Raw genomic sequence first — 1,153,433 nt, 5'->3', positions numbered from 1 at the left:
TTACTCAAGTTTTATTTTACTGTACTAAGCTTTATTTAATTATCTTTGACCAACTTTTTAGAAATTTAAGGGAGCGTAGGAAAAATACTGGAAAAAGTGTAATGGATTAATTAGAAGTGAACTTTCTCAAAATGTGACCTCCTTATATCAAACCTACAGTTTGGTGGTTTGAATATTTTAGAATTTGCTAAAAATATATTTTTTATAAACATGTTTCATGAGCTACAGAATTTACTTCTGCTCAATTAAAGAATAAATAAATATTTAAATGTAATGCTATTTTTAGCGTTAGACTGTATGTGATATTATAACATATTATAACATACACTAGCACGGACAAAAGTCATGGGATAGCAGTATGAAAACTGTTTTAGCTTCAATTGGACATGAAAATAAATGATTGGACACAATACTAGTTACTGTCCCGTGGTATTGAGTATGTCAGTGTATTATTATGTCATAATTTAGTACTCCACATTATAATGTTAAAAATGATAAGGAGAAAGAAAGAGTGGACATTCATGCAGCATACAAGGAAATGACGTGTGTGTGTGTTTGGGGGGGGGAGGGGGGTTGTGTGGTGGGGCTGAAGGTAAGACAGTGTGATGGGATGTGATAAGACGAGGCGCCGTGCTGCTTGGAGCTCTGACTGATGAGCAATCACACTCTTACTGATAAGAAACGCGTGCACGCTCACACACACACCCACACACACACACACACACACACATCTAAGCCTTAGCTAGAGCTGACCACATCTAAAGTATAACAGCCATTTAAATGAAGAAACCTTCAGGACACACCTCATGTGCACAGTAACCCCTGTAGAAAAAAAAAAGAAAACACTTATAGCTTCTCCATGCTATCTCTAAAGCCTCGAGACATCACACAAACACACAACACACACTCACACTCCTCTTCTCACAGCCGAATGCCACTCAAACGGCAGCGAGTCTCCTCTATATCATTGTTTTGTCTCACTCTCTACAACTCCTACTGTATCTCAGCTAGGCAAAGCCATGGAGGCTGTAATTAGTGTCACTGTTTTAGACAACAAAGAGCTGAAAGTCTGAACTTTTGTGTGGCCACAGACTGCTCTGAAGACAGCTGGAAATAAATAAGGGATGACTGAAAAAAGATAAGATTTTATCCAATATCCAAAATTGAATCAAATTTATCAGCTCGTACCATGATGTAGTGGCGGCTAGCATGACGTTAGCAGGAGCTAAGCATAAACTACAACATTTTATACTAAAGGCTTTGAATGTGATGCAGATCATGGAATGAATCAGATGTTTTGGAAATGTCTTTTAGATGTTTTTGGCATCTAAAAGTCGGTAAATTGGATACTCTAAATTGCCCTAAATTGATCTGGTGTGTATGTGTAAGTGTGTGGTATGTATGTAAGTTTGTGTGTGGGTGTCTAAAATGTATGTATGACTGTGCCCAGATATGTATTGTCACTCTGTCCTGGGTAAATGCTGTAGTGCCCGATGCAGTCCTCCAGGTGGACGGTTGTTTCTGGTTGAGAGTACGCTATGCACTATTGGGTAAATGCTGTAGTGCTCGATGCAGTCCTCCAGGTGGACAGTCGTTTCCAGTTGAGAGTACGCTGTGCACTTTTGGGTAAATGCTGTAGTGCTTGATGCAGTCCTCCATGTGGACAGTCATTTCCGGTTGAGAGTACGCTGTGCACTATTGGGTAAATGCTGTAGTGCTCAAAGCAGTCCTCCAGGTGGACGGTTGTTTCCGGTTGAGAGTACGCTATGCACTATTGGGTAAATGCTGTAGTGCTCGATGCAGTCCTCCAGGTGGACGGTTGTTTCCAGTTGAGAGTACACTGTGCACTATTGGGTAAATGCTGTAGTGCTCGATGCAGTCCTCCAGGTGGACGGTTGTTTCCGGTTGAGAGTACACTGTGCACTATTGGGTAAATGCTGTAGTGCTCGATGCAGTCCTCCAGGTGGACGTTGTTTCCGGTTGAGAGTACGCTGTGCACTATTGGGTAAATGCAGTAGTGCTCGATGCAGTCCTCCAGGTGGACGGTTGTTTCTGATTAAGAGTACATTGTTCACTATTGGGTAAATGCTGTAGTGCTCGATGCAGTCCTCCAGGTGGACGGTTGTTTCTGGTTGAGAGTACGCTATGCACTATTGGGTAAATGCTGTAGTGCTCGATGCAGTCCTCCAGGTGGACGGTTGTTTCCAGTTTAGAGTATGCTGTGCACTATTGGGTAAATGCAGTAGTGCTCGATGCAGTCCTCCAGGTGGACGGTTGTTTCTGATTAAGAGTACATTGTTCACTATTGGGTAAATGCTGTAGTGCTCGATGCAGTCCTCCAGGTGGGCGGTTGTTTCTGATTAAGAGTACATTGTTCACTATTGGGTAAATGCTGTAGTGCTCGATGCAGTCCTCCAGGTGGGCGGTTGTTTCTGATTAAGAGTACATTGTTCACTATTGGGTAAATGCTGTAGTGCTCGATGCAGTCCTCCAGGTGGACGGTTGTTTCTGGTTGAGAGTACGCTATGCACTATTGGGTAAATGCTGTAGTGCTTGATGCAGTCCTCCAGGTGGACGGTTGTTTCCGGTTGAGAATACGCTATGAACTATTGGGTAAATGCTGTAGTGCTCGATGCAGTCCTCCAGGTGGACGGTTGTTTCCAGTTTAGAGTATGCTGTGCACTATTGGGTAAATGCAGTAGTGCTCGATGCAGTCCTCCAGGTGGACGGTTGTTTCTGATTAAGAGTACATTGTTCACTATTGGGTAAATGCTGTAGTGCTCGATGCAGTCCTCCAGGTGGGCGGTTGTTTCTGATTAAGAGTACATTGTTCACTATTGGGTAAATGCTGTAGTGCTCGATGCAGTCCTCCAGGTGGACGGTTGTTTCTGGTTGAGAGTACGCTATGCACTATTGGGTAAATGCTGTAGTGCTTGATGCAGTCCTCCAGGTGGACGGTTGTTTCCGGTTGAGAATACGCTATGAACTATTGGGTAAATGCTGTAGTGCTCGATGTAGTCCTCCAGGTGGACGGTTGTTTCCGGTTGAGAGTACGCTGTGCACTATTGGGTAAATGCTGTAGTTCCTGATGCAGTCCTCCAGGTGGACGGTTGTTTCCGTTTGAGGGTATAGTGTGCACTATTGGGTAAATGCTGTAGTGCTCGATGCAGTCATCCAGGTGGACGGTTGTTTCCGGTTGAGAGTACGCTGTGCACTATTGGCTTCCGCTTCTCACCGGTGCTGAATATGAATGGTTGTGTAAAATGTGTAAATTGTAAAGTGTCCTTGGGTTTCCAGAAAGGTGCTATACAAGTATAACTTCATTCATTTATTCATTTTGATTATTTTCTGCATAACATTTTATGCTGACAATCTTGAGTATTTTGTACTGACAAAAAAATATGGACATCACGTTAAAGAATTATTATAAACATATTTGTTTATAATGTTCATTTAAGTTGGCATACAATGCAATGCTTATTCACTTTATGTTAACTTGTCAAAGCCACACTATTAGTTCATATATATTTTATAAACTATTACGATTAGTTTATAGTAGTATTATTTTGTAGTACACAATTATGCAGAGGAATTAGTGCTTTCCCACACTAACATGCAGAATTCGTCCCAAAATCAAATGTTATCACTGTCCAATCAGAACCCACTACTGAACTTGGGGCGGGGCTGAGAAACCAGAGAAGCGTCATGTTAAAAAATTAACCAAACACACCCATACCACCCCACACGGACCCGGGATCTGAGAGCTTCCGTACCAGCGAACCCCAGATAATCTAGACTGATTGCTCCTGGGCTCAGAATCAGCGTTCACACTGTTCACACTGGACCAAATGTACTGAAGCCCTGGAGAAAGCGCACTCGGGTCCGGAAAAAGGAAGTGTGAAAATGCCCTAAGCGTGAGAACTCAACTCTTAAAAAACACACATAGTTGTCTTTAACTGTGAATTTTTTTTCTGGTTTAAAGTAGAGCTGAGTGCTTTTCTTACTGGTTTCTCAGCCCCGCCCCAATTTCAATAGTGGGTTCTGATTGGATAGTGATTACATTTCATTTTGGCACCAATACTTCACTGCTCCTAGATGAAATGTAATCCTGTGCACTGTGATTTGCTTTTTGAACAGTTGTAGCACCACACAGTGGAATACAATGCAGTTCGGCTGATTGCATTTTAAGTGCAGTTCTGACACAAATTTAGTCCTTGGTTTTGAAAATGTACATTTATGTGTTTTTTTAGTTTTCAATAAAGAGATTTTCATTTTGACACATATTTTGCATGTAAGTGTGGAAAAGCAATACATTTTTGTGAATTGTGAATTTGTGAATGAACATTTTCATTTTTCCACAGTAGTGTTTGCTTTTTAATTTGGCTATAATTCCTCTTCATACACAACTGGGATGCAGTCAGTTTCTTATAAGCATCAGCATTAAAAAAGATAAAAAAAAAAATTCCTTGGAGGAGTAACATGTGACCCCTCTTTGGTCTATTTTGATTCTTAATTAGGTTAAAAAATTGAACTGGGTTCACCAAAATTAGGTAAAAGTAGTGTGTTTTTGACAAGATGACTAAAATATGTTCTACCCGAGTTCTAGCAGCCATTAGTCTACCAGGCTCTGAAGGTTACTGAGACAAATTCTGGACTGAGTGATATAGTTAGCGCTGACCCCTTGTTACAAGGATAGTCATGTCCAAGGGCAGTTCACTCACGGCCCAATCCTCCTTGTTTTTGTGCCACTGAGCTAATGGACGTTCCTCGTGAAATGGAAGACCTCTTGCCCCCTTCTTACTCAAAGCCCTGAAGTAAGCCCGGACCGTCGAAAAAGTCACACGTTTTAAATGGGTCACACACTCCGGCGCTTGTAGCGCTCAGACTACATGAACGGCCTTTGCGACTGCCGTGACTTTAATGGGGGGATTGGAGCAACGCAGGTCTAAGAGGAGGAACACACTCAGCCAGGGGCATTTGTGCTAACACCATGCTTTATTTATTTTTTTTTTCTGGGAAACACTAGCTGTGAGCATTAGTGCAGCAGCTTCTCTCCCTGGAGTTGTGAGCATTAGAGTCAGAGAGAAATGAAAATAAATAAAAAAATAAATAAATCACAAAAACCCTAGAATAAAATAATTATCGCTGCAGCTTTTCTCTCTCCGCGCATAAGCCTTTGTAGCTGTGCGGCGATTAGGTCAGGAAAAGCGGGGCACCGGCTTACGGATTTCTGAAATTTTGTATTTGTATAATGTGTCCTCTGTGCAGATGTGCAAATTGGGCCAGAGAGAGAGAGAGAGAGAGAGAGAGAGAGAATCATATAGTCGCTTTTTGCAGATAAAACCATCAATGTGGCACGGTCCCTCGGATAAAACAGATGTTGCCTTCCAGTTGTGCTCTTTTCTCACTCACACTGAGGACAGATGTCACTCCTCCATATCCCAGGCTGGACTGGTGCATCATATCAGTCAGGCCATTATCCATTTTACATGGATATGGCTATATATATATATATATATATATATATATATATATATATATATATATATATATATATACATATATATATATATATATATATATATATATATATATATATATATATATACAGGGGATGGACAATGAAACTGAAACACCTGGTTTTAGACCACAATAATTTATTGTCCCGGCGGACAGTTCTGGTGGAAACAGGAGAGTTGAGGTGCACATTGAATTCTGCCGTGATTTGAGCAGCCGTGGTTTCATGTTTTTTTGGATACAATCCGGGTTAGCACCCGAACATCCCTTTCAGACAGCTTCCTCTTACAGCATCCACAGTTAATCCTGTTGGATGTGGTTGGTCCTACTTGGTGGTATGCTGACATTACCCTGGATACCGTGGCTCTTGATGCATCACAAAGACTTGCTGTCTTGGTCACAGATGCACCAGCAAGACGTGCACCAGCAATTTGTCCTCTTTTGAACTCTGGTATGTCACCCATAATGTTGTATGCATTGCAATATTTTGAGCAGAACTGTGCTCTTACCCTGCTAATTGAACCTTCACACTCTGCTCTTACTGGGGCAATTTGCAGTTAATGAAGATTGGCCACCAGGCTGCTCCAATTTAGTCATGAAACCTCCCACACTAAAATGACAGGTGTTTCAGTTTCATTGTCCAACCCCTGTAGATACGTATGTGTGTGAATGCACATATATATTTTCTGAATCTTCAGTTTCTGAATCAGTTTCTCTGTTTTTGCTATTAATAGGTTTATGTTTGAGCAAAATGAACATTATTGTTTTATTCTTTAAACTACAGACAACATTTCTCCTAAATTCAAAATAAAAGTATTGTCATTTAGAGAATTTATTTGCAGAAAATGAGAAATAGCTGAAATAACAAAAAAGATGCAGAGCTTTCAGACCTCAGATAATGCAAATAAAACAAGTTCATATTCATATCTTGGTATGTTCTCCTCCACCAGTCCTACACACTGCTGCTGGATAACTTTATGCCACTCCTGGTGCAAAAATCTGAGCAGTTCAGCTTGGTTTGATGGCTTGTGATCATCCATCTTCCTCTTGATTATATTCCAGAGGTTTTCCATTTGGTAAAATCAAAAAAGTTTATCATTTTTAAGTAGTCTCTGTTTTTTTCCAGAGCTGTTAAGCATTAATGGAACATCCACCATGATTATGAAGATGTTTTTTTTGTTTAAGGTAAAACTGCTTTAAGCTGCTTTAACTGTGTGGTAAACAGGATCCATTTTCCAAAATGAAAGTTTTTAAAATTTAAGAGCAAGTGTTCCTATATGTTTGTTCATACTGTGTATCTTAAAATTTTAGAATTTCTTTAAGATTCCACATTTTTCAAGTAGAAATACAAACATTACATAACTACTAGTGTGATTCAGTGCAAGTGGAAAAAGCCAGCACTCTGCTCTCACTCAATCAGGTATGTTACTTCTAAAGCCATGAAGGAAAAAAACTGGTCCAAAGGTTTGAATGAAACAGCAAGCAGAGAATCATGGGAAGTTTGAAGAAAACATCCAAAAAGGAAAAAAGGCCAATCCGGTAATTAGGTCGCAAACTATTGTACGGTGTTGTAAGATTGGGATCGGACCAAATCTCTGAAAATGGTTTTAGCACTAATGCAATAATACAAAACCCACTTAAAAGATAATCAAGTGCACAAGGTGGGGGTAACGCTGTTCATTGACTGTATGCCTTTTGTAAACGGTTCACAAGACTTCCATCCTGGCTACTGCAGTGTTATTGCTACAGTAGCTAGGAACACATTCACTGCTGCAAGTCAGCAAAGCCAGTGTGTGGTAAGAAGAATGAGCTTATGACAGCTAGCAAATGTAGAAATGTAACTGTATTGCATCATTTCAGGTGTGGCAGAAATAAATCTGAGCAACACTTGTAAATATTATTTTTTTCACTAATTATTAAAATGAAAAGAAAAAAAATGATTTTCATATTAATATTTCTGTTCAAGTCAAAATAGTTCGCAGTTGTGGGGATGTGAACAAGAAATCTGTAGCATTAAAGCAGCACTAGGTAGGATTTCCTTGATTTTTGATATTTTTAAAGAAGTAAAATTACAGCTTGAAACTCACTGCAGCACTGCACTGAGGTGTAATAGGAGGATTAGCGGTGCTCTCGTGTCTGTGCCGGAGCTCCACTCAGCTCAAACTAGACTCTGTAAGTTTTCCAAGGCAGCCGCGACCAACGCTCGTGAGAACTGCGACCTGCTTTCCGACCTTTAGTTCTAACAGTTCTACAAGAACTACTAGTTCATTCTTTACAAACTAACATACAGACACTCTGGCAGAAGCTGGAAAGAGACCGAATATGTCTGTGAAAGCCAGAAAACGATAAAGAGGAACTAAAATCAATAAAAACATTTATTACACTCTGAAACTGTAGGGGGAGTCCACAAGCACAAAATCTCAATCCTACCTAGTGGAGCTTTAAATGTGATTAAAGGTTATTTTAGTTTAGTTTGTAATTTATATCTAAACATATTATGGATACTTAATATGGCACCTGAGACATTATTTAACAATACTTTTGTGATCATTTTGACCTAAAGGATGTTGGTACATTTCTGGTTTTGTGTATTAAATAATAATAATAATAAAAAATATTTCAATCCTAAATATGTGATCAGCGATCAGTCGATCATTTTTTAACTGACTTCGTCAGATCAGTCAGATCAATCTACTTCCTGTGCTGAATGTTACTGTATCTTACTCAAACTTGTAACATACTTGTAGAATGTGTAAAACAAAACGTTTAACACCACCACTAACCAGATACCTCTCTCCAGAGTACATTACTGAGCTCAGTACAGTCTATTTCTTACAAATAAGATGTCCATATTTGTGTTGTAAACTAATTCACATCTGCTTCCTTTCATCACCACATTCCATCTTAACAATGGCATAAAGACTTTTTTTTAAGTAATGAAAAAGAAGGAGCTTTTTTTGATTCCTAAAATAGTGGTTCTGAAACCAGTCTAAAAAGAGCAACAGATAGTCCATGTGTTTGCTTTATCCTTTAGAATATAATCACAAGGAAGATGGATGGCCACAAGCCATCAAACCAAGCTGAACTGCTGGAATTTTTGCAGCAGGAGTGGCATAAAGTTATCCAAAAGCAGTGTGTAAGACTGGTGGAGGAGAACATGCCAAGATGCATGAAAACTGTGATTAAAAACCAGGGATATTCCACCAAATATTGATTTCTGAACTCTTATGTCTTTATGAATATGAACTTGTTTGCTTTGCATTATTTGAAGTCTGAAAGCTCTGCAACTTTTTCTATTGTTATTTCAAGAACCACATTTGTTTCCCCGAAGAAGTTTTTAATGGATTATTATTATTATTATATATATCTTCTCACATATGCAATCCACACTTTCACTCACAGCTCCATCTAAAAACTTCCAATGACTGTGGTCCAATGTCCTAGATATATATTTTACTTTTAAACACATACTTCCATATTGCTCTCAACTCTACCCACTCCAGTAGCTGATTTAATCACCATTCTGGGCAAAAACGCTTTGATTTTTCATGCGAGAGGCACTTCTGTCCTCAAAACTCATCTACTACCCTACCTTCAACCCTACCATTAACCACCTTAATAACAGCTTCTCACTAGAGCACAACTGAAGCCTGGTGACGGTCAGCCTGGATCAGATTTCCCTGTTTTTCCACTCTCTCACCAATTTCACAATGAGGCCTCAGTTGACGACTGGTCTTCTATGCTACAGTATCATCACCATCCACCAACAGATGAAGAATTTCAATGGTTAAAGATCCTAGAACTTCAAAATTAGATGTCAAATGACATTATTACACATCAAAAGTCTAATGTTAATCAAATCTGAGAAGGTATTTGATAAAAACAAGTTTTGAGATTCTAAAAAACAAAGAGATTACTGAATTAAATAGTAAAGCTGGGTAGAACACTATGCATGGGAATTGTGTTCCTACACAATATTTTTTTTTACCTCAGATTTACCTTAATTTAACAAAATCAAATCAGTTAATTATTTATGAACGGCAGGAACTCAAAACGTATTAAATGTAAATATTGTAAAATATGGGATGAAGCTTTATATGGTTGCTATGTACAACATTTTAACCAAAAGATTTTGTTTTATTATGTAATTTGTAAACAGTAAACATGTAGAAGAAGATGCAGCTGGTCAGCTGAAACCAAACCAAACCAAATCGAACTTTTTAGCCTCAATGCAAAACACTATGTATGGCAGAAAACCCACCATTCCCACTGTGAAACATGGTGGTGGCAGGATCATGCTTTAGAGATGCTTTTTCTTCAGCAGGGTCATAGAAGCTGGTCTGAGCTGATGGGAAGATAGATGGAGCTAAACACAGGGCAATTCAGGATGATTCCTAGATTCTTGACACTGCAAAAGACTTGAGACTGGGAAGGAGATTCACCTTCCGGCAGGACAATGACAGTAAACATACAGCCAGAGCTACAGTGGAATTGTCTATATCAAAGAAAATGTATGTATTAAAATAGGCCAGTCAAAGTTCTGACCTAAATTCCATTGAGCATCTGTGGCAAGACATGAAAATTGCTGTTCAATGGCTGTGTTAATTTTTAAATTAACATCATGTAACATTTTACCCTATATGTGAATTAAGTTAGATTTAAGGAACATTACGTAGCATTTTACCCTACAGAAGTGGATTGAGTTACATTAAAGGAAGATTATGTAGCGTTTTACTCTACAGAAGTGGATTAAGTTACATTAGAGGAACATTATGTAACATTTTACCCTACAGAAGTGGATTGAGATACTTTTTAAAGGAACACTGTGTAACATTTTATCCTATAGAAGTGAACTGAGTAACATTAAAGGAACATTATGTAGCATTTTACCCTACAGAAGTGGATTGACTTACTTTTTAAATGAACGTTATGTAACATTTTACCCTACAGATGTGGATTAAGGTACATTAGAGGAACACTATGTAAAATTTTATCCTACAGACGTGGATTGAGATCCCTTAACCGATCATTATGTAGTGTTTTACCCTACAAACGTGGATTGAGTTACATTAAAGGAACATTATGTAACGTTTTACCCTAGAGCTGTGGATTGAATTACATTAGAGGAACATTATGTAGCGTTTTACTCTACAGAAGTGGATTGAGTTACATTAAAGGAACATTATGTAACATTTTACCCTACAGAAGTGGGTTGAGTTAATTTTTAAAGGAACATTGTGTAACATTTTATCCTAAAGACGTGGACTGAGTAAAATTAAAGGAACATTATGTAGCGTTTTACTCTACAGACGTGGATTGAGTTACATTAAAGGAACATTATGTAGCATTTTACCCTACAGACGTGGATTGAGTTACATTAAAGGAACATTATGTAGTGTTTTTCCCTAGAGCCGTGGATTGATTTAGATTAAAGGAACATTATGTAGTGTTTTACCCTACAGAAGTGAATTAAGTTACTTTTTTAAATAAACATTATGTAACATTTTACCCTACAGACGTGGATTAAGTTACATTAAAGGAACATTATGTAGCATTTTACCCTACAGACGTGGATTAAGTTACATTAAAGGAACATTATGTAGCATTTTACCCTACAGACGTGGATTGAGTTACTTTTTAAAAGAACATTATGTAACATTTTACCCTTGAGAAGTGGATTGAGTTAGATTAAAGGAACATTATGTAGCATTTCACCCTACAAAAGTATTTGATCTAGGTCTGAGCGTTTAAGAAACAAAAAGGTTAATGGATCAAAGAGTAAAGCTGGCTGAAGGTAATACACTACATATGGGTATTTGTAACTACACAGAATTTCTGTCTGCTTACAGTACAAATCACCTAAAACAGGGAACTGGAGGGATTAACTGTCCTCTTTAAGTTTTAATTGGTTTCAAATGACGCCAGAGTCAAATGTTTACCCGCCTGCGCTTGTTAGCATATTTACTCGGCCTCCCGTACACACAGCTGCCTCCCGTCATATCAGGAGCCTCCAGAGACCTGACACATAGAGACCCATTATCACTAATTCAGGGAAATCTCCTGCCCATTACCTGCTAAAGCAACACAGGGCGGAAAACACTTCGCTTGAGCCCGTGGGCTAGGCTAGGCTAGGCTAATTATGCTTTCATGGTTAGCATCCCCTGATTGTTTTGCTTGCTCCAGACCTCTTACTCATCAGGCCTTCCGTGAGGAGCTCGGGCGCAGCCTCACACGCTCGGTTTTCAATCTGTGTTCTCGAAAATGACTCTCTGAATCATATCATGACTAACCCAAGCTAATTGGCTTCATTTGAGCGCTAGGATAATTCAATATCGGACTCGGGTAATGCGGCCTAGATGTCATTATAAGTGACAGAGAGCTCATTGACTGAAGCTAATTGGCGAGAACATTGTTAGGGTACTCTGTTCACCCGCTGTCTACCTCTGTAATCCACTTCTGGTAGCGTTCTACTGCGCTGCAGAAAGTTTCGGCTCCTGAAACGGCTCCAGAAGGTTTCAACCACAAACAAAAGTGATGAATCTGACCCTTCAAAACTCAGCCTCCACTCTTCCCTGCATGCACTGCAGCGCGAGGAGACGCCCATGCTTTGTAACCCTGTTCCCCGTGAACCCTGGAGAGGTCCACGGTTCAGGATGGGACTGCATATGGAACTGATCACTGAACGGTAGCATGATCCAGTTCATGTTCCATTCTCCAAGAAAGAAAGAAGGAAAGAAAGAGAGAGAGAAAAAAGACACTCTTCACATTTCAGCCATGAAAGTGAATTTGAAGTTTGAAACACGCTATGACTTCATGCTGCCCTCCGGAGAGGAGGATACACACTCTGAAGAACACTGCTGTTATGACCTATAGAAACTTTTACGCAAGCTTTATGCACAATTTTATTTGGACAATTTTATGTGGGCAACAATTTTACAAAACAACTATAAAATAAAAAATATGGCTGCGATTTGTCACCAGTGAATAGTCAGACAGACTTTAAATTATAGTTACCTTAATATATGTCAATTATTTATGTACTGCAGGAAATGAAACAATATTAAATGTAAATAATGTGGCACATATATTTTAATATAACTTTTTTTTAATTCCTCAGTACACATGATGACTGACAAATGATTTTATATCTGTCAGCTTGTCCAAAAATGCATGTGTAAAGTGTGTCCAAAGTGAATGTGTAAAGCGCATCTGAAACTTTTTAACTTTTTTTTTTGGCATAAAACTGCTTTAATCTTTTAGAAGCAACGGTGTGAACTGAACACTGAGATACAAGTTAGGTTAGACTTGGATATATTTAAAAATGTCAGTCATGATTTGTAAGACTTCTCTATTAAGTAACGTTATTCTTACTCAAATAACATTTTGTTTTCAGATTTACCGATTCAGCCATTATAAATATGAGCATGTATTGACTGTGTACACAGTGCATTCACTAAGTAAAAAAGCCAGAAACTGATCAAAAGGATGTGTTCATTAAATACATCATGAAGCAAAAACTAGTTTATCCTCTTCTAGTTTATGTTTTAACTAAAATTTAAAATTACTTTTTCTAAAATGCAGTATAATGAACTATATAATATATAATGTGTATAAAATGTATTTAACTGGTTATATATAATTTTATTTTCTAGTCAGTTTGTAAGTAACATTTTTGTAATCCCTGAACATCTTCCTCTACAACACTGTCAGTCTGGAAGAGGCCAAAGGTCAATATGAGTTTGCTTCAACATGTACACAGCCCACCAAGACATGATCCTAAACTGCACTGTCAAGCATCTGGGTAGTAGCCCACATCAAATAGGGGCAGTAAAAAAGAGAGAAACATTGCTGAACTTCCCACTTTCTGTTCTCAAACCTGCAGCGCAGATGTACGACTCACCCTTGAACTTGTAATTGGTTGCTCCCGCAGGATTTTCAGAAAAACGTTAGCAGGAAAGTGTCATTCAAAATCATAAAGTGTTATTTTTGGTCTGGTAGGTTTAATGGTGCAGTTTTCTGGACACATCACATTACTTTACATACTTCACATTATCACACGCACAGCCTCTGAACAAGGATCTGCATTACTTACTACCGGTAGTTACTAGTGTAAACAACAAAAAAATTAAAAACTTTAAAGGACTCTTCTGATGATTGCTGCAATTACACATTCTTACCAGAGAGGTCTCTGAATCCCCAAATCCACAAAACTTACAGACTATTACTTTAAATCAGGGGTGTCCAAACTTTTTTGTTGGGGGCCAGAAGGAGAAATATATTTGAAGTCACGGGCCACACTAACAAATAATCAAATATACCACTTTAAATAATACTTTTTTTCCTGATTATTTCATTTACACACCATTTTACTTGACTTACTATCTTTATCTTTGACAGTGTTGTGTAAACTAAGATTTTTCAAATTGATGTTCAATTTCATGATGTCTCTTAATATTAAACTCCTTAATTACGGCAACTTTTAGACTTTGGCCTGTTTCTCTGCGCTAGAAATGCGCACACTCTCCGCTTTTAGACTCTTTTACTCTGTTTTCCTACGCTAGAAATGTGCACCCTCTCCGCTTTTAGACTCTTTGGCCCGTTTTTTGCGCTAGAAATGCGCACTCTCTCCGCTTTTAGACTCTTTGGCCCGTTTTTTGCGCTAGAAATGTGCACTCTCTCCGCTTTTAGACTCTTTGGCCTGTTTTTTGCGCTAGAAATGCGCACACTCTCCGCTTTTAGACTCTTTTACTCCGTTTTCCTACGCTAGAAATGTGCACCCTCTCCACTTTTAGACTCTTTGGCCCCTTTTTTGCGCTAGAAATGTGCACCCTCTCCGCTTTTAGACTCTTTGGCCCGTTTTTTGCGCTAGAAATGCGCACCCTCTCCGCTTTTAGACTTCTTGGCCCGTTTCTGACACCTAGCGTTCAAACTTTGAATCTCACATTATAAAAACCTGTTTAACAGCGGACCAACTTTCATTCTATTTCTAAAATACCTTGCGGGCCACTCCAAAAAAGGAAACGGGCCGCAAATGGCCCGCGGGCCGTAGTTTGGACACTCCTGCTCTAAATTATTATTTTTAGCTATGTTCTGTGCAGTATTGCAGCCTGTATATTATACACAGAACCAGTGGAATAAAATAAATATTGCTTAATTAAATAATGTAGGCAATGTTAGTGTATGTTCACACAGCAGGTAAAATTAACCCCCTAAATAAGATTTTCTGATCAAACCCAAACTTTATTCACACAATTTGTTTAATGTGACACAAATGCACCAAAAAGCAAAGTTTTGTGTAAAGTTTGGATTTCATCTTCACTTTCATTACAGAAGTTCCAATGTTCCATGTCTGAGCTTATCACAGAGAACATGTTCGAGCCTTGGTTTGGTTTATATCCTTAGTTTTTAGAGCTTTTTTATTTGACATTGGAGCCGCATCCTCTTGTGGCTGCGTTTGGCCGTTCATTAGAAACACTGAACAGTTGCAGCACAGGTGTTTTAATTTAGATTGAACAGAAAATATTGTTCCCTCATTATTCCAGCAATGAATTCTTCAATTAACTGTTGGGCCTATAAGAATGGAACATGCAGGTCAGTATCCTCTGCTGAGAAGCACAAAGTGCCATGCTGTTAAGATAGGAAGGCTCCAAAGTCAGAGCACATTTGCTTGTTAAAGGGAATGGCAAGTGACACACTTCTGGTTGATGGTTTATTTCATGTTACACCCATGACACACCCAGTACAGGCCTTTTGGTGCAAGGCATATTTTTTTGCGCCTTCACTAAAATAGGGAATAATGTGTTCTTTTTTTTTTTTTTTTCGTTTACAGTGCTTCACAATCAGCATCTGATTCACACGTGACTTAAAAGATCAGATTTTGGGCCACACTCACCTGCTTTGTGAATTGAAAGCAAATGAAGGCTTTGTCCTTTTTATACAAACTTAGCATATTAAACTCCTCATTGTTTCTTTATGATGGTGCTCTAAATCCGTTTATTGGTTCTGCTAAAAGGAAGTCAAGATTTACCTTAAATTGTACCTTAAACTAGGCCTAGACTGTACCACTGTACCAAACCCACAGACACACACACACACACACACACACTACTTGGTGCCTTTACACTAAAACCAAATTAGCCCACTACATGCTAAACACCCTTCTACAGCTTTAGCCTCTTAAATGGTTGAGCTAATGCCTAAAACACACTGTGAGTGTTTATTAGTGTTGGCCAGAGTGTGAGGGAGCTGTAGCTCTAGAGCAATGACTGGAAACAGAAGAAACAATAGAAATGTGTCCCAGAGAAAGAAATCAAATCAATACTGCTGTCTTTAGGGTTGAGGTCTGGTTTAGAGCTTGGGTCAGGTTTAGAAACGTGTCACACTGTAGGTAATACTCGCTCAGAAAAGTCGAAAATTTAAAATCTCCCTAGATGGCCTGTCAGAAGGCTAAGTCTATCGCTAGCGCTAGTGCTAGCACTACAGTTAGCATAGGCCAGCTGGAGATACTAATCAAGCACTCAGGGACAGGGACAGGATGTGGAGGGGTTCACCAAGTGCAGCGTGTTGCTTCCTCTTCTCTCCTAATTTCCGAAAATTACATTCTCATATCAAAGCACAGCAGATATGGGCCAGATAGGAGGTCTGGAGGATCCTTGATGTAGAGGAGAAGCCTCTTTAAATAATAAACTCCCTCGCTAGCCTGCTGAGGACCTGAGAGTGGGGGAGATGTGGACCGGAGAGCGGGGACGGTGTCTCATAGCCTCAACAGGACAGGGCTATAAAACTACCAGCGACTAAAACCAGCAAGAACTAAAAGGGGAGAGTTTGTGGAAGCTGAACAAGATTGCCAGTGTTATTCATCGAGGGTCAGCTAAGGGACATTTTAAGGAAGTTCATTTAAGCCATGAATTATTGACAGAGCTCACCTTCATAATATCAAACCACGCTACAGCAGAATATGATACCAGCAAAGGTCAAAGCAAAGTGGGTGAGAAAAAAATAGGCCCAATTTCTGGGCCACAAAAGCGCCAGCAGCAGCCGGAAAGATTTTCTCCTCTAAGTTCCCTGTTATTTTTGGATCAGCGCTCTTGTGAAATAAATCCAGGAATAATATAGTTCAAATGTACTATTTTATGGAATACATAAAGCCGTAAAGTCCAATTACAAATTGGGTATGCTGAAGTGCTTAGGGTATTACTGGATCTATTAAAAGACCAAAGGCAACTAAAAAAAAAATTAAATAAATACATTTTGAAAAATGGTTCCAGTGGTTTAGAGTGGTACAGGAGACCTGGACTCTGTCCTGCAGTTGCTGAGCATGACACCACTGCTTTCTGCACACACCCACAACTAGCTCAAACACTCTACTACAACTACAACAGCTCCAACATATACAAACAGAAACTTAAAATAATAATAAAAATAATAATAATAATAATAACAACAATTTAAAGTTCAATGTTTTATTGTTCTAATGTTTTTTTCTTGGTAGAATTCATAGTGTTTCATAGACAGTTCTAATGATTACAAAATACACTTACAGTATGTGCAAGTACTTCTATGTTCTAACACATATTCACAAATGCACACATACAGTTTGTCTACACAGCAACACTGTCCCATTGGCTCTTGGAATTGTTTATTTGCATAATGTGTGTGTGTGCCCCCAACCCATACTCACTCTCAGTGTGCAGTTTTGCCCATCAGGGCCACCTTCCCTTGGGTGTTCAGTAGTATCTCATATAGTGAGATATGGTGATAGACATAGTGTTTGTCTGGTCACAATGTATTGGGATATAGAAGCATGTTACCATATACTATAATGTCCTGTGTGATATGCAGTAGGAATATAGGCTTGCAGATGGGAAGCAGGGCTGTTTTTTTTTCAGTATTAAGTTGATTTTACTTATTAGAATTTATTTTCAAATTATGTTCACTTATTGTCTGATTTTGCAATGTACTTAAAACACAGTTTTATTTACTTAATTCAGTTGAGTTGTACTGACTTTTAGTAGCATAGTAATTGTATATTGTTCTTGTTCTTGTTTTATTCATTTTTTATTTATTTTATTTCTGTTTTTATTATTTTAATTTGTTTAACTTTTACTTTACTTAGCTCATAGATTTATCTAAAACTATTTTTTATTGATTCCTATATATATATATTTTTTTTTATTGTTTCTAGTATTTTGTTTTATCCTATAATTTGCTATGTACAGCACTTTGTTGCAGCTGTTGATGTTTTTAAAGTGCTCTATAAATAAAGTTGAGTTGAGTATATTGTAACTTGTAAGTGATGGTAACTTATAAGTTATAAGTTAATATAACCAATGTCAATATAACTATTGGTTTCTGGCATCACATCTTTGCAGGACGTAGTACAGACTGAATTAAATCTCAAATAAATCTCATATGTCTCATAAATTGGAGAACAGAAAAATCAGTATTTGAGACAGTAAGAACCAAGTGTTCTGAGACACAATCACAAGATAAATACAGTGCAGTACAGAAGAGGAAGAACATATTGAACATCGTCCTGGAATAGTACAGTAAATAAAATATACTTCAGTGGATGGGTTATAAAGTGTGAATAGGCATTTAATTTAAAGCATTTAATTTAAATAAATTATATAACCAAAATACTCCTGAACTCCTAAAGTACCTGAATTTGAAGTGCATCTCTCACCAACACTGACTCACCATCGGTAAGTAGTCTTGACAACAAGGGCTACCTACCTTTTATTTTATTTTCCTTTTATTTTTATATGACATGAAAATATTGAATATTGACAGTATATATGTATTAGTGTCACAAATAAGAGGGTGGACGTAAGTGCAGATATAATATTTAATAAACAAGATAAATAAATTAAAACAGAAAACAAAACGCGGGTAACGCAAGAAACAAAAAAACAAGACTAGGATATAAATTAAACTAAGACAAAGACAAAGAACTAACTTTAAACAAAGAATAACTAGGATATACAAAAACAACAGACCTGGATCATAGTATAAAAAGATACAAAGGAACACAAAACACAAACTCTACTCACGAATATACGGTCCCAAAATGTTTTTTTACAAAACTTGGGTATACGCAAGACAAGGATACAAAAGACTCCACAAGCAAACACTCATACACTGGGCTATTTATACACAGGGAGGGTGAAGACAGGTAATGAGGGGACGGGGTTACAAACAAGACACAAGGTGACACTAATGACTAGGGCAGGGCTAGGGCGGGGCCAGGGGGAGACAGGACAATAACAAAACAATGCCATGTGCTCAAAAAAGCACATGGCTGAGGACACAAGACAAGAAAACAGGGCAGGAGCACCGAAAAACAAAAGAGGGAAAAACACAGGACAGACACAGGCTAAGGTGTGACATCAGTCCCTTAACATTACTCATTAATATGTTTTTTTATGTTTTAACGTCAAATGAAATGGCACAGTATTCTTTCTGTAAGACTATTTTCACATTACAGGGGATAATTGATGTGTCTCAGAGTTCTTTTTATTGCAGTTAACCAACACAAAGTGACACTGTGTGTGACAACAGTAAGACAAATGGTAACTTGCTCTTAAAGCCCACAACACTATGGTCAAGCAGCCAAGCACTGTATAAAATAGCTCTGGTGGGCAAGACCACACAAGACTGGTAGTAAGTCACTGTAGTTGTGAGGGATCCGCCCATTAAGCAAATAACTGATGCCAGGAACCAATAGGGAAGATGCATGCACTCGGAAAAGTCTTTCATACAAAATTAGACCTTAGACTAAAATTACATGAGTTGAATCATTAGAATATTTTAAAATAAGTGATTTAACTAATGTTTTTTTTTGAGAAAGTAAATATATTTTATTCCTAAAGAAGGAAATAAAATAAAGAATGCAGAATAGGAGCGCTTTAACAGGACATAGGATGCTTATGGGACCATGAAACTAAGCTGGAGAACGGAAAGAGAAGGATGAGACGATGAGAGACAGACAGACAGACAGACAGAGACAGTTAAAGAGAGAGAGAGAGAGAGAGTGCACGTCATGTGGAGAATGCACACAGTGACTCGTTTTCCTGTATTTATGCTGCACTAACAGAGATAGTGCTACAGTCGTAAACAGTTTATGCTTGGCGACTGTCATCTCCCCTTCAGAAGAATAGTGGGTGAGCTTTTCCTGCGCAAGACATCACTCATAAACAATGCTCTCCATTCTCACACGAGCATTGTGTCCTCACTATTTCAACATGTATTTACAGGCCACGACGGTATGAGCAAATAAACAAGCGCAGAGCGAATGTAAACTCCCCGGGCCCTATGTCTCTTTCTCTCTCTCTCTCTCTCTTTCTTTTTTTTTCTCTTTCTCTCTCATTCTCTTTCTCATTTTACTGGCTCTTAAAACCATTTCCTCACTTCGTATGCCACCATGATACAATGGCCGTGGCTTAAAAAGCCGATTGCTTCCTGTATTATAGTAATCTGTGCACATCTGCGGAGGTCAGCGTGATTGCCCCGAAACAACGAGCCTCTCTCTCTCTTTCTCTCTCTCTTTTTCTCTCTCTCTTTCTCTCTCATCTGTGTCACTGATGACACTTAAAAGAGGGATTTCTCGTTCAGATGTTCATTTCACAATCCCCATTATCTGATGTGTAGATTTGGATAAGTATGCGTATATATAGACTCTTCTATAAAGTATATGCTATATTTTGCATGCATGAGAAAGCCATTGTGTGTGAGTGCATTAACGGATTACACACACACACACAAACACACAAACACACACACACACACACTCGCACAGGGTAGCAGGTGATAGTGTGCTTAGCGGCGCTCAGCTCGTCACCTCATGCCGACTCCCAAAGGCTCTGTTTGATGGCCAACACTGGCTAGCCTGAAGCCTTACACACACACTCACACACACACACACATATACAGTGGCTTGCAAATGTATTCATACCCCTTCCCTTCAACTTTTCCACATTTTGTAACCTTACAACCACAAACATACATGTATTTTATTAAGATTTTAAGTGATGGACAATCACAAAATATTGTATAAATGTAAAGTGGAATGAAAATGATACATGTTTTTCAAAATTTGTATAAAAAAATATATATATTAAAAGTGTGATGTGCACAAAGTATTCAGACCCCTTTACTCTAAAACCCCTAAATAAAATCCAGTGCAATCAATTGCCTTTAGAAGTCACTTAATTAATTTATAAAATCCAGTGGTGTGTAACTTAGTCTCAGTATAAATATATGAAAGTAAAGGCCTCAGTGGTTTGCTAGAGAACACTAGTGAACACACAGCATCATGAAGACCAATGTCAGAGATACTCACCGGACAGCTCAGAGAAAATGTTGTGGAGAAGACGTTTAAAGCAGGGATAAATTATAAAAACATATCCCAAACTTTGAGCATCCCAAAGAGCACTTTTCTTCAATCCATCATGCAAGAATAGAAAAGGTATTCTACACCTGCAAACCTGCCAAGTCATGGCTATTCACCCACACTGACAGATCAAGCAAGGAGAGCACTGGTCAGAGAAGCAGCCTAGAGGCCCATGATCACTCTGGAGGAGCTGCAGAAATCCACACAGCTCAGGTGGGAGAATCTGCATACAGGACAACTATCATAAGTCATGCGCTCCACAAATATGGCCTTTATGAAAGAGTGTCAAGAAGAAATCTATTGTTAAAAGAAACATATGAATTGCTGTTTGCAGTTGCAGCAGATTTTTATTTGATGCAAATTTTGAAAACCATGTATCATTTTCATTCCACTTCACACTTATGCAATACTTTATGTTTGTCTATCATTTAAAATCTCAATAAAATACATTTAAGTATACACACACACACACACACACACTCCTTCACAATATAACTCAAATTACCTTTAACGTTTAACTGTAGTAGTTAATAAGCCAATGCATTTTTGGTTTGCATCTTTAATTGTGTCTAATTTATGTAGCAGTTCGCATTGATTAATGGGATATGTTATACCTATTTTTACACAAGTTAGAATAGGTCTATGGGCTATAAAAAAACATGAAGTTCTTTACACAAAATCTATGTAGGTTTTCTTATTGTGATGTCACAATAAGCGAGCCATCCAATAGAAGCATCAAAGAAACTTATCATTCCTGACACCAAACTTTTCCAACTGACTGATAGATGTTTTTTTTTTTTTTTTTTTTCATATTTGAAGTGTTGACAGGGGAAGTGGAGGCCTCAACAAAAAGTGTTTCACTCTATTACACTGTTGGTTCCTGCAGTTGAGACTCTGCACCAGAAGAGTAAATAATGCTGCAGACAGATTGTATTTATATGAGAAGGTATATACTGTACAGTATAATTTGACTAGGGCTGCAGCTATCGATTATTTTAGTAATCGAGTACTCTACTGAAAAATCGATTCGATTAATCAAGTAATTGGATAAAACATAAAATAAGAGATTTCATAAAATAAGAAATTTTACTTAATAATGAATGACCAATTGGTTTAATTTTTAAATTCGCAACATACATTTCCACATTGCAAACACAAACATAAATGAATAAAACACAAAATAGGCATACATACCACAAGTAATAATTTAATAATTAATAATCTAATAAATTAAGTTAAATTATTTCAACTTAGGATTTCTTAAAAGTATTGAATATAGTGCATTAATCAATAATAAAGGCATAAACATTGGCTTTATGTTGTGCATCTTAGCTAAATGACAATACAGTAAGTTCATGGCCAGCTAACTTTAACATGTATTTTTTTTAACTCCACAGCACTGTGTTTACTGATTACATAAAGCCTGTATTAAGTCTAGAACTTGTCTCCGTTGTAATAAACTAACCAAACACATTAGATAGTATTAATAATAATCAGCACTCCACAGTGCTGTTGTTATGTTATTAATGTACATTAATGGTAATCTCATTGATTTGTTATAAGTTAAATTTACCTGCTCACTGCTTCAAAAACCTCTGCCTCCTCCAGGCACAGAAAATGTATTGTTTTTTTTTTTTTAATCGAGTAACTCGAATTGCTCAAGTAATTGTTTCACCCCTAAATTTGACGATGCTAATTGGTGTGGCTTAAACTTTAAAAGTATTTTAGCATTAACTACCAGAGCAAGACTCAAGAATCAATGTTTGTGTGTCTAAGTAATAGACGTGTCTTTGCTAATAAATCAGATTTAATGTAAATGAAACCTGTAAAGTCCAGATGAAGGACTATATTGTTTTAATCTTGATGCACAGCACTGGTTAGCAGTATGTACAGAGATGAGCAGATTGGAAAGCAGCAGATGGGAGGGGGGAGGGGTGCAGGGGATCAGGGCTACAAATGCTTCCCCTGGCCCAGAGCAGCCTCTCCAGATGTGTTGGCCAGCAGGGCCCCCACTGGACGCTCGGGATGAGCCGCAGCAGGGCCGAGAGTGACGCTGCGCGCGCATTCCAGCATGTTCCGCTGCCGGCTGGGGAACGCTTCTGGATTCTGGCTGTGTGTTACAGGCCCTGATGTGTGAGCAGGAAGCAAGCATGTCAGAACTGCGATTCTTAAACATCCGACTGACCAAAGATCAGCCGGAACACAGCTATCACTAAAGAGGGAGGGCTGTCTGGATGGGGTGAGGGTATACAAACACAGACACACACACTCACTCACAGTGTTATTTTAACATGTGTTATATCTCCCATATGTTGTGTATATTTATGTAAGTATGTATCTGTCATATATATATATATATATATATATATATATATATATATATATATATATATATATATATATATATATATATATATATATATATATATATATATAATGGCCATAATGAAGTAAAACCTGTGTCTCTTTTAAAAAAAAATCTTAACCCCTTAACAGGCCAGGATTTTTGTCAATAGTCTGCCTGACATTACACCAATAAATCTTGAGGATTTCTATTCAAGCATTACATAAAATGCTTTTTATGTTTGAGAATTAACATTACTGAAAAGCATAAATATAATTGTAACAGAAAATCTCAAAAAATATTTAAGTAAATATGTCAAAACATATGAAATAAATCATAAAACTGGCTGTTTTCTGAACTTCATTTTAAAATCAATATTTTACTGATTACAAATCAAACATTTCATGCCCTCCAAACCTTTAGTTTCATTATGTTTGTTTATTTTTTTGTCTTTTTTCAAACATGCAGAATTTGGGTTGATTGCTGGTAATAAGTGGAGTTAAAAGTGGAGTAGAGAGAAAACAGGCATATTCTTCAAGTGTCCTGTAGGAGATTTCAAAGCCCTCACATTTTCAGAATGTAAATAAGTTATTTTACTGCAGAAAAAAAGGGTTTTGCATCACCTACACCTGTAGCCTGTATTCAGGACAAGGTATTTTAAGGGGTAACCCTCAGTAAAAGAGTTAATTCCAAGTTAATTTCTATTAGTCCATTCATCACAAAATTTGACTCCATATAAGGACCAACTGCCAGATTCAATTTGTACCTATGTACCTACAGCCCTGGAAAAAATATATAAAAACTCCTAAAAATGGTGAGTTTCTTTGATTTTACCAAACTGAAAACCTCTGGAATATAATCAAGAGGAAGATGGATGATCACAAGCCATCAAACCAAACTGAACTGCTTGAATTTTTGTACCAGGAGTGGCATGAAGTTATCCAAAAGCAGTGTGTAAGACTAGTGGAGGAGAACATTCCAAGATACATGAAAACTTTATGAATATAAACTTGTTTTCTTTGCATTATTTGAGGTCTGAAAGCTCTGCATCTTTTTGTTATTTCATCCATTTCTCATTTTCTGCAATAAATGCTCTAAATTACAATATTTGTATTTATTTTATTTTTTATTATTAACAACAATGTTCATTTTACTCAAACATATACCTATAAATAGCAAAATCAGAGAAACTGATTCAGAAACTGAAGTGGTCTCTTATTTTTTTTCTAGAGCTGTATATCAAATACACAATATGTCCAGAATGCTTTCAACACATTTGATATTTGACTGTGCCAGCACACTTTGCTGACACAGATGTGCAAATGCACACACACAGCTTCTCTATCCCCTGTAGAAAAATACACAATACTGCTACTATACCCAGTGCTAGGTGTGGCCTAGAAGACTATTAGGGTCTATCTTATACCCTGCTTAAGGCGCATCACAATGCTTATTGCTATCTTACACCTTGCAGCATTGCACACAATTACAACTTTTACATCAACAATGAACAGAATACAGAACAAAATAACACTAATGTTCCTGTAAGTGACCTGCTGGCGTACCTTCACAGCGTGAATGCGCATGGTCAGTTTCCTCTGCTGAGAAGTGCAGAAGCTCTGCACCAATAAAATATCAATCTGCCAAAGTCAGAGCACACCTGGCTCTTAAAGGAAATGGTAAGTGACACACTAATCTGTTTTTTTATGATATGCCCAAAACACACCCATGATTAATTAAGAACCATGCAAAGTGTATTTTGTGCGTCCTCACGATACAAAACACTTTTTTATATGCCCTAAATCAAGCTGCACAGTGCACAGTTGACTTCTCACCTATAGATCTCTAAAATAGGGCCCTAGCATTTAGCTACTGGGCTGTGGAACAGTGCGTCTCTGGAATGATGATTGGGGATGAGGTGGGGGTGGTGTGGTGATTATCCAACATCCTGTCCTCACTAATGCTCATGTCACTAAATGCAATCAAGTCCTTACATCAATGCTCCATTAAAAAGTCTTTCCTGGACAGTAGAGACAGTTACCTCAACAAAAGTAGGATAAACTCTTTTTTTTTTACTACATTTCATTTCATAAGAAACTATAAAAGAGTTGTTTGGCTTTAAGAAGAGCAGACAGGCCCCTCTCTGTGGATGAGTCTGAGATCAGCACAGCCTTTTCTATCACTCTTAATGATCAATCTCTACTTTTTCCAGGTGGGAGAGAAACAACACTTTCCCACAGCATGGCTGTTCTGCAGTAACGTGATTAAGAGATCCAGAGCTCACTGAGAGAAAAGAGAAATACAGCCTCTGTGAGACCCAGCAGTGTAAGAACGGAAAATGCTGTTTGGACTAACATGAAAAAACGTTTTAACTATTTAACTATTGTTACCAATTGTTACTTTATCACTGAAAAATATGTACAGCAGTGTCCAGTCTTGGTCTCGGATGGCCCAATCACAGTTTCCTAATTTTCCTGATATTTTATTTGATAAACCTGGATCAATTTGTTGACTTTTTAATACCAATCAGAGACAAAATTAAAACCACTTTCACAGTTACAATATAGCTAATGGCACACAGCACCAATGTAAAGTTTACAGAGTGTGCAATAAGCTTGTGATTCCTCAATATTCAGTCGAACCAATTTTTCAAACAAACAAAAAATAGAATTGTTGCTTTAATTTGGTCAATATTTGCTGACGTATTGTTTATCTGCTGGAAAAGGGCCAAATGAAATGTGTTGATTTAAGTTTTAGTTATTTTTATCAGTTTTAGTCTAGTCTCTCTGTAAGTTATAAATATCAATATCGATATTGGTAGATATAAACGTGTGTAATATCAGACATTGCCTTCAACCCAGAATTCCCATATTAGTGCATCCCTTGTTTGTACACTGAAAATAGGGTACAATGCACAATTGGGGCTTTCTAACCCCTGTGCCTGCAGTTTTCCCCATACCTACAGTGGTGTTTCTGCTAGCTAAACACAAATAAAAAAGGTACCTGAGAATAGCTCCCCTAAGATCCATAAATAATGCCACTGGTTTTGCTTGGTTACTGCTTTTATATCAGTAAAATTGAATGCAAAAAACTTAAAACAAAATTTTATCTACCATCTGTGGTGTTTTTAAGACCTTTGGGAAAAGGATTTAAGACAAATACAGACTTTTTAAGAATCTGCAGATACAATGTGTAATATTCAAATTTAGAGTCTTTGTCCAGAGAGCATCCCTGCCCTACGCCAATAATGCTGGATATAAAAAAAAGGTATAAATACACAGGGGTTGGACAATGAAACTGAAACACCTGGTTTTAGACCACAATAATTTATTGTCCTGACGGACAGTTCTGGTGGAAACAGGAGAGTTGAGGTGCACATTGAATTCTGCCGTGATTTGAGCAGCCGTGGTTTCATGTTTTTTGGATATATCCCTTTCAGACAGCTTCCTCTTGCGTCCACAGTTAATCCTGTTGGATGAGGTTCGTCCTTCTTGGTGGTGTGCTGACATTACCCTGGATACCGTGGCTCTTGATGCATCACAAAGACTTGCTGTCTTGGTCACAGATGCTGCAGCAAGACGTGCACCAACAATTTGTCCTCTTTTGAACACTGGTATGTCACCCATAATGTTGTGTGCATTGCAATATTGTGAGCAAAACTGTGCTCTTACCCTGCTAATTGAACCTTCACACTCTGCTCTTACTGGTGCAATAATGTGCAGTTAATGAAGATTGGCCTCCAGGCTGCTCCAATTTAGCCATGAAACCTCCCACACTAAAATGACAGGTGTTTCAGTTTCATTGTCCAACTCCTGTAACTGTATGCACAGTAAAAAGAAATGCATGTATTTTTGCCATTATAAAAAGTGATTTTCTTATTATGCTACATTTATTTGGATGTCTGACAGTAAACTGTAAACTGGCTCTAAGCCCCAAATCCTCCCACCATACGAGACACTGACAGAATATTAATCACTACTACAGTAGTGCTAAAGTAGCAAATAATGAAATTATGTTGAATTAACTGATTTGCTTAGCTAAGTGAATATTCACAATTTGTCTATGCTTACAGTTGCGCTAATGTAATATATAAACAGCCTTATCTGACAATGTTTTACAATTATATGTCTTCTGATGTAATCTGCTCTAATCATTTAAACAGTACAACAAGAGGACACCGCTGTCTCCACTGCTCTATCCACCCCTGGCTCTGTATGTAAAATATACTTTGTGTTAGCTTCTTTGTGTTAAAAAAAGAAAAGGAATGTGTTTTTGGTGCAAAATCATTTTCAGAACCCTCTGTATGTGGACTTACTTTACAAGCAAAGTAGCGATTGCCAACGTCATGAGAAGAGATGGGGAAAGAGCCATTTGCGTGATGCTGGATGAGATTGACAAAAGATCTTCTGTGTGCAGTTTTCTTCATCACTGCTCCTTTACTTTATTAAACCATTAGAATATTTCTTCAGCAAAGACTCTGTCACGGCATATTAGCCCAAATTTCCTCAAGAAAAACATTTTAGGGACATAAAATATCACAGCATACAGGGGAAGGGGGGAGGCAGCAATGTGTGTAAACAAGCAACGGGCAGCAAATGTGAAAATGATTGTGCGAGTGTGTGAGCTCTTACACTGAAAAAAATAAATAAATACTTTGGACCAACCTAATAAAATATATTATTGTTTTTCAACTTAAATTTTTGATTTAGTAAGAATGTAACATTTTAATAAATTATTTAACCCAAGTACCAAAAAGTTCTTTAAAACAAAGAAAAAAAAGATGATTTATAATAAATAACGTTTTTTTCACTATTTTTTCTCTGGAAAAACTTTTATTTTCTATTTAAGCCATGTAGAGTTTTACCTTTAAGTAAACTAATTAGATATTTTTTATTATCTTAGTTAATTTTAAACATTCTGTAATTTCCTTTTTAGCCAAAATGCATCATTTATTTATATATTTTCTACACTCACAAGTATAAAACATGTTAAACTACATTTAAAAAACTCGAAATGACTTAAAATTCTAACATTAAGTAACAATCAAAACTGGACAAACTTTCAAAGTTTCTAATCAGGCTTTCACACCTTAATTGACCACAGAAAGGCAGTATAACTGTGCAGTATAACTGTGAACACAGAACCTTGCTCTTACAGCCTACAACACTGCACACAAGCGTTTAAACATGATATAAAACAGTGGTTTTGCTTTGGGTATAACTATAGCTCACAATGAGGTTGATTAAAAATGAAAAAAACGTCATGGATGCACTCACACAGCAAGCTGGGAGATCCGGCGTTCTGGATGTACTATTTTTGGATAGCCTAAATCACAGTATCAGGGTAAAGTTAAAGTAGTTTTAGTTTTAGTTAATATTTTTTATTGTTATTATTATTATCATCATTATTAATTTACATTACACTTTGACAGTGTAATGACAGTGAGTCCAGGTTGTTAAATGCACAAAAAATACTAGAAAAACAGAATTATTATAAAATACATGAGAAATAATAATGAATAAATGTAGGTTAGCGCATGAGCAGTATTTCTAGGAAGCACGTATCGATGGGTAGCAAAACTAGACAGAACATCGGCATGGCAGAATGTGTTGAAAAAAAAAAAAAATACGTTCAGTGAGTCCTTGTCCTGATGCGGCCCAGCCTCACCCAGACTCTACCTCCATCGCCCCTCAGTCAAAATGAGTTTGAGACCACTGATATAAAACTTCCCTCAGTAGCTAAGAGAAGATACCCTGAGTGGAACAACTTCACAATGATGGTGAGGGAGGTCATGCCCTTCACGTGTGATTGTGGTGACGGGAACCAATGGGAATAGTGTGAGACTGACTAAGAGAAAAACTCCAGGAGGAGTGATCTGATGTGATGTCATAACCTCTAGCTTTATTTAATTTTTTTTTACTAGGGAATGGATTTGCTTTTAGGCAAAGTAAAGAAAAAAAATATTATTTTGCTTTAAATCAATGACATGGTCTTATCATCACTTTTTTTCAGTGTAGCGTTTAAATTTCACCAGGATTTGCTCTTTGCCTTCCAGAAAACAAACAGTGCAGCCGTCAGAAAAACGTTTTTGGAGCTTTTTTTGTTCACTAACAAGGGCCACAGGAGGAGGAACAAGTAGACGAAGGAGTGTGGGAGATGGAGAAAAAGAGAGAGAGGCAGAGAAAAGGATGACAAACAGGAAAAGCCCACAATGAAAGAAAGAACAGCTGAGAGAGAACACATTAGATCCTTGGCCTGCTAGGCTGGGTTTCATCATTACTGCACAATGCCAGCTTAGCCATTAATCACACAACATCATTCACGTCTGTCTTCCAATAATGGAGACCACATACACACGCACCTACACATACGTACACATATACACCACCCTCACTGGCACTCACACACACACACACACAGCCCAAGCTTCTGAGGGCCCTTCACGTCAGAAAAAGCTCTCCGCCCTGCCTGTCCAGCAGTTCAGGAAGCTTTTGTGAGCTGGAGGAGCGCGGAGAAAGGAATCTACGCGGGAAGCAGCCTGAAAAGCCATAATGGTGCTTCAGCTGGGTGGAGAGGAGGGGAGGAGGAAGGAGAAAATCTTAATGAATATAGCATCCTCTTCTCATAGAAAAGACACTCCAGCTCTTAACCCCCTCCACACCAGGCCAATCCCAAACACACGGGTACCGCTCCTGCCGCCAGGATTAGAATTACTGCAACAGTTAGCCTGAGAAAAGTGTAGTTAGATAACAAAAATAAAAAAGGAGAAAAAATTTAACATAAGGAACAATAAGATAAATTATAAAGTCTCGGTTTGTACTTATACAGATAGACATAGCTATAAGTGTTACTTTTTTACATTTCCATTTCCAACCAGAATAGAACATACTAGTTTTAACAAACAGCATTGTCAGTTTGCAGAGACATGTTTCCAGGAAAACCCTTTCTGTGTGTGGGTGAGCATTATCCTGCTGAGAAAATGCCAGTTGGAAGTCATGTCGTGAAAAGCAACACATTTGATTATTTAGTGTTTTTCATATCATTACAAGGAAGGACTGACTGTTGTATGTAACGAATGGCTCCCCAGATTAGTACAACTGTTTAAAACGTGTGATTGAAACAACTTAATTATTTTAGTTGATTCTAAATGATAGTCAGCAGAACTTACAATATGCCAACTAAATTTTTAAGATGAGACTTAATATTTGAATTTTTTATACATGTGAAAAATTAATATGTATAAAAACTCTCTCCCCTCTGTCACTGACATCTACACCACAGGCTGCATCCGCAAAGCCACCAGCATTGTGAATGACCCCATCCATCCCTCACACAGACTCTTCAATGGCAAAAGATACCAGAGCATCCGAGCCTCCACTACTAGACTCTGCAACAGCTTCATCCACCAGGCAGTCAGACCTCTTAACACACAGAGACAGAGCTGAACCACACCCCACCCACCCAACACACTTACACAGAACTGAACTGGACCTACCCATCACTCATACACACACACTCACTCTCTCAGCAGACTGAAATGTCTCTATGTCTCAATATTTGCTGCTTCATTCTATAGAACTATAAACTCTCTACCTCAGTAACTGCTGTGATTATGTATGTTCTATATGTTACAGTATGTTACACATCTCTACACCTTATTCTCACTAGAACTTTTCATTGTACCATATTATAGTGTTGTGGTATTATAGTTTTATATTGCACTCATTACAAATCATTACAATTTTGCACTGTTGTATTGTTGTTCCATGTTGCACTATGGTTCTGGAGGAAAGTCATTTCTTTACTCTGTGTACCTGTACTCAGATGTAATAACAATAAAAGCGTCTTGACTTGACTCTTGACTACTGACTCAACTGCCTGAAATAAAGATTTACAGTTGGCACAACTGGTGGTGGTTTTCAATAGTAAGAACTATTGGTACTGTAAAATATAAAATCTTTATTTCAATAGAAAGTATAAAAATATATAGTAAAACCACTTATGCACACATCACATAACAATTCTGACTGTTACCAATGTAATACAGAAATACTTCACAAATAGTCTTTAAATGATGTGTTTAAAATCTGTTCTATAATTTATTTCTCAATAAAAAAAAAAAATTGAAGTGATAATGACAGTGCGAAGACAACTTACAGTTCAGATTAACTCCGAAAGAGCTGAACACTTACTACACAGCACGGTTTGATGGTTCTGTTATGTACAGTACTTTACCGGATGGTTAAACTTCATATGAAATTGTTATTATCAAAACAAGCAAAGCACCAAAGCATAGCGGGGACTCTTCACAGTGTGCAGGTTAGCTGGCCTCTCTCTCACACACTGTAAGGGAAATCCACTTACAGTCCTGCTTGGTAAGCATATGAGCAGAAAGCCCATGCAAAGATATAATCAATAAGTCTTAGCATGTGGCTCTGATCAAGAGCACGTAATCTGATAACAGCAACTTACTTAGGCAAATGTGGTAACCACGCTGATTATTAAAGTCATGAAGGGTTTGCTAATGCCAGAAAGTACGAGCGAGTGCGTCTCAAGGACATTTCACCACATGCCAGGCTACTCACTAAGATTGAGATTGCCATCCAAGGTCAAAAGATTGGCATCCAAACAGTCTGAGAAGTTTGCTTTGTAGAAAGTGTGCGGCTTGCAGCAGTAAATGTTGCAGATTGTGAGAGTGTAAACATTTTTGATTCTTTTGATTTTTAGGGGGAGATGATTATTTAAGATTTTACACTTTAGCAGAACACATAAAAAGAATACATATAATTATTGAAAAGTTACTTTATTTCAGTAATTCAGTTTAAAATGTGGAACCTATACTTTATATAGATGTATTATATAGAGCAGGGGTGTCCAATTTTTTTTTGTTGGGTCACAGACTCTGTAATAAAACAAATAATGAAATATACCACTTTAAATAATATTTTTTCCTGATTATTTTGCTTGACTTACTATCTTTATCTGTCTTTGACCGTGTTGTGTTAACTAAGATTTTTCAAATTGATGTTTCATTTCATGATGTCTCTTAATATTAAACTCCTTTGTTACGGCAACTTTTAGACTCTTTGGCCTGTTTTTCTAGGCTACAAGTGAGCACTCTCTCCACTTTTAGACTCTTTGGCCCATTTTTCCACACTACAACTGAACACTCTCGCCACCTTTAAACTCTTTGGCCCGTTTTTTCGCGCTACAACTGAACACTCTCTCTGATTTTAGACTCTAGACTCTCGCTGGCCGTAGTTTGGACAACCCTGATATAGAGAGTGATCCATTTTAAGCATTTATTTATTTTATTGTTGATGATTATGACGTACAGCCAAACCCAAAAACCATTGTCTCAGAAAATTAGAATTGTATATAAGACCAATTGGTACTTTTGGCAGTGTGGGCAGTGTGCCAAGTCCTGCTGGAAAATAAGGTTGACAGCAGAGAGAAGCATTAAGTGCTTTAAGATTTTCTGGGAAAACACTGCACTGACTTTGGACTTGATATAACACAGTGGAACCTTTTCGTTGGCTGTAAACCATAATCATCAACAATAAAATAAATAAACGCTTAAAATAGTTCACTCTGTGTGTAATACATCTATACAATATATGAATTTCACAAATGTTGAACTGAATTACCGAAATAAAGTAACTTTTCAATGATATTCACATTTTTTGAAATGCACTAGTTTATTAGTGGTGTCAATCAATAAAAATCTAAATATTAAAAAAATCTAAGTATTTACAATAGAATTCTGTGAGTAATCAAGATTAATCACACTATTTCTTCCTAAGCTTTTGATAATGTGTATTTAAATGTAAATAAAATAATCAGTGTTAGAAACACTTGGATTTGTATTATTGGAGATAATCACTTAAAAAAATATTGAATAAATGACAACAATATTCTGTGACTAAATCATAAAAATCCTAAATCTAGATTCTTTTTTTACTGTATTGTATTGATGCTTTTTAAACTAGAATATTGTAATATGCTGAGTAACTATGTTTAACTAATAACTGTTTTAATGGAGAACATAAATGCTAGTGTAGCTCCATATTCCACACTAAACAGCTTAAATAGAAGAAATGTTTCATCAGCTGTGTGTGTGTTTTTGTGTGTGCATGATTATGCAAGTGTGTGAGAAAGAGAGAGAGATAGAGAGCAAAAACTTCAGCATAAATAAAACTGCTAATATATCACCAGTTTCAATTGTCAATTTTGTCACAAGATTAATTTGTGTTTAAAATGAATAACTCATTAAAAGTTTCCTGATTAACCCGTAATCACAGCTACTTAGAAACTTAGGCTTAGTTCTGAAGTGTACATTGGGTTTAAAGTGAAGTATTAGTTTGGCCAAGAAACAAGCTGTGCTTTTTAACACAATATCTGTTCTTCATCTCTGTGGGTTAGAAGAGGCAAGTGTATTAATAGGCTGTGATGCGAGAGTACAGGCATTATAGCGAACAGACAGATTGTCGCCAATCAGCAAATGGTTCGATAAGGATCAGTGTCAGACACTGACACATTGGTTTCCTGTCTGCATGTGCATGTGTGTGTGTGTTTGTTAGGCTACTGAAAACCACCAGACGAGCGTTGTAACGGGGGTGCATGATGAGGAAAGCTGCAAACAGACAACAGTCATTTCACCAAGTAACCTATTAAACACACAGAAACACACAAATAAAACATGGGAATTAACCTGGAAGCTTCAGAAAAGGGTACACAGGGCATAGGCTGAAGTTCATAGTTGGTATCTTTCTTATATGGACAGAAAATTCCAACTGGAAGCCCTGACATGAGTGGTTACACATTTAGTTACATGTCTAGCAGTCAACAATCTCTCACCAAGAGGTACACTACCCAAAGTTCGTATAAATATCTGAGTTGCTGTGGTCTTGATTAGTGTTGTCATCTCGAGAACAACCAAATCAGTCATTTTTCTTTATGCCTAAAATCTGCACACAGATTGCCTAACAGCGAATAAAAAGCTACTCCCGCTTTCGTTCAGTATCCAATCAATGCACTTTTCATTTTTAAAAGTCCAATATTAAGTTAAACGTGCTCTTTTTCACCAGCTCGCTTTGGTTACGTGAATCATTGTAAATTGTTATGCAGGATTTCCCGAAAGACGAGTGATGAGCTAGCTAAAATACTAATGTTACCGAAAAGAGAACTATAGCCAGAGCTGAGCTAGCTAACGTTAGTGATGTGCTAGCTAAAATACTAATGTTACCAGGGACAGAACTAAAGCTACAGATGAGCTAGCTAACCTTAGTGATGAGCTAGCTAACCTTAGTGATGAGCTAGCTAACCTTAGTGATGAGCTAGCTAATCTTAGTGATGAGCTAGCTAAAATACTAATGTTACCTGGGAGAGAACTAAAGCTAGAGATGAGCTAGCTAATCTTAGTGATGAGCTAGCTAACCTTAGTGATGAGCTAGCTAATCTTAGTGATGAGCTAGCTAAAATACTAATGTTACCTGGGAGAGAACTAAAGCTAGAGATGAGCTAGCTAATCTTAGTGATGAGCTAGCTAACCTTAGTGATGAGTTAGCTAATCTTAGTGATGAGCTAGCTAACCTTAGTGATGAGCTATCTAAAATACTAATGTTACCGGGGAAAGAACTAAAGCAAGTAATGAGCTAGCTGGCTAACCTTAGTGATGAGCTAGCTAAAATACTAATGTTACTAAGGAGAGAACTAAAGCTAGTGATGAGTTGGCTAACCTTAGCAACAAGCTAGCTAACGTTAGTGACAAGCTGTTTGAGGGCAAATTGTGATTGTTTTTTTTACATTTTATAATAAAAATGAATAGAATTGGATTCAGTTGACTTCATGTGGTGACACAGATCAAGCATAATTTTAATAAATAGAGAAGATACTTTAATGTTTAATTTTTTTTTTTATCTTAATCTGGTCTTGGTCTCATTTTTTCCGGTCTCGATTTGGACTTGACTGCTAAAAAGTCTTGGTCTTGACTCGGACTCAGCTCTAGCGGTCTTGACTACAACACTAGTTCTGATACTCTTCCTCTTTTCACTGATGAGTGTTTAATGGGGAGCATAGCTAGGAAAGCTGCAAACAGATGACAGTTGTCTCATTAAGTCTCACATTAAACACACAGAAACACTAAAATAAAACATGGGAACTAGTCTGGAAGCTTCCTTAAAAAGGCAACTGGGGCAAAGGCTGAAGTTCATAGATGCTGTCTTTCTCACATGAACCAAGAGAATGCCAAAAATAACCTGGCACCAGAATGTACTGTATCTTTAAATCAAAAGTATAAATAATAATAACAATAATAATTCACAAACAATATTTAACATCATGACTGATATTTAAAGTTTGCATTTTTAATTTGCCACTGGAGCAAAAAATAATCACATAGGAAGCCACTTTTGTAAGATTGTCTTTTAATGTACATTTTGCACAGTGTCACAACCCTTTCTGAGAATACTCAGATTAGGTACAGTGTGAGGCAAGCATGTGATGATTAGGGCGTGCTTGTCAGATGTACAGTACAGTGGGTTTCCATTAGTGGTTAGCAGCTACATTAGCCTCATGGTTTCAGTGCAAATCGAAACAAGCTCAACTTTCTCACTAAATGTGAGTTAAATGTGGGTTATTTTTACCAAGCTGGGGAGCTTAGCCACTAGGGGACTGCCTGGCTTTCATGGATCTCAGTTTCTCCTCTCACAGTGCAAACCTGTGTGCTACACTGTTTTGTTGAGCAACTTTGTGACAAAATGTTGAGATCACAAACAATGCTTTTCACACTTCCATCACACATGTAAAGTATCTCAGATTTGCATAGTCCTTAAATTATTGAAATTAAATAATTGAAATTATTTTAGTGTTTGTTGTGTGGCTGCATTTATTTATTTATTTTGACGTTTTTTTTACAGCAAGGAATATGTTAATAACACTGTAAAACATTTGTAATATCTGTGTGCAAGAAAATCTCAAATTTTCCCACAGTAAATACTCATTTATTACAAATTTTTAATGTTGTTTTATACAATGTGGGTTAAAGTCACCCTTCCTGTATTCATCCATATTGGACCCAGCATTAGATATTTTAAACCATGCCATTTTAGAGTGTTCATTTTTAATACTGGAAAAGCAACTGAGGGACAGTTGGTGGCCAAACTGGTTCTTAATTTGTGGGCCATAGGGGGCTTCAGTGGCACTTGTCATCCACAAAGGAGAAATCCAAATAATAAAGGAAGAGAACCACTGCTGTAAATACAGTAGTTACATTTCAGTCTATTACAACTTATAAGCTTCCCAGCATCTGACAGTAAGTAAGCTTCCCACCATCTGACAGTACTTACAAAACTGACATTTTTTTTTTTTTTGGATGACACTACCCCTCCCCTCTTGGAGGCACGATATGTGTTACTTTATTATTATTATTATTATTATTATTATTATTATTATTATTATTATTATTATAAATCATGATGAATCATTAGGAAGCAATAACACCCTCTATTCCTGAGAAATGGAGAGAAAGAAGAAAAAGAACCAAAAAGGTAGAGATAAAAATATACATAAATATTCATATATCACAAACAATTTTAGTAAAATGCAAATATTGGCACAGTAATTGGTATTAGTTACTGTTACTGGCAGTTTTCAGAGCAGTTTATATACAGTACAGGTCTGGGAAAGACCACTTAAAAATGTTGAGTTTCTTTGATTTTACCAAATTGAAAACCTCTGGAATATAATTAAGAGGAAGATGGATGAACACAAGCCATCAAACCAGGCTGAACTGCTTGAATTTTTGCACCAGGAGTGGCATAAAGTTATCCAAAAGCAGTGTGTAAGACTGGTGGAGGAGAACATGCCAAGATGCGTGAAAACTGAGATTAAAAACCAGAGTTATTCCACCAAATATTGATTTCTAAACTCTTACAACTTTATGAATATGAACTTGTTTTCTTTGCATTGTTTTAGGTCTGAAAGCTCTGCATTTTTTTTGTTTATTTCAGCCATTTCTCATTTTCTGCAAATAAATGATCTAAACGACAATATTTTTATTTGGAATTTGGGAGAAATGTTGTCTGTAGTTTATAGAATAAAACAACAATGTTCATTTTACATAAACATATATATAAATATAGTAGATTCAGTAGGGGGGATACTGTATTCTGATAACTCTATACTAGTAGAAAACTGAGATTGTATAATATTCAGAACTAACAGCAGCTCAAAGTGATGAAATTGGCGCAGGACCTCCACCAGCAATTTTTTCTAGTTTCCTGGAAAGGCAGGCCTACACATAAGGAAAAAAAGGATGGGGCAGGAAAAAGAAGATGACACACAAAACTCTCTGGGACATCCCATACTAAGACAAACAGCTGTTTAAACAATTCCCAGATACAGAAATTGGCTGGATCTAAGGCGAGCGAGACTTCAAACGGCAGGGGCAAGTGACTTGTATTTACACAACGCCAAAAGACACGCAGAAAGACATGGAGCCCATTAACGAAGCGCAATAAAAACCAAACCTCCGTTTTTATAATGGGAGTTTTGCTGATAGCCGGGACTACTTTGCTGAGCCGCAAGTGGCCCACAGACAAATATCTGACAGGCTCGGTTTACTTTAGCTGAATGGGATCGTGGTAAAAACACATGTGCTCCTCAGAACCGATACGTTTATCCAAAATTATCCCCGGAAATCGCTTCCCTCTCTGAACCGAGGGAGGAAGAATCTACTTCCTTGTTCAGGATTTCCACAGAGATTAGGATTAAATAGCCGGACTGTTGATTTGAGATGTAGAACAGTTATGCCGTAGATTTTTTTTTTTAAGGGAGGACTTTATCTTAAGTATTGCTACCTACAGTTTATATTTGGATTACCTGCTGAAAGTAGAGTAGGGTGAGCATGTGTGTCACATTTTGTGTGTGTGTGTGTGTGTGTGTGTGTGCATGTGGAGGGGGTAGGGTTATGGGGGGGTTGTTGTAAGCTATATATGAAGTCTTAAAACAGATTTAGGGTAGATATCACAACCGTGGGAAAAGGTAGAGAAGTTTCAGTTGCCCACAGTGCAGATAAACCTGTATTCAGCCTCTTCTTAGGCCTCTATGATGTGAACATACTTGTGCTGAATGAGATATAGTATTTATTTTTGACCAAATGTATGTATATATATATATATATATATATATATACGTATATATATATATATATATATATATATATATATATATACGTATATATATATATATATATATATACGTATATATATATATATATATATATATATATATATATATATATATATATATACGTATATATATATATATATATATATATACGTATATATATATTTATATAACCTACAGTACATTTACATTTGTAAGTTTCATTTATCCATATTCAATTAGCTAGCTGTTAATAAATTAGTACTATTAATTAGTATTATTTGTATTAGTGCCGAGTTTTTAATTCTATTTCAGCTTTTAATTCTATGTTTTAAATACAATCAAAAACTATAAAGGTCTTAAGATGTTTGCATAATATTATATATTTATTATGCTACTGTATATATTACACACATTTGATGATCAAACAATCTAAAACAACAAATACAAGTACAGGAAATTTCTTGCATCTTCCATAATGTAAACAAAATAATATAATTCATTTTCCTTGATATCATCTAGCAAGAAAAGCAACGTAATAAATCTGTTATTTTCTTATTTAGCTGTGAACTCATGAATATCAGCTTATATATACAGCTCTGGGAAAAAAAAATAAGGACCACTAAATAATGATCAGTTTCTTTGATTTTACCAAATTGAAAACCTCTGGAATATAATTAAGAAGAAGATGGATGATCACAAGCCATCAAACCAAGCTGAACTGCTTCCATCAGCAGTGGCATAATAAGTTATCCAAAAGCAGTGTGTAAGACTGGTGAAGGAGAACGTGCCAAGATGCCTGAAAACAGGGATATTACACCAAATATAGATTTTTGAACTCTTTGAATTGAACTCTTTTTTGAACTTTATGAATATGAAGTTGTTTTCTTTGCATTATTTAAGGTCTGAAAGCTCTGCCTCTTTTTTGTTATTTCAGCCATTTCTCATTTTCTTTAAATAAATGCTGTAAATGACAATATTTTGATTTGGAATTTGTGAGAAATGTTGTTTGTAGTTTAAAGAATAAAACATCAATGTTCATTTTACTCAAACATATACTTATAAATAGCACAATCTGAGAAACTAATTTAAAAAAAAGAATTGGTCTCTTATTTTTTCCCATATATATATATATATATATATATATATATATATATATATATATATATATATATATATATATATATATATATATTTATAATAAATCATTAAAAGGTATACAGTATATATTCTGTATAATAAGAAAAAGAAAGAAAGGAAACCTGTGGGGGATAAGAAGATTGTGGTGGCAGGTAGAGCTGGTTGGTGTAGAGCAGTGAGAGCAGTGTAACAGCGGGCAGCGGGCCGATCGCCCTGCCCGACTTAATGAGCTTCCAGCTCCCCTCCAAGGCCAGCGAGAGGAACAGCTGACTCTCAGCTAGTCCAGCCCAAGCCCATCTCCACTCAGCCAGGCTCTGCTCAACACAGGGGAACGCTCAGCCAAAGAAAAGAGGGTTTCTGTGTTTGGAACACATTTTTAGATCGTACCATGGTTTAGACAAAAATAATAAAATTAGTTGATTAATTAATTATATATTTTTAAAATACAAAAAATATATATTTTTAGCATTATTCATGACTTTTTGCCAAGTAGAAGTTGCTGCTTAAGTGAAAAGGGAGTAAACTGTTCAGATTTACAACCAATATTCATCTAAATACAAATGAAAATAGAAATGAACAAAGCATTTAATTATTATACTTAATTCAATTAAAATAGGTAAAAAAACATTTCTTGCTATGCTACGGGAAAAAAAGAAATAAAGAAAAGGGTTTTTTAATATCCGCTAGACATGCTATATGTTATGTAGTGATGTAATCTAGATAGGTATATAAAAATGCAAACGCAATATGTGTAAATAATATTTCATATATTTTTATGCATAATATAAAATATGCATGTACTGTAGTGTAAGACTTTGCTTAAGCAATGCTTAAAATATTGTATTAGTCTTAGAAGTGTTTCAGACTCTACAATAACCTCACATCACATCACATCACAAATTACAATGTACTGTTTATTAGTTTTTACTTAAATATGTGCAATTATAACTAATACTGTGCCCACAATTACAGTTATGGCTTTAATCAATATTGTTACATTTAAGTTTCTTTGATGCCTAAGATGTAAACTTGAAATAGGGTAACACACTAAACACACAAAAAAAAAATAAATAACAGACTAAACCTATCTCTGCTATTAAAATATGAAATGGTCAGATTGGGACGATAAGCTTTTTTTCCTCAATAAAATAATTAATAACAGCTATTTAAAAGTAAATTAGAAAGATAAGAGTTGATTACACATGTGGCCATAAGTTAAACTTGTATTTTTGTTGTTAAATAAAAATAAAATAATAAGAAGAAGAATACAGAAAAAGCTAGAAAATCTTCACAGTGTGATTTTTTTTCCCCCCAGATTCTGTGTTTTTATAAACGGGCTGAAAATACTGCACACAAAGTCTGCATGCTGGAAGCTGATTTGTGAGAAGTGTCCTGTTTTATTTTGGAGCGCAATAAACAGGCACACACCATGTTTGAATTATCCAGCCATCACAGGCAGACTCTTCACGAGGCTGAAAACGGCCTTTGTTTAATTTCACTGCTTTCCTGTTTTTGTCCGGGGAGCTGAAAGTGAAGCACCTTCATGAGTACTTTGTTTAACATTGTAAAATGTAAAACGTGAAGGTAAATACGGCACCTCCGCGTGTCAGCGGCTCGTGTGCTGCTAGATTGAACACGTGTGGAAGGTCTTAACAACTATGTTAGTTTCCAACTGTGTTAACATTACGTTACATGATCAAAAACTGTTTAACAGAGAATTTCTGCTATAATTTAGTCTAAAAACATCCTTTAAATAATAAAAAAAATACTTATTAATGAGCACATTCTTCACATTCATGGCAACTTCATTTAATAGTAGGGACTGAAAAACTTACAAAAGCAATTATATTCTAAACTATCATTTACTGAATAGACTGCCTAAAGTTTAATTTAGGGCAGGTTAATATTAATATTAATCATCAACAAGTTGTCAATAATGCAAATAATGAAAAAAAATAAAAAAAAAACAGTTTTAATTTTTAAAGGGTTCAATTTTAAAAGGGAAAATTATGATTTGTTATCTGTAATGTTATATAATGTCCTGCTATGTAGCAACATTTTCTTCATTTTCACTGTTTTGACTTTTTTCAGCCATAAATGTCCTTTTACTACAATTCCCAGCATCCCAGCAAATATATTGCTGCATTCCATTTACCTGGCAACCTCATTTAATAGTAGTTACTAAATAACTGATAGTAGATTATCCAAAAAAAACTAAATAGACTGCCTAAAGTTTAATTTAGGGCAGGTTAATATTGATATTAATCATCAACAAGTTGTCAATAATGCAAATAATGAGAACTGCTATGTAGCATCATATTCCTCAATTGACATACTCAATTTCCCATAAACGTTCTTTGCATTTTGCAAGAATATTGCTATGTTCCACATACCTCAGTTGTCAGAGCTGGAAATTACATCAGACATGAATAGATGTCGTTAAAGTTATACTTTCAGAAAAAAAAATACAGAAAATGGCAGTTGATGATGATGCATTATGCATTACAGTATTTGCTCATCCAAGCATTAAAAAACTACATGAAAACATGCTCACTAATAGAACTTGGACAGTACTGTGTGTATGACTGAATTCATGAGACACAAAAAAGACAGAAGTGCTAATAAACGGTATGACACTACTGCTTTTACTACTGTTAATGTGTAGGGCAGCCATCTTGGATTCTCAGCGTAGGGTTCCTGAGGCTCTCGCAAATTTGTCCAAGTGTTAAATTCATCCTGCAGTTCAAATTTCCTGCTTGGACATCAAAAATTTTATCCAAGTTCAGATGGAAAACAACTAAATGTCATATGTCCAACCATAGACTAAATAATGTCATTTTTTAAGCAGCAACGTTTGTTGCTGGCTTCTTTTATATTAGTTATCTATAGGGGCAAAAATATATAATTTTAAGGATGTGCCATTTTTATTATTATTATTTTTATTTATTTTTTTTCGTCAAAATAAAAGCCATATACAGAAGCCCAAATACCAAAGCCTAAATATCGAAGGCAAAATATTAAACATGTTTTTTTCTGGGTTTTTCATTACATTTGCCACTTTTTTCCACTATAAATTACATTGCATAAGTGTATTCTTTTTTTTTAAGCTATTCCCTATTTGAAGCTAACAAATATGTCTGGATCAATTAACATTTTTTTATTATTATTCCAGCAGATAATGAGTGTGTATTAGACCTCTAAACAACTCTATATGAATTCATATAAATTATACTGTCTTTTCACAAACAGTGAAAGTGCTTTTTGTGCAATTTTCAATTGAATATTTTTAGACTTCCAAACATTTTAAACGTATCAAAAAAAGTATTCCTCTTTTTTATTGTGTTTGTGGTTTAAATTTGATCCTCTACAAATTACATCATCATGTAGAAGTTAAGTAGGCATTTAGCCATGATCCTGTTTTTTTTTTTTTTTTTAATGTGGCTGAAGCGCCCCTTTAATATCTGAACTTTGTATCGACACAGATTATCCATAATGCTAGCCATAAACATTACCTTAAACTCTTACATAGGCCCACATTGCACTTCCTCCCTATTATAACGACATAATCTAGACATTTCCTTCATAACAGTCAGAGAGTAACAAGCCGAGAGTTAGCTTCATATGGTGGACTTCTTTTGTCACTGCTGGAACTCTGCAGACCCATTCCAAACCCTGCAAAAAAGCAGGCTTCCGAGCTGGAGGACGCAGGCCCCCGTGCATGTTTGGCCGTGCTGACAGGTGGACCTTGCGGCCTCCCTTTGAAAAGCCAGCCTGATTTACAGCGCAGGCAGTGCTAGGAGAGACAGACAGCGTTCCAGGCCCATGATATCACCAGACCCGGTTAGTAATTAATACGAGACTGGAGAGCGAGGGGAGAGAGTTGCTGGGCGCTGGGAGCAAACTGGTTATTAGGGAAGTCAGATGTTGCTTTTACTCTGTGGCTGATTAACAGCCACCGTTCTCTAGTGTCTCTACAATGCTACAGTACACTACTGATAAGGCATGCTCTCGTTCTTCTAGAACGGACAGCATGAGTGATTATGTGCCGTGCCATGTACGACAGGGGTTATCACGAGTGCATGGAAATGGGAAATGGAGTTTTGATAACTTGATCCAGGATAGAAAAACTATCACAACCAATTATGTGCCTTCTTACTTTCTAAGGGGCTCAGAACATTTGCAAATATGAACAGAATATGAATATGAACAGATCCAGAAATAAAGAATACTATCAAGAAAAGGCTTACTGATGATACATTTCTAGAATTTTACAGTATTACCACAAGTATGATCTTGTCAACTGTAAAGAAATAAAATGTATCAGTGTAAATAAAAATGCATCAGTAGCTAAGGCTTGGATTTTTGTAATTGATTTATTTCTAAGCTATTAGATATCAGATTGTGGTTGTGTCCAACTCTTGGTTAGCTAACAAGCTAGCTAGATTTGTGACTAGCATGGCTAATGGCTAGGTACATATATGACTACGATGGAACTGCTGAGGTAATTTGGTTAGCTTGCTAGCTAGCTAGATTGGTGACTAGCATGGGTATGTACAATTACGAATACAGTGACTGCTGAGGTAATTTGGTTAGCTTGCTAGCTAGCTAGATTGGTGACTAGCATGGGTAGGTACAATTACGAATACAGTGACTGCTGAGGTAATTTGGTTAGCTAGCTAGCTAGCTTGCTAGATTTGTGACTAGCATGGCTAATGGCTAGGTGCATATATTACTACAATGGCACTGCTAAGGTAATTTGGTTAGCTAGCTAGCTAGCTTGCTAGATTTGTGACTAGCATGGCTAATGGCTAGGTGCATATATGACTACAATGGCACTGCTGAGGTAATTTGGTTAGCTAGCTAGCTAGATAGATAGATTTGTGACTAGAAGGGCTAGGTACATTTATACCTACAGTGGCACTGCTGAGGTAATTTGGTAAGCTAGCTAGCTAGCTATATTTGTGACTAGTATGGCTAATGGCTAGGTAGATGTATGACTACAGTGGCACTGCTGAGGTAACTTGGTTAGATAGCTAGCTAAGTTTGTGACTAACATGGCTAGATACATTTATGAATACAGTGGCACTGCTAATGTATCTTGGTTAGCTGACTAGCTAGCTTGCTAAATGTTGTTTATATGTGATGATTCTGGTCTTAATTTGAGGTTATTACAATATTACAGTAAGATTTACATGGTAGACTTGACAAAATCTACAAAAGTCATACATTTAGAAAAAGTCCAATGACACTAATATTTGATTCAGAAACATACCGAATATCTAGAGCACTTTTTGGACTTTGTGATTCTGGAACAGTCTACAGCAAAGTTTCACAATGCAGCTTTATATATTAGTAACTATATAATAGTGGACAGATGCTATTTGGTATGTGAAGAAACATATTTAAAAGAAGAGATTGGTTTCATGTACTGTATATCAAGTTGTATATAATATAAGGTATACATAATGTATGTAATAACATGTATACATATGTATATATGTATGTGTGTGTAGTGTATATGCATGCACTGTAAAAAAAAAAGTTGTTCTCTTTATTATAATTTTAAGTCAGCTAAACAAAAAAAACTTTTAACTGCACCCTAAACTATAGCAAACAAATTTCCTCTAAACTAAAATTCTTAAGTTTCTTGTCAAAGGTTAGGTTTGTTTAACTAAATAATCTGTATTGGCAACATTTATAAATAACAGTTGAACCCTAGTTGAACTACTTTGCACATGCTCAGTTTGACTCTTTTGTTTTCACCTGATGTTGGTCACGCTATTTACATATTAGGCGTGTCCTCCCACCTCTCACTCAACATCACAGTGTAATCATTCTCTACAGGCCGCTGCCTTCTTATATATATATATATATATTGTATGTGTTACATAATTATCAAGTGCCTGGTCTCAGTGTTGAAGCCTATAAGCGTAAGTTGATATGTTTTGTGTTGCTGACTGTATATGCACCCACCCCTAATAAAAAAGAAAAATTCACACTGTTCTCATTTCCCATTATATATCTACTAGAGACTATATCTGTCCAGTATCATTAATTTTACTTTAATCCTGCATATATGGAGATTAATGGAGTGCATTATTAGTATTATGACATTCTGGATCATTGACTTCTGATGAAATTCTTGTATTTTTTAATATCTCAGGGGTGTGCCATGTTAAATCATATGAAATAACAAAATGTAATTTTATCATATTGCCAAAAGTATCGTTATCACGAGAATTACATGAAATGTCATGATATTATTTTAGGGCCATATCGCCCACCCCTAGTGCCCACTACATGAATCTTATTAATGCATAACATGTCATTGACACAACTTATTTTTTAATTTAGTTTTTTAATATAGTCAGCAGAACTTACTCTACACATTTCATAGAACTTAATCAATAAGACTAACTAAAAACATAAAGAGAATTGTGGTGAAAATGTTAAGTTTTTATACATATAAAAAAAATAAAAAAATAAAGATTTTTAATCGGCACAAAAGGTGGTGGTTTAATTCAAAATGTAGAAGCTTGAATTGTCCTTAAAACTGAAAAAATAAAGTGCAGTAAGTTTTTTAGTTTTAGTTTGAGTTTTCTCTCATTAATTTTTTTTACAGTGTGCAGCAGGGTGTGATTATTGTAATTACTGTAAATTCAATTAAAAATACAATGTTATTCACAAAAAATGGGGCTATCTGTGTGTTTCTATTACTTTAAAAATAGCACAGCTCCCTTTTTAACGGATGTGATTTTTGATAGTGGCTCTTTCTCTTGTTTTTTTTTTTTTTCGTATTTAAGCCTAAAACCACTAAAATACGACTGATGCGTAATATATTCCAATTGTCTTGTCCAAAAAGTTTGTTTTGTTTATGACCCCAATAAAACATCTAAAATTTTTCACTTTGTTAAAGATCAGGCTTTTTATATATACAATAAATTGTATTTAACATCAGACTAAATCCAGCATTAATATCTTTAGATTTGTAGTGGTTTCTTTGGTCTTTAGAACTCCTCTGGAACATGAAAGCGACTGTTCAGAGCGAGCCAGAGAGCAGGAGGTGCTGACATGCCGGTAATTCAGTCGTCTGCGGTAGCTGCTAAGGCCGGGGCTTGACACCCTATTCAGGTCGTACAGGAGACAGGCAGCCTCCTCTCGCAACAAAAACACCTGATAAGATCTCCCCAGATATTCCAACCATGCTGCAGAGACAAAAGGAGAGATGGCGCAGGGTTAGGAGAGACTGCGATTATCGTTCCGGCCTCAGACAACTTCAAGATGGCGTAAAATAAGAGCCGTCTCTTGTCACTTTTCCCCGGGCTTCTTTTCAAGGCTTCAGCCATGACAGAGGAGATTCAAGACTCGAAGTTTCAGTCCTTTCATCAAGGCCCGGCGTTCTGACTGACAGGATAATTAGCCAAGCTACCATATCACGGGATGGTTCTGGACCATTGAATTCTTCCTGAATCATCTTTTCAAGGTTTCTTCCACAGTTATTACTTACACTGACCTGTTCTGGATAAAGCGCCAAGGTGCGTCCAATTACAATCCCCGCCTTGGACCTTCTGAAAACTCCTAAATGCCTTAAAATGAGAGCCATACTCTCACTTTTTCTCAGGGATTTGTTTTGTTAAAGGCTTTGCAGCATGTGACAAGTCCTAAAAAGCTCTTGTCACAAGAGCCAACAGAGGACTATACAGGAATCTACTGTAGTCTTCAGCAATGACAGAGAAGATTTAAAACTAAAGACCCTTCCAGCCTGATGTGATAAATATCCACACTATGAAATGTCCAAGATATGTCAACAAGGGGAGGTTCTGGAATGTCACATTCTCCTTGATAAGTCTTTCTTGGTTTTGACCACGGTAATACTCTACATACTGTAGGAGAGCTCTAAATAATGCTTCAGGTTTGCATGAGTCGAAAGAACCTCCATCGTATCCATTAAATCATTCCAACCACAAGAGATCATAAAATAAGAGTCATTCTATTTTACTATTTTAATTTTATCTCAAAAATATCGCCATTTTATCAAGGCCTGCTGTCCAGACTGATGTAGTAACTGTCCATGCTATAGTAGAAAGGAATAGTAAGATACTGTAAAAATCATTGCTGTCCAATGAAGAACAAAAAATCTCCAAAATAGCAACTTTAAAGGAGAAAGATAAAATCTTACTTAAAATGTCTAGCTGTGGTCTCTAATATGAATGAATGCCATGTGAGCTGTTTCGTAGGATTTTAGCTCTTGCTCATGAATATTCATACATGCAAACATATCGCTTCTGATTGGCTAACGGCACTACGACACCAGGAGATGGACAACAGTTAGAAACGTTTTAAAATAAAGACATTTTTAAACTAATAACAGTCTTTGCAGTGTCATATGTTACTTTACAACATGTGTAATAATACCCTGCTAAGTGCAGTTCAGCCACTGACTACGTCTTAGAGTCTCTGTAAGACACGAAATCCACCAGAGATCCTATGAAACCTATGTAAACAAACAGAGGTGGGTAGTACAGGTCCAGAAAATAAAAATCCACCCCGGGGTTGGCTGAGCTGCATTTATTTTGAAAGGGTTAGAAATACAGTGAAATTAATATAAAATTAAGTTTTATCATTTTTTAAATATTTTTTCCCATTTTCTCTCCAATCTACACGGCCAATTACCCAACCTTCGCATTAGGACTCCCCCTAACACTATTGATTCCCCAACACCAGGAGGGTGAAGACTTAGCATATGCCTCCTCTGATACATGTGAAGTCAGGCACCTCCTCTTTTCAAACTGCTGCTGATGTAGCATTGTCGAGTACCAATGCTACTTTGACTCGGTTCCGATACATCAGCTCACAGACGCCTCGTGCTGAGTGACATCACCTTTTGTAGTGATGTAAGGAGAGAGCCCCATCTACCCACCCAGATAGAGCAAGACCAATAGTGCTCTCTTAGGGCTCTGGTAGCTGATGGCAAACTACGTGAACAGGATTCGAACTGGCGATCTCCTGATCATAGTGGCAGCTCTAGCCCACTGAACCACTCAGAGCCCCGTAGTATCCTAAAAGTTACTTAAACTTACACTGTGTTCACACTGGCAGCCAACAGAGACATAGGCGACCATTCATTTCCAAAGGGGCGGTGCAATTTGTAGCCAAAGCTACAAATGGAGGTAAGATTTTTCTTTTTACTTTGCATATGAATTATGACATGGTGAAGCCACATTCTGCACAGATTGGCCATGCAAATTATTCGGACCAATGACAGACAAGGGGATCCGAGCTTCTGCTCTGTGTATCTTTGATTCCTGCCGTACCTCGTTTAAATCCTCAGCAGTGTGAACTGTCCAAAACATGACAGAGAGGATTAACCTCTGTTTTTGCTCTTTCTGTTTTATAGATGCAATTTTGCACAAAAACAGGAGCAATCTGCTGAAAAATAAAGCTTGGAAGAAAGAAGGGGATTGCTCGATAGGTAGCTTGATAGCATGCTAACAGGCTACAGCCTCAAACACACCCACAATAGACAAACGTATGGCAAAACAAGCAACTTTTTTCCTGCCAGTTTGAACACAGAGTTAAACTTTTTTTCTCTTCTGGAGTTCAATGATTACAGATTCACTGATGGTACATAAAACATCCCAAGGAGGTTCAAAATGTGTTACATCCACAAAAAGAATAATGTTTTTTTTTCTATATTTATCTGTCTTGATTTGGTGCTTAACCCTTTAAGCTCTGTATGTAAGCCAACACTTTAGTTCTAAGCCTTTATTAAAGTACCTTTTTATATAGTGTAAAGCATATTCCATCATTAGACTCCAATACTATTGGATCTCGTGTTAGCTGCTTGCTGATGTGAGTCACTCATTACTGTGAGTCACAGAGCTCTAATCTCAGACATATGTTGGCCTGTCACGTTGACCCAGTCTGTGTTAGGAAAACAAAGCCAGGATCGTTACAAAAAATGGATTTCCATGTTTTCTAAGCAAGTTGTCAGATCAACAGCGCTGAGACCTGTTTTGCTGCACAGAGTCCGAATGTGGTATTAGTTATCCCTCTGCCACTGAATGCCTGACTCATTCCAGTTTAGCTCACAGCTGATATACAGATACCAGGGATGGAAGGTACAACTTTAAAAGTTTACTATAACTTAGATCATTTAAAAACAATTTTAACATTATAAAATAATGCCATAAGTACTTACATAAATTACATAATTCAAATTTAATGAAGTACTTTCTCAACATTTTCTATTTGTTTTCAAATTAAATTACATGATGTAAAGTTGTCATTTATTTTTTCTTCAGTAAACTTGATATCTTGGAAAAAAAAAATAGGAATATCCTTATGCTAAGAAACTTTGTGGGGAAAACCATCCCTAGGATCATACACATCACAATTCTGCATTTTAATTCAATATGTAAATCCTAATAAAATATCTCTATTCTTCTATGCTACTATCTATAGCTATTACATAGATAGCTAACACCATCTATGTAAGGCATTCAATACTATAGCTTTGTATTATTGGTACTTTCTATTTTGCTGTATACAGCTCTGAAAAAAAATTAAGAGACCACTTCAGTTTTATTGTTTGTTGTTTTATTCTATAAACTGCAGACATTTTCCAAATTCCAAATAAAACTATTGTAATTTAGAGCATTTTGCATATTTGCAGAAAATGAAAAATGGCTGACATAACAAAAATATGCAGAGCTTTCAGACCTCAAATTATGCAAAGAAAACAAGTTCAGATATCAATATTTGGTGAAATTACCTTGTTTTTTAATTACAATTTTCATGCATCTTGGCATGTTCTCCTCCACCAGTCTTACACACTGCTTTTGGATAACTTTATGCTCCACTCCTGGTGCAAAAATTCAAGCAGTTCAGCTTGGTTTGATGGCTTGTGATCATCCATCTTCCTCTTGAGTATATTCCAGAGGTTTTTAATTTGGTAAAATCAAAGAAACTCATCATTTTTAGTGGTCTCTTATTTTTTCCAGAGCTGTATTTTGTATATTTGGATTTAATCTTCACTTTTGAACTATACCAAATCCCGACTACTTTAATTAAAAGATCATTTTTTACATTTTACATTTTTGAGTCTTTGTTAAGCTGTGTTTATCATTTCATTATGTTGCATAAATATATATACGTGTTTCCAAGTATATCGTTTTAAGTCAGGCACACTTCTGTTAGATGGGTCTGGAGAGCCAGAGCTTCGTACCCACGTGGGCCGAGTGTCAGATCAAGCAGAGCCGGGAGATAAGGGCATGGGGTCCAGTCGTCCGTCGGAACCCGTTATCAGGCCTGTGGTGCACTCTGGGATAGATAAGGAGCCTCTCCGGACGCTGGTCGGCCTCCCACTTCAGTGTTTGCAGAACCACATCAAAGGACGGACGCACGAGCTGACCAGCTGCGTTAGTCATTGACAAATTAAGCAGACACTCCTCTGGTCAGAGATCCCCCCCCCCACCTCACCTCCTTTTCAACCCAATACACACACATACACACACACAAACACACACACGCAGAGCGCTTGCCCTGTTTCTGAGCTTTTACACCAACCGTCCGGCTCCCCTGCACTGCCTGAAGGTGTTTCAGAGAGTAATTACTTCTGGATAATGACAGCCAACACTGGAGCAGGCCGTAAACAGCAGGAGGCTTGTAAAGTGCCTGTGACCGGTGGAGGTGTGAGTGCTGTGGGGTTAGGCAGTGGAAGCCCACCCAACTAACTCTGCTTTACCCAGTGCCCTTCAGTAGCCAGCCTGTAAACCAGCACTACGATTGGTGTGGAGATCTTCCCAGTGCACAGGTGGAATGTCTTGGAAATAATGGAAAAGAGGCCAATAAGCGTGAATCGTTGCACTGATCTCTAGAGGTGTGACACTGGAATAACACTGGATAACAACAGATTGCAGCTATTTAATAATAACTACAATCACTGATTCAATGATTGACCAAAAAAAAAAAGGAACCGGCACTGTTCTGGTTTATGAATGTAATTTTGACCTTTTTTTTGCGTTTCAACCAACAAAAGTAGGTTCCTGAACCAGGACTGTTTGTTTACAGTGGGAACTGAAGAACACTAGGTCCTTTAACGCAAACCGCTTCTGTTCAACGCCACTGTGCAAAGCCCTCTGTTTGATCTGATGATGTATGATGTGACGGGTCACCATCAAAAAGCTCTATGGTTCTTATAAGGTTGAAGGGAACTGGTTCAAGAAGCAGTGTTGTTTTGGTGAAAAAGCCCTAAGTGTGTCCTTTTTACATTTTTATTACATGATCAACGTTTTATGTACAGTATGAATCAATAATACACTACACTGATTGACAAACAGTAAATAACAGTTAAATCAGCGTCATTAATAGGTAGAGATGTACACAGTTTTCTCACTGCAGTTACTCTTATGTCGGCAATGTTTAAAAAAAAAAGTTAACTTTATAATGAAAAAGGGAGGAACTTTCTAATTCTAACTGCATCCACTTTTCACAATGTCTGCGATTGACCAACATGCAGAGTTTTTACTTTTAGCTGAGCAGAAGGCTACATCTATCTTAACACATCAAGTATATAGCAATGCAGAGGAGCACATGCTGCATCATTATTACATTTACAACTGTTTTTTTTTAGGATCTCAATGTGATTAGAAACTTTTGATAATCACAATGTAGCTTTATAAAAATGGCCTTGACAAAGATGTTGCCTATTCATCCTAAACTCTTCTTTTAAATGATGATTTTGAATGTAATTTAAATGAGAGATTAATTTGGTTGGCTGCTAAAAAGTCCTCCCAACACTCTAAGCTGGCACCAATGGATACAGTATCAACATTTGTGAACATTATTTATATGGTGCTAAAAGCTCCTTAGAAGACACCTGGTCAAATATTGCTTAGAAGGTCGCTGGCTTGGAAGAAACACCTTAATGTTATTATGTATAATGTATTTATTATTATATATTTTTTCTTACTTCTGGGTGGTATGTGGGTGGATATTAGGTAGATGGGTGGGTGGATATTAGATGGGAGGGTAGAAGCGGTAGGTTGTGGAAGTATATCGATTTGGAGAATTTGTGTATAATGTCCATGTATTTATAGTACTTGTTTAACCCTTGTGTGGTGTTCATATTTTTGTTACTCGTTTACTTTGTTACTTGTATTAAATTCAGCAAAATTAAGCAATTCTACATTAAAATGCTTTACACATGCTTGCTTCACCTAAATTGCAAGCAATATATACAGCTTACATGGTTAATATTTGCCCTTTACCTTTCTTATGTTACATTTCTTTTAAAAAGTGCTACTCTTTTTTATTAGTTTTTTAATAAAATGTAAAAGAAAATGAATTAAACTCAAGATATGAGGAGAAAATTTGTTTAGTTTCAAATTTACAAATAAAGTAATGTTTATTAGCCCTTGGCCAAACATACTGTATGTAATATAAATGGTTGGGGGGGGGGGGGGTGTAGAGTGTGTGTTTATCGAAAATGTGTTTTGATATATGTTTTTCACAAAACATGAGCCAATGCCAATGAGTTTGAGTTAGAAAAAAATATATATTTTTTTCTATCATTTGATGAAAAATGAAAACGGGTCCCACAGACCCGAACACCACACAAGGGTTAAATAAATAAATAAATACATAAAAAAACTTGATCACAAAAAAATATGTAGGCCTACGTCACAGACCATTTTCTAGGACCTGACTCGACAGCAAGAGTCAAGCAAGAGGTTTTCTGACCAGAAATTTCTGACCAGAGATTTCTGACCAGAGATTTCTGGTCAGAAATCTCTGCCAGTCCTAGACCAATTTCGGGTTGGGCATCAGGTCGGTAAATATGGGCAGCAATGTATAAAGTGAGTACTTTTTGCATTTAAAACAAAAAAGCCAAAAGAATCTAAAAACAAAAAAAATAAATAAATAAAATCTTCTCCACAACAGGCCACAATACCAGCAACTGTCCCTGCAACCCCAACACACACACAAAAGTGACCTAAATCCAGAGCTGCCCGTATCAAACCCGACTGTGACCGCGAACACACACACTCATTGTCAGAACCGTTGACATCACTAATGTGGCGTGAATTGTATCTCGAACCTATTTATATCACGTTACCTCAGGGCCATTTCCAGGGCATCCCCTTCCCCCCCGAAAGTGTCAATTGTTCGCCACACAATGCGACCCTCTATCTGTTTACTAAAGGAGTTTCCTAAAGAGAAAGGACTCACCTAGCTATTTACTCCGGCAGTAAACAGCAGATATAAATAGATAAATATCACAGTGTGGAGACAGTAATGAGTTTATTTTAGGCCTGGCTGACGGCCCTTCGGCCTGGGGGTTGGCGTTGGAGTCTGTCGTCTTTAAGGCTTATATCTAAAAAAGGAAGTGTTGTAAATAATTATACTCCACCAGTTCAAGCGTTATTTTTTTTTTTTTTTTTGCTTACGTTGATGCATTATTGTATGATGGAGACAAAGAGGGGAGCCTTTTTTTTTTTTTTTTTTTTTGGAGAAGGGTGAGAGTTAAAAGCATAATGATGAGAACGCTGCTGTCTGTATGTGTCTCTGCTTGTGCCCTTGGGTGTGTTTTTGCTTGTGTGTGTGTGTGAGTTTGTGTGTGACTTGTCTAGACAGCAGGAAAGCCCGTTTATAAGGGGATATCAGGGTCCCAGACACACAGTATACTCACTTATGCCCCTAAAGCTTTCTGTATGTTCACCGGACCTGTATTATCTCAAGAAGAATCTGGGTTAAGTCCAGGTCTATAAGATAGAAGACATATATGAGATTAGTGATCTAACTTAGCAACGTTTTTTGGTGTACTGTTTGAATAAATCACGTAATTAAATGATTGATTCCTTAGTTCTGCAGTTCTACAGCTAACTATGTTTGGAATATGTTAACTATGAATTTAAAAACTTTAAACACGAGAAAGAGCCTTTGATCCTGCTGCTTGTGGTAATGTGATCACTCAGGATTGTGGCTGATGGAGCAGGTGTCAGGGTCCTTCTACGGTCTATGTTACCTCCTGGCTCTCTCTTCCTTTACTTAGACTGTGATAAATATTCTAAAGTATTCTTCTCATTCTTCTTCTCATCTACTTCATAAATCTAGTCAGAACTAATTCCATCTTCTCACTTTTTCCAAGTGAAAAATTGCCCACCTGCCCAGTCTGACATTGATCAATGTTTGTCCATCGAACTCTCTTACCACCTGTTTCAGGTCTGCTGCCCAAACTCCAGCTATTACTACCAGCCTCATACTAGTTGCCCACCCTCCATCATAGCGACTATATTAAAGGTGTCATTGACTTTAACTATTTGCTACTATTATAATTATTATTATACACAGTTAACCATAACAACAGACTTATGTTGTCGTGCACAGTTTTTTTTTTCTTAATAACGCAAAAGGATGGGTCCCTTCCTGTGATTCTTGGTTTCTCACAAAGTTCATCTTCCAGCTTTAAAGATATTTTTCTTAGGCTTTATTATCAGTGGGGGTTAATTTTTTTCTGCATTGTTGATCTCTGCATTGTCTTTTTATGGGTTTTTCTAAAGCTGTTTTGCTACAATATCAGTTGTGACAATACCTCATATTTCATTTGATTTATGTCTATTGAAAATGGCTACTATTGTAATTCTATGACTCTATAAATCTTTATGTTGTTTCATGTCAGTTGGGATGAAAAGGCATTTGTAGGTGTTGTGAAGCTTTATATGAATATTCCTTAAATAATATGTTACCTAAAAATGTAATGGATCATTTTAAATTTCCCCAAAATAAGCCTGTGCACAAAACTATATTTTCCATTTTTAGAAACATTCAAATTTTGCTTGTGTATAACAAAAAATATGAAACCACTATTAGTTTGGCACAAAAGTTAGTGGGATGTTACAATAATATTATGTTGAATCTTAGCTTATCTTACCTTATAGGTTTAAATAAACACTATTTACTGTATGTTATTTGACCAAATTGAATAAAATAGATTAAAACAAAGTTGAAATTTGTACTAATTATTTTTTTATTCATATGGATGATGCAGATCAGATCTTAATGATTTTAATGGTAACACAATTAAAAATTTGCATGCTCCATTATAAATGTCTTATTGATATAGTCAACTAACATTTAACTGAATATCTATTAAATGCAACTGAACTTGAAATTGAATCTACATGAATCTCTATAGAACTAAACCCTAAACCTAAGCCTAACTCAGACCACAAATCCACCCTAAACCTAGCCCTAAATTGTTAGAATTAGAGTTTGGATTAGAGATAGGTGCAGGGTTACATTAAAAAGAGAATCATTTACTTTCACCTCAGTTGTATTTAATTAACACACACTTGACAGTTAGTTGAATGTAAGTTGAGCATCTATGGGGCATCAATAATGGACCATCCAAATAAAGTCAAACCATTTTAACCTAAAATTTTTACTTCTAACAGAATAAGACTTTTTTTTTTACAAACTAAAACAACATGAACCCATAAAAAATGTCTAGAAACATGCTATTATATCACAGACAGATTAATTAGATTTAACATTACTTTAAATTTAAGCTTTAAGTTTATCATTTATCCACATTTTTGACACAGTCTCTGCTTGTTTCACTTTTTGATTCATTTACAGCATGCTTTTGTTATTGCTGGTAATTCAGCTGTGACTTCTCGGGGTTAGAATCTTAGTCTATGGCAGAGATTGAAAGTCGGAAAGCGGAGTATTACGTATATCAAAGGAGATGTTTGTTCAAAAAAAAAAAAAAGGACTCCAGGCCGCAGCCCTCCTCCCCAGAGATCTGGGCAAGGGAAAGGCCTGCCCTTCGCCGAGAAAAGATAATTGCCCTCTTTGCAAAGGGAACCTCGCTCGCAACCTCAAATTTGATTTTCCCGAAAGGTTTGAGAAAGCCCAGTGACGGGAAAGTGGCCCTTCGCTCTGAGGGATTTAGTTCGCCTCGTGTTGCCGCTAGCACAATGGGCCGGCCGGCCCGCGAGGCCGCGCTGAAACGAAACAACTAGCGGCTGGGCATTTATCACAATTTGCTATTCATCACATTAATTGTTTGGGCGCTGAAGCATGTTTGCTTTGGATTGCCGCGGCTCGATTTTTGGTACGTGAAGTTACTGCGCCGTAGCCCACAGCTGTAAAAAATGTTAGCCTTCCCTAAACGCTCGGAAAAAAAAGAGAAGGAGAAGGAAAAGCTGTCTCCGGTAAATTTATGACTCCCACAAATCAATTAAAAATTTCTGTTCGAGAAAGAGCTGGCATGTCTCTTCTCGTCCGCCTTATAGAAAATGACATTCCCCGGACTATGAAAAGCCTTTTAAACAACACTGTGGACAGCACTGTGGTCTGCTGGGAGAAAAAGGCCTATTCTTTCTAACTGTGGGTGCTGTGTGCGTGTGAGGCTTGTCTCTTGACAGTATTTAGAATACACACAGAGATACAGGGAGGATGAAAGGGCCTTGTGGACGCTGATTTCAAGTTATCGTCGAAAAGCCACAGTGCCGGTAAACACTGGATCGCTGGGTGGCCCTGCGAAAGTTTAAACAAGAGAGAGACACACACTCAAATATTCCTTGTTCTCTAGCGCACGCTCCGGAGAGCTGGAGCCAGCGGACGGGTGCGCACGACAAGCCGTCACAAACAAGCAGAGGACTTTGTAGTACATCACACAGCATCACTCCAGGAATTAACGATGAGTAGCGGTGCCCCGGCATCACACCGCGAGCCAGGCCGCCACGCCTCACTGAGAAACCCGCCAAAGCGGTGCCGAATCTTTGAGAGGCAAGTGATTCAAGGTTTGCCATCTGCTGACAGATGAGTCTGGAATTTAGTCTAAATCATCACCGAAAGATGAGTAGCACCACAGACGCCTACACGCGTCCCTGCTAGGCTTCTCACCGGCAAATCTGACATCATACACAATGCAACAGATGCACATCATGACCCCCCTGACATCGCCAACGACCCACTCCTCTTCCACAGTGCAAAGAGACAACGGTCAGCAAACTACAGGCTATTCGTTTGCAGCCACCAGGCATTCTGTTTACTTGTCGGACGGCGCACAACAGTTCCGCTTAGCGGAGACATGGCGGCTGGGTCAGCAGGAGGAAGACCATGCGCGACAAAGGGACAAATAGCCACCCTGGTGCCAAGTTTGTGAAAAAGCTGCCGTCAAGGATGCAACCACAGACAAAATAGCTCTCCGCCATCAAATAAACAAGCAAAAGCATCCAAATTCAGCACTCCGAGTGGGAACTCACACTGTTTAACTGGCCAGGATTGTTTAATAGCCGGGCAGCTGTGCCCACTAGGGCTAAATCCCAGGCCATTACCTTTAGTTTACATTCCGATAACAAACAGAACGGCAAACAAGTGACCTAAGACATCACAAAGCATCGCAAGATTATCTGTCAGGGAAAACTGTAAACTTTCCTCGTACACAAGTAACACAATCATACCAAATACTAACAATGGCCACCAAAATCTTCCTAAAAGATTTTTAAATTATTTATTCCTAACAAAAAATCTACGTCAGATTTCTGACGTGTTTTTAAACCACAGAATAGTTCCCAGCTCTGCTCTTATAGAGATGAATGTCTGTTATCCTCCTTTGTCTTCATTAAAACTGCATTTTAAATGGGTTTTATAAAGAGAGTTTTAAGGCCCAACACTTTTAGGGACAGTTTACTGGACAAGAATCAGGCCTAATTTAAATCAAGCATCATTTTGAATGGAGATTTTCCACTGGAAGAAAATATACTTTACGACTAGGTTTAATCTCGACATTGGAAAATATGCCATGTTTTATAATGTTAATGCAGAATTCTCTAAAAGCTTACTGGCCAAATGTGTTTTAATGTAGCGTAAAAATTGTGGGTTCCACAGATTTCACTGCTTTATTCATTAATTAAGGGCCTCTTTAAGATCTGGCCTCTTTTCCACAGCAGTACTGTACCTTGTGTTTTGGTAAATCTGGAAGTGCAAGTACACTGTAACTGTCAGTGGCTGTCATTGGATTTGTCTAGCCTGAAACAAAGCATACTAACTAAATCAGTTATGTAGAACTGGAACCAGATGTTGGGACCATCCAATGTTGCTATAGCAGTGTTAGCACACTGGCGACCAGGCTCATCCCACATTGCTAACGTGGCACCATTTATAGGCCTCATTCGACAACACTATTTTAGTGTTAGCATGATAGCTTCGGCCTTTTTCCCAATTCAATCTGGTCCAACACCCCTACTACCCCTACTACCCCTACTACCCTACTTAAGTGGGCTAAGTGTTCCATGATTAACCATGTTAACATGAAAAACTCACTACAAGAGTTAGACCAGGTGTCAAATTTGCATTGATTTAAAACAACTTTTTCAAGACCTCAGAAGGCATATTTTAGACATGCATTAAATGCATGAGATACTGGAAAAGGATACCGAACAACCAAGTAACTACAGTGTCTACAAATAGAGTGATTTAATATTTTTCTTAAAGTATTGAAGCTATAAAAAGGCATTAGCTCAGAAATTAAGACTGTTTAATTTTAAGGGACTGAACAAATAAGTAATTACACTTAGAATTACTATCATAATTATTCATATTAATTTCTCGTATTGTTACTATACTTAGCTGAGATAACACTCAAGCTCCCTGTCTTTTTGTGATAAAATTAACAAAAAAAGTAATTGAAATAATTTTAGAAAATAAAATTGATCTAAAACTGAATAAAGTCATCATGAACCATAGATTTTTTTTTTTCAAACCTAGGTCAATCATGTTTCATTAAATGCTAATTTTCACCAAAATTGTCCACCCTGACATTGTCCACCCTATTGTGGAGCTTGCTATGACAGGGTGAGCTTATAAAAAACGGAAAATATTATGTAATTAAGTGGGAAAATATGATTTCTGTGTGGCATGAATTCTTACAAATATGACATATATAATTAAAAGATTAATAGATAAACAAATTAAAGATGACTGGTTTTTGAAGGTTATGAGGACCAAAAGACACAGAACTCTGACAATGACTCCAAAAGGAAACTCTATGACACATACAGTATAAACAAAATCAACATTTCAACGAATAGACTTAAATATATTATGGTCAAAATTGTTTTAACATATATTTATATCTATGTAAGCAGCAGACGTGGGAAACGCACTTGTCTATTCCACAGAATTCCAGTCAGCCTACAGCTTCCCTGCGTGCTCTTATTAGGCCTCTTAACACAGGTAGCCCTGCAAGCCTGGCCCTCTCTCAACCCCCTGCCTGGATCCTCTGGTGCCAGACAATTTCATAACTCACAACAATTATGGGGCCGAGAGCGGTCGGTCCCGTGCCGAGGGGAGCGGGGTGATAACAGACGCGTCTCGTTACTCCTGATCGGAGCCGACGGTGAGGGCTCGCAGCGTTTGAAGTGGGCCGCGCTCCCCGCTGCTAGCTAAAACTAGCCGCCCGCCGACTTCTCAGCATGGGGCAGCAGCTCTGGCGGCACTGAGAGAGATTAACGCCATGGTGAGGGTCAGGAGAGAGCAGCACACAGAGCGATGCTGCTGGCTGAGAGGGGTCAGGTGACCAGAAAGTAGAGTGGAAGGCAAATACTTGCTGGACGGCCAAACTTTCAGAACAGTACGGTACAGTACAGTACAGTACAGGCCTTCTGTTGTGGGACTGGGAGTCTGACCTGCTGCGAGATGTTTGATATCAGAAGCTTTATTGAATTATTATTAGAAAATAGTTTAAAATGACCAGGCATGTTGTGACTTAATTTAAAGTCATTATATGTGGGTAGAATGGAGTGGAATTACGAAATAGAGTGAAATAGAACTACAACTAGGCCTGTCACATATACTGTATTTTTGGACAATACATAATATAAGTTAAGTTTTTTATTTTTATTTTATTTATTCTTTATTTAACCAGGCAATTCATTAAGAACACCTTCTTATTAACAATGGCAGCCTGGCAAGATGCAAAAAGACACAAGTACAACAGACAATGACAAACATCAGACAATGTCAGACCTGTGACAACATTTCGCATTCAAAATTTCTGTGATAAGATAAGATAATCCTTTATTAGTCCCACAGTGCAGAAATTCACACTGTTACAGTAGCAAAGGGACAGCAATGCACTCAGTACAAAAATAGATAAAAAATACAGTCCTGTATATACAATATAAATAATTAAAAGTGAAGAACTCTTAAGATTTTGCTCACAAATAATCTAAAATGTTTCCTCCTAATTGTACAGGGGTAATGGATTTTTTTTTCTATATGTTACACTGAAAAAAATCTATTTTCTGTAAGCGTGTAGCATTTAAGTGTGTGTTTATGTTAAGTCAGTTGTGTATATGTGGTCATATATTATATTATATTATATTACCCTCACCTCACTGAGGTATTATATTATATTGTATAATTTTATATTACATTTTTGTTATCGTCATTTTAAGACCATTTTATGCCAGTGATATATATATAATTTAATAGCATAATAATGCATTTTCACCCTTTTAAAGACATGTAATTGTTATAAATATTTAGAAATACATTTTTTTTTAAATAGCTAAGTAAACACAATGGGAAATACTGAGGTCAGCATGTCCACATATTGCACAGTAAGTCAGCAGTGAACACTCGAGCCAGGATGAGATACAGTAGACTGTAATATGCTGTGACGGGTTGGTATACACAGTCAGCTTATAACATACATATATGAACACAGCAGTTACTGAGGCAGAAAAATACAGTACTTGAGGAGCAAACAGTATTTTATAAGCAAACCATAGCTTATTTTATTGAAGCATAAAAAAGGAAGTCTGTTAAAATGCAAATATTAAAAGTAATAATAAAAATAATCTGTCTCTTTTAGATCAAAAACCCTCCACACTGCTTCAAACTATCTGGCAAATCAAATATAATATATAATAATATATATTGTGGTACCACTTTAAAATAAAAAATATGAAGGAGATTATTATTAGTTATTAATTATGTTTTAAATGCCTCAAAATCATCAATTACCAGTTAAAACATAAAAACAGAGAGGGCAGAAGTGACCTGTTATTTGCCAAATAGTGACCCTGAAATTATTTACACTGTCAAACCTGCAGTTCTTTTTATCAGTCTGTATTAAACCTGTTATATTATTGCCATATATGGTAATATGTTTTATCATTAAACTGATTATATTCGCATCCTATACTATTAGCTTTGTCAATTATGCTTTTACAGGTAATTTAAAGCATTAATAACCTTATTAATAACCATTAACAAGCAGTTATTAGTTATAAACCCGACGAATTTTAAAGTGGTAGCTACATTATATAAAAAAAAATACTTTAAAGTTTTTATTTAATAAGATTTTCCTGAATTTGGCCACAATATAAAGGATATTTGCCATTTTCAAATTGTGATAGAAAGGGAAACATCAGAAAACGACTCCTGCAAATGTTATTAAAAAACATATGGTAACCTAATAATATAGTACACTATACACTAGTATGACTAAAAGAACTACAAACTATTTTATATGGAACTAAAAAAATGTGTATTAGCTCGTAACAATAGTACATCTATTTTTAGTGCATGGTAGAACCCTTTTAAAAGGTTTTCAAGAATCGTCTCAAGAGGGTTTAAATCATATTGACAAACACTCAGAAAATGAACCCTTTAAACAGTCAAATGGTTCTTTTCTGACAAATATGGAAAAATTGCCCTTCATTAAAATTTTAAAGATTCCTATTTTAGGGAAGTTTTAGGGAAAAAATAAAATAAGAAATTAGTGAAATAACAAAAAAGATGCAGAGCTTTCTAAACTTAAAGAATGCATATTATATTCATAATTTTTTAAGAGTTTTAATCACAGTTTTCATGCATCTTGGCACGTTCTCCTCCACCAGTCTTACACACTGCTTTTGGATAACTTTATGTCACTCCTGGTGCGAAAATTCAAGCAGTTCAGCTTGGTTTGATGGCTTGTGATCATCCATCTTCCTCTTGATTATATTCCAATTTATATTATATTCCAAGGTTTTCAATTTGGTAAAATCAAAGAAACTCATCATTTGTATGTTTATCTTGTTGTTGCCATGTGTTAATATCAAACATCAAACCTGTTGGTATAAACACGAACATGCAAATGTTTGATCATCATTGCTCAATTAGGGGTTCCGTAACTAAGGGCGTTACTGATTTTCTAGGTATTCTAAATTTAAAAATCCTCTACATAGGATATTTTCTGCATGTTTAATGCAAAATGCTTACAAATTTGTTTCATAATAACCAGGCCTGTCACCATAATTACATTATCAACTTAAATCATACAATAAATCAACATAACCTAAATAATATTTAATACGCATGATCTTGTCTATTGAGCTTATTTGTATGGTTTTTCACATATATAACAGTGAACAGTATTTTAGTCAGTCATGCAATATCCAAAAACTGCTTCAATGACTGTGACTGCAGTGCATACACACAGTGTGGATCGACTGCAGTAGGTGAAGAAAATAGTATATAACTCCCAAACTATTATTAATTAAAATTGTGTTGTGTTTAAAACGGTATTAAAGCTATTGTCTTTAAATGACAATAAAATCGCAATCATTTCTGTGATGATATAACATCCATCATTTTTTTAACAGGCCTAAAATAACACAACTGTATAATGTGTCATACTTAATATGAAATATTCAGTACATTACTAAATGAATGAAAGCTGTGCCGTACAATCTGAAGTTAAATTCCATATGTGAGTTGGTTTCCTATAGAGAATGAGTTCAGTTAAGAATTAATATTTCTAAAATCTACACTAATGTCATTGGAAATATAAGGAATTTAAGTATAATTGTTTTGCGTGTATTTGATGCATGGGTGTAGATACGTTTTGCATAGTACAGCAGAGCTACAGTAAGAACTCTCTGGAAAAAGTGAAGGTGAAGCCAGAGAAGAAAGTGCAGCGTGCAAAAAAAGGTCTAAAGGTTGAACAACAGTGCCACCCAGAGAGGAGCACACAGCCATTTCCAGCACCACACTGATAATAATATAATCAAATTTCCATCATGTAATTGTCTGTTTTCTTTTTCCTTATCAGTCGGAACAGATGGTCAATTGATACAGTTTGCAATTAATAAACTGCAAATCAAATTGAAGATGTTATTTTCAAAAAGCTTAACTTAATATCAAAGATTGCCTTTGAGAGAAATTGAATAAAACCAGTGTATAGAAACTTTGTTGTCTTGATATAAAAATGTAAGTAAAAAATGATTGTGTTTCGTACTTCTTCAACTTTCTACTTCCAAAATGGGCTTTGTATCTGTCAATTAATGTCCGAAAAAGGGAAATACGTTTTTGATCAGTATTAGATAACAGGCTTCATGACTGCAACTCAAATCTAGTCATGAAATTAAGAGACGGGCCTCCTGTTCTTAAGTGCCTCAGAAGCCCCCAACATATTATCTCCAGACATGAAGGCAGAAGCTGTCAGCAGCAACACAATGCCGCATTGTATCCGTCTCTCTTTCCGGAAGGAAGCAGAGTGGCGAAACTGAAAACCCGCGGCTGTATAAATCAAACCAATCTTCTGACTGATGCACCACTGCAGTTAGAGAGATGTAAAGAAGAGCGGAGACAAAGGATTTTTAGAAATGCTATAGGAGTGAAAAGAGCTTATCTGGTAGACAGTTGTTGTATCTGAAGAGGATTGTGGGGAGAGGAGGCTTCAATTAGCTTAAATTAACACATCAATGTCAAGTATGTTTAAAAGGGGCAAATCATACGTAGAAAAAACACACATATAGTATATAATAGAAGAGCTTAGATCATAAACTAAACCCTAAGGTAAGTTAACATATACAGTAGCAGTCAAAAGTCAAGACACACTTCGTAGATTTGTAGATTAATGCTAAAATCATCCAAACTATGAAGAAAAACTTATGAAATAATTTTGTAATTTAAATAAAAGTCTGAAACAAACTAGAAAATGTTTTTATTTGAAAAATTTTAATTTAAGATGACAGTTTTGCACATCTTGTCTGCATTTCCTTAGTCAGCTTTTTGAGGTAAAGTCACCTGGACTCTTTTATTTTAGTTAACAGCTGTGCTGAACTTGTCAAGAGTGAATTACTTGAACTCTTAATGTGTTTGAGAGCATCAGTTGTAAATTTGTGTAGAGGTACATTTGATATACAGCGAATAGCTCTATTAGATCAACGTTCTAATGCATATTATGGCAAGAGCTTCTTAAATAAGTAAATTACTTTATGACTTTATGACTTTAAGAAATGAAGGTCAATAAATTTTGAAAGTGCAGAAAAAGGCGCAAAGACCATCAAAAACAATATGATGAAACTGGCTCTCATCAGGGCCACCCCAGGAAAGGGAGAACACGAGTTACCTCAGTTTAACAGAGTAACGAGCCACAATTATTCAACATTACCAGAACGTTGCAATGGAATGTTTTCTAACTGTGAATCTGCCAGTTGCCTTAATATTGCAAGGATGTTATGTAAATGTTGATGTAACATTTATTAAACTTTCCAATAACATTGGTAAGACTTTTATCAAGGTTGTGTAACATTTTTAGAAAGTTCCATTAATGTTACTATGGGGAAATTTTCTTTAAAAAATCTTAAGAACTGTTAGATAACATTACTTAAAGTTGTGTGAATGTTTCATGTAAGCTGTGGAGCATCAAGGGAAAAGACATCAGAACAGAGTGGACAAAAAGTAATGCTACACAGAGCATGCAACTAGAAGAGGCAGGGAACCAACAGAATAATGCTAAGTTTTATGTTATTTTACTGTAATTTATTGCAAACAATTAACAGTTACATGCAAAACAGAGAGTCACTCACTGGCTTTTTGCAGCACTTTCAGGCTCCCTTTAAACCCTCACATGAGGGATGGGCGAAAAAGAAAATCTTATAATTTTATCGACATTCTTGCAGATATGAAAAAAATAATATTTTATTAATTTCAAGAATATAGTACTGCAACTATATACATTTTTAATAAATACGTTTTATACAGTTTAACAGTTTCAAATAGTCAGTAGAAAACAAAAATCTTTTGTAATCTTTTGTCTATTTTGCAAACAACAGTATCCAAGATTCTGACAGACAGACAGACAGACAGACAGACAGACAGACAGATAGATAGATAGATAGATAGATAGATAGACAGATAGATAGATAGATCAGAGAGGGGAATTCAGATTCATTTAAACATCCAGTAGCAGATATATAGTACACAGAAGTCACAAAATAAGATACAAAGATACAATAAAATATAAAGTATAAATTTATACAGGTGAATTCCTTTAGTGAAAGGTAGTATTGTATAAAATAATAATACTGTAAAACATAATAATGTGTCATAAAATACACAATACTCAAATGCAGAATATTTAGTGCATGCATATAAACTGCAAACATCAAAATACCATCAAACCATAAATAGCAAAAGATACAAATTAGACTATTTCCAAGACATAATTTTGCTTTTATTATAATATGGAGTTTATCCTTGTTATCAGTGTGATATATTATTGCACACCCATAACCCCCCCCCCCCCCACACACACACACACACATTCATCACTGTCTTAGTGAAGACAATGTCTCATGTGTTTCTAGAAACACTCAAGCTCATCAACCTCTAGTCTATCAGCTGTCCTCTCACCTGCTCCCAACATCTTTCTCTCTCTCTCTCTCTCTCGCGCTCTCTCTTTTCTTTATCAACGCTCTTCACCCACAGTGGAGGGCTGATAAACCCCTCTGGCTGAGTAGAGGAGCCTGGGCCTGTCTGCTCCTAATGGACCCTCTGTCTGAGCGGCCTTCCGTCGCCGCACTCCACACTGCCTCTGGAGCCCTAGCCAAGCCTGTGTGTGTATGTGTTTGTGTGCATATCTGAGTGTGTGTGTGTGTGTGTGTGTGTGTGTATGTGTGAGTGTGTGCGAGGACTACTCAACCTTAAGTGCACCTAAGAGCACCCTCTTGAAGAGTGCAAGCCAGACAGCGATGGTGTTTAAGAAGCGGTCTGTCTGCGCCACAAACTGCGACTCGCTGCAGAGCCGCGTGCACTTTATTCCACGCTCATCTCGAGGAATTCATAAAGTCTCTGTTTAAGTGTTTAGGAAAACCCTGAGTGCTTGTGTGATATCAATTGCGATATTCAACCGTCCCATTAATTGTAGCCAACGACAGCTGGAGTGCAGCACCGTGCTGCTTTTGCGGCCTTCGTGCACTCGGCGGCGGTTGAGCGCCGCGCATAAAACAATTCCAGCATAACACATTAAACTCCACAAACAAGATTGTTTTATTCATTCCTGCAGTAAGCTGACTCTCTGTTCAGAGTCTCAGCTTCTTAAAAGCCTTTCTGTAACTAAGCCCAGACAACAGACTCTCAAAATGAGCAGGTGATAAATCTGGTAGCAGATTTACCGCTAGTTCCTAAACTCTGCCTAATAGGATCCAGCTTAAAATGAAGGCCAAAAAGCAGAGGCCTCTTGGGCAATGTTCACACAGCAGGTAAAAGTGTCTTATGTGACAAACACAGTAAATCTGCCTGATTTTTTTTTTTATTCCAATTTGGGCTACTTAAATATGTAGTATCGTGCAACTCAGTTTGAAGAATATGGTGGCCCTGCAAAACAGATGAACATGGCAGAAAACAAAGTTACAAAAATTGAAACAAATTTACATTCAAGGAAACAAAATTAACAAAGAACAAACTATTTTACATGGGCAAAAAACTAATTTACAAAAAATAAAACCAATTTACAAGATGCTAAACAATTTTACCAGTACTGAAACCCTTTTACATACTGACTAAAAGGGAGGGTCTAACACACAGGAAGTGCTTGTTGCGGACCCTTCTTGTCAGTCAAGCTGCTTCCTGGTGAAACAGAGAGTGGACACAAAACATACGTGCCACAAAAAATAGTTTAGCGTCAATAACTCCACTTTTTAATCGTGAAGCAGCTTGACTGACAATGAGGGTACACAAGAAGCACTTCCTGTGTGTTAGACCCTCCCTTTCCATCAGAAATCGCAGTTCGTAAAAGTGTTTCATGACTTGTAAATTTGTTTTAATTTTGGTAAAATAGTTTTTTCTTTGGTAATTGTGTTTTCTTGTATGTAATTATTTTTCGTATTTAAATTTGTTTTCATTTTTGTAATTTTGTTTTCTGACATGTGCATTTGTTTTGCACTTCAGGGCCACCGTAGAAGAGCCAGGTCAAAATTAATGTAACTTTTGCATCAAAAAGAATGAAAAAAAAGGTTGTGAGGAGGAAAAGTGGAAATGGACGACAGTAAAGAATGAGGGTTCCAGTGATGTGTAAACAAGGTAATTAAACTCATAAATGTTTGGACTTTAAAGTGGGCAATATGATGACATTCTATTATATTTGTATCATGATACATTTCCTTTTTTGTATTGACAATAAGATTTTTTAAGCATTCTGAGGATATCATCAGTACTTAAAGTGGTAGTCTGTATTATTTTGTTTCTAAGCTGAAAGCAGAAGCATTTCTGAGCGGAGAAGTGATAAAATATTGTGTTTAAATGGTACCACTATGCTGAAACAACCATCCCTGCTAAGTCTTACGTCAGATCTACAGCCTCTAAAAGAGGATCCGGCTCAGTTTTACTGAACACGAGCGGCTGGTGGAGCAATGGAGACTTCAGAAGGGGAAACTCAGAGCTCAGTTTCTGACTGAACATAACCTGGAATCAAATTCATCCGCTCTAAAAGGAGACTGCATCACACCCGCCCAGTTTAAATGATTCTTCCGCATGCTCTGTGCACTTACCCATTCTCACCAGAGAGGACAACAGCTTTAAAGAACACTTAACCCTCTAAAGTTGTAACAACTAATAACAAAGAGTGTTATTAGTCTTGAAAGTAACTGTGATTAATATCTTGTATTATGAAAACGTCTATAAATATCATAATACAATATTTTACCATATACATTTATTTGGACTGGTTCCAAAAACATTAGAAGGCTTGAATTGCAGCTGCTTAGAGATTCTAATGAAATGGCTGAATGTGGCTGCAGCGTGAAAAGTTTAAAAAAGACACATAGGCAAAGCAAAGTCATGTCCGTAGACAAAAAGAAACATGGCGTTTTTATAGTGAGCTCGAATGCGTTCTTCATTGCGTGGTTGATTCTGGCAAGGATGAAACTGAAACTTCATGTGAAGCATTGCTCTTTTGCAAATGTACAGTATATCATTTACACCAGGCAAACTTTTTTTTAAGACAAATGTCAGATTTGGGCCACAATTAAGAATGTGTGAACAGCCTAAATATAAATAAACTTCAGATTTTGGTGAGAAAATTTTGGATTTCAGCAACTTTTTCCTGCTGTGTGAATGTAGCAATGCTCAAAACAGCTACATTTTGTGTCAGCTTAGAGAAAAAAAAAGTCAATGAAATGAACCTGGAGCTTTTGTTGCCGCTGGTGGCGACAGTGTCGTCCTGTGGAGAATCTTGTAGCTTTCTTTGAAAGGGAATTAGCGCAGGCCCACGTCTTTGCGATAATCCTATTATGCAGGAGACTAGGGGCTCTCTCCTGTCTCAATAAGGGGTCAGGCCCTTAGTGACCCTGGCCTTTACGGAGGACAATAGACTAGTGAGCAACACAATGAGTGTTGCTAAGTCACAATGCGGCGGCTCACACAAGAGGCTTTTGTCCCGGCACAACTAAGTACACCCTTCGGACAAACATTTTGGCTTAGGGTTTAGACCTGGGGTTCGACGCTCATCAAGGGAAATGCTGGAGTCTAGAGGCCTTTGTTCATATCAGTTTATAAGCAAATTGTAGGGCTGCTTGGGAGCTCTGTGCAACAGTGGGCTAATGACCTGGGCATTGCTGGGAGAATGACCTGCTGTTTTCTGTGTGCCCAGAAAGGGCCGTGCTATAGTAGTGTAGGGTGTAGGGTAGCTGGCACGCGTCCACTCAGGGGTAGCTAGAGACAGTGCAGATGGCCCAGCAGAGCCATTGGCCGTGTCCTTCTGAGCGTGGGAACGGCCGCGGTTTTCTTCCCGACCTGAGGAAAGGCCTCATATCTCATATGTGAACTCTGCGGCGGTAGCTGAACTGCAATTACAACAATGACATTCATTTTCACCAAGCACAAAGTGTGCGACTTAAGTATGTCCTGGCAAAGCACTGCCCTGCACTCTTTACTGTAAATGCTACAAATGAGCAGCACTGCTGTAAGTGTCTGGAATTTACACTATATCTGTTTATGTCCCACACAACACTGCTAAAAACTACCCTATACGTCCCAATGTTCATGGACACCTGATTTAACCCTTGTGTGGTGTTCAGGTCTGTGGGACCCGTTTTCATTTTTCATCAAATGATACTAAAAAAATATTTTTTCTAACTCAAACTCTTCGGCACTCATTTTTTGTGAAAAACATATATCAAAACACATTTTCAACAAACACACACTGTACAACCCCCCCTTCACATTTATATTACATACAGTATGTTTGGCCAAGGGCTAATAAACATTGCTTCATTTGTAAATTTGAAACTACACAAATTTTCTACTCATATCTTGAGTTAAATTCATTTTCTTTTACATTTTATTAAAAAACTAATAAAAAAAAGAGTAGCACTTTTTGAAAGAAATGTAACATAAGAAAGGTAAAGGGCAAATATTAACCATGTAAGCTGTTTATATTGCTTGCAATTTAGGTGAAGCAAGCATGTGAAAAACATTTTTATGTAAAATTGCTTAATTTTGCTGAATTAAATACAAATAACAAAGTAAACGAGTAACAAAAATATGAACACCACACAAGGGTTAAGCTGCACCCTTTGTTGACACAGACGTGCAAATGCACACAAACACACAGGCAATGACATTGCTAGTCTAGTCCCTGTAGAGAACTATTGCCAACACAATAGGACTATATGGATCAGATAACTAAACATTAACCTATTTATTCCCATGTTTAATGACAGGCATGGACAGGATAGGTACGTATAATGCATATTCTGCCGAATTAATGCCATTTCTGTCCCCAGAAAATTACATGAATAAATGAACAAAAAAAACTTAACATTTAAATACATTTTAATATTAAGCACAGTGTCTTGCACATTAAAATAATTGCAAAAGTAAAATATGTAATTAAAAACATTAATAAAAACTACTTAGAACACTGAAAAAATAGCATTTGTTACCTGTCCCCACTCTCTATACTATATGCTATATACCATACTAACTATAAACTTTACCATAAAATATAATTATTAAAGTCCTTTAAAAGTCCCTTTTTGCATTGTTGTGTGATTCCAAATCCCATTTATGCTTAATATTTTTTTTTATAATTCCAAAATATTTTAGTTAAAATACACGTTTTGGGAAAATCACTAGAATGTGCTCAGTGTCCTCGTGCTATTAGCATAGACCCCATTTATCTATTTGTTTATGTTTTTGCTAATTCTATGCTAAAAACTCATTCCTGTTCCTTAAAACATAAAAACTAACAGGAGTGAGTTCCAGTAACAGGAATGAGTGCCATTAAACAGGAGTGATTTTTTTTGGTCATAAATATCAATTATTTGAAAATGCAGTCCAACATTTCTTTAAAATAAAGACTTTCTTAAGAGAAAATCAAAGGAATTACTGGACTTGCTTTTAAACATGCTTTTTAAATGTCACATGAGTTTTGTAACCATCTTTAGGGTAAATAAAACTTAAAGAAAGATATAAAAAAATAAGTTTAATTTGGAAAAGTTACAACAAGCAAATGGCACCCTTTCTATGAAATGGTCCAAAAATGTATGAGGTGTGCAATGATGGAACTGTGTTCGCTGGAATGATGGTGTTACATACAATACTTTTGGAATGAGTTGGGGATAAGGTGAAGAGGTGATCATTCAAAATATCCACCAATGTCCTCATTTTGCAAAAAGATCAGATTGGGTAAACATTCTTTACATTGTAAATTTAAAATTGAAGACTATATTAAAGCTATACAGGAACACATGCAAAATTATTTTGTAAACAAAAAGTCTTAAACAAACCAGAATATGTTTAATACTTTGGGTTCTAAGTATCAGATTTAGCTTTGAGAACAGATTTGTACATTATCAAATAAACTGACACTATTAAGTTTTTTTGTTTGTTTTGTGCCTTAATTTTCATAAAATATAAATAAATATATTAGTTTTTAAATATTTTTTACACAGTTCTTTGCAATAAACTAAAGTTATTGCTTAATACAAGATCTTGCTAAATTTTTTCCCATTTGCTGTGTATAACAAAAAAGATTTCCTAGAACTGCACGTCCAAACTAACAACCACTTAAGATCTGTTTCGGCTCAAGCAGCAGATCTGGAAGTACACTATGTCTGTATTTTGTTGGTTCTACAAGGAGATCCAGACAGACGAGAGCGCCCAGACAAGATCTTATCAACCACCCTCGACCAGACACGTCCCCGTCTCTCTGATCAATTTCCCTCCACTGTGACTGGCAATAAAACCCCTCTAACAGTGCTCATTGAAAAGCACATTAGGGGTTGATCAATCAAGCCAAATGTTCTGCTTAATAATTGATGACAGGCAATTTACACACAGTCTGCATGGAGGGCTCTTCCTGAGGGCTTGAAGAACGCAGGCACCACGGGCAGTTCCACAGCGCCGGACGCTCACTGTATTAACTGGTGAGGATGGTGTTGATGGCGGGCACGAAGATGGAAATCATGGATTTAAACTGCAGTTCTTGTGCGTTTGTTTCAGGTTTGTCTGATTCAAGAGAGCTGGTATTAATACTTCAGCTGTGCTTAAAATAATGTATACATGCATCATTACTGTATACTGAAACTACTAAACCTACTGATTAATGTATGGTCAGTTTTAGGTCAATGTAGATACTATTATGTCCCTGCAATGAACTTTAATATATGCTTTTAATAGGTCTGGGATTCACAAGGTCCCAATTCAAAAGAACTAATACTGTAACATTGTTAATACTATTATAAAAACTAAATATTAGTATTCACCAGACCTGTCACAATAACAGTTTTTGTGGGTGATATCTCATTCCAGAAATTATTGCAATAAACAACATTACTGTCATTTAAAGACAATTAACTGCGACGGACATTACGATAATATAAAAGCGTAACAAAGCAATTATACTCATTTAAAGACAACAACATTTTTATTAATCATAGTTTGGGAAATGCAAGTGCAAATGTATGCAAATTTACTGACACATCTTGTTTATCTGGTCTAGTATGTATATATCAGTAACCTTGAGTAAGAAAGAAACTTGTTGCTTTTTTATTCTATTTAACGACAAAAAAAGAGAACGTAGCACATGTAACATGTTTCATATGCAAAACAAATACAATATATAATGAAGCATATACCTGTAATGAACTATACACATGTAATAATAATAATAATAATAATAATAATAATAATAATAATAATAATAATAATAAAAGCTGTCTTTAACCTTCTATGTAAAAAAAATAATAATAATAAAAAGTCTTTAGATTTCTTTTTGTAGCCTATTTTAGCCCACATTTTGGAGCATGGAAACAGCAGTCTTCTTTACCATGTCTCTTCTTGCTTAAGTTTTGCACCTAAAGTTAAACTGCAGTGTTGGATATTAAACAAAACAAAGTTGGGGCAGTTTCTCAGACAGGAATTAAGCCTAGTCTTAGACGACACAGAATTCTAATTAGAGATTTTCCACTGACAGGAAATCATATTCTAAGACTAGGCATAATCTCTGTCCGAGAAACTGACCTATATGGAGCCAGATAGTCCATAATGTATGATGGTGCCAATCCATATAATGCTTTAAAAACAAAAGGCAGTGTAATGATATCAGAACACCTTGGATGCAGCTTTATTGACTAACAGCAACTTATCAATTATATTTTTGGGGAGCCCATCAGAGTAGTCAGTTTGTGAGAAAACAAAAGCATTTATTGGCATCATTATTTGGTCTAACATAAGTTATTGGACATAATGAACCCTTAATTGTAAGTTTTGTAATAAGGGCCATTTATAGTCAAAAACAGTAAACAGTAAGAGCAATGTCTACTTTGTTGTTCTTACTCTCACACATTGGTGCATCAATTACATGTCACTTGGCAAGACATTTTTACTGCTTTCTATAATTGTATTTTTTTGGACAAGCCAATACTGATAATAGTTAAAGAAACGTCAATACTGTTAACGATTTCTAAATTCCTTCTCTGAAATCCCACAGTAGGAGTAAAAAGTATACCACCGAGACCACACCATCTGCTCAAGTTAGCTAGGCACACTTCAGTAGCTAATGCTTAACTTGCCCTGTGGGCAGGCAGAACTAGCTGCCTTCTCCAGATTTGGCCAAAACACTGGAAGACTTATATCATATCCAGTCAAACCACCATGTGAGAAATTCAATTACAATTCAATGTATTTAAAATGCCAGGTACGTATGGCTATGAGGTTAGGCAATTATTTGTGATCAGATCACCCAGGACATAGTGTGAATCGGGCTCCTTAGGATCAATAGTGCAATATATTGTATCATTTTAAATACATTATTATTATAGGGCAACAAATATCAACATTTTTACTGAAACAATTTAACTTATAAAGTTACTGCTTCATTACTCCACATAATGGGCAATTTCACCGAATGGGTGTCTTTTGCTTGTTGTAACTCTTTGAAACTAAACTTTTTTTTTTTTTCAACTCTGAATCTAATAACACGTGTATTTAACTATTTAAAACATGTACTGGTCCATCTCAGGCAGCTTTACTTCATTTTCTGAAAGGTTTCTAAGCTGAAGATAATTACAAGACTCAAAAGCAAGTCTTTAAAAGCAAGTCCACTAATTCCTTAGATTTCCTTTTAAGAAAACCTTTATTTTAAAGAAATCGATGACTGCACGTTCAAATAATTCATATTTATGACAAAAATCACCGCTGTTAATGGCACTCATTCCTGTTACTGGAACTAACTCCAGTTACTGGCACTCACTCCTGTTACGGAAACTCACTCCTGTTGTTGACTCATTTCTGTTACTTTGTATGGTTTAAGTAACAGAAATGAAAGCAACAGGAATATGTTTTTAGCATAGAAGTAGCATTAGTGTTCTAAGTTCATTTTTATATATTGTTTTTCATTACATATGTATTGTTTGCAATTGGGTCAATGTACAATACACTAATATATATATATATATATATTTTTTTTTTTTTAATTTTGTGCACATTTATACACTTATGTAATTTTCTGGAGACAGAAATGGCACCGATTTGGCAGAATATGTCTAGTGGCACTAATCAAATGAATACACTCTAAGAAAGAGTACAAAGCTTGTCACTGGGGCTGTACCTTATATTGAGGTACAAAAAAAGTACCTTTCAGTGAAAGTCCTTTTTTGTACCCATGTTTTTTGTGCCAATAAAGATTATAAACATTACCATCAACTGAATATGTGTCAAGAACTTGATGATCCAAGATTGACTGGTTTTTAAATAAAAAATGTATAATTAAAATATATATTGTTTATTAGTACAGTGATACAGAATACTGAATGTACATGTTTTGTACTTATTGCTGTTAGGAATGACTTTGTACTTCAGAGAGAACAAATCTGACCCTGGAAAGACCAATTTTGTACCTTTAAGGGTATAATAATTAAGAAAAAAAGAAAAAAGTACTCATATCGTACCTCTGTTTTTTAGAGTGTATGGTAAACCTGCAGTGAAGAATATTGGTTGGCAAACTTTTTTTTAAACTGACACCAATAAATACTGTACATAATTCCTGATATTTAGGAGTATTTTATCCTCTTCAGCAACACCGATATTGTGAGTAATAATAGAGAACTGTCCTGCAATACATTGAGTATCGCAGAATCACTGTTTGTCATTATTGTGCGCAACATACTGTGAGATATCTTATCGCAAGAGGCTCTGTGATTCCCATCCCTAGTAATAACAACTGCAACACAACCCACAAAATGTGTCAATGGGGATAATGTAAAAAAAAAATAAAAACACCATCAAGCTGTAAACCCCTGTAAACACGTTTTAAAGATGATATAAAACTAATAAAAGGTTCTGGCCACTGCCCATCTGAGCAGCGCCTACGCCTTGTTGCTACATCCGAAACAATGAAGCTTTGTTTACTGTGGTCAATAGACTGCTGTTCCTCATCCGGATAAAGAGGAGAGGAGACAAGCATTAGCCGTCTCTCCTTCTCTCTCTCTTTCCCTCTCTCTCTCTCTCTCTCTCTCTCTCTCTCTCTCCACTGTCAATCTCAGACTAACCCCGGCCTAGGCTCAGGGGCATTGTTATAAATTAAGACGCTGGCCGCAGACGGCCTGTCTGCACGGCCGGTCTCTCTAACCTTGTTTTCCCCCTCCAACCTTTTGGCGCGCTCCCCTTTTTGATGTACGCCGCCATTACGCCTAATGGCCTTCATCTCGCATGAGCCGTTGAGGCTTCGTTAGACGCCGATCAGGTGGCTGGGGAGTGCGGACCTGCTCCCGATAAATCAACGCCAGTGCCCGGAGGAGTTCGGAGCGGACGACTGGAACCATCTGGGCTCTGATGACCAAACAAGTGTGTTTAGGTCATAACTGAGGAAGAGTTGCGTCATGAGGCAGCAGGTCATCAATAGCCGGCTTATGAAGGCTCATTTGAGGAGCTGATTTTTTTTTTTTTTTTTTTTTTTTTTTTTTGCAGAGGCACGATTTTCCCATCCTAATTCCATTACCAGTAACAGCAACTGGCAGTGCCTAATACCAGGCTGGAGTCTTCTCACACGGTCAGCTGCAGTCAAACAGCCACGAAAGGGACTGGAGTCCATTAGTTGGAGTAATTTCCTCGCTATTGAGTTGTCAAAGTGATGGCCCTCGTCTCAATCTGCCCCAATGACACAGCAGTAACAAGCCCTAATACAGAGCAAGCAAGACAGGATAAATAAAAGCAGAGAGAGCGAGAGATGAAGAAAGAGTGGAACTTATAGAAAGGCAGTGCACCTCTTCTTTAATTGGATCAGTACTGGCCACTACACTGCCCTTTGTTTTGTAGATAGGTGGGTGGGTGGGTGGGGGGGTAGCTTAAGGATTTGCTCCCAGTACATCCCGGGGACAATTAGCACACTGGTCAGCAAAACTAAGTGTGTCCATCTAAACCAATTACACGGCCTAAGTGGAGGCAATGCTAGCCAGTGGCGGAGGATGGCTCCTGTACTGATTAACTGGCAGACACATTGACCCCTGCTGCCCCCTTAACTCCCCGAGGGGGAAACCACTGTCATAAGCGATAAATCTGGCCCTCGCTCCGCTCCGGCTTAGAAAAAAGCTCCGAATAACCAATATCCCATTAGGCATGAGGTGGGCATGGCTAATAGCATAAACATGGCTCCTGGTGGACTGATCTTTGTCATGACTATTGAGGTTACGGACGGCGCTGGGTATGACACAATAGGGAAAAAAAGGGCCAATCTTTAGGATGCGATTAGGAATTCGGAAGGAAGTACTTTAGACTTCTTGTTTAGCCTGTGAAGATCCAGCCTGAACTATTGACTAGATTAGCTGAGCTGGATGAACTTATTAAAAAACACGGAGCTTAGCGCGATTACAGAGTAGCTTGCTCTCAAGAGAATTTGCAACAGGCATACTTACAAAAGCACACTTCCAGAATGCAAGTTAATCACACTGCTCTGACCTTCACAACGATGCCTCTTCGTAAATTGTGATTGCATTACTGTCAAAAGTGTATCCCAATCTGGATAGATGTTATAGACTGCAATATAATGTGATTATAAATTAGCAAAGCATTGTCCTGGTAGGGAAACCTTAGCTTTGTCTGTTAAACTCATTACTGTTTATTCACGATCTAATTCAATATTTGCGGGTCTTAATGTTAAGAGACTGTACTGATCCGAAGCCACGCTTTCAAATCATTTCCTTTAAAGATTTCATGAGTACCTCCTTTGCGGTGAGTCGATATGTCTGCAGATTATAATTTCCATACGGCTCCTCGTAAACTAATGCTGTTTCTTTAAAGAGCACGTATCGAGGAAAATCAAACTGTTTCCTAATTGTTTCAAACTTTAGGCCGCAAGAAAAACACTGTTAAAGTGATAAAAAAATAAAAATAACAGCCCACAGTCCATTTAGTTACAGAAGCTACGGAAACAATCATTGGAAATGATGGAAAGTTCTGACATCACAAATACAACACATTTACATTCAGTATATTGACTAATCAGATCATGGCAATTTAGCTTTGCCTATTCAAGATTACATTTTAAGAAGTTTTTTTTTTTCCTGAATTTGTATGTCTTGCTTTAGGCCACCCATAACAGTAAGCCACACCTAAAGTATAGCTTTACACGTGCATCTCTGGACAAGCTGAAAGATCAGCTGAGAACCCTTACTGAAAGTGATAGATGCATGCTGACTGACAAGGTACAGCAATACTATAAGATTTTGAACAAATATTTAATACCTGCTTCACCAGAGTTACACAGTGCAACCAGCAGCGTGCTGAGCCTGAAGTACCAAAGACAAAGGAACTATCCTTCTATTTTTACAATTTAGTCACCAAAATGCCAACAAATGATTTTAAGGTAAAATGCTATATTGTTGCATAAAATGAGATGTGAGATGTCTTCATTATTAGTATAATAAAAATCACAGTAATAAAAACAGCCTATGTAACTGTAAGTATAAAGGAAAAAAAGGATGAAAATATTCATGATGACAGACAGTTGACAAGAGGTTTTATGTTGCTTGACTGCATAACCTGTAACGACTTAATGTTTAAACTTAATGTTAAAGAAATATATATTCATATATCATATATTATACTAAATATTTTATCAGTTTCAACAAAAACAAAAGCATTTGTCAACCTATTTTTGTAAACAACAGTAACTTACCAAGACTATATGATAATAATGTAGCAAAATAAATTATTTAACATAAAAATAATGTATTTTTTTCAAAAAATATGCAAATTACATAGAATGCATTACACACATAAACAGTTGTCCCCTAAAAAAATCACAGTACATATAAACTAAATAGACTGCCTTTAAAACAGAATTCATCACAATACTGTTTTTTTTTATTGTTTTAAAAACGATAGTGATGTCATCGTTAACAATACGATATGTCAAACCCCTATCTCACACTGAAATTTGAAATGTGAGATGTGAAAAGATGAAAAATCCTTGTCATGTATCACAGGTTTCTGCCTGCATTCACACATACATACCCTTAAAGTGTTGCAATTCAATGGCAAGTTCAGGCCCTCCTTCAGAACCAATATAACCAAATCAGCGGGACAACAGAATCCATTAATACCCAGAGGAATGAGACGTCCCCCCCCCGTCCCCTCCCTGTCTGTCACACAGAAATCGCGTTTCGCCCTTTCCCTCCTGCTCTTGATAGATCCCTTTGTTCCCCGGCGCCATTATGCATGTCAAGTTGTAACAGCATTTCCACAAGCTGAAAAGCGAAAGCACGGGTTCGAATTAGAGCCATTACCGTGAATCATATTTGAAAATGTCAGGGCTCGGAGAAGCAGAAGGTGCGCTGCAGCTCCAGGCCTCAGATCCTGCCTGACATGTCTCCGCCACTGATTGCATTATATTAATGTATCAATTACACTGAATGTGATTGCCCTTTGACTGGGGATCAAAGCCGAATCTCTCGGGCAAGAAGATCATTGGATTAGACGGGGGTGCCGGCAGCAACAGATACATCGCTAAAAAGAATCTGCCGAGGGCGCTCGAGGGTCATGCGTCGCCTTATAGCTTTAGCGCAAGTACACTTTGCCTCTTTCGTGCTGGTCTGAGGCCTGCTCTGTTTCACTGTTCCTGTTTTTACTCCCATCGTCCACAAGGAAAGCTTGCTTTAGATCGTTTACATTTACATTTAAGGTATGTAGCAGATGTACAAACACAGCTAGTTTATAGAGACTAGGATCAAGAGATAAACAATGTTTGATAAAGTTTAGAACCCTAGGAGATTTCTTTGTGAACTCTTTGTAAAGATGAGTGAGTCTTTAGTCGGCGTTTGAAGACCGCAAGTGACTGTTCTACATTACATTACACTTACAATACATTTGGCAGACACTTTTGTCCAAAGCGACTTACAATAACGATATTACATAGAGCAATAGAAGCTCAAGGTAAAAAAAAAAGCACTTTAAGACAGGGTCTAAAGGAGGTAAATGAGAAATAATAGGATAGAGGAGGTTAGGAGGGGAATAAGGTTAGAAGTAGTTAGTGTGTTAGAGGTGTTAGGAGAGTAAGTGCTCTTTGAAGAGCTCTTTCTGCGTGTTTCAGCCTCTTCAGCACCTGCTAGGAAGTAGATTGCTTTTGTTCAATCTGGTTTGACAGTGTTATGCATCTGCTTCTTAGCGTACAGTACACCAAAAGGCTAGACTAAAGCAGGACTGAGGGTTGGCTGCCGTTCCATAAACACCTATTCCGTCTGACTGGACGTTTCTGGCACTACATGCAAGGAATGTGTAAACTGATCTCTGAAGTTTCACTCTGCACTGACAACCCCAATTGGACGCATCAGTTTCATCTCGTCCAGTGGTGGAAAGTGTATCTGCTAGTGTACATGAGTAATTCTTTCCCGTACGTGTAGATCAATTGTGTATTTTCACTTGACTTGTAATGCTCCAACACAATTTAAGTGAAATATGTTTTCTCCTCAGTCGTGGTTAGCGCTGTTTTCGTGTGCCCCAGCTTGCCCCGATCGCACTTTCGACTCGGCTGATTCTGATTATCCGGGCCCACAGTCCTCGACACAACACTGCACCACCAATAGCTATTTTTTACATCTTTTTTCCAATCTATGGTGGGCTTTGCATACTGGGCAAAAAAACAAAAACAAAAAGAAAAGAAAAACTATTATTCCCAAAAGGACCGGGATCGTGTGAGTATCTTAACAGATCCGTGTGCCGTTGCTTTGCATAACGACATAATGTGTTCTGAGGTTTTCTGAACCGGGAAAGCGTGCTTTTCAAAGCTCTGGCGCTCGAATAGTGCCTTTCAGAAAAAAGTAATGTGTGTGGTACATCCTTGCTTTAACCAAAGAGGGAATTTCCCGTTGAGGCTTTTGCTTCTGCTTGTATTTTTCAAAAGCCTGAGGGACCTGGTTTTAATGTTTTGAGAATGACTGGTAATAATTATGGAACATTACTGGGGACAGATTCTTTTTGACGTCATCTAAAATGCAGACATAAAAGGGTTTCCCCACAAAGGAACAGGCCTTAGCATTGTTGCTGTAAGATTGTAAAACAAGGGGTTTCAGGGAACCCATTGACTAGGAGTGGAGGAAATCACCTTAGAGATTCTTAGATGCACCTCGATTCATGGACAATCCTGAATCTGAATTCTAAATTCAACAAACTCCAACCCAAACCACAAACTAAAAATGCTGCTTGGTTTGGTCCAGAGAATGTATTTTGGTGTTTTTTCCCATTGTGCATCAGTGCTATCTGTATGTCCCAGTCAGATAAACCGATATACCAATTTACGCGCCTATGTAAGTCACAATTTTTGAGACACATAGACCAAATTCGGATGGGCTATATAACTTATCTGAAAATATGCTGTACAAACTGATATGATGTCCGATTTTCATACAATTGTCCCAGTGCTACATCTCACACACCAGCAGCTCTGGAGGTATCAAAAGTTTGGACACCCAACACGCCAGCCAGCGCTCCAGTACTGTGTGTGTATGGAGGAGCTATTGGATAAAGCAGCTTTTGGTCAGAAGTTTAGACATCCTGACATCCCAGCCAGTGCTCCAGTACTGTGTTTGTATGGAGGAGCTACTGGAAAAAGCAGCTATTGGTCAGAAGTTTAGACATCCTGACATCCCAGCCAGTGCTCCAGTACTGTGTTTGTATGGAGGAGCTACTGGAAAAAGCAGCTATTGGTCAGAAGTTTAGACATCCTGGCACCTCAGCCAGCGCTCCAGTACTGTGTGTGTATGAAGGAGCTATTGGATAAAGCAGCTATTGGTCAGAAGTTTGGACATCCCGGCACCCCAGCCAGCGCTCCAGTACTGTGTGTTTATGGTGGAGCTATTGGATAAAGCAGCTATTGGTCAGAAGTTTGGACTAGGGCTGGGGCGACGCATCGACATAATCGACGTCATCGATTACAAAAATACATCGATTTGCATAACGTGCGTCGGCGCGTCGTAAACATGGCGGCGCCTGTGGAGAGTATTAGAGGTTAGATCGGGCCCAAAAATTCCAACTGGCTGTTTTCGGGCTGTTTTAATGAGCGAAATATGATCAGAATTATGTTAATTAACACGGTAACATAGAAGCATAGAACTATTATTTAATTAAAATGATTTTTAAGAACAGCTAAACACAGTTCTGCAAGTCAAACGCGGAGGAGTTCACGTGCGAGAGAGAGAGAGAGAGAGAGAGAGAGAGAGATTTGCTTGTTCTACTCACAGGTGAAGGTTCTCTTTGATCTCCTCGTGCTCATATTCTAGTCCCATTCATAATTCTGCAGCTCCCTCAGTGTTTTCTGCCGTATTTTGCGGCTAGCGCGAGCGCTTACAACTGACACCGCGGACCGCGAGGTGCCGCCGCGTTTGTGCCGAATCCGACTCTCTGCTGAATCTGACTCCCGCTTCGCGGACAGAATCGGCACAACACCCCCGCTGTAGAACTGCGGTAGTGAAAACAGCGCTTATAAATAAATTAGTTTAGTTTCACTTTCAGTTTTCGTTATTTTTTTTTTTTAATAAAAATATAATTAAAAAACAGACGCCTACATCTCGGACTATTTTCTGGAGCCCGGGTCGGATTTACGGGCGGGCCTCGGGTCATGTCGGGTTCGGGCAGAGAATCTAAGCTCTAGAGAGCTTGGACTCCGGAGAGCAATCTCCAGCTACAAAAAAACGCCAGCGGGCATCTAAAGTTTGGGAGCATTTCACGCAAAAGGGCAACAATGTGGTCCTCTGCCATACGTGCAAAAGGAGCACTTGAAGCGCAAACATCCAGGAGCACTATGTCAACAGGGTCACACAGTAAGTTACCGTTTACATCAGGGTCTCCGCGGGTGTCCTTAAAAAGACTTAAGGCTGTCTACCAAAGGTTTTAAACCTGCCACAGGCAGAAATTATACATTTTTGGTTTATATTTGTGCATGGCATTTCGCAGTTTCCAGAAACAGTAGCATTATTCATAAGTTCAGGTGTTTAGCTAAGCTAGCTGCCTTAAGTTATTTTAGCTAGCGCCGTCGGCGCTGCGGTGTCACACCGTTTTCTGTCACCGTCGGAATTTTGTGACCAGTGCTCACGGTTATGAGCGTTCATTGGCAAAACGGAAGCTTTCTATACTTACACCTTACCCTCAGCCCTAAACTGAACCGTTTTGGCCAGTCGGGGTAAACATTAGAAACGAACACGTTTCGAATCGGCCAGTGCACCGGTCTGCTGAGAACTACTTGCCAGTGGTCACAAAATCTAGCGGTCACAGAAAACAGTGCAACACACGGTTGTGGTGTATGGGAGCTTATCCATTTTTAGCGTTATAGATCTAAACAACGTGCTGTACATGTAAGTGATTATAAGTGTGGGGTTTGGTTTAGTAGGCTTGTGTTGTTGTTGTTGTTGTTATTATATATAAATATAGTAATTTATCGTTTGCTTTAAAACGTAAAATAATTATTTAAATATGTTTCTCAATGAATAGATTAGTCGACTAATCGAAAAAAATAATCGTTAGAATAATCGTTTAAAAAATAATCGTTAGGGACAGCCCTAGTTTGGACATCCCGGCACCTCAGCCAGCGCTCCAGTACTGTGTGTGTATGGAGGAGCTACTGGATAAAGCAGCTATTGGTCAGAAGTTTAGACATCCTGGCACCTCAGCCAGCGCTCCAGTACTGTGTGTGTATGGAGGAGCTACTGGATAAAGCAGCTATTGGTCAGAAGTTTAGACATCCCGGCACCTCAGCCAGCGCTCCAGTACTGTGTGTGTATGGAGGAGCTATTGGATAAAGCAGCTATTGGTCAGAAGTTAAGTCATCCCGGCACCTCAGCCAGCGCTCCAGTACTGTGTGTGTGTATGGAGGAGCTATTGGATAAAGCAGCTATTGGTCAGAAGTTTAGACATCCCGGCACCCCAGCCAGCGCTTCAGTACTGTTTGTGTATGGAGGAGCTATTGGATAAAACAGCTATTGGTCAGATGTTTGGACACCCCGCACATCCAGAGCAACACATTAGTAACCACCTAGCAACCACTGAGGAACACCATAGCAACACCATGGACACCTTAGCAACACCTTAGCAACCACCAAGCAACCGCTTAGCAACACCTTAGCAACCAGCCACAAACCAGCACTGTAATCACACTCACAGTTTCTGCAGGAACCGCAATCTAGTTTTATAACTGCAATTAAATCATAAGGTGTCTGGAGATTCTCACCCTTGACAAAAACAAAAACTCACTGAAACACGCAGAGATGTTCCCCCAGTTTTCTCTTCTCTTCTCTCCACCAGCTAGGGCTCCCCCTATCACACAGTGCGCCAGTGCTATCATCTCTGGAAGACTGAAGGCTAGCGAGTGTTTCTGAATGCTGAGGTGTCAGGCTCCGGCCTTTTCTGGGCTACATGAGTGAAGCACATGAGGCCTGCTAAACACACCTTTTCACTGAACAGCTAAACTTACTTAGAGGAGAATGAGGAAAAGAAGTATTGTGCCAGGTCACAGATACTCACCCTGAATAGGGATGTGTACTGGCAAAAACTTGTGATACTACATGTATCCCAATACAGGACTTACATAGTATTTGATCTATCCCAATACACAGCTCTGAAAAAATGAAAAAGGTTTGTGTGTGCACTATTGAAATAGTCGTTTCATTTCATCCCAGCATTTCGCAACAGAGGTAGTTTTTGTCCACCTTGTGGCCGCTGAAAGCAGCTTTATCTCAGAGCATGAGTGAGCGTGAAGTGTGTTTGACAGCCGCTAAACCCACACCCTCCATAATGGCGTTAAATTGACAAGGGAGCACTTCTCCTTCGCATGCTCCTCTCCGGCGTGCGCACGCATGCAGGTTAACAGGTCCAGCGCGTCTGCTCTTTGACTGCCTAGGTGTCTGGCTCCGGCCTTGTCTGGGCTACGTGAGTGAGATAGATGAAGTGAGATGGATCACTGGGCCTAATTGGACTCGTGTCGGGATGAGGAGGTGTCTGAGGGAATGACACGCACTTACAATGTGAAGAGGTGTCTCCTGATGAAGTTCAAGAATAGCAGGGAGGGCATATCTCTTTGGAAGCTCTGGAAAGTGGCACGGCGTTTACGAGGACAGTACAACATTTTCACATTCCTCACTAAGCCCTCCATGCGCATCAAAAGCGATGAAATGCTGTGTTCTATATCATGGCATTAGCAGCTATTTGTATTGGATTTTTATTTATTTATTTATTTATTTAGTTAGCGCATTCTCTTCAGTTAGCACTGGGATGGAGATAACAGCGCAAAGTGAAGGGATTAGCCCAGATAAACCACTCCATCACTGCCACAAAGCCTGCACTTTAAAGCCTGCGTTAAGTTACACTGACCCAGGTCAGAAGGTTGGACACCTCTTCAGCTGCTTGTATTTCCTATATGGTCATAGAGGGCTTTATAGGAAAGCACTTTTGATATATACATTTAACCTTAAACCTCCATATATTATAATGCACAAAACATAAACCCTAGCCACACAAAAGCCAAGCTAATAATAGTGAATAAAGATTAAGCCATAAGCTCCACTACCACTCAAAGCCTTTCATTTAAAGCTAGACCTTAAGAACTACTGTATTGCAGCATGCATTGTGGCATCCTTAGCTTGCACATAGTCTGACTACAGTACATATATTTGTACTGTTGGTTAGTTTTGTTTGCATTTTACCTGTAGTCATCAATTTCCTCACTTTTCCACCAATATTGTACTATAACACTAAGAACTAGGGGTGTGCCGTATCGTATCGTACGCAATAATATCGCCAACATTTTTGAATATCGTGAACGATATTATACCCTGAAATATCGTGCCACATCACCCACCTCTAATTATTATCACATCAGGGTACTACTCTTTTTTTTGCTGTTTTTAGCAAAAGAAAAATTCACACCTTCCTCTTTTCTGTACAATATGATTCATTTTACTTTAATACTGTACATGTGGAGATATTTGGAGTGCATTATTATTAGTATCATGATATTCTGGATCATTTACTTCTGTTACAAATCTGATAAAATTCTTATATTTTTTAATATCTTAGTTAGATGTGTGCCATATCCTATTGTATGCAATTATAAAATAAAATGTAAATTTTGTTGCAGTAGTGTATTTTTAAATGTTATTTTTCAAATTCAGTGTTTTGCCATATTGTCAAGAGTATCGTTATCGCAAAAATACTATGAAATATCATGATATTATTTGAGGGCCATATCGCCCACCCCTACTTAGAACCTTGTTTCAGATGTCTATAGGTGAGCCAACAACTGTGCACTTTGTAGCTGGATTAAGGACACGTGTTTGGTATAGTGAGGTCAAAAAATATGCCTTGCATGGATCAAACGTGCAAAAGGCATGTACTAATTCTCAGAACTCTTTCATCCTGCATCCATTAAAAGGAACATTTCATGTTTTCTTCATTCATCAGAATAGACATTTATCGGCCAATCAAACAGCATATAAGCCCCGCCCACTGCACTGGAAAATGTTAAGCCTATCATTTATTTAGTTTTACTGCATATAAAGGTTTTTAACGGTTATATAGGATAAAAATAACAATGTTAAACATTGTTATTATTTTTCAAAATAATTTATTTAATCATTTTTTTATGAATTTATTTACTGACTCTTGTTTGCGACTGCATTACATTCAGAAATAGCATTTTCTTTTTTCACTGGAACATAATTCAGGTCTGAGAGGGTTAATTAATCATGGGTTTGTTTTGGGACTAATGTAAAATAAACCAATCAATGTTTTACTTGCCATTCCCTTTATTCTGGATTCTGCTTATTGTTGATGTAAAATGTGGGTCTATACTCTGTATGATGTGTTCTTTAAATTGCCATATATAATACATATATTGGATAATACTACTGTAAATCATAATTTATTCCACTTTTTATTCCTTTTTATTTATTCCACTAAACAATCAATAAAACCACAATACTATACTAAAATAAGCTATGCCCCATGCACTGATATCTTCTGGCAACAGCACAACCAGATAGGAAATCGATCATTATTGTTAGATTTAGTGTTGATGTGTGTGTGTGTTTTGGACATTTATGGAAACACGGAACAAATCAGGTCCCATATTTGTTCAATACAGGACTCAACGTTAATTGCCAAATTAAGGGCGATTTCATATTTTACAGGACACGAGGTAATCCTATTTACAGTTATATAAAAATGTTTTGGCACCCCTGATCATTTTCGTGAAATATTTAATTAAAATTGCTGATTTGAACAAGGAAAGAAAAATAATGAAAATGGTCAGGGGTGCCCAAACCTTTTCATACCACTATATGGCTGTGATCAAAATGGCTACCTATTTAGATTTAAGGGCACTGCTTACATCATCTATTTTATATAAAGTGGAAATTGAATACGATTTTGACCGCACTATAAACTCCCACAGTGCATCATAATTTAATAGTAAATATCATAGTATAATACATGAGCTCAATAAAACTAACTACTGGAAATACTGTATGAGGACAGTCCCAGCTGGCATTTCAACGTTGAATAAACGTTGAAACATCATTGATCAACGCAGATGTTATGGTTGAATCAACATTGAAACAACTGTTGATTTAAAAAAAAAGGTGAATCAATGTTGATATAGCAACGTTGTTTTAACGTCATATGTTTAACCTTTAATAGACCATAGCTCACTAAAATTAGAAAATCCTATGGTTAACAAAGTGTTAACAATAAACTTACATCACTGTAGTAAAGCTGAGTATAACGAAAGTTACCCACCACTACCAATCTGATTCAAAATCTGATCTCAAAAACACTAAAACAGTAAAACTATTAGAACATGAACATGATGTTAAATTAAAAGCAGTTACTGCACATAGAAGTAAAACACTGTTTCATTCCTCCATCCAACAGTTTTTAGAAATTATATGGTGATGAAATGTAAAATGCTGATTCAAAAGGCAGAAGGTTGAGGACATTATGTTGATTCAAAGCAGTTTCAGCGTTGAAACAACAACATACATTACTTTAGCTGGGCGTGTTTGGTTTCAAAAGTGCACAAATATGAGTTGGACGGTGTTTAGTTTGTTTTAAAAGTGCACGAATATGAGTTGGACAGTGTTTGATATGTTTTAAAAGTGCACGAATATGATTTGGACGGTGTTTGGTATGTTTCAAAAGTGCACAAATATGATTTGGACGGTGTTTGGTATGTTTCAAAAGTGCACAAATATGAGTTGGATGGTGTTTAGTATGTTTCAAAAGTGCAGGAATATGAGTTGGACGGTGTTTAGTTTGTTTTAAAAGTGCACAAATATGAGTTGGACAGTGTTTGATATGTTTTAAAAGTGCACAAATATGAGTTGGACAGTGTTTGATATGTTTTAAAAGTGCACAAATATGAGTTGGACAGTGTTTGATATGTTTTAAAAGTGCACGAATATGAGTTGGGTGGTGTTTGATATGTTTTAAAAGTGCACGAATATGAGTTGGATGGTGTTTTTTTAACATGTTTTAAAAGTGCAAGAATATGAGATGGATGGTGTTTTTTTAACATGTTTTAAAAGTGCAAGAATATGAGTTGGATGGTGTTTTAGTATGTTTTTAAAAGTGCACGAATATGAGTTGGACATGGACTGTGTGTGAGGTGAGTAAGGGGGTGGATGGGGCACCTGATTGACCATCTTAGTACAAAAAACAGCCTTGGGGAAGAAGCTTTTGCAGAGTCTAATGGAACTGGCCTTGAAGCTGCTGTACAAAAACATGTAATTACACAGTCTAATACCATTTTACTGAAGGCCATTCATTATAAAGCTGCATAACATCAATAACATAAACATACATAAATATATTTAAAGCAGCTTTCATTTCTATTTCAACAGGCAATCAGTGCTAAACATGCTAGAAATGCATTCAATTCAGTAAGGCTGGTTAGCATTATGCTAAACAGTCCCTATTAGCATTGAGTCCTTGGTTTTTAATTCGTTTACAGACCTTGGCTGTAGGTTCAGAGCTGGAACATGGAGACACGGCTCTGGCTGGACTGCCTCGTCAGGTTCAGCAGCAGCAGCAGTAGCAGCTGAAGTGTGGAAAGCTCTGCTGAAAGATCGCTGAGTGAACTCACACTGTGGTCTCTGCTGCCCTCTGGTGTCTGATCATCATAATACAGCAGCACTAAAGCAGTACTTCCGTTCTTTAACTAATATTTATGTCTTTATGCTTAAGTTATTTTTATTCCAGTGTTCTTTTTTATTTTTTTATTTATATATATATATATATATATTTTTTTTTATTATTATTATTTATAAATTCTCATACACTGAGAAATAGTTTGAGACCCAGTTTGGATCATTGAGAATTGTCCATTTCTACACAGCCATAAATTTACTCAGAGCAAAACAAGATACTACTACTACTACTACTACTAATAATAATAATAATAATAATAATAATAATAATAATAATAATATTACAATATCGTCACTGTTGTGCAAAAATAAACAATATGTTTTTTTTATCATTTATTTAGTTTTACTTCATAGGGAAGATTTGTGAAATAAAAAGGTTATAAAAAAAGTTATATAGGATAAAAATATTTTTAAAAATAATTTATTTATTCAATATTTTATTAATGTATTTACTGAATCTTGTTTGCGACTGCATTACATTCAGAAACAGCATTTTCTTTTATCACTGGAACATAATTCAAGTCTGAGAGGGTTTATTAATCATGGGTGTGTTTTGGGCCTAACATAAAATAAACCAATCAATGTTTTACTTGCCATTCCCTTTATTCTAGATTATGCTTATTGTTGATGTAAAATGTGGGTCTATACACTGTAGGATATGTTCTTTAAATACATATATTGGATAATACTACTGTAAATGATCATTTATTACACTTTTCTCAACATTCTGTTTTGTTTTTTTCCGTGTTTCTCACTTTTACATTATTTGAAGTCTGAATATTGTCCTTTTTAATGCACTAACAAGAATTTTCCCAAAACAAGAAACCGGTGAATGTGGACCCAGATGTGATTTTCTACAAAAAGTACAGTTAATCACATTTACCTTTTTACAAACCCAGAAACTCACATAACGCCTACCTAATTCTGCAGTTACTGTAGTAATGTGAACGTGTAAATGGTTATGTATTTGAGAACCAGTAGGGGGCACTAGAGTAGAGCTACTGTGAGTGTCTTAGAAGAAGAAAAGCCAGTTGAAGCTGGTAGCTGCCCAGAGAACAGTGTTGTTGTGAGTTCCAGCACCTTGTTAATTAAAGTCATTGGTCTGTTTTTTTTTTTTACTTTTGATATCACAGATATCACAGTTACTAAGACATCTTTCAAAATGGCCGACTTCATGTTGGGCAGAGCTAATACAAGCTAAAAGGTAAATCACGCTGCAACATAATACCTACCGATTCCTGGTGATATTGTGGAACACTGGAGAATGTTTGTGTCAGTGACACCTAAAATCACCAGTATTCTAAAAAAGCAAAGTATCATTAAAAACACAGTTGGCATAATAGAGCCTCGATAAAATTTTGATATAGAATTTTTATGTCAAATCAAGAATTTTCCTTCATGAGTTTTCATCCATTGCAACCACCTCAAAACACCTAGCATTACCTAGATATGTCCACTTTTTGTTTTGATGTGGCATCTCAAGCAGTTCAACTGTCTGCCTTTTTGTCCTCGTTTGAGATATTAACTATTCCTTTGCAATTCATCATCAGATATGTTTGAAGTTTATTTCTGACTAATACCAAGAGAATGCAACATGCAACTCCCTAGGAGCAGTTCGACAATGTACACAAAACAATGTGTGTAAAATGCCCCTTTTTCAAAATGGACGACTTCCCGTTGGGCAGAGTCAGGCATACCAATACTGAAAATGAGTGAGTTCGTGAAAAATGTGTCAAATTTTCACAAATTCAATATAATTTAATACATTTAATAAAGTTTTTTTTTCAACCAAAATACATCAAATCGATCAATTTGATAAGGCTGTCACATTTTAAGCACTTTAAGTATCAAGCGCAATACATGAAAATACACAACTTATTTTTCAGTTAACTTAAACCTATTGTTCTGTACAAGTTACTTACATGATTTAGAATGATGCTATATGTTGCCATCGATTCAAGTAATATAGGGATGATTTATTTGAACACAGGATGTTTTTGCTGTGAGAATAGATGAAGTTGGCTGAAAGCATGTTGTACATCTCTGCTCTAAACAATGTGGTTGACGAGAATGACTACCGTATTTTTCGGACTATAAGGCGCACTTAAAAACTTTTAATTTTCACAAAAATTGACAGTGCGTCTTATAATACGGTGCGCCTTTTGTATGGATTTTACTCGTCAGGTTGTAAGGAGCAGTAAACACACACTCCGTGCAGCGTTATAGAGAGTTTCAGTGCTATACAGAGTCCAGAGCCGTGCAGCTCCGAGGCTGAGCAGCAATAGCATTAGCTAGATGCTAACCGCTAAGCTAGCTAGCTTATTCACTGAGATCAGTATTATCTAAATTTTACTCGTCAGGTTGTAAGGAGCAGTAAACACACACTCCGTGCAGCGTTATACAGAGTTTCAGTGCTATACAGAGTCCAGAGCCGTGCAGCTCCGAGGCTGGAGCAGCAAATAGCATTAGCTAGCTTATTCACTGTTCAGAGATCAGTATTATCTAAATTTTACCCGTCAGGTGTAAGGAGCAGTAAACACACACTCCGTGCAGAGCTGTGCCGCTCCGAGGCTGGAGCAGCAATAAATAGCATTAGCTAGATGCTAACCGCTTAGCTAGCTAGCTTTTTCACTGTTCAGAGATCAGTATTTTCTAAATTTAGCACTTTTAATACTGCTGGAGCAGTATTATTAGAGTTAGATGCTAATCGCTAAGCGTTCACCGTTCAGAGGTGAGTTATCGGCCTGTAAGTCTGTGCTGCTTTGCCTGGCTAGCATTAGCTAGATGCTAAGCGCTAACTCTCTCAGAGGTGAGTTTTATCAGCCTGTAATCTGCTTGTTTACCGTGTTAAAACAAGCTACGGGGGACGAATCGCTAGCTAATATCTCACTGTCTTACCAGAACACGCAGGATTACTCAGTGTAACGCTGTCGTTTAAGTTTGGGTTAACTTTACTAGTTTAGGTGACTAGCTAGCGTGCTAGCGGATAGCTATGCTAACGCTGGTGCAGCAAGCCTTAGTGGACATCTGGAAATCTAAGCTTACTGTAAATAAACTGAAGCACGTTACTCACCCAAATAAACAGTTTTCAGGAGAGGAATCTGTGTAGATTAATATCCAGCACTCGTTTGACTTTGAAAGAGCTATATTTTGTATACTGAGACGCTCCACCGGCAAGCGACCACCCCCGGTGGGGGAAGGGAAACATGGCGCCACCCCTGTTCACTTTGATATAGGCACCCTTTCTAGTGTCACTTAACGCGCCTTATAATGCGATGCGCCCTATGTATGGAAAAATAGCAGAAAATAGGCGTTCTTTGATAGTGCGTCTTATAATACGGTGCGCCTTATAGTCCGAAAAATACGGTATACTTTTCACCAGTATGACCAGTTTTACCTACACTATATTATTTTCACAGGAACAAGCCCAACTCCTGAAAAACAACCCCACGACATAACCCCCCAAACTTTATAGGTGGTGCAGCATAGTCAGACAAGTACTGTTCTCCAGCCATCCACCAACCCGGTGATGGAGAAGCATGATTCGTCACTCCAGAGAACACATCTCCACGGTTCTAGAGTCCAGGGCTGGCATGCTTTACATGACTGCACCCAGTGCTTTTTACTGCATTGCTGGGTGAGGAATGGCTTAATAGCACTGACAGGTGACTGTGAAATATTTAGTAGTAAGACAATTTCATGACTGAAAGTAGCCATCTTGTATGACCAGCTTGATGACTATTATACTAGCACACAAGTAAACTGAAAACCCTCTCTTTGCCAGCTAAAAGCAAAGCTGGTTAACATTTTTTTGATGGATTTCTATTTGTTAAGACCAAAGATCAGCATAAAACCCATCTGAAGCCAGCTACCAGCAAAACTAATTTTTAAGCATATTTGGATATTGGATCTTTGGAACAACCTTTTTAATAAAGTGAGAATGCTCGATGAATAAATCAGTTCAGCATGCAGCCTGTCAAACATATTTGACTTAATGTGCCTTTACAAAAAAATAAACACTAAAAAAGCAAAATGGGATCCAATTTGGGATTTTGGCAGAGCTCAGAAGTGCAACGAAATTTGCAAACAGTCTGACCAGCCAGTATCTGGTCTCGGTCTACAACAATAAAGAGACAGGTACTGTTCTTTCTCAGCATTTTTCCAATAATGCTTTTCATTCTCTCTTTATCTACAATCATGACTACACTGACGGCACAAACAGGAGGAAAAAGAGAGAAAAAACATCAAAGTCTCGCTCACTCTCTCCCAGCCCCAAATCCGCTCCACTTAAAAGGATTAAAACACAAACATCTGTCCACTCTCTCCAGCTCTTTTTTACTCCCAAAAGCAAAGCAGCAGAAAACAGCTGGAGGAGTCTTGACTCACATGCAGAGGAGCATCCGCCAGGGCTGCAACAACATGGGCCCCAGCAGGGCCAAAAAACAAGATAAGGGTCTTTTATCTGTGTGTGGCTTTGGGCCTCGCTGAGAAAAAGGCAGTGGTGAGGATGAACAGTGCTGGACAGCGCTCTATATGTGTGGGCACGGGGCCAGTATGAGGCTAGTGTAAGTAAAAGCACTTTAGGAAGTGTTATCTGTTGGCAGAGGCCTGAGCATAAGAACACTGGAGAGTGTATTCAGAAAAAAAACACTTGTTCTGTATTTGGTGTAGAATGTAGTTCTGTCAGAACATAGACATAGAACCATCACTAATACTTTAGTTATATATCACAGTCATGCATTTGGATTCCAAAAGCATAACAAACAACACAAACACTTCAGTAAAAGTATTTTCTCATCTTCATATTAGATTTGGGTAACTATTAACAGAAATGTTGTCCAAGTATGCATGATATTGTTTGTTGAACACATAAATCTTTAAAAGCTTAAATGAAACATTTACAACAGCATTAGAGCCACTTACACACTTTAGTGCACTTTAGTTCACACATTTCTAAGCTAGTCCTCTTCAGAAAGCATGTTTAGTTACTGACAAACAGGATAAAGTAAGCAATGAACAATAAGTATGAATTTGCTTTGATAAGCTTTACTGTATCAAATTTAATAAACTGTTCCATATTCACAGCTTCTCCTCTCTCAGAGGATTGTAATCAACAAAAAGTGTTTTTATATTGCAGCAGTCGAGTAAGTCAAACACTGAACTCTGGGAATTCTGAAACAAAAGCATACATAACAATATATTAGTAATACAAAAAACATACATGCATTAATTAAATTCTAGGGTATTTTCAGTAAACTATTAAAGGTGTCCTTCTGCTAAAATCCACTTTTTATTGTTCTTAAAAATACTATAGGTGTCTCTGAGTTGTATATGCATGATGCACATGCATATACCTCCATTGTCAACCTCCATTGTCTGCAGTAGCTAAGAAAAGAAAATATATTGAGAAAAACGAATCGATCAGGAAAATCACTGTGTCTACATCAACCAGTGAATTAGTATTCATGGCCTTGCTCACCTTGGCTCATGACCACCTAAAGGAAGAATTAAGGGCAGGCAGCCAGGCACAACTTGTCAGACAGGAGCTAACAGCGCCAGGAACAGCATGGCAGTTTGTTCCTGCGTTATTTGTGCAAATATCACATCTGTGTTATGCTTTGTCCAGTAATTCAGAGCTAAGGAACAAATGGTTACAATTTGTCTATGGAACACCACCAGCGAAGTACAATTGAGATGTGTAGGTGTATTTTTAGAACAGTTACGTTTACACTAGTTAAAAGTAAAAATCCACTTTTTACATTCTGGACCTGGACTACCTACCTCTGTATGTAACGGTGTGTTTACATAGGATCTCCAGTGGATTTTTGTTTATTATTTTGTTTAGTTTATTAGTCCTTGGCCAAACATACTGTATGTAATATAAATGTGTAGGGGGGGGGGGGGGGGGTGTACAGTGTGTGTTTATCGAAAATGTCAATGAGTTTGAGTTAGAAAAAATATTTTTTTAGTATCATTTAATGAAAAATGAAAACGGGTCCCACAGACCCGAACACCACACAAGGGTTAAAAAGATGAGATAAAAGAATACCGTGGGTTTTGTCCCCTGTAGACCCTTCAGCCACTCCTTAACTGTCTTCACTGCATCTTCATTTTTGCAGCACTTAAGTAATCCTTTATCTTCATGGAAGAGACAGTCCACTGTGAGTGTGTTCTCTCTGTTTACAAGTTTGCTGCTGTCTAATACAACCTTCTCTGGGTCCATGGTACAATGAAGCACTACTAGAACAGCAGGTTTATAGACTGTAGAAAAGAAATGGGAAACAAATATTATGTCTAGCTAAAAAAGAGCTATCAATGACCAATTTTTGGTAACTCTGCTACTCTACAGGAAAGTTCTACACTATACAGACAAAAATAGAGTTTATCATGCTTTTGTTGAAGTAAAAGTCTCTATTGTCCAGAGAAGGCTTTGTAGTAGATTTGTTTGGAGCACTGCTGTGAGAATTTGATTGCATTCAGTAACAAAAGTGTTAGTGAGATCCAGAGGTGGAAAAAGTACTGAAAAATTGTAATTAAGTAAAAGTACCTTTACTTTCCTAAAATTCTGCTCAAGTAAAAGTAAAAGTAACCAACTAAAAATCTACTGGAGTAAAAGTAAAAAGTACTCAATTTAAAATGGACGTTGAGTAAAAGTTACATAGTTACTTTTAATTATTTGATGTAAAAAAATAAAAACAAATCATAAATTAAATTGTTTTTAATTAACTATTATTCCACATAATAATTTAAACCTTTCAGGTAGTATTTGTTCAGTCCACCCCATAAAACATTTTCAAGAACAAGTGGCATAGTTTCTATGATCTATTTTATCCTTTACTGTTAAAAAGTTATGGTCATATATGTGACTAACTGTAATTTTATAGTTTTACAATTCATTATTATTTAACTTGCAATTGCTATGCTTTAACTGCTATTTACATGTTTTTTTTTTATCATTTAAGCAGATTGTTTAATGATAAAAGTATTTACACCACATGCTTTCTCAGGTTTGATGTGGAAGTTTTGAAAGCTGTCAGCTCTGTCCGGCAGGGCACATTTTGCATTGCATGAGGACGTTATTGCCTCGTTATTCCACACGCGAGCATCCATGCCAATTTTTTATTATTATTTTTTTTAATTCAGACAATTGTGTTTTTCCCCCCAAGCATTTTATTTTTTACTCAGTAATTGGGAGTTTTCCAATGTAGCAAAGTAAATTACTTGTGTCAAAATGTACTTGAATAAAAGTAAAATTACCTATTTTAAAAACTACTTTAAAAATTACAAATTACTCATAAAATCTACTCAATTACATTAACTTGAGTAAATATAATTCATTACTTTCCACCTCTGATGAGATCAGGATGTTGGATGATCAACACATCACATCACCTCATCCCAAACTCAATTGTTCTTTCCATAAGTACTGAAAGGAGCACCATCATTCTGGAGAACACAATTCCATAGACATAGTGCCAATATGCTCATGTTCATTTGCTTCAGAGTGTCCTACTCTGTTAGAAATACTTCTCTACAGAGACTACACAAGCTGTGTGTTCGCATTTGCACATATGTGTCAGCAATGAATGCAACTTACAAAGAAGCTGAACACACTTATTTGAAGGGGGTGTCCACAAACAATTCAACATATATGTAGCACATGTTCTAACATTGTGCACTGAGGATATACTATCTTATATAGAAGAGGTATCCCAATACCATCATTCTACATATCAGCTAGTTCATTTATTCATTAAAAGAGGCAATGCTCATTACTCCACATGTAAAAAATCCACATGTATTTCTGTGTTGTGCTAAACTTCTAGACTGCTCTGTAAGTCTACAGGAACAGTGCAATATCAGAATAAGTGAGAACACACTAAGGATTAACCCCTTAACAGGTCTTAACAGGCCACACACACACACACACATACTAATAATTTCTGATTAGTATAAGGAATAAACCTCAAATTCTTAAATTTGTAAACAGATGTAAAAAACGGCAACAAAATGCAGGCACGTGCACAGGAATCTTGAAAGGGCAGTTGCTCTAATCTGAAGAAAATTCACTTGAATGTGAATTAGTTCACATTCTGTGTCATGAACGGCAGACATCACTGTAAATGATGAATTTGTTTTCCATTGAAAACTGAGTGACATCTGCTTTTTTTTTTTTTTTAAACGCAACGAGAGAAAGTTCCTCCCTCCTGTATTCTCGCTGGTGCCGCTTAAATTATGTATCACCAGAAAGAAATGGTTTTGACATTGTGTGTACAAAAGAGCACAGAGGGCTGAAGAGAGAGAGAGAGAGACAGAGATTCATCACCTGTTAAGAAACCCACAATTGCAGTGTCTTGAACAAATGTCTACAATGAACAGTTTCAAAGAACGTATAGTGATTTTTAGCTTGTAATGTGAAAAAAGTATTTATTTGAATATCTCACGAAAACAAGTAAAATGAACTGAACTTTGAACTAGTTCAGAAATAAAACTGTGAACTTTGAACGTGAACTGTTCACTTTGAGCATGTATGAACTGAATTTGAACTAGTTCAGAAAAGCTGTGAACTGGCACAACACTGCCCACGGCATCTTCAAACTCCTCTTGGGTCTCTGCTAGTCGGCTGAAGCGCCACCTAGTTGTGTGCTGCGTTTTTTTTTCTTTTCTAGTGAAGCGTGTCCCCCCAGCGTGTCTGAATCTGAATGACTGACTCTGAAAACTTTGTTTTACGAAACCTCAATCAAAATTACGAATTATAAAGAAAATCTTGTTGAAATATGAAATCATATTTGCCTATATAATTTTTTCCCCTCCCTCCGAAGGGCAATATCAGCCAAGGAGGGCAAAAGGGCAGTTGCCCAAGCACATTGGGTCATAGCGTCTGCACGTCACTGACAAAATGAAAGGTTTGGAGGACATAAAATGTTGGAATTGTTTTTACAAAAAATCTGATATTGATTTTAACATGCAGTTTAGAAAGGCACCAATTTGACAATTGAAGATTTACTTCAATATTTGAAAATATTTTTGTTACAATTACACTCAGTAATGTTCAGTAACATTTTTTTATCAAACATGAAACCTTTTTATGTAATGCTTAATGATAAACTTAAGATGTCGGCATTTAACAACAGACAGAAAATTGACAAAAATGCTGGCCTGGAATTTATTTAGTGGATAATAATCTCAACATACCTGAAATTTCATCAAGCTTGTCCAGGGCTTCTTTAATGTTTGTTCCAGCGCGTGATACAATAGGTAGAAACAGCAGAATTATATCACACTCATCCAGCGTAGACACCTCCTGCAAACTTGGTACTTCATTTTGGAGACGTGTTTTGAAATCTTCATGAGAACCAAAAGTTCTTCCAGATACGTATGTGAAGTATTTTACTGCTCCCTTTCCTAGTAAGTAGAAATATTGGTGCTCATTTCACAGTTCTTTGGTCATGCTCAATGGCAGTTCAGTCAACAAATGTCTTTTTTAAAACTATGATAATGAAAACAGGACAGTTAGTTAGGATTAGTTAATGTACTTGTAGTAATAACATGAAATAAAACTGATTAAGAAATAGTCATGTCAAATTACATTATCCAGTAGTGGAGTTACCATCGCCACTATTGGATAATTAGAACTGTAAATGCCACTCCTGTTACACCTCCTGTCCAACTTCATCACATGAATTCCAGCAGAAATCAATCTGTCTGTCTTTTTGTTCTCACCTGGTAGTATAGTTGTTTTAGAGCTCACAGGCTTTGGCTGAATTTGCACAACATCGCGTTGTTCTGGACACAGAAAGAAATAACATCTTTATTTAGACAGAAGTCTTCCTGTCCAACTTCATTACATGAAGCAAGTCGCTCTTTTTTTCACTCACCTTGTATTATAACACTATTTTCCGGGATATCAGTTGGTGGAATCCATATTTCTGTGTACAGAAATAAATCACAGATTGATCCATCTGGTTTACAGTTTTCCCTTATCAGACTATAAGTCACTATAGTTGAAAGTCAAGCAGAAATTAACTTGTCTTTCTTTTTGTTCTCACCTGGTAGTCTAGTTGTTGTAGGGGTCACAGTCTCTGGTTGATTCCACACATCATTTTGGTTTTCTGGGCACAGAAAGAAATTACATCTTGATTTATGCACTAAACAAATCCCTGAGTTACAGGTACCAGGCTGTTTATCATTGCAAGAATGCAGAACTGATATATAAAGCCAATGCCATATATGTCCAACTGTGATCAGAAAAGCACATTGTTTCTTACGTTTACTTTACCTTTCATTTAATTGCTTACAGTCTGAACCCAAAATATTTAAAGTTTTATCTGGTCAACTTAAGCTCAAATGTTAATGTACATCCATTCATTTCCTAAACAACGACAGTGATGTGGAAACGCTGCCGTAATTTTCAGACAAATTGTAAACAAAGCAGCTTATTACTTTGATGCAAGGCTGTTGCAGTAAAAAAGTGTGAAATACTACTAAATAATATCTGTCACACGTTCTTAGCAGCTCACAGTTTTTGATTTTATATTGATTAAGCCTTGGTTCAGTATGTCAAACGTTTTGATCAAAGTTAATATTATAACTTGTGTTTGATGTTATTTTTTATTTACTTGAATAGTTTGATCCTTGATTGATGGAGTTGGTGGATTTCATAAAATGAAACAGAGCAATAAGCAAACATATATTTCCATGCAATTGTAAAGTTTTAACTGAATAAGTACTACATTCAGAGTTATTTAAAATGAAGGAATAGTTGCATTCATTTTATATTACATTTGGTTACATTTTGTTACATTTATAGGTTGCATCTGGCCCTTAGAGGACAGCCATTATGCCGACGTGGCCCTTGGTGAAAATAAGTTTGACACTCCTGCTCTAGGCTTTATAAAATCCAGTATTTATGAATGACTAATTTGCTTTCTAAATATTCCAATCATTCAAAAGGTTATGGTTTATACTGATGACATCCTTTTATTAGTCCACATTAAACATGCCATTGGTATATTTACTGAGCTCTCTCTCCCTCTCATTAGCGTACACACACACACACATTACCTCTAAAAGTCTGCATCATACGGTCACATGGCTGAATCTCAACTTCTGGTGCCTGTAAAAGAGTTTCAAAAGAATAACTGTAAACAACTGTGACACTTTTTAGTACTGTTAAATATACAGTACTTTACGTCCGTATGTATTTACATCATTACATATATACTGTACAGGACATAGGGTAGATATGCAGAAGTCTTCTTCTCATTACAAACAAAATACTGAATGTTTGGTTTAGTTACTTGAGGCTTGAACATTATCACTCCCGTCAGTGACTACATGATCCTGTACTGAAAACAGAATTCAGTTTAAACAATTCTTGGTGTGTGGATATTCTTTTGCGTTTGTTTGGGGATCTGCTCTCTGCACAGCCTGATTTTGTATGATTTTCTCATTTAAAGGTCTCATTCCGCTAAAATCCACTTTTCTTGTTGTTTGTGAAATAATATAGGTATCTCTGAGTTGTATATGCATGCTGCAGTTTAAGGGTTAACTTTATCCAGCGCTCAGTGCTATATCTTTATAACTATAGCTGTATCTCTGAAAACATTTTGTCGTTTAAGTTTTAGAGCTGTAAAATTGACTGTGGGGGGGAGGCTGCTAGGCGTTCTCTGCTTCATTACTGTTAGCAAATCAGGGTGATATATTTGCATGTATAAATATTCATGAGCAAGAGACAAAAACCTGTCTTTAAAGCAGGGCTAAATATAAACAAGTTTTTTTTTCACAAAAAATGGCTCACATGGCATTCACTCATATTAGAGACCACAACTACACTGTTTAAAATTAATGAAAAAAAAAAACGACAAAATTAAACTTCCTGTAGAACAGAGTTACTGCTTTTTGTAATGTTGCATTTTAATGACAGTATATCTATATAAGTATATCACAATGTGCAGTAGGTAAATATAGACTAGTCAGCTTCTTATTTTCAAAGTCCAGAGTACCGATCTTTTAAAGTGGACTCTGGTGTGGTCTGATGCAGGTGTGGAAGCTATCTATTCCCAGCTATGCCTGTTGGTTTTGTTAATTTTTGTAATGGTACACACTTATTTTATTATTTTCTTTTCCAAACTACACCCATAACTGTGACACACAGAACTGCATGGAGTGTGTGAAAACAATCCAGCATTTATTCAGGAGTGTGAATCCAAATCCATCAAATCCATTCCTTGTCTAATCAATGGTAAATGATGGCTTGAAAGGTATTACCAAACACTACTGAAACCTTTTGTTTGCATTATGTGTGAGCTGTGCCACACCACAGTGATTACAAGATCCAGTACAAGACATGAATTTGTGTTTCATGAATTTATGATGTTTTTTAAATTACCTGATTCTTAATATCTACAGACTGGTTGTCTTGGTACTGTTGATTATTGATTTTAGCAGGTTCCTGGGTTTCTACTTTTGGAATAAAATCATCTACTGGCACAACCTGCCTATTAAAGTGTATCCTCTTCTTTGACATCACATGACTGAGATACATGTTTCTTTTCCTCTCCAACAAAATGCAGTATTTACCAAATTAGCATTTACTAACACTATTTACTGCATTTACCAACACTATGTGCAGCATTTATAACACTATTTAATAATACCAATATTACATGATATGGTCACAAAAGTTTGCATTTGATGAGTACTGGTAACATTCCCATTACCTGCTGCTGTTCATCTCTTAAAGGCAGATCATCAGTTTTATCAGGTTCCTGAGGTGACAGAGCTGGATCTCCCTCTGGTTTGGGATCAGTTTCCGGTGCATCCTGGTGCTCTGTTTTTACAAGTTGTACTTCTAGAGGTTGATCATTAGATTGATCAGGTTCCTGAGTGGACAGAGCTGGTCCTTCGTCTGGTTCGGGATCAGTTTCTTGTGAATCCTCAAGCTGTTTTGTTCTAGATTGGTTTCCTGGTCGTTCATTATCAGTATTAGCAGTTTGCTGAGTCCTCAGGGCTGGTTCTGTCCCTGGTTCGGGATGAGTTTCCTGTGTATTCTGATGCTCTTTTTTAATAGATTGTTCTTCTAGAGGTTGATAATTAGATTCATCAGGTTCCTGGGTGGTGGGAGCTGGTTCTGCCCCTGGATCTGGATTAGTTTTCTCTGTATCCTGATGCTCTTTTTTTCCAGATTGGTCTCCTAGTTGTTCATCATCAGTATTAGCAGGTTCCTGGGTGGACAGAGCTGGATCTATCTCTGGTTTGGGATCAGTTTCCAGTGCATCCTGGTGCTGCCTTTTTGCAAGTTTTACTTCTAGAGGTTGATCATTAGATTGATCAGGTTCCTGAGTGGACAGAGTTGGTCCTTCATCTGGTTTGGGATCAGTTTCCAGTGCATCCTGATGCTGTTTTGTGACAGATTGGTCTTCTAGAGGTTGATTATTAGTTTCAGCAGGTTCCTGTTTGGTTAGATCTGGTTCTGCCTCTGGTTCGGGATCAGTTTCTTGTGAATCCTCAAGCTGTTTTGTTCCAGATTGGTCTCCTAGTCGTTCATTATCAGTTTTAGCAGTTTGCTGGTTGCTCAGGGCGGGTTCTGTCCCTGGTTCGGGATCAGTTTCCTGTGTATCCTGATGCTGTTTCATTACAGATTCATTTTCTAAAGGTTGATCATAAGTTTTAGCAGGTTGCTGAGTGCTCAGAACTGATTCTGCCTCTGGTTTAGGATCAGTTTCCTTTGAATCCTCAAGCTGTTTTGTTTTAGATTGGTCTCCTAGTTGTTCATCATTAGGTTTAGCAGATTCCTGGGTGGTTTGAGCTGGTTCTGTTCCTGGTTCAGGAGGAGTTTTCTGTGCATCCTGATCCTGTTCTTTTACCAATTGGTCTCCTAAAGGTTGATCATTAGGTTTAGCAGATTCCTGGGTGGTTTGAGCTGGTTCTGTTCCTGGTTCAGGAGGAGTTTTCTGTGCATCCTGATCCTGTTCTTTTACCAATTGGTCTCCTAAAGGTTGATCATTAGGTTTAGCAGATTCCTGGGTGGTTTGAGCTGGTTCTGTCCCTGGTTTGTGATCAGTTTCTTGTGGATCCTGTTGCTGTTTTTTTGCAGATTGGTCTTCTGGAGGTTGATCATTAACTTTAGCAGGTTCCTGGGTGGTCAGAGATAGTTCTGCCCCTGGTTTGAGAGGAGTTTCTAGTGCATCCTCATGTTGTTTTTTTACAGATTGATCTCCTAGTTGCTGATTATTAGTTTTAGGAGGGTTTTGGATGATCAGAGCTGTTTCTGCCTCTGGTTTGTGATCAGTGTCTTGTGTATCCTGATGCTGTTTTTTTACAGATTGGTCTTCTAGAGGCTGATCATTAGTTTTATCAGGTTCCTGGATGTTCGGATCTGGGTCTCCCTCAGGTGCAGGAGGAGTTTTCTGTGGATTCTGATCCTGTTTATTTACTGATTGATCTCCTAGAGTTTGATCATTAGGTTTAGAAGGTTCCTGGGTGGTTGGAGCTGATTCTGCCCCTGGTTCTGGATCAGTTTCCTGTGTATCTTGATGCTGTTTTTTTGCAACTTGGTCTTCTGGAGGTTGATCATTAGGTTTAGCAGATTCCTGGGTGGTTTGAGCTGGTTCTGTTCCTAGTTCGGGAGAAGTTTTCTGTGCATTCTGATCCTGTTCTTTTAGCAATTGGTCTCCTAGAGGTTGATCATTAGGTTTAGAAGGTTCCTGGGTGGTTGGAGCTGTTTCTGCCTCTGGTTCTGGATCAGTTTCCTGTGAATCCTGATGCTGTTTTTTTGCAACTTGGTCTTCTAGAGGTTGATCATTAGATTTATCAGATTCCTGGGTGGTCAGAGCTGGTTCTGCCCCTGGTTCGAGAGGAGTTTCCAATGAATCCTGATCCTCTTCCTTCACAGATTGGTCTCCTAAAGGTTGATCATTAGCTTTAGCAGGTTGCTGGGTGATCAGAGCTGTTTCTGCCTCTGGTTTGTGATCAGTGTCTTGTGTATCCTGATGCTGTTTTTTTATAGATTGGTCTTCTAGAGGCTGAATATTAGTTTTAGCAGGTTCCTGGATGTTCGGATCAGGGTCTCCCTCTGGTTTGGGAGGAGTTTTCTGTGCATTCTGATCCTGTTCTTTTACCGATTGATCTTCTAGAGTCTGGTTATTAGTTTTATCGGATTCCTGGGTATTTGGAGCTGGTTCTGCCCCTGGTTCTGGATCAGTTTTCAGTGCATCCTGATCCTCTTCTTTCACAGATTGATCTCCTAAAGGTTGATCATTAGCTTTAACAGGTTGCTGGGTGACCAGAGCTGTTTCTGCCTCTGGTTTGTGATCAGTGTCTTGTGTATCCTGATGCTGTTTTTTTACAGATTGGTCTTCTAGAGGCTGATCATTAGTTTTATCAGGTTCCTGGATGTTCGGATCTGGGTCTCCCTCAGGTGCAGGAGGAGTTTTCTGTGGATTCTGATCCTGTTTATTTACCGATTGATCTCCTAGAGTTTGATCATTAGGTTTAGCAGATTCCTGGGTGGTTTGAGCTGGTTCTGTTCCTAGTTCGGGAGAAGTTTTCTGTGCATTCTGATCCTGTTCTTTTAGCAATTGGTCTCCTAGAGGTTGATCATTAGGTTTAGAAGGTTCCTGGGTGGTTGGAGCTGTTTCTGCCTCTGGTTCTGGATCAGTTTCCTGTGAATCCTGATGCTGTTTTTTTGCAACTTGGTCTTCTAGAGGTTGATCATTAGATTTATCAGATTCCTGGGTGGTCAGAGCTGGTTCTGCCCCTGGTTCGAGAGGAGTTTCCAATGAATCCTGATCCTCTTCCTTCACAGATTGGTCTCCTAAAGGTTGATCATTAGCGTTAGCAGGTTGCTGGGTGATCAGAGCTGTTTCTGCCTCTGGTTTGTGATCAGTGTCTTGTGTATCCTGATGCTGTTTTTTTATAGATTGGTCTTCTAGAGGCTGAATATTAGTTTTAGCAGGTTCCTGGATGTTCGGATCAGGGTCTCCCTCTGGTTTGGGAGGAGTTTTCTGTGCGTTCTGATCCTGTTCTTTTACCGATTGATCTTCTAGAGTCTGGTTATTAGTTTTATCGGATTCCTGGGTATTTGGAGCTGGTTCTGCCCCTGGTTCTGGATCAGTTTTCAGTGCATCCTGATCCTCTTCTTTCACAGATTGATCTCCTAAAGGTTGATCATTAGCTTTAACAGGTTGCTGGGTGACCAGAGCTGTTTCTGCCTCTGGTTTGTGATCAGTGTCTTGTGTATCCTGATGCTGTTTTTTTACAGATTGGTCTTCTAGAGGCTGATCATTAGTTTTATCAGGTTCCTGGATGTTTGGATCTGGGTCTCCCTCAGGTGCAGGAGGAGTTTTCTGTGGATTCTGATCCTGTTTATTTACCGATTGATCTCCTAGAGTTTGATCATTAGGTTTAGCAGGTTGCTGAGTGCTCAGAACTGATTCTGCCTCTGGTTTAGGATCAGTTTCCTTTGAATCCTCAAGCTGTTTTGTTTTAGATTGGTCTCCTAGTTGTTCATCTGCATCTGGTTCTGGAGTGGTTTTCTGTGCATCCTGATCCTGTTTTTTTACAGATTGGTCTCCTAGTCGTTCATCATTAGGTTTAGCAGATTCCTGGGTGGTTTGAGCTGGTTCTGTTCCTGGTTCAGGAGGAGTTTTCTGTGCATCCTGATCCTGTTCTTTTACCAATTGGTCTCCTAGAGGTTGATCATTAGGTTTAGCAGATTCCTGGGTGGTTTGAGCTGGTTCTGTCCCTGGTTTGTGATCAGTTTCTTGTGGATCCTGTTGCTGTTTTTTTGCAGATTGGTCTTCTGGAGGTTGATCATTAACTTTAGCAGGTTCCTGGGTGGTCAGAGATGGTTCTGCCCCTGGTTTGAGAGGAGTTTCTAGTGCATCCTCATGTTGATTTTTTACAGATTGATCTCCTAGTTGCTGATTATTAGTTTTAGGAGGGTTTTGGATGATCAGAGCTGTTTCTGCCTCTGGTTTGTGATCAGTGTCTTGTGTATCCTGATGCTGTTTTTTTACAGATTGGTCTTCTAGAGGCTGATCATTAGTTTTATCAGGTTCCTGGATGTTCGGATCAGGGTCTCCCTCTGGTTTGGGAGGAGTTTTCTGTGCGTTCTGATCCTGTTCTTTTACCGATTGATCTTCTAGAGTCTGATTATTAGTTTTACCGGATTCCTGGGTATTTGGAGCTGGTTCTGCCCCTGGTTCTGGATCAGTTTTCAGTGCATCCTGATCCTCTTCTTTCACAGATTGATCTCCTAAAGGTTGATCATTAGCTTTAACAGGTTGCTGGGTGACCAGAGCTGTTTCTGCCTCTGGTTTGAGATCAGTGTCTTGTGTATCCTGATGCTGTTTTTTTATAGATTGGTCTTCTGGAGGATGATCATTAGTTTTAGCAGGTTCCTGGATGTTCGGATCAGGGTCTCCCTCTGGTCCAGGAGGAGTTTTCTGTGCATTCTGATCCTGATCTTTTACAGATTGATCTCCTAGAGTTTGATTATTAGTTTTATCGGATTCCTGGGTGGTTGGAGCTGTTTCTGCCCCTGGTTCTGGATCAGTTTCCTGTGTATCCTCATGCTGTTTTTTTAAAGATTGATTTCCTAGTCCCTGATCATTAGTTTTAGGAGGGTTTTGGGTGGTCAGAGCTGGTTCTGCCTCTGGTTTGGGATCAGTTTCCTGTGAATCCTGATCCTGTTCTTTTACCGATTGGTCTCCTGAAGGTTGATCATTAGGTTTAGCAGGTTCCTGGGTAGTTGGAGCTGTTTCTGCCCCTGGTTCGGGACCAGTTTCCTGTGAATCCTTAAGCTGTTTTTTTCCAGATTGGTCTCCTAGTTGTTCATCATCAGTTTTAGCAGGTTCCTGGGTGGTCGGAGCTGAATCTGCCCCTGGTTCAGGATGAGTTCCATGTGCATTCTGATGCTGTATTTTTACAGATTGGTCTCCTAGTTGTTCCTCATCAGTTTTAGACAGTTTCTGGGTGATGGGAGCTGGATCTGCCTCTGTTTGGTGATGAGTTTTATGTGTATCCTCATGCATTTCTTTTACAGATTGGTCTTTTAGCGATTGAGAAGCATATTCCTCCATGTTGGAAGTTGGTTCTGCCCCTGATAGGGAATCAGTTTTGTTGGCATTCTGATGCTGTGCTTTTATAGATTTGTCTTTATCAGATTCTTCAGTGTTGGGAGCTGATTCTGCACCTGTTTGCGGTTGACTTTCTGCTCGTACACCTGGTTGGAGGTGTTTTTCCTCTGCATTGTGATGCTGTTCATTTACATGCTGGTTCTCACGAACTCTCTCAGTTTTAAGATCTGGGTTTGCCACTGGTTGTTGATGAGGTTTCTGTGGGTTGGGAGCTGGTTTTGCATCATGAGGTTCCTCTGCATCCTGATGCTGTTCTTCTACAGATTGGTCTCCAAGTCGTTGATCATTGGCTTTAGCAGGTTCCTGGTTGGTCAAAGCTGGTTCTGTCTCTGGTTGATGATCACTTCCCTGTGCATTCTGAAGCTGTTCTTTTACAGACTGGTCTTCAGCAGATTTTTTAGTGTTGGGAGCTGGTTCTGCTCCTGGTTGGGGATGAGTTTCCTGTGCATCCTGAGGCTCTTTTTTAACGTTTACCTGTAAGTAAGGTGTATATTAACAATTATTGCTTTTTTTGCATTTTTAATTATTTATTCTCATTCTCATGGTACCTTTTATTTCTTTTTCATGTAAAGTTTTTATTATTTTTTTATTTCATTATTTTATTATTATTTTTTTATTATCTCTTCTGTCAAGTCTAATTTTTGCATTGTGTCAAATGGATCTTTTTGTCAGTATTACCTGCACATTTACATGAAATTTTTTTGATGTATAAAACTAGATTTAAAGTCTAGTTTTCAAATCAGTCATATAACTGGTAGGACTTGGAGTCATGTGTTTTGATGTGTTTATGATATAGATTCATAGCTAATAGCTAATAATGGGCTTAAAGATTGTTAATTTCTTCTGGTAGAACAATAAGTTAGGTGGACCTCACCTCTACTGTACTCTGGATCTAAAACTGACTCCCTACCAAAGTGTTTTAATTTCTGTAGATTTGGCCCAAATAATACAGTAAATCATTGTTTAATCAGATTTTACTCCTAAAAGTAAATTAACTTTATAAAGGTGAACACAAACACATTTCTCCCTGATTAAAGCACTGCACCGATTACAGGTTTTAACCAGAACACATTTTAAGATGCATGTATTTTCTAAATCAGACACTTCTACAGCTATCTGTATGTTTTATTTTCACAAACTCTGTAAATGCAGATAAAATTGAACTGCTGTTCAGCAGAAATTCTGGCTTTTACAAAACCCATTAACTGCAAATCTTACTTTTTACTGGTATAAGATTTAATTGTGGACATATTGAAATTAAATTACATTTAGTGACTTGACTAGGACTTTGTTTAAGACTTCCCATGTCAGGATTTAAAATATACATACCTCCATCGTCCACGTTTTAATATGCTCCATTGCGTTTTTATTCCTCGGACACTGAAGTAACTCGTTGTGTGAATTAAGCAGACAATCCACTAGAATTGTATTCTCTCTGTTCACACATTCACTGCTGTCTGGCACTGTGCTCTCTGGGGTAGATGTGATATGAAGCACTACTAGAACAGCAGGTCTAGAGTCTGTAGGCAGAGATGAGACATTTATTAATCAAGAGTCAGGAGTCAAGAGGGTTTTTATTCTCATTACATCTGAGTACAGGTACACAGTGTAATGAAATTACATTCCTCCGGATCCATGGTGCAACATGGAACAACAAGCAATAGACAACATAAAGTGCAGGAGTGACAACAGTGCAACATAAACTATAACACTAAATAACAATAAATACAATAAATACAAAAGACGAGACAATTTAAAGACAGGACAAGGCAGCACCAATATGGTATAATAATGTGTATAGTGAGTGTAAGGTGCAGAGATGTATAGTAATATATACACTGCTGTACTGAATTATTAGTACTGGTGGCAAAGATGATATCATCTACAGTACATATTTAGTACAAATTGTAGCTGATAAAGAACAAAACACTTCTTTTACAGTTTTATCTTAATCTTTACTGAAAGATATGCACAACACATTCATTTAGAATTATTATGTATTTAAAAATACCAGCATTATGGAGCTCTTGTAGGACTAGATTAATTCCTGCTTCTGCTGATGATACAACAGGGCAGAAAAGCAGGATTATATCACACTCTTCCTTTGTAGATTCCTCCAGAACACCACACACTTCTGTGTGAAAATGCCTCATGAAATCTTCATGAACATTGCTGGATTGTCCAGATACATCCACAAAGTATTTCAGTGGAATAGTTCCTGAGAACAAAACGACAAGATAAGGATGTGCATGATTGTACACTGAAAAAAACCCAGAAAAAAAACAATCATTTTCTTGAATCAACAATAGAATATTATTGTTTTTTAAAGAAATTTTTGTGCCCAATCCCACCTAAACCTTTTTTACATTTTTTATCCATTGAAAAACAGAGAAGTCCTGTTTAATATGCGGAATTAACAGTCAAAATGAACACACAAGTGAAGTAAGTTAATATTAGTTTACATATTAGTGTAGTACTATATAAAATATAGCTGACTGAAAGACCTTCATAAAAACATTTAATCAACCACAAAGGGTTACATCATAGACATAAAAACACATGATTTGGTTAAACTGTATTTGAATCTTACCTACCTAGAGGATTCATAAACATTCATATGCATTAAATAATGTATTTATAAGGCAATGTTTGCATTATATATTATTATACCACAGTTAGTTCCGACCCTGCAATGTGATTGGCTGAAAGGAGTTTTATGAGTGTCGTTATCAGTCGGTAATGCACTGTAACCGAAGCTCTCCATGTGTTACTCCGCCACATACAGGTAACCTAGCAATGATGCAGCGCTTACAAGCCAAACAGCTCAGCTGTTTTAACTGACTGAGTGTTTATAACCAAATAGATTGTATTTTCTCATCCTCTGTGATAATGGAACTGTGGTATAATCACAATAATACACTCTAGGTTCTTGTTATAACATGTAATATTGGCACTGCTGTGCTGATTTACAACCACAGCACAGCAGTGCAAATATTACACGTCAAAGCACGAACCTCGAGTGTATTATTGCTTAAATAGCTTATGCTGTTGCTCACAACATGACATTCTTTAAGTTCTCTGGTGAAAACATATTCATATCACTTGTTATCACCTTTATTAAGCATTAATTCATTAGAGATGTTATGAATTGGAAAAGTTCTTTCATGATTTAAGTAACTTAGAGTTTTTCACACTAATAAGCCATATCTATAAAGTTTTAAACAGAGAACATAATATCCAACGTTCACTTGTGTGTTATATTAATACAATAATATGTATTTAGTACACAATTTCCTATCGCATTGCAACCTAAACAGATAAATTTAAAAGTTTTATAAATGCATTATTTAGTGCTTATACTGTCTTAAGAAGCTTCTATATAGGTATGTAGGATTTCATGTCACATTTCTATGACACTAAAATGACTATACATGCTGGTGTTAATAAAGAGAGATGAGGAATTTGACCGTTCAGCTGACTATTGGTTGTGTATTCCTGTTTGTTCCTTCAGGGCAGAGAGATACTGCTCAGCTGTTTACAGGACAACGTCCCTTATAAATGAATATACTAGAACATGTACTTTCTAGAAGCTCACACACACATTTCTATTACAAGCATGGTTCCTAACTGAGTTTAGAGTACACATTTATTATTATTATAAAAGTCAGAAAATGTATTGTTTTATTCTGTTCATTCAGACATCTGCAATCTAAAACAGGTGTTACTCAGTAACAATATTTACTCCATGATTCTTTATGAAAACATGAACACTGGTGCTTACCAGATATGATAATTCCCCCACTGAGTTCCTGCTGACTTGGTAAGGTGTCCTGCTTCCACTGTAGATAATCCTATAGTGCCTGTCTTAAGACTGAATACTAAAGTTAACCATCTAACTGTAAGAGAAACTACATTACCTACGTTACTTTCATCTCGTTTTTCCTGTTCTGGATTGTTGTCTCTGAGTCAGACTTTATGGTGAAAATGTTTGGAATGTGCTGTGAAACGTTTCCTGTTCCTGTTCTCATCTTAATATCTTCAGTTACTGTACTTTATAATTAGACGTTTCAGAATATTCATTTAGCTGGTGTTATTTTTTTTTTTTACGAGCTTTAAGCTAATTCTTCCTTCTGTCAAAAATGTATATCAGTGTACTGGGCGATCAGTATAAAATGTTATTTTTCAGTGATTCCAGTTCCTTTTATTACTTTAATGTGGATCGCATTTCAGCCGTCCTAAGAACATGAACTTCATACAGCACAGAGTGTCATATTTGACAGAGATGTGTTCATGTTAACACCAACCCTGCTACTAGAGGTTTGCCTTCCTGTAAAGCTTAGTCCCAACTCTGAGATCAGATCCAGATAGGAAACAGTCTCTGACGTACAGAACAGCATATTTCACATTTCCCACATGACTGTGGCAGGAGACGAGACATCTACAGAAGAAATCAAATCCTTTAAATTCAACAGTGAACGATTAGAATTGAAAAGTTAGTTTATTTCAGTAATTCAGTTCATATATTATATAGATGTATTACACACAAAGTGATCTATTTTAAGTGTTTATTTCTTTTATTGTTGATGATTATGGCTTACAGCCAATAAAAACCCAAAAATCAGTGTCTCATAAAATTAGAATTATTTAAGACCAATTGGGCAGTGTGCCAAGTCCTAATGGAAAAAGAAATCTGTATCTATGCTGACAACATTTATGGAGATGCAGATTTCATTTTCCAGCACAGTTTTTGTACGTTTCCTAACCTAAGAAATGCTCACTTGAGGCATAGATTTTCTTCTGGTGATATTGTTTGATAACTTCAGTGTGTTATTTTGGTTTTGCTGATAGGTTCTCTTCTTGTGATTTTTATTTCCTTATAAAATATGTTCTCTTCATATTACTTTCAGATCTGTTTATTTTAAAGACACACTTCCTCAAAGTAGATCACTGTCATTTTTATTTATAGCAAGAGCTGTGTGATTCCTTTGAATGTTGGATATGTACCTGTATCTTTTTCTTGTTCTTCTCTGCTATTCTGATATTTAAATGTATATTTGAGTCTTATTCCTAAAATGAAAAAATCATGTCAATTTGTGTTTCTGATGTCGCTCATTTAAGTTGTCAGATTTTGTTTTCCAATCTCAGTTCTTATATGAATAGTTTAGTCAACATACCATATTATGTAGCATTTTTTTTACCTTAATATTTCAGGTTCTATAAAGATTGCTGAGGCTGGTAACTTGAGTTTTTCTGTGTGTCTTTTGCCATATGTGCTATATTTGATGCACAGACCCCCTGGTTTTCTGTTTGTGAAATATGACAATGTAATCTCCCATGTGGTTTGATCTTGTATTTGAATCTGCATTAAACAGCATGATTGGGACAAAGTAACGAAAATGAATTCCCATTGTAAACTTGCATCTATTACAGCTCCTTCCCTCCATTCCTTGTCCTCCTCTCCTCTCCTTGACTCCTCCATCTTCTTCCGGGGTAGGAGCGGGCCGTAGTGCTCAGTTACAGCGTGGAAAACGGGCCAAAGAGTCTAAAAGCGGAGAGAGTGCTCAGTTACAGCGTGGGAAAACGGGCCAAAGAGTCTAAAAGCGGAGAGAGTGCTCAGTTACAGCGTGGGAAAACGGGCCAAAGAGTCTAAAAGCGGAGAGAGTGCTCAGTTACAGCGTGGAAAACGGACCAAAGAGTCTAAAAGCGGAGAGAGTGCTCAGTTACAGGGTGGAAAACGGACCAAAGAGTCTAAAAGCGGAGAGAGTGCTCAGTTACAGGGTGGAAAACGGACCAAAGAGTCTAAAAGCGGAGAGAGTGCTCAGTTACAGGGTGGAAAACGGACCAAAGAGTTTAAAAGCGGAGAGAGTGCTCAGTTACAGCGTGGAAAAACGGACCAAAGAGTGTAAGGGAAGTAGTCGCAAGGAAGTGGTTGCAGTAATGAAGGAGTATAATATTAAGAGACATTTTGAAACTAAACATCATTTTGAAAAATCTTAGTTTACACAACACTGTCAAAGATAGATAAAGATTGTAACTCAAGTAAAATAGTGCAGTAATGCTAGTAATCAAGAAAATAAATTATTATGTGGCATATTTCACATTTTCTTTTATTACAGTCTGTGGCCCGTGACTGCACATATATTTCTCCTTCTGGCCCCCAACAAAAAAAGTTTGGACACCCCTGCTCTAAAGGAAACAGACACAAACTTTACTGTTGTCCAAAATACTTTATTACATCTTTATTACATTAAAATATTAAATAACTGCTGTCTGCTGGAGTTTTTAACCACACTCTGATAATGTTTTATGTTCTCTGTTCCCCATAAATACAGGAAACACTAATTCCATTCAGGTTCTTCTGTCCCCTTTCTGGCCAGACTGAAGGAAGTTTCTGGAGTTTTTCCTTGCCTCTGCACTCACTGGGGTTTCTGTGTTCTGTATTATATGTTCAATGATTTGTCTGATTCTCTGTCCCGTGATCACATTTTTATAAAGCTGCTTTGTGGCAACATTATTTGTAAAAAAAAAAAAAGTCAAATCCACACAAATTAGATTTGATTTGATTAAATTTATTACATATACACAGCTCCTTCATTCTCAGTCCACAGTGTTGTTTTCATCAGCAGTCGGCTTTACGTCGGCAGCAACTGCAAAATACCGAATTCTGGGAATCCTAAAACAAAAGCACAACTTAACTTTACAATGAATACAAAGAAACTTAAATATGTTTATTATTATACACGGTGTGTTGTTTTCCAGTAAAGGTATCAACTTCTTGGTTAAAAGCAGATAAAAAAAGGATTTGCCGTGTTTCACCAGCAGATAAAAAAGAAACTGGGACAGTATGAACACATAATTGTGAAAAAACAAAAAGACAGTATGAAACATTAAATAATGTTTCTTAAATTTACATCACTAAAAACTGACTGCAAGAAGTATGAACCCGAAAACAATTGTAGAATTCAGATAGAATTTCAGTGTGTAAAGTACAAGGGCACAAGTCAAAGCTAAACGGACATGATCTCCCATTTCTCAGAAGGCTTTGCGTAAAGAACTGTCACTCAGCAATAGCTAATAGAACCACATGCAAAAGGATTTAGTTTGTCACATTGTACTTTGACTGATGGCAAGCTGCATGAGTGGGATTCGAACCAGCAATCTCCTAAACATATTGGCAGCACCTTACCACCTGGAGCCCCAGGGCTTTCATGTTTGATAAGAAACGTTGCTGAAAATACTAATTGTAGTTGTGATATATATATATATATATATATATATATATATATATATATATATATATATATATATATATATAATTTTTTTTTACTACATTAAGGTAAATCTGCAACTGTCAAACTATATTTAATAAAATTGGTGCTTTCCTGAACTACATTTAAAAAAAATAATATTTTAGTAAATACAAGTAGAACATTTTATAGTCTCCAAACTATTTTTTATTACTGTGGTCTAGATTCTATGTCTTTTTTTTTTTTCAAATATGCAGATTTGGGCTGATTTCTGTTACAGTTCTGAAATTAGCAAGTGTAGTAGAAAGTGAACACGCAGCTTCTCCTAGTGTCCTGTAGGCGTCTCCAAAGCCCTTAAAGTTCTCAGAATGTAAGAAATGTATTTTACTTTAGAGAAAAAGGCTTTTGTATCACCTACACTTGTAGCTCATATACCAGCCCAGGTCTGTTAAGGGCTTAACAAAGGACTAACTAGATAAACATGGAGCTGGAGTTGAACAAAATATTCTCTGATATAGATTTGGTTAGAGAGAAAATGTTCATTTAACTAATAAATGTCATAATGTAATAGTTCTGTGTGTATTTGTGAATCCATCTAATGGATAAACTCTCCAAAGTGTTCACATATTTATAGATTTACATATAAATAAGGTCTGTGAATTTCAATTGAATGTGTACAAAAAAATGAAATTACTTTACATTTGATTACTTGAAATATTGAAACGAATTCTACCATTTTTGTAAAATCTCTTTTGTTGTTTATTGTTATTCAGTCATTTTCTCTATGTACATTCCAATAGAAATATTGAGTTTTGGAATGTGTATGTACACTAAATGTCCTGCTGGGGTAGCCGTAGGGCAGAGAAAAAAAGGAGAGAAGAAGAGCAAAGTAAAGTGTGGCTGCTATTTTCCCTCATTGGGTCTGGGTGCGTTTTATTTTATTAATTATAAAGTATTAGGCGAACCCTAATAAGCTCGGTTACACATGTCACTCATTAAATAAAATCAACACATTCAAACATAAAGATAAGAAATTAAAAAGGACATTAAAAAGAATAAATGAAAAGAATACCGTAGGTTTTGACTGTAGATCCTCCAGCCACTTCTTAACTTTCTCCACTGCATCTTCGTTCTTGCAGCACTTTAGTAATCCTTTATCTTCATGGAAGAGACAGTCCACTGTAAGTGTGTTCTCTCTGTTTACAAGTTTGCTGCTGTCTAGTATAACCTTCTCTGGGTCTATGGAGTGATGAAGCACTACTAGAACAGAAGGTTTAGAGCCTGTAGAAAAGAAATGATAAACATTCTCATACAGTATTCAATGTAAAGGATGTCATCCTAATCAAAACAGGCAGATAAAATTGTGGAAATGTTATTATTTATGAAATGAAATAAAGTATTTTATTGGTTTGATACTATGAAATATTTTACATTAACATATGCTGCTAAGAACCTACACTACACTACCTCCTCTAGCATATGTACACAATGCAGGTAAATGTCTCTACTGTCCAAAGAGTTTTACCTCCACAACTCATCCTATAAAGACTGAATGGAGCACCATCATTCTAGAGCAGGGGTGTCCAAACTACGGCCCGCGGGCCATTTGTGGCGCGTTTCATTTTTTGGAGTGGGCTGCGAGGTATTTCAGAAATAGAATGAAAGTTGGCCCGCTGTTAAGCAGGTTTTTATAATGTGAGATTCAAAGTTTGAACGCTAGGTGTCAGAAACGAGCCAAAGAGTCTAAAAGCGGAGAGAGTGCGCATTTCTAGCGCAGAAAATCGGGCCAAAGAGTCTAAAAGCGGACAGGGTGTGCATTTCTAGCGCAGAAAAATGGGCAAAAAAGTCTAAAAGTTTAATATTAAGAGACATCATGAAATGAAACATCAATTTGAAAAATTTTAGTTTACACAACACTGTCAAAGATAAAGATAGTAAGTAAAGTAAAATGGTGTGTAAATGAAATAATCAGGAAAAAAGTATTATTTAAAGTGGTATATTTTATTATTTGTTTTATTACAGAGTGTGGCCCGTGACTTCAAATATATTTCTCCTTCTGGCCCCCAACAAAAAAAGTTTGGGCACCCCTGTTCTAAAGAAACAGTTCCACTGCTCCACAGATTAATACTGGGGGCTTTATTCACTTCTATACCTCACCTAGCACTAGCCATTTTTATCTGCCTCAGAGGGTCCTTTCAAAAGGGACTAGACATGATGTGTGTGTGTATATTTGCCAAAGGTGGAAAAGTACTGAAAAATTTTAATTAAGTAAAAGTACCTTTACTTTGCTAAAATTCTTCTCATGTAAAAGTAAAAGTACCCATCTAAAAATCTACTCGAGTAAAAGAAAAAATACTCAATTTAAAATGTACTTTGAGTAAAAGTTACATAGTTACTTTTAATAATTTGATGTAAAAAAAGTACAAATCATAAATGAAATAATTATAAAATTAAATAAATTGGATCTTTCAGGCAGTATTTGTTCAAACCACCCCATAAAACATTTTTTAAGAACAAGTGTCATAGGTTTCTATGATTTATTTTTTTCTTTACTGTTAAAAAGTTATGGTCATATAGGTGACTATAAACTGTATTTTTATAGTTTTACAGTTCATTATTATTATTTTTTTACTTACCATTGCTATGATTTAACTGATATGTACATGTTTTGTTAATTCTCAGATTGTTTAATGTTCCTAATAAAAAATATCATGAAAAACATGAAAACATACAAAAAAAACTGTTAATCTGCGCATGCGCCGTGCCGTAAAGAAGCACATATCGATGGGTAGCATAACTCGACAAAACACTGGTTCCCATCCGTGCACACAGACCCCAGGCTACACAGCTGATTCACACAGCGTCTCTCCCGCTAACCATAATAAACACTGCTGAGAAAAGTTCAGCTGCGCTGCCATGGAGAACAAAATTATTATTTTTTTTTTATTCAAACAATTTGTTTTTTTTCCCCAGCATTTCATTTTTTACTCAGTAACGGTAGCGAAGTAAATTACTTCTGTCAAAATGTACTTGAGTAAAAGTAAAATTACCTAATTTAAAAAGTACTTTAAAAAGACAAATTACTCATAAAATGTACTCAATTACAGTAATGTGAGTAAATGTAATTAGTTACTTTCCACCTCTGGTATTTGCACTGGTATTTTTTTGTATGATTTATCTTCTCTTTATTAATTTGTTATTTAAAAACCTTCCAACACACCTGCAATTTTATCAAGCTTTTCCCGCGCCGCAATATGATTTATTCCACCACATGATACAATAGGTAGAAACAGCAGAATTATATCACACTCATCCCATGTAGACACCTCCCGCAAACCCGGTACTTCATTTTGAAGACGTTTTTTAAAATCTTCATGAGAACCAAAGGCTTTTTCAGACAGATATGCGAAGTATTTTATTGGACTCTTTCCTAGTAAGAAGAAAAAAAAAATAATGACTGTTAGCTGATGCTGATTTCACAGTTCTTTGGTTATTTTCAATGGCAGTGCAGTCAACAAATGTATTTTCATAACTATGATAATGAAAATAGGACAGATCATTTAATGTTTTTGTAGCAATTATATTACAAAAAAAAAACTGATTAAGAAACAATCATGTCAAATTAAATTATCCAGTAGTGGAGATACACTATACACTACTGGATAATTAGAACTGTACATTGCACTCATGTTACACCTCCTGTCCAACCTTATCACATAAAGTCCAGCAGAAATCAATCTGTCTGTCTTTTTGTTCTCACCTGGTAGTCTAGTTGTTTTAGAGGTCACAGCCTCTGGTTGATTCTGCACAACATTTTGGTTTTCTGGGCACAGAAAGAAATAACATCTTTATTTATCCACTAAACAAATCCCTGTCCAAAATGATTAAGAAACAATCATGACAAAGTACTAGGGCTGGCCCGAATAGCGTTTTTTGAGCTCCGGATATTCGGCACTGATTCGAAGCGAATATTCGAATATTCGTTTTTAAAAAAAGAGGTAAAAAAAATAAAATAAAAAAAAGCAAATCACGGCCCCTTTAATCCACTGAAAAATGTTCAATTTGCTCTGACCGACGAGACATATTCACCCCGGATTTTTGGTGTTTTTATCCCGGATTTTTGTGTTTTCACCCCATATTTTTTCTGTGTTTTTAGCCCAGATTTCTTTGTGTTTTCATCCCGGAATTTCTGCTGCCCCACACCGCGGCTTATCCGCTGCGTAAGCAGGCTAGGAGGCTGCTGCACGGTTTCTCCGCTGCGCAAGCCAGCCCAGTAAATTGCTGTTTGTGTTTTCACACTTAGGCTATTTGCTTAAAAAAACAAACAAAAAAAACGTTTGTTCAGGAAGTATTTTATATTCTTAAACATTGTTGATTATATTAGAGGACAGTCATTGTAAACTGTACTTGGTCTATTTCGGTTAAAGGATTGTGCAGGGCATATTACTGATTTTGTATTTTTGCACTTGGGCTATAAGCTCAATATTAAATATTTCGTTTGTTTAGAAATTATTTTATATTTTAAACCATGTTTAATTATATTAGAGTAGAGGAAAGTCATTGTTAATGACGTTATTGTACTTGGTCTATTTCGGTTTAAGCATTGTGCAGGGCATAGCCGTATTACTGATTTTGTATTTTTGCACTTGGGCTATAAGCTCAATATTAAATATTTCGTTTGCTTAGAAATTATTTTATATTTTTAAACCATTTTAAATTATATTAGATAAGAGGAAATTCGTTCAGACATCATTTTTGTAGGCCAGGCTTTTGTAACCGATTTAGCCCCTACTGTTGCCACATTACCCCTTACGTTTTATTATATAAATCAGTTTCGAAGAACCTGCATTTTTTTTATCATGTATAATAGAGGTCTGCGCGAGATTTTTAAACCCACTCTTCCACGCTCCCGCGTTTCTGTCTCGTTACCACTCCGCAAAAAAATTGCTTCTTTTAATCCCGCGCCCGCCCGCCACATACACATTTCTGACGCTCCCGCCCCACGTTCCTAATATAAATTAAATAAACTACATTTAATGCTTCAAATTTACTTATATATTTATTAAAACAGCAGCGCTGAATAGTGCGGTCCCGTTCCTTACCCCAGTCCAAACACCATCGGTGTGTGCGTGTGTGTGTCGGTCCATCCTGCGCGTTGAGAGTTTTCTTTAGGTTTTTTTTTTTTTACAATTATTACAGTTTTCTTAACTATTTATTAATTTGCTCCCGCATCGTCTGGATTAAACTCCCGCTCCAGCCAATAACAGTTCAGTTCTGTCCCGTGCGCAAGATATTCTGACGGGACCCGCGAGAACAGAAGTGGTTAGAGTGAGGTGGAACTCTGGAAAGGAGAAAAAAAAACGAATATCCGAATACCAAAATTAAAAACCGAATACCTACTCAACGAACGAATATCCGAATACCCGAATATTCGGGTCCAGCCCTACAAAGTACATTATCCAGAGTTACTATCTCTACTATTGGATAATTCGAACTGTAAATGCCACTCATGTTACACCTCCTGTCCAGCTTCATCACATGAAGCAAATCAGACTATTTGTCACTATAGTTGAAAGTCAAGCAGAAATTAACTTGTCTTTCTTTTTGTTCTCACCTGGTAGTCTAGTTGTTGTAGGGGTCACAGTCTCTGGTTGATTCCACACATCATTTTGGTTTTCTGGGCACAGAAAGAAATTACATCTTGATTTATGCACTAAACAAATCCCTGTGTTACAGGTACCAGGCTGTTTATCATTGCAAGAATGCAGAACTGATATATAAAGCCAATGCCATATATGTCCAACTGTGATCAAAAAAGCACATTGTTTCTTACGTTTACTTTACCTTTCATTTAATTGCTTACAGTCTTACAAGTTTTATCTGGTCAACTTAAGCTCAAATGTTAATGTACATCCATTCATTTCCTAAACAACGACAGTGATGTGGAAACGCTGCCGTAATTTTGCAGACAAATTGTAAACAAAGCAGCTCATTAGTTTGATGCAAGGCTGTTGCAGTAAAAAAGTGTGAAATACTACTAAATAATATCTGTCACACGTTCTTAGCAGCTCACAGTTTTTGATTTTATATTGATTAAGCCTTGGTTCAGTATGTCAAACGTTTTGATCAAAGTTAATATTATAACTTGTGTTTGATGTTATTTTTTATTTACTTGAATAGTTTGATCCTTGATTGATGGAGTTGGTGGATTTCATAGAAGCAATAAGCAAACATATATTTCCATGCAATTGTAAAGTTTTAACTGAATAAGTAATACATTCAGAGTTATTTAAAATGAAGGAATAGTTGCATTCATTTTATATTACATTTGGTTACATTTTGTTACATTTATAGGTTGCATCTGGCCCTTAGAGGACAGCCATTATGCCGATGTGGCCCTTGGTGAAAATAAGTTTGACACCCCTGCTCTAGGCTTTATAAAATCCAGTACTTATGAATGACTAATTTGCTTTCTAAATATTCCAATTATTTCAAAAGGTTTGTCATGATGACATCCTTTTATTAGTCCACATTAAACATGCCATTGGTATATTTACTAAGCTCTCTCTCCCTCTCATTAGCGTACACACACACACACATTACCTCTAAAAGTCTGCATCACACAGTCACATGGCTGAATTTCAACTTCTGGTGCCTGTAAAAGAGTTTCAAAAGAATAACTGTAAACAACTGTGACACTTTTTAGTACTGTTAAATACACAGTACTTTACGTCCGTATGTATTTACATCATTACATATATACTGTACAGGACATAGGGTAGATATGCAGAAGTCTTCTTCTCATTACAAACAAAATACTGAATGTTTGGTTTAGTTACTTGAGGCTTGAACATTATCACTCCCGTCAGTGACTACATGATCCTGTACTGAAAACAGAATTCAGTTTAAACAATTCTTGGTGTGTGGATATTCTTTTGCATTTGTTTGGGGATCTGCTGTCTGCACAGCCTGATTTTGTATGATTTTCTCATTTAAAGGTCTCATTCCGCTAAAATCCACTTTTCTTGTTGTTTGTGAAATAATATAGGTATCTCTGAGTTGTATATGCATGCTGCAGTTTAAGGGTTAACTTTATCCAGCGCTCAGTGCTATATCTTTATAACTATAGCTGTAACAGTTTTAGAGCTGTAAAATTGACTGTGGGGGGGAGGCTGCTAGGCGTTCTCTGCTTCATTACTGTTAGCCAATCAGAGGTGATATATTTGCATGTATAAATATTCATGAGCAAGAGACAAAAACCTGTCTTTAAAGCAGGGCTAAATATAAACAAGTTTTTTTTTTTCACAAAAAATGGCTCACATGGCATTCACTCATATTAGAGACCACAACTACACTGTTTAAAATTAATGAAAAAAAAAACGACAAAATTAAACTTCCTGTAGAACAGAGTTACTGCTTTTTGTAATGTTGCATTTTAATGACAGTATATCTATATAAGTATATCACAATGTGCAGTAGGTAAATATAGACTAGTCAGCTTCTTATTTTCAAAGTCCAGAGTACCGATCTTTTAAAGTGGACTCTGGTGTGGTCTGATGCAGGTGTGGAAGCTATCTATTCCCAGCTATGCCTGTCGGTTTTGTTAATTTTTGTAATGGTACACACTTATTTTATTATTTTCTTTTCCAAACTACACCCATAACTGTGACACACAGAACTGCATGGAGTGTGTGAAAACAACCCAGCATTTATTCAGGAGTGTGAATCCAAATCCATCAAATCCATTCCTTGTCTAATCAATGGTAAATGATGGCTTGAAAGGTATTACCAAACACTACTGAAATCTTTTGTTTGCATTATGTGTGAGCTGTGCCACACCACAGTGATTACAAGATCCAGTACAAGAAATGAATTTGTGTTTCATGAATTTATGATGTTTTTTAAATTACCTGATTCTTAATATCTACAGACTGGTTGTCTTGGTACTGTTGATTATTGATTTAAGCAGGTTCCTGGGTTTCTACTTTTGGAATAAAATCATCTACTGGCACAACCTGCCTATTAAAGTGTATCCTCTTCTTTGACATCACATGACTGAGATACATGTTTCTTTTCCTCTCCAACAAAATGCAGTATTTACCAAATTAGCATTTACTAACACTATTTACTGCATTTACCAACACTATGTGCAGCATTTATAACACTATTTAATAATTAACCAATATTACATGATATGGTCACAAAAGTTTGCATTTGATGAGTACTGGTAACATTCCCATTACCTGCTGCTGTTCATCTCTTAAAGGCAGATCATCAGTTTTATCAGGTTCCTGAGGTGACAGAGCTGGATCTCCCTCTGGTTTGGGATCAGTTTCCGGTGCATCCTGTTGCTCTGTTTTTACAAGTTGTACTTCTAGAGGTTGATCATTAGATTGATCAGGTTCCTGAGTGGACAGAGCTGGTCCTTCGTCTGGTTCGGGATCAGTTTCTTGTAAATCCTCAAGCTGTTTTGTTCTAGACTGGTTTCCTGGTCGTTCATTATCAGTATTAGCAGTTTGCTGAGTCCTCAGGGCTGGTTCTGTCCCTGGTTCGGGATGAGTTTCCTGTGTATTCTGATGCTCTTTTTTTCCAGATTCGTCTCCTAGTCGTTGATAATCAGTATTAGCAGGTTCCTGGGTGGACAGAGCTGGATCTATCTCTGGTTTGGGATCAGTTTCCGGTGCATCCTGGTGCTGCTTTTTTGCAAGTTTTACTTCTAGAGGTTGATCATTAGATTGATCAGGTTCCTGAGTGGACAGAGCTGGTCCTTCATCTGGTTTGGGATCAGTTTCCAGTGCATCCTGATGCTGTTTTGTGACAGATTGGTCTTCTAGAGGTTGATTATTAGTTTCAGCAGGTTCCTGTTTGGTTAGATCTGGTTCTGCCTCTGGTTCGGGATCAGTTTCTTGTGAATCCTCAAGCTGTTTTGTTCCAGATTGGTCTCCTAGTCGTTCATTATCAGTTTTAGCAGTTTGCTGGTTGCTCAGGGCGGGTTCTGTCCCTGGTTCGGGATCAGTTTCCTGTGTATCCTGATGCTGTTTCATTACAGATTCATTTTCTAAAGGTTGATCATAAGTTTTAGCAGGTTGCTGAGTGCTCAGAACTGATTCTGCCTCTGGTTTAGGATCAGTTTCCTTTGAATCATCAAGCTGTTTTGTTTTAGATTGGTCTCCTAGTTGTTCATCTGCATCTGGTTCTGGAGTGGTTTTCTGTGCATCCTGATCCTGTTTTTTTACAGATTGGTCTCCTAGTCGTTCATCTTTAGGTTTAGCAGATTCCTGGGTGGTTTGAGCTGGTTCTGTTCCTGGTTCAGGAGGAGTTGTCTGTGCATCCTGATCCTGTTCTTTTACCAATTGGTCTCCTAGAGGTTGATCATTAGGTTTAGCAGATTCCTGGGTGGTTTGAGCTGGTTCTGTCCCTGGTTTGTGATCAGTTTCTTGTGGATCCTGTTGCTGTTTTTTTGCAGATTGGTCTTCTGGAGGTTGATCATTAACTTTAGCAGGTTCCTGGGTGGTGGGAGTTGGTTCTGCCTCTGGTTCAGGATCAGTTACCTGTGCTTTCTGATCCTGTTGTTTTACATATTGGTCTCCTAGTCGTTCATCGTCAGTTTTAGCAGGTTTCTGAGTAGTTAGAGCTGTTTCCGCCCTTGGTTCGGGTTCATTTTCATATGCATCCTCATGCTGTTTTTTTACAGATTGGTCACCTAGAGGTTGATCATTACATTTATCAGGTTCCTGGGTGGTCAGAGATGGTTCTGCCCCTGGTTTGAGAGGAGTTTCTAGTGCATCCTCATGTTGTTTTTTTACAGATTGATCTCCTAGTTGCTGATTATTAGTTTTAGGACGGTTTTGGATGATCAGAGCTGTTTCTGCCTCTGGTTTGTGATCAGTGTCTTGTGTATCCTGATGCTGTTTTTTTACAGATTGGTCTTCTAGAGGCTGATCATTAGTTTTATCAGGTTCCTGGATGTTCGGATCTGGGTCTCCCTCAGGTGCAGGAGGAGTTTTCTGTGGATTCTGATCCTGTTTATTTACCGATTGATCTCCTAGAGTTTGATCATTAGGTTTAGCAGATTCCTGGGTGGTTTGAGCTGGTTCTGTTCCTAGTTCGGGAGAAGTTTTCTGTGCATTCTGATCCTGTTCTTTTACCAATTGGTCTCCTAGAGGTTGATCATTAGGTTGATCAGGTTCCTGGGTGGTTGGAGCTGTTTCTGCCTCTGGTTCTGGATCAGTTTCCTGTGAATCCTGATGCTGTTTTTTTGCAACTTGGTCTTCTAGAGGTTGATCATTAGATTTATCAGGTTCCTGGGTGGTCAGAGCTGGTTCTGCCCCTGGTTCGAGAGGAGTTTCCAATGAATCCTGATCCTCTTCCTTCACAGATTGGTCTCCTAAAGGTTGATCATTAGCTTTAGCAGGTTGCTGGGTGATCAGAGCTGTTTCTGCCTCTGGTTTGAGATCAGTGTCTTGTGTATCCTGATGCTGTTTTTTTATAGATTGGTCTTCTAGAGGCTGAATATTAGTTTTAGCAGGTTCCTGGATGTTCGGATCAGGGTCTCCCTCTGGTTTGGGAGGAGTTTTCTGTGCGTTCTGATCCTGTTCTTTTACCGATTGATCTTCTAGAGTCTGGTTATTAGTTTTATCGGATTCCTGGGTATTTGGAGCTGTTTCTGCCCCTGGTTCTGGATCAGTTTTCAGTGCATCCTGATCCTCTTCTTTCACAGATTGATCTCCTAAAGGTTGATCATTAGCTTTAACAGGTTGCTGGGTGACCAGAGCTGTTTCTGCCTCTGGTTTGAGATCAGTGTCTTGTGTATCCTGATGCTGTTTTTTTATAGATTGGTCTTCTGGAGGCTGATCATTAGTTTTAGCAGGTTCCTGGATGTTCGGATCAGGGTCTCCCTCTGGTTCAGGAGGAGTTTTCTGTGCATTCTGATCCTGATCTTTTACAGATTGATCTCCTAGAGTTTGATTATTAGTTTTATCGGATTCCTGGGTGGTTGGAGCTGTTTCTGCCCCTGGTTCTGGATCAGTTTCCTGTGTATCCTGATGCTGTTTTTTTGCAACTTGGTCTTCTGGAGGTTGATCATTAGTTTTATCAGGTTCCTGGGTGGTCAGAGCTGGTTCTGCCCTTGGTTCGAGAGGAGTTTCTGGTGCATCCTCATGCTGTTTTTTTAAAGATTGATTTCCTAGTCCCTGATCATTAGTTTTAGGAGGGTTTTGGGTGGTCAGAGCTGGTTCTGCCTCTGGTTTGGGATTAGTTTCCTGTGAATCCTGATCATGTTCTTTTACAGATTGGTCTCCTAGAAGTTGATCATTAGTTTTAGTAAGTTCCTGGGTGGTCAGAGCTGGTTCTGCCTCTGGTTTGGGATTAGTTTCCTGTGAATCCTGATCCTGTTCTTTTACTGATTGGTCTCCTGAAGGTTGATCATTAGGTTTAGCAGGTTCCTGGGTAGTTGGAGCTGTTTCTGCCCCTGGTTCTGGATCAGTTCCATGTGCATTCTGATGCTGTTTATTTACAAATTGGTCTTCTAGTCTCTTATCATCAGTTTTATCAGGTACCTGGGTGGTCAAAGCTGGATCTACCTCTGGTTCAGGATCAGTTTCCTGTGGATCCTTATGCTGTATTTTTACAGATTGGTCTCCTAGAGTTTGATTATTAGTTTTATCGGATTCCTGGGTGGTTGGAGCTATTTCTGCCCCTGGTTCTGGATCAGTTTCCTGTGTATCCTGATGTTGTTTTTTTGCAACTTGGTCTTCTGGAGGTTGATCATTAGTTTTATCAGGTTCCTGGGTGGTCAGAGCTGGTTCTGCCTCTGGTTTGGGATCAGTTTCCTGTGAATCCTGATCCTGTTCTTTTACCGATTGGTCTCCTGAAGGTTGATCATTGGCTTTAGCAGGTTCCTGGTTGGTCAGAGCTGGTTCTGTCTCTGGTTGATGATCAGATCCCTGTGCATTCTGATGCTGTTCTTTTACAGACTGGTGTTCAGCAACTTTTTTAGTGTTGGGAGCTGGTTCTGCCCCTGGTTGGGGATGAGTTTCCTGTGCATCCTGAGGCTCTTTTTTAACGTTTACCTGTAAGTGAGATGTATATTAACAATTATTGATTTTTTTGCATTTTTAATTATTTATTCTCATTTTCATGGTACCTTTTACAGGAATTCTCACCTACTCATTGCCATTTTTTTTTTACCTCAATTCGGCTTTTTTTCTTTTTCATGTAAAGTTTTTATTGTTTTTTAAACTCTTATCTGTCAAGTTTTGCATTGTGTCAAATGGATCTTTTTGTCAGTATTACCTGAACATTTACATTTAATTGTTTTATTGTATAAAACTAGATTTAAAGTCTAGTTTTCAAATCATTCATATAATTGGTTGGTTTTGAGGTGCTAATAGCTAATAATGGGCTTAAAGATTGTTAATTTCTTCTGGTAGAACAATAAGTTAGGTGGACCTCACCTCTACTGAACTCTGGATCTAAAACTGACTCTACCAAAGTGAGTTTAATTTCTGTAGATTTGGCCCAAATAATACAGTAGATCATTGTTTAGTCAGATTTTACTCCTAAAAGTAAATTAACTTTATAAAGGTGAACACAAACACATTTCTCCCTGAATAAAGCACTGCACCGATTACAGGTTTTAACCAGAACACATCAGACACTTCTACAGCTATCTGTATGCTTTATTTTTTACAAACTCTGTAACTGCAGATAAAATTGAACTGCAGCAGAAATTCTGGCTTTTACAAAACCCATTAACTGCAAATCTTACTTTTTACTTGTATAAGTTTTAATTGTGGACATGAAATGAAATTACATTTAATGACTTGACTAGGACTTGAAGTTTAAGACTTCCCATGTCAGGATTTAAAATATACATACCTCCATCGTCCACGTTTTAATATGCTCCATTGCGTTTTTATTCCTCGGACACTGAAGTAATTCGTTGTCTGGATTAAGCAGACAATCCACTAGAATTGTATTCTCTCTGTTCACACATTCACTGCTGTCTGGCACTGTGCTTTCTGGGGTAGATGTGATATGAAGCACCACTAGAACAGCAGGTCTAGAGTCTGTAGGCAGAGATGAGACATTTATTTATCAAGAGTCAGGAGTCAAGAGGGTTTTTATTCTCATTACATCTGAGTACAGGTACACAGTGTAATGAAATTACATTCCTCCGGATCCATGGTGCAACATAGAACAACAAGCAATAGACAACATAAAGTGCAGGAGTGACAACAGTGCAACATAAAACTATAACACTAAATAACAATAAATACAATAAATACAAAAGACGAGACAATTTAAAGACAGGACAAGGCAGCACCGATATGGTATAATAATGTATATAGAGAGGGTAAGGTGCAGAGATGTATAGTGATATATACGCTGCTGTAACATATACACTGCAAAGATGATATCATCTACAGTACATTTTTAGTACAAATTGTAGCTGATAAAAAACAAAACAGTTATTTTACAGTTTTTCTTTCAGTTGTTCTTCATCTTTAGTGAAAGATACTGTAGTTCTAATGTTAATGCATCAATATGCACAACACATTAATTTAGAATTATTATGTATTTAAAAATACCAGCATTACGGAGCTCTTGTAGGGCTAGATTAATGTCTGCTTCTGCTGATGATACAACAGGGCAGAAAAGCAGGATTATATCACACTCTTCCTTTGTAGAGTCCTCCAGAAAACCGCACACTTCTGTGTGAAAATGCCTCATGAAATCTTCATGAACATTGCTGGATTGTCCAGATACAGCCACAAAGTATTTCAGTGGAATAGTTCCTGAGAACAAAAAGACAAGATAAGGATGTGCATGATTGTACACTAAAAAAAACAGTAAAAAACAATAATTTTCTTAAATCAACAATCGAATATTATTGTTTTTTATAGACATTTTTGTGCCCAATGCTGCCAAAAATTTTTTTTTTCTTCTTTTTTTTTTTACATTTTTTATCCATTGAAAAACAGAGAAGTCTTGTTTAATATGCTGAATTAACAGTCAAAACGAACACACAAGTGAAGTAAGTTAATATTAGTTTACATATTAGTGTAGTACTGTATAAAATATAGCTGACTGAAAGACAAAAACATTTAATCAACCACAGAGGGTTACATCATAGACATAAAAACACATGATTTGGTTAAACTGTATTTGAACTTTATCTACATAGAGGCTTCATAAACATTCATATGCATTAAATAATGTATTTATAAGGCAATGTTTGCATTATATATTATTATACCACAGTTAGTTCCGACCCTGCAATGTGATTGGCTGAAAGGAGTTTTATGAGTGTCGTTATCAGTCGGTAATGCACTGTAACCGAAGCTCTCCATGTATTACTCCGCCACATACGGTAACCTAGCAACGATGCAGCGCTTACAATCCAGACAGCGCAGCTGTTTTAACCAAACAGATTGTATTTTCTCATCCTCTGTGATAATGGAACTGTGGTATAATCACAATAATACACTCGAGGTTCGTGCTTTAACATGTAATATTGGCACTGCTTTGCTGATTTACGACCACAGCACAGCAGTGCCAATATTACATGTAATAGCACGAACCTCAAGTGTATTATTTCTTAAATAGCTTATGCTGTCTCTCAAACCAAGGTGAAAACATATTCATATCACTTCTTATCACCTTCGTTAAGCATTAATTCTTTAGAGATGTTATGAATTTGTGATGATGTCAGGGCCCTGAACACATCACCACCAACTCCAGAGACATTTTACCTGCAAAGACATTTTTACACAAACACAGTACTTACCTGGATCCTGTGGAAATGGCGGCGCGCGAGCCACCCGGGTCCTTAAGGTCTGGATAGAGACCAAGGGGTGTCCTGGGGCAGGGGAGCCTGGGGGTACCTGTGAAAAAGAGAACAGAGAAAATAATACATTAACATTGTACAATTATCATCAATACTTACCTGGACGTCCAAATGTTTACATGCATGTCATTCTGTTTGTAAATATGTTAATATTGTACATATACAATCATGTATAGTTGTCTTACCCACCTGCCCTCAAGTTAATTACTTGTTGGTTTAGCCGGGGATGGGCTAAAGGTATTTAAAGGCAGGCGGGTACACTATTGGGGGGCTGGTTGAGCGTGGCTGGTATGCCGACGGGAGTTTATTGAGCTGAGTATTAGCATTTGTGGTGGTAGCTGCCAATCCACCTTTAACTCCTACCAGTGTAGCGTGTAAATAGTTTGTATAAATATTGTAAATTTCGTTTTGTTTTCATTTTTGTTTTTGTGTTCGGGTGCTTAATTTGTCACAATAAACACTTCAAAAGGGATTCTTACCTGGTTCCAGACTGTTTTTGCGTCTCTGCCTCACCTCTCTCCGGTAACCTCCTGACCACTTGTCCTCACACTACCACAGAATTGAAAAGTTCTCATGATTTAAGTAACTTACAGTTTTTCCCACTAAAAAGCCATATCTATAGAGTTTTAAACAGAGAACATAATATCACTTGTTCACAAGTTCACTTGTGTGTTATATTAATACAATAATATGTATTTAGTACACAATCTCATATCACATTGAATAGATACATTTTTATAAATGCATTATAAAAAGTTTTATAAATGCATTATTTAGTGCTTTTACTGTCTTAAGAAGCTTCTATATAGGTATGTAGGATTTCATGTCACATTTCTATGACACTAAAATGACTATACATGCTGGTGTTAATAAAGAGAGATGAGGAATTTGACCGTTCAGCTGACTATTGGTTGTGTATTCCTGTTTGTTCCTTCAGGGCAGAGAGATACTGCTCAGCTGTTTACAGGACAACGTCCCTTATAAATGAATATACTAGAACATGTACTTTCTGAAAGCTCACACACACATTTCTATTTCAAGCATGGTTCCTAACTGAGTTTATTATTATTATTATAAAAGTCAGAAAATGTATTGTTGTATTCTGTTCATTCAGACATCTGCAATCTTTTAAACAGGTTTAACTCAGTAACAATATTTACTCCATCCTTCTTTACGAAAACATGAACACTGGTTCTTACCAGACATGATGATTCCCCCACTGAGATCCTGCTGACTTGGTACGGTGTCCTGCTTCCACTGTAGATAATCCTATAGTGCCTGTGTTAAGACTGAATATTAAAGTTAACCATCTAACTGTAAGAGAAACCACATTACCTACATTACTTTCATCTCGTTTTTCCTGTTCTGGATTGTTGTCAGACTTTATGGTGGAAATGTTTGGAATGTGCTGTGAAATGTTTCCTGTTCCTGTTCTCATCTTAATATCTTCAGTTACTGTACTTTATAATTAGACGTTTCAGAATATTCATTTAGAATATAAATTTACTAAATTTAGTCTCATTAAATGTATATCAGTGTATTTGTTCTGTGTATTGGACAGAGGTGGAAAAAGTACAGAAAATTTGCAATTAAGTAAAAGTACCTTTACTTTGCTAAAATTCTACTCAAGTAAAAGTAAAAGTACCCATCTAAAAATCTACTGGAGTAAAAGTAAAAAAGTATCCAACTTAAAAATGTACTTTGAGTAAAGGTTTTATAGTTACTTTTAATTATTTTAAGTGAAAAAAGTACAACAAATAATCAATTAAATAGTTTTTAATGAACTTTCAGGCAGTATTTATTCAGACCACCCCATAAAACATTTTCAAGAACAAGTGGCGTAGGTTTCTATGATCCATTTTTTTTCTTTACTGTTAAAAATGTATGGTCATATAGGTGAATAAAAATAGTTATTTTATAGTTTTACATTATTATTTTTTTAACTTGACATTGTTATGCTTTAACTGCTGTTTAAATGTTTCTTTTAACATTCAAGCAGATTGTTTAATGATAAAAGTACTTACACCACATGCTTTTGCAGGTTTGATGTGGAAGTTTTGAAAGCTGACAGCTCTGTCCGGCGGGGCACATTTTGTATTGCATGAGGACGTTATTGCCTTGTTATTCCACGCGCGAGCATCCATGCACCGGCGCATCCATGCCAATTTTTTTTTTTTTTTTTTTTTTGTTATTCAGACAATTGGGTTTTTTTTTTCAGCATTTTATTTTTTACTCAGTAATTGGGAGTTTTCCAATGTAGCAAAGTAAATAACTTGTGTCAAAATGTACTTGAGTAAAAGTAAAATTACCTATTTTAAAAACTACTTTAAAAATTACAAATTACTCATAAAATCTACTCAATTACAGTAACTTGAGTAAATGTAATTGATTACTTTTTCACCTCTGGTATTGGATGATTGGAGGCATCAGTATAAAATGTTATTATTCAGTGATTCCAGTTCCTTGTATCCCTTTAATGTGGATCACATTTCATTTAACGTCCAAAGAACATGAACTTCATACTGATTTACATATTTGACAAAAATGTCACTGTTAATCTAAATCTTATGGGTTTTCTTTTTTAACATGTTCACGTAAACACCATTCCTGCTACTAGATGTTTGTCTTCCTGTAAAGCTTAGTCTCAACTCGGAGATCAGATCCAGATATGAAACAGTCTCTGACATACAGAACAGCATATTTCACATTTCCCACATGATTGACTGTGGCAGAAGACAAGACATCAAAGGAAGAAATTGAAACCTTTAAAGTCAAAGGTGAAGGAAATGTAAGTTGTAGTTTACTGCATACATCGAATGTAAATTTCTGTACATTTTTCTAGACATAATTGGTCTCATGTTTTATTCAAATGCAGAATGTCTAGATCTGCAGACGGTACTGCTTTCTAGATACAAACAATACACAATATATAGTACCTGATACATTAAATAAAACAAGGCATGATGCATAAATAAGGCATTACATAAGATCAGTCACAGTCATTTCAATTGGAAGATTAGATTTACGGATTAAATGCCTTTAAACAAGATGATTTATTCATTTATTGGTATTTAAAGACAGCAATAGATGACAAAATCTTTACAGAAACATTTTCTGTGTTGTTTGCAAAGCATAATATTACAATGACACTTCTGACATCAATATGAGAAAGCATATAAAATATGTCAAATCGTAAAATTGGCAAAAACGTAGAACGTCCAATCACAGACACAGGGTTCTGAGCTCCTGCTCCTTTGCTCTGTGAAACTCTGACTACCCCCATACTTGGTTCATACCCCCAGCAGTGTTTCTGTACACGACAGAGAGGTTTGTAACTGCTGATTATGCTTTTGCTGTTTACTGTGATGCATATTTGCACAAATCCATGGATAAATTGGAAAAAAATTAAGCATGTATAAACGCAGTTGACGGCTCAGTAGATAGCTTGCTAGATTAGCCTCTGTGCTAATCGGCCACGCTAATATGCGTCTGGTGCAGCCGCTAATTCACCAACAAGAGACACACTTTGGTCAACTGCTCATTTTAGTTGTCAGATTTTGTTTTCCAATCACAGTTCTCGTGACTCTCGTGACATGATTTTTTATTCAACAATGTTATGTAGCATTTTTACCTTAACATTTCAGGTTCTATAAAGATTGCTGAGGCTGGTACCTGGGGTTTTCATGATGTAACTGTGTGTCTTTTGCCACATGTGCTATATTTGATACACAGACCCCCTGGTTTTCTGTGTGTGAAATATGACCTTGTAGTCTCCCATGTGAGATTCGGTTTGATTTTGTATGTAAATTCGCATTAAACAGCATGACTGGGAAAAAGTAACAAAAATTAATTTCCATTGTAAACTTGCATCTGTTCCACCCACCACTCAAACTGTACCATCAATGACAACAACGTGTACTATTAAATACTAAATCCTAAATTTTCTTCAGGATAAATAAAGTATCTATCTATCTATCTATCTATCTGTCTCTCTCTCTATCTGTCTCTCTCTCTATCTGTCTCTCTCTCTATCTGTCTCTCTATCTATCTATCTATCTATCTAAATACAGTTTATCCCATTGTGACGACACATTAAGCCCACTGGCATTTCACTTCTTCTTTAGTGGAGTATCTAACCAGGCACTTCTTCATGCAGCACAAAATACTTTATTACATTTTTATTATAATAAAATATTAATTATAACTGCTGTCAATGTGATTTATAAAGGCGAGTAATGTTAAAAGAAAAAAGGAAAAAACAACAGTGAACCAACGGTGAATACAGCACATCATCCTCCAATATGGTTAACTTTAAACTCAGTATTGGCCACCATTGTAGTTAATAAAGTATCAAAATAAACACTAAATTTGCCACAGCTATACTTCAGGCCAGTAGCGCAAAACGTACATATTACTTATATACAACTCCAATTAGCAAAGGCTAAAATCTAAACTAGCGGTGCATAAATACCAATACTGGTGCATATCGCTGTGCTAACAGACAGACAACTCCAAATTACATATAATCAGACAAAGATCCACAACACGTGAGATGTGCAAGCGAGTGAGTGAATAGAGAGAGAGAGAGAGAGAGAGAGTGTGAGAGAGAGAAAGAGAAAACACAACTGTCTAAACCCCAGCAGCTCAGCAAACTGAGAAGCTGCAGAGTCCTGTCAGGACTCGTTGCTCGTTTCTTCTCCCACGCCACCGTTAAGACCGGCACCAGATCAGTGGTAGATCCTGTGCTCAGCTTCCCAGAGCCCAGAACACAACAAAGTCCACAGGCAGTAAAAAACTGAAACTTATGAGACCTACTTCAAAACACTGCTTTTCAGCACATTTTAACAATACCGATATAACACTGATAGTGATTATTTTGTTGCCTTTAATTATGGTATCAAATTATCATACCATCAAGGCTAGCAAAGATAACTAGGATGATGTAAGCACTGATATCACATCATTATTGAAAAAAGCATTGTTCTATAGCAAGAAGCAGCACCAGCTTGTCTCGGATAAGCTTTGCTGTTTCGAACTTATAATCTATTAAATATACACAGCTCCTTCACTCTCAGCCCCCAGTGTTGTATTCATCAGCAAATTGCTTTAGGTCGGCAGCATCTGCAAAGCAGTGAATTCTGGGAATCCTGAAACAAAAGCACAACATAACTTTAAAATGAATACAAAGAAACTTAAACATGTTAATTACGATATGTTTTGTTTTCCAGTAACGACATCAACTTTTTGGTTCAAAGCAGGTTAAAAAAGAAGGATTGGTTGTGTTTCTCTGTAAACAAAACTACACTGTAAGGGTTTGTTCAGTTTTGACAGATGATCAGAAAAGGCTGGGAAAGTAAGAATACATAATGGTAAAAAAAATAATAATAAAGTTTTTTACATTTATGTTGACTTTAAGGCCTGAAGCTTGGAGGCATCTGGTAAAGACCATCACATAGTGGAAACAGACAAATAAGTAGTCTTGATCTTTATTGATTCAGGGTTGTATTTTAATACCTTAGCAGGCCAGCATTTTTGACAAATTTCTGCCTGATATTGCAGGCCTAAATCTTGATTATATCTATTCAAGTATTATATATAAAGGTTTCATGCTTGATTATTTTTTTATATATTATGGTAAATCTGCAACTGTCAAATTAAAATGAATAAAACTGGCCCTGTCCTGTCATTTTAAAATAACTATTTTAGTAAGTACAAATTAAACATTTCCTGTTTTCGAAACTTTTCTTTTCATTATGGTTGTCTAGTTTCACCATGCTCTTTGCTACCTCACACAGATAAACAGCAGATAAACAGATTGACAACACTGACAACAGTCAGTAGTCACCCATCCATACCTATCTTAGCTACGCAGATCCGCTGTATGTGAGACACGCACTCAGCAAGCATACACCCCCGTTTAGAATACACACACACAAACGTGCCGCAGTGCGCAAATCTGGCTTTTAATCTAGCTTTTTAATCATCAATAAATAGAATAAAAAACAAAACATTGTAGTTTCCATAAATGATCTGCTGACGCACTTTTACAGCTCAGGTGAGTTTCCTCTGCTGAGATTCACAAAGCCTTAAGCTGTTAAGATACCAATGCGCCAAAGCCAGAGCACACCTGGCTTTTAAAGGGAAGCGCAAGTGACGCTCTGATTGGTTTATTTCCTGTTACTCCCAAAACACACTCCTGATTAATTAAGAGAATTAGTGCATTTTGTGTCCTCATGTCACCGAAGGCACACCCTAAATTCATGTGTCATGCTCAGTTGACGGCTTTAAAATAGTGATCATAATGTATTGGTTCCATGTGTTTTTGTGAATCCATCAAATGGATTAACAAACAATAGATTTACATATAAATAAGGCCTGGATGTCTGTGAAATTCACAACACTGCAACATCTCTGTCGTAGCTTTTGTTGTTATTGTATTTAGTCATTTTATCTACGTATATTCTAATTGAACTTCCTTTATATGGCAATACTTAAAATGAACAAATTCAAACATCAGAATATAAAAATCTTACATTAAAAAAAAAATTAAAAAGAATACCGTGGGCTTTGTCTTAGGTAGGTCCTCCAGCCACTTCTTAACTTTCTTCACTGCATCTTCATTCTTGCAGCACTTTAATAATCCTTTATCTTCATGGAAGAGACAGTCCACTGTGAGTGTGTTCTCTCTGTTTACAAGTTTGTTGCTGTCTAATACAAACTTCTCTGGGTCCATGGAGTAATGAAGCAATACTAGAACAGCTGGTTTAGAGTCTGTAGAAAGAAACATGAAACATTCTCATACAGTATTCTCTGTGAATGTCATCCTTGTCAAAACAGGCAGAAAAGGCTGTGAAATAAAGCAGGGTTGTGTAGGAGACACAACAGTACTCATATATCTGTTCATATTGACAATTAAGAAACACTGGAATCATTAGTGGTTATTATTGTTCCGTCACAGGAAGACAGATGAGTTATACAAGCCAATTTGCTCATATTTCATACATATAGTTTGCTTCTGCTTCAGTTTTGGCACAGTTTTCACAGGTGAGCAGGGCTTAGAAGGAGGTGTTCCCCTTGAATCTCCATTGGTCAGCTGGTTTTGGACTGACGGATTCCCTGAACCCTCGACTTATATTTATTCTCTAAGCAACATACAATTTTTCCTTTTAATTCATAACATTTTGATTGCGGATTTAATTTTTTTGTATAAAACTTTTGGCACAAAATTAAATCCATATAAACCTCCCTGAACATACCTGAAATAGCATCAAGCTCATTCTGAGCTGCATCAGGGTTTATTCCACCACATGATACAACAGGTCGAAACACCAGAATTACATCACACTCATCCAGTGTAGACACCTCCCGCAAACCTGGTACTTCATTTTGAAGACGTCTTTTGAAATCTTCACGACAACCGAAGGTTATTTCAGATGCATGTGTTTTTTTTCCAGACACATGTGTGAAGTAATTTACTGGACCCCTTTCTAATAGAAATAAAAAGAAAAAATAATGAGTGTTAGCTGATCATCTTTTTGGCATATAAAGCTCTCTGATGGTGCAGTAAACCAGTTATTAGAACAATGATATTTGCTTTTGTATTATTGGATCTAAAAGTGCTACTCTTGTGACACCTAGAAGCTTTTTTTTAAGTTTGGGTTTATCACATAAAGCATAAAGCAAATAACTCTTTTTTTTTTTCCTTTACCTGGACTTCTAGACTTGCTGTTCTTGGTGTTCTTTGGTTGATTCTGCACAACATTGTTATTTCCTGTGCACAGAAACAAATAACAGCTTGACATAATTCCATATGTGTCCTTTAATTGTTTTCATGCTTTAAAGCTCACCTTCCGCGAAAATCCGAGAGGAGAGATATTTGCATGCTGTTTGCATGTATGAATATTCATGAGCAAAGCTGGAATCCGGTCATTTTGGACACACCCCTAAAACAGTCCATTAAAAAAGAGCTATACAGAGACACCTGAGCACTTTTTTTTTTAAAAAACGGCTCACATGTCATTCATTCATACTAGAGACCACAACTAGACATTTTAAAATGAAAGAAAAAAACGATGGAAGGTGAGCTTTAATATCAATATACAATGTATAAAATAAATAAAATAAAGAACATTAAAAACATTGCCAGCAGTTTAGACATGAATGCCTGTGTGTTGTTATTTTGAGGGCTCTTATACTGTTGTAATTTATAACCTATAATAACAAGTTATAAGACCATTGTTTTGTTTTGAAAATATTGTGAATATGAATTTGAGTCTGGGTTTGTTTAACTCTTTATTCTTTTTGAATAGGAATTGACAATTTTATAAACAGTTTCTAACCTTTTAAAAACACTTTTCTTGTGGTAATTTCCGCCTCTGTAGCGCCCTCTCAGGTTGAACTGTGCTGTTGGCGAGTATGATGTCTCTGTGTACTTTGGTACACAGACACATCACAATATCCAGATTAGTCAATTAATAAAACCGCCCCACCTGCTGACGCTCAGCCAATCAGCTCTATCTCTGGCCCTGCTTCTAAACCCATACATCACCCAGTGCTCCTCCCAAACTACCCATCCCATTTTTTAGCCCTTTTCAAATTTGAGCTGAGGGTGGAGTGTCTCCATCCTCCACAGCAAGTATTATTTGGGTGATGAGTTTCAGAAGTGCAGTGACACTGGCATGGTTTTTCATACTTAAAAAAAAAATGATTTGATTGATTGAGTTGATTTGAAATGATTCTTATAAATTTATATGATGTACTAAAACTTGTTATACAGCTTGATTTATGTCAATAGTAGTCAGTTGTAGCAGTATCATAAATACTCTTATTCATCTCACAATAGAAAACTGCTGGAGAAACATATTTTTTTAAAGGCATGTAGTGAAACTTACACAGGTAATTCTAATATTTTTTTGGACAAAAAATATGAAATTGTATTTAAAGCATTAGTACTGTTAACATATTTCAAATACTATACTATATACTAACTGGAAAAACTGCTGCCAGCTAACTGTAACTATTTCTGTCTCTCCCTCGCACACACACGCACACGCACACACACAAATTTACACAAATAATACAATTACATTGTGTAATTACCTCTTATATCCTCGTCTGATTTAGGTTCAACTACGGCTGCCTGTTAAAGAGTTATAAAATTATTACCATTAACAACTGTTCATCTTTAGACACCAAAATACATTTCCTCATTGCAACTGCATTGCAACATCTATATAATGTACAGCAGAAAGATGTGCAGATTCACATCTTTCATTTTCTGAACTAGAAAATTATATATTTAAATGATTGTGTACAAAAAATGCATTTACATTTGATTTTTCCATGTTTCAATATGGAGATGAAAAAAATAATTTAACCATTTTTGTAACATCTCTGTAGTACCTTTTGTTGTTATTTTGTTTTTCAGTCATTTTCTCTATGTACATTTCAATGGAACTCCTTTTATACGTGACTTTTTCAACAAAATCAACACATTCAAACATCAAGATAAGAAATTTAAAACATTAAAAAAAAGAAGAAATTAAAATAATACCGTGGGCTTTGTCTTATATAGATCCTGCAGCCACTCCTTAACTTTCTTCACTGCTTCTTCATTCTTGCAGCACTTTAGTAATCCTTTATCTTCATGGAAGAGACAGTCCACTGTGCGTGTGTTTGGTCTCTTTGCTGCTAGTTTGCTGCTTTCTAATATAACCTTCTCTGGGTCTATGGAGTGATGAAGCACTACTAGAACAGCAGGTTTAGAGACTGTAGAAAGAAATGAGAAACATTCTCATACAGTAGTCTCTGTGAATATTGTTTTTAAAAAATGTTATAATTTATCAAATATAATAGAGTTGTGTAGGAGACACTGTAAGATAAAATATACACGTCATTAATGAAACTCTCATGTTATGTTTTAACAGTGCTGTAAAATATTGTAATTATGTAACATATGCTGTGCAAGAATCGATTACTTCACTAACTACACTACATTAACTTCTCTAGCGGATGTTTTCTAGATACAGAAATAGTAAAAATGTACACAATACAGGTAAATGTCTCTACTGTCCAGGGAAGGACAGATACTAATTCCATTCAGCAACAAGAGTTTTAATGAGGTCAGAATGTTGAATGATCACCACCCTACCTTATCCCTAATTCACCAACATATCCCTAAAGTGTTGGATGGAGCACTATCATTCTAGAGAACACAGTTCCACTGCTCCACAGATCAATGCTGAGGGTTTTATACACCTATTTTAGCCCATGCCTGGCATTAGCAGAGGTGGAAAAGTACAGAAAATTGTAATTAAATAAAAGTACCTTTACTTTGCTAAAATTCTACTCAAGTAAAAGTAAAAGTACCCATGTAAAAATCTACTCAAGTAAAAGTAAAAAAGTACTCAGTTTAAAATGTACTTTGAGTAAAAGTTACATAGTTACTTTTAATTATTTGATGTAAAAAAAGTACAACAAATCATAAATTAAATTGTTTTTAATGAACTATTATTTCACATAATAATTTGGACCTTTCAGGCAGTATTTGTTCAGACCACCCCATAAAACATTAAGAACAAGTGGCATAGGTTTCTATGATCCATTTTGTTTCTTTACTGTTAAAACGTTATGGTCATATAGGTGACTATAAACCATATTTTTACAGTTTTACCGGTCATTGTTATATTTTAACTTGCAATTGCTATGCTTTAACTGCTATTTAAAGGTTGTTTTTTTTTTACATTTAGGCAGATTGTTTAATGATAAAAATACTTACCACCACATGCTCTTGCAGGTTTACAAATTACTTATAAAATCTACTTAATTACAGTAACTTAAGTAAAGGTAATTCATTACTTTCCACCTCTGGGCAGTAGGGATGTGTATCTGCTCCAGACAGTCATATTCTAGTGGCAATACTTCTCTGTGAGGACTAGACCATATCTGTTTTTTTTTTAAGATTTTAAGAAATATTTATCTCAAATATGCTCATTTAATCAAAATACCTTCCCACATACCTGCAAGAGCATCAAGCTTTTCCCGGGCTGCATCAGGGTTTATTCCACCACATGATACATTAGGTAGAAACACCAGAATTACATCACACTCATCCTGTGAAAGCACCTCCTGCAAACCCGGTACTTCATTTTGAATACGTATTATGAACTCTTCATGAGAACCAAAGGTTGTTTTAGGCGCATCTGTGAAATATTTTACTGGACCCTTTCCTAGTAATTGGAAACAAAAAAGAAAAAAAATAATGTTGTTATGTAGTTGATGCTCATTTTAGTACTTTAGTAATTTTCCCCAAAATCATCAATGAACATTTTAATCCAGTGAGCCTTATGTATGAATTTTATCAGTCAGGTTGTAAGGAGAAGTACTGCATTATACAAAAGTTTCAGTTTAGTTCTCCAGCACTGAGACTGGAGTAGCATTAGCATTAGCCGCTAACTACGCTAGCTTTCATCGTTCAGAGGGAAGTATATCGGACTTTAGCCTGCACGTTTACCAAGTTAAAACAAGCTACATCTGACAAAGCACTGGCTAATATCGCCCTGGTTTCCTGAGAACACTCAGGGTTCCTCAGTGTAGCACTGTCAGGCGGTTAGCTTCTAATGCTAATGCTCCAAGCTTAGTGCTGGAGAAATTTGGGAATCTAAGCTTACTGTAAATAAACTGAAGCACTTTACTCACCCAAATAAACAGTTTTAATGAGTGAAATATGTGTAGATTAAAATCCAGCACTCGTTTGACTTTAAAAGAAAGTCTTTTATTACAGTTTTGTTTACTTAGCTTAGCGTTACTTAACTTAGTTAGCTACCCCCACCACCACCACCGAACGGTGAGACCTGCTAAATTATAAATTCCTTATAGTGTCTTTTAAAATGGGCCTAATAATCCAGTGAGACATATATATTAAAATAGACCAGAAAGTAGATGTTCATTGATAGTGCATATTTTAATACAGTGCTCCTTATAGTGCAAAAAATATGCTGAATATAAAGCGCTCTGATGGTGCAGTAAACTAATGTCATTTTTAAAACAATGATATTTTGAACATTAAGGGTCAGTTTCTCAGACTAATCAGGGATTAATCTTACTCCTGGACTATACAGCGCTCAATTGTTTTTTAATATAGTCTGGAACTATATATACACAACACACAACCATACACAAATAATACAATAATATTGTGTGATTACCTGTACTCATCACTGATTTAGATTCTGTAATCTTCTCATACTGAATCACACTGTTACATGGCTGATTGCCAACTCCTGTTGCCTGTTAAAGGGTTTAAAAAAAAATTACCATAAACAACTGTTCACCTTTAGACCCCAAAAAATACATTTTTCGCATTGTTATTAGTTCAGAGTCTGTGGGAAGGGGGCATGGGCGTGGCAGTGGGGGGAAAAGTGGACCTGACTACCCAGGGCCCGAGTAGGGAGAGGGGCCCATGAAAATCCTGATTTTGTTTCGCTCACTTTCCTTTGTTTACTGGCATGGATAGGGGCCCATTAACATAGAGGGTGTACAGGGCCCAGAATTTGCTGCTACGCCCCTGGAAGGGGGGTGCGAGTGGTGAGGCAGCTGGTGATTAATGATTAAGTCAGAAGCAATTGGTTGTGGAAGGGAGAGAACATGAACAGTCTACTGACCCGACAGACAGTGTAAGATATTAAGTAAAAGTTTAGTGTGGTTAAATCTCCAGTGATTTTACTGTGTGTCATGATGTTCATTAATGTTAGTTTAAGTAGTACACAGTAATATGTAACATCACATTTTTTCTCAATTAACATTATTGAAATTTCATAATATGCTAGTGATTTAGCTTGTGTCATTTTAATAAAGTTCTAAAGTTTCATATAAAAGCAGTGTATGAATACATTACACTGTAAATTCACAATTATATTTATGTAACTGTCTTATGTAAAAGTGGATATTTTTTCCAAATATTATTCAAATATTTTAATTTAGGCACTTACATTGATGCTGTTCCTTTACAGTTTGGTCTTCTGGTAGCTGATCATTAGATTTAGCACGTGTTGATTCTACATCAGCTTGGGAATAAGTTCCCTGTGTTTTTAAATTAAAAAGTTGTGAGTCGACTAGAAAAAAATGCTAGTCACACAACCCCAATACGCACTGCTAACAGGGCTGGACTGGTAATCAGGCATACCGGGCAAATTTTTCCTTCCTTTTTTTCTAAGAGACTGGCCCACAAGTTAGAGGGGGTCTCTCTCTTGCTCCCTCGCTCGCATAATCGCGCACGCTCTCTCTCTCTCTCTGACTGTCTCTCTCACTTTTTCTCTCTCTTTTTTCTCTGTCTCTCGCTCGCTCTCTCTTACTGTCTCTCTCTTTTTCTCGCTCTCTCTCTGATGTAAGTGATTGGCACCACTAATATAATTTAATTTTATCAATTTAAAAACTGATATTTCTTAAAAAGAACACTAGAATGCATCCAGTAATATAAAATATTTGTAGTTAAAGTAATGCTGTTGTTTTTGTTTTTAATAAAGCGCCACAATCAGGCTCATTGTTTGTTTGTTCCACCTAGATCAAAATATCCTCTCATGATGAGAGTAGGAGAGAACCCTGGTTTCAAGTGTTTAATAAAAGAGCTCGAGCCCTGTTACAACATTCCATCCCAAAAAACAAAACATGATTATAATAAAGTTCAAACAAAAATGGCAGAGTTAATAATAGACAATAAACTTCTTAAATTTAATATGCTGATGATACATTATGCTTCTCTGTAACCCCACATACATTAATTACAAGTTGGTTGTGCTCCGCAAATTATGAGGGGCCGGCCTAATCCAAAAATGCCAGGGCCGATTTTTTGTCCCAGTCCAGCCCTGATTGCTAATGGTAACGAGAGATAAGCCAGCACCAAGGAAATTGTTGGGACTTATTTGGTATTCCACTTTGTGCCCATTGGCACAGATAGCTTTGCTCTGATGACCTCTTAGACCTGGTGCTGTTGGCAGAAATCTTCCTTTGTAAATCGATAAAGTAGAGCAAGTACCTTCTAAAGGATTAAATAAAACTTCTTTCTTACACTCACATTACGATCAATAACATGGTTCCTCACAGGACCAAAAGCACCTTTATTTCTACATGTGTAAAGCAGACATTCTATTTCATGAAAGTCAGTAAATGTGTTGCTGTATTCTGTCTGAAGTTTTTAGACCTGAAATCTTAAAAGCATATGTAATTCACTAACAAGTTAACCCTGTATCATTATGAATGCATAAATAATGCTTACCAGACATGGCAGAGTTCCTGCTAAGGTGTCCCAACTCGACTGCAAATAATCCTATAGTTCCAGTGTTGAGACATACTAAAGCATTTCCTTTACCTGAAAGAGAAACCACATTACAGAAAGTACTATCTTGATTTTCCTGTTTCGGATAGTTTCCAGAAAGTGGGTTGCTGTAAAATGCTTGGAATATCTGGTACAAAGTTTCCTCATGGCGAGGTCTGATATAAACTGCTCTGTAATAACTTTTGTACAGTCAGGTTGTTTGCTTTAACATCGATTGATTAACACTTGTTGATTTTGCTAGCATATTTTTTGCAGTTTTTCAATTATTTATACTTATATTAGTCATCTGTATACATGTGAATCTAACTTTTAACCTAAAAGTGCTAAATGAACGTATACCAAAGTTTTAGTGTTGACTCAAGTAAAAGAGATAAAAAAAAAGCACAGAACTGCAAGCTGAAGAGCACAAAAAAAAAACTGAGTAGATAAACACACCCTGCTTGGTCAGAAAACCCTGGAAGGTAGAATCACCTGGAATAGTTTTCTCAGCATCTTGAAGGAGTTCCTAGTTTCTTCTGAACAATAGTTGCTGCTTTTCCTTCACGCTCCACTCCAGCCCATCTTAAAATCACTCATTCCAGTTGGGTTCAGGTCAGGGAATTGTGGAGGTCAAACATTTTTTTTGTTTACTACAGAATTTCATATGTGTCACTAGGCCTGGAAAATAATTCAATATCGATGTTTATCGTGATAAGAAATGTATTTGTATATGTATTATTTACCAAATCTGTCAGGTGTTTTTTACTGCCATCAGTTTGCTGCATTCAAGCAGAGCTGAACCGCAGCCAGATAGGCTACGCTATAGGCTAGGCTAAGTTAGGCTCGTCTCCAATCCGCTCGGCTCAAGCATTTTAGATGCAAAATGTGTGCCCCTGACGGCAATACTCAAGCTTCCACAAGTGATTAAGCAGAAGAGATAGTTAAGGAAGGAAGGGCTGATTCAGTGGTGAGGATTTGGTTCGGCATTCGAAGGTCTGACAAACTTCTACATTGTGCCAGAGAGTGGAGCTGACCAGCAGCTGTAGTACATCGAATCTGTTCCACCACCTCAAGCTGTTTTACTACATACAATATCTTCCTGTTTCTGGCTGAAGCACTTATGTAGCTTATGTTGTAACTAAGTTATTTATAGTTGATAAAGCCAATAGGTTTGTTAATTGACGAGGATATCATGTTCCTTTTATGTATATGAAGTTTTTTTGCATTCTTCATTCTGTATTGAAGCACTTTTTTATTCATTAAATTAATGTTTTAATCTGTTAAATTTGTTTACAAAAGAATAAGAAGCTCTGCCTCTGATGTAATTTAAAGTTATTTGATTTGGTAATATTTATATTGGTTTATGTTTGACAGGGATGTCATGTTTTTTTATTTGTATATATATATAGGCTATATGCAAATAAAAGTAAGTATTAATTTATTTTGGCCATTTTTATTTCTAAAGTATTATATAGGTTTTGTGATAGGGGGTTTCAAAGCCTAAAATGAACTTTCAAATAGTAGTAGTTACAGATTTCCATTGTAGGGATTCTTAGCTTTTTTTCTTAGTTTTTCTGAGGCCTTCAAAGTGTTTATTTCGATATCGAAATTATATCGTATCGACTGTGTCCCTTAATTGTTTTCATGTCTTTATTATTAATCTACAATGTAGAAAATTAATTAAATAAAGAAATAAAGAAAAACATTTGTCTGTCACAATTGGTCTTATATAATATTCTATTTTTTTGAGAAACTAATTTTAGTTTTTTTTTTTTTTTTTGACTGTAAGCCATAATCATCAACAATAAAATAAATAAACAGATAGAATAGGTAAATCTGTGTGAATTTTACATTTTGAACTGAATTACTGTAATAAAGTAACTTTTCAATGATATTCTATTTCTATTTCAGATGCATTAGTAGAGTACTTAATGGAATATAGAATTAGCAGCAAAAATTGCTGATAGGGATAGAGGCATTTTTACAGTCTTTAATGTGTGTGGGTAAGGAGAGGTGTGGGGGAGGTCCAGTCTGTGTGTGTTAAGGAGTCTTGATTTCTTGGTGAATGAAGGTTGTAAAGTATTTATAATGTGGAATTTAAACCCGCTTTCCCGCGGTTATAAACGGCTGTACACGCGGGCTATAGAGGCTCAGGGTATTCTGCCTGTATGATTATAAAACAGTGCCCCCCGCTGTTACTACGTGTTACAAAAAAACGAAAGTGAAAGCAGTATTGTTAGCTGCTCAGGAAATATCTGCACGATTGGACCTGGTTCTGAAGGTAAGATTCTGAAAAGCTTATCTTCGTGTAAATATTGATCTGTTTCTTAACCCGACACTGTCCTGCTAAACAAATATTTCTATTGTGTATAATTACAAAATGCGCAGCCATTAAATCACACACTGTTCGCGTCCTAAAACAGCTTTCACGTTTTCTTTATCTCTCTCTCATCGCCTGTTCTAGAGATACAATCTTTTTTATAAATATTGTAATTACGTAATGTATTTTATTAGAGTAAACATGCTTAGTGTATATTTTAGACACAGATTAAACATAAAATATTAATATTCTATTTAAGAGTGTATTACTTATTTTATTTGTGGCACAGAATAGCTCTATACTATGGAATATGCAAAAATATAAACAAACATACAAAATAAGAAAAAATATATTTAATGTCTGTCCCAGTGCTTCAGTCAACTAACTGTGTTACATTCAATATAAAATAGCATTAAATCTGAAAAAAGAAAGAAAGAAAGAAAATATGACCCACATTCAGCAATGTCACTTCCTGAACTTAGGGTTGTTGTTAGGGTTGGGCGGATCGATTTAAAATATTGATAGTATTGATATTAACGTTGGTATATGGATAGATACTTCTGTGATGTGATCGATTCTTAAGTTTCAGTTTCTCTTTGGTACAACACCAGGCATTTACAGAGTGACCGCTCTTCTCTTACTTCACTAATGCACAATTTCCCCCTCCCCTTTCCTCCCCTCCCTTTCACCCTATCTTCTCCCTTTATCTCTATCTATCTGTCCAAACTCCAGCCCAAAGTTCTCAAAGTTCCTCCCCTGTTGTTTGTCTCTTCCTGCACTGCCTTAAGCTGATGGAATGTTTTAAACTATCATTTCTAACTGCTGTATAAAATTATATAATAATAATATTAAATGTTAAGGACACACCAAGAGTCTTCAAAATATTTAATAAAGTTTTTTTGGTTAATGGCTCAGTACAGAGTAATGTTCAAATAAGGCTGATTAATTAGGTTAATTGGGTGAATTTAATGAATTCAATTTCTGTTTTAATCTCAGTCAAACAAAAATGCTCCAGTCAAACAGTGCAAATGGTGTAAATGGTGCAGTTTGATACTACACCTCTACAAATATAAAAGATCTGAATAAAACTTTCAGTTATTTTTGGGTATAAGAATTAAAAATAAGAAAATCATAAGTGAGGATCGCTCATATATTTAATAAGAATAAGATTTTATTTTTTTCAATATCACCCAGCTCTACGACATAGTGTTGTACAGTGCAGATGTGATCTTTACATTGTTTTCTTATAGTAATCATTAAATTATTATTAAGTTATTATTTGACTTGTAATTGAAACGGTTTGCACTGCCCTTAACTTTTGTTAACATAAAACACATTGAATGAGAGATGAATGGCTCTCCTCATATTTTTTTAAATTTGTAATTGATTGAATAATATGCTTTTCTTCTTTCTTTTTCTGTTTACCTTTTTTGGTAAATGTATTTCTCATTACTCATTACAGTTGCAAGTGTGTTCTTTTTGTCTTTAACAGGGTATTATAGAGTAAAGTACTGGTGTGAAGGTAAGAAATTTTGCATGAATTATTCAGTCTTTAATGTGAAAACTGTGACTGGTGTTAATGTGAGCAGTGAAATCTGTAGTTGGTGTCAGTGGAGAACAGTAAAATGCTCTTATTTATGAAATGTTCTTCCTTTCTGTAGATTGAGAAATAATAAAGGAATTGAAACAACCATGAGCGGCAGTAAGTTTAAGCCTGAGGTTAAGGTTTGATTTGGGCTTGGAAACAGTGAGAGACAAATGAATGTTTTGTGTTTTCTTCCTGTAGGAATGATCAGTTATTTCACAGTTGTGGCCGGACGAAAAATAGCAGTTGAGAAGAACATTAGAACAACTCTACATCAGAATGTACCATGTCTGAAGGAGGTGTCTACAGAGGAGGAGTCCGATATCATTCTGCTTTTCTGTCCTGTTGCATCACGTGTTGAGAATGATGTTAATGCAGCACTGCAAAATATTTGTTATATTTCAGGTAAAAATGAATCAGTTTTATACATTATAAAGGTGTTAGGAGCACAGCATTAACAATAAAAAACAGTAACTATCTTTATATTTAACATTTAACAAATTTAATTTAAACTACAGGCAAGTTGGTGACTTACTACAAAAACTGAGAATTTATAGCTTAATATGCAGAATACAGACGGCAGGACTTGCTTGTAATGTTTTTGCAGGACATGCAGCCTATCTGTAGACAATGGTCCATTACAAACTAAGAATTCCAAAGAGCTCTCATTCCCCCACATAAATGAAGGAAAGAAGGAATAAATTTCCACAATCGTTCTTCTACAAAACTTTTTCTAAATTGACTTAATCAAAAAACCCATATGTTGTATTTAAGTAAAAATCTCCCTACACTTTTTACATCCCTGCCTATGATCGCCTTTTGTTTTTAAGCTACCTTTAAAAAGTCAATGTGTGTTTTTACTCTCTGCTTTATTACAGACACCAAGACTGTCCTTCTATTTGTGCTCCATCACACATTTAATCCAGAGAGCTCTGTATTAGACAGCAGCAGATTTATAACCAGAGGAAATACAATCACAGTAGACGTCCTGTTCCAAGAGGACAAAGGATTATTAAAATGTCACAGAAACGAGGAGGCTTTACTAAAGATCACAGAGTGGCTGAAGTTCAAGGTAATTGTTCTTGTGGGTTTGTTTGTTTTTTTTTAAGAAAAAGAAAAAGAACTACAATTGCTTGTTCGGTAGACTCTGTTTTGTATAGCACATATTCTTTTGACTGTATTACTTGTTTCTGCAGGAGAAAGAAAGCCCTGAAGAAGAAATAAAAAGATTGAAACAAGAAGTTATAAGACTCAGAAGAGGTGAGAGGAGCTCAGAAATCTCGACAAGGCAACAGAGCATAATGTGGACAGTCTCCCCATACTGCTGCAGTTATCTCCTTTAATTTATTGTCCTTACTGTAAATTCAGCTGAAATGCACTTGGCAATGAGTCCCATAGAAGCTCCCTAATCACTGTATCCTACATCTACTAAAGTGTCTTTTAATTTCTGTTGATATTTTGTTAATATACATAACATTGGATGAAAACTTGGCTATTGTGGATTGAGGTCAACAAGAGTACATTACAATATGCAGCCAATGGATTGGCAAGCATGAGAAATACCATGTGTGGCGCGTGAGACTTAAGAACACTGCAGTAAGGACAACAAAGTCTGTGTCTTAAGAAAACAAATCAAATTCAGGAAACATAATATGAAAGGGGTCTGGTAAAATCCTGTGGGCCAACTTCACAGTTTACTGATTAAATAATGTGGTAGAAAAAAACGAATTGGTTGTTCAGTGATCTTAAGATCAGACTTCACCACGTTCATAAGAAAGTTTTTATTCTGCTGGGTTATGGAGTAAAACCAGCAAATAAAAGAGAAAGTTATACTACTTTTAATAAATGTATAATAGAAGGTGGTAAGAATGTCCTTATTAACTCACAATGAAACAAACAATTTCAATAAATACAATGTGCTCATGTTTTACAGAGTTAACAAATAAGGAAAAAAATGCAGTCTTACAGACACTGCAGGATATGAAGACTAAACTTGAAAAAATCACAACTCTTCAGGAGGATCATAACACAAAGCACACAAGAGATAAACAAGCGTTTGAAGATATTTCACAAGAATTAAAAGACAACAGTAAGTACTTAAACATCGTAAACATGACAAACTGTCTTCTGAAATTAGATGTTGAGATTTTGGTCATTCACAATTTTTTTTCCAGCTCAGTGTGTGATAAAGCTTCAAACTGAGGTCAAGACTTTGCAAAGACACATATTTTCACAGACATCTGGTGAGTCTCATTCTACATAAAAAGTTCCTACTTTGTGATACTAGGTTTTGCAGGTGCAAACATGGCGCCTTTGAAGATTTTATAAACTTTATAAAAGAGAAGAAAATATTGTGACTAGTGACTGGCCTCGAGTATGCTCTCTGTTTCCCTCTGGTGGCAGAGCTTTGACATACCTTTAACACTAAGATGGTGTTTTTGTATTATTAGGATGACAAGCAGTGAATTACCAGGTACTTGCATACAGTTATGAGGAATCATGCAGACAAAAAGCAGTTTTGTTTACATGGTAGACAAAAGAGGGTTCCAAAGAATGTGCAAAAAATTATTGCATTGATATCAACTATAAGAATAATTATATTTATTATAATTTCTAGTATTTCAAAATCCTTACTTCATCAACACAAAGACGGACTGCTCAAAGTGCAATAAAAGGGCAATAAATCCCAGTAATTAATTGATTTATATGCATGCTTGATCTTGTGTTTTCTTTGTTTTTTCCTTCATTGTTTAATTTCAGTACAAGAATCCAGCTTTCAATTAAGAAGAACAAACAGTGTAGAAGCACTTCCTCCACGTAGTAAGTGATGAATTTTAATATGTACAAACATTGAATTACCTACTTTAAAATACACTTAATAAATAGTGCACCTAGATTGTATCATCTTTACCATTGAATCCATGTTTGGAAACTGATTACTGTCAGCATTTAGTATGGAGGGCTTGTGGTGAGGACTTTTCTGCTTTGCCACTTTGTCACAGTCGGTGACAAATTCAAAAATAAATTTAGAACAATAAGAAAACTGGCCTGATCTTGTTACTCTGTCCTGGGTGAGGCAACAATATGTTTTTAGTTTTCAAAAATGTTACAAATTTATAATTATGTTCTAGAGCAGCAATAATATGTTCCTGGGGATTTTTTTCTTCAATGATTAATTTTATTATAAATGTGAATTATTTCACAATACATTTTAATTACAAATAATTCATGCCTATTTTGTTGTAGTGAGTGAGGAAGATAATGCAGATGTTATGAATTTGCATCACCCAGTCAGTGAGTAGTCTTAAGTTCACATACATAGTTCAATTATTAAAGTAAACAATTGTCATGGTAAATATTATATAATATAAACCATATATACTTATGTGTTTGTTTTGTATGTTTTTTTTTTAAGTGAGTGAAGAAGTATCTGATACAGAGACTACAGCTCCTGCTTCAGAGCTCAGGCTGGTGCTGCTGGGGAGAACTGGATGTGGGAAGAGTGCAGCAGGAAACACCATCCTGGGTGGAGAGGAGAGGAGCCAGGCTGGAGCTTCTACAGTGAGGCAGCAGAGTGAGAGCAGACAGGGGGAGGTGGCTGGGAGGAAGGTGACTGTGGTGGAAACTCCTGACTGGTTCAGTCCTGAACTCTCTCTGGAGGAACTGAGGCAGGACGTGGAGCACTGTGTCCGTCTGTCTGATCCAGGACCTCACGCCTTCCTCCTAGTGCTACCAGTGAATCAGTCTACAGGAGAGGAGAGAGGGATGCTGGAGAAAATGGAGGAGATCTTTGGGGAAAGATGTTGGAGGAACACCATGATTCTTTTCACTGGTACTGATGAAGTCCCAGATAACATAATTAAAGACCAGGAGGTTCAGGGACTTGCAGAGAAATGCCAGGATAGATTTCACTGTCTCAACATTAATGAGAGCAGAGATGGTTCTCAGGTCTCAGAGCTGCTGGAGAAGGTTGAGGAGATGGTGGAAGGAAACAAGGAGAAATTCTACAGCAGTGAGCTCTACCTAGAAGCAGAATCTCAGATTAAAGCAGTGGAGAGAAGGATCAAGATGGAAAAAGAGGAGAAAAGGCTACAGATAGAGAATGAGCTGAATGCGAAACTAGAGAGTGAAGTTCAGAGGTCTGTGAGAAAAATAGAAGGAGTGATCCAGGAACATGAAGGAGAAATTAGGCAACTTAATGTTCGAATCACTGAACTGGAGCAAAAAATGAAAGAAGAGAGGGATGAAGAGGAAAAGAGAAAAACTGAGGGAGAACTGAAAAGAGAGTTAGAGCAAAAGAAAGAGATGGAGGAAAAGATCAGGAGACTGATAGAATGCAGAGACAGAGAGAGGACTGAGATGGAGGAGAGACACAAACGAGAGATGGAGGAGATCAGGGAGGTGTATGAAGGAGAAGCCAGAATAGAGGCAGAAAGAAACCTGATGAAGGTCATCCTGCCTGAACTTCAGAGAAACATCTTTGCCTCAAAGTTGAAGATGCAGGAAGAGTTCAGCAAGCAGATCGAGGAAAAAGACAGAGAGCTGGAGATGTTAAAGCAGAGAGTCCAAGAACTCACACAGCTCAAAGAAATCCAGCAGAATGCTCAGCCACAAGCACCTTTAGTAGCAGCTGAAAGACATACAGGACTATTCACAAGGCTATTTCGATGGCTTCTCGGGAGATAGGTAGTCTCACACAAGCAGGATACATCAGGCACTTTGTTTTGAACTTGTTTTAACCTGTTAAACAAAGCTACACAGAAAGACATGTACATTTTGGTTTCTTTTCTCTGCCTTACTCCTTCATTGTAATTAGTTTTCCCACCTGTGAGCAGTATGTTTCTGATCGTGTCTGAGGTGTTTCTAGTCTAATCTTGTGTAAATGTTGTCTATTTTGTTGTTTCAACTCAAAAGTAATTTATTCATATAGCATTTCTCAAAGGCAGAGCCACAACTCAAAAGCTAGAGAGTAAAAGTGGGTCATGAAGCATTTTTAAAAGACAATGTAGATTTAGAAACACACACTGCAAAATCACAATTTTTTTATTTTACTAGTTAAGGTCCCTGATAAACAATGTACACATGTTCTTACATTTAGCAAATCACTGAATATAGATACAGAGTTCAGATTCACTGCTCTTCAGGTGTATTTCTGTAGTACATGTTTGGTCATGCTTTTGCACCTGAGACTGAGGTAGTGGTTTAGCCATTCTAAAATATATAATACACAACGAGACCACTTAAAAATTATGAGTTTCTTTGGTTTTACCTAATTGAAAACCTCTGGAATATAATCAAGAGGAAGATGAATGACCACAAGCCATCAAACCAAGCTGAACTACTTGATTTTTTGCACCAGGAGTGGCATTAAATGTAATCCAAAAGCAGTGTGTAAGACTGGTGAAGGGAAACATGCCAAAATGCATGATAACTGTGATTAAAAACCAGGGTTATTCCACCAAATTTTGATCTCTGAACTCTTAAAACTTTATGAATACGAACTTGTTTTCTTTGCATTATTTGAGGCCTGAAAGTAATTAATTTGTAATTTTAGCCATTTCTCTTTTTTTGTGCAAATAAATGCTCTAAATGACAATATTTTTATTTGAAATTTGGGAGAAATGTTGTCTGTATTTTATAGAATAAAACAACAATGTTAATTTTACTCAAACATAAACCAATAAATAGCAAAATCAGAGAAACTGATTCAGAAACTGAAATGGTTTCTTAATTTTTTCCAGAGCTGTATATTCACAATTCAATTCACATCTTTTAAAATTGCTTTACTGTTTCATGATTTATCTGCTCACTTCAATGTTTACACAGATAGAATGTAGCATCTTCTGCTAGTAATTGATTAGTCCCTCAGTGATTACAAATCAATCAGACACTTACAGGGCTAAATAATCTCCCTCCTTCATTTTTTATCTTTTTATATATAAAAAAAAATCTGTACTGTACTGTATTTCATTCCAAAATATTTACATTATATTATATACATTTGGTGTCAATGACAAATTGTGTAAATGTTCAAAACTACGAAACTTAAATTCTAAAATTAAAAATAATATTAATGTATGAATTAATATGAAATATAGGCATATTCTACAACTACAACAATACAGATAATTGAAAAAGAAACAATACAATAACATATAATAATATTGTGTATTCAATTCTGTGTTTGCTTGTTTCTGATTTCTTGATATTTCATATACACCATCAGTTAGACCAGTATGCAGAGCTGGTGACAGAGGATGTGTTTGTTTTGAGTGTCTAAACAGAGAACATACATTCTTTAAATTAATATGTTTTGGGGAACTGTCAGCAAATATAAACCCTTACTTTTTTTCCTACCTGAACACTTAAAAAATACTGACATCAAAATAAGCTAAAATATGATCATTATACATATTTAATTCACTTTGCATTTATTGTAAATGTTTGATGAAAATGTAAAACAATAAACAATATACGAAATATAGGAAGTCTCTTTATTTCTTTTGACGTTGATTTTGTGTGGTTTAGTTGTACAGAGTAACACATAACATTCTGTACGTACCATTCTAACAAATAATACAAGAGAAATATTACAAACTTTACTTGATCATTTGCCTTTTTTTAGTTTCCCAAAATACATTCAAGCTTAGTTTTAAGCCATTGTTTGAGTTGAATTAAATTAAAAACGAAAATTAGTAGTTTATTTGTGGGACATTTTAATCATTCTTATAGTTCTTTAGTTCAAAGTTCACTGAGTGTCCACAGGATCATACTGTCGAACGAAACAGCAGCAGAAGTTGAAGAGTTGACGAATTCCTCTGGCTTCCTCCTGACCATCATGTGTTGTTTCCTGTTCATCCCCAGCCTCAGTCTTCTCAACCCCGCCCTTTTCTTCATCTTCCTCAGTTCTTTTTCCCTCACCATCATCTGTTTCTCCTTCTGGTAAACTTTCCACTTCGTCCTGACTTTGCTCTGTTTCTTCTCTCTCTTCAGATGCCACTGCACCTGTTCTTTCTTCTTCTCCACCTGCTTCTGTGTCTTCCATGTTCTTCAGAGCTGTCTGATAATCATTTTCCAGTTGCCTGTAGTTTTCCTGGAGTTCTGCCAGGTTCCGTTTTAGGGTCATTAATTCGCTTTCCTTTTCTCCCATCTTCACAAGGAACTGTTTCTGCATCTTAGAGATAAGAACCCAAACGGTACGGTGGAGTTCGGGTAGGATGATCTTCATGAGGTTTCTCTCTGCCTCCAGCCTGACTTCTCCTTCATACATCTCTATGATCTCATCCATCTCCTGTCTGTGCTTTTCTTTCATCTGGGCTTCCCTTTTGTCCCATGCGATCTTTAGTTCTCTCAGCTTCTGTTCAGTCTCTTTCCTCAGCTGAATTTCTTTTTTTAGCTGTATCTCCAACTCTCTTTTTGTTTCATCATTTCTCTCTTCTTCCAGTAATCTCTCCAATTCTAGTATTTGTTCCTCATGTTGCTGTATTCTCTTCTCAAGCTCTTGGATTTCTTCCATTATGCTCATCAAAGCATCTTGGACCTCCTTCTCTAGTTTGTCTCTAACTTTCTGTATCTCCCTCTGTTTATTCTCTTCTCTTTCTTTAGTAATCCTTTTCTCCATTTCCCTGATTTCACGGTAGATCTCACTGCTATAGAAACCTCCTTCATTGCCTTTCACCATCTCCTTGATCTTCTCCAGCAGCTCTGACACCTGAGAATCATCTCCACTCTCCTTAATGTTCAGACAGTGAAACCTGTTCTCACATTTCTCTACAAGCCTCTGGATATCCTCATCTTCAGATGAGTTCAGCAGTAGTTCAATGTCTTTCTTCTGTTGTTCACCAGTAACGGTGAAAAGAATCATAGTGTTCTTCCAACACATCTCCCAAAAGATCTCCTCCATTTTCTCCACCATCCCTTTCACCTCTCCAATGGACTGCTTTACCGGGATCACTAGGAGGAAGGCGTGAGGTCCTGGAGCAGACAGACGGACACAGAGTCCCACGTCCTGCCTCAATTCCTCCAGAGAGCTTTCAGGACTGAACCAGTCAGGAGTTTCCACCACAGTCACCTTCCTCCCAGCCACCTCCCCCTGTCTGCTCTCACTCTGCTGCCTCACTGTAGAAGCTCCAGTCTGGCTCCTCTCCTCTCCACCCAGGATGGTGTCTCCTGCTGCACTCATCTCACATCCAGTTCTCCCCAGCAGCACCAGCCTGAGCTCTGAAGCAGGAGCTGATTCTGAAGAATCTACACCAGGTTCACTGTTCACTGGAAATGAGAACAAATACAGTCCTGAGCATTTTAAATATTCGACAGAAAAAGCATTTCATAATATTGCGCCAATTAGGCGATTTGATCAAAAACATTAAGCTAATATAACTAACTAATCTTAGGAATATGTTAGTTTGTTGCATTTTTTTTTTCTATTTCCAGTACTAATAATAAATAACGCCAACAATACGTGTTTTAAAAAAGACCCAGATCATCTCTTCTAGCCAGGTTTCAATATCGGCTAATCCTGGCAGTTAACCAGAAATCTTGTGTATCAGACATACCCATACAAAAGGACCTGTGATCATACATCGAAAACAATACTATTACCTGTTTTTGTATTTGCTTATCCCCCAAATAAATCTGTAACTGGAGTTCTCTATATAGCTCCCTATTACCTCTTTATACAGTGGTGTTTGATTTGTTATTTGTTGGGAAGAACCAAAACTCCTCCTATTTCCTAAGAAGTTTTTTATACTATAAAACTGATTTGTGACATTTGTTGTAAAAATGCAGTATATAAATAAAAATAAATTTAATTGAAGAGTGTGTCAGTCAGAAACCTGGTATTCATGTTTAAATTGTAATTTAGGCATACATTTTTTACCTGTATGAAGTTTGGCCATTTATTAAGCATTTATTCATCAGAGATCCAGTGTCCACTCTGCACAGTGTAAGCAGTCAGTCTGTATAGAAATATGTTATTTGGATCTCAGTGCTACAGTAAAGCTACTGGATCAAACTGCTAAAGGATTGCTCAAAATTTGCAGGTAGCCATGCAGATCCAAATTTGCAGTGTCCTCAAATGTATTGGAACAGTGAGGTCAATCCCTTTTTTCTGCTGTACAATAAAAACATTTGGGTTTGACATTAAAAGATAAATATGAGAAAATGCATGCCTCCACTTTGGATTTGAAATGAGACCAATGAAATGCAATTGAAGATTTGACTTAGGTTTAATTCAAGGGGTGGAACAAAAATATTCTATGAAAGGTAGAAGTGGGAAATATTTTCCATGGACGTATTTATGGACCTAAACGTCCTCAGCAACTCCAATGTAGAGGCACATCACCTTCTACTCTGTCATATAGGGAATGGAAAATTAAATGATTAATAAAAAAAAATTCACCCTCAAACAGCACAATCATACAGTGACTTACTATCTGGAGGTAGCTCTTGACTATGTGTTTTTCTTATAGAAGTAGCCGCATCTTCAGTCTCCATGTGACCTGAAATAAACCAAACCTTAATAAAACACAGATGTAACAATGAATGAATTCCATTTATTTACTTCATTTAGCCATTCTTTAACTCACCAGCACAATGTGAATCTTCCAGCTGTTCATGTCTCTCCATTTCAGCTAAATGGTCTTGAATTGTTTTATCTAAAATAGTAAAGCCAAGCAAAAAATAAATAAAGTAAATGCAAAATATGTTTTTCTTAAATTTAATTTTAACTCTTTGTTCTTTTAGGTTGAATAGTTACTGGACTATATTGGACTAATTTACTTGTTTTAAACATCACATCTCCATAAAATGTAATTTTTTTTTTCATTGAATTTTGTCAATAACAATAAAAATTCCAGTGCACAAAGCCCACATCTATACTTTTTTTTTATTTCATGCCAGCCTTACCACTCTCTGCTAACATCTGATGCAGTTGATGCAGTTGATTATCTTTATCTTCTAGTTCTTTCAAAATGTTGTCCAAACAAATCCTGGCTTCCTTCAGTTGCTGTTGCTCTTTTCTCCTTTCCTCATCCATTCTTTTGACAAGATCAACCATATTGCTTGCTTTAAACTCTGAAAAATGAATAATATAATCAGAAATGTTGATTAAAGAAATTATGTTGACAAATAAAAACATTCTTGTGTTACTCTCTTTAAACAAATAAAGACACACGAAGAAATGGTTCTTGGTTTGGAAAAATGGCTCTAGGAAAACCCTTTTATTAGTAAAGATATTTTCCTTTATGCTAAAGTTTTCCACACTTTACAAATATTGCTTAAAATGTTTTTAAATGATTTCTTGCTGAAGCCCTCACTCTTATAAACACATATACCTTATACTTTTTTGTATATTATCAGTATTTAGATATGCCTATTTTAAATATAAATATTTTTTATTCTAGACAAAGTATTACAGACCAGTTAGCACAGCAGATTCCTCCATTTTCATTCGCTCCTCTTCAGTCCATTCTGCCTCTACCTGTGAAAATAATTGTGAAGATTTTATGATTCCTAGAAGTCCTACCCTCTGTAGACTAATACAATTAAATTAAACAGTAATACCATTTAAAATGTATTTAATTATTTTAATGAAGTAATTGCTTGCACTAAAACTAGACGTAATGTAGATGATATGTCTGTTTATTTGATTTACTAAGATATACAAGTTAGTGATATAGTGACATAGTGATATTTTGGCTCATATTAAAATACATTTTTTTTTCCATTTTGAAAACTACTATGTTCAGATACTCGTATTAGACACAATAGACAGGTGAATAAGTGAGGTTGTAATGGAAAGAAATGTATATAATTGAATACTCACTTTAACCATTTTTTTTATCCAGCCAAAGTCATCACTGACCACTGAGCAAAAGAGAAACATTTTAACTTACAAATTTGTGCATGGACAGAAAAAAAAAATTCTCACCATTTTAGAAACATTATGATAGTGCTGGAAATAAAAACGGAATTGTTAAAACACTGATATTCACGTGTTAATATTAACATAAGATTTATATTTATTATATAAATATAAGATTATATTTATATATTATATTACGTTTATAGTGTATATAACCAAGTAGGACTAATTAATATGTTAGCTAATGACACACTGCTTTAAAAAGTAGCAATTTATGTAAATTACTGTACAACCCTGGAAATTAAGCCAAACTCAGACTGGACAAGCTAGAAAAAAAGAGTTGAATTCTGCTAAAAGAGACTTTACTCTGCTTGACTTTCTGAAATTTAATAATACTGTTTTTATGGTGGCGTTCCTGACTCTCAAAATGCTATTATAACTGAAAATAAAAGTGAATCAGGTGCTGTTATTATTGTACACTGCAAGGAGCTGACATTTATTTAAGTTTAAATTTAAGTTTAAAAATGATTATTAAATAATGTTTAAAAAGTAGACAACTATCCAACTAATTTTGGTTTAAAATGTTCTAGATTTGAGTCTTCACGATCAACATGACTAATGGGGATGACGTGAGGTTTATCATGGAGTGAAGAGCTGGAATACTTACTCTGTACAGCTGCTGTTATCTCTTCTGTTCTGAGGTCACTTTTCACCTGGCACAGGTAACTCCCCGAATCTGACTCTGTGCAGTTTCTCAGCTGTAAGGACACATCTCCTCTCTCCAGCTCCTCCCTGAACAGGTTCACTCTGTCCTCGAAACCCCGCCCCTCTGTCAGCTGCCTGTTCTTATAGAGGCAAACACAGTCTGTCCCCTTAAACCACCTGATCTCCATGGCATCCGCACTGATATCAGGGGATAGGTGACAGGGCACTGTGACACTGGAGCCAATGGAATCAATTTCATCACAAGGAATGACAAGTGTAAACTCTTCTGTGTGGGAAAACAAACACAAAAACATATCTGAGTACTTTACAGGTTGGTATTCTTCACTTTATGTAGTGTTACGTGCATATGCACGTAGAACGTGTTTTTCTGTCTTTCTCCCCGTTTCTCTCTCTCTGTCTGTCTCTCGCTCTTTCCCTGTCTCTGATTGGCTGATTAGGTCTGGTGGGAGGACCCAGTAGGAGGAGCGTCGCCTTGCTGGCCAATAGATCTTCTCTGCTGGATCTACACTCGCCAATGACCTGCGTGCTCTGACCGGATGGGGCGGGCCTTCCTGTTCTTCCTGTTCCTGTGAATAGTTGTGACTAGTGAATGTTTAGCTCAATGTGGAGTATGTAGTTTGTTTCTGTGAGAGTGAGGTGTTTGTCTGAGTGTCCTCCCCCCTCCCTCACCACTCCACTCTGTTGCACTTTGGTGGACAGGTAAGTTGGGCCCTTCACATTATTCATCACGCAGGTAACACAATGTCTAGCCACACCAGATAAGGGGCGTGTGCCACTATTGTGTTTTTGGTTTAGTTTAGTTTTTGGGTTAGGTAGTTTAGCACACTTTTATTATTTTCTTTTCTTTGGCACCGTCCACAGTCCACCTTAGGTATTTTAGTTTGAAGAAACAGCTTATTATTTTTGTTATACGATTGTATTTTTGTATCTTTCATTTGCTATTGCTTAATTGTACACTTTTGTAATTTTGCAAAACAACCAGTAAAATCCCTGGTTTCTTTTTTTCATCTAAATCTCTGCTTCCAGTCCCTTTCTTCCATCAATTTTTATTTTTGTTTACTTCCTAATTTACCCTAGATCACAACAACTTTTAATTGGGAATGTAACAGTAGAGTTACATATTAAGAAGCAGTGTAAAAAAAATGTAATGAAAAAAATCAGAATACAATGATCTGCAAATCAAATATTTAATTCACAAAAGAACATAGAATGTATATCAGGTGTTAAAATGATTCTATTGTGAGTGCATAATATGGATGTATAATATGCTGTTTTATTCATATTTATTTACATTTTACTCCAGCATGTACATTTCTTTGGAATTGGAAACCTGTTTAAATGTTTATCAACAGTTTATATCATGCAACATTTTTCTCATCTCATCTCATCTCATTGTCAACCGCTTAATCCGTGAAGGGTCGCGGGGGGGGGGGGGCTGGAGCCTATCCCAGCAGGCATCGGGCAGAAGGCAGGATACACCCTGGACAGGCCGCCAATCCATCGCAGAGCAGACGGACACAGACAGACAAACAGACACATTCACTCACACCTAAGGGGCAATTTCAATCAAGTTCCAATTAGCCTGAACGTGCCGTCTTTGGACTGTGGGAGGAAACCGGAGAACCCGGAGGAAACCCACGCAGACACAGGGAGAACGTGCAAACTCCACACAGAAAGAGCCCCAGCCGGGAATCGAACCCAGGCCGTCTTGTTGTGAGGCGGAAGTGCTACCCACTGCGCCACTGTGCCGCCCTACATGCAACATTTTTATAAACAATTAATGTGTTTTATATATTTGATTCTTGAGGGGAACACACCTTTTCTCAGTCCACTATGACATTAGAATAAAAGTGAACTGTGCCCATATTCAGAATTTCAGACAGGGGATAAAGTTCACAGGTGACAGTATAATAATGCTGTACTCTGCTTCTTGTTCTTCTACCAAAAGCCTAAACCTTAAACTTAAACCTGATTTAAAGCCTTTTTAAATAAAAAAAAAACTTTAAATCTTTACATTTTAAATTAAATTTAAAGATTTAAAGTCTGCATTACATGCATTTTAAAGTGGTTTGTTAAATTCCATATCCATATCCATATTATATCCAAAGTGTGAGCATGGAGAACCTTTTTTAAAGTGAAGGAACTTCCATTTACTTTGCCAGTTAATTGTTGTCTGCAATCACATATACTGAACATGAACTCAATATTTTTAGGTGATGATCTTATATGATCTTAATATAAAATAAACAACTCAAAGTCATACAGAAACTTTACAATTCACTACATTTTATCATTTTACAAATAATACCAGATTTATTATTGTTTTAAGATGTACATACCTTGGCTTGAGCTTGCCATGTTTTATGTAGTAGGATCTGAAAGGAGAACTGGGGAAAACAAAAAACACTCATATGGGTAAGTAAATTCATGTTAAATTTTCAGGAAACTGTAAATTGGTCTGTTGCACATTTTTGATCATCATTGTGTATGTTAAAATGGTTTTAGACCAATACAGGAAATAACAATAAGATGACGTACATTAAAACATGATTTTAGCCAGCATTTTGACTTCTGACATGACATTGCCTGATCTCTAAAAGTGGATAGAACAGATATCTGTGGTAAATTAGTTTAATCTGCCATGAATTATTAGATTATTAGGAGTTACAATTATAACAATGTATGAATAATACTTGTATTACACATGTTTGTTACATGAATACAGTTGTTGTTATAATATATATATTGTAATACATTTATTAAACATAGTTCGCTTATTTCACATAATTATAATACAACTAAATTAAAAACTCAAAAGTTGATCCTAAACTTTTAAACTTTTTCCTCCAGATTACTTTAAATTAAATGAATGAAGAGTTGCCTATTATTGACTTATCAATGTACATAAAACAAACTAAATTCATTATCATATTAGTATGGGCACATAGTTCATAAATATGAGTAAAGTATTCCAGTTTAAAAGTTCACTTTGGTCTTTCATTTAACAGAAATTAATACTTGGTTTCTAAAATGTTTACATTTAAATTAAGCCACTCCCTTTTTTCCAGCATGAGAACATCCTTATAGTTTTTGCTTGTTTTCTTATCATTACAGTGGCCTTTGAAATGCAAAAAAGCTACTGAAATATCACAATGCAGAGCACACCCACTTTAACTAAATTTTTTTTTTAAATGACTGTCGATTGATGATAAAAACAATTCCTACCTTTACAAATGTGTAAAAAAAAAAACGGCACCACTTCTGTTCGTTGTATATTTTGTTAGACTTTGCTTCTCTCTTCTTCAGCTTCTCATTTAATGTCCTTACATTTTGAGACCAGTGCCGATCATAATTAAAGTAATGCAAATAAAACACAGTGTTTTCTATGCCCAGCTGCACCCCGAAGCATCAACAGGAAATAACCACAAGAGTTTTGCTTTCACCGGATGCCTTTGAACATTTTAGGGGATCAGCTGCAGCTACACATTCCCCCCTTGTTACACTGCAGAGTGGTGCAGTCCAAACAACAGGTTACATATGAATAAGACTTAACAAAGGCAATAGAGTAAAAGGAATTCTATATAATAATTTCCTTCTAAAATTGGTCAGAAAGGTAATATTTATTTTACAATAGTCATGCATGTGATTTGACACATTAAAAGTGCATTTTCTTATTTATAAACCTCTAATATCAAGTGTAAGTCCAAAATTACAGCATTTTCCAAAATCTGATATTTAAATAATTATTAAGGCCCCCTAACAAGTGTGCAAGATCTGGTAGGCCAGGTAGCTTTACTTTAATTTTTGAAAACAAACACAGATATATCATTCCATCCTTCTGCTGTAAAAGGTGAGTCAAATGTGTGGAGCTGATCAATGAGTCCTAAGATAATGTAACAAAAGAAGAGAAAAAATAATTCAAATCAATTTTAAGACAAAAGGACTGATTCCATCTTATTTAGACCTCGACAAAATGTGTTCAAATAAAGTTAAATGCTGCGGTAAAAAATTGATTATAACATTAAATGTCACAATTTCTTATGAAATGATTTAAATACCTTAATGGCATCATAAAACACTCTAAACAGTTTTGCAAATGTACATCTTTACATATTGTTCTCTAAAATAAACACAAGGGGAGCCACAGCTCTCACAGGAGTTATCAGCAGTAGTGAAGACCATTGACAAATAAATGAAAACACCCACTGGCTGATTAAGTAAAGATCACAACTTTCAAGACCACTATGTAATGTCACTATGTCTGAGCAGAATGTATACCAATTTATACAACAGTTAGTTCCGACCTCACAATCTGATTGGTTGAGAAGTGATCGGCAACGCGTCGGCGGAGAGATACAAGTTTAGTGTGAGAAGGCCGTGATGTTATACGAAATATCATCACAGCCTTCTCACACTAAACTTGTATCTCTCCGCCGACGCGTTGCCGAGTAACGGCGTATATACACAGGACACCCGCAGCAGCGTTAGCTTAGCACAGACTAGGGCTGCGCTGTCTCGTCTTTCGTGGAAAAAAGGGAACGAAAATCGCTCGGTACAGCCAGAACGCTAACCAGCCAGGCTAGGCTAAGCTAAGTGAATGCTGAGCTAAAGCAAGCTACGCTAACCTAACCACAGTCCAGCCAGCTAGCTAAAACCAACACCACCCAGCAAAATAAGCAGAAATGTTAAAATTCGCGGTTTTCACCTGAAGTCGACTCCACGGAGCAGGAGAGGAGAGTATTAGCGTTATTTCACGCTCCTAACGTTACCATCTTCACTATTCCCAATTTTGCTTTCAAGCTAACTTTCGTGGTGTTAGTCTGCCTGAACCATACACTGTATGTAGTTAAGTTGTGGTGAAACTACTTTTTGGCGGAAGGCTCAGTCCACTTTAAAGCATATTCAAACTGAATTTCTTAAAGTTCTTTGATTTATTTTCTTTATTCAGTTTATGTATACTAGTTTAACAAACATGATGGAAATATTTATTATAGTCTTATGGATATTAACATATGGGAGGTAAATCCTGCCAAAAATAAAACTGAAATGAAAACACAAAAAGTGAAAATGCAAATACCGTTTTGCTCTTTCTTTTCCCAAACATGTGTGAAAATATTATGACAAAATTTAAATTAAAACCACTTCATTTGCAATTTAATTTTTCATTTGAGCATGGGTCACACGTGACAAAATTAAAATTAAAAAGGCTTTTTGCCATTTCATTTTCATTGCCATTCGGCTATTTCATTGTCAAATCTAAAATGGAAAAGCTAATTATAAAAAGAAAAATCAAAGCTTCACTTTGGGCTTGCTTTTTCTCGATGAACTGCATAATAAATGACAAAACTAAAATCGAAATGCAATGGTAACGTTTTTATTTATTTTCCTTTGCAATAGGCTGCATGTCTGACAGAATTAAAATGAAAACGCCCCGCCTACTGCTAATTTACATATATTTGCATGCTGGTGAAGTTGAAAAAGAAAAATATAAAAAGAAAACTAAATCACCAGCAGGGAGAGCCAGTCCTCCTTTGCGTTTCCCTTTCATTTTTGACACTTAAAGCGCAGTCCACACCAAAAACTGAATCACAAACTCTCACTTTGCTATTTATTTTTCCATTTTGCGTTTTCATTTTAATTCTGTCAGACATGCAGCCATTTATTATGCAGTTCATCGAGAAAAAGCAAGCCCAAAGTGAAGCTTTGATTTTTCTTTTTAAAATTAGCTTTTTCATTTTAGATTTGACAATGAAATAGCCGAATGGCAATGAAAATGAAATGGCAAAAAGCCTTTTTAATTTTAATTTTGTCACGTATGACCCATGCTCAAATGAAAAATTAAATTGCAAATGAAGTGATTTAATTCCGTTTTTAATTTTGTCATAATATTTTCACACATGTTTGGGAAAAGAAAGAGCAAAACGGTATTTGCATTTTCATTTTAGTGTTTTCATTTCAGTTTTATTTTTGGCAGGATTTACCTCCCATAATTAACCTACCATTACTATGTTGCTTTTGGTTCCCTAAAGAATTTAAGATGATTCAGGAAAAAAAATACTTATTAGAATCCTACATTACCAGTCAAATGTTTGGACATACCTTAAATTTAGTGGTTTCTCAGTCAGCATTATGAGGTAGAGTCACCTGGAATGGTTTGAACTTGCCTTTTAATGTGTTCGAGAGCATCAGTTGTAAAGCTGTGAAGATGTAGAGTTGGTAAACAGTAAATAGTCATATTTGAGTAATGTCCTAATCCATATTATGGCAAGGACTTCTCAACCAACTTTAAGAAATGAAGGTCAGTCAATCTGAAAGATTTGAAAAATGATGAAACTGGTTCTCATCAGGACCACCCCAGGAAATGAAACCCAAGAGTCAAGTCAACTTTATTTAAATGACAACAAGCGCCGACCAATGTGCTGTACAATGAGATCGCATGACACAAAGCCAATTCAAAACAATTCAGAAAAACTGGACATAAAAGAAACAGTAAAATTACTAACAAAAAAACAACCATAAAAATAAAAAACCTGATGAGAGGAGAGGAGTTGACCAAGAAAAACAGACAACTGACAGCAACAGAGTTTCCACTGTTGCACAGGATAAGTTAACAGAGTAACCATCCTCAGAAACTGAAAGTTAACAGAACCCCAGATAAGATCCACCTAAATGTTTCACAGAGTATTTTGGATTGTTTAACAATTTTAAGTTACTACAGGATTCCTTCATAATCTGAATGACATCATAATTAATTTACAATGTAGGAAAATAAAATAACCTATAAAAATATTAAATGGGATGTTGTGTCCAAACTTTATTTTAAGAATATAATGATGTTTTATAGGTAATTAACTTTTTAGTGAAGTTAGTATGTATTTTTGTTAGTGCTGTTAAAACTTAACACTCACACACACAGCTGCCTTTCCTGCTCCTGTCAACACATTTCTAATTAGCATTATTTTTTAATCATGATTAATCACAGAACATTGATGTGATTAAAACAATTATTTTTAAGCTACTGACACTGATACAAATATAATTCAGTTTTGCCATGCTTATGTTCATTATTTTAATCACATTTAAATATCCATTATTAAACACTTAAGTCTTAGAAGGACCAAGTGACGTTATTCATGATTAATCATGAATCATGAGTAGTGTTTTTGTTTTTTGTTGTAATTTTTATACTGTGACTAACATCCTTCACTCCTCTTGAAGACTCTAGTAGGCCTAATCAATGGGAGAAGTGGCACCCCCATGTGGGCTTCTACAGAACTACATGTAAACTTGTCCATAAGAATCATATCATAGCAAAACAGTTTTAAGTTATGATTATTGGACTGTACTTTCATCTTTTTATGTTTTCTTTTATGTTTTTATGTTGTTGTTGTTTTTTTTTTTTCATAAAATGATGACCAGTAAACAGCTCAGTATGTTTGTCTTTGGCTATTCATTCTGCTCAAACAGGATGGATTTTTCTTCAGGGTATAATGTTAAAACAGTACAGCACAGGTGCTGTGCTTTACTGAACAGACGTCTTACAATCCTTACAGTGTCTTGCTTGCTTACTGTAATGTCTGCAACAGTAGCGGATCTAGATTATTTCTGATTAAGGGGCCATAGTATTCATAGAGTGGACAAGTATTTGTCCAACATCCTTGCACAAAAAAAATCCATAAACAAAATACTCTCAAACGCACACAGCATTTGAGACAATCCAGCATTTTATACTTTTTTAAAAAACTTTTTTATTGTTTCACAAATGCTATCAGTTTGAAACACTCTCTACATAAGCTTAAATCACACTGAACATTCCTAGTTGGCTCATTAGTGCCACTATTGTTTGGGTGTGGAACTGCATCCTCTTATAATTTGATCAGATAGATACTTTATTGATAGATACTAATCACTCGGGTGGGACAGGACAATAAACTGTGTATAGCTGGACAGAGCATTGTCTCTCAAAAGTGAAGCCACCACTGGTCGGACTCCCCCTGCTGGTCAGTTGCAGAAAGCTGTGTAACCCCACCCATCCCCTAGGTTTTAATGGCGAAACAGACAACTTTCAATCACGTTTTTATCTAATATACTGTAATTCTACCTCCATTATTTAAATGCAACAGCTAGTGTAACCTCTGCTTATATTGTCATATTTTTATATCCCCACAGAATTCATTTTTTAAAACGTTATTCAGCTCTATTCAAAAAGGTGTGGTTATTGTAAAAGGGCTGGTTATGGGCGGAACCAATAACAGACCGTCAGCTTTGCTTCGCTCCAATCTGCAGCCTGTGACCACAAGACAGTCCTCAGGGGTGGGGTTATTTAAATTAGTAGGCTGTCTCTCCACAGTCTTTCTCCCTCCTCTGGTCTCTACTGCACAGAATCGGGTTTCAGGATCACCAACATGGCGGAAAATATTGGCTTCATTTTCATTAAATGAATGGGAACGGCGACACGACGTCCATCTTTGTTTACAGTCCCTGGACAGGACAGATAAGTGAGAGGACAGGAGGCACTTCAGCTTTCAGCTGTTTATTAACTAGCTAGCTGGCTAAGCAGGCTACTTTAAAAAGTTATGGCTTGAATAACTTTACCGCTGTTGTAGAAAAGAAAATGAAAGGTGGGTCAACACCCACCTCTCGTCCGGGGTACAACTCCCCTACGTGTTCGTTTGATAGAGAGTCGCAGACAGGTGGAGGAAAGCAAACCAAGTATTTATTACAAAGTACTGAATATTCAGGAGAACCCACACATGAAAGACCGTCTAACAGCCGTCCCAGTATAAGTTCTGACCCCCCTCTGATCCGACTCCATGTTTATACCCCAAATGACGTGAAGCCTGCTGATGAGGCGTTGCTAAAATCATCTCATGTTAGTATGCATATTCTCACGTGTTAGTGTTCAAGTTTCACAGGTCTGACCGGACCACTAGTGTTTGGCCTTGATTGTGTCCAGCCGGACAGTGTGGTATTGTTTCAAGAATTGACTGGGTCCAGTCAGACAGTGTGATATTGTTTCAGTAATTAGACAGTGCCGCCCTCCCTATGTGCGCGCATCCTCCCGCTTTGGTAGGTGAAGGACTTTGCACGCACAGAGAGAAAGGCCGCACTGTTCGTCCCGAAGTCTCCTTTGTATCAATTTAGTTCATACAGAGTGCACTAGCTGATGATTGATGGTCGTTAGTCAGAGACATGCAGTGAACGAAATGCTTCAAGCATGAGCTACACAAGCCTCACAATAGATCTCATGTGTTATATGTTAATGTGTTAGTGGCGCGTGGTTAGACTGCCATACAATAGACCCTATGTGTTAGTAAACGCCTTATGTATCGTGTGGGTTAATTTGTCATAATAAAGTCTGTGTTAGTCACATGCCTGATCAAACAATGTTTTACTATATATGTAAAGGATATATTGTGATTATTGGTTAATCTTCTATATAAATGCGTGTAAAATACACTGTGAGTAAAAATGATCAAATGTAAGGTGAGTATTGGTTAATGCATATAAAATACAAGGTTTCACACAATGATTATGTAATTATAGATACTAAGATAAGTAATCATAACTGAAAGATATTTGTCAATACACCCAAAGTGTAATAAACAGTTACTCTTCACCGCCCACTTGCTTTGACGTTAAACTGAGAAAATTACCAGTTCAGGGTTAATCAAGTCATAGCCAGAGATCTGGGTTTAGCTAGCTTGCTGTGTCTCTGCTAACGTTCATCTGGCTAGATTGGCTGGCTGGGTAATACTAACGTGGCTAGCCTTAGCTAGCTAACTATCACAGTAACATAAATCCTAAATTGAAATGGCGATCTCGACTGATTTTGTGAATCCATTCACCGTGAAGTACAGGACCTTTGGGGAAACTATTGAAGGTTTGACCTTTATAAGATTTATTTCTAAAGAAAAAGTACATTTAGGAACGCAACAGTAAAGCTGCATTGCTAGTACCCTGCCATCCAATGCTACTTTCGTCCCCCACAGCCTTGTTTTGGTAGATGATAGTGACGTAGGTGAAGAAATGTATGGCTTGTGACACAAGCAATGGGACCAATAATATGAGCAAGGCAGGCAGATGAGAGGTAACATAGAATTGTCTGTTCCTCTTTAGCGTCATGTGAACAATTCTTTGCAATATATAAATAAATATTGCTTACTTACTATACATTTCCTGTAAGACACAGTTTCTGGACACCCACATCACTCTATCTTCTTCCTTATATTCAGTCTTGTCATACTTTGTTCATCAACAATGATACTGATGTTCTAGGTTAAAGCAGGAGCTGTCTAATTTAATGTATATTTAAAAAAAAAATAAAACAATGTATATATTTAAACATCTTAAGATTGTATTTCCAAATACAGCTTTGGATTTTTTAAATATTCAAACTATTAATTGTAAAAAAAATAAATAAGAAATCAACAAAAATAAATCCATGTTTATTATACAATTTGAAAAGAAAAACCCACAAACCTAACCAAACTAGGCAACTGCAGGTAACCCAAAACCAACCAACCTACCCTGAACTGTCATGATGGGTACCAGCAGATACATTGTGCATATTATGAAAACAAGCCCCTCTCTGTAGAGCATAATGCCCTAAGTTGACCCTTGAGCAGGTCAGAATTGGCCCACTAGAAAAGTCTATCCCTCAACCAATCAAAAAACGTATACATAAATAAACAAGTTAAAACAAAATGCAATTATTTGCTAATCTTCTAGACCCGTGTTCAGTGTTGGGAAGGTTACTTTTAAAATGTAATCCCTTACAGATTGCTGATTACATCACTCAAAATGTAATTTGTAACGTAATCAGTTACATTACTTCAAGTGAGTAACGTAATCTGATTACTTTGGATTACTTACAATATTGTCATTTTTTTTAAGCCTGAATGAATGTAGCAACCACATATTGCATATTATCCTTTTATTTTTCTTTCCAGTTAACAAATAGATAAACAAATAAAACAGCCTTTTCAATCACTCTATAAAAATACTTATGAAACCATTTCATCAAACAATTTTATGAAACACTTCTATAAATTGATAAAACCATTTAAAACCAAACAATGTAACAACAACTGTAAGCTATCTACTTGCAGGTTTGCCACCAGTGTTAATTTTGACAACAAATTTTGATTTAGTCTTAGTCATAGTTTTGTGACGAAAATAGCATTTAGTTTTAGTCACAATTTAGTCATCTGAAATGTTTTTAGTTTTAGTCGACTTAATGTCATAAGAATATAGTCGACTAAAATTACAGTAAATTTAGTCGACTAAAATGTAAAGGGTGTAAATGTAAATGCTTTTTTCATCAGTTCCCTTGAATTATTAACTCTACACGTATACGAAATGAAACGTTTAATAACCAATTGAGTAATATTGTTAATGTTTGAATGTGAAATATATTTATATATGATTTAATGTATATTATTATTATTATTATAGGTCAAGTCAAGTCATTATCAACCGCTTCATCCATTAAGGGTCGCGGGGGGGTGCTGGAGCCTATCCCAGCCGGCATCGGGCGGAAGGCAGGATACACCCTGGACAGGCCGCCAATCCACCGCAGATTATTATAGGTGTGTGACTATATATATTTTACATTTAAAATTTTGCTCTAGAAATCAGGTCATAAAACAACTGAATAGTTAAATTATAGTTTAAACAGAGCTGTAGATGCAAAAACAGCTTTTAAATGATCTAGTTTTATCTCCAGCACTAACCCAGCACACCTACTGGAGCTACATTCTATAAATGAGATCAAAAACACACATTCACACACTGTGCTGTAGAGATGCTCTCAGGATGTACTGAGAGACTTCATGAGTTAATGTGAGAAACTTATGAGAAAGTGCTGTAAGGAACTTTACACAGACTTTTGGGTTCAGAGATTCACTTATTTTATTGTTTTATTTTGGATATATTATTGAGTTTCTTTCTGACCTGTTCCTGCTTTAACACTAGCTATATCTTTCCCAGTGTGAGACTAAACAGATGATCTGATCTTAATGAGTGAGTTCTGTATCAGTTCTGTGTTTTAGTGCACTGCCGAGTTAAACACCCCATCAGCTCATGAAATAACATCAGCATTAAAACGCGGATCTCTGCATGGAGATCTGTGTGACTCTGGTCTGCAGAAGCTGAAAGATTAGTGGTGTTTTTACCGGAGATGGAGTCGCTCCACACGGTTTACACGTTATCTTGTTTTTTGCGACGTCAAGGAGAAATATATCGCCCCTCTCTCTCTCTCTCCTTGCTGAACACTGTCGAGTTAACTTCCAGTCGAGCTCCGTAAGTATCGACAGTTTAATTCCCAGGTTTGTAACTGAGCGCGCAGCGCTACTGCAGGAAAAACAGGTACTGATTGGATGAGTACCCCGCTTGTCCCGCCTCTCCACCTTCGCTAAAGTAGCAGTGATTGGATCTCTTCCTAACTCTTCGTCCCTGCCAAACATTTTCGTCTCGTTTTTATTCGTTGACCAAAATGTCAGTTAATTTCGTCTCGTTGTGTGTGCGGAGCCGCTGTCTGCCCCTCCTCCCTGTGTGTGTGTGTGCAGCGAGATGGGAGGAGGGGCAGACAGTTCCCTGTCATATCAGAGCGATTCACCGCAAAATGTTATTTGCGTTTTGTCAGTGTTGGAAGAGCAAAAATAGGAAAGTACCGCAATGTAATCCTTTAATTTTAGCAGAGTAACTGTAATCTGATTACCATTTATTGAAGCAGTAACTGTAACGGATTACAGTTACTTATAATTTGTAATCTGATTACGTAACGCCGTTACATGTAATCCGTTACTTCCCAACACTGCCCGTGTTGTATTTACAATGGGACACTGAACACATATCAGTGTAAAAAAAAAGTGGCATTTTACCATTTTGTGAAAAATATTAATCCATTTAGATCCCGATGGCAGCAACACATCACAGAAATGTTGGGACAGGTCAACAAAAGTCTGAAAAAGTAAGTGGTACCTACAGACAACAGCTTCAATAGAAGCAATTTATAACTAACTCACATTACTGTGTATAAAAATAACATTTTTGAGAGGTAGAGACTCTCAGAAGCAAAATTTGGCAGAGGTTCACTAGAAAATAATGTCAGAAAAAATTTCCTCAGCATGGAATTGTGAAGATCTTGGATATCCCACCAATCTGAAGTGGATAATATTAAAAGATTCAGAGAACCTGGAGAAATCTCTGTGTGCAAGAGACAAGGATCACAGTCAATATAGGATGTTGGTGATCTTCGGGCCCTCAAGCAGCACTACATACTGAAAATCATTGCATGTGATCAGGAACACTTACAGAAATTATTGTCTGTGGAAACAGTCCATTGTGCAAAAGTTTATATTTTAAATGAGCCTAAACTAAATAGAAGTGTTCTAGCAGGTGTTCCAGCAAAATCCTGGGCAGATTTTTTTATTTCTGGACATAAATTCTCCACCTCACAATTGTTTTGCATTTCTAATGTCATGAGAAAATAGTTCAACAAAAACTGGCCTCATGTAGTCCGATGAAAATCGGAAGTAGAAGGAAGTGCATTGTGGTTATAGTGTTTGTGAGAAGCAGAACTGTTTTCACCGACCACGAGTCCCTTACACGTACATCTAGGCTCTGTATCTAGTCTGTAGTGCCTTTAGAGGGGTGGATGTAGTTTGTGTGTGTTAACTATGGCAATAGAGATGCAACAGAGAAGTTTTAACATATATCAGGAGGGAGAACAAAGTGAAGAAGGATCATCATACAAAACTGAAGACATCTATCAGTGTCTTCAAAATCCTCCAACTGCACCATGTAGAAGACCGCCTGAAACCGAGCAGTCTGCGGCAGGTAAGGAAAAGGCAGAATGATTGGATAAAAGGACTGATGTACAGATGGATGGATATACATTCAAACTGAGATCTTTGAGTTGAAACAACTATTAATAACTGAGTTTAGTCTGTTGCCATTAACAGCTTATTTTCCATTGGCTTCTGTTACAATATATTTGCATACTGGATGTGTCCAACAGCTGATACTCACCATCAGTGTTTAGTGATTCCCCCTGGGCTACATTAGAAATAAATCAAGTTCCCCTTTAGTTGTAATAACTTGTTGTTTTAATTTATGCTAACTCAAGTTTTTATTCCCCATTACTTACAAAAATTGAGCAAACTGACTGCCTTAAAAAAGTTAAGTATACACAACTTAAAGTATAACTAAATAAAAAAGTTAAAATCAACTTTATTCCCCATTACTTAAAAAATTGGAGCAAACCAGTTGCGTTTAGTATATATTTGTTATACTTAGAGTATAACAAATATAAAAAAGTTAAATCAACTTCCCCTTTAGTTGTAATAACTTGATGTTCTAAGTTATGCTTGCCCATTACTTAACTTTTTTAAGGCAACCGGTTTCCTCAATTTTTTAAAGTAAATTCAACTAGTCTGGGCTTACAGTGTAGCTGCTGTTTAACTAATTACCTTTAGGGCATCAAATGTCTTCATTTATTTTTTTTCTTTTGTGTAATTCTTCTGTGATGGGGAGATGAAATTATCTTTTATTAGCTTTTATTTTAAGTACTAGGGGGAGGGGTTAAGTGGGATTGGGCTGTAGGTTCTGGGACAATTCTGCACAAAAAAATGCTTTATTTGTATGATAGTCAAAAATAACCTCAGGTTGGTCTTACATCAGCCAGTTCCCTGAAATAGCTGGGCTCAGTCTATCACACCACACTAAGTTTTAAAAATGTGTTGGTTATTATAATTCTTTACCAATTTAAATTCTTTAGAAGTTTAATTATTTTTTTATTTTTTTCCTTAATTTCAAGTAATGTACTCAATTTTCTACTATCGTTATTAACTTTAAAATGATTAACTTTGAAATTATTAATTAATTTCTTTTCCGTTGTCTTTTAATTTGTTATCTTCTGATTTAAGTCGGTTCAATATTTTATATTTTTCTCTTTTTGTAAATGCTCAGCTACACTGATATTAAGTCACCCTCAATGTATTTAAAGATTAATGCTAGAAAATGAGACTGTATGTTTATCTATGTATGTGTGTGTGTTTATAGTAAATTTTTTATAACTTTAAAACAAAAAAAATTCTGGTTACTGGTTTCACATCACCAGTGGTATGCCACTTTGCTTTCCACTTTGCTGGACGCCAGTCAATTGTGGTTGTGTTGTTCTGCTGCTGACGTCAAGGGTTGTCTTCTGTGAGCAGTGTTTTAGAGTGGTATAGCTACTGCATTTGTAGACACGTATCCTTCTCAACGACAGAAAAAAGCTTTGACTTTTGTCCTTGTTAATAATAATAATAAACATATGTAATAAACGGACTCTGGCAACATTACTGGCAGCTAACTAGCGGACCAGGCATCGTATTGGACCACAGTGACCACTAAGGTTATTAACTCTAGCCAGAAATATCTGCTCAACCAAATAAACAGCAGATGTGACAGACGCATCACTTCACACATTGGTCTGCGGCTGCAAACATAGCAGTCTTCTCTGACACTGGGGAAACAATTGAACTGAATGGTATCCAGGGTACAGCGGTGCGGCTACTGCATGCAATCTGAAAGCACCTTAAGAGTAGATACTGACAAGCAACCCCACAAATAATAAAAAAATAAAAGTATAAAAAAGATCTATATCAGTTACTTTGGTCCTGATGATTGAAAATTTAAATTCTAGTGACATAATGTTACTAGGATTTTTCATGTCCTACTTTTGTCTGCAGATAAATACGGAATGAGGAAGATGATGCTCCTGCCTTTCATCATCATTATCATTATCTTGCTGACTGCCATCCTCTGTATTGTTGGGGCACACTGTGAGTTTTCTGCATCAGTTCATGTGTACTCCAAAAACTGACAGAGAATTGAAAATGTGAATTTTGAGTATTTAGAGTATTTTTGAGCATTCTGTGCTCTGGACTAATGGTTTTGATTCTGTTGTTTTTTTTTTTTGGTAAATAAATAGTGCTTTAATAATAAAAAAAAAATCCTTGCATAACTATACCTTAGTTTATGTATGTTTTTTTTTTTTATCAGTCAGAAAAAAAGTACACAAACACAATTCACAAGCACGGTTCTTTATGAAAGCAAAGGTGTCTCTTCTATGCCACTGCTCTAAGAATCATTTTATTTAAAGAATGTGTCTGTCACCGCATCCGTTTTCAGACCACTACTTCAGACAAACCAGAGAGGAGTTGGTGAGCGGCCAGAACACAAACAGAGGTAAATTTAGAGTAAATTTCACAATCAATGAGTGACTGCTCTATAACACTATCAATAACACTATTAATAAAACAGTATTTTCTGTAATATTTCAGAAGCATGGGTTCTCAATGAAAATGTGTTCTATTTGTTCTGGACTGGCCATGGTGACTGCGACACTGCTGAGCAATTCTGCGAAAAAAGAGGTGCCACTCTTGTGGTGGTAGAGGAAAATAACATGGTAAAAACACACACATATACACACAAACACACACGCGCACATTTATATGAAAGACCCAACCTTCAAGCTGCCATGAAATATAGTCTTTCATTTGCATGTATCTTTATAATGTGTTGATTTTGAGACACATTTGGCTCAGTTTAGGGCAGCAGCATGTCTGGATGTTGTTGACATATGGCTTCTTCTTTGTATGATCCGGCTTTAACCTGCATTTGTCACGTCTTGGCCTCGTCTCGTGTCTCTGTGTGCACTCCCCACGTGACCTGTGCTCCCCTGTGTCTCCCGTCTCTGTACTTTTCCACATGTGTTTCTAATTTGTAGCTCCGCCCCTCGTTACCTGTCTCCCCAGGTGTTCATTGTTTCTTGTTTAGTATATATAATACCTGTTAATCTACGTTTGCCGTCGGTCTTTGCACCTTCCCCCGTTGTCTGTCACGTCACGTCTTTGCTTCATATTTACTCGCTCTTGGTTATTGTTAGTCACGTTATTTCTAGTCACGTTTATTTCCTGTTTGTTTCTTTGTTTATTTTGTATATATTTACGTATCTATCCTTGTTTATATTCCCTAACCCTGTTTAGTTCTTATCTGTTTAGTTTAGCCACTTATCTGTTTAGCTTAGCTCTTTGTTGGTTTTCCCTGTTTGTTTATGTATTTATATTTATTCGTTATTCCCCTGTTTGTTTGTTGGTTTACTTATTATTGTTTAATATATCTGGTCTTACCCGCATTTACGTCCGCCTCCCGTCTGGTACCCGCGTTACAGCATTTGTACACTGCACTGGGAACTGTGTTCACAAACAGTGATTTCTAAAGGTGTTCCTGAGCCCATGCATCAAATGATAGTTGGTTTTCTCCTTTGTGCACAGGGATTTACCCGGTTTCTGTGACTTTTTTGATGCATTGTATATGGTGGTATATCCAAAGTCCAAAGGCAATTTTACATTTCTGTAAATGTTCTTTTCTGAAAATGTTCCACCATTTTTGTAGATGCAGTTTTTTTTTATTTATACCCAGTGAATTAGTTGCCCTTTTATAACTTATTTTGGTATGTGCTGCAGGCCTAAAATGCCAGAATGGGTATTTATTAATATAATAAATAATTTAATGAAATAATAAGTCAAAACATTAAAAATATCACAGGTTCATCACTGTCTGCAAGTACATAAATGTTAAAGTATTAAAGTAGTGTTAGAAACGATGCATTTTTTATTTTATTTGCATTTTCTACGTTTTTTTTTTTTTTAGCAAAGAATTCCTGGCTCGTTTTTCTGGAAAAAAAAAAACAAGACAATATATATATATATATATATATATATATATATATATATATATATATATATATATATAATATAGCAGACTGTCTGACCACACACACACACACACAGACATACAGAGGACAAATTGTTGGGCATCATCTGTCTTATCATATCTTCAATCTAACACATTAATTAGCTGAAACATACAGACAGAACTGGTCTAGCACCATGGCTTTAATTTTAACACGCAGGCCTACTAATGCTACAACAGTGGAGAGTGGCTGAGCCTAAATGTAAAAAGTGTCAGACAATAACTTCATAAAGAGTGCTGTGTGATCTAGCAGAATGGAGGACTGCTGAGAATGTCCAGATATGTGTTGGTGCTGAGTAAATAAAAAAAAAAAAATCTTGCTGAAACCACCACAGCACATACAGTCTAAGCAATGCCTGAGCAACTCTAAAACAGGCTAGCCTATGTGTGTGAACAAGTCAGGAAACACTTTAGTTGAGACCATGCTGATGTTGTGTTAACATAGTACGATGGTTTAGGAAAATTGATTAATTATTTCAATGATGCATCATACCATGTACTGTAAGTTCAAGCAATGCTTAGCAACGTTGTTGAATGGGAAATGCACCCCTAAGCCATGACAGACTCAGGAAAACAGGCAGGTAAAATCCAAAGACAGGCTAGCCAACTCAAAGAGCCTGACAATCTCATTTATACTAAATTTAATTGGATGCTTCTATAATAAAATGCAAACTGTGTGAAAATATTTTTATGCCGGTTATCTCCGGGCCCTGTAGGCAGCACTGCATTAAAAACAAGTGTGATTTTGTACTGAAAATCACTGCATGGGGTCAGAAACACTTCCAGAAATCATCTTTGAACACATCTATGCAATCACATTAAACCAGAAACTTTAAACTTAAATAAACAAATATATAAATATATATATATTTTTCCACAATTGCAATTCTGTCTGTACGTAAAATCAATTGTTATATGGAGCAGCCATCAGGATTCTATGTAATTATTCACCTTTGGTTTTTTTGTGCAGGACTGGCTGATGTCTGAGACCAAGGGAAAACGCTTTCTGATGTTGAGAAACCAATCTGAAGGCTCTGGAGACACATATATGGTATTAGGCAGAGCCATTTCTATTCTGCATTATGTTAACGATATGGTCAAATGGTAGTCATTGTTTGTAAAGGTGTTTGATTATGTTTTATGAATGTGGTCTGTTGCTGTTGTTAAGTGGTGGAGATGATCCTTTAGATAGTTAGGTCATTATGCTAGTGTAACCCTCCCTACTGAAAAAAAACAGCTCATACCAGCTAAAGCTGGTCAAGCTGGTTGACCAGCTTTACCAGCTTAAGCTGTGTTTTAAAACCTGGTAACTGGCTTCTAGCTGGGAACTGGTGTATAGCTGGTCAGAACATCTAAAACCAGCTTGTAGATGGTTTGTACCTGGTAACTGGTTTCTAGCTGGTAACTGGTGTATAGCTGATCAGAACATCTAAAAACAGCTTATAGCTGGTTTGCACCTGGTTACTGGTTTCTAGCTGGTAACTGGTTCATAGCTGGTCAGAACATCTAAAACCAGCTACCAGTTACCAGGTGCAAACCATCTACAAGTTGGTTTTAGATGATCTGACCAGCTATACACCAGTTACCAGCTAGAAACCAGTTACCAGCTAGAAACCAGTTACCAGGTTCCAAAACACAGCTTAAGCTGGTAAAGCTGGTCAACCAGCTTGACCAGCTTTAGCTGGTATGAGCTGTTTTTTCCAGTAGGGCCTCTTCTTGGGGGTGTGGGTAGTGTGGATGTGGGTGAAATTAAACTCAAAGACACACAAACTAGTTTGTTCTTAATGATTTCATATTCTTTTCTTTTCCCAACACAGCAGCAACAGCCACCCACTCTCATTTCTCTCTCGTCATTATATTATTAGGCTAAACTCAATCTTTCAAATACAAAACGAAATTGAATGTATAACCTTCTCACACACTGCAGCAGGGTGTGGTTTAAGGAAGTTTAAAGAAGTTTAAGATGAAAATGGAGGTGAAATAAAGATAACTCATCTGTGTCACATATGATGAAAAAGATCAGAGTTGGGATGCTTGTACTTTCTGTGTGAACATAGCCTAGTCATTTTTCAGCATCATCAGTTTAATACCATCTTAATACTGTCTCCTTTCTGCTTTCCCTCTCTACTCCTTCCCAGGATTATTATGATTATGAGTGTGAAGCCTTTGGTGCGACCTCTAACCTTGATGTGAACTATGTGGACGGATGGGTGTGTGAGAGAGCAGTTAATTGATGTCATCTAATACATCACACCCAGCATCTGTATACAGCAGTATATACCACTTGAGAATACAAGCTTTCTTTCTGCAGATTGTCAGAATATTTAACTTATCCTTATCTTTATATTATGTATTATATTTGCTTCTTAGAAATCTATTGACAGTATTTGTACTTTAGTTAATTAATATAACTATTTCCAACATGTAAGTATTATTTGGTGCAAATAAATTATAATTAATTATGAATTTATTGAGGTTTTGTTGCCGTGATTATGGCTTGATTTGCTTTACATTACATGTATTACATTTGTCATTTAGCTGATGCTCTTATCCAGAGCGACTTACATGGTTACCCCTATTACAGTGGTGGGCCAATGTTGTGTTAGGAGTCTTGCCCCTCCCACATGATGTGATAGCTCACTGGCAGGTAGTGGTGTTATCCTTTTTTTTTAAAAAAACTTTATTGATTTTTTTATACATATTACAACATTCCATTACATACATTAATTTCAACATTTATTTCCATCATATGTAAAATAAAATATTGATCACATGCAAATCAACTCTTACTTAAAAATAATTAATAATAAATTCAGTTTTTAAATTGTCTAGGGGTGTTTTTTGTGGTCATTTGTTCCAGTGTTTTCAGTCTCTTTAATTCAGTTATAATTTGTTCAGTAACTATATGAGAAGGTATCTGGATTTGTTTCATTATTATTTTACACCTAGTCTTCCAGAGCTTACAATTTACTATAGATAATATATACCAATAACATTATTTTGTTTTAGAGTCCAAATTTTATTAAATAAGTCATGAAAATGGATTTATAAGTTACCTCAAATTTTAGTCCGATATCCTTCATTGAAGTCCAGGTGTCCTGAGCCTATTGGCAGTGCAGGAGCAGATGCTCTCTCGTTTCGTCAGCACTACGGTTCATCACGGGGCACATCTTCACCGTGAAGAAGCAGCTATATTTGACCACAGCTCTGAACTTAGATGCTTTTGTTTTCATAAATATAGATTTAATACATATCTTTATTCGTTTCATGCATCCAATTGATCCCAAGTTGTTCATATTTATTTATAAAATCTCCATAAAACAATTGGTCTGTTGTAACTTATTTTCTGGCCTTACCTCTCCTTTTTTATGCTTTTTCATCTCCAAGCCAAACCGCCTTCCTATCTATGGCTTGTGAGATGTTCCTACAAAGTTAATTTTGAGTTTCAGGCCAACATCTATTGCACCTAAGTCCCCAGACGCTTTGGTTTAAACAGCATTTCCCTTTCTTGGTTATTTTACCCCAAACAAATCGTACACACAACTTGTTTATTCTTTGCACGCATTTATCAGAGATTGGAAAAACAGTTAGCAAAAATAATAATTTAGACAAAACGAAAGGTTTAATCATTTGAATTCTTATTTTATATTTTTTTTGTATTCCACTGCTCTAGTTCTTCCTTATTTATGGTTCCTTTAATGTCCAATTATGATAAGCACAATCATTTCTTGTTATATTTATTCCTATAACTTTAATTTTGTCTTTAATTTGGATATGTAAGGATGGGGTAGTTTCTTTTCCCAACAGTTTTTTTTTTTTTTTACAGCATTTAATTCGTTGTGATTTTTTATAAAAACCGTTATATCGTCTGCATAAGCTGTAAGTTTTAGTCTAGACTTCTTTTTACATTTCATTCTTTGTCTTTGACTTTTTTTTAATATAAAAGTTGTACTATTTGAATAAATGCTTCTGGAAATCCATAATGTCTCATAGCTTTCCACAAATAATCTAGATATTAAATCAATCCTCTGCACCACACCAACTTTAATGGGTGTACATATGGTGGATCACAATTTAGGAATGTGTATATTGATTTTTTGTGATTAAAAAGTTTGAAGAGTTTAATTAGGGAAAGCAAACAATCAAAAAATAAATAAATAAAATACCTCTTCATGCACGCTAGAACCTACAAATATCAGATAAATCTGTGTATCTCTGTGTATGTCTTTATTGACTTTATAGATGAAAAAAACCAACTTGATAATTAAAGATACAATATGCACGGTTTTCAGTTAATTACTGCCTTTCTTACTGTTTTAAATGTTTAAATGTACATTCTGTAGGAAATGAGAGCGAGCGTGAGATATAGCTGGAGCGATCCAATTTCAAAACATCACAGAGTAGTCTGACCCGCCCACCAACAATCTTGGGCATCTCGAGAGTCAGGCTTAATAATAAATACCAAGTACATGCCCCCTAGCAGAGAGCAAGAGACAGGCTTGTTGTTAGGGACCCTAAAATCAAAATGGCAATAGCTGTGGACATGCAGGGCCAGCGGTAAAACAAAAAAGCTCATGACGGATGACAAGAATTCTCAAAATTAAGAAAGCTAAAAGAAAAAGAAGGTTGAACTGGACCTCACATTCCTGCTGTTGTGATTGTAGGTTAGGTAACATTTCAAGAATTCCTCCTTTTCTGTGCACGTTGTGTTCTTTTACTACTATGGTAGTCATTGTTTGTAAAGGTGGTCTGTTGCTGTTGCTAAGTGGCTAGTGGAGATGATCCTTTAGATAGTTAGGCCATTTAGCTAGTGTAACCCTTCATCTTCGGAGTGTGTGTAGTGTGGATGTGGGTGAAATTAAACTCAAGGACACACAAACAAATTTGTTCTTTATACTTATCATTTACCTGCTTAATTTTCATCAAATTCATATTTTTGGTATGTAAATATAATTTGTGTTTAATATGTTTTTTTGTGTAGTAAGTCCATACATATTTATTATTATAGCACTGTCTTGGCACGACCATCCCTGCAACATCGAGTATATATTATGGTAGTGGTCTGGCAGATTTTAGATGTAATTGATGTCTTCATTTTGACAGTAATTCATAAATAAAAAAAATAAACAAAATGATATAGTCAAAAGGTCTTCCGTACACTCTAAAAAACAGAGGTACGATATGAGTACTTTTTTGTACTCGAAGGTACATTCTTTATAATTGTACCCTCAAAGGTACAATATTGGTCTTTACAGGGTCAGCCAAAAGGTACATTCAGTATTCTGCATCACTGTACTAATGAACAGTATATATTTAAATTGCACATTTTTTATTTGAAAGCCAGACAATTTTGTATCATCAAGTTTTTGAGCCATTTTTAGTTGATGACAATGTTTATAATCTTTATAATCTATACTGGCACAAAAACCATGGGTACAAAAAAGGACTTTCACTGAAAGGTACTTTTTTGAACCTTAATATAAGGTACAGCCCCAGCGACAAGCTTTGTACTCTTTTAAGTACAAATCTGTACTTATATTTCTTAGAGTGTATGATTTGTGCTATTACACATTCTTACTGCAGGGGTCACTACATCCCCAAATACACAAATTTACAGATTGTCCCTCTAAAGCCCTATCTGGACGGGTATTTGTTTCTCAGGGGGTACTGAGGTAATTTTCTCTTTTATGGGGGTCCTCTGTGTTTTTATTCCCATCTGGATCGACCATTGACTATCCTTTTATGGCTATTCCCTCTGTTAATTAACAGTGTTAACTACATCAGCATGTGTTTCTCCTGGTCCTGGTGTTCATTGCAGTAACTTATTCAGTATCAGTATCATTCTCTGCAGTTATTCAAACAATAATACACGAGAGGATGTGCTATAAGGTGTAATATTGGTCGAGTGCCGTAGCACGAACATCAAGTGTATTATTGCGATTGTACCACAGTTCCATTATCGCTGTTTATAAAAAGATTTTGACTTGAAGAGGATGAGAATCACATTGCAGGGCCGAAACTAACTGTGGTATAACTGAAAAGTATTTTTGTCTTTTGCTTCTAAAATGCCTGGTTTGTTTCTGTTTTTTTTTGCTTCTATATGTATATAACCCTGCAGTTTTGGTTACAGATTTTATATATTTTTTGTTAAATCTTGACACAAAATTAATTCTATAAAAATCTCCTTCACAATTTTACATGCATTTTACTTGAACATCGACAAAATACTCTCAAACACGTGTGAGAGAATTCAGCATTTTATTAAAAACACTCTCTACATAAGCTTAAATCACACTGAACACTCCTAGTTGCCTCATTAACGCCAGCAGGTGTGGAACTGCATCCTCCTATAATGTGATCATCACTCGGGTGAGATAGGACAGATAAGTGAGAGAAAAGGGGCACTTCAGATTTCAGGTGGGGCCTGTCCTCCTGTGGCCCCGCCCCTAAAACTGCCAAAAGTCTGCAATGGGTAAATTATTATCAATCCTTTACATCAGCTAACGAGGCATACCATCATTCATCATTCCTGCAAAAACACATGCAATGCTATTGGTTACTGCCATATACGATTTAGGCCTGTAACTGATACATTACAGGCATAGGCTGGCCAAAAATCTCAATCTGCATCAATAGATGCAAGTTAAAGCTGCATCATGCAAAGAAGAATTATTTCAATCAAAATTATATAAAATTATATTTTGATATTTTAAATGAGCCTAAACTAAATAGAAGTGTTCTAGCAGGTAACACAAAATCTTGTGAAGAACTTTTTATTTCTGGACATACAGTCTCCACTTCACATTTGTTTGCATTTCTAATGTCATGAGAAAATAGTTAAACAAAAACTGACCTCAGGTAGTCTAATTAGGGCCAGAAGTAGAAGAAAGTGCAGTGTGTTTATAGTGTTCGTAAGAAGAAAAACAGAGAAGAGAAGAGGTACACTTACTAGAAAAGCTGTGAAACGTGTTAGATCAATATCTTATACGTGTCTTATCTGTATCTAGTCTGTAGTGCCTTTAGAGGGGTGAGTGTAGTTTGTGTTAACTATGGCAATGGAGATGCAACAGAGAAGTTTTAACATATTTGAGGAAGGAGGACAAAGAGAAGAAGGATTATCATACAGAACTGAGGACACCTATCAGTGTCTTCAAAATCCTCCAACTGCACTGCCTAAAACAGAGCAGCCTGCTTCAGGTAAGGAAGAGGCAGAATGACTGGGTGCAAGGACTAATGTACAGATGGATGGATAAATGCATGATAAGAGATAAAAAAGGCATACTGACAGAACAGGAAAATATTAAAAGACCTAAAAGAAGATTAAGTGGTGTCTGTATTGTGATCATATTTTTATGGTACAGTGAAATTCTTCTTTTCGCAGTTTAGAACATTAAGGTCGGAGGGCAGGATCAGCCATGCTGCATACAGGACCCATGAAGCTCATGCTTAGCTTAACAATTTTAATACCTGATGTAATGGAATATCAATGCACTTAACATGCCAGGGTTGTTGTTAAATAAGAATTTTAATGATGTTTGCAAATTTCTGTAGCTTTTAACCCTTTGATGCAAAACATGGGTCAAAATTGACCTGACTGGATTGCATTTTTTATATCTGTGGAATAAATTAATTCAGTCATTTAGAATTTAAGCTATTTCTCAATTAACTTGTTTGCGATCATCATACATCCATATTTTTTTCTCTTTCATTTTTTATATTAATCCATGTATGGCTAAGGGTTTCTTTACCACACATTTTTTTTTACTTTATAAATAAGCTTTTGTATTTCTACCTCAGGTTTAGGGTCAGACACCAACCACATTTACTATTTCACAGCTCCCGTCTCACAACTCAGTACTGTTTAACAATACCATAGAAAATATTTAGTGCCAGTAGTGAAAGATAGTTAACTGTACATAATATTTGTCAGAAAGTTACAGGTAATTATTATTAGCTATTAGCTGTTGACACTCTATTTTAGTTATTTAAATCTACTGTAGTTACTATTGTAGTTAGCTTAGCTAAGTACATTGCTAGGCCATTTGGCTACATGGTATTTTTCGTGATAATGATATTCTTTGTGACAATAACTAAAATGTTGTATTAAATAAAAGAATTTCAGAGCCTGGGAGGGGCCGTGAATAAAAAAATATTAAATTGATTGAACAATATAGCAGTTCGTGCTTACGTTTTCTTTAATTCAAGTGAACTATTTGCAATTCGTGCTCACGATTTCTTTAATTCGTGCTCACGATTTCTGTAGTTCGTGCTCACAATTTCTGTAGTTCGAGCGAGCGATTTCAACCATTTCTATTTTTTGGGAAAAGTCAGTTATTCTTACTTTTTTCTTTTTTACATTAAAAAATAGAAGTGAAACCCTTCCCCTTAGAACAGAGTTATAGGGGTGAAATCCTCCCCATAAGAACTGGGGCAATCCTGTAAGCACATTTTCAATTTCGTAATTCTCCTGTGACAGTAAACTATTGTAAAATAATTGTTATCGTCATTTTTAACAAGGAAAATATACAAATATGTGAGTTTCTTTAGTCACTAGTGTTGCCATTTTGCCAGTAGTTGTCCTCTGTTTTGAATCATTGTTTGAAGGGTCATGTAACCCTAACATTTCCCCTAGCCTACGCTTCCAGCCTAACACTGACCACCAAGTTTATAGCCAAACATACCTGGTTAACCAAATAAAGAGGTGATGTGACAGATAAGATACCTCCTAATAGAGGCGTGGTTATGGGTGTAGAAATTCAACACTTTACAAACTGCTCAGCGGCTGCAACAAATTTTCTGACGATGGGGAAAAAATGTAACTAAATGGCATCCAGCTCCTTAAGTGTAGATACTGACAAGCAGCCCTAATAACAATAACAAAACAAAATGAAAAAGAAGCTCTATGTCAGTTACTTAAAATTGAAATTCTAGTGACATAAAGTTATGTCCTGCTTTTGTCTGCAGATAAATATGGAATAAGGAAGATGGTGCTCCTGCCTTTCATCATCATCATTATCTTACTGACTGCCATCCTCTGTATTGTTGGGGCACACTGTGAGTTTTCTGCATCAGTTTATGTGTACTCCAAAAACTGACAGAAAAAAGAAAATGTGAATTTTAAATATTTAGAGTTAGAAAAAAGCACAGTATAATAATGATTTTGATTCTGTTTTTAAGGTAAAAATGGTGCTTTAATAAAAATTATACTTTGTATAACTATACCCTAGTTGATGTAAAGGTTTTTTAATCAGTCAGAAAATTATTTACACAATTTATTCACAAGCACGTTTCTTTGTGGAACCAAAAGTCTCCTCCATGCCACTGCCCTAAGAACCATTTTACTTAAAGAATGTATCTGTCACCACATCTGTTTTCAGACCACCACTTCAGACAAACCAGAGTGGAGTTGGGGAGTGACCAGAACACAAACAGAGGTAAATTTAGAGTGAATTTAAGTAGAATTACAATATATTTACAATCATTCAGATGTTTTTAATTATTGCTCATTGATTATTAACCAAAACAATAAAGCAAATAGAAATCACTCAGTCATTCTAAATAAAGAAACAAGTAATAACACTATTAATAAAACAGTATTTTCTGTAATATTTCAGAAGCATGGTTTCTCAATGGAAATTCGTTTTATTTGTTTTGGACTCGCCACGGTGACTGCGACACTGCTGTGCAATTCTGCGAAAAAAGAGGTGCCACTCTTGCGGTGGTAGAGGAAAATAACATGGTAAAAACACACACATACACACACACACACACACACACACACACACACACACACACACACACAGACACATATTCTTATTCTATGAAACCCCCAACCTTCAAGCTGCCAGGAAGTATAGTCTTTATCTCTATAATGTGTTGATTTTGAGACACATTTAGCTCAGTTTAGGGCAGCAGCATGTCTGGATGTTGTTGACATATGGCTTCTTCTTTGTATGATCCAGCCTTAACCTGCATTTGTAGACTGCACTGGAACTGTGTTCACAAACAGTGATTTCTAAAGTTGTTTCTGAGCCCATGGAATGATTTCCGGTACAGGATCACACCTGTTTTTAATGCAGTTCTGCCTGAGCGCCTAAAGACCACCAGCATGAAATACTGACAGTTGGTTTTCTCCTTTGTGCACAGGGACAGGAACTTTGCTATCTCATCTGAACCTGGCTCTCATGACAGATTCAGGAAAATAGGCAGGTGAAATCCAAAGACAGGCTAGACAACTCAAAGAGCCTGACAATCTCCTTTTATACTAAATTTAACTGGATGCTTCTGTGATGAAATGCAAACTGTGTGAATATACATTTTATGCCAGTTATCTATGGGCCCTGTAGGCAGCACTGCATTAAAAACAAGTGTGATTTTGTACTGGAAATCCCGGCATGAGGTCAGAAACACTTCCAAAAATCATCTTTAAACTTAAAATCTATTTTAATTTTAGTTTAATACCTATATTTTAAAAATCCCCAAAATTGCAATTCTGTCTGTACGTAACATCAATTGTTATATGGGGCAACCCTTAGGATTCTCTGTAATTATTCACCTGTGGTTTTATGTGCAGGACTGGCTGAAGTCTGAGACCAAGGGAAAACACTTTCTGGTGAGGACAAACCAATTTGAGAGCTCTGGAGACACATATATGGTATTGAGCAGAGCCATTTCTATTTTGCATTATATTTACAATATGTATTATTGTACATTGTTACAAACCCTCAATAATAGATGTATTATTTATTATTATTAATCCTTTTTTGCCATAGTTCTGCTAACCAGCATTTATTTTGTTAAATCATTACTGTTCCAACTCCAGATTGTTTAGACAGCTTTGTAATTGGACATATCTGTATCTGGATGGCAACAGGTCTTTTACACATTTTCCCATCCATATAAATGGGTGCCAAAGTTTGTGAACAGTCATTTTGTCACAATCAATAAAGGGAAGGGGCGAACGTAAAAAAGGCTCATTCTAAGAGATTGTGTTGCATCATGTATGATAACAAAGTCCTCAGTCTTGATTAAGATTGACATTATATTATTAAGCTAAAATCAATCTTTCAAATATAAAAAAAAATGTATAACCTTCTCACACACTGCAGCAGAGTGTAGTTTAAGGGTAGTTTTATGTAGTTTTAAGATGGTGAAATAAAGGTTTCATGCTGCCTTTTTTTAATCAGATAACACATCTGTGTCACATATGATAAAAAAAAGATCAGATTTGATAAACGTTTACTTGCTGTGTGAACATAGCCTAGTCAAGACACCAAGTTTCAGCACCGTACATTTAGTATCATTTTATTATTACAGTGTAACAAAACACAGCATAACTATATATATATATTACATATCTCCATTCATCTCCTTTCCCTCTCTACTCCTTCCCAGGATGAAGAGATTTCTGAGTGTGAATTCATTGATGCGACCTCTATCCCTGATGTGAACAATGTGGAAGGATGGGTGTGTGAGAGAGCAGTTAATTGATGTCATCTAATGAATCACATTCAGAAGCACCTCTATACAGCAGTATATACCACTTGAAGATCCAAGCTTTCTTTCTGCAGAATATCAGAATATTTAATTTATCCTCATCTTTTCTAATTTGTATTTTACTCTGTATTTTATTTGCTTCTAAGAAATCCTTTTTTTTAAGCTTTAGTTATTGCATTTAATTTCCGACAAAGCAGTTTATTACTGGGATCTGTAAGTCAAAATACACACAACTCTAGTGTGTGTCTTTTTGGAGCAGTGAGCTTTTTTTTTGTAAAATGGACTTGGCTTTGGCTATCTACATTACTTGTGGGAAAAATATAAAAAAAAATCCACATGAGCTGGTTTATAAAGTTTATAGTGACATGGTAGAAATAATTGAACTCGTCTTGCACTTGTTTGTGCATTTTTTTGTGCAAGTGTTTTAACTTACATAATGAGGACACTCAACTGCTTGTGTCTGTTCATATCAGTTCACTTTGTAGAAGTTTTTTCATGCCAGTCTTTTTTTTGGAAGGACCTCTTGCTCCCTTCTCCAGATTCTTGGTCTTGTTGAGCTTTACCTCCTGATGGTAAGCCTTTTCAAGTTCGGAAAGTCTTTGTTTCAGTTTCTCCATCTCAATGTCTTTCTGCTCCATCCGCCTGCTGAGCTCTTCCTCCATCTTCAACTTTGAGGCCTCGACTTTAAGCAGGTTGACCTGCACGATGTTACACTCTGCTTCCAATCCAGCTTCACCTTCAGTCATCTCCCTGATCTCCTGCCTGTGTGTCTCCTCTATCCTTATTTCCTGTTTTCTTATCTGTTTATCATCCTTGTCTTCTTTATTCTCACTCTCTGGTTCAGATGTTTGTTTGTTAATATCTTGTTCATGCTCTTCTATTGCATTCTTTTCTTCATCCAATCCTTCTATCTCTGTGATTGCAGTAGATTTCACTGCTGTAGAAACTCTCTTCGTTTCCTTCCACCATCTTCTCTATCTTCTCCAGCAGCTCTGAGATTTGAGAATCATCTCCAGACTTCTCAGTCTTTAGACAGTGAAACCTGTTTCCACATTTCTGCACAAGCCTCTGGACATCCTGGTCCTCTGATTGGACAAACCTTTCAATAATCTTCTCTGGGACTTCATCAGTACCAGTGAAAAGAATCATGGTGTTCCTCCAACATCTTTCCCCAAAGATCTCCTCCATTTTCTCCAGCATCCCTCTCTCCTCTCCTGTAGACTGATTCACTGGTAGCACTAGGAGGAAGGCGTGAGGTCCTGGATCAGACAGACGGACACAGTGCTCCACGTCCTGCCTCAGTTCCTCCAGAGAGAGTTCAGGACTGAACCAGTCAGGAGTTTCCACCACAGTCACCTTCCTCCCAGCCACCTCCCCCTGTCTGCTCTCACTCTGCTGCCTCACTGTAGAAGCTCCAGTCTGGCTCCTCTCCTCTCCACCCAGGATGGAGTCTCCTGCTGCACTCTTCCCACATCCAGTTCTCCCCAGCAGCACCAGCCTGAGCTCTGAAGCAGGAGCTGGAGACTCTGGATCAGATAATTCTTCAGTTGCTGAAAATGAACAAAACATAGACACGTTCATACGTTCATCGTTTAGATTTTGCATGTAACAATCAAATGGTTTTAAATTGTTTAAATTTTGTTTTTCATTAGCTTGTCACATCAAAATCTTAAATATCTGTAATGAGTATATAGCTAATTTCACTGGACTACACAAAATGAAAAAATGAATCAGCATATCCAGGCTATATATATATACTTAATGGTGTAAGGAACCTCACACATCAACCAGCTTCAAGCCACAACAACACCACAGCCAATTCATGAATCAACTATTACAACAATTGTCTCTATCTAGCCAATTTAAAGGTTAAAATCAACCAAATTTGACTACTTCTCTCCATGATTCTTCATTATTTAAAATGTTGACCCTCTAGTCTTATACGGAGGCACCGCTTGTACCATCTAGTGGACACATGACAACATTACACTTAATTGATTGAAAACACGACGGCAGGAACCCCAGTCAAATGTTTTTGCAGGTACTCCAGACAGAAACATGGGCCAGGTAAAAAAAATCTAAAACTAGATTATTTCTGCACAGTAACATCTCTTCCTTCATATGGCATGCATTTCTTTTGCAATAATAGAAAAAATACAATACAAAATAAACTACTTCTACATACAAGGACATTGTTTTTTGTATTATTTCTGTGATTATTGATATTATTGATATCACTGTCTTGGCACGACCATCCCTGCAACATCGAATATATATTCTGGTAGTGGTCTGGCAGGTTTTAGATGTAATTAATGTCTTCATTTTAACAGTAATTCATGAATGAACAAAATAAACAAAAGGATATACTCAAAAACACAGCATTCTGCTCAGTATATGTTATATTAACATGCAATAACCTGATACTCTTCCATATACTATTACACATTCCCACTGCAGGGGTCTCTACATCCCCAAATCCCCTTTAAAGCCCTATCCATATGGGATTAGTTTCTCCGGGGGTCCTGGGATTTTATTACCGTCCAGAACATGTGTGTTTTTCTCAGACGTCCTGTCAGAAAATTACAGGCTAAATTACCAACTGTTTTTCGCTGAACTACTGCCACGCACCATAATTACACTTTGGACGTGCATTTTCACGGAGATTCACAGCGGCAAGTGGAAATGGAGGAACTTCTGAATGTGAGGTCATGTCACCTAGAAAGCTAAAAAACTCACTGGTCCAGATGCAAGAGTTTTACCACTGAGTAGAAGTGTGAAATAGACGTCTCCCTGAGAATCTAATCCTGTTCATATAGAGCTTAAGCTATATCACAGAATTTACTTACTTGTTTGATTCTCCAGCTCCTTGTCGTATGTTTTTATGTCTTCAGCTGATGAATCTGTAAATTCCTGCAGCTTTGTCCTCATCTCCTCTAGATGTCTCTCTTTCTCCTCAGTCTGTTTTTCTCTATCAGTTAGCATTGTGTTTAACTCAGTCAGGAGTCTGTCCTTCTCTTCTAGCTGCTTGGTCTTTTCGGCCAGCTCAGTTTTCAGTTGCTCCAGTACGACCACGGTCATCTGTACCTGGGTGCTCTTCCTCTGCAGCTCCTCTTCTGCTCTTTCCCAGTCCAGCTTCACATTTCTCAGCTGTTCTGCACTCATCTCCAATAAACTCTGCCTCTCTTTAAGTTCTTTTTGAAGACTCTTGACATCTGTATTATGCTCTGTAATGATTAAAATATGGTAAGGCTAGTGCAGCATAGAAAATTGGAAAACTTGTCTTTTTGAAGACTTAAAATTATATTTCATTTTGGACAAAACTGAATGTGTGTATATTTTATAAAAAAAAAAAACTAAATTTTTTTTATCCAAATACATTGATTAATAAGCTAAAATATGAAGTTGGTGAGTCAATATGACTCTAAAATGTTTTGTTTTTTCTTAAATATAAAAATATATAAATAAAAATGTTAAACTATTTTATTTTTCTTTAGTCTAGGGCTGTTCAATAAACTGAAACCTTTTGAGAGGACATTGGATCATTCTTTCAGCTGTAACGTAGGAGCAGACGGGAGGCGGATTTATATGCGGGTAAGACAGACTTTAATGAATAATAAGTAAACAAATAAACAAACAAGGAAATAACAAATATAAATAAGTACATAAACAAACAAGGAAGACCAACAGAGAACTAAGCTAAACAGATAATAACAAAACAGGGCTAGGGATATATACAGGGATAAATACGTGAATATGTTCAAAATAAACAAAGAAACAAACAGAAAATAAACGTGACAGGAAATATACGTGAAATAATGGGAACTAGAAATAAACAAGAAATAACTAGAGCGTAACGAAAAAAAGTGAACAAACAATAGCAAACGTGGCGAGACAAACGACAGAGGAAGGTGCAAAGACCGACGGATAAACATGGACTAAAGTGTACTATATATAGGAACATGAAACACAGAACACCTGGGGAAGGGGCGGAGCTACAAATTAGACACACGTGACGGAAAACTACTGGAGAGACACACTAGGAAACGGGGAAAACACAGGAAAACATAGCGAGGGCGTGACAGAAGCCCCTCCCTAAACGCGCAGCTCCCGAGGCGCGTAAAAACGAACCCCGGGGGCCGGCGGCGAGGAGAGGCCGGGAAAAACAAGAGACGAGACCGGGGACTTGACATGAGGCAAAACAGGAGACTGGACAGAAGACTGGACAGGAGACTGGACAAAGAAAGGAGACTGGACCGAGGACGTGACTGGAGACTGGACATTGGGCGAGACAGGAGACTGGACAGGAAACTGGACAGGGGACGATGACTTGACGTGAGACATGACAGGTGACTGGACAGGACTGGACATGGGCGAAACAGGAGACTGGACGGGAAACTGGACAGGGGACGATGACTGGACGTGAGACATGACAGGTGACTATACCACATTTGTATGTGTGCCCCAAAAAATATTGCCCATATCCATTTTTAATCATATGTTGTTCCTGGTATTCTTTAGCATCCTTCCAAATGGATATCATTGCAATCCAACATTTCCTTCTAGTTGTTTTTGATGATAATATATTTATTAATATTGAAAAAGTACAGAATTGTGGAACATTCTGTTATATAGCAAAATAATATCATTTAAAATGCATGATCACAAGCCAATAATTAAACTTTAGGTTGTCAAATGATTACCCTCACACTGAAGAAGCTGACTGGAATGTTACAACATTTTTGGAAAGGAAGTTTAACATTGCACAGGAGTGTTGTAACAGTCCTTTGTTGCAACCTGTGTCCTGTTGTCCTGTGGCAACAATTAAACAATGATGTGAATGACGAAACTAAATGTGGCCATGTGTAAAACGTCCTAAAATATCTCTTCCTCTCCACTGTTACACTTTCGTACTCACCAAGCAGCAAAGCAGAATCCTCCATTTTCAGTCTCTCATCCTGTGTCCATTTTCTAAACCACTGTGGGAGTGATTAAAACAATCATACAATTATGTTTTGTACATAGAATTATAACATACGTATGATACATAACATTGTGCATGGTTCTTTAGGTGTCAAAACACAGGGGTTTGGGTAAACATTTGTAAAATATATTTGAAAAAAATGTGCTCACCTGCTCGATGCTCACATATGGAATTCCACCCTAAAGGGGAAAAAATTATGAATTTCCAACAGGTGTAAAATTATAATTGTACTTATTTAGTGTATCTAACTACTATTTATAAAGATGAGTATAGAATTTAAATTAAATGCTTGTACTTTAGATCAGTTACATGTCCAGGAGCAGAAGACACACCTTTTAATTAGGTAATCTTTGTATTATCAATTATAATTTATAGACTTCATAGACTTTTCAAAGACCATCCAAATATTTAAAGATCTGCAGATTGTTCTGTTTTTCTGTCTAGCCAATTAGTCAAATTCTGGTGTATTGAAAGTAATTTTTATCAATAAAATATGAAACAATTATTTTGTTCATGAAATTATAGTTCTGACTAATTCTGCACAGTTTTTACTGGCTTACCTTAGAACATCCAAAGACTTTTTGGAGAGGCCCTGTGTTTGAAATTAACAACAGAAACATGAGATGCAGGTCAACACTTTCATCCAAATTATTTTAAAATAAATGCATTTTTATATAGGTTTTATTTGTATATATTTAGTGCTATAATTACACTCAAGCAATTACGCCCTTTGTTTTATCACTTCAAATCAAATGTACATCACTGTAGTAGACCGCTACCTATTTTCCACTGTTTTTATACAAAATATTATAATAAGTAGTTTGTGAATTAGTAGTATAAGTCCAAATGCAGGTTTTTGCTTGACATTGGCCTTTGTCTGGCAAAAACTGAGAACTCCAGCTTTGTCAAATACCCTCCTGGTTCTACATACAGCAGACTTATAAGCAAGTAAGCAAAGAAAGTATGCATTTTCTATGCATTCTTCAAATTATCAGCTTTGAAGATCTAGCTGGGTTTACTTTATTTACAGTATTATTACAGATATTTTTAATGAGTATACAAGCCACTGGCTGCAGTGTGAATGGGAGTTCTCCAACGTTAGGTGTGGCATATGTTCAGGAATTAAGTGCCCAAGAGGAGAGGAGGGCCAGCATGGTCGTGGGGAAGCCCACCCTTGCTGTGGAGATCTGCGCAGGTGCAGCAGCCTTAGCACGCTAAAAAAATAATGCAGTTTTTTTGTGCATTATTGAGCCAAATGCTACAAACTGTTCATCAAAGTGTTTACAAGATTGTTGCAGTGATTTTATGATGAATTGTCCTCCTGAAGTGGTAATCCAAACTTTGGTTCAGTGTTTTGGTCTCTCCTCATACAAACAGATAAGTTACTTGCAAATATGGCTATTAAGTAAAGTGGCTTAACTATAAAACTTTGGTTTCTCTTAATCAAAGAACTTTTCTTTACATAGAAGCCTCTGTGTATTTGTACAATGTATTATTTGTTACGTTGCAAACATGATGTGGAAAATAATTAAATACAATATTCTGCATTAGTTGTATTCTTTAAAAAAAAAAAACTTACGCCACCACATTCGTGCGGTTAGCTCCTCTGTTCTGTCTCCACAGGTCACCTGGCACAGGTAGTGTCCTATATCACTCCCTTTGCACTCTCTGAGCAGTAAAGAGACGTTTCCTCTCTCCAGTTCGTGAGTGAACAGGTTGACCCTGCCTGTGTAGCCTCTCCCCACTTTCATCTCTCTGTCCTTATAGAGGCAAATGCAGTCCATCTCCTTAAACCACCTGATCTCCATTGCCTCTGCACTTATTTTAGGAGACAGGTAACAGTAGAGAATGACAGTAGAGCCAACTGGAGCCTTTTCGGGGTCCCGGCCCACGAGTTTAAACCCACCTGTGCATAAAAACAAAATTATTTTTAAAATAAAACTAAACTACATCTTTTTAACTTCTGCGAAACCGGCGCCAAGTGGTCCAGCGGTCTAAATCGCTGACACAATGAGCAGGAGGTCGCAGGTTCGAACCCCCGCTCATGCAGCTTTGCCATCAAGCTGCCGGCGCTCAGAGGGAGCACAATTGGCCCTGCTCCCTCCGGGTGGGTAGATAGCGCTCTCTCCCCACATCACTCCTAGGGTAATGTCCGCAGCACAGGGCGTCTGTGAGCTGATGTACCGGAGCTGAGCCGCTGCGCTGTCCTTCAAGCGCGCTGGCTGCTCGGCAATGCTGCATCAGCAGCAGCTCGAAAAGAAGCGGTGTCTGGCTTCACATGTATCACAGTAAGCATGTGTTAGTCTTCACCCTCCTGGTGTGTTGGGGCATTACTAGTGATAGGGGGAATCCTAATGGGTAGGTTGGGTAATTGGCCATGTAAATTGGGAAGAAAATGGGAAAAGAATTTTAATAAAACTATAAAAAAAAAAAACTTCTGCGAAACCCTGGTAATTAGTTTGATTCTGTTGAACCACAATTTAAAAGCAATGTCTTGTTTTTAGAAGATGATGTTCAGTGTTTCAAGTTATTTCAGTGCACATTTCAGTGACATTTCTGTATACAGTAGAGTATCAACAATTTTGTCCACGTGTTGAAACCAATCCAATCTATATGTTCATTACTGGTCTAAGTCCGCAGTTTCTAAAAAGTATTATTAAAATTTGTTTCTTGATCTTTTAAGTTGTGTGGACCCTATTTTACACCAAGGCATGCAATTTTCAAGGCTTGCAATGCTCATTGCTGTCTTACACCCCCTGCCAACAGTGTATTTTTTATGCCTGCATCGTTTAAATAGCAACAGAGCTCATGAATATATCTGCAGCATATATCTGTGTGGTGGTCTGGAAGTGAGATGTGTTTAGATAAATTTCTGGCATATTGCTATCCTGGCAACAAAAAAACATAGGTGCACCACTGACTAATTAAAACCATGACTACAGTCAAAAGTCAGACATTCATTGCTACCTTGGCAACACAGACCCACCATGTAAGCTCAACACACTACACCCCAGCTCATTAATATAATAATAATAATAATTTTTATTTATATAGCACCTTTCATACATAACATGTAGCTCAAAGTGCTTTTCAATATAAGATCAATATACAAGATAATTACCAGAGGTACATTATAACAAGGTAAACAAAATAATAAGAAAAGTGAATACCAGAATAAATAGAAAAAAAATAAAAAATAAAAAATAAAAAAAATAAAAATAAATAAAAATTAACTAAAAGTAGAAAAAATAATTTATCAGCAAAACACAGAAACAGTAAATATAAAATATAATTTATAAAGCTAGTAGAAAGCGAGGGTGTATAGATGTGTTTTAAGCTGTTTTTTAAATTGTGTAATATCTGGTGACTGTCGAATGTGTATCGGTAGAGAGTTCCAGATTTTTGGTGCATAAAAACAGAAGGCAGCTTCACCCGTCTTTTTATATTGCATTTTAGGAATACCTAATAAAGCAGCTCCTGATGATCTTAGAGCTCGATCTGTAACATATTCTGTCAGTAGTTCTGAAATGTACTGAGGAGCTGATCCAGTCAGACATTTAAAAACCAGTAAGAGAATCTTAAAATCTATTCTAAATGACACTGGCAGCCAGTGCAGTGAAGCTAGAACAGGTGTGATGTGTTCTCTCTTTTTAGTGCGAGTTAGGACTCTAGCTGCAGCGTTCTGAACCAGCTGTAATCTGTCAGTAGTAGATTTTGGGAGCCCAGTAAATAACGCATTACAGTAATCTAGTCTAGAGAAAACAAAAGCATGGATTAATTTCTCAGCATCCATCTGTTTGAGGAAAGGTCTAACTCGTGTAATATTTCTTAAGTAATAGAAAGCTGTTCTTGTAACGTTTCCAATATGAGGTTTAAAAGTTAAACTTGAGTCTAAAATTACACCCAGATTTCTAATTTCATCTTTAACTTGTGGAGCCAAATTCCCAAGTTGGCCTAAAACTATAGATTTTTCTGCTGTGTTGCCAATTATAAGAATTTCAGTTTTTTCTTCATTTAATTTGAGGAAATTTCTATTCATCCAGTTAATGATGTTGGTCAAGCAGGACGTTAGTCTGTCTAGAGCTCTTGAATCATTTTGCTCAACAGAAATATAAAGCTGTGTGTCATCTGCATAACTGTGATAGCTGACTCCATGTTTTTTTATAATGTGTCCTAAAGGAAGCATATAAAGAGAGAACAGTAGAGGACCTAGAACTGAACCCTGAGGGACACCATAATTTATATTATAATCATTAGATCTATGCTCGGCTAGACTAACAAAGAACTTTCTGCCTTTAAGATATGATTTAAACCACTGTAGGACTGTTCCTGAGAGGCCGACCCAATTTTCAAGTCGATCTATTAAAATGTCGAGGTCTACAGTGTCAAAAGCTGCACTGAGATCTAAGAGAAGAAGGACAGAGACCTGGCGTCTGTCAGAATTTACTCTGAGATCATTTACTATTCTGACCAGAGCTGTTTCAGTGCTGTGGCCTGATCTGAAGCCTGACTGGAATTTATCAAACACATCATTATTTTTTAAGAATTCATTTACTTGTGCAAATACAACTTTTTCTAGGATTTTACTGAGGAAGGGTAAATTTGAAATGGGTCTGAAGTTATTAAAAACTGATGAATCAAGGTTATGCTTTTTTAATAGTGGCTTTACCACAGCAACCTTGAGGGCATCTGGTACAGTGCCGGTGTCTAAGGAACAGTTAATGATTTCCAAAACATTCTGAATAACACTTTCTAGAATCTGTTTAAAGAAAGAGGTTGGTATTGGATCTAAGGTACAGGTAGCAGAACTTAGCTGAGTTATTATCTTATGCAGTTCTGTAAGTGAGATCTTTCTAAAATCCTGCATTACAGATTGTGGTTTAAAGATGATCAGAGCTTCAGGTTTTAAGCTCATCAGATTTGATCTAATATTATAGATTTTATCATTAAAAAATTGTGCAAATGATTCACATTTGCTTGGCGATGCTTCTAATAGCCAGTATTTCGTGGTAGTGGGGTTTAAAAGGTGGTCTATGATTGAAAATAAAAACTTTGGGTTGTTGCTATTCTCATCTATTATTTTTGAGAAATGTAGCTGCCTCTGTGTGCGCATGCCCTTATTGTACTCTTCTATGCAATTTTTTAAAATGTCATAATATACATGCAGTTTTGTTTTTCTATACACTCTCTCAGCTTTACGACATTTTCTTTTTAGTTGTTGCAGTTGTTCAGTTTTCCATGGTGTTTTCTTAGTCAAAGAGATTCTTTTTTCTCTTTCGGGAGCAACTAAATCTAGAACTGATCTTATTTTTGAGTTAAAAATGTCGACCATTTCATTTATATCAAGGTCTTCATAAAGAATTGGTGTGTTGTTTAAAATGTTAATGAAGTCATTAGCAGTTGATGTTTTGATGTATCTTTTCTTTGTAAGATTGTTATTTCTAACCCTCTTATTTAAATAGATTGATACTGTAAAAAATACACAATAGTGATCTGAGACTGCAACATCTAAAATTTCATTAATATCTAAACACAGATTTCTTGACATCACTAGGTCTAACGAATGCCCTCTATTGTGGGTGGGGTTAGTAACATACTGATTAAAATTAAACGTTTCTACAAGTTGTATAAAATCCCAAGCTTTTCTATCTGAAACATCATCAATGTGAAAATTAAAATCACCAATAAGAAGAATTTGATCATATTGGGTAACACAGATAGACAGTAGTTCTGAGAATTCAGGGAGGAAGGAGGGTGAATGTTTAGGAGGTCTGTAAACAGTCAGCAGAAGGACTGACTCTTGACCTTTTAATATAATTGCTAAATATTCAAATGATTGGAAACTATCAAAAGATACAATTCTGCAGTTAAATACATTTTTGAAGACACTTGCTAAACCACCCCCTTTCCTACCTTCTCGCACAGAGTGAAAAAAGTTATAACAATCTGGAGCAGCTTCAATAAGAGAGGAAGCTCCATTTGAATCGAGCCAAGTTTCAGTCATAAACATAAAATCTAACTCTCGCTCACAGATCAGATAATTTATAATAAGAGTCTTCTTGGACAGAGCTCTAACATTTAAAAGAGCCATCTTAAAACTTTCTTTTGGCCTTTCTGAACTTCGACTCTCAGATTTAACTTCCACAGTAATTAGGTTAGACACATTTCTACATTTACGCTTAACCTGAGTTATTTTCCGATTATTAATAACTAGAGGAATATATGTATATGGAGGGGGAGGAGGGGGGAATCGTTCGTGATCCACCCCCGTTTCTCCGAGTCATACCTGGTGTAGAAACGCTGTGATGTTGTCTGACAAAACCTGCGAGCCTTTCCGACTTGGATGCAGTCCGTCTCTCCGGTAGAACGCTGGCCTCTCCCAGAAGTGATCCCAGTTGTCAATGAATCCAAAATGATTCTTCATGCACCAGTTCTTCAGGAACGAGTTTAGTCCAGAAAGTCGGCTGAAGACTTCATTTCCTCTCCTGTAAGTGGGCAGCGGTCCAGAGAAAACCAGTTTCGTCGTGGACGTCGTCTTCTTCACTATTTCCGCTAAAGACTCGAAGTGTTTCTTCAGCATCTCGCTCCTCCGAGCCGGCATATCGTTAACTCCGGCGTGAACGATCACAGTTCCGATGCTTTTATTCTCCCTCAGCGCGGCCGGGATTCTTCTGGCTATCTCCTCAACACGAGCTCCGGGAAAGCACGAAACTGATGCCGAACCTCTAGCTGGAGCTGGTTTCAGGTGCCGCACAATGGAGTCTCCAATGACCAGGACGTTCTCCAGAGAAGACGGTGCTCCCGGCGAGGAGAGAGAGCTGAGGGATTCGAAGCGGTTGCTGGTGGTGAAGTCCGGTAGTGGAGGTGGGGGTGAAGATCTTCTACCTTTACGACGCTGAAACTCCCAAACTCCCTCAGTCGGTGCTGGGGTGTAGGAGATAATTCCTGGACGGAGTTTCTGAAGAGGTCGTGGGGGTGGCGGTTTCCTTGCCGGTGTTGATGTCACCACGCCAGCTCCAGATGAAACGCTCACACTGGCAGAGTGGGAGAAACTCTGTGCCGTTTCCAGGTGAATTCTTCTTTGCTGGAGTTTAGTCTGCTGGTCCAGCAGTGCCCTGATTTCCTGTTCCAAACGTTGCAGCTCATTTTTAATGGTCACAAGTTCATTGCTCCCAATGGCTTCCATGATTTGCTGCGTTCAGCGTCCACTGACGCTGTTGTTAACTGTAGTTAACTATAGTTAACAACGTTAGGAAACTGAGCCTTGCTATAAACTGAGCGAGCAGGCTAACGATGTAGCTCGATGTAGTGGTAGCAGCAGTAGAAGCAGCAACAATGGTGGTAACAGCAGCAGTAGAAGCAGCAACAATGGTGGTAACAGCAGCAGCAGCAGCAGTAGTAGCAGCAACAATGGTGGTAACAGCAGCAGCAGCAGTAGAAGCAGCAACAATGGTGGTAGCAGCAGCAGCAGTAGAAGCAGCAACAATGGTGGTAACAGCAGCAGCAATAGTAGCAGCAACAATGGTGGTAACAGCAGCAGCAGCAGCAGTAGAAGCAGCAACAATGGTGGTAACAGCAGCAGCAGCAGTAGTAGCAGCAACAATGGTGGTAACAGCAGCAGCAGTAGAAGCAGCAACAATGGTGGTAACAGCAGCAGCAGCAGTAGAAGCAGCAACAATGGTGGTAGCAGCAGCAGCAGCAGCAGTAGAAGCAGCAACAATGGTGGTAGCAGCAGCAGCAGCAGTAGAAGCAGCAACAATGGTGGTAACAGCATTACACACACAAGGACGCCCAACAGCACATAAAACCCAACTTCTACATCAACAATAAACAGAATAAAGAATAAAATAACATTGCTGTTCCCATAAATGATCTGTAAGTGCACCTTCACAGCGTAAATGCGCAGGTCAGTTTCCTCTGCTGAGAAGAGCAGAAGCGCTGCATTTTTAAAATTCCAATCCGCCAAAGTCAGAGTGCACCTGACTCGTAAAGGGAACGGCAAGTGACATGCGTTACATCCAAAACACACTTACGATTAATTAAAAAAATTAGTACATGCCTTTTGCCCTTTTTAAGCTGCTCAAGGTGTACTTTTTGCATCCTCACGATACCAAACCCACACTGACACGCCCTAAATCAGGCTGCACGGTGCGTGGTTGATGGCTTGTCTACCGTTCACTAAAATAGAGCACTGTGTGCTTTTGCTTGTAAAATATTACATAACTTTTAATGCAAAAAATTGGAGTAGTCAGCAGCCAAACTATGCCCTTTTGTCAGTGAAGTTATTGAGACGTTTGTTGGAAATACAGTTAGAGGAAGTGGTTGCTGAATTCTCTGATTTAGAGGTCCTTTTTCATCAACAGCAACAGCTGATTTATTTTACTGAAGGACTGATTACATAAACAATGTATCGGGACAGGTAAATCTGATCAATACAAGGATGATTTATCATATTTAGCATACAACAGCAATATGTTTTATTAAGTATATCAAAGAAATCATAAGTGATTAAATTGCATTATCCCAAATGTACATTTTATTAGTGAAAAATAAATCCTGGTTTATTAGATGATGTGCAGCACAAATTGTATTAAAATCACGGTGCTATACATGAAGCATTGTTTGAATAGCCGTTTTTAAAAGTTTTTACGTTTTTTTTTTTAATCTGCAACATTTTATGCATTTTAATGCATTGGTGTGTGAAAATACTGCAGTATACTGAATACTGTAAATTGTTATTGCTGAAAATATTATAATATTTTTGCTCTATCAAGCTCTGTTAGTGCACGACTATGTACACCATGGCTGGTGGCTTTCATATTGTTTATATCAATAACAGAACAATATTTTATATAGATGTTATATAAATATAACTATATAAAGAATTATATCATGGTATAAGTTTTGGCCATATGGTCTTTCTCAAGGATAGGGATGGAAATGGTTGATTTAACAGACATACACAGATAAAAATCATATATCAAAAATATACATTTGTTTGTTTGTGTTTATTCTAATATCTTTAACAAATAAATGTTTACAACCCAGATGAATAGCTTTACGTTTTGTGTTCTTTGCACTATATTTCTACTGATGTTGGATGGAAGCATTCTGGTGCAGGCCACCACATTTCCTGAGAAACGAAACGAAGGGTCTTAACACTAACTGCCTCAGGTGCAGAAGGAAACAAATGCATTTGGGTTGAGATAAAGCAGATTATGAGTGGATGGATAGATGCATAGAATTGAGAGAAAAAAAAATCTAATTTTGCATGCACATTTTCTCCTTGCTTGCTTTTTTAAAAAGATAATTGTCAACTTTATGCCAAAAAAAAAACTTTCAGAAGAAATCAAGAAATCTCTGTAGGTTCATACTCACTTCTGGGTGCTGCTGCCATGTCTTTAAGTTGTCACAAAGTAACCACAGAAAAAAAATTATTATTTTTTTTTTCATCAGCAGAAGGTCCGCACGTCTTTATACTGCTCTTCTCTGCTAGCCAGACAGGATGTTTTGTAGACTGTGGTTTCACTTTCACCGTACATAGTGTAGCATGTCTAAGCCCCCACCCCTCTGGACCTGCTGCAGGCTGAGCATGATCATTCATAAGCCCCTCCCCAACTGTGAGGAACCCCACCTCTAGAGCCCTACAGGCTTTGTAAGATCCTTTGTTCTGAAAACAACAATTAATAAACAAATATAATGTTTTCAATGTTGTTTTATACTTGGTCCATCGTGAAAAAGGGCAAATTAAGCAGTTCTTTAAAATAATATTGCAAGGAATGAAATAGATTTTGTTAAAAGTTTGTGTTGGGTTAACTATAAAAAAAATGTGTATCTGTTTAACCTAAAAAAACATCTGGTAAGAATGATTTTTTTTTTATTTAGTTTTCAGTTTTCCCTTTTACAGTTTATTCATGTATATATTGTTATAATAACAGAAGAAAACTAAATTTATGGAAATAAAACAATGATGATTTCCCAGTTTATCACTTTAAATGCCATCACTTTACATTTGGTGCAAAATAAATGGAGAACAATCCCCACATATCATTATATTAAGCCAGATAAACATTTACTGTAAGATCGTTTTTAAAAAAGATGTGTAAATATAAAAAAAACACAGGTTTTCTTTCTGTTACTGTAACATCTGAGCCAAAATAACAATTTTATTATAGAGATATTTGTGTAAATGTAGTGAAATGTTAATGTCACTATGAAAACATATTTATGCAATTGAATATGACAGGGTTAATGAATATGACAGGGTTGCTTTAACTAATAATTGAAAATCCATTACAGTCATGTAAGATAAAACACAACATTCCAGGTCTACATTTGTTAATTCACTATATACTAACTGAAAGTGTTGCGTTGTTTTCATTGTTGTTGTTGATTTATTTGCTATTATTTAGATCAAGGATGTAAATGATGTACCGTCATATCTATATTTTGTGATGTAGGTCAGCACAGGCGTCTGTGAGCTGATGTATCAGAACCGAGTCGCTGCGTTTTCCTCCGAGTGTGCTGTGATGCTACTCGGTAATGCTGCATCAGCGGAGGCGGAGTCTGACTACACATAGACCACTGAAGTCGTGTCGTCATTTTGTAGGCAGCGCCATGTTGTTTATGAACATATTTGGGGTCCCTTTGGGGTTCCGTGTCTAAGCGGTTCAAGTCAATACGGGATTTGAATGACCTCAGTGAAGCTGGCCCCTCATATCATTAGAAATTAAATACAAATATTTCCATTGGTTAGTGCTACGTTTGTACAAACGTAGCACTAACCAATGAGACCACTTTGGTGCGATTTAGCCACAAATAAGGGGCTGTGTTACATAACAGGTAAGACCTACTATGTTAAATATTTCAATAACGATAACAGTAAATATAATGTTAATTATAATGTTAATTAATATCTCAATAATGATAACAGCACAAACGTTAATTTTTGCTGCACAAACCAGCACAAACGTAGCACTAACCAATGGAAATATTTTTATTCCATTTCTGATTATATGAGGGGCCAGCTTCACACCTATTCAATATTTTTTTCCTAATAAATCAATAACAATAACAGCACAAACACTATTTTTTGCTGCACAAACCAGCACAAACGTAGCACTAACCAATGAGACCACTTTGGTGAAATTTAGCCACAGATGAGGGGCTGTGTTACATAACAGGTCAGAAATTAAATGTTTAATATCTCAATAAGGTTAACAGTAAATATAATGTTTAATATCTCAATAACGATAACAGCACAAATGTTTATTTTTGCTGCACAAACCAGCACAAACGTAGCACTAACCAATGAGACCACTTTGGTGCGATTTGGCCACAAATGAGGGCTGGGTTACATAACAGGTAATAAATATAATGTTTAATATCTCAATGACGATAAAAGCACAAACGTTACTTTTTGCTGCACAAACCAGCACAACCGTAGCACTAACCAATGGAAATATTTTTATGTCATTTCTAATGATATGAGGGGCCAGATTCACTGAGGTATTGGCTTTTCAAAAACTGGCCTCTGTCACATTCTGTGGTAAATAAATATGTTCAGAACCCTGTACGTTTTATTCTGTGTACATTTACCTCCTAAATATCACTGGATCCACTGAATTTCGAGATCGTTTAAGGGGAGTAATCAGAAAAATGCTAACATTAAGCTAATGACGTCACAGCACAGCGGCTGGAAATTACCTCGGACTGGATTCTGCATAACAGCGAACTTCGGCCGGATCGCGTTTTAGATGATTATGCTTCTTCAAAGAGAATCATTAAAGCATTTAAACAGGTGAAAACTCTTTCAGTAATGTTGAGCAGTGTAGTCTGTGTTAGAGCTGTAAAAAGCAGATAATAAGAGAAAGAAAGCGGCTCTCAGTTCAGGATCAGCGCTTCCCTGCAGGTTTAGTATTTAATTACGGTCATTAGTTTATACACCTGACCCAAATAATCAACTAACAACTAACTAATCAACGAACTACCTGCCCTCACTCAGGCGACAACGAACCAGAAACACCACCAACACCACCACCAAAACGTGTTACAGCTGGTTATGGAGTATCACTGTCCTGTTTTAGTGATTTTAGTGACACTCTCAGCTCTCCTCAGTAAGAGCAGCTAGTTCATTAGTTGGCTCAGCTTTGTTTAATTACGCTGTATAGTTACGACCGGAGTTCGCTGGTGTTGCGCCGAAAACAGTCCCCTGCTAATTTCTGCAGCGGCGCCGGGAGTTCAGTTCACTCCGCTGTAGCATTAGCTTAAAACGTACAGGGGTCTAAACAGATTTATTTACCACAGAATGTGACAGAGACGGGTTTTTAAAAAACCCTATTAATTTTTCTCATAGGAGAAAAAACGCTTAGACACGGAAGCCGTACGAGGACGGCAAAATGACGCACAACTTCAGTGGTCTGTGTCGGAGGAGGCATGTGCTAGTCTTCACCCTTCTGGTGTTGAGTCATTAGTCATAGGGGGAGTTCTAGTGAGTGGGTTGGGTAATTGCCTTCTAAATTGCGAAGAAAAATGGGATAAAATAAGTGTATTAAAAATAAATTAAAAGAGAGAGAGAGAGAGAGAGAGAGAGAGAGAGAGAGAGAAAATGTGGAATGAATGTTTCAAATCTAGAGCAAAAATAAATAAGACTAACACTGCTGACATAGATGTCTAATAACAGCTTCTGGCAGTGTTGAGTTACTGTAATTACACATAAAACCTAAATTTAATTTTCCCAGTATGAATAAATGACCTTTTTTAATGAATTAGATTTTGTTAAGTAACATTTGAAGCATTCACAACATTCAATTTAGGCTACAACCACTAGGGGGGGACATCCTTATATCTTATCCAAGAAAATGTGTGCAAAGTTCATGAACAGTGTGGCAGAGTGTGAAAGGTAGGATGATAAGGATGTGAAGTGATAAAGCTAAGTAGTTTAATGTGATACTTACCCCCTCTGGTTATGACTGGTGCTTGATGATGTTCGTCTTAAAACTCCAGTCTCATTTCATCTTATCTAATTTTTTTAACACCAGTTATTGGCTGTGTTATTGTAATATTAAAATATATTTTCATTTCCAGGGACTGGAGAAATTAGATTTAGTTAAAATTTGGAGCCTTTACAACATTGACTTTATAGTATATCCACTAGGAAGAACATCATTTAGATCATGTCATCTAAATTCTGTATTTTTTCTAGTTCCTGTCACCTTAGCTACTCAATATTTTCATGACCTTTAAGTTATTTTAATCACAATACAAAAAAGCCTCTCTGCACACACAGTAAACATCAGTCAGCATTTTTTAATTATACACACTGAATACAGGAACATCACATATTCTTCAGCAAGTCCTTCATACAATCTTTTAAACAATCTCAATTTAAAAAAAATAAGAAGGCAAACAGTACAGCATTAAACAATAGTAGTTTACCATAGGATAAACAAAACTAACAATATCTCCAATGGATATATCATGTCATTTACTAATACAATTACATACAAAACTAAACATGTCTTTATTTATAGCTCTGGAAAAAAATAAGAGACCACATAATGATGATGTTTTTCCTTGATTTTATCAAATTGAAAACCTCGGGAATATAATCAAGAGGAAGATGGGTGATCACACGCCATCAAACCAAACTGCACTGCTTAAATTTTTGGCATAAAGCTATCCAAAAACAGTGTGTAAGACTGGTGGAGGAGAACATGCCAAGATGCATGAAGACTGTGATTAAAAATCTGAACTTTTAAAACTTCGTAAATATGAACTTGTTTTCTTTGCATTATTTGAGGCAGGAAGCTCTGCATCTTTTTGTTATTTAAGCCATTTCTCATTTTCTGCACATACAATGATCAGAATATCAAAATGCATACATTTATCTACAGGTTATTACACACATCTTAATTGGAATCTAGCAGGTCATGACTTTGATTTCTATTAATAAAAGTCACATAAAACCCATTATTAAATACATACAAGAATGAAAAGATCAAATTAACAATTACAATTTATTTCCTACAGAATAACTGAACTGGACTGAAAATATTACCACATATATAATGTCGGTTCTATTGATCTGTAGATTGTTTTGCAAGATCTGTATCTGCATGTTTACATTATTTACAAACTAGCCAGAGCTTATGTGCTACTTCAAAAAACTCATTCATTTCAAACTTTCCCTGAACATAGGAAATAATAAATAAAGTAACACACAGGACTGAACTATTGACCTCTATAATGTTTCAGGATCTTCTGCATCCTGTTTTGAGAGGTTATACAGCTCAATAAAATAAGAAACCACTTCAAGATGATCAGTTGTCTGATTTTACTATTTACTGGTATATATTTGAGTAAAATTATATTTTTTGTTTAATTCTATCGACTACTAATAACATTTCTTCCACATTCCAAATAAATATTTTTTGTGCAGAAAATAAGAAGTTCAGCATAGTAAAATCAGAGAAACTGGTGCATTCTTCAGTTGCTACTTATTGAGTGATACATAATCACTTCTAGTATCACAAAACTGGGATGCTGTTATTATTTCTGCAATCATTCTGTAAGCAGTCAAACTCAAAGCTTTGGCTTATGTTTTTTTCTTAGAATTCCATGATGTGATGTGCCAGATCAGAGATAATTTAGTGTTTAATAATGATGCAAACGCAAGAGCAGCTTTATTATTTGGTGATAGTAAAACTAACATACAGCACCAAAACAACAACAGAACCATTTCCTGCAAAATGAGTTATTAGAGTCCTCCTCTTCTGCATTTTTTGGAAGTAATGGTCGCTCCGCAGAGTGTGAAATCAGATCATCATCATCGTTATTATCATGTCCTGATAAAGAAAAAAAGGTATATAATTTCATAATTTAATCATTTTAAATGTTATCTCCTTTTTTTTCATTTTCGTCATCTGAGTAATGTGTGCAAAATTCATGAACTGTGTGGTAGAGTGTGAAGGGTAGAATTGTGAGAATATGAAGTGATGACGTGAAGTAGTTTTGCTGTAAAACTTACCCCTCCTGGTTACTTGTTTTCTGAATTTGTCCACTCTAAACCACTTAAGACTCCAACGATTTTCTTTTTTCACCTGAAATTACACAATCCAATTATGAAATTTTACAGGCAGAGGCAAATTATGATTACAATGTAGATTTCTGAAGTTTTAGTGTCCTCCAATTTTTGAAACTTGCGTCACTATTGGTCTACTTTCACCATGCAACAGTTGGAGTTGATTCCTCCTACTGGTTTGGAGAACCAAGTCTTCCTTTTTTGGATTTTCGAAAGTCCCTGAACCTCTACAAAATGTTAATAACTGATTTTGCTGCATTTTGTATTTTACATTTTGTTTTGGTTTTTCTTTTAACTATAACAAAATTATGCATTCAAAAAGAATACACAACAATTGTCATAAAGAAGAACACAAAATGTAATGGCAAAACATTAATTTTCCATTTAAATTGCAGATCATTTTATCACTCCTTTGAGTAAAAATGTCTCCTCCATACGAGTCTAACCAATATTGCGATTTGACTGAGAATTTTTATTGATTCAGTGCCACATATATTGAGAATATACCAATTTGCCAGCATTAAGGATAAGACCATAAATTATAGTTAAAACATGTAATATCCAATAAGGCATTTCTATTGCTAACTGAGAGCTAAGTTTTAAATCACTTATATTTTTTATTTTTATCATAACACATATTTTTTGAATACAAAGATCATGAACTACAGTACAATACATGTACAGTACAAGTAACTAAGACATGAACCCAAACCTACAGTATATATAACATATAAAAATAAATAATAAATAACAGACACTAAATCCACACTAACATCCTTTCACCCTGTTCTTCAGTTTTTAAACCCTCACTGTCACTGCTAGACTAAGAATAGTGCAGCAACAGATGAGCTTCCGTCTCTGACTTCATATCTACACGGGGGAGCAGCTAGGTAGGTGTTTCTAACACAGTGTTTAAAAACTCCAGCAGCACTGCTGTACACTTGACAAAGAAATGAATAAAATACCTTAGGTTTTAGGTACTCTGTGACTTTATCAATTGCATCATAATTCGTATTGCACTTCCACAGCTGTTGATCCTCGTGGAACAAACAATCCACTGTCAATGTATTCTCTCTGTTCACGCTTTTGCTGCTGTCAGGTACGATGTCTTCTGGGTTTAGTGTGTGGATGAGCACCACTAGAACAACAGGCTTGTTGCCTAAAAAAAGAACATATTTAAGAATTAGTGCATTTACCAAGCATACATTGGTGTATTATTTACATATATCTTCATATATCTCCAACCTGATTCATTGTCCAGTTTATTCAGTGCAGCTTCGATGTCAGTTCCAGCTCGGGAAACAACAGGACAGAAACACAGGATGACATCACACTCCGCCACTGTAGACACCTTCTGCATTCTTGGTCCGCGTTTATGGAGCTTTCTGACAAAGTCCTCCTCAGCATTTTTTGTGTTTCCAGTCAAAATGATGAAATACTTCAGTGGGTCTGTAAAGAAATATAAAGTAGACCATTCAAACCACAAAAGGAACTTTTTTTCTCTAAACTTTGAAATCAGTGTATATTAGCTTGTGGCAATTGAGCTACTCAAAAAATTGGGTAAATGTGGAATGTTTTAATGAAATGAAAATAAAAACATTAAAAACTTTTTTAATTTTGCAATTTTCAAAAATGAATTGAAATGTATCAAGACCCCACAATATAATATCAACCTGAATCATGAAGTGTAGTGAATCGCTACATGCCTATAGATGATAGAAATACATTGTCCAGTTAAATATAGAACATGTAGATTCCTGTTGCTTAATATAATTATTTTTTTTGTGTGAATCTGACATGGGTAACGTACTATTAGTTCTGTACAGAACTTATAAACAGTTCTAGTAACTGTGATCATTGGGCAGAGGAAGATCATATATCACATAATAATAATAATAATAATAATAATAATAATAATAATAATAATAATAATAATAATAATAATAATAATAAACAAGTTTTGCTCTGTTTTGAAAAAATATGAAAAACTATAAAAATACAAACATCTGTCTTATGTGTGTGTGTGTGTGTGTATGTGGGCAGAGGGAGAAAATATATATCTTATATAATAATGAGATAAGAATATAAAACAACAGACAATAACAGGCAAGTAGAATATAAAGTAGAATAACAGGCAAACGAAAAGAGGGGAGAGCTGGAAACACAACAGCAAAAACAAACAAACCCTTTTTTATGTTTTACTTTGTTTTGAAAAAAAATATATGAAAAAATATATAATTACTTGTGTGTGTGTTGTGTATGCATGCATACAGGGATATTTGTGTAGAAAGTGAAAGAAGAAAGGGGGCTGGAGAATACAGGGGGAGCAAATGCCCCTCCGCTAGTGAGTTCAAGATTGATACTAGGGTGCCTCTTATTGTAATAAATTATAATTATGTGCCCACTAGATCATTAATTATTTGATTATGTAGCTTAATAAGTGCCAATCTATAGTTCTTCTTTTGCTCAGTGCCATTTGCTTCCTTTTATGATGCCCTCTATAACAAAGTGTCCCAAAGGGAGCTGTGGGGATGCAGTTCTGAGTAGGGTTCTTCTAAATGTGAGAAAATATGATGAATTTACCAATGGAATAAATGTGTTGTGGTGCCATATAGGTCCCAGTCGTAATAATATAATCATTACTGGATGGTTCACAACAAAGTATATTATTGTTAGTGATAGCACAAAGTTAAAAAAGCTCATTTCTGTTCTTAAACTGTGCATATATTCCATCCATTTATGTTTTCTGTTATAGTCACCCCCCCCCCCCCCGCCCCCATATTGTGAACTAGGTTTATTTGTTTTTTGTTTATTTTTCCACACCTGCCCTTCAACCAGCAATAATCACGCCTCAGATAAACCTCTGATAATTAGTCTGTCTGAGTCGGCCACTGACTTTATGAGAATGTTAGTGTTAACTCGTTCCCATCCAGTATTTTAGTTTACTCACCACTTCGAGCCATAGCCTTGACTGAGCTCTTCTTTCCCTCTTGTACACGTCTGTTTGGCACACTCAGCACTCTGTATTAGAAATAAACAATAGGATAACACCTCTCAGTTTCTCCTGAAATATAGCTTAAAAAGGACCATACATGTCTTACAAGTGATTTTACTGTTCCTATACTGACGTACTGTTACTGTTTCTGTGACTGAGATCACCATTACAATTTTGGAGCTTTGCAAACATTGCCAAACACAGGATTAGTTAGGAGGAGCACTGGGTGATGTATGGGTTTAGGGGTGGGGCAGAAGGGAGAATGGACTGAGCAATGTGCCTCTGATAGCGCTGAGACACAGATGGTTGGTTGTCACCTGTGGCGGTATAAAAATATACCCCTCCCTCTTTATATCAGAGTACAAAGGGGGTATGTGTTGTATATTATTACGGACGCATGTGCGCATATTATTAGTTAGTTCTATAGAGGAGATAGTTGGATGTGTAGAATTTTGTCAATGCTGTTTTTTTTAGGCCTACCAAAAGATGTATGGTGTAATTTTTGAGAAGATAAAATGGTGTTTACCAGATACTATGTGGTGAGCACCAAATACTTTGTAGTCCAGTGAACAGTGTTTTTCCTGCTGAAATGTGGTGCTCATCACATGGTATTTTTTTTTTTACCCAAAACGAAACACAGTGTTGCTTCAGGGTGTCCCTCCTCTACTCCCCATTATCTTTTTTATCTAGGTTAAAACTAATTATAGGCTTACACGTCACATTTATTTTGGTGATATGTCTATTTGATATGTATTTTTACTGATTATCTCCCACCCATATCCCACTGTAAAAGGTATCAGTAAAAAAGCAACATACTATGCCTCAAAATCCTCAAAAGAAATTTCTTGATGAATGGACCAATAATATTCTTTAAAATAAACGAAATAAACTCTTTTTATATTGATTTCCATTGAGAGTTAAATAGGTTTAATCTCTCTCCTGTAAATTACATTTTTAAGGTTTTTGTACTGGACAGTGACGAAATCTTGACTAAACCGACACACTGAAACATACCAAAAATCAACTTAAACACTCTACAAGTCATTAAATTAAAGACAGCTGACACTGTGGGCGATTATCTGTTTTTTGTTTGTTGTAAAGGAAAATGTAGTGCTTATAAATAGAAAAACAAGAACTGCAAGTAAATCTTTAGAGCGCAAACTGCAGCGTCACGCGCGAGCACGCGAACAGGAGGCGGAATTCAGCACAACACCTGAGGCATTTTACATCACAACAGGAGGAAATGTCTGGGGATAAAAAACAGACGTGTTTTTCTTAACACTGTCCTTTTTTGTACGTTCAATACAAAATCTAGAATTTCAGACAGTCATTCTGATATGTGAACAGGGTTTAAGCAGGGGGAGAGATTAATATTCTGTTAGATAAACACAGTAATTAATAATTAAAACTATACAGTGACATGTATAATACACTGGGCGTGAATACGGTATGTGTATGTCTGTGATTTTACAGAAAATATTAATATAAAAATGTTATATTTTATTCCTTTTTACCTGAGAAATGTAATTTAATCAGACAACATACAAAATCAGAGTGAATTTAAAGATATGTTCTTTGTCATGTAAATAAAGAAACAGGAAAGAACAAGAAACATTTATGCTGGATACCCGGTTGTTAAAACAGTCGCTAAACAGGTTTACCAGACAAGTAAAAAGGAAGCACACATGAATGAATATGAATTATTTTCATACATAGCAAGATCATAACATTGGAATTAATGTCATATAATATAAATATGTGTTTGTTTACTGACCTGCTCTTTCCGTGTCCAGGTTATATAAATTCTCAAAATGATACAGATAATTGCTTTCACTTTTATTTTCTCATAATAAACTGCGGCTCTTCCGAGACCACGTGACACTGAGGCACCAATGAACACATGGAACGTCCTGTCTGCGCTCACAGCTATTTATAGGTATATGTTTGCGTAAAATGAACGTTGTTATTTTATTCTATAAACTACGGACAACACTTCTTCCAAATCCCAAATAAAAAGATTGTAATTTGGAACATTTATTTGAAAAGAAAATGCTTAGCTTTCAGACCTCAAATAACGCAGATAAAACAAGTTCAGAAATCAATATTTGGTGGAATATCCGTGGTTTCACAGTTTTTCTGCATCTTGACATGTTCTCCTCCACCAGTCTTACACACTGTTTTTGGATAACTTTATGGTGCCACTCCTGGTGCAAAAATTCAAGCAGTTCAGTTTGATTTGATGGCTTATATTCCAGAGGAATTCCAGAGGTTTTCAATTTGGTAAAATCAAAGAAACTCATCATTTTTAAAGGGGAGGCTTTTTTATTTTACTACTTACGAAGCCAGTTCTGCTCTTATTTATCAGACAGAAGAGTCTTTTAGACCATTAAATCCCATTAAGTTAAAAGAATATTAAATAATAGGCCTTTTTAGCTTTATGGTGCATTATGTATCTAGTCTAACCCTCTATGGCATGGTGTTGCCCTCAGGCAACAAACTGCTTTCTTTTGGTGATTAGACAGTCTTTCTTTAATTTAATTATGTTATTCATAAATACTAAATCTAAGTGGAGGGGGGTTGTTTTTAGCAACCAAACCACATAGGATGCAATACCAGAAATAATAAAATTAATATAATGTTATAACATGTCTATATTTGGATACGTTTAAGCTAAAATAATAAAATATGTATATGTGTAACATTGTGCAGTGAAATATATAAAGGTTTTAAATTACATTTTTTTGTTTTTATTTACTTATTTAAACAGTGTTTTTCATTTGTTGCGCCAAGACAACATTATGCAGTTAGGCCTCTTGTTAAGCAGTGCTTGTTTTTTCTCCACTTAAAATAAAATTCATGCCACATAGGGTTAACTTGACTATATCTGTTCATACAGTAATTATGATCTCACTATTACTGTATGTAGACATTGTGAACCTATATCTATTTTTAAAATGTTATATTTTGCTTTTAGGTGAGTTAGACAGCTACTGTTCAACTCCATTTCAGACATTGTAACATACATTTTCAAAACAATACTGACACAATTACTGTCACGTTATACAGTATTAATTTGAACTTAAATTACACATATTACATTAAAATGTGAAACTGTAATTCTGAGCTTTTTATGTAAAGTATTACAAGTACAAAAACCATCATATCTTTAGGATTTGTCTAGAGAGGAGCATCAGCTCACCAACCAGTTAGCTCACAGTAATGCTAGAGTCTTTACTGACCGAAAATAGTTTGTTTTGGAAAAGTGAAAATATTAAGGTATGATACTTTATTATACATTCTAAATTTAAAGGAATATACCAGATACATAGTTTTAAGTATTTTTAAGTTTTTAACCGTTTAGCTCCATTCACTGATGACTCACTGGACATAAGAAGAGGCAGGCTCTCTTTAATCCGACTCTTACTGTATTTACATGGCATAGCTTGTTTTTCTCTCTGAGCCCACAAGGAGGAGCCAACTACTTAAAAACCCAACTCAGCTCTTTCATCTCTTCTGTCTTTTGGGCCATTAAATTAAATAAGTTAATAAAATAAAAATAGAAAATAATAGAGCTTCCAACTGTGTGCTGCATTATGTATCTAATAAGTAAAATGCGATGTTTGGTTTTAAACACTTAAACACTTAGTTAAAATAGTTCCATTGCTGCTCTGTTTGTAGCTGAGCTGTTTGGCTTGTAAGCGCTGCATTGTTGCTGTTTACCTGTATGTGGCATACTAATACATGGAGAGTTTGGTATACTGGTATACTGTGGTATAAGAAATAACTATATAGAAAATAGGATATGGTGATGATCATGATTTTTCCAGTAGACCAGAGTAACCTGGACGTCTTTTTCGGAGCAACACTCCTCTTAAACATAAACATTCTGGCCATCATTCACAAATATTTTTTACAGATAAACTCCCACAAAAGGACTGGCACATAAATCGTAGACGTTGACACATTTTTAACATTTTTAATACTTACATCCTTTTAATACTAGATTGTATAGTTACATCATACACATAAATTATTTCTGAAATTGAATATAGTAAGTGAATACACAAGTGAATAATAGAAGAACAGAAGGATGAAGTAATATTTAGTGAAAAGAAGAATTACGAAGAATCAAGAAGCCCTATCTGATGATGGATAATCAAGATTAAACTTCAAAATCCTGAGAAGAACTCTTGCCCTGTAGAAGGAGAGCATTCACTACACTTACAAAATTAAAACATTAGTTACTGCAGAATGGAACTCAGTGAAGTTTACAACAAATTTCCAATACTAATGATGATTTGCATGTTTCAAGCACACTCACTTTAAAATACAATGAACATTATACACACTCAGCATTAATAGCAAACTTAACACACAGGGACACTTTAATGTAAAAGTAGCCTGTGCCCATTCTCATATTATTAGTCAATCTCATGCTAATATATTAAATAAAAACAGCTACAGGCATAAAATATCAAACATGCGACATGATTAGCCAAATCCAGAGAATACTGTAGAAAATGTGAACAAAACAGAAAAAATACTGCAATAATGTATGTGTGTGTGTGGTTGGGGGGGTTGGGGGGTGTCCATAGACCTAGACAGTTACTTCTCATGAAAAAAGTTTCACCAATTAGAAATCAAAACATGACGGGTTGATTTTATTGTGAGTTCATTATTATCATCACACAAAAAAAAATTAATAAATCTAATAATATTTTTTGACCATTTCTATTGATCCATTTATCATAAAATTTTGATTAAATTACTTAACAAACATGAATGGAGTGCTGTAAAAAGGTGTATTTCTACATGTTACACTGGATTGTGTATATTGTATAAGTTATATGAGATAAAATGCAATATATATATATATATACCACACAAACCCTCACATTTTCTTCCAATTAAATCAGTAAACCTGCAGAATGAAAAATGTAAAAAGGAAGATAAACATTTTCTGGATCTCATTATTTACAATTTCTATATGTAATGTGTATATTTCAACAGTCATATTTACTAGATAACCACATACAACTTTATGATGAGCACTTAATCACAGTACATCAGACAAAAGGCATATTGGCTTATAACACAAACATAATTATATTATTATAAGTGTTAGTGGCTAAATTTGTGGCTCCTCTTCAGAGGTTCTTCATAGTTCAGCACTTGGTACGTGAAACGACATGTGCTTCTGCTTGTTCACATTTGTCCACATGCACCTCCTTCTTCCCCTTTAACAAAGAGAACAAAGGAGATGTGACAATGGAACTGTACAGCACAGTCCATTCATTCATTAGAAATCAAGTAATATCTATTGTATCTCTTCACTGTCATTATAAGTATAGGAATAGGAGTATAGGAAATTGAAAACATTTTTATAAATTATGGTCTCACTAAATTACTGTATGTAGACATTGTGAACCTATATCTATTTTTAAATGTTATATTTTGCTTATAGGTGAGTCAGACAGCCACTGTTCAATTCCATTTCAGACATTGTAACATACATTTTCAAAACAATATGGCAGCTACGACACAAATACTGCCACGTTATACAGTATTTAATTTGAACTTAAATTACACATATTACATTAAAATGTGAAACTGTAATTCTGAGCTTTTTATGTAAAGTATTACAAGTACAAAAACCATCATATCTTTAGGATTTGTCTAGAGAGGAGCATCAGCTCACCAACCAGTCAGCTCACAGTAATGCTAGAGTCTTTACTGATACTGATACTAATAGTTTGTTTTGGGAAAGTGAAAATATTAAGGTATGAAAACATCAATCAAAGAGAAAGAAATGTGCTGCAATTTAAAAAAGAACAAACATCTTTGTTTTCAGACAGTATGAAATTCTACTGAAAGCTTCAGAATTCTTTGAGCATTTGAGCAGATCAGTGTCTTTCAGGAACAGACAGTGCACTATGATTGTATTCTTTCTGGTTGTAGATCTGCCATCCACCGCCTGGTATTATTTTTGTTGAGGTCAATCATCTTATAAAGCACCACCAAAACAAAGCTATGTACTCATCAATGCTGATACAGACCTAAAATAAGCCCAACAAAACCTGGAACATACATCCCTATACAACACACATCTACTTCAGTAATTATACCCCAGTGAAAACCTAAATATCGTACATGCTATCTAAAATATTTTATCATGGTACCCACATGGTAAGGCACCTGATTTCTATAATAAACAATTTAAAACTATTGCAATTGTTTTTATATAAATATTTAGATGTTTTTTTTCTGAGAGGTTCAAAACATGTTCACTTTCATAGTACACTAAGCTGTGTGTATTCTAGTTTTTAAGTGTAATAATCAGGTTGGTAAAATAAATTATCTTGTACTCACTATAGGAGTCATTCTTAAACCTCTTCAGTTGTGTGTCATCCTATAACAAACAGTGAGAATGTATGAATTGAGGACAAATAAGACATTCAAATGGTTTTAATGAACTTATTTAGAATTTTCAAAACAGAAACAAGCATTAATGATAACAGTAGTGTTTGTACTGAAACTTACCTCAGGGTGTTTTGCAGAACTTGATACCTTGTTTGACTGAACAAAAAAAATTATGATTATTCACAACCTTTGACATTCCCAAATTCCCACAGTTATAGTCACCTACAGTCACATCAGACATTTTCTACAGAGTAATCAGCTCCTTTAGCTGTCTTTGAATTAGCCTGTGTAGAATCCAAGAGGAGGAGAATAAGCAATTAAATTTTTCTAAATCAGGCAAAATATATAAATTAGCAGTGGGTGGTATAGGCAAAACAATATTGACATAAATGTTCCATATTCAATAAGAAAACATACTAAACATACTATGGCTTAACAAGTTAACCAAAGTAACAGTGGTAAATGAGTATGGGGATGAATGGACATAAATGGTTTACTGGTAGGATTTTGGAGATAAGTAGGCAGGGATGGTTTTTTGGTAGTGTTATGGGAGTAAGTAGACAGAGGTGGTTAATTGGTAGTGACATGTGTCCCCATCTTTCCACCCCTTCCAATGAACCAGCCTGGTCTCCCCATTCCCATTCCCTGAATTAGTGGTAGTGATGTGAAGTTGACTAGATAGGACTGCATAACTGGTTCAATGGTATGTGGATGGAGAGACAGGGCTGGTTCACTGGTTTATTGGTTCTTTGGTAGATGTATGGGGATGGATAGACAGGGCTAGTTCATTGGTTTATTGGTTCTTTGGTAGATGTATGGGGATGGATAGACAGGGCTGGTTCATTGGTTTATTGGTTCTTTGGTAGGTGTATAGGGATGGAGAGACAGGGCTGGTTCATTGGTTTGTTTGCTTCTTTGGTAGATGTATGGGGATGGATAGATAAGGCTGGTTTACTGGTTTATTGGTTCTTTGGTAGATGTATGTGGATGGATAGACAGGGCTGGTTCATTGGTTTATTGTTTTTTTGGTAGATGTATAGGGATGGAAAGACAGGGCTAGTTCATTGGTTTACTGGTTCTTTGGTAGATGTGTGGGGATGGAGAGACAGGGCTGGTTCATTGGTTTATTGGTTCTTTGGTAGATGTATATGGATGGAGAGACAGGGCTGGTTCATTGGTTTGTTTGCTTCTTTGGTAGATGTATGTGGATGGATAGACAGGGCTGGTTCATTGGTTTATTGTTTTTTGGTAGATGTATGGGGATGGAGAGACAGGGCTAGTTCATTGGTTTACTGGTTCTTTGGTAGATGTATGGGGATGGATAGACAGGGCTGGTTCATTGGTCTATTGTTTTTTTGGTAGATGTATGGGGATGGATAGACAGGGCTAGTTCATTGTTTTTTTGGTTCTTCGTTAGATGTATGGGAATGGATAGACAGGGCGGGTTCATTGATTCTTTGGTAGATGTATGGGGATAGGGAGACAGGGCAGATTTATTGGTTGGGGTTATGAGCATGAGCAGACAGGACTGGTTCATTGGTTGGGGTATCAGGATGTACAGACAGGGACAGTTCATTAGTAGATGTATGGTGATGGGGAGACAGGACTTGTTTATCGGTTAGGGTATAGGGATGAGCAGACAGGGCTGGTTCATTGGTAGGGATGTGGGGATAAGTTGAAAGGGTGGGTTAATTGGTTTATTGGTTCAATGTTTGGATGTATATGATGAGTAGGCAGGACTGGTTCATTGGTAGGGATGTGGGGATAAGTTGAAAGGGTGGGTTAATTGGTTTATTGGTTCAATGTTTGGATGTATATGATGAGTAGGCAGGACTGGTTCATTGGTAGGGGTGTGGGGATGAGTAGACCAGTTTATTGGTAGGGGTAGAGAAATGGGGAGACATAATAAAAAGTCATGTTCTACTATTAATTATGTACTTATAAGCACATTACCCCTGGTGGTGAAGGTTATTTATTGTGCAGTTGGCTGGCTAAGTTTAACTCCTTCTAAAGGCACTGCTTCCAGTTCAGTGTGTTTATTTACTGTAATTCTGAGCTATGGGGAAAGAGAAGTAATTAAAATGTGTGAGAAACATGAGAATGGGAGATTAGAGCCAGCTATGTGAGACTCACTGCCCATATGGGAGAGATGGAAGCCTTATAATGCAAACTACAATACAAAAGCTACACACATATTTAAAAAATGTCCAAAAAAGCCAAAAAGATCAGAAAAAAGTAATCAAGATACCTGAGACTCAATCCACGCTAAAACTCTGCGGTAAGCTTCCTCATTTTTACTGCAACTCAGTATTCCTCTGTCCTCAAAGAATAGACAGTCCACTGCAAGTGTGCTTGTCCTGGCTACAGATTTGCTGCTGTCAGGAACGATGCTCTCTGCATCAAACATGTGATGGAGCACCACCAAAACCACAGGGTGAGAACCTGAAAAGCATGTTGCAAAGCCATTTTTGTGAAAATGTGATTTTTAAATATATTTTTTTTATTTACCATATCATTATTTTGTATATATAACTTCACAGAAATGTTTTGTAGCACTAGTGATTTAATTCTCTTCAGAATACTATATTATATTACTATCAGTATGTGTTACCTTGTGTTACATTATTAAGTTTTTGTAGTGCTGCTTCAATGTCAGTTCCAGCTCGAGAAACAACGGGACAGAAACACAGAATGACGTCACACTCCTCCACTGTAAACACCTCCCGCAGGCCTGCTCTTCGATTGCAAAGGGTTTTCACAAATTCCTTGTGAGAGTCCAGTGTTTTCCCAGTAACAAAACTGAAAACTTTGATTTTGTTTTTTATCTGAAGCAGACCTAAAAGAAGAAAATAGCCATTAGGCATTCAGTGAAATAAAACAATACATAAAAGCAGCCACCTATGTCCAACTATTCAGAAAAACAGATGCAAACTTAAGGAAATGCTTGAAAGAAAAAATCCATTTAGAGTGGTTTAGTACATAGTCTATGATGAGGAAAAATAGAGATTAGGTGGTGCTGATGTGACACAGGAGTCTACTATATATACAGCCATGTATATGGTTATTTTATATGTATATGGTTATATCTAAAACTACCAGTAAACAACAAGTAATGATAATGGTAAAAGTTGTTTTTTACTGATTATTCTGCTTCACAATACAGTGTTTGTAACTGTCAGCCACACATTTTTCAGTAAACAATGAACAAAACTTAAATGAGTAATGATTAATTATATTAATTTTTTACCAGAAACAAACTGTTTATTTATTTAACTGATTGAACATCACTCACTCGGAAGTTTTACAGCTTCTGATGAAGTAAACTTCAGGAGAAAAAAAGGAGACATTACCTCACAACAATAAATTACAGATTATTATAGAAGCATCAGGACAGAAACATTGACAAGTGTCATTTATGATATTAATTCAAAAACACACTGAAGCATAACCACAGCACAGTGCTTGCATAGTGTATGCATATTGATTTCTGTGCTAGATAAGATTAGAAAGCTTTACAAAAACTTACAAAATTTGGTCTTGCGAACGTCACCTGTAAAATCAAAACAGAGATACTGAGATATAAAGTCACAGCAGTGTCTTTAAAAGTAACTTTATAAAGAGATTCAAATGACCAGTTACCTCATTCCATTTCTCCTTTATTTCTTTAAATACCTTTGTACCAAGTGAAAAATAAATTTTAGTAGGAATAATTAGTCATAATGTTGTCTACAGCAGAGACCATATTTGTAATGAATTTACCTCCGCACATTTGTTCGGCAATGTTTTAGTGAAAGATTCTTCACTTGTCTTTGTACTGGCCTGTTTAAGGGAGGACAAAAGATCATGTTAATCCCATTGTGTACCAAATCCCACACAAAGTACCAATAAGACAAGTGCAGCGGCCCAAAAATACAGTTTTTAAACACTGAACCATTTAGCAATTGTACAATAAATACAAATGTCAACCAAAATATTTTGACAGTTAGGTCATGCCTTTAGCATATGTTGATACCATATGTTGATACACATTAGGTAAATTTGACATGCACAATCACCCCAAAGGTGTAAGTAAATCTGATCCCAAATAATTATCTGAATAAACTTGAAGTTTATAAACAAAAGAATAACTTTTAAATCAAACATATTTTACTGATGAAGCATAGATACCTTAGTGTCCATCAACTTGAAAACTGTCCTAAAAGCTTCTTCATTCTGTCTGCAGTGCAGTATTCCACGATCTTCATAGAACAGACAGTCCACTGTGAGTGTGTTCTCTCTGGATACAGATCTGCTGCTGTCTGGAACTGTGAACTCCGGGTCAAATGTGTGATGGAGAACCACCAGAACTACATCCTTTGTAACTGACAAAGAATAAGGAAATTAGTTTAGTAAATCATAAAACAACTTCATATCCAACAAAAATAATAAATAATCAGGTACTAAACGTAGACCACCACGTGTTTAAAAAAAACTGTAAAATATATATACAGTTGTGGTCAAAAGTTTACATACACTTGTAAAAAAACATAATGTTATGGCTGTCTTGAGTTTTCAATAAGTTCTACAACTCTTATTTTTCTGTGATAGAGTGATCGGAACACATACATGTTTGTCACAAAAAACAGTCATAAAATTTGGTTCTTTCATAAATTTATTATGGGTCTGCTGAAAATGTCACCAAATCTGCTGGGTCAAAAATATACATACAGCAACAAAATTTGTCAATTTTGGTGATGTAGCGAGTTGTGTCAATCAAATTAGCTTCATGTCATGGCCTCTTCACTTCTTGTAAGTGATTCTGATTGACTACAGCTGTTGACTTCTCATGAGCCCATTTAAATAGGGCTCATTTGACCCAGTGATTAGACTCAGCTACAAAAGCTACAATGGGAAAGTCAAAGGAACTCAGTGTGGATCTGAAAAAGCGAATTATTGACTTGAACAAGTCAGGGAAGTCACTTGGAGCCATTTCAAAGCAGCTACAGGTCCCAAGAGCAACTGTGCAGACAATTATACGCAAGTATAAAGTGCATGGAACAGTTGTGTCACTGCCACGATCAGGAAGAAAACGCAAGCTATCACATGCTGCCGAGAGGAGATTGGTCAGGATGGTCAAGAGTCAACCAAGAATCACCAAGAAGCAGGTCTGCAAGGATTTGGAAGCTGATGGAACACAGGTGTCAGTCTCCACAGTCAAGCGTGTTTTACATCGCCATGGACTGAGAGGCTGCCGTGCAAGAAAGAAGCCCTTGCTCCAGAAAAGGCACCTTAAGACTCGGCTGAAGTTTGCTGCTGATCACATGGACAAAGATAAAACCTTCTGGAGGAAAGTTCTCTGGTCAGACGAAACAAAAATTGAGCTGTTTGGCCACAACACCCAGCAATATGTTTGGAGGAGAAAAGGTGAGGCCTTTAATCCCAGGAACACCATGCTTACTGTCAAGCATGGTGGTGGTAGTATTATGCTCTGGGGATGTTTTGCTGCCAGTGGAACTGGTTCTTTGCAGAAAGTAAATGGGATAATGAAGAAGGAGGATTACCTCCAAATTCTGCAGGAAAACTTAAAACCATCAGCCCGAAGGTTGGGTCTTGGGCGCAGTTGGGTGTTCCAACAAGACAATGACCCAAAACACACATCAAAAGTGGTAAAGGAATGGCTAAACCAGGCTAGAATTAAGGTTTTAGAATGGCCTTCCCAAAGTCCTGACTTAAACCCCATTGAGAACATGTGGACAGTGCTAAAGAAACGGGTTCATGCAAGAAAACCATCACATTTAGCTGAACTGCACCAATTCTGTCAAGAAGAGTGGTCAAACATTCGACCTGAAGCTTGCCAGGAGCTTGTGGATGGCTACCAAAAGCGCCTAGTTGCCGTGAAAATGGCCAAGGGACATGTAACCAAATACTAATGTTGCTGTATGTATATTTTTGACCCAGCAGATTTGGTGACATTTTCAGCAGACCCATAATAAATTTATGAAAGAACCAAATTTTATGACTGTTTTTTGTGACAAACATGTATGTGTTCCGATCACTCTATCACAGAAAAATAAGAGTTGTAGAACTTATTGAAAACTCAAGACAGCCATAACATTATGTTTTTTTACAAGTGTATGTAAACTTTTGACCACAACTGTATAGTCCTAAAAATAACATTTCTGTTTTATAGTGGCGATCTGTATTATTTTGTTTTTTACCTGAAAGCAGAGGCATTTCTGAATGGAGAAAGGACAGAATATTCCATCCCTGCTAAGCCTAAAATAATCATTCTAAAAAACTGGGCTTTTCGGTCGCATTATTCTGGCCACATCACGCGTCTTTACATACTTACCATCCCCCAAATCCCAAAACGTACGGACATCCACTTTAAAGAAAATAAAGTTATTGGAGTAATCAGTATCAGAATGTTCATTACCTGGAATATCGTCAAGTTTCTGCAGTGCTGCTTCAATGTCAGTTCCAGCTTGAGAAACAACAGGACAGAAACACAGAATGATGTTGCACTCCTCCACTGTAGACACTTCCTGTATTCCTGCTCTTCGACTGCAGAGGGTTCCTACAAACTGCTTATGAGAGCCCAGTGTGTTCCCAGTAACACGACAGAAAACTTTCATTTTTACACTTATGTTTTTCATCTGAGGACGATCTGAAAAAAATAACATTAATTTATTGCAAGACAACATTTTGCCTGTTAAATATTAAATATACATTTTTCTCAATCAGTAGGATCAAATATTAAGATGTAAACAAATGTAATTTAGTGTGGTTTAGTGTAAAATATTTAATTGTAGACAAACTCGCGTAAGAGCCAAAACCACCAAAAATCATACGTTTTACATAATAATGGTGAAAAAGTAATGTAATAATCTGCCTGTAATGAATGTCAGTGCACAATACAAATAAAAGCTACAACTCCAAACCAGAAATAAAAAAGGGGGTTTTATACATTTACTTTCATATTTAATACACATCCATCATGTCACTGTATAAAATTAAGCAAATCATGGTTATAGCCTAAGAACCTTTATCAATTACTATAACTTACATTGAGTTGATATTTCTTTACTGACCTATAAAAAAGAACCAGAAATCTTATCAATATCATTTACTCATTTTTCAGACAATTATAACTTTACTTTTTAAAAAGTGTTGTGTTATGTAAAGCTTACTGCTGTGTTGTCTGGTGTCATTGATCCCTGTAAAAAGAAACAGCATTGTTAGTTCCATCAATTCAGCTTTTCTTTATACGTGACCCGACAGATTTACGGATCATACCTCACCTTAGGTATTAGCTGTTGTGCAATTTTACGCAATGAGGACTCATTTTGAGGGCACTGCAGTAATTCTTCATTCTCATGGAAGAGAAAGTGCACTTTAACCATATTTCCTCTGGTTACAGTTCCACTGATATCTGTAATGTGCGCTGGGTCATACGTCTGATGGAGCACCACCAGAACTACAGGCTTAGAGTCTGTAGAAAAAGACATGTCAGATGATAGCACTGTTACATCAGTAACAATAATGTTGAATCATCATTTAGCATTAATATAAGGTCATGAAGGGCCATATCTTACAACCTGCATAAGGCACGTCGCAATGCTCATTGCTATCTTACACTGCACCAAGTCTATTTTCATGCCTTACACCTGCATTGTTTAAATAGCAAAGACACTTATGGATATATGTACAGGGCCATCTCAAAAAAATTGAATATCTTTTAAAAGTAACTGTATTTCAGTGATTCAGTTCAAAATGTGAAACTCATATATTATATAGATGTATTACACACAGAGTGATCTATTTTAAGCATTTATTTTTTTAATTGTTGATGATTTTGGCTTACAGCTAATGAAAACACTAAAATCAGTGTCTTAGAAAATTTTATTATATAAGACCAATTGGTACTTTTGGCAGTGTGGGCAGTTTGCTAAGTCCTGCTGGAAAATGAAATCTGCATCTCCATAAAACTGTCAGCAGAGGAAAGCATTAAGTGCTGTAAGATTTTGTGGGAAAACACCCCAATGGCAAAACTCAGGATCAACTCAGCTAGTTTGCATTGCTTTGCTTGTATGTACAGATCCGTAATTAAGTTTTAATCCACAGGGTGTAATAAAGTCACAGATCACAAAGGGGGTTAAGCACACTTCCAAAGAATTACTGAAGTGGGTTATTATTTCCTGTAGCTGTCTACAATCTCAAATGCAGGAATGGATGTATAGTTAAAAATGAAATAAAGTTGTGCAGGTACATGAAATAACTTGGCTTCATACTGTCTGCAGTAAAATAAAACTCAAAGTAAATTTAAGAAACACTGCATTTCTAGATTTGCATTTTTTTGGGGGCTGTAGATTTCAAATATGAGTAGTGTATAACTTGCACAGAAGAAATTGGTAACAATAGTGTGTGTAGTTTCATGTCTTACCTGGTAGGCTAGCGAGTAAATTCATTGTTATTTCAATGTCATTTCCACCTTGTGGTATAATATGGCAGAAAGCCAGAATTACATCACACTCCTCTGCTATTAACACCTCCTGAAGTTCAGGTCTTTGTTTTTGAAGGGACTGCATTATGTTCTCATGACACTTGAGTGTTTTTCCAGGTCTGATAATGAGGTATTTGTGCAGAGGTTGTTTAACCATCTTTACAGTTGTGCAGGGATCTGCATCTGTAGTTAAATTAAAAGTATAGCATGAACCAGGGCTGCTCCTAGTGGTCTGTGTTGCATCTATCCAATACAAGTCTTCATTAAAAATATCAAACACGTTTATTTTTGTTACAGAACAGTAACCACATTGACTTACTTTTAATTGCAGGTTTCTTTTTTTTCATCTGTAACATAAATATGATATTTTGAACAAACAATTGATCAACGAGCTTAAATATGAAAACTCTTGATTATTTTGGAACAAATGTAGACTGGTATATATTTTGTTTTTAAACACAATTACCTTAATACACTGCCTGGCAATATAAAAAGTCTCCACCTGGATTTTTTTTTAAATAAGTAAATGATGTGGAGTTGCTGCAGTTGGTCAGGTCTAGGTTCAGCAACAGTATGTGCTGAAAGAATGAGGTCAGCTGACTACCTGAATATACTGAATATAGACCAGCTTATTCCATCAATGGATTTTTTTCTTTCTAATATTCCAAGATGATGATGTCAGGATTCATGGGGCTGGAGCCTGAGATCATTATTTTCACACATAGATTGTCCAGCTTAACTTCCTTAAGAATCTTTGGGATGTGCTGGAGAAGGCTTAAATTAATGCAACACTGGATTGAAATAAACCTTGTGACATTGCAAAAGCTTATCGAAACAACCAGAAGCTTATTGCTGCAACCAAAGTTAAAGGCGGTCCAACAAAATATTAGAATGTGTGACCTTCTTTTTAGTAGCAACTTTTTTTTTTTTGCCAGGCAGTGTACTTTAATACAAGTGTATGTTATGATTAGTTTATTGTTTTGGGTTTCTGTAAAGACACAATACACAATATTGTTACTAAAACCAATTCCGCTTTCTTTATATGTGAACTGGTGTAACCATGAATCACACCTCACCCCAGAAATTAGCCAATGTTCAACTTTGTTCATTGAGGACTCGTTCTTAGTGCACGGCAGTAATTCTTCATTCTCATGGAACAGAAAGTCCACTTCCAACATAACCTCTCTGGTAAATAATCCACTTCTATCTGGAACCACGTGCTCTGGGTCAGATGTCTGGTGAAGCACCACCAGAGCTACAGGCTTAGAGTCTATAGAAAAAGACATTTCAGAACAAGTTCAGAGGAGTACACTGTTTAATAAATAAATGTAATGCTGAATGAATATTTAGCATTAGTACAAGGTCCTTATAAGTGTATTCTGTCGCAAACATTTTATTACAACTATTTTATATTAAAGGAGACATCTTTGATCATGTTTGGTTTTGTGCTGTAGATTTCACATATGAGCTGTATGTCATTTACATACAAGAAATAGGTAACAATGATGCGTAAATGCATGTTTTACCTGGTAGTCTAGCAAGTAAATTCATTGTTTTGTGAATGTCAGATCCACCTTGTGTGTCAATACGACAGAATACCAGAATGACATCACACTCCTCTGCTGTAAACACCTCCTGAAGTTCAGGTCTTTGTTTTTGAAGGGACTCCATTATGCTCTCATAACACCTTAATGTTTTTCCAGGTCTGATAATGAGGTATTTCTGCAGAGGTTGTTTAAACAACTTTACAGTTGTACAGGGATCCGGATCTGCAGTAAAATGAAGTGAAAAGAAACTGAGCAATAAATGAAACCGGGGCTGCTACTAGGGGTCATGGAGTTACATCTATCTAATACAGGGGTGTCCAAACTACGGCCCGCGGGCCATTTGCGGCCCGTTTCCTTTTTTGGAGCGGCCCGCGAGGTATTTTATAAATAAAATGAAAGTTGGCCCACTGTTAAGCAGGTTTTTATAATATGAGATTCAAAGTTTGAACGCTAGATGTCAGAAACGAGCCAAAGAGTCGGAGAGAGTGCGCATTTCTAGCGCAGAAAAACGGGGCAAAAGAGTCTAAAAGCGGAGAGGGTGCGCATTTCTAGCGCAGAAAAATGGGGCAAAGAGTCTAAAAGCGGAGAGAGTGCGCATTTCTAGCGCAGAAAAACGGGGCAAAAGAGTCTAAAAGCAGAGAGGGTGCGCATTTCTAGCGCAGAAAACGGGGCAAAAGAGTCTAAAAGCGGAGAGGGTGCGTATTTCTAGCGCAGTAAACGGGGCAAAAGAGTCTAAAAGCGGAGAGGGTGCGCATTTCTAGCGCAGAAAACGGGGCAAAAGAGGCTAAAAGCGGAGAGGGTGCGTATTTCTAGCGCAGAAAACGGGGCAAAAGAGTCTAAAAGTGGAGTCTAAAAGTGTTTTTTATCTGAAGCAGACCTAAAAAAAGAAAATAGCTATTAGGCATTCAGTGAAATAAAACAATACATAAAAGCAGCCACCTATGTCCAACTATTCAGAAAAACAGATGCAAACTTAAGGAAATGCTTGAAAGAAAAATTCCATTTAGAGTGGTTTAGTAAATAGTCTATGATGAGGAAAAATTGAAATTAAGGGGTTGCTGATGTGACACAGGAGTCTACTATATATATACAGCCATGTATATGGTTATTTTATATGTATATGGTTATATCTAAAACTACCAGTAAACAACAAGTAATGATAATGGTAAAAGTTGTTTTTTACTGATTATTCTGCTTCACAATACAGTGTTTGTAACTGTCAGCCACACATTTTTCAGTAAACAATGAACAAAACTTAAATGAGTAATGATTAATTATATTAATTTTTTTACCAGAAACAAACTGTTTATTTATTTAACTTATTGAACATCACTCACTCGGAAGTTTTACAGCTTCTGATGAAGTAAACTTCAGGAGAAAAAAAGGAGACATTACCTCACAACAATAAATTACAGATCATTATAGAAGCATCAGGACAGAAACATTGACAAGTGTCATTTATGATATTAATTCAAAAACACACTGAAGCATAAACACAGCATAGACCATGCATAGTGTAAGCATAGTGATTTCTGTGCTAGATAAGATTAGAAAGCTTTACAAAAACCTGTAACCTGTAAAATCAAAACAGAAATACTGAGATATAAAGTTGCAGCAGTCTCTTAAAACTAACTTTTTAAAGAGATTCAAATGACCAGTTACCTTATTCAATTTGTCCATCATTTTCCCCAGTCCTTTAGATGCCTTTGTACCAAGTGAAAAATAAATTTTAGTAGGAATAATTAGTCATAATGTTGTCTACAGCAGAGACCATATTTGTAATGAATTTACCTCCGCACATTTGTTCGGCAATGTTTTAGTGAAAGATTCTTCACTTGTCTTTGTACTGGCCTGTTTAAGGGAGGACAAAAGATCATGTTAATCCCATTGTGTACCAAATCCCACACAAAGTACCAATAAGACAAGTGCAGCGGCCCAAAAATACAGTTTTTAAACACTGAACCATTTAGCAATTGTACAATAAATACAAATGTCAACCAAAATATTTTGACAGTTAGGTCATGCCTTTAGCATATGTTGATACCATATGTTGATACACATTAGGTAAATTTGACATGCACAATCACCCCAAAGGTGTAAGTAAATCTGATCCCAAATAATTATCTGAATAAACTTGTAGTTTATAAACGAAAGAATAACTTTTAAATCAAACAAATTTTACTGATGAAGCATAGATACCTTAGTGTCCATCAACTTGAAAACTGTCCTAAAAGCTTCTTCATTCTGTCTGCAGTGCAGTATTCCACGATCTTCATAGAACAGACAGTCCACTGTGAGTGTGTTCTCTCTGGATACAGATCTGCTGCTGTCTGGAACTGTGCACTCCGGGTCAAATGTGTGATGGAGAACCACCAGAACTACATCCTTTGTAACTGACAAAGAATAAGGAAATTAGTTTAGTAAATCATAAAACAACTTCATATCCAACAAAAATAATAAATAATCAGGTACTAAAAAATAATAAAATATATATAGTCCTAAAAATAACATTTCTGTTTTATAGTGGCGATCTGTATTATTTTGTTTTTTACCTGAAAGCAGAGGCATTTCTGAATGGAGAAAGGACAGAATATTCCATCCCTGCTAAGCCTAAAATAATCATTCTAAAAAACTGGGCTTTTCGGTCGCATTATTCTGGCCACATCACGCGTCTTTACATACTTACCATCCCCCAAATCCCAAAACGTACGGACATCCACTTTAAAGAAAATAAAGTTATTGGAGTAATCAGTATCAGAATGTTCATTACCTGGAATATCGTCAAGTTTCTGCAGTGCTGCTTCAATGTCAGTTCCAGCTCGAGAAACAACAGGACAGAAACACAGAATGACGTCACACTCCTCCACTGTAGACACTTCCTGTATTCCTGCTCTTCGACTGCAGAGGGTTCTTACAAACTGCTTATGAGAGCCCATTGTGTTTCCAGTAACATGACTGAAAATGTTCAGTGTTTTGGGTGGTGTTGGAGGGGGAGCTGGAGAAATAAATGTTAATTATTGGCAAACACATTAAAATAAACCAAAGACATCACTATTTGCTATCAGTCAAAACCTTAGACACATTTTCAATTCAGTTTTATTTAGAAATTATTTTAAAATGTTTTGCATTGTAGATTAATACTAAAGTCATCCAAACTACAAAGAATAACCATTTTAAATGACAAATAAGTCAACTGTCGAGCACAAGCACAAATAGTAAAATTTTTAAGCAATGTTTATGTAATTTGTTGTTGGTTCTTTGGATTCTAATATTGACAGAGGGCTATTCAAGTACTTTTTATCTTGTTTTAATACACCCAAAGTCCATCAGAGTTCTCCTTTAATGTCTTTGAGAGCATCAGTTGTGTTGTGAATTGGTAGAGTTAGTATACAGTGAATAGCCCTGTTTGAGTAATCTTGTAATCTATACTATTGTAAAAACTTTTCAACTAAGTAAAAAAAATCAAGAACTTTGCAAGTATCCTCAAATGCAGTTGCAAAAAAGAACATCAAAAATGTTATGATGAAATCGGCTCTCATCAGGATCAACCCAAGAAACCTAGTTATCTATGTGTATTACCCCAGTTATCTAAGTTGCACAGGATATGTTAATCAGCCTCAGAAACAGCAAGTTACCCACCTAAATGCTTCACAGAGTAATTTGGTTTGGTTTGGTTTATTACTTTTTACTACATGATTGCTTATGTGTTACTTCATAACCTGCATTGTTCATTTACAATGTAGGAAAAAATATATAAAATAAAAAACATTAAATGAGAATGTGTCCAAACCTTTGACTGGTATTGTAAACTAAAACTATTTACTTACGTTTCCTTGATTTTTCTCTTCTCACCTGTAAAAAAATATATATACATATTTATATAAAATATATATTATATTTTATATTATTTATTATAACATATATTTTGTATTATATCAAAATATAACTTCTTTTAAACTGAATGAACTGGTAAATCCCTGAATCACAATTCACCTCAGAAATGAGCCAATCTGCAACTTCGTTCAGTGAGGTCTTATTGTGCGAATACTGCTGTAATTCTTCATTCTCCTGGAGCAGGTAGACAACTTTAACCATATTTCTTCTAGATAAATCTACACTGAAATCTGAAGCAATGTTTTCTGCTGTCTGATGAAGCACCACCAGAGCTACAGGCTTGGATCCTGTAGAAGAAAAAATTAAGTTCAGAGGACTTAGTGTGAACTGCATCATTCAGTCAGTGAAGTAATGTCAAATAGCAGAAAATGTTTGAACAGGGAATTAAATATTACTCAAAAAAGAGATGATTTGAACATTATACAATTGAACAATAGTTCAGAGTGTAATAAACTTCTATTGCTTGTAATTCACTGTTTTAAAAAAAACATCCAAAGTATGTCTTTACAAATGACTACTCTTTTCATTATTTCTACCATTTAGAGGAGCAGAGGATATCAAAGATCACATCATGGACGTCTGCTTGCCATCACCAAATCACAGACAATTCTCTAGATTAATATTAGAGCATTGAGTGCAAGTCACACTGACAAGAGTGGACTTGTTGGTTTTGCTGCTTAACCAGCATGATCAAGTTAGGTGAAACTGGTCAGTTAGGGTGATCATGCCTGTAGACCAGCTAATCCATTAAACTCAAACTTTAAAAAATGACCTGTTGTTTTACATCTGCAAGTGTCTGGTTCATCCATTCAGAGTTCAAACCATAGCTTGCAATTTGAGGAATGTGGGTGTGTCCTCCACAAGAAATGGCAGAGTAAAGGCAGACAGTTCACATGCAACACATCAGTTACCTAAGCTGCTGGTGGAACTAAACAAATCCATACACTGACTGCAGTTCACACAGATATCAACATAGACGTCAACAAACAAACCTGTGACTTTATTTCTAACACATACATTACTGTATTGGCCAATATCTTGTCAATTATTTATGCATTTATTTCTGTTAAAACCACTGTTAATGTTGAGAACAAGTAATATATATATATATATATATATATATATATATATATATATATATATATATATATATATATATATACAGTACAGGCCAAAAGTTTGAACACACCTTCTCATTCAATGCGTTTTCTTTATTTTCATGACTATTTACATTGTAGATTCTCACTGAAGGCATCAAAACTATGAATGAACACATGTGGAGTTTTATGTACTTAACAAAAAATGACCTGCTCTCCACAGTCACTGGACCTGAACCCAATCCAGATGGTTTGGGGTGAGCTGGACCATAGAGTGAAGACAAAGGGGCCAAAAAGTGCTAAAAACCTCTGGGAACTCCTTCAAGACTGTTGGAAAACCATTTCAGGTGACCACATCTTGAAGCTCATTGAGAGAATGCCAAGAGTGTGCAAAGCAGTAATTAGAGCAAAGGGTGGCTATTTTGAAGAAGCTAAAATATAAAACATGTTTTCAGTTATTTCACATTTTTTTATTAAGTACAGAACTCCACATGTGTTCCTTTATAGTTTTGATGCCTTCAGTGAGAATCTACAATGTAAATAGTCATGAAGATAAAGAAAACGCATTGAAAAAGAGAAGGTGTTTCCAAACTTTTGGCCTGTACTGCATATGCATCTACTCTGATTGTACAGTAGACATTTACCAATGACCTAGTTAGTCTTAGTAACAATCTGATAACATGATAAAGTGTCAGCACTTTAGACAGGAATTACGCTTCGTCATAGACTATATTAAACTGTCAGTGCCCCTTGGGCTTTACACAGGGCATTCTTTTAAAAATGGAAAGCACACGAGGAGAAAAGGTGAAGGATGTGGATTGAATCATGTAACGGTTCAAGCTGTAATAAACAGTGTGTCACTGTTTATAAAAAACACATTCCTTCTTCTGACTACTACATTTAATTATGTTTATTTTAGTGTTGTATAGCATCTGAAAACTGTAAGCATGTTTGGCTAAACCTAACTACATTAATGAATAAATAAATAAATAAATAATATATATAAGTAAATTTACATTTTTGACAACAGAGATTTAGTTATTTTTTAATATTGTGTTAACAATTTACCTAAATATTACCCCTGTCAATATTAACACGTCAATGCATATAATTCATCAGTACATTTTTTATATATTTTTTATATAAATCAATCATGTTACCAAAGTTTGCCCTAAGTTCCTGCCTCTTTTTACAGAGTCTTGTGACATATTAGCCATTTTATTAAACAACATAAATACAGTGTGACTTTTTATTTATGATAAAATATGGATTTCCCCTTTCTCTCTCCCACACACCGACACACAGCTGATGGCACATTTCCTGTTTCCAAATTATTGAAGGTAGAACATATAGCTATACTACTCTTTATTACCTCCATTAAGGCTTTCAGTTATACTCAGTAACGTATTAAAAGCACATTCAAATATTCTAATTTCAACAAAATCACAACTACCCTGAGATATTATAAAACAGTAATAAAAAAAAAAAAGGATCTAGTCTGCCAGGCCTAAATCACACTACACCATTATTTTTGCATTCCTCCCAAAATACAAGATGGTACCACCATTTAATTTACTAAATCCTCATTAATCACAAAATACTGTTGTAATTAATACAATAAACCTTTTGTAAACCGATTGCTGTAATTCATTTTGCCCAACACTGATTCTTTTATTTACATGTAAATACCCGAAATTAAAAGCTTATTGTTAAGAAGAAGATATGTATTTTTTTACATAAGCAGTGTATGTATCTTATATAATAGAAATGAAGTGCAGTGGGGAGTGTATATGCACATCTTACCTGGTAGGTTACCAAGAAAAGTTTCAATTGATTCTTTAAGTTGTGGATCAATATGACAGAAAGCCAGAAAGACATCACAATCCTTATCATTTATCGCCTCCTCTAGTTCAGGTCTTCGTTCACAAAGATAATTCTGTATGTCTGTGTGACACGCTAATGTCTGTCCAAGGCAAACAGTGAGGTATTTGCAGGAATCCTTAACTGTCTTGTCAGATGGAGAAGACTGCAGACCTGTAGTTAAATCACATGTAAAAATAAAAATAAAAAAAGACAATCATTCAGAGCTACTCCTGGAGTCTGAGTTGGCCATGTATTATAAAAGTCTCCACTAATAAAATACAGAATGTATCTCATTATTTAATGTAAACTACCGGTCAAAAGTTTTAGAACAGCCCTATTTTTAAGTTGTCAAGTAGCAGTGCTGTATGGCCCAGACAAGCTTTTTTTCCCTCTCATCTTAGGAATGACTTTATTACTGCACTTCACCTGTCAGACATCTAAATCTTCTTTTCACAGCTGAAACTAAGACTTGAATTAGTTAGGAATTTAAGGAGAATGTTAAGCTGAGCTAAAAGCACTGTTGCCACGTTTGTCAGCCAGACCTTACTTTCCTATACCAGTTTTCTTTTTCAAGTTTCCAAGAATCCTTTGAGGTCGTAAAAACAGTACTCACCGCTCTCTGGCTTTAGATGTAATTTCCCCAAAGAAAAATTTATACTTTTAATAGTTACAGAATTATCAGTGTTTCTAAAAGTGATGAAATGGGAAAGTGCTGTGTGTTAGTGTGTAAATGCTGCAGTAAAGGGTACAGTAACATGATCTGTTCCAACACTGCATTACTACAGAAAAAGGCTTCATAAATTGACATTTTTTTAAAATCCATTTCCAAAGCGCAGTCTATTTCTATTGGTACTTCCCATTGGTAAGCTGTTAACCAATGACTAAAACTGAATGCTAAAACAATTTATTTAGCTACAATATTTTTTCTGGATTTTTTTTACAATATACTTTTACAATATATTAATAATTTTGTTTGTTTTTACAATATTAAAATTACTTTTTTTCCAGTTTATAGTTCCCCAGCTGGCACACAGCTGACCTTCAACGTTGAAATGTGGTTGAAATATGGTTAAAGTAATGTCTGTTATAGTTTCAACATTGAAACAAAGTTGAAACAACATTTAATATTAAATGTTTGTGCAAACGTTAAATTTTAACATTGAATCAACACAATGTCCTCAACCTTCTGCCTTTTGAATTAGCATTTTACATTTCATCACCATATCATTTCAAAAAACGGTTGGATGGAGGGATGAAAAGTGGTTTTATTTGAAGTAATTGCTTTTTAATTTGGCACCAATTCTTCACCATACCTGGGCAGTATGTTCATGTTCTATTAGTTTTACTGTTGTGTTTTTGAGATCAGATGTTCATTAATCAGATTGGTAGTGGTGGGTAACATTCTTTATACTCAGCTTTACTACAGTGATAGAAGTTTAATTTTAACACTCTGTTAACCATAGGATTTTATAGTTTTAGTGAGCTATAGTTTATTAAAGGTTGAACGTATAACGTTAAACAACGTTGCCATAATCAACTGTTAATTCACTTTTTAAAATCAACACCAAACCCAACGTTAAAATGCCAGCTGTGTCATTTGTTTTTTTCTTAAAGGCCCTGGCAGTTTTTTTTTTTAAGTTGTGTACACTGGATTTTGTACCATTCCCGGTTACAGACAGGACCTAAAGAGCTTAACGTTAAATGTTAAAAAAAAGTGTGTATTATAAACTTTTGGCCGATAATTAATGTAATTATAGCTTTATACACAAAACAGCAGATTCATAACCTGACGAAAAACGAGGCTGAAGCACGAGCCTTGTTTTTAATATGAACAACAACCGCATGTTAAAGTCTGAAGGAGGTAATATTAATAACAATAATGAATGTTAGTCGGTGTAAATGAGCGCTATAGGACTGACCTGCTCCCTCCATGTTCAGTTCTGTTCAGCTGCAGCATTAAACTCTAAACCCTGAATCCCCGCGGTCTCTCCGGTAAAACCGCCGCTTTCACTTTCCATTTCTCAGAACAAACTGCAGCTCTGCTACGGGTTTCTCTACACCACGTGACTCAGCGGAACCAATCAACACCCGGAACCACACCTGTGTTCTGTCGAATTGTGCTACCTATCCATATGTGCTTCTATTTGCCAGTGCGCATGCGCGGACCCACCTTTTTACACGATGTGTTTTTATGCTAATTCTGCTGTTTTTGGGTGCAAATGTGTAAATGACAGCTATTAATAAAGTAAAATAAGATGAATACAATAAAGAAACATACAAAAACAGGACCAAATCTGCAGGCTTTTTTCTAGTATTTTTACGTTTTAAAAAAACGTTAGGGTAGCACGGTTTGACAGGGTAGCACATCTCGTCAGAACACCGGCCTGGTTTGGTCCGGACTTTCGGGCTTCTCAGTTTGTTTTGTCAAATAATGGAAGGCAGATCCAAAAATAAAACTGAAATAATAAAGATAAACTTAAAATGCGAATACCTTTTTGAGTTTTTTTGTATTTAATAATAATTCTTTAATTTTCATTTAATTATTCATTCAACCAACAGTTAATGTGTGCCAAACACAAAATTTTAACTAACACAAAAGTTATTTGTCATTTAACGTCATATCTAAAATAAAAAGCTTTATGGAAAAAGGAAAACTCAAACTTCAATTTAGCTTTGTGTTTTTGCAAGTTTCAAAATGAACTAAAACGGAATAAGCACTTATCTTTTCCTTTACAACTGTGATAATCTACTGATGTGACAAAATGCAAAACGGGTAAACAAAAGCCAAAGTGTCAGTTTAAGATTTAGTTTTTGTGCTTTGTCCTGCTAGTGGTCACACTTGTAAAAACATCTTAAATTAAAAAAAAAACAATCTACTGTTAATGAGATAAATAAATAAATATTTCCTAACTGTCTATAAATGTGAACCTCTGACCCCCTATTTTACTCAATTTTAAATAATTAATGAAGCATTCAATTAATTTTTAATGTATTTGTTTATTTATTACACTCCCTTTTTTGTTGTTAATATTATAGGTAAAAAAATATCAAAATAACATATGTTTGTGTTTTTATACGTAGCTTATACTAATATAATAAAAAAAAGGAAATTAAAAAGCCAGATTAAAAAGTCTTTTTTATGGCATAATATTTTAATGAGAGACCCCACTCACTCTACAGTTTCACTTTAGGACAAATAAAATAACAAAATATAATAAAATAATAAAATATGCACAATAATAAAAATATTTATGCCCTACAGATGCGCTGAAGTAGGGCTGCCACAGATATTTCTTTTTTCTTTATTTCATTATGAGACCGATTGGAAAACAATGCCTAATGAATTTAGGCCATTTACAGATAAGCTCCCACATAAGAACTGGCACATGAATGATAGATGTTGATTTTTAATACTTTGTATTGTATGATTACATAAAACACATAATTTACTTCTAAAGGTGAATACAGTCAGTGAATACAGTTAGATTTTTCTTGGTATGGGTAAATCACATAAAACCATTAAAATACCATTAACCATCAAGCAAGTTGTATCAGTGATTAATATTTTAACCACAGACTAGATATAAACACTTTAACTAACAGAAGAACAGGAGGATGACAGTAATGTTTTGTGAAAAGAAGAATCAAGAAGCCCTATCCGATGATGCATAATTAACACTAAAACCCATAATTCTGATCAGAAATCCTGCCCTATAGTAGCAGAGCATTCACTACACTTCATGCAAAGAAACAATCTGAAACAGAGTAGTGCTGAACATTGAAACGTTAGTTACTGCAGAATAGAACTTTGAAATGTGAATTTCAAACACACTTACTCTGAAACACAATGAATACACAGTCAGACTTTGTTGTTAAAGTAGCCTGTGCCCATTCTCATATTCTTAGTCTCATACTACTATTTTAAGCTGATGTACGTATATTTTGGTATTTGGGTGACTGAGGGCCATCTGGTGAGAATGGGTAATTGCACCATGCATGCGGAAGAATCATTTAAACTGGACAGGTGTGATATGGTCTCCTTTCAGAGTGGATGAATCCGATTCCAGGTTATGTTATGATGGAGGGCGGGGGAAAGAGAGAAAGTGAGAAAGAGAGAAATGTCAGAGTTGTTATATTCGGTTGTCTCTTTTTATTTGTGTAAATACTTTTTAATAATTAATACCTAGTTTATTTTTTTCATGATTAGCCAAATCCAGTAAATACTGTAGAAAATGTGAACAACTGAGAAAAGAAATATTGCAATAATGTGTGGGGGGGAAAGGGTCCATAGACCCTGACTGTTAATTCTCATGAAATAAGTTCCACCAATTAGAAACGACTGGTTGATTTCATTGTGATTTCATTATCATACTTATCACACAGAAATCTCCAAAATGGCAATTATACAGGATAAGAAAAAGAGCTTCTAACTTTTAACGTAAGAAAAAAAAATCAAAGTAATTTTTGACCATCTTCAGAGGTTCCTCATGATTCAGCAGCTAGTACGTGGAACATGTGCTTCTGCTTGTTCACATTTGTCCACATGCACCTTCTTCTTCCCCTTTAACAAAGAGAACAAAGGAGATGTGACAAAGGAACTGTACAGAGAAAGAAATGTGCTGTAATCTAAAAAAGAACAAACATCTTTTTTTTTCAGACAGTTAAAATCCTACTAAAGCTTCAGAATTCTTCAAGCATTTGAGCAGATCAGTGTCTTTCAGGAACAGACAGTGCACTATGATTGTATTCTGTCTGATTGAAGATCTGCTACTGCCTGCATTATTTTTGTTGGGGTCAATCATCTCATGAAGCAGAACCAGAACACTAGTGTCTACACACTGCAGTGGTACAAACAATGGCAAAGCTATGTAATTATCAATGCTGATACAGACTTAAAATAAACCCAACAAACCTGGAACATACATCCCTATACAACACATCTACTTCAGTAATTATATCCCAGTACATGCTATCTAAGACATATTATCATGGTACACACACATGGTAAGGCACCGGATTTTCGGATTTTTTTGTTCACAGTATAATAACCAGGTAAATAAATGATCTTGTACTCACTAAAAGAGTCATTCTTAAACCTCTTCAGTTGTGTGTCATCCTATAACAAACAGTGAGAATGTATGAATTGAGGACAAAAATACAGTCAAGTATTTTAATTAACTTATTTAGAAGAAATGTCAAAACAGAAATAAGCCTTAATAAGAACAGTGATGTTTTTACTGAAACTTTACTGTTTTGCAGTATATATATTGATTAATCACAACCTCCGACATGTGGAGAACCCAAGAGGAGGAGAAAAAAAAACAATCATATTTTTCTAAATCAGGTAAAATATAAGAAAAAGTGCCTCATTACATGAGAGATAGGCACATTTAAGTTTACTTTGCCTTTCAAAGTAAAATTACTGTGATTGTTGTCTGAACAGTTATAGACAAGTTTGAAAACATTTCACACTTGTTTTAGTGCTTTGGTAAGCTACACTATGAGTCCATACAGCTAGCATGATGTTAGCCCAAAACTACTGGATGATGCATTTTTTCCAAAATGGTAGGGTTGAGGTGATTTGTGACAAAGGGCCTGGGGTAAATTGTGCCACTTATGAATATTTTAAACATATATTTTCGTAATTGTACATTGTATTCTTACATTTCATCACTAAAACTATGTGACATTCTTAACTTTAGACCAAAAATATAAATAGACCATCATGCCATGGAGTTATAAGAGGAAGACATGCAGGGAGGAATTAAGAGATATGCTAATTATGTTAATAAACGTTTAATCTTTGCTAGGATGTGATTGTTTTTTTAGGCCTTGTTTAAGAAAATTGAGCTTTGGTGTGCTCATATCTGTGACCTTTTGAAGGACTAACACTTTTTACTGTTCACTACGGAATTCCATTTGTGTCTCTTAATTTAAAATCGTTTTTATCTCTTTAATATTAACCTACAAAGTAGAAAATCAATTAAACACATGAATAAAGAACAAAACATTGAATGAGAAGGTGTGTCCAAAGGAATTAAGGTGTTTCAGGAAGATATTTCAAGAGATATGCTCAAATTGGCCTTTGATGTTGTAAAGTAACTTTAAATAAACCTTAAATTAGTACTTTTGTATTGAATTTGTCTAGCTTTTGTATCAATATATACTGTTTTACTTCAGTAATCAATGGCACAATTATCCCCAATGTATTCTCTCCAAAGACACAACCTACCCCACAACTTTTCAAAAAGCTGTTTTTTTTAAATACTATATTTCAGATCCAAAGTGACTGTTTCCAGGGATGCACCACATCCTGAAATATATGTACATATTTTACTGAAAGCATTACTGTCATGGTCTCGCTTTAAGGTCGGTTTAAGTAAAAACTGGCACAAATCACCCAACTCTCCCCTACAAAATATAAGTGGGTAGTATATGCAAAACAATATTGACAGAAAATATTTAACATTACCAAATAGAACCCTATAAGAAAACATTCTAAGCATACTAAGGCAGAGTAACAGCAGCAAATGAGTATGGGGATGAATCGACATAAATTCTTCATTGGTAGGTATTTGGAGATGAGTAGGTAAATATATTTATTGGTTAGTTGGTTAATTGGTAGTGGCATGTCTCCCCATCTTTCCACCCCTGAGCCAGCCTTGTCTACTCATCCCCATACCCCTGCCAATGATCCAATGATCCAGCCCTGTCTCCCTATACTCTCAATTACTGGTAGGGATGTAAGGATGACTAGATTGGTCTGCATAAGTGATTTATTAGTATGAGGATGGAGAGACAGGGCTGGATCATTGGCATGGCTACAGGAGTGAGTAGACAGGGTTGTTTCATTGGTTTATTGGTTCTTTGGTAGATGGGGAGACAGGGGTGGTTTATCAGTTGGGGTATGGGCATAAGCAGACATTGCTGGGTTATTGGTTTAGCTACAGGGAGGAGTAGATAGGGTTGGTTAATTGCTTTATTGGTTCATTGGTTCGAATTATGGGGTGAATAGGCAGGACTGGTTTATTGGTAGGGGTATAGGGATAAGTAGACAAGGCTAGTTCATTGGTTCATTAGTAAGGCTATAGGGATGAGTAGAAAGATGTAGAGAAATGGGGAATACAAAAATCATGTTCTACTATTAATTATGTACACATTATTATGGTAGTAAAGTATATTTATTGCGCATGTTCTACTATTATTTATGTACACATTACCGCTGGTGGTGAAGGCTATTTATTGTGCAGCTGGCTGTCTAAGTGTAACTCCTTCTGAAGGGACTGCTTCCAGTTCAGTGTTTTTATTTACTGTAATTCAGAGCTAGGGGAAATAGGAGTCATTAAAATGTGTGAAAAATGTGGGAATGTGAGATTAGAGCCAACTATGTACAATACAAAAGCTACACACATCTAAAAAAAATGTCCAAAAAGGCTAAAAAGATCAGAAAAAAGTAATCAAGATACCTGAGACTCAATCCACGCTAAAACTCTGCGGTAAGCTTCCTCATTTTTACTGCAACTCAGTATTCCTCTGTCCTCAAAGAATAGACAGTCCACTGCAAGTGTGTTTTTCCCGGCTACAGATTTGCTGCTGTCAGGAACGATGCTCTCTGCATCAAACGTGTGATGTAGCACCACCAGAACCACAGGCTGAGAACCTGAAAAGCATGTTGCAAAGCCATTTTTGTGAAAATGTGATTTTTAAATATTATTTTTTTATTTACCATATCATTATTTTGTATATATAACTTCACAGAAATGTTTTGTAGCACTAGTGATTTAATTCTCTTCAGAATACTATATTATATTAATATCAGTATGTGTTACCTTGTGTTACATTACTAAGTTTTCGTAGTGATGCTTCAATGTCAACCACAGCTTGAGAAACAACGGGACAGAAACACAGAATGACGTCACACTCCTCCACTGTAAACACCTCCCGCAGGCCTGCTCTTCGATCGCAAAGGGTTTTCACAAATTCCTTGTGAGAGTCCAGTGTTTTCCCAGTAAAAAAAATGAAAACTTTTATGAATTTCTTTTTCATCTGAGGCAGACCTGAAAAAAGAAAACAGCCATCATCGCTTCAGAAAAACAGATGCCAGATTAAGGAAATGCTTGAAAGAAAACATCAGTTTAGAGTGGTTTAGTAAATAGTCAATGAGGAAAAATAGAGATGGTGCCAATGTTATACAGGAGTCTATAATACATATACAGCCATTTATTTGGTTCTTTTATATGTATGTGGTTATATCAAAAACCACCAGTAAACCACAAGTTTACAAGTTTTACCACAATTATAATGCTCAAATTTTGTTTCTACAGCAGGGGTGCCCAAACTTTTTTGTTGGGCCACACTCTGTAATAAAACAAATAATGAAATATACCACTTTAAATAATACATTTTCCTGATTATTTCATTTACACACCATTTTACTTGACTTACTGTCTTTATCTTTGACAGTGTTGTGTAAACTAAGATTTTTCAAATTGATGTTTAATTTCATGTCTCTTAATATTAAACTTTTAGACTCTTTTGACTGTTTTTCTGCGCTAGAAATGCGCACCCTGTCCGCTTTTAGACTTTTTTGACCGTTTTTCTGCACTAAAAATGCGCACCCTGTCCGCTTTTAGACTCTTTGCCCCATTTTTCTGCGCTAGAAATGCGCACCCTCTACGCTTTTAGACTCTTTGCCCCATTTTTCTGCGCTAGAAATGCGCACTCTCTCCGCTTTTAGACTCTTTTGCCCCGTTTTTCTGCGCTAGAAATGCGCACCCTCTCCGCTTTTAGATTCTTTTGCCCCGTTTTTCTGCGCTAAAAATGCGCATTCTCTCCGCTTTTAGACTCTTTGCCCCGATTTTCTGCGATAGAAACGGGCACTTTCTCCACTTTTAGACTCTTTTGCCCCATTTTTTTGTGCTAAAAATGCGCACTCTCTCCGCTTTTAGACTCTTTGACCCCGATTTTCTGCGATAGAAATGTGCACCCTCTCCGCTTTTAGACTCTTTTGCCCCGTTTTTTTGCGCTAGAAATGCTTTCATTCTATTTCTAAAATACCTCGCGGGCCGCTCCACAAAGGGAAACGGGCCGCAAATGGCCCGCGGGCCGTAGTTTGGACACCCCTGTTCTACAGACTATTCTGCTTCACAATACAGTATTTTTACCCGTCAGCCACAAATCTCTCAGTAAATAATAAACAAAGCTTAAATGAGTAATGATTTTTATTTATTTATTGCAATGTTGGAATATCACTGACCTGGAAGTTTTACGGCTTCTGATAAAGAAAACTTCAGAAGAAAAAAAGAAGACATTAGCTCATGACAATAAATTACAGATCATTATAAAAGCATCAGGACAGAAAAATTGGCAAGTGTCATTTTTAAGGCATAAACACAGCACAGACCATGCATAGTGATTTCTGTGCTAGATAAGATTAAAAGCTTTACAAAAATGTAAAAAATTTGGTCCTGAGATCGTCACCTGTAAAATCAAAACAGAAATACTGAGATATAAAGTTGCAGCAGTCTCTTAAAACTAACTTTATAAAGAGATTCAAATGACCAGTCACCTCATTCAATTTCTCCTTCATTTTCCCCAGTTCTTTAGATGCCTTTAATTTAGTCTGTTTAGTACCAAGCGAGAAAAAAAATTATTAGGAATAATCAGTCATATTATTGTCTACAGCAAAGATCATATTTCTAGAAGAATTTCTGTTTGTTCTGCAATTTATTAGTGAAAGATTTTTCACTTGTCTTTGTGCTGGTCTGTTTAAGGGAGGAAAGAATCATATTAACCTTATTGTGCACCAAAGCACTAAAACGACAGGTACAGCGGCCCAAAAATACTGTTTTTAAACAAATGTCCACTACATACAAACGTCAACCAAAATAATATTTTGACAGTTAGGTCATGCCCTCAGTATGATTGAACCCACAACCATGTAAACACACCTCCCAAAAAATATGTTAGGCGAATTGGACATGCATTATCACACCACAAGAGTATGTAAATCTGAGAATGATCTGCTTAAACTTGTAGTTTATAAACAAAAGAAGAACTTTTTAAATCAATATCATCTACACCAAGTATTTTTCAGACAATTATCTAACTTTCCTTTGAAACTGTTAAGTGTTGTGTAAAGCTTACTGCTGTGTTGTCTGGTGACATTAATCCCTGTAAAAAGAAACAGCATTGTTAGTTCCATCAATTCAGCTTTTCTTTATAGGTGAACTGACAGAATCATGAATCATACCTCACCTTAGTTATTGGCAGTTGTGCAATTTTACGCAATGAGGACTCATTTTGAGGGCACTGCAGTAATTCTTCATTCTCATGGAAGAGAAAGTCCACTTTAACCATATTTCCTCTGGTTACAGTTCCACTGATATCTGTAATGTGCGCTGGGTCATACGTCTGATGGAGCACCATCAGAACTACAGGCTTAGAGTCTGTAGAAAAAGACATTTCAGAGGATAGCACTGTTACATCAGTAACAATATCATCATGCTAATCATGTAGTATTAATAAAAGGTATATTTTCACACCAGTGTCGTTTAAAAAGCAAAGTCTCTTATAAACATATCTACGCCGTTGGGCATGGTGGTCTGGAAGGGAGGTGTGTTCAGGTAAATTCCTTTGTGTATTGCTATCTTGGCAACTTTTGAGCCATGAATCATGCTTTGATACCAAAGACACACTGACACAGCCTAAATCACGGAGTGCAGTTGATGGCTCGCCTACAGATTGCTAAAATGGGCTCTAGAAGTGTATTCTGTCACAAACATTTTATCACAACCATTTTATATTAAAGAAGACAGCTAATTTTTAAACAACCTTGTTAGTCTTGATAATAATCTGATAGACAATACATGACATTATAATTTAACTAATTTTAAATCTGAGAAATGAGAAGTGTAGGATGTGGATTAATCAATGTAGAACATTACTGCTAAAGAGTATTTCTGCACATAAAATGCATCTAGCTAGTTTGCATTGCTTTGTGTGTATTTACAGAACCATAGTTTATTTAATCCACAGAGTATAATAAAGTCACAGATCATAAAGGGGGTTAAACACACTTCCAAAGAATTACTGAAGTGGGTTATTTTTCCTGTAGCTGACTGCAAGCAGATCAAATGCAGGAATGTGTGTATAGTTAAAAATTAAATTAAGCTATGCAGGTAAAACATTAAATAACTTGACTTCATACTGTCTGCGGTAAAATAAAACTCAAAGTAAATCTAAGAAACACTGCATTTCTATATTTTCTTTTTGTTTTTGGGCTGTAGATTTCACATATGAGCTGTATATATAACTTGCATACAAATAATTGATAACAATAGTGAGTGTAGTTGCATGTCTTACCTGGTAGTAGCGAGTAAAGTCATTGTTCTTTCAATGTCATTTTCACCTTGTGGTATACTATGGCAGAAAGCCAGAATTACATCACACTCCTCCGCTATTAACACCTCCTGAAGTTCAGGTCTTTGTTTTTGAAGGTACTGCATTATGCTCTCATGACACTTGACACGTTTTTCCAGGTCTGATAATGAGGTATTTGTGCAGAGGTTGTTTAACCATCTTTCCAGTTGTGCAGGGATCTGCATCTGTAGTTAAATTAAAAGTATAGCATGAAAAATTCATTAAAAATATCAAACACGTTTATTTTTGTTACAGAACAGTAACCACATTGGCTTACTTTTAATTGCAGGTTTCTTTTTTTTCATCTGTAACATAAATATGATATTTTGAACAAACAATTGATCAATGAGCTTAAATATGAAAACTCTTGATTATTTTGGAACAAATGTAAACTGCTATATATTTTGTTTTTAAACACAATTACCTTAATACACTGCCTGGCAATATAAAAAGTCTCCACCTGGATTTTTTTTTTTTTTTGAATAAGTAAATGATGTGGGGTTGATGCTGCAGTTGTTCAGATCTAGGTTCAGCAACAGTATGTGCTAAAAGAATTAGGTCAGCTGACTACCTGAATATACTAAATATAGAACAGGTTATTCCATCAATATATTTTTTTCTTTCTAATATTCCAAGATGACGATGTCAGGATTCATGGGGCTGGAATTGTGAAAGAGTGGTTCAGGGAGCATGAGATCATTATTTTCACTCATGGATCTAGCTTTACTCCATTAAGAATCTTTGGGATTTGCTGGAGAAGGCTTAAATGAATGCAACACTGGATTGAAATAAACCTTGTGACATTGCAGAAGCTTATCAAAACAACCAGAGTCTTATTGCTGCAACCAAAGCTAAAGGCGGTCCAACAAAATATTAGAATATGTGACCTTTTTTTTAGTGGCAACTTTCTTTTTTTGCCAGGCAGTGTACATTAATACAAGTGTACGTTATGTTTAGTTTATTGTTTTGGGTTTCTGTGAAGACACAATACACAACAGTGTTACTAAAACCAATTCAGTTTTCTTTATACATGAACTGGTGTAACCATGAATCACACCTCACCTCAGAAATAAGCCAATGTGAAACCTTGTTCATTGAGGACTCATTCTTAGTGCACGGCAGTAATTCTTCATTCTCATGGAACAGAAAGTCCACATCCAACATAATCTCTCTGGTAAAAAATCCACTTCTATCTGGAACCACATGCTCTGGGTCAGATGTCTGATGAAGCACCACCAGAGCTACAGGCTTAGAGTCTATAGAAAAAGACATTTCAGAACAAGTTCAGAGGAGTACACTGTTTAATGAATAAATGTAATGCTGAATGAATATTTAGCATTAGTACAAGGTCCTTATAAGTGTATTATGTCACAAACATTTTATTACAACTATTTTATATTAAAGGAGTCATCTTTTACCATGTTTGGTTTTGCGCTGTAGATTTCACATATGAGCTGTATGTAATTTACATACAAGAATTTGGTGAAAATAATGGGTAAACGCATGTCTTACCTGGTAGGTTGTCAAGAAAATTCATTGTTTCTTGAATGTCAGATCCACCTTGTGGGTCAATACAACAGAATGCCAGAATGACATCACACTCTATCGCTGTAAACACCTCCTGAAGTTCAGGTCTTTGTTTTTGAAGGTACTGCATTATGCTCTCATGACACCTGAGTGTCCTTCCAGGTCTGATAATGAGGTATTTCTGCAGAGGTTGTGTAAACAACTTTACAGTTGTACAGGGATCCAGATCTGCAGTAGAATGAAGTGAAAAGAAACTGAGTAATGAATGAAACCAGGGCTGCTACTAGGGGTCATGGAGTTACATCTATCTAATACAAGTATTGTATACAATTCAATGATATATATTATACAATATATAATGTGTGTTGATTGCGTTAATATTGTAAAAGATCATTTAGCGTAACAAAGAGTAACACTATACATCATACAAAACATACAGAGCATTAAAATAAATAAATAAATAAATAAAAAATAAAAAGAATAAAATTGAGATGCTGTGACATGACCTTAAAAAGGCGGTTTATGCTTGAAAACCCACCAAAGTGGTGGAATTACAACAATTCTGTAAAGAAGAGTGGAGCAAAATTCCTCCACATCGCTGTAAAAGACTCATTGCAAGTTACCGCAAACGCTTGACTGCAGTTGTTGCTGCTTAGGGTAAAACAACCAGCTATAAGGTTTAGTGGGCAAAAGGTTTTTCACACAGGGTCATGTAGGTTTTTTCTCCCTTAATAATAAAAAGCTTAATTGTTTACTTGTGTTGTCTTTGACTATTACATTTGTTTGATGATCTTGATCTCAGTTTGTCACTGAGTGACAAACATGCAGAAAAAGTAATCATGAAGGGGGCAAACACTTGTTCACACCACTGTATGTATAGTGCTACGTAAAATATAGTAGATGTGAATATGGCGTGTTTATTTCTGTAACAGAACAGTAAACACATCGACTTACTTTTATTGTCAGGTTTCTTTTCTTCTATCTGTAAAAAAAATGTTTTTTTTTTTAACAAATACATTCACATACAGTGTTCTTTACTAGTATCTTGAACTTAGATATGTATAAAAGCATTTTGCATAGATATTGAAAACAGTTTTACAGGTCTGTAAATAATGAAAGAATAAAAACAATTTACTTAATAAAGCTTTGATTATGGCTAACTAACTTTTCCAAAATAACTTCATTAATTAAAGCAATTAGATACCTTGGTGTCAATCAACTTCAAAACTGTCCTGAAAGCTTCTCCATTCTGACTGCAGTGTAGTATTCCACGATCTTCATAGAACAGACAGTCCACTGTGAGTGTGTTCTCTCTAAACACAGATCTGCTGCTGTCTGGAACTGTGCACTCTGGGTCAAACGTGTGATGGAGAACCACCAGAACTACATCCTTTGTAACTGACAAACAAAAAAGTTTAGTGTTAGTTTAGAGAATGATAAAACCCCTATACTTCAAGAAACACAGCCGAGGTCAAAACTGTATCTGTTCTAAATAACAAAAAAGACTGAATCTGCTTTAGATGATCTACAGTGACATGCAAAAGTATTCATATCCCATGAACTTTTCCACATTTTTTCACCTTAAAACCACAAACTTAAATGTATTTTATTGAGATTTTAAGTGATAGACAAACACAAAGTATTGCATAAGTGTGAAGTGGAATGAAAATGGTACGAATACATGGTCTGAAATCTGAAAAGTGTGACATGCAAAAGTATTCAGTTTTACTCTAAAACCCCTAAATAAAATCATGCTCTTACTGTGAGACTGCACCGGAAGAGGGGGGAGGCAGGGCTCCACGCTGACAGTCACACTGTCTACTGCTCTTTGGTCCAATCAATTAATCAAGTAATTTAAAAACCAGGACATTTCCTCTAGGGCTGGCCCGAATAGCGTTTTTTGAGCTCCGGATATTCGGCACTGATTCGAAGCGAATATTCGAATATTCGTTTTTAAAAAAAGAGGTAAAAAAATAAATAAAAAAAAGCAAATCACGGCCCCTTTAATCCACTGAAAAATGTTCAATTTGCTCTGACCGACGAGACATATTCACCCCGGATTTTTGGTGTTTTTATCCCCCATATTTTTTCTGTGTTTTTAGCTCAGATTTCTTTGTGTTTTCATCCCGGAATTTCTGCTGCCCCACACGCGGCTTATCCGCTGCATAAGCAGGCTAGGAGGCTGCTGCTGCACGGTTTCTCCGCTGCGCAAGCCAGCCCAGTAAATTGCTGTTTGTGTTTTCACACTTAGGCTATTTGCTTAAAAAAACAAACAAAAAAAAACGTTTGTTCAGGAAGTATTTTATATTCTTAAACATTGTTAATTATATTAGAGGACAGTCATTGTAAACTGTACTTGGTCTATTTCGGTTAAAGGATTGTGCAGGGCATATTACTGATTTTGTATTTTTGCACTTGGGCTATAAGCTCAATATTAAATATTTCGTTTGTTTAGAAATTATTTTATATTTTAAACCATGTTAAATTATATTAGAGTAGAGGAAAGTCATTGTTAATGACGTTATTGTACTTGGTCTATTTCGGTTTAAGCATTGTGCAGGGCATAGCCGTATTACTGATTTTGTATTTTTGCACTTGGGCTATAAGCTCAATATTAAATATTTCGTTTGCTTAGAAATTATTTTATATTTTTAAACCATTTTAAATTATATTAGATAAGAGGAAATTCGTTCAGACATCATTTTTGTAGGCCAGGCTTTTGTAACCGATTTAGCCCCTACTGTTGCCACATTACCCCTTACGTTTTATTATATAAATCAGTTTCGAAGAGCCTGCATTTTTTTTTATCATGTATAATAGAGGTCTGCGCGAGACTGATTTTTAAACCCACTCTTCCACGCTCCGCGTTTCTGTCTCGTTACCGCTCCGCAAAAAAATTGCTTCTTTTAATCCCGCGCCCGCCCGCCACATATAGTGCGGTCCCGTTCCTTACCCCAGTCCAAACACCATCGGTGTGTGCGTGTGTGTGTCGGTCCATCCTGCGCGTTGAGAGTTTTCTTTAGGTTTTTTTTTTTTTTTTTACAATTATTACAGTTTTCTTAACTATTTATTAATTTGCTCCCGCATCGTCTGGATTAAACTCCCGCTCCAGCCAATAACAGTTCAGTTCTGTCCCGCGCGCAAGATATTCTGACGGGACCCGCGAAAACAGAAGTGGTTAGAGTGAGGTGGAACTCTGGAAAGGAGAAAAAAAACGAATATCCGAATACCAAAATTAAAAACCGAATACCTACTCAACGAACGAATATCCGAATACCCGAATATTCGGGTCCAGCCCTAATTTCCTCACTTTCTGAAAAAAAACCTGGGACGCGGGTTTAAATATGGACGTTTGGTCACCCTAGTACTGGGCCATGCACTGGACCCAGTGGAGGTAGTGGGAGAAAGGAGGATGTTGGCCAAGCTGGCATCCATAATGGAGAACACTTCCCACCCACTACAGGAGATGATCACAAGACTGGGCAGCTCCTTCAGTGATCGGCTTCTCCACCTGCGGTGTGGAAGGGAGAGATACCGCAGGTCTTTCCTGCCTTCAGCCGTGAGGCTTTATAACCACCCCCTCCCCAGGCGGAGCATTAGACACTCTGGGTTATAAATGCACTCCACACTATACTCATCCATTATACCTGGGATGTGTCCAATATTATTATTATTTAATTTTATTTAATCTATTTATTTATTAATTTTTTATATACTTTTTGCATTTTGTTTCTTGTATTCATAGGCGTAGGAACCGGGGGGGATGGGTGGGACATGTCCCACCCAATATTAGAAACAGGTGGATTTGTCCCCCCCAAAAATGATATCAGTTCGCTCAGGTCAGCTGTACTATTAATGAGGAGACAGACCGGACCAATCACGGAGCCGGTTCAGGTATTAAGTCACGCCTCTCAGTAGAAACAGCCAATCAGCTTGCTGGTTTTGCGGCGCGCGGAGCAGAGGCAGTTTGCTGTTGGGGAAGCCCCGCCCCCTCGCTGTGAGATTTAGCAGCGGGATCGGGACGCAGCAGCTTCAGCTGATTTTAAAACAGATCTGGATATACGGAGATTTTTCTAACAGAAAGGTAACGATAGGCTAACCACGTAAACTGTGATGATATGTTTCTGATAGCTGGTTAAAAATACACGTCTCTGAATCAGCACACAGTTTAAACCCACTGTGATTAATAAACTGCAGCTGTGTTAGTGTGTAAGCTTATCTTTGGAATTAGCTAGATTTGGAGTCACGGAGGAAAAAAATAAAATATATATGTAATGTTTCCCTGTACCTGATCAGTTTAATTTAATCACTTTAATTTTCAAACTGTTTATTCATTTAGGATTACAGGACTTACTGTGAGCTATAATGAACGAAAATTGATTTAACTAACTATCTAGAAGCTGGATGTAGATGATCGCCAGAATTTCGTACAGTACTTTAAGTTGGTAGTTTAAAGCAGTTACTTAACCCCGATCACTGCCCTAAACTAGCCCCCTATGGAGCCTAAATTAATCATGTATATCCACCAGAGGAAGCTCTAGAATATGCAGAACAGTTTTAATATGCAGTAGAATATATAAGAACTGGGTTGAGAAACACTGCTGTAACGTAACTTCTGTTCATTTGTATTTCACAGTAAGACCACATGTCCTGACGTTTATAAAAGTCTCTATGAAACGTAAAGTTACTTTCTTTTACATAAAAGGACATCATCTTAAGAAGAGCTCTCAGTAGAAAAAAATAAAAGTGCAGGAGAAAATGTAAATATACAACAGAATTGACATGCCAATACATAATAATAATAATAATAATAATAATAATAATAATAATAATAATAATAATAATAATAATAATCTGTTATATTATTTTAAATATTAGGTGATAACTCAGACATTGCTTGCATAATTTTTCTAACAACAGTAGCTGTAATGTGGAGTAACATGTTTAGGTTGTAAAATCACCTTATAATAATAATTTACTTTTAATTAATAGTAATTTCCACAAATGTTGTTCTAGGAAACTATTGGGTGGGCTTGGGTTCATTAATTAATAGTAATTTCCACAAATGTTGTTCTAGGAAACTATTGGGTGGGCTTGGGTTCATATTGGCAAATGTGTCCCCCCCAATATCAAGCCCGCTCCTACGCCCTTGCTTGTATTTTCTGTATGCTGCTGAAACAATGCAAATTTTCCCTGAGTGGGATAATAACAAAGGCTATCTATCTATCTGAACAAACATGGAGACCGAGGAACATGAAGACCAAGGAACTCACCACAGAGGTCAGAGATAAAGTTGTGGAAAAGTTTAAAGCAAGGTTAAATTATAAAGAAAATATCCCACACATCCCAAGAAGCACTGTATGTTTAATCCATTGTCCAAAAATAGAAAAAGTATTCTACACCTGCAAACCTACAAAGACATGGTTATTCACTTTTCTTTCAGCAGGGACAAAGAAGCTGGTCAGAATTAATGGGATGGAAGATGGATGGAGCTAAATACAGGGCAATCCTGGAAGAAAACCTGTTGATGGCAACAAAAGACTTCCAGCAAGACAATTACCCTAAACATACAGCTGCAGTGGAATGTTTTAGATCAAAGGATATTCATGTGTTAGAATGGCCCAGTCTTAAATCGCATTGAGCTTCTGTGGCAAGATGTGAAAATTGCTGTTCACAGATGTTTTCCATCCAACCTGGCTGAGCTTGAGGTGTTTTTAAAGAGGAATGGGGCAAAAGTCTCAGTCTCTAGATGTGTAAAACTGCTTATTAGCTGTAAACAGCTGTAATTGCAGCAAATGGTGGCTCTACTAAGTATTGATATAGGGGGGCTGAATACTTTTTAGATTTTTATTTGATAAAAATTTTGAAAACCATGTAAAATTTTCGTTCCACTTTCCACTCATGCAATACTTTGTGTTGGTTAATCACTTTTTTGTAAGGTGTGGTTGTAAGGTGACACATCTTGGAAAAGGTCAAAGGGTATGAATACTTTTGCAAGCCACTGTATAATGGAGTAATCAGTATCAGAATGTTCATTACCCGGAAAATCGTTAAGTTTCTGCAGCGCAGCTTCAATGTTAATTCCAGCTTTAGAAACAACGGGACAGAAACACAGAATGATGTCACACTCCTCCACTGTAGACACTTCCTGTATTCCTGCTCTTCGACTGCAGAGGGTTCCTACAAACTGCTTATGAGAGCCCAGTGTGTTCCCAGTAACAAAACTGAAAACTTTCACTGTTTTGGGTGGTGTTGGAGGTGGAGCTGGAGAAATAAATGTTAACTGAATTACTGAAATAAAGTAACTTTTCAAATATATTCTATTTTTTTGAGATGGCCCTGAATAACCTGACGTCAAACGAGGCTGAAGCACGAGCATTGTTTTTAATATTGTAGCGAGCACAGGGGGTGGGTCTGTTATCCTGTGCGTGCTGCTGCTGTATGCCTGTGTGTGAGAGGATGTCAGGTGTGGGGCCTCCCTCTTAGGTGGGGTTATGCAGAGTGGGGGGCACCACTCTGAATCTACCATCCGGTAGATTCTTAGTCAGTTTAGTGACCTTAGGGCTGTTTTCACTGAATGTCTTGCCTTGGGTTTAACTCTCCTTGCTCTTGTAAGGGCAATAAGTGAGCGGTTCCCTGTTGAATAAAAAGAGCTTTTGATCTACCTCGTCTCCCGAGTCAATGGCTTCCTCGCGATCGCTACACTGGTGTCAGAAGTGGGATCTGGCGGCCGAGACGGACGAGCTGGACCAGCTGATCCGGAGGCGGCACAGAAAAAGGATCCAGCGGCGAGGCAGCGACCCACGGGAGGAGGGTACCGAGCGTTACGCCTGCCCTTCCCTACCCGACGGGGCTAGTCAGCCACAAGGCCGGCTGACTGGCGAAGACTCAAGGGAACGGCGCCGTCAGCAGAACGACGGCAGCGGTCAAGAGCGGGAAGACGGCGGCCGCCAGCAGCGAGACGGCGGCGGGCTGCCTGGTGAAAGAGACGGCAGCCGGGGATGGAGCGTCCAGGACCACGCCCCGTCCACCGCAGCGTTGACGGCGACGGCTGCAAGCGTCAATCTCCCACGCTACAGTGGAGAAGTCGCCTGGGAGCCGTACGAGGCACAGTTGGCGGTGGTGGCCAAGCACTACGGCTGGGCCCCGGCGATGATCGCTACCCAGTTATGCTTAGCCCTGGAGGGCAAGGCGCTACAAGTGCTGGTGGACCTGCCGGCAGAAGAGCACGGGGACCTGGAAGCGCTCAAAGCCGCCCTGCGCCAGCGCTTCAGCAAGACTCCTCAACCGCAAGCTCTTCGCCAGCAATTAAGAGAGAGAAAGCGGGAAAAAGGAGAGAAGCTGGGCGTCCTCGCAGCGGAACTCCGAACGCTGGTGAGGCAAGCATACCCCATGTTTTCCAGCCAAGCCCGCGACGAGCTCGCGCTTGACGCATTTTTCAATGCGCTAGCGCCGGGCAGTCTCCAACGTCACGTGAAACTGTCGAAAGTGACATCGCTGAGCCAAGCGGTGGAGGAGGCGGAGAGGGCGGAGCTTATCCTCATGGATCCAAGACCCGCATCCTGTTATCTGGTGGAAGCCGAGGTAACAGACGAGGTACGAGCGGCTCGAGTTTACACAGCGGAGGCCTCCCCACGCACTCTGCGATGTTGGCGATGCAAGCGGCGGGGGCATAAGGCGAGCCCAGATAGCAAAAAGCATTCTGGCCGGATCCGGGCCGAGTCTATCACAAGTTCCGCGCCGGATCCGTAAAACGGTTCTGGGCCGGGGTCCAGATGCACAACGGGCCAAAACCGTCACGGATCCGTTTTACGGAGTCAAAAAGATACTGGGCCAGCACCAGTCCAGACCAAGCGTTTCAGGTGTTCCTTTAGACCGAATATGGGCCGGATCCGCTTACCTTTACACTCGCTGGAACAGGTCCGTTACAGATCTGGACCAGATCTGGATCAGCTCCGGATTAGTTCCGTATTAGCTACGGCCAAGCCACGGCCTTTTCACGTTCCCCAGCCTACTTATTAATGATTATAATGACATATTTCAAAATAAAAGTAGTAAAGAAAGAGCACTAAGCTATTTGACTTCTTTTTACATTGATAAATTAAAAGAGTTTAATACAGTACATTAAATTACAAATGCAATATTTAAATAATATAATAAAAAAACATTAGTTGTAAATGCAATCCTTAATTAGGTTAGCTAAATGAAATACAATAATTATAAAAGCAATACTTAATTAAGCTAATTAAATAAAATACCATAACTTATATATGCAATACTTAATTAAGCTAATTAATGAAAGTACCATCAGTTATAAATGCAATACTTAATTAAGCTAATTAAATAAAATACCATCACTTATAAATGCAATACTTAATTAAGCTAATTATATAAAATATCATCACTTATAAATGCAATATTAATTAAGCAAATTATATAAAATATCACTTATAAATGCAATATTAATTAAGCTAATTCAATAAAATACCATCACTTATAAATGCAATACTTAAGCTAATTAAAATAAAATACCATCACTTATAAATGCAATACTTAATTAAGCTAATTATATAAAATATCATCACTTATAAATGCAATATTAATAAAGCTAATTCAATAAAATACCATCACTTATAAATGCAATACTTAAGCTAATTAAAATAAAATACCATCACTTATAAATGCAATACTTAAGCTAATTAAAATAAAATACCATCACTTATAAATGCAATACTTAAGCTAATTAAAATAAAATACCATCACTTATAAATGCAATACTTAAGCTAATTAAAATAAAATACCATCACTTATAAATGCAATACTTAATTAAGCTACTTAAATAAATTTTGATTTCAATTAAACAATTTATAAATCAACAGGCATTAATACAATTATTTTAATAATAAAACCATTTTTAATTCACATAATATAAACATGCAGACACAGACGTTTTTTGCAGCCAGCTGTGCCTCCACTGATGAGAGCATTCTTGGACACTTAACACCACTACAGTGCAGCCTATAAAAAAGACAAAATAAGAAAATATTTTATTTCAGAAACAGCAGAAAAGAAGTGGCTAGAAATGAATATAGCGTACTAAAATGACAAGTGTTTTTCATTTGACCAAATTTCTAAAAGATATATAAATGTCACAGCTGTATTTAATAGGGGCTAGCTAATTTTCATTTATACCATTTCACATAATAAATAATTACCATTTTACTGGAATTATGCACCCAAAATTAAAAGAAAGATAAATAAAAAGTGCACTTATAGCTTTGGGGTGCATTTCCCAAAAGCTTTGTAAGGCTAAGAACTTTGTTAACTCGTACTTAAAATTATATTGTATTTTATTTACAATAGAATATAAGTCAGCGGTTTTTGATAAATGCATTTGTTGTTGCAGTTGTAATTGTGTTTTTGCTAATAAAGCGGCCAGGTGATAAATGTTCAGGTTAACCCTCAAGCCCCCTTCAAATTTTGCACCCTCTGGACACGTTTGTGGTAAAAATGTACAAGCACCTAAAAAATGCTCTTAAATCATTATACATCAATATATATATATTTTTTTTTACATAAATAAACTTTTTTTTTCATTAAATCACTTAATCAACTTCCGTTCTACCCAAAACTACCAAACATTAAATAATTTTCAGGATTTTAACCCTTTAAATGACAGTTTAAATATTTTAACTATTGTTGTATTTTGGCAAAAAAAACAAAACAAAAAAAAAAACACAAAAATTATTTTCCACAAAACAAACAGCAGACAAATGAGGCATTGGTGACTATTAGAGTCTTGGACATGTAAAAGATTAGCAACAAAATTGATTTGATTGCATTATTATTTTTTTACGTAGTGCCAGATTTAAATTTTGCACCCTCTGGACACCTTTGTTGCCAAAAATGTACATGCACAAAATCAGCAATAAAATACTCATATACATTTTTTTTTGCTATTTTTTCATAAATCACTTAATCAAATCCAGCCCTGATCAAAATGATCAAATATTTAATACATTCCAGGATTTTAACCCTTTAATTGACAGTTTAATTACATTCATGATTAATTATTCATTAAAAACCCCCACAAAAGTTGTACTATTTCTCATATAATAAATATTAGATGTATGGGGCATTGGTAGAATTTTTTTATGTAGTGTCAAATACTCCCTCTGAACACCTTTGTGGCCAAAAATGCCCCATTGACTTCCATTGAAAACACATTTTTTTATCTCACTGTAATTACTGTATAAAATTATTAAACAGTTATTTAAATGGTTAAAATCCTGATTTATGGAAAAAAAAAGCAAAACAATATTGATGTATAATGATTTAAGAGCAATTTGTAGGTGTGTGAACATTTTTGCCATGAACATGTCCAGAGAGTGCAAAATGCGTCCAGAGAGTATGAATGACGTGAGAGTAAAAGACATTAGATTTCAAAAATTTTATGAAAAAGCAGGTTTTCTGCAAAAATGCATTCCCCTGGCTGCAACATAGCCAAAACGATCACCAAATGAAAAAAAAGTTGAGTCAGTACATCAGTAGGTGGGCCCATTACATTCTCATTGAAGGCTAATGCATCCAAAATTGATTTAAATGCTATTCTCAGTGGGCCCTGTTTCTTTTCAAAATAGATATTAAAGTCACCAACAATGATAACTCTGTCAGAGTTGAGAGCTACTGCAGCTAAAAAATATACAGAATTTCTTAGTGAATTTTGCATATGGTCCTGGAGGACGGTACATAGTTATCAGCAGGAATGAATGTTGGGTTTTGGTGGCAGTAGATGGGCCTGCGACTATAAGGTTAAACAGTTCAAATGACTTAGCTTCAAACTCTGTATTTTGATTTATTCCTATAACTGACGACTACACCACCACCCTGACCAGTCCTGCATGGGTAGATGAAATAGCTAGAACCTGGGGGGAGTGGACTCATTTAGAGCTAAATATCCATCAGTTTTAACCCATGTCTCATAGAGAGTGCATTGTCAATGATAATTTAACCTACAGTAACTGATTTAGGTGCCAGCGATCTTATATTTAACAGCCCCGATTTAATGTGGTTGTTGCTGTAACTCAGGAGGACAGACGAGTTTGTATTAATTCTAATGGAGTTGTTAACAGATTTTCCAGCTATTTTGATAACGTGTTTTATTTACACTATTATGAAGAATTGGCATACAAATAGTACAAGCAGAAATACCAGCAAACAAACCTACTTGGCTGGTGTGACTGGGTAGAGACAGTCAGTCTCAGCGTAGCACCGCCTCGATGTTCACAGAGAGAAGCCTGTCTCTGTGGAACGGAACCGGTCGCTCCCGAAAGCTCATCCCCACATGGAGGGCGATGGTGCCGGGGTTCCTGCTTTGGCAATGCGCCCCAGGGAGCCGCTTGCCGACTACCAGCATGCAAGCATCTGGAAGACATGAAATTGTGCCATTACTCTTAGATACTTTTAAATGTCTAACAATTGAATCTCCTATAATGAGAGTACTGCCCTTGGTAGTTTTCCTCTGTGCTGGGGGAGGCGAGGGCTGAGGACCTCGAACCATTTTGCGGATACCAAATCCTGCTGAGAAAGTTGTAAATTAAATAAATTATTTAAAAAAAAATCATAAATTGTGATTTCCGGATTTTTATTATGTCTCTCACGGTGGACATGCACCAAAGATGAAAATTTCAGACCCCTCAATGATTTATAAGTGAGAGAACTTGCAAAGTTCTCAAAAATACGACTTAGAAAACAAAACACAAACTTAAAAGCTATTCTGAACTTCAAAATCACTGTTTCACTCCATTGAGGTGTAATACACTGAATAATATTCCTCTCATGTTTGATCTGACCTCCACGGTGTTGAAACGAGGCTGAGAAAGTTCTGATAGCAGGGCACGCAAATACTTACATAGCCTTGTTTTAACACAGTGGAGCCCAGATCAGACATGAGAGGACTTTTATTCTGTATATTACAGCTCAATGGAGTGGAACACTCATTTTTATGGTTGTAAATTTACTTCTTTAAAATGTATATAAATTAATCAAGAAAATCTTACAGTGTCCCTTAAAGTTTTTAGTGCAGTGGCACAACAAAATTAAAATAAGAAAGTGGATAAATGCTACATTAAGAGCAAACATATCAAATCAAACGTGTATCAACAGACTTAAAGTCAAAATTAATTACAGAACTGCTGGAAAATAGAATTAATTACCTTGTTAGGTGATTTGATGGGTAAATGATTACACCTAAAAAACAAACAAAACAAAATTACATTCAGTATTGTAAGTTAAGCATTTTCTTTTTTAAAATAAAGGCTGAACTTTAACTTACCATACATCAGATTTGCATCAGACTTTATGTATCCAGATTGAGTTTTCCAAAAACTTATTTGCAAATAATGAACAAACTAAACTAAATGAGGCAATAAGTTTTGTAAACCTAACTATTAATCACTGTTGCAGCAACCTATACATGAAAGATCCATGTTCAAAGCTTTGTTGTCACATATTTAGCACTTCTGAAAATTACTACACTACAAAGCAGTAGAGGGCACAGAGGCCCTTTAAGGCAAGTTCGGCTCAAAACGTGTTTTTTAGGATCATACTGTTATTGCATATATTTATTTATAGAATTGGCCTCTGATACAGAATGCAAATTTTCTGCTTAATAATAAACATGAACTTCATTGGGTAATGGTGCTGGCAATTATGACATTTTCCTTAAATGGTCATTTATAGAATTGGTCTTTGATGCAGCAGGCAAAATATATAATAAACTATTAACATAATATATGTTGTATAACAAACAAGACTACCATAATATTAAACATAAAATGCATTAGGTGGATCCAATCTGTAAACATACATTTTATTAGCTAAAATAATTGTATCTCACCTTATCTCAGGTCCCCAGCCCTCAGCAGCCCTACTAAGCAAATGCATATAATTAATATATTGTAGTAACTTTGAACAGGTGTTTTTAAGTTGAAATCAGAACAGATATTGTTTAATATTACTACACATATGCTGATTTAGGCTAGCAAATATTACCCAATTATTATTCTAAAGATTCACATTTTGCTGATATGGACACTGGCCAGCTCCTTCGTGCGCCACGACGTGAGAATAAATTTAAGGTGGAATGGAAAAGTTTATGCTGGAAAATAATAAGTTAAATGCAGCCTCATATTTTTATTGACAGTAACTTAGTTGTGTTTATAACAAATTATAAAATGTATAATTACTTTTGGCCAGCTTCTTTGTATTTCCCACTCCACCTTAAACAGTGCTTAAATATGTCAATGTCAGTAAGCCATTGCTGCACGATTTAAGGTGGAGCAGGAAAACGTCTGACGAGCTTTATTATAATTAAGCCCAAACACAACTATTTAAGGTTCTAAGAATAACTAAAGTTGTTTATTTTAATAAAAAAAAAGGTGTGTTACTCGAGCAAAATGAGTTAACAGCGTTTATTTCAGCTAGTTAGCCTGGTTAGCTTAGCTAGTTATACTAGCTAATACTAGCATAACTAACTGGTATCGTTAACTGAAGCTTTTTGTCAATTTTGCCTACAAATTGACAACAATTAACATTAAATACACAAAAAAACAATTGATATTATCCAACATACACGTGATAAATCAACTTTAGCATATACAAGATTAAAAATGAGCAATAAATGTAATTAAATGACGCTGATAGCTAGTTAGCTAGTTAACTCACCTGAAGCGCAGATTCAGCAGATGTCAGTTGGTCCTCGCGCTGAGTTTGAATTTCTCCCGCTCCTGTGCCGCTCCGCCGATGCGGCCCGGATCCGCAAAACGACACTGAACTGACACTGAACTCACATCTGGTATCTGACTCCGTGCCGAAGTCATATGGAAGGCGTGAAATGAGACGGACTGTTATGCGGATTTACCGTCAGTAAAACGGATCTGAACGTGAGTCACAATCATAACCCGAACCCGGAGTGAAGCCGTACCAGATCCACTAAACAGACCTGACTGTAGCGCGGATCTGCCGGAGGTAAAACGGATCCGGATCGGAGTAGTCTGCTATCAGGGAGCCAGTGCCACACCACGAGGCCGGCGCAAGACAGGAACGGGAAACGGGCTGGGAAGCTCCCAGCGACAAGTACCCTCCCTACTGAGACAGTGGTTGGCCGGCTGGGCACCAAGAACGGGTTGTGGCTGCACTGCATCATTCAAGGGCTGCCCGTGACAGCGCTAGTGGACACAGGTGCCACCGTGTCCCTGCTGCAAACTGGACTGGCCGCCAAGCTCAAGTCATCACCGTCAAGCACCTGGGAAGGGACCGACACCGTGCTGCGCTCTGTCACAGGAGAAAAGATCCACATGAGGGGCAAGAAAAGGCTCAAGGTGGAGCTGGCACGTAAAGTTCTCCAGCATGAATTCTGCCTGGCGCCCATCCGCGACGCGTGTATCCTGGGGCTGGACTTTCTCCAACATCTCGGGGCAGTCCTCGATATCCCCACAGCGTCACTCAGAGTGGGCAGGACGCGCATTCCCCTGGCAAGCACAAGTGGGCCGGAACCGTCTCCAGCAGGGAGCATACTGGCGTTTCCGCAGGTGGGTGGACAGTTTATTGTGGATTCGGATGTGAGTAATCGAGGACTTGGGGATGTGTTATCGCGGGCGCAGGGGGGCCCGGAGCGCAGTTACTGTGTTAAACACTGCCCGTGTCTGGAGTTGGAGTGTCGCTATTGCGTGCGGCTGAAGCAGCGCGAGGCAGAGGTGGATGAGAGAGTGGCTGCAGTCAGCGACTCTGGCAACGGCGAAACAGAGCCGCGTAGCCGGGAAGAGTTTGTGAAAGCGCAGGGGGAGGACCCTGTGCTTAAAGAAATTCCGCAGTCGAAGCGCGCGGGGCAGCGGCCGGACTGGCGAGACGTAACGCCGCTCGGCCCGGAGTGCAAAGCCTATCGCTCAGCCTGGGACAGCTGGTGTGAGCGCAAGGGTTTGCTTTATCGGCGCCGGGAGGGCAGATCCGGAGCGCCGCTGCAGTCTTTTTGCTCGGGAGCGCTGGAGTATGGGCGCGATCTGGCCGAGCGGCCCATGGCCGTGCATCAAGCTGTGCGTGAGAGCCACGGCGTGCCACTGGAGCCTGGGAACCGTGGGTGGTTCCATGACCGGCTGGCACCTGACCGGCACAGAGAAACTTTGGCGGTTACAACACCACCAGGAACTTGGGGTGGTGGTTTTCCGGGGGAAGCGCGGGGCAGAGCCGCTGCCCGCGTTCGGCGCGCTCCCCCGCACTTGAGGGACTTTGTGTTGGACTAAAAAAAAAAAAAAAAATGTTATCGTTGTTGACTGCTGTGTTGTTGCTCATGTAGGTACATGTGTTTACCCTGTGTTTTGCCACCGAGACGGTTGGCTGTAAGGGGGGGGCTATGTAGCGAGCACAGGGGGTGGGTCTGTTATCCTGTGCGTGCTGCTGCTGTATGCCTGTGTGTGAGAGGATGTCAGGTGTGGGGCCTCCCTCTTAGGTGGGGTTATGCAGAGTGGGGGGCACCACTCTGAATCTACCATCCGGTAGATTCTTAGTCAGTTTAGTGACCTTAGGGCTGTTTTCACTGAATGTCTTGCCTTGGGTTTAACTCTCCTTGCTCTTGTAAGGGCAATAAGTGAGCGGTTCCCTGTTGAATAAAAAGAGCTTTTGATCTACCTCGTCTCCCGAGTCAATGGCTTCCTCGCGAACGCTACAATATGAACAACATGAACCGCATGTGTATGTCTCGCGTTTCTCCGATGAAGAGAATAATAATAATAACAATAATAATAATAATAATAATAATAATAATAATAATAATAATAATAAATGGGCGCTATTGGACTGACCTGCTCCCTCCATGTTCAGTTCTGTTCAGCTGCAGCATTAAAATCGAACAGACCCTCTCAAATAAAGTACGGCGATTTCACATCGGTGTTCTGCCGACTCGTGCTATCTATCCATATGAGCTTCTTATCACCAGTGCGCATGCGCGGACCCACTTTTTTATGATGTTATGTGTTTTTATGCTGTACTTGCGTGCAGACGTGTAAATGAGAGCTAATAAAAAAGTAATAATAAGATAAATACAATAAAGAAACATACAAAAACTGTATTAGATCTACCTTACTCTGGCATATTCATTCTGCAGGCTTTTTTTCTGGTATTTTTTACGTTTAAATACACGTTAGGGTAGCACGATTGGACAGGGTAGCACAACTTGTCAGAACACCGGCCTGGTTTGGTCCAGACTTTCAGACTTTTCAGTTTGTTGTGTGAAAGTATGGAAGGTAGATCCCAAAATAAAACTGAACGGATGGATAAAATGAAAATGCAAATACCTTTTTGACATTTATTTTTCCACATGTGTGAAAATATAATGACAAAATTAATAATGAAATGACTATAATTTTTCATTTAATTATTCATTCAACCAGCAGGTTATCAAAACATAACATTTAAATACATTTTTCAAGGTTATATCTAAAATGAAAAGCTTAATGTAAATGGGAAAACTCAAATTTTTATTATTTCGAAGGTTTCAAAATAAACTAAAACTGAAAATGCACCTATATTTTCTTTACTTTTCAACTGTGATAATCTACAGATGTGCCAAAATGTAAATGCAAATTAAAAACATGTAAATAAAAGCCAAAGTGTCTGTTTAGGTTTGAGACAAATATTGTATGGGGTTGTTGTTTTATATATAAAATATATCTGCCTGCCCTACACTGACACCTTGCGATAAAACCCTGTATTGCACCTTTGGTGTTCACAATTAAGGCGAGACATTGGTCCATTTTAAAAGGTTGAGATAATTTGCTTACATAACATGACATCACCCCGACTACTGGAAGTCTATCAGGAACCGACTATGAAAAGGGAATTCCCAATAAAATTAAGATATACAGCTCTGGGGAAAAAATCAGTTTCTCTGATTTTGCTATTTATATGTATATGTAAAATGTACATTGTTTAATTTTCTCCCAAATTCCAAAAAAAAATTTAGAGCATTTATTTGCAGAAAATCATAAATGGCTGAAATATAAAAAGATGCAGAGCTTTCAGACCTCAAATAATGCAAAGAAAACAAGTTGATATTTATAGTTTTAAGAGTTCAGAAACCAATATTTCGTGGAATAACCCTGGTTTTTAACCACAGTTTTCATGCGGCTTGACATGTTCTCAGCTCCACCAGTCTTACACACTGCTTTTGGACAACTTTATGCCACTCCTGGTGCAAACATTCAAGCAGTTCAGTTTGGTTTGATCACTTGTGGTGATCCATCTTCCTTTTGATTATATTTCAGAGGTTTCCAATTTGGTAAAATCAAAGAAACCCATATATATACAACGCCCCAGCTAATCTTCTTTAATATATTAACATCGTACTAAAATGCATTCATATTCAATGGGCATATACGCAAGTGAAACAGTGAGCCTTGTGCATCCCAATTTTTTTTTTCCATTAACATTTAATATAACAGATTTAGTGCACTATAGGATTCTGTGTAAATTTATCCCCATACAATTACATTTACATTTATACTTAAATAGTTTAGAAATCATAACTTTTACACTTTTACTTCAACTTCTACAGGAAGTATTTGAATCCCTAGTATCTATACAAAAAATGTACCCATATATATTAATTATGTAAAACTGAGCGAGCGTCAGCTAAAATAGCTGGTTAAGTTTGTCCTCTCCAGGCCGCCGTAAAGAGATTCGCGTTTGAAAATGGCGGAGAAGAAGATAGCTGGTGAGTGAGCTGCGTGTGTTTATTATGTGATATTTAGTTTTAGCGGGCTATTGGCGGAATATGCCCGCTGACCCGCTGTTTGTACACTTTAATAAACAGAGAGGCGCTGATTAAACTGAGGGAGAAAGTGCTGTGAGTCTGTTTTATATCCGCACAGCGGACTCGCGCTCCCCTCAGCACAGAGACACTAACTAACACTGTTTTTATATAACCTAGGTTACCACAGTGTTATAGTACACCACACCAAAGGGCGGTAGGGTTTATATGTTTCTATAGGAGACTTATTATATGTGTACTTTACATTGGTGAAATGATTAACAGCATTACAGAAATCATTTATATTTTTTAGCATTCATATTTTAGTATATTTAACCTATAGTTACTGTAAAACAAACCGTGAGAGTCGGCTATAGACATTTTCTGACCAGTGGAATTTAATTCAATCTAAAGAAATGGTCATTCTTCAACTGTGTTCATATACAGATAAGATCAGATCAGGGATAAACAGACGTGTAAAGTACAAGCGCTTTATCAAAAAAGTGACTTGAGTAAAGTTTAAGTTTTCTTTAATCTCCACAGTACTTAAGTATTCAACATCCTTTGTACTCAGTAACACCAAGTAGTTTATTCTAAAGCGTAGTAATGAAAGTAAAAATACAGTACTGTGTTGTTAGTGTAGTATTTACAGAAATCAGTCGAGAGTTCTCAGAGCTAAAGGCAGAACGGGAGCAGCGTGAATAATAAGCAGCTTTATCAAACCCAGTGACAGTACAGAGCAACTACTGCTCTGATACTCCAGTGATAATGTGGATTTGGAATGATTCATTAACATTTTTATAATTGTAACGAGTAACAATGCAGCACATAAAAAATGTAATTGAGTAAAAATGTTAAATTAAAATATGTAGTGAATTAAAAGAGGAAGTAGAAGAAAAATTGTTTTCCCGCAGATACAGTATTTTGTACCTAAGTACAGTAGTGAATTAAATCTACTTTGCTACAAGGAGGTTTTAGTTTGATGCTGATCACAATTCTGACTCGTACCCTTAGTTGACTGTAATTTAAAATAACCTCAAAGCTCCAAAAATGACCCAAAATCATCACCAGCTCCTAAATGGCCTGATGTCATCCTCCCAGCTCCTGAATATTACCTAAAATCATCACCAGCTCCTAAAATGACCTGACCTCATCCTCCCACCTCCTGAATATTACCTAAAATCACCCCAGCTCCTAAAATGACCTAATATCTTCCTCCCAGCTCCTTAAATGACCTAAAATAACCCCTAGCTCCTAAAATGACCTGACATCATCTTTCCTGCTTCTACAATTACCTGAAATCACCCCCAGTTCCTTAAATGACCTGACATCATCATCCTCTCAGCTCCTAAAATTACCTAAAATCATCCCCAGCTACTAAAATGACCTAACATCAGATTTTTTTTGTACTACATAGTAACACAGTTTCAGTAATGTCATTCATAATGTAATATTATTTTTAAATGATAGATACATTGATTGATTGATTGACTGATAGATAGGTTGATTGATGCGGCTGCTTTCAATTTAAAAGAAAAAGAATTTAGTGACTAATGATAAAATGCGCTGTTATATAAGGACTCTTTGTTCTGTTCTCTGGTTCTAGTGCGTTCTCAGGACCCTAGTCAGCGGCGTGTGCTGGACAATGCCACTCGTCAGCGGCGCCTCACACGACAGCTCGAGGCTCTGGAGAAGGACAACTTTCAGGATGACCCTCATGCAAGTCTGCCACAGCTGGTCAAGCGCCTGCCACAGTTCGACGAAAATAATGAATCGGGTGAGACAAATTTCTTTGTATAAGAAAGAAATACCAACATTTTAACATCAAGTTTCCATCCTTTTCATCATACCTTATACATGCAATTTTCTCAATTCTATAAAAGACAGAATTTCTAGTCAAATCACCCAGCCAAACTCTGGCTCATTATTCCCTGCTGTTGTACATCAGGTCACCAAAAACCTACTGGGGCCAATGTGGCCAATGAGGGAATGCACTTTCCTTGTCAATTAGAAAAACATGTTTCAGATATAATGGGCTAAGTTTTTTTGTGTTAAAAACATGTCAGAAGGGCGTTCTACGCGGTCTAAAGCATGCTGGTTACTCAGTTGTAGGAGGCATGTGCTAGTCTTTACCCTCTCAGTGTTGGGGCATTACTAATGGGTTGGGTAATTGGCCTTCCAGATTGGAGAGAAAATTAAGATGTCATACAGTAACTTTCAATTCTTTCACCACAGCAGTAACATGGAATGAGTGAAATCCGTAACAACTTGAATGGCTGATGCAGTGTTAAAAAAAAAGTCCCTATTACTTTATTCTGCTTTCAAAAATGCCATGTACCTGACTTTAGCTAGCTGGGTAGGTGTTTGCAGACCACTTAAAAGGAGCATTTATGACAAAACAAGTGGAAACAGATGCTGTACAAGCAGAAGCACTGCTTAAAACTGCTACTACACTGTCCCTCTGAGGATAAAATTGGTGAGTGCAGCTATTCTGCAGCTAAAGTTGTCAAATGTTGCAGGAGTTTAGGAACTTCGGTTGTGGTTCTGAAAATATGCTTATTCAAACATTTTTTTTCAAACCTGACATTTTTGTGCTTCTTTTTTTACCTATAGGAAAGAGAAGGAAAAAGACAAGAGGTGACCATTTTAAGCAGCGATTCAGGAAAAACTTTCAGGCACTGCTAGAGGAGGAGGTGAGTTTGGTTTGTTGTTTAAAGGCTCTTTATTAAAGTACTCTAGTTTCTCCCTTTACCCACAATAATACCTAAATAGCTTAATTATCTTTCTTTCATGTTTTCTACGTGTCTCTGACTGTTTATTTGTCTGTATTCAGGATTTGAGTGTAAGCGAGGGTCCTAACTATCTGACCGCCTGTGCTGAGCCCTCCAAGCTTCCTCAGCGTCATTTCTGTGCAGTGTGCGGATTTCCTTCCAATTACACCTGTGTGTCTTGTGGTGCTCGCTACTGCTGTGTACGTTGCTTAGGGACACATCATGAGACCAGGTAAGACACATTGCAGTATAATTACAGGGTTCCCGCAGGTCCTTAAAAAATGTAAATGTCTTAAATTGTCTTAAATTCACTTTAAATTTGCTGTAGGTATTACATTTTTAGATGGTGTGTTTAATGCCGTTCAAAAGGCACAGTGACCCCCTGTCAACATCTAATCCGGGAAAGAACTAAGGTCAGCGGAGGGATAGCTAATACACTAATGTTAGCGAGGAGTTTGCTAATATCCTGGCTAACTGGAAGGTCAAAATAAGTCTTCACTAAGACTATAATGAATAACAAAATTTTAGGGCAAAAAAGCACTTTTTGTGTTCAGCCTAACAAGTAAAAAGACTAATGTATTTTACTGTGCAGTATGTGTTTCCTGTAGTAAAGAAATGTTTACGTGACAAGCTATTGTTCTCAATCCCACTCCCCTGGCAGTGCTCAGAGTGTAGGACAGAGCCAACATGGGTAGTCCACAAAGCACAGATTTTTTTATTTTTTATTTTTATTTTTTTAACACCCCCGCTGACATAGATTTAACAAAATAAAGCATCCAGCATCACTGATCACGCTCAGCATCAGTTTACAACCTCTTCAAAAAGCTGTTTTCCAGAAAATCCAAACTGTACAGGGCTATCTGAACTGGCACTGTCTGAGCTTGGGTCCACGTGTGGGCTTGTGTGATTGGTGCATTTTGTAACGTGATGCTACCACTTATTCCATCAGTATAATAATACCTAATGCCTAATAAAACCACACTTTGAGAGGACTAGAGTAAGGCTACTGTAATAAGCTCACCTTTGTGGAGTGAGCTGACATTACAATTAACAGAAAATTGTTGGGTTGCATAACCAAATTAGACAAATTAATTCATTGGCATGCCCTAAAGGACTCCAAATGAAAGATATTAGTAAAAATGTGAATGTATTACAATAACATTGTATTTTACATCCATACATTTCTTTAAAACAAAATTACATTGTGATTTACGTAACGGTATGAGCAAAGCATGCCCAGTGCGAGGATGCCCTTAAGTAGCACCAATGAGGTACATTTTTGACTGGAATAACTGTCCCAAATGATTCGAGTAACATTACTACATTAAAGAAATACATTTAGTGGTTACAAAAGTGGCAAAACTAATGAATCGTAAGAAAAACGTGTTCAGTATATGCTTAAATGTTTCATTTTGCCGGTTTTGGCCAAAATGTTTCCCATCATTAAATAGTTTGGACCAGGGCAAACAAACTATAGGTGTGAAAATCTGTATATTAAACACAGACTACATACACAACAAATTCAGTGTGCACTGTTAGATTTTTTCCACCAAGCGTTTGCAATGCATTATAAGACTTTCATAACAAGACAAGCTAGATCATGAATATTCATTATGTTCTTGTTTGTGTCTCAGGTGCCTGAAATGGACTGTATGATCCCTCGTGCTGATTGTTGGAGGACACGGCTCATTGTCAACAGCAGTTTAGTTCAGACTATGCTGAGTGTTTGGACTGCAATAAGAAAGGAGAATGGGGTACAATATGTCTCACCTTAATTTTGCAAGGGACACAAGTGTTCCCTGATGAGAAGATGGGATTCTTCGTGCAGTTTAGGCGAGGTACACGATGCATAATGGGTGAAGTATTTGCTCTGTGGAACCGTGAAAGGAACAGCTTTGACCCCCCAGAAGGAGATGTTCCAAGCACACGTTGATCTGCTAATATTCTTACTCATCTGCAGTCTAATTAGTTTCATTCCCAATAGCCAACACACAGCTGTCTCAGAACACCTGCGCAGGTGGCCCGAAAATGTGCTATCAGCTTCACTGGTTAAACTTGCCTCCCATACCGCCGAGACCGCTCTCTCATACACCTGGCTAGTGCTTGATCTGCAGCCTTTTAGAGACAGGGTGTTCTCTCTGATGAGCTTTACTCAAGTGCACTGCAGCATGCGGCTGAAGTACTCTGAAAGTGGAGACACTGAGCTGATTTGGCCTCAAGTTGTTGATCGGCTTTAAACTTAAAAAAACGGCTTGTTTTAAATAAAATTCAGTGGTTTTCCATTTTTTTTTTATTGTATGTTGCAAAATTGTCTTATTCCTATGCCTTCATTCCACTATAATCTTACAGTATGCTAACGTTTGCACTGTATAGTGTTTTTACTGTCTTCAGTGCTTTCAGTTCTGGTAGTAGGCCAATAATAACCTGTTTTTGTATGTGTATTCTTTTGTATTCCAGCAAGATCTTGCTTTAAACTTGCTGTCCGTAGTACTGATTCTTAAATGACTGTAGTGGAAATAAATATTGAGGAGGAAAAAGGTTTGGAATTGTCGTTACTGTGTCGCATTAAAGCAGCGTGTTAACAGTGGTGACAAATACAGCTATTGATCTAAGGAATACTTTGTTGGTACTTTGATGTACAAAATATTAGGATATTAATTATGCATAACTTTTTTTTTTTATTTGAGCCTACATTGACAAATGATCAAAAGTCATGGGACTCGAAATAATATGTCCTTTGACTGTGCTCATGCCCCATGTAAGCTAAAAAAATGCTGCACTGACCTGGATATACAGGACATTGAATGTGGATGTGATTCCTGCCAGAGTCGTTTGTCTGTTCACATGGGCAATTGTAGCCAGACACTAATGGTCACAATCATTACCATTCACTGTGCTGTCCCCTGGTACTGGCAATGCCTTCTATTATGTATTCCAGGTACATGTGACACTGTTGGTTAAAAAAAAAATGAAATGCCTGCACAACCTCAGAAATAGAATGTCTCATCCATCTGGCACCCACTATCAGGCCTCACTTACAAGACAACACCTCACAGCTTACACAGGTGTGGGCTTTTTCATGCTGTTTCCCATGGTAACATTTCATGTTTCATTTACACACTGCTATACTATACAAATAGTTGTTTTGACAGATGCATCACACTATAATGAAGTTTGCCCATCATTTTTACCCATCAAGTCTGGATTTTTGGATGAGGACCAATCCAAAGTTACCTTGTGTAAAAAAAAAAAAACTCTAAACTCTAACAAACATGGTGTGCATCACAGGTAACCATAAAGAACTCAAATTCTTTTCTTCTAAGTGTGACGCAATAACTAGGTAATGTTCATAAATTCTAGAACAATGGGGTAAAGATACTGATAAAAAAACTGATAAACTCTGATAAAAAGCTTTTTCAAACTATAAAATACAAAATCAACTTGAAGCATTGTTTTAATTAAAAATAATACTGTTTATAAATATAAATTTCATCCTAAATATCACAATTACACAAATTTATACAATTAAAAATAATAAATAATCACAATTGAATGCTAAAATATTACATTTGTATATTGACATTTCTGCATAACTAAAATCTAACCAAAATTCTGCAAACCAAAAAAGTATTTCAACTTTTCCATTATGGTTAGTTAAAAGCATTGTGATTCACAACCAATAATGATCTGGTTGGTAAATAAATAATTGATCTCATTTAGCACCTCCTATCTTGTGATTATAAATAATGAAAACTGTGACATATAGACACATATCATCATAAATTGTTATTGATGTGTTAAAGCCATAAAAACTTTACAAAAGTGCTTCACATCTGGAAAGGCACCACAGCTAATGGTGTATAAAAGGGACCCTGAGGGAGCGAAAACACGATAAACTATTTTTTATTATTACTTATTAAGTAGAGACATTCAGAACCTAAATGCTGAAGTGAAAATTTGTTTGTCCATTCATTTCAATTAGAAGAATCAACTGCAGCCAAAAGCTTTCTGTTGTAGCTAATTTATATTTCACAGTACGGTGTGGCAACTGTGGACTACTATTAATTCCAGATCTGCTTCAGCTAAGTATCATTGGTAGGCTGTAATGTTTCAGGTACGGACACAGCATTTTAAAAGGGTTTAGGTCTGACTTGGACTAACCCCTACCAAATGTTTAGATTAGATTTTCCTTTTAATTGTTTGAGGTAGATTTGTGCTTTGGATCATTGTCTTGTTGCATGACCCAACTGAGCTGCATTTTTAGCTCATGGACAAATGACCTTTTCTTAGTAAACACATAAAATGCATCATATTGTGTTTTTCACTCTTTCAGGATCCCTTTTATGAATAGTTTGATTTAAATTTAAAATGGAATGTCATTGAGTGTTTGAACAAAGTCTTTTTCATGGCACTGTATATAGGTTTGTGTGTGTGTGTGTGTGTGTGTGTAGTGTCTAAATGATGTGTAGTTGATGTGTTTCAGCCAGTCCACAGCTGGTTTTGTGAGTATGGAACAGTTTGGATAGGGCCTCCATGTACAGTGAGTGATAGTGGTCCACCTGCTCTTCAGATGGATGGCAGATATAAGGCACAGATATGGGGCTGCCCACTGTGAGAGAGAATGGAAGAAAGAGAGAATATTAATATGGGGTATTAATATTAATATAATTATTAATATAACAATATATTATTAATATTATATCTATTAAACGGGCAATATACTACTTTTTTGCTGTTTATAGCTTGCGAATGTTTAAAGTGTCCACAATAATCCATGAAAGAAGCACATATTTAAATATTTATCCTCAATTTTTTTTGTTCCAGTAAAAAATAAACTCTTTTGTGTTTGTCCATGTCCTTGGAAGCGTTTTAGATACACTAAGCCTAGCCTTGACGTGAGGTATCACTGTTGACACAGTAATGTGTCCTATGTGTGGAATTTCAAAGTCCAAAGCTTGAAAGATATTTTAGTATTGTTGTTGTTTCTAAATTAATATCAACTTGTTTACTTTGCATTATTTAAGGTCTGAAAGCACTGAATCTTTTACGTTATTTTGACCAGTTCTCATTTTCTGCAAATAAATGCTGTAAAGGACAATAATTTTAATATATAATTTATAAATATACATATATATATATATATATATATATATATATATATTGAGGAATTCATTTAGATACTGACCCACGGTAGTGACCGGTCTCTTGTTGGGCAGCAGCAGCCAGCGAACCCCAGTGAAAATGCACGGGGCGAAACCCATGACTTGCTTGAAGAGAGCTTGCAGTTTTCGGCCCACACTGCCCTCAGACAACAATACCTGAGGGAACAGCTCGTTCTCTCCGAAAGAATATACCGGAACCAGGTCAGCCCTGTGGATACAGAAGGGGATTGTGGGAAATGTAGTTATGAAGTTTAGTTAGAGGCTACGTTCACATTACAGGACTGAAGCTGCCTTTATTTTTAAAAAATCATTGAAGGTTACTTGATAAAATGCCCTGTTGTTCACACTAATGACATACAGGTCACTTATAACCAAATATATGAATCTCAATATTTTCTCAATATATATGAAAAGCAATACTTTTGCTTGAATTCTGTTTTGTAAAGCATGATTTTTCCACTAAGAGTAGTCTGTTTGTTTTTTCTAAATATCAATCTTACACTGACATGACAAAAGTCACAGGATATTGGTATGTACATTGATCAGGAAGTATTACTTCAGTGGATGGAAGTTGCGAGGTGTTATCTTGTAAGTGAGGCTAAATGCTGACCAGGATGCTTACGGTGAATTTACACTGCTCCGACGTGACAACGCACACGGTCGCACTACCCCCCTCCAACCGGTCGCATGTGGGCGTGACAAAGGCTTTCCCTGCGTCGTCCAATTAAATCGTTTTAATAAATGGGAAATGCTTTTTATATAAGCTATTATTATTTCCAATACTTAATAAATATAAATGTGTCTTTATAGATATAAATGTTTGAATGAGCTTCATTACACTGTCTAGTGAGCAGTATATAAGCTGAAAAAAGCAAACTTTTCCAATTAAATTACATATTAATATTTTAAAAACCCACCAGAGACTCCAACAATCACAGCAGCCTTTCTCCTCGCTGACAGAGTCCCTGTGAATCAGCGGGGATTTTATAAAGAACAGGGAAGCCTGAAACTTCTCTTCCAGGCTTCTCTGGACGCTTGAAAGCGGAACTAAAATGTTTTCATGCGCTGCGCTGAGGACGCGTTACAGGCCAACACCTGCTCTCTGATTGGATAGACGCATTGCGTTGGACGGACTCATTTGCATAAAGTTCAGCTCGGCTCAACTTTTCATCGCATCGCATCCCCCGCTCTCGACGCGTCGGACCCATGATGCACCGCGCGACTGCGTCTGACGGAGGCGGCGCTTCCCATTGAAAATGAATGGGATCCGTCGCTGTGCGTTGTCGCGTCGGAGCAGTGTAAATTCACCGTTATGGCAAGGCAACGTGATGCATGGGCATTTAGAATTCATCAATTCACAGTGTCACATATGTAGTAAAGGGGTAATGATCATGACCTGTCTAAAATTGTCTGTACAAACAGATAAGCGACTCTGTGAAAGAAATCACTTCAACATTCAATGCAGGAGACCATACACACATACAGCTCTGGAAAAAAATAAGCTTAACTGCTTGATTTTTTGCACTAGGAGTGGCATAAAGTTATCCAAAATCAGTGTGTAAGAATGGTGGAGGAGCATATGCATGACTGTGATTAAAAACAAAGGCTATTCCACCAATATTGATTTCTGAACTTTTAAAACTTTATGAATATGAACTTGTTTTCTTTGCATTATTTAATGTCTGAAAAAGCTCTGCATTGTTTTGTTATTTCAGCCATTTCTCATTTTGTGCAAATAAATGCTCTAAATGACAATATTTTTATTTGAAATTTGGAAAAAATATTGTCTGTAGTTCATAGAATATAACATCAATGTTCATTTTACTCAAACATATACCTATAAATAGCAAAATCAGAGAAACTGATTAAAAAAACTGAAGTGGTCTCTTAATAATTTCCAGGCTGTATTTCACTGGTCAGTGCAGCGTTCTTTAGCTTCCATGGAAAATGGCAAATGTCATAGGGCACTATATAAAATTTCCGTCTCGCGGAGTGTGGAATATTAGTGAACAAAGAATAAGTTTACTATAGGTAATGCCAGTGAAATATTGACTATGACATTACTGTATTATTAACTTATTATAATTAAGAGTTTCTCTCTTTCGTCTCTCACCCATTCTCCAAGGCCAGCCGGACAAAGCCTTTCCTGTGTTTCATCACCACAGTGTTCGCTCCAGGAGAACAAGCAAGTGACTCCTCTGCTCCTCCAATGATAATCACCAGAGCATTGCCCATACCAGCGCGGCTTAGCTTGTACTCTAGACTTTCCTTACTGACCGGAAGCATGCCTGTGACCATGAGAGAGAGAGAGAGAGAGAGAGAGAGAGAGAGAGAGAGAGAGAGAGAAGGTAAATAACAGAATCCACAGTTCTTAATGAAATTATTCAATTTATGACCTGTTCTCAAAATATTAATTAATTTATTTATTTATTTATTTTTCCCGAAAAATAGACATTACATTACATGACATGACAATAGACAATTCATTACAAGAATTTGATTTCATTTTATATCTTGTAGCGCCCCCTTGTGCCTCCAATCCAGCTTTGACCCATCAAGTCCAAATAACCTCATGACATAACTGGAAACTGGAGTGAGTTCAAATGTTATTCTAATGTTTAAATAAACTTTAACTAAAACGATATAATAATAACCAATGTAGCTTTTTTAAGATGGTTGAATAAGATTTGTGGTATATACAGCTCTGAACAAAATGAGACCACTTAAAATTGACGAGTTTCTTTGATTTTACCAAATTAAAAACCTCTGGAATATAATTGAGAGGAAGATGGATGATCACAAGCCATAAGCCAAGCTGAACTGTTTGAATGTTTGCACCAAGAGTGGCATAAAATCATTGTCATCAAAGCAGTGTGTAAGACTGGTGGAGGAGAACATATATTAAATTGTGATTAAAAACCAGGGTTATTCCACCAAATATTAATTTCTGAACTCTTAAAACTTTATGAATATATATATATATATATATATATATATATATATATATATATATATATATATATATATATATTTGCATTACCTGAGGTCTAAAAGCTCTGCATTTTTTGTTATTTCTGCCTTTCTCATTTTCTCTAAATAATAATATTTTTTTTTAATTTGTAAGAAATGTGAGTTGTCCGCAGTTAAAGAATAAAACAATAATGTTAATTTTACTCAAACATATACCTATAAATAGCAAAATCAGATAATCTGATTCAGAAACTGACGTGGGCTCTTAATTGTTTGTTGTTGTTGCTGTATTTACATTACAGATGAAACTGGTGACAGTCCAGATTTATTTGCCAGAATGTCACATTATAAACTTTGCATTGACTGTATCAGAGATTAATGATAAATCAGGATTCATTTTAAATATACTAATGCTATTCTTTTAAAGTAAAGGAGTCACAAGTTCTTACCCAGTTCCATCTACACACCCACTTACCTGCAAGCAAGATGTAGTCTCTAAAGATCGGAAGGCGAAAGAGTCCGGCCAGTATGGCCAGTGTGGACTGCACTCCTGGGTAAGCCTCAGAAAAACCACCAGCCTCTGTGCTGAAGCAGGAGAACGCCCCCATGCTCATAATTCCATGTGGGTGGCATCCAAGTATATAATTCCTACTAGGACTGAGCTCTGCTGTCTTCACCAGCTGTGAAAAAAAGATATTTGAGGAAGGCGAGACGCTCTTCGACCACAGTGCTGAAATCAAACTGAAGAGGTTTTTATTAAACAATGTTGTTTAGATTACCTTTACTGGGAAGTACTCCTTAAAGTGTGTCCACATTTTCCAGCTCCTTACAAATGCTGATCTTCTGCCACCTAGTGGACAGCACTGCACTCAGTCACTAATTTAAAATAGTTACTGAAATGTTCAGGTACCAGAACATTTCTATAAGCTTACTAAATATGTATCTGAATATAAACATTAAAGCTCTACCATAGCAAGGTAGATTTGATGTTCAAATGTTAAAATTAATTTTTAGTAGTGAATTAGCTGCAATAATGTACATATCTTACATATCTGACACACACAGCTTCTGTCATTTTGTACCAATAGATAAGCAATAAATGAGCCTATGACACAGATACGCCACAATGAACAATCTCTTTTTTTGGAAAAAAACATTGGATGAGGTGTCCACAAACTTTTAACAATATAATGTTTAACAGCTAAAACAAAGCTAAATATGTTTGGGATTCAGCAAAAAATGTTGGTAAGTAGATTCAGGATGGTGCTAGGTTTCAAGTTAAGCTATGCTTGGATAAATCATTTAAATGGGATAATATAAAATATAAAAAAGACATTTTTAGAGAAAAGACAGTTTTAAAGTAATTTTTAAGCCACTTTTAAAATCACATTTATTAAAAAAAACATACACAATTATTAAACAAATTTTTAACCCTATTGAATCCATTGTCATCATTTTCATTCAACTTTCACAAACTGTCAAACAAACAAAAGCATTGAGATCCAGGGGTAAGTTTCAAAATTAAAAAAAGTTTAAGAAGAATTTGATAAAATTAAAAAAATGATGAGAAACATATTCAGAAGAATGTTCACAAATTCTCAGATCTTATACGTTTCTAGTCAGCAGAAACTAACAATGCATTAAAAAACAATTTACAGAATTTTAGTTTTGTTGAATTAGGCTTTGACTTTAGTTCTTCAATTTAACAACTTCCACAAGTGTGAGGTGGTTAAAAAAGATTAAAAAAAATTGTAATAAAATATTTTATCAAGAACTCCAGTTCCAGTTCCAGAAAAGCATTTCTTTTTTTAACACACTTTTGTGAACCCTGCCCCAGACCTGTCTGCGATATTGTCGCATTGTGCAAAATGGAAAGAAAAAGCTAGCACACAATGTGTAGATATTACGAAAAAAGGACATTAAATGCGCAAGTCCAGCAGCAGTCCAGATTGTACTGTTGTGTCAGCACTCGGGTCATAGGAAATGGTGAAACAATAAGGAGTGAGTGTGTGTAAATTTGCCCCCTACCTCTTTCTGGTTTGTGCCAGTCATAGATCTGCCAGGTAAAGTAGAGGACAGAGATGGGCCACAGTGTAGTGAACATCAGATATACAATCAACAGCAGACCCGCCACTCCTAAATACAGACACATATTTAACAAACACATAGTGTTACAATGTTCCCAGCGATATGACGTAACACGATTTAGTCAGACGTTCAGTTCACTGTAAGTATTGTGTCTGCGTCAGATTTCTTGTGCCTTGAATGACTGTCATGAATGACTGGATATGTGTAGATGTGTGTGAAACAATGAAATATATCTCACCCATAAAGAGGAACGTCAACACCAGCTGGAAAACACTGACATCCTCAATAAACAGCTTCCACTGGGTTTTCTCTCCTCCCCCCTTCATCACAGCAACTAAGAGAGAGAGATACAAACTTGTTTAACTCAAAGAAGTTTCTGCCTTTGCTAAACTTCCTGAAACAGAAAAACTAAACATACTTATACTGTATTATACATATATATTATACAGTCTCGCTGTGCTGGCTGGAAAAAGAGATAAAATAATATAGAATTGCAAACTAAATTGATAAATATATATTGTAATTATTGATTTTAATAATTCATTGCCGTCATGCAAAACTCTGAATTTCCATTTTTGCCACATTTTAATATAGAGTAAATCTGGCAGTTGTTCTTTTTTTTTTTATTATTCCAATGCATGGACCAATAGAAATGCTGCAAAATTACTTTAAATGATTTTTTGCAATGACTTCCACTGAAAGGGATAACTAAATAAAACCCTGCTGTACACTGACATGCAAAAAGTCATAGGATAACTGGTTATAACTGGTCATTAAATGCATTCTCTGGGGAAGGCTAGGGAAAACACCAACGCCTGTATAAGTTGGTAGATATTATTTGGCAAGATGACGTGAATTACTGGAAGTTAAGCGAGGCCAAATAGGAGGTGCCAGATGGATGGATCATTCTACATTCAATGTTTTTCAGGTATTTAACATTCCTCAATCTACAGTGTCACATATATACCGGGAATACATCAGAGAAGGTATTACAACACACAGTTTACAGTACAGTGAGTGGTTAAAATTGTGCCAGGGGTGAGGGGTGTCTGGCTAGGACTGTCCACATAAACAGATAAGTGATTTTGTCAGAATTCACTTTCATATTATAAAGCCAGGGACCCCACACAAATATCCTGCAGGTCAGTGCAGCATTCCCTAGTTTACAAGGGATATTATATTAAATCCTGTCCCATGACCTTTGGCATGTCAGTGTATGGTGTCTGAATAAAAATCTGAATGAGATTAAAATGAAAATGCAATCACCAAAATACTAAAAAAAAACCTGCTTATGCTTATTAAGCTTTAAATATCTGTTCTGAGTGTGTATATTGGACACTTGAGTATCATCAATTTTGACACTTTTATCTATACTAAATATTACATGCATTTCCTATTTCACATTACATGCAAGTATTTACATCCAGATAACATGCCCATGTGTGGCCTGTGGGGATCCACTAAATTTAGTCCAGGCACCACTAAAAAAGAAAGTAAAAAATCGTGTTTATTTTTTTGTTTCTTTTTGTCTCTGAAAAAGATTAAACAAATGTTCAAACCTTAGAAATGATGTAATTTAACAGAATTTTAGGAAGATTGAAAATACAGCAGTTTCCTCTCCCAGCTCAAATGGTATGATACAATTTATTTCTGCTGTGTTGTACACTGAGCATGCACACACACTCACACACATGTGCTCACTATCAAGCACTGTTTATGCACTTTTTAAGCTGTTACTATCTGTCTTGAAACGTTTTATTTATTAAGCGAATGCTGCAGCCTGCCAATCAGCCACTGTCCTCTGTTTAAACTGAAGCAAAAGAAGGTAGCTGTTGATCCATTGGTCGGTCTGTGTTTTTATAATAAATTAGACAAGAAATTTTAAAATTCTCTCTTAAAACTCTGAGCTTAGAATCTCCCCTGCTGGAAGTTTTCCACATGGGCCCCACATACAGATACAGTCAGTGATTCCGTCAGTGAGTCATTCCATTGTTTTTTCATTCATTTTAAAATGTCTAGATGTGGTCTCTACGCAAGGGCGTAGGAGCAGGTTTGATATTGGGGGGGACACATTTGCCAATATGAACCCAAGCCCACCCTATAGTTTCTTAGAACAACATTTGTGGAAATTACTTTTAATCACAAATAATATTTTTTTTCTGTATTTTGTTTTTTATTAGTTAACAAGGTGATTTTACAACCTAAACATGTTACTTCACATTACATTTACTGTTGTAAGAAACAATTATGCATATACATATACATATGACAAAAATGATCAGTTATCACCTAATATTTAAAATAATATAACAGATTTGGTTATTATTATTATTATTATTATTATTATTATTATTATTATTATTATCATGTATTGGCATGTCAATTCTGTTGTATATTTACATTTTCTCCACTCTTTAAAAAAAATCCTACGCTTTTATTTTTCTATTAAGAGCTCTTCTAAAGATTGGTGTCCTTTTATGTAAAAGAATGTAACTTTACGTTTCATAAAGATTTTAATTATAAACGTCAGGACATGTGGCCTTACTGTGAACCCTGTTCTTACATATTCTACTGAATATTAACACTGTTCTACATGTTCTAGAGCTTTCTCTGCTTTAAAGACATTTAATAAAGTAAGTGGTGGTATGATGTGTCTAATACACTGCTGGATATACATGATTAAACTCAGTAAACTCAGTAAATGACTGTTTATTAGCTGATCAGCTGGATCAGGTGGAAAACACAATTTTGGGGCAGTGATCAGGGTTAAGAACAAACATAAAGTACTGTACTAAATTCTGACTATCCACTACATCTGGCTTCTAGATAACTAGTTAACTAAATGAATTTTTGTTCATTATTGCTCACAGTAAATCCTGTAATCCTAAATTAATAAAGACAGTTTAAAAATGAAACAGTAATTAGCTGATCAGGTACAGGGCAAGTTGAACATTACGTATATAGTTTATTTTTTCTTTAACGTTGACTTCCAATCTATCAAATTCCAAAGTTAAGCTAACTCACTCACACAGCTGCAGTTTATTAATCACAGTGGGTTTAAACTGTGTGCTGATTTAGAGTCTTGTATTTTTAACCAGCTATCAGAAACATCATCACAGTTTATGTGGTTAGCCTATCGTTACCTTTCTTTTAGAAAAATCTCCGTATATCCAGATCTTAATCAGCTGAAGCTGCTGCAGCCCGATCCCGCTGCTAAATCTCACAGCGCGGGGGCGGGGCTTCCCCCACTAGCACACCGCGGGCCGCAAAACCAGCAAGCTGATTGGCTGTTTGTGCTGAGAGACAATAGTATCTGTCTGCAGAGCCGCAGAGCCACGGATATACGGCAGCAGATTCACGCCAGCAGTTTCAAGCCAGTGGCATTCTGCGCATGCGTCAGCAGAACCGCGGATTTAAACCAGCACTTTCAGGCCGGTGGCATTCTGCGCATGCGTTGATACCTTCTTCGATTTTCTTAGCGTTAAATAACTGGTTTGACTTAGCTAGGGTTAGTTAAAAAGTTTTAGGAGGTATTCATATCATATTCTGACACATATTAGTCTTATGAGCCTCAATAGACTAATGGTCTATGTAGACATATTGTTCAATTACCCTTCAATTTAACCTCAACATTGATAGTTGGCTTACATGGGATTTACTTTTACATTTACTCATAACATGTATATGCCAGAATTAACTATTCACATCAAATATACAATACGTGATGTATATCATAATATAACTTTGGTGCAATGTTTTATATTTAGATTTATGGTTTCTATGCCAATAAAAATGATGAAGTTCTCCCATTTTTTATACTGATTGTCTTTTTTTTTGGACACTTACATTTACATTCTTTTGTTCTGAGCTGTGAGTTAAAAGTGTCCCAAATGTGTGATGAACAAACCATTGATTTATCTTACCACATGTGCAGGAATTAAACTGAGCATAATGTTAAACACTGGGCTAAAACAAATACATATAGACATTTACATGGTAAATATTGCACACATGATTGTATAACCTAGCTAATGATTTATGTAAGCACCCTAAAATTGGACATGAATATGCCTAGGAATTAAATACCTTAATTAGCTATAATAATTAGAAGGACAAAATATCACTCATCTGCTTAATTCAAGCTCAAAGTTGAGCAATGGCTTTAATAATACATGGTCTTTATGTGTACAATTCCATGTGCAATACTTGAGTAAAATAAACGCTGTTGTTCTATTTTATAAATTACTGACACTGTTTCTCCCAAATTACAAATAAAAATGTAAATGAAAAATAAACAAACAAAAAAAAAAAATCAAATACTGCAAATAATGCAAAGAAAGTTCATATTAGAATTAGAATTAATGTTTCTATATGAATATTAACTTTTTTTTTTTTTTGCATTATTTGAGGTCTGAAAGCATTGAATCTTTTTATATATATATATGGTCATACATAGTAAAATCAGACAAACTGATCATGATTTTGAAGTAGCCTATTTTATAAAGTATATTTTGTATATTGTGAAGTATACACACACACACATATATATATATATATATATATATATATATATACATTATATACGTATATATACATACATATATACTCTATATAGTCTATAGTCTGATATTAATATAATGATATAACGATTGTGTAAAATACTTATTGTATTCACTGACTTACCTTCATGTTGGACTGCTCGGTTAAAATGGAGTTTTAGGTGACTCCTAAGTTTTGTGGCCGATGTTGGCTTATAATGCTGTATGGAGCACAACGGGCAGTGATATTTTTGGCAACATGTGCCACATTGCTCATATTTTGGCACGGAATTGCCTTTTCGGATTGAAACATGCATTTCAATCCCAGCAGAATCGCGTTGTCCTACTGCGCATGCACAGAATGCCACCGGCTTGAATCTGCTGGCGTGAATCTGCTGGCGTATATCCGTGGCTCTGCGGCTCTGCAGACAGACCCTTCTCCTGAGAGACGGGACTTAATACCTGAACCGGCTCCGTGATTGGTCCGGTCTGTCTCCTCATTAATAGTACAGCTGATCTGAGCGAAACGATATAATTGTTGGGGGGGACAAATCCACCTGTTTCCAATGTCTCTACGATGAATGAATGCATGTGAAAAAAAGTGCTCTGGTGGTATGGTATAATGGTGCTTTAAACCCATGATGTGTTATTTGCACAATAACACAGTAATGAACTGCCGAACTGCTGTTAGCTCCTGTCTGACAAGACTGTGTCGCTGCCTGGCTTCAGCTCTGCCTGTGGGCCATCACCAGCCAAGGTCATGGCGAGGTCATGAATACTATTTCACAGGTTGAGGCAGACACAGGTGCTTTTTCTGATCGACTCGTTCTGAATATTTTCAACTATAGTTACTGAAGACAATGGAGGTTGAGGAGTTTTAGAGTGACAACTGTATTTCACAAAGAACATGTTGATTTTAGCAGAAGGACACCTTTAAGGTGGGCTGTACTTGGGCTGTAATGATAGGGCATTGGCCATTTAGGAAGCCCAACTAAGTCCCACTAACAATACACCCCAAATCCACTCAGAGCCCAAGACCCTTATAGCCCATGTTAAACTCAAGCCCATCCTTTTGTGAGTTTTTCCCCCTCTTCAAAATAATTCTGATCTCATAACCACCTTAATGACTGGGTGGATAAAACAGGAATGTCAGAAACATCAGTGGAATCCCCTTTAAAAACTCTAAAACCCTGATAATAGAATTTGAGTGAGCTCTCCTTTATCATCTTCATCATCACTGACCTCTACCCTAGTATGGTATCATATCAGAATGTGTGCAATCTGGACCTCCTGACCTGCAGCCTGATTGTGATATTAGGCAATAAATCAGATAACAGCATTCACATTTACATTCAGTGAGTCAGACATAAACTTCTCAGACATATATCTTTACTTTTTTCATTTTTCATAAAGAGTTTTAAGACTGAACTCGATACAGTACACCAGCGTGTCCTGAAATGTCAGCCTCCAAGTATTCCCACAGTGTCAACAACAGTAAACTCGTGAAAATTTACAGCAGTAATTTCGTGTTTGTAAACAAACCAAACTCTCACAGAACATGTAGCTCAGGCTTGTGGACTACTACAGCTAACTGATACTGAGCAGTGTGTGAGGTGAAGGTAGTTTTGAAGCTCACCTGTGCCGTTCAGGTCCTCGCTCGAGCTGCTCATTCTGTCTGTGAGTGGTCGAGTTGTCACTCTGCCGGTGGCGCGCGCGCACGTGGACTTGCCCTTTGATCGGTTGAGTCCGAGATAACAGCGTTTCTCAGGCGGGCGACCTGAACTGATTTATTCAGCCAAAGCTTCATAAACCTCCAAAGCGGATCACTGAGAAGCGAATCCTGAGCTGAACCCGGTTCACCACCAGCGAACTAAACCGAGCGCAGTTTCCCCTCATATTTAGTCTCAGATTGTAGTAGTGGCCTTTTGAACTTCTCCTAAGTTGCTCAACTCTCTCTCTCTCCCTCACTCTCTCTCTCTCTCTCCCTCTCTATTTATACATATTCTCGTTCGTTATTTGTTTCTTCCTATTTATCTTTTCCATAATCTCTCTCTTCTCATTGTCTTATTCTTTATTCATTTTTATTTATATTTATTCCTATTTCTATCTGTCTTTCTGTCTCTCTCTCTCTCCTTTATTTCTTGTTCCCTGTTTTTTTCATACTCTTTCTCCTCTTTGTCTTTTTTCCTATTTCTCTCTGTCTCTCATTCACTGTTCATCTATTTCTTTTTCATATTTTTTACTCCTTTTTTTTACTCTCGCTCTCTCTTTCTATTTCTTGTTCTCTCTTTGTTTCTTTCTTCCTATTTCTCTCTTTCATAATCTCTCTTCTCATTGTCTCTTTATGTCTATCTTCATATTTCTCTCTCTCATTTTTTATTAATCTTTATTTCTTTCTTCCTATTGCTCTCTCTCCTTTATTTCTCATTCTCTCTGTTTTTTTCTATTTCTCTCTTTCATACTCTCTCTCTCTTCTCTGTGTTTATTTGTCTTTGTTTCTATTTCTCTCTCTTCTTCTCATTCTTCATTCTCTATTCATCTTTTTTTCATGTTCTCTCCTCCTTTCTTTCTTTCTTTCTCTCTCTCTCTAGTGTATATACAGTATTGTGCAAAAGTTTTAGCAACCTGTGGGAATTTTGAGTTAAAGAAACTTCACTTGTCTCTGCAGTAAGTGTTTATTAGCTCAGTAGAACACTAACATAACAATAAATACGAACAGCAATTTTACAAAAAGCAGTGCTTTAACAGCACTGTTTTCCTTAAAGTATCTGCTAATCTTTCCTCGCCTGAGTTTAATAGAGTTATTTCTAGTTCTCATCATAGCAACACCTGTGTTGGTAAATCAAATCTTACTAATGTTAAATCAGTTGAGATGGAACTGAACATGAACATGCTGGCTGAGGGCATCCAGGAAAAATCTGGAACTAAACTTTTTTCTACAGCTTGACTCAGAATGCAACCTACTTAACTACAAATGAAAAATTCTCGTTACTTTTTTACTGGATTTATGTTTATTTGCATCTGTTTAAATCATAGGGGGCTGTTTTCAGGTAAAAACACTCGTATTGCTGAGATAAATGAATTAGTGTTATTTGCATAGGTGCCTAAAACTTTTGCACAATACTGTATTTGTCACAGTTCCCTAGCTTTATTGCTAGGGAACTAGCTTTATTGTCATAAATCGCAAATAACAACTGTTGCCAAGGCTCTATCTTTATTTTTATCTTTGTTTCTCTAAATTGTTCTCTCTGCTTCTTTCTTTTTATCTTATTTTTTCTTTCTTTAGTTTTTTTCTTATTTGTCTTTTTATCTATTTCTATAATTGTTCACTTAATTTCTCTCTAGATTAATTGCTTGTTACCACCTGAAGCAATTGTAAAGTGTAAACAGATTGCAAGTGATTTTGAAGCATTTATTAGTTATCTAAATCATTAATCATGACATTTTTAAACATTTTTTTTCTCCTGCCAACCTTTGATTTTAAGATACAAAGTTTTGTCTGACAGTGTGTGCAAGTGTGCGTGTGAACATTTCTGTCTAGACATTATTGCCTAATAGGCTTCTCTTATAGCCTAATTAGGAAGTTTACCAGTAGTTTTCATCATGTGTGCAATTTATGATGTGACACATATTAAAATAAACATATTTAGGTAAAATAAAGCTGTTTGTGTGGGACGCACAATGGTTTATGGTAGACTCAGTGAGCAATGAGTTGCAAAAGGTTGGAAATCCCTGGTGTAGACCATGATAATTGATTTACCTTTAACACCATATAGCAGCCAGTGTCACATTTGGTTGTTCTACACCAATACTAATGTGCCACGGTTAGCTTAGCGCTTATTTACAGGATTTGATTGCATCCACCACAAGAGCATTAGAAAGGTCAGGTAGGGGTTTTTAATGATTAGTTATGGCACTCCAGCTCATCCCAAATATGTAAGGTATCCCCTAGATGAGTATAATCCAACCAGCATTAAGCTGTGGAACTGGGACCTCTATCCATTGTTTTTGGGATGACTAACCAACATTTGCCCTCTCCAATGTTCACAGGCTGAAGGCAATCAGCTCCTCACAGCAATGCTCCACCATCAAGAACTAAGCCTTCCCAGAAGAGCAGAAGCTGTTAATGCAGGAGAGGGGGTGGTGCTGTGCTGCTGTTCATCACATTGTTGGCTAATTTCCGTTCTAACAGAAGCCTTAATTGGTAGAGTCCCCAAACAGCGTGTGAATCATGGCTTATTCCAATTAAAGTGACAAAAGTGTGACATTAAAGTCACACTGTTTTTCCCATTTTCCTCATTTTTCCAAAGAGGTTAAATTGATGTTTTGGGGCAGAGAGCCTGAGTTTTCATTTCAAATTTAATTGTAAATGGTGTTGGAGCCCCATGGGAGGGGGCAGGGATATAGGCAGCGTGGAGCATCACATTAGGTTTAATCTTAAATATAATATATATCATTCTACATCTCCAGCTTTGTGTACATATTTCAACCCATTCTTTGCCAATTTTGTGTCAGCAGTCTAATGCATAATGGCTATCTTCACGTTTCCAGGTCATATCTTGACAGTTCACATTCATAAATATAAATTACCTATCTTAAATGACTTCAGAGATGTTATTAATGAGGAGATTGTTCACTGGTCAAAATAAGACTGGGAGTTGACAAAGCACTCAACATGGCATCTGTTTCCCTCAACAAAAAAAGCCCCAGATATCTAGCTGGTTACACTGCAAGCAGAAGTTGATGTTCTAGTGTGGAATCGATATGTGTCAGGGCATAACAGCCAAAAACGAGTGAAACGCTAGAAACCATTTATAATCAGTTATTTCAAACAGTAACAATGAAACTGAAACACCTGGTTTTAGATCACAAATTTATTGTCCTGACGGACAGTTCTGGTGGAAACAGGAGAGTTAAGGTGCACATTGGATTCTGCTGTGATTTGCGTCCACAGTTAATCCTGTTGGATGTGGTTCGTCCTTCTTGGTGGTATGCTGACATTACCCTGGATACTGTGGCTCTTGATACATCACACCAACAATTTGTCCTCTTTTGAACTCTTGTATGTCACCCATAATGTTGTGTGCATTGCAATATTTTGAGCAAAACTGTGCTCTTACCCTGCTAATTGAACCTTCACACTCTGCTCTTACTGGTGCAATGTGCAGTTAATGAAGATTGGCCACCAGGCTGCTCCAATTTAGACATAAATCCTCCCACACTAAAATGACAGGTGTTTCAGTTTCATTGTCCAACCCCTGTATGTGTATGTTATCTTGGTTGGCTAAAACATGCTTGGCCAAATGCGAACATTCTTAACAGATAGAGATGCTAGGAAATACAAGGAAACACATGCTTCCCCGGGGTTATTCTGGTTTTCTTGGGTGTTGCAAGACGATTGCTAAGGAGTTATTGTGGTATCACTGTTGGTTGCCAAAGGTTTTTGAGGCAGTTTCTAAGGTGTTGCTGTAGTAATGGGATGGCTACTAAGGTATTACTAGGCTATTGTTAGGCTTTTGCTAGATTTGTCTGTGGTATAGTGGTGAAAAACAGAAGTGAATCATGTGTTTCAAATACTTGCTTAGTGTTGTTGAAACTGAATAAGGGTAAATGGGAGGAACGAGTGCTGAAAAATATACATAAAAAGACAAAGTGTGTATTTAAAGGCTGCATACAATCTCACCTCATACATTCACACCAAACAATCTGCAGTTGTAATGGTGTAGATATCTTGAAGATGACAGGATGAGCCATGCAGTGAAAAGAAAAGAAAAGAAAGAAAATAAAGAAGGAAATGTAGAAAAAGAAAACGAAGAAGAATAGATTATAATACATTAAAATTAATCTATATTTGCTAAGCTTATTTTTAGGCCAATTAATGATGTGACCGCAGGGCCTTAGACTGCAGTGGTGCTGTAGTATATGTTCAGGTGGTTAAAAACAGAAAACATTTAAACAGATTTATACAGTGAATGTTTACATTGGCAGTGGACTGTCTTGAGTCCTAAAGCTGCTAGGAGGCCCTCCGAGGCCTCAGGCAGACAGTGGTCCCTGGACACTGGCCCAGTTAGTTGCCATCCCTGCCATCAGACTACTGCTGAAATGTGCTCAATACATGTGAGCTTACTTGTAAGTGTATATGACTGATGGATAGAAAGGTGCCCAGTCATTTGTGTGTGTGTGTTTGTTTGGACATTGCCATATCACAAGATGTCCAAATATCATCTGTGTGTTTGTGTGTGTGTTTGTGTTTTTTAAATTAAGCTCACACTATTTGAATGACTGTATATGTATGTGGGTATTTGTGAGCTTGTTTTGGGTGTGTATTTTGCTATGTGTGCATTTTGTGTACTATGTTATTGACTGATTGATGATTGATTGTCCTTGATGATCAATACCACCATTGACTGGCTCTATGAACATGCTGGTCATCAAGCTTGGCCATGCTTGTCATTGGTTAGATTAATTATGAGTAATTATGTGTCATTGGTTAGATTAATCATGTGTAAAGAAGACCACCTAAACCATCAAACTAAAAAAAAGCATACAGGTGTTGATCAACATCTAAGCTTAAGCAGGGCATGCTGATGTTTGCATGTGTGCATGTTTTGTACACTATACTCTAATATCACTATACATAATATCACTGTGTCGTATGTGTCTATGTGACTAACTATGTGTGACTGTATGTACGCATGCATGTGTGTGCTGCTTGTAAGTTTACGGACACGATGTACAGACAGACACATTGACATCACGCGCCCCTGGATGCGCGCTCGTCAGTGTTTGTGTGGTGTACCATTTGGGGTGCTCTGGGTTTTTTGGCGCGCGCCTCCGGTTTTGACGGTAGTATAGGCAACGACTGGTTCCTCGTGCTCACAGACCTGCTTACGTTCGCGGACACACAAACAGAGTAAATAAGGTGAGTGAGTGAGCGAGCATGAGAGCGCGCGCGTGTGTGCAGACAGAGTGATGGAGGCACGAGCGCGGCGTGCATCAAAATACCAAAAGCAGCACGGTGACCACCGATTCGAGCCCACGCGACCCCTGCAAACCACGCAACAGCAGCGGAAATAAGGAGCATCATACACGCGCGCCTCGCGCACCGCCATCTCCGCGTGTAGCATGGCGGACTGAAAAATGTCGAGCGTTACAAAAACAGCAGCAGAAGCAGCGCGAGCGCAGAGCGGCGACGGCGACGTCACACTCCGTCGGAGCGGCGGCGGCGACGGCGGCCAGGCACGCGACACTACCACTGACTGAAAACGGCGGCGCGCATATTTTCCCGGGAAAGATAAGAGGGAGGAAAAAAACTGCGACATTAATATTAACGTCGATGACGCTGCTGCGCTCGTGCGCGCTCGCTCGCTCTCCTCCGTTCATCGCGGTTAAACGGTGAGGAGGCGGGGATGTGACGAGCCGCCTCTCCGGTTCACACACCGGCGAGCCCGCTGCTCTCTCTCTCTCTCTCTCTCTCTCTGTTTTTCTGTTTTCGTTTTTTTTCCCGCCCCGCACCGTCGCAGTGAGGCTGAGGGGACGGATACACTGACAGATACCGGAGCCGTTCCCCCCGCTCGCCGGTTCTGCTGGAGGGCGAGCGGCTGGTGGACCGGGGGATGTCTGTGTTGACGCGGTTTTACCGAGAGACGCAGTTTCTGATTTCTGTGTTTTTCCCAGCGAGTGGAGACTCCATGTTTTCCTCCGTGTTGACGCCGCCGCTGCTGCTGTCGTCTGATTCATCTCTGCGTTAAAAAAAAAAAACAACTACAAAACACACCGGGTACGTAAACACCAACGACACACACACCCAGAGAAACACACTCCTCACATTTTCTCCTGATGTCGTGCGTGTTTTTTAGGATTATCTGAGGTAACATCTCACAGCCTCGGGTGATGAAACAAACATATGACGGCTGAAAACGTGCTCTTGAGGGTGGAGGCTTATAGGAGACTTACAAACATTTACCTTTTTATACATTTAGCATGCTAGCTATATAAAATATAAACAAATATTAAAAACACTTCATTTGCAGTTCACATTATCACTCCAAATATTCATGTTAACTGTGTGATTTTCACCTGTCTGTGCGTTTCGACCTGTCTGAGGCCCCCAGGTGTCGGTTTCTGGTTGAACCCCAACAGTTGTAAACATGCTGGTGAGAGGGTGGAGGTGTGGTGGAGGCTGATGCGTACACCCTTTAGCTACAGTTTTATAGTATCTATATATGCATAGGCTATATAAGCAACACACACACACACACACACATAGCTCACATCCATTTACTCTTATTCTCTTGGCCTGTCTGAGGCCCCCAGGTAATTTATGTATATGGAGTATATTTTAAACATACACATACATATTACATATGAACACTACATACAACATTCATATCCATTCACTCCATTCTCTTGAACTGTCTGAGGCTCTCAGGTCGTATACATATATATGGAGAATATTGTATACATACACATCCATATTACATATACATATAAACACTACAAACACCTTATACACAGCTTACATACATTTACCCCATTCTCTAGACCTGTCTTTTGCGGCCCCCATGTCATTTATATATATATATATATATATATATATATATATATATATATATATATATATATATATATATATGGATTATATTATATATACACACCCACACAACATATAAACACTACATCCACCTCATACACAGTTTATATCCATTCACTCCATTCTCTTTAGCTGTCTGAGGCCCCTAGGTTGTATATATATATATGGAGTATAATATATACATACACACCCATATTCTAACACATAAACATTACACACCTCTTACACAGCTCACATCTATTCACTTTATTCTTTTTAGTTGCGTTTTTAGTCGTTTCCCACCTGTCTAAGGGGCTATATAGCCTATAATATACAGTATAATATAATATAATGTATATGTACATAGACACTACACACACCTCTCTGTGTGCTTTTAACTTGTCTGTTCAGACTAATGTTTTGACCTGTCATGTTATGACCTGGCGTGTGTTTTGACCTGTCTGAGGCCCGCAGGTGTTGGTTTTTGATTTTTCACTGATTTTTCACTGAAATATATGTTTCACTGTTGTGAAACATATATTTGAGTGAGTGTCTCTGAACTGTCTGTATTTTGGAGTGTTTGTCTGACCTGAGCCCCCAGTGTGTACTGTATTGCTATATGCCCATATGCTAACATATGCACTCTACATACCTCATACACAGCTGTCCAGGTGTGTGTTTCTGTCCTGTCTGAGCCCCCCAGTCAGGTGTGGATGTGTTGGTGAGGCTGGGTGTCCAATGAATGCTGATTTCTAATCACTTTACCTTAAAAAACCAGAGCAGCGTCCATTTTATTTAGCTGTGGGCTGAGGATGGAGCTGTCATCGTTTTTAAGAGCAGCTTAGCGAGGGAAATGTAGCCTAAGTGTGTGTGTGTGTGCGCCCGCGCGCGCGCGTGTGTGAGAGAGGCTGGAGTACGCGCGCCGTCCGTTTTGGTCGTGACCGCTCGTGTTGTGTTTTTTCTGTCAGCTGACTCGTCTGTTTTCCCGCCAGACAGCCTGGACCTTTGGGAACGTGGCTTCTACCTTACAGAAATAGGCTAATAATAACAGGCCTAATAACGTACATATGTATGCATATAGCTACTGTTTATGTTAATGTGTGTGTGTGTGTGTGTGCGCGTGTGGCAGCAGCTCGAATGGTGATTGGTTGATGGAAAAAGCCAAAAAAGTGCCCCTTTAAACACGTCACGATACGGTTTATTTCGTTTTCGTTTGTTTAATGTTTTTTTTCTTTCGTCGTTTGATCATTCCTGTTATATGGAGTGTTAAGAATGTGTGGGGGCACCTTTCCAGCTCGTGCTGTTCACCGGTTTTCCGTCACCGCCCCCTCCGCATTCCCCTCACGTACGAACCGTCTCCGGTAACCGGCTCCGAGTACTACTATTACTCCCGCAGCCGATTCTGCTCGAGACCTGTCTCTACAGCGGGGGGCGTGGCTCCCCTTTATAACGCTGGCGTCTGATATAGGGGGAGAGAGAGAGAGATGAGCAGGTGAATGAGAGAGATGGAGAGATGGAGTGAGCGTGGAGAAGGATAACACTGAGAGAGAAAAATGAGGGAAAAAGGTAACAGGAAAAAAATGAAGAGATAAAATTATGAGAGTGGGAGACAGGGAAAGAAAAGAGCATGAAAGAGAAGAGAAAGGGAAAAGAGCAGAAAAGAGGAGGGAGGGAGGTCTGAGTGTGTGAGAGAGTAAAAAATAGAGAGTGAGAGAGAGAACGAGAGAGAGCATGGAGGTGCAGACGTGGGAAAATGCAGCCCCACCTTGTCTGGAGTGTTCAGACAGTGTTAGTGGAGGTGGCTAATCAATACAGGAGATGATACCAACAGTGATGACTCATTAGAATAAGAATAAAGATACAGAAATCAGTCTTATAGGATTAATCTACTGTTTAAATAGGGTTTTTCTCGACTGCTCCATTTGTGCATATTATGATGCTGTATATTTATGTATGGTAATCAAATGCAGCAATATTTTTTGATGTGTTAATATGCTGTTTAATAAAATACCTAAATACAATATTAAATATATTCACATGCGGTTTTAAGGTATTCAGGGACATTTTAATACTGTATTTAAGTGTAGTAGATATAGATATAATGTGTATATATAAGAAAATGCTGTATTTTGGTATTCAAATGAAGTAGAATGTTGTATTTGGGTATTAATATTCATTAGCATGTTTAATTTAGGTATTTAGATATGTTAAAATACTGTATTTAGGTATTAAATTACATTAGGATGTTATATTTAGGTATGTCAGAATGCTGTAGTTGGTATGAAGGTACATTAGGATGTTATATGTAGGTATTTAGATATGTTAAAATGCTGTATTTAGGTCTTAAATTACATTAGGATGTTATATTTATGTATTTAGGCACATTAGAATGCTGGGTATTTCATTCTATTAGGATTCATGATTTTTTGTACATTAGGATGCTTTAATTAAATATAGTAGGATACTGTTTTTTAAATACATCAGGAAGCTTATAAAATGCTGTATTTGTGTATTAGGTGCAGTTTGTTTTTCAGTATTTAAGTATTAAGTATTATAAAATGCCCAGTCTTTGGAAACATTGTAAAGAACTGGCAGTGTAATGAGTCTAAGGGGATCAGCAGTGTAGTTATAAAATGCACTTTTTTAAAATATGTATTTTTTTATATAGATTTGTTTCAAAGTGAGGTGTTATGTGTAGTAGAAGGCTGTCATTTTGTATATTGTCTTAGATAGTATTGCCTAGTAAGTGGTTGCCACTATTTGGTGAAGCAAGTGTGCGTGTATGTGTGCGCACAGCACTTATTGACTGATTGACTGGGGATCCATTTGTGGTAAATTGTAGTGGCATTTTCCCATACCTGCAGTATCGTTCTCATTATCATTCAACCTCTCTCTCTCTCTCTCTCTCTCTCATATACAAGCAGCTCATTCATGGCGACCATGCAGCACATTCAGTTTTTTTAACATCCACAGGAGGCAGAGGGGAGAAAAGAGGAAGAGCAAGGAAGAATAGAGGAAAGGATGGAAAGAGAAAATGTAAATAAGGAGCATAAGGGAAAAAGGAGCAGACGTTTGTCCTTATATGGCCATGTGGGCTTTAAGGTAGACAGACAGAGCGAAAGGTCATACAGTGAGTGAGAGAGAGAGAGAGAGACTGATGGGGAGAGACTCAGGTGTAAAGAAAAAGAGAAGAGACGAGTGTGTGTGTCAGTGTGTGACATGGAGAAGTAGGTGAGAGACAGAGCATAGGTGTGTGTGTGCATGTGTGTGTGGGTGAGAAAGAGAGAGATGCTGATTATGCTTTGACAAACGCTCATCCTTGAACGCTCATTTTATGCACCCGGCTTTAGAGCTGTCTGTCAATCCCTCAGCGTCTGTCTGTCCGTCTCTCTGGATGATCCGAGCTCAAGCTCCTCACTGCGGATTTTCCTGGAAAAACCCAAATTGAATATTTCCGGCATGTATGCATCTGAGCTGTCTGCTTCAGAGAAAGAGAGGCAGAAAAGAGGGACAGATGAGAGATGCTTTGTAGAAGGAGAGATGAATAGAAAGTGAGACACAGACTGAGGGAAAAAAAAGACAGAAACATATGAGGGAAATCTGCCAGTTCCTGCAACGCTAGTATGACAGTGCTAATCTGAGAACTCTCATATATAGAGCATTTCTTCTGACAGCAGCAGTAGTAGTCTAATTCCCACATCACTGCATTTACTCTAGTTACTGTTTAGCGTTTGTCAGCAGCTAAAAAAGGATCTAATATACAGTGCACTTGGAAATCAGAGGGCATCCCACAATATGATATTATCATGATATGCATTTACTATGTAGGTGATATCACGGCACTGTAATTCTGCTATACATGGCAAGACAATGCTTGATGATACTTCACAGCATCAGTGTTTCTGAAAAAGATAAAGTACTCCTCAATAATTAAATACAAGGAATTATGTGTTTATTGGTGTTAGTTTCACAGAACTTAACATCCAATATTCCTTACCGCAGGTTTACGCTATTTATTTGACAATCGCCACCATGTGAAGTAATTGTGGGGCCAGTCTTAGGGAGGTTACAGCGCATAAATTTCAACAAAAATTCTGTTATTTAAAGCCATGTATTGATAATAATATGATATATCACACTACAGATATTTTGTCACAACTTTAATATACAGTAGTTAATAAGTTAATAAGATTTGGATGTTAGCTGGAGTTTTGGCTAAAATCTGAGAAGGGAGGCACTGTTACTCAGTCACAAAAAACAGGCTCTGATCTATTTAAAACAAAAAAATCACTGATAAAAATAATTCAATTATGAAAATAATTAGTTGTCTTTGGCGCAATAATACAAAAAAAATTGTCTTTTTGACTTGTTCAGGCTTGCAAGTTACACTACAAGAAGAAGAGGGTCAGGCAACAAGCCGAACATCACGGTTTTTGCTTACATTTTTGAGTCACATGCAACAAATAATTTATGAGGTTTTAGTCATATGTTAGCAGGACTATTAATCATATGGTTGTTAATTATGTGGTGTTGTGCAGTTGCTTGCATTAGCAAGCTCTATTCTTTATGTTATTATGTTAGTGTAAAATGGCCAGCATAATCTTATTAGTTGTTAAGAAGCCAGCTAAAGTTAGTAAGCATATATTCCTCCAGACAACAGTCCCTCCCTGAATTTGCAATTTCATGCAAACCAGTCCTCACAGCTCAGTTCTAACAATTTTTGTCTTATCACCAACACATTATGTCTGCGCAAAACATGTAAATCTGTGAAGCACTTTCACAGTTAAACATACTGTGAACAGAGAGAGAAATCACATACCTGCTATAGTAAGCACACTGATGAATGTGCTACTAAATGTGGTGTTACTATTTTTACAAACTATTTAGCATATTTAGCTTAGGATGCAGCTTTGGGCTCTTTATAGTCTTCAGCCTCAGCCTCAGTCCCACCTATGATTAGATGGAGTATCTGATCTTTAAGCTCTTTAAGGTCATATAGATCATAACAGGAAACAGAATCTTTTGGAATAAATGTTGAATTTTGAAAATCCAGAGCATACCACATTTTACACAAAGCTACAGTATGTAAGAGTTTCATTTTTATATATGATAGAGTTTAAGTGGAATATACTGGCTTGTTGGTTCTCTATTACTGTTCCATTTTGTATCCTTAATGTGAAATTACATTACACAAAAAATGAAACATTACACTGTATTTGTGAATGTAATGATGATTTATGTAAGTACAGTAGTATACTGGATGCCTCTAGTCTGGATACAGCTGGGCATGGAAGCATGCAGGTTCTGTATGGCATCTTGGGGTACATTTGTCCACACATGATATTTTTACACCTTTCTGTAGCAAGACCTAATGTCTAATGCAGCATGCTGGGATGTTTTATACTTTTCAGCAAGTATATTATGTAATTTCATTAATAATTATTTCATGTAATTTCAAGCTTACATTTACATTCCCTCAATTCTCAAACACTCTTGGTTCCTTATTCCCAATTTTAATAAACAGAGAGGGTTTAAAATGGATGAAAACAGGAAGTAAAATAATCCAGTATGCTTTGTAGTCATGAGTGGGTTTCCAACCTGAACAAACGTAAAAAAAAAAAAAAACAGACAGCATGACCATTTTAGAGAAAGCTGCAAACAAACATGAACAGCAGAGAGGAGGAGATACTAAACTTTGATCTATTTTCAGTAGATTTTCTGAAAGTTCATCTTTGATGTGCTAAAAGGACAGTTAAGATCTGCCAGTCAGCAGTACAGCTGGAACACAACAAGATTTACTCCCCCAACCTCTTTCCTACATACAAAGTGCCATATTAGCCCAGTAACACAGAGAGATTACAGGTCGTCCAGCTGTCTTGATGTGCAAACATCTGGCAAAGTATAAGGGGAATATGTTTAGAGGAAAATGTACTTAACACAGTGTTGCTTTTATGTTTGCAAATTTATTTCTTTATATTTGTGCTGTAATGGAGCTAACAAGTAAATTAGGGGGTGACTAAAATATTCACAGTGTGATATCATGGCTACATGGGGATCTTTTTGAAACACAGAATATTTTTAAAGACGGTTCTCTAGTACTATTCCATTTTGTATCCTGAATGTGATCTCGCATTACACAAAAATTAAACATTATACTGTATTTGTGAATGTAATGATGATGTATGTAAGTACAGTAGTATACTATTGGGATGCCTCTAGTCTGAATACAATTGGGCATGGAGGCATACAGGTTCTGTATGGCATCCTGTGTCACATTTGTCCACGTTGATCCTGCACACTCATAGGTTGCCAAATAGCCCTTTCTTAAATGTATTTGAATGCATTGTAAAACAAGTATGTTAAAGAAAATTAAACTTCAAATATTACAACAATCAGACAAAACATAAAAAAAAAACTTTCTAATATTCTATAGGTTGCTGTTGTGTTGTCTGAGCAGCTCTGACATGTCTACTTCTCAAGGTGTTCTGTGTTTCCTGGCACTATGACCTTAGGAGTATATATATTCCTGTAAGTCCTGTAAGTTGTGGGGTGGGGCTTTCATGGTAGGTAGTGATCACTGTATACCAGAAAAACCCTATAGGATCTGGCTGATGTTTTGGAGATGCTTCCAGGAATTATATAGTATAGAATATACTAGGCTGCAGCCTAAGCTTTGAAATGCAGCTTATGATGTGGAAGCAAAATGAAGAAGAATCAAACACTGAACCAACTGAACAAATTGAGCAGCTTATATAATCGTTCATTAATCGTAATTGAGGCGGAATGTTCAATTAATCGTCATATTGATTTGACTTCATATTTCCCATCACTAGTTAAAACTAGAATTTTAATTGACATGTTCAGAAGTGAGAGAATGGAGCTATTACTACTTACTATATGAAATCCATTCATATTCAGCCAAAGGCTGCATGAGTCATTGTGTTAGATTTAAGTCATTACTTAAAAGCTATATTTAGCTTTTTTTGTTTTAAATATTTGAATGAACATCTTAAGAATAAACTAGGCTGCAGCCTAAGCTTTGAAATGCAGCTTACGACATCAAGGAACATGAAGGAGAATCAAACACTGAATCAACTGAGCAAATTGTGCAGCTTATATAGTCGTTCATTAATCAGTACTGAGGCGGAATGTTCAATTAAATGCTATATTGATTTGAATTCATATTTTTCAGCATTAGTTAAAACTAGCATTATACTTTAAATGTTCAGAACTGAGAGAATGGGGCTATTTCTACTAACTGGCTAAATCTCAAACGGCTCACGTTTTATTACTCAGGAAAAAAAGCTTCTACAACAAAACAAGGCTTTATATGTCTTAGTGAAATTCATTCATATTCAGCCAAAGGCTGCGTGAGTTCATGTTTTAGATTTAAATCATTACTTAAAAGCCATATTTAGCTCTTTTTTGGTTTTAAATAATTGAATGTATTAAATGACAAATTACATTAGGGTGAATAGTGAATATTTCATTCTATATCTTTAGCTTCATAATCCACATTTTACCATGAAAAGTACTGAAATATTGTTTTTTTTTTTTGCATATATGCGTAATAGTATGTAATACTATACTGTATTATTCAGCAAGCTGTATGTAATTAAGTTAGTCCTTTCTAGATCTCTATCATCTTTTATTTCCCAACATGGCAATCATCACGTTTGAAGCATTTTCATCAGGTACCATGGCAATTGTCACCGATATCTAATTACAATGGCGTATAGACCTGTGATATTTATCAGTTGTGGAGCTGTATCATGTATAAAAAGTACAGATATCGATTCCTTATCGACCCATTCCCAACGTGTAGACTGTAGACTCCAACAATAGAACAGACTGGGACTTCCCTAGCTCATATTGTGGAGTCACAAGTCTGGAATATTTGCATCTGCATCAGCAGTGCCGGTAGCTTTGCTGCTGCTGACAGGTAGCTGAAGTGTCCTTAGCAACCACGGAAAAGCTGGGTTACTGCATGTTAGCTTTGAAGCATTCATTTTGTGTCTGTGTGTGTGAATGTGTGTGTGTGTCTGTACGCATATGTCTGTGTGTGTGTGTGTGTGCGTATTGATAAATAGGTTACACTTCTTCCCCGCCTCAAGCTCTGTGATTTATTTTTGCCACTGTCATCCCTAGACTCGCCTGTCCTTATACGACCTCTGCACTCTCTCACACAGCAGCACACACACACACACACACACACATTTGTTTTTTTCCCACTCTGACTGCTGCACAGGAAATAATAATCAAACTGTGAAGCATAGTCCCTTGGGATCCATATTTGAAAGGGTCTAGTACTTTACTGTCTGCCTCTGTTTGTCTGTGTTTAGATGTTTGCGTTTGTGTGCAGTATTGCGTGTTCTCGCGCACAAGTGCTAAATCAGAGGCTCAGAGGATGGGCCTCTGGTGAGAATGTGCATCTAAGTAAATTTGCTGCTGTGTGATTGTGGGTAAATAGAAGGCTGCAGTGTTTTTATCACATCTTTTACTCACACAGACATGGGCACACACAGACACAGACGCTGTGAATGGAATTAGGGGTGAAAGGATTTCTCGAATAACTTGAGTACCTCGATTACAAAAAAATATTAAGGAATTTTCTCTGCCTTGAGGAATCGTTTATTTAATTGTAAAGCTCAAAGCACAGTATTTCTCACAATGACTACACATTGCACCTGTTTTATCAGCTTAGTAAATCAAGAATGCCTTAACACAAAAGCATAAACCACATATATATGGCTCGAAAGAGCTAGAAAAACAATCCTACTGTTTCAAAAACAATTGCAGCGCCATTACTCTCTCGTGAATGATCTGTGAATAATCCATTGTGAAAAACACTCAATAATATGTGCTCCTTTAACGTTTTTTTAATGTAACTTATTGTGACTTGTTTACTGCTTTATTTCTCAGTTTTCAGTCAATAACACACATTCTGAAGGATAAACCAGTGTCTAAGGTGAGCTCTGTGTTGTCGTTAAGTTTCCCTGTGGCTGTGTATACACTAGCTCAGAGCCTGATATCAACACACAAGCTTGTGAATAATGTTTGAATCGTTGATATCAAGTGACCACACAGATCACTTGATAATCAATGTACATTACTTGCACTACACTACAAATGGTATAGAAAGATCATAATAACACACAGTACATCACACAGTGAATATAAGGACTAGATGTGAATGATACACTCAACCCATGATACAGAACAAGGGACATTTAATGCAATGATACATGATGACACATGATGTTGAGTTTATAATTCAAAACAATGCACAATACAGAGCTAAGAGTATTATACGATAAATGATATGGAGGTCATAATGTGATACAGTGCATCATACAGGGCTGTATATATTACATCATAGGAGCTCAAAGGGTACCATGTACTGTATGATATGGAGCTCACAATAGGATACAATACATTAGATGGAGCTCACAATTTGAAAAGATGCGTGAAATTCAGCTCACGGTGCGATAGAACACATTATTTGAAGCTCACAAATACAATTGAATACATCACATGAAGCTCACAATTCATTAGAATACATGATATATACATAAAGCTCATAATACAATACAGTACATGAAATGGAGCTCGCAATATGATACAATTCTTGATATAGAGCTCCTGATATGATATAATAAATTATTTGGAATTCCCAATACGATACCATATATGATGTAGAGCACACAATATGATAGAATACATGACATGGATTTGACAATACAGTATAATACCATATATGGAGCTCAAAATACAGCACAATACATAATATAAAGCTTATGATACAATATAATACATGGTTTGAAGTTCACAGCTGTATATGTAAGTGCAGTTAAACAGGAATAATCAGAATCATTGTTAATTAAGCAGTGACAATATTAATGATAATATCATCTCAATGGCCTACTTCTATGATACAGTACAGTATATAAGGCTTACAATGCAATACAATATAATACCATACATGACATGAAGCCTATGAATTATCGTATAACATAGTAAGCTCAATTTAAATACATGAATTGAAGCTGAAAAAATTATAATACATTATACAGAGCTCACATTTATAACAATGCATACCGGTAATATGGATTGCATCATATGATTCATCATGTCTGGTATGATTCTTCTTTAAGCGTACTGTTGGCTCAGCGTCTGTAAGCTCCTTTGACTTTCACTGAAACTGAAGATTCGTGCAAAATGCGAAACCGTGTGAAAAACAAAAGCGAGACGACAGAGGAGGTATAAATGCAGGTGCCTCCTGGGGCTTAAACACCCCCTGTGGTGTACAAATGTTCTACTGGTGTTGGGATTTCAGGCGTTCGCGACAATAATTACTGTGTAAATTATTCATTTAAATGTGCCCTGAGACAGTTACACTCATATGCAACAAAAATAGTTCCAACCTACAGGAATGAAACCTGGTGGATAGCCATGTCAGACTGTCATGTAGTGACTCTGAATGGCAGAAGATCAGTATTGTAGAGTCTTGCTTTTGTTTTGGCATAGACGACCAAGGTCAACATTTTGTTGTCACATGTTAATGTCCGGAAGGCTAGGTGACATTGTGTGTGGGATGCGTACAATTTTGCAAAATGTCAGATTATTAAATATTTGTCTTCATTACAGATATTTGGGCAGCCCAACATAACATTAATAAGGTCCTGGAAACAGTTGCCAGATGTCTCAGACATCTAACTTTTTTTGAACACACACTCTGATGTGCTACTCCAACAGGTCACTGCTAATCCATATACTGCTGCCATCCCAAGAGCTTGCCTTAAAGACACAGATACTGATCCATGACCAGCTGCATTGCCAGGTTCTTTCCTGGTTAAAAATGTGTGGGGAATCTATTGGACACTATTAGCATTTCACTGCAGCTGCAACATCTGCAGGAACTGTGTGAGGATATTCAGAATGCATGAGCTGGATTGTCACATGACACCATTAAGAACCTCTACAACTCCATACTAAGTCATTTGGCATGTTATGTTATACATGCATTACACACCGCTTCTCTATATGTAGCCCAATAAAAAAAACAAAAAGTAAAAATAATATTTGCCAACTTATTTTCCTGGCAACCTTTCTCTTCCTTCTGATCCTACCAATGCAATCTGGTAGCTAATTCTGGGTGCAACTAATTATGCAACTATTTATTTGATAATGAGTGTATGTTTTAAGTATATATAATAATAGATTTATTATAAAAGAATGAGAATTATTGTAAATTGTGGTGAAATTTGAGCTCCTTAAGATGTATAACCAAATGGAATTGAGGTCAGACGTTCTCCACAGTTGCACACAGATACAGACTACACATGTGGAACGAAGGAGGTCAGTTCAAGCCTTGTCATCATCTGAGACGCTCAAGTCTTGCTGATGGTGCGTGCACTCACACGTGTGTCTCTGTATACTTCTTCATGTGTGTATCCTTCATGTGTGTGTTGCAGTGAGTCACCTTGCTTACTGCTGATTCCAGTGAATAATGGTGAAGCCAAGGACGGAGTGAGAAAACAGAGGGAGAGAACGAGGGAGGGAGAGAAACAGAGAGGAGAGGGGGAAAGAGCGAGAGGGAGAGAGAGAATGAAGGGGGTCAGTGAGTGCTTCTGTGCTTCTGTGCATCTGTGCACACAGAGACAGAGGAGGAGAATGAAAAGAGGAGAGATGGAGCGAGGGAGGAAAAGGAGGAGGGGGGATTTTTTTTTTCTGTCAGCTTGCAAAATTGGGCAAACAGTGGATAATCCGTGGTGAGGCTACAGCTATTGTAACCGTACTGTAACTAACACACACACACACACACACACACTTTCTCTCTGTGGTTATACCTGTGAGAAGTGGGTTTGAGGGCAGCTCTCTAATTGGCAGTCTGCCGCACCACAGGACATGTGTGTGTGTGTGTGTGGTGTGCATGTGTGTGTGGTTTGTGTGTGTGTGTGTGTGTGTGTGTGTGTGTTTGTGTGTTGGCTGCATTGATTAATGTGGTAGGTCTGCTCCCAACCACACTCTCACCTAAAAGCAAGAAACACTCCTCTGCCATTTGAGTATGAGTGAATGCAGGGCCCACAGGTGAGGGATGTGTGGACTGATCATTGTGGGTGGTTTGGTGGTAGTAGTGGGATGATAATGGAATTTTATTGTCATTATGGTAATTGATTGATTAATTGCAACTAAATAATGAATGGCTGTAATTGCGTTTAGCACAATAGACAGATATTTGCAGATTTGAATTGCACACAGCTCTGGAGATCAGTAGTCCAGCAACCGTCCATCAGACCATGCAACAGAAAAAGACAACTACATTTTTGCAAGTAAGAATCTGTTGGATGTATAATAAAATTAATAGAATATATAAATGATATAAGTATAGAAAATGTTTTACAATATTTCAGGATCTAAAAAGACATGGATTTTAGCCCTGTATAGCACAATATTTGTATTTGACGAAAATAAAAATCGGACAATATTTTAATAGCTTGTGTCATAATGGGTACAGAATACAGACACTCGCAGATACAGATAAAAAGGTTGTTTATTAAAGACATAGACAACACAGGGGTAGTCGGAAGCAAAATAAGTAGAGCACCGGCAAACAGTAGCCACATACACAAGACCATACCATAAACGGGAGACAGTCCAGAGTTCATACACGAGAGAAGCCAACAAAAAGGCAAGGTCATACATGAGAAAAACAACAATAGAGAAAGTAACGCTTTGTGAAGTGGATAAACCAAACAATACTCAGTGCAGTGTCCTTTTATACCGCAGGTAATCAGTATTCGGGGCTTCCTGGAGGAAGCAGGTGAGGTGTCACCTGATCGGGTGTGTGTGTCATGTCAGCGGGTGGTGCGTTCTGGGTAGTGTAGTTGTTTAACTGAAAACCTCCATTAGAGCTGTGTGTGGAAGAAACAGGAGCGCCTACAGCACCACACGTGACAGCTTGGGGGTTCCTAATATATATATCAATCTATCAAATACAAAATACCTGTTTTAGGAGGAAAATAAAAAAACAGGCAAAGTAGGCTTTCAAATGGGCTTTAAATAATAAGTCTATAATATGTGTAATAATAAAAAATTCTTTGTTTTTGGGGGCAAATCATGCTATAGAGGGTTGAAGATGAACCAAAAATCTGTTCGATTTGTCATTTTACACTTTTACATTCTTACATTTTAAATCATTAAGCTTACATTTCAGACATTTTTAGGCTGGTAAGACCCTCATATCACATGTAAACAATGAAAAGCTATGACTGTCAGCTATATCCAATTGGCAATTATTTATTCATTTCTTTGTTTAGATTAAATAACACACAAGAGATGTATAATCCCAAACTATAGCAGGTTATCAGTGTGAAACTGAATGGCCCATTACTGGGCCACATGATTAGTGTTCACAGAAATACTCACCTGATGAGAATGAGCCAAACCATACTGCCTAATATCTCGCAGATGTGTGTGTGTGTGAGTGTGTGTGTGTGTGTGTGGTAGCGAGTGAGTGGCTTATTTTTAGCTCCTACTATTAAAGATTTATCAGTGACAGAGGTTGTTACATGCGGCAGCAGAGAAGAAGAAATGAGAGAGAAAAAGAAAGGAGGAAAGAGAGAGAGAGAGAGAGAGAGAGAGAGAGAGAGACAGTGAGAGCAGTGGAGAGTGTGTTTGGTGTTGTGTATTAGCGCCGGTCAGGTAAGCTGAGGTCATAACCGGTGAGTTCCTGCAGGAGGGATTTTAGAGAAGCAGGCAGAGCATTTGCTGAATGGAACACTGTGATTGCCTCTTTAATCCGCTCACATTCATATTCTAATGCATTTCTAATAACTCACGAGGAGTTTGCCAGAACTGAATCTCATTGAGCTCATTTCACTGGTTTAACCCGTAGCAGACTGTACTGGGAACAGCCCTGGGCTATTTGTGTAGACCAGCCCTCTGCAATCAACATGATTCCCAGTACAAACCAGTTCTGACTGTTTTCTTTTCTGAACATAATAATTCAGTTTATTTGCAGAGGGAAAAGCATTTGCACTAAATGCTGATGCACATTTATTCTATTTTACTTAGATGAGGGCAATAATTGAATAATAATTTATTACAGTGTATATAATATACACAACTTTTCTAAGCATATTTTGGATATCATCAGTTGTAGTTAGTTTAGTTAATTCTGTTTCACTGGCCACATTTTAAATCTCTGCATTCACCAAGTCTGGTATGAAATATTATGAATAGCAGTTTCAGTTATCTGCTATTATTGATGCCTTTTGTCTGCATGGCAAAATATTGCAAGAAGTGCTTTATTATGTAAAATATCTTTAAGTATTATGAGACAAACTTTATATGGTATTTTACAGCCCTAATACAGCATAATGAATACAAAATGAAAATGTATAATTGTAACCAAAGCAAATGCCTGGACTGAAAATGCTTTCTGGAGCCAAAACAGAAAATGAAACATTTAACTGAAGGCTGAATACCAAATAAGCCTTTTCACAGGCAGAAAAGCAATTACAGAACTACAGTTTACATTCATTTATTGGACACTGAATATTGTTAACTTCCCAGCTTCCCCATTGTTCAGTTATAAATATGTTTTTTCATGAACACTGAAAGTTCCATTTCAGACAAATACATTTGTTTGCTGAATATTTGGCTGTACCCTATTTTTTTTTTTTTTATTCTTACAGATGGTCTAATTTCCAAATCCTTTTCCTACGGTCTCAGATATTTTTTGGGTCTGTTAACAAATTTAAATGATGTTCAGGGCAGTGGACTTTTCCAAAAGTCTCTTCAGGTAGTGCGTGGTGGATTTCTGGGGTGTATAAGAATCACTGTTAGTCAAGACACTTAAAAGTCTATATCACTATTGGCTTATTGTAATTGACAACAAAAGCATACTGTAATTATGAATTTTTGAACGCTTTATAATGGTGTGTTTAAACAAGCAGAGAAAGTGTAGATTCTAATTGTTCGATCAATACCACGTTTGTGTTTGTAAGGAGGATAGGGAAATTTCACTATGGTTTGAATTACTGTTATTGTCAATATTGTGCTACTCTCTCTCTTGTTCTTATCCTCCCTTTTCTTTCTTCTTCACTGTTTTCCTTTCACTGTTTCTCTTTACCCTCATTCTCCATCTTTATCTCTCTCTTCCTTTTCTCCCCCTTCTACCTTTCCCTTCTTACCTCCTAGTTTTTCTTTCTATCTGTTTCTTTTACTACCTTTACTCTGTTCTCATCATCCCTTTATCTTTCTGCCCTGCTCTGTCTCTGTTTGCCTCTCTTTCTCTCTCTCTCTCTCTCTCTCTCTCTCTCTCTCTCTTTCCCTCTTTTTTCCCCATTTTGTTCTCTCTACTGACTGCATCCCTCACTCCCTCCCTCTCTTTCTCCCTTTCCTTTTAATTTCTCCTCCCCCTCCTTCTCACTTTTTCTCACTCTCTCCCTCTTTTTCCCTCTCCTTCTATCTCTACCTTTCCTTTCAATCACTCCTCACCAACCCCTCTTTCCCTTACCTTCTTTATCACTCTTCTATCTCTCCTCCCCTTACTCCTTCCTGTACTCTCTCTTCCTCTACATCCTTTCCTTCCATCCCTTCTCTCGCTCTCTCTTTCTCTCTCCCTCTCGTTCTGTTTCTGCATTATTGAAGGCCGGCTGTTGCAGGCCTGTGTCAGAGCTCTGTGTTAGTTTTGCTGAGGAGAAGGCCAAAAGCTGCAGAAACACACTCTGAGCTCCCTCCGGCACACTGCCTACACAGCCCATACATCATCATCACACTCAACACACACACACACACATATGTTTCCCCCCAACCTTACACACACGTCAGTACCTCAGGGAAACGGTGAGATGGTAGTGTTGCCTCAGGATTATTGTTATGAGGCCATGCAGGAGAAAGAGGAGGAGAGATTGATTGCTTCAGAACACAGTGTGTGTGGGTTGTGTGTGTGGGGGTGTGTGAGGGTTTTGTGTGTGTGGAGTGCTTCATTGTTGTCTTCATTTGTCTGTTGGAGTAAATATGCAAATGATCTCACGGCAATCACTTTCTTTGTGCACATCATGTGGTTTCTGACACTGTGTGACATGCAGAGATTTCTATAAAATGGATAAAGATGTGTCCCACAGTTGAACAGTAGCGGCATCTTAAGTATTTTGACCATTTGTGAGAAAAAATATAATATGAAATAAATGTATAAATGTAATATATTTGTAGAATATAGATTTATGGAATGCTGGTGCTGTTGTTACACACTGTACTCGTCTCTATTTTTATGTCAACCTTGTAGTTCCAGCAAAGAAATAAAGCGGAACTTTAGATACTGGCAGCAGTGTGAACACCAGACATGTCCTGGCTGATGTACTATATTTGGGGTGAGAAGAACATTTTGTAACTTTGATTCACAAGCTGGTCTATACAAATAAATAATACCGTAAAAAAAAAAAACAAGAATAACAAGAATTCCTCTTTCTTCAAAAATAGTTTGAATATATAAATTTTAAAGAATTTGTAAACTATAAACATCAATACATGTTGGACCGGGTGTTGGATGAATTAGGAATGATGCTAAACTCCTATAAGGAGAGCTTTGAAAATGTTGTAATGAATGCATAAATGAAAGCATAAAGCCTCTATTGTCTCTATTATTGTCAGTTTTCTCCCACAAACATTGTTGCCCCTTTTTGACAGATATGAAATGTAAAATTCATGTGTTCCATTTGTACATAAATGTTTTTGTCAACACATTTACAAAAACAGTCTATTCTGGTCCTTTCATGGATAAATTCTTGATATTTTTCTACAGGGAAAATACTCAAATGTAACTGCATAGGCTAAGGTCTAAGTTTGACACAAGAACACGTTATTTTTTATGTTAAACAGTTGTCTACTTAAAAAAATGTATACTGCACAGATATAATCTCTATAATCTCTCTACAGTCTCTAATAGATATATAATTGGAAATGAGAACCGTATAAATTTTCGTTTGCTAAAAACAGAAAAAAGTAGTACCCTGATATGATAATTAGGGGTGGGTGATACGGCATGATATTTTAGGGTATAATATCGTTCATGATATTGAAAAATATTGCAGATATTATTGCGTACGATACGATACGACACACCCCTACTCTGACAGGGCATCACATGGCCTGACGCATCACTGAGATCTCCACATGAGAACTGCATGAACATACATTAATCATCGCAATCAATAATCCACACACATCATGCAATTCCATGTATTGTATTTATTATATCTAATATAATTACAGTGTAATTAAAGCACTGGAATATTTTGATACACATTAATAGGTATTTAGTCAGTGTATGTACTGTCTATATTGTCTGTGTGTGTACAGACTTACGCTGCTTTTTTATAGCGCATGTGTGTTCCAAGTGTGTATGAAGGAATGACAAAAGGAGTGTGTGTTAGTGTGTGTGTGTGTGTGATGTACCCTGTGTAGGTTGTCAAGTGTTTTCATAGGAAAAAGTGAAGTGTGTGTTTAATGACGTGTGTTGAGTGTTGGCGAGTGGGCTGAAGCATAAAGAAAACACACACGCACAAACACACACACACACACACACACACACACACACACACACATGCTCAGTGACTGAAATCTTCAGTCAGGATGTTGAGCTTTGGCGAGCGAGAGCGAGAGAGGCAGACAGTGTTGCTAGGAGACCACACACAGTCACTGGGGTGAGAGACATGGCTTCACATCCTCTCTCACCAGCACACAGTCTCCCTCTGTTTCTCTATGACTCTCGGCCTTTCTCCCTCTCCCTCCTTGTGTTCTGTCTTTCCTTTTCTCTTTTTTCTCTCCTTTTTTCCTTCTACTTTGATGCACAAACACAGATATTGAGACACCTGTTTATTCCTATTCCTATTAGGGCTGCAACGATTAGTCGATATAATCAATAATGTTGATTATTTAAATTTGTCGACTACAAATTTAATTGTCGACTAATCGTTTATTTGTAACAGTACTGTGCTGGAGACAGAAGCGCAATGGGAGATGGGTAAATTAATCATTCATACAGTTTATTCTCAACTCAGCCTGTGTCTCCAAATGAACCCAAACAGATTACAACAGATTACATATTTGCCAACTAAATATCTAAATATCAGTACTTTCCATGTTTGAACAACATGTGGACATTTAAATGCCTTTAAAATCTCCGGTTTAGCTGTTTCTATTGTTTTTAGGACATTGCAGAAATAATCGATGACTAATCGTCTAATCGAACAAAAAAAAAAAAACATCAGATTAGTCAACTACCAAAATAATCGTTAGTTGCAGCGCTAATTCCTATTATTATATAAATGGTATCCTGCTTTTGTTGAAGTATCTGTCTCTACTGTGCAGAAAGGACCTGCTGTACCAGGAAACATTTCTGTGAGGATTTGGTTGCATGCAGCAACAAGAGCGTTAGTAAGATCAGAATGTTGGATCATCCTCCACTCATCCCCAACTCATCCCTGAAGTATCAGATGGAGCACCATCATTCCGGAGAACTACTGCTCCACACCTCAGTACTGAGGGTCTTTATTCCTCTCTATCTTATGCCTGATACTAAACATTGTGGCAATGTTAATGGGTCAATTAGGTTTATCTGCTCTAGAGTGTCCTATTCTATTGGCAATTCTTCTCTCCATAAACTAGATGTACAAGCTACAGTTTGCATTTTAAATAAATACATTTGTAAAAAGGGGTGCACACAGCAGTTGGACATTATAGAATATTTATCTTTATTCTTTTCTAATCTCTTTTATTTCTGGTACTTTTATTTATCTCTTCTCTTTCCTTATTTATCTTTCTTTCTCTCCATTATTTCTCTTTCTCTCCATCTCTCTCTGTCTCTCTCTTTCTTGCGCTCGTTATCTTCTCTTCATCCCTCTGTCATTACCCTCTTCTCAGTAGGTATCTCTCAGCATGTATTCCTCCACCCCTCACATCATCTATTCCCCTCCTCTCTCTCTCTCTCTCTCTCTCTCTCTCCCGCTCCTCCTGATCTCTCTTCGTTTCTGCTCCCTCGCTCTTTTTTAAGACTCACTCAAATCCTCTAGTTTTTTTGACATCTCTAACTGCCCTCTGTTTCACTCTCCATCTCTCTCTCTCTCTCTCTCTCTCTCTCGTTCCTTTTCCTTCTCTTTTACTTTCTCTCTCTCTCTGCACTGAATGCTTCTTCTGCTGTCTTCTGGCAGGAGGCTGCTCACCACACACGTCAGCCAGGTGCAGTGTGAGAGTGTAGGATGCAGAAGGGAAGATCTCAGTGTGCCACCCACCCCTCCTCTCCCCTCAACCCCCCACGCTCAATCCTCCACACACACTCCTCCCCTCTCCCCCCATCCACACGAACACACACACACACACACTAAGACAGATACACACACACACACACAGCTGGCAGCTTTTCGACAGTGTTAGAAATCCTTGTTCCAAATCCACAAAATCTCTAAATGAACACAGTGCAGATTATTAAAAGGGAAAGAATGAGGAAATAATCACTGATAATGTTGTGTGTGTGTGTGTGTGTGTACTGTCAGTTCATCCGGGATGCATTGGTGCATGTGTGACTGTTTTTATATTTATTTATGAGCGTTGTTTATGTGTGTATATGTGTGTGTGTGTGTGTGTGTATATGTGTGTGTGCGATGTGGCTCCATCTGCTGCTGAACACTAATGAGCTGCGTCTAACTGACCTCTCACCCCTCACTTCCTCTTTAAACAAGCACTTGTCTGTAATATATGTGTGTGTGTTTGTGTGTGTGTGCTTTACTGAACTATTTTAGCAGTGTTAAAGGCCTCGGGGTGTGTTTTGATGAAATTTGTGGGTGTATTAAGAATACATCTGCATAGATAAAACGTGTGTTTCTCTGCGTGTGTCTGTGTGTGTATTTCTGTGTGTATGTATGTGCATGTGTGTGAGAGAGAGTGTGTGTGTGTGTGTCTGTTCTGTCTGTATAATTGCACACCTCGTAACTGTAATTGCTGAGTAGTCGGCTGTACGGAAGAAGAGGAGACAAATACAGTACGGCTGAATGTGTCTGAGAGCAGAGGAAGAATCTGAATGGACGTATAAACAAACACGCCTCTAATAATAGCCAGTGGCCACTAAAGAACCTGTCTACAAGACTACTAGAAAAACTACAATCAGAAAAAAACAAACAAAAGACCAGTACCTAAAGGGTGTGCCATACTTATTTTACAACTTATTGTTATTGTATTGTATATATTGGGAAAAAATATTATTGTGATTAGGGGTCGCAATAATATCGCCAACATTTTTGAATATCCTGAACGATATTATACCCTGAAATATCGTGCCATATAACCTACCTCTAATCATCACATCAGGGTACTACTTTTTTTGCTGTTTTTAGCAAAAGAAAAATTTACACTGTTCTCATTTCCCATTATAAATCTACTAGAGACAGATTATATCAGTCAGTATCATTTATTTTACTTTAATCCTGGATATATGGAGATATTTAGAGTGCATTATTAGTATCATGACATTCTGGATCATTGACTTCTGATAAAATTATTATTTTTTTAATATCTCAGTTAAGGGTGTGCCATTTAAAATCGTATGCAGTAATAAAAGGTATTTTCATTTTGTTGCAGTAGTGTATTTTTGAAATCTATATTTTTTAATATAGTGTTTTGTTAATTGTTATTGTATAATTATCATGTAATTATAGTTTAAATAGTGATTGTTGCATGCTAAATGATTAACTTTTAAAATATTTATTATTTTTAGCATGATTGGTCACATTTGCAAATGTGCAAATTGATTTAGAATACGATATCAAATATGTGTGTTAAAGTAAATGGCAAATATCAGTGGTACAGTCTGATACATTTACTGCAGGTTAGCCCTGATTCGCCTTATTAATCTTAATAATATTATTTAGTACTGAAAGAGGTGAGCCCTATTAAGTTTTGATTATTACATGTTTGGTATTAAATCAAGTTAGTACTGATGTGTTTGGTGCAATGGCAGGTTATACAGATGTGTTTGGTTCTTCAGAATATCAATCTTGCTAGGTTTGGTAGAACATTAAGTCAGTATTGATGTGTTTGGTCCTACAGAAGAACAGTCATGCTGTGTTTTGTACAACTACTTGTACTGTCTTGATGTGTTTGTTTGGTTCTACAGAAAATTAATCTTGCAGTGTTTGGTACAAGCGAGTTGTCATACATGTGTTCTCCTGAAGATTGGTCTTGCCATGTCTGGTGCATTAGAAAATAAGTATTTAGATGTTTGGTTCTACTGACTATTATTCTTGTTGTGTTTGGTACTATGACAGGTCAGGATGGATGTGTTTGGTTTACAAAAGATCAAAGCATTCTGTGTTTGGAACAACACCAAGTCAGTATTGATGTGTTTGGTTCTCTAGAGGATCAATCTTGCTGTTCTTGGTACAATAACAACTTAGTCTTGATCTGCTCATTACAAAACATGGTCAGTATTGATATGTTTGGTTCCATTGAAGATAAGTCTTGCTGTGTGTGGCACAAGAGCAGGCCAGTATTGATTTGTTTGGTCCTACAGAAGATCAGTCTTGCGGTGTTTGGTACAAGAGCAAATTAGTATTGATATGTTTGGTCCTACAAAAGATCAGTCTTGCTGTGTTTGGAACAACAGCAAGACAGGATTGATGCATTTGGTCCTACAAAAGATCAGTCTTGCTGTATTTGGTACAAGAGCAGGTCAGTATTAATGTGTTTGGTTCTACAGAAGATCAGTCTTGCTGTGTTTGGTACAGAAGTAGGTCGGTATTGATACGTTTGGTTCCATTGAGGATGAGTTTTGCTGTATTTGGTACAAGAGCAGGTTAGTATTGTTGTGTTTGGTCCTACAGAAGGTCAGTCTTGCTGTGTTTGGTACAAGAGCACATCAGTATTGATGTGTTTGGTTCCACAGAAGATCAGTCTTGCTGTGTTTGGTACAGGAGTAGGTCGGTATTAATATGTTTGGTTCCATTGAGGATCAGTTTAGCTGTATTTGGTACAAGAGCAGGTCAGTATTGTTGTGTTTGGTCCTACAGAAGATCAGTCTAGCTGTGTTTGGTACAGGAGTAGGTCGGTATTGATATGTTTGGTTCCATTGAGGATCAGTCTTGCTGTGTTTGGTACAAGAGCACATCAGTATTGATGTGTTTGGTCCTACATATGGTCAGTCTTGCTGTGTTTGGTACAACAGTAAGTCAGTATTGATGTGTTTGGTCCTATAGAAGATCAGTCTTGCTGTATTTGGTACAAGAGCTGGTCAGTATTGATGTGTTTGGTTCTACAGAAGGTCAGAATTGATGTGTTTGGTTCTACAGAAGGTCAGTCTTGCTGTGTTTGGTACAACAGTAATTCAGTACTGATGCGTTTGGTTCTGCAGAAGATCAGTCTTGCTGTTTTCCTGATGTGTTTGGTACCATGACAGCTCCATCTTGATGTGTCTGTTGAGAAATCAGTTCAGTATTGATATGTTTGGTTCTACAGAACATCAGTCTTGCTGTGTTTGGTACAAAAGCACATCAGTATTGATGTGTTTGGTCCTACATATGGTCAGTCTTGCTGTGTTTGGTACAACAGTAAGTCAGTATTGATGTGTTTGGTCCTATAGAAGATCAGTCTTGCTGTATTTGGTACAAGAGCTGGTCAGTATTGATGTGTTTGGTTCTACAGAAGGTCAGAATTGATGTGTTTGGTTCTACAGAAGGTCAGTCTTGCTGTGTTTGGTACAACAGTAATTCAGTACTGATGCGTTTGGTTCTGCAGAAGATCAGTCTTGCTGTTTTCCTGATGTGTTTGGTACCATGGCAGCTCCATCTTGATGTGTCTGTTGAGAAATCAGTTCAGTATTGATGTTTGGTATGTTTGGTTCTACAGAACATCAGTCTTGCTGTGTTGGGTACAAGAGGAGGTCAGTATTGATGTGTTTGGTTCTAGATAATATCAGAATTGCTGTGTTTGGTCCACATAACATTTGCCCAGTACATTTTTTTATTGATCATCTCAATAAATGTTTCCTTTGAACAATTGGGAAACAATACAAAATACTGTCATTAAGTGTGTGTGTTTTGCTGCTTCCAAGACTGGTCCCTTGCTTCTGTATCTCCTGACAGGTGTCACTGTAATGAGATAATCAATGCTCTTGATTTCACTTGCCTGTGGATTTAATGTTATGGCTGATTGGTTGTTTGGGACAATAGCAGGTTTGTACATTTGGTATACCAGGTGTTAGTGTGTGTGTGTGTTTTTGGCACAGTAGCAGGTTTGTGCATTTGGTAGACCAGGTGTGTGTGTGTGACAGCACTAGTAGCAGGTGTGTGTATGCATGGTTTCCCTCGACATAACTGTGGTTGTGGTGTACAGTATGAAAGAAATGCAACACCAAATCAGATACAGTTGGAACAGCATGGACTTTAATGCAGACATTTTTTTGTATTTTCTCAATTAGATTTTATTTGTTAATATACATCCATTCCCGCAACTCATGAAAACAAGAGACGTGGGCAGTTTTTTGTGACTAGTAATGAGGTAAACAAAAATACTAATGTGATTTCAAACTGATGCTTTTAATCATGATTTGGTACAAAAACAGTATCCACAAAAGTCTTTGAGGAGCAGAGGCAGAAAATCTCCAGATTGTGTGTGAGAATAAAAATAAAATGTATAAAAACATAAAGTTACATTCAGAAATGCCACTTAAAACAAATCCTGCAAAGCAGAAGATGGAACAACTGTCACACTTTGAAAACTTGGAATGTGGTTAACAAATCAGTATTTCAGATCTTTCTGTGGTTTGGGTGCAGGTGTAGCCATGACTGTGCTTTTGTAACAGTACCAGGTCTGTGTTTTTGTAACAGTAGTAAGTCTGTGATTTGGGTACAGTAGCAGCTAGGGCTGTGCTTTTGGTGCAGTAGCAGGTCTGTGCTTTGAGTACAGTTTATGTTTTGGGTACAGTAGTATCAGGTCTGTGTTTTTTCACAGCCGCAGGGCTGTTGTTTTGGTACAGTTGCAGGTCTGTGATTTTGGTACAGTAGCAGGTCTGTGGTTTTGTTAAAGTAGCAGGTCTGTGGTTTTGGTACAGTAGCAGGTCTGTGGTTTTGTTAAAGTAGCAGGTCTGTGGTTTTGGTACAGTAGCTGGTCTGTGGTTTTGGTACAGTAGCTGGTCTGTGATTTTGATAAAGTAGCAGGTCTGTGGTTTTGATACAGTAGCAGGTCTGTTGTTATGGTACAGTAGTCACTCTGTGGTTATGGTACAGTAGCAGGTCTGGGGTTAGGTACAGTAGTCAGTCTGTGGTTCTGGTACAGTAGCAGGTCTGTGGTTATGGTACAGTAGTCACTCTGTGGTTATGGTACAGTAGCAGGTCTGTGGTTATGGTACAGTAGCAGCTCTGTGGTTTTGTAACAGTTAGCAGGTCTTTGGTCCTGGTAGAGTAGCAGGTCTGTGGTTTTGGTACAGTACCAAGTCTGTGGTTTTGGTACAGTAGCAGGTATGTGGTTTTGTTAAAGTAGCAGGTCTGTGGTTTTGGTACAGTAGCAGGTCTGTGGTTTTGTTAAAGTAGCAGGTCTGTGGTTTTGGTACAGTACCAAGTCTGTGGTTATGGTACAGTAGCAGGTCTGTGGTTTTGGTACAGTACCAAGTCTGTGGTTTTGGTACAGTAGCAGGTCTGTGGTTTTGTTAAAGTAGCAGGTCTGTGGTTTTGGTACAGTAGCAGGTCTGTGGTTTTGTTAAAGTAGCAGATCTGTGGTTTTGGTACAGTAGCAGGTCTGTGGTTTTGGTACAGTAGCAGATCTGTGGTTTTGGTACAGTAGCAGGTCTGTGGTTTTGTTAAAGTAGCAGATCTGTGGTTTTGGTACAGTAGCAGGTCTGTGGTTTTGTTAAAGTAGCAGATCTGTGGTTTTGCTAAAGTAGCAGGTCTGTGGTATGGGTATAGTAGCAGATCTGTGCTTTTGGTGCAGTAGGAGGTATGTGGTCCTGGTACAGTAGCAGGTCTGTGGTTTTAATACAGTAGCAGGTCTGTGGTCCTGGTACAGTAGCATGTCTGTGGTTTTGGTACAGTAGCAGGTCTGTGGTTTTGGTACAGTAGCAGGTCTGTGGTTTTGGTACAGTAGCAGGTATGTGGTTTTGGTACAGTAGCAGGTATGTGGTTTTGGTACAGTAGCAGGTCAGTGGTTTTGGTACAGTAGCAGATCTGTGATTTTGGTACAGTAGCAGGTCTGTGGTATGGGTATAGTAGCAGATCTGTGCTTTTGGTACAGTAGCAGGTCTGTGGTTTTGGTACAGTAGCAGGTCTGTGATTTTGGTACAGTAGCAGGTCTGTGGTATGGGTATAGTAGCAGATCTGTGCTTTTGGTACAGTAGCAGGTCTGTGGTTTTAATACAGTAGCAGGTCTGTGGTCCTGGTACAGTAGCATGTCTGTGGTTTTGATACAGTAGCAGGTCTGTGGTTTTGGTACAGTAGCAGGTCAGTGGTTTTGGTACAGTTGCAGGTCTGTGGTTTTGTTAAAGTAGCAGGTCTGTGGTCCTGGTACAGTAGCAGGTCTGTGCAGTACTGCTTCCTGCTCAGCTCTCTGATCTGACCCAGTTTTTTCATACTTTGACTCACAGGAACTAGTTTAATGAGTCATTATGTAAATTCATTTATATTTCATTCAGTGCTTTTCTCCAACTTAAACAGAGGAGATAAAAGCAGAGGAAGCCACACTTCTTCGCTCCAGTGTGTGTGTGTGTGTGTGTGTTTGTGTTCGAGTGTTTTTGTTTTGCGTGTGAATCATAGTGCATGCGTGTGAATCAGCAGATTGTGTGTGCATGTGTGTTTGTGAGTTTATTGCTTATGGTTTGTATAGTGCTCTCAGGCTTAATACAGTATCAAGTTAAACTGATGACAAACAAAAAGGGAAGATGACCTTCCTACTTCAGTAACACTGCTGATGTGATCTGGACCAGCAGCTGGAAAAAACTAAACACACACATGTGTATATGTACTGTATACATATGTACACACTCACACACATGATCAGCAACTCCAGCAACACAACCCCCTTCCCTACTGAAAAAGCACAGCAGCTGACAGTGGTGTCCTTCTCAGCCAATCAGAGCGCTCTTTCGCACTAGTTACTGCTTAAACTCTGAGCGCTCTGTAGAATATCTGCCTCACAACAAGCCTCTCTCTCTCTCTCTCTCTCTCCTTCTCTCCCACTGTGTGGGCCGAACAGAAAGCCTGTGCGTGCTCTTAGTGACAGGCTGCATTAGAGGCTACAGATTCAGACAGGCACAGCGAGGGCAGCCCGGGGGCCTACAGCCAACCCTGCTTCCTCTCATGCTTACTCAGATATTCCTCCCTCAAACAGTGAGGCAAACACAGCAAGAGATAGGGAGGGAGCTAGTGAACTAAGTGAATGAGTGGGCAAGGGCTGGGCAAGATGGTAAACATGAGCTTCTGCTGTCTCTGCTACATGGAGTGAAGTACCATGGAAATGGAGAAATAGAGCAGCAATGAGGGGGACATAGAGCAGTGGTTTTGAAGATACAGGGCAGTGATGATGAACATATAGAGCAGTGATAAACATTTAGGGCAGCAGTGATGGACATATAAACAGATAGAGCAGTGATAGAGATGTAGAGCAGTGACAGAGGAGAGACAGAGCAGTGATGAACAATATAGAGCAGCAGCGATGGACATATAAATAGAGCAGTGATAGAGATGTAGGGCAATGCTAGTGGAGAGACAGCGCAGTGATGAACATATAGAGCAGCAGTGATGGACATATATACATATAGATAGAGCAGTGGTAGAGATGTAGGTCAGTGGTGGTGGAGAGACAGAACAGTAATGAATATATAGAGCAGTGGTGAACATATAGAGCAGCTGTGTTGGACATATATAGATAGAGCAGTGATAAGGATGTAGGGCAGTGATGATGAACATATAGAGCAGCAGTAATGGGTATATATACTGTAGATACAGAGAGCAGTGATTAGGATGTAGGGCAGTGGTGGTGGAGAGACAGAACAGTAATGAATATATAGAGCAGTGGTAAACATATATATATATATAGAGCAATGGTAGAGATGTAGGGCAGTGGTGGCAGAGAGACAGAACAGTGATGAACATAGAGCAGCAGTGTTGGACATATAAATATAGATAGATAGAGCAGTGGTAGAGATGTAGGGCAGTGGTGGCAGAGAGACAGAACAGCGATGAACATAGAGCAGCAGTGTTGGGCATATATATAGATAGAGCAATAATAAGGAGGTAGGGCAGTAGTGATGGAGGGACAGAGCAGTATAGAACATGTAAAGCAGCAGTGATGAAAATATAGAGCAGCAGTGATGACTTAGAGCAGTGATAGGTATATAGGACAGCGGTGTTGGAGAGACAGGGATGAACACATAGAGCAGTGATAATGGAGACATGAAGCAGTGATGATGAAAATAGAGCAGTGATAACTGACGTGGAAAGCAATGACTGGAAACCTAGAACTGTGACAAATGAGATCATGTGCAAAGCAGTTATGATGGTCATACAGAGTAGTTATAATAGCCCTGATTAGGGAGAAATATAAATCAATGATCATAGCCATACAGAGCTGTGATAATGGTCGGTGATGGTGACAGTAAAGTAAAAAAGCAGGGATGTTTGACATGCAGAGCAGAGCCTGATGGTTTACATATAGAGCAGCCATGAACATACAGGACATAATAGTGATTGTTGACTTAAAGAGAACTGACAGTGTGAAATAGAGCAGTGTTAATGGACATATGGAGCAGTGGCAGTGGAGTCAAAGCGCAGGACTGATGAACATACAGAGTAGAGTAGTGATGATGAACATACAGAGAACTGACAGTGATAATATAGAGCAGCGATGATGGATATAGAGCGGTGAACGGGGAGCATTGATGATTAAAGTATAGAGCAAGTGGTGATAGGTGTAGGGATGTGATGATTGACACATAGAGGTGTGAGATATAGACCATAATATTAATAGTGGACATATAGACGCGGAGCAGTGACAGTGGCATAGAGCAGTACTGATGGACATACAGAAATAGATCAGAGTAATAGTAAATCTCTTTTAATGATGGAGAGGCTCATCTGCTACCTTGTCTTTTTCTATAATGATAACTGAAAAATTGATAACTAACTTATAGATAGACTAGAATGTGAGAAAAAAGTAATGCCTTTCAAACAGCACCTTTCAAATCTCATGCCACTTCGTACAGGTTTGCTACAGTTATACATTTGTAGGTCACAATATGAGGTAGCCGTTACTCAACCACACTTATGTAAAAAAAAGCTTGTCTTGCTAGCTAATAGCACCACGCTAGTATCTACCCAGCTCTAGCATCTTTCATAGTTTGTGTGCCTTGTACTGTAACCAGTACAAGTAGGGACACAAGTATAGGCAAAGGGGGGTTCATTTCTGCCCCCTAACAGCAAGCACTTTCTTAACATGTTTATTTAATTACAAGGACGTTTCTCAGTTGGATAGAAGTAGCCGTCTGTTGGAGCTTCCGGAACACTGCTGTTTATGTAAGGGCCGTGTCTTTCTCTCTGACTCTGTTTGAACACATGCATTGCTGTCAGAATCAGTCTGGATCTCGAGGATGTGAGTAATTTGGCCTACATTAGTGCGCTGTTGCATTATTCTAATTCCTCACGCAGCCTAAAGTTGTTGAAGTAACATCAAAGTTACAGCCCAGCACAAGTGCCTGGGTAAGAGCTCAGCGTAGGTGCCTGGAGCTGTTTGGCTTCCGTGTGGGGGCGAACGAGGCTCCGCTGTTCAGCGCCTCTATGTAGAGCTAGTAATGAGTCACACTCCTCACTAGGGGTTCATTTGATGACGCTGGATTTCTGAGACGCTGACCTCGATGGCCAGGATTTTAGGTCAGAAGAAAGTTTACACTGTAGATTTACACTCTAAGCGTGCGCGTGTGAATAACCGGATTAAAATTGGAACTTGGGTCGCGTTGTAAATAATGAATGACAAATATGACGCGGATGGCTTCCTGTGAACGTCATGGTTATGTAAAGACATTAATCATCTTTTTTATCATCCTGAAGGAATCATTTGATTAAAAAAACTCATTTACATATTTTTATATCTTCCCAAATTGTCAGGCAAGAGACGTTTGAAATCCAATGGTTGCTTTTTCAGTTTCTACTAGAGCTTTGATTATAGTGCTGAAAGTACAATATACACAACATACACTAACACCACAACCACCACCATGTTCTCAATGTCACTGCAGTGCTGAGAATGATCCACCACTCAAATATGTAAGCTGATCAGTGCTGTTCCTGTATATAGTAAAGTATGCAGAAAAACAAATCAAAAACAGGACTACAGTCTGTAATTATAAGAACTCTATAATCAATTGAGCTGGAAAAAATGGACAATGAGTATAGAAACAAGGCAGTGGTCATAATATTCTGACTGGACTGAGTAAATAACAGGGAGTAATAGGGCTGTGTATTAAAAAGAAGAATGATGCACAGATTATGATTTAACCCTTGTCCAAATTTGTATACTCCCGGATGATTTTTTCGATGGCTGGTGTGATGAACAGGAGAAAGGTGGATGGGATGAAATATGCTGGACATAGGCGGCTAAAGACACTGTTGGCCCTGGAGTCATCTTTATGATGTTTGATACTGTGTGTATTAGAGAGAGTTTGTGTGTGTGTGTGTGCGTGTGTTTGTGTATTAAAGAGAGTTTGTGTGTGGCCTTTTTACTTTTTTTTCTGGTGTTTTAAATGCTTTTTAAATGAATGAGTCAAAAATGACCCATAAGACAATCTTTGTACCCTAGTGGTGTACATCCCACATGGAAACATAAACTAATGATGGGGTGCCTTAAAATTTCAAGTTGGAAAAAGATAATTTAAGGTATTTTTTCTACAGCTAAACATGGTAGCGGGTCACTTTTGACCCGCAAGCCAACACCAGGGTTAAAAAGTTGCATCTTGCGGTAAAGCAAGCAGGACAATATTTTGTGTATGTTTAAGTTAAAGTTCAGGAAATCTGTCATAGTGTAAAACAAGCTATTGGGGGCTCCTGGTGGTCCAGCAGACTAAAAGCCAATTTATAGTTCTGCGTTAATCCTATGCCGTAGCCTACGCATAGAGGTGGACCCTACACCGTAGCCTATGATGTATTTCAACGTGCACCTCCCCAGAAATGTATCTTACCGCAGACAGCAGCAGCTGTGATAGGTCTGCTAAGCGGCCCACACTTTCCCCCCTTCGCTGTTTAAACTGTAGAGCGACTCAGAAATGCGAAAATGCAAATCATGCTCTGCTGCATAGGGCGCTCGCGCAGGCTACACCATTGGCAATGCGCTGACTGGACGCAGAAGTATAAACCAGTCTATAGCGGCTGCCACTTTAATCATAAGCTCACTGGTTTGAATCTTGCTCATCCTGCTTGTCATCAGCGTCCGGTGTCTGAGAGAGCACAGTTGGCTTTGCTCTTTCTGGGTGGGTAGATGGCGCTGTCTCATCGCAGCACTCCCAAGATGATATCGTCAACTGTTAACTGATGTATCAGAGCTGGGTTGCTGCACATTTCTTTGAGCATGCTGGCTACAGGGTAATGCTCTATTCGCAACAGTTCAAAAAGAGCAGGTGGCTGATGTCACATGTAATAGAGAAGACATGTGTTAGACTTCACCATCCTAGTGTTGGGGTATTACTTGTGATAGGAGGAGTTAAGCTGAGTGGGTGGGGTGATTGGCCTAGCCAAATTGAGGAGAAAAGCTGGATAAAAAAATAAAATATAAATATAAAACACTGTCATATGTACAAAATTTAAAATGTATAGAATATCGCTGAGAGCAACCCTATTTAGCAAAGAAATAAAAGAAATAAAAATATTTATTAAAAATTAGTGAAGTATTTCAAAATCTTTTACTGCAATACTTCAATATATCAATATTTTTCTACACCCCTGAACAGTATATCATATACCCTGTTAACCCTTGTAGTTCACACCTCAGTCTCATGTGGTCTGATCCTAAGTGGGCAGTCAGACATATAGCTGTCTACACCTTATGTTTCTGTGTGACTCAAATGCATCTCCAGTGACCAATTGTTATTGAGTTTCATGCCTGGAGGCAGAGTAACATGCTGCATTCATCAGGTTCTCTCTGCACTGCTGCCAGAAGAGAATGTCCTGTTAGTCCTTGTGTAAATGTCTATACTTGTGTAAATGTATGGGCTGTAACAACTCATAAACAAACTGGAGAGCAGATAAAGTAAGAAGCCACACAAAGCAGCTGCTTTTGTCTCTGTTGCGATGATGCTGTTAATTATGCGGTCTTTATAGTGTCAACGAGTGCAAAATGTTGCTGTTAGTTTACAAGATTACAGGATTTTCTTAGTAAAAAAATAAAATAAAATAAAAAGATAATTTCTATTGGTCCATTCATCCTGTAATTGCAATTATACCTGAGAAATAACAATCTACTGCCAGATGCAAGTTACACTATATTACCAAAGTATTTCCTTGCCTGTCTTTGCATAGATGTGAACTTGAATGACACCCCATTCTTTATCAATAGGGTTTAATATGATGTCGGCCCAACCTTTGCATCTATAACAGCTTTTTTCCACAATGTTTAGGAGTGTGTTAATAGAAATTTTGACCATTCTTTGTTGTTGGATGAGAAGGCCTGGTTCACAGTCTTCACTCTAATTCATCCCAAAGGTGTTTCTCACCAAACTAGCTCATCCGTGTCTTTATAGAACTTTATATAGAGTTTATATAGAGCTTTGTGCACTGATATGCAGTCAGGTTGGAACATGGAATGGATAATCCTCAAGCTGATTCTGCAAAGTTTGGAGCATGACTAGAATGTCTAAAATCTCTTGGTCTTCTGAAGCAATAATAATTTCTTTCATTGGAACTAAGGGGCTGAACCCAATTGAAAAACAACCCTACATCTTAATCCCCCCTCCACCAAACTTTACACTTGGCACAATGCAGTCAGACAAGTACTGTTCTCCTGTTAACCGCAAAACCCAGCCTCATCCATCAGATAGCCAGATGGACAAGCATGATTTGTAACTCCAGACAACACGTCTCCCCTGCTTTAGTCCAGAGTCCAGTGGTGCCATACTTTACACAACTGAATCCGACACTTTGCATTGCGGTTATTAATGTAAAGTTTGGATGCAGCTGTCTGCATTGACGCTGCATGATGACGCTGTCTACGCATTGTTCTTGAGCTTAGCTGAAGGCCACATGAAGTTTGGAGGTCTGTAGTCTGCACACTATGAACCTTAATGACTTGTATGTGTTAAGTAAATACATTTGGTCATGTAGTGCATGTCAAAAATTGCAGATGCAAGATTTTTGCATGATAATCAATGAAAAATTAGTCTATTTTGTTAAGTTTGAAGATAGTTTGAGATAAGTGTGTGTCAATGGAACATGCTTGTGCTTAGTATACACTTTGTCTCACCTGCACAGGTAACTGAGGTGGGGCCAAGCAGTGGGAAAAAGCCCTCCCCTGCTTCTCATTGGTCTTCTATACCATGAGCTCTGGCTCCGCCCAGGATGTGGCGGTGGAGCATTTCCTGCGTGACATAGAGAGGCGGGGCCAGCGGCTGCACTGCGCTGTGATTGGCTGCGAGGAGGAGCCTCTCCGTGGCGACATGAACCTACTGTACCGCAAGAGCCGACTGGACTGGAGACATCGAGATCAGGAGGGCAAGAAGAGGTGAGCAGGAGATTTGAATTAATTCAAAGTGAAAAAAAAGAGTGAATGACATCAACCTGCAAAGAAAAAGAGAGAGTGAGAGAACATGATAGAGTTCATTTAAGTTGAGAGTTGTATTTCAGAGCCAAAATAGAGACGCGTCTGTCGTTCATATTTCATGCAAAGCCTGCAAATCTTATTCTCCTTAGACTTTAGAGAGACAGAGAAAAAGAGAAAGAGAGCAAGAGAGGAAAAAGAAGAGTGAAGGCAGAAAGAGTAGGAGTATGGCCTATATTCCAGAGACAATCTGGCCCTCTGGTGTCCCAGTAGATCACAAACACACATGCACATGCACACACACACATACATAGGAACAGTAAAACAAATGCTTGCTTTCACATGCACACAGACACACAATCACATACACACATTTACCCGATGCACAGGCACAGACTGGAAAGACACGCTATTGCTCTCCCCTATGCACTGCACTGGTTTCTTGTTTTTTTATCTCCTGGTTTTCTGGCAGACACTGAAAATCAGTAAATGTTACTGCCTTTAACTAACAATTTGGCACAGACCATCAAAAAAATTACGCAATATTTCCCTCCTCCTCTCTAGTCAAGCCAAGAAATTTTGGTGAGTAAAAATCGCTGCTTTAGTTTTGGTGCTGAAAGCCTTGCTGAACTGTTTTTTGGCATTGTATAACATACTGTTACCTAAAAATGAACAAAAAGGAGAACAGAATTCAGGCATTAAGCTTACTCCTACTGCCTACGCCTTATACTTGATCTCTTTTGACAGAAAGTGTTATGTGAAGTATAAATTAATTTATAAAAAATAATATTTTAAGTGTAGTGGTTCCGGGCTCCGAGTGGTCCAGCAGCCTAAAGCACCGCCACTATGATCAGTTATCGCCGGTTCGAATCCTGTTCATGTAGATTGCCATCTGCTACCGGAGCCCTGAGGGAGCACAATTGGCCTTGCTCTCTCTGGGTAGGTAGGTGGTGCTCGCTCCCCACATCACTCCAAAGGGTGATGTCCATCAGCACAAGGTGTCTGTTACCTGATGCATCAGAACCGAGTTGCTGCGCTTTCCTCCGAGCCGCTGTGATGCTACTCGGTTTAAAAAGAGGCAGTGACTGACTTTACATGTATCGAAGGAGGCATGTGCTAGTCTTTACCCTCCTGGTGTTGGGGCATCACTAGTGATAGGGGAAGTCCTAATGAGTAGGTGGGGGGAAAAAAAATAGGACTACCCTATTTTAGAACAAACAGTCATGAACCTGTTGGCTCCATGCTTAAGTCGAAAGTTTGGACACACCTTCTCATTCAGTGTTTTTCTTTACTTCTTTATTTCCTTTATTTTTACATTGTATATTAATATTAAAGACATGAAAAAATCAAGGGTCTCAGATGTATTAAACAAAAAAGTCCACAATTCCCTGATCTAAACGCAACTGAGATGGTGATTATGGATGAGCTGGAGCTTCACAGCATGAAGGAAAAGCAGCAACTATTGTTTAAAGACACTGAGAAAAATATTCCAGGTGACTCTGCCTCAAGAAGACATTTAGAAAATACCAATGTGTAAATGTGTCATCAAAGCTAAATGTGGCTACTTAACCGTAGAACGCTAATGCTGGGTGATTTTCACCCGCACAATATTTTCATGTGATTTTCATTGTGTTGCTGCTGTCTGAGTTGTATGGGACTTTGGGGAGCTTCAGGGCTCATGTCATTAATGTTATGGTTGATTTTCTCCTCCTATCTATGTTTTTTTTTTTCAAGAGACATGCATTCGGATGCTTTTCATTCAGCATTAGTGATAGAGAGTGACATATTTTATGGGTGTAATTTACCCGATTTTAGTGTTTGTGTGTTTAAATCATGTCCCAGGAATGGGTTAACCAAAGACCAAGTTCCCAAGTTATTTTTTTTTGTTAGGACATTACCTGTTAAGGATTACCTGATTTTCCAATCATTTTTCTGCTTTTTTATAGGATCAATCATGGTACCTTTTTATTTTACGTGAAGTTGTATGTTGTAAAATTAAAGAAGGGATCAAAACTTGTCATACAGTGTATACCCAATGTTAGTGATGGTGTTACTAATTTTAACATTAGTGTTCTAGGGTTAAAAGAATCTAAAGTAAAAAAAGATATATTGGGTTAATTAATCACTTTATGTTCACACATAAATTCCACACGTTTCTGTATAGCTTTAATGTCTTTAAAATTAAATGTATAATGTAAAAAAAATCATAAAAAGAAAGAAAAAGTGAATGATGTATTTTTAAATATTTCACTGGTACTGTAGTCATTTTATTCTCGATTTTAATTGACTTGTTGACATATACATATATATCTTTTCCTGTTAAGTTAAGAACATTTTGGCCTGACAGCAAAATATTAAATGATAAACCATAAATTATGTACAGGGGTGAGCTGGACATATTAAGTTTCTTACTAAATCTTTTTCAGCACTTGTACAAGATATTTTATACCAGCAAACTACACATATCTGCTACAGATGAAAGCAAACTTGCCAGTAAATTATTAACAGAGAATATATTTGATGCTAAAACTAAGTGTTATGTTAAGTATCCAGCCAGCGCTTGGATGGAAAAACAAGAGCTGGTAAGACACTGATTAAAACAGCTGATCAGGCCTATCTGAGAACTGTCTGGGTGTGGTCTACTTGAGTGACACTTGATTGACGTCCTTCTGTCCAACACTCCCAGCCAGCAATGGAGCGAAAGTAAACACACCGGGGGAGCGAAATAGTGGAAAATGAATTGATTCTGTGTGAAATCTCTGTCAGAACTGTTTTCTTTTCTTTTCTTTTTTTTGCTTTTTTGCTATTTTTTGCACATAATTTAAAAACATTTTGCAGATGCAAGGTTTTGTTCTGATAAGTGCAGTGTGCATCACATCTGCCTGTTCTTGTATATCCTTTTGAGACCCTGTGTCCTCATATGTGGACATTACATTTCTGCTTCTCTGCACTATAATACTTATTTTTTTTAAACATTGACTCTTTATCCTTATATCGAGACACTCCCAATACCATCTCGTGGTCACATGACAACAGTTAACTTAATTGATTGAAAACAAGATGGCAGGAATACCAGTCAAATGTTTTTACAGCCAGTCCAGATAGAATAGTGAGCAGGTAAAAAATCTCATTACATTTAGTTTTAAACTAGCTTATTTAAATACTGTAGAAAGCAAAAATTTTGTTTTTTTTTATCTCAAATGGCGATAATCATTTTTAAATGTTTAATTAAACTACTGTCCCCTATGAGGATTTTTTTTTCTTTGCAAAAAGACTTCTTGTAAAAGACAAACTTTAGTTTTTATACTTGTTAGGTCCTACTAATCCCAAAAAGCTAGGAGAAATAAAAATGCACACCAAGCAAAAGTCTCAGGTCTCAGGAGGATATGTCATACACATGTAATTCTTACATGGATGGCTGCACAAACAAACTGGTGGATTGACAAGTGAGTGAATATTTTTACCTGAGGATTACCTAGAGGATTTCTGTAAAAGAAAATCTTGGCATTATTGAGTGAGGTGGGAGTAGCTACTCAATTTACACACTGCCATCACCTCCAAAAAAACATGCATAATACGTAGTTTGTGTGCGTGTGGGCTTCACAGAGGGTATCAGACACCTCAGTGTCACTGCTAGACTAAAAATAGTCCACCAACCAAAAATAGCCAATCATAATAGCCTGTCACAATAATTGCATTATCGACATATCATAGAATATAAGAACAGGACAGTCCTTTTTGCTGACTTCAAGAATGCCCATTGTGAGCCTATTAAAGTGAGTGACCTGCTTTGTCAACTTTGATTAAAAACATAATTTTTATTTTATTTGTATTTTTTCATATGCTTTATTTATTTAGGATTTTAAACATTGATGATGTGGTAAACACCTTAATGATTAAAATACAATATTATGCTATTGTAATATCATTATTTCAGTGTGCATACATTTACTGTTAAGGGAAATTAATAGCATTTATCACAGTAATTTCTGAGACAGTATATTGTCCAAACTACAATAATTGTTGTGACAGTCTTATAACCAGCTAGTGTTCTGGTAATTATTATAGGATAACTGTCTATCTGCTTAAATGCTTATGGTAATAAATATAGTTTAAGAAAATTGTGGCTACATATTTATAACATGTATGTAGACAATTGGCTCTGCTACACTTGCAGTACCTAAAGATGCCAGAAGTGTGGTGCCTCTGAGGAGACCTTGTCTTCTGGGTTTGCATGCTGCCACTTGTGGGATTTGTGACACCTGAGGAATCTGTGCCATGCTAATCAAAGATAAGCTCCTCCTAAAGTGCCTCTGTACCTGAGAAAAATATATATTTTCTGCAGGATATTATGGAATATTTACCACATGTGGATATACAGCTCTGGAAAAAAATAAGAGATCACTTCAATTTCTGAATTAGTTTCTCTGATTTTGCTTTTTATAGGTCTGTGTTTGAGTAAAATGAACATTGTCATTTTATTCTATAAACTACAGACAACATTTCTTCCAAATCCCAAATAAATATATTGACATTTAGAGCATTTATTTGCAGAAAATGAGAAATGGCTGAAATAACAAAAAAGATGCAGAGCTTTCAGACCTCAAATAATGCAAAGAAAACAAGCTCATATTCATAAAGTTTAGAAAGCTCAGAAATCAGTATTTAGTGGAATAACCCTGGTTTTTAATCACAGTTTTCATTCATATTGGCATGTTCTCCTCCACCAGTCTTACACACTGCTTTTGGACAACTTCATGCCACTCCTGGTGCAAAAATTCAAGCAGTTCAGCTTGGTTTGATGGCTTGTGATCATCCACCTTCCTCTTGATTATATTCCAGAGGTTTTCAATTTGGTAAAATTAAAGAGACTCATCATACAGTATTAAGTGGTCTCTTATTTTTTAGATTTTTATAATTTTACAATAAAGGTTAAGCTACAATTGAATTACCAAAAAAAAAAAACTCTGGCGATAAATACTTTGCCTCACCTCCCCATGTAAACTAATCCTGTCTGAATAGGGCTTTAAAAAGCGTCCATGCTTTTTTTAACCCCATCCTTTTTAAAATAAAGATGCTCAAAAAAAGTTTTTTTTGATTGATACATAGAAGAGCCACTTTTGGTTCCCCAAAGAACCATTTATAATAGGGGTAATAAAGGCTCTTCACACTCACATTTCTCTTTTAAAAATGGTTCTTTGAGGATCCAAAAGGGAAAAAAATCCAAAAGTTCTATGGAATCACTTGAAGAACTAGATGAAGTTTAAGAGCATTGGGATCCAATGCAGTCTCCATTTGGTAGTAAAGAGTAATACGTATGAGGTAGTAAGGTTAGGCTCTGTTTTATACTATATACTCTTGACTAATACTCTTTTTACCACATGTAGATGCAAAAGCATTAGATCCATCCTTCTCTCCATCTGTTCAGCTCTGTGTGTGTTTGTGTGTGTGGAAGGAGATGTTCTGGATTCATGACACATAGGGAAGCTCACATCACATCCTGACCTCAAAAACAGGCCTGCTTTTAGCCGCCTCTGGTTAAAACTACACACAAATACACACAGAAACACACACACACACACACACACATACATACACACACATACACACACATACATACACACACCCAGGCACACGGTAGATTCCTAAATGAGCTTGGAAGCACAGCATCTTCTCACACATCCTCTCCTGTCCTACTCTCCTGTGATCACTGACACACATGCACTCACACGCAAACACACACACACATCTCTCCCGCTCTAAAATACATAAACCCAGTAACCTCTGTACCTATACCTCCCTATACACTCTCTCTCTCTCCCTTTCTCTCCCTCTCTTTACAGGAAACAGGCTGTTCACTCTTTCTGCCTCCCACTCGTTCACTTCCATCTTCCTCCATCCTGGTGGTGCTGAATTCAAATCGCTCCCTTTCATTCATCCATCCATCCCTCTCTCTCTCTCTGCTTCTGGGCATCCCTCCATCTCTCCCAGCCCTGCTCACAGCAATGCAATCAACCCTGCAGTGCCTTCCTGAATGTATAATCATCTAAATGATAATTTCACTTCAACACGTCCTTCTGTTTTTTAATATATAGGAACACTGTGTTTTCGCAGTCAGCCAGACCAGCTGTGGCGAGTGCAGTCATTTGGGGAACGTAGTTTTTATGATAAATGCACAGGAGGAGATCGCCGCAAATCAGTTGATAACATCTAAAAAACAGTTTGAACAAAAGTACTCATATCATCCAACACACAATTAGTCTAAAATGATTTATTTTTGTGCAGTTTTGCCAACTTAGCGACTTAAAAAATCGACTAGCGTCAAATCTGGCGAGTTTTGGTGGTGTTATTGGAGATTTTAGAAACTCTAAGATGAACACACGTGCTTTTTAGTTACTGTCCTCAGCGAGCAGCAGGTGCTGCCGTGAGCCCCGCCCCACATCACTCACAGTGCGGAGCAGTCCCACACCGCTCCACGTCCACACTTCAAATGAAATGTGCATGCCCAAAGCCACTGCTGACTGACCCTGCCCCCTATTTACAGAACAGGATGTAAATATTAATGTGTCTTCAGCGTGACACAAACAGAAATCACTGCATTTAACTCACACAGTCTCAGTCAGTTACTCACCTCATTCACCACGTAGCCCATCACTTACTTAGTCCACAGTGTCTGCCTCTCTGTAAAAAGTTAAACATCTAGCTAGCTAGCTCATCAATAAAAAAATTTGTATAATAGGTTTGAAACTAAAGAAAACTTATTAAAAATAAAATAAAAACAAAAAACTAAGTAACTTTGCCAAAGTGTTTTTTTTATATATAATTTTATTTCTGATTTTTTCCCATTTTCTCCCAATTTGGATATCCAATTGTCCCACCCCTTTGTGCGTCCCCATCACCGGTGATGCCCGTGACACACGCCTCCTCCGACACGTGTGAAGTTAATCACCCCTTTTTTCAAGCTGCTGCGGATGAATCATTGCCTGAGCAGCTAGCGCGCTCGGAGGAAAGCACAGCGGCTAGGTTCCGATTCATCCGCTCACAGACACCTCATGCCGCCCAGCGCCACCTTAGTTGTGCTGGGGAGAGAGCGCCTACCCATCCCAGAGGGAGCAGAGCCAGTTTTGCTCCCTCTAAGCACCGATAGCTAATGGCAAAGCTGCATGAGCGGGGGTTCGAACCTGCGTAGCCTCACAGCGCGCTTGGAGGAAAACTCAGCGAGACTGCGTTGATCTACATCACCCTTTGGAGTGATAAGGGGAAAGAGCATCATCTACCCACCTAGAGAGCAAGGCCAATTGTGCTCTCTCAGGGCTCCGGTAGCTGATGGCAAGCTGCAAGAACGGGATTCTTCTGAACATAGCAGAACCTTAGTCTTCTGGACCTCTCTGAGCCTCTATAGAGAAGGTTCATTTTAATTTGTTCCAGAACATTCTGTTTTATTGAAAGTAATGGTGTCCACAGTTTATGAGATAAAACAACAATGTTAATTTTACACAAACATATACCTATAAATAGTAACTGATTTAGACACTGAAGTGGTCTCTTATTTTTTCAGAGCTGTTTATATATATGTGTGTGTGTGTGTGTGTGTGTATAGGTCTGGAGCTAGGAACGACTGAATGACTGAAGTTAATGAGTGTGTGTGTTTCTGGTGCTGGTAGCTACTCTGCACTGTAGCTCGGACCACTGAAGCGGAACTCTGTGTGTTTTCTGTGACGTGACAGATCCTGCTTGCTGTGTGTATGTGTGTGTGTGGTGGGGAGGTCACACACGCTGCTTGTGAAGCTTTTCTACTCTCTGCCTAACAACAGAGTGTGTCAGTAGAGCAGTGCACACACACACACACAGTCACACACACAGTCACACACACTGCTGTCATGTCGTTTTTTTCCACACACAGCAGCATTCTGGTTTGCAATGAGTGGCGTCCATCTGGGCCTCCACCACCCGACCTTCAGCAGGGTCAAAATAGAGAGAGAGAGAGAGAGAGAGGGAGAAATAGAGAGAGCAAGAGAGAGAGAGAGAGAGAGTTTTCTGACATAAAGGACTGTAATAGATGACAGTCAAATCCAGATAAAATGTTAAAAGTGCTTAATATTGCTGTAGAATGATGTCTAATGATAAATGATTAACAGTGTTTCACTATAGTTAATATATAACACGCCATTAACTGTATTCCATTTAATGTATATTAGTAATCTATAGTAAAATCTTATTTCTGAGAATGACATGGAGTGTGTTTGTTTCATTGATGAAAGACTTTAGCCTTGGCAGTATTCTGTTCAGCCACACCTAACAAGCCAGACAGCTAACATTTGTGTGTGTGTGTGTGTGTGTGTGTGCCAGCCAGATTGTTTTAAAAAACACATCAACAAACAACAAACAAATGGCGGGCTGGTTGCCGTGGTAACAGATGGGTTGAATGTTTGCAAAGGGAGTAGTTCAGTAAAGGGAAGAGAGAAAAGGAGTGGGAACAAGGGATGAACTGAAAGACATGGCCCACAGCAAAATGAGAGAGATACAGAGAGAGAGAGAGAGAGAGAGAGAGAGAGAGGCAGAGCCAAAACAGAGCAGGAGACAGGAGAGAGGTACAGGAGAAAAGAAGAAGAGCAAAGCAGGTGAAACAGGAGCACAGAAGGGAGGAGTACAGGAAAGAGTAGAATATGAAAGGATTAGAGAGGAGAGAATAAAGCCATAGAGGATGCTAGAAGAGGAGTACAGAGAAGAGGAGCAGAGATGGAGAGGAGAGGATAAGAGCAGGAAGGAGTACAGTGGAGATGAAAGGAACAGAGAAGAGGTGATGAAGCATTCGAGAATAAGAGACGATAAGAGAAGAGTATAGCAGAGAGGCCAGGAGCAGCGAATAGAGAAGTGGAGAACAGAAAATGCAGTACAAGTGAGAGAAGTAGAGATGAGTTAAGTGAGGAGTCTAGAGGAGATTGGAACAGCAGAGTAGAAATAAGTAGAGAAGAGAGGAGTAGAGAGAAGAGGAGCATAGGAGAAAAAGGGGTAGAGAGAAGAGGAGTGTAATAGAGAAGAGAGGAGTAGATAGGAGAGGAGAATAGCAGAAGAGAGAGGGGTAGAGAGGAGAGGAGTATAATAGAGAAGAGAGGGGTAGAGTGGAGAAGAGTATAATAGAGAAGAGAGGGGTAGAGAGGAGAGGAGTATATTAGAGAAGAGAGGGGTAGAAAGGAGAGGAGAGTAATAGAGAAGAGAGGGGTAGAGAGGAGAGGAGTATATTAGAGAAGAGAGGGGTAGAAAGGAGAGGAGAGTAATAGAGAAGAGAGGGGTAGAGAGGAGAGGAGAATAATAGAGAAGAGAGGGGTAGAGAGGAGATGAGTATAATAGAGAAGAGAGGGGTAGAGAGGAGAGGAGTATAGGATAGAAGAGAGGGGTAGAGAGGAGAGGAGTATAATAGAGAAGAGAGGGGTAGAGAGGAGAGGAGTATAGGATAGAAGAGAGGGGTAGAGAGGAGAGGAGTATAATAGAGAAGAGAGAGGTAGAGTGGAGAAGAGTATAATAGAGAAGAGAGGGGTAGAGAGGAGAGGAGTATAATAGAGAAGAGATGGGTAGAAAGGAGAGGAGAGTAATAGAGAAGAGAGGGGTAGAGTGGAGAAGAGTATAATAGAGAAGAGAGGGGTAGAGAGGAGAGGAGTATAATAGAGAAGAGATGGGTAGAAAGGAGAGGAGAGTAATAGAGAAGAGAGGGGTAGAGAGGAGAGGAGTATAATAGAGAAGAGAGGGGTAGAAAGGAGAGGAGAGTAATAGAGAAGAGAGGCGTAGATAGGAGAGGAGTATAATAGAGAAGAGAGGGGTAGAGAAGAGAGGAGCATAATAGAGAAGAGAGGAGTAGAAAGGAGAGGAGTACAATTGAGAAGAGAGGGGTAGAGAGGAGAGGAGTATAGGAGAGATGAGTGGGGAAGAGAGGAGATATAGTAGAGGGGGAAGTAAGAGGTGAGAGGAGTGGAGAGGAGTATAGCAGGGAAGAGAGGAGATGAGTGTAGTAAAGGAGGGAAGCAGTGAGGAGATGAGTACAGAGGAGAGGAGTATAGTAGAGAAGAGAGGTGTAGAGAGGAGAGGAGTATAGGAAAGAAGAGAGGGGAAGAGAGGAGAGGAGTATATGAGAGAAGAGAGGGGAAGAGAGGAGAGGAATATATGAGAGAAGAGAGGTTGGTTGGGTTGGGTAGTCGAGTTTAACGCCACCTCAGCTCGTCGGCTATTTCGCGGCAGGAAAGGTACTGTCTAATCACAAGGTTCTACGATCTAAGCCATCGCAAGGCAGACAGACACAGACAGACACACAGACACATTCACTCACACCTAAGGGGCAATTTCAATCAAGTTCCAATTAGCCTGAACGTGCCGTCTTTGGACTGTTGGAGGAAACCGGAGAACCCGGAGGAAACCCACGCAGACACGGGGAGAACGTGCAAACTCCACACAGAAAGACCCGGGTCGCCCCAGCCGGGAATCGAACCCAGGCCGTCTTGCTGTGAGGTGGAAGTGCTACCCACCGTGCCACCGTGCCGCCCGGCGAGAGAAGAGAGGGGAAGAGAGGAGAGGAGTATATGAGAGAAGAGAGGGGAAGAGAGGAGAGAAGTATTGTAGAGAAGAGGGGGGTAGAGAGGAGAGGAGTATAGCAGAGAAGAGTGGGGAAGAAAGGAGAGGAGTATATAAGAAAAGAGAGGGGAAGAGAGGAGAGGAGTATAATAGAGAAGAGAGGGGTAGAGAGGAGATGAGTATAATAGAGAAGAGAGGGGTAGAGAGGAGAGGAGTATAATAGAGAAGAAAGGGGTAGAGAGGAGATGAGTATAATAGAGAAGAGAGGGGTAGAGAGGAGATGAGTATAATAGAGAAGAGAGCGGTAGAGAGGAGAGGAGTACAATAGAGAAGAGAGGGGTAGAGAGGAGAAGAGTATAGTAGAGAAGAGAGGGGTAGAGTGGAGAGGAGTATAATAGAGAAGAAAGGGGTAGAGAGGAGAAGAGTATAGTAGAGAATAGAGGGGTAGAGTGGAGAGTATAGTAGAGAAGAGAGGGGTAGAGAGGAGAATAGTATAGTAGAGAAGAGAGGGGTAGAGTGGAGAAGAGTATAGTAGAGAAGAGAGGGGTAGAATGGAGAAGAGTATAGTAGGGTAGAGAGGAGAGGAGTATAATAGAGAAGAGAGGGGTAGAGAGGAGAGGAGTATAATAGAGAGGAGAGGAGTATAATAGAGAGGAGAGGAGTATAGTAGAGAGGAGTATAGGAAAGAAAAGAGGGGCTAGATAGGAGAGGAGTATAGTAGAGAGGAGAGGGGTAGAGTGGAGAAGAGTATAGTAGAGAAGAGAGGGGTAGAGTGGAGAAGAGTATAGTAGAGAAGAGAGGGGTAGAGTGTAGATGAGTATAATAGAGAAGAGAGAGGTAGAGTGGAGAGGAGTATAATAGAGAAGAGAGGGGTGGAGAGGAGAATAATAGAGAAGAGAGGGGTAGAGAGGAGAGGAGTATAATAGAGAGGAGAGGAGTATAATAGAGAGGAGAGGAGTATAGGAAAGAAAAGAGGGGCTAGATAGGAGAGGAGTATAGTAGAGAGGAGAGGGGTAGAGAGGAGTATAGTAGAGAAGAAAGGGGAAGAGAGGAGTTGAGTATAGTAGAGGGGGTAGTAGAGGTGAGAGGAGTAGAGAGGAGAGGAGTGTAGCAGGGAAGAGAGGGGTAGCGAGGAGAGGATTAGAGAGGGGAGGAGTATAGCAAAAAAGAAAGGGGTAGAGATAAGAGGAGAATAGTAGAGAGCAAAGGGGTAGAGAGAAGAGGAGTATAGTAGAGAACTCTTCTAGAGAAGAGAAGGGTAGTAAGGAGACGAATGTAGTAGAGAGGGGTAGAGCATGGAGAGGAGTATAGTAGAAAAGAGGGGGTAAAGATGAGGGGAGTATAGCAAAGAAGAGAGGAGCAGGTTAGAGAAGAGAATAGCAGAGGAGAAGTGTATAGTACAAAGGAAAGAATTATAGCAGAAAGGTAAAGAGTACAGCAGCTGGAGAACACACTACATGCACTGCATCATGTGTGTGTGTGTGTGTGAGAGAGAGAGAGAGGGAGAAAAGAGATAGCTCAGGAATTGATGAGCAGAGGTGTGTGAGAGAAGCTATGGAGATGTGGAGAAATGAAATTGACTGATCTATTTAAATAGCGTTTTCGGGGAGGAGGAGGGGGGGTAAAGATAAAGAGAGGGAGAGAGAGAGAGAGACAGAAAGAGATAGCAGCGAAATGATAATGAAATAAACGGTGGAGTTTTAATGGAATCTGATTGTTACTCACAAAAATATCCCCCTCCTTCCTGATCCTGCTCCACTAACCTTAGACGCACTCGCTCCCTCCCTTCCTCCCTCCTTCTTTTTACCACCCCTTCCCTTTTCGTCTCTCTCTCTCTCTCTCTCTCTCTCCATGACTCTCTCTCTCTGGTACTTTTTTGGGTTTACTGCAGTTCAGTATATTGAGTATATTCAGAATATTGATAGTATTAATAATAATAATAGTTATTCATTAGGTAATAATAATAGTACAGCATACTTGTTATTTAGACTATTTAAATATAATCTAATCATCTCACCCTCCTCTCGCTCTCTCTCTCTCTCTCTCTCTCTCTCTCTCTCTCTCTCTCTCTCTCTCTCTCTCTCTCTCTCTCGCTCTCTCTTTCTCTTCCCATCAGCTCCAGTTGTAAAGATGCCTCATCAGCGACGGTGGGGAAAGTCCGTGACCTGGCATCATTCCGCCGTCATTTCAGAATGGGTTTTATGACCATGCCGGCGTCTCAGGACCTGTCTCCACACTCCTGCGCCGCTGCCATGGCACCACGCTCTCAGTCCTGCCACGCCGTGGGCACGGGGGAGGGCGAGAGTCTGGAGAATGGAGACTACCCTGACTCAGACACACAGTCTACACCCAACACCTCCCGCTGCCCACCAGCCAAACCCAAACGCCACCCCAGCACACGCCTCAGCTCAACACCCCAGCAGGAGCATCCGGCCCGGGGAAGCCACGGCCCTCCGGACGCTCCACCCCCGCCACCCCCTCAGAATTCAAAACACTCAGAGAAGAAGAATGGTTAGTGGGCTGCCACATTGTGTGGGAGCTGTTCCTACCCAGAAAGCTAGGCTTTTATTTTAGATAAATTTCATGATATAACAGTCAAACCCTCTTCATTCAATCTCTTGATTTACACAATTGATTGAGCCGTTTATGCTGTTTTATCTGTGTTTCTCTATTAACCCTGGTGGTTTACAGAGAGTTTAACGTTTGCATTAGCTTAGAACTTAATATTGCTTATAAGAACATACACATAATTTTCCATGTAAATGAAACATTTTAATAAGAAGCAGTTAAATAAAAAGCCAATTTTAATCCTGTGAAAGTCACTGTAAAACTGCAGAATTAATGTTGCTCGAATGGCTGTTATGAGCTTTAAATAAGAGATGGACCGATCAGTGATGTTTGAGCGATCACCAATCACCAGTTTTGGCCAGCTCTAAACTAAATCTAAGCTGACTGTAAATAAACGCAAGACTCGTTTGATTTAAAAAAGGAACAGTTTATTTTATAATTACAATTTAGAATTGAAATGTACATTACTTTTTACAATTAAACACATTAAAAATAGAGCAAGCTTTCAAATAAGATAGTCTTTGAATCCCCTTAATAGCTATCTATAGAAAGATGATATGTAGAAAGCGGTATTATTCAGTTAGTGGGTAAAAAGCCTCTTTTTTACACACTTCACAAATATGAACAGTGAAAACGGGCAGAGCTGGGGTTTAGCCATTAGGCCTTATGATGCAGTTACCTAGCAGATCAATCTTTCTATGGTGTGGATTTCACAGAGGCCCTAAAGCTAATGCATGTTAGCACTACAGTACACGTGGGTACCGTGGAGCTAACATTTCCAATAGTTGTTTTAAATGAAATTAAAACAGCCTTCGCCAGCGTAATTTGCTGTAATTAATTGTGTTGACGATTTCGTTCTACACTTTTCTGTTTATTTTGCCCTATTATAAATCCCACACATAGGTCCCCACTTTAGATCTATTTAGATCTATTCATTTTTTTTAACTAAATACAGTAACTGACACAATTAACATTAGTTTCCTAAACCTTAAAATTCAACTGTTTTGTGTTTTTTCTTTTCATTGAACTAATCAATGAATAAAAAACTTAGTTCAGTATTAATATCATTATGGAGTACATTTTGTGTTAATTAGTTAAATAAATATTTAGTCTTAACCTAATCCTGATGATCAGCTTTTTAAAATGTTTTTTTTTCCAGCAATGAAAAAGTCAGATTCGGGTGAGATGCAAGGGAGGAAGGTGCCACCCCAGAAGCCTAAGCGGAGCCCAAGCACTCAGCTCTCCTTTGACCCACCGCCACCACGTGTCCCACCCCCAGCCACACCTCTTCCCTTCCAGAGTGCAGATCCTTCGCCTCATGGTGAGGGTGGGGATGACGAGCCTGTCTACATCGAGATGGTGGGTCAGGTGTTCACCAGAGAGACCTCTGGAGCACAGACACCTCATCCACTCACACCCAGGTATACATTAGAGCTTCACATCTTCATCAAATAATGACTCTTTTTGCTTTCTTTCCCTGATTCCATTTTCTTTCCCTGGTGTCTAATTGATAAGTTTGTATTTACAATAGTGGTAATAATTCTAACATAATGTAACGTAATACATTATTAATATAACTGTTTAATATTCTCACTCAGCGCCACCACGCCCGACTCCGACTCGGACCAGGGCGAAGCTATTTATGAGGAGATGAAGTATCCCATAGCTGAGGATGCAGCACGTGACGCCCAGCGCCGCCTGCCACCCAAACACAGATCGGCCAAAGCCTACCACCACTCTTCCTCTATCTCTTCCTCCTCTTCTTCCTCCCTTCCTCGACCGGCGTCCTCCTCTCCTTCCTGCCCTTCATCCTCCTCCAAACCCAAAGCTACCGTGTCCATCTCCCACTCCTCCCCTCTTCCGTCCTCCACCTCCTCTGCCTCCTCTACCCCCGTGCCCTTGCAGCCCCTTTCCACCTCTCCCCACCCACCCCGTGCCCCCACCCCCTTCCTCCTGCCTGGAACTAAGTCAGAATCAGAGATTGGCAGCTCCAGCAAGATCCCAGCACCGTTTCCCAACCTGCTGCAACACAAACCACCTCTGCTGGCCTTCCCCCAACCCGCCGCTGCCTCCAGTGGCATTTCAGCGCAGCACAAGAGCAGCTCTGCCAAATCGGGGAACTCCAGTGGTCAGGCACCCTCGAGCCTGCCTCCAAATGCTGGCTCGTCCAGCTCCAAAGAGAGCTCGGGAGGAGAGAAGGACAGAGAGAAGGACAGGAAGGATGGGCATTTAGGTCCAGCGCCAGGCCTCAGAGCAAGGAGCCACTCTACCCCTTTGCCTCCATCCTCCAAATCTTCCTCACCGTACTCCCACCATCATCACCATCACCACCCCCACCACCGGCCATCGCACTACCACCACTACCGGAAACCTGAAAAGGAGTCGTCGAAATCCAGAGACGTAAGAATACGTCACACATTCTTTTTATCATTACTGTGATAAATTGCCTGCCTTTCTGTCAAAGGAAACAATATGCAAATGAGCACAATAATGAATGGCTAAAGTACTCACTGTAAGAAACCTCATGTGTTTAAAAAGATTATTGATTTTCCTTCTCTGCTCTCCTTTAGGATTTTGGGACAGCATCTCCTTCTCATTGTATACCAAAACATGCATGAGTCAGTAGAATAAGACCATTTAACAACCATTAACAAACATTAGCCTGGGTAGCACTAACATTAGCATAGTATATCAGTAGCATCTTTAGCTACAGTTAGTAGCTAGCTAACCAAGCCAGCAGCAGTCATAATCTACAGGAGCAAAACCTTAGTAATGTCTAATGAAACTATCCACTGACCTGTAATAAGGAGTCTGTATGTTGTTACAACTCCAGACTTGCCAAAGTCAGCTATCAAACTATGTTGCTTTGGTAAAGCATGCAGGGCTACGCTCGTGAGAACTGTGTAAACGTTTCAGAAACCAAGTCATATTTATGTAAAATCCTGTAATATCACAGGACTGCATCACCCCACTTTCTTCTTTTACTTCAGATTCTGGTTCTGTGTCTCTCAGCTTGTCCAGAAAAGCATGTATAAAGCGCGTCCTGTAAAAGTGAATCAAAGCACAGCTTTCTGTTTTGATAATGTGAAGTACAAGTGAGCTACACTTTATGATGGTAGGGTGAGCCCAGGAGCAAGAAATAACATTTTTTGAATAATGCTGCTTTAAAAGGAAATGTTTTATACATTGGCCTTATGACCCAGATATTGAAACATTGGATATTTATAACAAAAAAGTTAAAATACCTTAAAAACAATCCCATTTTTGGACAAGTCTTGATTTGCATAGTTGTTTAATGGAATACATTTAATAATTCCACATCCCTCAGTTCACTATTGCCTCACAAGAGCAACTCAGGTCAAGTTCCACTGGCAGTATCAGTGGTGAATTTCATAGCAAATGCTTCTTCATAGTAGACATGTAGTTCACCAGATTGGCCACATTAGAATCAGTTTGCTATCAAACAGTATCTTTTCTGCTGCTTTATAACTAACAAACAGTTTTATATTGTATTTCAATATTTTTTTTTTGATTATGCTTTTTGTGTTTATTGCACTTATTACAGAGCTACAAAGATGGAGGTCCCTCTCAGTCCTCGGCTCAGACCCAGACCAAGGAGGGCAAGTCCGTCAGCTTCCTGCTTAAGTCGGACAAGTCGGAGAGAGAGAGGGACCGGGAGAGGGACAGAGAGAGAGACACACCAGATTCCAGCCACTCTGAATCAGTCGTACACACGTCCCAGACCGGCACTAGCACCACCCCCACGCCTAGCCTTCCTCTCGCGACCTCATCGTCGTCTTCGCTGTCGTCTGCGACGCAATCCTCCTCCTCGTCATCCTCTCAGAGGCCCCACTCTCGACCTCACCTGCAGCGCTCGCACACCCCGCACCTGCCCGCCTACAAGCCTCCTCCCTCCGACAGCCCCTTGCTCTGGACCTACCCCTCAGTGGGCTTCCGGCGGCCCCCAGCATACGACAGCCTGCGTGGGGGTCCGCAGCTACCCATTCTTCAACATTCAGAGGGCGGGGCTAAGGGCGGAACCTCAACCACGCAGGCCCACCAGCAGGCCAAGGCCGGGTTTCTGCCGTGGGACAGCAGCAGCAGCCTGGGCATCGACGAGCAGGCCTACTGGCCCATGCACAGGAAACTGTCATTCAGCCACAGCAGCAGAGACACAGAGAGTAAGGGATATTTATATGTGTTTATATGTTTTTCACTCTGTAGCTTCATTCATTCAGTGATAAAGGGAAATAGGCAGCTCATGTTGTTTCCAAAACATCATTAAAAATGCATGAATCGATGAGTTTGAGCACTTTCTCGTCATCAGCTTTTGTAAGCCATTCTACATAAGAGCATCTGCCAAACGGCAGACTTAGAAATGTAATCAGTCTGCGTCACAAATTTACAGTTGCATAAACATACTAATATTAGTTTCTTAGGCAAGGTTGAAATTGGCAGTAAAGACTGGTGTTTATGTTTATAAGATACAGAACTACCATTTAGTGTTTAGTGTTTTTTAGTGGTGGACCATATGTCGTAAGTATAAAACTACTGAACAAATGTTTTAGAACACCCCCATTTTTCTGATTTGTATTGACACAATCTGTAATGAAACAATTTAAGGGTTGGGAAGCAGTTGAGAACTGTTCTCTGAAATTATGGTTCTCCGCCATCTCTTATCATCCTAACCTCTTTAACACCCTTTTCTTTGATTACAATCACATCCTCACAGCAATCATCTAACATTTTGTAGAAAGTTGTCCCTGGACAATATAGCAGAATAAAAAATAATATCCTTGATTTTGGAAGAAGCTAAAATGGAACAGTTGTCCCAAAACTATTTACTTGACAACATATTCACATCACTGTACCAAGTCTTAGGTTGTTTTTACACCAATACTATTTAGTCTGGTTAAAATGGACTTTGGTTCATCTCTAACCTTGGTGTGGTTCAGTTCATAATAATGCAATGAAAACATGAAAAAGTTCATATTCATAAAGTTTTAACAGTTCATAAATTAATAATTGGTGGAATAGCCCCACCAGTCTTACACACTGCTTTTGGATAACTTTATGCCACTCCTGGTGCAAAAAATCAAGCAGTTCAGCTTGATGTAATGTCTTGTGATCATCCATTTTTCTCTTTAATATATTCCAAAGGGTTTCAATTCAAAGAAAAATTTTAAGTGGTCTCTTTATTTTTTTCCAGAGCTGTATATTCTCAGCCCAGCCTGGTCTTAGACTCACAATGCACTTTTTCCATACATTCCGTATTAGGCTGATGTGACATTGTTCAGAAGAAGTCACAGGGGATTGTGGGGGAATGTAGTGCCCATAAAATCACTCCAAATAGCCAGAAAAATAGGAAACACACTTTAACATACTTAGAAATAGGTTTGCATTCTCTGTCTGTTTATATGTACTTTAGGGTGTTTTTAAACTAGAATGTTTTTTGAAACTGGGACCTAAAAAAAATCAAGTGTGATTAGGTGTGAAATCTGTTTTTGAGAATTGATATATGGTCCTCCTGAAATATGTAGGTGGTTTGAAAAGGTCCGCTATGTGTGGGAAAGCTAACAGTTCCACATGGCTAAAACCATTTTCATTCAATATGGCTCCTTATTTTTAGATGCAGGATATATTTGCATCAGAAGACAGCAGCTCACTAGTGACTAGATTGCTGATTTATTCATTGATCACCTGGTTGTGGGCTTGATACCCAGATTTACCTAACTGCAAGTGTTTGCCCCTTATCAATGCCCTTATTCTTTATGCTCTAGGGGCACCATAGTATGGCTGACCCCAGCCTTCTAAGCCTGCATAAGAGAAGAATATCTAATGAGCACAGGATTGGAAGTTAAGTGTACTTAAAACTTAAATGTAAAATCGCCCTTAATCTGCAGCTTCATTAAAAGAGGAGGAAGATGGAGGAGAGTAAGACACAGAAAAAAGAAAGTAGAGTGAAAACACTAAAAGGAGGAAAGAAGGGAGGGCGAGGGAAGGAGGGAGTGTGTGAGGAGTGAATGAGAGCAGACACAAACCCAGAACTGCTAATGAAGTTCTCAGTAATAAACTAAAGAGTTCAGACAGGTTTGTTAAAGCTAACACAGTGATGCAGTTCTGTGGTCTTTTTGTCACCTTTTGACACTAAAAGAAACAGAAAAGGTCAAAAGAGAAGCCTCAACCTTCTCAGTTCAGATAGTGGATAATACGTTATAATGAATTCATGTATCTAAGTGATTATGTATCTCAGTGTGTAAATTAATTCTGAAAATGCTGTTACATTATACAGTAAAACAGTAAACCCTAAAATGTAAATGGTTAAATCTATACGGGATGTTTTACAACTAGTTTTGTGCTTTTTTTTTATTCACTTGTATTTTTAATGCTTTGGATTTAAACCATCTGAGTGGATGGGTCTTTTAAAAAAAAAACTCTCTTGTAGTTCATTTAAAGTATAAATACAGAACAAATCAGAGGCATATAAAACAAATCAAACATAAGACATTGGGCCCTATTTTTACACCCTGTGCAAAGTGTGTTGTGATGCTCATTGCTATCTTACACATTGCCAACAATATTTTCACGCCTTGCACCTGTGTCATTGAAAACACGATGGTGCTTATAAGTATATCTACAGCAATAGTATGCTGGTTTTAAAATGAGGCGCGTTCAGGTCAATTTTTGGCGTATTGCTATCTTGGCAATGAAAAACACAGGTGCACCACTCTCTGAATGTAACCTAGACAATAGTCAATGGTCAGAAGCAGGCGCATTGCATGCGCTCAATGTGTGTACACTCCCTGCTTGTTACACACACAAGGACACACAGCAGTGCATAAATCCAACTTTCACATAAACAATAAACAGAATACAAAATAAAATAACATTGTTGTTCCTTTATATAGCCTGCTTGGGCACCTTCATAGTGTGAATACACAGACCCGTTTCCTCTGCTGAGACATGCAAAAGCAATAACAAACCGCCAAAGTCAGAGCTCACCTGGCTCTTAATGAGAAGGGCAAGTGGAACTTTGATTGATTTATTTAATTCTACGCTGAAAACACACCTATGATTACAATTTCCAAAATTTCCCCTCGGGATCTATCTATCTATCTATCTATCTATCTATCTATCTATCTATCTATCTATCTATCTATATATCTATCTAGCTATCTATCTAGAGAATTAGTACCTGCCTTTAGCGTGTTTAGAGCTATGCAAGGTGTACTTTTCCCATTGTTGTGATAGCAAAGATTCAACACTAACACACCCTAAATCAAGCTGCACGATGCACAGTTGATGGCTCGCCTATGGATCGCTAACATAGGGCCCATTATGTCACAAGTTGCTTGTGTGTTTTCCTGCTAGTTAGTGCAGACCTCTTCTTCCCACTGATTTTTTTATAGCACATTTGTCAGTATGACAGCAAAAATCTTTTTACTTAGTCCAGTTCCAGGGATCCAAATTATAAGTGTATGCAAACCATAATTGTGCTTAAAACATGGCCAAAGTATCTAATTTCTCTATTTTCTATTTCTCCGTGTAGAAGAAGATGCTCGCGTGTGGAACGGCAGTACTGACGCTTTGTTGAGGAGAGACAGAGACGATGTTGGAGTTGGAGTGCGGGGCGGAGGTCATTCTGGGATACCTGTGCGGGCGTCCGGCAGAATTGGGCACAGTGAGAGCCTGGCAGGGGCAGATGGACCCCCAGGGTTTAGGGCGCTGCCAAGAGCAGGACTGCCCTTACCCTGCCAAACTTTCCCTGCCTGCCGAAACGGAGGTAAGCTCACTTTGCACATGACCTTTACAGTACCTACCAGTACAGTGCTTGTAGCATGAAATCTATATAATTACTTTCATAAGAAGCCTTGTCCATATGTGACCCTTTCAGTACATTCCCAATGGGGTACATTTTAAAATAGCTGATGGCTTCAGATTTTCCCACTGGTAGGTGGGTTTAACTGCTACTGGAATTAAAAGTGTATCTAGACTACATAATTAATTTAGGCCTGTTTAGACCTGTTCTGTTCCTCTGGGGCTCAAACTGGTCTACAAGCTTGTCTGTGTGTCTGCATACAGAGCTGGGTCGGTTGGGGAGATCGTCCTCCACGTCAGGAGTGAGGCAGGCAGGAGGAGATGTTCAGAGGCAGAGCAGCCTGCCGGCCAGAGAAGCCCTGAGTCAGGTAACTGTTACTCTCTCTGTTTCTGATACTGTTAATATTACAGTTTTTCTTAAATTCTGTAATTATTAACTGGAAATTATACCTCTACTGTTGTCAAGCTGTAATTAGTACAAGTATGACAGTACTATTACAATACTGTTTTAGTTACTGGTACCTCTATTTGTAAGATTAAAGAATATCATGTTCATTTACTTTAAATCAAGCAATGGATACAATTAAGTGAAACACGTTACATTCTAAAATGTATCGAAACACACAATATAGTTATGCTTTATATTTATATGCCCACAAGAAGTACCAATTAATTAATATGTCCAAATTAATTAATATGTCTACATCTTGGTGGACACCCCTTGGTTTTTAAGGTGCGCCATTTGCTAATACACATGTAAAATACTTATAGAAAGCCAATGCCAATATAGTGGAGTGTGGTGGAGGAACAGCACATGATCTTAAAATCCATGTTTAATGGTAAAAAGCTCTGCAGCAGTGAAACCGTATTGTCTGGAGTAATGGAGGTCCACCCAATACTTGTGGGTTGAATAGGAGTGGACCCAACCTTAGTAATGTTCTGTGATTGAGTGCAATCAAATCCATACAGCCTAGAAGAGTTTTAAGTATCTGAGGTGCGGGTCCCACTCTAGACTCATGTCTCTAGGGTCCGAGTCAATACAGAATCAAATCTATGTTGGGCATATCTACCTCGAGTCTTTGGGATGAGAGTATTGAGTCGAATCTGTAGGATGCGAGTCAGAGTCGAGTATTAAGTGTCTGAGATGCGAGTATTAAGTCAACTGAGTCTCAAGCCTATTGGGGTACAAAATATAGAATCAAAGTCAAGTCTTAACAATAGGCTGACTGAAATTTCAGGATTGTGATGCCAGAACCTCTCTTTCTCCTCAACAATGAAAGAGCAAGTCTGAATTAAGTTTAAATCCTATGGGGTGAAACCTGAGTCGAGTTTTTAGTCTTTTGGATGTGAGTTTAAGTTGAGCCTCAAGTCTCTGAGGTGTGAATCTAAGTTGAATCTATAGCATATGAGTCTGAGTTGAATCTCAAGTCTCTTGGTTGAGAGTAAGAGTCGAGTCTCAAGTCTTGAGAATGCGAATCAAAGTCAATCAAAGTCAAATCTCTGATGTAGAAACCTGCTAAATGTTTGCTAGGGTGCTACTAGGCAGTTGCTATAATATCGTAGGAGGATGCTATGGTGTTACCAGGTGTGTGCTAGGTGGATGCTATGGTGTCAAATACAACAATAATATAAATCAATAATATAGTTTGAACTGTAATCAGCTAGTGTATGAGGTGGTTTGAATTAACTAGCCACTCTGCAGCGTTTGATGTGAATAGGCTATGCTGACTTGGAATGGATTATGCTGTGGTGGACAGGGCTAATGGTGCATGTGTGATTACGGCTGGCATTTATGGTATGTGGCATCAGTGTGTGTAAAGAGTGTAATGAGAGTTCAATACAGGAGGCGACAGTATTGGCTGGTGAACAGTCTGAGCCTCCAGCGTCCCCACCCTAACGCGTCTGCAGAGGAGACAAGCTGTGTGTGTGTGTGTGTGTGCAGCTGTAGGGTCACTGAGTCCAAAAAGGAACGAGGGAGGCATACAGAGAGAAATAGAGTAAGACAGGAGCTGCAGTGAGAGAGAGACAGAAAGAGAGAGCGAAAGAGAAAGGGAGGGAAAAAGAGAGAAACTGACAAAAATAGAAGCAAATGAGAAAGGGTGTGTAGTAGTATTGCTGTAGTATATGCGTGTCTCTGTGTTTGTGTGTGTGTGTGTGTGTGTGTGCTATAAAAAGCAGATGATAAATAAAGATGATCAAACAGGGATGACTGAATTGCTGCCTCTCTCTTCTCTCTCTGTTTCCCTCATTTTGTCACAGGCTTTGATACCCACATCTCTGCGATTCAGTGACAGGCTGTCTGATGTGTATAAGGGTGTATGTGAGTGTGTGTGTGTGTGTGTGCACACTCATACAGTAGCAATGCCTGGTGTTTTAGCTGCTCTGCTACAGTTCTACTCTCTCGTCTGCTTTTCATGTGCCGCCGTCTCTTGGCAGAAGCTCAAATGCTGACGCAGTCAGTGCGTGAATGTGTGTGCCGCAGAGACAGACTCTGTGTGCTGATTTGACCTTCCCTCTCGCAGCAGGAGAGGTTGGGAGGGGGCCGGCTGTACAATATTGCCATCTGCTGGCTGTACCCTAAACGGCTATGAGCATCCTTGTTGAACCTGCTCTGTGTTTTTTGCTTTCTGCAGTGTGATTCAGTCTTTTTAGACTTTAAAGACCTGTAGTCAGCACTTCATGCTGTAGGGGGGAGTGTGGCTTGTTAAATGTTCACTGGTCATAACAGTTTATTTGGTAACTTTAATATCTTATATTTTAGAAAAACAGATTTGTAAGATCTAATTTAACATTCAGTTTGCTTCAGTAGATTTGAGAGGCTAATGTTAGGAATAAAAAAAATGACTGAATAAAAATGTTCACAAGTTTATGAGTCTTAAGCACCTGGGGTACGAATCTATAACAATTCTCAGTGTCTAAACCATACGTTTCTGGCAAGCTAGTCCCTGTTGCATGGGGAGTCAAATCTGAAGTCTCTGGGGTGCAAGTCCTCAGTAAGTGGAGTCAGCAAGGCAAGTTAAAAGTCTATGGGGTAAAACTTCAAATCAAATCATCAGTGTCTTGGGTGTAGCGCAAATTTGTTGGTCTCTGGGGTGCAGGTTTCAGTGGAGCCTCTTGTTTATAGGCTACGAATGCAAGTTAGGTCTCAAGATTCTGTGTGTTGCAAGTCTGAGCCAAGTTATGAGTATCTGGGGTCTAAGTAATCAGTAAATGGAGTCAGCAAGGTGAGTCAACAGTCTATGGGGGGCAAGTCCAAATCAAATCCTGAGTCTCTGGGGTTCAGGTGCAAATCTGTAGGTCCCTGGGGTGCAGGTCTGAGTGGAGTCTCTAGTTTATAGACTACAAATCCAAGCTGGGTCTCAAGTCTCTGTGGTGGAAGTCTGACTCGATTCCTGAGTCTCTGAAATGCAAGTCTGCAAATCTAAAATCTATGGGCTACAAGGTTAGTCTGATTGTTTATGGGGTGCGAGTTCAAATCTTAACAAATTTTAAGTCTCTTGGGTGCAGGTCTGAGTGGAGTCTCAATTTTATGTGGTACAAATTCAAGTCGGTTCTCAAGTCTCTCAAGACTGAGTCAAGCCTCAGGTATTTTGAATGCGAATCTAATTCAGGTAATTAGTATCTTGGCCACAAGGTGAGCAGGGCAGTCTATGGGGTGCAAATCACGAGTTATTAGGCTGAGATAACTGCAATCATATTGAGTAGGGTCCAAGTGTGCAGGTGCAAATTCCTAAGTCTCTAAAATGCAGGTCTGAGTGGAATCTTAAGTTTATGAGTTGCGAATCCAAGTCAGATCTTACATCCCTGGGCTGCAAATCTGAGTTGAATCTATGGAGTGTGAGTCCAGGTTGAGTCATGATTCTCCAGTGTTTAAGTCAGAATCAAGTCAAGAGTCAGTGGGGTGGGTTGAGTCCTGATTCTCTGGGGTGTGAGTCCGAGCTGAGTCATGATTCTCTGGGGTCTGAATCTGATTCTGGTCACGAGTCACTGAGGCACATGTCCAAGTCAAATTATAAGTCTCTTGGGAGTCGAGTCATGAGTCTCGGGGGTAACAATTTGGAGTCGAAATTGGTCTATAGGGTCCAAATTGACCATGCAGTACAATATATCTTGTCTTCATTGTTCATGTTGACTAACTATAATTATAACTGTCTTTTTTTTTTCTTCCTCTCTCTTCTCAGCTTCAGGCTCTATCTCAGGCTCCCTGCAGCCCCTCCCTAACCCGTCCGCAGATGCAGGCGCAGCAGCAGGCTCAGTTCCAGCTCCAGCAGCTCCATCAGCACCACCTGCAACTGCAGTTCCAGCAGCTGGCTCAGCTCGCGGCACAGGCTCAACCTCCAGCCTCTGGAGGCGGCGGTCCCGGCTCGGGCGGCCCGGTGCAGCGCGACGGTAAACTGCTGGAGGTGATTGAGAGAAAGCGGTGCCTGTGTAAGGAGATTAAAGCCCACCGGCGGCCCGACAAGAGCCTGTGTAAACAGGACAGCATGCCCATCCTCCCCAGCTGGAGGAAAACGCCTGAACCTCGCAAAACAGGCACTCCACCCTGCCAGAGACCGCAGGCCGTGGTGTGGGACACAGCCATCTGACAAAGACAGAAGGAAGGATGGCACGAAGGAGTGAAATAGAGGAGGACACGTTTGGATGGTCATGTGTCTGAACGCTGAAAGGGGAGATAGATAGATGGATAGATATGCTATGTTCACATTACACTGCTGAAGTTTAGAGTTTGAAATTCAACATACAGCCTAACATTTACCTTTGAAAATTAACTAACCCAACAAGATTTTACCCAACATGCAGCTACAGTAACTCCCTAACACTATAATCATGAGGGTTTTGAGCTTTTGTTCAAATTGAATTAATGTTTATTACAAATCAATGAAAAAAAACGATCAGGTGTATGTTCTCTGATGCTTATGCACACTATTGTCTCCTTCTGAAAACTTAAAACTTTGTTAAAGGTTTTTTTTTTTTTCAATTTCTAAGCTGTTATTACACATACACATACTATGTGTCCATAATGTTGTGGACACCCTTTCTAATTACTTTAATTTGCACCCACTGCTGAGACAGATTTGCTCTCTGGAATGATGGTGCTCCATCCAATACTTTAGTTGAGTTGGAAATTAATTACATTTTGGAAATGAGGCAATATGAGGTGGTAATCATCCAATATCCTGAACTCACTATCACTAACAATGCAGGTGAATTCTCACAGCAGTGCTCCAAAATCTAGTAGAAAAACTCCATCAAAAGCAGGTAAATACATTTTTGCTTATGTCCCAATACTTTTGTCAATGTAGTTTATAAATACCCACCTGAAAATACTTCAAAGTCTCCTGATTACCGGCTTCAGCACTACTGTTAGCTTACAGTAGCTTCAGGCTAGCAAATTAGCCAGCTGTTAGCTAGAGAAATTAAATGAACAACCAATTGAACGACTCAATTAGTGCAATTAGCGTTACAGCTTGTAATGTGAACATAGCCATAGAGGGGGGATACGTACAAGGAACAATCAAAAGAAAGGAACAGAGACGGGCAAATGTGCTTTACTGTAAATCTGAATTGGGGGGGGGGTTGGGTCAAGAGTGTGACGAAGCGTTTTATGTGCCATATAAAGACAGCACACACACACACACACATTGGAGAGAAACTTCAGTTCGAACTCTCTTTTACCTACCATGCCTCATTCTGACTACTGAAAGAACCACACTGAGTTTACAACCTTTTAAAATAAAAAAAACTATATGTACTGGACGTCTCACATCAACGTTTGGAGATCTGTACATGTACGAACATATCGCAGATGAGCAGAGAGTGGAGGAGAGGTTCGCCACAGCCCCCGCTGCGGTGGATAGAAAGTTCATGCCTGCTTTGAAAGGATGGTTTGGATTGAAGACCTGGAGATGGAGCTGACTTCCTCTTCTACATTCCAGAGGATTGCGTGTATTGTATGTGCCTGTGCTGTCCTGATGAACTCTGTGAGGCCTTGGGCTCCACAGTGTCTGTCGATGAAGGATCAGCCAGCCGTGTGTGAGTGTGTATGAGCGTGTGTAAGTGTGTGTGTGACTGGAATGTAGACCTGAAGAGCTTATAAAGGATATAAGAGCAGAAATGTGGAGTGTGATCGTACTAGACCAAGCACACACAGCCGAGACATAGCTCACATTGCCAAATTAAATAAAACACACAAATACACACACAAATACCCACATACAGAAGACAATAAGGCCCTAATTCAAACACTTACACACATTGTAATGAATACAGAGAGGTGTGTGGTGCTGGTGTTGTTTGTACATAAGTGAATATTTGACTGGTTCCTCATTACTTGTTCCGGTACTGATTCCTAATGACTGATTGAGTGTGAAGCAGACTAGTCCCTGATTGTGGCTTGTCGAGGGTAAAACTACCTAAGAGTTTGCCTGTCTTTACCACTGACAAACAGGCAGACCGTTCTCTCACACTTTATACGACTTTTTGTAGCAATACGCCTCTGTAAATGCAGGAGTCTGCTCGTGCACAGAGCAGACCACCACACACACACAGACAAACAAACAGAACATCCTAACCAACATCACAACATAGGGACAACGAGCTTCATCACATCACACGCGGGGAACAGAACACGCAGGAACGTCTGATTAGATGCATGTGATGGAGACCAATAAGCGTGACGCAACCAATAACAACCCAGAAAAGAGCGTCTTTGCTCAGCATTACCGACGAATGTGAAGCGAAACTGAGGTCAGGCTCTTATCCCAAGAGCTGTCGCATGTGTACGCAAGGCAGACCAGCTCTAGCCTCGTCTAAACGCACTGAAACACATTAGCTGTTTCAGCTTTGTTTTGACCCAGTCAAATAATTTGGGGTGTCAAAATTAAAGGACTTTTTTGGCTAACAGTCATGTATGCTATATACAAATTTTACCCTAAAGGCATAAGATCAGGCAGGACATATCAGGTTTCAGGAGATTTATTAAGGCATGATAATATCAGCAGCATCACATCAGTATCATTAGATCATTGATCAAAAACCTTATCAACAATGGGTAGATGACTTTGATTGCACCGACATTTGATGACATATTAATTTTATTGTGGAAGAGCAGATTTCTCTGAGTTTGAGAGTTGACTCTCTGTTGTCCCACATCCAGCTAAAATAGACCAATAGTGGCATTGAGTGAAAGGAATTTGATTTGTGTAAAATCCTGGATATTTGACACATTTTGGCACCTTAATGTTCTGGCTGAAAAATCCCCAATAATAAGCCAATAATACAGTTTTGGAGTGGGAGTATTTCAGTTAGTACCAGCCCAATAAAATAACTGAAAAAATTACAGAATAAGAAAAAAAATTACTTTTCAGGTGAAACCAGTGTTTAATTTCATTCCTAATGAAATAGCATTCATGTTGTTTCATGTACAGAAAAAGAAATATAGCGGACTATATGTCTCTATATTTATAGCCAATCAGCTGTCATTCTGCTTTAGTGCCTGTGAGATAATTCATCATCTCATTTGAACTATTAAGACATTTGATGTATAAAAATAATGTATAGAAATTAGCTAATAATTGACCTTAGATGCTCAGATTGCATTGCCCAGGGGAAGCTGAGTAAATAATAAGGTAAATTCACTTATTCACTTATGACATTCACTTATCACATGCATATCTTGTTTAACATTTGGCAAAGTAGTCCTGTCATATTATCCATGTTCTATTTTCAGTAGTCAATGTTTTTATCAAGTTAAAATATCATTATAATTCAAGTTTTAATATCATTAGGGAATGGTTTTTACTATAAAAATTGTCACTCTTATCAATATGATCAACATTGCTGACACAGAATGACAGAGGTGTAACAAAATATTATAACACTATGTTTTGCAGTACTGTATCAGTTCTCAAAAACTGTATCTGGCACCCACTCTATCCAGTGGTGAACCTCAAAAGATAACACCTCTCAACTTATACATATATTGTAACCCTTGTATCATGATACATATCTCATCTTATTATATTTAATGCTCTTATCTTATCTAAAATATGAATTAAAATTTTACCATAGTGCTCATAAGCTACATTAGGGTTTAGTGGGGAAAAAAAGCAGAAATTTGACTTTTTTTAGCCAAATCATTCCTTTAAACCCCAGATCTAAATAAAGTAAAGGCTGGTGTTTTTCAGCATGTTTTTTTACGAGGCTAGAGAAGAACAGTCCCCTCCACATATTTCTGGATGGATTTGCAGGTCTACAACTCTGTATCATACGCCAATCCATGTACATAAGCTAAAGTCTTACTGTCTGTCTTCATTTCAGTGGCAGCGTTGTCACTACTGTCAATCATATGGAGTTGCAATGGAGATTAGTCTAGTGTAAGGGTAGGGAGTGTTTTGTGACAACAGCAAGGCTCACACAGATGCACACACACACACACACACACACTCTGCCATTCATATCGAGCTCTGACGCACACGTCAAGCTCCATTTTTCTGTTTTTACTATTTTTTTGTTCAGGGCAGAGAGGTTCACCTGTTTGCATCTTGAAGAAGATTCCACCTCACGCAGTTATTTCTGCTGTACAGCCTGAACCGGCAGCAGCACTCCTCAAACCAATGCTGGAACTATCCGCACAAAATCCAAAACCAACTCACAGACACACGCAAAGCAACCAAACAGCAGAACCAACCCACACAAAACGTGCTAAGAAAACAAAAAAGAATACACCAGAGTTAGAAATTGTAAAATAAGATAATGTACAACTGTATTGATTATGTAGCAATTATTTCCACTTTCATACTTGTAATCAACAAATATATTGTAGCATATGATGTATAAAAGTACAAGGTGTTTAATTGTTTTATAAAGGAATTTAGTAGTTCTATCTGTGGCAACCTGTCTACACTGTACCGAATGGTTTGGCCCGCTGAAATGCAAGCCCTCTTACTAAAGGCACAGTCACAGACACACCAACACAGTATTTTCTGCTAGATTTATGCAAGTCCCTTTAAAACAGGTCTACTTTTACTGCTTTTTTACATATTTGTTTATTTATGTACAGGAACCACCAGCCCAGTTCTGTCACTGTTTGGATATTTTGGAATACTTTTTGCTGCTATATTGAATTACTACTGCTATTATAAATAGGTTGTCATATTCCTCACTGCTGGTAACACTTCTTTTAGTATTCTTCTTCTTTGTTTTCGTTGCATTGGTTTCACTTTTCTCTTCCGTTCCTTTGTTTATTTATTTATTTTCAGAAGTCAGATAGGACAGAGTTCGTGCTCACTATCGATGAATGGATCCTTCCGTAACCGTACTATGGCACTCGAGTGGTTTTCAGTTCTTGTTGTGGTTGTGTTTTATCGTTGTTGTTATTTTTTGAATAGTTAGCACCAACCTGTACAGTTTTCACCTTGTCAACACTACTGAAAAATGTGAAGGTGACGTTGCAGTGTCATTCATGGGTTGCTGTGGTGTCGCCACGGTCCTGAGGTACTGTTACCACTAGACGTATAACATGGTGTTACTTGGCTGCTACCTTGTTGAAGTATAATATTGCCACAGTGCCACTACAGTGTTACATAGGGTATTTACTACTGTATACCATGGTGTTGCTGTGGTATTACTGTGGTTTATGGGCTTTGTTACTAGTGTAAGGATACCCTGGTGGTTCCGTATTTTTTTACACTATAAGGCGCACCGGACTATAAGGCGCACTATCAATAAGTGCACTTCTGTTTATTTACAGTAAGCTTAGATTTCCAAATTTCTCCAGCACTAAGGCTGGAGCATTAGCAGCTAACTGCTAGCGTTTAGCAGCTTATGCCGCCCCACAGCACCACACAGGGTGATATTAGCTAGTGGTTCGTGCCATGTAGCTTGTTTTAACACAGTAAGGCAATAAGCCTATATACTCTCCTCTGAACGGTGAAAGTGCTAGCGCGGTTAGCGGGTAATGATAAAGCTGCTCCATGTTGCTTATACATAAGACGCAATTTTTGGGAAAATTAAAGGATTTTAGGTGCGCCTTATAGTGCCAAAAATACGGTACTTAGTTATGACCAATAATATTACAGTAACACTGCATGGTGTTACTATGAGATTAACCATGGTGCCACTATGGTATGATTGTGGTTTTGACATTGTTACCACGAAATTACAATGTTGTATACTATTGTAGATCATTGTGTTAATTGAGTGTTACATAGAGCTGCAACGATTAATCGATATAATCGACAATGACGATTATTTAAATATGTCGACTACAAATTTCACTGTCAACTAATCGTTAATTCGGAACAGTACTGCGTTACACAAAGTGTTAGGGACAGAAGCAAAATGGGAGATGGGTAAATGTCTCACTAACACAGTTTACACTCAATTTAGTCTGTGTCTCCAAAAGTGCCCAAACTCAACAGATTACATATAAACTCACTAAATAATAGTCATTTTCATGTTTAAACAACATCGAGTCATTAAAAGGCCTTTAAAATCTCATGTTTATCTGTTTTTCTTAGAGATGGAGGACACGGCAGAAATAATCGACTAATCGAAAAAATAATCATCAGATTAGTTGACTACCAAAATAATCATTAGTTGCAGCCCTAGTGTACCATGGCATTACTGGTGTTACCAAGGTGTCCAAGATATTATTATGGTGACACTATGTTGTTACTATGGTATACCATGTTGTTCGATGGGTGTTATCGTGGTGAAACCATTGTGTACCACAGTGTTACGTTTGTGTTACTGTGGTATTATTATTGTATACCATGGTGTTCGTTAGATGTTAGCATGGTGTGACATAATATCAGTGAGATGGACTATACTGTATGTTTTACCACAGTACTGCCATGGTGCTACTATGGTGTATTCACATGACCTTCTGTTGCTTTGAGGTTACTGTGGCGCTACCATGCTTTAACCACGGTGCAGTCACAGTGTCACCATGACGTCAGCAACATATAACAACATATTGTATGATGGCGACACCACAGGACCCAGCAGGCTACTATGAGTACAGTCTATATCAAACAGGAAGAGTAGAATCACAGTAGAGGAAGAGGGCTGGTGCAATGCATGCTGGGAGTTCTTAGAGGAGTCTCTCCAACATACAGAAAGAGGGGTTGGGCTGTGTCTCAGTCTCAATAAACTGTGCCCAATTTGTACTTCAGATATACTAAGTAATCATCTAGTTGCAATTTATTACAATGAAGGGGTAACTTAAGTATTATTGAGAAAACTAGTTTACAGAAGCTGTCGGCTTTGCGTGTCTACTTAAACGGTGGCCATATTATGAGTGCCATAATATATTGATATGGTAAGATACGATGTACCTTGGAAATCACTGTAGTGCTATATTTGCATTGATATCGTCATTAAATAAAATTTTATATGATGAACTGACTGATCCTGGTGTCCGTGTGTCTTTTCTACAGGTACTCCAGTTTCCTCAAACCTTCCAAGAACATTTGGTAGTTCAATGGACTGTGCTTAGGCCTATCCTGATAACTACGTTATCGACTTATCATGCAATCATGTTTTAACCGCAATCATTTTTGACAGCATTGATAATAGCCATTGGGATTTTTTACAAGAGAACGAGTCCCAGCGATTTTCTTCGCTGTGCCGCTCTTTCGCCAGCTCTTAACGAATCTGTCAGACAGCAACATCTACCGATTAGGAAATGAGTGTAGTGTACGCAGAGCTGCATCAGTGATGGTGTCTCCGTACGCAAACATGCACACAGCGAAGAATGTGTGTATGTGGAGATGTGTTAGCTTGCTAGCTTGCTATTCGAGGCTAATAGGACTTTTTTTCAAAACTAAACAGCTTTAGAGAAGGTTTAGTAGGTTTAGAGTAGTCCAGTAGTTCCACGGATCCGGTGTGGGAGTATTTTGGCTTTAAGCCAATTGAACGAGGAGAACCCGTCAACGCGAATGAGCCAGTATGTTTATTTGTTTCACAACAGTGCCAATAAAAGCCACTAACCTGAAATCTCATTTAAAGCACAACCATCCAGCCCTATCCTCTGAGCTGAATATTAAATTGTTAACCCAGTGAGATCCTGCCTCAAGCCCCACACGCTAAACATGCTGGTGTTCCTTCCACGGAATTTACATTAAATTAAATTACATTACATTAAGTTAAGTTAAAAAATACATTTATAGCAAGAGCTATGACCTGCTGAGCCATCTGTGTGATCATATGGACATAAATGATCAGAAAAAGGAACATGTCCAGAGTTTTAAAAAAGTTAAATAAAAGTAAATATTACTTATATGTTGTTATTTTATAAAGGTCTGTTTAATATTTAGTGCCGTTTTCTCAGAGTCTCAGAGTGGTTGTACGTTTTTATTTATTTAGGATATTAAAATATTTTTATATTGGAAGCCCAATGTCTGTTCTTAATAATAAAAAGTTAGTTTCGTGTTAAAATGGTTTAAGTATTATTATGCTAGTATATTAATACTGTGGTTTATTGTCTTAAAGCTCCTTTGGGGAGCCCAGAAGCAGATAAAAAAAGCATTTTCTGTAGTGGCGCTTTAAAATGTCAAAATTATCGCAATCAAGGAACACTAACAACACTAAAAGGAAGGTCAACTGGCAATTTTCAGCAGGATAATGCTCGCCCACACAGCAAGGGTTTGACTCCCACAAATTAAAAACCTCTGGAATATAATCAAGAGGAAGATGGATGATCACAAGCCATCAAACCAAGCTGATCTGATTGAATTTTTGCATCAAAAGTGGCATAAAGTTATCCAAAAGCAGTGTGTAAAACTGGTGGAGGAGAACATGCCAAAATGCATGAAAGCTGTGATTAAAAACCAGGGTTATTCCACCAAATATTGATTTCTGAACTCTTAAAACTTGATGAATATGAAGAAAGCTCTGCATCTTTTTTGTTATTTCGGCCATTTCTCATTTTCTGCAAATAAAATGCTGTAAATTACAATATTTTTTGTTCATTTTACTCAAACATCTGCCTAAAATGAGTAAAATCAGATAAGCTGATTCAGAAACTGAAGTGGTCCCTAATTTGTTCCAGAGCTGTATGTCCTGTATATCATCATTACATTTCAACAACTTCTTATTATTGTTTTGTTTTGGGGTTATTTTGTTGTTAATGTCTGTATTTTGAGACCTTTTTCATTTCGGAAGCTCTTTTCCCTGATTACTCTGCATGTTTGTTAACACATTCTGCCCAGCTGACTCCACTGATCTTGCTTCCTCACACAACACGATCAATACTTCAGTGCTGGCTCAGGCTCTACAGTTTCAGGTATTTCTCATGCAGCTCTGCAGTGAGACAGAAGAGGGTGCCAGTTGTACAGGATTATGCTCAGGTGCACATCTTCCCCCTCTTGTACTTTCATGTGGCCTTTCCTGGGACATCGCCTACAGAGATTAGTAGTGATAAAGCTGCTCCCAGGTCAGGCTGCACGCACAGTTCCTTACCTGTTCCTGAATCAGCACGGACTGCTCGGTAATCCAGCTCTGCCTTTACACTTGACTCGAGTACACCGAGTCTGAGTGCTAATAGTAGCCTCACTGTCAGCTGAGAAGTGGCATGTGGCATAAGGTACCCATACAGCCTGCATGCCCTTCTTTTTATTGGTTAATTTACCTCTTTAAAACAAGTTCCTTAAACACAAGTTTTATACTAACTTATTATTCAAATTTCTATTAAGCAACTGTTAATTACGGTGGCCGAGAAAGCCCAACGCAGTGCAAATTGAAAAGCGCTGCAAAAGCACAAAACACATCCATCAAAATTACAACACAGGCGCAGCAAATAGAAAAACGCGCTGCAAATAGAAAAACGCGCTGCAAATAGAACCACAACACAACGGAAGTGAGTCACAACACAACGGATTTTTCCCGGGGGACCTTAAAAGATGCTGTACAAAGGACAATAAGTGGCAAACAAGGTGTTTTGTGAAGCAGAACTTTTAATAACATGCACACAACCGTGGTAATCACAGGTAATAAACATAACTTACTTTTCAGAAGCTTGTTTGCCACTTATTGTCCTTTGTACACAGCTGGTACAGCATCTTTTAAGGTCCCCCGGGAAAATTCCGTTGTGTTGTGACTCACTTCCGTTGTGTTGTGGTTCTATTTGCAGCGCGTTTTTCTATTTGCAGCGCGTTTTTCTTTTTGCTGCGCCTGTGTTGTAATTTTGATGGATGTGTTTTGTGCTTTTGCAGCGCTTTTCAATTTGCACTGCGCTGGGCTTTCTCGGCCACCGTAGAGAGTTAATTATTCAGTAGCAACTATAAATTTAACATATAGGCCAATATCAATATATCATACAGCATAGTTATTTCAACATATTCAATATATTTTTCATAATTGTAACAAACATAGTAACAAAATTAATAGTAACCTTCACTCTTACATACTTTTTGTACATTTTATACAATTGTCTTTGATGTGTGGGTTAGTTTGAATAATATGTTTAAGCAATGAAATGATTTTCCAAATGTCAAGGAATAGAAGACACTTGCTGCAAGTTTAGCAATTAATAATATTATTTTTTTATTTTCTTATTATTTTTCATATTGTATTATTTAACTGTGGTAAATCCTGTTGTGATTAAATATAATGACGTAAAATATTTTCAGAAAGTCAAAATATATTTTTGAAACAAAACAAGGTCACCAAATGTTTGAAACCGTACGCCATCCACGTTTTCATCAAATGCAAATTTTCCCTAATATTGTCCACCCTGTTGCACAGATTGCCATGACAGACTGGATGCATGCATTGCAGAAAACAAAAAGTGATTAATTTGAAAAATATGATGTCTCTACAGTCTAATAAATATGATAAATAGTCAAAATAATTGAAAACGTATTGTTTTTAGTTTTAAGGAGCCAAACGACACACTGTTCTCATAATGATAACTGTAAATGATTCAGTTGCAACTAATAAAAGTGACCACAGGCTTTTAGATAAAAATAATAGTGTGCTATGAATGTTAGGACATTATTACTGATATTATTACAACATGTTCATGTGGGAAAGTCCTGTAAGATCTTGTATTGGAAACTTTAATCCGTGGAGAGTCTGAAACTTTCTACTTATTTAGATCTTCAGCTATTTTGGTCAGTTAAGGGGCTGGAGCGGCGTAGCGTGACCACACTAACCGTCTCCATAGAAACAGCGCGCGAGACACTGCAGCAGAATACACCTCGATTTGATTGGTCGAGCTGCCCGTCGGTCAAACTGAGCGTTCACGTTTTGATGGCGGGAGGGGGCGGGGCGAGCGCAGCGCATCGAGCTGCTATTGGATAAAACGGAGAGCAGTGAGTGCATATCTATGAACGTATTCATTTATTTTTTAATGTTGTTTTATTGTTACTGTTACCTTTTTCAAAGCGTTATCAAAAGTTGTTACAAAGTTGTTTAAATTAAGAAAGAGAGAGAGAGAGAGATTGTCTATTGTAATGCTTTCTGTGCCAACTGTCAGTTTTTTATTGTTACAGTTTAGAGTTTTTTGGTATTTTTATTTTAACATTTGCAAACTTTGTAACAACTACTTGTCTTGTCATGAAGTGAGAAACACAGTACCAGTCAAAAGTTTGGACACAGATTAAAGCCAGTGGTTTTCTATTATTTTAAACATTTATGCACTGTAGATTAATACTAAAGTCATCCAAACCAAGAAGAAAATATATGGGATTATTTAGTAAACAAAAAATGTGTTAAACAAACCAGAATATGTTTCATATTTTAGATTCTTTAAAGTAGCACCTCTTGTTTAGATGACAGCTTTGCACATCTTGGCTGGATTTTCTCAGTCAGCTTTATGAGGTACCGTCACCTGGAATGGCTTTCAGTTAACAGCTGTGCTGAACTTGTCAAGAGTTAATTGCTGGAATTTATTGCCCTCTTATAAAGAGAGAGAAAGAAAGAAAGAGGGCGGGAGAGAGAGAGAGATAAAGAAACACTATGATCACTGTGATAATGACATTTAGAAACAAAACAATACAAATTGATGAGGAATGCACTTAACCAAGTTAGAGTATTTTTTATCATTTGATTGAACCTTAAAGATTGAAAAAATCTTAACAAAAGTCTGACCAACAGTACATTTTAAAGTTAATAAGAAAATGCTTGGAGGAGCTAATCAAATTTGGAACAATATTAGAAAAAAGTGCGGAAAACATTTTTGATACTAATATGTTTTTATATTATTGCAGTATTTGCAACATACAAAATGTAGTACATTATTCTCATTATATTTAAAGGGAATACATGGAAGCCCATTCGTGCCACCTACAAAATCCAGCACATATTTGCTTTCATTATTAAGTAAATTGTCATTTCAAATAATGACTAAGTGACTTTTGAGATACTAAGTCATTATTTTGAGATACTAAGTAGTTATTTTGAAATGCTAAATCATTATTTTGACATACTAAGTCATTATTTTGAGATACTAAGTATTTATTTTGAGATACTTAGTATTTATTTTGAGATATTAAATCATTATTTTGAGATACTAAGTGGTTAATTTTTTTGCTGACTTAGTATCTCATAATAACTACTTAGTATCTTAAAAGTATGAGATAGGACTTTTTTATTATTTTAGGTAGGGGGAATGGGCTTCCATAGGTAAAAAAAAAAAGTTTTAAGTATTAATTAAGGGGAAAAACTTCTGGAGAACGTTTCATGCTTCATCAAATGTTCTCTAGTGTTAGTACAGAACGGATTAACAGGTTAATAATTTCAGTATATAGATAAGATCAGTATGTAGTAGTACATATCTTTTAGTATTATAGAGTAGTATGCAGTTGGGACGGAGCCAGTGTGTTGTATACTGCAGTGTCTCTCTCCCCACACGCTGCGGATCACGCTCTCCTCCAATCAGGAGCGCGGGCTCGGGTGACGCGTGCGCGCGCTGCTCAGAGCTCAACCGGCAACCGGCTTCTTCAGTCCCCTCAGTGCGCGCGCCTCGGCGGATACCTGCTCCTGTAACCTGTATAATCCGGTGTAGCGGCTTTCAGAGCGGAGCCTCCAGCCTCCCTTCAGCTCCTGAACACACAGAAACAGGGCAAGATGGCGAAAGGCGACAAGAAGAACGAGTGGAAGGAGTTCTTCTGGAACCCGAGGACCCGCGAGTTCTGCGGCAGGACGGCCAGCAGCTGGGGTGCGTTTACTTTCTCTCATTAAAGCCCCTTAATTCAGACTTTTATTCATTTATTCCCGCCCTGTGCAACTTTATTCTCATGTGCACGCGACCAAACTACAGAGGGAGATGATACTCTTAATAAGTGCTACAATTGAGCTCTGCTGGGCTCGAGCTGCAGTGTTGCGTTGCGGTATTGGCTCGAGCCGGCGTTTGGGTCTCAGAGTGCGCACGTGAACTGTAGGGGGAGTGCAGAATTAAACGAGAAAAGATGGCAAAGACCCCCCCATTCACTCTCAGAAAAAGGTATAAAACTGTTAAAGTGCAATATTAGAACTAATATACACCTGTGCAGTTATTTTACCTTCTAGAGAATTTTATCTGGCAGTGTAAAACGTTTAAAAAACTCTAACTAACTAAATATAGAGGGGTATAGAGTCAAAGATAGATGGTAAGTGAGAAGGAGGGGGTGGGGGTTAGAGACAGACAGAGAGAGAGAGAGAGAGAGAGAGAGAGAGAGAGAGAGAGAGAGAGAGAGAGAGAGAGAGAGCAAAAGACTGCAGAAGCTGAAAACTGTTGCAGCATCCAAAGCAGAGATACAGAATGCGGCTGTAGATGAACAACAGCCGCAGTCTTCACTTCACTCAATGTTTTAGCTCAGTCTTACAGTCTTCAGTTCTATTTTTGCAGTCCTCACTTCCGTTTTGCATTGACAATGTTAGTCTTACAGTCTTCAGTTCTGCTGTACAGTGCTCAGTTCTATTTTTACAGTTTTCACATCCGTTTAACAGTGCTCAGTTCTATTTTTGCAGTTTTCACATTCGTTTTTCAGTGCTCATTTCTATTTTTACAGTTTTCACATCCATTTTACAGTGCTCAGTTTTATGTTTACAGTCTTCACTTCCGTTTTAGAGTTCTCAGTTCACTTATTACAGTCTTTACTTCAGTTTAAGAGTGCACAATTCTATTTTTAAAGTTTTATGTTTGACTTTAGAGTGCTCAGTCCTATTTTTACAGTCTTCACATCTGTTTTATAGTGCCTAATTCAATAATTACAGTCTTCACATCTGTTTTACAGTGCTTAATTCAATAATTACAATCTTCACATCTGTTTTACAGTGCTCAGTTTTATTTTTACATTCTTCACATCCATTTTACAGTGCTCAGTTCTATTTTTTACAGTCTTCTCTTCTGTTTACAGTTCTCAGTTCAGTCTTGCAGTCTTCACTTCCGTTTTTGTGTAAAGTGTTCATTTCTTTCTTATAGGATTCGATTAACTTTTCACTTTTACAGGGTTCTGATTACTCTTACAATGACCTCAGGACAGTGTGAAGCGAAGAAGTTTGGTTGTAATTTTTGTAGCAATTTTAGTCATGCTTTTTTTGTTTTAGAAACACTGATGTTTCTTCATGAATTATATGATACTGAAGACGTGACTGTTTAGGAGTGAGAAATGTTTGGCTTAAGCGTTTAATGTAATCAGAATGAAGGATCACTCTGCTATATAACCACAGCACTCCTCCATTTCATTTAGTGTGTGTGTGTGTGTGTGAATTAGTGTTAGATGTAATCCGACTCTAATAGGCTCATTGGTGGCGTGCTGTTGAAATTGTTCAGACAGACATCAGTTCAAAGACATTAAAATGATTACAGTTGAGATATAGTTTTATGGATGGGACTGGTAGTTGAGAGTGAGAAAACCCTGTTGTAGATATTTTTTTCTTAGATACAATTGCTGAAGATTGTGTTTGTATGCATATTTGTATTCCTGTCAGGAAAATAGATTATGTTTGTGGTCCTGAGGACATATGATGATAATATATTTATTTTTAAAAGAAAGTAATCCACAGTTTTGGTGCATTACATAAACACAATTGGGTAAGATAGTTCTTAACTTGATGCACTATATTTTTTTGTTTCTGTCATAATAATGCACTAGTTTGAGTCAAGTAACCTAATGCATCGCCTTTATTAGTGCACACGAGTATGTGTTTGAGGAGAAAGAGAGTGGTTTTCTTAGGACTTTTTGCCCGGTTAAGCTGCCATGTTCTCTAAGACTACTTAATGAGTCTATCTCTGTCGCTAGCCTGAACTGTGGTATATTTGGCCTCTTTAATGTATGTCCTCATTACCTGGGCTTAGCAATGACCCAGGATATGCCTCACAGGCTGAACCTCCAGGCAGAAGAGCAGGAAGCTGTATTTAAAGAAACAGTTTGGCAAAAGAAATCAATTTAAACATGTTTTAGTACTTTTCTGTATTGTATTCAATCAGAAAAAACAGGTTTGCTGTTAAATGTCAAAAGGTAAAATGTAAAAGTAATACGTTTAGCCTATCATTTTTTATCTTTACTCTTGTTTTTACTGCTTTTATAAATAATAATAGATCATACAGCGTTAGAAACCAAGTTAATCAGGCAACACTTAACAACACATTGTGGTTTGAGGCAAGGTTATGATCTTTAGGCATGCATCTTGCACAGTGCTAACTGCTAGGGTAATAGCTTCCAGTAGTTGTTAGCTGCATTAGCCTTATTGCTCAGTTGCAAAACTAAAGAAGTAAAAAAACAATCAGAAACTGTTGAATGTCTGATTGACTACACTGACTACAGAAAAATAAACCTTTTTTTCCTTCAATCATTCATTGTTCTTCTCATTGACCTCTGAGGGGAAATTAGCAAGATGGCGCTGAACTGAGTGAGCAAAGGGCTTCTGAGGAGATTTGTGCTCCTGAGCAGATGTCATTGACATGAATGGGGGAGGTTCTCATCTGAGGATGCATCAGAAGATGAGTTTAACTGGTTACAAACCAAAACATTTTCTAGAAATTAGGTTTATGTACTCAGGTCTTTTTAAATGATGATCAGTTCTGCTAAAGCACATTTTCTGAAAAGATGAAAATTTGATTCAGTCCCTTTAGTCCTTCATATTTAAATTCTATTCATGTTTCTCTTCCCTTTTATTCTGTTTTGAGGTTTAGCTTCTAGTCTGGTTTACTGCAGAATTGCTGTGCTCTTCTACATCACATTTTGTGCTGAGCTCTAATAAATCTTTCTCAAGAAACTAATACAACTAGCAAACTGCTGCACAGATACTGGAATTTTGGGGACAGTGAAGAAATCCAATATTGATAAGCTTTTACATTTATAACATGTAAAATGTGGACCAAGTCCAGACAATAAGAAATAATAGAAACATTACATTTATATATACTATTACCCATGTGTAATAATTCATAAAAAGCTGATATTTAATTGCTGTAGCCTTGCATCACTTTTTGCTAAACATTTAGCTTTTCTGAATCTTAAGTATCTATAATAACAACAATGTATAATAAACTGATGTATTGATGTCATTTTATTTTAGTAAGATAAACATATGGCAGTATTCATTTAATATGATCACTCATCCCTGTCAAAAATGCTGGATTTACAAAAAACATCTATTGCAGTTCTTTAGAGAGTTCAGTATTAAACCAGTTTCTGATCTGAGACCCTCAGGTTTAACTTGTTGGTTGTATTTTAGTGGTTAATTTTGTTTCAAAATGAAGATATGGGGTTCATATACTCAAATATTTGAGAACAATAAAACCGTAAAAATCCTCTTTCCTTTGGGTTTAAGTGATTGGTTTATGTAAGATTGTCACACACTTGATTTAATTAGTTTTCTCAATTTCATATTCTTGTGATTTCAAATTAAATTTAAATGACACAAATTAAGACTACATCCAGTTATTGCATAATTTGCTATACTGCTGTGGTGCGTTGCATGAATGAGGCAGGTTTGCTGATTGATGCTGGTTCTTTGCAAACTCTGGGTTAATATAAGTATAACAGAATGTGCTGCATTTCTTTGGTTTTGCATTGCTATGCAGGGTTTTCATGCACTGTTAAAATGTAAGTAGAACCCCACTTCATTAATGACGCTCTATCCCACCTTCCAGTCACCCACCCAGACTAATGACTTTTTTCTTTTTTCAAATTCCGGCTCTTCTAGCCACTGCTGGGTTTAACTGTTTCTGAGTCAGCCATTGGACCTAATGACCAAAAAAGCCCTTTACTCTTAGATTAGTTATCTGCACGCTATGATGAAGACTTATTAGGTCTTAGGATGTTAAGGTTATCTTAAAAAATCACCTACATCCACTGTTTGGACTGATTGGTTGTTTATCTAGAACCCAGGATTTTTTTTTACCATATTGGATGAGTTTGAAGGAAGTGTCCCATGGGAAAACGATACATTGCAGTGGAAGCCTTTAAAGAGTTCAAGCAGCAGCAGCACCCCAGGAGAGCTGTTAAAGGCCCTGGACATCCCCTCCATCTGCTGCGTCAGACAGCTAGCAAACTCACAGAGTGGTGTGTTTGTGTGTGTGTTCTGATGTGTTTTGCACTGCTGACTGTCTTTGAGGATGATGTAACTGAATGTATACTATCGATTAAAAAAAATATCAGTAACAATTATGAATTAGCTATTAGCAATTATTTAATAACTGTAGATTTCGTTTCAACATAGTCTATCTAGTAACTACTTTAAACAAATTAGTAAATATCTGTAACCACTATAAATTATTCAGTAACTATTTAGAATAATTTTGTCATTGTAATTATTATTAATTACCTATTATGAATTATCCAATATCAACTATTAATTATTCTGTAAGTACAACATACAATTCAGTAGCTACTATGAAATAAACAGTAACTTTGTAAATTGATCTTTAGCCACTATTATTATTCAGTGCCTATTCAGTGGAATATTATTTAGTAACCACTATGAATTAAACACTTACTATTTTGACTTGTTCAGTATCTATCTGAATAACTAAATTTGAGTAAATTATTTAGTATCAGACATTTTTTCAGTTATTGTTGAGAATTATTCTGTATCCACTATGTTCTATTTAGTAACTACTGAGGATTTTAAGATATCTACACTTTATTCTATAGCTATAATAAATATACATTTTTAAATACTTTACATTGTAAACTACTGTACACTACTCAGTAACTACTAGAAAATATGTCATTATTAAAAGAGTGTGCCCTAATACAGATCATATAATGGGATATTTCCAATAATAGCAATATTTTAAGTGTTACGTTTTTAAATATATGTTAGTTGTGGCCTGTTTTTGGCTGATGTTATAGTTTGGCAGTGGTTGAGTAATAAGCTCAGAGTTTACGGGGTTCATTCAGGCCCTGCTGTAAAGAGACATTAGCTTGTATAGATCAGAGGGGGCGGTCTGCTCTGTTCTGTTTTCGCAAGCAGCTGGTCCAGTACTTCTAATGATTGATGTCTGAATAAATCAATCAGTGTTAAAGAGAGAGAAACCAAAAGATCTAAAGAGTGAGGTGTGTGTGTTATTGTGTTTGTGAGTGTGAATGTGAGCGTGTGTGTGAGTGTGTGTTTGCTTTAGTTAAATTAATCATGTCCTGCTCTTTGTTCTTCCCTTTCAGCCTTTCGGTCAGTTCTCTGATTAGAGAGATAAAAGAGTACAGAAAGCATTCATCATGGATGAACAGAAAGGAGATATAGAGACAGAGAATGAGAGAAGTGTCATCTGTCACACGGCAGTGACGCATTTATGCATGTGTCTATAAAAGAGATTTACTCAATATAGATTGAATATATGATTGAGTGAAGGTGTCAAATGATAGAAGAGAGGAGATAAAGTCCTAGACAAGTTTTTTAACTTTTTATATTTATGTTTGCTTTTTGTTGATTACACCTCCAAATTATGGTGCAAATGTAATGGTATTTTTTATTCACATTTTTCTGTGTAATTAGTTATTATTATTGTTTAATTTATTGCCCCAACCAATACTAGATAGATGATAGATAGATAGATAGATACTTTATTAATCCCCACAGGGGAAATTCATTTGTCCAGCAGCAACAACTATACAAAAATATACAAAACAAAACACAAACCACAGAGTACACACGTCAACAAGAGGTGTTGTACAGCCTTATGGCAGTAGGAATGAACGACCTTCTGAACCTCTCAGTTTTATGTCGCAGCGAAAGGAGCCTGTTACTGTAGCTTTAGAGCTTTTGTTGGTATAGGTGGAATGTGATACTGAATGGTCAAATTGTCAGTTTGTCCAGCTTTCAGTGCTTTCTAGTAAAGTAGCTGCACGTTGTGGTTTAGAATATCTATAGGGATAACTATAGGTGCCTAGGAAAGTAGTATTCTTTAAATTATCTTAAGTTTAACTCAGTTTAAACACAGTTTATTTGATAACATCATTTCAAAAGCAATGCATTTGTGTAGACCATATGATTGGCTACATCGTCTTCTGATGGCTACTCATGGATTAGTATCTGGACTGTATCCTGATAAGATTTTAAGCACGTGCATTTACAATTGGTAGTAAATTTTTTTCTGTTTGTTCAGACTGAAATTTTGAGTGATCAGATTTATATACAGCTCTGCAAAAAAAAAGAGACCACTTAGAAATGAAGAGTTTTTTTCTTGATTTCACAAAATTGAAAACATCTGCAATATAATCAAGAGGAAGGTGGATGATCAGAAATCATCAAACCAAGCTGAACTGCTTCATTTTTTTGCACCAGGAGTGGCATAAAGTTATCCAAAAGCAGTGTGTAAGACTGGTGGAGGAGAACATGCCAAGATGCATGAAAACTGTGATAACAAAACAGGGTTATTCCACTAAATATTGACTTTTGAAACTTTATGAATATGAACTTGTTTTCTTTGCATTATTTGAGGTCTGAAAGCTCTGCCTCTTTTTTTATTTCAGCCATTTTTATTTTCTGCAAATAAATGCTCTAAATGACAATATTTTTATGTGGAATTTGGGAGAAATGTTGTCTGTAGTTTATAGAATAAAACAACTATGTTCAATTTACTCAAACATATACCTATAAATAGCAAAATCAGAGAAACTGATTAAGAAACTGAAGTGGTCTCTTAATTTTTTTCCAGAGCCTTAGTCTCATCCAGATATAATCCTGATATTTGAGACAGCATGAAGTGACCTGGTGTAAAATTGTGTGTATGTGTGTGTGACCTGTATATGTGATGATGCCTTGTACATGTGACTTCTTAAGCAGTCGCTGTGGTTAGGACTCTGTACTCAACTCTGTAACGACATTCTCAAGATTCTTATCACAGCAGTATCACACATTTATACACACTGTTCACTAGGGGTGGGCGATATGGCCCTAAAATAAAATCACAATATTTCATTATATTTTCGCGGTAACGATACTCTGGGCGATATAAAAAAAACACTGAATAAAAAAATATATTTCAAGAATATACAACTGCAACTAAATTTAAATTAAATTCTACGACTGCATATATAAAAATATATTATATATATATTTATATATATATGCAGTAGAATAAGAATATATATAAGATATTAAAATATACAAGAATTTAATCAGATTTATAACAGAATTCAATGATCCAGAATGTCATGATACTAATAATCCTAATAATACCCTAAAATATCTCCATATATCGAAAATTAAAGTAAAATAAATGATACGGGACAGATATAGTCTCTAGATATAGATATATAAAGGGAAATGAGAACAGTATGATAATTAGGGGTAGGTAATATGACGATATTTCAGGGTATAATATCGTTTACGATATTCAAAAATGTCCACAAACAGTTGGAGATCTAGAAATAAAGACGCTCTGGCCATTTCCTTGCCTGTTTTATGAGAGCCATCTTTCCAGCTCTGAAAACTCTGAAAAACTCTGTGGATGTGTATTTAAACTGAGACACTTTCTCATTAGTTTAGTTAGTATTAATTACTTTAAAAGCATTGAGTGGAACATTACATGTTGCCAATGCATTAATATAGTGCTTTTTACAGTGAATGTTGTCACAAAGCTGCTTTACAGAGATCCGGGCCCGGGTCCTTGTTTGGGTAAGCACAAAGACAACAGTCGCAAAGAAATACATAAAAGGAACCAAGACTCAAATGAGGAACCCATCCTCCTCTGGTCGACAGAGGACAGCACAACAAATAACACAAAAAGAAAAATAACAGGTCAGAGAGCGAGATAATGAGGAACTATAGTAGGTTATGACTTATAAGTCAAATGTATAAATGGCCTGCTGTTCCATAATAACAGTAGTCCTAGTCTTTTCATAGTCTTGATAAAATTTGACATTTTATATCAACAATAGTTATCCGTAAGTCTTATTTTTTTGGACTGCACCCTGATTGGCTGGTCTAAGATGGAATCAGTCTATTAGTCTTTTTCCTTCATTCATTCGTTAATAAAATAAAACACTGCATTACATTACATTACATTTGGCAGACGCTTTTGTCCAAAGCGACTTACAATAATGATGTACATAGAGTAATAGAAGTTCAAGGTAAAAAACATTTTAGACAGGGCCTAAAGGAGATCAAATTGGAAATTGATTGGAAGAAGGGAATAAGGTTAGAAGTAGTTAGTTTGTAAGGGGTGTTAGGAGAGTAGGTGCTCTTTGAAGAGCTCTGTCTTCAGGATTTTCTTATAAGATAGAGGAGTAAAGGAGGGGAAGGAGAAAGATGAGGTTAAAAGTAGATAGTTTGTTAGAGGTGTTAGGAGAGTAAGTGCTCTTTGAAGAGCTCTGTCTTCAGGAGTTTCTTAAAGATAACTGCACACTTAGTGCACACTCAGATACACATTCAGATTCACATAACAGCCTCATAGCCTCCTGCTGTCCTCCTGCTAACGATCAGTGATCACAGGAGCTCAAGACAGAACAGAGAGAGAGAAAGAGCGAGACAGGGAGGAATCTGATATATCTCCCCATGAGAGGGACTCCCTTGGGCTTGACCTCATTGAGTGAACGTGGGTGGCCTGTCTCCCAGCCCAGAGGTCAAAATCAGCTTTGTCTCTTTTTCTCTCACACACTTTATCTCTCCATCTCAGATAGAAGAGTTTTTTCCCAGTTTAGTAAATCCCAGTTTCCATCTACTAGCTAAGACTCCACTGTCAATCACCACTACCTGGGAGAACTGCTGCTGCAGAAACAATGTCATTAGACAGCTGAATGTGCTAGGAGGAGAGCACCAACTGTCACTTTACATATGTCAGGTACCAGGCGCCAGTACTCGGTAGCACTGCTCTAAGTGATAAGAGTGAAGGAGGACCATCTTTCCCATTTAGAAAGAGCAAAACTGTTTACTAGTTTTTTGGAATTTGTGGTCAAGGGCATTCGAGGGAATGTAACCGAAATTTCTCAGAAAGAAGGCCAATGCTTGCACACACAGTTTCCAGTTTCATATTTGGGTTGTTTGTTGTTTTTGACTAATAGAATTTTTCTTGGAATTTTCAGTCACATCTGCATACATTAAGATGCCATGTTTTAGTTTTTCAGCTACCTCAAAAAATGGTTCAACTTGGAAAACATATCCACTTTTTTTCTGAAGATTCTGACATTCACCAGTGTTTTATTATTTGCACAAAAATTGTTGTTTGGACAAATTTACACCATATTTTTAATAATGCAGTAAAATTACAATAAACGTCGAGTGAAGTGCTCTTTGTAATGCAATAATGGTGAAAAAAGTGGCAAAATTAATGAAAACCAGTGAAAAACCTTGTTCCATATTCAGCGTTCGGACAAATGCTTCATTTTGGTGCATCTCTACTTGTCTAAAATTTGTTCACTTTATGACGACAATAGGATCCACATGTGATCATTTTTATTTATATGACTAAATTCTAAAGACATTAATAATATGCATGTTTTTAGACTCATTGATGTGTTATTAATATATAAAAAACCTAATATTTTTTTCTTAGTCAACAATTCACCTTTCCTGCTTAGCCTTTCTTGTAATTGTAGAGAGAGATTAATATTAGTAATAACAGTAGTAGTATTATTAGTTGTTGTAGTTGTGGTAGATTTAGTATGCAAAGTTAGGTAGGGGGTGTAGATAGGCAAAACAGAAAATTTAAAAATAAAATACTAACTAAAAAACTACTAGTATAATTAACTCTTTTGTTTAACTTAATGTTTTATTAGTAATGTTACACTTGTATTCATTCAACACCATTTAACATCAAATTGAGATATCATATATATTAGTTAATCTGCGTGCCAGTCAACACCCACAGAGACAGCAGTAGCCAATAGCTTGGCTTTGTGCAGATTGGCAGATTGGAACTCTGTAGTGGTTTTGTGGGTCAGCAGTATTGGAGCCCTCTGGGCTGTGTATGCTGATGTCACTTTGCTGATCTAATGCATTTTAGCCGGCCCTGATCCTCTGAACAAACACACACACAAGCACACAACAGATAATATGAAATAAACAGAAAATGTTAGATAAATATATGTTTTTGGTGTGGTATTGTTTTATATTCAATAATTAATAGACAGAGAATTTAAAGGTGAAGCTGCAAATGTCGCATATGCTCTAAAATATGCAAAAAATACATTTTAACTTTTTTTTTTACTGTAGACATTTAGAGGTGTTTATATTTTTGAACAAATAAGCACACATGTAAACAATATATTCCTAATTTTGTTTTATGAATAAATTTGCCTAGTAGTGTAATAAATATTAATCACAAAAAGCAAAATTACAGATCAGTGTGATCAGTTGTGGAGGTTGAGGGGGTTAAGATTAACATTTGCATACATACAAAGTGTATGGGTGTGTGTTTATTTGTAAGGGATACCCTGTGACATCATAAATAATACCCCCCCAGTCCTCCATAGTCTAATCTGCTGCCTTCCCCCACCATGTGTCCCTCCTTTGCCTGACACGAGGTTAATTAATTTGAGATGAGAAAAGGTGCTCAGTACGCGATTCATGAAAACATGTTATGGAAACGTGTGTGAGTGTGACGGGAAAGGATGAAATTAATTAACATGACAAATTATACATAATCATCTGAATGAATAAATGAATGGGGGAGAGAGAGAGAGATCAGGGGGTTTCTAGTTGGCTGCTAAGCAGATTACTCCTCCAACAAGTGTTTTGCTCATTTGCATGAAGACAAGAGAGAAGAGACACACATGCTTAGTTCAGACACACACTGCCAGTTCTGAGGACTACATCTTTTTCTACATTTGTTTCTTTTACCTGGAAAGTGTAAATCTCTATACTCTGCACTGACTATCTCACGAGTCCAGTGGCCCCACTGAATGCCTTTAAGCACAGCATGATATCAGTTTAGTAATTGTAATTCTTTTGACAAAACCTCAGATGTTGAGCATTCTTGCTATCATTTTGCTGTACTTACAGTGAGGAAAATAATTAATTGTCCCCCTTCTAATGTTGAAGTTTACCCCTTTTCAAAAATATGAACAGTCTATAATTATTTACAGTGTGTTTAATTAAACAGAGAGAGACTAAATACCATCAAATAATTAAGGATAAAAACATTAAATAAAGGGTTATACATTTATTTGTATCTGATTCAGTGTAATACGTAAGTATTTGATCTTCAAGATAAATGTAACTTAGTACTTTGCGGAGAAAACTTTCCAGGCAAGACCCTTCTTGTAGTTGGTCACCAGGTTTGCACACATCTCATGGGATATCCAAATCCTAAAGGTTCAGAGGATGTCACTTTGAACTCCCTTCCTTATTTGTTGCCTTGGCTGCATGTTTTGGGTCATTGTCATGCTGGAAGACCCATCCAACCCATCCAAACCCATCTTTAGTGTTCTCTCTGAGACCAGGAGGTTCTTATTCAAGATACTGCTATTGACTGTGTTTGTGTTTTAGTTTCTCTCATTTTCGCATATATAAAATATATGATTTAATTCCAGTTATAATTTAATATTTTCTGTACAATCTGTACAATTAGCTATGATTGATTAATAATTAAACACCACATGTCCTAAATTTTTGCATTCCATTGTTTTGTTACTGTGTCTTTAAGACTGGTATAACCAAATAAGCTTATTTAAAACGTAGGTAACAGGCAATCCTATGATGTGGAGTTTTGGATAAAAAAAAAACAGCTTTTTTGTTTATTGATGCTGGTAACTGTGACTGAAGTTTTACACCAGATTGTAACATGTCAGCTTCAGTTACAAACTGATGTGTGTGTTTGTTATTTAATTAATCATCTGTATAAATGTGTTTTGTGTGTTTTTGTGTGCAGGTTTGATCTTTTTGTTCTACCTGGCCTTTTACATCTTCCTGGCTGGAATGTTCATACTCACCATGTATGTCATGCTTCTAACACTCGACGACAACAAGCCCACCTACCAAGACAGACTTGCTACACCAGGTAAAAACACATGCACATCATAGAATAATACATATTTAAGTATCAATAAGTTGATATGTTGCGATATATATTTTTATACTATTACATAGTGATATATTGTATTTTTTTGCTTTTGCCACAGTGAGGTTCTGTAGCTTGTAGTTTTTTTCATGTAAATAAAATCTGCATTTTAGTGTTCAAATAATACCCAATAATTGAAACACATTTAATGTATACATATACAAAACACATCACATCAAGCACACACAGTGGGTGTTCAAATCATTAAATTCATATTTTAAAATCATCTTTAACTTTGAGAAGATCTTGAAACCCAACTTGAACCCAACTAATCCACAACCTAGGACAAACCAGTGTAATGTATGTGTAATATATATGTCTGACTTGATGGAACATACCTCTTATAACTGCCATAAATATAATGTCTGAACCTGAGCAGGACTTCAAATAATGAGTTGATAAGATGAGTTGAAAAGCTCAGTGTTTAGGGACATGCTTTGATATTTTGCACCACAGTCACTCCACTCCACCATACGCTGATATACCAGGATATACCACAATATACCAGGTTCTTACATCAGCTTCCAACTCTTCCTGTGGACACACCTCTGCATATACTTTATCTATACTCTCACTGAAGAATGATGTGTTCTCTTTGTGAAATTACTAATTTCTCCTTAACTTTGCATTACAGCAATTCCTCAAGAAGATCACAAAGCCTTGCAACAATTTAGAATCCTCAGTTTTAAAGTCATACTTTAATACTAATACTAATACTAATACTTTCTTCATATAAGCAATGCTAATTTTGAAATTCTCACCATAGTGTTCCTGTTGCAGAGATTTTGTTCTTTGACATATTCTATCTGGGCCCATGTGAACACCACTCCTGACAAGAGCTTTTGGGATGGCCAATACTATAAATAATGGTCTATAAAATAAAATATCACCACTAAAAATTGGAATGTCTGGGGGAGATTGGACAAAAAGGGACATTATTTCATTTTGACATTGATTGATGTTACTCAACTTTTACAATTGAGGAAGTAAGGTCAAACACTGTTTCTTTCTGCTCTGCCCACACCCTCCAGGTAGAAACACCTGTCCATATTGGTAATGGCCCATTCAGCCATCAGATTTATACTCTCCTAACACCTCTAACAAACTAACTACTTCTAACCTCATTTCCATCTCCCCCTTTTTCCCACCTCTATTCCACTATTTCCCTTTGGCCTCCTCAGGCCATGTCCAGAATGTTTTGCCTTGGACTTTTGTGTCCGCTGTTGTTTATGTACTTTATTATTTGTAAGTCCCTTTGGATAAAAGCATCTACTAAATGAGGTGTAATGTAATGTAAATAACAATTTGGCTCCTGCAGAAATAATGAGAAAAATAAAATACTTTTTAAGGTGGTCTCTAAGTCTCTCTCTCTCTCTCTTTCTGCAGGGTTGATGATCAGGCCTAAAGGTGAAGAAATGGAGATTATATACGCTAAAGAGAACACAGAGAGCTGGGACACACATGTGCAAGCCCTCAACAGCTTCCTCTCACGTAAGTGTATTTTTGTGTGTCCTCCTATACTACTAATATACTTAGTGATGAATAAAGCCAATTCTGTTTCAACTAAAATTATATATAAAAAGACATGTGAAGAGCAGTTCATTTCAGTGTGCTTCTAGTAAGCAGCACTGAAAAAAATTATACTTTGGACCAACTTAAAAAAATTACTTTAATTTTTTACAGCTAAATGTATTAATTTTTCTCAAATTATATTTATAATTTGGTTGAAATTTCATATTTTAATTCAAATTCAATAAAAAAAATCTCTTTATCCAAAGCGAAAAATTACTTCCCAACAAATTAAAAAGATCCTTTATTCCAAAGACCACATATTGCTATTTTACTTTGTTACAACTTATTTTTTTATTTTGGAGAAAACTAATATTTAATATTAAATTCAAGTATGTTTTTTACTTTAGACTAAACTAATAAAAATACTCTAATTTTGTTACAGTCAATTTTATTAACTTGTCTCAAGTTAATTTTCTGATTCAGTACAAATTAAAAATATTAATCACACCCTAATCAATAGTCTTTCTTTAGTCACAAGCATAAAACTTACAAAGAAAATAACACATACGTTTTTCCTTTTTTTCAACTTAATTTCTTCCATTACCAAATTGACATTTCTTTCAAAGATGTAGTTACAACAAACAGACAGAAATAGAGAGTAAAAGACCATGTTTATTGTAGTGACTTTTTAAAATATGCACCAGCATTACAGTAAGCCTGAAAACAAATAAAATAATCAAAAACAAAAAATATACTACCTTTCTAACAAAAGGCCAATATGGCTGTATTTATGTTAAACATTCACATAAAAGACAGTGCGTTATGGCCTTTTTACTGTTTAGATTCCCTAAAAAAATGTAGAAACAAGGTGGTTTAACAAAAATGGTTTATACATTTCTTCTTCAGTATTCAAACATTTAGAAGTGCAAAAATGCTGTGGTGCTTGTCCAAGCCAGGAACTGTGGTTGAAGTGGAACAGTTGTAATTCTCAGGAATTCATGATTGATCTTTAAAAATAAACACATGCAAATGTAATTACACACTGTGGTATGAAATCGGTTTGACAGATCTGACATGCATTTTAATTTGGTCTCGCTTAATATCTTTCAACATGTTCTGTTCAACATGAGAATTTTCTCTACAGGTTACAACTGGCCTATTGCCACTGCTTAATAAAGGTATTAGTAAAGAATTTAGATGCAAAAAGAACCAGTGAATATCTAAGCAATGTATACATAGTAAATATCAGCGATAAGTTCAAACCTATTCTGCTGCTATATTTTTGGTTGATCACTATTTAACCATACATGCAATTTTCATTTGTTTATTTTGAGACTCACCAAATATAGAAGAGATGGATGTAAATTTTCAGCAAAAGAGCTCAAGATCAAACCTGTAAAAAGATAAAAAGAGAGATTTAACACAGTAAATGACTGTTAAACAAACAACAAAACAAATTAACACTAGTTAGTTAGGTATTAAGCTTAAACATGTTTATCCAGCTTTATAAACTTAATTAACGCTAAATAGTTAGGTATTAAGCTAAAAGAACACATTTATCCAGCGTTATATACTTAATTAACACTAAATATCTAGGTTTTAAGCTAAAATAACATTTATCCAGCGTTATATACTTAACTAACACAAAATATCTAGGTTTTAAGCTAAAATAACACATTTATCCAGCGTTATATAACGTTACTTAATTAAGACTAAATATCTAGGTTTTAAGCTAAAATAATACATTTATCCAGCGTTATATAACGTTACTTAATTAAGACTAAATATCTAGGTTTTAAGCTAAAATAACACATTTATCCAGCGTTATATACTTAATTAAGACTAAATATCTAGGTTTTAAGCTAAAATAACACATTTATCCAGCGTTATATAACGTTACTTAATTAAGACTAAATATCTAGGTTTTAAGCTAAAATAACACATTTATCCAGCGTTATATACTTAATTAAGACTAAATATCTAGGTTTTAAGCTAAAATAACACATTAATCCAGCGTTATATACTTAATTAACACTAAATATCTAGGTTAAGCTAAAACACGCTTATTCAGTGTTATATACTTAATTAACACTAAATATCTAGATGTGAAGCTAAACACCACATTTATCCAGCGTTATATACTTAATTAACACTAAATAGTTAGGTATTTAGCTTAAAAACACATTTATCCAGCATTAGCTAACTAAGCTAACGTTACCTAGCTAGTTAAAGCTGGCTAGCAAACTCACAAGCAAAACACATAAAATAGGCTGAAAAGTAACAATTAGCGGTCAATCCTGACATTTTCTACCTTCCTACACACTCCTAAACAATTATCCTCCTTAAAAGAGACTTTAGAATTCCTACCTTAATTAAACCAGTTGTCCTGTGGGTCAGATGAACTTGGCAGTCGGTGCGAAGTAAAATGGCTGACAGAAAAACTCAAGGAGAAGGTACTTGTCCTGACGTCACGAGGTCACGTGACATTAAACTATCTGACTTAAAGTAAAAAAATGATTTAAGCAAAATTATTTCTGTTAAGTTTTTTTCTTGGTAGTTGTTTTTGCTTTTGGTCAAACTGAACAAAATACGTTTAAATGAGAAATCATATTTTTTTATTAAGTAAAAATAAAAAAAACACTTTAAACAAATGACATGCTTGTTTCACTTTTTTCAGTGAGGGTTGCCTTGTCAATTCTGTGTGTGGAGCCTTTTTTCAGTTGCCAGTCTTTTTTCTTAGTATATATAGTCTAGTATATAGTTAGTATATATATATATATATATATATATATATATATATATATATATATATATATAAATATCTGAGGATCCTTATAGGCAAGAACATTCCGTCTGAACTTCATAGAAAGCTTTTTTTAGCAGGGGCACAAAATAAACCACAAACCTGACTGTAATATGATGAAGTCTGAACTGTGGTGCCAGTGCATTCAACAGTTGGTTACTTCTAGTAGTGATACAAGGGTTACTAACAGCTCAGCAATACGAAGGACAACCTGTGGCCACATATGTTGCCTCTTAAGGCAGGGTGCCATAAGGAACCTGTATGCCTCCATAGCAAAATGCATCTCATCTTGTGTCAAGGCTAGAGGAGACCATCTGGATACGATTTGTGTTTTTTGTACAGTTTTTTTCTGAATAAACACATTCTTGTTCTCCCTCAGCCTACAATGACTCAGTGCAAGAGCAGAAGAACTACGCATGTAAACCTGACCAGTACTTCAAACAGGAGGACAGCGACAGCGTGAAGAACAACCCCAAACGCTCCTGCCAGTTCAGACGCTCCATCCTGGAAGACTGCTCTGGCCTCACCGACCGCTACTATGGCTACGATGAGGGCAAGCCATGCATCATCATCAAACTCAACAGGGTAGATTGAAAAAAATGTTATTACAAAATGTTAATATAACAACAAATAAATGGCATTGTGTATGTTCTTCTGATGTGTCCCCATTGCTGACAGTTTAGGATTCTCTGGAGCAGATAAACATGGACCTATTGGCTCCATGACTAATGCCAGATCTGGGCTAGAGGGGTATAAAGACCCTAGCTTTGAGCTGTGGTGCAATGGAACTGTGTTTTCTCTGAATGATGATGCTCTTGTTGCTGAATACAATCAGATATTAACAGTAATGCTCATAAATCAATTTAAAACTTTCTCTGGCCAGCAAAGACTGTAGAGTTACTCCAACAAAGAATTGTGAAATCTAATAACTTTTTAAATACTTAAAATAAACAATGGATTAGCTGGTCTCTCAATAAAAGTGAGATTCAAAATTTAATGTAGTGTATATGTGTATATACTGCATATTTCACAATGGTCAGAAACTGGCACTTGTAACTTGCGCAATACTGAGTTCGCGAGAACAAGACAAGGCATGATTTTAACAATATATATTTTTTTCTTTTCAAGTTAAAATATATGATTGAAAATCTTTTATTTGACTGAAACTCACAAAATTCAAAAATAAAGTTTTTTTTTTTTGATTTTATAAGCAATTGTAACTTAATATCAATCAGGTTTTGCCTTGATTAGGAATTATGTATGATTTATCATATGCAATATAATGCAAAACAGTATGCCATGCAGTTCTGCAGCTGGTTTTACCTTAAACCCAACATATTAGCTCCTGTATGATCTCACATGAGTCTCTTCTTGTCAGAATCTCATCAGTGAGGTTTCTGTATTCAATCGGAAGCCCCCTTGAGGGTTCTATATCACCCAAAATGCTAAAACATTTGTTTTGGTTACCTGTGCATAAATCTCACAAGACATTTTTATTCTCGTAAGATCTCATGGCTCAAGATCTCGTTACACCCCTACAGCGTTATCCTACTGTACTTTTGGCCTCTGAGCTCTTTAGCTCAACGTAACTCTGTACATTGAAGCCTATCAAGCCTGCCAGTGAGCAGAGGAGTATTCTGGGTAAAGGACACTGCTGGGGACAACAGGTCGGCCGGCCGCCATCCATTATTCACCACAGCTAGTTTAGCTTTCTAATGCCACTCAACTCACTCTCTCCCTCTCTCTCCTTCTTTTACCATGCCAGGTGATTGGTATGTTGCCAGGGAAGGATGGCCAGGCACCCTCCATTAGTTGTGCTCCGAAGGTAATCCACCCTTCTTTCTCTCTCTCTTTCTTTCTCTCCCTCTTTTCTTATTGAGCAGGATCTGGTTCCTATTAAAGTTTCATTAAACCCTTCACACAGCAGTCAGACTAGATGTTAGATTAGCATACTGTGGGACAGTGTCAGTTGCATGGCCAAACAGCATGGTGCCTGATTCAGTCACACCTCAATCATGCTCTATTTTGCCTTTTGCTTTCACGCCATGACCAATAACATTATGCAGATACAGCATTAATAAAAGTAATAACAAGATGTAGATTAAAAAAGTAAAAACATTAAGTATATGACAATTTACAATTACATAATATAGGATTAATAACAATAGCTAAAATACACCTGTAATAAGAGAATGTCTAATAAAACAGGTAAAACTATATATAGGATTCATTTGTCAGTATGTATAATACAGCACTAAAGCCTTCCCTGGAGAGTAGAGACAGTTATTCAAAAAAAAGCAGGATAAATTATTTTAAATACCCTTTATTTTAGACGAAATATTGAATGAGCAAGTGTGGTCATTACATTTATCCATATGGACTATACTGCACATTTTTCAATAAATGAGAAACCAACACTGTTTTTTGTATTAACAGTTTATTTATTATGAATTTTACTATAAATCTTTCTATATTTATTATGTATAATAATAGTACTAAAAGTATGTTTAACAAAGCAGTAAACCCCATATGTAGAATATAGTAGTAATATGAATACTTTTAAAGCAATTGTAATATCAGAAGGTACAATAAAACAGTAATAACTGTATGTAAAGCATCTCTGTAAGTAATAACAGTATGGATCAAACAGTAACAACAGTGTGTAATACAATATTAATAACAGTAGGTGTTATTGGTCATTTACATGAATGAAAACAAATCCACCCTGTATATTGTAAGATAAGAAAATAGGTCAGAATGTGTAATAAAGATGTAGGGTACGTTCTCAGGAAAACGTGACTCCTGCTCTCGCCATTGTACGAGTAGAAGGCTGATTTTACAAAGGTTTACTGTTTCACAGCAGGAAATGAGAACCCAGGCCATTAGACAGTCCACAGGTGTTGAGTTACTGTTACTCTCTCCCAGTGTGAGCTTAAACTCCTACAGACCGCACTGGCTAAGTTTTCTTAAATGGCTGGTTTAGAAAATCCTCTTTCACTTACTGCTTACAGAAACTGCACAACATTTGTGTAGTACAGTCTTTTCTAATCTCGGTCCAGAGGTGTCACGATTTTGTGAATTATATAATGAATTATAATGTAAACCTATACACACTGATTAGTTATAGTAATTATGATAAAGTTCCTTTGAAATACTTTACTGTTGCACTGTACATCTTAGTTGTATATCTCTTAATGCACCATTTATGTTAGTAAATGTCTAATCAGATAGGTGTTTCTAATAAAGTGGCCATTAAATGGAATTGAAAGGTAGGGGTTTGTAATATGTAAAAATGGCCAGTTAGTATAGTTACACAGCTGAAGTTTCTAATAAAAAGTCATATTGAATTGTTTCATTTCATTTTCTATTATTTTTAATACAGCTATTGACTCTACATACATAATGATCTTTCCTTCATAAAACGATCCCTCAGTTTTTCTCTCCCCTTTCTGACATCCCTTCTTCTCCTAGCCATATTTTATTACAGTTATCTGTTTTGCATTGTTTTCCTCTCTCAGAAATACAAAATCGGCAAAGATGAATGGGTAAGATTGATAGATATATTCCGAGACTAAAGTAGCACTGTTCAACAAAAGACAATGTAGCAGAAACTAAGCAGGTACCTTGTTATGTTTATGGGAAATGATTGCCTGGGTGAATTTACTCTAACCTTTAATAACACCTAAACAAGTTAATTAAAAATAAAGGCAATTGTTTTTCAAAAACCATTTCACTAAGGATTGTGTGTTTTTTAGCAGACTTGTCTTCACCGGCTTCTTACTTTTCCACCAGACAGACTTACGTAACTTATACTTTTGATTCCTATATCTAGCAACACTGATTGGCTGATAATGATTGTAGTAAGAGAATTTTTTTTAGTATTTATTTTTTTTGTTAGTTTTTTAGTAGAAAATTATTAACATATTAATTTTATATTCTTGTAAATATAAAATTTATGTTACTATGCCTATTGCTGTTTGGTATTATACTTTTCTATTACTAATAGTCAACAATACGTCTACTACGTTATAAAGATGGGTTGTCATCAATTACAGAAGACAATATCAATCCCACCAATATCGATATCAACTAGTATTGTAATCTGACTGACAAATAGCATTCATTTAGTTCAGCTATAGACATGCTTAATGTGGCCGGTGAAAACAAAGCAGACATTTCTGCATAGTGCTGTAGAGGTTCTAATTAACAGTCCTTTATTTATGCTGGATACAGAACTGTGTCAACTGTTCCATTCTCTGTCCACAAATGATAACTTTCACAGGAAGTTTTGCTACAAATAAGGCTGTGATGGGATCCCATCCCTCCAGGATGAAAAAAAGCATTTCTTTATATATGATAGTCACAGATCTGACAGTGAAAGTTAAAGAAGCAGGATGGCTAATGCAGTAGATTAATATTGACTCTGCAGCGTTACCCATTTCTTATTAGCATCATCATGCCAGCTTCAACAAAGTTACATAGTGCGGTTAGCAGCATAGCGATTCTGAAGAAGCAGAAATACAGACAATATTCTCCTTATACTCCTTTTTAAGTCAGTGGAGCATCAGTGGAGCACAATCTGTTCTTTCAGCTATGCATTAAGATACACCTTAACAGATGTACTCAATATGTTATTAATATGCCAGTTATGTTACTTTAGCTATTCCGTTATGCCTCATGCTCTCTAGTGATGGCAAGAAGGCACATATAGATCGATTTCCTACACTATTCTAAGCTTTTTTAAACCCTCCAAATAATGTTTGTTTGTGGGCAGAGCATTGATTTAAGGGTAAATTTAAGGGTCATATCAGTTAGACGGTATAAAGTAAGACTTTGCTGTACATGTAATACCCTACATGTACCATCCCTTAAATTATGGGATAGACATAACAACAAAGATCAGTTAAAATAAAGATCAGTCGTGAAAGGTTCGTCTAAGCTGTTAAATGCATGTTGAATAATTGTGCTTCTCTCTCTCTTGTTTTTTCTTTATTTCTGTAGATTGATGACACAGATAAAATGGGCGAGGTGGCATACTTTCCTCGCAACGGCACCTTCAACCTCATGTACTTCCCGTACTACGGCAAGAAGGCTCAGGTATATACTTTGTATGCACTCACTCATTATGTAAAATGGATACTGAAATGTCTGTTCTAGTGCTTCTAAAAGAAACCTTTATTGTCACAAAAAACTGACTATTAATTCTTATATTTACATAAAATACAATGTTAAACGAGTAGTCAGGAAAAAACTGTTCAATGTTGAACCAAAAACCCTCACAAATCTCAGTCAGTTCCAGAATACTTCTGGATTAGTGAAAGGCAGCAGCAATACATTTTTTGGCCGTTCAACTAAAACCATCACTGAAATAGAAACTTTATAGGAGAGGGAAAATATGTAATTTCTGTTCCTTGTCTGTTTGCACAGCCTATTTCCAGGGCATCCCCTGAAGTAACACTTCATCATCAATTTACATATCGCCATCACATGAGTTTTGGCATGTAATGCAGCGAAAATGAAAAAGGAAGATTTTATACCATTTTTAAAAATACACACAATGCAGAGGTCAGCTGACATTTTTAAACAGTCTAGGCAATTTGTTCTCCAACAGCCAGGATCAGCAAATTGTTGTAATTGTTTTTCTCACACCTTCCTCTCTTCAATAAGTCTGCGAGCAGAAACAACACCTCATCACTTCTAGCTGAATGGGCTGTGAAATTGCTGTAGGCTAAACAGCGGTCTAATATAAATGTTCCTAATGTTCCTAATATAAATGTTCCTAATGCCATATATGCACTGTATATATGAGTTGTGAGTACACCATTCTTAATACCAGTGGTTGGCATACAAAGCCTAATGTTTGTAAAAACATACATTAGCACTTTAAAGGTTCTTCTCACACACAAATCTAAAACCAGCTTTCAAACTGCTCCTGGGGGACAACATGCCCTGAGAGTGTAATGGTTTCCTGTTCTAAAATATTATACAAATGCATCCTAATAGTCAATGCTAATCGATTATGTTTGTAGTTAAATAAAGGTGTCAAAGTTGAGTATACTTAATTGAGCCTCTCCCATGAATATCCATGTATATATGAATTAGTTTCTCAGATTTTGCTATTTATAGGTATATGTTTGAGTAAAATGAACATTGTTGTTTTATTCTATAAACTACAGACAACATTTCTCCCAAATTGTCATTTAGAGCATTTATTTGCAGAAAATGAGAATTGGCTAAAATAACAAAAAAGATGCAGAGCTTTCAGACCTCAAATAATGCAAAAAAAAAAAAAAAAGTTCATATTCATAAAGTTTAAAGAGTTCAGAAATAAATATTTGGTGGAATAACTCTGGTTTTTAATCACAGTTGTCATGCATGTCAGCATGTTCTCCTCCACCAGTCTTACACACTGCTTTTGTATAGCTTTATGCTCCACTCCTGGTGCAAAAATGCAAGCAGTTCAGCTTGGTTTGATGATTGTCATCATCCATATATGTATATATATAATAACCTGCCAGACCTGCACTATTAAAATCGGTATAATAGTATAATATAGTATTAGTGTGTAATACTCAAATTGGGCACATGATTTCCTGGGTTAGATGTCTCGTCAGGACCAGGATTGGGAACCTTTATTTTAAAGACATTATTGATGATTTGAAACTGGTCACTCAGAGATATACTGTACTTCATTTTAAATCTCTGGAGACTTTTCCAAAGCTTATTGTGAAGCCTGTGTTTTAAAAGTCCTATTTTATTCTCTGCCCACTGCAGGTAAATTACTCGCAGCCTCTGGTAGCAATAAAGTTCCTCAACATCACTTTGAACACAGAAATCAACGTGGAGTGCAAGATCACTGCCAACAACATCCCCAACTTGAATGAACGGGACAAGTTTGCAGGACGAGTCTCCTTCAAGCTGAGGATCAACTCCCGAAATTAATGGGACCAAAGTGTGTTACCTCCTTGTACACACACACATGCACACACACACACACACACACATCTATATGCTGTATACACACATATACTGTATGTCCACCTCAGTCTATCCTATCATGTGCAGCTAGCTTCCTAAAACACACATACACACAACAGACACAGCAAGAGACAGATTCATAAACTGAAGCCAGATTAAGTGTGAGTTAATAACAAAAAGTGTCACACTAACTTTTTTTGACCTTGACCATTATTGAATTTGTATTATTTTTGGATCTGTAATTTTCTCAAGGGAGGAGAAGCTAAAAAAACAGAGTTTTGGTAAACTTAATTCTGTCCGAAAAATTTTTAATCTATCAAATAGTGTTGCTTATTTTTTTATGTACTGCTCAGTTAATCAGTCAAAGGTCGAATTAGAGCTTGTTAAGTTTTCTGCACATTTTGGGTGGTGTAGTGCAGTTATTTTGAATCTGGCCCTTCATGTTTGCAGTAAATAAGCGATATATTTATATTCAGTAAGGCCATTAGGGGTTCAAGAAACTGCTCAATTCGCTGTTTCCATGTGTATGTGTGTGTTTAGGACTGCACAACTCACACAAACTGCAGTTGAAGCTACTGCTAGATGCTGCCGTTGCTAATTGCCTTGCAACACATCAATCAAAACTCAATCAATCACGAATGGCTAAAGAGAGGCCTACACTGTTTTGTTTTGCTTTGTTTTTCACTGCAAATTAATTTATTGTTTATTTATTTATTTATTTGTTCAGCAAGACATCAGTTGGAACTGAGAACTGAGTGCACATTGTGTGTGTGTGTGTTTGTGTGTGTGTACACTGAGCATTTCAGAATATGATCTATTTTCTCAAGAAGAAAAAGCTGAGAAATCTATTTATACTGCATGAGTATCTATAAGAAATATTAATGACCTAAAAAGTGGTGCAATTTTCACGTCATATCTCAGACAGGGAGATATTACAGTAACGGTAACTCTGTACAGTCCAAAGCAAGCGTCAGTAAAACTCAGCGTTCCCGTGCGTTGTCAGCGCTGGCGGAGATGGAGACGCCCGCAATCCTGCATGTGTTTTGAGGGAACAGGTGTGTGTATGTGTGTGAGTCTATTCTCCTTCTACTGCAGTTTTACTGTTTGTTGGGGTTTATAAGTGAGTTTTTGGTCTTTTTCTGCAGTTTTCTCTTTCGCGTCATCATGTGCATAATGCTGACGTCATGCACACACCTTCAAACACTCTTAAACACTTCTCATTTCTATGAGATGTGTGTGTTTATTTTGTTTATTTCTATTTATAAATAGTTTATTTCTTTAATTTTGTTGTGTTTTTTCATGTATAATAATGTGTATTTCACATGGGATGGGATTGTGTATTTTCTATTGATTTGCACTCGGTGTGGTTCCATTTAGGAATGGGGAGGAAGATAGATGTGTGGTAATGTCAGTGTGGGTGTGAGTGAGTGAGCGAGTGAGTGAGTGAGTGTGTGTGTGTTTTTCTTTCTCTTTTATTCTCATCTCTTGTACAATGTTTTTTTCTTTTCTTTTCTTTTTTTGTTTAAAGTTCATTTAGAGGATGTGCTAGAGTTAGGAAATGCAAAGTTCAAAGTCCATGTTTCATCCTTAAGGGAAATCATTCCGGAGCTCTGTAGCGCGGTTCTGTCTGCATCCTGCATGACTGAATAAAAACCAAACAGTTTTACTCATTTCATTATTCCCTTTTCTCTTCATTCCCTCCATCCACATTGCTGTACCATCTGTAGGCCTGGCCATAATAATGCTTATTCTGATTATAATGGTATTGTTAAAAGTGTACTTCACGGTATTACAGCCTAATATCCGTCTGTCTCATCTGTAGCATATGGTTGATTATCATAAACAAAAATTCCAAGGTGCTTTCCTGTACCGTTAAAATAACATAAATTACAACACATTAAAACTGTAGAAGTTTGCTCACATTTATTTAATCAACTAATATTTCGTTTGCAACATCCAAAATCTAAAAATTCCACATTTTACAAAAGCTAAAGACGAATTTTAAATGGAATAAAATGTTTTAGGTGCTATTTATTCACCTATATTAGCACCTATAACAATGTCATTGTTACATTACATTGTTACAATGTTCCACAATGTTTTCTGCTAGAGAGAAATTTTGGGCTCATACTGTCTTCAGTCCTAACTTTTACTCTGATTTGACATTGTAGAATCCTATGGGCAGGTGCTGAAGTTCAAGAGTAAACCTCATAGCAGAATACTTTCTCACATGTGTCTCAAAACCTTTAAAACCTAGTTTGCTAGCATGAAATGATCGCTGTTTCAAATTCATACTACAGAGTCACATATTTCACAAAATCTAGTAATTGATTTGTATTTTAAGTATTTGAGTTAATAGGTCTTCTGTTCGTTTCTCAGCACAGAGAAATGTGTCAGTACTGCTGGATTATTTCTTTAAAAGGGGGTCATCAGTTCCACTAGATAGATGACATATGTTAAAGTAAGGCTACACACCAACTCCCCCAACACACACACACACACACACACACACACACTGTCCTTCTGTGTCATATCCTCCAGCAGCACCAATATGTGCACTCTTCCTCTAACTGCCTAATCTCTTAATCTGATTGGGTAATCCAGGGCAGGTAGTGTTCTTCATCCCTCTATCAGTCAGTTTTTCCTCCCCATCCCCCCAGCACCTGCTCTTTCTTTCATTCTGACATTCTTCCTTGCTCTGTTTTCTGTTCTGCCCTGCTGTTTGTCATTTATTTACCACAGCATGATCAAAAAACGATGTACCTTTTTAATACAGTGTTAATTATATTTGCTTTAGTGTGTGCGCATGTGTGTGTGCGTGTGTGCACATGCCTGTGCAAAATACGACCCCTGCGGCCTGATGCATATTTGATAGCCGGGCTGCGAGGAAAGGAGCGGACAGCCGATCCATCAGACTACAGGGGTCAAAGCACTATTAAATATTCATGAGCCGCAGGTTACATATCGCATCTCATTACTGCAGCCTGCCGCAGACACTCCAGTCTCATTAACATTCGCGAAAATGTAAAAGATGTCTTAAAGGAATAGTTATGTGAAGAATCCGACTAATAACATTTATAACCGACCCCAGTCCTGTAGTTTATATTCTTACATTGTTAACAAACACGTGAACAAATGAAATTTTCGAATTTATGGACAGAGATTAGGCCAAGTTGTGGACTATATTCTCCTTTTAAATGGAAAATCTCCATTCAAAATGCTTTGTGGTCCAAGACTAAGCTTAATCCCTGTCTGGGAAACTGCCCTAATATGCACAAAAGTGGAATTCAGCTACTTTAAGGTGCTCCCATTATATTAATACAAGCATTTAGTCATGCATGTGTTCTTGTTTAATCATCATAGAAAAGTATTGCTAATATAAGAACACACTTTAGAGCACTTTGGAGTTAAATGGCCACACTTAGAAACAGAACATTACATCCAAGTGGTATCCATTATTAGACCTCATCAGACTGCACATGTTGGACAGTTTTCAGCACTACTCACAAGAGAACTCCTCACAACCTGTGCAGATGTGGGCGTTCCCAAAGCCATTCCCTGAGCTAAGCCATGACTTTTGACAGGAGTTTAAATCAGCTCTGGAGAAGCGTGGGTCCACAAATTATGGACATCAAATTAAAAAATGTTGTAGACTTTTTTAAGCAAATAACCTGGTTTATGAAGATGAGACTGGTCAAATCCAGTGTTTGTTAGCAACTCCCACTGTAAACTAAAGAAAATCAAACATGTGTTGACTGATCGAGTGAGTGTGTCTAAGGCGAATGATAAACCATTTCCTTTAACATACAACATATGCAATCATAATCAGTTTGCACTAGCTCATATCAGACTATTATAACATACATCATTACCCTCTCCATGATCATCAGTATGATACAATGTTTTTCATCAAAAAACAGCACCTTCTGCTAGAGTGACTGGCATGCACACCCTCTAAAATATCTTCATATTACCCAGCCTATGATTGAGCATTATCATTATGATTTCTTCACAATTTCCTCAAGGCTGAGATAATAATCTATCTATATTTTCCATTCCTCTATGAAGTGCAGCGTTTACAACCACAGTGTTAATTCACATCTACCATAATTCATTTTCCCATCCCTCACTCTCTCAAGCTAAGGGTGATAAAAAAGCAACATTCAACAGCATATTTTCCATTGAGTTGCCTTTTTGGTCGTTTTCGTGAGTGTATGAACACTGAATTTGATCATTTACAGCAATATTAAATACAAAATATAAGATCTATATATGTTCAGCAATGTACTGTATATTTGAGAGTTCATGAGATTTACTCAGACACTGGTTCAACTGTGTGCCGACACTTCTTTTGAAAAAGAAAAAAAGCTGTATTTTTATTCTCGACGCTTTCTCATGTGAGAAAAAAAGAATGTAATGCTATGGAATGTAAAAACAATTATTTTAAGCTTGAAATTATAAACCAAATAAAATACAAACCTAAGAATTATAGCCACATGCTTTCCTTCCTGGTGCTTTTGTTTTTCTGTTGCTGCTTTGATGAATATCAACTTTATAAAGCACACGTTTCAAAAGCAACATATACAATTCTGTAAATTCAAAACGCGGGACTTGTTATTTTAAATTATTGTTATGAAAACTGCATTATGAAATGACCGTAAAGCACCGTAAAGTTTGAAATCACTGTTTTTATTATTTTGTTTTAAAGAAAATTCTCATAATTTAACCATCATGTGTGCCTTCACAGGTTTTAAATTAAGGAGTCTAAAAATAAGAAATGTTAAATAGAGAGGTATACAGCTCTGGAAAAAATAAAGAGACCACTTCAGTTTCTGAATGAGTTTCTCTGATTTTGCTATTTATAGGTTTATGTTTGAGTAAAATAAACATTGTGGTTTTATTCTATAAACTACAAACAACATTTCTCCCAAATTCCAAATACAAATATTGTCTGAAATAATAAAAATGATGCAGTGCTTTTAGACCTCAAATAATGCAAAGAAAACAAGTTCATATTCATAAAGTTTTAAAAGTTCAGAAATCAATATTTGGTGGAATAACCCTGTTTTTTAATCACAGTTTTCATGCATCTTGGCATGTTCTCCTCCACCAGTCTTACACACTTCTGAATAAATTTATGCCACTCCTTCTAACTGAAAGCTTGATCCAATGTATTATGGGATGGACTTACCTGCAGATTTCCCTCCAAACATAATAAAAATAAACTTATCTTTTGTAGACACTTAATGGAAAAGAGCTGCATAAATGTAACTTTTGCAATGCTAATTTCTTTTCAGTTCTTCTTCAAGTACATGGCAGACATTATAAAACAGTGCCACCAGTGGATGGGAACTGCAGTATGAATAGAATTGTATGATATTTTGTTGTTACAATATCATTTTAAGTTGCACTGAATTATTCATTAACTTCAGGCCTTGACTCTATAGCTTTATACGAAAACAGATTTTTAATATATATTTGAACAATTCATGACAAGATTTGGTCCATTTAGCCTAAAATACTTACACACTGATGTTAGTCATGGACAGATGATATACAGTAAATAAAACATAAAGGTTTTATTTGATATTGATATGTTCTATAGTATATGCTTATTCTATAGATTTAAAAAGTTGACTGTTTGCCATTTATCAAATGACAGAATACATTACATTTCAAAACTCAAGAATCTAGGCTAAACGCTGTGTGTCTTCTAGAAGACAGATGACATAAAAGTGCTGTTCTCAGCTGCTCTCTTAACTGATGCAGGCATGTACACTCAGCCCAACGATAAAATGTGTGTGTGTGTGTGTGTGTCAAGCAGATCAAACAAAGTGCAGGCAAGTGAGACAAGAGGAAACAGGGAGAGGGACAGGGGGAGTTCAACACGGTCACTGTAATCTTTCTCTCTTACTAAATCTGCCTTTAACTCTGTTCAACATCATCCCTCCACACACACACATACTTACACTCACCGACTGTAGACACACACACACACACACACACTTTAGTACAGATATAGTGGCTTATAAAAGTATTCATACCCCTTGAAATTTTTCACATTTTGTCACCTTACAACCACAAACTTAAATGTATTTTATTGATATTTTAAGTGACAGACAAACAAAAAGTATTGCATAAGTGTGTTTTTTTTATTTTTTATCAAATAAAAAATCTGAGCTGTTTAATAAAGAAGAATGGGCGAAAAAGCTCAGTCTCTTTCTAAACCCTAAAGCATTAATATAATTTTTGTTCCACTTCACACTGTTTGTCTAGCACTTAAAATCTCAACAAAATATGTTTAAGTTAGTGGTTGTACTTTTGCAAGCCACTGTACATAATGCTCACTATCATTTGATTCTGCAATCAGCCATTTGTTAGTGATTTGTTCATTTAAATGAATGATGAATGTATTTAATCAGCTTGCGAAAGCAACCCTTTATCCCTAACCTTCACGTCACAAAGTCTCTCTCTCTCTCTCTCTCTCTCTCTCTCCCTCTTCCTCTCTCTCTCTCTCTCTCTCTCTCTCGCTCTCTCTCTCTCTTGCTCTCTCTCTTCCTCTCGCTTCTTTCTCCGTTCATGAATGACATTAACTGAGAGACAGAGATTAGGCAGTATTAAGGGTATTTGGGAGTCTAAAATAGTCCTATCAAGAGCAGGTGACACTCACGCACAAGATGACACACACACACACTCTCTCTGTTACACACACTCACACTACAGATCCAGTTTCTCTGCAGACTAAAGAAAGTATTTAACTCTACAGTGTTACAAAGTAATATTAAAACTTACTTTCTAGAAGTTCACATTCACGATCATAGACATGGATCTTATGGACAAAAATGTTATTTTTGAACTTAAAGAAACACTTATAAGACTAGTTTCAGGCTAATAACAATAAAAAATAACTAAAATAGCAAACACATTTTTACTGGTTGAATGACAAGCTGGATGATCAGCATGATCACCATGACCAGCAAGACCAAGCAGGTTGACAAGCCTGGCCAAGGTGACCAATGTAGCCAATCAGTATGGCCAGCTAGATCTTGCTGGCCATAAATGACCATGCTGATTGATCAAAACCAAATGCAACATTTACTATGCTGGTCAAGTGTTTTGTTTTCTCCCGGATAAACACAGATAATTTTTTTCAACCATGACCATCGAAGATCATCTTAAATCATCTGAAACCAGCAAAATCTGGTCTTAAACTGGATTGTTCAGAGGGAGTATTAGCATAAGCTATAGTTTGTTTTTATAAAACGCGAAACAAGTTAGAATTTAATTTGTTTTCTTTACCAAAATAAAAAAACGTGAGTGAATCAACAATGACGAGTACATCCATTTTTGCTGTTTTTTTTCTTCATAATTTTAATCTATCGATTAATTATATTGTGTCAAAATATAATATTAAATGGACCAAGAGAAATGCTGCAAAATTATCTGGAATATAATCATTTTACATTGAATAGAAAACTCTTCTATAAAGTTGCCATCAGTATGACAGCAATGGATTGTTAGCTTGTCAGATAGTTAAATAAACATGTCATTAACATTTTATTCAAAAAACAAAAATGCAAAAGCAATGCTGCCTAGTGTCACTATGGATTAATTTTTATGTGAATAAAAAAATAATATAATATGTACATATTACCATTGCTGGTTCACCACTGCAGTTCTTTGCCTTGTCTGAACCAGTTGACCTCTGAATCTGCTAATTAGCATCATTCTCTCTGGCAGGCCTGAGTTCAGTGTGAAGCTTCTTTATTCCTGGGCTGTTCGTAGAGGCTGTTCTTGGAAACTTTGCAGGTGACTGACGTAAGCGCGTCTCAGGATGCATGACTTTGGCTTGGCCATGCTTTTAATAGGATGCAGTTTTCTGGTTTGGCAAGTCACTGTGTTCCTCTGGGTAAGTTGGAGGATAGTTGAGCTGCTGCAGTGGCTCCTCTCCTCTGACTGGATCATCATGGGTGAAGTGCTGCCCTCTGCTGCACCTAATGGTGGTGAACATGGTGGTGACTGTAAAAAGAGCCGAGGAGCTCGAAGTTCTGCCAGACAGCCAGTGTACAGCATTTACAGACTGAACACACACTTCATCTACATGTGCTGAGCGTGACCTTAAATAGCCAAACGTAACACATAGTGCCCAGCTCAGTAATGATAAACTGGCTAATAATAGGTTAATAGGTGAAGCTAAAAACTGCATTGTTTATGTTTTCTGGACCAGTTTCTATATGTCTGATATTTTTTTATTTTAAAAGTTTTGATATAAAACAGTCCATACAAACCACTTTGTGTGTTTTGCATCTAAATTATTAGATCTGAATTATCTGAATAAATATAATTATTCTGTTTTGTGTCTGTAAGACACAGAAAGAAGATTGTTATATTCAACTATACAATTTATGCAGAAAATAAATTCAGTTAACTAAAAAAAAAGTATTTCACATTTTATATTGACATTTTTATTTCATAAACTATGTCTTAGCAGTACAAAAAACATGAATAAAAAGTGTTCTAATGACATTAAATGACATCTTTGCCTCAAAAATTACAGCGGGCAGGGTCATGTTACTGTTTTATTGGCTTATAAACTTGTTCATTGGTTGGTTCATTGTCTATTCTGATGGACAACAGCTATCAAATAGTGTTAATAATGTTAAAAAGTGTTCTAAATGACATTAAATTAGTCAAATTTAACTGTTTCTTTGCCTCAAAGGCTCTAAAACTTCTGTTCTTCCCTTCCAGTGGGCAGGTTCAAATGGCTGGTTTATTGGTTTATGAACTTGTTCATTGGCTGGTTCATGGTCTATTCTGATGGACAGCAGCTCTCAAACAGTGTTAATAGTATTATGTGCAACAAAACATTTAAAAATAAAGAAAATACATGATGTCCATTGTAATTGATGCAGGGTCGGAAAGGGTTAAAGAGTGTAGACAAAACACAAACACTGACCCAAACGGTGATGGACACACTCGACTAGGAGAGCTCCCATGATGCTTTAGGGGTGACTTTAATTTATGTTTAGTTACATTGAAATAACTTTTTTTTGGAGGTTTTTAAGGAGGTTTTGTAGTGTTAGTTTGTGTTGAAAAATATGTTTAAGTCAGGTTGGTCTGGTGTTTTTGATTCTTTTCATTTTTAAAGAACTCACCCTTATGATGTCAAGTAGAGCAAGATCGTGCCTTATAAAGACATGTTCTTTCTCAGTGTACATGGATCTTTGAATAGTAGTGTGAGTCAAGATTAGAGGATAATCGAACAAAGTCCCTGATTCAGAGAGATAGAAATGTTAACTGTTCAGGAGAAACTGCTCACTTATTTATTTATTTTTTAAGTTTTAAGTTTAAGTATGGTAAGTTTGAGGTTTTTGGCCCTTTTTTAAATTTTGAGAACTCACCCTCATGATGTTCCTTTGGAGAGACTGTGCATTCTATAGGCCCGTTTCCTTCCACCTGAAATGCAGTCATTTAAGTTAACTTAATGACAACGTGACTGCTATTTAAATACTTATTTATACTTAAATTCAAGGCAAAGGTCTGTGGTTGTATACTTTTTGTAATTTAAATTGTGTATGGTAGAACAGCAGCTGTGCTCTGGAGACTTCTGCAGCTGTTTGGTTTGCTATATAAGTTGTGGGCCATCATACTAGAGAACATCAGGATATGAAAAGGTACTCTGTTGGTGTTTTCATTATGTCAAGTTAATTCTCAAACTCAAAATAACATAATCTAAAATTAGCAAAACTAATTGGACTTTACTGGATATGCTTGGTAAAGGTCTTTTAATCCAAGACATATTAATCTAGCTAGCAAACATTTATGTGAAAACTGCGAAACCCATGAGGCCCATGTATCGTTAGCCCAGGTTTCCAATGAAGGTCAGAATCTGTGCCTATAGTGGACCCATGTCAACCCCCTGTGTGTGCCATTTTTGGCCCCACACTTATTTTATACCCCTCATTAACCTTCAGACAACAGTTTACGAGGCCCAAGTAGAAACTGAGAACAAGACAAGTCTAAAATTGGCTATAACCTGGGGGTGAGGGGGGGGGGGGGTATTGTATTCGGGTGTCTTTAGCCAGATTTGCCATGTCATACCAAACAAAGGATTTTTATAAACCCATCATTAATCTACAATGGAGCCAAAATATGCTACCATTCATTTAATTACTTAAGATTATTCTCATGTCTTCACAAACTCAAATGCTTCTGCAATCCTTTCTGCAGCTTCAGAGAATTACTTGGTAACTTTTGATTTAAATCTGATTATTATTTTGCACTGAAAATCTCCATATTCATTCTCCAATTCAAAATAAACACCTCCTTAATCAGAAAATATGATGATAGCTTTGAAGCATCTCTAAAGCCTTTACTGGGTCTGTGTCAGTCTTAACATCAGAATCCCACAGGAAGGACATATAAAACAATACTTTATATTTACTGTAGTTATCAAAAAGTAATAATGACATGATTATATCACTAAATGTGACACAAACATTCAAGATTGTAGAAAATAAAAACTACTACTATAAAATACTATAAACTCACTTATCCTGCCAAAATTTAATTGCTGTCCAGATGTAACACCTTCTCTCTCTCTCTCTCTCTCTCTATATATATATATATATATATATATATATATATACATATATATACATATACATACGTATATATATATATATATATATATATATATATATATATATATATATATATATATATATATATATATATATATATATATAACCTAACTGAATATGTCTTTACAATTACATTTTAGATTTAAGTCAAAGGTCTAAACAAAATGCGCATGTTCTAATTTGCACATAAATAACGCTTATCTTAAAACATTAAAAAAACGTTATTGAAGTTATATATAATTTGATAAGAGCTCACTTTACGAGTAGCATTATTAGCAGCATTAAGGGAGTTATTGTTACTGGGCATGGGTGTGTGTTCATAAGATAATAGGGGGATTCTAGGTACAATCAGAGCAGAGTCCACTGCAAATAACAGAATCAGCAACTAAGTGTCATAAAGTTTGATATGACCTGCTAGTGCCCTGATAAAATAAACCAGAGCAGCTGCCCTGACTTACAATCTAAAAAAATGCCTTCAATCAATCAACGGACTTAAGTTATAACTTCCCAAACATTTTTATTAGCTTTGGTGTACTTTACTTGAGTAATTGTTTTTCACAAGACTTTTTACTTTTACTCCTTATATTTTCACTCAATTATCTGAACTTTCTAGTCCTCACATTTTAAACATAGCCTTGTTTTCAGCTTTTCATTGTTCGAAAAAAAAAAAAAACTATCCAGATAAATATCACCATCTGAATAGAGTGAATCTGATTGGATGGTTGGATGTAGAGAAGTATAAACATTTACCATTCCGACACCCTATTCGCATCTGCCTATATTGCACCTGCACATGTCACGCCCACACTCCAAAAATAATAAGGTCTAAAACAGAAAAGAATGAAAGATTTTTTTTTATTTAAATATTTATTCTTCTCTACATTCATTGCGGTTTTAACACTGCAAAGCTACTTTAATACTTTAAAAAAACTGTTACTAAATCCTGGCTGTGTGAGGAGCCCAAACACCTTTGCACAGGCATGATGAAAGCTTGATTAGAAACTGGGTTTGTCACAGGAAAGATTTTCTTTAGGAAATTCTTCAATAAAGGTCATACAGTATTGGTGCAGGTGTTGCTGCTGCACAGTAGAAGTGTGCACCAGCGACCTAGAGTCAGCTTAATTCTGAAGGTCTTTAGTTAGCCATAGCTGAGGAATTGACAACCAGCAAACACCTTGCTGTCTTCTGATAGAGTGATAGAGTTATTGCTCAGTTAAGTGGTTTTTTTTTCATTCATCGAAGTAAACAATTTATATATGCATTGTTTGTTTGCTTTTAATTTATTTTTTTATTTAACAGCCCAAATGCATTGCATAGTATACAGTACTTGTTATTTACATGTAGTTCTTGCCCATGGTATCTTTCTTGCATGACAAATGTCCATCTGCCATGACACACCTTGTGTCACATCGTAGCATGTTGCTTCTTCATAGTTCTTACTAACATGTATCCATAAAGTAGCACTGGAGTAGAGTAGAGGTGCAGAGAAACTGTACTAAAGTGAAAGTGTGAAGAGTGATTTGTATGTCTTTATGGTAGATCCAGCATGCCATGCTCCTCTAGTGCCACCTGAGTCCTGTCGTACACCTTCTGTATGGCCCTCACCACCCTGTTGAGGATGACCGTGGCCTCCGCCTGCGTCTCCACGCACACCAGCCTGTAGAAGAAGGCCCTGTCAGGCATGGCCACGAAGGCCAGCTCGGCTGCTTTCCTCACCCACCATAGGTGGTGCTGAGCCAGGGTGAGCTGGTAGGCCTCCCGACAGAGCTCAGCAGGGCTACGGGCTCGCCCCGCCTCCAGATCCTCGTTAGCCAGGTTGCGCAGGAAGAGCTGAAGCCAGAGCAGTGCCCGGTGCAACCTCAGAAGTGTCCGGCAGCCCGACGCCGTATGCTTATTAAAGTCCACCAGACCCTGGTCCAGCTCTGCTTTGATCATGGAGCGCACAGACCTATAAGCTCTGCCCATTTCTACATCTGAGGTGGGAGAGAGTTCAGGCAGTGCGATATCTGAAGGTTGACCTTCTTGTACTTGCTCTTTGCTTTCTGCCTCCTCTTTTTTGGCAAGTTCACGGATGATGGAGGTCTTGCCCTCGATTTCTTGGGAGATTAAACCCACCATAGGGCCCAGTGTTTCCATAAAACTGAGGAAAAATGAAAAAGAGTTTAACCCCTTAAAATGCCTTGTCCCATGTACGGGCTACAGCTGTAGGTGATAAAAATCCCTTGTTCTCTGCAGTAAAATATTTTTTTTACACTCTGAAATCTACTACAGGACACTTGAAGAAGCTAATAATTCCAGATCAGTAACAGAAATCAACCCAAATCCTGTATGTTTGAAAATAGAGACGTAAAAACTAGACAAATATGACAAAACTAAAGGTTTGGAGGAGATTAACTGTTTGATTTTTATTCAGGAAAATACTGATTTTAAAATGAAGTTCAGGAAAGAGATCATTTTATGATTTTATTCATTATATTTTGACATTAGCAGATTTACTTCAATATTTTTTTTAAATTTTCTAGTAAAATTACAATTATGCTTTTCAGTAATGTTCCTTATCAAACATGAAAGCTTTTTAACGAATGCTTGAATAGAAATCCTTAAGATTTTGTGGTGTAATATCAGGCAGACAATTAACAAAAATCCTGGCCTGTTAAGGGGTTAAAATAATAAAATAAAATAATATTGATTATCTACATGTACGTTTTCTACAGCACTGTAAATAAAAAAAACTTAAACTGTTCTCCTTAATGTGATTTTTAAGTCAGCTGAACAAAAAATACTGAATTGCACCATAAACTATAGCACACACATTTTCATTATTTCGTTTTTTAAAAAATGGTCTAACTAAAAAATCTGAGTTGGCAAAATTTACAAACTGTATTTGAACCCTAGTTAAGGCCAAGCCAACTACTTTAGGGTAAACAGGGTTTCAGGGTTTTTCTTGGGATTTATATACTGTATGTGATGTATTATAATTAACTGTCTGGCCTCGGTGTTGAAGGCTATAATAGCAAGTTGCTATGTTTGTGTTGCTGTGTTGTTGAGTGTGACTACATGCTGGCTCAGTTAAACTGGTCAACTGGTCATATTTGTACTGTAAGCTTATATGACTAGCAATTCCCACTTACCAGTCGCTAACTTAAAATATTAACAAGCCAAAAAGATACTCAGCTTAACTTATAATACACATTTCATAGAACTTAAGTTAGACCAACTAAAAACATAAAGTGAGTTTTTAAGTTGGTGAGACTTAATATTTAAATCTTTTATACACATGAAAAATAAATTATTAAAATTAAACATTTCTACTTTGCACAACTGGTAGCGGTTTCCAACTTTTTCATTTTTTTCAGTAAGTATAACCTCTAATTACTACATAAATGTTTTAATAAAATGTTTGAATCATAATAATTATCTTTTTCATGGTGTTCCATTTTATATTTACCATATTATGTTTAAAAAAACAATCTAAAAATACTGTAGATAACATGTTCATTTTATGATGAAAGTATGTGTGGTTTGTCGTTTCACTTTTGCCGCATTGGGCTTTCTATGAATATTTAACTATCAAACATTGGTCACCTATAATCATTTATGATGTGGTTTAATAACCTTTTACAGCTAATCCCAAAGGACACATATTGTTATTTTATCTGAAAAAAAAATTAATAATGTTATCACTCACTTGATAAGCTCATCCCAGCTGGCCAGGTAAGGCTTCAGCAGCACATCATTGGTTGACACAGGTGCAGCCTGAAGGTTCATCAGCAAAACAGCAACCTGGAACTTCTGCCCTGGACACAACTCCAATGGAGCCGTGTCATTATCTTCTGAGCTGATGGGCTTGTAAAAGGTGAGGGACTGGGGATGAGAAGCAGAGCGGGAGTTAAAATCAAAGCCAAGTAAGAAAATGTGAAGAACAAAATAAACTGCAGTAATGTTGTTAAGAGACCTATTTAACACCTGGTCACTTCATGTATCCAAAGCTGTCAAAAGCATAGCACTCGTTACTCAGGTAGAAGTATAGATATTAGGGTTTAAAATATTTATTAATAAGTTGAAGTATCAACTTAATCTTTTTATTAAAGCAAAAGTGTAAAAGTACTGCTTTCAAAAACTAAAAAAGCTTAGGCATGTCTATAGTGCTTTTTCTAAAAGTCATGATGACTATATTGTTAAATTAAAATGTTAATGTTGAAAAAAAATCGGATTCCCTGTTTCAGCTGCATATATGCCCATTGAAAATGAATGTATTTTAGTACATTTCAGATATATTAAAGAAGCTTAGTTGGGACATTTCTCTTGATTTCTCTTGAGTCTCTGCCACAGATCATCTTCATACTAGGCTACACATGTCTGCTATGTTCTCGCTGGAGTGGGATATGTGTTCAGGTGTGATGGATCTGAGGGTGTCGGAATGGTATATGTTTATACTACTCATCCAACCACAATCAAATTCACTCTATCTGGATTGAGAAATTTATCTGAATGGGTTTTTTTAAAGCTGAGAACCAGAATGAAAACATGCTGAAATGAAATCTGAGTAATGAGGTTATTTTTAAAATGTATAGCGTAGAAAGTACAGATGGCTAAAAATAATTATTCCAGTAAAGTATAGATAACATAATTTTTTACTTAATTAAGGTAACACAATTAATGCACTTTGTACTGTATTCTGATAGGATTTTAGTCACATGCATTTACACTTGTTGTGTTGGATGAAATATGTAAATCCATCCATTACACAGCAATTATTACTGATGTTTTGGTTGTACTGAAATGAGTTTTGGTTGTACTGGAAGGAGTATTGGTTATACTGGGAGGAGTTTTGTTTGTTGAATGTTTTTTGGGAGAGGGATGTGTCTCAGATCATCTCCTAAAGCAGTTTGAGTAATTGGATTTGTATATTTTTTAAATGCATCTTGAGTGTGTTTATATTTGCATTGTTATGTGGCTTGGTCTCATACAAGTTGCATGAAGTGACCATGCGTAAATGCAAGTCTGGGCCAGATACATACATGTAAACTGTAGTATGTGGATTATGTGCATGCAAAAATGCAAAATGCATTTCTCTGCTTTAAATATACTATACATATTTCAAGGAGAACCATAAAAATGAATTATGATTTTGGCGATGATTAAATTCACAGATTAAATTCCCCACTCTGTAGTCTATAATACAAAATTATATTTTTAGTTAGAGTTTAATTGTTTTGTTAAGAAAACCTGCTAAATCATCCCTAAAAGGTGAGCAAGCGAACTGATTTCACATTCATTATATAATATTATATTTATGCAGACACAAAGAAGGTGCTGTTACAATGCGGGAGAATTCTGCAAGTGGCAGGAGAGGTGGGATGATATAAGCTGTCACGTCTTAACCGCATGTGTGTGAGAATTTCACTCTACTTTTGTAAACCTACCTCATTATCTTGAATATAAACCTTTAGACAATAGTCCCATCGGTCCAAACCACCATCTATGAAGACAGAAGAGAAGAACAAGATTACACAACTACGAATGCAAAAACCCTTTTCTCTACAGAAGCTTAGCTAAACTTTCTGATGAATGCATCTCCCCCTACGCACACATACTGCACACTGCAAGGGGCAGATTGCTTTGCCAAGAACAAAGAGCGTATTCTTTCATGTATGCAAATCTTCCTCTTGTGAAGCAGTTCAATCCCACTCCTCCTCAGTTTGTTATCTTTGAAAGAATAAACTGTTAAAAAAAAGTGTAAATTGGAGCTGTAACAAGATTATGGCAGAGACAGATTACACATTACACATCACTTTAGACTGATAACGACACTGCTTAGTGTTTAGGCCTGAGGTACAGAATTATATCTATGGCTTGGCAGGTCATAAACAAGGTTGCTTAGAAACGTAAGTGGGTACATGTGCTAGCTGATACAGTACAAGTACAATATTACAGTATAGTAGCAGTGGCCAGTTTTATTTGCCAATTTTTAATAAGTGTAATTACACAGTGTCAGAAACCACATAAGCATGGGTGTCTCAGCAAGGAAAAGAATTTGAATCTTGTGTCATACTGCTTCGTTGTTGGGATCTGAAGCCTAAAAATTGGCCACACTTCCTCTAGGTAGGTAGATGGCACTCTCTCTACCCAATCGTACCATTAGTGAGGCTAACCAACATAGGTGTATGTTAGCTGATGCATCAGACCTTGAGATCTTGTGCTTAGCTACTTAGTGATGCTGCACTGGTGGCAGTTTGGAAATACACTATCTGGCATTCACTATGGCATTGTTTTGATAAGCTTCACAAGATTTATTTCAGTCCATTGTTGCATTAATTTTTCACCAAGATCTTGCATTGATTATGGTGGAGTCTGACCACTGCACAAAGCCTTCTCCAGCACATCCTAAAGATTCTCAATGGGATTAAGATCTGGACCCTGTGGTGAACAATCCATGTGTGAAGATGATGATCTCATGCTCCCTGAACCACTCTTTCACAATTCCAGAACCATGGATTCGGGCACTGTCATCTTGGAACATGCCCGTGCCATCAGAAAATAAAAAATATATATTTTTAATTGATACATATAGGATAAATATGGGGAAGGGGGCCAAGGGTCACTAAGGCAATGACCCATTTGTCCCTATTCTCTCCAGTGTTCTGTTTATATTGCAACATAGCCAAGAGTGAAGAGGTTGCAGACAATGCTGTCCTAAAAAGGACTTTGTGATCAAATATTATCATGTTCATACTGAGGACAAACTCTCTCACACTAACAGAGTTAGCAAACAGAACACACAGACCAGGAATTCCAGAGTTTAAAAAGCTAAGCTCATTAAATGGCTACACTGACTGACCCGAGCTAACACCATCACAAAGGTCAGTGTGATCAAGACATTTCACAAAGCACAACAGGACACCCCTGCTAATAAAAGTGTTCAGCTACTGTACATTACACCCATTGCTGATAAACATGAACCTATTGCCACCATACAGGTGTGGGCTAGTGGGGTATATGGCTCCCCAGCATTGAGATGTGGGGCAGTGGACCTGTGTTCTCTGGGCAGTTGAAGAAATGAGTTGAAGTGGTTATTATCCAACATACTGATCTTACTCTTTCTTGTTGCTAAATACAGTCACATTCTCACAGAAATGCTCCAAAATGTAGTACAAATCCGTCCCTGGACAGAGTAGACAAGTAGAAAAAAAAAGGAGTTTTAATAATGTTGATTTCAGAAAAAAGCATGAGCCGGTATTTCAATACTTGTCCAATTAGTGTATCTAAACTAGAATTACAAAAACACAACATACATATCATTGGCCATTTAAATTATGTAAAATAACAATCAGTAATAAATGCAAGGAAATGTGTAAAATGACTACAAGAGTCCAATTACCAAACACTGGAAAAAGTTTTTTGCCCCAGACGCGAACTTCGCGTGGGTTGCCAGATTTACACAGTGGCAAGCGAGACCGAGTCTTACTCTGAAGCTGATCTGTGAATGTGTTCGTTTCATTGTACAAAAAGCCTGTCTCTACTACACTAGTGGTGGTGATAAATTACCCAGCTATGGTTAGCAACCTTAATGAAGATCAGTGATTACCTGTTTAGCAGAAAATTAGCCAGCTCACCTGATTCTATGGCAGAAGTACACTATTTGTGTGCATTTTTCTAAACCTGGCAACCCCAAAGGTTGGAAATGGGACAGGGGGAATTGCAGTGGGCACAGACTACAGAACATATCATCCTTACTAGTTCTTTAAATCTGTACGGCCATTGTGCGTAGATAGTTCAGATACCAACAATACCATTTAGGAGCTGTAACATTAGCTTTTAAAAAGTATAGAGAAAAATACAGAGAGAAAATAAACAGAAAGAGAAAGAAAGAAGATTGTAGGAATATTATGGACTGTACTTACAGAGCCACATAGTGCATAAAAAGACAATGATGAAGATTATGGCAAAGGCTGCCCTGCCTTTCACTCCCATCATGGTCTTCTGCCTTCCTTCACTCAGTCCTCCTTCAAAGATCTTTTCTTCCACACTATTTCTGTTCTATTTACTTTTTTTTTTACCCCTTTTGCTTGTGTTTCTCACAGTTCCTCCCGGTGCTCAGGTTTCTCATGCCATTCTGTCTTTTTCTAAAGAGGCCTTTGATTCCTCCAGGAGTGGGCAGATCCCTCTGTTCTCTCTCTCCTTCTTTTCTTCTGCTTTCTTTCTTCACTCCTTGTTTGTAAAAACCACAACTAGAGGTAAAGAACTGCTTCTGACCAGCCTGGTTTAACACTTAGAATTAATATTTAACATTCATATTGATCTGTCTGTGTTTTTATCCTTTGGCGTCTCTTCACAATGCTGGTATGCTTTGGGTCTTCTCATGTCTTCTGACTCTATCTATCCTTCTCTCTCTCTTTCTCTATGTTTTTTCTTGTCTCTATCTTTCACCTTCTTTCTCTCTCTCTTACTTTGTTGTTCAGTCTAAGGGTCCATAGATTAGTCCATAGACAAGTCACGCGTATTCAGTCACTCCTTATAAGGCAGACGCATAGTGTCCTACAGTAACCCCTCCCTTTCCCTCACACGCTCACACACACACTATCACAATGAATGACCTCATTGTTTCACATACATTGAGTGCAAGTTACCATGTCATGCATAAAGGATTATATACACACACACACACACACACACACACACACACACATGCACACACACACATACATACACACAAAACCTTTTTTTTATGAAACAGCATTAGGCATTTTACACTGATATGTAGTAGTCAAGACTGCTAGAGCAGAGTCTGAGCCAAGACCAAACCTGGGAAAACTAAGACCAAGTCAAAGACCGAGACTAGATAAAGATTTAAAAAATAAAATTTCTATATCAAATTCAATTCATTTTTATTATAACATGTGAAAACAATCACAAGCTCCTTGCTAGCTTTAGTTCTCTTCCCAGTAACATTATTGTGTAATCTAGCTCAACGCTAAGGTTAGCTAGCTAGTCGTTAGCTTTAGTTCTCTCCCCGGTAACATTAGTATTTTAGCTAGCTCGTCAATGAGGTTAGCTTACTCATCACTAGCTTTAGTTCTCTCCCTGGTAACATTAGTATTTTAGTTAGCTCATCACTAAGGTTAGCCAGCTCGTCACTAGCTTTAGTTCTCTTCCCAGTAACATTAGTGTGTAATCTAGCTTGTCGCTAAGGTTAGCTAGCTCCTCATTAGCTTTAGTTCTCTCCCCAGTAACATTAGTGTGCTATCTAGCTCGTCACTAAGGTTAGCTAGCTCGTCACTAGCTTTAGTTATCTTCCCAGTAACATTAGTATTTTAGTTAGCTCATCACTAAGATTAGCTAGCTCATCACTAGCTTTAGTTCTCTCTCTGGTAGCATTAGTGTGTAATCTAGCTTGTCACTAAGGTTAGCTAGCTCGTCGTTAGCTTTAGTTCTCTCCCTGGTAACATTAGCATTTAGCTAGCTCATCCCTTAGGTTATTTAGCTCATTACTAGCTTTAGTTCTCTTCCCAGTAACATTAGTGTGTAATCTAGCTTGTCGCTAAGGTTAGCTAGCTCCTCATTAGCTTTAGTTCTCTCCCCAGTAACATTAGTGTGCTATCTAGCTCGTCACTAAGGTTAGCTAGCTCGTCACTAGCTTTAGTTATCTTCCCAGTAACATTAGTATTTTAGTTAGCTCATCACTAAGATTAGCTAGCTCATCACTAGCTTTAGTTCTCTCTCTGGTAGCATTAGTTTGTAATCTAGCTTGTCACTAAGGTTAGCTAGCTCGTCGTTAGCTTTAGTTCTCTCCCCGGTAACATTAGCATTTAGCTAGCTCATCCCTTAGGTTATTTAGCTCATTACTAGCTTTAGTTCTCTTCCCAGTAACATTAGTGTGTAATCTAGCTTGTCGCTAAGGTTAGCTAGCTCCTCTTTAGCTTTAATTTTCTCCCCGGTAACATTAATGTGCAATCCATCTCGTCACTAAGGTTAGCTAGCTTATCTCTAGCATTAGTTCTCTCCCTGGTAACATTAGTATTTTAGCTAGCTTGTTGCTAAGGTTAGCCAGTTCGTCACTAGCTTTAGTTCTCTTCCCGGTAACATTAGTGTGTAACCTAGCTCATCGCTAAAATAAGCTAGCTCGTTGCTAGCTTTAGTTGTTTTCCCGGTAACATTAGTGTGTAATATAGCTAGTCGCTAAAATAAGCTAGCTTGTTGCTAGCTTTAGTTCTCTTCCCGGTAACATAAGTATGTAATCTAGCTCGGTAACATTATTGTGTAGCTCGTCGCTAAAATAACATTAACAGTGTGTAATATAGCTTGTCGCTAAGGTTAGCTGGCTTGTCACTAGCTAACTAATTGTAGTCTAATTGACTATGTGAACAGAAAGGAATCTCATACATATTTAGGACATAAGGCGACACACATATTCTACAGGTCAATACAGCATTCTTCAGCTTCCATGGGACATGTTAAAAGTAATGGGACAAAATCCAGCAATCTGTAACAGAATAGATTTTTAAAGAAAGCATCTGGAAAATGATTAATTTCATGTGAACATAATGTTTTGTATTATCAGTATATACAGTATGGCAGCTGCCAGATATAGGAACTGTAAATAGACTTTGTTTTTTTACTCACACACTCTTGTTAGTTTCCTTCAAGCTGGTAGTACACATGCTCAAGTCTAAGCTGTGCAACCTTCAAGTCCACAAATATAACCTTCTTGTCCACCAGCAAAAAATAAATAAATTATGTAAAAGTGAAATGTTTGATGTACTGTGTATTTTGGCACATCTAAATGGGAGAAAGTGACCAGATTAAGTTTCAGTTCCAGTAGCTGTTGCTCCATTCACAATCCTCATCTGGAGGTCAGTGACTTTTTAGTCAAATGTTTGTGCCAGTAGTCTTTGTGGGAGGAGGCAGTGCCAAGAAAACAGCCTGCTTTATGTGGTCTTCACACAGATAAAATAATGTAATTATTAGGATTCTCAGTGGTTGGTCATAATAAAAAAATAATATAGGACAGAACAGAATATTTACTCAATTATTATTTTTCCTGTAGCCATGAAAGATCAGGTTTTTCTAATTCCTAACAAGTACAGCCACCAGAGTATGGAGATTTTAGTTTATAGTTTACACTTTCCCTTCCACCTTAAAAAGATGCACATGTTAAATTGAGTCAGTAGTTAGTATACTGTATGGCAAGTGATTTATGAATGTTATATATTTCTGCTTATGTTACACAGACATTACAAATAGTCCACAAAACAAAACCTGGATTCTTATTTGAATGTTCCACCTTAAATAGCTGATGGCATTAAGTTACTCTGCCTGAAGATTGTGTTGCCTCAACAGCATTTAAGGTGGAATGATATATTAGCAGCATTTAAGCTAAAAAAAAAGATAAATATAAATAAATATAAAATAAATAAATACCTTTATGTCAGTTAACACTGTGGTGGGGTTACTGAACGAGTCCAGTAGCCAGTGTGCTAACACTGTGTTAAAGTTACTGTATAGGTCCAGTAGCCTGTGTGCTAACACTGTTGTAGGATTACTGAACAAGTAGCCATTGTGCTAACAAGGAAGGGATGTTGTATAAGGCTGTAAGCAGTTGTGTTATCACTGTAGTAGCAATGCTGAGTCAACATGCTATCATTACGGACTTTGCCACATGTAGGAATTAATTTTGCTTCTTTTTTTGTGCCGATGTTGTGATATTAGCTAACAGCCAATGTGATAGCTAGATTCTGATAAGTGGCACTCATAACAGAAATATATGCATAACAGTGTGTCTGTGTGATAAGAAAATCATGCAATCATGCAAACGGCTAATTGTTAACGTTCCCCTTATATTTATTTTTTATGGTTTCCTGTGTTTTTTGCCCGGACATGTTGTTTCCGCATTCTACACCAGCCACACAGCTTGATTTGCACTCATATTAATAGCGAGGCTATAGATGGTCCTGGCTTACACCCCAGTAGGAGATCTAATGACAGTGAGAGCTAGACACAGCAGTCAATATAGTGTGTATGTGTGTGTGTGTGTGTGTGTCATACTGTGCGGGTTACTGTGCGGGTTACTACGACAATAACAACAAAAACATACTAATTTCTCAGGACTTTTTTAATCTTTCAAAAAATGTGAAAGCCTTACACTCCCTTTGTATTGTCTTGTAAATATACACTTAACATTGTTTCAGCTTTAATACCTTAAATGCTATTTTAACCGTTTTCCTCTAGCATAGTGTTGGCCACAATAGATCAGAATTTCAGGGCTTAGAAAAGAACAGAAAATCTGCAGACTCAAAACTTACTTATAATAGACGCCAATGAGCTGTTGCTTTGATTATCCATGCTAATCCACCCACAGGTCACATTTCAACCTAGAAATCAGGCATTCTATTAATGCTGTTCCCACATTCCCACAGGCAATCAGAGCAGCATTGTAACAGGGCACTCATACTACCCACACAGTCTCTTCACCCTCCTGCTGTCTGGAAAAGGTACAAGAGCATCTGTTCCACCACCACCATCATAAAGAAGCAACAGCTTCTTTCCTGAGGCGTAAAGAGATTGCTAAACACCCTACTGCCATCAAGATTCATCACTGTCTGACCCCACACCATTTAAGCACAACTGCTCCTGCACTTTAAAACAACAATAGGTAGCATTTTTAACTTAAAATATCAGCTACAGATTCATTGTGATGCTCCACTGACCCGTATAGGGAGTATAGCACCTTTATCATTGCTGCTTTGTGTTCAGTGTGCTGCTTACGGCTCTTATGTATCTTTGGTGAAGAGGGAAGGGAAATGCAGTACATGCAAGAATTGCATTGTACTCTGAGTAGTATTAGTGCATAATCTTGCATAATATTATTCTACTGAGTCAGTATACATGGTCAGATGCTGTTTTACAATCTGATATACAACCTTTGATGGGTTTCCTTAAAAATAAAGAAGCTCTACTTTTATTGACAGCCCGCAGTAGCCACACAGTATAGACTAGTCTAGCAAAGTAATAATTGTATCTTTACAGATAGTGTTTCTGTCTATATATAACATTCATCCTATTCATTCAAGTAGCCATTGTATTTAGCCTTAAATGGCTTTTGTTAATGGACTGTGGTGAATGTTTTGGGATTTTAAAAGCAATTATACATTAATTTTGATATTTATAAGTATATGAATGAACATTGTTGTTTTGAATGAACATACTTTCTCCCAAATTCCAAATAAAAATAGTGTCATTTAGAGCATTTATAAGAAAATGAGAAATGGCTGAAAAAATAAGATGCAGAGCTTTCAGACCTCAAATAATGCACAGAAAATAAGTCCATATTCATAAAGTTTTAAGAGTTCAGAAATCAGAATTTGGAGAAATAAACCTAGTTTTTAATCACAGTTTTCATGCATCTAGGCATGTTCTCCTCCACCAGTCTTACACACTGCTTTTGGATAAGGTTATGCCACTCCTGGTGCAAAAATACAAGCAGTTCAGCTTGGTTTGATGGCTTGTGATCATCCACCTTTCTCTTGATTATTTTGCAGAGGTTTTTAATTTGGTTAAATCAAAGAAACTAATCATTTTTTATTTGTCTCTTAGCTGTATATCGAACAGAGATTTTTATTATATAGTCTACAACTAGACTTAATTCCCCTGCAAACTGCCCTGTGTATGCAATACATTATGAAAACACTTAAATTGAAATAGCATATATTCAAATCATTGTCCGTGTATCTAAAGCACAAAAAACATCTACTTGTGTCTGATGTAAAGGGATGAGCTCACTACTGTGCATGTGCCTCTCATAATTCATTATGTTGTGCTGCTGTCGCCATCCTGGCCTTAACATGACCAAGCCTACACACACACACACACACACACACACACACACACACACAAACACACATAAACACCCACAGCCCTCCCCTGGCATTGACCCTGTCCTCTCCAATTGCTCCAGAGAAGTTGGATTGGTCAGAACAGTCAGAGTGCAGGTTATTTATATCATAGTGGAGTGATAGGGAATTACCACCTTATTTGTTTTCCCACCTGTTTCCAGTAAGTCCTGCCTTCCAGTGGGCAGGGCTTTGGGACTCTTTGGCTAGTAGTGTAGTCAATCTTAGAACAAAAAGTCCTAAAGCCCAGCCACCCACAGGCACTGAAGGCAGGACACCTCCTGTTACCAGTCTGGTTACGGGTGGGCGGACAATGTAGGCCTCTCCACCTGTTTTTCCAACAAGCGTCTCCAGAGGAATTTTGATACCCAATAACTGTTATCACCATTGTTATTTTTTAATATGGTTTTAAACATGTTATTATCATTATCGTTACTAGTCTGCTACTATCATAAGTTCTCTATGCTGAACTTACACACAGTACTGTGTTTATGAACCTGTTCTGTCAGCACATTTTTGGGCTATTCATAGTGACTGGTTCCCAGTTAGCTCCCTGTCAGTCTCACAGTGCACTGTTTGGTGTGTGAGTCTTTATTTTGAACCCTATCTAGTGCACTATGTAGGCAGTAAGGAGTCGTGTGGGAATGGCCAGGTGTCTTAGTTTACACTGAATGAAAAAAAAAAGACCCTGAACATGGGGATGGCAATGGGGAGGGGGGCGACTTGGGGTGACTTTAAGAGTGGAGCCGGGTAACAGTGTAACCTGAGCCGGGTGCAGTGACAGCTGGAGTGAAAAGGGAAGGCAGAGATCTGCCCTGGCTCTCCTGTTCTTACCAAGCCCCACTGAGGTGTTTGGAAGACACCAATGGCGGCCTGGTCAGTTTGGACGGTTGGATGTTTGGTGGTGGCGGTGCTTGTTGTCACTGCAGTGCAAGGTAAGTGTGCTTTAATGAGTGAATGTAGTGCCATAGACTGTGGTGGTGGTTTAACCCTTTAAACTATGAAAGGGTCCACATGTGAGCCCACCCTTCAGCTTCTTACTCTCAGGACTATGCTACCTATTTATTAGGTCTGTAGCCTATTCAGCAGGTCCTGAATAATAAATGCAATAACAGTATAATAACAGTATAATAACTAATTAATATTAACTCTATATTATATCTTTAATTCCCCTCTCTTTCTTTTTCTCTCTTGTTCTGTGTATGCATCTCTCTTAACTCTCACTCTGTGTTGCTGTTCCTCTCTTTGACTATCTCAATTTCTTTCTTTCTTCCTTCTTTATTCTTTATTATCTGTATTATTGTTTTTCTGTGAGCATTGTTCCTTTTTTATACTGCCACTGGTTTCTTCTCTCCCTCTCTATCTTTGTATCTCTCAATTTATTATTTTCTTCTATCTCTCTTTTTATCTCTCATTACTCACTGCTGTGTTTCTCTTTTTTTATAATTTATCTGTAATTCCGTCCTCTTTTCTCCTTAACTTTAATGGCTGATTACCTCACCCACTAATTTTGACCAACTATCCTCGTTTAACACATGAAATTAGCCACCACCTCTTTTCAAACTGCTGCTGCTTGGAGAAAAGTGCTGGATCCCCAGCTCCAATACATCAGTTAACAGAAGCCTGTGCTCTCCAACATCACACTAGCTAGCAGTGATGAGAGGAAAGAACGCCATCTACCCATAACTTGAGACAGCATGCAAGCATGCTTATTGCGCTCTCTCAGACTCTGTCTGCTGATGCCAAGCAGCTGTTATTCTCTTTTTAACATTCCTCCTTTTCTTTATTGGACTCTCCTCTTTCTTTCCCTCTCTCTCTTTCTGTCTTTCTCTCTGTCTCTCAGTCAGTGGGAATGAGGAGTCTAAGCTGATAGCTGATAAGTTCAAGAACTACAACAAGAACATTCGGCCAGCGAGGCACACTGAAGATAAAGTGCAGGTTCAGGTCAAACTGACCCTAACCAACCTCATCTCACTGGTAATAACACTGACCAATACTCTGACCTTCTCATGTGCTACACAGCATTTTTTTCCAGTGATAAATTAACACTGTTTTCAAAACCATATTTGTTATGATTATTAATTATAATTTACTATTTTGGGTGTAAATTGTTTCATTGACAGAACGAGAAGGAGGAGACGCTGACCACCAACGTGTGGATTGAAATTGTGAGTACAGCTGACTTGGTAGCTAATGCCTTTTCTCTTAAGCCCTAACCCCACACACTCTGGCTGTGTTCCAAATCATTCTCCTTATTCTTGCTGTCCAGCACACAATTCACTTAGAAAGCAACACATTGAGCCACATTATGCTGCCCTCGCACTGCGTTCTGAAGAGTTTGCAAGATGGATTCAGAGAGGAACTCTGCAGACTGAGAACACATGCATTCACTGCAAAGACAACACAGAAAGTGGGCTGGGCTGCAATTTGTGAAGTTCCTGTTAACAAGATAGCCACTAGGTGGAAGCATTTGACCGCCAAAAAAGCAAGTTACTCTAGAAAAAATGAATAAAATAATGCATTTCTTAGGGAAGACAGAACACATAAATAGTATGTTTATAGCTAAAAGTTAATCAGTTGTTAATTAACTTGGGCTGGCCAGGCTGTTATTTGGTAAGGCTTGTTGACTGGCTTAGCTCTTGACCAGTATAGGGTGTGATTTGGTTTGAATTTGAACAGTTTTTAGTTTGTCTACAATCATGATCAACTAGGCCAATTCATACAACCAGGATAATTAACTTGGTTGACCAACTCAGTCAAGTTAATTCCAATGCACTTTGCAAGGACTGCCATGAAAGCCGTCAACCAGTACCTTTTGTTGGCCAACAAACAAAAAAATGGGAGCATCCTGAGTAATTAAGCTGTCTAATTAAAAGCAATTTATTTCTGCTTTCTGCATGCTGCCATTTAGATTTAACAGTTTTGACATACTGATTGAGCCACAAGCCTGATCTTTCATTTCGTTTTGCATTGAAATGCATTAGTGCTCTTCTTTGCACTCTTCTCCCACACCTTCTTTTTCTGTCCACTATCCTTTCCTCTCTTTTATCCTGAAGTTATCTTTTATATTGACTGTTACTTATATGTCTGTATCTCTTTTCCTCTCTCCTGGCTCTCACTCTCCCATGATCTTTGCCTCCATACCTCTTCTGGCTTCAGCAATGGAATGATTACCGTCTGGCATGGAACACCTCGGACTATCATGATATCAGCCTGATCCGCGTGCCATACAACACTGTGTGGCTGCCAGACATAGTGCTGGAGAACAAGTGAGGCATTCTCTCATTCTCTCACTTAATGGCTATAGAACTACATAAATTATGTATGTGTAAATGATGTATGTTTTATGTTAATTATCTAATAAATCTGCAGCATTTAATAATACTAAATAATAGATAATGTTTGCTGTGGAACATAATAATGACTAATTATTGTACTAAATAATGTAAAATAGTTTCTGAACCATTTATAGTAGGTAATGGATGATTTATAGTAGCTTTTTGATCATTTGTAGTCGTTACTAAAGTAAATTAAAATCTATAAATGATTTATAGTATGTAATAAGTAATTTATAGTAGTTTTTGGATCATTTGTTGTCATTACTAAATAAATGATAATAATCTATACATTATTTAGAGTATGTAATAAGTGATTTATAGTAGTTTTTGGATCATTTGTTGTCATTACTGAATAAACTATCTATAAATTAATCTATACATTATTTACTAAATCTATACATTATTTATACTAGTTATTATGTGATTTATATATAGTTTCTAGTGCATTCATATTAGTTACTGAATAATTCATAGTAGCTCATTAAATGATATATAGTAGGTAATGAATTATATACTGTATATAGTGGTTTCTGGATACTTCATAGTAGTTACCGGGTAAATTATAGTCATTTATGAATAATTCATAGATATTTTTTTTTTAATTGTATAATGAATAATAATTGAATAATTTATTGTATGTAATGAATCTTTCAATATTTCTACCACTTTTATTACTTAGTAATGATTAATATGATTAATAGTAGTTTTAGCGGTTAACTTTATTACAGTGGCTGAAATGCACAGCAGATATCAGATATTTATTTTTATTTTAAAGGTCATTTAAAGCATAGCAGGAAGTAAACATGGACTCTAATTCTTTTCTGATTTTTTTTTTAAACAAAAATCCTCAAATTAATAACTATCCATAGGTTATTAATAAGTTTAATAAAATATATATTTTTTTATCACAAAATTGTAATACAGGCTCACTTTTATTCTCTATTTCTTTCTGCAGCATTGATGGTAAATTTGATGTAGCGTATTACGCTAACGTGCTGATCTACAGTGATGGCTCCATGTACTGGTTGCCTCCAGCCATCTACCGCAGTACCTGTGCCATAGAGATCACCTACTTCCCGTTCGACTGGCAAAACTGCACACTGGTATTCAGGTGGGCTCCCATACCAAAATATATAGGTGACAAATTATTAATGAAAGAACTGATTCCTTATTTTGTACAGAGTAAACAAAATGCTAAACGTACTCAATAGTCACAGTAACTGTAATGTTCCAAACCCTTAAAAATAAAGGTGCCACAGACAAATCTTTTTTTATTTTTTTTCCAGGAATATCCATGTTTTTTAGAAGAGATTTAGATATGCAGATTCTCTGCATTAGTGAAGAAACTGTACATTCACTTATTTTAACAAAAGCATAAAAACCAGAACCAGCTGATTCTGAAAGACCTTCTTTCCCCAGGCCATCAGGCTGCTGAACAGCCAGTAAAGTTTTGTACCACATAAACGTTTAAGATTGCAATACACCAGGAAACATTCACCATATTAGAAATGTCTTCCTTATACTTCCACTGGCACCTTGGGCTCTGTTAGTCTGCTTGGTTTAGAATTATTTGTTACCCTAAATACCCTAAAAACCCTCAGCTAAGAGCAGTTGTGTGGTTACAAACTGGTCAATTATAATAAATAATAAATTATAAATAATAAAGTATTTAAAATAATAAAGTAAGGGCACTGAGTGGTTCAGTGGGCTAAGCGCTGCCACTATGATCAGGAGGTCGCTGGTTCGAATCCCGTTTATGTAGCTTGCCGTCAGCTACAGCCAGGCTTGGGTAACTGGCCTTGTAAATTGGGGAGAACATTGGATAAAAATTTGAAATAAAAATAAATAAATAAATAAATAACAAGGTAACTAAACAAGTTCATTTTCACCTACTAGTTAAAACCCACCCAATCACACAATGCCCTCAGACTGTGGGACTCTTGATCATGGAACACATGATCAAGCTGAAATTTTAACTGCTGACTGTTTGACAGGCAGACACTGTTCTGCAACCTGAGAGATATGAAAATACAGATATTAAAATACAGCATATCATAAATAAATCTGCATTTTAAGGTCCAGCCACCAGTCTCTACAAAATGAAAGGACCAAATATGACGAATACAAATTATGCATACAACCAATAAGCAAATATGATCCAAAGAGTTGATGATTCTGATAATTGCATAGGAAAGAAAAGTTTTGAATTAGAGCTCCACTTGTGATGTAATGTTTCTAAATCATACATGGTGTTTTTGGAATTTAGCTCCTGGAAAACAATCCTTGAATCTGTGTGTTATTAAGGTGCTATATTTCTGTATTAGTTTTGGCTTAAGACAAAAAGAAAGTACATTTTATTCCCATTGGGAGTACAAGTCTACATAACATACACTTACTGATGCATTCTCGGTTGATTCTGTGTGATAGGTCTCAGACGTACAGCGCCAATGAGATTGACATGATCTTGGCTATTGATGGAGACACTCAGAAACCCATTGAGTGGGTGGACATTGACCCAGAGGCCTTCACTGGTAAATGACACACCTACACACACAGATATGTACACAAAAACCTGAAAAACTAAACGAAAATACTTTCTTTAAGAAACAGTTTTAGTGCCCTATTAAATGTCATATTTCACCACAATTCTGAGAATTACTTTTAATAATACACTGAAAGCTTGAATGCAGTATATCAGTGTTTCTTAAATTGTATTTATTTGCACACCTTATGGACCCAGTATATTTAATGTTTCGTCTGTTTAACTTAATTTAATTTGTTAGATACATTTATTCCTTTTTCAGGGGACATAAGTGATGTCTAAAAGTGAAAAAAGGCTAAGACTTTGGGGAGTTAAATGGACCATCTTCAATTTGTCAACAGATCATCATATATCATTAAATGATTCAAGGATTCAGTACGAAAAAGGCAAGAACAGAAGCCCTCAATTAACACGTGTAATCTATAATTCCTTACAACCACATGGGCAAGGTATTATGTTATCAATTATGCAGAAAATTAATGCAGAAAATTACATTGAGATCTTAGAGCAACATAAATTGCCTTTTAAAATGACATCTCTGCATTTTTCAACATGACAATACAAAACCACATGCTGCACACAGTACAAAGTCAAGCCTTTGTAAGAAGACTCCTGAACTGTCCCAGGCACAGAATTTTAAAATCAAAAACTGTAAGAAGGTATTCTTGCACAGAATAGGACGTGTTTGCAGTAAGAATGGGGCAAAATATCACCTCATCTTCATTGCTGTCTTTAGTAAATACTTTACTGTTGCAGTTTTTTGGAATGTGTTGCATATCTGAAATGCGGGATTGCAGGTAAACTAACAAATGAAACTGACCAGTAAACCAATCACTTGTCTTTGCAGAAAACGGAGAGTGGGCCATCAAGCATCGACCAGCACGCAAACTGACCAACACACGCTACTCTCCTGATGACCTGGAGTACCAGGAAGTTTATTTCAACCTCATCATCCAGAGAAAACCTCTCTTCTACATCATCAACATAATCCTACCCTGCGCCCTCATCTCCTCACTGGTTGTTTTGGCCTATTTTCTCCCTGCTCAGGGTTAGTGTGTGCTATCAGCATGTGCGTATGCAGATATTGCTATTAAACTGCTATTAATTATTAGACCTTGGAAAACAGTTCATGTAAAGGAGTTTATGATATATCAGGCTCGGGGAGGATTTGTAGTGTTTACTCGGAATAAGAGAGGCTGAAGTAAGGTTTAACTGATGTCAGTTTACTTGATCTTAAGTGCAATACATGTAGGTCCAGGTAATACAGCACAATATGATAGATTTCTTCATTATGAATAGGATCTTCCAGGTAAGATTCAACACATTAATGTGTGGTCTATAAGAAAAGGGAAGTGTACCACTAAGATATACAGGCTTAAGTAATAACATCACTAATAAACATATTAATATAATCAGGCTACATGTATAAATGTACATGTATAAATGCAGTACTTAAGGGAATACACATTAATCATAGAACAGCAAAACATCTAACAAACATTTATATTATAGAAATGCACCCAAATACACCCAAAATGATTTAAACTAAAGCTTACTCTGTGTATTCAATCACATTCTTCGTTTAATTAACATATACTGGAGGGTATTTTGTTTGTTACTGTATAAGATACAAGGATTATGAACTTACATGCTCTCATGAAACACACACACAGTCAATCTGGAACAGAGCTCCATGACACTCTACTTGCAACAACTAACCACGAAAAGAGTCTACAGCAGAGGTCCTATATCTATCTATCTCTCTCCCTCTCTCTCTCTCTCTCTCTCTCTCTCTCTCTCTCTCTATATATATATATATATATATATATATATATATATATATATATATATATATCTGCAGAACCGAAGACTGCAGTTTTAGAACCCTGCAGTTTCAGGAACGCAGTTCTAGGACCCTAGGTTTTCGCGACACTACCACCTAGCGAAATGAATGACTTAATACTCCTAACAGCTGAGCAACTAACAAGCTGACTCCTAATTGGCTCTGCTTCCACTTAATTGGTTCTGCCCACCCATCCCCATAGGTTTCAATGGCAAAACAGACAACTTTCAATCACGTTTTTTTCTAATATACTGTAATTCTACCTCCTTTATTTAAATGCAACAGCTAGTGTTACCTCTGCTTATATTGTCAAATTTTTATATCCCCACAGAATTCGTTTTTAAAATGTTATTCAGCTCTATTTAAAAAAGGTGTGGTTATTGTAAAAGGGCTGGTTATGGGTGGGACCAATAAGAGACCGTTAGCTCCGCTCCGCTCTGCAGCCTGGGACCGCGAGGCAGCCCTCAGGGGCGGGGTTATTCAAATTAGTAGGCTGTCTCTCCACAGTCTTTTTCCATCCTCTGGTCTCTACTGCGCAGACTCGGGTATCAGGAACGCCAAACATGGTGGAAGATTTTGGCTTTATTTTCATAGAATGAATGGGAACGGCTACACAACGTCCATCTTTTTTACAGTCTCTGGTTCTGCCACTACGTAATTGTCTCTGACCTTTAACTGGCTCTTCTCAACAGGCCAGGTCAGGAAAAGTTCACCTAGAAAAGGAGAAACCACTATCTGCACAATAATTCATATTTTGTTAGCTTTTAACAAGCTACAGTAAGTAACTGATCTTTCTCTCTCTCTCTCTCTCTCTCTCTAATGTAGCTGGAGGTCAGAAGTTGACGGTATCTATCTCAGTTCTCCTGGCTCAGACTGTCTTCCTTATTTTGGTTTCTCAGAAGGTCCCAGAAACCTCTCTTTCAGTACCTCTCATTGGCAAGTGAGTAATGGATATACATTATATGTTTGGTGTGTGTGTGTGTGTGTTTTTAGCATTTAAAGTTAAACTTCTAAGTTTTTAAACCTAATTTGTATCTGAATTCAATGTTGTAGTGTAAGCATGTTTACCACAGAAGGTAATTTAATCTCTTCAGACCCTGCATCCTCATATGGGGACATTACATTTCTGCTTCTCTGCACCATGATACTTCATATTTTGAAACACTGACCCTTTGACCTCATATGGAGACACTGCCCATACCATCCAGTGGTCACACGGTAGCATTACTCTAAACTGATTGAAAACAAAGTGACAAAATCCCAGGTAAAAATTCTCATCCAATTTTACGTTTTAAACTACTTTATTTAATGTAAAGCTAAAATTTTGGTTTTGGATGGCAAGGATTATTTTTCAATGTTTAAATAAACTAATGTCCCCATATGAGGATATTGTTTTCTGCAAAAAACTACTTCCTGTACAAAGACAAAGTTTTATACTAAGATAAGACTTATTAAAAATGCACGGCAAGCAAAAGTCTGGGTCTCAGGAGGTTAAATCAACATTATGTGGCATTTCTCCATGAAAATAACAACTTCAAAATCATTGAGATGCTCATATGACCTGTAAATAAAACAATAGTGTGAGTTCAGCACACTGATATCTGTACTACATAACTTGAGGCAGTAGTAATATAATACATTACATTATATTCCCTGTTTTAGAAATCAAACAAGAACTGTACAATAAAAAACAATGTAGTACTGGATTCTGTTATAATTTATATTTTTCTATTTATAAACACTAAAATGTACCTTTAAGGCCTTCACTGGGTAAAAAACTCATCATGATAGAATTTAAAGTAATTATTTATCATTCTTCAATCTTATTTGTGTGTGTGAATCTTGATTACTTAACCTAGTAACTTTCCTTCTGTTTCAGGTACCTGATCTTCGTCATGTCTGTGACCACGCTTATCGTCACCAACTGCATAGTCGTTCTAAACTTCTCCCTCCGTAGCCCCAACACACACACCATGTCCCGCACCCTCAAACACGTATGTCTCAGTGTGTATGTGTGTGTGTTGATTTAATAGATGATCTGAGGAGATATCCTCCACCCAGTCCATTTATTTGTAAGCAGTTTTAAACCAAATGTAGCAAAAAGTATCGCGGCACACCTTGCGCAGGGTGTACGATAGGGCCCTGTTACTCCAACAAAAGCAGAAAATACCAATAACAAATGTTTTAATACAATATTAAAGAAATGAGTGTCAAGCTTGGTTCCTTCTAGGCCTCCCCTCCAACTAGTCATAAAGGCCTATAGCTGATGAGCTGAATCAAGTGATATATATACATATAGGCAAAACACCAAACTCTGCATGGTAGAAGTTTCTAATGAAGTTTATTTACAACTCTTATCTTTCATATATTTCTTTTTCTCTTTTCTCAGATTTTTCTCGAAGTAGTCCCTCGTTTCCTGGGCATGGCCCCACTGGTGGATGAAAGTGAGGAGGATGGGATAGGGGCAGTGAGGGAGAGGAGGCGCAGCTCGTTTGGTCTGATGCAGCGGGCAGAGGAGTACGTCCTGAAGCAGCCGAGGAGTGAGATGATGTTCGACAAGCAGAGAGAGAGACATGGACTCACCAGATCTTTTGGTACACTGACAAAAAAACACATGATTGTTTTAGCAGTATGGTTCTTTAGTGGCATCACCCTGTACTGTACTTATATAACACAACAGTACATACTTATTGTGCAAGTGTGAACTAAACACAATGCATAACTCAGGATAAAAGTATAGGCCTAGGTTACCACATTACATGTTTTGTGTATTTGTGTTCTTATGTGTGTGTGTGTGTGTGTGTGTGTGTGTGTGTGTCTCCCTCTAGTGGACACTATAGATGTGAGCAGCACAGCCACTCTGTATAAGAGTCTGGCTCAGGCAGCACCAGAGATTAAAGAGTGTGTGGACGCCTGTAACTTCATCGCTGAGAGCACCAGACAACAGAATGATATTGGCTCGGTAAGTGTGGTGTTTAAAAAAAAAACAACTGTAAAGATCAAAAGGCCCTGGAATTGTTGAAATAGAAGCATTTTGATTGAGCACATTGCTGGCCACCACAAGGGTAAATAAATAAATAAACAAACAAATTAATCAATTTAAGTTAAATAAAAACTTTTAAAGTATAAACAAGTACAGTCGCAAAGACCATCAAAAACATAATGATGAAAATGGCACTCATCAGGACTGCCCCAGGAAAGGAAGGGCGAGTTTTTTTTTGTGTGGTTTTGGTCTAAATTTCAGAAAATATTTTGTTTATATCTTTTGGAACTGTATATAAACTGCAAGAATGTTTGTTAATCTTTAATCTAGTCTGCTCTTGGCCAGGAATGAGATTTTTAAGAAATACTGTAATTATACCTGCAATAAATACTTATTTATCAAAATTAGCCCTTTATATAAGATACGTAAACTGTAGAACATTTGTACAAAATGTATTATTATTTTAAAATATGATTGAAATATTTAGCTAAAACATACTGTATGATCATGTAAAAAAATGGTAAGAATGAAATAAATTATTACACCTCCACAGAATCGCCCCACAATAGGAATATTAAATGTGATGTAAGCACCCATTGCTAAAGTGGATGTGCAAATGCACACAAACAGTTTGTCTAGTCCCTGTAGTAAAGTAATGCTAATATAATAGAACTCTCTGGAGAAGATAAACATGAACCTAATTGCACTATTCCTAATGCCAGACGTGGACTAGAGGGGTATAAAGCTTTCCACAATTGAGCTGTGGAGCATGAGGATCAGTTGGGAAGTTGGGGATGAGGTAAAGTGTTAAGCATAAAACATCATGACTGACAAATGTAATCAAATTCACAGCAATATTCCAAATATAGTAGAAACAGGGACAGTTACTCCAACAAAAGCAGAATGAGCCCTTTACATACTTTTATATGGCTTGATAATTAGCTGATGAGCTGAGTCAGGTGATATTGAGGCAAATCACCAATGATCCGCAGTACTGTGGCCCTAGTTTGTTAGAATTTTGTCTATTTAAAAACATACCTCTACTTTTTGCCCACTTCTTTCTCTTTCTGTCTTCTTCAGGAGATGGAAAGCTGGGTGCTGATTGGAAAGATGGTTGACAAAGTTTGTTTCTGGGCGGCCATCTTGCTCTTCTCCATTGGAACGGTGGCCATCTTTCTCATGGGTCATTTCAACCAGGTGCCGGAGTACCCTTTCTACTGGGAGAAAAAGAAATACGTTCCTGAATAGAGGAGCCAAACCCAGCTGTGTCTGAGAGAGAGGGAGATAAACAAAAAAATTATATGAATAGAAAAAAAAGAGAGAAGGGGAAACAGAGGGAGAGATACACAGAAAATGAGCAGTTTAAGCTTATTGAGAGTGTGATCTGTGCATCCATATAACATTTAGAACTCCATAACTCTCCACACACCATGGGTTAGAAGTTTGAGCCTGAGTGCAGTTCTCTATTCATAAAAACTCACTCCCCACCTGCACTAGAAAAAAAGCCTTTATTGGAAATGGAAATAAAGGATCTTATAATAAATGGAGGCTTTCACTTTGCTGTCAGGAACAAGGGCATTATGTTCTTCATGTTCTTTACCTTTACCTACACTAAAAAAGGTTAATGATTGGCCACCCTGCTGGCTCTCTGAATACACTTCAACTAGTTTAAAAGGCAGCATTACATGTAATCACTATAAAGAGAATGCCTGAGTATCTTGTTTCAGACTTATTGAGTCTATGCTGGCTTTCACATTAGTTGTAGGGTCTAGCTTATGATATTTAAAGCTCTAAGCAGCAGTTTCCCAGGCAGGGATTAAACCCAGTCTTGGACTACACAGAATTATAAATGAAGATTTAAATAGTCTACAACCAGACGCTGGAATGTCAAATGTCATGTGACAAGTTTTGTATCGCTTGTCTGACAGTTATGGACTGATACTAGCCATCACACTGTCCACTGTGGGTGGTATTGGCTTCTATTACTCATTCCCAGTACTCATATGACACTGTGGGTCAATGAATGTGAAATTTACCCATAAGACTATCAAACTTTAGCCTCCCTTGCAAAATAACACCTCACAACTTACACAGATGAGGGCATCCCCAAGCTGTCCCCTGAGGTAACAGTTCATGAATAATTTACATACTGTTGTCCCATGACATTTGGCATGTCAGTGTATGTGGGGGTCCTTTAAATGTCGTTCATCTTTAGCCCTATCCCAATGGGATTAGTTTCTCAGTGGGTCTTGGGGTAATTTTCTCTTTTATGGGGGGTCCTCTGTGACTTTATTTTATTTGTCCACTGCTGTGCAACGTAATTACACTTTGGGTGCGCGTTTCCACGGAGATCCATGTAAACACAACAGCAAGTGGAAATGGAGGAGCTACTGAACGCGATGTCCTCCTGTTTTTACAATTGCTGTCCGGATGCAAGAGTTTTATCACTAAGCAGAAGTGTGAAATATTTTTCCCCCTGAGAAACTAATCCCATCCTGATAGGGCTTTAGTCTCATTTACAAAGATGCCTTTTAAGAACCATTTATTTAAAGGTTCTTTAGTGGCAAGGTTCTCAAAGTGGGGTCCATTAGGTTCAGTCAGTGGGTCCACACTTTTTTTGTGTCTTGTAGTATCACATGTTGTTGTTGTGAGGTTGCGAGGAGCTTGCTGTATCCCATGTGATTGCTAGGGTTCCATTAGAAAGCTCCAACTAAGCCTGTCATAATAGCTATTTTTGTCTGAACAATATTGTGTTCCAGGAATAACTGTTTTAACCAATAATATAATTTAAGATAATTTTATGTCAATAGCAATATTATAATACAATAGCAGAATAATGCAATAACATCCTTTTATAGTGAACTCTAGGGTTGGGCAGAGGTGGGGCCATTTGAAATGTTTTGTTTGTTCCATTAGCTGGCTAATGCAAAAATTACATCATGTCTTTATTAATTAGCTTACCCATCAGTGGTTATGTTAGCTGCCAGGAATTTCGTTATTGCTGCAGGGGATTTCTAATGGTTGCGAAATTATGTGTGTGGTCATTAAAAAATCCTCCACATAAAGTAAAGGTTCTATTCCAGAGACATGAAAAATAATTGAAGCAAATATTCAAATCATGTATCATTGAATACCCTCTTACTTTTAACTGTTAAGGACCTACAGGAATTTTACATGTGAGTAAACTGGCTAATTGAGAAATTCTGTCTTAGTAACTGGAGATGAGATTGAGCGTAAACCCCTTGTTCCTTTAAGTTCAGTGATAAGCCTCTGTTTAACATCAAGCTCTTTTGTCCAGCCCTGGTTCAGGTGAATTCAGTTCCCACAAACATGGTTCTCATTTTCAGATGCTTCTGAAGGCCTTTATTATCTGGGTCAACTCTGATAGGAACGAAAGGAGTGGACCTGAGGACTGCTGCATTACATTATATGCAGGTTTATTAAACTTAAAAACAAACAAACAAAAAAGGTTTCTTCACATTCATGCAGCTTAGTTACTTTCAAAAATTGTTCTTTAAATAATTGTTTATCAGTTCTGTGGGTCTCCTGGAAAAAGATTAACAGTAGGTAATGTCTCATAGCAGAAGACCCATTTTGACACTGTCGTTTTATAATTAGTGTAATTGTATTGTTCTGTTATTGTGTGCTTTATTAACAATTAATTTAAATAAAATAAACTAAAAGATTAGATTGTTTGACCTTAGTATTATTTGTTTTGATGAATTTGCATTTCTTTCTTACTATTACAAAATGTTTTGTTGTTTTATTTATTTGGTTCTCTTGGTGTTTGTTGTTTTAGCATCTGTTCCAGTATTTAACAGGAGTCGAATGATTCCATGTGAAATTAGGTCAGATGGACATTTGTTTAATATTTTTCATTTACTGTCATATTCGGGCAGAACTCAGAAAAGCGCAGATGTAAAATCAAAGCTTTAATAACAAAAGGCGTAATACAGAGAGTAGTCAGAACAAACAGGGCCAATAACAGTGAACAGAAGCCAACAGAAGAAAACAAACCAGGGTCACAATACACAGTCCAGAGAGACAAAATAGGGCAGGCAATACTCAGAGCCGGGGTACACGGAAAAAACGATAATGCACGAAGGGCAAACAAAGGCAAAGAGAAACCAGTTGTAATGCTGAACGAACTGAAACAATACTCAGCACTGGAGCCGAGCTTGCGTAGTCTTTTATACCTGGCTCCCCAGGTGCTAGTACTCAGGCGAATTACTTCCTGAATGAGTCACATGAGTCACAGTAACTGAGTGGTGCATTCTGGGTAATGTAGTCCTGTGACTGGAAATCGCAGGTAGAGCTGAGTGTGGGTGAGACGGGCGTGGTCTCAGCGCCAGGCGTGACATTTACATATTTGTTCTGCTGATCCTGACATTTCTTCATTTATGAAATGTAAAAAAATTAACTAAAATTTCCTTGATTTTCTTTATAAATATTTTACATGCATTTCTTCTAAGGTTTCAGAATAGATTATCATTTTGAGGCATGTTATGAATGTAGGATCAAGTCTGGTACATTTGGCATCATTATAATTCTAAAAATGGCTTTGGCCATAAAGCAGTGTTCTTTTATAAATAAACAGACTTTGTTGACCTTGAGCAAGTGAGAAATCTGAAACACCTGCATATTACCCTGTTTGTAGTGTTGAGAACCTGAGAACTTCCTTGACACAGTTACTTGGGAAGCAAAGTTCAGTTGAAATGTAATAATAACACAGGAAGAAATACTACATAAACCTTTTAGTTTTCTATTGTTCTGTATAATACCTCTTTAAAAATTTTAACAATTACTTAACTCCGTACAAATCTCCTGTAGTTCTGTCGTATTATTCTTCAGTAATAATGTATAATTTTGTAGCGTGTGATGTGAATTATGGGATTTGGAGCGAGGCCTGATAGAGGGTGTCAGATGGATAGGACATTCCATTTCCAGAGTTGTGTGGGTATAGCATTACCACCCACAGTGGACATTGTAACCAGTAATTATGATGCAAGAGTACCACACACATGTATCCCACAGGTATGTGCAGTGTTCTTTAGCTTTCATCTCACATGACAAAAGTCAAGGGACACAATACGAGTTTATTTCCCATGGCTTTTGGCATCTCAGTATAAATAATTTTAACTTAATATATATATTTACTTGAATATGCATTGCAAGTTTTCCTTTTTTTTGCTGGTAAATCATACTGACATAAAGAATTATCAGTTAAACAAAAAATATAAACATCAGGGTTAAGTCATGCTGATGTAATGCTGATTATCAAATCTGAATACAGATAGGGCCATTATCTTGTTTTATTTATTTATTTATTTATTTATTTATTTGTACACCAGTTAATCCCTACATACTTAGCTTTTGTTTGATTGCTTTTATATATTTCAGGATTTCAGATATAATTTTTGGAGGAATTTTGTTTGAACTATATTGAACTTTTGACTTCTTTTAGCCACCTACACACTACACTGAAGTATGTTGTTTTCAGACTGGTTTCTGCAGGTGATTCTTTCACAACAGTTTCTGTTTCTATGTATTTTTATATATACGTAAGCAGAGGGAGAGAGAGAGTGAGAGTGTTTGTGTGGTGCGTGGGAAAGTTAAACCTTATTTAATATTTAATCTGTGTTCCTTGTACCTCATACAGTGTGAGAATTCATAAGATGTGTAGTTCTACACTGCTGGAGACAGTATAGTAATAAAACACAAATTTATGTTTGCATCCATTACAGTATTTACAGTATTAATGTTAATGTTTAACCAGCATTTAGTGCATTCATATCTCATTCTATGTTTACAGTATCCCTTCTCTTATGCATCTTATACTTTATTTGGTCATGTTAATTTGGCACAGATGATATATAGCGTATGTTTTTTGTCCCTGATAAAACTCAATGTGTTCTATTGATTTCCGCTGAATGTTTTTGCTTTTCTTGTAAAGTAATGTAAAGCAATATGTGTAAATTGGAGATATATGAGCATACGCATATTAAAAGTATGTGAATTGTAGTAGAGTAAGCATGCATTTAGGTGCCCTGAATTACATACTTAATGTTTTTATAAATATACTAAGTACTTCCTGGGACTACATTAATTACACATATGAGGTATCTGATTGACGAGCACAGTGGTTGTATTAGAAAAACAATTTAAGCATTTTAATGTGTGTAATGTGTGTTTAATTAGGCAGCTCAGAAAAACATACTTAAATTGTTGCTTAACAATCTGCAACAATAACATATGACTAGTATTCTTAGTAGTTACTGAGTGTAATTTATAATAATATTAATCATTAGTACTAAAATAACCATGTGAGTATCTAACTAGCCTATTCCAGCACAATGTAAGTATCCTATTTTTCTTTACAAGGGTCATCATCTCCTTTCCTGCAGTTTAGGGTGAAGGAAAGCTGATCAGATTAGTTTCTGTCATAAATACCAGCCCAGTATTGCTGTAGGCTATAGTTAAAGGCCTTAAGGTCAGAGGTCAGAATGAAGCCATCTGGATCTATGCATGATCAATAAGGGTAACCAGCAACCTTTAATTAGATTGGATCTAAACTTTAAAACACTATATATGACAAATATTACCATGTTATCAAAATGTGATGTATAGCTCACATCCTTCTTAGTCCAGACTTAGTTTGCCTCTATTTTACATTATAATTCTGGAAGGCTTATGTTCGGAATGGTTCACTTATTAACTCCTTCACTATTCACTATGTAGCATTTGCTATTTAGAGAACTAACTAGGAAATGACCAAACAACAAACTGCCTTTGTTTGTGCCGCTTTGAGGATGTCTGACACATCACCACCACACTGTGTTATGATATACACTAGAAATTCTAGCATACAGTATCTGTTCACTACATTTTGTGTTCACTACATTTAGGTGTGAAACGATCTTATTTTAAGGCAAAAACAAAAAACATTTAGTTTCCTAATAGAATTTCTGTCTTACCAAGCATTGTAAGTGTAGCATTTTTTTGCTTATTTGAGGAATACTTATCTTAGTCAGTCTCACTTTTTACCGTATTTTAAGTCATTTGAACTTAGAAGAAGCACAAACAGTCACCATGCAGGTTATTCTGATTCTGAATTTAAGAGAATTAAGTCTTAATTGCCTCATTGTGAGACTTTTAAGAAATCTAACCAAACATAAAATTTGTTTACCCCATTAGAAGATTTATTTGCTTAATATTAGCATATACATTTGAATTTGAAAAATGTTCAGAAAGAATACTAATTGGATCTGAACTACTGTACGTTCTAATCATCATAGGGTTAAAGGTGGTCAGAAAAAGCATCCATCTTTGTATAGATTTAGACCAAATCCATCGAGCCCAATGTTAGTGCTAAATAGATAGATAGATAGATAGATAGATAGTGTATAGTACACAAAGTTACAAAAAGATAAAATATAACGATACATATAAATACACTACAATAAAAAATAGAATGTAAAGTATAAAGGTACAGTCTTTAGTGTGTGTGTGTAATGGAGAATGGAGGTAGTGCAGTTGAACACAATAGACAGTGAACACCAGTTGATGTACATAAAGTAAGGATAACTGATGTCAGCCATACAGAAAGTGCAAATACACAGTTATATAATAATTTAAATTTAGCAGTGCAAAAGATACGTAAACAGTAGCTGAATGAAATAGTGAATGAATTACTAGTGCAAAATAGGGTAGAACTATAAAAATAGTGTAATAGGCATCAGCAAGACTGAGAGTGTGTTCGTAGATAGAGGTGTGTCCATGGTGTGGCCAGAATTGCCGGAATGAAAAATAAAGGTACCAGATAGCTGAACAAGTCTAAATGACTTATTTTCTCAACAAATCAAGTAACCAGGTGTGCCAAATCCTATACATACGACTGTTAGTTCTGCGAAGATAAAATATAATGCATTCATATTAAAATAAAGAAAGCTACAGGTAAGGGAGTAGATTCAGCTCATTTGCTGCAGAGCGGGGGTTCTGCGCAGCTCCTACGCGGATTACGGTAAGGATGCAGCATGCTGGAAAGTCAGAGGGGTAAAGCTCGACCTCCCCGTCTCTCCTGCTAAAAAAACTCAGGGCCAGGGGGGAAATGAGCGCTGAGGGATTAGTCCTGGATATGTGGATCTGGACCGCGGTAAGTACACATGGACGAGGGTGTGTCTCTGCGGATATTTTACCGGTTAGGAGCAGCAGACTGCATCCCGGGTCTGCTACTCCAAGATTTACGATAAACACGGAGTGCAGATGTTTTATTCTAATATTTACGGTAAACGCGGCCGTATACTTTTGGTTAAAACACGTTAGGAATAAGGTTTACTGTGGAAAGTGTATAAACAATTAATTCCGTATATTTCCCTTAAATATATATATAAAAAATGCAATATAGGAGCTTTTAATATTACTGACAGTGATGACAATGACAGTTAATGTTAATTTACTTATATTATATGATTACATATAAGACGTATTATTTTGTACTCAGACATTGCTATAAGGTGTTTTATTGAATATAAATAATTTTAAAAGCAATTAGAAGTTATGAAACAATACATAATATACCTAAAAAGGATATAATTATTTCTATAAAAAAAATTGAAATACCATTGCATTAATATTAATACTAATCGTAATCCTAATCCTAATCATACTTTATACATTTTTATTAAGGAAACCCAGGGAGGTTACTGAAATTGCTACTAACATGATCCATGGTAGGTTAGACAAATTATTGCATTATAAACACACATGGCATTTATTAGAGTGAAAAGTGCATTTACAGTTTTAAACTGCAGTTTGGGCATGAAGAGCTCAGAGACAATTAAACTTTTATAGAGCAATACATTTTAGAATTGCATGGATGAAAAAGGCCTGATCTAAGATAATTGTTTTTATTCTGAGCTTCTTGATTTATCTTTACTTTTACACTTAGTCAAATTCTATCTGTTGTGTTAAAATATTGGAAGTGTTCCAAAGTGACTTAAATCTTTTTTTAATGGGACCACTCCTAATTTACTCCGTCCATTAATTATAACCACTGTCTGAAATAAATAAAAATGAACCTAATGGCATTGTGTCTTTATAAACAGGTATGGGCAAGATGGGTTTAAAATCCCCAGTATTGAGCTGTGGAACAGTGAAACTGTGTTCTGTTGATTGATGGTGCTTCATCCAATTCTTTCGTGATGAAGTGAAGTGATGATGAAAGCCTTTCCTAGACAGTAGACAATATTAACAAGACTCCTGCTGAAACAATAAATGGGCAAATGTTCCAAGGATTTGGCCATCATATAGTGTGAATACACATGTTTGTGAACCCTTTAGAATTTTCTATATTTCTCCATGAATTTGCGTCCTGAAAGTAGATGAGGCAAAATCAAACAAATGAGACAAAAATATCAGGCAAAATATAATAAGTATATCGTCACTGATCAATGAAAAACATGTATGTCCAAAACAGCGATTTTACAGGAGAGTGATAATTTTCCTAACTTCTTAACTATCTGTTGAAGTTGAAAGTGGTTTATCATTTTGGAGAATTTCTGTTAGGTTCTTTTCTTTAAAAAAAATTGACACAGTGTATGGGACAGTTTGTGTTCAAATTGTGTCGTAAACAAAAAATTGTATGGTTATTGGACTGTGATGATATTAACCTTTCTGGTGTGACCCCCTGACACCTGAATGTTATCCTATTGATTAAAAACACCACTTTCTTAATTACATTTAAAATATCTGCTAATGTTTAAAGGTTCACAGACTTTTAAGAAAAATGTTGTATTGGGGCTCTGATTGGTCCAGAGGACTTAGCACTGCCACTATGATCAGGCGATCGCCGGTTCGAATCCTGTTCATGTATCTTGCCATCAGCTACTGGAGCACTGAGAGAGTACAATTAGCCTTGTTTCTCTGGGTGGGTAGATAGCGCTCTTTCCCCACATCACTTCAAAGGCTGATATCGCTTAGCACAGGGCGTCTGTGAGCTGATGAACTGAGTCACTGTGCGTTCTTCTGAGCGCAATGTTATTCTACTCGGAAATGCTGCATCAGCAGTAGTTCAAAAAGAGGCGGTGACTGGCTTCACATGTATCGGAGGAGGCATGTGATTGTGCTCGTCTTCGCCCCTTCTGGTGTTGGGGCATCACTAGTGATAGAAATAAACTTTTTATATCAAAAGTGCATCAGCAGTGAGACTGGACAATAATAGCCTACAGTAATATATAAAATTCTAAATTTTCTCTGGTTCTTATGTATATTAGTATTCAGATTGAGTTTTAAATTATGTTAGTTATTGTTATGTTGCCCTCTGTTGCACAATTTGCCCTTTTACTTTTTATTTAAGTAGAAGTATACTTTTTAGTTACTGAATATGCACACTGATTTTGTCTTGCTGCTGTAACAAGTCAATTTCCCCCTTGGGGGATCAATAAAGTCTTATCTTATCTTATCTTATATATGATTATATTTTTGTCTTATTTTTTTATTTGTTTCAGGTGGTTCTTTTTAACTATTTTTAGGACTTGTGTGGAAATCTGCTAAGGTTGTAGGACACATTTATCCATGAATATAGGAGTTTATAAACATGTTTACAGACCTTAAACCCGCTCTGTGGGTGTATGTTTTGGGGCGCGGCTCCTCGGGTGTTTACGGTAAGTGCGACCTGTAGATCTGAGTCTACGACGGAAAAGAGTGAGAGAAGTGAGTGTCGGGGTGTGTGTGAGTGTGTGGATGAGGGAAGTGGAGAGAGCGGGGCTGTAAAGTTTGGACACTGAGCGGAGGGGAATACTATGCGGGCTGCTGATCTTTAACAGGTCGGATTACTCTCTGATCCCGGCGGAGTGTTTCTGGAGGGGGTGAGCAGCTTTTCTTCTTCTTTAGGGAGGAAAGTTCTCCACGCTCTGCTGCAGCTCAGATAGACTCAAACAAACATTTGACTCACATCACAGATCAAACAGCTGATCCTGAGCCTGCCAGCAGTGTTTAATATACTGATTTAATGATTTTACTCTGATCTGCTGCTCCTCAGTCCAGTCTGGAGGTGTTATGTCATTGAGAATCGTCAGCAGTGGAGAGTTTGGGAGCTGGAGTTTGGGAATGAGTGGGGATAAAGCCAGGGGTGGTCCCAGAAGAAAAGTTCCCAAAGCAGGAAAAAAATACTGCCCTTCTTTTAGTCCAGCTTTTGTTTGCCTGAGGAGAAGAAAGCAGATCGCAGGGTTTCTGCAGTGAAGGACCTTTTATTTCGGATTTCTAATTGATCTCTCTCACTAATATCTAATGAGTAGATTGAGCTCAATGTTAAAATAAATGTTTAGTTAATATTACAATAACTAGAAAGTTCTGGAGGTGGATTTTGGTCTGGCTGAATTTGGTAAACATTTAGAAATTTTACGAAACTATGTTATTGACGTATCTTAAAATATATTAACATAAACTATAATCATTTTTACTGACCTTAGTATTGTCTATCATAAATGAGGCAGTATGTTGATTTTGTTTACCAACAGGGCTTTTATTTTTTTCCCAGCTGGCATTTCAACTTATATGTTATGTTATGATATAGCAACGTTGTTTCAACATCATATGTTCAACCTTTAATAAACAATAGCTCACTAAAACATCCTATGGTTAACTAAGTGTTAACAATAAACTTACATCACTGTATTAAAGCTGAGTATAATGAAAGTTACCCACCACTACCAATCTGATTCAAAATCTGATCTCAAAAACACTAAAACAGTAAAACTATTAGAACATGAACATGGTGTTAAATTAAAAAGCAGTTACTGCAAATAGAAGTAAGACACTGTTTCATCTCTCCATCCAACCGTTTTTAGAAATTATATGGTGATTAAATGTAAAATGCTGATTCAAAAGTCAGAAGGTTGAGGACATTATGTTGATTCAACATTAAAATTTCAATGTTGGCACAACCATTGAACATTAAATTTAGTCATATTACATTACTTTGGTCATATTTCAACCACATTTCAACGTTGAAGGTCGGTTGTGTGCCAGCTGGGTTGTTTCATTTCCACATGGGATACCCTAGCAACACCATAGCAACCAAGTTTACTTCACTACATATTTTTGATGAGTTTAATATTTTACTCTGATACATTTTTTATTTGCTGCATCATTATTCATTACAATTATAATAATGTTAGGAATTATTCCAAACCCACATTATCACTGCGGTTCTAGAGCTGTAGATGTTCTGTACTGTCACCGGGTTTGAAGAAGCTCCTCATTATTAAGGGAATCAGTGATGAGATCAAGCTGATCATATAATAAGACTGTGCTCTTCCTGTTTTGCCTTTCACTCTAAAAACTCCCCACTGCATTTTGTAGTAACTACACAAATAACACAGTACTGTACTTTTACTTTCACTGCTTGAGTAGAATTTTAGAATAAACTACTGGCAAACTTCTTGCAATACTAAAGTACAAAACATTTTGAATACTTTAGTGTGGAGTTTAACTTCTACTCAAGTCACTTTTTTGATAGAGTACTTACTTTTGAGTACTTTTATTCAAGTCTGGGTCTCTAGTACTTAATGAATGTCTGGTGCTGTGGCAGTTCACTTTTAAAGTGAACTAGTTCAAAATTCAGTTCATAATTATTTAAATGAACTAGTTCACTAAGTTAACTTTCCTTCAGTAATTGTAATTTTATAGTTCTAATTCCAATGTCTGATTTTTATTAAGAATTATAAAGTTGTTGCTTTGTAAAATTGTGTAATTTCAGGATTATTGTGTTTTATTATTTTTCATCGGTGGCCTAAAAAGTGATGATAATACCGTTTATCTTAACAATTTCTGCAAGTCCAAGTATAAACAAAGTAATTATGACACACCTACATCTACCTGTCATTCTGATAACTATCCTTGTCACCTTTAATTTGTGGGATCTGTGAGAGGGATGTTACATGTTGGTGCAAGTTTTAGTACAGTACTGTGTTTTAAATTTGATTTGGTTTGATTTTAAACAGTTCTGGTCTTGATTCTACAGAGCTATATATATCACACATATATAAGTAACTAAACTAAAGTCACACTAAACACTCTCTCTCCCAGGTAAGATTATCTTATCTTAGATAAACTGGGTCCTGATCAGTTCATCTTAGAAAAACAGAGTTTTATCAGAAAACACAGGATTGTACAGTAGCATGTCTTAAACGATGCATCCGGAGCTATAAACAATACAAAATGTGAACAAATATTTTATAACAGAAGCAAAAACTGTTGCTTCAAAGTGATTTTTATCATGGATAGAAGTTGTGTTGCCTGGTAACTGTAACGCACTGCTGCCCATGACTTTTTGCAGCAACATACAATATGAAGAAATGTAAATAATATATATATATATATATATATATATATACAGTTGTGGTCAAAAGTTTACATACACTTGTAAAAAAACATAATGTTATGGCTGTCTTGAGTTTTCAATAAGTTCTACAACTCTTATTTTTCTGTGATAGAGTGATCGGAACACATACATGTTTGTCACAAAAAACAGTCATAAAATTTGGTTCTTTCATAAATTTATTATGGGTCTGCTGAAAATGTCACCAAATCTGCTGGGTCAAAAATATACATACAGCAACAAAATTTGTCAATTTTGGTGATGTAGCGAGTTGTGTCAATCAAATTAGCTTCATGTCATGGCCTCTTCACTTCTTGTAAGTGATTCTGATTGACTACAGCTGTTGACTTCTCATGAGCCCATTTAAATAGGGCTCATTTGACCCAGTGATTAGACTCAGCTACAAAAGCTACAATGGGAAAGTCAAAGGAACTCAGTGTGGATCTGAAAAAGCGAATTATTGACTTGAACAAGTCAGGGAAGTCACTTGGAGCCATTTCAAAGCAGCTACAGGTCCCAAGAGCAACTGTGCAGACAATTATACGCAAGTATAAAGTGCATGGAACAGTTGTGTCACTGCCACGATCAGGAAGAAAACGCAAGCTATCACATGCTGCCGAGAGGAGATTGGTCAGGATGGTCAAGAGTCAACCAAGAATCACCAAGAAGCAGGTCTGCAAGGATTTGGAAGCTGATGGAACACAGGTGTCAGTCTCCACAGTCAAGCGTGTTTTACATCGCCATGGACTGAGAGGCTGCCGTGCAAGAAAGAAGCCCTTGCTCCAGAAAAGGCACCTTAAGACTCGGCTGAAGTTTGCTGCTGATCACATGGACAAAGATAAAACCTTCTGGAGGAAAGTTCTCTGGTCAGACGAAACAAAAATTGAGCTGTTTGGCCACAACACCCAGCAATATGTTTGGAGGAGAAAAGGTGAGGCCTTTAATCCCAGGAACACCATGCCTACTGTCAAGCATGGTGGTGGTAGTATTATGCTCTGGGGATGTTTTGCTGCCAGTGGAACTGGTTCTTTGCAGAAAGTAAATGGGATAATGAAGAAGGAGGATTACCTCCAAATTCTGCAGGAAAACTTAAAACCATCAGCCCGAAGGTTGGGTCTTGGGCGCAGTTGGGTGTTCCAACAAGACAATGACCCAAAACACACATCAAAAGTGGTAAAGGAATGGCTAAACCAGGCTAGAATTAAGGTTTTAGAATGGCCTTCCCAAAGTTCTGACTTAAACCCCATTGAGAACATGTGGACAGTGCTAAAGAAACGGGTTCATGCAAGAAAACCATCACATTTAGCTGAACTGCACCAATTCTGTCAAGAAGAGTGGTCAAACATTCAACCTGAAGCTTGCCAGGAGCTTGTGGATGGCTACCAAAAGCGCCTAGTTGCCGTGAAAATGGCCAAGGGACATGTAACCAAATACTAATGTTGCTGTATGTATATTTTTGACCCAGCAGATTTGGTGACATTTTCAGCAGACCCATAATAAATTTATGAAAGAACCAAATTTTATGACTGTTTTTTGTGACAAACATGTATGTGTTCCGATCACTCTATCACAGAAAAATAAGAGTTGTAGAACTTATTGAAAACTCAAGACAGCCATAACATTATGTTTTTTTACAAGTGTATGTAAACTTTTGACCACAACTGTATATATATATATATATATATATATATGTTGTGATAAATTTGTTATTGTGAAAAAATGATTTCTTTGAATATATTGTGAACTTCATTTTTACTTAAACACATTTGAGTAATAACTGCCAACACTTATTGATTTTTTTTCAGGATGTGAAAATATGATCTATATTTTGTATCTAGAAATGTTCTGTAAATATCATGTTACAATATTTGTACCCTACAGTGGGGACTGTGGAGGTCAATATAAGGTCTGGGAGACCAAGAACAGCCTCAGAAAGAACAGCTCATAAGCTGTGTAGAAGGTCAAATTAGAATGCCCATTTGACTGGAAAGAAACTACATAAAAGTTAGTCTGAGTCAAGAGGGTGGTGTGGTCATAATTCCAGTCTGCAGCTTAATAGAAGAGTCATACAGAGAAACTCAGCAGAACCCAAAAGTGTTGTTTGAAGTTTGCTACAAAGGTTTTAGAGCAACCAAATGAGTTTAAAAATCAAGTACTCTAAATGTCAGTTACGTTACCCACTTATTAGGAATCCTCAATCCCCAACACAAGTAGAGTGAAGACACTAGCACATTTACAACATGTAAAGTCAGTCACTACCACGTTTCGAACTGCCATTGACATGGCATTACTAGGAAGCAAGTGCAGTCTGGTGAAAGAATACTTTAGCTAACAGATTCCTGTGATCATAAGTTATCATCAATAACAATAATGTCATGATGCTGTGATCTGCGATACTCAGTATTGCAAGAAAATTTTTATTTGTTTAGCGAAACCAAAAGAAGAAGAAATAAGGCAATAACTCAAGTAAGTCAAACTGGGGAACGAGTTTAGATCTCCTATAGTTCAATAAAAATATTAATATTTATATAATGACACCAAAAACAATGCAATATATTGCAATATATTGCATATATTTTTCCAATCTATAGTGTCGTATGTGTTTAATTCAGTATGACCAGAGACTGTAAAAAAAGATGGATGCCGTGTCGCCGTTCCCATTCATTCAATGAAAATGAAAATGAAGCCAAAGTCTTCCGCCAGTCTGCGCAGTAGAGACCAGAGGAGGGAGAAAGACTGTGGAGAGAGACTACTCATTTAAATAACCCCGCCCCTGAGGCTGCAGAGCGGAGCGGAGCTGACGGTCTGTTATTGGTCCCGCCCATAACCAGCCCTTTTACAATAACCACACCTTTTTTGAATAGAGCTGAATAACGTTTTAAAAAACGAATTCTGTGGGGATATAAAAAATTGACAATATAAACAGAGGTTACACTAGCTGTTGCATTTAAATAATAGAGGTAGAATTACAGTATATTAGAAAAAAACATGATTGAAAGTTGTCTGTTTTGCCATTGAAACCTATGGGGGTGGGTGGGGTTACACAGCTTTCTGCAACCGAACAGCAGTGTTTGCTGGTCATTTTTTGTCTGTGAACAATGATGAATGAAAACATGAAAGCGATGAGGCTGAGGAATGCAATGCAACACTAGAGAGTAAAATATACTCTAGTGTTTACTTAACACAACAAATACCAGTTTTAGCTATAATTAGGCTAGAATTCCCCTTAAAACTATGTCTAGAAAGGTAAAGGAGACTATGATGAGACCTTATTTAGAACATTACTTTCCTCTGAGTTAATAGGAATGTTAATCACAGATAACATCTCGGCTCAGTGAGCCTGGTAGTAATGTGTCTGCGACAGTGTAAGGCTCATCAGAGCTACGTGCCATTCCGGATGGATAATGAGGTTTTAGAGTTCCAGGGATTTGGGGATGTGGCCATTGTTCATGTTGTGTTGAGTGGAAAAACAGAAGGGGCGAAGGGGTAAGATTGTGGTGTGAGATAAGGAAGTGGCTGATATTAGTGATTCACACTTACTTAGAAACATTTTTCAGTGTACCATGATCACCAAAGTAAACCTCACACTTAATTGTGAATAGTTTGGCACATTTCCACCAACAAAAATAGACTTTGGAACCAAAGAATAGTAGATTCTTTAGTATTGACCGAGAGCCATTCTGTGCAACTCCCTCTGTTTTTTACGCATTCTGTGACAAATCCTTGGTTTCACTAAAACTGGTGCAAATGTGAGCTGGCTCTCTGAAAAGCACCAAGGTTCTTATAAGCCTGAACAGATCCAGAGTTATTTTGGTAGAAAAGGGTAAAGATGATCAAAGAAATTTAATTCTGACTGTTTTTCTAACTGTTACATACAACATTTTAGTGTTACCACATTTTTTGTAAATACTGGTCCTAAAGTAGCTGTCCAGTGAGGATTCCAGGACAATTTCAGGACTATTTGTTTTATCTCAATCTCTAAATTTAATGCTAAATCTGTAGTGTACGGTCGATTGCCACTAATACTAATTTACATTACATTTACATTAGATTCCATGTACTTCCCTCTAAAGAACAAACAACCAGTTGACACAAAACATACCATGAATAAACAACAGATGCACTTGGTTTCTGTTCAAAGACATTTATGCAAAATATTAATTGGAGAATCTTTTCACTGTTTACTTGTTTCAGGCCATTTGCATCATATACACATTTTGAAGTGTTGGACAGTTGTACTGTTTTCCATTGTTCATTTAATTAATGTAAAAGAATTAACGCAGTTTGGTCCCAAAAATTGTCAGCTTAATTTGTTTTTATTCATTCACTTACGAATGCAAAAAATGTGAGTGCTTGAGTGGTGCAACTGTCTAAGTGCTAGCTCTTTTATTGATCTTCAGATCATTGTGTATTTCTGATCAGCCTTCTCCTTTCTAAGGAGGGGTTGGTTGCCTTCCCTGTCCCTTATAACAGTGTATCCACCTTACGTGACTCAATAGAATTGGCAGTTAGTGGTCTCCCCCAAGCACATAAAGCTATAAAAGGTATGTAATAAACAATAATACACGAGATGAAGTGCTATAACGTGTAATATTAGCACAGCCGTATATTAGCACAGCAGTGCCAATATTACAGGTTATAACATGAACCATGAGTGTGTTATTGAGATTATACCACAGTTCCATTATCGATGTTTATTACATTACATTACATTACATTACATTACATTTGGCAGACGCTTTTGTCCAAAGCGACTTACAATAATGAAGTACAAAAGTAATAGGAATTAAGATAACCCATTTATAGATAGGGCTTAAAGGAGGTCAAAGGGAAATAAAGGGATAGAGAAGTGAAGGAGGGGAAGAAGGAAATGGGGTTAGAAGTAGTTAGTGTGTTAGAGGTGTTAGGAGAGTAAGTGCTCTTTGAAGAGCTCTGTCTTCAGTAGTCTCTTAAAGATAGCGAGAGATTCTCCTGATCTGGTAGTGGAAGGTAGTTTGTTCCACCATTGGGGAACTCTGTATGAGAACAGTCTGGATTGCTTTGTGTGAGTGTTTGGCAAAGCGAGGCGACGTTCATTGGAGGAGCGCAGCGGCCGGGAGGTAGCGTAAGCCTTCAGGAGTGAGTGCAGGTAGGAAGGAGCTGTTCTGTCATCACCTTGTAGGCGATTGTAAGAGTTTTGAATTTGATGCGAGCATAAACTGGTAGCCAATGGAGCTCAATGAGCAGCGGGGTGACATGTGCCCGTTTTGGTTGGTTGAAGACCAGACATGCTGCTGCATTCTGGATCATCTGGAGTGGTTTTACTACACAGGACGGGAGGCCAGTTAGCAGGGCATTGCAGTAGTCGAGGCGTGAGATGACGACTGCTTGTACCAGGAGTTGGGTGGCCTGTTGCGTCAAAAACAGTCTAATTTTCCTGATGTTATAAAGTGCGAAGCGGCAGGATCGAGCAACTGAGGCCACATGGTGCGTGAAGGAGAGCTGGTCATCAACCAGAACACCCAGGTTCCTAGCAACCTTTGTCGGTGAGAGAGAGAGAGAGTCGATGCTTATAGAGAGGTTGTGTTGAAAAGATGGCTTTGCTGGTATGACCAGAAGTTCAGTCTTTGAGAGATTTAATTGAAGGTGATGCTCCTTCATCCAAGAGGATATGTCAGAGAGACATGACGATATCCGTGCAGAGATTGAGTTATCTTCAAGTGAGAATGACAGGTATAGCTGGGTGTCATCAGCAAAGCAATGGTAGGAAATTATTAAAAGATTTTGAGTTAAACAGGATGAGAAAACACAATCTGTTTGGTTATAAACACTCTGAGTTAAATTTTTCCATTGCTGCTCTGTTTGTAGCTGCGCTGTTTGGTTTGTAAGTGCTGAATCGTTGCTAGTTTACCTGCATGTGGTGGAGTAATACATGAAGAGCTTCGGTTACAGTGCATTACCGGCTGATAACGGCACTCTTAAAACGCCTTTCAGCCAATCACATTGCAGGGTCAGTACTAACTGTGGTATAATCTTGATTAAACCTAAACATTTGCCTGGTTTGTGTAATATTTAAGCAAATAGGCCTGTGCACATTTACTGATTAGAAATAAATTTGAATTCTGACTTTCTGATTTTGATGTGTTTCAATATGGTGTCCTTTTTCCTCAATGTAAAAGTGCACTTCTTTGAATTACATTTTACAAAAATTCAGTTTTTTTTTTCAATTTGTTATTTATGTGGGCACTTATTATTGTGAATTTAAGATATTATTAAAGACACAGGTTTTTACGTAGTGACCTGATTTTTTTTGTCTGACATTAGGTTGCGTACCGGAAGTGAAGGGCATTCTGAGAAGCACTGAAAAGCACAGTTTGTAGGTACTTGTGGTGAAGGACTGGGAAATGGTGGTTTGCTATGATTTCATTTGAGTGGAGTGTGTGGGAATGTGACCGCAGCAGCCGCATTACGGCTGGTTCTGGCTGATGTTATCAAAGCAAATATTGTTCAAAGGTATCGGCAGATGAGGCACACATCAAGGAGGCGGTCATTTAAAGCACAGATATTCATATAGGCAAAACAGTTGCCATAGTGATTGCATTTGGCAGCTGCCCACATGCAAACGGGCTTTAACATCCACAGCAGCGTGGAGGAGTGGAAATCGCTGTGTGGTTGATTTTTTTCACTGCAGAGGACTCTATATTTTACTCATTATTTCCTTCACTGTTTCCTTACCTCTCTTACACAAGAATTCCATCTCTCCTCCTGTCCCTCTCTCTCTCTCTCTCTCTCACTCTCTCGCTTCAGTGCAGCTCAGTTCACCACTTCTTAGGCTGCATGTTGCTCAATAGCTGCTCAATAGTGGTACAGAAACGCTAGTGCAGGCAGATAAGTAACCACTAAAAAGTTACTTACAAAGTTATAGATAAGATAAGATTAGAGATACCAAGATATACTAAGTATAAACAAACTATAATTTCTGTCCAATGAAAAAATCCATCTCAAAAACAGCAAAACAGTAATTTTACAGGAGTGAGATAAAACATTCTTAACTTTCAGTGGAAGTCAATGTAAAAAGAGTTTATTTCAGGTCATTTTGGAGAATTCTGAGAATATTGGTTCATTCATCGAGAAAAACTAAATTGGACAAAAATGGAGATACCTGTTTTTCATTACACAATGACAATAAATACAAGGACAAAAAAATGAATCTAAAAAAATAAGATTAAAGTAAAACATGGTTCTCCAGTATGTATATATATATATATATATTTGTTATAAGCAGTGACCAGTGAAATTCCATACAAGTTAACAGATATATAAATGAATAACAATAAAAAGTAAATAAGTAATTGATTAGCATATAATGATGGTAGATAGGTGAATTAATGATGGATAATTGAGATATTACATATTATATAGTACTAGCACAATAAGAGTAATAAACAAATAGTTTTAGACCTGTTGCACATAGTAAACATTTAAACTACCTTACTGTCTACTCAGAGCAGCTTCTATTATTCTTGGCAGATTCTATATTATACGTTCATAATATGTGTTTTGTCTGATTCTTTGTTCTGTAAAGCTGCTTGTGACATCTGTTGTAAAAAGCGCTATATAAATAAATTTGATTTTATTTGATTGATGAATGATTTTCCATTCTATTTTAGTTTTTCCAGGTGCCGCCAACTTGAAATTAAGTCACAATCAGTCAGCAGGCAGGCACAAACGAATAGGAAGGATAGTGGAATTAGGATAGGAGCATGAATATTTATAGATAGATTTATAGATATTTATAGAGATCTTTTCAGCAACAGCTGGAAATCATGCTTTTTCACCAAATACTTTATTTTTAATAAACTATAAATAGTGATTTCTTTGCAAAATCAATGCTATGCCCCAAACGTTTGTACTCCTTAATATGTTTTACTACACCTCAAATCCATTTCACACTCCTTTAACACAGGTGTGACATCTTTACCAGTTATGACACCTGATGTCTGAGGTAAACGGAACACAGAATTACTTCCCTTGATTTTAAATTACAGAAATCTTTTGGATTATTTTGGATTGGAGTCTCATTCACACTAAATAACGTCATTGTCTGTTCTTCATGTTCCACTGAGTGAGTTTCTCAGTGATGTAACTCTTTTGCCATAGGGGTGTGAGGAATGTAGAACTGTTCTGACCTGCATATTAATCCTTTCACCCATGTGACAGAAAGCCCTGTGTGCTTAGTGGAGAGTGTGTGGTGTCAGCAGAACAAACAAGGCCTTTGCTTAAAGAAATAGAAAGAAGTAAATAAAATGAGTCTCTTTAGACTCTTTTAAGGTATCTCTCCATTAAAATCCAAAATTTCTTGTTCTTTATGAAATACAGTAGGTCTCTTTGAGTTGTATATGTATGCTACACATGAAACTCTTCCTTAGATTTTGTCTATGGAACACCACCAGCAAAGTACAATTGAGATAGGTAGGTATATTTTTAGAACAGTTCTGTTTACATTAGTTAATAGTAAAAAAAATCACTCCAAGGTTTTGTTCCAACTGCTTGGGCGGTTGGATTTTTAAATTCTGTACCTGAACTACCCTCCTCTGTGTCTGTGCATAGGTTTACATAGGATCTCTAGTGGATTTCGTGTTTTACAGAGACTCTAAGACTAGGTCAGTGGCTGAACTGCACTTAGCAGGACAGTACACATGTTGTAAAGTAACATATGAAATTGCAAGGAATGTTATTAGTGTGAAAATTTCTTTATTTTAAAAACGTTTCTGACTGTTGTCCGTCTCAATGCTTTGCAGTGCTGTAAGCCAATCAAAGGCGATATGTTTGCTTGTATGAATATTCATTAGCAAGAGCCGAAATCCTCAACCTAAGAACACCTTTGGGATGAATTAAAGCGGAGACAGTGAGCCAAGCCTCACCTGAGTCTAACCTCACCAGTGTACTTCTAGAAGAATGCTCAAAAGCTGTCATAGACACACTACTAAACCTTGTGGAAAGCCTTCCCAGAAGATTTAAAGCTGTTATAGCTGCAAAGGGTGTGCTGAAATGTTAAACCCTACGGTTAAAGAATGGGATGTCGTTTAGGTGCATATGTGTGTGAAGGCAGATATGCGATATATTACTAACAATATATATAACTCACTCCCCCCTTTAGCACCATATAAACTTCAAACTGTTTCACATGTTAGTAATGAATAATAGACCTGTTTATGTGGTGTCAGATTTTGTAATTCACTTGTAAATAACTTTAAATAACTTCACACTGAAACCATGAATGCCACTGAACTTAATGTAATTTTCTCTCTTAAAAAATGAAAAATTGAGAAATGTGAGCAGTTTTATTCAGTTGAAAGGATGTGTCCCTATTCTGCTAAGAACTCTCAAACCCTTAAACACATAAGCCTGATTCATACCACAGGATTTTGAAAATCATAATCAGTATAAACATTGGAGCACATCTCACACTTAACACCAGGTGTTCAATATCCAAACAACACGTACGTATAAAAAAAATCTCCCACACACCAACTCTCTCATGAATCAGTGTGATTTTGCACATGCTCTTTTCATCAGTGCTTATATATGTTCAGAGAACTGCCTGCAACTAAAAAATCTATGCATACGCAAAAACTACAAAGAATCAAAATAGTGTCAATAAAATGATATACATGTATTACATTTGATAACTTATGAGTATATCTAATATATTAAAATACTTTAAAACTCTCTCTATTCACCTTCTCTATAAGTCTTTCCTGTGAAGTTAGTTTTTGCTTGGCACACTGTAGAGACTCTTATGTGTTTCCCAGAGCTTGATGAGTGTAGCTTACCTACTATTTCTGGTTCATGGCACACAGCAAGGATTTGCTCTCATTTCAACTTGACTGCTACTGGCTCTACATCCACTTGCAGATAGTGTCACAGATTTTCTCACACCTGAGAAGTGAAATTGGGATTACAATCAGGGTAAAAATTGCATAGTGTATGGGATCAGCAGACTAAAGGCCTATCCGGACGGGATTAGTTTCTCAGGGGGGCGTCTGTGAAAAATATTTCACACTTCTAATCAGTGATAAAACTCTTGAATCCGGACTGCAATTGAAAAAAAAAACAGGAAGACTAGTGAGTTTTTTTGGCTTTCTCAGTCACATGACATTGCATTCAGTAGCTCCTCCATTTCCACTTGCTCTTGTGTTTTTGTGGATCTCTGTGGAAACAAGCGTCCAAAGTGTAATTACATGTGTGGAAGTGGACAAATAGCTATTTTATTAAACGCAAGGTTATGAAACTCAGAGATGTGTGTCCGGACGGGACTACAATTACCGGAGGACCACGAGGAGGAGTTCAGCGAAAAACAGTAGGTGATTCAGCCTGTAATTTTCTCAAAGGACGTCCCACTAAGAAACTAATCCCGTCCGGATAGGGATATAGACGCTGTCACTATGGCCCAAGCATCACAGTTTTGAATCCTTGGTGATGCTGCTTTGCAAGCAACAGCTGAAGCCTTAAAGGGCACAATTAGCCATGCTCTCTCTGGGAGGGTAGATCTACTGTAACGGTGGTCAGCACAGGCATCTGTTCTGTACATATTGACTAAAGTGTCAGAGCTGGAGATCTGGTGCTTTCCTTTGAGCATGCCAGTTTCCTATTGATGCTGCATTGTTGGCAATTGGAAAGTATTGGTTGGCTACTTCACATGCGCTAGTGAGGATTTAGGTTCATTTGGGGGTCATCAGTGTAGGAATTACTTTTTTTTTTTTACAGAGCAGTTTAGTTTAGCAATGTAAACACAGCATCACCCTATTGTCAAGTTCAGAAACTAGATTACTTTTTGTATGATGGACTATGGATTCAATCTCATAACTAACTCACTCTTACCGCTCTCTTTCTCTGTCATCTCTCTGTTCTCTATCACTCATATACAAACACACACACAGGTGCTGGCTCTGTGAAGCATAAATTTGCTATGCTTCTTCTCCTATCTGCTTAATCCACTAATTTATTTGTTATCATTGTGTTCAACAGTATTTTAACTGTGTGTTGTAACACTAGTATTTTAATGTCTAAGTTTACTGCATTTGATCATGTTGTATTACTTGATAAAAAGATTTTTTTTTTTACGACATAGTTTGCCCAAAGTTTGTGTCATCCCTCTAAAACCCAAAAATGTACCACATACAATTACACTTGGACAGCAACCTGCAGGATATTACTGTAAGGTAATTTTTAAATCTTGAATGAGTAACATATTTGCATTAATTGCAATAATTAAGACAGGGACATGCATCCTGTGCAAGCAGTAGTTTCAGACTGTCTACTACTGTTTCTAGTTGTTTTTTTTATTATTTTAAAGTAAATTCCCGCTAATGCCACCAGACCTTTTGAGGCCTGTGTGGAACGACCTGTACTTGAGAGGTCAGAGGGTTCAGAGGGTTTTCTGGAGGATGTCCCAGTTCCCAACCCTGTCTATATGTTTTTCTGTCTGCCTGTCTTTCTCTCCCTCTCTTTCTCCCGCTCTTCTCTCTCTCCCTGTGTCTCTGTATCTTGTGTGGCGCGTGGTGTTCACCTGAAACCTAGTTGTCCTGGCAACAGCGGGCACAGCTCACCAGTGTAACACACACCACACACACACACACACACACACATATACACACAGGTGCACACAAACATGCCCTCTGTTCTGTTTCCATGTATAGGCCAACCACACGCCCTTTGTGTGTGAGATTGTGTGCGATTGTGTGAGATGTGTATGTGTCAGAGTGTGAGTGTTTCCATTTCAGTGTATGCAACCTGCTCACAGTAGCTGTATATTTAGAATCGCAGTCTAGAATAAATCTGCCTTTAATTTTTCTGTTGTTTATGGAGCTACAGCTCTTTAAAAAAGCCAAACACCTTAAAACAGAAACATATATCACACAAATAAGCCTGAACTTTGTTTGCAGTGTTATCCATGCAGTATGCAATGTCTATACAGAGAGAAATTGTTATTGTAAACACTAAACAAATATTCCATTGTAGTCAAACACTACAATGTACTGCAAGTACTGCAGTATTATATTATACAATACATTATTAAAATTCATTTTATATTTTGTACTTAATTTTACAGAAATTACCATGCCAGGACTAACTGTCTGCCACCAACAATTTTATCATCATTCTATTCTATTCACAATACATTATGGACATGACCTCAGTTTTTACTTAGCACGGAGAGCCCATTAACTTGAATTGCTTCTAAGGGTATACATGCATTAATAATGTGTTATTTAATTATACTAAGTGTCATTAAATGGTCTTAAAATAGCAATAATATAATTGTATCACTTATCACAATTATATCTGGGGCCATAGATCATCAAAAATAATAATTATATTGTTACCAGGACAGGCCCACTGACAGTAGTACTTAAAGATGTGCTGTGTTGCTGTGTAATGCACAGTGTGATATTAAGTGCTCAAAAAGGCCTACTCTGTCTTTGATGGGAATGGAGGGGGGAGCTTCATGCCCACTAAGGCTGCCACACAAAAGCAAGACTCCAGAAATGAGTACAAAGAGCCCTCAGTGTACTGTTTTCAGAGAAATATATCCCCCAAATTTACCACTACCAACAAGGGTTGCTGCGGTAACTGGCTTTACGGTACACCACGGTACGAAAATGCAGGGTTGTTTATAACAAACTTTTTCTTATTAGTGCTGTTGGTGAAAGTCAAGTGAGGTCCCCTTTCTCTGTCAATATATATATACAGCTCGATGCTCCACCTATCACATTTCTCCAAATTGAAAACCTCTGTAACCTAATCAAGAGGAAGATGGATGTTCACAAGCCATCAAAACAAGGTGATCTGCTTGAATTTTTACACCAGGAGTGACATAAAGTTATCCAAAAGCAGTGTGTAAGACTGGTGCAAAAACATGCAAAGATGCATGAAAACAGCCATTTCTGATTTTCTGCAAATAAATGCTCTAAATGACAATATTTTTATTTGGATTGTGGGAGAAATGTTGTCTGTAGTTTATAGAATAAAACACAACGTTTATTTTACTCAAATATATAACTATAAATAGCAAAATCAGAGAAACCAATTCAGAAACTGAAGTGGTCTCAATTTTTTTTCTAGAGCTGTAAATCTCTCAGCTCACACCATCTGATATTACGATTGACATTTTCATCTTTTACTGCCTGACATTACCACCGTGCCCCAGTCCCAGAGCAGTCGGCAGGAGTAGCCCAGGTAATCAGACTGTAACACTTGAAAACAAGGGATAGGAGCACAAATGAGGAATAAGATTGGACCACCTTAGGGCACCTGGGTATTGAACTCACCACTTTGTGTTTAATGAATACATTAATGAATTAATGAACAGTTCATTCAGGACATAGCTGTCACCTTTTTTTGAGAATACCACACAGGTACTGTATTTGTTTATTGTATGTGTGTGCTCATTTACAGCTAAAGAAGTAAAAAAGTTCCATACGGTAACACTGTGTGTGTGTGTCTGAGAGTGTGAGTGCATTGAGTGTCTGCCTTTGAATGCATGCAAAGACACTGGATCCACCCAAAGTGAAGTCAGCAGGAAGATGACAATCTTCCTGCTGACTTCACTTTGGGTGGATCCAGTGTCTTTGCATGCATTCAAAGGCAGGGCAGCACAGCCGAATGATATTACACACCACACATACTGGGGCGTGTGTACATGAGTCACTGCCTCTTGATCCCTAGACACACACTGACACATACACACACGCACACACAGATGCACACACGCAGACAAAAAACACATGAGCATGCACGTTCTGTTCAGGGTGTTGCTGAACGTTTAGACTTAAACTAGTTTAACCTAATAATATTCTTTAAACTCTTTTTACTGTTCAGTGAATCAGACACAGCAATGCTGCTGGAGTTTTTAAACACTGTGGCCACTCACTGTCACTTTTACTCTACTGGTGGGAACTTCTCACTATATGATATATTATCACAGTACATTGCTCATGATAATGAAAATGATTTCATCTGCTATATTCAATATAATATCGCAAGACAATTATCTACTACACTTCACAGCATGTGTGTTACTAAAGAGGATAAAATACTCATAAATAAGTAAACACCAGGAATGATTGATTTATTAGTGTCAGTTTCGAGGAATTCGACAACCAATAATCTTCACTGCAGGTGAATTAGATTAGCGCCACCACATGAAGTAATGAAGCAGTAACTTAATAAGTCAAACTGAGGGCAACTCTTAGGAAGTTACAGCACTCATGTCTTAATAAACATATTGATGTCTATTAGACACTAGTTCCTAGTTGCTCCACCTTGTGAACTATGTAGATGTACATAGCTGGAGACAAAAGTTAATCTGTTGCTGCACAGCTTTTGCCGGTCATTTTCTATTCATCAGTGGCCACGCAAAGGATGCTGCTCACAGGACAATGCTTACAGGACACTGTTGGGCAATAGTGTCTGTAGATATATTTAGGATATGTTTGTTCACTATTGAGCCAATGCTAAAACTGATTTCATTAAGAAGTCATAACAATGTAAATTGACCATAAGTTAAAAGTATTTAGCTGTCTCCCCATTTATAGAGATGGAAGGCTGGTCTTATGGTGTTGTAAAATATCCACAGAGTCAATAGACTATTATTAAAGCCTCTAAAGATTTTGGTCAGACTGAGAGATGCCCAAAACATGTTTGTTAACAGTAAGAGATAGAATATCAAAAATAACATTTCAAAAAAAGCACATTTTATAAACTATATAAATGAATTTGCATCTTGCACAGAGAAAAATAAGTATTTGATCTCCCACCAACCATTAGGAGTTCTGGCTCCTACAGACCAGTTAGATGCTTCTGATCAACTCGTTACCTGCATTAAAGACAGCCGTCCTAAATTTTCGCCTGTATAAAAGACTGGACTATCATCAGGCAGACTCTAACCTCTACAACATGGGCAGGACCAAAGACCTTGCTAAGGTTGTCAGAGACAAGATCATAGACCTGCATGAGGCTGTATTAGAGAGCCCATATAATGGAAATCTATTTATGTCATTTACATATGTCCACCTATTTAGCCTACAGTAGCTTACTCAGATGATAAGGAGTGGACTTTTGTTTTAAATAAAGCACAATACAAGGCAGTCTTTCAGGACATCGACCCCCAGTCATTTTCATATATCAGCCTTCAAGGCAAAGTGATAAAAATAGATTGTTTGTTTTGAGGTAAGTATATGTTAGATAGTTGTCATGTAAAAATGAATGATTGTAGTCAGTGTGGGCAGTGGTGGAGTGAAAGAGTACACACTGTGAGATGTGTCAGTTTGTGGCATATATGCGTATTAAAGCAGTAAATGCCCACATAAGGAAAAGCTGTGAATGATTTATGCTTGGTACATCCTCCCTCAGTGTTTCTATGAAAACCCCGCGTTGGGCTGGTGGGAGTGGGTGGGGAGACTTTTGTCAACTTGTGAGTCTCACGTGCTGAGAACAGTTCACATGGCTGCTGGGTATTTTAAACACTAATAATTTGAAGCAGGAGCTTTTTCACTGCCCTCTAATGGCCAAATAAAGTAGAGCAGCTTGGCAGTGAGTGAATGAAATCACTAGGTGTGAAAATCTTGTTACAGAATTTCACATGTGTTTTACACAAAATATATACCAATATTCCCAATTAGGAATGTCCTGATAAGCTTATTTTGGTCACTGATAAGTCTCTTCAATCTGATTTTTTTTTGGTTGTATAAATAAAGTGTATAAATATTGACAGCCACACAGTTTAGATAAAATATTGTGGCGTGGAAGAGGAAGGAAGACCCGTGAGACTCATGCTGAATGCTCAACAGCTCCTTTATTAAACCGGCTTGCCACTCACTTACAGTCTTTAACAAGAGTAGGAGAGCTAAAAAACATAAAACCACAGAGCTAAATAGCCCAAAGGCCACCAACCCAGCTGTGTGTCTCCCAGATGGCAGATCCAGAGTGGTGCCCACCCTCTCTGCATAACCCCTCCCAAGGGAGATGCCCCACCCCTGTCATCCTCGCACACAGGAGAACAGAACATGCCTGCAGGAAGCCACACACACAACCCAGAGCCGCCACATAGCCCCCCTCCCAAGGGTCAGCCGTCCCGGCGACCCCACCAACCCAACACAAACCCCGTGTACAACAGAACATTTATTTATTTTTTTTTTTTACAATCAGTCGCAAACAAAGTCATTAAGGCGGGCGGGCCGGGCACGGCTCCGAAGAGCCAGAGTTCAGGTGAGGCACGAGTGCAAGGCCGGCAGGCTCCGCACCACCGTCCACAGTGTCCGACAGTCTCGGCCTATAGGGGGCCAGCCTATCACGGTGCACAATCATAGTGCGTCTGCCCCACCGGATCTTACACACCACCTCCCCCAGCCTGGACAGCACCAAGCACGGACCCACCCAGGCCGACTGGAGCTTCGGGCACAGTCCCTTCTTCCGCTGAGGGTTATATAGCCAAACCCTCGCCCCCACCGCCAACGGGTCCCCAAAGCAGCGCGTGTCGTACGCACGCTTCTGCTTCTGTCCGGCAGCAGACTGGTTGGAGCGCGCTAGACGGTGTGCTAATTCCAGCGAAGACATAAGGTCCGAGACAAAAGTGGGCGTGTCCGAAGCGTACCCGCCCCCGTCAGGAGGCTCCCCAAAAGCCAGGGAGACTCGCGCCCGAACATAAGCAGAGCCGGCGTGAATCCCGTCGTCTCCTGCACAGCGGAGCGACAGGCCAGCAGCACTACCGGCAGGTGCCTGTCCCAGTCATGCTGGTTCTTGTCCGACACCATGGCCAACTGCGCCGCCAGCGTGCGGTTAAAACGTTCCACCAGTCCGTCACTCTGCGGATGAAGGGGCGTCGTCCTGGTCTTATGGATTCCCAGGATGCGGCAGACCTCCGCCATGACCTCCGACTCGAAATTTCTCCCCTGGTCGCTGTGCAGTTCTTCCGGAACCCCGAATCTGCAAAAGAACTCCTGCACCAGGATATCCGCAGTAGTGACCGCCCCTTGGTCCGGCACCGCGTAGGCCTCTGGCCACTTCGTGAAATAGTCCATCGCCACCAGAACAAAGCAATTTCCAGAGTCCGTCACCGGAAAGGGGCCCAGCACGTCCACGGCCACCCACTCCATCGGGCTGCCGCACTGGTAAGGGTGAAGTGGGGCGCGGGGCGCCCTCGAGGGGCCCTTCTTGGCAGCGCACACGTCACAGCAGTGCACGAAGAGTTCCACGTCGGTTCTACACCCAGGCCAATAGAAGCGTTGCCTCAGGCGCTTCAGAGTCTTGGTGACACCAAAGTGCCCAGCCCCAGGTGACCCATGAACTCCCCGTAGGACCGATCCCCTAAGCGCCCGCGGTACCACCACCTGAACAACGCGCCGCCCGTTCGCCGGATCCTCCCAGGTATGGCACAGCACGCCGTCGGACAAACTAAAACTAGCCCAGTTGGAGCACAACGCCTTAGCAATCGGGCCCAGCGGCACCACCTCCCCCCACGACGGTGTGACGTTCGCACTGAGCACGTGTACTGCCCACGATAATTCGCGATCCGCCCGCCCGTGCTCTACGGACACCTGAGCCACCCCGACGGCGCCAGTAACATCCCCGGAGATTGCAGCGCAGCGTGCGGTCTCAGCAGATTTCTCCTCAGCACGAGCACAATGTTTGCAGTCGGCGGCCACACACGGCCGGCGCGACAAAGCATCCGCGTTACTGTGGCCACGGCCCGGGCGGTGCACAACCTCAAAACGAAACTCCTGGAGTCTAGATAACCAGCGCGCGAGTTGGCCCTCGGGCTCGCGGAAACGCATGAGCCACTGTAGCGAGGCGTGGTCAGTGCGCAGCAGAAAGGGCACCCCATACACGTACGCTCGGAAATGTTTAAGGCTTTCGACCACCGCGAGTAGTTCCCGGCGCGTTACGCAATAGTTGCGCTCCGCCTTGTCCGGGCGGCGGCTATAGTACGCTATTACGCGCTCGGAGCCGTCCTGAACCTGCGACAGGACTGCTCCGAGGCCGTGGTCGCTCGCATCAGTATTCACAATGAAACTCTCAGACACCTTTGGATACGCTAGAATCGGAGCATTGCACAGGCGGAATTTCACACTAGGCTTAGTCAGAGCATGAAGCGAACCATTTTTGCGTCTCGCGGTTTGGGCCAGTCACGGACCGCCTCTGTCTTTTTGGGATCGGTTTCCACGCCAGCACCGCTCACTACGTGGCCCAGGAAGCTCACGTGCTGCCTTAGCAGATTACACTTTGCTGGATTGAGCTTCAGGTTAGCCGCCTGAATCGCGCCGAGCACCATTTCAAGGTGAGACAGTGCGGAGTCGAAGTCGGTTCTGTGCGCCAAGACATCATCCAAAAAAACGACGCAGCACGACCGCGGAACCCCGCATAAAACACGCTCCATAAGAAGCTCAAAAGTTGCGGGCGAGTTACACAATCCGAACGGAAGCACCGTGAAATGCCATAGGGCTGAGCCGAGCGAGAAAGCGGTTTTCTCCCTATCCCCCGCCGCGAGGGGCACCTGCCAATATCCGCTCCTCAGGTCTAACGAGCTGAACCAGGCTGAGCCAGACAGCTGGTCCAGCGTATCGTCGATCCTGGGGAGCGGGTAGGAGTCAAGCTTCGTGACAGCGTTAAGTCACCGATAATCCACGCAAAAGTGCCAATTTCCATCCTTCTTTTTCGCAAGGACCACCGGGGCCGACCACGGGCTGCTCGAAGGCTCAATAATGCCCGTACTCGCCATCTCGCGGACTAACTGCTCCGCCGCTACGCGCTTTGCTAACGCCAGACGGTGCGGCCTCAGCCTGATGGGCTGGGCGTCACCCGTGTTTATCGAATGAACCGCAAGGCTAGTTTTAGTACACTCGCGCTCAGACACAGCGAAACTCGTGCGAAAACGTCCGATCAGTTCGCGCAAACGGAGTTGTTGGGGACCAGATAAACCCACACAACTGCGCTCCAGCATTTCCTCTATCGGATCTACACTGAACCCCGCATCTGACGGACCCTCTACCGTATCACGCACCGAATCACACACATTCCCTCCCACCAGTTCACTTACCCCTAACTTGTCGCGTATCTATACGGGGAGTCCAGTCACCAGCACCGAGCCCCGTGCACAGTCAATGATAGCTCCGACGCGAGAGAGCAGGTCCTTGCCCAGAATGCACGGGTCGTTGATGCGTAATACCCAGAACTGTTGTTGAAAGGGCCCCTTGCCGACATCAATCGCCGCCTCCGTTAATCCTAGGAGACCTATAGGATCCCCGGTGACTGAAGAGAGAGCGATGCGCTGGCTGTTGTCAGTCACAAACTCAACCGCTATCTCCGTCGCTAGCTCGGGCCGTATCAGACAGACTGACGAGCCCGTGTCCACCAGCGCGTTCACCGTCACTCCATTCAATGTGCATTTCAGGAACTAGCCGCTGAGTCCGGCAGTTCCGGAATCAGATCCCGAGGGTAAGCATAGCGTTCCTGGGGCCACCGTAACCCTCACTGGGTGGTCCCGGCTCCGTTTCCCGGCCGGCTGCAGTGCGCTCGCTTGTGGCCACGCCCCCCGCAGCGCCAGCACTCCAGTTGGGCATCAGACCGGCTCCGACCCCACCTCTGCGAATCATGGGCACCCGGCGATGCCCCCCACGGTCCAGGATGGCTTGAGAGGATGAATTCGGACCGCTCCGCCACCTCCACCGCGGACTCCAGGGTCTGCGGGTCGGCCAGCCTCACGTGTTTGCGCAGCTCGCTCGGCTCGAGGGCGCGCAGAAAGTGATCCAACGCGAGCCTCCTCTGGGCCGCTCGCGGAAACGTTGGGTAAGCTTGGCGGAACTTAAAATACTGAGTTCAGGCCTGGCCTGTGTTGCATGGACAAATATCTGTTGTTTGGCATCTGATGTAAAATAACAGTTATATAGTGAGATGAAAGTGCTGTGATTTGGATTGGATATGTGCGTGTTAGCATTAGCATTACTGTCCATTTGGTTCTGAACATGATGTTTTGTTTTTGTAAAGTAATATTACGATATCATATCAGTAATCTTAAAAACAGTCTATCTTTGTAGTTGGTATACTAAATACTTTAAAGCTTTAAGAGTGTTTCTGGGATTAATAGTATTTTTAAACATTTTTTGTGTTTCTGCAAATTAAAAAAAGTATATTTGTAAAAATACCCTGAAATATTATAACTATTGTTCTGTCATTGAAGCAACAATGCTAGAGGACACTCTTGAGTTAGTTGTATTGGGCTAAACAGCTAAAACAGTTATCCCATATTTCTGTTTTTAAACATCAGACAAGGTTAAAGGCTACAAAATCTGGATTGGCTGTTGATTTTAATCTGCTCATTGTTCATTTGTGCTCACTGCCGTCCTAAACGTACGTCAGACAGTGTTAGAAATTCCTGTAATTGTATGTGTTTATAGTTTATTATAGTCTCTAGCCTCTGAACAAACCAGACATTATCAAGTGGACTTTCTTCCCACAGGTTTCCTGACAACACAGCTAAACAAGCAAAGAATCTTCTGAAGCCATGCTAATAGCAGCTTTCTCTTTAGAGTTAAATGCTGCTGCAAAGTTTTCCTATATATTATACTCCCCTCTTCATCAGGAGTGCCCTCATATATGTAATATGTAACAATAAGGTTACAGTATTAAAGATGGATTCACTCCTAAAGACTTGCAGTCAATGCTAATCCTCTAAATTCAGTGATGTAAGGGATTGTAAAACAGAAAATCCATCTGAAAGAAATTTGTAAAATTTACTCCAAAGCACAAACAGTACTGGTTTCCACAATAAGAAAAAATACTTTAAACACATTTAATTCTATTTTTCATGCTTTTTCACAGTGGTTTTTTTTTTTCATAATATTTTTTTCATAATGTGTTTTTTTTTTTTTTTTACAGTTTTTTTTTCCCACAGAAAAAAACTGCCTTGGTAAGGCAGCCATCTTGACAACAAAATAACCCCCTATACATTTACCATGAACACAGTGCAAGATAGGTTAACACTGGAGTTTTTCAGTAGAATTTTTTTTTATATATATACAATATTTTATTGTTACTGAAACTGTATTTAGTCATCTAAATACATATGAATACTACTATGGTTTGACAGTTTTGTCACAATAAAGTCTACAGACATTTTTACAGTGTAGTTACTCCTTCTAATGCTAACGTTATAACGAGTGTTTCTATTTGTTCTACTTCTTGCACTGTTAAAAAAAATCAACTATTTTTAATTATAATGGGTGACCAGGTAGTGTAACATTTAATTATGACTGGTTTTATTATGTAAAAACATACACAGAACTGTTACAAGTGGGTGTTGGGGAATTATACACAAAATAACTAGAAAATTGTGTGTTTGATTGCATAATGCTATATAATGTTTTATTGGCTTCTATTAGCAAACACATATTGGTTGTATCTGTATCTTTGGCAGAGTCACAGATGCTATTGCTTCAGATGTTGATTGTACACATTGTGAGTTGCTGCTTTCTCCTGCAGTGTAGTTCTGTAGTTGTTTCGTGTGAACACAGCTCAGGTCAGCTACAAGCACATACTGGTTCACTCCCACAGACACTGCTTTTCTCCACAGTTCTTTATGGTTTAGTTCTTTGGCACATAGAAGCCAAAATCACACAGGACCCAAAGTCATGAGTGTAGGCGTAGCACAGTGTGTCCATAGCAACCCAAACACACACTGCATGTTATATAAATGATGGAAGAGCATATGACTTTCAGTAGGTTCCCGAGCAAAAACCTTGTCAGTAAATGTGCAAAACCACCATTATAAAACACTGAGTTGAATTGGAATTCTGAATTAATATGTTATAATTTACCATTAGGCTTTAAAGCAAAGGGTCAAAAGCTGTGTTCTTTGTGAATAAAGTGTTGTGGTCACTTGATAAGCTGTGATAAACTGTAAAATATAAGCTGTAAAAAATACATTAACCTGGCATATTACTATGTCTCAGACAGAGGTGTAAATTATCACAGTTGTGCACTGATTGGACACTGTGTCTTGCCACAAGTGGGGATAAGAAGGACTTTTGTCCCACTGCCCTATAAACAGGCTTAGAAGCTACTACTGGGTAGTTTACCTCTTGGTGAGAGACTCTTGGTAAGAGCCTCTACAACGCACTCAAATACATTTTGCCCAGTTGAGAGATTCTATGAGGTAGCACATCATTAGCCAGTCAAGAGACCAAGATGGTTGGTTCGTCAAATTGTCCTCCATCAAGACCTTCCATCAGCCGAAATACAGGCCTCACAGCACACAGCATCCCTGGGGGTGCAGTGGTGGCTCAGTCATTAGCAGTAAATCCTTACCGTATAAGCAAAACATTTAGCAACTTGTGAGTGTGTTTATAGTAATTTTACCTTAAGTTGTGTGTAACTATGGGAAGTTACTCAGGCAATCAGAATCTGTGTAATGGCTTGTGCTTTCTTATAACCTATAAAAAGTTAGTATACAGCTATGGAACGTGAGGACTAAACATTCTCTTTCAGCCATTAACTGTAATGAAGGGTTGTTTGGCTGATCTGTGAGAGTGTTTAGAAGATCCTCAGAGTGCTGCAGAGCCAGTGGTGTCTTTTATATACATTTTTGCCATTTTTTCAGCATGAACTCACAGAGGGAGATGCATTGCATTCTTGTGCCCATGCTGACTGTTCACACCTCATCTGTTACTGATGTGTTTATCTTTACATCTAGTTTCATGTTCAGAAACAGGCTTTACTTCATTCATGCATAGCATATACTGACAAGGTGTGTGTGTGCTCTACATTAAAGCAATATTCCACATCTAAGCTGCTCCTGCTATAAGATGCTTACATCAATTAAACATAACAGTATATCACCTACTTGTTTCTACTTTGAAATTAAAGTTATACAAAATAGTATAGAGTCTTCCCTAGACAGTTACTCCAGGACATTGCAGCATTGCTTTAATTGCATTTAGCAAGAATGCAGTTCATCATGACCTCAATTTTTTATTTTTTTGCAGACCTCAATATTGCCAGCAGGATAAATTATCTTGTATATCAACTTAGTTCAAAAACTGGTTAAATTTATTTATTTTCTTTTATATATTCCCTTTTCAATGTCTAAATATTTTAGTAATTATTTTGATGAGTCGATTTGTCCGCTATTATTTATGGCTTCTCCTCCTTCCCTTGTTCCTATTGGCACATCTACCTTTCAAATGCTTGTTTTACCTCACCTGCTCATGTCTGCACTCCTGTGAGTGACACTGTCACCTGTTGTCTAGTCTCTGCCTTAGCATAATGTAACAAGTTCACATAAATTAAAAATAATGCCCTATGAAACTTAAATCATAAAATTAAATAATACAAATAAGTACTGGTAGTCTTTCAAATGAAGGCCACAATTAGACAACAATTCAATGTTGGTATTTGACATAAGTCAATCACACTAGTTCTGTCTTTAATTAATCTGTATGCCACATCCCACATCTATAATGTTTTAGGACTGACTGTATGCATGTAAGCAACAGCTCTTTTTATGATGATTATGTCAAGAAAAGATATTTTTGTTTTTGCTGCAAAGACAAGTCTAAGGAGGAGTCATCATTAAGCAAAAATTGAACTGGTAAAAGTAGGATTCAACTAAGAATGTAACTTAAATGGGACATATACATCTTTTTACACGTTACATGTTCATAAAGTTCTTTGGACAAAAAGAGATCTCACCAGTTCTGTTCTAGCCAGTTTCAATCCCTTTTGGGAATAAGCTGTTTAAGAGCTCTGTCACTTTTATGCAAATAAGCTGTTACTGGCCACGCCATGTATATGCTAAGCATTTGCCACATATTAGTGTTAGCATGTGCTATATGGCAAAACACTAACTAGCTAGTTCACGCTTAACTGCAGTTAAGCAGTTAGAAGAAAACTCCTTATATAAAATACAGATCCCTTCTTCAGACAAAGTCTGCTGACTACGACTGTTTGCTGTCCAAGGTTCTCAACAAAATTGTCAGAGATGGCATTTCTTTGCCTGATCTAGTGGATGGGGCTCTAGTGGGTGTTGCCAGGTGAGGGGTGGTGCCAGGGTGGTTCTATGCACGTTTCTTATTGTGACGTCACAATAAGGTAGCCATCTAAGCGGCTATAGAAGCACATAATTCCTGATACCAAACTCGTTCAGTTGATTCACAGAAATCGGATGGATATTTGATATTGCTTGGATAGTGCTTGGGGTGATTTGTTGGAAATACAAAAGCCTGCAAAAAGTGAGTTTTGCATATTATGTCCCATTTAAAGTTAAACATGCTCATTTCCAAAAACTGATAACTTTAAACTGATAACCCAATATGTACATGTGTGAATGACCCCAGGGCATTACACAAATATAAGCCATTAGTGGGAGAGGTAATAATCTTCCTAGTGTAGTGTCTTTACTAGAATATTAAAAAAATAGTTAGAAATTAAAGCTCAACACAGTTAAATGATGTGTTAGGCAGAGTTTATGAGGACAGGCCACTGTTACTGTAATTTCCAAAGGATCTGAATCTAGGCCTTTTTCTCAGTCCTGTGTTTCTGTGTTTCACCACTAGGGTGTGTTGCTGCTTTTGTTAAAACATATATTTAAATTTGCTCACCCAGCCTGATCCCCTGTCTGTAATGTAGGGAACAGAAAGATGCTTCAGGAACATCATGTCTGCTTTTACTCTCCTGCGTTCGTCTGTGGTTCTGCAGACTCTCCACAGCCTATAACTCTGGTTTCAGTCTCTTCAGTGTCTGTCAGAACATCAGCAGATTCACTGAATATGCAGAACCCAGGCAGGCAGTGTATGTGTTTAGCTGTCTGTCCTCATCTGTTGACCTTTTACCTCATACTGTACATCCTCTGCTTTGTTTACTCCAGTACACTGCATGCTGTGTGGGTAACTAATGAAATATTAAAGTGTCTTTAATTAATAAAATTGATTTAATTAAGTGTGGAGTTGAGCAGCGAATTGTCTTCTACAGATTGATCACACTTTTATTAATGTCCACCCAGTTACAGTATACCTGTGTGCTATTCTCTAATGTAAAATACAGTTAATTTCTGGTTACTTTTATGTGCAATATCCCCATTTATCATGTATAGCATATTCTATTCTGTTTAATGTCATTATGCACAATATCACTGATCACTGCTTATCACAGTGTAACACTAATATACTGGACAACCATGTTATCCTGTAATCTTATAGTAGTCTTTTTGCTAACATTTTACAGTAGGCGTACATTAATTACCTTATAACAGAATATCTCAACTCAAATTATTAATTGACATGACATGACAAACATACATAAACATAAATAGTGTAGTTATGTTTAATAATTAACCATTTAAAAATGTTATTACTCTTATTAGCAATGTTAATTGTACAGTATTTCTTCTTTTTTTCCATTTTTTCCCACATTGAAAACGTCTGGAATATATTCAGGAGGAAGATGAATGATCACAAGCCATCAAATCAAACTGAACTGCTTGAAGTTGTGGCTTAAATTATCCAAAATCAGTGTGTAAGGCTGGTGGAGGAGAACATGTCAAGATGCATGAAAACTGTAATTAAAAACCAGGGTTATTCCAGCAAATATTAATTTCTGAACTTGAAATAAATACGCAGAGCTTCCAGACCTCAAATAATGCAAAGAAAACAAGTTCATATCATAAAGGTGTGTTATTTCAGCCATTTCTCATTTTCTGCAAATAAATGCTCTAAATGACAATATTTAGGGTTCAAGCACCGAAGGTGCGTAGAACCCTATTGTTTTTGCTAAGATTTTTCTTCTTCTTATTATTAGGGTTCAAGCACCGAAGGTGCGTAGAACCCTATTGTTTTTGCTAAGATTTTTCTTATTATTATTATTATTCTTTTTCTCCTGTAAAAACAGTTGTGCAGCCTAAACCGTAAGTCATAGAGAAATGAAACTTGGTAGGTAGATGTAGGATCAGTGCATCTCGGTGGACAACAAAAATGGCACCGATTGGTCAAGTGGTGGCGCTATAAACAAGGAAATTCATTTTTCACAATTTTCTCAATAACTCAAAAACCATAAGACCTACATTCAAAATTCTTTGTTTGATGGATTCCTTGGGTCAATACCTACAACTTTCCAATTTGGACCATGCACTTCCGTCTATATAGATTTTTTGCTAATTTGCATAATATGCAAAACATACTTTTGCGAACTAGTCCTAGGAATTTTGATCAATCCTGGCATGTTTGGTATCAAAACACTCGTGAGAGCATGGCCTTCAATATTCATTAAGAAAAAGTTGAAATTTGTAAACAATATGGCCACCATATGCAAATTAGTCCTTCCGGATATATGCCCCATTCACTTCAATTGTTAAATTTGGAACACTGTTTCTCAGCAACCGTGCAACCTAGCAAGCTGAAACTTTGCATGCAGAATCTGTCATACAGCCTCTAAAGGATGTTCAAAGGGCAACTTAATCAATCAACATGGCTGAACACCATCAGCCAATCAGCATTCAGCAGACATTTTGGCAGGCTGAATGTTGCCCAATCTGGATGACACTTGGCAGTTATGTTCAGGTGGAGACGCTGTAGTGACCTGCAAATTGCTGAAACAATCCGACCACTGGGGGGCGCTGTTCCAACAAATCGAATACATGTCAATCATACTATACTATTTTGACATCTAAATGTTTGTGCCATATTTAGTACAGTGGCTCTGACAAATTTGTCAATACAACTATGTTTAAAAAGTGCTTTGTTTATTCAGAACTGCTAATTGTTTGAAAATAGCAATATTGATACTAGTCTCTGGATATTTGGCCTATCACCGCCATTTCAGACTTGTTGCACACTGTAGAGTCTCTAGGTTAAGATTCAATAAAAACATTTGTGAAAATTTCACATACAATAGTGTCCAGGCATCAAGCAGTCTGAGCGTCCTTGAAATTTTCAACCTAAATTGCTGTAACTCTGCAGTATTTGCTGTAATCTCACAATGTCAAAGACCTCTGTACAATATCACTCTGATGAAGCGCCATTTAATACAGAACTAGATTTAGAATATATTTGTAATTACATGTCATATCAGAACATGCACTCCTTTGTGCCTCTTCTCAACATTAATAACAGGTGAAAGACTTTTGATAATTTCTCAATGTGACAGAGTGTCTCCAATTGTGTTACACCTTCTTACACATCACCATCCTATGCTCTAGTAGGCACCATTGTGCCAGTTGCTGTTTGATGAAGCGCCATTTAATTCAGAACTAGATTTAGAATAACTTTGTAATTACATGTCATGTCAGACAATGAACTCATTTGTGTTAATGTAAACTTGTTTGGTAAAACATTTCAGCTTGTTTTGCAAAGGTCAAAAGGTCAATCTGAACACCACTTTGTAAACATTCTGGTTGAAACCACCTGATCAATACCAATAACATGTAGACACATTTTGACTAGATCTAACTCACTTGATGAATATCCTACAAACTTCACTAGATTGACATTACAATTACAATTTACAATTTAAGCACTGATCACGTTGAAAGGCTTCTGCTCAACATTAATAACAGGTGAAAATTTTTTAATAATCTCTAAATGTGACAGGGCATCTCCAATCATATTAGCCCTTTTTACACATCACCATTCAGTTCTCTAGTATGCACCATTGTGCCAGTTGGTGCTTGAACCCGATGATTGCCGCTTGCGGCTATATTTATTATTATTATTATTATTATTATTATTCTTTTTCTCCTGTAAAAACAGTTGTGCAGCCTAAACCGTAAGTCATAGAGAAATGAAACTTGGTAGGTAGATGTAGGATCAGTGCATCTCGGTGGACAACAAAAATGGCACCGATTGGTCAAGTGGTGGCGCTATAAACAAGGAAATTCATTTTTCACAATTTTCTCAATAACTCAAAAACCATAAGACCTACATTCAAAATTCTTTTTTTGCTGGATTCCTTGGGTCAATACCAACAACTTTCCAATTTGGACCATGCACTTCCGTCTATATAGATTTTGTGCTAATTTGCATAATATGCAAAACCTACTTTTGCAAACTAGTCCTAGGATTTTTGACCAATCCTGGCATGTTTGGTATCAAAACACTCGTGAGAGCATGCGCTTCAATATTCATTAAGAAAAAGTTGAAATATGTAAACAATATGGCCGCCATATGCAAATTAGTCCTTCCGGATATATGCCCCATTCACTTCAAGAGGTAAATTTGGAGCACTGTTTCTCAGCAACCGTGCAACCTAGCAAGTTGAAACTTTGCATGCAGAATCTAACATACAGCCTCTAAAGGATGTTCAAAGGGCAACTTAATCAATCAACATGGCTGAACACCATCAGCCAATCAGCATTCAGCAGACATTTTGGCAGGCTGAACGTTGCCCAATCTGGATGATATTTGGCAGTTATGTTCAGGTGGAGACACTGTAGTGACCTGCAAAGTGCTGAAACAATCCGCCCACTGGGGGGCGCTGTTCCAAAAAAACGAGTATATGTCAATCATGCTGTACTATTTTGACATCTAATTGTTTTTGCCATATTTAGTACAGTGGCTCTGACAAATTTCTCAATACAACTATGTTTAAAAAGTGCTTTGTTCATTCATAATTGCTAATTGTTTGAAAATAGCTATATTGAAACTACTCTCTGGATATTTGGCCTATCACCTCCATTTCAGTCTTGCTGCACACTGTAGAGTCTCTAGGTAAATGTTCATTAAAAACATTTGTGAAAATTTCACATACAATACTCTCCAGGCATCAAGCAATCTGTGCGTCCTTGGAATTTCTAACCTAAATTGCTGTAACTCTGCAGTATTTGCTGTAATCTCACAATGTTAAAGACCTCTGTACAATATCACTCTGATGAAGCACCATTTAATACAGAACTAGATTAAGAATAACTTGACATTACATGTCATATCAGAACATTCACTCCTTTGTGCCTCTTCTCAACATTAATAACAGGTGAAAGACTTTTGATCATTTTAAATGTGACAGAATGTCTCCAATTGTGTTACACCTTCTTACACATCACCATCCTATGCTCTAGTAGGCACCATTGTGCTAGTTGGTGCTTGATGAAGCGCCATTTAATTCAGAACTAGATTTATAATAACTTCGTAATTACATGTCATATCAGAACATTCACTCCTTTGTGTTAATTTAAACTTGTTTGGTCAAACATTTCAGCTTGTTCTGCAAAGGTTCAAAGGTCAATCTGAATACCACTTTGTGAACATTCTGGTTGAAGCCACCTGATCAATACCAATAACATGTAGACACCTTTTGACTAGTTCTAACTCACTTAATGAATATCCTACAAAGTTCACTAGATTTACATGTGAATTTAAGCACTGATCAGGTTGAAAGGCCTCTGCTCAACATTAATAACAGGTGAAAAACTTGATAATTTCTAAATGTGACAGGGCATCTCCAATCATATTAGACCTTCTTACACATCACCATTCAATGCTCCAGTAGGCACCATTGTGCAAGTTGGTGCTTGAACCCGATGATTGCCGCTTGCGGCTATATTTAGGGTTCAAGCACCGAAGGTGCGTAGAACCCTATTGTTTTTGCTAAGATTTTTCTTATTAGGGTTCAAGCACCGAAGGTGCGTAGAACCCTATTGTTTTTGCTAAGATTTTTCTTATTATTATTATTATTATTATTATTATTATTATTATTCTTTTTCTCCTGTAAAAACAGTTGTGCAGCCTAAACCGTAAGTCATAGAGAAATGAAACTTGGTAGGTAGATGTAGGATCAGTGCATCTCGGTGGACAACAAAAATGGCACCGATTGGTCAAGTGGTGGCGCTATAAACAAGGAAATTCATTTTTCACAATTTTCTCAATAACTCAAAAACCATAAGACCTACATTCAAAATTCTTTTTTTGCTGGATTCCTTGGGTCAATACCAACAACTTTCCAATTTGGACCATGCACTTCCGTCTATATAGATTTTGTGCTAATTTGCATAATATGCAAAACCTACTTTTGCAAACTAGTCCTAGGATTTTTGACCAATCCTGGCATGTTTGGTATCAAAACACTCGTGAGAGCATGCGCTTCAATATTCATTAAGAAAAAGTTGAAATATGTAAACAATATGGCCGCCATATGCAAATTAGTCCTTCCGGATATATGCCCCATTCACTTCAAGAGGTAAATTTGGAGCACTGTTTCTCAGCAACCGTGCAACCTAGCAAGTTGAAACTTTGCATGCAGAATCTAACATACAGCCTCTAAAGGATGTTCAAAGGGCAACTTAATCAATCAACATGGCTGAACACCATCAGCCAATCAGCATTCAGCAGACATTTTGGCAGGCTGAACGTTGCCCAATCTGGATGATATTTGGCAGTTATGTTCAGGTGGAGACACTGTAGTGACCTGCAAAGTGCTGAAACAATCCGCCCACTGGGGGGCGCTGTTCCAAAAAAACGAGTATATGTCAATCATGCTGTACTATTTTGACATCTAATTGTTTTTGCCATATTTAGTACAGTGGCTCTGACAAATTTCTCAATACAACTATGTTTAAAAAGTGCTTTGTTCATTCATAATTGCTAATTGTTTGAAAATAGCTATATTGAAACTACTCTCTGGATATTTGGCCTATCACCTCCATTTCAGTCTTGCTGCACACTGTAGAGTCTCTAGGTAAATGTTCATTAAAAACATTTGTGAAAATTTCACATACAATACTCTCCAGGCATCAAGCAATCTGTGCGTCCTTGGAATTTCTAACCTAAATTGCTGTAACTCTGCAGTATTTGCTGTAATCTCACAATGTTAAAGACCTCTGTACAATATCACTCTGATGAAGCACCATTTAATACAGAACTAGATTAAGAATAACTTGACATTACATGTCATATCAGAACATTCACTCCTTTGTGCCTCTTCTCAACATTAATAACAGGTGAAAGACTTTTGATCATTTTAAATGTGACAGAATGTCTCCAATTGTGTTAGACCTTCTTACACATCACCATCCTATGCTCTAGTAGGCACCATTGTGCTAGTTGGTGCTTGATGAAGCGCCATTTAATTCAGAACTAGATTTATAATAACTTCGTAATTACATGTCATATCAGAACATTCACTCCTTTGTGTTAATTTAAACTTGTTTGGTCAAACATTTCAGCTTGTTCTGCAAAGGTTCAAAGGTCAATCTGAATACCACTTTGTGAACATTCTGGTTGAAGCCACCTGATCAATACCAATAACATGTAGACACCTTTTGACTAGTTCTAACTCACTTAATGAATATCCTACAAAGTTCACTAGATTTACATGTGAATTTAAGCACTGATCAGGTTGAAAGGCCTCTGCTCAACATTAATAACAGGTGAAAAACTTGATAATTTCTAAATGTGACAGGGCATCTCCAATCATATTAGACCTTCTTACACATCACCATTCAATGCTCCAGTAGGCACCATTGTGCAAGTTGGTGCTTGAACCCGATGATTGCCGCTTGCGGCTATATTTATTATTATTATTATTCTTTTTCTCCTGTAAAAACAGTTGTGCAGCCTAAACCGTAAGTCATAGAGAAATGAAACTTGGTAGGTAGATGTAGGATCAGTGCATCTCGGTGGACAACAAAAATGGCACCGATTGGTCAAGTGGTGGCGCTATAAACAAGGAAATTCATTTTCCACAATTTTCTCAATAACTCAAAAACCATAAGACCTACATTCAAAATTCTTTTTTGGATGGATTCCTTGGGTCAATACCAACAACTTTCCAATTTGGACCATGCACTTCCGTCTATATAGATTTTTTGCTAATTTGCATAATATGCAAAACCTACTTTTGCAAACTAGTCCTAGGAATTTTGACCAATCTTGGCATGTTTGGTATCAAAACACTCGTGAGAGCATGCGCTTCAATATTCATTAAGAAAAAGTTGAAATATGTAAACAATATGGCCGCCATATGCAAATTAGTCCTTCCGGATATATGCCCCATTCACTTCAAGAGGTAAATTTGGAGCACTGTTTCTCAGCAACTGTGCAACCTAGCAAGTTGAAACTTTGCATGCAGAATCTATCATACAGCCTCTAAAGGATGTTCAAAGGGCAACTTAATCAATCAACATGGCTGAACACCATCAGCCAATCAGCATTCAGCAGACATTTTGGCAGGCTGAATGTTGCCCAATCTGGATGATATTTGGCAGTTATGTTCAGGTTGAGACACTGTAGTGACCTGCAAAGTGCTGAAACAATCCGCCCACTGGGGGGCGCTGTTCCAAAAAAACGAGTATATGTCAATCATGCTGTACTATTTTGACATCTAATTGTTTTTGCCATATTTAGTACAGTGGCTCTGACAAATTTCTCAATACAACTATGTTTAAAAAGTGCTTTGTTCATTCATAATTGCTAATTGTTTGAAAATAGCTATATTGAAACTACTCTCTGGATATTTGGCCTATCACCTCCATTTCAGTCTTGCTGCACACTGTAGAGTCTCTAGGTAAATGTTCATTAAAAACATTTGTGAAAATTTCACATACAATACTCTCCAGGCATCAAGCAATCTGTGCGTCCGGAATTTCTAACCTAAATTGCTGTAACTCTGCAGTATTTGCTGTAATCTCACAATGTTAAAGACCTCTGTACAATATCACTCTGATGAAGCGCCATTTAATACAGAACTAGATTTAGAATAACTTTGTTATTACATGTCATATCAGAACATGCACTCCTTTGTGCCTCTTCTCAACATTAATAACAGGTGAAAGACTTTTGATCATTTCTAAATGTGACAGAATGTCTCCAATTGTGTTAGACCTTCTTACACATCACCATCCTATGCTCTAGTAGGCACCATTGTGCTAGTTGGTGCTTGATGAAGCGCCATTTAATTCAGAACTACATTTATAATAACTTCGTAATTACATGTCATATCAGAACATTCACTCCTTTGTGTTAATTTAAACTTGTTTGGTCAAACATTTCAGCTTGTTCTGCAAAGGTTCAAAGGTCAATCTGAATACCACTTTGTGAACATTCTGGTTGAAGCCACCTGATCAATACCAATAACATGTAGACACCTTTTGACTAGTTCTAACTCACTTAATGAATATCCTACAAAGTTCACTAGATTTACATGTGAATTTAAGCACTGATCAGGTTGAAAGGCCTCTGCTCAACATTAATAACAGGTGAAAAACTTGATAATTTCTAAATGTGACAGGGCATCTCCAATCATATTAGACCTTCTTACACATCACCATTCAATGCTCCAGTAGGCACCATTGTGCAAGTTGGTGCTTGAACCCGATGATTGCCGCTTGCGGCTATATTTTTATTTGGAATTAGGGAGAAATGTTGTTTGTAGTTTATAGGATAAAACAACAATGTTCATTTTACTCAAACATGTACCTATATATAGCAAAATCATAGAAACGGATTCAGAAACTGAAGTGGTCTCTTATTTTTTTATATATATACACTACTGTTATATTGCAAATTTCCCCACTATGGGATTCTACAAGAGCCCAAAACCAACACCAAAAATACTAAATAGTGAAACTTCATGTCAGTCTGAAAAAATCTGTTTTTATTTAAAATCTTTGCAATTCTCCAAGCGTCTACTACTTAATGCATGTTCATTCAGATTATACAATGATAATTGTTAGTATAGAAACTACAGAACATGGGGGAAACACCATTAACAATTAATTTGTCAAAACCTTTTTTTCTAAACTGATTATTAAGTGACATTAAGTTATAGATGACAAAGGTGGTCATTATACTGTCTAAATAAGATTAGTTTCCTAAAACAAGATTTGCTTTTTTTCCCTCAGTTGACAACATTTAATAGTACTGTGTGTGTGTGTGTGTGTGTGTCTGTGTGTGTCTGCATGTGTGTAAGAACAGGTGAAAGTGTAATCAGCCAATAGCACCATGGCGAATCCAGAGGCAAATGGAGATAATCAGTGGTTTCACTCCTCGCACTGTGAGCGCTGTCTGAGTGAAGATCAGCTCGATGCCATCAGAAACAACAGCGGTGAGAGAGAAACTACAAACACAGTTGATCATTGCATTGTATTTTTATTTACAATTAAGTTAATTTACATTTGCTTACAAATAATCATATTGGTGTGTATAATTTAATAAAATAGAAGTAATAAAATACAGGAAGATGATAAATCTTAACTAGGGATATACATGGGGCCCATTCCCCCCCTCACTTGCCTCACAGACCACATGATAATGGTAAAATCCTTCACCTGGTAGCTAAGTTAGTGTGGATGTTAATAATCAGGTTTCCAACACCAAACAGCTAAATTACTTTGAACATGTATGATCCATTAAGCAACATTTAACTCAAAAGTTAATTCCAAGTTACTATTGCTATTTATGATCTATGATTTGTATAATACATATCTTGCACATTTTGAAACACTCCCTTACTGAAACATAAAAACATACAGTGTGGGGTAAGTAAGATAGATTTAGTCGTCAAGTATTAGTAAATCCTTAGAGTGAACGTAATTTAATCTGTGGGGAATCTGAAGCTTGGACATCATTGGACCTTCTAACAGGAAAGTGATCCCAAGCATATCTTTCACCAAGTCCACCAAGGCTTGGTTTCAGAAGAAGTCCTGGAAGATTCTGGAGTGACAGTTGCAGCCTCTTAACTTGAGACATCCATGCTTTTTAGGATAAGATCTCCCTGTTTGAATTAAAATGCAGAGTCTAAAAGACTGATTCGAATTAAAATTGCAAGGAAGCATATTTTAGGGTTCTGGCATAACATTTTAATATGGTTTAGATCAGGATATTGAATAGATCGTTCCAAAAGGTTCCAAAATACCTTATTTTTAAACCATTGTGAGTTAGATAGAGCTGCTTGTGTGCTTTAGATAATTGTCTTGTTGCATGACCCAACTGCATTGCAGCTTCAGGTTGTTATTGGTCTGCTGAGGTGGTTGTTGGTTTGATGTTTATGTGTTTGTTACAGATGTGCGGGAGTTCTTCGTGGTGCATCATCTGGATGATCTGAGGGAGGGAGACGTGTCTCCGCTGCTCCATAACACTCCCATCACCTGCAAAGTGGAGAACTGTGAAAGATACACTACTCGCTCCAAGGTGTGGTTTTATATATGTATATATATATATATATATATATAAATTTCATCAATCAACTATTTTAATGGAATAAAAGATACACTATATGGACAAAAGTATTGAAACATTTGTTTATGTAAAGTTTTAATCTGAAATGAAGGGTTTAAAAAGATTTTTTCACATCTACACTTTACATAAGTATCATTTCAAGTGAAAGGTCCTCTGCAGAATTTGTAATTCCATGATCTTGCTTGACAGTTTTACAGCATATGCAGCAGAAACACAGGTAGTTTAGAGAGTGTAGTCTGTAATTTCTGATAGTGTATGATTGTGTGTGTATAGAGTTCTGTGCTGGTTTATTTTTATATGCATAAGTGAAGAAAAAAAGCCTCTAAAATAAGAAATGACTTGAGTTGTGATGATCCTAATTTGTGATGTTGTTTAATGACAGGTGCGTGTGTGTACTCTGTACACGGTGCGTCTGACCCACGGTGAATTCACGTGGACAGTGAAGAGAAAGTATAAGCATTTTCAGGAGCTGCAGAGAGATCTGTACAAACACAAGATGATGCTGCAGCTTCTTCATCTAGGGAGGTGAGCATACACACATACGTTAACTCATTAACATACATATCATTCCTGCAAAAAAACTGCTCAAATGGGCTCAAATAGTCAAATGTCGATGTATGTAACATACAAAAAGTATCTACATTTAAACACACTAAAGTGTATATTGATTATTCTCCCAACTTTATGGCTCTTTTTTCCTCTTCCTACTTGAGGATATTAAAGTAATGATACAATATTTGAGTTAGGCATGTCACAATAACTATATTTCTTGTTTGGATAGTACATTAGGGTTTCCCGCAGCGCTTTATTTTTATGAAAGCCACCTTGACAACAAATGCCCCACGGCCCCACTTGCCCCGTATTGCAATAAGTGTTAATATAATATAATATAATATATAATATTTGTATATTCTATAATAGAATATATAAACAATATAACAGAATATATAAATATGGTATTGCATGATCAGAAAGACGCTAATTATCCAGCAAGTAACATTGAACTTTTATTATGAATAGTTTAGAAGATTTTTTCACCTGCTAAAGTCTTCTCTGTGTGTATGGAGGTATCATATTTGATGCATTGTATACGTACTGGTGACGTATGTTCTTATTTAAACAAACATGCAGGGAAACACAATGAATGATATCAAGACTTTCAGAAATTGTTGGTCATGTTAATTTGTTGTACAATATGTCAATATTGTAATTACGGTATTGTGACAGGCCTAGTTTAAAAGAATATTTTACATTTTTATTAGTTACATTACATTATTATACAGTAATAAGACTATTGGAGATTGTCCAGGATATGTGTGAACAGTTTTTAAAGTTTCAGTATTTCTGAAAATATGACGAATATTTGGTTTATCACTCTGGGTTTTGAACTATTTGCATATGTTTCACGACCACTTTACTGAATAAAATCAGTGAGTCATCTCATCTGTAAGATCTAAACGTGTTTGTGTGTGTGTGTGTGTGTGTGTCAGGTTTGCCATTCATCGACAGCAGTTGGACAACATGGGTGAGGAAATGCCCTCTCTTCATGGCACTGAGAGGATGAGGAGGACATCCAGCAAACCAGTTAATATGCACAGACACACACACACTGAAACATTTACAATCACTTATAACAGTCAATTGGTTCATTCTCTTACTAATAAATATGAAATATTATATTATTAATATGTTTAAATGGAATGTTTTTTTAGTTAAGCCCGGTAACTGGAGCCTAGTCAAACCCGGCTCATTCAAAGTACCACTGTAAACATGGGTACCAGTGGCTGACTGAAGGACGGCCTAGATCGTGGAACATTTGTTGGAATGACTATTTTGTTTCTTTCGTGCTAATAATGATAAATTAATAAATAGTAAAAATAGCAAAATAATTGGTGCAATTTAATATGTTTTATTGTGTTTATTACATTGCAATAATACTGTATGCATGTAAACTTGTAAAAATGAAATAGACCTGTATAGACTTAAACTCAGAGGGGAAATGCACCCCTACTTACATGTCACTTAAAGTCATTTAAAAGTCTGTGTGTCTGTGTTTTTGATTTGATTACAGAAATACCTGGAGGAGTATCTGAACAGCCTGCTGGAGAACACTTTCTGCAAGAACTACTGTGGAATGGTGAAAATACTAACATCATAATCATACACATTTTATTATATTATATTATATTTTATTAATTAAGTTCATTTAATGCCCCACTAGGTAGTATTGAGATTTTTTGCTCGTGGGCTCCCCCTACAGTTTCAGAGTGTAATAAATGTTTCAGGCCGATTAGTTTCTCTTTCTCGTTTTCTGGCTTTCACAGACATATTCGGTCTCTTTCCAGCTTCTGCGTGTGAGTGTCTGTATGTTAGTTTGTAAAGAATGAAGCAGTAGTCCTTGTAGAACTGTTAGAACTAAAGGTCGGAAAGCAGGTCGCAGTTCTCGCGAGCGTTGATTGCGGCCGCCTCGGAAAACTTACAGAATCTGGTTTGAGCTCTGAGGAGCTCCGGCACAGACACGAGAGTACCGCTATTCCTCTTATTACACCTCAATGCAGCGCTGCAGTGAATTTCAAGCTGTAATTTTACTTCTTTTAAAAGATCAAAAATCAAGGAAATCCTAGTAACAGATAGTGTATATGAATGCATTTAGTTAAAATTGTATCTTCCTGGGCTTTTAGTTTATATGTTATTTTATACTAAATGCATGTATATGAAATGATATTCTTAGATATTGTTAACTAAGCCAATGAAATCCACACCCACAACATGCTCAATATTAAAGTTTATATGTCCTTCTTCTCTTAGTTGGAATTCCTCTCTATCAGCCCTCTGTCTTTCATCAAAGACCTTGGACCCAAAGGCCTGTAAGTAAAGCATGCATGTGTTTTACTGCAACACCATATTTTTTTCATTTTTAACGTTCTGAACAACTCTTTTGAGTTAGATTTTTAACATACCATCAAACGTCCTGGTCACCACTACTCAAACCCTGCTGAGGCCAGCTGTTAGCATTGCGGCTAATCTGCTCCAGCCTTGCCAGGCCCAGCTGCTTTATCTGTTAGCATCATAGCTCCAACCCTGCTGAGGCCGGCTATTAGCACCGCATCTAACCTGCTCTAGCCCTATTGAGCCCAGCTGTTAACATCACAACTGCTATAATAATGCAATATAAATGTGTATTTTTGTCTGCAATTGTCTTTTTGCGCTGTGTGTTTGTCTTAGTGAGGGTTTTATTCTGAAGAGGTCAGGAGGTCACCGCATTCAGGGTCTCAACTGTTTCGGGCATCATCAGTTCTGCTTTCGCTGGTCTCACCGTTGGCTGGTGGTGAAGGACTCCTTCCTGCTCTACATGTCCAGGTCTGACTAGTGTTCCTTACTTATACACACACATAGACTAAGTTAGCACTGCACTATACATTTCTTGTCCCTTCAGATGTCTAGATACAGGATAGTGTTATATATTACATGTATGTAATGCGCTGTGTAAACACTATAGGCTATTATTAGCTTTATTCCTCTTTCTCAATTCACAATATCAATAAGATGCATTTTTCGACTCTAGTAAGGAACAGCGGCCATGTTTTCCTTTTAACTAAAAGCTAAGCTAAGTAAATAAAACTGTAATTCTTAAAGAAAAATCAAAGTCAAACAAGTGCCTGGTGTTAATCTACACAGATTTCTCTCCTGAAAACTATTTGAGTGAGTAATGCACTTCCATATATTTACAGTAAGTTTAGATTTCCAAATTTTCACTAATGCTGGGTGCATTAGGGAAATCACTAGCGCTAGTGGGACGTAAATCCCACCCAATAGCACTACACTGAGGCTACAGTCCAATATACTCGCCTCTGGATGGCGAAAGAGCTAGCGCTTAGCGACTAATGCTAATACTACTGCAGTCTCTATGCTAGAGAACTAAACTGAAGGTCCACTTTAGACCCTCACATGCCTGTTGCAGGGGCTTTTGTTGATAGATGGGGGTCTATGCAATTTGACACCATACTTTTTCACGTAAAAAAAAAAACTGATTGAATTAACTTTACGAAACTTACATCTTGAAAATCTCTTTTTTTTTTTTTTACTCAAATACTGTTGTGAACTGCTTTCAGCACAGTGTCCTCTGTCAAATTATGTAAAATGTCTCCTAGTTATGGGTTTACAATATAAATGTCAATCACAATAAGATGTTAAAGATCAGTTATTGTGATGACCCTCGATGTTCAATATTGGTGCATCTCATTGGGTCATTTGTATCTCTACAGAATAACGGCTACAGTTCCCATTTATGTCATTCCAGGCAGATGCCCTGCACTTTTTGCTGTGGTGTAATGTAGCTGTAACTGGTTGTTTTTTGGACAGGGATCCTGGCCTGGTGTCCTTCGTGCTGCTGTTTGACCCCGAGCTGAAGGTTCTGGTGGGCAGCTGTTACACTGACACCAAACACGGAGTGTGCATCGAGAACTTCAGCAGGTACACAAACACTGGTGTGGAGAGACAGTCAGTAATCTTCTGTTTGAATCGAAATGTAGTTTATTTTTTATTTGTCTTAAATAATTAAATTAATTATAGTAGGCTATAAGGGCTAAATAAACTGCAGTCTTCAGCATGAAGTAGTCAAAAGGTTTTACATATAAAACCTATGTAGAAGAAACAGTGCTCAGCAGGTGTCCCACGTCATATAAAAAAAAGCGCAGAGAAAGTGAAACTCCTAACATCTGTGATTTGATAGACCATCACAAGGTCTGCTAGACCACCGCAACAGCCCATTTCAGATAAACAGCACATAAAACCGTTATAAGGAGGACGGGGGATGTAGAGCTCTGTGTCTTAAAGGATGTGGAGTTAATGAACTTAGAAAAATAATGAACTAAATGTAGTTGAAGCTGCATGAGGTGCAAAAAGCATAAATGCTGCAACTTCTTAGACTGAACTGTGAAGCTATGCAAATAGCTCTAGAGGTTAGGATATGAGAGATGGACCTTTACCTCATAGAATAAAAATAAAACAAACATTAATTAGAAATATGAAAATAACGTGTGTGTGTGTGTGTGTGTCTGTTTGTGCTGTACAGGAAGTTGATCATCAAGTGTAACAGTTACAGACAGGCTCAGTGGTGGAGTCATGAGATTCGTGGTTTGTCTCAGAAGTGTGATTTTTTCCAGATGCACCGCTTTGAAGGCTTTGCTCCACCAAGACCTCAAACCTTCACTAAATGGTGTGTGTCCATGATTACATGTGATTTTTACTTCTTTCTCTCTCTCTCGTTCAGTCTCACTACCTGTCTTTAGTTACATGAATGGATGGATGAACTCCTTAGATGGATGTATGAGTGAATGGACAGATTCCTTAGATAGATAGATGGATAAATGGACAGAATCGATGGACGGGTGGATGGACGGATGGATGGATGGATGGATGGATGGATGAATGGATGGATGGGTGGAATCCTTAGTTGGGTGGATAAAATCCTTAGTTACGTGAATGGATGGATGAACTCCTTAGATGGATGTATGAGTGAATGGACAGATTGCTTAGATAGATTGATGGATAAATGGACAGAATCCTTGGATGGATGGATGGATGGATGGATGGAATCCTAAGATGGATGTATAGATGGGTAGATGGATAAATGGACAGAATCGATGGACGAATGGATGGACGGGTGGACGGTGGATGGATGGATGGATCAATGGAATCCTTAGTTGGATGTATGAGTGAATGGACAGATTCCTTAGATAGATGGATGGATAAATGGACAGAATCCTTGGATGGATGGATGGATGGATGGATGGATGGATGGATGGATGGATGCAGGGGTGGATGGAATCCTAAGATGGATGTATAGATGTATAGATAGGTGGATGAGTAAATGGATGGATGGATGGATGTAATCTTTAGATGGATGTATGAGTGAATGGATGTAATTCTTAGTTTGATTAATGCATGGATGGAATTCTTAGATTGATAGATAGATGGAATGGATGGAATCATTGATTGACAATTTGAGAGATAACAAAACCTTTTTGATTGAATGATTGATTGATTGAATGATTTATTTATAGGTATGTGAATGGCAGTGGTTATTTCTCAGACCTGGCAGATGCTCTGGAGAAGGCAAAGGAGGAGATCTTCATCACTGATTGGTGGTCAGTACACACACTCATACACACACATGAGTAGCTGCTGATCTGTGTGTGAAATTAGAGCAATGCTTCTATTGGTTGGCCTGTCAATTAACTGATATATAATCACATTAATATTCTTCCTTAACTCATTTCTGATGATTTAAGTGCCTTTATTTACTTTGTTCATCTATACAGAGAGTTATTTTGAGTTGTCTATATTTATGGCATGTCTGAGGTCACATTTGTTGTGTGAACAACATGTGAACAAAACAAATCGATTCATTTCTGTACCTTCTAGGGTGGTATAGCTTTCATTCCTTATTATTTAATCTCATTTTATGTCCATTTGTTGTTGTTATTTCACCTTTCTGTAAAATCACAATGAATATTTACAGTATGTGAGATCCTAATGTGTTATTTCTGTCTCTTCCGGTCTCTTCTCAGGCTGAGTCCTGAGGTCTACCTGAAGCGTCCTGCCACAGGAACATACTGGCGCCTGGACCAGATCCTCAAACGCAAAGCAGTATGCAGCAACTTGGACTCTACATTTCCTAGAATACATTGTTTACAGATACAATAGTTTTCAAAGTTCAGACATATTAATTTCTATTCTTGCTTCTCTTTCTCTCTTCCCGTCTCTCTCTCTCTGTTTCAGGAGCAGGGAGTGAAGGTGTGTGTGTTGCTGTATAAGGAGGTGGAGCTGGCTCTGGGCATTAACAGTGACTACAGTAAAAGGAAGCTGATGAATCTGCATCCAAACATCAAGGTGTGAACCCTGAACTACACCATTTGTGCTCTGATCTCAAAGAAACAGAACTAGTGTTTTTTTTTTTTCTCAAGTGACATAGAAAGGATGGACGGCAAAATTTCTCTTAAATATAAAGCCTCCACAGTGCCTCAGTGGTTTCCGTATTTCTGCCCATCTTCATAAGTTTTTAGTTTTCTCCTGTAAACTGACTTTCCATCATCTCTACTGTCCTGTGTTTGTTTTAGTCTTGCATGATTCACACAGTGCTCTAAATGTGCTAGCTAACATTTCTGGAGAACTTGGATCTTATCTTCATGATGTAACATTAGGGGTGTCATGATTTTGATCTTTCATCGAAATCGATCGAAATTATGTCATGGTCTCGAGCATCGAAGTCAAAAAGAGGATCCCTCCATCTAAGCTTCGCAAAGCACACGCAGTGCACTACGCAAATGGCACAGCACGCTGTAGCTCAAAGAGCAGCCCTTTCTCCAGAGAATGTGGACATTCTCATCTTCTTAAAGAAAAACTTCTTCTTAAAGAAATAACAGTTGTTTTGTCTAGCCTCAAATACGTTAATAGTTTTGCTACCTTAAGGAGCATCTTTCTCTCAGATAAAGTTAATAATATATATTTGTTAAAGAAAAAAAACATGTCCTTCTCAGGGACTGAAAAAGTCTTAAAGTCTTATTTTTCATGTTTAACTGTTATAGTAGGATAGAGTTCAGTTTGTTAAGGCTCTAATTGTTCTATTATTTTTACATGACTGTTATGTGCACACTGCTGGTACCAAAAGCGACTAGATGGCATTACATATATATCTTAATTAAATAATTTAAATTTGACCATTAGTGCCTAATATGGTTAATCACTTTGCATCACTTATATCAAGCCCACCTTTTGACATAAGATATTGTAAATTTAATTCATCAAACCAATGAATTACCATAGACTAATCTAAAAATGGCATAGGAAAAAAAAAAGAAAATCGAGAATCGAATCGAATTGTGACCCTAAAATCGGAAAAAAAAAAACGAATCGAGGATTTAGAGAATCGTGACACCCCTATGTAACAGTAAAAAATAAAGCGACATTTAGTGAATTCCTCTTCAAATATTTGTACTACTATCAGTTTATACATCATAGTAAAAACATCCACCAGATCAATCAGCTGCAGTAATTTTCTGGCTGCATTTGCTCTCACTTTGAGTTCACTGTTTGAAAGTCTTGCCTTTCCCTGAAATAAATATTCTGATTGAATTTACCAGCATATACGTAGGACATGATTAGGTGCCTTTGTCCTGTCCCTTCCCAAAAATTGTTAATTTAGTCCAATGTCCAATGAGAATATATTTGTCTATGCCTATGTTTACACATCTTATATTCACCACTAATGGTCATTTAAAATAATTCTAGTTTAATTGATTTACTACTGTATAAAAGTTACTTCAATTTTCTTTTTTTTTTATTTTCTTTTTTTTTTTTTTTACCAAATATATGTTTAGAGAATAAAGGAATAGAGAATAAAGGAATAACAATGTTTGGCTAACACTCCCATGTGTTTTTTTTTTTTTTGGTGTTGGCTAGGTGATGCGTCATCCTGACCACGTGGCCTCTGTGGTGTTCCTCTGGGCCCATCACGAGAAGATGGTGGCCATCGATCAGTCAGTGGCTTTTGTTGGCGGGCTGGACCTCGCCTTTGGTAGATGGGATGACAGCAGCTACAGGCTGGTCGATGTAGCTTCTTCCAAAACAGCCAATCACAACCCAAGACCAGTGCCAGAGGTCAGGATGTCATTAACGTTTTATATACTATATTATTTACAGTTTTTGTCCTTTGTTTCCATTGTTCCGCTTCTCCATTACCTTGGACACTTTTCTCACACGTCTCACTTTCTCTGGCTCTTTTATTTATTCTTCCAGATGGAAAGGGAAGACGGTTCTACTGTTCCTCTTTCTGGTGGAGATCCTCGGGAAGCTCCAGGAGGTCGTGATGAAGTGGATCTGAGCTGTAATGCTCTCCTGTGGCTGGGGAAAGATTACAGCAACTTCATCAAGAGAGACTGGACCCAGCTGGACCAGCCCTTCCAAGGTAACCAGGTCAAATGAAGAACTGCGGCCACCTTCCCCTTCACTAATCCCATTCACACATACAGTTTTATATAGATTTTTTTTTTATGTAAGCAATGGTGAAATAGTATTGATGACCTATTTTACACACTATAAGGCGCATTTTTCACACTATAAGGCGCATTGTATTATAAGGCACACTATCAGGCACACTATCAATGAACATCTATTTTCTGGTCTATTTTCATACATAAATTGTGCCTTATAATCCAGTGCACCTTAAAAACACTCTAAAGAAACACTAACACTAAGGAAATTCTAATTCAGCAAGTCTTGCTGAAATACTCACCCCTGAACAGGGAAATAGCCATTAGCAGCTAATGCTAATGCTACTCCAGCCCTGGTGCTGGAGAACTAAACTGAAACGCTTGAGTAAAACTGCAATTTGGCAGAGCAGCTTTTCTGCTTCTTACAACTGACTGGTAAAATTCATACATGAGGCGTACTGTATTAAAAGGCGCACTGACGATTTTTGACAAAATTAAAGGATTTTAAGTGTGCCTTATAGTGCGAAAAATACGGTATGTCACAAGAAGAGTCAGTGAACATAAGTGGAGCACCTCCACTTTACTTTCCTGAAGGTATATCCCTCATCCACTGGGTATTCCTGTGTTGTGCCCAATGATTATGGGCAGGCTCTGGACCTAACAGGACCCTGACCAAAAAGAAGTGATTATTATGGGGTAAAATGTGAACAGTTTTCAAGAAGTGAAATTGTACGGGGGGAGGCTTGTGTCTGAAGTGAAGGACAAAATAAGGACATTCAGTCTGTAGTAGCAGAACTAATGAAATAACAAATAATTATTACCCAGCCACCTTGTTTTTGCCTACATTACTAAATACAAAATAGTGTAGAGTGGCGCACCATTTGTAAGCATTTTTAGACAGTGAAAGTGAACTGTAAACTGTGTAAACTGTGTTTTTCTAATTGTTGGTTCATTAAAAATTAAGATAAAAATACATTTAGGCTGTATAATTTATATAAGTAAAAAGGGACAAAAATGATTAAACATGCAGGAATCCATTTTTTTCATTGCATCTAAAATCAGTACAGCTGAATATGACACAGTCATGTTGGAGGAACTGTGGCTGCTCTGATGGGAAGATTCCTTATTTTAGGAATGCATTAAAATCCATTACTATTGAAATTACGTGCAGGACACTTACAAAAATCAAGCCCGAATATTCCTGAGTCCTTAATGCTTTATATGGGAAATCTACCAGATTGGCTAGTTGGGACAGCTAGATATTTACCAAAAAGCAATCAGTCGAAAATGACTGCAGACAGACACTCCTACTATGGCGCTGTGGAGGGATGTTGTTATATATATATAGATATATGAGATGGAGTCCCTTACCTTTGTCCTGATATTAAACAAAGTTTAAATGAGAAAGAAATGAGGAAAATGGCTAAAGTACTTTAATGCTTGATTGCATCTAACTGCAATGAATATTGGATAATCCATTTTGGTGCAGCCTTAAATCTGTGCAGTTGCATCAAAGGAAACCCTGTAGTTGCTCTAGTAGACACTACTTCCATTTGTCTTCACTGTGCTGTTCATCTGTGTTCCATGTGCAGTTGCACCAATGCAAACTGTTCGTGTTTATTTAAGCTACTTTCCCTCCAGATATGAACGTAGACTGAACTGTACATGTTCTCTCACAGATAACGTGGATCGGACGCAGGTGCCTCGTATCCCGTGGCGTGACCTTGGAGCAGTGCTTCATGGGAAGGCTGCAAGAGACCTGGCACGCCACTTCATCCAGCGCTGGAACTTCACCAAGGTCAGAGGTTAAAAATGACTATTATTTAATTGTACAGAGGCATTGGGGTTGATTGTGGCTGATCTTGGCTGATGTGCTGTTTTTCAGATATTTAAGACAAAGTATAAAGATAAGTTCTACCCATACCTGCTGCCCAAGAGTCACACTACTGCAGATGCCCTTCCCTTCACTGTTCCTGGAACATCGAAAGCATCTGTGCAGGTATGTCATACAGCACACACACACAGACAGTCTGACAGTGCACACTGTATGCCTATTATTTCACATACACATACAGAATTTAATAGAGCACATTACAACAATTGTTCAGCTCATATAAATGAATAAACAAAAATAAAAATGGATATCTGATATTTTCATATCTACATCATGGTAGGGGTGGAGTGTGGATAGCATGTCCAATTGCATACCACACATTCTCAATCTGGTGTAGGTCTGACGATGCGACGAGCCTTGTAATCATAACTGTCTTCCAGTTAGGTTTCAAAATGACAGCAGTATGTGGATGAGCATTGTCCTGTTTTAATAGGGCATCGGAGTCTGCATTAAGAAAATGTAGGGCCACTGGTTGTAGGTAGGGCTGCAACTTAGTGACTGTTAACTGTTTTAGTACCGTATTTTTTGCACTATAAGGCGTACAGTATTATAAGACCTATAATCAATGAACATCTATTTTCTGGTCTATTATCATACATAAGGCACACCGGATTATAAGACGCACTATGTGACACTAGGTAGGCACTAGTAAGGGTGTCGCCAAGTTTCTTTCTAATTAGCAGGTCACGCCGCTGGGTGGTGGTGGGGGTGTTACTAAGTTAAGTAAAGCTAAGCTAAGTAAACAAAACTGTAATTTTTTAAAAAGCTGGTAAATGCTGCTGGACAGCACTACACTGAGATATGTGTTTTTTTAAACATCTTTTTTTTAATACACTTGAACTATATTTTAAATGTACTACTTTGTGTATTGAAGCACATTGTTTACACCCAAATGATACTGGGAAAAATAAATCACTTTAATGCACTTTAAACAGTATTTAATGCCACTATATATATATATATATATATATATATATATATATATAATTTTTTTTTCTCTCTATGAACACAACGTATAATTTAAAGCATATTGCTTAACAATACATTTTCTTGAAATTGCACTTTAAGTATTTTTCACCTAATTTGAACATACTTTTAATGCTCTTAAGTATACTTCATTTTCACAAGGGAAGCCACATTATATCACAATACCTGAGCCACAGTAGCTTAGCCACAATTTAAGTACATAAACCACAATATGTATTTCATAATACTTAAGTGTTATAGCACTACTCATCCACAATCAATGTGTCACAGAACTTAAATAACAATATATCACATCACAATACTTGATCTTGGCTTATTTCTTAAACCTGCTGTTAGCATGTTAACTTTAACAGCACTAATATCTACACATTTGTGTACATTCTAACGCAGCTTTAAACATAACATTGTTATCAAGACAAATTGTACATAACTGAGAGTGAAAGTGAGAGTTTATGATCGTGGTACTTTCCCCTCTCCCTGGAGAGAGTAGTGTTTCGTGTTGCTAGCACACAATGGCACATTATGCTGCCTCTTCTCCTCCCACTCCTTTTCTGTTCTCCTTCATTTCTTTTCTTTTTATTTTCTTCCTTCTAAAGGTTCTGCGCTCAGTGGATCGCTGGTCAGCAGGAACGTGTGAATGTTCCATCCTCAAAGCTTATTTGCACATCATCGAGAACAGCCAGCATTACATCTACCTAGAGGTACAACACACACACACACCGACACACACACACTGGAAAAAAAAAAGATTAATAATCAAACACAATATTGGCAGAGTAGCATGACCAACATGTTCAGAATAGACCCAGATCATGCTGTGGCACAGATATACACACAAATACAGGCCTTCCTGTGTGTGTGTGTGTGTCTGTGTCTGTCCTCATTTAACCACACACACACACACACACACACACACACGCTCACACACACACATACACACTGTTTGCTTCTGTTCGGGAGCTGTATGGCATGCTCTGTTTCTGATTCCTCATGTGACTGCATTCAGCAGCCAACATAATGATCATGTGCTGCCCACCCATTCTGTTTGTGCTCCAGGGACCTAAAGGATAAAGTCAGGCAGAAATTGCCATTGTTGTAAAAAATGACTGGAAGTTAATAGCCTCTCATGAGAGTATTTTTCATTGTGTATATTTATATGCTAATATAATAAAAATACTGGAGCCACGATATGATTTTACGATACCTAAGACATAAAAATGATATCACAATATTTGAAACCACAATATTTCACAATAAAAACCTCTATATCATAGAACTAAACCCACGATATATTACAATACCTGAGCCACAGTATGATGAAAGCAGTACTTTGTATGTATGTCACATCCATAGTATGTTTGTCATAATACTTCACTGTTATAGCACTACACATGAGCCAATATATCACAGAATAGTATGTACAGTACTTGAACCACAATATGTTATAACAATACTTGAGTCACAGTATAATATCATAGTACTGAGCCAAAATATTTCACAATATCAAAGTCACAGTACATCACATCACAGGATGTGAAGCACAATATGATATCCCCGTGTTAAGCCAAACCATATCACATCACAGTACTCGAGTAATGGTATATCACAATATTTATAGCAAAATATGATATCACAACCCATAACACATTATTGTATTCTAGTACGTGGATCATATAACAGTATGTGAGGCTTGATATATCACAGGACATTAGCCAATATATATCTCAATACTTGACCCACTATATCTCACACTACTTAAGCCAAAATGTAATTTTACTATGCTTGACACACAATGCATAACAATACTTGAGGCACAATGTGATAATACAGTACATTACCCCTTATATATCAAACTACTTAAGGCACAATGTGATATTACAATACTTTACCTATTATATATCAAACTACTTAAGGCACAATGTGATATTACAATACTTTACCTACTATATTTCACAATACCTTACCCATTACATATCACAGTACTTGAGGCACAATGTGATATTATAATACTTGACCCACTATATATCACAATACACGGGTCACAATGTGATATTACAATACTTGACCCACTATATATCACAATACTCGGGTCACAATGTGATATTACAATACTTGACCCAATATATATCACAATACCTAGGGCACAATGTGATATTACAATACTTGACCCACTATATATCACAATACTCGGGTCACAATGTGATATTACAATACTTGACCCAATATATATCACAATACCTAGGGCACAATGTGATATTACAATACTTGACCCACTATATATCACAATACTTAGGACACAATGCAATATTACAATACTTAGGGCACAATGTGATATTCCAATACTTGACTATATTTTACAAAACTTTACCCACTGTATTTCACAGTATGTGAGGCACAGTGTGGTATTATAGTACTTCCCCCAGTATATATCACAGTACTTCCCCCAGAATATATCACAGTACTTCCCCCAGTATATATCACAGTACTTCCCCCACTATATATCACAGTAATTCCCCTACTATATATCACAGTGCTTCCCCCACTATATATCACAGTACTTCCCCCACTATATATCACAGTACTTCCCCCACTATATATCACAGTACTTCCCCCACTATATATCACAGTACTTCCCCCACTATATATCACAGTACTTCCCCCACTATATATCACAGTACTTCCCCCAGAATATATCACAGTACTTCCCCCACTATATATCACAGTACTTCCCCCAGTATATATCACAGTACTTCCCCCACTATATATCACAGTAATTCCCCTACTATATATCACAGTGCTTCCCCCACTATATATCACAGTACTTCCCCCACTATATATCACAGTACTTCCCCCACTATATATCACAGTACTTCCCCCACTATATATCACAGTACTTCCCCCACTATATATCACAGTACTTCCCCCACTATATATCACATTACTTCCCCCACTATATATCACAGTACTTCCCCCAGAATATATCACAGTACTTCCCCCACTATATATCACAGTACTTCCCCCACTATATATCACAGTACTTCCCCCACTATATATCACAGTACTTCCCCCAGAATATATCACAGTACTTCCCCCACTATATATCACAGTACTTCCCCCACTATATATCACAGTACTTCCCCCACTATATATCACAGTACTTCCCCCACTATATATCACAGTAGTACTTCCCCCACTATATATCACAGTACTTCCCCCACTATTTATCACAGTACTTCCCCCACTATTTATCACAGTAATTCCCCCACTATATATCACAGTAATTCCCCCACTATATATCAGAGTACTTCCCCCACTATATATCACAGTACTTCCCCCACTATATATCACAGTACTTCCCCCACTATATATCACAGTACTTGAGGAAAAATGTAATTTTAAAATAATAGCATATATTTAAGTAATAAACAGACAATTCTATAGTTTATGTTGTGTGTGTATATACTGTACTTTTGTACTTATTGTTACCTGATAACAGTATTAAACCATAAATTAATGTTTAATTAAATACCACACATATTTAGATCTATAATATTACACCCAGAAACATTTAACCTTCATTACACCGTTATAACAGCATTATTAACAGTTGGATGTTTCTGCTTTGTCGTCCTCAGAATCAGTTCTTTATCAGTTGTGCAGATGAGAGGAGTGTTCACAACACTATTGGAGATGCCATCGTTAAGAGGATCCTGCGTGCCCACAGGTGGGTCATAGTGCGAGTGTGTGTATTTATATGCACACTCTGCACATGTACATAATATGTGTGTGTGTTTGTCTTCGTTTATACACTGTAAGTAGACCTGTAAACTTTACATTTGTCTTCTTGTATGTTTTGTGACCAAATATGCTCAATTTGTGTGTTTTAATGCAGTGAGAAAAAGAAATACCGGGTGTTTGTGGTGGTTCCTCTTCTGCCTGGGTTTGAGGGTGACATTGCTGAAGGAGGAGGCAGAGCTATACAAGCAATACTGCACTTTACCTACAGGTACACACACACACACACTAACACACACACACAGACACAGTCAAATAGTGGCTATACAGTAAGGGCCCATGCATCAAACAGTGGCAAATTGCCAAACTCTGGGTATTAAACCTACAACCCTGTCATCAAAAACACATTGCTCCTGAGTCCTGAGACACCACTTCCTGTAACACACCTGTGCAGTAACCCCTTAAGCCAGGACACCTTAAACATAAAGAATATCAGGCCCAGCGAAACAAGTAACTTAATTTGCATTTTTTTATTTCTTATATAAAAAAAGGAATCATAGGTGAATATGGATTCATTTTATTTTTTTTTAGTTTTTTTTTTTCCCTAAATTCTATATTTTTTTTATTAATTAATATTTTTAAAGAAAAAAGGTTACCTGTCCAACCTGAGACGTAAGTTTTAGGCTGCCCTGTGATGCTGATTTGGTGGCAGTTGGAAAAGAAGCGGTTGCTGACTTAACATATCAACGTATCAAACCACCTTAGTTGTGCAATCAACCAGTGAACCAACTGGGATCAAGTAAACTACACACGTATTTACAAGTTTTACTGGCAGCCCTGTTGAAACTAAACATCACTGAAAACCTGGAACCTTTCCAGCAGTGTGAAGCAGGCTACAAATATTCCTCTAAGAGATCAGTAATGACTGATCCAGAAAGAATGCAGAGGAAAAAAATCTAAGGAACCCAAACCTTTACATAAGGTCAGATAAGATAAGGTCAATCCATCATTAGAGAGAGAGAGAGAGAGAGAGAGAGAGAGAGCGAGCAGGCAAAATAGATATTGGTGGGAGAATAGCAGGGCTGAAGAATACTGTTACCCAAGGGGAACATAAAGGCTTGATTTTTGTTTGCCTTGTTAATGGAAAGAAGCATCTAACAGTAAGTGGAACACATTCTCCTTTCTGTAATAAGAATATCACTCCAGCAGATAAACATGGTGGTGGTAGACTAATGATGTAGGATTCTTTGCTGTTTCGGGGCTTGTGTGACTTGCCACTTTTGGACAGAACTATGAGTTCTGCTCTCAACCAGAAAAAGCTTGCAGAATTCTCCAGTTTCTCTGGCCATAAGAAGAGCAACACCACCCCTGAAAGGCTCGAATAAAGCAAAATAAAAGTTTTGGAAAAGTTCTTACTTGAAAACTATTAATATTCTTTGATATTTCCTTTATTGCCTAAAGGAATAATATAAGAATATACATTATTCCTTTATCATTATTGCTTATATCTTTGTGTGAGGATATATAGAGAACATCTTAATACTGTTTCAGTGGTTTGTGAACTCTTTTTCCTAAACTCTTCCCTTAAGAGAAAACATCACATCACCATCAGGTCATCATCACACCATTGTCACTATCATCATCACATTATTCCAAATAAAAATATTGTCATTTAGAGCATGTATTTGCAGAAAATGAGAAATGGCTGAAATATAAAAAAGATGCAGAGCTTTCAGACCTGAAATAATTGAAATAATACAAAGAAAACAAGTTCATATTACAAAGTTTTAAAAGTTCAGAAATCAATATTTGGTGGAATAACCCTGGTTTTTAATCACGTTTTTTCATGCATCTTGGTATGTTCTCCTCCACCAGTCTTACACACTGCTTTTGGATAACTTTATGCCACTCCTGGTGCAAAAATTCAAGCAGTTCAGCTTGGTTTAATGACTTGTGTTCATCCATCTTCCTCTTGATTATATTCCAGAGGTTTTCAATTTGGTAAAATCAGAGAAACTCATCATTTCCAAGTGGTCTCTTATTTTTTTCAAAGCCGTATGTGTATGTGATAGATAAACCACGACCAAGGTGTACAACACTGGAACTGAACAAGGTTACTCCCTTACTGACATCTTGTATTTTTTTAACAATTATAATTAGTCAGAAACAGTGCTACTTTTGTCTATCTTCACAGTGCTGCTTTGTTAGCAACATACATTTTGTTATATCTAACCATAACCATAATGGTTTACTGGAGTCATGTTATCAGCACGGCTTCTGTTGACCTAAAAGAGGCCTTGTAGTGTCCATGTCTTGAATGCTGAAATCTGTTGTGTTTGCACAACAAAGGGGACCAACTCATTGTTAGGCAGGTGGTATTCATGTTACGGCTATGTTAATGTCATCTGTGACTGTTCTGATCTTCAGGACGATGAACCGTGGAGAGTGCTCCATTTTGTCCAGACTGAAGGAACAGAGTAAGTTTCATATTTTTAATAAACTGCCCAGTAGGCCAATCAGAATAGGTCTTACAGTAATAGTCACGGCCACTGTGCTCTCTCTATGTCTCTCAGTGCAGGATGAATGGACGCAGTATATCTCTCTGTGCGGCGTGCGCACACACTCTGTGCTCGGCCAGACGCCCATCACTGAACTCATCTACGTCCACAGCAAGGCCCTGATTGCTGATGACCGCTGCTACATCATCGGTGAGAACACACCTCAGATACAGTCTTTTTTCGATCAAATTGAGCAAAGGGAAAGGAAACACAATAGACTCTGAGACTCTGCAGCCCATAATACTAACTACAGTGTGCCCAGTTCTTATCAGGCCCGTCATTAAACACCTTGTTCTCACTGAAACTTTAAAACAAGGTGCAGGGCTGTCACCTGAAGCTCTATTGAAGTATTGAAGTTCCGATCTTTACCTCCATCTTCTGGTAGAAAGTAGGAATAAAACATCTCTAAACTTCATTCATCTGAAAGTGCAACCCTGTGTCTCAGTTTAAGGACTGTGCAATAATTGTGCAGCAGAAGGGTTTTTTTTAACCCTGTTTACACCTAGTTGCTTAACGTGACTAAGTATCTTGATTGTATCCTGAATGACATTTTAGCCACATGCATTTTCACATGGTAGCACAATGTTATAGAATGTTATATGATAAAATGCCAATATTGCTAATTTTGCTTTAATATTTACTGGTGTTTTGGTTGTACTGGGAGGGGTTTCGGGTGTTGCATATGTCTTGGAGAGACATGGATGTGTTTACATTGATATAACATGTAGATCAAAAGTGTCTCCTGAAGTGATTTGAGGTATTGGTTTTCTATTGGTTTTAAATGTGTTAAGGTACTTTTCTAATTTTAGTTCAATAAAGAACACTTTTACACTGAAATGCCCAAAAATAATTGAGTACCAGTATATAAACAAGTCATGCTACTTAAAAGGACAGCTTAAACAACCATATCTGTATAGGTCTTACATGTAAGGTTGAACATTAGGCAACATGCTCATGGCAAGTCAACATGGATTTTCGTAGTTTGAGTAAGGTCTGATAGTGGGTGCCAGATGGATGGGACATTCCATTTCTGAAGCTGTGCAGATATTTAACATTCCTTGTTCCTTAATCCACAGTGTCACGTGTACCAGGAATACTTAATTAAAGTCATTATTTATGATATTTATGACGTTTATGTGTGAACATTGTACTGCTTAAAAAGTACTCAATCTGAGACGAAATGGCTCATATGGACATGAGCACAGGATCAGGATACATGGCGTTTAGATATTAATGGCTGTATGTTGAGTTATGTTTGAGGGCACAGTAAATTCACACTGTTATACTGTAGCTGCACACTGACTACTTTACATTGTCTCAAAATGTCATATCTTCATCATTGTCCCATTAAAAGATACAATCAAATATTTACAAAAATATGGGGGGCGTACTTATTTTGTGAGATACTGTATATAAAAACCTACGTAGTTTGGTGTGTAAAGTTCCTCCTGCTATTCTCTCTCCTCAGGTTCGGCTAACATTAATGACCGGAGCATGCTGGGCTCTCGGGACAGTGAGCTGGCCGTGCTGGTGGAGGACGAGGAGAGGGTTCCATCACGCATGAACGGAGAGGATTACGAGGCAGGACCCCTCGCACTCGCCCTGCGCAAGGAGTGCTTCCGGTCAGTATAACCCATAAGCTTTCATATTCTTGATTTCAAAAAATTATATTATACTTTTTTTTTTTTTTTTTAAACACTTAGATCAGATAAAATGATGCCGACTTCAGAGATAGCGCTTTTCCACCAAAAAGCAAACTGGCCCGCGTTTCCGCCATTTTAGTGGAAACGTCAAAACGTCACATCAGTGAACGTACCGGTGCTATTGGCTGATGTGGACAGAGTCGGAGAGTCAGGGTTGCACTGGTCCGCTGCTGTGGCCGAATTCAGCGCCCCAGTCATCTGATTAAGCTCATCTACTGCCCAGCATGCTGTCCAGCACATCATAAAATGCGGGTACACTCCCCCGCCCAGGTCTACTGCGTTTTAAGCTTTTTCAGCTTGTTTATCACTTGCTCTTTCATGTGAACATATCCTGCCCGAGATAAATCCGCTTCTAGCTCACCGTAGAGTTTCTCCTTCCTAGTTCTCACTTCAGGTTCATCCTGAAACTCCGGAGAACATTAAATACAGAGTAAATACTGTGTTTCCTCAGCAGAACACTGTGCATTCTCAGACACGCCCACAGCTGTCGTCACGGTTCGTGCTGAGGAACCTAGTATTCTTTGGTTCCCGCTGCGAACGAACGTTCTTTTGTTGGTGGAAACACGGCGAAAGGTTAAAAAAATTTGGTTCGCGAACCAGAACGGTGCCGGTTAAGAGTGCTTTCTCCAAAATCCAGTGTCATAGGTTTAAATCTTAACAGAGCAAAACTATTTCTTTTAGTTTATAGTTTTAGGGCGTTTTCACAACAGCACAATTTGGTTCAGTTAAAACGGACTCTGGTTTATTTGTACCCTTAGTGCGATTCGATTGAGCAGGTGTGAAAACGCTATTCACACTCTGGTGAGGATCAACTCAACTCAAGACCGAGAGGAGGTGGTCTCGGTCCGGTTGTGGGGAGAACGTGATCCAGTCTTGATCCGACCAAGCTATTAAAAAAATAATTCCTTTCCTTGCGCTACAATACAGATAAGGAGCAATTTAATCTGATATATTAGCCAGATAATGCTAATTACCACAGCTGTGAACAAAACGCTGTCTGTACTCCATGCTGTTTACATGCGCAGTCTGTGCTGCATTCACTAGTTGCTGCCACTACTTTGTTTATTGCGTGTTCATCTGCAATGCACATCTGGTTTAAAAAAAAAACAGTGTGTTTAAATGCAAAGCATTTCAGCGTTCAATATTAAAGCAGGTGTACGCTGCACAGATATGCGCGCTGGAGCACAGAATCTTCCCACTATATTTACTTTCTTACTCCTGCACCAGACAGCTCTGACCAAGCAGAGGAGACAATGTGCTCGCAGGGTTTATTGGTGCGTATTTTGTTGCGTTTAGGTTATGCCTGTGTGAAACCAAACCAAACTAATAGAGAAAACGCTTCAACTAAACAAACTCATCAACTGATTTGAACCAGAGAAACTATAGGTGTGTAAACACAATAAAATGGACAAGTTGCACCTCGACCGGAAGCTTTTGGAAGCCGAATCATCTTTTTAGTTGGATATTTGACCACTCTTCTCACCAGAATTAGAGTAGAACTAGAGTATAGTTAAATGTTTAAGGTTCCTGGCACAGATCCACATTTTATGAATAGTCCACATATTTCTGATTGAGGAGTTGAGGTCAGGACTTTGGGATTTGGAAATGCCATTGTGACAGCTTAATGTTTGCCTGCTTTATCCAGTCCAAAAACACTTTTGATGTGTGTTTGGACTCATTGTTCTGTAGAAACACCCAAAAGATTCAACTGATTTACTGATGGTTTGTGGTTTTGCTGAAGAATTCTGAGATAGTCCTTGCAGCAAAACAGCCCAGAGCAGTTCACGGACAAAGTGGGGTTTTACTATGTGGTGTAGATATTCACTGTTGCTGGTACATACATTTATTGGAGGATTTCAAGTCAGTGTTTGCTTCTATTGTACAATATTTGTGTTGATTTTTATCACTTTAATCGAGTCCTCCCTATTGGTCTACCTATGTATCATTGAGCAAGAGTTTTTTTTTGTCAAATCAAATCATTTAATTTTTACATGACTGTTACACAGGTGTGTACAGGTGAGTACAAAACTAATGTTCCAGGTCCCGTACAGTAGTAAAACAAAGGAAATAAAGACTCTTACACACCACTTACACTATACATACATTATTGGACTGTATAAGATATTAATATTGGAATATTAATATAGAGTGCAAGCAAGATTAATATTCTGAAATGTCCAAATCATTGACTGTTACACACAGCATTGAAGCCTGTCAGACCCTGTTCAGTCCTTCTGTTGTGTCTAATACTTTAATACTGGCTTTGAAAAAGGGTAGTTTGCCCTTATTTTCCCCACTTTGAGCACTGCCTCAGTACATGGTGCTACCACCATCGTGCTTAACATTTTTCAACATTTACTTTGAAGGAACGCATTATTATTAAATATATATATTTTGTAATTTCAATTGTACATGTATCTATTTTTATTCATATTTAGCAAGCTATTTAAATGTATCTGAGGTTTCCTTAAGGTTAAGAAAACAAAAATTGACAATAGTGACATCACAACCTTGATACTGTTTTTTATTTTCAATGGACTGAAGAAACTTGCTGGATGTTCAGCAAATAATAATATTAATATTTATTTAATATTTAATGAATATTTCTCATATAGTCTCTATTCTTAGTGAGGGTAAAGGTTAAGCTGTCATGGTAAGATATCAAGCTAATTAAAATCATTTTTTGAAAGTTATGATGATCAAAAGGCACAGAATTTTCAATAATTGTGATAATAACCCAAAAAAAGAAAACGTATGTGTAGGAAAATGTATTGGCGTAATAGTGTGTGTGTGAGTGTTTGAGTGAGAGAGTGAGAGAGAGAGAGAGAGAGAAAGAGAGAGAGAGAGACTGTAACCATCTGTAAGGCAGCATCATACTGTAGGTATTTGCCTGAAACTTGCAAAGAAAGATTAACGGGACACACACACACACACACACAAATACACACAAATACACACAAATACAGATCCACATGAACAGTGTTGTCAATCCCTGGATTTGGGGGATAAGACCCTAACAGCTCCTGGCTGAGTGAGTTGGTGAGTGTGTGTGTGTGTGTGTGCATGGTGTAGCTTTGAAGAGGCTGTAGAGCTGCTGTTTTAATCCAGCACGAAGCTAACAGTTCTCTAAATGCTCAGGAGACGATGCAGGCTGACCCAGTGAGTGGGCAGTGAGTGGGTGTAGGATTATCACAGTCAGCGAGGAGGAGAACATTGTACCTGCTTATTACCCACGATTTCACACTCCTGATTTAACTTCAACACACAGCTTTTCACTGTGCCAACAGCTTTGCTGCGCAGCCTTCCTTTCCTTTTGTTTACCAGGACACATTTGTTGTATTTTTAATACGGTCATGTGAAATAATTACGACACGCCATTAAAAACCTTTTGTGGAGTGGAGACAGGTTCCTCCAAAATCCTCTGTAACCATGTTCTAATCATCTGCAGCTGATGTGCCGCAACTGATATTATACGTGTTTTATATGTTCATGAATGCATTCCAGCTACTTTAGGTTATGCACACATCGCAGACGCAGATCACACAGCTTGTCTAGACCCTACATAGATATAAAGTACAGATAAACGTGAATCTATTGGTACCATGCCAGGCATAGGCTAGAGGAGTATAGACATATTATACATTAAAATACCACAGAAGCCTTATAAATTAATTGTAATACTTAGGTCTGCCTTGATTAGTCGATACACTCTACAATGTCGATTACACAAATATGTCGACTCTAAATGTTCATTGCTGATTAATCGTTAATTAACACAACAGTTTACATATTTCCTCACTTAATAGCAGCACTTTCCACAGATTTCCTAAGGGCAATATGTTGGACATTTGCAGGGTATTAAAATCCCATATTTAGCGAATTCATTGTTGACTAATCAACTAATCGGAAAAAAATCGCCAGATTAGTCGATTACCAAAATAATAATTAGTTACAGCAGTGGTGTGGGGGTGGGTGGGGGTTTGTGGGGGGCGGATGGTTTGCAGAAGGGGTACCCACTATATTCACTGCACGCCACTGAGTTACAGCCATAATAATACTGTTTCAGATGTTTCATAATTTAGTGACATCACTTTATTTTTTTTTTCTTTATTTCGAGATCCCATTGTTTTTTGGAGACTTATTAGATTATTCTGACATTTGCATGGAGTTTTTTTTTTTCCCATATTTTCAAGTTATACTTTTTATTGGTTGGATGATTAGTTGATGCTTCTCATCTTCTCCAAGACATTTATTGATGCTGAGGTCTGGACTCTGGGGTGGTCAGTTCATTCCAGCACCTTCAGTAGTTTGATTAGTAGCTAGATCTTCTTTTATTGTCTGTTTGCATTTCTGAGTACAAGTTTCATGAGTTCTGCATTCTTTCAGACCCACAGTGTTCAGCTGCATAGCAGCTAGTTTTATTATTAATCATTAGCGTGCGTGTGTGCATGCATGCGTGTGAAGGTTTTGTACCTCATCCATCTAACTTCCTCTTGTGTGTGTGTGTATATGTGTGTGTGTGTGTGTGTGTGTGTGTGTGTGTGTGGCACGCTGTGTTCCTTCCTGTCAGCTAGCAGCACATCTCTGAGTTGCTATGGGAAACGGTGAGAGGCTGGCAGTGGAGCACATGTCTACAACACCTTTCAGAGCATGAGGGGAACTCAGCTGGGTTAAGGAGGTCACCTTGTGTGTTAGTGTGTGTTTGTGTGTGTGTGTGCAGAATGGCAGTTTCAGTGGTGGGGTTGGTGGGTAATTAGACAGTTTGTTAGTGTTGTTGTGGTAAATTATATTCTAGTACAGATTTCTTAGTGTGGGTATGATGTGTATCAGTACTGAACAGATTACACCAGCTGCAGAGCGGCAGTAACAACACTCACCAGCAGTGTACAGTTTGTACTGTTCAATTCCCAGTGTGTACAGTTTAAAAGTAGAAGCTGCACAAACAACCCGCTTTGAATGAATTGTTTCTATGATATCATAAACTCAAAACATATTTACATACAATCCAAATGTCCTCTATTTCACATTCCTATTAATTTCTATTTTAATAAGATGTTTTCCTTACAAATAATGTTACAAATACCTTTTCAATAGGGGTGTGACGAGATCTCATGGCACGAGATTAAAATGTGACGATAATTCTCGTCAAGCCTAAACCTGTCTCGCGGGGAAAAAAAACAGTTTAGTGTGGACTTTTTAAGAGGGATCTGGCAATCCCTCTGCTAGCGATAGCAGCGAATGTGGTGGCTGAGCAGTGAGAGCAGCTCTCAGCAGAAGAGGAAAATTCGGGCATTTGCATAGAAGATGCTTCTGCTACTTTTAAGTTGTATGTCTGGCTGCATTTTGGCTCCAGTGGAAACAATACGGTAACGGTAACAGAGTGACCAACAAGAAACAAACCATATGTAAATACTGTAAGTAAATCGTACACGTGACTGTTTCATAGGCAGTTGTACTAATCCCATAGCTCTGTACTGTATTAAAAATGTTCTGTCTCTGTTTGCACTTCAAGCATAGTCTTAATATGACTGGTTATGGTTATGCATAGTTAAATTACAAGAAATTAAGGAGAAAAAACACAAACCATAGGCTTACTATGACTGGTTGTGGTTTGCACTTATTGTTTGCACTATATAAGACCTATAAGACCTAGAAAAGTTTTATTTTTAGATTCTATTCTTATTTCTATTACTTATAAAATCAATGTGTGAGAAAAACCAGTCTGTTAACCAGTCTGTTTTTTTTTTATTTCATTTTATTTTTAAATCTTGTCTTGTATCTCGTCTCGTGATATGTAAGTGTCTTGTCACACCCCTACTTTTCAACATAATTTTTAAGTATTTATTAGCATTATACATATCACAACACAACAGTGCCGGCAAAACCAGTAAGCCGATTGGCTATTTTTGTTAAAGAGTGGGATTTAAACCGTAAACTGGTGTGATGATTAGTGTTAGAAGGACTCTCATTCATATTGCAGTCAGTGGCTGGTCTCCTCATTAATAATATCGGTAACATTTTACATGAAATGTGCATTAATTAATAGCACTTACAACAGAATGTCTCCGTTAAATTCTAATTAGCATAAAATAAGACATTATTAATCATTGCAAATGTTTTAAAAAATGTCTCAATTCATCATTTACAACATTGTTAAGCACTGAAATTCAGTTTTTTGTAATGTCTAACTAGTTTCAATGAATAATTTGTTGAGACATTATTCACCCATTTAGCAGAGTTTATTACGGTCATATGTACTCTTGTGTCTTAATGCATCTTTTTGGTAAAGAACATTTACATGAAATAACTGCTATCTGAATGAAGTGCAATATCCTGCTGTATATTAACAGGTAAAAAAGGTTGGTTATGTTTGAGTGAATATGAAAAAGTTTGGTACATAACACAACATAGTAAAGCTCAGGGACAAAAACACATACATAAATATGCAAAAAAATATTTATTGGTATCACTTTAAAATAAGACTAGCTTTACAAAGGGTTTATAAATGGTTTGCAATTAGTTCATAAAATCATTAATAATCAGTTATAACACACATGTAGAAAGGGCAACAATATGGATGGCTGTGGGTTCACTATTTGGCAAACAACAGGTCATTGTTGCCCTTTTTACGTATGTGTTATAACTGATTATTAATGATTTTTTTAAGGCATTTAAAACCTAATAAGTAACCATTAATAAACTAATTGTAAACTATTTATAAACCCTTTATAAAGGTAGTCTTATTTTAAAGTGGTACCGAAAATTTAATTGTAAAATCATGTTGCATGATATGTATAAATACAAACCCCTGTACATATCCCAATCTTCTGATGTTATTAATGTTAGGTAATGTGCTCAGTTGTATTCATGAGTATTCTAAGCTTCATTTGGATTTTTCCCCCTTTCAGTCGCAGCATCTCTGCAAACGAGCAGATTTATACGATTTACACCAATATCAGCTTCCCCATACCCCTCACCTTAGAGCATTTACCTTTCTGTAGAAGAGCTGACTCAGTGTGGTTAGAGGAGCCTTTCCCTCAGTAATGAGCTTACTGAAAAGATTTAGCTGCTGCAGAACTGTATATTTCTGTAAGCCTCAGCCACACATGGAGCGCTCATAATTCTGAGGATATTCAAAACATAAACTCAATTTTGTTTTCAAATTTATTCATTGTGTGTTATCTTATATTGGCTTCATCAACTTATTTAATTACAATTCATGTCTGCTGGTTTGTTGTTTACTATGAAAATTAGGTACCACTTTAAAATAAGATTTCATTTATAAAGGGTTTATAAATGGTTTACAATTAGTTTATTAATGGCTGCCAATTAGGCTGTAAATGCCTTAAAATCATTAATAATCAGTTATAACACATACATAGAAATGTACATAGACCTGTTGTTTGCCAAATAGTGAACCCACAGCCATCTATATTGTTGCTCTTTCTACGCATGTGTTATAAATGATTATTCATGATTTTAATGTTAAGGCATTTACAACCTAATTAGTAACCATTAATAAACTAATTGTAAACCATTTAACAACCCTTTATAAAGGTAGTCTTATTTTAAAGTGCAATGGCGTGCAGTGACATGTGAGTAAAAGCCATTTTAAAAAGCTTTGATTGGTCAGTACCGCTGTCAGTCAGATAAGAGTCCTGTAGCAACTGAAAAATACAGACTAATGCTTTGAATTAGTTGCTGTTTTTTAGTTAATTTAGTCAATTAGTTAATTTATAAAATAAGTCCATACACTTACAATAACTATAATATATATTTCTTGATTAAAAAGTATGTAATTATTTACATGCACTTATTGTCACCCCTTCTCTGAAGGGTTAGAAGGGCCTCACTGCACACCACTGTTAAAGTGGTACCGAAAATGAAGTGTATGTATTTGATTGTAGTTCATTCTTTACTTAATATATTTTTGTCTTAAGAAGTAAATTAGATTAATTATTTAAGTTTTTAAATGAACATTCGAAACATTTTTTATAATTGTCTTCTAGAAAGTTTAGCTTTAGCAAAACAAAACTGGAGCATCTCACTCTTAAAGGAACAGTTTTCTGTATGAGATATTGTTGTGTACTTTTGTATAATAGGCTCCAGACTAAAATTCAGACTTTGAGATGGATGTTTTCCATTTTATAGCCATAAAACATGCCTTTGCTCATTTATTTACATTTAGAACATTCTTGTATGGATGAGATGATGGCAGACACTAGCACATTCAATTTTTGAATATAGCCTTTTTAGTCCACTTAAAAGTGAGGCTTTGTGTTAGTATGTTCTATTTTAGGGCCTTTGAAATTAAGAAAATAGTGTTAAGTATGACAACAATTTAGCTATAGGAGAAAATAGCTCCTAGAGTAAAGAGACTAAGGATTTAATAAACCTTGATTCAGAAAGAAGCTCTGCTGTCCACTTATGTCCACAGCTTTACAGTCCACCCTTCAAAATACCTAGCTCAAAAACATTTCCTTAAATTTGTCCTGATTTCAAGTAATGGAACAAATCTGATTTTTGTTTAGTACTGATTGTAAAATGTTCTCGCTCTTTTTTTCTCTTCTTTTTCAGAGTTTTGCTGGGAGCGGATTCTGACCCATCCATCGACATTGATGATCCAGTTAGTGATGATTTCTTCAACAATGTCTGGAACAAAACTGCCCAATCAAATGCTTTCATCTATGAAATGGTATGAAAAGTCCATCCAAAAAAATCCTCCCATAAAGTTCCATGAGTGTGTGTTTTTGTTGTGCCCATTTCACCTTATAAACAGCTCTGGGAAAAAAATAGGTGACCACCATAAATTTTGAGTTTCTTTGATTTTACCAAATTGAAAACATCTGCAATATAATCAAGAGCTGAACTGCTTGAATTTTTGCACCAGGAGTAAAGGCATAAAGTTATCTAAAAGCAGTGTGTAAGACTGGTGGAGGAAAACATGCCAAGGTGCATTAAAAAACTGTGATTAAAAACCAGGGTTATTCCACCAAACATAGATTTCTGAACTCTTAAAACTTTAAAAATATGAACACGTTTTCTTTGCATTATTTTAGGTCTGAAAGCTCTGCATCTTTTTTGTTATTTCAGCCATTACTCATTTTCTGCAAATAAATGCAGAAAAAAATTGGAATCTAGGAGAAATGTCGTCCGTAGTTTATAGAATAAAACAACATTGTTTATTTTACTCAAATATAAACCTATAAATAGCAAAATCAGAGAAACTGATTCAGAAACTAAAGTGGTCTGTTAATTTTTTTCCAGAGCTGTATACTGTAAATATGTGGGGTTGCCACCTGTCCAGGATTTTCCTGGCTTGTCTTGGATTTAGATTTAAATCCTTTTCCTTGACAAGGTCATTGACATGGGCTTTTTGTGGGGGGGGCCTTAAAGAAGCATTTTCGCTTACCTACTTGATTGACTGATGAGATTTGTTAAAAAGCACATGCGCCTGATTTTTGTGACAAAGCTGCACAGAGGAAGGGTAACATTAGGTTGGCTAAAGCCAAGCTGTTTAGTGTGGGTGTGGGTGTGGGTGTGTGTGTGTGTTTGTGCCTTTGCTTTAAATATTGTGAAATAGTATGAAGCGATATGAATGCGCTTGTCAAACCCAGCAGTTTTAGTATTCCTTAGTTTAAAATTCCTGACTTGCCAACATATTCAAGATCTGCTAAAAGTAGCTTATGTTATCTTGATGCTACCTTAAGTACCCAGGTTTTTGACTATTCAAACTTAAAAGCTTAAAAAAGGCGGCTAGGGCTGAGACTTGCTTTTCTTTTTTGCTAGTAGAATTAAGCTGTTCCACACACAATAGCCCTGCTGTTACATTGTTACATTAGCCTGATGCTACCTGAAGTACCCTGGTGGCCCTAGTTTTGAAAAAAGTGGTTTTTTTAAGCCATTACACCTTCAGTAGCCTTGCTCTATATTTATAGAGCTGACGCAGCATTACATTCGCTTGATGCTACCTGAAGTCCCTCAGTTTGCAACTGTATTCAAACTTTGCTAAATGAAAGAGGATGAAGCTGAGACTTGTCACTTTTCTGCTAATAGAATTAAGCTGTTCAACCTTAAATAGCCCTGCCATTAGTCAGTAGAGCCAATGCACCATTAAGTTAGCTTGATGCTACCTAAAGTCCCCTGGTTTGCAACTGTATTAAAACTCTGCTGAATTTAAACTGTTTTACTAGCAGAGTAAAGCTGTTCCACCTTAAATGGCCCTGGCCTCATAGAACAATTAATTGAATGTATTGTGCATCTCCAAGGGCTGTTTAAAAAAAACTGTAAAAAGCCCATTGCTGAAATTCCAGAAACACCTGTATGACAAATGTGATGCTGCTGATGGCAGCCTGGCAAATCTAAGCTTGTCTAATCTTGTTAACGTTTGTTTAAATTTCTGTTCAGTCAGTTTGGTTGTTGTTATGCCTAATTGCATAGACAGCAGATTGATGCTTTTTCCTATGTAAATTTCTAAAGATCAAACAGAGCACTAAGTAAAAATAAAATAAAATAAAATAATGTTGCATTTTTTGTAATTTTGCCAAATTAGTTCTCTTCCTCAAAACAAAGTGTTTCAGTACCCAAGCAAATTATGGCATTTCTTTTAAACTTCAAACTGCTTTTTAACTTTAAACCATTTATAAATTGATTTTATTCAATCAAACCATGGGTTTACAAATAACGAGTTTGATTGTTTCAGATAATTCTCAGTAATTAACAGTTTTTTCTGAAAATTTAGCTATTGTTGATGTGTTTTAGACTTTAGGCCACATTGCAGCATGATTACTGAGAATATTAGGTTCTGTAGTATAAGTAACTTCTGTCTTTCTTGGATTGCAGTGTGCCCATTTCTACCTATGCCCTAAATTTTAGAGCACTGTCACACCTAAAAGACCAGACCAAAGTCTGAGCCAAGGTTTATGTATTTGTTGCGTTTAATCATTTTTTCGTCCAGTTAGTTTTGGTTTCACATTGCAGTTTAGAGGCTAAGTGCACTAAAGGATTCACTAAAGAATCATTCATCCTGTTGTCACCACCTACGTAGGCTGTCTGCCTATAACCGACACTGATTGGTTTGTTCTGTGACTGACATTGACGAGTTGCCTTTCCAGGTGTTTTGCTGAATTATGCCTCCCTGCCAGAATCTGACTCACTTCAAGTGTACATGCGTCACGCAGCAGAATGAGCAGGACAGATTACCCTCGGATTCCTTTTATTTTTGTTCGTAAATAAGTGTTGATCCACAGATACAGGAATCACCAGCAGATTCTTTTGCACCAATACTGCTGTGTGATGCATGTGCATGCACGTAAAGGGGAGTCAAAAGTACCCTCAGCACAAAATCAAGCTTATGATTTCCATAAGCTTGTTCCATAAGCATTGAGCTGATGTAGGAAGCCTGCTGACCTGAGCAGTTCTCTCCACATCACTGTCTCTGCTTTATAAGCCGTTAAACATTTGAAGGCCAGTACACTTCAGTATGTTCTCTAAAGTTCACTGCAATAGTTTATGGAGAGCAATTACCTCAGTAATTATCTATTAGTGGGAGTTAGGTGGCTAAATAAAGAAACTGCTATTTTAGTGTGTGAAGGTGGACAGATTTAACCATTTGAGCAGACTCACCAGGAACAGATGGTGCACCATGCTGGATGGACACACTCTACTGTTTTCTTTCTTTCCTTTTATGTCACAGAACGACCTTGCACACCCGTTAAACTCTATTGAACTAAGTGTAAAAACTGCCACATGCTGGATGTCTTTGAAAGACTATATTGAATTTGTTCCAAACATTACCCAAAGGGCTAGAGAATGGCTTCTAAAGCAGCTTTTTAAAATTTCAGCATAAGACAACTTACACTCTGGACGGTAGTGCTGCTAGAATCTAAACAGTAGTTTGCTTACATGTAGTTCACCTGTAAATGAGCAGTTCTTATGCAATAGTTTTTTTTTGTCAGCAGTTTATTTATTTAATTATTTTAATTTATTTATTTACTGGATCCCCATTAGCTTGGGCAGATGCCCTGCTATTCTTCCTGGGGTCCTGCTGACAATAATAACAATGATAACAATAATAATAACAATAACAACTACAACAGTAAAACACAATGCCTATAGGAATAACAATAAATAATTCTATCAACGTTATATCAAGTCCACTTACAAAGGCTTAAACAAGGAAAGAACAAAAGAACACACCATATATAAAAAATAGACATTGTCACAGATGATGTAGAATAATACATGAATGCCAAACTAAGTTATGTCACTTTAATAGTACTGAACACAATCTTACTTAGTGAGTTATATGTTAACCATTTAGATTTTATTGTATAAGTATTGTATATTATTGTAAATCCCCCCAAAACAAACTTTTATAAGAAAAGGATTTAAAAATACATTATCTCAAATCAGATTTGCTCATATCGTTATGATTTTCCGTTTCCTTATTTTTTTTTCGTGCTGCATAATATATCCACTCCTTGACAGGTTGTCAGTGTGGACAGCTAGTCAGTGTTCTTCTCTGGGCTAGAGGGGTATAAAGCTCCCTCAGTATTGAGCTGTGGAGTAAAGGAAATGTATTTTCTGGCATGATGTTGCTTCAGTTAGTACTTAATTTAGTCACTCTCTCACTGCAAAATGCAATCAAATCCTCAGCAGCTTAACAGCAATGCTTCAAAATTTGATATAAACCTTCCCTGGAAAGCAGGCTAAAAGCAGGATAAACTCTCTTTTAATACTTTTCAAATTAGAAGTCCACAACAGAAGAGTCCACAACAGTTTCAGAATCAGTTTCTCTGATTTTGGTATTTAGAGGTATATGTTTGATCAAAATAATCATTGTTGTTTTTATTCTATAAACTACGGACAACATGTCTCCCAAATTCCAAATAAAAATACTGTCCTTTAGAGCATTTATTTGCAGAAAATGAGAAATAACAAAAAAGATGCAGAGCTTTCAGACCTCAAATAATGCAAAGAAAACAAGTTAATATTCATAAAGTTTTAAGAGTTAAGAAATCAATATTAGTTTTTTTTTTAAATCACAGTTTTCATGCATCTTGGCATTTTTTCCTCCACCAGTCTTACACACTGCTTTTGGATAACTTTATGCCACTCCTGGTGCAAAAATTCAAGCAGTTCAGCTTGGTTTGATGGCTTGTGATCATCCATCTCCCACTTGATTATATTTCAGAGGTTTTTAATTTGATAAAATCAAAAAAATTGATTAAAATAAATTATATAAAATAATTTGGTAAAATAAGAAGTGCTGTATATATATATCTGTCCATATACATATATCTCTGCATCCTTAATACTATAATGTAAATGCTGCATTTTTTTTTTTATTTTTGTTGTGCATCAATTATGTATTTTCTTTCTGCCCAATTTAGTTTTCAGTAAGGAGAAAACATTTAATCTAACGTAGACTTTTTTCCTGAACTATCATTTTAATCATTTATTCTGTGCTGTGCTTCTTTCCGGCAGGTGTTCAGGTGTCTTCCGCTGGACTCGATCCGTAACATGCGTGAGCTGCAGGAGCATGTGAGCGTCCCCAACCTCGCCCAGATGGACCCAGAGAAGGCCAGCCGTGAGCTTCAGGCCATCAGGGGCATTCTTGTCCACTTCCCCCTGCACTTTTTGTGCGAGGAAATCTTGCTCCCGCCGCCCGGCACCAAAGAGAGAATGGTCCCTCTGGAAGTGTGGACGTAGTGGGGCCTGGACCAGGGAGGTTATGGTGTGATAAGCAGACACGGATTAAAGAAAACAATCTGAACCCATAAACACTCATTATCTGCCCTCTACTGAGTGAACTGGAAGCGGTGGGTTCAGTGTGATAACGGACCAAAACGCCTGTGCTAATGTGATAGAGTGTATGGGTTAGTGGTTGGAGAGAGATTAGTCTAACCACATGGAAGTGTGCTACAGCATGTACTCGGCCATTTCCTATCTGCTCTAGAAAGCTAGGAATGTAAATCTCTGATCTTACGTCAGATTACATTAGATTAAATTACTATTATGACTCTTTAGAGAACCATTTGGTGCAGCATGAAATTTTACCAAGGTTCAGTTCAGATTCTTTAGGCAACAGTTCAGTTCTAGATCAGGATTGGAATTCTTTAGGAAATCCTTTAGGGTTTAAGGACACTATGATTTGATTAATTTACTCTTATAGAAATTATTCTGTTTGTCATGAGATCTAAGATTTTGGTAACTCAAATATAATAGGTCACTTAGATACCTAGATCTTAGATGTTACACTGACACAATTCGATTAGTTTGAAAATCTTTAAGAAATTATTCAATACATAATGAATTCAGCATCTTTTCACCAGAATATGATTTTGATTCTTCCAAACACAGTTTGATGTGTCACAAAATCTCACATTTATCTATTTAGATTAACATTAATTCTGGTTCTTTTGGAAACCAGAATTATCATTATATCACAAAATGGAACTGTGGCACAATTCAAGTGCTTTAGGAAATGATTCAGTTCATAATGGGAAGATTTTGCCAAATTAGGATTTTATTTCATTATGATTCTTTACTACACTATTCAGTAAATTATAATGTCATTTATACGTCATGAGATCTTGCACATCAGATGTTGCAATGACACAATTCTATTTAATTCATAGTCTTCATAAAATGAGTTGTTGCAGAACCGAACTTTTGGTTCTGATTATCCACTACACTATCATGATTTTAATCACGTTATGATTATGAATCTTTTGCAAATTCACTCAGTATATCAAAAAATCAATGTTATGATTGACAAGTAGATGACGCTATTTTTTAAAGAGATTTTTACTTAAAAAATAGCCGGAGAGTTTGTTTTTACCATAGAAAACAAGCACATACTTCACTAAATATTTTTCAAGACAAACATTCCAAAGCCTATGCATTTGAATCAGCACCTTCAGATTGAATGCATTGTAAAGCATTTTCACACCTTTAGTTGGATGGAGGCCATCCGGCACTTCACAAAGGAAGTGTGTGTTATCATGGTGCTTTTAGACGAAGGACTTGCAGCTGTGAGGGCCTTTTAAAATGGCTCAGTTAGAAGTTAGCAAGCTAATCTGCACTAGTCTCAGTTTGCTGTAGTTTTGTAAAATGGTGGATGGTGTGAAGTGTCTGTGTGCGCGCGTGTGTGTGTGTGTGTGTGTGTGTGTGTTTTTGAGAGGATTGAGGTGAGCACAGTTGAGTGTCTCCAATGAGACGAACAGAACGTACGTTTATTATTGCAAAGGCGCGTAGGTGGATGGCATTGCTTTCTCTGCCTCTTTCCCTATATCTCTTATTCTCCCTCTATCGCTCTCTCTCTCTCTCTCATTCTCTTTCTCTCTCTCTCTCTCTCTAGTGCTGCACCTCTCTGTGCAGTGCCAGCAAATCTGTCAGAACATTTGTGGTTGTTATGGTGACGGGTATAAAGAGCTGACGGGGTCGCGGCTGCCGCGAGAAAGCGAGTGAAAAAGAAAGAGAGAGAGAGGAAACGAGAGAGATGGAGAGGAAGTCTAGATAAACAGCGGCTTTGGGAGAAAGAGAAGAAATAGGAGGAAAGAGAATGTAATAAAATGTTATCAAATGCAGCGGTGAGAGGAGGATGAGGTGATGGTGGTGATGGTGATGATGGGGAGTAAAAAGTGGGGAATATTGGGCTCAGGGGTTCAGGTTGGGGGCGGGGCTGTTTTTTTTTGAGGGAGTGAATGTGAAATATTGAGAAAAAAGGGATTGAGGAGGGTGCCATTAGAAGAGGAGATTTTGGATGTTTATTTTTTTTGGGAGGGGGTGGTGGTGTGCATTAATCATTGTGCTCCTCCCCCTTCCGATGTCTCCATGGCAACCAAGTATTTATGGTTATGTAATACTTTTGTCAGTGGTCCAGAAGGTTCCACTTTCCGTTTTTAGTCGGTGGGAGAGGGGTGTAGGGGTGCTGATAGGGAAACAGAGAGCGTGTTTACATGTAGACAAATGATCATTATCATCAGGCCTATCAGATTTCGGCAGCAACACGACATGACTCAAGTGGTCATGAAAAAGCAAATTAGACACCTGGCTCTTGTCCAATTAATTGGGTTATTCAGAACATGTATACTGCACATGTGCAGAACTGTTCACAAAGCAGATTTATTTATCTACCGAACAACTGACAAATTACAGAATTACACTTACTGACACAAAATAACACACCAAGAAATAAATAAATAAGAGACCACCTAAAAATGATGAGTTTCTTTGATTTTACCAAGTTGAAAACATCTGGAATATAATCAAGAGGAAGGTGGATGATCACAAGCCATCAAACCAAGCTGAACTGCTTGACTTTTTGCACCAGGAGTGGCATAAAGTTATCCAAAAGTAGTGTGCAAGACTGGTGGAGGAGAACATGCAAAGATGCATGATAATTGTGAATAAATCACAATAAACCACAGTTATTCCACCAAATATTGATTTCTGAACTCTTAAAACTTTATGAATATGAATGTATTTTCTTTCCATTATTTGAGGTCTGAAAGTTCTACATCTTTTTTTGTTATTTCAGCCATTTCTCATTTTCTGCAAATAAATGCTCTAAATAACAGTATTTTTATTTGGAATTTGGGAGAAATGTTGTTTGTAGTTTATAAAATAAAGCAACAATGTTTATTTTACTATAACATATATCTATAAATAGCAAAATCAGGGAAACTGATTCAGAAATTAATTTAAATTAAATTAGTTTTGTTCCAGAATTGCATATATGTGAATAAAATATAAGAGTAAAAGGATTATTAGTTTATTGAGAAAAACTGTAGGAGGAAGCTTTAGGTACCCTTTTGGACTGCCTCTAACTTGAACATAGGATGAGATATGGTTGAGCATGGAGGCATACAGAACGCATGTAGCATCCTGCAGAACATTAGCCTGTTGCTGAAGCTGGCATCCCAGCTGCTTCCATAAACGCACAAAGTGTTGCAGTCTGGTAGAGACATTCCTTAAAAGTCTCTACTGTGTGTGGGCCAGCATTATCCTGCTGAAATCACCTCTTGTGGCAAAGCCCAATGTCTAAACTGACCACAGCTGTAATTATTTACATATCTGCCTGAGCAGCAGTCCAGGATGTTTTTAGTCCATGAGTTTATATGCAAATTGGAATTTGCAGTTAATATTTTTCTGGCAAGTGATTCTGTTAAATGTTAAATGACTGTTAAATTCAACATAAATTCAAGATGGACTGTTTTAACCTTGTTTGGCTGTAATAAAATGTATCAATTAAAAGCGAGGCTGCCCAGGCAATACTCAGGTTCTTCATGGTGGTATCTGTTTCACAGTTTAGTAGTTACATGCTTTGAATTTATTAAATTGTATGTAAATTGTAGCCTAATTGCCATAGATTTTATAATTATAAACCACTTATAGGTAATGTATAGAAAGCTTTAAAATAATTAAATTAACCCAATCTAAACAACTGCACTACTATTGAAAAAAACACTAAGCTAAAAGAACTTAAATATGTCTAAGCAATGATCAATGTAGAAGCTCTACAAATAATAAGACGAATGATTAAATGTTTAAATGTTGACATTAAAAATATGCAAGTTCACTGACACAAAACTTTTAATAATAGTTTAAATAGATATACAGCTGATTTTAGTCCATTTGTGCTATCACCAATATCAATGCATTTTGCCCCACACTGGATATATGACTGTATATACCATATATTTGTCCAAATAAATGCATTAAGCTACTGTAAATTGTACCAATTGCTTTTAATTTCAGAATAAACAGTGAATGAGCAGATGCCCCAGTGGTTTTGTTCATATATTCGGCTGCAAAAATGACTAATATATTGTTTTAGAGACAAACAGATTATGATTGTGTAAAATTATTGCTAAAAAGATTTTGCTGAGATTATTTAGTACATGTAAACACACTCGCTGTTGGAAAAAAACAGCATATGCAGCTGTGCCAGTGCCTCTGTTAACAGCAGCAAACACAGCTTTTAAAAACAACTTTAAACTGCTTATGTAATGCTGTACTGCTATTATGGGTCCTTAAGGGTGAAGCCACTTCACAGCTGAGCTTTTCTTTTTCTTTTTTTGGGGGAATAAGCATTCACCTGCATGCACCTGTTTTTAGCTAGCAGGCAAAACACACACACTCACACACACACACACACAAGCTCTATTACATTCCAGCCACATTAGGCAATCTGTTGGTTTGAGACTTTTTTGAGAACCATTTAGTATGCTCATGTTCAGATTATTTGTAGTTTCTGTACAGGGTATTGTTTACCAGTTTGAATAGGAAGGCTTAGTGCTGTAATTGTAATATTAAATATGAACTTTTTTATATTTTATATTTGATCATTGGATATACACTATATAAAATTACAACACAGTCTGACCGTCAATATACTATGTATACAATACTAAAACGGAAAAAAAACTTTCATTTTTCAGTATTTAGTGTTCCCATCTTTTGCTTTTATTACAACCTCATTTATTTTCAGACAACTTTCAGACAAGTTTTTTTCTAATCTAAAACTTTTCCACACAAAGTTCAAATATATATGCACCTATAACAGTTTACATGATTTGTACAATTGTATGAAGTACTACTTTTAGTCAATGCTTTTGTTGTTTTTTTTTCTTCTGTGTAGTTCTTCTAATTGTTTAAAGAACACTACTTGTTATTAAGTGATAACTAAAGTGGGTTATTCACATACTCAATCTCACAATGTCAGTCATAAATAAAGACTTGAAAAGTTAAAATGTTTGAGTGTTTCTGTGTCTGAATATTATAACCACTTTAAGTGTCAAGCTACAAATTATATTATATTTGTGTGTGTATACAGAGAATTGTTTATTAAAATAATAATAAAAAAAAGTTATTAAATCAATAAAAGAGTTTGTAAAATGGAGGGACCAATTCATTAAGCTAAGGGAAGGGAAAGGGAAACAATTTATTAAAATGAGTAAATGGTTTCTTAAACTGAGGGAATGATTTGTTAAATTGAAGGAATGGTTTATTAAACTGAAAAAAACTATTTATTAAACTGAGGTAACACAATTTTAAACTGAAGGAATTGTTTATCAAACTGGGGGAACATTTATTTTAGATGAACGAATGTTTTTTTTTTTAAACTGAGTGAACAATTTAAGTAACTGAAGGAATTGTTTGTCAATCTGAGGGAACAATTTATTAAACTAAGGGAACAATTTATGAAACTGAGGGAATGATTTGTTAAACAGAAGGAATGTTTTATCAACTTGAGGAAATGATTTGTTAAACTAAATGAAATGCTTTATCAAACTGAGGGAATTCATTGTTAAACTGAGCTAACAATGTATTAAACTGGTTGAATTGTTTATCAAACTGAGAAAACAATTTATAAAACTGATGAAATTATTTATTAAACTTAATTAATTGTTAGACTGAGCTAACAATTTATTATTGTATCTATAAGGCTCTACGTTCTCATTTCACCCACCTGTGTGTCTGTCTGCTACAGTTTCCAGCCACAGCAGGTAGTTTGGCCCTGTTCTGGTACCGTAGCGCTTCCTTCTCCCGGCTGAGAGAGAGAGAAAGAGGTGGGGAATAAAAGGAAAGCAGAAAAAAGAGAAGGAAGGAGTGAAAGAGTGTTGTGTGTTCTTGCAGAGGAGAGACGTCATAGCGCTGGAAAAACAGGACCGTACCAAAACACGACCAGGGAGAGAGAGGGAGAAGTTGCTGCTTTTGTGGAGGCGCCAGAACTGCGCCTGATCCTCCTTCACCTACAGAGATTTATCTAGCTGAAGTTAGGAGCTGGACGCATTTAAATCCGCCTAGTTAGCGAGGGTTAGCTAGCGCTACATGTTTTAAACGACACGCTTCGTGCTCAGACGAGCCTGGTTTTCTGGAGAGGAAGGGTTCAAGTTGAAAACCCCGTTTGAAAACACCGTTTGACGTTTTTTAACTGGGCTGGACGGAGTGAAAGTTTGTGTTGTTTGAGGAGAACACAGTGAACATTTCAGCGCTGCAGACTGGGCTAAACGATTAATGCAGGTTATCGTTTTTTTTTGAGGGAAATGTTGGATCCTAAGTGTTTAGGTGTGTGTGTTTAATAAGCCTGAGTGTGTGTTGCGTGGGCAGGACAGACGCGAGGCGGTTCGGCTGATGCAGCGCCGTGTTGTTTATTAGCTGTAGCTCGGTTCGTCCGTTGGGCTAGCGCTAGCTTTAGCCTGCGCCTCAGACTCGGCGCTGAGAGAGAGGAATAAAAAGGGGGATTTGGAGGAGTTTAGAGACTATAACACGCCTGCCGCTGCACATATCGGCCTTTTTCCCTTCTGCTCTTTTTTCTCTGTGCCTGTTTTTTTTTATCTGGTGAGGTGCAGCAGAGCGGGGGGGCTTGCCAAAATGAGTGGTGAGGAGGAGCGCAGCACAGGAGCAGTGATCGGATCTCCAGCGAGGAGTGACCGTTGGAGCTAATGTATTAGTAGTTAGTGTAATGCAGCGCAGTCTGAGGAGGATTAACAGCGCTGGATAGCAAACTTGCTAACTAAAATTAGCTTTTTATCGCGTAACTAGCTAGTAAACTAATCAAGCTAGCTCTGTTTGACAGCTCGGGGAACAGTCTCATCAGCTGGCCTTCAGAGACTTCAAAACAAACCCAACAAACAGTTAACTTAACTAGCGAACAGAATACAGAGCTGTAGTTAACCAGGTTAGCTAAGCTAACTATTTCTGTCGAGCCTTATAACTAGCTAGCAAGCTAACCAACTGGTTAATCTGACCTAGCGATAGTTAACTAGCGAGCTGAATATCGTCCACTGTAGCTGTCAAGCCGAGCCAGATGGGACGTCTTAAGTTTTTCTAAACCGCCTCTCCCGTTTTCGCCTCAACGCTGAATCAAGGGGAGAAGTCACGAAGAGGATCTTCAGCTTGTGGGAATATATCACTCACCATCTAGCTAGTAATCTAACTAGTTAATCTACGTGTTTTTGTACTGGACACGGACTTTACAAACTTGGCTGAACCATGTCTGAAAACGCGCCCACACGGAGTTTGGACGAAATCGACTTGGCCGCACTGAGGGTAAGTTAACGCTAATCACTTCTCTAACTATAATTAGTTATATAACGTTACTTATCTTAAGTGATACAGCTAACTAACAGTCGGTTAACTTTTAGCTATATCTAGTAACGTTAGCTAAGCTAGCTAACGAACTACCTGCACGCCACACCTGTACGAAACACCTGAGAGTGACTGCTGGCTGAATCTCTCAAGCCAACACATTCAGAATAAGCGAATAATTAACCTAGACATGAACGTGACAGTTAAATGACTATAACCTAAACAGGTTTCTGCCTCTTTTTCGCCAGTAAAATTGACTTAATAGGTTATTGAAGCATGTTAGTTAACGCTAGGTGTGTACGAGCGCCACTTTTCCTCAGTGCTTGTTTTCTATTGAGTTTTTATTATGGCTGGGCCTGAACACTTGCCTCAGGGTTATCAGGCCTAACACAGGGCGCATATATCTGTGTGTCTCGTTGTAAGAATCTTTCTTTCTTTCTTTCTTTTTTTTCTTTTTAAATGATTTAAATTTTTGATTGAACTACTTCTATGGTATGTCTATCCAAGTCAAGATACTTATCTAAGCCCCATTCATACGAATCCTATTACTAGCCCATGCCTCTCAGCATCACTAGGCAGCCAGCAAGCAGTTCACTAGCTAGTTATTAGTTAACAGTCGGTTAACTTTTAGCTAGGGCGATGTGTCTCGGTGTGTGAGATTTTCATCTATCTATCTATCTATCTATCTATCTATCTATCTATCTATCTATCTATCTATCTATCTATCTATCTATCTATCTATCTATCTATCTATCTAGATAGATAGATAGATAGATAGATAGATAGATAGATAGATAGATACCTGCATGCCACACCTGAGAGTGACTGATGGCTGTCTCTCAAGCAAACATCTTAAGAATGGCAGTAGTTAGTATAAAAAAAAATACAGTAATGATAATAATAAAGAATACTACAGTTGTCTGAATTGTGATGCACGATGTGGTCGTGACAGCTGTAACCTAACCAGGTTTCTGCGCTCTTTTTCGCCTGTAAAGCTATCATGTTTTTTGCCTGTTAGTTAATCTAGCTGTGCAGGAGCGCCACTTGGCCTTAGTGCTTGTGCTTTGAGTTTTATTATGGCTGGGCCTGAACACTTGCCTTAGGGTTAGCAGGCCTCTAGATTCATGCATTTATGGATTCATGAAAAAGGCCTAATCCATGGCTCATGAGGGATCTGTGTGTCTGAATATGTAAGAATTCCTTTCTTTTGTTAAAAAATGATTTATTTATAATGGTATTGGCTAAAGTTTGTGTACCAAAAACACCCTTAAATCAACATCACATGGCCATTTTACAACCTTACTAGCTACCTTGGAAGACTCATATCATTGCTGTCTAATAAAAGACATGTATCTCCAAGGCTGCAACTTAACCTTCAATGGAAGTATCTGTAAAGAGTGTAAAGACTGTAATTCAGGTCATTTTGGAGAATATATATCAGTCCATTCATCAAGAAATGTGACGCAGAGTGAAGGACAGTTCAAACTATGTAGCAAACTACTTGTTTTTCATTGGTCAGTGACAATGCACATTATAGCCCCTTAACATACAAAAATGAACATGTACATTTTAAGTTTTGCATTGGTATCAATGTTAAGCAATACATTCCCTAGAGGGTTAAAAGTCTAAAGTTTCAGATGAGAACAAACATGGCGATAGTATACCACTACTTCTAGGAAAGCTATTCTGTTCCGCCCATATCCGTATGCTTTTAGAAATTTGTTTTTAATGCAGATAAAATAAACACAGGATACAGAAAGAAGGCTCTGTAATATTTAACACTGAGCAAAACAAGCGTCTGCGGTTTAACCAAGTGACTTCTTGTGACTTTAAGACCGACTTGTGTAAATGAGCTTTTTCTGATTGGCAGGACAAATTGTCTTGAGCCACATTTAATACTGAAGCACTTCGGTGTTGAAAATATTAAACTGTACAATTTTAATTATCTAACAACATCCATGTACAACATCAAACTTAAAAAAAAGTGAAAGTTATTTTTTATTTGGTATTGGCTCTTTAATGTCTTAGTATTTTGGCCACTGTTGATTTTGTTTAGGCTTGTGCATGCTGCACTGCAGCCAAGCATTCCAGCTCCTGAACAGCTTCTCATCAGCTGATTTTAGTTTGTTTCTCTTGTGGTTACTGGGTACACCGTGCACTCTTAGAAACTCCAGCAGAATGTCTCTGTGTTTTTTGGCAGATTGTAAGTGGTTGCAAATCGTCAAATTATGGTTGTTGCAATTCCGGGGAAATTTCTGTTTCCGTATCTGTCTGTCTGTATGATGTCTTTTAAAGTAACTTGCGTACTGCTATTAATGTTACACAGAGGTATTGGGTATTTTTTAGTATTAGTGATTTGAAAGAAACAGTTGTTGAAGTCTAATCCTGGTCAACACATCTGGATCCAGATCTTTACTTGCTGTACACAAAATAAACTTCTTAAAACATCTAACTGATGGTTCCACCATTTCTAGACAGTTCACTGTATAGCTAATGCTACATGCTAATGCTACATGCAATGATTCATGAGTAAACCATTCTGAACAAAGCTCAGATGAGCCTACTTTTATAATAGTAGAAGAATGCACAAATAAATACAATTGTAATGTTAAATGTAAATATATAAGAATTTTAAATTCCTGCACATTGGATATGGAACGTCTCATCCTTCTAGCACTTGCTATCAGGATGATCAGGATGCTCAGGATGCACTTGCTAACAGTCGCTCAAACTGTTACAATTCAAATGGCCATGCCATGAGCATGTTGGCCTGTGTTCAAAGTCTTTTACAAGATAACACCTCACTACTCATGACCAATTCACCTACTAATTCATGTTGTGTTGCATGAGCCTAAGAAGTACATTTTATCCTAAACATAGTCATGTTTCCTTGGCTTTCTTGTAATTACTGAATAATACGATTTAGAATGAAATGAGCCATGGTTTGACCTAGATTATAATACACTAACACTAAACAATCTTTGTGTTTCATTAGTGAAAGTGTGGTTTTCATCTGGTTAACATAGCGGTGGGTTACAAAAAATAGCTACCCACAGGTTAACACTCTGAAAAATGGATACTTTTATAACAACTTGCTGGATATTGGTATTAAAAATGTAATAAATATTGGTCCTTTTTATTATATTTTTGGCTTTTTTTTTGCTGATCAGTATAACACAACAACATTCTGAGCTTTGGTCTGAATTCAAGAATGAAAGGCCTGCAGAGGAGGGAGTGGTGACACTGAATAAATGCATTTAGTGTAGTCATATCACATTAGGCTCTGTTATCAGCGGGGAATTTCCTACTTATTATTTCCTAAATATGATACTATTCAGTGGACTCTGGACTGCAGTGAAGCCTTGGGCTGTATTTATGTCAGACCTGTTCATGTTTACGTACCAAAACAATGTAATGTAAGTGTGTGTAATAGTATGTGTATTTATTCTAAACCAACACAGTATGGTCCTTGTGGTTCAGTGCAAGTAAAAGATATACGATAATCTGTATAGAAAGACAATAAAGAACAAAGTTTCATAATAGCGAGTTTAGCTTGGAACAGTTAGGAAGCAAGCTGTTAGAACATTAGACACATGCCATGCTAAGCTGAGCTCAAGCTGATTGGTGTCTGACTATGGTGAGTTCTTTCAAATCACCAAGAGTCAAATTTTTAGAAGGTTTTGGCTTTAACTTTGAGATAGAAAGTTTACATGGAGAGTCTCTATGACCGAGCTGATCACTTATTCACAAATTAGGAATTACAGCTGCTCTGCACGAGCCTCCTCAGTCAAAGGACAATACATTGTGTAGCTCACCCACAGCTACAGACCCTCATTAAAGCCAGTGCTGATATTTTCCCCATATACAGTATGTACTGGGATAATTTATGTGGTATTGAGAGGGGTGTGCCGTTAATTTACTTCGATTCCCCCAAAAGACTACAAGTTTTAACAGAAAAGTGAGCTTGATTCAGGGGATGCATCCCTACTTTTGTGGTGTGTTTTTTCCACTTTTTAACCCATTGTAGATAATTGTGCAGTTTTCCCACAATGGGTTAAAAAGTGGACAGATTATTGTGCACTTTTTAACCCATTGTGGGAAAACTGCACAGAGAATTGTGGGTAACTGAGGGCTGAAAGAGATACAGCAGTTACATTCTTACAATCACTGAGCATTCCTCAGTTTGGAACAGACTTCTACAAAGTAGCAGCAGACAGATTATGCCTACCTTGGTTGCAGCCTAGGCTTTGGGTACAAGAGTACAAATCAGATTTCTACACTGGCTTTATTGGGATTCTGCAGCCAAGAGTGAGTTATACATTGTCGCCTGTTGGATCAAATGAGAAACCGTGCTGTCCTGTCTTCTTGCCAAGTGCTGCAAATATGGAGCATGTGATCTGATCGTCTCTCAGGATTGGCTACATTATCACCCAAATACTGAAATTAAGCTGTTGCAGATACATAGCAGATTGTTCATTTAATTTCTAGTTTATTTGTTTATTGGTAACTTCGTAACAGGATCTGCATAGTATGAATGGTTGTATGAATGATTGTATGAATGAATGTATGTATATATGAATGAATGAATGAATGAATGAAGTGGTATTAAAAATTCATTTTATGAATCTAAAAGAAACTCACACAATATTTTGAGTTGAATTGAACAGAAAACATGTACCTTTAACAAACTGTTAAAAATGATATATTCAACATTTTATACACTGCACATTGGACACAATATAGCAGAACATCGTCATATTGCCCAGCCCTCTCTCTGTCACTTACAAAAACAAACATGCTGTTTAGTTTCTCTGCATTAGTTAATACACACAAACGTTAACTCAGGCCTTTAGAAGGAACACGGGACCTGAATGTATCCAGGATTTTAGAGTAGAAAAGGTGTACGGTCAGTTCCCCTGTGTGATCACATTCATTTGGATATGAAGGTCCACACCCCCTGAACCAGGATCAGCTTTCAGAAATATGATCCAGCTTCCAAATCCCAGCTAAGCCAGTCAGCTAATCGTCAGTATGTATGTGTATGTGTGTGTTCTTTGACTGTGCTGTGGGCTTCCCCATGACACAGCTGAGCCAGTGGGACGAGTTCAGAGCAACCAGGAAAACCTGTTGGATTGATTGTTTTGGTTTTTTTTTGTTGTTTTTTTTGACGTGGAACGTAGATCAGATTGAGATCTGCCACTGTAATTCTTCATTATTAGACCACTTAGTTAAGCAGGTCTAATTCTGCTTTGGACTAATTTGTTTTAAAATATGCTGTTGGACAGTTTACAGTTTATTAGAAATACTGGACTCATTTTTATTTTGAGACTGTATAAAGCAAATATAAAAAACTCTAGGAATACTCTAGGAAATCTTCAAGATGTGTAATATTTTGCAGTAGTACATGATCAGTTTGAATGGACAAAAATGTACAGAATTATAACTGCTTTTCTAGACTCATTCAGACAGTGTATGTGTCTGCATGTGTGTGTTTATATATCTCATAACATTTGTGTGCATAGCAGCGAGTGTGTTTTTATCTAGGGCGATCTATCAAAAAGCTCCAGTGAATCATCCCTCTCAAAGCTCTTTCTTTTTCTTTCTTTGTCTCAAGAATTATATGGTACAGGCCATAGAGTGTTGCTGAGTTATTGATCACAGGGTTGTGGATAGGGATGCATCGGAATGAGGCTGAAACCAAACAAAATGAAACATTTGGCCAAGGCCAAACATATTAACAAATTAAATAGCTTAATTGTAATTTTTTTCTTGCTTTTTAAAACGTAAAAAGTATTATTAAACACTTATAATGTCTAATCATGACATTACTTCAACAGTGCAATTCAAATCATGAATTTACCTCAACAGTGCTGTTTGGGTTTTATATTAATCTTAACAGAGCATTTTTTGTCATAAATTTACCTCAGCAGTGCTACTCAAGACACATGGGAGTGAAATTTACTCAGAAAAAAGCATCCAGTCTTTTGGTAAACAAACAAATGCTAAAGCTGAATTAGCCACCTCAGCTAACATTACTATCCTAGCCCTGTACAGCTTGCATCTTTCAGCTGATAAACAGACAGTTTGTGTAGAGATAGAGTAGACTGATGCAGATCATAAAAATTATGCTGAATGCTTTATATTATTTTTAATTAAATGAGCAAAGTGTAAAAAAATAGCTTAAACCTGGTGTTTGTTAGTTGCCAGCTCCCTGCTGGCTCCCCATACTTGTATACAGTAGTTGAGTTGATTCCTGTTTGTAGGTTTAATACTTTGGTCCACCAAACTGCTACTTTTGAGGTCCTGATCCAATAACTGTGTGTTTTCCAGACAGTATGTATAAATAATGGTAACCATTTTGTTGTCAGTTTAAGACCATTATATGACATTGATAGAATGATAACAGCATACTAATGAAATTACTTCTTTTTAAACACCACTCAACACTAATATTGTAATATAAAATTAATGAATAATTTAAATTAAAAATTTAAATATCATGCATAAATAAAACAGATCAAATTTAAGAAGCTCATTCATATTAATGAACTTTCCTTGCTAAGTAAACACAGTGGGCACTATTGAGGTCATGCCCATTTATTGTAAGATCTAGTTATTTTGACAGGCCTACCTTGTGCAAGGCCTTAACCCTCTCTGTGCCATTGCAGGGTGCAGTAGCATGGCTGGCCCTGTGCTCTGACCTTGGCTTTGTTATTTTAATCAGGAATAATCTGATTTGTTACATGTTTGGATGTAATTCATAACAATAACTACTAAGTGTCATTATTGAAACTGCTGCTAATGCAACGCCTCTAGACAGCTATACAGTCTTGGAGGAGAGCACTAACTAATCACTAACCAGTTCTTCTACATCAGCAACGAACACCAGGTAGCATTGTAGCACTGAGTGAAGATGGAGAGGGTCCAGTTGTGCTCTCTGGGGCTTCTTGCAGTAAAAGACTGTGGTATCACAGAAACAGAAAAGCTAAATGGGGCTTAAGCTTGCAAATCTGTGCCACTCTAGAGAGGGCCATGATTAATTGGAATAAAAATAAATTGCTCAGGAGCAGAATGTAATGTCTGCATGTGGCAGTGAACACACACTCACACTCTTGTGATTAGGACAATTAGAGCACACACAGATAGGCTGGGTAATGATTTTTGACAGTATGTTGTCCTAAAAATAATGGTCATTTTAAGACTATTCTGATATGATAGTAGATAGAGATGGACTGATCAGTGTTTTTGGGGCCGATAATAATAATAATAATAATAATAATAATAATAATAATAATAATAATAATAATAATAATAAATAATAATTGATAATTAATAATAAATAATAATTATGCTAAATTTGCAGTGAGATTTTTAAACATACATTACATTTGAAAAGTCATTCACCTTAAAGTAAACACAATGGGCAATATTGAAGTCAAATCCATATATTGCATGTTATGTTGATGGTACAATTAGACCTACATCCAGAGCAGGGAACAGTGGTCTCAGTACCCAGAGAGCAATTGGGGTTTAAACGCCAGTCCTGAGACCTTAACAGTATGGAGCTTTGAAAAAATGTACTCAATACAATATAGGACAAAAGTATTTGGACATCTGCTTGTTGGTTTTTTTTTTTTTTTTTTTTTTTATCAAGGGCATAAACAAAAAAAAATCTCTCTTCACTCTTCCCTTACTTTTCTCTCTCTCTGTCTTTCACCCGCCCTCCCCTCCATGCTGTAAGTATTTCTGGGGTGCATTAGTACAGTGTGTAATACGCCACAGCTCTGCGGCCGGTGTAATTCTTCAGAGAGAGAGAGAGAGAGAGCTTTGAGAGGGATGATTCACTTGAGCTCTTTGTTTGATAGATCACCCTACGTAAAACCTGATCGCTGCTATGAACACAAATGTTATGAGTGTTATGAGCTTTATAAACACACACACACACACTGTCTGTCTAAAGAAGTTAACCCACTGTTTTACAGGGCTCCATTGAGGTCTTAACTTTATGAAAGAGGCATCTTGCCTACAGGCAGAAACAGAATGAAGAAACAACAGCAAGTAATCAACAGCAAGCATCTCTACTGGTGTTATCATTGCTTTGATTAATTATCTTGCAGTACTCTTTTCAGGGTATTTTGTGATTATCATATGTTTTCAGGACACTAAAGAAGCGTTGCATAAAAAGACAGATTAGAGCAATTACAAAGAGCCTGCAAACAACTGCTACCAGTGTAAAGTTCCAGTGCTTCTGCCATATTTATTCTGCTACAGAATCATTGCTGCTACTACTTAAAAATGTATGAAATGTTGTGAAATACAATTACAAAACTCTGCAGAGGGATTTTAATTTGAAACAAGATTACACAGAGAAAGCGAGACAGACTTTTGGTAAGCAAACATATTGCTGAAGGCTGAGTTAGCTTAGCCAACTTTACTATCTTAGTCCTGTACAGCTTGTATCTTTCAGCTAGAAAACAGTTAGTTTCTGAAGAGGTAGTAAACAAATAGCAGGCGAAAAGTGATTCCGAACAGTTTATTTCATTAAATTTATGTGAGTTGAACATACAAATGAACTTGAAGCTAATGTTTGTTGGTTGGGGTTAGAGACAAACATGTTTATGCTTGTACTGTCAGATTTGTATTTGTTTTAGATGTGTCTTGAGTTACACTTGAGTTTTAATGTGAATTGGCCTTATTATAATCCTGATACTCAAGATGCAAGAAGTGATCAGATGTAAACATTGACATTATTATAATTTGGTCTCTCAGGCCTCTTTTAACAGTACAGTTTGCTGCACTCCAGGCTGAGGTGACATGTATGTCTCAATTTCGAGATTTGAGATTTGTGCAACACAGTGAGCACTGGGATGCTTGTCTGGAGTGCTTTTTTTTACCCTAATGGAACAGTTTTTTTAACCTGAATAAAAAGAAGAATTTCATGCTAAGATAAGTTTAATGTGTCTGCCATATGCTGTCACAGGGATTTGAACTGCATAGAACTGAAAATTAGAAACTATTTAGGTTTAAAGTTTGTATTTCTGGCAGAATAGGCTTCAGTACCTTGTATTCCTGTTTTTGAGAGGGAGGAACATGGAAGATAATGTGTGGAAAATAGGACCAAAGATGCTTAAAACTATAGTTTTAGTTTATTGTAGTGTAGTTTTGCACACTTTTGCATTTTAAAAGGTCTTCACTCAGTTCACAATGCAATGCAATGCAGGCTAGAGACAAGCCTACATTGCATTTAGAATGTTGCCACAAGAGCTAGTACAGTGAAGTTCAGTAAAGACTGACCAAGCTGTTAACCTTAGCCATGCTAACCTGCTAAAACAGCACTAATGGGCTGTGGCAAGTCAACAATGCTAACTCCAGGCAATGCTGACTGACAAATCTTGATCAAAATCAGAAGTTATCATAAAAAAAACGAAAATGTGTCAAATATATATTGTTACACTCCTAACAAAAATATATCACTTTCTAGAACAAACTCAGAGCAATGAAATGGCCCCAAGTAAATTCTGAAGTTACATGGTTTCTGTTCTTTATTAGGACTTACAAAGGTTGAAACAGTAGTACAACATACTGTTGGAGTATTGTGTTATTGCAACAAAAGTTCAGGAGTTTTTGAAACAGGTTCTTTGTTTATGCCATATGGTAGCCTGTATGAGGTAACAGGTTCGCACCATATGTTAGAATCAGGCATGGAAGCAAACGCACAAAAAAACAAAACGCACAAAACACACTTTTTCCACATGAGATGACTAAGCTATCATCTGAATTAGTGAGAGTAGCATTACAGTACCCTCAATGACTAATAAATTAACCTCAGATGTCTGCAAAACTCCATAGATATGTAGCAGATATATAAATAATTACAGGTGTGGTCTGATTACACACTTTGGTAAACACAAAGGTAATTTTACAAAGGTAATATTGCTTTTTCTAGTGCTTATAAAAATGCTCTCATTGGCTACTAGGGTGCCTCTTGGTGAGAGATTGTTGATGGGTAGACATTGGTGTAATTTGTGATGTGCTCAAAGACATTTCACCCAGTTAGCAGACTTTGAGAGGGGCTGTATCATTGGACTTTGAGAAGCAACATGGTCACTTTGAAGAATTGCTTGCCTTCTTGGTTGTTCATCAGTCAGCCACTGTTGTTTCATTTGCAGTGTTATGTGAACGAGAACATGCTACAAACTGGAACCGTGTTCTTTAGTGACAAATTAAGTTTCAGTATAGGAGTATGGAGGCCTTGTGGTCAGAGCTTCTTCCTGTCTTTGCTGTGGCATGACACACACTGCCCAACTGCTGGTGTGAGGATCTGGGCCATTGCACATGACAGTTATTTCGCTGTGATATTTTACTCACTTAACTATACCATTATTGCATTTCCATACAAATTTAATTACATTTTATAAGTACTCCCTCTTTTTATCAATTAATGTATATAGACACTGATCTGTTCACAGTAAAAGACCCACATCAACACAAAGAGCCGATTAGTTTTCAAGTTACACTGTGAGGGGAGATCTGGAGATTTGTGGTGTTTGTTTTTTATTATTAAGCTATGAAAAGGGTTTTATTTGATTTTTTTATTGCGTGGATGAGCAATGTGTCGTCAATATTGGTATAAATGTTTTAAGCAAGATATTAGTAATGTAACAATACATCGATCTGTATCGATGCATCAATCAAAACTGTAAGCAGTCCGATACTTCGATTTGACGTAAAAACATAGATGCATTTGTTTTTTATGCGCATTTAAACATTATTTGCATGATTCCTCTCTGTGCTATGCTCCACCCAAACTGTAGGTGGCAGCACGCTGCTTATTGCCAAGCACATTGTTGAGAGTAACACGATGCAAGAGCCGTCTGTCTGCAAGTCACCCGAGCACATGCAACCAAGAAAATGACAGTCTCCTGTGGTATACAAATCATGGGTGTGGAAGTACTTAAGTTTCAGTAAATAAAGCAGACAGCCAGACAGACAAACAGACAAGACATTTGCCATTTGCAAGGACTGTAAGTGTTAATTAAGACCTGGCTAAGAAATACTTGTGCATTCCAAGTACTATTGTACCTTCTGAACGTGTTTTTAGCACTTCAGAAGATATTGTTCGTTCTGAACGCAGTGCTATCTCTCTCCTGAACGTGTTAGTCAGCTGATTTTTCTAAACACTGAAAGTCTTTATTTGCTATAGAGAATAAACACTGTAGTTATTGAACATTTATCGTTTTGTTAACTAAAATAATCAGTATATCGCATAGTAATGAATCTTCTGATTTACACCCCTACAAGAGATCAAAAATGATCACATTGTAATATATTGCAGTGTCTATGCAGGCTACCATCTGAGTGTGATTTATTGCCAAAATCATTGCACATGGATGACGTGTGTGGAAATGGTTTGGACTCCGGATGGGTAACACTACTCACAGTTAAAGGAACAGCATGACTATTTTATCTCACCATCTCAAACAACACAATCCTGTTCAGTTTACTGAGTCAATAAAATACTCCTAGAGACAGAGTCATCTGTTGACTATTTAAATATACCATGTTTATTTTATGGTGTTTTATCAACGAACACAGATCATGTAATATTTTTCATTGTTAAGATTTCATCATATCGTAAATCAGTAATTTTCTGAAACATATGGAGATGAGTTTGTAGTCATATCAACCAGCTGTATTGCCGGGTGTTTAGACTAGCCTGTCAGGATTTTGGAACAGCCTAGCACAATTAAATATTTTGCTAAGGCATGTTAATAATAACAATAATAATAATAATAATAATAATAATAATAATAATATCAAAAGTATTAAAAAATGTACAAATCACCCCATACACAGTAATTGTAAATAACTGAGGAACCTAGCCTGTAATTGCAGGCACAACTCTGTAATAGTTAACTTTGACTGGTAATAAAATACTTATATAAGGGACTGTTGGGCAAATTTAAAATAGTTAAACTGTGTAAAAGTTACCCATTGTGATTTACACGTTTAGCTTCTGCTTTGCTTTTCTGTTATCGTCACAAGGTGTAGTTTTGTGTAGTGCTGCAACTAATGATATTTTGTTAGCTGACTAATCTGTCGATTCTTTTTCCAATTAGTCGATTAGTCAATGATTGTTTCTGCCATGCCCTCTTTCTCCCTTGCTGTGGTTATGGCTTCTGTTTCCAGCTGTCTCTATTGCTTAAAAATGATAGAAACAGAAACAGGACATGTTGCTGTTGTGGGCTTGCGGTTATGCCCATAGTCGACAATGATTATTCAGAGTCGACATTTTCAATTATATTGATTAGTGTAGTGTAGTGTGTATAAAATGCAGCGTCATGCCCATAAGGAGGATAGTTGCCCTTAAATTTCACATTGTTGTTAAATGCTAACCGATAAATGCTAATTAGACAGCATGTACTATCATAGTGGACATGCATGTGAATAGATCACATCAATTGTATGTTTTAGTCGCATCCTATTTATTAAAGGAATTCTGATCATCAGTGAAATACTAACTGCATGAATAAAGCTATTAATTTATATAGAAACCTACAGTATGTCAGATTTCTGTTTCACACCAGGCATTATGGAGCGCTAATGTAAAAATGTGTTTGTGGAGCAGAACACGGTGCAGAAAAATGTTTTGCCTTTCTCCAAATAGAACATTCCACTCAGAAATGTGACTGTTAGAAAAATGCACTTATGTGGGGGACCATAACATTTTTTTAAGAAAATTCTGTGCATTTTGCAAAATGAGCATTTTAAATTCTTAAAATTGTACAGCTTTTTTAACTTCAATATTGAAGTAGTATTTGCAGCCCTATAAAGGTTTTGATAGTGTCCTTATTTACCTGTCTTTGGCACTACATGTTTGCTTTCTTGCATAAAATATATTGTAGAAGAGCTACCTTTGTTGCAGTATGATGGTAAACATTACATGTTTTTGTAATAGAGGTCCAGAGTTTTAGGGTATGTACAGTCATTTTACAAGCACTTTTGTCACCCAGAAATCTTAAACCATTAGATTTAAACCATTTAGATTTGCATGCTATTTTGTGAACTGTGGTGGTTTAGGAGTATTGCTATGGAACTGTAGTCTTGTTTGTCTCCTTTTCTCTCTTATTTTCTGCTCCTTGTAGAGAAATTACTTTTACCATTTGTCTGTCTTTCATCTTTGTCTCTCACTGTTCTCACCTTTGAATTCGACTGAAAAAAATGTTATTTCACCGATGTTGTGACTAGAAGATTAAGCCAGGTTTCTTTTCATTACGTTTTTATGTGTTTTGAGGTCCAAACCACCGTGGTAGATCAGTGACTGCTTCCCCATGCCATAAAAAACACTGTACTGTCTCTGCTGTCTACTGCTTTAAATGTGTCATGGGAAAATGCTGCAGGAATTTAGTAATGTGTTTTAATGTACTGTAGGCTTTATCAAAACTGCAATGTGACATTTTTTTCCTTGAATACAGACCAGCAGACATGAATGGCACCATCTGACTCTCTTCCTCTTTGCACTCTTTCCATCTCTGAAGCCCTGATTGAAGATCTCCAGCCTTCTGATGTCACGTTTCCCCACACACTACTTCTCCACACCTTCTCTCTCTCTTTCTCCCTCTATTTCTATCTTGCTCTCTCCTCTTCCCACTCACTGAGTAGGAGGCGGGCAACCCTGTCATCATTTTCGACTAATCACATTCTCTCGCTCTCTCGTCCTGTTTCTCTTCCTCTTATTTTGCTTCACGTTCTCTCTTACACTCGCATTTGTTTGATTTAAAGGTTTTAATCATGTTTTCCCTGTTTTACACTTAGTGGAAGTATTTATATATATTTTTTTACTTTCCAACTCCTCTTAATCATGTCTCGCTAATCTCCAAGCTGTAGCAGATTAGCCGTCTAGAAACCTGACGGTGGTGTCGAGTTCTTGCATCAGCTAGTTGTGGTTTTGTCTGTGTGTTTCTATGTTTTTTTCCCCCTGAATTTAAATGTAACCACACATCCTCTAAAGCAGTCTCTTCATGTTGTTTACTGTCAGAGGGAAGTGTGTGATCTCCTTTAAAAGAAGAAGGGGAAAGCCAATATGAAAGAGAAAAAAAGATGAGAGAACTAGGTGTGAGAGAGAGAGAGAGCGAGCTGTAGAGAGCAGCAGACCTGTCCACCCACTGAGCCATACCGAGGCCACGCTGGAGGAGTGTGTGTGTATTTGTGTGTTTTATTGCCGTTTTTAACCTGCTTCCTTGCCGTTCGCAGTTCTTGGCAGAATCTCACTGCCATGAACATACATGTGAACATAGTAGCAAAAGCATAGCATATCATGTGTGTTTTGACACACCGCTAGTGTGTTTTAACACTAGATATTCACTAGGGATGTACAGATATAGGAATTCTGAGCCTATGCTGAAGTTTTTCATGTACATGTCTACTGATGTTGATGCATAAACATAGTGTTTCAGTGTTTCCTCTAGGTTTTTTTTTTCCATGTGGCCATACATAAAAATACAGTAAAGTAAGACTGCATAACAAACTGTAAACTATTAATTTAGATCCATTTATACACATGGCATTTTACACATCAACAACTTTCTCGTTTACCCACTGCTTACAGATAGGGCTGTGACGATAATTTTATTACCGCAATACCGCGGTTATGGGACGTCACCGCGGTGATGAGCTCATTACCGTCATTACCGCATTTTTTTATGGCTGTCAAATCTGATTGACTGCGTTTTGAGCGGTAGTAAAATGCTCCATATAAGCACAACTGTGGTGAATTCAGTATTAATATGTCAAGTGTAAGTCCTACACTATAGGGCTGTGCAATATATCAAATATATTTTGATCGCGATAGATATTGGTGTCAAACGATCTCAAAATTCATAATATCGAATATAAAATTTTTTGTCATTTATCTGTGCTGCCGCTGCACTGGCGCGGCGGCGAATGGGTTAAGCAAAACGCGGTGCGTGGTACTCATTGAGGCCAGAACAGCTCTGGAGTCTCCTGCTCACTTCGTCTCCATTGAGGCTGCTGAAGAGAGTGAAGATTAGCAGCACTAATATTGGCTCGGAAATGGAAGCTACAGGGCAGGCTCAGTAAGTTGAGAAAAAAGGAAGAAAAAGACTCAGAACAGAAGAGAATCATCTGCAAGTTTTGCCGGAAAGTGGTGTCTGCACCTCTCGCCAACACATCAAACTAATTCACCCACCTCAAGGTAAACCATAGAGCCATGTAAGGTGTTCCGTGGTCACATTTTGAGAAAGTAAAATATATTAATTCATTGTCTGGCTGTTGGCTGTTCTGCGTGAGCACCGCGGAGAACGCGCGGCATTGCGCCTCAGTCTTGGGAAAAATAGTAAGGTTGGTTGAAGTGTAGTTCAAACAGCAAAGCAATGATATAAAACTATAACCACCATCTTTACTGAAATGTTGTTATCTGACCAAGTCTGAGGTAAAATGCGCTGCGCCTTGTCTCTTTCACAGCACGCGGAACTGAGTTCAGAACCGCTACAAATATAACCATATAAAACTCAGTTCAGATAAATAAACTTCAGATGAGTAAGGACACGTAAAGTGAAACAAAAATTGTCAAACATAAAGGACAGGTTTCTATTATTTTAAAATGGAACTAATGTCTTTTTTTTGGTCGGTTGTCTCTTGCAAGCCGATTTCTTAACGTCACGACATTTTAATCAACATATTATATGACACGGGTCCCGTCAGGATATCTTGCGGCACAGACAGAACTGAATTGTTATTGGCGGGAACAGGAATTTAATCAATCCAGAGGATGTGGGAGCACATTAATAAATAGTTAAGAAAATTGTAATAATCACGCAGTGATTCTCATGCACGCAACAAAAAAACCCTAAGCACAAAAAAGGAGCGGAGAATGGACCGACACGCGCACACACACACCGATTTTTTTTTTTTTTGTAATGTGGTAAGAAACGTGACCGCACTATTCAGCGCGGTTTTAATAAATATTTTTTTTATTTTAAGCACTAAATGTAATTTATTAAATTTATTTAGGACCGCGGGGCAGGTGCGGCAAAACTGTGTATGTGGCGGGCTGATGCGGGATTAAAAGAAGGATTTTTTTTGCGGAACGGTAACGGGACAAAAAAGAAATGATGTCTGAATTAATTTCCTCCAATCGAATATAATTTAACATGGTTTAAGAATATAAAATAATTTATAAACAAACGAAATATTTAATATTGAGCTAATAGCCCAAGTGCAAAAATAAAAAATCTGTAATACTCTGCACTGCACAATTCAAACGAAATAGCCGTAACGCAGCTGCGCTCCTGCCCTGCGATGCAGCCGAAGCCTGGTGTGAGGCAGCAGAAATTCTGGGGTGAAAACTACATAACTACACAACATAAGGAGACATAATGCACTCCAAATATTCAGGAGGGAAGTGAAATAAATGATACTGTACAGATATAATCTGTATCTAGTAGATATTTAATGAGAAATAAGAAGAGTGTGAATAAAAAAAAAACAGACGCCTATCACAGACTTCTTGAGCCTTGAGCCCGAACGGCCCGAGGAAAGGGGTGAGAAATATATTTTTTTCGGGGCCGGGGGTCAGTGGAAAATGTTGCTGTGGATTAATTCGTCTTTTTTTTTTAAACGAATATTAGAATATTCGCTACCAATTACTGCCGAATATCCTGAGCTCAAAACCGCTATTCGGGCCAGCCCTAAAATAGATCTATGGATGGAGAAGGGGGAGGCGGACAAGCTCCTCCTTCAAAAAGTCTGCTCGGAAAAAGACAGGTTAGCTGTACAATGACGAATTATACAGGCAGCATATGTTCACTTGTTATGCTGTATTTATGGTTTATGTAGAGGTTGTGTGTAGGCTGTATGGTTTGAAGAATAAAGATTTGTTACCAATAAATTTGTGGTGTTTTTTTTTTTTTGGGGGGTCTCGCGGTTAACCGCAATATCGCGGTGATGCGTCAGTTTTTTACCGCGGTTATAAAAAATCAATACCGCCCCAGCCCTACTTACAGATTGCAGCGTGGTTTAGGACACTTTATTTTTATTTTATTAAATTTTTCCTTTTTTCAAAATTTCTCCCCAATTTACACGGCCAATTACTCAACCCACACATTAGGACTCCTCCTACTGCAAGCACATGCCTCCTCTGATACATGTGAAGTCAGCGACCGCCTCTTTTCAAACTGCTGCTGATGTAGCATTGCCGAGTAGCATCACAGGGCACTCGGAGGAAAGACTTAGGTCCAATACATCAGCTCACAGATGCCTAGTGCTGCAGACATAACCCTTTGGAGTGATGTGGGGAGAAAGCGCTTTCTCAGGGATCTGGTAGCAGATGGCAAGCTACATGAACAGGATTTGAACCAGCAATCTCCTGATCATGGTGGCAGATTTTGACACTTTTTACATTTATTTATTTATTTGTAAAAATTGTTATAGCTTTCTCGGGTGAATTATCACACTCAACCTGTGTAATTTAAATGTAATAAAATGTTCACCATCTATTATCATGTTTGGTTTCAGTTTACTAACTTTACTGCCTGATAGAATAGATCTGAGGTCACTTATCCTTAGCTTTTTTTCCCTGTTTTTCTTCCCAGATTAGCTATAAGGATTACTCCACCCACTCAGCTGCACTAGCACATGCCTCCACCAGTAAATGGGAAGTTAGCCACTGCCCCTTTTTGAATTGCTGCAAGTGCAGCATTACAAGTAGCAGGACACTACTAGGCCCTCGGAGGACAGTACTAAGCATTAAGCTGGTAACTAAATGCTGGACTAGAGTAAAATACAGACATGATACATATATCATATCAAACAGCAGAATGTAACATATCTGGTCGGTTACAGCAACATAATTCTGTTATGAAAAATTTGAGACCAATAGCTGCATACCGTTATTCTGTGCTCAGTAATTAAGAACTCATTTATACTATAGCCATAATCCAGTTAATCAAGATACAAACCTACAAACAAGATACAAATCTAACCAGCACAGTCCCTCCTATAACTTGTTTGTTATATTTAGGTGAATAAAGGTATATCAAATTATTATGAAAAAAAATTGGTCTAGGGTTGTAATGGATATATATGTAGTATTTACAGCATCTGTTACTGACTGATGTTCATTACGGAACACAGCAATCAGTTCATTTAATTAAAGCCAGTGTGTGATATTCACCACAGGTAGTGACTTTATGCTTCATAATATCGATATCTGAATGATCATTTTTCATTTTGAAAGAAACTATTAAATTTGTCATGATATTTTTTGCAATAATCTAACATTATTACCTTGTTTAATCCACCCTTCTTTCTTTTCTTTTCTCTCCTCTCCCTGTCTTTTTAAAATCACCTAGGTTGGGCATCATCACATTTCGCTTTCTAGCTGTGCAGTCATGACATTTCACAGTCTTCCAGTGGTGCTTTGATTAATGCCATAGCAGATCCGCTTTTGGTTTCGGTTCATTATGAAACCAAACCTGTTTTCAATACATTTGAAATTTGAGAAACTTTATTGCTCTAGATTGCAGTAATGCAGTTTTTTTAATCTAGTTTTTGTGCCCCTTTTGCTTTGCACATTTTAATGGACTCCCTGCTTCAACACTGTCTGTCAAATTTGAACTCTGTTTTGTTAATAAGCTAAACAGTTGAGTTGATCAGGTGTTTAAGGAGAAAGAAATGGAGTTTTGAGGATTAGGATTGAGAAACATACTATAACGTGCTTCGTGTTTTTGTTTAGTCTTAATGTTAGTGATCAAACTTTAAATTTACATTAAACATACAGCGCTCCTATTCGAACCTACCAATTAAATTTGGGTAAACTGCATGGCTTAATCAGCACATGTAGTTAGTTTCTGGCAAGGCTTGACATTGTGCCGACAAAAGTGCTGACTGATAGCTGATGGTTTAACCTGGCTGATCCTATTGCTTTTCGCTTTGCCGAGAGAAGTAGAAATTCAGTACATTCATACAGTGTCAGTAACCGCATTAGTGTGTGATGATTTAGACGTACAGCTTGCACAGTGCTAACTGCTGGTTATTAGATTTTTGTTTTGCTTGTTAGCAATATAGCCTCATAGCTAATATTAAACATGTTTTTGCTTTTGGGTGCTAAGAATTACATTATCTGAAAGTATTGCTGAATCATCACCTTCTGCCTTGTTTTTATAAGTTTGGTGAGGTTTATGTGTACGCTGTTTTAACTCTCTTCTCTCTGTCTCTGTTCCAGGACCCAGCAGGAATCTTCGAGCTGGTGGAGGTCGTGGGCAATGGAACATATGGACAAGTTTACAAGGTGAGGAAAGGAGAGAGTGATCAATGAAGGGTTGGATGGGTGGAGAGATGGAGAGATGGGAAAGAAAGAATAAGGGGTTTTTAATCTTTGTTGAAAGGTCATTATATCTTCATTTTAACAATATTGAGAGATCCAATCATGATCTTATCTGCAGCTGTTGTTCTGCACCTGATTTTACTGTTACGGTACATTCACACTGCAGCGTTAGCGGCTAATGCTAAAACTGCTGGATAAACTGAAACTCCTGTATAACGCTGTACTTCAGCAAAGTGGCAATACTGCTCCTTACAACCTGACTGGAAAAAAATCATACAAACAAGGCGCACTGGAAAATTAAAGGATTAGAGTGTGCCTTATAGTGTGAAAAATAGTAAGTTTCCTTACTTTTTCCATACAGAAAAAAATGCCTTTTTTTTAATTATATACTTTAAAAAAAAAAATCAGTTTTTATTTGTATAGATGTATGTTCTATATCTCTCAGTATTGTGAAAAAGGAAGATTGAATGTCAATATATTTAATAAACCTCAGACATTAGTTGGGTTTGCTCTCTGTCATTGATGCAAGTGCATCGCCACAGTGAGATCTAAATGCCCTTTATAAACATGAGTCTGAGAAGTTTTTTTTTAAAGATAGAATAATTACAAATCAGCTGTTTATAATGTTCGCTGCAATAAACTTAACATCAGTGTCAAGTAATGTAATGATAATTACAAAAAAAAATAAGCCATAATGTATTGACCATCCAAGGTAGTGAACTGTTTTATAGGCACTCTAAGGCAGTTTTACTTTTAAACACTATATTTGCAAACGGGATTTTAGATTTTTGCCCGAACTCTTCTTTTTACTCTGAGAGACAGACAAAAATAGAAGAAATCAGCAAAGAAACAAACATGAATGGACACTATGCATGTGGGCGGACAGTCTAGGGCTGACACTTCTACGGCCCTGACAGTTTAAAAGCTAAAGGTTCAGTGGAAGTGTTACTGGAAGTTAAAAGCTAATGGTTGTGCTAATGGTTTTAGGATAAATATTTAACTCAGTGGTTTAACCCTTAGAGCAATGCTTCTGTTAATCATGCCAACTATATTCTTTAACTGTTCACTTTCATTCACTGCCAGCAGTCATTATTAGCATTGGTGACTATTAGCTTCTATTTATTGTTAGCAACATTAGCGTGTATTGCTGTACTGGTCTTTCATACTACTATTCATTAGTCTTAAAGCTGCAATGTGTGCCTAATGCTGCGTTCCATCTAACTCAGATGAGTGTTGCTATAGTTGGGAATGAAGTCACACTTGAGTTGACAGTGTCCAATTTTATAACAAGATCAAAAACATTTAGCTAAAGACCAGAGACATAACTATTGAGGAAATAAACCACTGAACACTGTATGAATGGGAGTTGACATAACGCTAATCATGGTGCCAGTTAATGGATAAAGTCCTTCCCTTGATTAAAAAGAGCTGGTCAGCTTTCTACTTGTTTAGAGAGTGGAGGAGGCTCATTGTGCCTTTGCTGTGAAGATCTGAATAGGTACAGTAGCCATAACAAGCAGAAATATTATGTTTTTTTTTTATTCTTATTCATATTTTTTTGAGCCAAATGTTACAACCTGCTAATAAGGTTTTGTTAGATTTTCAGGTATGTAATTTGTTGTTTTAAGGGCAATTAGTTTACAGTGGTCTTGCACGAGGGCATACAAGTGTTTAGCTGTCTAGCCTATAAAGACTTTGGAACTTATCAAAATCAGTTTTGTTGTTAGCATTGGCCCAGATTAGCAATGTTAGTGATAACAGTTAAAAGCAATGAACTATAGTGAACTATTTTGCTCTTCCAAACTCCATGAAAACCCCTTCACAGATAAAAGTTGTACAGTAATGTGGGTACGACTGATTTAATGAGATTTTAATAGATTGAAATAGTCATAAGCAGTTTAAAACGACTACTTTTACTAATAAATTATTCTGGCCCTCCTTATGTTACAAGTTCAACATGTGCCCATATTGAAATTTTCCACTTAAAATGCAGCATTTCTGCATGGAACGCAACATGGGTCCAAAATAGGTTCAAAAGTCTTGAACTAGTGATTCAGTTTAAAATGCTAATGTTGCTAACAGAAAAATACATGAAGTAGCATTTTGTTTAAATTAGCAAAACAGAATCATTCTAACTGGTGCCACCTCAAGGTAAATGTCCTGATCAGTCTGGATTTTATACAAAAATACAATTTAGAAATATTTTAATCAAACTTCATCACTTTCCAATGTAATATTTAAACAAGAATAACTAATTTAATATCATACCACAGTTAGTTCCGACCCTGCGAAGTGATTGGCTGAGAGGCGTTCTTTGAGTGTCGTTATCAGCCGGTAATGCACTGTAACCGAAGCTCTCCATGTAATCACCGCCACATACAGGTAGCCTAACAACGATTCAGTGCTTACAAGCCAAAAAGTGTAGCTACAAACAGAGCAGCAATGGAACTTATTTAAACTCGCAGAGTTTTTATAACCAAATAGATTGTATTTTCTCATCCTCTTTAATTCAAAATCTTTCAATAAACAGCGATAATGGAACTGTGCTATACTGTGATCTACAAATGCATCACAGCAGTGTCAATATTGCACATTATAACAAAAACCTCAAGTGTATTATTACTTAATTATGATGTTAAGATGCAGTCAATAAAAGGTAGAAAAGGTAAAACAAGAAATGATAAAAGACCAAAAAGATAAATAAAAAAAAAAAGCTAATTTAAGTTTGAAGTTTAGGTTAAATTATTCAGTTTTTTTTAGTATTCGGCCAAGCACTGAAAGTGCTTTTTTTTTATTGTTTTGATAGAACACTTTTGGTTGTTGAATATTCAGGATGTTTGTTTAAGCTGTATTAACAGCTGAAGTGAGCTGCAGTAAGCGTACAGTTTAAGGGATTGAGCCGTATTGACCTGTGTGGTGAAAGTGCTGTCGTGTGAGGTGTATAGACCTAGACTAGACTGTGTGTGTGTTGAGTGACAGGGTGAGTGAAAGGTCAATGTGCTCTAGTGTAATCGAGGGTCAGTTTGAGGTCACTGCTGTAGTGTGAAGTGTGTTGGACTGTAAGGGTGTAGAGAGAGGGGTCACTGTGTGCCTGCTCAGATATCTCAGATATGGGCCTTTCTTCAACTATTAATAGAGCCCACATCTGCCAGCTGCTACTCCTAAACTCTATACGCCTCTCTCTCCTCTCTCAGGGACGACATGTGAAGACGGGGCAGCTGGCTGCTATAAAGGTGATGGACGTCACCGAGGAAGAGGAGGAGGAGATAAAAGCTGAGATCAATATGCTAAAGAAGTACAGCCACCACAGAAACATCGCCACGTACTACGGAGCCTTCGTCAAGAAGAGTCCACCCGGCCATGATGACCAGCTCTGGGTCTGTGTGTCTCTGCAGCAATATCACTGCTGTTATGCACAAATCTTTCAGCTCCAAAATTGCAGCTTGACAATAGAAGGAAAACACTTTTAACTTTAAACTGAAATGATAATATAATACAATAAGTTATATATAATAAACAACAGGCAGATTTACATTATGTCAAAAGTGTAACATTTTTGCATGAAAGCAATGATAACGAGTTTGCATTAAATGCATTAAACTGTATAATGATTTTCTCTGGACAATTAATCAGAAATTAATCAAATCTAGCCCATGTCAATTCTTTCAATTTTTTTCCTTCAAATTTATAAAAAAAAAATAAATAAATAATAATAATAATTTAATACTTTGCCCACTGTCCCCTTAAAAACATGTAATCATGTGGGTAGTCACATGACTCCACCCGATCTAGTATGTAGCCTGAAGGAGAACCCCAACTTAAACAGTTTATACTAAATGCTAAATGTCCAGTTTGCCTTTTTCTAAAATAATTATTCATTTGTTAATCGTAATTAAAGATTTGAGGTTATGCCAACTCTAGTAGTGATATATTCTTTTTATATTTATTTTAGTTGATGAACAATAAACCATGTTAACCATGGGTTTCACAAATTGGTCTCATGCTCCTGTCCATATATAGAAACAAAAATAAAAAATACTTTTAACCTTATAGCGCATAATTTACATTAGTATGTAGCTATTGCGGTTTTGTTAACATTTATGAGTGATGTGACTATGCTGTAATGCTTACAGTCAAAAGTTAAATTTAGTGTAAAAGTAGCACCTCTTGTTTAGATGACCGCTTTGCACATCTCTGCTGGATTTTCTCAGTCAGATTTATGAGGTAGAGTCACCTGGAATATAGGCTTTCAGTTAACAGCTGTGCTGGACTCATCAAGAGTTAATTACTTAAATTTCCCTCCTCTTAATGTGTTTGAGAGCATCAGTTGTAAAGAGGTAGAATTGGGATACAGTGAATAGCTCTATTTGAGTAATGTAATGTTCTAATTCATAAAATGACAAAAACTAATCCACTAAGTAAAGAAAAATACTTGAAGTGTAGAAATGAAGGTCAGTCAATCCAAAACTTTTCTAGAACTTTTTCTGTACTTGAGGATACTCAAACATTATGATGAAACTGGCTCGCATTAGGACTGCCACAGGAAAGGCTAAGACTAAGAGTTTCCACTGTTTTACAGGATAAGTTCATCAAAGTTACCAGCCTCAGAAAACACAAGTTAACAGCACCCCAGATAAGGGCAACCTAAATTCTTTATTAAATAAGTATATTGGTTTGTTTAACACTTTTAAGTTACTACAAAATTCCGGATGGGTTCTTTATAGTCTGGATGATTTCAGTATAAATTTACCATATAGAAAAAAATAATTATACCATTGAATGAGAAGGTGTGTCCAAACTTTCGACTGGTAGTGTACTTTTTCTTAAATTTTTGATAAAAGGGAAAAGGAGAAATATGTGTTTGCCTTAAAGGTAATCTTAACATTACTGCATAATGTATAGCATTGTAGCTTTACATTAACTTAATTATTTGTAAAATAAATAAATAAAAAAATAAATAAAAAGATTCAACTCAGTAATGTGATATTTTTATAGCATTTCTCTTTATAAAATTCATTTTGGTAATTTACGCACAAGTTCCTGCTTAATGTACTGCTTAAAGCTTAATGTGAATTTTACTCAGCTGCTTAGGATTCACCGTGGTCGAGATATCGTAACCGTGAATACATTTACATACATCTTCCAGTTCAGCCCGCAGAAGTGATGAGTTCTGTTCTAGTAGACGGTCTGTATTGGAGTTCTTACAGTGGAAGGTCTGTGTGAAAGCAGATGTAGGATCCCCACATGTGAAAAAAGTGTCCTTGAGGTGTAGAGTCTGGTGTGTTTGATTTGGGCTGGAACTTTGCAGATACTCTGTCGGGATTTGTACTCAGGCTCAGGCAGAATTATATGAATTTGGTACAGGGCTCCTGGCACTTTATGACTAATTTAGTGTTTCGTATGAACTTGAGTCTGACTGACAGGGCATAATCAGGCCGTATACGAAATAACCCAGAATTGTCACAGTCAGAATCTGAAGTTTTTTCTTTTTTTTTTTCTTTTATAAATCAGAGTAACTTGTGCTGACATCACACACTATTTTAGGCTTGTTTATATACTAGTACATGTCAAAAAAAAACAATATTATTGAAAAGTTACTTTATATACATTTATAATTTATAAATATGTATTACACACATTGATCTATTTTAAGCGTTTATTTCTTTTATTGTTGATGATTATGGCTTACAGCCAATGAAAACTCAAAAATCAGTGTTTTAGAAAATTAGAATATTATACCAAGACCAGTTGGTACTGTTAGCAGTGTGGGCAGAGTGCCAAGTCCTGCTGGAAAATTAAATCCACATCTCCATAAAAGTTGTCAGCAGAAGGTAGCATAAAGTAAGATTTTCCGGGAAAACACTGCACTGACTTTGGACCAACGCCAGCAGATGACATGAAATGACTTTCATTGGGTTTTCATTTATTTTAAGCCATAATCAACAATTAAATAAATAAACACTGACATAGATGGATTGCTCTTAGTGTAATACATCTATATATTTCACATTTTGAACTGAATTACTGAAATAAAGTAACTTTTCAAAGATATTAATTTTTTAAGATACACTAGTATGTACATTTTTAACCTTTTAATGAGAATGTGCATATGTTTGTTAAAGTTGTTATATGCATGTGTACGTGTGTCCTGTAGCTGGTGATGGAGTTCTGTGGTGCAGGCTCAGTAACAGATCTAGTGAAGAACACTAAAGGAAACTCACTGAAGGAAGATTGGATCGCTTATATCTGCAGGGAAATCTTAAGGGTAAGTGAGATAACCATTTAACAACCATTATTGCTTGTTAATTGTTTCTTTGGATATTAAGGATATTAAAAATTAGCTTTCCTGCAGCTGTGAAAATCTAATCCAAAGTTTAAAGCCCTGCAGCATTGAATTGTGAAGCAGTGTAACTTTGTTCTCTATGATTATGGCACTCCTTCTTTCTATCATCCCATACTTTTGGGATGAGTTGGGAAGTTTTGTCGCTTTTGGTCACTGAATGCAATCAAATCCTCACAGCAGTGCTCCAAAATGGAATAGAAAGCCTTTAATGGGTAGTATATACTGTTCCTCCAACAAAAGCAGAATAAACGTTTTGTATTTTTTAAATACCTTCTAAATAAGCTGGGCAGAGTCAGCTTTCTGTGATTGGTTAGGGACATCTTATTCTATCTACTCTAGTGAGTATTTGAAAAGCTAATGTCATGTAAATTGGAAACAAATGATGCATCTCTCTCTCTCTCTCTCTCTCTCTCTCTCTTTCTCTGTCTTTCTCTGTCTATGTCTCTCACTCTCTCTCTTTCAGGGCCTGTCCCACCTCCATGCACATAAGGTCATCCACAGAGACATCAAAGGCCAGAATGTTCTTCTGACAGAGAACGCTGAGGTCAAACTCGGTAAGGACTGTGTGTATTTCTGTGTCCGCTTTGGTGTCTCTTTAATCTGTAATGGATCAGTAGAGTGCCTTTCTCTGTCTGTGTGTCTGTGTGTGTGTGTTCATCCTTCGCTGCTCTGCCTGTAGTGCTGGTTTGATTGGCATGACCTCATTATTAGCGTACATTCTGGTGTAACACTGATTTAACACTTAATCCAACAATTAGGGCAAAGTACAACAAGCTCCTGCAGGCATTCTCTGCTCTAATAGAAACATGCTGACTAACGGCAACGCTGACACACTAAATGTTATGTCTGTGTCTGTGTTTATATACAGTTGTATGCAGATGTTTGGGTCTGCTCATTTAAATAGTAGATTACATTTGTACTTTCAAGTGTTTGCTCAGTTATATGTTTTTTTTTTGGAGAAGCAGTATACTCACCTGGACAGGAACTAGTGTCCTCATCTTCTATGTTTTCTGTGTCCCATGTAAGCTAAAGAATACTGCACTGTGGGATATGTGGGACCTCCTGCATTGGAAGTCCTTCTGCATTAGATGTGGATGTCAGTTTCTTGTTTCTTAAGACAAATGTTCTAGCCAGATGCAGCCGGTCACAATCATTACCACTGTTGTTCTGTCCAATGTGGGTGGTAATGCCTTCTGTCATGTATTTCCACCACAGATATTGAGGAAATTAAATTACATGTAAGCACAATTTTTGAGTTGGAACATCACATCCATCTATCCACACCCACTATCAGGCTTCACTCAAACTCTCAAGATAACACCATATAAGAACCTGTAAAGACGTGGCATTCCCAAGCCGTCCACTGACGAAAAACCTTTTGACCCAGCTACAAGCTGCTGTGCCATGTTTCTGTTCATGATTAGCAAATGAGGCTTAAAGGAGAACTCCAGTGTGAAATGGACTTTGGGTGTATTAAAACGTGATAAAGTGCACTTACCTTTGGTGAACAGCCCACCTCCGTTCTCCCACAGCTTTCTGAGATCCAGTATTTTGTACACTTTGCCCAAACAGGCTTAAGAATGAGTAAAACAGGGTATTTCCCCTGCAGATAAATTGCCTTTTCCACCGTTATCATGGTTCAAAGTACCTCAACACCTCATTCGTTAGATTCTGAAGAGCCCTAACCTTTAAAAGGCGGCATTTAAAACTTTAAAACTGCACAAGAAGTTTATTAAAAGCCACTGTTTACATCCCATAGCGTAGGTAAATCCCGGGCGCCGCCATCTTAAATTTAAGGCACAGTAAGTCAACTGTACTGGATCTCAGAAAGCTACGGGAGAGCGGAGGTGGGCTATACAACAAAGGTAATTACTATTTATTACGTTTTAATAAACCCAAAGTCAATTTCACAATGAAGTTCTTCTTTAAGACAAGGTACCAGTTTTAGTAAGCAAGCGAGTTTTATAAAGCATTACTTGCACAAACACACAAACATATATTTTTCATCAATTAATCATCAGAATCTGTGGTCTTATCAGATCATGAACCTATTTGAGCTCAAACAGCAAAGGAATGTTTGAAGAAATAAAAAAAAAAATATTTTAAACTGTGAAGCATGGGGGTTGATGTATAGTTTATGTAGTTGTGGTGCTATCAGTGGTACTGCACATATGACTGAAAAATAGATTCCTCAAAGACCGGAACATCCTGGAGGCAAATATCAAATGTCAAAGCATCTATAAAAAGGCTGAAGCTGAAAAGTGAATGGCTAAACCAGTCAAGTGTTGACCTATTAGCTCTGTTAATTGAAGATCTCTCTCTTTCTCTCTCTGTAGTTGATTTTGGAGTGAGTGCTCAGTTGGATCGCACTGTGGGCAGAAGAAACACATTCATTGGAACTCCGTACTGGATGGCTCCTGAGGTCATCGCCTGTGATGAAAACCCAGACTCCACCTACGACTACAGGGTAACGTCAGTGTGTGTGTGTGTGTGTATATATATGTGTGTGTGTGTGTGTGTGTGCTAACCCAGCCATCAAACACAGTATGGCTGCTTGCCAATTGTTATGCATCCTTTTATTATGAAATGGATCATTAACCGCAGGCTAATCATCAGTGTTATTGCCTGATGTTAAGGTTACATAGATTAGTCATTGTCAAAAAAAGAAAAGCTGCTGTATATTTTTATTTGCTGTGTGTAAACTGAACTGTTTCCAAACCTCTTGAAGAAGATCAGTGTGAGGAAGTTTTATTTTCCGCTTTTCAGCACTAAACCAATTATTAACTTATGAAATTGTGCCTCCACTGCGACAAGTGTCTGAGGAGCCTCAGTAGCAGTGGCTGCAATATACAGAATTAGATTGGGGTGTTCCTAATTTTCATGTTCATGCTTGTGTACATGTGGTGGTGAGTATTTGTCAATGCATGATGTTCCAGTCAGTTTTAATGAGCTGACGTGTGCTTTCTCTCCCTCCACAGAGTGACATCTGGTCTTTGGGAATAACAGCTATAGAGATGGCAGAAGGAGCACCCCGTAAGCAACACTTGAAAATGTTCATACCCTTACACATTGTTATTTAGTCTTATTTGGAACAGTAGGATGTCAATATAATAGCTGTAGAATGCTGTGCATTGGCTCAAACTTGGGGATATGATAGTTATCAGGATACAGTGTTAGCACTGTATTATTCACACTATAAGGTGACCTTTTAATCTGGTGCTCCATGTGTATGAATTTTACCAGTCAGATTGTAAGCAATAAAGCCCCTCAGCTGAAGTACAGCGATATACAGGAGTTTCAGTTTAGTTCTTCAGCACTGGGGCTGGAGTAGCATTAGCATTAGCCGCTAACGGCTATTTACCCGTTTAGAGGTGAATATTATCGGCCTGTAGCCTGCTCCTAACCTTAGCTAGCACAGCTGGAACAGATTTAGCCTTAACCGCTAACTGCACTTGCTCTTTCGCTGTTCAGGGGGGAGTATTATCTGCCTGTAGCCCGCTCCTAATCCCGGCTAGCACTGCTGATGGTTAGCCGCTGATGATAATGTTCCAGCCTTAGTTTTGGAGAAATTTGGAAATCTAAGCTTACTGAAAATAAAGGGAAGCACTTTACTCACCCAAATAAACAATTTTCACGAGAGAAATCTGTGTAGATTAATATCTATTACTCATTTTACTTATTACAGCTTTGTTTACTTAGCTTAGCTTTACTTAACTTAGTTAGGTACCCCCCCACCACCACCCAACAGTGAGACCTGCTGAATTAGAAATTCCTTATAGTGTTTTTTAAAATGCGCCTTCTAATATGGTGTCTTATAGTGCGAAAAATATGATATTTCACTATATTGTGAGATTTGGCAATAATGTATCCAACACAAAAAACTAATACAGTGTTGCAGAATATAATATTGTGAAATTTTGGTATGTCTTTGTTTTTACACAGTATTATATACAGTATTGGGACAAAGGTTTTGAGACACATGCTAGTTCAACTTCTCTTCTGAAATAATACTGAAATAATACTGTCTCTACTGTTCAAGAGAGAATATTTCAGGCTTTGGTGCATTGCTGGGAGAATTTCATTGCATTCAGCAGCTAGAGCACTAGAAGGTCAGAATATTGGATGTTCACCATCCCACCTCACCGCCAGCTCCCCAGTCCACAATTTATTCCAAAAGTATTGGATGAAGCAGCTTTGGAGCTCCTCTAGCCCATTGCCAATCGGTTCATGTATATCTGCTTCAGAGAGTCCCATTCTATTGTACAATCTAAGACCTCTAGCACCGTCTAGACAATCTGTAAATGTGCAGTTGTGTCAGCAGTGGGTGCAATGGTTTAAAGTATATAAATGCATTCATTAAAAGTGATGTCCACAGACATTTGGACATTAAAAGTGCAAGTGAAAAAGCATTATGTTTTATTGGCAGTCAGGCTGTAGTATATTGACTAACTAGAGTACAGGGTTACAATAGTGCAGTGTATTCTAGGATTGAACCAGATCAAACACCTTTGATTCAACTTAAAGAGACACTAAACCCTAAACCATATTCTTTCTATTAATAGCTGAAATGTGTTGCTTTGAAGTCATGTAACATACCTGTCCTGCTTCAGTTTTTAAAACCATTTCCTAACCTTTATTGTGGTAATTTCTGTCTCTGCAGCACCCTCTCAGGTTCAACTGTGTGATTAGGCATGGATGCATCACAGTAGCAGATCAGACAGTGAATAGTATTGTCGATCCCTGTGACATCCAACCATCTGGGTCTCACCACTATCAGAGGAGGCACACTGCTGCTGCAGCAGCTCAGCCAATCAGCTCTCCTTCCTGCCCTGCCTCTAAACCCATACATCACCCAGTGCGCCTCCAAAGCTAGCCTTCCCCTTTTTTTTTCTTCTTTTTTTGTAAGCTTTTTCAAATTTGAGCTGAGGACCGAGTCAGCTAAAATCTGGGTGTTCAGAGCCCCTTTAAGTCATTAGTTGTCAAGCTATTTATGAGTATATCTGAGTTAGGTGTGTTAAATATACAACAATGTGTTTTGATTACAGGTTGTCTAAACCAGTATCTCTATAAAAGCTGTTCAGTGCTCTGCTCTCCTGCTGTGCTGCACTGAGTTTGCTTTCCTCCAGCAGATATTTTAAAATCAGGCCAAAAGCATGTCAGCTGAGAAATCTCTTTTGAACATTGCGCTTGCTTTTTCCAACACAAGTCAACATAATCTCCTGCTGTAAAGTAGTGGATCAGGATCAGGGCCGATTGGCTGTTTTAAGTCATAGTCTGGCCATGAACAGACTTTCTTTTCGCAGGCAAATCTGTAATTGGCATTTGCTATGCTGCTCTAGTTTGTCTGTGCAGATATCATGAATCACGATTTCAGTCACTGTTCTAGAATTTCTGTGGTTAAATCAATGTACAGTGTGTCCATAGGTTTGTGTTTATTAATTGTTAAATGTGCACCTTCCATTGCACATTTTTCAATATTACACCTTTTGTATTGAGCTGTGGAGCAGAGAAACTGTGTTTTCTGAAATGATGGTGCTCCATCCAGTACTTTAGTATCAGTTAGGGTAGGCCTGCACAAAATAGAAAACACTGATATAGTGATATTTTGTTGTTCTCCTACATATTGCCTGTAAAAATATTGAGTTTTTTAGTCTTTGATTCAAAACACCATTCATACATATATTAATAATGGACTCTCTCTATCCATCATTAAAATAAAAAAATTACATAAGGTAGTTGAGTGGAAAGTTTTCATGTTGTTTCAAAAAAGTAGTAGCACAAGTACTTTGATTTAATTTGCCTTTCCTTGTGAAAAGGAAGTATACTTAAGGGCATTACAATTATGTTCAAATTAGGTAAAGAATACTAAAAGTGCATTTTCGATTTAATATACTTTATGAAAATACACATTAAATATCCTTTTTCTGTATTTCCGTAAAATTTATTTGTAATCAATATGCTTTAAATTATATGTTGTATTAATAGAAAAATGTAGTGGCATTAAATACTGCTTAAAGTGCACTTTAGTGTATTTTTTCCAGTAGCATTAAGGGGTACACAATATGTGCATCAATATGCAAAGTAGTACATTAGTAATATACTTCAAGTGCATTCAAAATTATGTTAAAAAACACACACATACATAAATATACTTATGTTCGCAGAAGTTGTACGAAAAAGGCATTCAAAAGCTGAATTAATGGTTTTATGTTGTTTAAATATAGCTTAACTACAACTGAATTATACAAAAAATGTCGTAAGTTGTTTCAAAATAGTAGATTTAGTATTTATTTTTTTAAGTACATTTTTTTATTTTAGGAAACCTTTTAAAAATATACTTAATACATTTTTTTTACAAGGGTTATGATGCATTGCACATCTTGCACATGTTCACACTGCAATGATGATGCACAAATGATATATTATGCAGCCTCAAGTTGGAGAATTGGGGATGAGACAGATTTGTGATCATCCAACACCCTGACCTTGATATCTTTTGTCCCAGAATGCATTAAAATCCTCACAGCAGTGATCCAAAACACCAAAAAACAGCAATGCAAATCAAACACAAGTAAAATGTTGTTATTTTGGTGAAAATGATCCAGCTCAATTCTAAAACGTGTTGTTTTTTTTCTTAAATGGCAAATTATAATTATACTATATCTATACAGAACTATTGTTGTAATGCTAGTATTTTGTCCATATTGTGCAGCCCTTGTAGTTGGCCACTTTTCAGTGTACAGACTGCGTGTAGAGTAACTGGAGGGTGTTGAAATAGAGCTGTGTTTTGGAGAGGCTGTAGGAGAGTGCGTGTGGGTGGGTGTGCTGGTCAGTGTGCCACTGTCGGTGCTTATGCAACTCCACCATTAGTCACTTTCTCTCTCCCTCTCTCAGACACACACACACACAACAGCAGAGAGTGGCTTTGTGCAGCACATATTCACAAACAAAATTAAATAAGTCTATCACTCTAGGTGTCCTTCTCCTTTCTCCTACTGAGCACAGTCACTTTACATGAGGTGGGTAGAGACTAGGGCTGCACGATATATCATTTAAGCATTATCATTGTGATGTGTGCATGCGCAATAGACACATTGCAGGACCTGCAATGTACCTTAAGGGAATTGAATCAAACGAGTCATGTTGCAATGTTTTGATTCTTGACACAAGAAGTAGGTACACAGCATTGTCTCTGTGTCTGTGTAAGTGACGGGCTGCTGCTGCCTGAGAAGCGCGGTTGGGGGTAAACATGAGGTAACCGCATGGCCTCCATCCACATGGTTGGGCATGTGCTTGTAAACGCATGTGTGGAAAGCTGTGCACCTCAGTCCAGTACAGTTTTGCTCAGATATTTCCAGTTACAGCTTAATTCACGCTTTTAATCCCATAAAAATGCTCTTATTAACCTTTTAAAAAGCCATTTAAATGTCTGATTAAAGGGACGATTACTGTTGTTTTGCTGTTTTCCTCTGGTTTTGAGTGCTCGGCACTGACTCAGCTCTTGATCAGTCCGGACATGCACACGGGTGGGGGCAGGGCTGGTGATGTCATGGACCCTGCATTGTTTAATATCGTGATATATATCTTTAAAAAAAAAAAGAACGTTTTTTTTCCCCCTAATATCCTGCAGCCCTAGCAGAGACTAATTCTGTTTGCTGAGTTTATATGTACTCAATACGGCAAGTATCCTCCTATGAAAGGAATGTACTTTCTAGGTTCTCACAAAGTAGCTTTGTGAAGTGCAAGTGCAAATCTTCAACAGGCAGTTATAAAATGTGCAGTAGATAACAACCAAGAGAAGCAAATGTTGCATAACTCAAAACATCTTTAAGCCAATTTTTTGCAAAGAGATGCTGATGAGGATGCGTTTTTTTATTTGTTGTTTCATTATTACTAGTAGTTATCTACAGTAGTAGTATTGTATCTCTAGAGCAGAACTAAAGAAGAACAAATGTATTCATGTTTGAATTTTTAAAATAGGGTTGATTCTAGTGATATAAATAAATCTAATAATTTCTCTCTCTCTCTCTTTTCCTTTCTTTCTTTTTTTTCTTTGTCGCCCTCTCTCAGCACTGTGTGACATGCACCCTATGAGAGCTCTGTTCCTCATTCCTCGGAATCCTCCTCCAAAGCTCAAGTCCAAGAAATGGTGATGACTGTCTATTCTCGCCTTTTATTTTAAGAGCCGCCTGTTTTAGCTTCTTAGCTATCCATCGCTATATTTACAATAGACCATATACATGTTCACCACTTCTCCTTTTCTCCTTTCTCCTCTCCTCTCCTCTCATTTCCTCTCCTTATCTCCTCTTATTTTCTTTCTTCTTAATCCTCCATTTTCTTTCTCTTCACCTGTTTTTACTTTTGTTTCTTCTTCTCACTTCTTTACTCCTCTTCTAATATTTTCTCTTGCCTTATTTCCTCTTCTATTCTTCTTTTTTCTTTTCTTCTTTGTGCTTTCCCTATTAACTTCTATAATTTATTTTCTCCTTTTTTTATTTGTTATTTTGTGTTTTTTCTGCTTTATTCTCATTCTTCTTTTCTTCACTTCCAGTCTATCCTTCCTGTAGATTCCTAGACCCATTTTCTCTATGTATAATGAATATATCTCACTTACTCCTCTTTGTTCTCTCTGTATTAAGCTTGTGATATTTCTCTTATTTAGTGTTCACATCAGCCCAGTTTTGTTAGCCGCCTGTTATTTTGGTGTTAGCTTACATAAGACAACCTCCCTGCCAATGTTCTCTCTGTACAGTCTCTCTCTCTCTCTCTTTCTCTCTCCTCTCTCTCTCTCTCTCTCTCTCTCTCTCTCTATGTTCTCCAGCCATGTATGGTACACTGTGTTTCGCATGACGGCCATGTTGAAATGATGCACTTTTAAACTGGCAATTTCTTTTTTTTAATCAGGTGTTATCTATGCTTATACCAGTATGTAGTGCTGGGCGATAAAACGATATCGATAGTTATCGAGGAAACTATATATCGCGATAAGTCGGGGCGAGAAATTCGATAAACTAAATTTTCTATTTCCCGTTTAAGTAGCGTTGTGAAAAGGCGCAGCACGAGATCAGGCAGCACGCTGAACTGCTGCTCAGCCCAGTACAACCCCTCCCCTCCCCTCTCCACCATCCCCCTCCGCCCCACCCCCCGAGCCCCTCCACTCTGAACTCCTCACATAGCGGCTCCTTCTCTCCCATTTACTGGATAAACTTCATTTATACTATTCAGCGGCGCTACACTGGAAAACTCACCTTTTAAATATGAGGCATGCGTCTCCAAGATATTTAGAGAGGTGAGCTTGTTCAGATTTCTGAAGGCAGGTAAACGCTGCTCTGTTTGCTGCTAGTTAGATTAGCTTGTCTCCAGTTTAAAGTTAGCGATGTTTAGGTGTAAAAGGGATCTGTGCAATCTGTCATCATTAGCTAAGATGCTTTCACTGCTTTTTACATTCTAATAAACTAATGGGTAACGCACGTTAGCCGTGTTAATCCACGTTTCGTGTAAATTAAGGTTAACTTCAGCACGAGTGAGGGGTTAGTATATAAACACACAGAAAGGAAGCACTTTCCATCTTTTTTCCTAACTCTCACTGTTTCTGTTAGAAAACCCTGAGGGCAGCATTCTCCTCTGTCTTTGTGTTTTATAGTTTTTAACAGATAGAGAGTCTGTTATGCTGGATATTTTACTAAATACAGAAGATTATATAATCTGTCTAGCTGTATTTGAACTGAGCTAAACATTGCTGTTACTGAACTGGAGTTTTAAATACACTTAAGTAATGTAAGTCTAGTCTACTGAAAGCCAGTAATGTTAGTATAAATCTGTACTGCAGTAGAAGTGGATCATTTCAGAAACTTGACTTTATTCCTCCCACCTCCATTATAGGCCACTTTTTTTTTTTTAATATTTAAATGTTAGCTTAATTTAAATGAAAAAAAAAACTAAAGGCTCTTATTTAAAAAAAAACATAAGCAGTAAATTATCTAAAATTACAACAAATAGAAAATAGAAAAACAGTAAAACATATGTAATACATACTTTTTATATGACCAAAATTAAACTAGACTGAAATCTGACTAAAACTAATAATATCCGATAGACTAAAATGTAACTAAAACTATTATACATTTTAGTGAAAAGACTAAGACTGTATCAAAATCACCTGTCAAAATGAACACTGTGATATACTCTTGTATTTTGCTTTATGTAGTTGCCTGCATTCAGGGAGGGGAATGATCTTTTGATTAAATATAATTTTATAAAAATAAATAAAGTGTTATTGCAATTTAAATTAAACAGACATATAATGTAAAGGGTCTTACATATTTTTTAGTTTATATATTTGTCCCCTTTTTAAAATTAATTTAAAAGCTGTACCCACCTGGCAAGATGTTAACATCCTAGTGTCTGTCCACAAGGCTCTGAGCCTGCTAGTGATTTTGTCCATAACTCCCTTATTCTGTCACTTCTGAGTAAAAATAGAAACCTTTAAGTGTAACAGAAAGTGATTTGATTTATATCGTGATACATATCGATATCGGCTGATATGAAAAACTATATCGTAATAAGATTTTTTTCCATATCGCCCAGCCCTACCAGTATGTCTCTCTTATTTCCACATCCAGATGACCCTGAATGTCTAATAACTCCTAATTTAACAAACATAATTCAGTTTACCTTAGAAGCAAATCATTCGAAAGCAGTAGATTTAAAGTTCGGGTTATACCTTTGCTCTCAGGTCCAAAAAGTTCATAGACTTCATCGAGGGCTGCCTGGTAAAAACCTATCCAAGTCGTCCATCCACAGAACAGCTGCTGAAGCACTCCTTTATCCGAGACCAACCCACAGAGAGGCAGGTCCGGATCCAGCTCAAAGACCACATCGACCGTACCCGCAAGAAACGAGGAGAAAAAGGTGAGGGACATGTTTATTAATGCTCATATACAGCTTTGAAAAAAGATAAAAGACCACTTAAAAATGATGGGTTTCCTTGATTTTCCCAAATCGAAAACCTCTGGAATATAATCAAGAGGAAGATGGATGATCACAAGCCATCAAACCAAGCTGAACTGCTTGAATTTTCGTTGAATAAAGTTATCTAAAAGCAGTGTGAAAGACTGGTGGAGCAGAACATGCCAAGATGCATGAAAACAGTGATTAAAAAAACAGGGTTATTCCACCAAATATTGATTTCTAACTCTTAAAACTTGGGGGCATGAATATGAACTCGTTTTCTTTGCATTATTTGAGGTTTGAAAGCTCTGCGTATTTTTTCTTATTTATGCCATTTTTAATGTTTTGCTTTTTAATTAAGCTAGAAATTCACTATTTACATTTGCTGTTTAATGTTGCTTTAAGTACATTTTTTTTGCTCAAAGCTTTAGATTTTTGTCCTTATCCCAAGTGTTGACAGTTAGCAAGGACATATTGAGTTCTGGTGTTTGCTATTTTAGTTTTAACATTAAGGCTAAATGGCTAATTGCTAATGTTTCAAGTAATGGAAGCTCATGGCCTACTGTTTGTAGGGAATGGTTCCAAAAGCCACTTTAGCAAACCTATTTTACTCAAACTCCAAGGACTCCAAGAGAGCATAATTGGCCTCCCTGGGTGGACAAGGTGCCAGTCAGCACAGTCATTTGTTCATCAGCTAAGTGCTCTCCTCCAAGCATGTTGAGCTTTCCAGTTAAGTTTCGTTAGTGCTAATTTGAGAAGATACAGCAAAACCAAGCCCAAATTTACATTGAGCTTTTTTTTTAAACTTGAACAGGGTCAGTAGGAAGTAAAACCATAGCAATGTATATGTGTTACCTCTTTTTAAATCAAAATATATTATAAGATGTTTTTGTTTATGATTTTTGCCCTTTCAGGCAGTTGCACGTGTTGCTGCTTTACTCAGCTGACGTACCCAACTGCTGGCTTCCTTTTCATTTCAGTTTGTTAAACTCCTGGGTTCAGTGAGAGGTTTCCATGTCCCACAGCCAATCAGATACTATTCAGAGGCAGGTTTATCTATATGGGTCATATCAGATGTGCAGTAGTGTAATTAGAGCCTCCAACAGGACTTCAGAAGGTTCCTATCGAATGAGCTACTGCCTTAAGTCCCACACATACCGTCGCACCCATGCAGAGAGGAATATGCGGCATGTGTATTTTGGGTTTAGGTCTTAAGCTGTCTGCTCTTCCGAGAGCTTCATTTTACTCCAGTCCTTGAGCTACAAAAGTACACACTGAGATATTGAAGAACAAGTATTGAGTTTTGGTTTTGTTGTTGGCCAGTGACTGGTTCAGTAATTGTTATATTTTAATACATTTATTATGAGTCTTCAAACAATCCTTAAGTCTTTTGGATTTAAGTCTTAAGTATCTGTGGTTCGAGCCAAGTGCTTGGCCCCTTTCACATTATAAGCCACGTTGCTTAAATCCGATTTTTTGCTCAGATTGGATTTGGCTTGACTGCTTGACGGTTCACGTTCACAAAAATAAGTGAGCTGTATCTGTGTGTAATATAAACGAATCAGTCCGTGAAACGTCTCACATGAGCACACTGATACATGTATAAACGTCGCCTTCTTCACCACAAAAACAACAAATAACGTCATATTTGAGAGACGACTCGCAGCATTATAAAGGTAAATGGATGCGGAGCATATTTTTCTGGAGTGGAGAAACCGCAAACAGCTGGTCTGAAGTTCATGCTCAGGTCGAGGAGGTGAAAAAAGGCCAGGTGGTTTGCTTTTGCTGTTTTTGCAGCTTTTGCTGCACAGCTGCACCAAGTAAAAGCACAAAGATGCATGAATTCCGATTTGACCGTTCACATTTATGTCGCATGGCCATGGATCGGATACGTATCCAATTTAGGGCCACATATGAAAGTGACTCAGATCAGATTTGAAAAAAAATGGATTTGGCATGTTCACACAGCCATGAAAAAAATCTGATCTGAGCCACATTGGACAAAAAAATCAGATTTGAGTCACCTCAGCCTGGTAAAGTGAATGTAGCCTTTAACTCTGGGGTGCAATTTTGTTGTAAATATTTTTTGTATCTTTGGTATTTTTGGTGGATAAAACCTTAGTAGTAAACACCCTTCTGTTTACTTCTTTAAGTGAAAAGTATCTGGTTTAAAAATTAACGTTAAAAAAAAAATAAAATGCAATATTGCTAGTTCTAGTACTAACATTCATTGCTGTTTAAAGTTACAATTATTTTACATTGTGACACAATTTTATTTTGTAAATTACCATATAAAAATATTTACTATTGATTACTTATGAATGTATTGTGCTTTTATTGAGTTTAGGAAATGTGACATACCTAAAATTACTCTGAGTGAGTTAACTCTCTGGTTAACTTATTTATTTGCAGTTTTACCAAACAACAATTTAAACAATTTTTGGCAATTTATTTCTTAGTGTGACTGTTAGAGGGGTTCACACATTTGGCGTGCAAATGTATAAATAATGTGCAAGTGTTAGAGTTCAGCTGTAGGCACAGAAAAAGGAGAAATGCTTTTATTCTGGATTTAGAAAGTTCTACATTTGGAGCACACCTGTGATTTTCTGTGTGTAGCATAGAAGCTAAATGTAACTTCACCATGTTTAGTTTGAGCTAACTCCCTATTTGCTGACTTGAATCTGTGAAAATATAGAAGTCCTGCTCCAGTATGTACCTATATAACATATCAGTGTACAAAATATAAAATTACAAGTACAAAATGAAGTTTAAAGGGTTAAGGCCTGCCTTGAAGTATTTTATTTGTTTGAGTCAGCCAGTAGATTTCTGTGTTTAACGTTTGAGCTTTACTGACTCACTCTTTATTTATTTTTTCTTCCCCAGAGGAGACAGAGTATGAGTACAGTGGCAGTGATGAAGAAGATGAGAACAGAGGGGATGAGAGGGAGTCCAGGTAGGACTACACCTCTGTGGGATTCTTCACAAACACCAATATATAAAAAACATACTGTTTACTATTACACATGAAAAAGAAACACAAAAATGGAACTAATATATCACTGATATATTAGTTTCTTCTTGAGCTTGAGTGATGCATCCATCCGTCCGTCCATCCGTCCATCCATCCGTCCATCCATCCGTCCGTAATTGCTGTTCTGATATAATTTGTCACTTTGTTTCCACTCTTCTCTATCTCTCTCTTTCTCTGTCTCAATGTAGTTCCATCTTGAACGTCCCTGGTGAGTCTACTTTGCGAAGGGACTTCCTGCGCCTGCAGCAGGAGAACAAGGAGCGCTCCGAGGCTCTGAAGAGACAGCAGGCTCAGCTAGCCGCCCAGCGTCGTGACCCTGAGGAGCATAAGCGCCAGCTACTGCACGACAGACAGAAACGCATCGAGGAGCAGAAGGAACAGAGACGCAGACTAGAGGAGGTAGATCACACTAAACCTGAGCTGCTTGTGATGATTGACTGTGATAAATGGCTGATATTTACATTGTGCAACATGTTGTCTCTTCCTTTCATCACAGAGTTGGTTCACACACAGTATATTAGACTTAAGGGAGAAATCCGGAGTGAAATGGACTTGTGGTGTAGGGAAACGTGATAACAAGTAAAAACTATTGTTGAATAGCTGAAACTCCCTTCACCTCCAGCATTCTGAAATACAGCTTTTTTCTTTGATGCTCCCAATAGGCTTACAGTGTTAGCAATAGGGGCATAGTGTTTCACATGCAAAACAAAAACGCTTTTTAACACTATTAACAAGCTCAAAGTGAAAATGGATTCCAGCTGTTTCTAAATGAGTATCTGTATAATATTTACGCATTTCCATGAAATTAATTTAGAATTTCGTCCCCCCTATCCTACCCATTTTACCTCAAAGTACCTTGTGTATGAACAGTCATTTTAGCCCTCCTATTATGTTACGGGTCAAATTTACCTGTTTTAAACTTTGAAAATCTAGGATAAATAGTATTTTTTCAGTATGAAATTTCTTCTGCTTGCCTTAGTTAGTGTGATCAACATATAATATAAAAATGGTTCATCTCGCATATTTGCAACCAGCCTTTGCTAAAAAAATTGCAATGTAACATTTCAATGTTGTGTAAAATTATTGTGTTTTATATGTCTATAGGTCTTTCAAAAGAAATGTAAAAAAAAAAAAGAGTTTGAACGTATTTTTTAAAAGAAAAACAAAAAACATTGTTTTTTTTATTAAAACAATGGTGTTTCTTATCTGTCAGAGGTAATTGATATTAAAAGAATAATTAGTAATGGAGTTAGTAATTAAATATTCACACTGCTTATTAGGATTTTTTTGGTTTCAGACATCTTTTGGATAATTAAACATGCGACAGGTCATAATTAACCCCGAAACATCATTGCTGCTCCTGACAAATGTTCATAACAGGAGTGTTAAATAAACTACATGTGCACTTTCAAAATTCTCAGTGCTTTGTTTTAAAAAGAGTTACTCTGAGCTTGTGATTGATGTAAAATAGTGCTTTTAGCATTAACTAAAAGCACTCTGAATGATAGGGATGAATGGAGGTGGGCTATTTAACAAAAGTTTGTTGTTGTTTCTTCTTTTAACAACAGCAACAGGTAACAATTCTAATATATACTGTATATTAAATTAAAAAAAAAATGTTTATAGGCTACATGGCAGTTTATAGTTATATAGGGTAGTACACTTTTACTATTTTACCAAACCACAGTGAGAGTAAAGATTTAGTCTCTTCGCATAATCTCACAAGCCTGTAAAACTTCCACTGACACACACACACACACTTTCACAAATTCCAGAGCATGTTGTTTTGCTGAACTGTGGCGAGGCACACAAATCCCTCTGCAAATGATGGGAAAGGTGGGAGGCGTGTGAAGTTGTAGTTTTACCTGTGTGTGGAATGTCCACAGTGAGTCTGTTTTTGTGGAGGCAGAGCCCACATGATATAAACACAGCTTACACCATCATGACCACGCACACACATACATACACGCAGTGGTTAAGTATACCTACATTCACTTTAGGTACACCCTATGTGCAAATGTTTATTGTAATAAATGTATTTATCTACTTTAGGTTATACTTATAGCTGACCCTGATGTGCAAGTGCACAAACCCAGCTTGTCTAGTCCCAGTGAAAAAAATCCTTTTAAAAAATCCCAGTGGGTAAAATCCTTTAATATTCTGCTGCTACTGCTCACTTAACTAATTCTAACAGCTCAATGACTTTAGTTAAATGACATTCAGAGTGAAACCTCTTTCCGTTATTGGCTTTTCAGAATTTTCCTTTCCATAAATAGAAAATAACATTTCTTGATTCAGGCACTAGAAATAGAAAGTAAAAGTTTAAACAGTTTTGGGGAAATGAAAAAATCCTGAAAGAAATTGTTGAAAGGATCTGTAGTTTGATCTGGCGTATTATAGCTGGTATGAATCTGTTAAAATATGTCATGATTTAATACTTGTTTTTTTTTTTTATTAAATCAGGGGCATACTTAACTTTATATCTTTGTGATATAAACATAATAATATGAAAATGTGTAGAGAGAGGTGTTGTTAGTGTTGTTAGTGTGCTGTAAGTAAGAAGGGTGAAGCATTGTGTTTCAGCACAAGCCATTAAATAAAGGTGTATGCTGAGTGTATATATAAAGTTAATAGGGCTCCATGTGATTCACAGTGTGCACATGCCTCAGGTTGTTGGTATCTGGATCACGTGTTAGTTGAGAATTTCAGGCAGTCGTGGAAAAGGAAAGGGAAAGAAAACACAGCACTCCTATGCAAATATGCGGCAGACAGAAACAGGTGTGTCCAACCAGCCAGGATTTTTAGGTGCTTTTTGCTGGGTTCGTGTGTTCAGTCTTCAAGGCTCTGGGTGAACAGAGAGAGGCTTGTAGTCTGGGACGAAACAATCTTTATTAATAGTACACCCAGCGGAGAATGGCATTTGAAGAATTTCATGATCGAGAAGGTCCTGGAAGTAGTGTGTGTGTGTGTGTGTGTAGAGGGTTGTACCCATTATACTGCTTGGCAAATACATTACCAAGCCAAAGTTCGGCGCCACCTAGCATTTTTGGAATGTAAAGGCAAATGTAAGTTCTGCAGTAATGTAATATCTAAAAATGTTGAGGTTGTAAATGGCATAATGCCAGTGTAATTACTGTGTTATGTCAGAAGTAAAAAAAAAAAAAAAAAACATACAACATTTGATTGTTGAGGCAAATCATAGGCGATAGAGAGTAAACAAGAAGTTTAAAGGGCCATTAAGGATAGTGTTGGTGCAATATGACCAAAAATGTACATCACTGTATTTCTCAAGATTATTATTATTTATTTATATTATATATATATATATATATATATATATATATATATATATATATATATATATATATATATATATATATATATATATATATATATATATATAAATTTGCATGACTAGGCTTTAATATAGATTTGTGACTTACTCTACTGTTAGGAGTACATATAATATAAATCACTAAGGCTTTAATAGGGTATACTTTGTCCCTTAAAATTACACAAAATATAAAGAAATCAGACTTTATTAGCAGAAAAACAGCTGAAGAATGTAAACAATAGACCTTAAAAAACACACAACTTTAACACAACTTCCTTAACGAAACAAATATTTTAAATTGTTCCATAATCACTATAAACAGACACAAAATACTCAAAATATAAGTATGCAAAGAGATATTTCTCAAATGTTCAGTTGCGCAAGTTAGACGCAAGTTTTAATATCAAATTACAATTACATATTTTTGAAGCCATTAGAGGCATTAAAGTATTTAGGTAGCTGTTTACAAGTCACAGTTCAGCTTGTATCCTTTAAGCCTCAGTATTAATATGTTTAATAGAGTTGTAGGTACTGCTCTTGTAGCTTTTTTGCACCTCATATCCAGTATTTTAGGGAGTTTTATCACTTGTGCTGAATAAGTTATTCTGTATGTAATTATAATATATATATTATAATTATATATTCATTAGATAAATGATAAACAGATCAGGATGTGTCATCAGATATTAGGGAAACATGCAAAGATTAAGCAATGTCATCTCTTGTCAGCAGAGCTTTAGACAGTATTTTCATGATTTTTCTTGCTGCTCATTTCCCAAGACACATTTCCCACCCCTAAGGTTGCCAGGTTTAAAAACACAACAGCCGCCATGGAAGATAGCAAGCAAACTTTAGCTACTTTACATCTTAAAAAGCCTCAGCATTTGTTGAAAAAGCTCAATAACGAAAACAGAATAAAGCGCTAGTAAATATTGGCAGCGAGTTCTTCAGATGGAGAAGGCTGCTCAGAAAGACTACAAGATCCCGAGCTGCTAATGTTTTCTTGAACAGGTTAGTTAGCTACTTTAGACAGGTCAACCTCTATATTGGCATACTAGAAACGGGCGTTTTTATTAATTAAAAATTGTAGTGTTCCCATTTATATCAGTGGTCTGGCACTTTAGATAGCTAATGGGTTAGCAAAGTTAGCTAAAGTGATTTGGACTATGCTGGCTAATGCAGTCGGGCTACACATGCTAACGTGAACTGCAGTCAGTCATAATAGAGGAGAAGACATATCGTATCTGATTAATACCTCGGCAGTGATAAGTATGCCGAAAATATCCATCAGTAACCGAACGTTAGACTCTAAATTGATTTATCTACAAATATGATTACATGTCACATTATCATTCTCATTTCCTATTTTTGCTCCTTTATTTTTATTATGATCAGCAGTGATTAAATGAAAGGTCTGATTTGTTCAGATTCCAATTGGGAAAATAACCTGCTTTGAATTAAATGTAAAAGAAAACAGCTGAAGCTACAAGTCCCACTGAGAGTCACTTTTTAAAATATAAGCTGACTTCATATAGGCATTTGAAAGCTGTTTTTTCTTTTTTTCTCTCTAGTTTTCTGCTTGATTGGAGCTGAATTTATCACAGCAGTGTCTGATATTTGCTCTTCTTTGGCGGAATAAAGCAGAGGAGCAGTGTTTTCTGTACCTACAGAGAGCAAGAGCGAGAGAGAAAAGCGGGATAGCTCACAACAGAGGGCTGCCCAATAATTGACCACAACAAAAGAAGAAGCTGTGAGCCTGTAATTTAATAAGCGTCATTAGCCGTTATATTTATCTCTGTCTTTGTACAAATGAGAATAAGAGCGAGAGAATTCGAGAGTAAGGTAGGACAGGGGATGAGATGGATTTTAATGGAGTTATTGACACTATTTAGTCAATGACACTATTTAGAGACTAAATGAACATTTCTGCATATTATGCTACCTGACACTGACTTAATTCCATTCATTATTAGCAGTGTTAGCAGTTTCAGCGTGAAATGGTTGTATTTATCCTATGAAGCTGAATCTATTAAATCATTTTACCTCAATTGTAATTAATGAAGTGATTATCTTGATGAATATCAGGCATTTTTCAATGGTACAAGCTGCTTGAGTTGCTCAGGTTGCTCAGTTGAGTTTTAATTTGTCTTCATGTTGCTTCCATATCATGTGACTATTTCTAAAGGGGACAGTACCTGACAGAATAATATAAAAAAAAAGTTTGTTGATTGGTTAGAGGTTCTGAATGTCAGTTTCGATTTATTTTTAATGAATTGCCCAGCCTTACATCTGACTAGTTATTGTAATTGATTATTTTTTACTACACTAATGCTGAAGTGGTTTTAAAGGGTGGAATATCAGCTCCATCATATGAAGTGATGTGGGATGTGGGTGTGAGATCCCCTGCATTCAGTGTGGATGTGATTTCTGCCAGAGTCTCTTGATTGATTGCACAGAAAATTCCAGCAAGGTACTACATGTCACGATTATTAGCATCCACCAGTCAGAGCACCCGGGTGCTGATATTGCGTTAAAGCTGCATCATGCACTAAGCCTTTGCAGTACATTTTTAAAGCATGATAATAACCATATAGTTTGCCGGTGGGTGTGTGACATAAGCCGTTCCCCTCCATTTAAAGCTAATGGCTATAATAGCTAAGACCAGCCTGATATGTTGATAAGCTTTGGGCTACCTGATGCAATTTAGTGTCATTTCTCTGTTATATAACAGTATTCAAATTTACTGATAAGAATTTATACATTCATATTGTAATAGATGAGCTGCATTATTCCAGCCCCCAGCAGTGCAATAGTGCATTTAAGACCGTCATAGATAGTGTGTGTGTGTGCATGCGTGCGTGTGTGTGTGTCTGCTCTGTATTTGCATGTTTGTTTGCACGTCTTATCCTGTGGCAGTGCATTAATAATGCATGATAGGATCTGATTTCCATTGGTCCATTTATCTTACAGTTATAATAAAATGTAAGATTTTTTGAAAAATGACAGTATGACTGACAGAAATTGAGATGGAGGAATGGAGAGCTGGGAAGGAGAACCGCTTTTGTTGTAGTAACTGTCTCTGCTGTGCAGGAAGGGCTTTCACATTCTACATTGTATAGGATTGCTGTGAGGATTTGCTTGCTTTCAGCGGTGTGTTAGTGAGATCAGGATGATTACCAACCACTCATTTCCAACTCTAACCCCTCATAAAACTATTTAATGGTGCACCACTACACCATTCCATCGTTCTCTTTAATAAAAAGTGAAAATGCATATTTTTTTTCATTATTAATGTGTGCATGCAGTATTATGCTATTATATCACTGGTTCTTGTAAAAAAAAATATATAATAATAATAAACTTTATATATCACCTTAGAAAAAGTTACAATTATTGTGTAAAATTAAGTAATTGACAATTAAGATAACATAAAATAATAAAAAAATTGTTATATAGAAATGCAGTGTAAAACTGCAAATAGGGCAAATAAAATAAAATCTAAAATAAGATAAAGTAAGATATTATAAAAGGATTTAATTATAAAATATTAAAATAAATAAAGAAATAAAACCAGAGAATATTATAAAATAAACTAATCAATTATTAATCTAAAAAGTTGCTTTTTGAAACTGATGCTGACTTTTACTGATGCTGACTGTCTGATCTCAACTGGTAAGCGGTTTCATTTCTTTGCTGCTTCCCAACTTCTTCTCTTATTATTAATTTTAGGTGCTTTAGCAGACTTGCAGATTTGCAATGCTTAATCTAAAGGAAAGACTTGGAAAGTTTTGAGAGAGACAATCTGTAATATATGATGGTGCCAATTCATTTAATGCCTTTAAAACGAATAGCAGTACTTTTTTAAATCAATCCTTATAGAGACTGGAAGCCAGTATAATGATGCCAGAACGGAAATTATGTGTTTTCTCCTCTGTGTTGCCTTTATCAACCTACCTGCAGTGTTCTGGACCAGTTGCATCTAGCTCCACAGGTGTATGTAGACTTCATACCCCTTTAGCCCATGCTTTGCATTAGGCATGGTGCCAATAGGTTCATCTTTATATGCAAAAGAGGGCCCTATTATATTGACAGTGCTTCTCTACATGGACTAGACAAGTTGTCTGTCTGTCTGTCTGTCTATCTGTGTGTTTATTTGCACATCTTTGATAGACATGGGTGCAACTTAAAGTGGCTGAATGTATTCATTGGGAGGGGTGTCCACAAACATTTGGACAGATAATGTGTGTGTGTATATGTATTTATGGTCTCAGTCACAATGATAATACAGGATGATGTTACAAGTAGAAACGGCTCTGGTGAATAGATGGATTTATTCACACACTGGCACAGCTGGGAGATATCCTTTACTGCAGAGAGGTGACTCATCAGTCCCCCCTCACCTGCCCCCATATCTCTCTCTCTCTCTCAATCTTTCTGTCTCTCTCTTTCACTCTCATTCCATAACATCCCCCTCTCAAAATCACTGGATGTTTTTTAGCAACAGGAAGGCACTTATTATTTCAGCTAGATATGTTAAAGTGACTCACACTTTCACTCCATTTCTCACTCTCTCTCTCTTTCACTTTCACTCACAGCAACAGAGGAAGGAGAGAGAGATGGTGCGGCAGCAGCAGGAAAAGGCTCCTCACCGACGACTCGACGACATGAGGAGAGAGGAGGACCGGAGGATGGCCGAGAGAGAGCAGGTCAGCCAATCGCGGCTCGTGTAACAGTGTGACTCAGCCAATCACGGCGCAGCGTGGGTGATACATACACCCACTACAGCCCTGGCATGTCTGTGAAGTGGTTGCCATGGCAGCAGATTCTCAACGCAGTTCTGTGTGCTTGTGTGTGTATGTGTGGGTGTTTAGGGTGTGTGTGTGGGTGTAGATGTACCGCCCCACGTTCAGTAGAATTCAAAGTGACAGAACCACAGAAGACCCATCAGCATGAATTAGTCAGATTTTTTTTTAAGAGTAAAAGACACATATCAGCTAGGACACACACGGCCTTGCACACTTGCATACATGCCTTGCACGATAGTATATATGTCTTGCACACTTACAAACTGGCATACACACTTGGTACAGTTTATTACACCTGTTCTGGCTCTCTTTCTCAGCAGCATAAAGGGAAAATAGACCTTTTTGTATTTGCTCACACACTCATGCTCTCACGCACTCCTTCTATACTTACACAGCTAAACTTGACCCTACATACACACACACGCACACACACACACACACACACACACGCACAAACACACTCACAGTCACAGTCCCCTTGTTGTGTGTATAATCCTTTAATCATAAGTGGACAGTAAGGTAGTATTTTATTATTATAAACTGTCACAGTACAGTATGTTTTTTTATAAGCAGTACTGCCCAGCTGCATAATTAATTACAATATTAATTTCCTCACTAAATTACCATACTTTTCGCACTATAGGGCGCACTTAAAATCCTTTAATTAATCCAAAAATCGTCAGTATCCCTTTTAATGTAGCGCACCTTATGTAAACAATTTTTACCAGACAGGTTGTAAGGTTGAGCAGTAAAGCCACTCCACTGAACTACAGCCTTATAAAAGAGTTTTAGTTTAGTTCTCCAACACCGAGACTAGAGACTGAAGAAGTATTAGCATTATCCGCTTACCGCGCTAAGCGCTAGCTCTTTAGACATTCAGAGGTGAATATTATCGGCCCGTAGCCTGCTGTTAACCCCGGCTAGCACTGCTGGAGCAGCATAAGCATTAGCCGCTAACCGTGCTAGAGCTTTTGCTGTCAGAGGGGAGAATATCGGACTGTAGCCTGCGTGTTTATTGTGTTAAAACAAGCTACGTTTTAACACAATAACCCATAACCTGCTGAATTAATAGTTCCTTATGTTTACTGAAAATAGAAGTTCATTGATAGTGCAACTTATAATCCAGTGCACTTAATAGTCCAAAAAATGCAGTAGATTTTTTCTTTTGGAGGGGATGTTCACACTAGCTTTGAAATGTGACCTATATACTGCATTCGTGTAAAAAAATAATTTTCCTAAACTGAAGCACATGCGCAAAAGAGCAGAGAATGCTTTAAAGCTCACTGTCAAAAAGGCACATTATTTAGCTATGGAGATGGACACAGTCAAGTTGAATTAATTCGGATCTGACTGTTCAGACTGAGTTGCACTGCTTTGAATTGAAGACGTATCGAATTTTAATACCACGTGTAAAGGAGGCCGATTAGCCAAGACATGTCGGGCAGCAACCATTTTTATGGAGGTTGCCAGTTCTAAGGCTCATCTATACTCCCTTGACATCCACAAATTAACATGTCAGTGCCCACATACTTCTAAGCCTTTCTTACTTTGGCATGGATGTTAAGCAATGCGTCCACTAGAGGGCAGTTTAGAGTAAAAAAAAATGATAAAAAGAAACATAGCAGTTATAGAAGAGTTAATTAAAATGTACCTAATGCAAAAAAAATGTAATACGTAGTGGTATAAATGGTGCTAGTGATCTGTGCGGACATTAAATATTTACCAGCGTGTGTACAAAGAAATATTTTCACATACCAGAATATAATCAAACTACAGTGATCATATTTAGCTGGTTACCCTGTTGGTTACCCTGTCCCCATGGTTTCCAGTAGTACAGCTCCATTCTGTCTGGATCTAAAAGCTTTTGGAAAACATGCACAAATATAGCCAAAATAAACAAAATAAAAATAAAGTAAGGACAGAAGGCCCTGTTCATATTCATATCTGATTTAAAATAATAAAAAAACTATTATCTCAGTTTTAGTATGTTATGGACTTTCTACAGGCATTTGGAGTTTTTTTTTTTTTGATCTGCTGTCAGACCAAAGTGCACACGTACACACTCCTCCTATACATACCGATACACTCATTCTCAGCCTGGAAGTACACACATCCTAACCACTTTAAAAACATCACCAGAGCACAATCATAGTCTGTAGAGTTCTTATGTCTTTCCTTTCTTTCTCTTTTTTAGTCTGTTCTCATCGCTTTTTGTCTTTCTGAGCCCTTCCCTATTGTCTCTTTATCAATGTCAATTCTCTTTCTTTCTTTTTCTTCCTTTCTCTACCTCTCTATCTTGCACTCTCTCTCTCCTTCTCTCTCTACCTCTCTATCTCATTCTCTCTCTCTCTGTCCTTCTCTCTGTTTGTTTGTAGGAGTTTATAAGGCATAAGTTGGAGGAAGAGCAGAGGCAGTTAGAAATCCTTCAGCAGCAGCTTCTTCAGGAGCAGGCCCTGCTCATGGTAACACTTCTCCACTCTTCCTCTTTTCTTGTTGTCTTTTTCTATTCTTTTGCTCCCTGTCGCTTCTTTCCTTCCTCCTCTGTGTGGTCCTGCAGCTGTGTTTGATGTGTCTCATACTAAGGTGAACTGAGCCGTGCTTTTTACACTGGAATCAAGTTTTACTATATGAATTTGGAGTGTGGGACACTGATGAGAAGGAAAATATATCTTTTTGTATGTATAACCAGATTGACAGTGGCCAAACAATCAAAATAATAATCAAAATTCAGTATTTTTTTCATAAATCTGTGGAACTACTGCCATGGAGGGTACAAAACTTGGACAGTGGTTTGTGTCAGACTTTTTTTTTTTGTTTTAGGGTGAAATTACATCTTTCAAGTGCAGCTGGAGTTTAGGGTTTAGACCAAACAGCTGGAGAAAGGTGTCATTTTCTGGAAAATGACTACCTATTCAAAGGTTGACCCACCTAATTAATTGAATATATTCCTTAATGTAAACCCCTTTTTACACCTGATCACTTACAAAGTGTAAATGCACCTTAGACTCAAGACCCGAGACAGATACAAATCTGATCACTCGAACCCTTTGGAAGGTGGTCTGAGACCCATTTGAACCACATTATAGTAGTTTGAACACATGTCTTCAAGTCGCATTCAACAACCAAGACATCTGCCAGGGCAACCACAAGCTGTACCAGTACAAGCTGTACCAGTACCAGTTGTACCGGTACAGTTGTACTCATGTTCCGCTATACACAGAAATTGGATTTTACTATGAGTAACTGGAAAGGAATTTGACTACCAGGTTTAAATGCATGTGGCTAAGCGGTCTTGGATCTAATTGATCTAAGGCTCATGCTCAAAATGTGTTTAATGCCGCTAACTCGAATTCAGTAGGTAGATGGCACTCTCTCCCCACATCACTCCAAAGGGTGATGTCACTCAGCACAAGGCGTCTGTGAGCTGATGTATCAGAACCGAGTCGCTGCGTTTTCCTCCGAGTGCGCTGTGATGCTACTCAGCAATGCTGCATCAGCAGCAGTTTAAAAAAAGAGGCTTTGGCTGTCTTCACTTGTATGGGAAGAGGCATGTGATAGTCTTCACCCTCCTGGTGTTGGGGTATCACTAGTGATCGTGGGAGTCCTAATGAGGGAAGGAAATGGGGTAAAAAAAATTGTTAATTGCACATATATGGATACTACATGTAAAAAATTAAAACAGCCTCTTATAAATAGCCTACCAGACTTATGAGCAAAAGAAAAGGACAAGATATTCTCTATCACTTCCTTAACCTTCCTGGACTTTAAAAAATTCGAGAATTTCATTAAGCAACAGATAGTTTGGATTGTTTGGCCATTGCATAACTCCATACATAGTTTAGATGCCTTCACAGAACTAGGGTAAAACAAAGAATGTGTGTAAAAGATAATGTGTCCAAAATCTTGGGAGTTTTCTAGAAGACAACTTTGAACAGTGTGGAATTAAATGAGGAAAAAAATAGACTCCTCTGACATTCTAGACACAAATAAGCTCATTCTTTGTTTGTGTATTGTTTATTTATTTAAGTGCATGTGCATTTGTCTTTGTGTGTGTGTGTATATGCATGTAGCTCACTGTGTTATACAGTATTTAAACTTGATTTAGATTGAAATATTCTCTCCAACAAAGAATAACAACCTTTATATGCCTAATGTAATTAACCTGCCAAAACCTGCTTGTGGGTCTGACCCTCTCTCCCTTAACTCCATAACCTACATGTGAGCTTCATTGTACTGTTACTGAGTAATGAGTTTCCCAATACTTTTATTAATTTTAGTTTAATCTTAGTTAATTTAGTTTATTAAAGTTTTAGTTTAGTTATGTTTATGGATATGCTTCACTCTAAATCTATATGACATTCAGTATGACCTTGTGTTCTGTATTGAGTTGCTTCACAGTATGAAGGTGTAATAACATATCATGATATACTGTGTGTGAATACATGATACACAGATAATGTGAACCCTGTCCCGGTGTGTATGTGTGTTTGTGTGTGTGTGTGTGTGTGTGTGTGTGTGTGTGTGTGTGTGTGTGTGTGTGTGTGTGTGTGTGTGTGTGTGTGTGTGTGTGTGTGTGTGTGTGTGTGTGTGTGTGTGTGTGTGTGTGTGTGTGTGTGTGTGTGTGTGTGTGTGTGTGTGTGTGTGTGTGTATGTAGGAGTATAAGCGGAAGCAGCTGGAGGAGCAGAGGCAGTCAGAGAGATTGCAGAGGCAGCTCCAGCAGGAGCATGCTTACCTCGTTTCTTTGCAGCAGCAGCAACAGCAGCAACAGGACAAGAAACCCCTCTATCACTACAGCAAAAACCTGGACAACAACAAGCCTGCCTGGGCCAGAGAGGTCCATACAGTCTCTCTCTCTCACACACAAACATGCAAATGTACAAATATGCACATGTATATACAAATCAGCTGCAACTATGCATATATGTCATATATACAGCTCTGGAAAAAGACCACTTAAAAATTAGTTTCGACACATTTAAAATCAAGAGGAAGATGAATGATCACAAGCCATCAAACCAAGCTGAACTGCTTGAATTTTTACACCAGGAGTGGCATAAAGTTATCCAAAAGCAGTGTGTAAGACTGGTGGAGGAGAACATGCCAATATGCTAAGATAAAAAACAGGGTTATTCCACCAAATATTGATTTCTGAACTCTTAAACTTTATAAATATGAACTTGTTTTCTTTGCATTGTTTGAGGTCTGAAAGCTCTGCATTGTTTTTCTGAAAAAATAAATGCTCTAAATGCTCTACAATATTTTTATTCTACTCAAACATATACCTATAAATAGTACACTCAGAGAAACTGATTCAGAAACTGAAGGGGTCTCTAGAGCTGTATATTTCCTGTGTTCTGGTCTAGTTACAGAAGGTCATAATTACCTGGTTTAGCATGCTAACAGCTACATTAAGTAGGAGACTAAGCCTTGAAGTTAAATAACTGGACCACAGCTCTCCAGGTCTGTAGCTGGACATACTAGGTTTAATTTACCCTCCTATTATCTTTGGGGTCAATTTGAACTCATTTCATGTTTAACGTCTCTGTAAAAATGGTTGACATTAGTTTTGTCTTTTCTTAATTTGATGAAGACAATACATAAAAATTGTATTAAATTTGTCAAAATGTTTTAATTTCAATGTATGTTTTATTAAGACTGTTTTATATGCATAAAACATAAGAAATATCAATATTTTACACACATATGTGTGGTAATAATGTTGAGGTCACTGTGACAATTTTTTGTTGTACAATACTTATAATACTTATATAATACTAATATAACATTATTATAACACCAAAAATGCTGATAATTCATCAAATAGACATAAAGTAACTGGTGAAAAAAACTTCACTAACATGTTAATTTAGATTTAATTGTAGATTTAAATTGCTGGGATCATATTGGTACAGAGAATAAAGGGTGTTAATAAATGTAAGGTTAGTAGGAGGGTTAAAAAAACTAAGAAACTCATTTAAACTGACAGCCAGAGCTGTTCTGTTTACCCCAGACCCTCGAGATGCATTCTGACCATAAATCCTCCTTTTCCCCCAGACACGTCGTCTTTTTTTTAAATTAAAAAAAACGGGCTTGACCGTGATTTCTTAATTATGGAAAATGTCAAGGATTTCACATTGATTTCATGTCAGCGTCTGCTTCTACAGTTGCCCAACTGTGTGGATCTTGACAGATTTAGACGGATCTGTGATAAGTCTTGCCCTCTCACCACTACTATTGGTCTATGTTTATTTATCTACATCAGCCATTGGTCAAACTGACTAAACTCTTTGTAAAAAAAAAAAAAAAACTGTACATATCCCAAAAGATCCCATGGTGACTTATGTGTCACAAAAGCTTAACATGATGTGGCAAGTTCCTTACAGCATTTTGTAATTTTTATTTATTAAGTCTCTTTGTGACACATACTAAACATGATGAGAGCATCACAGAACAGAGTGCAAATCTGTGTTAATTCATCTGACCTTATTTTCTGAGTGTACTTGTGCTGGGTTACTTTTACCTTTAAAAAAAGAGTATTATTGGATTTTAAATTAAAGCTCTGTTACAACCATTTTTACAATTGACATATTTGAATTAAAAGTTGTATAATTCATATAGTTAGTAGTTCTGATACAATTTCTCAAACAAAATGTTAAAATACAAATTATTATATAGTTGCTGTGTTATTAGTGTTGCATCAGGATTTGAACCTTAACATATATTTTCAGTCATGAGGGCACAGTAAGAAAAAGCATAAATGAATTGCTTACTGAATTTATCAGATTTAATTTTAAATTTGAAGTCAATATTCAGAAATGCGTCTTAAATATGAAAATGAATACATGTAATGTAAGCAGATTTTGTGAATCATGGCATTTACATAATCTTAGTCAAAAAAATAAATTAGTGATCTGTGCTAGAGCTGACCAGCAACCAACCAATTGGAGAACTCATTCCAGAGAACTTCTATGGCATTAGAAATGGTAAAAACGGTTCCTGCTTTAGCTCCAGAGTCCTATTCTGTTGGCAGCACTTCTCTACAGGTACTAGACAACCTGTGTGTGCATTTAAACATCTGTATCAGCAATAGGGTACACCTTACCCAAGTAGCAGAATACATTTATTTCAGGGGGGTCCACAAACAGATGGACAGTTGAACATAAAGTATATGTAGCAATAAACTAATTATATTTGCAGTGTAGTGTTTTTTATTTAATATCCCAAATCTTTATCTAATTAGTGTCAATCTTTTTGTTCACGCTAGTATATTTTCAATCTCAACATGCCTTTCTTTCTTATTTTGCTGTATTTTTGTCTTATGTTCTTTCTCTTCCTCTCTTTTACTCAGGTGGAGGAGCGCAGTAAACTGAACAGGCAGGGTTCTCCTAAAATCTGCACCACTGTCTCAGACACCAACATCCAGTCACGCTCTGATTCTGTCAGCCAATCAGGAGGAGTGCAAGCTGCACAGACTCCCCCCATGCAGAGACCTGTGGAACCCCAGGGTGGCCAGGGCAAGGTGTGTATTAACATGGGCTAGCATGTCTATGCATGTGTGACAGTGAGAGCATACGTGTGTGTACAGAGCATTATTTGAGGGATTTCTTTATTATATTCAAAATTCTAAACATTGGCTTGACCTTTGTAATATCTTCAGTGTCATATCAAAATCATTATCCTATTTTTCTATTTAATTTCCTAATTATTATAAGCAATACAGCAAACAGCAGCTGCCCTTTACACTGTGTGAATGTCTCACAATTGGTGGGCCTTTTAGAAAGTAAAAATATGACTATTAATAAATGTTAAAGGATACTCTTGCAAAATTAGTGCACCCAGGAGGACATGTCTGATTACTGATTGTAAACCAGCATAGCAAATATATAATTTGTTGTAGAGTTGTAGAGGTTCCTGGTGTCTTGTGATTAAATAATTAAACAGTTCCTGCTGATTTTGTGAAAGGGGTAGAGTATTAATAGTGTATTCGGTAGCATCCCACACATTTTCAATCAGATTGGGTCTGATATGGTTTGTCTGGTCGTGTCATAGTGTCTGCATCTTCAAGGCAAACCCTAGAGATGGCAGCAGTATGTGGATGAGCATTGTCTTGTTGGAAAAGTGCACTGAAAATGTGCGTTCTGAAAATGTATTGCTGCTGGTTTCATGGGCAGGTAGCTAACTGAGTTAAGTAAAGCTAAGCTAATTAAAAAAAGACTTTCTTTTAAAGTCATACAAGCACTGGATGTTAATCTGAACAGATTTATCTCCTGAAAACGGTTTATTTGGGTGATTAAAGCACTTCCGTTTATTTACAGTAAGCATAGATTCACAAGTTTCTAATGCATTAAGGGTAGAGCAATAGTGTTAGCAGCTAACCGGGGCTAATGCTAATGCTGCTCCAGCAGTGCTAGCTGGGGTTGGCAGCAGACTACAGGCAGATAATAATTCCTTCTGGGTGCAACTATATTTTTTTGGACGATGAGTGTATATAGATACTAGGGGTGTCACGATTCTCTAAATCCTCGATTCGATTTTATTTCCGATTTTAGGGTCACGATTCGATTCGATACGATTCTCGATTTTCTTTTTTTTTTCCTATGCCAGTTTTAGATTAGTCTATGTTCAGTCATTGGTTTGATTCATCAAAATTACAATATCTTAATTCAAAAGGTGGGCTTGATATAAGTGATGCAAAGTGATACAAGTGATCTGTAATACACCACATTAGGCACTAATGGTCAAATTTAAATAATTTTAAGAATAATTAAGATATATGTGTAATGTCATCTAGTGGCTTTTTTTGGTAGCAGCAGTGTGCACTATTAAAACAGCAATGTGCCACATAAAATAATTAATTAATTATATATATATATATATATATATATATATATATATATATATATATATATATATATATATATATATATATATATATATATATATATTGTATAAAATAATAGAACAATTAGAGCCTTAACAAACTGAACTCTATCCTACTATAATAGTTAAACATGAAAAATAAGACTCGGCCCCTGAGAATGACAAGTTCATTAACAAAGATATATTATTAACTTTATCTGAGAGAAATAAATTGTCCTTAAGGTACCAAAACTATTAACATATTTAAGGCTAGACAAAACAACTGCTATTTTTATATTTTCAAGTTTTTCTTTAACAAAATGTGAATGTCCACATTCTCTGGAGAAAGGGCTGCTCTTTGAGCAGTCACGGTGTCCGCAGCGTCAGCTAGTGTGCTGCGCCATTTGCGTAGCGTGCTGCGTCATTTGCGTAGCGCGCGTGCTTGCTTGCTTAGCTTAGAGGGAGGGATCGTCGATCCTCTTTTTGACTTCGATGCTCGAGACCATGACATAATTTCGATCGATTTCAATAAAATATCGAAATCGTGACACCCCTAATAGATACAATGTTGAAGATATGGAGTATTATGAAGAGAACTCACAACTATAGAGCATTTTATTCAAGAGTATATGAGTGTAGGTGGCTCGAATTAAATTTCTGCATTCACTTCTGCTCTCTGTTTCCCTTCAGTGACTGTATCCTCTCTTTCCTCTCTGTTTTTTCCTTATCTTCACCTTGGGCCTCCCTCATTCCTGACCCCTGCTTGCTGTGGGGAAATCCTCCTCCTACTCCTCCTGTTCCTCCTCCCTCACTTCCTGCTCTGGGATTCTATAACTCGCCTGTCCTCTCCTGACCTCCTTCTCCAAATAAACCCTCCATAAAACATGAAATGAAAACAAACAACCCCCTTTACGCACCTTCCACTTCAACCCTGGTTTCCTCTGGCCTGCTGTCTGAAATACGCTCAACCATTAAAACTGCCCGTAAATTCTTGCTTTGCCCCCTTCCTGTCTTATGGCCTGCTCTCTGCCTGGATCCTCTGTTGTTAGTTCCAAATGGCCCACTTGGTGCCCTTGAAGCCGTACGCAGCACCAGTGCCGCGCTCTCAGTCCCTCTGTGACCAGCCCACTAAGACCATGTCCGCCTTCCCCACCCAGGACCCTTCCCCTACCCCCACACCCCGCCCACTGCACTCCCGAGAGCTGGTGCGGCAGAACTCTGACCCCACTTCCGAGAGCCCCGCCCCCCAGCAACGCCCGATCAGGGATGACCACGGACCCTGGATACGCCTGCCTGAGATCGAGCAGCCTCCAAAAGTGAGAGAACTCTGCTTAGAACACATACTGTATGAATGTACAGTACAGTTGCTTGCAAAATATTCGTACCCCTTAAACTTTTTCATATTTTGCCACCTTACAACCACAAACTTAAATGTGCAGCTTTGGAAAAAATTAAAAGACCACTTCAGTTTCTGAGTCAGTTTCTCTGATTTTTGCTATTTATAGTTATATGTTTGAGTAAAATAAACACTTGTTTTATTCTATAAACTACGGAAAACATTTTTCCCAAATTACAAATACAAATATTGTAATTTTAGAGCATTTATTTGCAGAAAATGGGAAATGGCTCAAATAATTAAACAAATGCAGAGCTTTCAGACCTCTAATAATGAAAAGAAAACTATTTCATATTCATAATTTTTAAGAGTTCAGAAATCAATATTTGGTGAAATAATCCGTGTATTTAATCACAGTTTTCATGTATCTTGGCATGTTCTCCTCCACCAGTCTTACACACTGCTTTTGGATAACTTTATGCCACTCCTGGTGCAAAAAATTAAGCAGTTCAGCTTGGTTTGATGGCCTGTGATCATCCATCTTCCTCTTGATTATATTCCAGAGGTTTTCAGTTTGGCAGAATCAAAGAAACTCAATTTTTAAGTGGTCTCTTATGTGTTTTCAGAGCTGTAGTTTGAGATTTTAATTGATAGACCAAAACAAAGTAGCACATTATTGTGAAGTGAAATGAAAATATAAGATAATGGTTTTCAACATTTAATATAGTAGCTGAACTTCACTATTGATTAAGTGCTACGTTGTGTTTGTCTATTACTTAAAATCTCAGTAACATACAATTTAGTTTGTGGCTGTAAGGTGCCAATGTGAAAACATTTCAAGGGGTATAAATACTTTAGGAAGCCACTATACATGCTGTATTCAAAATAAACAATGTATTTGCAATTAACACGCACTCTATTTATAATACATACTGTTTGCTAGAAATCAACCACCTGACCAAACTGTAAAATATGGAATGCCTGATTTTTTTGACATGCCTTTCGTTGGTATATAAATGATTTGCTCTGTTTTTTGTAGATTCCACAGAGAACCGCTTCTATAGCTACTGCTCTCAACACTAACCTGTCCTCTGGCATCAGACACCCAGTTCGAGCCAGGTAACACACTTTCACACACATGCAACATGTATTCAATGCTTAACGCAGCATGCTCATGCAGTGTGCAGTATATGCTGACATGCCAATAGTCATGGGACTAGGATTGCAGTGATGTGCTGTGGGAATAAAAGAAGGGTACACTGACCTGTGGGATGTGCATTTGGGGCTTCCTGCATTGAATGTGCATGTGATGTCTTTTGCCTGTTCGCACAGACAATTCTAGCTAGATGCCTCCAGTCACGATCATTACCACCCACTGTGCTGTCCACTGTGGGTGGTAATGCCTTCTATGGCTGTAACCTGGTACAGATGTGACAGTCTGTGGAAACAGTGGGTATCAGATGGATGGGACATTACACAATCAGGCCTCGCTCCACCTCAGATCATTTATGCTGGCCAGTGTGCATTCTCACTCACAAGATAACACCACACAACCTATCCCCTGCTGTTTCATTAGCTGCCATGGCATGCCAGTGTATACAAACACTGCATTCAAAATGTAATTATCACGACAGAACATGGTATCAGTATTAAACCACTGGAAATACTGTTACATTTAATTAGGTTCTGTCTTATTTATGATTATGCACAATACAATTGATTCATTCATGTATGTTAGCAACCGAATTTTAAAGCTAATTTAATACTAACACAACATTCTTTCATGTTACAAATGTATCTCTATCTTTGTAATTTTTCACTTTTTGACAAAGTATAAGTCATTCTTTACACTGTGTATTTTTTTTATGAATGGAATAAACAGAAATGCCCCAGAATCAATTATAATAAAACCTTTTTACCTTGATTTTTCTTGAAAGTTAAAGATTTTGCAGTTCCCAAAAAGTAACAATACACATCCCTATATATATTTAAGCTCGCCTGCTTTGAATAATTGCCCAAATTAGTAAGTGTATAATTTTTCACTTTGCATTGGTATTATGTGTAAGTTATACATTTCTGGACATTACAGAGTCTGATTGGTTACAGGGGGGTTTATCTCTTCCTGATTGGTGAGTATTGTTTGTTTTTTGACAATTTGTTTTGCTTACCAGTAATCCAGATCTGAGCCGCAATGACCGCTGGGAAAGAGGAGACAGCATGAGCCTGATGTCTAACCTGCCACAGACGGGCTCCCTGGAGAGACACCGCATCCTCAGTAAGTGTGTTTGTGTGTGTGTTTCTGTTGTATTTCTGTGCTTTTTATACATACAGCTCTGGAAAAAATAAGGAACCACTTCAGTTTTTGAATTAGTTTCTCTGATTTTGGTATTTATAGGTTTATGTTTGAGTAAAATGAACTTTGTTGATTTATTCTAGAAACTATGCACAACATTTCTCCCAAATTCCAAATAGAAATATTGTCATATTCATATTCAAGTTTAAAGAGTTCAGAAATCACTATTTGGTGGAATAATCCATAATGTTTTTTAATCAAAGTTTTCATGTTCTCAGTCTTACACACTGCTTTGAGTTATCCATTATGCCACTCCTCGTGCAAAACTTCAAGCAGTTTAGTTTGGTTTGATGGCTTGTGATCATCCATCTTCCTCTTGATTATATTGCAGAGTTTTTCATTTTGGTAAAATCATAGAAACTCATCATTTTTAGGTGGTCTCTTATTTTTTGTTCCAGAGTTGTACATATTGTGGGCAGCTGAATGGTGGCCCTGTCATATAAGTTCAATCACTGATGATGCCACAGCCATCTGAGAATGAGACTTCAAGATGATAATTGGCTTGTAGCTCACGGGAGTGGTAGGATCTCCCCCATCACTCCCACTGATGTCAGCTGTTAGCTGGCTTAACCACTTAACAGAAATGTATGTGTATTTCTGTGTAGTGTAGTTTGAGCATGGTAAATGTAGCAAAACCTTAGTGTGGTAGCCTTTTGTGTTTGTTTTATTGTGTACGACTTTACTTTTTTTTTTTTTAGTTGTGAAATTGTGTATGTATTGAAGACAATTTAGCAGTTTAAATGGGATTTCGTGTGACCGTAATTTGCCATAGTCAATACGTGAAAAAATCAAGGCATTTAGGAACATTTTAGCATCACCTTCACTAAGCATTAGAGTTGCACGGTGTACCGAAGGTTCGATTCTTTTTTGATACTATGTCATCACAAACGATTCGGTTCTTTAGCGTTCGATGCTTTCGATACTGTATATAGCCCAGTCACTAGCTTCAAATGAGTCAAATTAGTAGGCGCGATTTGATTCAGTTCATAAGAAAACTGATTCACACCGCAGCAGTCGGTGTGGCAGGATTCAGATAAACTTAGTGTTCTGAACAAATGAATCGATTCATTTGACTCGGTTGAGAGCGACACACGCACGCGCAAGCCAGCAGAGCAGCAGCGAGTCTCTCGTCCGCGACTTGTGGACAAAACGGGCGCGAGGAGTGAAGTGTGGGCAAATTTTGCTTACATCGCTGATGAAGAAGGGAATCCGACCAACACCACAAACCCAGTTTATAAACGGTGTTATAAGTCTATCCAGTGCAGAGGAGTAGAGCTTAGATTCTCTGCCCGAACCCGAACTGACCCGAGGCACGTTCGGGCCGAGATTTCCCACCACATTCCTCGGGCCAGGTCGGGTTCGGGCTCCAGAAAATAGTCTGAGATGTAGGCATCTGTTTTTTATTTATATTTTTATTTTTAAATAAAATAACGAAAATAACGAAAACTGAAAGTGAAACTAAACTACTTTATTTATAAGCGCTGTTTTCACTCCCGCAGTTGTGCAGCGGGGGGTGTTGTGCCGATTCTGTCCGCGAAGCGGGAGTCGGATTCAGTAGCGGATTCGGCACAAGCGTGGCGGCACCTCGCGCTCCGCGGTGTTAGTTGTAAGCGCTCGCGCTAGCCGCAAAATACGACAGAAAACACAGAGCTGCAGACTTATGTGTGGGACTAGAATATGAGCACGAGGAGATAAAAGAGAACCTTTACCTGTGAGTAGCTCACATCAGAACACGCAAATCTCTCTCTCTCACTCTTGCTGTCTCTCTCTCTCTCTGTCTCTCTCTCGTACGTGAACGCCTCCGCGTTTGACTTGCAGAACTGTGTTTAGCTGTTCTTAAAAATCATTTTAATTAAATAATAGTTCTATGCTTCAATGTTACAGTATTATTTAACATAATTCTGATCATATTTCGCTCATTCAAACAGCCCGAAAACAGCCAGGATGTTCACGTTTTCGCGTTTCCATCGCAAATCTGTGGTCAGGCACATAGCCTGCTTGATCGTTACACTGAACATGGGCTTATTAAAATCGGTAAACGGTTGGTTAATAAAACGGAGCAGTGAGTGTTAAAATGAACATAACATTGTAATGTTCTTCTGTCTCTTTATTTTCCTTATTCAGAACTTAACTTCTGCCCGCCCGTCAGGTTCACATAGTCAGGCTACCATTACCTCTGGTTTTAGTTTTAGTTTTTAGGAAGTGTTTAGATAATTATGTTATAGTTAAGGTTATAATAACGAAACTTGTTTTTTGTTCAAATGTTTCATTTTAGAATCAAAGCGTTTGCACCGATTGTTCAGTGTTCAATCCAGTTCAGTCAAAAATAAACATTTTATGTTCAGATATTTTTATTGTTTTTTTTTCTTCCAAGTATCGTTTTGGTATCGAGAATCGTGATACTACAGTTGGTATCGGTATCGAAGTCAAAATTTTGGTATCGTGACAACCCTACTAAGCATGGGATGAAACTGTGCAATATTACAAAGATAATAAAATGCTGTTTTAGTGACTAGCTTAACGTGAGAATATCATTGGTCGTTCCTCCAGGACTCTGAAGGTGTATGAGAAAGTGGGTGGGGCTAAAAAGGCAGCTGTTGTTACTGTTTAAATGTCATGTTTTGTTTTCATCTCAGGTTCGTCTAAAATGGACTCTTCTCCCATCCTCTCTCACGATGGCCGCCACAAACCAGGAGAATCCCGCACCTCCTCCAGACCAAGCAGACCAGCGGTAACACACTTATACACACACACACACACACACACACACACACACACACACACACTCACTGATCTGATATACATGCACACTTCCCTGTGACCTACTCTTTACTATCTATACTAGATTTCCCTCTTTATAATACTAACCCATGATGCCTCTCCTCTGTCACTCTCTCTTGTCCTTTTTCTTCCCCTCTTTGTGCTTGCCTTTCTTCTTAATCCTCAGAGCTATAAGAGAGCAATAGGAGAGGTCAGTACCCACATGTGTGTGAATATGTGTGAATGTGTGTGTGAGTTTCAGTAAGAGTTGGCTGTGTGATGAGTAAAGTGAGCCAGATAAATGCAAAGCTTTTTCCAAAAACACTGGAGGCAGTAATTAGCTGAGTAATTGGTTTCTAATGACAGGGGTGGACACACTGTAGACTGTATTTCTCTGATCAGTGTTAATGGCAGTTATTGATCCTCTGTAGAAACTAAGAGCAACTTAAATCTGTTGACCTGAAGTGAATTGTACTATTTGGACAGTGATTTTTATCTGAAAGCTCTCGAGTCTTAATCCCATTTATTTTAAACTTAAAGATGTACAACTGATTTAAATGTCTAGGCGACATAGACCAGGCACAGTGGATATGTAGATATGTATTAAGAAAATGGCACAACACATATAAATACAAAGAAAAATAATACACAAAGGTGTCGGGGTAAGCTTAATGCCAAAATAACAAATTGAAAAAATGTATATCAGCACCAGCTACCTTACCTAAAACCTGTAAATAAAATAAAGGACAAAGAAAATATGTACCTCCCTGGAAAATAAACAGGGAAAAAAGTACAAAATAAACGGCACTCACCCCGGCATGTGTGAAAAAGTGAGTGCTAGAGTACTAGAAACAGTTTAACAGTTTTAACCAACCACGTTATTCCCTGGTCTGCTAGCCTATATCTCAGGATCATAGAGTCGTCACATTAGAGAAGCTAACTAACAAAAATGACACATAAACTAAAGAAAAAGAAAAGAAAAACTCTGCCCTGGGTCGCATGGTGGCGCTGAACACCATGGGCACCATGCTTAGTGTGAATGTCCTGTATATAAGAGGCATCATCCAACAACAACCAATCTGTAACTCTCTGCCAGGTCAGCTGGTGTGGACCATCATTACAAACCTTTTATTGAATAAATGGTATGCTGTGGGCTCTTGACCACTGACAAAAAGGACCATCCAGACTGTTATCAGTAACCAAGTCCAAATATCAAAACATCACTGTCGTCTGCCACAAAGTTACTTTCTAAAATTTACATTGCGGCGTCAAATATTAGAGTAAACTTCAGTCATCAAGGTGATTTTGTCCAGACTATCGTTGTAAACTGCATGACCAGGTGTACTACACTGTATTCTATCCAGATAGGCATCTCGTTATTGTGTTCAGGTGTTCATGTTGTTTTCTGACTGTGTGTGTATGTGTGTGCGTATAAGGACCATGGGCTGTATTCCAAAGAGCGCGCGGAGGAGCAGCCACGTCCTCCGGTGAAGGCCAATGACTACTCATCATCATCTGAGAGCAGTGAGAGCAGTGAGGAGAGTGAAAGCGGAGAAGGGCATGAAGAGGAGAGCCCTACTGACCGGTATCCTTCACTCTTTATCAGTAATATAGAACACAGATAAAAGAAACTTTTAGAGACTTTCCTGAAAAAACTAATCACTGAAAATAGATACTAAATCATGTAATCACCAAGAGAGATTTTTTTATAGTAACTAAATGCTAAGAAAGAATGAAAAAACTATGTTCACAAATATTTGAGTTGTAATTCCTGATGCATTAAAAAATGCATCAGAATGTATCAAAATTAGGCTTCCGCATTTATACTGTTTTCTATACTCAGGCAGTGAACACTGACATTCCAGTGAATGGAGACCCTGAGATCACACATGAAAAACAAAAGGCAGTCGAAGACTATGTGCTTTATTCAGGGGCACTTTAGTCCTAAAAGTTGAGGAAGGAGAATGTGCTCTTCCTTCAATCTGTCAACCCCCAGTAAACTAGCAACCTTCAGGTTTTTAAAAATTTGTTCTATTTTTTTTATAATTAATATCCTACACCTATTTTTAGGTGTAGGATATTAATTATATTGTCATATTTTGTTTTGCAATACTATATCGATTTTCAAAACCACAGTTCTAATTTATTTTAAATTATTTAAAATTTACATGTAAAGATTGGTGGCAGACTTTCATTTACTGTTTTATTTACTGTTGTGCCCAATAGATATTAGTGTTGTACTCTGTTATTAGGCCTGATTAGGCCTGTCACAATAATTGCATTATCGACTTATCAAACAATAATTGGACATGACCTTAATAATAGTTGATAATCGTGATATTTGTATGTTTTTTCACATACATAACAGTGGACAGTATTTTAGCCAATCATGCAATAACCAATACTTTAATAACTGTGACTCCATACACGCAGTGGGGATGTCATAAAATGTTGAATGATCATTTCTGGGACAATATATCGTCCACAAAAAAATTTATCTATATAAAAAATAGTAATAATTAAAGTTATTGTGCTGAGCTAAGTACTGTTTATAAAAAAAAGTTTTATTTTATTTACATAAAATAAATATATATATTTTTTTCTTTCATATATCAAGTCTTAATATATCGCCTTGCTTGCAGTATTGCAATATACTGCGATATATTAAATCGTAACTACCGAATCCTGATACATATCGTATTACTAAATTCTAGCCAATACACAGCCCTACTGTCTTTGGTCTGTATTTAATAATTTAAAACAAAATTTGTCTTAGTTAAAATTGGTTTAACAACAGGTCTTTCTGGTTCAGAGTCTATAAAACTTTCTGAAGACTCATACAGACTGCCAGCCATGGCAAAAAAGACATGTTGAGTCCTGAATCTCGCTGCCACTAACCTTTGAGAGGGAAAGAGGAAGGAAAAGTGCAGGGGTTTGTGCCTAATCTTGTCTGCAGCACAGGAAGAGCCATGACTGAAAAAAACAGCCTTCTCTTTATCCATCTTATCTGCCCTTTATTCACCCTCTGTTTTTTACTTTCAGTCCACGTGACGCAGATTCTGACTCTGTGAACACTATGGTGGTGCACGAGGAAGAGGAAGGTGAAGGAGGTGATGAAGAACGGGCTGGGGGTTATGGTGACCAGACCATGCTTGTACAGAGGGTGAGATTCGTGTTTGTTCATGTGGGTGAAGTAGTAGTTGTAGCGATTAGTCTGCAAAGACAATCTACAGTACAATATCAAATGATATACACTACCGGTCAAAAGTTTTAGAACACCCCTATTTTATATATTTATTTTATTAATTTATTTATTTTTTGTAGTTCAGTAGCAGTGCTGTATGGCCCAGACTCAAAATCGAAATAAAATTTATTTGTATAGCGCTTTTTACAACTGATGTTGTCACAAAGCAGCTTTACAGAACAAAGAATCAGACAAAACACTAAACATATAATAAAGAACCCCCAGTGAGCGTGGAGGCAAGGAAAAACTTCCTTTAGAGCTGGAGAAGGAAGCAACCTTTGGAGGACCAAGGATCAAATATCCATCCTTCCAGTGGTCAGACAGCTTTTAAAGCAGCACTGGGTAGGATTTCCTTGATTTTTGATCTTTTAAAAGAAGTAAAAGCACAGCTTGAAACTCACTGCAGCACTCCATAGGAGGAATAGCGGTGCTCTCGTGTCTGTGCCGGAGCTCCTCTGAGCTCAAACCAGACTCTGTAAATTTTCCGAGGCGGCCGCGACCAACGCTCGCGAGAACTGCGACCTGCTTTCCGACCTTTAGTTCTAACAGTTCTACAAAGACTACTGGTTCATTCTTTACAAACTAACATACAGACACTCTGACAAAAGCTGGAAAGAGACCGAATATGTCTGTGAAAGCCAGAAAATGAGAAAGAGAAACTAATCCATCTTAACGAGCACAAAATCTCAATTCTACCTAGTGGAGCTTTAAATGAATAAAAAAAAAATCATTATACATTCACACAGGTCTAATATATTCAGGTGTATAGCAGCACCAGTAATGAAAGCAGGTAAGAATTCATATAAATTTGGATGTAATTGATAGTGGAGAGTGAACAGCTAGTCTAAGGCATGTGGAATAAACTGAATGATGGGCAGCTGATCTGTGGTGGGTGGTGGAGAAGGCTGACTTCCAGAAACGTCCATCAGTCTGTACAAGCTGCTTTTTTTATTTCTTATTTTAGAAATTACTTTAAGTATGTTTTTTACTTATCATTAAAAATGAATAACTTGGTGTACTTAATGGCTGTTTTAATAAGAATCAATAATAAAATAAGGTTGGTCTCTGTACTGTACCTTTGAATGGGTAAATAAAATCCATTAAATGACACTGCATAAAATCTAGTCATGTCGAGAGATAGGCTTTCTGGGCTGGAATTTCAGATCCAGTCAGATTCTGCTCTGTTTAATTTCTTAAAAGTTAAACTGTCCTGTGACTGGATGTTTTTACAGGGCTGAAAGTGCCTGGTACTAAAACTAGGGCTGGTATGAATCCTGTTTTATTGCCCCATAAATATAAATGATAATTGACGAATGGTGGTGCACTGATGAGAGCAAGGCTCGAGATTAACACTAGGCCAGTGAGCTGCTCTCACTCAAAGTTTCATCCACTTTTACATCACACATTAGGAGATGTATTTTTGTAATGCATGCCTGTGTTTGTGTTTGTGTGTGTTTAGACTCCAGAGAAGCGTAGTCATAATGGATACACCAATTTACCTGACGTGGTTCAGCCGTCACACTCCCCCACTGACTCTGCCTCACACTCGTCTCCTGGAAAGGACTCCACCTATGATGTGAGTGACCTCATAGGTGACCTAGAGAGCCTGTGAATCCCTGTAGTAACAGAACTGCACGGTGGAACTCAAAGTGTAAACAAAACAGAAAAGAGAAGCATATCTAGTGATAAAAAACTACATTATTTTGGATTCATTTAGCTTTCTGACTGGACTGCTTCTGCTGAACTTTTAGTGGTGGTTAAATGTAGTCTGCAGTGTTTGTTACTCACTGTATGGGCTGAAGGATCAGCGTTAGAGAAGGGGTATTATCTAGCTCGTTAGTCTTACACATTTTACAGATATGAACAGCAGGAATACTAAAAAAAGGCTTTTCTGCTATTGCTATTCTACCACCTCAGTCCTCCTCAGTGCCTTTAGATGCTGGTTTTGTATCTCCCTCTCCCAGCTTGTCGACAAATGTATGTTAAGAGCTTTCTGTGAAGGAGAGCTCATAGTGCGATTTATATTCACAGCAGTGGTATACAAGTGAAATGCACTCCGCACCTTTAGGTAAAGCACAGACGCAACAGTTCCTATTCTCGCAAAATTCTGTTTTTGAAGAAACTGTTTTTAAAAAATGGTTCAGCATAGCACCAAAAGTGATTACTGTATTTTTTAAACTGTAAGGCGCACTTAAAATCCTTATCAGAACACTCGGGGTTCTTCACATCAGGCACCACATTAGCCGCTAATGCTAATGCTCCAGCCTAAGTGCTGGAGAAATTTGTTAATCTACGAATACACAACGGATACTCACCCAAATAAACAGTTTCCTGAAAACATCCACCTTATATAACATCCACCTTAAATTCAGTACACCATTCTTGCACATGAAAGAACCATTTTTTTATTAATATAAAGACCGGTTTTCGCAAAGCATTAAGCTAGAAGAAAAATAGCATCAAACAAAACACCTTAATATAGTAATATGAAAATAATTAAGAGTACAATTTAAATGGGGGTTTGCTATTGTGGCATCGAAAAGATGCAGTAACTCTGTTTAAAAAGATGACAATTATTTCTATATATAGTTGAATGCATTCAGTGGACAGGGCATCCATATTCGACATGTAGACAAATAATTTACTTTAATAAGCTATATTTATGGGCTTGTCATGTAGTCTGGTTTTATTAATACGAATTATGATTTGTTCATTCTGTGATTGTGCTCATTTCAGTATCAGTCCAGAGGGTTGGTGAAGGCCTCTGGGAAATCCTCCTTCACTACTTTTGTGGATCTTGGAATGTACCAACCATCCGGAGGGACAGGGGACAACATGTCAGTGGGAGGTTAGTTGTTGGAATTGTTTGTATTTTATTAATATGTATTTTATTAATATTATAAGTTAGACATCTAAAGTATTATAGCAATGATAACTTAACCCTTTACCTGCATGTCCTTCACTTAAATTTAGTGTAGCAAACTTGGTTGTTTGTCTTTTTCCACTAAAGAAACGGATAGAAGTAGTTGGTAGTGATGCTTAATTGTTTGTTGTAATCATTCTGAAATAAAAAAAAAATCTTCTATGTGCCACAATACGTGGATAAAAGCTTTACATATGTTTCACTGCAGGTCTGGGCTCTCGGTTTGATCAACTGAAGCTGGAGGTGAGAAAAGGCTCCATGGTTAATGTGAATCCCACAAACACTCGCCCTGTGAGTGACACGCCAGAGATCCGTAAATACAAGAAGAGGTTCAACTCTGAAATCCTTTGTGCTGCACTTTGGGGTATGAATGGATATATTTTTTTTTAAATGGACTTATAGGCTAAGAGGAAAAACTGTAGATTAAATGGTCAGATATCTGTATGATCAGGTATTTATACTGTCTATATTCTCAGGTGTAAACCTCCTGGTTGGAACAGAGAATGGTCTCAAGCTGTTGGACCGCAGTGGTCAGGGAAAAGTCTATCCGCTCATCAATTCCCGCAGATTCCAGCAGATGGACGTTCTGGAGGGACTAAATCTGCTAATCACCATATCAGGTTAGTGTTAAGAGAAAATACAGGTTTTCTACTAAGAATAAAAGATTTGAGTAGTGAAATATTAGTTAAAATTGGCAGATGATTTGATGCTGTTTGATTTGCTGCTGTTTTTGCGTGAAATGGAAGCCCACTTGATTGTCAAAGAGGTGCTATAACAAAAAAGGATGTAGTGGTGGCTGTAAGGCATTAATTGAATAATGGACCAAACTGATTTGCTAATATCATATAACTGGTTGGCTTTGAGTGTGATAAAAAATGTTTGTACTGTTTATTACTGATGTTGTTTTTGGCTTTTTGGTAGCAAAGTTACACTGTGTTTGTTTATTAAAGCAAGTTATGACAGATCCTAATTAGGAGTGTGACGAGACACTAATATCACGAGACGAGACAAGACTAGAAAAAGTCAAAAATGAAAAATGGCTTGAAACCTAGAGTTTTATTTGACAAAATCATATAACGCAAACTTAACAGACTGGTTTCTCTCACACATTGATTCTATAAGAAATAAGAATAAAAAATAAAAATAAAACTTTTCTAGGTCTTATATAGTGCAAACAATAAGTGCAAACTACACCCAGTCATATTAAGCCTATGTTTTGTGTGTTGTTCACCTAAATCTCTTGTAATTTAACCATGCATAACCATAACCAGTCATATTAAGACTATGCTTGAAGTGCAAACAGAGACAGAACTGCCTATGAAACAGTCACGTGTAGGATTTACTTACAGTATTTACATATGTTTGGTGTCTTGTTGGTCACTCTGTTACCGGTTATTGTTTCCACTGGGGCCAAAATGCAGCCAGACATACAACTCAAAAGTAGCAGAAGCATCTTCTATGCAAATGCCCGAATTTTCCTCTTCTGCTAAGAGCTGCTCTCACTGCTCAGCCACCACACTCACTGCTATCGCTACTGTGTTGCCAGATTCGGCTTAAAAAGTCCACACTAAACTATTTTTTTCCCACGAGACAGGTAAAGCTTGACGAGAAATATTGTCACGTTTTCATCTCACGAGATTTTGTGCCACAAGAACTCGACACACGCCAAATCCCAATAGTGATTTATTTCAAAAACATGCTTCACAAAAGTGATTTACCCTATATTATACCACAGTTAGTTACAATCCTGCAATGTGATTGTCTGAGAGGCATTCTATGAGTGCCATTATCAGTCGGTAATGCACTGTAACCTAAGCTCTCCATGTATTACTCCACCACATACAGGTAACCTAGCAACAATGCAGCGCTTACAAACCAAACAGCGCAGCCACAAACAGAGCAGCAATGGAACTATTTTAACTCGTGGGGTTTTTATAACCAAACAAATCATATTTTCTCGTCCTCTTTAACTCAACTCAAAGTATTTCAATAAACAGCGTTAATTGAAGTGTGGTATAATCACAATAATACACTCTACGGCACTCAGCAGTGCCAGTATTACACGTTATAGCACTTCCTCTTGTGTATTATTGCTTAAATATATTCTGTACATTCATCTAAATGGTTTACAGTGACAGCTGCTGTTTTATACCGGTAGAAAGAGGAGATGCAAAGATGAGTTTATTACTACCAGATGTTTGTGCTGAATTAAATTTTTAATTACTTGTTTCTGGCATTAATGGATCTGCCAGTTGTAAACACTTATTACTGACCCCACTGACTATATATTAGCAAACATTATTGAAACTTAAACAAGTCAAGAGTTGAATTAAATGTAATGGTCTTTTGCAGTCAGATACCGTTAATGCAGTTATCCAGATTATCAGGATTATATCTTGCTAAGGCCAAGCCACATAAAAATACAAGTCAAAACACATCGGTTTCTCCAATATGCAGTCAACAACCAGCAAGCCTCTCAGTACAATGAAACACACACAAAGTATAGTTTCTATACTACAAGCAAATCTGCATAATCCCTCCCACAGAGCAATCTTACTTCAGTTTAACCAAGAGACAGAGCAGAGACGAATTTGACAACCAAATATAAATCTAATCACAATACAATCCAGACACTTGCACATAAATCAACTAGTTGTAAAGAGTATCAGTTACTTTTAAGATCCACTCATTGTTTTATAATTACTTTTTTATCTCTTTCTTAGGAAAGAAGAATAAAGTGCGTGTGTATTACCTGGCCTGGCTAAGGAATAAAATCCTCCACAATGACCCAGAAGTGGAGAAGAAGCAGGGCTGGACCACCGTAGGGGAGATGGAGGGCTGTGTGCACTACAAAGTTGGTAAGAGACGAGAAGGAATGCTCCACTTTGTGGGTAAACACGCAATTTAAAGCAGACAGGAAGGCGCTACAAAGTGCGTAAGTGCACACTGTGAAAAAGATGAATAGTTTCCAAAATGTGTAAGTATATGCCACTGAACTCACTAGAATGCCGTAAAAATAGGATAAATATACACATATAAAAGGACTAGAGAACTTCACAAAGAAAATGAAAAGCTCAACATTAGATTAAATATTAAACCTTCTAGTTTCCTGGTTTGGTTTTGTGTAATGTATAACTAATGCTGTGGGGATTCTTTTTTTTTTTTTTTTTTTTTTTTTTTTTTTAGTGAAGTATGAGCGGATTAAATTCCTGGTGATCGCTCTGAAGAATGCTGTGGAAGTTTACGCCTGGGCTCCTAAACCTTACCACAAATTTATGGCCTTTAAGGTGAGGACAGATAGATGCTTACTAATAAAGACAAACATCTTTTTTTATTCATATTTTTTTATCCATATTTTGGAATTTTTAATTTGTGTATATTCAGGGTTCGTATGGTCAAAAAAACTGGAAAATTATGGAATTTGAAAATAGCAGTTTACACTGTCTATATTCCCAGAAAGTTTTGGAAAAGTTATGGAAATTTGGTCTACAAATCTTTGTGTTTTAGTTTATCGATGGAGAAAATCTTTTTTGAGCTAACAAATACGTCAGCTCAGAGCTAATTCAGTAATTTAGCCCAGCACAACAGAGCTCTCAGGATCTGACACACATTTTATTATTAAAGATTGTGTGAGATTGTGTGTTTTTTTTTTTATTTTATCAGATTCATTTTAGACCTACTATAATCAATTTTAATTGTAGTTTATTTGTTTGTTTTATTGTCTATGTCTGCACTGATGCTTTAAAAATCCTATGGTCATGAACATTAACCTTGAAGGCATGAAAAAATATCATGAACATTTATTGGTTAAAAAGTGTATGAACCCTGTTGATTTTGTTTTTTTGTACAGCTGTGAAATAACAAATCTTTCTCTTATCTCTAGTCATTTAGTGACCTGCCTCACAGGCCTCAGCTGGTTGACCTGACGGTGGAAGAAGGTCAGAGGTTGAAGGTCATCTATGGCTCAAGTGCTGGGTTCCATGCCATCGATGTTGATTCTGGGAACAACTATGACATTTACATTCCTGTCCACGTGAGTCCCTTATGGCTTGTGAGAGGCGTAGAAACACAGGAAGGCTCTAAAGTTGACCGATATTTAACTCTTCCAGTTTCTTCAAACAAAACACTCCTCAAGGCCTCAGACTGCAGTGCTGCATTAAAGCATGCTCTCTGGCGGCCACCAGTGGCTGAAACTGTCACTGCAGGTGCAGAGAGGAAAGGATAGGATCTGGCAGCTGTTCTACAAAATGCCAAACAAGAGTTCTATTGAAACTGGATTAGAGTTGCCAGAGGAGGCTGTGTCATGTAGTTTGTTGGGGATTTGACTAGCCAAATGGTGTGAGATCTGTGTTTTTTTCCACCAATTTCCACAGAGAGCCCAGAATTGAAAGTCATAGCCTGTACTTGTCAGATTAATGCTTCAGACCTAACAACAGCCTATTTTTTAATATAATATCTTATTAATGAGGAGTTGTATGAATGGGATTTCTCATAACGCTAATCATGGCGCCTGTTTATTGATAAAATCCCACCTTAAAAAGAGTTTTGTGCTTTTTTTGGGCTAAATGTTAAAAACTGACTGAAACTTATGAACAGTTTGTATCAGTGAGGCAAAATATGTTGTTCAAATGGCAATTAGACCTTTGGTTTAGAGTATTAACTATAAAGACATTGATAAAACTGAGGTCTACTACTACTGTCTTGTCTACAGCTCTGGAACAAAATAAGAGATCACTTCAGTTTCTGAATCAGTTTTCTCTGATTTAGCTATTTATAGGTTTATGTTTGAGTAAAAAGAACATTGTTGTTTTATTCTTTAAACTTTCTCCCAAATTCCAAATAAAAATATTTTCATTTAGAGCATTTTTTTTGCAGAAAATGAGAAATGGCTAACATAACAAAAAGATGCGGAGCTTTCAGACCTCAAATAATGCAAGGAAAACAAGTTCACATTCATAAAGTTTTAAGAGTTCAGAAATCAATATTTGGTGGAATAACCCTGGTTTTTAATTACAGTTTTAATGCATGTTGGCATGTTCTCTTCCACCAGTCTTGCACACTGCTTTTGGATAACTTTATGCCACTCTTGGTGCAAAAAAAATTTAGCAGTTCAGTTTGGTTTGATGGCTTGTGATCATCCAGCTTCCTCTTGATTATTTTCTAGAGGTTTTCAATTTGGTAAAATCAAAGAAACTTAAGTGGTCTCATTTTCCCCAGAGCTGTATGCTGCCAATAATCACTAAATGAATAAACCTCTAAAAGTTATTTTACCGGTAATGTTTTATTTGTGGTGATATTTAATGTAGTTTTCCTGTTATGTAGATCCAGTCTCAGGTGACTCCACATGCCATCGTCTTCCTGCCAAGTTCTGATGGGATGGAGATGCTGTTGTGTTATGAGGACGAGGGAGTGTATGTCAACACCTACGGCCGTATCATCAAAGACGTGGTGCTGCAGTGGGGAGAGATGCCTACCTCTGTCGGTATGAAACAGAACCTCAGTTTGCAACACGGTTTTACAGTTCTGTGTAATTTATCAGTTTAGAAAATTCCTAAATGTCCTGGAAATATTGGTGAGATCCAGATGTTGTGTGTTTAAACCACTAGTGTCCTGTTATTTAAATGACTTACAAAGGATTTTGCATCTTATAGGGGGAAAAAGCACATAGCACTTGGAATACTAGGAATAGTACAGCCAGTAACCATGTGTGTAAAAGCAGTTTAAACTGAAAGGCTTTTAATGTGCTTATTGTTTGTATTCCGTTGTAAAAAACATTTGTGGAATTTTGTTTACTAAACAGAATGGTAATCCTAATTATGTGGAAACATTAATATTTAATAAGCTGTTAGTCTCTTTGTGTCCATCTCACTCTCTCTCTCTCTCTCTCTCTCTCTCTATCTCTCCCTTCCTCATCTCCTCTCTCCCTCTGTTTTTTTGTATGTAGCTCATATCTGTTCTAATCAGATCATGGGCTGGGGTGAGAAGGCAATAGAAATCCGCTCAGTGGAGACGGGCCACCTGGACGGAGTCTTCATGCACAAAAGAGCTCAGAGACTCAAATTCCTCTGTGAAAGGAACGACAAGGTCTGAGACACACACACTGTAATTTGTACATTTACAGTTCATTTTTATTTTTTATTTTTTTAAATGACTAAAAAAAATGCTACTTTTGGGATTTTGGTATGTGGCTCGAAATAACAGAATAGTCATGGGGATACCAAAATTGACTTATTTTTCCTTTGTCTATGAAAAAAAGAGTATGTCTGTTTCAAACTATGTAACAGTTACTGTCCGCAGACCTCTGTGTTCTTTTTGTTGGCATGAATCTTAAATGATGCAACCACTAGAGGGCAGTGAAAAGTGTTTTGGCATGTCCATGGTGGAGAAGGTTTTGAAAATGAAGCTGCATAAATGCCTGACGTAATGTAACTAATATAATATTTTCTAAACCAGTGTAATTTGTCAGAATAAAGAACAACGAAGTCTAGAGTCAAAGTCAAGTGTTAGCTGAGCTCTACGCTTGGTATCTGATGTTTGCATCTTTAGTGAGAACTGATCAACTACATGTTTGGAACATGTAGCAACATAAGTTCTAAGCAGTATTATTGATTGTGGAGTATATGAGGTGTTTTATACAGGGAGAGGTAGAAATGTCACCTCAAGGAAGAAGGTAGCTACACTACCTGAAAATGTACTGAAAATACTGGAACTGCATGGCAGGGGTTTAATAATAAGTGCTAGTGAGTGTATACCTACTGACAGTACAAGAGAAATATATATTTTTGGTCTTTTTATACACAGTAAGCATTAGAAAAAAAAAACAATAATAGGTTTATGTCTAGAACATCTGTCGGAGTAAGGGTTTCTTTATAACACAATGTTTAAAAACAGATGGATTTCAATACAACACAAGTGTTAATATGTAATGCTCTGCCTGGCCAAAAACAAAGTCTCCACCTGGAGGGTGATCTAGGGTTGCTGCAGTTGGTCAGGTCTAGGTATAGCCAAAAGAATGTGCTGAAAGAATGAGACCAGGTTATTCCATCAATTGTTTTTTCTTCCCTGATGACACGGGCATATTCCAAGATGACAATGGCAGGATTCATGGGGCTGGAATTGTGAAATCATCATTTTCACACATGGATTGTTCACCGCAGAGTTCGGATCTTAACCTGATTAAGAATCTTTGGGATGTGTTTGAGAAGAGAGGCTTTGTGCAGTAGTCAGACTCCACCATCATTAATGCTGCAAGATCTTGGTGAAAAATTAACACAACACTGGATTGAAATAAATCTTGTGACATTGCAGAAGCTTATCAAAACGAATGTGGGCCGCAATCAAAGCTAAAAACGTTCCAACAAAATATTACAGTGTTTATTTAGTGTTTTGTCATATCGCCAAGAGTATCGTTATCACAAAAATACCATGAAATATCGTGATATTATTTTAGAGCAATGTCGCCAACCCCTAATGAGCACTCACCTTCTCTTTTTTGTGTTTCAGGTGTTCTTTGCTTCTGTGCGATCTGGAGGCAGCAGTCAGGTTTACTTCATGACTCTGAACAGGAACTGCATCATGAACTGGTGATGAAGCCACGCTGTCATCACCGCTCTGCTCCGTTATCTCACTCTCACTCACACACACACACACACACAGTTACTGTAAATATATACAGTGCTCAATGTCAGTCAGTTTGCTCACACACAACACAACAGTCAAACTTCTAAATTCTGACACTCCTGAAAACACACACACACACACACACACACACACACACACAAACTACACACCACACACACACACAAACACAGACTACACACCCCACACACATGCAGAGAGCGGAGCATCCATGTGCAGGCAGGCAGACTGCCAAATACTGAACCAAGAAAGATTCTTCTCTTAACTCTGAGCCTGTTGTACAGGGTTTGTGTGTGGAGGTGTGTGTGTGTAAATGAGCGTGTGCAAGTGTGTGTGTGCGCACCTTTGCTTTACTGGCCATAATGGAGCTTACTGTAGCTTCGAAACAAGTACTCTTTTTCTCTTATATCGCTTCTACTACAGTTCAGCTAGATTTAAACAGGTCTGCTTTCTGCTCACTCAAACGAGCCTTATTTTAACATTCCGACCTTTAACTACGAGACGAAGCAGCATTCAGCACCCATCCCCACAGCAGCAGCAGTGAGTGTGCCTGTGTGTGTGTAAGTGTGTGAGTGTGTGTAAGTGTGTGAGTGTGTGTGAGGCTGCATCAGCTGCACAAAAAGCAGAAAAGGCTTGGGTCTTTTTGCGGTGATGGATGCACCTCTAGTGGTCAAGAGTGGTACTGCAGCATCTGTAATTTTCCATTCTCTAATGTACTGTATAGTGCAGTAGCCTAGTCGTTTGTTATTCAGTTGCATTTAAGGGTTGAAAATATCAGTGATTTTCCTGTTTTTCTGTTTTACCGTGCAGACGCTTAGAGTGCAGGTTTGAGATCGCACATTCTGAGCTGGTTTGCCTCTTTATTCATTTCGCTCTTAGCTCTACAGCCAGGAACTGGAGAGAATTTGACAAAAAGTGCTCTCAGTAGTTGCAGCTTCTACGAACTGAATTTAGCTCTGCGCTTTTTCGACTGTAGGACACAGAAGTATAACCGCCATTACACGGCAGTCTCGCAGACTTAGCTTTTTAAGAATGCCTTTTTTTTTCTCTCTCTCTTTGTCAGAACAGTATATCTTAGGCAGTTTGATATTCTCTGTATGTATAGGTATTTGGTATTATTCTTACTTTAATAATCTACTGTATCTCTCTCTAGCTGTTCTATTGCAATACGTGCTGTATTTGTGCTGTTCTCGTTTTGAAGTTTTCACAAAAGGGGAGGGGGAGTTCCTCTTTAACCCAGTCGGATTACGAGGTCAGGGAGATGAGCTGAAGTTCATATTATTAAATTTTTGTTTGTTTTTGTATTTTTTTGGTTTTGTTTTTGGAAGCATAAATGTATAGTCCAGTTGTGAACGTGTGCCACTGTATATAGCATCTATACCTTGTCAGAAATGAGATTTTTGAAGTATGCTTAGATACACTAGGCTTTATTCTTTGATTATTTGAGCTGTTAGCCTACTTTTGAAATGTAACACTAATCATTTGCTTGTTTTTTTTTTTTTGTTTTGTTTTTTTTTTAGATCTCATAACTGTTAAATGCATTTCTGCTGTCTAAAAAGGCTCCCTAGTGTGATATGTGAGATACAGCCTTATTGGAAAGTTAGTTTATACCTTCAGATTAGTATTTCTAGAATGCAGCAGGGATGCAGTGAGAAATGTACAAAAAAATTATAGATGATTCATTTCTTTGGTACATTTTTCGACCCATTTATTTTTTTCTTTCTTTTTTAAATTAATTTCACTCTTTACTAGTTGGGAACTTGTTTGTGTTTTTTCTCACAGTGGTTTTGGCTGAACTCACATGTGTGTACGTGTGCTTGGGTGTTTGTGTGCGAGTGTGAGACTGTACTATAGTACACTAAAGTACACAGTGTGGTCCAAAGCAATAGCAGAAAGGTCGGCAAGCAGAGTAGAGAGTGAGCTCTACTCTTTGAGCTGCTGCCTTTGGCCGTGTGCGTGGTGTTGCCTGCAATACGAGCGATATTAGAAAAGCATCAGAACGTGGTTACCCTTCACTCTAGCGCTAGCAAAGCACAGTCTAGTGTGTTTCTAGAAGCTTTGTTTACAAAACTGTACAATAATAATTTCTGCTGCTTGGAACGCCTGTTCAGTTATTCAGCTTGGCCTGGATGGAGTCAGGCAACGACATATGATGAAGACACTGTCGCAGTATATGATGTGTATCACAATTTATTATTATTATTATTTTTTTTTTTTTTTCAGATTTTTTAATATTTGAATGGCCACAGATGAAACATTACCACTAGTGCCACATTTAAAGGGCCCATATCATGACTAACAGTAGGGGTGTAACAGAACATTGTCGCATCGGAACATATAAATCCGTGTTTTGTTTGTTTAAATGTTATGCAGTTGCGTTGTTTGGACACCAGAGGTCGCAGTCCTGCCAGTGCAGGCTGGAGAACCAGTGGGCGTAAGTTAAGGGCGGAGGATATGTCAAGTCATTTTTAATGGAAAACTGCACAAGTTTTGTCTCTCCAGGCTTTGACTTTTCTGGGCCGGGAGACACGACAGATCCGTCCTCACAAACCAAAAAGAACGACAGATTACCACTAAGAGTGGAGGGAAAATAAAGATGTTTGAATTTTGAATGCTGCCAATTTAAAGTAAAACAAATACGGGAATACTTTAATAAATAAAAAACTTTTTTTAAGAACAGTAATAAATTACATTTCTGTTTAGACAGTGATACTTTCACTGTAGATTAAATACACAAGTGATTAATTGAGAAATTAAACAACAGTAGTTTGTTTACACTTAGATCAGTAGAACAAGGTGCATTTTTCATTGTTTTTATACACCTAAGAAATAAAAAGAAGAAAAAGTCTCTTATTTTTTATCATTCAAATATTGTTCCAAATATTGTGAGAAAATCAAATCGTGAATCCAGAATCATGAGCAGAGTGCACCGTTACATCCCTACTGAATAGTCAAATGTAATTTTTAAGTTGATTTTCGTGACATCACACAATTCTTTCAAAATTCTTTCAAAAATCTTCACTCCAAGTTCCCTCATATGTAAATTATGGACTAGAGAATATCAGAACTTTCTAAATATTCTCTTTAAAAAAGACACTCCTTATAATTTATAATAGAGGAAAAGCTCTAAGTTTAATTGCTTTAGGCTGAATAGACACATGCCTGTTTTAAGCTTAGTTTTCATATTTATATACATTAGGGACTGCAGAGTGAAAGTTTCACAAATCTTACTTCATACGTCAGCCTGATTTTGTTTTCTAAAAAGTAACATAAATCCAGATTCCCAAGATATGGGTCCTTTATAAAAACTTCTCGTCCAATGGCACAGCATTTAAAATCCAGCAGTACCACTTACAGTATACCAACAAGCTTATTGTGACGAATTAATCGAGATTACATTTGTCCAGATTGTATAATCCTAGTTTTGTTTTACTTTTTTTTTCTGGGTTAACTGTACCTGAACCAGTGTATTAGGTATTATTACTAGAAGGATGCCTCTACTAGAAGCACTTAGTGCTGTGCCGCCGATATTTGAATGAAAAGGATTATTAGGATTGTAACACATTAAAGCACTTTGATTGAATCAGTTTCTAATGTTTTTTGAGGTAGAGGCCCCATCATCTTAGTAAATTATGATGTATGCACAATAGGCTAACCATTAGAAATATATTATATATATTACAAAATAAATACTATCTAAAGAGAAAGTCACTAGTGAAAAAATATTTTAATAATAAAGTCCCTTTTTTAAAATCATTGAATCTTTTAATTTCTCATTTCTCTAAACAGTTTAGATTGTTAAAAATGTTGAAAATGTGTAGAAGTCATTCATGCACACACAAACCCCTGAATAGTCCTCTTTTGCTTGTGTTTTGTTCTATATTTTCTATATATATATATATATATATATATATATATATATAGGGTATTACATAGTGTCAATAATAATAATAATAATAATAATAATATTTCTAGTATAAGCTATATAGCATAGTTTTATTTATTCTCGCTTATTTATCTGTATAAATTTTAAAAGTTTCATTTATCCCAATATGGTGGTATTATTACACTCTCTACAGGATTTACAGCCATTTCGTTGCTTAGTAAGCCAAACTACCACGTTTACCGTTCTAGCAGTGCCTTGGAATGGGGTTTTGTGTGTGTGTGTGTATCTTATCTAAAGATGCTGTAACATTTCCATACAGTGTTCCATGCTCTAAGTTTTCATGCTCCCCCTGATGCGTCACGCTTTAGAGAGAAGGAGAAGAAGGAGAAGTTGCTGAATGGTGTGACTGAACATATGTAAACGCAGTGCAATCAAGAGAAAGTCGAGAAAGTGCACTTATTTAACCTGACGTTCGCCGGAACAGTGTTCAGTGTTCAGGCCAGAAGCCATGCGTTTCCCCCCACGGTTTCCTGGCTGGAATCACGGCCTCGTATTCCAACCTTCTCTATCTGATAACCTGCCCAGAACTGTAGGTTTCCTTCAAAAAAAAGACAGAAAGAAAAACTGCAGCGAGTTGAGCTGGATCCTACAGACAGACAGTGGTTGCGGTTGCCATGGCAACAAGCTGGTTCCATGCATTGTGATGTAACAATGCCCCAGTGTTGCTTACAAAACTGCAGGGTGGAATTCGGTGGGTTTCTCCAGGAGACAGTACCAGTCAAAAGAGTCAGTGTGTTTATGTGTGTGTACATAGAAAGTATACAGCATTTAAAAAGCCGTTCTTATATTTTAGATCTAAATCTATATGAAAGTGTGCAGTGACCAAAACAAACGTATTAATCTATTAAAGCAACACAGACTACCTTTATTCTATTTTATTGTAGGTTTTTCAGAGTAAACCCCCTTTTTTTGCCTTTTTTCCTCCAAAAATTATAACTTATAACTTAGCTTTAAGAAGGGGTGCCATTAAAAATTAAAAAGCTCCTCTAAGAAGCTCCAAATATTTAGCTGAAAAGTGTTTGCTGGGGGATATTTTTGCAAAAAAAAAAAAAAGTATATTTTATCTTTTCTGAGAAAGAAGAATCTAAACCAAAAAGTGCTGAAAAATATAAAATCAATATATCAACAATAGAAAGTACAATATATCTCCAATCTGATTAAGTGTTAACACTTCTGACTGGTACTGTATGTCCTCAAGTATTTTAACAATAAAAAAAAGAGTTCCTAAATATATATATATATATATATATATATATATATATATATAAGATATATCTAAAGAGAGAGAACCAGTTTAAGCTACTTAGAAAGAATTTCTATAACCATTTTGGGTGCCTATTTGCAATGGAATCAAAAAGTAATATATTATTTGATGATTATTTTATTACATAGATCTCTATCTACATGTATATCGCGATAATTTAATGAATGTAACCTTCCTCTGAAACGGATTTCTCAGATTTCTATGTGTAACACTTTTACCGGGCTAGTAATAAGAATATTGTAAGCACAATGTATATTTCTGCTTGAGCTTGGAGAGCTGTATATTCGGCTGTATGTACTCGATCACTTTAGTTAAGGAAATTGGACTCCTGCACCCCCCCTCCCCTCTTTCCCAGCCTTCCCTGTGTCTTTGTTCGCTGTGAGCTTTATAAAAAAGGGAGCGTGGGTGTGTGGATGTGTGAATAGGAGAGTTATTTTTGATCCGAGTGTGTGCTGTTCATGATGCCCTGAGAGGGAGAGATGGGGAGAGGAGGAGGAGGATCAGTCTAAGCGACAGAGGACCAGAAAACACGTCGACTTACTCATAGAAACCAACAGCGCACTCAGATTATCACATACTGGCCATTAGGCTCGCTTTCCCACACAGGGATGCAGCCTAGACCTCTAATCTCTATTTAAAATGCTGTGCAGTCTTAAGACTAAGACTAGGTTTAATACCAATCTTAATAATCCCTGTCTTGGAAACTGAGAAACGTTTCTATAGGGTTCCAAGCACCAAAGGGGGTGCAAAAAAAAAAAAAAAACATTTGGGGGAACTGTGACGTGAAAATATGAAAGTAACCTCAGCAAAAACACATGGCAGTGCACAATTTAAAACGTAATATGCCATGTTAGAGCTGGACAATATGGCAAGCATTTATATCACTTTATCTTTCTTAATGTTTAGTCAATACAGTTTAATTATGATAGTGATATGAGCAATATAAAAAGCCACTGAAAAACTGCCAAAATTGCCAACATCTGATGTCTACACCTACAAACAATTACTTTGCCAATTCATGTACAGTAATGTGCCCAGTAATAAACATCAGTCAGTTGCTGTAAATAATATAAACTGAAGTTTTGATATTGTGATGTATATTGATTTAGAATTATTATCCAGCCCTATGCTGTGGATCACTCCAAATTAAAGTGTCTTAGTTTTTTTCCCCAAACATACTCTATAAACATACATACATCTCTGAAAAAATTGAGACCACTTCAGTTTCTGAATCAGTTTCTCTGATTTTGCTATTTATAGGTATATATTTGTGTAAAATGAACATTGTTGTTTTATTTTATAAACTACGGACATCATTTCTCCCAAATTCCAAATAAAAATATTGTCATTTAGAGCATTTATTTGCAGAAAATGAGAAATGGCTGAAATAATAAAAAAGATGCAGAGCTTTCTGACCTCAAATAATAAAAACAAATATATATATTTATTAAGTTTTAAGAGTTCAGAAATCAATATTTGCTGGAATATCCATGGTTTTTAATCATAGTTTTCATGCATCTTGGCATGTTCTCCTCCACCAGTCTTACACACTGCTTTTGGATAACTTTATGCCTTTACTCCTGGTGCAAAAATACAAGATGTTTAGCTTGGTTTGATGGCTTGTGATCATCCATCTTTTTGTTGATTATGTTCCAGAGGTTTTGAATTTGGTAAAATTCATCATTTTCAAGTGGTCTCTTTTTTTCTTCAAGAGCTGTAAACAAACCATATACAAAACTTTAGGTATTCTGTACAAAGCTTTACAGTGGGAATGTAGAGTTATAAACCAGTGATAAGTTTAACCCCAGTGATGGTATTTTTAGTGCAGCTAAAACTACTGAAACACTCCTTAATTCTACAAGCTTTAAAGTCTTTAAACTTAGCTGAATACGTTCTGATTAAATATTAAATGTGCTGGAACACCCCCTAGATACTTTAGTGCTTGGACCCTTTTATTGCCACTTGCTGCTATATTTGCTATATATTTATTTCATGGTATTGTTTATTCTGTCATTCTTTCAGATTAACCCCATTCATTCCTTATTCCATATACGAGAATCACTGATGACAATTCCAGCCGTTAGCCAGCAGCAATGGTCCAATATCTGTAGTTATATAGTGACGTGGTGTGGAGGGCTAGTTGTGGCCTTGACTGACAGGCGAGCTGAATGTAAGCAAGGTTCATTGTGTCGCACTTTTTAAGCAAACAGGGCTTTGTCTGTTTTTTTAACAGTTGAAAGCGTTGCCAGTTAATTTGCTCAGGCCGAGTCTGATTGGAGTCCATGCTAGATATGAGATTTAGTGTCCTCTTAGCAAAATAAAAACATAAAAAAGCTTCTTAAATGCTTCTTGGCATCAACACTTTAATTGCATTTCTATCTTTATGATGAACATATAGAAATCCAGACTCCAGAACCTCTTCAACTCTCTTCTGTTACTGCCATATATAGGTTGACTGTTTATCGATTTTCCCTAGATGATACTTTTTTTTTTTTTTTCAGGTGTCATTAGCAGTGACTCAGTCACATGACCTTAAAAATGTTAATCGAGGATGATTAGTTTTTGCCTTTTTCATCCGATTAAATAAAATCATATACTTAGAGCACCAATCTTAGATCAGCCTATTTTCCCTAAAGATCTCTGATGATCAACACGAGGCGTGTCCAGTTTCAGGTAGAGCGTGTTGTGACTGTGTGTATCTATGAGGTGCGTATCCCTCGTTTTAGGCCTTAAACTGCTGTTTTGAGGCTCATGTATCTGCTCTACTAAGCTAACAGTGGCATTTCTCTTTGCAAATTCTTTAGCAACAGCAAGTTAACCCCTGGCTGAGTTTTGTAAAATATTTACTACAGCAAATGGAAAACAAGAAGTTCATGAATTATTATTTTTTATTATTATCATTATCATTATAATTGTTTTTTTTTTTTTTTTTGTTTTGTTTTAATTGTGATAACCAGAAGAGGTCAGTGGTGAATAGAAAGACTCAAAAGTTGATATCCTCTGTGATGGGTTGATGATTTAAATGTTTTTTCATTTATTTTCTTTCTACTCTTACTTTTTTGTTCCCCCCTCATGAAAAAGTTCTTGTTTAAACAAAAAGTAGTTGTTTTAGATCTGTATTTTTTAGTGTTTGTTTCTGAGAGGGTGGAGTTTGAGATGATTTCAATGAACTGATGGTTTTCAGTCTTTAAGAGTGTGCTGGATGAACGTGTACGCCTGTAATGTCTTAAATACGGGATTGTTTGAAATTAAAAATAACTTGATCTCAGTTTAAAAATGGTGTGATTTTTTTTCCTTGTCTTGCTCTTGTCTTTTTGTATTGTTTGTACAACTTTTGCACATTTTATGACAATTATTTTTTTTTTAGCGTTTATTCATTGTCCTTACAGTGTAATCAGAGGCACACAGGGAAAACATGAAGAATAAAATAAGCATTTAAAAAATATATAAACAGAACAAAACATTAAACAAAAAAAAAACATTAAATTTACTTATATACCTTATTATGCCTGTGCACGTCTTTTATTAAGAAAAAAAAAAAACTACGTAAATAGTGGAAATTCAGTCCTCTGAGACATTTTGGCATGGCAAAAAATACTCAAGTTCCTTTAAGCTTGTCTCCAGTGTGTCAACTTACTGCAACATCCTCTTTTTCCTTAGTGCTTTCATCTTCGTTCTTCATTTAATACAATATCACACTACCCACAGAGCCACTTCACTTCAGACACACCTATACTGAAAACCTGCTTCTCAGAACAGTGGGATATACAACATAAAAAAAAAAACTAAATGGAAAAAGTCTGAAAGTCGTCATTCATCTTCTCAAAGCACAAAAAATGGTCTTGAAAAGATCGGATGTGTATAATCGAGTGATTGACTGCCAGTGTTTGTGTTCAAAGAAACATATTTTACGTACAAGTCCAAATTCAATGTGTCTGACGCGTCACCAAATACCCTTTCTTCTCCGAATGCGTGTTTGTTATTTTAGTAAGAGTTTGTGTGTATAATCTACATTGTGTTGAACGAGTCTTCCAATTTATTCTTCAGCTTGTGTGTGTGTATATGTGTGTGTGTGTGTGTGTGTCTGTATGTGTAATAATAGAACATTCGTATTCAGCTCTAGTGGGCCAAACCTGCATACACTGTTACTGGCGACATGTACAGATTCATGTGGCATTATTTATATAAAGCAATGTCGTTGTAAACTCATACCTAGTTGGCATTATATATATTATGTACAATACTCTTGTATGTGTGTGTATGTGTGTTTGTCATATGTACAGTAAAATAGGCATACACTGTGTGTGTGTGTGTGTGTGTGTGTAATGTGAGTGCATGTTAAATGTATTAGAGTATGTGTATGTGTGTTGAGGTCAGTTCCAGATCTTGAGGAAGCTGTCCCAGGAGCCAGTACACACTGCCATTCCGTCATCACTCACGCCGAGACAGCTCACACGATTGTCGTGACCAGCCAAGACCCCTAAAAGAAGAAGAAAGCAAGGATCTTAAAGCTTATTCACAGAAGCATCATTCCAAACTCCGACTAGTCAACAGTTAATTCAGTCATGATCATCTCTAAAAACAGTAGAAACAGCTGAACATGAGATTTAAAAGGTGTTAAAAAGTGTAGATGTTTCAATGTGGAAAGTATTTCAATTCAGTGAGTTTGTTTGTTTGTGTTTTGTGCCATATCAGCAACATATTGGCTATTGTATGGCAGCGACAATGTTTTTAAATCAGTTTCTTCTTAAAAAGGACTTCCAGAAAATTAAGAATTTAAGCTGGTGGAATATTTTAGTGAGTAAATATGTAATCTGTTGTGTTCGGGTACTTTTGGAGCCACAGCCTAAATTGAGAGTAAACTGTGCGAGTGAGCCATTTACTTATCTCCCATTGCACTTCTGTTCCCAGCACTTTGGGTACTGAGATTCTGTAACAAGTTAACTACTAGTCGACAATACAATTTGTAGTCGACCAATTTAAATGATCAACATTGTAGCCCAGCACATTGTGTCCAGTCTTAGCTGCAGGTCTCCATTCCAGCACTCTAGCTGTGGTAAACTGACTATTTTTAGCCTTCAGTGAAACTGCATCAAATCTAGTCCTGACAGATGTTTAGTTTGCCTCCGGGTCTACCTGCACGGTCGCCCTTCATGGCGTCCCAGATGTTGCAGTTGAAGTCATCGTAGCCGGCGAGCAGCAGGCGGCCCGAGCGGGAGAAAGCCACTGAGGTGATGCCACAGATGATGTTGTCATGGGAGTAAAGGCCCAGCTCCTGATCCGCCCGCAGGTCAAACAACCGGCATGTAGCGTCGTCTGAGCCGGTGGCAAACGCACTGCCGCTGGGGAAGAACTGAGAAAGAGAGAGAGAACAGAACAGAGGGAATATTGTAGATCATCTTCACATTTTTGATGCCCATAATATTCCAATAGCCTGTTCACACCTGCCATTAACATAATTCTCATTTTAAGTGTCCAGCATGTCAGATAAGTCTGGTGCACCCTGGACACACACCCCTCTAATTACTCCAATCACAGGTACAGTACCAGTCAAAAGTTCCTCTTTCAATGTTTTAATTTTTCCTACATTATAAATGCATGTAGACCAGGGGTGTCCAAACTACGGCCCGTCGAAATTTTATTTATATATATATATATATATATATATATATATATATATATATACACACATATACATATACACACATATACATATACATATATATATATATATATATATATATATATATACATATACATATACATATACATATATATATACATACATATATACGTATATATATACACATATATACGTATATATACATATATACGTATATATACATATATACGTATATATACATATATATATATATGTATATACATATATATGTATATACATATATATATATTAACATTAGGTGATGTTACAGGATACATATACACAATTAAAAAAAATTACCCTATATATATATATATATGAATATATCCTATGTTATATGTAACATCACAATGTTGTGGCTGCTGCTTGTAACCCTCACAATTAAAAAAAAAAATTAAATACAGTATGATAGTACGTAGTAAGTACATTATGGACACTAAATTTATCCAAAGCTCTTCAAATATTACTCCACCACAGACACATATCTAAAGGCTGGGCAATATATCAAATAAATATCAATATATTCTAAACTTTTTCTATAAGGTACAACACTACCATATCATAATATCACACCTGCTTCACAGGTTACCATCTGTGTGCTATTTAATAAATAATCAAAAAACATGGATGCATCATATGTGTGGAAATGAAGAGTGCCATTATTGTGAAATACTGGCATTTATAGAATGTCTTTTAACCAATATGGCAGGTTTGGAAATAACTTATGTGTAATAAAATGTTAATGTTCTTCTGATCACTGCATTCCTAAATCAATGTTACAGTGGTCTTAATGGACCCAGTCTACACACAGTATGTGTTTTCAAAATATTTCAAATTTTACCTAGAGCAGGATAATATGGCACAAATCTAATCTATTAATTTCTGTTTACACAATACAATTCCAACATCGATATAAACAGTACAAAAGCCACCACCCTTGGTATGTAATCATATTGATATTGGGTGACAAGGTAAAAGGCATCGAGTGTTACTAGCTTTAAAAAGAAGCTAAAAACCTTCCTGTTTAGCTTAGCTTTCTACTAGCTTCTGTTCTGCTTATATTTATTTTTTTGTTCTTATTTTTATTTTATCTTTATCTATTTTATTCTATGTTTTATTTATAATATAAATGTATTTTATTTACTACTATTTTATCAAATTGTTACTTTTTAATTGTTTAATATTACTTTTACATTTTGCTGTTTTATTGAATTTTATTGTGAAACCCTTTGATCTGCATTATTATGTGTGAAAGGTGCTATATAAATGAAATAAAATAAAATAAAATAAAAGTGAAGTTTATTATTACTATCCACTTAAACAGGATTTTTTTACTCTCTCTATATTGGAATGTACAGTTGCCCTGGTGTTCTTTAAGCAAAGATGATACCCTTGATATGCTCTATATATTGTTCTTAATCTTGTTGAAGCTGTGAATGTGCAAGAACACTGCAACATGATACCAATTGCAATATAAAGGGGTTATGATTCGATATATTGCAATATATTATTTACTTGGGGTTTAAATACAACACAAACTGAACCACCAATCTTTACCTGACAGTTACAATTCAATACTTTGTTTTTTATGAATTAATTTAGTATTGCAGATCATTAGATTAGATATACCCATTTTCATGAACCTCTAGAATACATGTGTACGAGACTGCATACTCACACAGACGGCGTTGATATCGGACTCGTGACCTGTAAAGGTCTGTCTGCACATGCTGTCTCGGATGTCCCAGAGTTTGATGGAGGCATCACAGGCTCCAGACACAAATGTGCGGGAATCAGGAGAGAGCGACAGACTCATCACGTCACCAGAGTGGCCCGAAAATAGAGTGATCTGCTGCCCTGTCTCAACATCCCACAGAGCACTGACACACACACACACACACACACACACACACAAAACAATTATCTACTGGCACTGGAACATTTAAAGTCTTGGCTGATAAATATAAAAAACTAAATGTTTTTATATGACATCAGCAATATGTTTGGTTTTCTGTTCTGACTGTATCTCATTTGAAAAAAGAAATCCTTAAATTACTTATAGGTTAATTTAAGTGGTCTGGGCTCATCAAATGATCATCAAAACATAAGCATCACCTGCCTAATGTTAGGTAGGCCGCCACACAACCACAACAAATCTTAGCATTTAAGGGTTCTTTGAAATCTGGCACTAAAAATTCAGCAGCACATCCTTTAAAGGAGAAATCCGGCGAAATGGACATGGGGTGTAGTGAAAAATGATAATGAGTACACCATTCTGGAATACAGCAATATCAGCCAATGCTCCCATCAGGCTTACTATACTAGCGATAAGGGCATAGTGTAGTCCATTAAAATAAATCACAATTTTTACACCATTAACAAGCTCAAAGTACAATTCTGAGGGCCCTTACACTCAATACAAGGCACTGAGAACTTTACAAGTGCACAGGTAGTTTCAGCCCTTGACAAAGTGGCTTGGATACTTATGCTTGCTCATTTTTACTGCTTTTAGCATATCAACATCTGACTGACTTCATTTGCTGGCTAAATTATCCCATCCCATGGCAAATGCCACTGCAGGTAAAGATACTCAATGTTTTCCACCTGAACTGCACTGGTGCTATGTTGTAATGGTTGATCAATGCATTTTGTATGTAAATGTGATGTTTGTGTGAGGAAATAGAAAAACGTGTATGCACATGAGAAAGCTGGAAGGTCAAACGTACCAGGCAGTGTCTCCTGAACTAGTGATGATCTGATTGTCATCAATAAAGCGGCAGCAGGAAAGGTAACCTAGAGCGCAGACACAGAAACAAAAACAATCACATCACACACAAAGCAGCAAAAAAACAAAAACAAAATAGTATAAACAATCCACCTGAATGTACGTGTGTGTGTGTGTGTGTACCTGTGTGTCCAGGTAGTTCTCGGCTGACTCTGACGTTGCCCTCGCGGGTCTTCAGGCTGTAGATGGAGCAGATGTTGTCCAGTCCACCGCAGGCTACGAAATTTCCGGATGGAGCGTAAGCACACGTCATCACCCATGACGACCGCAGCGGGATGGCGTGCATCTGCCCAATCAGATACATTTCAGTTATACAGACATAGCAGTTGTCCCCTACCTTGTTTGTAGAGAATCACTTCCTTGAACATTCTGGTACATTTTATGAGATCTCACTTACTATACTACTCGTCAATCACATGCTTTAACCAGCCGCCTTTAAAGTATGTGCTGCTTGTTTTTTTTATTTTTAACCATGAGACACAGAACATTTACCCTCTAAGGGCTTTTTTTATGCCTGGTTCACCATAGTATCTGTGATCCAAATCAGTTGTGATGAGCTGGTTTAATTCGAGTACTTCCCCCCCTCTGTTTGGTTTGTTTTCACTCAGGCACAAACCTAAACACACCACAGGGTTTAATACACTTTTTAACCAATACATTTCCATAATTTTTTCTTGACTTTACCATGCCTTCAAGGCCAATTTTCATGACCATAAGATTTTTAAGGCATCAGTGTAGACATGGACAATAAAAACAAAAATCAACTAAAGCTATAATTAAAATTGATTATAGTATGTCTAACATAAATCAGATAAAATGTTCACACAATCCTTAATAATAAAATGTGTGTCAGATCCTGAGCGCTCCATTGTGTAGGGCTAAATTAATGAGCTGACGTATTTGTTAGCTCAAAATAGAACATTTGTAGACTTGTAGAGAATTTTAATGACTTTTCCAAAACATTCTGGGTATTTTTACTTTTCTAAAACTTATCCAGGTCTGGAAATTGCTATTTTCAAAATTCATGACATTTCCAGGTTTTTCATGGCCATACAAACTCGAAACATTTTTTCCTTTTTTGGTTTGACATTTAAAGATAAATATTAGACAAAAGATCAACATTTCAGCTTTTATTTCCAGGTATTTTATCGGTACATATAGTGATCCGGACCAAATAGGGCTGGTGTGATAACCCTAAATACTTGTCATATGAACATCCTCCTCCCCAGACCTGGGGATAACACTAGAACAACCCCTACAGGGAATATACAGAATAAGTTTTCGGAACTACCATTTTCAGTTTCCAGCTAGAGTCATGTTGTGACTACCATGTTTTAGACTTCAGGCTTTGTCCCAAATCACACATCAACACACTTAATATTAGAGTATATTAAAATAGTGCACCACCATTAGGAGTGCATTCACATGGACTGGGGTCAATATGCTAACCCAATGAGTGTCAGTGAGATTCAAGGTCTTCATTGCAACCAAGCACAAGCACAAGCACTCCTCAATCACCAATCAACTGTCTGAAACCACAAACCAACTGATTTGACAACAGGAACTGAGGGTGTTTCTCACTGACTGGAACAAAAACTCAATACTGGTATTGCAAATAAAAAAAGTGATACAGAAATTGAAATACAGAAGTGTGTGGATTGGGACAGAGTGAAACAAATATGACTACTGTGCACGCACACACTGCAATGCCAATGTTTAGATGATATATTATTGTGCAGCTGTACTTTGAGGCTAAATGTGTTGTGCATCAATCTACATCCTGGGCTGGTGTGGCTGCATTTTTTTTGTCAGGTACTTTAAACAACAATCTGCACACAGGATTTCACTGTATTGATTCACTGATATACAAATCATTCATTGGTTCACAGCCTGCTGTAGACTGCAAACATTTGGGCTTTTCATTAAAAGATGAACGCGTCAGCTTTTATTTCTATCTGGATCTGATACACATTTCAGAAGAGATCAACTTCCATTTTTTTCTTGTGATGAAAAGTATTGGAACAGATTACTTAAACAGATTAAAATGAGTAAGACTTAATATTTAGTTGCAAATCCTTTGTTTGCATTAACTGCATCAAGCCTGTGACGGGGATATCGCTAAGCTTCTGCACTCTTCTTTTATTTTTTTGCTGCATGATGAAAGACCTTGCATCAGTTCATTGTACCACTGTCATCATTATTCGTACAGATAAACACCTGGAAATAAAAGCTGAAATGCTGATCTTTCATCTCATATTCACCTTTTAAATGTCAAACACAAATGTTTTCATTCTTCAGCACAAAAGAGGACTGGTCTCCCTGTTCCAATACTTTTAGAGGGGAATGTAAATGAATACACTGTGATAAAGTGACCGAACCACCACTTAATTTATACTCCTATTTCAGATTTAAAAAAGTTAGCCAAACACTGTCTGAAGTCATTAAAATGTCGCTAAATGACAAAATGTTGCTAGATTCATTACTAATCAATTATAAATTATTCTAGGAACAAAATTGCACAATTAGGATCAGTTACACCTATACATAGTATAAATGCCATTTTGCAACTAAAAATCCATTCTGAGATGAATGATTACAGGTCACAGCATCCAATACAACAAAATATGGCACAATAAGACAATAAGACCTTTCTGAAACGATTAAACCTTTTTTCATGTAGCCTCTAATTTGCGAGTTCAAAACCTTCCTTGTAAAAAGGAAGTATACTTAAAAGTATTAAAAGTATGTTCAAATTAGGTAAAGAATACTAAAAGTGCATTTTCAATTTAATATACTTTATGAAAATACACATTAAATATACTTTCTCTGTATTTCAATAATATGTATTTTTAAGCAATATGCTTTAAATTATATATATATATATATATATATATATATATATATATATATATTAAATATGTATATACATACATGTATTTAATCCTGCTTAAAGTGCACTTTAGTTTATTTCTTTCCAGTAGCATTAAGATGTACACATGTGCATCAATATGCAAAGTAGTAAATTTACAATATACACTTACATATATACTTACAAGTGTATTAAATATTTAAATTTACTTAAGTTCACAGAAGTTGTAGGAAAAATTGTAATTTTAAAAGTATGTACTTCTCCGTGTTCAGTATACTTTAAAAAAATATGTTTCTTCTATAAGGAACGCCATCAGCTTATGGCTATGTGGGAAAAGAACGACGAGACGGGAAAAAAACCTAGGGGTGAAGTTTGGACAGCCTCAGCTTGCAGTCAAATCCCAGCCCCACCTCTTATATAAGTGGAGTGAGTAAGGAGAAATGCCAAAGTAGAGGGTTGCGAAACTCATTATAACACGTGAAGAGGTCCAGGGGATGTATAGGATGTTAGATTGGAAAGGGGAGGAGCTTCAGGCAATTTCCTCCTCCCGAAATTTAGTTATTTCATAACAACACTTTACATTACAACTGTGCTCAATTCATACATTAGCATTACATTTTATACTCAACCAACTCAAAGATCCTGCTATTGAACACTTACTATTATTCGAAAAATTGCAATGCTACAAGCAATTCTGCCCTCTAAATTGTAACATCAGTAAGTGATCAATGGCAGTATTTCAGGATACATCTGTTTTTGCTCAGTAATCTAATAATTTCATACATTCACTCAGCTCATATCACGCTGATATAGAAACACAGCGTATTTTGTGGTATAATATTCTTTATATACCTTGTTAGTAGTGTAGCTATCCCAGATGATCAGTTTGCCATCTTGTGAGGCGCTGACCAGGAGCCTGAACAGCGCAGAGAAATGGACAGAAAAGAGCATGACATACACCGCATAGTTTTCTCGTGACTCATGTCTACTGCTGCCCTCTTGTGGATGAAGGCAAAATTACAATGTGCAAAGCCAAGAATATATGATCAAATGTTTTGGTACCATTTAGAATTATAAAAAAAAAAAAAGAAAAAACACAAATGTGACTATTTACACTATATGAAAATACAGACAGTAAAAACAATACTATAATATGCAGTAATATAATACTATAACAGGTTCTAACATTGCAAAATCAATACAGCTGAACTGCACTGATCAATGTCTTTTTTCACCTCTGCTTTTTATAGCATGATGAAAGACAATCTTCAGTAGTAAAAAGCCCAGTAACAGAGCATTCCTACAACAGACATGTATGTGTGGAGGATGTGTGTGCTGTACCTGGAGTCTGTGCCCCAGTGCATGGCATAGATTTTAGCCAGGTGACCTCGCAAAGTACGCCTTGTTCGCATCTGAATCCTACCCACTGGGTCCAGCCCTGCTGTTATCTACAAACACACACAAAATACATAATTATAATGAAATTACCCAACTTATGTATCCTGCCCTCTGTATGCATCATATTCATATATGCATGTTCTACCTGGGTGAGGGTGGAGTCCCCACATGCTTTTCTTGCATCCTGCAACAAAATAGTAAAGAGTAAAAATCACCACAAGCCAACTCACCCACACACACACACACACACACACACACACACACACACACGAGCACACATGATAGCCTACATTAAACTGCCAGATTTCATTTAGCTGTAAAGTATGTAAATTATTATACACCAAATAATAAACTATACAGAAGGTACTATGAGAGAGACTAAAATGTTGTGCTATGGGGAATTACTACAACAGTTATGATCTGCTTAAAGATATTGTAAGAATTAACATGCAGAGCTTTAAGACCTTAAATAATGCAAAGACAACAAGTTCATATACATAACGTTTTAATGCTTCAGAAATCAATATTTGGTGGTATAACCCTGGTTTTAATCACAGCTTTGATGCATCCTGGCATTTTATCCTCCACCAGTCTTACACTCTGCTTTTGGATAACTTTATGCCACTCCTGGTTCAAATATTCAAGCGGTTCAGCTTGGTTTAATGGCTTGTGATCATCTATCTTCCTCTTAATTCTATTCCAGAGGTTTTTAATTAGGTAAAAATCAAAGAAACCCATCTTATGAGTTACTATAAGAGTTCTGGAAAGGGTACTGAAATAGATAGGGATTTACTATGAAGGTTATGGGACACTTTGAAAGGGATAATTTAAGAATAATGTAATACTGAGATTCACTGTAAGAGTTATAAAGAGCTGTAAGAGACACTGTAAAAACTGAGTTACTGAGAGAGATATTGTAAGAACCAAGAAAACAGAGATACTATAAAAGCTGAGGTACTGATGTAAGGTTAGAGATTCTGTAAGAAGTAAGATACTGTGAGGTTTGAGAGATACTGTAAGAGGCAAGGTAAGATAAAGATACATAAGGCATTCTGTAACATATGCATTGTGAGATACACAGTAAAAGGTACTGATGCACTGGTAGATATATTGCATGAACTGAGATGAGAAAGATACTGTAGGAATTATGAAGTTAGCTTAAGATATTGTAAGAACTGAGATACTGTAAGAGATGACAGAGATGTAAGTGTAATGAAGTACTGTGAGAGCCAATGGTAAGAATTAAGATACTGGGAGAGCTACTGCATAAGTTGAGATGGGAGAGATACTGTAATGAGTTACTGTGAGACATTATGAGAATTGTGAGATGCTGTGAGATACAGTGTTGAGGTACTGTCACAGATATGGTAATAAGGTACTGTGAGAGATACTGTAAGTACCAACATAATGAGGTAATAATTGAGATGTTGTAAGAAGTGGTATCAGAACTGAGATCTTGTGAGAGATACTGTAAGAACTAAGATGAGAAAGGTACTGTCAGAATGATGAGACACTGCTACACAACAACAGTTAACAGCTGATGTAATGTGAGATACAATGTAAGAAATTAGATATTGTAAGATTCTATAAGAACTGAGACGAGGGAGATCCTGTAATAGAGAAATATTGTAAGAACTGAGATATTGTGAGTTAAGGTATAGTGAGTAATACTGTTAGAATTTAGATAAAAGAGATCCTGTAATAGTTATAAGGTACTATGATTTTTTTTTTTAAGAATCATGACATTTCGTAACAATTACTGTAAGAATTCTGAAGTACTGTGAGATATGCTGTAAAATATGTAATATACAATGTAAAAGTTTCCAGGTACAATGAGAAATAATGTAAGAATTATACATTATTAAGAGATATTAAACGTTATTAGGTACTGTTAGGGATTTTAAGGAATTTTAAGTCAACAAAAGTTACAATTAACTCTTATAAACAATTAATGGTTAATAACCTAGTTTTAAAATTACCATTTTATAGCATGTTAAATATCTTACAATGCTTTCTGATCTGACTGACCAACCTGATCTTTCAGCTAGCTCCCATTTACTTTAAAACACTGATGGGAAATCACTGAATATTTGTTGTGTGTCTAGTGGTTCACATTCTCAACAGCTTTTCTGGTGAATACTGCTGAGAAATAGCTATTTAATAAAATGACGATTTATTTTCACTATATATTTTTTTGGCTGATCACCAATCCAGGACATTACTAGCTGTGTAATGAGATATGGTGAGAGATAGAAGAAGACGTACTGTTAAAATGCTGAAGCTGTATGTTGAAGTCTATTTTGTGAAAAGGTTAATTATTTGAATAATTGTAAATGTTGAAATAGCCACTGTAATTAATCTTTAAACAGGCCTTTTGCCATCATTTTGTAAAACAAAAAGTACCTCCACAATAGCAGCTGTTGCTACAAGAGACAGGTCGTTTGAGTTGTAAGTTGAGAATGCTTAGTAACTATGGTTGACTCTGGTAATTATGAAGTATATGAATTATTATGAAGATGTTCTTACTCGTATCTGGTTCTTCAACTGCTCAGCCTCCTGCCGAAGCTGCTCCAGCTCACTCATCTTGAAAATAACTTTGACTTTCAACCTTAGCCACCTGTAAAGACAGACAACATGGCACTGTCATTTAATTGACCATTAGATACACAGATAAAGTCAGACATTTTATATTAAAGGTCACTTTCCGCGAAAATCCGATTTTTCTTGTTTTTTGTGGAATACAGTAGGTCTCTCCGAGTTGAATGTGTACACCTGCACATTAAACTGTTTTGCAGCCCCCATTGTCTGCAGGAGCTAAGCAAAGAAATCCCCCCTCCCCCCCTCCGAAAAACGGGTGAATTTTGAATTATCTTTCTGCCTACGTAGGCAGAAACTCACAGACCAGCCCACCTTGGCTCGAGAAACTCCCAGAGGCGGAGCTGAAGCGAGGCAACATCACCGCTCATCAGTTAGGAGGTGGGAGGCAGTGAGCGGCGTAGGGGCGTCGCAGTGCTCCTAGCCAATCAGAGGAGAGATATTTGCATGCTGTTTGCATGTATGAATATTCATGAGCAAAGCTGGAATCCGGTCATTTTGGACACACCCCTAAAACAGTCCATTAAAAAAGAGCTATACAGAGACACCTGAGCACTTTTTTTTTACAAAAACGGCTCACATGTCATTCATTCATACTAGAGACCACAACTAGACATTTTAAAATGAAAGAAAAAACGACGGAAGGTGACCTTTAATATCATATTAACTTACACATGCAGTAAAGCCATACAGGAGCTAAGACTACTATTACTTGTCACTAGAAGATAAAACAATGTGTTTTCATTGTTTATTTATGCATAGACATTAATATAATGATCATAATGCTTATAGCCAGCACCATACTGTAAACTGCCATTGAGAATAATCTGTGTTTGTAGTGGAGGGACAGCAGAGATCACTTTAATCTGCTGTAATCTGGATAAGAGCGTAATCCAGTGTAACCAGATCCAGCAGTAATTTACAGGGCCAAAACAGGATTAGGACTGTTGTAAGATGAGATAAATATGCTATAAGATTTATCTAGACTTTTTAAACTTTAAACGCATATTTGTAGAATAAGATACAACACAAGATACATTATAGAAACAAAAAAGTATTAGGACACCTCATTAATAGTTTCTTTTGAAATCCAGGCTATTTAAAAACAGTTAATACAGCTTTTGTTGGAAAAACTGTCTCTACTGTCTCTACATGTTTTTAATGTTCAAGGAGTCTTATTCTATTTGAAATAATTCTCTACATGAAATAGATGAGCTGTGAATGTGCATCTGCACATCTATTTCAGCAATGGCTTCAACATAAAAGGGTGCTGAAATTGGGCTTAGAACAGGTCAATAAATACAGTATTAGAACGTCTGTGAGTGCATCATCATAACATCATCAAACAGTTGCACCATTATATTAATCTTATAAACACTGCACTATTTTATCTTTCCTATTATCATGTGATCTTATCATGTGGTCACTTACATTATCATTTCATCTACCTTTAACGGTCTATCTGCCACCAGTTCAACCAGTTTTGTGTTTGTTCAAGCTAGACTCTTGACAGTATCAGACTAAATTAATTCAATTTTTTGCTCTGGTATCCAATCCAACATTTTCTACTGATAGTGGTTCAAAACAGACACCATATAGACAACAGACTAATGTTCATTCATGTTTCCCTACTTTTCTTTCTGATGTAGTTTTATACCACGTGAAAGTACGTGCAAGGTCACTTTGTGTGATTCTGTTTTATTTCAGGCACAAATGTCATTAAAATAGTTGTAAAATAAAGAAAACACATGGCAGCAGACATCTTAACTAGTGCTTTTATTGGATGTTTACTGGACTTTTTGGATCTCCTGAGTTGTAGCACGTAAACACATTCAAATAAGGCTACCTATTTTGCATGTGTTTGTGGGTGCATTCAAATAACCGAACAGTTACTGTCCTGCATGCTGTGAATGACCTAGATTTGCATATTTCCCGTTAACAGGTGCGCAGTGCAGTAAGAGAGTTACACCGAGATTCTGAGAAGCCATACATCCCTCAGACGAGTGCTTTGCATTTGAACTGAGCTAAACGGAACAAGTGAATCCTGATGTTACAATGAATAACAGGTTAGGAACCTGCCAGGGACTTTCAGCACACAAATGTCAAACAACAGTGCTCAATAGATGTGGTTGATCCCTGGTGGTGATAGTGAAAGATGGCCACCTTACCCATCTGTTCAAACACACACGCCCAAATTTAAACAGCAGAACATTTTCCATAAGACCGCTATTATACTGCATTGAACAGATATTGTATATTAGGAAAATAATCACCAACAAATAATATTAAATGACAATCCCCAGTTCCCAGCACAGCAACTGTTTTTGTACTTTGAGTACCTGCTGCTTGAAATCTAAAAATGTTTCAGCTGAAAACTAATTTTAAAAAATGGCTGTTAAAAACAGTTAATAGTTAATAGGAAGACAGGGAAAAGTAGGAGGAGAAAAGGGCAGACTAAACTACCTTAAGTGTAACGTTTGGATAGGTTAAAATAGATTAAGTTAAATTAGATTAATTTAGTGTTCACGGTTAAAAGGTTGACAGTACTACATTAATGCCAATCCTATTTTAACCCTCGCCCCTACTACTCAGCCCTAACCCTCTGCTTTGTATGTTAATAGATCGGGGTAGTGTCTCCCAATTTTTTTGTAGGCTCGAGGGGTAGGTTGATGTGTTAGGGGAATATGGCCTATAAGTAAGACTATGAGATATCAATCGCAGGATGGCGGCACAAGCATTGAAAATTATAATAACCACTAACTATACTGACATACTTTATTGTGTAGTTTGAATGTTTGTCTATGGCAAATTTCTTTATACCAAGCATAAAAAAATCGCTAGTAGTACGTCCCGGTATCTAGCTAGATAGCAAAATTTCCCGTTCTGCCTCAAAAAGCTAGCGAGAAGCTAACTTCATCCTCCTAGAACCGAGAAACAATGGTAGAAAATTTACATTTAGGGCACACGTTCCTGAACTTTACCGCTCTATTGCTATAACAACAGACGGAAAAGGTCGCCCTACAAAGCCCCGCTAGCTAGTAGCCTGGTACTAAAGCACTGTTATTTATTTTATTTATTTATTTTCACAACATATCAGGTTCTTGAAGGGTTGTCCCATTTCTATGGGGATAATTTGAATCATATTCAATTATAACACAGTTTTGAGGGGAAGGGTCACACTCAAAAACAAAGAGTAAGGGTAGAAATTGGATTGGGCCTAAATAAAAGCATTAGCAAGAACAGAGAAAGCCACAGTTTTTTGGTTGTACTAGGATGACTTTTGGTTGTCTTGGAGAGAGACACATGGTTGGTCAGTGTTTTAGGTCCTAATTATATCCATGAAATGCTTAGTAAAATTTGTAAATGTTAATAGCAAAATGTTCTTAGATTGCCCTCCCCTAGCTTTAACATGTCTCAGATGACCTTCTGAAGAAGTTTGAGTGATCAGATTGGCATTCCAATTTTATGCATGTTGGGTGCATTTACACGGCTTGGCCTTATCGAGAAATAACCCTGATACTTAAGATGCATGAAGTGGCCAGGTGTAAACGTGGTGGACCAGTATACAACAGAATACCCACCATATGTTCAGAAAACATATACTGAAAACAATATGCTGGTATACACCATTTACAAAGAACAATTCATTCTGTTTAACTAGATACATTGCAGCATAGAAATAGACAAAGTCAGGTTTAAAATTTGTAACTACGACCGTATTTTTTCTTTTGGGTATTGGGGTTAGATGATGATTTAATATCTTTCACAGTTCAATATTCTTTCCTGTATAATTAATTGTTCTGTCCTGTGTTCCACGCTTTGCAGGTGAGTCCCCTCAAACTAAAGGAGTCTAACTTCTAGTCTAGATATCGCTGATACAGGAACTGTCTTTAAATCATGCTTGTTTTCAATGGCTTAAAATGACAGCCGCACAGTAATGTGACATAGGGGTGGGCGATATGGCTCTAAAATAATATCACGATATTTCAGGGTATTTTTGCAATAACGATATACTTGGCGATATAGGAAAACTAAAATAATTCATTCATTTCAGGAATATAGTATAATAGTATAACAGTATAATCATAATGGGGCAAAATAAATAATATAGCATAAAATAATATAATGCAGCAAATAATATTGCAGAATATTGCATGCATATATACTGCAAACTAAAACAATTGTACAATTAATAAACCTAAAGCTTCGCAGTAAATAATAGACTACTTTTAAGACAAAACAGCCCTATTATCAAGATATGGGTTTTTCATATCATGATATTTCTGTGTCACGATATATTGTATACGATATAATATTGCCCACCCCTACTGTGACATGATGCTGGGTCCAGAATCGTAAACTCATCTTTTTAGTAGGTAAAAAGAATAGGCTGGACAGTTTAGGTCAGGTTTTTTTCTTTCTGGATCATATCAGTTTTTAAAAAGGCTTAAGAAACCAATTCTGAAAGCAAATGTCCAGTATAACAGTCCAAGCAGACCCCACAGTGCCATTGTGGCCACATCCTTCTGCAGTGAAAAGGCCAGCCAGGCTGGCCGCACCCCTCCAGGCACATTCTCAATTCTGTGGGCATCTCATGGCAGAACGAGCTGGAAAACGTGGCCCGCGTCTCTAAAAATACCATCTGTATTATGGTGAATGTTTAAATCGTTCAGTCTGGCCTTGAGCAAATTGATGATAATGCTTCTGTAAATGTACATCTATTTAGGAATGCTTTCCTGGTCAAAAAAACTATAGCATTTGAATCATTATCCCTGACATTGTAAGATATTTGATGCTTATATTCATATTTGGTTCTAGCTGCTACTTCACACAACCCTAGTATTAGTTTAAGTCTAATTATAGCAGTGTTTTAATTACTCACTAGTATGCACCATCCCTATTGATTTCCATCACAACTCCAACACAGGGTAGCCTAAATAGCTAGCTAAATAAATAAAAAATATTTGAATATAGGCAGCCTCCACCTTGGCCAGCTGTGTCTGTTGGTATAGTTGTCAGTATTGACATTTATTGGTACATATGAAGCCTTTATAACACCATATGCCATATGGTTGCCAACTAAAGGTCCTCAAGCCAGATGATGAATAGGATGGGTAAGATCATTTAGAAATCAGCTGAAACTCTTAACACACATTAGACAACTTTACAAGCTATATGAAGATGGAGGGTGAAACTGATGGAGGGTGAAACTGATAATCTAGAGTATGATTTTATATACTCCTGCCTCCAATTATTATGGCATCAGAATTTTTTGTCATCCAATTTGTATTCTTCTTAATCCATCATCATCTTTTTTCTGCTGGATTTTCACCTTTCAAATATCAGTACAGGTGCACTTGTTCATCTGCTACACTTATATTCATTCCTTTTTGACCTAATCCACAGCTGTACTGACCCACACTAATGCATTTGTCATATTGTGACATCCCTCATTCCATTCACTAGCATAGTCATTTCCACACACGCCCAAGCCATAGTGTGTGTCCTAACCTCCACCATACTGCTAGTTGGCTTTAGGGCAGGTAACTAGTTAGCTAGCTTAAGTGGGGTCCAATCCACAGTCATACTAACCCCACAACAATCCTATTTCATCATTTTGTTTGAGCAACCATTCTGTGTTTCCTCCAGGAAATATTTTAGTATAATATACAGCTCTGGAGACCACCTTAGTGTCTGAATCAGTTACTCTGATCTTGCTATTTATAGGTATTTGTTTGAGTAAAACGTTGTTGCTTTATTCTATAAACTACAGACAGCATTTTTCCCTAAATTCCAAATAGATATATTGTCAGTTAGACCATTTATTAGAAAAGGAGAAATGGATAAAATAACAAAAAAGATGCAGAGCTTTCAGACCTCAAATAACGCAAAGACAACAACACGCTCATATCACAACTTTTAAGAGTTCAAGAATTTGGAAGTATTTGGTGGAATAACCCTGTTTTTTAATCACAGTTTTTATGCATCTTGGCATGTTCTCCTCCACCAGTTTCACACACTGCTTTTGGATAACTTTAAGCCTCTCCTGGTGCAAAAAAAATAAGCATGGCTTTGATAGTTTTTGATCTCTTTTCCCCCAGAGCTGTAGGTTAGCTTTCTAGCTAAATTAATTATTAGTTGGTTTCATTTACATACAAATATACACACATATATCCATCTTATATTCTCATCTTGCTAGCTAGCTTTTTTTCGGAATATCTGTCAGTTGTGCAAACGGAGGAAGCTGAAATTAGCTAGTTAGCGTTTTGGGTGGAATTTGTCTATTCCACCTTAAATGCTGCAGCCTGCAGGCGCCAGAATGTGGATCACTGCTGCACCATTTAAGGTGGAACTGTCAATTCGAATCAGAAACGGGAGAAAATGACGACAAACACTTATTTGTTATAGATATACAGTACAAAATACACATAACACACATTTTACAGCACTGTAACCGTTCTAATGGAGCTAGACTAACGTTACGTGAGCTTTTTTACATGGACAAAAACAACATAACCTACCTGTTTTGTTCGCCTCCTCCGGCCTCAGTAGTTAGGAAGACTAGGTTAGCTGCTACTGAGAGAGAGCTGTGAGGAAGGCTTGAGGAAGCGCTGCAGTCTTTGCTTTCTCTCCCAGAAAAAAAGTCTTCAGAAGATGTGAGCAGACATAATGGCAGCTGGGGGATCAGGCCTCAAAATAAAGGGTTCAAAATGAAGGCCGGGGACTTCATTTCTCCAGCAGAGAGTCGTTTTTTACTGTTACTGCGGTGTGAACGGCAGGTTTTTCCTCGTTTCCTGAACCACTGGCGTTTTTTCGCTAGCTAGGTTAACTAGTTAACTAGATGGCACACGGTCGGTTTGATAGCTAGTGGGAAGAAATAACACGATATAAAGCTGTCCAATATTTCGTTTTGGTCCTTTTTCAGTCTCTGACGGGGTTTTTTTTTCGGCTTTTTTGTGCCTCTTTCCTCGTTCCCTTCCTTCCTCCCCTGCTCGTCGTCCTCCTCCTCCTCCTTCTCTCCTCGTCTTCTCCTCGCCTCGATTTGACCGTTGGAACGTCGTTGAAAAAGAAGAGAAGCGAAATAGTTAGCTATTAGCTAGCTAAATCAGTAGCTCCTGTACAATAAAGCAAAATTAATAATAGCTACTGTAGGTTACAGGCTAGTCCAGCTAAACCCTTACTAGCTAGCAAAATGACTTGGCTATCTAACCTAGCTTTATCTATCTGGCCGGTGTCACCACCAAGCCACCACCATCACCATCACAGCAGCTACGAATCTGGCCCTTCAAACTTGCTAACGTCAAAACGGAGAGCCTGGATTTCAAACAAGAAAATTTAGCTAGCTATATAAATATATATTCACTATATATATATTTTTTATCAAGGTGCTGCTGCTCCCGAAATCGTGAAATCGTTCGCTAAGCAAAAAAAAGCCTAACATCTCATATGCAAGACTCAACCACACCCATTTTATGGAGACTGTACCATTCAACTGAACACCCCCGTTAAAAAGGGGTCACACTGTGGAGGCGTTTGACAGCTGTTTGGCTAAGTTAGCTTTAAATAGGTTATAACCGCTAAAGTAAAATATTTAATGGTAAAATTAGAAAGATAACCTGCTTAGAAACCAAATCACAATATGAACACATTAGTCTCTAAATGGTCGCGCCGTACTGTATTGCTATCAGGCAATATTTTCCCACCTGTATTCCGACAAGCCGGCCAGCTAGCAGTGCCTGTCCCTGCGCAGGGGGCGGGGCTTGTTGGAAAACGGGTGGAGAAAAAATATATATACTATAATCCAGTCTCCATCTGGATTTAACTAAGCAAATGATTTAGGGTTGGTGCAGTTGGTTAGGTTTAGGTTCAGCAACAGTATGTGATGAAAGCTGAAAGCTGACTACCTGAATATACTGAACATAGACCATCCATGGCTTTTTTCTTTCTTACTTCCAAGATGACAATTCCAGGATTCATGTGGCTGGAATAATGAAAGAGTGATTCAGGGAGCATGAGATCATCATTTTCACACATGGATTGTTCACCACAGAGTCCAGACCTAACCGTATTGAGAATCTTTGGGATGTGCTGGATAAGGCTTTGCGCAGCAGTCAGACTCTACAGTCATCAATGCAAGACCCTGGTGATTGAAATCAAAACACTGGATTGAAATAAATCTTGTGACATTGCAGAAGCTTATCAAAACAATGCCAACAGCGAATGTGTGCTGCAACCAAAGCAATAATGTAACATATTATATGTAAGATTTTGCCACATCTATTTTATGGTGACTGTAGTATCAAACAAAATATCCCCATTAAAAAGGTCATTTTGTGGCTAAATTAAGCAAGGTAATTACCACTAAGGTAAAATGTTCTTGTTTGCTTAGAAAGCAAAGCATGACAGCTCATTTCTCTCAAAATGGTACTCTACATCACTATCAGGCTTTTTTTTTCCACCTGTGTTCGAAAAACAGTCATTGGAGTCAGTTCCAGCCCAGGGGGCAGGATTTGTTCTAAAAACAACAGAACATCTTAAAAACCCTCCTTGCTCCCAGTGCACCTATTTTTGGATTAACTAAGTTCATTAAAGTTGACTTTTCTCTGAACCAGGTAAGCACAAAGCTAAATATACGTAGGTAAATTTTCATAACCTGGAGCTAGCTGGGATTGGCGATTTAAGTAATTTTAACATTGAAAACCTTAAGTATTTGTGGGAGGTAAAGTGATTCAGAATATTGCTGGTTAACGCAGTAATGCTACAAAAAGCTAGTTCTTCGAAAAGCAGGCATCATATTCTTTGTAAAACAACTGTTCGAAAAACTAGGAATAACCCTGAATAACTTCACATGGTAGTTAATTAAAATTCTTCTCCAGTGTGCTTTTTCTCTCTGGAGGGACCCAAAGGACACTTGCTCCTAATTACACCAGGTATAATTACTGCACATGTATGAGTGAATGAGAGAAAGAGAGAGAGAGAGAGAGAGAGAGAGAGAGAGAGACTTTCTAACTTTTCTTGTAGAACTAAAACTAGTATTTAGAAAATACAATGCAAATCATCTACAAATAATAATATGACATTCAGGTTTAAATTGTTAACACATTATTATTCTGTGGTGGAGGCCCACTATTACTAGTACATTCATAGTATAGTACAGTATGTGGTTAATCTAGGTATGTGCTTTTGAATGCAGTCAAGATGACAAACAGTCTCTCTTCCTTAAGAAGTCAAAGCTAGGATGGGCTTATTTATGTTAAGAGAGCAATACCCACCAGTACTGTTCATATTTAGACCCCTATGTTAAAGCTGACGCCCCATTTCCTCCAGCAAATTCAAATTCAGGGGTACTGAAGGTTTTAAACACTATGCCCTGAGTTACACTAGGGCTAATAATTTCCACACACCACCCCCCTCCATCAGCCCATGTAATGGTACACTCCACCTGCCCTGCTCTTCTTAAGGCCCCATTAGGGACTGTAGTAGCTGAGATGGGGTTGCCTAGCAACACCGTTTGCAGAGGCCCAAGCAAGTGATGGTTGAAGGGATGGACACGAAGAGCCATACACCAATCCTACGCACACAGAAAACATAAGGCGAGAAAACACACACTCACACACACATACACACACACGTTTACTAGTACATACAGAAGAATACAAATATGAATGTTTACAGTATAGAAAATATATATAAGCCTGCACTAGTTAAACCTGCACTATTCAGTTCTGGGAGCTTTATGGACTTAAGCATATGTATTTATAGTGTTACCACTAATACACATATCTAAATGTTATAAACTATTACTATAACACTTGCTAATTTTCTTGTTGCCAGTTTAATTTGATTTACTTGCTTAAAAATGCAATCATACCTGTCACAATTTAAAGCCCATAAGCTACTATCTCTACATCTTTCTAGAACCATTAGCACAAACACAATACCACTGCAAAGAAATAAATGTAAATGCAAGAGTATGCATCTGTAGTATGTAATATGCATTACTATTTAGTATGTGCAGTATATATATCTATAGATTAGTATGGATCTGTAGAAGGTAGAATGCATTGATAGTATGATAGTATGTAGTAGTTGTAAAGTATGTAGTAAGCATGAATAGAATGTACTATTCTATGCATTGAAAAAACAGTATGCTTGTGCATAATTACCCTTATCTACAAAAATATGCATTTGTGGAATGCACATGGTATCTAGTGTATGTAGTAGGCACTTGTGTATGTAGTATGCCTACAGTCTTGGTCGAAAACCCCAGATTTTTTATGTTTGCAGAGAATTAAGTATTTCTCCCAAAAAATACAAAGAAAAGAACACAGTACCTACAGTCAAATATGGTGGAGGTTTAAAGATGTGGGTGCCTTGACTGTGCACAAGGTATCATGAAATCCGAAGATTGCCAAAGGATTTTGGGTTGCAATGTTTGTTGCAGTAGGGTATTCTTGAAATTATTTTTGTCATTCAATGTTTTGTCATATAACCAATATGTTATCGCATATATATATATATATATATATATATATATATATATATATATATATATATATATATATATATGCGATAATATTTTAGGGCCATATCCAAATAAACACACAAACACTTTCAATAACAGTTCATATAAGATATATGAAATTGGACTTACACACATTTACTAATCTGTATTGGAAACAGCAGGGCCACAGTCATTCTCCTTATTTAACACTAGAGGGCACTGTTACTCTTTCATAGACCGGCCTACAGTAGTGCAGTATTTGTATTATTCTGATATTTGTGCTGTAAATCAGGCTCTAATAGTCTAAAGATCTAAATCAGAGGCAAGAGACCCATGTATGGATATTCCTGGTTGTATGAAATTTGCAGTTGTGTTGTATGTGGATGATGAGAGTAAAAAGACAGCTCTTACATTTGCCAACAAGGTGATGACAGAACAGGCTCCTTCCTAACTACGCTTACACCTAAAGGCTTCCATTGCCTCCAAGCCGCTGCTCTTCTTCAATGAACGCCGCCTAGCTTTGGCAAACATTCACACAAAGCAATCCAGACTGTTCTCATACAGAGTTCCCCAATGGTGCAAAAACCTACCTTCCACTACCAGAACAGGAGAGTCCCTCGCTATCTTTAAAGGTGAACTTCATTGATAAATTGACTTTTGGTGTAGTAAAACGTGATAAAGGGTTCTAACCTTTATTAAATAGCCCACCTCCGCTCTCCTGCAGCTTTCTGAGATCCAGTATTTTTATGCTTATTTCCCATTACTCTTTACAATAGGTGCTTCCTATGGGGCATCCACTTGCCCCTGCAGATAAATTTCTTATATAGGCTCAAAGTAGCTCCACACCTCCTTGCTAGAATCCGGAGAGCCCTGACATTTAAAACAAGGCATTAATACCTTTAAAAGTGCACAAGAAGCTTATAAAAAATACTGTTTACAACCAGTAGCATAGCCTGATCTCCGGGCCGCCATCCTAAAGTGATGTCATGATTAGTACAGTGATGGCGGTGCCCTGAGATTAGGCTACGCTATGCCTGGATAACGGTGTAAAGCACAATTTATCTGCAGGGGAAGTGCCTGTTGTAAAGAATGTTGGGCAAAAGGCAGAAAATTACTGAGTGGGAGTGGGCTATTCAACAAAGGTTAGTACTCTTTATCATGTTTTACTACAGCCAAAATCAATTTTACATCGGTGTTCTCCTTTAAGACACACCTAAAGATAGAGCTCTTCAAAGTGCACTTACTCTCCTAACACCTCTAACAAACTGACTACTTCTAACCTCATTTCCTTCTCCCCCTCATTTCCTCCTCTTTCCCACTATTTCCCTTTGGCCTCCTTTAGGCTCTGTCTAAAAATGTTTTTTGCCTTGAACTTCTATTTCCTCTATTGCTAAATGTACATAATTATTTGTAAGCTGCTTTGGATAAACGCGTCTGTCAAATGTAATGTAAACAGACAGGTGGTGGAAACTGCAAAAACCCTCTAAAACCACTCAGGCCTGATTTAGACCTGAAAGAAGAAGAGGGGAAACCTTTAGAAACCAACTCTGCGTCCTCACAAACACAGCATATAGCAACATATAACAGCATTTGGGTGAGGACGTTTAGATTTTGTCTCTGACACCTTGATCTGTACTAAAAACTGAACAGCTTTTTAATTTACTTTTATTTAAACAATTCACTTTTTTAAATGGTTATTTCAGTGATGTGATTTAAGAATCACTTTTGTATCCATAAAAAACAACTTATATAAACATTTATATGTCCTGTTGTCACTCACACATCTTTATTACAAACATGTTTATTTACAGTGTTCTATGGCATTGCCCAAATGAACCATATGTAGTTATTTTGTATATACTACCCCCTTTTACTAACTCTAATTTTATGTTAAGTGTACACACTAGCTTGCTTTTATAAAATAGTTAAACTACAGACACCCAATAATGTTTAACTATTGCATGTTTATTAATCAAACAAGGGCTAAAAGTGTAAAGGTCAAAAACGCAATGACCCAAATGCAGCAGAACTGCACACATGCAGTAACTCAGGGAATCTTACACTGTTGGCTGAGCCAACATTGGCTATTCAGGCACACAAGGAGGTTAAGCCTGAGCATAAATTAGATTTTTTTAATGGTGAACATAACAATTTGCATTGCTGTTAATTCAAGATGAAGCTCAAGACAGGTGTAAGAAACTGGCTTAGGGTGTATTTTGTTTCACTGCATGATTTGGACAATCATTTAAATAGGACATATTATACCTCTTTTTACATAAATTAGAATAGGTCTGTTGGCGATACAGAACACAGACTCTATTCTTGGCAATCCCTTTAGGAATGAGCCGTTTAAGTGCTCTGTCACTATTATGCAAATAAGTTGTTGCTGGCCCCATGTTTATTGAATGTTTACCACACGTTAACGACTCACCAGACAGCGCTTGTAGTGGAGCAGTCAGCGGGGTCAGTGTATGGAGCAGAATAGCTGAGCTCCCTCATCTGTTGACTTGCTACAGACAGTATTTACAGATTCCTCTGTCAGACAAAATCTGCTGGCTAATCCCACTGTGCACTGTCAGCAGTTCTCAACCAAAATAACCAAAATTGCAGACCTTCAACTGATCCAGTTGGTGGGGGTTGGCAGGGGAGGATGGGTGGCACCTCCATCCAAATGACTTATAAAAACCCCTATGATTCAAAGAAAACATATGGATTTTTTTTTTGCGCTTGGTGTGGCAGAGACCAAGTGGGAATACAAAAGCATTTACATAAATTGTCCCCTTTAAATCTGTCTGCAAACAGAAGTGTAAAGGTAAATATGTACAATGTTTTTTTTCATATGATAATTAAGGTAAATTAAGTAAATAAAGATTCTCCTTAGTCCAGCACTAACGCTGCATTCCATTTAAAGGTAGATGTCCAGAGTTCCAAGTAGGAAATCATAACAGCAATTCCTCCAAACAGAGTTCAGAATCCAAGATGGCTGCTACACACATTATCAGGAGTATTATACAGTCTATTAGCATTTCTCTCTATTTGTGTATCATTGAGTCGCACACACAGTAATGTCTCACTTGAACACCTATGTTTTCATGGTGTTTTGATTTTGTGCAAAATGCAGACTAAATAGCAATACTTCGTTATCAACTGGAAATTATAACAGTGCTGACCTTCGACAACGCTAACAATAATAACCTGGGACATAAAGAGTGGACATATGTTTAATAGAGATGTTTCAATCAATGTAATAGTTCACAATAATCGGAATAAGCAATAAGCAAACAGTCCCTCTACCCTACATGATAATGAACATTTTCTACACTCTATGATAATGTGTAATGTAATGTAATGTGTAATGTAAGGCTCATTATTATAAGATGCTAAATTATTCAGGCACTATACTTAGCATTTTCACAGACACCTGGTTTGCTCTGGTCCAAACCAGGTAACTCGTTTATAATATTGAAGCTTTTTTCTTTGGTTTGGTTTGTGCCACACAAATGTGAGAACATTCTCTTTACTTATTCATTAGAGCTGTCTGGGGTGGGAGAGAAAATAAATACAGGATAAAAGTCCTGGTGTTTGTGGTATAGTGAAATGTACTTCCCTTCTATGTGGTGGCGCTGTTGTGACTAATGTTCCACATGTGAGCATGTACAAACTCTGAGGAAGATAGAGACCTGCAGTACTAAAGTAAAGGGTTGTTGTTAAAAGTTCCTGCCTTTATTTTCTGCTGAATATACAACAGTGTTGTGCCCTAGTATATACAGCTCTGGAAAAAATAAGAGATTACTTAAAAATGATGAGTTTCTTTAATTTTACCAAATTGAAAACCTTTGAAATATAATCAAGAAGAAGATAGATGATCACAAGCCATCAAACCAAGCTGAACTGCAAATATTTGCACCAGGAGTGGCATAAGGTTATCCAAAAGCAATGTGTAAGACTGGAGGAGGAGAACATGCCAAGATGCATGAAAACTGTGATTAAAAACCAGAGTTGTTCCACCAAATATTGATTTCTGAATTCTTAAAACTTTATGAATATGAACTTGAGGTCTAAAAGTTCTGAACCTTTTTTGTTATTTCAGCCATTTCTCATTTTCTGAGATTGCATTTTTTTATCTGTACTAATTATCTTTCAGACCCTGCATTCATTAAGATGAACATCATGTATTTTCTTTTTTTTTTTTGTTTGTTTGTTTTGTTTCACACTACAGACCATATATCACAATGTGGTGGAAAATAATGACAGGATGAAAGAAACTGCAGAGCCTCTGAGTCTTGATCAGAATGAGTAACAAGATTTGTTGAGAAGAAGCCTTGCAAGAGTGCCACGCTCTCTTTATACCTTAGATCCTCCCAACCCTTACTATCTTACTTCCCAGTTATGGGCACAGTGCCACCATTGTGACACGTCAACTTCTTCTGACAGGTGGTATGACATAATCCCTTAGTGAGCATATCAGGCTGGTTCTCAAAACACCCTGGCTTTCTGCAAGCAGAAGGAAAGATGACCCTGGCGCCAGAATTTGTAGACAGAACAACTGTGACGTGCATTCCTTAGCCCACACACACATAGACACACACTGCTTTCCCCAGATAGAAAAACTCTCACTCAGCATCTTAGATATGCTCACTGAGGGAAGAATGTTAAGTTCAGTTTACTGAGTACACATTATCATCGCATGGAACAAAAAGTAATATCATTAATAGTCGTCATTGTTTATGAATCATCACACGTCATTGATTATGAATCATTTCAATAAACACCTTCCATCACAACAATAGACCATGAAAAAGTTTACATTTTTTAATAATTTTAAATAGCTTATTTTACTGTTTAGGGATAACCTGTGAAATAAAAAAGGCCAAATATGAAATTATAAATAATGTTAAGCACAGGCTTCCAATTGAGAGATTTTGTCAACAACAAATTGTACTTTTAAACTGACTTACTCCCTAACCCCCCTATTCCCCTTTACACTGATAACATTGCAGAAGGGAGCTGATGGTCGTCTACCTCTGCAGATAGTCAACATTACCTCCTTTGTTTTTATGGTAATTTGAAATCCAAACCAAGGTGATGAACATCTGATGACTATCAACCTCCAATGATGGCACCCCCCACATACTCCTCCCTAATCTCCTAGTCTCTCACCTTTATCTCCCACATACTTCTCCTTTGTTTAACACGTAGATTTTCTGTCTGCAGGAGAATTACCTCAAAGTCAGCTCTCAAGCTGTCTCCTGAATCTCACTTCTGATTTCTGAAGGCCGAATTTCTAACACAATGCAATGGACATTTAAAAAAAAAAAACAATTAAATATTTTATTATGGATCTGTTTTTAAATAGATTATATGTTAGATTATAGTCTTGTTTGAAATAGTTCAAGTGGTACAACAACAACAGAGTTGGACTCTAGGATAATCACATGACTCCAATCTGCTGCTGCTGAATTTGCCAAAACCCCTTTCCTGACCCCCACTATCAGAATATCCCTTATAAAGTGATGCACTACACTGCACTGAATACATATGTCTTCCATTATATATATCAAACAATACTTTTGAAGATGACCTTGACTTGACTAACTACCCCAGTTCTCAGACATAGTTTAAGTATGTATTTCTAAACTTTTGCAGGATAAACTTACTGGAAGGTAACTCACAGACTGTTGCGGGTTTCTATTAAAACACAGCAGGGTGAACAGACTACAGCTGATTTCACAATGAAGTAATGCGTAGAAAGAAAAAAATTTATTAATGAGATAGGATAGAACAATGGGATGGATGGATGGACAAACACACAGAACATATAGTCCTCAATCCATATCACAATCCTCAGCCTAAGAAATTTGTTTATTATGACCTTACCCAGTTGGCCACTAACGTCAACAGACGTTCATTTCAGGTTGAATGTTGGTCATGACGTCAGATGACAAAAACATTTATAGTTCTCTACCTACCCAGTAATTGTAGCAAATAGTGAATATATAGCCAGTGTTTTCTTTATTTTAGTTTTCTTTCTTTATTTTATTTTAATAAAGATGTATTTCCTGTGTGAACACGCTGGTGTGATTCGAGTGTGCTCTGTGTCAAAAAACCCTTTTCACAATGAAAACAATAATATGGTTTCACAGCTTTATGAATGCGCTGGTGATATTTAAGGGAACTGTTCGTTCTAAAACTCTGTCCACATTCTGAGCACTCATATGGTTTCTCTCCTGTGTGAATTCGCTGGTGAATTTCAAGTGAACTCTTATTAGAAAACCTCTTTTCACAGTCTGAACAATAATACGGTTTCATTTGTGTGTGAATATGCTGGTGTTTTCTTAGAACACCACTCTCTTTAAAACTCTGTCCACAGTCTGAGCACTGAAACGGTTTCTCTCCTGTGTGAATGCGCCGGTGTATTTGGAGACTAGTATTTCTATTAAAACTCTGTCCACATTCTGTGCACTGAAATGGTTTCTCTCCTGTGTGAATGAGCTGGTGGATCTGGAGGTAACCCTGGGTTGTAAAACTCTTTTCACACTTTAAGCACTGATAGGGTTTCTCTCCTGTGTGAATGCGCTGGTGAATTTGAAGACTTGACTTTCGATTAAAACTGCGTCCACATTCTGAGCACTGAAACGGTTTCTCTCCTGTGTGAATGCGTAGGTGTCTTTGGAGAGTATTGTGTCGATTGAAACTGCGTTCACATTCTGAGCACTGATGGGGTTTCTCTCCTGTGTGAACGCGTTGGTGTCTTAGGAGAGCGCTAGGTGAAGGACAGCTCCTCCCACACTCTGGGCAGGGGTGAATTCTCTCTTTTCCTTTAGGTTTTTGAGGTTGTCTGAGTGATGAGTTATTTTGCAGAGGAATAGAGGATGTATTCTGAGTAGTGGAGCTTATGGACAACATTTTCCCAGAGTTTCTCTATTCTGAGGAAAACTTTGAGAGATTTGAACTGTGTAAGAAAAGTGCACAGCAGGAGCAGCAGAAGACTTGCAACAGGATGGGATTCTGAAGAAGAAAACAAAAAGGAAGATGTGTCAGCTGTGGGATTTACAGATAAAACTTTAACAGACAAAGATGAAACCCTATTATAAAAACTTTATCCAATTGGTCAACAGGTCTGTACAGTTTTCTGTGCAGCCACAAGATGCCACCCTCATTGATCCTTCAGTGTCACCATTAAATGAGTTTGCATCTACAATGGCCAAATCACATCCCACATAAATACTGAGTGTGGTGGAAATACCTGTGACAATTAATAAAACAAACATTAAGTTATGAGTCGTGTCAAATGAGTAAGTTTTTATTGAAGAAAGTAGTGAGAGTACAATCAGTTCATGTCAGTCACCACGCTCTGAAGGTGCTCTGGGACTCTAACAGCCTCCCAGAGAGTTATTTATCCTTCGCTCAGCCTTAATCTAAAAACATTGACCTCACATGGGCATAGGATTCCCTCATACAGCTGCATCCTTCTGAAACTCCCTTCTATTCCCAGACAGAATTGCTTTCTCATCCAAATGTCAGAATAACCTCTTTCCCTTCACATGCATGTCCTGTTGTTTACACAAAAGCATTATCAGAAAAACATTTCCCTGCTAGTCAGCACATACACACTGTTGCCATTTTAGAATAACTCTTTCACAGCATAATCTAAGAGTAACTTTGTAAAAGGAGTAATATGAGTGAGTTACCACTATGAATAATAAGTGAAAATTATTAAATTTAGTGAAATGAATATGTATGATGGCTTGCGACCACCTAGATGCAGAGCTGAAGCCAGGCAGACACAGTCTCGTCAGACAGGAGTTAACAGCACTAGGAACAATATGGCAGTTTGCAACTAACACAGTAGAAGTACAACTGAGATAGGTAGGTGTATGTTTAGAACAGTTCTGTTTACACTAGTTAAAATTAAAATTCCACCCGAGAACTGCCTGGGTGGCTCTGTTGAGGTTCAGGCAACAAAACTCTGGGGTGGACTTTTACTTTCTGTACCTGGTCTCCCCACCTCTGCATAGGATTTCTGGTGGATTTTGTGTTTTACAGAAACTCTAAGACTAGGTCAGTGGCTGAACTGCACTTAGCAGGGCATTATTACACATATTGTAAAATAACGTATGACATTGTGTAGTGGCAAATTAAATGTGTATTATATGATTCTAAAAAGAAAAATGTTTTTTTTTTATGTTTCAAAGGCAAGTGTGTCACTCTTTCCTCGACGAGGGCGGAAGTGTCTCGTTCCATATAGACGTTATGTCACCTGTGACCTTATTATGACTTTGTTTCTGCTTGCTGAAGTAATGGAATTTTCCAGACACCTGGCTCATAGGGTAAGAGGCGTTGTGAATTGTACTCAAGCGACCTCTTGGCCGTTTTTTGTCAGAACACTGTCACTATCTGACAAGGTTCTCTTCTGCAGAATAAAGCTTTACCTTTTGATAATAGAGATTCTGAGTCTGGGTTTGATTCCTAAGAATACAAAATTCCACCACACATTGCAAAGACTATTATTAGTGTAAAAATGTCTTTCTTTTAAAAAGTTTCTAACTGTTGTCCATCTCACTGCCTTGTAGTGCTGTTAGCCAATCAGAGGCGATATGTTTGCATATATAAATATTAATGAAACAAAAGCTTACTCCTATCCTAAATGAATGAAAAAACGATATCTAAAGGTATAAAAAAATAAGGATTTGTTTTTATTAATCTCACAGGGGAAATTAGGAACTGACATACAGACACACACAAGCACATACCGATGTCAGAAGATAAGAAAAAAAAATATATATATATATATATAAATTACTCATACGAGGCTGCACAATATACACACACTAAGAAAGAGAGACACTGTGAGTGTTAAGTGTGCAGTGTGTTCAAAGAAGTAACAGTTGCAGGACGGTGCTGTACAGTATTTAGCATGCAGAATAAAATGCAGAACAGTGTTTTGTGTAAGGAAGCAACAGTTGTGCAAATAAAGTCATAATGCTATATTAATTATTTAAACAGCAACAAATAAAAAGCACCCTTCAAGACACTCTCTGTATCTCTCCTCTCTCCCCCACTTCCTACTGTAACACTAAACACTGGCCTTTTCAACTTATTCTGGACAAATCTGATTTAGCTTTAGTTACATTTCACATCTTAGCTATATTTCTCTACATTTCCTCTGTTTCAGTAAGACTGAGCTGTGAATGGTGTGAAGAGACGCGCATGTAAAAGTTTTAAAGTTCTTATACCTTCAGAAGAGAAGTTCCTCACTCTTCTTCGCTCTTCTTCTCTTTACGGAACTTTCTGTTCCTCAGCTGTAGCGCCTGTCGTGGATTGTGTCCCCTGAGGTACACTTTTACTTAGGAACACGTGCTGATATATTTAAGTAGCCTGAATTAAAAGCGTTCAACAAACCTAACACTACTGTGATACGGAAGCCACCTGGTCCTGTATGGAGACGGGTCTGACTGCAGACGACTGGGCGAGCTCCAGCTGGAGGAGGCTCCACTTTGGGGCAGGAAGTGACGTAACTTTGCATACAATACACCACTGAAGTCGTGTGTCATTTTGTAGTCCTTGTATGGCTTCTGTGTCTAAGCGTTTTTTCCCCTATAAGGAAAGTGAATGGGCATATTAAAAACCCGCCTCTGTCACATTCTGTGGTAAATAAAACTGTTCAGAACCCTGTACGTTTTATTCTGTGCACATTTTACTCTTGAACATCACTGGATCCTCTGAATTACGAGATCGTTTAAGAGTCGTAATGAGAAAAATGCTAGCTTTAAGCTAACGCTACAGCGGAGTGAACTGTCTTGCCAGCGCCGCTGCAGAAATTAGCAGGGGACTCTGTTTGGTGCAACACCAGTGAACACCCGGCAGTATGTTTACAGCATATTACACACAACTGAGCCAACTAATAAACTGCCCTCAATGAGGAAAGCTGAGCATGTCACAGCATAAAATCAATAAAACAGGACAGTGATACTCCAGAACCAGCTGTAACACGTTTTAACATTTACCGTCATTATTCTGCAGTGAAATAAATTGGTGTTTCTGGTTGGTTGTCGCCTCAGTGAGGGCAGGTAACATTAGTTAGTTGATTAGTTGAGTTAGTTGTTAGTTGATTATTTGGGTCAGGTGTTGTAATTAGTATAAACTAATGACCGTAATTAAATACTAAACCCGCAGGGAAGCGCTGCTGAACTGTAAGCTAACTAACATTCTCTTAAATCTTACATTCTCTTAAATCGACCTTTTAAAGCTCTAACACAGACGGCTATGTAGACCCCGAAAAAACACCTCCAGCCCATACTAGACCACAGGTTGTCGGTCCCACACCTGCCTCTTTCATCTGTAAAAAAAAAAAAAAAAACAGAATTAGTAAAAATACAACAAAGATATAAGGTAAATTATACTATAATTATGAGACAATACAGATAATTTAACAGTTAATATAGAAGAATAAAGTGGTATTAGTTGCTGAAATATGGAGTCCTCCTCTGTGAAAAGCTGCTGCTGCGCTTGGGTTAAGAAAAACTGAATAAAAGCAACAATCGAATCTTTGGGCTAAATAACACCTCGCGCTGGACTTACGCTAGACATATGTACATATGTAAAAAAAAAAAAATATATATATATATATATATATATAAATATATATACAGTATATATATATATATATATATATATATATATATATATATATATATATATATATATATATATATACTGAAAAATAGCATGATACCTAAACATATAAAAAATATGTAAAAATAGAAATATTAAATTACTTCAGAGATACGTGTACAAATCCAAATACGTGTATGAATTAATGAATTCATTTTATATTTATATATAATATATACACAAAAATCACACATTATATATATATAGATATATATTAAATGCATTTTATTATTATGCATAATGACTTGTACATTGAACTGATTGCAAAAGTAAGATGTGTAATTAAAAACATTAACAATAATTACTAGAACATTTAAAAAATAGCATTTGATACCTGTCTCCACCTGTCTTAACTTTAAATTTTACCATGAAATATAATTATCAAAATCCTTCAGAGATGTATTTTTTTGCATTGTTGGGTTCTAATCCCATTCATGCTTTAAAAATATATATATATATATATATTTTTTATAATAAAACCATAATAGTTAAGTTAAAATAGGTTTAGAGTTAAAAAAAAAACAATATCAAAGGCAAGTAAATAAAGAAAAGAAGAAAAAAAACAAAAAAGAGAGAAAAGCCAATCCTTTGAAAAGATTGAAACCATAATAGTGATCCACTACAAGAATTTATCAAAATATTATAAAATTTTTATATTCTTTTCTATTTTTTCCCTATTTATTTTAATGAAATTGTAACGCTTCAAAACTTTTAGGGATCTACCATTTTTTTATTCAATGGGGGGCCTATTGACTTAATTGTTTGCAAATATATTTTAAGAGTATTGAAAAAAAAAATATATATATATATATATATATATATATATATATATATATATATATAATATCTAAAAAGAGTAGGTAGAAGCACAATAAAAAAACAAATGATCAATTGACTGACTCGAGTTTTTACAGAAGCTGCAGCTATCAGAGATGGAAACAAATCAACTTACTCTAGCATTAACTGGGTAACACCTGTGCATCTTAAAAATAACATATTTTATTTTGTTTTCTTAGTAAAAAACTTATGTGGCAAAGCCCAAATTAAATGTCCCTTAATGAGGTTTTTCCTTGTCTTGTGGAGATGCAGGAACCATTCTGAATGAAGTTGAGTATCTTAAAGTTAAAAATGTATTTAAATAATATATATTTTATTTAGTGAATAAAACAAAATAAAAAATAAGCATATTGGTGTTTGTTAGCTAGGTAGGCTAGCATTAAGCTAATAGCTGCATTCCAATGTTCTGGACTGTTTGAGTGCTCTATAGTCATAATCCACTATCATATGAAAGATTGAACCTCATTTAACCAGTAAATTCTGTCTGATTTAGAGATGCAGCTAGTGTCGTCACTTATCAGTTAGCTAGCATTGTTGCTAATCCTTCAATAAGTCAATTCTTATAAATGAAAAAATGTCTTCTAAAAATCACAAAACGTTGTGTTTTTTTATATGTTTTTATTTATTTATTTAGATTTAACAGAGTAAGCATCTGATCAAAATATGTCCAAATTCTGTTAGTATTTTCATGTCTTAATCATTTTAACCAGAGCTGCTATATTATATTATTACAGCGCAACATATTTAGGCTATTAATTTAAAAACGGTCAGAGTGAAGTTTAAGACATTTTTAGGTGAATAAAGATACATCAATCTATAAAAACTGTCCCAGCGTTGTAAGAGATAGACTGACACAAATGACAGAACATTTCTGTAGCCTGGAGGAGGTACGTCTCTTCCTGCCCCAACAAAGAGCTGCCTTTAGCTGGAACTCGCCCAGCCGTCTGCCATAGACCTCATATACCGTCTGCAGCCAGGTCCTCTTGGGTCCTCTTGTCACACCCTGCAGTTGTTTCCGGAGGTTAAGGCGCAGTCGTCTGCTGTCTTGCAAAAACAACAGATGATTAATCAAGCACCCTTCACCGAGTCAAGTGTTATTATACTAGACTGTTTACTACATTTAAAATATTCTGTTCTTTAAGCACAATCCTATTTTAATAGGTGATCCAGTAACTACAATAAATTGAATATTTATCTTTTTCCTCACGTGTTCCACCTGAAGAGCATTAGGTACATACAATACATAGAGTATGTATCAAGGATGGGCAATACATTTTCCCTGGGACCGTTTTGGCCAGACAGTCAGTGTAATGTTTATTAATTGAATTTTCTGATTGTAATAGGCTAATTGAAAAAATAGTAAATTGGATGTAAAATGTATTGTTCCATTTTGTATGTAGTGCAGTGTACAAGAAATAAGTTTTCATTCATTTTTCCAGTTTTAGTTTTTTCATCACTACCCCTTACAATCAGAATTTCAGGAAAATAAAATGTATATTTTCTTTATTTTATGATTTTTACATTTTGAAAGTTTAACAAGACGCAAAAATGGACAAATCTAAACATTGAGAGAAGACTGACCTTTTCATTGTTTTTGAAATTGTTGTCTGCAAAAGACTGAAATAACAAAAACTATATAATTGAAACAGTTGCATAAAACCAATTTTTCTTCACTATACTGAATGGAAAAAGGATTAAGTTTCCCACCCAATTTTCTATTTTCGAATTTAGCTCGATACGGTTAGAAACTTAAACTACTAAAAGTTACACTGACCCCAGACCAACAGACTGATCTAAACTTAGCTGAAACTTATTTTTATCTCTTTACAATTCAGTTATAATATGGTTTTCTTTATTCATTTATTTGATACTCGTAAGAAGAGAACATGTTATAATTGGGCAAAACAAATGTAAAGAAGGCATAGAGAAAACGCAGATATATCAATCAACATTTACACTAACAACTGTGAACAAAATGTTTATGTGTAGGGGTGTGCCATATCATATCGTACGCATTAATATCGCCAAAAATGTGTCATATCGTGAGCGATATTAAACCCTGAAATATCGTGCCATATCACCCTCCCCTAATTATCACATCAGCGACTAATTTTTTTTTACTGTTTTAGCAAACAGTAAAAAATTCAAATTGTTCTCATTTCCCATTATATATCTACTAAAGACAGATTATATCTGTCCAGTATCATTTATTTTACTTTAATTCTGGATATATAGAGATATATGGAGTGCATTATTAGTATTTTTAAATAAATAAAAAAAAATATTCAAAAATGGTCTAAGCTCTTTTATTTGTAAAAAAAAAAAAAGAAAGAAAGAAAAAATATATATATTTTAATTCAATTATTATTTACACGCTACACAGGCGAGAACTACATTTCCCACAATCCCGCTAACATCATTGCTATGCGACGGTGCTGCATAATAACACGTCGTGAGAAACCACTGTTTGTTTGCTTACATTTATTTATTCACCAGTTCACCATTAAACCTCTTAAAAAGCCCTGAATTCGTAGCATTTCTATGTCGGAGTATTTATAACGACGACTATGAAGCTCTAGTCGTCAAACTGGGCCTACAAACAGAATAGTAGACGTTTTATTAGGGAACGAGCTGCAGCTAGAGGACCTAACGCTAGCTTAGCTTAGCTTAGCTCAGTTAGCTATCTGGCTAACGGTAAGCTGACCCGCCACACGGGGACCGGAGTCTGTGGAGCCGCTGTTAGAAGCCCCCTGCCCGGCAGCCATGGCTTCAGACGGCCTCAGCGTGTCCTTCCTCCAGTACGAGCTCGCCTCCACCATCGAGCAGGCGGTGCGCTGCGCCGTGGAGACAGTGCTCCGGGAGACTACGCGGGTGGTGAGCGCTAGGATCACAGCGGCGCGGGACGCCGCGGCCGAGTCCCGCCGGGAGAACCGAAGCCTCCGCGAGAGGCTGGAAGCGAGCGAGGGGGAGCTGAAGGCCGTGCGCTACTACGTGTCCGCCGCCGAGAAGAACATAAAGCAGTGCCTGCTTCTCGACCAGAGGCGGCCGGGAGTCGAGGGCTCGCCCACGGCCGCTTTGGCTCACAGTGAGGGGGGCCTCCTTCAGCTCCAGCGCGGGAAGACCCTGCGGAGCGCCGCGGCTCGGAGCCACGGAGGTAAAACCGTGCCGAGTGTGGGACTCTGTCTGCCCACAGTGCAGGGTGACTGGCCCCGCAGGAGAGTGAGGATAGCAGCAGGGAAGGAGGCCACAAGCTCCAGATTACCAGTGGAGCCGGAGTTGGTGATGGAGAGAACTGAAGGAGAAATAGAGGAGTATTACATCTCGGAGGAAGGTGTGGCTGCTAAAGGTGAGCTTGGGATCTGGAGGGAGTGGCCAGTCACAAGGTGGATGTTGACACACTTAAATGGTGGATGGTTAAACCACCTCCATGTGTTTACACTCACTGTCCAGTTTCATCAGATTTATGTACCACCAAAGAAGCAGCAAAAGAATGTAGTCTTTCTGTTTCTCTGCATTCTTATTCATTCAATTCAATTCACTTTATATGTATTTTATATGATGTATAAAAACAGATGTGCCCACAAAGCTGCTTTATAGAGAAATGAGTCCAAGCCTCTTATGAGTAAGCACCACAGTGATGGCTGCAACTGTGGCAAGGTGATGGTGGTGACAACAGTGTATCCCGAAAAAAGACCCCTACGCTAGGAGGAGGGAACACCAAGACCCAGTAAGAGGAACCTATCCTCCTCTGGTCTACCCGGACAGCACAAGCAAATAACATGACTGAAATAACTGTATGGATAATGGGGAGCTATAGTTAATGTAGAAACGGGTTATGAACCTAGTGAGTAGATGCTGTACACATGGTCAGCATTAATGTTAAAGTCCAGGCAGTTTAAAGGTCTCCTTCCGCTAAAAGGCACCCGCTCGCATTGATAACATTTCTTTTGGCCTCATGACACTGAGTTTCTGATGTTAAGCAAAGTTTAAGAGTAAACTTTACCTAGCACCCAGGTCATGTTGTCTGCTGCAGTGCTGTTAGCCAATCAGAAGTGATATGTTTGCATGTATGAATATTCATAAGCAACAGCTGAAATCCTGTCTTTCTTTAAAAAACACTAATTCAGTGAAATAAACCAGGGATAAATAGAAACACCAGAGCACTTTTTTTTCACCAAAAACTTCTCACATGACATTCATTCATACTAGAGACTTCAACTAGATATTTTAAAATGAATAAAAAAACGATGGGAAAAGACCTTTAGGTTAATTTGTATGTACAGCTATAGAGTGTGCCAGGAATGGACCAGTGCAGAGTTCCAGAGCACATGACAGCAGAGCAGTGGAGAGCCAGGATGGGCAACATCAGGGCACAACTGGATGAACAGGGCATCTCCATACATGCAAAAAAGATCTATCTCTGCTGAATAGTAGGACTGGCTTGATTCTGGATTATGGAACCACAAATGGACTCCTTGAGGCAAGCAGGCCAGGCATCTCGGTACATGCGAAAAAAAGAAATAGATAGAAAAAAGAGAGAGAGGGAGAGAGAAAACAAAAAGAAAGGAAGGAAAGAAAAAGGGATTAGAAGGGTTGTTACCAGAAAGCAGGAACTGGAACCACAAATGGACACATTGAGGCAGGCAGCTCAGGACATAGGGGGAAGAGAGAGAAAGATGATTAATGGATAATACATGGTTTATATTTGGTGTTTGACCTGTAATAGAAATAGTTTGAGGGACTACAACAATTCACCCTGTTCTTTAAATAGGGTCACAACCCCACATGACCACCACAGAGCAGCTATTGTTTGTGAGGTGGGTCATTCTCAGCACTGCACTGACACTGACACGATGGTGTTGTGTTAGTGTGTATTGCACTGCCACTGGTACAAGTAGATCAGACACAGCATCAATCTGCAACTACCACTCAATGCTTGTTTACTATCTAATTTTACCATTTGGTATTTAGATCCACTGGGACCACTGTTAACGGCGGGCAGGAACAGGAACGCTTGATTAGTAAATTATTTTTGATATAAGAAACTTCCATCGAGGCCAACAGAGCTATGAAACACAAGACTGGGGTGATGTCTGCAGCACAGGGTGTCTGTGAGCTGATGTACCAGAACTGAGTTGCTGCGCTATCCTCCAAGCGCGCTGGCTACTTGGCAATGCTGCATCAGCAGCAGCTCGAAAAGAAGCGGTGGCTGACTTTACATGTATCGAAGGAAGCATGTGCTAGTCTTCACCCTCGTGGTGTGTTGGGGCATTACTAGTGATAGGGGGAATTCTAATGATTGGGTGGGTAATTGGCTGTGCTAAATTGAGGAGAAAATGGGAAAAATTGGAAATAAAATTATAAAAAAGAAAAAAAAAAAGACACAACTGGTATAGATGATGGAACTGATGAAGGTGGCAATGGCTAGGTGTGTCAAACTGATGGCATTGTACAAAGAGTGGGAAAGTGTGATAAAATACAAATACATGTCTTTAATACAACCAATAGTAAGGTTAACAGATTATACATAAATGATTCATTCTACATTCTGTATTTCATTCCTCATTCTCGTGACTCTTTTCTTCTGTATTTTGTAGATTACAAGGCCCCTTCCAGTGCAGTGCAAGATTATGTGAGAGTTCAAGAGGACCGGGAAACAGCAGGCTCATCTGCAAAGATCTCTGATGACACATCCAATCTAAGCAAGTATGACTTTGATATTGGTGCTACTGCTGGCAACGTAAATGATCTGGGCATCATTCAGGTAATGGATGGCAGTGATGTCAAACAGAACGCTGTTAAAATTGAAGACGATCCTGAGCCGCAGTCTTTAGAGCCTCCAGTGACAGACTCAGTGGCCACTTCCTCATCATCACTGTCCTCAGCGGCGACCACTGTACAAGCTCATCCCCAGATTAGCGAAAGTGAAGTCCTGCTGGGCTTGATGCCACCTATAGAGGGCGACATCACCATTGCAAGCCCAGCAGAGTTCCAGAGGGACAGTGCTGACAAAGTGCACCGATGCAACGTGTGCGGACGTGGATTCCGTCGCTTCTATTGCCTGAAGACACACCAGCGTATTCACACAGGTGAGCGGCCATACCCGTGCCGCTTTTGTGAGAAGCGCTTTCGCCACCTGGACAGCCTGCACAAGCACCAGCGCATTCACACAGGTGAGAGGCCATACCGCTGTGCACTCTGTGGCTGCTGCTTCCGGGAACTAGGACAGCTCAAGAAACACCGCCTTAAACACTCGCCCACTGGTGGAGCAGGCAATATGACTGCCGCTGCGCAACTTCCTACCATCTCACTACTCCAGTCTGGAGCGTCATACGTCTGGCCGCATCTAAACCCCCAGTCTCTGGACTCCTGAAAGCCTTTTACACACGAAACATGATTTATTCAAGCTCCCTTTCCCTAGACGAGGATATCCCCCTTCTGATGATGTAGCTTAAATCTGGGACAAACTTATAAAACCTGCTTGCACTTTGGGGGAGATACTTGAGGGCAAGGTCCTTAAAATGTTTAGTGTGTTGAAGGTCTAGATGCAGAGAACTGTTAGTGCCTGTTTTACACTTAGTCTTGTTGATACAATTAAAAAAGGCACACTGTTGCCACAGTGTGTAGCATTTGTGGCATAGCGAAATGTACATGAATGTTCAAAAGTACATTGTGCGTAGGGATGTTTCAGTATCCAGGGATATGTTAAAATATCTGGTCTCAGATATTTTAAGCCCAGTCCAGTTCTGATCCTTTTGTCTTTATTGTTCTAACAGAGTGTACTCCAGTGTCATTTAGGTGCTGTTATCAGACATTTGATTGTTACATATATTTTCTCTAGATGTTTGTCAACTTTCTGCAATTTTTGTCCATTTTGACTGTTAAAAAATGTTCATGCTGTATTAACAGGATTTATGTACATCTTTCTGTTATCAAACCAGAGCGCAGAAGGTTAATGCATATGTGTTATGGAAACCAAGTCATAGCACATTCGCCACACTTTTTCACATCAGCATTTGACAGACAACAGTTGTCAGTTTAGACTGAGCATCACTAGGATTCTGGTAAATGACTATATTATAATTGAAACTCAGATCTGGATTGGGGCATCCCTAGTTCTGTGTGGATTAAACAACACTACAAAATGAAGAGTAAAACAGGCCTACTGTGGGGAAAGACTTTAGTGATGTGACTCAAACTGCCCTACTGTAAAGTGTGACATTATAAGGAACTTCTTTTTTTGTCTATATGTGCTGCACTATGATCTGCTGATATTGTTGGCTTGACTCTGTACATATGTTTGAGGATATGTACATGATGTGAGCATAATAAATTGATGGCTCCTTACTGACATTTGGCTAGACAGTGAATGTGTGTCAAAAAGCATTACTGTGCCTAATAGTTTAAAAAGGAACTGAGAGCTTGTGTTTTTAACCACCAGCTTTTCCTCAACCACACAGCTATTTCAGCTTCTGAAACTCGAAATGTGCACTTTTGCTAACCATTAGCACACACCTGCAGAATATCGCAATACTGTACATAGTGTGAAGAATGTGGACCTATAAAAAAAGTGCTTAAATCTGTATTCAATAAAATAATGTATAGGATAATATATACAAATGAACCCCCTATAGCCTAAATATTCACACTTTAGAATGATGAAAGTCCACAATGTCCCATGTCTAATTTGACCTGTTTGAAGTTTGAATGACTCAGCATGTAAATGAGTTCAGTATTTTTTCAGTGTCTTGGATGGGTGGAACATGGATGGGTAGATTGATACTGAAGCACTGATTCATTTTTCCAGTATAGACTTCCAGTTCCCTTGGAGGATCAATGCATACATTGATACATTGATGAAAATAAGCTTATTAGCATAAAAACAATGTGCAGGTAAACAGCGACATTCTTTGACTGTGACTACATAATTTCTCAATAACTACCCAAAATGTTTCTCAGCACCTATTTTTTTTGATTGGCCCAGGTTTACAATAAAAGGTCAATGTATACTCACTTTAGCACATTAAAAGGAACACTATTCTAATATTGCACTGGCCTCCCTTTTAAAACAGCCCAATGTCCTTAGGGCATGTATTACACAAAAGGTTGGAAACATCCTTTGAGATTCTTGTTCATGATGACATGATTGCATTACACAGTTCTTTCAGGTTTTGTCACTTTTCACATCAGGTTCAGTGACTGGGATGACCACAGAAGAGCATCATGTTTACAAAAACAGTTTGAGACAACATTTAGCTTTATCATGCTATAAGTGTGCCAAGAAAAGATTTTCCATGCCTTTATACCACCTTCATCAGCCTGAACTGTTGGCCCAAGATTGATCAGGTCTGTGGATTCATGCAAATTTGTAGGTGGCAATTTCTAACCCTTGCATCTAAGGTATCTATTAGACCAGCATGTGGTTCAACATTAGTATAAGAGCTTAACATTTTGGGAGTGCTTTATACCTATTTAACTGGGGTCTGGCTCCCCCCCGCATCTTTCTCTTCCTGAACAGCCATAAGCCGATGGCATGTTTTGAATTAGCAAATATATGTATATGTGATCATATAAAGAAGAAAAAGTATTTCAGCAGTTAATGTCTTCAATGTGATAATGGTCATTGTTAGGGCTGCAAAATACTGTATATTTTTTCAGCATTGTCATCATGCAATATAAAATACAGTGTCATATGCTTTTTTTGCTGTTTAATGCATTTTCCAAGACTTATCTTCCAGAGGCAGGTCATATTTACCCAATATTAAGGATGCAATGAATATTCAGCAACAGAATTTTTTTTGAAAGGACCAAATAATATATACAAGTTTGTACAAAGTACTAGTCAAAAATTTGGACACGCCTTAAATTCTGTGTTTTTTTTTATTTCTTTAAACTTTTGTGCATTGTAGAATCAGACTACATTCATCCAAACTATGAAAAAAAAACCATGGAATTATTTGGTAAACAAAAAGTGTTGATCAAACCAGAATAGGTTGTATATTTTAGATTCTTTAAAGTAGCACCTATTGCACCTAATGACAGCTTTGCACATCTTGGCATTTTCTTAGCCAGCTTCATGAGTCACCTAGAATGGCTTTCAGTAAAGTCTCAATAAAGGAATGAGAACCAAAGGCATGAGATTGAGATAATTAAGGCATGGCCATGTCTTAGGATCTCATTCCTCTCATAAGTTGTGGCCATGCGTTATTTTTTTTAACATGATGTCACCTCCATAAATCCATAGAACTGCACCCTAGACAAGAGACCAAAATGCTTTACAGAGTATTTTGGTTTGTTTAACACTTTTACAGTTACTACATGATTTCTTTTGTGTTCCCTATAGTCTGGATGACTATAGGGTAAATGATAAAACACTGAATGAGAAGATGTTGTCCAAACTTTTATAGTAACTTATTGTTACTATATTTATATATGAAAAGTTTAATTTTGGTGCATTTGTACTTTTTAGTATTCTTATTTTTTATTGCAATATATGTTACAGCTCTGGAAAAAAAAAAGAGACCACTTTAGTTTCTAAAACAAAGTAATGCAAATAAAACAAGTTCATATTCATAAAGTTATACGAGTTCGGAATGTGATATTTGATGGAATAACCCTGGTTTTTAATCACAGTTTTTATGCATCTTGGCATGTTCTCCTCCACCAGTCTTAAACACTGCTTTTGGATAACTTTATGCTACTCCTGGTTCAAAAATTCAAGCAGTTTAGCTTGGTTTGATGGCTTGTGTTCATCATCCATCTTCCTCTTGATTATATTTCGGAGGTTTTCAATTTGGTAAAATTAAAGAAACTCATCATTTTTAAGTGGTGTCATATTTTTTCGAGAGCTGTATCATCATCATTCATCCCTCTTTTGTACAGACTTGTATAGTTTAAAGCGCTTATTTAACCCTTTCAGACCCTATATCCATTACAATGGACATTATGTATTTTCTTTTTTTTTCTTTAATGTTTTGTTGCACATAACACTATTTGAGAGCATGAACCAGCCAATGAAAAGTTTGCAAGCCAATGAAACAGTAGATTAGCCCCACCCACAGCACTTTGCACCGAAAAAAAAACGGGCTCCTTTTTTCCAATTTTATGTTATTTAGAACCATTTTAATCATATAAAATAAAATGTAAAACAGGCATCCAATGCAATTAACATTAAAAAATTAAATATTTTAGTTAATTAGATATCATTTTTATACAGATTTTATATTATATATATATATATATATATATATATATATATATATATATATATATATATATATATATATATATTTTTTTTTTTTTTTTTTAGTATTTTTGTGTGTGCATTACAGACAGAAAAAAAACAGCATTCTTATAATTTTTTGTCACTGGAACATAATCCAGGTCTGAAAGGGTTAAAACTTTACCTCTCACCTCCTCCCCACCTCCTTCTCCTCCCCCCATTTTTGGAGTCACGTGGTTTCGCCCCTGCGTCCCGTGACTGTTCTAAACCAGGCTTTTGACGGTCACGGCGCAAACCACGCACACCGAGGGGGATGCTGCAGAAGGGCGGTCAGCGCCGCACAGCAGCTCCAGAACTCCTGTCCTAGATGATCGTACGGTAGGTTTCGGAGGCCGGTGCTGGTTTATCCTGCGGTTAGAGAGTGAGTGTGTGTGGGTGTGTGCAGCCCCATGGAGCTCCTGTTCACTCCGGGTTTTGTCTGTGAGCCGGGGGAAAGGTGTGAGCTCCGTTAGGCGGTGTTTTAAAGCTACACGCCGCTGTTAGTTGGTTAGAGATGGCTTGTGACGGACCTGTGTGAAATTCTGTGAAGTTTAGCTGCAGTGTTAGAGCTCCAGCAGCTCGCTGTGTCCCTGTGTGGTTTGTTTGTGTCTGAAGCTGTTCGCCCAGGCCAGGCTCTGCTGTGCTGGAGGATATCTCTGTCTCTGCTGCTGCTGCTGCGGCTTGTTTGTTGTTTTGAGTCAGTTCCTGCTTTTTGAATCATCCCCTCAGCCTCAGCTTCAGCTTCTCCGCTCATTAACTCTGATATAAGAGCTGATTTATCTTCTAGCTCTTCCCTGGACTTAATTTATTATGAAAACAGATGTTCAGCAGCTGTTTTAAGCCTCTGTCCAGCACATGTGACTTCTAGAGAGGCTCGATTTTTCCAGTGTTGACGTTTCCTCTCAGTACTAACTAATGAACTTGAACTGTTGTGTTCCCAACAGATGTAGTTAGGTAGGAAGCTACTGAATAGTTTAACCCATTAAATTTTTGTCAGTTGTCTGCTTGACATTTACACAACTAAATCTTGAGGATTTCTATTCAAACATTACATAAAAAGCTTTTATGATTGATAAGGAACATTACTGAAAAGCATAATTGTAATGGAGCAAAAAAAAAATTGAGAATCTTCTAATGTCAAAATATAATGATATAAAATAAAATCATAAAATTGCCTCTTTCCTGAACTTTTTGTATCACCTACACCTGTAGCCCGTAAACGGGACGAGGCATTTTAAGGGGTTAAAGAACAGTGATATTGAAGTGAATCAGACATCTTCTAACTGTAATGCCACTTAAAGCCTAACTAAACCCCCTAATTTATTCTGACTCCACCCATCAGCTTAAATTTAAAGAATGCTAAAAAATTGAAGGAGTAATTTGGGAGGGGCACTGGGTGATGTGTGGGTTTAGGGGCGGGGCACAAGAGTGAGCTGATTGGGCCGAGCAGTGTGCTTTGATACCTACCTGGTGCCGAAGCCGGTGCCTGGGTCATGCAATCCTTTTGTGAACGAGCCTGTGATTCCACTGCTTTAAGTAGGCATTGACTTACTACATATGTCAATGTGGGCATGTCCCACAAACTGTAAATGTAAGTTGGGGGACGATTGGAACTTTCTTTTTTTTTCTTTTCTTTTTTTTTGAAGGAGAGGCTGGGTTGGTTGGGTTCAGTATATCTTCATGAGTTAAAATGACTAAGAAGGTGTTGTAAACTGTAAGAAAGGGTCTTTAAAAGGGTATGTATGATATAAATTACAATGGGTTGTTTTGGGTTAAAAAAACAAAAACTGTACATGATTTAATAGTGATTGGGGGGTGGGGGATGGCAGTAGGTTGGGCAATTGTCCTTCTAAATTGAGGAGAAAATGAGATAAAATTATATAAATAATAAAAATACTAATAATAATTTCCTCACATGATGTTATGTAATAACAAAAGTTTGGGAGAAGGTCCACGCCCGAACTCCACGCTCTCATCCTACCTCGTATCAATAATACCTGCCCTAACTAACTACAACCAACAACCTCCCCAACAACCCCCTTCTTCTACTCTTCCACTTCCTAAATAAAATAAAAATGGGGGGATATAACTGCAACCTCCTTCAGCACGCAGTTCAAAACTCCAGCCCAAATGCCCAGAGTTCCCTCCCCTTTTTTCTTTTCTTTCTCTACTTCTTTTAGGCGTGGTTTGTACTTAGCAAAATAACAATTCTATAGTCATTGCTGACTTAAGCTTCATTTTCTTAGCTGGGTTTAATACATGTGATTGAGCAACAGGTAACTTAGCAAACTCTGCTGGCACTCTGCTCCCCTGCTGTATGTACAAGTTCTGAACTCTTTTGTTCTGAACTTTTTGTGGAATCATCTCTCTAAAGATGATCTGTATATACTTATGATACTCTCATGATTTAATTGTCAAGATGTAGAATGTGTAGAATTTATCATTTACAACAAACTGTGCTTCTGTAGTTGTTTGACATGAATGAGTTGAATGCATTTTTTTATGTCAGCTGCTCCTGGAACAGGAACATTGTTAGAACAGTAGTTGCTTTGTTTCAGGTTATGGCAGGTGAGCGCAGTCCTCTCCTGACCCATGGGGTCTTTAGCGTGGTGGGGGAGGGTGGAGACTCCAGGAGAGCGTCCACATCGGCTGGAGACACCTCCTCCAAAGCCAGCCCCCGAACCCTCAACACCTTCTTTGGGGTGATGGTGCCCACCATCCTTTCCATGTTCAGCATCATCCTCTTTCTGCGTACAGGTGAGTAAAAGAGCCATGACATTAAAGGTATTCTTCAACAGTTTGTCTTTATAAATAGTTGTTTTTAGTTGTTGGTGATGTAACCTCATATCAGTATCATGGTTAATACTAATTGATATTTACCTGTTATTGTGAATAATGAACAACTATTTTAATGAATGCACTACACTGCATTTTTCTTTGGGGTCAAGCTATCAATGCCAGCAAGCAGTTTTCTAAGCATTTTAAATACATAAATAATAAACCAGGTTAGTAATACAAGGTGAATAAATACTGTTTTGCTGTTTAATGTGTAACCTAACTAACAAGTCTTATCATTTGCTGACATTTAGATGTAGGTTAAGTTTAAATAAGTCTAGAAAAGGCACATGGATAAGCAAACTAATTACATTAATATTAATGTAAGTCTGTTTCAGTATATTTAGCCCGAGCTCACTGATTGATCTGGTATAGCACAATCAAATGCAGGTGGATTAGCAAGCAAATTACATTAATATTATTGAGAGTGTTAAGTAAAGTGTTTTAGATCCTGTTTTGCTCTAATCCACAGGATCTTTCACAATGATTGATCCTAAAGCAATTCAAATCTATCGATCAGTTTGATTGGCTGCCTTGTAAAATATTTCGTGGTGGGTTAACTGGGTTGCCACTTGCAGCAAAATAAAGCCCCAGAAATCAAGCAGTGTATTCATCATAACCATTTTTTTATTTACAATATCTCTTTGTTTGAGTTAGCATTTAGACGCATTAGACTAGACTAGCTTCTGGTCCCTGTCGCCAGCAATGTTAACAATTCTGGCTCCTGTAGGTTTCTCTACAATGCTGCGTTTCACACCAAACAATGTCTTGTGTACACTAACACCTGATTTATGTCCACATTTAAAAAGAATCTGTGGAATTCTGTGTCTTTTGTAGTGTTATTCAGTGAACTTTTAGCCTCCATTAGCTATGTTAGCTGTGTAGTGCTAAAGAAGCAAGGTTTGACTATGTTTTTTTGGTACAGAAGGATTGTGTAAATGAGATTTAATGGCTGACCAGTTTGATTTATCTGTTTGTTTTTGTGTGTTACAGGTTTTGTCATTGGTCATGCAGGTCTTCTCCAGGGTCTGCTCATGCTGGGTGTTGCCTATTTCATTATCTCCCTCACAATCCTGTCCATCTGTGCCATTTCCACCAATGGGGCGGTGGAAGCGGGCGGGGCCTACTGTATCCTTAACAACAGCTCATTCTTTTGAATGGAGAAATGGAAAGTGATTGATTTAATTAATTAAGTGTTCAATTCAAAGATTTGGCCCTTGATTGTTATGCATCAGACATGATCAGCCGATCTCTGGGACCGGAGTTTGGGGGCAGCATTGGGCTCATGTTTTTTTTGGCGAAGGTGTGTGCGTGTGGGGTCTATGTGCTTGGCCTGGTGGAAGCAATTTTGGATATTTTCGGTCAGGATCCAGGTGAGTGGTGTCTGCAAAATTCACTGGTGTTGTGGCCGATGCAGCATTCGAATAGAGCTGAACTTTGATTGATTAACTTTTCATCTTTAATATGAGTATTTCTGGTTGTTATGATGACTGAACAAGAAATGTGAGCCTGTGGTTGACTGTGTATGACTTTATAGAGTAACAGTATTTTAAATTAGTGGTACAGTAATTATTAAGCAGGCAAAAACAGAGGATTTGGCAACTAAATTGGGCTTAAAATATCTAACTCTTTTTAGGTCTATTTAGGCCATTTTGCTGTTTATTGAGCAATTGGACATCATACTTTATGAAGCTGTGGTGCTTTCTAATGGTCTGGCATGGTCTCATATTTTCACATTTTCAAAAAATCTACAACAAATGCACAAAATGGACTGCAAACTGCATTTGGACACAAGCTATTTCATTGTTTCTTCTAAAATCAAGGTTACTATACAGAGTTTATTACGTTTCTGTCTATAAAGCCGATTTTCTACTAGAGTTTGTGTGCAATTGGTGCAACTAAATGTAGGTGAATAGATTCATAAGAAGGGCTGTCCACAAACATTTTAAAGTCTTTTCTTAGATAAACCACCTTGTTGCGAAATGTCCTGTGTAAAAAGAGACCATTACCAAACCGTAATTTCTTCACTCATAGGCTGTCCTGAGTTAGTTCCTAGAATTAGAGTAAAACACACTTTTTAACATCAGTTTGGTCTAAATGTTAAATTAAATCTGTGTTTTATTTCTCTGTCCCCCCGTGTCGGTGTGCAGCGGTGGGCATGGCGCAGGGTGTGCGTGTGCTCCCTCAGGGTTACTGGTTCTCAGTGCTGTACTCCTCCGTGCTGCTGCTGCTGTGTTTAGTGGTGTGTTTGGTTGGAGCTCATATCTACGCTAAAGCCAGCTTCATCACCCTGCTGGTGGTCACTGTGGCCATCCTGTCCATCCTCATCAGCCCGCTGCTGGTCGGCCCTCGTCACTTCAGCTTCACTCACACGCTGGAGCACAACCGCTCCATCACACACAACGGCACCTACACAGGCTTCAACAGCAGCACCCTCGCCAACAACCTCGCACGTGAGTCTCACACTCCTCATCAATGACACTACTTTACTATCAGAAATTATAATAAACAACTTTTTTCTTTCTTTCTCATCTGTTTGTTTTTTCTTTCTTTCAATTTTCTGTTTTTGTTTCATTTCACTCTTTTATCTGTTTATGTTCTTTCTTTCGTTTTCATCGGTTTATGCCTTCTTTCTTTCTTTCTTTCTTTCTTTCTATTGTCTGTTTTGTGTCCTTTTGTACATTTTTCTTTATTTCTCAGGTGTTCTTTCTTTCTTTTTAACTTTCTTTCCTTATCATTTTGTTTTCTTTCTTTCTTTCTTTCTTATGTCTGATTTGTGTTCTTTTGTAAATTTTTCTTTATCTCTCATGTGTTCTTTCTATTTTTTTAACTTCTTTCTTTCTTCCTTCCTTACTTTATTTCTCTCTCACCTGTTTGTGTTCTTTTTTTTATTGTTTGCATCTTCTCTAATTTTTTTGTTTGCTTTTTTTTCTTTTGTTCTGATCCTGTATGTTCCTATGATTTTTTTCCCTCTTTCTTTCTTTCTTTCTTTCTTTCTTTCTTTCTTTCTTTCTTTCTACTTCTTGTCTTGTATTTGAATTATATTTTTCATGCTTCTTTTTTCTCTCTCTCTAGCGGGCTACTCACTAGACTACAGCACTAACAGGGTGATGTCATTTTCCACCGTCTTCGCTGTGATGTTCACCAGCTGTACGGGTATAATGGCTGGAGCCAACATGTCAGGTACACATACACACACACACTCACACACTCGCACCCTCTTCCTCATTTTGTGTTCCTCTTTTTACCATCTGTGTACACAGTGTATCATAAAGTCTGTGGTTTATTGAAGCTGTGTAAAGTGAAGGTAATGAATGGATTTTTGATGATCGCTTGTGTTTACTGTCCTGCGTTGGTTGTGTTTACTGTAAACTGCTGTCACTCAGAGCTCATTTTCCCCAGGTGAGCTGAAAAACCCCAGTGTGGCCATTCCTAAAGGCACCATCATAGCTGTGCTCTACACCTTCACAGTTTACGTCCTCCTCTTCCTCCTTACCAGCTCCACCTGTGACAGGTAAGTCAGACATCCCCAACTGAAATTTTAAAATGTTTGTTCATTCCTCAGTCTGGTGGGTTTGGGACATGCATGGAATGAAGCACAGGTCTTGGACATGCCAGTTAAAACACAGCTAATTAACATGAATGTATTAAAGAACTAATATAAGCCTAGTAGTACCACAATCACTACTACTATTACTACTTTTGATCATTTTATTTCTCTCTTTCTTTTTCTCTCTCTATCTCTATCTCTCTTAGGTTGTTGTTGATTAATGACTATGGTGTGTTCCAGCGTATAAACGTCTGGTCTCCATTTGTGATTGTTGGCGTTTACTGTGCCTCTCTGTCTGCAGCGATGTGCTCCTTGATCGGAGCATCACGCATCCTTCATGCCCTTGCAATCGATCAGCTGTTTGGTTTGTGTTTTTGTTTGAAAATGTGTGTGTGTGTGTGTTTGTGTGTGTGTGTTTGTGTGTGTATGAGAGAGGGTGGAAAAAAAAATCAATGCAAGTGTTTCTTTTTTTTTTTTTTTTCTTAAAGATTATTAACACTGTGTCTCTCTCTCTTTCAGGTTTGCCCTTGGCCCCTGCAGCCATCACCTCTCAATCAGGAAACCCCTGGGTGGCCGTGATCTTCACTTGGGCTTTGGTTCAGGTGTGTGTTTGGACCCATTGCTAACACAAATATGCAAATACTCACAAAACAGCTTTTAAGTCTATTTTAAGAAGTACTGCCAATATAATAGGACTCTCTGGAACTGATATGCATGAGGATATTGGCATCATTCGTAATGCCAGGTGTGGGCTAGATGATGAAAGTTAAAATCAGTTGGTTAAATCCTTTTATTTGGAATGCCCTGAAACACCATTGGCTAAAAGACAGCAATTTTTGAATATTTATTACTTCCTGGAGTAAGTTGCAATACACCTTATTTGTATAGGTTATGTATATTGACTGTGGACTAGTCTGTACATGGAAGGTTTTGGCTTTAACTACTTTAACATATTTCCCTTTTAATAAGTACATCCTCCCCCAAATTCAGCAGGTCTATTTGTAGATCACCACAACTCTAAGTGTGAGCATCAACATTTTGAAGGCTGTTGCTAGATCTGTCCCGATAACTGTTTTTTTTGTGAATGGTATTAGGGATAGGACAGAATATAAATATATCAATTAAATTGTATTGTATAGTATTAATTTGTGATACATTATCGATACAAAACATCAAGTCACTATTTTTTTTTTTTTTTTTTATAAATCCCTAATTTTCAACCCACAAGTTGAATTACTAAAGTTTCTGCTTCTTTACTTCACATGGTGGTGCTAATCACATAAATATAAGTAAAAAAAAATGTCTGAAAGCTTTTAAAGTAGGAAATCACAGCTTGAGGTAAAAACAAATTCACCACTTTACTTTTAACACTCTATTTATGTTGCTTTATCTTGGTCCATGTAAAACTCCATAAAATACCAATAAAAAGCAATGAGTTTGCATGACATAACTAGGAGTGCTTTTCACATTTGCCTGTGTAACAGTCTCTGTAATGAAGTGGTAGCGATGAACAGGGTTGAACTGGTTTGACAAAGGCAGTAAAAAAGAGAGAGGACTTAGAAGATGTAGTAATTTAGTTACTACTAGTAGTTGAGTAAATTAATCTATTAAAGTACTTTATTGACTATAAAAATCATCTGTAGTTGCTGGCTTAGCAGCTCCAGTGCAGACTTATTTATTTTTGGCTCAGTTAATTCAGTTGATAATGTATTAAGATGGTGCTGTTTTTCTTCCTGTGTGTGTGCGTGTTTGTGTGTGTCTGGCAGTGCACAGTGTTTGCTGGTCAGCTAAATGTGATCGCAGGGTTGGTGACTGTGTTTTATCTGCTGGCGTATGCTGCAGTAGACCTGGCCTGTCTGGCACTGGAGTGGGCCTCCGCTCCCAACTTCAGGTACAGCAGAGTGCAGGACATCAGTACTGTATAATAGAGGGGTACTTACCTGAAAGTCATTATCATCAGACTGTGATATGAAGTGTTAACACCATTATTATAATAAAAACTTGTTACATTGACTTCTATTGAAAGTTGCTTTCTTTGCATGACGATGATATAAATAAATACAGCTCTGGAAAAAATGAAGAGACCACTTCAGTTTCTGAATCAGTTTCAATCAATACTATTTATAGGTATATGTTTGAGTAAACTTGTCACTTAGATCATTTAATAGCAGAAAATGAATAATGGCTGAAATAAAAAAGATGCAGAGCTTTCAGACCTCAAATAATGTTCATATTCATAAAGGTTTTAAGAAAGTTCAAAAGTCAATATTTGGTGGAATAACTCTGTTTTTTTTAATAACTGTTTTCATGCATCTTGGCATGTTCTCCTCCACCAGTCTTACACACTGCTTTTGGATAGCTTTATGCTACTTCTGTTGCAAAAATCCAAGCAGTTCAGCTTGGTTTGATGGCTTGTGATCATCCATCCTGCTCTTGATTATATTCCAGGAGGTTTTAAATTTGGTAATCTTAAAGAAACTCATTTTTAATTTTTAAGTGGTCTCTTATTTTTTTTCCAGAGCTGTATGCTTAAAATACTACTGCACTGTGTGAGGTCATACTGTTGTTTGTGTGTGTTACCTATGTTGGGAAGTAGAGTATGTGTAAAGCATTATAGCTCCTATGTCCCTCTCTCTGTCTTTTAGGCCTACGTTTCAGCTCTTCTCGTGGCACACGTGTCTGCTGGGCATGCTGAGCTGTCTGGTGATGATGTTTGTGATAAATCCTGTTTACTCCTCGGCCAGTATAGTGCTGCTACTGCTGCTGCTGCTTTTCCTCCACTATAGATCACCCACCAGCAGCTGGGGATACATAAGCCAGGCTCTGATCTTTCATCAGGTACAAACAGACACGATTAAAAAACACCATCCACGTTTTGAAAATGAACACATGTATATTAATGTATAAATATACATATAAATTCAAGCTGGCCAATCAGAGCTCCATTGTAAAAGCTCTCACTATGAGCTTATCACTCATAGTGGTACACAACAGCTAATCTAATGGAAAACACAGTGACTAAAAAAGGGGGTTAAAGAAATGATATGGGCTGATGGACTTTTTTGTCTTGGTGCATCCTATTCTAAGATACATTATCATGTCCATATAGGGCTGGGTTAGAAAATCAGTGAGCAAACATATACCAGTGTAATCAGAAGCTTAGTGATTGCTATTCTGTGTGTCTACACATATAATCTTTTACATATATTCTTATTTGTGTGGTTGGTGTGGCGCAGTGGATAACACCACCGCCTACTTATGAGCTACCACATCATGTGAAAGACTGAGGTTTATTTCCCAGTAGGGGTGTGCCATATCATATCGTACGCGATAATATCGCCAACTTTTTTGAATGTCGTGAACGATATTATATCCTGAAATATCGTGGCTTATCACCCATCCCTAATTATTACATCGGGGTACTACTTTTTTGTTTTTTTGCAAAAGAAAAATACACACCGTTCTCATTTCCCATTAAATATCTACTAGATATTGTCCAGTATCGTTTATTTTACTTCAGTTAAATATATCCATATATATCCACAGATATATCCATATATCCAGAGATATGGAGTGCATTATTAGTATCGTGTCATTCTGGATCAGTGACTTCTGTTACAAACTGATGAAAATTCTTGTATTTTTAAATATTTCAGTTAGGGATGTGCCATATATCGTATGCAATATTAAAATTGAGATTAATTTTTTTTTTCATTTTGTTGAAGTAGGGTATTCTTGAAATATTTATGTTTTAATTGAATGTTTTGTCATATCGCCAAGAATATCGTTATCGCAAAAATATCAAGAAATATCGTGATCTTATTTTAGGGTGTTCTCGCCCACCTCTAATTCCCAGGTCGGGTGACTATGCTGTGTTACACCAATATTAGTCCTTGGGCAAGACTCCTAACACTGCATTGGCTCAAGTCTGTAATAGGAACAGCCTTGCAAGTTGCTCTGGAAAAGAGTGTCACCCCCAAAAAATTATGTAAATGTAAATCTAATTTTTACTTAAGGAAGTATTTACAAACAAGCATTTATTCTAGATAAACTGTGCACAAAACTCAAATTGTTGGTGTGTTAGAGTGTAAGAAAAGTGCAAGAGTTCATTTTTTAAAAGCTAGAAAGAAAGCATTAAGGATGCATTATTATTATTAACTGTGTGTGTTTGTTTATGTACCCGTTCTGCAGGTGCGCAAGTATCTGCTGATGCTCGACTCCAGGAAGGATCATGTGAAGTTCTGGAGGCTGCAGGTGCTGCTGATGGTGGCTAACCCACGCTCCTCCTGCCAGCTCATCAGCTTCGTCAACCAGCTGAAGAAGGGGGGCCTGTTTGTCCTGGGACATGTGCAGCTTGGAGACTTGGGTAAGGACCCTTTGGGCTTACTGATTGCCTGAGAAAGTGTTGAGAAATTCTTGAGATGTAAAGAAAACTACCAGTTAGATTAAAGTTTTTAGAGAGAGTAGAAGATCAGGGTAACAGGAAAAAAGTAGCGACATTATCTGATCAAGCTCAGTGGGAAAACATATATATGCTAAATTAAATATATTGACTGTAGAAACTAGAGGTATAAAACCTACTAAACTCTCTGTTGGTGACAGTTTGTTCTTGTGAACACTAGAGGGCAGCTTTGTGTTAGTTAGATTATAGAGGGAACTGATTTTTGTTTCCTATGATTTGAATATCTTTGCTAAATGGGAATAGTTGCATATAATCAAACGCTTCAGATTTTTTGCAGAGCTTTAAAAAAACAAAACAAAAAAAAAACTATATTGTGACAATTGATTCTTTTTGCTTTTCTCCTGATAGACATGTTGCCTGCAGACCCTGTCCAGCAGCAGTATAATTTCTGGTTGAGTCTGGTGGATAAACTGGGAGTAAAAGCATTTGTGGATCTTACTCTCTCTCTCTCAGTCAGGCAGGGAACTCAGCACCTGCTGCGCATCACCGGACTGGGTGAGACTTCACATCTCTTAAGCATTAACACAACTGTTTGCTTTTATGCTTTTAGAATAACATTTCAAAACAAACTAAGTCAGAACAGGATACTAGTATCACCTGCTGCTGCTCACGCTGGAGAAAGCGGGCAAAATCATAGTAGTACATGAGACAAAGCCATGTTTTTCCTCTATCTGTAAAGCTGGAAGCTGGAAAACATCACTTAAAGGTCTTATTCCATCATTTTAATTTATTTTAAATGTATTTTAAAATGTCTAGTTTTGGTCTCTAGTATGAATGAATGCCATATGAGCAGTTTTTTTGTGAAAAACAAAGTTCTCTGGTGTATTTGTATAACCCTGCTTTAATTCTCTTAATTACTGGTCTCTGAAGAAATACAGGATTTTGGCTCTTGCCCATGAATATTCATATATGCACACATCTTGCCTCTGATTGGCTAACAGCACTGTAGCAGAGAACGCCTACCTGCTTTCGACCCCACAGTCAATTTTACAGCTCTAAAACTAAAAAAAGGGCAAAATGGCAATGGCCTAAAAAAAGGGCAAAATGTTTTCAGAGATGCAGTCTTACTTATAAAGATATAGCACTGAGTGCTAGATAAAGTTAACCCTTAAACTTCACTTAACGTCAGACTCGCAGCGTCATGAATACTATTTCACGGGTTGACGTAGACATGGGTCACAGGTTTTTTCTTTTACTAGCTACTGCAGACAATGGAGGTTAAGGAACAGTTTTACACGCAGCATGCATATACAACTCAGGGACTGCATGGTTGCTGTGGTATTTCAGGGTAGGGATGATACCGGAATTAAGAAGGAATTAAGAGGAATTAATTTTAAGAATCATCAACATCGGCCAATTTGGACAATATTCTAAACTAATACTTCCTGACATATTTATTATATATTGTATGAAAAGGACCACAGGTGTGCTTCTACAATTGGCAAATATTGGCCACACTAAATATGTATATAGTCATCAGCAGATATGTACACGTGTAATGTTGGATATCACATTTGACACATAATTCCCACATTGGTGCATGCCTATTTCAGGTGGTCTATATTGTGTTGCTAGCTGGTTGCTATGGTGAATATCTCATCATGCAGTGTTGTAAGATATCGACAGTGTTCTAACTTGTTTTCCAGTGGTCTGGTGTTGCTTAGTATTTACTAGGTGCTTACTTGCTTAGTGGTTGCTATGATCTCATATGTGGTTGTTAGGTGGTTGCTGCGGAATCCAAAATGGTTGCTTTGGTGTCGCAGGTGGTTGCTATGGTGTTGCTGATTGGATACTAGGTGTGGCAAGGTCACTGTTCTGTCATTTTAAACAGTTGCAGTGGTATTCCAGATGGTTGCTTTTGTCGCTTTAGTGGTTGCTCGAGTGTTTGCTAACTGTTTGCTATGGTCTACACCATGTTGATGTTTGGGTATTAGAAGTGTATTTTAAAATTTAGTAAAGGTTCTGAAGAACTTTGCGCCACATTCATTTGCACTGGAGAGAAATATGCAAAAATGTATTGCTATACAAATAAAGGTCACATTAATCTGGAAGAGAAGTTGGAACAGCGTTGATATCTTAAGAACTGCAGGACACAATATCTGGTAAACGCCTTGCAGAAAAATAAAAATAAGATGAAAGATTAATATAAAACAGATAACAGTGTAGTTGCAGTGCTAATCCATATTAAAATCAATGTATTTGGTTATTGGTTAATTGCATGATGTTAATAATATGAAATACACCACATAAGCAATAATATAGGTTTTAGTATAGGTTACTATTAAACCTCCCATAGAAGGAATTTTGAAAACTTCTTGGAAACTGCAGCCAACTACATTTTGAATCATCTCTCTTTTTTTGTTTTTCCCCTTACAGGTGGCATGAAGCCAAACACCTTGGTCTTGGGGTTCTATGACAACTCTTACCCTGAGGACTACTTCCTACAGGACCCTGCATTCTGCGATGGCACAGGGGATGGCCCGGGCGGTCCCGAGGGAGATAATTTCGGAGTGGACCTCCCGTCCTTGCAGGCTCACTTCCCTCCTGTCCGTCACACTGAAAGCCCTCGTTCTCTGCAGCCAGAGGAGTATGTGGGCATCATCTCTGACGCCATAAAGATGGGCAAGAACGTGTGCCTGGCCCGCTACTTCCATCAGCTGCCACCTGAAGGAAAAGGAATGACCTTGAAATCCAGAGACAGTATGGACACCATCGACGTGTGGCCGTTTAATCTGCTGAGTGCTCAAGGCAGCGGTAGCTTTGCTGACGTCTGCAGCCTTTTCCTCCTGCAGATGGCATGCGTTTTAAATATGGCCGCTGGGTGGCGCAAGGCGAGGGTCCGCATCTTCTTGTGTGTGGAGGCGGAGTCTGGAGACCAAGGCTGGCTGGCCAAAGAGGAGAGATTCCGGGACCTGCTCGGAAAGCTGAGGATCCGAGCGACAATTAAGATCGTAGCTTGGGACTCTGTGATGCGAATGCTTCGAGGAACCGATCCCACAGCGCCCCCTTCAGTATCGGAGGAGTTCTTAAATAAGGTCAACTTGCTCCTGAAAGAGCACAGCAGCACCGGGGCTGTGCGCTTCCTCTATCTGCCTGGGCCACCTGCCGATTCCAGCCAATCACAGCAGTACTTGGCACAGCTGGATGCCATCACTCAAGGGCTCGGCCCCACCCTTCTGATTCATGGACTGACACCTGTTACATGTACTGAGCTCTGAGTGTACTGAGTGTGTATGTGTGTTGTTGATGTAGATTGAAGCTATAGTTTGACTAAAAGCCCAGTTCTTAAGGTTCTCAAGAGGTCCAAAATCCAAATATCTACATGGTCCACATGCCGTAGACTAGAATTTGCCTTTTTGTCTCAACAACAGACCAATTTAAACCTATTTTGACATTTATAAAGGCTTATTTTAACAAAGCATCAGTTGTCAAGGACAACTGATGCTTTTGTCATGCACTCCTCTCCACACCCTTGCTTCCTTTTTCACATTTTCTTCACATCTGTCTCTATTAGCTTTTTTCCTCTAATTTGTCTGGTTCTCACCCACTCATTTCTTGCTAACGATAAACTGAGTAAGTCACAGAAAGACAGAAGCCATCCCTACCATCTTTTACAAAGCTCCACCAAGTGAGAGACAGTGAGAACCAATGTCAGTTTTTAGGACAACTCATTAGCTTATTAAAGCTTATTACAGCTGGCTTATGACAACTGTTGGAATAATGCTGCTCTCCATTTGAACCCAGATTTTCAGGTTTCACGTAGGATATTTAAACTGGAATGCACCCACAAGCTAGATTTCCTACTCCAAATGTTGGGAGAGATTAATCCAATCTAACCCTGAGGTTATAAAGGTTACAAAAGATGGTGGCACTGCACTTCATTATTATTAAAGGCAGTAGTAGTATTACATAGTTCATCCTAACTTTAATTTCTATTTCTGTTTCTATTTGTGTGTCTTTACTGTCCAACTTCTCTTTGTGGACTCTCTTGTGACCTTGTCATTCCCAGCTCTGATGTTTGACTTTCAAGTTAAAGGGAGTGTAGGTTATAAGCCTTCATAAATGTCTATGAGACTTACGTGGGTGTCGTAGACCCAAATATAGTGCTGCCAGAGATAACTGTTTCATTATTAGCTGTATACTGGAGTAGAGGTCTGCACTCCCGCGGGAGTCCCGCGGGACCCGCGGGACCCGTCAGAATATGTTGCGGCGCGGGACAAAACTGAATTGTTATTGGCGGGAGCGGTAATTTAATCAATACAGGCCATGCGGGAGCGGGACCACATTAACATGTGGTCCCGCTCCCGCAAATTGATAAGTAGTTAAGAAAATTATAATAATCACGCTATGATTCCCATGCAAGCAACAAAAAAACACAAGAAAAATCTCTCGGAGGATGGACACACACACACACATTTTCAGCATCTCCAGCAGGCGTGTGCAGAGGAGGGGGGGGGGGGGGGGGGAGGGGGGTGTGTAATTTAAAGGACGACATTTACTATACTGGTGCAAAATAATAATAATAATAATAATAATAATAACAATAATAATAATAACAATAACAATAACATTTTAATATTAATAATAATAATAATACAAATATTAATTAAACTAATTGAATTTAATTTTATATATTTTTACATTTATTATTTTATATAATATAGATCCACTTCTAATCCACTTCTAGGATTCTTGATGCACCTGATGGCATGTGTTTGGACTGCGAACTGAATTGCTGTTTTAATAAATACATATGTAAATTTGAAGCACTAAATGTAATTAATTCAATTCATATTAGGACTGCGGGACGGGAGCGGCGGGAATGTGTATGTGGCGGGCGGGAGCGGGATTAAAAGAAGTGATTTTTTTGCGGGAGCGGGCGGGAGCGGGACAAAAAGACGCGGGAGCGGGCGGGAGCGGGTTTAAAAAAACAGTCCCGCGCAGACCTCTATACTGGAGTTAAAAGCTAATGTAGCCAACAAGCTAACTAGTATTAGAAGCTTATAAGGACCAGTTTAGAAGAGCTTTGTTTGGGCCAAAGGGAACACTGTATAATATTGTTGTTCACTTATGTATCACTTTAAGTCTTAGGCCTAAAACATGCTTCACGAATGGACGTGAACTCGAAGCTTTGAGCTTTGCTAATGTGCAGACTTGGCTGTGTACGTTAAAAAAGTGTCAAGATACATTTCATAACCCAACACAAGCACAAGCTGCATTCTGAACATGACCACAAGGGGCGCTACAGTGAAAGCCAAGTTCTCTTAATCTGGCAGGACCAAGCGTTTGCATCCTGTTTTGGGCCCAAACTAATCTCAAGCAAGTGGTAAACACAAGGGAGTTTTAGGGAATAGTGTGTTGCATGTAAAAGGCTTGTCTGCACTGCTGGCACTATTTAGTGGTCATTGTACAACTTCAAGCTGGCCTTAATTTACAGTTTTTTGTTTTGCAATGTATTTTTGTTTCTTATTTAAGATCTGCATAAGTTATTGAAAGGAACAAGCTGAACCAAAAGAGGGAGGTCGTGGTTTATGTGGCTCATGTAGTTTATGTGCGTTAGTCAATCACTTCTATTGTAAAGGCCGAATATGAAGCTTCACAATTTCTAATATGAGCACTTTCTTCCTTTTAAGAAGTTTAGGGAATGTTCCTTTACATCATTCCACTGACTGAAGTCGTTACCACAGTGTGATGCTGAGCTGAACCTAGACATTTTTCCAAAGATATGTGTAAAATGGCACAAACAAGGGAAATATACCTGCTTGGACCAATTAGTTTCCACCTGTTATGCAATAATATATGTTAAATATTGTGCAAGTGTATTTCTTTCTTTCTTTCTTTTTTTTTTGTTCTAGATACAGATCCAGCTGACAGGTTAGTGTGTTTTTTTTTTTTGTTTTAGCACTCAGGCCGGGTTCACACTACACCAGTTTAGGCCTGATCTTATAACCACTGACTTTTTGAAAATTGAAACTCCGATTGAAAGCAAATCACTATTCACTGAGAGCTCGCTGATTGATCAGCAAAGCTCCACAAGCCCCCAATAAATATCTAACCGCTTGGGTATATAGATCTGTCAACCTCTCTAAATCAAGTCGCGCATCATTTCTCGCTGCAACCCATGTTTTTGGAGAGCAAGTGGACTTGCGCAAGCAGCAATGATTGTGTTTACATGCATGTTCATAACCTGATTACTGCAGTTTTCTGATTATTAGGTGTTTGTATAAGAACAGCATAATCTTTTTTTTTTTTTTTTTTTTTTGGAGATTGGAGTAAGGTCTAAGAATCAGATCAGATTAAGAAATCTTGTAAAGAGAGGTGGATTTTAGCCCAGTAAAAATATTTCCTAGTTCATGTACATTCTTAACTGGGGTTAGCTGGAGATTTCTCATTCTGTGCTTGAGTGGAAACAGACCGTGATACCAGAAATATTTTATCTTCTAGCTTAAGCAGGGGGGAAGCAGTAGCATGAAGGGTTTTTGTGTGTTTCATGTTTTATGGATAATTCTGTGCGTTTATGGGGCTCAGAGTGGTCTAGCGGGTAAGTGCTGCCACTATGATCAGAGGATTGTCGATTCGAATCCTGTTCATGTAGCTTGCCATCGTCTACCGGAGGCCTAAGAGAGCACAATTGGCCTTGCTCTCCACAGGGTGATGTCCAAAGCACGAGGCATCGTGAGCTAATGTACCAAAACCAATCGCTGCACTTTCCTCTGCTACTCGGCAATGCTGCATCGGCAGAGGTTAGAAAAAGAGGTGGTGTCTGACTTCACATGTATCGAAGGAGGCATGTGCTAGTCTTCACCCTAATTGTGTTGGGGAATCACTAGTGATAGGGCAAGTCCTAATGAGTGAAATTGAAAATAAAATTATTTTGCATTCTGCAGTACTCAGTCAGTTCAATGCATGTATACACATTTAGTGACTGAAATATATAAGTTGAGCAGTGTGAAAAATACATCAAACCTGGCAGCTCTGGCAGTTTGTGTGTAGTGTGAACCTGGCATAATTGGTGTTCTATGTTATACTGCACTGTAGAGAAGATGCTGAGATTTACATCTCATCCTGAGAGGACCAATAGGAGACTGGATTGGGACCCAAATGAAATGTTCGCTAGCTAATGAGCTTTTTCCCCTGCTGTCCTATTCCAGTGAATATCTTAAGTAGCCTGGAGATGGTCTGTAGTCTGTTGATATAGGTCATAGTATCAATACGAAGTTATACAAAGTTATATAACATAATGAATGAACATCATGACTCTAAAACAAACAGGAAGTCAAGTGTTCCAAAACATCCCTGCTTATGATGGGCAGTTTATATTGAATGAAGTCTACTTTATTGTCATGCATCATGTTGATCTGTGGCATGAACGGGACGTTAAATGTATGTACTTGCTGAACTGTGATTACTGGCACATGGCATAATTTTATAGAAGGTACATGTTGTCCTCATACCTCATTTGCATGGAGTGTGGAGAATGCATTTCTAATCTTCTGTTGTCTAAACAAGGGATCAGTTAGTGACAGGAATTTGGTAACTTCCTACCCCTTCCTCCTCCTCCTCACCCCCTCTTTGTCTGTTTGTTGGAATGTTGTTCATCGTTTAACACATTCAGTTCTGTTTTTTTGTTTTTGTTTTGTTGTATTTATGATTCTGTAAAACATGCATACACGTGTGATGGGACTGTTCATTATCATTTTCTGTGTGGGTGTGTCCTTGGCTTTGGTTCCTTGGTGTGTTTGCAGGTAATGGAATGAATATATTTACAGTGCAATCTTTATAGTAGGCCAGTGTTTCTTTACCCTGTTGCTGGAGGCACCCTGCTCTGCACTACGCATTTCTGTCTGTTTGATCAAGAACATTAAAAGCTTTTTGACTTAAAATATGCTTAGGAAAGAAACCCAATGAGATGCTCCAGCAGCTGCTTGTTAGCTTGTATTATTGTTCACCACTATTTTCTTATTTTTATTTTACATTTTTACCAAAGACAATAATTAATTTCGTCATTGATTTGATTTCTACTGATTCAGCAGACAGATATTATTACAGTACCAGACACAAGTTTGGACACACCTACTCATCCAGTGTTTTTTTTTTTTTTTTGCTGCATTGTAAATAAATACTGAAGATATATTATATTATATATATTTAATTCATTATTACTGAACACATAAAGGAATCATGTAGTAAACCTAAGTGTTAAACAAGCCAGTATACTCTTATCTGGGGTGCTGTTAACTTGTAATTTCTGAGGCTGGGTTCTCTTATGAATATATCCCGTGCAACAGAGGTAACTCTTGCTCCTCCAGTCCTGATGAGAGCCAGTTTCATCATTAACAAAAAGGATTGATTGACCTTAATTTTTTCGTGCCATAATATGGATTAGAACATTACTCAAATAGGCCTATTTACTGTATACCAACTCTACCTCTTCCCAACACATTTTTGTTTATTACATAATTCTGTATGTTCTTCTTTATAGTCTAAATGACTTTAGTATTAATCTACAATGCATACTATTTTTAAATAATGACAAAAAACACTGAATGTAAGGTGTGTCTAATTTTTGACTGGCACTGTATTTTAGATGAAATGCTTTTTCTGTGCAATGAAGTTTGCAAGCTTTGCACAAAGCTAAATGTGCCTTCTTAGGCCTACAAGTCCATTTCCTTTGCAATTACGTCACATTGGTTGCCAAAGCCAAGCGAACATCAACTCCACAAGATCTATGCTGAGGCCTGTCATGTTGACAAAGCTTTGCATACAGGAATACACAAAAACAAGCTTGGAAAAGGGGGAGGGGGAAGGAGGGTTAGTTTGAGCAAAGAGAACAGTTAAGCTTTCCAATGTAGAGAATGCAGAAGCAGATGTTTTTTCCCGCTATTGAAAGACTGTTACGCGTGTGGCATTGTTTGTGTTAAGAACATGAATATGCTTCTTTCCGCACCATGCAGCTGCACTGAATGTACAAAAACCAAAAAAAGTCACTGTTGTCATGTACTTTAATATAATAGAATACCAAAATATAATAGAAATAATATTAAAAACAATAATAGTAATAATATAACAATAGTACAAAAGGGATATTGTTAATTTATATATATTATATAATCAAATCTAACAAATATATCACAAATTTGCTGTCACATTTTACACATCCTATGGCAAGTGTGTTATACAAGAATATATCTATACAATAAATGAACCCGTTTTTGTTGGTATTTTGTTGAATCCATTCTTCCTTACACCGTCTCCCTTCTTACGTCTACTTCTAATCTTCACAGTTGACAAGGTCAGAATTCTTTTTTTTATCAAATCTTTTTTTTTTCTCTCCTAACATTTCTTTAGAGTATGTAAAGTCTTGATGTTTGTTAGTGTACTTAACAGACTGAGCTTTATGATCAGATAAATCACTGTCAATGCTTTAAGCAACACTGCACAGTACCATCAGAATGTACCATTTCCTAATAGCAGTGTCTGGCTAGAACTGTTCATGTTAACAGACATAAAACTCTGTCAAACAGGAAGTCAAGTGTTCCAAAACATCCCTGCTTATGATGGGCAGTTTATATTGAATGAAGTCTACTTTATTGTCATGCATCATGTTGATCTGTGGCATGAACGGGACGTTAAATGTATGTACTTGCTGAACTGTGATTACTGGCACATGGCATAATTTTATAGAAGGTACATGTTGTCCTCATACCTCATTTGCATGGAGTGTGGAGAATGCATTTCTAATCTTCTGTTGTCTAATCACCTTTTTTTATCAAATCTTTTTTTTTTCTCTCCTAACATTTCTTTAGAGTATGTAAAGTCTTGATGTTTGTTAGTGTACTTAACAGACTGAGCTTTATGATCAGATAAATCACTGTCAATGCTTTAAGCAACACTGCACAGTACCATCAGAATGTACCATTTCCTAATAGCAGTGTCTGGCTAGAACTGTTCATGTTAACAGACATAAAACTCTGATAGAATCACATTCAGTGTAGGACCCAGCAGGCAATGTTCTTCAGCCTCCATGAGACGCAATACTAGTTCCTGTCCCATGACATGGAAATATTGCTTCCTATATATATCTGGTTACAGATCACAGGGTGTCTATACTTTTGCATGGGTCACACTAATAAACAAATGATAATAAAATTATACAATTAATTTAAAAGACACAAAATGTGTTAAATAGTGCCAAAAACGTTCACTTCATTCACACCCTGTGCTCAATGTGTAGGGAATATAAAGGTACTCCTTATGAAACCTGTGGATTGAAATTCAGCTTCACAGTTCATTATCTGTATGTAGGGAATATTGGAAGAGCTATTTAGGAACTCCTGGAAAGAAGCAATATGAGTAAATTACAGAGATAGAAACATGGAAGTTTGCTTTTTCCCCATCACATAATCATTTGTCCCAGTTCAAAAAAACCTTCTTGAAATGAGGCTAAAAAAAGCAAGACTTCAGTAGATATGGTAGGCCATGGTAACACCTAATAAATTGGGTGTAAAACTGAATAAAAATATATACCTTCATTAAAAATTATATAATGGTATATGGGTTCAGACTAGAGATTTTCACTAGGCATTTTTGTATTGCTTTTTTAAATAAAACATTATTTGTCAGTATATAAATCATTTAGTCTTTTCGCTTATTCTGACAGACACCAAAGGTGTATCTCTGTTGATGCTTTTGAATAAATATTTTTGGTTGCAGAATATTTGGTGCATTCTTACTTCAGATTCACTCCTCTAATGTCACAACTGTTTTTGGATAATGCTAATTCATTGGAGCGATCCATTCCCTGAACAAGATGCCCACACTGTGTGTAGCAACATGCTGCTATTCTATGTTTCATAACGCAGGTTAAGAGTTTCATAGTAAACAGCTAAATTTACCAAATCTAAACAAGGTGTTAATAATCTATTATCAACTATCAGCAAGTAATCAAGCTTGGAAAAACTAATCTAAAGCAAGTGTATTATGATGTTCTGTCTATCATTATGTCCCCTGTTCTTGTCTTAGTGTACGGAATGGTCATGGTCAGCATAATTCATTAAATGTCCAAAAAGAAAAAGATCTGGCTTTTTCTTGTATTATATGCAATACGTTCTCTGTAATGAGATAATGTAACTGTATCGCATTGGAATTAATAAAGTTAAATCAGTGCAGACTTAGTCCCTAGTTCAGTCTTTAAAAACAGATAAATTACCAACTGAATTCTGACGCTCCAGAAACGAATCCAGGCTCTCCTGATCTATACTGAATGGAATTTGTTCACTATAATCTTTATGGTACACAAAAAGAAAAGGCTGGAGGTTTACAGTAGGTGTGATAGTTGTGCGTGAATGTTGTAAATGTGTGTACTGATGTATCCTCCATTAATGATTGTCAGTAGTTTGTGCAAATATGTATTGTGTGTGTGTATATGTTTATCACTCCTCTTTACTGTGGGCCTGTGTTTTTTTTTCCTGTAGTTTCTGCTTAATGCTGTGTGCATATTTCTCCATCTGGCGCACACAGAAGTCAGAGTGTCGAAACCAGGCTGGGAAGAAAATTGACAGAGCGATGTTCTGTGGGGGATGAGTGAGAGAGAGAAAACAGGTAAACAGTAAGTAAAGAAGGGGTTGTTTCTTCAAAAACAGCATGAAAAGCATGGACTGTGTTAATTTGTGTTAATAATAATTTTCTTTACTTCCTTTAGCTTTCAAAAAAATGTGTGCATACCTTTTAATAACAATGCTGAAACAATAACAATGCTGAAATCCTTATTGTAGAGTGTTACCAGTGTATCTATTAGCATTTATCTTTCTATAGTTTTTGTGGGTGATTTATTGCTGATAATCAGTGATGGGAATAACGCCGTTACTTTTTTCAGTAACGAGTAATCTAATTACTTTGACTGTAACTATAACGCCGTTATCATTTCTGACACCCCGTTACTGCACGTTACTTTAGCAGCTCTATGAACTTTTTTTTTTACTTCGCACATACAGACAAAGACGCAAGAGTGTGCGTTGTGTGTGTGAGTCACAAGGGAGGGGAGGATGAGATAACTGTGTACGCTCTGAGAAGGTGGGGGCCGGGGGGTAACGGGGGCTAGTTAGTAACTCAGTTACTTTTTTGGAGAGTAACTAGTAACTATAACTGATTACTTAGTGCCCAACACTGCTGATAATACATTTATTATTTAATGATGTGCATTCCAGATACTTGCAATATACAGAGTATAACAAATAGAGTGGAGAGGTCTTATTCTTTGTCCCTGTGTGTGTGTGTGTTTGTGTGTGTGTGTGTGTGTGTGTGTGTGTGTGTGTGTGTGTGTGTGTGTGTGTGTGTGTGTGTGTGTGTGAGAGTGTGTTTGTGTACCTGTAGTGCGTGTGTAAGGCAGCCACTTGTGAATGAGCTGTACCCCACAGTGTTGAGAGCATCTCTGGCAAACGATTCTGCACTCTTCACTAGAGGACTCACTGGTACATTATTGGTCATATTTGTAGATACCACAAACGGAGCCACACACTGCAGAGCGAAGGATAGACAGATAGACATATAATATAAATATAAAGATATTGCAAAGATATAGCTTTAAATTTTTTATAGATTTTTCAGTTATAATATTCTACCTGAACAGTGATTCCTCGTGACCTGTATTCCGAATGCAGACAGCGAGAGAAATATGTCACAAATATCTGAAAGAAAGAAGAATATATATATATATTTATATGTGAGAAGAGAGGATGTGTGTGTGGTGTTTTGTCTTCATTAAGACTAAAGCGTTCCTCATCAATGAAGATGAACCACTTCTTTTCAGCTTTCGTCTTTGTCAGGATAAAACCAATGAATCTGTGTGTGGAGGCACTGTGGTCAGCGCTTAGATGAATGAACCGTATTACACGTCCAGAAGGTCTGGTGTCAGGGTGTGGGGTGCAATTTTCTATGATGCAAGATCACATTTATTCTTCATTAAAGGCACTTTGACAGTCCAGTGTTAAAGGTCTCATTCCATCGTTTTTAATCATTTTTAAATGGGTAGTTTTGGTCTCTAGATTGAATGAATTCCATGTGAGCTGTTTTTTGTGAAAAAAAAAAGTGCTCCGGTGATCTGGTATAACGCTGCTTTAGTCCAGTGTAGGAGTGGCGGGGAGGAATGATAGGATTTCAGCTCATGAATATTCAAACATGCAAATATACACTAATAAGAGTCTTGACAATGTCATATGTTACTTTACAACATGTGTAATGCCCTGCTAAGTGCATTTTTAGCCTGATGTGTTATTTGCACAAATAACACAGGAACGAACTGCAATGCTGTACCTAGCGCTGTTAGCTCCTGTCTGACGAGACAGTGTCGCTGCACAGCTTCAGCTCTGCCTATGGGCGGTCGTGAGCCAAGCTGGGTGAAGCCATGAATACTAATTCACAGGTTGATGTAGACACGGGTGCTTTTCCTGATTGACTCGTTTTTCTGAATATTTTCTTTTACTAGCTACTGCAGACAAGGTTGAGCAATAGTTTCATGTGCAGCTTGCATATACAGTGAGTCCAAGAAGTATTTGATCCCTTGTTGATTTTCTTCGTTGGCCCACTAATAAAGACATGATCATTCTATACTTTTAATGGTAGATGTATTCTTACATGGAGAGACAGAATATTAAAAAGAAAATCCAGAAAATAAATCTAAGGAATATATATTAATTGATTTGTATTTCATGGAGTGAAATAAGTATTTGATCCCTTAGTATTCATTAGCAGTTCTGGCTTTTACAGACCAGTTAGACACTCCCAATCAACTTGTTACCTGACCTGAAGCCACCTGTTCTCACTAATCACTTGTGTGAAAAACACCTGTCCACAGAATCAGACAGATCACACAGATTTCAAGTCTCCAACATGGGTAAAACCAAAGAGCTGTCACAGGACCTCAGAGTCAGAATTGTTGACCTTCACAAAGCTGGAATGGGCTACAAAAAGATTAGTAAGGTGTTGGATGTGAAAGTAACAACTATTGGTGCAATTATCAGAAAGTTTAAAGAGTATAACATGACAATCAACAGACCTCGGCCCGGTGCTCCAAAGAAGATTTCGCCTCGTGGGGTGGCAATGATGCTGAGAACGGTCAGAAATCGTCCTGCAACCACTCGGCAGGAGTTAGCAAATGACCTGAAGGCAGCTGGGACCACAGTTTGCAAGGAAACAATTGGCAACACTTTGCGCAACAATGGATTCACATCCTGCAGTGCCCGAAAGGTACCCCTGCTGAAGAGAGCACATGTGGAGGCGCGCCTCAAGTATGCCAATGATCATTTGAAAGATGAACCAAGTTATTGGGAGAAGGTTTTGTGGTCAGACGAGACCAAAATTGAACTCTTTGGCCTCAACTCCACCCGCCATGTGTGGAGGAAGAAAAATGCTGCCTATGACCCCAAGAACACTGTGCCCACCGTCAAGCATGGAGGTGGAAGCATAATGTTTTGGGGGTGTTTCTCTGCCAAGGGTACAGGGCTACTTCACCACATCACTGGGAAGATGGATGGAGCCATGTACCGCACAATCCTGAGGGACAACCTCCTCCCCTCTGCCAGGGATCTGAAAATGGGCCGTGGTTGGGTCTTCCAACATGATAACGACCCTAAACATACAGCAAAGGATTGGCTCAAGAAAAATCTTATTAAGGTCATGGAGTGGCCCAGCCAGTCGCCAGACCTCAATCCGATCGAAAATCTATGGAGGGAGCTGAAGGTCAGAGTTGCCAAGCGACAGCCCACCAACCTTCATGATTTAGAGAGGATCTGCAAAGAAGAGTGGGCCAAAATTCCCCCTGGTGTGTGTGCTAAACTTGTGGTTAACTACAACAAACGTCTCACCGCTGTGCTTGCAAACAAAGGCTTTGCCACTAAGTATTGAGTGTGTTTGGCAAGAGGGATCAAATACTTATTTTCCTCATTGAAATACAAATTAATTAAAATATATTCTTTAAAATTATATTCTGGATTTTTGTCTCTCCATGTTAGAATATATCTACCATTAAAAGTGCAGAAGGATAGTGTCTTTATTAGTGGGCAAACAAAGAAAATCAGCAAGGGATCAAATACTTCTTGGACTCACTGTACAACTCTTGTTCACAAAGAGCAAGAAAAAGTGGATTTTAGCAGAAGGACACCTTCTCGATCACATACTGCTGCCATCTCAAAAGCTAACCTTGAAGACACAGTTAACATACTATGGCCAGCTACATCATCAAACCTATTGCTGATTAAAAATGTGTGGGATACTATTGGAAGTGCTATCAACACTCCAAATCAACTGCAATATCTGCAGGAACTGAATTGTTCCTGGTACCCTTTATCTTCCTTCTGAATAAAAATGCAATCCCACACTTTGTTCAGGGTGCAACTTGATGTTTTGGACGGTGAGTGCATTTACTGTGATGAGTGGATCTATTTCAAGAAGGTGTCTACTGCCTGCTAAAGGGCAGAGTGTGCGCAATACCTTTGTAGCAGAGTACAGTGCCAGCATGGGTTGAGGCTTAGAAGCAGCTTCTGATGACAAGTTGATGATAAGTCCACTACCCCTACACACACACACACACACACACACACACACAAGCACATGTTCATTATCTCCAGCCTTCATGCTCTCATGCAGGATATGATATGATCAGGACAAAGCTGGATGTGTACCTTTCAACCATGTGTGGCAAAATCACTCTGGTCATCTAAAGAATGACAAAAATTATCATCATCATCTTCAGAACAGTAACAATCCATGCATTACACTTAGCTTAGAGTAAACAGGTGGGTCAGCAAAGATTAAAATAACAGCACACACAGACACAGATTTGTACCTGAGTAACAGATAGGATGTTGCAGTTGATCACTTGAGTGATTCTCTGAAATGACAAATATGCAGAATTCAGTGCTATCATTTGAACAAGCACAGACACCACAATCTCAGACACAAAGTACTGCCCGTGACTTTACCTGTTCTGAGTCAGGAACATCCAAAAAATGTGCAAACTCTTCAGCGTAATTCATAGCCACGTTGTTTACTGGGGAGAAAGGGAGAGTGTAAGATGAAAATTCTGTGCTTATTTGATCATTATAATGGTGTTCAACACTTTTACTTTTGAATAATTGAATAATTGAATACTTTTTGAACATAGTGGAACCTTCACACTGAGTCTTTTTTAGCTTTTAGTTTTTTGCCTTCTGTGCTATGTAAAGAGGACCAGAACTTCCATAGTTTTCAGCAACGTCCACTATTTCTTTGTCTCTGCTCCCTGTCTGCTTTCTGCTCTCATCTGTCTGCTCTCTTTACTTCCTCTCCTCAACGTGAGTGCTCGATAGTGAGGGAAGCTGTAGCTGTAGCTTATTTGTACAGATGAATAGACTATATTAAGTCTCTAAAAAGAACTGATTGACATTCTCCAGCTTTTCATTCATTTCATTCAGCTTTGCTCTGCTGATACACTTTGACATTCCTGTAGTGAGCATGTTTCTTATAATATGAGCCTTTGTGTTCTGATCCAAAACAATGAACAGAGCTACAAAACTGAGCTCTGTTTGCTCAACAGGGCTAAGTGGTAATTCAGATTTTAATGCAGAAAATCAAACATAAAAAAAACAACAAAAAATATGCAGCAATGCAGTCTGTCAGTTTTGGACTTTATTTTTAGTAAGTGTTTTTGTTTTAAATATTTGACGTTAGGGTTGGGTAACATGTGTCCTTAAATAATATTGCGAGATTCCTGGGAATTTGTGTGATAATGATATTCTTGGCGATATGAAAAATTACTAAAAAAAAACATTTTAATAATTGTAGCAATATTTGAATAATTTAAAGTAATTCATAAATAGTATAAGTTTTACATATTAGAACAGTTTTATACAGCAGTGATTTGTATACAAATCAAAATGTTTTTTTTTTTCATGATATTACTGTATATTGTGTATGATACAATATGGCACGGTCCAAAAGGGCCTTAAGTGTGTCTAATACGAACACTGCTGAATACACCAGTTAATTATCTCTTAGTGTTTGACAGGAAAAGTGGAATTCCACTTTCAATATGAGGGCACTACAAACTCCCACAATCCACTCAAATGTCTGGTGAACACTGCTGATCACTACATAAGCTTAAAGCAGAACATAGTGCACTGCAGAAGTCCTGTTACTAAGCAATAAATGATAAAAAAACAGCTTTGTACAAAAAAATATAAAGAGGGTCAGTCACCCTACAAGTCAGTATGCTTGTTTTTCTGATGCACAGTAATAAATAGATTGCTGGTATTATTTTTAATTGTAAAAATGAATGCATTCTGCTAATTTAAGTAGCACACAATGCTAACACAGATGTGCAAATGCACACCACAGCTTTTCTAATCCCAGCAAACAAATATTTCCAGTAGATTGAGGCTCTCTGGAGCAGAAAACATGAATTTATTGGCACCATGTCTAATTCCAGGTGTGTGATAGAGACGTATAAAGCCCCCCAGCATTAAGCTGTGACCCTGGAACCGTGTTCTCTGGAACGATGGAGAGTTTGGGAGATTGGGACAAGGTGGAGTGGCAATCATCCAAAATCCTGACCTCACTAATGCGCTTCTTACTCAATCTAATACAAAGGTTTTCCTGGACAGTACAGAAAGTTCCTCATGTAGGATAAACTCTTATTTATTCCATTAATTAAAAATAAAAGTCCTGTCCCAATACTTTTGGCCATATAATGTGTATTAAATAATGTGTGCTGTACTATTTTTGTCTGTTTCATGGTACATTACACAGCTCACACACAGGTCATCTGACATTCCGATCTGTGTTTACAGCCCAGATGTTTTTATATCAGTGTCTGTATCAAATGTCAGTGTGACACATATGGGTTTTTTTTTTGTAATCTACGGCACTTACATTATTTCACCCACTTTTCCTAATTCTTTCTGCTCACAGTTCATTCAGTTACCTAGAATGCCGATCTCCAGACCTTTCAGCTGCTGTGCGATGGCAGGGTAGATGGACTCGCCTCCGGTGAAATCAGCCTGAATGATCCGGGTCTGCCGCCTATACTGAGATTCTAGGAACACATGCACACACGACCACAAACATAATAGTTTAGGCAAACTGTCTTAAAAATTATGAAAGCTAAGAATGTGTAGTTTAAGGAACACATCAGGTATAGTTTTACTAGTATTTGCAACTGTTTTGCTATTAACTGAGTGTTTTATATGGTTTCCCTCTGGTGTTCTCTCTCTGTCTTGTTTTCCCTCTTATCCTTACCTTTTTAGCATCTGCTACTTGTCAGGTTGTTAAGGTAAATAACAGTATGTTCTTAATGACTTGCCTGGTTAAATTTAACTAAAGTTAAACCTTTTAGACCTGAATTATGTCCCAGTGATAGTAAAATATACGATTATAAGAATACTGTTTTACAAAACATTTTTGTTTTATTTATTTTTAAATCCATCCCTAAACAGTAAAATAAAGATTATAAAAAGTGCTTTAAACTTTCATGTGCGCTCAGGACTTCTCCTGATATTCATAAGTGTTTGATGGCATTATGTACTGTACATGTCACAATTGTACATTAAGGAACATTTTTCTGAAATTTTAGTACAGTTTTTGGATACAGAACAGAATTATAGTTAAACTTTGCTTATGCATGATAGTGGCTATAGTTTATCAATGCCAGAGAAACACATGCTCCTTAATTAATATTAAAAATAGTCTAGTTGCTAATTATATGGTAATCATATTTCTTCACTAGAGAAAAAGCAAAAAAGAATGGAAAAATAAACTTTAAAGAGAGATTTTATTAGCTCTTATCTCTTATGATTTAAAAGAAATATAAAGTTCAATAATGTTTATGCAGTGTGGTGTGTGTGTTTGTGTGTTGCCCTTTCACAGCCTGTGTTTTTCCAAATGACACTCACCTATTTCTTTGGCAGTTTGAAGAAGTTTCTCCTCTGAACGACTGATTAGGACAATGTCCAAGCCTCGTCTCGCCAGCTAACACACACAAACACACACTCGGTCACACAATTATATATACTGTACATCAATAAACAAATAAACCTCCAGTCCATTCAGTTACTCTGTAGAACAGTAACTTCCTGGGGTGAGCAGTGATTGATAACCTTACTGCATGCAGCTTTGTTTGACATACTCAGGGACCGTATACAGTATAGACAGTACATTATCTATAAAACTGTACATTTTTATTTTTAATAATTCCAATAAATTAAGGAAGCAAGTAAACAGACGGTTTACATTAAAATATGCAGATGTGTTATACATGAAAGATTTGTTCATTTACAGTGAGTCCAAGAAGTATTTGATCCCTTGCTGATTTTCTTCGTTGGCCCACTAATAAAGACATGATCATTCTATACTTTTAATGGTAGATGTATTCTTACATGGAGAGACAGAATATTAAAAAGAAAATCCAGAAAATAAATCTAAGGAATATATATTAATTGATTTGTATTTCATGGAGTGAAATAAGTATTTGATCCCTTAGTATTCATTAGCAGTTCTGGCTTTTACAGACCAGTTAGACACTCCCAATCAACTTGTTACCTGACCTGAAGCCACCTGTTCTCACTAATCACTTGTGTGAAAAACACCTGTCCACAGAATCAGACAGATCACACAGATTTCAAGTCTCCAACATGGGTAAAACCAAAGAGCTGTCACAGGACCTCAGAGTCAGAATTGTTGACCTTCACAAAGCTGGAATGGGCTACAAAAAGATTAGTAAGGTGTTGGATGTGAAAGTAACAACTATTGGTGCAATTATCAGAAAGTTTAAAGAGTATAACATGACAATCAACAGACCTCGGCCCGGTGCTCCAAAGAAGATTTCGCCTCGTGGGGTGGCAATGATGCTGAGAACGGTCAGAAATCGTCCTGCAACCACTCGGCAGGAGTGACCTGAAGGCAGCTGGGACCACAGTTTGCAAGGAAACAATTGGCAACACTTTGCGCAACAATGGATTCACATCCTGCAGTGCCCGAAAGGTACCCCTGCTGAAGAGAGCACATGTGGAGGCGCGCCTCAAGTATGCCAATGATCATTTGAAAGATGAACCAAGTTATTGGGAGAAGGCTTTGTGGTCAGACGAGACCAAAATTGAACTTTTTGGCCTCAACTCCACCCGCCATGTGTGGAGGAAGAAAAATGCTGCCTATGACCCCAAGAACACTGTGCCCACCATCAAGCATGGAGGTGGAAGCATAATGTTTTGGGTGTGTTTCTCTGCCAAGGGTACAGGGCTACTTCACCGCATCACAGGGAAGATGGATGGAGCCATGTACCGCACAATCCTGAGGGACAACCTCCTCCCCTCTGCCAGGGATCTGAAAATGGGCCGTGATTGGGTCTTCCAACATGATAACGACCCTAAACATACAGCAAAGGCAACAAAGGATTGGCTCAAGAAAAATCACATTAAGGTCATGGAGTGGCCCAGCCAGTCGCCAGACCTCAATCCGATCGAAAATCTATGGAGGGAGCTGAAGGTCAGAGTTGCCAAGCGACAGCCCACCAACCTTCATGATTTAGAGAGGATCTGCAAAGAAGAGTGGGCCAAAATTCCCCCTGGTGTGTGTGCCAAACTTGTGGTTAACTACAACAAACGTCTCACCGCTGTGCTTGCAAACAAAGGCTTTGCCACTAAGTATTGAGTGTGTTTGGAGGGATCAAATACTTATTTTCCTCATTGAAATACAAATTAATTAAAATATATTCTTTAAAATTATATTCTGGATTTTTGTCTTGATATTCTGTCTCTCCATGTTAGAATATATCTACCATTAAAAGTGCAGAAGGATAGTGTCTTTATTAGTGGGCAAACCAAGAAAATCAGCAAGGGATCAAATACTTCTTGGACTCACTGTATGTTTAATTTCTCGTCATTTCAATGAATTAAATGAAGCTTTTTTACGTTAAATGTGCAGACTGCTTCTCTGTGGAATGTATATATATTCATTTATTTTATGATACACTTTTCATTATTTCTATAAATTAAAAGGTGCAAGTGAACATTTTACATAACATTTTACATTAAAATGATCAGATATAATTAGCAAATTTATTCGTCCTTCATTCATTGTAAAATCAACAAAACATGTAATTTGAGCAGAAATATCCAGTATTTCACCCTTCATAGCAAAACCCTTCCCTATATTTTTCATGCTTGAAAGGAAGCTGCAAAAAACATTTCTCAGAAACTGCAAAGGACTACAGTGTACTGATAACACAATACTGTGCTTGTTTATGTTTCCCAATTGTAACCTCACACTCTTTCTAGTACTGGTACTAAATATACCTGTGTATTCCTCTTCTAATTATCATCAGTGAGAACACTGTAACTGTACATTACATAGTTATGGAATTCCCTGCCACATTCACAGCCTTTATTACTGTATTATAACTAATTATTTAATGTATATTTAAACATAATTTCCATCACACCTCCCACATAAACACTACATTCTTCTACCACTGAACTGAACCTGCACTCACACCCAGGTCTAGATAGATGTGCTGGTGTCTGCTCTGCTGCATCAGGTGGAGTCTGTGAGTCTGGAGTTTGTGATGGTGTAAAAAAAAGGATCACCACTGACCTCCAAGGCGTAGGCCCGTCCAATCCCTGACGTCGCTCCGGTGACCACTGGAGGAGAAAGGATAATTAATAATTGAACTCCAGGTCTACGTGTTAATCGTGTGGATGTCTAACTGATGGCTTTTGGGCAAAATGCGCCACAGCCGTAGAGCAAGTTTAACCAGTGGTTCATCTTAGACACGTGTGTTTGCTTAAAATTAAGTAAAATATGTGGTGTTAACATTAGATTACAGATATATACTTATCAAGGAACTCTTAGTTCATGTACTCATCTAATCAGCCAATCAAATAGCAGCAGTGAAATGTGTACATTCTTGCAGATATGAGTTACAGCAATCTTTAGAATGGGGAACATTTATCATTTCTTTACGCACAGTCTGATCACATGTTTACCGGGAATACTCGGAGATGGGATTATCACTCAAAGTGGACAGTGCAGTAAGTGGTCATGATTTTGATCGGTGATGTCTGGTTAAAATTGTCCATGTTAAGAGACAAGCACATAGGAAATATGTAATATTACAATATTTCAGGGTATTTTTATGATAACAATAGTCTTGGTGGTATGAAAAAACATTGAAACATTGGCTTTTAAACTTAATTTCCAGAATATTGTCAGGTATTGCAGCAGGGAGGATGCGAGATGGACGTAAATGCAGGTAATCTATTTACAAAAAACAAACAATAAACCAAAACTAAACTCAAAACAAGACACATAAACTGACACGACTACCACGATAACATTAAATAAACAAATAAAACAGTAAACAAAGAAACAGCAAACTGACTGACGTAAAGCACGCACAAGATCAGACAGCCTAACACTAAAAACACAGGGGCTTAAATACATATGGAGGGGACAGGAAACAGAAAACACCTGGGAACAGGTAATGAGGGGGCGAAGCTGCAAATGAACACAGGTGGGAGCATTGAAGCACTGCTATGAGCACATGGCTAGGACAACAAACAAAAGAGGGGGAAAAACATGAAGGCTGACAAGGGACAGGACAAGGACATGACAAATATAATTCTGCAACAAAAAAAAAAAGTTGTTTTGTAAATTCAGTACAAATAAAAACATCTATAAATGTAACTCACCAAGACCCTGATTTTGTATAAAATAATAATAGTGTCACAAAATAAAAAGTGCAGCATATTTACTGCATGCAAATAAACTTTTAAAAGCAAATGCAGTAAATAGCTAAAATAATACAAGACAGATTCCTTTCAAGAAGGTAACTTTTTTAACGATATATAGTTTTTTTTCATTATGTCAAAAATGTTTGTGATATTATTGTGTATGTTATGACATGCATATCCCACAGATCAGTGCAGCACTGTTTAGCTTCCATAGAAGATGGCAAATGTGTTTGGACAAAGAATCATTTACAAGCATAGATGTATATTTAAGAGTGTAGAGAAAGGAGAGCAAATTGTGATCAAGCCACAGGTTAATCAAATATAAGTTATGAAACTCTCACACTCGTATTTTTTCTTTTATCCTGAACAAACTAACCTAGAGAGTCATACTGTATACTGAGAATAGCTTGTGTAAATGATTCAGTTCTCCTCTTCACAGAACTAGAATGTGACTCTTCCACCCAGTGTGAGAAAGGTGGATGTACCTAAACTATGTGACTAAACTAGACTAAAGCTGTAGGCCTTAAGAAAAGCTGCAGAATACTGGTTCCCATACTGATCTCCACTGTTATACACTAAAGGTAATACATAATAAGTTACAGGACATAGCAGCTCTGATCTGGGCAAGGAGAACAACAGACCGAGGTACCATTCACCTCAGCTAAAATGTAATAAGTTACTAATTCCTGGAATAAATTAGACACTGAAAGAGCCAGAGTACAGTTTAAATGCCCAGCAGGAGAGATATGTATGACTAATCTGGTAAGCAGGTTACCATGAAATGCCTTTGTAATGTTTATCTACTTGATCTCCAGCCTGCAGTACTTTATCCTACAAAGCAAACACAATAAAAAAAACTTAAATCTCCAGCTTTTCTCTTTATTATACTGTATTTTTAGTAATATATAGTTTGATGCTTGTAAATAGTCTATGATCTGTGTTCTTGCCTGGTCTGTTTAATGTGTTACATGTCATACATGTGTCTGTGCCTGTGTGTGTGTGTCTCCAGGACAAATTCCTTGCATATAGAACATACTCGGTGAGTAAAAGTTGTTTCTGATTCTGATTTAAGTGTTGACATCTTATAATAATAATAATAATAATGCAAATAATAACACAGATGTTGTGTGTTGTTTGGAGCTATTATAAATAAGAATAACTGTACCTGTGAAAGAATCAGAGCTAAAAATATAACTTACAGTCTTTTCCCCACCTTACAGGCAAACACTGGATAATACAGGCATGGTTAGAGGATTCTATATAGCCTGCGCTCCAAACCTCTGCCATTGACCAACAGAACTACAATAAACACAAGTGTAAATCCCACCCACAGAAAACACTGATATGACTACTGATCACAAGAAGAAATACTGCACATCCCATGACCTGAGAGCGGTGAGATCTCTGCAATACTGTACGGATTTTATATTATTACATGGTAAAGATTGGTGTCAGACAGGGGTTCATTTTGTGTTGGTTTAAACTCTGACCACTAGATGGCAGTGTTGTATATATTTTAGTATTGTTAGATTCCACTGTTCTGAAAGTAAACATTCCTTTCTCTCAGATTTAAAAAAATATATAATAGAGGGGCGCCGAGTGGTCCAGCGGTCTAAAGCGCTGCCACTATGAGCAGGAGGTTCGAACCCCCACTCATGCAGCTTTGCCATCAAGCTGCCGGCGTTAGAGGGAGCAAAATTGGCCCTGCTCCCTCTGGGTGGGTAGATGGCTCTCTCCCCACATCACTCCTACAGTGATGTCTGCAGCACAGGGCGTCTGTGAGCTGATGTACCGGAGCCGAGCCGCTGCGCTTTCCTCCGAGCGCGCTGGCTGCTCGGTAATGCTGCATCAGCAGCAGCTCGAAAAGAAGCGGTGTCTGGCTTCACATGTATCGGAGTAAGCATGTGTTAGTCTTCACCCTCCTGGTGTGTTGGGGCATCATTAGTGATAGGGGGAGTCCTAATGAGTGGGTTGGGTAATTGGCCGTGTAAATTGGGGAGAAAATGGGAAAATTTTGAAATAAAATTATAAAAAAAATTATTAAAAAAAAAAAAAAAATATATATATATATATATATATATATATATATATATATATATATATATATATATACATATATATATATATATATATATATATATAATAGTATTCTATTTTTGTATACTATTATTTATAGGAGTTTTACTAAAATTTGATTTAATACAATTACAATATTATCCTACGCTTAAATGTTTCGCAACATACTGCAATATGAATTGAAATATAACCACTGTATTGTGATATGCATTGCATTGTTAAGTTCTTGCCAATACACAGTCCTTTTTTAGGCTAAGTTTATCGAAATTATGTAAGAAAACTGTAAATAATATGAGACCTGTGTTGCTATTATTGTGCGGTTGTGAAATAACAGAAAATTGTACATATTGTACACTAAAGCAAATGAGATTAAACTGTGTGGAATGGTCAGAAATAGTGATAATATGAAGGAACTGATGCCTCGTATTTATTTTCTATGTATTTTGATGTATGGTTGAGTGTTTCTATTATCTATTTTAGCCATAAGGTAATTCAGTCATTCAGAATTTAAAGTATTCTTTAATTAAGTTAATGTTTTTGATCATCATACTTATCCTTATCTTATTATTACTGTGAAATTGTAAATGTGTTTCGTGTCTGACCCCGTGTGTAAACCTTATGTAAAAATACAAAAGCTGCTTCTTTATAAAGTAAGAAAATAAAATACAAAGGAAGATTTGTGCTAAAGAAATTTGTGCTCAGCCATTCATAATTTAATAAAAGAAAATGAATGCAGGTAATTTTTTACCCATGTTGCGCAATAGAGGGGTAGTGATACCAAAAGGGCTTTTATTGAAAAAGTAAGAAAGTAAAAAATAAAATAAGGATGTACTATGAACAACAAGTTAATTGCTAAATACCTTAAATTCTGAATGTTTTGAAGTGAATTTATTGGTAAGATATATAATTGAAACACTCAGCCATACAAAAAGTTACATAGAAAATGAATGCGGGTCATTTTTGACCTATTGGTGCATTAGAAGGGTGGTGATACAAAAAGGGCTTTAATTCAAAAAGTTAAAAAGGATGAAATAAAATAAGGATAATTGACGATCAAAAACATGTTATTTGAGAAATGCCTTAAATTCTGAATGACTGAATTAATTTATTGGTAAGTTATATCATAGAAGCACTCACCCATACATGAAGTTACACAGAAAATGAATGCAGGTCAATTTTACCCATGTTGAGCACTAGTGAGGTAGTAATATAAAAAGGGCTTTTATTCAAAAAGTAAGACAGGAAAAAAATTAATATGGGTGTACTATTATCAAAATCAAGTTATTTAAATAATACCTTGAATACTGAATGGTTAAATTAATTTATTGCAAAGATATAGAATGAATTAAAATTCAGTCAGTTTACTTTTGACACATGTTAGGATTAAATTGAATAGAGCAGTTTTTTATAATAGCAGCTTACCTGCCCACTGGCCGAACTTCCTCACATCCGTGCGCCAAACTTCAGACAGCATGTACACCTTGAAGCCCCTCCAGCACCCCCAGGACCACTTCAGCAGGTAATACAGCGCCGTGAAGCCCCCCAGATAGTACAGCAACCCGCAGCAGCCCTCAGCTTCAGCCATGTTCATATCTACACTCCTCTACTCCCGCCAGCAGCAGCAGCAGCAGCAGTCCAGCGCCCACCTCACACCACTCACTCTCTCCTCACCCTCTGCCTTTAAACAGGACTCACTCACACACAGGCCCCGCCCACCCTGCCCACAACAAACCCTGCTATTGGTCCGGGCGCCTCACAGTCAGTCGCGTGCGCGAATCAGAAGGCTGCGGTTTGAATATTAGCGCCGCCCCCACCTATAAATACACTTGTTTTCCTAGCGGGAAAAATGTAGCTCCTGTTTGCTGAGGTGAAAAAAAATTAGTGACAAATCAGCGCAGAAAGAAAGAGAGGTTAACTCAAAAGGGCTTTTCTTTATGGCGACAGAAAAGTGTATAATAAACAAAAGAAATGTTTTTAATAAACAAAAGAAATGTTTTTACCTATCATAGACTGCCTTCACATTACCAGGCTGAAGTGATTTAAATGAGATTTTTTGCTCAACGTCAGATTTGAGTCACTTTTATATGTCCTAAATCAGATACTTGTCCGATCCATGGACTTCCGACATGAACGTGAACTGTCAAATTCGAAATTCATGCGTATTTTTTGCTTTTAAACATGCGCTACGTGCTTCTCTCTCGCACCCACACTCTATCTCTAGGTGTAGCTGTGCAGCTATAGCTGCAAAAACAGCAAAAGCAAACCACCTGCTCTTTTTATACCTCCTCGACCTGACCTTTACTCTCCACTCCAGCAAAAGATGCTCCACATATGAGATGCTAACACATCCATTTTACTTTTTAAAGCTACGAGTCGTCTCTTAAATATGAGGTTTTTGTTGGTAGTGAAGTAGAAGACGTTTATACACGTATCAATGTGTACATGTGAGGCTTTTCAGGGACAGATTTGTTCACATTACACACAGATACAGATCACTTACATTTGTGAATGTGAACCGTCAATATCTGAGCCAATTCGATCTGAGAAAAAAATCGGATTCAAGCAATGTGGCTTGTAATGTGAATGTAGCCTTAGATATTATGGGATATCAGGTATGTTCCAGTTCATAGGCGTGTGTTTATCAGATCATAAAGGAAACTTTATGACTTTATGACTCCCAAAGCTATTGTTATATTTAATATCCCATTAAAATGACCTACCTTTGCTTACTCATGCAACTAAATGTGTAATAAGAGAACACAACAATCCCAATTAGATGTGTTTGGGGTTTAATATATATATATATATATATATATTTTATATATTTTTTTTATCAATGAAAAAGACAAACAGTACAATATAAAAAGGTTTTTGCAAAAAAAGTTGCCAATGAAGGATTGTAAAATGACATTAGTTTACTGTGGAGAATGATTACAGAATATTACTGCATAATTAGAATAGTAACTCTAACAGAGTATTTTTTTTTTAGATTTTTTTTTATTTCTTCTTGCTAAACAGACCTACATTTAATGACCCCAATTAGAAGAGAGCAAACTGTGTGTTTGGGTTTTCTATACAGAAAAAAAGGTAAACACTGTAAAAAAAAAAAAAGTACAATATGTTAACGGCAAAAAAGTTGCCAATGAAGGATTGTCAAATGACAGTAATTCACTGTGGAGAAAGATAACAGCATATTACTGTGTAATAAGAATAGTAAATCAGTACGATTACATCTTTTTTGAATACATTTTAGCATAATTAAGTGTATAAATACTGTAATTAATCTGTACATGCTTATATAATATTAATATTTTGGGAGGTTTAGCTGCCGATGAAGTACTGTTAACTAACGGTAAAATACTGGCAACAGAAACCCTGCATTGCAGTTTTCAGCCAGTCCAAAGTCATGCTTTGCAATAAAGAAAATAGCAAGATTGAGTATAAGAAGATTCTTTATGTTCTTTTTTACAATCTATAATTGGGTATAACTGGGTAAAAGGTTTGCATGTGGTAGATTTGATGTGGTTTTGCCTGGGGTTTATACTCACAAAAACATAACATTTCTGGGAAATGTTTTAAATATAATTACCCATTGTTTCCTCATGGTACTGTAATATATATAAGAGGCGCCTGTATTCATAGAACGTCCCAAGATACATTGTGTTCTAGAGTTTTACAATGAGATGTCATTAAACATTTATTCAGTGTATGAATGGACTGTAAAAAATACAGGGATTATTTACAGTGTATTAAAATGACACTCTTTGCTAAAAAGAGCTACATTTGATGACCCCCAATTAGATAAGCAAACAGTGAACGTGTTTTTTAATAATTTTTTAATTAAAGTATTCTATCAAGAACAAAGGTGAAAACCACACTAAATTTTACAGTAATTCACTTTGGAGAAAGATTACAACATATTAATGGATGATAAGAATAGTAATTTACTATAAACAGATGACAGTATTACAGCTTATTTCAAGTATTGACATGAATAAATACATAGTAACACTGTAATCATTCTCTACACTCGCCATATGTAATGTAAATGTTTGGGGTGTTTAAAAGCAAATTAATTACTGTACAATCATAACCAACTATACACTGTAAAAATGTACACTGTTAATGAACATTAAAATACTGGCAGCAGGGACTCTGAAATGTTACTGCATTGCAGTTCTCAGCCTGTATAACATTACTGCTTTATAATAAAGAACATGGTAACTTGATCTCATGGCCTACAACTCTGTAGCCAGGCAGTCGAGCATTATATATAATGAAACTGAATACCCGAGGGAAGGTAGCCCTGGTGAGCAAGGCTCCACACTGATGGTGAGTTAGAGGTGAGGGGACGCCCATTATGTTCATAAATGATGTTGACAAGATATTTTTTTGTGGGTTTTAGATGTTCGATTTGGGTAATATTTACTCTAAATATGAGGTGAGATCTTTTCAAACAAAGTGAAAGCACATTGTTGATTTAAATGTATGAAGTAGATCCTATATCTTACTTTTTACAGTCTACTATTGGGTCTAAGTGGGTACAAGCTTTAGCCTTATAGCAAAACAGTACATTTTTAAAAAACCTCTTCAAATTCTTCTAATGTTATGGTTAAATATACAGGTGGCAGCTGCTTTCGTAGCATTGGGTTCTACAGTTCTACAATGGAACATCACTAAACAGTTATTTACTATTAGAGTCTACTGTAAAAACAGCAGTTACTGTAAACTGTGTACTGTGTATACAAGATGATTTAAATGGTTTGTGTGATTACATCTAACATTTACATTTCTTCATCTCAATAACATATATACAAATCATACTGTTATTAAATTCACAAGTTAAGATATTGTTTGCACATTTCTCAGGGTGACCTGGACAAAGAGGGCAGAGCTCCATATTTAACAGGGTGGGATGCACAGTGACTAAGTGTTGTAACAGATCATTACAAACTTCTGTATTCTGTGCTCTGTAATCAGTTCATGGGTTGTCCCTCCTCTGACCACTGTCTGTACTGTCTGTGCTGCTTGGAAACCAATGACCCAATAATAGCCCCAATACCATTTTGGGTAACATTGGGTCGTTACAACATAAAACATTATAACAATAACGGATTCTAGTATTGTACGAAGACAGTGGGCCTCTTTTTTAGCAACCATTGCCGCAGCTAGATTTAGAGTGTGTCAGTGTGTCTTTGCTATCGTAACAACAAGAAAAGTATGCCTTGCATGGCTCGAAATTCGCAAAGGCATGTACTAATTCTGTTAATTAATCATGAGTGTGTTTAGTGTGTAATGTGCAATAAACCAATTAGTGTTTAACTTGTCAAGTGCTCTCTGACTTTGGTGCATTTCTGTTTCAGCAGCGTGATACCTGGATGTATCAAACATTTCTCAGCAGAGGAAACTGATGTGCACGAGCACGTCATTTTGTATTTTGGTGCATAACTGACACCAGACACACGCTATGGGTTTGTGCACTGCTGTGTGTCCATGTGTGCATTGGGTACGTGCCTGGGTTGACAATTCAATGCCAAGATAGCAATGAACATGTGACAGTCTGCCTAAGCTGTTTTCAGTCAGTGGCACACCTGTGTTTTCTGTTGCCAAGATAGCAATACAGCAGAAATTTCCCTGAACACACCTCACTACAGCCATCATAGCATAGATATATTCACAAGTGTCGTTGCTATTTAACCCTCCTGTTATGCTCATTTGTCAGGAACAGCAATAGTGTTCCCAGGTCAATTTTATTGATGCATGTTTAATTTTCCACAAGATGTCTGAAACCTAAAAATCACAAATAGTGTAAATATTTAATTACTAACTCCATTATTAATTATTCTATCAATATTTAGTGCAATGGTGTTCCTTACCTCTAACAGGTAATGTTTCAATTAGCATAATTCACAAATTTTTCATAAAAAAACACGTTCATAACAATGAAACAAAACACACAATTTTGTTTTAATTTAGTGCAAAAAAATGCTATTATATTACACTAATTAAGGCAAGCAGAAAAAAAAATACTTTTAACTATTTTTTTTAGATCTTCGAACTTTAAAAGGGGTCTATTTAATCTGTAACATAACAGGAGGGTTAAACGACATAAGCAGAAGGTATGAAAATACAAAAGTGTGTGCATGAAGGGTGAGATGTGATTTAAGGTGCAAACGGTTATTATTACAAGTACTCTGTGACAAATATATAGTCCAGTGATTATAGAGGGTTTTTTTAGACATATTAATAGAAGAGTACAGTATTTTCAGGTATGAGGTCATATGTTGCGGTAGGCCAGGCCTGGTGTTTGTAAACAGCATTTTTAATGTCCTGTAATAAGTTGATGTCCTCTATCTGTTTGTGTCCTCCTGCTCTGCTGCTGCTGCTCTTGTCTTATCTGCTCTCTCAGCTGGTGAGTAAGTCTCAGGTCTTTATTTTGTGCGCCACATGTGTGAGTATAGTGCTGATAATATTCTCCAAACATACGCACTCACTCACTAACACCTCACCAGCTCACACACACTCAGGCCCGGGAGAACGTCACACAACTGCACGCGATGTCCAGAACAGCAGAGAGCGGATGAGCTAACAGTGGATTAGATTATAAACAGCACAGTTAGTTAGTACAGATGTTCTACAGACAACTGTAATATGTATTACATGAGAGTGAGGTGTGGCTGCAGCACAATCAGCTGTTAGAATGTACAATACAGTTATATTACAGAGCAGACAATAAGGGACAGAGGACTAAATATACATGTCTGTAACTACACTGTAAACCCACAATTAGTGTGAATTCAAATAAATTAGGTCTGTTTTATGTAAAATTGGATATTTCCAAACATCTATCATAAACTATCATAAATTAGGTGAACATTGTGGGCACATATACATTCAAACAGAGTTGAACTAAATTGAATTTGAGTTGATTAAACTTATAATAATTTTAAGTTTAGTCTGTTGGGACAAACTATTTGCATTTTGGGTGTGTCCTCCAGTTTCTGATATTCACCATCAGTGTGTAGTCATTCCCCCTGAGGCTACCTTTGGCAAACTTGTGGATCATATATTATGATTAACTGTCTGCCCTCTAACTTCACCTTTTCCAGGCTTACATTAGGAATATTTATAAAATAAACATTTAAGTAAAATGGAATTGAAAAGAAAAGTAAGAAGAAATCATATTTATTTATGTGGAACACAAAATACTAAATAGAATTTTGAGCAAATTAATTAGCAAAATAAAACTAAAAAAGTTAAATCAACTACCCTTTTAGTTGTAATAACATGATGTTTTAATTTATGTTAAGTCATGTTTTTTATTTCCCATTACTTAAAAAAAAATTAGCCAACCGGTTGCCTTAAAAAAGTTAAATAAACGTAACTTATCCAGTCTTACAGTATAACAAAGATAAAGAAAAGTTAAATCAACTTCCCCTTTAGTTGTAATAACTCAACGTTTTAAGTTATGCTAACTTAAGTTTTTATTACCTATTACTTAACTTTTTTAAGGCAACCGGTTCCCTCAAATTTTAAGTAAATTCAACTTATCCGGGCTAATTATGACTAAATCAGCACTGACTTAAAGTAATACATGACAAACCTTAAATAAAACATGACTACAGTTATATAAAGCAAGATTAATGATTACAAACATGGCTAATTTCATGTGAAAATGACTTAATTTTACCAAAACATAACTAAACCTAAATAAAGCATGAATAAACAGAACTAACATTTACTAAAACTGAACTGTGAACGTGAATAAATTAGTTCTGTTGTCTGTTAAATTATGAACTATTTTGAGGTCAGGTGAACATTTGTGGCCACATATACAGTTGAATCAACTTATAATAATTAAGTTACTAACTGTTTCCATTCACTGCTTCTTTTCTATTGGCTTCTGGCACAATCTTTTTGCATACTGACTGCATCACTTACAATCAGTGTGCAGTGATTCCCCCCAGGCTAATCGAATGGTCTATTTGCTGCAGGCTGTAAGAGCAAGCTGCTAACTCTGTGTTGGCTGTGTGCTATAGTGTTCAGTCTATAGCATTTTTTCCCTCAAACTAATTTCAAATTTATACTTCAACCTAGTTGCAATAAAAAAGAAGGCAAACAACCTGAAAATAAAATTTAATGTAGAATTACTGTGCAAAACAAGTCTAACTAGCTCAGGTTTTGAGTAAACGTTATTTAAAAGATTTAAGGCAACAAATTGTTAACAAATTGCTCAATTAATTAAAACAGGAATAACACGACTAAATGTAACTAAATCAGGACACATATAATTAAAACAGGACTAGACCTAAATTAAGCAGGACTAATAATTACTTATTATGACTTAATTTACTTACTCAGGACAAACATTACCTAAAACAGGACTAATTATAATTAAACAGGGCTAATTTTACCAGTAACCTTTAAAAAACATTTTTGACTACCATTTTATAAGACTTCAGACTAAACAGAAATTACATTTTTAAAGCTTAATCTTTTTTTTTTCATTTGCATAAATGTGTCCAAGTCATGGTGAGCTGCCTGACTGGGTGTACAATTGAATTAAAATAATTGTGAAAATAATGTATTTGACGAAAACATGGTTGACGTAGAGTTGCACATTTTTTTATTTGCTCATGGTGACCTTGTTCTGTTTTATTTTATTCAGATACATTTTTTTATTTTAATCACTGTGATATTTAGCTAGGGCAGGGTGGACAGCTTAAGCGTTACCTCAGCTAAATATATAGACAGTATGATGACAATATGATGAGAGGGTGGTTATCTCATGATGACAGGGTGGACAAGTACAAGCAAGGTTAACTATAACTAAAACAAGAATAACTGTATATAAACAGAACTTACTTTAACTAAAACAAGACTCACAAATGATACAGGGCCTTCGAAATTAAAGCAGATCTTACTTTAACTAAAGTACAACTAAATATGCTTAAATGTTAAAATAAGACTGAATGTTAAAGTAAGACAGAACTGACCGTTTTTATATCCCTAAACAAAACAGTGTGTGAATTAATGGATGCAGGACTTACATTACACAACTTATGTTATCACAACTTCACTTTATTAAAATGCTTTAACTAAAACTGGACCAACTTCACCATTTAAAAACACTACTATTACATGAGCTGAGTGAGTGCAGTCCACTGATCACACTGGAGCAGTGTACCCTTATAAACACTAGAGGGCGCCAACAGGTTATTTCATAATATCACCTAAATTAGTACATTAGGATAAAGTACAGCTCTGGAAAAAAATAAGAGAACACTGCAGTTTCTGAATCAGTTTCTCTGATTGTGCTATTTATAGGTAAATGTAGCAAAAATGAACGTTGTTGTTTTATTCTATAAACTACAGACAACATTTAAAGCATTTATTTGCAGAAAATGAGTAATGACTGAAATAACAAAAAAGATGCAGAGCTTTCAGACTTCAAATAATGCAAAGAAAACAAGTTTATATTCATAAAGTTTTAAGAGTTCAGAAATCAATATTTGTGGTATCACAGTTTTCATGCATGTTCTCTTCCACCAGTCTTGCACACTGCTTTTGGATAACTTTAACCCACTTCTGGTGCAAAAATTCAAGCAGTTCAGCTTGGTTTGATAGCTTGTGATTATCCATCTTCCTCTTGTTTATATTCCAGAGATTTTCAAGTTGGTAAAATCAAAGAAACTCATAATTTTTAAGGGGTCTCTTTATTTCCAGAGCTGTATACACTATTAGTCTATTACACTACCTCCAAAACCTAATTTCAGACCCCTTAGTTTGAATAATATTGCATATATTATATATAAATATTATTTTAAAAAAGTAATGTGCCCTATATGTGTTATATAGAGTACAATACACTTTATTGACAAAAAATAACGTGGCACCTGATCATTCATTGTTTCTTCTGGAAACAAAGGTATTAAAAAAGTGTTTATTCTGTTTTTGTTGGAGTAACTGTCTCTGCTGTCCGGGGAAGGCTTAATACTCAATTTTTGAGGATTACTGTGATGATCTGATTGCATTTAACATCAAATGCATTTAGTAATGTTAGGATGTTGGATGATGAGCACCTGACATCATCATCCCAATATCCTTCAAACTTAACCTAGTTCCATAAGTACTGTATGAAGCAGTAGATCAGGCCCAAAAAATCCAGCCCGACCCGGCCTGAGCCCGTGCACATTCTGCCTGAGCCCAACCTGTCCTGCCCCATAAACTGTTCTTTTAAGCCTGAGCTCGATTAAAGACATTTTTTAGTAAGTAGAGCGTTTTTAAGTAAACTGACCTTTTTAAAAACATTTCCAGGCTGTTTAAATGAGTGAAATCCATTCAGAATGATGGTAATTAACATTGCAGCACTGAAGAAGCATAGACCTATTATTTAAGAACAATGTGTGTTAAGAACCGATCTCCCCGTCCACCCTAATATAATTAGATATCAAACATTAAATATAAACAAACCTTTTTTTTATTTTAAACATATAGCCTAAGTGCAAAACATTTAAAACATCAATAAGGCTATGCACTGCACACTTATTAAACAGAAAAGAATTATAACATAATTTTCAATAACTTTGGTCTACTCTAATATAAGCGGTGCTCATAGCATTACAAAACAGAGCTTGAGTTTGGCAGTACTATTATTCCACAGAAGACAGTTTCTCTGCTCTACAGCTCAATACTTGTTTTTTTTTATACCCATTAAGAGACCCTTCTTGTGCACACATGGCATTTGGCATGGTGCCAATAGATAGATAGATAGATAGATACTTTATTGATCCCCGAGGGGAAATTTTAGCAGCAGGTATGTATAGTACACAAAGTAACAAAAAGATAAAATATAATGACATATAAATACAATAAAATAAAAAATAAAATGAAAAGTATAAAGGTACAGTCTTTAGTGTGTGTGTGTGTAATGGAGAATGGAGGTAGTGCAGTTGAACACAATAGACAGTGAACACCAGTTGATGTACATAAAGTAAGGATAACTGATGTCAGCCATACAGAAAGTGCAAATACACAGTTGTTTAATAAGTTTAATTTAGCAGTGCAAAAGATACGTAAACAGTAGCTGAGTGAACTAGTGAATGAACTACTAGTGCAAAATAGGGTAGAACTATAAATAGGTTCATGTTTATCTTTTCCAGATAGTCCTATTCTATTGACAGTACTTCTCTACAGGGACTAGATAAGTTGTTTTGAGTGCATTCGCAAAACAAACAAAGGGTTCATGTAACTGTGTGAGCTGTTCGAGGAAGTTTATGTAAATGAAAGTGAAAGAATCTGTGTGTAATTCCCCTCAGTCTCAGATACAAGACGGGACTTTCTGTAATGAAAACAAAACACTCAAGCATTTACACCATTAACAACCTGAGACAAGTGTGTGTTGTGGATGCTGAAGAGTTTCTGGCCGAAGTATCTGAGGGTTGAGGAGGTAAACCTATACTTTATTGTTAATTTATTAAACTAGATTGAGATGTTTCAGATAGTGTCTCAGATTTACAGCTGTGTGTTATCATATGTCATTCTGTAGCACCAGGTAACATCAGGTTATAAATATGAAATGAGTATAATGATTATAAATATATTTTCCAACGGTTAAATCTTATGTTTTACACGTTAAAGCTTTTTTCTTAAACTGCCGAACTGTAATCAAACGAAAGCGTAAATTTTCACATCTGCTCACTGTGAATAATCCTGTCGAAGAAATAGACCTGCTGTGTGTCTTCCTGTTAAAGGAGAACTGTGGTGTGAAATGTAGTTGGGGTGTAGCAATGAATTATGATAACAAGTACATCTTTTGTCAAATAGCCCACTTCCATTCACCTCCAGCATTCTGAAATACAGTGCTTTTAGCCGATGCCCCCAACAGGCTTACAATGTTAGAGATAGGGGCATAGTGTTGCTCATGTAAAGAAATTGCTATTTTTACACCATTAACAAGCTCAAAATACCTCCACACTTCATAAAACGAGCCACTGAGATATTTATATATATATATATATAAAGTGCACATTTTGTTTATTAAAAAGTTACTACACTTTAGGTTGTCTTTAGGTTGCAAAATTAATTCTGTGGAAATGCATGAGCTCCAGCTGTTGCTGAAAATCTCTATAACATTCCTGCATTTCCACTGAATTAATTTAGCAATATGTTCCCATATCCTACCTATTCGCTTTTGCTCGTTAGTCCACTTATTGTGACTTTATTTCAAGATGACAGGACCCGGAGAACTACCTGAAGGCACTGTGTGTATAAACAGCATTTTCAATAAATTATCAGTGCCTCGTTTTAAATGTCAGGGCCCTCCGAATTCTACCAATAAAGTGTGGAGCTGCATCGACTAAAGCACTGTATTTCAGAATGCTGTGGGGTGAATGGAGGAGGTATATTCAATAAAAGTTTGTACTTTTGTGTTATCATGTTTCACTACACTACAAATCATTTTCACACAGGAGTTCTCCTTTAATATCTCTCTCTCTCTCTCTCTCTTTCTCTCTCTCTGTATCTGTATTTTCATACTGTCTTTCTCCTTTACTTACCATCACTGTGTAGTCTCTTCTGCCCTACCTTCCCCTATCTGGTTCATTTCTTTTCTTTTTGTCTACTACAGCTCTGTCCTTATTCCATATTCTATTGTCAGAGCTCTATACAGAATCTAGACAAGCTGTGTGTGTGAATATGAACATACTGTATGTGTCAGCAATTAGTGCTAATTAAAGTAGCTGATTGCTTTCATATATGCTGGACATATAGTGCAGGTTAAGGGCTTGTCCTGGTTTGTCTAAGCATGTCTAAGCAGAATGTCTTGCATTTTTAAATAGTTTTTTTGTTAGTTGCTCCTTTTGTAATTTTTTATTATTGCACAATAATATACACATAATAATGTTGTATTTCTTTATCTCATTCTGTCTTTGTGTGTGTGTGTCTCTCTCTTTCTCCTCTGTCTCTCTCTGTGTAGGTGTAGGTGTAGTCCAGAAGCATCGCCGTCATGAGTACTGTGAAGGTAAGCCAAGAGCTAAAGCTTACTGACGCTACGTAACAGCGCAGTGCTCAGAGTGACGTTAGACATTTCGTACATGCGCTATTTCAGGAACTAAGTCCAATAGAGAGCTCTTATGCTATTAAGAGCTATTTTAGTGCACTGTATCAATGGGTCTCATTAGCTGTGACGCAATTTTCCAAGGCCACTCGGGTCCAGGACCTGTTCCTTTTACCCGTTAGTCCAGATTATGTGGAGGCTAGGACAGCACAGATACTGTAATTACTTACAGTTCAACTTTACAAAACGTATACACTAATAATTACAGCTTAACTTTACAGCCTAACACTGTAATTATACCTTAACTATGCAACTGAGATACAGTAATCACAGATTTACTTTATAGAACAACTTTAAATGCAACTTAAACGTATAACTTTAACACTTAAATTAAAAGTCTACTTTAAAATACAACTGTAAGAAAAACAGTGTAACACAACAACTGTAAAATAAGCTCAGCATTACAATTCAACAACTTTAATTATATCTCAGGTTTAGGATACAGCAACTTTGACTGAAACAATTATATAACTAAACAAATAAATAGCAAATAAAATAATATATAAAATAAATAAATAAAAAATATTATTGATTTAGATTTTTTTTCTTAATTAAAGTTATTATTTACTTACAATAAAAACTTACAGCATTAAAAAATAAATGATTACCCCCAAAAAGACAGAAATTGGAGGTACTCAATTGTAGTTATATCTCAGCAATTATAAATGATGTTATGTAATAACAAAAGTTTGGGAGAAGGACCACGCCCGAACTCTACGTTCTAACTCCACCCCGTATCAATCAACCGTCCTATAAATACCTCCCCTAACTAACTACCTCTCGTGACGAAAACTTCGCAACCCACCTCCTCCCCAACAACCCCCTTTTTTCTACTCTTCCACTTCTCATTAAATAAAAAGGGGGGGATATAACTGCACGCTTCTTCAGCACGCAGTTCAGAACTCCAGCCCAAATTTCCCCGAGTTCCCTCCCCTTTTTCTTCCTCCTTTTCTACTTCTATAAGGCGTGGTCCGCACTTAGCAAATTGTAGGTTAACAACTATAATTACAGCTCAACTGAACCACTGTAACTACAGTTTTACTTTCAGTATCAGGTTAAAAGTCATTTAGTTGATAGGTCAATAAAGACGACTTTTTACTTTACTATTTAATTTTTTTGTATTGTAGAATAATATTATTCACAGTTTCATGATCAATTATGTAAGTGCTTTATTTGACTATATAATAATTATTTGAAAGTATTAAAATGAGACAATGCACTTTGAAATATGGTGAATTTAAGGGGTGATTGGGGCAGTTTTTTGCTAGTAATGAAACAAATAGAAAAATAAACAACTTATGTAGTACTAAAGGCTATTTTTTATTTTATAGTTTCACAGCTAGGCCTCATATGTCATTACTCTTCATGCTAGATAATAAACGTTTTATAGCTAAATGTTTGCATTTTACCTTATGCCCCAATCATCCTTATTTCACCCTATATTCAGCTGATGTAGTGATCAGTGTTCCATTTACATTCTGGGAGATACACTGGAATTACACTAGTCTCAGTTTAGAGAATAAATATTCAAGATTGCTTTAAAACACTAATAGGAAATTTCTGTCACAACTGATGTTTGCAACGAGGCAAACATGAACGTAAATGAGCTACTTAACCCTTTGAGGCACAGTGGTCCCCTTAAGAAACTCTCCACTTTCTTTTTCCCATTTCAATCTTTGCTATTGTGTTTAGCAGAATTCTTTAATCTTCTGAGCCTTTTGGTCGTTTTCTTGGGACCACTGAGAAAGAAAACAGTCAAACAGTAAATTAAAATGCAAGTGACAGAGTCAACACTAGAGATGTATAGTAACGTAGTAAAAGTACTTCACTACTAATACTTTAGTACTTAATTACTTAAATCTGTAACTATACATTTTTTACGTGCTGTATCGTTACTTGTCGCGAAAATAAAATGTTATGAATCATTCCAAAGCTCCTGATCATTGAGTAAATCAAGAGATCAAATTGATTTTTTTAGAATACCTCACTGCTCCCGTTCTGCCTTTCACTCTGAGAACTTTTCACTGCTTTTGTGTAAAAACTACACTAATAACACAGTACTGTACTTTTACTTTTAGTACTTCAGTACTACATTTTACAATAAACTGCCTGCAATACAAAAAAGTGTGGTGCTTATAGAACACTTCAACTTCTACTCATGTCTGTTCAACACCGACTAGTGCACATCGTTTATGCGCCAAGTATAAACCAGGCATTATTCTCCACACATTTTGCTGATTATTTATTATCATCATAATGGTTTGTAATCTGTAACTCTGACAAAATTTGAAAGAATTTCTCTGTGCATGCCTAAAAATGCTTCAAGTTTGCATTTTGACAGAACCTAAGATTCTTGGTTTACATTGTTTAATTACTATTTTTTAAGGGGGGTACCAGAGTTTTTGGAACCTTGTCCAACCAAGCAGCCATTGCTTTGAAAGAACACACTTGTGGTCATGACTAAAATACTGTATAAAACTGTATAACACTGGCCATTTTTGTTACTGGTTTGTTTAGATGTTTTTGCTGAGTTGCTTCTTATTCTTATCCTACAGTGTCCAGAATGCAAGGCTTCAGATGCGAGAGTCCTGAGTGGACAGTGTGCCACTTGCCCACACTGCTGCAAAACGAAACGGAGGGTGTTTAAGTTCTGCACGGCCTGTCAGAGAGAGTGGCCAAAAAGTGTTTCAAATGACGAAGCCTGCAAACTTTCCAAATGTGCTGTCCGTGCTGCCCTGCTGTCCTCCGAGTGCATCGATATCCCCTCTAGCTCAGTAGAGGGATGTCCCTATTTCAGGGCCTGTCCCAGCTGTAAAATGCTGCTCACACACACTGGAATGGGCTGCCCCAACATCATCTGCCCTCAGTGTGAGACTGAGTTCTGCTTCTATTGCCTTAATGAGGAGTGTGATGGCGAATGTACCCTAGTGGACAACAGCAGAAGTCTGAGAGAACTTGAAATGTAATTAAAGTGTATTGCAACAAAACATGTATAGCTTTAGTCTGCATCTCATATTAATCTCAAAACTTAATCAAACTCTATTGATTATTATATTATCAATATCTATTATACTAGTATAATCAATTATATAATGGTCTAATATAAATTTGACAGTAAAGGGAAACAAATCTCTCAAGATTGATACTTAACGCTGTGTTAATACAATAAAAACAATTTACATTCTCTCTTTTGATTGAAGTCCTTATTTATATGCCTCACAGTAGTATTGTAGTACTACAGCCCCAAATGTAATGTTGGTATGAAAGCTGCCAACTTTCTTTCACATTTACCGTATTTTTAACACTCTAATCCGGTGTGCTTTTTGTATGAATTTTACCAGTCAGGTTGTAAGAAGCACTAAAGTCACAGACGCTGAGGTTCAGCATTATACAGGAGTTTCACTTTAGTTTTCCAGCACCGAGGTAAGTATTATCAGCCTGTAGGTTGCTGCTAACCCCAGCTAGCACTGCTGGAGCAGTATTAACATTAGCTGCTAACCACACTAAGCGGAGCGGAGCTAACCACACACAAAGCTCAGAGAAGAATATATTGGACTGTAGCCTGAGTGTTTACTATGTTAAAACAAGCTACATGGTAAGAAATGTTAGGTAATATTGCCTTGGTTTACAGGAACACTCAGGGTTCTAGATTTCTGTGTAGATGTATGTGTTTTTTAGGATTTTTTTAAAGAAAGTTTTGTTTACTTAGCTTAGCTAGCTTAGCTTATCTAGCTTAGCTTATCTAGCTTAGCTTTACAGGTCTCGCTGCTGGGTGGCTGGGTGCTGAATTAGAAGGAAAACTTGTTGACACCCCTTTTCCTTACTTGTGTGCATAATCTGCCTTTTGTATAAAAATAGACCAGAAGATAGGCATTTATTGATAGTGCACCTTATAATCCGGTGCTGGGTCAGACAAATGCTGTCAGACAAGGTAAATTGGTTTTTGACAACAAATTAGATTAAGCAAATTCTCACTGTATTTATGTTTTATACCCTTTACTTTTACTACTAATCAGCCTACAATAAATTAAAATATGTTCTGTTTAAAATGTCAGCTATGTGATCACCTGTTTTATGTTTTATCATCAGTGTTTGCTTTCACCTATTATTGGTGTATGTATTTTTGCATCTGTAAACATTAATTTTAAAAACTTTCTTTACATCCCACCCTCACAAATCAATCATAAAAATGGACCAAATATTTTAAAATGTCCATATAATCAATATCCACATCAATGTCACACACAGTTATACCCTGAAACATAAACCAAAAGCACTCATTTGTATTAAAGTATTTTTAGGTAGGATTTTATAAATATTTTTTATTTATTTAATAATTATTTGGTCATATATAGTGTTATGGATACTTATTTGTCTTGGTAGATGAGTACATGTTAACATTTTAATGTTATTAAAATCATATTCAGTTAAGTCCCTCACGCTTTTACATGCAGCCTACACAGGGTTCTAAATTTTAAGTCTATTTGAAGCTCCCCAGCCACAACATCTAAATGTGTGTGTGTGTGTGTGTATGTTCCCAGTGTGCTCTTCTTTAAGAATGACAATAATTTCACCCTGTTTAAACCCAATACAAACAATTTAATAATGTTTTGTATTCATTGGATCACTGTAAAAAATATGTAAACTCACTGTCTTAAAATGAGATTTTACTGAACTTTACATTATATAAAAAAATGCAGTTCACAAATTTTAGTTCATGGTATTTTTAAAAGCCATTTACTTTTTAAGGTTAAAGCATCAAACATTTTGAGATCATGGCCTTTATGGGGTGCCACCACAACTGCTATCAGGTCATGACCCAACATAATCAGCTATGAAGAGCAAAGCTCACAGATGCTCTGGGTGTAAATATAGTAACCCAAAGCAGAGCCATGTCTGTTTCTGAGCTGAGCTGGGATTATTCGTACTTTCTCTTACTATCTCCTCTCTCTCTCTCTCTCTCTCTCTCTCTCTCTCTCTCTCTCTCTCTCTCTCTCTCTCTCTCTCTCTCTCTCTCTCTCCCTGCCTCTTGAATTGTATTGTCTGCTAGTCATATTAATGGCAAACCATAATCCACCCCCACATACTGGCAACAATGCAAGAAATATCATGCAATGTAATGTTAAAAAAAAAAAAAAAAAAAAACTAAAATATTGACTTACTGACAAATGGCCAATAGTACCAATAGCATTTTGGTCATTGCATATTTAAGCATGTCTTGTTCATTTAATTTATGCATCTACAGTAAACTATTATTACATGTCTGAGTCCCTGATCACTGGCACATGTAGTCTGGCAGTTAATCAGAACAAAACATATCAAAGGTAACATAAATGTAACAAAATCAATGTGTTAAAAGACGTTGTAGGTGTCATTAAAAGTTTTTTTTTCCTGCCAGTCAGATTACTCATCATGACTGAAGGAGGGTCTGTCAAGCTAATCACTAAAGCTTCTGATGTTAACTAAATTCCAAACCAGGTGCTTTATTGGAATGACTGGCACTGAGGTAGAAGTGAAAATAGGAGGACTGAGTCAGAGAGTTTCCAACATGCTAAAATGCTAAAGTGCTAACAGTTGTACTTTTCAGTAAGGTGTGTTTTGGTTCACATATTTAGTCTGTAAAAATGATAATCTGAGGTAAATATTTTTAGCTATCTTTGAAATGGTAACTTAATGGGAATTTAGTTTTTTTTAGTTTTGCTAATATTTCTCAAAAACTGAAGTGGTCAGTATTAGCAAAGGTGCTAATAACGCAGTGATGTTACTAGAACACCACCACACAAACATACTAAAACCCACGCCATTTTACTAAATATCATGTCCCATATTGTGTCCACATATTTAAAATATTGTTAAATGTGGGCTAGAGATATGAGCATATGTTATATAAATCAGCTTATGGGATAAATTACACTCTTTGTTTCATTTAAAATGAAAGATATTAGAGTTTATCCTGCTTTTGTTTACATAGTGCTGTGTTCTATTTCAGCTCAGAAAATATTTGAACAGGTCAGATTTCCTATTTTGAAAGTCAGGAGAGCTTTACTGAACCCAGAGTTTAGAAACCCAAGAAGGTTGTCCCGCACATCAACAGTGGTAAAGCAGTAGTATTGTTTTTTTATTTATTTCAAATTTTCTTCCATCTTTTCCCCAACATAGCTAGGTCAATTTTCTACAAAAGGAAGGTGAAGGGGGGGAGAAGACCCACAATCTCCCCATCATAGTGGCAGCACTAAGTCCACTGGATCACTCGGCACTCCCAAAGGTAGTAGCATTACACAGTTAATTATAACTCCTATTTATTTGTGTCATTAAATCAGTCATATATACAGTACTGTCAAACTTGGACATGTTTGGACATGTTTCTGTGGAATTTGAATAGGCAAAATACTGTTTATTATGTTTTTAAACGGTGTCGCTAACAGTGCTAGTCTGGGAGATTGCTAACAGCGATAACCTGGGACATAAATAGTGGGAGTAATTTTAAAGTTAATGGTAAGCTACAAACTATTAACTGAAAGTACACTTTGAGCTGAAAGTACACTGCTGGAAAAAAAAATAGCTTGGGCATGGTCTCATTTAATGTGAATGGATTAGTGGTCTAACAGCTAAACCTACCAACTACCAACTAAGTCCTGCTAATTCATCAAACTCATCCGAAGAGAAGAGCCAAACTGGTCAACCCTCTTAACCAGCTTGCCTGCCAACAAAGGGTATAACACGATAACCAAGTTTTGGAACGACCATCACAGACCAGCTTAGACCATCTAAAACCACCAGATATCAGCAAAACCTTGGGTAGATTTACAATGTCCCTGTGGATATCTTTTCAAAATCTTAAAAAAAATTTTTTAAGTCTTAACAAAAATGACTGGTATGTAAAAATAAAAATGTAAAAATATATTTGCTTCTTAAAAAAAAAAATGCCCAAACAAATTGTACAATTGTTCTATCTCTCTCTTTCTCTCTCTCTCTCTCTCTCTCTCCCTCGCTGCTGGTGGGTGATAAGAGGCTTGCAGGTTGAATCTCAGTATAGCACTATCCGAGCTCACTAATCTGATTAGGCCAACTGGACTATATCAGTTGTGAGACAGTGGCACACACCTACACACACACATACACTCACACACACATATATGTATATATAGTATAATAAATGTATAGAGAGAGAGAGATGGAAAGCAAGAGAGATAGTTATAGAAATAGAGACATGGAGACATGGCAGCAGAAAGCTGCATTGACAGAGAGAGAGAGAGAGAGAGAGAGAGAGAGAGAGAGACAGACAGAAAGAGAGAGAGAGAGAAGTACAGGGATTGCCAGAATCTTCTTGAGATTTCCCAGCAAAGGCCATCCCTCACTCACCCCTCCCCTCTTCTTTTTGCACAGTCTCTCCTGACCCACACTCTGTTGGGTCAGAAGGCCAGCAGCACGTGAGCCAGCGCTGCCTTAATTCTGATCAGCATTCCTCTCTCACTGCTGGCCGTGACCTCTGACTTCTAATATAAGTCCGCCTTATGCTGCTTAATTAGACTCTGATCACCAGTATGGCCACTCTCTTGCTGTTCTGTATTTAGATACAACCAGTAAAAGGGGATCAGGGATTTAACTGGATCAAGTGGAGTGGATATTTAGAAGTCACCAAGTTTCAAATCTTGAAGCCCGCATTCTTACAGGCTACCTTTACAAGAAGTGTTTAGGTTCCAGACCAATTAATGCAGTTTATTTTGTTTATGTACAAACTATATATATATATAGGTCTGGGCGTAAATATGACTATATTTTAAATTATTTTATACAAGATATAAAAATGACAATATTGTAAAAACATGCCTGCTAAACATTTTACCATAGGTGTGTGATGTACATGGGTCATTTGTGTGGAAATCATGTTTAGTTTTCAGATTGTGCAAATTATGTCAAAGAAACATTATGATTCAAAATGTATTTTACCAACTTAAACAACACAATCCAATGCAGATGAATCAATAAAATACCACAAAGAATCTTGTTAATTATATTAAAAGATCTTATAGAATCATATTGAGATATTGAGAAATACGTTTTTAGTCAAATCACTCAGCACATGTACTTATCTTTATACTGTGGTTTTTAATAATGTGCAATTTTCTAAGATTTAAATATTTGGAAGCTAGGAAGGAGTATTTTCAACAGCTACTTCAGTACTACAAGTATTTTAAAGGACCAATATGTATTATCCATTCTGTAGTAACACATAAAAAAATCAGGATATGTCATCAGATATTAAGGAGACATTTTAGGTTTAAGCACTGACATCTCTTGACAGCTTCAGCCAGTATGTTCTTTAAATTGTTCTGTTTCTAAACAGAAATCTGTTTGTGTTTTAGGCTAGCCTCTGATTCTGTCTAGTTCCCATTCCATAGGCATGAAACACAATAGCTGAAAATCACAGCCCTGGCAAAATAAAACTACATGATCAGAGACGGAGTACAACATGAGTAAATACTAGCACTGTTTTTAATAGATGGAGAATTTGGAGCCCAGAAGGACCACAAGACAAATGCAGAGCTTTTAATTTTTTCTCTGAACAGATAATCAACTTCAGCTAATGTAAGCTAAACAGAGTTAAGTTCTTTATCACAACTACTAGTAATTATGGGCATTTTAAGTTTAATTTCAACATTAGTGGTCTGTGTACATTTGGGTTTTTAAGGCAGTCAGTATTTAAGGTAGGTAGGTAAAGTGACCCAGTCCAGTGCTGGCTAATGCCATCATGCTAATGTGAACTGCCATCAGTCACAATGGGGAAGCAGACGGGCCACAGCTGTTTACTACCTTTACAGAAGAAACCAAACATTTGACTCTCTATTAACTCAATTTAGCTACAAATGTGATTATATGTTGCAATTGCTGAAGTTCCTGAACTTGTCTTTTGCTTTTAAGAGTGCTCAACCTGGTAACCTGCATGAGCTTTGCTCCCATGCTAACCTTCTGCTAGTGTGCTAGCCCTAACGCGCTAACCCCCTAGCTAGCATGCAAACCCTTAACTAAGGCACTGACTGCATGCACCATCATGACTATATACATATTTATCTAACTTCCTATTTGAATGCCTTTCTATCTATTGCTTAAATTAGCCTATTATCTTCCTGCTTAATATGATAATAATAACTCTGAAAATAATCACATCTTAAATTCTGTTTAGAAAAAGGTTTAATCCACACTTGAAAGGTTTTGGTTTATGTGTGTGCTTCCACAGCTGTCTCATATTCTGTCTGCTCCTGTAGCAGCCTGAGTTAAATATGGTCCCTCATGTGCAGGGGTTAATGAGAGGAAGCTAAGCTTGTAGAGTAAAGGATTTTTAAAGGCAGGCCACCATATTACAAGGAGCAAAGGCCCATTAGCTTAGAGTCTTCTCAGAACAAAGCTGATTTACCCAGTGGGCCTAGACAGACAGGGAAGAACTGAGCATAAAGATGTGGCACTTCACTGTCTCCTTACTGGAGACGAGTTTTAAATTGTTCATCCCCTTACTTTTATTTAAGTAGTTTTATTTTAATGTTCCTTTATCATTAACTCATGGATTATTAGCAATCAGTTTTGGTATACGCAGTTTCCTCAGTCAGTCCACTTTTCTGCATTATTGGGCCATCAGAATTGGGACTGAACCCCCAAAGAGAAATTTTCGTTTTCCATTTCCTTCTCCCCGAGCACACTCTGCCTAAAAGAAATGAACATGCTGTGTGTGTGTCGCTTGGATTAAGGGCTAAAGAAGGTCGAGAAGTCACCACTTGGACTCGGCGTTCCCCTGCCCCTCCTTTCTCCTCCGCCTGTCCTCTTGCTCTTCATCTCGCCATCACTAATTCTACCTATTTCCATTAAGACCCGGGGCTCAGAGAGGCTCTCGCTCCACCTGCTTTCCCCCGAAAAAGGCACCTTGGTTTGGGGCAAGACCCAGTCCAACACGGCGCCTCCAACTTCAAGGAAACCAGGGCATCACTTCTTCAGTCTAAAGGATTTCTGTTTTAAATTCTGCAAGCAACAATCATTTTTCGGGCACGGATAAGGTGGAGAAATATTCTTTGGATCTTTCTGTTTCTTAACCTTGGTTGGAATAACCCATTTTTAAAGAACTACTTCATTAATTTTTCTTTTTCTTCTTCTTTGTGCACTTCTTTCTAATTTGGACAAGTGCAGTGCTGTTCATGGTGTGACTTCTCCTGGACACAGCATTCTTATGGAAGATTTACTCGAGAAGGCCTTGAAGAAGAAACATCAGTCCAGGTAAGAGTTGTCTTCTTTTTTCTTCTCTGTTTTTAAATTCCTTTAGTTCAGTAGAGACAAAGTTTTTTTTGCACTATTGATCAGTATAGAATTTAAAGACAATTTAAAGAGTTAAGCACTGGGACCACCTGCTATTTCACAGTAAGCTCAGTAATCCCATGGTTTTAGATGGTGGTGATGTTTAACATTTCATATTTGTACACTAGAATAGTAATGACATGTTTCATTGCTTATTATACAGAATATTAGCTAAACTGTTGTAGCTAAGCTAGCATTCCTCGCTAAGATGTTTGACCTTGCAGTTGCTAAGTCTCCACATGCAAAGATAGAGCCATACAATAGAAGTGAAGCAAAAAAGTAATTTTATCTTTTAGTAAATCTAATCAAATTATTTACAAATAACACTAAACTAGTCAAAATAATTGTATCTGTTAGCATGTGGTAAGCATGTGTCCAGTTAAGTGTTGCTATGTTAAAAGTTTGTTAAAATCAAGACATATTAGTTTCACCATTCTGATATTAATTCCCATACTCCCTACTCAAAGCAGTATCTAAATGACATGCAAGGCACATCCCAGGATTGAGATTGAGTTACATAAAGTTACATAAAAGTTACATAATTGTGATATATATTAATCTCTCGCTTGGGTTTAAGGACACTTTGTACTTTCATTACTTTGATTGGGTGCAGAGGCTCTGTGATGCTCTCCCACCCGTGCTTTAAGATTAATACTGGGAACACCCAGTAATCAGGCAGGTAAGACGAGGCTAATGACAGAGCTGTCACTAAAGCTTCAGGGATTCACCTACTTAAACTCCAATACTGTCTTTAAATACTTTAAATACACTCTGAAAAATTGCAAGAAATTAGACAGAAACAGAGAAAGATTTTTTTTATAATGTTAGTTATGTTATAGTGCAGCCTGGCCAGAACTGAATTGCTTTGCTACAGGTTCAAATATTATGTAAATGTATGTTCTTTACGTAAGTACTGTGAAATATGCTAGAAATACAGTTATGCTGATGTTGAGAGACTTATTAAAGACCATGTTACTATGTGCTGACTATGTACAGACCATGTATCTATTGTAATTGTTTCTAATATCATAATGATCGATCACATATTTGACTTAATTTGTAAATCTGTAATCTGTATATGTACTAACAATGGGTTAAATTAAATCTGGTGTGTTGTCACATTACAATATCAACAGGTGTGAAGGAAAGGAAAACGTAGGTACAAGGATAGTAATAAATAATATTCATATTCCTGTTTTTGTATTTATGAAATATGATTATGCATATTTCAGACAGCACATGGCAGAGGCATAATCATAGTCATTATAGTCATTTTAACCAAAAATAAGGGAGTGTGTGAGAGCTTGTGTGGAGGAAAAATGCAGCATGGTGGGAGAGTTGGCTGGGGGAGTGGAACTCTAAGGTTTCGTGCAACCCAGGAATTAATCTGAGAGTTATTTAAGCACAGGCTGAAGATCTGGAGAGACAGGGTGTTCTGAAGTCAGTTGGTTTGTCTGATATGGGGTGATATGGGGTGAGTTGGGGAGATGTTGGGGTGGGGGGGGGTGGATGGAGGTATAAGAGAGATAGAAGATTGGGCTAGTCAAAAAAAGAGAGGGAGGTAGAGGGATGGAGGGAGGAAGGGAGAGATTTAGAGAGAGAGTCTGTGTGCTGCTCCTATACACAATATTGGTATTGGCCTAGTAGTGGCTAAAATCAATGGATCCAATATTGAAGAATAAGAAAGTATAATCTGATAATTGTTATAATTGTAATAGAATTGAAATAAAAATATCTGCTAATGTCAAAATATAATGAATAAAATCATAAAATTGATTTTTTGCTGTACTTCATTTTAAAATCAGTATTTTCTCGAGTAAAAATCAAACAGTTCATGTCCTCCAAACCTTTAGTTTCGTTATGTTTGTCTAGTTTTTACATCTATTTTCAAATATGCAGGATTTGGGTTCATTCCTGTTACTGATCTGAAATTATTGGTATTGAGTTAAAAGTGGAGTAGAGAGAGAACAGGCAGATTCTCCAAGTCTCCTGTAGGAGACTTCAAAGACCTCAAACTTTCAGAATGTAAATAAATTATTTTACTGCAGAAAAAAGAGTTTTTTTAAGGCATTTTAAGGGGTTAACCCTACCACCCAAGCCACCTTTTTCAAGCCTATTCTAAGATTCTCATCTTCAAAGGAAAGTTTGACGTGTGTTTTATAGTTTTAGCCTGATTCAGATTCAGATAAATGTATTATAATACAGCTTGGTTTAAGGGAAGTATCTGGTATCTGATTGTTACTCAGGTTGCAGTATTTTGTTCAGTATCAGACATGAAAAAGTGGTATCAAGCCATCCCTACACAAAATTTAGAGTGATAAAGAACAGAAGGGTGAATAGAGCAGAAAGGGAGAGCTGTAGAAAGTCTGTGAGTAGGATGGTGTTATAAAGGGATAAGGGATAAGACCTCACATTCTTTGGCCCTGGCAGCGGCCCCGGCTAATAATGCTTGAGCTTCATCCCGCTAATCAGCTTGCCACATGCACAGAGGCACATGGGGACGGGCATACAGCATGGCACAGAGAGGCTATGTGCCCTCACCCTAAATCCACTGTCCCAGCTCCCACAGATGGCAGACGATCCAGGCAATCAGGTGAAGACATCTGGGTCAGAAACTAGATACTAAGCAGGCTAACGCAGAATCTAGCATTTGTTTCCATAAAGGACAGTAAGTTATTATGGAACCTTTTATGTATCCTCTTAAGAGACTTTTAAAAATTTAGTGTGGTGCAGCTAATGTAACCTGGTTTGATCCCTTTGCTTATTCAAATAGGGACCAAAGACCTATTTTGTCAACAAGCAATGAACAACAATTGTGCATTTTGTCTTTTCTCTGTGTTGAACCTGAGCTGCGGGAAAAAATGCAGTTCCTTCCTGATACACGGTTTCACACAGTACCATTCAAAAGTTTTTTAATTTATTTATTTTTCTGCATTGAATATTAATATTAAAGACATGATTAAGGGACACAATGATTAAGTCCTCAACAATCCCCTGATCTTAACTCAATTGAAATGGGTGATTTGGGATAAGATGGAGATCAGTGTAAAGGAAAAGCAATAACTATTATTCAGCACCTTCAGGAACTCCTTCAAGTCACTAAGAAATCTATTCCAGGTGAACTATTCTACCTCATAAAGACACTGAGATTAAAATACGAATGTGCTAAGAATGTGCAAATCTGTCATCAAAGCTAAATGTGGTACAAGAACATATTCTTGTTTTTTTAAGTTTTTGTTTACAAAATAATTCCACATGTGTTCCTGTATAGCTTTAATGTCTTCAATATTAAGTTGACAGTGTAAAAAATGGAATTAGAAGAAGGTGCATCTAAACGTTTGACTGGTGTATCTTCTTGCCCTTGTAACGCTGCCAGGCCGGTCAAGTAAGGATTCCACTGCTGTTCCAAATTAGGAGTTGGGATTGTGGCCTGGTGATTTTGCTGGTCAGCCAAAGTGCCCGAACAATCCGCCATGTCTTTAGAACCAGGCATCCAGAGATTTAGCTTAGATGTAAACTCAAGCCTAACGTTTTAGAGGGTAAAGAATCCCACTGCTATTCCTGGTTTATACTGGTTTATACTTATATTTGATCCATACATTAGTTCATTCAGTGGTTCTCACACCAGTACCAGGGTGGTACGTGAAGCATTCCAAAATCCACCAATCCACCACCAATAAAATTCTGTGCCAAAGGATTCTTTGTCAAAATGAGAAGAAAACTTATTTAATCAATGACAAATGGACAGCATGGGATGTCAAAATCTCAGTATATCAAAAGAGAATATTACATATCATTGCTGTAGGACACAAATATTGGCTCTCCAAAATGGCAAGGGCAGCTGATCCCCAAGACTAGGCTTCAGAGTTCTGCATAAAAGTGTCTGCCAAATGGCATACGTTTGAATAAGGAAATTGAATACCTTCATCCAATGTCTGCTGCCTTTGCTTAATGTAATCTAAACATCTACATTTCTGTCTTTTTCCTCCCGTTCTTCCCTTTGTCCCTTCCTTTGCCTCACACCTATATCTCAATTATGGCCTCAAACACATGGACTCATACTTCACCATTTTTAAGGAATGGCTGGGTATTGTGCAATGTCTGACCCAGTGTTAGGCTAGCACCCCATTAACGGCCAAAGGACACCCAGTCTGGCTTTTACCACCATTTTGTCCTCTAAGGACACAGCCACACACTCACACCACAACACACTGACACTTACACACAAACACACACCTCCTGTTCCACTACCTTTTCAATTTATCCCTGAGTCGTAGCAACAGCATTCACAATGGCCACCCATAAGGACATTACTAGCTTACTCTGGCAGTCACACCATCCACGATGGCACCAAGGACCTTCTGTGAAACCGAGGAGACGGCGAAAAGTAGCGAGAAGTACCCAACAGGACTTACAGAGTGACACACCTATGCCTTCAAACCGGGTACTGCGGGGCCATGGCTTGTGGGGCAACTGGCTCCTCCTGCCTCTAGTTATGATCTCTTACTTGCCCTGTGAAGCCTGGGGAGCCACCTTCAAGATCGCCCTTGTGGGACCCTGGACATGTGACCCCTTGTACTCCAAGGCTCTGCCCGACCTGGCTGCTCGATTGGCTGTCAGCCGCATGAACAAGGACCCCACCCTCAACAAGGGCTACTGGTACGACTACACGCTCATCAACGAAGACTGCCAGACATCCCGGGCCCTGGCGCAATTCGCAGAGCTAGAGGGCTACGGCTCGGCCTTTCTGGGGCCAGCAAACCCAGGCTACTGCTCTTCTGCTGCCCTGCTGACAAAGAACTGGAATGTAGGCCTCTTGTCTTGGGCATGCCTTTCAGCAAAGATGGAGGATGACGTGTACCCTACATTTACACGTCCACTGCCGCTCTCGTCCCGTGTGCTGTTTGCTGTGCTGCGTTTCTTCCGCTGGGCACACGTGTCCATCGTGTCTGAGGAGAGTGATATCTGGGAGGCAACTGGACAAGAGCTGGCTTCCTCGCTCCGCAGCCTGGGCCTACCTGTCAGCACTGTGGTCACAATGGAGACGGACAAAGAAGGTCCTCGGAGGGCTCTGCAGAAAGTACGGAATGCGGACCGTGTAAGAGGTGTGTCTTTTGTCTCTTATGTCAAGTATTGTCATATCTAAGAGTTGTGAGAGAACACACTGATAAGAGTAATCATAATAAAGACATATTTAAAACAAAATGATCATGTTAATAGATATAAACAAAACAAAAGGAACATATTTGCTCAAGAAAAAGATAAATCTTCTATTCAAAGTAGAAGAATAAACATAATTTAACCTGGTCTAATCAACAAATATACACCAAAAAGACAAATACCTATCTGTGTTACATCTTGAAAATTCATATCTTTCTTTTATTTCTTTGGAAATGCAGACCTTTCTTTCTGTTTCCAGGTAAAATGTACAATATTTTAAACGTTTCATTATGTATAGACACCAATTGAAAGTCGTATTAAAGTAGAAAATGAAATTGTTATTTAATTAAACCACTGATGTCATAAAAACCATTTTCATAGTATAATTTTTCAATTTCAAATGATAATACTGTAGTAAGCATTTGTGTTTAGGTCACCCAAAAGGCTAGTGGCGGCCCTGAGTGTAGATGATCACACATTTTTGGAGTCTGAAGTGAGGATCTTCAGTTTTGCACGTGTGCTATGGTGCTAAGTAGAACAAGCTTATACTCACCAGGCCTCAGTAAAATTATTTAATGAATGATAGCATACTTTATCAAGTTATTAAAACATTAAGCCTTTAAGTCAAAATGATCAATTTTTCTCATTTCTCACTATCTCACATGTGGGATTTATATGTGCTAATTTGATGATACTTTTGGGTTTATAATTTGTTAGTTAATCAGTAAATCTGACTTTTTAAAAAAGAAATGCTCTATGCATTTTTAAAAAAAGACCTATGTAGACCCATGTGGTTCACTATTTGACATACTGTTTTCTATAAAATGAGTCAAAGTTATGTAGTAAAGCTTAACCCAGTAGTAGCAGTCATCTTGAAGCTTGAATGTTTGACAATTATCATACATAATAGTCAGGTGCCACATGGCATCAGAAACAACATTACTGTGTGATAACTTGGTCATTGAATTTTAGAACACATATCTTACACCCTGTACAAGACCCTTCACGATGCTCATCTCACAGTCAATTTTCATGCTTTTTGCGTGATGCTGTTTGTAAATGTATATATATATATATATATATATATATATATATATATATATATATATATATATATATATATATACACCGGTGGGGGCGGTAATCTCAAAACAGGGTGTATTCAGATACATTTCTGGTGAATTGCTATCTTGGCAATGGAAAACACAGGTGCATCCCTGACTGAAAAAACCTAGACAGACGTCAACAGTCAGATGTCCGTTGCTATCATATGCAGTGAATTTTCAACAGCCGCATCCTTTGCACCCATACACCCCACATGAACACACAACAGTATATAAACAAATAGTGCATGCATGTTGCAGCTATTAAAAAAACAATAAACCGGATGAATGAGTGTAAATGAGCATGTCAGTTTCCTCTGCTTAAAAGCATTCGATGCATCCAGGTAGTTGCGCCCCTGAGATAGCAATGTGCCAAAGTCAGAGCACACCTGACTCTTAAAGAAAATGGCAAGTGAAACGCTGATTGGTTTGTTGCCCAATGCACATTCATGATTAATTGAGAGAATTAGAACACGCCTCTGCACATTTCGAGCCATCCAAGGCATACTCAGCATTTTCGGAAAACAAAAGCCGGTTTCCTGGACATTTAATTAATCCTATTCTCAGACTTAAATGAATGCTAGTGGTGACTCACCATTAAAAGCTGTTTTAATCCAGTTGTAATCTCAGTCTGGATTTTGGAAACTGGCTCTAAACCTTTGGTGCAGTTGAATTCTCACCACCTCAGACTGATGCAGTCCTAGCCCTAGAACAAAATGCACTACATTTTACTATACCTCTAACTGTTCATGAATTTGATTTGATTGTCTAATTATTGGTATGTATGTCTATCTCTGCAGTGGTCATCATGTGCATGAACTCTGTCCTTTTCGGTGGAGAAGCCCAATACAATCTATTGACCACGGCGACCCATATGCGCATGATCGATCGCGGCTACATCTTCATCCCATACGACACTCTGCTCTACCCCTTGCCATATAAAAATGTCAGCTACCCCGTGCTGGCCAACGACACAAAGCTACGACGGGCGTACGATGCAGTCCTCACCATCACCATAGATCAAGAAGAACAGAACTTCTACGAGGCCTTTAAAGAAGCTCAGGACAGCTACGAGATCCGCAGCCCGGCTGCACCTGAACAGGTAAGACATGAAAGGCATATTAGGGTCATTTTATATTGTACATTAATGATTCTCAAAACAGTATGTAGGAAACCCTACAACACATGGGAGCAGAGCCAGGAGTGTGTGGAGGTTCTAAAGGTGGAAAATCACTATAATGTTAAACTATACAGGTGCAGCAAAACAGGGAGCAAGTAATTAGTCTCTACAGGTGTCAGGACCAATAGTGTGAAGGTTGAAGTATATAACAACTCACACTGACCATCATAGACTTGAGCAAGTGATTGGAATTTCAATGTAAATCAATCAGTCATTATAAATATCCTACAGTTTTTGGCAAAAGCAGCTTTTGGCCACTGCTGCCTTTGTGTAAAGAAGTGCAGAAGTTTGTTATAACAAAAATAGCCATTCTGCAGAATGTGCACACAACCCTGGTTGAGCAAATATGGACAGTTGCTTCCTTTTTGGTGCTGGAAAAATTTCACCTACTGGTTATTAAAAATAATTACATTACAGTTTTCCTGAGCCAAAACCAAAAGCTTGTAAAAATATTAAAGACAGTTGGTTTTATTGAGACACCAAGATGAGAAAAACTTTGGCCATCCTGACATCTCACATTAAACAATTTTAACCCTTGTGTGGTGTTTGGGTCTGTGGGAACCGTTTTCATTTTTCATCAAATGATACTAAAAAATTATTTTTTCTAACTCAAACTCATTGGCATTGGCTCATTTTTTGTGAAAAAAAAAATATACATACTGTATGTTTGGCCAAAGGCTAATAAACATTGCTTCATTTGTAAATTTGAAACTAAACAAATGTTCTACTCATATCTTGAGTTTAATTCATTTTCTTTTATATTTTATTACACAACTAATAAAAAAAAGAGTAACACTTTTTGAAAGAAATGTAACATAAGAAAGGTAAAGGGCAAATATTAACCATGTAAGCTGTTTATATTGCTTGCAATTTATGTGAAGAAAGCATGTGTAAAGCATTTTAATGTAAAATTGCTTAATTTTGCTGAATTTAATACAAGTAACAAAGTAAACGAGTAACAAAAATATGAACACCACACAATGGTTAATGACAGGAATGCACCACAAATCTACCATGACTACCAATTTTACTCTGACAAAAAGAACAATAGTTTAAATTGCACTACTTTACACTAACAACTACACAACAACTACTCTATTACAAAAGGCTCTTGTATGCTTTATTCTAAGTAGGCATCGGTATCGGTGTTGTAGAGAACATATATATGTATATATATATATATATATATATATATATATATATATATGTTTTAAAAATAGTGTGTTTATAACTGCAGTTTGAGTGTAAAACAGGAATTCTGCTTGTAGTTTAGCAGAAGTGGTTCAGGGGGTTGGTGCGTAAGTTACATGTTGTGGTGATTGTGTCTTAAGTATCTGTATTTGTGTGTAAATAATTGAGAAAAACAGTAACATAATATTTGATGTTCTCTGTTTTTCTCTAAAGGTCTCTCCATTCTTTGCCACTATCTATAACATGCTGTACTACACGGGCATGGCGGTGGAGCAGAGCCGGGCGGCCGGTGGGGGCCGCTGGGTAACCGGAGATGCTCTAGCAATGAACGAGGGAAACTTTGAGTTCAACGGCTTCAACCAGCACGTGTCATCAGGAAAGGAGGGCGAGGGCATGCAGGTCCGGTATGTGGTGCTGGACACGGACGGGGTGAGCTCCAGCTTGTATCGCACCCACACCCTGGAGGCATCGCACACCTTCGCCAAGTTTGGGGCGCTGAAGTACATGGGCAAGTCCATTCACTTCGCTGGAGCATCACCCAGCACTGACCCCAACTGCTGGTTCAGCAGTTACGTGGCCTGCAGCGGCGGTGAGAGATACCATTCTGCTACACTTCATGTGTTTAATCAGCTGTGTTACTCTACCAGTACTGGTTTGACTATAATATGAGTGTAAAGCCCTAGGAATTCAGCATATGGAAAAAGTGAAATGATTGGTTATTGGAATGAATATATATTTTCCTTTATTAGCAAGTTCTTATTTAATTAACTCTCCACTAATCTCTGTGGAAGAATTTTTTTGTGTTAAGTTGTTCTGGAAACACAGATCATGTGTTATAAACTCCCAAAAATTTCCCAAATTTCCCAATTTCCCAAAAATCCTCAGTGCACTTTATAATCCAGTGCGCCTTATGAATGAATTCTGCCAGTCAGGTTGTAAGGAGGAGTAAAGCCACTCTGCTGAAGTACAGAGTTATACAGGAGTTTCAGTTAAGTTCTACAGCAGTATTAGCCACTAACCATGTTAAGCGCTAGCTCTTTCACAGTTCAGAGGTGAGTATATCGGACTGTAGTCTGCGTGTTTATCGTGTTAAAATAATCTACGGTGGTTGAACTGCTAGCTGATTTCACACTGGCTTACCAAAACATTCAGGGTTCCTCAGTGTTCCTCAGGGTCATGGCTAGCGCTAGCAGTTAGCTGCTAATGCTAATGCTGCTACACCCAGCTTTAGTGGAAGTAAACAGAAGCACTTTACTCACTCAAATAAACAGTCTTCAGGAGAGAAATCTGTGTAGATTAACATCCAGTGCTCGTTTGACTTGTTTTTTTAAGAATTACAGTTTTGTTTCGTCACTGAATTAGAAGGAAAACATCCTTACTAGTGTTGCATAATGCACTTTATAATCTAATGCACCTTGTGTATGCAAATAGACCAGAAAGTAGATGTTCATTGTTAGTGCGTTTTATAATCTGGTGCGCCTTATAGTGCTAAAAATACGGGTAACACAATATTAGACGTTTTTTAACACTTCTGTTTTGAGAGTGTACTGACAATGGCACTGACAAATAGTACTACATTTGCTATATATACTGCAACTACCTAAAATATAGAAAATAGCTTCTAAGAATTTGAAAAAAAAAATGCAATATAAAATTACATTATGACAAAATTATATTGAAATATTACATTTTTTTCTGTAGACTACAGAGATTTACTTCCTCTACCCTCTTTTTCTCCCTCCTTTCCCTCTCTTTTGGACAGGTATGGATGGCGTGACTTTCTTTTTCCTCTTCCTCCTCCTCTGCGCTATGGTGGCTGCTAGTGTTTTCCTCTATCACATGAAGTAAGAGCCTGTTTCTTTGGCTAATAGTTTAGTGGAAGTATGTTAGTATATAATGAATAGTGCAAAATAGAAACGTGTGAAGTACATTGAAATGCTGAGTGTAAAGTGAAATGGAGTGTACAAAAATAAAGTAGAGAGTTTGAAATTAAGGTGGAAAGTGTAAATGTGAAGTGAAGTGAATGAAAATGAAGCGGAGAGTGTTAAAAAGAATCGAAGATTGTGAAAGTGAACAGTGTAGAAGTGAAGTGGAGTGTACGGAAATGAGACAGAGTGTGAAAGGGAGGTGAAGAATGTAAAAGTGAAGTGGAGTTTGTGAAAATGAAGCAGAAAGTGTAAAAAATGATCAAAGACTGTGAAAGTTGGGTGAAGAGTGTAAACTTAAAGTGGAGTGTACGGAAATGAAGCAGAGAATGTGAAAAGGAGGAGAAGAGTGTAAATATAAAGTGGAGTGTTCGGAAATGAAGCAGAGAATGTGAAAGTGAGGAGAAGAGTGTAAATATAAAGTGGAGTGTACGGAAATGAAGCAGAGAATGTGAAAGTGTGGTGAAGAGTGTAAACATAAAGTGGAGTGTACAGAAATGAAGCAGAGAATGTGAAAGTGTAAAGTGGAATGTACAGAAATGAAGCAGAGAATGTGAAAGTGAGGTGAAGAGTGTAAAAGTGAAGTGGAGTGTACAAAGATTAAGCAAGGAGTGTAAAAGTAAAGCAAAGAGGGTAAATGTGGAGTAAAATACATGTAATTTGTATGTTTTAAATGTGTCTCGGGTGTGTTTACACCCTTTATGGGAATTATCTAGATATCAGTTATTGCTGATACTCAAGACACTTGGAGTTACCGGGGGTAAACAGGGTCTCTGTGACGTGATTGATTTTGTGTTAAACAAATGCTTATGTTTTTTTCTGATTATCTGTGTGTGTGTGTGTGTGTGTGTGTAGAGGAAGTGGCCAGGTGGGTATTTTAGGAGCGTTTGGAGGTGGAGGAGGTGGAGTTGGATCCACACCGAAGCTGGTGCTCACATTGGACGACCTGGTCTTTATCAACACACAACTCAGCAAAAAGGTTTGTAATTCTTTCTCTTTCTTTTTCTGTATTATTGGATTATTTATTATCAAATTTTCCTTTTATATATCTCATTTACTTATTTTGTTCTATTTTAATAACTTTGTGTTTTTCCTCATATTGGATAAATCCCTCTCTCTGTCTCTCTCTCTCTCTCTCTCTCTCTCTCTTTCTGTCTGTAGAAACTGAATGAAGACAGTTTAGTGAAGAGTCAGTTAGATGTGAAGACCCCTCACCACTCAGTTTCAGGGCGCAGCTACATCACATCCACTCCTGAAAGCTCCAGTGTGGCTGTGTTTGAGGTAGACATCCAAATATATCGCAGTTTTGTTCAATATTAGCCTGACATTACTTATTAACTAAATGTAATTACTATGTAGCATAATTACATAATGAATTACCCGAATATTTTCATTCTTATTTATATTCTTAAATTACATTCTTTACTAAACTTTAAAACTTTTGTTTTTCTTTTATTTGCTTCAAATCAAAATCACAAAATATCTAAGAATATTGAAATATATTTGTCATTTTAAATATTTAAAACAGTATACGTCTGAATGTTTGTGGACACCCCCTCTAATGACTACATTTAGCTACTTTAAGTTGCACCTTTTGCTGACACAGACTGTCTAAAACCTGTAGAAAAGTATATTGCCAGTATAATAGAACTTTCTGCAGCAGATAAAGCACGAACTATTGTCACTATGCCAAATGCCATACATGCAATAGGGGATATAAAAACTATTGATTAATATTAACTATTTCACACTCCGTCTACATTTAAAATATTTTTTTATTATTAAAAGCAGTGGTTTACACAGAACCTTTGAGACATATACTGACTTAAGAACATGTTAAAAATATTAGCTTACTGCATACTTATAAACAGTAAACTCCAGGAAGATTCATTGAGCTATTGTATGAATAAACAGTAAGTGCATTTCATAAGATGATTTTGTTACAGCCAGCACATCTGAGGTGGGGGTGCTATGTGAATGATTTGTGTGGATGTGTGGTTTATATTTGACAGGGTGACTGGGTGTGGTTGAAGAGATGTCCCAATGGATCATCTGTCACAGATATCAACGACAGTGCCCAAAAGAACTTTATTAAGGTGAGAAAAAGAGACACAACAGCTAACTCTGTGCTTTATTGCAGTCTGTGTATACTCCATATAACCTCAGTGTGAAAGGGCGGGGCTAAAATGTCTGTAAACGTGTTGATTTTTGTGCCCTCACATAAATGGTGATTTCAAAGCAGGCATTTTTTGTAGCTTAGTTTCTACACATTGACTGTAAAGACTGTGAGTAAAGAGTGTAACATTGGTTACACAATATGTATGAGTAAGAGTTTATTTGCAAAAACAAGTGCTATCTTAATCCATTTTTGAAAATGAACTCAGGCTTCAAGCTTCGTATCAAGCTTTTGTATTAAAAAAGTAAGTAAACTTGTTTAAATAATATAGGTAATTCTATAACAGGAATTTAAACTATTGTTGGGCAAATCGTTAAATTGATTACCACAGGGTAATCACTTATTAGAATTTTTAATACCACTTTTGCAATAACAAAATGGCATAAAGCACACAACACCAATATTGAGTCTACACACAAGTTTCTGATACCTGTATTTCCTAACAAACATAAAGTAACAGTTTACACTAACATTTTAAGACCTTTTAGAGATATATTTTAGATATTTTAATACAAATTAAGACCTTTTTTGGCAAAAACCATTTAAAAACTTTTAAGACTTTTTAAGACCTTGTTTTCTTCTCTGCTTCTGTGCAGCTCAGGGACATGCGTCAGGAAAACCTCAACCTGTTCCTGGGGTTGTTCCTGGACTCTGGCATTTTTGGGATAGTGGTGGAACACTGCACAAGAGGAAGCCTGGAAGATCTGCTCAACAACGAGGACATGAGGCTGGACTGGATGTTTAAATCCTCTCTGCTCCTGGACTTGGTCAGGGTGAGACAGACTGATTTTGTTTATGTGCCTGAGAACTTACCTATATACGTACAGTATGTGCACACTATAATCACACTATAATCATACTATCATGTGGGAGTTAGTGCTGTGCTGAGAATAGACCACCATCCAAATGATATCGTATTGTGGTCCTTTTCCTTTAGAATTGTAAAAATGGGCTAAAGTCACTTAAGTCTATCTATAATGTTCTGTCAGTGTTTTTCACAAGAGTAGGTTCAGTGTGTGAGAGTGTTTCTAAAAACTGGAAGATAAAGATACCTACAGATTATAACCATATTATAACCACATTACAAGTTTTGCAGGATAGTTCACGGGTTAGAAAAATCAATTAGATATGTCAGCTTTCCTTTCAGCAAAAAGTGCTAAACAACCTTTAGCTTGGTTATAGAGATACACTGACAAGGTCATGACAAAGGTCATGGTACAGGAACTAGAATTGTGTCGGAAGACTCTTAACACATCCCATTAAAGTGAATTAACACTACACTGACCTAAAGGATTTGCATGTGGGGCCTTGTGATGATGATCTACCAAGAACCCCCATGTACATTTTACCTACACAGACATTCATACAACAAACACAGTACTTACCTGAATCCTGTAAAAATGGCGCCGCGCGAGCCACCCGGGTCCTTATGGTCTGGGTAGAGACCAAGGGGTGTTCTGGGGCAGGGGAGCCTGGGGGTACCTGTGTAAAATGAAACATACAAAATAATGCATTAACATTGTAAAATAATTATCAATACTTACCTGGACGTCCAAATGTATACATGCATGTCTTTATTATCTGTAAATATGTTAATATTGTATAATACCTATTATGTATAGTTGTCTTACCCACCTGCCCACTAGTTAATTGCCTGTTGGTTTAGCCGGAGGTGGGCTAAAAGTATTTAAGGGCAGGCGGGTACACTATTGGGGGGTCACACATTGGTTAAGCGTGGCTGGTATGCCGACGGGAGTTTTTTTCGAGCTGTTGATTTAGCATTTTGGTGGTAGCTGCCAATCCACCTTTAACTCCTACCAGTGGACAGTGTGTAAATAGTGTGTAAATATTGTACATTTCGTTTTGTTTCGTTTTGTTTTTGGTTTTGGGTGCTTCGTTTGTCACAATAAACACTTCAAAAGGGATTCTTACCTGGTTCCAGACTGTTTTTACGTCTCTGCATCACCTCTCTCCGGTAACCTCCTGACCACTTGTCCTCACACTACCACAGGCCTAGAGAGTGGATACACCCACACTTACTAGAGTGTGGGTCAGAAATATGAAATTAACAAAACTTAAGCAATAATACATGAGAGGGAGTGCTATAACATGCAATTGTACACGTTATAGCACAAACCTTGAGTGTATTATTGAGACTATACCACAGTTCCATTATTGCTGTTTATTGAAAAAGAGGAGGAGAAAATACAATCTATTTGGTTTAGAAAAATCTGCATTGTTGCTAGCATTGTTGCTAGGTTACCTGTATGTGGCAGAGTATTGAATACATGGAGAGCTTCGGTAACAGTACATTACCGGCTGTTAACGGCACTCACAGGCCCCCCTTAGCCAATCACATTGCAGGGTTGGAACTAACTGTGGTATAATAAGGGTTGTCACCTCATCTCTCTAGTTACTCAACTCACTCACTCACTCACTCACTCAGTCACTCTTCTTTCCTCTATAACCTTCATCCTCTACTAGGGAATGAAGTACCTGCATCATCGGGCCATCATTCATGGCCGCCTGAAGTCTCGGAACTGTGTGGTAGATGGACGCTTCGTTCTGAAGGTGACAGATTACGGCTTGAATGAAATTATGATCTCCCAAAACATCTCCCAGGAAGAGAGCAAACCAGAGGGTAAGACACAGTTGTGTGTGAGTGTGTGTGTGTGCACACATAGCCATAGCCACGTGTAGCCACGTGTACTGTCTGTTTCATGTACATCATGTACACAGCCAATTATGCATTAATGTTTAATGTTTTTTATTTTACAGGAAGTAAAATAAAAAAATATATTTTAATACACAATTATATTAATCTGTTCCATTAGCGTGTGTTAGTTTAACACTATTATTTTAGCATGATTCCCCAGTACATTCATTTTTATTGCACATAGTAAGAGATAGAAGGAAATAGTTAAATCTTTCTCTTCTCCTTTTTCTTCCTAAAGTAAAAAAGACATCTATATACCTATTATAATAGAATAACACATTAACTCTCTGTCTGTCTAGATCTGTTATGGACCTCCCCAGAGCTGCTCCGCAGTGCAAAGCTGATGAAGACGGGCACATACCCAGGAGATGTCTACAGCTTCTCCATCATAATGCAGGAGGTCATCTCCCGCAGTGCTCCTTTCTGCATGCTGGACATGCCCCCACAAGGTATTACAAGCACACTGTTGAAAAACTAACTGTAGATATACACTGAGCACACTGTGAATGCACACACTGTTGATGTGATTCAGATCTCCTTTTTAAAAGCCACCAATTTTAACACAGTTCCACTGCTCCATAGCTGCTCCATAGCTGCTGGTGGGAGGACTTTATAGCCTACTTAGACAAAAGATATTGTAGATCCAGCTGGGCGTGTTGAAAGGATGGGTGAAAATAGACGTTTACAGTCGTCACTTTATTGCTGGAACTGTCAGCTGCAACCACATCAAAATAACAATAGGCTTGCAAGCTAACAAGCTAACAGGCTAAAACTAGCACTCGGGCTAAAAACACACACTTACACACACACACACAGCGAGCACCCCTCTCTTTCCACCTCACAAACACACAGACTTACACACACACACGCACACACAGCGAGCCTCCCTTCCTCTGCTCCTCACACACACACTCACAGAAACCCCGCACTCCCCTGCCCGGCTCCCCTATCACACGCTTGTCTTATATCCTAAACACAACAGTGCATGTTTTAACAGTCAGTAAACACAGGACATTACGGTAGATTCTTTACTGTATATTTTTAATTTCTTCATGCGTCTCGGGGAGTGACGTCTGGCCTATGCAACACACATGTTCTAGCTGAAAATACAGACACTATTTTGAGTTTGTATCAGCTAAACGTGACAAAATCAAGGTTGGTTGTTCCCTCTGTGCTGGAGACAAAGTGTTATCTAGCTTTGAAAACATAACGTCAAATTTAAGAAACGTTTGGAGTCGCAGCAGCACACTTATAGAACAAGTTCCAAAGGTGGATCAAAGCTTCTAGTAAAGTGAGTTTGGTTGTCGGCAGCTGCTGAATGTAACTAATTAAGTAACTTGTAATCTAAATTCGTTACTCTTAAAATCAAGTAATAGTTAAAGTAAAAGTTAATTTTAAAAGGCGTAATCAGTACTTAGATCACCTTTTCGAAGTAACTATGACATTACTGCTTGTCATTAGGCATAGTGCCTATAGATAAATGTCTAGGAAGTCCGATTCTACTGGTAATACGTCTGAATTAGACAAGGAATTAGATGATATCTATATTAGCAATGGCAGCACCTTAAAGTAGTTGAATAATAGACATACACAACTGTCTATCTAAGAACTTATTAAAGTTGTTAATATTTATTTTCTCTCTGTGTGTGTGTGCAGAGATTGTAGACAAGGTACGCTCTCCTCCTCCTCTGTGCCGGCCAACCGTATCAGTGGATGAGGCTCCACTAGAGGTGATTCAGTTGATGAAGCAGGCCTGGAGCGAAGAGCCTGACCTCAGACCCACATTTGAGGAAATCTTCAAACAGGTACACACAACACACACACATATAGACCAACACACACACATACACTGTACGTTTTAGAGAAGTGGTTCCCAGCCCACATGTTAACCCTGCTCTCAACATATCCATCCAGCTAATCAGCTCATTAACATGCCTTTTCTAAGTAAGACATAATGTGTTAGAGCTGGAAACCATTGGAATGTTCAGGGCAGGGCGTTCTACATTAAAAAAGGTTCAGAAACCTTGGGTTTTTCACGTATGCAGAACTGTCCTAAACTGAGAAAGCTGGGCTGTACATCATTTGCAGTGTCAGAGGTCTAAAGTTATTATATATCCATTTTACCTAATCATTTAATTTTTGTGATGTTTGTTTTCCTGTTTTGTCAGACAACCGTGCTACGAATCCCAATTTTCATTTGATTTACATTCCATAACATTTTGTCAAATAAATCATTTTTTTTAATTCCAGCTACTTTTGATGATGGACCTCTCTCTCTGTGTTGTTGCAGTTTAAGACCATCAGTAAAGGGAAGAAGACGAACATCATAGACTCCATGCTGCGCATGTTGGAGCAGTACTCCACTAACCTAGAGGATCTGATCCGGGAGAGAACAGAAGAGCTGGAGGTTGAGAGACAGAAAACTGACGCCCTGGTGGCTCAGATGTTGCCCAAGTGAGTTTCACTCACAAACACAAGCTGCCCCACTACACACACTCACTCTACAACAGGCCATTAATACTTTTAACATCAGTGCTTTCATATAAAATTCATTTTAATTTAGATATATGAAAAAATTAAGAATTATTGCACTTAGGCCAATTTGTGCTTCTGCTTCAAATCTCAGTCCGCTGAGCTTCACGCAAATGCACAATGCTGCCAATCTATTTATTGACATCCCTCCGTTCTCTCAGGTCCGTGGCCCTGGCTCTGAAAACAGGGAAGCCTGTGGTACCAGAGCATTTCTCAGAGGTTACGCTTTACTTCAGTGACATCGTGGGCTTTACCACCATCTCAGCCCTGAGTGACCCCATCGAGGTTGTGGACCTGCTCAATGACCTCTACACATCCTTCGACTCCATCATTGGCATGCATGATGTCTACAAGGTAAGCACCAGTACCCTCTCACCACACAGCCAATCAGCTCGGCCCACCTGCGCACTACTGAAAGGTCTACTCAGGCTATTACCCCAGCAGAGTTAGACCTAGGAGTAGCCAAACACAAGATTAAATAAGTACATAATAACCAATATCAAAATATATCACATTAAAACATGAGAACATTTTATTATTGGCTTATTGTTCAGAGCTGTTGTATCTGATTTAGGTCAGTTTGAAGTAAGATCAGGTCACCACAAGTAAAAACTGAGTATTTGGGACGTGCCTAAAACATCTCTTCTACAGGGTACCATTTTAGTCTGTAATTGAATGCAATTACTCTATATAAACTAGGGGTGGGGCGATATAGCCCTAAAATAATATAACTTTATTTTATTATAACGATGTTCTTGGCAATATGACAAAACATTAAAACTTTTTAATAGTGTAACAATATAAAAATGTAACAAAAATAAAGAAAATCTACCACAAAATTCAAGTGCAGCATGTTAGTGCATTAATATAAACTGCACACAAACTATTAAAAGTCAATACAGTAAATAGCAAGACATATACAAAATAAACATCTTTTAGGAGTATTGCTATTACCACAATATAAAGTTGTTTTATTATTTTTTTACATATTTTTTTTATATGTCAGAATGTTTGCGATATTATTCCATACAATATAATATGGCCCAGCCCTAATAATAAACACTAAAATGCAGGTGTTAAAAAACATACTAACATAATGACTTAATTTGATAACAAGCAATTTAATTGGGTTTATTGAACTCAACTAAATGCTTTTAAGGTATCGTTATTAAGTTGAATAAACACAGTTAAACAGCTTGAGTCGAACCTGAACATTGCTTGAGCATACAAATCATTTTTTATATATATATTATATATATATTTTTTTTATATATATACCAGTCACAAAACAGACAGTCTACAGACTGTCTGCACAGAAGCAGGTTGGGGAAAATTCTACCCTCTGCAATAGTGCTTTAAATAGAGGACAGCATTTAATAACAAAGGTATTTCATTCAGTTTAATTCAAGTGTATTTGTATTGCATGTTTACAACAAATGTTGTCAAATAGCAGTTATAAAGGAATATATTAAAGATTCTAATAAAGTATATGTGCGTGTATGAGTGGTGGATTAGTTTGTAAGTAGACCTGTCTGTCTGTCAGCTGATTGTGTTCAGCTCTCCATGTTTGTGTGTCGTACTCATCTGCTGTGTTTGGGATGACAGGTAGAAACTATTGGAGATGCGTACATGGTGGCGTCTGGAGTCCCAAACCGCAATGGAAAGCGGCATGCTGCAGAGATGGCCAACATGTCTCTGGACATCTTGTCCTGCATCGGGACGTTCAAGATGAGACACATGCCCACCGTAAAAGTCAGAATCCGCATCGGACTGCACTCAGGTGGGTAGACCTGTCAATATTCAATAATGAAGCATACCTGGAATATTTAACATATGTATAAAAGCCAAAGTATTTAGAGGTCAGGGTGTCAAATGAGCACTACCCCACTTCCCAAGCATGGGGCCAACAGGTCCTATTCTATAGGAGGTACCTCTCTTCGGGGATTAGAAAAGCTGTGTTTGTTTGTCCATTTGCACATCTGTTTTAGCAATAGGTGCAACTTAAGGTACCAAAATGCATTAATTAGAAGGACTTTCCACAACTTTTACCTGATGTGATGTTCAGTTTGGCAAAACGAGTATAAACCTCCCCAACACTGATCTATGTAATAGATGTTCAGCCTATACCTCTAAAATGGCATTTGTAATCCAGAACCGATCTTTTACCATGATTATCCGACCTCACTAATACTGATGTGTATGAATGCAACAAGATCTTTACCACTATGTTCTGGGGTGCGTTTCCCAAAACGTTCTTAACGCTAAGTACTTCGTAACTTCGTACTTACGAACAATCTTAAAATTACGAGCGTTTCCCGAAAGCCTTCGTAACTAACGTAGTACTTAAACTCGTTCGTAACTTTACGAGTGGTCTGACCCACTCGTAAATAACTAAGTTCTTCTTAACGTGGAATCCACGTGCAGTTCTGACTCAAAAACGAAAGAGGCCGCTTTTGATCCTTAAAAAAATGCATTTAAAGATGCATTCAGCATACGTATTTATAAAAAAATAAACAATAAAAAAAGACTAAATTCCAGACTATTTAAATTAATTTATTAACCTGCGCATATTTATTCATAGTATTTGGGTTTATTATATGGTTGAAATAATCGTATTCACGTGAAGAAAAAGTTACAATTACCTACAAATATAATTTTTATTCACACATATCACACACATATGGATTAAATTAACGGTTTTCCCCAGTCTGACAGTCGTAGTAGTAAACAAATAAGTAAATAATTTTTTTTCTTAACGTATATAAGTAACCAATTGGAAGGCTGATAATGGTGCGCATTCGAGGAATATGGCGGCTGTCCAAAGAATACTGTTTTTAAATCAGAGACGCCGTTTGAGAAGACGCCGTAATCCACGAGGACAGTTAGTTCGTCCCAATGCTGTTCGCCGTTTAAATCTGGACCTACTAGATCTCCCTGATGATGTCCTGTGTGACAGATACCGGCTGCCTAGGGAAGAGATCATGGTTCTTCTCGGTCTAGTACAGGAGGAGCTGACAAGACGGACGAAGAGAAATTATGCACTTAGTCCCACCATTCAACTACTGACAACGCTTCGTTTTTATGCCACTGGTGGGTTTCTGCAGACTCTGGGTGATGCCTATGGCCTAAGCAAAGCTGCTGTATGTAAATGTGTGCATGCTGTCACTAAAGCGCTCCTGCGCCATGCACCAACATACATTACGTTTCCACGTACCAGGGATGCATTGCAAGGAACAAAAATAGGCTTTCATGCAATTGGAAGCATTCCTGGAATTGTTGGTGTGGTGGACGGTACACTTATCCCCATACACACTCCCAGCCTCTTGAGCCCCATCTACACCTGTCGTAAAGGCTACTCTGCATTAAATATCCAGGTCATATGTAACCACCAAGGCCTCTTTACTGACATTGTGGCCAAATGGCCTGGAAGTACTCATGACTCCTTCATTTGGGCAAATTCCGGAGTGTGTCAGATGGCAAGCCGGGGTGCATTTGCTGGTGGACATGTCCTGGGTGACAGTGGTTATCCACTCCGAAGCTTTATTCATACTCCTGTCCTGAATCCCCAGACAGAGGCTGAGGAGAGATACAACATGGCACACCGCAGAACACGCAGTGTTGTAGAGAGAGCTTTGGGCATTTTGAAAATGCGTTTTAGGTGCCTTCACAAGTCATCAGGAGGCCTCCGGTGTTCACCAGAACGCAGCTGTGCCATAATTGTTGTATGTGCTATGCTTCATAACATTGCGGTGCAGGCTGGTATACACCTTCCTGATGAAGAGAGTGAGGAAGATGAGGAGGATGATGAGGAGAGAGAGAAAGGAAATGTTCCTGAAGTATTACCAGGAATGAGGAGAGAAGGACTTTACCAGGCTGGCTGGCAAGCACGGATGCAAATCATTAGGGATGTGTTTACTTAACTTACTGGAAATAACATGTCTTTGGGATGCAAGACTTCTTTTTGTTTGTGTAATTTTTTATTTTAGTTTTCATTTCACACATTTTGCTTTTCAAAATATTCACATTTTATTTACAGTCCAACATATTACATACAAAATAAATAAATGAAACAGTCATTAAACTGAAAAAAAAACAAACTTGTCCTGGCATCTTTTTTTATATCTGCTGTGGGTTTTCAGTGGAACTGGGGTCTGGAAGAAAAGGTTCATCTTTAAGTTAATGAACACAAAACTGTAAAGTATTTTAAAGATATAGATAAATATATTGTTAGTATGATTACATTTTATATATGAGAGATCAGTAAATTATATGTACACTATTATTACTTGGCAGAAGTATCTTACCTTGTTCAGAGGGCAGTATGATGGGAACGGAGATAGCTGGCCTGGACAGCTGAAATTCAGCCACAGAAAGCTGTTTGGCCATTATTTCAAGTTTAGCTCTCTTCAGGTCCACCAGCTCTTGATGTTGCCTCTCCCTCTGTTGCAGCTTTTCCCTTTTTAACTGGAGCCGCTCCTTTTCAATGTTCAGTCGTTCTCTTTCTATTAAAATTAACTCCTCACTACAGGCACAGGTGTTTCGGGGGGTCTCTGTAGTAGGTGGAGCTCTAAGACTAGTCTGTGTAACGGAAGGGCCAGGAGATGATGCAGGACTGTCTGATGCTGATGAGGGATGTACAGGGGATGTAGGTTGAGGTGGGGTAGATGGGAACTCATTTGAACACACATCTACCCCACCAGAGATCCCTCTGGTTGCAGTTGGCCCTAGTATTGCAAGAGCTCTTTCCTCTTCAGGAGATAGGGCTGGTATAGATGACTGACCCCCACCAGTCTTAGCCCTCTCTTTCCGTATTTCTGCTCCTTTTTTTTTTGCTTGACTGGAAAAGTCATGCCATTTTTTTTTTATGTCCATCGCTGTCCGTTGGATTGTACTACATGCACTTATGTTTTTGCCAATATCCTCCCATTTTTGCCTTTTTTCTCTGTTTGTTGAACTTCCCCGAGCTTTAGAAAAGAGTATTTGCTGATTCTTTTCGATTTCCTCCAGCATGTGGCTTAGTTCGTCTTGTGAGAAATTACGTTTGCGTGGTCGGGTAGACATGCTTCCAGATTGAGGAATGATGTGTCAATTGTGTGCCTATTTATAGGCTTGACGTGTAATTGCAAGTGAAATTTTTTTATAAATGTTATTTACTTATAAGTAAATATATTTTATTTGGCTTTTTATATCATACAAAATTATACCTTTGTGGCTTAATAATGAAGAACTGTATATAAATCGGTGGTCTAGTTTTCATCTGGCTTTGCCTTAAACCTCACAGACACGGGGGCGGAGCCACCAAAGTGCTACTTAAAGGTCCTTCGTAAGTATGGAGACTTAAGAGTGGCTTCTGGAAACAGTCGGAAAAATGGCGTTCTTAAAGTTAAGTCGTTCTTAAAGTTGTTCTTAAATCCCTAAGAACAATCGCTATCGGGAAACGCACCCCTGATTTCTAATATTCTGCCTTCCTAGAAGAGTTAGAGGCTGTTATCACACCAAAGTACATATTAATACCTTTAATTTTAGATATAATATTGAATGAGTAGGGTGTGATCATGTGATAGAACCACACCTTTACAAAAATGTGCTTCAAACGTATTTTATTAAACAAAAGCTAATATTCTCAGCTTTAGTCTCACAGCCCTCTTCAAATTTAAAATATCATATTTTACTTCACTGTTCCACCACTTATGTAATTTCTCATACTACAGGTAAAAAGAAAATTTAGAACACCCCAATTGTTTAGTTGTCTAGTTGCTGTATGGCCCGGACAAGCTGTTAATAGTTACAGAGTCTTTCTCTATTTATATCTAGATATTATCCACACTTTTGATATGTGTGGATTTTCTGTGTGTTGTGTAAATGCTGCAGTAAAGAGTGCAGTAACCTGATCTACATTTATACATTTAAAAAATACCAATATTTTCTTTTTTTATATATATTTTTAAAATTACTTCTTAAGTTTTTTCTTCTGTTTACCTCAATATTTTTGTACACTATATTTTGCACTATTTCTGGTTGGACCTGAAAAAGCTTAAATGGGAAAATAATTGAGGGTGTTCTAAAACTTTTGACTGGTGTAAGTGACCCTCTTTCTTTACTTCCATGTCCTGTGACAGTTGTGCATTCCGAGTGCAATGCCAATCCAAGGCAACATCCAATTAGCTGCCTCATCCAATTACACACCAGCCCACCACCCCCAAACTCATTAGCGCAAACCCATTAACACAGAGCAGGTTGTACTGCAAGCACTGCTGCACTGAAACACTTTATTCTGGGTCATACAGTCAAAATCAAAGCTTTTATTATTATTATTATTATTATTAAGTATTGTATTATTTAATTAATGAATGAATCAGATTTTTCAAATGAGACTGTATTTAAGTGCTATATAGTTAATTACAACTGTTGCTTTACTGATTTATGCGTGTGTGTATTGATTTTTATGTCTTTGTGTGTGTGTGTGTGTGTGTGTGTGTGTGTGTGTGTGTATAACAGGTCCAGTGGTAGCTGGAGTGGTGGGGTTGACAATGCCTAGGTACTGTCTGTTCGGTGACACAGTAAACACAGCATCTCGAATGGAATCCACAGGACTGTGTAAGTACTCCACATGCTCCACCATACTGTTAATGTTAAACTGTGTGTGTGAGAGAGAGAGAGAGAGAGAGACAGAAAAAAAGAGGAAGAGAGAGAGATTTCTGAAATGATCAGAACAATCAAGAGGTTTTGGAGATATTGGTGTTTTTGTCTAAACCTCAGTCCAGAACGAAATTAGTTGTTAGTCATGTGTGAAAATATATTGGTATGAATGTGTGTGCGTGTGTGTGTGAGTGTGTTCTGCAGGTTCATGCTAGCGACAGGCTCAGAGAGCTTAAGCTGTAGAGCATTCCGTAAGCCCTTAAGACTATCAGCCGTCTTAGAAAGAAAATTCTGCGTTAATGGTAGTGTCCTCCTAGAACTCTCTCGCTCTCATTCTCCCTGAACTATCTAACCTTTAAATAGGCCTGGGGTCAGAGAGACTCACACTTACACACTTATATAAACCATTAAATTATAAATCAAATTCATACAGATACCATGTTCTGATGTTTTACCTTTTTAAACACTAAAGGCCTCAATAAAAGCCCATATTTAACACCACTGTCCTATTAGTTTAATAATTTGTAGCATATACTAAATCTATAACAGCAGATATTGAATAATTTACAACAGTTACTAAACCATTTATAGCAGACACATAACAATTATTAGCAGTTACTGAATTATTTTTTGGCATCTACTAAAAATTATGTATAGTAGATCCAGAATAATTTTACTGGATACTGGAAAAGTTACTGATTAATTTAATGTAGTTACTAAGGCCTTTTCAGTATATTCTGAATCATTTGTAGGAAAAAATGCAGAAGATACTGAATCATTTATTGCAGTTACTGAATCATTTATAGTAGATATAATATTCTAAATTGATTATAGTTGTTAGGGAACCGTTTAGCAGTTATTCACTCATAGCTTTTACTGAATCATTTATAGTGAATACAGAATTATTAATACTTTATACTGAATCCATTATACTAAACACAGAATTATTTAGATGCTACATGTTTTATAAAAGTTACTGAACATATATGCTGCGTATATTCAAAATCATTGATATGATATCCTAAATTGATTATAGTTGTTACTAAATAATTTAGCAGTTTTTGACTATAGAGCTTTTACTGAATCATTTATACTAAATTAATGTATTATTTATTTTAGAATCTGAATCATTTATATCAGTTGCTAAAACATTGTAGTGGACATAGTATCACAATACTGTAAACTGAATAATTTGTAGTAGTTACTGATTCAGTGAATGCAGTTACTTAATTTATAAAAAGATTTATAATAGGCACTGACACATTATTTATAGTAGATAAACAATCACTGACCATAGACAATGCAAAAAATATTGAGGTTACTGAATCATTAATAGTAGATAAACAAATAAATAATTGTATGTAGATTCTTAATCATTTATAGTTGGTACTAAATTGTTTATAGCAGTATCTCAGTTACTGTACACACAGTGAATACAAAATCATGTATAATAAATACTGAATCATTTGGAATTAACTGAATTATTCAAAATAGTAGAGTGGATACAAAATTGTTGGATATAATAGATACCTAGTCTATATTGGATATTGAATAATTTATATCAGTTACTGAACCATTTACAGTAGTTATCTAATCATTTGTAGTAACTAATGAATCATTTATAGAATTTACTGAAGGACATCACAGGTAAAATTGTGCTGTTATACTAGTTATATATTCCTGATCCAGGATTAGCCATGTGGGCAGTACATAGACTCATTTAAAAGACAGTGCTGACCCCTAGTGGACGCAGGATAGAATGAATGTACAAATGTTCCAGTGATGGAAAATATCAGAAAGCTCTCACAGAATAAGACACTACTATCCTAATATAAAATCTATATAAAAATAAATCCAGTTACTTACATTTTTATTCCTAAACATAATAAAAAGCTTTCTAAATCACAAAATTAGTAATAATGAGTATTACTTTGGCTCATTTGTTCTATAGTGCTGACATGCCCTAATGTCTGAGTTGATCTATTCTGATAGACAACAGGTTTCAATTAGTGCTCTGTGGAACAAAAAAAAAAAAAAAGAAACTACATGATGTTTATTGTAACTGATGCAGGGTCTGAAAGGGTTAAAGCATTACGATGCATACGATAATATGACATATGAGTTGTTCTGTTTGTTTGTGTGATCCCTGCAGCTTATAGAATACACATGAACATCAGCACAGTCAATGTCCTCAGAGATCTCAATCTCGGGTACAAAATAGACTCAAGGGGCAAGACAGAACTGAAGGTAAAACATGAACACTCTCATTAAAACATGCACTTGCACATTTCTATAGTTCTGAATGCCAATATAAAGACTCACACACAAATAAAAATACAACAATTTCTCTCCTGATCAGGGAAAGGGAGTAGAGGAGACGTACTGGTTGGTGGGTAGAGAGGGATTCGATAAGCCTCTGCCTATTCCCCCAGACACTGCAGGGTAAGAATGATTCTTCTCTTAGCATCACATAACTTCCATATCATCACACTGTAAAAATAGCACAAACTTTACTGCAAATTACAGGCATTCTTGTTGCCAGTAAAGTATAGTAAATGAAGTATATACATATCTATTATGAGACAAAAAGAAAAAAAATCTAGTAATTATATACAGTATAATCCTGTATATAAAAAGTAAACTAAAACATTTTCCAATAAACTGTTGTAAACTTACAGAATGACAACAATCTCCAACAGATTTTATTGCAATTTTACAGAACTATAACATATATAGAATATACAGTATGATCTTATATATAAACAGTACACTCAAAAATTATTGTATTGTAAAGTTACAATTATATACTGGCAACTAAAACATCAAGGTAAGAGAGTGTACATTTACAGAAAAGCAATGTAAACTATTATATAATTGTACAGAACTAAAAATACCATTAAAAAGGTAAACAAAATGTGTAATTGTACACTATAATCTTGTATATAAACAGAAAAACAAAACATTTTATTGCAACATTGCAATCAGGTACTGGCAATAAAATTAAATACTCTCTAAGACATTTGAATATTTACAGTATACCTCTGTTAGCTATTTTACTATGAAGAAAACAATGTGATTCATAATATATACAATAGAATAAGCAGTGTCTTTATATCCAAATAGTACAGTAAATGCTTAACTACAGCATGTAATTAAAAGTAAATAAATGTAAAACTATTGTTAATGTATCAGCTAAACTAAAACTACACACCCAATTTATAGCAACTATAAATATAAATACAATTATATTACATGTAAACATCAGTTTATTTTTCTTTAATGATTCAAGGTAAATAGTTATATGCAGTGAAAGAGTACAGGAAGTTATTGTAAATAGTTACTGTAAAACATATCGCACTTATTTACAGTGCATGTTTATGTTAATGTCATATCCTACAGAGGGGGTAATCACGGCATCAGCTTGGAGGAAATTCCAGAAGACAGAAAACAGAAATTCCTGGAACGGCAGAAGAAGATGGGTTAACAGAAAACTAACTTTAGGTAGGTACTGTTTAATTATTGACAAACTAAAATTAGTTTAAGTATTTTGTTTAAGTAAAGTTGACTGGGGTCTTTTGTGAGAATGGTTTTACTAAATGTTAAGGCATAGCACCCTAGAACAATCCAGATCAAATCTGTGCAGATGCATTACGTTCTGGACTCAAACCATGCTGTTAGTAATTAGTAAACCTGAAAGTGTCTGTCAGGAGGCCTATGGGGATGTCTTCTGCATTTTTCACTTTTTGAAAGGAATGGACCAATAGAAAAGCACCAACATGATATTTACATGGACAAAGTTGGACATACAAGCTATTTGTGTGAGCTCCAGAAGTTTAATGTTTAATCTATCTAGTGGTATATTATGTTAGGCCACCAGGGGGCGCTCTAACACCTACCGTACTATTATGTTGTTTAAAGAGCCTGAACTGAAATCCTCCAACATGCGCATGGAAGAAAAGCAATTACACAAAACAAAGATTTCAATATGTTACATTTAGTAAATAAATAAGAACTGGATGGAAAATGCCATGTTTAAGTTTGTTTTCTATAGAGCATGGCTATTCTGTCTCATACTTCTTCAAAAGTCTTTCATTTCCATTTTTGCTGTTTTGAACGTTTCAACATTATTTTAAACTTGATTAAAGTTGTTCTTTACTCAAGTTTAAGTTGTAACTTTCTCTACGGAAATGCTCTAAAATGCCGAAATTGATTTCTGAGGCTGGTAGCTCTCATGACCTTATCCTGTGCAACAAAGGTAACTCCTGATGAGAGCCAGTTTCATTATTTCGCATTTTTGATGGTCTTTGATACTTTCAAACTTCTTGAAATGTTTTGGAATGACTGACTTTCTTTTCTAAAGTAATTTGTTCTTTGCTTAGTTGAATAGCAGAAGAATCTAATGAGACAGAGAGGAAAGTGGACAGGAGAAAGAGTGAGAATTATTTATGAGGGTTCAATTTATATTGTAAAAGAAATAAAAAGTAATCTACTTCTAAACTTAAAATGTCATGTTTACACTGTTAAATAACACTAAAAACAATAGAAAACACTAAAAAACGGTAACACATCACCAGGCTCTGTAAAAAGAGGTGAAATATAGCAGAAAGTTGCAGCCAAAATGGGTGAAATGATTTTCTATGATTATTAAAGTTACCTTTGTATTTTACCAGAAACAACTGGACATTGTAAGCTTTACCTCAGCTAAATATATGAGAAATATGAAGTTAAATTAATATTATTAATTGCTGAACAAAAACACTGTATGAAGGTTGTGTGTTATATGCCCCCCTAAAAGCTAGTGCCACCCCTTCATCCCTAGAAGAGTGAGAATGGTTTTGTGTATCTGAATACAGCAAAAAATAATCAATAATAAATAACCCTGTTTAGCATCAATACGAAGTGCTGTGTCACCTGGGACCAGCGTCATGCTCTACTGCATGGGTGTCATCAGGCTCTGGTCTTGAGAGCCACAGTCTATAACATTCTACCTCATTTAATACACCTGATTCAACTCCTGAGGGAAATGCAAGCTATTTATACGGAAATCGACATTCAAATTCAACACCCTCCCTCTAATGTAACTAACTCTTATTCTGTTGCAGGTGATGATGCCCACGTTCCCCAACTGGCCGCCATCAGTTCGCAAACAGACTGCCAGCACTCTACAAAAGATTCAGGGCAATTTAGAGAGGGTTGGAAGGTAAGAATCGGTGGCTAGGAGGTATTTCCAGATACCCCGACTACCCTTAACAACCTTCCCAAACATGCACAAATGGAGCTGAGGTTTCATGACCCAAGGACATCAAGACCCTCTCCCAGTGTCTGGGGAAACCACCTCAAAGCTCTCAATGTGATCTAACTGCAATCTGACGTGGAAGACCACCAGAGACATTACACACCGGCTAGAGATTCTACTGCAACTTAGCCAATACCTTACCAAACTAGCTAAAACTCTATACAACACTGTAGTGTGTGTTTAGTCAGACTATGCATTAAGACACAACGAGAATGATGAGAAAGATTTACTCACAGTACTGGCAGAGTACAACACGTGGTTTACCCGTAAGGTTTATTCACTTGGTAGATGTTTTAAAGTCTTCTTTTATACAAAACCAAACAAATTAACACCCCCTATTTAATAATTAAATACATAAAAAGGTGCTTGTTTGTTAGGCATCTGTACTTGATCATATAATTGTCCTCCCTAAAGGATTTATCACAAATAATACAAGTACTGAGAAGCATATTTAAACAAATTTTAAATAGTAGTTGTTTCTCTCATTCCTACTTGTTTTCTAAGTATGATGTTCTTTACAGCAAAAGCACAGGGTGAGATTTTAGCTTTCTATTGTCTGCTTTAGTAGTGAGACATACAACTTACTCTCCACAATCAAAAACGAGAACTAGTCCACATTTGAATTACAGTATCATTGTATTATTTAAGAAAATCCTATGTTGTCAGATGGAGTTACCATTATCAGTAAACTTGTGCAATTTTTAAAAAAGATGTGTGTGCATGAACTGCGACGCAGTCACCATTTCTTTTCAAGAGAAAAAAGGTGATTGTACTGTATCTATCTCCCTCCATAATGATGAGGCACTAAATGGGTTCAAAGGAGCTGATGAAACCATTCCAGGCACAGCCTTCCGGGACACCTGGCCAGAGAGGACGGGACGGCTCTCCTGGACTCTCTAAGCTCCTGTTCAGGTCCTCGGGTGGGCATGTTTTCTATTAATGCAAGTGCACTGTGTTACTGTAGAATCTAGCTACTGTTCAAACAGTAATTCTGATGCAATTTTGTAAATAAAAATGGGTTTAGTGGAGAAGTGGACTGTTTTCTTTCTTTTACCTTTCATTTCTGAATGTTAATCACCTGCTGAGACTAAATTGCTGAATAGTTTTGTAGTATAGTAGAATAGGTAATATTTTTCTGTACTATTTAAGTTATATGCCTATACGTATACTTATCATCCACAGACACAAATGGTACAAATAAAACCACTTTATGTGATTAGTATCTGAATTGTATCTTAAACTTTTAGCAACATGGAGAGACATGTTTTTACATGGCTAAACACATGGCTTCTCAGACTTCCTCCTGAAGTGGTTTGAGTGTTCACATTTGTATCTATTTTAAGTGTGTCTTGGGTGTGTATATACAAGAAACAACCCTGATACCCTGAAGATGGATGAACTAACCAGGTGTAATCAGGCTCACTGACATACTTTAACTCTGATTAATTTGATAACACTTTAAGAAAAAACACTTATTTAAAAATCACATACACGCTTCAGTGCTTGTGAACATTTACATTTGGGTACCTATTGTATCTTCTATACAATTGTCAGGATGTGAGACATATAAGACTACAGGCATCAGTAAATGAAAATTAACAAAATACAGAAGGAAAAAGGTATAGAAAAAGACAGAAGCTTTCATTAACCAAGATTTAGCATATTTAAAAAGTGCACAAGAAAGAAAAACACTAAAATATTACAAAATATTTTTTCGCTAGAACGTAATAACGAACTAAGATCATAAGCCAGTGACTGTTCTATATATATGGTCTGATCACAACACACAAGTTTCAGAGGTTGCTTCGACTTTCTGTAATGCTAAATCTAAAAGATCTCTCCAAGACTGTCTGGTGTGTTTGCACTCCCAAAGGTGTGGTGGAAATGTTTGGTGTGGCACAGAGATTACAGCTTTGTCCAGTGTTTCTGAACGTCCACTACCAGATCAGGAGAATCTCTTACTATCTTTAAGAAACTCCTGAAGACAGAGCTCTTCAAAGAGCACTTACTCTCTTAACACCTCTAACAATCTAACTACTTCTAACCTCATTTCCTTCTTCCCCTCCTTCACTTCTCTATCCCATTATTTCCCTTCAACCTCCTTTAAGCCCTATCTATAAATGTTTTACCTTTAACTTTTATTACTTTGTACTTGACTATTGTAAGTCGCTTTGGACAAAAGCGTCTGCCAAATGTAATGTAATGTAATGTGATGAACCTGCAAACATAAAACCAGCCATATAAGATGCAATGTTTCTTCTCAATGTTGCTTGTTTCAGTGCTATTCATGATATTTCATGACAAAATTCTTAATTGCCCACAGCATTTGTAAAACATTTACATGGAAATCTTAGAGTGGTGTGTAATCATGAATGGAAAAACAGGTGTATGAGAGAGAGAGAGAGAGAGAGAGAAATACATCAAAATGTGAAATGGCTTGAGAAAACAGAAATTGAGAAAAAATAAGAGAAAAAACAGATATTCAAGTGGCGGAAATGGTGGAGGTTGGCCCAACAATAATTATTTAATTATTATTTACAGGAACACACACTCAAACTGGCTTGTTTGGGCAGTGTGAAGTGTGTCCTTTGGTGATGGATCTTTTTGGTAAATTTGAGAACTAGATATGTTTTGTTTAGTGCCTAACCTGTTAGAGCTTGTTTTACACAACCTTGTGGAACTCCAAGAATAATTAACCTAGGCTTCCAAAGAGAGCCATGTTGACACAGAGACTGACATTTGCCCCTCACATTCCTGTTATTTCCATCTTTTTTTAGTGGATGTACTGCATAAACCAGAAACAATAATCCTTAGCAGATGGAGTTTTAATTTGACTATGGTATATGGTCTAAAAATTTGAGAACCACTGAGTTATATCATTCCATAAACTAATAACACAGTATAGGCAATTACTAGTTAGTTATAATTAGAAGTATTTTTGTTTAAAGAAGGGTGAGCAAAAAAATATAAAGGTAGGTTTATATAAAATATAAACCTACTGCACAATGTGAGGTCTATACATTCTTAAGGGGGTGTGGATAAAACTGAAAACATCAATACATGCAATAGATGCAAGTTTAAGAATAGGGATGAGTTTTTTTTTTAAACTTTGTGCCATCATTGACAACTATTTAATCTGTTTTGACCCATTAAACACAGTTTATCACATTGTGAGGCATCCTATAGGGCATTAAAACGTTTAATTAAATGGTAGGGCACTTCTTTATTAGAGGGGCACCTAACTGGGTACTTCATCATGTTTCTCAACTTAAATACTTCCCATTTTCTCTACTGGAAAGGGCACCATTTATCTCTTTATTCTTTTAAAAAGGGAAGGCCATAAGACTCTTTGTATTTTTATTTTATAGTATGAGAGAACTGTACCCATTTCACACCTGAGATCTTGTAACAATAATTCTTCACATGACAACAGGGAGGGAAAAGGGCAACATTTGGTAAATCTTACTTAGGTGTTTACTTACTTTTGTTGCCAGCAGTTCAGACAGTAATGGCTGTGTGTTGAGTTATTTTGAGGACACAGCACATTTACACTGTTGTACAAGCTGTACACTGACTACTGTGTGTCACATCTTCAGTGTTGTCCCATGAAAAGGTATTATAGAATATTTACAAAAATCTGAGTAGTGTACTCACTTTTGTGAGAAACTGTAATGTAATTTGTAATGTAAATGTACCACCACTTAATGTATAACCGCTTAAAATGAATTACAATGGCAAAGAACTTTTCTTTAGACCTTTATAAAAGGGTTATCTTGAGTCTCTGCAATGAATCATCTTGATACTACTCTACATATGTCTGCTGTGTTCTTGCTGGGGTGTGGTGTGATGTGATGTGCAGGTGTGATGGATTGAGTATAAACCAATAGGGTGAGGAAATGGTATAGGCTTACAATTCTCTACATCCAACCACAATCTGGATGGAGAGATTTATATGGATAGGGTTTTTGTTTTAACAAGAATGAGCCAAAATGAAAAGCTGAAATGAACTAGGTGTAACAAGTCTATTTTTAAAATGTAAGGAGTACAAAGTTCAGAACATTGTGAGAAAATGTAAGGAGTAGGAGTAACAAGTCTCTTTTCTACTTAATTTCTACTGAAGTAAGGTAACAAACTCTTTGTACTTTGTTCCCTCTGATTTCTGAATACAATATATATATATATATATATATATATATATATATATATATATATATATATATATATATATATATATATATATATATATATATATATTTATTTATTTAAATCTTGAAATATCAAAGTGCATTTTAGGTGCTTTTAATAACATTTTTATTTTTACACTCAGTAGAAATCCGGTCCAAAAGAAAGATGGGACAGATAGGAGTTATTAGCCTCCTATAACTTCACCCAGTTTCTCCTGAGCTGAGTGTGATTCATGGCTTCCCAGTTTTAAACACTCTGTTTACACATCTGAACTTCTCCTCCATAAGTCCGGCCTCACGTGAGCAACGGCTGGTGGGCCAAACCGAGTCTGAGCAGAATTGTAATTTGCCTAGAAGTAGGACAAGGTAGCTCCGCCCACTTTTCGCAAACGAGCCCGCTGATTGGACACGGTCGGTGGCGGAGGAGGATTTTTATTGGCGGGAACAGGAACGTGAGCAGGCGGTGATTGGCTGCTGTTTTACTTCGGCTTCAGCAGCCGAGCCCCGCTCTACACACACTACAGCCAGTGATGGTGGGGAGGCGCAGCCCGGCTCCACTGACTGACTGAACGCGCAGCTCCGCTCCCCGCGCTCCCCTCTCCTCTCCGGGGAACTCTCCGGGGAACTCCAGCCCGCCTGGGGGTCCAGCAGGGCGATGACCGGTGGTCTCAGGGCAGCGTCAGAGGCGTCCGGCTGATACAGAGATGAGTCCTCCCTCCTGAACCAAGACAATGCAGAACATATGCACGGACTTCCCGAGAGCACGGTAACAGAAGGTAAATGAAGTTTTGAATGATTCGAATTATTAGAATCAGATGATAAAGTAGAATGTGAACACACGCTCAACTGTTACTGGCATGTCTCTATAATTATTACTATGGCTGTTAATATTGTTACAATGATAATGATAATTATTGTCATTATTACTTAGTAGAAGTACTAGTAGAAGTAGTATTAGTAGTGATATTATTAATATTAATATCCTGTAACTTAATTCACATGGCACAGTCTCTGTTTCATAAGATTCCTAAATAAAATATATTTTTTATTTTATTATTATAAATGTAATGTGAACAATATTGCCAATGCAATACAACAATAACAACATAAATAACAACAATGAGAACAATAGTGACAGAAGTGACAATAATAACTGTAAACAACAATCATTAAATCACATGAATTAAATAATAATAACAAGGTTGGGGCAAATGTTAAAAAATATTTACATATACTTTTTACACACATTGCATTATCTTTCTCTCAAATTAGCTTTATTTAGTAGTACTGTAGTGAGAAAAATATTGATAAAGCAGTACAATTACAGTAACAGTAATGACAAAAGAATAATAATAATAATAATAAGTGTAATGAGAAAAAAATAGGCCAAACAATTACAACAAAAAGATGGCAATAACAGCAACAGTTATAATAAAAGTGACAACAATAGTAGTAGTACTCATACTACTAGTACTACTACTACTACTAATAATATTTAAAATTGTAAGTAATAGTTAAAAGTATGGGCAAAGTTAAGTATCTTTTCATAAAATATATACACATATATTATACAGATATAATATACTATAAATAATAATTATAGTAAGTATTTCTGATATAGCTGAATAACACTGGCTCTCTGTCTCTATCTCTCTCTCTCTCTCTCTCTCTCTCTCTCACACACACACACACACACACACACACACACACACACAAAGCACTTGTTAGAGCTCGTTTCCTATGGCCTTCACGTGCCGATCCCTGGCCTCCTCTCAAGTCACGCGAGCGCGTTAGGAAACCAACCCAGTTCTCGTGCCTGGTTTATCGGGGCGGCTCGCGCTGCACGGTTCTGGCAGTGAGGGCGGGGCCAGCCCAAATAAACGTGGTGGGGAGGAGGAGGAGGAGGAGGAGGAGGAGGGCATGGAGGGGGGGTTAGAAGAAGAAGACAACAAACCCTCGAAATGTAGGCCACCGCGCGTGACCCAATTCCTCTCTCTCTCTCACACACACACACTCACACAGAGAGCGAGTGTGAATGTGGAGCACAGCCCCCCTCCTCTTGCCTAGGCGTGGATCCAGTTCTCGTGTGTGTGTGTGTGTGTGTGTGTGTGTGTGTGTGTGTGTGTGTGTGTGTGTGTGTGTGTGTGTTTTTCTCAGTGCCAGGGCAATGTTCGGGCTTTTTTTGTGCGTGTGAGTGAAAAAAATACAGATAAAAAGACTTTGTTTTTATCGTTTTTGTCGTTGTAGTTTAACGCGTTTATTAACTTGGCAGCAAAGCACCAACGCAACAGTTTGCGCGGTTACGGCAGCCCCTCCTCCTCCGGCAAAACCACAGCTTTCACACAGTGTGCCAGTAAAACATGTCAGGTGACCTCGTTTTCCGCCCCAGCAGCGCCACAACACATACGATCAACAAGCAGGAAGAGCTTTAACACTGTTAGGCACGTCACGTTTATGGCACTCAAAAGCTTAGCACTGGCACACATTCCCATGCTCTGAAAACCCATAGCTTAGTTGAGCTAGCTGATCATTAAATCACATCACATATCTGTCAAGTTTTGGATTTAAAAATAAGGGAACTTTTCCACCGCCCACTTCGAGCCATCACACCAGCCAACATTTTAAAAAAGGTTTACAAGAAATCTAAAATAACCACCTGTGAACCACATACGAAGTAGAATTAGAAGATCAGAATCTGATAGGCCTAACTTTGTTGACAATGAAATGCTGTGGACATTCCTACATATATATTGTAATAGCAGATTTACAAGGACCGCAAACCAGGTGTGGACAAATTTACCAAAAGAGGAGCTTGTCTCAAGCTTGATTAGTGTGAAAATCCAGGACTCCGGATGGTTCAGACTTTTGGACCAATTACACCAAGTTGAGGCATGCCGTCATCACCAGTAAAACAATTAGAAGAACTGGTGTCGTGTTGTGTTGAAATCGAATCCGACTCCCTCTTGCATGCATGTGCGTCAACCTGCAATATGGGCACAATAGGTTATGCTCGTGACTCCTATATCTACTGTAACTGTAGATTAGTGTAGGGAGATGCATCCCATGAAGTTTGTGAAGTTGCTCACTAAACTGCAGTGTGAAACCGATTTAATATAATATACCAAAACACACAACTTTCAGGTGTGAACATTACATTTGTTTGGATCTCTCCAAATGGCGCAATACAACTTTGTTGTTTACAATAACTTTTTTTGTTTTTTTGTTAAAACGAACTAAGCTTGGGCTGTCTGAGTCATTAATGGCCTGAAGTAGGGTTGCCACCTCAGCTGTCCCTACTTTGAGGGTAATCCATGTGAAGGAGATGATAAAATGATTGACAACCAAATCCAGGGAAATCCAGGGCTGGTGGCAACACTAGAAGAATGAATAACTGTACTGGCTTTTGGGATTGTCTGTTACCAGAAAGAACTGATAGGTAGCATTGAGCTGTGTGTTGAGCTGTCTGACACCATAAAGTTAAAAGCTGTTTGACTTCCACTTTAGATCTTGCCAACTATGTTAAGGATAATCCATGTGAAGGAGACAAAAATGGAGATCTTTAGATTATTTTCCCACCAATAGTAGGCTACAATTGCTCTATTCCAAATCAGTTAACAACTTACTATATGAGAAGGACCTCTCCGGGTCTGACCTGTCTGGTGAGGGACTGAGAAAGTAAATACCAAAATAAGCTTCTTTGTTTTGGAATGGTGCATATTTTTGTGCAAATTACATAATTAATACCTTGCTATAAAAGCCATTCGCACTTGCAGAGTACGGCTGATAGTTTGGTCAGATCTAGGTCATGTTCACACCACAAAGAAACCACTTCAGAGCTAAGACTACATTTGTGTAGTGTGTGGGCGTGGTTATTTTGTTCTGCATCCAAGTGTGATTTCTGTATTCACACCTGCCCAAAAGATTTGCATCAAGGCTGAAAACTAACCAGATTCTAAATTACTGGGACTAAAAAGAGCAGGTTTGAAAACAACTTAGAAAAAGGGATGACTGACCGATTGTGATGCTAGTCAGCTTAAGTGTCTTATGGTAAAGAGAACTGTTAGCATTTTCCTCTAAACACTTCTCTGAAAGCACTTCAGGACTTTCAGAGAAGGAACGCGCTGTCTTTTACCCTCTCAGCTCGGTGGTATCAGGTGTGACTGTAAGGACCTAGCTAATCAAGTGGAACTGGACACCATTAAGCTAAAGTACAGCACTTGAGATGAGCATCTGAAAGTAACCCAGACTACTTAAATGCTCTCACACAGCTAACAACATTATGGAACAGATATTACAGATATCACCCAAATGCTTCTACACATTGATACAGATACGCCATCTGGTCGAGTTGCCCTAATTATTTCTTTTGATTCTACAAATACTACCAAACCCAGTAAAGAACTGACATTGTGGTCAGTGCTAAGAAAGCTGGTCTCTGAGACAGTGTGTTTTACAGGTATTTGACACGTTTGATCATGGTGTGCTCGCCAGCCGTTCCCAGGCTTTTGTGGGGGAGTATCGGGTGTTCTTGGCCCTGGCTCTAGTCAGTGTTCTCAGAACAGGAGATCGTGAAGAGTGTGTGTGTGTGACAGATATTTTGTTTTGGGCCCCCTGGCGAAGGCGATCAGTCTGAGGCTGACCTACTTTTCTCCTTCACTTCATACCTGCAGAGCTATTTATACTCATGACACACATGCACACACACACTCACACTCACCCTCCCTCAGTGGTGTTATTATGCTGCCAGTCTGGCCCTAGGGATCGGAGACCTAACCCACTGCAGCCACCCACGCTCTTAAAATCTAAACCCCAGCTCTCGGAGGCCCCCTCTCTTAGTGGAGCACGCTCTAAATACATTGTAAAAGATGTTTTAGGCAGTGAGCAGCCAGTTGCCATCCGATACTGGGGCACTGTTCACCCTCAGCTACTCAACAACAGACACTAGACGTTTCTGTAGCCTCCTTTTCTCTCGCCAGTCTGCGATTTGTCTTTGTTGCAAGACCAGCAGAGTGACATCTCCATATTGTGAAAGGGCTTGTTCACACTCATTTGAAAAAGTAGGCCGAGCTATATGGTTTAAGTAGAGCGGGGGGTCAGACTGTGAATTATGAGTGTGACTGAGAAAACATGTAGAAATACAACTGGTACCACTAAGGCTAGAATAATACATGGACGATTTACTGATATTCAGTCCTTTAAGTTGAAAATACATTCCATAAACTTCTTAAATGACATCTGCATTCCCTTCATACCAGGTTTTGTGTAGTTCCTAAGAGTTGTCAGATAAATCCTAGCATTAATAACTAAACAATAAGTTCAAAACTAAGTACTAAAGTAGAGACTTGCAAGAAACCTGCAAACATGTTTTCAATACTTTTCTTGCTCTTCTTGTGCCTAAAACAGAACCATCGCCCTGCAGTTCCTCAAATGGATGACAGAGGGTGCCTCCCTCCAAGCGGGAGTGCTGAGCCCAGACTCCCCACCTCAGCTATTCAACTGGAACGTGACAGTAGGGTCAGACAGATCCGAAGGGAGCCAGGTGACCCAGTGACATCCACACATATCCGGAAGGAGGACCTCTCAGATGTGCCACGCAAGGTGCCTCGCTTCCAGTATGTGGACTTCCCCTCACTGCACCAGTGCATCAAACAGTTATCTGTGCCCCCTCTGGAGGGCTGGTTGGCCTCTTGCCCCCTGGGGAGGGTACAGTCCTGCCAGCCCAGCAGTCCCAAGGAAAAGGTGCCCAAGTTTAAGTACGTTGACTATCCTTCACTGTACCATTGCATCCAGCAGCTGTCCGTGCCTCCTTTAGAGATCTGGAGCTCAGGCCTGACAAAGCCCGGGCCTGCCTCAGGGGACTTAAGGGACAAGACTGTGGCTGGGCAGACTTCCTCTCAGGTGCCTGTGCACCACAGAGAGAAGCACCAAGAGGTGCAGGGGCATAGAGCTGAGCTGGAAAGCAGAGTTCCAATTCCAAGTGGTCATGGAGTCAGGCTGCACCCAAAAGACATGCTTTCAGGTCAGACTTCAGAAACGGGGATAAGCCCCCGTACAAATGTGGATGAGACCCCTCAGAAGCCCTCTGGTTCTAGATCTGAGTCAGTCTCTAAAACTGAACCAGAAAGAGTAGCAACAAGGAACGAGAGGGATATCAGACCATCAGTTATCAGTATGGTGCGCACAGAACGACACAAACACAGCACGCAACCAGAGGAAAGTTTAAAGAGGCGAACATCTCCAGATCCTGTGGAACAAGTGAAGCGGCAGGCAGTTCTGGCAGAGTCGGTCTGTTCCTTCTGCCTGCAGATATTTGCAGATCCTGAAGAACTCTGGAATCACCAGCGCAGCCACAAAGACAAGGTGATCATGCAAAGGATCTTATCACATACAATACATGTATCTGCATGTAATGATTTTAACATTTACCCAAAGATTATATCTGCAGTTTCTTGTATAAAACACGGCAGAGCTCTAATTCTTTTCTGTTCTCTTGTCAACAGAAACCGCACTGATGACCTGATTCAGAGGCTCTACGATATCACTGGTCACCTGTTCAGTAACCTGTTCAGTTTGGCCTTAATCTATCAGCGCATTCCACATCTACAGACTGCTCCAGCTCCAGACTGACAAAGCCTTCCCTGCTAGGAATGGTCGGTCATTCTGGCTACTGTTACAGTGTTAGCTATGGGGAGACCAAGCAATTTGAAGACACATTATTAAACATCATTAAAAAAAAGACTTTTTGGCCTTTGAGTAAACCCAAACACCAGTTAGCTGTTAGCATATGAACCTTTCAAATGTTCATTGGTTTAATTTGAAAGAAAAAAAAACAATATTCAAAATATAATGGATAGACAGGCAGAGACATGATTATACACACACATGCCTCATACAAAGGTAATATTTACTTTTCTACATGACCAGCTGACGTAACACTGTTGGCCTCCGGGCTGGAAGAGTGGAGACTCTGGGGGGAGTATATCTGATGAAACTAGCTTTAAATACAACTGGTGTTCCAGTGTTTCCCATTTATGGTCTTTTAGGCAGTAAATGGTACTTTATTTACCTAGCAAACGGTCGGGAAGCTCAGAGCCTGGTGTCTCAACAGTGCTGCAGGAACGTACTATAGATCATTATTACATCTTTAGAGTTTCTCAGCCCAATCCATGGGACCCCAAAGAGCTAGCAGCGTGTGTTTACTTGGTTGAGGTGTGTTGGGGGTAGGGTAGGAACTGAAAATACAGAGTGATTCAAAAGTCGCAGGAAACCCTTTCATTTCAGAAAAGAAATTTGGTGGTTTTCAAGATGGCGTCCATCTTCCAAACATAGTCTAAAAGACTATGTCTAAGTCACTTCTCCCATTACTTGCTGGGTTTTCAAATGTATAATTTTTCCTTTCAGTTTTGAAATACAAGGATGTCTTGCGAATTTTGACTTGTACCCTGTACATTCAGGCTGGCATAAGGGCCATTGGAACTAAGTTTAGGGCTCTATTTGAGTGGAGATGATCCCAACTTTGGGAAACCAGACCCAGAACAAGACACAGACGTGTACACTGGATGTTATAAGTACAGTAGTGTCTCTGGTTGACTATCTAGCTTTGGGTGCCTATCAAAAAGTGGCTGTTGCATATGCTGCAAAAATAGGCTTGTTGATCATTTGTTACCTGATCTTTTTAATCTTTGTATTTCTGATGTCTTTTTTTAAGGTCATTGATGTACAGTTGCTTAGAGTTAATAGATCTAATTTAAGACTTCTAAACTGGTTTTCAAAATGTTTCTTGTTTGTGTGCATTAAAGATTTTTTTGTACAGATGTAAGCACTGAGTTTGGTCTTGATTCACACACACACACACACACACACACAATAAACAGTAACTTCTTATTTGAATTTGAATAAACATTAAGACTGAATTAGAATTTAGATCTATGCCCGAAATTTTCCACCAAAATGGTCTGTGACGTAGGCCTATGTTTTTTTAGTGATGTATTTATTTTATACAAAGCTATGGAGTGATAACCATAATATAGCAAAGTAACAAACCACACTGTGAAAAAAAAGAATAGAATGTTGTAGTCACGCAGCACTGGCCTGTGCACTCTGCACATGTTAGCGTTTTATTCAGGGTTTTTTTTTTTGGTACCATACCAACTGCAAGATGCAAATCAGCGTTTCATTCTTAATAAGCACATTTTCTTAAATAATAGTCCTATGGTTTTCTGTGTTGCACTGTTCATTAACATCATTCTCAACTGATTTTGGTTATTCAAACAAATCAGAATTGTAGGGTGAAAAAGTTTAGGTTTAACGCTCTACATACTAAAAAAAAAATTAATGGGTTCAAATCAGGCTCGGGCTCATAATGACAGTTCATGGGGCGGGCTTGGAAAGAGTGTGCAGGGGCTCAGGTAGGGTCAAGCTGGATTTTTTGGTCTCAATCTAAGCTTTAGACCAGGGGTTCCCAACCTTTTGCACCTCACAGCCACCTTATCCCACAACAATGTTTTTTCATGGCCACCTTATCCCACCACACATTTTTATTACGGCCACCTTATCCCACCACAATTTATTAATTTATTTGCAATTTAAAACCAAATACAGCACATCTAGGGCTGGGTATCGTTTTTAAAATGTTTGATACTGATACAATATTTTGAATTCTGTATGATACTTGTTTTCAATATCTTTTTCTAAAACTAAAAAATACAAAAAGCTATAAATATTCTCACACAACGTATTTTTTTTAACAGCCAATATGAGTAATCTTGTTCTCATACTGTCACTATGAGATGCTCCATCATTTTTTTTATCTCATTGGAATACACAAAAAGAGCATTAGTGTTGTTAAGTATTAACAGAGTTTTGGCATATGGAGCGCGCCTCAATTACAAGCTCCTCCCCTTGGCCATACATATATATACCTCCCTGTTTCCCCTCACCTTTGTGACGTTCAACCTCGCGTGACTGCCAAGTTACCTGTTCGAAGTTCACGTCACTCGCTCACCATGGATCTGGATCTAGTTGCCTCGGACTCGGAGTTGTTTTCCGGCTCCTCGTCCGTTGCTTCATCCCGCCCCACTTCAAGGCTGCGATCCGTCGTCTCCGTGCCTGATGCCCCTGCTATTTCGGCGGTTACCGGCTCCCAGGTTCGGCGAGGCCGTTCCCCAGCCCAGCGTGATCTCTCCCCGTCCCGACACCACCGCTCCCAGGCTCGGCGTGGCCGCCCCCCAGCCCAGCGTGATATCTCCCCGGCCCGGCGCGGCCGCTCCGGCGTGGCCCACCCCGGCTCTGGACGTTCCCGCCGTTCATCTCAGGCCTCCCCTCCTCCCGCTCGGCGCTCCCAGCGTGTTTCTCGCCACAGCAGCTCCCCCGTGGCCTCCACCTCCCGTGCGCTGCCTTCCCCTTCTCCGGCTCCAGCCCGCTCCATGTCCGAGTGGACCGTCGCTGGTTTGCAGAAGGTCCTCAGGGACCGCAGGATCCATTTCGCCCGTTCCGCTCCTAAGAGGACTCTCTTTTCTCTCTTACTCTCCTCAGACGCCGCCTCTCGAAGATCCCCCGCGCGGATTCCGCGAAGCCGCGATGACGTCACCTCTACTTCACCCAGGCGGCGCGGCCGCCCCGCCCACACTCCCTTCAGCCGCTCCACCCCCCCCGCCGGTGAGGCGGGCCCCTTCCTTTCCTCCCGGCCCATTACCACTCTTTCTTCTGTCTTTTCCCGCCTTTCTCCTCCCTTCGTTGCTCCTCTTCCTTCTCTCTCCTCTTTGCCCCCTCCTGAGTTTTCCACTCTTCCCGCCAGTGGCCTCGTTTCTTCTTTTTTCCCCCCCGTTTCTGTTTCCGCCCCCTTGGTTCCCGTTCCCGCCCACAACCCCCCCGTCCACCGAGTTCCTCGAGTTCCCCAAGCACCCCATGTTTCCCCCGTTATTGTTCCCTCCAACCCACCTGTTCCCCATGCTCCTGTTCCCCGAGTTCCCCAAGCCCCCCGAGTTCCCCAAGCCCCCCGAGTTCCCCAAGCCCCCCGAGTTCCCCAAGCCCCCCGAGTTCCCCAAGCCCCCCGAGTTCCCCAAGCCCCCCCTGTTCCCCCTGTTCCCGTTTCCTCTGATCCCCCCCAGGCCGTTCAGCAGCTAACATCACTTTCTCTTCCTTTCACTCTCTCCTCAGGCGCTCCGAGTGTTCAAGCCGCCCAGCCCCTCCTCCCCACTCCTCAGGTCCACGACGGCTCCTTCTCCCTCTCCACCGCAGCTCCCGCCCCGCCTCCAGCCGGTGCCCGCTCCTTCTGCCCTCCTCTGGTTCAGCCATCTCTACGCCAGCGAATCCTGCAAGGTGCGGATGTGGACCTTTCCGCTCTCCTCCGTCCATCAGCTGCCGCTGCGGCGCCCCGCCTTCTCGATGTCGGGGGCGTATCGCTCACGCTCGGATCTTCTGAATCCCGCGCCTCCAAGATCCTTACCGTGCCCGAGTTCGCTCTCGCGTTTTCCACCTTCCGCGACGTTATCTGCGCTGTTTTCCCTGCCCGCCGGCAGGAACTCGATGATTACCTGTCCATCATCCTTGATATGGCCGTGCGATACGGTGGCTCGGGATTTTATGAATACCATCGCCTTTTCTCCGCACAGGCAGCTGCGCGCCTGCAGCAATGGAATATCGCTACCTATTGGGGCTCCCTGAACCTCGAGCTTTATTGCCGTATTTTCGCCGGCCGTCCTTCCCTCTCCTGCGAACTGTGCGGTCAGCCGTCACACCCCGTCTCAGCCTGCTCACTGGCGATCTCTGCTCCTGTCACCGCTCCTTCTCCTGCCCCCCCCTCTCTCCTTTCACTCCCTTTTGCCGGCGCACCTTCAGCTGCACCGCGTCTCACTGCCTGCAGTTCTCGCGATTCGCGCGGAAGGCACCTTTATTTTTTTGGGAATCAGGCCGTGTGCAATAATTTTAACGCGAACGGGTGCCGCGCATCTTCGTGTCGTTTCCTGCACATCTGCTCTTATTGCGCTCAGGCTCACGCCCGCCCTTCCTGCCCCCACCATCCCCCCAAGTTCGGGCGGAGCTGACTGCTCCGCTATCTGTCAACCCCGGTAAACGTACCTGAACTCGCTGCTTGCCTGTCTTCTCACCCTGACCCTGTATCGGTACGCTACCTCCTCGATGGTTTCACTTTCGGTTTTTCTCCTGGGCTCGTTTCTTTGCCGGACTTTTCTTTCTCGGCTCCCAACCTCCTGTCAGCACAATCTGAACCCGACGTTGTCTCCTCTCTCCTCGCCAAGGAGGTTTCTGATGGTTTCATGGTCGGCCCCTTTTCCTCTCCCCCTTTTTCTACTTTTCGGATTAATCCCATCGGCATTGCCACGCGCAAATACTCGGGGAAGAAACGCCTCATCATTGACTTGTCCGCTCCCCATGGCTCTTCTGTTCCTTCTGTCAATAGCCTGGTGCCCAGCGACGAGTTTTCTTTGTGCTATGCCCGCGTCGATGATGCGATTTCCCTCATCAAACTCGTCGGGCGCGGCACTTGGATGGCCAAAGCTGATATCGTCTCAGCTTTTAAGGTCTTACCCATCCATCCTGACTTTTGGCACCTATTTTGCGTGCGCTGGAAGGGGCGTTACTACTTCGCCACCCGGCTCGTTTTCGGCTGTAAGAGCAGCCCCAAGATATTTGACTGTTTCGCCGAGGCACTGTCCTGGATCCTGCTCAACGTGTGTCACATTCCCTATGTCGTGCACCTGCTGGACGACTTTCTGGTCCTCGACGCCCCGTCTTCTCCACCCGCTCGTTGCATCACCTCCCTAGAATCAGTTTTTCACCGCCTGGGCGTTCCGCTGTCCGCCGAAAAGACCGTTGGTCCGTCTACATCGCTCGAATTTTTGGGGATTTTGCTGGACTCCGCCAAATTTCAGGCTTCTCTTCCCCGCGATAAGCAAACTCGCATCTCCCAAGTTCTCTCAGAATTTCTGCAACAGCCTCGTTGCACCAAGCAGCAGCTCCTGTCGCTTCTCGGGCATCTGAATTTCGCCATGCGCATCATCCCACAAGGTCGCGCGTTTATTTCCCATCTCCTCCTCCTCGCTTCTTCAGCTACATCCTACTTTCAGTTCGTCACCCTGGATGAGGCTTGTCTAGCAGAGATACGTTTCTGGCTCCTACTCCTCTCTCATTGGAATGGCATTTCATTTTTCTTTAACGACGCAGTATCCAATCCTGTTGATATTCATCTCTTCACGGACGCCGCACCTTCTACAGGCTTCGGCGGTTTCTACGACGGCAGATGGTTCGCCTCCCAATGGCCTGCCGAATTTTTTCAGCTCCCTTCGGATCTTCGTGATTCATCCGCGCTTCGTGAACTTTACCCCATCATCGTCGCTGCCCTGCTATGGGGACACGAATGGACGCGACGCGTCATTTTCACACACTCTGATAATCTAGCCGTAGTAAACGCAATCAACAAGGGTCGGTCAAATTCCCTGTCCTTAATGCCATTGCTCCAGAGGCTCACGTGGCACTCCATCATGCATCAGTTCATTCTCAAAGCTGTTCACATTCCTGGTTCATCTAACTCCATTGCTGATTCTCTGTCTCGTTTCCAATTTCAGAAATTCAGGACCTTGGCTCCACTCTCAGACCCACATCCAACCCCAGTTCCACCTTATTTGGACACCATCTTCCCGCTGCACACGCCTTCTACAATTTGACTCTCCAATCCCAGGACCTCATTCTTAACGCCGTTTCCCCCAACACTCTTTCTACTTACTGGACAGGATGGCAATGTTTTCGTCGGTTCCACGTTTTCCTTTCAATCCCCTTTCCCTCCTTTGATCTATTTAGCACGGCCAACTTCCTCACCTTTACCAGCTCCCGCCTCTTCATTCGATCATCCTCCCTCAAAGTTTACCTATCAGCTATCAACTTCTTTCATAAACTCCTCCATGGCTCACCTCATCCTTTCGTTAGTCATCCTCAGATCACTCTGCTTTTAAAAGGCATTAAAAGGAGCGAACCTCCTCTCACTCACAAACGTCTTCCCCTAACCTCTCACATTCTCTCCTGCTGCCTTTCCACTCTACGTTCCGGACAATATTCTCCCAACATTTCTCAAACCTTAGAAGCTATGTTTTTGCTAGCTTTCTTTGGTTTTCTCCGAGTTTCAGAATTTACCACTCCTTCCACCACTCATCATCCCTCTCTCCACCCCTGTCTGTCTGATATCACCATCCTGGACACCGACACCCTCATTTTCAACATCAAGAGAAGCAAAACTAACCAATTTGGCATATATACTCCAGTCTACATTTTCAGACTTCATTCATCTCTCAGTCCTTACGAACCTCTCCAGCTCTACCTCCAGTTCCGTCTCTCCCAAAGTGCTCGTCCTCACGACCCCCTGTTTATCAATGAATCCGGTTCCCCTGCTACCAGTCATTGGTTTCATTTTCACCTCAAGAACGTACTCTCCCTCAGTGGATTTAACCCCGCACATTTCTCCGCCCATTCTTTCAGAATCGGAGCAGCCACTACAGCTTCTCACCAAGGCATACCTGACCACACCGTTCAGATCCTCGGCCGCTGGTCCTCCCATGTCTATCACAGCTACATCCGCACTCACGCCCGAGACCTGTTCACTGCCCACGAACTTCTAGCTTCTGTCTTTCCTTAATCCCATTAGTTGCCATACCTTCCATTGTTTTGGGGTTTACGCTTGAGACCCACTCAAGCAGTACAGAACTGTGCCCAAGCATACCTCATACAGTTCACGCCCCCCCCGCGTCTTCTGGCGCGATCCATTATGGCAAAGTGTTGTTAAGTATTAACAGAGTTTTGGCATATGGAGCGCGCCTCAATTACAAGCTCCTCCCCTTGGCCATACATATATATACCTCCCTGTTTCCCCTCACCTTTGTGACGTTCAACCTCGCGCCCACCACCACCCCTTCACCTCCCTTATCTCCATCTTCAGCTTGCTGCGGGGGGGGGGGTTTACGCTTGAGACCCACTCAAGCAGTACAGAACTGTGCCCAAGCATACCTCATACAGTTCACGCCCCCCCCCCGCGTCTTCTGGCGCGATCCATTATGGCAAATCAGCATTAAATTATATTTATATTAGTGGTGTCAATCACTTAAAAATAATTATAATCATGATTCATTGCTTCATTTTTTTAAATGCTGGTATTTCCCTGTATACTTATGAGGGGGACAGTATTAATAGTGTAGTGTCGTTTACTTCTCACAGACTAGCCTTTTTTAATTTTATTATAACATCTCAAAGGATGAAAACCACCGCTCTAGGCTGAATGATGACTTGTTTGACTGGTTCCGACCAAATGCAAGATACTTAGTCCAGGAAAAACATTCCCTGCCAGATTAAAATGGACACACAGTAGACTTACACTGAAGATAAAAGTTTGATGTTTTTTGTGTGACCTAAACAAGTTTGGGACTTTCCTGCAGCTACGGGATTTTCCTTTACTCGAGATTAAATGCCTCTGTGTTACTTTCACTTTCAGTAGCAGATCTAGCAGCCTACAGGTCAGCAGCACACTACAGTCAGGTCTTCAGGAATATTTTCATCTGCGTCCTGATGCCTCCAAAAGCTTCCAAGATCATAAAAAACATTACTGAGAACACAGCTGAAGACGGTGATGGTGAGGCCAAGAAGACATGCCAAAAAACAGTGAGAGGGAGAGGAAGACAGAAGGGTATACGGATCAGCCGTACAGAAACACAGATGGGAGCAGGTACCTGACTCTTAACTATGTAAACTATGTATCTTAAAAGACAGAAACATAGCTTAATGCTGTACAAAAATATGTCCATAATTAGGATACATTTCCTTATATTTCACTGATGAAACTGGCTTTGTTAGCAGACTATGTTTGACCTGATTGTCTCTATAATGAAACAGAATTTATTAATAAAAATAAAAATGACAGGTTTCACTTTCACTTAGACTTTTAAAGGAGAAATTTGTTGTGAAACGGACTTGGTTTGTAGTGAAACATGATAACGAGTACAAACATTTGGAATAGCTCACCTCTGTTTACCCTACCATTCCAAAATACCAGATGCTCATACAAAACAGACTTACAATGCCAGAGATAGGGGCATAGTGTTGCCCATGCAAAGAAATATATAATTCTATTTTTTAACACCATTAACAAGCTCAAATTAGCTCCAAACTTCATTGGTGGAATTCTGAGGGCCCTGACATTTAAAGCGAGCAGTGATGTTAGTAATGTGTTACTCTAATTGAACTATTTTTTCATTAACAAGTAATCTAACGTGTTACTATGTCCAATCCATTAATGAGAGTAAAATTACTTATCCAAGTCACTATGTGTTACCATTTAGTCATTTTCCATAGTAAAAATAAATTATCGGCACCTACTTCAAGTAACTTGAAAGTAACTTAGTTACTTTTTAAAGTAGTAATCAATAATCAAATTATTTTTTCAAAGTAACTATGCCATCACTGAAAACACTTTTGCACTCTCTTTCCCTATCCTACCTATTTCGTTTGCGCTGCAAAGTCGATGTTTTGTAATTTAATTTTAATATGGCAGCAAGAAAGTGTTTTTTAATAAACTATCTGTGCACTTTCTCAGTGCCTCATTTTAAATGTCAGGGCCCTCAGAATCCTACCAGTAAAATCCACATATCTCCACTTCTTCTGTAGGTACATCACAAACACAAGATAGGATTGGTGTCCTCAGCCTGCTGGATATGAAAGCATTCTCCTCTTTGTTGGTGAGCTGATCATATCACTCTTTATAGACAATGTGAAAATCGGTTTAACTGCAGTCTGCTGTAGAAGTAAAGCACTCCTGCCACATAGGAACTGACTAATATTCAGCCATATTTTATTTTACACAAACAGCCACTAAGACCAGTTCAAGAGCCCATAGTGGACATAGAGCCGGAGCCGGACCCCTGCAGAACAGTAAGCACAATTAAGTATTTCCATATATATATATATATATATATATATATATATATATATATATATATATATATATATTTTATATATGCATTTTATTCATCTTTACTTAAAGCATTTAAATGTATCCCACAATCCAGATCGACTTCTGCAGTGATCTGATTTTTAAAGTTTTTTACATTAGAGCAAGGTTTGAAATCAGATTAAGAAATCGAGGATACATTTCTCAGTGCATGTGTCCTTTTAACCAAAGTATTCTCAAATTTTTCATATGCATAAAAACAGACAGTGATACCAGAAATAAGTGAACAGCGTTTAACAAAGCAACAGCTAGCTGGAAATCAAAGGATTTAAATCATGTTCATTTGGTAGTTCACATATACTACAGGTCAAACGTTTTAGAACACCCCAAGGTTTTTTTCTGTTTATTTTGGACGTTTAAGGTCCATTTAATAATCTGAAATGGAACAAAATACAAGTGCACTTAAACTGTACAAATTTTAGTGATTAGGGATTTTGATCAAAAAATGAACTAAAAACAAAATAATTGTATATTGAAAAAAAAAAAAATGTGTATTGTAAAAAAGGTGGTTATGGAAGCCATTAATTAACAACTTACAGTTGGTTTGTAGTAATGGAAACAAACTGAGCTTTGGAAATGTATGCAAAAAATGACAATCTACAAAGTCTTTTTTTTTAAAGAGAAATTATAGATGGAGCAGGAATGTGGTGAGTAATGTTTCCTACTCCTTTAAAGATTCTGGTACAGGAAGAGTCAGGTCTGGCTGACCCACATGGCAACAACCTTCAGCTCAGCTAAACACTGAGTCGCAGTTTCAGGAGGGAAGGGAAGATTTTGACAGGTGAAATGCAGTAATAAAACTATTGCTAAGATGACAAAATAAAGCAAAAAAGGCAGTTTGTCTGGGCCTTACAGTACTGCTACTTGGCTGATTAAAAATAAGTGTGTTCTAGAACCCTTGACCTGTAGTGTATGTTCATATTTCCTTTTGTGGGCTGATTGCAAAAATAAAATGTGATTATTGAACTTTATTTTGTAAAATCAAATCACATTATCTGATTGCCCAAGTTTATATAATTGTGTTGATAGAATTACTGAAATACTTTTGAAGTGCGTATAAATACATTCACTATCTAATTACTCATTTTTCTTCATGGTTGAAGCAAATGAGACGAATCAGAGAAATCTCCAAGCCAAAAATACGCTATATGATCTTTAATTTCCAGCTTAGAAAGACAACAAGAACAAGAAACCCAATACTAACCAATTCCTCTCTCTAATCTACAGTGTCCAGTTTGTTCCTCCCTATTGAAGCCTGTTCTGGACCCAGCAGGGAAAACCCTGCCTCTACAGCAGTGTCCACTGTGTCAAGCAGCTCAGCCGCTGTGTGAGCTGTGTCTTTACCCGTGCTCAGATAAAGACACCGCCACCTGCACCAACAACTCCTGCCAGCTTGTCGCCACACTGCTTTCCTGCGAGCGGGTCACTGACCTCACAAGCAAAGTGTATGGTTGCCCTCAATTCCGTGCCTGTCCCAATTGTCACAGTCTGATAATGCATGAGCGAGGGTGCAAGTATGTTACTTGTACACAGTGCAGCCACAAATACTGTTTCATCTGCCTGCAGAAAACAGAAGAGTGTAGAAAGGATGCTGGCAAATACTGGTCCCTGACCTGCTCCAAACCACGAGCAGCCAGACAGAGATTCCAAACTTGAACATGATAGTTCACCACAACATGAGAACAACTGAGAAACAATAGTAGATTTCTGTAATCACTGATGTTTTGTGGTAACGTATTTTTCGGACTCTAAGGCACACTTAAAATCCTTAAATTTTTCCAAAAGTCGACAGTGCGCCTTTTACAGAGGTACGACTAATGTATAAAGTTTACCAGTCCGATATTAAGAAGCAGTAAGCCACTCCGCTGAAGTACAGCATTATAAGGGTGAGTTTTCAGTAAAATTTCTCCTGCACCAAGACTGAGTGCAGCAGCATTAGCATTAGCTGCTAACCGCAGCGCTAGTGCTTTCGCCATTCAGAGGCGAGTATATCAGACTGTAGTCTGCGTGTTTGCTGTGTTAAAACAAGCAACGTGGGACAAACCGCTAGCTGATAACGCTCTGGGTTACCAAAACACTCAGGGTTCCTCAGTCTACCAATATTCGGTTAGCAGCTAATGCTAATGCAGCTGCACCCCCCTTTAGCGCTTGAGAAACTTCACTGAAAACTCACCCTTAGACAAAATATTAGATATCTTAGCTTACTGTAAATAAACAGAAGTGCTTTACTCACCCAAATAAACAGTTTTCAGGAGAGAAATCTGTGTAGATTAACATCCAGCACTCATTTGACTTTAAAAAAAAAATAGATATATTTTTAAGGATTACAGTTTTGTTCTAATTAATTAGACTGTGAAGAGTTTGGAACAAAAGAATAACAGAACAAACAGAATGTGAATTCACTACATATGTAAATAAACTTTAACATATTTATTCTGTGCAATTCTGTGCAAGGCCTTATAGTATAAAAGAAAAAATGAAAAAAAAAAAACAGCATATAAAAAAGGTTCAAACCTCCTAAAAGTAATCATATGAAACAAATATACCATTTTTGTTACATTTTTAATTTTTTGAGTGGGCATATGTTTGCACTGAAAAAAAAAATAGGGCTGTCAATTAATAAAAAAAACAAATGAATCACGGTTTGCTTTGATTAATCAGAATGAATCATATTTTATCTACTTAACACTGAAAATTATTTTTATTTTTGAAATGTTAAATAAACAATTTAATGTAAGATAATCACAGTTGGATTTTATTGTATTTAATTATGTTTAATAAATGATATATTTTTAACTTTGATCACTGATTTTCCTTTTTTGAACTACATTCAAGTGACAAAAGATTTTTAAATTCAGTTTTCAGATTAATTGTGTGTGTGTGTGTGTGTGTGTGTGTTAAAACAGCACCAAACATATATTTTCTGTATATTGACTTTAAGTAAATGTATCTTTAAAATACAGGAAAAGCACATTTTTCAATAAGTCTGCTGTAAAAGTACAAAGTATGAAACTCTGAAATATAAGAGTTTGGATGAGTGCTTATATAGAATGCTTATATAATGAACCACTAGAGGGGAGCGGGAGCCTCCTTTCTATCAGAGCCACATAAATTCAGGTCAATATAGTGAGACCTGCAAGCTGGAAACATTCCAATTTGATAATCCATATTAAGATCTGGAATAGATCATATTTTTACATTCTACACTTCTCTATACACTAAGATGCCATGTGCTCATGGCAGGCCAGGGAGTCTAAGTAAGGCCTGATTGCAAGTGCCAGATATATGGGTCATTCCATTTGATGTGTGAGCATTTAACATTACTTAATACACAGTGTCATGTGTGTAGTGGGAATACATCATAGAAGGCATCACCACCCACAGGACAGTGCGACAGTAGGTGGTAATGATTGTGACCGTTGGTGTCTGGCAAGAATTGTCCAGGTGAACAGACGAGCAACTCTGGCAGAAATCACATCTGCATTCAATGCACAAAACCCACACACATATCCCACAGATGAAAACAGCATTCTGTAGCCTCCATGGGACGTGGTAAAAGTCATGGGCCATGATAGTATTTTCTGTCCCATGATTTTAACATGCTGTTGTATTTATGAGAGGCCTCCCTGCCCTTAAAGGAGAACTCTGGTGTAAAATTGACTTGTGGTGTAGTAAAACATGATAAAAAGTACTAACGCAGCTTTTTGAGATTCAGTAATCTTGTGCTCTTTTTGCCCAGCACTCTGTACAACGGCCGCTTTATACACTTATTAATATGCCATATCATATGTCTGTCTTTGTTAAAGAACATAAAACAAAGTATTTTATCATAAAAGTAATTAGTATTTGTAATATGTAATATGTATCATTACTACATCTCAGCTAAAAAAAAAATAGGTACTTGTATGATTTTTCTAATTAATTAGACTGTAAAGAGTTTGGACCAAAAAAAAAAACATATTTCCACTACAGACAGAATGTAAATTCACTACAGATGTAAATAAACTTTGTAACAAACCAAACTGTGTAAAAATCGGGTAAAAATTGGTAGAGTTGTGATTATTACAGGTGTATTAAACATAGGGGCAGGCTATGCAGAGTCTATGTATATATGTCTTTCACTATCAGTACAGTGATGGTGGCTCCTGAAGCTGAAGCTAAAGCTACGGGATGTAAACATTGGGTTTTAATAAACTTCTTGTGCGCTTTTAAAGTTCTTAATGCCTTAGCTCTGGGCAAAAAGCACAAAATTACTGGATCTCGGAAAGATGTGGGAGAGCGGAGGTGTGCTATTCAACAAAGGTTATTACGCTTTATCATGTTTTACTAAACCAAAAGTCAATTTTACACCATTTACTCCTTTAAATTGGCTATTCTCTTGGAACTCAGGTTTTCTTCAAATACCTGCCAGTACATCCACAGCCTGTGCTGAATTGTCCCTTGCTGTGGTGGAGTGGTGCTCAGTCCTGTTTTCCACACAGTATTTCTTGGTTTTCAGTGATTTTTCAAAATGACACTGTGGATGTTCTGTTCCTATTATACTTTTACATAAAACCGAATAGAACACAACCTGTAATGTACTCGTATTATCATAAGCTAGTATGTTTAAGTTATTATTATTAACTTAAACCACAGAAATGTAGGACGGTAAAGGCACTGGGAAAACCTTTTAACAAGAATTCAAATGTTCTTAAATGAACAACAACAGTATTCCTTCACACAGTCCTCTGATAAACATTTAAACAAGTTTGGAAGTTCCCAGCTGTCAAGGGATTTTCCTCAGAGATTACAACCCCTATAGTACAGCTACTGTAGAGCCGGGTCAGTTTCAGTATTAACTCCTCAGCAGCTCTTCCTTGTGCAACTTGATGTCTACGCAAGCTATCAAGAAGACAGCTATTACTGAGGAGAGCATAGCTGAGAACATTGATGGTGGAGCATATAGGACCCACCAAAACACACCAGTGAGGAGGAGAGGAAGACAAGAGCGTAAACATCAACAAAACAACCAAAAGGAAACACAGATGGGAGCAGGTACCTCAATTCAGGATCATTACTTGTTTGAAAAATCCAGTGTAGCTTCATGATTCCAGATGCAGTCATGTTAGAAAAATAAATATAAAGCCATGCCTAAACAAATCAGGCAACAAAGATTAAATATATGCATTTATCAGCAAATATGTTGGGAAAATATAACTCGAATGAGACATATTAAAGAGTTATTTAACAAAACAAGATAAGGTTTCACTTTCACTTAGATGTGATGTAACCTGAACTTCAGGAAATCTCTTTCATCTTCTATACAGAGAGACTACGTTTAGACTTCCAGGACAAATCTGATTTTGGGAAACATTTAGATTGTACCCAGATTTAGTTATGATAGTCTAAACAGTCAGAAAACACATGAAATTAGATTTTTGCAAAGTGAGATTTTTGAGACTCTGTAGTTGTGTTTTAGAAATGTATGTGAAAATAATCCATATTAGCAGAGAAATTAGGCCTTTCTGCACATAACCTTTACATTCCCGCTTCCGGGTCTGCCTAAAACACTCTCCTTTTAAGCAAATGATGTCATAAATACTTGTGATATGCATGAGCTACCCTAAATCAAACTGAAATTAAGAGTCTAGTAGAATTGTGAATGGGTTGGTCTGATTCAGAGAAACTCTGGTTAATGTCCAGATCTGATTATGCCCTTAATTAGCATCACCTTCACCACCCCCCAGGAGACTATGTCAGGACCCCCTTTGGGGATAAAAACCCCTGCTATTACAAATAAAAAAATTGAGTTGGACCCATGTACTCTACTGATGTCTAGCAGGAATCTAGTTCTCCAGGCTCTCTCAGTCACACACACAGCTGATGGCATGTTTATTTCTAATAAAGTAGGTTAAAATATGCAGCTACACTTCATTTAGTTAATTTCCTCCATTAAATCTCTCAGTTAAACCCAGTAACTCAGCATATTACAATATTCTCATTTTAAAAAGAAAGTTTTAAAACTGAAAAAAATTTAATTATTAAAATATTAAAATATTAAAATGTTTGCATAATACTTAGTCATACGCAGATCAAACACAGATCAGCCACAACCTTAAAACCAGCTCTGCAAGTGCATTACACTGATCAGTCATAGTATTATAAAGCACCTTGTTGTTTCTGCTTTGTCCTTGTAGCTGGTTTTAATATCAACCTAACAACATTAATCCTATATTTGTGTATTAATCATTTTATTAATTTAAATAATGTGAAGGAGCCTATTAAAAACGTGATTTTTTAAATGGATAATTACAGATACTTTCCTTTAAAATACCAATGTAGCCATGCAACAATGAAAAAAAAATCCTCTATAGAAGAAAAATCATATAATAATCGTATTGCAGACGTCATATCATAATCAAATTGAATCGTAAGATGCGTATAAGACTTGTATATGGCTCTATATGCATTTGTGTTATTATTATACCATCTAATGAATGTGCTCAGCTATTAAACATACATGTAAACATCAATTGGCTGTCTTATGCCAGACATGGGCTAGAGGGGTATTAAGACTCCCCAACATTGGAAGTTTGTTCTATGAAAAGATGGTATTCCTGACCTCACTAATGCTCTTGCTATTGCTGAATGCAATCAAATAATCCTCTCAGCAGTTGAAACCTTTCCGGGACAGTCGAGACAGTTACTCCAACAAAAGCATAATGAACAATTTTAGCACCCTTGATTTTAGAAGAAACAAAGAATGGGCATACAGTACAGGCCAAAAGTTTGGACACACCTTCTCTTTTTCAATGTGTTTTCTTTATTTAATTTGTAGATTCTCACTAAAGGCATCAAAACCATGAATGAACACGTGGAGTTTTATGTACTTAACAAAAAAAGGTGAAATAACTGAGAACATGTTTTATATTCTAGTTTCTTCAAAATAGCCACCCTTTGCTCTGATTGCTGCTTTGCACACTCTTGGCATTCTCTTAATGAGCTTCAAGATGTGGTCACCTGAAATGGTTTTCCCACAGTCTTGAAGGAGTTCCCAGAGGTGTTTAGCACTTGTTGACCCCTTTGCTTTCACTCTGTGGTCCAGCTCACCCCAAACCATCTGGATTGGGTTCAGGTGACTGTGGAGGTCAGGTCATTTTTGTTAAGTACAAAACTCCACTCATTCATAGTGTTGATGCCTTCAGTGTGAATCTACAATGTCAATAGACCTGAAAATAAAGAAAACGCATTGAATGAAAAGGTGTGTCCAAACTTTTGGCCTGTACTCTATGTCCCAGTAGATTTAACGCATCATTTAGTGCATCATAATTGGTACAACATAAACAACTATATTCTTCTACAGGCAGGTCAAAAGCACAGGATCTGACTTATACCGACCCTGGCATACTCAAGGTGAGTATCTGATCTCATAACTCTTCACATAGTCAATGTGGAAATCTAATGACTGCAGCGACCTGACATGTATTTTGTACAGTGTGCATGTTTAGGAAGGTGACAACAACAATGAAACCCAGTTCTAACCAAAGCTCTTATCTTCTCTCTCTGCTCTACAGAATGCACATTGTTCCTCCTCATTAAAGACTGTTGTGAACAAAGCAGGACACTCCCCGCCACCACTGCAATGTCCACCGTGTCCAGCAGCTCATCCACTTTGTAAGCAGTGCCTTTACCCGTGCTTAAGCAAAGGCACCGCCACCTGCACCAACAACTCCTGCCACCTTGTCGCCACACTGCTCTCCTGTGATCTAGTCACAGACCCTAAAAGCCAAGTAAAAGGCTGCCCAGTATTTCGTGCCTGCCCCAAGTGCCACAATCTGATGATGCACACGGCTGGATGCAAGTATGTTGCTTGTACACAGTGCAGGCACGCATTCTGTTTTATATGCCTGCAGAATAAGGCTCAGTGTATAGGGGACATTGACCACTGGTCCCTGACCTGCTCCAAGCCAACAGCACCAAGACAGAGATTCCAAACGTGAGGAGCTGGACTCAGCACATCAGCGATCAGTCCATAAAAAGACAAGTTCAAAACTGATAGACAGCTACACATTTGATACTGATTTCTGTAATCACTGTTGTTTTTAAATTATATAATAAGCATTCACTCCACCATTCAAATCATTGAAATCAGTTGTTCCAATCTCATCCATGGCCATTGGTGTATAGTCCAAGCACCTAGGCACACAAAAATTTCTGCATGGTTCCATGATAGGATGTCACCCGTGCAACAATGTCAAATTGCTACACTACTTACTCTTCCACGGTCAACGGTCAGTCTGTTAAACAAAGTGGAAGTGATGGGAAAGGACAGCAACTCAGCTCAACTCATGAGAACAGTACGTGACTTTCTGTCATGTGCAAAAGATACACGTTTGGTGGAGGGGGGTTATGGTGTGGGTAAATATATTTTACAGGAGTTGAGCTACAGATTAAGAATGGGAAGTTCATACATATGCACGTGAGTGCAGGCAAGTGGATCCTTTTTTTTGGCAATATAGAGCATTAAAAATGAAGGCACGTTTCTTTTGCTGTCCCTCTACTCTGGGTTATTGGTCATTTTGTTATGAATTTGGGTGTAGGAGCCATGTTTGAGAAGTGAAGTGCATGTGTTTAACCGCTAGGGAGAGTATGTGTGCTTCAGTTGCAGTTAAATAACTCATACCAGTTCTCTAGACAGTTGGGTGGAGGTGATGCAGTTTTCTGACCGATCGACCAGTTAAAACCTCAACTAATAGACATGTACGCCTTGGATTATTCATATTTGACTTGTATTTTGACCTTATTTGTCAGTAAACATTGTTACATGAAGATTTTTGAGTATGGGGAATTTTTGTCGCCTCAGACTGGTTGTTATACGCTAGAAAGCTAGAAAGAGCTGCCACTACATTGGGTTTATTTCTAACATTTTAGCTGACTGGGCCATAAGCTGGGATGTTCTCACCTATTTACCAGAGTTTGTGACACTAACAACTGAACCTGAACTAGACGTGTCACCATAACTGTTTTTTTTAGTGGACGATATATTGTTTGAAGATTTACTGCATGAATCAGTTTCATTGTAATATTTAGCATATTTACTTTATTATCATATTTAAAAGACTACAGCAGCAGTAAAAATGTAATGTATGTAGCTTCCTACCCTCTCCTGAGAGAAGACGAGAAAACAACAGTGCAAAAGTAACGTCACTGCTTAAATATGCACAAATAAATACAAGGGCAGTAACAAGGGCGGCAAAAATGATTGACGCCATGTTGATTTATCATACAAAATGTACAGTAAGATAGCAATTATCATGACAGGCCTAGCCTGGATTTTCTCAACAAGGCAGCAGGTTCTGTCATTAAAGCAGTAAAGGCCATGAGATTCTACAATCTTTATCCAACTTTCTCAAAAGTGTCAGCAGAGTTTGACTAGGCATGAGATTTCTCCTCAAGGCACTGAAGTTTTACTATGGCCTTGAATCTGGCACCAGAGTTTAATTGGGTCACAAGTCTGGACTTTCTTAAAAAGGCCCTTGGAGTTTGACTAAGCTGTGACATGGTTCTTTCTGGTCTAGGCACTAACTAGAGTTTGAGGAGAATATATGCATTAGATAATGAGATCAAGTAGGCTATAAGGTTTTTTTTCTTACTAACTGGTCCTTGAATAATCACCAAAGGGTGCTAAACTGAAGCAGAATGAAAATAATCAAATTCATGTGAAGGAGCAATTAAACATGCAGTGTAGATATCTTTGTAAAGCACACACATTAGGCTAAAATAAATCACTGTTATTGTGTGGTGCTCTATCAATTCATGTTTAGAAAATACCAAAATAAACTCTTTTTACCTGTTCATTATGACAAATGTTTTACAGAATTCTACAAAGAATCTTCAAAAGAATACTGATACGTTTCAAGCAGAGTTCTTTAATCACAGTCTAGCATAACTACTATACCTAATTAATCAGTAAGAAGCAGAAAAGTGAAGTGTGATCTAAAAACAGACCCCTCTATGTCAAGCTTGATAAGTACAGTCATTAAGCAGAGACAGTGTAAAGAGCACTTCAGGAAAAACCCCACTAGAGGGCAGCTAGAGATTTTATTTCTATTACTGCCATACGAGATTCAAGTAAATATTGTGAGATAAACATACTGGAACCGTTTCAGTTCGAACATTTGTATTAAAATCTGGTGTAAGACAAAGAAACACTGGACAGAAAGCAACATTATGTTCAGAATAACAATTTGGTCACCAGGCACTTCAATATAAAAAAAACAATAGTACCATTTTTGCATTCTGATCACCAGTATGCCTGGATGGCTGATTTGTCACATCATCATCATAAAGGAAAAACCTGCATGTCTCGGAAGTGTTTTCTGGCTGACATGTTAGAGAAGAAAAAGATCAATGTGATGTGTCCAAAACTTAGTCAGCATTTGTTCAAGTGTTCATGTCATCCCCCTAAGATCAGGAAAGCAATGAAAAACATTAAGAAAAATTCTTTCTAAATAGAACAAGTTCAAATAGCAAAATGTCCAGCTATGCAAAAGCTATGAACTAAAACACTGACCTTAATTGTAACTTCATAAAACATAAAAAGTCATTTTAAGTAAAACGAACAAAAGTCTCCCTCAAACATTTCAAATACACATCCAGTTAAAACAAATCTTCTCCCTAAACCAGAGGTCGGCAACATGTGAATCTTCTACTATACATTGTGGCACCACTGTAAAATTAGCAAAATAATTCATGGCAAATAAAAAAATATATTTTTAAAGATAATAATCATAACTGTGTTGACTGAAATTAATTCAAGGAGTAGCTGCTAATAATCCAATGAATGTGTCCCATAGCTGCACAAACATAAAGGGTGTTGTAGCATTTGATTGTCCTGAAACAAAGGCCACCTCAGTCCACACAACCGGTGCACAGCATCTCAACATTTAAATGAATTTGAGTAGAGCTAAGTAAGAGTTTGAGGTGTGAACTACCTTCCAACTTTCATCTACATGGCACCTCCGAAAATTAATTATGTTTATACAGTAAAAGGAAATGTAAGTTAAAAGAACTTTTACTGCTAAAAAAAATTAAATAAAGGTTCTTTCAACCTTAAATTCTTGTCAGCCACTAATTCAAGAAATGTTTGTACTTCTCATAAAATAATCGTAAAGTCGAAAACACAAACAAAGGTGACTGCCATTGTTGCTTGGACATTTCAGAAATGGATCATTTGTGCAGGATGTCTGCTTTGCACTGCGCAGAGTAATGCCTCTGTAATCTCTGGACATTTAGCGATCTGCAAGGTCTATGGCGCGCTAAAAATTCAAGCAAAGATCATTCGAGAGGTGTAGATACCATGCAGTGAAAATGCACCAAAACATGCTTCATTACGGAACCAACAGGGGTTCTTCTATAGCATTGTAGCAGCATTTTAAGAGTGTAGGGTTCAAAGTCAATAAAAGCATCAACACGAGCTTTAACACTTGGGGTTTAAAAAGTTTAAATTACACTGAGAATTGTGCCAATCTAAAGTGCGTTTTTATGATAATCAGGCTTATAGAATAAAGGTTATATGGTTCATTACTTTAGCTAATATTAGAGCTTTTCCCATATTGTTCCATTAAAACAAACCAAAAAAGTGAGTGTGACACACTCTATGTATGGTTCCACATGGCGAGAGGATGCAGTGCATGTTCAACATACAATGCTTTTAAATGAGCAAAATGAGTAAGATAAAGCATGCTTTATAGCAGCTAATTAAACCTTCCTTTAGACTTAGAGCATTCTAAAACTTCTGATAAACATGAAAAGCCATGTTAGTCATAATAAACCTCATGAGAAGTATTGTGTATTAACACTTAATTTTTGCCCTAAGCGTCATGAAGAGCAAAAGAGGGTTTATATTCCTGCTTGAAAATCATGCACAAAATAAATACAATGACTAAAAAATCATAATATAATAAGACTATAAAAGATCTGAAGCCTCCATACTGGTATTTTATTTTTTTGTTTGTTTAAACTGGACAAAGTGTCTCTTCCCTCATTCTGGTTGCCGACCCCCTAACCTTCACACTTGAATGTTTGTTAGGCCACTTGTCCCCTGGCATGTGACCTTTGATGGAACTTCAGCCCCCCGCAGTTCCGGAAGGTTTTCCCGCATTGTCCACACTGGTACGGCATTTCCCCCGTGTGGATGCGGAAGTGACGCGTCAGCGCCCACGAGTGGCGGAAGCAAGCACTGCAGGCGGTGCACACATACGGTCTCTCGCCAGTGTGTATCCTCTGGTGAATCTTCAGGTGCTCCATGCGATTGAAATCTCGCCCACACTGGGAGCAGTGGTAGGGGCTGCGTCCTGGGGGAAACAGGTTGTGCTTGGGAGCCTTGCGGTGATGGACCCCCGACGTTTTCGGGTGCATGATGGTTCGATGCTTGCGAAGATCCACCTGCCTTAGGAAGGACTGGCCACAAACTTTGCAGAGATGCTGAATGGGTCCTGAGGTGTGGGCAGGGAAAAGCTGATTAGGAACCTGATTTGAAATAGAGGGGGCTTCTCTGTGTGAGCGTGACGGAGAAGGGAACGGGTCTGGCTGGCTGGATGCAGGAGAAGTGAGAAAGTCCAGATCTGGGATCTCTCCCGGGAAGATGGAAGGATCAGCTGATGAAGAATGAGAGACATAAAGCACATACACTCAGTATACGATCACAAGCTCTTCTTCAAACCACTTGTAAAAGAATAATCTCATGTAAAAACAAGGTTTCTCCCATTGTCTGAATTCCTTTGTGTAAGGAAACATATCTAATTATTCACTGGAAAAAATCTAGTATTTCTAAACACTGGTCCTGAAGCTACCGGCCTTGTATTTTTAGTGTTTTTCAGTGTCAACCAATTAATCAGCTCATTAACAGCCAATTAATAACTTAAAGTGGGCCTTCAAGACCAAGGTTATGAAAAAAAAAAAAAGCCAGAATTTCCTTCAAGAAAGAGTAATGTTTTTTTTGTGAATTTGCATACTGTGCCAGTTTTATCCTTTTTGCATTATTTGTAATTGTTCTAGCTGATTGTTGGCAATTTAATATAGATTAACTTCACTTAATATCAGATTAAATTCCAACATATGATCTTACATCTGCAAGTACTAGCTTCCTACAATAAATAAATAAATCATAAAATGAAAATACAAAGAGCCAGGAGCCCAAAAACTAAGCATACAAGAATGGGAGTGGCATTACTGTTGGCCTTTGTAAAGATCATTTTATTTATGCATTTGCAATATAATTTATATCATCTTCAACATTGTTCCATCAAATGATAACATAATTCTGATTCTAGGAATGCTTTACTTACTAAAGCTGCAGCAAAATTAGGCTGCAAGTATTCAAGTGGTGTTAACATAAAATATAAAATCAGGAAGGTGGTAAAATAGAGTATACCAATCTCTACAAAGGTGAGCTATTTTGTTTTGTAAGCTGTGTTTGTGTATGTACTTTACACCCACACTCACCCAGAGCGTTGCTGCCAGAGGAGGTGTAGGGATCTGCCTGACAATTCTGCAGCTGCAACTCAGCCCTCCAATCGTCCAATAATCTCGACTGAGCCAGCGAGAGGCAGTCTGAACCAAACTCTTCTTGCTCTGAGAGAGGAGCACACTCAGGGTCACCACACTGCTCAGGCTTCTCCAACTTCACAGCTACCTGAGGTGCTGACATGCAAGGCTCATGCAATGCAGATCCCTCCATCAGGTCTGCAGATCCTCCAGGTTCCTCCACTGGTGCAACACATGCCTGATTGAAATGTGAGGGGCTTCCTTGTGAACTGTGATAGTCTTCTCCATCTGTGAATAAAAGGAAAAAGCAAAATAAGTATCAAGTAAGCTTGCTTTTATTTTCATCCACGTCCTGTGCTCAAAAAGTCTAAACTATCCAAAAAATTTGTTTCCACACTGCAACCAGGCCGAACCACTGTTGGGTGGATGTGGACCATGTTTTGCATGTGGCACCATTTCTAGAAATATCTAGAAAATACTTTGTTTTAAATATTATAATCATAGCGTCATGTACGCCCAATGTGTTTTAACAGAGACTTATCTATGCTTTTGATTTCTGTCTTGCTGCGCATAATATTGATGGATAAGAGCTGACAGTCTTTTCCAGAGCGACTTACAAGGTTGTCCCTATTACAGAGGTGGGCCAATGTAGTGTTAGGAGTCTTGCCCAGAGACTCTTATTGGTGTAGCACTAGCACAGCATAGTCACCCAGACACAGCATAGTCACCCCATGGTCACCCACACCTGGAATTGAACCCCAGTCTCCCCCATGGTATCTCACTGGCAGGCGGTGATGTTATCCACTGCACCACACCAACTACTGCCTTGTCTGTTTCATGATCTTGTACTCATTGTAATGTTTGCAATATTCAAGTCAAGTAGTTTTATTGTCAATACTGCATATGTACAGAACATAAAGTGAATTCCCAAAAGTTACAGCAAGTACAGAAAATAAGATTATAAATATTAAAGAATCGGAGACACTAAACATTTAATACAACAAGGACACAGACAGTTACACGTAAGAAAAAAGACGAGACAATACTGCAATAGTGATGGGGGAGATTAAAGAGGCAATGGCAGTACAAGTATGAACAGAACCTGTACGAACAGTAGTGTACAGTATAAAGTATAAAGCATACATTATACAGTATAAAGCTTAAGGCTGGTAAAGAGAACGAGTACGTAAAGTTATTTAAATGTGATATTGCTACCAGTTCAGCTGTATATACTGCCTAGTGGTCAGGTTATGTTTTTGACAATAGCTAGAACACTCACCTGGTGGCTCACATTTAGTAGCCTCCACCCGCTGTTTCCCAGCGGACTCCTGATCGGTTAAATCTGGGTTAAGACCCTGAGTGCACACGCTCCCATCTTCTCTTATCTCACAGAAGGAAGAAGCCCCTTCATATCCATCCCCTCTTCCATCATCAGCTTCTCGGGACGCTCTCGCTCCGTAGTTTCGGTCCAGGTCCGCCAGGCACTCTGCGATCCGCTCAGGACTCAAGTCCTGTACGTCGGTAGCGGGGCTGTCGTCCCGCTCCTGGGCGTTCGCGGAGGAACAGCCCGGATCCACGACCCTTATCATCGCCTTGGCTTGGCGCTGCGCCTCCGCCAGGCGGCCGTGCACGGAGCGCAGCTCGCTCTCGGCGGCGAGTAGGCGGGACTCGAGCCGCTTGTTGTCCCGCAGGGTCTCGTGCATCTGGTCACGCACGTCCCTCATGGCCTGGCTCACCAGTTTAGTCACCTCCGCCACCGCGAGCTCCACGGCCACGCCGAGCGCGCTCTGAATGCTGGCCGCCAGCTCGTCCCGGAACGACAGCGAGAGCTCCGCCACCAGCACCGCTGAGCCCGGGGACTCCTCCGCGCCCGACATCGCGGCGTTTAAACTCCTCCACAGCAGCCCAAATTAGCTAGAAACCGCGCACCAAAATTACACAGCAGGTCAGAACAGAGAGCAGAGCTCAAACCTCCATCATTTACAGGAACATAAACGATTATTTTAACCGTATTTCTAACTTTATCTCTCGCAGGCAGGTCAGGCCTTCCCGTTAACTTCCACCCCCGAGCTGCGGTCAGGAAGCTAACCTGACGACAGCTAAGCTAATTAGCGTTAACTATCTCTCTATCCTGCGGTCTGGCTTTACACACAACAAAACAAACGTAGTTAACTTCAGTAACCCGGCTATGAAACACTACAGACATGAAAAACAACAGATACACTGATTTTTCCTTTGTATAGAGAATATAATAAGTTAGTTAGCTGCAGCCGTTAGCTTGTGTGTTTGCTAAAGTAACAGCTAGCTACTTCTCCAACTAGCCTTCATCCGGTTTCCTGGTTGTGCGCATGCGCTCACCCACATTTTTTCCCCTCAATGTTTTCAAGCGTTTTTCCTCTGTTACATGATATTTACAGTACCATTTTAATTCAACACAGGGCAAAACGTACGGAAATTTATGTTTGGTAGATTATATTTTTGTTTTAACAATGCTTCTTGGCAATAAATATTATACTGCTGGAAACCTTTTCATTTCTCTTTTAAATGTTGACACATTTGTAAGGATCATGCATTTGTGGGATGAGCAGCAGAGCTGAGTATGTGGGTTGCTATTGCTATTGACACTTCTGGTAACCTGACTGGCACTTGGTTGGCAGTACCTTTGTGTATGTTTTTTTTAGATGTGCCATTCCTTTCTGCCAGATTTTTGGAGTAGGATGTCATCTTTATTTGATTGACATATAGTGGAAAAAAATACGAAAAATCATATATAAGTACTGTATTAATAATAAGGCAAAATAAGTGTCATTTAAGGTACATCCAGTGAAACATGTTTAAGAAATAATACATTTAAATACAGAAAATGCCTGTGTTTTTTATAACTTTATTTTTTTCAGCAAAATACTTTTTTAAATTTGATAAGAAGTTAGGCACTATTAAATTAATATTTTCTATGTTTAGCTGTTTAGCTTAATTCACCCCTATTTATTGAGGGTACTACTACATTAGGATCCGTGGACACAGATACATGTTCTTACCACTGGGGAACCATCAGTGAGTTCTGGGTACTAAAAAATACCTAAACTTTTATGATCTGTTTTGATTTAGTAGAAACATGCTTGCAAATATTAGAAGTAATACTGTTTAAAAGTACATTTCCTATCTTGTTGGGGTTTTTTTGGGTACCAAATAAGTTAAACACTCTATGGAAATCCCTATGTAGAAAATGGTCCAATCAGGATTTTTTCTCTGAGCAGTATCTGGGTAGATACAGCTAAAGGAACTCTCTCATTGGCTGCCACTTCACAAGCTGAAATCTGACGCAGATACTGCACGCTGAGGAGAAATAAGCATTATGTTAGATAATGTGTTCGCTAAAGAGTGGGAACTCTTCCGAGGAGTGTCAGATATACGTCTCATTAAAAAACGTGTACACAACTTTAAAAAGACAAAATTAGATTTGGGACATTTTTTTCTGCTGTGTGAACAGTGTCTAACTGACAGAAGAATCAACCTATTGGTGGAACCAATTTTGACTAAAGAAAATTTTATCTGGAATTCTGCTACTGCATTTCTGAGTGTGTATTGGTACTATAACTAGGATTCAGGTGGTTAAACACAGAAAACATTGGCAGCTCTATTACATTTCTTTAGGACACATTTACCCTGTAACAAACAGTGTAAAAAAATGCTCATGTGTAAGTTAAGCTTCACATCAAACATAATTTGGGATTTCCTAACAATTTTAACTTCCTGCTGGACAAAATCAGAATGCTAGCAAAAGCTGGTCAAAATGGTTAAGCTGGCTGACCAGCTTAGGTTTTGACCAGTACAGAGTATGTGATTAAAGCTATGAACAGGCAGGGGGACTCCCTATAGCCACAGATCCTCATAATTAGTGACCATAACTATCTAGGTGTATATGTGAAGAAGCCATGTTTTGTGTTGCAGGTTAGTGTTTATTCATTCTCTGTATACATTAATTTAGCTACCTAGTTAATTTAGCTAGCTAGATAAATAAGCTGTTTGTTAGTTAGCTATCTAGTTTACTTTAAGGTAGTTAATGTAGCTACAAAGTACTTGTACTGTTTCTATTCAGATTGGATGTCAGATTTCCTAGATTCAAGTAGTAAATATTGATTAAATGAGCCGGCAGGTCAGTGTTTGCGATAAACTAAATGGTTTATTTTATTAATTACCTTTTTTAAAAAAGCATGTGGACAGTTGTGATCGGGGTTCAACAAAAAACAAATTAACCACTGGTTAATGCTTTATTCTTGGTGTTAGGGATGTCAATTGTACATTTTGTCTACCTGCTACTTTAGTTAATGAGTTTTGAGCAAGTTTAAATGTCCTTCTCTGGTACAACTGGATGTCATGTACTGATGCCTTGACTTAACATAGAGAAAACGCTTAAATACCCTCTCAGATAGCAAAAAACGTTAAATTAACATTCATCTGTCCATCTGTAATGCATTAAAACAACACTTATCCCTGACGTTAGAAATTATATGTTGAGAATTAAAGGTCAAATGAAGGTTGTTTAAAGGGTTGTCTTCCATCATCAACATTAAAATATGTAATGCAATGTTCCTGGAGCCTGTTGGTCACACAAATGGAACAGTCTAACAAAGCTTTGCAGTTTTTCCCATTTTCTCTAAATTGAGCTAGGCCAATTGTCCCACCTATTCAACTGCTACTCAGCTGTATATCCTCCATCACTGGTAATGCCACAACACAAGAAGGGTGAAGGCTAGCACATGCCTCCTTTGATACATGTGAAGTCAGCCACCGCCTAACTTCTGATGCAGCATTGACAAGTAGCCAGCTTGCTCAGAGGACAGCGTAGGGACTCGCAGTGGCTTGGTTACAATACATCAGCTAACAGATGCCCTGTGCTGACTGACATCCTAGGAGTGATGAGGGGAAAGAGTGCCATTTTTACAATTATGCTGTCTTGGGGCTCGGGCAGCTGATGGCAAGCTACATGACCTGGATTCGAACCAGCGATATCCCAATCATAGTGGCAGTGCTTAGCCCGCTGGAACACTCCGCACCGCCAACATGGCATTCTTACTCTAAGAAGTTTAATAAATATGGGCCAGTGACTCTAGCGCTGTTCTTCTTTTACTTTTTCTCCTTTACGTTTTAAGTGTGCAGAGAACTGTGGGTAACCAGGAGCTGCGCGGGATATTGCTTATTTATTTAGAGCTTGTGTTTCTCGTCATATCCACAGAATCTGTTCGAGTTGGTGTGTCTGATTTGAATCTAAATTATTCTAATTTTTCTGACATGACATGCTCACCCCAGCTCTCCTGTCGCATACATTTGTAATAGCCTGTTGACAGTACCAAAACATTAAAATGTATAAAAAAAATGAACTGGTCACTAGTCTCAATGGGTGATCACCCTTCAGGCCAGAGTAGCCCCTGGTCTATATTGAATCAAATTCCACCATAAACCTCGTGTGATCTGTCAGTCTGCGCCGAGCTGAGCCCAACTTCTAACAGTAGGTGTCGCCACAGCCGCTCTGGTGTTATTATTTTTGCAGGGAGCTGCGGATGAGAGACACACAGACCTGGCGGTGACCATGGAAAAGGGGGGGATTCCGCATTTAATAATTAAAAAATGAGAGAGGGTGTGCAAAAACACACAGAGCTCCTCATTGCGTTGCTTCTTAGCAACATGCACAAAGTGCACAAGATCTCCACTGATGGACGTGGAGCAATTTGAGCACACAGACGTTTTGATTAAGCCTGGTGCATGCACGCGTGCATGTTTGCAAGCAGCTCCATGCAGCCTCGGCGCCCACCATTATTATCACATACACAGAAGCGCGTGCGTGCATGCGTGTGTGCGTGCGTGCGCTCTCTCTCTCTCACTGACAGTCTGACTTCTCTCTCTCTCTTTTTCCCATTGCACGGAGGGGATGTGCACACGGCGGAGCCGAGCCGTGCAGTGAGCGCGTGCACACGTACGTACACACGCACGCCCGTCCGTTCCTACGCCCGCGTGCGTACGTTCCGTGCGTACTTGGGACTCGGCACGGTGGGAACGGCGCGGGGGGCGGTGGTGTTGACTGACAGCGGTGGTGGTGCTGCTTGTCCGCGGTGGCGGAGGGGAGCCTGCACGCGATGTGCGCGATGATGGAGGGAAGAAACGCGACGCGCGCGCCCTGACCACCGTGCGTGCATGTGGATTACCGTATTACGGCGACGGAAAGCAGCAAAAACAAAGCAGCAAAAAACAACACAAGCAAGCTAAGGCGCGATGGAGACGCCGGCGGCGCCCGAGCCCCCGAGCTACGAGGACGTGCGCAAGAGCGGATACCTCCGCAAGCAGAAGTCCATGCACCGGCGCTTCTTCGTCCTGCGGGCCGCCTCGGAGCACGGCCCCGCGCGCCTCGAGTACTACGAGAACGAGAAGAAATTCCGCAGCAAGTCGCCCGTGCCCAAGAAGGTCGTGCACCTGGAGGCGTGCTTCAACATCAACAAGCGCGCGGACTCCAAGAACAAGCACATGATCGTGCTGTACACTCGCGGCGAGAGCTTCGCCGTGGCCGCGGACACCGAGCAGGCACAGGAGGAGTGGTACCAGGCCATGCTGGACCTCCAGAGCAGAAGTAAGCCTTCTCTTGGGGTCGCCTTCTCTAGTGTTGTTTTTCCTAATTGGCCGGTCCACCTTAAATGCTGTAGCAATTACAGTCTGGCGCCTGCAGGCGCACCGGTGTACCTGCCCCAGCTAATGATTTTCGGTTCTCACAACGTTCTGGGAATGTTTTTTTTGTTTGCATATTTCGAAAACGTTTTGGAAAATTTTGGCTGATTCTTGGTTTAAAAAAATATTTTAAAAAATAGAAGAAAAAATAGTTTATATGTAGTTAATAGTTCTGAAAACGTTCACCCAACGTTCCACTAACTTCAAACTCTTAAAGATTCTAATAACCTTGCCATTAGAAACTTTTAAAGTAGGACCTTATGGTAACATTCCGTAAACAATTACATTTCTTTGATTCGTGCATAGTTAATAAGTTAAGTTTAAGAGTATTAAATGTTCAACTAACGTTTTTAACCTTAAAATGATCGAAACCATTATGAAAACCCTCTAAACTTTGAATGATTAAAATTTGTAGAAAACATGCTTAAATATTCTGGTAATCTTTTTGAGTACATGAGTATTAAACGTTCAACTAACGTTTTGTAATCTTAATATGATCAAAACCATTATAAAAACCCTACTCTAATCTTTGAATGATTGACATTTGTAGTGAACCCGCTTTTAACAATCTGATAACCTTTACATTACAAATCTTCAGGGGACCTTTACGTAACATTACGGATACAATAACATTTCTTTGATTTGTGCAGAGTTATGAGTTTGTGAGTATTAAACGTGAAACATTCTGGTAACCTTTACATTGGAAACCTTACAGAAACCATGAAGTAACGTTTCAGGGAATGTTCTCATCTTGTATTTAGGGACATTTAAACACACAGTATAGGATCATGGCTAAATGTTACAACAACATTCTCGTAATCATAGAGTGTTCTGAAATTAGATACCTCAATAGCTAGGATTTAAAAATGTCCAATTGTGGGTCTGAGCCATTTTTTTTCTACAGTCCAGTCATCACTGAGTTTACAATAAATCCTGGGTATTTCTGTAAGTTCTAGTCTATGTTATCAGGGAGGAATAAGAACACATCCAGGAACTTTAAGGGTTCTTGGTACTTGCATTCCAGAGTATTGAAATACCAAACGGGACATGCAAACAAACACAGGGGCGAAGAAACACAACAACATTTATGAGAAATGGCCGTAATCTGCTAATGTTAGCTAAAAACCTTAAGACAACCTTTAATAAAAGTCCTTTCCTACATAGCAAAAGTACATTGAATCAGCATTCAATTTTTTGTTGAAAAAAATGTTTTGTTGATCTCCAATGCCTGAATGGTATTATTCTTGTGCATTGATTTTAGGTTGAGTCAACACTGTTTGTTTTAAATTTTACCTGCATTAAACATGTAGGCCTATACAGCTCTGAAAAATAATAGGAGACAGTTTCTGAATCAGTTTTGTCTGCTTTTGCTATTAAGAGGTATATGTTTGAGTAAAATGAACATTGTTGTTTTATTCTATAAACTACAGACAACATTTCTCCCAAATTCCAATTAAAATATTGTCATTTAGAGCATTTATTTGCAGAAAATGAGAAATGGCTGAAATAACAAAAAAGATGCAGTGCTTTCAGACCTCATACAATTCAAAGAAAACAAGTTCATAAAGTTTTAATCAATATTTTGTGGAATAACCTTGGTTTTTAAATAACAGTTTTCATGCATTTGTGCATGTTCTTCTTCACCAGTCTTACACAATGCTTTTGGATAACTTTATTCCACTCCTGGTGCAAAAATTCAAGCAGTTCAGCTTGGTTTGATGGCTTGTGATCATCCATCTTCCATCTTTCGAGAGCTGTATATTGTTTGTTTTCTATTTGTATAGCTTGTACTGTGTTTTTGCAGTGTAGGAATTTACATTTAAGTGTTATAAAAGCATTGTGAGTGTAAAAGACCTCACCCAAACCTTAAAAACATTTAAATGAACGTTGTTTCAATGCCAGAACTTCAACATCATTCTACGGTCCTTAAGGATTCACGTTAAATAAAGGTTGTTTAAAGGTTGTAGATACTGTAATACCACTGTAATTTAACATTTATGTAATGTGCCTTGCTATGTGGGTTTTTATGTCTTATGAAAAAAGGGGAACGTAAAAGAACTCTGCCATAACGTTAGGTGATGGTTACCCAAAATTGACCCAAAGGGAACCCATATCTCTGACGTTAAGGGAACGGTGTGTTCTGTCTGCTGCATCATTTAAGGTGGACTGGCCGATTGAAAAAAAAATACAAGATGCCCAGCTCAGCTTCACTTGCTGTGCTAGAAGAGCTACATGCGTGCATGCTCGTTGCATTGCGTGTTATGCTGGGCTGCACAGCTCGTGCATGGACTCGTTTATACACGTTCAATAATACTAGCTACAGCTGCATGCACTAAAATGGTGCATGCACGATGGACGCATTACGGTGCGTATAGAAACGGCAGTGTGTGTTCGTGTGTGTGTGTGTGTGTGTGTGTGTTTTCCAGAGCAGACGGGAATGAGCTACTACGCTGTGTGTGGAGTAGTGTAGTGAGTGTAGTGTAGTGGTGGAGGGAGAGGGGTGGCGCATTGTGCAGTGGAGAGGCTGCAGCAGTAGCAGCAGCAGCGTCCGCGCGCGCGCACGCCCCGTCTGTTATTGTTTTTAGCGAACATCCTACCCATAACATAACGTTGGTGCGTCTTGTGCGCGTAACCTACATTTCTGTGCACGAGCACCGCTAGCGGGGAGGGCGTCCGCAGCGCCAGTGTGTGCTCTCTCGTGTGTGTATTAGAGTGTGTGTTCAGCCCCAATATCCCTCGTGTTTTGGTTGCAATGGTCCCATCACCCCCCACCCCCCTCCTCCTCTTCTTCTCTCAGCCCCAGCATGGTGGTTGATGAGTCGATGGCCGGGTTGAACGAGGGCATCAGCTCGGTGGGACGCTGCCCATAAGCAGCAGCAGCATAGCCGCTATGTGTCCTTGTGTGTGTGTGTGCAAGAAGACCTCGCGCTGGCTGCCTGTCCGTAAACGCCCTTATCACACAGCTGACTCCCAGTCTACTCTGCACGCGCGCTGTTTTTTCAGGCATTCCCCACTACCAGCATCCATTAAAAATGCATCAAACCCACAAACACGCCTTATTCCAATCAATCTGTTCATTTACATTCTCTTTTAATCTGTATGTGGAAGGGGTTCATATAAAAAGCCCACTGAACACAGTGTATAACCTAGGCCTGTCAGAATAAATAGTTTTCTTTGGATATTTTTTCATGCAGATACAACTGTGATAAACTATATTTTGTGCCACTGATATAGTATTAATAATACTATAATAATAATGTAATACTATAATAATAATAGTGCAGCCTAATAATGGAATTACCACGTCTGTCACGATAACAGTGTTTCGATAAATAATCTTTTTGTTGAATATTATTTTATTTCTATTTTCCAATTTACACAGTCAATTACCCAAATCACACATTAGGACTTTCCCACTAGTGATGCCCCAACACAAGGGGAGTTAAGACTAGCACACCCCTCCTCCAACACATGTGAATCAGCCACCGCCTCTTTTTGAACTGCTGCTGATGCAGCATTGCCGAGTAGCATCACAGCAAGCAAGACTTGGTTCAGATACATCAGCTCACCGACACCTCCTGCTGATCGACATCACTACACATCTACCCACCCAGAGAGAGCAAGGCCATCAAGGCCAACTGTGCCCCCTTAGTGCTCCAGTAGCTGATGGCAAGATACATAAACAGGATTCGAACCGGCGATCTCCTGATCATAGTGGCAGCACTTAGCTGGACAACCTAGCACCACTGGCGTAGTAATTACCACATCTGTCACGATAACAGTTTTTCAATAAATAATCTTGATAAATTATGTAGCGGGCTCAGTGGTTTAATACCTGGTGCTAATTGAGATGTTGAAATATTTTTAATTGGGCGCCAGTTATTAAATTAATTTAATTAGATTAATTAATAAATTAATTAATCAAATTAATTAATAACACAAGACATCTCAGGGTGTGGTTTCTACAGGTGACAGAAATTTTCATAACCAAGTTATCCAGAAAAACACACTGAAATTACAGGTTTTGTAAAATAAAAGTATTTTATTAAATCACACAGATATGAGTAAATAATTCATTAAAAAGTACTAAATGTAGCCATTACATATCAAATCATAGTGTAGAATGATAAATGAGAAATAAAAGAACAAACATGTTATAATGCTGATATGAAAGGAATAAAGATTAATAGAACTATAAAGTGAATATTTCTAAATAAGGGTCTAAGGCATTTTAAGTCTACGAAACCAATTCTTATTTCCAACCAAGCCACTCAAAATGAGTCATCTATACTAAAGACGCTCTATTAAAGACCCGACCAAACCATGACCAACAGACACCATCTGCCGAAAGATTAAACCCAGCTCTGCCTTACTCTGAGTTGTTGAAGTGGGCCTTGGTGACGTCCGCCTGGGTTGGTCGTCTGCTGCTTCACCCCGAAAAAGGATCACGTGAGCCTGTCTGCAGGGTGGGTGGACTTCCTGGGTCAGCACGGAGCCCCATTAGAACCCATAGGGAAATCCCTTCGCTCTCAGGTGGCTTGCTGGTGGCCTCCGGACCGCAGATTTCTGGGTTGGATCTGGCGGATCTCTTTTTCAGCTGTACTTTAGCTAAACTTAGATGGAATAATGCTTGGCTTCGTAGATTGTAAAATAACCTTAGATATTTTAACTAGGATAGCTAATATTAATATACTTGAAGATTAAATGCACTAGTCTAAGAAAACTAACTTAAGATGACTAAACTAACAGTCTATCCTTCCTCCATCTCTGGGCTCCCTAACCTCTCTCCTCCAACTGCTCTGACCTGAACTCCCAAAACTCAACTGGCAACTGAACTCTAAACTGTGTCTGCCCAGTTTACTATTAGACTCTGTGGCCTGTTTGGCCCTTGAGCTCCGATTGGCTCTGTGGCCCAAGTGTCTGTGTTTTGATTGGTCTAGGAGCAATTTCAAACTTTGGTGGGGGATTCACAAAGGGCCATAAAACCCCCCCTCGCTCACATGGTCAGCATGCTTCAGAATTTTTCTAATAGATCAAACCAAAAGAAAACTCAATTAAACAGTGGATCAAAATACATTTTTCAGCATATCAGTTTGTGATGATAAATTCAGGAAACACAATCTTACAATTGAATCACAATAAATGTAATATATATATATTGCCCACAAACAGTTTTGTAATACTCAAGATAATCTTAGAAATACAATGATGGATGGTACTCTGTCAGAAAGAGATCAAGAGTCATGATATTATTTAAACCCAATTAAATCACTTAAAAGAAAATACATGATTAAACCACTGATAACCAAATAAAGCTATATTATCAAATGCTAATTAAACCTTGTTGATTCAGACTTGAATGTGTAGGAGAATTCAATCAGGACACATCCAAACACATATACCATATACCAGACACATATACCATTATTTAGTAAACATTCTATAAAACACCTTTTTTATATAGTCAATATATATGTATTTTAAGCAAAATCTTCTTAGTGAGAAATTCCTCCCCTCTGCTGTGTTTAGATAAGCGGCTGTCGTCGGAATTTACGACCGTGGGGGAAGTTGGTGAAGTTGGTGTTGGGAATGTAATTTCCAAGCTAAGAGCATTCATTTTAACTTCATGAATCTTATTTCTAAGTGGTTGCAGAAAGCACAAACCCCTAAATTGGTATAATATATTTGGTGAATTTACAATTTCCAAGGCATTCATTAAGTTTTGAACCCTCTCTCAAGTCCCGTAGTCCCGTCCTTGTCCTGGTGATTGTGCTGTTGGCAAAACCACAATTGTGCACAGTTCCAGATGTTTAAACATTAACGGTCCTAAATCCAGATTTACGACTGACAGCGTCTGAAGGAATGTCAAAAAAGAATTTAAAAATGTTTACCCTGACTTGCATTTAGGGTTCTCGAGCGAGGCTGAGTGAAGAAATAGTCAGGAAATGTCATTTTGAAATTTAAGGCTGTTTGAAAAAGATAACTCCAAGGCTTTTAGAGTGTTCTGGGGGTTGAAGTTCCTTATAGACCATAAAGTGGGGGTAGTATGTGTGTGTGTGTATGTGTGTGTGTGTGTGTGTGTCCAAGCGATGCAGGAATCCTCTGTTTAATCCACTACATTCCCCCCCCATCGATCGATGGGCCACTGGACGTTGGGTCATCGGTCGATGTCAACGTGGATTTCTGTAGACAGAGCATGTTAGGGTACATCTTTCATGCAATTGGTGTCTTGTTGGTCATGCTTTCTTAAGACAATCTACTACAAGGTCGCTGACAGAGTTTTTGGTCTAATGGATATACAATTTCTCTGATGATCAGTTTTTTTTTTTTTGTTGTAGCTATTGGCTTTTGGTTCTGAATAGAATAGTTAATTTAATGTGATAGTGTGGCAACAAGCATATGAAAGGGTCACAAATAGTTTGCTAGCTATTTGTTCCTTTATAACTTTATCAAGACAACCTACCCATAAGGTATGCTTCAATAATTAGCCACTACTTAGTCAACAATTGAGAACAATATAGCGGAGCAAACGTAGTCAGAAGGGAAACAAAATATGTTTTGGGCACCTGAAGAGAGGAGAAAAAAAAAAATATTGGCACCCCCCCTTCTCCACGTATTTATTATACTGCTATGCTAATGGTTTGAAATGGTGATTCAAACTCTAGGTTTAACAAAATATCCAATTTGTTGTGGGTTATGCTACTCGGATAGGTGAGTTCCAGACAATGAATGTGTGGTACGTTCTCAATTTAACAATTGCGTCAGGCCAGAAAATGGTGGACAATGAACACTCAGTGTGTCTAAGTATTTGGCCCAGTATTATGATTTAACCTAGGGCATTATTGGTCCCGACTTGTCCCATGGGGCTTTTGCATAGTTTAATTGGGTTACAGTGAACTTGTTTGAGAATCAGTTTAATAAAACACTGACGATGCGGGATCTGGTTCCAGATGCGAGGCAGTTTGTCTGCCTCTGCATGAGGACCAACCCAATGAGACCTGAGCTCGCGAATTGTTTTGCCAGTGCTGTGCTGGGACCTCACCAGTAGCTTGTCAGCAGTGTAGCACAATGGTTGGTATCCAAGCGTGCTTTTTCCCAGTTTTGGGTGTTTCCGCAGTTCACCGCTAGAACGGTGAGATATACCAACACCTGAGAAAGTGTGGTTCAGCGAAAAAGTTGTGGCCTGAACCATTTCAATAGGGTCTGGGGGACGTCCCCCCCATCTGGCAAATGCACCTGCCACAGTGATGAGATGTTTGTTCCTTCGAACAAATTTCATGAGTCTTTCAACCCAATCCATTTGTGGAATTGGCCATACACCACACAGATCTTCTGAAGATTGGGGCTGAAAACACACTAGCCTTTTTCCAACAAGTGGCAGATATGTCAATTGTGGGAATGCTCGGTGTGTTTTCCCCATCATTTTGTGGTCCACCCATGGGTGATCGAGGGCCTGGGCTAGGCTCTCCCCCCCATGGCTCTGAGGCACCACGAATGAAGATGAAGCGTGTGTATCTGGGGCATAAACAAACAGGCCCTTGAGCATCCTGAAAGACGCACAGTAAGTGGCAAGTGGATCAAGGTGAAATGCCAGTGTTCTGAAAGAAGTGTTGTCACATGCACCAATTGTCATGTTAACTTTCCATTTGATCTGAGCATTCCGAAAAGCACATCCATCTGTGTAGATGGTGGGAATGTTTTTACATTCATAAGAATCCAAAGGACTGTGTTTGTCTGGAACCACTGGTGCAGGAACAAGAAGAGAACAATCCTTTTGGTGCACGAACAGAGGATCACAGTTAGTCCGTGGCAAGGAACCTGCAGGTGTTCTGTGAACAGCTGACTTGTCAGCCCATGGAACAAAGATTTCACCGTTGACCGTTGTGTTAAGAGTGGATGACTTTCCAGCTTTTGGGTTGTACTCATCTACAGCCGTAGAGGGAGTCAATGCCCATGAACAGGTGTTTTGTTTTAGAATCATGGTAGGGGATTCTGAGGATGGTGGTTTCAGAACCCTGACAGTGAGCTTCTCATTGATTCCCGTGGAATTTGAAGGTTCAATGAGCTTGTGTGGCTCAATGTTGCTAGCAACATGATAGCATTGAACTCTATCCTGTGCCTTAGGACAGGGCAGGGGTTCGCAAACCTGTGCCCAGATTCTACGATGCTGAAAGTCAATCAATGGTTTGAACCGGTCAAGGAGGTCTTTGCCAAAGAGCAATGGGACGTTCTCCAATGGAGAAATGTGAATTGGATGGGTGAGGCTCATTGGACCGATGGCAACGTGCACCAGGGCTGCAGAATGCAGAGTGATACCAGTGTGCGAATATGGTTGAAGGTGAAGAGCACACTTTTTCAGAGGTATCTCTTTGTTGTTTCGGCGGGCTGTCGCCCTCACCTGGTCAAAAAGTGAATTTGACATTAAAGAAATGTCTGACCCCGTGTCCAAAAGAGCTTCATACCCGAACACATCTTCCAGCCAGGTGGCTAGGTAGAATTTTGGTGTTGAACCTTTCTCGGTTAAGAAACCCAAGAATTGTTTAGGTGGTGGATCCTCCAGGCTGAGGAAAGAAGCTTCCTCAGTGTGGTTGTTTTCAGCGTCTGGCTGTACAACCAAGGCTGCATTGGGGTGGATGGATTTCGCACCCCCCCAAGCAGGTTGATCTGGAGCTTGGACAATTGGCAAGAATTCAGATTCAGCATTGTCCCGCTTGCGTATTTCGTTACGAAATTGTCTGAGCAGACTGCCGTCTTTAGTGCTCAGGTTAGTTGGATATGTCTCATGCTTGTGCCCTTTAGGTGGACACCAACGTTTGTGGTGCTTTGGGCTCTTTCTCCTGAGCGGAGATTGAAGTTTGCTGGAGCTCTGTGCTCGAGCGTGGTGCTGTGAGTGTTTGCCATTCCAACTGCGTTTTATCCTACCTTTCCTTCGATAGGAGGGCTTTTGGTCACTTTGCTCGGCCCAATGTAGGGACGAGCGACGCCAAGAGTGGAACACTCTCTGGTTTTTGTGGTTTAACTGGGTCTTAGGTGGCATTGGAGCCTTGTGTGCCCCTTTTTGCTTGACGTGGGAGGACTGCTCATTAATTATCAGGACGTCATTTGACTCTGATTTTTTATTAATGTTTTGTTGGAACTTAGCAAATCCTCTGAGAGCCAAATCACGCAGCTGCCGGCTTGTTAGCGTACGAGGGCAGGCTGCGACTCCAAAAGAGTGACTGGTGGAGGGATGGAGGTTTCTCACGAACAATGTTTTGAAAACTTCCTCTTCCTCCATTCCAGGCTCATTTCTATAGCCGAAATAAGCTAGCCTGAGGCGGTGATAGTACTGTAGGGGTGTTTCCTGGCGGCTCTGCTTAATTGCAAGAGCTGCAGCAAGGCCGGTTTGAACAAGGTGGTTGGAGAACTCATTCTCCAAAGCCTTGCAAAGAGCAGGATAATCTCTCTTAACCTGGGGTGGTTGGCGCTCAATGAAACGTCCAACTTCCCGACTAGAGGACACCTTAATGAGGTAGATTTTATCATCTACCGTGGCCTTGGGGAAACGGCGTAAGAAGAAGTCAATGTCGCGAAGATACTGGTGGACATCATTAGAACCGTCCGGTTCTGGTTCAAAGCGTGGGATGTTACGCGCAATTTTGTCCAAATCTCTATCAGAGGGTGCTTGAGGTAGCACAGAGGTCCCATGTGGCTGGGAACGCTGAGTGAACCTTGGTTCTACTGGCGCTTCAGCACCTTTAAGGGAGACTAGAGGGATTGTATTTGTGGATGGTTGTTGCTTAGGATCCGGAACCCCAGGGGTTCCTGATTTACCAGCTGGATTGATGGGGGAGTCTCCCTCCATCATCAGCTCAGATGTTAACTCTGTTTGGTCTCGAGTTAATTTGACTGCATTGTTAGCATGTGCTAATTCAGTTTGTAGCTCAACCTGTCTTGCAATAGCATGTTTTAGTTTTTCCTGTGACTGAGCTGCAAGTTGGGTAGCTATGTTGGCTTCCTTTTGAAGCAGCTGCACTTCGGTTTTGAGGTCTCTTTGGTTAATTTCAGACTGTACAGTTTTGTTCTCTAGGTCTGCAACTCTATCATTTAAAGTCACAATCTCTGCTTGGAGATTTTGAATGGTTTTGGAGGAAGCAGCAAGTTGATCCTGTGCCAACAGCAGTTGTTTCCACAGTATTAGGGAAATCGGATCCACTTGTTGCTTGCCCTCAAGGATTTTAGATACACACTCATTGAGGCTTTTGGCAATTAGTGCATGGAGACCCCCACTGTCCATTTGTTGGACTGGGATGGTAAGTCCTGGGGGTAGACCAGCTGTAAGCTCTAAAAGAGCTTTTTCGGTGGCACACATTTTGATTTACGTAAAGCACGTGGAATCAAACAATTTTGATGACAAACAAGTTTATTTTATGTTCGAGTCAATTAGCATTGTGCCTTTTCTAAGAAGAAAATCTGTTAAAAGTGGGCGACCTAAGGTTACAATTAGTAGATTAATTTTAAAAGAATAGTTAGATTTGTTGTCAGTGATGCTAGTGAACAGTTTAATAACTGTAGGGCACTATACACAATGTCTAAATCTAAATATGGGTATAGTTATTAACTATGTACAGGATGGGAGAATTTAACTATGTATTAAGCACAGGTGTGCTGGGTATATGGTTGAGTAACTGATAACTGGATAGGTTTTTTTTTTTTTTTTTTTTTTTTTTTTTTTTTTTTTTTTTTTAATGGTTAATTAATTAATTAATTTCAATCAGTTATTAATAATTGATCTTAATCGATCAATAATTAATCTTAATTTATTTGAAGATGGTTGAATTAAATTGAAAATAATTAATTAACAAAAATGTAATTAACTTTACTTAATCAAATTGATTAAAATGACCAGTTAATTATTTTATGTTGTGATTAGTTACTCAATGGAGATAGCTATTTAGCTTGGTTCAATGTAACATAAAGAGTAATGTTTGAGAGAGCAGACCTGAAACTTAAATTTAACTATTTAATATAAACCAATTAAATGAATGCAGTTATTTGTTCACTTATTTAGAAACCATTTAACCCAACCACAATGCAAATTCCCTTTATTAACTTAACAAAAAGTTTGTTTGAAATTGCACCCTCTGGCGACAGAAACTCTAAATGCACTCTACGGGATGATAGCAATTACACAAGTACAACACCAGGTGGCGACACAGCTATGTGGCTAAGTGGCTCCCTCTGGTGGTCAAACAAATGAGATGCACCTTTCTGCACTGTATGCAGTTACCCAAATCAAACACCAGATGGCGATGTGGCAGTGTACCCCCCCCTAGTGGTGAGGGGTAGTAAAACACCCTTTGAGTTTGAGTGTAAATAGTCAGGCTGTCCACCAGATGGTGGCAGAGGCCGACTGGTGGGCGTGGTCACGCCCACTGATGATGCCACGTTAAGGACCGCCCCTTGGGTCTGGGACCTGGTCAGCAGATTTGACTGACTCAGTCGACTGTGAATAGCAGAGGAGAAGGACACGGCTGTCCGAAAGTTTAACACAGCAGCAACACACTGACTTCACAAGATGAGCAAAGAGGATTTACATCCTGGCGTGGTTAGTTTAATCACGCACACAATAAACTTCCTGCCACTCAGGGTGGTGTTACGTAAAAGTTAGCTACTCTTTTACGCACGTGGAAGTGTCCAGTACTGCAGGATTTTACGGATTTCGCGCAAAAACCGGCAGTTTTAACTGGAGCGCGGAGTCGATGAGCCGGAGATCCGCGACTCAGACCTGCGCGAAGGCCTTATCAGATCAACACTGGCAAAATATGTCTATTTTACCGGAAACAGTTCGAACTTTATGTAAGTACACACGTATATACACGTATATATACCCGGGTTTAAGGTTACCCACACACGGCGGTGTGTCAACCAAGCTTATTTTACAAATAAGAGTAATGTTTTCAAGAGCGCTCACGTACCACACACACACTGTACACGTTATACAGACAAACAGGGGACCGTGCGCGCGACGCGCACACACAGCGGGGGACTGTGCGCGTGACACAGACAGGGGACTGGCCAGTCCTGAATTGTAAACAAAAACACGTGTAGAACATGTGCGTGTGTTTCTAACACGCTGGGTTTATGCAGTTAACTCCAGCTAGGCCAGCTAGCCAGCAGCTAACGCATTTAATAATAACAACAAAATACACTTTATTCTGCAACTTACAGCGCTATTTTCTGGAACTGGTTATGAAATGTGTATATATTCTGGTCTCGCGGCGGAGAACCAACAAGAATATAATCCTGCCCCACGTTGGCGAGCCAATTATGTAGCGGGCTCAGTGGTTTAATACCTGGTGCTAATTGAGATGTTGAAATATTTTTAATTGGGCGCCAGTTATTAAATTAATTTAATTAGATTAATTAATAAATTAATTAATCAAATTAATTAATAACACAAGACATCTCAGGGTGTGGTTTCTACAGGTGACAGAAATTTTCATAACCAAGTTATCCAGAAAAACACACTGAAATTACAGGTTTTGTAAAATAAAAGTATTTTATTAAATCACACAGATATGAGTAAATAATTCATTAAAAAGTACTAAATGTAGCCATTACATATCAAATCATAGTGTAGAATGATAAATGAGAAATAAAAGAACAAACATGTTATAATGCTGATATGAAAGGAATAAAGATTAATAGAACTATAAAGTGAATATTTCTAAATAAGGGTCTAAGGCATTTTAAGTCTACGAAACCAATTCTTATTTCCAACCAAGCCACTCAAAATGAGTCATCTATACTAAAGACGCTCTATTAAAGACCCGACCAAACCATGACCAACAGACACCATCTGCCGAAAGATTAAACCCAGCTCTGCCTTACTCTGAGTTGTTGAAGTGGGCCTTGGTGACGTCCGCCTGGGTTGGTCGTCTGCTGCTTCACCCCGAAAAAGGATCACGTGAGCCTGTCTGCAGGGTGGGTGGACTTCCTGGGTCAGCACGGAGCCCCATTAGAACCCATAGGGAAATCCCTTCGCTCTCAGGTGGCTTGCTGGTGGCCTCCGGACCGCAGATTTCTGGGTTGGATCTGGCGGATCTCTTTTTCAGCTGTACTTTAGCTAAACTTAGATGGAATAATGCTTGGCTTCGTAGATTGTAAAATAACCTTAGATATTTTAACTAGGATAGCTAATATTAATATACTTGAAGATTAAATGCACTAGTCTAAGAAAACTAACTTAAGATGACTAAACTAACAGTCTATCCTTCCTCCATCTCTGGGCTCCCTAACCTCTCTCCTCCAACTGCTCTGACCTGAACTCCCAAAACTCAACTGGCAACTGAACTCTAAACTGTGTCTGCCCAGTTTACTATTAGACTCTGTGGCCTGTTTGGCCCTTGAGCTCCGATTGGCTCTGTGGCCCAAGTGTCTGTGTTTTGATTGGTCTAGGAGCAATTTCAAACTTTGGTGGGGGATTCACAAAGGGCCATAAAACCCCCCCTCGCTCACATGGTCAGCATGCTTCAGAATTTTTCTAATAGATCAAACCAAAAGAAAACTCAATTAAACAGTGGATCAAAATACATTTTTCAGCATATCAGTTTGTGATGATAAATTCAGGAAACACAATCTTACAATTGAATCACAATAAATGTAATATATATATATTGCCCACAAACAGTTTTGTAATACTCAAGATAATCTTAGAAATACAATGATGGATGGTACTCTGTCAGAAAGAGATCAAGAGTCATGATATTATTTAAACCCAATTAAATCACTTAAAAGAAAATACATGATTAAACCACTGATAACCAAATAAAGCTATATTATCAAATGCTAATTAAACCTTGTTGATTCAGACTTGAATGTGTAGGAGAATTCAATCAGGACACATCCAAACACATATACCATATACCAGACACATATACCATTATTTAGTAAACATTCTATAAAACACCTTTTTTATATAGTCAATATATATGTATTTTAAGCAAAATCTTCTTAGTGAGAAATTCCTCCCCTCTGCTGTGTTTAGATAAGCGGCTGTCGTCGGAATTTACGACCGTGGGGGAAGTTGGTGAAGTTGGTGTTGGGAATGTAATTTCCAAGCTAAGAGCATTCATTTTAACTTCATGAATCTTATTTCTAAGTGGTTGCAGAAAGCACAAACCCCTAAATTGGTATAATATATTTGGTGAATTTACAATTTCCAAGGCATTCATTAAGTTTTGAACCCTCTCTCAAGTCCCGTAGTCCCGTCCTTGTCCTGGTGATTGTGCTGTTGGCAAAACCACAATTGTGCACAGTTCCAGATGTTTAAACATTAACGGTCCTAAATCCAGATTTACGACTGACAGCGTCTGAAGGAATGTCAAAAAAGAATTTAAAAATGTTTACCCTGACTTGCATTTAGGGTTCTCGAGCGAGGCTGAGTGAAGAAATAGTCAGGAAATGTCATTTTGAAATTTAAGGCTGTTTGAAAAAGATAACTCCAAGGCTTTTAGAGTGTTCTGGGGGTTGAAGTTCCTTATAGACCATAAAGTGGGGGTAGTATGTGTGTGTGTGTATGTGTGTGTGTGTGTGTGTGTCCAAGCGATGCAGGAATCCTCTGTTTAATCCACTACAATTATATTATTGTAATTTTATGCCATTCATATAAAATGAAAGATAATATTGCAGCATAGGAATGTTATTACCGTGTCTGTCACGATAACACTTGTTCGATAAATAATCTTTGTAAATTATATTATTGTCATTAGGGGTGTGCCATATTGTATCCTACGCAATAATATCGCAAACATTTTTGAATATCATGAACGATATTATATCCTGAAATATCGTGCCATATAGCACCCCTAATTATCACACCAGGGAACTACTTTTTTGCTGTTTTTTTTTTTTTGGTTTTTAGCGAAAGAAAAATTACACTGTTCTCATTTCTTATTATATATCTACTAGAGACAGATTATATCTGTCCGGGATAATTCATTTTACTTTAATCCTTTACATATACAGATATTTGGAGTGCATTATTAGTATCATAACATTATGGATCATTGACTTTTGAACTGCCTATTCAGTTCATGTTACACAGCCCCTCCTGACAATCATGGGGAAGAAGGCAGGGTGGACACTGGACAGGCCACCAATCCATCACAGGGCAGACATACAGACAGACACATGTTGTGACATATATTTGACAATGACAACTAGGAAAATATTCAACATTATTTTAATATTCAACAAATTATTAACATAATATTCAACAAAAATATTATGTTTCTAAAATACAATTATTTGAGGATTCTGTTTGCAAAATCAAGCTTTTTCATAGTTTCAATCATTGTCTTTTGTCTGTTTTTATTGTAGGTAAAACACCTGATGACTACGGCAGTGGAGGAGAATGCGGACTTCTTTCCCCTGGCCCAGCATTTAAGGAAGTTTGGCAAGTAAAACTTTGGCCCAAGGGTCTGGGCCAAGCAAGGAACCTGATTGGCATCTACCGGCTCTGCCTTACAGATAAGACAGTCAATTTTGTTAAGCTCAACTCAGATGTAGCTGCTGTTGTACTACAGCTGATGAACGTACGACGATGTGGCCATTCAGAGAACTTTTTCTTTATCGAGGTGGGTCGCTCAGCCATGACGGGCCCTGGAGAGTTTTGGATGCAGGTGGAGGATTCTGTAGTAGCACAGAACATGCATGAGACTCTACTAGAGGCCATGAAGGCCTTGAGTGAAGAGTTCAGGCAGCGTAGCAAAACCCAGGCTGCGGGTGCGTCCTGTGGAGGTGGCACAGCTTCAAATCCTATTAGTGTACCATCCCGACGGCACCACCCAAACCTGCCACCTTCACAGGTTGGTTTCTCCAGACGGGCTAGAACGGAGACTCCTGGAGTGCCACACAGCACTAACACATCACCTACGCCACGGCATGGCTTCTCAAGGTCACGGACTGCCAGTATTGGGGCTCGGACAGAAGACGGCAGTGGCAGAATGACTGCTCTCAGCACTAGTCCAAGCCTTAATGGCTCCTCTTGTTCTACCACCCCTACTCTGCGACCCAAACCCACAAGAGCGCCCACCCCAGCCAAAATCACCCTCAGTCTGGCACGGTACACACCCAACCCAGCACCCTCCCCAGCCCCCAGCCTCTCCTCCAGCTCTGGCCATGGCTCGGAATGTGGACTGGGTGGAGCTCCAATGGGAACAGTGCCCATCTGCACCTATGCTCGGATACCACAGAGGATATCCATGTCAGGCTCACCTAGTGATTATGGCTCCTCTGATGAGTATGGCTCCAGCCCTGGTGAACACTCCCTTTTGGCTGCGGGACTTCCTGCCGCCTTAGTGGATACCCCTGCTGGCTGCGTCTTAGTGGGACATCGGAACAGCTCACACAAGCGATCACACGGGCGCAGGATTCTCCGTCGCTCCTCTAACAGAGAATGTGAAGCTGAACGCAGACTACTTAGCAAGCGTGCCTCCCTTCCACCTTCTTCTGCTCATGAGCGCCTAGTGCCTCGCCGCAGGGAGGAGGAGGAGGAGGAATATGAAGACTATGCTGTAATGTCTCGCAGTGCCAGCAGGGAGTCGTTCACCTCTCGACGAGGCTCAGGAAGTTCAGCCACAACTACATGTGTGCAGCTGGAAACCTCCGCAGATAAAGGTGTCAATACGAGGGAGGTTCCAGAGGATGCATCTATTGACAGTGGCTACATGTCCATGTTACCAGGAGTTACAGCTCCTCCTGCTAGCCTATCTCTTTCAGTGTCTGAAGCAGAATCAAAGGCAGTGGATGAGTATATGGCTATGACTCCAAACAACAGTGTTTCACCACCACAGCACATTCGGCTTCCTGTCTCTGAGGGCTACATGATCATGTCCCCCAACAGCAGCTGTTCACCTGATCTCCATGGTATGAGCAGTTGCTTGTGGGGGAGCAGAAGCAGCATGGAGAGTCGAGCAGGAAGTGACTACATGAACATGTCGCCCATTAGTGCCAGATCAGCCTGCAGCACGCCACCCTCACATCCTGAACAGCACCCACTGCAGCCCAAGACAGTGTACTCCTACTTTTCCCTGCCACGCTCCTACAAACACACCACCCTCTCCACTCGTTTTGAGGATGATCTGGGTGAGGGGAGGAAGTCTGAAGGAGTTTGTAGGAGAGGCAGTGGTGCTGGACGAAGAGTTAAGCATGGTGCTTACCCCAGTGGAGGTGACCCTTCTGTTGGCCCAAATGGAGGTGGACACCTGTCCCTGTCCTCCTCGTCTTTCTCTTCCAGTTCAGCAAGCACTGAGAGCTTGGAAGACAAACCATTGTCCTTGCCTGCTGGGATAGCAGGGAAGACCACCAGGTTGAGCACAGGACACAGGGTAGGGAGTGCTCACTCCAAAGACACAGCTCACTTATATCACCAGCAGAGGCGAGGGCCAGGGGTACAGAAACAGGGTCATCCACAGCAACGGAAAGGCAGGCCTTTCAGCCTCTTTGTGGATATGTCCAAAGCCAACACTTTACCTAAAGTCAAGGAGACCTTGCAACCCACGGTGCCCCAGAGCTCTGGTGAATATGTTAGCATTGTTTTTCAGAGTGAACAAGGAAGTTGCAACAAAGGGGTAACAGCAGTAGATCAGGGGAGCGCTATGGTGCAGGGACATCCAAAGGTCTTTTACCGACCAGCTCCATGCCAAGTTGGCAGTTCCAGTCTACCCCGCAGCTTTTCAGCACCCCTCTCCACCACCATGTCCACATCCTCTGAATATGTTAACATGGATTTAGGGAACTCGCCACTGTCCTGCACACCCCTATCTTTTAATCCCAGTCCAGCAGTAGCCCCAAAGACCAGAGAGAAGCTCCCCAGGGCTCCTCAAGTGGGGCAGGAAGCTGACATAGGACACAGAAAGAATAGTAAGATTATCTTGGCATCTGGAGACATGGCTCCTGCTCCTGCTTTTACAGACTACACGGAAATGGCATTTGGATTAGCCAAAGCAGACAACCCTGCACATTGCCCTAAACCTATCCAAACATCTGAGCCTGTCTCTGTTGACCGGGAACAAAACTTAGAGTTCTCCTCACCCAAAGCTTTCCCCAGGTCAGATCAAGGTGCTCGGCTGGTAAGAGCAGAATCGTCAGCAAGACGAAGGCACAGATCTGACACTTTTAAGGCGCCTCCACCTCTCCCTATTTCTCCCGCTTCATCCACCTCCATTTTCCCTGAAACCCCTCAGACAAATCCATCTCGACACCAAGGCCTAGATAGTTCCCTCTGGGCTACTGGACAGCCGAACACTTCACAGTGTGCTGGTCCTGGGGTGGCAGCTATGCCCACGACCCAGGCTGTGTCTTCATCTCTGGAACAAGGTCTAAACTACATTGATCTTGACTTGGCCAGTAAGGAGAGTGCTCAGCTCGGCCTGGATGGATCTTCTGGATCACACTTCTCTGTCTTGGGAGGAGTGTCAACAGTTGGTTTGGCTGGAACAGCAGTCGGGGGAAATACCAACTCAAAAATCAACACTTATGCCAGCATTGACTTTTTCAAGTCAGAGGAACTAAGAGTTCACCAGAACAGCAGGAAGGACAGCAAAGGTATGTAATTAAGTATTCTACACTGTGATATGTGGCATCAAATGACAAAATGGCCAATAAAACATGAATATGATATTTAAGGTCTTACTTTAGAGTAATACTTAACTCACAAACTTAAAACCATGAAAAAATAATAGATTTCTTGTTTAAACTTGACATTGTGCTATTTAATTTTCTACATGGTATCAGCTTCTACTCACACATGAGTTGATTGAAAAACAGCAGGTGATTCAGCTTCTAATTTTCTGGACAGGAACGTAGGACCTCCCCTGAATGTGAAAATTACCCTAGGATCCTATGTAAAAATAAACGTTACATTATAAAAACAGTTTAATGCAATATCACTGTCACAAAATACAGTAATGTAAATATGGCAACATTTGGCACATTTGCTACAGATGATGCAGCTGTGCCTGTGGATTCTGGACATTTGTAAGTTCCCAAAACTGGCTTTCCAGCTGGTCCCATAAATGATCTTAGTTGACGATAAACCTGGTGACCAGCCAGGCCAAGGATGTGTAGCAATCTGGCAGAGATATTCCTTTAAGGACCTTTTTCTGTGTGGGTAAACATTATCCTGCTGAAAAAGATCAGTTGGAAGTCATTGCCATGAGAGGCAAAATATGTGGTTGCAGGATGTCAGGTACATATTGCTGAGTTTTTAGTGTCAGACATATCCCTACTGGTGTATGTGTTGGCTCCCCAGGTCATCACACCAGTAGTTGGGATAAATCTATCAAAGGCAGGATGCTTACCATGAGACCTCCATTCTTGAACCAGATTGCATTGCATTCTAAACTGAACTTGGGTTTATTGCTTAAAATGATGATAAGTTAGGTTTCAGACTATTGAAACGACCATTCTGCTTCTCTCAGTCTGGTGACATCCTTTCAGTGTCTGGCAAAAATATCTTTAAATTTCGTGTTGAGGCATATCTAGCAGTCAAAGATCTCTCTTCAAGAGGTATATTACCTAAAAGTTGCAACTAAGAGCCTTTTTATAGGGCAGCAGAGAAAGCACTTTTACTCCATCTTGTGGCAAGAGCTAGTGCTGAATTAGACCACACCTGTAATCATTTACATATCTGCCTGAGACATAGCTGCAGGCTTGGTTTTGCAGGAATCTGTGTTTTTTTTGTGTAATTAAGACCATGCATCATCTCAATTGCCAGGTCTATATTGGTGTATTAGTAAATAAATGCTTTGGTAGTGATATTGCATTAGGGTTGATATGCTTGGTGGGTTGTACTGGTGTGTTTTTCTTCTGCCCCTTCCAGTATAGTAGTAGTAAATGGCCTAGTTCTGCATCTGGAGTGTTCTGTGTCTGGTCCCATTAATGCAAGGAGACGATGTGTAAGAGGAGTGCAGGCATGACAGCTCCCAGATAGTAGTGCTAACCACAGCATGTGTGTGTGTGTGTGTGTTTGAATGGACTACAGTGTGTGTGTGCTGTGGAGGAGAAAGGAGTGAACATGGGTGTGTGTTTGTAAGGGATTCCTTCGTGTGGCCGTGCATCTTATTTAACTTGTGCTCTGTGATTATAGATAATTAAGCAAGTGTAAGAGTGTGTGTGTGTGTGTGTGTATGTGTGTGAAATATAATGCATGTGAGTGGGCGTTAAGGCTGCTGAAGCCGTAAAGCCACCGTGCGTCTGTGTATGAGGCTAGGATGGAGTGTTTTATGTGCTACTAAGGGATTCCTCTGCACAGACTTATAGCCGCATGCATATATTTAACGCACATGGTGATTGTGGATAATTATGGCCATTTAGGGCTCTCTCCTGCTGAAAATGTGCCTGATTATTGCTTTACTCTTCTCTCTCTCTCTTTCTCTCTCTGTCTCTACTCTTGCTGTCTTCTTTCCTCCTCTTTCTCCACATGTTTATCTCTTGCACCTTTTCTAGATTGATCTTGTTTCTGTTTTTATTTCTTTTGAGCATCTTCTTTTCCATTTTAGTTGCCCTGATTTCAGGCACTAAGGTGAATGCAACACCAGTGTTGTTGCGTTCTTATGCTTTTTCAAGGAATGTTCCGATTCAGTCTGTTTGCCACTGATCCAATCTGGAGTATTAATTTTGAAAATTGGCCATTACAATCCTGATGTATGTGTTACTATAAATAAAAAAAATCACAGTTCAGGTAAGGTGGGTGCTAATTAATATAGAAGCAAAATAGCTTGATTTAGCAATTCAAATATATTTAAATCTAATTCAGTTTCAGAAATGATTTGTCTTTTTTTCCCACATGGTATTTGAGACTTACACAGATATTGTTTTTTAGGTTTCCAGTGCTATATACACTGCCTGGCCAAAAATCCTCACCAAAAAAAAAAGGTCACACACTCTGATATTTGGTTGGACTGCCTTTAGCTTTGATTGCGGCACGCATTTACTGTGTCATTGTTTCGATAAGCTTCTGCAATGACACAAGATAATTTCACTAGCATAGTGGTCATGCTATAATTCACACCACTGCTGCACCTTTTATTGAGTTACAACAGAACTGGATATTAGTGTAGTCTGACCCGGACACAATAATGTGCTTGTGCTTTTAAAAAAAAAGCTAAAATAGTAGTGGAAGTGAAAGTCTTGGTGGATGTAAGCAGGTCCCCATATTTTACTGCTTCTGCTTGATTGAGAAAACCTAAGGTGTTTTCACACTGGCACTTTTCAGTCTGAATAAATATTGGCGCTCACTGTTTAGGCAGGTGTAAATTCAGTAAACAACTGAACCAAGATTCTAGAGTTATTTAGGGTTCTCAGTTTAGTTCTTCAGCTTCAGGGCTGGAGTAGTATTAGTATTAGCTGCTAACCACGCTTGCTATTTCCCTGTTCAGAGGTGAGTATTATCAACCTGTAGCCTGCTCCTAACCCTGGCTAGCACTGCTGTAGCGGTTAGCCGCTAATGCTAATGCTAAAGCTCCAGCTTTAGTGCTTAGCTCGTTTTTTATGACAGTTTTGCGAGACCTGCTGAATTAGAAGTTCTTTGTAATGTCTCTTAAAATGCGCCTTATAATCCAGTGTGCCGTATTATAATGTGAAAAATACTCATTTTGTACTAACAGGCTGGGATGAACTTTTGCTATAAACTGTTAAAGAAAATACAAACAAAGTTCTCCTGATGTCGCTGCACTTGCATTGTGTTGCAATATATGTTTTATGTGATTATAGCTTCTCCCTTTTTGTTTCGCATTGTATTGTGGGAAAATAGTGTGTCCATTAAAACCATTCTTGTACACCCACCGTTTCTAAATATGCATTGTGGATATTACGTTCAATATTATGTTCAACTTACTCAAAAACTAGTTAGTAGTACTGTTTAGTACTAAACTGGGACGCACCCACAGAGCTTAAACTGCCTGTGCAAACACTGGGATCAAATTAGGTAAGTAAGGCAATTTATAATCTGCAAATTATAATCCTAGAATTTGCGGAATGTGTTTAGCTGAATGCTACAAGGTACAAATATGGGAGTTCAGCCCAGGGTAAACACAGGTTAAGCTGTTCATGGACTAACCTAAAATCCAGCCAGTGGCAACATAAATTTGCTAAATGATCAATCAAACAAAAACTATGCAAAGAGAATCTTATCCACATGAGTAAAATGTAAGGTGTCCAAACTAGAATAAAAATATACTTTTATCCTATTCCATGGTCAGTGATGGTTTTGGCCATTTGTTTTCTGTTTCAGAAATAAAAAATAGGAAACAAGAAATCAACTGTTATCCTATTTTGACCTTGAAATAGGTACACAAAAAACTGATTTCTGATTTTACATAATAAGTTGGGATACGTAACAGTAAAATACTTGTCACATGGCAGCCATGTTAATGGGTTGTTTTCCATTCCCAATTTTATGTTTCTGGAACAAAAAGTGAATGGCAGACAATTAAAAACAGAGGTCATTATAATGGTTGTGAATAAGTGTCCTAGGCTTAAAATCTGTCAGCTTTATTTCTGCAAAAAACTCTTTTTGGTTAACTGACTCAGTGTGTTTGGACTCTTAAAATATACAAACCCTGTGTGTTCTTGTAAGCCACTATTTAAAAATGACTGGTGTTCCAAAAGTGTTGCTGTTATTATTTTCATTATCTTTGCTGATGGTTCCTGAATTGTCAGTGGTGAAGCATAGCAGAATAGCAGACGTCTTTACACAGACCACTATTACTGTTATTTTTACGGTCCCTGATGTGTAAGTGGAAGCTTATGAGTGCTCATAAAAAGGCTGTAAACACCAGATACTGTAGTACTACATACGTAACTACTGAATATTAATGAGCATGGAGATCTGTAGGATATCCCAAAACAATTCCATGTAATACTATGAAATATAAAAAAAAAAAAAAGAATTAAAAACCAGTGGAGTGCAATAACACATATTATGAATGAAAATTAATTAAAAAAGTAGATATTACAGATAAGGTAAAAGGTTGTGTTTCGTAAAACTCTCATTATTATCTCTCTTTATCTTTATCTCTCACTGTTCTTACCTGGTTTCACCAGTATTCTGTCTTTAACATCTTACCCCAAAAAGTAAATAATGTGTCAGAATGCTTCTTTCTTTCTTTTGTCAGTAAATGTTGTTCAGGATTTTTTCTTGAAGTGTTGATTTAGTTTCGATATCAAAACCTTATGAATGATACCAAGGGCCCTACTTTAGTGATCTATAGTTCACCGGTTAATTGTTCAACAGCAGCTGGATTTAGGGCATGTCAGTGTGTCTTTGGTTTCGTGAGGGCATAAAAAATACATCTTGCGTGGCTCGATGCGCGCAATGCATTTATTAATTTTCTTAATTAATCGTGGTTGTGTTTTGGGTGTAACATGAAATAAACCAATCAGTGTGTTGCTTGCCATTCCCCAAAGTCAGGTGTGCTCTGACTTTGGAGCTTCGTATCTTAACAGCGCAGCGCTTTGTGCGTCTCAGCAGAGAATACTGATCTGGGTGTTCACACTGTGAAGGTATGCCAGCAGCTCATTTAAGGGAACAGCAATGTTTTTTTATTCTTTAATCTGTTTATTGTTGAGTTAAAAGTTGAGTTTGTGCTTTGCCAGACATTTACGTAAACACACTTCACCTCTAGACCACCACGCCCATCAGTGTAGATTTATTCCTAAACTCCAAAGCTGTTTTGAAGGTGCCGGTGCAAGGCATGACAATAGACTGTTAAAGGGGTGTATGGTAGCAAAGAGCTTCACAACGTGCCTTACACAGGGTGTACGTTAGGGCCCCAAGCCTTCAAACCTGTAGTAGAAACCCAGCTTTACCCTGTGGTTTAGTCCAAGTTAGCACCTTATCAAACATTATGAGCAGAGCTCCATGTAGAATGATGCATCTATACAATCACAGTGCTGACATAAGCTCCTTATTATGAGATAGCAGAGCTGCTGTAGTCTACACTGGGCCATAATTCAATTGCAAGAGAGAATAAAGGGTAGATTGTGCTAGAAAAAGTGAGAAAGGAATGAATGGACACGAAAGACAATGAGAAGGATGAGACTAGCAGAAAAGCTGCCAGCAGACAGAGGGACAGATAGGGACCTGAAGTGGAGAAGAGGAATGTAGATACTGAGGAGTCTGTGGCTGAGTGGATGAAGACCGCTAGATTCAAACAGAAACTGAGCCAACAAGGTTAGGTGTGATAGTGCAGGAAGCATCTCAGAAATGCAGAGCTCATATGGAGTAGTCTAGTCTAAGGTCATGGTCATGGTTACGGTCCTGTAGCCAGGTGCATCAGCAGAATTAGATTGTAGCCTATGTTCGAGTTTACAACCTACTACAATGTAAGTAGTTGCATTAAGCAACTAGTTTTAGTGAATCTCTACGTTATCTGTATTTATCTGATATCTATTATATATATATATATATATATATATATATATATATTTTTTTTTTTTTTTTTTTTTTTGCTTTTTGGGTGTAACTGGACCGTGGGAATACGATTTAATTCCATCTCATGCACCAAATGTGATGTGAAATGACAATAAAGTCTCTTTTGAATCCTTGTTGTACCCTAAAATTAAAGTAAAAAACATCATAATTTTTCACAAAAGTGAACAGCATTTTGATCAGTATAATGACATTTTTTTAAAGACTAAAGATTTAGTTGGCACTAAAATAGGTTTTGCTACAATGTCATTCCAAAACCTATGCCAGTTTTAATTGCCTGAAATACACAATTTGTAACCCTACACAAACTAAAAGAGACAAACTAGGGCACAGATTAGAGATTATTAGCATGTAAAATTATATTTTTTTTATTTAAAAATTATGTTTCTTTTACATCACACAAGAAATTACAACCATTAAATTAGCATGTGGAGTATTGGATGTTTTCCTTTTACTGTAAGGTTGCGCGCAATAATGATTGTATATAGGGCCTTAGGACCTCAGGGCCGCATATTACCATGTGATTATAGGGCCGTTAGAATATAATACCATGTAAATATGGAACCCAAGGAACAAGGAGGAACCAAGATCCATATTGTGAATACTGGTTCCTAGGGGAAAAAAAATGACTCTGTGAATACAGGGTCTTATAAACATACAACCATGGGAATATAATGATATATGTATATATGATCATGAGCATTAAGACATGAACGTCCTGTAAATATAGGTCATTAGAATATAGGACACTAGGAACATATGACTTTTGGTATAACAGATCACAAACCTAACAGATTAGATGGGATATTTTCGAGGCACAAATGACCACACATTCCCTTTTTCCATTTTTAAAAGTATTTCCATTCACACTGAGATTTTTTAGCATGATAGCCCTGTATGGTGCGACAGTATGGTGTGTGCAGCTATCGATTTTTTTAGTAATCGAGTACTCTACTAAAAATTCAATTTGATTAATCAAGTAATCGGATAAAATATATTTGCTTGCCTAAAAAGCAATTAAAAATAATAATAATAATAATTTAATAAATTAAGTTAAATGATTTCAACTAAATTATTTCAACTTTTAATTCTTACATTTCTTGTAAGTATTAAATATAGGGAATAAATCAATAATAGAGGCATAAACATGGATTGGATAAGCTTGCTGCATTCTTTTCCCACAAAGTCAGTGGACAGGGGATGTTTTCAGAAATACTTCAAGACCTGTGGAATAACTGTGACAACTAAAGTACTAAATTTTTTTATTTTTTTATTGATTTTTTTATTTACGTTTTACACACTCAGATCTAGTTAATTGACATAACTAAGACTAAATGACAATAATACAGTACCGTATTTTTTGGACTATAAGGCGCACTTAAAAACTTTTAATTTTCACAAAAATTGACAGTGCGTCTTATAATACGGTGCGCCTTTTGTATGGATTTTACTCGTCAGGTTGTAAGGAGCAGTAAACACACACTCCGTGCAGCGTTATAGAGAGTTTCAGTGCTATACAGAGTCCAGAGCCGTGCAGCTCCGAGGCTGAGCAGCAATAGCATTAGCTAGATGCTAACCGCTAAGCTAGCTAGCTTATTCACTGAGATCAGTATTATCTAAATTTTACTCGTCAGGTTGTAAGGAGCAGTAAACACACACTCCGTGCAGCGTTATACAGAGTTTCAGTGCTATACAGAGTCCAGAGCCGTGCAGCTCCGAGGCTGGAGCAGCAAATAGCATTAGCTAGCTTATTCACTGTTCAGAGATCAGTATTATCTAAATTTTACCCGTCAGGTGTAAGGAGCAGTAAACACACACTCCGTGCAGAGCCGTGCCGCTCCGAGGCTGGAGCAGCAATAGCATTAGCTAGATGCTAACCGCTTAGCTAGCTAGCTTTTTCACTGTTCAGAGATCAGTATTTTCTAAATTTAGCACTTTTAATACTGCTGGAGCAGTATTATTAGAGTTAGATGCTAATCGCTAAGCGTTCACCGTTCAGAGGTGAGTTATCGGCCTGTAAGTCTGTGCTGCTTTGCCTGGCTAGCATTAGCTAGATGCTAAGCGCTAACTCTCTCAGAGGTGAGTTTTATCAGCCTGTAATCTGCTTGTTTACCGTGTTAAAACAAGCTACGGGGGACGAATCGCTAGCTAATATCTCACTGTCTTACCAGAACACGCAGGATTACTCAGTGTAACGCTGTCGTTTAAGTTTGGGTTAACTTTACTAGTTTAGGTGACTAGCTAGCGTGCTAGCGGATAGCTATGCTAACGCTGGTGCAGCAAGCCTTAGTGGACATCTGGAAATCTAAGCTTACTGTAAATAAACTGAAGCACGTTACTCACCCAAATAAACAGTTTTCAGGAGAGGAATCTGTGTAGATTAATATCCAGCACTCGTTTGACTTTGAAATAGCTAGATTTGTATACTGAGACGCTCCACCGGCAAGCGACCACCCCCGGTGGGGGAAGGGAAACATGGCGCCACCCCTGTTCACTTTGATATAGGCACCCTTTCTAGTGTCACTTAACGCGCCTTATAATGCGATGCGCCCTATGTATGGAAAAATAGCAGAAAATAGGCGTTCTTTGATAGTGCGTCTTATAATACGGTGCGCCTTATAGTCCGAAAAATACGGTAAGTTCATGGCTGTGTTTTCCGGCCACAGTAACTTTAGCTCAGCCTTACTTTAAAATGTAATTGTTTATCTCCACAGCGCTGTGTTTACTGATTACATAAAGTCTGTATTATTCTAGAATTTGTCTCCGTTGTAATAAACTAACCACACACACATTAGACAGTATTTCTAATACTACACAGCGCTGTCGTTATGTTATTAAGCTACACTGATGGAAATCTTCTTGATTTGTTATAAGTTAAATTTATCTGCTCTCTCCGCTCCAAAAACCTCTTTTTCACCTGCGTGGGCAACGTAAGCACTTTTTCACATTAAAATTCCACGCTAAATTCCGTACTTTGAGTTTTAAAATTAATTAAACGATTCCTTGAGGCACAGAAAATGTATTGATCATTTTTTTAAATCGAGTTACTCGATTTACTCGAGTAATCGTTTCACCCCTATGTGACAGTGCTTCATAAAAAGAGACACCAGCTTAACTGATGTTGGCACGGGGGCTTAGTGTTTGGCATATTCGCCTCCTAGCGCTGGAGTCTTGGGTTTTTCCATATTCTCCTTGTGTCTGCGTTTCTTCCAGGGACTCCAGGTTCTCACATAGTCCAAAAATATGGAGTAAAGTAAATCGGATACTCCAAATTGCCCAAAAATTCAATACTCTAAATTGGCCTGTATATGTGTGGGTGTAAGTATGTATGTGTGAATGTATGCATGACTCTGTGCCCAGATATGTTTTGGCTCCTTAGTGCCTGATGCAGTCCTCTGGTTGAGAGTATGCTGTAGGCAACTGGGTGCCACTTCTCCCCCAAGTGTCTTTTCATGAGTGTGAAGTATAAATGGTTGGGTGGAAAATATTCGTAATGCGATCTTGGGTTTCAAGAAAGGTGCTATATGAGTGTAACTTCATTCATTTATTCACCTACTTCCTAGGTAGTTGTTACTGTCCTATGACAGTCAGGGAATTTCATGTTCTAAATATTGATAGTATCTGAATAGATCATATATGTGTATTAGAACAGTAATTACATGTATTCATATGTCAAAATATTATATTATATATATAATACCAGTTGCATTGTGATGTGCAATAGACCCTAGCTTTATAGAACCCGGTATAAAGAAGACCCTAGGATTATTATAAGACCTTATGAATACTGTATATACTGTAGCTTACATAAAAATATCTACACAATTGAATAGAAGTAAGATACTCTTTTCAGATCATTATCCAGTTTAATGTAAAATTCCCTGCATTCCTTTCCGTGTATTTCCATGGCTGTTAAGGCTTGGAGCTCCATTGTTTAATTCACTGTAATACTTTTGTTTCTTTACAATAGTAATAATAGCCATTATGCCTTTTTCAGTCAGTATATGCAAATTCTGAGTTCACATCCTACAGACTACACTTCTGCCTGCCCCCCTGTGTCAGTGTGAGGAGGCGGGAGGAGAAGAGACGGGAGGCTGGCCCAGCCATGAGCTGTCTAGACGGCCAGGTTGCTTTGGGTCAGAGAACCCGTAATCAAGCCCGGCCATCAGTAGCCCGGAGAACACTGGTCTCCATTATACTGGACCAGTAATGTGCTTCGTATCACACAATCATTAATGTGTGGGTGGCTGTGTGTGTGTGTGTGTGTGTGTGTTTGTGAGTGGGAGAATCTGAGCCCAAGCATGTGTGTACACAAGTTTACATTAGCAAGTGACTTTATGAGTGAGTGTGAGTAAGAAAAAGAGAAGGTGAATGTAAGTGTGTTGTGTGGTTTTACCGTGTATAACATCTCAGGAATTAAGCTGGATTAAGAAATTTCGATCAAAAGTCTTAAGTCTATGGGTTTTAGACCTTGTTTTCACTTTTGCTCGTTGGTGTTTTTGTTTACCGCTGAAGGTTTAACCTTTGGTCAGATCATAAGCTACTTGGTTAGGCGAATTTTGGCGCTTTGTTTCTTGGTTTATGGTTCAGCGGGCATCATTATGTGCATGCTTAGCTGCATTAAGAAGGACTTTGTCGTCAGACCGTAACCCAAGGACCTTGCTAAATCTGATATTGGCATATTTAACGGATAAGTACGATTTTGCAACAGCAGATTTGCACACAGCAGTGCTTAGTGGCCTGTTAGAGACAGACATTTTTAGCATTATTGGCAATGCCTATTAAAAGTACTTAATACATGTACAAGTCAGAATGCAGAGCAAATGTGTAATATGCATAAATACAAAGAATGTAAATATATGTGTAAATATGGTAAAAAAAAAAAAAAGCAAGATATAGGTCACTATACTATACTGCTCTGTGGTAACCCTTTATGGTCAACTAGGGATAGACTTGGCATCTCAGTATTGTACAATAAGTTAATATAACAGTTTTTTAATTAATATCTTAGATTATTTAGTGCACAAAAATGGCTCATTTATGTGTTAACAACTTGAAACTATGTGTGTGTGTTTATATATGATTAAGCACTGCCCTCATCCTAACACACAGACAGTTAAACAGATACGAAGATAGAGAAAGAACGAGAAAGAGAAAGGGTGAAAGAGTTAGAGATCGAGAGTAGCATTTTAAAGGGCATTCTAAACTGTATGAAAGGGCAATTCCACAGATTTTCAAAATGTCTGCATAATTAATACATTAAGATCTATGACTGTAGGAATTCATGAACAGCACATCCCTCTGCTGGATGGTTGCAGTATGATGCGTAGCTCCACACATCCCCACACATTCCTCTTTCATCCACAGTTAATCCTGTTGGATGTGGTTGGTCCTTCTTGGTGGTATGCTGACATTACCCTGAATACCGTGGCTCTTGATACATCAAAAAGACTTGCTGTCTTGGTCACAGATGCGCCAGCAAGACGTGCACCAGCAATTTGTCCTCTTTTGAACTCTGGTATGTCACCCATAATGTTGTGTGCATTGCCATATTTTGAGCAAAACTGTGCTCTTACCCTGCTAATTGAACCTTCACACTCTGCTCTTATTGGTACAATGTGCAATTAATGAAGATTGGCCACCAGGCTGCTCCAATTTAGCCATTAAACCTCCCACATTAAACTGACAGGTGTTTCAATTTCATTGTCCAACACCTGTATTTCGATAACAGAACAGACAAACAGACCATTTTTATCTCATTTATTTTATCTAAACTGTCTTTTCATGTCCAGTGTCTAATTCCAGTACTTAGTAATAGTAATAGTTTTCCTGTGATAATATTGGCACTGGCTGGAGTAGAACATCTGCAGGACCTTTCTTTCTCTTTATTACATGGAGTAGCTGAGTTGTAGTTAAGCTCTCAGGCAATGTGCTAGTTAGTTTTACCATTTCATATCATACTATTATTGATCATGTGGTGTTTTTCTGTTGGTCACATCAACAGACACTCTGCACAATGTTCCTTGTCGTTTTTTGCCAAGATGATGTATTTGGTGTTCAAGTTTGGTGTTCAAATTTGCTGTTAGCCAGCGAGCTAATGTTAAAGTAGTTAGATACGATGTTCTTCTTAGTGTTTGTACTCAGTTCCAGTCAGTGAACTTATCAAATATATTTTCTTGACTGAACTGAGTCAAGATATTACTATTTTGGTTTGTGCTGACTTTTTTAAAGCAGCTCAGGGGTTAAGTTTTACCGTAATAGTTTTTGTTTGTTTTGTTACTGTAATTGATCTGTATGGAACATACTCTGGTAGCAAATTTGACAACATATCAAACAATTGTTGCATTATTTCTATTGAACAGAAAGGATTGGTACCATGGCTTCCATGTTTTCTACATTGGTTCTTTAGTTAAAAACTTCTCAATTTATTTTCAGACTGCAGCCAAATGGGATTGTTTTATAAATCAGATCTTTTAAGACTGTCAGCAATGCTATTTGCACATGCAGACAAACTGGGTATCCAGTGGAAATATCTGCTTTCCTTCTGTGTTTTTTGCTCAATGAGGGCAGTCTGAGATATGAGTGGTCTGGGAGAAATGGGGCAGGTCTGGGGCAGGGTGGCTGTGGTATCATTGTCAGCATTAGTAACTAACCACATTTTTGTCACTCTGGATTTGATGAGTTTATTGTTTGTTGCATTGTGAATGACGCAAAAGACACATTAAAATCTAAGGTGGGAGAGAATCAAGAATGACTCACGTCTGTAAATATCTGATTGGAATAACATATCAAATCACCCCCAAATGTGTTTTTTATCTAATAAAAAAAATAAATTAATGTGGCTTCTGTCTGTCTAGTCTGTTAAAAATCTACAATACAAAAAAATATACAATACAATACAATACAATACAATGTACAATATACAATATATATCAATATATAACACAGGGCATATCACGATACAATATTATCACGATACATTGCCTACGATAATGATGATAATATTTGTGGCAAATATTACAAAACAATTCTCTACGATACTTTACAGCATCTGTGTTACTGAAGAAGATAAAGTACTCCTAAATAAGCAGATAAATAACCAGGAGTTATGGATTTATTGATGTCAGTTTCACAGAATGTACCCTATTAATTTGATTAGTGCTAACACGTGGAGTAATAAAGCAGAAACTTTATTAGTTTAGTAGTTTGAACACATCCTGCACACTAGAGGCGATAGCAGAAGATCAGCTGGTTGAACTCATATTACATGACAACGGCTGGTGTTAACAAAGTTTGCAACCTAAGCTTCAGTTACTTGTTTGACAAAAACAAGACATGATGTTTATAGAATTTACTGACAGAGCTGAGATTGTGTTTTTGTCCTGAATATGTTCCGGAACATTTTTTCCTTGCGTATCTTTGTGTCAGTAACATCAGCCTGAGATCCGTCTCTGACCTTCAGAGTGTTACAGTGTGAAGTGTTTCTGCTTGTGTTCTCTGAGCGAGGTTTGTGCTGAAGGACTCTTGCGGGCGAGGCTCAGGGAAAAAAGAGGCTTGAGGCATATTTTTGGACTTTTGATTTGTCGTACGTCAAAGGAAGCCTCATTCGCCCGGTTTCCTTAGTGATGCCAATGAGATTGTCTATCGCCGTCTCTCTCTCTCTTCTCTTTCCCTCACTCTCCCTCATCTCTTACCCACTGTCTGTTCAGGAGCCAGTTGCTACCAGTTGTTCACACATACATTTTATTTTAGTTTTCTATTCAGCTGTATTTGAATGTTGCTGTTAATGTGAACGTATGTGAGTGTGTGTATGTGTGTGTGAGCGTATGTAAGCGTGTGTACGTGTGTGTGGGGGTGTCCTGAAAAAACCTAGGCTTGTCTGCAGAGAGATTATCGTTAACTTAAGTGGGTGGACAGAGGGCACTGCCAATTGATCTGTCTGCTGGTAATAAGCCATACACATACGCACACACACAGACAGGCACACACATGTGCTTGTATTCCTCCCTTTGTGAGGCATTTCTCTATAATCCTAAAACCCTGGACTTTGCACCCAAACGCTATTCCACTATGAAAGGTAAATAGGGTGTGATGACTGGTCGTTCATGTTCCAAATACACTCTGCCACTTGTAATTCACCATTAGAATAAACTTTTTTTAATCATGATGTGTTGCTTTTGTTACACAAACAAGCATAAAATATAAAAAAAGAAAAAAAAAACATCCAATTTGCCAACTGTAACTTCTATATATAATTTAGGTCAAGGTTTGAATTATGGGGAGGGTTTTGGTATGACCCCCCCCACCAACTACGACTTGAATATATATATATATATATATATATATATATATATATATATATATATATATATATATATTCTTATCCTGGAATATTCAATAGTACACTAGATTTACAGCATCCATGTCTGGCAGAATCTGGTTATTTCAGACATCCATAAAGTGGACCTTGCTGGTAACCATTTCTCTTGTTTGCTTTCCTTGTGCATATTATTGGTTTTGTCTCATTAAGGTAACACATGCACAAGCCATGGCACTGAATGATGTTAGATTGATGCTAGATTTTGGAATTCACCACTCCACCTTAAATGCTGCTGTGGTGACAAACAGGCTTCAAGATTTTTCGGTACTTTTGAACTGAACTCCTTCGGCTTTTAAGGTGGAACAGAACATTTAAATTCCAGTTTTCGTTGTATATGGACTGTTTTTAATGTCTGCATAATGTGAGCAAAGAAAACGTATAACACTTTTAAAGGCACTTCACCTCTACTACAGGCTTAATGTAACATGTGCACCTTTTTAGGGTGGAAGGGAAAATAAGGTCAGCATGAGACTAAAAGCTTCATACTCTGTTGGCTGTAGTAGTGAATAATTAGTTGCTAATGTGAGTAGTTGTAGTAGTTGTAACACCGATGTATTGGATTGTATGCACATGCCTGCTCTGTACTGGTTTCCCCTTTACACCCTAATGAAAAAAAATTACTGACCAATTTAGTTATTCTACAATATGCACCCTGATTAGGTAGGATGTGGTGATAATTAATACTGTAGTAAAATCGCTTACATTTTAAAAATATAACGTTTTTTTATAGTGTTATATTCTATAGTATGACATTTTTAGTTTAGCTAAGATTTGGAAAAATATAAATCTAAGCTAAACCAAAAATGTCACACTATAAAGAATGATATAAAAAACGAAGTGATTTTATTACAATCATTATAGCTTTATAGTGTGTATAATATTTAATAATCAAGACTATTTTTTCTGTCTGAGCATACAGCTCCCAGTCCTTTTAAACCAATGAAGTCAATTCACTTTGAGTGTGTGTGTCTATCTGTACCGTAAAATGATAGGAAGTAGACACAAAATTTAGCTGGCTGTGATCTCGTTCTACTGTACTTCTGTTTATGAATTTTATGGGAATTGTATTGGGCCTTTTCTTATAACTGTACTGGGGTATGTAGTGGTACAGTGCTGCAGTATAGTAGTACTGTGGTACACAATAAACCATTAACTGTTTCTAAGAGCAGTTTTAGAACATTTGAAGACCAAAGCAGCATTCTACTTCAAACAAAAAAAATACTTCAGCATTCTACATTCAAAGCTGCATCCTCAATTCAACCCCCCCCCCCCCCCCCATCCTCACACACACCTGACCCACCCAATTAGAAGAAGGAGGATTGCCGCAGTAATTCTGAATGTTTGTGTAACTGAGAGTGTACAGAGAAAAAAGACTGTATAAAGTGTTCAAGTAGCCAGAGAGAGAGTGTGTGTGTCTGTGTGTGTGTGTGTGTTGGTTCTGAGATGAGAGGATTCACTCCAGTGCTCTAAAGAATGTCTGTGGCGCCTTGTACGGTGAGGTAAAGCTGGCGTCTGGCCAGATCTGACACACCACACACACACACACACACACACACACACAGTTGTTGACTCTCTCAGACTGTCAGACTTGAACCCACTCTGAACTGAACTCTTCCCACACTCACTCAATGCACACATACACACACACTTACGTTTGAAGCACACCACACATTCTATCTGCTGTCCCCTTTCTTGCTCTCTCTCTTTCTCTCGCTCTCTTCTTTCTGTAGTTGTCTTTCTCTCACTCGTCTCTTTCTGTCTTTCTCATTCTCGTCTCTCACTATACTCTCTCTTATGTTGTTTCACTCACTCTTTTTCCATCTCCCTCTGTCTCTTTCTCTCTCTCTCTCTCTTTCTCTTTCTCTCTCTGTGTGTCTCTGTGTTATTGGTGGTGGTAGTGAAGGTCAGGGCTGCTTGAACAGGATGAGCATCAGTGGAGAAGGAGGAGAGGTGGAGAGGGGGATGAGGAGATGGATGGAGGTGGAGAGCAACTCCAGAGTTGAGCTTGAATCATCCTTTCTTTTGTGAGCTCTTCCTGTGATGGCGGGAGAGAGTGAGGATCGAGGGATGGAAGAGGAGGAGGAGGCAGAGGAGGAGGAGAGGGAGAGGGCGAGACATGAGGGTGGATGTTTTTTGCTTTTCTGCATTATACTGCTTGTGTGTGTGTGTGTGTGTGTGTGAATGAGTGTGTGTGTGTGTGCTAGGGGTGTACAATGCATCAGTCTGAAGGTGCGGGTTCATCTGCAGTGACTGAATAATATTAAAACTCATTGTAATCAGTTATAATAAAGATAATATAAGATAAGCTTTCATGTTTTTGGCCAAAATAATGTAATAATCCATATGAATAAATGTCTGCTGTGCAAATCGTCCTCCAGTCATACAGGATTTGAGTATTCAGTGTATGTTTACACAGAATGAGACCAGAAGTATCAAATCAAATGTCATTTCTAGAGTTAAATTAGAGATTTATTGTTCACTGAATGATTTCTTACCTAATCAAAACAGATTGAACTGAATCGTTGCAGGGTATACCAGGAGAGCAGACTTGGTTAGTCTGTATTTTTTTCTGACTGTGACTGTGTCTGGACACTTGTGTGTTTACAGAAGTGCGTGTGTGTGTGTGTGTTCACAGCAGTACTGATGGTGTGGGAACAGAAATAGAATACTTTGATGCCTCTAACAAACATGTCAGACATGGAAAGGGAGAGAGTAAAAGAGAGAGTGAGAGCGAGAAAGAGAGAGAAGGACAGAGACAGACAGAACTAAAGAGAGAGAGAGAGAGAGAGAGATACAGCGAGACATAAAGACACACAGTCAAAGAAAGAGAGAGACTGAGACTCTCAGACACAGAGAGAGAGGCTGAGTCTGAGACTCCTGCTGGGGGAATCTCAGAGTGCCAGTCAGACCTGTGGAGATCCCAGGGGAGCTGTTCAATAAACGCATGCATGTGTGTGTGTGTGAGAGTGTGTGTGTGTGTGAAAGACAGTTTGTGCCAAAAGACAACCAGACTAAAAGAGTAAAGGACAAAGAGAGACGGGCAAAAGAGGAGGAACAGTGAGGACAGACAGCAGAGAAAAAAAAATCCCTAATCACTGAGAGATCATCCTCCTCCTCCTCCTTCCACACTGTGCTCTTTTCATGTTACTGAAGGTCGTCCTGCAGATGTGCATTGTCTGTAAACAGCAGTGTGTGTGTGTGTGTGTGTATGCGTGTGTGTGTGGGTGTGGATGGACAGTTGCAGTGTAGAAAGGCCTAATAGTACATCAGTCTAAAATTGAAGTGTAGCACTTTTTTTGCATAATTTATAATAAACTATGATATGTATTTAGTATTAAGCACTCCTTTTTGGGGAAAAATATTTCTGAAGGTTCAAATGCAATGATTTCATAATTGACTTCATTAATTACTTATAGAACTGAAATCGACTTTAATTTGACCTCTCATGATTTACTGAATCATTTAAAGAAATGAATCTGACACAAATTTAAGATATAATGATTCACTGGTTCATCATTGAGACAATTTAGAATTGACTTTAATTTGACCTCTCAGGATTTACTGAATCATTTTCAAAAAAGGTTTAATATTGACTAATTTCAGATTTTATAGACTGCTGATTCATTTACTTCAAGAAATTATGTTAGTTCTAATTTGAGATTTTACAATTAACTACATCATTGCAAAAAACAATTAAATCAACTTTTGATTTCATGATTCACTGAATAATTGAATTAAAGGAATAATGTAGATTAGAAATTATTTTCTTTAATTTTACATTTTGAGTCACTGAATCATGTTAAAAAATAAGTAACCTTTAATTTAAGATTTTATGATTTACTGAGTAATTTTCTAAAGACATGAACGTGACTCTATTTTAAAATTGTAACTAAAACAGACTAAACTATATCTTGATTTTTAGGTTTTCTCAATGAAAAGGTATGAATAGCTTTGAAAGAGAGAGAGAGTGTGTGTGTATGTGTTTTGTATATTGTAGACAAAACTAGTGAAGTCTTGGAGGCTGTGTTATCTATCGCCTTTGGTATGTTATTTGCTGTAATGTCAAGGGTGTGTGGGTGTTATAACTAGTGTGTGAATAATAGCAGCTATTCAGTGCATCATTAGGGATCTCTAATAACCAAACTCACTGTAAACACTGCAGATATGTGGAAATAGACAACAAACACTGGCTTGCAAACATCTACACACAGACAGTTTTTTTGTTATACCATTATAAATCATAAAAAAAACTATATAATCATTAAAAACTTCACAATAAATAGTAAAACAAAACTATTACACCATTAGCTGTGAGTTACAACTGCAACCACCAACAGCTGCAGCTGTAAGGGTTAACTCGGTTACACTTGCAGGTGTTTAAGCTCATAGCAGGTTCTGCAGGTCATTGGTTCTTTGATGACTTCACTGCAAAACTTCACAGACAAACAAGGAAGTCCAGATCACAGCGGTTAGAGGAGAAAAAGCTTATTTAGATTTGTGTCGAGTTTTATTTCCATTCAGTGTGTGAATATTCCACTACCTGGGCATCGACAGCCCTTTTAAGCGATACTTAGTAATTTATATTAAACCACAAAATCGAGAATGCAGCTGTTTTATTTAAGAAAATTGTCTGTGGGCCCAAATTATTATTTATAAATTTATTATTTATTAAAACAAAAATAAAATGAAAGCAATACAATTTTCACATCTTGCGTAATAGTGGATGTGTCTTATGTATTTAAATGCATTTTTAAATTCTCAGCCCAATCCTTTCTGAATTTCACTGATAGTCCAAAATTATGTTACAGAGAATTTTATTTTATTTATTAATTATTAACTATTTTTTAAAGGGGAGAGGGGTGGCCATTGGATACTCAGCACCTCTACACTTCTGATCCTAGAATCTCACCTGTTCCAGTGTTTGTTTGTTTTGTTTTTTTACCTTGTATAGTTATATAGTGATAAGAAAAATTCTAGGTGCTTGTGCTGAGTCAAAAAATGTATTTTTGAGCATTTAAAAAAAAATCAATAAAAGATATGCAGCACTGAATGGCAGTCTAATTGAAAAACCAACATATAATGCCATGTCATCATATTCATTTCTGGAATAATGAGATGGACAGCATGCATGTATTTATGTTTAAAACACGCTTGTATTTTATCATTTATCATTATTAATCAATCAATAAATCAATAAACAATTGACCTTTCCAGCTCTAGATTTTTTAGTAAGCATACAGTCACATGAATAGATTTAAAAAGACACACACAGAACATCAACCCATGTACATATACATATATGATTTGAAAAACCTTCAATTGCTAGACTGATTGGTCTGATGATTTGACTTCTTATATTGAGCAGCCCTAGATTTGTGTGCTTTGGACCATGGTTCTGCATCACAGATGGCAGTGTTCTTTCCTACTTCAAAAGCAGGGAGAGAGATGGCCTGATGTTCTGCATGTAGCAAAGCATCTGCATACCACAACACTTCCAGCACTGTCCGTGACCCCTGCTGTGAACATCTTACTACTAAATACTTTGTTTTAACTAGACATAACAGAAGGCAAGCTGACAAAACTGTTCCACTTTGGCCTCATTCGTTAACAGAATAAAACTGAAGACGATCCTTAATAGATTTTTGGAATAGGTGTTCAGTTCTAAGGGGGAAAAACATAACTGATTCAGAATCTAAATTATTTGTAGATTCAACACATTTAAAGATTTTCCTCTGGTGTGTGGAGTTTATATATTTTTGCTTTTTTTATTTTGTGTGTGCATTTGCCTTTCATACCTCTGGATAAAATGAGTTTCAAATCCAGTTTTCAAATGTTTTTTATGCATAATTTCATGTTTCATGAAACACTTTCCTCATTACAAATGTAGCCTTAAGTATAAACACAAAGGAATAACTTGTTGGCTGTTCTTTAAGCAGTGCTTTTCACTAAAACAACTGTCCTTTTCTTTCTCTTTTCAGAGTGTTGATCTCCCTGCTTGCTGAAGAGGAACCGAAAGCTGATCCATGCCTACTCTGCTGATCTGTGTGTGTGTGTGTGTGTGTGTGTGTCTGCGTGTGTGTGTGTGCGTGAGTCCTACAGGTGTGGAGGCTCACCCATGTGACTCTCACCGTAAGATTTTCTTCTCAATCGGTTACAATCGATACAGAATTTGCCAAAAGACTATTGGTCATATCTGCCCATGAACATGGATATGGACACATCCTTCAGCCAATCAGGAAGGACTACAGCGACTCTGACTGCCAACCAAGAGCCAATGATTATTCCTTTTTCTTTCCTTCATTACGAAATTGAAAAAAAAATTGTAATACAGATATTACATAGTCTAACGATAGATGAGATACATATATAGTATACATAAGATTACTGAGAAAAGTATATATGACTTTTTTAAAAAGTGCCTCATTTTTGATTGTAGCCATTTTTACACAGGTCCAGATGCGCTCTGTGAGAGGAAAAAAGCTTTCTGTTTGCCGTCTCGCTTTGTCTGTCAATTTGTGTTCTTGAGAGAGAGAGAGAAAGAAAGAGAGATAGTAAGAAAGAAAGAGTGAGAGAGAGAATCCATGGAAGAAATAAAGGTAGAGAGAGAGAGAGATAGAGGTGCTAGTTGAGAGCAGATAGTGTATTTGTTTGTATAATCTGATTGCCTTAGTGTGTTCGATGAGATGTGTGTGTGTGTATGATTGCGAATATATGTGTATATGTGTGATTGTGTATGTGTGTGTGTTTGCTTGATGAGCATCATCTAAGCCTCAGCCATGCTGTGCCTCTATTCTCAACTCAATAACCTTGAAGCATACACTAACAGACACTGACAGCAGCACACACACACACTTACAGACACAGCTACAGATACACACATACGCAAACAACCATACAGTAAGACCTCAAACTGTCTGCCTATTCTGCAGTATTCCTACTCAATAGCACTGGTGAACATTAACATTATCCTCAATAGCAAGGCGGCATCAGCTGACCGGCTGCACTCAGATGTCCTGAGAGTCTGAATAAGAGATTACTGTGTGCGTGCATGAGTATGTGTGCATGTGTGTGTGTGTGTGGAAGTGTGTTGAATCTTGTCAACACACTGTTCAGCAGTGATTTTCATCAGTTTAAACAAAAAACAAATTACACTGACACGCCAAAAGTAATTGGACAGACACTACTATCTGTCGTGTTCAGAAATGTAATGTCCCATCCACCTGCCACCAACTATCAGTCCTTACTTAACCTCGATTAACATTAATTTATGTCGCATTACCATGTGCACACTGACCAGAGGTGGGCTAACAATTTATGAATAATTTACAATTTGCTATCCCATGACTTTTGCCATGTCATTGTATGTATTTTTTTTACCTTAAAATACCAGATGAATTAGTTTTGTGATGTTCTTTCAACATGTAACAGAGAGAATAGCATCTATGTAATTGCCACTTTGGGCTCAAAGCACTGCTAACTGCACTATGTAACTTTGGTGCAGTGGGCAGAGCAACACTCGCATAATTAGTAAGTAAAACTCTGTAACATTACTGTCAGTCAGTCCACATGCTTATTTTACTTTCAGTAAGGGATCCTTTCTGAATCTCTCAGCTTGTCCAGAAATGCATGTGTAAAGTGTGTTCTTTAGGAATGGCTCCAACCACAAATACCTGCAAGTGTGTCGTTTGGAGTCATATATAGTGTTCAGTTTCCAAAATTTAGTTTTATTTACAATTCTTTGCTTGATATGTCCCAACATATTATTTTTGTTTTTGTCATAATCTTTGAAATCTTTGAGGTGACTTTTTGACGAACTCTAAAACAATTATTTTCATATGGAGGATATTTTAGTTTAATACTTAATACTTGATTACCTGACAACGAACTACACCTACGCATAAAAAAGCATTTGTTGATACCAAAACGCTCCTTTAATAAATAACGACTGAAAAATTATGAAATTAGAATGACGACCTGTAACTACATGCCCATGATTACCATATCCCCTGTATTCAATTATTCCATTCATTTTCTGCTGCTCATCAGTGAACAGTTGTTTTTGACTGCCAGTGTATGTGAATGTGCTTGTAATTTTAACTACAGAATATTAAAATGCAACAGTTTTACTCAGTATTACTCTATATACAAGTTCACACTCTGACACTTACACTCAGACAAGTCCACTCTTTTCCAGTCTTCAGACAGATATGTTACATGCAGGTGTAAAATTCTCCACTGACAGTAAAGTGCCTCCTCTTTTTAGCTGCAGTTTAAATCAAACCAGTCTGTCCAATACAGGCTATAGTGGACAATTAAACGTACACACTATCACTCACACATGCAAACATTGAAAGAAACAGTGGTCTGAGTACAATAATTCCATATGAATAAAATCGGGTGATTTGATACAGACTTTGAATACAGTGATGCCTCAATTCAGTAATTTTGATTAAAAAATGCAGAAAAGTGCTTGAAGATGCACCACACAAGTATTTTGGAGCACTGTTTAACTGATTAACACATCTGCAACTTAATGTTTAAATTTTAGTTTATTTGAGCACACAACATTATAAAAGTACATTATTTGAAACAAAAACTGTGCATTATCATGTCCCTGCAAGCTAACACACTACCCACAAGCTAGCATGCTAGTTTTGAAGCAAAACAATACAAACAACAGTCTGGGTGTAGAAGATTTTATTCATGTGGAACAGAAGTACATATTTAATCAATTCAAAGCATATATTCTGTATATGCTAATCAGATGTCTTGATACTTTACTGTGAACAAGATACATATTCACACACACACACACACACACACACACACACACACACAATAGCTTTACTACATTTGCCTCCCCATAAGCACACACCCAGCTAAGCTACAGATGCTAACAGTTTAAAGTTAAATCTCGTTCAGTCCCATTGACTGATGGTTTTACAGTTTGTACTGGATTTGCTGGACTTTTTGCTGACTCTTTGTATATTCTCACACACACGCTAATATTTCAACTTGTTTATACTCACCAAGCCTCTCTTAACCTGCATGTTTCCCTCTTCCTGCTACTCTTATTGTGTTAACAATGCTAATTGTTTTTGCGCTAATTCTGAGGGCGTCCAAAGGAGCGCTTTTGAAAAAGTTGAGTTCAAATGGGAACAGGGTTTTTCTAATAATGCTGAGACAGACAGCTGTGCCTCTCTAAAACTCCACTAGCTTCACTTTTCCACTTTGCTGACTTTTTTGTAGCATGGCTAATCATTTTTCCTGACAGATATTTTCCTAGATTTTGCTGTTTTTTAACTGCTTCGTTCTTTTGTCCAAAATGGATTTTGACTGCCTTTGCACTTTTCTAACAGATGTTGCATTTCATTTGATCCGTGTCATAAATTGCGTCAAAAATGTGACATCATACTCGGCTGATCACAGTGCCAAGATAATTTCATGTATTTACTCATCCAGAGAAAGAGCTAAGCGTTGCAGATTCAGACACTCGTATCTTAGATTTAAGGACAAACAAGCAGGAGCTATTAAGAGTATTTGCGGATTAAGCCCCCGCACCACATGGGTTTGTGGTGGTCACTAGCTTTTAAAACCCCAGGGAACCTAAATCTGTGTAATTATTATTTTCTTTAATTAGGGTAATCTTGCTGTTTTGAGGATGCACTTTACATGTGCAAAGAATATAATAGCTGTGTATTGGCAAGAACATGGCAATATAATACATATCACTGGATAGGGGTTAAAATTCAGTATATTACTGTTTATGAGTGGGAAACACAGGGCATTTCATGATACAAAATTATCGCGATACTCAATATATCCCAAAACAATTCTCTGCAATACTTTATGTCATCTGTTTTACTCAAGTGGATAAAATACTTCTAAATGATCAAATACCAGAAAATATGTATTTATTGGTGTTAATTTCCCAGAATGCTGTATGCAAGACAATATATTGTGATTCTTTAAAAAAAATCACTTTAACATCAGAGTTTTGCAAAAAAATTAACCATAAAATTGGAGTGGACATATTGCAATCTTTGCTAGCAAACTATTACTTAAATATCAAATTTAATATCACAATACTTTGGTTATTTCATATTTTCTTACACCCCTATTCTATGTGTGTATTCCTCACTAAACAATTATTTAGTGAGTGAACACAGTGGGTCTACAATACCATCTGCATAATATTCTTCAATAGTCTTTTTCACTCTAGGTCTAATCAACATTCTTAATTCTTGATCTTATTTTTTTTTTTCATTCAAACTTCACATGATTTTTAATTATCATACCAAATTTTTACACCATGTTCCCTGGGGCTTTAATAAGAACACTCTGCATGCCGCTGTACACCTTATTCACACATTTTGACACAGTGTATCGTCACTACTGTCAGCAAACATCTTTGGTCATGCTTTGCTTGGGATGGCTTTTAAGGGTGTCAAGCCTGTTGCCTTTTTCTTCACCACAAACGAATCATACGCTCTCGTAACCCCATCAGAGGGGCTGGCCACCAAAACACATATATAACATCTCAATCTTAGACACGTGTAAGTGTAATGTGTGTTTGGTGTGTGTTTGTGCGTGTGAGTTTGTGAGTGTAGGAGTGAATGAATTGAATGATCTGTCTCTCGTATCCTGCTTGTGAGTGTGTGCCCCTCTTTGTTTTTGTGGCAACATGTGTGTGTGTGTGTGTGTGAGAGAGAGAGTGCGAGGTTGTAGAGGCTGTCTGATTAGTTTAATCTCTCTTTTATTGCCTTATCGTCTGTATTAGCTCTCACGTAATACACGGCAGCTGTAAAAAAGACGCTTTGCATTCTAGAACAGTCGGAATTCTGTTAGTCTTTTTTCTAGAATATTTGGAATTCCCACGAAGTCTTTGGAAATTTTGCTGGATCTTCAGTCGAGAATGGTTGAAGGTTTTGGAATTTCTGCTGAATCTTCGTTGTAGAATGTCTGGGACAGTTGGAATTCCACCTGAGTCTTCTTTTTAGAGTACTTATAGTAGATCGTTTTATTTCCTGCTTTCTCTTTTTTCCTATAACTGCTGGAATTCCCACACACTTAAAAATAAAGGTGCCAAAAATGCTCTCTGGAGTGATGGAATAGAAGACGTTTTAGTGAAGGATTTTTTTTTTCTAATGACAGGTTCTGTGATTCTATAGAACCATTTTTAAAAGTTTAAAGAACTTCTATACAATTCTATACGCCCTAAAACCAAACATGTACACCAAGAACCATCTAAGGACCTTTGTTTTTAAGAGAATTTTCTTTCTGTCACATTTGGAATTCTTACTGAGTCATTATAGGGCTGTTGAAAAAATTGAAATACTTTGCATTCTGTCACGGATGGAATTTTACCTACTTTAAAAATATGTTTAACTTTACCTAGCTTCTTCAGTCAATTGTAGAAACAGTTGGAATTCTGCCTGAGGGTTTTTTTCCTAGAAATGAAAACATAGAAATTCTAATAAGTAGTTGGAATTTACTGAAATTGTTTTCTGGATCCACCAAAACTCCACTTGTTTCTTACATTTTGAACTGATAAAACTGTTGGAATTCTGCCCCAATGTGTTTGTTCTTGAGAAGTTGGAATAGTTTTAATTCTGTCTGTGATGGTTTCTGGAACCTACAGAATTCCACCTGATTCTACAGTCTAGAACTGTTGGAATCCTACTTGCTTCTTCATTCCAGAACCGAGGGAACAGTTGGAATTTTGCCCAAGAACAGTTGGAATTTGAGTATGAAGATTCTGTACTCTGGTTATGTGTAGAAAATTGCGTGTCTGGCCTTAGATCTCTTGGAGCAGAACTGCAGTACCACATGATGTAGAAATACGGCCAAGGCCTATGTATACTCAAAAACAAACAAAAAGAAAAAAAAGAAAGAAAAGAAAAAGAGAAAAAAATTAAAGGAAAAGACAGAAAGCCTTGGCTTTCTCAGAGCACCTGCCATTTGTTGGATAAAAGGGTTTGATATGTACAATCAGGGTCCTGTTTATGGAGATTTATCCTACTAATATATACATATATATATATATAGGGTACTATGAAGAATTCAATGACAATGATGTATAAAGAAGTCTAAAGAGAGTATCAATAGGGTTTGGGCAGTGTAGTTCTGTGTATAAGGGGAAATGCTTGGGATTTGGGTGGGCATGGGGCTTTTATGGAATGGCTATGGTAGAAATTTCTGTTTGGATCAGAAATTCCTTCATGATTATTGCCTGTGATGTAGACAATGTCACTTTGTTTTATGGAAAAAGGTGAAAAGAAAGGAAAATGGACATGTGTCTCCTGTGTTTTTTTCTCTCCCAATGTTTGGCACTGCTTATCTTTTCGTTCTGAAAGTGGAATTCCACTGGTTCTTATAAATAAATCTGAATAATTTAATGGCTGAGATGTAAATAAAGTCATTCAGAGTGGTTTGGTGTGAAATGGTTCATTTTAGTTAAACTTACTCACACACATCTTCACTGTGGTGATGATGGGATCCAGGGATATCACTGTCTACAAAACAAATATATAGCCATTTTATTTACTGTTCTAAATGACCACATACACCTGGTTTATATGGTGGATTAAAGATGATCCATATGATCCATATCCATGAGGTAATTAACTTTTGTCACTCTTCTTAGCCCCACAACACTTCCATCACTCGGGATTGATCCCTGCATGCACATAACAGTATTAGACGTTGTACTGACGTAATTTTTATTGTCGTCTGACATTATGACCAACATTCAACCTGATATTAAAGTCTATTGACGTTGGTGGCCAGCTGGGATGAGGTTGCTGTGCGTCATGTTGTGAGTTATTCAAAAAATACATTGAAATCTGTACTAATCTGATTGTCATGTAATCCCTAAATGTAGTCTAATTTACAAAATTCAGATGTCATGTGGTTTCTGCACTATTGAAAGGACATTTTAGGGGTTCTTTAATTTAAATTTGTGGAGGAACCCCTTAAGATGCTTTGAACCTTTTTTTAATTTTCCTCAAAACACCTTTAGGGGTTCCTCCACATATTCAACCCCCTGTTCTTTTTTTACAAGTGTGCGTGTCCAGAGTATTAAAAAACAGTCTGGATACAATCTAGATATTTCCCTAAAACAGATTTGGGCAATGTTCAGCCTTAGTATTGGACTATTAGCATTCATTATATTGCTTCATTGCTTTTAAAAACAATGAGCACTCGAGCTGCATGAGCTCCACACACACTCTCATGAGTTTATCAAGTTCACATGAACACAAGCTTCAGTAGTAGAAACAAGTAACAAAAAAGGAAACAATTTGACCTTGCATTTGGTCAATGTCAAATATTTGTTGAATGTTTACCATCCTTGAAAATTTCTACTCAACTTCATTTCTCAGTTGTTTTCAAATGTTCTGATGTATATTTCAATTTAGATTAAATGAAATGTGGATAATTATACAGTAATCTGTTTCAAAACTATGTACATAGTCAGGAAAATATTTTGTCACCTTGCATGTACGCCTCCACCATGAATATTTACAGAATAAAATACATTTAAAGCACAAAATCTAAATAAAACTATGTAGGCACTCATAACTCATAACCATTTAATCTGATAACTTTATATCAGGTGTAGCGTTTACAGCCATTTTCACATGACTCTTTAGATTTAATTCTGACTCTAAGTCTAAGTGTGTGTTTAAAATGCTGCATTCTCAGCTCAAAACACTCTGAATGACTTTATTCATATATGATTATGAATATGAATGTGATGATGCTAAAATTCAGAGATAATTTGGAAGAATTGCCCTTTAAGAAGGTCTGTCTGCGTATGCAAGGGGGGTGTCTAGACAGAGACCCCCTCCTAGACTGATGTCCAGGGATAAGCCACCTGCCAAGCATCATGACAGTAATAGACATACTGTGTGTGTGTGTGTGTGTGTGTGTGTGTGTGTGTGTGTGTAAGGGAGATATTGTCTCCAATGTTAATTCTCCTAAACTAAAACACACACACTACAGTGTGTCCCCATATGTATGAGGCTGGCTCCTGAGGACACCACGTGGTTTGACTGGGGAAAGACAGGCAAACCCTAATTGTTATTTTTCAGGCGTGAAGAAAACAAGCAGACTTGTCTTCTTCCCAGCCACACACACACACACACACACACACACACACACACACACACACACACACACACACACAGCCTAGATTTGCCACCATTGGCTGCTACTACCATCCTGTGAGATGCTGTGAAATTAGCTGCATGATACAGTCCAGTGAAACACGGCTGTTCTACCTCCCTTAAAAACGATAAATATCTATTAATAATAAGATGAAAGGAAAGATCTGAATTAAAACCCCTCAGACATCCTGTTTAATCTGAACCCTCGTGTTTAATAAACGCTGTATTTCTCGCTCTGCATGAACGCCATTAAAAACACCACCACCACTACACGCGCACCGCTACTACACTCAGCCCAGTGGGTGCGCGCGCTCTCCGGACTAAAACTAATGAAATGCTGCCACCTGCTGTTTAACTGGAAAACCTGCTCACACAAACATATAAAAAAATATAATCACACAGCATTTTAAAACCTCTCCGTCTTTTTAAACTTAGTTCAAACATATTGACAAAGTTTTTGGCTTTATTTAAAGACCATGGAGAGATCAAGTTAAAATAGACTGGGCTATACAATAAAACATATACTGAAGAAATTATTTTTTAACATAATTTTCCTGCTAAAAAAGACCATTCCTAGCACCTAAAACAATAAGCAGCAGTCCAGCACATTTAATTATCTCATTTTGAGGTAGTAAGCCATTATTTTGAGACAGTTTTTCATTATTTCGAGATAGTATCTCGAAATAATGAGATACTATCTCGAAATAACGTGATAGTATCTTAAATTAACGATTTATTTATGTCAAAATAATGATCTACTATCTTAAAATAATTACTTACTATCTCTTTTTTGAGTTTTTGAGTCTTTATCTCACCTGCTTCTGGCTCTGTACAGTCTACTAGTATCTTAAAATAATGAGATAGTATCTCAAAATAACGTGATAGTATCTTAAAATAACGAATTACTATCTCAAAATAATGATCTACTATCTTAAAATAATTACTTACTATCTCAAAATAATGATCTACTATCTTAAAATAATTACTTACTATCTCAAAAATTAGATAGTATATCAAAATATCGAGATGATGACTTACTATTTCAAAATGATGACTTACTTTATCAAAATAATGACTTACTATCTCAAAATAATGATCTACTATCTCAAAATAATTACTTACCATCTCAAAATATTGAGATAGTATCTCAAAATACTCACTATTTCAAAATAATGAGATAGTATCTCAAAATCATGAGAAAGTATTTCAAAATAATGAGATTGTATCTCAAAATAATGAATAAGTATCTCAGAATAATAATGAGTATCCCAAAGTAACGAGATAGCTTCCTTAATAATAAGAAAAACAAATGTGCTTTTGTAATGTGCTTCCATACTCATTAACTAATGTTTTTTTTAGTTGGATATTTTAGCAGGGTAGTAAAATGTAATTAATTTTTATAACTACTTAAAATACCAAACATTAGAATCAAGCGCTCCATCATCTGCGGATTATTAGAACATAATTTAGAGAAGGGTTTAGAGGAGCCTGACTTCAGACATTAGTTTGGTTTACATACAGCGACCTCTAATGTCAGAAAAGAAAACCTCTAAAGCCCCTAAAGACTCAAACAGGAATATGCTAAAGGTTTTATCACGGTAAAAACAGAGAATTTGAACATGAATAAAAAGTTGAATTCTGGGTAATACTCTTAGTCAGTATAGTGTGAATTTGCAGGTTAAATTAGATAAATTAGTGTAGCTGGGGAGTGTGTTTCTTTCAGCACTCTAGTTTCCTCTCCCATGGCAGATTGTCTTCAGATCCTAAAAAGGCCTTAAAAAGCTTGAATTTTTCTTAACATATTTTAAAGGGCCAAATACTTTTACAATACAATTTGGGTTTTATTTTCCAGATTTCAAATGCAAGCTAACTAGATTACTGATTTAATAGCAGACTGGTTAAGAAACTGTATGCGTGGGGAAGTGTATCCCCAATTTTATACCAAACTGTTAATTTTTTTTGTGCAAAACTGTTTTTTTTTTTTTTTTTGACATATTGGTACTTTTCACAAAATACAGAAAGTCCCAGCTTTCTGTAAAAAATATATGTTTTTGCCACTTTATTACAAAATAATAAAAAACAATCACTGTGATCGTGACCTGGAAGATGCAGATATAGAGATAGACTGATAATGCAAGAACTAGTATTAAAAAGGTCTAAATAAAAAAGTAAAAGTGAAAGTTACTCAAATACTTGAGTAAACTAATTAGTTGGTTATACTAACATCCCTTACGTTTTATCTGTGATATTACAGTTATTGGACTATACCATTTACCATTACTACTAGATTTAAAATCTCTTTCCTGAGATCATCCACCTGGATTTTCTGTAAATGCTATCTGTTTCAGTGAAGCAGAAGATTTCATTCTGAAACCATTTCAGACATGACAAAACATGTCAGCTGACTTCCTGCTAAATGCCCACACTGCCAACCACCAATACCAAGCCAGCTAAGCAGCTTCCTGCAGGTTTATTCAGGCTGTAGAATGCAACTCTCTTGTTCAAAACAAGTGTAGGAATGTTGAGTTCATGTGATTATGTATTAAAGCACCAATGTGACATTTATGTTCTGTATAACTGGTCATACAGACCAGGTAATGGGTGTAGGAACATACATATGTGTAAACGTTTGTTTAAGTCTGTCTGTAGATCTTTTTACACTCAAATTAATGTTGGAATTGATGAAGCAGGAAAAATGTTGGTATCTTGTTGAAATATACTACTGAAGCACTGTTCATGGATCAGTTTGCCAGATGTAGATAAAGTAAGTGATCTCAAAACAGGGGTGAAAAAATAAAAAAGGGCAACTACTACATAATATAGGGATCCCCCTCTATGCACAAGAGCTTTCACACTAAAAAACAGAGGTACGATATAAGTGCTTTCTTGTACTCAAAGGTACACTTTTCATATTTATACCCTAAAAGGTATGATATTGGTCTTTACAGGGTCAGATGTGTTCCCTCTGAAATACAAAGTCCTTTTTAACAGCAGGAAGTACAGATTTGTACCAGTTAACCAACCAAAAGGTACATTCACTATTCTGTATCACTGTACTAATAAACTAATAGAATAAAATGTTTTTTTTTTTAATGCAAGTTCTTGACACATACTCAGTTTTTGACACATATTCAGTTGATTATAATGTTTCTAATCTTTGGGTACAAAAAAAGATTTTTACTAAAAGGTACTCTATTGTACTTATTTTTCTTAATGTGTTCATCCTTAATGAAAGGTTTAACAAAAGTATTACAATATTAATTTATAACAGCACCTTTTTCTACTGGAAGGGCACCAATACATGAGGACATATTAAGACACATTTTCAAAATGTCCTTAACTAGAGAACAATGCATCATAATTAATTGCAAAAATGGGCAATAAGTAGCTGACTCTGGAAACTTTTTGGTTTGGCCTAGTCTTGGGCTAGGTTTCTGCATTGTCTGTGAGTCATATTTAAGGATTAGGTTTAACCTAATCTATTAGGCTATTTTAATTTTGCATGTTAATACTGATATCAACACAATGCTGTGTTATCAGGGCGGTGCTGAAAAATGTCACTTGGCCAAAGTTTGGTTTGATATTGATAAGCAGCTAATGATAATACAACAATGGATTTTGAGAAAAGAATGTTTTATGGTTCAATAAATCAATGAACTGCTACAAATACAGTTATTTAAAATATGAATATATGTTTTTTTTTAATAAGCTACACTACTACAAAAAAGGCTCAGGTAGATGGGAGGTCTACTTGTCCAGCTTGACCACCACATTGCACACTGATCAAAAATCAGAACATGAATGTAATAGGATGTGTGGATGCTTAAAAAACTAAACAGATACATTTACAAATCTGTTCTCCTATTTTATGATAGGAGGAAATGTTTCAAATGAACTGATACAGATTCACCCACGAGTTGGACATGGTGAAAATGGAAAAACTGCCCAGATAACAAAAGGATGTTGAATGAACCTTCATTTTTTTCATCGCTCATGCATTGAAACAACGCTGATCTCTGAGGTTAGAATTGATTAATATGTGCACATCAATTTTATGTTGACTCAACACTGATTCTACGTTATGTTTTCACATGTATGGTTCGTGTCAAACTTTACTTACATTTAATGAATGTATATCCTGTTTGTGTTCTATTCTTATAGCCTTTAGAATGTAGAACGGGATTTTTTTTTACTTCAGCTAAATAAACATTTATACAATGTAAAAAATTCAACATTAATACAAAGGTTGTTTTAAGTTTTTTATTTTTTTTCTATAATCAACAAATAAAAGATTAATTGCAACCAAAAAATGAACATGTTTTCAACGTTCTATCAGGGTGTGAAAGTGTGAGGTGGGTTATCAATACAGGGCAGGGATAATCCAAGCTAAATTAAAACAAACTTTATAGTTGATACAGCTTTTTTTGCTGCTAGCTAATAGTAGATACATTACAGTTAAAGCCAAAAATAACATATTTACATTTTATATCTACTCTGTAATTCGTTTTATTGAAAACATATTTTAAAAAATCTGAATAACAAGATAAAAAAATAAATGTTCTAGTTTTGTGGATGTTTGGGATGCTGGGTTAATCTGCACTGCAGTAAACCAGGGGCAAAGACGTGGCTACGGAAACAGCGTAAACAGAGCGTAGCACAAAGCGAAAGTAACTTTTCTTACTTTCGTTCTGTCGCTGTGTTTGAAGGAGTAGGTCACTGTGGTGAACGAGCTGAAAACACAGCGCTGTGAAGAATTAGCCAAGATTAGCCTCCAAAACTACTGACAACTGAAAACTACTGACATCAGTAAGTCTAAAGCTTCAGAAATCTGATTTAGTGCAGATAATAATACAGATCCTAAGAACGGTGAGTCTTTACCGCCATAACGAAACCATACTGAACCAGCGTTCATTTCTCTTCTCTTTTCTAAAAACGTCTGACGTCATATTTAAGATATTCATGCTCATCGATTTCACGTTGATTTAACGATGTTGATTCAACAATACCCAGCTGGCGCACAACCGACCTTCAACGTTAAAATGTGGTTGAAATATGGTTAAAGTAATGTCTGTCTTTGTTTCAACGTTGAAACAACATTTAACGTTAAAAGGTCGCGCTAACGTTGAAATTTTAACATTAAATCAACATAATGTCCTCAATCTTCTGCCTTTTAAACTAGCATTTTACATTTACTTGCAGTAGTTCCTTTTTAATTTGGCACCAGTTCTTCACGTTACCTGGGGGAATGTTCATGTTTTATCAGTCTTACTGTTGTGTTTTTTGAGATCAAATGTTCTTTCTTTATACTCAGCTTTACTACAGTGATATAAGTTTATAGTTAACACTCTGTTAACCACAGCATTTTCTAGTTTTAGGTACCAGTAGTAATGAAAGTAATGAGAGAATGAAAATAAAATGGTTAATTTTTCATCATGGCATATATATATATATATATATATATATATATATATATATATATATATATATATATACATATATATATATGTATATATATATATATATATATATACATATATATATATATATATATGTTCCTCTTCCATACAATTTTGAGCATCCCGAGTATGAGCTATGCTTTATGAAAGGATGCACTTACAGCATTAAAAACAACATTGCACGTTGCCATATCAATGTCGATTGATTTTTTCAAAATCAACAACAAATCCAATGTTAATTCAACCATAACATCAATGTTGAATCAACGTTGAAATGCCGGCTGGGTATGGCTTTATATGCATCGTCTGTATATAACCTTTAAACGAACGTCGATTCAATATCAGAATTTCAACACTAGCTGATGCTTATGAGGCATTCTTAAATAAAAAATTGTTTAAATGTTGTTTTCCATCATCCACCAAACAATTGACATTTATCCAACATTCATGCTATCATTATTGTTATTTTTTAAATATTATTTATTATTATTATTATTATTATTATTATTATTATTATTATTATTATTATTTACTTTTGTCAATCTGAGTTTCTTTGGTGCATTTCTCGAATTAAAATTCCTCCTGTTGTAGTAAACAGTAAACAGCTCTGGAAAGAATAAGAGACCACTTAAAAATTATTGAGTTTCTGTGATTTTACCAAATTAAAAACCTCTGGAATATAATCAAGAGGAAGATGGATGATCACAAGCCATCAAACCAAGCTGAACTGCTTGAATTTTTGCACCAGTAGTGGCATAAAGTTATCCAAAAGCTGTGTGTAAGACTGGTGGAGGAGAACATGCCAAAATGCATGAAAACTGTGATTAAAAACCAGGGTTAGTCCACCGAATATTGATTTCTGAACTCTATGAACTTTATGAATATGAACTTGTTTTCTTTGCATTATTTGAGGTCTGAAAGCTCATGCTTTTTTGTTATTCCAGCCATTTCACATTTTCTGCAATAATTAATGCTCTAAATGACAATATTTTCATTTGGAATTTGGGAGAAATATTGTCCGTAGTTTATAGAATAAACAACAATGTTCATTTTACATAAATATATACCTATAAATAGCAAAATCAGAGAAACTGATTCAGAAAGTGGTCTCTTATTTTTTCCCAGAGCTGTATGCATTTCTCAAAACAATATGTACAAACAGCACCACACAGTGGTGGGGAAAAAAAAAAACAACAACTGGCCAAGCTCAACATAGTCATTTTGTCAATAGTTTCAGACTGGTTTAAGCCTAGATATGAATCCTATAAAAATAAAATGAATCTCATTCAACACTAAACTATAATACTATAATAAAAACATTAGACTATAATATTAACAGTGGTGTGCAGTTTGGCTGTCTGCAATCCCACAACAAAAACAAAGGAAAATATCCTATATATGCTACTTCATCTCATTTTTAATGGTTACCAAAAAAGTCATACAGGACCGTTAATGTCAATTTTCAAAAAGCAGGCAGTTTCATTTTTATAATTTGTAGGATTATGCCAAAAAGTATTTAACCCTTTCAGACCCTGCATCCATTGCAATTGACATGGTATGCTTTCAAATTTCATGTGTATTCTTTTGCTTTACATAAATTCAGACTAATTATTATCAGAATAGACATTTATTAGCCAATCAAACAGAAACTTAGCCTCGCCCACTGCATTAAAAATATCTAAATCTGCACACTACTAAAGCATGGTAGCATCTCAACATATATAAACATATGTATTAAAATGTGTGTAGAGTAAAAAAATGTATAAAATGTTATATAAAATAAAAAAAGTCTTAAACAAATGACTACGCTGCAATAAACAGACAAAATACAAAAATTATGTTTAATTTGTATTTATTTATTTGGATTTTTGTATGTATTTGTATGTTTTTGAGCACATTATAGACAGAAACAGCATTTCTATATTTTTTCATCCCTAGAACATAAGTCAGGTCTGAAAGGGTTAGAATAAATTGGAAAATGGCTTCTATATTGAGGTTAAAAAAATAGTTACAAAAAATTTATTCTAAATGAAATGCACCAAGAAACTGAGAAAAACTGTTATTCTTATTCTTATTGTTGTTTTTATTATTATTGTTATTATTTTTGTTGATATTTAATAATAATTATTGTTTTTGTTTTGTTTGTTTGTTCAAGTCCATTGCAACAGTGTTTCTCCAGAATGTCCTGTCTCTTTGTCTTTTGTTACAGTCTTGTTTTGTTGTTCTTTTTCATCCTTCTTACCTTTGATCTTCAGCTATGAGCTTCAGCTGATTGGAACTGCTTTTTCCAATGAATTGGTTCTTACTAAATCAATTAATCTTACTAAATCAATAGTTATCTGGGTTTAAGTGATCATCTGGGTGAGATTTGGTTTGAGATCCCACACTTTAAGCCTCACTAAAAGCGTTTTAATAACATCCACAATCGAAGGGCATTAATATTTCCTACTGTTTTATTATTCTTCTTTATATTAAAGTGTACACAGAAAACACCACAGCCCAGACAGTTGTGATCTTTCTAGAGACACACCTATACTGTGCTACTGGCAGTTTCTGGGTTCAGCTTGGTTTAAAATGAAAATGATAATGCGTGGTAAAAGGTGGTATCCAGGGAGAGATGGTTAGAGGGGTTAAAAATTTAAAATGTTGCGGCGTTCACTCTCATTTTATCATGCTGTGTCACATTGGACCTGTTTACACCTGGTATTACCATTCGTTTTGTATGCAGATAGTATCTAGATATACTTAGCGCAGACACACACACACACACACACACACACACACACACACACACACACAGTGAGAGACCAAAGGATTTAAAAAGGAGCAGGAACAAGAATCCAAAATCCATGGATCAACATAAGTACTCTTAATAATGGCTTGTCTAACAGAATCCGATTACAGAAAATGAATTCCATATACACTTGTGTTACATGTGGATGAGATCCCTATCTTTCCTTTCTGCAAGTGTAATTTGATCACAATGCATGTTGGGTTTTTGATGTGGATAAGAAAATTAAAATCCAAACTTGATCTGATCACCAATAAACGCATATAAATACCAGATGTAAACAGGCACATTGATTAGTATACTACAGAATTGCGCTGACTAACTATTTTAAAATATAAATAAAAAAAGGTGTCCAGCCAAATTCAGTAACCTCCACTACTCCAGATTGGAGAATTAATGATTGATGGTGAATGGCTCCACCAAAACAGAATACACCATAGTGAGACTTTTATTGACATTTTATAAAGGAAAAAATTATTTCACTGGACACATTTCCCTAGGAGGGGGGACACGTTGTTTTAGGAGGAACCCAAAAGGCAAATTTATATATTTTTAACAGGCCAATACATACACAGGTCAAATCAATTCACTTGAGAAGACAACAATAAAAAGAACAGGGGCCACACCACAAATCCCTAGGAAGATTCAAATGCCTGGGTGAATAGATGAGTCTTCAAGTTAATCTTAAACGTTTCTAGTGTAGGGGAATACTTTATGAAAGATGGCAGGCTGTTCCAAAGTTTAGGCAAAATGGACAGATTGCACACAAATTACTGACTAATTGCTGATGTTCTTATCTAGAATGACTTTCGAGTTGTGTCACATGGGTTGGTGAACATAGTGGCGTACTTCAAAAATGTGGCGCACTTCAAAAATGTGGCGCACTTCGAAAATCAAACCCTAGCCAAACAAACTGTGCCTACACTTTACAATACCAGTAACATTTTTTCTATGTATACAGCTCTGTATATATCCCAAATTCCAAATAAAAATACTGTCATTTAGAGCATTTATTAGCAGAAAATGTGAAATGGCTAAAATATCAAAAAGATGCAGAGCTTCCAGACCTCAAATAATGCAAAGAAAACAAGTTCATATTCATAAAGTTTTAAGAGTTCAGAAATCAATATTTGGTGGAATAACTGTGGTTTTTAATCACAGTTTTCATGCATCTTGGTATGTTCTCCTCCACCAGTTTTACACACTGCTTTTGGATAACTTTATGCCACTCCTGGTGCAACAATTCAAGCAGTTCAGCTTGGTTTGATGGCTTGTAATTACCCATCTTCCTCTTGATTATATTCCAGAGGTTTTCAATTTGGTAAAATCAAAGAAACTGATTATTTTTAAGAGGTCTCTTATTTTGTTTCAGAGCTGTATATATATATATTCATTCATACATCATTGCTGTCATGAATAAAACTCAGATTTCTTCCAACCTAACATTCTATTTTTAATATTGTTTGCTCCTGGCAGTCAAAAACTGCAACTTCATAAGAGAAAGAAAAATCTTTCAGCGAAATTCAAGTATTTTGGAGCATTTCTTTTGGTCCATTCATCATAACATTTTGACACAATATATAGAAAAACTGATTCTCTCAAATAGTGAAAAATGGAAAAATGGCAAAGTAAGGTCCCAGATAGCAAAATGGATCTGGCCCAGATCCGGCACAATTCAAAACGGATCTGGCCCAGTGTCCTTTTGCACAGTGGGGTGTTTGCTGTTTATATAAAATGAAATGTTTATTTTTTATTTTGCAGCAAATACAAGAACCAATTCATAAAGCACTACAAAACTCTTCTACTATCACTTTCCTCCTGTGAGTTAATTCTACAATAATTTAAGTTCCACATTTATTCAGGCCATTTTTCTTTCTCAACTTAACAACAGTGTCTCGAGTTGGACCAGCCCCATTTAAAACAACACGAAAAGGTACAACCCTTACTTTTCTTTAAAGCAGAAGCTAAGCCTCAGTTTTACGTTTTGTCTAGTTGTAGCATATGGCCATTTCATCCAGTGCCCTTCATTTCCTCAACAGAATTAATCAAATACTTCATTGTTCTGGCTGGAAACACTCTCAACTGCCACGAGAAAATACTAGAGTGTCTCAGTGAAAAGCGGAATCTGCGGAAGGTTTCTAATGCGCAGGACTGTCACGTCATTCTGGTTTTCTGTCCCATTGTTTCTCGAGCTGGAACTGACATTGAATCAGCACTCAAGAAGCTCAATGAAGAATCAGGTAATGAATCCCAAGGAGTAAATAGATTCTAATCCTGGAACAACAAAAAAGGCATCAGTAAATGTAATGTTTCCCCAGTTTAAAGTAAACGTAATAAAGACGCTGATTAACATTAAATTCAGGGCTAGTTGAAGGTGAACTTATATTCTTCTTTTTTCTTTTACAGACACCAAGCCTGCTGTTCTGATGGTGCTCCATCACACATTTGATTCAGACAGCATCGTTTCAGACAGCAGAAATGCTGTAAGGAGGGAAAATACAGACACTGTAGACATTCTGTTCCATGAAGATCGGGGACTGCTGAACTGCTCTAAAAATGATATGGCTTTAAGAGCAGCCCGGAAGAGCTTGACAAAGCTGGTGTGTATTTATATTCCTGGCTGGAAAATATATTATTAAATAGTTTCTGTTAATTGATTTAAAGGAACAGAGCTCATAGCCAAATGCAGGATAAAATATACTAGATTTTAAATTAAACAGGTTCATGTATAATGCACTCTTAGCACATTCTAGCACAGTAAACAAATTAATTAAGCTAGTCACTGTAAAAAGAAAAATATATTGTTAATTTATTTTTAAGTAAAAAAGAAAAAATGTGAAAGTAATTATTATTATACTGTGCTACTGGCAGTTTCTGGGTTCAGCTTTGTTTAAAATGAAAATGATAATGCGTGGTAAAAGGTGGTATCCAGGGAGAGATGGTTAGAGGGGTTAAAAATGTAAAATGTTGCGGCGTTCACTCTCATTTTATCATGCTGTGTCACATTAGACATGTTTACACCTGGTATTACCATTCGTTTTGTATGCAGATAGTATCTAGATATACTTAGCGCAGACACACACACACACACACACAAACACACTGTGAGAAACCAAAGGATTTAAAAAGGAGCAGGAACAAGAATCCAAAATCCATGCATCAACATAAGTACTCTTAATAATGGCTTGTCTAACAGAATCCGATTACAGAAAATGAATTCCATTTACATTTGTGTTACATGTGGATGAGATCCCTATCTTTCCTTTCTGCAAGTGTAATTTGATCACAATGCATGTTGGGTTTTTGATGTGGATAAGAAAATTAAAATCCAAACTTGATCTGATCACCAATAAACGCATATAAATACCAGATGTAAACAGGCACATTGATTAGTATACTACAGAACTGGGCTGACTAGCTATTTTAAAATATAAATAAAAAAAGGTGTCCAGCCAAATTCAGTAACCTCCACTACTCCAGATTGGAGAATTAATGATTGATGGTGAATGGCTCCACCAAAACAGAATACACCATAGTGAGACTTTTATTGACATTTTATAAAGGAAAAAATTATTTCACTGGACACATTTCCCTAGGAGGGGGGACACGTTGTTTTAGGAGGAACCCAAAAGGCAAAAAACAGGTTCATGTATAATGCACTCTTAGCACATTCTAGCACAGTAAACAAATTAATTAAGCTAGTCACTGTAAAAAGAAAAATATATTGTTAATTTATTTTAAAGTAAAAAAGAAAAAAATGTGAAAGTAATTATTATATACAGTATTTTGAAAAAACAGCAGCAAGTAATAAAAAAAAACATAACAACATATCCAAACAGCAAATGACTGTAAAATATTGTATAATATAAAAAAAAAAATAAAAAAAAAACATTTGACAGATTACACTTACAGAGGGCTTCATGCCGTAAATTTGTCCTAACCAGTGGGATAAACAAAACAAAAAAAACGTAATAGAATTAAATATGATTACATATTGATGATTACAGCAATTGGGAGACTTTTATTGACTTGTTAAAAAAAAAACATTTGAACAAATAATGAATAAAACTAAACCTCTTTATACAACATTTTATAAAAGAATGTTTGAAAAACTGTGCTGGATAAGCTATATCTAATTTTGTTAAAAAAAGACAAAATCTGAACGAGATATACTTGATTATTTTAATGTTTCTCCCCAGTTCTCAAGTTAGTTACACTGTTCAGTTTTAAAAAGAATTGTCCTGTGCTGGATAATTTAATATTTTTATCAGGTTTCCTTCAGGTGTAGGCTGTGAAGTGGATGCTGCATGCAAGTTTTTAGATGGATTGGATGTTTGGTCACTGGTCACTGAGTAATAACAGTGCCACCTAATGATATATTTGCAACATATCTCAGAATATAGTTCTTTAGTTCTTGAGTAATAGAATTATATTATTATTTATATTATTATGCATTTTACAGAAAGATTCATTTGTCTTGCTTATGAATATCAGTATTTTTGATATTTGATTGATTTTTTTATCATTGAGGTTCTTGTGAAATTTTAATGGAAACTCTACAACTATTTTGCAAAAGTATAATTTTTAGATTTATTTTGACATTTGAAAAAAGCTAATAAAAATGCAACAGCAATTAAGGGGATCAGTGCATAAACAACAATTTTGTCTCAAATCATTCTGAAAATCAGCAGCAATTAAACATACAGCTCTGATTGGTAAGTCAGCTTTATAATCTGATAATTTTTTTCACAATGTAGCTATTTCTGTCCTCAATTAGCAACCATGTACCTAATGTAAAGACAATTTCAGCAATGTCTGAACAATAACATGTTTTTTAACAATAACAATAATGCATGTTTTTTCCACAGAGAAAAATAGCAACGGGCATGGATAGAAGTAAGTAAAATATATTTTAAAGGAATAGTTGTCACTGATGTTTCTGCATAAAACCCAAATCTATAAAAGATTGCTTTTTATGAAAGCAGAGCAGGCATTTGTATTTTATATGTAAATCTAACAACACTGTATAACCTGTATTTACTTTCAGAAACACTACCAAATCATGGAAAAGGAAATGCGTTCGAATGTGACAGACTAAGAGAAGACCCAGATACTGAAGACAATGAAGAATCAACGACCAAATGCTTTTGTCTTCCAAAATCAAAAAAATCAAAAAGGAAATAGCTTTTTTTTCTCCAAAAAATGGCATTATTACAACCCTTTAAACAGCTGTTTACTGATGCATATATTTATTTTGGCCCATGTTTGTTATAGTAAATGGGAAATTCCACCAGTTTTTCAGAGTTTCTTGATAATTCAGTTCAATAGTTTAATTTAAATTCAGTTGCAAACAGTATCATTTAGATGCTTTTGAATGGAAATATTTTATTATGAAAAAACATCCCAAACTGCAGCAGCAATGTGGGTGGAAATATATGTGTAGCATTGACAGTGAGACATTAGAATGAGTTGTTACTGTTTTTGCTCTGTCGATACCAGCTTCTGATTCTCATGCTATATAACGGAATTGCTCAGGAGGCCCTACATGAGACTCTCCTGTTGCATTTTTCTTGACATCTGTCAAGTAAAGTAACATTAATACTGCAGACTATGTTTTAATGCTGTCTGCTCAGAAAGAATAGAGGCTGAGGCTTTCAGCTGAGTGGAAGGTTTACTTGCACATACACAACAGTACACACATACAATAAAATTCAAAATGCATATCAACATTACATTATTAAAGTATTATGTATTATTATCATATCAGAATATTATGATTATCTCATAAAATGACATGGTGGTGGTGTGTTTGTGTGTGTTGTGTTGGTGTGAGTGGATCAGACAAAGCAGGGCTGCTGGAGTTTTTAAACATCTCAGTGTCACTGCTGGACTGGAATAATGCACCAACCAACTGTGGGCAGCATCCTGTAACCACTGATAACTTTACATCTACGTGATAGAGCAACTACGACGGAGTGTCTAATGCTATGTTCACATTACCAGGCTAAAATCTGATTTTTTGCTCCATGTGGCTCAGATCTGATTTTTTCATGGCTTTGTGAACGTGCCAAATCAGATTTTTTCAAATCAGATTTAAGTCACTTTCGTACGTGGTCCTAAATCTGAAAAATCTCCGATCCGTGGACAAATGTAAACGGTTAAATCGGAATTCATGTTTTTTTGCTTTTACTTAAGACCAGCTGTTTACTATTTACTCGAGCAAAAGATGCTCCACATATGAACTGCTAAAGCATTAATTTCCCTTTATGAAGCTACGAGTCGTCTCTCAATTATGACGTTTTTTGTTGTTGTGAAGAACACGTATCAATGTGCGCATGTTAGATGTTTCAGGGACAGATTCGTTCACATTACACACAGATACAGATCACTTACATTTGTGAATGTGAACCGTCAAGATAGCCAAAGATGATCTGAGCAAAAATTGGATTTGAGCAAGTTGGCTTGAAATGTGAACGTAGCCTAATAGAGTGCACAGTGAGTGGACATCATGTTTAAAAACTCCAGCAGCATTGCTGTATCTGATACCTGCATGAGTGATAAGAATTACACACCACTTGAATAATAGTCGGTCTGGGTCGCTCTGTGGGGTTCAGACCATTAAGAAACAAGGTGAAAGAAGGATAATAAAGTGTGCTAAAAACCGAATGACTGAAGTCATTATATGGCCTGTGGAGCTGAAAAACTGACAAACAATGTAGAAAAAGGGAGGTGATCATAAAATTCTGTATGACTGCTTATATTGTTACTGATATACAAATATTTTGTTTGCTATTTTCTGTTTCTTTGACATAAGATTATTTGGTAAAACATTATTTAAAGTCGTTTCTAGAGGCATTAAACTAATCAGGCTTCTGGCTCCAATCATTACCCCTGTGAACTATTCTGACATGGTGTTATATATAAAAAAAAAAAGAACAAATGGTGGAATTGCCCTTCACTAATGTATTAATTCATTCAAATATGGCAGCCAATATATAATAATATATAACTTGTAGTACTCTGATCATTGTTTGGATGTGTCATGAAGCAATATAGCTGATGTTTAGATGTTTATGTTTACCTTCTTTGATGTAGAGCTAGAACAAATACACCAGTAATTAATTTTAAGTGACGCTCTTTACCACATCTATATGTATTACATATTCTAATATTTGTTTAAATTTTGTATTTTACATTCATCTTTAGACAAATAATCATAGTGTCTCTGATGGTAATGTCATATGCTTATAATTTCTTTTTTTATTATGCCTTTGTTTTGCATTTCTGCATGCTCTTTGTATGTGTTTGAGACAATAAATTGTATGGAAAAGTGTTTGGGAACATGGCAACTTAATATTTAATATTTCACTGTAGGATATGTATTAAATTCAGGCAACCTATAATAATCACTTTAATGTTCAGCACTTTCAAATAAATCCTTGTACTAATGTGGATGTATTGTGTTGTGTGTAATACAGCATTACATGAATTCATTATAATGCTGTGGTGGCTCAGTGGTTAGAAGCACTGGGATGTTTTTGTTGACAAGGTTGTGGCTTTGATACACTGTTGGGCCCTTGAGTCAGACCCTTTGCTCCCCAGGTGCCACTATTGAGGCTGCCCACCGCTCCGACCATGTGTGCTCACTGTCCAGTGGTGGACTAAGGCTGTTTGAAGGGCAGAGGAGAAAAAAAAGAGCATCTATTGCAGGACCTAGGGCCTGTATATTTTAGAGCGGTGTGGCTAACACTTGTTTTTAAACTTTGTGCCATCACTGAAATCAATTTACTTGGTTTGGAGCATTGTTTTGGAAAGAATATCCTTTGGCATACTGCTGAGTAGGGGTGTCATAGAAGGCACATATTTATTATTTATAGCAAGAAGGCACCATAGCAGGCAATCAATGGCTTTTTAAGATAAGAATAGCAGCCAATAGGGCTTTTTTAACTGCTGGAGCACCAGAGGGGTGTCAGTGTCCACCCTATGTTTGATCATTAGTGTGTATGTGCATATTTGCTGCACTTAGGGGTTAAAGATAAAGGCCACATTCTATTTACGTGCATATCTTCTGTGACATAGATGTCTTTACATTTTAATTGTAAAATAAATACCTGTATACAATCTGTACTGATGCACCAATGGTTGTGTATGGGTGCATACACATTTACATTTTTAAACAGTAGATGGCAGTCTTATTTAATTTTTTTTAGTGGAAGAATTAGTCAAAAATGAATTGGTCAACTTGTGATGCTAACGAACACAAGGAGTGATGCTGGAATCTGAGGTTTTAGTAAATATAAACTAAACCAATAAATGGTAAATAAGAAAAATGTATTTAATTCTAAAGGTATATCACTACCCTTAAGACACAGTACCAGTACAATGATTGTACACGTCTTCTCATCATCTTTTTTCATTAAAACAACTACTAAAGCTACTTTAACGTATAAAACATATTTTGGCTTGTTTAACAAACTTGTTTACTACATGTTTCTTCCTTCATAGTTATGTCTACAATCTAGAAAGAAAAATTAAATAAAGAAAACTGTGGAATGAGAAAGGGTGTATCCAAAGTGTTGATTGGCATTGCAGATTATCAAAATATGATTATATAATGTGCTAGTGAGCTTGTATAATCAAGGGCATCCGTGTATGTGTGTACGTTTTAGGCTAAGAGTAGTCTTTATAAATGTGTTCAATTTACTATTTCTGTACAACATATTGTAGCGATCGCGAGGAAGCCATTTGACTCGGGAGACGAGGTCAATCAAAAGCTCTGTTTATTTAACAGGGAACCGCTCACTTATTGCTCTTATAAGAGCATGGAGAGGCAGCATACAGTGAAAACAGCCCTAAGGTCACTAAACTGGCAAAGAATCTACTGGATGGTAGATTCAGAGTGGTGCCCCCCACTCTGCATAACCCCACCTAAGAGGGAGGCCCCACACCTGACACCCACTCACACACAGATACGCAGAGGCGGGCACACAGAGACAGGCACACCACAGGCATACAGCAGAAGCACACGCAGGGTAACAGATCCCACCCCCTGCGCTCGCTACATAGCCCCCCCCTTACAGCCAACCGTCTCGGTGGCAAAACACAGGGTAAACACATGAGCTACAACATAGCAGTAAACAACAATAAACAACATTTTTTTTTTTTTAGTCCAACACAAAGTCTCTCAGGTGCGAGGGAGCGCGCCGAACATGGCAGCAGCTCTGCCCCGCGCTTCCTCTGGAAAACCACCACCCCCAGTTCCTGGTGGTGTCGTAACTCCCAAAGTCCCAGCACCTTCCCCAGCCTCCAAAGTTTCTTTGGGCCGGTAGGGTGCTAGCCGGTCCCTGTGGACCACAACAGTCCGCCGGCCCGTGCGGACCCGATACACCACCTCGGAGAGGCGCTCCAGCACCTGACACGGCCCCTCCCAGTCGGACTGGAGCTTGGGGCAGCGTCCTTTCCTGCGCTGCGGGTTATGGAACCAAACACGGGTCCCGGGCTCCAGTGGCACGCCTTGGCAGCGCATATCGTATCCGCGCTTTTGTTTGTTAGAAGCCCACCCTTGGTTCTCACGCGCAGCTTGATGCATGGCCGTGAGCCGCTCAGCCAGATCGCGCACATACTCCGGTGCATGTTCGGGCACATCCAGCCCCGCAGGCAGCCCAAACGGCAAGTCCACTGGCGTGCGGAGCTCCCATCCGAACATGAGCTGCGCTGGGGTGAAACCGGTGGACTCTTGAACCACCGCTCGGCAGGAGAGTAGCACCAGCGGCAGATGTCGGTCCCAGTCTTTTTGATGGCGGCTTGTGGTTATGGCCAGCTGGGTCGCGAGCGTGCGGTTGAACCGCTCTACCAAGCCATCGCTCTGCGGGTGAAGGGGGGTGGTGCGGGTCTTACGTACCCCCAGCCGTTTGCAGACCTCCGCCATCACCTGGGATTCGAAGTTCCGACCTTGGTCGCTGTGGAGCTCCTCAGGGATGCCGAAGCGGCAGAAGAAGTCCTCCACCAGCCGGGTAGCGGTGGTCGCCGAGCTTTGGTCAGGCACTGCGTACGCCTCGGGCCACTTGGTGAAGAAATCCATGGCCACGAGGACGTACCTGTTCCCATCCTCAGTCACCGGGAATGCCCCCAGCACGTCCACCGCGACTCTCTCCATCGGTGCACCTGAGCGCAGAGACTGCAGCGGCGCTCTGGATGTACCCACCGGCCCTTTTTTTGCGGTGCATGAATCACAGCAATGGACAAACAGTTCTACATCAGCCCGGCAGCCTGGCCAGTAAAAACGCTGCCGAAGTTGTCGGAGCGTCTTAGTGACGCCAAAGTGTCCCACACCGGCTGGCCCATGGATGGCACACAAGACACGCTGCCGCAAGCTCCGCGGCACTGGCAACTGCCACGCATATCTCCCCGGCACAGCATCTTCCCAGCGCCGGTAAAGCAAGCCCCCGCGCTCACACAAGCTGTCCCAGGCTGAGCGATAGGCTTTGCACTCTGGGCCGAGCGGCGTCACGTCTCGCCAGTCTGGCCGCTGCCCTGCGCGCTTCCACTGCAGAATTATTTTGAGCACAGAGTCCTCCCCCTGCGCTTTCACAAACTCTTCCCGGCTGCACGGCTCTGTTTCGCCGCTACCAGAGTCACTGACTGCGGCCACTCTCTCTTCCACCTCCGCCTCGCGCTGCTCCAGCCACGCACAATAGCGACACTCTAACTCCAGACACGGGCGGCGTGACAGCGCGTCCGCGTTACTGTGCAAGCGCCCCGCACGGTGATGGATGGTGAATTGGAATTCTTGGAGAGCAGTAATCCACCGAGCAACTTGCCCCTCTGGCTCTTTAAACTGCATTAACCACGTTAACGAGGCATGATCAGTCCGCAACACAAAGGGGGTAGCATACAGGTAGTGTCTGAAATGTTTCAGTCCCGCGAACTGCGGAACTGCCATAGCCCAGACCCCAGCGTGAACGCAGTCTTTTCTCATGCCTCCGGCGCCTGCTCCACTTGCCAATATCCACTGCGCAGATCCAGCGAGCTGAACCACGTCGACCAGGCCACTTTATCCAGTGCGTCGTCGATACGGGGCAGAGGGTACGAGTCCGCTTTCGTCGCTGCATTCAGGCGGCGGTAGTCCACGCAGAACCGCCAGCCTCCGTCTTTCTTCTTTACTAGCACGACGGGGGCTGCCCACGGGCTGCTGGACGGTTCGATGACTCTACTCTCTTCCATCTCTTTTAGTTTTTGCTTGGCCGCTTGCTGCTTGGCTACGGGCAGACGGTGCGCTCTCAGCCGAATGGGCGACGCGGCGCCCGTATCTATGTGGTGCTGTACCAGATTGGTGCGTGTACAGTCCTCCTCCCTCGCCGCGAACGCGTCTAAGTTCGCCTTGAGGAGCGCCCACAGCCGCTCACCTTGCTCCGCCGTGAGGCCTTGGATGCTGCGCTGCCATAACTCGCGGACTGCTGCCAGTGTGCTCTCTGCTGGGGACGATTCAGGCTCTCTCTGCTGCCTGACCGGATCGGGACCACTTGTGCTTGCTGCTACGCCGGAACTTGGTGCTTTCTGCTTTGCCAGGGGAATGTGCGATTTGCCCACTCTGAGCGAAGCTGCGGGGATATCGAGGACTGCTCCCAGATTTTGGAGAAAGTCCAGCCCCAGGATACACGCGTCGCGGATGGGCGCCAGGCAGAATTCGTGCTGGAGGACTTTACGTGCCAGCTCCACCTTGAGTCTTTTCTTGCCTCCCATGTGGATCTTTTCTCCTGTGACAGAGCGCAGCACGGCGCCGGTCTCTTCCCAGGTGCTTGACGGTGATAACTTGAGCTTGTCGGCCAGTCCAGTTTGCAGCAGAGACACGGTGGCGCCTGTGTCCACGAGCGCTGTTACGGGCAGCCCTTGGATGATGCAGTGCAGCCACAGCCCGTTCCTCGTGCCCAGCCGGCCTACCACTATCTCTTTAAGGGGGGTCCGCGCCGCTTGCACCGCCAACATCGCAGGGTGCTTGGGGAGGCCTCCGCTGTGTGAACTCGAGCCGCTCGTACCTCGTCTGCTACCTCCGCTTCCACCAGATAACAGGACGCGGGTCTTGGGTCTGTGAGGATGAGCGCAGCTCTCTCCACCTCCTCCGCCGCTTGGCTCAGCGTTGTCACTTTTGACAGTCTCACATGACGTTGGAGACTGCCAGGCGCTAGCGCATTGAAAAATGCGTCAAGCGCGAGCTCATCGCGGGCTTGGCTGGAAAACGTGGGGTATGCTTGTCTCACCAGTGTTCGGAGTTCCGCTGCGAGGACGCTCAGCTTTTCTCCTTTTTCCCGCTTTCTCTCTCTTAATTGCTGGTGAAGCGTTTGTGTTGCAGGAGTCGTGCCAAAGCGCTGGCGCAGGGCTGCTTTGAGCGCTTCCAGATCCCCATGTTCTTCTGTAGGCAGATCCACCAGCACTTGTAGCGCCTTGCCCTCCAAGGCTAAGCATAACCGGGTAGCGATCATCGCGGGAGACCAGCCGTAGTGCTTGGCTACCACCACCAGCTGTGCCTCGTATGGCTCCCAGGCGGCTTCTCCGTTGTAGCGGGGAAGATTGATGCTCGCTGCCGTCGCCGTCAATGCTGTGGTGGGCGGACGCCGTTCCCTCGAGTCTTCACTAGCCAGCCGGGCTCGTGGCTGACTAGCCCCGTCGGGTAGGGAAGGGCAGGCGTAACGCTCGGTATCCTCCTCCCGCGGTTCGCTGCTTCGCCGCTGGATCTTTCCTCCGCCCAGTCTCCGGATCCGCTGGTCTAGCTCATCCATCTCGGCCACCAGATCCCACTTCTGACACCAGTGTAGCGATCTCGAGGAAGCCATTTGACTCGGGAGACGAGGTCAATCAAAAGCTCTGTTTATTTAACAGGGAACCGCTCACTTATTGCGCTTATAAGAGCATGGAGAGTTAAACCCAAGGCAGCATACAGTGAAAACAGCCCTAAGGTCACTAAACTGGCTAAGAATCTACCGGATGGTAGATTCAGAGTGGTGCCCCCCACTCTGCATAACCCCACCTAAGAGGGAGGCCCCACACCTGACACCCACTCACACACAGATACGCAGAGGCGGGCACACAGAGACAGGCACACCACAGGCATACAGCAGAAGCACACGCAGGATAACAGACCCCACCCCCTGCGCTCGCTACAATATTTAGATATACAGCACTGTGCAAATATTTTAGACACAGACGCAGATTAGGTATTTAAAACTGGTTATTTAAGAAACAAGTGTGATCTAGGCTTAGTAACATAAAATTACAACAGTAAAACAAATTATAACTCACTTTTTACTGGTAAAATAACAAATTCTAATTTGCCTTAGCTGTGTTAGAAACACAACACTCATATTTAAAAAGAACTCACCTCACCTGTTGACTTGCCATGGACAGTAGGTACAGATCCCTCCAACGGTGAAGTCTGCTGACTAATCCTGCTGTGCTGCTGCTGTGTCTGAGGTTCACAATAAATACAAATGCACACAAAAAGTGAGTTTTGCATAATATGTCACCTTTAGAGTTTTAAGAAAATGTACTTTTTAAAGTTTATTTCTATTTTTTTGTTATTATATTTGTGGTGTCGTTCATGTTCTCTCATCTCGTAAATACGATATTTCCGACACGACTTGAAGACAGCATTATTATTACTATGAACAAGCCTGGATGTCCAAATTTCCCACCGGTTTTCCTACAAGCCCCTCCTCCCTGTGTTCGGATTGGCTGATAGGTAACACTTACACATCCTGGCAGCCAATCCCAGCTCTGATATCGTGCTGCTACTCTGGTTCTGTGGGAAAACGGGTAGGGAAAAAAGTAGCGCCTGGTTTTACCTCATGGACGGAGGTCACGTGAGCGAACTTTGGTCCAATGGGGGAGCTCGGCGAGCGGAGACCGTAAATAAAACCGGGAGACGGGCTGTGAGGAGCTGAGAGTGGGTCCGGGAGGCGGAGAGCGGCGGGGTCAGGCTGTGGAGAGGTGTGGAGTAACCGGAGCGCTGTCCGGTACCGCAGTTTCAGTGTTATATTGGTAGTTAGTTAATAACGGGGGTTCTGCGCTCCTTCACTTCAGCCCTGACCGATATGGGGGTCCGCGCGCAGCGACCGGCTCGGTTTCGCGCCCTTTTGGACGCGGCTGGTTAACGTTAAGCTCCGGACCGCGGAGGAGGAGTCGCTGTGTTTGTGTTTATACTGTGTGTGTTTTACCGGAGGACACGGTGACCGGTCAGGAAGATGCCCGGCAGGAACAGGTATAACCTGGTGGATGATGTGGCGGACTCCCGGGTTCCGCTTCATAACGACGAGGCTTTCCAGCACGGACTGCACTTCCAGGCGAAGGTGAAGTAACGTTATAGTTACAGTTAGTAACCGGTACCGTAACCGTAACTAGTTAACCCAGGGTTGACTCCAGCGGAGCTGCCTGTAACCAGTGCCGGGAGGAAGGGGTGGGCGGTATGGCCCTAAAATTGTCCATATTGACCATATTTCATGTTTTTTTTCGCGATAAGATACTCTTGGCGATATGACTAACCACTAAAAAAATTGAAAAGAATATTTGTACACTATATTTTTAATACAAAAAAATATACGCTACTGCAACAAAATAAAAATTAATTGTATTATTGCATATGATATGGCACACCCCTAACTGAGATAATAAAAATACAAGAATTTTATCAGATTTGTAACAGAATTCAATGAGCCAGAATGTCATGGTTATTAATAGTTATTAACAATGCACTCCAAATAACTCTATAGGAAGTTATCCAGGATTGAAATAAAATGATTGATACTGGACAGATATAATCTTCTGTCTCTAGTATATACATCTTTGGAAAAAAATAAGAGATCACTTCAGTTTCTGAATCAGTTTTTTTCTGATTTTGGTATTTATAGGAATATGTTTGAGTAAAAAGAACATTTCTCCCAAATTCCAAATAAAATTAGAGCATTTATTTGCAAAAAAATGAGAAATGACTGAAATAAAGAAAAAGATGCAGAGCTCTTAGACTGAATGAAAAGAAGATCATATTCATAAAGTGTTAAGAGTTCAAAAATCAATATTTGGTGGGATAACCCTGGTTTTTAATCACAGTTTTCATGAATCTTGGCATGTTCTCCTCCACTAGTCTTACACACTGCTTTTGGATAACTTTATGCCACTCCTGGTGCAAACATTCAAGCATTTCTGCTTGGTTTGATGGCAGTGATCATCTATCTTCCTCATGATTATATTCCAGAGGTTTTAATTGGTAAAATAAAAAAAAAACTTATAATTTTTAAGTGGTCTCTTTTTTCCAGAGATAAATATATATATATATATATATATAAATATATATATATATATATATATATATATATATATATATATATATATACAGTTGTGGTCAAAAGTTTACATACACTTGTAAAAAAACATAATGTTATGGCTGTCTTGAGTTTTCAATAAGTTCTACAACTCTTATTTTTCTGTGATAGAGTGATCGGAACACATACATGTTTGTCACAAAAAACAGTCATAAAATTTGGTTCTTTCATAAATTTATTATGGGTCTGCTGAAAATGTCACCAAATCTGCTGGGTCAAAAATATACATACAGCAACAAAATTTGTCAATTTTGGTGATGTAGCGAGTTGTGTCAATCAAATTAGCTTCATGTCATGGCCTCTTCACTTCTTGTAAGTGATTCTGATTGACTACAGCTGTTGACTTCTCATGAGCCCATTTAAATAGGGCTCATTTGACCCAGTGATTAGACTCAGCTACAAAAGCTACAATGGGAAAGTCAAAGGAACTCAGTGTGGATCTGAAAAAGCGAATTATTGACTTGAACAAGTCAGGGAAGTCACTTGGAGCCATTTCAAAGCAGCTACAGGTCCCAAGAGCAACTGTGCAGACAATTATACGCAAGTATAAAGTGCATGGAACAGTTGTGTCACTGCCACGATCAGGAAGAAAACGCAAGCTATCACATGCTGCCGAGAGGAGATTGGTCAGGATGGTCAAGAGTCAACCAAGAATCACCAAGAAGCAGGTCTGCAAGGATTTGGAAGCTGATGGAACACAGGTGTCAGTCTCCACAGTCAAGCGTGTTTTACATCGCCATGGACTGAGAGGCTGCCGTGCAAGAAAGAAGCCCTTGCTCCAGAAAAGGCACCTTAAGACTCGGCTGAAGTTTGCTGCTGATCACATGGACAAAGATAAAACCTTCTGGAGGAAAGTTCTCTGGTCAGACGAAACAAAAATTGAGCTGTTTGGCCACAACACCCAGCAATATGTTTGGAGGAGAAAAGGTGAGGCCTTTAATCCCAGGAACACCATGCCTACTGTCAAGCATGGTGGTGGTAGTATTATGCTCTGGGGATGTTTTGCTGCCAGTGGAACTGGTTCTTTGCAGAAAGTAAATGGGATAATGAAGAAGGAGGATTACCTCCAAATTCTGCAGGAAAACTTAAAACCATCAGCCCGAAGGTTGGGTCTTGGGCGCAGTTGGGTGTTCCAACAAGACAATGACCCAAAACACACATCAAAAGTGGTAAAGGAATGGCTAAACCAGGCTAGAATTAAGGTTTTAGAATGGCCTTCCCAAAGTCCTGACTTAAACCCCATTGAGAACATGTGGACAGTGCTAAAGAAACGGGTTCATGCAAGAAAACCATCACATTTAGCTGAACTGCACCAATTCTGTCAAGAAGAGTGGTCAAACATTCGACCTGAAGCTTGCCAGGAGCTTGTGGATGGCTACCAAAAGCGCCTAGTTGCCGTGAAAATGGCCAAGGGACATGTAACCAAATACTAATGTTGCTGTATGTATATTTTTGACCCAGCAGATTTGGTGACATTTTCAGCAGACCCATAATAAATTTATGAAAGAACCAAATTTTATGACTGTTTTTTGTGACAAACATGTATGTGTTCCGATCACTCTATCACAGAAAAATAAGAGTTGTAGAACTTATTGAAAACTCAAGACAGCCATAACATTATGTTTTTTTACAAGTGTATGTAAACTTTTGACCACAACTGTATATATATATATATATATATATATATATAAATATAATATAGCTGATGTTGGTCAGCACAAGGCGTCTGTGAGCTAATATGTCGGAATATGACTCATTGCGCTTTCCCCTGAGCGCACTGTGATGCTACTCGGCATCAGTAGCAGTTCTGAAAGAGGCAGTGGCTGACTTCACATGTATTGGAGGAAGCATGTGCTAGTCCTTCACCCTCCTGGTGTTGGGGTGTTGGGGCATCGCTAGTAATAGGCGGAATACAGCTGAGACGGTGTAAAAGTTGGCATAGCTAAATTGAGAAGGAAGACAGGATAAAACCAGAAAAAAGTTCACTTCTTGTTAGGAAAAAAATAACAGGACATAATTACTGTGTAATTAGTATGCATATTGTACAATAAGTTGCTAATCTAATTTATGTGACAGGCCTATATCTTATATAAAAAAAGAAAGAAAGAAAGAAAGAAAGAAAGAAAGGGTTTTTTTGTTAAAATACCAGCTCATTTAAATTTATAGACATTTCCTCTTACATGAGAACATTTATGGTCTGGTTTCAAGCCATTTTAGCAGTGTACACATATTTAAAATCTAAGGCACGAGTCACAAGACTTTAGCCCTTTATAGCATGAACCAAAATACAGCAGTTCAGCTCAGTACATTTTACCATTAACCCTTTTACTCAATAATTGAGTACTGTAGTGTGGTAGTGTGTTTTAATTTTTAATAATTAAAGTGCTAATTTAACACTAACATTTGTACCAGTTAAAAGTTTGGACAAAAACTTTTCTTTTTTTCTTGATTTTCTACACCACTATATAGTAATATTAAAGACATAAAAACTATTATAGTGGTACTGAACTATAAAACATATTCTGGTTTAATATAGTTAACATTTAACATATAAGCTTTAACATATTCTTCAATGTTCTTTAGGTACTGTATTTATTAATAACTGGAGAGACCAATTATGAAAAAGAAATAGAATAAAGAAGTTTCTATCATATTTTATGCATCCAAGTTTTTTCAAACAAACTAGCCAATCTATACAGAACTCAAAGTAAGTTCCAAATAAGAAATCTCTATATCTTTTTTCTGATAAATGTAGGATAGGAAGCAGAAAACTTATGTATTTATAATTTTTTTAATACACTTTCTAAAAATACAATTATTTAAAAATGTTATGCATGATACCCAATCTGTTTGGGTAAAAAGTAACCTACTTACCAACATAACCTCGTGTTTATTTTCTTGTTCATGGGATTCAATTGAAACACTGTTTTTATTTGCAGCAATATGATAAATGTGTCAACATCCCATCCAGCACACACTCTGTGTTATCTTCCTCCAAGCTTGTAACAACTAGTCTTACTTGAAGCCAAGCTCTGGTCTATGTCCAAAAGTTGTGACATTGTTAGAGGTCAGTGGAATACAACAGACCTTTTATATGGGCACAATCAAGTTAGTACCCTGTAAATGAAGGCAGTATTACAAACAGGCTGCTACTAAATGCTCCAGTGAGTGTGTGGACCTGCTGTATAGGAAGACTGAAAAAGCTGTCTGAGGCATTTACCTTCCAGCAAATTAAAAAGGAAAGTTATTAACAGTCTGACATTAAAGAAACTGTTTATCTGCTTCCCCACTGAGGGATGGGAGTAAATCGACTTTCAAATGATATCAGATAAGCATTATCTGGGACGCTGTAGCTGCACAGGCAGCTGCAGATTTCGAAACTCATTCATTTTGCCAGAGCCAGGAGCACATTAGTCCATTAAACAGCTTACAGTCCAATGCAAACGTTTGGACACGCATGTTTTTTTTTTAGGTGAATAACTTTTACAGGATGTAAACATAAAAATGTCAATTACCTACAAATTCTAGAGAACACTAACGTATGTTTTGTATTAGGGCTGCAACAATTAGTCGATATAATCGACAATGTCAATTATTTAAATTTGTCGACTACAAATTTCATTGTCGACTAATCGTTAATTTGTAACAACAACTTGTTCTGTGTCTCTAAAAGTGTCAGATTAGATAATTACTCACTAAATATCAGTACTCTTCATGTTTAAACAGCATCTGGACATTTAAATGCCTTTTAAATCAATTTTTAGATTAGTCGACTACCAAAATGATCATTGGTTGCAGCCCTATTCTGTATGTCGCATCTGTGGGCCAAAGCTTGATTAAAATTTGGACTGAAGTAAATGGAAAGCTGTATTGCTCACATCTGTGGTCAGATGAATCAGAATTTTACAATAAATGGACCTTTACCCAGCAAAGATGATGATGTTTCTCAACTGTATGCACAGGTTATGATTGATGGAAGTGTTCCTGAGCCCTTGCAGTGATTTCCAGTCTGTTTTAATTCAGTGCTGCATAAGGACCTTGTTCTTTTCACACAGAGATTAATCCTGATTCTTTGAATCTTTAATGATATTATGCACGGTAAATGAAAGAACCTCCAAAATCTTCAGGGTTTTACATTGAGAAACGTTTTCTAAAGTTTGTGAACCTCTGCCCGTCTTTGCTATTGAGAGGCTCTGCCTCTTTAAAATGCTCTTTATATTCCCAGACATGTGAGTTATTTGCAGATTGCTCATATTCTGACTGTTTTTTTTATTTGTACTGCCTACGTTTGCAGTCTTTTGTTGCACTATTCCAATTTTTTTGATGTTTTGCTGCCATCAAGTTCTAAATAAATATGTGTTTTCCATCAAAATTCTCAATTTGTAAAATTGGAAACATGTTCTATATTGCAATGCCACTTTTTATATTCATAACATTATGCAGCCTTAATATGTTTTGTATATAGTCATATATTATGACTACCATCTTATTTGTACATCTCACTGTTCATTTTTTCATCTCCACTGAGCACTGTGAACACTTTGTAGTTCTATAATTACAGACTGTATTCCTGCATGGTTTATTATCATTCTTTTATTCTGTTCTTCAATGGTCAGGACCCCACAGGACCCCCACAGAGCAGCTATTATTTGGGTGGTATATTGTTCTCAGCACTACAGAGTACAAGTGGATCTGACATAGCAGTGCTGCTGGAGATAATATAGTGAAAAGTACAAATCTGTAAAACAAGGCTTTTGTGTGACAGAGAAGATGCATATATATCTGAAATTCACAGGGAGTCAATGTGATGTATTATATAAATACATACAAAAATAAAACAATAAGTACAGGCAGAATGTAAGCAGTGTAAACAGGCAGTGTAGGTATGGATAAAACATTGCTTTTTTTGCTGGCTAGTGCTGCTTCACTAAGTCTGTTCCTCAGCTGTTCACATACAATGATATTGGTGCCGAGCACCTCGCTTTTTATAAATCTCCAGACTCTGCTGAGCGCCCCGGGAACCTCTAAGCCTGATATTTTCAGCAACCTAAGGGGCCTTATATAGCTCAAATTTGCGACGGAGGATTAACTCTGAAATGTCTTCTGTGGGAAAGCGGCAGTTTTTGCCTGTGCAGTTCTGCCTCCTTTTTAAAGTTTTATCAGTGAGAGAAATTGCACTTCAGTGCTGATTCAGGGCCAGTTTTGCTGCGCCTGTGGGGATGTTAAAAGCCAGACTTTGAGCAGGGTAAGATGATCCTAGATGATGATAATGATACAGGATCTGTTTAAAATGGCATTTATTTATTCAAAGCTCAGGAGTATCAATATAATGTGCCAAAACACTGACCTGTTTACAGACAATGCAGCCAGATCTGATTTACTCGCTAATAGTGACCTGGACTGAATTCAAGACTCCAGTTCCAGCTCCAGCACTATGAGACAGCAAAGATGTAGCATTGCAGGAAGTCCTATTCCATGAAGAGTTTGCTCATAAAAATGTAGTTTACTGTTGACAGAATGGGGCTATTTTTTCTTTCTGTTCAAAGACAGGGGTTTTGACTCAGCCCTTAATAAGCCTCGATGTACGAGTGTGTATGTGTGACTAATTTTTTTTATTTTTGGTTTGTTTTGCAGTATGTGGGCAGTCTGGATGTCCCAAGACCCAACAGTCGTATGGAGATTGTTGCTGCCATGAGGAGGATCAGAGTAAGTTATAATTGATGCATTTTTTTAGTTTGTGCATTTTATTGTGTAGTAAAGGCTAGATAAATAAGTGTACGTTTTAATTAGAAATGAAATTTTGTATTCATTCACTTCCCACTAAACCACTGGCTTTAATAACTATATAGTTTAAAGAAAATGCTTCTTCTTTTTAAATGGTAGATTTTGGTAAATCTAATCAATAGACTCTCAGGAGTTACTGGGTCTGTCACGATAACCGTTTTTTTGGCTTATATATTATCTCAGAAATAATTTCAATAAATGTATAGTGTCATATTTTAAGACCATTTTCTGCTACGGATATAATGCTAATATAATAGCACAATAATGCATTTACACATTACTTTTAAAGTGCAATGGATCTTTAATTATTAATAATATTTAGACATTGGACTTCAAATATAAAAATAATTTAGATATCCTAAATAAACATAAAACCCCTTGTTTTTAAGTTTAAAAAACATACCACATTACAGGGCTTGTATTCAATATTTCATTATATTTGGGACACTGTAAGCAAGACAATATATTTTAATTGTTTAAATCAAACAAAAAAAAACACACTAACATTTATAAAATATGAATAAATGAAAAAGGTTTACTACCAATACAATTTTAGTAGTCACGTTTTAAACACAGCACAGAATGAATCTTTTCATATATACTAATATGCAAGGGAGAGAGACCCATCTACTCACCCAGAGAGAGCAAGGCCAATTGTGCTCTCTCAGGGCTCTGGTAGCCGATGGCAAGGTACATGAACAGGATTCGAACCGGCAATCTCCTGATCATAGTGGCAGCGAATAACCCGCTGGACCACTTTGAGCCCCGTGCAAAACAAATTTAATATGGAAACATTGATACTGTGTTTCCTTACACCCCCACTCATTTACATTACATACTTATCTCTTCTCACTAAGTAAACATAATTATAAAGTTAATATAAGGACAATATTGAGTCACCAAAAACGTTTAATGGATAATGTTATTGTGGTGACAGGCCTTGGACTTACTCCATCATATAATTGTGGACTGACTTTATGTGTAGTTTTATATTTAAATGTCTATTAGTCAGTTTTGCACAAAACATATATGGACAAACAAATCTAGCGATTATAAATGAAAGGCAGATGACAGACACATAAAAACACCTGTTAGACATGGGGAGAGGCTTGAGATGCATTTCTTAACTACGCTGTATACAAAGAGATACAAAGAAACATCAAGAAACACTGAATTTGTTGCGCAGGTGTGTTCACCAATCTTTGAGCTGATACCTTCTTTTTTGTGTGGGAGTTGATCCCTTCCACCTAGTGTTAGAACAGCATCTAGTCTTCAGGGAAGGATTTCCACTGGATTTTGGAACATGGTTGAAGTGAATCTCTGCAGCCAGAAGAGTATTATTGAGATACTGGGTGATAAGGCTTGGCTCACAGATGCCCTTCCAGTTAATTCCAGAGATGTTGGATGGAGTTGAGGTCAGGGCTCTGTGCTGGTCAGGCAACATCTTTCAGACCAAGCTCAGGAGACCATTCCTTCATTGGCCGTTTTGTGCTGTAACCGGAAAGGGCCTTGTCTAAACTGCTGCCACAAAGTTGGAACACACAGTTCTCTTGAATGTCATTGTGCATGGCTGCTCGGCTGCTGTGGTTGCCATGGAAACCCAGTCCCTGAAACTCTTGACAAACAGCTCCTGCGCTGATGTAGCTTCCAGAGGATTTCTGGAACTCTGTATTAAGTGGTATAACTCAGGACAGGGGATTTTTTTGATTTTTGGTTTAAGAGCTTGTGTGGTGTATCCGTTTACAGTTGAGCTGCAAGATACTTCCACTTCACAGTAACAGGACATGTTGGCCAGCTGGGCTCTAGCTGTGCAGAATTTACTGAAAAGCATTGTTGGTATGGCACTATGATGTCTGCAATGTGCAGAACACAGAAAAGGAGAAAGTGTGGAATTGAGTTATAAACAGATTTTAATTATTCTTTTAGTTCCTGCGCCCAATTATTCTTTTAGTTTACACCCAAAATAACCAATTTATACATCCATAATAATCAGTGTAAAAACAAGGAGGTTGGTCATAATGTTATGCCTGAACTGTATATATTTGATTGGAATGTTATTGCACGCTGTTGTGTAGGGTGTTTTGTAAATTTGCTAAATTAAACTAAAGCTGTGCCAGTTTACTATTTTTGTTGATTGTAGTTTATCATATTCTATATATCTTATCATATAATGGGCAATGTAAAAATCCTAAAAATTCTAAATGGGGAAAATAGATATCTGAAAGTGGTGAAAAAAAATTATTTTAGGCCTGAATTAGCTGGTTTGATGTGGCAGTTCCCTTCTTCAAAGTCTGTTTGGTGCTCTGTATGCAATGGGTTGTAATGTAATGAGTTATAATGAGTACTGAGAAAAAGTTCTTTACATTGTAACAATAACAGATTCTATAAACAGTTCTATCAATTTTTTAAAAATAGTTTATAAGACAAGAACTATCTTTGTGAGGTGTTCCATGAATCTGGCAACAGACCTGTTATGCGTTCAAATGCTTCTGAGTTATTATTGTTCTCTATAGAACCAGTGCATTTACTAAAGAACCTTTGTATAACCCTTTTAAATTATGTACTTTGTTACACATTTTTGAGAATGATTTTCATAAAATCCTCCACGGTTGATCATATGATGTTGAAGAAAACGAGGATGTCACAGGAGCGACTGAGCTGCTGAAAAGCTTTTGGAAAAGTCTATATATAGATATATAACACTTAATTAAAGCTGAAATGGATTTGTTGTACTCTGTGCAATTTGGCAGCTGCCGTGTTTGACTTACTGTGCTGAATCATGCTGAGAGTGGATGCAGAGGGAGACTGTAGTCAGTTTTCCAATGAAACATTCCGGAGAAGTTACGCACATTTAGGAAATTTTACCAGGAAAAATTAAGTGTGTAATTAGTCATGTTTCCATTCGCTGTAGTAGTGAGAAGTAATTTTAGATAGCTACCATGATTAGGGGCAACATTAAAACACTCAAAATGGACAGATTTATAATTGCCTTTAACAAACACATCAAAGCTGCTCTGGCAGAGCAGTTCAGAGCAATTTTAAAATTTTCCAAACAATTTGGAATGTCTAAAGCAACCTTTAAAAAACTGGTAGGTGATCACTGGCAGGGCTGCATGATATTGGAAAAAAATGACATTGTTATGCATTTTCGTTTTGTGATATACACTGTGATATTAAAAAATACAGATTTTTGAAATAAATTGTTGACCTATAAATTTGTTTTTAAAAATAGAAGTAAAAAATATTCCTTTCATGTTGAGCAGGAAAAAGCCATGATGACATTCCATACGATGTTGCACACCCTGCAATGTTTTTTTTTTGTATGCATGCATTGCGATGACAATGCTAAAAAGATATATTTTGCAGCCCTAGTCACCAGCCACCTGTTCCAACTTTGCTTTATACAAGCTGGACACTTGTGGAGTATAGGTAATATAGAGAGTATAGGTAGTATAGGGAGAATAGCGACTGTTCGTTGTTGTGTATTTTTGCTGTATGTCAAGCAATAAGAATAGGACAAAGGAAACAGCATATTAAATTACAGGATGTGCTGGAGGTTATTACAGCTTTATACAGCATTGTTCATTTGAAAGCTTCTTTTCTCAGCACTCTTTATTGCATTTTGGTTGGTATTGCTACTCTTCCATCTCCTCTTAGTGTACAAATCTTTTTGTGCTATTTTGAAGTTTTATTTAATTATTGGCTTAGTCCCCATTCAGTTTTATATACTTATCTTTAAAATGTGAAAGATAAGCTTTTTTGTATTGATAGCCCTACCCAGCTACTCTACGAATCTTACCAAACATTTATGAAGTACATACATGCTTTTATTGGAATAACTGTCTTTTCTATCCAGAGAAGGCTTTCTACTAGATTTTGAAGCAATGGTTTGAGGGTGATTGCATTCAGTGTCCAGAGCGTTAGTGAGGTTATTCAGGATTTTGGAGGATACTCAACACCCCATCACATCCCCAACTCCTTCATGTATCGTTAAAGTACTGACTGGAGCACCATCATTCACCGACGCAGTTCCACTGCTTTACAGCTCAATACTGGGGGCTTTATATCGCTCTAGCCTATGCCTGGCATGAGGCATGTGGAAAGGTGTATGTTTATCTGCTCCATGAGGGACAACATCTTTACAGGGACCCTGATGACAGCAGAAATTGGGCATGACTACTAGAATTTTCCATTTTGGTTGAGTGTTTGTGTGTGTGTGTGTGCGTTTGTTTGTGTGTAAACAACTTCTGTCTCTTTTTGTCATCCTAAAAATGTGGAGATGCATGAGTGTATCAAGCAGTTTCTCTGCAGAATTTCATTCTTTTTCGTTTGTTTCTTTTCTTATTGTCTCTTTCCAACAGAGTTCGGAATGAAGGGCATCTCTGTCAGTTAATTAGATGGGATTTGCCGCTTGATTGCATATCTCTGGTGCAGGAGGTGCAGGGTGTGTATGCAAGTGTGTAAGTGTGTGTGTTGCTCGTTAACTTCAGAGAGGATGACAGGAGATCAGAAGGCCTTCGCTCTAGGATTTTTCTTTCACCTCTGTACCCTTCATCTTTGCCCTTGACACCCTCATCCTGCCTTATAATACAAAAAAAACCATTATACTTACTTATGTTATAGCAATGTTTTTGCTGTATTTGCTGAGTCCTTAGAAGCTGTGAGATATAATTAGGGTTTTGCCATTCTGTTTAAATGTGCCTAAAATGTTGTTGTCTTTCTGTTCAAATAAAAATTCAGAATGACCAAAACAGTGCCGGAAATAATTTGGAGATAATTAAGGTCAAAACTGTTTTGTAACAGTCTTGGCAAATTGTAATTTTGTCCCCAATATGTAGGCAACTAAAACTGAAACATGACTGTTACGTTTTAAACTGGAGAGAAACACATCACCTCCAGATTTGAGACGCTTGTGCATTTCCCAGTTGTTTCAATGTCAAGAAGCGGAGAAAGAGGATGCTCCCTAGTGACGACTGTAAAAGCTTCCTACATAACCAGGAGATTGCAAGTTCAATCTGAGGTAGTGCTCCTGCCATACATGGTAATAGTTTTCTCTCCAAAACAGAATGTCATAGTGGTGTTTCCAGTATACAGTTGATGGTACCTACTAAAAAGGTCCAATGAAGGTCCAGCCAAGGCAGATGAAAGTCAATAGCAAAGTATAGTGCCGCGTATAGAGATTGTGAGTCAAGAGAAGCTACTTGATTAGACTATACTCATCACTAACCTGAAAGATACAAAAAAGAAAGATACCTTTTTGGCTGAAAGATACAAGCTGTACAGGACTAGGATAGTAATGTTAGCTGAGGTAATTTAGCCTTAGCATTTGCTTGTTTACCAAAAGACTGGCTGCCTTCCTCTGTGTAAATTCTGTGTAAAGTCAACTGTGATCTACTTTGGCTTTCTGTGGTCTGAATATAGCCTTAATATAATATACTACTGTAAACAGAGGAAACAGAGGAATCAAACTGTGCTAAATGCAGTGCTGGTATGTGTCTGGGTGTCTTCATTACAAACAATGGTTTCTAATTTTTGGGTGAATTTTTGGGTGAAGCTTTAGGTTTCATTGTGAATGTTCATTTCAACTTTAAAACTGATCTAAAGTAATATTACTACTGTAGTTTAATGTATCATTTTATACTTCTTACTGTCATCCTCCTCTCCCTTTTGTTGGGTGCAAAGATGTAGAAAGACTGTGTTAGCTTGTGTCCAGTTCTTGTTTCTGTCATTTTAAATGAACAGGCCTCTGCAGAGTTTTGTAATCGCAATTTCATGACATTGACATATGTGTAATGGAAACATTGATGCTTGTTTTGTTGGTAGCATTAACTGCCTCTTCTAAAGATAAATAAAATGGTGTAATAAAGTGCAGTAAAGTGGTGAGTTGGTGCAGACTGCAGAACTTAGTTTAACTTAATCATGTTTGTTTGTGCTGATGAAGTTTTCTGGGTTACTGAGATCCCTCTGAGAAAATGTGTATCTTGTACAATCTTCTTTTCTTTTTTGGGCTGTGTTCACTGTTGTTTATGAACAGCAGGCTTATAATATGCATGAATCTTGTATTTAGGTTTGGCCTGTCCCTCCAGTCCTCCCTCTTTCCACCCCCACCTTCTTTCTCCTCCTTTCTTTCTCTCTGTTGCTTTCATTGTTTGTGGGTAAATGAGGTCTTTTGAGCTCATTGGAACACAGTGGAGGTATTTTGGGCTTTAGATCAGCCCCCGATATTTAGGTATGCAGAGAAGATTCTTATTCCCAACTGCCCTGTGCATGCGTGTGTGTGTGTGTGTGTGTAAGCGCATGTCTACAAGACAATGATCTGAATATTCACACAGTATAACAAACAGTCTGTAACTCCATCTGATTCTATTTAGATATCTAAGAATTAAAATGATTTAAAGCTCTTTTATTAAAATGATGGGATTTCTGTGATGTGGATAACATGAATTTAAGACATTAAAAAGTAGGAAGATTGCATATAGTTTTGAGATTTAGGGGAGATTGTTTTAAAAGCCTGAGAGTATTAAAGGTTTTGTATAATTCAGCCTATACTATCTGTGTATTATGCACATTTTGTTGTTGATTTCGTGAACTGTAATCTTTGGCCTGTCATACCTCTGTGTGCATCACAGTGCCCAACCCTGGCCTGTGGGTTTACTAGCTGACCATACAAAAACAAGAACATGCAAACGAAGCTGACAAAGCATTTCACCTTTCTTCAGTCTAGTTGTTGCATTGTGGAGAATTTTAACATACATAACTCATGATAGAGAATGTAAGTGTGTCCATTATTTTCTCATTTCTTATTGTTGCTCTTTTTTGTCAATTAAAATTGTTTATTGGAGATCATCTAATAGAAAGTAAAGCATAGATTGTACACTTTGCTCAGTTTTAACGCTCTGCTTACTAAAAAAAAGTTGTGTTTAAATCAAGCTCTGGCTCATTATGACAGTTTATGTGGCGCGTAAGCTCTAGTTTGTAGCACATGGCTTACACTTTTGTTTCTCTCTTGTCTCCGCTCAAGCCCCGCCTTGTCGTTAGTGGTCGCACCTGTCTCAGTTGTAACTCAGTCCCCTTGTTTTCCTCCCCAGGTGTTTCTTATCTGTGTCTGTGGTGTGTAAATACCCCATGATTTCTTTTGACCCGCAGTTGTGCTTTGTTTGTTCCTGCAGTGTTACTGTTTGTTTGTTTGTTTTTGGTTTGATTATGTTTTCGTTAGTCCTTGCTTTTCTAGCTATCTCTTGTTATTATTGTCTTAGTTTTTGTTGCTTAGTTTTTTTTTTTTTAATGGCTACTAATAAAGCTGCCTTGCGCTTGCATCCTGCCTCCAATTTTGAGATGTTATGCAAATAAAACATTGATATAGCCATCCTAGGTAGAAAGTGCAAGTGGTAAAATGTCTCTCATCCTTAATTAAACCTGTACAACTTTTTCATATTAGTTGCCTTTAGATCTTGAGCTAAAAATAACCAGTGAAAAAAGCACATTCCCAATAGTATCTAACCATACATGTGAATCCTTTGCTTGTATCTCCCTCTTCGCTGTCCAGCGTTCTCCCCACTCCCCACTCCCTTTCATCAGAAAAAGGATTTTCTTCAGTATGGGAATATGCCACACTTACATAATGGAGAGACTGTAATTGTTTTGTGAGTTCATTTCTCTCTGGATCTAATTGTTACAGCCAAGTCTTGAGACTGTGTGTGTGCGTGTGCGAGTGCCTGGACTTTTAAAAGATGAATGAGAAATATTATTATGGCTTGTCTCTTTGGACTGGCCTATATGTAAAACTTGTGTTGCGTTAAAAATGCATTGCTTGCATTACGGATGCTTTAATTATATTAAAGTGTTCTTGTCTGATGAGTGAAAGCCTCTGAATAGTTTCAGTGTAGTGCGGCTGATAAAGGTTGTGCTAAGTTGTACCCAAGCCTGAATCCAAGCCTGAATACTGTCTGCGGTTTTGTTTTGGCAGACGTGTATGGACACTCAGTACTCAGTACTGCAGGTGGCATAGGTCTGTCACAAGATCTATTTTTGTTTTTGATAATGTATTGTTTCAGAAATAAATATGTTAAATCGTATTATTGACATTTTAAGATGGTACGTTACTAAAATAATTGTAAAATAATATAATAATAAAACAATTACACCCTTTAAAGAGCAAAAACATTTAATTATTATGAATATTCATACAATAAAATTTAAATATGTTTTAAAAGTATCACAAATAAATAAAACTAAAATAAAGCCGCTTCAATGTACAGACCAACATACAAACTCATTTACAATTTTTCTCAACTGACTGCATCACAAATGTGTATTTAGTCCAAAGCTTGTACATCCAGTTCAATGGAGTCAATCTGTCAAAATTAAGGCTTTAGTACAACAGAGAATTTAAGGCTGGATTTAAGCCACTTGCAAACTGACAGTGTTTGAGCTGTTTTGCAAAGCAGCATGGAGTGAACTCGCAGTTTCCATATTAAAACCAGTTTGAGACCTGTCCACACAGACTTATTGCTGTGATTGTGATCGAAATTACTAAATTATAAATATTTATTCAGTCACATATTTACATTTGTTTTACATTTTGTGTTTAACTTTTCCAAAAGCTTTTTAAAGGCAACAGTAATTTATTTTATTTTTTAGAACCCATTATCTGAACAATTAAGAAGATGTTAAACCTTTCCTTAAAAACAAAGTAATATTTCAGTTTAAAACTGGAAATTGCAAAGCCGGAGGAAACACAAGAGGATAAAAATAATAAGGTGATAACTGGATTTACTTTAAAGTGCCCATTTTCTCAATCCAGCCTTGTTAGTGCTTTCTGCAAAAGCAGAAGTAATTATGCATTTCTGGGAGCATAAAGTAGGTTGATTTCTCCTAAGCAGTAACTACTGCTGCAGACTGTGCTTGGAGATCTGTATTCTCTCTCTCTGTTGCTGTGTCTGTATATCTTTCTCTGTTTATCCGTTATTCTTCTATAATCCACTCTCTCTATCTTACCATCTTTCCATTTATCTTGTTGGTGCCCCTGGCATGCCCTTTCCTCTCTCTTTCTCTCTCTCCTTCCAATTTCTTTATCACCATATTGGTAGGCCACTACACTCCTGTAATAACTTCCTCTATTCCACCCCACTGACTAAAGAGAAGGAGATAAGTAGAAGCACCGTAATGATAAAAAATAGTCATATACAGATAATCCCAAGTTAGGGCTTCAATGATTAGTTGTTAGATTTTACATTGTTTACATTTTACATAAAATTTTGTTAGTGATTTCTTGTTAATTTGTAATTACAATGCACTACACAAGGTGCTGTGGAGAGAAACGCAGTGGATGAGGGTTATAGGCAGCTTACTCTGTTTACACTCCGCTCAATCTCTGTCATACAAAGCAACATACTCAACAGATATATTCCATATTTATTCATGTGTTATAGTCAAGTCAAGTCAAGTCAAGAGGCTTTTATTGTCATTACATCTGAGTACAGGTACACAGTGTGATGAAATTACGTTCCTCCGGAACCATGGTGCAACATAGAACAACAAGCAATAGACAACATAAAGTGCAGGAGTGACGACAGTGCAGCATAAAATTATAAAATTATAACACTAAATAACAATAAATACAATAAATACAAAGGACGAGACAATTTAAAGACAGGACAGTGCAGTACCGATACGGTATAATAAGTGTATAGTGGGGATAACGTGCAGAGATGTGTGACATACTGTAACATATAGGACATATATAATCACAGCAGTTACTGAGGTAGAGTTTATAGTTTTTAAGAGTGCAGCAAATAAAGTCATGTCAGCCTCTGTGTGCTGACTGGGTGTGTGTGTGGGTGAAGTTCAGTTCTTGTGAGTGTAAAGGGGGGGGGGTGTACAGTTTAGTTTTGGGTGAGTGTGTTGGGTGAGTGGTGGGTGGGGTGGGGGTTCAGTTCTGTCTCTGTGCGTTGAGAAGTCTGACTGCCTGGTGGATGAAGCTGTTGCAGAGTCTAGTAGTGGAGGCTCGGATGCTCCTGTATCTTCTGCCGGACGGCATCAGACCGAAGAGTCCGTGTGAGGGATGGGTGGGGTCGTCCACAATGCTGGTGGCTTTGCGGATGCAGTGTGTGGTGTAGATCTCGGCGATGGAGGGAAGAGAGACTCCGATGATTTTCTCAGCTGTCCGCACTATCCGCTGTAGGGTCTTGCGGTCTGAGGTGTTGCATGGGATTTAAATAGTCATTTAAATCCCATGTTTAGCTATAGTTCTACAGTTTTGAAGCAATAGAGAAAACCAGGAACAGGAACTGTTGCCACTGGAATCAGATATGTCCTATAATTAAATAAAGCTAACACATTTTTAACAGGTTATGTTAGTAATTTTGGCTTATAGTCCCAATTTACCTTAAATAATGTTTTATAGTTACTGTAATTTAATAACTGTGACAAAACAAAAACCCTGCAAAGCTTTAACAAAAGATAACTTCCTGTAAATGACTCAGTCATTATCTGCTGTGAGATGCTGTGTATATGCTTGTGGATACCAGGCATAATGCAGAGTATTAGTGGTTAATCTCCACGCTGAGGTGATGTTTGGCTATTAAACTTGCGGAGTCATGCTGATGCTACTTTTTTGCTTGGAATATTATGTGAGAAAGCAATGCAGTGTACAGCTATTAGAAATATTGTAGAGTGAGTTATGGTTAGCTGAGATTGGAGCACTACTGTTATTTACTGTCCTACAAGCTGTGGTTCATCCCACTTTCTTTTTAGCAGTAATTACAGTTTTCCTATTAAAATTTTAATTTTATTTATTTATTTATTTTTATATATTTTTTTACAATTTCTTACCAAATGAGCAGACAAAACATGGAATAAATTGTGTTTATACTGTGTGCACTAAAATAAAAGTAAGATGAAATGTAAATGCATATTGGTATTTTTATCACACTGTCCCAGGATTTTTTGATTTGGCTTTGTAAATCCATCAGCAATCAGCAACCAGTGCATAGGATCTATCATCATTATTGTTTCAGTTGGCTTAGTTGTACAGCTCTAGAAAAAAATAAGAGAGCACTTAAAAACAATAAGTTTCCTTGATTTTATCAAATTGAAAACCTCTGGAATACAATCAAGCGGACGATGGATGATCACAATCCATCAAACCAAGCTGAACTGCTTGAATTTTGGACCAAGAGTGGCATACATTTATCCAAAAGCAGTGTGTAAGACTGGTGGAGGAGATCATGCCAAGATGCATGAAAACTGTGATTTAAAAACCAAAGGTATTCCATCATATATTGATTTCTGAACTCTTAAAACTTTATGAATTATTGTTTTTGTTCTTTGCATTATTTGAGATCTGAAAGCTCTGCATCTTTTTTGTTATTTCACCCATTTCTCATATGTTGAACATAAAGGCTCAAAATGACATTTTTTGTATTTGGAATAAGGGAGAAATGTTGTTCCACAGGAGAGGAGCTGCCTCTTTGATTTTAAAGACCCACCCAAACATCCGAGAGAAACAGATCAAAACTAAAGCTGTGGTCAAGTGGGCTTGTCTTGTCAGATTTACCTGGTACACACACCCATACTCCCACACACCTGGATCAGCTATCATTGTCACGTCTTCTTCACCTAAACATCATAACTATACATTCATATGTATGGATGTTTGGGTGGATGTTTTGCATTTAGCTTCTTCACCCAGAGATGCAACTCCTTTTCTTTGAAAGGCTGTTAACTTTTAACTAGTTAACTAACATATCCACCGCCTTCCAAAGCTTTAGCTTATGTATCTATAGCTATGTGGTTCCCCCATATGTTCCCAAATAGCTTTAAACAACGTTTAGTAGCTTGCTGAACTGTTGGGTTCCCCTATCTAGCTACTTTATAATCAGTGTCCACAGCAGTAGCTACTTCAGATGGTATTTACTTTAAATACAATTCAGCCATATTCAATATGATCTATCCGGATATTCTAACACAAATACGGAAGAAGCGATCTCTTGAAAGAAGGTGTGGCGGAATAAGGTGCATTGATACAATACAAGTCTGGATTGTAGTCTTTTAGTATAGTAACAGTAATCAATACTGCTCACTCGTTCTATGGAATATCCTCCAATGTCACCAGCACAATGGGTCACTGCTTTTCATCTTATGTATCTTTAAAGTGCTTTATGTTTTTTGCTTCTTTGTTATCTGTTCATATGAGCTCTTCCCTCAAACACAGGTTTAACAGAACAGAGAAGCCTGAGAGATGTAAGCTGAGAGAGGAGAGAGAAGAGGGGAGAGTAGACTGGGCTGAAAAGCGAGGGGGGGGGGTGGTGTTGGTGAAAGAAAGAAAGGCTTCATTGTTAAGGGATAGCCCACGGACAGATGCAGAGTGGTGGCCTATATGCACCAACGTCTGGGAGCCCAACATCCCTCCTAACCTCAATCCCCTCAGTCCTCAAAATGCTACACAGCACGCAAGGTGGATTGTCAGTAGGATTGAGTGATAAGACAGGAATTAAGTAGTTTTAAAATGTGTCTGAAAATGAGGATGGTATTTCAAAACTATGACGTGCATAATTGCTAATGTCACATGTTAAAACAGGTGGAAAATAAACAGACTTTAGTTTGCTAAGCTGCACGTTGAGTCATTCTATTTTAAAAAGTAAAGCAAATCCGGATACAAAGCTTGGGAACCCAATCTGCCATATTTGCCTAAAAAGGCAGTCACAGCTAGAGAAATGCCTCTAAGACTAGAAAACTACATTTCCCAGCAAAAATGGTTTCCATTAGTAGTTTTTGTATCCCAGGTGATTGCTGTGATGTTGTTAGGTGGCTGCTATGGTATACCAGATAGCTAAGTGATTGCTATGATGTTGCTCTGAAGTGTTATTGTGTTGGAAGATGATTTGTGTAGTATTTCATTTACTTTACATAAAGTTTCTTAGTGGTTGCTAAGGTTTTGCTAAGTGGTTGCCTGGCAGCTGTGATGGTGTATCAGGTGATTACTCAGATGTGGCCAAGTGGTTGATGTGGTACATTATGCTGATTGGTTAGGTTTTACAAGTGTATTTATTCATCATGCACCCTATAAATTCATATGGTAAAATTTTGTGTCAGATCACAAATCTGTATGTTTTACAAGCTCACATCACACAATCAGATCTATCAAACTAGAGATCCAAATGTAAACACAAGAAACATAAGCAGAACAATACAAGTCATATAGATAACAATATGGTTGTTCATTGGATTGCATTGTGCTGTTAAAGCTTTGTGAAGTTATATTCCACTTTGACTCAGTGACAACACCCAAACACATTTAATATCAGCTATTAACTTACTCCTGAGGTAATGTCCTTCTTTGTGCTCTCAGATATGAGGCTTTATTCCCTAAATGTGTGTAATTTGAGTCTCAGGTAGCTGAAACACGTGTGATGTGGTGTGTGGCCTGTTAACTAATCTAAGCTAAGCTTGAAGTCTGCTGGGATTCCAGACGTAACAGAACAGGTTGTGTTTTGACTTTTTGTCATTCCAAAATATCACAAAACTTACTAAATAATTACTATATACATGTATACAGCTCTGAAAAAATTAAGAGACCACTTCAGTTTTTGATTAGTTTCTCTGATTTTGCTATTTATAGGTATATGTTTGAGTAAAATGAATATAGTTGTTTAATTCTATAAACTACGGACAAAATTTCTCCCAAATTCCAAATAAAAATATTGTAATTTACAGCATTTGTTTGCAGAAAATGAGAAATGGCTGAAATATCGAAAAAAGACGCAGAGCTTTCAGACCTCAAATATTCATAATGTTTTATTAGTTCAGAAATCAATATTTGGTGGAATAACCTTGTTTTTTAATCACATCTTTCATGCATCTTGGCATGTTCTCCTCCACCAGTCCTACACACTGCTTTTGGATAACTTCATGCCACTCCTGGTCGAAATATTCAAGAAGTTCAAGTTGACAATTTGGTAAAATTAAAGAAACTCATCATTTCTAAGTGGTCTCTTATTTTTTTCCCCAGAGTTGTATATTTTATGAGGCCCTCCATCATTAGAAAAAAACAAAACAAAAAAAAAAAAAACACGCACAATGGATTTAAATGGCCTTTAAATGCCCAGATGTTTACATGCTGAAAGTACTGATATTTAGTGAGTAAATATGTAATCTGTTGCTTTGGGCACTTTTGGAGACGAACATAAAGTTGAGTGTAAATGGGGTGAGAGTGCCTATTGCCCCTCTCCCATTGTACCCCTGTCCCCATCACTTTGTGTAGCTTGGAACTGTTACAAATTAACAATTAGTCGACCCTGACATTGTTGATTATTCTGATCAATCATTGCAGCTCTAGCGTTTTTTTTTACAACCATTGTGATAGTAGTAGTAGTTGTTCGGTGCTGACACTTGTGTAAATGCCGACTTCCTTCTCCCCATCTTCCTTTTTTTTCACTCTTCATCTTGTTGGGTGCATAGAGAGAGACTTGTTGAGTGTACTCATGTATACACTTTTTGCATTTAATTTTGATGCAGAAATATTGTAGAAGAAGTATAACACACACAGTGATTGCATGTACTGGTGTGGTGGCTATATAAGATCATCTTTCATTTCAAAAATCACACTTATTCACACACAGCAGGTAAATGGGGCCCAAATGCAATAAACACAGTGAATATGGTATTGAAATCTGAATTTTTGTTGGTAAGTTCAACTGCATCCTGAACTCCTTCATAACTCTTGAGATCCTGACAAGGATTAAAGTGAAACTTCATGTGAAGCAGTGCTGTTTGCGCATGTGTGTCACTTGCACAGTGCAAACTGTTCAGACAGATGATGTAACAGCCTAAATATCTTCAGATTTGGGTCAGCTTTACCTGCTGTGTGAACATAGCCTAAGTTTTTGAGACAGTTTCAACTGCGTTTTCCCAAGACTTGGCTTTGTACTCTCTGGATTTGCTGAAATGTATGTGGAATGATATAGAGAACCTTTTTTAGGTAAGAAATGTATACATAAGTTAGGTACCATACATGTGGTATTCATAAAGGACGTTAAAACATGTGTTCGTTCATGTGTCAGAACACTGGTGTCTTGTTTTGGTTTTTACCATCACTGGGGACTTTTAGCACAGTACAGGCATATTACTGATTACTGATTTTTTTAGGCAACAAGATACCTTGATAGGAAAACTGACATTAAATAATTAAACAATAAAACACAGCTTAAGGCAGCTGCTACAATCTTTTTTTTCAGTCAGTATAACCTTATAATTACATTAGCATACTTTTAAATGAAGTAATACATTAATAAAAAGGCAAATTTCTAATGCATACAGTGTATTATTTGACAACTAAAGCCTTTTCCCAGTCTGCACTTCCAGGCCTTGTTCTGGTGTGAATTTATGCGAGGCACATCAGTGATTTACTAACATTTAAGTGCACTTAAAGTATAAAGGTGCAGAGCACTTGAGCAGTGATGTCATTGTGCTACTCGGGCTGAGCCTGAAATAAAGGCTTTCTAATTGCACCATTGATCGGCTCTTCCTCATCAAAACACTTTTTAAAGGGAGCCTTTCTTGCTTTAATTCATAGTGGGTCAGCTGCATGATTTGCAGGGATTTTACAGGATCAAAGTATTCACGTTTCTCTGCATATTTTATTTCTTGCTGTGTCTTTTGTACTGTCTTTATTGCTATATTTTATAAGACTCACGTCTACAGAATAACAGGAAGCACTTTTACATTTGAATGCTGTAGACGCTGGTACATTTCCAGTCGGGATTGTTTATTACCCCTCATAAAGTGTGCATTTCAGTGATATATATATATATTATAATGGCAAAGAAACAACACATTTTCCTACATGAAAGACATATACATACACCGTATGGATAAAAATGCTGGTACACCGACTCATATGTGTTTTCTTCTCAAATCAAAAGTATAAAAAGAGCTTCTCCTGCTTTTGTTGGAGTAACTGACTCTCCATTTACTGTCCAGTGAAGGCAGTGTTTTCAGCAGCCAGACCTATATCCCACAAACCCTTTTATTATTAAACACCAGGTTTATTTGTTTAGTTTTTTTTATCATACTTAGTATGAGTTTACTTCCTTTCCAGCTGAAAGATATGAGCTGTACAGAGCTAGGATATTACCTAAGTATTCGTTTCTTTACTAAAAGACTGTCTGACTTTCTCTGTGTACATTTCAAGTTACAGTGTTTTTTTTTCTATGTACTTCATATGGCTTTAGTTTAATATAGTACTCTGAAAATTCACCAGTATCTGCGGTTTCATATTAAAAAACTGATTTGTTTGTACTAATTTCCTGATATTTCATAAAATCCTGAGGTAAAGCATCAGTGGATGTGATGTGCATATATGTAAGGGCATACCTAATGTCAGGATGTTGGATGATCAGTACTGATGATCTCATCATCCCCAACTCCCTAGCTTAGCATCCCACAAGTATTTGATGGAGCACCATCATTCTAGAGAACACACAGTTGGCAATATAGGCAAAGAGACAATTGGTTCTTGATTATCTGCTTCAGACAGTCATATTCCATATTCTATTGGCAGTGTTTCTCCACAGCAGCTAGACAAGATGTGTGTTGTGTGTGTGCATTTACACACAGGTGTCAGCTGAATGCATGATTGTAGCTGATATTCCTCAAACATTTATTCATACTGTATTGTCTCTGTCCAGTGTAAAACATGTATATCCAAAATCATGACTGTTTGAAGTAGGTGGCAAAAATTTTCGTAAATTTGTCTGTAGGTTAATGTAAAATAAAACTTATTCCAATCGATTGGAGTGTTTCTATTGGTCTTTTCATAAATAATTTACAAAGCTTTTTTTTTTTTTTTTTTTTTTTTTTTTTACAATATTTACACAGCTGCCTGCAGCATAGCTACAGGCTGGAGAACACAGATACAGTGTATCCCAATAAAACTTCACTTCATTCAGAATAAAGGGAAAACAGAAAATAAATTAAATAGATGTACACAAGCATCTTGAAAAAGTGTGTGTAATTATCTGATTCACACTCATTCTGGAACAGGCTGAAACAAACTGCTAGCTACGTCTCTGTCCACCACATTCATTCGGTCAGTGAACGCGGCAGGGATCCTCCCTCTTTTTTTCCGTTGCTCTTTCACTCTTTCTTTCACATTTCAGGGTCACTTCAGTCTGAGTTAACCAGTAACATGAGGCCCATTGCCTCATATCACCATAGCAACTCCTCTATCTGCCAAAACATGCTCTACAACTCTGAGTGTGTGTGTGTGTGTGGGGGGGGGGGGTATGAGTGTGTGAGTGTGGATATGTAAGCAAGAGCTAGCGTGGCTAAACAAAAGGTGCTTAAGAGGGTGGAGTTCACTAAAATGGTCTTGGCATACTCATTCCCATACACACACACACACACACACACACACACACACACACACCCCACACACAGGGCAAAGCTGCTGCTACTGCTAGTCCATTATCTTATTGTACTTTGGTTTGTTTTATAATTGAAGAAAGTGCTTTAGGCTGGACAGAGAGAAAGAAAGAAAGAGAGAGAGAGAGATAGGGAAAGATAGAGAGAGTGCACGTGAGCGAGAGAGAGAGATAGATGGTTGCCCTACTTCCATGAGGCTGTTTATCTATCCATCATCATAAACACTCTGGGAACTTTTCTGTCTCTCTTGTCACTTTCTCTCTCCCTCAGTTTACACAAGCCCATTTCTCGTCTTCTCTATTCTTGTCTTCTTTCTTTTCTTTACTTCACCCCGTGCATCTCTCCGTTTTTGCTCTTCGTAAGAAGCCTTTTGACCACACTTGTGTGCAAGACACACACACTGCCTGGGGCTGCTAACTGGCTGTGTGCTTGTGTGTTGCTGCAGAAGCAGTGATGATTGTAGATTTTAAAGTAGTGAAGAATTGAGCTAGAGTTTGCAAACTCATGTCAAAATGTGAGAATTGGGCATTCTGGGTTTATACTCAGTTCTGGGGTTAATAGTAAAAGACATTCTGTACATGCAAATTTAAAAATGCGTTTTATTATTCAAAAAGAGCTGATTTTATTTATATTCCCAAAGTTCACATAGATCCACCCGCTGTAAACCCGCAATTAGTTTGGACTTTAATAAATTACCAAGTTACATGAGTACTGGATGTTAATTTATACGGATTTCTTTCCTGAAATCTGTTTATTTTGGTGAGTAAAGCAGTTCTGTTTATTTGTAGCAAGCTTAGATTTCCAATATTGCAGCATGGTTAGCAGCAGTGCTAGCCACGGTTAGTAGCAGCACTAGCCATAGTTAGTAGCACTTAGTGCTAGTAAATGCCACCTGACAGCGCTACACTGAGGAACTGAGTGTTCCAGTAAGCCAGGCATTATCAGCTAGTGGTTCTTTCGCTGTAGCTAGTTTTAACACGGTGGACATGCAGACTACAGTCCAATATACTCACCTCTGAACAGCGAAAGAGCTAGCGCTGTGATTAGCAGCTAATGCTAATGCTGCTTCAGCCAGAAACTTTACTGAAACTTCTTTATTTATTTATTTATTTAGTGAAGTGTCTTTACTGCTCCTTACAACCTGAATGGTAGAATTAATACATAAGGCATTGGATTATAAGATGCACTGTTTTTGGGAAAATGTATGACATGTATTTGACATAGTTAAATATATATTTGCTTGGCCACATCAACATTCAAACTGAGGTGTTGAGAGTTAAACCAACTTTTCATAACTAAGTTTAGTATGTTGCCATTATAATAGCTAATTGCTAAAACTTTCAATAAACATTACTTAAAAAAATTAAAGTAACAAACTCTTTAAACCTCAGTTAATATGAGGGCAGAGAATCTGAGATTAAAAAAAAGTGTGATAAGCTTAAAACTTTACAGCAACCTAACAGCACACCATCCCAAGAGGACACTGAGAGGGCAGCCAAACTTTTCAGTAAGATTTGGAAATAAATACCAAAACAATAACAATGTTCTTATTACAGGGTTTACAGGAATGCTAGGCTAAACAATGCAGCTCCTGTTTGCTGCCGCAGTGCATTCAACCAGCCAATCAGATCAGAGCTAACTAATTGATTTGCTTACTTTATTCTATTTACACCCTTGTCATCCAGTGGCATTTGAGAGAAAAATAAACATAACAAATACACATAGCATTTGTTATGTATTGTTTGCTTTAGACACTGATTGCTTTTGACAATTCGCTTTTCTATCAGCTATAACTCTGAGCTTCTGATATGTTATAACAGTCACTACAGAACGATGCACTACTTAAGTGGTCTGTCACCATTCCTTTTATTCAGATGGCCTTGTGCTGTCAAAATAGAGAGTCCTTGGTCATAAAAAGTGTTACTAGAGTATCTTGCCATTGGAAAAGTACCTTATTGTGTAGGCCTGGACACTACAGTGCTATGAACTGTGATTTATTTATCAGCATGCCTTTTTGGTTTGTCTGAAGCAAAATCAATCTACAAACTTCAAGTAGGGTTTTGTTGTCGTGTATTTGTAAATGAGCAGTCAGGTTGGCTTCACTTGTGTCTATTGTTCTGATCCCTACTAAGAAAGCTTTGAAAAATATTAGGTCTTTTACAGGAAAATTCTCATCTTATCCCAGTGGACTTAAGAAAGCTTTTCCATGTTCTCTCCATTTGCTGTGTCCCTGTGTGTTTGTGTGTGTGTGCGTGCAAGAGGTGCTACTTTAAAAGCTGTGTCTGGTAGCTTTGCTTAAGGTATAATGGAAGTGGTGTGGTTGTGTGAGACTTGGTTGAGTGGTGCTTTTTAAAAGCTTCTGATGCTCGACAGTTCTGTAATTTCAGCTGTTTTTGAAAGTAATGGAATGCAGTTTTAATGGTTGTCCAAAATAACTTGTGTATTACTGTTTTGAACATTTCTACACAGACACAGACTGCACAAGTCTTCAGCTGTTTTTTGCTGCTTATTATATCTCTTTGTATAGCTCAAATATCCAACTACACAACAATAGAGTTGAGTCCAGTTTGCTTGTTTTTTCCCTTTTTAATTTTGATTTACTGCCAAAACTACTTTATTACACTGCTCTTGCTCAGGGCTGAGCCACATCAATTGGGGCCATGTATTGTCAAGAAGTCCACTGTAGAGGGGTCATGATTTAATATATCTCAATATATTGCTATGCTTTTGGAAGGCAATGAATTGTTGTTGTTTAAATCAAACTTAACAGTATTAACAGTAATTAACAGTATTTAAAACATACTATTATATTTATAAAATTTTAAAGAAAAGTTGACTTTTTATTTTTTTTTATAAAAGTGGGATCTTACTAGGGGTGCAGAGAAAAGTTAATTCGAGCTCGAATCGCGTTTCTAACATTGAACGATTCAGATTCGTTTCTCATTTAAAAAAAAAAAACATTCATTTTCTCTCACCTACTGTCGCGCGACACTCACCTACTGTCGCGCGACACTCACCTACTGTCCTTCGGAGGTCTTTAACTGTACCGTGGAGCTCAGCTACTGTCCTGTGGAGCTCTTTAACTGTTAAAAAGCTCCGCAGGACAGTAGATGAACTCCGCGAGACAGTTAAAAAGCTCCACGCGACAGTAGCTGAGCTCCGCGAGACAGTAGGTGAGTGTCGTGAGACAGTAGGTGAGTGTTGTGAGACAGCAGCAACAGGACAGGGAAAGTTATTGCTCTTACTGCCTCTCCCTATTAGGCTACAGAGAGGCGTGTAGTGTCGTGTTACGGTGTTTGTTGTTGTGCCGCTAAAGTATGAAGGAAAAAGAAAAAAATCCAACCGATTTGAAAGAATCGGAAAAAAATGGAATTGACCCCAAGAATCGATTCTGAATCGAATTGTGGGATTCCCAAAGATTCACAGCCCTAGATCTAACACTGTATACAGTACAACTAGTGGTCAGGATTTAAACACAGCACAACACAAAATAAACCACTATCTGACGTCAGTCTTTAAAAGTAATAATCAATAATCAATCCAGTATAAGAGAACAAAACTTTGCAGTACTTCAGTAGATCTCTTAATAATAATACTTCTCCACTTGTTTCATTTGCACATCTATGTCAGCAATAGATGTAACTTACAGTAGCTGGAATGTGTGAATGTGTTCATTAGAAGGGGTGTCCACTAACACTTGGAAATATATTGTATATTGAATGTATCACTACATTTCATTACATATTATTAAATATTACATATCAGTACATTGTGTCACTTACAAGTTTTTTTCTAGTAGACTCTCTATAGTTAATTTATAAAAAGTGGATAACTATGATGAGACCAAACACTGATAAATAAATATATACATTCATACATAATTATGCAACAATCTACAGTTTAACATACAGTAGGTGTTAGTAATTTTACAAATCTGTAATATTTTTGTCTGGAAAAACAATGGTCAGCAGGAGCGGTTAGTTGTCCCAAAATTCATGCAAATCTGACCTTAATCCTTGATTCAACAGCCTTTATTTAAGCTGGAAGTGAATTACAGCAGAAACAGATCAACGTTATACCAAGCTTGTGGTCATTGTTGCTTAGTTTTAAAACTGACACACTCACACACGTGTGTGTGTGTGTGTATATATTCACACACACACACACACACACACACACACACACGCATTCTCTTGTTGTCTTTGTAGGACAGATGGTGCTTCATTTTGACCCTTCGTACATGCTTATTACACACAAGTGCACACACGCATAGCAGTTACTCTCCAGTCTAAATACAAAAACTGTCCTTTTTATCCAGAAGAAAAGATTACAGTGAAAGAAAAAGTCTGTAAACCAAATAACTGGTAATCAAACATTACAAAGATGATTTAAGATATTTATGAAAAATATATGTATTATTGTATCCTTAAACCTTAAATAACCTTAAATTGGGACAGTATGAAAGGTCAAATAAAAACATGTCACTTACAGTTTCTTTGGCTTTTTATTTTAATTGCAGACAGTATGAACCAAAGATATTTCATATTTTTCATGCTCAACAGGTGATATCAGTAGAAGATCGCATCCACAATTCTGTCCTCGAGCCTTTAAACATGAATCTACTGGCACCATGCCTAATGGGTGAAGTGGGCTAGAGGCATATAAACTTTTTTTAAAGCTTAATATAAGAGGGTAAAATGTATATTCATTAAATAATAAAACATTGTATTTGTTATTATAATTAAAATGAAGATCGGATTACAAATAAAACGTGATTCATCCAGGAACCTTAATGAATTTTAAAGGGTTTACAAGATTATTTTCAGAAACACACCATTGACATTGTTATAATTGTAAATTTCCAATTTCAAGGCTTTAATTTATACATTTTAGATGTTACTGGTTATGTAAAATCATAAAACATAAAAGAACATATAATACAATAGTATAATTTATACTGTAATAACTGTATTTTTAATATTTCATGCATCTCTTCTTTAATACTAATTAAATAGAGGATGTCATTTTTAAAGTAGTAAAAAAAGGGAAATACAAAGAAAACCCACAGACATGTACATGCAGTGAAAAATGAATGGGTAATGGATGGGTACTCTACCTATCTCTCTCTCAGAAACATGACCAGTCCCTCATGTCAAAGCCAAGGTCAATATTTGTATCTGTTGTTTACCTCAGGGAGTTCCTGTCTGCATGGAACTCATCAGTTACTCAGTCAAGCTCATGCTTATTTTACTCAGTGTCTCTGTAAAAACAATGCAAATATAGAATGTCATTTGGCATGTGTTTGATTATTTAACCAACTCAGCTCTTGATTATAGAGAACTGTTTCCTAAAAAGCTCCACAATCAAAAGAGTGTTGAGGTGGTAAAAACTTCTATTGTTAATGTTAGAACTTGTTTGAGTAAATTGATCCATTATTATTGCTGCTGTGTATTATTGATTCCTCATCTGGTCTGATCCACATAAACATGTTTTTTTTTTTAAATAACAGCAATTTAGAATGTGTAATAATATTCACGTTTTAAATATGAGATAAAAATAGACGCTTTTCACATCTCCTGATGTGACTCAGTATGAGCCAGCATAGTAGAAACACTACAGTAATGACAATGTTAATGCCATCATTAGTGTTTATCTCTTTTCCACAAAAACATCATTCATCATCATCATCTAGTAAATAAAAATGAAAATGAAAATGGAGTTTTGACCTGCAGTGCCAAATATGATGGTAAAAGTCTTTTGCATTTTAAATGGATATTTTTACATGTCTGGCATTTAAAAATTTGCACGATGTCCAGTGGCCAAGATGTAGTCAATGCTAGGTGTTACAGATCCTATTTATAATCAAAAGAGTCACTATGTTCTTATAATAATTTAGATTGAACAGGCTGCAAGCTGTACATGAAAGGTAGAATTTGTTTTCAAGTACCCGATACTCCTGACCGAAGGAAGAGATAACATGTCCCATTTATCATTGTTTGTTTGTGTTTGAAACTTCTGGAGTCACTTGGTTTCTGAATTTGGCAACAGTGGTTTTGACATTATCTTAATAATCATTATATTCCCTGCAGAGAGAGAGGCTTCTCTCCATGATCCACTGCAGTTCAGATCAACGTATATGCCTTTTTTTTATTGTAAATTATAATATTGGGTAACATTCTTTTGTAATACACTGTTTACACCTTTTTGTAACTACGTTAATCTCATGCATTTGTTAGAGTATTGGCACATGTTCTCCAGCTTTAGAGTTATCTAACAGCTAGACAAGGAAATGCATCTTCCTGGGACCAAGCAGCTTTAGCAGTGATCCACACAGCGGCGCTGCAGTGCTAACCTTAGAGAAATAATAAAATCCACAATCGGCTAATAACAGTATCGGACTATGATTCTGCTGAAAATCATCGGTATCGACCTCCTCTTAAGTAAAAGTTTAAAGTATTAAAAAATAAAGTTAGCAAGATTTTTTATTTTAAATTTTACGATAAAAGACTGTAGTGTCACTCCTGGTTCACCAATCATTTAACAGAATGTCATTATTTATTCTGACTCTGATGTCTTTTCAAATAACATAAACACGAGTGAAGTGAAGTGAAGTGGCTTTTTTTAAGTTTTTGTGGAAAATCCAAATTTCAGTCTGAGATTTATTTGCAACTTTGCTATACATTTAAGTTTAGTGAAACACATCTTAACTAAGGAATTAAAGGAAACTAAGTTCATAACAACGTGTACACCAGGGGTGTCAAACTCATTTTCACGGAGGGCCACATCGGCATAATGGCTGTCCTCAAAGGGCCAGATGTAACTTATTAATGTAACAAAATGAAACCAAATGCAATATAAAATGAATGTAACTACTCCTTAATGTAACTAAGTAAATATATTACTTATTCAATTAAAACATTACATGGAAAAAATATATATTTGCTTGTTGCTCGGTTACAACAGAAATCCTTTTAATTTGTCATATTTTGAAAACCACAAACTCCATCAAACAGGGATCAAACTATTAAAGTGAATAAAAAATTACATCAAACACAAGTTATAATAATATTTTTGATCAAAACGTTTGACATACTGAAATGAGGCCTAATAAGTATAAAATAAAAAAATGTGAGCTGCTAAGAGCATGTTTGACAGATGTAGCATTTCACCAAAAAAATTTACTGCAACAGCCAATTGATGCTTTGATTACAATTTGTCAGCAAATTACGGCAGCGCTTCCACATCAGTGACTACACTGCCGTATAGTGGCGGTAAGCCGTAACTTCGCGGGTAACAAAATCGACATGCATTGTGGGAAATGTAGTTTTTGGTCAAAGCATGCGTCTGATTTACTTTTAGATACTAAGACCTTTCAGGCTCTCGGGGGCCTCATAATAAGGTTCGGCGGGCCACATTTGGCTATTAAGTTTGACACATATGGTGTACATTGTACCCTGATTGGTAACCTTGCTTTGTGAATCTTTCATTTTCATTTTGACATGTGATATTTTTATGCACACATAGTTTTCCGTTATATCGTTTATTTTCGCCTGCACTGTTAATAACAAGAATGATTATAACAATACATTAATGCTAAAGAATGAGAAAGAAGAATCGCCATTGTTCATTACTACCATTCACCGATTCTACTGTGAATTGGATCATGAGTGATGGAAGGACATGAAACGTTACTGCAAGAAGCAATTACAACCCACAGATTTCAAAATGAAAGAGATTAGACTGAAACAGTGCAGCACAGACCTGCTGGCCCAGCTCCCACTCTCAGCAAGTCTGTAGTGCTGCAGCTGCCAAGAAAGTTGTTTGGAAGTCAAATCAATACACTCACTCATGTCCTTCCACTGCACACTCTGTCTCTCTGTAACACACACACACACTCATTTTCTTTCACACAGACACACATGCACACAACTCACACAACCAAGTTACAATGGCACTCACTATCCATTTGATTGAAGTCAAGCGGAAATCTCATTTAGGCAGACAAGCTTGAGAAAGTGCTGTGTTACACGCAGGCTCATGCTGTCTGCCCAGTACCGGGTCAAAATCGTTTCCCATAGAAACATCCAGCACAAAATAGCCCTCATGCCTTATGTTGCGACTATGCAAAAGTGTAGTAATTGCTTTCTTTGTCAGCTTGGCAACATATCCACTGTGCATGTGTGAACATGAGTAAAATGAGTAAAAGCAAGTGTAAAACAGAGCACCCAAACCCATCCAACTTATGCCAACTCATGACATCAGTTCATTGACAAATACTAAAGATTTCAACTTTACTACAATAAACCAAAAAAATTAAACTGATTTAACCTAAACCTGTGTTTACGTTACAAATCTGACCTGACATGACTTAGTTCCAATTTTTAATCAGTATATGTTGAAATGTTAATGAACCCGTCCCTAAAACGATACACTTGCGTAAATTCATGCATTTATGCACTTCGCCTCCGCAGGGCCTTTTATAAATTAAGAGAAATGTCACTGGTTGAAATACGACTAGAAGTTGTAATGCTCAACATGGCGTCTGTTTGTATCTTGCTTTGCAGAAGTATTAAGATTTCCTTTCACTGGAACTAAAGAACCTTGGCCAACTTCTGAAAAACAACCCTCCATAGCATTATCCCTCCTCCACCAAACTTTACTGGCACAGTGCAGTCAGACAGGTAATATTCTCCTGGCATTTGTTAAACTCAGTACATTAATATATTTAGATAAATGTACTGTATGTCAATGTTTTAAATATTGTAAATACAGATTTCAAACTGCCCAGAGTATTGAGGCTTGAGAGATTTTAGGAGAAGGATAATGTCAGGCTATCATTTTCTAGATCATATTGCTAAATGCTTGCTAATAGAACTACAGTAACTTTTTTTTTTACAATAATTGCAAATAATACACCCTAAAATGAAACTGAATCAGTTTCAATTTTTAATCAGTATCTGTCTGTAATGTGAATGGCCACTTATTGAAATATGACTGGAAGTTCTCATAATGCTCAACATGGTGTCTGTTTACAGGTTACAGAAGTCCCAGCCTTTAACAGAAAGAACCAAAGAGCTAGCTTTTTACGCCACAAGCTAACCAAATATGCTAGTGGGGAAAGTCCTTCTGAATATGGAGGTCTGCACAAGCTTAATCTAGCTGAAAAAAATCAGGTTTTTCATGCATTGTTAAGCTAAAAGCTATGGACTATTCATTATGTTTTTAGTTTTAATATTTTGGTGTCTCCACATTTATAGAGATCCAACCCTTTGGCTTGTAAATAAGGTGAAGCTTTGCGATCCATTTAATCAAATTTAAGAAAATCTGTCAAAAGAACATACTGTTGTATTTATTAAACTTCTAAAAAAGAGTAAAAACTGTTGATTGTTATGCGATCAGAACTGTGGGATCTACCGACAGAGTATAACAGTGCTTATCTAGTATGTAGATCTTTACATGTAAACTATTAATTAAAGCTGGTGTCTGTCATTTTTTGGGATTTGGGGGATTGAGGGCCCTCTCTGGTGGTAATGGGTAATTACACATGCTCAGTCAGAGAGCGAGAGCGTGGTCACGGAGCTCTCTCCACCGTTCAAATGCCAATCCGCTATTTATCCTGGTGTTCGCATGGACTACTGCATTTCTTTTTGGCTTCAGAGCTTGCTTCACTTCACAGAGCTTGTTTCTTTGTTTTTACTATGGGTGAATGAGCCCTTCTGAAGTCTCCATTGCTTCACCAGCCGCTCACATTTAGTAAAACTGAGCCGGATTCTCTTTTAGAGGATGTTCGTTTGACGTAAGTACGTAAAGACGCGTGACGTGGAGTAAAGAACCCCTGCGAAAAGCAACCCAACAGCCTAGTTTTCAGAATGAATATATTAGGCTTAGCAGGGATGGTCGTTCCAGCACACTGGTACCATTAAACACAATATTCTGTCCCTTTTTCACTCAGAAATGCGTCTGCTTTCAGTGTAGAAACAAAATAAAACTGACTAGCACTTTAAAAAATAATGCTGTTTTTGAAAATCTATACAGTATTTCAAAACAAAAAAAAAATCACAATACTTTAATATATCAATACTTTTTCTTACACCCCTAGGTGACATGTTCACACAACCCAAAAATCTGTTGCATCTATTGTAAACTTTCTTACTTTTTTATTATTGTGGTCAATTATAGCAGAGTGTCTAGGGAGAGATTTCCTCTGTTAAATACTGTGTAAATTTCCCTCTCACAACACATCTTGAAGGTGAGAGTAAATTGTGAGAGACTACGAGTGCTTTGGGGCAGATACTTCGGGGAGGGCTGTTTTACAGTCGTAGTGAGTTAATTTTTGCATGCTGACATTTAAACTACAAAAGGGATTCCATGCAAAACCAGCACGCAGCTAAAAAGCCCTCATATGACCGCAGTACAACCCTAAGTGAACTCTGGCTACTGCTGCATTTAGACACAGTTTATTTTGCATCTTCTTGTGTATTGATTAGATGTATTGACATAAGAGTTTTGTTCCATTCCTAAACATTCTTTCAGCATATGTTCAAGGTACATATATCAGTGTCAGTTGAAGGTGTCAGTTGAAGGATGTGTCCAAACAACACAGGTTTCACACAATAACTCCAGTATCTTTGTCAGTTTTTGTGAGTAATTTTCCACTTCTAATAAAAATAGAAGATTTATATACTGGTCGGGTCAATTATACAGGTTTAAGTAGAAAAAAAGCTTCATCTGAACAAAAAATGTGATGTGGGATTTGACATAAACATATAAATAGCTACCTAAGAGAACGAAGAGCAGAAGTAAGCACTATGCCATTGATGAACATTCACAGTTCACAGTTACATACACATGCACTGCTCCTGCTATTTGCCTCAATTCATATTCTCCATCAGCACAACCTTCATCAGCACAGCAGGAGCTCGACAGACAGACACCGTCTGGACCTGTGAAGTTTATGACTGTATAAAAATAAATGAAAATACAGAGCTTAAAAAACTGAATAGTTTTCCTCTGGTCTGCACCTAAAAATACCAAAATTGTGCAATTGCTGCAAACAGCAAAAAAAGGTGTGAGAGAGAGCAGCAGGACGTTGCCCTACTTCTGCTGGTTGTTTATCTATTCATCATTATAAACATACTGGGAGCTTCTCTGTATTACTAATAAATGGAGATTTATGACTGAATAACACTGCAACATTTTCTGAATATATCAGGCAGTCACTATTTTGTATCAAACCCTGTATGGCCAAAAATATTGGGACACCTACACGCTACACTCTAAATCCTGTTTGTCTGTGGGAAGTTTTGTAAGGTCAGAAACTGATGTTAATCAAGATGGCATGTCACACATCCTGTGCTTTTTGCACTGGGGTCATGCTAAAAAATGTTACCAAAAATACAATTGTCCAAATGTATTTATGAATGTATGTATGCAGTATTAAGATTTCCCTTCACTGGAACCACTTCACTGGGAGTTTTGTGTCTTGTTGGTCACTCTGTTACCGGTTTTTGTTTCCACTGGAGCCAAAATGCAGCCAGACTTACAACTTAAAAAGGGAGTATGCAGCCTATGCGACGCATAGGGGCGCTGCACTAAAGGGGGCGCCAAATGAAAGCACCAAATAAATTTTCTCTCAGGAGAAACAGCCAATCAGCTTGCTGGTTTTGCGGAGCTCAGTGGGCTAGTAATGACAGAACGTATCTCCAACATTTATTATAATTCTGATGGCTAAATGTTGTTTGTGTATCATGTTTGTCTCTGAGTTAAAGTCCCTGAGTTTTTGAGATGTTGGGAAATGGTGCTTTAAGTAGGCCCTGACCTTTCTGAGTGCTTGTGTGCGTGTGTGTGTGTGTGACTTTTAATTGTTTACTGAGATGTTTACAAAAAAAATAGAACAGTGGGAGTGCATTAAATCTTTAATATTTCAACACACTTGCACTTGAGGAATGAACAGATTAAATTTTAAATGCAGCGGCTTCCATTTTCCAGCATTGCATAGTTGTAGCAGTAGAAATGGAGGAGCTGTAATAACCAAATTATAAACTGCGCTTTCTAAACTTTCTTTTAAACTGCATTTTATACAGGTAAAATGAAACACTAAAGTGTTTTCTGTGTCATTTAGCTGCTTCATTACAGCCGTGTGCAGTTACATTATACCTACAAAATGATTTTTCTTCAGTATTAAGTGGCAATATACCTATGTGTTAGAAAATCCAGTAATTTTATATTAAATAGTATATGGTCATATGCATTGACTGTAGAAAACATGTTGGAAATGGACTGTAGAAATGGAAAGTTTCAACAATTAGCACATTCAACCATACAATCAGTTCTTCTTTTTTGGAAGGCAGTGGACCTATGTTATTTGCACCCTGCACTTTACTTTAAACTGCATCTATCAGACTTTCCCATATTTATAGCATTCGGCCCCCTGCACTCCCCACTCAACTCATTCCTTACCTGCACTTACTCATAGTTATTCTGTCACCTACTGGACTATTTCCTCACTTCCACACGCACACTCTAGATATCTGCATATCTACAAAATGTGCAATATTTGTTTTGTGCAATTTGTCTATAGTGCAAGTTATCATGTTTATTGTCATTAAGTGTATTGTGAATAGTTTTTATACTGTAAAGCTATCTGTATGTCTTATTTTATATTATTTTATTTTATTACTCTTCTTGTAAATATTATTCTCTGCACATTGGTGGGAATCTGCACCCAAGTTTTTCACTCACATGTACACCTGTACTCTGTGACGTGACAATAAAAATCTTGTATCTTGTATCTTGTATCTTGAAGTCTTTGAAGTTGTTCAAAGACTAGCCCATGCCTCCTCCAATACATGTGAACTCAGCCACCGCCTCTTTTCAGACTGCTGCTGATGCAGCATTGCCAAGTAGCCTCACAGTGCGCTCGGAGGAAAGCGCAGCGACTCGGTTCTGATACACCAGCTCACAGATGCCTTGTGCTGATTGACATCAACATTTGGAGTGATACGGGGAGAGAGCATCATCTACCCAACCAGAAAGAGAGCAAGGCCAATTGTGTTCTTTCAGGTCTCTGGCAGCTGAAGGTAAGCTGCATGACTGGGATTCGAACCAGCGATCTTTCAGTCATAGTGGCAGCACTAGCTCACTTGATCTTTCAGAGCTCTTTTAGTGTTGGTTTTATACCACTTTCGTGGTGAAATTTTTCTCTTCTTGTGACACCTTCTAACTGAGCATATTATACAGGGTGAGTCAAAAGTCACGGGACACTCTTTTGTTTAATAAATGTAATGTGGCTGCTTTCAAGGTGGTGGCCATGTTCCAGACATGACCCATTACTTGCTGGGGTATTCAGATATGTAATGTACCATTTTTTTCTAAAATAAAAGGGTGCCACGATTTTTGCCTTTTGACCTCAGCATTAAGGTGCTTGGATTGGATTGGATGCAAATAAAAATAATATTGCAAATACTGTAACTAATTCTATCAGGACTACTCATTTTCCCTGCTGTAATTGTTGATGCCTAAACAAGCTACAGTTTGTCTCAGTAGTAAAAAAACTGCTGTACCTCACTACCAATTTGATTTTGAATCCTGTCCCTGCTAAGAGAGGAGGCACTCTGCTGGAGCTTGGCTGAATCTGCTCGGCATGTGCATTAAGCTTTTCATTACCAGTACAGGGAACATGTGTGGGTTTGTTCTCATTATTTTCTGTGACATTCGTAGCTATTTTTGCGGCTGTGCAATATGTCTCTTGATCTAAACATAGCAAGATCAATTTACTGGCAAATGTGACGTGAACTAGATGTGCAGAAAGACCAGGCTGTCAGATCCAGAGTGATCCAGTTGGCTGAAGGATGAATCTAATGAAATGCAGATGCTGCTGGTGGCTACATATTTCAGTAAAAGCCACAGAAAGCTATTTTGGGTGTGTTGCTCTTACAAAAGCGGGTCTAAAATCTCCTGAACTGGAGATCCTATACTATCTCCTGAAATAGCACATAAAGTACCTCTTACCACATCACAAGACTGCTCTATTTAGAGCTTTTCAGATGGTCAAGTGTTCTGCTACTCTGAAAATGCACTGCACAGCACAATAAAGTGCATTTGCACTTAGTGGATCTGCTGTGAGTCAGGCAAATTTTTACATTGTAAAATCATGTTTAGCGTTTTCTGCCGGACCCAGGCGACCTGTGCTGCATTCCACTTACATCAGAAGCCAGATGTCAACACCTGAGAGGACTGTATTCCAGTTAAACATTCAGATAATTGCTATGTATATATTATATTATATTATATAGTACGGACAACATTTCGCCCCAATTCCAAAAAAGAAATATTGTCATTTAGAGCATTTATTTGCAGAAAATGAGAAATGGCTGGAATAAAAAAAGATGCAGAGATTTCAGACTTCAAATTTTGCAAAGAAAACAAAGTTTTAAGAGTTCAGAAATCCATATTTGGTGAAATAACCCTGGTTTTTAATCACAGTTTTATGCATCTTGGCATGTTCTCCTCCACCAGTCTTACACACTGCTTTTGGATAACTTTATGCAATTTGATAAAATTAATTAAACTTATCATTTTTAATTGGTCTATTGTTTTTTTTCCAGAGCTGTTTATATAATTTAACATATCCTAGAAACAGTTTACCACAAGTTTAAGTTTATAACAACTGGTTTTACAGTCTTTACCAAGGTTTTATGGAAAATCAAAATATGTCTCACTTTCTACCTAAGGTTATCATTAATATTGTCCCAGGTCAGCTTTGTTTGATCTTTCCTAGTGCCCCCATCTCCCTTCTAATTCTTTACATTCTCAAATATGCTCTCCGTTCAAGCTTGGCAGTCTGTTACATCATGTTTTTCCTGTACAGGCTCGTTTAAAAAAAGTGAAAGTAGATGTTTTTAAGGATGTTCTGGGCAAAATATACACTTGTCCAAGCACAGCTGAAGCTGTTTTTAAGGGCAGACTTTCTCTGTTTGCTTGTGGGAAAAGCCCTATTGTTGGATATCTTAAGGTCTGTGGTGCTTTTCGTTGTGTCTTAAAAGAAGATATGTATCAGTGTCAGCTACAGTTTGATACATAAGCCTGAAAACTACTGTTTAAATAGCTTTTCCAACATTGGAACACTACTGGATGGAAGTATAAGTGTTGAGGTGAATTCACATGTGGGAACTGAAAGTGACAAAGGTAAAAGAGAATCACTATTTGCATTGATCATATATTTATGATGTGAATGAATAGTTGACTGAAAGCTGGTCTCATTTGATTTCATCGGGCTCAAGAACAGAGACTACTACTAGCTTCAGATTGCAGTTAGACTCATTCATATGCCCTCTTGTGGCTGAGTTTTTCCACTTGGTTAAAACCTACCCCAGAATGAATAGGTGGGAAATAAGGCAATGTTTTATCGTGCTGTGATACATTTTGTTATTATTTTCAAGAGGATGCTGCTACTGAAAATAGGGATGCACCCATGTGGGAATTCTGAGCCAAAGCCTATATCTGATATTACACATGTACAGTACAGGCCAAAAGTTTGGACACATCATCTCTTTTTCAATGCGTTTTCTTTATTTTCTTGACTATTTACATAGATTCTCACTGAAGGCTATAATATAATAATGTAATATTTAATTGTCTTACACTGTAGCTTTAACCAACTGTATGCCAACAATAAAATGAAAGGTTTCTCCTGAAAAAAATTCTCACATTTTTCTCATATGTTCTTACATTTTTTGGTTTCACATTTCTTTAGCTAACTGGTTCTTACATAGACTGTTCTCAGTTTTAAACTCTCTTTGTTTAAATAAACAGGTTAATAAAAAAAATAGATGTATTGAAACTAATAAAAATGGAAACATTTATATAAAAAAAATCAATGCATAAATTAATGAATTTTAAAATAGCACAACCAGTATTGGCCTGTTTTATTAGATTGGACCAAATAAGCATCTTTTGGTATTTTCTGGCATACAATAAATACGTCAGCAAGTATCGATTTGAAGTATCTAGACATCGGCTGATGCTGATGATAAAAAAAAAGTTAAATAATTCCAATATCATTGTGCAAGTAGGGCTGGGTATCAAAATTCACGGAGAGTGCGTGCAGAGAGGTAAAAACAACCGCAACGGTGCCCTGACGCACAGAAACAGAGTGCACACAGAGACGCTGTTAACACACCGCTGCTGTGCTAAAACCTCTCAGACGCTTGATATGTCTCTCTCCTGCTTTCTCACACTGTCTGTCTCTCACTCTCCAGCTCATTCGCATTGCCTCTCTCTCTCACTCATTCTTTCTCTCACTTACTTTCTCTCTCTCTCTCTCTCTCTATCACTCGCTCTACCCTGAGATATTATAATACAGTAAAAAGGATCTAGCCTGACCTAAACCACACTACACTATTATTACTGTCCCCCTCACAATAATACAGAGAACCCGCATTATTCATGATTATAATACATTTTTAAGCGATTGACACCACCAATATAAATATCATTAAATTTAATTTAATCAAATGCTGATTTTTTTTTTTTTTATGTATGAAAAGGGTATCGAAAAAAGTATCGTTTGGGTATCAGTATCAAAATTAAAGTATCAAACCATATTGAGGGGGGCTAGTGAAGTTGTGTCTGTGCATTTGCACATCAGTGTCCGCAATGAGTGACTCAGTATATAGTATATAGTGTATATTCTGTGGGTTTTTGATAGCAGCTCAAAATGATTCTTTCTGTTTTTGAGCCTAATGAAACCAAGTGAGACCAGCTATCAGTCAACTATATATTCACAATTATTATTTTCAGTGAAGCTGCTGATTTCCTCATCTTTTTTATATCTGCCACCAGCTGCTTCTGGTCACTTTGAACATTTCCCATCCAAATACATTCAGTAACAACATGGCTCAGCTTGGGACCTTCACTTTCATCCAGTAGTGTTTACCAGTGCTGGGAAAGCTACACCAACCTCTGGGCAATTTATTTTTTCAGACCTGCTAGCAAGTTTATTACTGCATATGAAAATACAGGTCCTAGTGCACCACCTGCCAAGAAGCCTGCATTGAGCATGCTGTTTGACTTCATGCATCAACCACTTTCCTCTAAGAAAACGAGCAGATATACATTCCTAAAGGAGGTTTAGGCGTTTCTCCACAATCTATTTATGTATTAAGCGAATGATGCTGCAGACAGACTGAAAAACCCGTCTTATATTTACACCCTCTGGAGCAGGAAAACTCAAAAGTTATTGAAGATTACTGAAAATATACTATATATCCAAATGTTTGTGCACACTCCTTCTAATGAATGCATTTGACTACTTTATTTATGTTGCACACACTGCTGATACAGATATGCAATAGCACACACAGACACACACAGCATGTCTAGAGAAGTTCTGCTAGACGCATAGGACTCTCCGGTGCAGATAAACATGAACCTTTTCACACCATGCCTAATGCCAGACATGGCTAGGGGGTATAAAATCCCCCAGCATTAAGCTGCGAAATAATGTTGTTCCATCCAATACTTTTGAGAAGAGTTGTGTAGTTTGGGATGAGATCATTAGCTCTTGTTGCTCCATCAATAAATCAATCAATCAACCAATCAGTCAATCAATCAATTAATCAATCAAATCCTCAAAGTAATGTACCAATCATGTCTGGTAGACAACCTTCTCTGGACAGTAGATACAGTTAATCTTTTTAAAGATTTAATTTCATCGTTTTTTAATTCATTTTAAAATGTCTATTTGCGGTCTTTAGTATGAGTGAATGCCCTGTTAGCTGTTTTTTTTGTGAAAAAAAAGGTCTCTGAAGATCTGGTATAAAGCTGTTTTAGTCCAATGGAGGAATGGGGGTGGGGACAATAGGATTTCAGCTCTTGCTCATGAATATTCATAAATGCAAACATATCGTCTTTGATTGGCTAACAGCACTGCAAGGCAGTGAGATGAACAACAGTTAGAAACATTTTAAAATAAAGACATTTTTACACTAATAACAGTTGTTCAGTGCAGTTCAGCCACTGACCTAGTCTTAGAGTCTCTGTAAAATGCCAAATCCACCGGAAATCCTATGTAATCACACAGAGGTGAGTAGTCCAAGTCCAGAAAGTGAAAATCCACCCCGGGGTTTTGTTGGCTGAGCCTTTTATTGGCTGCGTAGGTTCATCTGTGCCTGTGGGCAGTCGCGAGCCAAGGTGGGCAAGGCCATGAGTACTAATTAACGGGTTGACGTAGACACGGGTGCTTTTCCTGATCGATTTGTTTTTCTGAATATTTTCTTTTACTAGCTTCTGCAGAGAATGGATGTTAAAGAACAGTTTCATGTGCAGGCTGCATATACAAGTCAGATAGAGCTATTGTATTTCACAAAGAACAAGAAAAAGTGGAATTTTAATACTCTTAATTGCAGAAAAAACAATGATTATGCAGATGTCCCAATACTGTGTATATCAGTGCTATGGTAAGCACATCAATGTTTGTTCAATATTTGCTTCTCTGCTACTTTCTCAAAAGTGTTTAAAATACTATGTAAATAATCAAATGTATTTTGGAATATATTTTACACCCAACACAGAGAGAGCTCTCCTATATTAGTGCAGTAGGTGGTTCAGTTGGGGCTGCTGGCAGCCCTGCAGGCTCCAAGACTCTGTCATTATGCCCTTGAGCAAGACACTAAATCCAACATGCCTCTAGGGGTGCAACCATTGTCTGACCATTCCCTGCCCCCAGGACAGACTCATAAATATTTTCTCAGTCTCCTCTCCTGAAATAGCCAGTCCCTGTGTTATAATGGGAAATACAAATACTGGCATTTACAAAAAGCTGATCTGTTTCTTTACAGAACGTGGATCTTCTTTCTTTTCATTCAGTGTTTGCTCAATGTTCTTTAGTAGCGCCACAACAAGATGAGGCCAATACAGCATGCAGTCAGTTTTACAAATCAGTGTGAAATGTCTTTTGCATACAAACTCACACAAACTCAGAGGAAGGTCAGCACACATCCAGAGATGCTTGTAGCACTAAACAAACAATACTGTCAGCTGTCAATACTGGAGCTTTTAGAAAATCAATTATGTGATTACAAAAAAGATCAGTCACACAATAGTGAAAGAGTGTCCTGCGGCTGTAAGATAAATATATCACAATATACATTTTCATGATAAACACGTCAAAAAGATACAACAATATTGTTAATAACATCTCAACTCAAACTGCATTAAACAAGTCCAGCAACAGAGGGAGCTCTTCACGCTGCAGACTGTGCTCATGTGACGTAACTAGGCTAGAGGCAGAGTGAGGTAGAGCAAAGTAGAGTGAGAAAGAATGAAAAGAGTGAGGTAGAGGTTCACAGTGAAAACACAAAAAAACGGCAAACTGCTTTGTATCCTGGGAGACAATTAGTGCAGACAAGCCACCTGCTGAACATTTTTGAGTATTTTAAACTAATTTATGATCTTACTTTATTGTGTTTCAAATAAATATTAGGATATTCAGCAGAGTTTTGCACATTTCATGTTTTGTTCATATCATATACCTCTGAATTTATGTATATATGTGCATCTCCAGGCATATTCTTATTGTATTATAATTGTCTACATTAAGTCTACTTCAGTTCTAACTCTTTGTTTCTTTTAACACTCTGTTTTTTGTTTAGGCCTCATTCTTTCTCCTCCAGATATACTGCTAATCAATAGGTTTGAAAAGTTTCAGTTTTGTTTCATCACCCTGCAGAACTGAATCCCAAAGCTTTTGTGGAGCAATAAAACTAAACTTGAACCTTTACTGGCCCACTTTGAGCACCGGTACTTTTTATAATATACAGTTGTATCCTAAAGGCACAGTAATAGAAGCAGAACAGATTGTTCAATTCCAGAGGATAAAACGACTTTTGGAAGACAGGTTGTGTAAAATGATTTATGAAGCTATACGAATGTAAGAGAGCCTATAAAACCTATTAAAACATTTTAAAAGCTACATAAAGGTAGAGTATAGACCCCTTGAGTGTTCTGAAAGGACAATAGATGTTGTTTGGGGTTTATATTATGTTTATGTTTCTACAAATAGAAAATACAGGATGTATGTTTGGCATTTTCAACCTGCCAGTTCTAGTCATGTATGAACTATTTTTGTTTAGATTATATATTGTTCCAAAAATAATGATGCATCATATTACGGTTATTTTAAGTGTTTAATGCCACTGAGAAAAATGAAAATGTAATAATGACATAATAATGCATTTACAAAGATTTTACAAAGAAGGACAATGAATATTTAATTATTAATAGTTTAAAAGTTACTTTTTTCTTCACTTACACAGTCTGCTCTGTGTGTACGAAGGAGTGGTTATTAGGCTAATACATTGGTCAGTTGGTCATTAGCAGTGCGACTGGCTAATATATTGATGAAGTTAATTCTTATGTAAGGAAACACAGTTGACAATATTAAGATAAAAAACAAAGATTAAAAATGATTGAAGTCATATCCATATATTGTATGATAAGGCAATGTTGGACTCATTATTACAGGCCTAGTGACATAAAGCTTCTAATATAAGATAAGCAATAAGATACAGTTTCAATAATTTGTGCTTAAACCTTTTAGGAGAACACAATATAGAATGAAGGTGGTTAAAAATAAAATACATAAATGTTATATAGGCGAGGATCATTAAGGATCATTTGAAAAGTATGGATCCGTAGGGCAGTGAGAGCAGCCTTGGTGAGGAGTTTCATTCGTTTTAATGTTGAGCATTGACACTAAATAAAGCTGACAGGGTGGTTTTATCTCCTGCACCCTTTTCTGCAAACACAGTGCATTTCACAAGACATGCAAACTGCACACTGACTTTTTACCACACACACGCATCCACATCCACACGCTCTCATATACCACAACAAGACCACGGGTTTGTCATCCATTGCACATGAACTGTTCGGCTGTCATGTCCTGTTCTCGCAGCCTGCATCGTACACTCTTTAATATTCCCCCCCTTCCTCCCTTGTTCTCTTCCAGCTTATAAAAGATAGACAGATCAGCATTGTATGCCTTTGAAGGAGAGAGCCTGGCTCAGTTCATGCGAGGACCGGACTTCAATAATGAATACCTTTACCCTTCCTGAAGAAAATGATTCGTCTGCTGAAAGTGATTCAGTGATTGCTCAGAGAGAACCCTGTGCTCTGACACAGAAGAATAAGTTGACAATTCATTTCATCTTCAGTTAGGACGTGACTCAAATGGAAGAAAGTCTATCTGAAAGTCCTCTTCTTTCAGTCCAAAAAAAAAGGTTTTTTTTCACACTGTCCCAATGTATTTTGTTTTTGTATGATTGTTACATTTAATTGTTTTGGATCACTCGTTCAATTTTAGAATAAGATAAAGACACACAATGCAGCTTTTAAGTGATCGTTTCCGAGTGTTTAACAATTTGTGTAATTGTACCGAACCCTAGTGCTGCATCACTATGATTACTATTTCGAGTCTTGGGTCATGTTGCTTGCCATCAGCAGCTGGAGCATTTCTTCGCTACATCACACTTTTATTGTGATGTTGTTCAACACAATCTGTTATCTGTTGTTTCGAAGCTGGGGATCCAAAGCTTTCCTCCAAGCCTAATGATTGCTTAGGCATGCTGCAATTCAGGCAGTGGATGGCTTCACATGTATTGGATGTGGCATGTGGTTGTCCTCACCCTCCTAGTGTTGGTGGTTGGTGTTGGTTCATATGATTAGGTAGTGGGTAATTGGCCTTCCACATTGTTGTGTATGTACTTTTATGAATGTGGGGCTTTTTTATTTTATTAAACAGGGGTGGGTTTCCCGAAAGCTTCGTAACGCTAAGAACTTCGTTAACTCGTACTTAAGATTGATCGTTAATTAAAGAGTGTTTCCCAAACCCGTGCGTAACTAAAGTACTACGTAAACTCGCTCGCAGATTAACGAGTGCTCTGACCCAGTCGTTATTCTTAAAGAGCTTCTTTAGGGCAGTGGTTCCCAACCTATGGGTCGCGACCCAACCTATGGGTCCCCAAAGATCCACGATGGGTCGCGAAGCCCTCTTGATTTTAAGGGGTTTAATTTTAATACTATATATAGTCTAGGGTAAGCAAAATTCGCCGCGCTGCGCTGCACTCTCTCTGTCTCTCTCTCTCTCTCTCTGGCGCGCGCGCGGGCGCTCTCTCCGGCAGCGCGGAGCTGAATTCAGCGTGAGGCTGAATATAATAATATAAGAATATAAAACTCAGTTTAGTTAAATAAATGAAAATGAGTGAGGGCCTGTAAAGTTAATCAATTATTGTCCAATATTTGGACAGGTTGAGGTTTTGGTGAGCTGTTTTACTGATTTGAAACTGAAACTGAAACTGATATTATTCTTTTTTTTGTTTGTTTGTTTTTATTTTATATAAATTATTTTTTATTCACTTTAAATAGTTGTATTATTTTATTGATCTAATTATTTTTTTCTTCATAAGATAAAAATTCCTTATGTTGGGTCACCAAAGCTTACAATGGTAAAAATATGGGTCCCTGAAGAAAAAGGTTGGGAACCACTGCTTTAGGGGATCTCGACTTGCAGTTCAGCACCTTAAACACCAGGGACCGCCAATTTTGAAGAAGAAAAAATATTATTTCCGTGGTTGAACAATTATATTATATTACTATTAATTATAATCAATTATATTATTATATACTTATCAATATTATTATATTATATTATATTATATTATGTTATGTTATGTTATGTTATGTTATATTATATTATATTATAATGCCAACTGTCTGTGGCTTGTAGTATAACTGGGCATATTGGAATTGACCAATCAAACCCACGAATAAATCATTAAAATCCAGATTAGCGATGCTAGAGTTCTTGACATTAATGCAGAAATGCAATCAGTGAATTCCTGCAGATGATGCTCACGGTTTAAGCAAAGCTGCAAAGTAGGTCCGGTGCAGGGGACGCCTGCGGTGTCTTTAATCCCACCTATACGTATTGTAAAGGGTATCGGTGAATGTGCAGGTAATATTTAATAATATTCTTTATTCAGGTGCTTCTAACCAACATTGTGGCCGTTCATCTGGGCAAACTCTGGGGTGTGTCAACTCGCAAATATATAAGTACCAGTCAAAAGTTGGACACGTCTCATTTAATTATTTTATTTTTTATTTTTTTACATTGGCGATTAATATTAAAACCATGAAAACGATTAATTGACGCATATGGAATTGTCTAGTAAACAAAAAGGTGCATGGCCTTCACAATCCCCTGACCTAAACTCAACTGAGTGATTTAGGATGAGCAGGAGCCTCATAGAGTGTATATAAAACATATTTTGGCTGGTTTAAAAAAAACAGGTACATACGTATAAGTATTATTATATTATTTTTATATAATTTATTTTTTATATATTTTATATTATTTTTATATAATTATTCATAATAATAATAATAATAATAATAATAATAATAATACATTAATATTACTATCAATATTACTATTAATAATATTAGTATAATATCTATTAATATAATATATATTAACTATAATAATTTTAAAAAAGTAAGAAAAGTTTAATGTTTTAAAATAGATTAGATTTTTTATTATTTATTTAGTCATATGTATCTTTAGGAGTATTTTATTAATGCCAAAGTACATCCTTTTGTAATTTAAATTTCAGAATATGTATAATGTTGATGATTACAACACAGTTCTACGTTTTTATGGTCTAATAGTGAATAAATACTGCATATATGCAGTGTTGAATCGATATTTGTGGATCGATTGAGCGCTCTGTGTCGGGGGAGGAGTCAACAAAGACGTTCTTTAACCTTGTTCGTTAATTTTCACGTTGCGAAGCTCTTTGGGAAACACTCGCAGAACTGTCTCGTTCTTTACTCACGTCATTCGTTAGTTCGTTCGTTATTCGATAAGGTTGATCGTTTTCGGGAAACCCACCCCTGGTCCTTAAGTTTTAAGCTATTGTATTGTATTGTATTGTACTGTATTTTATTGTGCTAGGTGTAATACTGTGAGTCAGAATTCCACAGGAGATGTTTTTACACAACATTAATAGTGTATGGCTTATACAGCAACTGAACATGGCACACACTGTACTGAGAGGGGGGCGGGGGTGAAAAAGGGAAAGAGATAAAGGTCAAGATGAGAGTAGAAAGCTGGCTCATGCCCAGCCATGAGCAGTGAAACCATTTTACAGTTGCCTCTCTAATGACATGCATTAATGAGCAGTCATGATATACTGTATGCCCACAAAATATTCAATTTCTGTGTTATTGAAATCCTGCAGATAATATAGAAAGCCATCTCTGCAGCAGTACTGTGTCTGAAAAGCAGAAATGGGGAGCTGTCCCTTCCTGAACTGAATTACAAATGCCATCAATGCTTAGAGGTCCCAAAATGCTCGAGTTTGCTCTGCTTAGCAGGTGACATTGATCTACTGAGATCCTTGGAGAAAATCCAAAGCCTCTGCCTCTTCTGCCTCCACTTTAGCAGGAGAAGCAATCAGGCAAGGCTGATGCAAATGACAAAGCCCTCTCGCAACATTATGATGATCAGGTCCCAAAAAAGACTGGAAACCTCCCAAAATATTCTACTTATTATAATTATAATAAAACTGAATCTGAAATACACTGTTATGCAAAGTTCATGGATAGCAGTTTGAAAATTGCTCCTGAAGTGGTAACTGCAAGGAAGACTGAGAAATATTCAAACATGCAAAAGTTCTGAGGTGTTATCTTGTGAGTGAGGCTTAACACTGGCCTGTGGGCTGAACGAGACCTTGACCCACCTATTGACCCACATTGTCTTATATGGCTTTTAAGGCCTTACCACCCTAAAAAGCCAGTCTGGAGTTGTTGACAAGCCACAAAGCCAAGGCAGAAAAATGAAGCATATCAAGAAAAGAACACTGTCTCTACTGTGAAAAGTAAAGGAGGCTCTGTTATGTTCTGGGGCTGCTTTGCTACATCTGGCACATGGTGTATTAAATCAGTGCAGGGTACAATGAAATCTCAAGACTATTAAGGCATTCTAGAGAGAAATGTGCTGCCCAGTGTCAGAAAGCTTGGTCTCAAGCACAGGTCATAGGCCTTGCAACAGGATATTGACCCAAAACACATCTAAAAACACCCAAGAATGGCTAAGAGGAAAACATTGAACTGTTCTGAAGTTGCCTTCGATGAGTCCTGACCTAAACCCTATTGAGAATCTTTAATAGAAGCTGAAACATTCCGTCTGGAAAAGGACCCTTCAGAGCTGAGAAAACTAGAGGAGTTTGCTCATGAGGAATGGAATAAAATACCTAATGAGAGGTGCAGAAGTCTAACTGACAGTTACAGGAATCGTTTGATTGCAGTGTTTGCTTCAAATGGTTGTGCAACAAAATATTAAGTTAAGGGTACCATCATTTCTGTCCAGGTCTGTTTCATAAGTTTATTTGTTTATATACTTCTGTTGAAGAATGGTTGAAAAGCAATGTCTAAGTTTAATTTGTTCGTTTTTATAGCATTTTACACTCCTAGCTAATAAATAATTACAGTTTTGTACATGGCTGTATATACCCAAGCAGCTTGACAGTAGTAGTATCTGTAGAAAGTTTAGGATTTTATTATGATCGGACGGTTGTTCCATGTTCAAAGAAATATTAAATTGTTGTGTTTTAAATCAGTACTTTGCTTTTCTGTCTTTCAGTATGAGTTCAAGGCAAAGAACATAAAGAAGAAGAAGGTGAGCTTGGTGGTCTCAGTGGATGGAGTTAAAGTCATACTACGCAAAAAACAGAAAGTAGGTTTCCTCTTTATCAGTATTTTAAATATTTAAATTGAAATATTATGGCAAATGGCTGCCATTAGTTTTTTATTCACTATTAGCCATGTCTTAGCCTTGTTTTACTCTGATCTTTCATTCACACAGAGAAAAGAGTGGACATGGGATGAAAGCAAAATGCTGGTGATGCATGACCCCATATACAGGTTAGTCTGCTATAATACTCGCACACCTTCGCCCTTATCTGTCTTTTTTTCTTCTTTTCTTTTTACTTTTCTTGTTTTTTGCCTGTCTTCCCTAGCCTGTTTGTTTACCCTTGTGCTCTTTAGTATTTCGTTACTTTGCTCCCTTGATCCTTTCTCCATGTGTTCCTTGTTTATTTATCACTACATACATCCAATGTTTTGTACTGTAATCCATAATATGAAATTCAAAGTGGAATGGGGACAGTTTTCCTTTCATAATGCCCAAATAAATCGTTTCACTATATAAGCACAGCACTGAGATGGCCTGTATAGGTGAGAATTCTTTTTGTGAACCTTGAACACGTTTTCACACTCCTTGTAGTATTTTATTGAAAATATTTTTGAGTGAAAAAATACACTTTATACAATCCAGCTAGTTGAAAATTCAGTTCTACTGCATCTGTAACTCAGCCTCGATTGATGAAATAAGAATGTATTTTTCCTGTATAATGTGTTGGTGGGCAGCGATTTTTGAAAAAGATTACAATACTTATGTTTGTCATAGTGATATCTGAAGCAGAAAACACACCGATTTAGCTGCTTCTTTCTACCCTGCTGCCTCCTCACTGTGCCACGCCTCTTTGATCGTTCTGGGTCCTCTAACATGCATTTTCCAGGTGTTCATGCAGCATGCCCTGCTAAGGTTAGCTAAGGCCAATTAGTGTCTGACATTAAAATAATCACCACTTGCTTTTTTTATATTTGTATAACAATTTTGCTTGCCAAAATTGATTTCTTTATGGAATTTTCCTTCTGCTTAGTGTGGAGGATGCACTGCTAGAGATGTTGTAGGTCAATATAGCTACAGTGATTTTAGAGGCATCTGCTAACTTCAAGTTAACATCTGTTAACTTAAAAACATAGCCAAGTCATTTACTTGGTATTCATATCACTTGCTTTTTAGCTTCATAGATGTATATGACCATTTTTATGTAAATGTCAAAATAAAAAAAAATGGATTACGTTTTTATTGACATATCATATGATTTGTTTCATGAATTCCATGAATTCCTAAGTAGGACCAGACACAATGTAAAATATTAAACAGTATGGGCTTCTTATGAGCCAAAACATTATGTCCACTCTCAGATGAAGTGAGTAAGTTTGAGTATTGAGTTACCCGTGTCACTGTGCATGTCAGAAGCTTGTACATATTGTATAGAGTATATATATATATATATATATATATATATATATATATATATATATATATATATATATATATGTGATTAAGTGATTAAGTGATTAATGGTATTTCAAGAAGATTAAAATGTAATGTTCAGAGGATTTGTACAATATTCCTTCCTTTTACATTTCTTTGTAATATATATATATATATATATATATATATATATATAGATAGTGAATAAGCAGTCAGATCTTGTACCGTATTTTTCGGACTATAAGGCGCACTTAAAAACTTTTAATTTTCACAAAAATTGACAGTGCGTCTTATAATACGGTGCGCCTTTTGTATGGATTTTACTCGTCAGGTTGTAAGGAGCAGTAAACACACACTCCGTGCAGCGTTATAGAGAGTTTCAGTGCTATACAGAGTCCAGAGCCGTGCAGCTCCGAGGCTGAGCAGCAATAGCATTAGCTAGATGCTAACCGCTAAGCTAGCTAGCTTATTCACTGAGATCAGTATTATCTAAATTTTACTCGTCAGGTTGTAAGGAGCAGTAAACACACACTCCGTGCAGCGTTATACAGAGTTTCAGTGCTATACAGAGTCCAGAGCCGTGCAGCTCCGAGGCTGGAGCAGCAAATAGCATTAGCTAGCTTATTCACTGTTCAGAGATCAGTATTATCTAAATTTTACCCGTCAGGTGTAAGGAGCAGTAAACACACACTCCGTGCAGAGCCGTGCAGCTCCGAGGCTGGAGCAGCAAATAGCATTAGCTAGCTTATTCACTGTTCAGAGATCAGTATTATCTAAATTTTACCCGTCAGGTGTAAGGAGCAGTAAACACACACTCCGTGCAGAGCAGCAATAGCATTAGCTAGATGCTAACCGCTTAGCTAGCTAGCTTTTTCACTGTTCAGAGATCAGTATTTTCTAAATTTAGCACTTTTAATACTGCTGGAGCAGTATTATTAGAGTTAGATGCTAATCGCTAAGCGTTCACCGTTCAGAGGTGAGTTATCGGCCTGTAAGTCTGTGCTGCTTTGCCTGGCTAGCATTAGCTAGATGCTAAGCGCTAACTCTCTCAGAGGTGAGTTTTATCAGCCTGTAATCTGCTTGTTTACAGTGTTAAAACAAGCTACGGGGGACGAATCGCTAGCTAATATCTCACTGTCTTACCAGAACACGCAGGATTACTCAGTGTAATGCTGTCGTTTAAGTTTGGGTTAACTTTACTAGTTTAGGTGACTAGCTAGCGTGCTAGCGGATAGCTATGCTAACGCTGGTGCAGCAAGCCTTAGTGGACATCTGGAAATCTAAGCTTACTGTAAATAAACTGAAGCACGTTACTCACCCAAATAAACAGTTTTCAGGAGAGGAATCTGTGTAGATTAATATCCAGCACTCGTTTGACTTTGAAAGAGCTAGATTTATATATACTGAGACGCTCCACCGGCAAGTGACCACCCCCGGTGGGGGAAGGGAAACATGGCGCCACCCCTGTTCACTTTGATATAGGCACCCTTTCTAGTGTCACTTAACGCGCCTTATAATGCGATGCGCCCTATGTATGGAAAAATAGCAGAAAATAGGCGTTCTTTGATAGTGCGTCTTATAATACGGTGCGCCTTATAGTCCGAAAAATACGGTAGTCAACTTGTTGAATGTGGGGTAAAATGGGCAGATGGGACATGAACAGCTTTGACAAGTGTCAAAACATTATGGCCAGGGGGTTGGGTTAAAGCATCATGAAAAGACAAACCTTTAGGGGTTCGCCCAGTCAGCTATAGAATTACCTACTGACAGTGGTCCAAAGAGAGAGACAAACCACAAGACTCATCGATGTGCAAACTGACAGAAGGGCTTCTGTGGCACAAGACACAAGAACACTTAATCAAGGTTAGAGGAGGAATGTGTCACTACCAATCACTGTAGAAAAACAACATGCACAATGCATCTCACTGTGCTACATTTAACTGATCTGCAGCAACACAAACTTTTCTGAGTGCCCATGCTTTCCGCTCTCCGTTGTTGAAGGTGACAGTGGACCTTTTGCCAAACTTGAAGAGTCCCGTTTTCATCAGCATCATCAGCATTAGGTGCACGATCAGCTGCGTGTCCATAGTTTGTCAGTGGGATCTAGTGAAACAAAAATTTGTGTTCCATTTGTGGTGGCTTAACCTTACAACTTCCAAGACTTTAGTTCTTCCAGAATCTGTTCTGACATATTTGTGTCAGATACTACATTTGTACCAGAAGACTCCGAGAAAAGCAAGCATGTGAAAGAAAACTTTTTTGACCAGAAAGTTAGCAATAATTGTAAGTAGGGGTATGCCATATCTTACGATTACAATTAAAAACTTAATATTGTGATAATAGCAATATTTTTAAAAGGAGTCTGTGTTTTATTAGTTTTGCTATTTACTGTATTCAGTTTTAATTGTTATTATTATATAATTTTATTATTTAATTGTATTTCTTATTTTTCCTATTTTCTCCCTAATTTACACGGCCAATTATCCAACCCACTCATTAGGACTCCCCCTATCACTAGTAATGATGTGTTAGTCTTCACACCAGGAGGGTGAAGACTAACACATGCCTCCTTCGATACATGCAGCCAGCGCGCTCGGAGGAAAAGGCAGCAGCTCGGGTCCGGTACATCAGCTCACAGACGCCTTGTGCTGCAGACATCACCCTAGAAGTGATGTGGGGAGAGAGCGCCATCTACCCACCCGGAGGGAGCATGGCCAATTTTGGCCATGCTCAAGGCTGCATGAGCTGAAGTTCGAACCTGGGACCTCCCGCTCATAGTTGCAGCGCCCTCTCAGCGCCCTTAGTTGTAATTGTTACTTTACTTAATTTTTGAATTTGTTCAACTATTATAAGTTGATACAAAATCAAGGTCTTGATAGGTTTCTGTTTATGAAATATACAAACACATAGCTTTTTTAACTGAAAGTATAGTGTGTTTATATTATTTACTGAAAGTATATGTGTTAATTTGGTTGCAGTAGTTTATTCTTGGAATTAATTTTAAATACATTTAAAAAATCTATGTTTTGTCATACTGCCAAGATTGTTGTTATCGCAAAAATACCCTAAATAAAATAATATTGCATTGACATTTTAGGACAATATTGTTAGTCTTTGGCTAAGGTCCCATTGTCAGTTCAGGACATCAAGGCCCTCTGAGATCCTTCCATACATGGGAGGAGGATGCACCAGTAGAGTTTCCTTGTAGAACTTTTGCTAGAGCAGTCAAAGCACCTTCAAGGTCTCCTAGGATGAGCTGTTCTGGTGGCATACAGCCAACAGCATATTAGGCAAGTGATCATAATTTTCTGGCTCATTGGTTTCTGACGTATTGTCATGTCACCCCTCTCGGTTCTTAATCTCAGCAGTCTCGCTCTGTCTCACGCTCACTCTCTCTCTCTCTCTCTCTCTCTCGCACTCTCTCTTTTTCTCTCTCTCTTTTTCTCTCTCTCTCTCTCTCTCTCTCTCTCTCTCTCTCTCTCTCTCTCTCTCTCTCTCTCAGGATCTTCTATGTGTCGCATGACTCTCAGGATCTGAAGATTTTTAGCTACATCGCCAGAGACGGATCCAGCAACACCTTCAGATGCAACGTCTTCAAGTCTAAAAAGAAGGTAATTTTGCCTTCTAAAACTTTAAAGCGATTAGGTGTCCTGTCTTTTTTCCCTTCTGCCTCTCATGTCTCAGGTCTGATTATATTATTATAATTGAACGTGACTTTCACTTTGATCACAGAGGCTTATGAGGACTTGTGAAGGGGGCTTGACTAAGTTAAGATGTTCTTTTCAATTCTCTGTGCCTTTTATCTCCCCCTTGTTCTTTTCTTGCTTCATCTCCTTTTCGGTCATTTATTTATTCGTTTTTATGCATAGGATTGTGTTCACATGGCTGTTGCAAAAAAAAAAACTTAGCATCAGATGTGTGCTAACAGTGTAACCCGCTATAAAAACCTGCACATTTACATTTGCATTAATGGCACTTCGCAGACTTTCTTATCCAGAGAGATTTATAAAAGTGCTTGTGGCTAGACCCCGAATTCAAGATATTTTTCATATCTGATATAAAATCCCAAATATGCATGAATGAAGTTCACATTTATACAGCACTTTTATAGAAATACTTTATAGGATGCTTTACAATCACATTTCACACACAACCATTTTCACTCAGCACTCATCAACACATTGAGAAGTGGCAGCCAATTGCGCACAGCGTACTCTCAACCAGAAACAACTGTCCACATGGAGGACTGCATTCAGAAGCTGACCCAGATATGTCAATCCATATCTAGGCACATTCACACACACACAAACACACACACACACACACACCAGGACAATTTAGATTATGCAATTTTTCTGGTAAATGTAGCATTGCAAATTGGAAGGCCAACATGTTATCCACTAAGCCACAGTGCCGTCTACAAAATAGCCACAAAAATTACCACACAATAACCATATTGTACACTGTAGTGCACTGAAAGGCATTAATGGAAGGCTGTGAAATACATGTAAAAAAAATCTAAATAATAGAAGCTGTGTATTTTTTAAGTAAGGGTGCATGATCATATTGAATTTACAATGATATTGGTCAAATGTTTAGATATTAGCAACATTTTAAACTCATAATCGAGGATTGATTAAGTGATTAATGGTACTTCAAGAAGATCAAAATGTAATGTTCAGAGGATTTGCACTTTCTACAATATTCCTTCCTTTTACATTTCTTTGTAATGCTTATTTAGGTAGACTTTATAAATGTTTTTATCAACATCATGAATTATGTAGAGAATAATAAATAGCTGTTATCTGCATTGACCTGCAATGTTTTCCCTTTCCATTGAAATTGCAATAGTATGTTTGGTATCATGATCCTTTCTGTATCACCTGTTTGATTTCTTTATATAATACTATAATAAAACTATAATTCTAAAACGTGTCCACCCAATATAACTACTACAACTACACAACATTTGTGTTTCTCAGAGCCAGGCTATGCGTATCGTAAGGACAGTGGGACAGGCCTTCGAGGTGTGCCATAAGCTGAGTCTGCAGCACGCTGAGCAGAATGGGGATGGACAGCTAGACAGTGCTGCAGATGGAGAGAGTGATAAGTCTGTGGATGAGGCCACAAATGAAGGTGAGTTATTAACATAAGATCCCTTAATCATGACATATTGTCGCTGCCACACAACAATCACATCAATCTGGCCGATGTTCATTACAGTGTGCCTGAATTTTATGATAAATGAACCAATAGAAATGCTTTAAATGGGATAAATGAGATATTTGTACATAACATCCATTGAAAGAAATGTTTAAGCTATTTTTTTATTCTTCTGTAAAATTAAAAGGTACCTTAGTTTTTTTTTTCTGATAGGAATGATATGGTTATACTGTTCTATTTGAAGTGTTAGTCAAGTTATGTCTGAAAATGTTTACCTGAAAAATACTTTCAAGCAGGTATAGTCACAGCTGTTCAAATGAATCCAGCTTTGAGTGTATTTTTTAAGAACTATAATATCAGTCAAAAAGTTTGAACACACCTTCTCATTCAGTTCAAAGTTTATAAGTGAATTTTAAAAATGTATTTTCTACATTTTAGATTAAAATTAAAGACATGGAAACAGTTAAGGGACACAAAGCTTAATGTGGCTACTTAGAAGAATCTAAAGTAGAGGGGAGCAGAGAGGGTTACGCCCTAACTCAAAGGCCCAACTGTGGCAACTTAGTGCACCGGAGTATCAAACCCACATCCTTGTAATCAATAACCCAATGCACAAACCACTGATCCAATACTGCCACTATTGATATTTTTACAGAGCGGCAGCTGCCTGGAGCTGAACAGGATGAGGTCATAGAGGTGGGAACAGAGTCTCAGTCTGCCAATGTGTGTGAACAAGCTATGAACGAAATCCTTAAGAGCCTATCAGATCTCAACGTGGTCAAACCAGGACAGACCCTGCAGGTGAGAACTCTTTTAAAATTGATGTTTATACACTGTATAGACAAAAGTATTGGGACACCTGCTCGTTCAATGTTTCTTTTATATATATATATATATATATATATATATATATATATATATATATATATATATATATATATATATATATATATATACTAGTGCATCTCTAAAAATTACAATATCATTGAAAAGTAACTTTATTTCAGTTATTCAGTTCAAAATGTGAAACTCATATATAATATAGATGTATTACACACAGAGTGATTTATTTTAAGCGTTTATATCTTTTGGCTTATAGCCAATAAACCCAAAAATCAGTGTCTCATAAAATTACAATATAATATAAGACCAATTGGTACTTTTGGCAGTGCGGTCAGTGTGCCAAGTCCTGCTGGAAAATGAAATCCGCATCTTCATAAAAGTTGTCAGCAGAGGGAAGCTTGAAGTGTTGTAAGATTTTTCATAAAAAAAACAGCACTGATTTATTGGACTTTTATTGGATATAACACAGTGGTGCAACACCAGCAGATGACGCGTCTCTCCAAACCATCACTGATTGTGGAAACTTCACACTAGATCTCAAGCAGCTTGAACTATGTGTCTCTCCACTCTTCCTCCAGACTCTGATCCCTTGATTTACAAATGAAATGCAGAATTTACTGATGATCAGTGATGGTTTGGAGAGACATGTCATCTGCTGGTGTTGATCCACTGTGTTCTATGATATCAAGTCCAAAGACAGTGCAGTGTTTTCCCAGAAAATCTTACAGCACTTCCTTCTGCTGACAACTTTTATGAAGATGCAGATTTGTTATCCTGTTTTTTTGAGACACTGTTTTGAGTTTTCATAAACACTTAAAATAGATCACTCTGTGTGAAATACATCTATATAATATATTTAAAATTCACATTTTGAACTGAATTACTGAAATAAAGTAACTTTTCAATGATATTCTAAATATATACAGTATAATTAGTTGGATATACATTGTATATAGAGGTCTGTGTTCTTTTTTTTTATTGTTTAGTCAGATAGATGCCTCAGATGTGCCAGCTGCACAATATCAAGTGACAACATTTAAAGACAAGGCTGCTATTAAATGGAGTCTCTCCTTTAGAGGAGACCTTCTGTCTCTTTTATCCTTCCACCTACCTTTCATCATCCTCCGTTTAACCTCATTGCCTTACTACCTCAGGTTGTTATTTGATGGTGTTTTTCTGCCTCAAGCATGTAAACATGCAATTTTTCTGCCCTGAGATGTTTGAGAGCTGCTTTTCACAGAGTACACGTCTGACATCAGCTTGTAAACCACAGCTAAAGCTAGAGTAAATCATACAGCTGTGAATCGACTGACCTGGTCTTCTTCACTGAGCTTTAGAAGAAAGAAAGAAGTCATAGAGCATAGAACTGCATAGAAAAAGCCTTTGCCTTTCACCAGTACTGAGTACACTGTACACCGTCACTGCTCAGCTAATAGGATGAGCTCTCTTCAACCTAGTTGTTTGAAGCTTGCTTTTATCCTAGCTGTCAGCATATCAGTCCTACACCTAGTCAAGCGTACAACAAGACCTAGCAATTAAACTTGCTCAACTGAGCAGTAACCCGTGCCGTAGCTGCTATTTTCAGCAGGCAGACCAGCAGAATGTAGCTACCCTACATCAACAAGCCCAGCACGCCACTACTGGAGCCTCGTTTTCTCATCCGTGTTAGCTGCGCTGGATTATACAGCTGCAGCCAGCCTCTCTCTAAAGCTTCCAGGCCTCAAATTATTGGGAGCATCCTCAGCCCAGTCAGGTAGACCCACTCCATGCCCAGTTTTCATTTCAGATCCATCCATTACATGTGACATCCCTGGCAGAAAATTAAATTGGTGGTCTGTTTGATGTGTAGTTAATATCCCCCAGGGATTCGAAATGACAGGTTGCACAATCCTGAGAGCTGTGATGAATGGCTGTTAGTGTTTTCATCTGACATCACAACAACAGTTCATCTTTTTATGCAGCATGAAAAACAGCCTTTAATTGTATTGTGTGGAATGATCTGTAACTGCTGTCATCGCTCTTCTTTTTTAAATGAGAACTGCTTTGAACATTAATGGGTTCATGTTGTGATCTAACAAGAAAAGAGAGAATAGCGTGTTTTAAGTGTTTATGCTGTCTGTTCGTTTAAAAGAGGAAAACATCAACGAATTATGGCAATTACCTGAAATTCAGGCACCATTTAAAACCCATTGAGATTGAGAGGATGAGGATGTGTTTGAGGATGTGTAGGGAAATGAGGGAAGTAAAGAAGTGCACACGCACAAGCACTGGAATACTCATTTACTGTACTAGCTGTTTGTGGTTCAGTGTAACACTGTGTACTGGCTGGTATGATGTTGGGGGTAATAATACCGCTGTCCTCATGACGGTCAAAGGTTTGGCTAGGTATCCTTGTACTTTTACATCAGACAATGTGTTTGCCTACACGTGTAATATGAATTGAACATGCATCGTTAGCCATATGCTTGAAATGTAGGGTTGGGTGATATGGTCATATTTTTATCACATTATTTCTTTATTCATTTGATACAAGTCCAGTATCAGTTTGAACATTAAAAAAGTCATATACACAAATACACTGGCAAGCTTGCCTACAGTTGATCTATATTCTGTATCTACAAACTTCTAAAAATGGATTTGAGCCCTGTGCTGAATGTTCAGTAAGAGATGCTGTAAAGATCTATACTGAAAAAAATTATACCTTCTATACATAAATGTAATGTAATGCATCTGTGAACTATGCTATATCATAAAGGTCTCATTCCATTGTTTTTACATTCATTTTAAAATGTCTAGTTGTGGTCTCTAAAATGAATGAATGCCATGTGAGATGTTTTTTTGTGAAAAAAAATGGCTTCGGTGATCCTGTATAACTGATCCTGCTTTAGTCCTCGTGAATATTCATACATGCAAACATATCGTTTCTGATTGGCTAACAGCACTGTGAGGCAGCAAGATGGACAATAGTTAGAAACATTTTAAAATAAAGACATTTTTACACTAATAACAGTGGTGCAATGTCATATGTAGGAGTGTGTCGAGATCTCCTGGCACGAGATCTCGCGAGATTAAAACAAGACGATATTTCTTGTCAAGCTTAAACGTGTCTCGTGAGAAAAAACAGTTTAGTGTGGACTTTTTAAGCGGGATCTGGCAACACAGTAGCAATAGCAGGGAGTGTGGTGGCTGAGCAGTGAGAGCAGCTCTCAGCAGAAGAGGAAAATTCAGGCATTTGCATAGAAGATGCTTCTGCTACTTTTAAGTAGTATATCTGGCTGCATTTTGGCTCCAGTGGAAACAATAAACGGGAGTGACCAACAAGACACAAACCATAAATACTGTAAGTAAATCCTACACGTTCATAGGCAGGTGTACTAATCCCTTAGCTCTGTACTGTATTTAAAAACATGTTCTGTCTCTGTTTGCACTTAGCATAGTCTTAATATGACTGGTTATGGTTATGAATAGTTAAATTACAAGAGATTTAGGAGAAAAAAAACACAAATCCCAGGCTTAATATGACTGTTTGTGGTTAGCACTTATTGTTTGCACTATATAAAATTTTATTTTTATTTTATATTCTTATTCTTATTTCTATTTCATATAGAATCAATGTGTGAGAGAAACCAGTCTGTTAAGTTTGCGTTATATGATTTTGTCAAATAAAACTCTAGTTTTCAAGCCATTTTTCATTTTTGACATTTTCTTTAAAATTTTATTTTTACATCTCGTCTCGTCTCGTTCTCGTGAAGCCAGTATCGTGTTTTGTCTCGTCTCGTGATATTAGTGTCTCGTCAGACCCCTAGTCATATGTTACCTTACAACATGTGTAATGCCCTGCTAAGTGCAGTTCAGCCACTGACCAAGTCTTAGAGTTTCTGCAAAAACGCAAAATCAACTGGAGATCCTATGTAAACCTATGTAAACACAGAGGTGGATAGTGCTTTTTCTGATTGACTCGTATTTCTAAATATATTCTTTTTTAGCTACTGCAGACAATGGAGGTTGAGAACGAGTTTCATGTGCAGCATGCATATACAACTCAGAGAGACCTATAGTATTTTACAAAGAACAAGAAAAAGTGGATTTTAGCTGAAGGAAACCTTTAAAGGTTACCACAACCCCCCCCTATCAGCGTTTGAGCTAACATCTGCCCCTAAAACACTGATCATTCCATCTCTATCACACGCCTATGTGTCCTCTAAAAATGATCTACTTCCAATTGTACTAAGCTTTAGGTGCTTTGCATCAATTCCACTGCATGTACTTATTTTATATGTGCCTCTACGCTGAGAGAGTGAATGTACAGTTAGTTGTTGTGTCTTTTAATGATTTATAGGAACACAGTCTACTCTTCTGTCCACTTGTTTGATTTTCTTTTCCATTCTTCAGAACATTATGTCACAAGATCCCTATGGATTTTAAATGGTGTCTGAATTTCACTTCCACTGTGTGGCATCTTGTATTCTATTTAAAAATGTATCTTGTTTGTTATGGTTTAGTGTGGTTAGCTGTATTTTTTTTATCTCTGCTGTGTTGAGATACTCATTGTAAAGGGTGATTCTCAGTGTGTATCTGTTTGTTGTTAAGTAGTTGCTTTGCTTTTCCAAGAGGCACAAAGTTTTACAGATTCTTAAAATATGTGAGTTTAGTTAGATATAGTAAAAATGCAGAATGATTTCTACACTAGCTTTAATGGGCTTCTACAGTTGTGAGTGAAGTCTGCATTAACATCTAGTGGTTTAACAAGCAGAGCAGAATCCTGAGATGCTGTACAGCTCTGCAACAACAACTTGCAAAATATGGATTGTATGGTATAATATTATATGATATTGTATTATATAGGGGTGTGCCATATCGTATTGTCCGTGATAATATCGCCAATAATTTTGAATATCTTGAACGATATTATACCCTGAAGTATCGTGCCATATTACCCACCCCTTATTACCACATCAGGGTACTACTTCTTTGCTGTTTTTAGCAAAAGAAAAATTCAAACTGTTCTCATTTCCCATTATATATCTACTAGAGACAGATTATGTCTGTCCAGTATCATTTATTTTACTTTAATCCTGGATATATGGAGATATTTGACTGCATTACTAGTATCATAACTTTCTGGATTATTGAATTCTGTTACAAATTTAATTAAATTATTTTTTTTAGTATCTCAGTTAGCCATATCGTATTGCATGCAATAATAAAATTCTAAATAATTTTTCTAATTCAGTGTTTTGTCATATCGCCAAAAGTATCGTTATCGTGAAAAAAAACATGAAATATTGTAATATTATTTTAGAGCCGTATCGCCCACCCCTAGTATTATATATATATATATATATATATATATATATATATATATATATATATATATATATATACAAATCACAAATAGTAGACTTGCACAGAGAAGCTACAAAAACAAACAAACAACAGAACCCAGGAGAGCCCTTATATATTACATATGTCTGCATCAGAAGATAATTAGACAGAGAACGGAACCTCATCAGTCTTGTTTCGTCTCTGAAGTCTTTTACTAGAGATAGAAGAGATATTGTAGGCTTTTGTCCTCCTCTTAAAATGAGGGGATGAAAGCAGAGGGACACAAAGAGGCTGAATGTTGTGTGGTTTTGGAGGGAGTCCACCTAATCCTGAAGCCGGGAATGTGGCGTGTACTTTTGGAAACAGGCCATGCTGTACTGCTGTGAGACTCAGCTCTGGAGAGATAAGGAGACAGAGAAATGGATGGATGGATTTTGGTAATTGGTATCTGGATTTTAGCTGTTTGACAAAATAGGAAGGATGACTTAGGGATGGATGGGTGGAGTGAGTGGGGAGTACAGAAGGACAGGGATAGGGAGGGGTTGCTCAACTGATTTATGATTTTCGAGAAAACAGGCCAAACGTATTTTGTTCTGACAACCTGAGATTCATGAGATTCATGAGTTTCTTGCATTTGTTTATTTATTTATGTATTTATTTATTTATCTTGCTTTTCTTTGTATTTGTTACAGTCTGGTCATTCTGTGTCTTTTTGTTTCTCAGTAGCACATTTACACTTAGCAGTTAATTAGCAGAATCAGATGGTGGTACAAGGAGGATTACAGTTAACTAAATGTGCAAGGAAGGGACACTGATTTATAAGAGAGCCATCTGCTGGTGTTTAATATTTTAGCCCCCTCTAGTGGGCACAGTTATCTATTGCAAGCGGAAGAGGAAATCTTTACCTTTTTGCATGCATCAAAAAATGTAGTAATTTTTTTCACCAGTTTTAACCACAAAAAATTGCTTTTTAAAATCTGATGCCTAGTTTGCACAGTTCTCATGAAATAAGATAAAATAAGATAGTCCTTTAAAATGCCGTATTAAGGAAAAACAGATTACAGCACAAAAGTGTAAGGAAATTATACATTAATCTAAATCAAGGTATTCTAATCCTTGGAGACACTTATATATTCGGATTCCTCACACATTTTGGATAGAAAATGTCCTTGTTTACACCATCCCTTTCACGGTTTTCTAAGACCTATGAGAATCCAGATTCTATTGTAATTTGTCTTTCTACTTGACACTTTGACTGAATCTGATTTTGATTCAGGTTCCCACATGGGCATCATGGGTCTGCACATTTAGTTTAGCTTAAAAATTGGGAACTGGAAGCGGGAAATCAAAATATAATGTGTAGAAAGGCCAGATTCCAGAAGCTTCAGAACTGTAAAGAAATGAGAAAATGCAAGATCTTCTAAGTCACATGAAAAACATGCACCAATGCAGGCCCAACCATAATATTAAGTGAGTAAATTTCATTTATTTATTATTCTCTTATTTTTTTAAAACAGTACTGCCAAATATTTTGAACCCTAAAATAGGGTCATTTGCCTACAACAGTTAAGATCCCCTTCTCTAAATATAGAAAAGATACACTCTTGCATGTCCTTCTGCCACACTAACACCACACATAGTCCAACAAATAGGAGCTAAATTCCAGCTGCAGCTCGATGCCTCTCTCAAGATTAAGTAAATTTTCCAACAGCAAAGTTTTTTTCACTACATGCAAACGTGATCAAACTGTTAGGACTTCAGATCCAGTCGGACCTGGAAAAACTGGCCCATGACATAACTACTTTAAGGAAAGTATACGATCTAATAACCTCTTGAAAACTTAAAAAACCAACAGTAATAAAAAAAGAAACCCAGAAACTAAACACCCACCCAAATGACCGTCAAGCTCAGTTTTTCGGCATTCACACAGCATTCGCCTACCAAGCCATGGTACCATTTTCACAGCTGAAGCATACACACTGCTGCTAACAAAGGAATACATCACGAACACACCCCAACTACCTGATCTGCTGAAGTCCTGCCTTCTGAAGTCCTGGCTTCAAGCTTTGGAATCAATAAAAACAGAAATGTTTTTGAAATACTTGAAATACTTGCAAAAGTGAGCATTCTGCCGTAGCTTTCAGATAGCTTTCTGCTGGATCCCAGGCCACTGTGGGTTTACAGGAAATGATACGGCAGATAAAGTCGCCAAGAAAGCATCAACAAAAGAGATCACTCACAAGTTCTCAATCCCACCTTTGGACACATTTTAGGTTATAAAGTCCTTCATCAAATCCAAATGGCAAGAAGAGTGGGGCAGAGAGCTTAGCAATAAACTGCATGAAATTCAGCCATTGTTAAGACAGACAACCTTCAAACACAACTCAAGATCAAATCAGACAATCTACACAATGTGCTGCATAGGTCACTTACATCCAACACACAGACACTTAATAACGGAAGATGAAATACCATCTTGTCAACCGTGCAACATCCCACTAACAATGAAACACACCCTCATCGACTGTCCTGCCTGTAACTATATAAGACTTATATATATTTAAGTCTTACTACCAAGAAAAGAACATAAAAGACATTAAAAAAAACAGGTAACATCTTAAAGTTCTTATCACATCTTAACCTCAAAAACTTCATTTGTAATAAATTTGTAGCGAAATATATTACCCCTATCGTTCTAGAACCTTTGAACAACTTTGCTCTATCTGGGTATGTATAACACTAAGTGTATTCCACAAATAGCCAAATATGTGCTGAAGTGGCAATAAAACCCCAACAACCAACCAACTTCTCAGTACATGCTGTTCAAAAAGAAAACAGGAAATATAAGTTTATTACTCCCGCTGCAAACAAATTGTTTCATAAACAAGACAAATTAGATCATTACCTGTCCAACTGAAAAACAGCAACCTTGGTTTTACTTCCCAGGATTTCAGTTCTCTCCACTGGAAGGCCACGTCGATGTTCACTCTTTTGGTTTAATGTTCAATCTGCTTTATTTACCCTCTTTCTGTTTTAAGTGTTTTCTACTTTTCTACTCATTCCGTCTGGATGAAATGTTTGGAGCAGATGTTTACAGTCCTGTGGCCTCCACAGACATTCCACATCCACAGAGTGTTTTATTTATTGATTCATCAGGATATAAAGAAATATAGCATGTCCTTGAGCATTTTTAACAAAAGACACAGTACAAAATGTGCATCAGACACAATACACACTCACCGTTTGTGTTATTTTTTGCCAAATTCTTTTTTTTTAATCCTGGATCATGTCTAATTAGCCTAATTAGTAATGTTAATGAGTTAGTGGAATGCGCTCCCTACCTTAATCACTCTCATTGTGAAACATATCAAGATATGAGGTTTTGGTCATATTCCCAAGCAAGTTACAGTTTATGAATGTAGAATGTTTTTGCTTTTTATAAGGCCTTTTTATTCCTATTTATAAGGGAATAAAAGTTTAACAGTTTAGCAGTTTAACAATGAAATGTGCTGAAGATGGTCATTAAGCTATGCAGATTGTGGGTTTTTTTAAATATTGGAGGGAGAATAAAAAAAAACAATATGACGATAAATACAAAGGGATAGCATATGTAGATACAAATGTATTCAAATTTAAACAAATGTGTACAAATATATCAAGTACATATACAGCTCTGGAAAAAAGAGACCACTTAAAATGATGAGTTTCTTTGATTTTAACAATTTGAAAACCTCTGGAATGTAATCAAGAAAAAGATGGATGATCACAAGCCATCAAACCAAGTTGAACTGCTTGATTTTTTGCACCAGGAGTGGCATAAAGTTATCCAAAATCAGTGTGTAAGACTGGTGGAGGAGAACATGCAAAGATGCATGAAAACTGTGATTAAAAATCAGAGTTATTCCACCAAATATTGATTTCTGAACTCTTAAAACTTTATGAATATGAACTTGTTTCTTTGCATTATTTGAGGTCTCAAAGCTCAGATAAAGTTGTTTAGAATAAAACAACAATGTTCATTTTACTCAAACATATTATATTTAATAAAATCCGATAAACCTATTCAGAAACTGAATAAGTTGTTTCTTAATCTTTTCCAGAGCTGTATATAAGAAAAAAAAAAACTAATTAATTAATATATATATATATATATATATATATATATATATATATATATATATATATATATATATATATATATATATATATATATATATATATATAAACAAAACAGGAACAGGGGATGTGCAAGTTTTGCTAGTTTTTATCCCAGTATTTTATAAACTGATCTGTCTTAACTGCGACATAAACATACGTCTTTCCATTACATAGATTTTGTATACAGCATCAATCAACTGTTTTTTTTTTGGAGAATCCTGCTGCATCCATTTTCTAGTTACAGTCTTTTTACTTGCTGGCAACAAATTTTTAAGCAATTATTTCTCTTTTCTTCCTACTAATTGCAGCACCTTTCCCATGTATTATTGAAACATTGATCCAAACAAATCAACTACAGCATTTCCAATTTCCTGCCAAAAGCATGCTAATTCTGGGCTTCCCCAAAATGTGAAAGTGATTGACCATCTGAGTACCAAACCGTCTCCAGCACCATCTCTGCTGCTTTCCGTTTGCCATCAGAGCTCTTCTTTAGGAATGTAAAAAAGTAAAAAAAACCTAACCAAGCATTTCCAGTTAAAGAGGAATGCTCTATACACGCATGAGTTTCAATCAGTCAGTAAGAGTTGTTTTTTTTTTATTTGTTTTTTGGTTGCATTGTTGTCATCTTTTATGCTGAGCATGTCCACATTTGTGTGACATTTTAAGATGACCTTTCATGAGCAAGAGCTGTCGTTTATACAAGCCATGGAAATTGCCACAAAAATAAATTCCCTATAACAGATCTGTCCAGCAGTGTTATTATATTAACAAATGGCAACCTGCATTTCTACCTGTATGTAGATAAAAGCACTTTAGTCTAGAGCAGAGCAGGATGATACCGGTAATTTGCATTGTGAGTGAGTGGTGCTATTATGGTTTGAAAAAGTAGATATTGAAAAGTAGGACATTTATATAAAACTAACTAAAACTAAAAAATAAATAACATAAAATGTACAGTGAGTATAAAAAACATTAAGTGAAAGTGAAAGGATTAGTTTTTAAAAGACTAAATAAGTAAAAAAAAATTGACAAGATTTATCACATAGTTTAGATTCACTTAAAGGTAAAGATTCATTTAAAGGTTTTATTGTACTTTGATATGCATCTAACAAAGGCATATCAAATATTAAGACACTGACTATTTAAAAACTTAGACATGGGAAGTAATAGAAAAAATACAACTTAATTTTTCTATTAAATAATTTTTCTATTTAAACAAAAAATGTTTGTTCTTGATTTTATTCAGTTCAATGTTAGACCAAAGCTAAAAAAAATAAAAGCTAAAATAAATAATATGATTTCACATTTGTTTATTGCCAATTTCTTTAATTACTTTAATGAAAATACACCACTCTCAGTTGTGTTTAAGACAGAGATTGTTGTTTGGATCACTGATTGACCACCAGGTGTCACTGTGGTGTAAGGATTTAAGCATTCCACAAGACCAAATCTTAATATCTTATCTTTTTGACTAAGTTGTTTCTTTTGCTTTAGTCTCTCAAAAGCTACATTTATGCCATAACTAGTCAAGATATGTTTGCTATGTATCTCATAACTGTGTACAAACACCCACAAGTGTCTCTCTACCTATTTAAAACACATTAATATCTTTTTTATTTGGTCCATAAAGCCAGATGCGACATCTAGGCCTGCAAGCATTTGATTTGTTGCTAACACTTTACCTGGATGGATGATTATTGATGCCTCATAGATGTTCAGCTAAAATTCAACTATTTAATGCAACTGAACTCTTATTATATATAACTTATTATTATTGCATATGCTAACCTTAAACTTAGCCCTTAATCAACCCTGAAACCTAAGCCTAGCCCTAACATCCCTAACATTAACCTAAACCTTACATCTAACCCTAAACTTTTTTCCATTTTCTCCCCAATTTACACAGCCAATTACCCAACCCTCTCATTAGGACTCCCCCAATCACTAGTGATGCACCAATACACCAGGAGGGTGAAGACCAACACATGCTTCCTCCGATACATGTGAAGTCATACACCGCTTCTTTTTGAGCTGCTGCTGATGCAACATTGCCGAGCAGCATCAAAGCGCGCTTGAAGGAAAGCGCAGCAGCTCGGTTCTGGTACATCAGCTCACAGATGCCCTGTGCTGCAAACCTCACCCTAAGAGTGATGTGTGGAGAGAGAGCACCATCTACCCACCCGGAGGGAGCAGGGCCAATTGTGCTCCCTCCGAGCGCCGGCAGCTTGATGGCAAAGCTGCATCTCCCGCTCATAGTGGCAGCGTTTTAGAGGTTAAGGTTAGGGTTAGGGTTAGAATTAGGTGTAATTAGAATTTATATGATTCTCTATTGAGTGTAACCTAATAGTTCAATTGGATTTAATGGACATTTAGTTAAATGTTAATTGAGCTTCTACGAGGCATCAACAATGGACCATCTAAGTAAAGTGTAAGCCAAATAGTTTCTCATATTTTCGTGCATTTGTTGACAAACAGGACAAAACATGAACATTTGTTCATTTATTTGCATTTTCTTTACTGCCCAACCTTTTATAGAGGTGGGGCTGTGTTTGGACTGCTTTTACCTCATATCCACCTTTAGCATGGCATGGCACAAACCCTGAGGAAGAATTATCTTTAGGTTTTTGACAGGTGTTCTACCAGGCCTGAGGGAGAAAAATAATTACTCTAATTTTGTGTAAAGTGCTGTACTGGAAATGCGGGAGTGCATCCTGCGTTCCCCAGAGGCCTGTCATCCCCGAGCTAAGCAGGCAGGCTAAAGCTACTTAGAGAAAATGAGTTTCTTCCAGTGTGTGTGTGTGTGCATGTGTGTGTGTGTGTGCACATACACACACTTTAATGATCTCCTTAAAGGTGCAGGGGTTTGGATTTTCTTGTTTAAATAGCATGACGACAGAGCTGGTAAAGTGACACATTTTTGAAGACTCTGGGCTTTTTGCTGTTATTATATGAGAAGTGGTGTGAACTTGTGCGCTGTGAGCGTGTTCTCTGTCCTGCTTTTAAAGTGGCCTGTCAGTAGTACTTTCCACATTATGTAAAACTTTATGTCTACTCCTAGTTACCTTTTTACTGTTTTTTTTTACGGTAAAGCGCAGCATGATTTGAGGCTGTAGAGCAACGTAAATATTTAGATACAGGAACCTGTGTGAGAACTGTGTGAGTTCACATTATTTAATCAAATAAACATTTACCAATTCAGTTTTTGCTATCAATCTGAAAAGCTTAGTAAAATTGTGAGTAGGGATGGATGATAAGGGCCTGAAATTTGTGGGATTAATAAAGAATTATCTAATCTTATCTTAAAATAATATCTCATTATTTTAAAGCAAATTGTAAGAACGCGCAATTGTGATCTACTTCAACAAAACAGCTTTCAAAATTGTACGTCTTCTAAATTGAGGGATATAAGAACATATTGATGGTTTATACTTTATTGATTCTGAAAATTATTAGTTTACATATTAAGATTTGTGGCAGACAGTGGTTTATTTTGTGTTGTGTTTAAACTGTGTTGTACTCTGTCTTAAACTTTTTTTCATTTTTTTTTTTCAGTTTTTCATAGTATGACAGTCTTCCTGAAATTTGATTAAACATTGCAACATATTGCCTTGCTTGCAGTATTAAAATATAGCTCAATATATTGAGTTGTAACCCCTTAATCATGATACGTATCGTATCACCTGGTTCTTGCCAGTAAACAGCCCTGCTAATGTTTAGGGTTGGTTGGTTTATTGCAGGTTGGCTGAGAGTCTCTGCAGTATTTCAGTCTGCCCTTTAAAAGCAGAAGCAGTTTTTGGCATCATTCTGTTCTACCAGCTGCCACTTTCTCTTCAGTCTCTGCCCTGTGGCTTGGGACCTAATGGAATGGCTCTGCTTCTCGATTGCAGTGAACTTAACATTGACCTCTCACAGATGCTCCAATAATCTGAGCCTCGTCTTATAGAAAGCCTAATTTAAACCATTAAACACACACACACACACACAAACACACACACATGGTCAAGCTGCAAATCTGTTCACAATATGTTCAGATTTCAGATCACAGCTAGTTATGTGTTTTACCACCAAGTCCATCCATGTCCTTTTTCTTTTTCACTGTAGGATTTGGAGGGTGTGTCTCTCTACACTCTATCTCCCAGCAGCCCCTGCTCTCCATCTCTCACGCCACTGGCCACCCATCACCACCTGCACTTACTACAGCAGCAGTTACTCCAGCAGCAGCAGCAAGCCCAAGTCGCAGTGGCTCAGGTAAGGAATGAACATCTCTCTCTTAACGCACTAAAATTGTGGATACATCTCATGTATGGAAATATTTGACTTGTCATCTCTGGTATAGATATATAATTTAAATCATTTAAACTCCACCACCTGTAGTAGAACTGACATCTTTGACCGTTTTGTGCCACTCCATCCAAGTGCTAACTGCTCAAACTAGATTTAACACAGCACATTAAAAAACAGTAATAGATAAATGGGTTATAATTTATTTTTAAATAAAAAATGGAAGATTCATCCAAGATCACATTGATGATCTTACCAATAATTAATATACTGTTACTAAATCCTCCACATTCAAAATATTAAATAATGAGATTTTATTTTAACTAATCTCACCACCTCACTTGTTTCCCACCAGAGGAAGTGACATCACAGATTCAGATTTTTAGGAAGTTTTATTTTTATCAAAGATGACAAGAAAACTGGGACAGATCTAAAGTAATTACTAAAATAAACATTCTGCAGAGAACAGTTTTTTTAAAACTAATTTTATAAATCTTTTTTATGGTATGCACAAAAACTGAATATTAGACATAATTATTTTATAACACAGTTATAAAACACAGTGTATAAATCAGAAGGTGAAGACAGTCAATAATGTTTGGGCTTGAGTCATGTACTTAATATTTTGTGTATAAATTGTACCTAACATATATATATATAGAATATATAGAATGGGAGTAATAAACAGGATACACCAAATTCTGGAATAAAGCACAAAAATGAGCTTCGTGATCATCTTCTCCTAAATGCAAATTAAAACCTATTTTCCTCTGCAAGTTATAGTTGCTTTATTTCCATAATGAGTGGTTTGTAGCCTCAGACAGCTCTATCTCGACTCAAACGATTCCGCTCCTGCCGGGATATGAACTTCACACAGTGTGGGTAGATGGGCTCAGCATACCATGTCTGTTATGATGCTGAATGCTAGCAAATACACAAATAATACGCCATTAATAAGCCATAAAAAGGCAAAAAACAACTTCACAAACCTCTGACAGCTGTTTCTCAGCTTCACTATTCTTAATGAAGTGCTATGCACACACACTTTGCACATTTTAGCAGCTAACGATCATGCAATGTTTTATATAGACTTAGCTGTTAGCTGTTTTCCTTTTACACTGAGCTGTCAACCAGCTGCTCAGGTAAGAGATTGATAAAAAAAAAAAAACAAGTAAACGCTATAGATATATAGGGCAGCATTAAATGCTGTATGATTTTCTGGGAAAACACTGCACTGATTTTGAACTTGATATAAAACACAGTGGATCAACACCAGCAGATGACATGTCTCTCCAAACCATCACTGATCATCAGTAAATTCTGCATTTCATTTGGAAATCTAGAAAGCAGAGTCTGGAGGAAGAGTGGAGAAACACACAGTCCAAACTGTTTAAGGTCTAGAGTGACGTTTCCACAATCAGTGATGGTTTGGAGAGACATGTCATCTGCTGGTGTTGATCTACTGTGTTATATGATATTAAGTCTAAAGTCAGTGCAATGTTTTCCCACAAAATCTGATAGCACTTCATGCTTCTCTCTGTTGACAACTTTTAAAAGGATTTTATTTTCCAGCAGGATTTGGCACACTGTCCACACTGCCAAAAGTATCAAGTGGTCTTATATAATATTCAAATTTTCTGAGACACTAATTTAAGGGTTTTCATTGGCTGTTAGCCATAATCATCAACAATTCACATTTTGGGAGGCAAAAATTGGCACAATATGATGCTGAATGATGAACGCACTAAGAGTATGTGTGCAGGCAAAAAATCACGTAGTCTGATTTGACCTTTTACATTGCTTTCACCTATCCACAAACATATATCTTGATCTAGGATAACATACAAAAAAGTGAATCAAATCTGATTTCAAAAGATCAAATATTAGATTTGAATCACTTTATATAGAAAATGTGAACACAACCTTAGGTAACTGACCCATTCAGTCCATTTTATTTTTCAATATATTTCAATATCTTTTTAATATCTTTCAAATATATTGATTGATTGATTTATACATAGGTATATACAAAGGTTTTTTGCACTTGACGAACCTCCATAAAAAGGGAAACAAAACATGCATAACAAGTTTTATGGTTGTTCAAAATTAATGCTTGAAGAAATCAGCAATATAAGGTATATTGTATAGTATTATATAGTATATTTTAATTGTCTGTTCTGATGATTGGTGAAGTTTATATTGCATGATATTTATTTACACACATTTTATGTATGTATTTGTTTATGATCAATTGCTACTGTAATATTGTAAAATCCAATCATATGATATTTTCATGTCTACAATATACCATGTACATGGTAATACCAATAAAAATATCAAATGATAACAAGCCTATCAGTGATATCTAATTGCTTCTGCAAAGTCAAGTAAACACACCCCCCTGGTCTACCAGCCGCAGTAATATTAAAGAGTGTCTCACTGTAACACCACTAGGGAGTGCTTTTGCTCCGTACTGAAACTTAATCAGACACACACAACACAACACTATTGATCTCCCTATTGGAAAGGGGTTTTACTGTCCCTGTCCTGAACTCTTTATGATTTTTAAATTGAACTATATGAACATAATAAAGCAGAACGCCTTTCTACGGTATATAGAAAACTACAGTGTGGTCTGATAATGTGCTAAGGTTGTGAAAACATCTCTCAATGCAGCCGGGCCATCTCGTCTGGCCTTGTTTGGAGTAATGCGCATTGACATTATGATTATGGTCATAAAGGTAATGTTCGTTTCAGAGAGGGGTAATAGAATTTACTCTCAGATCCATCGCCTGCTGAGATGCAGCAGCAATGTCCAGTTGCTCCATTATGCTGCATGGAAAGCGCTTCTGTCAAATATTCATAAACTGTACTCTCCAGACTCGGGCACACACACACACAATCGCCTACCTTCCAAATGTCACGACATACTGGGAAGCAATAAAAAACATTTTCTTGTAATAGTGTTATCTATCTAATGCAGTCTGTTCTAAAAGGACAGAATGGACATTCTGAAATATATGCTTATGTTTTATTAATTAGCAGTGCATGAAATTAGTGCTGAGGCTTGATGAAAAGGGTCTATATATATATATATACATATATATAGCTCTGGAAAAAAATTAAAAGACCACTTCAGTTTCTGAATCAGTTTCTCTGATTTTGCTATTTATAGGTATATGTTTGAGTAAAATTAATATTGTTGTTTTAGTCTATAAACTACGGACAACAATTCTCCCAAATTCCAAATAAAAATATTTTCATTTAGAGCATTTATTTGCAGAAAATGAGAAATGGCTGAAAAAAAAAGATGCAGAGCTTTTAGACCTCAAATAATACAAAGAGTTCAGAAATATTTGGTGGAATAACCCTGGTTTTTAATCACAGTTTTCATGCATCTTGGCATGTTCTCCTCCACCAGTCTTACACACTGCTTTTTGATATCTTTGTCACTTCTGGTTTGATGGATTGTGATCACCCATCATCCTCTTGATTATATTTCAGAGGTTTTCAGTTTTTTTTAAATCAAAGAAACTCATAATTTTTAAGTGGTCTCTTATTTTTTCCAGAGCTGTATATGTTGCTACAATATGATATATACTGTATATTGTACTCATTGACTTTCAGAGTCTCACAGAGCAGAAGTAGAGGGAGGATCTATAACCCGCAGCCCCAGCAGGCCAGCCTCTAATCCTCACTCTCGCTTCATTGTCTCTCCTTCTATAGGTGCAGCTCCTAAAGGACCAGATGGCAGCAGAAACTGCTGCTAGGATGGAGGCTCAGGCAAGGACCCACCAACTGCTGCTGCAGAATCGAGACCTGCTGCAGCACATAGCTCTGCTGGTCAAACACGTCAGTGAGCTGGAGTCCAGAGTTAATGGCACTACACAGTGTAAGACACACATGCTATGTTATTATCTATATGACAAATTGCTTTTTAACCTTTGTTTTACCGTAGCTTGTACGTGGGCAGTATTAGTAGCGCATTTAAAAACACATTTAAAATGATTATAAGTCACAAAATATGGCATCAAATTAGATTCCAAATTAACATTAACATTAAATTATTCAAATTATAACTAGAATTAGAACAAAAATTGGATTTTATATTCAGTCAAAATCATCCATACTACTACTACTACTATTACTATCAAGTCCAAAGCTGCACCTAGATCATGAATTTTTAGATTTGATTGTGATTTAAAGTTTTGGTAAAGTTAGACTGGCTGCATTGTTTTGCAGCCATAAGGAATATTTATACTTTAGGAATATAATACTTTCTGATGGCTCACATTATATAAATCACAATACTAAAACTAATTTCTAATGCTATATATAATACTATTATATTATATTTTAATGTTATAATGTTATTAGAATTAGGGGTGTGCGATATGGCCCTACAATAATATAACAATATGTCATGGTATTTTTGTGATACTGATACTGAAATAAAAAAAAAATCATGAAAACACTAATGAAAAAAATGAAAATTACATTTTATTATTGCATGTGATATGATATGGCACACCCCTATCTGAGATATTAAAAAATACTTTTTTATCAGATTTTTATCAGAATTTTATCAGATTTGTAACAGAAGTCAAAGTTCCAGAATGTCATGATACTAATAATACATTATAAATATCTCTATATATGCAGGATTAAAGTAAAATAAACAATACTGGACAGATATAATATGTCTCTAGTAGATATAAAATGGGAAATGAGAACAGTGTAAATTTTTATTTTACCTTGATGTAATAATTAGAGCTGGGTGATATGGCACAATATTTTAGGGTATAATATTGTTTACGATATTCAAAAATGTGGGTGATATTATTGCATATGATACTATATGTCACACCCCTAATTATAATATTATTATATAACAGGAAGTTATACAAATACGACAAACACAGTGTGTTTTCAAAAGAGGTCTTGTGCAGTTCCACCAAGGTACATGGTGTAGTAGCTGGCATTATAGGAGGGAATGGAAGCAGTAAAAAAATATATTAAAGCTGTTGCTGTAAGGTAATGCTGCTCTATTATATCATGCTAATTTAAAGCTACTACATCCTTTAAAGCTTCTGTCTGAAAGCCAGTGGCTCTTTATAGAACTATGGGAGTTCAAAGAACCGTTTTTCTACCTGAACAGCTCCGGAGACAAGCTGAGTGCTTGTGTAAGTCGGGATGTGAAGTGCTATAGCATTAATGTCTCCTGGTACAGCTTTCGCTAAAGCTATAATGCTAGAATGCACCTTCAAAAAGAAATAAAAGCTCTCTAGTAGATGGTGGTTGTTTAGAGAGCATTATGAAAATGGTTCATGATTGTACCAAAAAAGTACAAAGAGTTCTACTATTGTCACAAATCAGTATGAGACAGAACTTAGTATTTATTCATCCCCATGATGTCAGAATGTATGTTTTTGGTCTGTGCTTTTCTCAGAATACAAATTCTGTTCTGTACACTTAATATATCCAAGCTGTGTCAGCTGTATGCCATTACAGAAGTGGTCTCACATCAAACATCAATGAGAACACACAGTTATCGCAGTTATTGCAGTTATCAAAACACACAGTTTTGCATATCTGTCCCTTTGTCTTTCTATATCCTGGTGATGTTCAGCTACAAGGAAGCACAAGGCAAGCTTCAAGCAGAGGTCAGCTGACTGATTCTGAAACCGAAATGATGGGAATGTTCAGATTTCTGTTTGTGTTTAAGATCTTAGCAGAGCGAGCTGGAGTGAGTGAGTGAGACGGAGAGAGATTAGCCTAGATTTAATTACACTCGCAGATGTGAGTTCACACACACACGTTTGACACATCATTTTTTTGGCTCGGAGGTAATAGTGTTATGGAGGCTGTCTGTCTCCACTAATTCGCTCCACAGCGTCCACCAGTGCATCAACACTGGGCCTGCCGCCAGACCCTGTTAGAAGGAAAGTGGGAGAGAGAGTGTGTGTGTGTGTGTGTGTGTGTATGTGTGTGTGGTGTGTGTTTCTCACTTAGCTCTTGGAGAATTAATATTTTGTTTGTTGTCTGAGTTGGTCCACATTCGGGAAAAAAATAAGAAAACTGTGTTTGCAATTTACCATATATTATAAGGCGCACTAGCAATGAACGTCTATTTTCTTGTCTATTATCAGTCATAGGCGCACCCAATTATAAGCCGCATTTTAAGCTACAATAGTAAGGAACAAGTATGTCGGCATGTTTCTCTTCTAATTCAGCAGGTTTCACCGCTTTTGGCACCTAAGTAAACTAAACTATAATTCTGAAAAAAAAAAAAAAAAAAAATTCAAGTCAAACGAGTGCTGGATGTTAATCTACACAGATTTCATTCCTGAAAACTGTATAATTGGGTGAGAAAAACACTTTTAATTACTTACAGTAAGCTTAGATTTCCAGTATTTTAGTGCTGTTAGCAGCAGTGCCAGCCACAGTTAGCGGGTAAATGCTGCCCGACAGTGTGATACATTGAGGAACCCTGAGTGTTTTCCAGCAAGCCAGGCCCTATCAGCTAGCGGTTTGTCCCACTTAGCTTGGTTTAACACGGTAAACACACAAGCTACAGTCCATTGTACTCACTTCTGAACAGCGAAAGAGCTAGCACTGCTGTTAGCGGCTAGTGCTAATACTGCTCCAGCCTTGGTGCTGAAGAAACTTCACTAAAACTCCTTTATAATCCTGTAGTTCATCGACGTGGCTTTACTGCTTCTTTACAACCAGACTGATAAAATTCAAACATAAGGGCACCTGATTATAATGCGCAATCTTGATTTTTGGGAAAATTAAAGGCTTTTAAGTGCGCCTTATAGAGTGAAAAATACGGTAGATTTATTAGGAACATGCAAAAACCATCAGCAGTTTGCAATGAACTGAAATGTGAAATGTTCCAGTTTTATGTCTGGAGGAGGAACAACGCTGCCTACAGTAAAGCTAGCCAGTGGGTTAGTGATGTTCTGTGGCTGCCGTGTTTCCTCTGGCACTGAAAACCTGCAGTGTGTGGAGCACAAACTGGATTTAATCAAGTATCAGGAAATCCTAGGAGAAAACTTCATGCCCCCTGTAAGAAGGCTAAAAAATGGACATTGTTGGACAGTGATCTCAAGCAGACCTCATAGTCTGCCAAAGCTGATGATTTCAGAAGAAGCCCTGGAAGATTCTGTGTAGCTGTTACAGTTACCCTGAATTGAACGAAATTGAAAAAAAAAATGGAGTGGTTGTAGGTGGTTGTAGCAGCAAACAAAGAAGTATTAGTAAACAATAGGTATTGTTAATGGGGAATGTGCTAAGTACTCTACTATGGACTAAATATGCTTGTCTTGAATGGGTTTAAACCACACTGCAGTGTCATTTTATGTTTAATTTTGAGAAACATATTATTTTATTTGTGTTGTGCCAATAATTGTACTGCTAAAGGTTTGTATCTTTTGCTAAAACCCTAATTTGCAATTTAGGTAAAAAATCAATATTGCAACTGTAGGTTATTACTTTAAATTTCCTTACTATCCAAATGCAATTGGATAGTTTTTTTTTTTTTTACGTATGTTAGCGTAGCTTCTTTCTGCAGTGTTTGCCATTTTGAAATATTAACATGACGTTCACTTGAATCATGCACATGTAATGAGTTTTAAATCTGGGATCAGGGTTTACTACCTTAACTACTTGGCACATAGCACCATTTAGCTACACCATAGCAACCACCAGTGAAGTCATAGCAACCACATAGTAACACCACAGCAACCACTTAGCTGCTGCTTAACATCACCTTATCAACCAGATAGCTTTAAAACTATCTGGAATATTTTAGCAAAGATATAGGAACCAAATAGCAGCAGCCTATTAACTACTATCCTCTTTAATGGCCCAACCATTGTTCATTTCCTTTAGGAACTGTAGTTTTCCCTTTAAAACAGTCTCAGAAGATTTGTTTTTATAATTTGCATAGACGCTGAATTTCAATGAACACAGCAATCACCCCTGCATTTTATTTTTAGAATGCACCATTATTTTTATGGTAATGTCTCAAAGTTTGCTCCTAGGAACGATGCTGCCAAAGCCCACTACAGGAGTTTGGTTCATGGACTATTTCGCACCTTTTTCACAGTTAATGACTTTTAATGCTTGTAATTATACTGCACTGCATTGTTTTCAATTTGTATTGTCTAGCAGCAGGTACAGGCTTGCACTTCCAACTATTCTCTGTTTTATTTTAATGTCAGGTAATACAAATTCATTCCAAAAAACAAGACCAGACTCTGATAACTTATCAGTTTTAATAAATAAATAAATATTTCCTCTTCTATCTAAAGAAATGTAGCACTGATTAAACAACTAGTCTGTAGGAACACATAGGAGCCTTTTGTAGTTCTGTAATAACAGAATGTAGCACTTCTGTTTCTCTGCATATTTCATTATCCACTTTTCTCCCTGTAGTTCAATGATCAGGACCCCATAGAGCAGGTATTATTAGGGTGGTGGGTCATTCTCAGCACTGTAGTGACTGTACTGACATGGATTAGACACAGCAGTGCTGCTGGAGTTTTTAAACATCTCTGTCACTGCTGAACTGAACTTGGAATAGTCCACCAACCAGAAATACCCAGTCAGCAGCTTCCTGCAACCACTGATGTAGGACTAGAGGATAGCCAACACAACCTGTGATGGATGAACACAAGCCATCAACTGCTTGAATTTTTGCACCAGGAGTGGCATCAAGTTATCCAAAAGCAGTATGTAAGACTGGTGGAGGAGAACATGCTAAGATGCACGAAAACTGTGATTAAAAAACAGGGTTATTCCATATTGAATATTGATTTCTGAACTTTCTTAAAACTTTATGAATATAAACTGGTTTTCTTTGCAGTGTTTGAGGTCTTTTTTGTTATTTCAGCAATTTCTCATTTTCTGCAAATAAATGATCTAAACTAAATGTTGTCAGTAGTTTATAGAATTAAACAACAATGTTCATTTTACTCAAACATAAATCTATAAATAGCAAAATCAGAGAAACTAATTCAGAAACTAAAGTAGTAAACTTCAGTGAATTATTTGTTAACGATTTAGTTAATGTAAATGTCTTCTATCCATCCTTTAGATGAGGAGTCACCATGGAAAGGTGTTTCTTCCCGCTCTCTCTCCCTCAACCTGAAGAACCGCTACATGCCCGGCTCAGGCCTGCCAAAGACCTCCACACCAGCTGGAGATGCCCAAAACGGCCCTCCAGTCAGCCACACGATGGACTGTGCTGAGTCCTACCTCAACCTTCTCAAACTGGGAGGACCCCCCACAGCCGTGGCCAACGGCAAGCCGGCGGACGCAGGAAGTGAGCAGGGATCGGACGATGCCAGGCAGAATTCATCTGCCCTGGACAAACGGTGCGTGATTTCCCCTCACCCACACGCAAACAACACTCAGTTTATTTATCACACACTGAGGTTCTTCTATTCATCAGCACTCCTCCCCGACGTGTCCGACAAGCTTATTCAACAGTCTCTATAGCAACGTGCTAACAGTACACAAATATTCACAAGCAAGTGCTTACTTCAATCTGAGGACCCGAAGAGAAATTCAGCCCGACGCTGAACGAAAACACAAGTGGACAAGGAGAGAGCAGGAGAACAGATGTTCTGGCAGAGAGAAGAACCTCAAGTCTGGTTCATATAAACAACAAAAAAAAGCAAAGAAGGATAGAGTGAATGAAAGAAAGACGAGCGTATGCAAAGTGTGAGGGCAGGGTCCTTTAGGTCTGGGTCTTTGTGTTTGTGCATGTTTGTTTTCCTTTAGTGGTGGCTATCTCATTTCTTCCCAGCGTTTAGTTTAGACACACACTCTGTATGCATGAACAGACTGTGTGTGCGTACTCTTGTGTCTTTCCCAGTGTGTGTGTAAATGTTTACCACTTCCTGCCCAACTGATTCATATCCAATAGCAGCTCAGCTATCTGAAACTCGAGCTTCTCCATCTGCACAAAATAAAAGCTTGGGTTTGTGGAGCAGAGCAGGTCAAAACAAACGCAGAACAAAAAGACACAAAGGCTGAGAGCTGAGGAAAACAGAGAGCATGATTTAAGTTTGTGTGCCTGAATCTAGCCACAGCTTACAGAACTTTGGCTCACGTTTGATGTATGTTTGCAGTGTTCTAGAAAGGATAGACCACTGGATTGCCAGATTATTTGGAAGACCTACAGTATATGGACAAAAGTATTGAAGGGAAAAAGTTTAGCATACCTTTATGTGGTTTAAATATGGACATCAGTGTTGCTAATGTTTTTTAAACACTCAGGGGCACCATATTTTAGTGATCCATAGGCGAGCAAATAAAAATGCAGCTGGGTTTAGGGAGTGTCAGTGTGTCTTTGGTATCGTAAGGACAGAAAGAAAAAGTACACCTTGTGCAGTTCGAAAAGCACAATATGTCTGTACTAATTCTCTTAATTAATCATGGGTGTGTCATCATTATGTCAATTGCAATTCCTTTTAAGTGCCAGGTGAGCTGTGACTTTGGCAGTTTGTTCTTTGAACAGCCATGAATGTCCGAACGTCCGGAATGAACGTCTCATGGTTGATTGTTTGTCTTCCGCCACCAAGATAGCAATACGCCAGAAATGTACCTGAGCACACTTCACTTCCAGACCACCACACCCATCGGTGTAGAAATATTGGTAAGCCCCACTTTATTTAAATGACACAGGTGGAAGGCGTGAAAATAGACCGTTTTCTGGGGTGTAAGATAGCAATGAGCATTGTGACGCGTCTTGCACAGGATCTAAAGAAAGGCAAAAGAATACTAAGTTGAGAATAGTCCATGAATCAAAGATATTAAATATAGTTAACAATAACGTAATAGTAAAGTATAGTAAATAAATGTGTACTTTGTCATTGAGTACAGCTTTTCGTATTTTGTCATCAGTGTACAGCTTTTAAAAGGCTTTGGATAGAAGAGAACTAACAACACAAGCAGGCCTAAAAAAGAAGGACTGTAGCTGGTAGCCACCTCAGCAACTGGTAAAGGTAACTCAGGTGTAAATGTTGAATAAAGAGAAAGAGTAGAAAGAAAAGAGAAAGAGAGAGTTCCTTAAATCCCTTTGCCACCATTTCTTGTCAGTCCAGGGGATTGAACTTGTAACTTTCTGGTCCTAAGCCCACTTCTCTTTCATCTGGTTATATAAAGCTTGGTATTTGACTGACAAACACACCACATTACGCCTAGACAAAAAGGGAAAGATTCCTTACAGTACTGTTGTGTACAATAATTTTGAGTCTTTCTGGAAAGGGCATCAGCCAATTCCCATGAATATTAATCAAAAAGGCAGATGGGATTTCATAAATACTAAGAAGGCAATAGTGGTCATCTTGGCTGTTTGAAGAATACAATCTTATTTCTATAATAATATAATGAATAGAAGAAATAAAAACATTTCCTACATTAAAAAGTCAGAAATACAAATGTAAGAGTAATGTTTGTTTACTTATTACCTGATTAAATAATGTGAGACTTCTCACAGTCAACATTAGTGATTTTGACCTTTACTGCTGTGTGTTATCTGTCACAAATACCGTAGCTTGATGATTTTGTATGCAGCACCTGTTTACTGACGTACTTGGGTATTTACTGTAGGTACTGCCTCCTCTTTTGTGCTTGCACGGCTTGTTCTGCTTCCAATTTTAGAATTTCTTTGTGAAATCCTCTAATTGGTGAACACCATGGGGAGAGTATCAGCAGTCGGAGTGTGAAGGTCCTTCCCCTCTATTAGAGCCTAGTCAAACTATGAAGCATCGCGAAAAAGGTTTCTCATTCATGATGACAGTTTCTGTTTTATCATGTCAGATCTTATTTAGCTCATTCTGGTTAGATTGTTATGTTGATGTTCTCTGAAGGAGGTGCTAAATTGGAATGTATTTGTCAAGTTTCTACATCCAGTTTTTAGCCAAGGTAATGAGAAACGAGCTGTAGTTGCAGAATTATAAAGACTTATCTTTAATCACGTCAGCAGTCTTTTTCATGCCATGCCGTTGCCTTTAAAATATCAAAGATGCTTGTCAATACATCTATGACTGTGTTCAGGTAAATTTCTGATGTATTGCTATCTTGTCAGCGCAAAACACAGGTGCGCCACTGACTGATTTGAACTTTTTCTTTTAAATGCTGCATGCTCAAAATAAAACAACATTAGTGTCCCAGTAAATTATCTGCTCACACACCGTTACAGTGTAAATGAGCAGGTCAGTTTCCTCTGCTAAAAAAGCACAGAAGCATTAATTCACCCCCATGAGAATCAATACATGACTTTTGCGTGTTTCAAGCTGCTCACAACATACTTTTCCTCTTGTTACGATAGCAAAGACACACTGACACATCCTAACAAATGCAGTGCGTGGTTGATGGCTCCCCTAGATCCTGTCCCTAGATCATAGGTCGGCAATAGGTGACCCGCGGGCCAGATGTGGCCCACAACCGTGAGGTTGTTTAAACTATAATGAATGATAATGGTGAACTTTAGTTTACACGCCTTCCTGTCTCTCTGTCACACTCTGTGTGATTTTAGTTTCTGTCTGTTCTCATTTTTCTGCCCGTTCTCGGGCTCCCTATTTACTTATAAGGTTTTTTTTTCCCAGCTGTATCTCAATTCTGTAGCCGGGCAGCAGTAGTATAACGGACTGGGTTCGATCCCCGCGTGAGGAGCGGTGTGTTTATCTATTTATTTTTTCCTTTCTTCCTGTGTTTACCTACTTAATTTTCCATTTTTTTTTTTTTGTGGCCCGCCATGTAATGGCTTGGAAAATATCTGGCCTGTGGCTAAAACTAATTGCTGACCCCTGCCCTAAACCCTAGTCCCTTGGATGTTTATTCACATTATTGTTTTTTTTTTTTTTTGTAATAATGTCAGACATGAATGTGCAAAGATTGGTAGACAGGGTTTAGAAAAATATTACCTTGTTGGTTGTTTTAGTCTTCGAAAAGTGGCCAGTGAATCGTAAATCTCCATCAGGTTTAAAAACCTCAGCAGCAGTGCTGCACTTTATACCCAGACTCATTCCAGCACATCTCACACTACCAGGCTACTGCCATCTTGATATGACTGCTGTGCTGACTATGGTCCAACACTCAGCTCTAATGTCAGATCAGGGGTGTTTCTGCGATGATGGACGGGGTATAGGGGGGTGATAAACTGTGCAACAGCAGACGGGCTGCGGTCAGTAGCTGTAAATTTCTGTACAGTAGGTGATAAAATAAAATAAAATATCTCAGTGTTCCCTCTGGATGATTTTAGGAATGAAAAGATCAGTTCTAATTCCCAGCATTATTCCTCTTTCTGAACTGTTGTTTTTCTTCATTTAAGCTCTGTCTTTCATCTGTTTTTTTCTTTATCAATTTCTTCAGCTCCCTCCGTCCTTCTTTCCTCTGTATCCGTCTCTCCACTCAGACAGCAGACATGTAGAGAGATGGATATTGCTCTGCGGAAATGCAAACAAAACTAATGAAAGTCTGAAAGAAACCAACGGAGTGTCCTCCCACTCTGTTTGACCATAATATAAATAGGTATGTGTGTGTGGGGGAGAGTGAGAAAGAGAGAGACGGAGTGAGAGAGTGTGAGAGAGAGCGAGAGAGTTTCATGTAACAGGTAATGGAAATGTTCTGACCTTTCAGACCCACAGGTTTGAGGATTAATTACTATGTGTGTTTTTGGTCTGTGTGTGTGTGTGTATATGTGTGTGTTGTAAAGGAAGTACCACCTGGTGTTGAGTTTTTCTCCAAACACTTGTGGGCGACTTGGGTGATAGGATGATGTAATTGGATATGACTATAGTAGCGCAAAGACGGCACTTTAAAGGAAGTGATTGAGGTGTTAGGAATGAAAACTGATTCATGAGACCAAATTTAGCTTTAAACATGAGATTTACCTGAATTACCCAAACAATTATGCTTTATGGCTTCCACAGGTCACCTGTGTTTTCAGTACATGAGTATATGATTCACACAGATCAGAAAAACAACAAAGGACTAGCTAGAAAAGCAAGGACTAACAAATCAGTGGTGGGTTTCTCAAAAGGTTCTTCACACTAAGATCATGGTTCTTAGAGGGTAAAGGCACAGCTGGGGCGGAGAGAAGAGAGAAACAAAATCGAAAAAAGCCAAAATACAAATGGACAAATTAACATCTGAAAAAAATGTTGTAAGAAGAAATGTCAATGTTTAGAGTAGGTCAAAACAAGTCATAAGTCCTCCTCAACAGGAGCTTATAAATGCCCAAACAAACAAAAAAGAATGTGAGTCTACACAACCATACAACTTTGTCCCAAATTAAGTTATTTTATTTAATATTTATTGATTAGGTGAAGTAAGTAAGATTAAGAGGCAAACTCTACCTTCAGATCACAATGTGTGGGCAGGAAGAAGCATCAATAAGCTTGATTGCTTGCTAGAATTTTTTAATAAGAAATGCTAAGATTGTGCTTATTATTTTTTCACACAAGCTTGAAACACAAACACACACACACATCCTTTCTCTAGCCTGACAAGAGGTTTTATTGGTCTGACTAGCTAGTAGCTGTTTTCTTTTTTTTTCTTTACTTCAGGGATCAATATTTGTTTTTTGGTAGTAATTAAGACAGTGTGTGAGTGTGTGTGTGTGTATAAGGGTGAAGAAGTAGTAAAGGTATCTCAAAATAAACAAATGGACACTCTTATACATTAGTAATAGTGAAGGCTAAATGTTGTGAGGTACAGGAATACTTGTGTGCAATGTGTTGTATTTCCAAGATGCTAGAGATAAAACTGTAGGAGTGTAATAATGCAGGTTGCCTTGCTATGAGCACCAGTCAGTGTTCAACTTCACTCACAGGATAACACGACAGAACTTATACAGGTGTGTGCGTTCCGAAGATGTTAATTTAGGGAACATTTCATGATTTACAGGGCATCTCACGATACAATATTATCAAAATATTATCACAGTATCACAATTCTGTATGGTACTTTATGACATCTGTGTAACTGAAGAGGATTAAATACTCCTAACTAAGTAAATACCAGGAATATTCTTTACCACAGGTTTAATTAAACCATATTCATTTGATCGGCGCCATCATGTAGAATACTGAAGCAGTAACTTTAGTAAGTCAAATTGGGGGTCAAGTATCGCCATGACGCCATGTATCGATAATGTATTGCAAACGAAAACAATACAATATATCACAATATCGATATTTTGTCCCACCCTACTATGGAGTTTTAGAACATTTTTAGATTATTATAGTATTATTATATTTTATTATTATTTTGCTGCAGATTCTATTGTGGCATACTAATTTCCATTAACAAAACCAGTCCCAGCACTGCTCTTGGACAAAAGAGACTTGCTTATGCTAAAATATAATGATGGTGGATTTAACATATACTATGGACAAATGTATTAGGTCTGTTCATTCATTGTTTCTTCTAAAATGAGTTTATTATTCTTTTTTTTGGAGTACATTATTTTACAGACTATAAGGCACACCGGATTATAAGGTGCACTATTAATAAATGTGTATTTTCTGGTCTATTTTCATACATAAGATTATAAGGCATCTTAGGCGTGATGCATCTTCGCCATGTTTCCTTTCTAATGTAAACTGAAGTATACAAAACTGAAGTACTGTTTATTTGAGTGAGTAGAGCGCTTCCATTTGTGAGTAAGCTTATGTGCGGTTAAGGTGCGGTTTGCAGTGCTTAGCACTAGTAGCGGTTAGCAGCAGTCCTAGCCACGGTAAGTATCAGCGCTAGCCATGGTTAACAGCACCTAGCACTAGTAAATTCCGCCCGACACCGCTACACTGAGGAACCCTGAGTGTTTCGGTGAGCCAGGGCGCTATCAGCTAGTGGTTCGTCCCAGAGACTGTAAAAAAGATGGACGCCGTGTCGCCGTTTCCATTCATTCAATGAAAATGAAGTCAAAATCTTCCGCCATGTTGGCGATCCTGAAACCCGAGTCTGTGCAGATGAGACCAGAGGAGGGAGAAAGACTGTGGAGAGACAGCCTACTCATTTAAATAACCCCGCCCCTGAGGACTGCCTCCACAGAGCTATATACAGTCTATGGTCCCGCCCATACAGTCATTGGTCCCACCCCGGCTAGGTGTAACCCAGCCCTTTTACAATAACCACACCTTTGTGAATAGAGCTGAATAACGTTTTTAAAAACGAATATAAAAAATTGACAGTATAAGCAGAAGTTACACTAGCTGTTGCATTTAAATAATGGAGGTAGAATTACAGTATATTGGAGAAAAAAACGTGATTGAAAGTTCCAAACACCCAAATATTTAGAACTAAAAATGATTAAGATTAATAGGGGTGCCCAAACTTTTTCATATGACTGTATGTACAGTTTAGTGTGATAATTGGGGCGTGAAAATAACAGTAACAGTAACAGAAGTTCAAAAGTTCAAGAACATTGTAGAGTGCTATCAATCTCATATTCAGCAGTATTTTCTTTGCTTGTTACTAATAGAAAATGAAAAATAATCTGAGCTGATGGGAAAAGCTTTAGTAAGTATGCAGCCCTGCCAGACGCTTTAAACACACAGATGTTTCTAATAAACACTGAAAACATTATAAACACAGCGAGAGCTCTTATGTCTGTTGACTATGTGCTGTTTACAACTAGATATAACACACACACACACTCTCGCACACGTAGTCTTTGCCTGTCACACACACACACACAGTCTCTCTGTCACAAACACACAGGCGCATACGCCTGCACACAGTGACCACTCTCAAAGTAAGAGTCATACCTCACCAAGCACAACATGAAGTCTCTCAAGGCACACCCACACACACTCACACACTCCCTCTCTAACGCGCACACACACACTGAAAAAGCAACACAACACATTCAGTGTAGAGCTGCCAAAAGTAAACTTTGGCATTCATCTATTCTCATGAATTATTGAACAAATAATTCATTCTTATGTTCACCTTTGCAAATCCAAACAAACTCAGAATGACATATCTTCTATATTTGTTATATTTTACTGAATGCGAATGGTGCAGAAACAATAACCCAACACAAACAACACATTTATCAGATTAAACAGAATTGTACCGGAGGTCTAACCTGGAAACCCGGGTAATATACATAATTTATTATTATTACTAACTGTGGAAGCATTGGTAGTGTAATCAGTTCCCGGTATTGGCTCTCTTCACCCTCCCACCACTGGTGGCATCGTATGATAGAGGGAGTTGTAGCTAGTGGGTGGGACCTGGCAATGATAAAAGCAGAGTTAGTGAGTTTGCTGGAGGTGGAGATCGAGAATCACAGGCTATTTTTGGCTCCTGACCACAGCTCTGGTTTAATTGCTATCTTACTACTGTCTTTTTAACATCAACATTTTTATTATCAGTGTTATCTTTTTATATGCAGTTCTGAAAAAAAGAGTTTCTCTAATTTTGCTATTTATAGGTATATTTTTGAGTAAAATTAACATTGTTTTATTCTATAAACCACAGACAACATTTCTACCAAATTCAAAGCATTTATTTTCAGAAAATTTAAAGTGGCTAAAATAAAAAAAAGAAAAAAAGATGGAACAACCCTGGTTTTTAATCGCAGTTTTCATGCATCTTGGCATGTTCTCCTCCACCAGTCTTACACACTGCTTTTGGATAACTTTATGCCAATCCTGGTGCAAAAATTCAAGCAGTTCAGTTTGGTTTGATGGCTTGTGATCATCCATCTTTCTCTTAATTATATTGCAGAGGTTTTTAATTTGGTAAAATCAAAGAAACTCATCATTTTTAAGTGGTCTCTTAAGTGGTTCTATCTTTATATCTGTTAATCAACATTTTTTTAAACTACAATATTTTTTTTAGAATCAACATTATCTACAAAATATTTTTAACTATTATCTTTTTACTTTCTTTTTTTACGTTCAGCTTTTTTATAATAAATATTGTCATTCAATTATAATATTATTATCATAATATTTTTTACTATTATCTTTCTACTTCCTATTTTTATTATCAGCCTTTTTTGTAATCAACAATATTGTCGATAATGGTTTATTTTGTTAAATGTCAATGGTTATACTCAAATTTATGTTTTGAATTATTACCTTTCCACTGTTATAACATCAACATTTATTTATCCAATGTTATCAGTGTTTCTTCTGCCTTTTTAGCATCAATGATTGTTGTAATTAACATTATGTTTCTATATATCTGTTAGATATTTTCCTCTATTAGTTTTAATCAATATTAACAATGCTTTTAATTCCGTCCTTCTACTACCTTTAACTTTGTTAACCTCAGCGTTTATCATGATAATTAATTTTACATCATGATTGAACCTGCTTTCTTTCTATTACTATATTTTAATGTCCTTTTTATCATCAACATTATTGACTTTGTCTTTACTATTACTATATTTTTCATTATTAACATAAACAACTTTTTAAATTTATATTGTCAATATTCTTTTTGATTAGCAGTCTTAATAAAGTGCCAGTATGACAGTAAGATTTTTATATCATTACTTGTATTTTTCAGGAATGAGTAAAATGATGATTGATATAGTCATGTTTGGAATATAGAGTATATTGCTGGTCTTGTCTTATCTGTGGAGTCTGTTCAGTTTGTGTGTTTGCTGCATGCATGTGTCTTTCTCTTTCCATCCATCTGCTAGTTCACTTTTCAGACATTGCCAGGATTTTAATACTTACCATACACATTCACCCACACACACTTCCACACATTGTGCATTTCTCTAGAATGAAACACCCCAGCTTTGTGTGTTTTTTCTCTGGTTTTGTCCCGTCACTGCACACTCACACCCTCCCCCTCCTTCTCCTCTCTTCTGTTTTGCTGTGAGGTTTTGCCCACCCTCTTTTCCTCCATCATGCATCGTCCTCTTGTGTTTCACTCTGTTCCTTTCCTCTCTCATCACTCTCTCTCTCTGTGCTCATCCTCTGCTGAATTAAGATGTGACAGACTTCAGCTCTGCTAGACCCTGCTTCTCAGTGTGTGTGTGTGTGTACATGTGTGTCTTTCAGCCCCACTCCCACATACTGCAGTCTCATGCTGCTGCTCTGTGTGTGCTTCTGTTCTGTCAGTTACACCGTCTCCTGTTTTTTTTTCTGTTTCTCATTTTTGTAGGCTGCACAATATGGACAAAATGTTAATATTATAGTTATACTGGTAGATAATGCTCTGTTTTCTTACATTATTACATTACTGATATGTTTTCCATTTGTTTTTAATTATTTGGGTGTTAAATCACTTTCTGTACTGCAGTAACACTGACCTGGTGGTGGTGTATGAGGTGTTAGTGTGTGTTGTGCTGGTACGAGTGGATCAGAAGCAGCAGTGCTGCTGGAGTTTTTAAACGCTGTATCCATTCACTGTGCACTTCAGTTTCTGAATCAGTTTCTCTGATTTTGCTATTTATTGGTATATGTTAAAGTAAAATTTTTGTTTTATTCTATAAATTATGAACAAAATTTATCCCAAATTCCAAATAAAAATATCATTTTGTCATTTAGAGCATTTATTTGCAGAAAATGAGAAATGACTGAAATAACAAAAAGGATGCAGAGCTTTCAGACCTCAAATAATGCAAAGAAAACAACCAGTCTCTTACACTGCGTTTGGATAATTTTATGCCACTCCTGGTGCAAAAATTCAAGCAGTTCAGCGGTAAGAGGTTTTCAATTTAGTAAAATTAAGCATAAACATTATAATTAAGTGGTTTTATTTTTTTTCCAGAGCTGTATATTTCTGGTTGGTGGTCTGTTTTCAGTCCAGCAGTGACACTTAGGTGTTTAAAGTACTCCAGCAGCACTATTGTGTCCGATACACTTAGAAGAGTACAATAGACATTATTAGTTTTTTTTTTCAATTGCTAAAACACAATTTTGCAAACAAGTCTGGTTTTATCAAAATACTTAAGACAATTTACAAAACCACGCATCTAAACTGCAAAATACCTATATATCCTATATGTTCTGCAAAATGAAGCACTGCAACCCAAACTACATATAGCTTTATCAAAATCATATTTTTGCATCAAATAGCTTCAAACACTTCATTCATATCACCAGATTATTGACTAACCAACCACATACTGTCAGGAATAATGGAAATCACTCTCATATTTATTAAGCTTTGCCACAATACTAAAATTATTAATATATTGTAGAAAATTCTTTTTAATTTTTTTCAGATTGTTCACATGCACAAAAATATTTGCAGACACACGCAAACACACACTGCTGTATGTTTTACCAAACACATCAGTAAAACATATACACAGCAAATATATTTACATTGGAGTAAACAAAAAATATGCTTACAAACAAAATATATTACAGAACGATTGTGCAGAAAAATATAGAAAAAAGAGGGTCATCAGTGACCAGTTTTTTATAGTGCTTATTTCCAATTGAAGTGGTAATAAATAACCAGCTGAATGGCAGTGTTTTGATATGGAAACATGTGACTTTAGTGCTGTTTTAGAATGTGTGTAAAAGTCTGTTTAGAATGTTGGAGACTTAAGAAGAGGTTATACCCTCTGTGTGTAAGTTTGAATAACTGTTCTATTCATGTAATTTTAGTGTGTTAACAATCACTACAATGCTGAGAATGACCCTCCATCTAAATAATAGCTGCTCTTGGTGTTAATTAGTTATGAATAATATTTTGTTGGTCTACAACATGTATTTATATAGTTATATGTATACTTTGTAGGTGTGTGTGTTTTTGTGTCAGACACAGACAGAAGCAGAGTGAGAGGTGTGAGAGAGGACGCATGCAGTGCAGATTTAAATGTAATGGATTATCCTGCGCCTGCATTGATCAGTTATAATCCCCAGTTACCCTCTCACGCTGATTACAACCACTTACAGTGATGAAGGGTGTGTGTGCGTACGTGCACGTGTGTGTGTGTGCATGTATGTGTTCTTTCATATTTTATGTTCGCTGGAATGTTTTAGGAGCAGTGGGTATGAATGAATAGTGGAGTAAAGCAATAATAACCATCTCATGTATGTATTCATATATACAGTAAGATGTGTAGTGTGGAACAAAACAGAGAAATAGATGCATTTGCTATATTATATGACAAATATGATAAGACAAAAACCCACTGATAACGTTTAAGCTAGGGCTGTGGATTGGCAAGAACCTGGTGATGCAATGTGTATTGTAATATCAGGCTTATGATCCAATATATGTGTATTTATTTTTCCATATAAATGTTATAGAAAAAATGCCATTGTATAGAAACTTGCATTTAAAATCTCAGTAAATGGAATGGTTTACATTTTATGAATTTTTACATAAATATTGTTACGTAATATTCCAGCATATCAGTATTTTTCCCTAGTTGAGACAAAAGCGTTTATGTGTAAGTGAACTGAACAGAGGTATTAATAAAAATATTGGAACAAAAAGGTGACAGATTTAAGCAGTATAATTTATTGATCAGCTGATATTGTGTTTTATATCATGTTCACTCAAAATACACAGATAAATCGCCCAATCACTAAATAAGGTCTTAACTCCCAACAGTACACTTTTGAAGAAAAAAACAAAAAAAAAAAACCTTAATGCGTTACAAGCAATTTAATTGCGCTGCTATGATTTACTTAGGATAAAGATAAACAGTTACAAATTAAACACTTATTTTACATACTGTTTTTTTGTGCAAAAAACGTCTATTTCCAAAAAAAAAATTAATTTAAGATTTAGAATTACAATAGAATTACATATCAAATGATTTTTTTGTTATTTTGGAGTTTTTTCTATTTTATTTGGTATATTATTTTATTAATTTATAGCATATATATTTTTTATATATAATGTGTCCTTCTCGTCACACAAGGTAACACATGTAGCACATGGGCAAGTATGTTAACGCAGCCAGTCCTCTATGTGAGCATGTGGTCTAAAAGCCAGTGTATCTGTAGTCTAAGGCTCAGTGTATCTTGTTCATATTTGTTGCGCTTTCTCTGAAAATGCAGATGGAAAAGAGTAGTACCCCTGGAAATCACGGGGGCAGTGTAGCTTATGGTTCAAGCAAAACACTGCAACTGCTGTACAGACATGATAAAAGAGAAACTCTGACTTACGGCTTGGTAAATAGAAAAAATAATTTTTATTTAAAATTTTTCCCATTTTCTCCTAATTTAGCTGGGCCAGTTGTTCCACTCATTCAGCTGCTACTCAGCTGCATATATCCAATCACTAGTGATGCCCCAACACAAGGAGGGAGGGAGAAGATTAGCACATGCCTCCTCCGATACATGTGAAGTCAGTCACTGCTTCTTTTCCACCTGCTGAGTTCGGTTCCAATACATCAGCTCACAGATGCTTTGTGCAGATCGACATCACCCTCTGAATTGATGTGGGGAGAGAGAGCGCCATCTACCTACCTGGAGAGAGCAAGGCCAATTGTGCTTTCTCAGGACTCCGGCAGCTAATTGCAAGCTGCATGACCAGGATTAGAACCAGCGATCTCCCGATCGTAGTGGCAGCGTTTCAGCGTAGTGACTGCTGAAACACTCAGCACCCCATAGCAACGTTTTTTACATTGCTTGCAGCCATTTAAACCTCTTAATGTTTTGTCTTTACTGTAGTAAATACAATATCATGACCTTCTCCATCGTCGCCATTTTTGTTGTTGACAGAAACATTTGTTTGACTCTAGACTGCCCTCAAGGGGATGTATTGCTTAGCATTCATGCTAATCTAAAGCATGCACGCAAATAACTGATTTTCAGTACGTAAAGCAAGTATAAACTAGAAAAGGTAAAGTTCGTGAACGAACTTTAAGTTGGCTTGGAAAAGAACGCTAATAACGTTAAAAAGTTAAAATGGTTGCTAAGCTTTTTCCGTCTGAAGAGTGTGAAGAGTCATTGATATGCTGTTAACTTTTGGCTAAACGCTAAATGCTAAAAACGCTGAAATCTAAAAACATTTGGTTAAACGCTGAAATCTAAAAACGTTTGATTAAACGCTGAAATCTAAAAACGTTTGGTTAAACGCTGAAAACTAAAAACGTTTAGTTAAACGCTGAAATCTAAAAACGTTTGATTAAACGCTGAAATCTAAAAACGTTTGGTTAAACGCTGAAATCTAAAAACGTTTGATTAAACACTGAAATCTAAAAACGCTTGTTTAAATGCTGAAATCGTAAAACTTTTGGTTAAACTTTTGGTTGCTAATGTGTTGCTAGGCAGTTGCTATCATTTCTGAAAAGGTTGCTAAGCTGTTGCTAGGCAGTTGTTAATGTTTTCCAGGTGGTTGCTAAGCTATTGCTAACTGGTTGCTAGGCAATTGCTAACATATACCAGGTAGTTGCTAAGGTGTTGCTAGGTGGTTGCTAGGGTGTTGCTAGGTTGTTGCTAAGGTGTTGCTATGGTATCTGGGGTGGTTGCTAAGATGTTGCTACGTGGTTGCTAGGGTGTTGCTATGGTATCCGGGGTGGTTGCTAAGGTGTCGCTAGGTGGTTGCTAGGGTGTTGCTAGGTGGTTGCTAAGGTGTTGCTATGGTATCTGGGGTGGTTGCTAAGGTGTTTCTAAGTGGTTGCTAGGTGGTTGCTAATGTTTTCCTAGTGGTTGCTAAGGTGTTGCTAAGTGGTTGCTAGGCAGTTGCTATCGTTTCTAAAGTGGTTGCTAAGTGGTTGCTAGGCAGTTGCTAACGTTTACCTAGTGGTTGCTAAGATGTTGCTAAGTGGTTGCTAGGCAGTTGCTATCATTTCTAAAGTGGTTGCTAATTAGTTGCTAGGCAGTTGCTAATGTTTTCCTAGTGGTTGCTAAGGTGTTGCTAAGTGGTTGCTAGGCAGTTACTATCATTTCTTAAGTGGTTGCTAAGTGGTTGCTAGGCAGTTGCTATCGTTTCTAAAGTGGTTGCTAAGCTGTTGCTAGGCAGTTGCTAACGTTTTCCTAGTGGTTGCTAAGGTGTTGCTAAGTGGTTGCTAGGCAGTTGCTATCGTTTCTAAAGTGGTTGTTAAGTGGTTGCTAGGCAGTTGCTAACGTTTTCCTAGTGGTTGTTTAGGCGTTGCTAAGTGGTTGCTAGGCAGTTGCTATCGTTTCTAAAGTGGTTGCTAAGTGGTTGCTAGGCAGTTGCTAACGTTTTCCATGTGATTGCTAAGTGGTTGCTAGGCAGTTGCTATCATTTCTAAAGTGGTTGCTAAGTGGTTGCTAGGCAGTTGCTATCAGTTCTAAAGTGGTTGCTAAGTGGTTGCTAGGCAGTTGCTAACGTTTTCCAGGTGGTTGCTAAGGTGTTGCTAAGTGGTTGCTAGGCAGTTGCTAGGCAGTGGCTATCGTTTCTAAAGTGGTTGCTAAGTGGTTGCTAGGCAGTTGCTAACGTTTTCCATGTGGTTGCTAAGTGGTTGCTAGGCAGTTGCTATCATTTCTAAAGTGGTTGCTAAGTGGTTGCTAGGCAGTTGCTAACGTTTTCCTAGTGGTTGTTAAGGTGTTGCTAAGTGGTTGCTAGGCAGTTGCTATCGTTTCTAAAGTGGTTGCTACGTGGTTGCTAGGCAGTTGCTAACGTTTTCCATGTGGTTGCTAAGTGGTTGCTAGGCAGTTGCTATCATTTCTAAAGTGGTTGCTAAGTGGTTGCTAGGCAGTTGCTATCATTTCTAAAGTGGTTGCTAAGTGTTTGCTTGGCAGTTGCTAACGTTTTCCAGGTGGTTGCTAAGGTGTTGCTAAGTGGTTGCTAGGCAGTTGCTAACGTTTTCCAGGTGGTTGCTAAACAGTTAATAGATGGTTGCTAAACCCTGGCTGGGGTGCCGGGGTGTCCAAACTTTTGACTGATAGCTGCTCCATACAGCAGCTCCTCCATACACTCACAGTACTGGAGGAGCAGGGGAGAGAAGGGGTTCCGTGCGCAGAGCTGCTCGTGTGCGAGTTAGAACTCTGGGCCCCCCATTCATTTCAATGGGAAAATTTCGTACGACATTTGTACGAAAACCGTACGACGTATCGTCGAAACGTTAAAAATTTCGGAAAGAAAGCGGTAAGTTCTATAGACCGTCCGATTTTTGTCTTTGTATGTCAAAAATTGTTACCTACACAGACGTTCAAAGTTGTCCCCTATTCATTTCCTATGGGAAAAAAAAGCGCACGTTTACGAAGTTTTTACGAAAACCGTACGATGTATCGCTTAAAAAAGCACAAGCAACCTATTCGGGTATAGGTACTACGATACTGCAAAATTTCGTGGTTCTACGTCAAAAGCCCTAGGAGGAGTAGTCGATTAAATTTTGAGCGCGGAATAATAATAATAACTAGAAAAGGTAAAGTTCGTGAACGAACTTTAAGTTGGCTTGGAAAAGAACGCTAATAACGTAAAAAAGTTAAAATGGTTGCTAAGCTTTTTCCGTCTGAAGAGTGTGAAGAGTCATTGATATGCTGTTAACTTTTGGCTAAACGCTAAATGCTAAAAACGCTGAAATCTAAAAACATTTGGTTAAACGCTGAAATCTAAAAACATTTGTTTAAACGCTGAAATCTAAAAACGTTTGATTAAACGCTGAAATCTAAAAACGTTTGCTAGGGTGTTGCTAGGTTGTTGCTAAGGTGTTGCTATGGTATCTGGGGTGGTTGCTAAGATGTTGCTACGTGGTTGCTAGGGTGTTGCTATGGTATCCGGGGTGGTTGCTAAGGTGTCGCTAGGTGGTTGCTAGGGTGTTGCTAGGTGGATGCTAAGGTGTTGCTATGGTATCTGGGGTGGTTGCTAAGATGTTGCTAGGTGGTTGCTAAGGTGTTGCTAAGCGGTTGCTAAGGTGTTGCTATGGTATCCGGGGTGGTTGCTAAGGTGTTGCTAGGTGGTTGCTAGGTGGTTGCTAAGGTGTTGCTAGGTGGTTGCTAAGGTGTTGCTATGGTATCTGGGGTGGTTGCTAAGGTGTTGCTAGGTGGTTGCTAAGTGGTTGCTAGGTGGTTGCTAAGGTATTGCTAGGTGGTTGCTAAGGTGTTGCTATGGTAACCGGGGTGGTTGCTAAGGTGTTGCTAGGTGGTTGCTAAGGTGTTGCTAGGTGGTTGCTAAGGTGTTGCTATGGTAACCGGGGTGGTTGCTAAGGTGTTGCTAGGTGGTTGCTAGGTGGTTGCTAAGGTGTTGCTAGGTGGTTGCTAGGCAGTTGCTATCATTTCTAAAGTTGTTGCTAAGTGGTTGCTAGGCAGTTGCTAACGTTTTCCTAATGGTTGCTAAGGTGTTGGTAAGTGGTTGCTAGGCTGTTGCTATCATTTCTAAAGTGGTTGCTAGGCAGTTGCTATCGTTTCTAAGGTGGTTGCTAAGTGGTTGCTAACGTTTTCCTAGTGGTTGTTAAGGTGTTGCTAAGTGGTTGCTAGGCAGTTGCTAACGTTTTCCAGGTGTTTGCTAAGTGGTTGCTAACTGGTTGCTAGGCAGTTGCTATAATTTCTAAAGTGGTTGCTAAGTTGTTGCTAGTGGTTGCTAGGCAGTTGCTAACGTTTTCCAGGTGGTTGCTAAGGTGTTGCTAAGTGGTTGCTAGGCAGTTGCTAACGTTTTCCAGGTGGTTGCTAAGGTGTTGCTAAGTGGTTGCTAGGCAGTTGCTAACGTTTTCCAGGTGGTTGCTAAGCAGTTAATAGGTGGTTGCTAAAACCTGGCTGGGGTGCCGGGGTGTCCAAACTTTTGACTGATAGCTGCTCCATACAGCAGCTCCTCCATACACTCACAGTACTGGAGGAGCAGGGGAGAGAAGGGGTTCCGTGCGCAGAGCTGCTCGTGTGTGAGATGGAACTCTGGGCCCCCCATTCATTTCTATGGGAAAACTTCGTACGACAATTGTACGAAAACCGTACGTCGTATCACTTCGCAACCTCCTATTAATTTAAAGATCTCGATAAGATCTATAAGCTCGCCGAATTTGGTGTTCGTATCTCAAAAATTGTGGCGGTTACGGACGTTTAAAATTTGGCCCCATTCATTCCTATGGGAAAAAAATGCGTACGTTTACGAAGTTTTTACGAAAACCGTACGATGTATCGCTTAAAAAAGCACAAGCAACCTATTCGGGTATAGGTCCTACGATACTCCAAAATTTCGTGGTTCTACGTCAAAAGCCCTAGGAGGAGATAGTGATTAAATTTTGAGCGCGGAATAATAATAATAATAACTAGAAAAGGTAAAGTTCGTGAACGAACTTTAAGTTGGCTTGGAAAAGAACGCTAATAACGTTAAAAAGTTAAAATGGTTGCTAAGCTTTTTCTGTCTGAAGAGTGTGAAGAGTCATTGATATGCTGTTAACGCTAAATGCTAAAAACGCTGACATCTAAAAACATTTGGTTAAACGCTGAAATCTAAAAACATTTGGTTAAACGCTGAAATCTAAAAATGTTTGATTAAACGCTGAAATCTAAAAACGTTTGGTTTAACGATTAAATCTAAAAACATTTGGTTAAACGCTGAAATCTAAAAACGTTTGATTAAACGCTGACATCTAAAAACGTTTGGTTAAACGCTGAAATCTAAAAACATTTGGTTAAACGCTGACATCTAAAAACGTTTGGTTAAACGCTGAAATCTAAAAACGCTTGTTTAAATGCTGAAATCGTAAAACTTTTGGTTAAACTTTTGATTGCTAATGTGTTGCTAGGCGGTTGCTATCATTTCTGAAAAGGTTGCTAAGCTGTTGCTAGGCAATTGCTAACATATAACAGGTGGTTGCTAAGGTGTTGCTAGGTGGTTGCTAGGGTGTTGCTAGGTTGTTGCTATCATTTCTAAAGTGGTTGCTAAGTGGTTGCTAGGCAGTTGCTATCGTTTTCCTAGTGGTTGTTAAGGTGTTGCTAAGTGGTTGCTAGGCAGTTGCTATCATTTCTAAAGTGGTTGCTAAGTGGTTGCTAGGCAGTTGCTATCGTTTTCCTAGTGGTTGTTAAGGTGTTGCTAAGTGGTTGCTAGGCAGTTGCTATCATTTCTAAAGTGGTTGCTAGGCAGTTGCTAACGTTTTCCCAATGGTTGTTAAGGTGTTGCTAAGTGGTTGCTAGGCAGTTGCTTTCGTTTCTAAAGTGGTTGCTAAGTGGTTGCTAGGCAGTTGCTAACGTTTTCCAGGTGGTTGCTAAGTGGTTGCTAGGCAGTTGCTAACGTTTTCCAGGTGGTTGCTAGGCAGTTGCTAAGTGGTTGCTAGGCAGTTGCTAACGTTTTCCAAGTGGTTGCTAGGCAGTTGCTAAGTGGTTGCTAGGCAGTTGCTAACATTTTCCAGGTGGTTGCTAAGTGGTTGCTAGGTAGTTGCTAACATATTCCAGGTGGTTGCTAGGCAGCTGCTAAGTGGTTGCTAGGCAGTTGCTAACGTTTTCCAGGTGGTTACTAAGTGGTTGCTAGGCAGTTGCTAACATTTTCCAGGTGGTTGCTAGGCAGTTGCTAAGTGGTTGCTAGGCAGTTGCTAACGTTTTCCAAGTGGTTGCTAGGCAGTTGCTAAGTGGTTGCTAGGCAGTTGCTAACGTTTTCCAGGTGGTTGCTAAGTGGTTGCTAGGCAGTTGCTAACGTTTTCCAGGTGGTTGCTAGGCAGTTGCTAAGTTGTTGCTAGGCAGTTGCTAACGTTTTCCAGGTGGTTGCTAAGTGGTTGCTAGGCAGTTGCTAACGTATTCCAGGTGGTTGCTAGGTAGTTGCTAAGTGGTTGCTAGGCAGTTGCTAACGTTTTCCAGGTGGTTGCTCAGTGGTTGCTAGGCAGTTGCTAACGTTTTCCAGGTGGTTGCTAAGTGGTTGCTAGGCAGTTGCTAACGTATTCCAGGTGGTTGCTAGGCAGTTGCTAAGTGGTTGCTAGGCAGTTGCTAACGTTTTCCAAGTGGTTGCTAGGCAGTTGCTAAGTGGTTGCTAGGCAGTTGCTAACGTTTTCCAGGTGGTTGCTAAGTGGTTGCTAGGCAGTTGCTAACGTTTTCCAGGTGGTTGCTAGGCAGTTGCTAAGCGGTTGCTAGGCAGTTGCTAACGTTTTCCAAGTGGTTGCTAGGCAGTTGCTAAGTGGTTGCTAGGCAGTTGCTAACGTTTTCCAGGTGGTTGCTAAGTGGTTGCTAGGCAGTTGCTAACATTTTCCAGGTGGTTGCTAGGCAGTTGCTAAGTTGTTGCTAGGCAGTTGCTAACGTTTTCCAGGTGGTTGCTAAGTGGTTGCTAGGCAGTTGCTAACGTATTCCAGGTGGTTGCTAGGCAGTTGCTAAGTGGTTGCTAGGCAGTTGCTAACGTTTTCCAGGTGGTTGCTCAGTGGTTGCTAGGCAGTTGCTAACGTTTTCCAGGTGGTTGCTAAGGTGTTGCTAAGTGGTTGCTAGGCAGTTGCTAACGTTTTCCAGGTGGTTGCTAAGGTGGTTGCTAAGCAGTTATTAGGTGGTTGCTAAGCCCTGGCTGGGGTGCCGGGGTGTCCAAACTTTTGACTGATAGCTGCTCCATACAGCAGCTCCTCCATACACTCACAGTACTGGAGGAGCAGGGGAGAGAAGGGGTTCCGTGCGCAGAGCTGCTCGTGTGTGAGATGGAACTCTGGGCCCCCCATTCATTTCTATGGGAAAACTTCGTACGAGATTTGTACGAAAACCGTACGACGTATCGTCGAAACGTTAAAATTTTCGGAAAGAACGCGGTAAGTTCTATAGACAGTCCGATTTTTGTCTTTGTATGTCAAAAATTGTTACCTACACAGTCGTTCAAAGTTGTCCCCCATTCATTTCCTATGGGAAAAAAAAGCGTACGTTTACGAAGTTTTTACGAAAACCGTACGATGTATCGCTTAAAAAAGCACAAGCAACCTATTCGGGTATAGGTCCTACGATACTGCAAAATTTCGTGGTTCTACGTCAAAAGCCCTAGGAGGAGATAGTGATTAAATTTTGAGCGCGGAATAATAATAATAATAATAATAAGATTACGAAGAACAGTAAGTTGGCTTTTCCAAGCCAACTTAATAAGATTACGAAGAACAGTAAGTTGGCTTTTCCAAGCCAACTTAATAACTAGAAAAGGTAAAGTTCGTGAACGAACTTTAAGTTGGCTTGGAAAAGAACGCTAATAACGTTAAAAAGTTAAAATGGTTGCTAAGCTTTTTCCGTCTGAAGAGTGTGAAGAGTCATTGATTTGCTGTTAACGCTAAATGCTAAAAACGCTGAAATCTAAAAACATTTGGTTAAATGCTGAAATCTAAAAATGTTTGATTAAACGCTGAAATCTAAAAACGTTTGGTTAAACGCTGAAATCTAAAAACATTTGGTTAAACGCTGAAATCTAAAAATGTTTGATTAAACGCTGAAATCTAAAAACGTTTGGTTAAACGCTGAAATCTAAAAACATTTGGTTAAACGCTGAAATCTAAAAACGTTTGATTAAACGCTGAAATCTAAAAACGTTTGGTTAAACGCTGAAATCTAAAAACGCTTGTTTAAATGCTGAAATCGTAAAACTTTTGGTTAAACTTTTGATTGCTAATGTGTTGCTAGGCGGTTGCTATTATTTCTGAAAAGGTTGCTAAGCTGTTGCTAGGCAATTGCTAATGTTTTCCAGGTGGTTGCTAAGGTGTTGCTAACTGGTTGCTAGGCAATTGCTAACATATAACAGGTGGTTGCTAGGCAGTTGCTAAGTGGTTGCTAGGCAGTTGCTAATGTTTTCCAAGTGGTTGCTAGGCAGTTGCTTAGTGGTTGCTAGGCAGTTGCTAACGTTTTCCAGGTGGTTGCTAAGTGGTTGCTAGGCAGTTGATAACATATTCCAGGTGGTTGCTAGGCAGTTGCTAAGTGGTTGCTAGGCAGTTGCTAACGTTTTCCAGGTGGTTGCTAAGTGGTTGCTAGGCAGTTGCTAACGTATTCCAGGTGGTTGCTAGGCAGTTGCTAAGTGGTTGCTAGGCAGTTGCTAACGTTTTCCAGGTGGTTGCTAAGCGGTTGGTAGGCAGTTGCTAACGTTTTCCAGGTGGTTGCTAAGTGGTTGCTAGGCAGTTGCTAACGTTTTCTAGGTGGTTGCTAGGCAGTTGCTAAGTGGTTGCTAGGCAGTTGCTAATGTTTTCCAAGTGGTTGCTAGGCAGTTGCTAAGTGGTTGCTAGGCAGTTGCTAACATTTTCCAGGTGGTTGCTAGGCAGTTGCTAATGTTTTCCAGGTGGATGCTAAGTGGTTGCTAGGCAGTTGCTAACGTTTTCCAGGTGGTTGCTAGGCAGTTGCTAAGTTGTTGCTAGGCAGTTGCTAACGTTTTCCAGGTGGTTGCTAAGGTGTTGCTAAGTGGTTGCTAGGCAGTTGCTAACGTTTTCCAGGTGGTTGCTAAGCAGTTAATAGGTGGTTGCTAAAACCTGGCTGGGGTGCCGGGGTGTCCAAACTTTTGACTGATAGCTGCTCCATACAGCAGCTCCTCCATACACTCACAGTACTGGAGGAGCAGGGGAGAGAAGGGGTTCCGTGCGCAGAGCTGCTCGTGTGTGAGATGGAACTCTGGGCCCCCCATTCATTTCTATGGGAAAACTTCGTACGAGATTTGTACGAAAACCGTACGACGTATCGTCGAAACGTTAAAATTTTCGGAAAGAACGCGGTAAGTTCTATAGACAGTCCGATTTTTGTCTTTGTATGTCAAAAATTGTTACCTACACAGTCGTTCAAAGTTGTCCCCCATTCATTTCCTATGGGAAAAAAAAGCGTACGTTTACGAAGTTTTTACGAAAACCGTACGATGTATCGCTTAAAAAAGCACAAGCAACCTATTCGGGTATAGGTCCTACGATACTGCAAAATTTCGTGGTTCTACGTCAAAAGCCCTAGGAGGAGATAGTGATTAAATTTTGAGCGCGGAATAATAATAATAATAACTAGAAAAGGTAAAGTTCGTGAACGAACTTTAAGTTGGCTTGGAAAAGAACGCTAATAACGTTAAAAAGTTAAAATGGTTGCTAAGCTTTTTCTGTCTGAAGAGTGTGAAGAGTCATTGATATGCTGTTAACGCTAAATGCTAAAAACGCTGAAATCTAAAAACATTTGGTTAAACGCTGAAATCTAAAAACATTTGGTTAAACGCTGAAATCTAAAAATGTTTGATTAAACGCTGAAATCTAAAAACGTTTGGTTAAACGCTGAAATCTAAAAACATTTGGTTAAACGCTGAAATCTAAAAACGTTTGATTAAACGCTGAAATCTAAAAACATTTGGTTAAACGCTGAAATGTAAAAACGCTTGTTTAAATGCTGAAATCGTAAAACTTTTGGTTAAACTTTTGATTGCTAATGTGTTGCTAGGCGGTTGCTATAATTTCTGAAAAGGTTGCTAAGCTGTTGCTAGGCAATTGCTAATGTTTTCCAGGTGGTTGCTAAGCTGTTGCTAACTGGTTGCTAGCCAATTGCTAACATATAACAGGTGGTTGCTAAGGTGTTGCTAGGTGGTTGCTAGGGTGTTGCTAGGTTGTTGCTAAGGTGTTGCTATGGTATCCGGGGTGGTTGCTTAGATGTTGCTAGGTGGTTGCTAACGTGTTGCTAGGTGGTTGCTAAGGTGTTGCTATGGAATCCGGGGTGGTTGCTAAGGTGTTGCTAGGGTGTTGCTAGGTGGTTGCTAGGGTGTTGCTAGGTGGTTGCTATGGTATCTGGGGTGGTTGCTAAGGTGTTGCTAGGTGGTTGCTAGGGTGTTGCTATGATATCTGGGGTGGTTGCTAAGGTGTTGCTAGGTGGTTGCTAGGGTGTTGGTAGGTGGTTGCTAGGGTGTTGCTATGGTATCTGGGGTGGTTGCTAAGGTGTTGCTAGGTGGTTGCTAGGGTGTTGCAAGGTGGTTGCTAGGTGGTTGCTAAGGTGTTGCTATGCGGTTGCTAAGGTGTTGCTATGGTATCCTGGGTGGTTGCTAAGGTGTTGCTAGGTGGTTGCTAGGTGGTTGCTAAGGTGTTGCTATGCGGTTGCTAAGGTGTTGCTATGGTACCTGGGGTGGTTGCTAAGGTGTTGCTAGGTGGTTGCTAGGGTGTTGCTATGATATCCGGGGTGGTTGCTAAGGTGGTTGCTAGGTGGTTTCTAAGGTGTTGCTAGGTGGTTGCTAAGGTGTTGCTATGGTATCTAGGGTGGTTGCTATGTGGTTGCTAAGGTGTTGCTATGCGGTTGCTAAGGTGTTTCTAAAGTGGTTACTAAGTGGTTGCTAGGCAGTTGCTAACGTTTTCCATGTGGTTGCTAAGTGGTTGCTTAGTGGTTGCTAAGCAGTTTCTATCATTTCTAAAGTGGTTGCTAAGTGGTTGCTAGGCAGTTGCTAACGTTTTCCATGTGGTTGCTAAGTGGTTGCTAGGCAGTTGCTTTAATTTCTAAAGTGGTTGCTAAGCTGTTGCTAGGCAGTTGCTAACGTTTTCCAGGTGGTTGCTTAGGTGTTGCTAAGTGGTTGCTAGGCAGTTGCTATCATTTCTAAAGTGGTTGCTAAGTGGTTGCTAGGCAGTTGCTAACGTTTTCCTAGTGGTTGCTAAGTTGTTGCTAGGTGGTTGCTATGCAGTTGATAACGTTTTCTAGGTGGTTGCTAAGGTGTTGCTAAGTGGTTGCTAGGCAGTTGCTAACGTTTTCCTAGTGGTTGTTAAGGTGTTGCTAAGTGGTTGCTAGGCAGTTGCTATCGTTTCTAAAGTGGTTGCTAAGTGGTTGCTAGGCAGTTGCCAACGTTTTCCAGGTGGTTGCTAAGTGGTTGCTAAGCTGTTGCTAGGCAGTTTCTAATGTTTTCCTGGTGGTTGCTAAGGTGTTGCCAACTGGTTGCTAGGCAGTTGCTATAATTTCTAAAGTTGTTGCTAAGTGGTTGCTAGGAAGTTGCTAACGTATTCCAGGTGGTTACTAAGTGGTTGCTAGGCAGTTGCTAACGTTTTCCAGGTGGTTGCTAAGTTGTTGCTAAGTGGTTGCTAGGCAGTTGCCAACGTTTTCCAGGTGGTTGCTAAGTGGTTGCTAAGCTGTTGCTAGGCAGTTTCTAATGTTTTCCTGGTGGTTGCTAAGGTGTTGCTAACTGTTTGCTAGGCAGTTGCTATAATTTCTAAAGTGGTTGCTAAGTGGTTGCTAGGATGTTGCTAATGAAATCCAGGTGGTTACTAAGTGGTTGCTAGGCAGTTGCTAACGTTTTCCAGGTGGTTGCTAAGGTGTTGCTAAGTGGTTGCTAGGCAGTTGCTAACGTTTTCCAGGTGGTTGCTAAGGTGTTTGCTAAGCAGTTAATAGGTGGTTGCTAAGCCCTGGCTGGGCTGCCGGGGTGTCCAAACTTTTGACTGATAGCTGCTCCATACAGCAGCTCCTCCATACACTCACAGTACTGGAGGAGCAGGGGAGAGAAGGGGTTCCGTGCGCAGAGCTGCTCGTGTGTGAGATGGAACTCTGGGCCCCCCATTCATTTCTATGGGGAAACTTCGTACGATAATTGTACGAAAACCGTACGACATATAATTTCGTGAAGCATATTTTCGGAAAAAACGCGATATGTCCTATAAACCAGCCGAATTTCGTCTTCGTATCTTGAAAATTGTGACGTACACGAGCTTTCGAATTTCTCCCCATTCATTTTCAATGGGAAAAATTTCGTACATTTACGAAGTTTTTACGAAAACCGTACGATATATCGCTTCAAAAAGCACAAGCAACTTAAGTTGGCATAGGTTCTACGATCCCTGAAAATTTCGTGACTGTACCATAAAAGCTGTAGGAGGAGTAGCGTTGCAAAAAACATGGCGAGAATAATAATAATAATAATAAGAATAAGAAGATTACGAAGAACAATAAGTTGGCTTTTCCAAGCCAACTTAATAATAATAAGAAGATTACGAAGAACAAGAAGTTGGCTTTTCCAAGCCAACTTAATAATAATAACTAGAAAAGGCAAAGTTCGTGAACGAACTTTAAGTTGGCTTGGAAAAGAACGCTAATAACGTTAAAAAGTTAAAATGGTTGCTAAGCTGTTTCTGTCTGAAGAGTGTGAAGAGTCGTGGATATGCTGTTAACTTTTGGCTAAACGCTAAATGCCAAAAATGCCGAAATCTAAAAACGTTTGGTTAAACGCTGAAATCTAAAAACGTTTGGTTAAACGCTGAAATCTAAAAACGTTTGGTTAAACGCTGAAATCTAAAAACGTTTGTTTAAATGCTGAAATCGTCAAACTTTTGGTTAATCTTTTGATTGCCAATTTGATGCTAGGCAGTTGCTATCATTTCTGAAGTGGTTGCTAAGCTGTTGCTAGGCAGTTGCTAATGTTTTCCAGGTGGTTGCTAAGCTGTTGCTAACTGGTTGCTAGGCAGTTGCTAACATATTACAGGTGGTTGCTAAGGTGTTGCTAGGTGGTTGCTAGGTTGTTGCTAGGGTGTTGCTATGGTATGCGGGGTGGTTGCTAAGATGTTGCTAGGTGGTTGCTAGGTGGTTGATAACTTGTTGCTTGGTGGTTGCTAAGGTGTTGCTATGGTATCCGGGGTGGTTGCTAAGGTGTTGCTAGGTGGTTGCTAGGCAGTTGCTATCATTTCTAAAGTGGTTGCTAAGTGGTTGCTAGGCAGTTGCTAACGTTTTCCTAGTGGTTGTTAAGGTGTTGCTAAGTGGTTGCTAGGCAGTTGCTAACGTTTTCCAGGTGGTTGCTAAGTGGTTGCTAGGCAGTTGCTAACATTTTCCAGGTGGTTGCTAGGCAGTTGCTAAGTGGTTGCTAGGCAGTTGCTAACGTTTTCCAAGTGGTTGCTAGGCAGTTGCTAAGTGGTTGCTAGGCAGTTGCTAACGTTTTCCAGGTGGTTGCTAGGCAGTTGCTAGGCAGTTGCTAACGTTTTCCAGGTGGTTGCTAGGCAGTTGCTAAGTGGTTGCTAGGCAGTTGCTAACGTTTTCCAAGTGGTTGCTAGGCAGTTGCAAAGTGGTTGCTAGGCAGTTGCTAACGTTTTCCAGGTGGTTGCTAAGTGGTTGCTAGGCAGTTGCTAACGTTTTCCAGGTGGTTGCTAGGCAGTTGCTAAGTGGTTGCTAGGCAGTTGCTAACGTTTTCCAGGTGGTTGCTAAGTGGTTGCTAGGCAGTTGCTAACGTATTCCAGGTGGTTGCTAGGCAGTTGCTAAGTGGTTGCTAGGCAGTTGCTAACGTTTTCCAGGTGGTTGCTCAGTGGTTGCTAGGCAGTTGCTAACGTTTTCCAGGATGGTTGCTAAGTGGTTGCTAGGCAGTTGCTAACGTATTCCAGGTGGTTGCTAGGCAGTTGCTAAGTGGTTGCTAGGCAGTTGCTAACGTTTTCCAAGTGGTTGCTAGGCAGTTGCTAAGTGGTTGCTAGGCAGTTGCTAACGTTTTCCAGGTGGTTGCTAAGTGGTTGCTAGGCAGTTGCTAACGTTTTCCAGGTGGTTGCTAGGCAGTTGCTAAGTGGTTGCTAGGCAGTTGCTAACGTTTTCCAAGTGGTTGCTAGGCAGTTGCTAAGTGGTTGCTAGGCAGTTGCTAACGTTTTCCAGGTGGTTGCTAAGTGGTTGCTAGGCAGTTGCTAACATTTTCCAGGTGGTTGCTAGGCAGTTGGTAAGTTGTTGCTAGGCAGTTGCTAACATTTTCCAGGTGGTTGCTAAGTGGTTGCTAGGCAGTTGCTAACGTATTCCAGGTGGTTGCTAGGCAGTTGCTAAGTGGTTGCTATGCAGTTGCTAACGTTTTCCAGGTGGTTGCTAAGTGGTTGCTAGGCAGTTGCTAACATTTTCCAGGTGGTTGCTAGGCAGTTGCTAAGTTGTTGCTAGGCAGTTGCTAACATTTTCCAGGTGGTTGCTAAGTGGTTGCTAGGCAGTTGCTAACGTATTCCAGGTGGTTGCTAGGCAGTTGCTAAGTGGTTGCTAGGCAGTTGCTAACGTTTTCCAGGTGGTTGCTCAGTGGTTGCTAGGCAGTTGCTAATGTTTTCCAGGTGGTTGCTAAGTGGTTGCTAGGCAGTTGCTAACGTATTCCAGGTGGTTGCTAGGCAGTTGCTAAGTGGTTGCTAGGCAGTTGCTAACGTTTTCCAGGTGGTTGCTAGGCAGTTGCTAAGTGGTTGCTAGGCACTTGCTAACGTTTTCCAGGTGTTTGCTAAGTGGTTGCTAACTGGTTGCTAGGCAGTTGCTATAATTTCTAAAGTGGTTGCTAAGTTGTTGCTAAGTGGTTGCTAGGCAGTTGCTAACGTTTTCCAGGTGGTTGCTAAGGTGTTGCTAAGTGGTTGCTAAGCAGTTAATAGGTGGTTGCTAAAACCTGGCTGGGGTGCCGGGGTGTCCAAACTTTTGACTGATAGCTGCTCCATACAGCAGCTCCTCCATACACTCACAGTACTGGAGGAGCAGGGGAGAGAAGGGGTTCCGTGCGCAGAGCTGCTCGTGTGTGAGATGGAACTCTGGGCCCCCCATTCATTTCTATGGGAAAACTTCGTACGACAATTGTACGAAAACCGTACGTCGTATCACTTCGCAACCTATTATTAATTTAAAGACCTCGATAAGATCTATAAGCTCGCCGAATTTCGTGTTCGTATCTCAAAAATTGTGGCAGTTACGGACGTTTAAAATTTGGCCCCATTCATTCCTATGGGAAAAAAATGCGTACGTTTACGAAGTTTTTACGAAAACCGTACGATATATCGCTTCAAAAAGCACAAGCAACCTGAACCGCTATAGGTACTACGATACTGTAAAATTTCGTGATTCTACGTCAAAAGCTGTAGGAGGAGATGCGTACAACAAAAAAAGCGCGGAATAATAATAATAATAATAAGAAGATTACGAAGAACAATAAGTTGGCTTTTCCAAGCCAACTTAATAATAAGATTACGAAGAACAGTAAGTTGGCTTTTCCAAGCCAACTTAATAAGATTACGAAGAACAGTAAGTTGGCTTTTCCAAGCCAACTTAATAACTAGAAAAGGTAAAGTTCGTGAACGAACTTTAAGTTGGCTTGGAAAAGAACGCTAATAACGTTAAAAAGTTAAAATGGTTGCTAAGCTTTTTCCGTCTGAAGAGTGTGAAGAGTCATTGATTTGCTGTTAACGCTAAATGATAAAAACGCTGAAATCTAAAAACATTTGGTTAAATGCTGAAATCTAAAAATGTTAGATTAATCGCTGAAATCTAAAAACGTTTGGTTAAACGCTGAAATCTAAAAACATTTGGTTAAACGCTGAAATCTAAAAATGTTTGATTAAACGCTGAAATCTAAAAACGTTTGGTTAAACGCTGAAATCTAAAAACATTTGGTTAAACGCTGAAATCTAAAAACGTTTGATTAAACGCTGAAATCTAAAAACGTTTGGTTAAACGCTGAAATCTAAAAACGCTTGTTTAAATGCTGAAATCGTAAAACTTTTGGTTAAACTTTTGATTGCTAATGTGTTGCTAGGCGGTTGCTATTATTTCTGAAAAGGTTGCTAAGCTGTTGCTAGGCAATTGCTAATGTTTTCCAGGTGGTTGCTAAGGTGTTGCTAACTGGTTGCTAGGCAATTGCTAACATATAACAGGTGGTTGCTAGGCAGTTGCTAAGTGGTTGCTAGGCAGTTGCTAATGTTTTCCAAGTGGTTGCTAGGCAGTTGCTTAGTGGTTGCTAGGCAGTTGCTAACGTTTTCCAGGTGGTTGCTAAGTGGTTGCTAGGCAGTTGATAACATATTCCAGGTGGTTGCTAGGCAGTTGCTAAGTGGTTGCTAGGCAGTTGCTAACGTTTTCCAGGTGGTTGCTAAGTGGTTGCTAGGCAGTTGCTAACGTATTCCAGGTGGTTGCTAGGCAGTTGCTAAGTGGTTGCTAGGCAGTTGCTAACGTTTTCCAGGTGGTTGCTAAGCGGTTGGTAGGCAGTTGCTAACGTTTTCCAGGTGGTTGCTAAGTGGTTGCTAGGCAGTTGCTAACGTTTTCTAGGTGGTTGCTAGGCAGTTGCTAAGTGGTTGCTAGGCAGTTGCTAATGTTTTCCAAGTGGTTGCTAGGCAGTTGCTAAGTGGTTGCTAGGCAGTTGCTAACATTTTCCAGGTGGTTGCTAGGCAGTTGCTAATGTTTTCCAGGTGGATGCTAAGTGGTTGCTAGGCAGTTGCTAACGTTTTCCAGGTGGTTGCTAGGCAGTTGCTAAGTTGTTGCTAGGCAGTTGCTAACGTTTTCCAGGTGGTTGCTAAGTGGTTGCTAGGCAGTTGCTAACGTATTCCAGGTGGTTGCTAGGCAGCTGCTAAGTGGTTGCTAGGCAGTTGCTAACATTTTCCAGGTGGTTGCTAAGTGGTTGCTAGGTAGTTGCTAACGTATTCCAGGTGGTTGCTAGGCAGCTGCTAAGTGGTTGCTAGGCAGTTGCTAACGTTTTCCAGGTGGTTGCTAAGTGGTTGCTAGGCAGTTGCTAACGTTTCCAGGTGGTTGCTAGGCAGTTGCTAAGTGGTTGCTAGGCAGTTGCTAACGTTTTCCAGGTGGTTGCTAAGTGGTTGCTAGGCAGTTGCTAACGTTTTCCAGGTGGTTGCTAGGCAGTTGCTAAGTTGTTGCTAGGCAGTTGCTAACGTTTTCCAGGTGGTTGCTAAGTGGTTGCTAGGCAGTTGCTAACGTATTCCAGGTGGTTGCTAGGCAGTTGCTAAGTGGTTGCTAGGCAGTTGCTAACGTTTTCCAGGTGGTTGCTCAGTGGTTGCTAGGCAGTTGCTAATGTTTTCCAGGTGGTTGCTAAGTGGTTGCTAGGCAGTTGCTAACGTATTCCAGGTGGTTGCTAGGCAGTTGCTAAGTGGTTGCTAGGCAGTTGCTAGCGTTTTCCAAGTGGTTGCTAGGCAGTTGCTAAGTGGTTGCTAGGCAGTTGCTAACGTTTTCCAGGTGTTTACTAAGTGGTTGCTAACTGGTTGCTAGGCAGTTGCTATAATTTCTAAAGTGGTTGCTAAGTTGTTGCTAAGTGGTTGCTAGGCAGTTGCTAACGTTTTCCAGGTGGTTGCTAAGGTGTTGCTAAGTGGTTGCTAAGCAGTTAATAGGTGGTTGCTAAAACCTGGCTGGGGTGCCGGGGTGTCCAAACTTTTGACTGATAGCTGCTCCATACAGCAGCTCCTCCATACACTCACAGTACTGGAGGAGCAGGGGAGAGAAGGGGTTCCGTGCGCAGAGCTGCTCGTGTGTGAGATGGAACTCTGGGCTCCCCATTCATTTCTATGGGAAAACTTCGTACGACAATTGTACGAAAACCGTACGTCGTATCACTTCGCAACCTGCTATTAATTTAAAGATCTCGGTAAGATCTATAAGCTCGCCGAATTTGGTGTTCGTATCTCAAAAATTGTGGCAGTTACGGACGTTTAAAATTTGGCCCCATTCATTCCTATGGGAAAAAAATGCGTACGTTTACGAAGTTTTTACGAAAACCGTACGATATATCGCTTCAAAAAGCACAAGCAACCTGAACCGCTATAGGTACTACGATACTGTAAAATTTCGTGATTCTACGTCAAAAGCTGTAGGAGGAGATGCGTACAACAAAAAAAGCGCGGAATAATAATAATAATAACTAGAAAAGGTAAAGTTCGTGAACGAACTTTAAGTTGGCTTGGAAAAGAACACTAATAACGTTAAAAAGTTAAAATGGTTGCTAAGCTGTTTCTGTCTGAAGAGTGTGAAGAGTCGTTGCTATGCTGTTAACTTTTGGCTAAACGCTAAATACCAAAAACACTGAAATCTAAAAACATTTGGTTAAACGCTGAAATCTAAAAACATTTGGTTAAACGCTGAAATCTAAAAACATTTGGTTAAACGCTGAAATCTAAAAACATTTGATTAAACGCTGAAATCTAAAAACGTTTGATTAAACGCTGAAATCTAAAAACGTATGATTAAACGCTGAAATCTAAAAACGTTTGATTAAACGCTGAAATCTAAAAACGTTTGGTTAAACGCTGAAATCAAAAAACATTTGGTTAAACGCTGAAATCTAAAAACGTTTGATTAAAAGCTGAAATCTAAAAACGTTTGGTTAAACGCTGAAATCGAAAAACTTTTGGTTGTACTGTTGATTGCTAATGTGTTGCTAGGCGGTTGCTATCATTTCTGAAGTGGTTGCTAAGCTGTTGCTAGGCAATTGCTAACATATACCAGGCGGTTGCTAGGTGGTTGCTAGGGTGTTGCTAGGTTGTTGCTAAGGTGTTGCTATGGTATCCGGGGTGGTTGCTAAGATGTTGCTAGGTGGTTGCTAACGTGTTGCTAGGTGGTTGCTAAGGTGTTGCTATGGTATCCGGGGTGGTTGCTAAGGTGTTGCTAGGTGGTTGCTAGGTGGTTGCTAAGGTGTTGCTAGGTGGTTGCTAAGGTGTTGCTATGGTATCTGGGGTGGTTGCTAAGGTGTTGCTAAGTGGTTGCTAGGTGGTTGCTAAGGTATTGCTAGGTGGTTGCTAAGGTGTTGCTATGGTATCTGGGGTGGTTGCTAAGGTGTTGCTAGGTGGTTGCTAGGCAGTTGCTATCATTTCTAAAGTGGTTGCTAAGTGGTTGCTAGGCAGTTGCTAACGTTTTCGTAATGGTTGCTAAGGTGTTGGTAAGTGGTTGCTAGGCTGTTGCTATCATTTCTAAAGTGGTTGCTAGGCAGTTGCTATCGTTTCTAAGGTGGTTGCTAAGTGGTTGCTAACGTTTTCTTAGTGGTTGTTAAGGTGTTGCTAAGTGGTTGCTAGGCAGTTGCTAACGTTTTCCAGGTGGTTGCTAAGTGGTTGGTAGGCAGTTGCTAACGTATTCCAGGTGGTTGCTAGGCAGTTGCTAAGTGGTTGCTAGGCAGTTGCTAACGTTTTCCAGGTGGTTGCTAAGTGGTTGGTAGGCAGTTGCTAACGTTTTCCAGGTGGTTGCTAAGTGGTTGCTAGGCAGTTGCTAACGTTTTCCAGGTGGTTGCTAGGCAGTTGCTAAGTGGTTGCTAGGCAGTTGCTAACATTTTCCAAGTGGTTGCTAGGCAGTTGCTAAGTGGTTGCTAGGCAGTTGCTAACATTTTCCAGGTGGTTGCTAAGTGGTTGCTAGGTAGTTGCTAACATATTCCAGGTGGTTGCTAGGCAGCTGCTAAGTGGTTGCTAGGCAGTTGCTAACGTTTTCCAGGTGGTTGCTAAGTGGTTGCTAGGCAGTTGCTAACGTTTTCCAGGTGGTTGCTAGGCAGTTGCTAAGTGGTTGCTAGGCAGTTGCTAACGTTTTCCAAGTGGTTGCTAGGCAGTTGCTAACGTTTTCCAGGTGGTTGCTAAGTGGTTGCTAGGCAGTTGCTAACGTTTTCCAGGTGGTTGCTAGGCAGTTGCTAAGTTGTTGCTAGGCAGTTGCTAATGTTTTCCAGGTGGTTGCTAAGTGGTTGCTAGGCAGTTGCTAACGTATTCCAGGTGGTTGCTAGGCAGTTGCTAAGTGGTTGCTAGGCAGTTGCTAACGTTTTCCAGGCAGTTGCTAAGTGGTTGCTAGGCAGTTGCTAACGTTTTCCAAGTGGTTGCTAGGCAGTTGCTAAGTGGTTGCTAGGCAGTTGCTAACGTTTTCCAGGTGGTTGCTAAGTGGTTGCTAGGCAGTTGTTAATGTTTTTCAGGTGGTTGCTAGGCAGTTGCTAAGTGGTTGCTAGGCAGTTGCTAACATTTTCCAAGTGGTTGCTAGGCAGTTGCTAAGTGGTTGCTAGGCAGTTGCTAACGTTTTCCAGGTGGTTGCTAAGTGGTTGCTAGGCAGTTGCTAACGTTTTCCTAGTGGTTGTTAAGGTGTTGCTTACTGGTTGCTAGGCAGTTGCTATCATTTCTAAAGTGGTTGCTAAGTGGTTGCTAGGCATTTGCTAACGTTTTCCAGGTGGTTGCTAACTGGTTGCTAACTGGTTGCTAGGCAGTTGCTATCATTTCTAAAGTGGTTGCTAAGTAGTTGCTAGGCAGTTACTAACGTTTTCCTAGTGGTTGCTAAGTGGTTGCTAACTGGTTGCTAGGCAGTTGCTAACGTTTTCCAGGTGGTTGCTAAGGTGTTGCTAAGTGGTTGCTAGGCAGTTGCTAACGTTTTCCAGGTGGTTGCTAAGGTGGTTGCTAAGCAGTTAATAGGTGGTTGCAAAGCCCTGGCTGGGGTGCCGGGGTGTCCAAACTTTTGACTGATAGCTGCTCCATACAGCAGCTCCTCCATACACTCACAGTACTGGAGGAGCAGGGGAGAGAAGGGGTTCCGTGCGCAGAGCTGCTCGTGTGTGAGATGGAACTCTGGGCCCCCCATTCATTTCTATGGGAAAACTTCGTACGACAATTGTACGAAAACCGTACGTCGTATTACTTCGCAACCTACTATTAATTTAAAGATCTCGATAAGATCTATAAGCTCGCCGAATTTGGTGTTCGTATCTCAAAAATTGTGGCGGTTACGGACGTTTAAAATTTCGCCCCATTCATTCCTATGGGAAAAAAATGCGTAAGTTTACGAAGTTTTTACGAAAACCGTACGATATATCGCTTCAAAAAGCACAAGCAACCTGAACCGCTATAGGTCCTACGATACTGTAAAATTTCGTGGTTCTACGTCAAAAGCTGTAGGAGGAGTAGCGTACAACAAAAAAAGCGCGGAATAATAATAATAATAATAAGAAGATTACGAAGAACAATAAGTTGGCTTTTCCAAGCCAACTTAATAAGAAGATTACGAAGAACAATAAGTTGGCTTTTCCAAGCCAACTTAATAAGAAGATTACGAAGAACAATAAGTTGGCTTTTCCAAGCCAACTTAATGAGCCTTAAATGGCACAGTCACTGTATTGTGTATTGTGGGCAGAGGTTGGAAAATGGTCATGTGTAAGTGAATTATGATGTATTTGGTTCATAAACTCAGAAACAGAAAAACACCCAAGTGGATCTCTGTGGGGGAAAAGTAATATACGTGAAAAATGTAGACTATGCCAGTTTAATCCTTTAATATGAGAGAGAGAGAGAGAGAGAGAGAGAGAGGGGAAAAACGAGAGAGAGAGGGAGAATTCTGATGTTTGTTTCTCTCTGTTCAGGTGCACCTGTGAAGAGCCTCCGCTCCTGCTCATCCTTTTCGTCCTGTGACCCCCTCATGTTACTTCTCCTTTCTTTTTGTCTCTTTTTTTGTCTTCTCTCCCTGTCTCTCTCTTTTTTTTTCTCATCTAAGTACATTCAGTACATTTTGTTTCTGTCCTCCATCTGCATATACTGCCTCTCAACCCCTCTGCTCTCCCCTCCTCTTTTATAAGCTTCTGTGAGTATAATTAAGACCCTTGCTTCTTCAATCACATTAGCATGCTAATAGAGCATGGATGGTCACACTCTGTGTGCACATATATGTGTGTGTGTGTGTGTGTTTGGGGGGGGGGGGGGTTGTGTATGAGGGGATAGTGTACAAACAGTCAGATTACAGCCTTTCTAATGCGACAATTAGACCAGTACAGTGATGATTTGCTGTGTGTGTGTGTGTGTGTGTGAGACGGGGGAAGGGGGTGTCGGGGTGATGTAGGGAGCCTGCCTTATCAAGGGAGCCTGCCTTATCAAAGCTGCAATGTATTTGATTAATTAACTGTGTGTTCGTGTGTGTGTGTGTGTGTGTGTGTGTGTGTGTGATCAAGCATACTACCCCCCACTATGAAATACTGCCAGAGAGGGAAAGGATTTTGAGACCCGTGTGACACATATTGGTACACACACATACACAGCTTCAATGACACATGAAAACCCACCCGAGGCTCTCTCTCTCTCTCTCTCTCTCTCTCTCTCTCTTTCTCACTTTCTTTCCTATTTCTCTCTCTTTTCTACTTCTGCCATTTTCCTTCCTCTTAATGCCTCTTGTTGTTTACATGCCTTTCTTCTCATCTTTCAGCTTCCTTTCTTTTTCTCTTTCTACCCTTTCTGTATTTTTCTCTTCCCCCATTCCTGTGCATTTTAATATTTGATCCTCCACACTGCCTGCAATATGCAAATGAGCCCGCTCAGTTGGCCACCTACTTCAACAGACGTTGTTATCTGATTGAATGTAGGTTATAAGGTCAGGTGACCACAATTCAGAGTCAGGTTAAGGGCCAATGTCAGTGTCAGTTTGACATAGAATAGTGACAAAAGCTGATGACGAAGTTTAGTTGGTTTTAAGTTGTGATGTTAAGTCCAACATCTGCCCAATGTCACATGGCAGTATCAGATCCTATTTGTGCTTATGGGGACAAAAACCCAGAATCTTCAAAGCATCACATCAACATCAGATTCAATTATGGTATAGTATCCAAAATTCAACATCTTCCAAATATTATATGCAAATGATGGACTGTTGTAAAACATCACAATTTAGTCTGAGGTATGGCAAAAAGAAAAAAAAATGACGTTAATCGCCAACCTTTTTGTAGATAAACCAATGTTTAGTTCTGAGGTATGGTGACCAAAATTCAACGTTTTCCAAACATCATATGCCAATTTAGTTCTGATGTATGATGACTAAAAACATCTTCCAAATGTCACATGCCAATGTCAGATTAACATAAAACCCATTTAGTTCTGATGTATGGTGACTAAATGCCAACATCTTTCAAATTAATGTAAAACACCAACATTTAGTTGTGATGTATAGTGTCGAAAAAGCAACGTCTTTCAAACATTGTATACCAATTAAGTTGTGATGGAGGATGACCAAAAGCCAACATCTTACAAATGTCACATGCCAATGTCAGAATAACGTAAAATACCAACATTTAGTTGTGATGTATTGCGACTAAAGGCCAACATCTTCCAAATGTCACATGCCAATGTCAGATTAATGTAAAACACCAACACGTTGTTGTGTTGTATGTTGTCGAAAAAGCAACGTCTTCCAAACATTGTACGCCAATTTAGTTGTGATGTATGATAATCAATATCCAACATATTACAAACATCATATGTCAACATCGCATTGACGTAAAACACCACCGTTTAGTTGTAATGTATGGTGACTAAGAGCCAACATCTTCCAAATGTCAGATTGAAGCAAAACTCCAGTATTTTATTATGTATGTATGGTAACAAAAAAGCAATTTCTTCCAAATGACACATACCCATGTCCTATTGATATAAAACCTCACCATTTAGTTGTGAGTTATGGTGACTAAAACTTCTAAACATTATTCAATCATTGTTTAGGCAGTAAACTTGCAGAACAATGCAGACGTACCAATGCACAAGTATAAAACCTCACAACACCGTAGGCCTCTTTCACAGATTATGGAATAGACTCTGCCTTGATTCGACACACATGCATAAAACATAAAATATTATAAAACAATTTAACTTTTTTTATGTTTTATCAGTACACCATTCCTTTTGGGTGTTTAAGGGAATCAAACCATTCACATGATTAAATGATCCAATTTAAAGGCCAATGTCACAATAAAGATTTGTGTTTTAATGTATTTCTCTCTCTCCACTCTCCACAACATGTGAAACAATAGCAGTAAAACTTCAGTATATTTTCCTCGAAAGGCTCTCCTTTCTCTGCTCTTCTGTTTTTCTCTCTCAGCATGTCTCGTTTCCTCTGTGTTTCTCTTGGGTCTCCCTGTCTTTTTATTCATTATTTGCCTCTGTGGCTCTCCTTCTTTTGCTCTTAATGTCTCTCGTTCTTTCTTTCTCTTCATGTCTCTCTCTTTCTCCCTTTCCTTTTCTCTTGCACTGTCTTTCAGTCTCCCTCTGGGAGCAGTTAGAGTGTCTACACACACACTCTCAGCTCTTTAACCTCAGCTGAAACCCAGCCGGTGTTCTCCTTCTATCCTATTTCCATACTCCAAATAATACCAGGCCATAGAAGCTTTCCATTAAACCTTTCAGCAGCACACAGGACAGACTGAAGCACTTTTCTGAGCTGGATTACATTCACCCGAGGAGGTAGTATGGTGTAATATTTAGGGGATTTGACTCACTGATTCATACACTCTCTGATTAAAAATATCATACTTTTAGGGTATTATTACTGCTATTTAGCAAAGTGTATGTCTTCGGTACCTTCAGTTAAAGATATCATTCTACTGTGTTCCAATAGTCTAGTCAAGCTGAAATCATTACTATGATTGTTTTCACATCTGCTTTAAAGTCCAATTGTTTGTCTGAAAGTGCAGCTAGTATTATAATCTCTGTAAATACAGCTTTATATGCTTTCAGAAGAATTATTTATTATGTGTCCTAAAGCAACAGATAATACTAGTACGGACTCTACTTTCCCTCTTACTATGACTACTACTAATGCTGCTAATCTTAAATCATTCTTTTAAAAAGAACAGCATGTTGTCTTCTTTCATTTGGCCACTAAATTCGGAAAAGAAATTGGCTTGATGTAAGAGATATGAAACATAATTATATTTGATATATTTGCTTCCTGGAGTCTGAAACTGTGTCTAAAGTCTGAAACCTGCCCCTTCAGGCCAAAAATGGCCGAAAATGGCCTAAAATTTGCATTGTGCCATATAGATGTTTTTTTTATACATGCACAAACCTATACATTTGTTGGGTAAAGTAGGATAAAACCGGTACAGCTGTAAACATTGCAGCCATGAGAGTCCAAAAGCGACACAGCAAACTCAGCCACCCACCTGTAATGACATCAGTCTTACAGACTTACAGAGTTCTACTAGTGTGAGGAGTGGGAGTCTCACGTATATTTTATGCTGAGTGTAAGAAAAGAACACTCCACTCTGCTACATTATAAAAAGACTGTGTCACAATAAGTCAGTAATACTAATTTAGCAGTTAATACAAATGAGCAAACAGACCTTTTCAAAATAAACACAAATTAAAAACCAATAAAGCAGTTACACGAAATACTTTCAAGCTGAAAGCTAAAATAACTTGCATTTGTCTTTTTATTTTTTATTTTATTTTATTTTTTTCTGATTTCAAATGTATCATTTCTCATCCATTCTATCAGTATTAATGTAGGCTATTACCATATGCAGATACTGGCGTAAACAGCATAGACACTAGTTTGACTCTGGCAAACTGGGTTGATTTTTTTCTATTAGAAAGGAATTAGAAAGGAAATGTGTATTTTTGGTAATAGTTGGACTTTAAAGACCTATTTTAGCAGTGTATCAGCGACACTGTGTCAACTAAAGATATATTTTTAAACTCGATTGCTATTTAACCAATGCAGGCACAAGGAGTGAAAATAGACGGGGTGTAATACAGCAATGAGCCCAATATTATATATTCAAAGTACTCTAATTTCTGGTATGTGTACCTGTATATTTTCACCACGTTAAAACATTCAGCCAATATAAACATCATAAGCAGCATGTTTGGAGATTTCAGAAGTTGCGCAGGTGACACACTAATACCACCAGCACTGAGTACAGCAGGTGTAGTTATTCTAATAGTGTGAGAGCAAATTAACATTTATTATTAAAGGCACAGATTTGCACATTAAATGCATAGATCTGGTTAGTAATCACCTAAATTACAGCCTTCTCAGAAATCCAGCTCAAACAGAGCTAATGTATAGAGCGTGAGACTGAAAGGCATAAAGCAAATCAAGCAAGGCTCAAGACCTTTTCCTGGTTTTATTACACAGGACACAAGAATGGATATAAGAGCTGTGCAAGGGCAGGAACTTCAGCATATACTTTAAATGTGGGCGGGTTACTTGAAACGGCGTTATTTATGGCGGCTTTCGTTTGCTGAAAGAAAAAGACAAGCTTTTCTGTTTATGTAGAGAAGAGAAAGAGAGAGCAGGAGATGGAGGGCTCTTTCTGGAGCGGTGTGGGGGAGACTGTCGTTTGTGCCACCGCACAGGATTGCTGACTCGAGACTTATGCTAATGAAGGAGAAAGAGACAGAAGGAGAGAGAGAGAGAATGAATTACACTCTTCCATCAGCCGATGAGCCACCATCGCATCACTGCATTTCTGGCTATGTTGTGTTGCTGCATCTGCTTGAATATCTGCATGAAATTCGCAGTGTTTGTGTTTCACGTCCTGTGTGATAGAATAATGCTTTTGTGTATATATGTGTGCGTGTGTGTGTGTTCTCTTATTCCTCTTCCATTCTCTCATCCAAATGCCTGCATTGCAGTCTGCATCTGCATTTTAGTAGAGCGCTATCCAGCAGCTAAAACCAAAAACAGCCTTTCTCTCTCTCTCTCTCTCTCTCTCTCTCTTTTCTTCTCTCGTCTCTCCTTTTCTCACTCTTGCTTTCTCATATCCCGTCCTCATTTACCCACCAGGGGAACTGTGGCAGAGAGATAACTCTACAAGCACACAGACACACACACTCACACACACACAAGCACTCACACTTGCACACCACTGGAAGTTGGAACTAAAGAGCTTGTTTTCTTGCACCACATTATAGTGTGATTCCACCGACCACCCTGAGACAGGGATCCCATTTTCCACTCTGACTTCTCTGCACTCATTGTTCTCAGACTTTCACTTACATCGCTCGTTCCCTCGAGCTTCGTTTCGGTTTCTGGGAAAAGATCTTACTCCTCTCTTTCTCTTTCTTCTCCTCTTTCCACACAGGTTTAAGCAAATCATCCCTAAACTGGATCCTCCCCCTCCGCCACTCAACCGGAAGCGATCGAACAGGACTTTCTCTCCAGGCTCGGAGACCAACGGCTCCTCCTTCCCCGACTTCACTTCCTGTACCGCCTCCCCAACCGACTTTTTCTCCTTCAGCAATGGCGGAAGCGTCTCGTGTTCGGTCAGCGAGGACTCCGGCGTCCGCTCCGACAACAAGTCCCTCACGTCCCCGCAGCCCGGAGACGACCCGTTCGAGGACCGCAGCTCGGCCCTCCTGTCGACCTCCAGTACCTGCAGCAGTTTACCAGAGGACCGTCCCTTAGCCGGAACTCCGCCCCATCTGACCACACCCCACAGCTACGAACACACGCTTCCGTTTTCCTCGCCCGTTAACGAGACCTGCCTCCACATCAGCTTGAGTGAAGATGAGCTGCTGGAGGACGGTATTTGTAACGCCGCTACAGCTCTTGGGAGTTAGGAGCCAGGGCTCCAAAAAACTTTAATAAAGCCCTTGGCTTTGCTGCGGCCTAGCTGCGGTTCACGAGTTCGGGAACTGCAGCACCATAAAGAGAGAAACCGTCACACCGAAAAAGAAGGGAATACCACTTTTCTGCTTCTCTGAATAGATGGATTCATTTTTACTAGAGGAGGTTCTGAAATGTTGTTTGTAATGGTGGATTCTTACCAAAGATACCCCAGATTGAAACAGTATAGCCTGAATATATACTCTAAACAATAACACATTGCAGGTTTTGTTCAAATATAGTGGTCAAATTGGACTACTATTACTAAAAGAGCTTTTTTATGTTTAACAAATTACAAAATCTTATTTACTCTGATTATCATGATTTGGTTGTTCAAACCTAATGTTGTCTTATCTAGGGTTGGGTAGTATATTCAAAATATTACCTCAGTAGACTGTATACATAACTGGGGGCTGGGAGTAGTGTAAACTGCCAGGTAGTGCAGATGGTTCTGCGTATATGTGGCTTTTGTAGCATCTGATCCTCTATTATTTTAAAATCGAAAAATGATCCAAAATCGAAAGTTCACTAATAATTCAGTAAATGTTAAACTGTTAGTCTGATAATTACTGTACACATATAACTGCTGCAAATCTGGAAAGAGAGAGAAGCAGGTTAGCATTAGCTTATTTAGTAACATATTCAGTGTAAAACACACTCAAATCTGTCTAAAATTTTTTTTTTAAACATTTAGAAGTAAATGGCATAGATGAAGTTTCTGCTGTTTGTCCTGTTGTGTTTTGGTTCTGTAGCCCAACCTCTTAGCTAGCGTTTACTTAGCTAGCACATCTACAGATGATCCACATAGTATCAGACAGCTTATGAAAGAAAGTAGTGTCTAAGAGAGTGAATTTGAGCGACTGGTGTTGGGACTGACAGAAAGACTTGATGAGACCAGTTATGTAATTTTTTTTAAACTAGCTATACTAGCTAGGTAAGTTAGCTAATTGGCTGAACACCACAGCTTAGACAGTGTTTATATTTAGAGAACAATGCCTCATGTATCTGAGAGCACACATTTGCGTCAATGGTTTTAGGGCAATATCTTGCTGATTAGTTTTTCTAGGTTGGCTTGTTTTGACTTGACTCTTTGCTAAATTTGCAACTACAGTGGGCCCATGGATATGTTTGACCAACATAAATAAGAAATATATAAAGATATATACATAATTGAATTGTGACATATTCATCATAACATAATTATTTTGAAATCCTGTTCTAATTTGAAGATATGATATACTTTTTTGATTCAACAGGATACTACCCAACCCTAGTTGCAATCAGTTAGATCACTTAAAATGTAGTACCTCCTCAAGTAAAATGTATCTATCTGGAACAGAGCTCGCAAATGTAATTTGTATACACTTATGTCCATGTGTTTCCAAGGGCAAAATCAATATGGCATTGTCATTTCTTCCCTGCCTTTATTAACGACTCTACTTTGAGAGCTTTTGTCCTTAAAAGAGAGAAGCACCCACTGTCTGCAATATCCTTAAACATATTTTTTTATGTGCCAATTCAATGGAGAGAGAACTACTGACACACTGTGGGTTGGATAGAGATAGAGAGGACCACTATTATTTTGTAGAAGGGGAATAGATGTTATTTTTAGACTGTAACGGGTATAAATGTATAGATAGCATTAATGAAAGAATATAGAGATGTTTTATTAGAAACTAGAGTTTTATTAGCTGTTTTGAGTAGTTTACGTGCACAAGGAGAGATGTTCCATTGCTTGGCCAACTGGAAGCAAAAGGGTAAGTAAAAGGTCAGGGTTAAACAGTTTAAAGAGCAGAGAGGAAAGCTCCCCAAAGACTCAGACTAAACATGAAGAAGAGAAAAAGCAAATGGATATGGTGCTTTGAACGGGTGGAAAGACTAATGCAAAAGCTTATCAAAAATACATGCAGGAATATTTGCAGGAGGAAAAAAAAAAGAAAAAAAAAACTCAAGAATTCATAAGCAGTGCAAATTGCCACTCGTTTGGTTGGGTTTAAAGAAAGAAAAGAAGGATGGGTTCTCATTACGGGGTGGTGTGAATAAAAGCATCATTTGGGAGTGGGAGGAGGGGTCTGGCTGTGTTTGCACAGTGGTAAATTTCCCTGGTAACACCTTTGCGATGTCATTGTTAAAAGAGAACGAAAGGCAGGATCATTATCGCTTCTGTCTTCCTGGAGGGAGGTACAGACGGAGGGAGAGAAAGTGGCAGAGAGTCAGGGGGTTGGGAGTGTTGCCTCAGCGGTGAATTGATTCACAGGAACCTTCACAGCTGCTACTTCCTGTAGACATCAACGTATCTTGTCAAAGCTTCTTAATCTCTGTTCTATTCATCAGCTCCCAATCAAAACAGTCCATTTCCTCCTCAGCTACAAAAGGCTAGTCAGACAGCCAGACTCTAAACCTGCTTCCAGCTGTTCTGTGGGAGCCTATCAAAGAAAGCAAATGAAATCAATTGAGAGCCACTGTCGATTTTCTGGTCGTAATATTGATAAGTTTTTATTGTAACACAACACTGGAGATACTGGAGATACATGTTTCTGCTGAGGTGTTTTGTACCGCTGTTACTGTGTGAAACCAATCTAATTAAAGAGACTTAAAACTGACCTAAAACTGTGAAATACGCTTGGGAAGAAACAAGGGAGGTTTACTAGCAATAAGACACATACATTATATGGACAAAAGTATTGGGACACCCATCCAAAACAATGATGTGAAAATCAGGCACCTTACCATGCTGTCAGAGCCAGGCAGAGATAAGACAAGCGTAAAATAATATAAAAAAGGCTTTATTGAAAATGAATAATCCAAAATTGTATTCAAAGGCAAATATTAAGGGCAGTAAACATACCAAGGAAGAGTGAGACAGTCCAGGTAAGCGCACGGCAGGGCAGTATCAGTCAGGCAAGGCAAAATTGGAGTCTTTAAACAAAAAAAGGTTTATACACAGAAATAAACAAAACACAGGCAAGAGAACAGCTTTGTAAGGAGAGATATAACCATTTTAACTTGGTATGGGGTGAGTGGAGTGCAGGGGTATATATAGTGCGTAAAACAGATGAAAACAATATTCAGGTGATTGTGGTCTGGAAGGTATCATGTGATCAGTCATGTGAGGGAGAGATGTTCATGTTACTTGCATTCTTGGCAATGGAATCCCGAGCTGGGAATTCACCACTAGATACCGGTGCAGGAGGAATAGAAGCACCTTTGGCACCAGGTGTGACACATGAAGTCTATCAGGGGTGCAAAAACAAAGTGACTCATGCAAATCATACACTAGATGACTTCAAAAAGACACTAGATACATTTCAAAATATAGTTTAAATAATTTTTTTAATTCTCTGAAACTAATTGTGTAAACAAAATTACAGTTATAGTTTTTCCATCAAATTAATGGCATTTAATAGTCGATTAGATGGTTATGTCATCACATGTGATTCTTGGGCTAAAGAGTGATTTATCATTTTTAGTATGCCAAGAAATTCAGCAAAGTTGCAGTAGTGTTTTGCCAGTGTCTTTACAGTGCAATGCATTTGCACCAATGCACAAGTATAAATGCTCACATCAGCACTTGCTCAGGCTTCTGCATAGACTTTTATTATTTTTTTTTTTTTACATTATTATGACAAAGAAACCTAAATATAATGGGTGATTAGCACAGTGCCTGAAATTAAATGTTTTCTGCTGGGAAAGTTCCAGCTCCACATTAATGCCTATGGATTTAGAATGGAATATCATAAAAGCAACTGTAGATGTAATGTGTAGGTTTCTCAATACTTTTGTCCATATCGTGTTGCAAGCTCAGTGCACTGAGGAGGAGAGGAACAATGAAGAGGTGTCAGGGAAAAAAAAGAACGGTGGGGGAGAAGAGAACGGCGGATGGAGGAACAAAAAACGAGGGATTAATGGTGGAGCATGGGGTGAGCAGGTGCTTAGGGCTGATACCAGCCTGCCTGTCACCCCAGGAAAGAAGAAGGGGTGTGAGGGAAGGAGATGGAGGTAGGGAAGGAGAGGGGTCTGAAGAGAACATGCAGTGGCACTGTAAAGCTGCTTTGTGACAATGTCTGATACAGCGGAGCTGAACTGAACTGACGTAATAGATGCACCTTCTGCCAACATGGCCCATCAACTAAAACTGGAATAAATTAAATGTTTAAATACATATCAATGCAAGAGCTTTTCCCTTTTTCTCCCATACAAACCTAAAACTGGAATAATAAAAACATCCTGAATTAAACACCAGACTCTGGTATATTTTTTAAGTGCATACTCCTGTTTTTTTTATTTTTAAAGGTTCATGGTGATACTGAGGGGGTGGGTGATATAGTATAAATATTGCATCATAAAACTTGAAATACATTTTCACTATACGCAATACTTTGATACAGAAAAATCACTTCAAGTCTGCTGCACTATATCTAATAAAATGACTATTCCCACATTATTTTATTATTATTTTTTTTTGCCTTTGTGTTTGAATTCTGGGTTAGTTCCTATTAAACGTTATATGTTTGTATCAACTAATTAGTCAGGTTTTTCAAAAACAAAACCATATGTTATGGCTATTTAATGGTTAATTAAACCCCCTGATTTTAGCTGACTCCAACCCTCAGCTCAAATTTGAAAAAATGGGAGGGGAACTGCGTAATGTATGGGTTTAGGGGCGGGGCAGAAGGGAGAGCTAATTCGGCTGAGCAGTGTATCTTTAAGAGCAATGAAATGCAGATAGCTGGACGTCAAGGGGGGCGGGTGGTAGTATTATTGATTGACTGATTTGTATATTGTGATATGTGATTTTAAACATATGTTCTTTGGTACACAGACACAATAATATTGATTGAAAATACAGAAAACTGTTAATATTTTAATAGGTAGCATTTCTAGCTAGCTTTATGGCTAAAATCCAGACTAAAAATAAGTCAATAATAAGTTAACAATAAAAAATAACTCAACAATAAGACTCTATGTCTGATTCTGGCCCAAATGCTTGTGCCAACACCCCAGTTGCTGTATATAATGTAACAATTGGCCCTTACAGCTTGTGCCAAGTATCCTGTTGCCGAGAATAAACCACAATTGGCCCAATTCTGCTTGGCCGATGCTGAGTCTCAGCAGATGCTGCCATGCATCAACCAAGCTAGGGACAAATTATTCATGCTATCGGGGCACTAATCATAAAGTAGCTAGCTATAGCCAACCTGATACTACAACAGTTTAGTTTATGTGTTTCTTTTCTAAACATTAGTTGAGATCTCTATCCATGGAAACTCCACTTCGCTATATCTTATCGGTCTTACAGGTAAAACATGTTTGAACAAGTTGAAAAGTAATTCACAAACAATGCAAAAGGTTTTACTGGACACTGTTGAATCCTACTGATATGTCAGATAGGATTTAACTGTGACATTGATTTAACTATTGATCTGAAACTCTGAGGACCTTTCAGAGTATTTACCTTTGCGTTTATACCTTCCTATTTTGGCTGCAGTCAATCACCATGTGCGGTGCTCGGTAAACAATCTACAGTCTGCTCTCTCACGTTCTTGCTGGGAGGCAGTTGAGCCAATGTTTGCATTTAGGTGCAAGTAGACCAGTTTTGGGGTGTAGCAAACAAGACTTAAAGAGGCATCTTTAAAGCATATGTTAACTTGAAATCAGTGCAAAATCCTGGACCTTTCACACAATTTTTAAATCCCAGAAACAATTTTAAATCAGAGAAGAAAGACATACACAAAAAGAAATATAGTAATCCTAGAAAAAGTGGTTCAGTAGACAATGCCGAAAATGAACTGGTTAACACTGGTGGTGGTGTTAAAACAACTCTGCAAAGAGGAGCGGGCCAAAATTCTTTCACAGACGTGTGAAAGACTCATTGTCAGTTATTGGTAAAGCTTGATTGCAGTTTTTTTCTTATTTTTCCCACATTTTCTCCCCAATTTTGCTCAGCCAATTACCCAACTCATTCATTAGGACTCCCCCTATTACTAGTGATGCCCCAACAGACCAGGAGGGTAAAGACTAACACATGCCTCCTCCGATACATGAAGCCACCACCTTTTTTCCAAGCTGCTGCTGATGCAGCATTGCCGAGTAGCATCACAGTGCACTCGGAGGAAAGTGCAGCGACTCAGTACCGGTACATCAGCTCACAGATGCCCTGTGCTGCGGACATCACCCTTTGTGATGTGTGGAAAGAGCACCATCTATCCACCCAGAGGAAGCAAGGCTCATGCAAAGCTAATAAATACAATTATCATTTTTATATTTACTCAGGTTATCTTTGTCTGATGATACAGTTTGAAAATCTGAATAATATCAGTATTACAAAAAAGCAAAAACAAATACTTTTTTACGCCACTGTGTACGTACAGAGGTTGGACAATGAAACTGAAACACCTGGTTTTAGACCAGAATAATTTATTGTCCTGGCGGACAGTTCTGGTGGAAACAGGAGAGTTGAGGTGCAAATTGAATTCTGTCGTGATTTGGGCAGCCGTGGTTTTATGTTTTTTTATACAATCCGGGTTAGCACCCAAACATCCCTTTCAGACAGCTTGCGTCCACAGTTAATCCTGTTGGATGTGGTTGGTCCCTCTTGGTGGTATGCTGACATTACCCTGAATACCGTGGCTCTTGATACATCACAAAGACTTGCTGTCTTGGTCACAGATGCGCCAGCAAGACGTGCACCAACAATTTGTCCTCTTTTAAACTCTGGTATGTCACCAATAATGTTGTGTGCATTGGAATATTTTGAGCAAAACTGTGCTCTTACCCTGCTAATTGAACCTTCACACTCTGCTCTTACTGGTGCAATGTGCAATTAATGAAGATCGGCCATCAGGCTGCTTCAATTTAGCCATGAAACCTCCCACACTAAAATGACAGGTGTTTCAGTTTCATTGTCCAACCCCTGTAGAAAAAGTTAAAAATATCAGATGCAGGAACCCTTGGAATTCTCTGTAAATCCTTAGTGCATCCCTAGTTTTAGTAACACTGTAAATATGTTGTGTGTGTATGTGTACGTGTTAACCTCCCCCCTAGCCTCTTCCCTTTGAATTATGACTCAGCTACTACTGAGGGGATGTCGCACTGTGGAACACACACACTCGCAGAGTCTCTATCTTGCACACTCAACCAGTCTCAGGAGCACAGTGGTTAATCCCTCCTGCCCTGGGGCATGTTGAAGAGCTTTAGATAAAATGCTGCATATGAATACGCTGAATGTGTGTTTTCCCAAGTCAACCAAGTCACACTCAAGACAGCAAAGGTTACAAGAAAGCTACTATGGCTAAAGATCCCAATAAATCAGTTTTCCATCCCATGACCCTTGGAAAGCCACTTGGAAAACTGTGCAGTGGACTCCCCTTCTCAGATACTAACGTGAGGCGGAAACGCAGGGAATCCCTTCCAAGAATATTTCCTTCACGGAGAAGAAAGCAGCCATTCCCTGTGGCCCGCAGAAGCATTGAAGGAGATGGAGGTTCCTCCTGCTCCGTCCAATCAATGCAGAGGATCGTATTAACCTTCGTTTCGGCTAGGCCCCATCTCCGCGCCCCGTCCTCCCACTCAGATCCTCTTCATATTGACATGCTGAAGAGTCCATCAATACACATTACCCCGGCAAGGAGAGGAGAAGAAAGGAAAGGAGAGAGGGAGAGTGGCAGTGAGAGCCAGGCACAGGCTGAGAAAATGGATGGGCTGAATCCTCCTCGCTGCTCTTTAAAGAGATTTCCTGTCAGGCACGGAGAGAGGCTAACAAGTCCAAACAAACCTCTGCTACCACGGATGCAGAAGCTCAGCGCCAATAGAAGCTGAAGTTTATTTAGCTGAGGACGATTCTCAGGGGTAAATGGCATTTATCTTTCTGTAAATATCAGAGGGAACCTCGGGTTGTATGACTAGGCCTCTATAGTGCACACTTTGGTTGTTATATACTGTATACACTACCGGTCAAGTGTATCAGAACACCTTTATTTATAGTATAAGATATCTAGAAGCAGTGATGCTTATTTATCTTCTCATCGTAGCAGTAACTTTATTACTGCACTTCACCTGTCAGATCTCTAATTCTTTTTTTTGCACTGCAGAAACTGAACTAAAGATGTTTCCATGTGGGTCAGCCAGAACAGTTTTCTTCTGTTTCCAACAGTCTTTTGTAGGTGTAGGAAACAGTACTGACCATTCTCTGGATTTATCTGCAATTTTGCTAAAGAAAAGACATGCTTTTAATAGTCTTTTAAGAGTTCTTTGTTTTTCTGTCTTTTTCTAGTTATTATGGAGAAAGTGTAAATGTGCTGTGTGTTGTGTAAATGCTGCAGTAGAGAGTGCAGTAACACAATCTGTTCTAATACTGCTATACTACTTTACTAAGGCTTTATAAAATTATTCTTAAAAAAAAAATCAGTTTCCAAAGCTCTGTTTATTCCCATTTTTTCACAAAATTAAAATTCCTTTCTTCTGTTTTTTTTTGTTCATTTGTTTTCCTTAAAGTGGCCCTAAACCATAATCCATATTTCTTTTTCATTAATAGCTGAAATGTGTTTCTTTTCTGTCCTGCCAAAAAAAAGTTGAATAAAAAAAAATGTTTTTATCTCGGTAATTTCTGCCTCTGCAGCGCCCTCGCCGGTTTAACTGTGCTACAGGCAAGGATGATGTGTCTGTGTACTTTGGTATGTGGACGCTTACAATATGCAAATAAGCCAATCAATAATACCACCTGCAACCATCTGCATCTCACCGTTATCAGAGGCACACTGTTCAGCCCTATCAGCTCTCCATTCTGCCCCACCTCTAAACCCATACATCACCCAGTGCCAATCCTAAACTACTCCTTCCAATTTTTTTGGCATGGTATTCTTTTGAGCTGCCTCTAATCTAAATACAAGAATGACTGTATACAAGATACGGTCGGACGGTAGATCCGGCGCATTCGTAGAATGCCAAAGCTGGCATCCCAGCTGCATTAAATACTCAAATAGCAATAACTATAGTGACAAGACAATGCAAAGAAGTGTTAAAATCTTGCAGAGACATTTCTGAGAAACCCTTGCGGTGTGTGGGTGAGCATTATCCTGCTGAACAATGCAATATATGTGGCAGCAAGATGTCCTGCACACACAGATGAGCTGTTAGAGCTAATGTTATGTCTACATTACCAGACTGAAGTGACTCAAATCAGATTTTTTGGTTAATGTAGCTCAATTCAAATCTGAGCCACTTTCATATGTGGCCCTAAACTGGATAAATATCGGATTCATGGACATGCAACATGAATGTGAACGGTCAAATCGGAATACATGCGTCTCTCTTTTTGCTTTTACGCATGCGCTACATGCTTCTCTCTCGTACTCACACTCTATCTTTTGGTGTAGCTGTGCAGCTATAGCTGCAAAAACAGCAAAAGCAAACAGCCTGGCCTTTTTTCACCTCCTCGACCTGAACATGAACTTCAGACCAACTGTTTACTCTCCACTCCAGCAAAAGATGCTCCACGTATGAGCTGCTAATGCATCCATTTTACTTTTAAAAAGCAACGAGTCGTCTCTCAAATATGACGTTATTTTGTGTTGTTTGCGAAAAAGGCGACGTTTATAGACATATCAATGTGCACGTGAGACGTTTTAGGGACAGATTAGTTTTTTCGTGTCATTACACACAGATACAGATCACTTACATTTGTGAATGTGAACCATCAAAAAAAAAAATCGTATTTGAGCAATGTGGCTTGTAATGTGAACGTAGCCTTAGTGTCCTTTATATCGTTACTAAGAGGGACCCCAGACATGATCCCTGGCAGACAGCCTAGATGTGCTTTTTCGTTGTGTCTTCATGGCACGCTACCCTCTTTTTTTTAATCTATCTATAATTTATCTGTCTGCCTCCATGTCTTCCTATGCCTGGGCTCAGTAGAGCATCTATTATCTTGTCTTTTTGATAAGTGAGCTGGAATCTCCTGAAACAACGTTGCTCTTTCCACATACAGATTCAGCCAGCAGCCGTATGAAAAAAGATAGAAAGAGAAACTCTGGCTCCAATTTGATGCCCTCCCTCTGGGTTCATGTTCTATAATCAGAGCACAGAGGAAGGTAAGCCTTCTCTTCCTCGCATTTTCCTGTCTCAGAAATTTCTGAGTCATGCTGAAGGTGTGGAGCTGATTGGCTGTAAATGCTGTACATTAATGGCGTTCTTACCATTATTTTGAGGACAAAAATGATGCAGTGTTACCTCAGGGGATGGCTTGGGAATGCCCATACATATAAACATATAAATTGTGAGGTTCCTTCTTATGAGTAAGGTCAAACGCTAGCCATTGTGCTCATGGCAAGGCAAAGTGAATGAGATTGAGTGAGATCTGACAGTGGGGACCAAATGTAGTCTGTGCATTTTTAATGCCATAATCTAGGGGCTCTGAGTTGTCTTGCAGACTAAGGATTGCTGGTTCAAAAATCCTGGATCATGCTGCATGTTGCATCAGCAGCCAGAGTCTGAGTGAGCAAAATTGTCCATTTTCCTTTTGTCCCAAAGCTTGTAGGTGTCTGTTAGCTGCTGTATCATAGCTGGGGATCTGGTGCTTTCCTCTTAGCACATTAGCTGCCTAGTGAAAAAAATGAGATGGCTGACTTAAGTTGTAGTGGAGGAGCTACGCTCTAGTCTTTACTTCCCCTATTGTTTAGTGTTAGGGGCATTGGTAGTGATAGGGGAGTTCATATGAGCAGGGGGATTGGATAACTGGCCCTGCAAATTGGGTAGAAATGGGCTAAATTTCGAAATTCCTTGATCCACAGTTTCACATGTGTAGCAGGAATATGATATTAAAGCCATTGCCACCTACTGTTCAACTAATCTAGCCTTGTGTGAATAAGTGTTTGCCCCCTTAACCAAATAACTTGGTTGGGTCACCCTTGACAGCAACAACCACGTTTTACCACCATGTTTTACGTTCAGTATGATGTTCTTTTTCTAAAATTATGTGTTTTATGTTTTATGCCGGATGTAATGGGACACACACTTCCAGAAAGTTATTTTTGTAAGATTGACTTTGGATTGATTTGGATTGACTGTCAAATCAGTCCAAAGAATATTTACCCAAAGTCCTGGGCCGTTGTGTTCTCTCTAGAACCATTTTTGACCAGTCCCTGTCATCTCCTGGATGAGTTGTTCATGCCCTTTTGGAATTATTTTAGTCGACCGGTTACTCCTGGGAAAGTTCACCAGTGTTTCATGTTTTCTCCATTTGTGAATAATAGCTCTCACTGTGGTTCTCTGGAGTCCCAAAGCCTTAGAAATAACTTTGTAACCTTTTCCAGACTAATAGATGAACAATTACTTTGTTTTCTCATCTGTTTTTTAATTTCTTCAGACATAATATGTTGCTTTTTTTCCTTTTATCCTGCTTCATGTTGTCTGACAGGTTTTATTTAAGGGATTTCTTGATTCTACAGGTCGGGCAGTAAACAGCCTTGGTTGTGGTTACTGAAATGGAACTCAGCTTTCCAAAAAGAGTGACTTATCACAGTTTATTTATTTATGCTTTAATTATTTACTCAGGTTATATTTGTCTGATATAAGTCGCGAGGAGCCGAAAGCGCGGTAAGAGAGCCGGAGTCCGGGCTAAGCTAATGGCTAACTCCAGCCGGCCAGAGGTTCCATCTCTCCTTCTTTCCAACGTTTGCTCCCTGCCGAACAAGATCGACTATCTCCGGCTCCAGCGGACATCCCAGCGCGAGTTCAGAGACTGCTGTGTGTTCGTTTTCATGGAGACGTGGTTAACGGACTCCATCCCGGACTCCGCCATTGAGGTGAGCGGCATGCTATGCTACCGCGCGGACCGCGACGCCGGCCTCTCGGGCAAGGTTCGTGGAGGTGGAGTGTGTGTTTACATCAACACAGCATGGTGTAACAACGCTGCGCTGATCTCCAGCTACTGCTGGACATAATAGCAGTGTATGTAGCACCCAGTGCTAATGCTAATGCTAACGGTGCTAATGCTAACGCTCTGCAGGAACTGTACACTGTTATCTCCAAACTCCAGAACTCACACCCCGACGGACTGTTTATTGTTGCTGGTGATTTCAATCACAGTAACCTGAAGGCTCTGCTGCCCAGCTTTCACCAACATGTGGATTTTCCAACCCGTGGAGCTAACCTGCTCGATTGTGTATATACTAACATTCAAGGTGCGTACAGAGCAGAGCCCCGCCCCCACTACGGCTACTCTGATCATATCTCTGTCATGCTCATCCCAGCATACAGACAGCTCATCAGACGTGCCAAATCAGAGAAGAAGCAAGTAACAACCTGGCCTCCAGGAGCCATCTTTGCTCTTCAGGACTGTTTTGAGCACACTGACTGGGACATGTTCAGAGAAGCTGCTACTTCTGATGACTCCATCAACCTGGAGGAGTACACAGATTCAGTGACTGGCTACATCAGCAAGTGCATTGAGGATGTTACTGTCTCCAAAACCATCACAACCCGCCCCAACCAGAAGCCGTGGATGACTGCAGAGGTTTGTGTGCTGCTGAGAACCCGAGACAAGACCTACAAGTCAGGGGACAAGGCTGGCCTCCGAACAGCTAGAGCCAAGCTCTCCCGGGGGATCAGAGAGGCAAAGCGCACCTACGCAAAGAAAATCCATGCCCACTTCCAGGACACTGCTGACACTCGGCGCATGTGGCAGGGCATCCAGACCATCACCAACTACAAGTCACCTCCACCTGCTTGTAACAGTGATGCCTCCCTTCCAGATGCACTGAACTCCTTCTACGCAAGGTTCGAAGCACAGAACTACACGACAGCAAGGAAGACCACACCTCCTCCAAACGATCAGGTACTGTGCCTGTCCTCAGCTGATGTGCGGAAAACTCTACTCAGAGTCAACCCACGGAAAGCCCCAGGACCAGACAGCATACCTGGTAGAGTGCTCAGAGGATGTGCAGAACAACTCACAGATGTTCTCACGGACATTTTCAACATCTCTCTGAGTACTGCAATCGTGCCGACGTGCTTCAAGACGACCACCATCGTCCCTGTGCCGAAGAAGTCTCAAGTGTCCTGCCTTAATGACTACCGTCCCATTGCACTTACTCCCATCATCATGAAGTGCTTTGAGAAGCTGGTCATGAGGCACATCAAAAACCAGCTCCCGTCCTCACTGGACCCTCTGCAGTTTGCGTATCGTCCAAACAGATCAACAGACGATGCCATCTCTACTGCGCTCCACCTGGCTCTCACCCACCTGGACAACAAAGACTGTTATGTTCGAATGCTGTTCATCGACTTCAGTTCAGCATTCAACACCATCATCCCTCAGCATCTGATCGGAAAACTGAGCTTGCTGGGCCTGAACTCCTCCCTCTGCAACTGGGTTTTAGACTTCCTGACTGAGAGACCACAATCAGTCAGGATTGGAAACAACACCTCCAGCACCACCATACTGAGCACCGGCGCCCCCCAGGGCTGTGTGCTCAGCCCACTGCTGTTCACTCTGCTGACTCATGACTGTACTGCAAAGTACAGCTCAAACCACATCATCAAGTTCGCTGATGACACAACTGTAGTTGGCCTCATCAGCAAGAACGACGAGTCAGCATACAGAGAGGAGGTGCAGTGGCTGACGGACTGGTGCAGAACCAACAACCTATCTCTAAACGTGGATAAAACCAAGGAGATGGTTCTTGACTTCAGGAGAGCTCCAGGTGTCCACCACCCGCTGAACATCAACGGCTCTGCTGTGGAAATTGTGGAAAACACCAAGTTCCTCGGTGTTCACATTGCAGAGAACCTCACCTGGTCCCTCAACACCAGCTCCATAACAAAGAAAGCCCAGCAGCGCCTCTACTTCCTGCGGAGACTGAGGAAAGCACATCTCCCACCTCTCATCCTCACCATGTTCTACAGAGGGACTGTAGAAAGCATCCTAAGCACCTGCATTACTGTCTGGTTTGGGAACTGCAACACCTCAGACCGCAAGACCCTACAGCGGATAGTGCGGACAGCTGAGAAAATCATCGGAGTCTCTCTTCCCTCCATCACCGAGATCTACACCACACGCTGCGTCCGCAAAGCTACCAGCATTGTGGACGACCCCACCCATCCCTCACACGGACTCTTCGCTCTGATGCTGTCCAGCAGAAGATACAGGAGCATCCGAGCCTCCACTACTAGACTCTGCAACAGCTTCATCCACCAGGCAGTCAGACTTCTCAACGCACAGAGACAGAACTGAACCCCACCCCACCCACCACTCACCCAACACATTCACACAAAAAACTAAACTGTACACCCCCCCCCCCCCCTTTACACACACAAAGAACTGAACTTCACCCACACACACACACCCAGTCAGCACACAGAGGCTGACATGTCTTTATTCCTTCAGCAATATTTGCTGCTACTCTCAATAACTATAAACTATCTACCTCAGTAACTGCTGTGATTATATATGTTCTATATGTTACAGTATGTCTGTCCTGTCACTGTCTTTAAATTGTCTCGTCCTTTGTATTTATTGTTATTTAGTGTTATAATTTTATAATTTTATGTTGCACTGTCGTCACTCCTGCACTTTATGTTGTCTATTGCTTGTTGTTCCATGTGGCACCATGGTTCTGGAGGAACGTAATTTCATTACACTGTGTACCTGTACTCAGATGTAATGACAATAAAAGCCTCTTGACTTGACTTGACTTGAGCTTGAGAGTGCCAACTTTACTGTCTCAATTACTTACCCATCAACACCTCCACCAAATCAAAATTACTTTAATATAAAGCTGAGTAGACTGAGTTGCACCCATTGCTGTAACCACTTGTCTATTCTCTTTAGAGAAGTAGATTGCCAGTAGATTAGGACTCTTTAGAGCAGATGTACTGTACATGAACCTATTGGCACCATGCTTAACGTCAGGCATAGGGTAGAAAGATATAATACCCCTAAAACTGAACTGAGGAGCAGTGGGATTGTGTTCTCTGGAATGATGGAGATCCATCCAATATTGTGATAGGGTGGTAATGTTTCATCCTGACATCCTGACCTCACTGATGCTCTTGTCGCTGAATGCAATCAAATCCTCACTGCTATGCTCTGTATAGAAGAATGCGAGAGCGTTGAGACAAAAGCAGAGTCCACTTAATACCCTTGATTCCATAAAAAAAACAGTGTCTTCAATTGCTAAAAATCTAGTCATATTTCCCAATATACCCAATTATGCAATAAGCAGGGCTCTCAATTTCTTTGCGTCAGAAGCTCTGGCTGAAACTCCACCCTCTTTGACTAGGTCTGCCTAACAACAGAGCGATCTATATTCTGATTGGCTCAACGAGAGTACATTATAATATACAGCTTATGGATTGGCAAGCGTGAGAAATACCATGTGTGGCGTGTAAGCGTGTGAACTCACTGAGGTGTGTGTCACACGCTCAAAGCGTGAGACTTGAGAACACTGGCAATAAGGCATTTAACTGACGATTTAGAGTCTATTCTCTTCCCAAAAGCGAGGGAAAGAAACATTACACATCAAAAAATCGCTTACTGCAAGAACTGTTATCATTCACATCGACACAAGGGACATGAAATGTTGAAAAGTCTCAAATAAAAAAAGATCTATCCTCTATTGTTGACAAGTTTGCAAGGTCATGTCGGGACCTTTTCCAGACAAGTCCGTAGTGAGATCTTGTCTGAACTATGCAAACAGCGGTAACCTTTCTTCATCGTTTCTCCAGAGGGCCACTTTGGCTGTCAGATTTAATCCTCTGCCCTACAGACTTAAAAGGGAAAAAGTGTAAGTACCTCTATTTGGCATGACTCAGCTTGTACTTCTGCTAGAATTCTATAGAAGAGGTACTTTGAAGGGCCAGGAATAAGAGGAAGAGTATTCAATGTGATTCCATTTGTGAAGGTCAGGACCGGTGTTTTGGATCATCTTTTTATTGAATTTTGGAGATGAACGTTATTCGGCTAGAGGTTGTAGTGCTTGGATGATCTCCGTTCTTCTTGGGGAAGAACTCAGTCCAGGGAAAGCAGTGTTGTTGACCCTGAGTGGAACCTGAGTGGGAAGTGTTATTTTGGCTCTTGAGGCCTAAATGTATGCTTCTGTGCTGAATGTTGCCATAGCCTACACAAAGTCTACACATAACATTATACCATACACCATAATATTTACCAAACTTAAAGCCTGATGCACACTTTTCTAGAAATGTAACTATGCTTAATGGTGAAGCAGACCAGAACATCTGTGAATGGTCTAGTTGGTAGTACTGTATTTTTCATACTATAAGGGGCACTTAAATTCTTTAATTTTCCCAAAAATTGCCAGTGCGCCTTATAATCTGCTAACCACAGCTAGAGCTAACAATTAGGTGTTAATGCTAATGCGGCTGCACGCTGCCTTAATGGAAATCTGGAATTCTAAGTTTACTGTAAATAGTGCCTTTCTCACCCAAATAAACAGTTTTCAGAAGAGAAATCTGTATAGATTAAAATCCAGTACTCATTTGACTTTTTTTTTTTTTTTTAGAATTACAGTTTTGTTTACTTAACTTAGTTTAGCTTTACAGGATTTTGCCACCAAGTGGTGAGACCTGCTGAATTAGAGGCAAAACATGGCAACACCCCTGTTCCTTAGTGTTGCATATGCGCATTATAATCCAGTGTGCCTTATAGTGCTAAAAATACTAAACTGTGTTTCTCCCTTATTCGCCACATTTAAATTCAGCTAGACGAACATGGATCCTGATTTTTGTCAGATGAGGAACCTAAACCAAATGATCATATATACCTGCATTTCTTCATCCTTGTTTGTCTTTGTTTCTTGTCTTCTCTTTTCTTCTCTTTTGTCTTCTGTTCTGTGTTCTGTTCTTTCAGTATGCTTATTCTACTTCCTGTCCATGTGTTCTCAATTCACTCCTAGCTTAATGTAGCCTTTTGTTTATTTCTGTTTGTTTGTCTGTTTTCCTCTATTCAGAATATGGATTACAGTATACCTACCAACATTCACTCCATCGTTTCCATCACACTACAGTGAATCACATGCTAAACACAGCTTCTTCAGAATTGTACTCATTTTTTTTTGCATTGAGGAAGTGTGGAATATCAAATGTCAGAATAATATTTACATAAGCAGAGAAGCAGAACTGAAACATACTGTATTGTGGTTGCTGTAAGTTACAAGCTACATTTTCCAGCTATCAACCCCACCGCACTTCATTGTGGGCCATGGATATGGCAGCTGGCCAAATGTAATCTAGTGCCTGCTGAAAGGAAACAATGGGGGCTTTTGTGCAATAAGCTCAGAAATGATGTCTGTTAGGATGTGTTAAACATGCCTGTGACAGTTTGTATTAAACAGTAGTACCACATAACTGCTGTTTTACAGCCCTCGTCACTGTTACAGTCATCAAGAGCCAGATGTGAAAAAAGGGGTGCACAGACAGACCTTTGCATAAGGCTCTGAGGGGCAGTTTCTCAGACAGACATTAGGCCTAGTCAAAGACTGTACTTTCCTTTTAATGGAAAATCTCCATTCAACATGCTGTGTAGTCCAGGGCTAGGCATAAAGGAGAAATCCGGTATGAAAGGGACTTGGGGTGTAGTGATACATGATAACAAGCACAAGTTTGTCAAATAGCCCACCTCTGTTCACCCCCTGCATTCTGAAATACAGCAGTTTTAGTCTATGTTCCCAACAGACTTACTATGCTACTGATAGGGGCATAGTGTTGCCTGTGCAAAGAAATCTCTATTTAAAGCAGCACTAGGTAGGATTTCCTTGATTTTTGATCTTTTTAAAGAAGTAAAATTACAGCTTGAAACTCACTGCAGCGCTGCATTGAGGTGTAATAGGAGGAATAGCGGTGTCTCGTGTCTGTGCTGGAGCTCCTCTAAGTTCAAACAAGTTTTCTGAGGCGGCCGCGACTAACGCGCACGAGAACTGCGACCTGCTTTCCGACCTTTAGTTCTAACAGTTCTACAAGGACTACTGGTTCATTCTTTACAAACTAACATACAGACACTCTGGCAGAAGCTGGAAAGAGACCGAATATGTCTGTGAAAGCCAGAAAACGAGAAAGAGAAACTAATCTGCCTGAAACATTTATTACACTCTACAACTGTAGGGGGAGCCCACGAGCACAAAATCTCAATCCTACCTAGTGGAGCTTTAAACATCATTAACAAACTCAAAGTAGCTCCACACTTTTTTTTTAGGATTTCTGAGAGCCCTGACTTTTAAAACGGTACTTTTTAATTTAAGACACTATAAGTCGACTGGTTAGCACAAACTAATAGGTAGGATAGGGGAACAGATTGCAACATTTATTTAGTGGAAATGCATCAATTCCAGCTGTTTCTGAAAATATCTATAAAATATTCATGCATTTCCACTGAACTAATTTTGATGTAAATGTCAGGGCCCTCAGAATACTACCAATAGAGTGTTGAGCTACTTTACTTTTTTTTTAAAGGTCTAAAAACAGGGATTTCTTTACATGGTCAATGTTATGCCCCTATCACTAGCATTTTAAGCCTGCTGGGAGCATCATCTAAAAGCAGCATATTTCAGAATGCTGGGGGTGAATGGAGGTGGGCTATTCAACAAAAAGTGTGTTGTGTTATTAGGTTTCACTACACACAGCCTATTTCACACTGGAGTTCTCCTTTAATCTCTGCTTGGGAAACTGTCCCTAAGAACTCCAACACTTGTTGTGGTTGTAATTGTTCAACATAAGAAAATAGCTATACAACTGAATGTAAAAAACAACATATTAAAAGAAGAACAACACATTACAGATACTGCTTAAACCTTGCGACTACCAAAATCATTTAAACGCAGTATTATTAAGAAGAAAAAGCACAATGGTGAGGTCAATAATCACAATGTATGTGTCTTGGTGTCAGACTACATCAGTTTACCTACACTTTATTACAGTTTTATAAGAAGCCTTTCAGTCCAGGCTAGTTTTTGAATGTAAAAGCTAACACCATATGGTGTTTACAGTCAGAAAAGGGCTCATTTACATATTTCAGTCTGATAAGTTATATGTAAAGAGAAGTTGGAAATGTTTATGTTAATATTACATTTGACTGTTCTACAAAAACACACAATCAAAAGGAAGGGGAAATCTAAACTACAGGAAAACTGTAGCTCCAGGTTACAGGGCCACTCTGTTTAAAACTAAAATCAATCTGAATCTGCAGACCGGGTCTGGCTTTTAAATTAGCTTAACAGACCCACAGCCTCTCATCAATGAACCAGTCCGTTACCGTCCACACAAACACAGGGAGACTCAGGCAAAGGCTTTCTATCGACTGCAGCAGACAGGTGTATTAATAACCCTGAGAGGTGAAAGAGAGCAGCCTTAGAAAGCTACACCAAACCCCTTCAAAAATGTATATAATCTTAATTCAAAGAAACTTTGATTCCTTTTTTTTTGTTCTAGGCAGTATAACATCTCCCTGCCACAGTTTTAACAGTACTAGTAGTACAAGTAGTGTAAAGCCCTATCCGAATTAATTTCTCAGGGGGACATCTGTAAAAATATTGCACACTTCTACTTAGTGATTAAACTCTTGCATCCGGACTGCAATTAAAAAAACAGGAGGACCAGTGAGGTTTTTTTGGCTTCCTCTGTCACAGTAGCGCTTAGTAGCTCCTCCCTTTTCACTCGCTGTTGTGTTTACGTAGGTCTTCGTGGAATCGCGCGCCCGAAGTGTCATTAGGATGTGTAGCAGTGGACAAATAGCACACAAATATTTTATTAAACGTGAGGTATCGAAACTCAGATATGTGTGTCTGGACAGGACTAAAATTACTGGAGGACCACAAAGTTAAAAAAAAAAAATATATGGCAAAAACAGTAGGTAATTTAGCCTGTAATATACTCAGAGGACGTCTGAGAAAAACATGTACATGGTCATTCCAGATGGGAATAAAATCACAGAGGACCTCCCATAAAAGAGAAAATTACCCCAGAACCCCCTGAGAAACTAATCCTGTCCAGATAGAGCTTGAATTTCTTACCAGTTGATTAGAAAGAATGTTTTTTGATGCATAAATGAATAAATATTACAATAGAAATGATAGAAAATGTAAAAAAAAAATCTCTTATGGCTTATTTATAATCTCCTTACAAATAATGTAAAATGAAAAATAAATACAACTGTTTTAAGCTAATACTATCCTATCCTATACTCAGATGTTACTTATGTTTCTTAGATGTTAAGCATCCATTAGATAGCAACAGTAGAGGAACACAGAATATGAACAGGAGGCTATATCTGTAGCTGTATCTATATGTAGCATAAATGAATCCTAAGGCTTCTTTTGATGAAAATTTTAAAGAAGAAAACATCCATTCTTAATCCATCCATTTAGTCTACAGTAACTTAGCTCTGCCCATCCATTCTGAATTTTTAAGGAGTGTTTCACCCTGGACTGCTTTTTAAAGGAGGCTAAATACAAGACATCCGAAAAGAATAGAGGCCTTGTAAACATGTCCCTCTTAAAGTCTTATCAGGCTGAAAGGTGAAAGAATAATATAAAAACAAAATTTTGACTTTTTCTTATTGTTGTTAACCCCAGGCACATGGTCTACAGCTAAAGACTAGACATAAATCACCCTGCCCGCTGCTGATCACAGGCCAAGCTCTAAAATGCTCATTACAAAATAGTCTAACAAACTGATACAAACTATACTTTGCCAGAGGCGTTAACATGATGGTAATTTCTGGGTCCTGTTCAATATGGAAAAATTAGCTTTATATACTGACCAGAATCCAAAGAAATCTTTTACTATGCTTCAGACCAGGTCTGGAGCCCACTTTAGCTGATCTTAAACTTGGGCTTCAGTCTCTAGAATCACAGATGCATTGTGAACAGTCATTGCATAAACCAGAGCTAAACATGCCTCATAGCCCTGTGCTTATCTCAGTGTAAACAAATGCTTCATAAAGACCTTGACACACCAAGCCTACGTCACAGAACCACCGTCATCCCATAATTACTTCACTTCTTCTCTGTAAAAAAAAACGATATAGATAATCATCTATGGCTGGAGGTGGCAGTAGTCAGACGACCTACTACCTAGCATGAGGACCTTGCTTGGGGCAAACCTTCAACTGAGTAGACTATATGTCCAAATGTTTACGAACACCCTCTAATCTCTAATGAAATGTATTACCAATAGACATTGTTCCCATTGTTACCATGCCTAATACCAAACTTAGACTAAAGGGGTGTAACCCCCCAGTAATGAGCTGTGGAGCAGTGGAACAGTGTCCTCTGAAATGATGGTGCTCCATCCAGTACTTTTGGGATGAGTGATGGGGAGAGATGGGGACAAAGCGAGATGGTCATCAACCACTAATGCTTTTCCCGATGAATGCAATCAAATCCTCACAACAATTCTCCAAAATCTAGTAGAAAGGCTTCTCCGGACAGTAGAGACAGATACTGCAACACAATCAGGATGAACTCTTTTATCTTCTTTGATTTCAGGAGAAATAACAACCAGGCCAAAAGTGTATGGCAAGTGTCCCAATACTTTTGTCCACATATTGTTTACACGACACATGCCCAGAGTCCCTGGCCAATAAGGGACCTTTATAATTGGTTGGTTGGTATGATTTTTTAAAAATAAAATCCCCCAGTCTATATAATGGGTTATATGACACTGTTTAATTATATTTGTGTTGCATAAAACAGCTTTAGAAAATGTTTTTAAATTAGTTTCTCTGATTTTTGCTATTTATAGGTATATGTTTGAGTAAAATGAACATTGTTGTTTTATTCTATAAACTACAAACTACATGACTCCCAAACCCCCCCAAAATATCGTCATTTAGAGCCAGAAATCAATATTTGATATAAATCAATATTTGGTATATTTACCACAGTTTTCATGCATCTTGGCATGTTCTCCTCCACCAGTTTTACACACTGCTTTTGGATAAATTTAAGCCACTCCTGGTGCACAAATTTGAGCAGTTCAGCTTGAACTGCTGCTGACTCAATATAAGTGGAGCTCAGCACACTTGGAGGAGAACACTAACTGCCAGTTCTATTACAGTCCATCAGAAATAAGGAAGAATACAGTGGTGTTTATTTATTGAACTGTACTAAATTCCTCCCTGTCCTGGTCCCATTAAATGTTTTGCTTCTAAAAAAAATAAATATGTAACTCTAAATGTAAGTCTAAAAACTATGACTTTCATTTCTCACTATAAACATCCATCCTATATTTGAAGCACACAAATCAGGTGGAGAGCTGTGGTGTTTCTACACCCAACAAGGTTAAGCTAACAAGACCGTGTTTGCGCTGATAAAGCTGTGAGTGCTAATAGGCTAACGCTATCACCTCAGAGCTGCTAAAGGCTACAAGATTAACAACCAGGCAATATACAACCATTCAGACAAGGACGTTTAATCACCCAGTCAGGGTATCTTTCTGCTACTGACACAGATGTGTGTGTGGACCGGAATCTGGAAAATGTCCTTCTGTTTTGGGAGGTGGTTTCAAATTCATGGCAGTAATTTTTAATGAATCAAATAAGCAATGAAGCGTGATGAATGGCGTAATGGCTGTCAGCTGGCACAGGCAGATGTTGATCCAGCTCATCCACAGCAGAACCAAGGTTACTGGCACAGCTAACCTAACGCCAGTGCTCTCTTAGAGCCAGAGTGAACCATCAAGATTCATTTTGATGTTTTTCTTCTTTCTCTTTTTGAGCAACAGTGAACTTTTTGCAGTTGATTTTTTTGCGAGAACATGCATTGTACACATATTATGAAAGCTGAATTCAAAACCAATTCAAATAATAATTCGTATTCCAGAAGCAACCCTATATTATCTTGGTCCCAATGCTGAAACATGTTGTCAGATCACTGGTTGTCACATGTACTCACCACTGCACTGTAAACCAGGAACACTACACAGGACCTGCTATTTTGGAGATGATTTGACTCAGTTGTCTAGCCATCACAGTCTATTCCAAACAGCACCATTAGTTTAAGGTTGTGGATTCAAATTTTCAGTTGTTTCAGTTACAGTTTAGTTGTCTGTGAGCAGTTTGGTGTGTTCTCCATGTGTCTGTGTAGGATTTCTCCAAGAGCTCCAAGTCCCTCCCACTTCCTAAAAAAACATACATGGTAGCAAAATGAATGGGGTCCAGTTCCACTGCTAGGGCTGCATATCGAAATCCAATGCCAGAAAAAATCACAGACTAAAATGTCTTAGTTCTACCAGGTACTGAAATGTCAAAAAAATGTGGTGTCTGTTTTTGATACTTTGCATGAAACATGCATAAACGTGCCAAACGCAGAAAAAAAAAGCTGTAATGACGCCCTGACGAACATAGTAGTGAGAGCACGCACAGAAATGCAGATCATTCAAATTCTTGACTCATCTCCGATATGCTAAAATCTCTTAGGCTTTCGCTCTCGCTGTCTCTTACTCGCTGTCTCTCTCGCTGTCTCTCACTCACGCTAAAAGATTCTAGTCTGCCAGACCTAAATCACACTACACTGTTCTTATTGTCCCCCTCTTAAAAATACATGGGAAAAAACAGCATTTTAAAAAAGAATCATGATTATTATTCATTTTTATGTGATTGACATCACTAATATAAAGATTATTTATTTTTGCCAATCTAATGCTGACCATCCAGCATCCAGCAATATGCTTTTGGAAAACATGTTGTAGTTTAAGCACAATAATGCTGTTGTTTTTTGTTCTTAATAAAGTGGCACAAACATGCTGGCTGTTTGTTTGTTCCAAGAAGGTCTAAAAAATGGAGCTAGGTCTGCATGATATATAGTTTAAGCATCATCATTGCGATGTGCGCATGCGCAACAGTCACATCTCGATACATGCAATGTCATCTAAGGCAATAAAAATAAAGATGTCATGTTGCGGCGTTCTGAGTCAGCAGCGCAGTCTCTGTGTCTGCTGCTGCCTGAGAAGTGTGAGGGGGAGGGGGAGTGGGCGTAAACACGAGGTAACAGCATGGCCTCCACATGGCTGGACACGTGCTTGTAAACGCAGCCGCTGACAGCCTGTCCAAAGCTGTGCACCTCAGTCTTGCACAGTTTTCTGCCGATATGTCCAGTTGAAACCAGAATTCACGCTTTTAATCCCAAAACAAAAATGTTATTTACCTTTTAAAAGGCCATTAAAATGCTTAATTTTTAGTGTTTTGCTGTTTTCCTCGGGTTTTGAGTGCTTGGCTGATAATAAAGGGCTGACTCAGCTCTCGGTCGGTCTGGATCTCTGCTGCGAGAGAGCACGCGGGTGGGGGCGGGACTGGTGACATCACAGGTTCTGCATATTGCATATCGTCGAAGAAAACCCTACGCAATGTCAATTGTTTTCAATATCGTGCAGCGCTAGATGGAGCCTCTCGTGGTAACAATATAAAAATGAGATTACTAAAAAAAAATGTGTGTGTTTCTTGTGGGTATCTGTACCGCATCCAAAATATCAGCAATTTCAAACGATACCCAGCCCTACATCTCTGCGTTAGGATTTAGATGATACAGTCTGTTAATTTTTAATTTTTAATTTTTGGATACTGTATGACAATTGGTTGACCTTATATTCCTTACAAAGGCCTTAGGAACCATTTCACAAATTTCCATGCATTCATTTGAAGCACAACTTTGTCCAAATGTTTGTGGACAACCCTTCTAATGAATTTATTCAGCTACTTTAAGGTGCACCCATTATTGATTCAGATGTGCAGATGCCCACACACTTGTCCAGTCATTGAAGAGAAGTACTGGACACTAGGATAGGACTAGGACACTGGAGCAGATACATACCATAAAACTATTGGCACCATATCTAATGCCAGGTGTGTGTTAGAGGGGTATAAAGCCCTTTAGTATTGAACAGTAGAGCAGTGGATCTGTATTCTATATATTACTCCATGTAGACTCCAGAGGGTATATACATGCATGCAATATAGCATCCTAATATATATAGATAAGAACATGTAGAAATGTGCTCCACTATTGCCAACATTGTAACACAGTTAGATACAGTATGCTGTGGCCCGACAGAACTGAATCCTGCTCCTATATTCTGCTTCTTGCTGAGGGATTTTTGTTTACCTGTATATTTGTTGCGCCTCTTGAACGTAAGAGGCCAATTCAAAACCAATCTAGCTAATGCTAGCCCTCCTGCTAGCATAATAACAGGAGTCCACCGCTCTCTGTGCAGAAGCCTGGTTGCTTTTCTATGCCTGCATTCATTTCAAGTCTATTCTCTGTGCTTAAGAGCCAGACAGAACTGCAGGGTGATTTATTTCCCCAGTGGTTTTGGCAGGGCCAGATTAAGACGGTCTGGTGCCCCTGGGCTTTACTTATAGCGGCCCATCCCCGTAAACTCTGCAGAAATACTCCCTCCTTATCACAGGCATCACTTATCCACTGATAACACCTTGAAAAAGTTTAGCTCTGTTCATTCTTCACAAAATATCTAAACTGAACCGGCGCTAGATCCTCAGCTAAAGCCTTTCGAGATCGGCTGGGTTTGCAGACATTGAGTTGGATAGTAAAATTATAATTTTTCTTACAGATGCCACAGTTGCACAGTTGGTAGCATTTGAGTGGCTATGGCTGGATTCCGTAGGCATGGGAGAGGTTTGCAAATAGATTTAAAGCTGTCTGAACATTTTATCAAGTTAATTGTAATTAAAACATGTCAAAATGCCTTTTAAGGCACATATTGATACCCGAGGATGTTGGGATTCCACCTGCAGTAATCCAGCTATTTGTTTTTTTGTGCACTAAATTTATTTATTTGCTAAAACAACTGTAGTTATTTTCACATTGTCATGAACAGATTATTTATCTTGTCAAAAACCTTTTCACAAGGGTTTTTCTAGCAGTTAAAGAAGAAATCCAGTGTGAAATATACTTGTTCTGTAGGGAAACATGATAATGAGTACAAACTTTTGTTGAATAGGCCACAACACACACCCCCAACATTCTGAAATAGAGCACTTCTAGCCAATGCTCCTAACAGGCTTACAATGCTGGTGATAAAGGCATACTGTTGTCCATGCAAAAAAAAATCACTATTTATTTATATTAAAAGCCATTTAATAAGTTAATTACGATAAGTTGACTGACAAGCACAACAAATAGGTAGAGATAGGAGAACAGATTGCAAAATTAATTTTGTGGAAATGCAGGAATTCCAGCTTTTGTTAAAAATATCTCCATATTATATCATTAATTTCTGTGGAATTTAATTTGAAATCTGTTCCCCTATTCTACTTATTTGTTCGTGCTCATCAGTCTTAGTCGACTTAAGTTTAAGATTTCAAGTATATTTTATTTTGTGCTGGATAAACGTGTATAACCTATACAATCTCCATCCAAGCTCCAGCCATGAGCACACCTTCTGGACAGACAGGTCTGCGTGTATATCCATCTACTGCTCCTTAACTGCATTATCCAATGTATACATGGTCTAATTCTCTGCTAATGAGGGTTCTGTGTAGTACAGCTTGTCCAGAAATGCATGTGCGCTGTTTTAGAGTGCTCATTTTGTCATTTTATTTGATATGTTCAAAATAATTAGAATTAGAAACCATTATCTTAGTCATAAGAAACTGAGACATTATCTGTCTCAAATACTGTGTTTTAACTTAATTCAACTACTTGCTTTGTGATCCGTTCATTTATTCTTTTACACTGTTATTTATACATTTTCAGAAACCCACAAATGGTCAATTTTCCTGTCAGCCTCTCTGTAAAAACATAAGAGAAACACTTTTCTTTTCAAAGAAAAGTTCGACCAAGCCAGGCAAACTGCAACATCAATTGCCTACACACACACACACCATACACACTATACACACTCCCTCTGTCTCTCTGTCTCTCAGGCACGTACCACATAATGACTCAGAATGCCAGCCAGAGATGACTCGCATGAAGTGGTAATTATAGTTATCTAACACATACAGGACTTTATGACTTGAACCAAGTGATCTGCAGCCCTTAAGGTGCTTTTAGGCCAAAGTATTCAATATTTCTTCTCTTCAGCTTTCACCCTCACAAATATACAGCGTGTTGTTTAATACCACTTAAACTGCAACTGCAACTGATCTAAACATATTGCTGGGCACTGGCCAGCAGCCAATCGCACACAGCATACTCTCAACCAGAAACAACCATCCACCAAGGAGCTGACCCAGCACAGAATCCCAACCCATCTGAGACCACAGTTATATATACATTTACACAAATACACCCCTACACCAATCCAATGGAGTATATGGGCAACGTAGAGTATTTAATTTAGCTGATGTCCATGTTTTTGGACTGTGGGAGGAAACTGAAGTCACAGCAAGAACATGAGAGCTCCACCCAGGCAGGGAATTGAACCCAAGACCCCAGAGCTGGAAGGCAAAGGAGCTATCCACTACACCACTGTGCCACCCATTGCGCTAATAATTGAGGATTACATCATATGAGACGCTGATGGATTGTTCGTTTGGTAGTTTGAATAGCAAAAGAGCATTGACTCTGACATTATTAAATTCTGATTTGGGCTAATTCAGTATGTGGTATTAAAATCTAATACATATTCTTATATACATATACAAATCGTCGCTGTCCAAAACAAAACAAAACAAATATTTCCATTTTTGCCGATTTTTAGTTTACTACATAATTTGAGACAACAGATAAACCGTCCCTTACACTGTGCCAAAATAGAAATACTTCAAAATTACATGAAATAAACTCTTTTTTTTACTTTTTTTCTCTCTCTCCTGTAAAGTTGCTGTTTTGGAGGTACCGTATTTTTCGGACTATAAGGCGCACCGTATTATAAGACGCACTATCAAAGAACGCCTATTTTCTGGTATTTTTCCATACATAGGGCGCATCGCATTATAAGGCGCGTTAAGTGACACTAGAAAGGGTGCCTATATCAAAGTGAACAGGGGTGGCGCCATGCCATGGGGGGGGGGGGGGGTCTTGCCGGTGGAGCGTCTCAGTATACAAATCTAGCTCTTTCAAAGTCAAACGAGTGCTGGATATTAATCTACACAGATTCCTCTCCTGAAAACTGTTTATTTGGGTGAGTAACGTGCTTCAGTTTATTTACAGTAAGCTTAGATTTCCAGATGTCCACTAAGGCTTGCTGCACCAGCGTTAGCATAGCTATCCGCTAGCACGCTAGCTAGTCACCTAAACTAGTAAAGTTAACCCAAACTTAAACGACAGCGTTACACTGAGTAATCCTGCGTGTTCTGGTAAGACAGTGAGATATTAGCTAGCGATTCGTCCCCCGTAGCTTGTTTTAACACGGTAAACAAGCAGATTACAGGCTGATAAAACTCACCTCTGAGAGAGTTAGCGCTTAGCATCTAGCTAATGCTAGCCAGGCAAAGCAGCACAGACTTACAGGCTGATAACTCACCTCTGAACGGTGAACGCTTAGCGATTAGCATCTAACTCTAATAATACTGCTCCAGCAGTATTAAAAGTACTAAATTTAGATAATACTGATCTCTGAACAGTGAAAAAGCTAGCTAGCTTAGCGGTTAGCATCTAGCTAATGCTATTGCTGCTCCAGCCACGGAGCTGCACGGCTCTGCACGGAGTGTGTGTTTACTTTAGATAATTTAGATAATACTGATCTCTGAACAGTGAATAAGCTAGCTAATGCTATTGCTGCTCCAGCCTCGGAGCTGCACGGCTCTGGACTCTGTATAGCACTGAAACTCTCTATAACGCTGCACGGAGTGTGTGTTTACTGCTCCTTACAACCTGACGGGTAAAATCCATACAAAAGGCGCACCGTATTATAAGACGCACTGTCAATTTTTGTGAAAATTAAAAGTTTTTAAGTGCGCCTTATAGTCCGAAAAATACGGTACTTGTTTTTTAATTGGACAGCAATGATATAAACCTAAATAAAAAAATAGTACAATAAAAAAATGAACTAAAAACCTGTCCATGTCTCATAACGTGTCCTTTTTTTCAGTGAGTTCATCACAAAACAATTGTGTAACAGCTCGGCTGTCAGACTGAACTCATTCTTAGCTCTTGAGATTCTGATGATGTTTAAGGTGAGACTTAACGTGAAACAGTGCTGTTTTGTGCATGCGTGTCAGATATCAGATATCTACAGATATCAGATAAGGATCACATTAAAAAGATTGTGTGAACAGCTGAAAAAATAAATATTGGATTTGATCATAAAATTGGATTTGGGTCACTTTAACCTGCTGTTTAAACGTAGCGTAAGTGTCAGTAGAATAACAATTACATATAGTAATTGACTGTATGACTGTATATACTGTAGCATGGGTGCTGTATATATAGCATAGAAGTTCCCTTCAATTGTTAAAAAGTAACCCATAGATGTCTGCCATGTCAAATTTGCAACCAGAACCTGAGCTGAAGAGACAAGCAGCAGATTCAAACTTATTTGGTTGGCTCACCTCCATCTTCCAGGAATGTTTATATTCTAGAAACTGAAAATTTGGGCTTTTTAATGTAAAAAAGCTGATTTTTAGGAAAACTAATGGAACTCAGCTCTCCAGTGAGAAAATGTGCATCATTTGCATTCAAAACTGTCCTGTTTTCCCATTTTTGGGAGGAGCTTAATCTCAAAAATGCCCCAAATTAGAATAAATTAGACCACATATCCACACATTAAATATAGGTTTGGTCCTATAATTTAAACAGGAGAGGAAATAGCAGGTGGTGTCGCAGACTCTTACACCTTGGAGGCTTTCCCCTCTGAAGTTAATATATACTTGATGTTCATCCAGGGAGCTTCTTCCCTAAGATAGCTTTGATGTGATGATCCAGCACACTATCTGCTACTCGCTTTAATGAAGGAAATCAAGCCCTGGGGTATTTTTCAGTAAACAGGAATAATCGCCTTCTGAATTATTAAGTTATACGTATTCATTAACAGCAAAAGAACCACTGAGGATTGCTGTCATATTTCTTTCTAAAATTAAAACACTGTATGTCCAAATGGATTGTAATGAATGCAATCTCTCAACCAATCAGCAGCTTCCACCTGCTTTTAAAAGCAGTGTCACTTTCAGATGTGACATTGTGTTTTCCCCTTCTTCCTCCCCACTGGCTCCAGGATGGTTGAGGATAGGTGAACGTTAAAGACTAACCTTCCTGGAACCACCAGCTAAACCTTTCCAAGACTGAACTTCTGGTTATACCAGCAAAACCATCTATCCAACACAACTTCACCATAACCATCGACTTTCTCTCTCTCTCTCCAAAACAAAGGTTGCTAGGAACCTGGGTGTTCTGGTTGATGACCAGCTCTCCTTCACGCACCATGTGGCCTCAGTTGCTCGATCCTGCCGCTTCGTGCTTTATAACATCAGGAAACGCCTCGACTACTGCAGTGCCATACTAACTGGCCTCCCGGCCTGCGTAGTAAAACCACTCCAGATGATCCAGAATGCAGCAGCACGTCTGGTCTTCAACCAGCCAAAACCAACGGTCACATGTCACCCCGCTGCTCATTGAGCTCCATTGGCTACCAGTTGCTGCTCGTATCAAATTCAAAGCTCTTACAATCGCCTAAAAGGTGATGACAGAACAGCTCCTTCCTACCTGCACTCACTCCTGAAGGCTTACGCTACCTCCCGGCCGCTGCGCTCCTCCAATGAACGTCGCCTCGCTTTGCCAAACATTCACACAAAGCAATCCAGACTGTTCTCATACAGAGTTCCCCAATGGTGGAACAAACTACCTTCCACTACCAGATCAGGAGAATCTCTCACTATCTTTAATAAACTCCTGAAGACAGAGCTCTTCAAAGAGCACTTACTCTCTTAACACCTCTAACAAACTAACTACTTCCAACCTCATTTCCTTCTTCCCCTCCTTCACTCCTCTATCCCACTATTTCCCTTTGACCTCCTTTAGGCCCTATATAAAGATGCATTTTTACCATGAACTTCTATTATTCTATGTACATCACTATTTGGACAAAAGCATCTGCGAAATGTAATATGTTTGAATATGTGAATTATGTAAGTTTCTTATATTAGTTCTTGTAGTACAATGCAGTGTGCTTTTCTTGTTCTACAATACTGATAGAACACACTGACAAAACTCTCTCTCACACACACACACACGGTGAAAATAGGGACAGAAACACAAAAGCTTGGTGTGAAAAAGTGATTGCATGATTACAAGGGCGTTCAATTACAGCTATTCACAATGTCTGCACGTAATCTGTTGAACAGCATTCTTCGCACTCTGTCCCGGACAGACAGAGAATTTTAACTACACTCTACCTGACTGCTGCTGATTCATGTTTCTCTCAGTTGAATGAAAAGCAAGCAAGTAAAAACTTAGCATTAGGCAGTTACACTCAAAGAATAAAAAAAAAATCCATATCTACATATTTATCTATTTAGAGGTATTCCATTAGAATTGTTTAGTCATATTTGCTAATATTGGTGAGCATATCAGTGCTATTTTATGATTGATAAAACCATTTTCAATCTATTAATTGTAGGCCAGTAACAAGCACTAATTCGTGGTTCCATTTTTATTTTTCTTCTATAGAAATGAAGCCAGAATTGACCATCATTTTACAGAAACATCAGACTGCAGAGAACTCTGTACACAGCCTCTCAGCTCGGCTACATATAATAAACCCCATGTAAACAGGCAGCCAAAGCTGTCAATCACTTTATTTCTAAGTTGACCCCAGAATAATGAGGGGACGGGAGTTTGAGGAGAAAAATGAGATAGAAAATTGTCAGTGAAACATATGGGGGTGGGGGACTGTTACTAGCCAACTGATGGAGAGATGGTGGAGAATATGCCAAGATGCATGAAAACTGTGATCAAAAATCAGGGTAATTCCATTAAATATTGATTTCTCTTAAAACTTTCTGAATATGAACATGTTTTCTTTGCATTATTTGAGGTCTGAAAACTCTTTTTTGTCATTGCAGCCATTTCTCATTTTCTGCAAATAAATGGTCTAAATGACAATATTTTGTATTTGGAATTTTGAAAAGATTCTGTCTGTAGTTTATAGACTAAAACAACAATGTTCATTTTACTCAAAGATATAGCTATGAATAGCAAATTCAGATAAACTGATTCAGAAACTGAAGTGGTCTCTTAATTTTTTCCAGAGCTGTATAGAATATGCGAGAAGAAAGACTGTGTCCATCCTTATGAATGAACAGGTAGTGTGTGTGTATGTGACAAAGAATAGAGAGAAAGAAAGAGAGAAAAGAATGTAGAGACAAAGAGAGACAGTGGAAGAAAGAAAGGAGTGATTCACTCTGTTTTGACCTGACTTTAACCTCTTAGCTAAAAAGAATGAGTGCAGAAAAATGAACTTAATGTGTCTCCCTTTGCTTCATTCTCATTATTTTCCTTCTATATCCTTCCTCCAGCCTTCAGACAGAGAGAGAGAGAAAGACAGAGAGAGAGAGAGAGAAATGCCGGAGTGCGTGGGCAGAGCAGAATGAGCAATTGCCTGGTGGCACTCGACCGCCGGGGTTGCCACTCTACTGCCAGTTTATAATGCTGTTTGTGTTTGTAGGCTGTAAATTATAGCAACATTAAACAACTTGCCTGTATAGTTAAAACATTATTAACAGCCTCCGCCAAATGGATAGCGTTAAATAAAATAAGTGTCATTAAACAAAGGTCATCCATCCTACTGCCCCCTACATTCAGGGCCAAACCTTCTGCCTAATGGTGGACACACTCTTAAAAATTAAGCTGCTACAGATTCTTCTTTAATGAGTTACATAATAACCTTGTTTAGCTATTGTCTTTTGAACCCAAAGAGCTTTACTTACAGGCAACACTACACACAAACTGTTACACACAGAGAGAAGAGGCAGCCAATCCTGTACAGCATACTCTCAACCGGAAATGACCACCCACCCAAGGAGGACTGCATCAAGCACTATGGACATTAACACAGGACAGTGTGCCAATTCATATCTGGGTTTAGAGACATAAAAAAAAAAATCACATCAGGGCTGTTTAAGTAACCAATTTACCTGATCTTCATGTTTTTCGACTGTGGTAGGAAAACCCCAGGAGTCCCCATGAGGACACAGTGAGAACATGAAGACGCCTCCACACAGATGGGGACTTGAACCGAAGACCCCAGTGCTGAATGGCAAACCTTGTGGATTAATCAACTTTTTTTTACAGAGTGATGTTCTGAAATAGTATCAGGTGAGATAAAGCTGGGATTAAGACAGTTTATTCTAGATGTAAACATTTCTGAAAGGCATTTTATTGGTTTCCCACAGTGTGGTGCCAGAAAGTCTTTGTAACACCATACATTTAAGCCTTATCTGAGCTGAATAAGTTCAACATGTGGAGCTATTATGTTTTAATGGTTACAAATGAGATCTCTGATTTGAATTTATCGTCCTCTTGTGTATTCTCTCAGACAGTAATAACTGTGGAGTAATAATGAGACTGATAACCAAGTAAATCAACATGCCGGTTACATAATGCTGACGTATACATACAGGCTATCTGATCATTCAGCCTAAGCTATCTGGTACATTACACAGATACTTCTTCCAGTATGAAAAGGTTTGGCAAATCTATGTACAGTGTTACCAATAACATGATATACATTTGTCTTGTCCTAGAAATAATCAAGCTGTAATTAAGAGGAAATTATGTTATGCATTATTAGAATAGAGATGTTTCTATTCAAACAAAACTAAATTGCCCACATGCTAAGGGTTTAAAGAATAAAAAAACAAAACACATGTGGACACAACAAGACCTGGCAGAAATATCAAAACAAAATAAAAAGCATAACAATCAATCTTAAAATAGGTCAAATTATAGGAATATACAGGGGTTGGACAATGAAACTGAAACACCTGTCATTTCAGTGTGGGAGGTTTCATGGCTAAATTGGAGCAGCCCGGTGGCCAGTCTTCATTAATTGCACATTGCACCAGTAAGAGCAGAGTGGGAAGGTTCAGTTATCAGGGTAAGAGCACAGTTTTGCTCAAAATATTGCAATGCACACAACATTATGGGTGACATACAAGAGTTCAAAAGAGGACAAATTGTTGGTGCATGTCTTGCTTTGTGATGTATCAAGAGCCACGGTATCCAGGGTAATGTCAGCATACCACCAAGAAGGACAAACCACATCCAATAGGATTAACTGTGGACGCAAGAGGAAGCTTTTATCCAAAAAACACAAAACCACGGCTGCCCAAATCATGGCAGAATTCAATGTGCACCTCAACTGTCAGTCAGGACAATAAATTGTTGTGGTCTAAAATCAGGTGTTTCAGTTACATTGTCCAACCCATGTATGTGTAGTTAGACTGAACAGCCAAAAACCCAGTCCGATTTGATGATCTGCTGTCTGAACTTAGGCACATAAATAGTCTGACAATACATATTTATATATTTAATGTTAAGTATAAGTCCACTCTATTTCTATCATGTCAGACTCTTGTCAAATTAATATGGTATTGGTAATTTTTACAAATTAACTTTAAAGAACACTGAACTCATGTTCACTTTCTTGAAACATTTGTTTTGTTACATGATTCATCATGCCGTAAAAAAAAAGTAAATTGTGGTCATGAAGGCATTCACATGGTCAGTAACAATACTTAAGTAATCTGTGGCATATAAATAAATTTAAATAATTAAAAACACACCCAAACTATGCATTAAATTTTTCCCATATCATTAAACCAACCTGGGCAGTAAACTAAATGCAGGTTCTTTCTATGGATTTAAATAGTTTGCACCAGATTTTGACTTTAGCAAAAATCGAGATTCATCAGACCAGATTATGTGTTTTTAGTCTTTAGCTGTCCAGTGTTTGTGAGTTGTTCTCACTGCAGCCTCAGCTTTCTGTACTTGGCTGAAGCAGTGAAACAGAGTGATTATATCAGTTACCATAGCCTTTCTGTCGGTTCCAACCAGTCTGGCCAATTACATTATCACAAGAATGTGTGCCTGAACATGTAGATGAACAGTCTTCCTAGTACATTGCTCAGTAAATGAACAGTACATCTAAAGGAATCTCAGGGGAGTATTCTCTTGATCTCTTGGCATGTAGACACTGCATTCAGACTCTTCATTTATACCTCTTGTCTCTGTCAGGTGGAAAAAAAGAAAATTACCATGCCCCCATTGTGTCTTTCCTTAATGGCCGAGAGATAGCTCTTTTTCTCTGGTTTGATGGATTGCGTTTGCTCAGTGCCAAGGGAAATTTTAAAAGGGGGGAATTAATTCTGACTTATGACTTATGGGTGTCAGGATTCACTCCCTTAAAGAGAAACATGAATGCTAAAGCAACTGTAAATGCTTTTCTTAGAAAGATGTACAAGATGTATAATGGAAATGCTCTAGATCCTTCCACAGCACCAATTTTTAAACTTTTCCATGCTAAATACATGCTCTACTAATGAGGCACACAAAACCTGCTGTTGTGCAATATTAGCCAATGTGCAATATAAGCAGAACAAATAATGAAAAATGTGAAAATGTTTGATGTCAGTTACAAGCCCAATCATACACTCAGAATAGAGAAAGCTAAACCTCTTTCAGTTAATGGTTATGTCACATTATATTTATATAGGTTTTGGTTTCTGTCACGTTTTTGCATCCGGTTTTGCGTCTCTCTGGTCTGTCCCTGTGTTTATTTAACCTCTGCATGTGCCCTGTGTGTATCCTGTGTCTCCGACCATGTCTTCTGTGTGCTTACCTGTTCTTTTGTAGCTCCACCCCCTTGTTACCCAGTACCAGGTGTTTCCCATTTCCTGTCCTTGCCTGTGTGTATAAATAGTCCTCATTGTTATTCTGTTATTCGTCTTTAGTTGTACATTTTAACGTCATTTCAGGTTGCATGCGTGTTCTGTTTTACTGAGTTCCTGTTTTGGGTTTATTGTTTGATCATTTCTTTGTTTCTTCATTGTTAATAAATATTACTCGCATTTGCGTCCACTCTCCACGTCCTTTCCTGCCGCATCCGTGACAGTTTCATCTTCACTAACATCACAGTAGCTATCAAGATGATTCAGGCCACTTATCCTGCTATGTAAGCTATATGAATGCAGGCTTATATAGAAGCCACATTGCACATACTTTTTGTATGCTTTAAGAGCATGTAAAACTCATGTCATTCATGTCATTTAATAGCAATAAATATGCTTGATCTTGCTTTGTCACAGGGTGTCTGTGTGAATTTCAACATGTCATTATTAACTCTGGCACATTAGTCTAAAGTCCACTGTGCTGGATTTATGACACACCCTTTTCGGGGTGTAATTGGTATTAAACAAAGTATCATGCATTAAAATAGTAAAAAAAAAATGGTAACAAACAAACCACTAAATAAATTATGAATGAATAAATTAACAATAACAAGAAGAAAGCTAGTTGTTATTGAACATGAAATGGTCAGTTAAAGAACATAAATACAGATCGTCAACCATGTTACTTTCTATAAATTTATTTCAGATTTTTCCCATTTTTTCTCCCAATTTGGCTATCAATTGTCCCACCCCTTTGTGCGTCCCCATCACCAGTGGCACCTGCGACCCTAGGAGGATGCGGACGAGCACATGCCTCCTCCGATACATGTGAAGTCAGTCACTCCTTTTTTCGAGCTGCTGCTGATGAATCATTGCCTGAGGGGCTAGCGCACTCTGAGGAAAGCGCAGCGACTCGGTTCCGATACATCAGCTCACAGACGCCTCGTGCTGCCCAGCACCACCTTCGAGCATGATGGGGAGAGGGAGCTATCCACCCACTCAGAGGGAGCAAGGCCAGCTTGTGCTTCGGCAGCTGATGGCAGAGCTACATGAACAGGATTCGAAACTGCGACCTTAGACCGCCCTGTCAACCCTGTTACTTTAAATAACTAGTGATTGATATTACAGTGTAATAATTTAAATGTGAAAATGTTAAGTAAATAAAGTTTTATTTAAGAAAATAATAGTGAGTCTTAACCTTTTGATTTTTAGAGCACATTTAAGTCACCATTTATTATTGAAGAAGGTGTTAAATAAACTTAACCTTTTTTTTTTAATTGTGTCATCTCTACCAATCAGCAGAGGTACAGTATATTTAGATAATAACATCCATTATTAGATTACTACTGCTAGATTGCTGTGTCTGTCAGTTGAATGCTTTTTTTCAGTTCTCATTATTAAACATTTTTTTCCCACATTTTGTGGAATTTTTGAAGGCAAACAAATTATTTTCAGTATGTTTTACATTCAGAGGCATGATAGAATTATGTGATGTAGACCAATAATTATTAATAGTCTGTGTTTGTGGTTTGTTTTCTGATTTTACCACACAGTGTAATTTATTTATTTTTCATAAAGGTGTGTTTATTTCAAACTAATAAATACAAATAAATAAATAAAACACAAAAAAATATATATTTAATTGATTTTGTTTCTTGGTGGAGATGTTAAGGGTGGAGGGTTAAGTTATCAATCAGTCATGTTTTCATGTTTTTAGTATTGTTTACGTAGTTCGGTGGGGTTGGGGAACTGGGAGGAAAGTCTCAGTGACCTGGCAGCGGCTCAGCGAACACTGCCGGGAGATTAGCAGGAGTTGTTCCGGGATACTGGCTGCCGGTAACAGCGCTGAGCCTGGCAGTCCTGCAGCTACAGTAAACAGTGCTGCTGCGCGAGCGAGTGCTCGGATGATTCACATATTCCTGTCCAGCAGGCTGTGGGTACACTGACCCATTTTCAAATGTTTCTGTTGACGGCTTCCATGAGAGTTCTGGCGAGCCGCTGGAGTTCACACAGCCTGATGAAACCTAGGTGCTCTTCTAGTGTGAGCTGGAGCTGAAACTGCACTGTACTGAAGTCTGTGACCACTGTTCAAACTGAACCATCATATTCTATGATATTAATCATGTCTCATGGATGCTATAGAACACTGCACTGGTCTGTGGTATACAGTAAGTGTGTGGGGCCTCCTGCATTGAATATGGATAATTAATTAATTTCTGCTGGAATTATTTGTCTATTTGCATGGACAATTCTAGCCAGATGCTGGTGGTCATGATTAGGGTTGCCATGTGTCCAGATTTTCCCTGGTTTGTCCCTGGTTTGTCCAAGTCAGTTTCGGAACAATTATTATGTCTATTTTTTTAGGTAATTTAATGATTCTGATAAATTGAATCTTTTAATTTTCACACTGACAAGCACCACTATTTCTCATAGGTACTGTGAGGTCATGTGACCCATCACTCCAGATGGCTTCTACAGGCAGAATTAGATTGACAGTGAATTAGTGACTGTAGTGGCTCTGGTATAGCAGTGCTTTCCTCGTGCTGTATCAGTTTACATACTGTTACCCCATGACTTATGTACTGTTACCCCATGACCTGTTGATTCTAAATGATCAGGTTTTGTGAGTACGGTCATTTTTGGCAAAAAAATAAAGGTTTTTGGTAGATTTTTTGCCCTAGTTATATTTTTTGACTTTAAAGCACATATGAAAAAGTAAGAAGTGCAGATCTGAGCTGGTATGAATATATTTGTAATGTATTACATTTAACTATGTCATTTTTAAAAGTTAATATTTATGAAATGGAAATCACACATAGATCACAGTGAGAACAACTGTAGACTCTGAAATTTAAGACCAATTTTAGTCACAGGGAACCCTCCCTAAAGGGATCCATAGCTCGTCTGCTATTCTCCACTGTGGTAAATTCAGTACTGTACTTGTTCTACATCCGATTTCCTTTCTTTAGAATGTAATAAATTCAGCATTCTAACAACTTGTAACACATTCCCTTCCTCAGACGAAGTTAAGCTCCCTCGTGAGCTTCCCAGCCTCCATTTGAAGGTTGTTGGATTGACCTCTAGCTACCAACTGTGATCCAAACAGATTCTGCTTTGGTTCTGCATGGCCAGAGACAACTGTATGAACCATCTGGTCTTCGTCATTCAGGCAGAGTCTGTAGGAGTTCAGTATTTCCTCAGAGATTCATAAACTTTTAGAGTCACCTGTCCTCCTGGAATTCATTTGGCAGCGTAAGCCAAACTTAAATCTTTATTTATCTCCATTCCAACAGTTTCCTCAAGTGCTTTTTCATACACTTGTATAGTGCAGTTTCATGTGCTTGCCAAATTAACAGTTAATAAAGTAAAAAGCATTTCTTATTTAGTGTATGATAATAAAGCAAGATTTTATCTCACATAATTTTAGTCTGTTGGTTTGTTAGTTGGGTAGCTGACGTTCTTATCCAGGACAGTCCTTCTCAAGGACACTTATTGGTGTAATGCAGCATAGTCACAAACACTAGGATTTGAACACTCATGACTTTTTTTTTTACCATTGTGAGATATTAATCTAAAATTACATGGTGATGCTTCATGGCTTTAAAAACTTGCCATATAATTCCAGCTAGGGTCTACAATCAGAAATAATGGGTTCTATCTTACATGCTGTTCAAGGCACGTTGTGATGCTTATATAGTAATAGTGCTTATAAATATATATGTACTGATGGATGTGGTGTTTAGAAATTACGTTGGTTCAGGTAAATTTGTGACACTGATTAAATACCACCTATGCAGACGTCAACCATCAGACGTTCATTGCTATACAGCTGCATCCCTAATGTGTGTTTCCATTTTTTCTTGGTATGTACAGATGCACACACAGCAGTGCACAAACCCATAGTGCATGCCTGTTGGCAGCTCTGCAAACTTTTCCATCAACAATAAACAGAATGGATGAGCGTAAATGAGCAGTGTTGAGAAGCGTTGGACCTGTCTACTTAGCTGCGCCCCTGAAATAGCAATGCGCCAAAGTCAGAGTGTGCCTGGCTCTTAAAGGGAATGGCAAGCTGATTGGTTTATTGCACATTATGCACAAAACACACCCATAATTAATTAAGATAATAAGTACATACCTTTTGCGCATTTTGAGCAGCACAATGCATACTTTTCCTGCCATTACAATAGCAAAGACACACTGACATGCATCCTAAATCAAGCTGCATAGTTTACAGTTGATGACTTGCCTATAGATTGCTGAAATAATGCCACCTGCAACATGTTTGTTTAGTTAGTTTTGTAGCTGACATTCTTATTGAGAGTGAAGTACAAGCTTACTTGTATTATGTGGGCCAATGTAGTGTTATGTGGAGTCTTGGAGACTCTTATTGGTGTAGTGCAGCATAGTCACCAACACTGGGACTCAAATCTGAGTCTCTCATAAGGAGAAGACAGACAGGAAGTGGTGTTAGCCCAAGAGCATCTAGAGTACTTACCTCTAAAACATTGGTATTATTTTTCACTTTGTCTGTATTTGGCATTTTCAAAATTATTATATTATAGATATAGGAGAAATGGAGCAGTGCCAGTGGACAATGACCATGAAGTGTTATCTTCATCTCTTGTGTACATCCACACGTGTAAGTTGTGAGGTGTTTTCTTGTGAGTGGGATTGAGCAGTTCAAGTGAGGTCTGATAGTGGGACATTCCATTTCTGAAGTTGTGCACAACAGTAACATTCCTCTACAATCCACAGAGTACTGAGCATTACCACCCACACTGGACAGTGCAGTGGGTGGTAATGACCATGACTGGTGACATCTGGCTAGAATTTTCCATGCAAACAGACAAGCAACTCAATGCAGGAAAGCCCACACACATATCCCACAGGACAGTGTAGCATTCTTTAGCTTCTTGAGCTCAGGATACAGAACAATACTAGTTCCTGTTCTATTACATGTGGTATGTCAGTGTACAGTCAGAAGCGCACAGTTTCAGACAGAGCTCCTAATGATTCAGTGGTATTGTGTAAAAACGGTCATAAATGGTGTTAACTCATTTTTAATGGCTGTTCTGTTCTGTGAGTTCAAATCACAATTAGATAATTCGCTGGGATAAACACGCACACACACAGAGATTAGCTTTCATCAGCCATGCTCTCTATTTAACTGTCAATCTTATCATTTCCAACCCCTGCCACCTGACAGTGATGATTATTAAAGCAGTGAGACGGAAGACATCCCTGTCTCTGCTTTTTAATCAGTTCAGCTAAAACATTAGCCTGAAATCTGAGCTATTAACATTTTAGAATCCAAAAAGCAACAAGGCCTGATCAAATATGACCTTCTGTTTGTGTGTGTGTGTGTGTGTGTGTGTGTGTGTGTGTGTGTGTGTGTGTATGTGGAAGCACAGATCTGTCATTTTAAGTTTCCCTTTGGTCTTCAAATGTGATCTATGCTTTCAGGAATAGACGCTCAGCAGGAGTGACATTTCAAAAGGAGAACAAATTGATTCTTTTTCCGCATTTCAGTCCGGAGAAGTCACTATCGAGTTAGCGGCTGTAGGTGGATACACTCAGTGCCTGCCAGATTCTAAGATCAACTGTTTGTCTTTCTGTCCAGCTGCTCAAATTGTCCATCTATCCAGGAGTGAACTATTACAGCTACAGGTCTTCAATTCAAACCATAGATAAAGTCATAAGTGCTAGAGATTCTAGTAGCATAGTAGCCTAATTATCCTAATAATTTTATTTCTCACAAAACTGCTTCAATTTAGTATGAATGTAAACATTATGGGCCCTATCTTTCACTCTGCACAAGGTGTGTTGTGACGCTCATTGCTATCTTACACCCGTCAGTCTACTTTAATATTTTCTGCCTGTGCCATCAAAATAGCAAAGCCTACCCTTAGCGCTTAGAAATATATCTACACTGATGGCCGTGGTGGTCTGAAGGTGAGTGAGTGTGTTCAGGTACATTTTTGGCGTATTGCTATCTTGAAAGTAAAAACACAGGTGCACCACTGATTGTTTTGAACCCTGACAACAGTCAACCTTCAGAGATTTATTGCTATCTTGGCAACACCCAGCGCACGATTCAGTGCACAAACCCAACTTTTACATAAACAATAAAAAGAATACAGAAGAAAATAACTATGCTGTTCTCATAAGTAACCTGCTTACACACCTTTACAGTGTAAACGCACAGGTCAATTTCCTCTGCTGAGAAGCCAGAAAGTTAGAGTGCACCACTGATTGGTTTATTTCACGTTACACCCAAATCATGCCAATGAGTAATTAAGAGAATTAGTAACATGTCTTTTACATCTTTCGAAGTTATGCAAGGTTTATTTTTGGCATCTTTGCGATACCGAAACACATTGACGCCCTAAATCAAGCTGCGTCGTGCATGGTTGATGGCTCACCTATAGAAAGCTAAAATATGGCCTTTAAACCTTACAAGTAAGTTGGCTTGGCTAGTTTTACCACAGGTACAGAAAAAGAACCATGCTGAAAAATCCAGCTTAAGGTTTTTTAGATAGTTTCAGATGGTCTGAGCTTGTTTTTGATGGTCAAGGTGGTTAAAATCTTTAGTCGCTTTGGACAAAAGCGTCTGCCATATGTAATGTAATGTAATGAAATCTGCTAATCCAGGCAAAAATATACCTTACATACTTTAGCTAGCTGTGTTGTTTATGTATGTTGCATTTGATTTTGATTATGTTGATCAACCAGCTAAACCATCAAACTCAAACAAAAACCCTATGCTGTACCCTGTGGTGGTAAAGAGTGTAGCTGGTCAAATCTTTCCAAAGTACACATGATTAAATACACATTATAGCAATACTGTAAATACAAACATTCTGTTGAATTAAATGAACTTAAAACAAGTATTCTCTAGTTAGCAGAAATCATTAGACCTTCCCAGAAGGCTTCTCAGACATCCCAGAGGGATCCCCCGCATCTGTCCTCATTAAGAACATGCAACAAGTGGTGTCTGGCATATTTTCCCTTTCTGTATCAGAATTATTGCTCATTAGGGCTTAGAAACAAAATAACAAACTATTTGGTTTACTCTGAGCAGAACCATGTTTTCATTCTTGCATTTCAACCCCAATATATAATAAACGGAAATATGGTCAAATAGGTTTGAAGGCTATTAGAGCTGACTGTGTTGTATTTGCATTAATAAGCACATGTTTACTCACCAGAAACTGAATTAATTTTGCTTTTTGCATGATCTTATTCCAGTCTCTCTGTATCCTTAAAAGCAAAATATATATATTTATATTGTTTCTGTCTCTTTAAGGGCTTTTTTTACCGTGGCCTTTTTTTAGACCTGGGAACAATTGACATTTGGTCAAAACCGGTGGTCTGGGGTTCGCTTCAAGTGGATTCAAGTGGATGCAGGTGCGGAAGCTATATGCTCCCAGTGCCATGTGTGGGGTCACATGATTGGTTCATTTTGTAACATGACAGTATAAACACTTGTCTTGGTCTGGCCTGCATGGAGAACGGCTGCTGGTTTAAAGGAACTCTTGGAAATTCAAATGCCATACATCCCAAAAACACTGCTTATTCACCAGTTGAGTGTTTTACCTGAAGACATAGCCTAGCTTTATTTAAAAACTTAACCTGAGCCCAAAACTGTAACCACTAACCTTAATCTCAGCCCAAAACCTAATCCTAACCATCATCATAGTCCTGATCCTCACATTATTCTCTATAAAAAACAGTCCTAACCTCAACCTCAATCCAAAACCTAGCATAAACCTAATCTCAGACCTTATTTTACAGACTGGTGTGATCAGCATGTCTGTGTCAGTTTGCTGTAGGAGTTTAGATCTATAGATATGATAATGAATATTATTAGTCTTCAGTAAAGGGTTTTAATGGTCTACTGAATGGATAGTATAATGAGTGTTTAAACTGCTATCACTTTATTTGGATGGTCCATTATAAATGCCTCATAGATGTTCAACTTACAACAAACATTGTCAACTGAATGTCTATTAAATGTAACTGAACTGTTAGTTGAATTTAAATTATTGTCTATAAAACCTATAAAACTCTACATCTAACCCTAACTCTAATCCTAACCAAAACCTTGACCGAAACTTTAAATCTAACCTTAAAATATTAGGATTAGAGTTTGGATTACAGTTAAATTTAGAGTTACATTTAATAGAAAACCAATTACTTTCACCTTAGAGTTCAGTTGCTTTTAATATACATGCAGTTGAATGTTAGTTAAACATTTATGAGGCATCTATAATGACCCATCCAATTAAAGTGATACCAAAGGTGTTGCCAATAGTTTATAGACTAAAACTCACTCTTGTTGATTTTACTCAATATATGGCTATAAACATAGTAAAACTGATTATGTGGAGTGTGTTATTTTTTTTCCCAAAGCTGTATTTAAATAGTCTGTGTCCTGATTAGCCCTGTCTGAGAAAAATGAGTGTTAATAATGTTAGTATGAATGGGCATGGCTAAACTGTTTGAAACATGCAAGTTTTGTAGTTAAGCAACTGCATATAACTCTTATAAACTGGGGCATGAACAGTACATCTAGAAATATCCCTTTTTTGTCCTACATTAAGCTTATTATTTAAAATAATGCAGTGAAAATTCTATTTCAGATGATCTGAGCTTTTTAATTTGTCTTAAATGTGTGAAAAGCTTGAATCCAGACCAAATCCCTGCCAAGGGAAGCGTGTCTGGTACAAGTGTACCCAATGATTCACAGCAAATAATGCTTTTATAGCTTGGATGAGTAATTTTGCCTTTGTTTGGTCTGGGGGCTTTCAGAGCTTATTGCTTTCTTTTATTCCAGAAAGCGTTTTGCTTGTCTCTATTGCTGTAATACTCTATTCCTTCTCAATCAAAATAAGCAGGCACTTTATGCGCGCCAATTAGCTCTCATCCATATGTATGTGTTCAGCTCTCGGAGTGATCAAAGCCTGAAAAGTGCCTTTTCAACCAGCCCGGGTGTTAGAGTTCAGCCGCTCACAGCTTTCTGACTAACCGGGTCAATGTCTGGGTTTGTATGCTGGTGCTGATGCCTACATTGTGTCAGCTTGGAGGTTGATTTGGTGATTAGAATGGGAGATGAATATCTGACAAAAAGGGGGAGGATCAAACTGATGGAAATGGGTACACTGAGGAGTGCGTGGGTGATTGAGAAAGGAACAGAGTGTAGAGGAGAGAGTGTGTGTGTGTTTTTAGTGAGTGTAGGCATAGCACTCTGTTTTGCTCTCCTTACAGGGACCAGATGTTGTGATAAGAAAATGAAAGAAATTATATATAACAGCCAGTAAGTATAGTACAGTCTGTATTTTGAATAATTCATATTACTGTGAATACACTGCAGTCAGTATTGATAGTGTCGATTTGGGTAAATTCCTAATTTTAGTATATAATGGTTTAAATATTGTAGTTCTGACTGATTGATACATTTTGATTGAATTTTGTTAAGAAAACAGCAATGGCTAACAATAAAAAGACCATGGCTAGGTTGATACTTGGCCCGGATGAAAAGCTCAGCCATAGAATAACAAGTGCATTGAAGCAGGCTGCATGTGCAGAGGGACTTAATTTGGCTTTTTACCAAACTCATGGTCAGGCAAACTTATTATTCAGGTGAAAGAACTAGCATAATTTATTAACACATGTAACGGAGAAACAAAAACAGTAAGACACAGTGGGTGAGTAAAAAGAGTTCTCATTAGACTCTTGAAAAGCTGCAGCTGTGTCTTGTTATTATGGGCCTCAGGCGGGGTGCATTATTGTAGTGCCCCTAATGCACCAGAGAGACACTAGGCCACTTTTAGTACTGGTCCTACAGCATGGGTCTCCAACCTTATCCAGTACGCATGTGTAGCTGTGGGGTTTTCATTGCAAACAAACTGTAGGACTCTACTTGTGTTGATTAATTGTTGATTACAGTTGATTATTTGAGCATTCTCAAAGGCTGGGTTAAAAACTTGCTTTTTGGAGGTAAGACTGGACATTCCCACCCTACACAGTCTAAATTCCATTTCTTTTAAACATTTTCACTGCCTGTGGTTTGGAACTCTGCTTAAAATAGCCACAAACATACTGTAATCCACCGCTCAGTTCAACTGAGGTGATTAGAATGCACCTTCAAGGCACTGAATGTGTTCCATCAGCATTTCCCGAATAGCTTTTAAAGTATTTCTACAGGCTAGCAGTTAAATATGGCTGTGGAATTCACTTGCAATTTTACACTTACGACCATCACTCTAAAGAATAACCATAGTCCAACTGTTCTCAATGCTTGGCCCACACTACAGGATTATTAAATTCCTAAATAACTGATGTCGAGGGCCCTCACACATATAAAGACATTTCTTACAGTTTTCTGTCTTTTTTAATTTTTAGATGCCCAACACCTTTCCTCGGGCCCTGTCAGATTGGGTGCAAAAAATGGTCATATATATATATATATATACCTATATGGCGTGATAATCACAATATAGCAAAGACACACTGTGATTGCAAAAAAGATAAAAAAAATTCAGTTAAAAAGGTCAGCTTTAACACTCAAGTTTAAATTATGCTTGGGCTTTGGGACAGAACGTGCACAGGTTTGGTCGGCACCGAAACCTTTGCTATGCTACGCCAAAAAAACACCAAAACGTAAATGATGTGGATTAAACCATAATCAGCAGGGCTTACACACTGCAATGAAAAATGTGGCAATGAAATAACTTTTTAAAAAATGCAACAGTTTACATGGGTTTTAATTAAGTTTATTTAAAATTTTATTAAAGTTTAATTGAGTTTAATTAACTTTACATTCTTTTAGGTAAATGAAACTTGTCTAAGCCACTTAAAATATATTTTAAAAAATGATCGCAGTATAGCAAAAAACACAACGATATGTCAACAGTATTATTACAGAGCAGTAATAAATACCCACCAAAATTTCTTGCCTGGCTATACACTATATATGACTATATATATATATAGTCAGTTTATTATTTATTTCGTATCCACACACCGAGCCGCAACTCTAGCATTTAGCTATTTAGCGAGAGTAGATAGCTAGCTAGGTTAGCTAATGCTATATGGTCCCTAGTCCTAATTCATACACTGATTCTCCACGCTAGCATTTAGCCCACTAAAAATACCAGTTCAGAGTAGACAGCTAGCCAGGTTAACTAACGCTGTATCATCCCCAGTCCTTATCCACACACAAGCCTCCGAGCTAGCATTTAGCTGTTTAGCTTGCTAACAACCTTCCAGCTCACCAAAAGTTAAAAAATACGTTTTAACGCTTTTCAGACCTGACTGGTAAACAAATTTGTCAGAAAACTGTACCCTTTACAGAAACTAAATTCAGTAATTAGAAGATGTGTCAGGAGAGACTTTGGACATATTGTAGTGTGTTCAGTGATGTGAAAAAGTCCACTAATAATTAAATGAATTTCCAGTCAAAACAGTCATTAAGCAGAAAATACTGTATAATTATTTCAGGAGATGTTTTTTTTAGCAAAAAATCAAGCTCCAATTTAATTTTAGATCAGAACAAATTCATAGATGTCCCTGTTCACCCTTCAGCTGTGAGAAGATACGCACATTAGATATCTTCTGTGTATCTTGTGCCAGACATTTTTAGAAATCTTGCCAAGATTTTAGAAATCTTGTTTTGTGTTGATAACTTTAACTTCTAGTTTATACCATTTGTTTTGTTTGGCCAGATGTCGAGAAACTGTGAGAAGAAATGGGACAACCCTTCAATAATCTGATATGTCATAAAAAAAAAAATAATTAAAAAAGAAAAAGGTGGTTCTTTACCAGTATGGGCTAAGTAGTAGGGTCCAGGGGTGAAATGGGATTGGGCCTAAGTTTATGCAGTTAATCAGGCATCGATACTCTTATCACACTATATGTCAAATGTCAAATTTGGATCTATCCTGAAATTTGTTTGGCTATTGCTCGAAATGGTCTAAAATCACAGAGCCTGGCTTTAAAGAATGCCGAGCTAACCAAGAATCTCTTATTGAGAAAAGCAAGCTGACTAAAATCAAACAAAGAAGCACAATAGGTTCCCGGAACAGTCAACCGACCTCCCCAGAGTCCAGACCTCAAAATCCTTCAATGTGTTTGGGATGACTTGGAGAACGAGAAGCTGGACTGTTGGAGAGATGTGGAACAATTTGCAGATGTGTTCTAAAAAGAAAGTACAGGGGTTGGACAATGAAATTGAAACACCTGGTTTTAGACCACAATAATTTATTGTCCCGACGGACAGTTCTGGTGGAAACAGGAGAGTTGAGGTGCACATTGTATTCTGCCGTGATTTGGGCAGAATATGCTTTTTGGATACAATCCGGGTTAGCACCTGAACATCCCTTTCAGACAGCTTCCTCTTGCATCCACAGTTAATCCTGTTGGATGTGGTTCGGCCTTCATGGTGGTATGATTACATTACCCTGAATACCGTGACTCTTGATACATCACAAAGACTTGCTGTCTTGGTCACAGATGCGTCAGCAAGACGCGCACCAACAATTTGTCCTCTTTTGAACTGTGGTATGTCACCCATAATGTTGTGTGCATTGCAATATTTTGAGTAAAAATGTGCTCTTACCCTGCTAATTGAACCTTCACACTCTGCTCCTACTGGTGCAATGTGCAATTAATGAAGATTGGACACCAGGCTGCTCCAATTTGCCATGAAACCTCCCACACTAAAATGACAGGTGTTTCAGTTTCATTGTAAGTTGTGAAGATAAAATAAAGTCAATAAATTAAAGCGACTTTAATACATATATTCTATTCTTATTTTACTGACACAAAACATAAATAAATCTACTTATTGCTGATTTGGATAAAAATTAAGTAAAAAAAATGGACACTTGATGTCTTTCTTGTCTGTGTATTAAAATGGCTTAGTTAAACGTGTCTAATTAAACTCTTAGTATCTCTCATCTTTCCTCCCTCTGGTCCAGGGACACAGTGTGCTCTGTGTGTGTGTGTGTGTGTGTGTGGAGGATTAACCTCATCTGAAGAGATCCACCCTGGGTGGATCATCAAAACAGAGTGGTCCAGTGTCAGTGGAAAATTCAGCAGGCGTGTCTCCAAGACCTTATTTTTAAAATGACTCTTAACAAAGTACTTATTCCAGACTCCACGCTTCCACTGGAACAATACCAGTACACAATGTGCTACTACGATGTAGCTTTTAAAAACATCTACTGCACTTAAACAGCTTAACAATGAGACCCCTAAATGTTACATTTACAAGAGAACGAACATAAATATAACTTATAGTGGAATTTAATATAACAAATAATCCTTTATTCCAACCCATTTTGAAGCATTTCTGGTCCGTTCAGTGACGAGAACATTGAACATTCTATAACTCATACATGATTTACTGTATATTTTAGATTAAAGATCTACTCTTGTTTCCCTTAAAGCCCACATTGCTAAATTTCAGAGAGAATAAACAGCTTCTTGTTAAAAAAATAATAAACAAGAAGCTGTAACTAGGGTAGACCAGTGACTGGGTACAAGATATATACAGTGATTTCATTTCCTTTCCGTTTGTGAAAAATAAAGCCAAAATGTAAAGACCAGCTTGGTCCAGACCTGCCTACTCATTTGGAAGACCCAACTCCTTCTTTCAGAACAGGTGTGTCTCAAACTGCCTTGATTGGGTTTAAAGTGCAAAATTAAAGTTTTATTTTCCAATAGTTTTTTAATATTTGTTCAGTAAAAGTGATGTTTCAACAGAAAAGCACAGTTTATATACATTTTATTACAACTCAGGGACAGGTCCTGCACATTGCAAGTCTCTTTTGGCAAAGGCTTTCAATCACTTCCTTCCTAAATGTATTCCTAAATAACTGTTGAAATTACACAGTGGACATACGAAAACAGTTTAGAGGAGAACCATTAATTAAAACATACAGTATGTTGATGGGTCAGAGCTACACATTATAGCTATAAACTAGATTATCTTAGAACTGTAACAAGAAAAAAAACATTATCTATAAGTGTTACTGAATATTGTCCTCTCTGGATCCTCTTTGTGTTGAGTTATGTGTGATTTGCTAGTCGAAGAGATTGTACCATTAGCTTTTAGCCTTTCCAGAGGCTCCCATTTGGAATAGAAATCATTAGTTCTTGCTTCATTCAGTATAGAATTAGCCTTTAGTCTGTTTAGACACACTTCCATATTCTCTTAAAATAGCTGGTGCATTTAGTCTCTAGCTAGTTAGCAGACTGTATGAGTGCAAATTACTTTTAAAAGAGAACACAGCAGTGTTTGGCGTTCACAGTATGTTACTTCCAGACTCTCAGTATTTCATAATGCCAAGTAGGTACAACATACAGCATTCCATTTTAGACCGCTCAAAGCCACAGAGACCGAGAAAGAGAAGCACAGTACCAAACCTAATGTCTGGTGTTGGCTAGAGGGATATAAAGCTCCTGTGCATTGAGCTATGGAGGAGTGGAACTGTGTTCTCTGGAATGATGGTACTCCATCCAATGCTCTTGTCCCTGAAAGCAATCAAATTCTCACAGTAATGCTGCAAAATGTAGTAGAATGTCTTTCCTGGACTGTAGAGACCATAACTCCAGCAAAAGCATGATTAACTCTTTTTTAATACTCTTGAATAATGAAAAAAACATAGAATTTGTTCCAATGTGTTCCAATACCTTTGTCTCCTTATTGGAGAATAACTGCTTGTTGTTTTTGTTGCTGCACCTGCTAAACTCCTAGCTAGGCTACAGCATTGGCTCAAGGGACAGATTATCATAGGCAACAAGAAACTGGAGCCACCACAACCAACCATATACTGTGCCTATTAATACCATATCTAATACCAGGTGTGGGTTAGAGGGGTATAAAGCTCCTGTGCATTGAGCTGTGGAGCAGTGTTTCTGTTTTTTTCTGGAAAGGTGGTACTCCATTCGATGCTCTTGTCTCTAAATGCAATCAAATCCTCACAATAATGCCGCAAAATGTAGTAGAATGTCTTACCTGGACTGTAGAGACAATAACTCCAGCAAAAGCAAGATAAACTCTTTTTTAATACTCTTGATTTTGGAAGAACTGTAGAATTTGCATGTCCTCCAATACTTCTGTCTCCAAATTGGAGAAAATCTTTCTTTTGTTTGTGTTGTCTAGATAGCCAACAGCACTGGCTCAAGGGACAGATTTCTATAGGCAACAAGAAACTGGAGCCACAACAACTAACCAAATACTGTACCTATTGATACCATACCTAATACCAGGTGTGGGCTAGAGCTGTATAAATCTCCTGTGCATATAGAGGAGTGGAACTGTGTTCTCTGGAATTTTGGTACTCCATCCGATGCTCTTGTTTCTGAATGCAATCAACTCATCAAAATAATTCCCCAGAATCTTATAGAATGTCTTCTCTGGACTGTAGAGACAATAACTCCAGCAAAAGCAGGATAAACTCTTTTTAATACTTGATTTGGGAAGAACTGTAGAATTTGCATGTGCTCCAATACTCCAATACTAGACAACAGCACTGGCTTAAGGGACAGATTTCTATAGGCAACAAGAAACTGGAGCCATCACAACCAACCAGATACTGTACCTATTGATACCATACCTAATGCCAGGTGTGGGCTAGAGCGGTATAAAGCTCCTGTGCATTGAGCTGTGGAGAAGTGTTTCTGTTTTCTCTGGAATGGTGGTACTCCATCCGATGCTCTTGTCTCTGAATGCAATCAACTCCTCAAAATAGTTCCCCAGAATCTTGTAGAACGTCTTCTCTGCACTGCAGAGACAGTAACTCCAGCAAAAGCAGGATAATCTCTTTTTGTATTTGTTGTATCATTATGATTTTGGAAGAAGCAAAAAAAGGACAGGTGTCCCAATATTTCTGTCTCCATATTGGAGAAACACTGCCTGTTGTTTGTGTTGTTGCACCTGCTAAACTTCTAGCTAGCCTACAGCACTGGCTCAAGGGACATATTATCATATAGGCAACCAGAAACTGGAGCCACCACAACCAGAACCTAGATGCCTCTACATTCAATTCTGGAAGCCAACATTTTCAACATTTCTGATAATCAGGCGTCTCTGGGGAACTCTGAGGGTCCGGGTTCTGAGACGCATCTCCTCATGTTCATGCATTGACGATAATAAGCCTATTATGCCATTAGCAGTGGGCTGACGTATCCATTATAGCTAATTGGAATTTGAGAGCAGGATCTCCACACGCGTCCTCATTCCTCATCACCGCACTCCTGGACGACCTTATCAGATCCCGCCCAATTACCGCTTGACGTATCCATGGTAACCCTTCCCCCTCAGAGTCCGTTCCGGGGGTCTGGGGGTCGGTGCTTTGTTGCTAGTGACCTTTGTCTGTCCCCTGTTTGACAGACATTACAGACCCTGGATGCTGAGAATAGCTACGGGACGAGGAATGAGTTTATGGGTTTATGGGCCAAATTTGATCAAGCCAGTCCATGACTCCTACTGCCAGATGATCGAGCTGTCTGAACACACACTGCTTCCACATGGCCCTCAGCCCTCTCTGTTTTTCTTAAATAACAGTAGCTGCAGTATTATCACCCTCTACCAATTACTATTTGAGTCAATTATTAAATGAATGGGTATTACTTTACAGTACGTTCAATACTAACTATTATTAATAAGCCAGTCTAATTTAATAGTGCAATAACTATATGAACTAGACACCAAACAGCAGCTGTTTAGCTGTTATTTAAAACAACATAAAAACACTGTATTTATCTACAGTATTTACAGTCATTGTTGATTAGGCCTGTTATGATAACTATTTTTTGTACAATTTGTGTACTGTTGCAAAAAGTATTTAATATATAAGTAATAATTTCAATATATTGTAAATAATAATAATGGAATAGCGTTTGCTAACTAAGGCATTTACACATTGATTTTTTTAAGAGGTATAAATTATAACAAATATAGATACCCTAAAATTGGCACATTGACTCAAAGAGCACATGTTGTTGAATGTGTTACATACTCTTCAAAAGCTGTGTAAGCCTCTTTACAGTACTTCTTTACTGTCCTTTACGTTAACTCTCAAAGTCCCTAAGTGACATATAACACTACTGAACATCCTGAGAGCATCACAGAATAGTGGGTGAATCTTTGATCGTGTTACTTTATGTACAGAGTGTAGGAGTGCTGGGTTAGTACTGGACATAAAACTAGCTTGTTTTAAATGTGCATTTTAGCTTCGACAGGTCTGTTTCAACCAGTTTAACAATTCAGATGCTTTACTAAAATGTTTTACATTCTATTTTCTATAAAATTGTCTGTTGTTTGTGTTGGTGCACCTGTGAAACTCTTAGCTAGCCAACAGCAATGGCTTAGAGACAGATTTTTTGCTGGGTTAGTACTAGACATAAAACTAGCTTGTTTTAAAAGTGCATTTTTAACTTCTACAGGTCTGTTCTAACCAGTTTAACAATTCAGATGCTTTAGGCAAGGCAAGGCAAGTTTATTTATATAGCACCTTTCATACACATTTCAACAAATTAGAAAATACACGGAGAAGTCAAACTAAAAAACATGTAAAAGAATAACAGTAAAAATGGAAATAAAAACTAAAATAAGAATAAAGCATGATTGATTCAAACATGATTAAAACAAAGAGAAGTAAAATTAAACAAGAAATTAAAAATAAAAATAAAATTAGAATAAAGCATAAATAAAAAATGATACAAAGGTGCCGTTTCAGAATAAAAGTGGGCGGAGCTGCAGTGTTTTAAGCTGAGCTAAAGGCCTGATCAAACATGCAGGTTTTCAGTGTGGATTTAAACATGTTTAGTGTTGGTGCTTTTCTAATGCTCTCTGTTAACTGCTTCCATTTAAGTGCAGCGTAGTAGCTAAACGCTGCCTCTCCATGTTTAGTTTTTGATTTAGGCAGCTCTAACTGACCAGTTCCTGATGATCTGAGAGTTCTGCTCGGCTCATACTGCTGGAGCACATCATATAAATATGCTGGTCCTGCACCATTAAGACATTTATAGACCAGTAACGGTACCTTAAAGTCTATTCTGTAACATAATAAAATGTTTCACATTCTATATAACTGTTATCTATACTGTTTCACAATAAATAAACATAACGGATAATGTCAAGTTTAGCGAAAAGGATTGAGATTATGTCCATATATGTATTGTATGATAATTACATAATTATTATGTCAGGCTTGTTGTCGATATTTGTTAAAATCACCACTGTGCAAATATGATCAGGATTGCTTTATAATAACTTTATTTTCAACAACTTCAATCTCAATGCAGCGTATTTAGCTCTGCTCTTAATTTTGGATACATTTAAAACATACAAGCAAATATGTCCAGCTTCCTTTTAATTGTTTAAATCCATATTTTAGTCATTTTATATGTGGATCTCCAATCAAATATGCCTTATATTATTGAAAGCAGTAATCGCAAATTCTTAATAGGTCTTTTAAATGATATTAAGAAAATATAAAAATACGTTATTCTTACAGTCTCTAATTATTTTTGATAATTCCCATATTTTTTATGTGACCCAGAACAGTCAAATGAACTGTCCAATAAACAGCTTGAACTGAAGAAAGACGGCCAGTGCAGTGTTTACAGACGTCACTGAGAAGACTATAATCAACAGAGCACTGGATACAATAAGTACTGCAGTCAGAGCACACAGCTGTTTTCATTTACACTGATACACTACATGTTTACTTTAGCTTAATACAATCATTCCGGAAGGAAGGGTACGAGTACAGCACACTCTGCTGTGAGCCGAGTAGACGATGTTATTCGTGTTGTGTTGAGTGTGTAGGTGTGTGTGTGTGTGTGTATAGGTGTGTTTATTAGATATTGCAGTGGCAATTAGGAGTAGGTCTTTCTTATCTCCCTAGAGTACACAAGATGCTGACACCTGTGAACATTCTGCCAGTAGCACATCCTTCTTCTCCTTCTTCTTCTTCTTCTTCCCACTCACGAAACACACACACACACACACACACATATCATCAGTGCACTGCCATTTGTCACACTGTCACTTTTGTCCCCATTTCACCTTGTCTGGGGTTTGGTGCTTGCCTAATCGGCGTCACCAGGCTGGATACACACACCAGCATGTCCTTGTTGTTTGTCTCTGTTCTGACACACCACAGCATTTGTTCTCCTGTTCAGATGAAAGTGTTATCATTTATTATATCTCAGCTGTGTTTCTTGCTGCACTGGGAATATGTTTTAACACCTTAAAGAGAGGCCTCACTGCTGTCTATGGGGAAGCAACATTTCTACTGAAAAGGATTCTGTGTTTTTAAAGCACTTGTGTGAACAGAAAACATGTCAACCTCCCTACAAAGAAAGCAGGTACATCCCCTATTTTAGCTTGTAACTATAGAGGACCCTTTTTAATACTAAAAATAATAATAAAACATCTTTAAAGATTCATTTTACTCAGACCTATACCTATAAATAACAAAAGCAGAGAAACTGATTCAGAATCTGAAGTGCTCTCTAAAACATGATTTTTTTTCCCTAAGAAAAAGTAAGCACACTCTTACATTAACTTCTAAAAATGTGCAAAATTAGAATCAGGACATGACTAGAAAGATTTTTGGAGGAGCCTGATGTTTTATTTAAACTGCAGACATTAGTTTGGTTTGCTCTTGATTGTTGAAGTAAGTAAGTAGATCACCACTAAAGTGTGCAGATCAAGTTAGCTGCCTGTGGTCTTCAAAACGAAGGTTAAGGATGCATAAACTATATTAAAAAAAAAAAAAAAACATTAAAATCTATAATTAATAGAAAACTAAAGAATCCTTGAGTGATATATTTTTTACAGAGTGGAATCTCGCATCTCCCTCAAACAGGTCATTCTCTCCTGATTTATGGCTTCATTTTTATATCCCTGCAAGCCCAGCTCAGATCTTACCCCATGTGCAGCATGCACTCAGCCCCGGGGCAGCGCACACAGCCTCACTGTGGTTTGATGTGTGCTGCATAATTCAGCAATAGAGAGGAGATGGGCTGTTTGTGTACTGTATCTTTGGAGACATGGAGCATGGAAGTAGAGACGTACAGGGAGAGGAGGAGATGTGAGCCGAGGCGCAGAGATGATGGCAGATGGCTTGACTGGCGCTTTTGATTGTCATACCGTGTTCTCTTCTAAATTCATTATTAGTGCAGTTGTACTGTTGATCGAAGCCAAAATTCAGTGCATTAGAAAGCTGCTGCTGGTGCTTTGGTTCTTCTCTCCCCACAGCAACGTCCTTTATGTGCTGCTGAAATGGACGCGGGGGTCGGCAGTATGAAATTTTAACGTGATTTTGGAAAACCATGCCACAATTCTCTTTTTTCTGAGAATATTGTGTGCATTATGAGTATGTATTGACCACTGTACCACTTCTTGAATTCTGAAATATCTGACATTTACTTGCTCTCGCCTTTTTTTTATTAAATGAGCCTGTAAAGAACAATATCAACTACAACAACAAGATGTAAAAGAAGATTAAACACTAGAAATAGGGTGGTTGGATGGCAGTCCATTAAGCCATAAAACCATTAAAATTGTTGTATTAATCTCTTATTCCTCAATGGCATTATTGTGTTTTTGTTACAATCCTGAAAATTCGAACAGAGTGTTTGGTACACACTGAAAAAAAAAAAAATTATTAACTCCCACAAAGTTGATTAAGGGCGTTTTCACACCAGCACTATTTGGTCCGGTTAAAACGAACTCTAGTCCGTTTGTAACTTTAGTGCGGTTCGATTGAGCAGGTGTGAAAACAGTAATCGCACTCGGGTGCGGATCAAAAGAACCGGATCAAGACCAGCTAGAGGAGGTGGTCTCGGTCCGGTATCATCCGGTCTCGATCCGATCCAGCTATTAAATATAGTCCATTTATTTGAGCTAAACGTCTGATAAGACGCAGTCTAAACTGATATATTAGCCAGATAACGCTAATTACCACAGCTAAGAACAGACGCTGTTCCATGCGCACGCCGTCTGCGCTGTATTCACTGCTCACAGCCGCATGACTCTGTTTATTATGTTTACATCTGTGCTGCACATAGAAACGCTATGTTTAAAAGCGCAACGTTTAGGCGTTCAGTGTAAAAACACATATATGCGCTGGAACACAGAATCTTCTCGCTATATGTACTTTTTTTGTATATGTATATTTACTTCCACGCCAGACCACGCTCTGACCAATCACAGGACACAGCCTGCTCGCGTGTTTATTGGTGCGCATTTTGGTGCGTTTACATTTATGCCTGTGTGAAACCAGACCAAACAGAGGGAGAAAACGCTCCAAGTAAACGAACTCATTAACTGATTCGGACCAGAGAAAAGAACTACAGGTGTGAAAACGCCCTTAAACTTTTTCCCAGGGTTTATCTAGCTCCACACTCTTTGAAATTAAATCAACACTTTCAGCATAGTTTAGTTCAGAATGGTTATGCTAACACAAGAGTTAAAAAAATAATTAAAAGAAGATTAATCAATTGATATGACTATTTCTTATTAAATCATTAATCAGAGAAGATTAGCTTTTAGATTAGCTGTTTTTGGTTCCTAATATAGGACAAAACATCCCTGCTTACACCCTGCCAGTGTATTTTTCCATTGCATGGAAACATGACAACACCTTACAACAGTTTACAGTACAGAAGATGGCAACTTGCTCTTATAGCCTATAACATGCTGGCTAGGCAAACAACTATTATATAAGATGTAATGGAATAATCAAAAAAAGGTAGGCACGGTGGGCAAGACTACACACTGATGGTAAGTTAGGATTGGGGGAACGCCCATTATGCAAATAATGCATTTAATGGGGTGGAGTTTACTTAAATCTCTGTGGAGTTGGACAGCATTTATTTGGTTTATTTGGGTTGAACATTGAAATATTCAACTCTGTCGAATAACTTCAACACTGAACTCCATTTAAATCTGAATGAGTTAAAATCAACTCTCCAGTTTTTGCTGTGTAGGATTTCACAGGCCTTTTCTGGCCACATTATGTAAACATGATGATTCTAATTTTATTTTTTATGTATGCATTAATAAACCAAAGAAACACAGAATCAGAACTGAAGCGAACTAGCAAGACAAAAGAGAGCATCCTTGCTAAAAAATCACCAGATTTATCCACTCAGAAAAAGGACCACACCATAATGCACATTTTAAAAGTACACTTCCACACGCTTGGTGTAGCTACACATTTTTAACAAAAAAAAAATGCAGATTGTTGCTTTCAATACATTATCTTTACAAAAGTGCCCGAGATTAAAAGTACTGTATAATACCTCATCTGTTAAACATGGTGGTGGTGTTGTTTTGTCCTATACAGCTGTATATGACGTTTATGGATGATGTAACTTATAATGCAGATAGATTTGTTGATATGAACACGTTTTGAGCTAGTAAATCCTGGATATATGATTCTGTTTACACCTGTTCACTTCATGTGATTAGTATCTGAATTGTATACTTATATAATTTTAGCCACAATTAGGCACATTTACACTGGTAGCAAATGCAATGATTTTTGGAGAGATGGATGTGTTTATAATGCTATAACATGTAGCTCAAATACATCTCAGATCACCTCCTGAAATTGTTTAATCAGATTTGTATCTGTTTTAAATGCATCTTGGGTATGTTTGTACTTGCTTTTTTCATATTTGCAATACTTAAAATGCATGACATGTCAATTTTAATAATCCCACCAGCAGCATATCTGATTTAATTTAATGAACTATTGATTAGATAAACCAGGATTTGGATGACACCATCAGATACTTCTGGATTTTCCTGTGAACAGGTCTACAGAAGGATAAATGAACTTATTGACACATAAAATCTACCTATCTACTTATTCTATTAATGTTATTTCTAGGCATACACATAATCGAAATGAATCCTCAAGCAAGAAAATCTTACTTTTTTAAAGATACATAGCTTTAAAAATATATCCTTCAAAATGTTTGTGCCTAAAATATTATATACCATCCATGATCACAAAGAAATATAGTGTTAAATGAGCATAATATTTAGAGATGTGTATCTATACTGTATATAGGGGGAAGAGAGGAATATGAGAGAGGGATTCCCCTCCTCCACCTCAGTGTTTTCTTCTCTTCCTGCTGTCTCCACACACACAGTGCTCCACATGCTGTTGGTCTGCCAAATCTCTCATATCCTCATATTCACACACAGAGCAATGTGCACGAAAATTACCGTCTGGCCAATGGAATGCAAAGGTGACCTTAAAAGCCAAGACTGGAGGTCATCTCTCTTTCTCGCTCTCACATTGTGGTGAACACCCTGTATCTTTCTGTATTTTTCTTGCTTTATATTGTGCGTGTCATAACAATAACCTTATTTATATAGCACTTTTAATACACAGAATGCAGCTCAATGTGTTTCACATCATAAAGTAAGAATACACGTATACAAGCACACAAACAAAATAAATAAAGAAACAATAATAGTAGTAAAACAAATAAAAGGAAATAGAAGACCTTAAAATCTCAATTGGTTGATACATATTTTGATAAGTTGATAAGCCCATATAAAATATATATTTTTTTAAATATATATTTAATGTTGATGTTTCGTTGCATTTGTTTGGTTCATGTATCAAAACACATAATTTATGTGTCTTTAAGACTGAGATCTGTAAATGACTGTACTCCCTGAAATGTGTTCAAAAAGCAGTTCAGGCTAAAACACTCCTTATAACTTCAGAGTAAATTGGTGGGTCTAAACTGTGATAGTTGAACAGGTTGATATGAATTAGCTGTTAGAGTTCATATTTTTTGGAGCTTGGAGTATTTTGTTTATTGTTTTTTTTTTACATATAGTATTATTTTGTTACATATAGATATACTATCTTCTTATTCATTGTTTCATCCGAAAGCACAGATATTAAATATTAAGAAAATATTAAGAGTTTATCCTGCTTTTTTTGGAGTAACTATCTGTCTACTGTCGAGAGAAAGCTTATTACAAGATATATTTGAACTACTACTGTGAGGATATGATTGCATTCAGTAACAAAAACATTAGTACAGGATGGAGCACAATAAGTCTACAGCTACATAGCTCAGTGCTATGGAGCATTATAACATTCTAGTCCATGTCTGGCATCAGGTATGATGCCAATAGCTTCTGCTCCAGAGAGTCCAATTCTGGCAATAGTTCTCTATGGTGACTTCACAAGCTGTGTGTGCATTTGCCCATGTGTGACTGCAATGGATGCTCCATTTGCCAGAAGGGGTGTCCAAGAACATTTGTACATAAAGGGCCCTATTTTAGTAATCTATAGGTGAGGCGTTAATTGTGCATGGCACATCTGGATTCAGGGTGTGCCAGGGTGTGTTTGTTATCGTGAGGGTGCAAAAAAAAAAAAACAACACCTTGTACAGCCAACAAAAAGCAAAACAAACAAAAAGCATGTACTAATCTTAATTAAGTGTTTTAGGTGTAACATGAAATAAACCAATTAGTGTGCCACTTGTCATTCCCTTTAAGAGCCAGGTGCACTCTGATAACTTTAACAATGCAGCGCTTTGCGAGTCTTAGCGGAGGAAAATGACCTGTGCTCCAGCAGCTCATTTAAGGGAACAGCGTTATTTTATTTTTTATTCTGTTCAGGTTAAAGTCGTGTTTGTTCTGCATTGTGTATGTGTGTGGCAGTCTATGCGCACTGGGCGGAGTTGCTTAACTAAGATAGGAATGGACTTTGGCGATAGACTGTTGTCTAGGTTAATTTCAGTCAGTGAAATTATGTTTTTTCACCATCAAAATAGCATGCCAAAAATGCACCTGAACACACTTCACCTCCAGACCATCATACCCAGAGACTGTAAAAAAAAGATGGACGCAGTGTCGCCGTTCCCAGTCATTCAATGTAAATGAAGCCAAAATCTTCCGCCATGTTGGCGATCCTGAAACCCGAGTCTGCGCAGTAGAGACCAGAAGAGGGAGAAAGACTGTGGAGAGACAGCCTACTAGTTTAAATAACCCCGCCCCTGAGGGCTGCCTCGTGGTCACAGACTGCAGAGCGGAGCGGAACGGAGCTGACGGTCTCTTATTGGTCCCGCCCATAAGCAGCCCTTTTACAATAACCACACCTGTTTTGAATAGAGCTGAATAAAATTTTAAAAAACGAATTCTGTGGGGAAATTTAACAACATAAGCAGAGGTTACACTAGCTGTTACATTTAAATAAAGGAGGTAGAATTACAGTATATTGGAAAAAAACGTGATTGAAAGTTTTCTGTTTTGCCATTGAAACCTATGGGGACGTGTGGGGTTATACAGCTTTCTGCAGCTGAACAGCAGGGGGCGCCCGACCTGTGGTGGCTTCACTTTTGAAAGACCATGCTCTGTCCAGCTATACACAGTCTATGATCATACCCATCAGTGTACATTTATTTTTAAACTCTGAAGCTGTACTTACAAAATAGACTGTTGATAGGGTGTTAAAATATGAATTAGCATCTCAACAAGCCTTGTACAGGGTGTAAGATAGGGTCCATATTGTGCTTAGACAATGTTTACATACTATTTTTATGATAAGAAAATTCAGAAAACAGTCTTTTTAAAGCAACATTATGTAGTATTTTTGCATTACATTTCAGCTTCCAAACCACATTGGTCCTCCATTGACCTGCAATTGAGAGAACAGTCTCTCTATTGTTTTCCTATTCTCAGCACACTATTAGCTGCATTATTAACTGCACTTTGGTGCAACATAGAGGACTGTGCTTGCAAGAACTGCATAATATTTAAGTCATATTTGGGTAACATACATTTTACATTCATTGATGTTTCTGTATTTCAGCTAGTCCAGAAATGCATGTGTGAAGTGTATTTTTTTTAGAAATACACTTCCATACTTTACGGAGAGCCTAAGAGCAAAAGAAAATTAAAATTCTTCTTATTAATCTACTTTAAGGATTATTCATTATCAAATTGATCAAATTTTTACATAAAATTAAGAAAAAATACCAGAGGTGTTTTTTAGACACATCCTCTTGTTAGAATCTTATTTTACAACAGTACTTAAAAAAGTCTTCCAAATTAAAGGTTGTTTCCTTCTACTGTAACCATTACATTAGCATTTTGAAGATACATGTTTTTCAGATGACCACTGCAGAACGGTTAAACTGTTAGACTGTGTTGGAGCCTCTGCGCTTTCAAAGCATTGCAATCAATAATGTGCTTGACTGGCTCTCTGCAAAGCTTAGACTGTATGACTGGCTTAGAATATGGAGAATAGAGCAAACAATGAAATCCCTGCTTCACCTTTACACTAATGCTCAGATTTAACCAGCATAAACCAGCTACCAACCAGACAAAGACACACTCTGACTCTGCTTTACATCTCACTGGATCATAAGACTGATGAAAACAGGTACAGTAGATGTGTTTCAGTTATCAGAATTGTAAGAGATGGAACTGAGGCTAATAAACACCAGGAAGGGGCAGTTGGTTTTTCTAAAAGCTTCTGTGAAAGTTCTATTAGGAGACTCAAATGCACATAACCCATGTCTCAAACACGTACCTTATTCCACCCGTATTTATAAGACCTTCACGTAGACCAGGGGTTTCCAAACTTTGGCCCGCGGGCCATTTGCGGCCTGTTTCCTTTTTTGGAGCGGCCCGCGAGGTATTTTAGAAATAGAATGAAAGTTGGCCCGCTGTTAAGCAGGTTTTTATAATGTGAGATTCAAAGTTTGAACGCTAGGTGTCAGAAACGGGGCAAAGAGTCTAAAAGCGGCGAGAGTGAAGTTGAAGCGCAGAAAAAACGGCCAAAGAGTCTAAAAGCGGAGAGAGTTCGCAGTTGTAGCACAGAAAAATGGGCAAACTAGTCTAAAAGTGGAGAGGGTGAAGTTGTAGCGCAGAAATACAGGCCAAAGAGTCTAAAAGTTGCCGTAATTAAGGAGTTTAATATTAAGAGACATCATGAAATTAAATATCCATTTAAAAAATCTTAGTTTACACAACATTGTCAAAGATAGATAAAGATAGTTAGTCAAGTAAAATGATGTGTTAATGAAAGTTATCAGGAAAAAGTATTATTTAAAGTGGTATATTTCCTTATTTGTTTCATTGCAGAGCCTGTGGCCCGTGACTTCAAATATATTTCTCCTTCTGGCCCCCAACAAAAAAAGTTTTGACACCCCTGACTTAGACTTTCACTTGCTCACTTTATCTACTGCTGACGATGCATTTTCTCTTTCCTTCCCACCACCTTCTTGTTTGATCCTGCCATTTGCATGTGGAATTGACTTCTATGTACACCAGATGTTAAAGGGTTCAGGTGTTACAGATTTGGGCCAGTGGAGGTCCTTCGCTGAAGACTTTTGAATTTTTTACCATAATTGTTATAAATCACATTGATCATTCTAATGCATGTAAAAAAAACAACAACAACTAAGTTTTACTATTCTAGTATTTAGATACTAGAATATAGATAGAGATACTACTATTACTATACTCTAAAAAGTGATTGTGTTTTTTTGTCAGAAGAACTAATATGTAAGACCAGTAAGACTTGATAAAAGGAGTTCAGAGAACTTCATCTTGAAAACTTAAAAATGCTTGTTGAGCCAATAAAAAAAACGTGATTTTAACCAACTTTTAATTACTACATGTGATAAGTGGACCAAAGAAATTCTCCAAAATTGATCTGAAATAAAATGTTTTTACAATCACTTCTACTAAGACTTCTACTAAGGTATTTACATTTTACTTTGTGCCAGAACAAACAAACTAGTTTCCAGTCCTCTTCTGTCCTCTGATCTAGAGTTTCCAGTTCATACACATTTCTACCATCTACCAATTTTCTCAGCTAATGCTTACTCTCCCTTTGAGTTTACACCTTGCTAGCTTGGTACACAATATCATATTTAACAGTTAAAATATGGTACTGGACTATTCATCTGTAAACTAGCAGCAGGTACATTCAAACATTACAATTTTAAACATCAACTTAGCTTCATTTTTATAGTCCTGGCCTTGCAAAGGGTGTAAGCAACCTTTTGGCTGCCCTAAAATAATGCCTGAGCAAATTAAGGTATGCTAAGTAGGCCCCATTTGGGACCAAACCATTTGAGAGGGGAGTTCAGGGGGTTCAGGAAGTTTGAATTAGTCATCTTTTATTTTTATCATCTTTATTTTATGGGTTTGTGACTTAATTTAATTCATTTATTTATTATTTAAAAAATTGTTTTTGTATTCTGCATTTCTTTATATTTTTATTTTTCTCTAAGGGATTACAATATTTCCCTGCAAGAGAGAATAATTGATATTGGCTTTGTTGGGTGAGCCAGTGTTTTTTCTATTTCCCCTTTATTTATTACAGATTGTTCTTCCAAATTAATCAATTCGGTCATGGATTTAACACCTATGTCTAAATAAAAAACACTTGCACCCAATGGTTTGTCACCATTCTTGTCACAAAACCGACTACATTTTGGAGTTTAACTACCATTACCTGTAAGCAGAGTGTGGCCTAATGTAAAGTTATCATTTTTGAGATATGTTTGCATAATAGCATTGCCTGCTTAAATGCAGTATTCTTCATTACTGCATTATAATTCAAAAAACGTCTTTTTTTATTGTAACTCTGTCAATAATAATAACTGACCAAGGGCAAATTCCACTCTGAATTTGTGTAAATTCATGTATTACATTGTGTCATTCAGTGTTGGGACACAAACAAAAAATCTCTGCATGCTGACATTTGTATTATGAATCATAGACTACAAGGCTACGAGATTAATAAAGGAAAATGATCTGCCCAGTTGTCAGATAGACACGTAACACCTGTCGCTTGGCGGTCAGGGCGGCAGTAAAACCCTCGCCGTAGGAGACATCATAAGAGTGCTGCTAATGCCTTTCACAGTAGCGTGCTTCTCCAGCTCCCTGGGGCCATAAGCTAAAGTCTGCTGGTGCATTTAGAGCATTTAGTCTGCTGCACACGTGGAAAATCTCTCTGTCCCAACTGGGCTGGAGCAATTAGTAACAACCTTACAGTGAAGGAGAAATGCAGACATGAACACATGGACATGACTGAGGATCATACTTAATGTCTGACAGGCCGTAATCAAACTCTAATTATTCACTCTGCCTTTCCATGAGCACACTGACCAGTGTTTAACCTCACTTACAAGATAACACCTCACAACTTACATACAGATGTGGGACTGTAAAAAAAATACAGGAAATCAAAATTTATTTGTAACAAACAAGCAAGTCAAACTGTCAGACTCCAAACGCAACCATGGCCAAGACCAAAGAGCTGTCGAAAGACACCAGGAAGAAAAGACTCCAGAAGGCTCGGTGCTTGGTCCTCTTCTTTTCTCACTCTATACTCACTCTCATAGTGAAATAATATCTTCTCATGGATTCTCATACCACTGCTATGCAGTTGCTACTGACACTCAAATAATCCTTTATTTTTCTTCCTCCAACACTCAGGTTTTATCCCGCATCTCAGCTTGTCTCACCGATGTTTCATCATAGATTCTGTTCATCCCAGGAACTACGAGTTTTCAACACAATCTCTCAATCTCTTTCGAGAACTCACTGGTCACTCCATCGGTAGAAGCACAAAGCCTTGGCATAGTAATGGATGACCAGTTATCATTCTCGAGCCATGTTGCAAATCTGACTCGGTCATGCAGATTTCTCCTGTACAACATCCAAAGAATTAGACCGTTTCTGTCTCAGGAAGCCACTCAGGTGCTCCTACAGTCTCTTGTCATCTCAAGGATTGACTACTGCAACTCTCTACTGGCTGGTCTTCCACTGCGAGCCACCAAACCTCTGCAACTAAATCAGAATGAGGCGGCTGCACGACTCGTCTTCAATCTTCTGAAGTTCAGTCATGCGAATCCTTTGCTGCGTTTCTTCCACTGGTTTCCTGTTGCCGCCTGCATCAGATTCAAAACCCTGATGTTCTCCTACAAAGCCAAAAACGGACCAGCTCCTTCTTACTTGATGCCAATGAGGGTCAAAACCAGATCTGTACCAAGAGCTCCTAGAGCTTCCGGTACAGCTCAGCTTGGCTTGAACCACCATTGCTCAAGACCAAAAGAAAACAAACATCCCAACTGTTCTCTGTGCTAGAGGACCAAGGTGGTGGAATTAACTTCTACTGGGTGTCTGAACAGCAAAGTTATTTGCGGTCTTCCAACGTCGACTGAAGACTCATCTTTTCAAAGAGTTATTAACTAATCTTAAAAAAAAATCTCCTAGGGTTCTAAACATTATCTAGCTTTGTGTATCTCTTACTCCTAGTCTCTACAAACTAGCTATGGATATATTAAAGTAAACAATGAAGCACTGTTGTTAGTTGCTCTGGATAAGGGCGTCTGCTGAATACCTTAAATGTACAGTAAATGTAAATGGAATGTTAAATTGTAGACCTGCACCAGGATGGGGAGAGGGAATCTACTATAGGCAAGCAGGCTGGTGTGAATAAATCAACTGTGGGAGCAATTGTAAGAACATGGAAGAAATACAAGACCACTGATAATCTTTCTTAATCTGGGGCCCCACGCAAGATCTCATCCCGTGGGGTCAAAATGATCAAGAGAACTTTAAACAAAAATCCCAGAACTATACGGAGGAACATGATGAATGACCTGCAGAGAGCTGGGACCAAAGTAACCAAGACTACCATCAGCAACACACTATGCGGAGAGGGACTCAAATCCTGTAGTTCCAGATGTGTCCCCTTGCTTACACAAGTACTTGTCCAGGCCTCTCTCAAGTTTTTCTGACATCACTGTCCTCAATCCCATAGAAAATTTGTGGAGAGAGTCAAAAGTCTGTGTTGTCCAGTGACAGCCCCAAAACATCCCTGTTCTCAAAGAGATCTGCATGGAAGAATCGGCCAAAATACCATCTACGGTGGATACAAACCTGGTAAAGACTTACAGGTAAGGGTTGTCCTCTATCAAAGGTTATGTTACAAAGTATTGTGTTGAACTTTTGTTATTGACAAATACTTATTTTCATGATAAGTTATATTAAATTAATTCTTTAAAAATCCTACAATGTGATTTGTTTTCTCATTTTGTCTCTTAAAATTAAAGTGTACCTTTGATGAAAATTACAGACTTCTCTCATCTTTCTAAGGAGGAGAACTTGCAGTCATTGGCTGACTAAATATTTTTGCCCCACGTTATCAACATGATTCCTATGATGTAACCCCAGAACTGGTCAAATCAATTTATTTTGTAATTTAATTTCTCACTGACTCACTGGAAAAGGTTGACTGCTGACAATTATTTTTTGCCATGCCTGTTTACCACAGTCTATTCAGATCCTCTCAGAGGATAGAATCGCTGCTCTACCAGCTACAGATCATTGTGGTGCAAGGCTCCAGGACCCAAGCTTTTTTGGAGGTCCCTCACATCTCAACAGTACCTCATATGCTATAGTACTGACATCATTACATACATAATTTCTACTTGCATGCTTAACACATGATGGATGTTTTAAATTTCAAGTGGCGTTGAAGGTGATGAGCAAAGATAGCAATGTGTAGTTATTTGTGGAGCTTAAGGATTATTGCACATTTCTAGGTTCCTGAACCTGTGGGCAGTCTGCCCCAAGGGTCGTGGTGTATGGGCTCAGGTTTTCTCATTTCTTCAATAATGTAATAATTTATACTTCTTCAATATCTTACACTTAATACATTTTTTAGACCTGTATTGATCTGTTTTTGAGTCTTTGAGGTGCTATAGACCTTAATGTTAAAATAAATCCTACTCTAGCCTCACCCACAATTGTTTTTCTGTTTTATCCATAAATGTGGCACATCAATGCAATATGGAGAATTGATAATGGTTTGCCCCTACAGGATGCAAGTGTAAATATAATACATACTTAAAATCCTTAACTTTTCCAAAAATTGTAAGTGCGCCTTTTAATCCAGTGTGTCTTATGTATGACTTCTACAAGTCAGGTTGTAAGGAGCAGTAAAGCCACTCCGCTAAAGTACAGCATTATAAAAGAGTTTCAGTAAAGTTTCTTCAGCACCGAGGCTGGAGCAGTTTTAGCATTAGCCGCTAACTGCAGCAGAAATTTGCTAAATTATCAGCAAGACCTGCTTAATTAGAAGTGAAACATGGGACCACCCTTCTTCCTTACTATTGTTGCTTAAAGTAGATAGTCAGTGATGGAGCCCCTTATAATACAGTCTGTAAAATACGGTACACTGCAGTAAATACAAATCCTGTTATAAGTAGCTGTACACATGCATTTACTAACAAGCTATGGGGTGCAGAATGGGAATGTTAAATTAAATACTTGCACAGACTTACATGGTATGGTAATACTACAGAACTTACACTAGGGTCACACAACTTTACTGTTAACCAGTTAAATAGTGCACCAGTGAACTAATAGCAGCATTCTGGGCCCAGAGTGACAATAATAGAGATTTTGTTCTCCCTATTGGAGCATCAAAATACGTTTGAAGCTGTTTTGTTTTGCAAAATTGCAACATAATCTATTTTTTTAACAAAGAAAAATGTATTCCAAATCCCAATTAATATGACTGAACTCATCAGTCTATCTGATGGTGGCAGAAATCTGATAAAAAGCACACTGCATATTAAAATACACTTTAAGAGGAATAAACCCTCATTCTAATCTGTCCTCTTTGGCAGACGAGGAGGAAGTGTGTAGTTAAAATCTCTCAACCTCACATCTACATACATCTCCATGATTTAAAGGCTCTTAGGAGAGGAGGAGAGCAAGCCACTTTCAAACCAATCTCAATTTCATACCATTCTCAAAAGTGATTGCACTGTTTGATTTCAGAGTGTTGTGAAAGTGCCAGAGTCCGTCTCTTCTGTGAAGGAGAGAGAGAGAGCACTTCTCAAATATATGTCTGGCATTAGGTTTGGGTGAATCACAGCTGCATCAGTGAGAACCAAAATTTGGCAGACAGGCATGACAGCTAGAGCTTACTAAGTGGTGTGACCTAACACACTCTCTGTATCTGATTGTTCTCATGTCAAGAGATGTGAATCAGAAGATTAGATTTCCTTCTGTTGAGTTTGCTTCATTTCCAGTTATTGTTATGGACTGTGTGACAGTTCCAGTTAAAATTGAATCAAGAAATGCAATTTGTTACAGTCTCTAGAGGACAAACTCTCCAAAATTCATTTTAAAAGGCCAATTTCCTGCATTGTGTTGTTTTCCTTTACCCTGAGGACCACTGGTGATGTTTTCTGTGTGACCACAGGTAGTCATACAGAATATTTAACTTGACCACTTTCAGTCCTATATTTCTTAGAAATGAACAGGCTGTTTCTGTTTCTGTGGCTTTGAGATAAAAGGTAAAAAACCTATGTTCTAAATGTTCCAAGGCTACATTCATATTAAAATATTTCTGGTTATACAGAGACACTAATGCTTACTAGAGTATCCTAGTCGTTAAAAGTAGTTTTAATTTCCTAATCCAAAATTACACACTACTTCCTAGGTGGTGTTAAAGCCCAAAACTTTAAATAAAAGATGTTGACCAGTCCTTTTTATTTAAATGGGCAGAGCTAAACTGCTATTTTATACAGATATATTCATAAACACTGATGTTTTTATATATTTTTTATTCTAATTTAGGAGCAAATGATCCATCATCCCTACCTGTATATTGTACATGAAAAAAACATTAAACAACATATTTGAAGAAATAAACTCCTGTCTTTTTAATGTAAGCATTACATATGTGTGCTATATAATGTGATGTCCTTTTTATATTACAAAAAACAATGATTTCAAAATGAATGATTTTTCAACTTATTTCAAAGTGTGCAGTTTATGGACTGAGTAAAATGTGCAGTTTAAACTTAAATAGTGTTGTTATACTATTTTAAGCTCCTTCACTTCAAACAAAAGCCAGACTAATTGAAAATATTTTTACCATGACGTTGGCGCTTTAATTTTTCTGTCTGGAGAAATGCTGCGGGGTAGATAGCGCATGGTTTTCCTTCACCAACATGCATGCTGGTATTTTTAAAGCATGTGTAATACTTTCCCTAATTATGTGCTAATGAGCCATACTGTGAAATGTAATGCACTTGCTGATGAGTTAAATAGAGTCCTGGAGGGCACCCATGCAAGCACACACTTCTGCAGGCCTTCAGAACCACTGAAAATAACCTCAGGATGAAGTCTTTTAGACACCAGGCTCATGAGTCATGAGTAATGTGACTGTAATTCTAGTTTCACACACACACTGCAGAAATAAAACATAATCTGTAGGTGAGTTTACATTATGCTTAGCTTGGAATTCTTTTCAGTGTTTGTAAATAGAACATGTTTGAATAGTGTACTGAAAAACAATAAAACAATGCTGTTGGTTTAACATGCAGGAAATATGCTGGTATGGCACAGATCAATTACATTTACACCTAAACATGAATGCATAGTGTTTTTTTAAACCTAACAAATGAGCTTTTCCATGATATTTAATGACTGTATTTCATGTAGATACAATATAATTTATTTACATTAAAATTACTGCACACAAGCTAAGATCTGGCATGACCATGGCCACAAATAATTGTATTGGTCACTGGTGGTTTGGGGCTTTAGAATGCCTTTCTGAAGCTTTGTATTGAATTTATGTTTGGGCAATGCAACCTTGATTTCTATACATGAAATTTCTAAATTGTGCTTGCCTGGTCTTTGTGTTGAAGGCTTTTGGAGCAAGTTACCACTTATTCTGCGTCTATAAGTGGCTTTATGTTGGTTAAATTACCACTCTAGCACTAGCTCAGAATTCTTCCATCACTGCCCAGACTTGTTTAAGTTGTGAGGAATTATCAGGCTTGATGTAACAAGGCAAGCAAACCAATTGTCTAGGAACCCCCGCTTGCTAGGGGCCCCTAGAAAATGACTGGTTATGAATTAAATTCGACAACAAAAATGACCCTCCTACTAGTTACTGATAGTAGCCAGCCAGCTCTGTCATTTCTGCAAAATAAAAAACTTCAGCAATCATGAAGCCAGAAAATAAATGAGTAAAAGAAAAAAAAAAGAAAAGAAAAAACAAGACAGCAGTAAATGATAATTTACATCGATTAAATTAGCCCTACTTGTCTTAAACAAATGGTGTAATTTAGCAGCAGGTACGCTACCTAAAAATATATGGGCAATGCATACAGCTCTGGACAAAAATAAGAGACCACTTAAAAATTATAGGTTTCTTTGATTTGACTAAATTGTAAACATCTAATATATAATTGAGATGAAGATGGATGATCACAAGCCATCAAACCAAGCTGAACTGCTTGAATTTTTGCACCAGGAGTGGCATAAAGTTACCCAAAATCATTGTGTAAGACTCATGGAGGAGAACATGGTTCCACTTTGCTTGGGGCCCCCAAATGCCTTGAAACGGCCCTGGTTACTATATTGTGAGTTGAACACTGGGCAGTGTTGGGCACAGCACTATCTGGGATAGACCGTCACACAGTGTAAACACTGCATATTGTGGTCAGATGAGTCAATAGTCCAGACCTTTTTTGTACGAATTAGACGCTTTAGACGCTGCCTGCTTAGGACCAAAGAGAAGAGGACCATCCAGACTGTTATCAGAAAGAAGTCCAAAAAACAGGGTCTGTCATGGTATGGGGTTGTGTCAGTGCATGTGTGTGATGCAGCAAAGTACAATGAGATTATAAAGCAACATATGCTGCCCTTAAAAGGATATCTTTTCTAGGGATGCCCATGTTTTTTTTTAAAGGCATTGCAAATGACACTGGAAATATTCCAGGCCTGATTGATGTATATTGGATGGAATTGATATATATTTACAAATTCAATTAATTTGACGAGACATAAACCTTAAATATCTTGGAAATACTTCTAATTTGGGCTTGTACAGTAGCATTATGGGCAATAGAATGGGCTACAGTAGCATTATGGGCAATAGAATGGGAGGTTTGCAGAGTTCTGGTTATAGGGTGAGGCCTATTAATGCAAGATAAACATACACACAGTATACATAGTTCCTAGTTGTTATAGCTGTCTGCTAGCTGGGTGTCTGTAACACCAGCTATTAGTGGTCCCATTATGGACAGCTATGCATCAAATGGTATTTCAGGATGGCCCTGCTGACCTTTTCAGCACACTGGTAATATGCTTTCTGTGACTGACAATAAACCCCTCTCAAATCCATGAATATTTAAATAACAGTGTGTGTATCTGTGCATGTTTTGAGCTCCTTCCAGGGACCCGATGTTCTCAATATGTTGGAGTGAACATATTGGAGATATCTGGGTGGTTCTCATGTAGAAAAATGCTGTTTTTGTTTTTTGTTCTGTTGGTTACTTACATTATAGGGATAGTTTAGTAAAAATAATATTAAATAAAAATTTTTAGTTGTAATAAATGAACAAGAGCATGTCATCAGGGAAAGACAGACCAAAGTCGAATATAAACATAAACATAAGTATATAACTGGAATTATTTGCTTAGGATATTTAAATATTTACATAATACTAATATTTAAATATTCTTAACAATTAAAAATATATTGTTTTTTTTAAATCTTGTAACTATATTATTATGCTATTATTTTAACATTATATCAGTGACATTAAATGATCTTAAAATTATAATAGTATAATATATTGCAATAAACTCTGCCATAATATATAGTCCAACAAAAATTTTATTGTTATCGTAGAAAATAAAAAGTTAACCAGAATTGACCACATTAACAGCCTTGACCACAGAATACCTCTGGAATGGCAATAAATATAAAATGCACTTACATTTAACATCATCTGTCCAACACTTTGGTTCCATCCGAATCTGATAAACTACATCACATGTGACACGGATGGGTTGTTTGCTTGGCAGTGAGAACAACAAAACACATTGAATCTGACATTTTTCTTAATCTAATTTGGGTCACTTCAACATGTGGTATCTTATAAATACTGTATCTGACATTTTTTTGTTGTTGGGGAAGAAGGCGATGTTTATACGTGTCAATGTGCTCATGTGAGGCGTTTTTTAGTGTTTACATTACACACAGATACAGTTCACTTACATTTGTGAATGTGAACCGCCAAAACAGCCAAATACGATCTGAGCAAAAAATCGCATTTGATCTATGTGGCTTGTAATGTGAACGTAGCCTTCCTTATTGGTGTAGCACTAGACCCGGAATTGAACCCCAGTCTCAATTGAACCATTAAAATGGACCAGTGAGTTTTTAGGCTCTCTCGGTCACGTGACGCCGCGCTCAGTAGCTCCTCCATTTCCACTTGCTGTTGTGTTTACGTGGGTCTACCTGGAAACGCATGCCCAATGTGCGTGGCAGTGGACAAATTGCTATTTTATTAAACACGAGGTGACTAAACTCAGAGATGTGAATCCGGACAGGACTAAAATTACCTTACGACAACGGAGTTCAGTGAAAAACAGTAGGTAACTGACCTTACGTCTGAGAAAAACACATACATGGTCGTTTCGGACAGGAATAGGACCCAATCAAAGAGGACCCCCCCATAAAAGAGAAAATTACCCCAGAACCACCTGAGAACCTAATACCGTCCGGATAGGCTGGGCTTAAGTGTGAGGAGAAAACGGCGCGTTTTTGGTCTGGTCTGATGAGAGAAAGTCAGATTGTCCATGTTTGGTCTGTGTGGAGGAGGATCAGTCTATAGGAGGAGTCCGCTGTGCCGATCTGGCTCTGAATCGTCTTTAGGACCGCGCGGACTCGGCGGCTGGGGCAGCAGATAGTGGAGCTACCCCGGTCTTCAGGGGAGTCCGTTAACGGAACACACGGCGGCTGGGAAGAGCAGAGCGGAGCGGAGCAGGAGAGAGGAGGGACGGAGGGAGAAACGCCTTTTATAGCTTTAAACCAGCCCTTCTCTGTAGTTGTAGCTCAAGTTGTGGTTCGGCTCTGGCAAGTTTAAGCCCACTTGTGTGCAGAAACTGAGACAGACCTGAGTCTGGATGGAGTTTGTGAGGTGTTTCCTCAGCACGGTTTTTTTGAGCCAGCGCTTCTCCTCATTCTCCGCCGCAGCAGCAGCAGCAGCAGCTCACTGACTTTTCATTTATTTCTGTTTTCCTGAGGTAAAAACGTATTTTTTCTTTTCTCTCCGCGTGCCTCGCTTTCTCTCTCACCACATACTGTACACCACACGCTCCTGCGGTGTGTGTGAGTGTGTGTTTTAATCCGTTTCTCTCGGTCTGCTGCGCCTCCACTGTGGCTCCGTGGATTTAAGCGGCTGGAAGTGTCCTGTCCACGATGAGCTCGGACATTAACATGTACCTGGGCCGGGAGAAGGCGGGCATCATGAGAAAGAGAGCCCATCTGCTGAGGAAAGGCTGCAGCTTCGAAATAACGAGGTGAGGGGGTGCTCTGCATGGGGAGGATGGAGGAATAGAGGGATGGAGGGAATTCCTATCTATCTGGCTGTGTGGGATAGAAAGCTACCGTTAACAAGCTGGCTGCTTATCGTTAGACCCCTGTCAGTTCATAACAGAGAGAGGCTCATATAACTTAGACTTTATACGGCCATATAAGCTCATATTCCTAATAATATAAATAAACACAGGTTTATCTGCCCTTAAAATAACACAATTCACTGTATTTTACCATTGTTACTGTGTTATACAGGACTTGCGAGTGAGGGAATGCCCAAATTTTTCTTCAACTTCGTATTATGTGTCCATTCCACCTTAAATACAGTATATCTATACGTATTTGCTGCCCCATTTGACCGTAAATAGATTGTATATAAATGTATTTGCTGCACCATTTAAAGTGAAACGTAAAAATAAGCTAATTATACATATAATAATAATAATAATAATAATAATAATAATCATCATCATCATCATAAAATACAGCTTAATCTGCACTTAAAATAAAACAATTTACTGTATTTTTCACTTTTATTTCAGTGTTATACACGACTTGTGAGTGAAGGAATGCCCAATTTGCTCCTCAACATCTTATTATGTGTCCATTCCACCTTAAATGCATTATATCTATATGTATTTGCGGCCCCATTCCACCTTAAATAGATTATATATGAATGTACTTTCTAAACCATTTAAAGTCAAACGTACAAGTAAGCTACTTATACACATACTAGCCATAATTATAACAAAATACAGCTTTATCTGCACTTAAAATAACGCAATTCACTGTATTTTACCATTGATACAGTGTTACACACGACTTGTGTGTAAAGGAATGCACAATTTGTTCCTCAACTTCTTGTTGTGTCCATTCCACCTTAAATACAATATATCTTTTTGTATTTGATGCACCATTTAAGGTGGAACGTTTAAAAAAGACTACACACTTCAGCTTTGTGTTAGTGTGAGAGTTTTTTTTTCCAGTTGTGTCAACTTCTTACAAACTGTTTTTTCATTCCACCTTAAATTGCTGTATTATTTAAAGTGAAATGTAAAATTTAGCAGCTTAAAAATAAGCAAATTTCAGCCTTGTGTTAATATGTGTATCTACCCAGGGAGCTTTCCCCATTTTTTCTGAACTTCTTATTAACATTTTCTTTTTACATTCCACCTTAAACAGATTGTGTCTAAATGTATTTGCTGCACCATTTAAACTGGAACGTAAAAAAAAGAAAAGAAAACTTAAGCATTGTGATAATACGTGTCTCTATCCAGGCTGGTTTCTGTAGTTTTGTCTGAACTTCTTAAATGTTTGTCTATTCCACCTTAAATGTAGTGTACCCAAATGTATTTGCTGCACCATTTAACTGTGGAACATAAAATATTCTTGTCAAAATAAAAACAATCCAACGTCACAGCCTTGTGTTAGTAGTAGTCAACCTAAACCCATATGACTAGGTTTCCTCTCCAGTCAAAAGAGGGAGCTCTCACACCAACCACTATTACCCCCACATTTTTTATTTCTTTATTTACAAGAAAAGTGACATAAAACAACCCTTTTTATTCATGCTGCGTAGAAATGTGGCGCATTCCTGTCAATAGTGCAGCATTAGTTTGAGTGTATGGATTAGAGAGGTCATCTCATTCACTGCTCCCCTCACCAGTCCTCCAGACTATAGCACAGCAACAGCAGCAGGAGCAGGGTGTCGCAGTACTGTGTGTGTGTGTGTGTGTGTGTGTGTGTATGTCTGAGAGAGAGGGAGTTTTCTCCATGTGAGTGTGTATTCCACTGTGCATGGCTTAGCTGTATCACTGCATTAGAAGTGTGTGTGTGTGTATATATATGTAAGAGTGACTCTCACTGTAATGTGTATCTCATGTATATATGTGTATATATGTCTGCATCAGTGGTGTGTGTGTGTGTGTGAGTTTGTCTGTATAAGGGTGAGTGTTCCACTGTGTGTGGCTGCATAAGTGATGTGTGTGTGTGTATGTGAGGGAGTGTGTGTGTGTGTGATTGAGTGTTTTCTGTGGATCAATAGGGCTCTCCCGTGGAGCTGCACCGCTCCCACCCGCAGTGAGTCTATCAGGCTCTGTACCGTCCAAAGAGAATGACTTAGAGAGTCAAGTGAAGCCTCACGCAGTGGCGGCGAGCAATTATAGACATCTCGTCCTATTCCACACTTGTCTTTGTCTCAGCAACAAACTTCACATTGATTGCAAGGATGTCTGATGAATTATTATCAGTATGGGCAGAAGATTTTATAAAAAAAGAATGACTCATATTTGATAATATATATTAACTGAAGTCCAGATCAGCAGAATGATTAGTTGAATCTAGTTCAATAACTGCATTTTATCAATTGTATAATATTTGCAAAGCACAAAATATAAATAGGCTTCATTCACTAATATCTTCTTAAGAATGTGACCAAATGTATTCCTGAAAATAGTCTTACTAAAATTATTTATTAGATTATGATTCAAAACTGCAGAACTGTTTGCATCTCTGCTCCTTAATGATGGATCCCACTGCTTAAGTCCCTTAGAGGAGTGGGGTGAAACTATTGGATATCAGCTATTGCTCATGAATATTCATACATGCAAACATATCACCTCTGATTGGCTAACAGCACTGTGACACAAGCGAGACGGACAACAGTTGGAAATGTTTTAAAATGAAGACATTTTTACAATAATAACAGTTTTTGCAATGTCATATGTTACTTTACAACATGTGTAATGCCCTGATAAGTGCAGTTCAGCCACTGACCTAGTCTTGAAGTTTCTGTAAAACCAGAAGGTCCAGAAAGTAAAAGTAGATTTTTATTTTTAACTAGTGTAAATAGAACTGTTTTAAACATACATTTACAGGGGTTGGACAATTAAACTGAAACACCTGTCGTTTTAGTGTAGGAGGTTTAATGGCTAAATTGGAGCAGCCTGTTGGCCAGTCTTTATAAATTGCACATTGCACCAGTAAGAGCAGAGTGTGAAGGTTTAATGATCAGGGTAAGAGCGCAGATTTGCTCAAAATATTGCAATGCACACAACATTATGGGTGACATACCAGAGTTCAAAAGAGGGCAAATTGTTGGTATCCAGGGTAATGTCAGCATACCACCAAAAAGAACGAACCACATCCAACAGGATTAACTGTGGACGCAAGAGGAAGCTGTCTGAAAGGGATGTTCAGTTGCTATCCCAGATTGTATCCTAAAAACATAAAACCAAGGCTGCTCAAATCACGGTAGAATTCAATGTGCACCTCAACTCTCCTGTTTCCACCAGAACTGTCCGTCGAGACAATAAATTATTGTGGTCTAAACCCAGGTGTTTCAGTTTCAGTGTCGAACCCCTGTACCTATCTCAATTGTACTTCTCTGGTGGTGTTTCATTGGCAATATCTAACCATTTATTCCTTAATTCTGAGTTACTGAACAAAGCATATAACACTGATGTGATATTTGCACAAATAACCCAAAAACTAACTGCCATGTTGTTCCTAGCGCTGTTAGCTCCTATCTGACGAGACATGCCTAGCTGCATGGATTCAGCTCTGCCTGTGGGCGGTTGCGAGGCAAGGTGGCCGAGGCCATGAACTTACGAGTTGACGTAGACACAGGTGCTTTTCCTTATCGACTCGGTTTTCTAAATATTTTCTTTTACTAGCTACTGCAGACAATAAAGGTTGAGGAACAGTTTCATGAATACAACTCATGAATACAAACCTATTGTATTTCCCCCCAAAGAACAAGAAAAGTGGATTTTAGAGAAAAAATCCTAATTAGAACAGTCCAGGTCCAAGTCTCAGTAGCTAGCTAGTTAACTTTCCTGTTTCACCTTAAATGGCGCAACAGTCTGCAGAGGCTGCAGCAGTTAAGGTAGAATGGAAAAATAGAAAATAAAAGCAAATTTTAGCTCCCCATCAGAGAGGAATTAAGAAATGGGCAGTAATAATTAATTGCGGCATCACCTTCCCCCTTTCTGAAGACCTACGATACCCTAAAGTAAATTAGTTAACCAGTAGCTAGGTTGCTGACTTTTGTGCTATGTGCTTTTCTATCTGTATCGGGTTCTTGAAGGGTTGTCCCAATTCTTAGGGGGAGAATTTCACCACTATGTTCCATGGGGGAAGAGTTACACTGGAAAACAAGGGGTAGGGGTACAAAAGAGAAATAGAACATTGGGTTTCCACATAAACATTTAAAACACACTTACATGTCAAAATCCATGAAACAACAGTATGCTAATGGATCATAAAGAGTTAGCACAGGGGATGCTTGGGAACACCAAAACCTTCATACAAAGTGAGGTTGAACACTGTCCAGCATGCTCGTGGTAAAATGATGTAAAAGAAGTGAGTACAAGCATAGGCTGATAGATGCTAGATGGATGGGACATTCCATTTCTGAAGCAATGTGGGCTAAACTGAACAAAATATAAACAAGGTACAAATAATAGACAAGCAAACCAAATACTGGCAGGGCAAATGCACATATGTGGCTTGGCATGTTGAGTGAGAAATGGGGTGATGTGTGAGAGGAAAATGAGCCATAGGTGTCTGTATTGGGCACTGCCAAAGCTGACATACCTTATGCATTACATCAACGTTCCCTGTACAGTATTTTTACAGGTTTGTAGTTCTGCAACAAAAATGTTTTATAATTAGTCTTTTAGTTAAAGCAACATGCTACATTTTACATAGAAAAATATATTGTGATGCCCTACTGCTTTGCGTCAGTGTGAATAGTGTCTAATGCTGGCCAGTAAAACATTGTGAAGGCTGGTTTGATTTTAATACTACTTTACAGCATCAGTCCACGTGTTTCTTCACTTTCATTTATGGTTCTGTATCTCCCAGCTTGTTTGTAGCATGGATCATATGTCAACTCTAGCCTCATAGTTCAGTGGATTCAGTGGCATTTGGGAGAAAAATGTGCACAGGCAGAACTATATAAAACAGCAGGTTTTGTTTACCACAGGGTGTGATTTCCGAAAATCCGATTCATTCCTGTCAAAGAAAACCAGATTAGACCCAGTGTTACTGATGTGGCATGTTGAGCGCCTGCAGAGGTCTATTTCTGAGTATTTCTGCATGAATAAATAAGTGAAAACATCATCAATCATGAGCAAGTTAACAGTCAACATTTTCAAAAAGGTGTGTTTTTCCCACCTGCATACAGAAATGTCTAGAATCCAGACATAGCTGAGGATCATCACATGCCACTTCTAATACCTTACAGTAACATGGGCTAGGAACTGTGAAACACTGACTAAAAAAAGCTGTAATATTTACTGTATGTATAAGTGTCTGTGTGTTGTGTGTTCCTTCCTCAGAGAGCAGTTCAGCTGTGAGTCCAAAATGATCATTAAGTGGTAGCAATGTTAAAAAGTATCTGTAATAAAAGCAGACATTTTCTGAAGGGTATCATCAAAACCTATAAAGCCCTTGCAGTGTCAGGGATACAGGTTCTCAAAAATCTTTTTAGTACTTAATTAAACTGCTAAGTTAGTGTATGCTGGAAGTAGTTAGGCTACATCAAAGCTAATGCAGAGAGAAAGGCAGTTAGACAGACTTGGACTATGATTAAAGGCATGATTCTCCTTCAAAAGACTGTTGCACAGGGTTCCGACAGGAGAAAGCCTCCTTACAAAGCTTAGTGCCCATATATTAAAAATGAAAGTGATTAAAGTGGTGGGAACCAACATGTGACTTTGATTAGGCTGTCTCAGTTGTTGGTGGAAGGAGCGAGTGGTTAATGGGAGTAATGGAAGAGCACGGATGGTATTGTGGAATTAAGTCATAAAAACGGATTTCAAATATAGAGAATGAATAGCACAACATTACACTATATAACAAAAACTGCATTTATTCTTTCATTCTATTCTATTCCATTCTATGCATTCTATTCTACTTTACTACACAGTTTCTGCCTTTGTGGACAAACATCACATTATATTGCATGGGAATAATACTGAAGAGACTAGTTTTGGGTACACCACAAGCATTTAAAACAAATGCAGTGTTAAATGCAAACTCTAAAACATTACAGTGCCCAATAGATATTAGAAATATCTAATATCTAATAAAGATAAAAGAAATATAGCTTTTCTGTTGTATCTGAAAAGCCATGTTAAACTGAACACACAGTTCAGTTAAATTGAAATTAAGCTTATTGAATCTTATTGAGCTCTTTCAACAAACAAAATCATTAGATGAGTTAATTTGTGGATTATTCTTTTGCTATGTGTGCCGAGTTTGACATACCATTTGAACAAATGAAGAAGAGTAAAGGCTTGACAGACATATGTTGAGAAAAACTGTTTGTGCAACTATTGATTAATCAAACCCATTAACCCATATTCCAATGAATATATAGGTAAATATATATCATCCTTTTTTATCTACACAAATGCGCTAATTTTTGTTGGTATATTTCAGTTATTTTCAAACAGTGCCCATCCAAGCCATGCATGTTATAGGAATGTAATTCAGTATGTTTAGGGCATTTTCTGATGGTTTCTATAATTGTTGTTTATTTAGAAAAAAAAATGATTTCATAGCTCTCTTATTAGAGTTGTTATGATACCAGAATTTAAATTTCAATATCAAGTTTAGCATTGTATTGATTGATACTCAGTTATATCACTGAGTATCAATTAATGCAAGGGCTATTTGGATTGTTTTTTTTTAAAGAATTGAACATTTCGTGTTTTTTATTTGTCGTTGATATCGAAACATTAAGTAGCACTGAATAATTTACAGTTCATTTTTGCATAATGCTCAGAAATGAAGGGAATAAATGTTTCTCTGTCACTTGGAAACATAGCAAAGTAAGTTGGTAATTTCCCTAAAGCCGTTCATCACCAGGGAACTTTAATCCAGGTGCAGTAGAGTAGCAGAGTGCAGTACACCATAATAAAGTGTGGAATTTAACCAATTGTTCATGAAAGGTTTTCAACAGCTTATCCAGTGGAACTCCAGGCAACCACATATGGAATTTCTCATATGCTTTAATACCTATAGACTCTCCAAGGATAGTGGTGTACTGTATATATAGTGCCCTGTGTAATAGTAGCCTTATTATAGTCAGACTGTCTAAGTTTAACAGTGGAAAGTATCCATACATTAGCAAACGCCACATATAACAGACTTTATATTCTCAACAGCCTGCTTCCCTTTTCAGTGTGACTCATTGATGGAACGTTTCTATAGATATATGGTGATACCATGTGCTGTCTGTTTGCTGTTAATATTGGACATGTGAGCAATCACAGTACGCATACTAGCCGACACGTCTATATATAGTCATGTGCTTCTTACAGAACATTGGGCTAATTTTTTATATGAGGCTAGTCTTGGCTTGACTAGCTGGTGCACACTTGTAGGCGTTACATTTTTAGTTTTTGCACAAGCCAGCATGGCATAGATTTTTTTTTCTTCTTCCCCAAAAAGCCCACAGCGCTTCCATGCTATTGTAATCGCCTTTTAAATAGTGTTTATGCAAAGGCGCAGATGTCTGACCTGTAAGGACTTTGTGTTTTGAGCATGCAGACAGTCTAAAAGAGAGAGAATCTCTCTCAGTGAAAATAAAGCGTAGGCGGCGGGCCGAGCGCCTGGAGAGCCTTTGAATGTCACACATGAGGTTGTTGTTAATTTAAGCTCCTTTTTCTTCATTTTAACAGAATGCAGAGAGAGCACAAGGTACACTTAAGTATAAATTTAATAACTAGAATACTTTAAAGCAACAGTGAACTGTGTGACCTTCAACTGGTGAGGAGGTATCTTTACCGAACTTACAGCCTTAGAGCCTCACATTCCTGTGATATTCAACTCTAGGTTGACATTCTTGTGGGTCTGTATTAAGGGTGTGCCATATCGTATTTTACACAATGAAACCATCAAAATTTTTAAATATCGTGAACGATATAATACCCTAAAATATCGTGCCTCATCACCCATCCCATTTCCCATTATATTTCTACTAGAAACAGATTAAATCTGTCCAGTAATATTTATTTTACTTTAATCGTGGATATATGGAAATATTTGAAGTGCATTATTATTAGTATCATGAAATTCTGGATCATTGATTTCTGTTACAAATCTGATAAAAGTATTGTATTTTTCTAATATCTCAGTTAGGCGTGTGCAATAATATATTGTATGTATTTTTTTTTTCTTGCAGTGTGTAGTCTATTTTTGAAATAATTTTTTTGTCATATCGCCAAGAGTATCATTATCGCGATCGCCATATCGCCCACCCCCAGTCTGTATCTGTATCTGTTTTTAGTGTAAAGGGACCTGCTCTGAAATGACCTACACGCGTACATCCTAATCAGTAAATGTCACGTGAATAAACTGTGTTCATCAAAAACAACAAACAGTGGCTACATCCCAGAAGGTTTTCGCCTCTCTAGTGCACTCTGTGAGTAATGAAACCATAGATTATAAACCTGTACAAAACAAAACTACTGGGATACACACCTTAATAATTGAGTTTAGGTGTTTTACTCCATCCCGTTGCCACAGGGGTATAAAATAAAGCTCCTAGCCATGCAGTCTGCCTTCATAAGCATTAGAGACATGTATAGAAATGAGCATTAGAGAAATGTATAACTAAGTTATTATTTTAATAATAATAACAACATAATAATAATAATAATAATAATAATAATAATAATAATAATTATTATTATTATAATGTAACACTTCGGCTCAGACTAAGACAGTCTGTTAATCCTCTTACAGAACTTTACTGTGGAGCTTGAATTCTGAACACATATGAAAAGTGCTGCCTATCAATACTAATTACAGGTACATGTTTGAGTAAAATTAACGTTGTTCTTTTATTCCAACTAACACTTTTCCCAAATCCCAAATACAAACATCGTCATTTAGAGCATTTATTTGCAAAAAATGTGAAATAGAGATGCAGAGCTTTCAGACCTCAAATAATGCAAAGAAGTAAACAAGGAATAACCCTGGTTTTAATCACAGTTTTCATGCATCTTGGCATGTTCTTCTCCACCAGTCTTACACACTGCTTTTGGATAACTTTGTCACTCCTGGTGCAAAAATTCAACACTTCAGCTTGATTTGATGACTTGTGATCATCCATCTTCCTCTTGATTATATTCCAGAGGTTTTCAATTTGGAAAAATCAAAGAAACTCTTAATTTTTAAGTGGTCTCTTATTTTTTTCCAGAGCTGTATATCATTTTACAATGTGCACACACTGTGATATATATATATATATATATATATATATATATATATATATATATATATATATATATATATATTGAAAATACATATTGTGCAGCCCTAATGCCCAGTAAGCATTTGAGCACATGGAACTTTTTTTGTTAACAGCTCTTTGTCAGACATTCTATGTAATACACTGTTTTGGTACTGAGGGCCATATTTTCATGACCTGTGTAATGCACTGTGTAGGGAGTAGGAATCCATTTGGCAGTCAGGCTATCTAAGTTGCAGCAGAAGCCATTGTGAAGATAATTGGATCTGAGCAGCTCTCAGCTGTTCATTATTAGACTGAGGGGCTCACTGATGTACAGCATGTGCAGTGCAGAAAACGTGAATTCCGAGCTGACTTTTCTTATTAAGGTTGGGTCGAATATGTGTCTGATCTATATATGAAAGTGTCTCAGTTTAGATTTGTGAGTTTACTTGGCTCTGAAAAGACATCAGGTCTGGGTCATAATAGGTCAAAAGGTCTAATTTATGCCGCTTAAACCAAGTATTCTGAACATAGCCATATGCTGACTGCAAGACCGGTGTTTATGATAATGAACTGGATGTAAGTCATTATAGTTTCATCCAGCATGAATATTTACCATACTGGTATGTCTGGTAAAGCTGTTTTGTGCTCAAACACATATGTGAGCACACACATGCACACCCACACACTGGACTTTTTTCATTTCACTTACCCCTTTTTTTCTCAGGTTCAGTGACTTAAATATCTTTCATGTTATTTGTGCGAGAGCTCATGAGCAAAACACCTTTAATGGAGATTTAATGTTTGCAGTCATAAATTATTCAAGGTGCTTAGAGTTTGGTGCCGTTTTATTGCTGTAAGCAGTCAGTTGGCTGATCAATCTGTCATTCAGTCATCAACTAGTCCATCAACTAAGGGGTTGATGCTGCCATCAATACTGGCCAAGTGCCTTTAAATACTTGATGTGCCAAAAGATTCCCTGTTTTACTCTGATTACTGGAGCAATGGACAGGTACACATTACACAAACATTTTATTTGTTTAACACGCTCATTTTATTTGTTTAACTAATTTAAGCAAGCTTACGCAGTCTACCTTTATGTTAAAGCAGTTTGTTACGGCAAACTTTTAAAAAGCTGAGAATAGAGCAGCTTTGACCTTGTTTACACCTAGTTTCTTCATGTGAGTAGTATCTGGATTGTATGATAATAAGATTTTAACTACAAGCATTTCCTCTTGGCAGTCAAATTGAAAAAAGATTGAAATTCGATTACTGTGTGGTATGGAATATGCAGATTTACTCATTCTTGGCTGACAAACCCGGCATAGGGCCCTATTTTACATTCTGCACAAGCTGCGTTGCGATGCTCATTGTATCTTGCACCCTGCCAGTAGTCTATTTTCATGCCTTACGCCTGGGTCATTGGAAAAGCAAAGGTGCTTATGTATATATCTACAGAGATGGACGTGGTGGTCTGGATGAAGATGTGTTCAGGTAATTTCTGGCGTATTGCTTTCTTGGCAACGGAAGACACAGGTGCACCCCTGGCTGATTAGAACCCTGACAACAGTCAACTGCCAGATGTTCATTGCTATCTTGGCAACACAGGCTATTGAGCACATGCTCAATGCATGTACACCCCCACACGTTACACACACACATGGACACTGCAGCAGCACAAACCCAACTATTACATCAACAATAAACATAAAACAAAAGAAAATAACATTGCTGTTTCCGTAAATTACCTGCTCCCGAACCTTCACTGCGTGAATGCACAGGTCAGTTGCTTTTGCTGAGAATGTTAAGCCCAAAATACATCCATGATTCAGTAAGAGAATTACTACATGCACATCTCGAGCTGCGCAGGGCATACTTTTTCCGTCCTCATGATATCTAACATACACTCCCATGCCTTAAATCAAGCTGCAGAGTGTACAATTGAAAGCTCGTCTATAGATAGCTAAAATACGGCCCATAGTCTTTTGTTGTTGCAGCCCATCTGCCTCAAGTTTGGAAATGTTGTGCATTCTAGGATGTTTTTCAGTTCAACACAATTTGTCAGAGAGCTTATCTAATTTACTGTAGCCTTTCTGTCAGCTCCATCCAGTCTGGCCATTTTCTGTTGACCTCTGTTTACCAATGAGGCATTTCCATTTGCAGAAGTGCTGCTTACTGGGTGTGAGCATCGAGAGTAAACTCTAGAGACTGCTTTGCTGACAGTTCCAGAAGATCTGCAATTGTAGAAAAATGCAAACCAGACCCTTTCAGTCAAATCTATTTTTTTTCCTCATTCTGTTGTATAATGTGAACATTTCCTGAAGCTGCTGGCCCATATCTTCATGACTGTATGCACTCTACATCAGCCACATGACTGGCTGAATAGATACATGCATGGATATGCAGGTGTACAGCTGTTCCTAATAAAGCTCTTGATAAGTTATGAATATGTTGGTCTATACAGTCCGATTCTTATGCAGATCCTGTAAAAATATTAATAAACTTATGTTTTGCTATATTATGTTTGCAATACAGATTTGTAATTAAAAGTTTACATGCACAAAAATGTAGCAGATAGATGTTAATTTAGTGTTGAGTTTAAACACTGACCACTAGACAGTAGTATTGTATGCAATCTTCAGACTCCACTGCTCTGATCACATAAAAATAAGCTTTTTAATCATTTACATGTGATGGAATTTTCAGTCTTAGTTACATATGATATTGATAGGTTCCTGCCAATACACAACCATAATATGGTATATATCCTATTGTTTAGTATTGTAAACTAATGACCTGCAGAATGCTGTATATGATATGAACCTGAACCTGACCTCATATTCACTGACGAGAGACCAGTCTACAGGGAGAGGGAACTCATGTGGACTGTGTGTCAGGGTGGGGATGATTAGGCGTATGAGTCATAAAGTGTGTGTTCTCAATTGAGTGTGTGTGTGTGTGTGTGTGTGTGTGTGTGTGAGTGACTCAGGTTTAAACACATACCACAACCCCACGACAACTTCTTGGCAACAACATTTTCCACTGAGAGAGGTCACGCTACAACTAGTGCTTATCTGTACTTCTAATGAACCACCTTTGCGAAACGTTTATGAGTTAGAGACTGGGAGAGATGAAGCAAATATGATTTTATGATGCAAATTAAACATTCAGAATGTGCACTCTATTTAAGTTTGAGCTAAATGTCTGTGCAGGTGTATTCCCCAGAGAATCACTACAGCCATGAACAAATTGTTTGTTGTGACACATTCTGCTGCACTTGTGGTTTCCCTGTGTGTAACCAAACCAAATGGGGAAAAAAGCTCCCAAGTTAACAAATTTGTTAACTGATTTTGACCAGAGAAGCAAACTATAGGTGTGAAAATGTCCTTAGGGTGCTTTCAGACTTACATTGTTTTGTACAGACATTCAGATTTTTGCTCTGAACCAAAATAGCAGATGCGAAATGTCTAGATTAAATAACCACAATTTTGTCCAATCAAAAGAGGTTGTTTCAGTGCAGATCAAATATAGCATGGTGTATTTCATCTACAAAGTGGAAACACATTTCTGAACATTTTTATTTTAATTACAAAAAGAAGTTTAATGGGTGATAGGAGACAGGCTATTATTACCAATTAAACTAATCAGCATACAAGAAAAAGGACCAGTGTTGCTTTAAATCTGACTCCCCCTCATGTGCAAGAATGTTACGCAGCATTAAAGGTGCAACAGCTTATGCTTGTGATTCCTGTATCTACTGTAACTGTAGATTAACCCTTATTTATAGACAGAAATAAAAGGAATCTGAGTTTAATCTGTTTCTCACTCTGCTGCATGACGCAGATGCACTCAGAGGGAGTCAGATTCTGGCATGATTCAGAGGCAGACTTTTTACAACAAGATTATTTGGCAATTGGTTTTGTATATGTTATTGATTTAGTAAATACAGTTATTTTATTTAAATGTTACTAATAAGTGATGTCCTACTGTATGTGTCACTGTCCATTGGCGTAAAATTTGCATGCACAGTAGGGGTGGACGATATGGCCCTAAAATAATGTCACGATATTTGATGGTATTTTTGCAATAACAATGCTCTTACGAATACAAATACAAAACTTTTATCAGGTTTGTAATAGACGTCAATGGTCCAGAATGTCATGATACTAATAATGCACTCCAAATATCTCCATATACCAAGACTGAAGTGAAATAAATAATACTGGATAGATATAATCTGTCTGTAGTAGATATATAATGGGAAATGAGAACAGTGTGAATTTTTTCTTTTGCTAAAACAGCAAAAAAAGTAGTATCCTGATGTGATAATTAGGGGTGGATTGATATGGGACAATATTTCAGGGTATAATATCGTTCACGATATTCAAAAATGTTAGCAATATTATTGCGTACGATACGATACCCCATACCCCTAATGCACAGCTTAATTTACCTGTAGTTAGAATACAGCTTCAACATGCCATTAGTATATTTAGACAAAAAATTTAAAAGTCTGTTGAAAAGTTGTTGAAATAGTATTAAAATCTTCACCACACTTCATTTCTGAAATAGCACTGAACTTTCAGTACAGCACCGGTTCTGCCTGGCTTTCTTTTTGGCCTTTGAATAGCCTACCCTGCGGCTATAGCCTTCCGATAGTACCAGCGGTACGGCTGGCGCTAATCACTCTCAGCTGTGCGGCCTGCGGTCCTGCTGCCCGACCGCCTCGTTCGCAGAAGAAAATAGAGGGGGAAATCAGGCAGAGGAATAAAAGAACGAGTCTCGCTCTGATTACAGCTCTGTGTAAACTTGCACTCCGCTCCCCACATCTGCTTCCATTTAAGGCTGAAAGACGCATACCTACACATTAGTGTTTTTCTCTCCAGGAAGCTTCGCTAGGGGAATCAAAAAAAGAGAGAGGGATTTCTTTTCTTCCCGCTATAACTGAGCTGAACTGCGAGCAGCATACAAGGCAAGGAGATTTTGTTGTTTTTTTGGTGGTCTCAACCGCCATTTAAATGCTAGTGGTTTACTTTCTACCACAAGGTACATTCACTTGGGGAGTGTGCGTATGTGTGTAAGGCAGTGGGTGCAGGAGGCCTTGATATGACAGAGTTTGGGTACACACATGTGAAGAACACACTCAGAGGAAGTGCTATTTCTGGAACTACAGTCTGAGTGGTCTGTGAGCCACATTGTTGGATATTGGTAACAGATCCTAGTGGTCAGAAGAAAGTCACTGTAGCTCATTAAAGTGAAAGTTGCTAATAGATTTATTAGGTACACATTATAGTACTATACAGGTTTAACATTTCGCAATCTACCATGCATACTGAATGTCAATATATGGTAAGAAACCAGCAAGGGCTTACCACTGACCATGCAATCACCACAACAATCAGACGTTCATTGCTATTTTGGCAATGCAGGTGCACCACATATGCTCAGCATGACTTGCTCGTTAGACACACACACACACACACATGCAGCAGCACAAACCCAGCTTTTACATCATCAATCAACAAAAGCTGATATGTGTACGTTTTGGGGGATTTAGGGCCCTCTCTGGTAAGAATAGGTAATTCCACTGGGCATGCGGAAGAATCATTTTAAACTGGGTGGGTGCGATGAATACGATTCCAGGTTATGTTCAGTCAGAAAGTGAGAGCGCGCTCAGTCAGAAACTCCTTAGTTTCTTTGTTTTTTTTACTGAATGAGCTACTGAGGTCTGAGTCTCCCCTTCTTAAGTCTCCATTGCTCCACCAGCCGCTCGCGTTCAGTAAAACTGAGCCGAAACCTCTTTTAGAGGCTGTAGAATTTCTTGATTTTAGATTTTTCTAGATGTTCTTTGGGTCATGATAAACAGAAATGCCAATAGAAAGGTTTAACATTGCCCAATTATATTTTTGGTACATTTGCATAATTAGCAAAACGTGCATTTGTAAAAGCAGCCCTAAGATTTTTGTTTAAAATTGTAAAAAAAATGTGAAAAATGTGAAATATAGACAAAAAATATCTAAATAATGTAGTGGCTATATGCAAATTAACCTGTCCAAATAAATTACAAACAATTGGTTTAAAATTCTATTCAACAATGCTTAATCAAATATATATATATTTACATTTTTTTTTTTTAACAATTGATTATTTCTCAACAAGCATACCTCTGATTAAGCTGAGATTCTGCAATGCATCGTCAGTTTGACAAATTATAAGTGAACATGTAAGAACAATAACTTTCAGTTGGAGTTGAAAATTGTGCTGCCGCGAGCCACCAGAGGGGGTAAAAGACACTTTTCAACTGCTGTTATTCTGGTCACTGTTTTACCACATCTCATATATCTTTTAAACCATGATGAAAAATGTAATAAGTATCATAATCATAAATATTTTATCTTTTACCTTTATTTTTTTTTATTTTTGTTCTATAATTGTAGTATGTTAGTGTGACAGTGGTACGAGTAGACAGTGCAGCATTGCTGGGGTGTTGACACACCTAAGAGTCACAGCTGTAGTCGGCACATCCAAAAATATACAACCAAACACCAGTTGTTTGGTCAGAAACCACTAATGAAGGGCTACAGAATGACATGACACACACAATGTTCAGAAACAGATGAGCTTAGAGTCCTTAACTGCACACTTACAAAGTGGACATTAAGTCACAGCATGGGTTAGAGTGTGGCTGACAAATTGTGCGGCTACAGATGAGCTACAGTCAAAACTGCAGTCAAAATCTCTAGTCAAATCTTCTTCTCTGTAAACTCTAGTTTTTGAATAGATTAGCTCAGTTCCACCAGCTACTCACTGGTTCACTTTAAATGGAATTTTAATCCTGGGATGCATTTTTACTTTCTAGACATGTATTTGCCATGTACGGAAATGGTTAAATTAACACACACACACACACACACACACACACTGACATGCTAAAAATCCCATTACTTTTGCCATGTCCCATGAAAGCTAATGAACACTGCACTGACAGGAAGGACATGGATAAGCAGCCTCCTACATTGATTAGCTTGTCTGTTCTCATAGACAGTTCTATCCATACACTGCTGGTCACAATCACTAGCCCAAACAGGCCAAAATGACCAGATAAGGACTTATTTTAGTGAGTTTCATTTGATTTTACATTGTGAAATGTTTTGTGCATTTCTGTAATGAGTGAAAGGAACCACTAGAGGACCTAGTGGGTCAATAAATGAAGAAGCCAGAGATTTGTGGGCTCTAGGTAAAATCTATTGCTTTTCTGTAAGATTCCCATTTCTTAATAGAACTTACCTCCATATTTCAGATTTCATCTCAGAAATGTCGAATCTGCTTAGTTTAGATCAGTGTTTAACTGCATTTCTTTCAACACTTATTTGATGATTAAATGTTCAGAGAACATTCTGTGGGTTCAGAACAATAGAATGGCAGGCAGCCCTCTCTCTTTAATTTGTAGCATAAATAAAGCAAGATGTTGGACATAGGGCTGAAATGAGGTCCTAGCAGATTTGCTCTGCACATGTCCACTGAAATATGTTTGAATAGACTTAAAGTTTATCTGTCCTCTTTTTTTGGGAAGTGATTTGATTTAGCATGAAGCTTAGGTAACCCGATGTCTGTAAACATGCCCTTCCGCAGTGGCGAGACCCCTGTGCGGCCTGAGTTTGAATGTCTAAAATGCCAGCATGCCACAGACTGGCCTCAGGAAATGTCACTCTGTCGGACACACGCCATGAAGGATGGCCCTACTCTTTAACATAATCAAAGGACTTAACCTTTCAACTGTGGCCAGCCAAATGCAGCCTCCTGTGTGTGTGCGTATGTGTGTGTGTCTGGGTGTGTGCACGTGTCTGATTTATTATGCCTTGCCTAGCCTACCTTGGCATTTATCTTCCTTTAAGAATACACAAGATGTGTAGGGGCATATAGACAAGTGCATCATAAAAGTCATACCGTGTCAAAACATTACAGCGTTCTATGGTATTACTGGTGGCAGGGATTTGAGTAAACTGTTCAAATCCTTTGTTTAACTGGCTACAGTACAATAAAATAAACATTTTTTTAACTAAACAATGCAATCAAACACAACGTTTAGTTTGTTTGTAGACTAGTGAACACACTACTCAGTCAGACAGTAAATGTTAAACCATTAATCTGATAAATAAAAAATGTTCAGCACAGCTAAACTTCACTCAAAGGACTTCACTTAGCTAGCATTATAGCTAACATTCTGTTCACCATGGCACACATATACAGAGGTTGGACAATGAAACTGAAACACCTGTCATTTTAGTGTGGGAGGTTTCATGGCTAAATTGCACCAGTAAGAGCAGAGTGTGAAGGTTCAATTAGCAGGGTAACAGCACAGGTTTGCTTAAAATATTGCAATGCACACAGCATTATGGGTGACACACCAGAGTTCAAAAGAGGACACATTTTTGGTGCACGTCTTGCTGGCGCATCTGTGACCAAGACAGCAAGTCTTTGTGATGTATCAAGAGCCACGGTATCCAGGGTAATGTCAGCATACCACCAAGAAGGACCAACCACATCCAACAGGATTAACTGTGGACAAAAGAGGAAGCTGTCTGAAAGGGATGTTTGGGTGCTAACACGGATTGTATCCAAAAAAGCATAAAACCACGGCTGCTCAAATCATGGCATAATTCAATGTGCACCTCAACTCTCCTGTTTCCACCAGAACTGTCTGTCAGGACAATAAATTATTGTGGTCTAAAACCAGGTGTTTTAGTTTCATTGTCCAACCCCTGTATGTTGCCAATATAGCAATGAACATAGTGATCATTAAGCACCCTTTCTTCACTAACACTTAAATGACTGTGAATTCAATCATATCCTCTTAGCAATGCTCCAAAATATAGAAAAAAACGTCTTTCCTGGGCAGTAAAACATGATTTTCCTCTGAATGTTGTTTCAGTGATCCGTTGGTGTTTTTGCATCTGTTTTTTAAGCAGTTAAGATAAACCTGACCATAATTCAATCACCAAATATACATGTTAAGCTACATTAACATTACAAGCCTCATTAATCAATTTCAGATTGGATTCTTCACAGTTGACATTCATAAATGGCTTGTATCATCTGTCTGTAATGTGAACAGATCTTTCCTAGAAACAACATGCATGTGCTCATAAATAAAATCAGATTTCAGTTATTTTAAACTGATAATTTAAACACAGTCTTAATGTGGTAAAATCTGTTTTTCCCAGCATACACGGTCAACAGTGTCAACCAATTTGTTGACAAGAGGCGGCAGAAAATGCTGTTCTGAGAAACCAGATATGTCTAAGCTGTTTGCGGTCCTGCAACCAAATCTTCACTGTTTGTGTGAGCCAGTGATTGTATTAGAGCTGAGGTCAGTATGGATATTTTAAGACGGGGCTGATCTATGTGGGAAAACATCTTGCTGAGCCTGATCTTGGCAGGCAAACACACAATATGTTCATGGGATTTCAGGTTAACTCGATCTCTACTCCCTGGGGCGTGTTTGAGTGTGCACGTAAGAGGACAGGATAACTAGAAGTGTTATGGGCTTCCCACACAAGTGTTCTAGCTGTGCAACACAAGTGCAGTACAAATCACCTAGGATAATAATCTATATAATCAATAGTTTCCACAAGCTTCTGCAATGTCACCACATTTATTTCTGTCTAGAGTTGCATTAATTTTGCCCTATGATCTTGTATTAATTATGGGACATTTGGGCCACTTCGCAAAGTCTTCTCCAGCACATTCCAAAGATTCCCAGTGTGGTTCAGATCTGGACCATGTGTGAAAATGATGATCTCATGCTCCCTGAATCATGCACTCTTTCACAATTCCAGCCCGATGAATCCTGGCATTGTCATCTTGGAATATGCCTGTGCCATCAGGGATGAAAAAATAAATTGATGGAATAACCTGGTCTATATTCAGTATATTCAGGTAGTCAGCTGACTTCATTCTTTGGGCACATAACCTTGCTGAACCTAGACCTGACCAACTGGAGCAACCCCAGATCATAGCTCAACCCCCACAGGCTTGACCAGTAAGCACAAGGCATAATGGGTGCATCACTTCAACAGCCCCTCTTCTTACTCTGATCACTCTGAAACAGGGTAAATCTGGACTCATCAGACCACATGATCTTCTTCCATTGATCCAGAGTCCAACCGTTTTGCTCCCTAGCAAATTGAAGCTGTTTTTGCCAGTTACAGTTACACTGATAATGTGTTTTTTTAAGGCTATACAGCAGTTTAGCCCCAATCCATTGAGGTCTCTCCACCTTGTGCGTATGGTAAAGCTCTTACTTTCACTATTACAATATCCCTGAGATCTAGTGTTATTTTTCATGCTTTGATTTTACCAAACGTTTAAGTGATCGCTGATCATAATCATTCAATATTTTTTTTTAGACCACAGTCCTTCCTCGAAGATGTGTTTTTTCACTGTTCTTCCACTTTTTAGTAATGCGTTGGACAGTTCTTAACCAGATTGTAGTAGTTTCAGATTCAGCAAACTCCTTAGATGTTTTCTCTATTTGATTCATGGCAATAACATTGTTGTTTAACAAATGAGATGCTACTCACTGCATCAGTTAGGGTTAAATATCTTGTCGCCAGCTGAACGCAACATTACATGTTTACTATGTAATATGTGTCCCTTAATTGTTTTTATGTCTTTCATATTAATTTACAATATATACAATAAATTATATAAAAGAATAAATATAAAGATAAATAAAATGTGTCCAAACAAAAAAAAATATTTTTTATGAACTTACATATGGGTTAGGAATAATTTAACATATACATGGCTAAATAAAATGTGTTATATTTTACATAAAAGAACCACAAACACATTTTATGTATGTTTTTAATGGAATTAATAGTTGTTCCTCTATGGCATCACTCATAGATCCCTTTGCAGCATATTTATTTTTAAGTCAGTTTGCCAATATGTCATGAATCTAAACTCTGGAATCTTCTTAAAGTATTTTGGCCCTAACCCGTATCAGAAGTTATCTAGGTCTTTATTTGTGCTGGAATGCCACAATTCCCATTTGAGCTCCTTTTTTTGTAGTCCTGACAATAGGATAGTATTACAGGACGTCATCTGTCGTCTGGAGCAAAGCTGTTTTTGACCAGAAAAACCAAGCTAAAATCAATTAAAGCATTGCAAGGCTTTGCCACTGATTTATCATGACTCTTAAAGGAATATTTTGGCAAAAAAATCAAATGACCATGATTTGTCACTCTCCACAGATGCACTGGATCAGCCAAAACATACTTAATATCTGGTGTGGGCTTCTTTAGTTTAAAATATCAGATGATTTTCCATTTAATGTGCTTTATGAATAAACATCTTCATCTGTCCTCTGTTTCTCTGCATTCTTTGTTAACCCCCTATTATTATTTTCTTTAGAACCCCACATGCCCACCACAGAACTGGTACTATTTGTGTGGTTGATCATTCTCACATTCTCAGCTCTTCAGTAATTTTAACATGGTGGTGATGTGTTAGTGTGAGTTGTACTGGTATGAGTGAATCAGACACAGCAGTGCTGCTGGAGTTTTTAAACATTGTATCCACTCTGTGCACTCTATTAGACACTCTTACCAGGTCAACTTCTGAGTCTCAAAAGTCTGAGACAAGAAGCTCATCTGTTGCTGCACAGTTTGTTTTTCATCATCTAGTTCTCCATCAGTGTTTACAAGGATGTTGCCCACGGGATGGGTTTTCCTCAGTCTTCCTGTGATCTTTAGCAAACTGCAGATGAGCAGGAATGTCCCGTTTGGAGAGCAGTGGCTTTCTCTGTGCAACCCTACCATTTTTACCATTTGTGATGATTTTGTAACCTTTTCTAGACTGATGAGTATCAACAACTCCAGTATGAGGTCCTCAGATATCTCCATTGTTTCATGTCATGATATATTACCAAATGTGAAGAGCAGACTTTGATAGATCCATGTTCTTTGAATAAAACACTTACACTTGATCACATTGATTGAAAACACGTGACTCTAATTTCACCTTCAAACTAACTGCCAAGGTTCTGCTAGAGGTTCACATACCTTTGCCACTCAAAAATATATTTCTTATTATTATTTAACATATATTTAAATAAATAAATGATCAAATATCAAGAAATTTGTTTAACTGGGTTCTATTTATCTACTTTTAGGAGATTAAATATCTAATGATGTTTTAGGTCATATTTATGCAGAAATATAGAACATTATAATAGCTTGGCTTATCTCTTGATCATCTGAGATTATTCTAAAAGGGCATTTGCGTCAGGTGCCTGAGGAAATAAACAGACCTAAGGGAAAAGTACACCTTTTGTCAAAAATATCTAAACACATTTTCTGATTAGGAAATTTAGCTCATTTAAGGTGCATACATTTCTGACATGCACACTTATATGCACACACACTAGCTTTATAATCTCTATAGAAAATCATTGCCAAAAGAAAGGGACACAAGCATCTTCAGCTGATGCTTTGCAAGGTCACCATGCCCAGTCACAAGTATCAACTAGAGGGCTATAAAGCTATGAAGTAATGGAACTGTGTTCTCCTGAGTGCTGGATCTCTGTTCTTTTAGTGTAGTGTTTGTGATTCAAAAAATGTTCCAACATTTACAGTCTTCCCGGAATAGCGGAGGCTTAAAGTACAATACAGTAAAGCACAAACACCTAATACATTTTCTTTATTTACATTTCAGAAGAACCAATTGATGAGCAACTTAATACTGTTTGGATGTGTGTTGTACATCTGATATTAGAAAAAGTGGGACAGATTCATATAGACATGTTTTGCTGTTTTGCATGAAATGTAACAGCTTCTCCTTAATTTGCATGTGCCTTTTCATAACACAATACCACCCTGCCAAAAATGAGACAGGAAAGAGTCTGCTAGTAAAATATCTGGCACTAAACTTGTTTAGCAAGACATGCAAGTTACACTGAGGTAATAAACTAATATTAAACTAGAACATTTTTACGTTTATGCTGTTTTAAAAAGGATTTTTTAAAGATGACTTTAAAAGTCTCAAAGCTACTAAAGATACAAACATATATATAGTTTAAGGAGTGAGAGTTTTTTATTAACATTCTTAGATTCTATGTTTCCTTAGTTTTTTTTCTTGTTTGTTTTCAACCTTATTTACACCTGGGCATTTCACGTAAACAGTATCTGGATTAAATCCTGATAAGCATTTACACTTGGTAGTCAAATTCATTTCCAATAAGTCAGAGAGTGAAATCTAATAGCTGTGTGGGATGGAACATGCAAATGTAAATTATTACAGAATTTGTGTCTATTTTCAGTGTGTCTTGGGTGTGTTTATACTTAAATGATGTGGCTGGGCCTTATCCAGATATACTGTACTCAGATAGTCAAGGCATATGAAGTGACCAGGGTAAACATGGTCATAGTGAAATTGTATTTACACATGGAAATTATCAGTGTAGAGCAAATAAATATTACTTTTTCTTAAAAAAAAAAACCCTCTGTAGCACCTTTTTAAGGGTGTAACACAGTTCTGCATAATATATTCTTCAGCAGCTGCAGCAAAGTCAAGGTGAAGTGAACGTGAGGGACAAGGAGAGACTGCTTTCTGTCCTCTTTCAGGTTTGATTTATAATCCATTCCTGGCTGAGAGTACTTTATACGTTGATGTTTGTTGCAGCCATTGACTTTGGAATCTTGCCCTGCTGTATTGCTTGTGTGTGAGTGTGTGTGTATGCGTACCCTTTCCTTTTTTCTTGTAGGTGTATCATTACTGCTGTCATACAGAAAAAAAGGTGTAATGACAAAAATTTATGACCAAATTCTTTGGCAATTATTTTTTCGTAGTTGATTACTTGGTGACGTCATCACTTGTGTTTCTTATGCTAACTCAGAAATGTCTCAGAACATATTAGTCATTAAAATTTAACCATAGACGTTATGAGTTTTGCTTCAATGCACCCTAATCATTTCATAGAGATTTGCCATGTTGCATTGTATGATGGGCTGTGTTGCATTGAACATAGACTTGTTGTACGGCAAAAAAATAAACTTTTTAAATATGGCACAAGTGCATGCACCATGCTGAGTTTAGCCAATCAAGGAAAAGAATGCTGGTACGTCACACAAATGAGCATCGTACACAGAACAGATGTCTTTTAACCATGGAAGAGAGGCTAAAAATGTTCAGATCTAAAACAGCGGCAGTAAAAACATAAAGACTGAGTAGCTGTGTGTGACATGAACAAAGCATGTGGCACTGTGTCAAAATAAAAGTCACAAACACAGACTCAACAATAAAGCAAAATACTTTTACGCTAAAAGCTTAAATTGCTGTTTGAAGTTGTGTGCCACTTTTTCCACATTGTTGCACTGAATAAGCTATTTATCTTAATTGTATTATTTTTTAGTTGCTAGTTTAACTGAGGCTAAATGTAAAAGCTGCTATAATAGTAATTAATAAGTAAATGAATCCTAATCTGAATAATCAGTGATTTTTCAAATATCAGAGTATTCAGACTAATGTGTATAAATGTGTGTGTGTGTGTGCACCTGTTAAGTTTTAGCTTGTGGCTATGTTACTGCTGTCATATAGAGGTAATATTTCAACTGCAGACTGTGGTGCGAAGGATTGTGTGTACCTATTTCATTTTGCTTGTGGGCATGTTATTGCTGTCATATAGAGCTAATGTTTCGACAGCGTACTGTGGTGTGCAGTGTGTAGAATTGTGTGTGTGTGTGTGTGTGTGCGCATTTGTATTATTGTTTGGCTGTAACTTGAAACTTGATGTTGACACCAAGGTGTTGGGTCTTAAATTTCATGCCCACAAGCTTTAACACTCAAAAGCTTGGGTTTCAACCAACCAACACACACACACTCACACACACACTGCTGAGCTAATACTCTTTGAGCTTGAAAGGTGTGAGTTATATCCTGTAAGCTCTTACTACACAGAGACACTCCTTCTTACTGTCTGATTTAAACTTAAGGGAGCTGAAATAGTGGTGAATACCCAGTGTTTATATTGTGGCAATACCCATGATGCTCTTTGTCAGAGTTTAAATATTGAAGAGCAGCATTGCAGCACTCTCTGTGATGTCATGAGTTAGGGACTTGAATATCACACACGGCGCTCTCATATTACCCACCTGAGTGTCGGTGTGTGTTTGTGTGTTTTGTTTGTGTGGCTGAAATGACTAATTTCCCAGAGGCCCTCGTCTGGGATCTAATGCTGTAATGTAGCTCTAATAAAGATGCAGAGTAATAAACTGACGGCAGTTTACCCCCCACCATCTCACTGCATCCAGCAGACCCCTCATATTCTCAAACTCACTCCAGAGTCTTTTTCTTCTCTTTTCATCCACATTCTTTCTGTCCTATCTGCCTCTCTGTCTCCTACTCTCACTCTCTTCCTCTTGGCTGTCTGCCAATCTCTTCACCTTTTTTGCATCCCCACTACCATTTTTCCTTTTTTACTACTGTATTTTTCTCCCTTACTCCTTTCTTTCTGTTTCTATTTTATCTTTTTTCTTTCCCTCCTGTCTAACTCTTTCCCTCACTCCCACTTTTCTCTTTCCCTATTTTCTGTCTTTCTCTTGGTCGTTGCCTCACTCTAGTCTTTCTGTTTATTTTTGTCTTCTCTTTCCCTTATTTCCATCTTTCTCTTTTCGTCACCTCTGTCTTTTTCATTGCCTCATTTTGTCTTTCTCTTTTCTTTATTGTCGTCTTTCTAATAATTGCCTCACTCCTGAGGTATACTTCTATCTCACTTTTTCCTTTACTCCCATCTGTCTTGCTTTTCCATTTCTACAATTTTTTTACTCCTGTCTTACACTCATCTCTCTAAGCCTCTTTATTTCTCTTTGGTCTCACCTCTCTGCTTCCCCCCTCTTTCTCTCTTCTGTCCCTTTGTTTCCTTCTCTCTCTTTTCCTGACCATATTTGCTGTCTTTGTTTTCTCACTCTTTACCTTCTGTTTTTCTCTGTCCATTTTTCTTCACCTTTTTTGTATTTCCCTTACAATCTAGTCTATTAGTATTTTCTTTCTCTCTCTCTCTCTCTCTCTCTCTCTCTCTCTCTCTCTCTCTCTCTCCACTTTTAGTGTTATGACTTCTTGGTGTAACTGTGAATGTGTGTGTTTTTGTATAAGGGAGAGAGCGAGGTAGGAACAAAAGGAAGGAAACATAATTGTGTGGTCCGACTTTGACCTCATTTTAACGCTCCTGTGCTAGACAGAGGATTATGGATAAACCTAAAGCAGGAGGAAGAAAGAGTGATGGTTACGAGATCATACAGGCCAAGAGCATTGGCGAGAAAAATACACCCATGCAAATGTACACACACACACACACACTGGAGGCAGAAGCGTATGGTTATTAGTGGTTAGTGTTTGCAGCACAGAAAGGTGAATTCATTGTAAGTAATGTCCTTGGACACACGAGACAAACAAGTGCACCCTAATAATTTTACATCAACACTGAGACACACAAACACACATTCTTCTCTCACTATCATTATGGGGGATTTCCGCTGATCTACTGTTGGTAAAGCTAGTGTTGCAACACCTACGCCTAAAGCTAATCTCGACTTTTGGCTACTTAAGGTGTTGGTATCTTCGCCTTTTCCATGTCAGATCAACAGACTAAAGTGTTATCCATTAATTTCTATCATTGTGAGCATGTGAACTGTATTTATATTTTGCTACTGCCCTAGACAAAAGTGACCAGTGAACAGAGAGAATGTTCTCATATGGTTTGTTGTGACACATTTTGGTGTGAAAAAGAAAGCAAACCAAGAGAAAAACGTTCAGGTTTACTCTAACTCAGCTAACTCATTAGACCAGAAAAAAGATTTAGATTTAGATTTAAACACCCTAAATAAATGCTAAAACAACAAAAAGTGACAATAATATCATATTTTGCGAGTGCTGAATTTGGTTTAAGGTTCTTATATTTAGATACTTTTCTGCTCATTTAGTGTTTCTAAAAGAGTAAGACTCTTCTGTACCAGATTTTTGCACTGCTGTACTGTAAGAATTGGATTTAATTCAGTTACAAGATCATTTATGAGGTCAGGATGTTGGTTCATCACCACCTCACTCCAAACTCATTCCAAAATTTATGGATGCAACACCAACATTCCAGAACATTCCATTTTCACTTTTACACAGCTCAGTGCTGGGGGCTTTATACCTCACTGGCCCACACCTGAAATTATGCATGGAGCCAGTAGGTTCATGTTTATCCTGATCTATTGGCAATACTTCACTACAAGGACATGCAGTTTGTTTAAAATGGTACTTTTTTACCATTGATGAGTGATTTGTAACTTTGTCTACTCTGCTGTGTTGCTGTTCTAATGGCTTCTCACTAGGGCTGCACGATTTGGGCAAAATATCTAATTGCGATTTTTCCACAGAATATTGCGATTGCGATTTAAATTGCGATTATTTTTAATCCATCAAAAACCTAAACCTGTATTAGTGGTTACCATACCTATCAAATAAATTTATAAACTTCTTCCACATAAAATATTCACAGGTATCTCAGATTAAATGCAGTTTTCAGTTTTATTTTTAAATTGCAAGTAACAACAAAATAAATAACAAGGTTTAACTGCAACATCAGTAACTGTAAAGTCTGAGTTTTGAGATGCATTTTTACAATATAAATTAACTTAAAAGTAAATCAGTTTTTTTGCACATTAAATGCAAAAGTAGCATCATTAATGCTTGCATGCACAAAAGGTATAACTGCAACATCAGTAACTGACTGGTCCGCTGTGGACAGTAATGCCTTAGCAGAAAAGCTAAAAAAAAAGCAAAATATCGGTTTTATCCTAAACTCTTTGAGTTTTGAGATGCATTTTTACAAATAAATGAACTTAAAAGTAAATCAGTTTTTAGCTGTTAGCTTCATACTGGTAGCTACCAGTGTTGGGCACGTTACTTTGAAAAAGTAATTAGTTATAGTTATTCATTACTTCTCCAAAAAAGTAACTGAGTTACTAACAGAGTTACTCCACTATAAAAGTAATTAGTTACCAGTAAAAGTAACTAATCGCGTTACTTTTTAATATTCGCCCATCAAAAAAGGAAATCAATTATACATTTACTATTAGAAAAATAACAAACGAAAATAAACCCAAAATGTTGACAAAAATATAATCTAACGAATTTAAAAAAAATAAAACGAAATTCTCCACACAACCAAAGAAAATTACTAAAACTTGTAATACTGAAAAAAACGGAAAAAACGGAAAAACGCGTCTGGGGATGAAATTAAACATACCAAGCCACCCTCAAAGGAAATATGTATATATAAACAAAAAAAATAATGGACAAAAACAACAATCTAATGACCGTTAAAATGTATAACAACAGCCTTGCCAAAAGAGAATAGAGCTTAGATCAGGCCCAAAACGTGCACGTTTTGCAAGAGAGAAAGAAAGAGAGAGAGAGATTTCTGGTGTGAGTTACTACTCACGCTGTATCTGCTGTTTCTCTTTCATCTGCCTGGCGCTCATATTGTAATCCCATAGATAGTTCTGCAGTTTCTCAGTGTTTTCTGTCGTATTTTGCGGCTAGCGCGAGCGCTTTACACAAGAACTAACGCCACGGACCAGGTGCCACGCGCTCGGCACAACACCGCCCGCTGTACAACTCCGCTGTACAACAGCGCTTTTAAATTAATTTAACACGAAAATGAGGGTATTCTATCAGTAATTTCAGTTAGTTGTAGTTAGTTTTATAAACACAAAATACAGTTCGAGATAGTTATGTTATTTTCTTTTAATTGCCGTTTTTATCAGATTCAGTTAACACAAATGTTTTTCACTTTCAGTTTTCGCTATTTCGTTCGCTTTAGTGAACAATAACAATTGGTTACTTAGCAACATTATGATTAGCACACCAAAGCTTTATATAAAATAAAAATAGGAGCCCGATTTCGGGTCGGTCCTCGGGTCAGGTCAGGTTCGGGCAGAAAATCTAAGCTCTAAAAGAGAAAGCAGCAGCACCACAAACATCGGAGCAGCTAAAAAGAGCTTAACGTCCTTAATTCGGAACTTGGCTTGTCCACGGCAATCACTGAATTGATTAGAGCAGCAAATCGTCACAATTGTGCCTCACTTCACCACGCCAAACCACAGGCACAGCGGCCAGAAGCTGTTTTAACGCCGTTACTCCCAACACTGGTACAAACTGATATTTATTTATACTGTTTATATATTACTTTTATATTTTATTTAATAATCCCCAAATACTAATAAAATTACAATATAACGAATTCCAAAAGATATAAACGAAAAACGGCACGCAATAGCAGAAATAAAATAAAGAAATATTATTTCTGCCCCAAAAAGACGCGTCGTCACCCCGGCGATGTGTGCGGCGCAAACCGATTAACCCACGCGCGGAGCTTTAAACAGGCAGAGCTGCAGCTGCTGACACGCGTGCAGCACTGTGTGATTATAACAGTGTAACTTGTGGTACATCATAAAGATCATAGTGTGATTTGTTGTATTAAAACAGATCTACCTCACAGACCATTTTCTGGAGCACCATCTGACAGAGCGCAAAGGAAAGCGGAGGGAATTCTCTGCTGACCCGGCGCGAGTTCGGGCATCAAGTCAGGTTCGGGTTCGCAGACAATCTGAACTCTACAACGCATTTAAACAATTGCACAGTGTCCGCCTGGCTTTAAATTATTTTATCCAAGTCTTCCACTCATGTCCAAGCGCCACTTTAAATTTAATTCACCCTGATGTAGCTGCAATGGAGAGAGCGGCAGTGCATGCTGGCTTCGTTGCGTTGAACGCAGCCCCGCCCTCCAGTGAAAAAAATATTCAAATGAATCCAGCCCCTGCTGCATCAGGCCAATCGGAGAAGAGCAGGCGGTGTGCTCACACACACACACAAGCCTCTCAGACACAGAACAGGCGCTTTTAACCACATAAGTTGGAAACACTTGCAGGCTATTGGCTAATTCAAATCGCAGCTCCTGCGATTGAAAAATCGCGTCCATTCAAATCGCGATTTCGATTAAAAAACGATTAATCGTTCAGCCCTACTTCTCACTGTTTAGGCTGAAATATGCACTCTGGAGAGGGGTATCAAGTTAATGTTGTTGAAAGTCTCTATTCTCTATGAAGTGATCACTTGCCAGATTTTAAACAAAAATATGCATTTGCGTTCGACCAATGTACCCAGCTGGCCACCAATGTCAATAGACGGTTATTTCAGGTGGTCAGTTGGTCAGTGGTCATGACGTCAGATGAAAAAAACAACACGAAAACGTCTAAAACTGTTGCGAGCCTGCAGGGGTGACACACAGCCATCATTTATCTCTTATCTTGACCATTCCAATATGGTAAACATGTAGGTACATCCAGCCTGAAAACTCTCCTTATGCAAACACACATCTCCCTATGTAGTTCCTGAAGATTTCAAGGAGTTTAAAAAATAGATTGAAATTTAATTAATGAACTGTGTTTGCACTGTGTTGTTAAAATATCTGTTCTTTGTTGAACAGATGGCATAAACACCCTTAAACACAGTTACTAAACATCAGCGTGTGTAACATGTACACATGGGAACAATTCCTTTTGACTCCCAGTGAACAGTTGTTTACACGTCTGCATACTGTTAAGCTGTTGATGTATTATAAATTAAAAGTGGACTCCTCGCTCCAAGTGAAATTAGTGTTTTATCTGATGTGTTGTCATATGTGGCTACATAATTAAGTGCAAGCTTCAGAACTGTGTTTGTTTATTACTGAAACCAATACATTTGTATTACTATCTTTGTGAGGTATTTTTATATTACAGAAATCAAATAAAAGCAACCAACCCTTACCTTAATGTAAGCTGCCAAAAGCAAAGATTTTAACCTTTTAAGTAAAAGCCACAAATCCCACTGTTTAGTTTGAAATATATATTTTTTGTTTTAGGGCCTAACCATTACCCCCACAATGTCAGAACATCATTGCTTTTCATCATTTTGGAGACGTTTGGCTCTGCAAAGAGCTAAAAGCAATCTCACTGCCACACAATTTCATCCCATATGAAACAACTGCAATGGAGTGTCGCTTTTCCCCGGTGGCAAATTACCACCATCCTTATGGCTAATTGAGTCTCCTGTCACGTAAAGGCTCGTGGTTGAGGGTAGCTACTGCGTCTCAGTACAGGAGCTCTCACACACAGACACACACAGACAGTATTAAGGCTGTGGGGGCGGCAGTTTTACCATTCAGTTTCACATTTAAGGCACACAGTGGACTCGGGTATTACCAGCATTGTGTTTTGTTTTGGTCCTGCAGTTTACTCTGGTCAAGTGTGGCAGTAAGGAGCAACAGCCACACCCCTCTGTGTGTGTGTGTGTGTCATGAATTTAGTCTGATAGGTTAAGTACACTGCATCACATGTGTTTTTAACGCTGGTGTACTGGTCAGTTAGCATCAAATCAGCAACAAACCAGCATAAACCAACACATTTTTTTTTTATACTTGTATACTTGTCAGTTAGCATGTGTGTTGAACCACACATGCTTAGAGTTCTAATAAACTATAAATGTAAAGGATTTATATTTTTTCCTATGGCAAAACTAATGAAAACCTGTGAGAAAAGTGTTGGCCAAATGTTTCATTTTGTTTGGTTTAGAAAGAAACAAAGAAATAGAGCAACAAAAAGAGAGAGCAAGAGACAGAGAGAGGGAGCAACAGAAAAAGAGAAAGCAACAGAGAGAGAGAGAGAGAGAGAGAGAGAGAGAGAGAGCAAGAGACAGAATGAGTAAGAGAGAGAGAGAGAGAGCGAGAGAGAGGGAGCAACAGAAAAAGAGCAACAGAGAGAGAGCATGAGACAGAGAGAGGGAGCAGGGAAAATACAGAGATACAGGGAAAGCAGTGGATAAAAGGAGAGCAACAGAGAGAGAGAGAGAGAGAGAGAGAGAGTTAGCAAGAGATAGAGCAACACAGAGAGAAATACACCAACACAAAGAAAGAAAGAGAGAGAGAGAGCAGTTATCTCTGCCGCTACCTGGGTGACTTCAGCGTCTGAGGGAAATCCGCGGGAAAACCAACCAGCGCGCTCGCGACGCATTCCACTGGCGTTGCTCACGAGCTCCGACCGTTAGGCTCTAGCTAACACACACACACACACACAGACCACCAAGTCCTACTGGACAGCAGGTTCTCGATAGAGCAGTGAGAGAAGTGCGGGGAGATGGTGTCCGGCGGTCGTCAGTGACTCTGAGGAGGGAAAGACAGGGGGACAGAGAGCAGACCTGCCGGGAGAGACCCTCACGACGAGGCTCTGGGGGGCCATGAGTGGGGCAGACACTGCGGCGAGCAAACTGCTGAGCTTCAACCAGCGGTGAGTGAAGGTCCACCTCGCTGTTTCTCCTCAGCTTCGTCTTCAGCGCGGCTGCTTCATATTACAATGTCCAATTACCCGTTCCACCTTAAATAGTGCAGCAGCTGCGTTCTGGCGCCTCAGCCTCAAGTAGTTTTCTGCTGCTCCATTTAAGGTGGAACGGGTAATTCGAATAAATAAACAACTTGAGCGGTTTGAGGGGCGTTTCGTGGGCTCCCCCTGAACTAACACTCTTCTGTGTGTCAGTCTGTCTCTGTGCTCTGTCACTGCAGCAAATCCACTCAGGGACATTTTAGTGAGCAACAAGCTGCAGGAGACTCTGCTGGCTCATAAACCAAAAAACATACCACATAGCTAGGCTTTAATATAGGGCTGCATCTAATGTTTATTATTATTCGTCTTAATTATTCATTTATTAGTTATTCTGAAGGCTTTTTGTGTATGTTTGCGCTATACAGTAATTTTACCTTAATAGCTAATAAAAATGAATTAATAATTCTCTTTAATATCCAGGTTAGCTAGTATGTACTAAAATAATATGCAGCAATATCTATAGCTATTTTGCAACAAACCTAATACCTTAGAGTTAACAGGTAACCTCTGTTTTATGGCAACGCAACACATTTACTAGTTTTTTTCACTTAAATCCTACCTTTAAAACCTAAATTGGTTCTAATTTGGAACTATTACATCTCGTTGGTTATATATAGTAAAGATAAACACTGAAAACCTGACAATTAAATGATTTTACAAGCTGTTTCTCTTATTTCTACTCAGTCATGGAAGTTAACAGAGAATCATAAAATGGCCAAATAATAAGGCATGATGTAATGTTACATTACCTTAACAGCAGCAGTGCAGAAATGACTTTAAAACTGAATGATGAATACACAACTCTTACACTGCTAGCACTGCAAAATGTAGATGGCTGCTATGCACAAACACTTGCCCACATCTATCTATCTGTCTATCTATCTATCTGTCTGTCTGTCTGTCTGTCCGTCCGTCCGTCCGTCCGTCCGTCCATCTGTCCGTCTGTCATCTACAACAAAGCTTACGTATGGCAGTGGAGGCTTTAGTGGTTAGAGTACTGGGCCATCGTTGACAAGGTTGTGGGTTCGATACCTGGGTTTGGCGGGCTGTCTATAAAGCTTTAAGTTGTTGGTATTCTGTTCAAAGGCTCCCATATTTTAGAGTGTTTAGTTGCACGTTCCTTTCTGAAGTAGGGCTACATCCCAAACATCTCACTTCCATACTTACTATATTAATGAATGTGGTTGTACTATGGGTTCACTATTTTTGACAGCCTTTTTAGTGTGATAGTGTGCAGTCCAAATTTTTTTAAGTAGGTATGTCCATCGTTACAACACAGATGCAAATCAATATATTTTTGAAATTGATAACATTGATTTAATAGAGAAGTTGCTCCAGCCCTGCTTCAGAAACAGTACTTTTATCTGTAAAAGTATTATTTAATGTCTTGCATTAAAACAAGACTAAATCATCATTATCAGGCTTCCTAATACACACTAAGATACGCGTTTTGCAGTCTCATACAAATTTTTGTATTTTTTAAAAGGATTAGCATTCAGAAATACAGGAAAGCTCCAGCCGTTGTGAATGGAGAGCTTGCTTTCACAAGAACACACGGAAAATGCGTGAATTATTCATGTATAATGGCCGGTTCACGGTAGGATGGACTTGCATGCACCACTTTACCACATAGAGCGCACACGTTGAGTAGAGCACACACACATCTACACACACAAACACACACACACTCACATTTATGCCACAAAGAGGAACATTCAAAAAATTTAATCTGCAAGTATCTACACAAGCTCGAGGGTTCAGCCCTTGTGGTCAACACCACTTTTCGTTTGAGTGTAGATAGAGACAGGGTGGTGGCACATTAGGTTTTAGTGTGCTTTCAGCCTTTTTGCCTGGCTGTGAAGATGTGTCCAAGCGCTCTGATACCTGACTGTGTGTGTATGCATGTGTGTGTGATTGGTGGGAGGGTGTTGCAACCTGGCGCAGGTGCAAAGCAAGGTTCCTGTGATGTATTCCTCTATCAGTTTGGATTCTTTCCCATGGCTTAAGTAGAGCAGCCAAAGATCTGAGTGTTCACGAAGAACTAAGATAATATCAAGTCCTTCACTGTGGCCTGTTACAGTTTCAAAGGTGTTAGAAGTTTGCTGCTGCAGTAGCACAAGTCTTTCTCTCATAGTCTCTAATCCATTGTCGCCTTAAATTAGACTGCAATTGTGGTTATAGTGGTTTTATTTGTGATGGATGCCACAGTTATTAACAGATAAGTAGTTTATAAAACTGAAAAGTAAACAAATCATTTTATAATCAGGTACAGGTTTTGCTAAACTATCAAAATCTGAATTAAGCTTCATTGACTGCCATCAAATTTCCACAAGAAATATAGTATTAAAAAGGGATTCTGCTTATCAAAGAAGGCATAGTTACAGATTATTATAGTTAAGATTATAGTTAATTAGATTATTGACAGCCTTGGATATAGGCCTGGACAATATTTCGATATCGGTATTTATCGCGATAAGAAATGTTTCAATAACGGTGATATCATTTTTGTGATTTATCGATATGTATTATTTACAGACAGGCGTTTTTTAGCGGCGTCAGTTCACTGGAGCCCTGAACATAGCCGGGCTACGTCAGTGCGTGATGACGCAATCATACAGGCACGTAGCCAGCTAGGCTAGGCTAGGCTAAACCTGGGTCGCCTCCTCTCCGCACCGCACCTAAAATCTCCCGCGGTGAAGCGAAACCGACCCTAACCGAGCGGATCTCCGCTCCGCACCTAAAACCCGCCCGCCTTGAAGCGAAGCCGACCCTAACCGAGCGGATCTCCGCTCCGCTCCGCACCTAAAATCCGCCCGCGATGAAACGAAACCGACCCTAACCGAACGGATCTCCGCTCCGCTCCGCACCCAAAACCCGCCCGTGATGAAACGAAACAGACCCTAACCGAACGGATCTCGGCTGCACTCCGCTCCTCTCCGCTCCGCACCTAAAACCTCCCGCGATGAAACGAAACCGACCCTAACCCGCTCGTTTTCATCGCAGGACATTTTAAATGAAGAATGAGCGGATAGTTGAGGGAGGCAGGTCTAATTCAGTGGTTCGACTTTCAAAGGTTTGATAAACTTCAGACTTCAGCTTGCTCCAAATTGTTCTGGAGAGTGGAGCCGACCAGCAACAGTAATACATCCGTTCCTCCACCTCAAGCAGATTCACTACACACAATATCTTCCTTATTCTGGCTAAAACACTTGTAGTTTATGTTGTATCTAAGTTATTTATAGTTTATATAGGTTTGTTTATTTGACAGGGATATCATGTTCCCTTTATACATATGAAGGCTTTTTCTATTCCCTATTCTGGTTGAAGCACTTTTGTTTTGATCTGTTAAATATGTTTACAAAAGAATAAGAAGCTCTGCCTCTGTTGTAATGTAAAGTTATTTATATTGGTAATATGTATATAGGTTATAGGTTTATGTTTGACAGGGATGACATGTTTTTATTTTGCTACATGCAAATAAAAGTGAGCATTGATTTATTCTGATAATTTTTTATTTATAAAGTATTATACAGTTTTTTTGTGAGAGGAGGCTTTAAAGACTTCAATTTAAGATTTCAGACAGTAGTGTACAGATTTCCATTGCAGGGATTCTTAGCAGTTTTTCTGAGGCCTTCAAAGTATTTTATATAGTTTTATATAGTTTATATCGATATCGAAATTATATCGTATCGACCGAAATTAAGGAATATATCGACTACACGTCCTACTTAAGTCTTACACATACCTCAGTCCTTGCTGAGTATTGATGGATTATCCACATACAACGTGTTTCTCTTTGCCAATGTTTACTTTCTTGTTGCCGTTTTTGTATTTACCGACCTGTGTATGACCTCTGGACTGATATTTGTGTACGGTACATTTCCCTCTCTTGCGGTTGTTTACTGGTTTTGACCTGGCCTGTTTTGACTACTCTCCTGCCCAGTACCTCATTTAATAAAGTATATTTGTATTTGCATCTGAGCTTGTCTGAAAACTGTCCATCCATGACAGATACAGTAAGAGTCCAAATCTAGGTTAGACACTTAGGGCCCTATTTTAGCGATCTAAAAGTGCACTGCTTAAAATAGGTAACATCATTGTGTCTTTGCTATCATAACAACGTGAAAAGTATTCCTTGTGCAACTCAATATGAGCAAAAGGCATGTACCAATTCTCTTAATTAATCGTGGGTATATTTTGTTTGTAACATGAAGTAAACCAATTAGTGTGTTATATGCCATTTCCTTTAAGAGCCAGGTGTGCTGTGACTTTGGGGTATTGGTATTTTAACGGCACAACGCTTCTGCGCTTCTCAGCCGAGGAAACTATACTGAGCGTACAAACTGTGAAGGTGCGTGAGCAGCTCATTTATGGGAACAGCAGTGTTATTTTGTATTCTCTATATTGTTGATGTAAATGTTGGGTCTGTGCACTGCTGCGTGCCTGTGTGTGCGTGATAAGTGAAGGGTGCACAGGCATTAGTCGTGCGCAACAAAATAGCAATGAACATCTAATTCTTGACTGTTGCCAGGGTTCAACATCAGTAAGTGGCACACCTGTGTTTTCTGCTGTCAAGATAGCATCAGCAGAAATGTACACACCTCACATACAGGGATTGAAGAAAAACCCTACAAAGTGATATAAAGCAATTATGTATGCTTACATTGATGCTATATTGCATCTTATTGGGCTCACAGGTAAGAAGAAAGACAAAAACTAGAAAAAAAGCACAGAACTGATTTTGACTTTTTCAAGCTTGTTTAAGTTCTGGTTTTTAACCTCTTAAGAAGAATGAAAAAAGGCACCTGGATAGACATTTGTATTCGCTGTTAGATTTTTTCTTTTTGTTCAGAGGTCTGCAGCATCTGTATATTCTGTATGTAAATTTGCTTTGGTGCAGTGAAACAGATTTGCTTTATATCACTTCCCTATTTAGGCTACCGTTTCAGCAGCCTGTATAACAAATGAAAATGAAGCCCTCGTCTAGAGCACACGCAATTGTGATTTTGTACCTCAGGATGCTGCATTAATTCTGTATGATTTGGCTTAGAACGAGGACTGATCTTGGCTCAATAGAGCAGTATATATGTGCATGGACAAAGTTGCAGAAATAATGCTGGACCACATCCTGCTGTGAGAGTCCAGCTCGCTTTAGCTGAAGCATATTTTAGGTTGTCATTAGTGTTGGAGAGATCTGACGAAGGACTGCATAAATTGTTATGCAAAATAACATTGTGGCAAAAATTGCAGTTTTATGAAACCAATGTTCACTTTCAAGACATTTTATGTGTCTGTTTAGTTTCAGTTAAGGTATTTTGGAACACAGAAAAACATGTCTGAAGAAGAATGTAAATTGAGTATTGACGTGTTGCACCTTTTGTGTGAGTGCCTGCAGAGAAAATAAGTGGTCTGAGAAACGTCATCTTCTGAATGCCATATTGACATGAGCAGAAGCAAAGCCACGTTGACAGATATTCTGGTCGATGACCCTAATTGGTGCCACAAGATGACCTTTGTCCAGGCTGTTGAGCTACCCCCACCCTGTTTCCTTAGCAACCAGCCCTTGGGTTGGGAGACAAAGCATCCTGGGATACAGCGTCAAAAGAGCTTGGTCAAGTAGAGGAATACACATGATCAAGCATATTATTATGACCACCTGCTTCTTTCTTCACTCATAATCCATTTTCAACTCCACCTGAAGATGCTGGAGCACTTTGTAGTTCTATAATTACAGACTGTAGTCCTTCTGTTTCTCTTTATAAGTTATCATTCTTTCACCTTTCATTATCTGTTGCTGCACGGTTTGTGTTGGTCATCTTCTAGTCCTTCATCACTGGCCACAGGAAACTGTTGGTGGACTATTCTCAGTTTACCAGGTGTTTAAAAACTCCAGCAGCACTGTTGTGTCTTATCCAATCAAAGTAGTGCAACACACAATGACACATTTTTAATGTTCTGTTGTCAGTGCAGTGCTGAGAATGATCCACCAAATAATACCTGCTCTGTGTTGGTCCTGTGGAGTCCTGACCATTGACGAACAGGGTAAAGGGAGGGTAATAAAGTATGCTTAGGAACAGTAATGATTTAGGGACCAATTTTGGCAGTCTATAGGCAAGCGTGCACAGTGCAGCTTGATTTAGGGTTGGGTTTGTGTGCTGCTGCATGTCCTGTGAGAGGGGTGTTTGCACGTTGAGCATGCATGGTGTGCCTGTGTTCCCAAGATAGCAATGAACGTCTGACAGTTGACTGTTGTCAAGGTTCAAATTTGTCAGTGGCGCACCTGTGTATAGATAGCAAGATAGCAATATGTCAGAAATTTACCTAAACACACCTCACTTCCAGTTGATCATGCCTATTGGTGTAGATATATTCATAAGCTCTTTGGCTGTTTAAATAACATAGGCGCAAGGTGTGAAAATAGACTGTTGATCTGTGCTCCTATATGATTAGTAGAGCTTAAAAAATATGGATGATGGATATAGAAATAAAGAGGTCGTCATAATGTTATGCTTGATCACTTAATATTTTGGGTCATTAATGATGTACAAATTAAGAAAGGTAACAATTTGCGTACAGAAAACCTGGACTTTTTAACAGCCAGAGGATGAGGCCTTAAACAGTGGTTGCAAATACAGATGGTAGAGATGGGCTGAATGATAGACATGGGCTACTTTAATAAATAATGATTTATTAATGTTCCATTACTGACTTATTGATGTATTGATTGCACATAATTATCAGCATGCATACATGAGGCATTTACTAATGACTTATTTGATTGTATGATAGGGGAATGACTACCAGCCTTCCAATGATGTCAGAATAAGTCCTTTCCCAAATGTAAATTTCCAGAGTGTTCCCAAGTGTTCTTTGATCAGTTTCACAAAACACATAAACGTATGCCTAAGTCCAACAATGGCGACATGCTGAGTGGTACAAATTGCTAATAGACACAAATTAACAAAAATGTTGAATTTCCCTTTTGTTGATTCCAGAGGATTAAAATGAAATGTCTGGCAAGTCCTTGCTTTGCATTTTGTGCATGTAATTCCATTTTGTAAATTCCATAAATTAATAGGATGCTAAGAAAAGCTTATGTGTTCATCTCTTGCTATTGGTGCACACCAAAAGTGCAAATTGCTGTGAACAGGTCATGCTTGGGGCAATCACTAACAGGAGCTCATAAATTTTCTTACTTAGCGTCACATTTTTGATCTACTCTGTGGAAACCTTCGACCGCTGTTAAACTGGCAGCAGGCAGATTTATATTTGTCCATGCGTTTCGTAAAACTGCTTCTTGTGTTTCTGCCACTATTTGATATCTCATACCCAGTACGAAGCCTGATTAGAGTTGAAAAATACCCAGTTTTCTTGGCTTAAAAACAATTACGAATTGAGATGAGGCAGCAATGGGATTGCACTGTATACATTAGCTATAAGTTATTTATACATAAGAGTATTTTTTATTTTCTGTCTATGGCAGCAACATTGCTGATAAGGAAAATGCTTAGTAGTCATATGTGTCCCAGACAACCAGAAAAGGTTGTTTGGAACAATGATTTTCTTTAGAATTAAGTTCATTTATAATGGCTCTTTTTAATGTGTTTCAGGTCAAAAGCTACCACATTACTGTCAGCCAGGTCTAGGTCAGGCATGTTACTAAGGTCAGCTACCCAGCTACCCAACTCAACCCAGTTCCTAAAGTATTGAATATGGCAACAACATTTCAACTCCATACAAGAACTAGACAAAAGCTGAGTGTAAGCATTTACGTCTGGTCAGAAATGAGTGCAACTTAAAGTAGCCGAATGTGTTCATTAGAAGGGGTGTCCACAAACATTTGGAGCTATAGTGATTTTTGTTTTTCTTAAACTTTTTTTTCAAACCACATGTTGCAGCGTTTTGCTTTTGAGCTAGAATAACTACATTACTGCAATTTTAAAATAACTTTCAGTTACCTCAGAGCAAACATAGACAACCTGCCCTTTTCCTGAGGGGCTGTGTATCAGACTTAAATGTTGTGATGTCCTTAATATTGGCCCTGTTTCTTCATAGTTGCATGGCAGAAGCTAAGGAAATACATTCACCTATTAAGTCTCAGTCTCAAAATAAAGCTCAAAATAGCACATATAACCACTAGCACTAGACACAATCTTTTCTATTTTTTATTTTTTAAGAAAATAGATAATTACATTATTTGCAGCATAAAGCACTAATGGAAACATAATAATAACCCTTTCAGTAGAGCAGACCTTTCACATACTAACACTACCTTAGAACACTTAAGCCAGTCTGCCATAAAAAAAGCTTCCACAGATTCAAATGTCAGTCTACTTTTAGTATTTGCACAACTATGTTAACAGTGCTCTGAACCCCAAAACAAAACATAAACTCTCTTGAGATCGTGACTGATCTTAAGCAATGTTTTGATAATGATTTAGTTTAGTTTTTGTGGACTGTTATTAAGACAACAAATACAGTACCTAACTCCTTAAACTGCTAAAGATTGTACAGATACATAAATGTAAATGAAAGCAATGGTTTATTTATGAATCTAATTTACACAGTTTTTCTGTTACCCAGATGTATTTGATTAGTCAAGGCACATTTGATATTCAAATGTACAATTGCTAACAAACAGTACACCACGTCGACAACCTTTCAGAAGAACTGGATGTGGTTTGAGTGTGTTGAGAGAGGTGTTTGGGTGTTTCCTTGATAGCAACACTTATGTGGCCTGAACATAGGCCACACCTGGCATTACCAAAGTGTCCCACAGACCACGGGAATGATGGTCCAGACATGGGCCAGGTGCAGTTTTAAGGGCCAGATTTGAAAGCATTGTGATTTTTTATCCATTTGATTTACATCTGCTGGATAAAATACATACATATGTCCTTATAGAGAAAACAGATATTTAGCACAATATTGGTCTTATGAAAAAACTGTTTAGGGTGGAGGAAAATGTGTGAAGCGTCTTGCTCTAATGTCAGTCACAGGTCCAAGACAAGTCTTCACACCCTCTACCATCTCATCTCCTCTCTTTTTAACTGTACTTTTATCTCATCTCATCCCCTCTCTTCAGTCTCCTCTAAAATCACTGTATGCTGATGGCATAGTCCCAACTAGCAAAACTAAAAGAAAGGGAAATATAGTTATACAGCTATGATTTTAAAATAATTATAATGTAAAGTTATAGTAAAAACACTAAAGTATCTAATACTGTAGTTGTCTGTGACATATGTAAGCAGGCATCTTCTTATAAACTCACCTCTAAACTGACCCACCACTCAACCAGTTGTTTCACAACTAGATCCAGGCCCAATCCTGTTTCTCTTTTGATCACTACCCCTTTGAGCGTGACCCTTCCCCTTAGAACAGGGAATTGGGACAATCTTTTCAGAAACCTAGTTACTAGTTAACTTCAGGCCATTGAATGTCTTCAAAAAGGTGGCAGGTGGTGCAGAAATGAATTACTATTGTCCATTCCGATTTCCTCTGTAATAGGGAGCTGATATTAGCTTTTATTAGCTTTTTTATATAATTTTATTTTATTTTTTTCTTCTGTTCCACCTTAACTGCTGCAGACTCTGCCATTTGTTGCACATTTAAGGTGGAATGGGGAAGTTAGTTAGCTAGCTAGCTATTTATTGAAACAAACTGCTAGCGATTTTGCGTGCTATGAAGAAAAATGTCCAAAAAAGTTATTAAGAAATTACACATTAATGTATGGTAATAGAGTGGTTATCATAATTTGTACCAAAGAAAATACTCAAATGTGTAAGTTCTTTGGTCGCTTGTGCTGCTATATTACCAGTGAGGGGTAGGGCTAAGTGGTAGGACCATGGAGTGAAATGAGATTGGGCTCTGGTTTAAAATTCCTATGTTCCTGCATTTGTAACACTTTTGGCCCTGCATTGCAAGAAGAATGTGGGCCACTAGTAAATGCCGGATGTGGCCTATGATCAGGCCACACTTATGTTGCTATTGTGGGTACCGTATTTTTCGGACTATAAGGCGCACTTAAAAACTTTTAATTTTCACAAAAATTGACAGTGCGTCTTATAATACGGTGCGCCTTTTGTATGGATTTTACTCGTCAGGTTGTAAGGAGCAGTAAACACACACTCCGTGCAGCGTTATAGAGAGTTTCAGTGCTATACAGAGTCCAGAGCCGTGCAGCTCCGAGGCTGAGCAGCAATAGCATTAGCTAGATGCTAACCGCTAAGCTAGCTAGCTTATTCACTGAGATCAGTATTATCTAAATTTTACTCGTCAGGTTGTAAGGAGCAGTAAACACACACTCCGTGCAGCGTTATACAGAGTTTCAGTGCTATACAGAGTCCAGAGCCGTGCAGCTCCGAGGCTGGAGCAGCAAATAGCATTAGCTAGCTTATTCACTGTTCAGAGATCAGTATTATCTAAATTTTACCCGTCAGGTGTAAGGAGCAGTAAACACACACTCCGTGCAGAGCAGCAATAGCATTAGCTAGATGCTAACCGCTTAGCTAGCTAGCTTTTTCACTGTTCAGAGATCAGTATTTTCTAAATTTAGCACTTTTAATACTGCTGGAGCAGTATTATTAGAGTTAGATGCTAATCGCTAAGCGTTCACCGTTCAGAGGTGAGTTATCGGCCTGTAAGTCTGTGCTGCTTTGCCTGGCTAGCATTAGCTAGATGCTAAGCGCTAACTCTCTCAGAGGTGAGTTTTATCAGCCTGTAATCTGCTTGTTTACAGTGTTAAAACAAGCTACGGGGGACGAATCGCTAGCTAATATCTCACTGTCTTACCAGAACACGCAGGATTACTCAGTGTAACGCTGTCGTTTAAGTTTGGGTTAACTTTACTAGTTTAGGTGACTAGCTAGCGTGCTAGCGGATAGCTATGCTAACGCTGGTGCAGCAAGCCTTAGTGGACATCTGGAAATCTAAGCTTACTGTAAATAAACTGAAGCACGTTACTCACCCAAATAAACAGTTTTCAGGAGAGGAATCTGTGTAGATTAATATCCAGCACTCGTTTGACTTTGAAAGAGCTAGATTTATATATACTGAGACGCTCCACCGGCAAGCGACCACCCCCGGTGGGGGAAGGGAAACATGGCGCCACCCCTGTTCACTTTGATATAGGCACCCTTTCTAGTGTCACTTAACGCGCCTTATAATGCGATGCGCCCTATGTATGGAAAAATAGCAGAAAATAGGCGTTCTTTGATAGTGCGTCTTATAATACGGTGCGCCTTATAGTCCGAAAAATACGGTATTTAGATAACAACAGAGATCGTGTTAGAGAGGTGAATTCTTTCTACTCTTTGTTTGTCATGTTAGCTTTGTAGCTGCATCATTAAACTAAATAAAAGGAATGTGGGCAGTAAACAAAAAGGTTGTGGATGTTTGAAAAGATCTGTGAAAGATTTTTTTTTGTCAAATTGTTATTTATGAGTAGGATTTTGAAGTAGTTAATGAGTTGTTTTCTGTGTTTCAGTTCTGCCTCAGAAGATCTGGGCTGCAGGAGAGGCGATTTCAGTCGGAAGCACTACGGATCAGTGGAACTGGTAAGTATTAACATGCCTGTTATCCAGTGTAACTGTGTGTTCTCCTATTCACAATGATCTGATCGGTCTTGCTAAGGTTACATAATGCTTTGACGGGTTTTACCAGTGTTGTGTAGTGCCATTTGAGAAGGGAAGTGTTTATATTTGAGTCTTTCTTATTGGCCTCTGGCCTGGTTTGATAGCTCGGAGAGTCAGACAGGAAGAGGCAAAGAACCGCACTGAATGTCACTTCCTTCTTGAAATGCATTAAGGACTTTGTGGGTAGTGAGGAAAGGGTAGCCTTGTGTCAGATAGGGTTGGCGACAAAACCACACTCTCACTATCATGTACAACAGCTGGTGTATATACTCGAGAGTGACGAGATGAGTGTGAGTCAGAATGAATGTGTGCATGAGTTTGAGAAAAAGGCTGGCAGATGGAGAGGGCATAATTGTCATGTTTGTATTAGTGAGAGTGTTTACGGTCACACTCTCTAACAGTATGCGTGAAGCATTTTCTCTAAAGAGAGAACTGGCCCATATTTAAATGACTTGAGTTTTAAGGGTTATTGGACCATTGCATCCACTGCAGCATTTAAGAATCCAAAGCCATTGTTTTTAAAGAATGTGGACACTAGGCCAGGGGAATTTCTCTTGAATTTAGTTAATTCAGTTACAAGAAAGCAGAGAGTGAGGTGCTATTTTTGACTTCTGACTGCATTTTAAATGTTATATATATATAAATATATATATATTGGTTTGGCAGTCTCATGATGAATATGATGAGTATGAGTATTTTGCCTCAATCAGTCACGTGGTGTAAAATGTATGCATAAATGCCAAGTAACTGATTATATGATAGTCTACAAATATATTTTCGTGACAGACACGAATCACCAGTAAGAAGAGATCAGTCGATGTCTTTGAATATATAGAGATCAAAATGCTGGAAACTGAAGGTTTTAAATCTCTGATAAAATCTGATAAAAACCTCACAAAATGTTTGTTGCATTTGGTCAACAATTCTTACTTGTTCTGGCTAGTGCACTTGCATAGATTTCCACATTTCTGAAGTACTGAACCTCCTCTACTGCAGTGCAAGCAGCCAGCTGATGGGCTTTTTGTATTGAAGGGCGGGACATTATCTGTGTACAGAGGCCACCAGGATCAATACTATGACAATTCCCATTCGTATTTTAAACAGTGGCAGTCCCCAGCATTTATCATCTCACATCCTAAATAGTTTTAAAACATTTTAATATGAATTCTGCTTCTCAATTTTCTATACAATTTCATGTTGCTGTTTTTTTTTTCTCTTTGCGTTGTATGCATGCACAGAGAATTGTAGGTATTTGAGGGCTGTAAAGGATACATAAGTTGTGTCCTTCAGATTTCTTCAAACGTCGGCTGCATTTCCTGGCTGTATAAAAGGGGGTTCTACATTCTCAAACAACCCTCTGTGACGTAGCGCTCTTGGTGTACAGGAATGGCAGGGGCAGAGCCAAACTGGACAGTCAGGCTGGACCAAGCTAGTGACGGTGGGGAGGAAGGAGAAAAATTGACCAACAATTCTGCATCTAAAAGCAAAAGAGAGGGTCTTAAAATAAATGTGGAAGATTAGACAGATACTAAAAAATAAATATATGAAAAAAATGTGATCGGGACAACAGTTTGGTCACTGCTTGTTACACACCAACAGCAAAATCAGTTATCATTAAGCATTGAAATTTGTGTCTTCTCCTAGACCACATCCAACAAGCTTTTAACGCTAACAGTTGCTTTTAGAGCTAAATATTTGGTGTACTTAGAATGCAACCCGTAGTGCATCTGCTGTTCTTTCAGAATTTCTGCCCTATTTTGACCTGCGTTTATCTTTTTAATTATGTTTTCATCTGCTGACGGCTTCTTTGTAAACACACACACAGGTGTGTACAGTTATTATTATGACATGAACAGAAGCATTCGGATGGCCTGCAGCATGAGGTGCACTTTCTCTCTTTTAATTACCGCAGTGCTTCTTTTTATTAATGAGAGGATGTGCGTATCTTAGCACCACTCTCTTGTTTTGGTTGGAATTAACTAGCTGGTGTGTGTGTGAGTGTGTGTGAGTGACACATTTTAATTTCCATGGCTCTGTAATGCTAATTCGTTTTGATCTGTGACCAGTTGTGATTCCATGCCAGCAATGCCATAATTGTGCATCTGCATGTGTGTATGTGTGTGTGGGGTGCCGAGGAAAGAGCCTGTAAGCAGCAACACACGCGGTTTTAAGCCAGCATGAGCCGCCTCCTCTTTTCAGGGCATGATCAAGGCCGGTTCATCATTCCAATGTTTTTTATATTGCCACATTTTTATGACTCCTAGATGAAATGCATGTATGCCAATGAGCGTGTGTAGCCATGCAACCATCACAGACCCTCGAACCAGATGGTGTAGCCCCAGCTTTCCCAAGCTAGACCCAGTGTAAAATTCAACATTAAGAAAAACTGCGCAATTCACTTGGCAGGGAATTCCGACATCCCAGAGTGTTCATCTAGCAGACAACAGGACGTCTGCTGTGCTCTGTGAGATCTATTGGATTTGATGCTTGAAAGGGGGAGGGATGAAAAATGCTTTGTCATCACTGCAGCAGCAACATTAAATTCAGTGACAGGACTGTAAAGCACATGCTCAGCAAAAGCTGCCAATAGGCATAACAACTAATTCAAAAAGAGACATGAATTTGAGGTGTTTCAGTACAGATTTTCAGTAAGTTATTGGTAAATATCAGTAAAATGTGATCAGCCTTAACACAATTGTAAAATATACATAATTTCCTACTGCATTGCTAGCATTTTCTACATCATAAAAAACTGCATAAAAAATAAAACAATAATATTTTGGTCTATAAGCTCAGGCTTTTTTTTGGTTGTTTACTGGGAAGAGCACACACAATTTAATAACACAGAAAAATGAACAGGTTGTCTGAAAGTATTGTAACTTTCTGTCTCAATAGTCTCAAATGAGAGGAAAAAACTTTTAGCGAGAAAAAAAAAACATTGATATAGTGTGAAAAGAACATGAATGAAATGTAAGCCATGGCCTTAAACCTCTATGACATTAATTATATTTTGGGGAGTCCCTAGATTTTGACTTTTGGTAATCAGTAACAAGCTGAGAACTTGTGAAGGTGTTTTAGAGCAAGCAAGCCCCCAAAACATGCAATGTTTCCAGGACCAGAGATGAGTAGTAGATACGAGTGTTTCAACTGTTGACTTATCTGCCAATGATATTACATGACTGCAACATTCTGAACAAACCCGACGGGACAGTGGAACAGTACATCTAGCATGGTTAAATATTTGTTTAAAATAAAAGAAACTGTCTCAGTATTACTAAAATCATTTGCAGTAACCTTTCCTGTGATCACAAAAAGCCAGACTGTTGCCCAACTTGTTCTCCTACACTAAAATGGGCAAGCATAGCATTGGGACAATTGCTCATCCATTGTTTCTTTTGAAATGCATGGTATTAAAATAGTTTGTCTCCCCAGCTCATTGCTGGGGGCTTTGTACCCCTCTAGACCACCACTGGCATTATGGATAGTTGATGACATTTTACTCCAAAGAGTCCTAATCTTTTGGCTCTGTCTAGGGGTGGGCGATATGGCCCTAAAATAATATCATGATATTTCATGGTATTATCGTGATAACGATACTCTTGGCGATATGACAAAGAAAAATAAAAAATACACTACTGAAACAAAAAAAGATACAAGACATTTAGCAGATTTGTAGCAGAAGTAATCGATCCAGAATGTCATGATACTAATAATGCACTCCAAATATCTCCATATATCCAGGATTAAAGTAAAATAAATTATACTGGACAGATATAATCTGTCTCTAGTAGATATTTAATAGGAAATGAGAACAGTGTGAATTTTTCTTTTGCTTAAAACAGCAAAAAAAGTAGTACCCTGATATGATAATTAGGGGTGAGTGTTATGGCATGATATTTCAGGGTATAATATTGTTCACGATATTCAAAAATGTTGGCGCTATTATCGCATACGATACGATACGACACACCCCTAGCTCTGTCTATTGACTAATCTATTTGCATCCCAGTGTAATAGATGAGGATATTAAAGACGATACACATTTACTTCATCAGTCTCGAAAAATACACTTCTTCTCCTCATTTTCTTCCTTTTTACATTTTCCTTTCCATTCTTTACTTTCATATGTTAATTCATCTTATCCCATACCTCTCTCTACTGCTCCTTCTTTTCTACCACTCTCACTCTGTCTCACACTACTAAGGCTGAGATGAAAAACGATCTCTCATTAACTATTTACTGCAGGGCTTTCCCATACTGAAACAGCTCGATCCTAAGCCTGTCTGAGGCGTCCGCCCCCACACGATCAGCCTCGGCTAGCTGCAGTCCCACCAGAACAGCCCTCCAGAAGACTCTCAGCCTGGTAGAGCACCCTTAGTCCTGCTCCAGCCAATCAAAACTGGCCCTGGATCTGTCTCTCGTCATTATGACATCATTACTGTTGTCATGGTTATTTGGATTGGACAGATATGCACCATCTTTCACATCTGTTTGTAATATCCGGCTCTGTGGCGTTTTGTTGACTTCATTAGTGCACATAGGCTTGATCAGTCTTTCTTAAAGGAAATGTAAATATGGTGACATCAGGTGAAGTTACTAGCGATGTCCTGTGGCTAGTTGACTCAGCAACTCTTACACTCCCTGTGCAAGATGTATTGCTATCTTACACCCTGCCAATTGTCTATTTTTACACCTTCTGTCTGCATTGTTTAGATAGTGAATATACACGATTATGTCTACACCGATAAGTATGATGGTCTGAAAGTAAGGTATGTTCAGGTACATTTCTAGCATATTACTATCTTGGCAGCATAAAACTTAGGTGCGCCACTCACTGATTTGAACCCTGACAACAGTCAAACACCAGATGTTCATTGCTATCTTGGCAACGCAGGTGCACCGCATGTGCTCAATGCACATACACCCCCGCACATACATACACACATTGACACAAAGCAGTGTGCATATCCAACTTAAAAAAATTAAGAATAAAATAATATTGCTGTTCCTGTAAATGACCTGCTTACGCACCTTCACAGCATGCACATGCAGGTCTATGGCCTTAAAATACCGATCCGTTAAAGTCAGAACCCACCTTGCTCTTAATGGTATAGCAGGTGAAATGCTAATTGGTTTAAGCCCAAAAACACACCCATGATTAACTAAGAAAATTAGTACATGCCTTTTCTGCATTTTGAGCCTTGCAAGGCATACTTTTCCTATCGTTACGATAGCAAAGACTCTCCAACACGCTCTAAATCAAGCTTTGTGGTGCAGGTGTTTGATGGCTCGCCTATAGATCACTTTAATAGACCCCCAGGGTTACAGATTGATGACCCAAACAGCATTTTAACAAGCTTTGCACATTTTTATAATTAAATAAAATTCAGATACTGAACCTATAGTCAGTCTGTTTTAATTTTATTAATAAGAAAATGTATTTTGTTGCGGGGATGATCTGTATTTTGAAATCAATTGTCTGAACTACAGATCTGAATTCAGTTGTTCTGTTAGATATGCAGTTCAGAATAAAGAAAGACATATTTTGCTTTCTATTTATTAAAACATAAAGATGTCTGTAATAACTGGAATCTTTGTATTGGTCTCTATAGTTTACAATCTGTTACTGCTTTTCTTAGATTTCTGTCTGTGTCTCTTTATTTTTTTATTGGTCTAAATCTATTAAAGCTCACCTTCCGCGAAAATCCGATTTTTCTTGTTTTTTGTGGAATACAGTAGGTCTCTCCGAGTTGAATGTGTACACCTGCACATTAAACTGTTTTGCAGCCCCCATTGTCTGCAGGAGCTAAGCAAAGAAATCCCCCCTCCCCCCCTCCGAAAAACGGGTGAATTTTGAATTATCTTTCTGCCTACGTAGGCAGAAACTCACAGACCAGCCCACCTTGGCTCGAGAAACTCCCAGAGGCGGAGCTGAAGCGACGCAACATCACCGCTCATCGGTTAGGAGGTGGGAGGCAGTGAGCGGCAGAGCGGCGGAGGGGCGTCGCAGTGCTCCTAGCCAATCAGAGGAGAGATATTTGCATGCTGTTTGCATGTATGAATATTCATGAGCAAAGCTGGAATCCGGTCATTTTGGACACACCCCTAAAACAGTCCATTAAAAAAGAGCTATACAGAGACACCTGAGCACTTTTTTTTTACAAAAACGGCTCACATGTCATTCATTCATACTAGAGACCACAACTAGACATTTTAAAATGAAAGAAAAAATGACGGAAGGTGAGCTTTAAAAATATCAGCAGTAAGCAGCAGAACTGTGATGCTAAACCATGAGAGGTTTGTGCTGGTGTGTTGTTGTTGAATTAATCTACATGGTTTGGCCCTATGGTGTCCTGGCAGTTCCTGTTAACACTGTTAGTTGGTTACATGCATACTGTTATTTATATGAAATGCAGTGCTAAGACATTTCATGCACCAGAGTATTGAGTTCATGCCATACGTAACACATTAGTGGATGAGGGATGTGGGGGGGACCATAATGTTTCTCTAAAAGTCTCATACAACTGCTTATTTGATTTTTCTCTTTGCCTTTATTATTCATCATGTTCAGAAGTCCTCAGTACTCTAATGTTCTGTGGAAACCCCACACACATATGCTAAGCAGAGGCAGAGTTGGCAGCAGGTCCATCCTGGTGTAAAAATAACCAATTTGGCAAGACGCATTTTATTATATCATGCCATGCCTCTGGCATGACTCAAGCGTATTAGGGCCAGCAACGTGGGTGTGTCTTTTTCTCAACGCTCTAACCCACAATACAGTACGTTAGAACACAAGACGGCTTGCTGTAGTGGGTGTGCTGTGAACTTTATTCTGTTTACACCTCAGGTTAACCTAGTCTTCCACTATTTAAAACAGTTAATGATCCTTTTTAGACTCATAATTAAAAAAATATATTGCATCCAGAAGGAAGTGTTGGATTGCAGTGCTATTTAGAAAGAGGTCAAAGGTTAACAGTAACAAAAATTATTAAATATTCAGACTGATATGGGTAAGAAGTACTGTGTAACAGATGTGCCATGCTTATTGGCTTGGAGTTGTAGAGGTTCCTAATGGTGCCCTGTATTAATCCATCCAATGAGTCTTGAATATTTCTGCAGATCATGCGGTAGGGGTGGAGTGATAAATAGAGAGTAGCATGTCAAATAGAATCACAAATGTTCTATCAGGGATAGGTCTGGCAGTGTGACTGGCAATGGTGTAGCATCTGTGTCTTCAAGGCAAGCTATTGAGATGGCGTGGTGTGGACAAACATTGTCCTGTTGAAATAGCACATTTAATGTCAGACTGCTGTTATTCTGCTGTTATACTATTTTTGATGGGCAGTTTTCTTGAAGGGCATTGTAAGTGAGGGGCGTATAACATGTAACATTAAAATTGAAATAAAAATGTTGCTCCATGCCTCATAGCAGTACACAACCCCTGGAGACATGCGTTGCCATGGTGATAGGACTACTGTGCAACCATGCTTGTGTGCAGGGAAAAATGATGAGTTCAACTGCACTTCCTCTATGACCACTGTTATTGTATGTGCTCATAATGTAAATGTAGCATTAATGTCATGCCAAATGTGGTATTTTGTGAAATGTTTAAAAAAACATAATTACCTTTTAATCAAATAAAAAATGAGACCCTTGCGAAGAGGTAGCCTCGGTCTAGTCCCAAAATATCAAAAATAAAATAAAATCAGCTGTACTTAGCAAGTTTGAGCAAAATGGCTTTCCTAACAAGGTGTTAACCTGGTCTATTTTCCAGATAATTACAACAGCTATCAACAAATAGCACCTCTGCTGTTGCTTCATGTAAAATTGCACAAAACTTATGTACCAGACCAAAACACAGAACCTTCTTTCTGTTTCTATTTACTTTCTTGGTACCTCATATAGTTTGTTGTGACACATTTTGTGTGAAAACAAACCAAATTGGCTTTTACTTATATTTTTAGAAGAAATATAATTATAATTATTAGAAGAATTGATAATGGTACCATTAACATTAACAATGAAATAACTTTGTAAATAAAGAATTTGTGCAAAGTACAGTCTGTTCCATTTGTTTTTGTGTAGTCCCCCCTGAGTAGCTTCAGCTACAGGGAGAGAGATGACAGGAAAAAGGAGGGGTGACTGACTACAGGTACCATACAAACAAGGCTACAGTTACCATAGCAGAACTGCTAAACCACTACAATTCCCACAATGCCATGGAAATCTAGTGGCTTTTCAATTTTACAGGTAACACACATTTACCCTTGGAGTGCATACTGTGTAATCAGCTGCGACCGTTATACCAAGATGGTTTGGTACGAATACTTGTACATGCTAATTCTACACCACATCAGGTGCACAGGCCCATATTGAACACTCCACCAACTAACCAACACTCCTCCACTGAAGTAAAATCACTTTCATTATACAGCAATGTCTGGTCTTTAAAATTATTTGCTCACATATTTTATTTTAAAAAGCAGTATTTCTGTTTATATGGAACACATAAAACTCATTCATTTTATAGAATGGATGGTGGATGCATGTGTTGTAGCGTCAAGTTGGATGGATGCTTTTGAGCAACACAGAGTGCAGCTGTGTACGTAGGACTATTTGTTTTAGTAAATAGGATTACGCTAAAAGAGACCTCCTTCTCTCAGTCCTGTATGCCAGCCTCTCTCTCCCTCTCTGTAGGTAAAATGTTATTGATTTTGCTGTAATGTGCCTTGGACATTTCTTTATGTGTGTGTATGTGAGAGCGAAAGGGAGGGAGGGACTTAAAACAATGGAGAATCAAAGAGATGGAACCTTTCTCATTAGATAACGACCCATAGAAAAGAGCGTATGTCTAGTCTCAGCTTATGACTTCTGCCCTTCTGACCTTTTACACAATGCTGCGCATCTCAGAAAAGGGCATTTAAAGCGGCCCCTCTGATATTTATCACTGCCTTCTGTTTGTGTGTATGTGTGTGTATGTTTGTGTGTGTGTGACGTATGCATAGCCTAATTTTTGCATGGCTGGTAATGCAGTAAGTACACATTTAGTCATTTTTATTGTGTTTTTGCAGTTGTTAAAGATGCATCAAGTAATATTTTCTTCTTACATTCATGAACCATATGTAGTAGGGGTCTAATGGTATACAGAATCATGTCAGTTTGCACCCTGGTATGTAACTTATCTTTGGAGAGAGAGAGGTTAGTAAGTTGTTAGTAAAGCTTTGCACGTGTGTGATAGTACTGTGGCTGAGTGCCTTACATAGCTGTTGGTTGAAATAGTTTAACCTATACATACTATAATCACTAGTTTGCTGAAACTAGAGAGCACATTCATTTTAAACCTGATAGATGCATTTTAAAAAGCCTAGGGGTAATTTTAAAGGGTGTTTGTGCATACTTTTTTGTAAATTAGCTGCTCATGATTCTTCCCAGTGTGTGCCTCATTCCTAAAGGAAATAGCAAGTGACACACTGATTGGTTGATTTCATATTACACCCAAAACACAGCCTAAATTACTTAAGAGAATAAGTAGGATGCATAAGTTGACCGTTCACCTATAGATCACTAAAATAGGGCTCTAAGTCGACTAAAGGTTCTGAAAATCTGTTTTGATTAGTTTGTGATTGATTGCACGGCCCTATATTACACGTCCATATTACATTTTTTTTAGTAGGTGTGAAACATGTATCACAGACATGCTCTTTTGAAATTGCGCCTTATCTGAACTCTTTACTGTTGTACAGCTGAACACATACTTTCATTAAATGACACTTGCTAATGTGTATATTGAATCATAAAACTGCCTAACTTTTGGTGATGCTAGGCTATTGTGCACATTATACTATTTCCATAGAACTGCATCCCTAATATAAAAATGAAAAAAGTATGATAGCTGCTAATAACTTAAATAAAACATTGCTAATCACTTTCTGCAGGCCCCTTTATGCCTGGAAAGTAAAAATTAGGTGAATTAACATCTTTTTTTTTTTGCATAGGGTGGATATTTTATGTTCACAGTGCACATAGAACAATAAATTAGGATGTATAAACTGTGCTTTGTGTACTACGCTGACTTTACTGATGTGTAAACAATGTGCAAGGATTATAAAAGTTTAGTTCCCCTGAGTGAACATGTGGGCTCATTTGGAGCGCAGTTTGGATTGGTAAGCTAATATTGTTTTTTAAATTAGTTACCATTAGTATAGTAGCTTAACTTGCACCTTCGTCACCTTTGCCAGCCTTCACGCACACATTTGCACAGGTACATGTTCACATTTGTATTTTTATATGTATTTTGTACTTTTTGTGACATTTCAAATCCTTGCACAATTGTACCACCTGTACTGCACCGTAGTAAGACTTAGCCTACATGTTGTTTGTTGTGCTGTACATCTAAATCAGTAAAATGACAGTAAATTTGAATTGAAGTGTATCATCAGTGACACAACACGTTAATTATTGATAAGTAATTTAATGCCAACATGGTGCTCACTCAGGGTCCTGTGGAAAGGGTTTATGTTTTGTTCAAATTCCATTTGAAATCAGTGTGTGTAGCTGGTCTTGACATCAGGCTGGATTGTCAACAAATCCACTCTGTACTTCATGTCTGAAAACAGAGAAGTCACCAATTCCAACTATCTAAATGTTTCTGTTTGTCTTTCTCTGGGGCTCGTTGCAAGTTTCTTTGTATTCTCCATCTGTCTCTCTCTGCATCCTTTCACTGTCTCTCGCTCTCTCCGCTGTGTGTGGAGCGTGATAATGCATTCGGAAGCGCTCTGATGAGATCAATTAAATATCCGCTGACGCAATAGCATTGATTTATCCTCTCCTTCTGTCTTTCTGTTTCTATTCTCTCTTTTGTGTTTTGTGGGTGTACTTTGTGAGTGAATATAAATCTGGCGATTTTCTTTGCCTGTTAGAAACACTTCAAACAGAACTTGTTTTAAAAGGAGATATTTGCCTTAATTAACAGCATTTTCAGAAAGCCTTTAAGCTCCCTCTTTCCGTTTGCATGCTTGTTAACTCAACTTTTGAAATTCATGATACATTCAATTTAAGGCAGTAATCATAACCCAATTTATATTGAATACTCAGTAAAAAATTATTAGGAATGTCCCAATCCATTTTTTTTTCAGTCTGATCTTGGGACCTGTTATTTGGTAATTGCTAAATATTGGCTAATACCAGTCTGATCTATTTGTTTTTGTAAATAATATACCCACTTAGGTAAGATAACCTTCCAATTAATACTGATTTAAATACCCAGATTAAAACGTTTTTCTGAAGAGAAGCCAGGTGAACCGGTGATTTTGTGCCCCTGTGTCGCCGATCAGTCATGTAGTGTGAAAATCTCAACAACTGAAGACTCGTGATTACAGCACAACCAGTCATGCATTGTGAACAGCACAATGACTGACGACTCAAAAAGTCGTGTAGTGTGAACCTGGCATTAGGAGGGCACCAGGACCAGGATTGAAGAACCCTTCTCCAGCTCACACCTGACATTAGGTACTGACAATGCTTCTCTACAAAGACAAGCTGTGTGTGCATTTGTACATCGTTGTCAGCAATAATTACAACTAGCATTTATTGAAAGGGTGTCCACAAACCTTAGAAAAAAAGTGTTCAAGACATTGCTTGACAATAGCAATACACACTGTAAAGGAGTTCTGGGTTGTATTTTTCTTAACAGCACATTTCACAATTTCTGAAGGACTATTAATTTTTTAGCCTTTTTGTTTACTTGCAATTAATTATCAAAGCTCTTAGCAGATTGCACATTTACTGTTATAATCAATAGTGACTGTCCTAGTCAGACTGGGGGCAAGCTCATTAGAATCTTTGCTAAACATGTCAACTCTTGATCTCTAGTCTTCTGAACTTTCTACAACAATGCCCCCTCCCCTTTTCTTAATATCTCACTCTTTCACTTTCTCTTTCACACATCATATTTAGAATTAAGGATCTCACTTCAGTCCTCCTTTAGCTGTAACTCTGACAGCACATGTTGCTTTTAACAAAGGAGACCTTGTCTTTTCAGTTTGATATACGCCTTCAAACGGCTGTCAATTCACCCAAGCCATTAAGCCACACATTTAGCATACTGGCACCTGACAGCTTATAAAATATAATCAGCTTTAAACTTCAAAATTACAGCCAGAACTGCTGGCAACAGGACTGCGGTCTGTCGTGAAATGTCACTGACTGTGTCTGTCTTCAGTTTCTGTATGCCTGTGCCCAAATTCCTGAACTTCTTTGTGCCCTATCTCACACTTTGCAAGGCACAATGTGATGATCATTGCTACCTTGCACTCCACCAACATTCTTTTTTTATGCCGTACGGCTGTGCCGTTAAAATAGCAACAGCGTTTGTGAATACATTTACACTTTTACAATTTTAAAAGTAACTAACGATGGCCGCGGTGGTCTGGAAGTGAGGTGTGTAACTGAACTGAACTGTAAAAAGAGAATAAATGTACTCTTTTTACATTGACTTCCAAATGAAAGTTAAGAAGGTTTTTATCTCTCCTCTAAGTTGCTATTTTGAAGAAACATGTTATTTTTTGGACAGAGACTCAGCAATTGGTGCTCTGCATGTGTGTGGTCACTATGGTACCTAGCATAACAACTTGTAGGAGCTGCATGGCATGTCCACTGTGTGATGGCCTATATAATTTTACAAATTGTAAAATTACATGTATGATGGCACATAGACTGTGTGTGTTTGTGTCTGTGTATGTGTGTGTGTATGTCTTTGAATGTATGGCTTTCCGGGTGAGGTTTCACAGATTTAGACACCCAGTGACTTCCTGCTTTCCTTTTGGCATTTCTAGACCAGGGCAGACCATCTGCCACACACACACACTTACATACACACACACGCATAAATGAGACAGAGACAGACAGAGGGAAAGAGAGAGAGACCAACAGGTGGAATGTAAGAAAGAGTGGGGAAAGAGACAGGGGGAGCAAGAGGAGAGGGGAAGGGTGAGGCTCTGTGTTCTGTTGCCTAGCAACCAACATTGTTCCGTCTGGAGGATGTCACAATTTTCTAGCGAAAAGAAATTACATTGTGTCAGAGGTACAGGTGACTGAACCACACACACACACACACATATACACACAAATATAGACTTTCCTAGCTTTTGAAATACACACTCCTTCTTTTGCTCCACCCATTTCCACACATACATATATATACAAACACACACACATGCTCTCACACATCGTTCTGTAATTAGTCTCAGATTGTGTGTGCAGCTGGTTCTTCTTTGTCACTGAGGGGCTTTTGTGTAAACAGAACGAGTGTGTGCGTGTGGCTGTCTGTTACTTGGTGTTGACAGCTGATTGGGCCAGAGTGGCCTTTGCTGTCTATCTTTCTCACTTTCTCCTCTGCCTCCCCTCTTATTCTCTTCCATAATCACGTCTTATTTCTCACCTCCAACACAGACCCATCCAGCTCCAGCTGAGTCACTTTCAGAGGGAAACAAAATGCAAAAATAGAAGAGAGAGACTCAAAGGGTAGAACTGTAGAAATTAGGGAGGGGAGAGAAAGGTGAGAGGAGAGATTTTGTTCATTTAGAGTCTACCTCTCTTCATCATCTTTCACTCTGGAGTGAAACACAAACAACACTTGATTCATATATTTATTTAATGCAGCAATATGCAGGAAGGTTTTTTTTCTTCTGTGCATTCTTATAGATGGGATGTGTTATCTGTTCTTTGAACCCCTACTAAAGAACATACTATACACATACATTTTTGGACAAGCTGATAGATACAGAATCCTCACTGAAAGTAAACGTAGCATGTGGATTGGAGGTAGAATAATATTGTAGGACTTTACACAAATATGCTTTGAGATATTCAGCTTATTTTATAAAGCAGACAAAATGAATTAAATAGACTGAACTACAGTTCCTACTGCCTGTGGATTGCATTGTCTTTTTAGAAATGTTTTTGGAAACTTTTTGGAATCAGACACATTAAATACACTGTTGTAGAGTTTGTAAATTCAAATACAAACCGTACTGTTGAGGTGAGAGTAGACAATTGACAATGGATGCTTATCTAGTGTTAAAAACTCCAGCATTTCAGATAGGTTTCCTTTAGCTGTCATTTTGTTGCTGCTGTACTTTTAGTTAAACGTGGTCGGTAACGTTACCTTTTGGCTGTTTTGTGTGGTTAGTTAGTGCTGTGTGTTAGCCATCACTGATGTATAGGCAATCTATAGGCAATCAACACTTTGGACCTGTTCTAATTACTCCCTCTCCCCTATGTAGTGCACATTGTAGGTTTTGAAACAGCAGCACCTCCACCTAAACAATGCATGATCTGCCTTACTTTATTTTTTTACCACAATAGCACATAATAAAAAATCACATCCAAAGGTTCTCAGATACTTCTAATAAGGAGAGTGCTTGCTTAGCCTTATTTTATCTTTTTTTTTTTATAGGAGTCTTTTCAAATACGTATGTTTTCATGGATAACATGTTTTTCTATTTGTTTATGGCTGTGTTTATTGTTTGACTACTTCATTAAATGTAAAAAAAATGGTAGATTAATTGCTCATATAATTAGAAGTGAAAGTCATGATATTTACTTAAAATAGTGAGTTAAATAATCATTTATTAATAAAGAAGCCTTATGTATTCATCACCAGTCTTCCAAAGCAGGCAGTGGATTTAAGAAGCTTAGCCACTTAGCATTAATTTAAATAGCATTATGCTAACCAATCAGCTTTCAATTATTATTAATGTTACAACTATATGGCTTTTAGAAGTCACAGTAAGTCTACTCTAATAAAGCAAGATGAATATACTAATAAGGATTGCAGAAGGCACTGGAATATAATGGAAAATGATTACCAGTGTATAGTGGTGTAGTAACAAACAGTTCTAATGTATGGATACATACATAATTGCATATACATACATAATTTGCTTTATAAAGACCTCTAAGTTATCAATAACCACCTAAGCAGTTCTGCTACAGCAATACTGGCTAAATACCAGCAGGGCTGTGATTGAGGTTTTCCAGACCCTGGTCCGTTTTCCCCAGGAGTGCAGTACAGTTGACTGAGCGTAAACACTCTTTTCAAGCCCATGGGTAATTCACAGTACAGACCACTGCTCTTCCTGAGAACTGTAGGTCTGGAGTTTGCTTTCAGTCTGTGTGAAAGCTATGCAGTCTGTTGTTGTGTATCAAGTAAAGTGATATATAATTTTATCTTCTCACTCCTTATTTAAAGTTACGATTATGAAAAATACATCTTGTGCCAATCTCCGTTTCTAAATAGTAAGAACAGCTCAGTATCAGACACAACAAACTGCTGTTTATTACTGTTTATGAGTCATTATGTAGCATACCAACAGCATAACAACAATAAAGAAATGAGCCTAATGACAATAACCATGTCTAAGAGCCAGGTGCGCTCTGACTTTGGCGGGTTGATATGTTAACAGCACACCACTTTTGCGCGTCTCAGCAGAAGTTACTGACCTTCGCATTCATGCTGTGAAAGTGGACTAACAGCTCATTTAAGGGAACAGCAATGTTATTTTATTCTTTATTCTGTCTATTGTTGAGTCGGGTTTGCGTGCTGCAGTGTGTCTGTGTGTGTACGCACGCTGGTTAATTTCAGTCAGTGGCGCACCTGTGTTTTCCACTGCCAAAAGAGCAAATAGCCAGAAATTTAACTGAACACACCTCACTTCCAGACCACCACACCCATCAGTGTAGATTTATTTCTAAACATTTTTTTAATTCTGTGGGCACAGGCGTAAAAATAGACTGACTATTGATGGGGTGTTTGATAGGAATTAACATTTCAATGCGCCTTACGCAGGGTGTAAAATAGGGAGGGCCCTAGATCCTAAAAGACAGTATCTGTGTCAGTAACAAAATGTTCATATCTACCGAGCCTCTAATACTTAATGATCTCACTTGGACAGCATGATGTCACTGTGGCTGATTTGTCTGTCTTGTGTTGATAATGTATTGCTGTCTCCTTGCAGCTGATCTCCAGCGATGCAGATGGAGCCATACAGAGAGCCGGGAGGTTCAGGGTGGAGAATGGCTCGTTAGATGAGGTGAGAAGCACACACACACACACACACACAAACACCAAGAAGTGTTGGTACAAAAGATATTTTTCTCTCTTTGTTCTATACACCTGTAAATTCACAGGAATCTCTTTACAGAGATTATCTTTATGATTGAGAAAAGAAGACATGGATAGTGATATAAGAACAGTGATCTTTAGAGGATATTTATTACAGTATTATTCTTTTAGCAGCCGTCTGTGGGCATTTACAAGACATGGATCAGCACAAGCAACAATCAAAGCCAAGTGATTCAATGTTATTCAATCAGTGGAGTGTTCAGCTGCAAATGCAACACTCGTCTTTTCCCCCCACTCCCTCTATTTCCTTCTCAATCACCTGACTGTAGCTATGACAACCCAGGCTGTTTTGCCCTCCCAAAAGGAGAGAGGGTTGAATTGGGCGTAAGTGGCTGAGAGCAAGTTTTCTGGTCTGAGAGAGGTGACCCTGCCTGCAGCTGTGCATTGAGGCTTAATAGCACTTTAATGGCAATTTGCATTCACAGAACAACTCAGTGGGATTGATTACAGGCTGAATGAGGAGTGATCCATGATCAGGTCGAGAGTTTGGAAGGCTTGCCTGTGTCTGCATGTGTGTGCCGGTGTTGTGAGGTGGCATAGCTTTGCACAATTAGGCTGCAGACACCGACCAGGGATGTCATCAAGAAGGATTTATTGCACCTGATGTGTGACATTGTGTGTAAATGTGTGTATTTACCCTTTAGCATTTCAGTGACGATCAGAAAGCATCAACAACAGCGGTGAAGTAATGCAGTTTGACACAACATATAATACTTCTGAAGATGCTGGGCATATCACATTCTTCTGGGATCAAAAAATAGAGGCCATGTAAACATATAACTAAATATGATAATATTAGAATTTCTTTTTTTTTTTTTTTTTTTTGACAATTAGACAGCTTGCAAAAAAAATTGCAACAGTGAATGTGTACAGGTTTGTTACATTTTTATTCGGGATATCCTGATCACAAAGCATACCATTTTAGCACAAAATAAAGAAGCTCTTAATATCCATATAAATGATTTCTATTTAAATATGCATCTTTTCTTAGGGTGCTTTCACACCTGAAAGTCCGGACCGTGGTCCGAACCAAGGTTTATGTGTTTGCTACATTGTATATATTTGGTCCGCTTATTTTTGTTTTCACACTGCAGTTTAGGGAACGCACCAAATACCTTTGTGTGATACTCCTACATCCTTTTATTATCACTTACATATCGATGCGTTTTCCTTATCTTGACGATGATTGGTTTTAGAAGGACATGCGTCTGACGTTGACGTGTTGACAGTTAAGCAGGTGGCTTATTTGGTGGAAAGCCTTTCCAGGATGAGGATAAAATGAATGAACAGTTTCATTTAGTCTCCATAGTAGTGCTGCTGCTATTGTGGTTTTTATACCAGCAGAGGCAACTTCAGGCACAGTACTCTAGGTTAGTTCAACTTCGCCAAACGAACGTGCTTGTCCTGAAGCAGCTGTATCCACGGCTCATTTTTCCTGCTTTTCCGGTTATTTTGAGAGGGTACTGACTGCAGCCTGCAGGAAGGCAGAGTTGAACGTCCAGTGCATCCAGCTCCGCCCACTTTGTTAGCTTCATGCTGTCCAGTCCCGCCCACTTTGTCAGCATCATGTCTTAGCTCCGCCTCTGAACGGATGTAAACAATGTACAGGGCAGTTAGCGGACTTTAAATATAATGTGCCGCGTCGCCCGGCTTAAATACTGTGTATACACTACAAGCTTGTGACTCCGCCTTCCCGCAAGCTGCAGTCAGTAGTAGTTGGTTATTTTTCTTCTTCTGCTGCCGTTGCTGAGGAACGCCTGCTCAGCTTCCTGTAATTGGTCCGAAAGTTCGAACCATCCAGAAAAGTGCTTTCACACTGCAGGCGAGACCATGGTTCAGAAGATCCGGACCGAGACCACCTCTCTTAGTCGGACCAAAATCTGGTCCTTTGGTCCGGACCGTGGTTCGCGGCCCCTTTCACACCTGCTACTTAGAGCTGGGCGATATGGGAAAAAATCTTATCACGATATAGTTTTCCATATCAGTCGATATCGATATGTATCACGATATAAATCAAATCACTTTGTGTCACACTTAAAGGTTTGTTTTTATTAGTGAGAGAATAAGGGAGTGATGGAAGTTTTATCACAATATTTTTTTCTGTATCTCCATAATTATTAGGGCTGGCCCGAATAGCATTTTTTGAGCTCCGGATATTTGGCAGTAATTGGTAGCGAATATTCCAATATTAGTTTTTAAAAAAAACAAATTAATCATGAACGCGAGCCAGAACCCGAGCTTGAACGTCAGCCTGACTCAGGCGCTGCATGAACTCGGGCTTTTTTCCAATTTTTTCCAATTTTCCATGACTGAAAAAAAAACTTGGGCTATAAGCTCAATATTAAATATTTCGTTTGTTTAGAAATTATTTTATATTCTTAAACCATGTTAAATTATATTAGATTAGTAGGGCTGGCCCGAATAGCGTTTTTTGAGCTCAGAATATTGGGCACTGATTGGCAGCCAATATTGGAATATTTGTTTTTAAAAAGACGGATTAAAAACTGATTAAAGTAAAACAAAAATTGCAACTCGGCCCCTTTAATTCACCACAAAGTTTTCCAAGACCCAGCCGGAAAAAAAAAGATTTCCCACCTTTTCCTCAGCTGGGTCGGGCTCAAAAAATGATTTGTGATAGGCTGTTTTTTGGTTTGTTTGTTTAAGCACTTAGGCTTTTGTACTGCTGCAGTGCAATATTTAGATTTTATATTCTGAAATTCGTTAGGTTTTATTTCTTTTAGCATTTTGAACTTTTTTTCCAATTTCAAATTTATTTTTTTCTGTTCGTTATGTTCTATCGGTCCTTGCGTTTTTTGTAGTTGAAGTTGAATTTAATATTGAAGTTCAATATTTCTAATTTATATTTTGAAATTCCTTAGATTATATTTATTATTGTATTTTGAGCTCACTTTAGTTGGTTATTTTCCAAATTCATATCTATTTTTCTGTTATTATTAAATGTTATTAGCTTATTAGCTTAGCTTGTCATTTAGCATACAGAACTTCTCACGGATTTTTAATGAATGTTGATTTATTAATTTAAAAGCTGTACCTTATTAAAAGTATTTTAAGCCAGACAGACACTGTGTGATTTTTTAATGAGTTTATCTGCACTTTTAAATGGTTTGTCCTGTAGGAAACGCACACGATTTGTATGCTGACACTGTTGTCTGACTGAGGAGCTGCTTTCCGTCAAATGCAGCCTGTAGGCAGGAAAAAATCCAGCCAGAACCGACCATATCATGAGCCAGTTTTAAAGCCAGTAATTTAGTAGAGCATTAAACTACAAATCTGAGATGTACCTGCTGTACTTCTTAATCTCTGCCCCCAAAACGGTCCATTAACTTGCTTGACAGACGCGTCAAATCCCCCGCGAGCACGCGCGGCGCACAGCGCACCGATTAATTCATGCGTTGAGCTTTAAACGCGCAGCTGAGCTGTAATTGGGGAAATATCACAAAAATCACAGTGTGATTTGTTACATTAAAAAAAAGACCATTTTCTTCCGCCTAATCTGAGAGGAAAGCGGTGTTCTCGACCGGCCCGAGTTCATGCAGCGCCTGAGTCAGGCTGGCGTTCAAGCTCGGGTTCGGGCTCGCGTTCAGGCAGATAATCTAAATGATAAATGATTTTGTGTTTTTGCACTTGGGCCATAAGCTCAATATTAAAAAGTTCGTTTGTTTAGAAATTATTTTATATCCTTAAACCATGTTAAATTATATTAGATTAGAGGAAAGTCATTTAGACATCATTCTTAAGGTGTTTTTGTCCTGTTACCGCTCCGCAAAAAAACCTCTTCCTTTAATCCGCGCCCCACATACACATTTTTGCAGCACCTGCCCCGAGGTCCTAATATAAATTGAATTAATTACATTTAGTGCTTAAAATTTACTTAAAATTTATTTAAAACGTGCTGAACAGTGCGGCCGTTTATTCCCAAAGTCCAAACACTATGGTTGTTTGCGTGTGTCGGGCCATACTCCACTATTCTTTAGGGTTTTTTGTTGCATGCATGAGAATAACTATTACAATTTTCTTAACTACTTATTAATTTGCTCCAGCGTCTTCTGGATTGATTACACGTTGTGTTTTCGTTGTTTGCCGCGCCACTTAGACGGAAATGGAAATGAATGTTTATCGAATTCTATTGCACAGGCTTATCATCGTCATCGAGGGAAAAATTATCGCGAAACAAATCGATATCGTTATATCGCCCAGCACTACTGCTACTTTGGTTCGGACCAAACTGAAAAGTACGAAAGTCCGGACCAAACGAGGCAGGTGTGAAAGTACCCTTAAATAATCGATGCCAGTGTGCATACAGCAGAGAGTCTAAAGTGAACTTGTGTGAGTAACAACGTAACATTACAATTCTGATAAATCAGTGATCCTGATCTTTTTCATTTGATTGCAATCCTTTGAAAATGATGTGATTGTCTGATTTCTGATGACACGATTGGATCAGGCACATCCTTAATATATGTGAAATTCGATGTCTTGAATAGTGAGTATCCATTATGTCAGTTATGCAGTTAACAGCAGTGTGACTTTTTTGTTGCAGATTAAACATCACTTTATATGTGTATGTGAACTACATATTGAAAATTACAAATTACATGTCTGAAATGAACATTTAATAAAATGCTTCATTAACAGAGAAGTGTTTGGTGTCATAGAGTGATATGTGTGACTTCTCTGTGGGATGGTTTTTGCAGACTATGGACTACACCCCAGGAACCTGGAGAAGAACAGATGTCCATCTGGAGAACCCAGAGTACCACACCAGATGGTTCTTCAAGTACTTCCTGGGAAAAGGTAGGGTTTAAGCTGCCAACTCTGCTTGCTCTCACTCTCTAATTCATAATGCTGTACAGCAACATTATTTTATTATTTTCTTCCGAACACACACTGAGCACATTTATATAAAGGATTAAACTACAGTACAACAATTTAAAGAGCTTTTCCCCACACTTACTTTTTATTTTACCTGGCATGAATACAGTATTTTACAGCAATAGTTTACCAGTTAATAAAAAAAATAATCAAACATGCATACACATACACTCACCACAAACATAACATTTCTGGCTTATTTTATAATAACATTGTCCACACAGTGTGTGGGAACCCTCTGCAATAACTCTATCATTCATTCTCTATCTTTGTTTCTCTCTCTCTCTCTCTCTCTCTCTCTCTCACTTACACTCAATACTGCAAACCAGACATTCATTGCTACTGCATGCCCAGGAAGCAGATGCCTGCATTATGTTGTCTTAATTGATTTAAATCAGTACAAATATATTTTAGAGATGAAAGAGAGCAAGGGAGAGAGTGAGAGAGAGAGAAGAGTATGCAACACAGAGGAGGGTGGGGATGGTGAAACAGAACAGACCCTTGTACTGTAATTGGGTTTCAGCCTCTATTCATTTATCTTCTGTCTCCTAACCTCCACTTTGCTTTTGTCCAAAATAGCCCTGGCAAACCTTTGAGCTTTTCCCACACTTACTTTACTGCACGCATTATTATCTATGAGTACCTTAAAATAAAAATGTAAATAAAGCCATGTGTACAGTCATGTCTTCACTGTCTTCAGTACATTACACTTTCTCAGTTTCTGCTGTTTCTTTGCCAAAAGATGCTTTTAATTATAATATGCAACATTTTAAAACATTATCTCTAAAAAGCCATCAGTTTTGCAGCATTTCAGTAAATTTGAGGAAAAAGTATAACTTTATGCGACACAGGATTCATCTTGTTACTTTTATCAGCAGTGATATCAGAATTAAATACCAGAGCCAGATGACACTGGACTGCTTCATTAACCATTTCTTTTATGAGTGGTCGGTATTTTAAAACATATAATTTCTCAATATTTAAAGACATATTTGCAAAAGACATATTACAATAATGCATCAATAGCAAAATACTAATATTCAAATACTTTCCCACATTCCGTAAAGGCATTAATTAAACATTTTAATTACACTATGTGTAATTAAATGTGCAGTTAGTCAGTGTTATTTAAACACTAGTGAAATCCATATTATGCTCAGAAAGGTCTGTGTTGCGTTTTACACCTACAAAATTGATCACAGTACAGTAGTTCTAGAGGGTCCCCAAAGGTTTGCATATCACATCTTCCTTACGTACTTTAGAAGACACATCATAAGAGTGTTTTTGATGTAACAGGTTTTCTTCATGAAGGATGAATTCTGTGATCATCAACTTCACTTGTCTTCTGTGGTCTTCCTGGATTTTTCAGCTTCTTTCTTTGATGCTCGAATCATTACCAGTTTGAGAGTTTCATGAATGGTTACCAAATGCAAATTCAACACTTGGAATCAAATTAAGATCTTTCATCTTTATAATTTGTCATAAATTAATGAGTGAACCGGCCACGGTGGGTCACGAAGCTGCTTAGCAGTTGATTTTGAGAATTCTTTTGAGCTTTTGAAAATTAAGGGTCTAATTCCTAAAATGGTAAAGCAGATGTTTTAAACCCATTTAACTGAAGCTGACGTCTGCTTTGTAATCATGTATCAATTGTTTTATTTTAGGTCCACTCTGGTGATTTACAGAGGTACACATTGTTTAAAACTATCCAAATGCTTAAGAACCTGACTGCATACATGTATGTGTCCAGCTGTGAGTTTTTTTTCTTTGCTTGTCTGGTCAAATAATTTCCAATTTATTTTATAATTTTTCCTCCAGTACATCAGAACTATGTTGGTGTGGATGCAGAGAAGAACCCATTCTACCTTTCTGTGGTTCTGTCAGACCAGAACAACCAGAGAGTTCCCCAGTACAGAGCCATCCTCTGGCGCAAGACGGTAAGATAAAGCGTGGTAGTGAGTGTTTACAGTCATACGTGTTAAACACTTGACATGTAACAATGCTATGGCTGGGAAAATGAAAGATATTGGGTTTATAATGTCTGCAATCAAATAAAAATTAAAGTAAATGTAATAATTTTTTTATACTGTCCCAATTTTTCTGATTTGGGTTTGTAAATCTTTTGGTATACATAATAAAGTAATGTACAGTGTTTTCAGTGTGCAGTGTACAGTATGTTATGTTCTTACAAATTCCAGATGAAAATTAATTGTGTACATAAGAAGTGTTTTATTATTGTGATAGTAAATTGGATAAACAAAACTGCTCCTAAATTCGCTTAGTTATGTTTCATATGCTTCTGTATCCTCAGTCCATAACAGTGCACCCAATGTTGCAAAGACAACAACTAATGTAAACAAAGCACTCCTGCTGCATGCTTTACTTTTTTTAAACAGAAAACAGGAGCATCTGACCCAGTTACAGTTACAGTATGATATGTCTTTTTTTTGTTTTGTTTTTCTGAAGGGTACTCTTAAGATTAGCCTCCCCTACAGCCCAACGAAAACACTATCAGTCAAATCGATATTAAGGTAAGGCATTCATTTTTCAGATCAATTCTGACAACCTGGTGCAGTGAATAATAAACACAGATTTTATCTGCACATAAAGTCTAGCTAAAGACATAAAGCCTTCAGCTACAGTTTGTTGTAATATGCCCATTCTACACATCGGTTCTTATAAGGGAAAGCATTACTAATTTATTAAGGCTGTTATAACTTAGTGTGATTTCTCTGTCACTATTTTTTCTTTTTCTTTCCAGTGCCATGAACATGGAGCGTTTTGAGAAGGGCCCTAGAGAGATCCTCAACCCAGAGATCCAAAAGGTGCGAGTCACACCTGTCATCTGTTCCTTCTTCAGATCTTCGCCTGGGAGTTCCATTCAGCATTCTGGTCTTTCTGTCCTGTCTGTCCTATACCCCAGAGAGCATTGCTTCAGATAATGAGTCTTCTATGCACAAGGAAAGTTAATGACATCCTCATTAATGTTTTTTTCTTCTGTTTTTAATTCTTTTCAGGATCTACTGGTGCTAGAGGAGCAAGAGGTAGGTAATGTTTGCATGTGTTGAAATATTGTCATGTGCATTTATGTGTATTTTACTAAATGTGAAATAATCTACTATGTTACTCATAACTCTTCATGTCTGTAATTACAGGGCAGTGTAAACTTTAAATTTGGGGTGCTCTTTGCCAAAGATGGTCAGCTGACAGATGATGAAATGTTCAGTAATGGTAAGCACAATGCTGCAGCTCTAGTACATCACCACTCATATAATAATGTCTAAGATAATGACATATACATGTACAACCTTTCGTATCAATGTAAACATGATTAATTTTCGTTTTTTTGATATTTACATTGTCAAAATGTCATGGGGTGCGACCCATAATATCAGTAAATGTAATAAATTTTAAAAATTATGGTATTTTTTAAAGTTTAAAAATAACTACTGAGAATTAAAAAATATATATAATTTGTTTTAGACTTAAACATAGTGGCACTACATGTCAATTTGTGGGGCCACGGCCACTGGTTCTGGATGAAAAACACACTAAAATCACTTAATCTAAAATTTTAATGTATGTGTACATAACATTCTTAATGTTTATAAATAGCAAAATATATAAAAAAGTTGCCCGTTTAAATATGTATTTTTTAATTTGCTCATAAACAGCAGTGAACCAGCTATATTACTGTATTTTTTGCACTGTAAGGCACACTATCAATAAACATCTATTTTCTGGTTTATTTTTGTATATAAGGCGCACTGGATTATAAGACGCATTTTTAGAGACACTTAAAGGAACTTCAAATTCAGTTGGTCTCGCCGCTGGGTGGTGGTGGGGTGTAGCTAACTGAGTTAAGTAAAGCTAAGCTAAATAATCAAAACTGTAATTAAAAATAGACTTTCTTTTAAAGTCAAACGAGCACTGGATGTTCATCTACACAGATTTCTCTCAAGCGGGGTTAGTGGGTAATGCTAATCCTAATTCAGCAGTGCTAGTCGAGGTTAGCAGCAGGCTACAGGCTGATAATACTCACCTCTGAACGAAATGTGCAGTTTGCGGCTAATGCTAATGCTATATCAGCCCCGGTGGTGGTGAGCTAAACTGAAACACCTGTATAATGCTGCACTTCAGCGGAGTGGCTTTACTACTCCTTGCAACCTGACTGGTAAAATTCATACATAAAACGCAGTGGATTATAAGCCACACTGAATTTTTTTGGGAAAATTAAAGGCTTTTAAATGTGCCATAGAATGTGGAAAAACATGGTAAGAAAAATCATAATGGTAAAATTGGTGTTAATTTGAATTGTCACATTTTTTATTTGTTCTTGTTAAACTTTTACAGAGACTGGAAGTGAAAACTTTGAGAAGTTCTTGAATCTGCTTGGTGACAAAATCTGTCTGCAGGGCTGGGCTGGGTATAGAGGAGGCCTTGACACTAAGAGTAAGAAACACTGTCATGTGCACATGTTAAGCATGAGGACACAAATATTTACAAACATATTACAAACAGGTAATTAAACACTTTCTCTTTCTCTCTCTATCTTACTAGATGACACTACAGGAATAAACTCCATCTACACAGTTTATCAGGGTCATGAGCTCATGTTCCATGTATCTACCATGTTACCTTACTCTAAAGAGAATAAGCAACAGGTGAGTCTAAAGGACAGTTTATACTTCTGCATTGAACCTGCACCACAACCTGTACATAGCCTGCTTGTAGCCTGACATGCAGCTCCTGAGTAATGTAACAGAAGCACGAGTTTAAAAGCACACGGAAACTTAAGAAAATTATATCTAAGACAACACGTTGATCCAATACAGAAGTATAAACCAGCCTTCAGCATGCACACACACAAATGCAATGTTGGCAAAAAATGATGGAAAAAATATTGATTCAGTTCTCCTGAAGACTATTGTGTGCAAATATTTAGCATTTTCTCCTAGTTCATTTGTGTTATGTTCGGTGTGTATCAGCCTTCTGTGATGAGACTGAAGAAGCCACTTGTCATGGATATCATCACTCTGTATTTCTCTCTCCCTCTCTCCCATCTCTTTCTCATGTTTCAGTTCTTTCCCTTTAGGGATGTGAGAAATTTGGTATTAAGTGTCAAACTTTGTAACAGTATTCTCTGTACAGAACAGAATAATTCACCTTAATTTGTCCTTCAAGCATCAGTTTTGTCTTTCTCCTCTCTATTACTGTTTATCCATTTTTCCTCTCTCTTTCCTAACATCTTGCTAATGCGTCAGCTGGAGACTTCTGATTCTTGATGTGCAACAGATTTCCCTGTCATTTTGATTGATAATGTGCTATGCTTCTTTGAGTTTGTCATTTATTTCACTCATTTCTGTGTGAGAAAGTGAGGCAGCTGATTAGCAGTTGATCCACATCAAGAGAACATTACAGATTTAGTTGAAGTAAAGCTGATAATCTGTGAAAACATGGAACATAACACTTGGGCAATTATTGTGTTATTTTTCTATGTATATGATAACTTTTCAACTGATCTACAAAGAAATGAAAGCAGTGCGCTCAACTAAAGTGCAGGACTTTGTTGACATGTTAAGTAATTGGCTGGCCTGGTAAAAAGAATAAGAGTGATTAGCCTGGCCTGTTCCAGGAATCCATTAACTTATTAGATTGAATCAAAGATGACAGCCTGTCCATAGTTGTTTTTGCAGTTGTAGTAAAAACGTAAGAAAAATATGAATACAAAATATACTGTCATTTTGTGGCAGTGTGTAAAATTTTCTTTGCACTAGCAATAATATGTCTTGCCCATGGAGAGAGCAGCGCTTCTTCACCTGGATTTCACACTAATTTAAACGTGTAGATGCTTTTTCTGCCTTGTCACTGCACTCGAAATTCAATCAAATGATTTTCGGCAATCGCAATATAAGCATCTAGTGACAATAAATATAAGACAATTTTATAATACAATCCCTACAAAAAAAATGTGAAAGGGAAGTGCAGAATAACCCTGTGCAGTGCAAAAGGATGGCATTGCTACTGCTAATCTAGAAAATACTCTGTCCTAGTTGTCATTTCCAGCTTTTTCTACCTCTCTTTCAGTCTTTCTCTCTCCGGTTCAGATCAGATATCAGGTTGAGTATGAGTGTCCTTGAGCTACATGTGGAAATGTTCACAATAGCTGGATTTTTACAGCATCTGCACTCACTCAAGGCTTTAGCTCACCTCAACAAAGTACCACTCGAACTCTTCCTGTCAGCCTCCGTTTACCAATACGCACTGTGAAAAGAGCAAATGCCTCACATGCACACAGTGCACTTACCTTGACCAAGCATGAACAGATCCCTGTCAACCCCACAGATTCCTCAAAAGCCAGGCTAGTGTCAGGGTTTTATGTCTAATGCAGGCTGCTACTTACTGGAAGCCAGTGAAGGGATTTCAGCATGGAAGCGACATGGTTAAACTTTAAAAGGTTAAACTTTAAATTAACTGAACTGTTGCAGGGACCTGGTTGCTCACATAGAAAGCTCAGCCAGAGCTTTTAAACAAACTTAAAACAAACTAAATTGCTGTAACTCCATCAAATTTCTGCCCAACCATTAATCACCGTTATGTACAATTGGTGCACAGTATAAAACCAACTGAGCCAAATGAAACACATACAATGTCAAGAAAAACACTCTGATATAGACCTTAGCTAATTAATGAGGTATACATTTAAGGAATTCAGAATGTATGGCCAAATGCAGAAGCACAGATATGCACAGTTAGGTAGCTAGTAAACTACTGTAGTGTATCTGAAATAGTCCTTATGAGGACGTTTCCCAGACAGCAGTTTAACCTAGGGCTGGGCGATATTGATCATAACTAATTTCTCTATATTTTTCAGCTGATATTTTTTTTTGTTGAGATTTTTCCATCCCATAAGGTAATAACAAGACACGTCTGAGACAAAACTACATGTTCCAGATTTTTATTTTTTTTTATTATTCAGTGTCCTATCCTGTATTTTAGAGTAACCCAGTAGTTTTTGCAACAATTTATGTTTTCAAAACTGAAAAGCAATTTAAATTACACTAATTATAATCAATAGATCCTTCAAATTATTTTTTTCCACTTCAAGTAGCCTAAAAAAGGGACACATAAAAATACATTGTAATTGGGAAAAAGTACATCCTAAATGGCTTAAAAAAGGAAATAAGTTAATAAAAAGTGCAGTTTAAGTTTTACTTTCTACAAAGTATTTTGTATAAATCTAGGCTGAAACAGTGTCAGGCCTATTCTCACACCCATGTGAAGGAGCCAATTGGTCAGCCCTCATTTCAGGTTAAAGTGGGCGTGTCTGCTCTAAAGAGTTGTGTTTAGTTCAGTTATGACGATCCGACTGCTGCTGCTTTTGATCAGGGCTAAGATTTCATAATATACAGGACCTGTTGGTTTTGAACTGTCTGTGTTTCATGGAGAAGCCAGATTCTGCCATCACTGTCTGTTTTTAGAGCTCGCTGTCTGAATGAGCTCTGTAAGCCTTTTGTGTGTGCACCACACTTTTGAATCTGCACAGATCTGATTGGCTGATGAGCATCTTTGGAATTATTTAGTTTCCTGCACCACAAAGCCAACACCACAGACGATAGTAAAGTTACACCGCTCAAAACAAACACTGTCAAATTAAATAGTTCTCAATAGTTCACTGGCCCAGGGTCGCTTAGGGCAGTGTCTGGGTAAAAGACCCCTGCTCTACAGAATACCTTATTCTGCTGCTCATCTAAAACTCTAAATCTGAACCATTAAGCCTTTGTTTTTCTTTTTAATATCCAGCTTCTCTTCAATACCTTCTGTCACTTCTTTATCTGTCTTTAGGCTTTGTCTGCCTGTAGAACTCACTACTGAAGCAGTGGGGAAGGGTGGAGTTGTTTTCAATGAGGGAGAGAGGAAGGGCAAGGTGAAGCTGTGCAGAGACATTAACGGGGAGAACAAAAGGCGAACTGTCGGTGCTAACAAAGTTTATATCAATGCGAACGTTATTGTCACATCTTAAATCTTGAATGAACACAGCACATTAAATGGAGATTTCCAATTAAAAGGAAAACATAGTCTAGGACCAGGCTTAATCTTTGTCCAGGAAACTGTCCCTTTATATTGTGTTTTTCTATCACTGATTATGTTGCCAGTCATTGATTTTACTGTTTGTTTCTGGATGTTCTCAGGTGGAGAGGAAAAGACATATTGGGAATGACATTGTCACCATCGTATTCCAGGAAGGAGATGATGCCTCGCCATCCTTCAAGCCCTCCATGATCCGATCTCATTTCACTCGTATCCTCCTTTGTTCAGAATATTAACGTGTCTATATGTTTATGAAACTATTTATATATGTACAATTTTTATACCCTTAACTCACATCACAGATATTTTTGCCTTAGTTAGATATAACAGTCAGAATGACAGCTATAGGTATGATTTTTTCTTATTTTAAGCATATTGTTTATATACATTCAGGTGCTATAATATACATTCAATACATTAAGGTGTAATATTCTGAGATGATGGGTTAAGTAATTACCTGAGGTGATCTTAATATTTCTTGATGTTATTTGCAGGTTGAAAATTTTCTCAGAGGAGAGCGTGCCATTGTTTGGGCCACCTCTTCCTCCCCCACCAGTGTTCACAGACCACCAGGAGTTCAGGGACTTTTTACTAGTCAAATGTAAGTCTACACATTTTGTCTGAATATTTTTTTTTTATAAAACTGGGATCACATAATGCATCTCACTCTTTCTTTCCTCTTCCTGTCATCTTTCAGTAATAAATGGAGAGAAAGCCACTCTTGAAACCCCAACGTTTGCTCAGAAACGTCAGCGAACACTCGACATGCTGATTAGGTCTCTGTACCAAGACCTTATGCCAGACTTGCACAAGGTACACTCACAGACACTCACTAATTATCCACAGGAATTGTCACTTTTCTCCTTTGTGTCTTCTTCTAGCACAGCAAGATAACAAGCACAGTTTTATCAGTGCTTGTTATCTTGCCTCTTCTTCTTATTTTTTTCTTAAAAAAAAAAAGATTTTCTTAATCTTTATTTCGCAATTTTTGTGCTGTTTATCCTACATTTGCTCTTCACACCATGAAAACTACCAGCAACAGCATGACGTACTAACAGAAATTGCAGATATGCTAAATTTTAACTATGTGATAATAATATAACTTCTCCAACCTTCATAGCCAACATATGATGAAAGTTAAATAAGGTAGTTTACACTCATTTACTAATCAGCCATGAAATAAGCACCAACATCTCTTTGCATATTTTGTTGGCCTCATCTTACCTTGTTCTTCAGTGGTCAGAACCTTATAGGACCTCCAGTGAGCAGCTTTTATTTGGATGGTGAATCATTCCCTCATCTTGCATATACATTGTGTTATTTTTTAAGATGAGAGTATGCAGTAGTAGGTTCACAAGGTAACCATTATGTGAATGCAAGCAAGTAGTTAACAGCAAGTGTATCTCTTATCTTGCGTGTGTGTGTTGAGCTGCTATCAGTGCTGCTGGAGTTTTTTAACAGTGTCACTGGTTGACTAAAAAGTGTGCACCAACCAGAAATACTTCTTAATCTTATTTCCTGTTGCCCCTCCTTTCCTCCTCTATCCTGTCAAAAAATGTTTTTGACTTAGAATTCTATAGTCTCTGTCCAAATCAGTTTGGATAAAAGCGTTTGTGAAATGCTATATAGTGTAAAAATATCCAGCCAGCAGGTTTTAAAAATTTTAATCAAATAAAAATCTGAAAAGTGTAATGTACAAAAGTATTTAGTCTCCTTATATCAGTACTTAGTAGAGCCACATTTTGCTGAAATTACAGCTGCAAGTCTTTTGGGGTATGTCTCTACCAGCTTTGCGTGTCTAAAGACTGAGAGTATTGCCCATTCTTCTTTGCAAAATAGCTCAAGCTTAGCCAGGTTGGATGGAGAGCGTCTATGAACTGCAATTTTCATGTCTTGCCACAGAAGCTTAGATTTAGGTCAGGGCTCTTACTGGGTCGTTCTAACACATGAATATATTTTGATCTTAACCATTCCACTGTAGCTCTGGCTGTATGTTTAGAGTCATTGTCTTGATGGAAGGTGAACCTCATTCCCAGTCTCAAGTCTTTTGCAGCCTCCAATACGTCTTCTTCCAGAATTTAACCTTTATTTAGCTCCATCCATCTTTCTGTCAACACTGACCAGCTTTCCTGCCCTGCTAAGGAAAAGCATCCCCTTAGCATGATGCTGCCTCCATCATGTTTCACAATGGGCTCAGGGTGATGAGCAGTGTAACTTTTCCTCCAAACATAGCGCTTTGCCTTTAGTCCAAAAAGTTTAACTTTTTCAGCATCTTCTTCCACCAATGGTTTTCTTCTTGCTGTTACCTTTTTCCATAAAGGCCAGATTTGTGAAGTGCCCTGCTTAAAGTTTTCATGTGGACAGATTCTTCCACCTATGCTGTGGATTTCTGCAGCTCCTCCAGAGTGACCATGGGCCTCTTGCCTGTTTCTCTAAACAATTCTCTCCTTGCTCGATCTGTCAGTTTGGGTGTCTTGGTAGGTTTTCAGTTGTAGAATTATTTTTCCATTTTTGGTTGATTGATTGATCAGTGCTTGTTTGGGTGCTAAGAGCTTAAGATATGTTTTTATAACCTAACCCTGTTTAAAACTTCTCCACAACCTTATTTCTGACCAGTCGTCTGACCAGTTGTGTTGGTCTATCACTTAAAATTTCAATAAAATACATTTATGTTTGTGGTTGTAAGGTGACAAAATGTGAAAAATTTCAAGGGGTATGAATATTTTGCCAAAGTCACTGTACAGTGTTTAAAAACTCCAGCAGCACTTCTGTGTGATCGACTCCTACTAGCAAAACACTAACATACCACCACCATGTCAGTGTCACTGCTGTGCTGAAAATGATCCATTACCCAAATAATACCTACTTAATACCTTCCCTGTGGTGGTCCTGTTGGGTTAATAATTGAGGTCATTAGCATGTTAGCAACATTAGCCACAAACTCTTACCAAAAAACTCTGTGCTCTCTAGTTGTTAAAAATGCTGATTACTTCATGTTTATAGAGAAAGGCTGCAACAGTTGTGGGGAACACCTTATTTCTTGAGTCATCTTAATGTATTCTTGCTGTAACTGCACTTTTAGGAACTGAACTGTAGTTTCTTGCTATGTTTCGTTTGATTCTTTTTTTCTCTGTTGTTTCCCAATACTTGCTCTACTGCTGACCCTAGCCTGCCTGCTTTTACTCTGTTCTGGATTTCCGCTTCTTTCCCGGGTCCACCTCTCAGACCCGTGTATGTATCTTACTGTTCCTGTAGGTTCCCTTCTCTCCGCAGAACATGCTCAATCGGCGATCTTTCAGTGACGTTCTGCCCGAGTCACCCAAGTCAGCTCGCAAGAAGGAGGAGGCACGGCAGGCGGAGTTTGTCCGCATAGGACAGGTAAAACACCCATATACATATGGGTCTGTGGCACAGTGAACAAGGGCTGGGTGATATATCATGATTTAAATATTGATATATTTTCATACAAGATATAAGATGACACAGTATTGTTTATTTCATTATACACTATGCTGCCTTCCGATTAGCTCCGACAGCAGGCAGTGATAGCATGGAGACGGATAAACACATGACCGAAGTTATAGAAGAGAGGCTGATTAGTAAACTGCACTAGCTGGTGAACCACTGAAAACTATTTAATTCGACAGTGTTTAAATTTAGCAGTGTTACTTTACTTTCATTTGTGATGGAGGCTTTACAGTGCAGGAAACCCACAGACCAATTGGTATTGTAAATAGAAAGAAAAATCTCAGCCAATCAGTTCTGTGCAGGTTTGGCAAGCTCTAAAAACAGACAGTGACTGTAAAATCTGGCTTTTCAGCAAAACACAGACAGCTCATAACCAGCATGTCTAATGATTTGAGATCATAGCGCTAATAAACAGTAGCAGCGTGTCTTGTCTCCACTGAACGAAACAGACACAGACAGACAGCCACGCCCACTCTAACCTGAACTGAGGGCTGACCATTCAGCTCCTTTATACAGGTATGAGAATAGGCCTGATGCTGTTTCAGATTTAAAATAGAAAAAGATTTAAATAGAAAGTTAAAACTGCACTTTTTATCTATTTACTTTTTTCTTAAGCTCTTTAGATGCACTTTTTTCAGTAGCACAGTATAGTATTTTAATAGTATTTTAGTAATTTCCGTCCCTTCTTTTTAAGCTACTTGAAGTGGAAACATTTTTTTGAAGAATCTTTAATGTGTAATTTGAAAGTGCCTGTATAAAATCTACATGTAGTTTTGTCTTAAAAGTGTCTTTTTGCTATTAACTAATGGATTAAAATTATCTTGAGATATATATGGTATATCATCTTTTAGCAAAAAATATTGAGAAAATAGTTTTATCCATATTGTCCAGCCCTACTGTGACCCTTAGAAGTTCAGAGTTCTTAGTTTTATTTCTGTACTATGTGTTCCAATGTAATTACTAAAAGCACTACTGGCTTTCAGGCTAACTTGGGTTAAAAATACCAGTAGAGATTTATGTTATTTTTGTATGTTGTATTTCTAGGCACTGAAGTTGAAAACCATAGTTAAAGGGGACGCTCCTACTAGTCTAGTCAACACTGGCCTTTGCAGGAAAGAGGTAAGAGAAGGATGATCAGAGAGACAGAGAATAAATAAAACAGTGAGTATGCAAGGCTGTTAAAGACCTTGTTTTGTTTCCTCAGCCGTGGGAGTCTCAGTCTTTCTGCAGTAGCTTTGCATATGACATTGTCTGCGGGGATTCCTGGGGTCAGTCATTACTGGTTGCCACGGACTCAGCAGGGGTCATGCTGTTGGAGGGTGAGAATATCTCATTATGAGTCATCATGATTTAACTGTCTGAATGTTGAGACTGATATAAAACGTGCTCTTCCAAAGCTCTTCACATTTCTGCTCTATTAAAAGCATAATTTCTGTTTTATTTCCCAGTTCCAAAACTAATTGATACTTTTCAACTCCTAATAGGCCAGTAGGTTCATGTTTATCTGCTCCAGAGAGTCACATTCTGTTGGCACTGCATCTCTACAGGGATAAGATGAGTTGTGTGTCGGTAATGGGTGCAACTTAATGTAGCAGAATGCATTCATTAGAAGGGGTGTTTACAAACATTAAACATATAGTAAGGCTGACTAACAGCACAGCAAAAGTACTGTACTGTGACTGTGTACAGCTTAGAGTAGTATTACTATACTGTAACCATCTACAGTATACTGTAAAGGAACAGTACTATACAAAATGTACCATATATTATATGTAGCATACATTATATGCTATATGCTTTATTGTCAACCCTGGTCCTGGAGGCCCACTGCCCAGCATTTTTAGTGTTTTTCCTGCTACCGGCATACCTTATCCAATAAATGAAGCTCATTAACAACTTGTGTTGATATGGGGCCACATTTTTACACCTTGCGCCAGCATCGTTTAAATAGCAATGGAGCTTACAAACATATCTATGCCGATGGGCGTGATGGCCTGAAATGAAGTATTTCCAGGTAAATTTCTGGAGTATTGCTATTTTGGCAACAGAAAACACAAGTGCTCCACTGACTGAAATTAACCTAGGTAACAGTCAACCATTAGACATTCATTGCTATACTGGCAACGCAGGTGCACTGCGCTTTTAGCGCATGTAAAACCTCACTCATTACCCACACACAGTGAAAAGAAAAAAAAAAAAGCATCTCTGTGGTGCTGCTCATAAGAGGCGTGGACCTGTTTTTCTCTGTAACGCTGCTTTGTGACAACTTTTGTTGTATTTGAATTGAATTGAATTGGACACAGTGCGCAGCAGTGCACAGCTCGTCTACAGATAGTAAGAGTATGTTACACCTGGGGAAATGTAATGAGGGGGCGGAGCTAAAGATGAAACACAGGTGAAGCCACTAGACAGGGGCGGAGACACGAAAGAAACAAAATAATAGTTAATTAATAAAACATTAAATGATAAAATACAATTTAAAAAATTAAAATAAATAAATGATATCATAAGAATAGCAATAAAAAAGCATTCTTCTGTATAAAATGTGTCCAAAGTTTGGAAACCTTAATTTTTCAAATTAGACATAAAACCATGACCTTCATACAATCCAGATTTTATATATTTTTATGATCTTTCAGTTTGTTCAATTAAGCAGAAAAGGTAACTGTGCATTAAAATGTGCAGGCTTGTATCTTTAAAGAGAATGTGTGCTTATTTTCACTTGAACTGAATGGAAGCAGAAAAAAAAGTCTTTAACAGGAGGAAAGTATTGAAAATCTGCCCTCTGCAGTTTGATCAGTAGCAAGTGTACACCATTGTGTTATCTGAAGGTGCTTTGTGACTCAGTAGAGTGTGATATTAAAGACATGAGTATTGTCAATCCACAAAGAAGCAAACAGAAAAAGGAATGAACTGGTGGGAAAAGGAAAACAGAAAAGGCGCTGCTGTTTGTAGTCAGAACTGTAAGGTTTCCTGGCAATTAACTCAGCAGGGATGAGGTTCAAAGTTTTGAAGGAAAATGATAATTGGGAGTATTTTAAGAGTGAATTCTGAACCCTGCAATTTGAAGAGAACCACAGCTAGGCAACACCATGCAATTTTCATGCCCTGCTCAACCAGTGACCTAAAACGTTGTATAAAGTCACTGAAACGTAACCCACTAATAATCTAGAACAAATTACTCCGAAATGGAATACTGGACATTATAAGCCAGTCATTTTAGTGTAGTAGTGTAGCATCTTCAGCCCTTCCAGAGTTGTATGTCTTCATGCTTGTACATCAGTTTAAACTCTGTCACATCTAAACATCTGTTTAAATCTGTTTAGCTGTCTGTCAGAGCTATTATCATTGTATTAATATGAATCCTTCAGGTGTGATGTTATTCTGTGAAACCTACTTTGTAAAAATATATATATATTTTTTCAGCCTCCGATCCACTACTGTCCAATGCAGGTAAGTTCCACTGTCTTATTAAAGAGATCAGTTCAGTTGAAAGTGCAGTGTGTGTGTTTTATAAGCATCATCTATTTAGATTTGGTATTTGATAAAAAAAATAATAACTGTATTTGCTTTGTTAAGTAATTTCTGCTTAAAAAAAGATAACCTCCACCCTGTTTGCTTTTCATGGTGAGACAGATTCTCCAGCCCTGCCTCCTGTGCAAGTTTTCGACAAAACTCTAACCGTCAAACAGATGCACGTCCTAGAACCTCAGGATCTTCTCATCACAAGGGCCGATAAAGGTATGAGTGAGTACGGAGATCAGCTGACATCAGTGTTATGATGACTGATGTATCATTTAGCAGATGTTATTACTATTAATGAAGAGTTCAGCAGGTGTATTTTTGGTAACAAAATCACTTTTCATTCTGACAAAAAAATCTTTCTGTGTTTATGTTTGGTTTCACAAAAATGAAGTCTGTACAACTTGGAAAATATTGTTTGTGATCTAGTGGTGGGGGATTTTTGATCCTTGGATGCATCTCGATTTGGACGTGGATGAGCCTGAATCAATTCACAAATGCATAAATTTGAGTCAGACCTGCCATATTATTTATGTACATGTGTTATTTTATTCCATTAAAGCTCTCAGTTAACCTCAGTAACTCAGCAGATTTTTAAAAAAGTATCAAAACTGCCCTGAGATATTATAATTCAGTAAAATAAAAAAATTAAATACTTTGCATAACTTTATTTATACCCAGATCAAACACAGATCAGCCACAACATTGAAACCAGCTCTGTATATGCATTACACTGGTCAGTCATAATATTATAATCACCTTCTAGTTTTTGCTTAGCTTATAGATGGTTTTGATATATATTACCCTAACAACATTAATCCTAGGTTTTTGTATTAATCATTTTATATATATATATATATATATATATATATATATATATTTTTTTTTTTTTATGTATTAAAATAGAAATACTGTCAAAAAGCCTATCATATAGCAGGATTAATTTCGGATCATTACAAATACTTTTCTTTAAAAATAAATTCTGTGTAGAAGAAAAAGATTAATCAAGATGCATCAATACTTATTTTATGAATGCATTGCAGAACTCTAAATCATAATCGTAAGGTGCCAAGAGATGCTCAAAATTACAAATTTATAAAATTATGAAAAAGTCAGATGAAGAGTACAGAATAAAATAATAAGTAACAATTCATGTCTCCTGTCCTAATGAACATCTTAACACCCTTGACAGCAGTGGTAATGTAGGCTCGCTCTCTCTTAGCACACATCAGTACACACACAGACATACACACATACACCTTGTTGAGTTTTTTCTGCATCGTCTAGACTCAGAGCTCATTATGCAGACATAAGCAGGAGTAGCAGAGACCCAGATAACACTGTCCACTAATGTCCCCTTTTCTTGTCATTAGCCAGAGCCAGTACTAACTGAACTTCTTCCTGAGACAGACACCAGCTAGGAACTTTTCCAGCAAGAAAATAATGAATTCTCTCTTCCACCCTTGTCACCAGGAAACCACTGCTTATTGTGACAGGAATTTCAGAAACCAACAAATTGCATGAGTAACAATGCTTGTAATTTTGAATAGACGGTTGCTTATTTGTTGCCAGATACTATCGGGGTGCAACCTGAAAGCTCTTGGTCTAGGTCTTTCCTAGAGAACCAGTTTACAAAACAGAAGATAAAAGAATATAATCACAGCAGTAATAGCATGATACCATATCAGACACTTGACTAATACTTTTATCTATTACTATCTAATAATACTATTATCTCGGATCTGAATATATGTGTTAAATTTGTTTAATATGGCGGAAATTTAATAACTCTCATGATATACAGTATGTCACAATATTTGTTCCAATTTACATCTGATCAGTTGGAAATGAGAAAAAATAGCATAGTGCTACATTTAAAAACAATGATCTTTATTTAATATTTGAAATACTTTGTTGCAATTAGACAAATTATGACAATATCCATAATAAATTAATACAATAATTTTGCATTGTACTGTATGTTACAAAATTTCTCACAGTTGCAATATTTGTCATATTGCCCAGCCCTAATACACATGTAGAATATAAAAGAATGTAACTTTTAATAAATAATAGCTCTTTCTTAAACAACACCTTTGAGACATAAGGTTACAAAGAGTTGAATAAGTAAACACTCAAGAAGCCTGAATGTGTATGAGTCATAATCAAGCTGAATATGAACTGTACTGTGCAAATTATTTACTAATAAACAGCAGGATTGTAGCACGTATGAAAGAAAATTAATTCATCTTCATCAACGAGGAACTGCTGTGCCTTCATTTATTGCTTTGCTGTGTTGAATATAAAACATGATATCAGTGTCTCGTGGCAATTAATAAAGAATCATAAACATAAAACACAAGAGCCAGGGTATTGCAGCCAGTGTAACATGAGGGAGCCCGTATAACATAACTAAGCCAGTTTACCCTAACAGGGCCAGGATTTAAAGTCACATGTTGTGTTTCAGGGAAGGATGCCCGTCTCTATGTGTACAGACTGAGCACACTCAAGCGAGGGATAGAGGAGAGGCAACTAGTCCGTACCAAATGCGACAGCAGAGAGAACAAGTTGGAGAAAACTCGGGGTATGACACAATCCAAACAATCCATACACGTGCCAGTCTGTGATAATATTATTTGTATGAGAGATTTAGAGATTTTTATGTTTATTAATCATTGTGAAGAGAATTTGAACACTACTTTTTTGCATGTGTGAAAATATAAGAGGAAGGCTGTGTGTTAAAATGTAATTTATCTGTCTTTTCAGGATGCCATCTCTACTCCATTAACACACACCATGGGGTGGAGCTTCGCATCGTTGCAGCGATAAGGAACAAGCTCCTCCTCATCACAAGGAAACAGCCACGCTTTGACAGCATATCTTCTGTAGGCATGAGCACTGGAACCAGTGATTCACCAGTAGAGGAGTTCCAGTACATTCGGGTACAAGAAAGAAAATTTATAATTTTATTTCTAATTTTATCCTGTTTTTTTCCCCTAGTTTGTATGGCCAATTACTTAACCTACACTCAGAGGGTGAAGACTAGCACATGCCTCCTTCGATACATGTGAAATCAGCCACCACCTCTTTTTAGAGCAATGCTAATGGTGTTCTCTCAGACTCCAGCTGCTGATGGCAAGCGGCCCGATCCTCAGACCACAGTGCCACCACCTTAGCTGCATTTTTAACAACAGTAATAATAATAATGTTTTGTTTTTTTCTTTCTTGCACCAGCATAAATTGAAACATTTACTTTACTAATCTGCAAGTTTGAGAATTATCATTTATGCTATGACCCAAGAACAGTAGCAAAAATAATAACATGAAAAATTTTAACGTTTTAGGCATTAAAAATGTTGTCACGGACAGGATTAAATCAGAACTATTACAACAGGTTAAACTGTTCACTTCTCCTTAAATGTATGTATTATATACTGCAGCAAAGGGCAATGTACAATCTGTGTTTTACATTTGGTGAATGTTTAATCCAAAAAAGGAAGCATAGAGGATCTATTGCCTTAGACTAAATGTATAAAATAATTTATTGAATATATTGTTTGGTATCCGCTGACTGACTCTATACCACCTTACTGTTTTCCAAGATAAAAGCCTTTTTCACACTTAAAACAGTTGTACCAGGGGTCTCTGATTGGTCAGGCGGACTAAGGCGCTACCACTATGATTAGGAGATTACTGGTTCTGATCATGCTGCTTATCATCAGAGACCAAGGGAGCAAAATTGGCCATTCCATTGCCAATTTTTGTGGGTAGAGGGCGCTCTCTCTCCCCATATCATCAATCCCTATATGATGTCGGTCAGAACATGTGCATGAGTTGCTGTGCTTTCCTCCAAATTTGCTGGCTACTGGTTAATGCTACAATAGCAGCAGAAAAAAGGTGGTGGCTAACTTGTTGGAGGAAGCGTGTGCTAGTCTTCACTAGGGCTGGCCCGAATAGCGTTTTTTGAGCTCCGGATATTCGGCACTGATTCGAAGCGAATATTCGAATATTCGTTTTTAAAAAAAGAGGTAAAAAAAGAGGTAAAAAAAAAAAAAGAAAATCACGGCCCCCTTAAGACATATTCACCCCGGATTTTTGGTGTTTTTATCCCGGATTTTTGTTTTTCACCCCATATTTTTTCTGTGTTTTTAGCCCAGATTTCTTTGTGTTTTCATCCCGGAATTTCTGCTGCCGCACACCGCGTCTTATCTGCTGCGTAAGAATAAATAAAGAAAATAAATGATGTAATTACTATTATTATTAGAAAAATAACAAACAAAAATAAACTCAAAATGTTGACAAAAATATAGTCTAACGAATAAAAAAAATAAGAAACGAAAAACTCCACAGGACCAAAGAAAATTACTAAGACATGTAATACTGAAAAAAAAAAACGGAAAAAACAAATACGCGTCTGGGGATAAAAATTAAACAAACCAAACCACACTCAAAGAAATAAATGTATATATAAACAAAACAAAAGAATGGACAAAAACAACAATCCGTTAAAAAAACTCATTTAAATCCATTAAAAAACTCATTTAAAACAATCACAGGCTTTTTGCGCAGAATAATAAAAGTTTCGGTTAGTTTCAGTTTCAAATCATGAAAACAGCTCACCAAAACCTCAACCTATCCTTTATATTTGACAATATTTGATTAACTTACAGGTCCTTACTTATTTTTATTTAACTGAACTGAGTTGTAAATTATTTATAGCCTCGCGCTGAATTCATCTCCCGCTGCGAAAGAGAGAGAGAGAGAGAGAGAGAGGCGCAGCGCATTTTGCCTGATTTTAATTAACAGTACATTTGTTGGCTTTAGTAAGTTTAATAACATTAATTTTAGTATACTTGTCAGATCTTATTTATAAAAACTTTTTTTAGAAGACAGAGGTTATTCTGCGCGCAATGCCGCGCCGCTGCGCCAAGCACCACTTTGCGTGCCTGACATTTCAGAGTGCTGGACGAGATTTTAATTCATGAATTAATATATTTAATATTTTAATAAATTTGCCCTGGTGATAAGAAACGAATGCTAACATATAGCTTTATATTTCTGTGTATTTCAAATGTTTTAAGTTTTATGTAATTGACGGGCAGCACCACGCGCCAGATTGACAATGTGCTTTATTTTTCAGATATAAAAGTGAAATTCAGTTAAATAATAGCAAAGTTAACTAAAATAAATTTATGTTCAGTCAAAGTTATTTTCTCTTTTAATTTTCCATTTCAAAACTCCAGCATTTGAGTGAGAATAAGCATCTGTTGAAATTTTTAAACAGCAGAATGCCTAGTTACAGTTATTTAGTCTGTGTACTAAACATAAATATAAATCCTTATAACTGACAGAAATAAATATAACTAATAATAATTTATAGTTACAGTGCCGATTTTTAAGTATATATATTTTTTCATAGTTGATTGCTGAAGGCTCTGGGTGTGGTTTATTTTTATGTGGTAAAGATGTGATGGTATGGAGTATTTTGGAGCGCAGGGTGAGCAATCGCGCTAAGCTTTTTTCCGCCGCCAAGATAGAAACACGCCAGAAATTTACCTCAACACACATCATTTCCAGACCACCACGCCCATCGGTGTTAATATATTCCAAAGTCCAACGCTATTTTAAGGACGCGTGCAAGGCCTAAAAATAGACTGTTGACGGGTGGCAAAGCGCCACGCTACACGCCTTGCGTGGGGTGTATGATAGGGCTCTTTGTCTGTATGCGCAAAGTTTAAAAAAAGTTCATTCAGCTGCTAAAGTAACGTGCAGTAACGGAGTGTCGAAAATGGTAACGGCGTTATAGTTACAGTCATAGTAATTAGTTAGATTACTCCTTACTGAAAAAAGTAACGGCGTTAGTAACGCCGTTTATTTTAACGCCATTACTCCCAACACTGTCGTCTGGATTAAACTCCCGCTCCAGCCAATAACAGTTCAGTTCTGTCCCGCACGCAAGATATTCTGACGGGACCCGCGAGAACAGAAGTGGTTAGAGTGAGGTGGAGCTCTGGAAAGTAGAAAAAAAACGAATATCCGAATACCAAAATTAAAAACCGAATACCTACTCAACGAACGAATATCCGAATACCCGAATATTCGGGTCCAGCCCTAGTCTTCACCCTCCTGGTGCTGGGGCATTGCTAGTGGTAGGGGAGTGCTGCTCAGTGGCTGGGATAATCAGCATTTTAAAAATAAAAATAAAAAAACACTAATTTTAGGGTCATTCAAGTTGCCTTGATACACATGTTCATGCTTGCCAGGGTGTGATATCCTCAGTGTTACAATCCAACAGCTCCATAAGTTCTGAATAATAGAAAATACACATTTTTTGGTTTTCTCTGGTAAAGGACACAAAACTCGACTGTAAAAACTTATTTCACACCTTTGTTCATGCGGAAGTCCTCCTGGCTATTTTTCGTGTGTTGTGCTGGCTCTCACGCAGGGTCAGATCTAGCTTTTGTTCACACTTAGCCTCTTTAGTATATATTTGGAAATCCGTGAAAGATTGACAAAAACATGAAACAGTATAATCGGCTAATATGATATAATTCTATTATTATTTAACTTAGTAATTAAATATGATTGCTCTGGGGTGCTGGTTGACATTTGTTCTTTGTTTGTATGTGTGGCTCACAGGAGATCTGCCTGTGTGACACTCCTGTCATCATGGCGCTGGTTGATGGGCCGACAGGCGAGAACGATCACATGATCTGCGTGGCCTATAAACACCAGTTCGACCTCATCAACGAGAGCACAGGAGATGCATACAGATTACATCATGTAGACTCAAACCGGGTAAGAAAAACAAACTGCACACACATACACACAAGTGAATGGGGTCGATGAATATGTGGACACACGTAATGGTTTGTATTTATGGCTAATGTGTGCAGGTGAATTTTGTAGCAGCCATAGACGTGTATGAAGACGGGGAAGCTGGATTACTGCTCTGCTATAACAGTCAGTGCCTGTTATATCTACTATCCATTGCTTTTAGGTTTTGTAACGTCCTGCCTAACACATCCTAATCACTTTACTCATAGATCTCTGCGCCTATAAGAAGGTGTGTCCGTTTAATGGAGCCACGCCCATGATTCAGCCCAACTCTTCAGACTTTCACTTCAGCTGGAATCAGATGCCCAACAGCATCGGTGAGTAGCCATAGCAACACTAACCCAGCTCCACCCCCTGTTACCACAGAAACGCTATCACTATGCGTCGGGCCTCTGTGGCCTCTGGTTCCTGTGCAGAAAATCTCCACAGACAGTTTGAGACATGTCACGCATGCCAATGTGAAACCTGCTAATATTGCAGCATTGACACTGTGTTACCTGACAGACAGTCTGAATAGATTTCAATACTGTACGTTTAAACAAACCTTTATATCAACATGTTATCCTGTGGTTTATTTCTAATTCATTAAACATGTTTCAGCTACATTCAATTTGTCAAGCTCTACACACCGAAGTTGTCAAAAGTATTGACTTTCATCACTTAGGTTAAAGTATAGATACTAAGGTTTAACTCAAATAAAAAGTGTAAAAGTGTAAAACTACTGATTTCAAAACTACTTACAGTATGAAAGTAAAAGTAATGTAATGCGAAAAATGTAATTAATCTCTTGAGACCCTGTGTCCTCATTAGTGGGCATTACAATCTGCCTGTCTGCACCATGATACTTAATTTTTTTATATGTTGACTCTTTGACCTCATATGGAGACACTGCCCGTGCCATCTAGTGGTCACATGACAACATTACACTCAACTGATTGAAAACAAGGTCGCAGGAATTCCAGTCAAAGGTTTTTAAAGTCAGTCCAGACAGAAACATGGACCAGGTAACAATTGTATGTTTGAAATTAGTTTATTTACTTACTGTACCTTTCAAATTGCAAGGATATAAAAAAAAAAGTTAATTTAGGTCCTACTAATCAGAAATAGCTAGGAAAAATGCAAATGCACACCATGCAAAAGTTTGGGTCTTAGGAGGTAAAAAAGTAAAATAAGTAAAAAAAAACTTAGGCCGCGCCACCCGAGTTCCATATCACATCACTACTGAGATTTGTAAACCAATTTGGGTTTTAGCCAATAATATTGATTACAAAAAAGGTGTGACTTTAGACTTTATGACTTTCAGTTTGTGTTTCATTTACCTAATATGTTTTAAAAGGTTACCCTCAGAACTACTTTAGAAGTATTTTTGTTTGTTTTAGTGTGTAAAAGGACAAAAAGATATTACACATATAAATTACATATTGTGTTGATTTTTATAAACACAGTCTTTGCTGCAAGTTGTTGGCATCAAGCTGTCTCAGCATCACACAGCCTGTACAGATGTATTGCTGATGATGCTCTGTTATGTCTTTTTATGTTTTACAGTGTGTGCATTCCCCTACATTCTGGCGTTCACCACCGACTCCATAGAGATTCGACTGGTCGTCAATGGAAACCTGGTGTACACTGCTGTGGTTCCTGAGCTCCAGCTGGTTGCGTCTAGGGTTAGTGCAGTGTTTGAACACAAACAGAGGCTTGTTATGAAGAGATGAATTGATGATCACATTTGCTTTGGATCTGCTAGATAAATGAAACAGAAAAATGGACTATTAACAGCAAATATCATCCTTCTTAAATGCTCTCCCTCTCTCTCTCCTTGTAGTCTGACATCTACTTCATATCATCAGCTCCAGTAAACTCTGCCTCTAACTGTAGCTCCAGAGACACCAGTTCCCAAAGCTCTCCTCAGACACCAACAGGATATGAGATGCCCATTTTCCCCTCTCCCCTTGGAGATGGTAGGTTTTTCTTTCATTTAAAAACTTGTTGGAATTGCTGCTTTCCTGTTCATATGGCAAGCTGTTTTGTTTTTACTGTTGACTACATCAATAGTTCTTGAATATGTCTAAGGGCATATTGTGGACAATAATTGCTACTGCACGCCAAATATATCTTTTTGTTTTATTGAAATGGACCAGCGTCTTGTCTTATTAGTAAAGCTTTTCTGCATTTTTTTTCACCATAATGTATTACACATGTAGTGCTAATCTGTGACACTATAGGTAACTTGTAAGTGGGTGTGGGATAGCTGTGAATTGTGAGTGGTTGGCATACAGTTAATTTTTAGGTCTACCATTTTTAACAAGTAACATGTTCAGATAATTCTGTTTAATAGAGTAGATTTAATAAACTGACAAAATGTAAAAAAAAAAAAATAAAGTTTTGGATAAACACGTTTTATAACATTTCATTAAAACATTAGAGACCATATCTTTAAATATATTTATGCCCATGGGTGTGGTGGTATGGAAATTTCTGGTGTGTTTTTATCTTGGCAGCAGAAAACACAGGTGCCCCACTGACAGATTTAAACCATGACAACAGTTTGATGTCAACTGTCAGATGTTCATTGCTATCTTGGCGATGCAGGTGCGCCACAGGAATAAACAGAATACAGAATAAAATAACATTGCTATTCCCAGAAATGGCCTGCTGGTGCACCTCCACAGCGGGAACAAGCAGGTCAGTTTCTTCTGCTGAAAAGCACAGAAGAACTGCACTGTTAAAATACCAGTCTGCAAAAGTCAGAGCACACCTGACTCTTAAAGGGAATGGCAAGTGATTTATTTTCAATTATGGCCAAAACACACCCATGATTAATAAAAGAGAATTACTACATGCCTTTTGCATGTTTCGAACTCTGCAAGGTGTACTTTTCCCATCGTTATGATAGCAAAGACTTTCTGACACGCCATTAATTAAGCTGTTTGGTGCACAGTTGACGGCTCGCTAATAGAACACTAAAATAAGGCCTTAAGTGTCTCACTATTTAAATAATTTAGAATGTTTTTTAGGTGACCAAAAAGTTGTGGATCATACAATAAATGAGTCTGGATAGGACAAAATACTCACACAAACAAGAAATTGCATTAAATTGTTTCTGTTTTCACTGTTTTTAGATAGTACAGTGTATATGTGTGCGCTGCTGAGCTTGCACTATACTCACTTTATTTAACTTTACTCTTATTATACACATCAGTATTTGGCTTTTTAATTTATTTTAAGGATCATTGTATTTCCCTTAGTTTGCTATTATAAAGATGTGTTAAAATAATACAAAATCATAGTTCTAACAATATTATTTGTTTCCCAGTATATTCCACCCATCTTTAAAAACTAAACTGCAAAAACAAGCAGTCTGGCTAAGTGGAGCAACTCCAGTAGTTATTAATTAGTTATTGTGTCCCCTGTTTGAGAACCGCTGTATTCTCTTTTTAACATGAGCATGTCTGGATTTTTATTAATGTGTTATGTTTTATTAAAGTTAAGATTTTACCTGTATCTAGATTATGGTAAGAAGTTTATGTAGTGTTTGTCTGTCTGTTGTTCTGTCTACATTATTATTTAAATTAGTGTGTGGGTTGGGGTGGTGTAATGCTCTTTTCCATCCCTGGTCCAGATTGTATTCGGATCCCATATGGCACCAAGCTTTCCCTCTACATGTCTAAAGACTCTGAAGGTACTGCGGGGACTTGTGCTTTTGCCTACGCTTCCCATACTGCCTCACTAACTTGCACGTTGCCACGGAAACTCACCCTGGTTTTGTTTTCATTTACAGATGCATGCTGACAGAGCATTGAGAAAATGTTCTGTGGGCACAATGTGTCCCTCTATTCCTCAGCTGCTGAAAGTGAGCGAGAAATATATAGAGAACAGACAGAGAGAGAAAGAGAGAGGTAGAGAGGGATGAACAGGAAAACCAAAAAATGCAGGTTGATCAATGGAAGAGGGACACATTTGCAGCAGCATGACCTACAGATCGTTATCTCACCATGGATACTTTTGTCAGAGCCCCTCTTCACATTTAGCCCCGTGAGGCTGTCTTCTGTCTGTCCAAATAGACAGCCTGAAAAGAGGTTCTGAGGGGTTGTGACAAAACCCACATCCTGGTACTTAAACCAACAGCAAGTCACGTGCAACTGCCATCTCTGCATCATGGGGCACCATCAGAATCAGCTATAAACACACATATAGCCAAATATAGTGCATACATGTGCTAGTGCACTTTATTAGGAGATCATAATGTTGTGGAGATTTAGTATTTTTAAACTGACCCATGATGCAGAAATGGATGAGGTAGATCTCCATTTCTTCCAGAAATTGCATGCTTTCACTGGCGTTTGGGTCAATTCATGAATGTTTTTGATGTTTCTAAGGAAAACTCATTCTAAAATTGAACTGTATTAAAATTCTTGGAATTTAATTCACATTTGTTTTTTTTTAGTATTTAGAGTTCTTTCTAGAAAACTGATGAAATGTGAAATAAGCATTATTTCAGTTAAATTCAGCAAATTCAGAATTGACCTACGCTTTGGCTTGACAACAGATATTTCTGTGTTAAATAAACTTTTTTCAGGTTTCTGATTTTTCTTTTCAGGGGAAGGTTTTCTTGCCTTTGCATGCATTAAGACCATGACCGATGTTATTGACCGTTTTGTTTCTCTTCAGGATCCAACTCCCTTAAATGCCCTTTATTTTTTTTTTACTTTGTTATTTGTGCATAGACACTACTTGTATTTTGCACATACGTTTATTGATTGGTTGTGCAATCACATCAGGGTTGGTTTATTGAACAGTAATACTACCAGTTGTGATTCAGAGCTTTTTGGAGAATTCTTTTGCCGTTTTTCTACTGCACATACCTACACTAACTGACTCAACTCTTTTCTGTTGCTTCTCAGTCTTAGTATCTGCTCCTTTGTGGCTCCAGGCGAGCTGACTAGGGACTAAAATGTAACCTGTACGACTTGCAGAGCGATGACTGGCTAGAAAGAGAGTCTTCAGTCTATACAAAACAATAGAGACATCTATCAGGTGCCAAGTACCCAAAAGCAAAAATACTTGAGTTAGTGAAGGTACTATGCAGTGGAAAGACACTATTTGATTTTACTCCAGGAAAAATAGTGGGGTAGTAGTGACCTCTAGTGGAAAGGTTTAAAACTATTCTGCTTAAAAGGCATGCCACGATTAAAAAAAAACATTCAGCAATTCAGTTAAATCCAAGCAAGTTATAAAATTAGATCTTTTTAAATCAGTGGTGTTTTGATAACCTTTGATGGATGTGGATGTTTTTTTTTCTGAAAAAAATCAAACAATCAAATAAAGCTGTGCATATTTGTATTTATAATTATCTATTTCACCCTACGTGTGTTAAACAGCATTGCATGTGTATATATTTAATGTGAACACTGTAAACAGCATCATATAATACATAGATGATAATTACCTGCTGTGTTAAACTTTCGTATTTACACCTGATTCTCTCCTGCCTGATTTACTGAACTCACTGTTTTATATGATTTCTCCTGATTTCAGCTGAAGCTCCCTCCAAACAAATCTATAAGATTCCACTCAGTAATCTTGTTGGGCGAAGCATAGAGAGGCCTCTTAAGTCCCCACTGGTCAATAAGGTGCTGACAGCCCCTGGTTCTGGTGTGATAGCTCCTGCCCCTATGATCGCGACCACACCCTCTCTCTCACTGTCCCGCATGGAGATCAAAGAGATCGCAAGCCGTACACGAAAAGAACTGCTGGGTGAGTTGGGTCTATCTGAGTGTGTGTGTGTTTGTGTTTTTACAAATAGGAAGCAGCACTAAAAACAAGTATAATCTTTGTTCATCCGTCTTGTATTAAAAACACACTGTAAAAGCATATGTTTCAGATTTTAGATGTTATGCCTAATTAAGGAAGAATTAAATGTGAGTAACAAGTCGTATGCTGTTTGAATTCTTAGTAATCAAATATTCACAAGCATTTTCCAGAAAGCACATTAGACAAACTGATAGAAACCTATGGAGTTAAATCAGTGTCACCAGAACCTGAAACAAAAAAACATGATTCTTGAAAATAAAGAGTGTGTAATCTGGTGTTCTTGAAAAATTTACCTTCAAATATTTAGATATTTAAAATTCAGGTATTGAAATTTCAGATAAGGACTGTTTTAAAAAATTCAGGTACAAAATTTTTAAGTAAAAAAAAAAATCATGTAGCAAAAAAATAATTCAGGGATTAAAAATTCAGGTTGTAAAAATTCAGGTTATAAAAATTCAGGTCGAAAAAATTCAGGTTATAAAAATTCAGGTTGTAAAAATTCAGGTAAAAAAAATTCAGGTCGAAAAATTTCAGGGAAACATCCGGGGTACACAGAATGACCAATCAAGCGCAGAGCTAATCGAGCTCACAGCGGCCAATCACAACACAGCTCTGAAGCCTGTGGGAGCTGCGTCTTTTTTCACCTGTGGAGAAGCTCCGTGGCAGCTGCTTGGAGAACACAGCTCCTACAGTCGTAAGTAAACTATAACTTGTTTACTCGTCCTCACGTTTGTAAAAACTCTTAAAACTAGTGTTTATTGTTGAAATGGTTGTGTGTTCATGATTGGAAGTGGCTCAGAGCGCGAAATTACGTTAGGTTAGGAGAGGAGAGGGTCAAGTTAGCTAAGTTTAGCTTAGTTAAACCTAATTTAGCTTACTTTAGCTTAGTTAAGCCTAGTTTAGCTTACTTTAGCCTAGTTTAGCTTACTTTAGCTTAGTTAAGCCTAGTTTATCTTAGTTAAGCCTAGTTTAGCTTACTTTAGCCTAGTTTAGCTTAGTTAAGCCTAGTTTAGCTTACTTTAGGCTAGTTTAGCTTACTTTAGCTTAATTAAGCCTAGTTTATCTTAGTTTGGGTTAGTTTAGGTGAAGTGATGTGAGGCAAGGTGAGGTTACGTTATTTGAGTCTAGTTTAGCTCAGTTTAGGTGAGGTATCTTATGTGATGTTAAGTAGCTGGCATTGAGACTGGGTGACTGGATGAAAAATAAACAGTGGGTAAATTAGCTATTTCATGGATTTGTAGAGCGTCCTCTTATCTCAGTGGTTTAATTAATTATTTAAGTTCATTTAATTAATTATGAATTATTAACAAGTAATGTTGAATCATAGCATATTTGAAGTACATGTTATACACATGCATCTTGTGCAAACGTTTAGGCACAATTGTGTTGCCAGTGATGTTCAAATGTTTGCATAAAACTGTTATTATTATTTGTGTTATTTATAATTTTACTGCTGACTACGGCAAAAAGATTTCAGGAGAATAGTTACTGTATTCTAAACATATTAGGGCTGTACCCGGCTCAGGATTTTGTCAGTCAAATTGGGTTTGTCCATCAATACCAACGGTTCGACTATTTGTTTCCACCCACCCATAGATTATTTAGCAATCAGTGTATCAAATTGCACGTACCAGTTCTGACGCATTAAGAAGAATACTGTAAACAGTCTGCATTGCAGCCTAATTTAATTACTGACATATCCTACCAGACAACACAAGTGTATTTATGCTAAAAAAAAAATGAGTGCTTAGTGTTTCAATTATTTGCATAAAAATGTATTCTGTTGTGTTTTGTAGATTTGTCTGATGTTTGCAGACTCTGGGGAAACCACTCCACATCATGCTTTGGAAGCTGCTTTGCCTCCTAAATGGGTACAAACGAAGTTTAAAACATTTTGTTGCCAATAAATGACAGTATCTATTTTATGTTCTTTGGCTGTCACCTACTTGTATTGCTAAGATAAGGTCAGAACAGTCTGATATAATGTACAAACAGTAGTATGAAAAAGTCTGGGCACCCCTGATCATTTTCAAAAATGTTCTTTATAAGTCGTTGGTAGTTTGGATCAGCAATTTCAGTAAAATATATCATAAAGCAGATGAGAAGACAGTGATATTTGAGAAATGAAATGAAGTTTATATGATTTATTGAAAGTGTTCAATAATTCTTTACAAAAGCCAGGTGCAGAAATTTGGGCATCCCAAAAGAAAAATTACATCCATATTTAGTAGCTCCTTGTTTTGCAGATTAGCAGCCTATAAACACTTTCTGTAGCTTCCAATGAGAGTCTGGCTTCTGGTTAAAGGAATATTTTACCATTTTTCTTCATTTCCAGTTCAGTCAGGTTTAATGGTTTCTGATCATGAACAGCCCGCTTTAAATCACACCACAGATTTTCAATAATATCCAAGTTTGGGAACTGAGATGATCATTCCAGAATGTCATACTTGTTCCTCTGCATGAATTCTTAAGTAGATTTTGATCAGAGTTTAGTGTTTTAGAGTCGTTGTCTTTAAAAATATTCCCAGTACCTGCACTCACCATACAGCCCCGCAGTATGATGGAACTGGCAAATGTTAATTTTTTTCCCTCTTCCCCACCATGCACACCGTCACTGATGTTTAAATAACTCAGTTTTAGTTTCATCAGCCCACAGCACCGTATGCTAAAATTAAACTGGCTGTCCAAATCTGCTTTAGCATACCTCAAGCGACTGTGGCGTGTGCACAGAAAAGGCTTCTTCTGCATTTCTCTCTCATACAGCCTCTACTTGTGCAAAGTGTGCTAAATGGTTTGAAGATGCACAGTGACTCCATCTTCAGTAAGATGATGATATAGGTCTTTGGAGCTGGTCTGTGGGTTGACTATGACTGTTCTCGCCATCCTTCGTCTCTGCTCCAAACTGTGCCTGTGGTCTTCCCTTTCCTCACTATGTTTCTCACAGTGGAAACTGACAGCTGAAATCTGAGCTTTTTGCATCCTTCCCCAAAAACATGAAAAATCTTTGTTTTCAATTCATTTTATAGTTGTGTTTTGAGGCTGCCATGTTGCCACTCTTCAGAGAAGATGTAAAGAGGACGAAAAACTTGCAATTGGCTACATGAACCCTTTCTGATAATTAGATTCACTTGTGTATGTAGGTCAAGGGTCAATGAGCTTACCAAACTAATTTTGTGTTCCAATAATTAGTGCTAAATATATTAAAATCAATACAACAAGGGTGCCCAAAGGTATCCATCTGCCTATTTTTGTTTAAGGAATAATTACACACTTTCTGTAAAAAATAAACTTAATTTTACTTCTCAAATATCACTGTGTTTGTCTGCTATATGATATATTTAACTGAAATTGCTGATCCCAACAACCAATGATTTATAAAAGAAAATCATGAAAAATATCAGGGGTGCTCAAAAGCTTTCATACCACTGTATTTGATTTTTTTTTTCATTCGTTATTGCCTGCAATGGATGCGACAAGTGCTTCCATCATTCCTGTGTAGGAAACCCACCTGAAGAAGAGGAGTTCCTTTGCCCATTATGTAAACATTAAATTGCATATACACTGCTCAAAAAAATAAAGGGAACACTCAAATAACACATCCTAGATCTGAATGAATGAAATATTCTCATTGAATACTTTGTTCTGTACAAAGTTGAATGTGCTGACAACAAAATCACACAAAAATCATCAATGGAAATCAAATTTATTAACCAATGGAGGCTTGGATTTGGAGCCATACACAAAATTAAAGTGAAAAAACACACTACAGGCTGATCCAACTTTAATGTAATGTCCTTAAAACAAGTCAAAATGAGGCTCAGTATTGTGTGTGGCCTCCACGTGCCTGTATGACCTCCGTACAACGCCTGGGCATGCTCCTGATGAGGTGGCGGATGGTCTCCTGAGGGATCTCCTCCCAGACCTGGACTAAAGCATCCGCCAACTCCTGGACAGTCTGTGGTGCAACGTGACATTGGTGGATGGAGCGAGACATGATGTCCCAGATGTGCTCAATCGGATTCAGGTCTGGGGAACGGGCGGGCCAGTCCATAGCTTCAATGCCTTCATCTTGCAGGAACTGCTGACACACTCCAGCCACATGAGGTCTAGCATTGTCCTGCATTAGGAGGAACCCAGGGCCAACCGCACCAGCATATGGTCTCACAAGGGGTCTGAGGATCTCATCTCGGTACCTAATGGCAGTCAGGCTACCTCTGGTGAGCACATGGAGGGCTGTGCGGCCCTCCAAAGAAATGCCACCCCACACCATTACTGACCCACTGCCAAACCGGTCATGCTGAAGGATGTTGCAGGCAGCAGACCGCTCTCCACGGCATCTCCAGACTCTGTCACGTCTGTCATGTGCTCAGTGTGAACCTGCTTTCATCTGTGAAGAGCACAAGGCGCCAGTGGCGAATTTGCCAATCCTGGTGTTCTCTGGCAAATGCCAAGCGTCCTGCACGGTGTTGGGCTGTGAGCACAACCCCCATCTGTGGACGTCGGGCCCTCATACCATCCTCATGGAGTCGGTTTCTAACCGTTTGTGCAGACACATGCACATTTGTGGCCTGCTGGAGGTCATTTTGCAGGGCTCTGGCAGTGCTCCTCCTGTTCCTTGTTGCACAAAGGCGGAGGTAGCGGTCCTGCTGCTGGGTTGTTGCCCTCCTACGGCCTCCTCTACGTCTCCTGGTGTACTGGCCTGTCTCCTGGTAGCGCCTCCAGCCTCTGGACACTACGCTGACAGACACAGCAAACCTTCTTGCCACAGCTCGCATTGATGTGCCATCCTGGATGAGCTGCACTACCTGAGCCACTTGTGTGGGTTGTAGAGTCCGTCTCATGCTACCACGAGTGTGAAAGCACCACCAACATTCAAAACTGACCAAAACATCAGCCAGACAGCATAGGTTCTGAGAAGTGGTCTGTGGTCCCCACCTGCAGAACCACTCCTTTATTGAGTGTGTCTTGCTAATTGCCAATAATTTCCACCTGTTGTCTATTCCATTTGCACAACAGCAGGTGAAATTGATTGTCAATCAGTGTTGCTTCCTAAGTGGACAGTTTAATTTCACAGAAGTTTGATTTACTTGGAGTTAAATTATGTTATTTGAGTGTTCCCTTTATTTTTTTGAGCAGTGTATATTGACGTCCTAAAAAGTGACTGAGCTAATTCAGGTCCAGGTAGTTTGTCCCAGTAATCTCACAATTAATTATATGGAGTTCAGTGATGAGAGCTTTCAGACAGGTGTCTTTATACTGCACTCAGCTGATCCCCATTTCACTAACTGAGAGACTAGTAACACCAACTACCTGAAATTGGATAATTAATACTTTTATACAATCACTTACGTTTTATATATCTATACACTGACATTTTGTGTATTTGACCACTTAAGCCAAATGTGATAGACATTGTACTTTTATTTTATGTAAATAAATGTGTAAACCCTTCAACTAACCTTGTTTAATGGTTCTTTTTCATTGTCTCCATTTCAAACTGCAAAGTTCTATGTTTAGAACACAATATTATTTCAATCTTTGTCATTATAAATCACAGCACATAAAAACAGATGGAAACTGTCCTGAAAAGAATGAGTATATTTAGGTCAATAAATATGTTTACTTTTTGTATTGTGAATAATTTGCTTTAGTAATGTAATACATTTAGCAAACAATTAGTCTTTGTCTACTCAAGGATTTTGACATACTCTAAAATAAGCTTTTTTACTTGTTAATGAAATAAAAACCTATTGCCATGCAGTAGATCTTGATAATTATCCCCTACAGCTGTGACATTCAGGGGTAAAACTCTTGTTTTCTTGACCTAAGATAACTAGTCTAGATAACTAAAATAACTAGACTTAAGTACAAGTCTTTTTAGAAAACATGTTTATTCTATGAAGTGTAGGAGTTTACAAAACATACAGAACATTAGCTGGTGGAAAAATAAAATCATAAAATAAATCATTCTCCAATATTAAAACATTCTACATGTGGTATCTCAAACAAATATACATATAATACTGTGTAGAAAGAGGATCACACAAAGTAGCCATAGAGTGGCTTACATACACACACACATTATATATATATATATATATATATATGTATATGTATATGTATGTGTGTGTGTGTGTGTGTGTTATATATATATATATATATATATATATATATATATATATATATATATATATATATATATATATATATATATATATATGCTAATAAACACATACAAACCAGTTAACACATTTTTTAACAGCACATTTCCCCTAGTTTTGGTAATATGCAGTACTTCGCACGGTCACAACCTAAAAAACAAGACACAACAGAATGTATGTTAGACAAAATAAAGCAAAAAATAAATAATTCAACATTAATGATAATGTTACATTAGATATTGGTAATCAACATGTATTTGGATGCCAAATACATCTAAACTGATTAAACTGCACTGACATGAATTGACAGCCAGAAAGTCCAGGAAAGGTAATTAGATATTTATATACACATTTATAAATATAACAGCTAGCCAACGCCAGTCTGTTAAATGGGGAATCTGGCAATAGCATGGTGTACGAACCTCAATAGTTACATACACAAGATATCTAACTAACTAAAATAATAAACCACAGAGATAAGAGGACGCTCTACATATCTATTAAATAGCTAATTTACTCACTGTTTATTTTCATCCAGTCACCCAGTCTCAATGCCAGCTACCTAACAACACATAAGACACCTCACCTAAACTGGGCTAAACTAGACTCAAATAACGTAACCTCACCTTGCCTCACATCACTTCACCTAAACTAACCCAAACTAAGATAAACTAGGCTTAACTAAGCTAAAGTAAGCTAAACTAGGCTAAAGTAAGCTAAATTAGGTTTAACTAAGCTAAACTTAGCTAACTTGACCCTCTCCTCTCCTAACCTAACGTAATTTCGCGCTCTGAGCCACTTCCAATCATGAACACACAACCATTTCAACAATAAACACTAGTTTTAAGAGTTTTTACGAACGTGAGGACGAGTAAACAAGTTATAGTTTACTTACGACTGTAGGAGCTGTGTTCTCCAAGCAGCTGCCACGGAGCTTCTCCACAGGTGAAAAAAGACGCAGCTCCCACAGGCTTCAGAGCTGTGTTGTGATTGGCCGCTGTGAGCTCGATTAGCTCTGCGCTTGATTGGTCATTCTGTGTACCCCGGATGTTTCCCTGAAATTTTTCGACCTGAATTTTTTTTACCTGAATTTTTACAACCTGAATTTTTATAACCTGAATTTTTTCGACCTGAATTTTTATAACCTGAATTTTTACAACCTGAATTTTTAATCCCTGAATTATTTTTTTGCTACATGATTTTTTTTTTACTTAAAAATTTTGTACCTGAATTTTTTAAAACAGTCCTTATCTGAAATGTCAATACCTGAATTTTAAATATCTAAATATTTGAAGGTAAATTTTTCAAGAACACCAGATTACACACTCTTTATTTTCAAGAATCATGTTTTTTTGTTTCAGGTTCTGGTGACACTGATTTAACTCCATAGAAACCTAGCACAACCTGTTCACCAGCACACCAGAATAAAGGCTCAGCACTGCCTCCCAGTGGTCAATTTTGATATAACTATACACTCCTATTGGCTGAATGTTACACTCACTCACTCACTCACCGTCAACTGCTTTATCCGTTAAGGGTCGATGGGGGGTGGTGGGGGGTGGCGGTGTCTATCTCAGCCGGCATCGGGCGGAAGGCAGGATACACCCTGGACAGGCCGCCAATCCATCGCAGGCTGAATGTTACATACATAATAAAATGAACTACAAAGCCTGTTGTAGTCACTTATATAAACAGATCTTCACTAATATTTTACATCATCTGAGGAAATATTAAGGTTGAAGTTTGATGAGATTTTTTATTATTTATCCCGAAGGAAATGTAGGAAATTAAACCATATTTTATTAAATTAACAGGTAAAATAAAACAATAGATATATTAAAACTATTACAAATAAACAAACAGTTTAGGTCAATGGATTTAAAGTAGCACAGCCACTGTGTCAGCCAATTGTAGTACTGGGGCATACAATAAATACATCAGCAAGTACCGATTTTAAATATTGTCCGATATAATTCCGATATCATTGTGCATCCCTAGTGACTTGCTGTGCCTGTCTGTGCTTGTTTCAGGCTTAACTGAAGAGCCCAGCAGTAAGGCAGATAGCAGCTCAGTCAAACAAAGGAAAATGAGCAAGAAAACAAAGGAAGAAGAGAAAAGGAGACCTGCAGGATCTGCCAGCACTGAGCAGTAAGTTGGTGCAGACAGGAATATAATATACATACATCTTATCTGACAAAGAGGAGAGTTAAAGTATGTTTCAACTGCAACTGTACAATACAAAGTAGAATATGCCCACAAACTATGGAAAATAATTTCAGCTTGTTTTACATGTTTTTAATAATTAAAACACACTTAAATTAAAATGTATTGCACACAGTTATTGCATACAGATGCAGCAGCTATATATATATATATATATATATATATATATATATATATATAATATTTAGCTTGTTTTATTCAAACATTGTTCAATGTTCAACCAAAATTACAATGAGATATGTGTAATCTTCCAATCAGAGTGGGGCTGGAGTGTGTTGACGGTGACATTGACATACAGCGGCACTGCTCCTCTGGCTCAGAGCAGGAACTTCGTGAAGGCAGCCCACCCGTGGCCAGTACTTTAACGCTCTCGACTTCCTTCGAGGAGGACATCCTGGACCTGAAGTGATGACAATCCCACAGTGTACCTCTTGTAGCTCCTCCTCTGCACCACCTGCGGTCCTTTTGTTTGTTAGTTTGTTTTTTAAATATTGTTTTTGTTTTCTTATTTGAACTCTTGTATTTGTCCTTAGTCCGCTTACTTACTCAGTGTGTGGTGTAGAAATGGACCCCCAAAGCTTTGCACCTGAGTGAGTTTACATTAATCAGTGTGATGAAGGATAAAATGCGTGTGCGTCTTGTTTAGTGAGACTTACGGACAGTGATCATTTTAAACCGCTGGACGAATCGAGCAACACGGACGAGCGCCGTCTTTGGAATGGAGTGGGCCGCAAAGGCACAGGTCCTAGATCAGGTTTTGAACACATGAAGCTTTACAGGACACACCTAATGATAATGTAGCCATGGAAAACAAAAGTCAGAATTTCAGGTCATAGGATTGACCCAAGACTCTAGGTCAAGGTAAGGCATTAATAAACCAAGCCTGAATGTAATACTGAAGCACCTAAATCACAACAAAATATCTATTTTAACTAACGTTGTGATTTGAGTGTCTTCTATATCTGTCAGTTGCACATTGTAATAGTGAAAAATTATAAAAAATGAACTTGTGCATCTCAGGCTGTAGCTGCACCTGTGAACTTACATACAGTTTGCACACACACTCATGTACACACATACACACACAAATAAATATATAAATGTCCTATCTATAAATATTTAATAATTAAATATACAGGTGAGTTTAATGTTATACTCTACCCTTTGGCAAACAGGGCAGAAGTCTCCCACAAGTGCCATTTTTTTCCTACAACTCCTAGCAACTGCAGTGAATCAGATTGGCCACAGACTACATTTTCCATGAGGCAAACAGCTACACCTAGAAGCAACTGACACAAAAAGCTCTAAACTTTGTTTCATTATTAGCACATGCGCTTTGCCTCACAATGTTCAGCTTAACACTATAAGTGCACTCTTTAAAAAATGCTTTTGCCTATGAAAAAAGGGCTCTGGAACACCTGCATGCCTCCCTTGAGTCCCATTACAAACTAAAAGGGATTTTCTATACTAAAATGTTAGAATTAGGATTTAATACGTTCACAAATCATAGACATTTTAGACACTGGGAGCAAAACTATCAGAAATAAACACAGAGCAGATTAGATTCTGTAATATCAGGTAAAAGAAAGAGAGTCTAGTTAAGGTCAGTGAAGTAAGAGTCAGAGACAGTAAATATAACAGAGGGAGAATACAGGCATCAGTCTTGGATAACTTGGTGCCATGTTGTGGTTCAGTTTCTGCTAAGCTAAATGCATGCCCCCCTGCCCTGCTCCTCTCCCCCTCACCTACCCTTTCTGACTCTCTTTGTATGTTTTACCCACACTACTCAACACTAGTAGCAGCCTGACTAAAAAAAGGGAAAAACATGGGACTATTTTTGCAAATTAAAGTTTTAAATGTTATTTATTTTATTATTGCTCTTTGAAAGGAGTTGCGGTGGAGCTGGAGACTGACGGATGATGTGTAAAATCTTTACTTTTTTTTAAAAGCACTTCGTTCTCTTTGCCTCCCGTTCACACGATTCACTCGCTCCTAAACTGTTTTCGCAGTGGTTTTGTATCTTAATCAATATTAACTGTTTAGACTGTTGCTGAAATTCTGTGATATTGAAATGAAACAAAAAAATTATAAAAAAAAACAACAAAACAAAACAAACAAAAAAAAAAAAACACCAAGTGTCTTAAAATATTGTATCGCCATTGTTTTTAATGCCAAGTACTACTTGTAAATGTTTGTGTTTCAGATGTGGCCTCAAACTAAAATATTATTATATTATTATTATTATTATAGCTTTTATTTGATCAAGTGCTGTTGACCACTGCTGTAGTTCATATTGTTCATTGATATGAAATAAATATTTATGAAATTTCAGCAGTGTACATTGTGTCATGCAAGATTTCAGGATTTGCTTTTTATATAAGTTATATATATACTGATATGCCAAAAGTCTTTGGCAAAAGACTTTTCCAATGATTTTGCATGGATTTTGAATTGGTAATTTTCAGCTGATTTTTATATCATATACTATTTTATCTTTAAGTCTGTTGTAATGGCTACCAGTTTAACAGCAGCTGCTGAGCCTGAAAAACAGCAATAGACCTGCTCCCATGCTGTTGAACTTCAATGTACTGAAGTCACTGCATCTGAGGCCGCATTATGATTGGATTGTGCTAAATCCCTACATACACAAAGCCACTTCCCCACATAGGCATTTCTATTGTCTGCTTATAAGGCCAGGTTCACGAAAATAAAGAACAGCCTGGGGCTGCATGAGAAAGCCACACACACACACACACACACACAAACTACGTTTTACCTAATACTTTTCAGCACTTCAAAATTTACACCTGACCACAGACACAGAAAAAACTTCTGTCTTTCATAAAGGTAAATGTTATGGTCTGATGAGCCAAATATTGAGTGGTTTGGCCACAATGACCAAAAGGTGAACCAACTGTTAAACATTGCAATGGTAGGTAGCATCATGCTTTAGACCTATTTTACTACCTCAAAATTCCACAATTAAATGAGACTATAGAATGAATAAAGCAGCTTTTGGAATGGCATTCCCACAGTTCTGATCTTAAACCTTTTTTGCAAATATGCAGACTGTGCTTAAAAAACAGGTTCTTGACAGAAACACAGCATGAAACTCTTCCTAATCTAATTCTGCAGAAATTAAAAAATTATATACAAATATTAATTTAGAGTTCTGCTAAAATTATTAATTTAAAAATTACTATTAATTTAAAGGTCATTTGCTGTATGTATTTTGTTGACTCTGTACTGATTTGCGGAAAGACTTCTGATTCCAGTTTCTGTCAGTTAAAAACAAAATGTTAAGGCTGCAGCAGAGAGCACAGGTTCACCAAAAGCGGATAATTAAACACTAACAGCTTAAATTCATGGATGAATCTGCCTCGTGTTAACAGTCCAAGCTTATTGATTTGGTGTGAGGAATGTTTTCTAGTGCAGCGTCAGAGCTAGACGTTTTTAAAAATCCAATTCCCCTTCTTAGGCATGCATGCTACACTGCTGTTACTGTAGATTAACCCCAACTTAAAACAGAATTAACAGGAATTTACAAAAAGAATCTGTTATGCTCTTTCTGCGGCATGACGTGTGTTCACTGGAGTGGAGTGGGATTCTGTCAGCCAGAATTCGGCACAACACCTGGAAAGGTGTTTAAACTCAAAAAACTTGATATAATGACAAAATCCAGCAAATGAAAGAATGTCACAGAGTGATGCCCATGTAGGTGATGATGACAGAATGTAATGAATATAAATTAGTCCATTCACTAAACTGCAGTGTGAAACCAAAACTAACCAAACCAAATTAATTAAATGAAACAAACACATGCACCTTAGTTCAGACTTGGTCTGGATTACTATGTGTGAAAGGCCCTGAGCCTTTCTAATGATTGTTTTAACATAAGGTACACCTGGCAGAATGTTTTTTATTTATGAGTTTATTAATCTTGTCTGTTCATTGGATTGTATTGCCCAGTGTTGCCACTTATCATTATTATAGCACAGTTGACAAAAACTAAAAGAAAAAAGTGTAAAAGATTGTAAGATGACTCGCTGTGGCAACCCCTGAAAAGGGAAAAGCCGAAAGAAAAAGAGGAAAGTGAAGGATCATACATAGCTAGAAAATGTGAATTCTTATAGATACTTCTGAGGCATTTTTAGTAGTTCTAGGACAAAACAGTGTCAGTCAGAAATAAATAACAGTTTATTTTTCAGCATATGATTTGAATAATAAGTGTTTAATTGTTTAAGTTACAGTTACTGTACAGGGTACTGTACAGTCAATAACCACTGCAAAATGCAAATCTATTTAAGATATTTAAATAAGTAAGATGCCTTATTCTAGCTGTTAGATTGCTTTTGTGATCCAGGCATCATGTTCAATGTAAAACTTAACAGCTGTTTAAACATTGGCAAGACTGTACAAAACTTGTTTCTGGCTGTGTTCATACCTGGCATTAACATGTGCCACGGGTGATTCGATCACAAATGATTGCCAAAATGCGAAGTTGTTCAAGTTGATCAAGTGGCAGTTTAAAGGCTTCTTCTGTGAGCGTTTGTGATCGGATGTCTCGCATCATATTCACAAAGAGAAGAGAAGACCTGAACTGAACTAAAAACTTTTCTCATTACCTCTCACTATTCCTCTATATTCATGTGTTTTCTATATAAATTACTAATGACTAAAATGGCTCCTGACTCCCTCATCAGTTTTGTGCAATATGGGGTGAGACTATTTAGTTTAGTGAGTGGGGGTCGAAAACACAAGTGAATTTGGACACAACCTCATCATTAGCACTGTGCTTATAATTAAGTAATCTCTAAGCGTTAAAGTTGTTTAAAATTATCTACATGCGGAAATATGGGAAAATAATGGCGTCCAGTGGCTCTCAATGCTGTTGTGTTTGAATTGTGTCTTAATTGGAGGAAATGTGGTGCTTTGACTAAGTGCTAAGGCTGTGCCCAAAGCTGTTGGGGAAACTTATCTCATCGCTCTTATAAATAGCTAACCTGGCAGAAATAGAGCTAGTCCTGCTCCTGGACATTGGAAATATCAGTGACACTGTTAGTTATTATGTATTAGTTATTATGTACACAACATTGCCAAAAATATCTGCTCAGCTGCATTGCGTTTGGTGATTTGAGGCTTTGATGGAGCTGCTCAGCCATGGAAAACTATTCCATGAAACTATTCTCTATGCTTAAAGGTTCTTGAGCTAATCTGAAGACCACATAAAGTTTGGCGGTCTGTAGCAACTGACTCTGCAGAAAGTTGGCGACCTCTGATTTTTGTGTGAGAGGCATTCGTTTCCTGTATGCCTAGCTGCTTGGGTTTATTCACTTGTGACAAAAGTGATTTAAATACCCGTATTTAATGATTTAGATGTGTGAGTGACTTTTGGCAATATACTGTCATTACTTTTTTCACTGCTTGGATTTTTTTTTTTGTAGTTTCTGGGATCTAGGATCACATGTCATAGATATTTTGGTATAAACTTAGCTTGTGTAGTATGCAGTGATATTTACTATAGACTGTTTCAATGAGGAAAACAATAACAAAGCTACTGTGCATGTCTGTTCCTTCGACGCTTCCGGTGGCGCTATTTTCAAGTATACAGCTGTCAAAATGAGAGTGCATATTTCCCGAAAACAGAGCAAACATATGGTCAGAAATTAGTAAAAAGTGATCAAACCTCTTTTCCTGATCCTTTTGATAAGGATTTAAGAGGGATTTTTTTTTCCTCTGATTTAAAACACTTGTCAAATGTGATCTACCCAGATGTGAATCACTAGATTGTTGAAACGGAGGCAGTGAAAGCGCTCCACAGTTTCGGCGCATATAATTACTTTCTCAGTGGAAAAGTTGGGAATATTTGTTCCTGTAGCAGAGAAGCATCACTATAGTGTATGGTGAGGTTGGAGCAAGTCAAACGCTATCCAACACGTACTCTGCAGGATTTATAGATAAGAAGGAGGGAGAAGTTGTGAGCGGACACTGTAACTGCACGGCAGGTTAGCAGTGTGAAAAACAAAAGCACTATGGAGGACCAAAAATGACATAAATAAATGTTGAAATAAATAAATGAATAAATAAATAAATGTTGCCATAAATAAATGCATATAAATAAATATATAAATAAGAAGTGTATTTATTAATTAATTAGTTTACCTATACAATTATTTGTGCATGTATTTATTTATTTATATATTTATTTATTTATTCATTTATATGTGCATTTATTTATATATTTATTTATTTTAACATCAATTTATTTATTCATTTATTTATTTATATATTTTTACATTTATATGTGTATTTATTTATACTTACGTAATTTTTTGTTCTCCATAGTTCACTTGTTTAAAGAACAATTTGACCTGATTTTCAATGTTTGTGACTCTCAGATTAGGTAAAGTTTGCATTCATGTTAAATTAAAAAGTTACGCCCACTGTTTTGAACGCTGTTTACCGCTAAACGGAAGTGTCCTAGGAACAGCTACGTCACTTCCTACGCTCATGAATATTCCTCTGAAACGGTCTATAAATCATTATGTATTATGGTAGTTTATAGTGCCCTCATGTTTCACCTGCACTCCAGCCACCAGTATCGCCTGTATCCATTGGCTTGTTATTGTAGTGTGCTCAGCTAACCCACATGGACGTGGATGGTGTAGTCTTGCAGTTATTACACACGTTTTTTGCAAAGACAGTAATGTGAGACACTTCTCTGCTCATATACGCCTCTCTGACCACCTTCAGATTTGAGTGGTTTGAGTAATTAGAGTAATTAAAATGCATCCTCAAGTCTCACTGTACCCTGTTTGTAGCTGAACTTTTTGCTGTCCATTTATGATCAGACCTCACAGGACACATGTTAATACCAGGTGTAGAGGGAGCCTTTCTCACTACCTATTATGTCACCATGAATGAAGACTCATTTAAGACCTGCAGCAAAATTTTTACCACCTGCCTGTCTAAACAATCATCTGAAACAGTAACCATGTATAATTTACGTGCAGCCAATATTAGCATTCAACCATTCAGCAGTTAAAGAAAGATAAGCAGTCAAGGTTGGCATGACCATGGTCCCAGTGCAGTGTCATGCATTCAACTGTGCCTGTTATCTAGTGCCAGTGTGTACATTTCCAGTGTTTTACACACTCATTACTCCAACCTTTTATATGTTCTTGTTTGTTTTCTCACCATAACACAGTGTTGTAGTCTGTAGCCCATGTGCTAAGTCCTTGTTTGGCATGGCATAAATCAAGCTGGTTACAGAGTCAGCAGCAAACCAAAAGCAGATCCTATTTTCAAGATAATCCCTTGAACGAAATTCAAACATTTCTACTAGTTGTAAAAATATATCAAAAAATTGACTTGAGGTTGTTTTGGTTTGGTTGTATTTGTCCCATTTTATATAAAAATAATATTTAAGGAGATACAACATCAAACCTTCTAATCCCAGAGTTAGTTTGCCTAAGCAAGCATGCAGGACTAGCCTTTAGATTTCAGTTGCAATCTGGTTTAGTACGCTGCTTAATCCCACCAGACCTATAATGTCGGGTAATGTCGGTTTCTTTTTGGTTCATGCTTTGTGGTTGGTCCAGAATACCTGTATGGTCCATAAACAAATACTAACTGGAGAGCATCAGCTTCACAGGACATGGACTGGTCATACATCAGGAATTGCATCATCCATCCATTTCAAATACGACATACTTCCATCTTCAATTGGAAAACTGATGATTTCTGGAATTTCGTATGGATGCAAAGCTCTAGAGAGGCACACAGACAGACATTAAATAACTGGTGTATTTACATATATACTCACAAACCTCTTTCTACACTCCTTGTTTCTACACTGTGTCTAATCCATTACAACACCTAATACACCACCAGAATATCAGTGTCACTGTAGTGCTGAGAACAACCCACAAACTGTTCAATAGAGCTGAGAAAATAGAAAATGAGTGTAGAAACATAAGGGTGGTATTAATGATATGGCTGATTGGTGCATACATACAGCTGTTGAAGAAATAAGAGGCCACTTAAAAAGGATGAGTTTCTTTGATTTTACCAAACTGAAAACCTCTGCAATAAAATCAGGAGAAATATAGATGATCACAAACCATTAAACCAAAAGCAGTGTGTAAGACTGGTGGAGGAGAACATGCCAATATGCATGAAAACTGTAATTAAAAAGCAGGGTTATTCCACCAAATATTGATTTCTGAACTCTTAAAACTTTAAGAATATAAGCTTATTTTCTTTGCATTATTTGGGGTCTGAAAGCTCTGTGTCTTTTTTGTTATTTCAGCCATTTCTCATTTTCTGCAAACAAATGCTCTAAATGACAATATTTTATTTGGGAGAAATGTTGTCTGTAGTTTATAGAATAAAACATGTTCCCTATAATATAAACCTATAAATAGCAAAATCAGAGAAACTGATTCAGAAACTAAGGTGGTCTCTTAATTTTTTTCCAGAGCTGTATAGTTTTTAATGACGTGGAACTGACATCTACTTACATTACATATTCAGTGAGTTTCTGAATTAGCGATGTTCTGGTCCTCACCAACTAGAACAGAAGCACAAGTTTTACACATTATACTTCATCCTAAGCAACATTCTTTGAATGAAAACATTTAATGTTTTATTGTTTTACATGAGTTTTTGTGTTTTTAAATACAGTTTACTGACAACAAAATGACTATTAAGCAACGATTCAAATAAATGAACAATTTTTTTTATAAACAAAGCAGTACAAACCAGAAGAATTTCTGAAGCATCTTGAATCTGTCCTTTCCAGTAGTACCTGACAAAAAATGTTTTCATCACTCATAAAATTGAGTATTGATTGCTAATGCATGTTAATTAAGCAATGATACACTCGAGGTTTGTGCTATGACATGTAATATTGGCACTGCTGTGCCTTGTTTGGTTATAAATTCGATCTGTTTGATTATAAAAACTCTGCCAATTAAAAAAGTTCCAAAAAAAAGTTGGCTTGTAAGTGTACATAGAGAGCTCTGGTTGCAGTGCATTACCGACTGATAATGGCACTCATAGTACGCCTCTCAGCCAATCACATCAAAGGGTTGGAACTAACTGTGGTATAATAAACCACATAGTCCATTAAGACCAATCGAGTTGTACTGTTTACACAATGTCATCTTGGTTTGACTACTGGTGTGCATGTAACAGTACATGTTAAGCACGGTAGTGCTTGTTCTATTTAGTTGAGAGTTAATAAGTAAGCATTTTTGGAAGTTTCAGGTGCAGAACACATTGTTTTCATGTCTTTAGTACAAACCCAAAATACAGGGTGAACCTAAATAACAGGTTTTGGTGTAAAAAACATCAAGAACACTGGAATCACTTAATTTTCTTGTTTGTCCTGAGCTTGTGTTGACCCTGGTCTTTGAAATGGATTTATTAAGCTGTAACAGATGTAGTGCAAGTGCATATTGCCATATCATGTTATATTTTATTAGTTTTTCACTTGAATTAACTTAAATTGCATTGCCTCAATGACTGTCTGTCTGAAACTACAGAAGAAATGTGAAATATGATATCAGTTGACAATCTTCCAGCTTGTTATATATAGGTCAGCTTGTAGTTTCAGAAGGTAGTTTCTTACACTACATTAAAACTCTGATGACAGAACTACAGCTTAAAGTCCTGGCCATGTATGAAAAGCTCTATGAAAAGCCCTGTGCAGATGCTGTTCTCTAAAAGCCAGCGGATTAGTAGTTAATACTTAACAGGTTTTCCTACTGCAGTACTGGCCTTGGGGAAACTTCCATTAATGTAAACACCAGTCTCAGCTGTTTATCGTCTGAAGTTCACTCTCACTGTGTCCTGACAAACTGACGGCATGCCTGCCTGAGTGAGGGCTTACGAGTGAAAGGTCAAAGTCACTGTTCTCACATGGTGGAAGTGCGGGGAAGAATATTCACACATGCTGCCATCCTTTTCTCCATGATATGTCTAAGACAGAGGAAGAGAGAGGGATCACAAGATGTTATGCATGATCCTGGTTCAGGTTTTCTTGGTATATATAGCAAATGCTACCATGCATGGTTCTGTACAAACAAAAAAGCCAGACAACAGGAACAAAAACAGTTCAGTCGTTCAGTTTTTTTACCAAAAAATTACTTTTTGTCACAAACTGTGATCCTGGGGATAATCTGATTATCTCATGTGATGTCTGACCTGAACATCTGGGAGCTTTAAAATTAAAGTTCAGAGCAGGTCACCCACAAACTGCAGTACCTTAAACAGTACCATACCTCATCATAGTTCACTAACTACAGAAACTGTAAAGGAAAGACACTTCGCACAAAACACAAATTCATCTCTTTAACCCTTGTGTGGTGTTCGGGTCTGTGGGACCCGTTTTCATTTTTCATTAAATGATACTAAAAATATATTTTTTGTAACTCAAACTCATCGGCATTGGCTCATTTTTTGTGAAAAACATATATCAAAACACATTTTCGATAAACACACACTGTACACCCCCCACACACACATTTATATTACATACAGTATATTTGGCCAAGGGCTAATAAACATTGCTTCATTTGTAAATTTGAAACTAAACAAATGTTCTACTCATATCTTGAGTTTAATTCATTTTCTTTTACATTTTATTAAAAAACTAATAAAAAAAAGAGTAGCACTTTTTGAAAGAAATGTAACATAAGAAAGCTAAAGGGCAAATATCAACCATGTAAGCTGTTTATATTGCTTGCAATTTAGGTGAAGAAAGCATGTGTAAAGCATTCTAATGTTAAATTGCTTAATTTTGCTGAATTAAATACAAGTAACAAAGTAAACGAGTAAAAAAATATGAACACCACACAAGGGTTAACACCTCATGTCTGCACATCTCTGTAGATAAAACAGTGAAGCTTATCATGAAAAAATGTACCACTGATGCATTCATCATACATTTATAATACATTCCTCTGTTGACTGTGACATTGCATAACAATCCTTGCTCTATTCTCACAGTGACAGCACCTGGGTGATTCTCACGAAAAACAGATTTAAAAGGGTTCACACTTGAAAAATTTCAAAAGGCATTTAAATATAAAATTTCTTTTTGTTATGCAAGACTAGGGTCTGAACTTTTTAGAAATACTTTTTTTTTTTAATTTTATAATTTTTTTCTGTATATTTTGCACCATTTTAGTCAGTCAGAGCACACACATTCTCAGTACCGCAACATGATAACACAGAACAGATATGGTTTAAAAGTTACACATTTGTTACTTTTTAAATAGATATTATTAACAGTTGTGCTCATATGTGTATATAACCCAGAAAATATTATATTTATAAGTTTCCCATTTTTTTTTATTTTATGATTTGTCTCATTACCGCAACAGATTTCATGATTCATGTCCTGTCTTTTCAGGATATTTAACTGAAAAATTACATGTATAATTTCTTATTTAGTACAGATGACCTATGAAGAAATACAATTTATCCAAATACCATTATAAACTAGAATTTGTTTTATAACAGTAAAATAATTAGTAAATAAATATGTGTTGCGGTAAAGAGAATGGTGTTTCGGTAAAGAGAGTCAATGTTTCGGTAAAGAGAGTCATTACAAGGATTCCTACTTAATTAACAATAACACTTTACACAACAAACACAGAGTGTGAATGCTGTGAATAAATAACAAATTCTAATGATGTACTTCTTGAGTTTTGTATGGAGTAGTAATATTGAACAAAATGTGGTATTTGCTGTTGAAAATTATTCTCAGTAAGACTCAAGCTGTGAAAATATCCTATTTTGAACTGTGTATTTTAATAAAACAAATTTCAACATACCTCATTAGACATAAATTCCTTAAAACTTTAAACATCACTGTATAACTAAATTGAAATGGAATGTTTAAATACAAAATAAGTAATTCAACATCTCATAAAACAACTTTTTTATTAAGTATTAATTTCATGACAGATATAAACATCAATGTACAACTAAATTGAAATTAAATATTTAAGTATGAAACAAGCAATTCAACATCTCATTAAACATCTTTGTATTAAGCATTAATCTCATGAAAAATGTAAACATCAATGTGCAACTAAATTAAAATTAAAGATAAAATTAAAGAAAGTTGTTTAATGAAATGTATATATGTGTGTATATATATAAATTTCATATATATAATATATACATTTCATGAAACAACTTTTATTGTTATAAACTGTTAATAAAGGTTGTTTCATAAAATGTGTATATATATATATATATATATATATATATATATATATATATATATATATATATATACATATAAACAGTTTATAACAATAAAAGTTTATAAAAATAAATTTCATGAAACAACCTTTATTAACAGTTTATAACAATAAAAGTTGTTTCATGAAATGTATATATTATATATATGAAAATTATATATATATATATTATTATTATTATTTTTATATATTATTTTTATATCTTATGCGGAAGTTATATGGGTGCCACTGCCCTGCTACATAAATCTGTTTTTTATCTGAAATTGCATCATGTATTGTTTTATATATTGTTTATTATAAGTAAATAAAGGCTTTTTTATGAAACAATATATATATATATATATATATATAAGTTCATGTCACTTAAAACATTAATTTCTCTTTACCGCAACAGTGAATCTCTCTACCGCAACAGGCCTTAAATTGTTGCGGTGTATGAGAAGGCTGTTGCGGAGTATGAGGGACCTTAACCTTCTTTGATCTCTGTGGGGCCACCATGATGCCTGGCTAAACTTTTGCTAGCTTTTTGTATTTAGACTTTAAAAACCTTAAAAATTCCCAAAACACAATAACATTTTCATTTTTTAAACATTAAAAACTAGCTGTTTCGGTAATGAGAAACAAAAAGTTGTGTATGCTCGCTGACAACCAAGTTTTTAACATTTATCTGGAGAGGTATAAAATTAGGTGCTTACCTGGTAGCCATCTTGGGTGTCATACTAAAAGGTGTCCCCCCTCTCAAAATGGCTGTTTTTTTTCTGTTCCTTGTGGTCTTAAATGGTGCTTGAAAATTGTTGCGGAGGCTGAGAACATTGGTTCTGACCAAAGTTATTTTTCTAAATATTTTCTTTTCTTTTACCAATGAATTCCAAGTAATACATTTTTATTGACTGTAACAATTTACTTTATGAGATACATTTAAGTTTTTTATTATTTATTTATTTTAAATATTAAAATTGTGTAATTGAAGAGCCGAGATTCAGCAATGGACGCGTTGCGGTACTGAGAATTTCACACTAAATTATAAAAAATACATAATTTAAATATCACAATGTCTACTTTTAATCACTTCCAATATAGCCTTTGATGAGATGTTTATAAACCAGTGTTTCCCAAATTGATAGCATTTACCTGTTCATCACACTCCTTAATGCCACCTCATTAGTCTGATTTCGTGAGAATCACCCACCTGTGAATGTTCATTACTACCAGACAAATACCGTATTTTTCACACTATAATGCGCACTTGAAGTCCTTTAATTTTTCCAAAAATCGTCAGTTGCTTTAAAATCTAGTGTGTGTTATGTATGAATTTTACCAGTTAGGTTGTAAGGAGCAGTAAAGCCACTCCGCTAGTACAGTGTTAAACAGGAGTTTCAGTTTAACTCTCCAGCACCGAGACTCGAGACCGGAGCAGTATTAGCATCAGCTGCTAACCACGCTAGCTATTTTGCCGTTCAGAGGTAAGTATTATCGGCCTGTAGCCTGCTGCAAACCCTGGCTAGCACTGCTGGAACAGTATTAACATTACCCGCTAACTGTGCTAGCTCTCTCGTCATTCAGAGGCTGCTGCTTGCAGTTCAGAGTTGAATAATATTGGCCTGTAGTCTGTTTTACCGTGTTAAAACAAGCTACACGTGATATCGCCCTGGCTTACCACATCACTCAGGGTTCCTTAGTGTAGCACTGTTGGTGGCATTAGCCACTAACTGCAGCAAGCCTTAGTGAAAATCTGCAAATCTAAGCTTACTTTAAATAAACGGAAGTGCTTTACTCACTAAAATAAAATTTTTTTTAGAACAGAAATCTGTGTAGATAAGACTTTAATAGAAGCGCTTGTTAGACTTAAATAGAAATGTTTATTTTTTCAGTTTTGTTTACTTAACTTAGCTTAGTTTTACAGGTCCCTCCATCCAGCAGAGAAACCTGCTGAATTAGAAGGAAAAGAAGGCGACACCCCCTTTCCAGACTAGTGTTGTATAATGCTCTTATAATCCGGTGCGGCTTATGTGTGAAAATAGACCAGAAAATAGACGTACGTTGGCGTTCATGCGCCTTATAATGTGAAAAATATGCTATATCTCCAGATTCACTGTGAAGAAGTGTTTTTGAGCTCACAGGCAATTTAAACTGACATTTTGCCAGACTAGTGTCTAGTTCTCTCTACATGATTTTAGCCTCGTTTTTCAGTCTCATTGTGTGTGTGTTATGTGTGTTTGTACCTTCCAATATCTTTAGCTGTCTGTTCAGTGGGACAGTTGATAAGCAACATGGAGTGGTGTCCAGCCACGTAAGTTCCACTTAGGGCAGCGTAAATCTGGATGCCCAGCATCCTCAGCACGGGGTACAGTGTGGCAGTCAGCACCATCGTCTAAGGAATAATATACCAAATACATGAGCAGTTAAATGATTAGAAAATATCAATAAACTCAAATCTGTGACTCTTTACTCTGATGAGACAGATTTGAGATTCCATAAATAGGGAGCAGATCTGTCACTACAACCAACTGTTAGTCTCTTGCATGCTGCAAGGTTCACTAAGCAACTATTGCAACAAGCCACAACATCCTATTTTGCTGAACTTTCAATTTACAAAGAATTTCACATCAGCTATTTGGTAGACGACCAAGCCACAGAGATTGTCACTATGCAGTCAACTGTTTGGAATTTAAGCCTCATACATTCTTCTGCAAACAATAGCATTCTGACATGCAGTGAGAAAAACTACTAACAGAGCATTATTGTCAGTACACAAATGCGATTAACTCATTTGACCCCAGAATTCCTATTGAGTAACTATTATCAGCTATTCAGTAACTACTAAAAAGTAATTAAAATATCCTATAAAGGCCCTTAGCATTTACAGGGCTTCTTCCTTGTATGCATTACATTTGGGTTTTGCATACCAAAACGAATTGTAATTAATCATTTTTATACACAACCAATCAGCTTTTATACTTTGTAGAAATTAAAGTCATTATCATTCAAAGTATCAAAGTAATGTCATTCCATTTCTGAAGTAGTAGAAGCATTTAATATTCCTTGATCCACAATAGCATTAGTGATAATTATTGTAAATGGTGTCTGTTTACAAATGAAAATCTGAGCTGTTATGTAGGAACTAAAATATGTAATCAAGAACAATGAGACATTTAAGGAAGCTCACTGTGGTAGGATAGGACACCATTCTTTGATCATTCTCTGATGGCCAATAGGTAAAACATGCATATTGTTTAAATTTGTTTTACAAAAATACTATTTAAATAATTTTAACTGATCATTTTAAGAGCTGCTGTGTATGGATTTATCTGTATAAATGCGTATAAAAGGAAAACTTGTGATTGGATTAAAACGTTTGTGAGTAAAAATAATGTTAACCAATGACTCCATACTATTAAGTTGCTAACATATAGTTTTGTGGGCACAGCTAATGTCTAAAGGCAAATACTGAGTATATTCGCTACACGTTTGGGAGTATAGCTAAAGATGAATGGAAAGCAGCTATATGCCACAAGTCTGAAAGTGCAACATAGTAATATTAAGCAGAAATGTTGATGATCTACACTTTACTGGAGTAGGTATTTATTTTTCAGAAGACTTTTTACATCTACTCCTTAAATTTTCACAGTTATCTGAACATTCTTCTACTTACATTTTAAAAATACACAAATTTCTCCTATTTTATTTCAGCCTGTTTTCATTTCAGCTTCTAAGAAAAATAAAAATAATCCAGATAAATCGCTCCATCCAGTTACAGAGGATTTGATTGTGGCTGGATGAGAAGCCTAAATATATACCATTTCTATCTAGCCTAGTATGAAAGATGATACGTGTAGAGACTCAAGAGAACTCGAGTGAAACGTCCCAACTAAGCTTCTTTAATATATTTACATTATATTAAAATACATAAATTTTCAACTGGCATTTATGCAGCATTGTTCACATACACTGCCTGGACAGAAATAAAGTCGCCACCTGGATTTAACTGAGTAAATGATGTGGGGTTGATGCTGCAGTTGGTCAGGTCTAGATTCAGCAACAGTATGTGATGAAAGAATGAGGTCAGCTGACTACCAAAATACACTGAATATAGACCAGGTTATTCCATCAATGGATTTTTTTCTTTCCTGGTGACATGGACATATTACAAGATGACAATGTCAGGATCCTTGGGGCTGGAATTGTGAAAGAGAAATTCAGGGAGCATGAAATCATCATTTTCACACATTGTTCACCAGCGGTCAGACTCTTTAATCATCAATGCAAGATCTTGGAGAAAGATTAACGCAACACTGGATTGAAATAAATCTTGTGACACTGCAGAAGCTTATCAAAACAAAGCCACAGTTAAGTAAATGTTTGCTGTAATCAAAGCCAAAGGGGTTTCAATGAAATATTAGAGTGTGTGACTTTTTTGGCCAGGCAGTGAGTGTATATGTAAGTTATAGATAACTAATAAACTTGTCCAGTTTTTAAAGTGTAAAGTGTATGGATTTTACCCTCAGCTAAGCTAACTGTTAGTTAACGTTAGTTAATTTAGCTGTATGGTAGCTAATTCAAACTAGCTAACAGTTAGCTTAGCATAACGGCTCTTTTTTTAATTAAGTGTCAGTTATTTCCAAATAAAAATGGTTAGAACTCGTTTATACATATATGTACTCGATTATAAATGTTTGTCTGGTCCCCAATAAGGGGAGAATTTAGTTTGAACTATTTTTAGGCTGTTTTATTCAGGGGAAACTGAGAAAAATCTGGAACATTTTTAGCAAACGAACAACCAACCACCGAACAACAAACCAACTTTACCACAGCACGAAACCGAGACTGAGAACTCGTCCAACTGTCCGGTCCACCTTAAATACAGCAGCAGGTACATTCCAGCGCCTCCACCCTTTAAGGTGGACCGGACAGTTCCAATGCGAAGTGGATATAAGCACAGGATATAAGCACAGGCTACGACCCCGCCCGGGGTATAAAACAGGACTTACCCCCAAAATCAGCATAAGTCGCGATTTGGACAGGCTCTTAGACATGGTGTCGCTCTGACAGCGCTGAGAGGACCAGTCCAGCTTGTTGTCCTCAGTCACTTTCATCCTGAAATCACCCTTAGATCACTTCCTCACACTATCACAGCCCTGCTAATGTTACTGCTGATGCTGATACTGCTGCTGCTGTTCACTCCGCTCCTTCCATCAGCTCCGCAGCCTGTAGCTTCACCTCCTCTATCAGGACACTTAAAACCATGGCTGCTGCTGCTGCCTCGTGTTTACAGCCCGCTGCCCGTGTCCGCGGGGCTCCGGCGGGTCTGACCGGTTTGGGAGAGGGCAGGATGAGGGCCAGCAGCAGCAGCAGGTTACCGCTGACTGGCGCGGCTCGTGTCCGGCTGACCCAGCGTCCAATCAGCGGCGGCGCGCTGTAAGAGGATTTCAGTAATAAACTAAAGTGCTGCTCTTCAGGAGGAGGCTTCTGCTGCTGCCGCTGCTGTGGGGGGTTGCAAACAGCCAAAACGCTGAACTGTATTTAGGAGACAACTAGAGAAATAAGCAGCCCAAATGTTGTGTCCAAAATACACTGCCTGGCCAAAATAAAAGGTCACACACTCTAATATTTTGTTTTGATAAGCTTCTGCAATGTCACAAGATTTATTTCAATCCAGTGTTGTATTCATTTTCCACCAATATCTTGAATTGATGCTGGGAGTGTTTGACCGCTGCACAAAGCACATCCCAAAGATTCTCAATGGGGTTAAAGGTCTCAT

The 1,153,433-nt window shown here is 37.7% G+C and overlaps 30 protein-coding genes and 2 long non-coding RNA genes across 50 annotated transcripts; 19 read left to right on the top strand and 13 right to left on the bottom strand.

Moving 5' to 3' along the window:
- Positions 1 to 76,039: 76,039 nt before the first annotated feature.
- On the bottom strand, positions 76,040 to 130,619 carry LOC111191737 (protein piccolo-like). Its single transcript, XM_049466524.1, has 10 exons — positions 130,476 to 130,619; positions 109,190 to 109,396; positions 108,508 to 108,698; positions 101,758 to 107,652; positions 100,100 to 100,151; positions 99,085 to 99,147; positions 98,914 to 98,964; positions 98,759 to 98,821; positions 94,515 to 94,530; positions 76,040 to 76,178 (listed from the first exon to the last, which is right to left on the bottom strand). The coding sequence occupies exons 1-10, from the start codon at positions 130,480 to 130,482 to the stop codon at positions 76,040 to 76,042; spliced, it is 6,684 nt and encodes a 2,227-aa protein (XP_049322481.1). The 5' UTR covers positions 130,483 to 130,619.
- Positions 123,750 to 125,468, top strand: LOC125799232 (uncharacterized). The gene is made up of 3 exons (XR_007438065.1): positions 123,750 to 123,804; positions 124,489 to 124,590; positions 125,389 to 125,468. It is a non-coding gene; the product is annotated as an uncharacterized LOC125799232 (long non-coding RNA).
- A 3,217-nt stretch (positions 130,620 to 133,836) lies between the features above and the next one.
- On the bottom strand, positions 133,837 to 142,403 carry LOC103029473 (uncharacterized). Its single transcript, XM_049475303.1, has 9 exons — positions 142,266 to 142,403; positions 141,483 to 141,564; positions 140,295 to 140,504; positions 138,830 to 139,044; positions 138,376 to 138,415; positions 136,985 to 137,047; positions 136,533 to 136,763; positions 135,836 to 136,047; positions 133,837 to 134,423 (listed from the first exon to the last, which is right to left on the bottom strand). The coding sequence occupies exons 2-9, from the start codon at positions 141,490 to 141,492 to the stop codon at positions 134,370 to 134,372; spliced, it is 1,035 nt and encodes a 344-aa protein (XP_049331260.1). The 5' UTR covers positions 141,493 to 141,564; positions 142,266 to 142,403; the 3' UTR covers positions 133,837 to 134,369.
- Positions 142,404 to 145,785: 3,382 nt separating this feature from the next.
- Positions 145,786 to 153,931, top strand: LOC111191743 (early endosome antigen 1-like). Its single transcript, XM_049475299.1, has 11 exons — positions 145,786 to 145,868; positions 147,400 to 147,429; positions 147,569 to 147,609; positions 147,694 to 147,897; positions 148,371 to 148,564; positions 148,689 to 148,752; positions 149,426 to 149,581; positions 149,667 to 149,735; positions 150,253 to 150,312; positions 150,739 to 150,786; positions 150,908 to 153,931. Exons 3-11 carry the CDS (start codon positions 147,600 to 147,602, stop codon positions 152,176 to 152,178), a joined length of 2,076 nt encoding a protein of 691 aa, XP_049331256.1. The 5' UTR covers positions 145,786 to 145,868; positions 147,400 to 147,429; positions 147,569 to 147,599; the 3' UTR covers positions 152,179 to 153,931.
- Positions 153,932 to 153,984: 53 nt separating this feature from the next.
- Positions 153,985 to 162,562, bottom strand: LOC103023152 (golgin subfamily A member 6-like protein 22). Of its 2 annotated transcripts, XM_049475298.1 has the most exons (9): positions 162,308 to 162,562; positions 161,422 to 161,469; positions 159,024 to 159,347; positions 158,318 to 158,358; positions 157,912 to 157,972; positions 157,399 to 157,566; positions 157,080 to 157,148; positions 156,924 to 156,992; positions 153,985 to 155,760 (listed from the first exon to the last, which is right to left on the bottom strand). In XM_049475298.1, exons 2-9 carry the CDS (start codon positions 161,438 to 161,440, stop codon positions 154,241 to 154,243), a joined length of 2,271 nt encoding a protein of 756 aa, XP_049331255.1. In that variant the 5' UTR covers positions 161,441 to 161,469; positions 162,308 to 162,562; the 3' UTR covers positions 153,985 to 154,240. The 2 variants fall into 2 exon arrangements, with proteins under 2 accessions (XP_049331255.1, XP_049331253.1); XM_049475296.1 differs by lacking the exons at positions 161,422 to 161,469; positions 162,308 to 162,562 and having other exon boundaries at positions 159,024 to 159,778.
- Positions 162,563 to 188,847: 26,285 nt separating this feature from the next.
- Positions 188,848 to 202,902, bottom strand: LOC103028849 (polyamine-modulated factor 1-binding protein 1). Its single transcript, XM_022678704.2, is given in 8 exon segments — positions 188,848 to 189,307; positions 189,309 to 189,933; positions 191,230 to 191,607; positions 193,299 to 193,359; positions 193,514 to 193,543; positions 193,925 to 193,956; positions 194,944 to 195,270; positions 202,743 to 202,902. Coding segments are annotated over 8 exon segments (1,932 nt in total). The 5' UTR covers positions 202,762 to 202,902.
- A 13,478-nt stretch (positions 202,903 to 216,380) lies between these two features.
- Positions 216,381 to 247,914, bottom strand: LOC107196798 (uncharacterized). 5 transcript variants are annotated; one of them, XM_049475283.1, is made up of 22 exons: positions 236,664 to 236,776; positions 234,685 to 234,915; positions 231,884 to 232,071; positions 231,718 to 231,742; positions 227,870 to 228,112; positions 227,420 to 227,613; positions 226,663 to 226,690; positions 226,284 to 226,526; positions 225,142 to 225,332; positions 225,031 to 225,057; positions 224,907 to 224,931; positions 224,277 to 224,507; positions 222,029 to 222,222; positions 221,621 to 221,680; positions 221,501 to 221,533; positions 221,388 to 221,411; positions 221,154 to 221,184; positions 220,473 to 220,697; positions 220,110 to 220,303; positions 217,982 to 218,017; positions 217,811 to 217,850; positions 216,381 to 216,678 (listed from the first exon to the last, which is right to left on the bottom strand). In XM_049475283.1, the coding sequence occupies exons 1-22, from the start codon at positions 236,674 to 236,676 to the stop codon at positions 216,647 to 216,649; spliced, it is 2,508 nt and encodes an 835-aa protein (XP_049331240.1). In that variant the 5' UTR covers positions 236,677 to 236,776; the 3' UTR covers positions 216,381 to 216,646. The 5 variants fall into 5 exon arrangements, with proteins under 5 accessions (XP_049331240.1, XP_049331241.1, XP_049331246.1 ...); XM_049475284.1 differs by lacking the exon at positions 217,982 to 218,017; XM_049475289.1 differs by lacking the exons at positions 227,870 to 228,112; positions 231,718 to 231,742; positions 231,884 to 232,071; positions 234,685 to 234,915; positions 236,664 to 236,776 and adding an exon at positions 247,678 to 247,914.
- Positions 247,915 to 256,578: 8,664 nt separating this feature from the next.
- Positions 256,579 to 261,761, bottom strand: LOC111189960 (uncharacterized). Its single transcript, XR_007438056.1, has 5 exons — positions 261,418 to 261,761; positions 260,591 to 260,620; positions 259,908 to 259,941; positions 258,920 to 259,272; positions 256,579 to 256,710 (listed from the first exon to the last, which is right to left on the bottom strand). It is a non-coding gene; the product is annotated as an uncharacterized LOC111189960 (long non-coding RNA).
- A 3,633-nt stretch (positions 261,762 to 265,394) lies between these two features.
- znhit1 (zinc finger, HIT-type containing 1) lies at positions 265,395 to 270,807 on the top strand. Its single transcript, XM_022663490.2, has 5 exons — positions 265,395 to 265,459; positions 267,102 to 267,272; positions 268,109 to 268,188; positions 268,329 to 268,498; positions 269,901 to 270,807. Exons 1-5 carry the CDS (start codon positions 265,438 to 265,440, stop codon positions 269,920 to 269,922), a joined length of 465 nt encoding a protein of 154 aa, XP_022519211.1. The 5' UTR covers positions 265,395 to 265,437; the 3' UTR covers positions 269,923 to 270,807.
- Positions 270,808 to 271,743: 936 nt separating this feature from the next.
- mogat3b (monoacylglycerol O-acyltransferase 3b) lies at positions 271,744 to 284,806 on the bottom strand. Its single transcript, XM_022678644.2, has 8 exons — positions 284,661 to 284,806; positions 278,725 to 278,820; positions 278,427 to 278,534; positions 277,178 to 277,248; positions 276,874 to 277,078; positions 275,542 to 275,716; positions 273,452 to 273,636; positions 271,744 to 272,875 (listed from the first exon to the last, which is right to left on the bottom strand). The coding sequence occupies exons 1-8, from the start codon at positions 284,692 to 284,694 to the stop codon at positions 272,721 to 272,723; spliced, it is 1,029 nt and encodes a 342-aa protein (XP_022534365.2). The 5' UTR covers positions 284,695 to 284,806; the 3' UTR covers positions 271,744 to 272,720.
- A 5,160-nt stretch (positions 284,807 to 289,966) lies between these two features.
- On the top strand, positions 289,967 to 350,145 carry LOC103046857 (neuronal tyrosine-phosphorylated phosphoinositide-3-kinase adapter 1). The gene is made up of 9 exons (XM_049475279.1): positions 289,967 to 290,804; positions 324,092 to 324,341; positions 337,057 to 337,451; positions 338,668 to 338,929; positions 339,107 to 339,908; positions 341,074 to 341,689; positions 345,058 to 345,291; positions 345,591 to 345,694; positions 349,508 to 350,145. The coding sequence occupies exons 2-9, from the start codon at positions 324,157 to 324,159 to the stop codon at positions 349,910 to 349,912; spliced, it is 3,003 nt and encodes a 1,000-aa protein (XP_049331236.1). The 5' UTR covers positions 289,967 to 290,804; positions 324,092 to 324,156; the 3' UTR covers positions 349,913 to 350,145.
- Positions 350,146 to 362,244: 12,099 nt separating this feature from the next.
- atp1b2b (ATPase Na+/K+ transporting subunit beta 2b) lies at positions 362,245 to 387,723 on the top strand. 2 transcript variants are annotated; one of them, XM_007245191.4, is made up of 8 exons: positions 362,245 to 362,490; positions 374,572 to 374,700; positions 376,147 to 376,251; positions 379,455 to 379,660; positions 380,841 to 380,900; positions 382,594 to 382,620; positions 384,077 to 384,172; positions 385,850 to 387,723. In XM_007245191.4, the coding sequence occupies exons 1-8, from the start codon at positions 362,400 to 362,402 to the stop codon at positions 386,015 to 386,017; spliced, it is 882 nt and encodes a 293-aa protein (XP_007245253.3). In that variant the 5' UTR covers positions 362,245 to 362,399; the 3' UTR covers positions 386,018 to 387,723. The 2 variants fall into 2 exon arrangements, with proteins under 2 accessions (XP_007245253.3, XP_007245254.3); XM_007245192.4 differs by lacking the exon at positions 382,594 to 382,620 and having other exon boundaries at positions 362,246 to 362,490.
- Positions 387,724 to 397,957: 10,234 nt separating this feature from the next.
- On the bottom strand, positions 397,958 to 405,202 carry gltpd2b (glycolipid transfer protein domain containing 2b). Its single transcript, XM_007258085.4, has 4 exons — positions 404,601 to 405,202; positions 402,123 to 402,178; positions 400,385 to 400,560; positions 397,958 to 398,836 (listed from the first exon to the last, which is right to left on the bottom strand). The coding sequence occupies exons 1-4, from the start codon at positions 404,671 to 404,673 to the stop codon at positions 398,227 to 398,229; spliced, it is 915 nt and encodes a 304-aa protein (XP_007258147.2). The 5' UTR covers positions 404,674 to 405,202; the 3' UTR covers positions 397,958 to 398,226.
- Positions 405,203 to 411,355: 6,153 nt separating this feature from the next.
- Positions 411,356 to 424,977, top strand: chrne (cholinergic receptor, nicotinic, epsilon). The gene is made up of 12 exons (XM_007258084.4): positions 411,356 to 411,520; positions 412,429 to 412,562; positions 412,709 to 412,753; positions 413,745 to 413,854; positions 414,879 to 415,034; positions 416,351 to 416,454; positions 417,313 to 417,513; positions 419,134 to 419,248; positions 420,188 to 420,302; positions 420,698 to 420,902; positions 421,137 to 421,270; positions 422,372 to 424,977. The coding sequence occupies exons 1-12, from the start codon at positions 411,451 to 411,453 to the stop codon at positions 422,537 to 422,539; spliced, it is 1,557 nt and encodes a 518-aa protein (XP_007258146.2). The 5' UTR covers positions 411,356 to 411,450; the 3' UTR covers positions 422,540 to 424,977.
- A 4,357-nt stretch (positions 424,978 to 429,334) lies between these two features.
- Positions 429,335 to 507,469, top strand: pld2 (phospholipase D2). Of its 2 annotated transcripts, none has more exons than XM_049475192.1 (25): positions 429,335 to 429,443; positions 468,602 to 468,731; positions 469,689 to 469,816; positions 470,247 to 470,389; positions 471,355 to 471,448; positions 471,936 to 472,001; positions 472,673 to 472,731; positions 473,090 to 473,224; positions 474,227 to 474,337; positions 474,939 to 475,082; positions 475,930 to 476,013; positions 476,437 to 476,515; positions 476,648 to 476,758; positions 478,328 to 478,525; positions 478,664 to 478,832; positions 480,537 to 480,655; positions 480,743 to 480,856; positions 482,335 to 482,439; positions 485,374 to 485,462; positions 485,631 to 485,744; positions 487,901 to 487,950; positions 488,047 to 488,181; positions 489,500 to 489,653; positions 498,312 to 498,429; positions 503,223 to 507,469. In XM_049475192.1, the coding sequence occupies exons 2-25, from the start codon at positions 468,629 to 468,631 to the stop codon at positions 503,445 to 503,447; spliced, it is 2,847 nt and encodes a 948-aa protein (XP_049331149.1). In that variant the 5' UTR covers positions 429,335 to 429,443; positions 468,602 to 468,628; the 3' UTR covers positions 503,448 to 507,469. The 2 variants fall into 2 exon arrangements, with proteins under 2 accessions (XP_049331149.1, XP_049331144.1); XM_049475187.1 differs by lacking the exon at positions 429,335 to 429,443 and adding an exon at positions 431,988 to 432,156.
- A 1,867-nt stretch (positions 507,470 to 509,336) lies between these two features.
- Positions 509,337 to 592,810, top strand: mink1 (misshapen-like kinase 1). Of its 5 annotated transcripts, none has more exons than XM_022678574.2 (32): positions 509,337 to 510,797; positions 530,080 to 530,145; positions 533,376 to 533,558; positions 536,336 to 536,446; positions 536,988 to 537,078; positions 538,861 to 538,991; positions 539,503 to 539,557; positions 544,595 to 544,673; positions 547,260 to 547,435; positions 550,358 to 550,427; positions 550,694 to 550,904; positions 558,435 to 558,545; positions 561,020 to 561,106; positions 563,300 to 563,479; positions 565,994 to 566,164; positions 568,554 to 568,820; positions 569,880 to 569,959; positions 571,012 to 571,115; positions 573,830 to 573,924; positions 574,141 to 574,164; positions 575,390 to 575,538; positions 576,996 to 577,116; positions 578,657 to 578,773; positions 579,934 to 580,045; positions 580,329 to 580,484; positions 580,597 to 580,740; positions 582,844 to 582,978; positions 583,307 to 583,407; positions 584,004 to 584,153; positions 585,443 to 585,602; positions 586,065 to 586,204; positions 587,624 to 592,810. In XM_022678574.2, the coding sequence occupies exons 1-32, from the start codon at positions 510,741 to 510,743 to the stop codon at positions 587,705 to 587,707; spliced, it is 3,918 nt and encodes a 1,305-aa protein (XP_022534295.1). In that variant the 5' UTR covers positions 509,337 to 510,740; the 3' UTR covers positions 587,708 to 592,810. The 5 variants fall into 5 exon arrangements, with proteins under 5 accessions (XP_022534295.1, XP_022534305.1, XP_022534299.1 ...); XM_049475110.1 differs by having other exon boundaries at positions 509,338 to 510,797; positions 568,662 to 568,820; XM_022678584.2 differs by lacking the exon at positions 561,020 to 561,106.
- A 2,780-nt stretch (positions 592,811 to 595,590) lies between these two features.
- On the bottom strand, positions 595,591 to 1,007,500 carry gnb2 (guanine nucleotide binding protein (G protein), beta polypeptide 2). The gene is made up of 11 exons (XM_049475231.1): positions 1,007,494 to 1,007,500; positions 614,799 to 614,842; positions 608,209 to 608,299; positions 605,828 to 605,866; positions 605,626 to 605,732; positions 605,137 to 605,200; positions 601,539 to 601,701; positions 601,357 to 601,423; positions 600,309 to 600,510; positions 598,105 to 598,321; positions 595,591 to 597,448 (listed from the first exon to the last, which is right to left on the bottom strand). Exons 3-11 carry the CDS (start codon positions 608,263 to 608,265, stop codon positions 597,342 to 597,344), a joined length of 1,023 nt encoding a protein of 340 aa, XP_049331188.1. The 5' UTR covers positions 608,266 to 608,299; positions 614,799 to 614,842; positions 1,007,494 to 1,007,500; the 3' UTR covers positions 595,591 to 597,341.
- LOC103033126 (gastrula zinc finger protein XlCGF7.1) lies at positions 623,567 to 629,113 on the bottom strand. The gene is made up of 2 exons (XM_007258092.4): positions 628,018 to 629,113; positions 623,567 to 625,789 (listed from the first exon to the last, which is right to left on the bottom strand). Exon 2 carries the CDS (start codon positions 625,685 to 625,687, stop codon positions 624,818 to 624,820), a length of 870 nt encoding a protein of 289 aa, XP_007258154.2. The 5' UTR covers positions 625,688 to 625,789; positions 628,018 to 629,113; the 3' UTR covers positions 623,567 to 624,817.
- Positions 632,729 to 637,643, top strand: LOC103032807 (Krueppel-like factor 6). Its single transcript, XM_007258091.4, has 2 exons — positions 632,729 to 633,638; positions 635,890 to 637,643. Exons 1-2 carry the CDS (start codon positions 633,056 to 633,058, stop codon positions 636,663 to 636,665), a joined length of 1,359 nt encoding a protein of 452 aa, XP_007258153.3. The 5' UTR covers positions 632,729 to 633,055; the 3' UTR covers positions 636,666 to 637,643.
- On the top strand, positions 640,752 to 654,694 carry slc12a9 (solute carrier family 12 member 9). Its single transcript, XM_007258089.3, has 14 exons — positions 640,752 to 640,892; positions 643,112 to 643,310; positions 644,382 to 644,516; positions 644,624 to 644,761; positions 645,539 to 645,841; positions 646,464 to 646,571; positions 646,791 to 646,902; positions 647,145 to 647,302; positions 647,458 to 647,540; positions 648,705 to 648,829; positions 649,584 to 649,776; positions 651,130 to 651,304; positions 651,749 to 651,895; positions 653,777 to 654,694. The coding sequence occupies exons 2-14, from the start codon at positions 643,115 to 643,117 to the stop codon at positions 654,616 to 654,618; spliced, it is 2,715 nt and encodes a 904-aa protein (XP_007258151.2). The 5' UTR covers positions 640,752 to 640,892; positions 643,112 to 643,114; the 3' UTR covers positions 654,619 to 654,694.
- hsd20b2 (hydroxysteroid (20-beta) dehydrogenase 2) lies at positions 660,717 to 677,889 on the bottom strand. Its single transcript, XM_007258093.4, has 11 exons — positions 677,656 to 677,889; positions 673,019 to 673,065; positions 670,324 to 670,399; positions 669,357 to 669,467; positions 667,378 to 667,445; positions 667,242 to 667,286; positions 667,078 to 667,112; positions 666,887 to 666,968; positions 664,021 to 664,086; positions 663,767 to 663,916; positions 660,717 to 662,970 (listed from the first exon to the last, which is right to left on the bottom strand). The coding sequence occupies exons 1-11, from the start codon at positions 677,822 to 677,824 to the stop codon at positions 662,833 to 662,835; spliced, it is 987 nt and encodes a 328-aa protein (XP_007258155.3). The 5' UTR covers positions 677,825 to 677,889; the 3' UTR covers positions 660,717 to 662,832.
- Positions 687,540 to 692,524, top strand: si:ch211-284e13.9 (uncharacterized protein LOC566600 homolog). Its single transcript, XM_007258094.4, has 3 exons — positions 687,540 to 687,682; positions 689,210 to 689,254; positions 691,906 to 692,524. The coding sequence occupies exons 2-3, from the start codon at positions 689,240 to 689,242 to the stop codon at positions 692,314 to 692,316; spliced, it is 426 nt and encodes a 141-aa protein (XP_007258156.3). The 5' UTR covers positions 687,540 to 687,682; positions 689,210 to 689,239; the 3' UTR covers positions 692,317 to 692,524.
- gucy2d (guanylate cyclase 2D, retinal) lies at positions 698,801 to 730,640 on the top strand. 2 transcript variants are annotated; one of them, XM_049475138.1, is made up of 21 exons: positions 698,801 to 699,396; positions 699,527 to 699,613; positions 703,769 to 704,796; positions 706,755 to 707,056; positions 708,539 to 708,914; positions 710,088 to 710,169; positions 711,106 to 711,229; positions 711,412 to 711,531; positions 712,263 to 712,346; positions 713,023 to 713,199; positions 714,911 to 715,067; positions 715,442 to 715,591; positions 716,799 to 716,947; positions 717,433 to 717,596; positions 717,836 to 718,028; positions 719,280 to 719,454; positions 724,173 to 724,271; positions 726,466 to 726,560; positions 726,673 to 726,755; positions 727,713 to 727,814; positions 729,416 to 730,640. In XM_049475138.1, the coding sequence occupies exons 3-20, from the start codon at positions 703,983 to 703,985 to the stop codon at positions 727,795 to 727,797; spliced, it is 3,429 nt and encodes a 1,142-aa protein (XP_049331095.1). In that variant the 5' UTR covers positions 698,801 to 699,396; positions 699,527 to 699,613; positions 703,769 to 703,982; the 3' UTR covers positions 727,798 to 727,814; positions 729,416 to 730,640. The 2 variants fall into 2 exon arrangements, with proteins under 2 accessions (XP_049331095.1, XP_049331092.1); XM_049475135.1 differs by having other exon boundaries at positions 698,801 to 699,613.
- si:ch211-284e13.6 (uncharacterized) lies at positions 734,293 to 741,612 on the top strand. The gene is made up of 3 exons (XM_007258095.4): positions 734,293 to 734,569; positions 739,197 to 740,153; positions 740,294 to 741,612. The coding sequence occupies exons 2-3, from the start codon at positions 739,221 to 739,223 to the stop codon at positions 740,303 to 740,305; spliced, it is 945 nt and encodes a 314-aa protein (XP_007258157.2). The 5' UTR covers positions 734,293 to 734,569; positions 739,197 to 739,220; the 3' UTR covers positions 740,306 to 741,612.
- On the top strand, positions 744,936 to 747,410 carry LOC125799168 (uncharacterized). The gene has a single exon (XM_049475227.1). The coding sequence runs from the start codon at positions 745,070 to 745,072 to the stop codon at positions 746,474 to 746,476; it is 1,407 nt and encodes a 468-aa protein (XP_049331184.1). The 5' UTR covers positions 744,936 to 745,069; the 3' UTR covers positions 746,477 to 747,410.
- On the top strand, positions 749,461 to 752,595 carry LOC103034418 (probable E3 ubiquitin-protein ligase RNF144A-B). Its single transcript, XM_007258096.3, has 3 exons — positions 749,461 to 749,527; positions 749,658 to 749,720; positions 751,027 to 752,595. The coding sequence occupies exons 1-3, from the start codon at positions 749,504 to 749,506 to the stop codon at positions 751,453 to 751,455; spliced, it is 516 nt and encodes a 171-aa protein (XP_007258158.3). The 5' UTR covers positions 749,461 to 749,503; the 3' UTR covers positions 751,456 to 752,595.
- si:ch211-284e13.5 (C2H2-type zinc finger protein) lies at positions 759,834 to 765,805 on the bottom strand. Its single transcript, XM_007258098.4, has 3 exons — positions 764,606 to 765,805; positions 763,285 to 763,614; positions 759,834 to 762,437 (listed from the first exon to the last, which is right to left on the bottom strand). Exons 1-3 carry the CDS (start codon positions 765,201 to 765,203, stop codon positions 761,866 to 761,868), a joined length of 1,500 nt encoding a protein of 499 aa, XP_007258160.1. The 5' UTR covers positions 765,204 to 765,805; the 3' UTR covers positions 759,834 to 761,865.
- On the top strand, positions 768,889 to 815,331 carry si:ch211-284e13.4 (insulin receptor substrate 1-B). Its single transcript, XM_007258097.4, has 3 exons — positions 768,889 to 769,948; positions 785,407 to 788,634; positions 808,880 to 815,331. The coding sequence occupies exons 1-3, from the start codon at positions 769,597 to 769,599 to the stop codon at positions 808,885 to 808,887; spliced, it is 3,588 nt and encodes a 1,195-aa protein (XP_007258159.3). The 5' UTR covers positions 768,889 to 769,596; the 3' UTR covers positions 808,888 to 815,331.
- LOC103035374 (uncharacterized) lies at positions 821,747 to 832,649 on the top strand. Its single transcript, XM_007258099.4, has 6 exons — positions 821,747 to 821,875; positions 827,208 to 827,249; positions 827,356 to 827,556; positions 827,723 to 827,916; positions 830,185 to 830,212; positions 830,364 to 832,649. Coding segments are annotated over exons 1-6 (603 nt in total). The 5' UTR covers positions 821,747 to 821,874; the 3' UTR covers positions 830,501 to 832,649.
- On the top strand, positions 839,233 to 960,995 carry si:dkey-34e4.1 (carboxyl-terminal PDZ ligand of neuronal nitric oxide synthase protein). Of its 2 annotated transcripts, XM_007258100.4 has the most exons (11): positions 839,233 to 839,658; positions 846,322 to 846,393; positions 889,598 to 889,690; positions 889,820 to 889,878; positions 894,582 to 894,690; positions 896,062 to 896,215; positions 896,898 to 897,043; positions 910,670 to 910,816; positions 914,576 to 914,741; positions 919,953 to 920,232; positions 960,107 to 960,995. In XM_007258100.4, exons 1-11 carry the CDS (start codon positions 839,554 to 839,556, stop codon positions 960,582 to 960,584), a joined length of 1,809 nt encoding a protein of 602 aa, XP_007258162.3. In that variant the 5' UTR covers positions 839,233 to 839,553; the 3' UTR covers positions 960,585 to 960,995. The 2 variants fall into 2 exon arrangements, with proteins under 2 accessions (XP_007258162.3, XP_015463566.3); XM_015608080.3 differs by lacking the exons at positions 839,233 to 839,658; positions 846,322 to 846,393 and adding an exon at positions 872,464 to 872,576.
- Positions 1,007,501 to 1,034,207: 26,707 nt separating the features above from the next.
- garnl3 (GTPase activating Rap/RanGAP domain like 3) lies at positions 1,034,208 to 1,137,728 on the top strand. 6 transcript variants are annotated; one of them, XM_007258103.4, is made up of 31 exons: positions 1,034,208 to 1,034,846; positions 1,078,061 to 1,078,130; positions 1,094,225 to 1,094,299; positions 1,099,107 to 1,099,206; positions 1,101,103 to 1,101,221; positions 1,101,751 to 1,101,815; positions 1,102,046 to 1,102,109; positions 1,102,302 to 1,102,328; positions 1,102,440 to 1,102,515; positions 1,103,638 to 1,103,736; positions 1,103,845 to 1,103,948; positions 1,107,477 to 1,107,585; positions 1,107,678 to 1,107,723; positions 1,107,870 to 1,107,976; positions 1,108,073 to 1,108,188; positions 1,110,649 to 1,110,753; positions 1,111,888 to 1,111,962; positions 1,112,048 to 1,112,162; positions 1,114,270 to 1,114,296; positions 1,114,480 to 1,114,584; positions 1,116,833 to 1,116,949; positions 1,117,132 to 1,117,307; positions 1,121,005 to 1,121,163; positions 1,121,262 to 1,121,328; positions 1,121,412 to 1,121,519; positions 1,122,748 to 1,122,866; positions 1,123,025 to 1,123,160; positions 1,124,822 to 1,124,881; positions 1,126,738 to 1,126,956; positions 1,135,205 to 1,135,322; positions 1,135,656 to 1,137,728. In XM_007258103.4, the coding sequence occupies exons 1-31, from the start codon at positions 1,034,746 to 1,034,748 to the stop codon at positions 1,135,804 to 1,135,806; spliced, it is 3,135 nt and encodes a 1,044-aa protein (XP_007258165.3). In that variant the 5' UTR covers positions 1,034,208 to 1,034,745; the 3' UTR covers positions 1,135,807 to 1,137,728. The 6 variants fall into 6 exon arrangements, with proteins under 6 accessions (XP_007258165.3, XP_007258164.3, XP_007258168.3 ...); XM_007258102.4 differs by having other exon boundaries at positions 1,110,631 to 1,110,753; XM_007258104.4 differs by lacking the exon at positions 1,034,208 to 1,034,846 and adding an exon at positions 1,065,958 to 1,066,482 and having other exon boundaries at positions 1,110,631 to 1,110,753.
- Positions 1,137,729 to 1,139,310: 1,582 nt separating this feature from the next.
- Positions 1,139,311 to 1,153,108, bottom strand: zgc:63972 (protein CutA homolog). Its single transcript, XM_007258101.4, has 6 exons — positions 1,152,664 to 1,153,108; positions 1,149,898 to 1,150,046; positions 1,145,322 to 1,145,381; positions 1,144,161 to 1,144,206; positions 1,143,920 to 1,143,969; positions 1,139,311 to 1,143,166 (listed from the first exon to the last, which is right to left on the bottom strand). The coding sequence occupies exons 1-6, from the start codon at positions 1,152,766 to 1,152,768 to the stop codon at positions 1,143,064 to 1,143,066; spliced, it is 513 nt and encodes a 170-aa protein (XP_007258163.3). The 5' UTR covers positions 1,152,769 to 1,153,108; the 3' UTR covers positions 1,139,311 to 1,143,063.
- Positions 1,153,109 to 1,153,433: the final 325 nt, after the last annotated feature.

This window comes from Astyanax mexicanus, chromosome 1 (genome assembly GCF_023375975.1).
Source record: "Astyanax mexicanus isolate ESR-SI-001 chromosome 1, AstMex3_surface, whole genome shotgun sequence".
Lineage (NCBI taxonomy): Eukaryota > Metazoa > Chordata > Actinopteri > Characiformes > Acestrorhamphidae > Astyanax > Astyanax mexicanus.
This window is presented reverse-complemented; position numbering and strand designations above follow the sequence as displayed.

Bases quoted from the DNA above. Each gene is read 5' to 3' on its own strand.
- pld2 (XM_049475192.1), top strand. From the start codon at position 468,629: ATGGCGAATCCAGAGGCAAATGGAGATAATCAGTGGTTTCACTCCTCG. The intron at 476,014-476,436 runs GTCAGTACACAC...GTCTCTTCTCAG, and splicing joins ATCTTCATCACTGATTGGTG to GCTGAGTCCTGAGGTCTACC. The intron at 498,430-503,222 runs GTATGAAAAGTC...TCTTTCCGGCAG, and splicing joins ATGCTTTCATCTATGAAATG to GTGTTCAGGTGTCTTCCGCT.
- hsd20b2 (XM_007258093.4), bottom strand. From the start codon at position 677,824: ATGAACATGGCTGAAGCTGAGGGCTGCTGCGGGTTGCTGTACTATCTG. The intron at 667,446-669,356 runs GTAACTGAATGA...CTTTCTCCCCAG, and splicing joins TCTGGAGATCGGCATTCTAG to TAAACAACGTGGCTATGAAT. The intron at 667,287-667,377 runs GTAAAGTCACGG...TTGTCATTTCAG, and splicing joins ATGTTCCTGACTCAGAACAG to AGAATCACTCAAGTGATCAA.
- gnb2 (XM_049475231.1), bottom strand. From the start codon at position 608,265: ATGAGTGAGCTGGAGCAGCTTCGGCAGGAGGCTGAGCAGTTGAAGAAC. The intron at 601,424-601,538 runs GTACACACACAC...TCTGCGCTCTAG, and splicing joins AGAACTACCTGGACACACAG to GTTACCTTTCCTGCTGCCGC. The intron at 600,511-601,356 runs GTACGTTTGACC...TGTGTGTGTCAG, and splicing joins AGTTCAGGAGACACTGCCTG to TGCTCTGTGGGATGTTGAGA.
- znhit1 (XM_022663490.2), top strand. From the start codon at position 265,438: ATGGCGGAGAAGAAGATAGCTG. The intron at 265,460-267,101 runs GTGAGTGAGCTG...CTCTGGTTCTAG, and splicing joins GGCGGAGAAGAAGATAGCTG to TGCGTTCTCAGGACCCTAGT. The intron at 267,273-268,108 runs GTGAGACAAATT...TTTTACCTATAG, and splicing joins CGACGAAAATAATGAATCGG to GAAAGAGAAGGAAAAAGACA.
- LOC111191737 (XM_049466524.1), bottom strand. The intron at 98,965-99,084 runs GTGAGAACAAAA...TTCTGTACACAG, and splicing joins TACAACAACTAGACTACCAG to AAATATGGATTCCACCAACT. The intron at 98,822-98,913 runs GTGAGTGAAAAA...TTCTGTGTCCAG, and splicing joins AAATAGTGTTATAATACAAG to AACAACGCGATGTTGTGCAA.
- gltpd2b (XM_007258085.4), bottom strand. From the start codon at position 404,673: ATGATGGGAGTGAAAGGCAGGGCAGCCTTTGCCATAATCTTCATCATT. The intron at 400,561-402,122 runs GTAGGTTTACAA...TCTCATCCCCAG, and splicing joins TTTATATTCAAGATAATGAG to TCCCTCACCTTTTACAAGCC. The intron at 398,837-400,384 runs GTGAGTGATAAC...ATTTTTCCTCAG, and splicing joins AGCTGGGATGAGCTTATCAA to TTTTATGGAAACACTGGGCC.
- LOC103023152 (XM_049475296.1), bottom strand. From the start codon at position 159,375: ATGTTTTTGTGTTTGTTTTCCCACACAGAAGAGTTTACACTTGTCATT. The intron at 157,973-158,317 runs GTGAGTATTCAA...TTATTTTCACAG, and splicing joins GGATAAAAAAAATGGTTAAA to GTAGAGGCAGAATGGACTGA. The intron at 156,993-157,079 runs GTGAGTTAAAGA...GGTTTATTTCAG, and splicing joins GGAAGATTCACATTGTGCTG to GTCACATGGAGACTGAAGAT.
- mink1 (XM_022678574.2), top strand. From the start codon at position 510,741: ATGTCTGAAAACGCGCCCACACGGAGTTTGGACGAAATCGACTTGGCC. The intron at 544,674-547,259 runs GTGATGACTGTC...CTTTGCTCTCAG, and splicing joins AAGCTCAAGTCCAAGAAATG to GTCCAAAAAGTTCATAGACT. The intron at 574,165-575,389 runs GTCAGTACCCAC...TGTGCGTATAAG, and splicing joins ATAAGAGAGCAATAGGAGAG to GACCATGGGCTGTATTCCAA.
- atp1b2b (XM_007245191.4), top strand. From the start codon at position 362,400: ATGGCGAAAGGCGACAAGAAGAACGAGTGGAAGGAGTTCTTCTGGAAC. The intron at 374,701-376,146 runs GTAAAAACACAT...CTCTTTCTGCAG, and splicing joins AGACAGACTTGCTACACCAG to GGTTGATGATCAGGCCTAAA. The intron at 382,621-384,076 runs GTAAGATTGATA...TTATTTCTGTAG, and splicing joins AAATCGGCAAAGATGAATGG to ATTGATGACACAGATAAAAT.
- chrne (XM_007258084.4), top strand. From the start codon at position 411,451: ATGGCGGCCTGGTCAGTTTGGACGGTTGGATGTTTGGTGGTGGCGGTG. The intron at 417,514-419,133 runs GTTAGTGTGTGC...TCTCTAATGTAG, and splicing joins CTATTTTCTCCCTGCTCAGG to CTGGAGGTCAGAAGTTGACG. The intron at 419,249-420,187 runs GTGAGTAATGGA...CTTCTGTTTCAG, and splicing joins TCAGTACCTCTCATTGGCAA to GTACCTGATCTTCGTCATGT.
- si:ch211-284e13.5 (XM_007258098.4), bottom strand. From the start codon at position 765,203: ATGTCGGGCGCGGAGGAGTCCCCGGGCTCAGCGGTGCTGGTGGCGGAG. The intron at 763,615-764,605 runs GTGAGTGTTCTA...TTTTATTCACAG, and splicing joins TACTAAATGTGAGCCACCAG to ATGGAGAAGACTATCACAGT. The intron at 762,438-763,284 runs GTGAGTGTGGGT...ATTCTTCATCAG, and splicing joins CTCTGGCAGCAACGCTCTGG to CTGATCCTTCCATCTTCCCG.
- LOC103029473 (XM_049475303.1), bottom strand. The intron at 138,416-138,829 runs GTATTATTTTAA...ACTCTTTAACAG, and splicing joins TATATAAGACAAAGCCCACG to GCAGCCGTAGTTGAACCTAA. The intron at 134,424-135,835 runs GTATTCTTTTTA...CTTTTGTTTCAG, and splicing joins TACCTAAGACAAAGCCCACG to GATTCCCAGAATTCACTGCT.
- gucy2d (XM_049475138.1), top strand. From the start codon at position 703,983: ATGGCCACCCATAAGGACATTACTAGCTTACTCTGGCAGTCACACCAT. The intron at 711,230-711,411 runs GTTTGTAATTCT...TTCTGTCTGTAG, and splicing joins ACACACAACTCAGCAAAAAG to AAACTGAATGAAGACAGTTT. The intron at 711,532-712,262 runs GTAGACATCCAA...TATATTTGACAG, and splicing joins CCAGTGTGGCTGTGTTTGAG to GGTGACTGGGTGTGGTTGAA.
- LOC103032807 (XM_007258091.4), top strand. From the start codon at position 633,056: ATGGCTTCAGACGGCCTCAGCGTGTCCTTCCTCCAGTACGAGCTCGCC. The intron at 633,639-635,889 runs GTGAGCTTGGGA...TGTATTTTGTAG, and splicing joins GGAAGGTGTGGCTGCTAAAG to ATTACAAGGCCCCTTCCAGT.
- mogat3b (XM_022678644.2), bottom strand. From the start codon at position 284,694: ATGAGCAGCTCGAGCGAGGACCTGAACGGCACAG. The intron at 278,821-284,660 runs GTGAGCTTCAAA...TCTCTCTCTTAG, and splicing joins CGAGGACCTGAACGGCACAG to TTGCTGTGATGAAGGGGGGA. The intron at 277,079-277,177 runs GTAATCTAAACA...TTTTTTTCACAG, and splicing joins AGGAGTACTTCCCAGTAAAG to CTGGTGAAGACAGCAGAGCT.
- si:ch211-284e13.6 (XM_007258095.4), top strand. From the start codon at position 739,221: ATGGATGACAGAGGGTGCCTCCCTCCAAGCGGGAGTGCTGAGCCCAGA.
- LOC103033126 (XM_007258092.4), bottom strand. From the start codon at position 625,687: ATGTTGTCCATAAGCTCCACTACTCAGAATACATCCTCTATTCCTCTG.
- LOC103034418 (XM_007258096.3), top strand. From the start codon at position 749,504: ATGAAAGCATTCTCCTCTTTGTTG. The intron at 749,528-749,657 runs GTGAGCTGATCA...TTACACAAACAG, and splicing joins AAGCATTCTCCTCTTTGTTG to CCACTAAGACCAGTTCAAGA. The intron at 749,721-751,026 runs GTAAGCACAATT...TCTAATCTACAG, and splicing joins AGCCGGACCCCTGCAGAACA to TGTCCAGTTTGTTCCTCCCT.
- zgc:63972 (XM_007258101.4), bottom strand. From the start codon at position 1,152,768: ATGAAAGTGACTGAGGACAACAAGCTGGACTGGTCCTCTCAGCGCTGT. The intron at 1,145,382-1,149,897 runs GTACAAACACAC...CCTCTGTCTTAG, and splicing joins ACAGCTAAAGATATTGGAAG to ACATATCATGGAGAAAAGGA. The intron at 1,143,970-1,144,160 runs GTTTGTACTGCT...CTTCTGTTCTAG, and splicing joins ATGCTTCAGAAATTCTTCTG to TTGGTGAGGACCAGAACATC.
- garnl3 (XM_007258102.4), top strand. From the start codon at position 1,034,746: ATGAGCTCGGACATTAACATGTACCTGGGCCGGGAGAAGGCGGGCATC. The intron at 1,114,585-1,116,832 runs GTATGAGTGAGT...GTTGTGTTTCAG, and splicing joins CATCACAAGGGCCGATAAAG to GGAAGGATGCCCGTCTCTAT. The intron at 1,121,164-1,121,261 runs GTAAGAAAAACA...TAATGTGTGCAG, and splicing joins ATCATGTAGACTCAAACCGG to GTGAATTTTGTAGCAGCCAT.
- LOC111191743 (XM_049475299.1), top strand. The intron at 148,753-149,425 runs GTGAGAGGAGCT...CATGTTTTACAG, and splicing joins AGTTATAAGACTCAGAAGAG to AGTTAACAAATAAGGAAAAA. The intron at 149,582-149,666 runs GTAAGTACTTAA...TTTTTTTTCCAG, and splicing joins ACAAGAATTAAAAGACAACA to CTCAGTGTGTGATAAAGCTT.
- slc12a9 (XM_007258089.3), top strand. From the start codon at position 643,115: ATGGCAGGTGAGCGCAGTCCTCTCCTGACCCATGGGGTCTTTAGCGTG. The intron at 646,572-646,790 runs GTACACATACAC...CATTTTCCCCAG, and splicing joins GGCTGGAGCCAACATGTCAG to GTGAGCTGAAAAACCCCAGT. The intron at 647,303-647,457 runs GTTTGTGTTTTT...TCTCTCTTTCAG, and splicing joins TGCAATCGATCAGCTGTTTG to GTTTGCCCTTGGCCCCTGCA.
- si:dkey-34e4.1 (XM_007258100.4), top strand. From the start codon at position 839,554: ATGCCCGGCAGGAACAGGTATAACCTGGTGGATGATGTGGCGGACTCC. The intron at 846,394-889,597 runs GTAAGTTATAAT...TCTGTCTTTCAG, and splicing joins CTGCCATGAGGAGGATCAGA to TATGAGTTCAAGGCAAAGAA. The intron at 889,879-894,581 runs GTTAGTCTGCTA...TCTCTCTCTCAG, and splicing joins ATGCATGACCCCATATACAG to GATCTTCTATGTGTCGCATG.
- LOC125799168 (XM_049475227.1), top strand. From the start codon at position 745,070: ATGGTCGGCCCCTTTTCCTCTCCCCCTTTTTCTACTTTTCGGATTAAT.
- LOC107196798 (XM_049475283.1), bottom strand. The intron at 228,113-231,717 runs GTAAGTAAATAG...ATTTTACTGCAG, and splicing joins AAGAGAAAAATCAAGGAAAC to ATCCGGATCCCTGTACAACT. The intron at 226,691-227,419 runs GTGAGGTGTGAT...TTTATGTTACAG, and splicing joins AACATTGGCTAATTTCTGGG to ATGAAAAAAAAGAAACCTGC.
- si:ch211-284e13.4 (XM_007258097.4), top strand. From the start codon at position 769,597: ATGGAGACGCCGGCGGCGCCCGAGCCCCCGAGCTACGAGGACGTGCGC. The intron at 769,949-785,406 runs GTAAGCCTTCTC...TTTTTATTGTAG, and splicing joins GCTGGACCTCCAGAGCAGAA to GTAAAACACCTGATGACTAC.
- LOC103046857 (XM_049475279.1), top strand. From the start codon at position 324,157: ATGAGCTCTGGCTCCGCCCAGGATGTGGCGGTGGAGCATTTCCTGCGT. The intron at 324,342-337,056 runs GTGAGCAGGAGA...TCTTCCCATCAG, and splicing joins GATCAGGAGGGCAAGAAGAG to CTCCAGTTGTAAAGATGCCT. The intron at 345,695-349,507 runs GTAACTGTTACT...CTCTCTTCTCAG, and splicing joins CCAGAGAAGCCCTGAGTCAG to CTTCAGGCTCTATCTCAGGC.
- LOC103035374 (XM_007258099.4), top strand. The intron at 827,250-827,355 runs GTACAACCCTTA...TTTCCTCAACAG, and splicing joins ATTTAAAACAACACGAAAAG to AATTAATCAAATACTTCATT. The intron at 827,557-827,722 runs GTAATGAATCCC...TTTCTTTTACAG, and splicing joins GAAGCTCAATGAAGAATCAG to ACACCAAGCCTGCTGTTCTG.